The 1,153,433-nt window shown below is 36.1% G+C and overlaps 1 protein-coding gene, 1 non-coding gene and 1 pseudogene across 4 annotated transcripts; 2 read left to right on the top strand and 1 right to left on the bottom strand.

Annotated features, from left to right (window-relative positions):
• The first annotated feature begins 58,495 nt into the window (after positions 1-58,495).
• Positions 58,496-58,603, top strand: LOC118671064. Its single transcript, XR_004972581.1, has one exon. It is a non-coding gene; the product is annotated as a U6 spliceosomal RNA (small nuclear RNA).
• Positions 58,604-251,679: 193,076 nt separating this feature from the next.
• Positions 251,680-1,124,526, top strand: CSMD3 (CUB and Sushi multiple domains 3). 3 transcript variants are annotated; one of them, XM_036338165.1, is made up of 71 exons: positions 251,680-251,920; positions 345,175-345,397; positions 369,357-369,469; positions 439,581-439,775; positions 486,613-486,820; positions 527,790-527,902; positions 574,373-574,678; positions 594,502-594,579; positions 601,668-601,755; positions 619,585-619,709; positions 661,286-661,407; positions 689,107-689,210; positions 699,597-699,709; positions 761,277-761,459; positions 766,709-767,035; positions 770,231-770,425; positions 782,027-782,165; positions 785,984-786,171; positions 790,161-790,349; positions 793,676-793,792; positions 795,861-796,076; positions 797,651-797,839; positions 831,449-831,618; positions 841,254-841,410; positions 853,261-853,452; positions 858,922-859,048; positions 861,904-862,106; positions 879,189-879,380; positions 885,104-885,242; positions 889,157-889,344; positions 894,761-894,955; positions 913,189-913,305; positions 970,992-971,105; positions 971,605-971,700; positions 973,276-973,479; positions 979,940-980,064; positions 987,021-987,117; positions 991,638-991,742; positions 1,008,483-1,008,601; positions 1,009,931-1,010,000; positions 1,014,295-1,014,411; positions 1,015,568-1,015,777; positions 1,018,166-1,018,354; positions 1,019,046-1,019,223; positions 1,020,060-1,020,205; positions 1,035,573-1,035,653; positions 1,036,336-1,036,449; positions 1,040,079-1,040,267; positions 1,040,620-1,040,766; positions 1,043,209-1,043,397; positions 1,045,181-1,045,366; positions 1,046,611-1,046,805; positions 1,050,146-1,050,319; positions 1,055,935-1,056,108; positions 1,058,598-1,058,771; positions 1,060,750-1,060,935; positions 1,063,244-1,063,417; positions 1,065,474-1,065,656; positions 1,071,035-1,071,211; positions 1,079,377-1,079,556; positions 1,081,554-1,081,727; positions 1,086,567-1,086,740; positions 1,088,113-1,088,186; positions 1,096,054-1,096,165; positions 1,098,711-1,098,890; positions 1,101,473-1,101,538; positions 1,107,008-1,107,166; positions 1,110,606-1,110,718; positions 1,115,028-1,115,115; positions 1,117,147-1,117,282; positions 1,122,769-1,124,526. In XM_036338165.1, the coding sequence occupies exons 1-71, from the start codon at positions 251,743-251,745 to the stop codon at positions 1,122,926-1,122,928; spliced, it is 11,118 nt and encodes a 3,705-aa protein (XP_036194058.1). In that variant the 5' UTR covers positions 251,680-251,742; the 3' UTR covers positions 1,122,929-1,124,526. The 3 variants fall into 3 exon arrangements, with proteins under 3 accessions (XP_036194058.1, XP_036194059.1, XP_036194060.1); XM_036338166.1 differs by lacking the exons at positions 574,373-574,678; positions 1,046,611-1,046,805; XM_036338167.1 differs by lacking the exons at positions 574,373-574,678; positions 594,502-594,579; positions 970,992-971,105; positions 971,605-971,700.
• Positions 376,694-377,676, bottom strand: LOC118670748 (annotated as a pseudogene).
• Positions 1,124,527-1,153,433: the final 28,907 nt, after the last annotated feature.

Genomic DNA, 1,153,433 nt, shown 5'->3' with positions numbered 1-1,153,433 from the left:
ATTTAATAAGAATGTTTCTGCTAGATCACGGGAGTTCATACTATGCCTAGTAAGTCTTTAAATTAGCTTCAGAATGGCAAAGGATATGCATACATATAAATAATATATATGCACACATTAACACAGACATGCACACATATAATGAATTGTAACCTGTGTGCTACAGAGGGTACAAACTTACATTTTTTCCTGTAGGATACTGACCCAAGTAAGGCAATTAGCTTCATTTTACTTGTTGACATACCTGTCTTCCTTTAGACTATAGGCTTTGTTATCTTTGTTTTCCCAACATCCAGCACAGTACAAAAGAGAAGTGTGGTAATTATAATAAGTATATTTAAGCGTTCTTACCAAATATAAAAACAAAAGTAAAAGGATGTTTCTCCCTACATGTTGACCATTAGCTCAAAAATCTGTTTCTCTTTCTTCCTTTATTTATAGTATAGTGATTGACATAAATTAAGGGTTTTTTGTTATTTTTTATTGGTTGTTCTTGTTGTTGTTTTGTTTTGTTTTTACTAAATGAGGATCAGAAATTTGACATTTTACTTGTGACCAGAATAAAACTCTGAACTGCCCTAAATTAAATTGCAGCAGGCTGGAGGGTAGACAGAAGAGACAAGAGATGCTAATCTGTTACAACTACTGGGGCAAAACCAACCAAAGATTATTTACAGTCCTGAGTGCATGTTGAAACTTTGAATTCACTTCCAGGTGGCTATTTCCAAGATTAAAGAGAACAGTCAGGCACCGCTGCCCACCAAGTATCTCTGCTTCTTACTTAGGCATGAACTTTTCCAGACGTGAACACTCCCAAATCCAAAAGAGTAAACTGTTCTTGACGGACTATGTACCTATCCCAGAACTAGCCCTGCTTCACCTTCTCCAACCTCTTTTTCCTATAGCTAATGCAGATTCTTTCCAAACAATGTATGTCTTTCTTTACCAATCTCTTCTCTTAAAAGAGCCCCTCAACTCCAGAACCATGGGCATGCTTCTCTTTTCTACCTAGCCCTGCTGCGGGAGGTGTAGACTTCATGCCCGGGACCTGGCCCTTTTCAGGCTATCATTTGGCTCAGTAAGCCTTTTATTTCAGAAAAGCTTTGGCCATGACTGTTTTCTGTTTAGCACTTGAAATCACATTCTATATAACTATGTTAATTCTCCTACCTGCTCTCTCTTTAATGACATAGGGTAAAGAAGATGAGGGAAATAGGTATTTCATTTTTCTTGAATTTGTTTTTGAGAAAATCTTATTAGCCAAACAAAATAAGGAAACAGACTAAAAAGACAACTTACATGAGGCTGTGTGGTGTAAAAAAAGACCCCCTTCCCAAACATGAATTGCTGAAATCATTGTTTTTGCACATACTAGAAGCCTAAACTTGTAAGTTAATTGGAAATTAACTCAGACAAAGAAATATAAAATAAAATCCACCCCCTCATTCTGTTTTCATGCTTTAAAAGATGTTCTTGTCCTAAATTATCATTATTTCCATAAAACTTTTTTTTATTTTTCCCACTTTGTTGGATTACTTAGTCTACTTTGTACAAACTTGTCTTGGCATCTAAATTCGGGTAAATGAAGGTAAAGGTGGGAAAAGCTAAAAATGTACATTTCCCCTTATTTTATTTTATTATTTAATCCTCACCTGAGGATATGTCCATTGACTTTATATAGAGGAAAGGAAAGAGAGAAACATTGATTGGTTTGGTTACCTCCCATACACGCCCTGCGCTGGGATGGAACCCACAACCTTCTGGTGTACGGGATGATGCTCCAACCAACTGAGCCACTGGGCCAGGGCTCCCCTTGTTTTTTATGCAAAATTTTAAAATTAGGATTTTTTTCACATTGGTTAGGAGGAAGGAAGGAATGAAATATTTCAGATGTTACAAGGCAATATTATCCCAATTAGGATTTACAAATACAGCAGTGAGCTGGCTGACCTGGTAAGGTTTTTCTTTCTAATCCTGTTATCTCCCTTGGGTGGTTCATAGGGTTTGTTTTTTGTTTTTGTTTTTTTGTTTTAAATATATTTTTATTGATTTCAGAAAGGAAGAGAGAGGGAGAGAGAGATAGAAACATCAATGATGAGAGAGAATCATTGATTGGCTGCCTCCTGCACGCCCCCCACTGGGGATCGGGCCTGCAATGCTGGGCATGTGCCCTTGACTGGAATTGAACCTGGGACCCTTTGGTCCGCAGGCCATCACTCCATCCACTGAGCCAAACCAGGTAGGGCAGGGTTGTGTGTTTTTTTTTTTTTTGATAGGAATATAATTGTTGAGGGACAACTGTTTAAATTATTATAAATTTAGATATTGTGTATATTTTATAAAGTTATCTGAATCAGTTTAATCATAGGATCTAGTTTGACTCCTATATTATTGACTTAAATACCAGGTGCTATATAATCTGCCAGGTGAAGAATTTATTCCTAATGTGTCCTGGTGTTCTTTATCCCAGAGGATACAAAGGCAGCGGTGAATGTGTCCTTGTTAGTTATTTCAATCTCTATAGCACAGAGTAGTTCCAAACTTACAGATAACGGGCAATACTTTACTCCATGCCAGTGTATACTGGACCCTCAAGAAATGTTAGATGCCATTACCACCATTATCTTACTCCTCAGATCTAATTGCCTAGGGCCTAGGCAAATATATAAAACATATATAAATACATTTATACTATACAATGCCATTTCAAGTCCTTGAAATAGTGTTGGTTTTGCACCTGACTCTTAAAATGACTATAATATGAGCCTGGCCAGTGTTGCTCAGTGGTTGAGCATCGAACCATGAATCAGGAGGTCACAGTTCAATTCCCAGTCAGGGTATGTGCCCTGGTTACAGGCTAGATCCCCAGTAAGGGGCATGCAAGAGGCAGCCCATCGATGTTGATTCTCTTTCATCATTAATGTTTCTCTCTCTCTCTCTCCCTCTCCCTTCCTCTCTCTGAAACAAATAAAAATGTAAAATAATAAAGCTCAACAAATATACTAGTAAGATAGAATATTTTATTAAATTAGAATTCTCAAGATAAAGCATGTTTTATTTAATTTCAATGTAGATTTTAGATATGGAAATTATATAAGATTCCCAAGACATATATGTTAGGGAAGTTTCTTTCTAAGTATTCCTAGTATTTTTATGGATGCTTTTCATTCTTATTGTTTATGTAATGAAACTTTTTGCTACTTTTTCTTGAAAAGTCATTTGTATACCTTGGTTCTTGCAATCTGAAATATTTTACATGGAATACTATTTTATTATTTAATTTTTCTCCAAAAGATATCTCTGTCCAGTACAGTATTATTTTATATTCATTTGTAATAATACATGCATGATTATATTTCTCCCTCATCTTTAAATTAACTAAACAATATGAAATACTTTAAATTTTAATATTTTATTGCTTCTATCATCGTAATATTTTTTATTAACTTTTTTATGTGTCATTGGAATTTTCTTATTATAATTTAGGATTTCAGTGGAACCTACAGATGAAAAATTATTTGACATTTTTTTGTTATTTAATTCTCCTGACACACATTATATTTTAATAAGAATAGTGGAGGCAGTTTTTATAATGGGAAACTGAAATGTAACAAGCTTTAGTGATTTACTCAGAGTTAAAAAATAAAAATCTTTAATAAAACTAGATTAAGACCTGTAAATATCTTAACATCAAATTTTAGTATCTACTGAAATCATACGATTATCACATAACATTATTTCTCCTTTTACATTCCATGTTTAAAAATATAAAATTCACACATGAGAGATGACAATTAAGTCGTGTCTTACTGGGGAATTTTTGTTGCCAACTAGCTCAACTACAGGTCAAATATGAAGACACAAGTTCTGTGACGGTAAAGCTGTAATAATGCATTGGTTTTCACTATTTTTGTTCTTAGGAATCCTTTATACTCTTGAAATTTTTTGAGGACATCAGAGAGAACTTGTGTCTGTGGATTATGTTTATTTATATTACATTAGAAAATAAAAATGGTTTAAAATGTTCATTTATAACTTATTAAATATAATAATAACAAAACCATTATAGTTATCATAAACTACCAATTTTTATGAAAAAAAAAACACAGCTGTTTCTAAAACAAAAAAAATAAAATGGCTAAGAAAGCAATGGTTATGGTTTTTGAAACTTTTAAAATATATGGCTTAATAGAAGGTAATTGGTTTCTCATAACTATGCCTGCATTTTAGTATGTGATGATGTGTTTTTGGTAGAAATATATGAAAATAATCAGGCTTCATATAGATAGGAGGTAAGAAAATGGATGTGTATTATAATATATTATAAAGATAATTATCAAAACTTCTCTTTGATATTGTACCAACACTCAAGAAGTGTGCATTTCTTAAGGTATGTTGAAATGTTGAATTATTTTTTACACTTTGACTGGATCATTTACTTCTACATAATTTTGTAACATATTGCATTGCTATTTCATTTTTTAACTTTATGCATTGCAATATTATGAATTGGTCATATGGAAAATATTGCTTCATTGAGTTATACAGATCTCCCATATTTTAACAAAATTCGTTGTATCAAAAAATCACAATCATTATTACACTGCCCTCATCAAAAGAGACTGAAAATATTGGAAAGCTGTCAATCACCCAGTAACGTAAGTTTCACCAAAATCTAATTTTCTCTTGAAAGCTTGAATCTTATTGTTAGAAATAAGTATCATAGTTTGTTTTTCACAATATTATACAATATTCAATTACTACACAGACTCATTTCTTTCACTTTTTTTTTGCCAGAAAATGTCAGTTGAATACCCAAGTGTGAATAATTACAGTTAATTGTTTTCTTAAATAAAAATGGTATTCTGAAAAATGGGGGTGGGGGGCTAATCAGCTCACAAGTCTCACAATCACAGAATTTTTCTTCCAAAAAACCATCATTTTTACCTATGATCAGGTAGGTGCTTTACAGTACTTGCCCTCTTGTCACTAGGGATGAGGGTAAGTACAATTATTTTTTCCATTTTCAACAAGGACACTATTAAGTGGAACTTTTTTTGTTTGTTTTTTTATTTGTTTGTTTAAAAAAATGATAGACATCCTGACAGTGAAGAACAAAATGACAACTACTACAGTTTGGGACCACTCCCTTGGTTTCTACTAAGTCACCAGCAGTTTCCTTCACCATTGTTTTTGCTCTATCAGTGCAAATGTCAATATAATGGAAAAGGCAAATAACCTCAGTATTATTATTATAATAGTAGCTGAGTTTTAGAACATCTTGGCCTGGGTTTCTAGGTCCATCTGTCATAGGCAGACTGCACTTTAAGACACTCCATAGTAAGAAAAGTTGTTATAACAGGGACTTCATATATGTGCTAACAGTCATAAAGACTTAGTGATATTGTAATTCATAAAAGAAAATTTTTAAGGGACTAAGAGAAGAAAAAAAATCAGGTCTATAATGTGCCTATAACTTGTCCCAAACACACATACAAACTTGCAACAATCTTAGGGCTTCAGGAGCCCACTTTCACGGCTTCTTATTCCCAAGACAGGTTTTGATAGAGTATTTATTAGTTTTATTAATTGCATAATTAGTGTACATCTTAGACTACAACATAAAGTAACAGTTCTCTAATATTTTAGTAGTGTTCTTTCACTTCAAAATTCAAACTACCAGATATACAGTGAATATGTCAGTAGATCTCATGATAGAAATCATGAGAAGGAGGAAGAAGAGTGTCAAAGCTTAGCAAAGGAGACATCTCATTCTGGAAGCAAACAGAAGGAAGTAGATGAGTTGATATACAATTTTATCACTTTCATCACAGGCTGACTCTGCTTCTCTTTAATTTTAAAAACAGACAAGTGTAACTGTGCACATAGATTTTTTTGTTTTGCACACGTATGGCACTCTGGAAATATTGATGCTCAGCAAGGCATAAGATTTATATAAAATAAAATGCGATTATGCTTTCCCAATGTAAAGCCAAAGAAGAACAAATTAAAATAGATTTTCTCCTCTGTTTAAGAATAAACAATTGAAGATATTGGAGATATATATATATATATATATATATATATATATATATGTATTCAACATGCTTGAACATGAACTTAGGAAACAATTGCTTATAAAATAGAACAGAATAAAATTCTCTACTAAATATTTTTTTAAATTAGGCCATGTAACATCTAAAGTAATGGAACTCAGTTAATAATATATGCCATTCTGAAACAAGTAGTCCTATCAGTGTACTCTCTTCGTCCCAGTTCAGATCCTCATTCCAGTCCCACAGTGCCCCACAATGCAATATTTTACGTCAATGGTACTCATGAAATTCCATTGAAACACATGAAATTCCATTGGAACTCATATTCATTCATGGAAGAAACTCTTGAGGGAAAGAGAACACTCCATATGCTATGTATAAAATTTAATGAATGAATGATTGTGAGGTAGAATAAAATAAACATATAAACACATAGTAATAATATTTCCACATTGTCAGTTAATGCACAATAATATATTTATGTGTTCTAGATGCAAATCCTGATTCTATGGTTCCAATTATTTTTAAAAATTATTTTCCTTTTCTGACCTATATGTATGTTTCCTCCTTTTACTGTTGAACTAAAGTAACTATGCTTATAAAAATAGACATTTGACAAAACAGCAAATAATATAAAAATGAAACAATTTTTACCATATATCGCCAATATTATTAGATTATTTTTGATTGCTCAGAAAAAAATAATAAAGAATACTGAAATAGGAATGATTTGACTGATAGATTGGAAATAAAATACTATAATATATGGCAAGTTATTTTAAGATGCCTTGAGAAATTTGCCAGAAAATTTATCTAATTCATTTTTTTCATTCTATAATCACCTATATACCTATAATGATACTGAAAGAGAGCAGTGTTAACATTTCCAGTTATTCTGTGGCAAACATAGCTTCTAATTCTAACATTAATTAAAAAACATAAAAGGAAAGAATCTCAAGTTATTCAGAGAAACAAATGTACTGCTAACCTATTAATGATTTAATTAGAGAAAATGAAAAATTGTGTTCTGGCACGGAAAAGAAAAAAAATTAACAAAATGTAAATTTCAATTAATTAGTGTTTGCTTAAGTGGCCATTGTGCTAACAGGAAGAATTTTTCAACATTGAAAACCCATCTTTATCATTTTGCCCAAACTAACTCATTTTAGATTATCACTTAATCTTGATTAGAATTTTTCAAAGCAGAATTTCACAGTCCTTAAATATTCCCCTGAATATCCAGCCCACTCAACTTTCTCTCTCACACACGGAGTTCTCTGAAAGGCACTGTGTGTCTGAAACACGAATGATGCAGCTGCTGAACGTATTACAAAGCTACAGCTAGAGTTGATTTGTACTGTATTACTTTTATCTACATGACAGTAACCTTTATTGCATGAGATGGGACACTACCTAGTTATAATACTTGCAGAGAATATTTTGTGTATCCTTGTTCCTTCTAACAAACTCATCAAATCCCAATAGAAATATCCAGATCCCTGTACAATTCATCATTTTCTTTTTTCTTTAATTTAAATCTTTATTGTTCAGATTATTATAGTTGTTCCTCTTTTTCCCCCCATAGCTCCCGTCCACCCGGTTCCCGCCCCAGCTTCTGCCCTTACCCCCCACCTCACTGTCCTCATCCATAGGTGTACGATTTTTGTCCTGTCTCTTACCGCACCCCCCACACTCCTTTCCCCCCCGAAAATAGTCAGTCCACTCCCTTTCTATGCCCCTGATTATGTTATATTCACCAGTTCATTCTGTTCACCAGATTATTTATTCACTTGATTTTTAGATTCACTTGTTGATAGATGTGTATTTGTTGTTCATAATTTGTATCTTTAACTTTTTCTTCTTCTTCCTCTTTATAAAGGATACCTTTCAGCATTTCATATAATACTGGTTTGGTGGTGATGAACTCCTTTAGCTTTTCCTTATCTGTGAAGCTCTTTATCTGACCTTCAATTCTGAATGATAGCTTTGCTGGATAAAGTAATCTTGGTTGTAGGTTCTTGGCATTCATCACTTTGAATATTTCTTGCCACTCCCTTCTGGCCCGCATAGTTTCTGTTGAGAAATCAGCTGACAGTCGTATGGGTACTCCCTTGTAGGTAACTGACTGTCTTTCTCTTGCTGCTTTTAAGATTCTCTCTTTGTCTTTTGCTCTTGGCATTTTAATTATGATGTGTCTTGGTGTGGTCCTTTTTGGATTCCTTTTGTTTGGGGTTCTCTGTGCTTCCTGGACTTATAAGTCTACTTCTTTCACCAGGTAGGGGAAGTTTTCTGTCATTATTTCCTAGGTTTTTAATATCTTGCTCTCTCTCTTCTTCTGGCACTCCCATAATCTGGATGTTGGTATGTTTGAAGTTGTCCCAGAGGCTCCTTACACTATCTTCATATTTTTGGATTCTTTTTTCTTTTTGTTTTTCTGGTTGGGTGATTTTTGCTTCTTCATATTTCAAATCTTTGCTTGATTCTTGCAATCCTCTAGTCTGCTGTTGGAACTCTGCATAATATCCTTTATTTCAGTCAGTGTATGCTTAATTTCTAGTTGGTCCTTTTTCATAACCTCAAGGGCCTCACTAGATTTCTTGAGGGTCTCACTAAATTTATCAGCGGTTTCTAGAAAATTCTTGAAAAACCTTAAAAGTGTGGTTTTGGGCTCTATATCCAGTAGTTTGCTTTCCTCCATTTCTGTCATTTGTGATCTGTTTCTTTTGTCTCCGCATTTTTTATGCTTCCCTGTGTTGACAGAGTGGCTTTCTGTGTTAGTTGTCCAAAAGGCCCCGTGGCTCAGCCTCCCCAATTACCTGAGGTGGACACTCTTGGTGCACCCCTTGTGCACAGTCTTGTTGTAGTTAAGCCTTGATTGTTGTAGGTATCACTGGGAGGAATTGACCTCCAGGCCAATTGGCTGTGAGAATCAGCTGTGTCTGCAGTGTCTACAATTCATCTTATAAACAATCACCAGATGGTGATGATTGCAGTACTTCCTTATTTAGCATGAACTTTTTAGAGAATTGTCCCATTAAATTTTATGTTTAGGTCTATAGAACTTATTTCATTATTTAAAACAAAAAACAAAAAAACCTAATTTTCATTTCATATTTCCAAATGTTTCCTAACCCATAATAAGTTTATTTAGTTTACATTTTTCTATTGTAATGTGAAAATATTCCACAATGGAATATTTTGGCATACAGTTTAAAATATATTTTATTCAATAAGAATAGTCAGTAGACAGTAGATAGTTATGTAATTCCTTTTCTATGGAGCCATTTTCATGCTACTAAATTTTTATAGTGTTTGCCTCCAGTACAGGAATTAGCATCCTCTGATCATGCCTGCTGACATTGCTCTTAAACACTCCTTTTCTTGTAAGTGTTGTACAATGCTTTGTTCTCATTGCTTCTAATTATTTATATATTCTTTCTCTTTATAACTTTAGCTAACCTTCACCACTCATGCCCTAAGATCTGCTTCAAGGTTCCTGTGTATGCATATTTCAGCACCAATACCCATTGCTAATTAATTCATCCAATTACTGTTTCCTCATTTACATTTTTGAGAAAGAAAATTTTGTTTTTACCAGATTCTCATTCCTCAGCAGGTTATTAGATATATTCCAGTATATTGAATATGTTTCTATATATTATAAGAAGTGGCTTCTCCAATGTTTTATACTGTTCCAAGTTTAATATGCTGAAAAATGCTAGCAGAGAAATGCCATTGCAAAGAGGCTGCAATTAGAGTGGGTACCATGCATGGCTTATCTAATTCATTTGGATAACTGATGGGAAAGTCTGGGAAATATTCCTACAATCATAAATTGAGGCCAAAGAGCCAATGACTTTGAATTTCATACTAACTTGAAGTGGCTTTGCTTGATAGTCAAATTTGTGACATATAAATATTGTGATCAGCAGTGTGCTTTGGTAAAGGCAATCTGGTGATGTAAATGTGACGGAAAGAAAGTGAGGATAGAGAAATCCAGTTAGCACATGTTCAAAAGAAGTAATAAAGTGTTAGATTAGAGAGGCGGTGATTAGATTAGAGTTGTGTACTAAGCAGTCAGACTGATCTCGTAAACTTGGCAATGGTATACTTTGAGCGAGCAATTTGTGAACTATAGGAAACATGTTTTATGTGTCTATTATTCATTCTTTATCTGTCTGCTTCACCTCTAGAAAGTGGCTGTATTTTCCGCTGATTCATATACCCTACTAAATTAGACATGTCCTTATATTAAATATGACTCTATCCATATTCAGGCAAAATCCTAATAAGAAAGTGTTTAATTTAACCAGATGTCTCGAGAAAGGCATGCTCCTGTACAATGGTAGCTCATAAAATTTCCTTTTAGAGAAGTGCAGGTATTGAATCAAAATTTAGTGATAGCCCTACTTATTCAGAAGGCCTAGACCCCTCTAGACATGACTGAAAAATGAATGCCCCTACTTTTATCTTTAACTTAGCAGTTATTCCTGTTATCCTTTAAATGACAGGAATACCGATGCCACAATTCATGTGAACTTTGAGAAGCCATTCATTGTTTAAGATGCATGATGCTAATTAAGATACATTTTAATTTTTTTGAAGTATCTCTCGCCAGTTAACAGCTTCACCATCTTTCAAAGTAGTTTAAAAATTCTGTCTTATATATAAAAAAATATGTTTTCTAAAAATCCAATATTAAGTTCTAAATCATGGTGAACAGTTTGTTGAACCTTGTGGATGACATTGTCACATCTCTGTGATCTTAGTTCACAAAAAGAAAAAGCCAGAGCAGAATGCTTCATCAGCTAATCCTCACATTTTACTTTCACACCCATGGGAAATATTCTCATTTGAGATGACAGCTGTAAATTTTTATAATCACCATGTGATATCTAGTCCTTGCAGTTTGCTGGCCACTTTTTCAGCTGTGTTGACATTTGATAGCTAGGATATACCTAAAAGGACTTCTCAGGGAGAATGATACCTTTTTTCCTATTGACTTGAAGCAGTCCTGTGGTAAGACACTCAAATTCTGCAAAGCAAGCAGACTGAGCCCTGTCAAGAGAATTTCCGGAGCAATCCATTACATTTGTCAACAGGGACATTAGAGTATGACCCATCCGTGGTAAGCAATGCACATCATTTAACAGAAACATTGTGTTAAACAGAGTCCAAAGAAAACTGGAGCTCTCAAGAATGTTTTACATTTTCTTTCATAAATTATAAAGTCCCAAATCTAATTTTGCTCTTTTTATTCTAGAATAACTTGCCCTCCTTGACACCAAAGAAGATGAAGAATATTTCTATCAGTCGACTTTCAAGTTTCATCTCAACAGGCATTCTCAAACTTACTGGGCTATTTATAATTAGGCAGGTTTTTTAGATGTAGTATGACGAAGAGATACAAATATAATACCTGCCCTGAAAAGTGTTAGGATAATTTGCAATTATGTTCTCATATTTTCATCTTCTTAACAAAGGTTTTCATGAAGCAAAAGTCGATAACTTTATAAGGTCCCATATTTTAACTTTACTTTCATGAATCATGATTTTAGTGTCAAGTCTAAGAATTTTTCTCTACTCCAAGTCCCGAAGGTTTCCTTCTATGTGTTTCTTTTCTAAACATTTCACTTAGACATACATTTAACTTCACGAACCATCTGAATTAAGTTTTGTATCAAGTATGGGATTTAGGTTGAGGTTATTTCTTTTTTAAGTACAGATTCCAATGGCTCCAGTACAATTTGTTAAAAAAAAATTCATCCCTTTTCTATTAAATTGTCTTGTACCTTTGTAGATTCATCTCTACCTTAAATCTCAATTCAGAGTCAGCCTTCTCCAAAATGGGATCTCTGATAACTCATCAGTTTCATTCTGTCTCATTCTACCGTGTACAAATTACTATTGCTACAAAAACATGACTGCTTTGAACCCATTGTGTGACCTGAAAACTATAAGCTATACTCATGGAAGCTAGGAACTCCTGCATTGAGGCCCACTGAATCTACTATGCTACAGTGAATAAAATAAGGTATTTTAACTTTTTTAAAAAGTGTTTTTATCTGGTCTCTGCTATTTAAATGGTGAGTAATTTGGGAGAGCTACTAAAACTTTATGAACATTGATATCTTCATATACAAAACTGAGGTAAGAGAGTATACTTTACAGAATTTCTGTGAGGATTAAACAAGATGAAGAATGTAACATGCCTATTATATTTCTGCCTACCAATGGTTATTAGAAACTTTATTACCTCTTTTCCCACCAGACAGAGGTCTACTCTTAGAAATTGCCAATTATCATCCAAATACTACCAATTCGTTATGCAGAAAAAATATGTTTTATTGCCCCAAACATGTAGAAATAGGTAAAAAAGTGTTATGGACTGAATGTTTGTGTCCCCAACAAAATCCACATGTTAAAGTCCTAATCCCCACCTAGCTGGTATGGCTCAGTGAATAGAGTGTCAGCCTGCAGACTGAAGGGTCCAGGGTTTGATTCAGGTCAAGGGCATGCACCTCACTTGCAGGCTGATCACTGGTCTTGGGGGGTAGGGGGATAGGCAACCTCCTGCAGAAGGCAACCAATATATGTGTTTCTCTCATATTGATGTTTCTCTCTCTGTGTCTCTCCCCATACTTCCACTCTCTCTCTCTTAAAAAAAAAGCAAAAACAAAACAAAACAAAAAAAAAAAAACAACCAATGGAAAAAATATTCTCAGGTGAAGATTAATAAATTAATAAATAAATAAAGTCCTAATTCCCAAGGTGATGGTATTTGGTTGTGGTCTCTTCGGGAGGTAATTACATTTAGATGAGGTCATGAGGGTGGGGCCCCTATGATGGTATTAGTGTCTTTATAAAAAGAGACCAGAGATTTTGTTTTTAATTTTTTGACTCTCTCTCTCTCTCCTCTCTCTCTCTCTCTCTCTCTCTCTCTCTCTCTCTCTCTATATATATATATATATATATATATATATATATAGATATAGATATAGATACAGATATAGATATAGATATATAGATAGATAGATAGATTAGATATAGATATAGATATATAGATATTGCAGTGTAAGAACACAGTACAAATGTAGTCATTGGGAAGCTATGAAAAGTGCCCTCACCAGAAACCAAATCAGCTGATATCTTGATCTTAGACTTGACAACCTCTGTATATATGAGAAAATAAAGGTATGTTTTTGAGTCACACAGTCTATGGTATTTTGTTATGATAACCTGAGCTTTGTCAAAGAGAAAATAACCTCTCAGAGAAAGTCCCTATACTGTTCTCAGAAGACTTCCTAAAAATTTATCAGTCTAGGCATTGATGCAAGGATATAAGAATAATAAAACAGACTGCAATCAGGGCTTATCTGATTGGAAAAGGAAATATGTACACAAGTAGTACTAGGGAATGAAAGCAGAGGAAATAGGATTTTGAGGAAGGTTTGTGCATGAAGCTTTATATAAATGCAATGTTTCACATTAATGACACTGCTTTTAAATCTCTGAGCAATTGCATGAACACTGATTGGAAGACTTTATTTCAGAATGGGGAAGGAGAGCAAACCACGGAGGGTTTTTCTCTGAAATCCCACTGTAATGGCTAGTTATTTTCTTTACTGTTCATTGTTCAGTAGCCTTCTCAGGGTCTGCAAACAGGACAGATGGTTCACAGTAATACTGTGAACTTTTTCATTTTTTTACTTTCTTATACAGTACAGAACTTGGAGTGAGAATTCTTAATCAAAGTAATGTGTTATTGACTTAAATACCAGAACTTGAGCCAGTTTTCTCACAAGTAAAATGTGAATTATAGTGTCTACTTCAATAGTGGTGCTATCTTGATAAATAGATTTCAAGGTCATTGTGAACTCTAAACTACATAATTACACATTATTATCATCATCACCATCATCATCATTATCATCATCATCATCATCATCAAGGTATTTTCTTAAGTCAAGGCTAAGATACATGTTTCTAAATAGTGTAGGAAAGCCTTGATCAAATTCTTCTTTTTGGCCTGAAACTTTTTCTCATTTGTATTTAATACTTCCCCACTTCTTTGCAGAGAAGCATAAAAACCATGACTTTTAAAAAATATATATTTTTCTTTATTTTAGAGAGGGAGAGAGAGATAGAAACATCAAGGATGAGAGAGAATCATTGATCGGATGCCTCCTGCATGCCCCACACCGACCATCGAGCCGGCAACCTGGGTGTGTGCCCTGACTGGGAATCGAACCATGACCTTCTGTTTCAGCCACACCAGCCAGGGGTACTCATGACTTTTGAAAGTTATTTTAATGAAGTCACATGAAGATCTTTGTGTATCTACTTCAGAAAAATGAACATGTTTGTAAAATATGTGACAAGTAAAATTTCCCAAGTTCCTGTAAAAGACCTCTCTTTTCACAAAAAGAAAGGAAGATACCTAGTAAACTTATATCATATGAGATGGAATTGTGATCAGACCTTATTTCTAATCATCACTGCCCTAGTTGACCATATAGAAAAACTAGAAGCCCAGTGCACAAAATTCATGCACTGGAGGGGGTTGTCCCTCAGCTCGGCCTGTGTCCTCTAGCAATCTGGGACCCCTCACTCCTTACCGCCCGCCTGCTCGCTGCTCCTTACCGCTTGGCTCTCTGCTCCTTAGTGCTGCTGCAGAGGCAGGAGAGGCTTCCGCCACTGCTGCTGCGCTCGCCAGCCATGAGCCTGGCTTCTGAGTGAGCGGCGCTCCCCCTGAGGGAGCACACTGACCACCGGGGGGCAGCTCCTGCATTGAGTGTCTACCCCCTGGTGGTCAGTGCGCATCATAGTGACGGGTCGTTCTGGTCATTCTGCTGTAATGGTTGCTTAGGCTTTTATTATATAGATGTTAGAATACCACCCTCTTCCCTAAGAGATCCCAAAGCATTGAGGAGACACTTTGGGTCTGCCACCCAAAAATGTGAGTGCCTTAGACCTGTTCAGAAATCCAGGGGAGAATTTTGAACACTCTGGCAAATGTAAATTCTGCACAATATTATTTTGTGTGAAACACAAGGTGACTATAAAATTAGCCTTTACATGGTCTTTCAGATTTTAGGTGTTCTGAAAATTTCTCATTTTTTTATCCTGCAAAAAAACAAAACAAAAAACACACTAAATGTATGCTTCTTTCACTAATGACATTAATTACCTTACATTAGACTACTGAATGTATGTTTCACATTAATAATTATTTATGGCAATTGCATTATGTATAATTATAATTCACTTATTTATTCAATGAATAGAATAAGTGCATTGTCTAGGCCTAATGTGTAGTCATCACTTATAAATTTTTAAACAAAAAATTATCTCTGAATTTCAGATATTTGAGCTCTCCAACTCATTAGCATGTTGAGGAGGCTTTAGAGGTAAAATTCCTTTACCATGAAAGGCAGTGTTTCCACACCATCTTGTTGTGATAGGCTTATCTTATAATGAATCTTTTATTTGATATGAAATTTTCAGTCAGCAGAATTAGAGTAAAATTTGAATTGATGCCCAGTTTTTCTAATTCATTAGAATAGAAAAAAAAGAAAAAAAAGCTTTAAACTCAGCAAAGGAAAAAGAGAAAAGCAAGTTTCCTGTCATCCCAATGCAGTGAACCAGAGAGATCATTCTTGCTCGGCTACAGATTCCATCTCATTCCCCTTCTATCTTTTTTTTTTCTTTTTTTTTTTTTTCTATTTTTCCCCTTCTTTCCTTACCATTTTCTTTCCTGCTCTTTTTTGACAAGATCCTGAACATTTAGTCTGAATAAATGAGTGGTTTTGAGTTTGTAGGAGGCCTTTGGGGGATGAGATGAAAATATTTAAGATTCAGGGCCATGAAAGTTAATGGCGAATTTTTTTTTTTAGGTTAATGAAATCTTTGCTTCAACTTCTTTTCTCTCAACATGTTTGAGCTTGGACCCACTTGACTCACTCTGATAATGCAAATTACTCTTATACTTGGTTTTGAAAGTGGCTGTTGCTGGGTTAGAGACCATAGGAATCATCCACAGTGTAATGCGATCCATTGTGGAGGGTTCCATTCAATCACATTATTGGAGTTCGTTCAGTGTTAGCCATCTGCCCTTGGTCGAAATAAGTTGGTTAAAGGGAACATTTCTCTGTAATGATGTTTGCTACAAATGGGCTTAAGGGAGGGAAGTGCACTCTTAATTATTTATGTGCTTGTTCAATATTTGGTTGTTCTAGATGTCCTTAATGGCAGGGATCATACATCTAAAATTATGCTAAGCTAAATGAAGTGCTTAAATGGCTTGATACTTGTTTATATTGTTGTTGAAGATGATGCTAATGGATAAAAATGATAATGATAACAGTGATGATGATAATGATGATGATAACAAAGAAAAATAAATGCAACTCAAACATAGGAGAAACGGATTCTCAATGACAAAAGCTTTTAACTAATTGAAAACAACAACAAAATAAGGCTATATGGTTCTGTCTAGATTTGAAAACCCAGATTCTATATGTAGAATGTTTACTAATTTGTGTCAATTTGTAAATTGAAATGATTATTTTTTCTACAATGCCAATTCTCATTTTCTCAATTTGTATAGGGTTTTCCCAGGGCTGGTGAAACAAAGTACTACAAATGTAAAATAACAGAAACAGTTCTCTCACAGTTCAGGAGGCCAAAAGTCTGAAATCAAGGTATCAGCATTGCTGATTCTTTCCGGAGATTTAAGAAAGAATCTGTTTGTTATTTGTCTCCTACCTTCCGGCAGTTGCCAGCAATCCTTGGCTTCCCTTGAACAGTAGACGCATCACTGTGACCTGCCTCCTTCATCACATGGCATTTCCCCGGTGTGTCTCTCTGTGCCATTCTCTAGGCCTTGAATTCAGAGCCCACCTCAATGCAGCATGATCTCATCCTAGGTAATTACATCTCGAGTTCCTATTTCCAAATAAGATCATATTCTGAGGTTCCTGGTAGTGGACATGAACTCCTTGGGGACACTATTCAATCCGATCATGTTCAACTTCGAATTCTCATATCCTTTAGATCTTCCCTTTGGAGAGACTACCTAGTTATTAATTATTTTTTAAAATCAGGATAATTAATAACTCTCAATGTTCTAATGCACATCTATACACTATTAATTTTATAGTAATACATGGAAGAGCTGAAATAATAATATTCATTTTGATAGCTTTATTTTTTTAATTTTTCATTTTTATATACAATTTAATTTTTCTGTTTGGTAAAACCAAGCTTTATTAATTTTGTAGACATTAATTTTGTAGATAAGCCTATTGGGTTCCATTCACAATTCTAGATGCTTTGAAACATAGTTATATGTTAGACACAGATTATTGATTTTAACGCTCTTCAAATAAGAATGATGTAATTTTAAATGTTTATCAAAATAAATACTACTTATATTACACCAAAGAGTTTTGGCTAACTGTTTGGTTAAGTGAGGCCTTTATATCAACCCATGACTACTAATAAGTGGTGCCAAGACTATGTGTAAGATTGTAACTCTCAAAAATTACTAGAATATTTTAAAATCTGAATCTCAAATTATTGTAATTAGAAAATGAGCATACACATATGTGTGTGCACACATGAACACATAATTTATAAAAACAGTTTGGATTTTGTGAGTATATGTGTGCATTGTATGTGGGAAAGGTGCACATGAGGGCCTTCAGGCTACTGGAGCACTGGAAGAAGACTAGACCCTCTAGACCAGCGGTTCTCAACCTGTGGGTCACGACCCCTTTGGGGGTTGAATGACCCTTTCACAGGGGTCGGCTAAGACCATCTGAAAACATATATAATAACGTATTGTTTTTGTGATTAATCACTATGTTTTAATTATGTTCAATTTGTAACAATGAAATTGGGGGTCACCACATCATGAGGAACTGTATTAAAGGGTCGTGGCATTAGGAAGGTTGAGAACCACTGCTCTAGTCCAACCTACCAAAGCAGGAGTCTTCTGCACAATATCATGGAGATGGCCATTTGGCTGGTATATTGCAGGGGTGAGGCCACTTACTACCCCATCAGAATAGCCCATTCCATTTTAGAGAAACCCACACGGGCAGTATCTTCCTGGCAACCCCACCCTCTGTCCCCCTCTCTCCCCTCATTCCCCTCCCCCGCCCCCCGGAAACATTCACTATCTCCTTAGCTCTGCCCCTGAGGATGAAAAAGGCAGGTAGGGCCTGAGCAGGAAGGTGTAGAAAAAGTTAAACCTTAGACTCCTCAGAGATGTGGCAGGATCGGGGAGCATTTCAATGGCCTTAAGAAGTTTCTAGCTTAATGAGGTGGCTAAAGGTAGATAGAAAACTGCTCTGAAGATTGAATTGTGGATGGTCTTCTAGACCCCAAGGTCATCTGCCCCTAAGGTTGCAGGTAAGAAGCACTCTACAGGAGAGGGGGGAATTGATGGGCTTCAGAACAATGCTGTTGTATGGTGGGAGAGCTCCAACTGATATGGGACACTTTCATGTTAGCCTTCTCCTCTTTCCCTGACTCTCTCTCTCCACTGCTTTATTCTGGCTTTTTAAATTGACATCGAATATAAACTCCCCTAAACCAAGTTCTTACCTGTGATTCTGCTCTTGTGGCAAACTAATCTAAGATATCATGATCCTTAAGTTTATATGAACTTCTATAGCTTTTACAACCTACCAGGGGAAGTTTCGTAGAATTCCATTCTACTAATTTAGAACAATATGGTTGCTTTAGATATGGAAATGTGAATAAAAGCTTTAAAAGTCAGCATATGTTTTTCCACATTCTCATTTTCCTCACCCAACAAAAACAAAACATGTTGCAGGTAGAGGCTGCCCTGTCAGTCTGGCGCTAAAGTGGAAAGCATATGAAGCTCAGTGCAGCCAACCACAAAGACTATATACTCAGGTTAAAAACACCTTTACCATTCTTAGATATGCAGATTTTGGGTTTTTTAATAGCACAGCAACAAACCTAGTTACTCCTGACTCATGAATCTTATCATTTACTCAGCTATATATTTACTACTTGTCTTCACTTTATCATAATGAAGTCCATGAGACAAAAATGTTTGCATTTCTATCCCTATTCTATACACTCTACCTAGAATAGTCCAAGACATGTACAACATACACACCTATTTTTAAAGTGATGCTGACATCTAGTCAACTCATTGTCCCTAAAATAAAATGAAAGAAACCCCACATATGAAATTGGGTCATGCCATCCTCTAACTCAGACAGGCAAATAAAAAAATCTATAATTTTTTGTTTTGTTTTGTTTTTACACCTAAAACTTCTTAAAAGATAGTCGGCATACATAGATATTTAAAGTGTATTCAGTGGCACAATAATACCGTTTTCAATCCGTGGTTGGTTGACAAAGAGAATGCAAATTACAGAGCGAAGGAGGGCAACTGTATATTTACTGAAAAAAATACGTGGATAAGTGGACCTGGCCAGTCAGAACCTGTGTTGTTCAAGAGTCAACTGTATACACTAGGTTATTATTAACTACAACAGCCACGCTGTACATTAGGTTTCTAGAACTTAATCACTACATTTTATTTCAAATTTAACAGAATGTCACTGCTGAGTCATCAGATTTTAAGGTCTATGTGAGAAGACAGACTTTTTCAAATATGAAAATATTCAGCCATTTCCATGAGAGGAACTAGAGAAATGCACAATACATATGGACGCTTAAACTACACTATGCCTCACACCCTCACCTGAGTGTGCCAATCCTAGGCTACGGCACCTCACCTGAGGACTTCACACACATTCAGTCAGTTAAAAGAGGAAGAGATAATTTGTACACAGTAAGTGGGATAAAGTGAGGAGAAAGTGAAAATATGAAGAGGTGATTTTTTTACCTCACAGAACTGACCTTTTCTCAGGAGTAAGCAAGGCAAGGACGAGGAATCACAGTCTCAGTGGGAAAACATGCAGAAATATCCTTTTGGACAACAAATGTCTGCTGAAAACAAGACAAATGAACGGGGTAATTCGGTATGTAAGCATATGGGTAAAGAGTTTTAATAACATGTCTATATCTCTAACTATATATCTACCTATATCTATCTAATTCTAACTCCATTTATTAAAATAAAATTAAGGAATCTGGCTCCTGATCAAAAAACCTGTATGTGTGATTCTTTTGTCCCAACAAGAGGCTCTTATAAAGCCTTTACCTGCCTCGAGCGGAAAGCTACCCTTCCTGTTCCAGACTTGAAGCACGACCAGTGCGTTGCACTCTCTGAAGGCAGCTGCAGTCATGGGCGCAGGGCAGCCAGCCAGCCATGCTTTCATTCAGAGACCTCTTCATCCGGAGCCTTCGGGCAAGGCCTTCCTCAGAAGCCTCTGAGGAGACTTCCTTCCTGGGAGAGAAGAGGAAACCTGAAGACACTCTTCTCCACTCTGACTCACTATACTAAGTGCTTTTCCATTGCGCTGGTTGGTCTACCTGACCCTTGTTTTAAACTCCTGCCTGGTTCCATTTTTTCCCTGGGGAAATGGTGGGAATGCTGTTTGATGGGAGAAAATGGAACAGGCAGGAGGTTAGCCTCTTGCTTATATGATCATAGTAAGTGATTCAAGCTTTGATTTTTTTCTTTCATTTTGGCTTGTGCTAATTGGCTACCTTCACACCTGGCAGCTCTGCTCGCTCTCAGCTCAGCGGAGGTCCTGATAAGGTTGTGTCATTTTATGCCAGTCAGGTTAATTATCTATCCTAGTTTAGGATGAACTTTAAATGTCTAGGTCATACCACTGTAAATTGCTTTAAAGTATATTCTAATCCTCTAGCTCCAACATAGGTGATATTTTGTTACTTGACTTACTATCATAATAAATAACACTTTTTTTTTTCTGTCTCCATCATCATGATGCTATAATATACCATACTTATAATTTCTAACATGTTGTAGAACCTTTTAGAATATTGGCTTTAAAATAAATAGGTGTCAAATTTTGATGAGTTACAGGCAAACTCCACCTAGAAAACCATTAAAAAATATATCATTTTTACATATTAATATAAAGTCCTTGTTGTGGGATGACTGCCTGATTGTTAGAAATTTGTTTAAAAAAAAGTCTAGGTATGAGAGTTTAACAATATTCACATTTTGAACAACGATAGTCTCTTAATTGGGTAGGGGCAAAAAAGGAAAATAGCACATAATTACGAGTAATTAATTGGAGAGTACAACAAAATTATTTATTTGTGTCTCTTTTTGGAACTCTGGATTGAAAAACACCAGAGTTAGCTGAATACCACTCAAATACTTTAAAGTTATAGATTATTTTACCTCTCACTGATATGCTGATATATACATTATTTCACTTGATCATTAAAACTATAATCTAACTCTGATTGATTCCACAGTAGAGCTAGCTGAAATATAAGTAAATCGAAGTGACTTGCTCTGGATATCATATATAATAAAAGGCTAATATGCTAAGTGCCCAGTTGTCCAGTCGGCTATTCAACCAATCAAAGTGTATGCTAATGATATGCTAAGGCCACTCAACCACTCACTATGACATGCACTGACCACCAGGGGGCAGATGCTCCGACCAATAGGTTAGCTTGCTGCTGGGGTCCGGCTGATCAGAACTGAGTGAGACTGGCCAGACACACCCTGGAGTCTGCCCACGGTCCCTTCCCGGCTGGCAAACCTCCCATGTCTCTCCCTGGCCCAGATTTGCACTAGTGGGGTCCCTCGGCCTGGCCTGCGCCCTCTTGCAATCCAGGACTCCTCAGGGGATGTCAGAGAGCTGGTTTCGGCCTGATCCCTCAGGCCAGGTCAAGGGACCCCACTGGTGCACGAATTCATGCACCAGGCCTCTGGTTTTATAGTAAATGGCTAATAGGCACTGACTCAAATCTCTTCAGTCATATTTCAATTTTCATTCTTAAGGACACACAGAAAAAGAAATTCCAGGCAACAGAAATATTAATAGATTTGTGATAAGCATCCTCTTCCATCTTTACTGCAAATGGAAACCTAGGGGGCTCTCCCAATCACCAAATTTAGCTCTAATGAAAAGAGCATGTGATTGGAATTCAAACAGAACTGAACCTCAACACTCTGTACCTGTATCTTCAATCAAAACGTTCTATCAACTTCAGTTTATTCATCTGTAAAATGAATCCTGATTCTCATCTCCCAAGATTGGCAAAAGAAAGCCTCTAACACACAGTAGGTATGTTGTTGAACTAACAGAAGCACAAATTGCCAACACAGTAAAGTTTCTTACAGGCATTACTCTCAAATACCAATACTGCTAAGAAAAAAAATGATATGAGACATTAAGAAGATGAAAATGTGAAAACATTGTGAAGTGAAATTCACACAGCTTTTTAATCACTTAATTTATCCTACTCTGCAGGTGACATGCTAAAAAGGGGCAGGTGTTGGCTTTAATAAAACAGGAGTTAATGGTATGTCCCTGTGAGTGCTGAATGCAATCTCTAAGCGGTGAGGAGTTAGCCAAGGCTTTCGCAAGTAGTTAAAGAAAGGAAACAAAAGTGTATCACAGTACCCTGGAGACTGACTCAGTGCTGCATAGAAAATTATCAAGACAGTAATACCAAAATGGGATTTAAAATAAGCCATCTAGAATCTACACAATTTATCAAGTCATAGCTGTGAAACCTCATTGTTATTTATGCTTCAATGTCTTTGTTTCATTCATCTGTGAAATATTTCTACTCCCCTTTCTCACAGGCTTTGAGAAACATAATTCTCTGAACAATTCTTTGAAACCCATAATAATGACCATAATCTGGCAGCAGTATCAAAAGGAAAGTGAAAAATAAAAATGTGTTGAGCGGGGAATAAGTAGAATGAACAGAGAATAATGTTTGAGGCTGCCTATGTAATGTGGCAGAAGTCATAGATAATATCATTTGAGTTAGTGTAAGTATGGGTTAAATTGTCATAATGCCACCAAACTAGCTCATAATTGTTGTTGGGTTCAATAGCATTTTGCTTCATGTTATATGTCCAAAGCAGCAGAAACATATCTTTCTCTTCTGATTGACTTTTCATGATCATTCTTTTTGTTGTTGTTGTTAATCCCCGAATAATGATATCTTTCCATTGATCTTTTAGAGAGAGTGGGAGGCAGAGAGAGAGAGAGAGAAACAAAGATGTGAGAGAGACACCTTCATTGGTTGCCTCCTGCACACACCCCAACCAGGGCCAGGGGTCAAGCCTGCAACCAAGGTACATGCCCTTGACCAGAATGCAACCCGGACCCTTCAGTCTGCAGGCAGACACTCTATCCACTGAGCCAAACCAGCTAGGGCCATGATCATTCTTTTTGATGAAAGTTTAGAGCACCTTTGCACACTACTCACTACCAATTCTTCTTTCAACTATCTTTAATGCATATGCCAGTATATGCAAATGTATATACCAGGTATATCAATGGATGATGAGCAATGATAATAATACAATAATTAAGACAATATTGACTAATATTATTGACTCCTTGCTGCATGTGCCTAACTTACAATACTATATCTAATCCTCGATCCTAAAAAGTAAAAGCTGAGAACATTGTATTTTTTGAGATGAGAAATGTGAGGCTTAAAGAAGTGCTCAGTGAGTGCTAACAATCTATTAACAGGAACCTGGCAGTGAGAGAAACCACTCGCTGGAATTCAGTCTTAGGTCACAAGCAGACATAAGAGGCAGGGAATTGAGATTTTCAAAGAGTTTTTAAGGGTTGGGGTGGAGGGGCGTGCAGGGAAGCACCTGTGGTTTCTTTCTTTCAGAAGGATATTTTATTAAACTTTCTTGGGAAATATGATCGTAAGTGTGTATATCATATCCCCCATAGGTGTTAAAGTTTTAAAGCCTATATTTTAGACCAATAGAACCTTAGTAAAAATTAAATCTATGAGGTCACCCCACTCGTCTTTTCTCCAGATATGTGTATTTATGATCCAACAACATGGACTCAGTCATACAGTTTTGTGATGAATGCCGATTTAATATGACTCAAGTTGTTAGAATTTTATATATTCTAACAAACTAGAATCTGCTTCTCTGCAAAATTCAATCACTTTTTCATTTTCCCTTCCTCCTCCTCCTCCTCCTCCTCCTTTTCTTCTTCTCTCTCCTCCCTCCTCAGTCCTGAAACTTACTAATAAGAGGCTGTCAAATACTATACCAATGTTTTAGAATACTACTGCCCACTCCATGCAAAACTGTGAATATAAATTTAAGTGTTAGTATAAGAAAAAGAGAGAGTGTGTGTGTGTGTGGGGGGGACAGCAGTTCTTATACAACTTTTTAGAAGACTTCCTAGTAGCAGACTTTTCTTATTCCTCCCAATCTATGTTTAGTAGCTGTTCAGAAATTTTGCCTGGGAGTCATCATATCAAATATTAAATTTAATATATATATTTAAAATGTTTTAGCAGACAATTTTAATTTTCTGATGTTTATTTGCCCACATTTAATATATGTGTTTATAAATTATATTCTCTCAGACATGTCTTGATGGGATTTCAACCTTTCAGAGTTGGTTGCATACATTAAAGGATTTTACAAATGATAAATACTAAAACCCTTAAATAAACAAAACCCAATAGCACAAAATTTTCACCATGGTCATGGACTGCAGTGATTCTTGCTTTTTCACATGTGTAAAATTTTTTAGTGTGACTTCCTTTCTTCTTGGGTACCCTTCCATTTTCTGTGCAGCCTACTCAAGGTCTTGTTCAAATGTGAAGATTTATTTTAGTCCCCGCAACATAAATAACTCTTCCCCTTTTAATCCAACTTCTTTTACTAAGATCTCTATTCCACTTAATCCACTGTTTCTGATATTACATGTCTGTTTCCCCAAGTGGATAATAAACTCAGGAAGAACATGGAATATGTCCATTAATCTTTACATCCACGTGACTGAGGGGACACAGGTTTGATGAAGAAGCAAGAATGATATTTTAGGGAAGAATCTAGCATCTTATGAAAAACATATGTAAACTCCCATCTTCATGGGCTCTCTCAGGAGGGAAGAATGAAATCAGGCTTCTGGTGTTGTTTTGTTTGTTTATTAAGAGTGGGCTAGAATGACAGATTTCAGAGGGGTGTGGGGGGAAAGGAGACAGGAAGAGATTAACCAAAGAACATATATGCATGGACACAGACAATAGTGTGGAGAAGACCTGTGGTGGGATGGGGGCTGGGTGGAGGGTGGCAAAAGAGGGAAAATGGGGAACATCTGTAATATTGTCAACATTTTTTTCTAAATGGAATAGGCTGGGTCTAATAGAAGAAAATGAATTTTTGAATGGGCTATGTTGCTAGTTTGTATAGATCAGAGTTTGAACATAACAAATGATCTATGAAAATATCTTCTAAAAAAGGATTTTAACATAAATGAGCAAATATTAAGGCATGAGTGATTTTCATTCTTGAATATATACAAATCATTTAAGTATATAATTTAATTAATATTTTAGATTTTTAAAATGATTCTAGGAATAATTATGTTAAAATAGTTATAGATTTTCATTTTTAAATGTTATGAATTATTTTCAGAGAACTATCAGAAATAGTAACAATAAGCATTCATTTTCCATAAACAAAGCAAATGGATCCAGTATAACTGATATAATAAAAGGGTAATATGCAAATTGACCCCAACGGCAGAACAACCACTGGACCAGTCACTGTGAGGTGCACTGACCACCTCTCGGTCCCTTCCCCCGGCTGTCAGGCACTGATCACCCGATGGCGAACGGGGAATTGGGAGTGGGTGGCGGTGGCGGGTAGAGCTAGCTGCAGGCAGCTGGGGAAGATTGCCCTGATCACAGGCCAGGCCTAGGGACAAATTTCGTGTGCCAGACCTCTAGTAAATAACTAAATTCATGTTCTACTAAAGAAAAAGTAGAATTATCAGTTATTAACTGATATTTGTTCTGTACCTGAGAATAATGTTACATAAATCATATTTACTAATGTATTTATTATAAACTTCAAAATCTAGAAATAGTGTTTAGTCATTTCCCTTTTTCAAGAGGCCATAAAATCAATAAGTCCATTTATAGCCATTTTATGGTATAGCTCTATTGTGGTAGAAATAATTCCGGTGTAGAATCTCTTTAGTAAATGGTTAATTTATTCTATATCTTTGACATCAAAAAATTTCTTATTACTGTAAAATTCTTGTTAATGTTTTGTAGAATTCAGGTAAAGTCAAGAAACATACTTAAGTTGTATTAGTGGGGTAATATCTGGACTCTTTACGTGTGCATTCTACATTAACACACAGGTGTTGCACAGCTAGGTAGGGGAGTTCATTATGATACAATAGGCTTATGAAATACAGTGAGAGACATTTGGCAGTCATAGAAGTTTTTATTATCACTGAAATGTATTGACATTTTTAAATATTAGCCCTGAGATTTACCGGTGTCACATCCCATAAAATATTATTTGGTAAACTCAACTGAATTATTAACATAAATGATAAGAGATGTCTTAATTCATCATTTAAATTATTGATTTCAGTGGATTGTGCTGTCAAAATCTTGAGTTTCACAAAGATATATATGCTAAACACTTTTTAACTCAATGAGATATAAATTTGATGTGACTTGCCTTATTCCTTCAGTATACTTATCAGATTTGGGTTATGTTTTCTTCAAATACTTTCAAATCCAATTATGTCTCCTTCAAAATATGAGTTTGATTTCTCTCGAAAATTCAACTCTTAGAACATTATTTAATAATATTTTCCTCATGTATTCATTTTTCTAAGCAAAGATACTATAAAATAAAAAAGACATACTTTTCATTCAAATCAATAAATATTTAATGATTGTTCAAGCAGTTGTGTAGGGGCTTCATATATGTCCCTTCCCCTCCAGACACATACCCAGACATGTAGAGAACTACTGAAATCTACAGTTGGTTAATCATTCAAACAAAGAAATATATAACATAAAAACTTAATGCAGTCAGAAGATGAGATATTCTCAGTATTTGGAAATTTCATGATCGTTGATCTTATATGTTCCAGGACAGATTTGCACTTAAAGTCATGTTATTTCACTGCTACCTCCTATGCTTTTCTTATTCTATTTAGAAGCACAATGATCTGATTCCTTTGCCAGTCTTTTCAGCAATAGATTGACTTTACCACCTTTTTTCTTCCTTAACAGGCAAACAAGCACATCATTAAACAATGAATTGACCAGGAACAAGTCCTCAGGGTCAGGCTTCAGATCCGATTTCTAATTTCATTTTGGCATATTGTTAGTTTTCTCTTGATAGGCTATCAGTCCACCACTTCACTTGTCTTGCCAAAAGGGCCATGTCTTATTTTTCCACATGTCAAGAGCATGTCATTAGTGTTGAGTTGTTGTATATGATTGTCTCAATGACTTAAAATTGTGTCCAGAACAGTTGTAAAATAGGTATTCCAGTGATCTGATAGCGTTTTGGATATACACGTTAGAAACAGGTTCTAGACTTAGCAGGGATATAAATTTAATGTCCAGGTTCCACAAGATAACTGGAGAACTAAACAGGAACGCAGCTAGTGCTACTTCTAACAAATATCCCTTCTTTACTGGATGCACACACACACGCTGATATGGACAGCACTGCCCTCCCCACACCACCACCATGAAGATCCTCCTATTACTTTCCCTTAACCTTGGGTCATTCGTTGAAGATTCATAATCCTTGGTAGGTTTATCTCATTGGCCAAACTGAGATAACTTGTTCTCACCCTTGCTGCCAAAGATTAAGGACATAGTCTGTCTTCTTAATTTCTTTCTAAATAAAAATATTTTTTACCACTTCAAGGACCACAGAAATATGGATATCTCCAAACTAGGAAGGCGGGTCAGATGCTAGAAAATTTGACTTCAAAGCACCTTCTAATAAAGCCCAGAAACATATCCAGGCATTAACTTTCATAAATCTTATATTCCATGCAGTGAACATGCCTGGACCTACTGTGTAGTCAATTTTACTATGCAGTTTATAAGACATAAGTCAGAGAAAGTATATGACTTACTTGCTGTGAAATCATGAAAGAGTCTGAGTTATGGTAACTTTTTAAGACTGCTAAGGTAGTAGCTGCCAGAGTAGAGTCCCACATTCATTAATTTTATTCATTAGACTAGTAAACAAACCATACTTCTTCATAATATTTCCTAGCTAATCTACAAGAAAGAAAATGCTGATTATAAATAAGGGATATCTTCCATTTTTCAGTTATTCTGTTTAGCAAGAGGAAATTCAGATTTGCCAATAACTATTTTCAAAGTATATTCTCAACTTCTTAAATTTCATATATTGCAAATTGTAATATGTTTAAGTTTAGCACAGTTGGAAAACATATTATGACACTGAGATCGCAATGTCCAGTCTTTTTCATTAGAAGACATTTAGACATTTCCTTGAAACTGCTATTCATATTTTAAATTTGGGGAGGGGGAAGGGAGGGAGAGTGATCTGTTATTAGGATGGATTGCCTAGCTAGCTATATGCCAGGGAAATCCCTTGTCACTATTACTCAAAACAGGTTCAATTATTATTTCCTGTTAGTCGTATTCTAACATCAGTGAATCATGTTGAACTTTCCCACTGCTAGTTATTTACTCTTGAAAACCTTGAACATTGTTTTAGATACTTCTCAATTTCAAGAGCTAAATTTACTTACTAAACTGATTGGAAACACTAGCAAATATAGACATATTTGGCTTGAGAATGTAAAATGTAATTTTAAGCTAATGGAGAACATGTCTGTGTTTAATTGAGAAGAATGTCACAGAATAAGAGCAAAACTCTCAAATTAGACTTGAATTAGAACTGGCTCTGCCACACATGGGCACTGTCGTCATTGGCAAATTACCTAACAATTTTAAGATTCACTTACCCAAAATAAGGATAATTGTACTATTTAAATTATTGGGTGTCTGTGATGATTGTGTAAATTGATGTATTTGAATCCTCTAGCATAGGTCCTGACATATAGGATCATAATATAACTCTACTGCTGTAAAATCTTCAGTTGGCATTGAAAAAATGAACCCTTGGAGTCTATCACAGTAACTCAAGTGAGTACTGAGTACTGAGTACTGAGTACTGAGCCTGGGTCAGTATAGCTGAACAGTATCAGCTGTGTCGTGCCCTTAACCATAATCTGTGCAGTGACCCCTCATGGTGCCCTACAGTTACAGGAACACAAGTATTCAGACATAAAAACAAGAATGTGAAAGTTATAGCTGCTAGAAGGTGAATTTGTCTACATAAAGAACATCAAGATGTATTCTATATAATTTCTTTCATGTTTTCAGAATTAGAATATGCTGCATTTTAGGGGGAAATTTTTAATGAAATTTTTGGTTCCGGACATTACAACCATGTCAGTTTCTAGTTGTACGTTTGCATTAATTATTATTTTTGTTTGTTTGTTTTGAGGTAAAATTTATATATAACGAGGTAAAAAGGATCTCAAGTGTACAATCTAAAATGTTTTGGGAAAAGCAAATGCACCAGGAATAACCATGTAAATCAAGATATGGAAACTAGTTGCTACTTCATCACCCCCAGAGAGTTACCTCTTTTTCCTTCCCAGTCAATTCCCCCCACCCCTCCCCACACACACTCTACAACTTCATATATTGTTTGATTTTCCAGTGACTATTTGGTAGTGTTTTGTTTTTCATTTGTAAAAAACTATTATCTTTAACTTAATAATATTTCACTGGATATTATATTCTAGATTTCTTGATTTGTTAGATATTAGCATTTTAAGGATTTCATCCAATTATTCTCTATTTTCCTTTGTTTCTGATAGAACTGAGCTTGTTCCCCTGTGTCAGTTTGGAACCCAAGAGGGAATAGACATTTAAGAGATTCTTTGGAAGAAATGCTGTGAAGTATAATGGGAGAGAGAGCCGATCAATTGTGCTCCATTATGTAAATGCTAACCATGAGCTTTATTCAATAAATTGGAAAATGCATCTTAAGAATTTTTTAAAAATAGTATCTGCATCTTTGGTTGTAGCTCTGCTTCCATACTAACACAGATAATAAAAGCTATCATTTATGAAGTTTACTACAGCTCTGGAAAAAATGTTTCATATCAGCCTTTGCCACCCTCCACTCTAGTTTCTCTAAACAGAATGTTTGTTTAGTGTTCATTTCTTTACTTTCTTTCACTAAGTGCCTGATAGAGGCATACACATGTGCTATTAAATTTATAGGTACATAGATGAATAAGACAAAGTCTCCAGGCTGAAATACTGAGAGATTAACATAGAACAGAGAAATGTGTACAAATCCTTGCTTTGAAATAATTGAGCTCTTATAAAATGATTTGGGGGTCTAGAGAACAAAACATCTCTTATCGATCATTGCTATGAATTATGTCCTCCTAAATTTCATATGTTGAAATTCTCTCCCAATGTGATTTTTGGAAATGGGGCCTTTGGGAGGAAATTAGGATTAGGTGAGGTCATGAGCATGGTTGGGGCTCTCATAATGAAATTGGTGCCTTCAAAAGAAGATACATAAGAAAGCGAATTCTCCTCTTGACCATGCAAAGAGGTCATGGGAGCACAAGGATGATGGAAGCCATCTGTAAGCCAGGAAGAGTCTTACCAAAACCCAACATGCTGGTACTCTGATCTAGAACTTGCAGCATCCAGAACGGAGAAAATAAATTTCTATTGTTCCAGTCATCCAATCTATAGTACTTTGTTATGTCAGCCTCAGGTGCCTCAGACAATTATTAACAAAATTATATTACAAACATTATTGTTGAATTTTGAACATGAGAACCTGGAGATTTATAAATTCTTCAAATAACCTCTCTCTCACTTTTAGATCCATTAATTGCGGGTCTGTTACTCACAGGCCTTATTACTTACCAGTCCAAACAAAAATTTCCTAGAATCTCAGACCTATAAAATGCTTAAACATCCCCCTGCTTCCTGTTTCTTTAACGTTTCTCAAGCCTGACATTCTTGCTCTCTGCTCTTCCCTGGGGCATTGCTTCTAGGTGTCTACTAATTGATGCCTCATTTTCCTTTACCCAGAAACAATAGCTCCATCTCCGCACACATTTCTCAGGATGAAGAAAATCTCTGAGTTACTTGTTGGAATTTCAGCTGCTTCCCATTCTTTTTATTAAACATTATTTATATGAACAAGAGAATCATTACTCTCCGAAATAAAGACGCAAAAACTACTTCTTCCGTCTCTTACATTCAGTCCTAAAACCAGAGCCACTTTCTCTCCTACATTTGGTGTAGTTACCAACACAAGTTGCGAGTATCTAGAAGTCTCATTCTCCCTATTGCCAACATTTGGCTGTCCAGGCAAATCAATAACATACATAACAGAGCAGACAAGCATAACATATATATCATGTACTAGAAACTTCAGCAAGGCACAAAGATAAAAAAGTAGTAACAGCATATGTTTAATGTGTCACAATTTCCGAGAACTTAAATCAAGAGATGTGTCCCATGGAAGATGCCCCCCACCCAATGTCTGAGATAATTAGAGCCTCTAGAGTTTGAAGTAGGAGCCTAATCTTTAAAGACCCACAACTGTAGCATCTCCTGGGAGATGAGCATGTGGGTAGGAGAGCAGCTGCAGAGTACAATTGTGAATGTTATATTACAGTGGGCTGTATGTTACTTAGGAGTACAAATTATAAGTCATCATACTTAGTGAGATGATTAGTTGCCTTGATTTTCTAGCACCTGCAGTTTGCTGGCTTTCTACATTTCAATTCTTAGACTTAGTTTTTATTGCCTTGTGTTATCATTGTATTTTAGATCAATGCCCTTGTTAGGTTATTACAATATTATATCCATAGGCTCTCTAAACATTTTACTTCAAGTTTACCTAATCTATCCAGATGGAGCCACTATCTTTATTTACACAATATCCAATATTTAGTTATATTAATTCCTTACTGATGGTTAAATATATATTTGTGATAACTTTCTAGTTTTAACATAAAAGCTGCCTTATTATTGAGATGAAATAACTGGTGAGCCTCAATCAATATGCCTTTTTCTTCCCTCAATTAAATACGGTCATCAGAATCTGAAAATACATAAATTCAAAATTTTTCCATACAATTTATCGGCTAATTGAGATATTTAATTTATATTTCTAAAAAAATATAGGGTATTCTGAACTTTATTGCAAAAATAAAAAGATGCAATAACTAATTTGTTTTAAAATTTTAGATATACTTTAAAAATAATTAATTTATATGCCTGCTATAGTTTGACTAAAGCAACTGGTATAACTGAGGGAACTGGAAGACTTTTTTGCTGTTTGTTTTTCCATTCCCTGCCAAAGATTTAAAATTTCTAATAGCTCCATTCAAAACTATTATGATTATGAATAAATAGCAGAAACTCTCCCACTGTTGTCTTAACTTCATGTCACTCCCATGCCTTCTTAAAAGAAAAGGAGCTAGGAAGATTTATAATCTGTCTCTTAACAAAAATATTTTATGACCGTTTCAGATATATATATATTTGTGCATATATATATATATATATATATACACATATACATGTAATTATTTAATAAAACAGTTTATATTAGCTTAAAATGAGCTCTGTCTCTAGTTATAGTCTGTAAGAAGTTTTTTTGGGGGGGAAAAAGTTCAATTCTAAAATTATAATAGGACTAATCAGGCTTGTAAAATACTCCCAAAACTGTTCAAGCCCAACTGAAAGGAAAGTGACATTTTAAAATATAAATATGTCCAGCATATTAGTCAGGACTCATTTGGCAGCATGCCAGGGAAACTTAAACCAAATTGGCTAACGAAAAAACCAAACTAAAAAATAATTCACGTAGTCCTATATTAAGGAGGTCCAAGAGATAGAGTTTTTTCAGATATACGTAGATCTAGAAATTGTCCAATTTCTCAGTTACTTCTGTTTGCCTAGACCTATTTTCATTGTCAGATAATGTCATCTTGCTGTGTGTGTGTGTGTGTGTGTGTGTGTGCACGCATGTGTTGTATATAAAAGCAAAATGGCAACTGGCTGTCTCAGCACAAAGATCATTTATTCACTCAACAAAAATTTAGTGAGTATCAACCATGTGCTAGGCATTATTCTAGTGACTGAGAATATAGGAGTGGACCAAAGAAATAAAACACATGTCCTTATGGAGTTTCCTTCCATATGGCGAGTGAGAGACAATAAATAAAATTCCTGCTGACTGGTCTCATTTAGCTGCAGACACACTGGCTGACTTGTTCATCTGCCACATGTCTTGCCCCATCAGAACCTTTAAATCATTCCTCAAATAATACTCTGCTCTATTAGGCCCGCCCTGGTAGCCCCACTTAAAATTCCTCCCCACTCCCACTATTAGCATCGGCAATTTACTTTCTCTACTCATTGTCAACATGGTGCTGCAGCAGTCTTGCACGTAGTGCTTATGGTCTCTTCCACCTAGAATGTGAGTTCATAAGGACGTTTTGTTAGTGTGCTTCTTGCTGTAGCCTAGTGTTTTGAATACGATGGTCACGTTATAGGTGCTCACAAATATTTGGTGTATTATTAGTAGACTGGGTAGCAGAAATAGATTCAGGCATGCTGGATCAGAAACAAGAAAACTGTAAAAAACTATTTTTGCTTTACTATCTATCTCTATTTCTATCCTAATATTTGTTTGTTCTCATAAAAACTCTCTCAATATGCACCAAACTACCCTCAGGCAGTGTTAAATCTGCATAATCCTTTAGAGATTGAAATCCCATTGAAAATATAAGTTCTATCTGCGCCGGCATCAATTATCAATTCCCTAAAATACCACAGAGATCCACTTCTGTGTTGGAGGAGATAGGGGCAATTCTAAAAAGAAATAACAGATTAGAAGAGCAAAATGAACATAATCTATTCTAGCTACGATCCCAGACCAGGAAAGAAAGTTAAAATAGCAGCCTAGTTGATTTTTTTTTTTTTTTTAAGAATGGCTTTTCTTTTTTTTTTTTCTTTTTTTATATTTTATTGATTTTTTACAGAGAGGAAAGGAGAGAGATAGAGTTAGAAACATCGATGAGAGAGAAACATCGATCAGCTGCTTCCTGCACATCTCCCACTGGGGATGTGCCCACAACTCAGGTACATGCCCTTGACCGGAATCGAACCTGGGACCTTTCAGTCCGCAGGCTGACGCTCTATCCACTGAGCCAAACCGGTTTCGGCCTAGTTGATTTTTATTATTTGCTTCTCTTCAGGGGAAAATGATGTCTAAATTTGTTCTCTAAATAATAGAGGCCATTGAATAGAATTATCAAACCAGCCTCTTATGTACTTCTCAACTAAAGTGGTTAATATAAATGTTTAGATAGGGCCATTCACAAGGTCATCATGAAAGCCATCTAAAAGTGTTTTGTAACAGAGATATCAACCATGCTGTGATAAGACTCTTGAATCAGAATTCAAAGCAAGTCACTTCATATTTTGGGGATTCAGATTCTTCAATTTTAGAATTGAGATTTGACCATAGGTACTATAGTCATGGTCTGCTTTACCAATAATTTATTCTAAAGTAAGCATATGGGAAGTTAAGACATTTGACATATTTCTGAAAACATATCCACAAATAAGAAATAGTTTTAACATAGATGAAAATATATATCTGCAAATGGACACATACCAAGTATTAACTAATGTCTATTAGTTTGTTTTGCTATTAAGGGGACCTCCACAAATAAAAACAGGAATAACTTTGTCAGGTTCTTAACAAACTCAAGGTATTTCATTGCTATAACAATTGCTTTCTTTTTGCTTTTTAATTAGTAATATAAAAACATATTTGAAATTTATCAACCTGGCTACATCAGTAACGAAGTTATATCAAGATATTGTTAGGTTTGCTCAAATAATTGAATCGATTACCCCTCCCCTGGGAACTAACCTTTAGACCACTTCACGATGGACATTCCCTTTCCCTTAGACCACACTCCACCTGTTAAGACCCTTATCTCTCCCCCAGGACTTCCGGGATCCAGACCTGCCCAGGGAATTCTCTGCCCAGAAAAAGCCCACCTTTGAGTCTTTAAAACCTCTGACTCCCCATCCCGGGTACTGGTGCCATTTTGGGGCTCAGCTCATCTAGCATCCACATGACCTAATCTATATATATTAAAAGCCAGCGGCCCTAATGCTGTAATGCCCTCACGACCAAAGGAGCAGTGGCTCTCGTGGCGGGCGAGGGGAGGGGGGCGAGAGCTACAAGGGAGCAGCGGAGAGCTCCGCGCAGTGGAGGGCAGGGCATGAGCTATGAGTGGCGATGGGCCGGCGGCCAGCTAAGGCAAGCAGAGGCGAGCTACTCGCACAGGATTTCGTGTGCGCTGGGCCTCTAGGAAATTTACAATCCCTTACCATTTTGGTCTTGTGCGTTCCTCTTTTGGCAACCCTAACAGATATAAATTAGATTATAGCTCTCATCTAACCAATGACCTGTTGAATGAATCACCAAAAAAAAAAAAAAAAAAAAAAAGTCATGCTGTTTAGCAAAATGTATTGTATTGTCTTAATTAGTAGGAGGCACCCCCATACCTCTGCAGATTTATCCGATATTGAACTTCATTTACCAATTTTAGCTTCAATACTGCAACACTTAAACTATTTTTTTTTGGTAACCAATGGCTGGTACTCGCTCCGACAATATCCCAGCTCTTAAAACATAGATATCGTGTTGATTCTCTAGTATCTTTTACATCCCATGCCCCAAGCTGAATTTAGTGTAATGTTCATCTTGTCTCCACCTCCTCCAGATAAGAAAGTTATTATATACTGTGCAAATATATAAATAAGTGTAACAGTTTCTGAATATGATGAAAAATCGAGAAAAGAGTTGGCCAACTCTTTCCCTCTAAAAGGTAATAACATAAATAGGTTGGCAAAAATTGCTTTCTTTCAACATTCTGATATCTGCAGGCTTACATCATACTCTCTGTAAAGCATTATAACCCTCAATCTTTGCCTCAAAACATAAAGGTAGGGAACAGCTTATTATTATATTACCAAAAAAGTAATGAGAACAAGCATTTCCCAAAATCCCATTTTTAGATGTTAGTTTATATTTTACGTTCCATTTCATTTTGTTCAAAGTGAATTCTGTTGTAATATGTTGGTTTCTCATTCTTAATGTTTGAAATCTTATTTAGCTAAAAGCCAGCACGGAAACAAAACAAGCTGCTATGAAAAGAATTCATGTATAATTTGAAAAGAATTATATTTATATTCATGAATTTTTATTTAGAAAGCTGTCAAAATGAAACTATTCAAAAAATAGAATACAACTTTTTTTCCATTAGGGAATTCAATGTACAACTGATGTAAAGGAAAAGATCTGGGTAGTCATATTTTGATTAAGTAGTGTTGATGTACCCTGCATAAGTGCACACTATCTGAAAAATTTATTTAAATTATATTAGTACTTGATTTTCATAACGTGAAAAGTAGAGACCTATCAGCTGTACCTAACACTATGTTTCTGTGGATTTGTTTTCCTGGGTTCATAAACAGTTGATTATTTTAAATAAATTTTATTTTAATAATTGTTTATTCTTAATTGAATAAAGAATATTTTTATTTTTAAATAATTGATTAAAACCACCGAAACTGGTTTGGCTCAGTGGATAGAACGTTGGCCTGCGGACTGAGGGGACCCAGGTTCGATTCCGGTCAAGGGCATGTACCTTGGTTGCGGGCACATCCCCAGTGGGGGTTGTGCAGGGGGCAGCTGATCAATGTTTCTGGCTCTCTGTCTCTCTCCCTTCCTCTCTGTAAAAAATCAATAAAACATATTTTAAAAAAATACTTTAAAAAAAGATTCTATTTTAAAAGAATTGATTAAAATGAATTATAACGAATTGAAATTAATAACCTCTCCTATGCCTCAGTGTTTGATACTCAGCCTGAATCACATATTAACTTTTTCAACCTGGACCTTAAGTAAACCAAACCAGGTTAAAATAAATTTTACCAGTACTTAGTAAATGTAAGAATTTGGACATTAGTAATTTCATTCAGCATGTATTTTTGGTGACCACTGTGTTTTCAAATAGGTGAATAGACCTAATCTATATAAGCATCAGCATATGTAGTCCACATCTCTCCTGATCACCTCCTACAGAAAAAAAGAGCCTTTCTCTCCCAGGCTGACGTTTCTGTGCTACCGACCTGTCATTGTATCCTGTCCTATCTTCTCCAGCGCTTTTCACTCCCTGATTGACATTTCTTCTTGTATATTAACCCTCTCTCTCCTCTGACTCTGTTTTCTTTCTTTTTATTTGTATTTATTTTATTTCCACCACCACTTATCCCCTCTATACCTTCTTCTACACCTACCCACCTCCTTACCCCCACAATCACCACACTGTTGAGCATGTCCATGAGTTCTCTCTTTTTTTTTCTCAATCCCTCCACCCCTATGTTCATTGCAGTGTTATGTATAATAGTCAATATTTGATTCTCTGTTTTCACAATATAAGCTTAATTGTATGGTCACCATCTTATAAACTCCTTAGGCTCTGAATTTCTCTTTTATTTTTTTCTCTGCTTACTTAACAGCTAATATTTAGATAATATTTTATAATCTCTACAAAAATGCATGTGTGTTATTAAAAAATAAATGCCTCAGACAAGCTCAAAAAAGAAAACTGAATATCATAGTTCCACTATGAATAGCCACTTACCATGCACATATAAAAATCATGTCCCTATGTCCATAAACAAATATTTTAACAAAATCGGGACTGCACCATGCATGCTGTTTGAATCAGTTAAATAGATCATATAACATTAAATATTATTTGACAACCACAGAACATTTCTACTGCTTACACTACAATCTGGGTTCTATCAGCAACATGCCAGGGAAACTGCTCCTGCAATTTCACCACTGCTTTTCTAATTTCCCAGCGGAAGGGACACTTCTAAGAATTTCTATCAGTAGCTAGTTTTTATCATTCACTTAGGGGATTCAATCTACATGGATGTGAATAAAGATATCCGAGTAGACATATTTCGGTTAAGTGGTTTTGATATATCCAGTATCAGTGAACACTATCTGAAAAAATGTATTTGTGATACATATATGTATTCCCTTTTCTTACTGCTTCGTTTAGTAGAGTCAGCAACATATCTTACTGGGATCATTGCAAAATCCACCCAAGTCATCTGTTTACCACGTGTTTTTTCATACCTACGTCTACTCTAGGTGCCTCCTTACAGAGCTGCTGCTACCATGCTTGTCTTTCTGATCTTCATTGCTTTCCTGTTCCATCTCAGGTCACTTCTGTTCTGTCAAATCTGTCTTTGGCTGCCCTTGATTCTACCTTGTGATCTCATTAGAATTTACATATTCTTTCTACCTTGAATAGCCTTCCCTTTTCTCTCCCCCAGTGATTGCCAAATACTCAAGCTTCATCTGAAATCTTACCATTCACAATAATTATTTTTATTGTTTTAACTTTTTAAAATTAAATTTATTGAAGTGACATTGGTTAATAAGATTATATGAGTTTTGCCTTGGACTGTGTACTCAAGGGTTAGAGTGTGGACCATGTATGAAAGGGTCACGGGTTCAATTCCTGGTCAAGTGCATGAACCTGGGTTGTGGGTTTGATTGCCAGCCACATTTGGGGCACATGCAGGAGGCAACCAACAGAAGTTGCTCTCTCACATTGATGTTTGATGTTTCTCTTTCCCTCCCTCGCTCCCTCCCTTCCTTCTAGTCTCTCTAAAAATCAGTAGAAAAAATTATGCCTGGATGAGGATTCAAAAAAAAAAGGTTATATAGATTTTAGATGAGAAGACAATAAGGCTAGTCTACTCAGTTGCCTTATTGATTTGCTCTCCCTTAACAGTATTTTGAAATTGTTCATGTATCTCATTATACTTATTTTATAAATAAAAGTACAGTTAAAGAAAATAAAAGCATTCATGTAGTTAAACACTGATGCTAACTAAAGAATGCAGAAATCGAAACACTTTCAAGTGATTCTTAGAGTGTACAGTCTATGAATGTGTTTGACAAATAGATGGTTTGCAGATAGTTTTCAAAACCCATTTAAGCATCTAGAATTAATCAGGAAATTCTGAATTGATTCTACTATAGTTTAATAAGCATTAGTTTGGTCTCACAGTGGAAATCTCAATTTCTTAGAAGGAGAGTTCACAGTTTAATTCTTATACACAGCCTATTATAGCCCTTTCCAATGTGCATCCAGCACATCTCAATGCTAATATGGAACTGTGCAACAGACATTAATTGATAACTCAGTTAAAGCATTTGAGAAGACAATAGCTTATTCCAAATATACAAAAAATACATTATGCATCTTATAAACTGTAAATCCCATGTTACATTTTGAATAGTGTATAAAGTAAGCTTATTTTAATAAGTGAATAAAAATAGTGTTAAGAAGTTACTCATATAATTATTCAAATTCAAAATACTTTAGCTTTTGTTAGACCCACAGATTTAACAGTGCTTAGAAAAAGGACAAAACATCAATTAGCAAAAGGTTGCTAAGCTTATAAAATAGTTTTAAAAACTACTGGGAGCTCCAACCTCCATAAAGAATGTCAATTCTATGTTAATGAAGCTATTCCTATGAAAGTCCTAGGAAACTTAATGGAGGAAAAAGAAAGCATAGAAAAAAATAATATGACTTGCCAAATTAGTAACTTAATCACATAAATACGGGGTGGGGGGGGGGACACAACACTGATGCAGAAATAGCTTTCTGCAACCTTTTTTTCTCAAAAAAAAAACAAAAAAAGACAACCAAAGTATAAGCCTCCTAGGAATTCAAGACACTTTATCTTTCTCCATGCTGCATTTAATAGAAAACACTTTCCGTAAGAGCTCTAGGCTGTGTCATTACAATATACATCTATGTCAAGCCTTGGTGCCCAAAGGAAACATCTGACACAAATTCAGAGGTCTTTTAGCAAACATGTGGCTAACCAAGAATTATGCCTTGTATCTGAGTCCAAAGAGCTGATAATTTGTCACTTTATTTTTTTAGTATTTTTTTTTAATACTCACCCAAGGATATTTTTTCCATTGATTTTTTTTTAGAGAGAGTGGAAGGGAAGGGAAAAAGAGAAACATCGATGTGAGACACATCGACAGGTTGCCTCTCACTCACGCACCCACTGGGGCTGTGTATAGAACCCAATCAGGAATCGAACTCGCTACCCTTCGGTCTGAGGGTCGACACTCTAACCACTTAGCTGCATCAGCCAAAGTGATAATGTGCTGCTTTAAAAGCTAGAAGTCCTTTATACAATGTTTGGGTTATTATCCCCTTATCATATGCCCAATTTTTCCAGCACAGTTTATTGAATAGACTATCTTTTACTCCCTTGTATGATCTTGTCTTCTCTGTCAAGTATAAATTGACCATAAGTTGTGCATTTATGTCTGTGCTCTCTATTCTGTTCCTTTGATCTATATGTCTATTTTTAGGTCAGTACCAAGCTGTTTTGATTACTATGGCCTCGTAGTAAAGTTTGATATCAGGTAGCCTTAATTCCTCCAACTTTGCTCTTCCTTCTCAAGACTTCTGTGGCTAGTCAGTGTCTTCTGTGATTCCACATAAATTTTTGGAATATTTGTTCTAGTTCCGGTGAAGTACACTGTAGGTATCTTCACTTGATCTTAGCCAAAAGGCCGAGAAGCGATGCACTGTAGGTATCTTGATAGGAATAGCTTTGAATCTATAGCAGTGATGGCGAACCTATGACACAGCCTATTATACACAGCCTATAATAGTTCTTTCTAACTCATCTAACTAACTCATTTTTTTGGTTGATTTTTCTTTGTTAAATGGCATTTAAATATATAAAGTAAATATCAAAAATATAATATTGTTTTACTACGGTTGCAAATATCAAAAAATTTCTATATGTGACACAGCACCAGAGTTAAGTTAGGGTTTTTCAAAATTCTGACACGCCGAGCTCAAAAGGTTCGCCATCACTGATCTATAGATTGCTTTGGGTAGTATGTAATGCAGATTGGTGCAGTCACTGTGGAAAGAGGTATGGAGTCACTTCACAAAAAAAAAATAGAAATGCCTTATGACGCAGTGATCCCACTTCTGGGAATATATTCAAAGAAACCTGAAACACTAATTGAAAAGAATATATGCACTCACTATGTTCATTGCAGTGCTGTTTACAATAGCCAGATTAGGAAGCAGCCCAAGTTCCCATCAGCAGGTGAGTTCTCACTCAAGTATCGTATCGTTTTCTTCAGACATCTTCATCCTCACCTAATATAGCTATATCTTCTTCAAAATATTCTGTGGCTTCCATAGCCTCTTTGTTTCTATTCATGCCATTCCCTCTAAATAATTGGTTAGGTAAAAATCTTCAAGGACATTTTTCTCTTAAAAAGAATCCATGAATCTTTATGTTTACTCTCTCAAAATTTATCTCACTCACCGAAACTGAATTAGGTTCACCTCACTTTTAGTCTCTTAGACCTCGTTATGAACTTCATCATATTGCCTATCCTGCATCTGCCTGTATGTTTTTCCTTTTCTACTAGACTAAGTCTCCATTTAAAAAGACATCCTTTTTCTGTCATGAATTCCCAGACACTAGCATAGTGTCAGCATGCATTTAGTAAATATTTGTTGAACACATAAATATATAAATATATTAACTGACTGATTTTTTTATACAGTTAGGTTAGTATGCCTCTAGAGGCCAAGCTTTTTTTTTTTTTAAATCATCCTCATTGAATATTCAGAAAAGATAGGACATTAAAAATGGTAAAATCCCAGCATTAGGAAAAGTGAGAAGGCTGTGAATGCCTCTTCTTTTGTCTATGGAGATGACTTAAAATAGATTTGGAAAGCTTGTATGTACAGTGCATATGTCCCAGTATTCTCAGGACAGAACTGGTTTATACTTGCTGCATTTGCTTAATTATTGATTCTTTTGATTCTCAAGACTGGCTCAGTTTGAACAAAAAGTATGTAACTACCATATTGCATATGATTTTGAATTAGAAGCTCATGGCATCTATATTTGAGTAAATATAAGAATAAGTAAGTTTATTATGAATAGGGAATAGTACCTGAAATTGATAAAATCTTTCCCAAGGAAAAAAGGGAAAAATAAGACAAGGATTCTGCAAGTAAAAACTAAAAATATAGACAGCAATAATTATACTATATATAAGATCTTAAAGATGTGATATACATTATATCTGGGTTTACATGCCTGATAATGTTGTGTAAAATCTTTGGAAGAAAATATATACCTTCCAGTAAAATATACCATTCTGTATTTAATAATAATTTACTGATTTTAAAAATTAAATTACAAACATTTAAATATAACATTGTATTTATATTTGCATAGAAGTTTTAAATTCTATCACTTTTATTATCTAAAAAAGTACTAGTGTAGTGTAGCATCCAGACAAAAGGTATGCTTTTACAGTTCAAAAAGAATCTTAGACTTAAATAGTATTACTGCAGCCTTATAGCCCAATAGGGGGCTCTTTAAAAAATTAAATGTCTCCCTGTTGGGGAAAAAGCCTCAAAAGATGTTCATAATTAGTCTTGGAAATGTGCTCTCAACTGTGCACAGAAAAAAGAAAATAGTACAAAATTTAGGTTTGAAAACAGAAAAGGTGAAAAAATGCAACACAAAAAATACACATATACTCAAGTGTGTATATGCATGGATTTCTAATTCTCACATCATGAGACCCTGGAGAAGAGGGATTGTGTTTTTTTAATTTATGTATTAATTCAGTCCCAGATTTAAAAAATATTTATTGTTATAAATTAATTAGAAGAGACAAATGTTAACTGGCTATAATATGCTGGTGAATATTGCATAATATTATACTTAAATGAATGGATTTAAATCTATATACTGGCATTGAAGTCAGGTTTTATAAGAGATCCTACCTGACATGATTATTACAAATATTAATTGAGTAATTATTTATAAAGTGCTTGAACATACGCATATAACAGTGTTTGTAAGTTTTATTATTGTTATTGTTATTATTACTGAGATAAAAGATCAGGCTTTATTGCCCATTTGTTCTCTTAATAGTGGAGGAAATAGACAGATAGATCTATTAGGATGGATTTGAAGAATTTCAGAGCTATAATTATTTTCATTTATATCTGCATTTAGTAATAAAAGCAGTGATATTTGCTCAATAAAAGACACACTGCTAACAATATAAATGACTTAGATCTATGTGTGTGTTTATCTATTATTTTCCACATCATTTAAGTAATTGTATTAACTTAAAGAACAAATAAAATTTTTTCATTAAGGCTCAAGATTTAGAGTTTCATTAGAACTCTGATATCTTTTAACTTCTTACTAATACAAAGAGCTCCTATTATTTCATCATTTTTATAGCCATGGTGTGATGGAAGAGTCAAGGATATTGAATCTTTTGAATCACTAAATTCTAACTATAATGTAAAACAAAGGAGTGCATTAGCAGTAATAAGGTATTTCATCTGTTAAAAGAGTAACACACACTGGTTTAAGCTATTATGTATTTCTTTCATAAGTTGATGGTTCAGTTTCATCAAAGGGGTGAAAAAAATTAGGGACAAAATACGAGATGATGACTTCCTACCCCATTGGCTTTGATATTAAAATATTCACATTCACCATAAGAATACACAAACTCACTTGTCTATACTATTACATTTTCATGATTTTATTTCTGAATAATGTGTCACAATTGTATGGGATCCAATATAATAAGAATAAGAATAAGAATAAGAATAAGAATAAGAATAAGAATAAGAATAAGAATAAATGAACTGGTGATTATAATAGAATCAGGGATATAGAAAGGGAGTGGACTGGCTATTCTTGGGGGGGAAAGGGGTGAGGGGGATGTGGGAAGAGACTGGACAAAAATCGTGCACCTATGGATGAGGACAGTGGATGGGGAGTGAGGGAGGAGGGGGGGTGGGAACTGGGCGGAGGGGAGTTATGGGTGGAAAAAAGAGGAACAAATGTAAGAAACTGAACAATAAAGATTTAATTAATAAAAAAATAAAAAATAAATAAAACAAAACAAAAAAAGAAAAAGAACAAGAATTATCCTCTAATGAGATTGCCTATGCCTGCACCTGTAAAGGGCCACTCAGTTTTGAAAAAAGCACTTTGGGAGCCAATACATTAATTTGCTATTGATGAAAGTCACATTCAAGAATCTTGAGAGGTCTGAACATTATCCATGCGTCTTATAAAAATATTTTCCTATATATACATTGTTTCATACAGAACTCTGACTTATTATTTATATCATAACATTTAACATCATGCATTGTTTTCAAATAGTCGATTTATAACTGGATTTTTCAATAAATACATACATTGTAGTAAATGTATTTTCTCTTCTTTATGATTTTCTTAACATTTTCTTTTTCTCTAACTTACATTATTCTAAGAGTACAGTTCCTGACACTTATAACACACAAAATATGTGTTAATATACTGTTTATGTTATTGGCAAGGCTTCTGAACAATAGGTAAGTTTTTGGGAAATCAAATGTTACAAGCAAATTTTCAACTGTGAGGATGGAGGGGTGTCAGCGCCCTTAACCACTGCATTGTTTCAGGGTCAACTGAAATACAAATTCTACTCTTGAACAGAGGGGCTCAAACTTCGCAGAAAGTTTTCTTTCAAAAACTCAACAATTCATGTTGCCTGCTTTGTTTCTGAGTGCATCTTCAGCACCAAGAATAGGTCCTAGCACATATGAGCGCACAATTGTCATTCACTACACTTTTTTATTTTAAGGTAGTAACCAATCCCATAGAACATCTCACCATTCAGTTATGACAAGCTTCTAATTTAGAATTGGTGGGGAAGGGGGACAGTAATCAAAACCATTCATTCATTCATTCATTCATTCATTCAAAGCGAAAAATACATAATGAGAAAAGCAGCAGCAAGTACAGTATTAGGCAGTGAGAATTCAGGAGAGAGAATTACTGGAGACTTGGTTACTGCTTTTATGACCTGTAAATATAGCAGGAATGAAATCACCATTAGCTCTTGATCATAAAAGTGATTTCTATCTCAGGTTTATCTATGACCCAATCAATATTAGCATTTCTCCGAAGTTTGAATAAAGGGGAGAGAAGAGAATACAAGTCTATATATAGTCCTTAATATTTTTAAGAAGCAACTAATATGATTAAGTATTCTTTTTATATTTGACCACATTATGTCAAAAAGTCAAGTCCAATAAAATATTAATGCAATATATATAGTGTCTAAATTTGATTTATTTCAGTTGTATCTTCTGAGACATTCCTTTTTTATACATTTGTGCTTGTAACTTTGCACAAAATGTTATATAGCCAAAGACACTGACAACATTTGCTAACCTCAAACCTAAGGATACTCTTTGAATGCTATTATTTGGGTTAATTAGCCTCAGTAAGTTTCATTTTAGTGCTTAAAATAATGCTGATCTCACTACTACAGCGTGCTTCCCATTCCCATAAGTACTTTTCCTGATAGAATAATACCACGGGGAGGTCCATAATTGTTTGTCTCTTTAAGGAAATTGCCATAAGAACAACTGTGCTTGGAACATTGGGAGGATAGCTTCAGAATATTTGGCCTCAAAGGTTAAAGGGTCTGTTAGTGATTTACTTAGATACTCTTCAGCATTCTATATTTTGAATCAGGTGTGAAAATATAGGAAGGCCAGTAGGAGATGTGTGAAAATTGCTGGACAAGCATTAGCAAAATTAAACCTAGTTCAAGATATTAACATCAAGTACATTTTAATATAAGTTTATTTAATCGGGCCAAAAGAGGGTACTATAAAATGACATATGATAAAATCCAAAATCCCATGAATCCTTAAAAACTAAATTACCATTGTATAGGAAATATAAAAATGAAGTCCATAGAAATAGAAAACTAATTTTCCTCTTTCAGTTTATGTTAAACAATGTACCTGAAAGTAAGATGATAAAGAATTAAATGAGGTTTACATAATAGTGTAGGCTTATAAAATACATTGAATCTATATTCTGAAAAGATGGGACTTCCTACAAATTCTCATGGAACATTTAAAAACGTTGGCTGTTTATTATTATGCAAACCAAATCTCAATAAAAGTTCAATAAATACCAAATAATATAAGAATTGTACTTTGACTATTATAAGTAAATGTAATAAAAATAATGAAAGACAGAGAAAACAAAACAAAACAGTAGAAAAAAATCAATGAAAAATAATTTCAGTGAGAAAAATGGAAATTACAACCAGAGTGGCTAAATATCTAGAAAAATGTTTTTATGTAAAATTGTATATCTCAACTTATGGATACTCAAAATCATTCTTAGAAGAAATATCAGTTTTAATCTGTTTTGATGTTAAAGATAAAATTAAATTGGATTAATCATCTACTTTAAGAATTTAAACACAATATAAAATTAGGAAAAATGTATTTAAGTAATGAAGAATGGGTTGAATAATAAATATATATATAAGAAACAATCCTATATAAAAATAATACCCTATATAATAAAAGGCTAATATGCAAATTGTCCCATCGGGCTGGAGTTCACCCAATGGGGAGTTCGACCAGGGGATGGGGCCGGATGGCTAACCGCCTGAGGCCCCTCCCCTTGGCCATCCCTGCCCCCAATTGGCCCCTCAACCACAGTCATGGGCGGGGCTGACCTGCCAACCTCCCACATCCCCTCCCCCCACCTGGCCCGACCGGCCCAGATCCGGGCAGGCCAGCCAGCTGGACCCCACCCATGCACGAATTTGTGCACCTGGCCTCTAGTCTACACTAATAAAAGACAAAATGCAAATTGACCGTACCCTCGCTATGTCTTAAGCCATGCCCACCAGCCAATCAGAGCGACTATATGCAAATTAACCCAACCAACCTGGCAGCAGGCAGCCATGGAGCTGGAGTGAGCAGAGGCTTGTTTGCCCCAGTGATGGAGAAAGCCAAGCTTCTGGGCTCTGAGCTCCACTCAAAGCAACAAAGTTTCAATTATAGGAGGTAAATAAACCCCAGATACGTGCTTTCAGCCAGCGGTGGCCATGGAGCTGGAGAGAGCAGGAGGCTTCCCTCCCACCCGCCCTGGCTGGCTCTGAGCTCCTCTCAAGGCTACAAAGTTTCAATTATATAATGTAAATAAATCCCAGAATAAAAAAATAGAAAGAAAAAAAGAAGAGCCTGGGAGCTTCTGTCGCTGGTGGGCTTGGCCAGCCTGAAAATGGCCCTTAGCCCCTCACCCAGACTGGCCAGGCACCCCAGTGGGGACCCCCTACCCTAAAGAGGGTGTGGCCAGCCTGAAAACAGCCATCAGCCCCTCACCCAGGCTGGCCAAACTTCCATGGGGTGAGGGTCCCCACTGGGGGGGGGGGGAGTGCTTGACCAGCCTGAAAACAGCCATCAGCCCTCACCCAGGCTGGCCAGGCACCCAAGTGAGACCCCCACCCTGATCTAGGACACCCTTCAGGGCAAACCAGCCGGCCCCCACCCATGCACCAGGCCTCTATCCTATATTATAAAAGGGTAATATGCAAACTGACTCTAATAGCAGAAAGACTGGTCACTATGACACACACTGACCACCAGGGGGCAGATGCTCAATGCAGGAGATGGCCCCTGGTGGTCAGTGCGCTCCCACAGGGGGAGCTCTGCTCAGTCACAGGCAAGGCTAATAGCTGCCAGTACAGCGATGGTGGTGGGAGCCTCTCCTGCCTCCTCAGCAGTGCTAAGGATGTCCGACTGCAGCTCAGGCCTGTTCCCTGCTGGCAAGTGGACATCCCCTGAGGGCTACCGGGCTGCCAGATGGATGTCTGACTGCCAGCTTGGGCCCAATCCCCCAGGGAGTGGGCCTAAGCCACCAGCTGGACATCCTCTGAGGGATCTCAGACTGCAAGAGGGCATAAGTAGGGCTGAAGGACCTCTCTGAGTGCACAAATTTTTGTGCACCGGGCCTCTAGTATTCTAATAAAGGAAGACAGAAGGAACCATACATGCACTGAAATAAAAATGAGAGAAGTCACAACATAGCTACCGTAAACTGAGTCAGAGTACTTTATAAAACTCATGCAAAAATTTAAAGTATTAGATAAAAATATAAAGTACAAATTTTAAAATATTATTATGGCCCAACCAGTATGGTTCAGTGGTTGAGCATCTACCTATGTAACTGGAGGTCACAGTTTAATTCCAGTCAAGGCACATGCCCAGGTTGCCGGCTCCATCCCCAGTTTGGGGCATACAGGAGCCAACTGATCAATGATTCTCTTTCATCATTGATGTTTCTATCTCTCTCTCTCTCTCTCCCTCTCCTTTCTTCACTGAAATCAATAAAAATATATTTAAAATAAAAATGTCATTATGTAATGGAAAATTTAAATAGTTAAATACCTTGGAAGAAATTGGTAAACTGTCAGACTCATATCATTAGTAAAACTGATTAATACTTACTGAATATATAATATTCTAAGCTCTGAGTAAAGAAGTTGACACACATTTTGGACATAATCCCAATTAAAATAACTTTTTATTTTTTCCTTGGAAATTGACAAAATTATACTCAATTCTGTCTGGAAATTAAGCACGTAAGAAGAATCAGGATAAAGGAAAATAATAGAGTAAAAAAGGACTGGCCAGCTACCAGTTACTAAAATATTTATTATTATTGACAAAAAAAAACTTTGTTAGTTGAGAGAACAGAAAGAGTCTATAAACACTCTCAAAGATATACTAGATTTTACTAGATGATTAAGATGACACTTAAATACCAACATAAATTTCAGGTGGATAAAAGATTTGTATTGAAAGTATAATATGAAAACATAAATTATTAGAAGAAAGCTTGCTTAATAAGTTTAAAATTTGAAGTATAGTCGGCCTTTGTAAGCTTGGCCTGAAACCAGAAGACTATAAATAAAAGGCTGAATAATTAGATTCTATAAGATTGTTAGAAAAATATTTTATAAAATACCATTAACAAAGAAAAAAAATCAAAGAAACCAGAAGAAATGTTTGTGAAACATAATAATTGAGGTTCTAATTTTGTTAGCAATAGTTTATTTAAAAAAAAAGAAAGAATAAACAGAGAAAAACATAACTAGTGAAAGAACAAAATTTTTAAATATATGTTGAAAAGACTCTAAAACACAAGATAATTTAAGACATGCAAACTAACCCACAGCAACAACAAAAAGATGAATTTGAATAAGCCATTAAAATAAGCTGACATCTAGTACATGTAAGGCAAACTAAAATAAAAAGTCTTATATTGTTCAAAATAATATAAAGTTTGTTATTCCTAAGTTTTAATGAGATGATGTACTACTGTTCCATAGTTACTGCTACATAGGGTCCACAATGTTCTCAGGGAGTTGCAAACAGATGTGAATGCCTACGCTTGCCAGCCAGAGAGAACCAATAAAAAGCAGGTTCACTGCATGTTGTAACTGGTGTTATCTCATAGGAAGAAGTCAGCAAGATTTCTGGAAGGAAAAGTGCGCCTAATGCCACTCGAGTAAGTTCTTGGATTGATAAATAATGATGAGGTGAATCACAATAATGAATTAAAATGTGTAGATTTTAAAAAGAATTATGACAAAGTGTATTAGGCATATCTTTTTATTTTTTGTAATTTTGATGGTCTGACATGCGGGCCTAACTGGCATGGGAAGGACGGCCTCTCCCAGGGTTGGCTAATTTTTTAGAGCAAAAGACTTGCCTGTGAGCCTGACTCCCATCTGCAAACCAACCAATTCAGAGTCCATACTAAAACTGTTATTACCAAAATTTATTTTGTGAATAGCAAATGATTATTTTCAAAAGCATAATAACTGAATCAGAGAAAGAAATGAAGATGTAATGTAAAGGATGGTCAACTGACTAATGCCAAGGTAGTAAGTTTCCTCAGGGATATTTTAGAGTTAAATACATCGTGATGTTCCAGTTTTGGAGTAAAAACAAAATTATTTTTGTGGCCTGGCATATGAGATTAAAGGGATTATGTCTTAGGGCTTGTAAATCAACAACAACAACAAAAATTTAAGGAAGAAAAACATCTAATATTTATTATAAGAATATGAGGAATATAAGCTAGCCCACAGAATAGAAGGATATAGGAATAAAAAGATAGTTTCTACAGGACACCAGAATATTAGCTCCAGAATGAACTAGTGTTTGTTAGCTCATTTTAAAATTCTAGGTGGTAAACACTGCACTAATTTCACCTAGACCAAATGTTCACTCCTTACCCCAAAGAAGGTGAATATGATAGTTTGTGATCAAAACTGATAAAAATGAAGAAGTGGTGAGAACTGGAATATGGTCAACTCAATTATATCTTTGATCTTTTAAATAATAGTTGCACTGCATTTTTGCTGGTCCAGTGATAAACCAAAGTAAAAGCAACTTTATACCTGATTCTATGTGTCGTTTTTTTCCTAGTCTTTGAAGCTGGGACTGCATATAAGATCCTTGGCAGAAGGATGTCATGATTGACAAACAACAATTTTCTACAGAGAATGGATAATTTCACGAAGAAAAATGTACTTGCTGTTACTAAAAGGAGGTGCTGTGTGAAGAAATAAATGATGGAAATTCATCAGAGATAGTTAGTTTGATGAGAGACAAGTAGGATAGTCATTTCAATTCATAAAGGATTCCCACATGAGACAAGACACTAAACAGCATAATGCCTAACATTGACAATCATTCTCTATGAGTCTCCCCAATCATTGGGGAAGATTTTCTGTGTTTATCCACTTGTCCAAACCTATTTCTGAATTAAGTTGACATATGGAATCTCTCCAAGGCATCTTTTTCCTAATCGTAATTAAACCCTGGATACTGAAATATTATCACTTCCAACTGTCAGCTAGGTCAATCCTAAAATGTCTGAATGCCAATGCAATAATCTACAAAGAGGTATTCAGAATGTATGTGTTATCTGAAGCATAATCTGAGTTTCCAAGAATTTCCTCTCTCAAGCCGGACTCCATCTAAATTGGGAGTACCCTTCCCTGCCTGGGTCTTATGGTTAAGTTTAAGACATTTCTTGAAACCTAACATGTAACTGTTAGGTAATCTACTATGTTAGGATTTATTCCCTACAACTGTGCATTACAAAAAAAGGAAAAGGTAACATAATCATGGAATTGCCTTCATTGTTTCTAATCTACATAGTTTAGCCTTAAAGGGAGTATTATTACATTTTTAACCTTGGGAGAGTTGTTTGTAAAAGATAGTTCAAATAATTTAGCCCCTTCATTAGCATTTTTGAAACCAACAAAGCAGTAAATATTTGACTCAGTAGGATGTGATGTAACCTTTTAAATTCTACCATATCCTTATTTATATAAAGGGGAACAACAGTAATTGTTCATAATAAAATGATAGCAAAGAAGTTTTGCTATCTCAAATTTCTCAAAGAAGTTTCTATTCTGCAAATTGAAATAGAAGAACAGCGTTGTATGAACCAGCAATTTAAACTGCATGGTCATCTGAATTCCAGTTTCCTTAATAGCTTTATCTCATGCCCCACTAGAAGTTAGGCAATTATTCATGTAGCTAGAAAAGAATTCTCAAAAATGTGTCAGGCAATCTGAATTGTGATCACTACTTTAGACTTTTTGTAGAACAATGAAAATGCTAGTCCAGAAACTGCTCCTTTCTTGTAAAGAAAGAGCACTATATCATCCACCTACTGGTTAACACAAAGCTGTGGATATATGGTCCATCAGGCAGTACTGCAAGTAAAATGTGAATGTTTTCTTCAGAATTGAGAAGGAAAAGGAAGGTTTACCAACAAATGTTTCCTTTGAGACTTCAAGAACCAAAATTAAGGGTTGTGAATACTAATCTAATTGCTTATCTAATTTCTCATAATTTTATACACACTGGTGAAATATTGTAAGGCGTGGGGTACAATTCAGTAAGATGTGGCTTTAAATCTTCCAGCCTTTATTAGCTGTGTGGCATCACATCTTAAATATTGTGTTTCATTATGCATAAAAATGATCAAAAAGTTCTTGAGAAGACTCAAGGCAATAAGGAAAGCACCTACAACTTCCAATGCATTAGTCAATCATTTTCTTTCTTTTTTAAAATTAAATGTTATGGAGTGACATTGATTAATAACATATAGATTTCAAGTATATATTTCTATGACACGTGATCTGTATCTTGCATTGTGTACCCATCACTCAAAGTCAAATCTTCTTCCATCACCATATATTTGACCAAATGTACCTTGCACTAACTCCTCCCTCTTCCTTCTGGTAACCACCATACTGTTGTCTGTGTCTATGAGGTTTTGTTTGTGTTTCTTGTTTGTTCATTTCTTGCTTTTAGTTTTATATCCCCCATACGAGTGAAATCATATGGTTCTCAACTTTTCCAGTCTGACTTATTTCTCTTAGAATGATATTCCAAAGTTCCATCCGTGCTGTTTCAAATGACAATATTTCATCTTTTCTTATGGCTGAGTAGTATTCCATTTATCTAATCATCTATCCAAAAATACTTCAGTTTTTTTCCATGTCTTGGCCACTGTGAATAATGCTGCAATGAACATAGGGGTGCATATATCTTTGAGAATAAAACTTTTCAAATTTTGGGGGTAAATACATAGAAGAGGTGTTGCTGCGTCATATGGTAACTGTATTTTCAGTGTTTTGAGGACTCTCCATACTGTTTTCCATAGTGGCTGTATTAGCTTACATTCCTACCAGCAGTGAATGTAATCTCTGCAACCTCCTCAATGCTTGTTATGACCTGTCTTGTTGATAATAGTCATTCTAATAGGTATGAGGTGGTATCTCATTGTAGTTTTAATTTGCATTTTCCTAACAGCTAGTGAAGTTGAGCATATATTCATAAATCTGTTAGCCATTTGTATGTCTTCTTGGTAGATGTGTCTGTTCAGGCCCACTCCCATTTTTTAATTGTATTATTTATTTGTTTTGTATAATACCATATGAATTCTTTATATATTTTGTATATTAACCCCTTGTCAAAACTGTTGTTTGCAAATATCTTCTACCATTCAGTGGGTTGCTTGTTTGTTTCTTTGGCAGTTTCTTCGGCTGCACAAAAGCTTTTTAGTTTGATATAGTACCATTTATTTATTTTTGTCTTTACTTTCCTTGCCTTTAGAGTCAAATTCATACAATTTTCTTTAAGACCAACCAAGGTACGTGCCCTGGACTGGAATCAAACCTGGGACCCTCCAGTCCGCAGGCCGGTGGTCTATGCACTGAGCCAAACTGACCAGGGCTAGTAATTATTCTATTGGAGAATATTTTAGTTTAGGCAGGAAATCCTTTTCTACTTTCTTACATCTGGAAACCAAGTACTATAAACACTCAATAAATATTTGATTATATATTATGACCCTCATCCCTACCACCCCAAAAAGTGAAAATGTTTAATAGACTAAAGGTTCATATTTAACTAACCTTGGCAGTCAAAACCACATGACTTCATGTATCACTTCAGAGAGCCTCAAGTCTACCTCCCCAACTTCACACTGCCTCATTCTATTTTAAATGCCAGCAAAGGGCAGGTGATTGCATTTTAAATGTCTGGAGTGACTTTCTACTAGCTTTAAATTATTGGCTATTGCTAACCCACAGAGTTGACAACACACTCACAGTCCACTTGGTGGGCAGACTAATAAGGATGTCCTCAGGGTTTGCATTACCAACAGCTCCTGTTGCGTTCTGCTCTGTGGGATCTTTAAAGTATTGTGCTGTTTTAATGGACTTTTCTCTATTTGTTTCTGTGCAGGATCTCTCTTAGAAGTAACTTCACTAAGTTTTAGATTAAAATGACAATTATAATCTTCTCAATTAGCTAATCAAAATGTGAATAAAGCTCATGCAAAATCAATTACTTAAATGATGACATTACAGATACTATAGTGAAAGATTCAGGAAAATAATGTAAACTTGGAATTTTAGCCTAATATTTCCAGACTGAGAATTTTACTATAATAAAAATTGCATTTTACTGATAAATCCCCATATAACGATGTTTCATTTATACCATTTATTAATTTCTATGTTCACAGTTATATAATATTATTTTTATGAACTGCTATAAAAGTTCAAGAATTCAATACCAGTAGCAATATCACTATAGAACCATCTATAAAATTCAGCATGTAAATGTATGAGCTTAATTTTCTATATCTTAACAAGTGCTGGTGGCGTTTCAATAACAATCTACCGGTCAGATATGAAGGTAGCTCTGAAAAATGCAGCCAAATCAAAGAGCAAAATAAATGAAAATATCTGTAATTCTTGATAGTGATATTTAATAATGTAGCATCCGGAAGTATGATTTTAACTCCGATTTAAAGAATGATAATACTAACTTTGGAGATCAGGGGGAAATATTATTGTGTATACTGATAACTGCTATTTGCTCTCTATTAATTAGATTTTTAAAGGTATATTATCTTATTAAGAATTATTTGTTAATGTCCCCAAAGAATTACAATGGTTATTATAAAACTGCAGTAATAATTTGAAGCAACCAAGTTTAAGAACAAGCTTAGGATAGAAAAGAATTTTAAAATGTTCTAAATGCTTTTTCCCTATTCTCCAATTCTAAGATCTATAAACAAAAGACAGCCTACTGCCTTCTTAAAAGTAAATCTTTGATTTCTCATCTCTTTTATAGAGAGTAACTAATTGAATACCACAAAAGTAGGTGGATGAGTTTATGGATTGTTTTAGTGGAGTCAAGAATAGGGCATATGAAGCATTTTAAAAATTGAGTTTCATATTTTATAATGTCTAACAATAGACTTTGGGATCAATGAATTACCAGATCAATTGTATTTTAAGTAAAAATACCCCCACAAGATTTGGAAGAACAAAGAGTATTAAAAGGAAAGGTTATCGAACTTGGAATTGGGAGAGCTGGATTTCACTCCAAATTTTGGCATGACAGATATTTAACTTTAAATGACATTTTGATCATTGTTAATAAAAATATTTGAATCCCAGACAATTAGATATATTTTAAAATTTCCCAAACTAACTTTAGACTTAAAGGATAGTTGAGCAATTGTACAAAGATTTTTATATATCCCTCTCACAGCTTTCTCTAATATATCCATTTCACAGAACTGTAATGAAATTGTTGGAACCAAGAAATTAACATTGGCATATTACTATGAACTACACACAAGACTTTACTCAAATTTTATCAGTTTTTTCAGTAATGTTCTCTTTTTGTTTCAAGGTCAAATCCAGGATCACACATTACATTTAGTTATTATTTTTCCTTTGTCTCTTTTAGTCTATAACAGTTCTTCAGACTATCCTTGTCTTTCATGACTTTGACACTTTCAAAGATTATTAATAATTTACTTTGCCCAATGTAAGTTGGCTGAGTCTGAAGGCGTCTTCATGACTAGACTGAAAATATGTATTTTTGTCAATAATATCACAAAGCTAATGTTGAGTTCTTAAAGCATCACATCACAGGACCATAATCTGCTGTCTTATTACTGATAATGTTGACCTTCCTGGTTTCTCCACTGTAATGTTGTTGTCTTTCCTTTGTGATTAAAGTATGTTAAGATGTGTATTTATTTACATATTTATGGATTCACTATTATTTTTATTCTCTGGATTATAACCAAGTCTATTATATTTATTTTGTTGGTCAAGTAGGTAGTCCTTACTTCAGTGTGATGGATGTTTTATACTAAGACTGCATCTTTTTGAGAGCATGACTTTATTTTTTAGTTTTGAAGAAAAGATAAACCAGAAACAAAAGAGTTTGTTTTTTTGCCAGGCATGTGTAGAAAAGAAATGGACAGAAGTATTGTTAATAACATAGCAGAGATTAGAAGGAAGTGACATTTCTCATTATCTTTTGTATATTCAAACTGCTAGAATTATAGTAATATTTCATATATTTCAAAGACAAATCAACAATTAAAATCAACCAGGATGTGGGAAAACTCAAAGTGGAATACAAACACTAATAAATAACCCTAACTCTATTAGCATGTTGATGAGCAAGAAAAGAACTATTGTAAGTAATTTCAGAAAATAGGACCTTGACTGGATATTGTCAAGGACAAAAAACAAACAAACATATGTATGTAACAAGTATGCTTCATGCAGAGATATGGGTAGCAATTCTGAAACTTCTTTGGATGTATACTATAGTAATCAAACAAGTGAATATATTGTAGTTAATAAGAGCCAGGTTTCTCACTGTTTGAGAAAGAATTTATAAATACAATGGGGCAATAAGGACACATAAGTAATACCTTAATCAATAAAGAAAAAGACATTATTTAAAAAAGGCAATTTGTCTGTGGTATTCGAATGAAGTTAAACTTATTAGTATATATATGTGTGTATAAATAATTAGATGCAGAAACATCGAAATTTTTATTTACAGGGATTGGTGTACATATATTCCCTAGCTCTGCGCAATGAGAAGTCTGGGAAGCAATGGCACCCCGGTAATAATAAATATACCTGGAGCCCAGATCGTGGATCCTAAATGCTATTGTTCATTTAAATATATTTAAAATGCATCAAGACTCCTTGTGGAATCAGGGTTGGGGCAGAAAATATAGTTTAAGGTATTTTAATGTTCTAGTTCTAAATTATTCAGTTTTGTTCACCAGGGGAAGAGCATCAGTACATCAAGCAAATAATCTTCTATTAATTTTAAAGAAATTGAAGAAGACATCTCCTTAATAGTAGGATTAGAGCAGAGGTTTTCTTCATATTAAAAGGAAAATAGTGATGTTGATGCAAGCCAAAAAAACAACTGAGGAACCCTCAATTCTGCAAGCCAGTGATTCTAAGACTGGTTTGTAATGTATGTAAGTTATACTTATGCTTGTTCCAATAAAAACTTATTTATTTCTTTATCCAATACCTCTAATAAATGAACAAGTATTTTTATTTTTAGTAGGATTCCCAAATACATTATTTAATAAACATATTTCTTCATTACAAAAATGTAAGTGAAATATGCATAATAAGCAATATCTAGTGAGATAAGTATCCACAAGTCATGCTTCACAGGTATGTTCCAATAGCAGATGTATGAAGAATACACAGATAGTTACAACACAAGGCATAATCTATCATCATTGCAAAACAACAAGGCTATATTCTGGGAAACAAATTTAAGTAAATTTTCATAGGAGGCTGTTTTCGGAGAAATGTGACATTTGAAGAGAACCATGAAACGTAGGCTTTGAAAAGGGCATGAAAACGCTAGGCCAGTGGTTCGGCAAACTGTGGCTCATGAGCCACATGCGGCTCTTTGGCCCCTGGAGTGTGGCTCTTCGACAAAATACCACGTGTGGGTGCGCAGGTACAGTGTGATTGAAACTTCGTGGCCCATGCGCAGAAGTCGGTTTTCAGAAAGGAGACAGACGAAACAAGTATACAAGACGAGTGTGGATGGGAGAGTTGGAAGGGGTCGACCTCAGCGAACGTGCCTCAATCAGATTGAGAACGTTTTTAGCAAAGGCCAGCTTAGGAGTACCCTAATTAAGTTAATAACAATGTACCTACCTCTATAGTTTAAGTTTAAAGAATTTGGCTCTCAAAAGAAATTTCCATCCTTGTACTGTTGATATTTGGCTTGTTGACTAATGAGTTTGCCGATCTCTGCGCTAGGCTGTGGAAATCTAATGTGTTAAGACGTTGTAAAAAAAAAAAAAAAAAAAAAGTGAGTATTTCAATGTGTCTCAAGTTCAAGCAACTAGTTAAGTATTGCTTTTAAAAGGTGGCAAAAAAAAAAAAAAGTTAGAAGTCATTGTGTTAAACCACTGTCATTTATTCAGAGAAGAGCAAAGTGAGCAAATATAGGAGCAATTATTTCTGCCCCAAAAGTTTCAATTTTCCTACTGGGACCAGAAGTCAGCCTGGGTATGACTTTCTCATGGCTGTGGCAGAAATGTAAGAGAGCATCTCTCACTTGTGTTACATCAGTCAACATCCCTTTAATCAAAACAAGTCATGTGCTCAGGCCCAGAATCAAAGAGTAGGGAGTGCCCTTGTAAGAAATGGGTAGAGAATGAATATTTTCAAAAAATAATCTTGTATGAAAAACACGTTAGTCATTTTCTTTCTACAAAATATCCTCTCTGCATTCTACTAAAAATTCTTATCGTTATCGCTTGTTATTTGAATGTTTCTGAATTAAGGAACAATAAATAATTTATATTTTTGTACCAGTTATGTAATCCACTACCTTGACTTTAATATTTTAGTTGCTCATGGAACAGACATTTGTAATAATTAAAGTTTACTATATTTACAATAACTCAAAACAACATATCAAGTGCTCATTCTAGTAGCACATGTACTAAACTTGGAATAATAACAGAGAAGATTAGCATGGCCCCTGCACAAACATGACATGCAAATTCATGAAATGTTCTGTATTTTCTTGTAAGGAGTAGCAAATAAGCCATAGAGCTCCAATGCACAGTATAATGACTATCCTATATAATAAAAGCCTAATATGCTAAGTGTCCGGTCATCCATTCAACCAATCAAAGCATAATATGCTAATGATATGCTAAGGCTACTCAACTGCTCGCTGTCATGTGCACTGACCACCAGGGGGCAGATGCTCCAACTGGTAGGTTAGCTTGCTGCTGGGGTCCGGCCAATTAGGAATGAGCGAGGCGGGCCAGACATACCCTGGAGCCCTCCCATGGTCTCTCCCCGGCTGGCGAACTTCCCGCATCCCTCTCCAGCTCCGATCGTGCACTGGTGGGGTCCCTCAGCTTGGCCTGTGCCCTCTTGCAACCTGGGACCCCTCAAGGGATGTCGGAGAGCTGGTTTCAGCCCAATCCCTCAGGTCAGGCCGAGAGACCTCACTGGTGCACGAATTCATACACCGGGCCTCTAGTAGATAATAATATTGTACTACAATATTATGTGACAAATATTGCTTCAATGGCAATCATATGGCAATATGCAAATGTATCAAAGTAACATGCTGTACACTTTAAATTTATGAAATGTAACGTCAAATTTAATAATTAAAAAAGACAGTCCATAACGTTATACATTTCATTGAATTCATGATTGATTTTGAACTATTTGTCACAGAACTGAAACTGAACTGTTTTAAAGGAGAGAAATATAAATGGTATAATTGATGTAAATGGTGCATTTTAGCTATAAAATACTATGGTAGCTATATATGGTTTTAAAAAACATTTCCCTCTCAGCTTTTAGAGAAAACTGAATTCAATTAAAAATACACCTAAAGAAATGCTTTGTGACATATTGGTAACCAGTCCAGTTTTAGCATATCTAGTCACTCGAAGCATGGAAATATGTATTCTCTAAGAAGAACTTCTGTATCCCAAAGTCAGAGTCTAGCTGGAGGATTTCCAACTAGATGCCTAGTCATTGTTACAGAAAACTTCCTAGCTTTCCCCGTCTGAACATAATTCCATGTGTACTATCATGTACTACCTGGGGAGAATACTAGGTTTAAAAATGTGTTATGCATCGATGTGAGAGTTCATCCTTCTGTTACATTGTCATTATTACTCAGCAGGGAGTTCAAATGATAATTTAAGGTACCTTGAACTTTGGGTCTCCAACTTTACAAATTACTATATTTACCCTAAGTTTTTAAATCTATAGTAGAGGGAAGGCAGGTATTTATTTTTTTCATAGTTGTTTAACTTTAAAGATCTGGGAGATTGAGCTATCTTACACAAATAACAGGAAAAAAGAATGTATCTGGCTTTCAAAATGTGTAAATAATGGAAACCATCAATCTCTCTATACACAGTTATTATGGTTTCAAATAACTTCTAGAATGTGTTTTGAAAGTTGATCCTCCAGTTTTACACATGTGGTCAAGGAAACTGTTCCTTATTATATTAAAGCAAGCAATACACTACGTGTGAATGTGTGTGTGTGTGTATGTGTGTGTGTGTGTGTGTAAAACAACTGGTGAAAGATCTGAGAACTTTAAAGTATACAAGTCATTTTAGGTTTGTATGTATAATCTTCTTAAGACTCAATAAATATTAAACCCATAGATGATATATGTCAGTAATAGCTATTTTGAATGTGGACATTTATCTTCTGTCTCTATTTCAGTGGTGTTCAAAGTTTTTCTCATATGATATGAGATTGTACTATATATATTTCAGAGGCAAGATTATGTGAATCTGTTCTCCTGAAAAAAAAAATATAAGATTTGTTTTAAAATATTATTTCCTCCCACCATATTCCTTTGCTCAGAATAAATGAAATGTAAACAATTGTAACGGAACAATTCACCAATTATCAATTTATATGCAAATCTCATCAACTTTTCTATGACAATCATGCCTAATTCCAGGAAGGAATATGTATGATACTGTATCTCTGCTTTCCTACGAATTCACAAACTATGCTTTTTAAATGACTGCTGACCACTGGCTACTATGACCACACTTTAGAATGCAGAAGTGAAATATAGCACCTAACAGGCTAATTTTTCTTGTTGGCAGTGTACTATTTTCACTACTTAAATTTAAGTATTACAAAATCATGCATAGAGTAAAAGTCCAACATAAAATGTAAAAAGTAACATTTGAGCCATCAATTTAGTGTATTTGAATACAGCTCTTAATAAAATTTTCAGTGTATCCAGGGCATGCAAAAAATACTTAATTATTCTCCTTATTACCTGAACACTGTGATTAATTTTGTTCACTATTAAAACCATGTTTTCAACAGCACCCCCATGAACTCATGTTAGATCTAATATCATAGCCCTGACTCCTGAAAGTCAATAAATACTGATTGATCTGTAACCTCTAGAGCAGTGGTTCTCAACCTTCCTAATGCTGTAACCCTTTAATACAGTTCCTCATGTTGTGGTGACCCCCAACCATAAAATTATTTTTGTTGCTACTTCATAACTGTACTTTTGCTACTGTTATGAATCGTAATGTAAATATCTGATATGCAGGATGTATTTTCTTTGTTACAAATTGAACATAATTAAAGCATAGTGATTAATCACAAACACAATCTGTAATAATATATGTGTTTTCCGATGGTCTTAGGCGACCCTTGTGAAAGGGTCGCTCGACCCCCAAAGGGGTCGCAACCCACAGGTTGAGAACCACTGCTCTAGAGTATTGTTTTTCAGCAGAAGAGTTTGTTGAAAATTGTCCAGAAATGTAAACTAAAATATTACCTCTTATGAATATAAAATTTGTTACATTTCACCAAAAACCATCTCTTTTTTAAATAGGTCTTATTTTCTTCCTTGTGTAATTCTACCTTCTCCTAGACCAACATCTGGGTTTTCTCTTCAACCCTAATCTTAAATCCTCTTAAACTCGCTGAGGATGAATGGACGCTGTCATGGTTACTGAGATCCTGAAAGGGTGAGAGTAGAGAGAGAGTGGACCTGAGTTTACTCTTCATGGAAATAAGCACATTGCAATCATCAGTCGGATTTCCCATAGCATGCAAGGGAAATCAAAGTGGAATATTTCTCCTCAATATGCCTAGGCCCTGCAGAGTTTGAAATTTGAATTTAATGTCACTTTTCTGTTTTACAGAATAGTCTATTGATTATTGAGAGAGAGAAAGGGAGAAGAGAGAAATATCGATGTGAGCGTGAAACATCTATTGGCTGCCTCCTGCACACTCCCTATGGGGATCGCCTATAACCAGGCATGTGACTTGACCAGGAATTGAACCAGCAACTTTGGGTGCACAGGACGATGCCCAACCAACTGAGCCACACTTACACTGACCAGGGCTAATGTCACTTTTCTTTATGAAATGCTTTTGTTGTGATTGAGTCAATACATAACTCTATAGGTAATAGCAGGTCACATTCAGTGAGCTCTGATTTCTCATATGTGCTGTTGCTAAGGGTCCTTGGAGAACAAGAACTAAAGACCTTTGACCTTTCTGTCTTTAAAAATTGAGGCCTGATTCATACCAACGTTGCATCTGGACTTTGAGATTTCTGGGTGTTTTGTTTGTTTGTTTGTTTGTTTTAAATATGTTTTTATTTATTTTAGAGAGAGAAAGAGGAAAGGAAAGGGAGAGAGAAATATCAATGTGAGAGAGAAACATGGATAGGCTACCTACTGCACGCCCCTTACTGGGGATCGAGCCCAGAACCAGGGTATGTGCCCTGACCGGGAACTGCACCAGAGACCTTTAGGTGCATGTGATGATGCTCAACCAACTGAGCCACACCAGCCAGGGTGAGGTTTCTATTTTAAAAGAGTGAAGCAATCCCTTTCGTTTGGTGATTGAAGAAAAAGGCTTCTCCACGTATCTCCCCTACCCTTTGCCCTCTTCTGCCTTTCCACAGCCATTGTTTTCCTTTCCTTATCATATTCATGACTTGCCAAAAAGTTAATATAACTCAAAAGACAGGGCCAAATTGGCAGAGGGGTGTCCACCAAAGCTATTCACCCACTTCTTTTTCAATTAATTTGCAAATCAATTTAATAAGTTCTTGAAACCTCTGCCATCCACAGTCAACACTTGGTTTGGGAGGAGGGTGTCTACAATCTCATCTTATTACATTTTGACCTGTGGGCCCATGTCCAGCAGGGAGAGAAAAGAATATAACCTTTGGTCTCAGTCTGGTACTTTAATCCACTTTGGCACAGGCTGAAACCACCTGGGATAGACTTGCTGCTATGGAAAATAAAAATATGCCTTGTGAAATTATGCTTACAGACTTTTTTTGGTCTTGAGCAAAAATTTCCCCCACCAAAGTTTATTTGAATATAAATAAAGAAAGAGAGAGAAACTCAGAAAATAAATATTAGAAAAGCAATAAAAGATCCCTTTATAGGAAATGGCTTGCCCTAAAAGGAAGAACCACATCAAACCCAGCAAAAGGCCAATCCCCGCCTTTCTGTTTGCTCCTGCGAGTCCACCTGCAAGAGGCAGACAGACATTTGGGATTTTAAGGTGATGGCCAGGAAAACAGATTTATGAAGCTAAGTCTCCTCTACAAATTGACAAATGTATTTAGACATGAAAATTTGATTTTAGTCTTTTTAGAAAAGCCAACCTATACTAGATAAAGAGAAAAATCAAGATTACATATATAAGCATTATATAGATATATATTATATATATACATATATTTAATTTTTACAACAAAAACATCCATAATTATTAAGTAGAAAACACTATAGATGAAGCCAAGCAGTACAGCAAAAATCTATTATAGGCCTGGCCCAGCTGCCTGCTTTAAAAGTATTAAGGGCCCATGACTCTAGCACATTCATTTTATGTGAAAATAAATTTTCCTGAACCTTTTATATATCTTTCAGGACACATAAATATATTTTAATTATACACGTTTGCTTTCATTTTTTAAAATATCATTTTTTAAAAATGTACGTTTTTTAATATTCTTTAGTATTATTGAATTCACACCATTCAGCTCAGTCTCATAAAATATAATTCATATAATTGAAAAACAAGAAACTGAAGGATAATTGATAAGATCAGGCTTTGGTTAAGTTTCTAAGTGCTAATTTCATAATATGAAATTCTTAATTGGTTATAAAGCTATAGGATTTTTAGTTAGCATTTATTTTCAAAAGGAAAAAATACAGCCTTAGACGGTTTGGTTCAGTGGCTAGAGCGTTGGCCTGTGGACTGAAGGGTCTCAGGTTCGAACCCAGTCAAAGGCATGTACCTTGGTTATGGGCACATCCCCAGTAAGCAGTGTGCAGGAGGCAGCTGATCAGCGTTTCTAACTCTCTATCCTCTCCCTTCCTTTCTGTAAAAAATCAATAAAATATATTAAAAAACAAATATATAAATAAATAATAAAAAGCCATTCATTTTTTAAAAAGGAAAAAATATGGATATTTCTTAGCATTTAATTCCTAGGAGGGATTTTAAAAAGTTTCAAAATTCTATAAGTCACAGTTGAAAGATGCTAAGACTTAAGAGTAGAGATAATTTGTTTTGTTACCACAGCCAGTAAGTTATGGATTAATAACTCAAATTTCCATCTGCTGATTTTCACTTCCATGTTCCTATGTCTTACTACTGTGTATATTTTTCACCTTCTCTGGCCATCCATTTTTGTTGTTGTTTTATTTTTCCTTTCTGCCTTTAATTATCTGTCCTTTAACTGAAGCTCAGGACATTGAACATAATGCATTGGTCACTGCTTTTCCCTGTTTATTTTGCATTGGTGTATCTGAAATTGGTTTACTTGAAAATTACAAACTATAACATTTTGTTCAAATAAAATTGAACTTGCTGGAGTTTTCCAGTTCCCTGCCCCCTCCCCAAATCCTGATACAGGAATATGATTTAGTTCACCGAGTCAGCAACTTTTCAGGATAAGTTACCCTTCTTTTCCCTACCTCTGCTGACATTTCCAGAGTTCCCCCAATCTGTGCATCAGAAGAGGCTGCACAGAGTAGAGCATCCACGTAGGGCTGCTGCAAGGAGATCTTGGGAGGCACTGAAATGTTCCGAAATTAAGGCAGCCCATCACTTGGAAATAGAGTCTATGATGTACATTCTAAAAATTCATTTGAAATGTCACTGCCTTCCACTAAGTACTCACTATGACAAATTCTAGTTTGGTGCTGATTTCTTTTACAAGCAAGTCATAAAGTTTTTGAAAATAAAGTTTGCATTGAAAATGCCAACAAACATTTAATTGTTTAAAAAAAATCAGTGCCTGAAAAGTAGAGAAAATATATATTTCCATAAATTATCCCTGTGTTTTTTTTTGTTGTTGTTGTTGTTTTAAGAATAGGGGACTTTGGTGATTGTTTATATTCGATTCAGTAGCTTTGGTTCATTTTCCTTAAAATATTGTATTAGATAAGAAAATTGCCCTAATCGGTTTGGCTCAGTGGATAGAGCATCAGCCTGCGGACTCAAGGGTCCCAGGTTCGATTCCGGTCAAGGGTATGTACCTTGGTTGCGGGCACATCCCCAGTAGGGGGTGTGCAGGAGGTAGCGGATTGATGTTTTTCTCTCATCGATGTTTCTAACTCTATCCGTCTCCCTTCCTCTCTGTAAAAAATCAATAAAATTGCCAGAACCGGTTTGGCTCAGTGGATGGAGCGTCGGCCTGCGGACTGGGGGGTCCCGGGTTCGATTCCGGTCAAGGGCGTGTGCCTGGGTTGCGGGCACATCCCCAGTGGGAGATGTGCGGGAGGCGGCTGATCGATGTTTCTCTCTCATCGATGTTTCTAGCTCTCTGTCTCTCTCCCTTCCTCTCTGTGAAGAATCAGTAAAATATATTTTAAAAAAAAAATCAATAAAATATATTTTTTTAAAAAAAGGAAAATTACTAAAATATATTAGTACACGTATACGCATTGCAATAAAACAAGAATAATTGCTGGAAACTGTATCTTTTTTTCTAGCCTTTGGGCCACGTGTCACCAGAACACAGAATTTCCAAATGTCTTCTCACTCTTCTTTTAATAAGCAACGGGGCCAGCTAGATGGTGTGTAGCATCCAATAAGCTTCCTGTACCTAATTGGTTTCCACATACAAAGTGACAGGAGTTTTAAGCAGCAGAATTGCATCATAGATAGCAGCACAATCCAATGGCTTATTTTTTAGGTCTTCTCTATTCTCTATTATAGCATGTTCTATCCACAATAGCAATGTCTCAAAGTGAGATGTCCATTATTGTGAATTTCAAATTGCACACTGCTGGAGTCTCTGTATCCTAAAGTACCACACAACCTCTCCCAGGCAATCATTTATATTTTCCCAGTCCTTTTTGCTTTCCAATCTGGCCTGTGACCAAGAAAGAGAGCAGGGCACAATTGGAGCATGAGTACCTGTTTCACTGATCAAGAGGAGTGGGCTGGAATTTCTCTGCTACACCCCGCTATAAATCAGTGTCTTAAAAATACCTGGCATGTTAACAACAGGTCACTGTCCTCCGAAGCAGAAAATGTTACCACGCAGGAGGAAAGAAGTTGAGAGGTTAAGAGACGGCATTTGGTTCGGCAAAAGAATTAAACCTGAAAATAGCAAAGGGAATCTCAACTTGCTGCATATTTGAATACTATATTAAGGGTACTGGAAGAGCAAATGCAATGAATATGAACTATAATCTTCATTAATCTTTTTTGTTTAAATTATATTTTTATTTACTTCAGAGAGGAAGGGAGAGGGAGAGATAGAAAGATCAATGATGAGAGATCAATGATGCCTCCTCCTAGGGATCAAGCCTGCAACCCGGGGATGTGCCCTGACCAGAATAAGACTATTACCTTCTAGTTCATACGTAGACACTCAACCACTGAGCAACACCAGCCGTGCTATTCTTTACCATTCATTGGTGGAAATTTTCTTGGGGATGACAAGGCTAATAAAATAGAAAAAAATAAATCATTCAGTAATACTGGGATATGAAATCAAAAGCATAGAGACTCTTAATAACTAAAATATGGACATTTTTAGTTATAAAGACAATATGTATACTTTCATAATTTTTATCTTTTTGGAGAATTTATAGCTCTAGTCATTTAAGACGTGCACTATCCCAATATGTTTACAAGGGCAACATTACAATTGCTATAAGCAATTGAATAAGCTCAGAAGACGATAGCAAATAAGAAATGAAAACTCTGCCCTAACCAGTTTGGCTCAGTGGATAGAGCGTCGGACTGCATACTGAAGGGTCCCAGGTTCGATTCCGGTCAAGGGCATGTACCTTGGTTGTGGGAACAACCCCAGTCGGGGGCGTGCAGGAGGCAGCTGATTGATGTCTCTCTCTCATTGATGTTTCTAACTCTCTATCCTTCTCCTTTCCTCTCTGTAAAAAATCAATGAAGTATATTAAAAAAAAAAAAAAAGAAACAAAAACTCTGGTACAGAAACTGTTTCGTCATTTCCCATTTATGTTCCCATTCAGTTTTTCAGGACCTAGTTGCCTTACTTAACTTCTTTTTTTCATGTGAATTGTGAGAATTCAAGATTGCATGCATGTGTGTATACTTTCACTTACATGCTTTTTGAGGCCTTATAAATGTGCACAAGGATGGAATAGGATTGGCTGACAGGCAGGATATAGAGCTAAGCATAGAGATGAGATATTGGAGAATTACAGGCTGAAGAATTAATGCTAAAGGTAAAGAAATAAAATATTTGGGGAGTATAAGATACTTTATAACTGGTATTATTTGGGCAGGGCAGGAAAACTTAGTTCATAAGAGTTTAGCTTTACATTAATATTTAATATTCAAGCCCTCGTGTAAGAATATCAAAAACACTAGCAGACTGCTATATGTGTGTGGTTGAAGGTTGGAACAAGATTCAGACATGCTGAATATTTTTAAAAGCACTTAGCAGTACTGTTCAATAAAATATTTAACCAAAAATTGCTGCTTCAATCCTGAAACATTGATGTTTAATGACCGTGGAGCTCTGATTGCACACCCAAGACCTTTGTTAATAATCATATTATAGCCCAGTCGGCGTGGCTCAGTGGTTGAGTGTCAACCTGTGGGCCAAGAGGTCACAGTTCGATTCCCAGTCAGGGCATATGCCTGGTTTGTGGGCATGCAGGAGGCAGCCGATCAATGATTCTCGTTCATCATTGATGTTTCTATCTCTCCCTCTCCCTTCCTCTCTGAAATAAATAAAAATGTATTTTAAAAATAATAATTATATTGTCTCTGATATTGCAGTAAAATGTTCCAATCTTGACTAAATGTTGTAAACACTACCATTCCTCTAGGCCCTGGGACAGTTTGTCTGTAATTTCTATTAGCAGGTGCCCCCACAAAGGTTCTAGTACTTTCCTTACTCCCAGTCCCCAAAGTAAAGTCTCCAGGGAATTCTGTATTGCCATAAAGAGTGTATTGGTTCCTTTTCCCTTTCCAGTAAATAGGGAAACATAAAATAATTATTTCCTTTCATTTAGTTTGAGTACAAATGTCCAATTCCTTTTCTCACTGCTTAATTTCCTGGAAAATTCCTTGGTTATAATCCTGAATGAATTGGCATTGCATTTCATATACTTGGCTTGTACATGAAACATCCAGTTCTGAAAGCTACATCACACCAGTGTTGCAAGACTGAACTCAGAGTAGTTTTTACAACATGCCCGTAACCTGTTGAAGTTGTAATCCTGTCAGGTAAATTTCTCCTTTCTTGCAATATTAATATTATAGAAATGCTATTGAGGATATTTGCTACTATTACATTTGTTCCTAATGTAAGCTGTTCGTCAAAATCAGCAGAGTGGTACATTTAAAATTATAGATTATTGGACCCAGTCATTACTGAATCAATGATACCTGATATGCCATATGCTGGCCTACGTATTCAGATATAAAAGTTTTGTTTATTGCTTGGTTGTTATTGATTTTTCTAAATGTTTATAATAATTTTTTTCACTAGAACAAGAAAAAAAACAAGGAGAGAGAGAGAAAGAGAGAGAGAGAGAGAAATATGAGAGCTAAACATAAATTGGCTGTCACCTGCATGCCCCACACTGAGGATTGAGCCTGAAACCCAGGGGTATGCCTTGACCAGGAATCCACCTGGTGACCATTCAGTGCATAGGTCAGTGCCCAATCAAATGACCCACACCAGCCAGGGCTGGTCAATATTTATTTTAGAACCTGAAATAGCAAGTCATATAATTTACAAATTGAGTGTGTTTTCCATATAAGCAATTTTACATGTTTTGAATATTTAGTGTTACAAGTTTTTTACCTTCATGCACATGCTTACAGTCTTCCTTTTGTTTTTCTTTTAGCACTCAAATCTTAGTGTGTAAATCTATCATGAATCTAGTTGGATATTTGGTACTTGTAAAAGCTTCATTTTAAATTTCCTACAAGGTCATACTTTTACCATTATTAGGTAGATATATAAGTAGAAACAATTTTGATATTCAATAAAAAATTGTAAACACAAAAACAAAACAAAACAAAAACAAACAAAAGAACACACACACACATTGTTCCCTGGAATGTTTCCAGCCAAGAAAATTGAAATGTCTGCCAGACATCCTAAAAAATGCTGCCAAATTATGGAAAATAAGTGGGAGGAGTTACTCACACAAACAGAAAAAAAACATTTTCAGGAGCAACACAAGAGAAAAGGAGATATACACTGACATCGGGAAGAAGATGCATTTTTAATGGACTCAATCACCACAGATTATAAGATACTATGCATTTGCAGCCAGTATTATTTAGTAATTTAAAGCCTCTTTCAAAGCCTTCAGTAGACAAGAAATTATAGAAGTAGCAGAAGTTTCATCATACTTTTTAGATATATTTAAAAACTGAATAGGCCATGGAAATTCTAGTACTCCTACCTTTCATGTTACCACAATCATACATATTTTATCTACCTCCACCTCTTTCATATAATTTTTAAAAATATGTATGCAATGAATAGAGTAGAACTGTCAGATTTGTAGATTACCAATTAGTATTTTATTGAATAGTCTTTGTATCTGCGAAATAATAAATGCTGGCATAGCATAACATAATATAAATGGTTATTCACACTCTAATTTTCTAAGAAGCATGATTCTGAATAATTTCAGTATTTTTAAGGCTATCATTTAGAAATTGTAAAGCTTCATCATATGGGAAAGTAAGGTTCACAGAAAAAATTACTTTTTTAAAGCCCATGTTTTATATATACAATGAGCATTAATATCTTTTAAAATTGACCATCTATAAGAAGGTCAGACTAGGGAAAGGATACAGCTATAATTGGTAAAGAAGCAATAGTCACTCAGATGCACTAGAATACAAAGATGGAAGGGAGGAAAACGCTGTTTCTTTTACACTCGCACTACACTTCTGAAAGCAGATGTGTGGGCCTTTCCCCACACCAGCTAATCTCCAACTCTCTAAGACACCGACTGGATGTCCTAGAGCTTAATTATGACAGTAACTGGAGTTAATACAGACCCCACTGGTTAATAGCTGTTCCAGGAGACTTCCCTACCCTACTTTAGACACCAATTGTAAGTCCAGGTTGTCACTCAACTGTGCTTCTAATCAATTGACTATAAATCGTAGATTTCCATAGCCCTCTTCTCAGGTTTGATAATTTGTTAGATCAGCTCACAGAACTCAGAAAAACTTTTACTTACTAAATGACAGGCTTATTATAAATTACCCCTCAGAGACATCCACATGGAAGAAAGTCATGGGGCAATGTTTAGGGAAAGGGGTGCAGAGCTTCCATGCTCTCTCTAGGTGGTCACCACCTTTCCAGCACCTCCATGTGCTGGAAGTTCTACAAATCCCTTCAGGTAAAGATTTGGTAGAGGTTTTATTGAGTAGGCATGATTGATTAACTTATTGGTCATTGGTGATTACCTCAACCTGGTGAGGAGGGCTGGAGAGTAATGAAAATTCCAATCCCATGCCCTAGCTGGTTTAGTTCAGTGGACAGAGCGTCAGCCTATGGACTGAAGGGTCCTGGGTTCCATTCTGGTCAAGTTCCTGGGTTCCATTCTGCCTGGGTTGTGAGCTCAATCCGAGTAGGGGGCATGCAGGAGGCAGCTGATCAATGATTCTCTCTCATCATTGATGTTTCTCTCTCTCTCCCTCTCCCTTCCTCTCTGAAATCAATAAAAAAATATTTTTTAAAAAGAACATTTCAACCCTCTAATCACATGGCTATTTCACCTGTCAACCAACCTCCCATCCTATTCAGTTACCCTGTCACCTGTCGTCACATTAGTACACAAAAGAATATAAATTGTAAAGCTTCATCACATGGGAAAGTAAGGTTCACAGAAAAATCATAGGAGTATAATTTTGTTATAGGAGTTGTATATCAGGAAATGGGGTCAGGGACCAAATATTATCATAAGAATTATACATTTCTTATTATGTCACAGGTATGTTTTGCACTATAGCTTGGACAATTTTCATGCTTTTTATGTGTATGTTTATGGAATATAATGGACTGCACTGATTTTTCCCAAAATTTTTTATGTTGAGGCCATAACTCTAAGTGTTATTCTTTTTACAGATAGGGTCTTTAGGGAGGTAATTAAGGTTTAATAAGGTCATAAAGCTTGGGCCCTAATCTTATAGGACCAATATCTCCATAAGAAGATGAAAGACACCAGAGAGCTCTGTAAAGTGTATACAGAGGGAAGACACCATAAAAAGGCACTTTTTACAAGCCACAAAGAGAGTTCTCACCAGAAACCAAATCTGCCATCACCTCTCTTTTGGGACTTCTAGACTCCAGAAGTATGAGAACAAATTTCTGTAGTTTTAATCCCGAGTCTATGATATTTCTTCATGGCAGCCTAGGCAGACCAATACAAAGAGGCTTGTTTTCATGTTGATCGATCATAGCCACAGAGAGAACGTGACATATGGAACTCCTGTGAGATTGTTCATTTCAATAGACTGTCGCTGTCTGTTTCTGACTGCCGGGGCAGTTCATACAACACCAAGGTCTGACTGATGGTCTGAGGGCAAGTCCCGGTTGTTAGGGGCTGCTTTCCTCTTTAAACTTGTATACATCTCAGCTACTCTTGGGGTGTTGTTGTAGTTGCTGTTTGGTTTTCTTAATCTGAACTAATACAGATGGGACTATGGATGGTCTGAGAAAAGAGGCAGTAAGGTGAAGTTTTAAGGCTATCTCTCATTACCCACTGCAGGGAAGGCTCCATCCTGAATGAACGTGGACCATAGTGATGCACAAGGAAGCAGGACTAGATCTGGAAGATTTTTATCAGTGGTGACCTGGGAAAACATCCCAGTGGTGGCAGATGCCTTGACTGGTTGGTGAGACGATAAAGGCATTGCAAGTTGTAGGGAAAACAATGTCTACAAAGGCAGTAACATTGTCTTTTCTTTCTACCAAGTTACATTAATGTCCTGCAGCGGAATGATTGGGAAGAAACTGAAGGCAGTTAATACAGTTAAAGGGTCAGAGTAGGAGCTTAAGATCCTACTTGGTAGCCTGTACAAAAGCCCTTGGCTCCTACACTAGAAGTGACTCAGGTGAGTATATAACTCAGGATCTGAGTCATAGAAGACCAGAGATGCTTAAATGTTGTCAAGACTGGCTGGTATGTTGCCCTAGCCGGTTTGGCTCAGTGGATAGAGCATCGGCCTGCGGACTCAAGGGTCCCAGGTTCGATTCCGGTCAAGGGCATGTACCTTGGTTGCGGGCACATCCCCAGTGGGGAGTGTACAGGAGGCAGCTGATCGATGTTTCTCTCTCATCGATGTTTCCAACTCTCTATCCCTCTCCCTTCCTCTCTGTAAGAAATCAATAGAATATATTAAAAAAAAAAAAAAGACTGGCTGGTATGCCAACGTCAGGCATCATTTGTAAAACTTGGCATCCTTCGATGTGTGATGGTGTATTTCCACCTAGAACCCTGAGAACTTGTGGTGTGAACACCATTCAGAGACTGAAGAGGTGACCCATCTCTGTGCAGTACGATGCAGCACTCCCGCGTACAGAAAGGTATATATAGCCTTTCCTCTCTCTCAGGAGCTGCTTTCCTAACTGCCAGGCTCAAAACCAGAGTTATACCATCATTACCAGGCTGGGGACATGTTGAGCCTGATAAGGGTGAAAAGTAATTACAGGCAAAAGGAACTGCAGTTTCTGAGATTCTATTTGAGGGCTCAAGGGGACTATAGCATAACTAAGTAAATAATAATTATCATAGGTATTTTCTTGGTACAGGAAATAAGAATAGCTAGGCAAGGATTTCAAGGGACTTTCTGCTAGGGTGGTCCTTAGGAACCTGGAGGAAGTAATGGCTTAAGTTTAGCAAAGTGTAAATGCCTGAGTTGCCCTGACAGTAAGGGTGATAGCAAAAAGCTCAGGCAGGTGCGTGTGCTGACTGGTTATATGAGCACATGTTTTACCAAGGCTGTACTATTTGTATGATATGTCATCAGTTCAGTGCACCAGTGGTAGTCTGTGAGATATTCAAACAGTCTAGATCTCTTTGGATAATATGAGAGGGAGCAACAGAGTTAACATAGCCCTGGGCAATCTGTACCTAAATGCCATTATCACTTCCAAGGGAATGTGAGCTTACTCTGATTCTCTCCGATTAGAGAAATAAACAAATAAATTTGATAAATCGATGGCCTCATATCATGTGTCTGTGATCATGTTAATTTTCTCTAGCACAGATACTGCATCTGGTCGAGTGGAATTAAAGTCACCACTTACTTGAGATAATGGAATTTAATTTGTATGCTCCACATCCTGCCTCATTTTTCCAGGATCTGGACTTGTGAATTAAATTGAGATATAGTAGGGCTACCACTCCTGCATCCATTAGTTTCTTTTTATGTCCTCACCCAAAGATATATATTTAAATAGAGAAGAAGGGGAAGGGATAGACAGGAGGGGTGGGGGGAGAGAGAGATGTGCGAGAGAAACACTGATTGGTTGCCTTCCATATTTACCCTAACCTAGTAGCAAGCCTGCAACCTCGGTATGTGTCCTGACAGGGAGTGGAACTCACAACTTTTTGGTGTACAGGGTGATGCTCCAACCAATTGAGTCACCTGTCCAGGGTCATTAGTTTCTAAGGTGCTATTAATGTTTGCTATACCCTCAAAGATATGATTGCTATTTAATTAAAATCCTAACTGTGTGAGAGGACCAGTTTCGGAGGAACCATAGGCTATGGACCAAATGCAGAAGTTATGCTTATGCCAAATAGACTCATTCTGATTATGTATTTAGTGGTTAGTGTTTAGAAAAATGAGTACCAGGTAAGTCTGTGGACTCTTTATGGAACCACTGGATCTGAGCTCAATTTTATAACTATTCCTTTTGTGTCTCAAATGTAGAGCAGGGTAAGAAAAAAATAGTTAAAAACTGGGAAGCATCTAGGATTTGCTCTGCTTGCAAGCTAACAAGTCAGCCTGCCACAAGTTCATGGATGCTAGCAGAAGACATGAGTCTCCTGGGTCAGAAACAAAGAATTTTATTACTCACAACATGGGAAGAATCTTGAGTTTCATGTTTTCATTAGTTCCCGCTCCCCCCTTCTCCCCCCCCCCCTTGTTCTCCAAGTCCCATTGGGTGTCATGTGGAGTGATCCAGGTAGACACTGCACAAAGAGTAGCTTTGCATCACAGTTGAGGATCTCATGCTTTCAAAATACAAATCAATAATGAAACACTATTAAAAAACTATATCAAATACCTCCCCAGAGGTGATGATAATTATATTATCATTTCCATAAGGAGAAACTATCTTTATCTTCTAAGGCTGTTTGTTATATACAAACATTCTTTAAAACATATTTCAGGACAGAAGTTGATACAAGATATGTAAAAATTGAGAGCACCATGGAGAATTCTCTACCAACATTCATGATGCTACTTCAGGTCTCCAGATATACATGTCAAATTGGACTTTGTGACCAGCATCATCAAAAGTCTTGGGTATTCCCCCAATTCCTCTTCTCACCATCACAGAGTTATTACAATACTTGTGTTTCAGTTATTTTGGGAAAGGACTGAGGTAATTATCCCTATGTACAATTCCACTGTGGAGTCCTTCCTCTTGAGTACCTAACCTTTAGTTCAGTCCATTTTCTGAGTCAGAAAACTAAATTAGGTTTAAAAATTAAACAAAGCATCATGATGTTTTATTGGGGCAACTGCCCTTAAAGACAATCTTCCATCGTTGATATCTTTGGATTTTACAAAGTTAGAATAACCCTATTGACTGCCCACATATTTTGCCCTCAAGATCCTGTGTGGTCCTAAATATTCCTTAACACTCTTTAGGTCTTGGCTCTCATTCTGACATTATTATTCATTACTAGAGGCCTGGTGCATGAAATTCATGCATTGTGGTGGTGTGTGGGGGGGGGTGTCCCTCAGCCCAGCCTGCACCCTCTCCAATCTGGGACCCCTTGGGGGATGTCTGATTGCTGGTGGTCGGACATCCCTCTCACAATCTGGGACTGCTGGCTCCCAACCGCTTGCCTGCCTGCCTGCCTGATTGCTCCTAACCGCTTCTGTCTGCCAGCCTGATCACCCCTTAACCACTCCCCTGCCATCCTTATTGACACCTAACTGCTCCCATGCCGGCCAATCGCCCCCAACTGCCCTCCCCTGCCAGCCCAGTTGCCCCTAACTACCTTCCCCTGAAGGCCTGGTCCCCCCAACTGCCCTCCCCTGCTGGCCTGGTTGCTCCTAACTGCCCTCCCCTGCTGGCCTGATCGCTCACAACTGCCATCCCCTGCTAGCCATATTGTGGCTGTGGGCCCCGCCATCTTTGTGACAGCATGAGGGTCAACTAGCATATTCCCTCTTTATTATAGGATGATAATTGAACATGTGGTAATTGATGACTAAGCATATAATTTTGCACTTCTAATGTCCCGATTATTATCAGTGAGCACAATATTATAACAGAATCTTTCTAAGGTCTACTCTGGCTTTCAGATGAAAGCCACCAGTGAACAGCCAAGATGCTGGCGACTGCTCCACTCACCAGTGCACCCACATCACTTTGGTAAACGGAGTGACCTCCAAACCTTCCCCTGGAACATGCTCATCTTGTGGGTTTTGCGGAGTGGATAGTGCATTCACCTTAACATGCTCAGTGCAAGCATCTCCACCTCAATTAGTACAGCTTATTGCTTGTTTATAATTCTAGGAACCATCATTACAGCAGATTGGTCCTATCTGCAGGGATAGAAAGTAAACATAGTTGCTTTTTAAAAAATGATAAAATAAGCTAATAAACTCCCTGCAAGACTAATCAAGAAGAGAGAAAACACAAATCAACAATATCAGCAATGAAAGAGTAGACAACCACCCAGATATACTATAGTAATTAAGAAAATAATAAAAAGTATGTATAATGAACATTATACCAATAATTTGAAAACATAAATCAAACACAAATTTGTTTTAAGTAAAAGATCAAATGAAAGTTCTCAGTAATGAAAAACTAATTTTTCATTTGAAAATTAATTTATTATATTAGCAATATCATGGAGAAAAGTGTATGATCATCTCAGTAAATGCAGAAAAAAACTTTTCATAATATTCAACTTGCATTTATTTTTTATAAAATCATTAATTTAGGAATAATCGTCATAGTTCCTAATAAAGAAAACTTAAAAAAAGAAAAATATATAATATTAGCACATAAGAAAGCATTATATTGAGCAAAAGAAATAAGATTGAAAGTATATTTAATCATAATTTATTATTTTATTTGTATAAAACCTAAAGATAAGCAATATAAGTCATCGTAACATAAATTAGAAAATGATATTTCTCAGGGTAGGGGTGTAGAGGATTGGAAATTGACTGAAAAACATCCTGGAACTTTTCATGATAATGGGATGATTCTATTTCTAATTTTATTTTTTATTTTTTTAATTTTTTTGTTAATCCTCACCCAAGGATATTTTTCCATTGATTTTTAGGGAGAGTGGAGGAGAGAGGGAAAGACAGAGAAAAACATTGATGGGAGACACATGGATTGGTTGTTTCCTGCACTGGCCAGGGAGAAGCCTGCAACCGAGGTATGTGTCCTTGACCGGAATCGAACCTGGGATGCTTTGGTCCACAGTCTGATGCTCTATCCACTGAGCCAAACAGGCTAGGACATTTTTAGATGGTGGTAGATAGGTATGCATGATTTTAAAACTCATTAAAATAAAAATGTAAAAACTTTATTTTGTTATATATAAATTATATTAACAATCCTATATAATAAAAGGCTAATATGCAAATAGACTGAACAGCAGAACAACCGAACAACCGGTTGTCATGACATGTGCTGACCACCAGGGGGCATGTGCAGAACATGGTGGGCATCATCAGCAGGCAGCAGAGCATGGAATATGGCAGGCATTGGCCATGGTGGGATGGTGAAGCAGGTGAGCAGGGGCGCCAGTTACTGTCATTGGGGTGAGCCTCTGGTGGTTACTGAAAACTCTGCTCCTGCGCACCATGGTCCTGCCCGGCACTCACACCTGCTGCTGGCGCTGGCCCTGCTCACACCCACTGCCAGCACCTGGCACCGGCCCTGATTGCTTGGCACTGTCAGTGGGTGCGAGTGGCGACTGCAGGCCCTGATTGCCCCTCAGGGCTTCTCTACCTCCCCTGCTCCTGAGGGGTGATCAGGGCTGGAGTCACCACTCGCACACACTGCTGGCGCCCGTCTGGCTTGCACCTGGAGCTGGAACCGCCACTCACACCTGCTGCCAGCATCTGGAGCCGGTCCTGACTGCTCGTACCCACTGATGGTGCTGGCCCCGCTCACACCCGCTGCTGGCGCCAGCCCCAATCGCTCCGCACTGTCAGTGGGTATGAGCAGGGCCGGCACCATAAGCACATGGCTCTCGGCAGTAGCGGGAGTGGGGCTGCAGGCAGACAGGGGGCCAGGGGCTGCAGTGGGAGGGGCCAGATTGGGGCATGAAGGATGGGCCTAGACTTGTCCCTGTGCCCACCCCAGCCTCGCAGCCCACAGTTCCTTTCAGGGTGCATGGATTTGTGCACTAGGCCCCTAGTATTACATAAAACCATTAGATTTGCTTGTAATATTTTCTTTTTATAAGTGGATTCTGAATTGGCCAATTAAAATGGCTTATTTGTTTTGGTTTTGCTGGTCTATGCAAACATGACCCATGATAACTGTCTTCTTTGCAGTGTGCCTAATTCATGTGTAAGTAGATATGGTGATAAAATATCAGGCAAGCTGTAATAGGAGCATTTATTAATGTTTTATCCATTTTATGGGTTTTCACACCAAATTAACCTATTCGTAGCCAATACTGTTTATATAAAATGTAATACAACAAATATTTATTGTGTGCCTACACATCATTCATTCACTGATGACTTCCAAAATCATATCTCCATCTCATCTCCCTACTGAGCACTGAACTCCTTTATCCAACTCCCAACTTGACTTATACAACTGAATACCTAATAAATATCTCAAATATACAAGTCACTATGACTGTAGGTCCCAGGTTAGCCAAAACAATCTAGTATATTTATACTTATAGTCATTGTCTTTGCATAATTAGTTTAATGCATTTCTAATCCATCTCAAAGGGATCTTGATTTGGGAACATTCTATCTAAACAGCCCTCTTGAATCCACTCCCCAATTTAGTTTTATTCATGGTAATAACAGCAAATATATTCACCTAAGCACTTAGTCCGAAATAATGTTTCATTCTTGACTACACTCATTTGCTTATATTCTGTCTGCCAGAAACTTCTATCATTTATGATTTCAAAACATATTGAACCTAACCAATTTATTACATGCCACAATCATGTCAGATTTATAATACTTTCATTTTCCTTAGAGGGTACTTTTTCCTCAATTTTTACAACCACATGGCATCCAGGGTGAAGCTACTAAAATCTAAATTAAATCTTGCCATTCCATTACTCAAGCCCTTAAATAGCTTCCCATGACTCTCAACATGAGCTCCACATTAAAACTGATAATAAATATTCTATATAATTTTGCCTATGTTTATCTCCCTGAGTTAATTTTCTACCACTATATGCTTTATTTACTCTGCTTTTGTCAAATATAACATCTCAATGTTTCTCTAATGTGCCATTTTATGTGACTCCGGAGCTTTAAAGTTATTGGCCTTTTCTGATGCTAGCTTCCTCGCTTTAATTCAAATGTCTTCTCAAGGATTCTTTTAGTTGGGAGAAGAAAATTTCAAAATTTCAATGAATCTCTTACATTTCTTCATGCCTAGCTATTCAAAATACATTTACTTAAATTTATTTACATTCAATGATTAATATAGAGAATCTATCTATCATCTATCTATCTACCTATCTATCTATCTATCTATCTATCTATCTATTTATCTATCAATCATCTACCTACCTACCTATGTACCTATCTACCAAGATAGCAAATATAAAGATCTCAATTCTCTTCCCAGAGAAAACTTACTTACATTTCAGGGTAATCAAAGTAAGGTTTCTCTCTGGAGAGGAAGGTGATCATGTTTTCTAGAAGTCACATTATAAGAATTCCTAAATATTTCCTGAGCTGTGACACAGACCTCTGTATATACAACATCCACTTGGGCCCACCTATGAAGCACCCCAGTGGGACTTGCAAGGGTAAGATAGTGTTACAAACATGGAGTTCATGCTACCTGATGTACTCTGATTACCTGCTTTCTAGATTCATTTGGGTTTATTGTCTCCTCATCAGCTGAATCAATTGAAGTGCAGTGAACCATCCTAGAACCTAGAAGTTGCCACTGCACTACCCCTTATGAACAACTGGCTACTTAACAATAAAAAATACTATTCACTTAATTTCAAGGAGTGTGTGGTCACCACATCAATAACAGTTCTCAGATACCAGCTAGAGTTGGATAAGCAATAAAGCAGTGATAACAGTTCTTAAGTTTGGGAAATGGATTCATATGCTCTCACTAAAAATATGACTGTCAAAACTTATCTTTGAGGAGATTAAATAGTAATGAGTTGATGCAATTAAAGTATGCCTTTAATTGAAAATTATTATTTGATTTTGGAATATATGGGTTGACGTTCTCAAAATTATAAAACAGAAACCAATTTTCAGGTGCTAAGAGAGATTTACCATAGTTATAGCACCATATTTATCTTAGGCTGAAATTCACCAACTCCAAGCATTTTCTTCACTAAGAAATAACTTAAAAAGAATAATGACAACACAGCAACCAATTGTCAAACAACAACAGCAGCAAAACCCATCCAGCTATACATGACTAGGAGACAGATATGCATTCTAACAAAATATTTGAAGGTAAAAGAAACCCAATACAAATAAATGTATGTCTATGGATGAATGCGAGTATGTCCTTCTAAAAGGAAAAGCATTCTATCAGTTTGTTCTATGATTTAGGGTAGAATTTTGCAGTGTGTTTGGCTGCTTTCTGCTGGTAGAGTCTTTCAAGTGTGATTTTCAATTTAGGTTCCTTGTATGTTGAAAAATATTCTTCTGAATGCATTAAAAAATCATCTGGAATATTCTTTAAGGGTTTCAAATTATTTTATCCGATCTTATAATCTTGCTTGGTGGGATGAAATAGATAACTAAAAATAAGCAGGCTTATGACAATATTTTATTGACTAATTTTAATATGTGTTAGAGGCTCACATGTATTAAATTCTTAAAATGTACCAGAAACTGTCGTAAACATTTGTATATATTAACTCTTTGAAATATCAGTATTCATTGAGCTAGCAATTGTTACCTCTATGCAAAGAAGAGGAAAATAAGACACAGATAAGTAAACTGTGCAAGTTCACATAGCTAGCAAGGAATAAATCTGAGATCTATAGTTATTTTGCTTAATTGCAGGCCTGATGCTATAATAACTACATCAAGATCTATTAACTATTATGAACTGGAGAATTAAATATATGGAAAGGTTAGCAGAACTAAATACATGGTGGAGGGATGATAGACTTTCACATATTTAGAATACTATTATGCATCCAAAATAAAAATCAATATAATTATCTTGTTTTTACACACATACACTTATTAAGTAATGATATATTTAAAACAACTCTTCATTCCAGTTATAAAACACTCGAGTCCTCATTAGATACTACATGTAAGTGAAATCATGTGGTACTTGTCTTTTCTCCACTGGTTTCATTTAGCATAATACTCTCCAGGTCCATCTGAAACCTATATAATTTAATTAACCAATACCACCCCGATAGACTCAATAAGAATTTTAAAAAATACTTGAGTCTTTAAATGCCTAAGCTTTGTAAGCATGGAACCAATAATGTACTTTATTTATTCTGACCCTGGGATAAACTCTGTTATAATGCTCCTTTGAGAGCCATTGAAATGAGTCTGGGATTTTAAAAACCATTTATCCTTACACATTGTGGGTCAAATCAATACCAATGAAGAAACTAAGGTCCTTATAAAATAGCTACATAAAAATGATGGGGGAAAGGAAAATTGAGTCATTTGATTTTTTTTTCTAGTGCCCAGCCAGAATAGAAATGATGTTAATATTTTCATTCAGTCATACAAGTATACAGTCAGTCCAAAAACCATTTTGATCCAATGAAACACAATAAAAACAAAAGGCAACCCGTTTATTTTATGTCAAATAAAAGTAATAGCAAGATAGAGGGATGGGGTCAAACTGCTTCAGCCTTAGAGCTTTCAGAGTCCAGAGAACTCGATCTTAGCCTGTGTGTGTGTGTGTGTGTGTATATATATATATATATCTTTTTTTTTGAGAAAATAATCATGCAGATTTTAGGTTCTAAACCAGGAATTAGCAAACTATAACCCAAATGCATAGTGTGGCCTTCTGCCTGTTTCTGTTTTGTATAGTGAGCTAAGTAATTTTACCCCTAATATTTTAAAAAAATATCAAAAGTATGAAAATTATAGGCAGTCTAGCTTTAGTGTATGTAAATAAGGCTTTTTTAAAAACACAAGAATGCTCATTCCTTTATGTTTTGTCTGTGGCTGTTTTTGCACTACAAGAACAGATTTGAATAGTTAGGAAAGACGGCATGGACTGCAAAGCCCAAAATATTTGTATCTGTATCTTTATAGAAATGTTTATTGCCCCTCACATATACTATCCTTAAAAGAAACATTGACGTTAAGATGCTGCCAATTTAAACAGTGGCAGTGGCTGATTATTTCAATATTTATTTAAAAATATGATAAGTAATATGTTTCCATTTTTTCAATATATAGTATTTTTGTATTATACATAATATTATTCTATTTAGCTATGATGTTATTAAAAAAAAAAACTTGAAGGAAATCCTTATTTTCCAGGACATGGATATCATTTCTTTTTAATTTAAATCTTTAATATTAGAATAGATTAATGTTGGGAATAAGGCTAATGTTTGGTGATTTTACTATACCCCAGATTTCCCAAAAGCAGTTTTCAACTCCTGGTTATATTTTTAAAAAGCTCCTGGCTTGTTTTATTAGCAATTTGATTTTCTGGCAGCTTACATTATTAAAAATTAAATTCATATTGATGGCCTAGATTAAAATCAATGATTATCCCCAGATAAGCTGTTCTACAATATAAGTGATAACTTTGGATTCTATCTTATTAGAACAAAGCTTTTTCTCCAGACTTATTTTTCCATCAGAAAATGTTCTGGATTGATTACATAAAAACATCACTAGTTCTGTAGTTAAGTCACACATCTAAGAGTGGGATATCCTTCATACGTTAACGTGAATAGTAGCATTCATTGACACTTACTGTAAACTGTAATTTGACTTGGAAGAGTGATAAATTATCTATTCAATTATTAATGAATCCCAGTGTAGCCCTAACTATCTTCTTACTAAATTTTTATTTTAAGGACCCCTTTATACCCATAGTTTTTAAAATCACTTTACATGCCCTTGACTATCCAAAATCTGTACTGCAGCTCTAAATTCCTCTTGAGCACCAAACCAGTGTCTCCAAGTGTCTGGTGAATATCACCCTGTATGTTTCATAATTTAATCTCTTAATGTCCAAATCTGAATACATCTAGTTTTCCTTGCCCTTTCCAATTTCACTTCATGGTCATCTTCTTAATTTCAGGGAATAGTATTAGTCTCCTCCCTCTTGAAGCCAAAATATCAGCATTATTCTAAACATTTTCCTCACCACTTCTCCTCATTGCCACACAATGAAACAACTGGAGATCAATTATTTATAAATGTTAGCTTCTACATATATCTCTAAGTACTAAGTATCTAAGCATTCTCTTCTCTCCATTTCAACAATCATATCCTTAGTTTGGTTTATCATTCTGTAGGTTCTTGTTTTTTATATTAATCTCTTTACTAGATTCCTTACCTAATTCATTCAGAAACTATCTATCCTCCATAATGTTTATAAAAACAGTTTAAAAAATCTGTTTTAAATAATTCAGTTGACATTGCTCAAATTAAATCCAAATATTGTGTTATCAGCATAAAGAGCTCTGAGTCTCCATCCTATCGCTTTAAAATTCATGTCTTTCTACTTTTAAATGTACCCTATAAGTTAGCCGTGAAGAACTATGGGCATTTTCCGGCACGCAGACCAGTTTCCTTGTGTTTTTGGGCCTTTTGACCCAATACTGTCCCTACCTGGTTTGTTCTCTTACCTTTCCACCTGACTAATTCCTGTGGGTTCTTTCAAACCCAGTTGTAACATCATCTTAAATGTTTTATAGTGTTGTCAGTGAAAATGGCAAAGAAATCCAAAAGTTCATCCTTCCACAAAGTCAATGAGAAACTTGTAAAAACTGTCAGAACCAACTTTCTTCGAACTCTGGAAACTCGCCAAAAGCTTTCAGCAATAAGAGTAATGCTTAAGCAAGAAAAGGCATCTTACTCTTGGTAAGAACAGAGAGCTTTGTGGTACCTTAAGTTAACCCATTCCAATTTCACATTCCCTACTTATGCAATGTCTTTGAAGATAGAAACCCATAAGCCTTGTAGGGCACCAGTGCTAAAGGGAACAAAACATAGCTCATTTGCAAAGAATGGTGACAGTTTTGACCTATCTAGTGGTTCCCTGGAAAACCCTCCAAAGGGTTGCCATGATTTTGACTTAATAGAAACGCTTCTGGTACTGGGGCAGATATCTAGGGTATTTGTCAAGTAAAGGGAGATGTATTAGCCATTGTTCACTGGGACAATGAATAATCTTTGGAACACATTATTGACTAAAAAGCTTAGGTGGAAAAGCTGGGGAATAAGTTACATCGGGGTAATAAACATTTTTTAAAGCTCCAAGATATTCCTGGGAGTCTAGAAGGCCATGTGAAATCTCAGAGCAGGGGAAATGCTCAAGAAAAAACAAAAATGGTCCTAAGCTCTCACCTCTGACTGCCCTTCAGGTGCTGCACAGAGAGGAAGTAAAGGCTAAGGCAGAGTTGTAAACTGCCTGGCTGTGTTGAAGGCATGACCAACATGCATACAGAGGCCATCAGCAAAGACTGGGCGTTCATTGTTTCCAGCTCTGTAAGCAAATCTCGGTCCAATTTCCATCCCACCACTAAACTAACAGAGCAGAGACATTAGTGGCAACACATGACAGAGAACAGAGACTTTACAAAATTAGTTTAGAAAAAGTCACATGAGTAAACAATAGCAATGGCTATCTGTGGGAGAAACAACAAACCTGGGGAGGAAGGATAACTGATTTACAGAGATGCCATTTGTCTAGATTTTAATATTAGCATATTTCAGTTTTCAACAAAAAAATATGATGCAAACAAATAAACAAGAAAGGATGGCCTATGAACAGACGGCGAATAAATGCAATAAATAGAAACTGTCCCGAAGGTAGATCAAAATTTGAACTTACTAGACAAAGAGTAATCTATTTATATGTTTTTATTTATATGAAATGTCCAGAATAAGCAAATTCATTGAGACACAAAATAGACTAGTAGTTTTCAGGAGAAAGGAGCAGGGGAAAATGAAGAATGACTTCTTAATGGGGTGTTTAAATTTTTTTGACTTATAGAGTGGTGATGGCTGCACAGTATTTTGACTATACTACATCTGACTTGAATTGTAAATTTTGAATGATTAAGGTGATGGATTTTATGTTATGTAAATTTATCTCAATAAAAAGTATTCTCTCCTCTCCCACCCCCCCCCAAAAAAAAGGCTTTCAAGGCTTCTCCACATTAAGTTTGTTCCCCCATACAGGTATCATATGATGCCTTACAGGATCACAGCACCTATTACATTATCTCTGTCAGATTCTCTTGAAATTGCCGTTTTCTTCTGTATCTTTTCAACTTGACTATGTGTTCACAGACATTAGTGACAATGTAACTCAGCCTGATGGCTAGAGCTGTGCTTGATGTACATGTCAACTACAATGAAAAAACTTAAAACAGAGCCTTTAGATACCTACTAGGGATTTCTTTATGATCACAAGGCTGTTTCAAAAGAATGGTAATTGCCCTGAAAGGAAGTGTCAGGAACTAACATGGTAAAGGGAAAATGCTATAGGTATTCACCTTTCAGAGGTGGCCAGAGAGAGCCTTCCTTTGAGATATCAAAGAGCTTTCTGAGGAGAGATAAGCACAAATGAAACAGTTCAGCTACAGCACAAGATTTATAAAATTAAAATATAGGAGATTATATGCATTAAAAGATATCAGGATAAAAAAGTAAAATATGAGAGGGAATGCCATAAAAAGAGCTACTGGGGAAACTGGGACTGGGTCTAGGCATGAATAATGGTTATTTAAACCTTCCTTGGGGAAGTGACTCCCCACTTCCCTATCTGCAGACTTGAGTTCTTTCCCATCTAATTGGGTTGTTGTCAACATGAATGTGGTTAGCAGATATCCTCAAAGCCTAAGACAATTCACTGAATATTATGGAGCAAAAAAACATTTGAAAATTATCCTAAGTTTGCAGGATTTGTAATGCCTCGAATAGAATGAAGAAGACAAGAAGGGAAAGCTATTTTGAGTGTAAAATGATGACCTTAGGGTTGGACTTGTTATGTTTGCAGACTAAGTGGAACACAGATACAAAAATGTCAGAATTCAGAGGTGAGGAGTGAATCTTCCTTAATATAAACCCAGACTTTTTACAAATAAATAAAAATCGATGCTTTTCAAATTCACTTCTGGGTTTTATTGCATTAGATGACACATAGGAATTTATGTAACAAATATGGAAAATGTTTTTTTAGCAAACTATTATTTAATTTGGATTTCTAATCCTTGATGTAATGATTGATCCATTAATCCATTTAATCAATATTAATCAAGGTCCTAACATATGCTGAGAACAGAGGCTGAGGATAGTTGGTAAACACTATCTACAAAGTTCATGCCCTTATAGAGCATATATCATAGTAAAGTTCAGCGTATGTCAGTCAAGTAAGGTCTTAATGATTGATTTTTTTAAAAAAACATATTTTATTGATTTTTTACAGAGAGTAAGGGAGAGAGATAGAGAGTTAGAAACATCGATGAGAGAGAAACATCGATCCTACTGGGGATGTGCCCGCAACCCAGGTACATGCCCTTGCCCGGAATCGAACCTGGGACCTTTCAGTCCGCAAGCCGACGCTCTATCCACTGAGCCAAACCGGTTTCGGCTTAATGATTGATTTTAAAATATCAGCATGAATGTGCATTGCATAGCTGCTGTCATATAAAGTTTTGTTTTGTTGTTGGTTTTACCTCCTGTTCCTCAGCAAATTAATTCACTGTTATTAACTTCATGGCAAACCTCAGATGGTGCTGCCAAGGAGAAACATTTTCATTAGGCTTCAGTTCTGAGCTGTCCATACAGCTTCCCTCATTTGTTTTTGTTTTATGTAACAAAGACGTACTGAGTAAAAATAAGTGCTTACAGCTGAGAAGACAAGCATACCGAGGGATATCTGATGGTAGCCCTATACCAGAAAGATTTTATAGTCTAGCCCAGTGGTTGGCAAACTCATTAGTCAACAGAGTCAAATATCAACAGTACAATGATTGAAATTTCTTTTGAGAGCCAAATTTTTTAAACTTTAACTATATAGGTAGGTACATTGTTATTAACTTAATTAGGGTACTCCTAAAGCTTAGGAAGAGCCATACTCAAGGGGCCAAAGAGCCGCACGTGGCTCGCGAGCCGCAGTTTGCCGACCACAGGTCTAGAGGATGAAGCAGAAAAGTACACAAGTATGAAATTTTTAGAGTATGGGATGAGATGTGTAGATTGTTAGCTCTATATATCAAACCAGCGAAACTCAATATTTTAATCAGAATTAGGATATTCTGTTAAAGGTCCCAGGATCGTGGTCAGCATCAGAATGTCTGAGTCACTAGTGTAGTGAGCAGCAAAAGTGAGAGGAGGTATTTTGCATCCTGTTTCGGTAGCCCTGTGTATCCATGTAGTATACTCCCCATTTGCAAAAGTCAAGATGGTACCATTTTGCTTGATTAAAACTATATTTAGAATCACACATTCATTTCTCCATACTTCAGATTTTAACCCTTTAAAATTATTAACGTTGGAAATATTTTTAAAATTTAAAAGACAATAAACTTGCATCAGAACTGAAAAACTGAAATTCTATAAACAGTTCTTAAACCATGGACACAGATAATAGGGTGGTGAAGGCCTGGGGTAGGGGGCGGGATTAGAAGAGGTCAATGGAGGAAAAGGGGGAATGAATGTAATACTTTCAACAAAGATTTAAAAAAATTTTTTTTGAGTAGATAAAAAGTACTTAAAAAGAAAAGACTAAAACCAGAATATATATTCTTTTCTTTTTCTTTTTTTTAATATATTTTATTGATTTTTTACAGAGAGGAAGGGAGAGGGATAGAAAGTTAGAAACATCGATGAGAGAGAAACATTGATCAGCTGCCTCCTACACACCTCCCACTGGGGATGTGCCCGCAACCAAGGTACATGCCCTTGACCGGAATCAAACCTGGGACCCTTCAGTCCGCAGGCCGACGCTCTATCCACTGAGCCAAAGCGGTTAGGGCACCAGGGAGCTTTTTGTCACTGCTTAACGTGGCTATTCTCCCAGAAATGTCTTTCTTATTATTGCCCATCTCTACAGGAACAGAACAGTTCTTAGCAGCATGCCAATTATAGTTTCTGAGAAGCATGAAACTCCCCAAAGGCTGTTTTTTGTTTTGTTGTTTTTATTTTTGTTTTTGAGGATAAGCTAAAAAGGTGTGTTCTCAAATATTCCATCTTGAACCTCTACCTACATTAGTGTGAGTACCAAAGTAATTCAATGAATTTCTTTTTCTGTTTCTAACTAGAGGCCCCATGCACGAAATTTGTGCGCTGGTAGTGCCGGGGTCCAACCCCAGCAGGTCCAGGGGTCCCCAAAGGTGTGGACGGAGTCGGCGAAGAAGGAATGACATGGAGACAGCGTTCAGTTGATCAGCAGCCTAGCCAGGATCTCTAGCCAGGATCTCCAGCCAAGTTCTGGTCTGAATCTTCAGCGAAGTTCTGCTTAGGATCTCCAGCCAGGTTCTGTATCCATGTTGTCTTGCTAGGTTCTCCAGCCAGGTTCTCCAGGTTCTCCAGCCAGGTTCTGTAGCCAAGTTCCCTCGCTAGGTTCTCCAGCCAGGTTCTGTCCAGGTTCTCCAGCCAGGTTCAGTTACCAGGTTCTAGTCAGGTTCTCTTGCCAATTTCTGTAGTCAGGTTCAGTCCAGGATCTTTTGCCATGTTCTCTCGCTAGGTTCTGTCTCTAGGTTCTGAGGCCAGTTTCTGTCCAGGAACTTTTGCCATGTTCTCTCCAGCGAAGTTCTTCTGTCTCTAGAGAACGTTCTGTGTAGGTTCTGTGCCTAGGTTCTGTCTCTCTTGGTTCTGTCTTCTAAGTTTTGTGTTCTAAGTTCAGTCCAGAATATATATTCTTTTCAAATAAGCTAGGAGGAATTATAAAAAATAATCATGTACTAAGTCACAGAGACATTCTTACTAAGTTCCATAAGACGAATTAATTTGCATGACTGAGGTAAAATTATTCTAGAAATGTATTTTGAATTTTTGAGCAAAGACATTCTGGTGACAGGCAACTTCAACTCTTATCACTGAAGAATGGATATGAAGATGATAGAAAAAGTCAAGGAAAAGTATACACAAGGTAGTGCACTGCAGTGGAAGAAACTCGTAGAGCAAAATACAGAAGTCAAAAATAAGTGCTGAGTTCAGGAGATGGCATTTAGTTAAACTTGGCCAGAATTTCATTATTCTTAAGGACATGTTGGGAATAGACAATAGACCCCAAATCTAAGTCTGGATAAGCTATGACTCTTTCATTGGCAAAGCATGTATTTTCTCTTCCAGCATGTGTAGCTGGATAGAGAAACATATAACATATTTTCACATTGTTGCTCTTCCCAGGTAGCATGCTAACTGGCATAAAAGGTTTAGTTCTATCCTTTAAAAGAATTTTTATTTACTTGGCTTGCTTCATAGTCCATCTCTAAATCAATCTTTTTGAGTCAGGGGATGAAGTCCCCATTTGGTTTTACCTACGTTATGTAACCACCACCACGCCACCCTACTGTCAAAATTGTGGTTTTTCTACCACAAATATAGAAGCTTAAAACAACACACAGTTACCCTTTCACATTTTCTGTGGTCAGGAGTTCAACCGTACCTTAGCTGGTCCTTCCCTCGGGATCTCAGAGGCTGAAATCAGGGTCCAGCCAGGCTGCACTGCATCTATGTTGAGAGTTTAGCTAAACTACATAATATTGCTACCTCAGTATCCACATGTGTAGTCAGGAGCCTTGAAATGCCACTAGCCCTTTGCCAGAGTTCATGCCCTAGAAAGCAGTCTCCAGAGTCCCAGGTAAGCATCAATTGCTGATAAGACTCCCCCAAACTCCCTTGTGATAAGCACTGTACCCCACCTCCTAGGGCCTTTCTCTGTGCATCTCTTTGATAAGATCCAACTGAAGCCTATAAAACTAGTGTCCTTTTGGGTTTGAATTGATCAATCCACCCTTAGCTAGGAAGTCCAAAGCACCCCATCCCATATACCCTAATAAAGGCATGTGCCACAGGTTCTGATGTGCACTGTCGGCCTTGACATTCCCACCACATGGGCTCTGGAGGTGTGCCTTTCAGCTGCCCCAGGATCTGTGAGTAATGAATTCTATTTTCACTTCCCTCTGTGATCTCTCCTTGAAGTCTGGCTCACCACCAACACCCTAGGGCCATGGTCAGCAAACTGCAGCTCGTGAGTCATACACGGTTCTCTGGCCCCTTGAGTGTGGCTCTTCCTAAGCCTTAGGAGTACCCTAATTAAGTTAATAACAATGTACCTACCTATATAGTTAAAGTTTAAAAAATTTGGCTCTCAAAAGAAATTTCAATTGTTGTACTGTTGATATTTGACTCTGTTGACTAATGAGTTTGCCGACCACTGCTAAGGTGTACCTAACAAAAGTTAATTTAACAGAGTCGCAACATTCTGGAAGGTAGGCTAGGGACTAATCCACTTCAGGTCCCTGAGATTATTGACAGATTTCATTTCTTGTGATTGTAGGACAGTACTCTGCGTTCTTTATGGTCATCAGCCAGGGACCAGCGACCGGATACTATTTGTAGTTTTTTGCCACGTGGCCCTCTCAACACAGGAGACTTCTTCAAAGTCTGCAGATGCTTTTTTCTTCAGTTTGCTACTCCTTTATGGACCTCATGCCATTCTTGAAAGTTCCATAATAATTTCCCACAATTATCATGCATTTATTTAAAATTATGCTTTAAAAATCAAAGTAGTCTGATACAACTTTCTGATACAACTTTCCACCTAGATTTGTTTGTTGTGTGTTTTTTTTTTTGTATTATCACACACAAAAAAGCCTTCTTTTTCTGACCATCTTTTCCTTTTATCACAACTCTTATTAAAAACGATGCCTCATCTGTAGAAATAACCTTCTACAACCCTTTTCCTACAAGGCTAGTCCAGCAAGTTTCAATTCATTGATTGAAAGCAATGTCTACAGGTGAATGACATAAATACCTCTCTCTTGACAAGACTAAGAAGACCACTGAAGAAATGGACACTTTTTTGAAATTCTGAAAGAAGACTGTTATGTGTATTAAATGTATTTGGAAGACCATGTTTAAATTGTTAAAATCTTTCTCTAGTGTAGTTATGCACATCACTACAAGTTGACCTCAGTTTACTAACAAACACTTAGAGAATATATTTTCATTTATAATAAGAGCCAGTTAATTATATTAAATATCTAAATTTTATAGGAGAACGAATTTATTGGAAACCTATAATATGATGATACTTTTTAAGGAAAATAGGAGTTTACCATGTATTTAAAAGTAGAAGGGGCCGTCCTAACTGGCTTTGGTCAATGGATAGAGCATTGGCCTGCGGACTTAAGGGTCCCAGGTTCGATTCCAGTCAAGGGCATGTACCTTGGTTGCGGGCACATACCCAGTTGGGGGTGTGCAGGAGGCAGCTGATCGATGTTTCTCTCTCATCGATGTTTCTACCTATCCTTCTCCCTTCTTCTCTGTAAAAAAATCAATAAAAAATATTAAAAAAAAAAAAGTAGAAGAGGCCTGGCCTGGTGGCTCAATTGGTTGGAACGTCATATTGTACACCAAAAAGGTTGCAGTTTTGATTCCCAGATGATCAGGGATAAAAATAGTAAGATATGATACTGAACAGATAGGCAGTTTGGTAAATAAGCAGTTTGGTAGAGAGAACTAGAACTGGAAGCCCCAAATTCCTCCATTAAAATTCTAACTCTCCCATTTATTAAACATGTTACCTTGAGAAAACTACCCAATTTCTCTAAACCTCATTTTAAAAATTGAATTTGGAAAGCAATGTATACCGATTATGCATTATGTGTGTAATGATCCTAGCATAGAATATGACAACAAATAAGTGCTAAATAAATGTGAGTTATTGGTATGGAAGAGTTTAAGCAGGGAAAAGCCAAATCTTAAACTTGTGATGGATCATGCGTGGATTTTATCATGAATCACCCACAAATGATTTTAAATTACAAAGTAAATTGTAGGGTAAATATATTCTGAACCATTTAAACTCAGCTTCATTTTCTTTGAAAAAATTAAAATGACTGGTTTTAGCACTTGATCAAAGATCCATTTTCCAAATGTGTTGTATTTATTGTGTGTCATTTTTCTAGTATTTTCCAGTACATAACTTTAGCTAACCTAGTTTAGTATTTTTCCACTCCATTTAATGTATACATCTTATCACAAATAAGTGTGATAGTCTCAACAGTCGTCTTGTATTCAGAGAAGAGATCTAACATATAATTCAAATATTAAACTTAAGAACTGAAAAGCTTATAATTTTTTAAAAGCCATTTCTCAATAGTTAGTGTTGACATGAGAGGAAAATAAAGATGTGATCAAGTACTACATTGCATCAAAAGTGTTCCAAACTCACTAAAAGTGACAATTTATAAACTTCAATTATATAAAATCATACATCACAATAAATAGGAACCTCAGACTTCTTCCATGATCAAACTAAAGACTTAGACAAATATATTTATAAAATAGCTTTCCAATGAAATACTGGAACTTCTTGGTAGCTTTCTGTGGCATACTAGCTACAAGTGGTATATAAACAATGATTTCATTTGGTTTAGGAAAAACGTGGACATTTAATCCTAATTCTAGGAGAGAGATCATCAGTTAGAATCTTTCCCTTCACTTTTCCAATGCTATGATGATACTATAAACAGAAAAGTTTTAAAAATTTCTGACATGGCCAGTTTGGCTTGGTGGTTAGAAAGTCAGCCCACAGACTGAAGGGTTATGGGTTCAATTCCAGTCAAGGGCACGTACTTTGGTTGCAGGCTCGATCCCCATCCTTGGTCAGGGCACGTGTGGGAGGCAACCAACAGATGTGTCTTTCTCACATTGATGTTTCTCTCTCCCCACCTCCCTCCCTTCCACTCTAAAAATCAATGGGGGGAAAAATTATACAAAAATCCAGTACAGTGAGTTAATAATAAATATATTCATGAGGATATATAAATTTTTATATTATAGTTAAATATCTTGTTTATATTTAATTTCATGAAATTATAGTCACTGTTAGAGAGTTGGACTATTTCCAACACAGTTTTCTCTGAGAAATGTTAAGAAAGTCTGAAATTGACCTTAATCCTAAGAAAGCAATTTTAATTATTGTTATGTCATTTGTCTTTACAAATGTCTCCCTGGGTTTTCTTTATAATTAGTTATAGGGATCCTTTATTATTTCAGGGTGGTCTAAGGCAATACCCTAAGTGAATTCCAAATATTTTCACTCCTATTCTATTTTTATGGCAACAGCTGAATCATTTGATGATAAATATTCATAAAGGATTTTTTTTCTTCAAGAAAAAGTATACATTTTTGAAAAATTTTATCCAAGTTTTTTATTTTAAGTAGAATTCCTCTGCACCCTATGCTACATAGATTTCCTTTAGATGCCCCTTCCTTTTATTTCTAATTTGAAGCATTTATAACTATAATATCAATGTTTTATTTTTGAGTGTCTCTAGAAGCTTCTGAGTTACTTTCTCACTTAGAACCTGAGGCTGTTGGACCCTATGTTAATTCTAAACTAGATGAAACATGTATTCAAATATAGACTCAGTAAAGTAACTCATTCTCTCACTTACCAAATTTATTTTGTCGGCTGTTACTTCATTTACCTGTTTACTCATTATTTTTAGGGAATATGTAATGAATGGCTACCATGGGCCAGAAAATGAACTCTGTTACAGGTCTCAGTTACTACTATAAGGGAAATAAACTATAAATGTCAATATAATGTGATAAAATCCATGCTAAAGAGAAACAGTTTTCCAGGACACTTCACAGGACAACTGAATGGTGACATCTAACCTTATCTTAAGAGGGAACATGCCAGTTAGGTAGTTTGGAGGATGACCGTGCCAGGTTAGCAAGCGGGGAGGGACCTCACTGTGAAAGCCTGGGAGCTATTTCCAGGACCTTCCATCACCTCCTATTGGAAATATTTACATCTGTTTACGTACCTGGGTCTCTATGTGGGTTTGAGGTCACGGGTTATGGAACAAGTGCTTCAAAAACATTCCCTTTGTTTATTCTTCAATAATATCTTTTCATGGTGACTTTGTACAATGTACTGAAGGTTATAATCGGCATGCTAGATTCCCAGTTCAGTCATCTCTAGATGTTCTCAGTATCACATATAGTATATTCCCAAGGATGTCACTAAAACACTCATACTTACTTGCCTTTTCTCTTCTGCTACAAGATCAAATTTGTTCTACTCACCTTTGACTCTTTTATCCTACATGCACTCCCAAATCAAATTAAGCATTGTGACAGCATTACTATTGTCCATAGTAGTTATGATTTATTTAAAATAAACCACCAAAACCTAGTTCAGTTAGGTTTAAAAAAATTCTTTCTAAGTTTACTTCAGAGGAAAACATTAGAGGATAAGGACAAAGTTGCCATGGTTTTTATGCAGAGTCCTTTCCTGTCTTTAATAAATCATTGTATGAAATCTACATAAATGACTTGAGTAAAATACTCTGAAAGACATTTAGTTTGCCTATCAGTGAAAAGGTAATGACACAGCGTGCATAAATGTAATAGTGTGAGAAACAGCTATACAGAATATTATAAAGCAAAATGAGAAAAAATAGAATTATTTTTTTAAAGGTAATCATAAATTTATATAGATTTTTAGTGGCAAATAAATCAGTGTTGATCGGTGTAGCTGAGCAGTCTTTGATTCTAAAGATGTCAGGCATGGATTTACTTGATAGATATTGTGTTTACTGAATGATGACTGAAAATCAATTTGATTCCTCTTTATTCATGCTTAGGATCAGACTATGCAAAACATTTCATATTATCTAAATCCAACAAAGCTAAAATATTGATTGTACATCAGCGTATTGAAAATGGAAGACACAAACAAATATAAAGAATGATTATCAGATTGACCATATTGAATAATTTTTTAATGGGAGGGGATGGACACAATTTTAATTATGTACATACTTATGTGAGTCCCTCAAAGAAATAATTCCAAAATTACCTAAGTTTTTTGCATCAGAAGTGTTACTTTTTAAAAATACAGTTTCTTAAAAAACATCTTTAGTTTTAAAAGGTACTCTTTTAGTATTTAGATCGCTTCCATGTAACATGCATAATTTTTAAATACTACACACTGAGTCACCTTTCCTCCATTTAATTTTCTGAAAATAGGAATAATAAAGACACAAGAGAGCGATTGTTAAATTTAGCATAATAAATAGACATTAAGCTAATCAAAGGTAGTAAGAATACTAATTTAATTTAGCTGATGCTATGGTGAAAATCTACCCATCCTTTCTAATGGAGTCACCTATAGGTGTTTTGGATTTAATGTACCAAAATAGCTGCAGCATTACAGTAGATATTAGTTTCAATAATTCATCTTTGTAATAATATTTGGCAGGTTGGAAAACTTCAATTGTACACCAAATAGTATACAAGAAATATAACTATCTACAGCTTTTAAATCTTTAGTTAGGTGCCTGTTGAGTATATGGCTAAGGAATGCTTTGTCATTGTTTGCTTCTTTGTTAGTTTCTATGAAGAAAGAAAAACCAACTTTAGTGCTATTAAAAGAAATATGCATATTATTTTACTATAAGTCCTGCAACGATATATTAACAGGGTGGATAATATGCAAGTGATATATAGAGAATAAATGATAGTTTAATTTATTCACACAAATAGTATTTGAATAGCTACAAAGTGTCTAGAACTATGGTAGGAATTCACACTACAGACATAATCTCTGTCCTTAAATAGTGTACAGTCTAGTTAAAATACAAAAATAAGCCAGGTAAATAAATGTAAAGAAAATGAAAAGGGCACTACAGTGGAGAGTGAGATGTTCTACAAGATGTAGGTAGCTATTTGATGGTAGGTAACTAAAATTTTGAGAAGTCCTAGAGTAAGGCAATAACAAACCTGGAATTTCAAAAATCACATAAATAATGTTTCTTAACACTGCCAGATCTTAATTTGTTTGGAATTCTGTTCACTAGCAGTCTGGTTCACCCTGCTTCAGTATTTGCTGTAATGAAAGGTTATCTGGTTCAGCAGTTGCCTCTTTTCATTGATCTGTTTATAATTTATAAATGAAAGACTCATATTTCCTGTGATCTAATCCAATCGAATTATGTACTGAACATCAAGAATTGTGTTTATTATATTTCATTGTGAAATTTTCCTTCAATCACAATTATTGACCAGTTTTAATACATATCTTAAGTAGCCAAGCACATGTTTGTCGGTGTGTTTTTTTAATATAGTTTTTAATTGATTTCAGAGAGGGAGAGAGAAACATCAATGATGAGAGAGAATCATTGATCAGCTGCCTCCTGCATGCCCTACACAGGGATTGAGCCTGCAACCCAGGCATGTGCCCTAACAGGGAATCGAACTGCGACCTCCAGGTTCATAGGTTGATGCTCAACCACTGAGCCACGCTGGCTGGGCAGCACTTGGTCTTAAGTTGACATTCCTCAGTACTTCCACCTTGTACTCTTTTACCAGAAACTACTTATGCCTACTAGGTTACAATTCTAGAATGAGCCATTCTTCATGTTCCCTTCATTACTTAATACCCCATAATAATAATAGCTTCAAATAGTTACACGCAATTTAACTCCCAAACTCATCTGGCCTTACAAACAGACCTTATCTCCATAACTATAAAATACGTGATATTGACAAGAATGTCTCTTAGATAATAATAGTAAATAACAACATGAATAACAAATTTGTATTATTCATACTTTACCAACCAATTACAAGTTTAATAATTGATCTGACATATAAACATAAATTAACCTTAACCCATGAAAACAAGGATCACTAGCATATTTAGATATCACAGAGATAATAAAAATAATAACTTTGAGATAAAACAAAGACTTAAATATAATTTTTGTAACTGTAGCATCTTTTCCAATCTGTTATACTGCCTTAAGATTATAAGTTGGTATATTAAACATGTATGATAGAAAGTTTATATGAAGTGGACTACACATGTATGCTTATGTTTAAATTATTTATGAAATGTCATCTAGACAAGTAATTAAGCATGAATTAAGAAACCAAATTTATATTTAGTGTATTTTGTCTAATCATAAATAAATTAATGAATTACAAAAAATGTAGAAAGCAAATTTGAGTTTAAATAAAAGCTTGTTATTAATATGAATAATATCCAAATAGAAATATAAATTTTATGTTAAAGAGTGGATCAGCAGATAACAATCACAATTTTTCTATATAAGCCACTTAGAGTATATAAACTATAAAATTAATACTCATCAAAATTAGTACTTATAACAATCCTTTAACATGTATATGTCTGCGTGCATTTATTTTCTAATTTTAAGGAACATAAAACTTAACAAAGATTCCTTGAGGGATCAGTTTAAATTATCTGCCTTTCAAAAGCTAAACACAAAATAAAACAAAAACTGACAGATGCTGACATATCCCGTTGATAGTCCTGAGTTAAATTTGTTCCATAATTTCTGACTAAGAAGGTAAGAATTATAGGGAAATTACATGACTTCATATAAGCAAGTAGAGAATGGTTTAGAAATGAACTCTATACCACATTCTTTCAAAATGGTATTAAAATCATAAAGCATAAATGATCAAAATGATAGCATAAGCAAAAGTTAATATTTGCACTGACAACTAAAATATTAATTTTAATTTTTCAGAACAAGCCCTAAAATGGTTGGGGACTTACAAAGTTTTAGAGATAAATCTTTCTAAACATAGCCACTGAATTATCACTGAATAAATACATGTAGGAAAAACTGATTTGCCAAAATTTAGTGAATAAAAGGAAATACATACTCATTTTTTAGAATCACTAAAAAAAGTGCTATTTAGTGTGTTTTCTTTTTTCCCTTTGCACTTACTCCTATTGAAGACCTGAAATATTACAGGTGGAAAAATCAGACTTATAACACTCAGGGCTACTATAAGAACAGAATATAATTTGAAAAGAAATCCTAAGAATGGAAGCCATCAAAACAAACAGTTTCTATATAAATATTTAATGTTAATTAACAGCAAAAATATGTAACAATAAATCAATAGGTCTCAAATTATCTATTTCTTTAATCATAATGTTGTTATGCTTTTTCAATAAGAAGCAGTCAACAGACTCATTTAAATATTTTTGCAAAATTTAAGCATCACTTGTGATAGATATGGAATCTTAGCGATTAGATGTAGAATTTAGTAATACTTTTTCTCTACTGATTATTAACATTTTCCCTTGATTAATGTAGCCTTTTTGGTCTACTGAATTTTTGTCTTATGTTTTTAAAACTTTAATTATATGTGCAACTATAGTCAGAAATCACATTTTGAAACTACTTCTGGGTATCAAAGTTTGACTCAAATAACCCAAACAATTTGATTTTATAACCCAAATAATTACAAAATACATTGCATGTAGTGGGTGCTTAACGTATTCTGTTAAGTTAAGGGGCACATAGTTTGTCTCTGCATGATGTGAAAGCCTGCTTTGTATTACTACTTTCTAGATGCTGTACTATTGGTGTTAGAATGAAAAGGCATCATCCTTGTAAAGACCATATCTAGATATTTAATCTGTTAATACTAATCTCTGACATTTCAACAATAAAATTTGAGGAATTTACAGAATATGTAGAGTTATACACCTTGCACTTTGCAAGGAAGAAATGAAAGTATATAGAAAATGAGAAAAATTACTTTTTATCAAAAGGGAGTAATCAATGATTAGGAGATAATACATTCAAAATCAAAGTTTCTACCTGAAACGAAATGACAAGAACAGATCTCATGCTTGGAGACCACCCACACAGAAAGAGTATATGACAGGAAAATATGACAAAGATCATTTTAATTGCATTGTGGTTTTACTTTTTATTCATGCAATTACTAGGTTGGCAACTTGACACTATTATTTTTATCTACTTAAAACAGAGAAAAAAACCATACTCTTTGTGACTCTTCATATCATGAACTAAAGGGTCATGAACTAGCTGGATATAAATGATTATTTTATTTTCATTGTTTTGAGTATTTAAGTATTGTTTTCATGAATAGTAATCAATTTTAAGTAATGTGCACATCATTAACTCTGCAAATATTTAGAAAGCTATGTTAGTTTTGGAAAAAAGTTGTCTTTTTCAGGCAGATATATTTTGAGAGAGGATTAAAATAATGAATATCTTCTTCCCAATCTATTTAAGTATGACAGTATTAAATAAGTATGTTTTCTGAGTCAAGTAGAATAAGTATTTTTTCTGAGTCAAGTAGAATTGTATACCTAAATTAGATGAACTGCTTCAAACTCTTTTTACTAAAACAAAATAAAAGGCTATTTACAGGTTATGGAAATAGCTTGTTCCTATGTTTCATAATTTCTTTAAGTTTCATCCACTTTATTGAATGTGAAGATCTGAAAAAATATTCTGCAATTCAGGTCTACTTTGGAGGTAGTAAAGAAACATCACTAACTGAAAAATACAAGTGTAAATATATATATACTCAAGTATTAAATGTCACCAGAAAAAAAGGATTGATTGAAATCAATATGGGATTAGCAAAACAAAAAGGAAAAATGAAACTGTCCAAAATTATCTAACAAATAAGAGGAGAGAGAAGATAAAGAAAACATTGGAAAGACTAAAAATAAGATATCATCAAGAAATATGATATCAGATAGACTAATGCCAAGTATATCTATAATCCAAATAAATCAGAATAAATTTGACTCTCACAAAGGAATATAAAAATTGTTCAAAAATGGTCCCCAATGGAGGACATGCAGGAGGCAGCCAATCAATAATGTTCCTCTCTTGCCCTAGTCGGTTTGGCTCAGTGGACAGAGCGTCGGCCTGCAAACTGAAAGGTCCCAGGTTTGATTCCAGTCAAGGGCACATGCCTGGGTTGTGGGCTCGATCCCCAGTGCGGGGCATGCAGGAGGCAGCTGATCAATGATTCTCCCTCATCATTGATGTTTCTATTTCTCTCTCCCTCTCCCTTCCTCTTTGAAATCAATAAAAAATACATTAAAAAATAAAATAAAAAAATAATGTTCCTCTCTCATTGATGTTTCTATCTCTCTATCCTTCCTCCTTTCAACTTTTTAAAAATCAACAAAAACATTTTAAAAAAAACAAAAAACCCATGTTATCTTTAGACTGGATGTCTTCAGCATCATCTGGGAGCTTAGATAGTATCACCTCAGGCCATATCCTACCTGCATCAAAATTTCCATTTCAACAGCAGATATTAAATGTGTTATATGGAAAAATGACACTTTAAATAAGATATGTGTCACTAAAATATTGTTCCAAACTGTGCAAAGAATTTATAAATCTCATTTACTAAAAGAGAAAGGAAGTTTGGTCGTTTTTTTCCCTCTTTAGATAATAAACAGGGTGATTAAACTAGCCTCTTGATATGTAGCTCTCAATTTACTTTAAATTCCCCGAGTTTGAAATTCTGCACAACTTGTACATTAGTACCATTCAGACAAGGTTGAAAGCAAGAATAGTTTCTTCTCTCCCTCTACCTCATTCTGTCTGAAATGACTAATTCTATGCTATGGTCTTTGATTGGAAACATAAAGTGAGACTGGAAACATTATTAACTGAGATAAGGCATTGAAAATATGTATTTTCAAGAGTGTCTGTTTGAAGGCTACCTTATAAAAACTTGAAATGATGAATCTAATACATCATTTAGAGTTTAAAATGTAGAACACATTAAAGGTTTATACATAAGATCATTTTCAAAGCTGTTGCAAGGTTATATTCATTACAGTGAGTGACTAAAGAAACCCCATTTCCTCCCAAACATCTCAGTGAGATTCTTTTGGCTGAAACTGAACAGGAGAAAATATTGCGATCTTTATTTAAATACTTGTTGGACATGTGTGGACTTTTATGTCTTTAACTTAAGATATGTTATTTCTTGAATTCTAATTTCTCCATGAGATCTTAAATTTTTAGAGGATTTAATAATTTTATTATTTAACACTGATAATCTTAAAATATTTGTAAAAATGTTATGCTGTTTTTTAGGCTCTGTGTAAATACATACACAAAGCAGCAGTGGTTGACATTGACAGAGCAGAATTATAAATATGGGCACGCGGCTCTGGTCTTTTCCCAGGATGGCAGTTACAAGAGTAGTTGATTGTAATTCTAACCAGTAAGTCCAATATACTATGCAATACTGCCTGAACTTTAGATTGACTTAGTAAGCATTTAAAACCCAGAGGTTACTCAGCACCATTCTCAGAGCTTCTGACTTAATTGGCCAAGGATGGACCCAGGTAATGATGTATTTTAAAATTCATTGAAGAGGATTCTAAGGTGCTGCTATATTTGAGGACCACTAAGTTAGTATTTAAAAAAAAAATGGAGAATGTAAAATGGAATTCCATTCTCCTTTCCTCATTTTTTTCAGCCTACTTCTAGTATTTTGGGCCATTTATGAACACCATACTCTCCCTCTTCCTGGAAAAAGTGTGACCTACAGGATTAGGGATCTAAAATGAAGAAATTAAGAAATCTTAATGCATCCCCTGCTGCATTTTCCCTCTTTTTAAATATCCCATCTTCACAAGTTTTTGATATCTTACGTGGAAAATTGTAGGGGCAGGCCTTATTCTGCAAGTTGATTTCTGTGTGGAAGAGGGGAAGAAACAATGGGAAGTAATAGATCTGAGTGTATGGGCAAAGTTGTAGCAGAACTATTTCATCATGGGTCCTGTAGCAAGTACAGTGGCTCACCACACAATGCTCCCTTCAGGATTGAGAGTGTTACCTACTGATGCCCACAGCTGAATCTCTGTGAAAGTTCTTAGGCAAAGGGAGTTGCTTGCCCAAAGTAACTCTTCCTCTGCAGAGATGGCTTTCTTCCAATGACTGCTTCATGCAAGGGTACAAAGCATCCCCCTATCTCCTACCCATGAGATGCAACGCAAGATATTGCTGAAGAGCTACTCCAGCTTCAGATCCATTCATGAGACTGGTGAGCATTTTGTTGCAGCTACATTGCAGGTCAAGTTTTCCCTCTGCCCTGTCCTACTTCCTTGAGTCTCTGAAAGGGATTGTTTTCTAAAGCATTCCCTAATATTTCTAGGACTCCATTTTCTGCAGAATCAAGCTATTGACAGACAATGTCAAGAGAAGGAAGCAGTCCCTAAGAATGGTATTTTGGAGATGAATTATTCATTGGCTATTGACAATGAGAATCCCTTTACTGGGATAGGTGTAATACTGATAGTTTCTGGCATGAGATAGCAGTGTAATTGTTAACACTTCCATCAGTGATGAACTGGAATGGTATACCAGTGGAAGGAATGCACTGAAGTATCAATATCTTGGGTAACTGAGAGGTTCTGGGGAAATAGTAATTATGAGAAACATAATTTGCTAGAAGTATTGCTAGGAGTGATCAATAAATTGGAGAAAGATAGCAAAAACCTGAGTTAACACATCACCAATTTAAGACTATGTGTTTAAAAGCCATGCTGCCACCTTGGAAACATAAAGAATTTTACCTCCTGAAGCTAGAAAGCAGAAAGCTGAGGCTCAAGGTCAGCACTTAACTATAATAGTAATGCAGCTCCAGAGAATGTTGGACCCTCAACCCTAGCAATTCCACTGCCCCATGATCTGAACTCTAATTTGGAAGGAGTGAGAATTTTATACTTGGGATTTGGGACATGTATGCCAGTGCATATAAACATCTAAAGTCTCCATATTCTCCTGAACTCTCTGAAACTGCAGAATATCCTAAATCCTCCGGGACTTTTAGTGCTCCCCAGAAACCTGGGACACCTCCATGTCAAAATCATGCATGCAACTTGCTCAAAGAAAATCTACCAAGCACTGCCTTAAAAGATAACATGTGTCTCCCACAGATTCTCTGTCTTTTCTCCTATTTTGTCCATGAGAGCAATGGCCAGGGTTAGGAGACAACATAACTCAGCTGGGATGGCACTTGATCTACTGCGGGCTATAACTGAAGGAGCTACATAGCCTTGACAAATGTATTTAACAGGAATCAGAGCCCATGTAAGAGACTGGAGCAGAAAGTCTGATATTAAGGGCATCATGACATAAAGTTAGATAAGGGAAATTTATAAAATTGGGATCAATCTCCTGTGAAACTGGATTTAAAACTCTATTGAGGACACAGGAGGTAGTGCTCACCTTGTAGGATGGTAGTTGAAGGCCTGGAGAAGGATGTCTTCCACTAAGTGAAAAATAGGAGCCATAACTATCACAGCTGGCAGTATAAAAAGGGATTGAGAAGCTCAACAAAATAGAATGTTGAAATGGATATCTATTATGTAAGGCTGAAAACCACCAGTCAACTATATTTTAAAGGAGGCCTGAAGGACACTCCATTTACCCAGTCAATAAGGCATGCACTGGTGAGACACAGAGAAGTAGTTTCTCTGTAAGATTCTGTAGCCCAGGTCTGAGAGCTGGAAAGGCTGTTACCACACTTAGTTCCTTGATAGCAATGGTGATGGTAATGGTAATGAGTGTTTCCTGGAATAAAGAAGACCATGTGAAGGTTCTTAATTGTCAAAAACCAGGTGGAGTTTTTGTTGTTGTTATTTTTCATTATTGTCATAAGCAACAATATCATAGTAAAACCAGGGTGGAAGATGGCATCCAGACAGAGTTTTTTATAATAGGATATAGAATCCTAAAGGAAAAGATATTTAGGGCAAGATGGCTTTATATGCATAATCAATCTGAACAATCAAGATGAATTGTAGATGCATTATCAGGAGACTCAGGACAACCACTCACAAATGCCATCAAAAAATCTTGATATTGTGCCTACTTTTTGGTCCTGGACCAGTTTTCAGGCCCAGAACTATTTGATTGAATGAAGGAGGGTCCAAGTTCCCAGAAGAAAGGACCCTGAAAAAACACATTATGTGTAAATAGTAATAATTCACCCAGGCTCTTCCAAAAAAGGGTCAGGGCTATTTACTCAGAAAACAATATACTACTAGGAAACGAGGAATTCAAAAACATTTGGAAGATTGATGGACAGAGTCCTAGTTGATGCTGATATAGGATACCAGAAGCAACACAACTCTTGTTAAAGTGGCAGGAAGGGGGGCCCCACTAGTAAATACATAACTAGCTTAGGTCTGGCCTACATCGAAGTCCAATAAGTAAACAGCCCATCACCAAGTCTTCATTTCCCTAATCCCTGAGTGTATAATTTAACTGGACAGTCTTGTGACAAAACCAATCCCAAGATTGGTTCCTTGGCCTGTATAGTAAAAGCCTATTGCCGTAAGGCCTGCAAAATCACCCATTCCCCTAGCCAAGTTACCAAATAAAACAATATCACATTATCAGAGGAAATAGGAGAGGTCAGTGCTACCTTTAAGCACCTAAAAAAATCCAGCATCATGGTCTCAATTATATTCTCACTTATTCGTCATGCCAGCCTTATAAACACAAGATGATAACAGTCAACTGCCTCACATTTAAACAAAGAGGTATCCATTTTGCTTCTGTACAAGAGGAGCTATCTCTTTAAGGGCATATTATCATGAACCTTACTGTAAAAAGGACCAGAATCAGTTTACAATGTCCCTGGGCTATGTTCACTCTCACGCCCCCCTCTCATAAAATACTCCTTTAGGAATCTAGACCATCAAGATATTCAAGACTATCAAGTTGGTTCACTATATTAATGGCAGGATAATCAAACCAACTGAGCAAAGAGAGCAAGTATGTTTGAAGATTTGTTTCCGAAGGTGGGAGATAAGCACTAAAATGCTATGGAACTGGTCAGAGCAGTGAAGATTTTAGTTATCCAAGGCTTTTCTCAAATGTAAAGAACAATAGATTGCATCTTGCACCACTCAAAACTACAAAGGAAGCACAGAACCCGACAGACACTTTCTATTCTGTGTGCAGCATAATTCACACTGGGTGTTACTACTTTGATCCATTTGCCAGGTGACTGGAAGTCTGACAGCTTTTAAAGAGACCCAGAGCAGAAAAGGTATCTGCAGCAGACACAGGTTGTGATCCCAGCAGCCCTTGTTCTACTTGGACCATATGGCCCTGCAGGAATAACACCACTTAGAAAGCATGGCAAGCCCTAATAGTATTGTCATTATGTAAAAACCTTAATTTTCTACAGCAAGGTTAGGCCATCATGTTAAAACAGAAGCTGGCATGCTACTATGCACTGGAAATATGGAACATCTTATTAAAAGGTATCAAGTGACCTTGAATTAAGAATGTCTGCCATAAATAGTTTCTGTCAGACCGACTGAGTTACTGAGTCAAAAGGTTGGGAGGCCTGGTAGCAATGCATCATAAGACAGAACTGTTATATGAAGCACAGGGTACAGGTAGGTCCAAAGGGCATAAATGAGCTCATAAGCAATACTTCTCCCTCAGGTCAGACCTCTGGGTGCCCAGGTGTGGGCAGTGGAGATGCTTAAAATAGACAATGGAAGAACAAAGGTTAGCTTGGTTTGTACATGGCTCAGCTTATATATGGACACAAACTCAAGATGCACTCTTTCTGTGCTATAGCCACATTCAGGTATGGCCCTGAAAGCAAACAGTGAGGTTTAATTTCCCTCTTTGTTGAGTTATGACTTGAAAAATTCAGGTCAAGTCAACCTGTCTTTAGGAAACCCAGTGCTGTTATAATGGCCCCATGATAACAGCAATAAAGAGAGCTCCCCCAACTAACTAAAGCTAGTCTAGCTACTGATGCCACTGAATATCCAACAGAATCCAATGCATAAGATAGAGTATGCCCTAGGAGGCAGCAATGAGCTACTTGGTTCCAAGGTGATTGATTACATTGGACTCCTTTCATCATTGGACACCTTCCATTATGAATAAAACTGACCCACATTCTTAACATGGCTTTGCCTTGCTTTCTTATAGGACCTCAGCCAGCATCACTATGTAAATATTTGTATAGTGAGCCACTGACACAGACCCCTTATTATATCACATAGGACAAAACAGAGAATGTGTATTACTGAGAACATGATCATGAAACCCATTTATTCCCCCACATACCACACCCTCAGCAACCACTAGCCTGAAGAGGAAAAGAAACATACTTTTGGAGGTTCACCTAAGACTCTAACTTGGAGATGGTACCTCAAAAAGATGGACAGCCATCCTCAGGATGCAATATATATATGCTAAATCAATATCAATGAAAAATATACAGTTCTATGTATGTAATATGTCGAGTACATGAGCCAAGAAACCAAGTACCACAGAAGTGGCCTCTTTCACTATCACCTCCAGGGTTTTTGCTCACTTAGGGTTTTTGCTTTCTGTCTCCACAACTCTAAGTTGTGTGGATATAGGTCTCCTGGTGATCACTGGTGGAGTTCTACCAGAGGAAATAAGCAAAAGTAGGATTAAAAGTAGTTACAGCTGATGCCTGGTAATTTGTACTTCTTGTTTTAAGGGGCCAGAAAAAGAGTCACCATGCTGTCCTGATTTTCAGAGGGAAGCTATTACCCATGGAACAAGAAAGAATACATCTGATATTAGGTGATCTAGATAATCCAATGTTACTCCCCTAAAATGATAATGGAAATGGGCAAGAGCAGCAGTCACAGGCTAAGAAGAATATGGCAACTAGACTCACCCAGGAATTCAGAGGTGGCAGCTAAAGGTGAGGAGAAGGTAGAAGAGGAGCAAGGTGACATATCTAAGTTGCTGCTCTGAAATGAGCTATAGTGTCAGGGACTTTAATTAATTCAATTAGCTATCCTATATAATAAAAGGCTAATATGCAAATTGACCAAACCACACAACGACTGGTCACTATGATGCGCTCTGACCACCAGGGAGCAGATACTCAATGCAGGAGCTTCCCCCTGTTGGTCAGTGAGCTCCCACCACAGGGGGAGTGCCGCTCAGCCAGAATCCCAGAGCCAGGCTCATGTCAGGGGAGCACAGCAGCAGTGGCGGGAGCCTCTCCTACCTCCACAGCAGCGCTAAGGATGTCTGACTGACAGGACTAAGCCATCAGTTGGACGTCTCCCAAGGGCTCCCAGACTGCAAGAGGGAACAGGCCAGACTGTGGGACGCCCCCCACAAGTGCACAAATTTCATGCACCCGGTCTCTAGTATTTTTATAAGTTTTCCCAAGGTAAAAAAAAAAAAAAGAACAATCAGAAGCCCTATTCCCAAAAGATATGATCTTTTTGCATATACAGAATAGATGAAATTAACAAAAAGAGTATTTTCCCAGCATCTTGAAATACTGCTTGGTAATAATAGTTGTCTCTAGGCTAAACAGATTTAATTTTCTCAAGTTTCCATGTGGCCTTAAAGAGAATCCTGTACTCAACGACTGGTCTAGGGTGGGTACAGAGGCCTGACTCTCTTGCATCAATAAGGTACATCTGAGCTTTAGAGCTCCTCATAGAATTGCATGAGATCTCTATCACAACCACTCTCCTCACCCTCCTTCCCCTGTCATACTTCCCCCAGCCTCTTAGGTGTGGTGGATGAGATAGAACATATAAAAGATGCACTCAGAGAAATATTCCAGAACATATCAAATAGGATTCTGTAAGCCAATGTAAGGAGTCCGTGTTTGACATAAGTATAATAAGAAATGGAGGATTTTACCTAGGTGAGTGATATACTCTAATTATCATTTTGAAAATATCACTTTTGCTGCTATGTGGAAGTGGATCAAAGGAGAATAAAAGCAAGAATACCCTTTAAATGCCTAATGTAATAGTCCAAAAAGGAGTGGTTTGAAATTTGGATACTAAGGAGTTGAACTATGAATATGTTGGAGTGAAATCAATAAGATTCGACATTGAATTGAATTATGGCATGATTTACTAAAATAAAGATTCTTGGAGATCAGGTTAGAGAGATAAAAATAAAACACTGCATATTTTCATACAATGACTCTTACTGACATAATATATCTATTTTCTACAATTAAACATTTTTTTAAACTGTATTCTATTGTTTGAAGTAATACAAATAGCATGTATATAAGCATAACCAATGGACACAAGACACAGGGGGGTGGGGGGGGGAGCCAGGGGAAGGTCAATGGGGAAAAAAAGGAGACATATGTACTACTATTTGTAATACAATTAAACATTTTTTATTAGGGATTTAGTGCCCATTCTGGATTTAATACTGACTTCAACATGCAAATTATAATAAAATTAGGCTTATTTACCATCACATCAACCTCATAGTCAACAACAACAAAAAGCCATATATTTTAGTCACAGTACTTTGGTAGTATAGGCTTAACTTAGAAACTAGGAGCAATAAACATTATTGGGGCAAAATTGGTTGATTTAAAAAATTATAGTAGAGAAAGGCAGTTTTTTCTTTTTCTGAGTAATTTGAAAATTCTTAAACATAAAACCTCAAAACATTTTGCAATCTTCATTTTACCAGAATCTTACTTAGTTAGATGACTTTATTGAATTTGTCTCACAAGTGACCTGTTATAATATACGTAGAGCAATTATGCAGGTGCCTAAATGTAGCAGAGACTTGGTATCCTAGGTAACCCTGTGCAAGGATATGAAAACTCTCCCAACTAGAAAATGAGTTGGGTCGATGTTCAATTTATGCTTAAGGTTAAAAAGTAAAGAAGCAATCTCTATTTTACAAAAACAAAATCCCTTCCAGATCCTTTAGTTTCTCTAAATGTCTTTGATGGATTAGCTTTGGCAAAGTAATTGCTACAGCTGACCATTATTTTATATTTAGACTGTGAGGATTAAAGTGAGATCAAGTAGGTATAGGAGGAAAATGGTCACAATTAGGCAGTGATGCTTACATTTATTTTAATTAACTCCTCTTTAGACTCTCTATCCTTGAGAGCTTTCCAGATAAATTTCATGACTGAGCCTCTTATTCAACAACTAAGTACATCCATCTCTATTTTCTCTCCACTTTGATCCACTCTTTTCTCTTTCAGACATTTAACTGTCATCCTTTAAAAAAGAAATGTTGAACATGTTTCTTTTAAAGATTTTTTCTGAGAATGAGGACAATTTACTCATGAGTAAAATTAGAGTATGCCATTAGACTTCCAAATAACACCCTGAAACTATGCCAGATATCTTTTACGATAAACCTCTGAGGGCATTATGCATCTATATATATAAAAGCCTACGCTACTGAATGACCAAACGACCAGTCAACTGGTCGCTATGATGCGCACCGACCACCAGAGGGCAGATGCTCAACACAGGAGTTGCCCCCTGTTGGTCAGTGCACTCCCACAGCCAACCTCCCGTGGCCGACCAACTTCCCATGGTCCTCCTCCACTGCCGGCCGCCCCCCTTCAACCGGCCCTGATGCGGGGTAGCGGCCGGCCAAACTCCTGTAGTCCCTACCCCTGGCTGGTCAACCTCCTGCAGACCCTACCCCAGTTGACCAGCCCTTCCCCATCGGCCCCAATCACTGGCCAGGCCAAGGGACCCCACCTGTGCACAAATTCATGCACCAGTCCTCTAGTAATAATATAAAGGGCAATTGTAAATATTACAGAAATCTAACAAAATGCATGTTATCATTACTATCACATCACAGGCCAATCACTATATGATCACGACCTTATTACTATCAATTAAAATAAAATCACATATTTTCTTGTAGTCCTATGAAAGGAAAGGAGAAGGAATTAGGGTTATATAAGTGGCATCATGGTCTTGTTAAATCCTATGCTTTTCTTTCAACTATAACAATCATCTTTGTGTTTAGAATTATATAAAAGAAGCCAAATTCACTCTACTGCATTATTTTCCAAGTAAGTCAGAAACTAATCAAACTTAAATTTCAATATTCTTCACACTAAAATAAAATAGAGCAGTGGCTTTCAAAAACGAATATTTGTATCAGATGTATAATTTTCCACTTACAATTTTCTTCTCACCAAATTTATTTCTCATCAGAGATTGGAATTCCAGCCCAGCCAGTGTGGCTCAGTGGTTAAGCATTGACCCATGAACCAGGAGGTCATGGTTAGATTCCCAGTCAAGGCACTTGCATGCGTTGCAGGCTCAATCCCCAGTAGGGACCAGGCAGGAAGGAGCTGATCAATGATTCTCTCTCATCATTGATGTTTCCATCCCTCTGTCCCTCTCTCTTCCTCTATCTGAAGTCAATAAAAACAAAGAGATTGGAACTCCATAATCTCTCACTCTACTAATGTGACATCCCATGTGATTAATTCATTAAGTTCTTATTTTAGAGACATCATATGCATGAAAATATGGGCATTATGTTGTTGAGTGGGGAGAGGCAGGAGACATAGAAAAGGAGGGAGGAAAGGACCAAATTTGTAAGCGGCAAATATTAGGCTGAAAGAATTATAGCAGGAGTTTCCTGTTAAAATTAGTAACATTTCAATTCATGTTCTATATAAATCAGTATCTCATAAAACACCAATAATTTTATCAACAAAATTCTGTTCAACACTTTTGGAGGTCAGAGTTTTAATTTATAATACCTTGATGATTTTTTTGGTGGGGGGGGGGACAATACTATGGAAGAATATGTAGTAATATTAGCAGCAGAGAAAAACTGCAGTGACCAAAACTTTGAATGTCAAAGTGTAGCCAAAAGTTAAATATTAGTATCAATGCAAAGTTGATTGATCATAAAATCCAAAACAACATGAAAAAAATGTAGGTTGTTATGGAAAGCAGAGAATATATATTTAGTGGATAAAGCTAGAATTTGAATCCACCTGGAATGAGTCACAGTTTTTCCATTCATTACTTTTATGGTTCTCTATACATATTTTTTTTTTATTCACACTCCCTCCCACCCTCCGTCCAAATGCTCCAAGAATCACCTAGAACAGTGATCGGCAAACTCATTAGTCAACAGAGCCAAATATCAACAGTATAACGATTGAAATTTCTTTTGAGAGCCTAATTTTTTAAAACTTAAACTATATAGGTAGGTACATTGTTATTAACTTAATTAATAATTTTGGATTGAGTACTTAGTATTAACAACATGAGTTTAATACACTAATATATTTATGGAATGCCTATTATGTGTCTGAGGCTGGAGATAACATGACATCCTTCTGGAACTTACATTCTAGTGAGGAAGATCAACTTTAAATAAGTAAATAGTCGCATCAAATAATTGCAGTTGTCATGAGTGCTAAAGAAAGAAAGAAATAGTGAGAGAAGTTATTTAGCAAGGTTAGGCATTTAAACCCCTCTAAGCAGATAAGTTTCATTTTATAATAAAGCTACCAACACAAAGTAATTACAATTCTTAAATTGATGACAAAAATACCTGTAGGATTTGCAGCTGGTTGGAAAAATACAGGTAACTTCATGCTTCGAGTAGGTACTTTTGCCACCCGCGCACGATTTGCGGCCACAACTAGCACTAACCACTGCACAGTGAGACTGCTGACTGACTGGCTCACTCAACTCGGGCATGAATCACGCCTCCCCTGCGCTGCACATCCTGCGGCTTGCCTGCTCCGCGTCTCCCGTCCCCCGACTGACCGACACCCCCCACTTCGGAACCACTTCTTCAATATAGACTCGCCCAGGCCGAAAACCGACTTCTGTGCATGGGCCACGAAGTTTCAATCCCACTGTACGTGCCCGCCCGCACATGGTATTTTGTGGAAGAGCCACACTCAAGGGGCCAAAGAGCTGCATGTGGCTCGCGAGCTGCAGTTTGCCGACCACTGCCCTAGAATAAGTAAAGAGAAAGTCCTCTGCAATCTGTAAGTGTCTAAGCAAATAATGTTTACTAATGAGTTTTTTCTCGATTCTAGATGAATCTATCTGCTATGGTTAGGGGCAAAAATAGAATATAGTTATTGGAAATATTAATCATGCTCTGTTAACCATGATTGTTTTGTATTGGTTAAAGAAAGGACATTCTAACCTGGTTGGGAGCTATACTCCCCAGAGTCAACCTTGGACCTGGGAGTCAACCTTGAAATGTGGTCCTTTCTCATTCAAGAACTGCTTATTATTATGGAAAGATTAATAATGGCGTTGCCCGGAACAATGGTGTCCCCTCCAGCCCACATTGCCTACCTCCCCATGTCATCTTTGTCCTACCCTATAAAAGCAACTGGCTTATGGGGGTCTGAAGACCAGATTTTTGTGGATGACCTACTGCTCTCCGTACTGCCGGAATTACTGGAATAAACATTTATCGCTGAGTAATTGGCCCAAGTAGTGATAGGCAGTATGGACCCATTGATTGTCCGGTTACACTATTATTTTCTTTTCAAATGTAAAGGTTGTTACATTAAAAAAAAAAAAAAGAAAGAAAGAAAAGCAAACAAGCAACATGGTTAGGAACTAGAAATTATTCCAAAAACATGTCTAAAAGGTTACATTTTTTAAAGTTTTAATAAAGTGTTTTGAATATAAACTTCAGGAAAAGAATTTGCAATTTGCCACAATTAATTAAACCTGAGGGAATAAAATATTTTAATGGTAAGAAGGTGCTCTGTGGAGAACCAAAGAAATTTATTGTCAAAACAACAGAATTTTTAATAACAGATATTTTAATGAATGGGTAGTGGATAAATGGATATCTTTCATCAAATAATAGAAAAATATTTGCCACAGAATGCTAATCATTTTTCTGTCTGAAGGCATGAAATAGACCAACTCAACATTCTCTGAAACCTTCTTCACAGTCTGTGGCTACAAATAGTCCATAAAGTCAAAAGATTTCTTCTTCCCCTCCCGATTTTGAAAAGTTAATATTTTGACATGTTTTTGTCTTATCTTTCAAGAGACAGAACTTTAGTAAGTCTTCAGAGACTATTTGAGAAACTTCTAGTTACTATCTATAACTCTAAGTTTAGCACTAAAGTTTACAGGTTTAAACACAGGCATATTTATGTTTCAAAATTTGCTGTTATTTGTTTTAGCATAATTGTTTTAGCACACTGACTCAGAAAACATGATTTTTCATTTCTTAAGTCATTTATTTTTTTTTAATTTTATTGGATTTATTGGGTTGACTCAGGTTAACAAAATTATACAGGTTTCAGGTGCACAAATCCATAACACGTCATCTGTACACTATATTGTGTTTTCAGCACCCCAAGTCAAGTCTTCGTCCATCACCATGTATGCCCCTATACCCTCCTCTTTGAAAAGAATTCTCATTCTCCACAGAACCAGTTTTCGATGGGTCAAGACATGTATCTGCTTCTACATTCTGAAAATATGCAGCTCTTTTTGTGCACAGAGTACTTTTTTTTAACCAGAAAAAAGTGCTTTCTACTAAAAGAACATGATTCCCTCAGGATGAAATTTTATGTTAAAACGAAGAATAACATATTTACTAAGCATTACTGTGTGCAAGAAACTTGACATAAATTATTTCCAATTCTTCAAAGCTCTGTGAGGTACAGACAGGAAAAACTGAAGCCATGAGAGGTTAACTGACACACAGGGTAGAGAAGTCAAGGTAAAAAAAAACACAAATTTATCTAACCACAAAACCTGTGTTCGCTACTCACTGTTCCCTGAAGGTCTCCAGCTAGGAAAAGTTCCTTCTGAGAGATGATGATTCACCCTTCTGTGTATCATTTTCCTGACCATTTAATGTTATGGCCTTCTTGCAGGAGCTTTTCAAACTGAAAATATGTCTGGTAAATCTTTTCCTAAGTACCACCTACAATTTAGCCTTAAGCATATCTGCATGAATATTTTTTTAGCACAAATTATTATGTTCTAAGCTCTGTGCATGGAGTTGATGAGTCTAATCTAAATAAGAAAATGTTCCTACTTTTAAAGAATTCAGTAGTTAGGACACATAACACATGAGCAATTTAAAGTTTACATTTTGCCAGAGCAAGAGAAGAGAAAAAGACAAATATTTAATGGGTGTTTTCTGTGTACTAGATTCTTCCTATTCCTTGTTGTCACTTAGCTCTACAAGGTTAGTATCAGTGACCTCTTGGTGTTGATTAAAGGTCTAGTTATCTACTTAGAGATACGTGAACACGAAAGAGGAAGAGTTGGAAGTTGGACCAAGTATGTGAATTCTAAAATATAAGCACTTCCTTGTCTACCACACAGATTCCTCTAAAATTTATGTTAAAATAGCTTAAAAGGATACTTTCCATTTTAGTTAAGAAATGTTGAGAGCTAGAAGTGTATCCTTCCTACACAGACAAGAAAAAGGCTGGAAAATGATAAGTTAACTACTTTACCTGAGGGAATTGAGATTGCAGGGCAAACTAAACCAAAATATGTTTAAAAAAAACAACAACAAACAAAAAATTGACTAAAAGGAGAAACAGGCAGTTGCTTACCTGGGACAGAAGTTTCCAAATGTCACAAAATCCAGGAAGAGGAGTCATTTTAATAATTTTTTAAATAAATCGTGAAGGGTTACGTGTGGACTAGTGTTGAGTTTTGAAACCCATAGGAGATGCAGACCTATGGAGACAGATACCCTCTAGTGGGCTTTTCCGTCTGGAACCCCAGCGACTTCCAACAAGGTTAACAAATATGGCGAGAAAACTTCCCTGTGGTGCTGGCAGGACAACAGCAGCCACTGCTGGTGACCCACCCAGAGTCATCTTTGCTATTTCCCCTCAGGAACAAAAGCCTTCCCCTGCAAGAGGAAGAGTTAAAGGCTGCAGCCTGAGGGCCCTGATGGAAACCCACTGCTTCTGGAAGGGGGAAATGGGAAAACAAAAAGAAAGCCTGACTTCTCGGGGTGGGCGGGAACACAGGCAGTCCTTGGGTTATGTCAGACTTGACCCGCGTGGTTTCGTGGTTACGTCGCCATCTCCCATTTATTTATTTAAAAAAATGTCCATCATTTCGACATATGTACAAATGTGCTTTCTGTTTTTTATTATTTATTTACCACAAGGAAAGGTCTGGAATTGTTATCTTTCTTTTAATTTTTTTTTACTGTTTCACTTTATTGCTGCTGTGTCTGTGCTCCATGTGAGTGACTAGGTGCTTATGTAGGTGGGTTCCGACTTATGGCGAAAATCGCATTGCGTGGCGCCATAGGAACGGATCTCCCCTGTAACCCGAGGGCCTGCTGTACCTGTGAGACTTTGTATTACATCTAAAGCAGCGGTTCTCAACCTTCTGGCTCTTTACATACAGTTCCTCATGTTGTGACCCAACCATAAAATTATTTTCGCTGCTACTTCATAACTGTAATGTTGCTACTGTTATGAATCGCAATGTAAATATCTGATATGCAGGATGGTCTTAGGCGACCCCTGTGAAAGGGTCGTTCGACTGCCAAAGGGGACGCGACCCACAGGTTGAGAACCACTGATCTAAAGAGAGAAAGACCTTTGGGGAACACCACACTCCCAAGACTGAGGGTCACAGTGCCTGCAGTCACACTACAACCAAACAGGACAATTTATGCTTCTCCAAAAAAGTTCTATGCATGCCCTGCTGGATTCTTCCAGGTGTACACTTACTGAGTTTAAGCCATGCATTAAGCACTATGCCTATACTGTATCACTGGGAATGAAATGTGTTCTCTGCTTCCTAAAGATGTTGTAATCTAATAAAGAGATATTCAAGTGTACCTGCCAGAAATCGAATCTAACTCACTTAAGCCAAAAAGGGATTTATTGGCAGGATATCGGATTGAACTGAGGCTTAGGAACCTGGCAAAATCCAACAAGCTCTGAAAGCAAAGGCATTAAGAACCACAAGGAAGGATTTGTCTTGCCCACCGGGTTGCTGCTGTGGCAGATATAAAAGTGACCTCTAACTAGCTCCCTATTTTTCTATAACCCCTTTAAGTTTGAAAGTCCCAATGGACATTCCTTATGCAAGCTATAATATAATGATTTGGCTGTAGTAAAATTTCATTTTTCTTTAGGTATATATTTTAAATAAACGTTGAGGCATAATGTGTGTACAATAATATTCAACAATTTTAAGTGTATAATTCAAGGAGTTATGCCAATGTATGGTATACTGTCGGGAGCCATCAGAGAAACTGGCCTAGACAAAGCCATTTTAAGAACAATAAGTTTCTGGTAGAAACTCCTAGTTACCAGAAACCACGTGTGTCCTGAGGTTTGGCCTACAGCTAAAGATAACCATCCTATACCCTGAAGCAACAACCGCCACATTCCGGAACCTGCTACCACCCTGCTGATAGGCTAATATCCATAGGCTTCTCCACCCCCCCCCACCCCACCCCACCCCACCCCCGTCCCCAAAAACAGTATATATTCTGCCGCTGTAAAAATAAAATTTGAGGCTTGATCAGAACTTTGTCTTGCCTCCATTTCTTCGCGTCTCCTATCCTTTCATTCCCTTACAGGAATCGTCACGGTACCCACGTTGCATGCCCTGCGGGTCGGGGTAGTATACTCATGTTTACATTTCCATTCCCTCAAAACTCCTCTGTGTCTCATTGGAAGTAAATACCCAGAAAACCACTCTTTTTCTTTCCGTCCTTAACTTTTAGTTTTTCTTGTTCTGATTTAATGTAAAACTGTTTAATTTAAATAAAGTAATACAACATATTCAATTCTGTATTTGGCTTCTTTAGCTCAAAATATTGTTGAGATTCAATTTTGTTGTGTGATTTAACACTCAAGATTCCAGGTTTTTGCTATTGTTGCTGTGTAATATTCCATTTTATACCTAAATATGTTTATCAGTTCACTAATTGGTGAAAATTTGAGTTGGAATACAAATCAAGGTAGTACAAGTTCCATCTTTGTTCTTATTTTTCCTAATTATTTTGGCTATTCTATGTTCATTGCTTTTTTCACATAAATTTTGTACCAGCTGGTCAATTTTAACCAAAAAAGAGAAAACCTGTTATTTTAATTGGGATGTAGTTAAATCTAAATCACAACTTGCAGAGAATAAATTAAAATCACATTGTCAAATTTATGTGCATAATATAACTCTCTGTTTGATAGTTTTCGTTGTACATGCCCTTCACCTTCCTCAGGCCCACGACTGTAACCACTTCCTTAAAAGTTTGCTCAGGAGATTCTAGGCTCTCATATCATGTACTCTAAACCACTATTGCATTCCAGTTTTAAGGACTCCTTCCAGCCTCACATTAAAACCAGCTCCAGGTATTCACACAGAATATTATGTTTTATGCCATTGGAGCGTGCTTCCAGGTAAACGAAAGCCTTACTTCCCCAGCCTTATATATGTATCCAGAAAAATACTCTCAATATTCAACCCTGTACATGTTTCTGCTCATACATATTCACCTATTAGCCAGTCCTGAGATTTGTCTGATAAAATAAATTACGCATAGCAGAGACTGTAGTTCCTCTCTTGGACTATACTGACAGTTGAACATAGGTATAGATTTGAGTCAAAAGGAGAAAACATACAGCACAAGGCACTCACCTCAGGTAATGTATTTACATGGTCCGCAGTCAAGGGGAGATTGCCCTCCAGCAACAGTGGCTGCTCTCAAAGTCCAGCGACATCAGGAAAATGTGGAGACGCAACAGTCTCAGGTCCGTCTTTCCCAGCAATCCATCAAGTTCCTCGGTCCCACTTATTCACACCATGCCTTGATGTCAGGACACCCACAGAAGCTGAGCATTCCATGTCTCCTGCGTGTGTTCAGCGCTGATAATTAAATCCTGGACCCCTTGTTGTTGTGGTTTGGTTTTCAGTGCTGCCTGCCCTCCAGTTGCAGGTAGTAAACAATGCAAGAAGGCCTTCTTGTTTTTCTAGCATGTCCTGAGTTGAGAGTTGGATGAACTGAGCCTGCCATTCTTTTACCTCAAGACTTGTGAGGCGCCCTCCACAAGCCTTATCGATAGCTCGCCCTCAGTGCTTTCAGGTGCTAGAGCTATTGCATCCACCTGGGATCTCCCCCACCTGGGTCTCATTCAACTCTCCACAGTTGTCTTAAAAAATGTAGTGATAAAGCATATCCAGAGTTTCCAGCACCTCATTTATGACGGGTGATGGGGTCCTTGTTGACATTTGACCTATGAGGGAACCAATTTCAGGGAATCTCATCTTAAGGGGCTACTTTCTATTGCTACTTCCAGTACCAACTGTTTGTTTAGGTTCCTCTCTGAAAGCAGGTCCTGAAACAAGCGTTTGAAACATGCTTTTAGGTGTGGGGTTTCTTTCTTCTGTTGTTGTTGGGGCAGACGTGGGGGGAGGTTGGGAAGAGAGCGGAGTAACAAAATGGAGAGAGGGGGACAATGGGACAGGTAAAGAAGAAAAGCTGGCGATGGAGCAGCATGAGCTGGTTACCATTGTGCTTTAAGCCGTGAGGACTCAACCCACTCTCAAAATGTGAGAAAGTACATCACATCTCCCAGTTATCCTTCCAGAGAGCTTGGAGGATAAAGCATCTACGGCTGAGACTCACTTGAAGGGCATTAAATTCCCCTCAGTTCCTGATTCCTCTCATTGTAACTGAGTGGCATTCCAGAGCAGAGAGGCCTCAAGGGAACATTCGATTTAGGAAACGGGCAAAGGTGTGTGACCATGAATCCTAGTTGTGTGAGCTGAAATCGATGGGCTGAAAGGACGTGGCACGGAGCCTCACGTGCAACCATTGTAACGGCACAGAACCTGTGCCCCTGCAAATGCCTGGCACTTAGTAGGATATCAATAATAAGTTTTAATTTGTTAAATTGTGGATAAATTAACAGAGCTAAATTCTAATGAAACCATGTGCTTAAAACATTTATCTAACATTAACTACTAAATTCTTGGGGTGGGGGATTCCTTTATTAATTATCCCCATAAGCTATAAAGTCTCAGCAGAGAAGAGCTATCTCCTTTATATCATCAATAAACACTTCCCCTTTCTGTGTTGCATTTTCTCACCCATTGGGTATGCTTGTGTCCTTTAGTTCAGGAGTGTGTTTGTCAGTAAGAAGAGTGTCTGAATTCTGATGTGCATTAACGTGAAATGTTCCCGGTATTTATATCCTTTTGAGGCAAGTGCCTATGATATATCTTTGACATTGATGTCCTAATATAGCTCATTCATGTCAGATTTCTTTTAATCCCATCTACCTGGGCTGGAAAATTATTTGAGGAAGGCGGGTGAAGGCGGGGGAATCACTTTGTGCTTGCTCATGCTGTAATTATTTCAGAGGCTGAGGAAATTTAACAATGTGCTGCACTTAAAGTGCTTTGTGATAGTCATCATCTTTGATCAATGTTTTAAAGCTTCACTGCTGCTAGAGAGGATGAAAAGCAATTAAACAGAATTACTGTTGAGTTGTTATTCAAGGTCCATCGTGTTTTTCATTCTTTTCTCCCTTCTGCTCTTAAGAGTAATATGTTTTTAACATTCTGACACAGGCCTTCATGTTTTATTTTGAGTGGTCATAAATATCCTGTCTTCTAAATGAAGTCATTGATAAAGCATGTATATGTTGAATTGAAAGATTTATTCTCAATAGGTTATGTTTATCCTCACTGGGAGACTACTTTTTTGAATGTGCATGTCTACTACTCCATTTAGCTCTGGCTCGAAAATGCAATTGACAAGATTTGAAGTTGTTTTGCCTTACATAGCCATTCATGAGTTGAAATAGGGAAATACATAGATTTTCATTAGAGTTAGAGCAACGCTCTATGGGTTATACTGATTTTTCATGTATTCTGAATTAAAAGAAGTAGAAATATGTTAAACAACAAATATTACATATAGAACCTATATTAACTATGAGAGCATTAATGGTCTATCTTGAATAAGGCAATTAGCAAAACATTTAATTTTTAAAGCATATTTAGGCATAATAAAAGTTTTTAACTTTAATATACTGAGGTCAAAAATAATTTAGTATGATTAAAATAATTTTTGCTATTAAGCATAGATACATAGTAAGTCACAAATGTAATATGCTAATTCAGAATTACTGTAACTACTCTTTGGAGACCAATGCCATTGAAATTTAATTTGACAAAATTAATTCAACAAATGTTTATTGAACACTACTATTTGGTGGATAATTTACTAGTCTTTGGAAATTTTAAGAAAACATCTCAATATGTCTACAGTTCATATTTTAAATAACTTGACTCCCACCATTTCCTGTCCTAGAGTCTATAGAAAAGGGTGTAAAGGAAAGGCTTTAATTTCACTTATCTCTTAGTAAAAATTAGCAATCATTTAATATTAAACTATTAAATAACCCTGACAGGGTGACTTAGCTGGTTGGAGTGTCGTCCAGTACACCAAAAGGTTGTGGGTTCGATTCTGGTCAGGGCATTTACCTAGGTGTGGGTTCGATCTCCGATTGGGGCATATATGGGAGTTAACCAATCAATGTTTCTCTCTCTCTCCCTTCCTCTCTCTCTAAAAAAGAAAAAAAATTTTAAGAACTATTAAATAGCATTTAGAATGTCTCCTGTTATTCAACATACATATAAAATAGTCATTTAGTGGCACTAAATTTCAAATAAATCTACCTAGTAAAAATAGAAAAACTTCTTACAAGAGATACTTTTTAATTATATCTCAGAAAAGGAGACATTTTTATTACAAGCAAATAAAACACATAAAAATTATTAAAGCAAATGAAGCATATGAATACATTCAAATTGCTTTATTGGAAATTAGATTTAAATACAACATAAGAACTTAGAGATGAATATGGTTAATCACAATAAATGCAATAGTGGAAGAAAAATTTTAAGCAGTATTTAAAGTGAATTAAATAAAAGAAATTGGAGAAAGTAGAGGAGAAGATACTCCAAAGATAAATTGTCATGGTCAGAAAGAAGATTGTGTGGCTGGGAATCATATGGGGCAGAGGTGAGAGAGGGATGGCCGTGAGGGGTGGGGTGGGGGTAAGAATGAGTGACCACGAATGTATGTCCTGGGAATGGTGGGGAAGGAAGACAAAAGAAGAATATAGAGCAACAAATTTGACAATTTAAAAGATGTTCTTTCAGCACAAAAAAAATTAAACACGAGGTAGCATAAAGCCCAGATTGTACTGTCATTTTTTGCCATGATTTAAATAGAATAATGAAGACTCATCAAAAAAAAAATCTCATAGAAAAGTTTTACTCTTTCTTTTTATAAACTTTTGGTTCGATAAAGCAGACCAAATCAAAGAAAATGAAACGAAAGGAATGTATTTTTAATACTGAAATTAAGAATATGTCAAGGTCAAAACATTGATTTATAAAAGAGATTTTAGAAGTATAAGAATCAATAAGTGTGGAACAGTGGGAAGACTATTTTAGACAATAGATTTAAAAAAATCTCTACTGTTTTCTGTGATTATTTTAAAAGCAGAGACCATAAGGAGCTCTAGGAGGTAGGAGAAAAATAAAAGGAATTCAAATAAGAGCAATAAAATAAAGTTGCTTTGGTTCTTATCCAGGTATAGTAACTATGAGTAAGTTTAAAAAATAAGAAAGCCTTTAAAAAGAATAAGACATTGTTAGGAAATCTCATAAAATAATAATAATTTGATCATGTTTCTAAATTAAAGAAAGAAAATATTTAGATGATTTTAATAGTGAAAATTTTAAAGGTTGAGGAGCATGGAGTTACTTCAGATTAAAAAAAATTGAAAAATTTCTCAAAAAAGTAGCAACTGGACTCAGCATGCCCCATACCTCTCAAAAAGTGGCCCCTGGCCTGGCACAAGAAGCTGGTTGCCTTGGTTCACAGTTTGGTTCTCCTGGGCTTCCCAAGCCCAACACAAGTAGTAGTTATCTGCTGATCACCCTAAAGCTTGCTTTAGGTGGCCCCAGGCAGGGCACAGGCGATGGCTGACTTTGCACCTCCCAGGAGGCCCTATAATCAGTGCACCCGATGGACTTCAGACCATGCCAGATTACACCCTATACACCTAGGAACAACACACTCAAGGGTCAGACTTAGTGAACAAGAAAGCCACGGTGAAGCAAGCCCTGCTCCATAGGGGTGTCCCCATTAGAACTGCTTAATAAGCATAACCATTGCATAATAAATATTTATTGGATAATATTATTTTTAAAAATATGCCATAAACTTGACATTTAGGACTCCTATACTAACACATTTCTAATTTCCTCCATAATATCATTGAGTCAAGTTTATTTTTATTTCATACTAGAGCCCCGGTGCACATTGAAAATAAATTAATTAGAAGGTGTTTGGTGGGGCGGGACTTGGCGAGGCGGGCTGGACATGTCCTGGAGCCAACAGGGGTGCCACCGGGGCTCGAAGGGCACCTGGAAATGAGCAGGGTCCCTCCAGCAGATGGGGTCCCTCGGCCTGGTCTGTGGGGATCAGGCCAAAACAGGCAGTCCTACATCCCTCAGGGGGTCCTGGAGTGCAAGAAGGCACTCTGCAAAGTTGCTATTGCTTGGCAGCTCCTGCATTGAGTGTCTGCCCCCTGTTGGTCATTGTACATCATAGCTACCAGCCAGTGAGCTGGTCACTTAGGCCTTTATATATAGGTCATTTCCTTTGGTTTATTACCAGAAATTGTCAAAGGTAAAAACTGGTTTTAACTGTTTTACATATTCTCATATTTCCCAATAATTTTAGAAGGGAAAAGTTTGCATTGGTTTTCTATCCCAATCATAAGCTAGGGAAAGATCTTTCTTACTCTGCTCTAGTGTCACAAGTTGATTTCTCCAGCAGCAGACACTGAGATGGAATTTAAGGGACAAGATCTTTACTGGGATTCAATACCTGTGAATGGAGAAAGCTGGATTGAGCTAAAGGAAAAAATCAAACTGCAGTACAGGACTGACAAAGGCTCAGCCAACACGGTAGGGAGCTCTGGAGTACACATTGCCTGTTAGGATGTCTCATGCCCTGTTGAAATGACAGACCCTTTATATCCTCACCTGATTTAATAACTGCACATGGGTTGCCACAGGAAGGATGTGATGTTGGGGAAGCTGGCTCTCTGTGACTGAGGATGGCATGACAGAGCTGACAGCTAGGCAGCTGGCTGCTCTCCCTGCTGGTAGGCATCCAGTCCTTCTTTGAAGCGGAAATTGGGCAGCGCACATCCATGTCTACAACATCTTGCTGTCTAGCTGTGTCAGGTTCTCTTAGTTGAATTCTTTTCTCTTGAGTTAAAATCTTAGATTCTGCCTCTTTGAAATGCCTTATTCTATCCTTTTTAAAAAATTTTTATTAAAACATGTTTAATGTTGACATAATTGCCCACCTCCACTCACCCACACTTCCCCTCCCTTGGCCTTCACCAAACTATTGTCCCTGTCCATGGAATATGCATATATGTTCTTTAGCTAATTCCTTCACCTTCTTTATCCAGTCACCCCCTCCTGATGAGGCTATTTTGTAGCAAATTTTCAATCTTCCAACAGGACTAAGTTGTTTAATGTGCTTATTTCTGATTGCAGCAAGAAAATCCCAAATATGTGTCCATTCTTAATAGTTAGGGCCAGAGAAAAAAATAGCCAGGATATTTAACATCATTAATTCATAAATTAATTATATTATAGTATATAATTATCTGATAGTTTTTCCCACATTAAAATATTGGAAGAGAAGTGCGGCCAATGTAGCTCTGTGGTTAAGTGTTGACCCATGAACCAGAAGGTCACAGTTCAATTCCTGGTCAGGGCACATGCCAGGGTTGTGGGCTTGATCCCCAGTAGGGAGTGTGCAGGAGGCAGCCAATCAATGCTTCTCTCTCATAATTGATGTTTCTTTCTCTCCCTCCCTCTCTCTAAAATCAGTAAAAATATATTTTAAAAAATATATATTGGAAGAGCAATTATTTGTTTCCTGACCCACTTAATGACCTTGCCCTATTGTCTCTGTCTCATGGAATAAGTAGACGTCAATTATCCTGAACTGATTTACTGAGTTTTTTTTTATCTCAATACTAATAAAATTAAATTACCAGATATAAATAGTATACAAATTAATTTTACAAACATTACATTATCCAGCATTCAAAAAAAATCTACAGAGGGAACAATATTAAAAATAACATTTATTAACACTTAATATTAACAGCACAGTGTGAAGTATCTACACAGAATATCTCATTTAGTATTTCTGGCAACTTTAAATTAGGCAGCATTAATATTGTTTCCATTTTACACATAAAAATACTGGAGCACAAAGAGAAGCACTTTGCATTTACTAGCAATAAATGTGTGAATTAGAGCCAAGGACTTTAACAAAAACACTCTTTTGTTTCAGGAAGATCACATATAGTTATAATCCTCCCATCCCAGGTGAGAAACCTACATTTTTTTAAGGGAGGTGTCTCACACCATTTGGTTAAATGCAGTGACTAGAAATCTCAGTTAATAATAGAACACCTAAAAATTACTATAAATGATTATTAAAAATAAATTAATATTTGTAAATAAAAGCTAATTTTAGCTCTCTTGGGATATATGATTGAAAATTAAATAATATTGAAAAATAATTAAATATATAAAAATATGTACTATATATCATTTAGAAAATACTATCACATTTATGATCAAAAATTTTTTACTGAAAGTAGCTTAATATAAGGTGTATTTTATTAAAATATTGCCAGTGCCAAATTTAATCTCAAGGAAGTAATATAAAAATGATTAATGTGATTCTTCATTTTGAAATAGGAGACATTCCTCTTTATGTGTGTCTGTGTACGTGTGTGTGTGAGTCTTTGGACAAATGCTGAAAGGCAGAGAATGAATTTATCATTTTTAGAAGTGATTCTCCAGATTCTTTTTTGGGAACAGTGAAGTGCTCTACCACTCATTGGTTTCCAACCTCAAGAGTTCCTCAGGAGTACCCCCAGGTGAAATTCAAAACTGGTTCTTGTTCACGGAGGCCAAGGCGGAATAGAAGAAAAAGACCACGCCAGACTGGTAGGTGGCAAGTACACTTGAAACTTTTATAGTTTTGTGAACCAATGTTACCCAATAAATTAAGAAAGAAAACAAAAACACAGAGAACTTGTGTTCTATAAATAAGACAACAAAAAAATTTTTTATTTAGAATACTTCATGGAAATAGAGATACCTTAATAAATAAAAACCCCATTCAGGAAAAAATATATATATATATGCAAGGGACCTCACATACAAGATTTGTTTTGGGTGGCAGCCACAAGATGAGATCTCTATACCCTCCTGCCAGAATCTTAAGAGTTTATACAAAAAATAAAAATAAAACATCACCAAAAAAACAAACAAACAAAAAGTTTATACAGAGGCCTTAATGGGACTGTCATGTATGAAATCCACCTGGTCTCAACAACGCATTACTCTCTAAAGCAGTGGTTCTCAACCTTCTGGCCCTTTAAATACAGTTCCTCATGCTGTGATCCAACCATAAAATTATTTTTGTTGCTACTTCATAACTGTAATGTTGCTACTGTTATGAATCGTAATGTAAATATCTGATATGCAGAATGGTCTTAGGCTACCCCTGTGAAAGGGTCGTTCGACCTCCAAAGGGGTCGTGACCCATAGGTTGAGAACCACTGCTCTAAAGACTTTGTCCTGGAAATAGCAACTACTATGGAAATAGTGCATGGAAGGTACATTCCAAGAACAGGGCATGGAGTCAGGAGCGCTGATTGCCCAGGTCCAGCTTGCAGGTCAACAGGCACCTACATCCTCTCAATAACCTCCTCCATCATCACTATCTACAGTTTTACCAAAAAGGACTATCCTTTCCATGCCTCTTAGGAAGCATACACCAGACTTGGCAACTTACAACACACATTTATTATCTCACAGTTCTATGGGTCACAAGTCCAGGCATGGTCTGGCTGGGTTTTCTGCTAAGGGTCTAAGGCTGAAATCAAGATGCTGGTCAGACTGATTTTTTTCCCCCTGGAGAACCTGAGAAAGAATTTGCTTCCAAGCACATTTAGACAGCTGACAAAATCCAGTTCTTTCTTAATGTAATATTGAAGTTTTCATTCTTTGATGACTGTCAGCCGGGGCTACTTCAGCTCCCTGAGTTTGTCTCCATACTTTGCTGTTTGGTGCTCTCCATCTTCAAAGACAACTACAGAGAATCTCCCTAATGTTGAATCCTCTCACATTTTGAAGGAATATTTCTCACCAGGAAGATTCCATTTCTTTTGAGGACAATCTCCTTACCTTAAGGTACACTGGTTTGGGAGTTTAATTACTTCGATAAAATACCTTTCGATATACAATATAGCATAATCTTGAAGTCATGGCTCATCATATGAACAGGTGCCACACATACTTACTAGGAGGTGCTTGAAGCAGGGGGTCTCACGGGGGTGAGGCCGACGGAGTCCTAACAAAGCATGCCCGACTCCGGAGACCAGGTTCAGTGACGCAGATCTAAGTTTATTGTGTAAGTGCAGCAACATATATAACATTCTGGACCAATCAGAAGTTTACACAATCCTTAGGGCAGCCAATAGTAGGAAAGATCAGGGTACTATGTAGGGGCTCTAGGAGGTGTGCTCAGGCGGGTGCTGCCACTTCCTGGTGTGCTGAGGAAGCTTGTATAGGCGGAGTGTGCTCACACCATTGCATCTGCCACTGCACTGAGATAAATCTCCTGAGCTCTTCCCACAGGTGCTTATACAAGGGTAAGGTTCATTGAATTAGAATTAGAATGAGAATCCTACCTACCACACTCTCCTGGGCCTTTTCAAAGACTTTCCAAATCCATGGAGGAGCAGTCCGAGTTCCTCTCTTGATAGCAGGGCATGACAGTTTCAACAATTTGGTCTTGACATTAAAGATGATATCTCAGCATATTTATACCATGGTTACTTAAAAACTTCACTAATATAACAGACCCCTGAAATTTTCCATCGCTTTGGTGTATATACATCTTACTAAGGCATCCAGATGGCTCCTCAGGTTCAACTAGCATGATACCATTACTACAGCATGATGTTCTAGGAAATGTCAATGTTAACATCCCTGTGAACTAAATTGTGACAAGAGCATGCACATATATGTGGACAAATGTGGACTAAGTCCTAAACACTTTTCTCAAAACAAATTTAGAAGATATTTGTTAGGACACTAGCTAAATACCAAATTTTCCAAGTCCCCCAGAGGTCCCCTCAGAGAATGCTGGTCATTGTATTCTGGAACAACCCAAGATTCAGGGGCTCATCACATATATATCTGGGATAAAAATAAAAAGAGGGGTATTTATCATTCTATCTGACCTCAAATACTCATTTTCTTTTTGTAGTGTATTATGCCTATGTCTCACCAATTGTATTTGGTCTTTTCCCCTCAGGATTGAAACAGATAGTTGCTATTTTCTTCCCACTGTCTCAGAAATTGTTTCATCCAGGTGTAAATGTCTATTTATCTGCTGAAGTTAGGGTAGGAAAAAAGAAGTTCATTGTCACTTTCTATTTCTATACTTCCTTCTTCCTGGAAGTCTGGGATTCCTGTTTAAAGCTCTGACTACATCTTTCCTATCAGCATTCCAGCCTGCAAACAGCTCCAATTTGATTCTTGAATCACTAAAAGCCATCGGCTGGAGTTAGTAGCAAGCTCAATGGTACTCGTTTAATCTGGCTTTTGCTGAAGAAATAGAAGTTCCATGAGGCAAAATTCAGTTTCCAGGGAGGGCTCTGGTGTCCACTTGACTTAGAATGTTCAGGGTTCCCTCTCTTTTCATCAAGCATCTGTTTGGGGAGGCAGGGTTGCCTTCCTGGCTTTGTTGTCCTCTTGTCTGAGGAGACTCAGGGAGGCCTGATGGCAAGGTGGCAGTGGGGAGAATAAAGAGTTTTAAAAAAATTAGTATGGAGATAAGATAAGCAAGCCTCCTTTACTGTGTGTTTGAGAACTCAGAGGGTGTGTGCTGTGGGGTTGAGAATGAATACCCCAGATCTCTAAAGGACAGCAGTATCCTCACACAAGCCTTCCTCACACAAATATCCTAATGATATTTCCCCCTCCTCTTTGACGTTCCAGATGTTTCTTGTCATTATCCTAGTTTGTCCAGTCCTGACAGTTTTCTCCATGTCAGTTTTTTTTTTTTTTTCATCCAGTCTGGTTTTTGAATCAGCCACACAGAACCTCAGTTGCTGGCAAACATCCCGGGAGTTTGGCCCAGAGCAAGAAAACATTAATCTCTCAGACATCCCTACAATTCAGGAGGGGAACTTTTCTAATACAGCAGGCTGTCCGCAAATGGAATCAGAGTCAGAGGGAGTCTTTTTTGCTTCCTAAGTTCAGTGGCTCTCTTTTTTCTTCTGATGGGTCAGTCTATTACTTTCATGAGAAGTGAGGCTTCTATGTTAACCACTGTCTGCCAGCATTCACTCATTGAAATCAATACTTAAGTTTCTAGCAATTCCAAATGAATAAATGGCGAATCTAGTTGTGTGTCTCACATCTACAGAGGGAAAGATATTCTAGCAATTCCTCCAGGTATTTTTAAATATCTATTTGTCGTGAAATGTTCTCGAAAGATCCTGGTGTTCTCGGCAATATTAGGATGCTTTAGCACCCCCACTATAGAACGCTGGGATCTTTTATTGTTTTCTCCTTGTCCTTAACCTTAAAGTTTATAAAGGACTAGAGACTCAGGAGAGGGAGTCATTGAACTGAATTACAGGCAGGTTTGTCTCCTTGTAAACAAAGAAATGTAACTGGATACTGGTCATTAGCAGTTTCTGTTCCAGGCTCTCATTTCAAGTTGAATGCACCTCACAAGGATGCCTGAGGTGTCTCCCTTCTCCTGGACACTGCATTCATTCATGGTAAGCTGTGGCTTTTCAGGCAAACAATGAAATAACTAGACAACTGGCCCTCCTTATAACCCAGCCTCTAGGTGGTCAAAATGAACCCATCTACTGTATTCCAAAAGCCATTTCTGGTGCTGGAAGAATATGCCCTTTGGGAGAATGTAACATTTTAATTTTTATCATTGATTATTAAGATTGCTTTGCAAAATTCTACTTTGAACAGTCATGCGTATGGCCCCAGACTAAAATGCAAAGCAAGAACTTTGTGCATAGTAATCATTTGTAGTCCTATATACTAACAACAAACAGGAGGAAAATTAAAAAAAAAATTAAAGCATTAATCAATTGGAGAAAATGTGTCATCTAGGAGATGTTGATAATAGGGGAGACTGTGTAGTTGTATATTTAGAAAGTATATGGAAAATCTCTATACCTTTGTTTTACTGGAGTCTTTGCCAATGAAATAAGAAAGTAAAAAGAAATAAAAACTGTAATGATTAGAAATGAAGAAATAAAACTATCTATATGCAGATGACAAGATTGTCTATGTAGAAAACCCTAAAGAATGGACCAAAAATTTCCATAAATAATAAACAAGTACAGCAAGTCACTAAATAAAAGGTTAATATAAAAAAGAGTTGAGCCTGGCCGGTGTGGCTCAATTGTTGAGCATCAACCTATGAACCAAGAGGTCACAGTTCAATTCCTAATCAGGGCACATGTCCAGGTTGCAGGCTCCATCCCCAGTGTGGGGTGTGCAGGAGGCAGCTGAACAATGATTCTCTCTCATCATTGGTGTTTCTATCTCTTCCTTCCTCTCCTTTCCTCTCTGAAATCAATAAAAACATCTTTAAAAAATTTTTTAAAGAGTTGAATAGGGAATGCTTAGGGATTTCTTTAGGCTGGTGAAATTATTCTGTATGATGTTATAATGGTGAATAGAAGACAGTAATAATTTGTCAAACTGTAAAACTTGACAACACAAAGAGTAAATCTATGGTTTGTAAAATTTTACAAAATAATATAAATATATTACAACTGTATGAAATAACTTCATTGAAGAGGGACTGGGGGAATAAGATGCTGACCTAAGTACCTTTGTAAATGAATGGAGTCTGTGAGACTAAAGACAAAAGGAACCTTACTTAAGACTTGATAAAGTTGTTTACCATGAATATATAGGTTAACAATTCTGAAACAACTTTTCTCCAGTACGCTAGCCTGTGAATTATAGATGTCTTAGCTATCTCAAATTCTAAATTCATCAACTTACAAAGGTTGCCAGGCTCTGTTTGGGTTCTGTGCTTATTTAATTTGTTCTCTCAACAATCTTTACCTTATACTACATTTGGTTCAAGTCTGCAATTATGATTCTTATATTGTGTCTGAATTTTAGTTGTTTAAGAAAAATGGGCAAATGTGTTATTCTATCATGTCTGCAAGTACATTGTCTGATGTACTAGTATGTTTTGCAATAAATTCTCCTAATATATGGATGGCTTATTAAAAAGTTTAATGATGTCTTCTGAACATAAACCTCTTAGTAATAATTATGATACAATTTAATATATTGAGTTTTAATAATGGTTCATGTGTTTTGTGTTATGTTTAAGAAAGCTTTGTGTACTCCACTGTGAAAAACAATAGTCTCTTATTTTTCTGCTAAGAGTTTTATAATTGTAAGTTTTACTTTTAAGCCTAATGATCCATTTTTGGGTTAATTTTTGTTTTTGCCACTATACCAACTAGCTCTCTTTGAAGCAATTTCCAAAAGAATAAAAAAGGTATGTTTTGTCCTGGCAGGTGTGACTCTATTGGTTGAGAATTATCCCAGGCACCATGAGGTCACCTGTTTTATTCCAGTAAAGGCACATACCAGAGTTGCAGGCTCCATTCCAGTAGGGGGCCTGCAGGAAGTAGGCAATAGATGTTTCTTTCTCACCGATGTTTTTCTCTCTCTCCCTCTCCCTTTCTGTCTCTCTAAAATCATTAAAAAAACTTTTTTAAAAAATGTAGGTTTTTATCATCTTTCTGAAGTTGTTTCTCAAATATCCAGTACATTTTATTAGCCTTTTTTTTTTTTTTAAATCCAGTGTTCCTGTTTTCACTCTTGGGTTAAAAATCATTTCCTTAATCCATGTTTACAAGTACTTGATATTTATAGGTAGATTTTATGTCCCCTGGTAGACTTTGCTCACTCTAGCTCATAAAATTTGAGGTACTTTAATCCCTTCTCATTTGTCAATTCACTTTCTTAATCTCTCATATTGCTTCTGCTGTGAGCTCCTGTTTTTAATTTATTTATGTATTCCTAGGATTAAAATGTCTATAACTGAATATTTAAGCAGGTGAGTTGACATCAAATAAAGTGAAGGCAAATCATTATTTTCATGTTTGTATAACTTGACAAAAGTTGCACAAACAAAAACACTCTCCTATATTAATTTTTTCAACATTTGATTATTATGAAGCATTTATATATCATGCTATTTACATATCACATTTTAACTTTTTAACATATATATATATATATGTCGCATACTTTTGTCTATTTGTTAACTTCTTGGTGTTTATTTATTTTTTATTTTTTATTGTTTAAAGTATTACAAATAGTAGTACATATGTCTCCTTTTTTTCCCCATTGACCTTCCCCTGGCCTCCTCTACCTCCCGGACTTCTTGGTGTTTTAAATCCTCAAATGCCCATTTTTATACTTAAGTAGTATGTCTAAATTCTAAAATTTATTAAATATTTGAATTTTGTCTCTGTTAGTACCAATAATATTGCCTTATTATCCCTGTATACCTAATTTTAAAGTCACAAATGTATAGAAAGATGTAATAGCTACTCTAAAAATTACCAGTTGTAAAATTGTGAAGTTACAGAATGGTTACAAATAATGATGGGTAAATACCTTTTTTTTAAAGATGGAAACCCCTTCTCTGATAAAAATCTATTTTTTTTTAAATCACCATATGAAAATCAATTAATTTAAAATAGCTGAAAAACCTAAGGTATGCCACCTTGGTATTGAGATATTTTTAACCTACATTTATTTTTGTTTCTTTTGTGAAACCAGAGTCATGTACATCTTTTTAAAACATTAGTACATAGGTCACAACAAATAGTAAATTGTATTTAGGCTTAATATAAGAACCTGTTCCAGGCTTCCTTTATGTTATGATGATATAAATTATAAATAATTCTGCCAGTTGATATCAGTTCTATTTCAATCATTCCATTGAGTATGAAAATCTAATCAATTTATTTCCCACATGTTGTTAAACAGAAAGTTAATGGATATTTATAGCCTTCACAATGTATAAAACCAACTCAAGCTTTTACTGAAAAGAAAAAGTTCACTTTTGTTAACCAATTATGCTCTTTATAAATACTAGCCAATACAGAAAAATAAAATTATAACGGAAAACACAAACTGTATTTTCTATGGAGTAAGACTATAAAATTTAGATCTCAAAATCAAACAGCAACATAATCGAGGTATCCAGAAAAATTTACAAGGAGAAAGCATTTTCCACTCACAACTCTGGGAAAGGTAAAAATAGAGAGTTTGATGAAGAATTAAACAAATAAACAGAGAAAGCATCTCCATATCACTGCATCTATCCAGCCCCAATATTAGAAAGTATATTCAAGGACACTTCAAAGTTTCTATGAAGACAGTCTGACTAACACCAGTTTCAATTTTCATTGCAACATATCACAGTATTATATCACAGTATTATACACATGAAGACACAGGAAACCTTAAATATCAGACTATTGCCATACACTAGGGCTGAGAGGCAGCTTAACACAGGGCTGTAAGAAACAAAGGTAGCTAGAACTGGAATGAGAGAAACATTGTCTGGCCCTTCCTTCAGGAACCTTAAGGCTCTGCCTCATGAAACTGGCCGGAGGAAAGAAAATACTTCCTACCTCCCCTTGTGGATGCACTTTCCTTGTGTCCTGCAGAAAAAACAACAACAAAACAAGACAAAACCAAAAACCCACGCATTCCCAAAATCCCTAGAAAATGCGGGTTTGTTGTTGTTTTGTTTTGTTTAAAAAAGGGGCACTACAACATGAGGAGAATAAGGATTCTGGAGGTGCTGGGGGTACCTATTTCAGAGCTCCTCTGAACCTCCCAGAAATAAATCAACTTCCCCTAAGTCAGTGGTTCTCAACCTTCCTAATGCTGCGACCCTTTAATACAGTTCCTCATGTTGTGGTGACCCCCAACCATAAAATTATTTTCGTTGTTACTTCATAACTATAATTTTGCTACTGTTATGAATCGTAATGTAAATATCTGATATGCAGGATGTATTTTCATTGCTACAAATTGAACTAATTAAAGCATAGTGATTAATCACAAAAACAATATGTAATTATATATGTGTTTTCCAATGGTCTTAGGCGACCCCTGTGAAAGGGTCATTCGCGACCCACAGGTTGAGAACCGCTGCCCTAAGTTCTTAGGAGTTCCCAGATCCTTGACATTCCCTAATGGTTTTATCTCATAACAAGTAATGCACCCTATTCCAATAATGTCAAGTTGTTAGAAGAGTGGCTGAGTACCGCTCTGTGGAAATCAGGGACACACAATAAACTTCCCCAAAGGATAGCAGCCAAGATTTACTTACAGAGAATGATTACGTAGGCTTGCTTCACGGTTCAAACACTCAAAAAGGCTTTTGCCGTCTTCAGAGTCAGACTGCTGTTTATTATTGCTGTTTATTATGCGGTATCCTTGTCCACTTTGTAATTCCCTTAGACATCACCATAATTATCAACAGTTAAGGAACACATATTCACAGTATACAGAAGGTTACAAAGTACATCGGGGATTTTATCTACTCTCAAGAAGTTTTATACTGCAAACTCAAATGACAACAATGACGATAATAATCTCAGATAATAACCTGTGTTCTCTCATTTTTGGCTCAAGGATAACATATTGATACCTCTGCATCTACTTTGCCATTCCCTATTGTCCATATGATGGTCTGCCATGATTAGAATTAAAATCACATTTATTCTGTTCTCTGTATGGCTTGAAGTCATAATGTGACATTTTTCACACACACAAAAATATATTTTCCTTTACATGCTGAAATCAAAGATGTGTCGGTACATGAAAATAGTACAATAAGGCTACTTGCAAGATTTTTTAAGGCATATTTATACATATTCTACTTTAACTGCTAATTTTTAAAATTTGAATACTTTTTTTCCTGACATGAATGATTTCTTTTTAATTTTTATTTATTTAATTTTTATATTTTTTGGGGGGAGGGGGGATTAGTGAAAGATTTTATTTGATGCTATTGTCGGGAACAAACAAATAAATAAACAAACCAAAAAAAACTTCTCAGGACATCAAATATTTCACCTGGAGGTAGGTATCAAAATTCTGTAAGAAACATTTTTAATTCTCTGTTTCAAACAAAATACAGAGAGTGAGATCCATTTCTAACATTTTAGGAGACAGAGGAAAAAGCGTAAGGTTATGTTTATGTTAGGCTAATGTGCCAACATGAATGATTTAGTTAATTATTCCATTTTTGTGAATTATTTTCCTTTCTGTTCTTTCCCTTCTTAGCTTTTCTCTTTTCTACCATTCTCTATAATAGTTTCTATCCCTTCAACCTCTCTTGTTTCTTTGTCATTTTTCTCTCTCTCTCCTTCCCACTGTCTTCCTTCTTTCTCCCTTTTACTTTATTTTTTCTCCTTATATGCAAGTATAAAGAAAAAATATCCATTGGTACTCTCTTCAGAAATATTGAGCTCAGAAATTATATATTCTCCCTTATCTGATTGATCATGTGTGAGTATGTTTGCGGGTGTACATGTGTGCAAGTCTATGTATGCAATTATTGTAATTTTGTATTAAGTTTTAAAAATAGAAAGCGAAGTCTTCTAAATTAGTTACTTTTTCAAGCTTATTTTGGCTATTCTAATTCTGTTGAATTTCATATGTGCTTTAGGATCAGCATGTCAATTTCCACAAAGAAGTTACCTGGGGTTTTGATGGGTTGTTGTTTTGTTTTGTTTTTTAATCTGTAGATCAAACAGGGGGTATTGTTACCTTAAAAATGTCTTTCAATCCATGAACATAGGAAATATATTTATTTGTCTCCTTTAATTTGTTTCTACAATGTTTCGTAGTTTTCAGCAAAAATTTTGGACTTCGTTTGATAAATCTACTTTTATGTATTTTTGATGGTATAGGAATTTAAATGAAATTGCTTACCTAATTTAATTTCATGTTTGCTCATATCTACTATGTAGGAAACCATTGATGTATTTTGCACTGATCTCGTGTCCAGAAAACTTGCTGAACTCATTTTTTAGTTCCCATATTTCTTGGTGGATTCCTCAAGATTTTATGTAGCAGATCATATCATATGTAAAAATATGCTTACTTTTTTCCTTTCCAATCTAAATGTCTTTTATTTTATTTTGTTGATTAATTGCCCAGGATAAAATATCTATTACAATGTTGAACAGAAGTGGGGAGGCTAGACATCCTTTTCTCATTCTGATCATAGTGGCAAACCATTAATTCTTCAATTATTTAATATGATGTTATCCATAGGGTTTTCATTTTTATCATCTTGGAAGTATTTTCTTCTGTTCCTAGTTTATTGCATGTTTTTTTATGGAAGGGAGTTGGACTTTGTCAAATGCATATCTTGCATTAATTGAGATAACCATGTGTTTTTTGTCCTTTATCTTATTGATATAGGTTATTACATTGATTTTTATATGTTGAAATTACCTTGCATACCTTTGATAAATCCCACTTGGTTATAGTACATAATCCCCTTTATATGCTTTAGGACTTGACTTTCAGCAATTTGTTGAAAAATTTGTCTATATTGGTCTGCAGTTTTCTTTTGTTGTGATGTCCTTGTCTAGTTTCAGTATCAAAGAAATACAAGCTATCATCATAAAATACCTTAGGAAGTACACCCTCCTCTTCTATATTTTGAAAGATAAGCGTCATTCCTTTCTAAGCCTTTGCTGGAATTACACTCACCAGTGAAGACATCTGGTGATGGTTTGTCTTTTATTACTTTTATGGCTAACACATTTCTTCATGTGTTATGGATCTATTCAGAATTTTTATTTCTTCTTCAATCTGTTTTGGTTGATTGTGTTATCTAGGATTTTGTCCATTTTATGTAGGTTATCTAATTTGTTGTCATATAATTTTTCATAGCACTGTATTCTCTTAAATTCTCTATTAATTTCTAAAGGGCCAGTAAAAAACTTTTCATCTTTGATTCTGGTTTTAGTTGAATCTTTAGTCAGCCAAGAGGTTTACAACTGTGCTTTAGCCTTCACTTTCTGCTTGTGCAATATCAGTCAGAAGTGCGAGCTTGGGGAATTCTTAGGTCTTCCCTGAGCATGTGCAGAGTCCAATGCTTATGTGCGCTCTTTTATTTATTTATTTTAAATTTATTTGTATTGATTTCAGAGAGGAAAGGAGGAAAGTAGAGGGAGAGAGAGAAATAGAAGCATCAATAATGAGAGGGAATCATTGATTGGATGCCTCTTGTACACCCCCTCACTGGGAACCAAGCTCTCAACCCAGGCATGTGCCCTTAACCGGAATCAAACCTGGGACCCTTCAGGCCACAGGCCAACGCTCTATCCACTGAGCCAAACCAGCTAGGGCTATTTATTTATTTTTTAAAATATATTTTTATTGATTTCAGAGTGGAAGGGAGAGGGAGAGAGAAACATCAATGATGAGAGAGACTCATTAATCGGCTGCTTCCTGCATGCCCCACACTGGGGATGGAGCCCGCAACCTGGCCATGTGCCCTGACCAGGAATCGAATCGTGACCTCCTGGTTCATAGGTTGATGCATAACCACTGAGCCACGCTGGCCGAGCTATGTGTGCTTTTTTAGGTTCTCAAAATAAATGGGAGATTTTCAAAGCACTTAGGGACATCTGACTACTCAGTTTTCCCTTTTACATTCTTTGGTTAGTCAATCGTTTGCTCCAACTCTTATTTATCAGGCACTCAAAACATTAAAATATTTGATCAATTACCTCTGACTTCTAGAGAAATGTGTTTAGCACTGGGTAAGTAGGGGTGAGATCAGATAAAGGTGTGACTTTCTAGAGAGTCTACCAGGGAACTACTCCACAGTTCTAATGACTATTGTTTTGGAATGAGGCTTTGAAAAACAAGCTCTGTTCTGCTCCCACCTGTACCAAGAAAGCAGGCTATGATTTTTAAGGCTACTGCTGTGCTAAGGAGTCAGATATGGGACAAGGATAAGTTAACATGTCACAAAGCTCTGTGTTCTTGTAAGGATTAAGTCATTTTTCTTGACTAAATGCTTCCTAGGTTGCTGCAAGCCTTATGTTGAATTCCAGAATTCTGAAAGTATTGCTTCTGACCATTTTGGCCAGTTTTCCATAGCTTTTATGTAGGGGCAAACTCAATGGTTCTTACTGTCACTGCCATTTTCATTTAGCATACATATTTAAAGCTATGCTATTAAGCATACATATATTTAGTATTGTGATAATTTTCAATTGGATTAACCTTTTATTTATATGAATTACCCTTTTATCTCTAGCTTCCTTCCTTAAAATGTATTTTGTCTTATATTCTTACTAGAGGCCTGGTGCATGAAATTCGTGCATGGGGGGGGGGGAGTTCTCCTCAGCCCAGCCTGCACCCTCTCCAATCTGGGACTCCTTGGGGGATGTCTGACTGCCGGTTAAGGCCTGATCCTGGGGATTGGGCCTAAACGGGGAGTCGGACATCTCTCTCACAATCCTGGACCGCTGGCTCCTAATCACTCACCTGCCTGCCTGCCTGGTTGCCCCTCACTGCCTCTGCGTGCTGGCCTGGTCACCCCCAACTGCACCCTCAGCTGGCCTGGTTGCCTGCAACTGTCTCCCCCTGCCAGCCTGGTTGCCCCACGCAGCCTGCTGTTCAGTCATTTGGTCATCCCTCACTAAACCCCATGCCGGCCTGTTCGTAGGCAGCCATCTTGTGAGGGCATGAGGGTCAATTTGCATATTACCTCTTTATTATATAGGATAGCTACATTGGCTTTTTTATAAGGATTATTTTCTATATTTGCATGCTATATTTTTATATATTATTCAATTTTCTGCTTTATTTTATTTTATTTTATTTTTTTAAATATATTTTATTGATTTTTTACAGAGAGGAAGGGAGAGAGATAGAGAGTTAGAAACATCGATGAGAGAGAAACATCGATCAGCTGCCTCCTGCACATCTCCTACTGGGGATGTGCCTGCAACCCAGGTACATGCCCTTGACCGGAATCGAACCTGGGACCTTTCAGTCCGCAAGCCAACACTCTATCCACCGAGCCAAACCGGTTTCGGCTCTGCTTTATTTTAAGTGAGATTATATTATCTCAGGCTTGGGAAGAACCAGGAGCTTTTTTAAAATAACCAGTCAAATTCCCAAGTTTTCACGAGTCCATCCCCCAGCCAATTGATCTCGTTTCCAGGTTAGGCTGATAAGCCTCTGTAGTCAAGAGCCTCCCCTGCACCATTGTGACTTCTATTGTGCATGTGCTTACCTCCTCCTGCTCCCCCCCAAAAATTTAGTACAGGAGGGAGAAGGGAAGAGTGTTCCTCTTTGGTGAAGCAATGCTGTGACCCTCTGGAGTGCGTCATTTCCTGGTGGGAACAAACAGGGCCATGCTTCACAGATGACCATGCTTAACGATGTCTGATTCTCTTTATTAGAAACTAGTTAATGACCTATGCTAACACTAGCTGCCATTTCTCTTTGGTTAAGTTTCCATCCATAGTAAGTAAACTTCCTTGCACTTCAGTTTGCAGCATTCAGAACTTCTGCTCTTGTTTAAGAAGCCACATTCCAAAGCTTCTGAAACAGCACTTAATTTGATTAAGAAAGTGGGAAGAGGGCAGTCAAGAGAGGCTAAAAAATATAAGGTTTGTATCCCAATTTTCTGAGAAGTTCATATTCTTTATAAATTAAGTCTCACAACAAGTCTGTAGGGTAGGCAACTAATTTAATCCCTTTTTACAAATGTGTAAGGGATCTTCTTCAAGGTCATACACCTAAAAGTGGTAGAGGCATGATTCAGATTTAATATGATTTTCTCAAGTGCCCACAGTCATATATAATCACAGGCTCAATATTAAATTATTATTCTTTAATTAAACAAAAAGAATGCTTCTTCAATCAATAGTATTATACTGCTACGCAGGGAGTCTGCCCTTAGAGTGGTTTGTTTTATCCCATTTGGAAAGATTTAGTAATTTTTTAATAAAATGTTCCTCTGTAGAATTAGAATATAAAATATATGGAAAATTCATTGGATTTAATTTGAAATTGGTTACATGAAAGTTAGAGCAACATTCATAAGGAAACCTATTAAATTATCTAGGAAAAGTACAAACCTAAATAGTTCTTGATACCCAATACATTTTGGCCTAGTAAAGATTATTATTTTCTTAAGGAAGTGGATGTAATAAATATTTGATGCTGAGCCAATTTTCCTGTACATTTCATAGTCATAACCAGCTTCTCCAATACTTTGCCCCATAGACGAAGCACACATTTCACTCCCTCCAAAGCTCAATTATTATCCAATCGCCTCTGAATGCAATCACCCTGTGATATACTAGTGAGACAGCAGATAATTAGGAGTCATTTCTCAGTATTCTGGACATCCTTTCTTTTTGTGCCTCTTTAAATAGACATACTCCACCTCTGCAAATCTCACTATAAGTAATGCTCACAGCTTAGGCAACATGATACAAGGTTATGAGTTCACTTTTACTGTCAATTAAGTTCAAGTCTCTTGTTCTAAATAACTAGAATAAAAAGAAAAAAAAAAGCTTTTTTAAATATATATTTTTACTGATTCCAGAGAGGAAGGGAGAAGGAGAGTGATATATAAATATCAATGATCAGAGAGAATCGTTGATCAGCTGCCTCCTGCATGAGGGCATGTGTCCTGGCGGGGAATCAAACTGTGACCTCCTAGGTCATAGGTGGACGCCGGTTTGGCAAGGCAACAGTTTTTGCAATGCTTTTGGTTTATGCAAACACATTAATGTTCAGATTAGTCATAATTAAATGAAGGATTATGACTAGAACTTTGAGTACATTCCAATGGCCAATTTTGCAAATAAGGACATCAGTAATTATTACAATGATTATAGAGACAAATAATTATAAAAAGGCTCTTTAATGCCTCTATTTTCTTTTCCATCATTTAATTCATTCTGTTTCTTCATCTTTTAGAGAAGTTTTAAGATTTATTTTCACATGAGACAATACTATTACTCAAATTTCAGATATACTCTTTAATTGTGTGTGTGCTTGCACACAGTTACAGAAGATAAAACAAATGGAAGATAGGCACCTCAGTAGCTTTACCTTCCTTGGTTTTCAAATTGGTGACAATCAATTTAAATTATTTTGTTTATTAATTACCCATTTAAATGGGAAGTGTAACATTAATTTGAGTTTATTTATTGAAAAACAATATCACTGGGAAGATAAAGTTAGGTGATCTAAGAAGTTAAATTTATCTTTCAATAAGATAAATGGATTTCCTCCCTCTTTTTAAAGAGACTGTATTATTAAAAGAAGAGGCTATTCCTGCTTACTGTGAATTCTTGTATTTTGCTATGTTCTAAGTACCAGATAAGCTTTACCAATTATATCCTCTTGTTCAGCACTTAAAGTACAATGGGTCAGCTCTAAAATAGACCAACTAGCAGCTATACAAAATTTGATTGAAGTTTGATCTTTATCTTCAAATGAAATAGATACGTTCACTAATTAAACTTTTTTATGGTAAGGTATAGTATGTTACCTTCAGAAAGAACCTTCTTTCTGAAGGTAACATACCTTTAAATTGTCTTACTTAAATTGACATTTTTCTTCACAAGTATAGACTTTAAGATGCAAACTAAATCCAAGTCTCTTATTCTAAGTGAATAGAATAGAGTGAATTGAAAAAGAAAAGTTTTAAAAATACATATATTTTTACTGATTTCAGAGGGAAAAGGAGAGGGAGAAAGAGACTCCCTGACTTTGATGGCCTAAATTGAAGAAGGAAGACCAATCATTCTTCTGTCTTTTATTACCCAAAGGAGTTAAATTATTTTTTTCCTGAGAAAAATAATGTTGCTCTATAACATACTGGGTATAACTGAGGTATCTGAAATCCAATTGTGTTCATTCAAATGTCTAAGTTTAAGTTTTCTAAATCCTTGAGTCTCAGTTTTTTCATTCATAAATGGTAATAAAATAGTAATTTAAGTATACAGATGCCAAATTATAATGTGTACACCTGAAAATTATACTGTTATTAACTACTGTTAACATCAATAACTTTAATAATAGAAAAGAATATAATTACTTCAAGGAATGTAGTTTTATAGTGAGTGTAATATTTGAGTACATTGTTGGATAATTTGTTTTCAATACATATTAACCAATTATGTTATTTTTTACACTGATGTCAATTTTAATTGACTAGGGCAATTTCATTAAAAATTGTTTAAAATTCTGATTAATGATTTGTATCCTGGAGTGGATTAATATCAGAAAAGCATAATGGAGAACTGAGAGCCAGCATTTGAGTCCTAGAACTCCACAAAAGGAGTTGTTTATTGGTAACTGGCCCTTAGCTTAGGAATGGAAAAACAAAGCTAACCATTAGTTCTGGATTGCATCAGAAATTAGTAAGTAAAACACATGGAACTGTAGTCACTAAGAACTGAGATTTTCATTCTAATCTTCTCCATAGCACTTCAATGCAAATTTAGCTCAGCCTTTTAACCAATTAAGAGGAAGTAAACCTGTCATTGGCTATAGTATCAGTCCAATAGCCCTGTCTACAGATAATTGAAAATATTTTCTGCATTAAGAAGCAAAATCATTTACATGGTCAAGAGCTGTTGCTAAAATTCTATAAATCCCTTTTCATTGCCTATTTTATAACTATAGAAGCAAAAATGGTAATGTACAACATGGGCAGCATCCTTAGCCAACAGCCATTCTGGACCGTAAGGTTCCAAGTAATTTAGTACTTAATTTATTCTAAATACTCATAAATTCACTGCATGTCAAGTATTATGCTTGATTCTGGGGAAAATGAGAAAAGAAGACAGGGTCACTATTTAGTGAAACGGCCTCTATAAAGGGAGATAGGAAATAAATAAGAATATAATGGCATTGATCAGTAGTACTAAATTACATAGTAAAAATATGTAAATTGAGATAAAGAATGGATATAATATCACTACATTTCCAAGGAAAGCCTTATCCTGGGGATAGTCAATACAATACTTGAATGGCAAGACATGAAGTCAGCCAACAGAGTGTTGTTAATGTCAGGCTTTTACGAAAGTCATATGAAGTTTGGATGCCATTCTAAACTTAATGGGAATCCATTGAGGTTTAAACAAAGTAACTTCTGGACCTGAGTATCCATGGGAAATCATTCTGGTCAAATACAGAAAATTAATGAATTGAGGCAGAGAGACTAAATTGAAAGGAGGTGAATTTTTGTTACTGCATGGATGGATCTGGAGACCATTATGCTAAGTGAAATAAGCCAGACAGAAAAAGACAAATACCTTATGATCTCACTTATGTGTGAAATCTAATGAACATAAATAAACTGACAATAAAATAGGAACAGAGACATGGGTACATGGAGCAGACTGACAGCTGCCAGAGGAGAAGGGGTTCGGCGAGGGACGCTATATGAAAGAAGGTAAAAAAATTAATAGACACAGATAAGAGTGTGGTGATAGCTGAAGGGAAAGGGAGGTGAGGGTAGGTGGGGGTGGGCAAAGGGGAGATATTTTCCTATAATGAATTGTGCTCTTTCAATCTATAGATTCAAGTCTATTTTAAGAATTTTTAATGTCTTACATATCTACTATTTTATTTCCATTTGCACAGTTCTCTGCTTCTTGAATACCAATACATAAGGTGTCCCCAAAAATGTATACATGCACTTTGAATAATTATAAAGGCAGTGTTTATTAAAATACATCTCATTTTCAAAACTGAGCCATCAGCTGTTAAAGTTTGTGTGTACAATTATTTTGGGACACCCTGTATATATCTTGATTCTACGTTGTCTCTACAATAACTATCTTGCCTCCTTCCTTTGCATATATTTTCGTTGTTGTTTTGCTTTCTATTTTGCAGTGAGGCTTTCGCCTTATGAATTGCTCAAGCCAGGGAATATGAGCAGAAGTAATGTACTACATCGGAGAGGGAGTGTGAAGCATGTCCCTAAGAGGCCATGTGCAGTGACAAATTTTGTTTCTACCAATGAGCAATAGTTTAGATGATGAATAACCCACCCGCTGGGTCCCTGAGTAAGAATGAAATTGACCAGAACCCTATGCCAAGTTTAGTTGAATATATAGTATGAACAAGAAATAAACCATTGTTCTTTTATAGCAGTGAGATTTGGAAATTGTTTCTTATTGCAGCATAACCTATCTTTTCCTGACTGAGGATAAAGAACAATTTGTTTTTCTCACTTATCAGTCATACAGTTTCTTCAATTTTATTTTAATTGTTTGTATCTTCATCCTCTCAGTTATGTTCCCCTTTTGCTATTAAGTAAAGTTTAGACTGTCTAATCAATGGTCGGCAAACTCATTAGTCAACAGAGCCAAATATCAACAGTACAACGATTGAAATTTCTTTTGGGAGCCAAATTTTTTTAAAGTTAAACTATATAGGTAGGTACATTGTTATTAACTTAATTAGGGTACTCCTAAGGCTTAGAAAGAGCCACACTCAAGGGGCCAAAGAGCCGCATGTGGCTCGCGAGCCGCAGTTTGCCGACCACGGGTCTGTATCTATGTTCCATGTGTTTAAACTTTTTTCTCAAACCTTCCGTTTTTGTATTTTTCTACCGCTTTTAAATATTTTTTTTAATGTTCCACTTCACTAATTTGCTTTTTTTGGTTAACTTAGTATCATAAAATGTCTTCAATTCAAGAATTCTAAGTAATGTTTCCTCATTGGGTTCAATATTCTTTGGAATCATATTTAAGATACAATTTATGTTTTTTCCCAAGACTTATTAATTTTCTTGGCATTGTTTTCTTTCTAATTATTTCCCTATCTTCTGCAATGGATAATTCTTGTTCACTAGTGTTTATGTGTTTATTTCTGTTGAGTGTATGAAAGGGGTAGGACTATGTTTAAGTTATTATTTCCCTAAAGCAATTCCCTCAATCTTCAGTGCTTCCATTTACTGGCCAAACCCACCTATACTAAAGCTTTCCACTTAATAACTTTAGCAAATGCCAGAGGGTCAATACTATTTCTATTAACTCTGGTTTATATATCCCTTGAAATATTCCTACTGCATCAACCATATATTTTTGCTATTGATTTGAACTCTGGTTTCCTTGGTTGTGTTTCTCTCTAGAATCTGAAACTGAAATCTTCTTTTACTGACAGAAACTTCCGAAGAGTTTTGACACATTGATGGCAATCTTTCTTGTTTTTATGTGTTATTGTAGCTTTAGTCTGAACTCTGTTTTGTTGCTTAAAGTTTTTACGGGACATGGGAGCTTACAAAGATTGGTGATCTTGACTTTGTCTGGAGTTTTTGTCTGGTGCCCTAGATTTGCTTCTCTAAAGCATAGTACAATTTCTTTAGAAAATGTGACTGTATTTTCCAGTCTGTTGTGATAATTTTATACCTGCCTATTGTTTTAATGGCTTACTGCCAGCTTCAGGTATCCTGTGAATTTCATTAGCATGTTTTCCATGCACCTAAAGGAATCACAGATAAAGATACTCAACAGGATAATATTAAAAACCAAGTCCTATCTCTCAGTTCATTTCAAGTTGACATTGAGTCATTAATCAACATTCTCTTGGTATCCTCATAGAAAAGTTATTAAGCATACCTAACTATGTTATAGGGAAGTTCCAAATGTTCCACCAATTTCTCAAAAATACAAAAAAAAAAAAAAAAAAAAAGGATTTGACAATAGCCCTGCTAACATTCTTTTACTCTGCATCTTTAGCAATTCATATCTGGCCTCTCTGCCTCCACTGCTCACATGACTGTTCACGGTACAGGATCCAAAAGAATCTTTCAAATTTGATTAGAATACAGCCCTGATCCCAAGGCATCAATGTATTTATTAGTTCCCACATGACCTGAGCTCTAGTTACCTCCTACCAGTCTTGCAAAACATTGTCTTTCTTCAAAATCTTTTCAATTGCTAATTTTCTTATATACAATACTTTCCCCTTACGTAGGACATGGCTCTCACCTTAACAGTCATCTAGTAGATGACTTCCTTAATTTTTCTGTTTCAAAGAATATGCCCCTTCCTTCACATTTTATCTCTTTATACTGTTTTAAGGTTTTTCATAGTACTTGTCACTACTTGACATTACATATCATTTATCACGTATAGATAGATGATAGATTTAGATGTAGGTATAGGCATTGATATAGATGTAGGTAAAGGCATTGATATTGATATAAATATAAATATATACTTATATTAAGCAATTATGTTTTTATCCTTTTTCTTTTCTCATTAATAGGTCAGGGTCATTGTTGTTTTATTTACAAGCCTACCTTTGTCCTTTTAATGAGTCCCTGGCACTCAATAGCTATTTGCTGAATAAATGTCTAAATTACGAAATGAAGGAATCAACCCTCCTCATCTATTTGTCTATCAAAAAATAAATTTAATTAAATGGCATGATTTTTTGCATTTTCATTTATATGTGGAATCTTAAAAAACAACAACTCACAGATAGAGAGTAGAAAAGTGGTTAACAGAAGCTAGGTGTGGAAAATATAGGGAAATGCTGGTTGAACTGGTACAAACTTCCAGTTATAAGATGAATGAGTTCTGGAGATAATGTACAGCATGGTAACTATAGTCAATATCATTGTGTTATATACCTTAATATGATAAGAGAGTAGATCTTAAACATTTTCACCACAAGCACACAAATAAAAGTAAACTATGTGAGGTTAAGGATGTATTCATTTTACTGTGGTAATCATTCAAACATATACGTATATTAAATCATTATATACGTATATACTTCTATACTTTAATACAATGTTATTTATTAATTATCTCATTAAAGCTGGAGAAAAATAAAAAATGTGAAAGTTAAATAAAATATTTCCTCTGACTCCAAGAGAATAAACTATAAATCAAAACAGAAAGACAGACCAGCTGGTGTGGCTCAGTGGTTGAGAGTCGACTATGAACCAGGAGGTCAGGGCACATGCCCGGGTTGCAGGCTCCATCGCCAATAGGGGCTGTGCAGAGGCAGCCCATTGATCAATGATTCTCTCTCATCATTTATGTTTCTATTTCTCTCTCTCCCTCTTCCTTCCTCTCTGAAATCAATAAAAATATATTTTAAAAAAGAAAGACATGAAAATTCCCAGATACACTGAAATTAAATGATCTGCTTCTAAATAACCCATGAGTCAAAGAGTCACAGAGAAAATTTTTAAAATATTTGAATTTATTTTAATAATGTTAAATAATAAAATACTTTCATTTGAAAAATAAAATAATAAATTATTAAATTTTGGTTCATCAAACAATACAATTCAAACAGTAAAAAGGCAGGATATAAAGTAGGAGAATTTTACAAAGGAATTTCAAAACAGAATTTGAGGCAAGTTCCTAAAAACATGTGAAAATTTTCTCAACCATAGTAGTCATTAGATAAATCAAGCCAGAATAACACTATTCACCCAACAATACAAGTAAACCTAAAAACAAATAAAAATAATAAAACACCAAGTGGAAACAAGCCTGTAGAGCTACTGGAATACTCAAACATTACTCATGAAAATATAAATATTATACAACTGCTTAGTAAAATTGATTGATAATATCTATGAAAGCTTACAAAAGCACAGCCTATATATCCAGCTATTTCGGCATTGTATACATAGGCAGGAAAAGACATGTGCAACAATGATCACCACAGCACCGTTCAGAGTAGCCCAAACTTGAACAAACTTCCCCACTTTAATTAATGGGGTGCGTTTGACATTTGGGTGAGAGTGTCTGTCTTATTGTAGTATAATTATCATCCTCCGGTCCACCAAAAATAGCAGTACTGTTCCCTAGTCATTTTGACAACCAACGTGTTCCCAAATATTTTCAAATGGCCTCTAGTAGAGCAGCACAAATGCTTTTGTGAATTACATTACCTGAAGGCCGAAGAATGGATGATACTGCAGAATAATAGATACAGAAATAGGACATTGCAGGAGGACAAGAAAATAGTTTCAGGGATTTATATTCTTTTTCATGTGCAGAAATGCAGCCTTTCTCTAAAGGATTGTGAGGAGTTTCAGGAAGAAAGACTTAACAGAGTACATTTAAATTACTTTAGAAAGTGAAATTTTTCACCTTTCTTTGTGGAGTTGGGATCTCATTATATAGTTACACAACCAGTAAGTGAAAAGCTTCTACTTAGACTTTCAGTGCCAAGGAAATAATCCCGGTAGAAGTGAAACAACGTGTCTCACACCTTCTGGCCCTTGTAGAGAGAGGCAGCAGCCCACTGAACCTGCCATGCTTGGAGTGGTTGGATTGAAACCACTTTTGCCAGAGGGTAAAAGAAGTAAGATCCAAGATGCTCCAGGAGCACATAATACAGGATAAAGCAAAAAAAAAAAAAAAAAAAAGATGGAAACTGCTCTTCCCCACCATAAGTCTCAAAATGAGTAACTCTCACCCAAGTAGATATCAGCAAAAAAATATTTGTGGGGTTCATTAAAAGGGGGGCAACAAATAGCAGACTCTTGTCCACCTTAGTCTGAATAACAAAGAGTAAAGGTAGAGGCTACTATATCATCCTTCTTATTAATGAAGACTAATGTGTGGGGTGTAGCTTAGGTTAGCACAAAATAGGACTCCCAACTAGATCCCCAAAGGAGGCAAATTTACCCAGTCATGGCCATCTTGGACTGGAAAGACCTCCCGCGAGCAGGAGCAGAGAAGTATTATGCTCTCTGTGGGCGGCTTAGCTTCCAAGAGAGATGGTAGAAGCTGAGTTCAGTTTGCCCAGTTATTTATTTATTTTTTTCAAATTTATCAATAGGGTAATGTAACATATATCCCTGGGAAGGAGCTAGTAAAAGTGGAAAGAGGCCGGGCCTCTATTTAAAGGAAGAAAATATCAGGCATGAGGAGAAAGTCTCCTTTATTCTGTCCTAGTTTTTCCCCTTTACATATTGGGCTTAGCAATGGAACCCTGGTTAAAGGACTTTGTGGTATTCCTCTGGCTCAAGTGATTAGCAGTTTATCTGAGTAGTTCTGCGCATTTCATGAGTCCATTTCTCCAAACATCTGTAAATCAAAACAACACATTCATTAAACTAACTCCAAGATGACTCTACACTGTCAGCTAAAAAAGTCACTTCTTCTATTTTCATACCAAATTAAGTGCAGCCAGATTATTTGATATTTTATATCAATTAGAACAAACTCAACAAACACAAATAACATAAAAATACTTAAGTAATAAGACATACAAATATACTTCAAAAATAAGTACATACCAAAAATAGAAATGTCTTCTAATCTAACACAAAGTTTCTAATATACTCTAGGGAAAAATTCAAATTTAAAGATTATACCTCCTTAAAATGATGTTAAAAATGCAATGAATTAAAGTTCAAAATGAAACCCTCTTCTATTGTGGATTACTGATTAAATTCTAAAGTATTAATTTAAATCCTAACCGTTTTCCCAATTCTCTTTATCTGTTAATGCTTTTGTTGAAGGGATTCCTGATGCCTGCTAGGAGCTAGAAATTATATCTCTGGAATTGTATGTTTCCTGCTGCGTCCCAGAAGTTGCATTAGTTTTTCTGAAGTGTAATAAGTACTACATTTATTCATTAACCAAATATTTATTGTCTCCTGTGTGACAGGCACTTTTCTAAATTCTTAGGACACATTAGTGAATAAAACATGCATTTTTTAGAGAAGATGACATCAGCTAAACAATTAATAATACATTAAATAAGTTATATAAAATTTTTGAATGCGCGGTTGGAAAAGGGTAAAGAGAATAGTGATGAGGGGGCTAGGAGCTACAGATGATAGTTTTAAACAGAATGGCTGGAATAAGCCTCATTCAAAAGGCACCATTCACACATGATTTGGGGTTGGTGACTTGGGAGAGTGAGCCATGTTGGCATTGGCCATAAGAGGAATAAAAAGTCAGAGTTGCTCCAAGACTCAGAGAGTAATTCAACATCTGGGAATAGCTGGGATTCTTCCAGTCACTGTTCCTGAAGTCTCTCACTGAGATGGGTACAATTCCTTCAGAGCTTCAGAAGTTACCATATTTGAAGCCACACACATCTAACAAATGTAGTTTACTTTTACTTTCCTGAATTGTATAATTCTAGCTAGGAGGTATGTTTTATTCAGCTGAACTTCTAAATCCAGAAATAGTCTTTATCTGTCATGAGTGCCTTTGCTGCTTCTTCTCTTAGTTTGGGCATATTCCCCCAGGTTACAGGTAAATATGCCATCAATCCACCTACAATGGCTATATTCTAATATTCAGCTCTCCCTCTCTCAAATATATCTAGAGTTTTTAACCTCTAAGTATGTCTGTAATAATTTTAATGGGTAATTTTCCAATTGCTCTTATTATCAATTCCAAAAACCGTAGCTTTCAGAAGTATCTCTCAATGGTTTCCTGAGTACCAATTCCCTTTTAGGAGTAATTTTTGTCTACTCTGGGCTATTTTCTTTTTCCCTTTTAAATTTCTTTGGGTGTCGGTCACTTTTTCTCAATTGCATTTAAAATACTTCTTTCGTTTAATGGCCTTAAGAGCAGTTATATACCAGTACTTATCAGTGTAGCCTGTGCTTCAAGATCTCATTTTCCTCTTAGCTATATCTAATCTGTCCTCTAAGATCTCAATCTTTTTCTTAAAAATATCTCTCCAATTTAATCATCCTCACTTGTTTCGTTTTGTTTTTATTTCTGTACTGTTTCTATCCTGATCATTAAGCTGAAGCACTCTTCTCAAATCAATCCAGTTTCTTCTCAATTTTTAAGCAAATCTGACTCGAAGATTCAAAGTACTCCAGATCCAGATCATTGATGCCGCATTATTAGTTTGCAATAATTTAAGTTGTTTCTCTGCTCTGAGTCATAAAAGTCACATTTGATTTTAATATACAGGCTATCACTAATATTTCTTTTATAATCAAACATTTTTAATGGGTAAAACCACAAGTTGAGTCATAGAATATTAAGCTCTGGTCAGAGTTTATGTAATTAAAAAATCCAGTGCCAATTTGGTCCCAAAGAATGGAGAGGGATACCTAAGTGTCTGTGAATAAGCTATATGAATCCAAAGTTATCTAGCTACTTCATGGTTCCCTCCTTTGGCCTGAATGGAAAATTAAATTTGAACCAGCCTATCTAAAGCTGCCCAAGTATGCCTGGTGTGAAGAAGTAGGAGTTAGGGCCTCGTTAATGCTCTGTAGCAACATGAAGCCCTGCTTGAAGGCTTATCTTAGTTTTGTACACTATGCTAAAGAGAATATTTCTGAAGCCAAAGAAGATGTGTTTTTATCCCATGTCCCACAGTTACTGACAGGATGATTTTCCACAATTTACCGTGTTTATGTCTGAGGCGTTCCTTATCTGCAAACTGAAGATACTTGGATTGTTAATACAAATAAAACTGAATACATAAATAGTACATTGAACAGTGTCTTGCATAGGAGAACTAAATACATGGTCAGTTATTAAATGATATAAAAATATACACCTATTAAAAAACATGAAATCTTTTTTAGAAATAAGTTACAATATAAAGAAGTGAACTTCACAGGGTTAGAGGATGAATCTCTGTGGAAGGAAAGGTGAAGGATTCCAGTCATCCAAGGACTACATGTGATTAACGGTGTTAAGGAAAAGGGGGTTCAGACCCTATGTGTATCAATGACTGATTGGGAAATATTATTCTACTTCTCATGTTATGACTGTCCTCCCAACAAATCCTAATCAAATGTTCTAAATACAGCAACGAAAAAGAGAACGAGTTGGGAATTTGGGATGATGGAGTTTCAGAGATGCCATTTCCCATCACATTCTTAAGCAGAGAGAAATATTTTAGGAATTTTGAGTTTCCCATATTTAATTCCAAGAACTACAGCTTTAGAGAAAGAGTATTTTGCATGCATTGCTTCTAAACACTTGATTTTTTTTTTTTTTCCACCAGAGAGGAACAGTTTATCACTCCCCAGTGCTTCTTGTCACACGGCCCTCAGTCGGGAAGGTTTCCTCAATGTCTTCTACCTTCTAGTTTCATTGATTGTGATTTTGAAGTAACTGATTCTATATTAGTCTCACAAGGCGTTTTAGTTTAGTTTTTTTTTGAACCAGCTTTATATTCCTCGATTTTCTAAGTCCATTTCAGTCAGAGAGCCAATGTCAGAGAAACTTTATACAAACTCAAGCCTACTACACACTCACTATGTGTCATTTTCTTTCTGTTAGCCAAACTAGCTATTATGTTCTATATATGACAATTACCATACTCTGGACTGTATAATTCTTTATATGATTCCCCCATTGTTCCTTATACTAGTAATCCATGCCCGACATTTCAAAGAAATTTTTCTTAAGGAAGAATACTCTGATGAAGAACATGAGTAGGGTCTCTAAACAGATTGAGGTTTTATGAAAAATTTTTCACTTAGTTATTTATAACCCTTAGAGATTTACTTAAATGGTTTGAGTTTTATCTCTAAAACTAGAGGCCCAGTGCATGAAATTTGTGCACTCGGGTGGGGGGTCCCTCAGCCTGGCCTGCGCCCTCTCCCAGTCAGGGAGCCCTCGAGGGATGTCAGGTTGATGGCTTAGGCCTGCTACCCAGGGGGATCAGGCCTAAACCGGCAGTCTGACACCCTTAGCACTGCCGCAGAGGCGGGAGAAGCTCCCGTCACTGCCACTGAGCTCACCAGCTGTGAACCCAACTTCTGACTGAGCAGTGATCCCCATGTGGGAGTGCACTGAGCACCAGAGGGCAGCTCCTGCATTGCGTGGGATCAGGCCAAAACCAGCTCTCCAACATCCCCTGAAGTGTCCCGGATGCGAGAGGGCACAGGCCAGGCTGAGGGACCCCACAGATGTACAATCAGGGATGGGGAGGGCCGCAGGAGGTTGGCCAGCTGGGAAGGGACCACAGGAGGTCTCCAGGGTGTATTCAGCCCATCTCACTCAGTCCCGATTGGCTGGATCCCAGCAGCAAGCTAACCTACCAGTTGGAGCATCTGCCACCTGGTGGTCAGTGCACATCATAGCGACTGGTTGACTGGTCAACTGGTTGACTGTCTCCCCCCTGGTGGTCAGTACACATCATATCGAGCGGTTGAGGGGCCTTAGCATATCATTAGCATATTATGCTTTGATTGGTTGAACAGATGACTGGATGACCAGACACTTAGCATATTAGACTTTTATTATCCTATATAATAGTTAATATGCAAATGGTTGTCACGCCCTCATGTCATCATGCCCTCACACCATCACGCCGTAACTGCTCAGATACTCAACACTGGGGAGAGAGGAATGGGGGACCAGCCAGGCACAAATGAGCTTGTGAGAGAGGAATGGGAACCAGCCAGGCTACGGCCCGGGTGAGGGACAAGCCACCTGCCCCATGGTTCTGGGCACCAGCGGCTGGGGCTGTGGCCTGGGAGAGGTACAAGCCACCTGACCTGCAGTCCCTGCAGTCCCAGGCACCAGCACCTACACCTGCACCCCAGGAGAGGGACAAGCCACCCACCCTGCGATCCCAGGCACCAGTGCCTGTGCCTGCGGCCTGGGAGAGGGACAAGCCACCTGCCCCATGGTCCCAGGTGCCTGCGTCTGTGGTCCAGGCAAAGCTGCCTACCCACAGTACCCTGTGGTTGCAGCCAGCCCAGGCGAAGCCAGCCTGGGTCCTGGGTGCCTGTGGCTGGCCAGAGGGAGGGAAGCCCAGGTCCCAGGTGCCTGCGACTGGCCGGAGGAGGGAATCCTGGGTCCTGGGTATGGGGCGAGGCAGAGGTGGTTAGGAGCAATCAGGCCAGCAAGGGATCAGTTAGATCAAGCTGGTAGGAAAGCAGTTAGGGGCGATCAGGCAGGCAGAGGTGGTTAGCGGCGATCAGGCAGAGGGGTTAGGGTCGATCAGGCAGGCAGGCAGGTGAGCGGTCAGGAGCCAGTGGTCCCAGATTGCAAGAGGCAGTCGGACATCCCCCGAGGAGTCCCGGATTGGAGAGGGTGTAGGCTGGGCTGAGGGAACCCCCTCCCCCATGCACGAATTTCATGCACCACGCCTCTAGTAGAGGATAAGGGAGAACCATATAATTTCATGCCATTGTTGTACAGATTAGGTTAGATAATATATAATCAGTCATTGGCATATAGCAGGTAAATTCAAAGAACTTAGCATGATGAGGGTGATGACAGTGTTTTTGGTTGTCTCACATTTTCTCCTAGGGAGCTATTCTGCATTCCTTTGTACCGTGACCTCTGCCTTGGGAGGCTGAAGTCTATAGGGAATGTGTCAGTGTTCTCCCTTGCCTTCTTATGCTCTATTGACTTTGGCCAATTGGGAGCACCATCAGTAGGTTGGAATAAGAAGGAAAAGTAAAGTCTAGCTACTTATTACTTTGGGTGTCTCCTGGGAAGTTCAGGGTCATAACAGCTCTTCATGCATTTCCTCTATACCAGAAGCACTTTGAAAAGAGCCTTTATTAAAATTTCCTCAAAATACCCAACTTGAATGCTATCTCTGTTTCCTGCCAGGACTTTGACTGATGCTATTATAAATTATGATGATAATTGCTTTGTTATTATTAATTATTATGTTGATTGTTATTTTTAATGCTACAATAATTTCTGTTAAGGCAAAAATCATGTATCGTACCCCTCTTTTCTTCAAAGTCCATTATATCCGAATATAATGCAGATATAAAATCAAAACATTGGATTCTTCTGTTTTAATTTTATTTCTATTAATATTAGTTAAATCATCTAGGTCAGTGATGGCGAACCTTTTGAGCTCGGCGTGTCAGCATTTTGAAAAACCCTAACTTAACTCTGGTGCCGTGTCACATATTGAAATTTTTTGATATTTGCAACCATAGAAAAACAAAGATTTATATTTTTGATATTTATTTTATATATTTAAATGCCATTTAACAAAGGAAAATCAACCAAAAAAATGAGTTTACGTGTCACCTCTGACACACGTGTCATAGGTTCGCCATCACTGATCTAGGTCATTTCATAAGAAGCTCTACACATTACTAAATGATAAGAAGCACATTAAGACAGAAACATCAATGGTAAGCTAGCACAAGTGTAACATCATTTTAATATTGGGATTTGTAATGTTCTCTCAGAATTTATACATACAAAAGCCTAAGCGACCATCTAACTGGTAGCTATGACACACAATGACCACCAGGTGGCAGACGCTCTGACTGGTAGCTATGACCCACACTGACCACCAGGGGGCAGATGCTCAACGCAGGAGTTGCTGAGCTATGGTGACTTGGAAGCTGCAGTTCTCGGGTGATGCACCCAGAACCAGAGAGAAGGGAGCCCGGTTCTGGAGTGCATCACCTGAGAGCCGCCCTCTTGCAATCCGGGGCCCTTCAGGGGATGTCAAAGAGCCAGTTTTGGCCCAATTCCTACAGCCCAGGCCACAGGGTCCACAGTGCACGAATCTGTGCACCAGGCCTCTCAGAATAGTAATTTTTAAGCGAATGTCTCATGTTTCATTCTCTTCCAGAATTTTAAAACCTTGGAAAAAAAATTCCATTAAGCATAACAAATCCTTAACTTGAAATTTAAATAGTTGATAAGCTTTTCATATTGCAATTGTTAGCTTAGAGTTCTCAAGAGATTTGGCTCTGAAATCAGATACAATCACTTTTCTGCCAAAGAAAATTACACCAATTTAATGAAACTGTCACACACTGGACCAAGCAATATACACATAAAATAGATCAGTTCTCAAAGATTGGACTTCAAACTTCATGGCTTTTTATTCCAACAGAATAGCAAAAGATGCTCAAACCTGGGCATCTTTTTAGTGTAGGGAGCAATTTCTTCTCAATAGTGAAAGGTCCTTTAGGATCTAAAGTATTAGGCCTATAAATTTTATGTGATCGTATCATTTATCACTCTAACTGGAACACTTTGAGAATATCAGGAAGGGTTATTAGTAATTACATGAGGCAACAGGTATAAACTGGGACTATGTGGAGCAAACCATGAGGTTCACTCTATTAAGTTCATCTGAATTTAATAAAATAGTTGTTAGTGGTTTTTTTGTTGTTAGATTTACAGGTTCTTTCTTCTAGTTCTGTACTAGTGAGAGTCCTTGGAATGTCTCACCTTAGCCTGCACATCTCCTACTGGGGATGTGCCCACAACCAAGGTACATGCCCTTGACTAGAATCGAACCTGTGACCCTTCAGTCTGCAGGCTGACGCTCTATCCACTGAGCCAAACCGGTTAGGGCTTCACAATTTTTTAACAGATATATTTGTGTGTGTGTGTGTGTGTGTGTGTGTGTGTTTTGTTTGTTTTTTTGTTTTTTAGGGATTTAAGATTAGCCCCTGGGTCTGCTTAACAATATGGTTGGCACTTCCATTACTCTACTTCTCTTCTCAGTAGGCATTAACTAAAAGCAAGCAAACAAACAAAAACCACATATCTGTCGGGGTACCTACATCTATCAGTATTTTTTCTTTGTGATTATAAATTAAATATTTTCCAAAATGTTTGCATTCCAAATAAGGCACCCCGCAGACAGTTTTGAATGTTAGTAAAACTTCTGTGGAAGGTATTTCTTATTTTAGTTCAAATCTCTCAGAAAATACCAAAGTCAATAGCATAATATGGAGAGTGTTCTTTCAAATGAATAAATGTAGCTGATTAAAAAAAATTTAAATTTAAAACTCATCTGTAAAGGAAACATAGATGACAAAAATGTCATGTACAGAATTTTCTGCCTGCAGCAAAGTGAACTGACTGAGATAACGACCTCCAATATGACAGTCTGTAATGCAAATAAATACGGAATCATAACACTGAAAACTCTATTAGTGCTGCTGATATAAAGTGAATTAAATATAATAACCTTGTAAATACTCATATTTCAATCAAGACATGAGCATTTTTATGTCGTTTCATGGTTCTACTTTGAAGCAACAAATCATTATCTATGTACTGCTTTGCCATGATTAAAGTTTAAATGGATGAACTAAATTCCACTGAGCTTTGTAAAACCTTTAAAACTGAATATTGAATAACAGCTCTGAGCAGTTTATAAATAAAAACATTCAAATTCAAAGCTCTTTCACTAAAGCTTAAGGCCAGGATTTTGATATATAAAGAACAGTACAATCTATGTAAGTAACTGGAGTTTATCAAACATCTTTTATTAAGCCTTCATGAATTAAAAGATGTGTCTTTTTCTTTTCTTTTTTTTTTTTCTTAGTTAATACAGAAAAACTTTTGGCATTCTGTAAAGTAAAATAGTGTTCAAGTTAAAACCACAACTTAGAACTTTCTAGCATGACTAAAACTCATGGTGCAAACTTCAGAAACAAACCTGACATTCGTCACTCATCCAAACCATTATTACCATTGGAACTACATTACATAAATGAATGAGTCAGGTTAACAAAAAGATGTAGGATGTCCTGAGAGCACACCTGTTGTTGGAGCTGAGTCCTATGTATGTAATACATAGACAAAACTTTTTATAATAGATCGATTAATCTTCCATGCCTTAGTTGCTACTCTAATGGAGAGAAAGGAGTTCTGGTTTGAATAATTAAGAAGTGTCAGCAGTAGAGTAAAAAAATCGAAGTATTTTCTAAATGTCCTATTATTAATTCATCCATACTTCCATTTATTGATTTATCTACTCAACAGATATTCATTGTACCCCTTAGATGCAGAAATATACACTAAATAATGTGGAAACTCAATTAAACTGAAACAAAAATTCCAGAACTTGCCCAAGGTAGACAGAAGAATTAGCACCAAAGAAGTCTACTTACTAATCCCAGTAACATGTGAATATTCTACACAGCAAAAGGGACTTTGCGGGTAGGGTAAATTAAAGACTATGGGGTAGGATTATCCTGGATTATCCAGTTAGTCCCAGTGAAATCACAAGGATCTTTATGAATGAAAAACATTTGAGTCAGAAAGGAATTTGCAACTATTACTCAGGTGGTGCTGAAGATACAGGAAAAGACCAGAGGTAAGAAATACAAGTGGCCTCTTGAAGGTGGGAGAGGCAACCTCTTCCCTAGTTCCCCAGAAGGAATGCAGCCTTGCCCACATGATGACGTCAGTGTGCTAAGGCCCCTTTTGAACTTCTGGCCTTCAGAAATATTACATTTACTTAATAATAATTTATATTATTTAACAAATAACTAATTTATGTTGTTTTTAAGCCAAGTAGCCTATAGTAGTTTGTTACAGCAGCAATAGAAAACTAATGCACTGATTTGAAGGCATATGTAGGCTGTGAACTATAGGCTAACCATACAAGTTAACCAAAAAAGTCAATATCTCTTTGAGAGATAAAAGACCTGAAAAATGATAATAAATACTAACAATTGGTAACATTTATTGAGCACTTATTATATACCAGGCACATTAATCTAGTTTTCACAGCAACTCTTAATGTAAATGTATCTGTCACCATTTCTGAGGTGGAAATATTTTTTTAATATATCATTATTGATTTCAGAGCAGAATGGAGGAGAGAAAGATAGAATCACCAGTGATGAGAGAGAATCATTGATCAGCTGCCTCCTGCATGCCTCCCTCCCACACCCCGCCACTGGGGCTTGAGGCCGCAACCCGGGCATGTGCCCTGACTGGGAATCGAACTGTTACCTCCTGGTTCATAGGTCAATGCTCACCACTGAGCAACACTGGCCGGGCAAAAAAAATATAACTTTTTAAAAAGATTCTCTTGATAACAAGTTAAATCCTGTAGATAGGTTGCAGGGAATAAATATTAAAAGAGAAAAAAAGTTTGGAGATCACTTTTCCTAAATCCCTGGTTATTTCAAAGGAAACATTTCAGAGGAACTAACTACACAGTCAGAATTCAGAATGAAATGGGCAAGAGAAATAAGAGAGAAATAATTTGAGTTGGAAATGTGTCAAAATTTCAAAGACGTTAGTGAAACTTGAAGAGGTAAGAGATGAGGAAATTAGGGGGGGAAATATTTTCAGTTAAGTAGGGCCTGAGTATGTTCATTTGCAGAAGGAAACCATTAATAAAAAGACTAATGAGATTCATTTAGGTCCAAGAGAGCGACACAGGAAAAAGCAGGGGGAAAAAAATTGGAATAACCTATAAAAAGTGAAGAAGTAGGGGGGAAAAGGAGATAAGAAAGGCATCTTTGTAGAGTTGAAAATGAAAGTGCCTCAGGTGAGATTAACTTGCTGTGAGAAGCCAAAGGCTCAGGGCAACACAATGATTCGGCAGGAAGCTGGACTGGAATGGGAAGATCATTGCCTTTAGTCACTGTGTAACTACAAACTGGGTAAGTCTCTCTAACTTCTTAATCTTAGGTTTCATATTATTTTTGTGGAAAGTGGTTTGTAGAGGATGAAACTCGTAAAGAAGATAAAAGGATATAGTCTACACACAAAAGGTCACATAGTTTTCATTGCCTTGTCAAAGAACGTTTTACCTTTAAGACCTCTGATCTTTCTCCAGTATACATGACCTTAAGCATTTCCTTTATCCATGGATATTTGCAGTATGGATTCTGCTTGGAGTTTCAGTGAGCTTGAGAATCTCTGTTTGTTTCTCAAACTGCTCACTCTCCCACCCTGTTCTATGTGCTCTTGGGAAGGCTGATATTTGTGGGTTTCATCAGTGGCTTCCCTTGCCTTTTGTCTTTCTCTCTCTTTTTTCTTTTTAATTGAATTTATTGGAGTGATATTGGTTTGCAGACCGTACAGGTTTCAAATGTCAACTCAACAAAACATCATCTGCACACTGCATCGTGCATCCATCACCCCAAGCAAAGTCTCTTTCCATCCCCATTTCCCCCCATTTGCCCACCTTACCTAGCTCCCATCCCCCTTCTCTCTGGCTATGATCACACTGTTGTTTGTGTCCATGTGTTAGGTATATATATTTTTTGGTTAATCCTTTCCCCTTCTTTCATCCACTCCCCCCAAAACCCCTCCCCTCTGACAGTTGTCAGCCTGTTCCATGTTTCCATGCCTCTGTTTCTATTTTGTTCATCAGTTTATTTTGTTCATTAGATTCCACATACAAGTGGGATCAGATGGCATGTCTTTCTCTGACTGGCTGAAGTAAGTCACTTACTAGGAAGAGAAACAACTCAATTAAAAAATGGGCAAGGGGCCTGAGTAGACACTTCTTCAATGAGGACATACAGATGGCCTACAGGCACGTAAAAAAAACCCAAAAAACTCAACATCACTGATCATCAGAGAGATGAAATTAAAACCAATGAGATATCACCTCACATCTGCCAGAATGGCTACCATCAATAAATCAACAAACAAACGCTGGCAAGGATGTGGAGATAAGAGAACCCTTGCATACTGTTGCTGGGGATGCAGACTGGTGCTGCCACTGTGGAGAACAATATGGAGCTTCCTCAAAAAATTAAAAATGCAACTGCCTTTTGACTAGTGATACACTTTTGGGAATATATTGGAAGAAACCCAAAATACTATTTCAAAAGAATATATGCACCCTCATTGCAGCATTATTTACAATTGCCAAGATCTGGAAATAGTCCAAGTGCCCATTAGTAGATGAATGAATAAAAAAGCTGGGTATGGTACATTTACTCAGCAGAATACTACTTGGCCATAAAAAAAAAAAAAAAAAGGAAATCTTACCCCTTGTGTCATCAGCATGGATGCCCTTCTGTCTTTTAATATGAGTCTACAAAATTAACTCTTCAGTGTAGGAAAGAGAATGGTCAGAGCCACAGGTTGACTGCTTCCCTCTACCAAGGACCCAACTTCTGCAGAATATTCTCTCTGTATTCCGATCACTGCTCCTTCACATTTCCCCTTCAGGCCTTGTTGTGATAATAGCTCCCCCACGCTGTTGCTTGGAAGTGTGTGCTTCACTGTCTTACTGGTTTCCCTTAACTCTGCCAACAACTTTATAAATAACTGTGTTTTCTCTTAATTGAATTTATTTTAATTACCCCTGTAATGTGTGTAATCTGTTTCCTCCAAGTACCATGACTGATGCAATTGGTGAATACATGTGTGTGCACACAGCAGAGCAGGTCTGCATTTAGGCAGGTTCCCATTTATTAGCTATATTATAAGATTATATCCCTTATTAGTCCATACTGATTTCTCTTTCTCTAACACTGAAGTGTGTTCTGGACAGGTCAGTTACTTTGATACTTTACTTTCAATAAATTCAATTAGGTGTCTTTAGCTTGGGTGAGTTCATCTAGCCTACCATGCTATTTATGTATCTTCTTAATAAAGATGATAAAACAGAGGCAGATAAATAGAGATTATTTTGCAAGATCTTATTATTATCTGTATCACCTTGAAAAAGTTATTTCTCACCTATAAACTGTGGATAACTATTTCACCTAATTAATAGCTTCAATGACTAAATTAAATAGGTAACATATGGGAAGTGGTTTAAACTATACATAGTACAGGAATATTAGCTGTTCTTTGTTTTATCTTGTTCTTCTTGTCATTGTTATTATTACTGTTGTTGTTGTTATTCCAACATAGTACATAGTACAGGAATATTAGTTATTGTCTTTTCTTGTTCTTCTTGTTATTGTTATTATTGTTATTGTTGTTGTTATTCCAACATAGTACATAGTACAGGAATATTAGCTGTTCTTTGTCTTTTCTCATTCTTCATGTCATTGTTAATATTGTTGTTGTTATTATTCCAACAGTACATAGTATAGGAATATTAGCTGTTGTCTTTTATTCTTCTTTTTGTCATTATTATAATTATTACTAGAGGCCCAGTGCACAAAAATTTGTGCACTCTCGGGGGGAGGTCCCTGAGCCCGGCCTGTGCCCTCTTGCAGTCTGGGATCCCTTGGGGGATGTCCACCTGCTGGCTTAGGCCTGCTCCCTGGGGGATTGGGCCTAAGCTGGCAGTCACACATCCCTCTGGCAGCGCGGGAGCCCTCGGGGGATGTCCACTTGCCAGCGGGGAGCAGGCCTAAGCTGCAGTCGGACATCCTTAGCACTGCTAAGGAGGCGGGAGAGGCTCTCGCCACCACCGCTGTACTGGCAGCCATCAGCCTGGCTTGTGGCTGAGCAGAGCTCCCCCTGTGGGAGTGCACTGACCACCAGGAGGCTACTCCTGCATTGAGCGTCTGTCCCCTGGTGGTCAGTGTGTGCCATAATGACCAGTCATTCCCAGTCCTTCTGCTGTTAGGGTCAATTTGCATATCACCCTTTTACTATACAGGATAGAGGCCTGATGCATGAGTGGGGGCTGGTGGGTTTGCCCTGAAGGGTGTCCCGGATCGGGGTGGAGGTCCTGCTGCGGTGCCTGGCCAGCCTGGGTGGGGGGCTGATGGTTGTTTGCAGGCTGGCCACAGCCCCGTAAGTGTGGGGGTCCCCGCTGGGGTGCCTGACCAGCCTGGGTGAGGGGCTGATGGCTGTTTGCAGGCTGGCCATGGCCCCCAGACATCCAAGCTCCCAGTGGAAGCTAGCTGGAAGTAGGTATCTGGTGTTTATTTATCTTCTATAATTGAAACTTTGTTGCCTTGAGCAGGGCCCACAGCCGGCCAGGGCAGGGAGGAAGCTTGGCTTCCTCCTTCGCCAGGGCAACCAAGCCTCCTGCTTGCTGCAGCTCAGTGGCTGCTGGCCGCCATCTTGGTTGGGTTAATTTGCATATAGTTGCTCTGATTGGCTGGTGGGCATGGCTGTAGGGAAGGTATGGTCAATTTGCATGTTTCTCTTTTATTAGATAAGATTATCATCATCATTCCAGTGGGATCAGCTATCCCACAAAAGATGTGAGTTCCTTAGTGTCCAGACAACTTCCATTGAAATGCACTGAAAACAGCTTAGATGTAACAACCCTCCATTCTATGATTCCATCAATGCTAATTTCATTATTCTCCATATGCCTGTTTAACTCATTCAATACTGTAAACCCTTGCCTTCTAATATATGCATTATCACCTAGAATATTATTTCTATATCACACTTCATATTTCACAATCCCACTAAATTTCCTTTTCTCTTTTGTCTCAAAACTCTTCATTTTACCTCCAGAAACTCAGTTGTTCATCAACAAATGCTGAAAATTCTTCAAATGTGTCATGCCACCCAGTTCTTCAATGGCTACGTTGATTGAGGGCACCCCATTGACCTCACTACATTACCAAATCTATCCCTGTTCCTTCTTGTCATATTTATCTTTACCCAACCTAGAGTTCATAACTTATATGAAGTTCAATATAACTTATATGCAAGCACCCTCTATCAGTCAAAGATCTCAGAAGAACAGAACCAATAAGATGTATGAATTTGCTAACAAGATGAATTGATTGTTGCATCTGGCAAGTCTGATATCTGTAGGACAGGCAGAAAGGCTAGAAATTCTGTTACAGTCTTTTTTTTTTAAGTTATAGGCCAATATATATATATATATTTTAACTTTTGTTAATTTCATAGAGGAAGGAAGAGGGAGAAAGAAACAGAAACATTAATGATGAGAAAGAATCATTGATTGGCTGCCTCCTGCACACCCCCCACTGGGGATGAACCTGCAACCCCGCATGTGCTCTTGACTGGAATCAAGCCTGGAACCCTTTAGTCTGCAGGTTGACGCTCTATCCACTGAGCCAAAATGGCTAGGGCTGTTGTAGTCTTAAGGTACAATTCCTTCTTCTCTAGGAAAGTTTAGTTTTTCCTTTTTAGGCCTTTGATTGATTTGATGATGCTATCCACAAAATTGAGTGTAATCTTTATTAAAATACATCAATTGTAAATGTTTATGGCATCTACAAAATACCTTCATAGACTAGTGTTGACAAAAGAATTGGTGTTGACAAAAGAATTGGTCATCATAACGTAGTCAAGTTGACACAGAAAATTAATCCTCATACATCCTTCAATTTGGATACTTTTAAAAAATGATTTATTGGGGGGGAAATACAACTATCAGTTTATTTTGACTGCTTTCCAACTATATTTCCCCAGTAAAGTCATGGTTCCAGTCATCAAGATAGATATTTTAGATCTCTCCTATAATCTTAAACCTCATTCATTAGGTAACTTCAAAAATAAAAAGAACTCAATATTTTTATAATTCAAGAAAAAATAAAGTATGACTAAAGTATTGACAAATAGATTTATTTTATATTTTTAATTAAATCTTTATTGTTTAGATTATTACATTTGTTCCTCTTCCCCCCCCCCATAACTCCCCTCCTCCCAGTTCCCGCCCCACCCTCCGCCCTCACTCCCCACCCACTGTCCTCATCCATAGGTGCACGATTTTTGTCCAGTCTCTTCCAGCATCTCCCACACCCCTTTCCCCCCCAAGAATAGTCAGTCCATTCCCTTTCTATGTCCCTGATTCTATTATAATCACCAGTTCATTCTGTTCATCCAATTATTTATTCACTTGATTCTTAGATTCACTTGTTGATAGATGCATATTTGTTGTTCATAATTTGTATCTTTACCTTTTTCTTCCTCTTCCTCTTCTTAAAGGATACCTTTCAGCATTTCATATAATACTGGTTTGGTGGTGATGAACTCCTTTGGCTTTTCCTTATCTGCGAAGCTCTTTATCTGACCTTCAATTCTGAATGATAGCTTTGCTGGATAAAGTAATCTTGGTTGTAGGTTCTTGGCATTCATCACTTTGAATATTTCTTGCCACTCCCTTCTGGCCTGCAAAGTTTCTGTTGAGAAATCAGTATGGGTATTCCCTTGTAGGTAACTGAGTTTCTTTCTCTTGCTGCTTTTAAGATTCTCTCTTTGTCTTTTGCTCTTGGCATTTTAATTATGATGTGTCTTGGTGTGGTCTTCTTTGGGTTCCTTTTGTTTGGGGTTCTCTGCGCTTCTTGGACCTGTAAGTCTATTTCTTTCACCAGGTGGGGGAAGTTTTCTGTCATTATTTCTTCAAATAAGTTTTCAATATCTTGCTCTCTCTCATCTTCTGGCACCCCTATAATTCTGATGTTGGTACGCTTGAAGCTGTCCCAGAGGCTCCTTACACTATCTTCGCATTTTCGGATTCTTTTTTCATTTTGCTTTTCCGGTTGGGTGTTTTTTGCTTCTTCGCATTTCAAATCTTTGACTTGATTCTTGCGCTCCTCTGGTCTGCTGTTGGGAGTCTGTATAGTATTCTTTATTTCAGTCGGTGTATGCTTAATTTCTAGTTAGTTCTTTATCACAACATCGAGGGTCTCATTAGATTTCTCGAGGATCTCATTAAGTTTATCGGCGGCTTCTAGACAGTTCTTGAGAGACCTTAAAAGTGTGGTTCTGAACTCTATATCTTCCATTGACAATTTTGTCCTGTTTCTTTGTCTCCGCATTTTGTTATGCTTTCTTGGTGCACCCCCTAGTGGTCTTTGTGCGCAGTCTTGTAGTTAAGCCTTGATTGTTGTAGCTAATACTAGGGGGGATTTGACCTCCAGGCCAAGTGGCTATGAGAATCAGCTGTGTCTGCAGTGAGAGAACTTCTGTCCTCTAGGGAGGTGTTAATCTAGCCTTTGCCTGAGGCTATCCAGCAAATGCCTCTGTGCAGGGCTTGGGTGGGGCGGGTCAACAGGGTGGGCCGGAGAGAGCAGTTATGGCTGCTCTCAGTCCTGTCCCCAGGGGCTCTGCCTCTCTGAGTCCCAGCACCCGCTGCAAACCTCGGAGAGAAAGCTGCACTCGCTCCGACCGAAGCCAGACAGTCCCGCTTCTCCTGTTTGAGTCAGGGTCCCTAAAGACTCTCCCGGATCTGGAGCTCAGAGTCTGCGACTCCCTCCCGATTGAAAACGCCAACCGCGCCCTCAGCCACCAGCCCGCTCTGCATGCACTCCGCACCTCAGTATTTGACTTCAGCACTGTGCCTCCTCTGAGTGTCGGTATGCGTTTCTCTTTCCTCCTAGTTGTAGGACTTCCACTCAGCCAGCATTCCTGTGGTTCTGGGTGATGTCTGTTCCGTCTTTTAGTTTCACTTTTGAAGTGGTTCTTCGAGGCAGCAAACTCCGGCGTTAACCTATGCCGCCATCTTGGTTCTCCCAAATAGATTTATTTTATAAAAAGCTGGACTATGAATTATAACTAAATAATCTGATGATGTAAACTCAAATATATCTGATAACTATAGCAAAATTTTTTAAGGTAGTAATATATATTAAGGATAAAGTTAAACCAAAAAAAATTATAAAAATGCATAAAAAAATGATCAGTTTCACACTCAGATATTTTTAAAAATACATATATAAATTATATACATGTAGAAATATTTAGATAGATTGAAAGATGCTTCTTAATATTGTACCTTTTAGCTTGTCAGTTCATTGGTGAATATAATGGATTTACCACTTTAACAGAAAAACTGATGCTGGCAGGATTAATGTGAGTGATTGCTGTCCACCAACACACTGGAAATGGTGATGGATTTCCATTTCTGGCTACTGTTCTTGTTACAAGCCGAGTGGAAACATTCTTCCTTCTAGCCTATCATTAAAAACTCCTACACACAAATGAAGGCAGTCTTTGAATGAAATGCTCTTGAAAAATGAGGAAATAATTTTTTGAAGATGGAATGTATTACTATTTTTAGTATAATTTTTACATGTTTGTTTGCTTGATTGATCTCCCAATTCACATCTAAGATCAAAATTTTGATCTGGTGTACGAAAATGAAATATTTACACATTTCCATCACTATTCTCTGTAGTAGTTACTATCATTTATAAACCCCTATCTGACAGCAGATTTAATGAAATAGATTGATATTTGCAATAAAAGATGAATGAGTGAGTAAAGATATTTATTTTCTATTCCCTTCAAAATGCCATTGAAATGACATCATATACAAATTAAAAATAAAATTATAACAATGCTAGTAATGGAATAAGATGCTACCAATAATTCAGAAATTTGAAGAAATGTCTGGAAGAAAATAAGTACATGGCATCAGAGTGATAGAGATTGAGCAGGAGAAAGCACAAACCAAAACAAGTTAAAGATAATCTTTCAAGGATGTGAGTTTAACTTACATCATCATCATCATCATCACCATTATTATTATTATTATTATTATTATTATTATTATTATTTATTATACACTCCATTTTTTTCTGCTTTATTGCCTCAGTGATGGGGTTTACCAACCATTCAATACTTCCCTCTAAGAACTTTCTGATGTTAATACAGGTTCAATAGTAAGATTTGGCCCTATCGGTCAGACTAAGAGATATTCTAGTAATCAGGGCACCACACGAATCTTCAGGGCTCTGCAAGTCAGGAAACGGGCAAGACAGATGGGGACCATGGGGACTGAATCACAAGGTGAACTAGGACAATGAGCAGAGCCCCAGTGGGAAAAGCTTTGTAGACACATTGGTAACGAACAGCCTTAATTAATTCCCTGAAGAGATACTAAGAGGAAACACTTTTTCAAACAAAAGTCAAAATGAAATTAGTTATTAGAGAAACATAATTATGAGTTTAAGGGGCAACATGGTAAATATTGATTACAAATGCCCACAATAAGGGAGATTGGTATAGGAAGGCTTTCTTGTAAAAACCACTAATTGCGTCAGCTTTTGTTGTCTTGTTCATTCTCATTCAATCACAATATCATAATAAGCATCAACTTCAAACATCAAGGGCACGAATCATGAAAAATCAGTACTTTCAACCAGCATAGATAAGATCAATTATAAGCTCCTGGTAATAGCTCACAGACTTCAGTTTAAGAGAACTAGAGATTTTTTTCAGGAAGCATTTTTTTCTTTGCACATCCTTCCAGACTTACACAGAATTATTTCAGATATAAATAAAGCTTAGTAAATTAATTAACTTTGATATTTCTTCTAAGGTGTGTTCTCTACAGCTATAATCAAAATATTTGTGAACCATTCTCAACAAGTTATCTTCCTAGGGAACTTGTGTACCAGTGACTTTTTAATTTTTATAGATTAATGGTAAAATTAAAATGGAACAAAAGCTTTTTCAAACAAGGTCAAATTTAGTGATTTCTAAGTGAAGAATTCCTGAATTTAAAGATTAAATCCACGGTTCCACCACCACCATCAGTATCATCATACCTAATTTACAAGACCCACATATCCTATATGAAAATTGATTAAACATGGGTCCATATTATGTAAAATGAAAATTATCTTCCTATCTCACTCCTTTTCCTATTTCCATTCTTCTGGTATGTTTTAGAATATGTTTTCCTTGGTTATTTTTTTGTGACCAAATGGAATAAGAGAGTATTTCAATTTTTACAATAACAACAGAAATGAACCGATTGCTTTTTGATCATGTGTCCTGAATTGTCTAAATTGCTTATATGTATTATCTCTTCTCACTTAATAAATACAACTCCGTAATACCAGAGTTGTTAATATCCCTATTTTATAGGTAGGGAAATAGACATTTTAAGTAAGTTAAATAGACTTGTATTTGTATGTATGTATACATATTAATATTTGTGTATTTATGCAACATACATGTACATAAATGTGCACATACATATGTGTATGTTTGTGGACATTGATTCTGGAAAAAGAAACCTTGAAGATAAATTTTTGGGTCAAACTGTGGGGTTATTTCATGTTTGACAGTTATCAAAGAATTGTTTTCTAAAGAGACTAGAACAAATGTCCCTCTCATCATCTAATCACACATGGAGAAGTACTTTATCCGTATCTTCAGCAATACTGGACCTTATCAATCCTTTATTATATTTTTCAATGTAATGATTTTAAAGATGTCAAATTTGGTCTGTGATTTGCAGCCATTTTTCCCCTAAGATGTAAGGGATATTAACCCCGAATTATATATGTTTTAAATATTTCTTGTCAATCAATTTTGTGTCTATCCTTGGATGATTTTGTTACAAATCCTTAGCCTACCGAAAAAGTAAATACAAACCCTTAAAATTTATGCTGGATTGCTTTGACCTCTTTAGAGACCTTACAAATGGATATGTCTCCGACCTACATTGTTTTTCCTGGGAGACACAGAAGTTCTCTATGTGTCCTGTTATCTAAGATGGAGCTATATTGGCTCAATAATCAAAATGAGAAACATCCTGTCCTGAAGATATACTCCTGGACCTTATTATAAAATTTCTGACTTGCATTATCCTGTTAAATACAATATAAACTTATTCAATTGTAATCATTTCGACCAAAGAGCTTATGAAATAAAATATTCACTTGAAAACTTTTCTTTGAAAGACAAAAAAACATACTTTCTGACCTCATTATTATTGTATTTTCCAAACTATATGGAAAGACAATAACCTGTTAAGTCATGTCAACAATATAAAATATGTATGCCCTGTATTCAGGTATCAAGTAGACACTACCATAAATAAATCAAATGTTTAAAAATCTCTGGCATAATAGAATGTTTATAAATATATAGCCGTTTACAGGTACAGAGAGAGCTCTGATGTTTGGCCACTTGGCAGTTCAGACAGGAGATGTCCTTGAGGTGGATACACCTGTGAAATACTAAAAGTTTCTTTGCAACTGTTAGTCCAATAAGTGGGTTTAGGAGCATAGCTATGAATACAATTACATGCCTTGTCTCTTTACTAGAAACTTTAAATTGGTGTGTTAGTGAAGTTATAGCTCAATCTATTTATATGTTCCACTCAATTCAATGGTTTCTTCCAAACACCCTTAGTAGAAAGATTAGCATTCCTAGTTGACTGCCTACAAGAGAGAGTAGTATTTGTGTTAGAAAGACTTGTATCAACTCTTAAATATACACAGAAAGAAAAGTTGGGGGAGGAACATAAAATTTATAAGCTCCCTTTTATAAAAGAAGAAATAGACTCTTCAACATGAAACTTCATTGATAACACAACACAGTAATGGGAACCAAAGTTTTAAAATACCAAGTCTACTGTAATTCCTGCTACATCACACAATGCCAGGTAAATTATGAGCATCAATATTGAAAAATCCATCCATTGAGAGATGAATGAATAAAGAAAATGGATAATGAAATACATAATTATATATATATATTATTCAGCCATAAAAAGAAGAATGAGCCCTAACCAGTGTGGCTTAGTTGGTTGGAGTGTTGTCTGTACACAGAAAGGTTGCAAGTTCAATTCCCAGTCAGGGCACATATTGAGGTTGTGGGTTCCATTTCTGGTCAGGGTGCATATGGGAAGCAACTGATGTGTGTTTTTCACATTGAAGTTTCTCTCTCTATCTCTCTCTCTGTCTCTCTCTTTCTCTTCCTTCTCCTCTCTCTAAAATCAATTAAAATAAAAAAATAAAGAATGAAATCTTGCCATTTGAAACAACATAGTTGAGCCTTGAGAGCATGATGCTCAATGAAATAAGCCCAACAAGGTAAAGACAAAAATACCACATGATCTCACTTATGTGTAGAATCTAAAAATATATACATGTCAATACAGAAACCAGAGTAGTGGTCACCAGCAGGGTTTGGTGTGCAGATGGTTAAATGGGAGATGAAAATCAAAAGGTCAAAAACTTCCAGTTATGACTCATGGGGCCATAATGTACAACATGGCAACTGTAGTTAATAATATTGTATTGTATATTTCAAAGTTGCCGAGATTCAATCTTAGAAGTTCTCATCACAAAAAACTGTGTAACTATATATAGTGATATATATTAACTAGACTTATTGTGATCACTTCTGAATACATTCAAACACTGAATCATCATGTTGTACCCCTGAAACTAATATAATGTTGTATATCAATTAAACCTTAATTATGTAAACTAACATTTACATAAAAATTAAAATTCCAAGGTATCTTTACCTCAATTAACTTAAAGTAATGGACCAGTAACCCTATAAAAGATGTTTTCTTAAAAAAAATAATTTTTAGCCGAAACCGGTTTGGCTCAGTGGATAGAGCGTCAGCCTGCGGACTGAAGGGTCCCAGGTTCGATTCCGGTCGGGGGCATGTACCTGGGTTGTGGGCACATCCCCAGTGGGAGATGTGCAGGAGGCAGCTGATCGATGTTTCTCTCTCATCGATGTTTCTAACTCCCTATCTCTCTCCCTTCCTCTCTGTAAAAAATCAATAAAATATATATAAAAAATAAAAAATAAAAAATAATTTTTAGAAAATATAAATATGGAAGCCCAATTTATATAATACTTATATGGACTTATATTAGGGTTAGAAGTGAAAAAATATATACAAATTAATTGCAATAATCATATTTTAAGTAAGTCAAAACACATCATTGTATTTTTTCAAGTTAGGAAAAGTAGAAGGAATGCTAAGAGATGCCAAACATAATTACTTATTTATGTTTTTAAGAAATTGTACAATGAATTTGATTTGTGTATTTCTCTCTACATTTAGACTGAAAAAAAAACACGAATATAACATAGTCTACAATATCCTTTAAGTTTTGACCAAAATATTTTAAAATAAAATCTAGGTATAATCAACTGATACAAGATTTCTGGCCAGAAATCCTAAACCTGCAAAATATGGTACAACTCATATTAGTCATTTTGCTAACAGACAAGAAAAGATTTGAAGCCCTGGAGATTTTTACTCAGCTTTCTAGTTTTAAATCAGTTTCATTTCTCCTAAGGCTGGATATGAGAAATATTTCTTCTTTAATGCTAGCCACTTCATCTCCCTTTTCTCATGTAAATTCCTATTGTTCTCCGCTTCTAGTACAAACACACATCTATGATAGGCAAATCTTGCCAAGGGATGTTTCTATTGATGGTGAAATCTTATGATAACTCTTAAAAAGTTAGTATAACTATTATGGGTCACATTTTGAGCAATTTATATTAGATATAATTTAACATTTTCTTTAATGTTATATTTACCCCCTTATTGTTTTCTCTCCAGCATTAAGCTGCATCCATTCATTTTGAATATTCCTGTTGGCAGGTTACTATTTGATTAGCTACATGAAAAATACAAGTTCAACATCAATTCTATTAAAATTCACGTTTATTTCAGCAAATGACAAAGAGTAACAGCAAATATCTATAGGGCAGATTAATACAGAGGTGTCTTGCTTTTCTCTGATCTTACATGTAACAAAGGGGCCCTCAGAGACACCACAAAGAGACCTGGGTGACAGAAGGCTCTGGGAGCTCATGGTTGACTTTGTTATTTGATAGCTGACCCAGGAAATCTCTGACTGCTGCTCACAAGTGCCTGCTGAAAACAACTCAGCTGGGCAGAACAAGTGCTGAGACTAATGGCAACAGAGAATCCAAACACCTGCTGTCTGCTGAACTGAAATAGGCAACTACAAGCTGGAAAAAGAGATTTAGAAAAACAGACACCAGAGCCACACATCCTCAAGAAATTCTGCCTTGTTTTAGGTATGACACAGTGCCCAACCTGAGTGAAGATTGTCTTTCAAAGAATTATTTGGAGCCCAGAACGTACAGATCTGTGAAAAATAGAACATAAATATTTTGGATGTAAGGGGCTGTGTTGATTCCCAGAATATATACAACAGTCAAGATTTCCCTTCAGCTGTGAGTGGCCTTATGCCTCCCTAGAGGGTTGCATGGAAATAAAAGCCAAGGCAGAGGGCAGGGTGGATTAGATTATCAGGAATCCAAGGTCATAGAAAAGTGTGGACTTTCGTTGTTGTTGCTATTAATCCTGAGGATATTTTTTTTCCATTGCTTTTCAGAGAAGGAGTGGAAGGGAAGGGGAGGGGGGAAAGAGAGAGAGAGAAATATCAATGTGAGATAGAAATATCGACTGGTTGCCTCCTACACTGGCCCCAACCAGGGGCAGGGAGTGAACTCGCAACCCAGGTACCTGCCCTTGACTGGGAATTGAAATTTAGTGAAGAAAGGGCAGTTCCTTTCAGGAGGCATGGGATTTGTCACAACTGTGCATGGGCCAGTGCTCTAACCACTGAGAAACATAGGCCAGGGCCGTCCTCTTCCCTTTCCTTAGTGAAGAAGAACTGACATTCCAAAGCCATTTCTGAACTAGGCCATCAAGCATTCAGTTATTTTCAAGCCAAGTGAAAGTAGAAATCTGCTCTTACGCAGTTGATGAGGGTCTTGTGGCCTAGTGTAGGTCAAGAAATAGGGGGAAGAAACAGATAAGAATAATGGATATGCTGACAGCATTTCTGGATTTTTCATTGCTAATAGGAAGAACAAGAATGGAGCCAATATGTTAGAGAACGACCAACCGAAGGAGCTAGTAAACAGCAAGTTCTAATCATACGATGAGACACTTGTCAGGAGTCCCCTTTGAACTCGAGTACAGAGAAATTTTCAACATTCGAAAGAAGGGAAGCACGAAGCAATTGACCCTACTCATGGACGTCTTTGGAAAAGCTGCTCCCTAATAGTTCTGCAAAAATACCTATTTCTACTTTTGAAGTGTATGATACTACACCTGAATATCAGCTGGTTTAATAAAAAAAATAGTGTATAGTTTTGTGGCAAATCCCATGCCTCCTGAAAGGAACTGCCCTCTCTTCACTAAATTTCAGAGGGTAGAATCTGACAGGTGTCTTCTCAAAGATTACTTTGAGGATCGGGTTGACCAGAGGGCTTAGTACAAGAGGTGGGGTCTGGTAAGAGTCTGTAAGAATTCAAGCTTGATGAAGTGAATGTGGCTGACAGGCAAATGCATGTACACAGAGGTTTTTAAGTAGCGTCAGCTCCGAAGTCACTGTGGTCTTGACAAGGAAAACAGTATTTAGGGCCTCAAAGAAAGGAGCCCAGTTGTCTCCATGGGATTTTTCTAAATAAACCTTGATTGTTTAAAGTATAACATATGTTCCTCGCTTTCCCCCTCCCACCTCCCCCGCCTATTGACTACAGGATCTTTTTTAAACACCAGCCTAATGAAGGGGACTGTGAGCTACTTCTATGTGGCAGTAACTTTGTTTAGTGCTGCCTTTCTGACAGTTGGAATCCAGTTCCCTCATTCATGTTTGTCTCCAAGAGGGTTCAGAGGGCATTAAAAATGAATTTTATTGTTCCCATCAGAAGCATCAACTTCTGTAGTCTCCATGTAATCCCTCTGATTCTGCATCCGGGTGCACTGTCTACAGTGGTTTGTACTACTTGAGTCACTGCCCCCGCCCTAACATAGTTACTGCACTGCAGCTACGCCTGACCAGCACTTCATGAGAAAGTTAATTTCTTTGCCTGTCCTTGGCTGTGCCCTGGGTCAACCGCTCTCAAGTGGCCTCGTAGGTCCGAGTGCAGGACAAAGCCAGCCTTGTTCCCTTCTCCACTTCTGCGAACACCATCTCTTTCACCAATACTGTCCCTGTCAACAGAGCACTTTCTGTGCTGGTTTGCGAATAGCCCTTCCAATGCCATAGATTCTCATAGGCTTTGTCGAGATGCCAATTCCCTGCCCCAAAGCCAGGTGCTAAAAGGCAGAATGATAATCTCTCTATTGCTCCCCGAACCCCAGAGGCCATTCTGCAGCCAGAAAGGCTCTCTTATTTCTGATCTACCAGACCAAAGTGTTCCAGCATCTCCTGGTTCTTCCCATCATTTGGCTCCGGCTACACCGAGAAGCAAGTCTATGGCCACAATCCAAATGCAATATGAATAAAGCAAGATAGAAATTAAATGGCCAGTATCTGTATAAGTTGTTTAAAATAAGCCTCAAGAGGACTATAGAACCGCTGCTTTTTCTTCTTTGTATCTTATTTCAAGCAATTTATTGTCAAATTAATGAATTTTTAGTTTCTCTGCTATAAAATATGAAGAGGCCATTAAAATGAGGGAGAAATTGCCTACCAAGGGACATTCAATGACCAATAGTTGAATAAATAAATAAAGAATGAATGGAGAACTACTTAGATTAGAAACATATGGCATGCAATGACCTTAAATTTTCCAAACACTTTTCAAAGTGTTCTCCCTAAACTATTTTCATTTAGCTTATATAATTTTGTCTTTGTATTTCCTTAATAAATAGGAAATTTAAACACAGAGTTAGATGCTTAATACTTGTAAGAAATTATATTATCTAAATATCATAGAGTATGCCTTCCTTATTTTATTATATGTGTCTTTGTATGTAGGTACCCTTTTTCTTCATATTGGACCTTCATTATAGAAAGAGTCTGATCTGAGGTTTGCCACCTCATCAAAAAAAAATGAGTTTTTGAAGTAAAATAGGCACTAATGAATGCTCAGACAGGCTTTGTGGTCCTTCTTGATGAATGTGAATGAAAATGATCAATCAAGCCTATGATTCAGCTGTTACGATATACATCATCGCTGCTATATGATGACAGCTCCAATATGGTCTTCTTAATCTTGCTTTGATGCCAGTATGCCATGCAGATTTTCATGTAATAGTAAGAATATGATGAACAGCAGTTACATTTTAAGAAGCTTCACATAATTGTATTGATTCTAAAGTTGATGAATGTTGACTCAGCTTCACCCGATTAGAGAGAGAAGAGGGAAGTGCGTCTGCATCATGAGGAAGGGGGGCCATCCTTTCGGCTTCCTAAGATTGGATGAGAATTCTGAGGCTATGGTACTTTATGAGATGCCTGGACATTTTTAAAAAAAGGCTTTTTGATCTGTAGCCCCAGAATGGTAGTCACTAGAATTGAGTTACAAGTAGGTATGGTCATTTGAGGAAGGCAGCTCCAGTTCCTCCACACTCAGCGTTGTCAAAGAGCATCTGCTGTCAGTGTTCACCTTCCAGGAATCCTCCGCCATCCCCTCAGAGGTCTCATCTGAGGATATGTTCATAGTACTCAGTCCACTAACCAAATCTGCCATGGTCGCTGACTTCCAAGTAACCCCCTTTTAAAAACCTATGTGAACAGAGCAAATCTACCACTTCCAGACTTATTAATGGCATCATTTAGTCTGCCAATGTATGCTTAAAATGAATCCCTGGGTTGAAGTGTTATTTTATTGTATTAAAATAAAGTCTCCACAGCACGAATCACCTTTTTTTGACTTAGAAGACCAGACTCTTTTGAAAAACTTTCAAGTCTTTTAGAAGTACTGGAGAGAAAAAAAAAACCTGACAATCAATAATATCTATCATCTATCTATCTAATTATCTATCTAAGAGTTATAGAGAAAGATACATATCAGTAGGAATATACTAGTAAGACAAATACAAAAGTTAATATATTGATACATTATCCTCACTGGTAACCTTACTTATTCATTTATATCACAAAATATTTATGGGGAAAATTTAAAAAATGGTATATTCAGGTATATTCAGCTTTTGACTATATTATCACTAGACCCAATTCTTCATGTTATTTTTTTTACATTCAAAAAAAGAGAATATAAAAAAAGTTAAAATAAATTAGAAACAAGATAAGCCATATGAAAAAACTAGGGACCTTAAGGTAGCTGCTGTTACGATGGTGTCACTTAAAAAACATTCTTGAGGATTAGTCTGGTAGCCCCAGGCAATGTCAAGTAGCTGAAAGGACATTTTCTTTTCAAAAATACTTATAGTTGCTACATGTGAAAAATGATATCTACATATATCCGCATCTTTCTCTATATAGAAGAGTGTCCTTTCCACAACTTTTGCAACTTTAATATATACCATCCAAAATATGTTCTTGTGAAAAATAATTATGAATCAATGAAAAAAGTAACTATTAACCACATAGCACATCAACAGTCCTGTGTTAATAAATCTAAGTCATTTTTAAATTAATGTGACATAAAAATGCCAGGACCTGACTCAAGATCAAAGGCAAAGATTTCTGAGAACATTTGCGATTAACACAGTTGCTTCCTCATGAAAGGTCTACCCTAGAGAAGAGTCAAATGAAGCATCTGTTTCTTGTTAATTTCCTGAAGAAAGAAAAAATGTGAAATGTTCTAAAGTGAGCTGAAGTAATCAAACAGCTGCTTTTGTGGCAAACAGTGAAAGGGATTTGGGGATGTTTGACTTTAGGGTGTCTATGGAAGAGACTTTTATTGTTAGCATAAAGAAAATGTGATGACTACATTTACCTTTTAATTGCGTGCCATTTTATTGCAGTCGTTTATGTGCTAATCAACTTAATGTCTCATCGGTACCTGAAAATAGTGCAAAGTTATGAATTTTGTATAAAGAAAACATAAAACATTCCACTCCTATTAGACACTCACAAATCTTACAATAGCACAGAGTGTTGATTATTTTTGACAAGGTAGTCCAGAGGAAAAAAATAAACTGTCATTGATCTACTTAAATTATACATACACACACACAGAACAGTCTCTCTCAACTTCCAGATACAAATATTCCTTTAAAGTAAATAGCAATCAATATGGGTAAAATATAAATGAGAGACAACTGTACAATCTTACTTTTGGTTTCTATAAATTATTGATCACCTGAAAGTGAAAAGGAGTATATTCTGCTGGACAAGACCACTTATACATTTTATCAGTTACTCACTGAGAATAATTTGATGTCAAATGACCTAGAGTTCTAATTCCACCAAAACATAAGTGTAGTCTACCAAATTTGGTGGGAGGTACAATACACTTCAAAATTACTTTCTATTACAAAAGAAGATAACATTCTAAAATTATTTATTCAAATTGGGGGCAAGAGAAGAGATTTAGAATGGTGCCAAGTGATTTGGAGGATTAATCTAATCCGAAGTTATGCATATTTCCTTACCCCATCACCATAAGTAACTTGAATATTATAAGTCTCAATTGGAAATGAAAATAATTTCTAAAGTCTCTGTAATATATTTTAAAAGTTATGGAAACCAAGAGGACCTCTGCACAAAGGCAACAACCGTGTTTAAGCTCTTCACGGCTCCACCCTCAATACCTCTCATGGTACTTGGTTTACAGTATAAACACTCATTAAATATTCAATAAAATAAGAAAATCCATTCCCTATTCCTTTGGGAATTCTCAAATACAGGGTTAAACAAAGGAGGTTTTCAGTTGTGAGTACATGAAACAGTTTATTCTTGTGTTATTATAATTATACCCTGCGTGTCTTTTCCCATATGAACAGCTGTAAACCTGCGTTTGCCCACCTCCGTATTTGAGAATTTCTTTGCAGACCTATCAACTACTCATAAAAGTCCCTTACATGCACAAATGTGTATATAGTTTTATCACCCTCAAACAGAATTAGAGTGAAAATAATCTTTGGAGTATGATAAATTTTTCTCATTGGCACACACCTGGCCTGCCTTGTTTTATTTACTTACTTGCTTGTTTACTTACTTACCCTTCCACTCTCTGCCTTTCCTCTTTTTCAAAATAAAGTAATATGTTCTATAAGCCACCCTCTCCAGGAACTAAGACTTTTATAGTAATTTGCATCTAGCCATGTGAACCTCCCCTATCCTATGCTCCTACTTCCCTCCCCCAAATTAACCATGTCCCTCAATTTTTATTTTCTTACTTTTCTTTACAAATATTTTTTATCTCATATGTATATATCTGAGAAGTGAATGTGAGTAAATAGACATATACTTAATTTTGAATCTTTTAACGACTTAAGAAGGACATCATTAAGTGTATAATTTGGGATGACTTAATGTTACTTATTGTGCGTTTAACTTTCATGTATTATTAAACAGCACCACAGGTCAGTAATTTATATGATTCCATTAGTAGTTCAGTTTATGTGTCCACTCCTGTCATAGGGGATCATCTATTCATTTTTTTTATTGTGCTATTGTTTATGGCATCTTTGTGAATGTCTTGATATACATTATTTAATGTGTACCAAGTGCTAGGTTACCAAGTGGATGTGTGAATGTTTAACTTTATGATGCAATGAGAATCAAATGATATTTCTTCCTTGTCTTGATTTGCATTTCTCCAATTACTAATTAACTTATTTTAAAGAACAAAAGACCTTAATTTTAAAATTAGTGCATTTATTTATTTAAACAAAAAGCCCTATTTTGTCCTGCTTAAGATATATGTTTTAATCCATGGTATAGGGAAGTCTTAAGTAGTGCATAAGCATTCTAATTGGTGATGATGTTGGAATTTTTCAGAATTGTTGCTTTTTTGGCTTTAAACTTTCCATATAAATTTTAGAATCAACCTAATACATTTCATAAAGTACAAGTTAGAATTATAATGGGAACTTCATTGACTCTATATATTAAGAAAAACTAAAGAAATTGAGCTTTTCTATCTCTCCATATATTTTAGTTTTCTTTAATTCATATGACAATGCTTTATGTTTTTGCCTGTAATTATCTTTTCCATATATTGTTTTACTGATTATGAGATCTTGAATACTATTGTAAATTATTTCTTCTCAATTATCTTTTTTACATGTTTGTCACTGATGTAATGAAAAGCAATTGATTTTTGAATATTAAACATATCATCACCTTTAAAAATTGTTCTAGTTTTCAATGATTTTAAAACAAAATGTGTTTCTAATATTTTCCATTTAGATTCTTTTTTTTTGTCTTAAATAATTTTAATATATACTTTTGAACTGGTTAGAAAGTTTCTTCTTTTCCTAATTTACTGAGAGTTTTAAAATAAATTTCTTTCAAATTTTACCAAATTTCTTTTTGGTGTCTATTGAAATGTTTGTGTACTTTTTTTCTTCAACGACTGCTATGTTATATTCAGCCAAATTCAGTAATTCAGTTAATATTACTTATATAGATCTGCTAAGGACTACCAATTTTCTAGTTTATTTTTTTCCTCCCCAGTATTCAATTAAACATTCTATTTTGGCAAATTTAAGGTTCAGTATGACCCAGATTTAATTTAAATAAAAATGCCATAGATTTGGTTTTTCCATATATTATTTTGTAAAGCTTCATGCCCTGGTATCATTTCTATCTATCTATCTATCTATCTATCTATCTATCTATCTATCTATCAATCATCTATCTATCTATCTATCTATCTATCTATCATCTATCAGGCTAATACGCAAAGTGTCCCCTCAGGAGTTTGACCAGGAGACCGGGAGTTTGATTGCTCACTATGATGTGCGCTGACCACCACGGGGCGATGCAGAATAAAGGAAGGCCCCGGCCAGTAGCTGGAAGGTCCCGATCGGCCCTGATCCCGGCCAGGCCTAGGGACCCTACCTGTGCATGAATTTCTTGCATTGGGCCTCTAGTTTTTATATTTTTCTCATTTGGGGGCAAATATCTCTAGCAAATACCTTCAGGTTTTATGATAATGATAAAATGTAACATATCTAATACACAAATGCCTACTTAATATAAAATAAATGAAATGATTTAGAGTCACATGAGCCAAATATGAATCCTTATTGTACCAATTAGTTTTGCAACATTATGAAATTCATGCTTCTTTGCATATTACTTTATTTTTCTGTATTAGTGTAAACATTTTGTTTTTTTATTATTAAAGACCTGGTCTGTAGGAAGTGAACAAAATTTAATAGGTATTAATTATTAATACCATTGCAGGTACAATTATTAATATTGTTCTATATCAAACAATACATAGGCATAATACAAAGTGAGATTTTATAGGAAAACTTTTTAGGATGTTATATTACATGTATAAATATCAAACTTTCAAATAATTTGAAAGTGGTAAATATGAGTACTTAAAAGTAAAACCTCCTATTTCTAAAATAATTTAATTAAGCCTTGGAGTATCAAAATGAAATTCATATTATCTTCTTTTCCTTAAAAGGAGCACTAATAACCATTTACATATGCACAGTATAAAAGGCAGATTGTGCAGAATTAGGCCACCTTTGGGCTGATTCCGGATATGTAATTGTGGACCTAATTCTCTATTTTGAGTATGAATAAATGATTGTTTCCATAGATACATGATGACTAATTAGAATAATAAGCTTTTCAAAATTTATTTTTCTCATGGGAACTCATTTGTGATGCATTATATATAGTTCCCATTTCTTTAAAAAATAATAAACTTGTGCTTTAAATATCACTAGTGGTTAATGTATAGAGATAATTTATTATGAAAAGTATTTTTGGTAATTATTATAGAAAAATTAAGTTAATAGACTACTTGCACAATCTTCTCAACAGTATTTTTTGAAGGCCTGATTTTACAAGCACATATATATTATAGCCTTGGCCTTTACATGCACTCATTATGCATAAATTAAATAGTTAAGGATTTAATGTATTCTTTCATATAATCCCTATATAACCTGTCAGGCTTTAGATATTATAGAATAAATTTATTTCCATGATAAAGGCTATATTGTTAAAATCCTTTATTTTTTGATGAGCTAAATCATTGTTATATGTAAAATATTTTTAAATGTGTATCTCACATCCTTTTATGTATTTGAGGTACCAAAGACATATGTAATAAAACTAGAGGCCCGGTGCACAAAATCTATGCACATGTGCAGTCCCTAGCCCTGGCCAGCAATTGAAGCGTGAGCATCTGGCATGGAAGGGAAGGTCCCAGCTGACCTCAGGGCCCTGGGCAGCACTTTAGAGAAAGCATTTTATTAAGGGCATAACAATATGCAGTTTTGCTCATCTTCCTTAGTGTAAGAATATATACATGAACTCCTTGGTAAATGGGTGATTTTCAAACAAACTTTCTTAAAACAATTGGCCATAAATACTTGTTCTCCAGTAAAGTTACCTAATAGATAGTAAGGAGAGTCCAGTTCCACGCTAAAATCCTATATGTTTTATTACAAAGTGAGTTAAGAATATGGGAGATTTATTCATTAACCAACTTAATCAGGGTTTGGTAGGATTGGCTTAAAATACAACTTTTTATAGGGACTCAATTTCACGAGGCCTTGAACTTTTCTTTCTTCTCTGAGTCTAAAGTCCTCCACATTTTTTCTAAGACCTAGTATCACCTCTCCTAAGGCAAAATTACTATGGTGTGAACAATCTCTCTTTTAAGAAATCCTGGTGCGATGGGAAGGAGGCAATAATTGTAATTCCTTCTGATTGGCTGGATACCATGTTCACTCTTGATGAATTACTGTGCTAGTGGAATGTGAACTAATGGGATCGGGGGAGGGGTCTTACTCAAAGGAATGAAAGGAGGATTATAAAACATAACATATGCAGATAACCTAGGTGCCAGTCCACTTATGAATGTAGCCTTACCTTCATTGGTCTGAATAATTTTTAAAAACTCTCCTCTCTTTAGTTCTAGAGAAGAAGGCGGTGCCAAGAAAGTTTACAAAAGGAAGCAAACCCAATGCAGGAATATATTGAGCAGGTGGTTAACCTGGATATTCTGCGGTCAAATATAAAGATAGGATTTTAACAAAAACAGAAAGAGGGAGTATTAAGTATCTAGCTGTGCACATAAAAAGAGTTAGAAAGTAGGGCTGTAAATTAAATTAGTTTCCAGTGTCTTGCATGGTATCTTGGTTTTTCGTCCTTCTCATTTTATGAGATAAACTATAGCATTCTGAGTCACAGACTTTGTATGAGGAAACAGTTGAAACATAGAATCCAATTAAAAAGACAATTTTTTTTCTTTACCCAACATCCTGAGTGGAAGACTGCATTGCAGTACTAAACGCATAAATCTATATTAATATGCTATAGCTAATATGGACTTGAATTATATAACTCTTGGATAATGATATATACTTATCTATTCAATAAACCATTTATTTAACTAACTCATTAATTTATTATTTAAGCAAAACTTAGTCAGAATCCAATGCATGCTATGTATTTTGCTAGTTGCTGAGCGATAACATTATTTTATTTCTCCCTTTAGGAACCTTACAATTATATGGTTTTAAAAAAATGAGGGGTTCCATGTGTTCCTATATTTTCTCTGATCATTAAAGTCCCAAACAAAATCTTGAAATTCACTTTAAAAAGTAATCAACTTGTCTAAGATCCACTCCATCTCTTCCTATAGTATCTAAGTATCCTTAAGAATTGTCACCTCCCATCTCCCCTAGCCTTCTATATCCCCTGTCCTCCCCAGAAAGACTATAATTCCCAATTAAGCCCTGAGAATATGAAACTAGAAAATATGCATATCATATGTCTATAATGTATCAGTAAATGGTTAACAATACGTGTCAAATTAAAATATTTACTAATATTTACTTACTAAGTGAGCAACTCACAGAAATTCAATAAACATTTCTTTTATAAATAGATTTTTATTGATTTTAGAGAAGGGAGAGGGATAGAGAAACATCAGTGATGAGAATCATCCATCAGGTGCCTCCTGCACCCCCCCTACTGGGCATGTGTCCTGACTGGGAATCGAACATGGCCTCCTGGTTCATGGGTCCACACTCAACCGCTCAACTACACCAGACAGGCATATTTCTTAAGGTATATAAAAGACACTATGCTTGTTTAAGACTCTCAGGAACTAGCCCAATGTGTATAAAATATTTAGGCAAACTTTAAAATATGTATATTAAATTTAATAAATTTTTAATAAACTTTTGGAGGTCATTTCAAATAAAATGGAAGTAGAAACTATTTTACATCATTCAATTAGAATATAACAAATATATACATTTATAAAACACATACATAAGAGGAGGGGGTGGCATTCCATCCAAAGGAGAGAGAAAATGACTGTATAACCATAACCAGAGTTCCTAAATAACACTTACTTACACTAATGAGCTGAAGATTTCTGCCAAGTCTATTTCTGTTTCACATGGTACTGACAAAAATCTATCAATAAAGGAAACATGTAAAATGTGGGTTTAATAAACTTCAAATATAATGAGATGATTACATTTTAAAATGTCAAGATGCATACACTTCAAAATTGATTATTTTGGGGGTAGGGTCAAGATGGCAGAGTAGGTATATGCTAAACTCACTTCCTTCTATGAACAAATCAATATTACAACAAAATATTCAACAAACATCACTGAGAATCACCGGAAGACTAGCTGAACAGAATTCCTGTAACTGAAGATATAAAGAAGAAGCCACGTGGAGACAGCTAGGAAGGACAGAGAGGCAGTCTGGTCAGGACACCCACCCATGGTGTAGCAATTCACAAATGGGAGGGATAGCTGAGGCGAGGGTCTTGAGGAGCAAAGGGCTTCCAGACTTCTCAGCTTGGGAAACTTGTGGTAGGAAGAGGAATCCTCACAATGCCCTTTGAAAACCAGCAGGGATAGGCGAGAAGATGAAGACATTCAGATGGCCAACAGACACATGGAAAGATGCTCAACATCACTAATCATCAGGGAAATGCAAATCAAACATGATGTCACCTCAGATTGTCTTTTATCAAAAAAGACACAAGTTAACAAATGTTGGCACGTGTGTGGAGAAAGGGAATCCTTGTGCACTATTGGTGGGATTGTAAACTGGTACAGCACAGTGAAACACAGTATGGAGATTCCTCAAAAAAAAAAAAAAAATAGAACTATTACATGGCCTCGCAATCTCATTCCTGGGTATTTATTCCAAAAAATCAAAACCACTAATTCAAAAAAATATAAACTAGTATATCCCTATGTTCATGGCAACTTATTTACATTAGGCTAGATATGGGCACAACCTAGATATAAATATTGATGGGATATGCCCATCAATACATAAATGTATAAAATAGATGAATGAATAAAAATGATGTGGTATAGCTCTGGCCGGTGTGGCTCAGCTGGTGGGACATCATCCTTAGCACCAAAAGGTTGCTGGTTTGATTTCTGATCAGGGCATTTGTCTGGGTTGCAGGCTAAAACTCCAGTAGGGGGCGTGCAGGAGGCAGCTGATCCATGTTCCCCTCTCACATTGATGTCTCTCTCTCTTCTTCTCTCTTTAAAAGTCAATAAAGTTTTTTTTAATGATGTGGTATACAAAATGGCATATTATTCAGCCACAAAGACAAATGGAATCTTGTTATTTTTGACAACATGGACAGACCTAGAAGATATTATACTGAGTGAATTAAGTTCAACAGAGAAAGACAAATGCCATCTGATTTCACTTTTTTGTGGAAGTAAAACATACAAAACAAAATAGAAACAAACTCATAGATATACAAGAACAAACTGATGTTTGCCAAACTCAAGGAGAGTGGAGAGATGGGCAAAAAATGTGATGGGATTAAAAAGTACAAATTCTCAATTATAAAATACGTCATGAAAATGTAATGTACAGTATTGGGAATATAATAAAAATATCATAATAACTATGAATGGTGACAGATGGTTATTAGATTTATTGTGGTAATAATTTTATAAGGTACATAAATTTCTAATCACAATGTAGTATACCTAAAACTAATATAATATTGTATGTTAAGTATAATTTAAAAGTAAAAAATGGATTACTCTTGCTGAATTAAAATTTAAGTTTTGCAATTCTAGCAAACAAATTTGAAGGAGCGAGACATTATCTAGTTAATGTATCAATTTAAAACAATTCTAGTCAAGTATTTCAGTTATGCAGATGTAGCCCAATTGGTACTATTTTTTAGATGATTTGCAAAACATTTTGTTATCTAACATACATTTACTTTGATATATTCTGCACTTTAAAACCTATGGGGGAAATCTCTAGCTTTATCACATTACTTTGCATAGTCATTTTTCCTAAGTTCCATAATATCGTTGCTAACAGTATCTTATTCTACCATCTTTGAAATTAATGGCTATGTTGAGTTCTTTTAACTTACAGTCATTATTTCTGACCCTTCTTCTGATAGTTAACCTTTCTTCTGTTTCTGTTAAAAATCTTATAGAATAATTCATGAATTTCAGTATATTGGTCCCAATTAATCTAAATTTCTTGCTACAAATTAACAAGATATTTAGTCTCTTAAAATAAGTAAAAACAAGGAAATACATCAGTATAAATAGAAATCTACACCATGAAAAACATGAGAAATGTGTAACCACATTCAATCCTGATTAGCTTCAGAACTTCCTTGAGATTTATAGATTTGATTTGGTCTAATACATCTTTTATGAGTACTAAAATCCCGAAAGTAGAATAATAATAAGGTGGAAATTAATTTTTTAAAAAACACTGAAATGTTCACATTGTTATCTAGTCATTTTTGAAGTTGAAAATCTTGTTATACTGCCTCAGAAATGTTTGGGAATTGTTTGAGATGGTAGATGATAAATATAATTTTTCTTAAAAAAGGGAAAATCACAACCTTTCACAATTACTGAGAGGTGTATGGAGGAAACTTTTTGAAGGAACAGCCCTTCTTCCAAATACATAATTCACTCTTTCTGTTTAATCAATTACAGAAGTCTCTGATCTACAGCTTCACTTTTAGAGGTTTCGGTTGCCTGCAATCAACCATGGTTTGAAAATACTAAATGCAAAATTGCAGAAATAAACAAGTCATAAGTTTTAGTAGCATAAATGAAATTGTGCACCCGCTCCATCCCACCTGGGCTGTGGATCATCCCTTTGCCCATTGTATCCACTCTGGACAGGCTACCCACCCATTGCTCACTTAGCCATCTGGATTATCTATCATGGCATTGCAGTGCTTGTGTTAAAGTAAATCTTATTTTACTTAACAATGCCTCCAAAGCACAAGACTGGTAAAGCTGGCAATTTGGATTTGTGAAAGTAAAGCCATAAAGTGCTTCCTTTAAAAGGTGAGAAAAATTATAAACGTGTCCATCAAGGGAAGAAAATCTACGAATTTTTTGAAATAGAAAGCATACCAGAATGTATTCTTTGTAAGTTCTTGCAAATGGCAGCCTAAAATCCTTTTGCTTTAATAATAAAATTTATAATGTACTGTCCGTTTTTCAGAATTTGTTTTATTTTTGATGTAATAACTCCAAGATACTTTCAATCTCTCTATTTTAAAACTCATATGTATCCAAATAACAAATGACACTATAAGGAATTTGTGAATATCAACAAAAACATTTTTTTTCTTGTATAATTTAAGATGAACGATGGTTATCACTTGTTCAATAAAAAACAAACCAAACTTCTATATTCCTAGTGCGCCAGTTAGAAATGTTTTTGTCTACAGCTTACAGAAAACATGACTTTGACATTTGTTTCATATTTCAAGAAGGCTAGCAGCAGTCACCTCTCCGTCTCTTGGCTTTTTTCTCATGACTTTAATATGGCGTAGCCGCTAAAGCATTACAATCTTACAGAACACTATCCATGATAAGGAAAAATTCTTAATCCCCTCTCTCCTAGGGAAAAAAAATCTTGCCCCAAAGCCTTAAACAGATACTCACTATGTCTCTTTGGCTAGAACTCTATTGTATACCTGTCACTAGAAAAAATCATTTGATAAAGGAAAATATGAATGTCTTTATAGAATTAAACTCAAAATAATGACCCTCTTGGGCTGGGTGTTTCACTGTAGACATTTTATTTGATATCTGTTTGCAAGTAAAGAAGAAGAAGAATGGCCGTTGGGAAAGCAATCAAATATGTCTACCATACATATTAAAATATAATTAAAGACTGCATTAAAAGGAAATGTATAACATAATGTTTAGCCAAATCAAGTCATAACTGACATGTTAAATTTAAAAACACAAATGTTCTATCAGACACCATGCTTTGAAAGAGCTTCCCAAGTCAAAAAGGATGGAGATAACTCTGCAAACATGAAACCAAATAAAATATTCCAAGAATAAAATGATCCAAGTTTTCGTTTTGTATTATCCTCACATTGTCTGTCTATAGCATTTATGGCTTACAGAAAAATACAAGTGTTCTACCTGACACATTATAATGGAAATTGGAAATCAAATGTGGTCTCAATATTTCAACTGAAAAAGAACCTGGATTTAGAAACCAGGATAATGGGATTCTTAGCTCAGTAGATACTTCTAATCCTACTTGATCAGCAGCTCTGTGAAAACAGTCTTCGTTTCATTCAGGTTTGACTTCAAATAATGCTCACCTGTGATCAGCATGTGGCTGTTCTTAGTATACAATTGTTATGATGTGTGAAGCCTACAGTAATAACGCGCACTCTTTTAGATCTGGACCTAAGTTAAAAACTTCAAATAACTTGTTTTCCTTTTTTGTAAAAAAAAAAAAAATTGAAAATAGATACATGTATGTAGGAAGCCTGGTACTGTCTGCATCTCTTTGAGTAAGCCGGGTGTTAAGAAAACTTTCAGATTGCAATTTTCAGTATAGCCAGTTTTAATTATTTTTCAATATGGAAGATGTGTTTATCCCGTGATGTTCAGCATCCTTTTATAATGTTACTCCAACACCATGTTTTGAGAAACTATCTCTTCCTCATTGGGCAAGTCAAAGGACAGGTACATAATGTGACTGTGGCAAAATCTCCCCAGAACTCAAATCTTGGCTTGAAAATAGTTGCAGATGCGAGTGATAACGTTATTTCTGGGTGTTCTTGTTTAAAACTTTATGATGATCCTACTTCCTTTCCCATGTGCTGCCTGTTGGATTGGAGCCTAGATTCCCAGCCTACATTCATTTCTGTAAACTGCCAATGTATTTCCTTTTAAAATAATTCCCTTTTCAGTAAGGGAATAAAGGTCAATTTTTATTGCTTTTACCCCCCACATTTGTCTGATGTTTTTGCCAAAATATTATTTTTGATTAAGGAATATTCAGCCTGTGTATAGGAATTAAAAAAGTATGCTCCTCCTATGGGATTTATTTTGTAATTTTGTTACTATATTGTCAAATCCTCATGCAAATAGTTAACATTTAGAAAAAGCAATAGTCATGTTTGGGGATCAATTTGTAAAAAAGATAAAAGTAGAAATAAATGTTTTAAAAATGTATTTAAAACACCTTTTTTATTTTCCAGAAGCAAAGCTTCATAATGAAAGGACAGATTTGCAGTATACAAAATCTCAGTTTATTGGAGGTCTTCCATCAATATTCATTAATATTAGGCTTGTGAACATGAATGTTATATTATGTATATTATAGATGGTAATGCATATTGGATTTCTATCAACTTCTGTCTAAATGTTTTCCAAATACTTAAAATTTCTTGAAGACATCTGTTAGTAATACAAAAACAAAAAGAGTCAAGAGAGCCAGCACGAAGCTTCTCAGATTTTAGTCTACACATATACGAGTACAGGTACAAGATCTGACTTCCGTTACATTCATCAGCTAGTGCTTTCCCTACACTGTATGAATGTAAGCAATTTCCTCAGCCCAGAGACTATAATAATAATTGCCTCCCCATCAGTCCAATTTTGTCTCTTTATTTTTAATTCATATGATAAAAAAATAACTTGCTTGTTAAAAAAGCACATTTCATGAAGAAAATTATCCTTTTTACCAGTCACCTCTCATAATTTTAAAGCTTATTAATGACTTATTTTTTTATTTTGTTTTGGTTAACTATTTCTGTTGGTTAGAGTATCATAATCATGATTTCAACCCCCATTGGGGCCTATTGTTTTTATCCAGCAAAAACAAATATTGTGATTGTCCTCCAAAAAAAATGAGCATTGGTTAATGTGGTATGTGCTGTCAGTGTGTAGAAATTCAGAGCTCAGGGATCATGGACCTGAAGTTTAAGGGTATTTCCACAAGAGAGCATCCTTGCATTTTTGCTACGATAGCCCAACAATGTTACAGTTTAAAGAACTGGCAATAAAAAGAAAGTCTTGGAAAATAAAAACTTTGTTCCAATGTCTCCCAGGCAATAACCACAAAGCTTTCAATACAGCTCATAAAGGCAGAGATTCTTTTTGAAGTAGGAATATAAAAGAATTAAGGTTTAAAAATTTTAGATTCCCAGCCCAACTTATATTTCCTACATTTCTTATTATTTCTTTTCAGTTAAATGTTAGAATTGAAATGTGTGAAGACATTTCTCCCACAGATGGTAATGAAGCAAAACTTTAACTTGACTGCTCATTAGAATCGTTTGGGTTGCGCTTACAAATTCCCAAGCCCAGGTTCCACTCTCAGAGAATCTTATATAATTGGCTAGTTTTGAGATCTAACAATCATGTTTTCAAAAGCTCCCCCAAGTGATTTTAATGCAAATCCAGGGGTAAGAACCATTGTTCTGAAGTCATGATGGTTATTAATGAATGATGCAGCCCATGGAAAGAACTATGAGCCCCAGGTATTCTAAACTTCAACTTCTATATTGAGAAACTTCATAGCGATCTCTCTAATTAGTGGCTATATATACCATTGCACAGAAAAAATCTTCTATTGACTTTATTTCAGCTGTTCTAGCAGCGGTATCATATCTCAATGTGATTTTAATTTACATTTTTTTTCTGATAAAAATAATGTTGATCACCTTTCCATTTGTTTATGCCTAGTAGCATAACCCCTTTTTTGAAGTATTACGATCATAATTAAGACTTGATAGCACTGATATAAAGATAAACAAACAAAGCAAAAACACAGATGGAGTCCAGAGATAAACCCAAACATATATGGACACATAATTGTTAACTAGGTTACAAATGAAATTTATACACAGATTTTTTTCAGTCCCCCCAAAAATTGTATATTATAATCTACATTTTTCTACCACTTTATTTTATAAATAGGATATTTAAAAATAAATGGTTAATTTTAAATGACTGTGGATTATTCAATTATATGAATGTGATTAAATTACTATCCTATTCTCTTTTCCATATATCTTTTGATTTCTTTCTGACTTTTATTATAAAAATGATCTAATGACAATCTGTAAAATAGATTTATCAAATTATACAATAATTTTTTTAAAAACTGTGGTAAGAACATTTAACATAAGATTTACCCTCTTGCCTGGCCAGTGTTGCTCAGTGGTTGAGCGTTGACCCATGAACCAGGAGGTCATGGTTTGATTCCCCAGGCAGGGCACATGCCTGTGTTGTGGGCTTGATCCTTAGTGGGGGCATGCAGGAGGCAGCTGATGGATGATTCTATCTCATCACTGATGTTTCTATCTAGGACTCCCCCTTCCTCTCTCTGAAATCAATAAAAATATATTTTAAAAAAGATTTACTCTCTTCACAAAATGTTAAGTGTACAATACATTACTATTAACTATAGAAGCAGTGTTGTAGAACTTAGCTTTCATATATGAAACTTTATACTTGTTGAATAACAATTCTTCATGGTCCTCTTTACCAAGCTCCCAGAAACTACCATTCTACTTTGAGTTTATTTTAGCTATCTCATATAAATAGAATCATGCAGTATTTGTCTTTCTGTGACAGATCCTTTTCACTTAAATAAATGGTTAATTTTAAATGACTATGGATTATTCAATTATATGAATGTAATTAAGTTAGTATCCTGTTTTATAATATCTTCAAGGTTCATTCATGAAGTCACATATAGCAAGATTTTCTTTTTGTTTAAGGCTGAATAGTATTTCAATTTATGTGTATACCACATTTTCTTCATCCATTCATCAACTGATAGATATTTAGGTTGTTCCTAACTGACATCTTGGGTTATTGTAAATAAAGCTACAATGAACATAGGAGCAAATATGTCTTCAAGATACTGATTTGAATTATTTTTAATAATTACCAAGAGTGGAATTACTGGATCACATGGCAATTTAATTTTTAACTTTTAGAAATCTTCATACTCTTTTCCATAGCAGCTGCACCATTTTGTTCCCACCAACAGTGTACAAGTGTTCCAATATTGCCACATCTTCACCAACACTGTCTTTTCTTTTTTGTTAATAACCATCCTACTAAGCATGAAGTGATCTCTCACTGTAGTTTAATTTGCATTTCACTGACCATAAAAGAAAATTGTATCAACTTGTTTCACCACATTTAAAAGTCGCTGCTTATCCAAAGACATGACAAGAAATTGAACAGGCAAGCCACAGACCAGGAAAAATGTCTGCAACATGTATCTGACAAAGGGTTTCTACCCAGGTTACATTAATAAGTCCTACAAGATGATTTCTAAATGAAGTTCTGATACTCATAAGAAATCCTAATCACTGTACAGCTTGAGGTATTGACAGAGTTTACATGAAACACTGAATCCCACGCATCTTAACCCCTCTCAGAGGTCCTGGAGGAATCTGTGTAAGAGATCTACAGTTGAAAACTAACGCTTGAATATTGACATTTAAAGCAGCACTCTAAATAAGAAAACAACTTTGTATTTGGATGCTTGCTTCTGTTTTCTCTCCCAGGAAGTCTTTCAGGGGGACCTCACTGTCAAGCAAGAAGGCACTGCCTACACTGAAGGCTGCTTTCCAGCAGCCGTGACAATTTAAGTTGTCCAAAGCGTCACCAAAAGCAACAGTTCACCCCTGTCGCTGGCTGGTATATTTGCTCACAAAAAGATGTTTCATGATTTGTTCAAGACTCCATTTGAATTGTGATGAATGTAGGCATATACTAGCTTTCTGATCAATTCTAACAAACCTTTACCTAGCTCCTCTGAAGAGCATGATAATAAAATATAAATCAGATCACAATGAGTGCATGGGGTGGGCAAAGTAGGTCTACAGTTGTTCATATGAAAAAGCATACAATAATCTATATATACTAGAGGCTCGGTGCACAAAATTCATGCACTTGGCGGAGGGGGGAGTCTCTCAGCCCGGCCTGTGCCCTTTCGCAGTCCGGGAGCCATCAGGGGATGTCCGACTCCCGCGGCAGAGGTGGGAGAGGCTCCCGCCACCGCCACTGCACTTGCCAGCTGTGAGCCTGGCTTCTAGCTGAGCAGCGCTCCCCCTGTGGAAGTGCACTGAACACTAGGGGGAAGTTCCTGTGTTGAGTGTCTGCCCCCTGGTGGTCGGTGCATGTCATAGCGAGCGGTTGAGCAGCCTTAGCATATCATTAGCACATTTTGCTTGGATTGGTTGAACAGATGCCTGGACAACCAGACACTTAGCATATTAGGCTTTTATTAAATAGGATAAAAACCAAGTGACCTGATGGCGAATGACAGAACAACCGGAACGATCAGAACAACCAGTCGCTATGATGCACACTGTGGCAGCCAACTAGCCCGATCAGATCCTGATTGCCCCTCCCCGCAACCTCCCGTAGCCCCTCCCCCTATCCAGCCCCACTCCAATTGCCTCCCCACCCCAATCGGGGGTGGGGCCGGCTGGCCAACCTCCCGTGTCACCTCCCCACAACTGATTCGGCTCGATCGGCCCCCATCAGGGCAGGCCGGCCAGACCCCACCTGTGCATGAATTTGTGCACCGGGCCTCTAGTTAATGACCAATAATCTACACTAATAAAAGAGAAACATGGTAATTGGCGTATGACTGCTACACTTTTCATTGGCTAATCAGCAAGATATGCAAATTAACTGTCAGCCAAGATGGCGGCCAGCAGCCAGGCAGCTTGAAACTAACATGAGGCTTGGTTGCCCAACGTTCCCTGCCTGCCGCTGCAGGCCTCTGAGTGGGCAGTTTCAAACATTGTAACAAATACTGCCGGACTTCAGCCAGCAGATTCGCAACATTGTATGCAAAGGCCAGAAACCTACTTTCAGGAGCAGAGGCCTAAGAGCTGGAGCCAAGCCTCAAGCTAAAGCTGGCCCAGAATAAATTTTAAAAAAAAAGGAAAAAAGGAGCTTATGGGAGTTCAGTCACCCCCAGCCTGAAACCAGCCCTCAGCCCCTCACCCAGGCTGGCCAGGCACCCCAGTGGGGACCCCCACCCTGATCCGGGACACCCTTCAGGGCAAACGAGCCAGCCCCACCCGTGCACCAGGCCTCTACCCTATATAGTAAAAGGGTAATATGCCTCCCAGCACCGGGATCAGCGGAGCAGCGAGGCCTCCCAGCACCGGGATCAGCATGACAGGGGGCAGCACTCAAACACCCTGATCGGTCCTGCTCTGTGTGTGACAGTGGCGGCGCCCCAACCCCTGATCGGCCCTGCTCTGTGGGTGATAGAGGGTGGTGCCCCAACCCCCTCCGCCCCCCCACAGGCCCAGCTCTGTGTGTGATGGGGTAGAGCAATAACCTCCCCATCAGCCCTGCCCTGAGTGTGACAGTGGTGGGGCCCCAATCCCCTGATTGGCCCTGCTCTGTGGGTGATAGAGGGCGGCACCCCAACCCACTGATACGCCCTGCTCTGTGTGTGACAGGGGATGGTGCCCAACTCCCCTATTGGACCTACTCTGTGAGTGACAGGGGGGAGCTCCTCAAACCCCTGATGGGCCCTGCTCTGTGCGTGACAGGGTACGGAGCCCCAACCCCCGGATTGGCCCTGCTCTGTGTGTGACAGGGGGTCGCACCACAACCTCCCCATAGACCCTGCCTTGAGTGTGACAGGGGGTGGTGCCCCAACCCCCCAATCGGCCCTGCTCTGAGCCTGACCAGGGGCTGCACCTAGGGATTGGGCCTGCCCTCTGCCACCCAGGAGCAGGCCTAAGTCAGCAGGTCGTTATCTCCCGAGGGGTCCCAGACTGCTAGAGGGCACAAGCTGGGCTGAGGGACCCTCCCTTCCCCCCGAGGGCACAAATTTTTGTGCACCAGGCCTCTAGTATAAGAATAAACTGTGTTTTGTGTATTCACAACTGTAAACCTGTTTTTGCTCACCCCTATACATTCTCTTGACTCCCAATAAGTTATTTTATCTTCCTGATAGGAGGGCAATCTAGTGAAAAGGAAACACACATACACATAAGAAAGATAACTAACTACAGTGGGAGAATAGCACACCATTTCTGCTGAAAACATAATGACAGCAGTCTCCTGCAATTTACTTCACACCTTACCTTATGCACCATGGTTTACCCCAGCAAGTAATAATAATGTCTTTCCACTGAACACCCAGTTTTCTGGTTTGGAGGAGACAGTTTATCTACCTCTTTTTGGGCCCTAGTTCTTAACCACTTTTGTATCATCCGTTTAATGCCTAGCTCATTGAATATTACCTGAATTGATTTCATTGTTTTAATTTGCCATTCTTCTCACAACTGTACATTTGAATTAAAAATCTCTGCAGCTTTGTCTTTTTGTTCCAGCAATGCAATTATACCCAGGACTGAAGTAATTCAGTTATTGTGGGTTGGTTTGGTAGCTCGGCACCATCTATAGCATTGCTTCCCCAAAAAAGCATATTCCTGAAATATGAAATGCATTTATAAACAACTTTGAAATATAAATAATTCATAACTTGGAAGCTTACGAAAAAATAAAATAAGATGAACTTAGTTATTCCGAGAAGTCAGTTGGTAGCAGCACTTCATATGCATCTGTTAGCAGTAGTGTGTGTGTCTGTGTGTGTGTTTGATCTATTCTCCATTCTACCCCATGCCCCCAAAATAATGATGATATGACCACGGGTGTTCCTTAACATTTGAAAAAGGCTGCACTTCTAAATAGAAAAAAGAATATAAAGATAGTATTCAGTCTCTGGTTTCTCTGTTATTAAATTATACATTGCTTAATTCATTATTCCTTTTGGGGGCATTTAAACTATTCTTTAAGTAGCACACTTTGGGACTATTCTAATTTGAATATTCTAAAGGAAAATGTAGTTTCACACTGAATTATTAGCAAACAATCATTTGGTTAAGTAATGTTAAGGTCTATGCATTCAGAATTACATAAACAATAAACTCAAGTATATGACATGCTATAGCAAACAGAATAGGAAATTAATAAGTTCTTCATTTAGATTAGCCTCTAAGATGCAAATACGAAGCAATGTATTCATATTTGAGGACAAAGGGGGGATTGGAAATTTCCAGTTTTCTTCACATACTTTGTGACAATGCCAGTGCTTTCAAATAATCAGAGCACCATGGAGCTGAAATGGGCTTTAGAGATAATCTCGACCAGCAAAATTTTTATCATAAATTTTTGAATCTCTGAAGGGTGCCAATTCTCTAAACAAGTATATTCTAGCAGAGAAAATAACTTTATTATATGTTTGTTTCAAAATAGTTGTTTGAAGTCCCGATTAGGGTAGTAAATCCTGTAGAGCGTTTATATTCTGTATTGTTTGCATTTCTCTGTTATATGAATTACATTTAAGAAAAATAAAATACAAAAAGTTTGGGTTTTCCAAGTGGTTCTTTTAAAAAATAAAAATTAGTTATCCAAATAGAATATATCAGAAATAGTATTACTTTTTTTCCTGTTAACTAGCAAACTCAATAATTTCTATTAAGCCATACATGAGAAGAGCTGATTATAGGAGCTGAAAGGGCAAATTCATTCATGTTAAATGCAAAATATGAATTTATAAATCCGATAGGCATGAGGTTATTTATATTCAAGAGCATTTTTTATACAGCAAAGAAAACCCTAGAATCATTACTGAAAGATGTACATTATCTATATATATATAAAGTCAGCAACCGGAACACTGGAATGACTGGAATGACTGGTCGCTATGACACCCACTGCGGCCAGTAAACAGCCCATCAGGGGTGGGGCCAGCTGGCCAACCTCCCGTGGCCCCTCCCCCTGGTTGGCCCTGCTCCCAATTGGCCTCTCCCACCCTGATCAAGGGTGGGTGGCCGCCCAACCCTTCCTCAAGCCTCCCCCCCCCCCGGCCAGCCCTGCCCCCAATTGCCCCCTTTACCCCAACAGGGGGGCAAGGCTGGCTGGCCAACCACCTGTGCCCCCTCCACCTGGCTGGCTCCTCCGCTGATCAGCCCCCCCAACCCATCAGCTCACAGCCCTTCCCCCCCAGCTGGCCGATTGGGGCAGGGCCACTGGACCCCACCTGTGCACGAATTTGTGCACTGGGCCTCTAGTATGTTTATAAGATTCAATTGAGGAGAGATTGTAAACTTCCTTCTGTAATTCATTTCAGAATTTTAAAATTCTATTGTCAGAAATTTCTTCTTTCTATCTAACCTATTTTACTCATGTTTCAGTTAAATCCATTATTTTTCCTCCCTCAATATAAATTGAGAACTGCTGAGATAGAGCTGATTTAACTGAAACAAATTGAATTGTTTCCCAAATTACTATGTCTTTGAAGAGAATATTCTAAAAACAAAGAAAATGGGTAATTGAGTAGAGTTAAATATATTGAATTACCAACAACAAAAATTTTCACTGAAATAATATGTAAAATTATTAGAAATAGGGGGATTGGTGATACATTCCTTTTCCTTTGTTTCATACTGCCAATTCCTTAGGTAAAAATAGGTAAATGCTCTCATTACATTAAAAACAACAGAAATAGAAAAATATGTAAGTACACATTCTCAGAAATGTCAGAATATGTAGAACTCTCCCTAAATAGAGAGTTCTACATATTCTGAAATTTTTATTTTTAAAAGAATGCATCTCTTTTTCTCTTTGATTTAACTGAGCTTACTAAATGAATACTGCAGTTCCTATTTAAGTTGTTGAAACTTAGTCACCAAGTGATTATAACAATTTAGGAAAGATGAGAAAAGCATAGCTTGACATGCAAATCTAGGTGCTGACTTTTTGGAGTATTTTCAAACCAAGTTCACATACCGTACATTATTAGCACTCCCTAGTTTGACCAGTAGCTTCTCTGCCTTTGACTTTCAAACCTTTCAAGGTTAGAGGAACTATGAGAAATCCTTGGCTTTGGAAGAAATGAAACAGATGGACACAAAGATCTGTCTCTGAGAGAAATGGTACTTCATACTCTGCATTAATCTGTGTAGTACCTGTAGTTGACCTGAAGGTGTGTATGACCACAGAGAAAAATTAGCCAGTTCACAGCAAACTTGAAATATCTTATCCATAGAGAAAAAAGCAGAACTTCAACAGCAAGGGAAAAGTCACTTCTAAGAGATTACAAGTCAGACAACTTGGGTTAATCAGGGTGCTAACGTTCCAAATCCGTTGCACTTGACCTGACTTTGCAGGTTCCGTGTTGGATAAAAAAAAGAAGAAGAAACGTATTTGGCCTTCACCACTGCCCTACTTGAAACTGTAAGACTTAAGAGGTTTTTCTCTTAATTTTTTTTCTCATTTTCAGCCATTCCCGCCACTATATTAGTATTATTTTATGTAATAGAAATAGTATACATTTAACTTCTCTTTTAGACTATTTTTTAAAAAATATATTTTATTGATTTTTTACAGAGAGGAAGGGAGAGAGAGAGTTAGAAACATCGATGAGAGAGAAACATCGATCAGCTGCCTCCTGCACATCCCCCACTGGGGATGTGCCCGCAACCAAGGTACATGCCCTTGACCTTTCAGTCCTCAGGCCAGTTGCTCTAGCCACTGAGCCAAACCGGTTTCGGCTAGACTATTTTTTAAGCTTTAAAAGAATTCATGTGAAGAAAGAGAGAAAACAAAATTTGTACAGAAATATCTCCTACCCATACAAGAAACTGCCACAAGATTTTAAAAAGTTCCAGATCCTGTAGAGGGGGGAAACAAACAACAGATTTTGCTTAAATCCAGAAATATATTTCCAAACTTATATGAACTGCATACACTGAAGTTAAGATTTTTTTTTTTTTCTAAATAAGGACTACACCTTAGAATAGATACTAGGTAAAGATACAGGTTTCTGAGCATCAGCCTTGACTTACTAAATCAAAAGCTCTGAAGGTGGGTCTTGGAAATTTGCATTTGAAATAAGCTTCCTACATAATCACCAGAGTCTCTCAAATTTGACAACATCCCTTGTAGTGTTTTACCAACATAAAAGCAAACAAACAGTACCTCTTCTAACAAGAGAAATTTTAATGATGTCAGGTTTAAGTCCCTTTAGACTGGTTAGCTCAGTTGAAACAGGATCCCTTCCCCTTGCCAGAAAGCCGCCTCATTAATACTGGTGTCGGCTGGTAACAGAGTAAAGGCACTCTCCTTGAGGACAGAAAGCATGTGGTTCACGGTTCTATCCCCAGAATGGAGTAGGCACATAAATATTTGTCAAATGAATGGGTGAACATGATCAGAAAACTTGCCCTACCAGCCAAAGGGCAATCAATTGCCTATTCAAAGCACAGCAAAGTCTTTTCCAAAATGTATCACCGGCTACAATACCTTGAATAATCCAGCTCTGAAGTATATTGAAGGCAATGGTGTGTGGGGGAGACTAATGGAAAACTACCAGCCCAGAATGAAAGCAAGCTGAGTTCTTGACCTTCTTCATGCTTTTCCTTTTTACTATGCAATTTGCACTATTATTGTTTTTATCACTGCTGCTCATGGCACTCTTTGTGAGCAATTTATTGGCATACTATTATTTTCTCTACATCTTTCTATTGCATTTCTTCCCTTTAAACTTTCAGTATTTTTTTTTTGGATGTAACTATTTATTTTATTACAACAATGGTAAGTAGATACTTAAAATCATAAGAAAGTTTACATTTTACTTACATTTCTTAATGCATTGATTTTAAAGCATTAAACTTTTGGCAGAAATTGAATGCTAGAAAGGGGAAAAATCAATAGCTAGAGAATAAATGAAGCATTCCAGCAGAGGCTGGTGATTTTATGGTGGACCAAAGCAAAGAGCTTTGTGAATAAGAATGTAATAGTCTGAAGAATGCATACATATTAAAGGATACAGTTTGCAGAAAAATGTTGCTATAAAATAAAACTTCACAATCCAACAGTCAGGCCAAAGTAAGATAATCATTTGATCTATTTATTACAATTCTGACTTTCTGAAAACTTGGTGAAATAAAATTCATGATTACTCAAATCAAATATTTTTACTTAAAAATGGAAAGTGAAAAACTAATGGGTGGATTTAAAATGGGATGAATTTTGCAAGAACAGAAATGGTACAAAGATTACCTACCACCATTTCCAATTTAATGTACATTTCAAGTATTATATATTGTTTATAAATAATGAGATGCCCATTAAAATCCAGCATCACCTTTGTAAATACATTGATTGATATGAAATATTTTACAAATACAATACTTAGCATTATGAAAATAATAAAATGTTGACATTTGCAAAATAAAAAGTAGTCATTGAAAACATGAAAAGAAGAAGGCAAGAAGAGCATTACAGACCATCTCAAAAGCCTTGAGCTTTTCAGGGAATTATTATCAGCCCCAAATAACTTGTGTATGGGGGGAAGTGAGAATAGTGGAAACTGAACCTATGTAATAACTGCTTTGTTGATGACAGCTGAGAGCTTGACCCATTTTTACGGTCCATTTTGTTTTAAACCTGAATACCCCATTATCCCATCTGCATGAACCTTCCCAGGTTCAGACACACCTACCAACAAACTTCCTGCTCACCCCTTTTCATGTGAAAGAAAATAATGGAACTCTTTTGCCTTTATGATTATTTTCTTCTGAATCTCCCAGTTAAGAAAAATTTTTAAGTATAAAGCAATTTTTTTTTGCAGTCTCCACTTTATTGCCTCCCTTCTCATCTGCTTCAAATTCCTTCACACAGCAAAATTATTTTTAACGCCTAAGGGTAAAATCTTTTAAAGATCCTTAACTCCAGTTAATTATCACACCTAAGAAGAACTGGATCTATTTCCCAGGCTCGATGGGTCCCTTTAACTTGTGGTTATGCTGGCACTAAATCACCATGATCCATGTTTACTTTTGCTGTGTGTGAGAGCCTAGGACAGAGATGGTGTCACCTCTGACATGCGAACTCATTTTTTTGGTTGATTTTTCTTTGTTAAATGGCATTTAAATATATAAGATAAATATCAAAAATATAAATCTTTGTTTTACTATGGTTGCAAATATCAAAAAATTTCTATATGTGACACGGCACCAGAGTTAATTTAGGGTTTTTCAAAATGCTGACACGCCAAGCTCAAAAGGTTTGCCATCACTGGTCTAGGAACATATTACCATTTGTGCTGAATGAGGCAAATATTTACAAAGTTGATAAAAAATAAACAGACTTTTAGGAGTTTAAAAATGGTGTACTAATATCCACATCTGAATATTTCATTTTCATAGAATTTTGTATATTTGAATTTGAAATATATGTATTTGAAAACTCCATATCTGGCATTCACCATGGTGCATGAAACATTCTTGCTGCCAAGTATTTAATGGAAAACCCACAGGCATGCAGTCCTTATGCATATAATAAACCATATACTAAAAACAGGTATACATAGTTCTTCACAGTTTAGAGTGCTTGAGCATATATTATCCTATACTAGAGGCCCAGTGAAGGAATTCATGCACAGGTGGGCCAAGCCGGCCCGCCCCGATGGGGGCTGATCAAGCCGGGCTGGTGAAAGGGAAGGGATGAGGAAGGTTGGCTGGCTGGCCCCACCCCCGGTCGGGGTGGGGGTGCGATCAGGGGCAGGGCCAGCCCAGGGGAGGGCCAGCCCAGGGGAGTGGCTGCCCCCGATCAAGCCAGTTGGCCGGCTGCAGTGCACGTTATAGTGACGGGTAGTTACAGCGTTCTGGTCGCTTGGCTTTTATATTATTGATAATAAAACCCTAATATGCAAATCGACTGAATGGTGGAACGACTGGTCACTATGATGCACACTGACCACCAGGGGGCAGACACTCAACACAGGAGCTGCATCTTGGTAGTCAGTGCACTCCCACAGGGGGAGCACTGCTCAGCTAGAAGCTGGGCTCATGGCTAGTGAGTGCAGTGGCAGGAGCCTCTCCTGCTTCCACCGCAGGCAGACAGTAAGGAGCGAGAAGTCCCGGACTACGAGAACCCTAGACTGCAAGAGGGATGTCCGACTGCTGGTTTAGGCCCGATCCCTGGGGGGATCGGGTCTAAGCTGGCAGGCGGACATCCCCGAGGGGTACTAAACTGCAAGAGGGCACAGGCTGGGCTGAGCGACAACCCCCCAAGTGCACAAATTTTGTGCAATGATTCTCTAGTCTTACATAATCATCATTTGTGTGAGGTTCCATTGTCATCACATGGTTTTATTTAGAAAGAAATTAAGAACTTTATATTATTCTTTATTTTAAATTAAGCTAGTAAATATCAAAGCTCAGTATTGAATTAAATTGTATTACTAATCCATGTGTCTTTTGTTAAATTCTTCTCCAGGTGACCAGAATGCGTGGATAATAAAGCCAAAGTCAAGAGTGACATCACTCCAAAACATAATTAGATTTATTCTAATCCAATAATATATCATCTTAATATTGATTGAATGTCAGTCCCCTGGTAAATACTTAACACAGATAACTACAGTTATTAGGAAAAAAATTGTGGCTAGTTCAGGAGAAATCATAATAACTGCTGGGTGAAACAAATCAAACTACATATAATTCTGATGGTATATTAATGCAATACCAAATGCACGCTTGACTTTCTGTCTTTTTTCATATCTGCTTATCTAAATCTATCTCTATTTATAAATATGTAAATTTAAATATATGAAATATCAATAGAAACAACTATTTCTATTTTTTCAACATTTCAGCTTTAACGTGCCTTTATTAGTATAAATATTTTTAAATACTTTTGAAAAACTTCAACAAATATATAAATGTTTCACTATTTTATTATCTTCTTCCTCTCTCCCTGTGGTTTTACTTAGAATTTTGTCTCTGAGTTTTAAGCTCAGTCTAAGATGAAAATTGTGCCCTTTTACTTTAATGTATTAGTTCTCCATAGGTCTCCAAATCCCATTAATCAGTTAAATGAATTAGCATTTTTTTCTAAAAATAGTATGGATTGAAATATAAATATATACTTGGGTTTTCTATAATTTCTGCCTAAACTTTGCCAATGGCCCATGGCCTGACACTGTGATTTCCATGTAATATATATTCAGCTAGTGTTTATAGAATTAAGGTGGAAATGTAGGGGAAGGATTCAGTTCATGGAGGAGAAGTGATATTGAGTAGAATGATGGATCTGTCAACTTATAGGCAATTTAAATTCTCTTACCATGTGTGATTCACATCCCCATGTGAATTATTCATTGCTCATAATTTTTCTTCCTCCATTTATAATCAGAAATGAAACAGGGAGGGGGAAAAAATCAGAAGTAATGATGAGAAAAGATTAGACTTCTAAACTTCATGAAAGTTAAAAGTTTGCAGATATGAAAGTTTGTACTTTACATGATCCAGATCATTCGTTTCTAGTAACTCATTAATGACAATTTCTTTGTAAGTGAATTTCTTCTTAGGCATGCTATTTTAGATTAGTCATAGAATCCTTTGAAAAGATGAAAATTATTCCTGTCTGGATTTTAATAAACTTGTATGTTAGAGTGGAATTTGGGGGATAATTTGGTTTCTTTTTCCCATCAGGCTGGAACTATTAGGGTAATCTGGGCCAGATATACAAGGGTCAGAGAAAATCTCATCCAGCCTACATAGCTTTTTTCATTGAGACAATGTTAAAGACATGATCTCAGAACAGTCCCGGAATTTGACCACCCAAAGCCAATTTTCCTGTTGATAAGCTTTTAGATTGTGTTCCACTTTCATGCAATTTTCTTTTTCCCCCAAAGTGCAGGCATTTCAATTCAACACACAGGCAACAGAGCAGCACACTGCTGGCTTGTGTGGTTGATTGTTTTCCTTCCTCGATTCTTTAAAATAAACTAATTCTTTTTAAACAATTTACTTATTTTTTTCTTGCCATCATTCACAACATTTTTTGAAGGCTTGCTAAGTGCACTGCACAGTGAGAGATGACATCATCTTAGTTCTGCCTTCAAACTCGTCGGGGACTCAGACAGGTAAACAAGTCATTACTCAACACACTGGGATGGGAGGCCTAAGAGAAGCAAATGCAAAGCACACCGATGGCATAAAGACAAAGATGTTTTCAGAGAAGGGCGTACTGAGCAGGATTGTTTTAGAGAAAAGCATGGGCTTGCAAAGGTACAGAAGTGAGAGAAGTGTTTCAGCCAAAGGGAAAACAGTGTGAACAAGATGAAGCATTTTGAGAACAAATGTGATTAAAAAATATCCCTCTTTAGAAGAACAAACATAGATCAAACTAAAGTGAGAGGTTTATGAAAACCAAGTCCATTGCTAAGTGCTCAACTCATTGACCCCAGTGCCTTCAAAGTAAAATGATGGCAGCAAGTTCTCAGAGAGAAGAAGAGGAGAAAAGTATTTGTATTCGTTGGAAGCATGGAGTGGAAAGCAATGCTAGCTACTATGCAAGGGCTCGCTGCTTCTTACTCTTGCTCTCACTGCCAACAGATTTTAACACTTGGGAAAAGACAGCGTGAACAAGGAGCAATGCAAAAGATGGAACATTCTTGATTCTTCTCTTCATATAATTCCTTACACATATTTTATTCATCAACTTGTCCTGGCACTAAACCTCCAAAACGTATGCTATACCAATTCACTTCTCTACTTTTTATGAATTTTCACCAATCAGTGTCTTCAATATATCTGCCTCCACTACTTAAGTAATCTCCCAACTGACTTACTGCTTGTCAGTACTGACATCATGCCCACTACTCCTTCATTCTCCACCCAACTTCCAAATAGTCTTTCTGAAATAAAATAAAACTAAAACATACAGGTTAAGCCCTTTTGTGAAAAAAACCCAAGTATTTTTTATAGCACTTTAAAAAATTTATTTACATATTTATTTAAAATTTAGATACAGTAAAATATGTTATTTTATGTGTACAATTCTATGGGCTTTGTCAAATGCTTAAGGTTATATGTCCACCACTGCAATCAAGAAGGAAGGAAGGGATTTTACAAAATGAAAATAAGTAAGACTAATTGTTCAGCCCCCTGTTCAGGCTCTGGGGTGCCCATGCAAATTCTCTAAGCAGTAGACCTCACATCTCAGTGGGCACTTGAATGAAAACAAACAGATAAACCACTTAAAGATTCGGCAGCATAGCATTCCAGGCATAAGAAATCAAAGCTAAGTGAGAATAACCTTTGCTATTTTTGAGGTATAGAAAGGCCGGAGTGACTATAATACTGTGAACAAAGGGGGAAATAGTACAAGATGAGCCTGGAGAGGTGGTGGGACCAGCTCTTTTAAAGCCTTATAGGTATGGTGAAGAGTTTGGATTTTTTTTAGTTGTGATAACAAAAATGATGTGCTTTAATTTATGCATTGAAGATACTTCTGCTGGCTGCTCAGTAGAGAATAAATTGAAAAGAGAAGTAGAATCAGATTGTTCAGCTGGAATACTGTAGCAGTAGCTCAGAACAGCATCTCATGGTAGTTTGAGCAATATCAGTGAAGATGATAGATATGGCTGAATTGGAGATATATTTTGGAGATTGAAGAAGTAAGACTTTCTCTGGAATTAGATGTGATGGTGCAGTACTGCAAAGAAGAGAACAAAAGGATAAATAATTCTGTTCAGTTTTTGGCTGAAAAAACTGTAGAGGGAATGGAGACATTCTTTTTTTAAAATATATTTTATTGGTTTTTTACAGAGGGGAAGGGAAAGGGATAGAGAGTTAGAAACACTGATGAGAGAGAAACATCAATCAACTGCCTCCTGCACACCCCCTACTGGGGATGTGCCCGCACCAAGGTACATGCCCTTGACCAGAATTGAACCTGGGACTCTTCAGTCCGTAGGCCGACGCTCTAGCCACTGAGCAAACTGGTCAGGGCAGGAAATGGAGACATTCTTAGTGAGAAATTAAGGTCTACCTATTTTGCACTTGCTACATTTAATATTCATTATTACATCTAAGTATTATTGTACAAATCACAGATTTTAATTACACAGGGTGTGGCAAAAGTAGATTTACAGGTGTGAGTATGCAAAACAGTTTATTCTTGTATTATTATTTAATAATTATTGTATTATTTTTCCATAAGAACAACAGTAAGCCTACTTTTTCCCAACCCTGCATTTGAAAGCATATTATTTTCTCAATTCTCAGCCCAAGTGGCACCTCTTGTAGAACTACTCCTTGATGTCTCCAGGCTTATCGAAATACCTCTTCTCTGTTCTCATATTACCCTGGGTTCACCTCTGATAGCCAAGATAATTACAGATACAGCACTCCTTTCATGAGCCCTAGCAGAATTCTTACCCTAAGATGTAATCAATTAATAGGTTTTAAATATCTAGTGTTTCTTTTTCACACTTTTATTTTTTTAAATCATATTTTCCCCCAAAGAAGGACTTTCTACAAGTAATGTTTGGAAGATATCAAAGTACAGGACAACCACATTGGTTGAAAGAAGCACAGACAGCACAGGGTAGAAGAGAAAGAGACATATCAAGAGACAGACCATTAAATTTATTGGGATGACACTGGTTAATACAATGTAAAGGAATAAGAGATAATTTGCTCAAATGAAATGGCCCAAATTCAGGTGAGCAGATGGTCACCTACAGTCAAAAGTGCTGCTTTGATTCCAATAACTTCATAATATTTTTTTTACTATACCTCAGAATCTTTTTAATGTAACAGTTTATTCTCATCTTTTGCCTTCAGTTTTATATTTTTTTAAAAAATGTTTTTATTGATTTTTATAGAGAGAGATAGAGAGATAGAAACAACAGTGAGAGAGAAATATCATCTATTGGCTGCCTCCTATACACCCTCAACAAGGATGGAGTCCACAACCGGGCATGTGCCCAGACCAGGAATTGAACTAGTGACCTCTTGGTTCCTGGGTCAATGCTCAGCCGTTGAGTCACACTAGCCAGACCAGTTTTGTATTTTTTGATAGTTTAAAATGTTTCTTTTTTTACATCCAAAAATTCATTTTATCATGGCTTTCTTCCTTAGTTCACATGGAGATTTTTTTCACATCCTTGAGATGAAATTTTGCCAAGATTCCATTTAATCTTTAGATGAATGGTCTTTAATTGCTAGTTGTTATTATGCTCACACAAATATTATAGATGAAACTGACATTTTCTACTGAACATAGTTTTGCCTTTACTCCATTACATGACTGTAACCAAAGCTGAAACTATTTTTTGTTACTCTCAGCCCAAGCAAATTCCAAGATTTTCGAATACTGATCTTTATCCCATTATTTTTACTAATATTGTTGATGCCGTTAACCTGTGGCATCCAGCTTCTATATAATTTAACAGAATAGAGTTTTGCTAAGATTACACAGTATTATTAAATGCACAAAGTTAAAACAATACAGCATATATTTTAAATTAATACCTCACATAATAAGGTAATACCATATGGAAGTAATATTTTACATTAAATATCTATTATCTATACAAAATAGTTAGGAATTCAATTACCCAGATATTTTTTTCACCCCTACACATTTAAAAACAACTAAAGGACTTGTATGCATACATATAAGCCAAACCAATGGACACAGACAACAGGGGGATGAGAGCCTGAGTGGGGGGAGAGGTTGGGGGTTAATGGGGGGATGAGGACACATCTGTAATACCTTAACCAATAAAGAAATTAAAGATTAAAAAATAAAATAAAAACAACTTAGCAACAAGTGAACAAATAAGAAAAAAACAAACAAAAACCTCATAGAAACAGACAACAGTATGGTGGTTACCGGAGGAAAGGGTGTGGGGGCTAGTGAAGGGTAAAAGAGGTCAAATATATGGTGATGGGTGATTTCACATTGGGCGGTAAGCATATAATGGAATATACAGATGACATATTATAGAATTTATACTTGAAACCTATATAATTGTATTAACCAATACCACCCCAATAAATTTAATGGAAAAAGAAAAGAGTGGAATGGGTATAGAGACTTTATAACCAGTTTACGGGAAACAGGTTTTGGAAAAATTATTTAAATAAAAGACTATGATGATGAATCATTTTGGAAATAGATATGGTAATGGGGAGAAACTAAGATGGCGACATAGATAAACACCGGGAAATTGCCGCTCCCACAACAATTGAAAAATACCCTAAAGGACAGAGTGGACATCACCCAGAACAACAGGAAAGCTGGCTGAGTGTAAATTCTACAACTAGAAGGAAAGAAAAGCACACTGAGAGGAGCTGCGGAGGTGAAGTGCAGAGGTACGGCGGCTCGCGCGCGCGGGCGGAAAAGGGGTGGCACCTGAGGACGCGGCTGTTTTTTTTTTTTTGAATCACAAGCTCCCGACTACTCTGAACTCCGATTCTGGGAAGTCTCTGGGGACTCAGGACTCATACGGGGAGGAGCGGACTCTCGGGCAGCGGGCGAACTTGAGTGCGGCTTTCCCTCAGAGGTGCTTGCAGCCACTACCGGGACACTGAGACGCGTGACTCCAAGACGCGCGACTCCGGGCGGAGAATCGGCCATAGCTGCTTTCTCTGCTCTTTGACTCCCTGAGACCCCGCCCCACCCAGGCTGCGGCAGAGGCTTTTGCATGTGAATGTACCTAACTGCAGCCGAACCAGGCAGACCCGGAACTTCCAAGAGAAGGCCCAAGGCCCAGCAGCGCTTGCATTGCGTCACAGCTGAGCCTCTTCGTGGCTCCTGCTGTGTGGCCTCAGGCAGAGGCTGAATTAGCACCTCCTTAGATCCAGGAGCCACTGTACCCAGTGGTCAGAGGGGGACCATCCAGATTGCAGTTCCTCAGATCCATAAGGGACACACTCAGGGAGCAGACTCAGTGAGCACCAAAGCCCCACTGAAGCAAGTCTTGCCCCAGAAGGGTGTCTTCAGCACAGAAGTTCTCCCACTCCAGACACAGCTGATTCTCACAGCCAATTGGCCTGGAGGTCAATTCCTCCCAGTGATCCTACAACAACCAAGGCACCAAGAGTGCACCAAGAGTGTCCACCCCAGGTAACTGGGGAGGCTGAGCTACTGGGCCCTACAGGACACCTGGCACGCAGGGCCACTCTATCAACACAGGGAAGCTGCCAAAATGCGGAGACAAAGAAACAGGTCACAAATGGCAGAAATGGAGGAAAGCAAACGACTGGATATAGAGTTCAAGGCCACGTTTATAAGGTTTTTCAAGAATTTTATGGAAACCACCGATAAATTTAATGAATCCCTCAATAAGTATAGTGAGACCATGGAGGACATGAAAAAGGACCAACTAGAAATTAAGCATACACTGACTGAAATAAAGAATAATTTACAGAGATCCAACAGCAGACAAGAGGATCCCAAGAATCAAGTCAAAGATTTGAAATACAAAGAAACAAAAAATACCCAACCGAAAAAGAAAAAAGAAAAGAGATTCCAAAAATATGAAGATAGTGTAAGGAACCTCTGGGACAACTTCAAGCGTACCAACATCAGAATTATAGGGGTACCAGAAGGAGAGAGAGGGCAAGATATTGAAAACCTTTTTGAAGAAATAATGACAGAAAACTTCCCCTACCTGGTGAAAGAAATGTACTTACAAGTCCAGGAAGCGCAGAGAACCCCAAACAAAAGGAATCCAAAGAGGACCACACCAAGACACATCATAATTAAAATGCCAAGAGCAAAAGATAAAGAGAGAATCTTAAAAGCAGCAAGAGAAAGACAGTCAGTTACTTACAAGGGAGTACCCATACGACTGTCAGCTGATTTCTCAACAGAAACCATGCAGGCCAGAAGAGAGTGGCAAGAAATATTCAAAGTGATGAATAGCAAGAACTGCAACCAAGATTACTTTATCCAGCAAAGCTATCATTCAGAATAGAAGGTCAGATAAAGAGCTTCACGGATAAGAAAAAGCTAAAGGAGTTCATCACCACCAAACCAGCATTATATGAAATGCTGAAAGGTATTCTTTAAGAAGAGGAAGAAGAAAAAGGAACTCTTACCATTTGCCACAGCATGGATGGAACTGGAGAGCGGATAAATACCACAGGATCTCACTCATTTGTGGAATATAATGAACAACATAAACTGATGAACAAGGACTGATCCAGAGACGGAGAGGCATTGATTGGACTGTCGGGCCTTGGAGGGAAGGTAGGGGAGGGTAGGAGTAAGGGGGAAAGATCAACCAAAGGACTTATATGCAAGCATATAGGCCTAACCAATGGACACGGACAACGGAGGGGGTGAGGGCATGAACGGAGGGGGGGGGGGTAGAGGGTAACGTGGGGACAAGGACACATATGTAATATCTTAATCAATAAAAAATATATTATATAAAAAAAAAGATATGGTGATGTTTGCATACTTTCAAATGCAATTAATGTCACTGAATTATACACTTAAAAGATGGCTAAAATGGAATAATTATGTTCTGTATATTTACCACAATAAAAAGACTATAGTATATGTGTGTGTGTGTGTGTGTGTGTGTGTGTGTGTGTGTGTGTGTGTATACACTAGTATATATGGAAAATAATAACAGCTTAACCACAGAAAAAGTCATGTAGCTCCAGAGACAGTTTCTAAAAATGCTTCATGGGCTGTTGAATTCAGGATGTAAATACTTCTTAATATCTGTTCTATTTGGATTTTTTAATGTATGGGTATTTGTAAACTTTATTTGCAAAGCAGTAGCATTTAATTAGAAATGTTTTTAAGACATTTCAGATGGACAGTGGGTGTAATGTAGGAAAAAATGCAGTCTTGTAACCACAATGGATATAAGAAAGGCAAATTACAGAAAATACAATATTTTGGGTCAATTAAATTGCAAAAACTCCAAGTATATTATCCACATAAGCAGATTGTTACAGCAGAGGTAGAAGATGGTATGGATGAGGAGAAACTTGCTTGACCAATTTGCTACAGGAACCACATAGAAAAAAGTACTTCATACATAGATTATAAACTAAACCCTATATTAGATGCAATGATACAGCAAAGGTTGTTTACTTTAAAAAAGTGTACACATTTATTGGGAATAAAGGAAACTATATAATTGGCATCAAATTGATTTAGAAAATCACAATTACTTACAACTTTTAATATCCTCATTAAGGCTATGAATAATAATATCTTATTTACTAATTATCTTGTGATTGATTTGATTATCACACCATTATTATCCAGAAACATTAAATCAAATGACAGAAGTTTAGTAATATTTTATTTATTAAATGAGAGAATGTCTGCATAATTTAATATTTTCCCTGATTTCACAGAGAAAATACTTTCTTCATAATACGGTATAGATTATCTTTATTATCCTATACAATAAAGAGCTAATATGCTAATTAGACCAGAAAGCGGAATGACCTGGTGGAATGCACTTCCAGAACACCCTTTCAGAACGACCAGTAGATAGGGTGCGAGGGCCAAGGGAGCTGGGGCTGCCAGGGCCTGCTCTTGCATGAATTTCATGCATCGGGGCTCTAGTATATATATAAAAAGCTAAATGACTGACCAGCTGGCATATATGACATGCACTGGCAATTTAAAAATAAATGTTGACTCATGCATGTGCGATACATATAAAGCTCTTGCTGGGACCAATTGCACGCATGTTTTGATTTTATAATACGATATTATATATACTATTTTGATATGTAATTTTTTGCGGTAACGTAATTACTGCATGAATCTTTGTTCCAATTAATTTCCTTTCAATGTTGCACGAATCCATGCACCAGGCCACTAGTTTACTTATAAGAGATGTTACTGTTTAAGTGGGTTAAAAGTTGCATTGCCTTTAATCTCATATTGAAATGTAAATCATTGTGTCTCTATCTGGTAATATTTTCTTGATTGTTTCTAATTTTAAACTAAGTTTCACATTCCACTTTTTTCAAGTGATAGATCACACAGTAAATTTTTATATTCTTGAGCCTCAAAATTGCTTATGCTTGAAGTTATTTATTGAACCAGAATTGAACCCATGCTTCTTACATTACATCCAAATAAATGATTATCTGTAGCATATTATGCATGTACCACAAACTAAAATATACACACATGCAATATATTTCTGCTGCGTTAAGAAATTATGAAGTTCTCTTGATAGCCTATAGTTCTCTAAGTGAAAAGGCCAATTTTCACAGATTTATTTATTTAAATAAACATATATTGCAGCTATTCTGAAGCACACAACTTTATAGGTCTTTTCTCTAAAATTACTATTTATTCTTCAACAATTATACACAATGAGGCAACAGATACCAAGTTATTAATATGACTTACAATAAGGTTACTATGATTAATGTCTTTATTTTCTGTTTTGTTGGAAGATTTCAATTAAACACTATATGATACCGGAGCTAAAATTTTAGCTCTTTATGCATTTAAAAATTCATATCGGTAGTTAAAATTTATCGGGGCAGCATGCATGCCTGTTTCTACCAAGAGATATTGTGTAAGCTGCTTATCTTTCAAAAACTCAGTCAGCATTGCCCACAGCAAGGACATCATGGGAAGATAGAGGAGATAAAAGGAACAAGAGATAAAAATAACAGTTATGTTTCATGATATGAGGCACTAAACAATAGCAACATAGCAACAGTTCAGCCAATGAGAAGTGGGCTCTCAAATTTGGTGTGGAATCTTAGTAATAAGTAAGTCCAGAGTTACACACACACACACACACACACACACACACACACGCACACACACACACACACCATCTGATGTAGCAATTCTAAAAATGTTCCATTGTAATGCAGGTCCAACTCCTGATACTGTGATTAAGGAGAAAAAAAAAAAACACCTATTAAAATAAAATCTATAGCTTTTAAAATATTCAACCTGCCTGATATCAGATGATGTTGTGAGAACATATACGTACGAGAAGTGGGAACTTGGCAGCATCTAAGTTCTGGTCTAAGAAGCATCACCCCCATCACCATGATATCCATCACTAGCCAGCTATCTGGATGGAATCCCTTGGGATCCAGGATGAGATGATATGAGTATAGGCATTTGTTGGCTAATGTGCTATTTTTGCTTGATGCCCAATAAATATTATGTTCCTCAGAAGTCTACCAAAGGCTGCTTAATTTGATCACTCCTAAAAGAGGGTCACAAAGAAGTGGGAAATGCTGTGAAAACCTCCACTCCTTTCCTTCGGATTCCCCAGATTCCCCAGCTCACTCAGCGGCCATCATAAACACAGAGACCCTTCGCCCAAGTTCCAATCATTTAGCTCTTCATGAGCCACACTTCACCTCCTGTCTAACTGTTAAACATTCAGTTAATAAGGTGCTAGTTGATGCTGCCTTATTAATTGAATGTGGCCTGAATTTTCTGTGCCAGGCCATTTCTAAAAGATCTACTAGAGGGGTTGAATTCATGTTGCCAAGATGCTTGGATGGGAACAAAGATGGACAGAAATATATATGTGCTGCCCTAGTTTTATTAATTCTTTTGCCTTGCAGTAATATGGCATCCAACTCTATAACAAGTGGCCATTAAATGAATTTCCATTTTTTTCACAGTCAATAGCTGAAACCATCACAAATCTTCAGTAAAAACCCTACTCTAATAAAATCACAAGATTTCCATTTCCCAACACATTGTGTAACCTGATATGAGAAAACACTAACAAAATAAAGAAAGTATAATCTCATGCTTTCATTTTGCCATTGGAATTAATGGATAAAATTGGCTGCCAATGAATATGCCTACCCTTAGTAACTATTAGAAATTGTTTCTCTGAAAAAATATTCTATGAAGGAATTATATTAATTATCAGCCATAAAATGAATAGCACAAAGTAATTTGGGAAATTTTTATTAGTGAATTGGGAAAGGAGAGAATTTGGAATTAATTATTAAAGAAGAAAACTTACTATAATATTCAAAACTGATTAAAACTACGATGATGCAATAAACTTTGCAATTTTTTTCCAGACCCTTGGCTGGCCTTCCTAATTTACAGAAAAGCCCCAAGCTCTCAGAGCTGACCAAAGCAGAACAGGCATTCATTCATCATGCTACTAAGGACTTCCTATGATTTTTTAATATTCTATGCTTGCAAAAGAATAAAATCAGTAATCTTTTTAAAAAATATGTTTATTGATTTTCAGAGAGGGAAAGATAAAAACATCAATGATGAGAGAAAATCACTGATCTGCTGCCTCCTGCATGCCCCCTACTGGGGACTGAGCTGGAAACTCGGGCATGTGACCTGACCAGGAATAGAACTATGACCTCCTGGTTCTGGTTCATAGGTTGACACTCAACCAGAGCCATACCAGCCAGCCTAAAATCAGTAATCTTTACAGACAGATTATAAACCAATATGAAAAGTAGTTAATTATAATATCATGAGCTAAGAAAACATCTGAAATCTCTCAAAGGCAAAAAGTGTCTACAGATAGTTATATGTATATCTGGCCGAGGGATTTTTAAACCTGTTTTTAAAACAAATAAGAGATCTCAGAATTGAGCTAAATACAAGATTTGCCAAGCTGAGATGTCTTAGAGAGTTCTGAGTAAATGTGTTCAGATCAAAGTTTTCTGCGCCCCACAAAAAAAAAAAAAAAGTTTGAGAAAAGAAAAATGTTGTTGAAAACATTATATTGTGAAAATAAAACTGTGAGGCCTAGATGTTCTGTTTTAAGAGAAATAAAGCAAAGAAAAAATAGATCATGAATATATATTTATTGTAAAGAAATTTTTAGGAACATTCAATATTAATTCTAGATTTCAAATTAAAAATATGCCTATACTATTCAATCAGATACCAATGTGAGTGAGACCTTGACAAAATAAAATATTTATATACAAATCAAAGCATTCATAAAGGAATATAAAATTTACTCTGGAGTCTGCCACTCTAACTCTATTACAGCAGATGGTATTCAATATAGCATAAGTTTACTTCCTTGAAAGAAATCATGATTTGAAAAACCACCAAGAAGTTCTCTGGCAGTAAAATAATATAGCACAGATTAGGGTTTTGTCCTTGTTGTTGTTAATTTTAAAACCCTTAAGCTTACAGAGATTTTAAAATTATGATTCATAATCATTTATTTATTCATTTAACTATAATTTATTTAGAATACTAGAAGCTAGAAAACCAAGAGCTATAACATATATAGACTTTGTCTTCTAGCTTTCATTCTAGTTGAGATAAAATTGAAATAGAAAAAAAAATGATTAAGCACATGACAGTCAGAAGTTACATGAAGGAAATAAACCAGGGTTAACTGAGGAGTTACTTGCATATGTAACTACTTAAGAAATAATTTAAAAGTGCTGTATATGGCAGGGGTGGTGTGAGATATATAGACACTAAACAAAAAGCAAAATTTGTTCTGAAATTTTAAGAGCAATTTCAATGAATTATAGCATGTACAGCATTGATATAATGTTTATAGTTTTTAGCCTTGATTTTGGAATACAAAAATGTAAGGGTTTTTTTGTTTGTTTGTTTTTCAAAAACTCAAAGCTACAATTTGAACTTTTCTGAACTAAGAGTCAGAAAACCTGGGTTCTGGTTATTTATGCTTATCCATTCATCTTCCCCTGAACATAATTGTTCATTCATTCAACATATACTTATTACATGCTTACTAAGTACCACAAAGTCTTGAGTGGAATTCTTGATATGCAGCAGCAAGTGCTACATGTAAAGACTTTACCTTTTATTTTCTTCATAGAACTTACAACAATTTGGATTAAATATGTACTTTTAAACCACTTGTATATTTTGTCTTTCCTTATCAGAGTAAAATCTCCAAAGATCAGGTAATACATCTGTGATGTTGACCACTTTATATCTTTCACTGCCATGTACTAGATGCTCAGTAAATAACTGCAAAAAAAGTGATGAAGAGAGGAGTGGGGAAAGGAGAGTAGGAAGACAGAAAGGGAAGAAGGAAGGCAGGAACAGAGGGAGAGAGGAAGGATGGAAAGAAGAAAAGAAACGATGGAATGTAAAGAAGGAAGAAAGGGAGAGACAAAGGGAATTGAACATATGTTTATTGACTTCTACTATTTGTCTAACAGTAGAAAAGCCTTACTGTTCAACCCTGTCTAAATCCTGTTGTTTAACCCTGTTAAACAAATTATTTCTTAGATCAAAACAAATAAGCCACAACCAAGAAAACCCTACCAGTTTAATGCAAGTAAATACACATTTGAAGAGCAGAATGGCTATTGCTATGGAAGAGAAAAACACAAATGAGGACCAATAATCCAGTTTAGCCCAGAAATCAGAGAATGAAAGTCCTGTCACAAATGCATGTCTTCGGATGCTAGAATTCTAACATAACACATTTTACTGAAGTTCAAGTGAACATTTCTAACTGCCTACTAGATATTCACTACGGAGCATTCCAGTGTTAGATAAATTCACTGTTTCCCAACAGACTTTCTCATCCTATTCTCTACAACTGTTCTCAATCATGATTTTTTCACTTATAAATCCTGATCATCAATCTGATTATGATAAAACAAACACACATAAGAATCTTGAGAGCTTTTCCTTATCTACGCTATCCAAGTGGTTTCCAAATCCTATCAATGTTCCTGGTAAATATGTCACAAGTCCTTTCTCTCCATTCATACTTGCCATGCCTTGTTTCTGATTCACCTTGTTTCTTTGCTAATTATAATGGCTACTAACAAGAACTCCCTATCCCTCTTCTTGGAACTTTTATCCTGCAACATAAATAATTTTTTTTAAACCCAGATATAATTGTGTCATCTCCTTGACTGAAGGATTTAGTGGCCCTCCTTTAGTAAGGATAAATGTAGCACACATACAAGTTCCCTCATGATTTGGTCCATAAATATCCCCCCTACCTCATGTTCCCTATGCTCAAATCAAACCCAACTGCTTAAATTTCCCAAATGCATACTTCGTTTTCTCATCTCCATTACCTTACATATGTTGTTTATTCTGCCTTTACTGCCTTAGCTCTTTGTGTACATAATGACAAATTAATTCCTTCTTATTCTTCACTTTCCCAACTCCCTCCTCGATAATATTATACAGCCTTAGGTATCTCCTAAGATACAGCCATGGGTATCTCCTCCTAGAACTTACCACAATACTATGTAGAAGGTGATAAATTGTCTTCTCTGCTGAATTTTGAACTCCTGGAGGGCAAACAGTCTTATCTGATGCACTATTTAGTGGATAAGTTTATTTCTAGTGAACTCCAATGATCAAACTTCTCTAATCTTTATTTTAAAAGAAGAAAAATATTCCAGGATCTTGCATCTTATTCTAAGAATTCTTCCCACACAGACCATGTGTGCATTCATGAACACCTGCCTATATATGTACCATTCAGAATATTGTTTCCATATGAAGAGAAAATAGATCAAAAGGATGTTGAGCTCTGGCCTGGTGACTTGGTTAGTTGAAGCATCATCCCATACACCAAAAGATTGTGGGCTCAATTTCCCATCAGGACACATACCTAGGTGGCTGGTTTGATCCCCGGTTGGGTAATACAGGAGACAAACAAAAGATACTTCTCCCTCTCCCTCTCCCTCTTCCTCTTTGCCTTCTACCTCTCTCTCTCTCTCTCTCTCTCTCTCTCTCTCTCTCTCTATATATATATATATATATATATATATATATATATATATATATATATATATATATTTCCCTTGGGTGAGGATTAAAAATAATAATGATAATAATAATATGTTGAAATATAAAATTTCCCCGTTGAGGCAAATTATCATGCCAATGATTGATTACCTCTGATTGGTAGAGTTTTTCAAGTTCTAATACATGTGAATAAAGTATTTTAAGCTATACTGTTTTCTCCCCATCATTTTAAGAGAATTCAAAGGTCTAAATTACTTCAGGTGTAATTTTTAAAGAAGTAAATGACACATATAATTTACCATTCACACACACACACACACACACACACACACACACACATCTTAAAAAGTTGGAGATGAAAAGCAATGAAATGAAAATTTAGATAAGATGGATTAAATATATATATATATTAAATGTTAACAGCAAGACAAATCAATCAGTGCAAACCAGCATCTTTTATTCTTTTATAAAAGGAAAAAATACAAGACACATTCCTAGAAGGGAAAACAACAACAAAATCCTTGGACAGACAGTTTAAATTTATTTATGATTTCTAATTCTTGATTAAATAAAAACCAATACAAATGATTCAGTAGAAGCTATTAACACAACAAGCTAGAACCCAATATTGAGTAAGACAAACTATTCTATTATCAAACATACTCAAGGAGAAAAAAATAAATAACACTTGGTAATATAAACTCTAATTATGAGAGGCAAACACCCTCAGACACAATGTACCAGACAGATATATCTTTATGAAGGGAAATATGAAACATGCCCACACCACTAATCACCGCCTACTTTCTTGATGCCCCAAGGTTGAATCTGTGAGGATGCTAATGTAAAAATAAAATCAATTAGCATTTTTAAAACCTGAATCTAGTACTTTGTTATTTTTGTTTATCCTTTAACTTTTTTTAGTGGCATTTCATACACAATAATGGAAACCATTTCTAAATGCTCAAAATGAAGGCTTATATCATACTGTAATGAAATAGCTCATGTTTTTATTGTTCTCCATCCCATGCAACTATAAGCTTCTTGAAAATAGAGTCTTTTTACAGACCATGGACACAGGCAATAGGGTGGTGAACACTGGGGGCGGGGGTGGGTAGGGCTTAGGAGGGGGATAGAATGGGAGATATCTGTAATACTATCAACAGAAAAATATATATATACTAGTAGCCCTGCACACAAATCCATGCGCCAGTATCTCACTGCCACCCTCCTGTGGCTCCCCCCACCCCTCTCATAGCTTGCTGCCCTGCCCACTCCTGTAGCTCTCTGCCACCCGTTTGTAGCTCGATGCCCCACCCTCCTGTTGATCCATGATCCGGTCGTTACGCAGTCGGTCATTACATAACGACCATTTGCATATTACATCTTTATTATATAGGATTTTAAAAGAAGACCACTTGGATCTGATCTAGGACTTGAGTTGTAGTCACTTGAACACCTTGGGTCCCAAACTCCAGATTTTACTACAGATGCTGTTTTTCCTAGAGATCCATTTGGTTTGAATATCGTTCAAAGTGCATGTTACCAATGATCTAACGTCAAGTGTTTCTGAGGTATATGCAATTTCAAAGGGCATAATACCCAAGGCTCATTTCAATGAGCCAAATATAGTCATTGGTAATATTTATGTGATGTGCTACTCTTCAATTATTGTGAAACTTCTTTCCCATGGTAGGTAGACACTGGAGCCAGTTATCTATAGGCATATACTTCAAGGAAACCTGGAACAACAAGGAAATGTTCCACCTGGCACACTGAGCTTTGATTCACCTTGTCCCACAGTCAACACGAAGGGATACATTTAAGCAGTAAGAACTGATGTGCTTTTCATTGGCAAGCGGGGATATTACTCAAACCTACACACATATCCTGCCCCCATAAAAATAGCAGAGTTCTCTGGAAAAGGAGTAATGGGATACACACTTTATTCAGGGGGTGATACTGGGCACTGTGACAGGGATTTGAAAGTCACAGCAGCTTGTCCTTTTGTCTGAGACCACTATTGTTTTCCTGGCTTTGAATCACCGTTTTGTGTGTATTAAAGGGCCTGTGACACGGGGCTGAGTCTGGAGTCACCTTTCTGGCACCATCCTCACAACGGAAGCCCTGCTGATTGACGCCTAAAGTACGTTTAATACAAAGCATCCCACTCTGGTATACGGAACTGGGGACATAAAGGAAGTGGAAGGATATGATCCCAGCAACAACAGGATCATAGTTTTAACCATTCCTGGGACCAGACAACAAATGCTGAGGAGCTGGAGAACTGAGACCAGTTGCAAAAGTTTGACTCCAGGCACGTTGGCCCTTTGGCCAACTGGATAAAAAAAAAACACACAAAACTCCAGAATCTGAAGTAAGCAAAATGTATCATTTCCCTGTGGCTTCTAATGGCTCAATAGAAGAGGCACCTGAGGTTTTGTAAAAGAAAACCACCAGATTAGATGTCTGGCTGGCAAGGAAGCAGATACTAAAACTGTGGTCCCCATGGCTGGAGAGAAGGCAGCTGCAATGGTGGTGCTGTGATTGGCTGAGGCCCTGTGGGGCCTTGCAAGACCCAGCCTGGCAGGAAGCAACTTTCTCGGCATGCACTTGCAAACTGCTGAGGCATTAGGTATGGGAAAAGGTAAAACAGGAGTCAAGAAGTGCTTTACCTCATAACCATGCAGTTCTAACTGCCAGAAAGAAAGGGGAGGGGGGGGAGATAAGAACATCAGAACACAGAAAGGAGACAAAATAATTTAAAGTTTTGCTATTATTTTTAATTGTGAGTAACTGTTTTAAGATGTGTGAGCTAGTCTTGCTTTTACAGACAGGCTGAAGTGAGAGCCCTGACCTTGCAGCACTGTGCTTTGTGCAAGCTAATTGGGTTACAAATAATGGTATTCAGAAGGCTGGGTATCGGAAATAATTTTCTAATTAGAACAGGTGGCCTCCAAGTGCAAATGTACAAGTACTTGGGGCGGGAAACTTTAATTGATAAAGTATGGTGGGTCTGTGTATGTGATCTGGCTAGAAATAAGGGGGCACTTTTGACGCTGTGAGTGCTACTGTTCAGAACAACCCCACCCATTAGAGGACAATTAGTGATACCAGAACCAGGTGAGCAGGGATTTTTGCCCATGTCCTGTGTCATGGAATGGAAGAATGAAGAATGAACCCGCACACCAGGGGAGTTGAAACCAGGCAGGAGTTTATTGCACACAAATACAGGCTACTAGTTCGGGAGGGGGAGTCAAAGGCGTTGCCCCCGAAGCACTCTGCTCTTCCCCTTACATCTGCTAAAGGCCTGCTCTTTGTCTATCGATGCCCTTCTCTGATTGATTACTGGCCTTTGTGCAACATTTTGTTTTGCACTTGCTGGAAAAAAATCCTGGTTCCAAAACACCCTGTCTTTCTGCTATCCATCCTGTTTTTCTGCAAAACACATTGTTTGTTTCAACTAGCTCCATGATTCCTCCTTCTTCCGCCCCTTACCCTGTCTGTCTATCTAATTCTGTTTTAACTCCTTTCATTAGGATCTCTGCTTCCTGCTCATCAAAGGATGGGCATTATCTTAGGGTCCATAGTCATTGAGCAAAAGCACTTCCACAGAATCAAATCATAAAAATATGCCAGAGGATGTACCACCTAGAGGTGTACTTAATAAATATAAGCTGCCCTGACCGGTTTAGCTCAGTGGATAGAGCGTCAGCCTGCAGACTCAAGGGTCCCAGGTTCGATTCCGGTCAAGGGCATGTGTCTTGGTTGCAGGCACATCCCCAGTGGGGAGTGTGCAGGAGGCAGCTGATCGATGTTTCTCTCTCATCAATGTTTCTGAGTCTCTATCCCTCCCCCTTCCTCTCTGTAAAAAATCAATAAAATATATTTTTAAAAAATAATAAATAAATATAAGCTGACACATTTTTATCGGTTCAAGATTCTAATATGTTGAGTTCATATGGTCTTGGGACCATGCATATGTCCGTTTCTGGCATAATTTTGGTGAGGTAAAAATGACTTCTTTGGGCTGACACTAATTGAAATAAGGGGGCAAGGGTGAAGAGTAGGCTGGGGGCTGAAACCAGGGAGGGGTTGTCAGTGCGTTTTAATCCTCCCCCATGTGACTAGTGTAAAGAAAAAAAGAGACATTTTCCTGTTGTTTTTTTTAAAAAATAGATTTTTAAAATTGTGATTTAAAGCTACAGTTTCTCTGCTGGAAAGTGTCAGAGTGGGTAAATATATGTATGTTCTTTCAATATAGGGTGGCTCAAATTAGGGTAAAATTCCTCCAAAAAGACTGCAACCCAGTGGGAGCTGACAAGTATAAACACTTCCCTGTAGAGTCTAAATGGAAAGAAGAGCTCAAGTATGATGAGAAACATGTAGACTTGCTAAGATGCTAAGCCCTTACAAGAGGTGGTCAGCTGAGACTTTTCTAATGCAGGTGAAAGGTGCCCGTCCCCCAAGGAGCTCAGGCATTAGATGGAAATGATTCCGCGGCAGGAATGGCAATACAAATGCTTTCTGGTATGGTAAGTCTCCTGCAGGAGTGCAGACACTGATTTGACAAGCAAAACAAAAACGTTGGCATCACAAGCCACCAGGCAGATAATGGACGTGAAGTAATTCATGGGACATTTTTGTCAGTTTTTACTCATGGTAACGCCATGTAGTTACCCTGCCCACGCCAGGGGAAACAGAAGATGATCCACGCCTTTTTGAAATTTGACAAAATCATAACTGCCTGCTCGGTATGAATTTACTCAGGTACAGTGATTTGGTGCGCCTTCTCTATTTAAGCCATGCAATTGGTTCCCACAGGGATGCAATATCAAGCATGCCCTTATGGTGTGTCTTACTTCATGCGAAATGTTGAACATTTGCAACTGATCTTTCCATAAAAATGATTTAGTGAATGCTTCATGTTTTAAGTGTACATTAAAACCTCTGGTGACGAGTCTAAGGTGACAGACAGTGATATATAAAGACATTGAGGGATGTGCAAATGTAATGTAACAAAAATAAATATGAGACAAATTTATTAGCATCCTTTATGGATTGGGTCTTGGGAAACATATATCCCCAGCCTGATTATGAAAAAAACAACACATAGAAAATCTAAAATATAAATTGAGGAACATTCTACACAATATCTAATGAGTATTCTTCAAAACTGTCAAGGTCATTAAAAACAAAGGAAGTCTGAGAGAAAATGTCATAGCGAAGGGGAGCCTAAGGAAAGATGATGACTTAATGTAATGTGCTATCCCTGATGGGATCCTGAGCAGAAAAGGGATATATATTTGGTAAAAATTAAGAAAATCTGAATGAAGTATAGATTTAGTTAATTATGATGCATCGATATTGTTTCATTAATTGGAACAAATATACCAACTTAATGTAATGTCCTAAATTATAGGGTGAAACTCCCTTCACTGTCTGTAATTTTCCATAAATCAAAAGCTGTTTTAAAAATAAAAGTTTACATAAAAAATAGACTAGATCAGCCTTTTCTTAAAAGCTACTTCTATTATTCCATGATAAAACCTCAGACACTGTTAATATGTGTGGTAAGTAATAGCATTCTGCGGTACATGAAGTCCTGGAATTATGGCATCTACATTAATAAAAGAGAAACATGTAAATTAACCATCACTCCATCACCCCACCACTCCGCTACACCCACCAGCCAATCAGAGTGACTATGCAAATTAACCCAACAAAAATGGTGGTTAATTTGCATATGCAGGTGTGGAGTGAAGACTGAAGATGACTGAAGATGGCGGTGGCCACGGAGCTGGAGCAAGCAGGAGGCTTGGGTTGCTCCCGATGACAGAGGAAGCCAAGCTTCCTGCTGGCCCTGGACTCCGCTCAAGGAGTGGCTGGGGGCCTGGGTCACTGCTGTGGCCAGACCAAAGGCCTGGGTCCCGGGTGCTGGAGGAAAACCGGTGCTGGCAGCCAGGGGAAGGAAGGCCTAGTGAGTGAATCTTCATGCAACAGGCCACTAGTATTATGTAACTTGTATTCATTTCACGTGAATATGGAGCATAATGAATGGAATGGGAAGAAACATGAGATGAAGATACTACTTTAATTCAGTTACACATATGTTTTCCAAAGCTTATTTAGCAAAAATTATAGTTAGTATTAAAGTATGGTTTTGTATGTGTTGTTTCGGGGGTAGGAGAGTCAATTAAAAACCATGGTACACCCTGAGAGAGAGTATGTTTTAAGTTCACTAGGAATGAATCACAGCTATAAAGTTCTTTGAATGTAATTATTTTGAAAAAAAAAAAATTAGAAATCACTGTCCTAACTGATGTTACAGAGATATAGGGATAAAGGCTCTTTTCAGTCTATTTAATTCCATCATGGAAGCTGTTTGATATGGGTTTTTAAGCTCTTCTCCAGAAACTTCTATTATCCAAACTATTTGGAACACCTCTTCTAGAATTACTCTTGAAACCCAGGTTTCCTAGTCTTAGACCAATGATATGTTTATGGAATGAATACTCTCCCTGAAGTCCAGTTAAGAGCATTTTACTTTTTGTTTTATTAAAAGAACCAAACCCAAGGCCTTGTACTCAGGAATTGTAATCAAGAATTCAGATGCTGTCACACATTACAATGAGATTAAATCAACTATTCTTGAATAAGTTCATCACTGTTTCCTTGAACAAAGCATCCATGCAGAAATGCAGTGAGGAGAAAGCAGGTGGGAAGGAGAGGACACTAATGACAATTCAGCCGAAACCGGTTTGGCTCAGTGGATAGAGTGTCGGCTTGCGGACTGAAAGGTCCCAGGTTCGATTCCGGTCAAGGGCATGTACCTGGGTTGCGGGCACATCCCCCAGTGGGAGATGTGCAGGAGGCAGCTGATCGATGTTCCTCTCTCATCGATGTTTCTAACTCTCTATCTCTCTCCCTTCCTCTCTGTGAAAAATCAATAAAATATATTTTTGAAAAAAAAAAAATTCAATTTAGCAAGTATTTATTATATGCCCACTGTGTGCCTGGCAGGGAGAGGCAAAAGTTGTTTTACATCATTGTCCTCACATTCATACATTTCTATTTCAAAATTTATCGTAGTGAAATAGAATGGGAATAAGTCCTGATGTTGTAAACATACTTGACTTTACCTTAGTGCCAAGACGGCTTGCTTTAATGATCTAATCAGTGTTTCTAGCCCATTCATATAAACACATTTTTTCCCTATATTTTCATAACACATTAACTTGCTTATGGTTAATAATCTAACAAAATACAGCCGTTAAGCATATACTAGCTATGAAAGTCTTAGAGTGAATATAGACAATTATTCCCATGTCATTCCAAAATCTGCCATCTCGTGCAGTTTGTGAGAAAAGCCTAACCTGGCTCTTATATGTAATTTATCATCAGTTATACAATGATCCAAAAACTAAAATACTCCACAGGAAAAAAAAAAAAAAGCAGAAAAACAAGCTAAATGTTCAGATATTTGAATTTATACATTGCTCTTCCCAAATTTCTGCAGTAGGATTTTACCTATTTCACAAAATCTACCTTGAAACAAGATTGCTCACAATATGGATAGCTGAAATTTGGAGATGATAGATAGATAGATAGATAGATAGATAGATAGATAGATAGATCTATCTATCTATCTATCTATCTATCTATCTATCTATCTATCTATCTATCTATCTATCTATCTATCTATTAGAGGCCCAGTGCATGAAATTAGTGCACTGTGGGGGGGGGGGGGGCGGCCCTCAGCCCGGCCTATGCCCTCTCACACTCCAGGATCCCTGGGGGATTGGCCTAAGCTGGAACCCAGACATCTCTCTCACAGTCTGGTGCCCTCTCAGTCCAGGACCTCTTGCTCCTTATTGCCTGTCTGCTGTGGAGGTGGGAGAGGCTCATGCCACCTCCGCTGTGCTCGCCAGCCGCCAACCATGAGCCCAGTTTCTGGATGAGCAGGGGTGGAGGGGGGTGAGAGTGTAGCTCAACCAGAAACAGAGCTCACTGCTTCTTAGTGCTGTCTCTGCTCTCGCCCACTGGTGGGGGAAGGCAATCTGGGGCCAGGCTGGCTGGGGGAGGAGCTGAGGGAGGTTGAGGCACCGTGGTTGTACCCCATCTAGCCTCTGCAGAGGCTCTGGGACCATGCCACCCCCTGCCCCCTCTCCCCCCTCCCCCGCCTCTGTGGCTGCCTCTGCGGAAGGGGCCACAGTGCTAGGACCTCCGGGCGACTCCGCATGGGCCGGCTGCAGGCACCCAGGACCCTGGCGGCTTCGCCCAGGCCCCAGCTTTGTCAGGAAGGACTTCCGGAAGATGTCTGGTCTATCCGGTCTAATTAGCATATTACCCTTTCATTAGTATAGATGAGAAGATGTCTCAAACAGAGCATTTGTTTTTGAGAAAATATTATCTGGATCGGTGACTTGTTTTGACCACTTGATTGAATTTAACAAAGCAATCGATCAATTCTTCAAAGCAAAATATTAGCTTATACAGTGGGGTCTTGACTTACGAGTGTCCCGACTAACGAGTTTTTCGAGATAGGAGCCATCTCTCGGCCGATCTTTTGCTTTGAGTTGCGAGCTAAAATTCGGGTTACGAGCCAGCTTCAGATACCCCACCACTAGTTGGCGCAGCAAACGGCACAGTGAACGCCACAACATCAGCCCCGCATCACGTGTCTCACTTGTTCACTTTAATGATTTGACATACAAGTAATTTGACTTACGAGCTCCGTCACGGAACGAATTAAACTCGTAAGTCAAGGCCCCACTGTAATTTATTCAATAGGTTCATTCATTCACAACTGTTGATGTAGATACATGAAGACATTCATAACATCTTCAAACTGCAATATTCCTCTTTTCTTATTTTTCTTTAAATTTATTTTACAGTTAATTTTTATACTAACAAACTTGACAGGGCATAAAAATCACTTAGTTAAAAGAGAGAAAACCATTTTATATTTCCTGGCTCTCAAGGTTTCCTTTAAGGTTCTATCCTTGGCTCTCTGATTTGTTTTTCCATTCAAGGTTCCATGGTAGATTTATCACCTCTTATTTCATAATAAACTTTTAATGAATTGTGTTTGCATCATATCACCCTGTACACTTACCTATTGGCATAATACTATTCCTTCATTTTATCGATATTGAGGTGCCAAGCCTAACTTACCAGCTAACACTATACCAAGCATTAATTGAAACATTTTTTGATAAATGCAATTTTGTTGCTCAAAATATACAGTGGACTTCCACCCCCAGCTGTGTGGTGGACTAGACATTCTGAAATGTCTTCAGGCACTGCAAAACACACAGATGTTGTTTCTGTTCTCTTTATTATATACACAAGAGAATACTAAACAGTTCTGAAAGGTCAGCCCACATCTTTTATGTAATCCAGAGTGTGTAAAACTCTTTGCTTTTTATCCTTCAACTTATAAAGATGCTAGTTTATGAGAAATTTGTAAAAAAAAGAACACCCCAACAAAACCCACAAATATTGACTAAAACAATAGTTCGGTTTTTTAGTTGTTTGTAAAGGTTTGTATAGTTGGTTATAGAGTAACAGTTTGTAAGTCTACCTATTGTCTAAATTTGTTGTCTTCATAAAGTTCATTTAAACATATTAATCATGTTGTTTTTTATGGATCATCTGCAAAATAATTCTCCAAACAAAACTGCATTAAAGTTTTAAAAAGAATTTCACCTTAAGGTTGTGTTTTTGTTTTGTTTTTTAATTTCAACACACTTGCTTAGAGACTTATGCTAAAGAGAACCTTTTAGGCAGAAATGTCAGAAAACATTTATTTTTTAAAAAAATGTTTTAGTTAGGCAAAACTTAAATTATTAACTAACTAGGGGCCAAATGCACAAAATTCGTGCAAGAGCAGGCCTTCCTTCCCCCAGCTGCCAGCACTGGCTTCCCTCTGGCACCCAGGACCCAGGCTTCCCTCGCAGCCCTGGCTTCGTCCGGAAGGTCGTCTGGTCTAATTAACATATTATGCTTTTATTATTATAGATCATATCAGTTCCCTCTACTACATCATGAAATTTTTAAAGATAGGTCTTGAGTCTTCATATTTATAATATTCACCATTGAACACACTGTACAGCTCATAGTAAAAATAAAGGAACACACAAGCTGGAAGTAATTTTCTCTTTCTGTATTTATATGCTTTATAATAAGAGGCAAATTTTTCTTGAATAAGCAGATATACTGCTACTTTTGTTCAATATCCATTTTAAAGCACTAAGAGGAGCATAGCAGTATGAGATGAGACTGTTGATTTTTTTTTTGTTTCTGTCATTGTCATAATTTCTCTTTGTAGTCAAGGAAAAATCATCTGCCCATTCATGTTATAATGAAAGCAATTGCCTCCTGATTATCCAACGGGGTGGGAATATACGATTCTGCAACTATAATAGCCTAGTTTTATTTACTAGGTATATTAATTAAACGTGATAATTAGTTCAGGGGAAAAGTTTTCATTTTTGTCAGAATCAACTAGTAATTTTAATGAAAATGATTGTTTTTTCTCATAAATCCATAGAGAAGATGAGCACATATTTTCATATTTCTTATTTCATATTATTTTTTTTATCTATGTCTATTGAAGAGATAGCTACTTTCTAGTTTAAGGTGATTTTACTTTGGTTGGAAAACTTTCCTCTCTCTCTCAAAAAACAAACAAAAAAAGATTTGTTCAAGAATGTCAGTGCTAAAGAAGGCATTTTGAGAAGTGACATCTTCATAAAGTTCCAAAATGCCTTCTAATGATTCCGGTATTTAGATGGCCATTTGCACATCTTTGAAGAGTAATTTAAAAATGGACATCCTACAGCCAACCAAACTTGGAAGGGAGGGAAACTCCTCTTTACCCTCTGGATGCACTCACTTAGCATTGCCAGGAATACTTTGATGGGGCCTATCTTTTAAAAGCATCTTCGGATGAAAAAGCAGAGAAGAAATGGACATTGGCAGGATGAAGCTTGAGGCCCTTTAAGCTGTCAACTTGTCATTTTTCAGAGAATTACGGTTAGCTTAAAGTGGTTTTACATTATTTCTAATGCTGTCTTTAATGTTATTTCCCGTGAGTTGGTTTCACTCTATGTACGAGGTAAAATATTTCTGATACAATTTATTTTTCCCGGGTGTTAGATATATGTTTTTACCCTCTTTAATTTTTTCCCCCACTACACTACAGAGTTTACTTAAGGGAGTCGTACCTATGATGAGACTTAATTTTTAAGGGTTGAGGATATTTTTTATGTCATAAAGCATCTTGTTGAAATTCCCTTCATCATTTTGAAGCACTAAGAAATGGCTTGGCAAACCCATGAAAATGGGGTTTCTACCGTAAAGTGCACTGCCTTTAGTCACTTTCATATGGGGATGAGGAAATTTAAAGCAGAGAAAATATATTTTCTTTTTTTAGCTCATTATAGTCATAAATCCTATAACTAACAAGTGGATAGATTTTTTTTGCAACAGCAAATTAGCTGCGAAAGAAGCAGCATGATTTATATAGACAGAAATACAGAAAGGCTTGCTTTACTCTGTCGTCATTCCATTTTCTGACCACTTGAAGTCTCTTAAAATCAATGGCATTTACACATCAAAAGAAATTAAGGAATTTCTATCGTTCTAATGAATGGTTAATGCAGTTAATATCGTCAGGATGGGTCGCTATGAGTTATGTTACCTGACCTGGAGAGAAAAGGCTTGGGTTCATAACTCACATCTTCCCCTCACTGGTTGTGAAATCTTGAGCCTCTGAACCTCTGATGAAATATCAGATGCCTGCTTTAAATGAGTTCTATTGAAATTTAAGATAGATTTGCAAAGTTCTCGGCAGAAAGCCTGACTCAAAATCGGTTCTGAGTAAAATGCTAGTGTGCTCTGTATTGAACAGAAAAAAAAATGTATGAAGGGATTAGCCAGTGATGCATTTTTGCTCTGTATGTCTTGTCTTCCCTCTTCCTCACTACCCTGCTGCTCCCCCACGCCCATTGTATAAGCAGCTCAATCTTTAACATGCATTACCTTAAGGGAGAGAACATGACCATCGCCTGCTGACCGGCCAGCTGAACCCAGGCGGTGGGAGGCTTCTTACCCCCTTTCCTGTCCTTGGCCTTGATGTTCTGCCCTCTACTTCCACAGCCGAAGCTGTTTTCCAGGACACAGCCTTTGAAAGAGCAATGCATGGAGAAACCTTGGCATATGTGACTGAATCCCTTGAAGGCCTCTATATAAACCTTAAGATTCTAGGAGGTGTGTATGGAGATCTACTCTGCTCACAGCCGCGCAAAACAAGACTCTTTTGTCAGTTTTCTTATTTAATAACCCAGTCGCCTACCTGCCGGAGTCTTCGCTTCCTGGGTCTCCATCCGCCCTCTGGATACAGGGCCAGTGTCTGAACCAACAAATAGCGCGCCAATGAGGAGACAGACACATGAGTTTTGGAAAAGAGACTTGAGAGGTGGGAATCCCCAGGTCTCTATGTGAGAACCAGTGGCCTGTAGGTTGAATGCTTGTGGACCACTTCTTACCCCCTCTTTTTCCCTCCCCCCGCCCCCTCCCCCTCCAATTCCATGTGAATACGCAGATGTTCCGGGTATATTGGCTGATCTAAAACACTTGTTGCAGAACTGCGCTGAGCTCACTCAGGCAAAGAAGGGAAGAAGTGGCGGCAGCTGGTAAGGTAAAAACCTGTGAATTGTCATTGTTTGTTAGGATTAATTATATGTTTGTGCCCTTTCATGCAGTATGTCCTACTATTTTTCTTTAGTTCAGAAATACATATAATTTAATTAGAAATAAAATAAATACTGGAATGAATGTCAGAAGGTCTGAGTTCTAGATCTGACATATAATAAGTGACTATTTGAATGTTGAGCAAATCACTAAATGTCAACATTGGTATCATCACCAACTAATGGTTGAATTAAAATATCTGAGCTTAAATTTTTAAGTGGTCAAAATAAATAAATTTAGATAAAGAATTAGCTTTTGAGAAATAACGTTTTAACAGTGAAAAAAAAAACTTCGTTCTAAACACTTCTTTCTTTTCCACTAGCATTGCCAAATTGCATTATATTGTTGAATTACAATAAATAATATTTTTGTGTTATTATTTATACCACACTCTGGAAGACAGTCTCTACCGAGATAATAAATGAATGCACATCACCACTATTGGCTGTTATAGTAATGTTGATTTATTTTGCAAAAGATGCATAATTAGAAATCTTTAAAGATGAAGAGAAACACATTCATCTTATTTCACCACTTTCTATCCACATCCCGGTGAGGACATCGTAGAAGATCAATGACTTACAATAATAATAACTAAATGTGCCATTTGCTAAAAAGTAATGTCTACTAACTTTTTTATCACTATATTAAATAATACAGGGAGAAAAACCTAGCAGTAAGATATGATTCATTTTTATTCATGACATGTGGCAATAACCAATAATGAATACTAATAATTAAATATAGGAAATTTACTAAATTAAGTAATAAATTTTTAGACAAGTTTCATCTTAATGATGAATTTTTCTTGCCTATTCACAGAATCCTTACCACAATTTAATTATGTATATTACTCTTAAAGGAACTAAAGATTGAAAAGGGAAACATTTTCTGTAAAAGTTGATCTAACAGAGATTAAGATTATGGATCTAAGATCTTTCCATTTGTAACATATGACAGATGAATATGTTCTTGTAAATTTTTCATATAGTAGAGAATTGTGTCCTCTAAGCAGAGAAAATTTACTGTTAAAGCAAATACATAACTATTGTTGCAGATGCCTTCAACATTTTCCTATGTATTTAGAAAGAGATTTAATTCATAGAAAGGATTATACTGTATATTTTCTTATTTTACCTAATAATGTGTCTTGGCAATTTTTCATGTCCAGTAATAGACATCTACCTCATTTTTTTTCAGTATGATATAGAATGCCATTTTTTAAAGTTGCCATATTTTATTTAACCATTTCAACAATGATGCATATTTGGTTGTTTTTAATTTTTCATGACTTCAAGTTACACTGAATATATTTATCCTGGATGCAATATACTTGTGAAAGTAATTGTTCAAGGACAGATACTAAAAAGAGAATTGATAAATTGTATGAACAATTATACTTTTTCTAAATTCTACAAAATCGTGTGAGTAAAAATGTGTAGCAATTACCATCTCACTAATGTACAAAAATCCCAGTATTTCCCTACACAGTAACCAACATACACTATTAACAAACTTTTGCCAATATATTGGAAACAGAGGGAAGAGACTACTTTGAATATGTAAATTTAATCACTATTTATAGTATTTTTTTCATGAAATGTCTGCTCGTTATTTTTTAAATACTTTATGTTTTTTATTAATATTAAAATATTACTTATTTGATTTTTATAGCAAATACATCTGTATGCTTAACACTAACTGTTCAAGCAAGCCTTCAAATTCTGGGGAATTAACAAGATAGAAATGTATTTATCACTAACATGGCAGCTTATTTCTTACTTACATGACATATGACTCATCATATATGTGTTCCAGGTTGACCAAGTGGCTTTCCATAGATTAGCAGTGGTCGGCAAACTCATTAGTCAACAGAGCCAAATATCAACAGTACAACGATTGAAATTTCTTTTGAGAGCCAAATCTTTTAATCTTAAACTATATAGGTAGGTACATTGCTATTAACTTAATTAGGGTACTCCTAAGGCTTAGGAAGAGCCATACTCAAGGGGCCAAAGAGCTGCATGTGGCTCGCGAGCCGCAGTTTGCCGACCACGGGATTAGGGTCTCTTCCATCCCAGGACTGACCTCCTCAGGGCCCTCAAAGTGCTTTTTATTCAGCCTTCAAACAGATTAAAAGTGAACCAAGGATTCTCACCTGCTTCTCAAAATCCCTGGGCCGGAAGTGAAGCATTAACTTTCCATGCACTAGGACTACTCTGATGGGAGTAAAGGATGAACAGGGGCTGGGAAATACTATCTGTGGCTAGAACCAACTCTATGCCATAGAAGGGGGAAGGTAAACATGGCAAATATCTCTTCAATATCCTGTTTTCATTTCCTTGGTTAAATAGCCAGAAATGGGATTGCTGTATCAGTTGGTAGTTTTATTTTTAGTTTTTTGATGCACCTCCATAATGTTTTCCATAGTGGCTGCATCATTTTGCATTCCCACCACAGCGCACAAAGGTTCTTTTTCTCCACAACCTTGGCAATACCTGTTGTATATAATGTAGTTGTCCGTTTATGGTAGCCATTCTAATCGGTGTGGTTACACTCTATTCTCTCCATATTTCCCCTTCCTAAAGGCAACAGTTGAAAAACATTTTAATTATTTCTTCTGATATTTATAACTATATTTCAAATGGCGTATTTATTCAAACTGCCTTTTTTGAATGACTTATCCTTGTGGCCATAAAAATTGAAAATTTTACAATCTTCTTTTTCTTGTCTGTTTACCCATTATCTTAGTTCACTGGGACAACTAAAACAAAAGTACCATAGATTGGGTGGCTATAAACAACAGAAATTTATTTATCATAATTCTTGGAGGCTGAGAAGTCCAAGATCAATGTACCCACAGGTTTGGTGTCTGGTGAGAGCCCACTGCCTGGCTCCTAGATGGCTGTCTTTTAAGCAGTCACTTCATATGACAGAAAGGGGAGGGGATTTTTTCTGGGGTCTCATTTATAAGGCCACTAACCCCATTCTTGAGGGAAGAATCACATCCTAAGGGCTGCATCTCCAAATATCATCCCATTGGGCTTTAGGATTTAACATATGAGTTTTGCAGGGCACAAACATTTGGACTATAACACCCATAATATATTAGTCACATGTATAGTTTCCCCTTAATGTGGTAGCAATGCATCCTATTGTTATTAACAACCCTGATACTGGTACATTTCCTTCCTTTAATAAAACAATTCAGCCGAAACCAGTTTGGCTCAGTGGATAGAGCGTCGGCCTGTGGACTGAAAGGTCCTAGGTTCGATTCCGGTCAAGAGCATGTACCTGGGTTGTGGGCACATCCCCAGTAGGAGATGTGCAGGAGGCAGCTGATCGATGTTTCTCTCTCATCGATGTTTCTAACTCTCTATCTCTCTCCCTTCCTCTCTGTAAAAAATCAGTAAAATATATTTTTAAAAAATTTATTTTTCTGATCAATATTATCCAGTATTATCTATTATATTATGTTCTTTAATTATATTATTCAACATAAACCTCCTAAAAAAAAAAAAACTTCTGAGTTAAGGATTTTGATATTTCTGTTACATATGAATAACTAAGAAATTCATATCAAGTGGTACCCATCAAATCCTATTTACTGGATAGATCGATAATTTAAAAACTCAAATATTTGGACTTGGATGTACTAAAAATCAAACTATGTTTCGAAACCTTTATATAGTCATATATTAAAAATATGGAAGTACCTCATGATTAATCTATGGACACTTCTAGATGGAGATTTCTTCACTGCAGAGTCCTCACAAATAGTATTTCAGTGTTAGAATATAGGCATGATCGTACCTTCTAACTTCAACATATCTTCCAGAACATTCATTATTTCTCCAAACTCCAGAAAAAGCCCAGATGTTCTGTAGATGGTGTGCATATGCCACCTTCTATATCAACATTTGTTAAATAATTACTATCTTGCTTTCCCCTTTCAAAAATAAAAGTCATCCTTCCACTCCAAGTTCTTTATATTTCTGGATGACTCAATGTCTATGTGGACAATTGAATACCCTGTTCTGAGTTTATAACTTCATCTCTAAGAAATACTTTCATTTTTCTTCCATTACCACCACCTGAATCCATGCCCACATCTAACACATTATCATCAACCACTGCACTGCTTCATCTTCTAGTTCAACCATCTTAGTTCCCAATTATTTGCCCAGCTTGTTATACCTTTAAGACATTAAGACTTTCAATCTCATTGTCTCTCTACATTGTCTTCCCTTTCCTTGAATTCCCTTCCTGATCCAACTTTGTGGACTTTAAGCCCCAATCCATATTTGTCAATATCCACAATTCCATTGTGTTTTCAACATTTAAGGAGATTAGGAAGTTATTGCGGCAATTTCATCATAATTGAAAATAAGATCTGAAAAAAAAATGGTTGTTTGAATAAATACTGTGAGTGACACCACTGTGTCAAAAATAAAATAAGATGGCCCTGCTAGTGTGGCTCCATTGGTTGGGCATCGTCCTGTGCACCGAAAGGTCACAGGTTAGATTCCCAATCAAGGCACACCCAGGTTTCGGGTTCTACCCCAGTCAGAGTGCATGCGGGAGGCAGCTGATTGGTATTTCTCACATCGATGTCTCTCTCTCTCTCTCTCTCTCTCTCTCTCTCCTTCCCCTCTCTCCCTCCCTCTTCCTTCCTCTATCTCTAAAATCAATAAAAACATAAATAAAAGTAACTGCTCAGAGATCTCCATTTTCCCTTTCTTAAATTCCTACTCTCTAACCATGTAAAATTTTTATTTTCATTAATTTGTAACTCTTGTCCCCACCAGTCATCCACCCAACTTGACATAACAAAATCCTATTCATATTTTAAATGTCATTTTTCTTAGCTTAAAAAATTAATAAAATATTCTTGAGTACGCCCCATTGAATTTTGTAGCTCCTATCATTGCAATGACAATGCTTTATTGTGGTCTTGTTGTTTATGTCTCCCACTGAATTGCAAATTCCTTGTAGGCAAAAACTTTGCCTTACTTTGTTTATTTGTTGTTTTGGGGGAGGGGGGTTGATCGTATAGTGTAGCACACGGAAGTCTTCCATAAACCTTTATTAAGGGGATAAATAGGTGGAGAAATAAATATATTAATTGATTAATCTGTAATAGCCGAGTTGAATTAATAGATGGGCAGGTCCGAGGTGGAAGGAGTCAATGGGGGGAAAAAAAACAAAGGAAACATCTGTAATACATTCAACAATAAAGATAAACTAAAAAAAAACAAACAAACAGTAGAAGAAGAAACATCCCAAAACACAAAAAGGCAACAGTACCAATTTGATAGAGTCAGTAAGATAAAATTTCAAAGGTAAGAAATTCTATTCTATCATTGAAAGTCTTAGTTAATGGTATAAAAATATAAGAGATCAAGGCTTAGAAAATTCAAACAATTTCCACAGTGTTTTCCTGGCTGGTTGGATTTAGAATATGGCAAACACCCTGATACCTCATTCAAATGCTGAAACTCCCCCTAGTGGGTGTGATGAGGCACCCTGCACTTTCCCAATCCAGCAAACTGGTTTTTGGCTTAATTCTGGACACCTGAAAACTAAAGTCCTCCTATGTATGTATAAAGTGAATTATATGGAAAAACTCATGGGGCCTTTTTGAGTTTAAAGTGTATCATTTAATGTGGTATTTTATCCATATGAAGTATTTAAAATTCACTTACATTATTTATTTGGTGTCATATGACTACAAAACATAAAGTTTTACTTTATTCTATCCAACTCATTCTACAAACAGACATAATTCCTAAAAGGAAACTTAAATTATTTTGGAGTTATCATTTTTGTTTGTTCTTAATTAATGGCACAAAATCTAAACTACATTATCTCTTTATTTGATATGGTGGCTTTCATTTTTATCTGGTTAGTAAAAATGAATTTGTCTTTTTAATGTACCATCATTTGTACATTAAGATAATGTTTCCTAATTTGACTAACAGCAAATGTTTGTTTGTTTCTAATACAGCCCAAGGTTGTTAAGATTATAAAATAGCAAATGTTTATTTACAGATAAGTAATTGATTCAGAAATATACACAATTAGGATGTAAAACAGTCATGATTCAACTGTATATAGCTAATAATGTTTCTGCGGAACAAAAATATAAGCACTGAATTCTATGTAAAGCAAGTGCAATGAACGTAAATTGTATAAAATGATGAACTTGTTTCTTGTGAGACTTAACCAGATGGATACATTTAAGGCAATCTTAGGCAGCAGCAGCAGAATTATTTAACATGGCAAAGTCTGGTGGCAGAGAAAGAATACTGGCCAAAAGACCATACTCGGTGACTTAATGTAAGTTGTGCTTATTCACTATTTTAGAACAGGTTGTCCTAGAACTGACCCCGAATCAAGGATTTACCTGAATAAGAATATCCATTAACAGAGAACACACAGAGAAAGGGGCTAAATGATTTAAAATAGGGGTGTTCCCAGCAGAAACGAGAAAAGGACTTGAAAGTAAGGCCTGCATGAGTGGGAAGTAAGTGAGGCGCTCACTCAGGTGGCCACAAATCTCAGCAATTAAGGTAAGTTCTATCTTAATGCAATAGCTTACATAAGTAGAAATTAATACAAAAAGCCATGATGAACAAAATATCAGACAGGCTGCTGTGCTGCTCTTGGTTTGGAGTTTAACCCTTTGCTACTGAGCAGCAAGAACAGCCGTGTGAGCAGCAGAGGGTCCCCAGCCCTCCTGCAAAGTAGGCTTGCGACAGTTGACAATAGTGTGCAAAGAGATAGAGCAGCACGGGACTTTGAATATTGTCATTTTAAAAAATATATTTTTATTGGTTTCAGAGATGAAGGGAGAGAGAGATAAAAACATCAGTGGTGAGAATCATTGATCAGCTACCTTCTGCATGCCCCACACTGGGGATCAAGCTGCAACTCTGGCATGTGCCCTGACCAGGAATCGAACTGTGACCTCCTGGTTCTTAAGTCAATGCTCAAACACTGAGCCATGCCCACCGGGCTGAATTTTGTCATTTTTAAAATATAAAGCTTCCGCTAACTTCTTCTACTGGGTTTAAAATATAGGAAACTATTTTGGCAAGTATGCATATGGGCGCACGTTTTTTGTTTTGCCTCAGGCTCCAGTGTGGGTCAGTGTGGTACAAGGAAAGGCAAGAGCATGCCATTTTAGTGGAAGTCTTATATGCAGCTTAGTCCCTTGAGGAAAACTGGAATATAAATGACACAAAGTTTGTCCATCTTGCAATAAAGGAGCTGAGATTTTATTCTCTCATACCAGATAAGCATTGACCATGAGCAACCTCTGGAAGAAGGTGGGACAAAGACCCCGGGCCATTTCAGGTTTTCCATACAGAAGTCCAAGGACAGGGGTCTCAAAAGATGGCAGGTGCAAGGTTTAGCAGCAAAAACACACTGACATGTGGAACAAGAGGGTTGTCTGGCCAGGGCAACAATTAATTTTTTTTTCTTTCCCACAAGGCGTGTCTTGTGACCATCAGCAAGCTACTTAAATTCCCTAAAGATAATTCTTATTTTGATCATCTCACAGGTTTGGTATAAATAAAAAAAATGTAAGGTAGTAAATTAACTCACCATTCTCAAATTATCTATCACTGTCCATTAATAGAGCAGTCAGACATAGGAGCCAACAAGTGAGGCTAAAACAGTTCTGAGTAATGAAATAGTACAAATTATTGACATTGAAATTCACACACTATTCACAGTAGTGGTTCTCATTTTCTCTCTGAGACTCTATTTCTTATTATGTTGAATCAAAATTACAGAATTTAGTTGTTTGGTTTCCAAGGTCCTGCATAACTGGGAAAAATAAATCAGGTGAGAGATAGACTGTTCCTGATAGAACTGCAGACAATGAGACAGCTTGACTGGAGAGAAATGAGAAGTGACCATCTACAAGAAAAGTGTGAATTTTTATGATAAAAATTAGCATAACCAGTAGACACGGCCACTGGGAAAGTGGGGGCTTGTCCTGGGGGGTGGGAGTGGCTGGGGAGGGACTGATGGGGGGGGGGGGGAAGGAGATGTATGTAATACCTTACCAAACAAAAAATGCCATAGGACTTAAAAAAAAGATAAAAATCAGATAAAGGGCTGAATTAAAAGAATCAATTTTTTTAAAATATATTTTTATTGATTTCAGAGAGGAAGGGAGAGAGAGATAGAAACATCAGTGATGAGAGAGAATCATTGATTGGCATCCTCCTCCACACCCCCCACTGGAATCAAACCTGGACCAGGACCTGGAGGATGTGTACCATATGCATACCAATGGAGGGTGCCTTTATGGTGGCAAAGGCAACAGAAGCTAAGGGTTGTGGTTGTGATAGTGTGCTCAGTAATAACCAGTGACTATGAGAGTGCTTTGAATAATGGAGCTAATAGTGAGCATGTCTATAAAAAAAGAAAACAGCCGCATTGAGGCCAAAATTAATTTTTGCATCTAACTTATATCTAACTTAAGGAAGGTTTCAGATGCAAGATATATATATGATTTTATTTTACCTTTTTCAGCACCATTTATACCCTCTATACCCTCTTCCACCTCCTCCCCCTCCCCTCTCCTCAATCACCATACTGTTGTCCATGTCCATGAGTCCTCTCTCTCTCTCTCTCTCTGCTCAATTCTTCACCCTTCTCCCAACCACCCCCTGCACACACACACACATGCACACACACAACCAGAGCTGTCTGCCTGCTTTCTATCTACGAATCTGTCTGTATTTTGCTTAATAGTTTTAGTTTGTTTATTAAATTCCACATATGAGTGAAATCCTATGGTACTTATCTTTCTCTTACTGGCTTAGGAGAACATTATGCTAAGTGGGGAAAAAAAAACCTTAAACTCAAACAGAGGACTCTTCAAACTAAGACTATTTTATTTGTGTATGTATTAATTTTTTATTTGCCATCTTGACCTTGTAGGCATTACAGGCCTGTTACTATTGTGGTGATAAGCAATAAAAATCAATTCTGATTAGCAAATACAAAATGTAAATTCATTAAAGAGTTCTAGAGATACTGGGGTCACTCACAAAATTAAAAAAAAAATAGAATAGAAAAGTGAAGGACCAGGTAAATAAAAAATTTCATGTAGTAGGAATTAAATCAGCTGTATTTTCAAGTCTTTTTGACACTGTTCAAGATTCAAAGCATCTAAAGTAAGTCACGCCGAAACCAGTTTGACTCAGTGGATAGAGCGTCGGCTTGCAGACTGAAAAGTCCCAGGTTCGATTCCGGTCAAGGGCATGTACCTGGGTTGCGGGCACATCCCCGGTGGGGGATGTGCAGGAGGCGGCTGATCGATGTTTCTCTCTCGATGTTTCTGACTCTCTATCTCTCTCCCTTCCTCTCTGTAAAAAATCAATAAAAATATATTTTTAAAGTAAGTCGCAATGATCAAAGCTAAGTCCTGTGCCCATGTATGTCTAGGGATCTCCAGAATATCCTGACAGACAGCTCTATAAAGATTACAGACAAGGAGAGAGAGGTAATTTCTAGAAAAGAAATCAAAGTGTAATTAAAAAAAAAAAAAAAAGAAACTCATGGACACAGACAATAATGTGGTGATTACAGGGGGAAGGGGGATGGGTGGAGTTGGAAGAAGGGATAGGGAGGATAAATGGGGATGGGAACAAAAATAATACACTGGTATAATTATAAATAAAAACTTAACAATTGAGATTATATGATATGAATAGAAAAGCAAAAACATTCAAAACCAAAAATTATTGTTTAAAATAAGTATCTCAAAAGCTATTAAGTGCATGTTGGTTAGACAGGCGTCATATGCAGGCTAGAGCAATTTCTGAATAATACTCAATAACATCATGTCGAAATCTTCTAACAAAAGTGAGAGTGAACGATAAGCAAGTCTGATGACCCTACTGTTATGAGGTTTGAGCTGCAATTTGAATCCAATCTTCTTGTCAACCAGACCACAAGTGTCACATCAGAGATCCATATTCAACCATATAAAAATTGATGTTAATACTTACTCTTTGAGTCATCAAAACAATTGTTTTAAATATAGAACCTATGTGCATTTTGAAACAATATTTTGAATGATACTTAAACAATTATGCCCTCATATATTTAAGAAGTTCTGATTCAAAAAAAAAGGTTTTCTCACCCAGCCAGCATGGATCAGTGATTGAGCATTGACCTATGAACCAAGAGCTCATGGTTCAATTCCTGACCAAGGCCTATGTCCAGGTTGCAGGCTCGATGCCCAGTGTGGGGCTGCAGGAGGCAGCTATTGAATATTCTCTTTCATCATTGATGTTTCTATCTCTCTCTCTCTCTCTCTTCCTCTCTGAAATCAATAAAAATGTTTTTAAAAAGTATTCTCCCATAGTTATGAATAACTAAGACAAATAATTGTATTATTGCTGTGATATATGTACAATACTGAAAAACTGCCATGTTAGAATCGCATAGATAGTCTATAAAAATATGAAGGGTTGATAGAGCTACTCAAGTACACAACATTTAAATGCAATGTGTAGAAGTCAGTGATATTTTAACATTCTGCATTCATTAATTTTCTAACAAATTAACACATTGTAAATTTGTTAGATGTAAATGGCAATAGCTTTTGATTACATGCCACTTCTGAATTAAACACTGGTTTGCTCTGCAAAGGAAAAAGGAAATAAAAGCTTACAGGTGCATTAAACATTTATCTGTGCTATTCATATGAAGATGATCAATTTCAGGATTCTACTGCATGCAAGTTTTATAAGAATAGCAAAATAATTGATGCAGAGCTATTGACCTGAGCAGCAGCATAACTTACTTATCAACAAGTTAACGACATGCTCTTTCCCGTTGCCTTCGCTCTCCCAGGGTCTCTGTGTATGTAAGCTGATTAGTGATTTTCAGATATTATAACAGCATCCCAAGAATCCAGTATTATAATTTCTATTGAGGAAATATGTATATATTTCAGTTAAATTAATCGTTAAAGAGGGTGTGTTTTTTCTTTCTTTAACATTTCTACAATTGTTTTCCATTCATTAAATAGCCATTGCACCCAAAAGCTTGTTCGAGTAAACCTGGGGGTGGGGTGTCTATTCTCTCTCATGGGAAAAGTGACCTATGTGAAATTCTGTATCCTCTTTTAACCCCTGCTATGAAGGTGCATGTTTAAAATGCAGGGGCCTTGCTCCCATTCTTTTGATACATTAGGTTGTCAGGTCATTTTGATGTACACCAAAATCTTAAAAATTCCCCCATAGATGGCACAGAAAAATCCAAGTATCACTTCCAGAGAGAAAACCTTTCAACATGTTCAGAATTTGACTAACACAACATCATGATTTGCCAAAAAAAAAAAGGCCTATGTCATAACATCTCTCTCTAGTGCTTTGCAGAATGGCCAGCAAGCATCTCCAAATGCCATAAATAGGTTTTCAACATGACTTCTGTAATACCAGAAAAAGTGCTGTGTTTTCCTGCACATTTTCTCCTTCCATGTACTACTTCTTAAATACTCTGACTAGACACTTACACAACGTGTTGGTCTGACAAAGCCTCCCCATATTTTTTTCTGCATTTTAGCAGGATGCCCTGAGCATAATATATCTTATCGATGCCAGACAAATCTCAGAGTAAAGGAAAAACCAACTGCTTGCCTCAGTGCAGAGTAGCAAGTATAGAGAACCAATCAGCATGAATTATGTCAATACTAAACTAAATTTAGATCTAAGCAGCCCAAGTAACCCCCTTGCTGCCCTTATTTCTATTGATTAGAGATGTTTAAAACCTTTAATTGATTAGGGTCAAATTCCTTGAGGATAATTTTAAAATAAAATGAGAAACAATGATGCTTTTAATATGTGTTTTTGTGCCTGTTACCAAATTAAAATAACTTTCGTGCTTCATTTGTAAGGGAACCTCTACTATTCACTATGAAATGAATTCTTTCCTGCCAAGTCCACTAAAGATGTAGTTGTTAAACTATTCATTCATCCATTAAATAACTTACCAAATGTCCAATATTGCAGGGTCCTGTATTAGTATTTGAAGTTTTAAAGGGGGAAAAATACACTCTGTCCATCAGGACTGCAAACATTAATACAAAAACTAAATGGGGGGGAATGACAATAAATGTTCTAACAGGATTATGCACAAATTTCTACAAAAACAGAAGAAGGCCATTTTGTTCAAACCCAGGAGAATAATAAATAAATCCTACACACACACAAAAAAAGTCACCTGAATTTTGGTTTACAGTTTCTGCAGTTTTCCAGGCAAAGTGGGAACAGAAGTAGAGTAAATGTCAGGGAAAAGGAGCCATGGCAACTGGTAGAAATTCACAGATGTTTCAAATATATTTTGAAGAAAACATAGACATTGGAGACTTTTAAGTAGAGAGACTAATTGGTATTATGTTTCAGAAAGATCACTCTAAGTCCTCAGTAGACAATGCATTGGATTGGCCTGGGGGTGTGAAGTGTGAGGCCCACACAAAGGCAGGGATGATGAGATTCACAGAAGACACTGAGGTGAAATACTGAAAAACAAATTTTGGAATAGGTGAGGGACAGAGAAGGATTAAGAATAAACTCTAGGTTTCTCTGCTTTTGTCTGTTGTCTAGGTAATTATGACTCAAACGTTCTAGGCTTTAATTGTGAAACAAGTAGGAAACGAAATAAAAGAAATTTGATAAAAATATAAGAACTATTTCAAATAATAAAAACATTAAAATATATAAACTTAAGAAACTATTCTGTTGGACTACCTAAAACTAGCCTTGGTTTTAGTTCAGAAGCCAGTCTAGTCATCAGTGAACTAAGTAGATACGTAGCAATACTGATAAATCAGAGTACTGCTGTTTGCTACTCATCTGAAAACCAGCAATACATCCATTAAGAGCCCATTATTAAGAGCCCAATAGGTATTCCTCATCCGCCATAAGTGAATTATGAATAAAACAAAACCAAAAGCTGTTTGAGAGATAACAAGAATTAAAGAATTTGCAGCAGATGGTACCAGCTGTGCACATTTAATTCCAGCTCAAACAATCTGCCAACAGACAGAACTGCCTCTGCATTGGAAATTGGGGTGTCTCAGAGCCAAGGAAGAAATCAGAGTACTCTTTCTGAAATTAGTTATCAAACCTTTTATTATAATTAATGTTAGTGGACACAACACTTTCCTTTCCCTGCTTTCTTTGCACAATGTGCATTCTTTCTCTCTCTCTCTCTCTCTCTCTCTCTCTCTCTCTCTCTCTCTCTCTCTCTCCCCCCTATCCCCATAACTATATACACACCAATGTTTCTATCAATTAAAAAAAGAATAAACTCGAAGAGTGAAATTGTCAAAATGTCATATACTAGGCATTTGGTAAATGTATGATTGTATAGTATTAAAAAGGGTTTATTGAAGACATTTTAAAGATACATTTTTAAATAAACCCTAACATATTTTAATATATTTACAAGGACCATAACTGTAAATAACAAAACATAAATAAAGCAAAGTAGTATAAATGTCACAAAATAATCTATAGTCTTAAAAAAAGATATGCTTAAATTCCATGGAAATTAACAAATACCACAGGACTGGAGAAAATAAGACCCAAATTCAGAGTTGAAATTTGGAGAGGCTAGTGAAAGATAAGCAAGTATTAAAGGCCAAGAGAGCAAAATCAACAAAGGCTTAAGTGCCGAATGCAGACACGTTCAGTGCGCACGTTGGTCAGAAGGGACTCAGCAGAAAAGAGGAAACATCCCTGAGCGGCCTGACTATGAGAGTTAAGACCATCAATTGCTCTTGAAGATAATGATAATGAGGAGACAAGAAGGTATTTTGAGAAGACAAGAGCCATGATGAAGTGACTATACATAGTACATGATAGAATGGAGTCGAAGCTGCAAGCCTGAAGACAGAGCAACTTGGAACTAACATATGCATGAGATCATTATTACCTAGCTCAGGTGATGGCAGTAGAATAGATGAAAAGATACATAGTAGAGTCGAACATAAAGGAAATGTTTTCATGTATTAGTGTTCAGTTCTACTGCAATTATGAGAAGAATAGAGGTGTAAAAATGAGGTTTTGACTCAGCAGTTGGGATGAAAAATGGAGTGATTACAGAGAAGTTCAATCAGAAGAAGAAAATTTGGCGAAGGAATGCATGAAAGAAGACGAGTGCAATATTACTACATTGAGTCTGAGATTTTAGGAAGAGAATAAAATGTGCAGCTAGGACTCAAGTAGGGCTTAAGAGTTCTAGATCAGACTCAAATATTTATGTAAAACTCATTCTAAAAGACATAAGAGTCAAAGGAATACATAACTTATTGAAATAAAGGAATATTAATAATAATTTATGAAATCTCAAAATATTCCAATTAAGATTGCTCCAAATTTAGGGTGGAGGTAGAAAGAAGAACCCATCATCAAATTGAAATCCTGTAGCCATGTTCATAAGATTAATGTCTTGGCTATTTCAGATGCTGTGGTTTTTTAGGGCTGCCATAACAAATACCACAAACGTGGTGCCTTAAAACAATAGAAATTTATTCTCACACAGTTTAAAGTCAAGATGTTGGCAGGATCGGTTCCTCTTGGAAGCTCTTGGGGAGAATTCATTCCCTGCCCCTTTCCTAAATCCTGGTGACTGCCAGCATTCTGGTGTTTCTTGGCTCTTATTCCAATTTTTGCTTCCTTTTCCCCATTGACTCCTCTTTTGTGTCTCTGTCTAAGTCTCTTTCTTTTTCAAGGACACATCGTCGGATTTAGGGTCCATGGTAATTCCAGTATGATCTCATCTCAAGGTTCTGATTTTACTTATATTAGTTATAACTGCAAAGACTCTTTGAAAAAAATAAATAAGGTCGCATTCACAGGTTCCAGGGGTTAGCGTGTGGAAATACCATTTTTTTTTGGGGGGGGGGCACACTATTCAACCAAAATTAGAGGTACTATGAAAAGGTATGGAGTGATAAGGTAATTTCTTATACTATCATACCTGTTGAGTGAATTACTAAAATTCTGTGAAGTAAGCAGTTATTCTCATTTTACAGATGAAAAATTAAGGTGCATTCTGTTATTAAAAAGTGATAGATCTCTTACCCTAAAGGCATTTTCAATACCAGTTTGTTTTTTATCTTGAAGACATCACTGCATATTGACCCAGACTCAGAAAAGCATTGATTTTATTGTTTTTCCTTTGGAAAGGAAGAATTTGTGTTCATCTGTCACATTCGTTCTCCTCACTATCTTCTCATCATTTGAGTGAGCAAGCTTTCCAACCAGGCATAGAGTTATTTGTTTTGTCATTGTTGTTGCTTGCTGATTGGAATTTGCTTGTTTGTTTTTATTTAGAAAAGGGCAAAGCTAATTGGGAAAAATAAAGAACAAGATTCATTTTGTCCCAGGAGAAACACCCTCTAAAAAATTTAAATGGACAAATTGAGTTATTATGATATTGTAATTAAGGAATAGCTTAACCTCCTAAAAAATCCTATGCCTATTATATCCATATATCCATATTATGTAATGCATTCAATTCGTGCTTCATTCAAGCCTAACCTAAACAGGTGAAATCTTCCAAAATTCAGATTGGTATTCATATACTGGATAATGAGGTAAATTATGCATTTTCAAATATAGCATTTGTTCATAGTATTACTATAAGCAAAGAAAAATATATTCCAGGTCTCGTAACAGATTCAGATTATATATTGATATTATGTTGTATAGTTTATATATTACATATTACATTTATATTATATAATTTAAAAATTATTGAACCTTATTTAGTGTGTTTATAATAAATGCCTGAGGACTTCAATCAACTAAAAGGCTAAATTGATTCTTTTTTACAAAGCACTGCAATACAAAATACCAAAACAAATTGATTTGCTTATTCAATGAAACAATTCATTGATTGAGCTCCTCAAGAAATGTGCCACTGGAGGTTTACTTGAACTGACCAATCATTATGGTCCATTAAAGAAAATAGTGTCGGAATTATTGTCAGGGACTCATTACTTCCCAATTCACACTTCTCTCCGACTAATTTTATCTTTCTGGCCTCATCTCCCATATCTTTTCTAAAAGTATCACTTAACCTTAATTGACTAAATCCTAAATATGTTTATAGCATATAAAGTTTACTTATATTTCTGGAAGACAACCTCCCCTCCAAGTATTTTCCTGTCAAACATTCCTAGATGTTCTAGAAAGGCTCAAATGTATATCTCTTCCTTGAATTTTCTTTCAATTCCCCCAGCTATAATCTCCCAACATCTTAGCATTTTACAGGTATTTCTCCTAAAGTGGTTATACTGTATTGACATTCACTATTATTACTTGAAAATATATTCTATCCATCCTATTACATTGTAAGCTCCTTGAGGATAATGTGTAATTCTTGTTTATGTTTCCTTGCAATAGGAGCTCAAAATGATTTCTCAAATAAATGAATGAACACAGAGATGAAAATGATACCCGCTACATAAAGAATAAAGATGAAATTGATCCCTGCCCATGTGGGACAGATATTTGTACTTACAACCCAAATTGGATTATGTGCAGCTAAACCAAAATCAGCTGCATTGATTTTCTTCTCTTTGGTGGCCAAGATGATCATTCTAAGCAAAGGTAAATGTTATCTCTGAAGAAAGAATGCTTATACTATTTGGCTTCCTGTACTCCTCCGAAATATTTCAACATCTGTTCATTTTAGATAAATTTGGAAAACCAATGAAATAACAGTTGTTTGTGATCTTTGGGGAAGTTTAAACATTGGGTCAAATTATGCAGTAATGGGTATTCATTCTCTTAATATGGTTCAGAAACAAGCACATGTATAGACTTAAATGGATTATAGACTTCAAGTTTGTGAGGTTTTTTTTAAAATCAGTTTCTGAGATTATGATCAATTATAACTTGAAAATAAATGCTCACAACTTTCCAGAATTCACTTTCAGTTGTAAGTTTGATGATTGCTAGTGTTTAGACTCTTCAACAAAACTCCACAAACTGATGTTTAAATAGGTAAATGAAATAAAACATAAGATCTCACACATGGTACCTAATCTATGATAGCCTAGAAAGCTGCAAAATAAAATGTATTGGGGTTTTACTATATTCTGAATATTTGAAAATATGCATTTATCTCAAGAATTTATAATCAGGTTTGAAGAATAGCAGAGAATATGTGGATGAGAATAAGGTCAGAGTGTTAATTTGTAGGAGATAACAATGAATTTATTGGCAGAAAAGCTCAGGGCATGAAATCAAATATGCATTGCATTTTTATAGTAATTTTGATAATTTTTGTGTCTTTTGAAATCCACGCTACTTATGTTCCCTAAATATGTACATATTCTCAAGTGCATTTGGGGCTGATACCACATATCTATGTTAGCGTTTAGAAAGGAATGATAAAAAGATCTGCTACACCGGGGAATTGAGATTAATTCAGATCATGACAGCAAAACAACTTTATTACTTATACAGAGACCTGGATTACCTTTATTATTCATGGAAGCTACCATTTGCTTAACTTTTTATTTCTATTCCTCTACACAGAGACAAATGATATAGGCCTAGTGTTAATGGGAGAGTGAAATATACCTCAAGACAAACAGAAAAGTCTTTAAACATTTTCTAAATTCTTATCTCATTTCTTTTAGGATTATTACCCACATGTGCCCCAACTATTCACCATGTTTCTCTTCTTTCAGTGAAATGTGCTCATATCACTGATAGTAAACTTTCTATATATAATATACTATATTGTATATATTTAAAAGGCACTAGTTAATAAAATTTCAATGTTCCATTGTGTAGATGTACCACAGTTTTTTAACCCACTTATCTGCTGATGGGTACTTAGGCTGTTTCCAAATCCTAGCTATGGTGAATTGTGCTGCTATATTACACTGCTGTAAAAAGGAAGGAATTCTTACCATTTGCAACATCATGGTTGGAACTGGAGAGCATTATGCTAAGCGAAATAAACCAGTCAGAGAAAGATAAATATCACATGATCTCACTCATTTATGGAATATAATGAACAACATAAACTGGTGAACAAAAACAGATCCAGAGACAGAGAAGCATCTATCAGACCGTCAAACCTCAGAGGGAAGGTAGGGGAGGGTGGGGGTAAGGAGGAGAGATCAACCAAAGAACTTGTATGCATGCATATAAGCCTAACCAATGGACACAGACACCAGGGAGGTGAGGACATGAGTGGGGGGTGGGGGGCAATGGGGGGATAGGACACATATGTAATACCTTAATCAATAAAGAGAAAAAATAAAATTTCAATGTTAATGTACTAAATTTATTATGTATGTTGTTCATGTTAAAAATAAGTTTTTGTGTGTGGGTTGTTGTTTTTTTTTGATTCAAAGTATGATTCATTTATGTGAATACAGCAATAGATACTGTCTTCAGTTGTAAAATTTTTCTGTTCTCCCATTCTTTAAAATAGACTATTATTACCCTTATGTAATATAGAAACTTTATTCTCTGATTTTCTTAATGTCATTAAAGCTTAAAAAGACTGGAATGCCTGCTAAGCCTCACTATTCATGAAATTCAGAGGAGTCAGGATATAAGAATGCCTAGGAAGGCACACTTAGCAGCATTTCCAAGAGCCTGTCTCCATCTTTCAACAATGCTTCCTGATTAACAGCGGGACACATACTTTCATCCACCTCATAATTGAACTTCTTAAATATGATTGTTTTTAAAAAGTTGCTTTATCATGAATATTAGATCTCTTTCTTTTCTCCTCACCCGAATAGGAACTATTGCAAATCAAGGAAAACTTACAGACTTGCATTAGAACTCCCTCATTATTCAACATTTACCTTCAAATATTTTATTTCCCAGGAGTTAGAGAGGTCAGAAAAGACAGTTCCAAGAATGGACATTTATAGAAAAATGAGGAAATAAGCTCCTCTTATTCTCCTACTCTCCAGCAACAAATTATATATATATATATATACAAACAAGGGGGGGGGGGGGAAGCCTGCTTGAATATTTATAGATCATTAAAAATTTTAGTTTACTCTCACTAGATTTTCCCCACAGACTCAGTTTTGAATTTGAGCCTTTTAATTGAAAAGTGTATCTCTACAATCACTGGGCTATCACCTCTAAAAGGCAGCATTGTATCTATAACAAAATAAATACTGCATTTGGACAATAATACTCATGGAAACTTGTATCTCTGTGACATAAGTTAAGAAATAAAAACACTTTCTAAGTTCCCGACTCTGTCAAAAGGATTTACACTTCTTTTAAAAATTGAAAGTAACCCTTTCTCAAGTCTTTGTTGCTCTTTTTCCTCAGTGTTCTCACCCTGCTTTGCTCATTTCTCTGTGATGTGGCCCCTATGATGCTAAACCAGAGTAAATACATAGAGAGGATCAGGTTTAATACACAGCAATTTTTGAAAAGGTGCTTATTTTCTCCCTTTCAAGAGCCATCTGAGCCCTGTTTAAAGATCATGCTTAATGATATTACGTAAGTATTTTGGGGAAAATTGAAAAGGAATGGAAACCTGGCACTTAAAAACCCTGTCCATTTCTGATCTAGAGTCTTTTTAAAAGCTATCAAGGGCACTTAATCATTGTGATTGGCTTAATGATCCTTGCCAAGTCACTTTTTTCCTTGACCTATATGTAAGATCAATAGGTTGCAAGTAGAAAAAAAAAGGAGGGAGAGAGAAAAAAAGGATGGTGGTGGTAGTAACTGGCAAATAGAAACAAAAAGATTTCTCTTTATATGTCTACATACATATTTTAAACTTGATCACCTTTAGATTATCTTATAACTTTGTTTTTCTATGATTATACAGATAAATTTACTATAACAATTATATTTTTGTTACTAGACTATTTTAGAACAAGCATCTTTGGGAGCTAGCATAGTAGAGCAGAGTGTGCAAGCTTATTGACTGGGAAATTGGACAGCAGTGGTTCATATTTCCTCTTAGACATATTACCTTGAGTAAAGCAAGATAGTTAACATCTTTGTGTATCAATTTCTTCACCTATAAAATGAGGATGATTGTCGTACTTGTCTCAGCAAGTTGTATTGAGATTGAATAACATACGCCAGGTAAACATAACACAATGTCGGGCATACAGGAAGCGCTTAGTGTTTGCTATTATGTTAGCTATTTTTTATCTTCTCTTTCCAAAAGTCTTAAATAAAGCGGTGCACAACTGTGCTGTTTTCCTACAGATCAGATGAGATAGATGAGTCCTACCTCCCAAATGTCGACACTGTATTTTTCCGGGACTTCTCATGCAGGATTCTGGCTGATAATGTTATGTTTCTGGAATAGCTGTGGAAATAAATGCTCCCTTGAAGAGGAGTGGGTTTAGCTTAAAAGACATGAATGTGATCCAGCACTAAATGTATTGGATTAAATGGCCATGCTTCTGACGATGGCCTAGGATAAACACTGGATTTCTCTATGCCTTAACTTCCCCATCTGTACAATAGGACTTTCCATTGGGTCTCAGGAGCTAGGAGGTGCGAGCAGAGTAAAAAAAAAAAAAATGTTTGTGATTTATTCTGAGCTATAGAAACTAGAAACTATAGTATTGTTCAATGTCTTATGAACTAGTAGATAAATCTTTTAACAACTTCACATTAAAATGATAGGCAGGATTCATTTAGGAAAAGATCACTGGATTACAGAATTAGCATGTTTGAAAAGAAATATCAGCAACTGGTATCTTGTAGTAATCATGATAGTCCCACAGTCAAAGTTTTTTTTGTTTTTTTTTTTTGCACAATAATTCCTGTTAAAATATTCCTGACTTTTGAGAAATAAAGATTTTTGGTATTTTTTTTTGCTTGTTTAAAGTCCTCCTCTCTTTAAATAATCATGTGTTCAAGTAGAGTACATATACCCAAGAGTTCCCCACCCCCCTTTGTGTAAAAGAGTGAATTCAGTGGAGGTAACTAACCTCTGCACACCTGGTAAGGAGGGTTTTGTCCAGTGACCTCATTAAGTCCAAGGACCTGTTTGAATCTAAGGCCTTGTTCAGCCCAGCAAAAGCAACAGCAGCGGCAACTCACCCTGACATGGTGACTGTGATCAATGCCAGAGCTGCCACTAAGGTGGTGATCTGACGTTTGCAGGGTTGATGCTCCCAGATCACCATTTAGTCCCAACCTTGCGGCCCACTCCCCTTAGAAATCTGCATATGCGACCTGGGTGGGGAGCCCTGTTGGGAAGGAGCTGTTCTCTGCCACATGCCCTGAAGGCTCCTCTCCGTGTCTAATGAGGTCAGCGGGCGTCTGCAGCTTTTACCTCTAGGTAAGGCTCTCTCCCCAGGAGAGAAATCCTTCACACACACACACACACACACACACACACACACACGAGAACATACCCGAACGCACACACATATGTACTGCGCACACACACACACTTGGGAAAACACCCACGCATATAGAAAATCACACCTTCCATCATCTTGCATAAACATCTTACCCTTCACTACAGCACAAAGCGCGCACGTACACACACACACACACACACACACACACACACACACTCCCTGGGAGAATCACAAAATGCCACGTACCCGGAGAGCTCAGAATCCCTCCTATGCTGCAGCTCGAACCCACTCACCGCGCACGCCTTACAGGCGGCTCGCTCGCAGGGCGCCCACTTCCCAGAGCCGGACTCCCTTCCGATGCAACCGCCTCGTTGCCCTGAGCCCGCAGCCCCACCCGGGAGCCCAGGGGCCTGAGCTGGCCCGGGCGCTCGTGCGGTGTGCGGGACGGGAGCCATCGTGGGCGGTGTGGGGAGCTGCAAACTCAAATCGGACAGTGCTCGCAGGAAGTCCGGCAGATCGATGCCGATCTCCCTGACTGCCTCCAGCATGCGAATGGAGCCAGAAGCCCCCACAATGATCTATCTATTCCAGAACCAGCCCTGTCGCCCTCCCCTCTGCTGAGATGGGGTCAGATCCCCGATCACCAGTCAGGCGCCTGGTCTAAGGAACTTGGTGGTGGTAAGATCTAGGACAGCTGGGGGAAAAAAAAATTAGGAAAATGACAGCACAACAAAGCACGCCGGCTCGGGACACAGCTCTCACAGGCCAGGGGATGAGGAAAAGGGGTGCCTTGGAGACGGGAGAGAGAAGCCGGCGAGTTAAGCGTGGCCAGTAGATGGCGCGAGAACTCTTCCCTTGTAGGGTCTTAACCCTTGCGGCGTGTGGGGGGCTGCCAAGTCCAGACGTATACATAGATACATGCATTTCCCGTTTTGAAAGAAACCCTCCATTTACATATTTGGGACCGATTCAGAATTCAGCCAAATGGGTTCCGTCCTAGATAGCTATCCCAGATAAAGTAGTTTTAACGGCGGCACACGTCAGCTGGAGAGGCGGTAGGGACGAGGAAAGGGCGAACTATTTGGGGGAAAAGACCCTGACTCCCTCCCCACCCCACCCCGCCCCACCCCAGCCCCGGCCTGGTCTCCGGTGAAATCCGTTTACCGAATCATGAAAATCCGGTTCCCGGTTTACGCGTAAGCATTTGCATATGTAAATGCCGGTGTGCAAATAAATCCTGCTCTGTGCTCTCCCTTTTCCATTAAATCACAGGATCACACATGTGAGGCGCCTGCCTGAATTATGCTGCAACTACAGTAGTAACACATGTCCCATTGTAACGCGTGGGCATCGATGGAGCCCGATGCCTTCTCATCACGGTTTCCCCCAAAGCAATACCGACCCTCCGATTAAAATATTCCTTTAACATGCTTCTGTAGTCGCCGGCTGCCATGGCGAGCTCACTAACATCATATTTCCTGGGCTGCTTTTACAGGCAGAATTGATCTATTCGGGGGAGGAAGAAGAAAAAAAACACACACACACACAAGCCCCTGAATTTCAAATATTGTGGGGAGTTTGTCGGAGAGCGGAGCTGGGCTTTAAGAGGCTCACTAGTGGTGTCTGGTGGTTCCTACAAGGAGCTAGAATTGAGGTAGGTTTCGGTGGAGGGGAAAAAAAACGCGCAAGAAAAGACAGAATCCAGAGTACGGAGACTGTGCCCCCGTTGGAGAGATGGTTGAGTCCTCGTCAAGGTTGCTGTGGTATCCCAGAAACACCATTCACTCCGAGCTGTGACCGCGCACCAACAACAGCAACAACTCCACTGCGCCGGCTGAGGAGCAGGAATCGGGAGCTCGCGGATAATATGAAAGGGATCCGCAAAGGACAGAGCCGAGCAAAGGAATCCAACCCCCTGGAGCCTGGCAAGAGAAGATGCGCTAAATGTGGCCGCCTGGACTTCATCCTGATGAAGAAAATGGGGATTAAAAGTGGATTTACGTTTTGGAACCTCGTCTTTTTATTGACGGTGTCTTGTGTGAAAGGTAGGTCTGCTTTTTTTTGGGGGGGGGGGGGGGAATGGGGTGAGGGTTCCGTCTGCTTTTGGATGGAGGTGAGCTGACTCGTCACCAGAGAGAGGCTGGTAGGTTACTTTGTAATTTGCACCGATAAAATAATCGTAATGATCCTGAAGAAGGAGTTGATTCAGAGCTCTTACTTCCCCCCACCTCGGATAGGAAATGCATTTTGCTTGCCAGATTTGGCGTTCAATGCAGTGATTGAGCCTGTGCTCAATAAATATTCTTGCAGTATGCTCAAACGAATACGTGAGTTGGTTCTTACAGCCTCTCTAACTAGTGGAGGTCCAGGCAGGATTCCTCTGCAAGACTTTTCTGGGTGGTGTGGGGGTTACCTTGATTTCTAGTCAAACCAGTCGGGTTTGATGCCTGGGTTGGAATATTTATATTAAAGACACTCCTGGAAATGCCTTTTTTTTAACCCTTTCCGGTAGGAAAGTTACCGACACGCTAGGAATGTGGTGGTTTTAAATGCATTAGGGCACAGGGGTCTTCCAATCACCCCCCCCCCACACACACACACACCTACATAAATATCTTCATGTATATGTGAACAAATGCTATGTTGGTTCTTATCCATTGGTACATGGTAGGGGAGCTTCCTTGGGTCCTGTGGTAGAGGTTTGGCTTAAAATGAGGCTTCAGAAAACCATCTGAGACACCTTGAAGTATAAAGATCCACCCTTTGGGGGTGAATGAAGGTAGGAGGAAAGTCATTAGCTGACGACCAAAAAGAAAATCCCCAGCAAGTCTCCGCGTTCAGACAGGTAGAGTGAGTGTCACATGCACAGACAAGGGGAGGTGGTGGGTGGGATGTACAATTTATTCTTAAACAGGAAGGCAAAGGGGGCGGTCAGGATCATTGGAAGGAGAACTGTCCTCGGGGGAGAAAACAGACCCCCCAGCTCTATTCCATAACTTACCCTGCACCCTGCTACCCATTAATTGCTGCCAAGAATACTCAGGAGGTGTTTGTGACTCATGCCATCATTTTTGAACAATCACCTCCCCATATACTCATGTCAGCTCTAATAGACACGATGGATCTCGCTTTCAGTGAAGCTAGTTTCAAACCCTGGGCGTCTGTGTGTCACGGGGAGGTGGTGTGTGCGTGTCGGGGGTGGAGGGGGCGGGGGTGTCTTGGCCCAGGCGCGCCGAGGCTGTCAACACAAACTGGCCGCTTCTTCCTTTGTGGAGGAGCGAGCGCCGCTCCGAACCGCAGTCCGCCGAGTCTCTATGAAACAGTTTATTGTCCAGCTTGCAGCTGGCTGTCCCCCCACAGAAGGCAGCCCATTTGCATTCCGTGGAAATGATAATTCATGTTTTGGGTGGAGGGGTTCCCTCTCCCTCGATTAGGACCCATGATGGGTGGTGGCCTGTCTCGAATTTTAATGTACATCTCGAAATGCCAAGAAGTCGCCCTGGTCTCTCTGGCAGCAACAGCCCTGCAATCAACCTGCTCCTCCAAGCTCGATTCCCGCCGCCCCCCCCCCCTCCCCCCCCCTCCCCCAGCCCCTGGAACCTCAGCGCAGCTCGAAGCCCCGAGGTGCGTTCTGAGCTGCGTAACTACCCTGGCGGGTGCACAGAATGCGTCTCGGTGGCTTGCACGGGGGTTGCGTCGCCGGCTCCAAGTGCGAGGAGCCTCACATGTGTGCTCAGTTCGCCTGCCACTGGGAGTCCTTGGTTAATGGATGGCCCTGGGGCTGCCTGCTAGACGCGCGACCGGCGTGGGGGAGGCGCAGGGAGCCAGCAACGGCGCCGCGCAGGAAAAATGTGTGTGTGTGTGTGTGTGTGTGTGTGTGTGTGTGTGTGTGTGTGTGTGTGTGTGTTGGGGGGCGGGGAGGGGAGGCTCCTGCCAGAGGGTGACCCGGGGTTAAGCGCGAGTTTTCCAGTGATACCTGTTGAGCCAAAACGCATTCCGGGGGCAGGTAGGGAGAGGGGGTGTCCGACGCAGAGAGAGCACGCCCGCCCGACGAACCCCGAGCCTCGCCGCCTGCAATCCCTGCCCAGCTGCCCGCACCGACCGCATTTGCCCGATCAGGCGCGCCCGTGGGAAGGGAGGGAGCCCGCCTTTGCTTCCAGTGGCACCGGAAACGGGACCCCCTCTCCTCTCCTGACAACTTTGCGTTAAGCCAATGGGTCGCCACTAAGGGTATTTCAGTTTGGGGGGCATGGGGAGAAAGTCGTGTGTCACACTCTGCTTTGGTCCGGGCCCAGCACCAAGGTTCTCCGGACCGTTTGAAAAACGTGTTTAAGGGTAGTGAGGTCCTTTATTGTCACTTATCTGCCACTTGGAAGGCGTCTCCTCTACTTTACAACTTGGAAGGCTGCCCTCAGATTCTGAGAAACCAACGTGGAGGCTGCATGCTCTAGACCTGCGCCCTCAGGGCTGGTGGTGCCAATGTTGCCAGTGGCTGCTGCTCCTCCTTCCCTCTCTCCCCATCTCCTGTCCATTTCACCTGAGTCTCCAGGCTTTCCCCAAAATGGCCCTGCTGAAATGGCACACATGCTGTCTCCCCTCATGCCTGCGCCCGCTTTTGTCTTCCACGCGGTTTCTTCTGGACTCCCGGGCCCACGGGAAAGCTCAGAAGGGGCGCCGTTGGGAAGGCTTTGCAGGTCTCACCCACGCTGGCTCCAGGGCGCAGAAGTTCAGGGGGCGCCGTTTTCCAAGTGCGCAGCTCCGCCTGGAGATTTCCACCTTGTGCCCTGCACTCCCACCCGCCACCTTTTCACCTCTGCCTGCAGCAGCAGAGACAAAGGGGCTCCGTGGGAGGCACCTCCTCGGAATAGAAGACACAGTGGCCCTGGGTAGTAGGCCTGAACCTCCAGAGTGGGGCTGGAGAGAGAGTCAGCCTTCTCTGGGTGTTTTATCTCCACGGTCATCATCTAAATTTGCAGGACAGCAAGCTGGAGGGGGGTGTGCGTGTGGGTGGGGGGCGCAGGGCAGGGGCTGCTTAGAAATGAGGCTTGCTGGTTTCCCACGGACACACACGCGCACAAACCCAGGCAGGCCGAGGTTTGTGAAACGCAGCATGCAGCTGCAGCGTGTCTGCCCAGGTCTCGCTCAGAGAGAAACTGTGCATCTCCAAGTCGTGCTGAAAAGTCCCGCCCACGTAAACAGACACGCGTGGGGGGCTTTCCCACACGCCTTCTCCCGAGAGCCCGGTGCACCGAAGGTACAGAACACACTGACCTTGCTTGGTCCACAGCCGGTGGGAGCCAGGGAGTGCTTCTGGGGTTTCTCTGGGGGCCCTGGACTTCCAGAAGGATCCACGTTGCCGGGGGCCTTAGAACTCCGAGGAGGTCTCACTCCCACCACAAGGCTCTCCTGCAAGACTGGGGCTCACCCCCACTCCCCGAGTGAATCACTGCTGGAAAGGGTCTCGTCTCAGGTGTCCGCCTGGTGGAAGAGCTGCCTCCCCTTTCGCCCAGCCTAAGGGGGCCCCCCACCCTGCGATCTCAGGGCTGATACCCTCACTCCCCGCCCTCGAGGCTTAGCGTCTGACCGGACAGGTCAGAAAATTAGCTTTTCAAAGAGGGGTGGGTGGGTTAACGTCTTTACCAAACACAGCAAACAAAAGACCACCCACCGCCAGGCCATCGTCACCCACAGAACCCTTCCCTGGGGGTTTGCAAGACGGAGACTCCCGCTGGGAGATGACCTTAGCGTTGGGGTCCAGCGTCCCCGTCCGGCCCGGGGTTTGGACCGGGGTTTCTCCCTTCCATGGGTTTCCTCTGGGAGTGTTAATGGATTTCTTTTAGAAGGCCAGGCTCCCCGAAATTTCCTAGGACCTCGGAGGTTGAACCCGAGTGCCTGACTTGGATCGTGACGCGTGCCTGCATTCGTGTGTGTGTGTGTGTGTGTTGCTCGGAGGGGAAGGTCCACGTGGATGGACACGGAGGGGCCCTTGGGAGGCCTCGAGAATGCGGGGGGCGGGGGGAGTCCGAGGAGAAAACGGGTGGTAGGTAACAGTGCGTTGATGTTCCCCAGACTCATGGTGGGGAGCTGCGCCACTGCTGCCGCACATCTGACCGAGGCGCCGAGGAAGGCGCCCTCTCCCCAAGCTGACCACAGTGCTGCCCTCTCCCAGCTTCCACTCCAACAGGCACTGGGGTTGGAAAGCCTCCGGGGGGACCAGTCATGGGGTTGCTGATCCTCTCTGATCGCCCGTAACCCCACCCCAGCTCCGTCGCTGAAACGCCAGCAGGGGAGCCCGGCCCGGGGTTCCCGCGCCGCAGTGGCTCAGTGGGACCCGGGAGAGGGCAGGGGAACTGGAACCGCGCAGGGTCACCCCGGGCGCTGCCGGCGGAGAGCGGGGGTGCGGGGGGCGGGGGGGGGGGGGTTGCAGCGCATTGCAGAAGAGTAAGGAAGCAGGACGCCCAAGGAAGGGAGACGCACGCGGGCAGCAGGCGGAGTCCCTGCTCCCAGAGCTGAGCACCGCGCCTTTGGGGAGGCTGGGCACTGCCGAGTAGCTAAGCCAACCCACTTTACCGCCCTGAAAAGGCTTGCACAGTTCCCAGGATTCTGAGTGGAACTTGCCCTGGACAGTTACCTGGTTGAAATTGTTCTGAAATGTCATTTTTTTTTGCAGCGACATATTTCCTGGAATCTTCTGGTGTTAATGGTTTGGGGAGGGCGCGAGCTCACACACACACACACACACACACACACACACACACACACACTCCCGTGTAGCAAAAGTGTGAGCAGAAATAATTAAGGAGCACATTTTAGTCTCTTGCAAATCTGATACCAGCTCCTTGGAGATCCTTCAAGGAGAAAGGGGGTGTAATTACTCACTATATTAAGTACTCCAGGAGCATCGACTCAGTTGCAGGAGCTATAACTGTTCATGGTATTCATCAGAGTTACTATTTGTGGGGTAGCTAAGTATATTTGGGGTATACATGTCTTTTCCCTGAACACACAATTTGGTGTCTACAGAAACAATGGAATAATACAATGAAGCAGTAGCTAATGGTATCTACACTGTTCTAAATATAGTGTAAGTAAAACTCTATTAAAAGTGAGATCTGGGAAAAGAAAGTGGTAAGAGAAGTACGACATTAATAATGCCTTGTACTTATGTGGAAACAAACACTGATATTAAATGCTTTCTACCATCTCAAATAGCAATAAGTAAAACAGACTAAACTTCAGTTCCTTAGGCTCCAACTACACTTCTCCCTGTGTCCCAAGAGGTGACGTTATGTATCCATCAGGGTCCCTAGAAAACACTTCAGGATATCAAATACTTTCAATGATTGTATTCATTGGTTCTCAACCTGTGGGTCGCGAACAATGAAAATACATCCTGCATATCAGATATTTACATTACGATTCATAACAGTAGCAAAATTACAGTTATGAAGTAGCAACGAAAAATAATTTTATGGTTGGGGGTCACCACAACATGAGGAACTGTATTAAAGGGTTGCAGCATTAGGAAGGTTGAGAACCACTGCTGGAGGCACCCAACCATATGTCTGGCAAGGAACCTATTACTTTAGGGAACGTGACTATTTGAGAAAATATGCCATCTTGTATTTTGAATTCCAATGTTTGGGAGATTAGAAGTACAATGCTTACAAAGGAAGAGATTATGAAAAGATGTGTGAGATACAAATAAAATGTAAGGCAATTTTATCTATGTATGAATTAAAACATAACTCCTGTTTCTATTCTTTCTCCCATTCCCTTTACTCGTAATTTAAAGGGGTTTATAATTTCAGGATACAATGGCAGTTCTGATTGGGATTTTGGATGAGGTTTGTCTGGTAAGGATGATAGAACAGACACTATTCTTAGCAAATTCATCTTTTCTCTCAAAGTGAGTGGGTGGGTGATTCATGGTTCTGTCCAGGGAGATCAATCCCCATGTCTTCAAGATTTCTTCAGAATTAGACCCTTATGAGACTCTCATTCTCATCAGGATTATCACTTTTACAAAAAAAAAAAAAAAAAAGTCAATTTACTGAATGTCTTCCAGTATTCTTGGTCTTAGTACTGATGGTCAACTTTCTCTCAATCCTCCCATCTTGCAGCCATGAAACGTGTCATGCCATCAGGCCCCTTGTTAAACTATTTCTTGGTGCCTGTTGAGAATTCATAAGGATTAATATTTTCTACATAATGATAGCTTGTTGCCCAAAACCCAGTTTGAAATCTCCTCTAAAAAAGTCTAAATGTAGACCATTACCATATGCATCATCACATACCTTGTAATTGGTTAACAGGAATATCAATGACCATCATGTGGCATTAGATCTCACAATATTATTCTACTGGCTCTTAAGTGGTTGCTCTACAATAATTTTCTAAATGTTCCTGAACAAGTAGCACCCTCTGGGGACATGTTAAAACTATGAACTCTCAGATCCCCACCACAGGTCTATTGAACCAGATGCCCTGATAGTTCGGCACTGACATTGCTATTTTTATTTAGTCATCCAGGTATTTCTGATGCACTCTAAAATTTGTGGATCACTGGGGTAAAGTGGAAAGACCAAGGTCTCTGGAGCCACCATGACCCTGATGTCAAATAATTTTACTAGCAACTCAACTTCCTTAGCTTCATTTTCGTTATCTATTTTTAAAAATTTAAAATATCAGTAGGACCATAAGGAGATACTAGAGCAGAGGTGGGCAAACTTTTTGACTCGAGGGCCACAATGGGTTCTTAAACTGGACCGGAGGGCCGGAACAAAAGCATGGATGGAGTGTTTGTGTGAACTAATATAAATTCAAAGTAAACATCATTACATAAAAGGGTACGGTCCTTTTTTTTTTTTTTCAGTTTTATTCATTTCAAATGGGCCGGATCCGGCCCGTGGGCCGTAGTTTGCCCACGGCTGTTCTAGAGGTAACATATATAGTGCCTAACACTAGCAATCGTCAGTATTATCAAAATACACGTCCATGTGCAAAGCCAGTATGAGCTCTCACACACTTTATCCCTCACACAAGCAGCCTTAACTTTTCCATAGCAGTAAATAAAAAATGCAGCATCTTCTCACCAGCTATTACTGCACTTTGGCTAAGTTCCCAGGCTATTATCCATTTGAGAAACATTCTGAAATGTCTACTTATCACCGTTACTCCGTTACTTCAGGTGCTGGCTCTATGAATCAAGGCCAGACGCATCGCTTCAAAATGTTACCCCTGATCCTGGGCTCATTTCGTCTGTTACATTTCAATATTGATTTACTTTAATATTGACCAATTAATGCAATTACATGAACTTGTGTTATTCATCTTGTCACAGATCATGGTGTTTACAGTGCTGGGAGGATGCTTAAATATCAGCTAGTTCCATGCCAATATTTTAATACAATAAATGCACATGCCTAGGAAGGATAAGTGATTTTTACTAGGTTACAAAGATCATTAGCTCCAGAATTGAGACTAGATCATTGACATTCAAGTTCATGTTCAACTCTCTTTGTACTATGCCTTATCAGTTTTGCTACAGAGCTTGCTCAGTTGGCACCAATGAAGAAAATCACAACAGTTAATATTTAAGTACCACATATCAATTAGTGATTATATGTTGTGTGGCAAAATTTTAAAAATGTTAACCACCTGTTTTGTAGAAGACAGAAAGAAATAATTATGTTATGAAAAACAGCTTCTAAAATATATGATATGTATATCAAATAAATAATTATATTTTAATAATCTATTTCATAAAAATATGTCTATAAAAATAAAATCAGTGTATTGACAGCTTTTTATGCCTCAGAGAACTTTGAGGGATAGTACTTAGAATGAAATTCTTATTTATTTCTTCTTATAATCTGGACCAATTTCGTATTTAAAGGCTTTTATTTTTTTATTTTTTTTTAAACAATAACAACATACTTTATTTATTTTTATTTTTTTAAATATATTTTATTGAGTTTTTACAGAGAGGAAAGGAGGGAGATAGAGAGTTAGAAACATCGATGAGAGAGAAACATCGACCAGCTGCCTCCTGCACACTCCCAATTGGGGATGTGCCCGCAACCCAGGTACATGCCCTTGACCAGAATCGAACCTGGGACCTTTTAGTCCGCAGGCCGACGCTCTATCCACTGAGCCAAACCGGTTTCGGCTTTAAAGGCTTTTAAATCTAGAAAATTTGTTCTTAATATTTTTTCTGCATTTTCATTATGTTTAAGTCTTATTAACATCAAATTTATTCATTCTCTCTCACCTGCTTTCTCATGTGCATATTTCTCTGACATGGTCTATATAAGAAAATGCTGTAATTCAAAACTATACCATAGGAAAAATAGTACATTATGTAAATATTAATAGCACAAAAAAACAAGCAATGATATTAAGGGGTCATCTTTAATTTTATTGATATGGGAGATATCTTCTTAACTTTCTTTAAGATATGGGAGTAAAATATCCAAAATAATGAATGCTAGTAAATTTGAGGAGTTTAAATGTTCAAAATGTGATTGAAAAATAATGAGTGATCTCTTAAAAGCTGAGTTTGTAATGGTCAAGATTATGAAAGTCTTCTTCCTGTCTTTGCTTTATGTTAGTCGATTTTAAGGGAATAGTTATGATTATATATTTTAAAGTGATTGTAGGAATTTAAAAAATTTACATTTAAAAATATGATTGGATACCATTTTGAAAGGAAATTTATAAGTGCAAAAAACAATTCAACTATAACTCTTAGATTCCAACCCAGTGTCTTGAGTAAAATGAACAATTTATGAATGCAGATGAATTTATGGACTTCACATATAAAATAATGTATGGGGATAAAAATTGTTTATGAGTTGTATTATGATCCTTATAAAATAAATTTGTTCCTTTTGGTACCTTAACCTTCCATTTGATTTTGTAGAATTTTAAGGATGGGAAAACTCTGAAAACCTATTTTTACTACCTAGACTAGTGTCAAATAGTCAGGAAATGCACATTAGATTTATTTGTGGGCCAAGGGAAGATACTTTAAAATATTCATATCCAAGTTCCATCAATACAGTCTACTTCATTCCGTAAGTACACCCTGGTAAAATGTACAGGTGTAGCTGCTTATCTTCACACAAAGAGGAAGCAGGTAAGAGAAATGAAGTGACTTCCCAAGCTAGGGTGCAAACCAGTCTTTACATTTCCTGCACAGGGCACATTTCTCTTTATTGGATGCTGCCTTATGAGCCTCCTTAATTGTTCCTAATGGGTTGATGGGAGCAAAGCTTCTTGAAATGAAAGCACATTGTGCTTACACCAAAATCTTAACCAGACTTACGGTAAAACAGTATTTCCCGAAGCAATTGTGTTAGGAAACACACATACACCCATGTAAATGAGAAACTTAATATACAATTTAAAGATTAACCTAAAAATTAAATGGGAGCTTTGAAATGTATATTATCATCTACAAAAATACATCTATTGAATAGATTACATTTTCTTGTGAATGTGATAAAATGTATTTTCATATGTAACAAAAGTGCTATACTTTGTCCTTTCTGAACTTCAGACACCCCCAACATAAACTAGCCTTTTTCTTGCATTATTAAAAAAATATTTTTTGTTGGTGTATATTTTAGAGATGTTATTTTTACCTACATTAAAAATTTAAAAGCTGATATATCCTAATAATATCCTTATATACAATGTTCGTAGTGCATACTTGTTACATTGAACACTTTTTTTTTTTTTTTTTTAAATGGGACATCCTTATTTTGTTAAGTAGTTTTGCATCTTACAACAGCTAGATGTAGATTTCTCCACGGTTGGCAAAAGTCAGAGATAAAGGTATCTCTACAATCTGTCTCCAAGTCTATTTCCTCTAATTATGATTCCAGAAGTTTTGTAATGTTGAGAATTGATTGTCAGCCAAGTTCTTTATTTTAATATTGACTCTATTTTTAAATAATTCACTTGAGTTCATTGAAATTTTAAATCAGAAGTTGACTTGACATTTTGCTTTGATGATTTTGGTGATGGGAAGGGAAGCGGATTGCTAACTAAAATACATTTTTTAAGCTTGTTCACATTCCCAATAACTGCTTGTTTCATAGTTACTTAATAAAATTATCAGCTGTGTTATTATTTTATATTATTCTAATTTCTCAAATATCTATTTTAGTTTTTCTGTAGGGGCATATCTTTTATTTTTTATTTTTTGTTTGTTTACCCTATGAGGGTTCTCTGATTTGAAATTCTGAAAAAATATTAATTTTATTTTCTCTTATAACACCACATAATGGGTACCTGAGGTTTAAGAACTGAGTGGATACTTTAAAAAATGTAAGTTTAAGCTGTATTTTATTATGAGCATTTTAATATAGAGAAGTGAATATGAGTCTACTCTCTTATTCTATTAAAGCATAATAAGATACTGTTAATTTCAGGTGATTTGCAATTGTTAGAAATGACTTGGCTTTCAGTCTTTAAATTATATTTTCGGATATAAAAATGACTCTTCTGAATCTGTTATTGGACATATAATTTGAATTTCCCCCAAATGTTGGTAGTGAATTTATGCTGATCTGCCTGCATGTTCTATATAACATTGAGCTCTGTGTTGCTAAAAGCTGCGTTTGCAAGATAACAGATCAAAGTTAGGAGAACAGGCAGAATAAACACAACTGAATCTCCTGGAGATGAAACACAGGATACATTGGATTTATTGGCTTTGTGCTCTAATGGACTGAGCTATGTAGTCTAGACGAAATATTTACTCAGTGTTCACATATACAGAGAAAGCCCGAGTTAAGGTTTTTTGACTAATGTCTAAATCAAAACAGCTGAACTGATTCAAATTTTCCTGTAAACAAATTTGCATCCAGGCTGCTAATTTGTGTGCCAATTTCCAGCTCCATAACTTCTAAAGATGAAAAAGATGATAAACTCTCTTAAATGAAGTTTGCAATAGAAATGCTGACAGGCCCATGATTGCTTGTATTTCATTCATGTTCAATGCTCTCTGTTCATGACTTAAAAAAAATAAAACTTTCATCTATAAATCCTAGTAGGACTTGAGTGCCTTTTCATCTGTTAAATCTTTATAAAAGAGGTCAAATAGTAACTCTTAAAATCAATTCTCTAGCAAAGTGCTTAGAAATCTTTAATTTCTGTGTTAGCTTCGCAGTATTCATTAACATATTACAGATGAAAATCAGAAATGACATTTTGAACTTAATTTTTAAGTATTACCAATGTGTAAGTCCTTAGAAGTCAGCCATTTCTCAAGAATTTGAAGTTTACTACCTGTGTTTACCTGTTATTGTATCTATTATTGAAATCTCCCCATTTTATAAGGACTTCTTTCTAATTATGCAATTCTTTCAAAAGCAAAATTCTTGAGGTCTCAAAAGAAATTGGAAGATGTTAGAGATGCTAGGTTATATCTTGTGCTAGTAAATATAATCTCAAATATCATTTTCTTTTGGTTAAAGTCAAGTTTGGTTATTATGTCTTTTATTACAATAGTATTATCTTGAGCTGAATACTGTAGCTTTGACACATTTTAAGTTAGGAACTATGAAAGATGCAGTGGTCAGTAGATTTTATGACTACAAAGAGAAATGGCGACTTATTCGATCAGTTCTGGAACTCATCAACATATTCATTCAGCTATCAATCATTTATTAAGGACCAGTATGTATGGGAAACCCTTGCCTAGACTTGGGAAATCAGGGCCCTGACCCTGTGTGGCTCATTGGTTAAGTGTAGTCCCATACAGCTAAGGGTGGTAGGGTTCAATTCCCTGTTAGGCCAGGCTGCAGATTCTGTCCCCAGTAGGGGGTGTGCAGGAGGCAGCCTGTTGATGTTTTACTCTCACACAGATGTTTCTCTGTCTCCCTTTCCCTTCCTCTCTTTCTAAAAAAGAAAAAAATCAATTGAAAAAAAAAGAGTATACCTATTCACTACCCTAAAAGAAGACATAGGCTTTATTTTGAAGTAGGCGAACATAATACCAAAGCAATTGGTTATAGTAAAATTGTTTAGTTCTTCAATGGAATTCTTTTATCATGAAATATCAGTGATATACCACCTTTATTTACATATCTTATATAGTATATCATTATCTATCATAGGTAAGTGTTAACATTCTACAGACATTGTTTGAAACTTTGCAATGAAATGCATCATTTTGTGGTTTAATCTAATGTAATTTCCCTTGTAATTTTCCATTAAAATGTTTATTGACTCCCATCTGTTCAGCCAACTGATATTAACTAGTTTATCCAGTATTAATGATGATCCCACATGTATTTTTGTAACAGTGCTTGTACAGTTATATAATAGCTTGTGATCAGCAAATTGTGCTTCTTACCCGTTTTATTTTTCCATGTTAGGTTTTGCTTCAGAACTCCTCACTTAGCTTGCTAATGCTTTCAGATTAAAATTTAAATTTCTGCCCCTTCACTTGGTGACTCATATGAAATGAGCCTTGAGCTAACTTATCAAGGTCAATATATGCAAAGGGCCAAATAAATAAGTAAATATAAAATATAACAGTTTCTGTTATAATCTTCTATTCCTTATTTTTGTCTTTATTGAAGACTTAGATAAGTAGATTATATTTCATTTTGCTTTTTTAAAATCTGTAATATAAAGAGCAATAGAAGAATTTATGAATGGCTAAAGGATGAAATACTGGCAATGATTAATACCAATTTTGATACATAGGAGTCAAATAGAATAATCTATCTTTACAAGATTAGGATATTCACCAAATTTGATCTAGGATTTTATATTTATTTCATTTCCCCCACATTGATTGCTTTGATGATACATATTATTTTAATGTTTGCACCAATACCCTACATCATAATTTCCATCTCCTTACCAGGGGTCCTCAAACTACTGCCCGTGGGCCACATGCAAATACAAAATGTTTCCATTTTGTTTTTTTACTTCCAAATAAGATATGTGCAGTGTGCATGGGAATTTGTTCATAGTTTTTTTTTAAAACTATAGTCCGGCCCTCCAATGGTCTGAGGGACAGTGAACTGGCCCCCTGTTTAAAAAGTTTGAGGACCCCTCCCTTAGTTCCTTTCACATTCCATAAAGCTTCTTCATTATCTAATGATAATGTAATATGTAAGAAACCAGATTTGGTGTTTATTCATGCAACCGATATTGAAAGATTTTTCAATTTCTAAGTCTCAAAATCTTGACTTATTAATATAAGATCAAAACCAAACATATCTATTATCTATGTAAATTGCTATCTTCTCTGTTTTGATTACTTCAGCAGGGTGAAAAGGTAAATTCAGAAGCTTGAGATATAAGCTTTGGGTTGTTCTACTTGGTAAAACTAAAGGAAGAAATTTCCATGTGCATCGTGGTGAATTTCCAACACTTTCCACAATACATGGGATTAGCTCCTCCTATTGAAACCCCAAACTAATGCATGGGAGACAAATCTGCAGGATATGCTGACTTGTTTTCATCAACATTTCAAAACCAATGTCTAAGTTTCTTCCTTTCTTTGCCATAACAAAGAAAGTGGTCCCTTTACTTTTCACAGAGCTCGTTACACAAATAAATAACCAACCCTGCACTGCCTTTCCATTCATTTCATCTTTTCTTCTCAACTTCCAACTCTCTATTCTATTCAAAGTATTACTGACACTTCATATATAAAGACAGTGTTATAACAAGGACTCCTTGCTTGTAATGAATTGGAGAGGTTCTCAAGCTGTCTTGTTTGTTGTTAATACATAAGAGAATCTCACAGAAGTCACCTGTTAAGATATACAGCCAGCCTTGGTGAAAATTAGAAGGGGTCATAGATGGTGATGTTTGCCTACTCAGCTAGTTCTGGGAAAGGTGTTTGGATAAAAGAGGCAACTCTGTTACACACTCTTCAAGTACTTTAAATTCCAAAATTAAATGCAGTCAACAAAATCTTGTTGATAGCGAATAAACACAATGCCCACTAGCATATGCAGACTCATTAATTGTACATTTAAGCACAAATATTCACAATTTATGAATTCTGTCTCCTACATTTTTACTTCAACTTTTATGATGTTTCATTTTTCTTTAAAGCACTTGTGAAAACATTTTCCCCAGTAAGATATCTCATTAGGCATTTCTACTTCAGAATCTTTTCTTCTTTCATCATCTTCATGGCAGGGAAGGAAACTGATTGCCCCTGACCACTGCCGTGGGGTGTGAGAGCCTCTCGTTTAGGCATCTCAGCTTGGCATGATAGATAGACTTAACTCCTTTTAAATTTGAGGAAACAACGCAGAAGGAGGAAATTGGCAAGTGCAGAGAAAGGAGTTCGAATCCGGCGTGCCCGCCTCAAAGCCTTGGCTCTTTTTACCAAATTGAAAAGGATTTAATTGACTTTGAGGGGAAAATTCCAGAGATTGAGATGACTTCTTAATTTGTTCTCATGTACAGGTTATATCTTTTCTGGAGTGAGTATTTATGAACATAGAACAATTTATTTCATATGCTGCAGGATGAAGGGAAGGCTATAGAAGCAGGAGAATTCAGACAAGTCAGACCGGTTATGTTATCAGAGCGACAGGCCTCATGTCAGTGTTTGGACATACTTTGTTGAATTCTTTAGTAAGTTACATATATGTAACAACATATATGTGCATATATACATTTATATGCATATGTACATATATGTGTATATATAATAGTTAGGTATTGTATTTAATGCTACCTAGTATTGTATATTTTTTACAAATTAAAATAGAAAGTCATAATTATAATTTATGTATAAGGCCTTACTTCATGCTTACTTATATTTTTCCTTATTTTCAACAGCCTAGATTTTATGGAAAACTTTCTATGAATTTATTTTTTAAAAATGTAAAAGAAATGAAACATGTTTCCTTAATTCATAACTCTACTGAGTAAAAGAGAGTTTGTCAAAGATCGTAAATCACCTAGCATGGGATCTCCATACCTAACTTAGTACCTTATAAACAGTGTAAGCACTCATTAAATATTAGGAGAATTGAATTGGATTACAGTTAATTGAATTCATTAATTTAATTTAAGTCCAACCTGCATTCAGAAAAATCAATATATATTGCCCAAATCTTGTAGTTGTATAAACTTCAAATGTTTCCAACTCTTTCAATAGTGGCTAGTGATATCCAATAATTTGTAGGAAATAAAAGAAAACATAAAAATTTTATCTACTCAACATGTCAAAGTATGAATTACCTTTGCTACTTTCACTTTTGAATATTTAATGCAGTTTCTTTTACTTGAGGATCTGTATAAAGTTCCTTAGTCAAAATATCACTACCTCCATTACAATCAGATTAAGAGCCCAAAGAAACATGAGCCCTGATAAATTACCCTGGCATCAAAAATAACTGTTCATTGTGAGACCCCCTTAGCACATATTTTCAAATAATACTCAGTACATCATAAAGAAAATTAAGTTGGAAACATTGATTATGATTATCCTCAATCTCTAATCTGACGGAATAGAACGTGGATTCTAATACCAGTTACATCCTATTGGCCAGATGACCCTAAGTGCCTTGTTTCTTTTAGGCTTAGGTTCCTTATCGCTTGACATTTTCACTTTAATAATTAGCTTTTGCTAAGTTCCTATTTTCTTACTCTGGTCAAAATGGTAGATTTGAAAGAATAAGAGAGACTTGAATAATGGTCTCTTGACATTATCCTATTGACATATCTTATCATCTCTATTGAGATTATCTTTCAAATCAGAAGATTCTTTTCAACCATTATTTTCTCATTTTTTTTTTTTATTCTATGTCTTCATTTATTATATTTAACTTGTGGAAGTTGGGGGCAGATATTTAAAAATCCCATGCATTTTGAAAACTTTGTACCTCTATGTGACTATTTGACTCACCAAATTGTTCCTTTCTGTTGTTAAAAATTTTACTTTGCAAATTATTTTCCTCAATTGTAAACACTTAAACATGCATTTCATATTCCTTTTTTGAATCTTCTTTATTGGGCATGGGAACTTTTTGGAGGAATGAAAGTGATGTTGACAGGATTTTCTCTGAGAGATACTATTGCTTGTTATATACTGTATCTACTTAAAGTTGCTTCATGAATAACTTTTTTTATTTCCTTTTTGTCTCTAGGCAGCCAGTTATATTACTATAATTACCAAAGCTGTTTATCATTCCATAATGTGCTTTTTATATTACCACATTGTAGTTATATTTCTAAAGAATCAATTGTTTAAAAAATATCTTCTTGTCTTCCTCAGAGTAGGTATACAGTAGACATCCATTTTTTCCAATTTGATACACAGGGCATTTAATGATTTTTAGCTTATTTCTTGATTCAGAAAATAATAAAGAAATCAACCAACAGCATATGAATTCAGATATATTTAATCTGTAGCAAATATTTTTAGTAAAATTAATATGACCACTATCAATTGAATGGTTTACAATAAAATAGGCCAATCACATAGCTGAAAAATGCTTATATATTTAGTTGGGGGTTTGGCCATCCATGTTCTGTTTTTACTCACTTTTTGGTTAAGTGGAAAGGAAGCAGAAAGTGAGAAAAGTGGTATACTCCAGCAACTTTATTGCACTACTGCTGCTTCAAATGCACAGGGGAGCTTAGGATCCTAAAACCAGCTTTCGGTGCTCAGATAGCTGTAACATGTGAGTGATTATTTGCAAAACCGACATAGTTTATAGACATAAAATTATAATAGTTCTCCACAGCATGAATGAATCTGACATTTGTTTTAGAGATGCAATAATTTCCAATACCAAATTTTTTACTTTAAAAATTTAATAGCTTATATAGGACTGCTTAGTGAAAACTGCTGTTACAATGTAATGCTATTGGCAAGCAGAATAAAATTGCTGTAAAAAATATAGCATGTAGCCTCGCCAGTGTGGCTCAATGGGTGAGCACCCATCTGTAAACCAGGAGGTCATGGTTCAAGACCCAGCAAGGGCACATGATACTGGGTTTCCCGCTCCATCCCCAGTAGGGGGCATGTGGGAGGGAGGCAGCCAATCAATGATTCTCTCTCACCATTGATGTTTCTATCTCTCTTCCTCTCCCTTCCTCCCTTCCTCAATAAAAATATATTTTAAAAAAGAAGAAAAAAAGTAAACCAGAAAAATTGCTTTAACAAAATTTAACATGTAGGTAGCAAAATTCTGTACACTTCTGTAGCACAGCTACCACCAACAAAATCTGAAGCAGGGCATTTTCAAATGGTACACTCCACATTGGATATTTTTTCTGATTTTTAAATTTGATCATCACTTTGCTTCATCCACTGAAAATTAATTGTGGCAAGATTTATTTAAACCATAAAAAGTAAAAGATTCTGATGAGTTAATTTATGTACCACACTTCACATTCCACAATAACAAAAACAATGTGTAGGACATAGTAAAAGGAGAACTAAAGCATTTGAACTTATGCTATGTATTTGTGTACAGGTTTCTCCCATTGTCCTAAAGTAGAGTATAAGCTGAAATGGCATAAAGGGAAGAAACAATTACCATTAAATTATATGGAAACACTTTTTAGTATTTCCAGAGGCCCCAAATAATCTACTAAATCATACTAGATATCTTTTAAAAAAACTAAAGTGACACTGGCATACAATAAAAGTAGGGATTGTATGATAAATACACAGCCTATAAAAAGTAAAAATAATAAATGTACAGTGTAGTTTTACTTATGAAAAAAGACTGATTTCCCCTAGCCAGTTTGGTTCAGTGGATAGAGCATCGGACTATGGACTGAAGGGTCCCAGGTTCGATTCTGATCAAGTCTCGATCCCCAGCCCTAGTTGGGTCTAAGGTGTGAGGCAACCAGTCAATGTGTCTCTCTCACATCAATATTTCTCTCACTGTGTCTCTCCCTTTCCCTTCCACTCTCTGTAAAAATATCCTCGGGCATGGATTAACAAAAACAAAACAAAACGATTTTCTCTTTAAGTATAAGTTAACAGAACACGGCAATTTGTTCACCCATCAATCCACACATTCCATTTTATCTATTCCTGGGTGCTGAATAAAAGAGACCATTATGCTACTAGCAGAACCAATAGCATGCCCAGCAGCTTTTAATTCTTTTTTTTAATGCATAAATACATTCATGGAGAGACGTTCTGAGAAATGCCTCATTAGGAGATGTCATCATTGTGCCAACATCATAGAGTGCCCTTACACACGCCTACCTGGTACAGCCTGTTACACACCTAGGCTCTATGGTGTAGTAACCTATTGCTCCACGGCCACAAGCTGCACAGCATGCTACTGTGAACAACGGCATGAGATTAAGTCAAGCACAAGAGAAAATGATGCAATGAAAAGACGTGATCAACACAAGATGTGTGCAGCTGCTGCTGATGTAGCATGGCATACTCTTTTATAGCAAAACATTTTTAATAAGCACAAAGAATACACTTTAAAATAGTGATAAGAAGTTTAGTAAACATAACTAGTAACAGCCATTCATGATCATTATCAAGTATTATGTACTGTACATAGTTGTATATAATCATTCCAGCTTATGAGGTTGCTGACTGTCAAGTATGGAGTCCATGCATTGTGGCCGCTACTCCACATACCTGGAGTCAACTGATGTCCAGCTAAAGCCCCACCCACCAGAGACATGGAGGCCAAAGTAACTTTAATTAGGAAACGGTGAAGTTGGGATGTGGGTAGCACCAACACGTTTTCTGTGCTGCTTATCTTTTTCTGACCTGGGCCCCATATCCAATAACTGGATTGTCTTCTTTAAAAATACAATACCCTCCTTAGAAAAGTAACTTTGATATTTCTTGAACTCAATGAACAAAAATATATGTCATTGCATGTATGAATTCTGGGGTTTTATAGGATTCTAATTTTAAAGCCACAAACTTCTGTAAGTCGTTTGGTTTGTGAGACTGAATCAGCTGAGCTAGCTTTTTTCAAAATGAGGACACAATGCTTCTTAAGTACGTAAAAGCCTAAAACCAATGATTCATTCCTCTGCTTATATAGACATTATAGCACTCTAGACAAAAAAGAAATACTGAACCCATTTTCCAAATTAATCATATTAATTTGAATATTAATTAAGCTGTTGAACTAATCCCTCATTGGCAACATATTCATGGTAGTGACAGTTTCAGAGCAAGAGCCTTTCAGTGTATTAGGCCAGTTTTATGATGAAAAAACATTTTTTTGAATTCTAACTACTGCAAGAGTTTCTTATCTGCAGCATACTCATTATGAGTTTGGACTTCAGAAGTCAAAAATGTAAGGGTTGTGCCCTGGCCAGTTTTTCTTAAGCTTGGCCTCTGCCTTTATTTCCAATTGTCAAGCTCAAATTGCAGGGCGTGGCAGGCTATATCACCTGCCCTAAGGCTGCTGGGAGGGGCTAGCTCCTCTCCAGAGAAATGGCCTTTCCGGTTTGGAAGCCCATGAGCATCCCAATGCAGGACTCCTGGCTACTGCTTTCCCAGGTCTCCCTGCTCTGCTTCCCTCCTCACCTCTCCTCACACACCTCAAGTCCACACCTCCCTCCCTGCGCCAAAGCCTCAGGTGAGTAGTTGCAACTGAAAAATCCTGTGTTCTGGGTTTAGAGATTCAAAACAAAAACAAAACAACAAGGAAACTGCTACCTTCCTTCCCACCAGCACCGCGCTGAGCCGCGTTCCCCTTTCGTGACATCACCTTTTGCAGGGACCACCTTTCTGGGCTGGGTCTTAGGTCCAGACTCCCAGGCAGCCAGCAGCTCTGAGTCTTTTCCTGTTCACAGTTGGATGTTACACCTGCCGCTGCTGGACTTGACTCTGGTGCTCAGCCTGGGCCGGGCTTCTATTTTTCTGAGGGAAGAGATTCTCTGGTAGCACAGTGCTCCCTCCCTGGGGTTGGGCCCGCTCCTCTGGAGACCTCGCCGCCCTTCCTACAGGTCTCCAGGTGTTTTCTGTCCTTCCTTACTATAATTCCCCTCCTCAGTGGGGCCTCATTTGGTAATTCCGGGTGAATATTCTCCAATTTAGTTGTATTTTCAGTCTGGCCTTGGGACGAGGTGCATGACAGCTCTGCCTATTCAACTGCCATTTTTCTATTCCAAAGCTCTTTATTTATTTTTTAAAATATATTTTATTGATTTTTTACAGAGGGGAAGGGAGAGAATGGAGAGCTAGAAACATCGATGAGAGAGAAACATCGATCAGCTGCCTCCTTCACACCCCTTACTGGGGATGTGCCCGCAACAAAGGTACATGCCCTTGCCTAGAATCAAACCTGGGAACCTTCAGTCTGCAGGCCGCCACTCTATCCACTGAGCCAAACTGGTTAGGACTAAAGCTCTTTAAACATCATTTGGGAGACTTCTTGTGTGGCCATTATTTTGAATGCACCTGAGTTGAGGAGTGTTTTGTATGCAAAATGAAAAGAGTACAATGTCAATGATAGAACCTTGGAGACCATTCATTTCTAAAAGTAGAACGTAGATAATGACCTAATGAAAGAGAGAGAACAATTGATGGAAGTTGGAAAAGAACCATGAGGGTTCACTAGTAGGAAAGAAAAATACGGGTGTACAAGAAGGAGGGGAAGATGTACAACACTGAGAGAATTAAAGATTAAAGGGAAAATAATTTAGGAAGGTTCATTGGATTTGGCCATTGATAAACAACCTTTTAATGAGTTGTCTCAGTAGAGTGGTAGAGGCATAAATCAATTTGCAAGGAATTAAGAAGATCATGGGTGATGATAAAATGTAGACACACATACCCAGTTTCCTTAATGAACTTCTGATGTGGGTTATTGGAGGGGTGAATAGAACAGGATTTCCTAGAGCTCTGGTAATAAGAATTTGGATACGTAATACCCATTATAAAATATAACACAAAAGCAAGTAATTAAAAATCCACAATTATCAGTGTCTGTATTTGTGCGTGAGAATTTATTTACCATGCAGAGAATATGGACAATATATCAGCATCTATGCTGATGATATAAGGCAAGGAGTAAATAAAAGAAGAACAAAGTAAAGTTATGTAATACAAATATGTACTTTTACATATTTGTCTATGTAAAAATAAAACTGAGCCTGGCCATGTGGCTCAGTGGTTGAGCATCAATCCATAACCAGGAGGTCATGGTTCCATTCCTGGTCAGGGAACATGCCCTGGTTTCGGGTTTCAGGCTCGATCACCAGCAGGGGGTGCGCAGGAGGCAGCCAATCAATGATTCTCTCTCATCATTGATGTTTCTATCCCTCTCTCCCGCTCTGAAATAAAAAAATATTATTAAAAAAAAAAATGAAACTGAGACCAAACCCAGGTTCTGTTGCTTGCCACTTGAAAGCCAGTAATCAAGAGACCAGGGCTGGTGGAAGGAGAGGAAGTTTATTCAAGAACAGGCAGTAGGAGATGATAGTGGACTCAGGTCCCAACAACCATCTCTAATATCTCAGCACTGGCAGAGGTTTTCTAATGAGGGAGAGGGCAAACAGAACAAAAATGAAGGGTTTAAAAAGTTATCTATGTGCAGGCCAGCACAGTCTCTTCTGATAAAGACCATGACACTGGTCAAGGGATGGTTTGGTGTGCGTCATCCTGGTTTTACGTCATCCTGGTTTTACAGTTGAAGGTCAGCAAAATTCCCAGAGTTGGAATGCTTGAAGGTGGGAGTTTGCATCTTCTGAGGTTAGTTCCTAAAAGTCTTATACAAACATGCTGTTTATCTACAAGTTACACGTTTAGTCAGAGTCAGTATTTGCAGAAACAATGTCAAGGGAATGGTGAAGAATGGTGGAGTGCGTTACAAAGCAACATGGATATTTTAAGTAGGAGAACTGGATGAGTCTTTCCAGAGATCAGGAGGGCTATATTTGGCCCTCTGCTTTCAGGTGAGAGATTTTCTTTCTTTGGTATGCAAAGGAGGCCAATTAACTTTAATTACCTAAATGTCATCAAGATTAAGACTGCCACAGGCAGCAGCTGTGGCCCAGTGGTAGACCCATGAACCAGGAGCTCATGGTTCCAGGTTTGATTCTGGGTCCCGCACATGCCTGGGTTGTGAGCTCATTCCTCAGTGGGGGCATGCAGGAGGTAGTCTATCAGTGATTCTCTCTCATCATTGATGTTTCTATCTCTCCCTCTCTCTTCCTCTCTGCAATCAATATATATCTCTATATCTATATTAAAAAAATTAAGACTGACAAAAGAATTCCAATCTATTAATTCCCACTGAGAATGAGGAATGTTCTGAGATACAGATTCCTGCTATCTCTGTGATCATCACTTGATTTAAAAATACATATGTAAGTTTTTATTATTTTCCAGGAACTGTGCTAGGCATAAGTATATGATGCTGGCCAAGATATACTCTTGGGGGATTTATAGTGCCTCTCATTTTGCAGTCAAGCTTCATGACTTGCTTTAATGAAAATGGGTAGGAACTAAAAAAAATTAGATAATGTAACACAATGTCTCATTCAGGAATATTTTTCAGAAATAAATCACTTTTTAGTTCTGCATCTAGAAACATTTGAAATTTTGTTGCAAACATTCTCTCTACATTACATGGAAATGTGTTCATACTTCTTTGCTCTTTTAATTAGCATTTATTATTCTTAATTATGAGTAATTAATATATTAATATTATGTCAATGCTTTTATTTCTCCTTTGATCAGAAATGTCCTTGCTCGTGCAAATATTATAGAATATAGCCCCACACGTTTAGAATTATATCTATATTGCCTAATTAAAAGAACTTCTTGAGTTTCCTCTTTTGTTATTTTAGCCTCCTAACCCTGTGGGCCAGCCAACTTATGTCAATGAATGTTGGCAAATTCATTTCTTTAATTTCAAAGTTCATGAGGAAGGTCTTACTGTTGTAGGCAGTGGGAATGGCACCCGGTGTTAGACCCATGGGATGGGAATGCCCTGGGTTCAGCAACCTTAGTACTTGGGTTCCGGCTAGGAAAGAATTCAGAGCTAAGACCCAATTATAAGAAAACATCCTATATAATAAAAGAGAAACATGTAAATTGACTGTGGCTACGCTCACCAGCCAATCAGGAGTGAATATGCAAATTAACCCGACGTAGATGGTGGGTTAATTTGCATGCACAGGCACCAGGTGGAGAGCAGAGCAGGAGAGCTGGAGGCTTGGGGGGGCCGTGGCTTCCTCGGCTGCTCCCAGCACAGGGAGCACCAGGACTTCTGGGAATAGTAGTTCTGATGGCAGCCCCAAGACCAGAAGTGAAAGCCCAGAGCACGGGGAGCACCAGGAATGCTGGGAATCGTAGTTCTGGTGGCAGACGGATCTCCTAGACTAGCGGTTCTCAACCTGTGGGTCACAACCCCTTTGGGGGTTGAACGGCCCTTTCACAGGGTCGCCTAAGACCATCCTGCATATCAGATATTTACATTACGATTCATAGCAGTAGCAACATTACAGTTATGAAGTAGCAACGAAAATAATTTTATGGTTGGGTCACAACATGAGGAACTGTATTTAAAGGGTCAGAAGGTTGAGAACCACTGCACCAGAGCAAAGTGAGCCTGGAGCAAGTTCCTGTTGCGGTGGGGAATGGAGGGAAAGCAAAGGTGAGAGACATAGGTAAAATCAGAGTGTCTAGGAAAAGTTAAAGGGAAGACATCCTAAAACTTCCAGGAAATCTCCACCAATGAAGCAAAGTAAAAAAAAAAAAGAATGCCTCTATTACTCTATGAGGTGGTTTGGAGGTTTCAGACATTTCGTTCATAGGATTTCAAAGACAGACAGAAACTCCCGGATTAGAGAGGGCTCCCCTGAGGGCTCCCAGATTGTACAGGGTTCAGGTGGGGCTGAGGGGCACCCCACCCCCCTGCATGAATCTTTGTGCACTGGGCCCCTAGTTTATTTATAAAATGACAGAGGTAAAAGTATTTCATAGAAGACATGGGCTGAGGAAGGGCCATAGGGGCTTGGGAGTGAGGAAGCTAATGGTAATGCACCTGAGGGGTGGGGGAAGGGAAAGACAGAAGGGAGCAGTGTCCCAGGAGGGAGCGCTCTGGGCCCTCAGTCCTAAGGGTTTTAAGGGGGGAGATTTTAGGGGAGGTCTCAGATTTTAGAGCTCAGTAGACTATTGGTCAGTTTTCCAGGTGTGTCCTTTCAGGGTGGTGGTCTCCACTGATTGCTTGGCAGACACCAGGGCCGATGTCATTATTCAATGCAGCTGGCCCTGACCTCAGCCATGGCTAGTTTTGCTGCTATTTTGGGCCTGGAGCTGAAATACAGATGAGGCCTAGATGATACCTACGGGGAGGAAAGGTCAGGGGGTCCAAACTGCATGACCAGCTATGTGCTAGGGGAGAAAATTCACCCTGGGATGAGGTCCCACCCTACAATTGTCCTTTGCTAGGCAGGCAGGGCTTTCTGACCTGGTGGCCTTCTGTACCTGGCCCGTCATCTTGGCTCTGCTCATGTCTGTCTAACTGCCTACCACATTACCATGACCTTCAACTACTGAAAACAGTTTCCTGTTTGTGGGTTGTTTGTAATTTATGTTTTTAATTATTTGTAACTATAACGTTGTAACAATGATGCATATAGAACCACAGAAAATTTCCATTGATTAGTGGCTTTTCATTAAACTCAATTGAAGAACTATCAAAAATTCTGTTGCCCATTTTCTTATATATTGAGATTTGGAAACTTTTGAGGTAGATCATTGATTTCCTTGAATATTGTAGAATATTCCAGCGGAATTCTTGAAGAGAGGTGGCTAATTTTATGTTTGTTTAATTTTTTCACTATTTTACAAAATAGCTTTGATTAACTGTTTAAAAACATTATTTTCTATCACTTTAAATATTTATCCTAGGTGTGCTTTGAAGAGTTACTTAGAATATTAATTCAATGGGGAGTCTATTGGTATTTGTACATTGGCTTTGGTGGAATTATTTAGTGTTAATTTTGGCAAATGCTACAAATCAGGGCTTTTTTTATTATAGCCACTTTACTGGTAAACATTATATACTCTGTGTACCATCATACCACATGTTAGCACATAGTATTTCACACAGAATTCAAAGTGTATCTATGAGACAGAGGTGTACATGGATAACTATGATAAAGTTTGCAATGTACAGTGTTAAAGTCATTGTCAATGAATACCTTGAGTATAGCTAGCTCCTTGAAAGTAGTACTACCCCGATACCTCAAATTAGATCTACAGAGCACAAAGACATAGACTTTATTCTCATTCTGGATAAAGTAGTTGAAGTAGTTTTAATTTTAATGTTGTAAAGTTATTGTACATTTTGGCTCACTTAAATTTCAGTGAAGTGCAATCCAAAAGATATGTAATGAACTCTTGCTATATCCCAATCACTGAACTAGGTTCCAGAGCAAAAAGACATATATCCTTTCTTCAAGGAATTTAAAGACAAATTCTTTAGTGGTAAGATAAAACTTCTGCAGTCTATTAATATCAAACATTATGGATTATAGTTCTTAATTTAATTGGAAGATTTCACATTTATCTTTTTTAAAAAATTGTTTTTACGCCATGCCTATTATTTCAGCATGCATAATTTTTATAAAAGTCTAATTTAGCTACCTTTTCTAACTTCTGTAATCTACTAAGTTGGTAAACACAACGTGTGTGCTGCTGTATGTACTCAATACTGTTAGAGACTATATTCAGCTGACCATAAATTTACTAACATACCATTGTCAATACAGTTTTAGAAATATCTACAATTTACCACTTCATATGTCTCTGGGTTATTCATATATATATATATATACCGCTGCAATAAAATAGGATAGCTATATAAGCACTTAATAAATGATAGCTTTGATTATTAATTTGATCATTATTACTTAACAAATTTGTTGTTTAATTCAAGACATATACTCTGTGGAATTCTTCTTCTTTAGTAGATTATAAATAAAAATAAAAGACTCTGTAGCATAATCCTTATTTTATATATTAAAAAAACTAGAGCCAGAATATATATATATATATATAATCCCAAGTACCTTGATTAAACTCATGTAGCTTAGAATTATACTATAAACCATATTTCCTGATTCCTGGTTCATTGTTTTGTCCACTATGCTATGCTATACTATATAACATTTGTTCTTAGTAAACTATTATTGGCATCTTGTTTTTCAAATGCACTGAAATGTCTATGTTTCTTTATGTAAGATTCCAATTTACCTGCTTAACACTCAGATTAAAAATTATTTCCTATATAAATACTATTATCTCTTTTCTAGATAAAACTAGTGTTACCTTTACATGCTTCTTAGCATTTGTATACAAATCTATCACATGACTGTTTTTCCATCATCTTGTTATGCTAAGAGTATACATTTTATGTTATGTGAATCTTTAAGTATCAGAACTGAACTTAACCTTTGTTTGTTCGTTTGTTTGTTAAATCCTCACAGGAAGACATTTTTTCCATTAATTTTTAGAGAGGTGGGGAGAAAGGGGGGAGGAGGGAAAGGTGGGAAAGGGGAGGGAAAGAGAGGGAGAGAGAGAGAGAGAGAGAGAGAGAGAGAGAGAGAGAGAGAGAGAGAGAGAGAGAGAGATTTATTGGTTGCCTCCTGCACCCACTCTGACTGGGGCCGGGGTTTGAACCTGCAACCCAGGTACATGCCCTTGACTAGGAATTGAATCTGAAATCATTCATTGTGCAGGGCTCACACGCTAACCAGCCAGGGTGGACACAACCTTTTAAAATGGTAAATGTCTAATAGATATTTGCCACAGGAATTAATATCTCTTTTCCAGATTTGTGCCACTGTTTTGCGTCAAACTCTTTTTCTTATATTTCTGAAATCTGCTTTCTCTCTTACTCTGAAGTTGGACTATTTTACCATATACTGCTTCTAACACCACTTCTTAGCTTTGTGATTTATTAGGTGATGACAGTGGTTGTAAGATGGTATCTGCAAGTTGTTATATTATCCAGGGACATAATTCAACATAACTCATTTAGAACAGCTTGATATCCTCTAAATAATCCTCTCTCTCGCACTGACCTTCAAGACACTCTTAATCATGATTCTTCTATACTCTCTTCAAGAAAAAAAGAAAAAGCATGCTTTCATTTTATACTACCGACCATAACCCAATGCTCCCCACTCCCCTCATTTATCAATTTTGAAGATAACCTTTTAAAAGGTTTTTGTTGTTGTTGCCCTTGCACTGATTGCAATCCTTAAATTATCCTAAATTTTAGTCTTCCTGATATTGATCATACATGTACTGCCATCTTCGTTTGTCTTTAACCTTGAACTGTACTTACCCTTCTTGGCTCACCCCACCTTCTGGATTTTCACATAACCTTTTATGTGAAGCTTCCTCTGAAATTGATTTAGTTTTCTTTTTCCCAAGATGCTTATTTGTATTTTTATAGGTCTTACTCCCCTTATTTCATCTTTTCAATTAATAAAAATCATAATACACTTCATTTTGCAGTACTTCATTTATAAGTACTTTCATACACCATTTGGGTTGATAGAAATTATTGTTCACATTTTATTCATGAGAAAATAAGACATATTAAGAAATTTTCCCAGGTACCTATCTCTCAAATGACAGAAATGCAATTTAAATCCACATCTTCTCATTTGAAAACTCATGAATTTCCTAATAGGTAATGCCTCCCCTGGTTTCAGCTTTTGGAAGCCTATAATTTTTGAATATTAATTTTATGGAAATGATTTTTCTAATAATAAGGATATTTGCATATATGTGTGCATATGTATATATCCATATAAATCAATCTTAAATTGATAGAGATACATATGAAAATTACAATAACAATTCTCATTCCTTTCATGTTTGTTGCGATTAAGTATAAAGAAAACTTCTTTTACTGCTTTATGAGATTGCTAAAGGAGTACATTTGTAGTAACGTGTTAGGTGATCTTCATAGACTCAGATTGAAAATCTAGACAATTTATGTTCACCATTAATAACATACCCTTCCATTAGAACATTATTATTTTATAATTTATATAGTGAGGACCTAACTCCATATCTTGCACATAACACATACATATATTTTTATAAAATTTATGTAAAATTTTATATAACATATATATATAAATTTTTAAAGAAAACAAATGGTTGTCAGCTGGTTTCTTTGGTTTTTAACCAGCAATAAAAATATATATTGTGCCCTAGCTGGTTTGGCTCATTGGATAGAGCGTGGGCCTGGGGACTGAAGAGTCCCAGGTTTGATTCTGATCAAGGGCATGTACCTTGGTTGCAGGCACATCCCCAGTGGGGGTGTGTGCAGGAGGCAGCTGATCGATGCTTCTCTCTCATCGATGTTTCTAACTCTCTATCCCTCTTCCTTCCTCTCTGTAAAAAATCAATAAAATATATTAAAAAATATATATATATGTATTGTTGATTCTGGCAACCACTGCCATTTTTGTGTGTCTTTCTTTTCCCAAAATTGTTTTGTCATGTTTGCTGAACAATGTGAGCGAATGAAGAGATAATTACTTTAGAATTATAATAAAGTTGTTTCCATTTTATAATATGTAATTTCTCAATTTATAACAAAATACAGATATTGAAAACTTGCTAAATCTCAGTCACTGAATTGGGTTGTAGATAGAAAAAAATGATATACCCTACCTGCAAGGATTTGAAGGCTAAATTCTCTTATTATCATATAAAACTTATATAGTTTATCAATATGAATAAACATGTTAATTTATCTTTTTAATATTTATGTTAAAAAACATGTTTATTCATTGCATGTTTATTAAGGTGTTTTCAATAGCTTGGAGCATGACTAAATTATCTGGTTGCTACATATAAAGCCATGGTAATAGAAACACATTCTTTTGTCTATATTATTTATTTTATTTATTATAAAAAAATTGCATATATTGGTATTCATTTTTGTTATTCAGAGAGCATATGAAAATATGGTCATACATTTTTAAAATATAGAGCATATATTTAACCCATTCTTTTAAATTTTGGAAGAAATCTAAAATTTGTATGTTAGATTCATTTTAGAAATTCTACAGTACACATTTTTAATTAAGAAATCATTCAAATGTAACATTTCAAGAAAGTAGTTATTAATGTTTCAAATCTATATAATTACTTCATTAAGTTGGCTTTGGGAATAAATTTGATGGTTGATTTTTTTCCAGTGTTTTTTGCTTGAAACTAAAACTTTTCATGTGACTAGATCATAAGGCATTATTGTGTCATACATGAAACTTCAAGTACAGTGGTAACTACTCTGGTTTAGATGGGGCCAATGAAATTTTTTCTATCATGCAGGGATGGAAAAGGTCCCTATTTTCAGCCAAACACAAATGTTTATAGTCAGGAAATATGGCTTGATGGATAAGATGAAACTTTTATCATTATAATTTCAAAAAGAAGTATTTACTTTTACATTTGCTATGGCTTCATTTAAAACAGCTGTTCTGGGTTTTTCAGGAGAATTTTTCACAATATTAATGCAAAAAATTGCTTTTTCTTTAGAAGTTCATAATCATAGTGAAAAATCATGTTTTATTATGGTTTTTTCCCCCTTTCTGTGTCCTCTGAAAAGAAGAAGCGGGGAGAATGGGAAGTTTCCAAACCTCAGCCTGGTGCTTTTGCCAGATTTTTTATGTTTAGTTTCCTTTTTTGCCCTGGATTTGATACCCAAACAGCAAGCCAAGGTTCTTTCCGGGAATGTGTCTCACAAAGTCGAAGAATGAAACTGCAGATCAGAAGAATCAAGCAAAAGCATGGAATTTATTATAAGCAGATACAGGCTCCCCACATGGGGGGTGGCAGGGACGGTTGGGGGGCCAAGGGAGGGTTTCCACCAAATCTCACTTGGCTAGGGCCGTGGTCGGCAAACTGCAGCTCGCCACATGCAGCTCTTTGGCCCCTTGAATGTGGCTCTTCCTAAGTCTTAGGAGTACACTAATTAAGTTAATAACAATGTACCTACCTATATAGTTTAAGTTTAAAAAATTTGGCTCTCAAAAGAAATTTCAATCGTTGTACTGTTGATATTTGGCTCTGTTGACTAATGAGTTTGCCGACCACTGGTCTAGGGGATTTTATCCACTATGGACCTGTTCTTTGTCTATCTGTGTCATCTTTGATTGGCTCCTTTTATCTTTCTTGTCTAGCAACAATTTCAAAATCCACCTGGTGTTCCCCATCTCTCTTCCTCTTTCTCCCCTTCTCTTGAAACATTGTGCACTTGAAGGATAAACATTCTTGTCTTGTGACATCCTGTTTTCTGCAAGACAAATATTTCTATGGTTTTGGCTAGCTCAAGTGGTCACGTTTGCACATCCCCCTACCCAGTCTGTCTATTCACTTCTAATTCCTCTCAGTATCCCCTCCAATCAGGAAACCCCAACTGCTGTTGGGAACAGGGGTGATGACCACTAAAGCTGCTTCCTGCTGAGCAGGGGTGTTGATTGAAGCAGCTGTCAGGGTCCCATTGGAGTTGGGTGATCTAGGGGGTCCACGGAAGAAGGTGGCTTTCATTTGTGGTTTCATCTGTAGGAACATTTAGAGTTTTATATCCTCTATGTGAGAAGAAGCAGAATGCACCAGGAGGTTAAGTAAGCAAGGGCCAAAGATAAGTAATAAAACTAGGGCCAAGAAGAGTAGTCAGCCAGCCTCTTAGGGATGGGATCATTCCTTTAATGTGTGTCCAGGCCTCTTGGGTGAGAGATTGTGAGTCCCTTTCCGCCGGCCAGGCTGCTTGCTGGAGGATTTGGGAAGTATGTTACTCCACCTCACTGGAGGTGTTCGCATATATGCAGCAAGAAGTATTAATGGTGGCACAAACCCCACCTTATTCGGCTAACAGATCATCTAAGGACCATGTGGGCTAGAGAGTCTCCAGACTTCTGAAGATCCCTGAAGTTTTGGCCCGTGTCCTCAGAGACTTGAGAAACTGTTCTGGTTAGATTAGTGATTCCCACCTTAATCCTAAAATAGCCAAAATTAGCCATGACTTCTAAAGCGATCGGTGTGATAGGCTCTTGTCTGTGTCTGTGACTTGGAAAAGAAATGTTGTTGAATAATGGAATTATTGAGGATTTCGCTGGTGGCTTCATTTAACATGAGCTGTCCTCTGGTCAAAATCCAGCACACCTTTTCCAGTCCAGGCAATGGAGTCCCCATGATTCTGATTTATTGCCCCTTGCAAATAGATATTCTCCTGGGAGGCACAGGGGACCAGGAGTAGAAGGGATAGTGGAATGGGGATCTATAGTGACATCGATCTGTTCAAATCCTGAAGGTTTAATGTGGGGGGAGAGTGCTTCAGAGGAGCATGTGCTGGAAATTATAGGTCTTAGGAGGGTGTCTCATAAACTGCTGGTGTATGGCTTTTGTTTATCATAGTTGTAATTAATGCTTTTAATAATAGTACAATTTCTGGTCTCACTAGTAACCCTGAGTGGAGAATTGTTGCATTGTAAAAGGTAAGGAAGGCTCCTGATGCTATTATAGCAAACAGCCTGCTGAGAGGAAGTACAGGAAAGGTTCCTCTGAGAGACCGAATGTATTAAATATGATTCAACAAGGTAGTTGGGGTCTCAGGTTTGCTTACAATTGGGATCTATATTTGTCATATAAGAGTAATATTCTGTGGAGCTAGTGAAGGCTATGTTTTCATGAGCTCCAGGAATGATAATCAGCGAATCGGAGATGCTCAAAGGCGCTCATGTGAGGGTGAGATTATGTGACTCCAAGAGGGATATGGGAGAGATGAACACCTAATCATTAACCTCTGACCCTGAGGTATGCTGCTCAGAACACACCCAACAGTCAGGGATTTGGGGAGCTAGTATAGCCGAGAAATTTACTAAAGTATTTTCTCCCCAGCCCCCTGCTGTGTAAGGGATAAGGAAAAGGGCTACAAGCAAGAATATTTTACTTATCTTGGCACCATGCAAAGAAATAGTTCTACCCTGATGACCACCAGCAGTGTCAAGCCCGAGTCAAAGATGATAAGGAATATCCCTAGGAGAACAATGGCTTCTTTCCTGATTTGAGACCCTATTAGCTTCCTGGAGTGTGGCTACTATGACCTTCTCCATTTTCATAGCCTTGGCTTGGTCTCGCTTGTTTTTCCTCTCTTCCTCCTCCTGGTCTCTAGTATAAAATACAGAGGTGGCAACTTTCAGGAGGTTCTCTAAGGTACTCTTGGGACCAATAGCCAATTTCTGTAACTTTCTCCTAATGTCTGGATTCGACTGGGTGATAAATTTGTCCATTAAAATCAGTCATCCCTCTACTGTGTCTGGGGTCATATTGGTGTACTTAACCAGTGCCTCCCTGAGTATCTCTAAAAAGGCTGAGGGGTTTTCATCAGCGCCTTGATTAATGGTGGCCAGCTTAGGGTAATTAACGGCCTTTGTTTTACTACATTGGAGGCCCTCTACAATGTTTTATCTTCCACATCTCAATTTCAGGATTCCAATTAGAGCCCGGATTTAAGACAAATTAAGAGTACTCTAGGAAACTTCCTGGAGTGAAAAGGGGACCTTTTGGGGCTGGGGCGGGGGAGGGGGCAAAACTCTCCACCTGCCCATTCAACTAAGGCAGAGGTCGGCAAACTCATTAGTCAACAGAGCCAAATATCAACAGTACAACGACTGAAATTTCTTTTGAGGGCCAAATTTTTTAAACTTAAACTATATGGGTAGGTACATTGTTATTAACTTAATTAGGGTACTCCTAAGGCTTAGGAAGAGCCACACTCAAGGGGCCAAAGAGCCGCATGTGGCTCGTGAGCCGCAGTTTGCCAACCACGGAACTAAGCCATATATACCCCTGGGTCAGGCTGAGACCAAGTCTGGTTTAGGTGTGGGTCTCGTTGCCAGAGGAGAGGTTTTCTCCAGGAGCCCAGATATGACGGGCAGGAGGGCTCATACGGGGAGGCTGATGGTGGGGTTACCATGAAGGATTTTTGGTAACCACTGCCAGAATCCTTGCATAATTCTGGGTTTTCTCTTATGGCAAAGAAGCGTGAACATAGGGAATTTCTGACCATTTCCTTTCTCTTCTACAAAAAGGATCTAACTGTAAAATGGTGGTATAATTAAGGCTCCCATCTGAGCGCTAGCTCTCCCCATCCACTAGCTGATACTGGGTCCTGGGTGCAAAAAAGATCAGGCACTTCTTTATTAAGCCTGTGGGTCAAATGCATCTCAGTGTTTAAGAATGCAGCCCCAGGGGCTGTCTGCACGGGGTGTGGATGGAGCCCTTCCCATCTGGAAGAAAACACAGGAAAGGATGCCCAGCATCCTTTCTTCTCTCTTTGGGGCATCCCCCACCTAGACAAAGGGATGTGAAGAAAACATTTTTAGCTCATTCCCCTAAAAGTGAATAAGTGCCTCATTGTGCACGCCTGCAGATGAGGGTCTGCCAGTCTAGTCACGCTTACAGGCAAGGCCTGGGGTGCCCAGACCTGTAGCCAGGCGCCCTTCCTCCTGATGTGGGGAAGCTTATTGTAATCCTGTTCCTGCTTGGAAATGTCTAAGATGATCCCAATGTTTCCGAAGCATCACTGAGACTCCCAAAGGAGTTGAAAAAGAAGGGCCTGGTAACAGAGAGTTTTCAAGGGTGGGGGTGGGGGGTGGCAACTTCCCGGTGCCCAAGGAAGGGAGTAGAGAGCTTGAGCTCTACTCTGGTGCCCAAATCTTCCTTCAAAAGACCCTAATCCCTCTGCTTGACTCCTGTGTTTATGATTAAGGATGGACTGATGTAAAAGGGATGAAACCCCACCTTTACTAGGACAAGGGACCTAAGGACACTTATAAGGTATTTTCCTTGGTGCAATAGGTGTTTATGATAGGATGTCCCAGGGAACTCGGAGGGACCATCTGTAATTAATGTTGGAGGGCCTCCTCTAATCCCGGTTGTCCCTTTTCTTCCCAGCCCTCAAATCCATCCACTACTCTCACAAAGGGGAGAAGTCCTAACCTTCCACCCCAGCTCATCTCAAATGCTTTCTGACAGATGGGGAGGTGCATGTACAGGGACAAGCAGTACCTCCTGAAGAGAAACATTCCCTTTGAGGTTTTCCTAGAATTCTAGTGAAGACCCAAACCCACTGAGGTCCCCACAATTCCATAACTAGTTGCCTAAAGAAATAGGGCTCCTGAGGGTTAGGTCCGAGGAGGCAATGAGGAGTGATGGGAGTCCTCCTCTCTCACATAGTTGGGTTCCTATGTGTTTGGGGACATCAAGAACAGCAGCTCAACCAGCCAAGACTGGGACCTGAGGAACGAGGAATCCCTCTACCCCCAACCTCGGGCAAGAGGAGGAAAAAGGCAAGAAAGTTTGAGCAGAGCTCTGGCAGTAGAAATTCTAACACGGAAACAGGCAAGGGTTCAGCTCTGTGTGTTTTTTCAGTGTGTCTTTCGGTGATCAGACTTTGTCTTTCAACCGGTAAGAAGCCTACTGCTTTCTAACCCCATCTGACAACCAATTTATCCTAGCATGGGAGTCTTCTCACAGGGGCGGCCCTACTGGCATTTAATTGGTAGACGCATGCCCACAAAAAGATGACCCATGGACTGGAGATTACGCTTTGAGAAAAGATTGTAAAAAGAGTTGCCCATTAGGTCTGGCAGTCAAGCAAAGCTTTTAGGGGGCTGACAGGCATCCAGGACTGCCTCCAAAAGTAGAAGGATAGTGAAAGTAGAAGCAATTGGGTCCATTTGCTCACCGTTTGACATCAAGAATAGAGGGTATATCCTATATAAGGCCCCAAAGCTGATACCCGAACAGTGAGCTGAGGTTCTTCCTGGGATCAAGTCGCACAAAATCAAAGAATGAAATCACAGACCAGAAGAATCAAGCTTTTCATAGTGTGCCCAGCAGCAATTTTCAAATCCACCCAGTGCTCTCCCTCCTTCGTCCTCTTCTCTTGCAACATTCTGCACTTGCAAGATAAAAATTCTTATCCTGTGATATCCTGTTTTCTGCAAGACCAATATTTCTATGGTTTTGGCTAGCTCAAGTGGTCACCTTTGCACTTCCTTCTTCCCCACCCTTACCCTGTCTGCCTATTCGCTTCTAATGCCTTTCAGATTCTTTATGCATTTGAAATAATTTTTTTTTCAGACTTTTTAGTCAGATCCAAAAATACATCCATAGAAGGTACCATAGAAACCAAAAGTAAATATAATTTAAAATTTTAGATTCTGCATTAAAAATCCTTGGCTTTTCTTTTACATGAGTGTTCTATGTTACTCTAGTGATGCTATCTTTTCAAGAAGACTTTCAGAAATAGAGCTGTCAAAATTAGTCTCTGGCTGTTTAATTATTCATCATGTTTGTAATACAAACAGTTTTTCATTAGTTAAAATTTTCTAAAAATGTGATGAATTGTAGTGAAAAAGCAATACTAAAATGGACACAGCTGCGGGTTTATTAAATCGAATTCATTCCTGAGAACTCCCACTGATTCTAAAGATAGTTTTGCCTGAGTAAGGGCTGAAAAATTGGTCTTTATATTCAGAGGGTACAGTTGTATTTAATGCTTGTATAGTTATTCTGTTCTGTCTTGATATCAAGAGGGCTCCTGGTTTATAACTTAATGTTCAAAACGAAAACATGTTTCCTAAAAAAAAAAAAAATGGAGGCTATAAAAAATGAACCAGCTGCTTTAGAGATATGCTTTACTAGGGCATATTGTTGTTGTTTTTATAACATATTATTTACTAGTTAAATAAAATGTTTTACTCTGTACTAAAATCTCAGAGTTCCTCTCTATATTTAGCTACTTATATCTTAATATCAGTAATGGATGCATTTATTTAAAAGTAATCGTATCTTTTTTCGAGTTAAGAAGAAAAACCTCTGGCTTTGAAGAATACTATCAATTTTCCTTCAAGCACCACTATCAGAAAGAATGAGGAAAATGATTATAACAGCAAATAAGATTAAGCCAGATGATTTATCTTATATTAATATATATCCTCACTAGATTATTAAATTCTTGGACATTGTATATTCACCATCTAACTTGCAATATTCATAGAAGGCACAGATATTCTTTTGAGTAGTTTTAAGCAACTTCTGTACTTAAATCCTGGCCTTACAGCACCCCATGTTTTAAAGAAAATAGAAATCTAGAAATTATATGTAGGTATGTATTAAATTTATTTAAAATTGAAACATAATATTTGTATTTTGGCAAGGGATTCTAGTTGCTTTCATGACTATTCTCTCAATCCCCCAAGAGTGTCAAATGTAAATTAATGTCATCTTACTGTGATGGCTAATTTTATTATGATGTGTTAACTTTGGTGATAAGAACTAATAGTCCTTAGTCATGAAGAAAGCTGTCAACTCAGAAAATTAAGGTAAGACTGTTTGTCTCTCAAATAACGATATAAAATGACACTCAAAGCCAGGAAGAGCTATCTTCCTGAAGCAAAGATGCCAACTTTTCTAATGGTCTGCATTGTGCTTAATGGAAATTCCTGCCTTTAATCTGGCTTTACTAACTCTAACCAAATTTTTAAAAAGCTATTGAAAGCATTTCACTTTATTGGGTCTTTAAAAAAAAATTTGTGTATTTCAGTTGAAAGTTATGATTACTTGAAGGTCTCAGTTGCCTTTTATATGCTTCTTTATGTACTATATGCATCATCCCATATCTTGCATTTCTGTCTACTGATTTTTAGTTCCAAACTCACTTAAGGAAAAAAATAGTGCTGTCTTCTCCTTTTCACTGACCCATTCCCTTAGATACCAAACAGTATAAGATACCTCAAAGGCCAGTTTTATCATTGCCCCCATGATTTCTCCATCACTGTAGAACAGTGTCCACATAATCCAGGCATTCATGAGTCTACAAGGCTCTGAACCTACATTTTCATGATCTCTTTCAACTCGTCCAGATGGAAACTCCCTTTCAGAGACAGTGGGCAACCCACCTTCTAAACTTAGCTACATACTCTGCTTTTTTCACTTATCTCACCCTGGAAGTCTTCCCTTCTTGCTTACCCATTCATATTTATCAAGTTTTCTGGTTGTACCACATATTCCAGCTTCTTGGATAAGGACTTCTGAAACTGACCCCTTCCCACTGAAGCAAATATCAGAAAACCCAATTCTTGTCCAAGCCCTATCACAGTTATTTATATGACCCAGCAAAATAATGAATCTCATACTCTCCGTCTATAAAATACATTCAAATAAGTGCTCATTGAGTTTCTTCCTGCTCAAATTTCAGCATGCCATGATGCTAAACATCCCTCCATAGAGCCCAAGGGACATATTTCTAGAACTCTGAGCAAGCAGTAGGGAACACTCAAACAACATTCCTTCTTCTTTATGTTTGCTAAATATTATATGCAAAACATTAGTAAGCATAATTCATTGAAATGCCACCCAAGGCTACCATTCCTGTTGCCTCCTACATGTCAGACACTGGACCAGAAACTTTAAATTTATTTTTTCCTAAACCCCTACCCCAATTTTGAAAATATGTATTAGAGCCCTTTAGAAAAAAAAAACACACAGTAAAAACAAAAAAAAAAAAAAAAAAAAAAAAAAAGAAACAAAAATGTGGAAATGTTATATCACATGCTAAGAGTCTCAAATAATTCATATTGGAGTCTGATTACAAGTAAGGTTCTGTGGATTTCAAAGCATATGTCTTCTTCTCCATGTTATTGCACACTCAAATTTACTGTTTTGTAAAAACTAGCTCAAACTACAAATCTGAATTCCAGCAATATGTGGGTGCTGTGCTAAATTGCTTCTGTGAAATATTTTCTATTATTATTTTTCCATCTTTACTTGACAAAATTGCGAATTAGAGAACTTAATTTTTCTAAGTACTGTTGGTACAGAAAAAGACACAACACATTTTCAAACTTAGAACTGATATCTTGCTTCTAGCTTGTATAATATAGTGATTCTATTTCACCTCATGAATTATTATTATTTACCTCAATATAGGACCCAATCAAACATTTCTGCTTTTTTCCTACTGGAAGTGGAAAATCTATGAATTAATATATTTCTGGATTAGGAGACTTAGGGACAAAACAAAACAAAATTTCTAAATGGGTGCAAATGGTTTTTCTGCTGTAATATTTTATGTCTGATTTCTTAACCTCCCTGAAGTCAATTTCCATGTTTTTGTAAAAGTAGAATAATGGTTTCTAAAGGATCAAATTTGAAGATATAAGTGCAAATGTTTTGCCAAAGGAGATACCAACTACTTTTTTTGTTTTCCTTTTCTGAGAAATGATTTTCTGGATTATGTTATGCAGACTGGCAAGATTTCTAGGTCAATTGCTCTTACTGAATTACTCACCATATGAGAATGAGACAGGTTTATTTCCATTTTTATCCATTACCGTTGTGAATCTACCCCTTTTCTATTTATGTCATTTTTTTTACTTGTTTGTTTATTTTGGTATTGTTTTGGTGTATGGGTGTGCATGCTTGCGTGCATGCAGTGTGTGTGTGTGTGTGTGTGTGTGTGGGGGGGGTTATCTATCAAAATTTTGGCCAAGGGAACATAGTTCCTAAAAGTATTAATTTTCGTGGGAGTGTATCACCCTGCGTTTGATAACTACATAGTGTCCTGCTCAATTATTTTGCCAATGAGATATACGTTGAGCATCTTCTCTTTTGGAGAATGTTTCCAAGGACTTTTAGTTTTTTTAATTTTCTTTCCTCGAAATTTAGAGAAAACAGGGTGCACAGAGTTCTGAAGGTTTTTTTTTTTTTAATTTTATCTCAGTGATTGTCCTCTTCCTCATAGCAACTTCTTGCTCTTTATTTTTCTCCCTCCTCCCCCTTTTATTCCTTCTTCTCTTTTTGCTCCTCTGCTACTCTGCTTTCTTCATTTTCAGTTAAAAGCCTTTTCAGTAAATTTTAACTAAACTTGAACATGACATTACCTTCAGAAGAGTTAAGCAGGAATTTTGTTGATGCCTAGTTATGTTTTCCTGTAAATATGTTCTTTTTTTTCCAATGTTGAGTTTTCATCCCTTGGCTACTATCTCAGTTTTAATATCTTAACTTTCTCATGGCTACAGGGGCTTTATTGTTTGAATATAAATCTGGGATGTCCTAGAATATCTAGAATTTTTTAGTGAACATACCCATATTTAATAACAGTTCTTTGCATAACTGATGAATATATGTTTATTAACTAGATTACACAAGGGTTCATTTAATTAATTATGGCTATAATGTCCTTAGTGAGGAAACTACTAATTTATAGTTTTTGACCTATATAAACAAACATTCTGAAATTTGGTAAATGCCACATATACATGTAAAAGTATCTATTGCCAAAATAATGTGCAACTAACCATTTCAAATACCATTGACTTAAAGCAAAAGCATATACTTAGCTCAAAAGTCTGAAAGTTAATTGGAATTGTCTACTGTTCTTAGCTGGATTTGATCACATGATCAGGCGATGCTTGGCTATCAGTGGAAATAGGTTGATTATGGCTGACATAAGTGGAATGAGGTTCTACCTGCCTCAAATTCCAGCAAACCAAATCTGGGCACAGTGATGGCTAAGACACAAGAGCCGAGGTCAAAATGTACAAGTGCTTTGTCATGTTTCTACATGAATCACATACTAGTATGTTACTATACCCTTAGCCAACGCAAATCATATTGCCAAATTAAGAACCAAGGGGCAAGAAAATAAACCTAGCCTCATTAGTAGAGAAATTGTAAATTTACTTAGCAAACAATATTAATGTAAGGGAAAATAAAGAAACAGTGCCATTAATGTAATAATTCATCAATAATTCAAGTGATCTGCCATTCTATATATTGTAAGTATATATAAAAGTCTTGATTTTTTAACTTAGTGAAGCAGAGTCAATGTTATATGAAATAATATATTTCTTTTTTATTTATATTTTATTGATTTTTTACAGAGAGGAAGGGAGAGAGAGATAGAGAGTTAGAAATATCGATCAGCTGCCTCCTGCACATCTCCTACTGGGGATGTGCCCGCAACCCAGGTACATGCCCTTGACCGGAATCGAACCTGGGACCTTTCAGTCCACAGGCTGATGCTCTATCCACTGAGCCAAACTGGTTTCGGCAAGATTTACTTTTCTTCAACTATTCCTTAGGTACTCCACCCTACTTCTCTAGCTTTCTTATAGTTTTAAAATCTAACTTCATGAGTCAAAGACTTGGCATGCCTCTCTTGATTTTTTTGGGCAATTTATGTTTTGTACATTTGCCTTTAAGTATACAGGTCACTGAAAATACCCTGTCTTTATATTTTAACTATAATGGTGTGGTTTAAGTAGACCATTTATCACTTCTTTGAAACTTGAACTTAAATTCTTCATTGTATCAAAATGCTTTGTTCAGTCATTTTAGAGTAACTCATGCTGGTGAAATTTTCAAAAATTAGCTTTTTAACTAAATTAACTTTGTATATTTTTATGGATTTGCATTCAGACTTAAATTCTAAGTATTGAGTTTATGGTATTTCTGAAGTATTATGTGTGAGTTCACTATTACAGTGATGGTCTGCTTCATGACTAGGATACGTTCTTAGGAATGCATTGCTAAGTGGTTTCATCATTGTGCGAACAGCATAGAGTGCGCTCATACAAACCTGATAGTAGAACCTACTACACAGTTAGGTTATGTGTCATAGCATTTTACTCCTTGGCTACAAGCCTGTATAGCGTGTTGCTGTACAAAACGGCAAGAGATTAAATCAAACACAAGAGACACAGTAAACACAAGATGTATGAGGCTGCTATCAGTGTAACACGATATACTGTTTTATAGCAAATATTTTTTATAAGTAGAAAGAGTATACTCAAAATTAATGATAAAAAATAGAATAAATACATAAACCAGTAACCTACTCATTTATTATCATTACCAAGTATTATGTAATATACATAAATGTATGTGCTATATTTTTATGTGAGTAGCAATGCAAAATGTGTGTTTACTTTAGCATCACCACAAGCATGTCACTCCTGTGTTGGGCTATGACTTTATGACCTTACAAGGTCACTAGGCAATAGGAATTTGTCACCTCTGTTGTAATCTTATGGGACCACCACTGAATATGTGATCTGTCTTTGATTGAAACATTGTTATGTGATGCATACCTATATAACATATAAAATATTTAAATTAATATTTGTAAAGTAAGAAAACAATCTGATCCTCAACTAATGTTATTACATACCACTCATATTATTATTATTATTTTATCACTCATAGTTTTGAAGAATATGAAAACTCTTTATTTGCTTGTTGATATGTTAGCAATGGAGTTTCATTACTTTTTTATGGCACCAAGCAAATGTCAAAATGTAAGTATAAGAAAAAAGAGATAAGAAGTTACTGATGAGTTGTTATCTAAATGAAGAGTTCTTAGAAAGAACATTCCAAGAAGGGCAAATGCATGCACACATGTATACAGCATATATGTAGACAGCCCTATTGGAAAATAGAACTAATTTTGAAAAATTTATGAATTTTATGTAAGTGGAAAGAACACATCAGTAACCTCATTCTTTAGAAATACAGTAAATATATAGAAATGAATATTAAGAGCATCATAAATTTTTCTAAATATTTCTTTACAATTCAAGCACACACATGTCCATTTTTCTACAAAATTGGTGATGTACTCTATATGTAGTTTTGTCATCACTGTCTCGTTTGCTAATGTACCCAAAGCATTTCTCATCAGGAATAAATTTCCTTGACAACCCCACTATAAGGACAGTAACATTTTTACAGTATGCATATCTATAATATCTATCTATTTCTATATCGATTTCTCTGACTGTATGCAGTTTCTATTGTTGGGCTTTTGGGTTGTTCTTGCAAATCTAAATATTACTTCAAAGAACAATTTAAACATAAATTCTTTAGCCACATTTCTGATTATTTGCTTCAAAAAATCCTTAATGAGAAATAATTGAGACATATGAGATGGCCAGTTTTAAGGCTTTTGATATTCATTTTATAACAGCAGAGAATGAAGAACATTTTTCTGTAATTTCCTTAATATTAGGTATTAGCTTTAAAAAAGAGCTAATCACAGTGTCTTGCTTAATATACATCTCTGTATATTGGTGAGAATGGAAAGTGTTTTTCCAATTTATAATTATATCTATTTTCCTCAGAAAGGTGTGACAGCATGTATGGATCTTGAGAATATCCTGCTAAGCAAAATGTCAGACAGAAAAAGTTAAGAACCATATGATTTCACTCATAAGTGGGATATAAAACTGAAAGCAACAAATGAGCAAACAAGAAATACAAACAAAACTCAAAATTTAACATTGGTATTATCTTACATCCACCTTTTTTTCATTTATTGTTTCAATAAATATTTATTGGGTCCTTTTTTATGGGCTAGGCACTATACTATTTGGTTAGAGTAACACAGTAAAGAAGACAAGAGCTCTCTCATATACACAACACAGATAGATAATAAGCAATGAAATAAATAACATTTCATAGTATTAGTGTAATTTGATAGAAGGTGACTATGTAATTAGACAATGATATGTGTTAGAAAATTTATGCTGCTGTTCCAAATAGCTTCTCTGATGTTCCTTTAAAGAAAGAATATTCCTTTCAATATTCTAATTTGGTACTAATCTACCAGCTCATTAAAAAATTACTCAGAAACGCACTTGCAAGCATGTCAACCTCATGGCCAGCGGGCCACATACTTCGTTTATTTAAAGCATTTACTGTGTGCCCGCACTGTTCCAATTCTATGACAAATGTGGACATATTTGAAAATACAAAAACATCCTAGCATTTGAAGATCTTGCAGTCTATTTGGAAAAAAGAAAAAGTACATGGGAATTTATTCACTAAATAAGTTTATAGATGTCAGATGATGAAACCGAGCTAATTAAGTAGAATATACATACATTAACCTCCTGCATACTAAATGGAAGTGAAATAATCACGAGTAATTTAAACTCAAATCTACGTGTGACAGTACTGGTAACTTAGCAACTGATCGGTTGTTCTCTGATAGAATGCTTTATGAAAACTTTCAGATTGCTCCTGAACACTTCTTCATGGTACCTGTGTGACCATATTTCTCTTACAGAATGCAAGGCTCTCTGGGTCATCTAAGAGCTCCATGGTGTCACATATAGTAATCACTTTAAAAAATGATTCCCAATGGGAATCTTGTCTTAATACCAAGGCTGAGCACTCTGAGGTGCGTTTAAAGCATAATTAAATCCGTTTGCCAAGTCATCCCTTAGAGAGTTACTTAGAAGAGGGAAACATAGCATTCTTAATGTAATTAACTGTGACATGGTTAGTGGAGTGGACATTGCTTGTCATTTGGAGTTCCTCTCCTCACTGATTTTAACTTAGGAAGAAGAAAATCAATTAATATTGTTGGCAGGAGGAAATGATACCCAAGCTGACTTCTCTTCTAGGATCCAGATACCACTAACTCTGAGTAGAAATTTAAGTAGGAAAAAGTTCCTTCATCGAACAGGAAATTTGTTAACAGAAAATATTAATAATTAAAGGTAGTTTTGAATAAAATAACATAAAATAAAATTTCATTTAGCAAAGCTCCAAGATCAGGGAATGATAATGATGAAGTAAGGCTCAGTAAGGAGATTTACTTAACTCCTAGGAAATTTAATATCTGTAATGACTACATAGAAATTTTTAAAAATAATCACACACTTTCTTTAATACTTCATACAAATTTTTAAAGATGAAGCAGTCAAATTGGTCACTGACAGCCTCGATAAAACCATGAATTATGAATATGGGGACAGAAAGGTTAATAAATCAAATGGATTACTTCTTAAAATTAACTCTTTATTGTATTTGTGTTTGATGTCAAATTTTGTTAGTTTCCTTACAAGGGCCATACTGATTTCAGAAAAAAAAATGACACTAAAGCAATATCACATTGAATATATTCAAAGGGTACATATATATCCACTATGTAATTTTTGACATTCCTTGAACATATACTATGCTATTTAATGCCCCCATACCTTAAGGTTTGGTTTTTCTCTATTCTTTTCTCAGCTTCCAATTACATGTCATCCTTTATGGCCAAACTCAGTCACATCTTATGCAAAATCTTCCTAGACTCCTCCAGTCAATTCTTTATTCTGGTTTTCCTGGCACCTTGTTAACACCTGGACTACATTTCATAATATATTTAATTAGGTTTTCAATGGTTTCTTATACAGTAGTCAATTTATTGAAGACAGGGTTTATGCCTTTCATCTACATATTTATATCATCTAAGCGGTTCTCAACCTGTGGGTCGTGACCCCTTTGGCGGTCGAACGACCCTTTCACAGGGGTCGCCTAAGACCATCCTGCATATCAGATATTTACATTACGATTCATAACAGTAGCAACATTACAGTTATGAAGTAGCAACGAAAATAATTTTATGGTTGGGTCACAGCATGAGGAACTGTATTTAAAGGGCCAGAAGGTTGAGAACCACTGATTCCAGCAACTTTTATTTTCACTTAATAGATGAGCAAATGTTCATTAACTTCAAGAGCACAGAGGTGCTTAAGATTGTAGCTTAGTATATTATAAAATGTAGCTTACAATTTTCCTTTGCTACACTAAAGTGAAAAACACTTTGGAATCCTGAGTTATTTAGCACTTTAAGGACATTCTCTCTCTAGCCCACGCTTCCATTTTAGAGATATAAACTCAATTTGGATGGATTAAATGACCACTTTAACATTTCCTGATTTTGTGCCAGGGGACATAAAGTTAATAGGTGTTCGATGAATAAGGATTTCAAATGACACATTTGTTTTAGACAATAGTCTTATATTTGGAAATTCAAACTGCACATTAGAGTATAAGAGATTCTGAAAATTTTTGTAAGCAATAATCCTATTTAACTTTTAACTCAGCATTTTCCTCATGTGGTTGATCATGAAATCTTGTGTGTGTGTGTGTGTGTGTGTGTGTGTGTGTGTGAACATGTGTATGTGTGTGTGTATGATTCGACAAACAATAGAGTTCTTTAGTATCTACTTATAAAAATGCTAGAACATACTAGTATTTAACATTGCCGGCAAGATATCTGTGGACAAAATCATCTCCAGAATACATATTCCATGCATTCTAAGTATATTTTAAAACTTCAAAAACCTTTCTTTATAAAATAAAGCATATAACTGTTTTATAAAGAACTTAAAATTATGTTATTTCATTTGATATCATCAATGTGTGCCTGGGGGTCTGCTTTATTTTCAAACAGATGCAGAGACAAAGGGCTCCCCCAAATTCAATGTTTATGCTGGATGATTTTTTCACAAATAAAATTGAGGAACAGAATAATAGTTTTTTAGACCTTGAAAGAATCTCCAAACATGAGTTTTTTCCAGTGTCCATGTGTAAGAAACCAAACAAAAATAAAACTAACAGCTTTTGTTATTCATTGTAATGTATTCGTGCTTTCAAGTTGTGTTTGTTATCCTTGGTGCTAAATGAAGCTGTACTCACTGAGAAACTGCCATGCAGCTGTCTCTTTTCTTTTAACTTACAACTTAACAACAATTGGTAATCTATAAGCAATCGTATTTGCCCATCTAACATTGGGAAGATTGCATTTTAATTTCTTCTCAATATATGGAAGTGGAGAATGTAGGCACCTTATCGTGAAACATATTTATCATGCTTTCTCCCACTTCATCTTTTTTTTTTAATTTTTTTCTTTATTGATTAAGCTATTACATATGTGTCATTATCACCTCATTGCCCCCCACCCGCCCACTCATGCCCTCACCCCCCTGGTGTCTGTGTCCATTGGTTAGACTTACATGCATGCATACAAGTCCTTTGGTTGACCTCCCCCCGCCTTACCCCCACCCTCCCCTACCTTCCCTCTGAGGTTTGACGGTCTGATCGATGCTTCTCTGTCTCTAGATCTGTTTTTGTTCATCAGTTTATGTTTTTCATTATATTCCACTAATGAGTGAGATCATGTGATATTTATCTTTCTCTGACTGGCTTATTTTGCTTAGCATTATGCTCTTCAAGTCCATCCATGCTGTTGCTTTTCAGGTTAAATACCTCTGTCACTATAAGGATGAGATGAATTTCCTTTCAAGCTTACTTGTTTTCATCTGATCATTCATTGTTATGTCTTGTACGTATGTCTTTATGACTTTTTCAGTGAAAATTCTGTCAGCCTCCATGAATTATTGAGTGTTGTGCAATAGAAAGGGAGAAGCAAAGGTCCTGTCCACCAAGCTTTCAAAAGCTGCTTAACACCAATCACAAATTGCCAACAGTGCTTATCAAACACAGTATGCCCTTCAGAATCTGTAGTGTACAGAAATAAAGTATAAGGCATACATTTTTTTCTCAACCTATAGAGAGATAAGATACATACTTCTTTCAAAGCATGCCTATATGGTACATGGTAACATTATACATTTTTACACCAAAGTTAATTGTACAACAAGTTAAAAAATATAGCATGATAGCATATATAGAATGAGGGCAAAGAAGGGAGGGAATATAAATGTGCAATGGAAAAACCAGAAAGTTATCATCAGTTCTTTTTTAAAAAATTAAATGTATGGGGGTGACATTGGTTACTAAAATCATAGATTTCAAGTGTACACTTCTATCATACATCATCTGGTATATTGCATTGTATCTTCATACTTTTGACCTCCTTTACCCTTAACTACTTCTCATTGCCCGCCATTTCCCTCTGGTAGCCAATAGACTGTTGTCTGTGTCTATGGGTTTTTGTTTGTCTGTCTTGTTTGTTCATTTGTTGCTTTCAATTTCATATCCCATATGAGTGAAATCATAGTGTTGTTGATTTTATTCCATCTGACATTTTGCTTAGCATGATATTTTTAAGACCCATCGTTGTCACAAATGGCAGTATTTCATCTTTTCCTACGGCTGAATAGTATTTTGTAAAGGTATATGTACCCCTATGCTCATTGCAGCAGCATTCATGTGGCCAAGATATGGAAACAACTGAAGTCTCCTTAAATAGTTGAGTAAATAAGATGTGGTACATATATAGATCACCAGTTCTTGAATCTCCAAATAACTTTCTTTCTGAGTTGCTGTCTTCTTGCTGGTGACTTTATAGATTTCTTATGAGGATCATCTGAGATAATATATATGAAACTGCTTCCTAATCTGTTTTTCAATAAACATATACAATTACTAGTACCATCACCTATAAGTCCAAGAAGGATTTCCTGGATACCTGTTGACAAATAAATCATTATAGTGATAGGATCCTGACCTTATTTTACACTCATATTCTAATAATTTAGAATCTAGTGATACCACATTATTCTAAAAGTCAGTATATTATTCAGGTTAATGATGTGGCATCTGTACCAGATTTTGGCCTAATCTAACTTTGACTTTGGTTAAGTTACTTAACCTCTCTGGGATCATTTCATCTATTCAGTGAAGATGACAGTACACGGCCTATCTAATAGGATTTTTGTTAAGATTAAATAAAAGTTAATATAAGCTATAAGGACCGGTTACTACATGACAGTGACACTCAGCTGTCAATGCCATACAAACAAAGTGCAACAGAATAGGCGCTTAGGGAGTTTGGACAAGTGTTTTAATGTGTTATGTAATGCTTAGAACTGTGATCGCTTAATAAATGGACAGTTTTCACATGAAGTATATTTGAATTTTTACAATAAAATGTTTTATTTCTTAAAATAAAAGAGTTAATATGCCCTGACCAGTTTGGCTCAGTGGCTAGAGCATCGGCCTGTAGACTGAAGAGTCCCAGGTTTGATTCCGGTCAAGGGCATGTGCCTTGGTTGCGGGCACATCCCCAGTGGAGGGTGTGCAGGAGGCAGCTGATCGATGTTTCTCTCTCATGGATGTTTCTAACTCTCTATCCCTCTCCCTTCCTCTCTGTTAAAAAATCAATAAAATATATTTTTTAAAAAAGAGTTAATATAAACAAAGTATTAACTGTTCTTATCACATGGAATACACTAAAAGTCTGTTAGCTACTCTTGTTGCTATGATGTTCCAAGATTAGGTGCTATTTTAACATCATAAAACTGAGGGACAAAGGAAGCAAACCTCCTAGAGTCACACAGGCACACAGTGGAACCCCTATAGGTCCTGGCATCAGGCTAAATTGCGTCTGAATTGTAGTCCCTTTGCTACAACTTATCTAGGACACTTCAGTTCTCTCTATTCCTGCCTCTTATCTTGTCAGCTCCTGAGCAACAGAAGGGAAATGTATCAGCACTCTTTTCATTTGGTATAAGTGACATTTCTCTCCTTTGCTACCTAATTCTGTATTATATGTGGGTCAATATTCTCCACTTCAATTGTAATCTAGACCAACCAGCACCTTAGACAAAAGATTATTTATACTTTACTCTAAAAACGAATTATAATTTGCTGTTTGAAGAGTTTGAGTGTTGTCTCTGTCAACTTGAGGTATGTGATACCTCTCTGTCTATTTATCTCCAGTATAATTAGTGGTCATAATAAGAGTTTTTAGATTAGATGGGGAACTTTCCTTTAGGAAATGTTTCTAAACTTTTCATTAGAACAAAAAGTGTTGTGCTGTAAAACTTCAGATTTAATCAAGAGATCTATTTACCAGTTAAAAGATCCCCCAAACCAGTTATAACTTCTCGTAATTTCTTAATGGCATGCATTGTCACAGTTATGGCATTGCTTTTCTACTATAAATAAATTGCTTCTAAAGTCAGGGAACTCTTTGAGGAATTCATCCAAAGTCTCATGTACAAACTAATTATCCCATGTTACTACCATGGGAAACCAAGTGGAGCATTTATACATATTTGATTTGGTTTCTAATTATTATAGTGTTTCATCATAACAAGCCAATTTGAAGAACACTTGGAATATTTGAACCCTTAAAATATGCATACACAGTGCCTATTTTTTTAGCAGCGATATCTAGAACAAATTTTGTTTCACTTTATTATGGATCTCCTGTATAGTATCATAATATTTCCAGATATTTCTGTTGAATAAACACCTACTTAACTATGTATATGCTAATCTCATCCATATAATATCAATGGGATGTCTGAGAATGTGTCAGTATTTCTTTGCCAGTATTCTTTGCACCCAATTTGCAGTTTCTATTTCGCTAATGCATCAGGCCTGTCAATTTCAGAAAGAGCTAGGGGCTTTCCCAGTTCTGTCTCCAATGTAAAAAACCTTTTCTATCTCTCCTAATATGGAACTTCCTTTATAAATGTTGTACTGCAGTCACAGAACTGATTTCTTTTAAGATTCTCATGCTTTCAGATGTAGGAATAGGTCCCAGAGAAGTTCCACTATGTATACCAACCAAAGATAACATCATTCATACTTTCATTTAATCATTTATTAATGAAGAATTGTGAGCTCCTTTAAGTGATAAATCTTGGTTGAGCCCAAGTCCATATATAGGAGGTAGTAAAGCAAGTCATGTTATCCATTAATTTTATGGATCTTAAAAAGAGTATTATTTTCTATAATACTATCTAATAAAAGAGAAACATGGTAATTAGCCATACGTCTGCTACCCTTCCCATTGGCTAATCAGGGCGATATGCAAATTAACTGCCAGCCAAGATGGCAGCCGGCAGCCAGGCAGCTTGAAGCGAACATGAGGCTTGCTTGCTTCAGTGACGGAGGACTCCAACGTTCCCCGCCTGCTGCTGCCGGCCTCTGAGCTTGCAGTTTGAAACATTGTTACAAATATAGAAGCTAAACAAAACCCCAGAAACCTGCTTTCAGCCAGCCTGGATCTCAGAGCTGGAGTTGATACAGTGTTTCGATTATAGAACCCAAACAAACCAGATACCTGCTTTCAGCAGCAGAGGCCTAACAGCTGGAGCCAAGCCTCAGAGCTAAAGCTGGCCCAGAATAAAAAAAAGAAGAAAGAAAAAAAGGAGCGGTTGGGAGCTTCAGTCACCTGCCAGCCTGAAAACAGCCCTCAGCCCGTCACCCTGACTGGCCAGGCACCCCAGTGGGAACCCCCACCCTGAGGGTGTGTGACCAGCTGAAAACAGCCATCATCCCCTCATCCAGGCTGGCCAGGCACCCCAGTGGGGACCCCCACCCTGATCCAGGACACCCTTCAGGGCAAACCAGCTGGCCCCACCCGTGCACCAGGCCTCTATCCTATATAGTAAAAGGGTAATATGCCTCCCAGTACTGGAATCAGCAGAGCAGCGAGGCCTCCTGGCACCGGGGTCAGTGTGACAGGGGGCAGCACCCAAACTCCCTGATCGCCCTGTGGCTCTGTGTGTGACAGGGGGCGGGGCCACAACCTCCCTATCCTCCCTGCTCTGTTCGTGACAGGGGAAGGTGCCCCAACCCCCTGATCAGCCCTGCTCTGTGCCTGATAGGGGGGAGCTCGCCAAACCCCTGATCGCCCTGCGGCTCTATGTGTGACAGGGTGCGGCGCCCCAACCCCCTGATCGGCCCTGCTCTGTGGTGACAGGCGGTGGTGCCCAACTCCCCTATCGGCCCTACTCTGTGAGTGACGGGGTAGAGCCATAACCTCCCCATTGGCCCTGCCCTGAGTGTGACAGTGGCGGTGCCCCAACCCCCTGATCGGCCCTGCTCTGTGGGTGACAGGGGGCGGTGCCCAACTCCCCTATCGGCCCTACTCTGTGAGTGACAGGGGGTTCTCCTCAACCCCCTGATCTGCCCTGCTCTGTGCATGACAGGGGGGAGCTCCCCAACCCCCTGATGGGCCCTGCTCTGTGCGTGACATGGTATGGAGCCCCAACCCCCCTGATGGGCCCTGCTATGTGAGTGACAGGGGACAGCGCCCCAACCCCCTGATTGGCCCTGCTCTGTGTGTGACGGGGTGGCGTCGCAACCTCCCCATAGACCCTGCCTTGAGTGTGACAGGGGGCGGTGCCCCAACCCCCCAATCGGCCCTACCCTGGGTGTGACTGAGGGTGGCATCGCAACCTCCCGATCCGCCCTGCTCTGTTCATGATGGGGGCGGTGCCCCAACTCCCCAATCGGCTCTGCTCTGAGTCCGACCAGGGGCTGCACCTAGGGATTGGGCCTGCCCTCTGCCTAAGGGAGCGGGACTAAGCCAGCAGGTCGTTATCTCCCGAGGGGTCCCATACTGCGAGAGGGCACAGGCCAGGCTGAGGGACGTCCCCTCTGCCCTCGAGTGCACAAATTTTTGTGCACCGGGCCTCTAGTTAAAAAATATTCTGTAGAACTCTGAAGAGGTTCACACATGGTGATGGAAAGAATCGAATAAAGAAATCAATTACTTTAAAATTTGTTACGCTCTTTAATGAAAATAAATAGTGCAGTAAGAGTAACCTGGAGTTTTATTGGGGGGGGGAGGGTCCCTCTGCCTGGCCTGCGACCTCTCGCAATCTGCGACCCCTCGGGAGATGCCAGGCCTAAACAGACAGTCGGACATCCCTCTTGCAATGCAGGACGCTGCATGCACCAGTGATCATACTTTTCATACAGGCGAAAGGCATCTTGCTGTTGTACAAGCAGCTACATTTTTTTTTGCCCTGATTATAAAAAATAGTACATATCACGATCCTTCTGAGGCAGTAGTGCCATTTTCCCCATTATATGGGTGGAAAAACTGAAGCAGAAAGAAGTTAACTAATTGGGTTTGTCACACAGTTATAAGTGTCAGAATCAGGGCTGACCACAAAACGTGCAAGCCAGAGTCCATGCATGTCATCACTGCATCATCCTGTTTTTTCAGTGTTAGTGTAGCCTTGCCAGGTTTTAATTTTTAAATCTAAGAAGTTCCCAATATATAGAGTAGGGTCTCTAGGCCTGGCCAGTGATCAGGGCCATCTGTGGGGTGACCAGCAGGTGGGATGATCAGGGTCCCCCACTGGCACTGCCTTGGCTGGCCTGGGGCCTGTGGGCTGGGGCAGCTCCTACGTTGAGCGTCTGCCCCCTGGTGGTCCGTGTGCATCACAGCGACTGGCTGTTCTGCCTGTAGTTCTGCTGTTCAGTTGATTTGCATATTAGGGTTTTATTATATAGGATGTTCCAAAGAGAAAGTAATCTTTTTTTCCTGGGTCCTACAGTATAAGAACACTTCTCCAAATTAAGAAGTTGGAAATTATTTAGAAAGGAAACAGCATAATTGAATGAAATACTGTGTTGAGACCCTTTTGGTATTATTGGTTTGGGTTTATAGGTTTGGGTGCAGTGACAGATTTGAAAGGTAAGGCAGGTTTAAGAAACCCAGAGGATAGAAATAAATGAGCTTTGATTGGAGACCTATTATTGGCAAGATAATTTGTAATCATAATTTCTCTAATGTTTATAGAGATTCAATGAAGTAGAAATCATGACACATTATTTAAAAATGAAAAATATGCAATGTAGAGAGGTTTAAAATGTCCCAAGGCCACACAGGTAAGAGAGTGTAAACTGGATCCAAAGCCTGGAATAATATCTGCCAACTGAGCTTGGCCTGTTTACACCCCACATACTGCCTCAAGAAGTTCACTACAGAGTGTAAAGGATGGATTGAAAATAATCTAATATTAAATAACAGATATTTTATTAAATAGAAAATGTGGAGTCACCACACATAATTTTAACATAAGAGTGGCATTATTAGTCTAGGTTTTATAGGACAACTTTGACAGCTGTATGGACAACAGAATACAGCTAGGGAATCTAAGATAAGTATGACAGGAGAAAACAATAGCAATGAGAATGAACAGTACTGAACATTACTTATGTGCCGCTAATACTCTACAGATTATCATTTAATACTCAACAAAATCCTTAAAGTTGGACTATTTGACTAGGCTTACTTTTCAAATATGAAAGGGTGATAATTATTCAAGGTCTATATCAATTTTAGCCCTAAAAATCCCGTCTTTCAGGACATCCTTCAGTCTAGTGCAAACCTAGATTGTTGGTCATCTAAGTCTTAAATTGGATAAATAGTTCACCCAGGATCAATCATTTAGTATATAGTGAAGACAGAATTTAATTTTAGACAATCTTACCTTGGCAACATATATATCCTTGGGCAAGTTACTTAATCTTTTTATGATTTAGTTTCTTCAAGGGCAGAGTAAAAATAACCTCAACTTCCCCCTCATGGAGTGTTTTAATGATGGAAATAAAATGCCTTAGTCCATACCAGTGCTTAATAAGCCAGTGTATGGAACATCAGAAGTGCTCAATACATGTTAGCCACTTTATTCATGACTGCACAAATTTTATATGCATCTTTTTTAGGAAAGATAAGAGAATTAACTGATGATACAGAAATAGGCCGAGTTAAGGGCTTAAGAGCTTTTGGAGGGTGTTTTGTTGATATTGTTGCCATTTTTATGTTTTTTAATTTAAATTCTTTACTGTTTAAAGTTTTACATATGTCTCCTTTTTCCCCCATTCACCTCCCCCAAGCCACTCCCACCCGCCAGCACATGCTCTTACCCACCTACTGTTTGTTCCCATTGGTTATGCTTATATTATGCATACAAGTCATTTGGTTGAACTCTTACCCCCCTCTGAGATTTGAGTCTGTTCCATGCTTCTATGTCTCTGGATCTATTTTTGTTCATAAGTTTATGTTGTTCATTATATTCCACAAATGAGTGAGATCATGTGATATTTATCTTTCTCTGACTGGCTTATTTCGCTTAGCACAATGCTCTCCAAGTCCATCCATGCTGTTGTGAACCGTGAGAGTTATTTTTTTGTTTTCTTTCTTTCTTTTTTTTCACAGCAGCATAGTATTCCATTGTGTAGATGTACCACAATTTTCTTTTTTTTAAAATATATTTTATTGATTTTTTTACAGAGAGGAAGGGAGAGGGATAGAGAGTTAGAAACATAGATGAGAGAGAAACATCAATCAGCTGCCTCCTGCACACCCCCTACCAGGGATGTGCCTGCAACCAAGGTACATGCCCTTGGCTGGAATCGAACCTGGGACCATTCAGTCTGCAGGCCAATGCTCTATCCACTGAGCCAAACTGGTTTGGGCAGTACCACAGTTTTCTAATCCACTCATCTGCTGATGGGCACTTAGGCTGTTTCCAAATCTTAGCTACGGTAAATTGTGCTGCTGTGAACATAGTGATGCATATATCCTTTCTGTTTGGCCTTTCTGATTTCTTGGGATATATTCCTAGAAGTGGGATCGCTGGGTCAAATGGGAGTTCCATTTTTAATGTTTTGAGGAAACTCCATACTGTTTTCCACAGTGGCTACACCAGTCTGCATTCCCACCAGCAGTGCATGAGGGTTCTTTTTCTCCGCATCCTCATCAGCACTTGTCATTTGTTGATTTGTTGATGATAGCCATTCTGACAGGTATGAGATGGTCCCACATTGTCATTCTGATTTGCATCTCTCTGATGATTAGTGACTTTTAGCATGTTTTCATATGTCTCTTGGCCTTCTGTATGTCCACTTTCAAGAAGTGTCCATTTAGGTCCCATATTTTGATTGGATTGTTTATCTTCCTTTTGTTAAGTTGTATGAGTTCCCTGTAAATGTTGGAGATTAAACCCTTATCAGATATAACTTTGGCAAATATGTTCTCCCATGCGGTGGGCTCTTGTTGCTGTGCAGAAGCTTTTTATTTTGATGTAGTCCCATTTGTTTATTTTCTCCTTAGTTTCCATTGTCCTAGGCGCTGTATCGGTGAAGATATTGCTACAGCATATCTAATATTTTGCTGCCTATATTTTCACAAGTAAATCTATGCCTCTTTGAGTTCTTTCTAAATTAATGGAGCTGCTATCTAGTCAATCTGTAAAACTAAAAACAGCAACAATAGTTTTTTTTTTAGTTTTACAGATTGACTAGATAGCAGCTCCATTAATTTAGGAAGAACTCGAAGAGGCATAGATTTACTTGTGAAAACATAATACTTTTTTGCTTAAAATAATGAATTTAAGGTGTAAAAGGCCATTCATTTTATCCTAAATATTTATTCTTTGTCCATATCAGCCTGTTAATAATAGAAATTAGCTGCAGATGGGCAGGTCTCTGTAAATCGGAGTAACACAAATTTAACATTAATTTCACTGGACCTTTTGTACTCCATTAAACAACTGTGTTGTGGTAACTTGGCATTTACATCTTGATTTATTTTCATAAATTTCACCCAGTAATGAGGCAGAGGAAAGAAAAGAGAATAGGGAGAGCAGTGACAGCTGTCCTCAAAGACTCAAGAAATTCAAGCACTCAGGTACTCATACTATAATTACTCCCCTGGTGCTTTAGAGCTTATGATAAACAGGTATCTTGTTTGATTACCACATATGTCTCAGGAGCTAATATCTGTGTGCTAAAAATATCTCTGAAATGGAAGTCAATGAAGCTAACATTGTGAAAAGAGCAATTCAGATAGCTGAATGATGCCTTTTCTGAAAGGAATGCATGCTGGTAAATTCAGAACTTGAGTTAACCACAGTCATGTAAATGTTTCTCTTTGGATTGAATTTCTTTAGTGATAATCTTGTTAGGTTGGTAGTCTATTTTAAAAGCCACAGTACACATATTCAATTCAATACAACTGCCATGCCCGGGTATGTACTGTGTGCCAGACATTGGTTTAAGTACTGTGAGTTAAATTTTTTAAAAAAGATGTCAGTTCCCTACTCAAACTCAGTCAGATGGTTCAGAAAAGGTACCAGATAACTATTATTAGATAGGGTAACATGCCATATAGAGAACTGGATAGTAGAAAAGCAAACTAATCATCTCCCATTCAAAATAGCTTTCTTGGGGGATGGTAACAAAATTTATTTATTTATTCATCCAAACCAGAAACCTGATCTTTCTCCCTTGTTTTCCACCATGAATTCATTAATATCCTTTTTCTCCATTCCATTCGAGTGGCGCTTTTTAATCCATGCTGGTATAACTGTCCACGAGAACAATTATATTTGCTCTGGTTCATCTCAATCTTGCACATAAAAATGAAAGTATGATTATGGGTTATCCCCTGCTTAAAATCATGTATTCTAGTTCTGTATTATTTATACTCATTAGCATGGCATATGCAGATAATCAAACATTGGTTTAATTAATATATGAATGTATGAATGAATGAATGAATGAATGAATGCATTTATTTGCTATTGACCTATCCAAGTTCATCTTTGACCTTCCCCAAATATCAGGACATCTGGCTTTATGTTTATGCCATGGTCTGGTTCTTGTACATGCTACTGCTCCTCTGCTCTGTTATCCCTTCCAATAATATTCACATTATGAGATCCTTGTCACCTTCCCATGTATACTTCATCCTCCCCAGCCACCCTCAGGAAGAGTTAAAATCCCCCCATCTCTGTCTCCATGCACTATGTCTAATCACCTCGGTGCTTATAGTTATGCTGTTAGTCTTTGGAACTCTTTAACTGACCAAGAAAAACTTGTGGTCATGAATTGTATCTTGTTTATCTTCTTAACACTATGCCTCATGTAGTCTCTGAAACATAGTAGGTTACTAATATACCTGCTGATAAAGGTCTGTATAAGGTGGGCAAGCGATGTGGAAATACTGCTGTATTCCTAAAAGAATAATAACAACCATTTCTTAGTCCATTACATTTTACAGGTTCCCAATTTCAACAGGCATCTAATTTCAGTCTTGCTGATGTGAGGTCAGTTATTATAAAGGTAAAATGTAACTATGCCTAAATGAGAAAATAAATAGTCTGCTTTTTTCCCCCCAACAGCTGGATATTTAACAATTAAACCAGCAAGCATGTGTCCAATTAATGAATGAAAAATAGCTTGAATTTGCTATCAAAGCCATACTTCATTCGTTTTGAATCTTTTTTAAGAGCCAACAGAATGGTCTTCTGATGTAAAGGAACACTTCCAATTCAAAATATCTCTTGCCTTTCTGGGTCAAGAAGATAATTTTTCTAAGGTTTAATTACAATAAAATATTTAAAATGTTTCATAGTGTATAAGTTCAATATATCCCATCACTGGAAACTGGAAGCTCTCTTTATGTTCTTCTTTTTAAAAAATTTTGGATCATATATTTTCTGCACAAAGATGTTCTAATTTAGTATGCTTGAGAAGCATTTGAAGTGGCAGCGTAAAATGCAATTTCTGGGCTTAATCTCCATAGACTATTGTTCAGTAGGATTGAGTCAAGGTCATTAATCTCTTTAAATAAGCATTGCAGCTTAATCTGATCTGGTGGTCTATGATCACATTTCAAAAAAGATTGGTGAATGTACCCTCACAGCTATGAATGTCACTGAACACCCATTTGTTGTTTTTAGGGTCAACATACTAATATCTTTAGGTTTCAGTTTTCTTACTGGTAAAATATTCGTTTTTACTTGTTAAAGATATGTATTGAGAGAGAGGTGTCTTAACAGTAGGTGCTGATTACATTAGGCAAGGGAGTACGGAGATGAATAAATGTAAAAGCTATTATTTATTAGAGGTTTCTTATGTGCAGGCACTGATTTAAATTGGCTTCACGTATCAATTCACTTAATATTCACAATTACTTTACTTAGTGGCAAAACTTACTCTCATGTTTCAAAATGAAAAGTGAGTCAGGGAAGGTGCATAATGTACTCAGGAGCCTAAGCTTGTAATTGGTCAAAATCAGATGGAAACCCAAGAATGTTGCTTGAGAAACATCTACTCCTCACCCTTAACAAGCACGTTCGGATTCTGTCTACAAAAATAAAAAAAGGCAGGGCAGGGACAAGGAAAAGAGAATACTGGCACAGCTTCTGCTGCGTTTCCATATATTTGGGCTTTTCCAAAACATTTTGGTTTTTTGGCACAACATTTCTTAAATGGCAACTAAAATTCAAGGCTGTTGTAGAGGAGCAGCTAGAATCTCATTAAAGATTTTCTATCTAACGATACAACTTTATATTTATTTATTTATTTATTTTTATATTTTATTGATTTTTTTACAGAGAGGAAGGGAGAGGGATAGAGAGTTAGAAACATCGATGAGAGAGAAACATCGATCAGCTGCCTCCTGCATACTCCCCACTGGGGATGTGCCTGCAACCAAGGTACATGCCCTTGACCAGAATCGAACCTGGGACCCTTGAATCCGCAGGCCGATGCTCTATCCACTGAGCCAAACCGGTCTACAACTTTATATTTAAAGTTTCATAGAAATGTCTAAAAGAACATCAGGAAAGCTCCAAAATAAAAACCTAATAGAAATAAATAGATAACCCTCATGTAACAACAATAACAACAACAAAAAAACACACCAAAAATAAATGACTACTAAATATGGGAAAACCGTTCAATTGGATTTTAATAAAAATGCAAATTAAAAGAGCAATGTAATAGCAGGACCCATCTCTCTTGAATTGCATCTTTTAGTGCTTTCCATTCTCTTCTTTTCTCTCCCCACATCCTGCCATAAACTTGAAATATTCTTGCTTCCCAAGTACAATCTTGGGTAATTTATCATTGTCTGCAAATTTCTTTGGGAAATTTTATTCTCTTTCATCATTTGAAGTAAATGTTAAGGACTCCACAAATTTTGTCCTCAGCCCTGTCACCTTATTTGAGGCTCAAAGTCCTATGTAATACTTCAGTTCTCCCAACAAAAGACAAGAACAAAAAATGTTAGGCAAAGCCACAGTGTGAAATCATCAGTGTTTATTGAGCACCTCTTCTTCATAGTGTACGCCTGATCAGTTCTCAAACCAACCAGAGGCATTGATGCATTCAGTGAGCTCAGTCTTATTGTGTGCATTATGTCATCATGGCTGGGCATAAGCAAGATCTTAATGTTTAGGACATTGGTAAGTCATCTTTTATTATTTCTTTTTTGAATGGGTATGCTTCCCCCCCCCCCCCCCCCGAGAATCGTTACTTCTACTTATTAAAATTCTAGAATAAATTTTTAAGGTCAAGTTGGTTTGTGCATATACTGTTTATTAAACTGTTTTCTAAGCTCCAAATTTATCCATCTGGTTTGAATGTAAAATAAAATATAGAGGCTGTTTTGGGTCCTGGTGCTGGGGTTATACAAATTCAAATTATCCCTTTGGCAACCTAGCTGGTAAGAATTACTAGGTTCCACAACGAAGGTTATTGGAGAGCAAATGAAAAGCCGGGCAGAGGAGAAGATATTTGTATCTTGTTTGCTTTTCCTGGTAGTGAAGCTCCATTGTGGACTTTCATGTCAGCACTTACACTTTATTCTATCCTCCAGAATCTTTTAGTACTTCTCAAAGCAACTTCATTATGCTTTCTCACATGCTCAAGAAGCAGCTGAGTGGGTGCAGGGGAGCACATCTTCTTGCCACCCACCCAAGAATCTTGTGCCACCAGAGAGAGAAGAGAGGAAGTACTAGGGCTTTTTTTGTATATATGCTTGCTAGCTCCTGATTGGTCCTTTCAAAGAATTCTGTCCTAGTAAGATTCTTGGGATTTATTTATATGCCACACTGCCTTGTGATTGGTTACCTGCACTTTGCCTATCTTAGCAACATCTATACGTTTTAAAGCTTGCTTTTTTTTCTCACGAACCGCCCCCCTCCCCCCCACACACACACACCCTCCTAGTTGGGTTTTCTTAGTAACTTCCTCCTGCTGGCTCCCCTGGTTCTATTTTCCCTTCCCATGGTCCCACCTCTATCTACCTAGCTTCCTTCTATCTCCTCAGTGGGACTATGGGTATTATTATTTCCTTATAATTGTGTATTTTTTAAATGTTTTAGATAAGCCCTCTTTCATAAATTTATATATTTCTTCCTTTACCAAAGTGGCCATGTGGTTGTTAAATTAATGTGTTTTTGACCTCCCAGACCACATACTGCAAGGGGACATGCACTCTTCTTATTCCTCATTGTATTCCTCAGAAACTTCCGTGCGAGGGCATTAGGTGCCCTAAATGTTTAACAAATGAGTAGATAATTGGAGAGTACTTAAAAAGAGTTTTCCTTCTTTAATAGAGATGGGTTTATTTTAATGAAATTTGAGCTCCCCAGTCCTGCATTAGCTCAGCCTTTTAAAAACACAGCAAAGAGTTTAGTAATTTTCTTTTGGTAATTTTGCACTCGATCTCTTAAAGTGGGTTCCCCAGCAGAAAAAACTTCAGGCCTTAAAAGCCAGAATCTGTCTCTGCTCCTTGAATGTTCATTATATTCATAAATTTCTCCTTCACATGTTAATGTTTCATTTTGTACAACCCTCTGTATTTCCAAAATATACTATATAGGTTGGTTTATCCACTTACACCTTAATTATCCTATGAAAACAATTTAATTGTGCTCCCTTTTCCATAGCACCTAGGAAACCATTTTAGTTTACCTGTAGTGATAAATTCTTTTTTTAAAAAATATGTTCTATTGATTTTTTACAGAGAGGAAGGGAGAGGGATAGAGAGTTAGGAACATCGATGAGAGAGATACATCCATCAGCTACCTCCCGCACACTCCCCACTGGGGATGTGCTCGCAACCCAGGTACATGCCCCTGACCGGAATCAAACCTGGGACCCTTGAGTCCGCAGGCTGATGCTCTATCCACTGAGCCAAACCTGTTAGGGCTGTAGTGATAAATTCTTATCAATTGTGCCAAATAAAAAGAAAAATCTCTTGAAATAATTTGATAACTTTATTGAAGAGAAACATCTAATTCTGGAGTCAAGAAATATTGTGCAAACTTGGCATTTATATCTGGAGACAAAATTTGGATCTATTCCTAGCTGAGAGCGCTGACTGCTTGGAAAAGGCCGGAGGGAAGAAGTGAGAAGCAATCTTCCGAGATTTGCCTTTTTTCCCCTTTTCTTCTTTTTGGCTTATTTGTTTTACTTCAGACTGTAGGACTTCAAGGCACTGTATTTTGGTTACATCACACATTTTGCAAAGCATTTTGTCTCTGAGTAACACATTCTCAAAGGCATGAGAATATAAAGGGATTCTTGGGGTAAGATGGAAGTTTTATTTGATGACCTATTTATAAGTTTAAAGTAATCAGCTCAGTACCTATTGTTTGCTTCATGGAATGCAGTACTAGTTTAAAATCATTTTTGTATTTTAATGAAAGGTTATAGGGGCTCTTTGGTTTTGAAATTGGATGTGTTAGTAAATTGCAGTTGATGTTCATGGCCAGTCTCTGGGAAACTGGCCACAGTTATTCTTGATCAGCAAGTCTAGGAACATTAGACCTGGGTGAAGATCCATTTCCATAAATGGAGTGTATAGTGGTGCCTAATTATTTCTCCTCTTTCTAAATTAATAAGAGAGGAAGCAGATAACCATTTCTATGTGCAAATATTTCAACAATACGGGGGGGGGAGGGCAAAAAGTAGGTTTATAGTTTTTGTACGCAAAGCAGAGTATATTATTTTATTATTTATTAATTATTGTATGATTTTCCATACAAATAACTAAACCTACTTTTGCCACATCCTGAATATTCAGGAAAATATAGTTCACAGATAGGATATCTTTTTTCAACTATATTTTATTCATGTCCTAGTTTGAGGAATTTAAGGATGTGATGGCAAACAATTAGAACTGAACTAGAAAAACATGTCTTGTTAAATTAAAATGTAGTAAAATACATATGTTGAAAAGATAATTTCCAAGCCAAGGTTAAATTTATAGGTCATAAAAATATCAAAATGAACACATGTTAACATTTTTATTGTACATACTAATCAATGAAAGAACCAGATAAATATTATAAATGGTTAAAAAGAGAATCATTTAAAGAATAGACACATTTTTAGAACAGGAATACTGAAATGAATGTGCAAGTGGAGGCAAACTGGAAAGTCAATTGAACATCTACTGGAAAGGGCCAAATTTGCATTGCTATCAGTTTTCTACAATTTGCATAGTTGTAAAATAGCTTCCATAGAACAGGACTCAGATAAACTGAAGGGGTGTATAAATAATGCATAGTTTTCTATTGATGCACAAAATTTTTCTATACATATAAGATCATTAAAGTATAAAGTCATTATTTTCTGTTTTGTAGCTCTAAGATAAATCTAACCTTTGTTCAAATATAATAAAATACACAAAGGTTCTATTATTAGAATAGCTCAAAGTCAAAATGTTATTAACTTACAGAGGGAGTGGTGCATTTGGAGACATAGAACTCATTGCAAAATTGTTTCATAACCACATCCTTTCTACCTTGCTTACTGGCACCTAATCTGCTTAAATGCTAAAGCAAAAACTTGGGAAGTATTTCTAACCAGGTCTTTGTCCTCATGTTACATATACACTAACCTATCAGCCAGTTCTCATATCGTACTACCATTGTTTGTCTTAAATCCATCCAGTTCACTCCATTTTATCGGCTCCTTCCTAGAATAAGCTTGTATTATTCATACTCCTCCTGAACATTTGTAATAGCTTCCTTACTGACACTCTTGTGTTTGCTATCATCACATGCAATTCTGTAACCCACAAAATGCTCAGAATGTGTGTGTGTATAATTCACAGAAAACTCTGTATTACCAAAGGGGATATGCAGGCTGCTTTTTTTCATATATATATATATATATATATATATATATATATATATATAAATATATATATATATATATATATATATATATATATGAGAGAAAGAGAGAGAGAGATTGTTTTCATTGGCCCAGTGTTTCCCAGAGCGATGATTTTTAAATGTAAATGAATGTTATTTTATGCATTTAATGAAACTGAGATGGGCAACTCTCCTAAAAGAGGTAGTATGGATTACTGAAAACAATATATTATTCTAAATAAATTCTAAGTTACTTATAAGTTTTATTATGTTATTTACACTAAAGAAAGATGAAAATGGAATTGAAATTGAAAAATATTGGGAGAAGTCAGGTATAATATCAATATAGTAAACAGGGGCCAAAATAAAAGACTAATATTGTATTTATAAAATCAAAGATAACATCACAAATTATTTTATTTTATAATATATGAATAAAAATATTTTTTCAAATAAATCAACACAGATAAATATTTTATTTTTCCCCAAGCCATCTTGAGTACAGATTGGTAGCAGGTGTTAGGTATAAAGGCACAGAATATAGGAATACCATCTGTGTGTGTCTAATTCTAGCCAAAATCTTTTCTCTCACTGAAAGATTAGGGGATTTGATTTTGCTTCAGAGTGGATGCTGGGACTAGTAGCTGATCCTGATGATGCTCAAATGAAAATGCTAATTTTAAACACTCAAAAATTTCTCTTAAAACATCAGAGAATTTTACAGCATAATACCCCTCTACATTTTTTATTTTTTACAAACTTGGCATAAATATACATTCCGCATGTGTTTTAGGATGGTGTGAAAAAAGCAGCCAGATTTCTTACAATTGTTTGCCAAAATCTAAGGACTCTGTAATTCTGGGGATAACATCAGGACTCCCTCTACTGGCTATATGCTTGCTTTATTTGCATTAAAAGCAGTGTTTAAATCACTCATGAAAAACTAAAAAAATTAGCAGAATGATAAATTAAGATCATACAAGCCAGTCCCTCATGTTTTATATCATGAAATTGAGGCCCAAGGTATTAACAAATTAATCCTTGTATTCATCCCCTGTGGCCTCAAACATCTAAACTACCGAGAGCCAGCCAAGAAAACGTGTACCAAATTAATATGCTAACTACTAAGGATATTAAGAGAAAAAGGATATTAACTGTAGGTTTGTGTGCTAATGTGAACATATTCAAAATAATATTGTTATGGGTCTTCATAGAATTTAAAAATTACAAGATACCTTGAGGAACAAGAGTATTGTCTTACATAGAAAATCATTTTTCTTTCCAAATACAATACCGGGAACAATTATAATTGGCCGTGCAGAGTAACAAATCCTGAGTGAACAATAAATCAAAGCGTTTAATTATATTGACCTCACCTTAACTGTACTTAACTAGTATGGATTTGCAGACACAAACTAGCTTTTGCCTTATAGTCACATGAGTTTAAAGTCCTTTTCAGTGTTTTTAACTTCTACTTGCTGTAAATTTGTTCTCATTAAAATACTCCCATATGAGCACTTTTCTATAAAAAGTGTTGAGTTCTATCTTTGCTTTTTACTTTATAAGCTAATAACTACAATTCATGAAACCATTTCTCAATGAGCCCATTTCAGAATCTTTTAATATTTTTGTTGATCTTTGTGGAATCTCTTAACTTCCCTTTCCAAATTGAGTAGTTAGCACTATTCTTTGCTTAAAGATTAACTTCACAATTCATATGTGTATTAATCTGTGATTCTTTACCTACATCTAACTATTGTTTGTTGTGATAACCTTCCAATATCAGTAAGTCACACCTTCCAATATCAGTAAGTCACATTAACCTTATGAACACTGTTGCTGAGCTTCAGGGCAACTGTCATCCAAGCAGTGCAAAACACATCATAATAATAGGCTTGATTTGATGAAATATAAATTGAAGAAAGCAAAATAACAATTCTGCCTCTGTTATATAGCAAAAAATGCTGACATATATAAATATATTTAAAATATATATTTTATAATTTATAAAACTTATAATAAAGATTAAAGGTACAATACACACTAGAGGTCCAGTGAACGAAATTTGTGCATGGGGAGTGGGGTCCCTCAGCCCGGCCTGCACCCTCTCCAATCTGGGATCCCTTGGGGGATGTCTGACTGCCGCTTGCAATCCAGGACCGCTGGCTCCTAACTGCTCGTCTGCCTGCCTGCCTGATCGCCCCTAACCCCTCTCTCTGCCTGCCTGCCTGATTGCCCCTAACACTTCTGCCTGCCTGCCTGATCGACCCTAACTGCCTCTGCCTCGCCCCATACCTGAGACCCAGGATTCCCTCCCTCTGGCCGACCGCAGTCACCCAGGACCCAGGTCAGCTTTCCCCAGGCCGGCTGCAGCTACAGGGGACCACAGGCAGGTGGCTTCACCTGGGCCGTAGCCACAGGCGCTCAGGACTGTGGGGCGGGTGACTTGTCCCTCTCTCAGGCCACAGCCGCAGGTGCTGGCACCCAGGACCACGGGGCAGGCAGCTTGTCCCTCTCCTGGGCCACAGGCACAGCCACTGGCGCCCAGGACCATGGGGCAGGGCTTGTCCCTCTCCTGGGCTGGGCTGCAGGCGCAGGCACAGCCATTGGCACCCAGGACTGCAGAGTGTGTAGCTTGTCCCTCTCTCAGGCCACAGGCGCAGGCACAGCCACTGGCACCTAGGACATTTGCATATTAGGTCTTTATTATATTGAATATATATATGTGTGTGTGTGTGTATATATATATATATATATATATATATATATATATGATTTTCTTTATCCATTCATCCATCAATGTACACAAGTTGTTTCTATGTCTTGGTTACTGTATGGTACAATGAACACTGGCGTGCAGATATCTCTTTGAGAGTGATTTAAGTTCCTTTGGCTAGGTACCCAAAATTAGAATTACTAGATCATATTCTAGTTCTATTTTTTTTTTTTTGAGGAGCCTTCATACTGTTTTCCATAGTGGCTGAGCATATTCACATTCCCTCCAACAGTGCACAAGGATTCCCTTTCTCCACATCTTTGCCAATATTGTTATCTTTTATCTATTTGATAATAGCCTGTGGCTTTAAGTTGCATTTCCCTGATGATTAAGTACCTTTTCATGTACTTCTTGACTATTTTTCTGTATTCTGTAGAAAAAAAAATGTCTGTTTAGTTTGCCCATATTTTAATGGAATTGTCTGGTGTCTTTTGCTATTGAGTTTTATGAGTTCTTTATATAAATTTTAGATTTCAATCCTTTATCAGATATATGATTTGCAAGTATCTTATCCCATTCTGCAGATTGTCTATTCATTTTGCTGATGGTTTCTTTTACTGTGCAAAAGATTTTTGTTTGTTGTAGTCTCACTTGCTTATTTTTCCTTTTGTTGTCTAAGCTCTTGGTGTCAAATCCAAAAACACTCATTGCCAAAACCAATTTCAAGGAGCCAAGCTGTTTTATTTATACTTATAATTACTATTCCCTACTCATGTATTATTCTGAGGCACATCCAAGGAGTAAAGATAATCCATTATTAACCATACAATAACTTTTTATTACCTGACTTTAAGATAAAGCCAAGCTCTTTAAAGCTGTAGACACTTGAAAAAATGAATCTTTTTTTATGGGAGAATAAGTATAGACATACTGGAAAAGACCAATAAACAGTGCAGGGCTCAGAGAATGAGGAGGTTCAATAGGGATGTAAGTTATAATAGAGACTTCTTGTCATAGAAGTGTAGTAAAATCACTGTAAAGTAAAAGTATATAATATGTTTAGGAAAGGATAGATAGCCTGAAGGTGGTGGTTATGCTTTGAAAGGTTGGACAAAGGCATTTGCTAATGACTCTGGATGCCATAACTGGAGTTTTAATTTCCTTCTTTTAGGAAAATAAACATCATATTTTTGAGAAAATTTATACATGTATTCAATAAATGGTCTATAATGATCTTTCACAATATTCATTTTCAAGCTTTGGTAACTATTCATTGATTCTACAGTTGTCCACAGGATAAAGTCAAACACCTAGGTACAGCGTATTTTGAAAGCTGTTTTTGAAACCTTAGCTTCAGGGAAATAACCCAATTGTAATACATAAGGCTTTATTATATATTTAAATACTGTGGAGAAAAGAGAGCCTCTTTGCTTTAACACCAATGATTTATATAACTGTGGGTCTTCTGAGTATCATTCTGTAAGCATAATTTTTCATGCTTAACACATCATCCCAGGACAGTAGATATTAAAAAGTAGTAGATTTTGTTTAAAGAGTGAATCAAAAAACACTATCTCAGAGGAAAGGGAGAAAATGGGACAAGAAGAGATTAACCGAAGAACTTATATGTGTATATGCATTGCCCATGGACACACACAATAAGGTGGCGAAAGCCTGGGGCAGGGCAAGAACTGGTGGAAAAAGGGAGGACATCTCTGCTTCAACAATACAGATACATTTTTAAAAACACTATGGTTTAGAAATATTGAATATAAAATATACATTAAAGTTTCCTTTAAATTTTAAAATGCAACAGAAGGCAATGTTTGTGATACTAAATGTCAACATATTAGTTTTAATTCTATGACTTCCTTGAAAACATTCTCACTGAAGTTACATGGAAATATGTAAAATTAAAAATTTAATGTAAATCTCTACCTCCAAAGTATTACATGTTTCTTCGTTTGACTAATTTGGAAATTCATTTTATTTTAATAACACTTTGAATTTATTTTTACTCCTGAATTATGAAAATGTATTATTTTAGATATAAGTAGTTTATGAATTATGATTAAAGTAAATGTCTCAAAATCTAATGATATAGAGTCTGACAATTTTGAATTCTTAATAGCAGCTTAATTTTCAACACTTGTGGCTGACTCTTCCATGTTAAAGTGAGTTATCTAAAATGTTGTTCTGCTTATATTTACTCTAATTACTGTGAAAACTCATACACCCCTGCTCACTTCCCTTAAGGAAAGCTCATCAGGTCCTTGCCTTAGGCCTTTTTATAGTTCAACATTTCATATGAATGTGTTCAGTATTTCATATGAATGGTCTCATGAGAGATATTGAGATGTGAGTCATGAATAAAGGGTTCCAAGGCCATTCAGTTTGAGAATTATGCTGCTCCATTAATTTCAACTTTAAAATGCACATAACAGTGTAACTAATTACAGGTTTTAAGAAACTTGTATAGTAAAGAAAACTGTCCCCCCCGCCGCGCCCCCGCCCCCCCACCTCAACAATATTTGACCTCAGGATGAGATTTTGGGTTTGTTTGATTGTTTGTGTTTTTTGATTTTTTAAATTTTTTATGTAACATGCAATGGCATATTTTTAAGGTAATGCATTTTTTTCCAGAACATAGTTTTAGCATAGAACAGAGACCATAGCCACAAACAAAGCCTTTCATTGTATTTTTTCCTTTCCCAAACTTCTCAGATAAAGCCAATTTTAGAAGACCTTGTATGTATTTTAGACAACATAGGACAGTAAGAGAAAGTTATTTGAAAATTTTAGTTGTTGAGAAAGAAAACTTCAGATAGTCTTCTATTGCTGAAGGATTTATTTGGGACCATATAGTTTATCTTCTTTATGTATTCATCATGAAAATTTCATCTGTGAATATCCTGTCAAAAGGCTAGAACTTGTTGGACTTGAAATACATGTTTTGGTGAAATATGTCTGTCAGGAATATTGTATTATAGTTTTCTCAAGAATTCATTTTGGAGAAAAAGAATACATGTCCAGAAATATTTGTTTATTAAATATTCCATTTGAAGGCAATTACTTGGAGAACATAAATGTAAAGGTAAGGCAATATGGTGATAAGATCTCTTCAACTATACACAACTTGATAATATTTCTATTCATGTCCTCATGAATATGCTTTATCCATAGTCTGTAATAGCCCTTTTTAAACAAAGTATATTTTTATTGATTTCAGAGAGGAAGGGAGAGGGATAGAGAGATAAAAAAATCAATGGTGAGAGAGAATCACTGATCTGCTGCCTCCTGTATACCCCACACTGGGGATCGAGCCCGCAACCCGGGCATGTGTCCTGACCAGGAATTAAACCGTGACTTCCTGGTTCATAGATCGATGCTCAACCACTGAATCATGCAGGCTGGGCTGTAACAGCCCTTTTTAAAGAACGATTCTAATAAAGAAATATGCAAACCAAAGATTAAAGAGCACCTCTTCTAAAGAAGCAGATGGATGCTGTAACAAAAATGTGTAGAACAACATAATGTCCACACGCAAAAAAGAAAAAGGAACCTAGATAACAGACCTGACCTACCTTTTACAAAAAATTACCCCAATGAGTGATTTTAGTACGATTATGGAATTATGGAATAGGAGGTTCAAGCCCTGTGCCTCCACAAATGAAAATACCTTTATGAGAGATCAGATTCTAGGTGAAAGATTAACGCATACCAGTGGAACACAGAAGTGAGAAAAGGCTTTATTGCAAAGGGTAAGAAGAACAGTTTCACTTTACCCGTATCACCCTTCCCCTAAGCCAGCACAGTACAGCAATGAGAGAGAACCCGCAGCTTGGGACTTCTCCTGTTGGAGAAAGAAAGGGTGAAGTGACCATTCACCGTCCCCAGCTTTTGGAAGCAATAGTTGACAGGCCTTCTTCTGTTGCACTTCCCCCAGAACACTGAGGGAATAAGCATGGCTAGATCACTTGGGGTAGCTAAGAAAGAAAAGGGAAGGGGGCTCTCAACAACTCATGTGAAACTCTCAACAGCTAGATCTTGGCTCCTTACACTGAGCCTGACTGTGTCCCCTGTTGCTGGCCCCATCCACCCATTAGCTCTGCCAACCAACCCACCCAGAACCTCTGACTGTGGTCATTGGGGAAAGGCTTGTCCTGCCAAAGGCAATCTGGGTATATATCTAAATGAAATAAAAAACAGAATCTTGAGGGGATATGTGCACTCCCATGTTCATTGCAACACTATTCACAATAACCAAGACACAAAAACAACTTCAATGTCTATCAATGAATGGATGAATAAGTAAAATGTGTTATATATGTCATTATTATTCATATTATTCTGCCTAAAAGAGGCAAGAAATCCTACCATTTGCAAAAACATAGACACACTTGGAAGACATTGTGCTTAGTGATATATAAGCCCAACACAGAAATTTGATACAGTATCATCTCACTTATTTAAGGAACCTAAAATAGTCAGACCCATAGAAGCAGACAGTAGAGTCGTGGTGGCCAGGGGCTGAATGAGAGGGGGAAAAGGAGTGGTATTAATATTATTTAAAGTGTACAAAATTTCATGTATACAAGATGAATAAACCCTAGTGATCCATTGCACAGCTGTAGCCTATAGATAATACTGTATTTGTATACTTACAAATTTGCTAAGAGAGTAGTTGTTATATTGTGTTCTTATCACATTAATAATAATAATAATAATAATGGTAGAAAGCAACTTTTCAAGGTGATGGATATGTTTCTGGCTTGGAATATGGGGAGGCTTCATGGAAGTGTACTTATCTCCAAACTCATCAGGTTGTATACATTAAATATGTACAGTTTGTGGAATGTCAATCATATATGAGGTGATTTTAAAAAATAACTTTTAGAGAACTTCTAGAACACATAAGAGAAAATCTGTGTAAGCTTGGGTTGGTGATGAGTTCTGAGATACAATGCCCAAAGCATAATCCATGAGAGAAAAGTATTCATAGGTTGGACATTATTAAATTAAAAACTTCTGCTCTGTGTAGTGGGTTGAATAATGTCCTTCGAAAAGTATCAAGTCCTAATCCTTGGAATGTATAAAAGTTACCATAAAAGGAAAAAAGGGTCATTGTAAATCCGATTAAGTTAAGGATCTTGACATGGGGAGATTGTCCTGGATTATCCATGCAGTCCGTAAATCCAATCCTTATGAATAACAGGTAGAGAGAGATTAGACACAAGAAGAGAAGAAGGCAAAGATGGAAGTGCAGAGGTACAGTCATACAGGAATGCCAGCCCCACCCGAAGCTGGAAGCTAGAACCTCTCACCCCAGAACCTGCAGAGGGAGTATGGTCTTCCTGACACCTGTATTCCAGTAAAACTAATGAACTTCTTGTCTCCAGAACCGGGAAAGAAGACATGTCTGATGCTTTAAGCCATCAGTTTTGCAGTAATTTGTTATAGCAGTCCCCAAAACTAACACACTCCACGAAAGACACTGTTGAAAGAATAAAAAGACAAGCAGTGAACCAGGAGAAAGTATTTGCAGATCTTATCTGTTGAAGCACCTATATTCAGAATCTTTCAAAGATACATGTGAGCGATTAGTGGGCGATAAAAGGAGTCTTTGATGCAAAAAATGGTTTTATGTAATTTGACTATAAACTTAAAAAAGAAGAATTGTGACCAAGTCCCTGAGTCACCAAGTCACAATGATTAACCTTGTAAGACTCAATGTGACTTCATGGTAAAGCAATTAGACTCAAAATATGGACATATCTGGGTTCAAATTCTTTTTTAAAATGTATTTTTATTGATTTCAGAGAGGAAGGGAGAAGGAGAGATAGAAACATCAATGATGAGAGAGTATCACTGAAGGCTGCCTTCTGCATGCTCCACACTGGGGATTGAGCCCACAATCTGGGCATGTGCCCTGACCAGGGATTGAACCATGATCTCCTGGTTCATAGGTTGACACTCAACCACTGAGCCATGCTGGCAAATTTTTGATATGCCACCTTCTAGCTGTGACTCCTTTTACTATTGTGAAACTCTCTTAAGCTGCAATTTTCCCAGTCGGTAAGAGGACAACGCAATGGTATCTAAAGCAGACTGTTATAAGCCATAATATCAAGTATATAAAAATTTGAGTATCGTACTGGCACATATTGAATTAATGTTATTATTGTAATATCTGAATATGATTGATATTAGTTGATAATAAGGCTATAATTTTCACATGGATTTTAAAAAGTCAATCAGAAGTCAGAAAACATTTTTCTGTTGTGATTGGAAAAGGAGTGGTGTTTGTACCAATTTTCTACTTTGTGGTAGCATATGTTACTGGGCAAGAAACACACACACAGACATAACTTTCCGTTATGCTCTTAAAGGTTTTCTCTGGAGAAAACTTGCGCGGTGAGAGATGTTTATGTGTGAATATTTCAATTACATTTATTTCTGTATTTTGCTACTAGAAGTAAGATAAATGTTTAGTTAGTTGCTCCCAATGAAGATCAATTGAACAGATTCACTTCCTTTCTGTGCAGATAGTTGTGCATTAGAGCTGCAAAACAGTTCGGATTCCATTAATGTGGGTTCATGCTATTGGGAGGTGAGAGCGCATAATGGGATGGATGTTCACCACTGCACCTGCACTTTTTGTATACTTATTTCTGGCAGGCATAAGTATGTAGTAATCATCTGAAGGATGCAATTGACACATACCTGCCCCAAGGCGCTGCAGGTGCATTGGCCAATGGAGCTTTTGGAAGCTGACATTTTTAAAATGATAGGCTGTATTTAAGGCTATCCAATATCTGTGTGTCATAGGACCCTGGCAAATGAGCCCATCCTTCAAGCCATCTATACATTATCATGAAAAATTATCCACCCAAAGAGATCTCCTTTCAAGCTGACATAATTATACAGGGAGAGGAATGAATGTGATGTAGACACACTATCTTAATTAAGATTTCTATTTTCTAGCCAAGCACATTAGAAATGATGGCAGTGGGTTCCTTGAACTGAGGAGAAATTCTTCCTTCCTTCTCACTGTAAGACTGGGAGAAGTTAGTAAGTCTTTGCTGCTCAGGTTAAAAATGATTTTCTTTTTGGGGGGTGTGGGAGGCAATGATGGAAAGGCCGGGCTCTGTCTCTGCGATTTATTGTGAATGTGGTGAGGAACCAGTGAGAGATTTCATTTATAACAGGCGCAATCACACTGACATTCTGTGATGATCACTCAGGAGTCAGAGAGGAGATTATGGTAGCAATCCAGACAAGGGATCCGGAATGGCTTGGGCTGAGGTTGTGATAGCAGTGGCTGTGAAAAGAAAATGGAGTAGAGAAATAGTAAATGAAATCATTGTCTAAGGTAACTTATCCCCAGCTTTTGTTGTTGCTGTTAAGGATCATTCTTTACTGGAAGTGTGATAGGGTCAAAGCTGGTCTAGAATATCATGTTTAGTATCTGCAGGAGATTTCACGTTTCTACTCTGCCTGTAGGTTTTATGAAGTCCTTTTTGTTTGGACTATCATGTTGCCACTTTATTGCTTGATTTTGCACTTATGCACATGACAAATTTTTGCCTTTTTTATTCCAAATGCATATATACCATATACAGTAAATATTAACCAGTATTTATTTTGAATTTTGGAAGTTTGAAAATAAAGTGTGGTCGTCTCTATCTTCTGATTTCACCACAATCTCCTCCATATGCCACTATTTCCTGGATTCATTTAGCACTAGTATTATTTTTATTTTACTTTTCCTCTTGAATATGGCTAAGTACATCTGTACTATAAAATGTTTTCCTTTTTTATCATTTTCATTGTTGATATTATTTTACTACAACTAGCTTTTTTTTTTTTTCCTTAAGAATTTCCTGGTCAGGCAAATAAGTGTATTTCATTTTTTTTAAAATGGTGCATATTGTTTTCCACTCCATAGTTATGTCATAATTTTTAAAAACAAATCTTTCTCTTCAGAGTCATATAAGTTGTTTCACAAATATAAATAATGATGGAAAAACATATGTGTATACAATTAAGTGTTATAATGAGGATATTTTTATTCTCAGATCCTTAGATGTGGAATTGTACAGAGAATATGAACTTCTGATAATTTTTATGACTTTATCACTCCCAAATATTTACTGAGTACATCAATATTTTTTTATTTTACATACTTATTGTAAATATGTATTGAAAATATTTATTAGTTATATTGTGTGATAGTATATAATATTATAGCTTTAATAATACTGTATGTTTATACTAAATATACATTCTTATGTTTCCCAGCTTGATATTAAAAATATCGAGTGAAGAGAGATAGCTGCTTTGCCTAACCAGGGGTGGGCAAACTTTTTGACTCGAGGGCCACAGTGGGTTCTTAAACTGGACCGGAGGGCCGGAACAAAAGCATGGATGGAGTGTTTGTGTGAACTAATATAAATTCGAAGTAAACATCATTACATAAAAGGGTACGGTCGTTTTTTTTGTTTGTTTTTGTTTTTTTGTTTGTTTGGTTGTTTTTTTTTTAGTTTTATTCATTTCAAACAGGCCGGATCTGGTCCGAGGGCCGTAGTTTGCCCACGGCTGGAACCTATACAATTTGCCATGGGCTAAACATCCTCATTAAAATATTAAGCAGTACTACTTCACACTGTCATAGTCTTGTTACCCGCACAGTACCAGAAATGGTGGCTTTCTAACTATAGGGAAATTGTTCTCAACTTTTATGCAGATTATTTTTATTACAAAAAAGTATACAAGAAAATATCATGTGAAGATCAAACAATATACTTACTTTTGATCACAGAGGTTATCAAATGAGAAATAGTTTCGACTTTTCCCTTTGCCTCTTTTCTATGGTGCAAATAACTAAATAATGACTTCACTGCTACCATTATTTAATCATATTTTCCCTTCTGGTCTATATGGATGTCACATTTGTCAGTTGTGTTTTGTTTATCCTTGTATGCCCCAAACTCGCAGAGTTCCTAGCCCATAGTTTTTGTTTAATAGTTTTTAAATCAAAATATTTGACCAGCTAGACTTCTGTGTTCAACTTCAATTTAACATTTCAAATTCATCCTTTCCAATTGTAAGCTACAAATGCCGTTTTCCTGCATGCTTTATGGAGATGCAGACTCTTCCGGGTAACTTATTTACATAGCTTGTGGCCAATCAAAGCTTAGGAATATACTTTAAAAAAATCTATTTCAATTTCCCTTTGAGATCAGTCTAGTTCTTAATATACACTTGTATATAAAATTAGAAATAATCCTGAGCATAGCTTAAATTGGTCAATGAAGCATTATGATTAGTTTGTATTAGGACTATATTTCCTGCTGTTAATGAGCTAGTGATATTGTTTTCTGCTCATATGATTTATATTATAAATTCTCCTTCATAGCTTGTACAATGATACAGTTCCTATAAATGTCACGAGTGTTCAGTTCCTTAAAATTACAATTTCACAGTAATAAATTTTAGATGACCTATTGTTCTACTAAGACTATATTAGTTTTGAATTATTATTTTACACCACATGTAGGAGGAAAGTAGATTGTCTTATCTAATTTTTTTGACAACTTATTAAAAATACTACTATGGTATTTCAATGAAGTGTTTTATATAGAAAAATATTTTTATTTCTGCCAGAAGAAGAACTAATGAAGGTATTTAATAAACATTATAAGAAAATATATTTGTTAAAGTATTTAAGGTCATAAGTTCTTCTTTCATTACATAATTACTTCCACTGCTTTATTGTCTAGTGACAAATGTACTATGGGTTCAAAATACAGGTTTATATCATAACTAGAGGAACGGTGAATGGAAATTCATGCACTGGAGCTTGGGGGTCCCTCAGCCTGGCCTGTCCCCTCTCACAATCTGGGGGCCCTCAGGGGCAGGAGGAGACCTGGCGATCAGGGGAAGGCGACGCCCCCATCACAACTCTGCTTCTGCCATTGCTGGCAGCGCAAGCCTTGGCCGGCCCTGGTTACTTGAGACTCAGGCAGCCCTGGGTAACTGGGCAGTCACCATCCGAGGCTTGCCTGTGCCTCGGGCCGGCCCTGGGCAGCTGGGGGGCTAAGGGGACTGGGTACTGCCATCTTTGTGACAGTGTGACAGTCAATTTGCATATTCCCTCTTTATTAGATAGGATGCAAGCCTTATTCTGTTCATCATTTTGTTTTTAATTGGTGATCACAGGATTTGAAATATAAAACTCTGTGACATAGTGTGACATTTTTAGTGACTAGGGAAGTAATGATATGCGCAGTGATTGTTGTGGGAGGGAAACCAATTCAGAAAAGGACAGAATCACAATGAGTTTGCAGTGAAAGCAAAAGCCAGCAGGTGGAGCTTTTCAGTTACAGTTACATAATCTGGAGTTAAGGCTGTTATCTAAAATAAAATATAGGGCATTTAGAAATCCCATAAATGCTCATTTTTTTAAAATTAAAACTGTTCACTCACTACTAGTAAAACTACTAGATTATTTTTAGTGAAATAATACTTACGTACCCTTATTGATGATTTATTATACATGTTTTCCTGCCTGAGAGTTCATCAAGCATCACATTCCTGGTGATAGTACATTGAAATTTTATCGGGACTGAAGTCACATAGTGCTTTCATAGTTAGGTAATAAATGTTTATAATGTAGTCACTTTCGATATGCTGCAGTGTTATATTGCCTCAAGCACAAAATGCATAGAGTATTCCACCATTTGGTCATAGCCAAAATACAGCACTGTGGCCAGGCATGCTACAAAGTTCTTGATACGTCCTAATTTGTCAACCAATCATTTGACATAAATACTATTATCATAGCACTGTTTTTTTAATTTTTTTTATTTTATAAAACACAGACTGACCGAGGCTAAGACACAAGCTCTGTATCACGTAGCTGTAAGGGGCTGAAGTGGAATGTAATCCCTGGTCTGCCTGAATCCAGAGCCAGTCCTCTGAGCACTAACATGAGACTGCTTGTATAACTTATTTTAGAGTATATTTGTATTGATTTCAGAGAGGAAAGGAGAAGGGAGGGAGAGATAGAAACATTAATGATGAGAGAGAGTCATTGATTGGCTGCCTCTAGCATGCCCCTATGGGTGATCGAGCTGGAAACCCAGGCAGGGGATCAGGCCCACAATCCGGGCATGTGCCCTGACTGGGAATTGAACTGTGACCTCCTGGTTCATAGGTCAATGCTTAACCACTGAGCAATGCTGACCGGGCTGTGTAACTTTTATTTTTTTAAATCCTTACCCGAGGATATTTTTTCATTGATTTTTAGAGAGAGTGGAAGAGAGAGGGAAAGATAGAAAGAAATGCTGATGTGAGAGAAACATATCGATTGGTTGCTTCCTGCACGAGCTCCAACCAGGGCCTGGACCAGGGAGGAGCCTGCAACTGAGGTACATGCCCTTGGCTGGAATCAAACCTGGATCCCTTCAGTCCACAGGCTGAGGCTCTAGCCACTGAGAAAAACTGGCTAGGACCAGGATGTATAATTTTTTAACTGCCTCTACCCCATCCCAGTATTATCTTGGTTAAAAACCAAAAACAACAACATTGGAAATATACATCAAATTTACTTAAGAAATCTATACCAACAAAAAAATTGATCCCTAAGGGCAGATTTTAGGCAAACCTGAAGCAAACCTCCAAAACTTGTCATAAACTTGTCTGTTCACTCTTCGCATAAACATCTTCTTTGTATCTTTAGCTTGGACTTTGGAACTTAATTTCCAATATTGAAAGTGGTGGGTATATCCAAGGTAGCCCACAAAGCCAATTCTATTTTGAAGGCATATACCACTTTGATTTAAGAATCAAGTCTGAATGCTCTTTCCATATGTTAAATACAATGTATCCTTCTCATATGTCGTGAGTTTTGGTCGACTATAAAGAATATGGAGTTAAAGACTTTCAGTTATTTTCAGGTATATAACCTTTTAAAATTGCTATATACTGAGATGGAGAAGACTTAGGAAGGTATATACATAGCATTGGAGAGTAAATTGGGGAATATTAACATTTTTAATGCTATGTTATATGGAAAATAGACCTCCATCCCCTGAAAAAAAATATTAAGAAAATGTTTAGCAGGATGAACCAGTATCATTCATGAATTTTTGTAAGCCCTTCATAATTTAGTTCCATTCTTAGTCTGCACTACTTTTTCCAGAAATTAATTCTATGATTTGTTTTAGGCATTTTTTCCTTGAAACTTCAAGGACAGTCCCCAAGATAGAGTAAATAAATTCTTATTGAAACTCCTCTAACTCACTTAAAAAAAAATTTAGAGTAAATTCAGGCATTCAAATTTAGGAGTGCAAAACTAAGTTTCCTAATTTTGAAAAGTGCCCTATTGCAGTTATTTTATGCTCCAGGAGAGAGAACTGTGTAAGAAGCAGAAGTGAGGAGACCTTTGAACTCTCTTTGACACAGTGTATTCTGATTTTATCTGGCATCTCCTTTTATATACATGCAATGATCTTTCCTTAACTTAAATTGGTGATTCACAGGTGCAAAGGACAGCCTAAGGATATTGTATTCCTTTAGCAAAGAAAACAGCAAATGAGAATGTTTTGCTACAAGGAAAGCAGATCATATGAGAAAGCTTGGGGACAAGAGAAACAAGTTAGTGGAGAGTTTTAAAAAGGAAAGTAGGTCACTGAGACCAGCAGAAAAATATCTTTTTTAAAAAATGAAGTAATTCTTAAAAGGTATACTCCAGCCAGCGATTCAAAAAAAAAAAAAAAAGGAATAGCTCGACTCAAAATCGCAGAAAACTATTTATAGAGAGAACCATTACATGATTCAGGGTGAAGAAAAACGTCCTCTCTAGTAAGTGGGAAAACTGATAAGGAACCTTGCCTAAAGAGTGGATCCACCTTAAGAGAACCCTTATAAGGTCGTTATGTAGAACTGGTGAGAAAAGCGGAACTATTGCCAGGAAGAAGTGAAAGAAGTTTTGAATAAACTCACTTGGAACAAAATAATGCCAAATTTGAAACAAATCTAAAAATGTCTTGATGCAGAAAATGGTCCTAAAATGGGCACGGGGGAAAGAATGTGAGGTTAACAACTTTGAGGCAATTGAATAATTTAGTGTGTCAGTGCTGATCATAATTACTATTCTTTATAGGCAAAGGGATATAAACAGAGCTCAACAGAAAATTGGTCTTGTTAGAAGAGCGTTTAGAACAAAAATACTTTATCAACCCTTCTCCCTCCAGCCTCTTGTTTCCCATATTCATATGAGATATTTTTAAAATTAGTAAGCCACTCTTATTCATATATATAAGAATCTCTTCCTCGGAGGAACATTTTCTAGCTGACTTAAGACAGGAAAGGATAGAGATATCTCTGGCCTGAACAGCTGGTAGAGCCGTAAAGGTAATAAGTCTCTGGCCAAGAGTAAAAAAAAAAAAAAAGAAAAAAAAAGAAGCTGCTTTACTCTTCTGAGCAGAGAAGCCAGCGGTTTCAGTCCCAAGGCTTGGTGGGATAAGGTTGCTAGGTAGCATAAGGTAGATCAAAAGTAACTCCAACTCAAACAGATAAGATGAATATGTGAAGGACTAAGAATAGACACAGAATATTGGGACAAAGGAAACATATTTTCACAGAGGATAGAGGAATGTTGCAAATAGGGGAAAGAAGGAGGGGGCATGTGGGCTTTGGTCTTAGCAGAGTGACCAATGAGGAAAGCATGGGGGTCCTAAGTTGGGGGAAGAGCCCAATTAGAAAGGTCATGAAGAGACAAAGAGCCACAGCCTTATAATGCCTCAAGACAGCGGTCACCCTGCTTAAGGGACCCCTCTGTCCCTCTGCACCAGGAGGGACAGAGTGTTAGGAATTTAGAATTATAGTTTTAGAGATAGTATCTGCTTACAATAGTTTTTTCTGCTTGCAATAAAGTTTCTGTACTCATCACCTACCAACTAATTCGCTCCATGCCAAGTTACTGGTGTTGTAACCCTCTTATGTCCCCTGTATCTCAGTGCAGAGATTTGATGTGTCACTTTCCTTCCCTCTTATCTATCAACATGGGGAGTAGGACATTCACAAAATCCCTCCAAGGTGTCTCAATTATCATTGCTACTACTGGAAAACCCAGTTTCCTCTCCTAGATAATTGCAAAAGCCTATTTCCGCATCCCCCTCCTTCCACCCTTTTCGCTTCTGGTTTGCTCTCCTCAGCCAGCACTTCATATCACCCCTTTAAAACACAAATTGGGATCATGCATCCCTCAGCTTGTGTCTCCTTTACACTTCCACGGACAATATGAGGCCGCTTTACGGCTTCCCATTGAACTGAAAATGCAAGGCAATGTCCTCGATAAACTGTACAAAGACCTACTGGTACAGGATCTGGCCTCTTTTTACATCCCCCAAACCCGCCTGCGTTCCCTATCTACCGCACTTGAGCCACACCGGTCTCCTTCTTGTCCTGCAAACACTCGTTAAGTTCCTTCTCATCTTTGTATATTGTCTATTCCTTGCAGTCATCTTATTGTCAGTTCCCTCCTATTTGAAATACTCCTGGTATAATCTTAAATGTCGCCCCCTCAAGAGGACCTTCACTAAGCACTGCGTGTAAACAACAAAGGCATCCATGTGCTGTTTTGGCCCTCGGCATAACATTGCCCAGGGCAGGTGTGCAGAAATGGGAAATAGGTGCTCTATTAGTTTTCTAGGGCTCCAGGAACAATTACAATACACTTGGCAGTTAAACACACACACACGAAAACACCCAGAAACCCATTCTCTCACAGTTCTGGGGTCTAGACGTCTGAAACTGCAGCATAGGCAGGACTGTGCTGCCTCCAAAGGTTCCAGGGGAGAGTCCTTCCTTGCCTCTACCAGACCTGGGAAGCCATGAGTTGCTTTGATGGACAGCATGATTCTATCCTCTCTGCACCCATTTTCACATGGCTTTCTCTGTGCCTGTGGGTGTCTTCCTTTCTCTAAGTGCTGGAGACCAATTCCAGCATGTCATCATTTCAAGAGTTTCATCAAAAGGTTGATGAGACTTGGAGACTCAACAGGGTTGAGTCACACATGTAGTCACCTGTTGGGAATGGCTGCAGGCGTTTCCCCAAACCTGAATAGGAAACTGATTGTGGCTGCCAGACAGTTGGGCATCTTAATCCACATGTTATTGCCTCCTACTGGCCAAACACCTGAACAGCCGTAGGCTAATTCCCCCATTCTGACAATGGACTCTGTACCAAACCCTGACCCTTTGAAGTGTATATCTCCACCTTGCCCCAGGACAAATTGTGTTAATAAAAAGCATGGGGTCCTGGGGATGAAGAGAGAGAACCTAAAACCTTAGACTTAAGATCTTGGTTCTTAGTTCCTTTAGCTAAGCTCCTCTGACCTCCAATGCCGTTCAAAATTATATCTCGTCTCCGGACTCTTTATTAGTATCTGGATTCTATAACATCTACGCACATCCTTCTCCAGATTCCTGAACCCTTCTTGATGCTGGGACGAACCCTGGCATCTAAGGATAACGGTCATTGGATTTAGGGTCCCAACTAATACAGGATGATCTCCTCGTGAGATCCGCACATTAGTAATGTCTGAAAATATGCTAATTCCAAATCATGTCACATTCTGAGGGTGAAAATATCTGTTTTGAAGGGACACTAGTCAACCCTCTACACACAGGTGCTCTTGTATGGCCATTGAATGGCAAGTAATCAACTGTAAAATATGTAAGAAATAGCTGTTATTTCTAAGGAATGTGACTTTTGAAGTGACAGACATTCATGGAAACAAAAGTAAAATCATGGTGCCAAAAGGATTAGTGTTCATGTAATAAATAGAAGTTATTAAGCAATTGCAGAAAAATCGTAATTTTTAAAATAAAATTCTTGTATGCAGGAAATTCCACAGTTTTAGTCTGTTTTCCATTCTCATCAGTGACAAGAAACCATGGGTTCAACCAGAAATCTCGCCATGGCTCTGCCATTTTTTAAATGTCAACATGGACAAATTTAATTTTCACATTAGAAGGGGAGAATGCTCATTCTTGTCTCATAGATTTTCCTAAGAATTAAAGTTGATAATGTCTGCAAAGCACTTAGTACAATGCCTGGAGTTTATGGATCATTCAACAGCTGCATTCAATATTGTCTCATTGTAATAGTAAATAAATTCAATTTTGCAACTTAATAAAATATTGCTTAATTTAAATACATGCTTCTCATTCTATTCAATATAACTAATTTACCTTTACTTATCTCCATTTTTTCCAAATCATTTTTAAAACTACCATGATCAAATACTTAATTTCTTTGGACAAATACAATATAAGGTATATTATCACTTCCCAGTCATTATATTGATTTTTCTTTTCATTATTTCTTAATGTATTTAAATATAAATGTATTTTATTTTTATTTTACAGGCAACCCTCAGGCTACTTTTAGTGTATGTATATATAACCACTTCCCACTTTCCCCAGATATAGTAATTTTACTAATCTGATTTCAGTCTACTCTTATAGGAAATATTTTTACAATCTGTATGTAGAAATTATCAAAATAATATTTGCAAAGTACTTCTAACTTTATAAAATACTAGAGGCCCTGTACACAAAATTTGTGCACTCAGGGCGCGGGGTGTCCCTCAACCTGTCCTGTGCTATCTCGCAGTCTGGGAGCCTTGGGGAGCAGACCTAAGCCTTCAGTTGGACATCCTTAGCCCTGCCGTGGAGGCAGGAGAGTCTCCTGCCACCGCCGCTGCGCTCGCCAGCTGTGAGCCTAGCTTCTGGCTGAGCAGCACTCCCCCTGTGGGAGCACACTGACTACCAGGGGGCAGCTCCTGTGTTGAGTGTCTGCCCCCTGGTGGTCAGTGCACATCATAGTGACTGGTCATTCTGCCATTCGGTCAATTTGCATATTAGTTTATTATATCTGATTTTTCACATGTGTTATACATTTCATTTATTATCCACTGATTCACCCAACAAGCACTGCATTGGCTAGCATTCTTGGTACTAAGCTAGATGCTGGGAGAAAGAACTAAAAGCTATCCTCCAGTACTTACAAGCACACTAATGGAGTGTGGTCAGTGCTGCGATGGTATATGTGCTAAGTGACACAGTATTTTAAAGGTGCAGTAAATGGTTCAAAGTTGTTGTTTTTTAACATACATAATAGGGTTACAGGGGAAAAGGGAAAAATTGGGAGAGGTAACAGCAGATGCAAAGGCATGGAGGCTTACTATGACTGAAGTCTTGATTTAAAGGAGAGGGGTGACACAAGTTAAGAGCAGGGGGAAAAAAAACAACAAAAAAACAAGAGTCAGATAGTAGAGGGCTGGAAAGTCCTGCCATGGATGTGGAATTTATTCTTAAGATAATGGAAAGCCATTGAAGAATATTAGGTTAGGTATGATTTTTAACTAATTTTAGAAAGCAGCAAATTAGGAGTTACAAATACATTGGAGAGGAGTTATATAGGAGGTATGGGGATTAAGGGTTCCTAGTAATCCTTGAGAGAAGTGTGAAGGGTCTAATCTTTATCTTATAAGTGAGGTTGAAAAGAATGGAATAGCTTTAAGTGACATTAAAAAAGTGACTTAGAAAAATAAATTTAAAAAGAGAATGAAAATTGGATGTCAGTTCTCAATTAATTTAGGTGACTTCAATTCATTTAAATAGTAATTGTTCACTCTTGAAATATAACTCTCCTTATGTATGCCAATAGTTATTATCATGTTGTCTTTGGAGAAACAGCTTTATTGTAGGGTCTGGAATTTCCCAGGAGAGTCTGAAGTTAATTTTTTTCCATTTAATTATTGTCTCTTGGTTTTTGATATGTTTTAGTTATCTAAAGCTGGAAAAGAAATTATATCCAAAATTTAGTGGCTTAAAACAAAAATGGTGTTTTATCTCTCACCATTCTCTGGGCTGTCTGGGCTCTGCTGACTGGTTCTTCTCTTCTATGTGGTGTGGCCAGGGGTCACTCTGGTGTGGTCTGCTCTGCCTAACCTAGGACCCCAGCTGGGACTACAACATCCAAAATTGCTTTACACACATGTCCTGGACCTCTTCTCTGATTGCTGAAAGGCTGTGATTGGTTCAAGGAGTTTGATTTATGACATGGTGGCCAAAGGCTCCAAGACTGAAATTGGAAACTGTCAGGCTTCCCGAGAGCTAGTCCCAGAACTGGCACAGACTTCAGCTCCATTCTATTAGAAAAAGCGATTCAAACAGCCTGCCCGATTCAAGGGGGAAAAACAGACTTCACTTCTGGATGGGTGACATGAGGATGTAGGGATGGGAGGAATTATTTGGAAATGTTCTACTATACTGCATCATTGGTGCTAGCCCATTTTGCAGATCATCTCTGAACAGATATTACTTTTTTCTAATTATTATCTTCTTTGAAGTAGGTAATATAAATTTAAGGGTATATGGTAACTTATAAATGCTTACAGAACAGGTTATTCCTCAGACTAACAATTTAATATAGGCATATAAGAAATTATTTTTTCATTGCATATGCCCATGAAATATTCTTGAGACATATGGCTTAGATATCTCTATAAATGCATTAAACATCTATGCCAGGGGTGGGCAAACTTTTTGACTCGAGGGCCACAATGGGTTCTTAAACTGGACCGGAGGGCCGGAACAAAAGCATGGATGGAGTGTTTGTGTGAACTAATATAAATTCAAAGTAAACATCATTTCATAAAAGGGTACGGTCTTTATTTTTTTTTTTTAGTTTTATTCATTTCAAACGGGCCGGACCCGGCCCGTGGGCCGTAGTTTGCCCACGGCTGATCTATGCTGTTCTTTGTACATTCTCCAGTTTCAACAGTGATGATAAAATTCTTTTGCTATAAGACATACATTTTATAATAATCCCACATAGGGAGGAAAATCTCTTTATAATCTAATATTTTCTGATGAGAAACATTAAAAGGAGTGGATTATATGTCCCTTTGGCACATGTGCTGGTCAATGTTAGAAATGGGTAAAGTAGATAAAACAAATGATGGAGTTGAAGAGTCATTGATTTTGTGAGGGCAGTAAGAAACCCTCTACCTTACAACAAAAATTGTAATTGTGAGGTTCTAGAAACCTTTTATTTCTGGGGAAAGGTGATCATTTTATTTCAGAAGGACTAGAGAAGTCTATCATTCTTCCCTTTTCACTGACTCCTCATGGTCATTTAAACTGGACATCCTATATTCTAAATCAAAGAGTAGTAAACTAGTAACACTATTCAGCTCCATTGATACTAATAAATATGATACTAATAAATATATATTGCAGTTTTATAGAAAATTATCTATTTGAATGAGGCAAAGTCATATGGACTTTATTCTATATTGGTTAAGAGTCTTAAAATGAATGTAGTTTAATTTATAAACACACTGAGAAATCTATATGATACAGGTAAGCCTACAATTGAAGTAGACTGATATAAATAAACATAACCCTAAAATACATACATACACACACACACACACACCCCATGACCAGTACTACCTCCCCATTATCAAAAAAAAAAAGCAAAAGCACAAACAAATAAACAAAACTGTGTCTTTGGGCATTCTATGAATAATTTCTTTGGTTCAATTATGTTATGGATTTGGAATATTAAAACCTTTTTAACTGAATACGAGGACAATCTGGGTGTAGCTCCCCACTGCTCCTCTTTCCAGAAACACCAACCCCTTTGATAGCCAGGGTTGATTTTGTTATAATTAATAAACTATCTCTTTTCCTCCTCACCCTTGCTTCCCAAAGCTGTGTGCTCTGGTAAAGAGAGGCATCTGATCACTTCTTATTTTATATAGGAAGCTGCACTAAATATCTCAGAGCAAGGGCCATGGGTTCACTTGGCCTCTGTTTGAGATAAGGGTCTACTACCTATTAAAGCTGTGTGACCTTGAGAAATAATGTAAACTCTCTGTGCTTCTACTTCCTTTTCCGCAAAATGAGAATAACAATAGTAGGTGCCTCCGTGTGCTGTGATTAAAATCTATGGGTGGACGTCATGCACGTTACGCAATTTAGAAGAGCGCTGTGCACACATATCAATTAATAATTGCCTTTAATCTTTAAGCTTCCAGTGAATAGATACCAGTATTTGCGAAGTGCATATTGTGGTCAGGACACATTAAAATTACCCTCACTCTTCCTCTTTTCTAATTTCCTGGTGAGAGAACCTGAGGCAAAATCTTTCTCAGTCGTACTTATTTGGTGCCGTTTGCCGTTTTCAGTGCGCTCTCTTATCTTCATAATGCCCAAGCCCAACTCCGACCCTCTTTCTTAAGGATTTACTGTTTTCGTGGAGGTATTCACTCCTAGGAAATTTAGTGATCTTCCCTTTGCCAACGTAGGCCCTGCTTTGGGTTCTCGGATATTCTTTTCACAACGTATGTGTTAAATATCATTTCTCTTTTTTTTTCATCATCCTTTGAAATACTCTTTAGAAAACTGTTCTTTGGTTAATATGAAAGCTTGTATCTTGACAGTAAGTCTCAAATATATCTTCCTGCTAGCAGCCATCTGTCAGCAGGTTGGAGCTGGACTGTCACTAGCGTTAAACTGAAAGACACTTTCAGTGGCGTGAAAACCCATTCAACAACAATTTATCTCTCCCCTCCTTTTGTTCCCCTTTACTACGTCATCTGCAGAATTGAGTCCCCTAGAATGGCAATATCATCTTAGCTGTCACTCATACTCTCACTGCCTTCAAACAGTGCGTGGAAGAAAGCCTACAAGAGAATTCAGAATTCCTTGTGATTTGTTTGTTGATGTGCCAAGGGCTATAACTGCTCTTTGGAATCACAGAAAGCCTGGTTTTCACCTTTACATGCCTTTCAATGTACTGTTCCTTGTAAAGTAAATAGTGACTCTAGGCCTAAAGAAAAATCCACAGAGGTGTGGAAGAAGATAATACACAGAACCATTATTATTAGCACTAGGTTAACATGTGTAAGGTAATAATAAGAAGGAAAAAAAAAAGGAAATCATATTATTGCTGCTTGCAGTGAAGAAAAGTAAATGTCAAAAGGAAGATAAGTTGGAAAATACAACCTGAATGCCTTAAAGTCACTTTATTAGTATAGAAATATTTTCTCTGCTCTTTCCAGCTCAGCACTTTCTTGCAAAGACTTTTTAAAAATAGTATTGTTCATTAAATAAATAAGACAGGCAGCTCACGTCTGGAGGACTATAGGACACCTCTCTCTGGATTTTGTCAAGTGTGAGGAGAAGGGAGATGGAATTAACAGTACCCCCAAATATAATAATCTGGAATAATTTTATTGTCTATGGTATCTTTATTTTGTCATAAAGAAGAAGTGGTGGAAAAGCAAGTTAAATGTTAAGACACCACCAAATCTTGTATTTCTCCACTAGTACCCCAAAGCTGTAAATTCACTATAAACAGTAGAGAACATAATACCTGTTTGTATTCTTAACCATGGCAAAGCATAAGATCATTAAAGCAGTATTTATTGTCACATCACATAAATCATTTTATAATTTCTATGCTTTGTGATGATTTTCTTGTGTATTCCTCACACTAATTTTATTATTTTAGTACTTGATTGGAGAGAAGGAGTCTCCCATGCTCAATGAATGATAGTGCCTTGAACTATTGAATTCCCTTTGAATTATTTTTGCCAGAATGAATATGTCAGTTGATTATTGTGATATTGTTTAGACACAGGCTTTTAGAATGAAAAATTATGTTGTTTGAAAATAGATGCTGAGAGGATGTATAACTAAAGTCTATAAAAACAGTAGTATAAACATTAAGGGAAAGAGGTAGACTTATAATGCTCTGATGTCCTGACTTTGTTCAGGAGGTGATTAGTATTAATGTATAATTTACCCTAATAAACATGGACACACATTTTACCCTTTAGGGTTACAACTAATATAGAGGTCAAGCTTCTTGGCATTGGTTTGGGCAATGCTCTACTGGCTAGGACACCAACTGTAATTCCCAACTAAAAGCAATTAACGCAATTAAATGGCTAAAGGACTTAGACATTTGTCAAAAAAAGACATACTAAATGGACAACATGTCTAAGAAAACATGCTGAACATCACTAAATATCAGGAAATTGCAACTTCAAACCACAATGAGGTAGTCTCACGTCTGTTAGGATAGCCGTCATTCAAAACATCCCAAAGAAACAAACAAACAAACAGAAAATAAGTATTGCTGCGCATGTGGAGATTTTGCAATCCTTGTGCACCGTTGTGAGAGTGGAAAAGGATGCGGCTGCTGTGGAGAGCAACATGAAGGCTCCTCAATAAATTAAAAGCAGACTGCCCTATAACCCAGCAGTCCCGTGCATGCATAGTATTTACCCAAAGGAGTTGAAATCAGGATCTCAAAGAGAGAAATGCACTTCCATGCCCATTGACATAGTATCCAGGATAGCCAAGAAGTAGGGACAATCTAAATATCCATTTAAGGGTGAATAAAGAAACAGAGGTATACATATGCAATAAAATTAGCGTTAAAAAAAAAGGAAATTCTGTCACATTCCACAGCATGGTTGAATCTTGAGGTTATTATGCTAAGTGAAGTAAACCAGTCACAGAAAGGCAAACACTGCATTACTCCATGCCTATAAAGTATCTAAATTATTCAGATTCATAGAAGCAGAAAGTAGAATGGTGGTTGCCAGGGAATAGGATGATGGGAAGACTAGAAGTTATTGTTTAAGGGGCATAGCATTTCATTCATGCAAGATGATAAAGTTCTAGAGATCTGCTGTACAATGGACATAGAGTTAACAATACTGTACCTTTCAAAGTTGGTAAGAGGATAGACTTCATATTATGTGTTGTTTACCAAAATAAAAAAGGATATTCTGACTGTTAAGGTTTTTTACTTTATAAGTCTTTATCACATAAGCGCTATCTCTCTATAAGAAAGGTGAACTCTTGATGAAGAACAAAAAAGAGCCATGTTAATATAATTGGGCACAAAATCCAGATTGTAATAAATAAACACAAGTGTGAGAAAGGTAAAAAGTAAATATAAATGTAAATGTTGGTCTATCATGGAACTTGGTTATCACAAAGTAGAATAAAATATATTTAAGCACATCCCTTAAAATACTGTACAAATACTCTTTGCACAATTCTCTACTGTATAGGAAAGGTAATATGTGGCATCAAAAAAAAGAGCAAATATTTAAAATATATGTTGTTAATAAAACTCTTGTTGACAATGTGAACCAATTCTTATACATTGTGATTTTTTTCAAGAATAAATCAACTGTTTAATTTTAGTGGACATTAACAGTTAAGGTGTGAAAAATACAACGTGAGGCACTCAGAAACTGTTAAAGACTAAATCTATGGAAATTTGCCATGCCAATTTTTGAGACATGTTTTCCATAAACACATAGTGAATTATCTTGATTAGTTTGCTTTCATGGCAAAGTGTGCTTACCCTAATCATTCTGTAAATAATAGCGATCTGCATCTCCCTGCTTCCTCATATTGTAGCTTGTCAGTTCCATAGAGACACTCTAAGGCAGGGGTGGGCAACCTTTTTGTGAGTGCATGCCAAAACCAACAAAATCTCCTACTCAAAATCTTCTGCCTGCCAAACCTAATTTTTTGAGAACATGTTACACCTATTTGATATCTCTTAAGGTGTACGTATGTGAAGAACCTTGAAGAAATAATAAAATTCATTCGAGCGACAAAAACACAGTATATGATGATGAAAAATACATTTATTTTTTAATGTATACATGCACACTGATAGTCCGACAGAAAACTTTCTGATTCCGTTTGATACTATCAGTGGGACTTTTGCTGCTGCATCACTGATAACAGAGATTTTACATCAGGTTTATATTTCATGACCTTCAGGGATATGCACGAGCTACTACTTTCATCCATCAGGCTACTCCTATTACGAGACGTAACAAAATTCATCACTGAGAACAAAGATTCAGAATTGTAAACGGAAGATTATAAGAGAGGGTTTCGCGTGCCAGTAAAAGTTACTGGTGTGCCATGTTTGGCACGCGTGCCAGGAGTTGCCCACCCCGGCTCTAAGGTAATGTCCTTTTAATCATGATATATGTGATGAATACATGAGCAAATGTGGAAGCAAGATCATCAGAGGCTATGGGTGGAAAAGGAGATAATGCTTCACACAAACTCTAACAATCAATAGGTAGTTGTGGATTTATGAGAGCAATGAGTTACAAAGAATAAGCAATTGTTGTTTCATTCAGAAAAGGCAAACATGGATTACCAAACAATAAACAGAAACCAAAGTAATTGTGTCCAAAAAGAGAAATGAGTGTAGGTGGTGTATCCCTTAAAAAAAAAATACGTTAAGGCTATGGAGAGGCAATTCAAAAATTCGAATTATGAATGAATGAGAAGCATATGATATTTGATTTCCATAGGAATCAGAGAAATGCAAGATAAAATACATAACATTTTTTGTCTTGCAAAATTTGCCTTGTGAAAAATCTGGTATTGCCAAAATTGGGGTTGCAGGTAGGAAACACTTCATAACCTGGTAATAGCAGTAAAATTTTTTATATTTATTGAGGATCGTTTGGCTCTTTCAGTTCCATTTCTGGAATTCCATCTGAAGACTACTTCACACAAGTATACAAGGATATACATTTAAAGTTCCTCTTTACAACTTTGTAACCACAAAGAATAAAGCCTTCAATAGGAGATTTATTAAATAGATCATAGTACAGGCATACCTTATGCCATCTAGCTCTGTAGTCATTACAAAAGAATGTAGTAGAAGTGCACATGGGAATCAGCAATATTTTACAAAAATAAATAAATAGATTCAGAAAAATGTACATAGTATAACTTACTCCATATGTTAAATATATATACAATGCATAAAAATATGCCTATATAAGTGTGTGTCCAGAGGTGGCCTGGAATGATAAACACTAAGTTCATAACAATGACTAACCTTGTGAAGCATAAGTAAATGAGGGAAGATTTTATTTTAGTTTTTTTAAAAATATATATTTTCATTGATTTCAGAGAGGAAGGGAGGGGAAGAGAGAGACAGAAACATCAATGATGAGAGAGAATCATTGATTGGCTGCCTCCTGCATGCTCCCTTCCCCGGGCACGTGTCCTTGATGGGAGTCAAACTCAGGACCCTTCAGTCTGCAGGCCGACGCTCTAGTCACTGAGCCAAATCAACTCGGGCTTATTTTAGTTTTTAAAAAAATCTAGTAACTTCTGATTATTTTGTGTTGGAAAAAGTGTACTATCTTATTATGAATAATGTGATGTTCATCAAACAAGCTTAGATATAAAAAAATGAAATGAAGAATCCAGATAAAAAAGCTTGGAAAAAGGTATAATTTCTAGTTTGCCTGGAGAATAAAAAAAAAGAAAAGTAATTGAAATGCATGAATCAACAGGCCCTTGAGGAATTAATGGACAAAGCTGAGCATGTTATTTTAGGACATACGTCCTTTTTCTAAAACTGTCAGGGTTATGGGGCTTGAGAGCATATAAAACCACCCATAGATCAGTTTGCAGATGAAGGGATTCATGCCTGCGTTTAGTTATGAAGTTCAAATTGGAAGCTGTTCAGGCAGAAAACTAATAGAAACAGGTGATAGCTAATTAACCTAAGGCTTCACAGTAATTGCTCTGCAAGAAGCAATTTAAAAGGGACCTTTACCTTTTTTTACTTTGAAAATAATAAAATGCCCTATTTGACATTTGGCGTTTGAGCAAAAATACATGTATACACACAAATACTGGCTTTTAAAAAAAACGTCCACCTTATTCAACTTCTTAGTAAGTTTTTTAAAGGGCAAAAGAATCGTAAGGCCTGTGGTTCATGTCACAGTGAATATCCCAGGCTTAGAACTTTGCCCTATATGGAGATAACTGGAGTAGATTCCTGAAGTGACTATGGTTGGGAGCACAGGACTATATTGAGTCATCCAGTCCCCAGCCATAGGTCTCACCACTCGTCAGTATTGTCAGCTAGCAATGAAAAGGTGCTCTGTGAAGAGAGTGTGGGGATAACGTACAGCATCCCAAATCAGCCTCTGTCTGTCACAATCTACAATCCGGCTTGCCATCTTTCATGCAAGGTTCTTCACACTTCTTTTGTTTTTGTTTCTTTTTTAAAATTAAACTTATTAAGGTGACATTGGTGACCTAAGATTACATAGGTTTCAAGTGTATATTTCTATGATACCTGACAGTTTATTGTGTTGTGTGACCACCATATGAAGTCAAATCTCCATCTGTCACCATATTTTTGGCCCAATCACCCTTTACGACCCCCACCCCTGTTCCCTATAGTAAGCACCATACTGTTATCTGTGTCTGAGATTTTGTTTGTTTTTTTGTTCTTATTTATTCACTGTTGCTTTCAGTTTTATATCCCATATATGATTAAAATCATATGATTCTTCACTTTTTCTGTCTGACTTATTTCGCTTAGCAGGATAGTCTCAAGATCCATCCATTTTGTTGCAAATGGTAGTATTTCATCTTTTCTTATGGTAGTATTGCATTGTATATATGTACCATATCAACCATCTACAGAAGGACTTTGGTTGTTTCCATGTCTTCACACTTTTAAAAGAGATCCACCTATAAAACAAAAACTCATTTCTTCCCAGAGAGAGAAGCCCCAAGTTGCCTGCATTCTCAACAACTACTTCCAGACACAGATGCTTTGGGCAGTATGACATTCCACATTCGCCAAAGTGGCTAATTTCTTCTTCCCCGTGTTAGCTCAGTATCTCTGAATGACATTTTCATGGCACTTAAGCTTCATGTTTGACCCCAAAATGTGGAAATGATACCTGGGTAAAGAGTTCTCTAAGAGTCATACTCTCAATAATTTAGACCTCCGATAGAACTAGTATGAAATCTATAGGATGGCTGATGACAGTTGCCCAAGATTGAATTTCTCAAAATATTTTTTCTCCAACATCAGGTTTCACTTGTTGCAATTAAATTAGGATTGTGTTCATTTTGGACCAACTACTCTGGTTTATGACAGAGCAATTGCATTGATTTTTTTTTTACTTTTTACTTTTTAGGTCTGAGTCTGCTAGAATCAGTGTGGGACAGACTATCCTAAAACACATTAGTAGATTGTAGAGATATAGATACCCAAAAGAGTTATGCTTTACCGAGAAAAACTGGAGTTAATTTTTTAAGGTCCAAAGTGCACACCAAAATCATTATTTTTACCTTATTTTTCAGTAATAATTTACATTCTATATTATTTTGTATTCATTTCAGATGTACATCATAGTGGCTAGACAATCATATACTCTACAATGTGATCCCCTGATATTTCAAGTACCGACCTGGCCCAAACATAGTTACTACTATATTCCCTGTGCTGTGCTTTTTTCCCTGGGACTATTTTGTGACTACCAATTTTTAGTTCTTAATACTTTCACCTATTTCAGCAATGCAGTTATGGGAATCCAAAATTAGATTGGAAACTACCTCAGGGAAGATATCATGTTCTAGAACTGTTTGTCTGTTGAATCATGCAATAGATGATGGTTGATATGGTACATATATACAATGCAATACTACCATAAGAAAAGATGAAATACTACCATTTGCAACAAAATGGATAGATCTTGAGACTATCCAAAATAAGCAAAATAAGTCAGACAGAAAAAGTGAAGAATCATATGATCTTAATCATATGTGGGATATAAAACGGAAAGCAACAGTGAATAAATAAGAACAAAAAACAAACAAAATCTCAGACACAGATAACAGTATGGTGCTTACTATAGGGAACAGGGGTGGAAGATTTCATTTCATCTACTGGTATAAAATTACTAAACAATGTATATGACAAGTGACAAATCTTCTAGAATTTTGCTAGTTATGTCTTACCTTTTTAAAAAATTTGGTAATTTACATAGCTCTAAAATTGTCATTTCCAAAATGATTGTAGCATTGATCTTGGAAAAACAATAATAGATCTGGATTATTCTTGTTTTACATAGTGTTAATGTCTGTTTATTTGTCTTTTTGTTGCAGGATTTATTTATACATGTGGTGGCACTTTAAAAGGACTTAATGGCACTATAGAAAGCCCTGGTTTCCCATATGGATATCCAAATGGTGCAAACTGTACTTGGGTAATAATAGCAGAAGAAAGAAATAGAATACAAATTGTTTTTCAATCATTTGCTCTAGAAGAAGAATATGACTACTTATCCTTATATGATGGACATCCTCATCCCACGAACTTTCGGACAAGGTTAGTGTATTTTGAATGGAAGAATGGAGAGAAAATATTTTATGAGTAAAAGCAGTTTATCTTACAAGAGATGATTAATATTTGTGGTGCAATTATAATAAAGTCATATACACCATGTATCATTCATTTGGAAATATATTATCCCATGAATAAATTAACTCAGAATCTCTGACTTCATGATACTGGTATATTAATATTATCTTGCAAAAAAGTTAATATTAATTGAATTGTGACCTCTTTAGAGTGGCTAAAGGTATTATGTTTTTAAAAATATTTATTTAAAGGCTTCATTCTTTATGGGTATAACTTTTGATAAAGTGAATGCATACCAGGAAATGTGTCTTTCAGTGGTATGTACCTAATTTTAATATATAACAATATGCAAAATGCTTAAAATAAATATTCATACAGTAGTAGAATACATTATTTGTAGATAATGTGTATGATTTACAAATATAAATATCTGAAAAATAGGCCTTTTTATGTCACCAACTGGGACATTCACATTTCTGTCCATACAAATGAAATTATTTACTTTTAAGCTAGCTGATAAGACAGAGGTGAAATTAGCTGGCACCCTGTCTGTTATTTCAGTGGTTCTTCAGAATTTCTTTTTGGCAAATACAATATGTAAACATAAATATTTTTGCTGTCTTACCAAAAATTCCTTCAAAGCATAGATGAACTCTTATTCAACCAAGTTAAAAGTGCCAGATATTACATATTTCATTGAGTCCTAAAATTTTACCCAAGCGTGTACATATTTCTTTAACTGTAGTAAACCGTTTTTCAAATTTCCAAATTAAAATATTCTAAGCAGATAACTTATAAGAATTAGAGGCTTTTTACATACTTGGCTATGTTTCCAGTCAGAATGACAGTTAAAAATGCCCTCATTGTTGTTTCAAACCACATGTCTATGCAAAGACAAAGGTCACTGGAATGATTACAGGTGAGATTTTTTTTTTTCCATTTTTGTGTGTGATACATTCATTCGAGTATTTCTAGTTTCTTCTTTCTTTTACACTGTGTAAGGCATTCAATATTCACCCTATTAAAAAATATACAGTGTGGCTGACTTACTTGACAGTGTTATTTCATCATCATTGTCACTATCATTAAAAAACTGGATGCTGTTTGTTAATGACAGAGCATCGAGTCAAGATAGTAAACAGACAGTGCAGTGTGTGTGTTTCTGCTTGCCCGTTGTACTGTGGACGTGTGAGTGTCTGCCTTCACCTGTACACAGTCAATCATATTACAGGCTGTAAGAGAATAAAGAAAACAATTCTCAAACTGTCAAGCCAGCTAAAATGGTGTATATACAAGTTTAAAAATAAAGACTTTTGCATATTTTTTATACTAGCAATATATGCTCTATAAGTGGTGTAAAAAAAAAAAAAGCTCTTTTACGGCTATCTGGCAGTTTCTAACTATCAATTTAGATGGTTTGGTTTGTATAAGAATCTATTCTCTCTAGATCCCCTTGAAAATGAAAACACATTTTTATTTTACCCCTGCTGTCCCCTTAAAAACAATAATTGTGGCTCCTGGGAAGTTAAAAGACTTTGTCAAATGGGTCAAATCAATTTTTTTGTCCTCATCCTTTGCTTCTTAATCTGTAAATGAAGGAATAATAGCACTTAACAGATATTATGAGGATTACAATGTAATGAAAGCTCAATAACCTAACACAGCATTTATTGAGTCCCTTGTACTGAACACTGCTAAGTATTTTTTATTCTTATATTATTTAACTTTTTTCTTATTCAAACAATGTGAAAGATTTCTATTATTATCATCATTTTACAACTGGGAAAATGAGGCTTATGTTACTTATCCATGTTTAATACTGTTGAAAGTTGAAAGAGACAGAATTATCATTGCAACACAGATTTTTCTCAGTTTAGAGCTCATGCTCATTAAAAATATGTTTAATGCATACTGTATAATTCATAACTCTATATAATAAAAGCCTAATATGCTAAGTGTCCGGTCGTCTGGTAAGCCATTTAACCAATCAAAGCTAATACACTAATGATATACTAAGGCCCCTTAACCGCTCACTATGACATGCACTGATCCCATGGGGCAGACAGCCAACCAGTCGACCAGTTGCTGTGATGTGCACTGACCACCAGGGAGCAGATGCTTCGATCAGTAGGTTAGCTTGCTGCTGGGGTCCGGCTAATTGGGACTGAGTGAGAGGGGCCACACACGCCCTGGAGCCCTCCCAAAGTCCCTCCCTGCTGACCAACCTCCTCTGTCCCTCCCCGGCCCTGATCATGCACCAGTGGGGGTCCCTCGGCCTGGCCTGTGCCCTCTTGTTATCTGGGCTGAGGAACCCCCCGCCCTCGGGGTGCATGAATTTCATGCACCCGGCCTCTAGTTAATCTATATGTATGTAATCACCAGGGTTTATCTATTCAAATATGAATTTAAGCCTATTTTTTAATAAAATATGGTAAGATAAATAATAAAAACAAATTTTAAAACGTGCATAACAAAGATATAAAACACACATAACAAAGAAATGTAAGCCCCAAATATCATCCTGTCCATCCTAAGTTCATTGGTTAATCTCTTCCAGCTCCCCCCTCCCACCTCCACTGCCCTTTTCCTCTGAAATAAGTCAGTCCATTGCATGCTTCAGTGACTCTGGATCTTTTTTGTTCAACAGTTTATTTTCTTCATTAGATTCCACATATAAGTGAGATCATGTGTTACTTGTCTTTCTCTGATTGGCTTATTTCGCTTAGCATAATACTCTCCAGGTCCCTCCATGCTGTCTGAAAGGCTTAGAGATCCTTCTTTTTTTACAGCTGCTTGGTATTACATTGTGTAAATGTACCATAGTTTTTTAATGGTTTTGAGATCCCTCCACATTTTTGCGTGTGTCAACAGTTTTTTACTTTTTATTTCCGAGTAGCATTTCATTCCATGAATTGTTTATTCTCCTGTTAATGAACCTTTAAATTGTTTTCCTTTGGGGACTATAAATAAAGACACAATGACCATTCATGTACAGCTCCTCTCCTGGATGCATCATTTGTCTTGGACACATCATTTGTCTTGGACAATACTTAGAAGTAGAATTATTGGGTTATTGAGTATCTATATGTAATTTTATAGAGGAAAATAAACACACAAAAAACTCCCAAACAGGTTTCCAAAGTAGTTGCTTCATTTTATATTCTGCCGTAATTTTATGAGAGTTACAACTGCACACACTGTTGTCAACATTTGAGGTTGTCGATCTTTACTGTGTTTTTATTTTGCATTTCTGTGATGATTAATAATATTGAACACTTTTTAAAAGTGCTATTAACCATTTATTCATATATCTTATGTAGTGTGTTCAAATATTTTGTCTACTTTGTCAGCAGGTTGTTTGATTTGTCTTGATATTGAGTTATGTCTTTTGATGCAATCTTTATGCTATTTTTGACAAATATATACATTGTAAATTTTTTCTTCAGATCTATGACTTGCTTTTTTCATTTTATTACACTATCTTTTGATGAGCTGAAGTTTTAAGTTTTAACACAGTCTAATTAATTAATAACATATATTGTTAATGCTTTCTATGTAGTCTGATAAACATTTGTTTATCCAAAGATAGAAAAGATAGTGCTGTATTTCTCCTGAACTTTTAGAACATATTTAGGTCTATGATTGGTTTCAAATGTGTACAAGAGTCTAGATTCATTTTACTTCATGTGGGTATAATAGTGAACAAGAATTAGCATGGCCTATGTTTTAATGAATTGTAGGAATGATAATTGAAACTATAAGTCCCAGCTGGCTGCTTCTGGGCACAACTATAGTTAAGTATATTTTAAGTAGTTTTTTTTAAAATTACTACCTGATCAGCTAAATTTTGCTATAAGCCCTGTCATATATTTTTCCTATTTCTATGATAAAACTTTTTACCCTTTCAGTTTTCTTACATTGTCATTGCCCATAATCTATTTATTTCTTTTGGTCATAGTTATAAAATATACTTCAATTACTGTAGCTAAACTCTGTGCTTTATTTATCCTTTTATTGTTTTTGAATGTCATTTAACCAGTTTGTGTTCTCAGTACTGTGAAGACAGATATAAAAGAGTAATATATTCTGCCATAATTTCTTGTTTATTTTTATAAATTTGCTGGATTCTTGACATAATCATGGAATTCACAAGCCTTGGGGACATAATCAAGGAACAGTAATTAGAATGAATAAACAGCAATCTGAAGCTTGAATTCCCACTTGTGTAATTGGTAGACCTTTTCTTCCTCAGAAAATGTTGGCAGTGTGCCCATAAATGTTCTCCAGCAGCCACTATAGTTCTCTTCTGACATAATTAATCTTGTCTCCTTTCTTTTCTCCACTGCTCCCTGGATTTCCCATATCACTTCCTAATACTCATGTTAAAATCCCTCCTCACCCTAATCGCTGCTCCTTTTACTGAAACACAATGATCTCTCTCTTTTCCTATACAATGTTGTGGTAGAAAACGGGTTTCCCACAACAATTATTAGAAAATATCAAAAGGACTTGTTAGGCCATGGAAGTAAATGGCCGTAGAGTGTTCTTTGTGGCAGAGCACCCTAGTGATTTCATTGTACTCCCAAGGCCCCATTTACACAGGTTTGACTGAGCATGATATAACTCCGTCTGATTTGTTGTCTCTGAAGGTATCCCCCTTCCGAGTTAGAACCAGTCCTTATATCTTGATTATGTCTCTTATATAATAAAATGCGGAAGCTATAAATGTGTGTGTGTGTAAACTGCATGTGATATTAACAACTGTTTGCTCAATAAGAAAAACAATACCAGTTTTGCATGTTTCTATATTATATGAATGAGTTCCACCTCATAACGTCATGAATTTTGCTTACTGTTAATCTAACTGTGACCTTGATCATAGCCTAGTATGTAATATAGAGATTCCACAGGTCACAGGATTGAGGGTAGAAATAGGTTTTTCTCTGGGCAAGCTTGCAAAAGATGTGTTGTGGTTAGTGCCTTCCTCTTCAATGCTTTAATTTACTGAAGATTTGTTGTATCACCACGGGGCATGCAAGTGAATTAGAAGAAAAAAGCCAATTAAAATGTTGATGCACCTTAGGCAGTTAATGACTCTTCTCCTTAGATGTCATTCCTCACTTTGGAGCATGCAAATTAATAATTGGATAGATCTCAAGGATGAGGCTTCTCAACTTTTTGTCAACACAAAAGACTCTTTCACATCTGAGCAAGGCAAGGATTCAAGAGTATGCACAATCAGTTGTTGTTTATACTGGGCATGTTGCCGAAAAGAATGGAGGTGGCTTTTAGTGAAGAACCAGACGTAATTAAACCATTAAGGCAGGGGTTAAAGCATAAAGCAAAAGATGTCAGCAAACAAGTTTAACACTTTGCTCCGTGATTAATATTTATTCAATCTTTTATAGAAAATCTGTGAAACATTTACTATTGTTGCTCTGCTTTCAGTAAAACAGCACTGATATTCTACAAGCAAACTATGCAGGGTGTTAATAAAGTAGAACTAGAGCTATTTTTTTGTGTGCAAGTCACTTATTCTCTGTAAACATTCATTTTTTTTTTCACCTGTAGAATGGCATAATCTAAAGCCGGTTTGATGATCTCACAGAGAACTAGTTGATGTTCTCATATATGTTTCAGCAAAAGAAAATTTCCTATTGAAATCTCAGACCCTAAATAGAAATTTTAAAGTAGACATCCCAGAATTAAATCCTGTGAATTCTTTTAGATTTGTTAATGTATGATATTCTAAGGCAAGATACAGTTATTCTGTATCTTTTAAAAATGAACATTTTCTAATATACATTTTATGCCATGCTATTTATGTACAATTCTCAGAACATCATTTCAGATATTATTCCCAATACTTTTATTATACAGATAAAAAAAGTAAATTAAGAAATACTGATAATTTCTCCAAGATCACAAAATTAGGTGTTTAAGAGAATGAACTTGTAATCTTAATAGTTTAGTGAATAGTTAAATAGCTGTATTTATTTACATTTTGCAAACATACCATTTTTACAATAATGGATTAGAAGATTTACCTTAAACCAGACAATTACAGAATCAGATAATTTTTATTGAGCACTTATTTTATAGTCATTTTACTAAATCAAAATTAGGAGGTCAATAACATTAAAAGGCACATATTCATATCAGAAAATACTTTTTTAAAAAACCACCTATTTACTGTTATGACACGACATACATCCAAAGGCATATTTATAGTATCATAAAAATAATTGTACAATGGGAGCAGGTAGAAGAGGATAAAAGGGAGATAAATGTTGATGGAAGGAGACTTGAGTTTGGGTCCTGAACACACAATACATTATACAGATGAGGTATCATAGAATTGTACACTTAAAACCTATAAAGTTTTGTTAATCAATAACACCATAATAAATTCAAACAAAATTTAGAAAAATAATTGTACAAAAGACTATTCTTTCATTAATGTTTAAAGCTTGACATACTCATAATATCTAGAAATTATTGAGCCCACATAGAAAATGAACTAAATGTATCAACAATGATATATAATTTGGGCTAAAATTTGGGAAGACAAAAAGAAATTAAATTTAAGAATTCAAGAAACTTAAATAATAATTTTCTATGTAATCTTCCTCATTAAATGCAGATTTTAAAACATTGAACATGGAGAATATAAGGGATCATAAATTTGTATACACACATCAAACATAAGGACTTTGTAAAATCAGTGGAAAAAATAGTGTGTCAAATATTGTTATTCTCAAACCATATTAAAATAAATGCATTATATCTGTAATGTATATTTCTTTAAAAATTGCTTTTATGAAGTATTTGAAAATCAGAATACTGCTATATACAGGTTACAGCAAAAGTAGGTTTATCATTGTGAGAACGTGAAACAGAGTTCAGTCTTGCATTATTACTTATTAATTATTGTATTCATTAATGGGACATAATTATGTTTCAGACTAGTAGGAATAGTTCAGTAAAGAAGAAATTTTAATAATACAGAAGAAATAACTGTAACTAGCATTTGTCCCCATATGTAAAAGGACATGGAATCCAGTGTACCAGGTGAGGGAGTGGGTTTAGGACAATGAGAGACTCATTCATAAGGACCTGTTTTCTTACATTATCCTACATGGTCACCTGAGGTGGGTGTTCAGGTGGATGTTTCTCTGTGGCCTGCAGAGCTCCCTGCAGGTCCAAGTCTGTGTTAAGGCTCACTGGAAAGTTGCTCTTCATCCTGGCTTGTGATACATTTGGCAATATAATTTCCACTAGAATTTAGTAAGCTTGCAATCTTTTTGTTTTTCTTGAGTCTCATATGCCTGTAACTATGTTCAAACTTTTGTTTTTTCCTAAACCTAATTCTAAAATAGATTTTATTTCTTTCTTTCTTCCTTCATTGCTCTCTCTCTCTCTCTCTTTCGTCTCTCTCTCTCTCTCTCTCTCTCTCGTTACTGGCAGCCATCCTGAAGTCATATGAAACATGAGAATTTTGAAAGATGGCAGCCTTAATCTAATTGTTATTTCTGACTTTGAGGCTCCTTGCTGTCTGGTTCTTTTCCAATCTTCTTAAATAACACATTTGATTCTAAAAGAAGTTGGCCATTCCAGTTTTAGGAGTCTGTTATCTTTACACTCTTCCCTCAGATTTTTGCTTGAAAACTAGCCAAATCCTGCTTGAACCCTATTTTGGTAACATAAATCTATATTTTAGTATATCTGTAAGCACAAATGTGTTGCAATATATTTTTAAAGTCAGGCAGTATTTACTTTCTGGTCTTTTTAGCCACTTTCTCTAGAAGTAAGGTCTCAATATGCTTGTGATATGCCTTTAAAGTTATTGAGGGGAGTGCTTTACCAAATGCTGTATTGCTACCAAAAATCTATCCTTACATGTTCTGCCTGTGATATCTATTTTCTCAACACTCATTGCCTAACTGCTAAGCCAAAGGCACATATTTTATATTTCTGTTACGAAAACATAGTATTTTAAATAGTAATTTTCTATATTTTTTTCCAAATAAGCACATGAGCGGCAAAAGGGATGGAAAATAATTCTAGTTTTAACACTGTCTTAATTCTTTTAAAAAACTGTAAAATATTCTAGATTATAAATAACTAGAGGCCCGGTGCATGAATTTGTGCATGGGTTGGGCCCCTCCGCCTGACTGGCAATCTGGGCTGATCACAGTCGGCCCGGGGGTGGGACTGTGGGAGGTTGGCTGTGGGAGCGCACTGACCACCAGGGGGCAGCTCCTGCATTGAGCGTCTGCCCCCTGGTGGTCAGTGCGCATCATTGCTACTGACTGGCCGTCCACTCATCTGGTTGTCTGGTCATAATGGTTGCTTAGGCTTTTATATATATAGACTAGAGGCCTGGTGCACGGATTTGTGCACTGGTGGGGTCCCTCAGCCTGGCTTGTGGGGATCAGTGGACCTCCGTGCTGCTGCAGCCTGGCCTTGCCCGCCAGCTCATCAGCCTCCAGCCCGCTGTTTCCGTCGATCCTGCACAGCATGAAGTAGTGCACGAAGTGGCAGGCAGCCAGGGAGGAGCCCTAGCTGTGCCAGGCGCTGCGCCGCTCATCCTGGCTGCTCCTGCTCATCCCAGCCCGCTGTGCCCATCCTAGGGTAATGCCCGCGCGCCCATGACTGTGCAGCCACAACTCCTCATCATAGCCTTGCTCCTCTTGTGGCACTTGAGAAGCGACCGTGGGCTCATGCCCAGTCAGTCCGGATGCTGGTGTCGATCTCAGTCCCATTCAGGATTGGGGAGGGATGTGCAGGGGAAGTGTCTGCAGGAGAGGCTCACGCTGCCACAGCTATGCTCGCCAGCCAGCCGTGAGCCCGGCATCTGGCGCCTGTTGGTCAGCTGAGCAGTGCTCCTGCTGTGGGAGCACACTGACCACCAGGGGGCAGCTCCTGTGTTGAGTGTCTGCCCCCTGGTGGTAAGTGTGCATCATAGCTACAGGCCGGTCGTCCGGTTGCTTAGGCTTTTATATATATAGACTAGAGGCCCGGTGCACAAAAATTTGTGCACTCGGGGGGGAGGGGGGTCCCTCAGCCCGGCCTGTGCTCTCTCACAGTCTGGGACCCCTCGGGAGATAACGCCCTGCTGGCTTAGGCCTGCTCCCGGGTGGCAGAGGGCAGGCCCAATCCCTAGGTGCAGCCCCTGGTCGGGCTCAGAGCAGGGCCGATTGGGGAATTGGGGTGCCGCCCCCTGTCACACTCAAGGCAGGGTCAATGGGGAGTTTGTGGTGCCACCCCCTGTCACGCACAGAGCAGGGCCCATCAGGGGGTTGGGGCACTGCCCCCTGTCACTCACAGAGCAGGGCCCATCAGGGGGGTTGGGGCTCTGTACCCTGTCATGCACAGAGCAGGGCCAATCAGGGGGTTGGGGCACCGCCACTCTCACACTCAGGGCAGGGCCAATGGGGAGGTTATGGCTCTACCCCGTCACACACAGAGCAGGGCCCGTGGAGTGTATGTGGGGGGGGGGGTTGGGGCGCCGCACCCTGTCACACACAGAGCCGCAGGGCGATCAGGGGGTTGGGAAGCTCCCCCCTATCAGGCACAGAGCAGGGCTGATCAGGGGGTTGGGGCCCCTTCCCCTGTCAGGAACAGAGCAGGGTGGATAGGGAGGTTGTGGCCCCACCCCCTGTCACACACAGAGCCACAGGGCGATCAGGGGGTTTGGGCGCTGCCCCCTGTCATGCTGGTCCTGGTGCTGGGAGGCATATTACCCTTTTACTATATAGGGTAGAGGCCTGGTGCACGGGTGTGTGCTGGCTGGTTTTCCCTGAAGGTTGTCCTGGATCAGGGTGGGGGTCCCCACTGGGGTGCCTGGCCAGCCTGGGTGAGGGGATGATGGCTGTTTGCAGCTGGTCACACACCCTTCAGGGTGGGGGTCCCCACTGGGGTGCCTGGCCAGCCTGGGTGAGGGGCTAAGGGCTGTTTTCAGGCTGGGGGTGACTGAAGCTCCCAACCGCTCCTTTTTTTCTTTTTCTTTTTCTATTCTGGGCCAGCTTTAGCTTTGAGGCTTGGTTCCAGCTCTTAGGCCTCCACTGCTGAAAGTAGGTTTCTGGCCTTTGCTTACAATGTTGTGATCCTACTGGCTGAAGCCAGGTTTCTGGGGGTTTGTTTAGCTTCTATGTTTGTTACATAGTTGCTTGCAGCTCAGAGGCCTGCAGCGGCAGATGGGGAACGTTGGAGTCCTCCGTCACTGAAGCAAGCAAGCCTCATGTTAGTTTCAAGCTGCCTGGCTGCCGGCCGCCATCTTGGCTGGCAGTTAATTTTCATATCTCGCTGATTAGCCAATGGGAAGGGTAGCGGTCATACGCCAATTACCATGTTTCTCTTTTATTAGATAGGATAACGTGTCTCCAGAAGGTCATCTGAATTCTTTTCTAGATGGAATGATTTTATTTCTGGCTCTGATATCAATTACAAAAATTGTTCTTTTCACCTTCATTTCTCTTCAACAAGTTGAGTATAAGTAACAAGGCTTAGAAATAACATTTTTAAATAGGCATTGTGTGCAGACAGTTCCTCTAGGAAATCTTCCATATTACCTTCTTCTTGCTCCTGAGTTCTTGCTGTTTCACCTCCTCTCTGTGTCCTTCACCTATAGCCAGACATTGAATTCTTTTTTATGAATTTTTCATCTTTGCTCTCTGCCATCAGCACCTCCCCTTGGTTAGTCCACATCTCTAAGAGGGGCTGATATAAAGACTTCATCTAATCTCTTGAAGTTCTCTTCCTCTATCCTGGGATGATAACAGAATGTTAAAATAGTAAAATATTGCAATAAATGGTGAGAACATATTATGTTCTTGATTAATTCATAATAGATGCTAACTAAAATGTTGGTTGCAAGTGAAAAGCAGTTTTTGGTTATGAAACTGATTCAATATAGTGATACATTACTTCTTAATTTTTAGGTCAACAATGAAAATAAAATTTTGAAAATGATCGCATAATTTTATATTTTAAGTGTTCATAAATATAAAATGAATTTCACTAGTAATTTAGAAATGACTTTTTATTCTAGAAAAAGCCTCATTTACTTTAAAATACTTCAGTATTGTCAAAATGTTTTGAGGGAGTCCTAGCAGGATTATTCCCCAGAATTAATGAAAATTTTGGGGAAATACTTTTATGTAAAAGCCTAAGTTCTCATTTTTAAATTCTGACCTAACTATACTCTCATAATGCCTTTCCTCACACCATGTAATAACTAAATTTTTATTATGGTATCAATCTATTTTCATACTCTCTCTAATTGATCTTGTTATTCTCTATTAGTTCATGCAGCTAATACATTACTGGGCATTGGATTAAGGCCTGTTAAAAATTTCAACTTTGTTTATATCAACCAATTTTACTTTGTACATATTGCCTCTTCTGCATACTGTCACTTCTAAATTATTGTATGTTATATAACAAAAGCAGAAAATTGACATTTTTCTAAAAAATGTAGGAATAGCTATCATTTTGTAGGTCGACCAAGTACATGGTACAAAGTAACAATTACATAAATTTTCATCATAAATATTTAAAAATATAAAATAGTTGTTATTACCAAGATTGTATAAAAATTAATATAAAAACCTAGTATAATCTGTTCTTGGTCTTAAATAGGCCTGAAGTCTTTGTGGTTAAGGAAGACTTTATCTGTTTTTGTATCTCTGATATTTACTAAAATGATGTATGTAACTATTCATTAACATTTGCCTAATGAGTAGGCCTGAGATGACCATAACTATATTTAATAGCTTAAATATAAGATTACACAATTTTATTAAATTGTCCAAATTAAAATTAATATTTTCTTGGGAAGATTTATTTGACTTATTTAACTTTCCCAACTGATTTACTATTGTGTCAAATTGTTAGTTAAATTTCTCACATTTCAATTCCCTTAGTTTACCTTACTATGGTCTACGAACTAATTCTAACATGCAATTCCAGTGTGTTATATAAATAAAAGTGATGAAAATAAGGACAGTGTAAGAAAAATATGAGTGGCTAACTTATACAAAAATGTTGTGAAAAAGTATTATTGTAAACCAACTATATAATTGGTATTGGTAATACATTGATGAGTAACACCATTTTTGTAGTCAAGGACCATCGTATCACCTATAACTACATATATCCAACCATATGACTTTAATAGTCACGTGTGTGTGTGTGTGTGTGTGTGTGTGTTTAACATATAATTCCTTAGCTATATGCCTACATAGATTTCATCCTCTAGTATTGAAGTCTACTTGATAACTTCAAACAAACAAACAAACAAACAAACAAACAAACTGGTATCATCATATTCTGCCAATCAAGCTGACATCTTCCTTAAATGAATCTTTTTTTCCTATTATGTGACATTTAAATTTTTTTCTATGCAACCTCCTTTTTTTTTCTAATTTAATGAAGACTAGCTAATATTGATTCAAGGGATGTTGTACTCTTATATTGTAGATTTTAATATCGTTAAAATATCCATACTACACAAACCAATCTCTAGATTCAGTGCAATCCCTATTAAATTACCCACAGCATATTTCACAGATCTAGAACAAGTACTCTTCATCTTCTTTTAATATTTAGATACATAATCTATTTGGAATTGATTTTTGTGTAAGGTATGAAGTAGAGAGCAAGGTTTATATTTTCATTTTTTGTTTCCCTTTTTTTCTATATGAATATATCCTTCACTAAGCACCATATATAGGAAATAAATCTTTTTCTACCCCACATCAGATTATCACAAGTCAAGTAGCTATTTATCTGTGACTCTGTGTCTGGACTCTATCTTATAGGTCTATTTATTAACAATTGAACTAATACCATACTAACTTAAATACTGTTGTTTTATAAAAGCATTTCAGGAGAACATTTAAGAATCACATTATTAAAAGTGAAACATCAAGATATACAGACACATTATTTCTAAAATGAAATATTTATGCCATTATTTAATTATGTTTGCGAATATTTATTGATCTTAATCATCATCAGTGTTATGTAATTAAAATTTTACAATTGTTTTATCTTGACAATGCAAAAGATTTTTTAAAAATGCTTTATATACAGTAAAACATCTCATAACAGTATATAAGTAATTTATAATTTAATTTTAACTAGTCCAATTAAAAATGTTTGGATCTGAATTATGATTATTTTAAAATAACAGATTAATGGACTGAATGATTTTGCACTTGACATTAAAATTTTCATTTGATAACACTAAATTAGTTCATAAATCATGTCTAAATTCACTAATTAATTAGGTAGACAAATGACTGTACATATGTTCTATGTCATTGCATTCTCATATTACTTTTTCTCCATAATGTATTCCAATGAAGAAAGATCAAAATTTTATTTAGCCTAAAATGACTAGAGAAAGTTTATAAGGTGCTATGTATTCACCAGTTGTGTGTATGTATTATATATATGTATATGTGTATATATATATATATATATATATATATATATATATATATATATATATTTATATGAGAGTTATGAAAATTTATAAGATAAAGTGGTTTTGGGCATAGTGAGTATAATTAATGGCTATGTACATATTGTAAGAGTGGTTATGTTCTCAATTGCGTCTATCTAATAGCTTTGGGATTAAAAAGTTAAACAGGCCCTGACCAGTTTGGTTCAGTGGATAGAGCATCGGCCTGTGGACTGAAGGGTCCCAGGTTCGATCTGGTCAAGGGCATGTACCTTGGTTGCGGGCACATCCCCAGTATGGGGGTGCAGGAGGCAGCTGATCGATTTTTCTAACTCTCTATCCCACTCCCTTCCTCTCTATAAAAAATCAATAATATATATATGTATATTTTTAAAAAAGTTAAACAGAACCAAAATTTCTGAAAAAGTCACCACTTTCCTGAATTTTAGATGAAGTCAAATTGTATAGTATCTTTATCATAACATCTTCAATGCTTATCACCATAAAGCTATATTTAAACCTCTACAATTGCAGTGTTCTCTTTTATGTACCACATAATACTACTTCTTAATGCATTTCCTACTTATATAAACCCATAAAACTGGTGGGTGGCATAGAATCTCAAAATCTTTCTTATAATCATTTTAGGTTGATAACAGTTATAATCTGTCTTCATGACTGGAACATCTCACAAAGAATATAGAATCCAAACATTATATATATACTGTATCTATCTATCTATCTATCTATCTATCTATCTATCTATCTATCTATCTATCTCTATCTATATTATATATATATATATATATATATATATATATATATATATATATATATATATCATCTCCTATATCTATTTAGGGACATTGAATGTGCAGTCATTTCTCTTTTGAAAAAAGCCTTTTATGCCTGGAATAAATAGACAAAATTCCATACTTCTAATATACACATGTTTTAAATACATAGATAAGTAATATTAGTCATATAAATTAGTCATATAAATAATATAGTTTTGCTATATTTCCTTTTTGGGAATAGAAAGAGCCATTAATTCTTATTGATGTGCATTGCATAACTGGCTCAAACAAAGAATTGTCAATATGGAAGAATGCAAAGTATACATTTTTAAAGTCATGTTTTTTTTCTTACTGAATGTAGATGGCCCATTAAGAAAGAAAGTAAAATTCCCATGTGTATAAAATGTCTGTTAGATGTCTTTGAAATGTACCGAAATGATCTCAAGGTTGAGGGGAATCAAATTGGCTCCAGTCTCAGGAATTGTGTGTTCCTAAAGGCTGGTCTCTTCATCTCTTTGACTCTTCCTCCCTCCCTCTCTCCCACTCTTCCTCCTTCTCTTCCTTTGTCTAATTGAGAAGCTTTATTAATGGTTGGGTTGTAATAATTCTCTCATCTCTTTCTTTTCATAGTTTTGCCTTAAGTTTACCTTAAGCAAACAACATGTAATCAGTCTTTACTAATTTAAATACATGAGTCTTGAAATGCTAAATTAGAGGAAAGAAAAAAACAACAACAACATAGAAGAGCATAACAGAACATATTTGAAGGATTACACTTGTTCAAATAATCCAAATTTATTAAAAGTATCAATAATTGGTGCCACAAGAAGAAAATCTGATAGGTGTGTGAGAGAATTTTCTAATTCTCACATCTGCCATCAAGAGTGGATAGCAATAGTAGCAACTATGCATGTACTGCTTTCTAAATGCCAGTGTTCCAAGTGACATGCTAGCATTAGCATATTTAAAACTGACAAGACTTTAAAGGGTAGGTCATAAAGATTTTCATCTACATTTTGACAGAAAACAGAATGAGAGGGAAGTAACCTGCCCAACGCCACAAAATAGTACATGGCAACATTGAGATTTACTCCCGGTAATTCACCCAAGAGTGATCACTTAATGTGTTTATGCTATTTAAATGAGTCCTGGGTAGGTTCATTATCAATTTATGGTGGAAATAATATTTAACATGTGCTAGGCACTGTGTTACATTTTTACAAGCAATATCCCATTCAATACTCACAATATTGCCATGGGATAATTTCTAGTATTAAACTCATACTTACTTGTTTTAGAATAGTACCTTACTCAATATCAAATTGATGATAAGCAGTAGAATATATCTTTTTCCATTTGTTTAGAATCCAAGCTCATAAGCACTAACTTCAACATCTTTCTAAAGCCCCGGAAGTTGAAAATAATATGTTCATTAACATTGAAGGTGTTTATGTAAGCTGGCGACACTGTTAAATAGATTTAAATGTCTGACATTGATTAATTGACTGACATAGCTTTTCTGCACTTCATGTATCTCAGTTGTTCAAATAAATTGCCTTTGGAATTATGATCATGTATAACTTTAAAGATAAATGAATCAATGACTTAAAAAAAGATCTGGAGGCAGGGGCAGTATTTGCAACAGAAAGAGAGAAGAAATTGTAAAGGTTGGATTTGGAAGGAAATTTCTAGTCATACTGTATTGTATGGTTCCTGGATAAAATATTCATCTTGCAGATGAAATTTCAACACCACTAAAAAAAAATGAATTTTATGTAGATGGAGTGACTGTAGAGATGAGTTGAGGATATTCTCAAGCTGTTTTCTTTGTTGAATAGAGGTTTCTTAGCCCTTGTGCATCCCTTGGAGTTCAAACAAAAAAGAAAAACATGGAAATACTTAAAGCATAACATATTTAATAATAAAAATTCCCAATTTAAGGTTGGACCATGAGTGTCAGAGAGAATGTACACTAGCTTTCAGGAAATAAGCAATTTGTAGAAATTGTAGAAAAACACCAGTGATAAGTTCAATTGTTTGTAGCAACAAAACAATTATTTAAAGAAGAATTCTGGTAAGCTTGTGGAATAATCTCACTTTCTCACACACTGCAGCCCATGCACTTACCTGCCAAGACATAATGATGGCTGACACTTTTAACTTACACGCCAAATTTTATGGAAGTGTGTTCTTTGGTAAAATATAATGGAGAACACCACTGATAATGAGAGATATTCTGGCAAGTGTAGTTTTAAGATTTAAAGGCACTTGAATACAGTGGAAAGATTTGAAAAGAGTGGAAATGAATTCTGGCTGCTTACCTATTTATCTATATGTTTATTATGTTCAAAGTCATATCCTTATCTCCCCCGATCCCTATCTATATCCATATGTATATCAGCATCTATTCAATTTCCATATCTAGAGCTATGCATAGCACATGGTCCTAACATTGTGAATTTGCCTTTCTCAACATGATGCCCTCTCCGGGAATTTTGTATTTGAAGAGAAGCTTCAGATCATTTACTCTCAGCAAATGATCTAATTATTCAAATATGGCCATGGTCATCTTTTTCTTTAATAGTACAATTACTTCCATCTTGACATAACCATGAATTATTTGCTGTGCTTCATGTACCCAGATATCAATAGGGTACGCATGATTTATTCTCACAGAACAGTCATTACTTTAAATATCTACTTGTTCCTGCGTTCTGCTCATTCATTTTGAAATTAAGTAGGTTAATAGTTTGTTTCAGCAGAGAATTCCCTGTGTATCACCTGTTTCATTTTTGAGAACTGTATAACTAAAGTAAAATTGTAAGATAACTCATATCCAAGAATCTTATCGTAAGTCATGATAAATCTCTGTGAAAATGCTGGTGTTATAATACAATTTGTCTCAGCCACTGCATGCCAGGTTTAGACAAAAGGGCAGTGGGTTTTGAGACATATCACTAATAAAATTAATTTTTAGTGGCTATTTTTTATGTTCCTGAAAATATACTAGGCCATTCCACATGAATTCTCTTATTTAACAATCACAAAATTCTGAGATTTTGGTAATGTTACCACTTTTATTGTTAAATAAAGCCTCTCTCTCATCTGTGTTTACCATTTCTCATGTCTATTTTCCTTTAATCTCATTATAAGCAGAAATATGCTATGGCTTTTTTAAATTGAATTTATTGGGGTGACATTGGTTAATAAAATGATACAAGTTTCAAGTGTACAACTCTATAATATACTAACTGTATATTGCATCATGCACCACTCAAAGTCAAATCTCCTTACATCACCATTTATCTCCCTTTACCCTCTTCTGCCTCTACTCACTGTCCTTTCAATACTGTTGTCTGTTTCTGATTTTTTCTTTTGGTTTTCCTGACCCAAGGATATTTTTTCCATTGATTTTCAGAGTGAAAGGGAAGGGGAGAGACAGAGAGAGTGAAACATCTATGTGTTTGGATTGGTTGCCTCCTGCAGGTACCATGATGGGGCAGCCTGCGAGGGATTGAACCTGCAACCAAGGTGTGTGCCCTTGACAGGAATCAAATCCCGGACCCTACAGCCCATGGACTGCTGATCTATGCACTGAGCTAAACTAGCTAGGGCTGATTTTTTAATTTTTATTTTACATTCTTATCATTTTTGAGAATACTGTTTAAAAAAGACAATGTTTTGGTTTGTTAAAGAAAGTGTTCTGACTCCATTCACATTCTCCTACCACTCCAATTCATTAATTTAACTGTTATCTATTGAGGACCTTTCACAGGTATGCTTTTCATGAAAGCACTGGTTATAAACTAGTGAGTTGTAGGCATTGACTTGACAAAACTTCATGTCCAAAGGAGAAAGAGACATGCTTAATAAATAGTCATACCCATAAATATTAAATTGTAATATGGAGCCTTGTAAGGAAAGTAACTAAAGGAATTCATAACTGAAAGAGCTTAATTTCAAATCAATCAAGCATTGTATTACAGGAGGGAGTAAAATAGGAGCAAATCCTCATAATACTACAACTATTAAAAAATAAGTTTAAAAGTAAATCTTCCCTGCCAAAACCGGTTTGGCTCAGTGGATAGAGCGTCGGCCTGCGGACTGAAGGGTCCCAGGTTCGATTCCGGTCAAGGGCATGTACCTGGGTTGCGGGCACACCCCAGTGGGAGATGTGCAGGAGGCAGCTGATGGATGTTTCTCTCTCATCGATGTTTCTGGCTGTCTGTCTCTCTCCCTTCCTCTCTGTAAAAAATCAATAAAATATATATATTAAAAAAAAAGTAAATCTTCCCTTATTTACTGAAATAAAAAATTAAATATCCCATTATACAAGATAGTACAGCTGGTTATTTAAAGACAACTTCAGAAAACTAGATTTTAAAAAAAAGGAAAATAATCTTCAGATTATCTTTCTCTATTATCTTTGAGAATTTAATAGTAAGAATCTTCTAAATGCTGTCTAAAAACATTGAATTACTTAACATATCAAAGTGAGCGTAAAAATCTGAGATTGCATATAAAAGAATTTTTGTGTTTATGTGTCCTCTACCATCTTGGAAAATTTAATAGTAAAAGTCTTTTAAATTCTGTCTAAAAATATTGGACTATTTAACATATTGAAGTGAGTGTAAAAATCTGAGCTTGCATATAAAATAATTTTTATGTTTATGTGTACATTAAAAGTTCAGTTTTTTATTTCATTAATGTGCCAAAGAGAATGAACAGGGTGTTCACTAGAAAATGGGACACAATAAGTTATAGTCTTAGACACGACTCTATTGTGAATTTGATCAAGTTGTTTAATTTTTCCCAGTTTCTTGTATCCTCTAGTATGAGTATAAACTTGCATGTTTTACCTACATAGAGATATTTTTTTAAGTTATATTCAAATAAGTTTTATACTGATGGGCTCTGCATCTGCTTGTGTTGTACAATAACAACGTGGGTCTCAGTGTTCACTAGGTTCCATGCAGCTTCTATTTTCAATTATTGCATAAACTAATATTTTAGAAGCTTAAAAATTATATTACAGAGCCCCCCAAAGAGCTGTGCATTGGTTTCTTATTGCTGCTGCCAAAATTGCCACAAACTTAGTGGCTTAGACAACATAAATTTATTATCTTGGAGACCTGAAGGCTGATGGCCAAAATGAGTTTTGGCTGAAATCAAGGCATCAGCATGGCTGCATTTTTCCTGGAGATTCTAGGAGTGAATCTGTTTATTGCCTTTTCCAGCTTGTAGAGGCTGTTTGTCATTCTTTGGCTTCTGGTCCCCTTCCATCTTCAAGCCAGTAATGGCATCGGACCTCTGCTTCCATTATCATATCTCCTTCTCTTCCTCTGACCTTCCTGCCTCCCTCTAATAAAGACCCCTTGGATTACTACTTTGGACCCATCCAGATAATCTATTCTAGAGTATTTCCTTCTTCTCAAGATTTGAACTTAATCACAGTGGGAACTATTTTATTTTTACATCAGTTTATTAAAATATAAAGTTGAAAAATATCTAGAAAAATATTTATTTAACAGCTAATTAGTTACCAATGATCCTGCAATTTCACTACTGGATATATAGAAATATGTATATATGCTAAAAAAATTATAGTAGTTTTTATGGCAGTATTATTCATAAAAGACCTTAACTGTAAAAATATTCTACCTACATTAGAATGGATAAATTAATTAAAGTATATTCATAAAATATAATCCTATATAGCCATAAAAGTTAAATTCCATAGTAAGGCTATAAAAGTACAAACATAATGTTGAGTCAAAAAAGGCATATGCAAAATAATTTTATTGTATAATTTCATTTATATAAAGCTCTAAAACATGCATAACTAATTTGTTTTGTAGAATTCAGGATAATGGTAATCTTTGGAGAGGAGTGAGATAGTAACAAATGGGAAGGAACATTAGCAGGTATTCAATATTCCTTGCAATATTTTTTTAAAAAATGTTTTTATTGATTTCAGAGAGGAAGGGAGAGGGAGAGTGAGACAGAAACATCGATGATGAGAAACATTGATCAGCTGCCTCCTGCACACCCCTTACTGGGGACCGAGCCCACAAGCCAGGCATGTACCCTAACTGGGAATTGAACCGGGACCTCCTGATTCATAGATTGACACTCAACCACTGATCCACACCGGCCAGGCACAATATTTTATTTTTTATATGAAATATATTTAATTTGTGTAATTCAGCAGTATATATACTTTTGATTTATGCACTCTTCTTTATGGATATTATAGTTCATTGAACATATGTATAAACAAAGAGACCAATATTAGAAGATTAAATTATAAACATATAATCTTTTATGCATATAAAAGTATAACCCAAGTATATTCTGATTATAAGTGATACATTTAAAAAAAATAAGGATATCAGAGGATTGAAGGAAAAAGATGTGCTAAACAAATTCTAATAAATGGAAGTTGTACGTTGATTTAAGATAAATTTTAGGATCACATTATTATTAGAAATAGAATGGAAGTTTAAGACAAAACATTTAATTCACCAGGAAATAAAATAAATTAAACCTTTATACGTTTAATAGTGTAGCACCAACATATATTTTGAAATGGACATATTAGGAGCTTTCATCATATCCCTTTAAATAACTAGTAGATCAGATTTAAAAAATACAGCCAATGCTAAACACCCATATTGTTGGCAGAGCAATAGTCCCAGGATAATGGTTGCCACAGAACCTGTGAATATGGTATTCACATAGCAAAAAGGAACTTTGAAAATGGAATTCATATTACAGATATCATAATAGGGAGATACCTGAGCCATCAATGGGAACACAATCTAATTACATGGGAATCTGAAAGCAGAGAACTCTCTTACGCTGAAGGGAGAAGAGGCAGAAGTGATAATTCAGAAGTGAGGTAGGAGGAGAGACCAGAGAGATTTGAAGAATGAGAAGGACTTGGACTGCCTTTGCTGACTCTGGAGATGAAGGGACAGGGCCACAGAGCAAGGCATGCAGGCGATCTCTAAACACTGAGAAAACCCCACTGAGAATAACCGCAAGTTAAAGCCCACAAGGAGACAGGGTCTCAGTCCAACAGCTGCTTGGAACTGAATTCTGGCAACAGCCTTATGAACTTGGAAGTGGAGTTGCAGTGGTTCCAGAAAGCAATGCAGCCCAGCTGACCCCTTGATTCCACCTTTGTGAGATTCTAAGCAGAGAACCAGTTGAGCTACCCTCTGCCTAGACCTACATAACTGTGTGATAATGATGAGTGTTGTTTACTAGTAAGTTTGTGGTCATTTGGATTAGGAGTAGGAGAATAATATGCTTATTCTTTATAAGAAAACCAGGCACATAATAAAACATTTACACTATCTGACCCATAAAGCAAATCTCAGTGAACTTCAAAGGATTAAATTCATACAGAAAATGCTATCTATCTATAATGCAAATGAGTTATACACTGGTAACAAAATATAGCTTAAGCAACTCGTGTGTTTATAATTGAAGAAATATAGCTCTAAACCATGGGATGTAGCTTCTGCAGCAAACATAAGAAAATCCAAAGCTTTAAATGCTTTTATACTCTAGAGAAACTGCTACATAAGTGTGTATCAGTGAACTTTTACCAAAGGTGTTGATGAAAATACAGCAGACAAGTTCTAAACAACCCAAACGTCCATCAACAGTAGGACGCGTAAATGAAGTGTGGTATCTCTATTACAATGAATTCCCATGCAGCAGTGGTTCTCGAAACGTGATGCTTGAAGGTCCTGGGACATTTTTAGGAGGCTCACTAGATCAAAAATATTTCTATAATCATACGGATACACTATTCACTTGTATCACTGTGCTGACATTTGCTTTCCTGTTACAAAAGTAATAATGGGTAAAACTGCTCATGCATTAAAGAATCTGAATTGGTGACCTCACACTATACTAGTACTCACTAGCCACTGAATTCTTTATGATAGCCTACCAAAGTGCAAATGAAACAAAACAATCCTATTGTACTTAAGAAAGGTCCTGTTAAAGCTATAATTATTTCATTAAATATCCACCCACTAGTACCCTTGTTTTCAATGACTTGTGTGACAAAATGAAAAGTATGCAAAAAATCCTGCCTGTGTCTGCCAAAATATGATGGTTGTCCCAAAGAAAAAGTTATATGATCGAGCTGTCCATTGAACTAACCACTTTTTTTCATGGAACAAACTGTTTACTTAAAGGAATGACTAACATATATTACTGTTGGCCGCATTTGAGTATTTGGATATGTTTCCTTTCTAATTATTTATTTATTTATATTTATTTATTTTACATTTTATTTTTAAAATTTAATTGGGGTGACATTACTCAGCATTACAATATAGGTTTCATGTGTGGATTACTAATGTACAAACTCTGTATATAGGACCATATGCCCGCCACCCAAAGTCAAATCTCCTGTCACCTCATATTAGGGTTAAAAACTTGAATCTGACTTGTTCCTTCAGGGAAAACAACTGCCAGGATTTGTTCTCAATAATGAAGTCTGAGTTTTCACGTAAAGAATTAACTTGTGGTGGTAGATTATTTGAAAATGAAAGGATAAATATACCTTTAAAATTTTCTCAGCTTCAATTGAAATAGGGCATATCTACTCCACAAAATCAATCCCTTTGGGGTTCTCAATAATGTTTTATAATGTAAGCAGACCTAAGACAAAGCTGAGAACTACTGCTGTACAGTAATGAAAATATAAGATGATTTCAGCATAGATTGATCTTACACATTTAATTTTGATTTTAAAAAACGAAGTATGTAAAAATATAATTCTATTGCATACAATTTTATGTAATAACTAAAATGAGAAAAAAATAATTCATAGAAATAAAAATTATGTATCTTCATTTGTTTTAGGAACATTCTATTCCATGAATGTGCATTTTAAAAATTTTTCTTTTGGAAGTGTCAATTGTAAATTACCTTATATATAATTGAGCTTGTAATTATATGCAATAAAGTATTAACTGGATAAGTGATAAAGTATGGGTAAGATGGTAAATATTTATTATGTAAGCATATGCAATATTAATCAAAATTTAATGAAATTGTAATAGAACTTACTGGAATTTTAGAATCTGATAAAAACAAAATCACTTCTCATTTTTAGAAATTTCAATTGCAAGATTTCATAATTAGAGCACATCTCTAATTTCAGCATTAAATTTCACTAAATATTTCCCATTTTTACATACATTTTTAACTATTAGAGCAATAAATTATTTGACAAAATTGTAAATGCTCAGTTGTTAAAATCAGCAGCATAAAATATGCACAAACACGTACTCTCACAATTCATTTCCCAAAGTTTGAATTAATCAATTATTTTCATATAGATGATGAATATGATAGATACAATAAACAGTACTGTGTACATATACATAAATAAATAATAAATTATATTTACATATATTTACAGTAATTGCTTTTGATAAGTGAGATCTAATCAACATGTCATAAATTCATACAAATGTATATATATATATATATATATATATATATATATATATATGTATATACATACTTATACAAAGCTAGGGGGTATGATGAAATTACTCTAATGCTCTTTGAACCCTATTAGTTAAAATGTCTGAGACGCTAACAATTAATTCCTTTATGTTTTTAGGTTAACAGGATTCCATCTGCCACCACCAGTAACAAGTACCAAATCTGTGTTCTCGCTACGTTTGACCAGTGATTTTGCAGTTAGTGCTCACGGGTTTAAAGTATATTATGAAGGTAAGTGATGATAATACAAAAGGACCACCACACAGTCTAATGTAGTCATAAAGAAATTCTCCAGGGTGGAAATGGAAGCATCACCTGGAAGAAAGATACAGTTCATCCTGTTACCTCAAATCCTGCCGGATCGCTTTATTACTCACCATTAAAATAGAATAAAATGCTGGAATTGATGGGTCTGAATGCTTCAGAGAAGTCTGCCTAGACATAGAACAGTCTTTCCCTGAACTCTTAGGAAATGAGACCATGAAATCATCATAGGGTTAGAGATTAACAAAAGGGAATAAAATGTGAGAATAACATGTGTGATGAGAGATTCAGGCAGCATGGTCTCCACCCTGACCCCTCTGAGCTTTGCCTCTCTGCCAAAAATTAAACAAATCACCTGTCTTCTCTGCAAGTTCAAGTCAAGAACTAAGACACAGAGTTAACATCTCCTGTTGTAAACCAACCTTTCCAAACCCAGGGATCTAGAATCCCTTAACAACAAAGAAGAAAATGAAAAAGTTCTTGATACTGAAGATTTTAATTTAGAGGTTGGGTACAAATTCATTTGGCATCAAAACATGACTTGAACTGACTGGAGGACACATCACCTTTATTGATCTCACATAGTGTGGGAATTCACGTGTTTACTGCAGAAATATTGTTTGATAATGGGGTGGTAACCCAGGCTCTGCTGAGGGTGTTTAAGAATGTATAGAATCTGCATGTTTTTCTTTTTAAACTGTGAAAATATTCCAATGGCAAAATAATCTATCCTGAGGCTTTCAGATAGAGGTCACGGACTTGTAATTTTTTCCGTATGTGATGTGACAATAAAATTCACACCTAGTTTAGGTAACAGCCCCTGCCTTACTCATAGGAATAGTAGATCAGATTCCAACCCACCTACCCAGAACTCTATCACAACAGATCTGATATTGTCATAAGTACAAAAACGTAAAGCATAGGATAATTCAAAATATGATACGTTTAAAAAACACACTAGAAAACAACCTTATATAAAATAGAATTGCTTTAGGATAAAGGTTAGCAGTTTGCATGTGGGGCAGGTTTTAAACTGAACGTTTTACCTAGTGCTACCTTTCTCAGTAGAAAATAAAAATACCCCCTAGCAAACAATTGAGTAAAAGTGTTTTGTCCTTTTCCCATCTTAAATAGGTAATGCCCCTGTTGCAGCAGTGTTCAGCACTGTTTTGTACCTAACACATTACTTAACTCTTTTGTCTAGCAATGGAGGATGCATCCCAACACTTTCATTTCCTCCATTGTGATAGTCAGAATCATTATTTTAAGGTGTTTTTACCCTAGTTGAATATTTTTATCGTAGCAACTTAATTCATAGTTTAAAACACAAAGGTTTAATTTTAATTAAGGTAATTTTGGCAACATTGAAAGAGTTAGTAATGCAATAGTTTTCTATTAAAGACTCCTTACTAGAAAATCTGTTTCTGTGCATGTACATATAAAGTTATTTTAGGTTAGTTTATTGTTTCGGTAAGCAATAGGTATGCTGAAAATGTAGCAACTTGGAAGATGACTTACGACATTGCTGTGTTTTCTGATTTGACAGTAAAGTTTTATGAAATACATTAAAATATATTTTTAAGGCTCCCCATTGTTTCTACATATGCAACATTAAATTTCTGCCTGACATTTGTGCTTCAGTGAAATGGACTCATATGTTTTTGGGACATTTAAATGTATGCATGGGAGTTCCTGACTTAAAATATAAGGTACTAGGTATCCAGGTAGAATTGAGGGATTGGCTCTCATGCTGCAGAATCTTCAGGTATTGATTTGTGATGGGTATCTTTTACTATGTCTGTTAGGTTTATATTGCTACCATAACAAATGGCCACAAGTTTAGCAGCTTAAAACAATGGAAATATATTATCTCACATCCTGTAGACAAGAAGTCCTGCTTGATCTCTGCCAGTTACTCTGCTCAGGGTCTCCAAGGCTGAAATAAAAATGTCAGCTTGTTGAGCTCTTGTCAGAAGACTGTAAGAATCTATTGCTCATAGCTCCTACAGGCCTCTCTCTTCCTTAGCCTCTCTTCCTTGAGTCCTACATCTGAGAGCCAACACTGGAGCATTGAGTCCCTCTTATACTTGGAGTCTCCCTGCCTTCCTCTTCTGATACATCTCTCTACTATCTTCTCGCTTGTCCCCCTCTACATACCTGACTTCAGCTGGAAGTATTTCTCAGCTTTTAATGGTTTATGTGATTGCATGAGGCCCACCCGAGTAATCAAGACTAATCTTTCTTTATTATAGCTGCAAAATCCTTCTTGCCATGTAGCATAACATATTAACAGGTTCCAGAGATTTTTTTTCTGGAGAGGGTGGTGGTTGTCTTCATTTGTCCTACCACACCAGGCACAACACTATGTAACACTTTACAGAGGGCATACGGTAGCTATGAGCATTCATTCTTTAACCATGGTCAATGATGCTATAAAAGCCAACAGGTATATTGATTGTGAAGTCCAGAAAACTTAGTTTGAAATTTCAAAGGCTGCCCTTTTAAAAATTTTTATTGTTTAAAGTATTACATATGTCCCTCTTTTTCCCCCCATTGACCCCTTCTAGTCCCTCCCCACCGCCTGCCCCAGACCTTCACCACCCTATTGTCTGTAACCATGGGTTATGCATCTGTGCATACAAGTTCTTTGGCTGATCTCTTCCTATGCACCTTTCTAGCCTTGCCGAACAAAATAAACTGATGAGCAAAATATATCTAGAGACATAGAAGCATGGAACAGACTCTAAAATCAAGCCTGCTCTTCAATACCCACCTCAACCCTCACATTTTGGATCCAGGTTATCACCTACAGTTACCTCAAACTACAAATCTGTACCCTACCCATGCTACAGTAAAATTAATCCTCTAATCTGGACATTTCCTCTACATTTATCCTTGCATCCTTTTTTTTTTTTTAATTTCAAGATGGTCCTAATGTCTAAATCTCATTTATTTTTTTTTCATCTCCCTCTACATAATAATGTATTATTTTCTTCATTTTTAAAAACTTTCCCAAGACTTTGTACTTATGGATTAGGATTTATGAGAATGCTATTTATTAATGATATTTGTGCATTTATCGGTGTTTGTCAAACTGCCAACACCGGACTACATGCATTAGAATTATCTGGCTAATGACACTGTTACTGTTAGGTATTATTTAATGAGTAATTTCTTTTCAGCCAGTCACAGTGCTAAATATTTTATGTTTTTTTCTCACACTAAAAAATTTTAAAAAATTGTAATGAGCAGGGATTTAACAAAGCAATAACCTTAATGTAAAAATATTTCTAAATGCCCTGAAGATGTAAATTGTATACATTTTGGAGACTTATTTTTATATATAACTATAAAAAAATTCCATTTATAGTTAAATGGATGTAACCACATAGAATTTAGTATGAAAGAGCATTACAAAAATAAGAATTACTGAAAACATTGTGTATTGAAACAATATGTATTATAAAAGTTTCAATACATTTTTGTATATAATATGTGACCTATGTATTATTTGTCCTTTTTAATTAATTAATTAATTAATTAATTAATTAATTTTTATTGATTTCAGAGAGGAAGGGAAAGAGAGAGATAGAAACATCAACAATGAGAGAGAATCATTGATCGGCTGCCTCCTGCACACCCTCCACTGGGGATCAAGCCTGCAACCCCAGGCATGTGCCCTTGACCTGAATCAAACCCATGTCCCTTTAGTCCACAGGCCCACACTCTATCCACTGAGCAAAACTGGCTAGAGCTATTTGTCCTTTAAAATAATTAACATACAAAAGAATATTTATACTATTTACTATTCTATTCAGCTTCCTGTCATACATGTTTATTAAATGTTTATCTTGAAAACATCAAATTATTTTAGTGTTTTTAATTTCAGGGGTTAGTTTTAATTCCTAAGCTCTAACAATTTAAACTGCAGGATGGAATTTAATGAAGAGCTCACAACTTAGAATCAAGTGAATTATGCTCCTGGCAAGATAGTTGAATTGTGAGAAGATAAATTTAAAATAAAATTACATACATTGTTTGCTGGCAATAAAGGCAGGTTAGATTCATAAAAGAAGTAAATGAATCTTTATCTTAAACACTTTCACGAATAAATGAGAAATATTTTTTAAAAAGACAGTGCAAGGAGATATCATATATGTGAACACATTTTTTGCTTCTTGATCAAATTCAAGTCTTTTGCATTTAGGATTCCATAGAGTCAGCCTACTTAGGAGTTGAAACATCCTAATTCTACAGTGACCTTCTTGCTAAATCATGAGTGTCTTCTCTTCCATTTAAACAGTTGGAAGTGTTCAAAATCCCAATCCAGAGAATGACACAAATCAGCCTTTTCCTTAAATATTATCTTTAAAATGGAATGAAAAGACAGTTATAATAAATATGTGGATTTGGTTGGGTATACACAAACACTGATTACTTGTTCTACATCATTTATCCAGGAAGACATACATCACTTTCAACTGTGCTCACAACAAAGCTTCAACCGTACTATGAACACTATAAATGTTTTTAGAAATGAAGGCAGGCATTTTAAATGTTTCGCGTTTCTGCACAGTGTGGCATACACAACCTCTGAAACTAGATAGATCTCCAGCCTTGTTTCCCACCACTCTTTGCCTCAATTCATGAAACAGTCACATGAACCCTTTACATTTCTACATAGACTAGTACTAAGCTTTTTAAGCTATTCTACCTTCAATCTCCATCTCCTCTGCTCAGATTGCCCTACACAAACCTCTTTGATCAGCACACTTTTTTCTTATCCTTCTAGATTTGTGGTAGACCTTAATCAACTTCAGAAAGTCATGTATAGAAGCCAGGATTGAGCTCAACGATGCCCAATGATCTTTTCTCTATATGCACAGATATTTACACACCTTATCACAACACTGTATTCTACCATTTTAGAGTTTTCACTCACACTAGTCTGTGCGAAACTTGAGGATATAGAGTATATTTTGTTTTGTAAAACTGTCCCATATTTCAGCACATTCCTGGAATATTGCAAACACTTAACAAATGCTTGTTAAATTCAATCGATATACAGGATATCTAATAATTTTATCAGTGACGAGAAAAGATTAAATACATCTGTCTCTTTCAAAGAATTAAAACTCCAGTGAATGTGTTAGAAGGCAGACATTTGCTATGTTTACCTGCTTAGAAATTGGGTAAACAGATATTTACATTAAATGAATAAGGTTTAGGAAAATTATTGGCCTTTATTTGAGAAAAGCCATATAATTATTTTTACTATTTATGGATATTTTCTTTGCTTAAAAATCTTTACTACCGTCCTAACTGGTTTGGCTCAGTGGATAGAGTGTCGGCCTGTGGACTGAAGGGTCCCAGGTTCGATTCTGGTCAAGGGCATGTACCTTGGTTGTGGGCACATCCCCAGTGCCAGGTGTGCAGGAGGCAGCTGATCGATGTTTCTCTCTCATCGATGTTTCTAACTCTCTATTCCTCTCCCTTCCGCTCTGTAAAAAAATCAATAAAATATATTTTAAAAAATCTTTACTTCCTTGAACTAAATGGTTTCTTTTCTTTTCTTTTTTTTTGGGGGGGGGAAGGAGTTCATTGACACCAAAAATGGTATTAAAAAAAGAAAAAAGACCTCATTTTATGCCAATCATTGGAGCGGGTAGTATTATAGTGTTGGGATTTAAAACACAAGCATTATATGTAATTGTTTAAAACATACTGTAGTGAAAAATAATTAGAGTTCAATCAAAACCACAATTTCAAAAAGCAAAAAAATAGGAATATTTAGAAATTTATTTAAATGAAGAAAGTGTAAATGATATAGAACTGAAAGTATTAGAAATCTCTATATAATGGAAAGTTAATATAAATTAGCCAACTCTATATGAACATTTCCAACTAAGAATTCATACAATCCCATTTTATGTATACATGACATGATTTTGGCAAAATTAAGCCAGAATATTAAAAATAGTCACACATTTTAAAAATGGTATGGAATAAGTTTTAACAATAACCTTCTACATGAATGGAAACCTCTGATTTAATTCCATACTTTATTCATGCCAGAAGCATGGATGGTTTTAATTTTTTTAAATTGATATTGGTATCACACACATTGACTTATTAATGATTAAGGCATTTTGTATGCACAGTATCTCAGTGTGGACAAAAAGTTTTGTTACAGAATTTACCATGAGACTGAAAAAATACACAGGGGGTACTTGGAGATCCAGGATAAACCCATTTATTTTCAGATGTTTCAGATGTACCAGTACAGTGACTCAGAGGGTCAGTTCTCCAAATCCCTGTGTGAGTGAGTGACTATGAAAGAAGCTTTTCCTTTATAGCCGTTGGTTTCTTTGTCCCCCAAATATGGATCAGGCTTCTGGATCTTTAGAGGGCTTTCCGAAAAGCCCCATGTGTTGGGATGGGGGACATGGGATTACACCCAAAGGCCTGGCCTGGCAACAGCGCTGATAAACCCCTCTGGGGTTTATGTATGGTTCATGGTTTATGGCCTCTGCAAAAAGGGAGTATTCTTGGAAACAGGTTCTGCAAGGCAGTTCAGGCATCAATGGAGTTAATTATCTGCTAGCAAGAGTGTGCGTTAGAAGGCAGGTTACTGGCACAGATTCAGATTGCTAGCCCCCCCAACAATGGCTTATATTTCCCATCAGTTTTAAGATGGATTATTTGCTCTGATGTTTTGAACTTTCAAAGTCTTTTCAACATAAGAAAATATCTACACGCATTTGAGTGTTTTCTTATAAAATACAATCTTAAAAAAGGTAATGATTCTTCTTTGTGATTTCTAGTAATGTTTTCTTATTTTTTCCACATGGTATAAAGTATATTCTTATGCAGGATTGCATTAAGATCCAGTATTTTTAGACAGTGTTACCAAATAACCATATAAATAGAAATGCATCAAAGGTGAACAATCTTCATAGGGCACCTTCACCTCATTGAAATTGAAGTTGCTCATTTCAGATAATTTTTTATTTAAATATAAAGCAGATTGTTACAGTTTTGTTAGTGTTTTCATTATGTGGCTATATATAAAAAAAGGGTTTTGATTTCTTCCATAATTTACCATTTGATTATGAGGCATTTTTTTTTTTAGAAATCAAATAGTTCAGGAATGTTTTGTATAACCAAATGCTCTTTCATACATGAAGTCTCTCAATGCAACTATAATAAATAAGCATCTACATCCTTAGCTATATTATCAGCATTATCCTGGAACCAAAGTTAGATGATTTACTTGTTCCCACAAGTGCTTAATGGTTGTTTTTAAAATATGAATATTTTACAATTTCTGTTTGGGATGATAGTTCTGGCGACCACCTTTTAAAACAACTACTATACATTCTTCAAATTTCTTTTTAAATGGTGTCTTTACTAGAGACAATAAGTATACACTGCAGCAAGGTGCGATGTAATGTTTTCTTCCTGTAAACTATTGGTCAATGCAAAAAGGCCACCCACCCCCACTCCAGGGTCTTCTGTCTTCACAAAAAATAAGCTGCAAGTTCACTTGCCATTCCCTTTTTTCCAGAAAGTTAAAGCTACATTCAATTGCAAATTTCTGCTGAACAAAACTTTTACCATTGTCTCAAGATCCTGAGAAACCTCAGAAAAACAACCCAAAACAAACACTGTATTTTGCTGATGGGTGTTTGTGAAGAACCAGAATCACTGGAATTAAGCAAATACGCTTGACTGTGAAGGTGTAATTCTTCAGGCAGGTGGCCTGCACAGCCAGTTTATTTTCTTTATTTACCATGTCACAGCCCCAACATCTACTGAACTGTTCTTTTCATAACAAGAACTTGGAAAAGGATAATAAAGTTTCCTTCTGCAGTACATCGCCTTACACAGTTTGGGCTATTCACAGCTTATCCAATTGTTCTATTTATGTGAGTAACCACCTGTTTGTAGATGTCTTAACCTTCTTCATGTTCTTATTAGTGAAAATAAACATACCTTCTTCTAGGAAGATCAGTGGAATGATCCTCAATATTATCACAAAAGTTTCATTTTTTTAGCATTGCAGATTTCAGATCTCTTGAATACCAGCCTCTCAGCTCAGCCCTGGTGCTGATGAATTGTGCCTGGAGTCCAGAAAGTCCCTTTGCTTCTGTGAGAGCCCTAATCAGGGTCATTCGAATGTGGCTGCCTGCAATTTATTCTAATAGAAAAATAAACCAGTGGTGTGTTCAGTTCCTTGTCCCCTAAACACAAATGCGATGGGTGTGCTTTATTTTATGAACTACAATGTAGTCGACAAGGGAAATGTATAAAATCAGCTTTATACAGCGTAAACACAGGTATTAATAATACAATCATTATTATATTAGCTGTCACACTGGTAACTAGAATCTAAGGAAAAATATATTATGGATATTTTTATACACGTTGCAAATGCACTGATAAAATACGTTATAATTATTTGAAAATATGGCTGGGTCCTGGTGAACATTTTCTCTCCTCTAATAAGGCTCCCTGTTAGCTCATGCACATTTTACAGACTGACCCCTGTGCCATTCCCAACCCTCGTCTTTCAGGTGGAGATAGTGGGAGGCTGTCTTTAAACAAATTTAATGAGCATGGGATCACTTTTTCATTCTGGCTTGACCCTGTTCTTGCGGTGGAATGTTTATTTGTACAGTGACAGACTCGTCTGAAATATGCGTCTGGTCAGAGGTCCGACCCCAGAGGGTGGTGCTGGGAGGCCTGAGTACAGCCAGCCTCCCCTCCCGCTCCTCAGGTGGGAGAAGGGCTTCATAAACAAGCAGGGCCAAGCCTGCTCTGCTCACCTCCACACCTCTGCTCAGGAAAGCCAGAGAACCAGTGACCTGGCACACATGTCACCTGAAACTGCAAGGAAGATTCTGCAAAATAAACCTGGTCAGGAAATTGACCAGATTGGCGTGGCTTCTCTGCCCATGACACTCTTCCAGGAGGGGTGTGAGTCTGCAGTCTGACCGTCTGTCTCTTGGTTCTGAGATGCCCTGTGAGGAGATCCAAGTTGTGGGGCTGAAGCCCCTGCAGAGTGGTGGCTGCGGGCTCTTCTCCAGCCTGGAGGTGGAGAGGGAACCCTTTGGCCTAAGCCTGGAGGAGATGACTGAAGGCGAGCACAGGCAGCTGCACAAGGAGGTAGCAGCAGAAGGCCTGGTGGAGACAGCCCTTAACACTGCCTCCCAGGCTACTAGCGCTGAGCGGGGCTTCCCAGGGGCTGGGCTTCCCAGCACCCAGGGTTGCACCTGAGGGAGCATACAGGGAAGTGGGAGGGAGGGGGTGATGGAGAGGGGGCCTCCGAGGTGGCCCCGCTGGCCAAGGGCAGCATTTTATGCTCATAGAGCAGAAAGAAACAAGCTGAAAATGAAAAATTGCTAAAGTCAGTGATATATGACCTACTTAATCTTTGTGCTTCATGTGGAAAAGATGAGATGGTATTCAAGGTTGTATTTTATTCTCCAGAAATAGCATGATTAAACCTAGTAGGTAATTTCATTTCACATTAAATTTCCTTCTTTTATATAGGTTGCCGAATGTGTCATATTTGTCAACTGCTATAATTTATCATTTTGATATGAATGCTAGGATTAAGTTTAATTGAGACAGTGATTAATTCAATATTCTAATTATATGTCAAATATAATTTTTGTGTTTCACAGATTCAAAGGCCATACATTGGGACAAGTTGTTATAATTGATAGTACAAAAATAGAAGTTTAAAAGAAAAAGCATAGTATGAGATAGGTCAAGAAATTAATGTGTGAATTTATCTTGATTTCCCCACTACCAAAATGTGGTACGTTAGAAAAATATAATTTTATCTTTATTATTTGTTTTTTTTAAGCATGATAAAATATCACAAAATTTAAGTTTAACATAGTTTCTTTTTTATTAAAATACTACAGGCCCGGTGCATGAATTCGTGCACCAGTGGGGTCCCTCGGCCTGACCTGCTGGAATGGGCCAAAACTGGCTTTCCGACATCCCCCCAGGAGTCCCAGGTTGCGAGAGGGTGCAGGCCAGGCCGAGGGACCCCACCAGTCACGGGTGGGGCCTGGGAGAGATGCAAGAGGTTGGCTAGCGGGGGAGGGACCACAGGAAGGCTCCAGGGCATGCCTAGCCCATCTCGCTCAGCCTCAATTGACTGGACCTCAGCAGAAAGCTAACCTACAGATTGAAGCATCTGCCCCCTGGTGGTCAGTGCACATCATAGGGCTGATGGTTGAGCAGCCTTAGCATATCAGTAGTATTATTACACTTTGATTGGTTGAATGGTTGACCAGATGACCGGACACTTAGCATATTAGGCCTTTAATATATAGGATTATGCTATTTAATAGGGTAACATTTAATTTCATGAAGAAGTAAACATAGCTAAAATAAAATATGCAAATCAAATATTTCAATAGGAATAATAACAGGTATCAATCATTTTGATTCAATTACCATACCTACTGTATTAGATGAAATTATATATCTTTATGGAGAAGTAATTATGTCATCAAATCCCATATTCAGTACTTGATACACAATTCTCAGCTTTAAGATGGAGATTTTAGGAAATTTTCAGCATGCCACATCGGACAGCATAGTTTACAAAATGTCTTCAATATTTCAATATAAATTATATATTGCTACTATGTAGTGTGATATGTTAACTTGTAAATATATTATTTAGATTTTGTGTACTCTTTAAATAAAACAATTTAAAAGTGAACCTTTAATCCCAATGAATGTGGGAAGATGTTAAAACCTTACTTAATGGACTGCCATAATGAGAAATGAAAAAAAATCATGCTTTTCAGTTGGCCATAGTTGGGGGAGTAGGGTGGGAGAATAATCTTAGTTCCTGCAAGGTCATAATAGGCTAATGTAGATGGGAAGTGGATGATAAAAAATCAAAAGGAATGCAAGAATCTAATCTGAAGCATTATTAATTAACAATACTCTTTGAACAACATATTGATTCTTCCTCATGGAACCAAATGTGAATTGACCTCAAGGCACTATTTGTGGTGCTTTTAGTATTTCAGGTGACTAAATATTCATTCCATATTGCTCTTTTTAAATCTAATTATTAAATTAATGATAACATTCCCAAACATATAGTTAAAATAATTGAATCTTTCAAAGTAGTTTTCTTCATATCAATTTGAAATTTTTTTTTATTTCGTAATTTTATTTTTTTTAATTTTTATTTATTTATTTTTTTATTGCTTAAAGTATTACAAAGGGTATTACATATGTGTCCTTTTTTTTTTCCATGCCCTTGACAATCCCCTGGCCTCCCCTACCCCCCAGTGTCTTATGTCCATTGGTTATGCTTATATGCATGCATACAAGTCCTTTGGTTGATCTCTTACCCTCCTCCCTCCTGCCCCCCAACCCTCCCCGGCCTTTCCGCTGCAGTTTGACAATCTGTTTGAGGCAGCTCTGCCTCTGTATCTATTATTGTTCAAAAGTTTATAATGGTCTCTATTATCCATGAATGAGTGAGATCATGTGGTATTTTTTCTTCATTGACTGGCTTATTTCACTTAGCATAATGCTCTCCAGTTCCATCCATGCCGTTGCAAATGGTAAGAGTTCCTTCTTTTTTACAGCAGCATAGTATTCCATTGTGTAGATGTACCACAGTTTTCTAATCCATTCATCTACTGATGGGCACTTAGGCTGTTTCCAGATCTTAGCTATGGTGAATTGTGCTGCTATGAACATAGGGGTGCACATATCCTTTCTGATTGGTGTTTCTGGTTTCTTGGGATATATTCCTAGAAGTGGGATCACAGGGTCAAATGGGAGTTCCATTTTCAGTTTTTTGAGGAAACTCCATACTGTCTTCCATAGTGGCTGCACCAGTTTTCATTCCCAACAGCAGTGCACGAGTGTTCCTTTTTCTCCACAACCTCTCCAGCACTTGTCGTTTGTTGATTTGTTGATGATAGCCAGTCTGACAGGTGTGAGATGGTACCTCATTGTTGTTTTGATTTGCATCTCTCGGATGATTAGTGACTTTGAGCATATTTTCATATGTCTCTTGGCTTTCTGAATGTCCTCTTTTGAAAGGTGTCTATTTAAGTCCTTTGCCCATTTTTTGATTGGATTGTTTATCTTCCTTTTGTTAAGTTGTATGAGTTCCCTGTAAATTTTGGAGATTAGGCCCTTATCAGATATGACATTGGCAAATATGTTTTCCCATGCAGTGGGTTTTCTTGTTGTTTTGTTGATGGTTTCTTTTGCTGTGCAGAAGTTTTTTATTTTGATGTAGTCCCAATTGTTCATTTTCTCTTTAGTTTCAAGTGCCCTAGGAGCTGTATCAGTGAAGAAATTGCTTAGGCATATGTCTGAGATTTTGTTGCCTTTGGATTCTTCTAGAATTTTTATGGTTTCCCGTCATACATTTAAATCCTTTATCCATTTTGAGTTTATTTTAATTTATTTGGTTATCAGTCATCTTTGAAGACACTTATCAATACTTTTGCTTCTGTCATGGTGCTTCCCATGGAAGACTTTATTCCTCAGTTTACAAAGAGATCCCTGACAGTGTGCTCTTTGGGTCATAACTTTCAGGCACTAGTCATCACTAGCTGTCCTTCATACAAAATTTCATTGTGTCTTTCCATGTCCAAACATGTCAAACTTGTGGCCAGCAGGTTTGACATGCTTGGCGTGCATTTGTTTCTCATTGGGATGTTTAAGGGATTTTTCCCCCCCACAAAATTATAATTTCCATCTGTATTTGTTTATATTGCTGTATAACAAATTGTCATTAGTTATTGGACAAGCATGGCACCCATTATAATTTCATCATTCTGTAGGTCAGAAGACTGGGCAGGCATCAGCTGGGGTCTTAGCTAAGATCTCACAAAGCTGCAGTCAAAAATTGTTGAGTAGTACTGTGATTAAACCTAAGGCCAGGGTTCTATTCCAAGTTTACTTGTTGCAGGTATAATATTGCTTAGCAGCAATGTAATTGTGGTCCTTATTTTGCCAGCTATTGACCAGGAACTTTTCTTAGTTTTTATAGACTATCTGTGGTTCCTAATTGTTTCTCCCCGCAAAGACAGTTCTCAGTCTGTCTTTCTTCCGGCTCAGCTGGAGCACATCTCTCCGACTTTACTTCCTGCTCCAGCTTGCCTACATAGAATAACATAATCTCAGGAGTGACTGTCCCATCACCACTTGTATATAATGCAAACTAATTAAGGGGGCCACTACTCCACCTCAGCCCCAAATTCCACCTACACTCAGGAGAGGGGATGGAAATCTTGGAACCTATCTTAGAATTATGCCTCATATATCATGTTGGGCGACTCATTTAGGTGATAGTTGAAAATGGGATAAAAAATATAAGAAGGGAAAGAATGAGTTTAGAAGATGCATTATATAATCAATGAACTTAAATGGCTCCATTTTTAACTAAAAAGATATATTTAATGGGTTATTACATTTTTCCTTTTGATAATTAGGTCAGTAAATAGCATATTTTTATATGTTAATGCATAAGTTAAGTGCAATTTAATTATAATCTTATAATTAAAGTGTACATCAGATTTTTTAAGGATCATATTTTAATATTAATGCATTTTTGATACAGCATGTCTTTCTTCTTAGTAGTAACTTTAGGGTAATGGAAATGGTGTTTGTTTTTTAATGCTAGACATGGTGTTACAAAACCTAATATTTAATGCTGACTTCATCACTCAGATGTTGTGAGGCTCAGTTCTTCATAATGTAAAATGAGTAATATACTGATTCTACAAGGTTGCTTTGAAGATCAAGGGAGTGAATGATGCAACATCTACAGAGTAGTGCCTCTTATATAAGCACTGTTCAATACATTTTAGTTAGCTAGTATTTTTTTCAGTTCCACCACACATATAAAATATTATATATTGACATTATTGGTATAAACAATATTACATATTGACCTAATAATCAATATGTTGAATACATATTGATTATGTATGGTGTGGCTCAGTTGGTTGGAGTGTCATCCTACATACCAGGTTTGATTCCTGGTTGGGGCACATACCTGGGTTGCAGGTTTGATCCCTAGTTAGGGTGCTCATGAGAGGCAATCCATTGATGTTTCTCTCTCACATTGATGTCTCTCTCTCTCTCTCTTCCTCTCTTTCTCTCTCTCTCTCACTCTCACTCTCTCTTTCTCTCTCTAAAGTCAATGAAAACATGTCCTCAGGTGAGGATTAACATAAATATATGTATATAATGTTATATATATAAATATATAACATAAATATATATAATGTTATTTATATATATATAAATATATATATAATCAATATATAATGTTGATATACAGTATATTCATTAGTGTATATTGATGTATATTATAATGTTTGGTCATGCCATATAACTCTTTGAATTTCTGTTTTTTTTCGAAAGGAACACTATGTCCAACTATTGGTTTTGTCTTCCTTAGAATGTTGTCAAATAAGAAAGTAGATGTGATAATTTACCCAAGTGTTATCTGGGCTAAAATAAGTCATGCAGGGGTATCCCCAGCTAAGGTTTCCCAGAACCATAGTGCAGCCAGTGGAGTAATTCATTTTTAGATTGAACCAAGGAAACAAATGACACTTTCCATGGACACACACACACACACACACACACACACACACACACACACACTGCTCTTCCAGTGACAAAGCTCAAAGCCCTGACAGAGGCTAAAAGAAGTACTTGAGAGTGGCAGCTCTGCCCTAGCCGGTTTGGATCACTGGATAGAGCGTCAGCCTGGGGACTGAAGAGTCCCGGGTTCGATTCCGGTCAAGGGCATGTACCTTGGTTTCAGGCACATCCCCAGTAGGGGGGTGTGCAGGAGGCAGCTGATCGATGCTTCTCTCTCATGGATGTTTCTAACTCTCTATCCCTCTCCTTTCCTCTCTGTAAAAAATCAATAAAATATATTTTTTAAAAAAAGTGGCAGCTCTGAGCTAACAGGTCATTGCTAGAGACAGAACTGGAACATGACGAGGCACTAATTCCAATTGACTTGAAAGGGGGGCAAAATGGCAGATTGGCAAGTTTTGTGTAGGGACTAATTGAATAATGACTGTTATTCTGTCCTTTGAATAAGTGCATAAGCAAAAATTCACAGGAACTTTATGGAGAATTATAAGGTCCCTAAAGCAAAGAACCCATTTGTTGTAAAATTAGTTATGACTAGTATAAATCTTTATTAATTGGTGTCAAATATAATACAATGATGTAAATATTTATGAATGTAAATGAATGATTAGAAAAATAAATTCTATTGCTATATGTGTACATAAACTATTTGCTTTATTTACCAATTATATGCTAATGAAAAACATACTGTTAGGCCACAGGACAAAGGCTTATTAGTCAGCATTAAAAAGCTGAAGAGAATAATGATTTTGACCTAGTTCAGGGTTTCCTAACTTGTGGTACATTGCTACATATGTGCATTATATTAGATGTGAAGGCACCTAGAATAGGCCAGATCCTCTTTTAATGTATTCAAATTCTAGGGGTTTTGTTGTCGTTTGTTTGCTTTACTCCATTTCTGCAATTGTGTCTCTGCCTTCTGTATGATTATTTTTTTCCTAATAAATCTTTTCCATTGCTTTCCATAGAGGATATGATATTAGCTTTCATCTTAGGGTAAACAAAAGCAAACAAATGAACTTTCCTTGATCCTGAATTACTTCCATTCCTTGCTCCATCTCTCTGGGTTTCCTTACAATAATGTCCTCACAAAGTTTTCTATATTTTTTGTGGTCACCGTCTCCATTTTTAATATGCCTCTTTGAATACATTTCAATTGCCTCTATTCAATTAAATCTTATTGTTGAGGTTAACAATGATTAAAAAAAAGTTGACAGATTTAAAGGTTAATTCCCAAATTACTGTTCCTCTTTTCAGCATTTAACAGATAGCACTTCTCAACTCTTCTTCTTAAAACATTTCTGTCCCTTGCCTCCCAGGGTGCCCCTTTTAATCAATGATTTCCCACTAATATACCATCATTCTTTAGACCTCCAATGCAGGTCCTCCTGATTTTATGTGTTGCGAACTGACTATAACATTCTTCAATAGTAATCAGTTCAAAATGCATTTCATTGGCTAAAGGAAGTTTATTACTCAAGTTTCTAAAGAGGTTGGCTCTGTCACAGGTGGTATTGGCTAAACTAACTCATGTTTCTGCTTATTGGTTAATCTGGTTTACCTCATCTCAAATAAATGGAGAGATCTGGCAATTCTCAAGCCTGTCATCCACCAACATGACACTTCAGGCATGCTCTCATGCCTGTACTAGAGAAACAAACATGAGAAAAGTGAAAATGAAGAAGTACTTTTTCAGTTTCTTCTTGATTTGGTCTACTAACATCCCCTCAGCTAAAGGAAGTTATACAAGCAAGTCAAAGGCCTATCATACTTTCCAACATGAATTCTAAATTTTTTCATCCCCATGTCTTTCTCAATAAATGGCATCACAATGGTTCAAGAACTATGAGGTTATGCTTTATTCCTCTCAATCTAGTAACTTATATCTAAATCAAATTCAAATATTGAATCAAAATATATTTTGAATCTTAACACTTGGTGAACATCTTTCCTACTAAGACCCGAGTCCTAGCAACCATCATCTCTTCCCTGGATTAAATTAGACTACTACACTAGACACTTACCTGGCTTCCTAGCTTTTTCCCTTGCCTTGCCAGTACCTGTGCATTCTTTCATAATGGTCAGTTCATTACTCTTCCCTACTCAAAAAATATATATGACACTTTTACTTATATCCAATTGGCCAGATTATAGTCACATGGAACTTGGCTGCACTGGAAGGTGGGAAATGTGGTGTATACTGAGGATTTTAATGTGCCCAGCTAAAACTTATATTACTATGAAAGAAAGGAATAGAGGCCAATGAGGAACAACAGGCAAGTCTCTGCCACAGAAACAGCACATATTCATGCAGATCTATCTATTATAGGTTTCAGTCCATTTTCTTTAACTTACTCACGTTTGAGTATCAAAACTTTTAAAATAGGCTGTGAAAGTCCCTGGGATATTTTGCCTGCATTTATAGAAAGAGAGAAACCTTTTCATTTTTCTCCTGAAAATCATATTATAAAAGGTTAGTTAATAAAGGCTTTTGAGAAATCCTGTCATTACATTCTGGGTATAATCTACGCCCCCACCCCATAGAACGTTCCAATTTAATACAGAAAAGCATGTCTTATATAGTAGGGTTTTACATATTGTAATAAGAAAAGTATGCTTGCAAACAGTTCATATTTAAACATTGCATGTATAAAATGCATTCCTTTGTTACACAAATCTGCCTCAAAAATAAATTAATTTCCCTTTAAAATTCAAAAGGACCTCAAACTTCATTCTGTTACCTAACAATGAGTTCTCACAATAGAGAAGAATTGCTGTTAATGACACAGTTGGAAGCAGAGTGCAGTGTGATGATTATCTAATCTTGATTATCTAATCTTTTGTCTTTACTATGGTGTTAGCTTGATTTCTGATTTTCAGATTGGTAAACTGAAGCTATTCTGGCAGCTGGCCACAGAAATTTTCGTCACTTATTATAAGTGGTTGGATGTTAAAATTCAAGTCACAGAGATAGTACAGAGATGACTGAGTAGATTGCAATAAATTGAAAACATTAAATGTCTCCTCAGCCTCGGAAATGATACCAGATAATATTTAGAGAAACAAAAAGAACTCCATTATACTAATGCTAGAGGCCCAGGGCATGGATTTGTGCACCGATGGGGTCCCTTGGCCTGGCCTGCACCCTCTCAAAATCCAGGACCCCTTGGGGGATGTTGGACTGCTGGTTTCTGACTGATTCCTGCAGTCCAGGCCGAAGGACCCCACAGGTGCACAAATTCATGCACCAGGCCTCTAGTATGCATATAAGATCTTTGGTTAATCTCTTCCTGCCCTTCACACTCCCCCTTCCCTCTGAGATTCATCAGTCTGTTGCATGTTCCATGCCTGTGCGTCGAGTATTTGCTGCCTGGTGGTCAGTGTGTGTCATAGCTACCAGTCGAACGGTTGGCCGGTTGCTTAGGCTTTTATATATATAGAGATTTCATTCTGGTCATCAAACTAAAATGTATGTGAGTGACTACATGTCCCTAAAAACACCAAGGCTAACTCTAAAATGTTTATTTTCTTTCCATATAAGTAACATAAAATCTTTTTAATATGTTGACATTAAATATTTAGCTTTCATAATTATTATTTTATTAAAATTTAAATCTTAAATTCAGCCCTAGCTGGTTTTGCTCAGTGGATAGAGTGTTGACCTGCGGACTGAAGGGTCCCAGGTAAGATTCCAGTCAAGGGCACATGCCCAGGTTGCAGGGCTTGATTCCTAGTAGGGAGAATGCAGGAGGCAGCTAATCAATGATTCTCTCTCATCATTGATTTTTCTCTCTCTCCCTCCCTTTCTCACTGAAATCAATAAAAATCTATTTAAAAAATTTAAATTCATGTTGCAGTTACTCAATCTTAATGGAAAAATAGAAATGATATTCTTCTGAATATATAATGGTGTTAATATTTTTAGTAGAACACATATTTACCTATTTAAAATTGTGTAAATATATTTAGTTATTTATCACATAAACAGTTATATTGCTTACCAAGTCTAATATTCAGTGCACATCAAGACCTATCAGAAAAAGGAAAAAACAAAAGCAAACATAAAAAATAATCACAGCACTTCTCTTGTGTCAGCAAGGAAGCTTTCCTGAAAAAGTCAGTGATGTGTGTCAGAGGACAAGACAGAATCCTCCCACTTGGATGATGTTTTTCATTTTGAAGTGACATCCATTCTTTGAAATTTCTAACACTTAATGCCTTAGGACCAACCTCTTTTATTCAGAGATCTTAGAGTGTTTTCCTTTCTAAAAAAAATGTACTTCTTCACTTTCATTTTGCAATTTACTTTTTTTTGTACTTAAGACCTTCTTTTTCCGTAGGCAGTTAAATACCTGGCATTTAAAAATAGCATTCAAAGAACTCATCTGGCCCTGGCCTAATGGCTCAGTCGGTTGGAACATCATTCCGTACACCAAAAGGTTCTGGGTTTAATGACCGGTCAGGGTATATACCAAGGTTGCAGTTCTATCCCATGTTGAGGTACATAAAAGAGATAAGTGTGGGGGGCAACTGACCGATGTTTCTCTCTCACATTGATCTCTCTCTCTCTCTCTCACACCCCCATCCTCTCTCTCAAGTTAATAAAAATATATCCTCAGGTGAGGATTAAAAAAAAAGAATTCATCCAGATGATTGTATATAATTTAGTGTATAATTTAATATTTTTCTGAGTATTTAAGATTATATAAATTCTTTTTGTGAAAAAATACTTGTGATGAAATAGATCAACATAGGCATAATAATTATTATTTGCCTTTATTTCTTTGGAGGCCCACTGCTAAGTGCCTTATATATGTAGGCGTGGATTTCATTCCACAATATTATGTGGCAAAAACCGAATTTAGTAGATAATAGTTAAAATTGATAATTGCTTCATATTTTTTTATAGGTTGAGGCTAATCTTGTTATTTTTGTTTGAAATAACAAAAGTCTGAGTTTCAGAATATTTTGGTCACCTGTTCTAGAAGCTTTAAAGAGAATACAAACTACTTGGTTTTTATCCATTTCAACATTGTGTATATTTCTTCTTTCAACACCTTTTTATTAATAATGACATAGTAATAATAAATACATTCATTTACTTAAAGGTAGATTATTTAACATTTCTGGTCTATCAGATAATTTTACAAATACTGTAAAAAATTAAAATTTTTTATCTTATTGCATAATGTCAAATTTTTAACAAGGAAAATTTATCTGCTGTAACACTGAATACTTCTTTTAAACCCCAAACTACTCAGAAATACTTATTGGTTTATGCCTTATTCTAAAACTTCATTTCTTACTCACAATGGAATGTTTAAGCTACCAGAATGATTGGGTGAATTACAGCTGAATATCATTCTAACGTCTGAAGCAAATTTAGGAGATTTAACCTAAAGCTTATATTAAATATTTTAGTTAACATCCTCAACTGGGTTTACAAATATTGGTTCTTTTAAAAAGTCTTCAATTTGATCAAATTCAGATTCCCAATTATAATGCTGCTCCATGCACAGAGAATCCTCAAATTCCCATCATAGAAATCAGCAAACTACCTACCACTAGTTATCAGTCACTCTCTTTTCTTTAAAGAGGGAGTTTATATTTATTAATTGCCTTTTCACATTTCAGAATCAGCTATCCGACCCAAAATTGCCAAGTGGAATTTTGACTGAGATTTCGTTAAATAGGCAAATTAATTTAGGATAACTAAAATTTTTTTATTTGACCTGAGTTTTCCAATCCAAGAACATGGTATATCCCACAGTTAATCAGATCTTTAAGTTTTTCTCTTATTGACAATGCATAGTTTTTGAACAGAGGACTTAGACATAGTTAATGTATTTGTTTTCATACATATGGAGTTTTTTTTAAAGCTAAGGTAAACACTATTATTTTTAAATTTTTAATTTTTACTTATTTTTCAGTGGATTATAAAGAGCAATGACCACTTATTGATTGGTCCTACTTACAGTTACCTTTTGAATCTGTTTATAATAATAATAGTGTGGCTTTAAATATTGTAAATGTCCTACATTTGGTTTTTATGAATAATAATTGCTTTATTTCTTTTCCAATCCTTATATCATGTCCCAGTTACCACAGCTGTGTAAAGAAAAATACCATTTTTTCCTAAGTCCAAGATGTCTCCCTCACAATGGCTGAGACTAGAAGCTAGCTGTCAACTGTGAGCGAGCTGGGGGCGGACTCAGGCCTGCCATCTGCCACAGGATAGACTCGGGGTGGGGGACTTCGTGCACAGCAGCCAGGCTTTCCAAGCACAAGAGGTCCACCAATAATAAGGCAGCAGCTACGTTGTGTTCCAGCTCAGGTGTCACGTGGCATCGCCTCTGCCTCATTCTCCTCTTTACAAGCGAGTGGCACACCTGCCCACATTTAAGCTTGGGGCCATAGACTTGACCTCTGACTAAGAGGAGTCTCAACTCATTTGTTGTCATTGTTTAAGATCATCTCGATCTGTAGTCTGCTCCCTAAGTATTTACATTGTGCCATTGTGCAAAATGCAGTCACTCCCTAAGGACCCCACAAAAGTCTCCATTATCATATTATCCGTCTCAAAAGCGATGTCCACAATCTTACTCTCTATGTCCTTTGGAAGACGAGGCCACTCAGATATACTAGTGCAGTGGCTCGCAACCTCGGCTGCACATTAGAATCACCTGGGAATCTTTTTAAAATCCTGATTTCTGGGCCTCATCCTCCGGAAATTCTGTCTCTTTGTTATGAATGTTGTGGCCCCACCCCATAACAAAGAAACAGAATTTCCGGAGGATGAGGCCCAGAAATCAGGATTTTAAAAAGATTCCCAGGTGATTCTAATGTGCAGCCGAGGTTGAGAACCACCGGACTAGTGGATCCTTGAGTAACCTCATCCCTCTAGTTTCAGAGGCCGAGAGCTGTGAGAGGCAGGTGATCTTACTCCTCTGGGGGTTGGTACAGTGATGGAGAAGCAGCAGTAACCACGCCCACATGCACCTGTTCAAAGCGGGGCGGGGCTTCCTCCCTGGGACCCTGGGCCGCAGCAGCAGCCTCCGGGGGTTGGTTCTGTGGCTGCTGAAGGTCCGGCCTGGACGCCCATCTCCCCTGCTGTGGAGCCAGGTGTGCGGGCGCGGGAGCCGGTGCTGCGGGCGGTCCCCCGAGGCTCCAGGTGAGACCCGAGGCCTGGCGTGTCCTCGGACCCGTGTGACCCCGGGGGAAGTGGGTCTGGGTGAGCCACACGGAGGCCTAGGAGGCGGGCTGGGCTTCAGGGCCCGCACTGAGGGGCCAGAGCCGAAACCGGCCGCTGCCATGGAGGGGTTGGCAGGTGGTGGCAGGTGTCCTAGAGCAGCCCCCCTTTGGCCTCCAGGAAACCCACTTTCTTCCTAGGGCTTTGCTTCTCGGGGTTCTTTGGCCTTTAGCTGGTGGTCTGGGAAATGACGGGGTGGTGGGAAGTAACCGGGTGGAGGTTGGGGTAACCGGGTGGAGGTCGGGGGGTAACCGGGTGGAGGTCTGGCCTAGCCCGCACCCCTAGGAGTGGGGAAAGGTGATAGCCGACCGCGGGAGACTGTTAGGGTCACTGTTACAGGCTGACTATTTGAAAATAAACCATCAATGAGAAGCTTGGGCCCTAACCTGCTGAAGGTAAGGAGGCTGTACGAGAACCCACAGTAGTTGATACTGGCTTTTCGCCTGCTAGGGGATGGGGAGGAATCCAGTGGAAAGTCCAAGGGCATTGAAAGCAGGGAAGGCGGGCTGCTCTGTGGTGGAGGGAACCGAGGTCCAGAGCTTAAACGACTGGCCCAGGTTTGCATGATTGGTTAAGTGGTCACGTTGGGATTCAGCTGCCAGTTGTTGCTGTGTGAACTGGGACCCCTCATTTCCCCCTTGGTGCACCTGCCTCCCCAGATAATAGATATAATGATACCTGGAGTTGCTCTTAGAATTAAATTAAGATGTGCTTAAAATAGGACAGGGAAGTCTGTCCTTCAAAGGCTCGATAACAAACAATTGGGATAAATTATAGTCTGAATATTGTTGGTCAGTACCCTGGTATTGCAGTCTTTGAGTCAAGTCCTGTTTCCCAGGAGCTGAAGTCACATTTATGGCGATTCTGTAACTCAGTTCTTTTTACAGCTGCGTTTGAGCTTTACGAGTAGAACCACTGCCATGATGTCCATTTGCTATAGTTATACTTAGAGGGGAGGGAAGAATTGTGGGAGTTCTGTGCACCAGCCGGGGTGCACAAGCAAACAAGTTGGGTAAATGGATCATGAGGAGGATGGGATGATCTGTGCTAAGAGAGTGAATTGTGCAGCACAGATTTTCTAACCGATCCACACCCCTCCACAACCTTATTATCTTAACAATTCAACTAGCAGTTATCTCCAAGGATCACTAGGGGTAAAAGGTTTGTCAGAAGTTGTTGTTGCAGTTTTGGTAGTCATGCTATTCGTATCCTTTCAGTTACTGAGTTCCCTTTGCCCTGCAAGATAGCTTTAGGGGATTCTGTGACAGTTGATGGTAAAAATAAAAGGAGTCTCAAGAGATTTGAATTTCTGGCCAAGTATGCTAACTAGCTTACAGATGACCTTGGCTTCCAATGAGAAGTCTCCTGGATACCTTACAATTAGGGGCTATTGGGTGGGACAAAGATGGTGCACCTGAAACTACTTTTATTTTTTAAAAATATATTTTATTGATTTTTTACAGAGAGGAAGGGAGAGGGATAAAGAGTTAGAAACATTGATGAGAGAGAAGCATCGATCAGCTGCCTCTTGCACACCCCCTACTGGGGATGTGCCTTCAACCAAGGTACATGCCCTTGGCTGGAATTGAGCCTGTGACTCTTCAGTCCCCAGGCCGATGCTCTCCAGGGGTGGGCAAACTTTTTGACTCGAGGGCCACAATGGGTTCTTAAACTGGACCGGAGGGCCGGAACAAAAGCATGGATGGAGTGTTTGTGGGAACTAATATAAATTCAAAGTAAACATCATTACATAAAAAGGTACGGTTTTTTTTTTCAATAGTTTTATTCATTTCAAACGGGCCGTAGTTTGCCCAAGGCTGCATCCAGTGAGCCAAACCGGCGAGGGCCTGAAACTACTTTTAAAGTGAGATGAACTCTGCAAAACAGAAGAGTGGGCAGTTCATAATTAGTCCTAGGAAATGAAAGTGCTTGAACATAATTGCAACGTAGATAGTTTATAGTAGAACTTTGTCAGGAAAGTGTGGGTTGAATGCGTTGCTACTGCAACAAATGTAATTTTAGGTGAAGTTTCAGTGTGACTTGTGAACATTATTTGGAGAATTTTATCTTTAAAGAATTTAGAGAATCTTCAGCAATAGTTTTTGAGTGGTCACATCTTCAACCTCTCTAGTTTACAGAAAAAAAGCAAGTGCTATGAAAAAAATTGATTTCGATGTCACTGTTAATGGAAAACAAAATTCAAAACTGTAAGATAGTGTAGATCTATGTTTAAATGGATGAGCATTTACAATAAAGGCTACTTCAAAATTTATGTGCTTTTTTCCCCACCTTTAAATTTCTTTTTCTTTTTACTAGAGTCACATGTAAAACCAGAATGTACAAAAAGTAGTAGTAAAGTGGTTTATCTATGATAGAATCAAATTTACTTTAAGTGGTTATATTTTCGTGTAAGACTTGACAGTTTCTTAGTTGCTTTAAAACTCAAGAGTTTTAGAACCATTAAAACTTAAATGGCATTGCTGGGCAATCCCTAGTACTGTAAAAAGCACTGCTAATGTTGAGCACATACTGTAAGCCAGGTGCTGTCATAAGCACTTTGCAAGCATTTTGTTTATTCAACAAATCTAAGTAGTTAGTGTATTATTCTTCTCATTTGAGGGATGAAGAAACCGAAGCCCAGAAGTTAGTAATTCACCCAATATGCCATTTTTTTAAGTAGCTGAGGAGAAATTATAACTTGAATTGCCGCACATAAACACTACTGTATGTCTATGACCTTGGACAGATTAAGTGCTTTATCAGCCTTAGTTTCCTCACGTGTCAAGTGGGGATGAGAGAACCTCTTAGGGTTCTTGAAGGATTCAATTAGACAACCTAAGGTACCTAAAACCCACAAGATTTAAAAATTTTAAAAATATATTAATAGATGAGTGGAAAGCCAACATGAAAGACAGACTTCTTTATTTTTTTATTACCCATTTTTAAGATCACTTTTTTTTAAAACAAGTAACAACAATAGCTAGGTCATTTCTTGTATGCCAAATCCTTCAAAAAATCTTACAAAAAATAGAAGACATGACAATACTTCCCAATTCATCCTGAGGGCAATATTGTCCAAACAAACACTTCACAATAAAAGATAACCATGGACCAATATTTCTTTTTTAAAAAATATATTTTATTGATTTTCACAGAGAGGAAGGGAAAGGGATAGAGAGTTAGAAACATCGATGAGAGAGAAACATCGATCAGCTGCCTCCTACATGTCCCCTACTGGGGATGTGCCCACAACCAAGGTACATGCCCTTGACTGGAATCGAACCTGGGACCCTTCAGTCTACAGGCAGACGCTCTATCCACTGAGCTAAGCCGGTTGGGGCTGGACCAATATTTCTTGTGCAAATAGACATACAAATAGACAACTTGAAAAGATAATATCTAAAAATTTAAATTAAAAAAGCAAAAGTAAATCAGCCTCCATTTGTTTAAAATATTTTTTTCTGAATGCACCCTTATTGAGGATAATGTTTCTGCCTTTGAGAGGTGACGGATTTAACACTTATTTAGTGTTTGCCCATTCCTAAGATTGATCTAAATAGTTGTCTAGATTTGCTAAAATCGTATGCAGAATATGTCTGCTTCTGTTAAATAGAATGTGTTCAGTTGAAGTTTTATGAACATTTTAAATGTTTATAATAAAATAATATAGACTGTATTTAAGAATGTATGTGTATAATTAACCATAAATAGGACAGAATCTTAGATCTTCCATCATTCTTGACCTTTGTTCTGTCAATAATTGTACATGTCTATTTCTTTTTTAATTTTCATTTTTTGCTTTATGTATGTATGTATGTCTATATTATTAGCTGCATAAATATTCTGAAAAGAGTATGATCCAGCCTCCAAGAATTGTGGAAATAACCAGTTAAGAACTTGAAGTATTAATTATTAAAATTTATATCTTAACTTTTGTTCCTACAAAGTATAACTCAACTTTAATTTGACTTTTAAATTTATTGCTAGGGAAGAGAGTAGAGATAAAAAACAAATGTTCCCCTTACATAAAAAATAATGTTACGAGACATTAAATTTGTCGCAGTTGGAAACACATTTGTGGGAGGAATACTTACAATAGAGTTACACATACTGTTTCCTTTTTTTTAGTTTAGGTTGAGTTTTTATGAGAGTAATGTTCATAAAAGAGCCAATGAACCAATAAATGGTACTTATGGATGCTCAAATGCCATAGCACAGGCAAGGCATTTGATTAACTTAAATGTTATTGTCCAACACACTGGACATTACTTCTATAATAGAAGTTGATATAGATATGATCATAAACACTTTATTTTTTAGCCACATGAGAGGTACAAAATTCAAGTTTTTACTTTTAGTTTTACTGCTAGTCTACCCAGATCCTTATGTTCAAAATATATTTCTTAGAATTAGCAGCATAACCTGGTAGCATATTAGAAATGAAAATATTAGGCTCCACTTCAAACCCTCTGGATAATATTATGCATTTTAATATATCCAAATACATTTTAATGCATATTAAAATATAAAAATACTGGTCTAGATAATTTAAGGACATATCCAAACAGTGAAAAGTTAGAAGATTAGTTTAAGGACCTTGGTTAATTGGTCATGTTGAAAAAAATAACATTTTTTGAAACACTCTTTTTCTTCTAAGTCTCCTGAAAAATTTGATGATAATAGTTTAGACAATTAATAGTTTTAAGAAGTCTTAGAAAAGTAATATGTAAAATATTTTTGTATGTTATATTTAGTTCTATAACTCTATGTCATAAAATTCTCAATAAATATTAGCTGAAGGAAGGAATATTTCCACAGATATTTTTTATAATCTCAAAATTAGATCACAATAAATTATGACATTAGTTGGAATTAATAAGATAATCGGTTGCATTTGAAAAAATTTCCACAAAAGCATACTTAAGGTACCATTTTGTATTAACATTAATTATTAAGCCCCAAATGCTCACTTATAGTAAAGTGTACTCTATGCTTGTTATGCTATGAGTTGACATTACGCTTTAGAAAGATATGCATATGCCCATGACCCAGTTTTTCTCACCTATTGGCCAATAACCTTGAACAGTTAATTATTCACTATAAGAGTAAAGTTTATGAAACAGAAATACCTATCATTTTTGTATAGCAAGATGAAAAAATTTATTGACAACAAAAATGTAACTATAGGGAAATGGTAAAATTATTTGCATCTTACTGCCAAATACTAATTTATTTTACATATTATGACTATGAGAGAATAGGAAATATTTATGATATTTATGTTAAATAACAGTAATTTTGTGTTATTATAGTAATCCTGACTAATTCACATGCAAGATAGTGTATTTGTTTGTATTCAAAGAGATACAGAGTTGAAGTAGAGTTTAGGACATGCAACTAAGTGGGCTAGTTTCTGATTTTCTTTAATCACACCTTTATATTGATGACTAGAGGTGGCAGGTGTTATAGGGAACATTTATAAGCTAATGGGTGCAATTAGGATTGTTGTAAATCATGTCCATGTGAAAAAAAAAATTTAGCTGAGAAAATTTAATTTGAAGGAGATACATGAGAGTGTTACAAAAATATGATAATCTCGTAGCAATTTTCCAATTGTTTTAAAAACTAACAGGGAAAATGGACTAAATAGACTAATAGAAGAATAGACTAAAGAACAGAGTCACAAGCAGACTTTCTGGGCTTCAGCGTTAAAACATTAGTAACAGGATAATGCTCAGTGTAATGTAAAACAAAATGAAATCTCTTTAAAATGAGAACAGACAGAAGTAGTGAGTACTTTGTAATGGAGTGTTCAATAGTAGTCGAACTACCTTTGTATTGGATGTTTTCAGAGAGAATCATTGCATTGCATTTGATGGAAGTTGGGCTGAAAAAAATCTAAACTCTTATAATTCAATAGTGCTGCTCTTAGTTTCAGAAAAATATATCTGGGACTCTACAAAGACCTGAAGGTTGTATGAGCAGCGTTAATCATTGTACAGTATATTGGGCAACACAAAAAGTAGCAAATAATTTTTGAAACTAAAAGGAAAATTGCAGATCATTTCAACCATTCCTATCATTCTACGCAGGATGAAACTGAGGTTCAAAGGTGTTAACTGACATTAAACTTAACTCAACAGATGTAATCGTGGTTTATCCCGCACCTGTGAAAGGTATTTTTAAAACATCTGGCAATTTGGACAAAGTATTTAATGGAGGTCTTTATTAGCAGATCTGCTATTTCTTAATTTCTACCCATGTATGAGTTTAAAACTTCAGAAGCCAAAGGATTCAGAATATCATCTCAACATCCCATTAACATGCTTTCATGGATGTAGTTCATTCAAGTCAACAATCTTGTGATAATTTTCCTCTCTGCATTTAGTTGCATGCTGAGCATGGTGGACACAGTGATAAATAAAGTAGTCACAAACCCTGCCTTCAAGTGGTATAGAGTCTAAATGGCCAGGAATACAGATATAAGAAGAGTAATTATAAGTGTGAATAATGTTACCCTGTCAAATTATTTCACTACTATATATATATATATATATATATATATATATATATATATATATATATATATCTCAAGACGGGTGATCCATCTAAGACTGGCAATGAGGAGGGAGTAGGTAACATTAGAGAAAACTCAAGAGCAAAGATTCAACAATGGAAGATTTGACTTTGGGTTATGGGTACACTATGCAATATACAAATAATATATTATAGAACTGTACACTTGAGCCCTGTATAATTTTATTAACCAATGTCACCCCCCAAAATTTAATGAAATATATAAAAAGAGATTCAGCAACAAGTGGGAAAATGGGGTAGCTGGCACACTTAAAGTCTTAAAATTTTAGAGAAAGAAATTTCTGTAGGAATTAATACAATTAAATATATATTTTTTCTGTGACTTTGCCAAACTTTGTTTACTTTGTTCTTAATTACTATTTTATAAATTCTATGAACTCATTATGTTTGCCATGCTCCTGGGCAATATGCCCATGATCTTAGGAGAGTGTCTAACATACAGTGGGATCTTAATAAATGAATAAATGCAGAGCAGCAAATATGATTTTTCACTCACAGAGGTGTACAGGAGAATTAACTTTAAAATTCTTTTTAATTGAACTTAATTATTATGTCAAATGTCCATAATGGTGGGAAATTTCACATAAGCCATTCTTTTGGTCCTCACCTTCAATTTATGCCTTAGACTTAAGCAGTGAGTCATCTCCACATACATGTAGCTGATGGAAAATACATTTATATGCTTAACAGGGCCTTTTAGCACCAATGGTCCTCTTGCTTCAATTCTATGTTGGATGGATGCATTTATTCCTTGGTCTCATTAGCCAAGATGATGTACTATTATGGTACCTTCCCAGTCTGTGATCTTGCCCCCTCCGTGGCTCTGCTCAAGAACCATGTCACAGTTATGCTCTACCCAAGATTCATGGGTCTCTCTATTCCAATTAAATAAGGCAGCTTACCTTTCTGTATATAGCTTTATACTAATTTCTTACCCTATCCTGGCATAGGTAAGTTTGAGAAAGAAAGCTTAGTAAAGATAGTTATTCCTTTAGTTCTAACATATGATGACTCACATTAAATGTTTCTCAATCATACCTTGAGATGACAATCATTAAATTTTATCAGAACTTTGTATACCTGTAGATATAAGTAACAACACTCATTTTTAAAAAATTTTACTTGGGTTCTGACCCTCTCCTCTCTGACTAAGGGGAACACACTTCAGACTTACTCATTTAGGGCAATGCAATAGGATCATTCATAAAGATCCACAATATTTGTTCTCATTAGGGAAGTAGCAAACAGGTAATGTTCCTTCAATATATATTTAAACAAAACTTCCATTAGAAACAACATATGAAATATTAACACCCAGGGGATAGATTCACAGCTAGCATGTCATTTTATACTTAGTATTGGTGGTTTTTGAATATAACCTTAACGCTGAATATAACTTCACAGACATTATTGACACAGAGGAGAAAACTGATATGTCTGTCAAATTCTAGGTTCTTTGTTATTGCTCTTTATTCATCATTTAGAAGATATTATACAGCACTGGAAGGAGGTAAAACCACATATGAAGAGAGTAGGAATGATTAAGGTCTTGAACTTGCTGAATTACTAGTAAGTGCTTGGTTGTTTAAGTGGTGGAGAATCTTCTTTTACATGGATGGATACTCAGTATATGGAGTAGGAAGAAAATGTTTTGGGGCCATATATATCTATTTAAGTTATTTCTACAGCTTCACTAGAGCAAATCTCAAGTAATTTTACTATCTTCCTGTAAAGCTGCTTGACTGGAATTCTTCCAGAATAACATTTGCATATCATTAAGTACTAAATATGCAGCAGGAAGGTACTTCAAGTTTGTAATATAACCTGTCTTTGGGAGAGCAGGAGGCAGGGTTCAGTATATCAATCAACAGTATGTGGCAGGTCTAGAAGGAGGTTGCATAGGTAAATGAACATCAAACCAGCTATGTATTTGGACCACTTATTTTTTCAATATAGCTAAACGTTATATTTAAAAGGTGAATTTCAAATCTTTTGTGACTTTTTTTATTATGACTTTTTTTCTGGTATGGGAATTGGGACAAAGCACTATGTATACACATTTCATGTTTCTTTTTGTAACTTTAATTATTATCTTTACCATACCCCTATAATTAGTCATATAGGGATGTGGAAAAATGTGGAAAAATGGACCTTGAATATGGAAAGTTAGTTGAAGATATTATGATAAATAAAAATATCCCAGAAGTTTTTAAAGAAATTGGGAATGCTTTCTTTTTCCAAAAAAATCATAAAACGATAACTATAGCTTAGTTTATGATGTTAAAAACCAATATAAAAATATACTGAAAGAAAAAAGAGGCAAACCATAACACTGATAACCCTGAATTGTAAGAGTCAGAGGGGTATGATTTTAGAAAATGACCCAAGAACATAGGTGCACAACATTTTGTTCTCTGTAACTATCAGTGCACGAGTTAATTTCATCTAAAGCATTGTCGAGCACTGTGTGGACAAACCAACCAACAGCGGCCAGAGAAACTAGCCTAGAGAGGGACCACATATGGGTGATGGATATGACTCCAGGTCAAACATCTGCTTTTTCAGGCAGACTCATAAACACCATCTGTGGAATTTAATTGCAAGGATAAGATTACAATGTATATATGCAATGAAAAGCTTTATATATATATGTGTATATATACATATATACACATATATATGTATATATATATATATATATATATATATATATAATGATCTAAAAACAGATTGTATATTTTAAATCATATTGTGGCTCTACTAATTCCTATGGAGTTTAATAATGATGAAGGCAGAGGCATTAGTTGATATCCATGCAATATTTTGAAGGGTTTATTTACTTTAGGTTCACACTCCATTCTAATGAGGAAAATACAATGTAGTTATTACTCAGAACTAACAGAAAAGATGAAACACTTTTAATGATACTAACCTGATAAAGTAATTTTTGTTTGGAAACTCACAAATTCAAAATCTCCTTTCATTCTCTAAGTTTCGTTTTCTGAATTCTATGCTTACTTGTCTAACACGACTACCAATTGGTTTCATTAGAATTCTCTCAAAGAAATACGTCTTTGTCATTAATGGTGTCTTTTTGGTATGGTACATTTGCTTAGTCACTATATCAGAAGTGAACAAGAGTAGAATGTGCCTCTTGAAAACCAAACTGCCTTGACTCCTCAACATGTTTATATTAATTCTCACCCATGTGGTAGCAGAGATTGGACTCTGACTAGTAGAGAAGAGAGCAAAAACAATGCATTAAGATAAGAGCTGAGACACTTAGGGACAAGAGAAGAAGAACCCCTCACAAGATGATACTTTTCCTGAATGCTCTTGCCTAGATGTTTTGGTCAAGAAATTCATGGCACTACTTTCCCCTCTTCTCTCAATCCCTTTTACATTCCTCAGTGATTCATTTAGACATTTCTGGTGTTTTAGGTCAGACAATGCTTTTCCAAGCCTCCTTTGGGATTCATATAAGTACAGGTTTTAACAGTGTTTGGAAAGAGTATGAAACTTAAGACATAGTTATCTAAACTCATCACTTTAATAATTACATTGATCATACTTATAATAAAAATAAAAAATAAAAATACAATAATATATTTAATTAATTCTATATTACTTAGAAAAAATTTAACTTTGAGCTATTCAGGTTCAAATTAATTACACATAGAATTTGAGATTCCATTTCAACAAGCAAAAAAAACCCACAAAAAAAACCTTATATCGCAAACCAGTTATTTTTTCAGGTCATAATAGGAATCACAAGTAAAATAAAAATAAAACCTGGAATTTCTGGCAGGTGTTTCTTAGTGGTTGAGCATCAACCCAAGAACCAGGAGGTCATGGGTTCGATTCCTGGTCAGGGCATATGCCTGGGTTGCTGGCTAATCCCCAGTGGGAGTGTGCAAGAGGCAACCAATGAATGTTTCTCTCTCTCTCATCTCTCTCTCTCTCTCTCTCTCTCTCTCTCTCTTTCCTTTTCTCTCCTCTCTAAAAATCAATAAAACTATGTTTAAAAGAAAAGAACATTATGAATAAATATAATTTAGGTGAATCATTATACCAGTATATACTTTGGTTGCATCAAGTAATATATTTGCTATTTATAAAACTTATAAATTAAAATGAGTATGCCTAAGAAAAGATTTTTGGGTGTTTATTAGCAATAGTTAATTAGTACATAGATAAGCCAAGACTAATTTTCACATGTGTACTTGGTTGCTGAAATTATTAATCATCCTATCCTATATAATAAAAGCCTAATATGCTGAGTGACTGACCGTTCGACCAGTCACTAAGATGCGCACTGACCACCAGGGGGCAGACTCTCTGACCAGTAGGGACTGGGCAATGGGGTCTGGGTGAGACAGGCCGGACATGCCTTGGAGCCCTCCTGCAGCCCCTCCCTGGCTGGCCAACCTCTCTCGTCCCTCCCTGGCCCTGATTGTGCACCGGTGGGGTCCCTCGGATGGGCCTATGCCCTCTTGCAATCTGGGACCCCTTGGGGGATGTCAGAGAGCCGGTTTCGGCCCGATCCCCGCAGGCCAGGTCTAGAGACCTCACTGATGCACAAATCTGTGCACCAGGCCTCTAGTATATTATAAAAGCTTATCCAAGAACTAGAACTTGGAGTCAATGAAAATAAATACTGCTATCCATATATACAGGTGACGCAGGTAGAGGATGCTAATAGAGGTAAATTTATAGTTTTAAGAGAGAATAATTTATTATACTATTCCAGTTATAATTTTATCATTTTCAGGAAATATAAAGCCTCAATTGTAGATGTCAATACATGGAAATGTTACCCAATTTTGGCTGATGACTTGAGTGGGTGATTGAAGTAAAAGAGAAAGAATGACTAGTTTCAATAAAGGCTAGTACAAAATAAGAAAATACTAGTAAACCAATGCAAAATTAGCACAAAAGTCAGTTACATTAAATGTTTGAGGTTTTAAGAAAAAACAGAAGCTGCAAAAATATAAAGCACAAAGTACAGAGAAAACATGTCTCCTCCCACCCCCCACCCCCCCTAATAAAGCAGTTGCAAACAGAGTTATTGAGAAAATCTCTGATAGGTTTTTGAAGGCATGAAATTGTGGGACATCTGTCTGATGGGAGAATCATGGTATCACTTATTTATTTGGTTTAATAGGAGACTACATGCTGTAACAACCTGCTATAAAATATGGGATGATTACTTTCATTTTCAGCCCACATTCAAGTTTTTCACTTTCCTTGAGTTTCTTCCTTGGGATTACTTGTCTACTTGCTTACCATTACTAATCAATAATATTGCTTACTAGTAATAATAATATTGCCCCTTAATGGTAGAAACACATCTTGTTTACCTTTATATTTCCTTTCATTTTATACCCAGACAAATATATACAGAATTATACACACACACACACACAGCTTAGAATAAGTTTTGCCTAAGAAAGTGCTTATATAAATCTGATAAATACATGAAAAAATAAAATAATGAATAGACAAATATGTAATAATTTTGAAGTATGTTAAAATTCTATATAATAAAAGGCTAATAGGCAAATTGTGCCCTAGACCGGGAATTCAACTGGGAGTTCGATCAGGGGGTGGGACTGGCCAGCCAACTGCCCGCAGCCCCTCCCCCCAGCCAGCCCCATTCCCAATTGGCTCTCCTCACCCCGATTGGGGGTGGGGCCAGCTGGCCAATCTCCCATGTCCCCTCCCCCTGACTGGCCTGACCTGATGGACCCCTATTGGGGCAGGCCAGCCGGACCCCACCCCTGCACAAATTCATGCACCAAGCCTCTAGTATACTATAAAATATAATACTATTGATATATTTAGAAACTAGTATATATTATGAAAACCCAGTGACTAATCTTCTATAAAAGGGTAATATGCTAATTAGACTGGACATCTTCCGGACGTCATTCCAGACATCCTTCCGGACATCATTCTGGGCGTCCTTCCTGACGAAGCCAGGGCTGGAGGGAAGCCAGCCTGGGTCCTGGATGTCTGCAGGCAGTCCTAGGGAAGCCAGCCCGGGTCCCAGGTGCCTGCTGGTGGCTGGAAGAGGGAAGCCCACGTCCTGGGTGCCAGAGGGAAGCTGGTGCCAGCAGCTGGGGGAAGGAAGGCCTCCTCTTGCACGAATTTTCATGCATCGGGCCTCTAGTACAATAATAAAGCTAATCTTTATTTTTGCTGTGAGCCATTTCCTCTTCTGAGTGTTTTATAATCGTTAATCTTTTAAATATTCAAAACAACCATATTGGGCAGATATACTGCCATCCCTATTTTATAAATTAAAAAAACTAGGATGCAGAGAGTTTGTAATTTTCTAATGTCATAAAGCTAGGAAGTTGTATAGCTTGCATTTGTTGACATATTTGGCTCCAGAGCTCAAGTTTAAATAATGCTAGAAGGATATTAAGTTAGAGTAAACTTGTAAAAGTAGCACTAAAATCCGACCTGCTATTTTTTTGAATTCAGCATTTATCATAGACTTGAATAAATATTAAAATGACCTATTTAGTAAAAGAAGTTACTAGACAAATAAATAATATTAAATACCCCCTTTTAAGAAGAAGAAAAGTAAAGTACATGTCAGGATGTAATAAACAGGAGGAGCATGATCCCAGAATAATACTTTATTTTTGCAATAACTGCCTACGACTTATCTTAATTAATCATACCTTGTCGATAACTGCCAAAACACAAACGAAGTAGAAAAATTTTGTGAGACCATAACGACAAAAGCAATAACATTGAGTGATCCTCCCTATTTCTTTCAAAGTATGCCACATTGTATATAAAGCCATAGGAAGATTTATGAAAATGAAACTCGTAACTAAGTTATATGCCTGATTAATAAAAACAGGTCAAATTAAGTATTTCTTTAAAAAATGCATTTGTATTGATTTTCAAAGAAAGGAAGGGAGAGAATGAGAGAGAGAGAAACATCAATGATGAGAGAGAATCATTGATTGGCTGCCCCCTGCATGCTCCCTACTGGGGTTCGAGCCTGCAACCCTGGCATGTGCCCTGACTGGGAATAAAACTGTGACCTCCTGGTTCATGGGTCAAAGCTCAACCACTGAGCGCATTGGCCATGCCAAATGAAATATTTCAATGAGTTGTTTAGAAATGCTTCCATTAGGGAAAATGATATCAAAGCAATAAGATTTTCAAGTGCTAATAAAGAGGGTACATTTAGCATTTTAATTTGTAATATATTTTGGTATAAAAATAATTCAAATACGTGAAGTAACTATGTACAATTCTTAACTTTGTGATAATGATAAATGATAGTTATTTCTTCTCACATAATTCTCTGGATCCATTTAATTATTTTTAACTATGTTATACTTTGGAAAATTTATTCTACTTAGTTTGTGTTTTTTAAATTAATGTTTTATAACACTTGGAACTTGTTTTCTTGAAATGATGCATTTGCTATACTTTATGATAATTTGCCATATGTACTACTAGATATCTTTTCAAAATATTACAAAGAAACATTAACATTTCTCTTATTTTTATAAAAGCAAATATTAGAAGAAATAGATGAATCTACCCTGTTTTTTATTGAATTGTGAATGTTTTGAAATTTTTCAACAGAAATTATTTGTTGAATTTAAGTATTTATTAGGAAAAGAACAGATGTCAGTATAAAATATTAGAATGTAAGAATTTTGGAACTCTGTCTACCCAATTTCTAAAGGCGTAATGAGTCAAAAATGTTTAAAAAATATGTAGGGACAGTTATCTTTCTTATATCATCTGCTTTTTTAATTTGAAATTTGTAAATTCATATTCCATATTTAAACTTCATGTCTAATCATTGCATTTATTGCTTCTTTCAACAAACACTCAGTGTCTACATTACTCCAAGAACTGTTTGGGTTTTGGGATTGTAGTAATTAACAAAATGGAGACCCTGTGATCATCGACTAACATTTTAATCAGAAGAGATACAAAATAAAGTGCTCTGAGGAAAAATAAAGCACATTTAGGATATATAATTAGATAGATGAGAGTGTTCTTTTAAAAAGACTAATAAGGAAATGTACCTCTGTAAGACAATATTTGAGTGTAGCTCTGAATAAAATAAGTTTGCAAAATAAGACCTTATCAAAAGGGGGAACGGTCTAAATCCATGGTATAGCAGGTAGCGATATTTGCTTGGGGTGTGGGGAAAAAACACAGGGAGGTAGAAGAGAGTAAGATGAGGACGCAAAATAGAAGAGGTACTTGTCAGTCAGCGGCAAGATAAATTGAGTCCCCCTATAATGCTTTATATTTAAACAGTCATTTTAGACTTACAGAAAAGTGCCAAAAAAAAATGAGTAAAAAGAACATTCATATAACATTTTTTCAGACTGACCTATTATCTAAGTTTAAGACCAGTTTCTTTATTTGCCCTGTCTGCTTGTCTTAGTCTCTCTCTGTGTGTATACTATATATTTCCTGTTCATTTAAGGGTAAATTAAAGACATTATGGTTCTTTACTCCTATTACTCAGTGTACATTTCTTTACGGATATTTTCTACAGAGTGCAGTTTCAACTTCAGTATATTCAATATTGACAAAATGTTATATTTATATTCTAAATTTGTAAATTGGCACAACATTTATTCTTTCATTCTCTTAATTTTTTGAAACTTAATTTTTCAAATTACAAAAAAAAATGTGGGTTTATTATCACAACGAGAGGTCCGGTGCACGAAATTCATGCACTGGGATGAGGGTGGGGCTTCCTCAGCCTGGCCTGTGAACTTTCACAGTCTGGACCCCTCGCTCCTTACTGCTCGCCTTCCTGCTTGCTGCAACTTACTGCTCCGCTCATTGCTCCTTAGTGCTGCTGCGGAGGCAGGAGAGGCTCTCGCCGCTGCTATGCTCACCAGCCATGAGCCCGACTTCTGGATGAGCGGTGCTCCCCCTGTGGGAGCACACTGACCACCAGGGGGCAGCTCCTGCATTGAGTGTCTGCCCCCTGGTAGTCAGTGTGCATCATAGTGACTGGTTGTTCTGGTTGTTCTGCTGTAAGGGTCGCTTAGGTTTTTATTATATAGACTAGAGGCCTGATGCACGAAATCTGTAGCCCCGGCTGTCTCAGCCCTCGCAGCCCCAGCTTCATCTGGAAGGTCATCCAGAAGGGTGTCCGAAAGGGCGTCTGGATGGTTGTTCGGCTGTTTGGCCGTTTGGTTGATTTGCATATTACCCTTTTATTATTATAGATTAAAAAATGCAAATAGAATTATTAGAACTCTTGCCAACATTCCTCATATCTCATTCCCTGTTCAAGCTCACCAGTGTTAATGGCGTAGTATAAAAGTTTCCTAACCATGTCTCATTTCCATATGGATATATGTAGATATAAACATAATTAGATCATAATTTTTAAGCTTTTTTTAAAGGTATAAGCTTAAAGCATACATAACTAAGCAGATACCTTTATCACTAACTAGAGGCCTGGTGCACAAAAATTCGTGCACTCAGGGGGGTCCCTCAGCCCAGCCTGTGCCCTCTCGCAGTCCAGGACCCCTTGGGGGATGTCCATCTGCCAGCTTAACTGTTAGTCAGACATCCTAGGGCTGCCAAGGAGGCAGGAGAGGCTCCTGCCACAACCGCTGCACTGGCCAGCCATGAGCCAGCTTCTGGCTGAGCGGTGCTCCCCCTGTGGAAGTGCACTGACCACCAGGGCGCAGCTTCTTGGTTGAACATCTGCCCCCTGGTGGTCAGTGCACATCATAGCAACTGGCCTTTCCCGGTCATTCTGCCTTTAGGGTCAATTTGCATATACCCTTTTATTATATAGGATGAGTATCTCATGTGTATCACTCATAGATCTGTTTCATTGTATGACTAAGTAACAATTCAACTATTTGTGGCTCAGAATTTTAGATTATAGTTACTACACAATATAGTTAGTAAGCTTCTTGTTTTTGTTGCTTTTTCTCTGTATGCTAGTATGGGATCCCTAAGTGAGAGTAATACATTCTAATATGTTTTTGGATTACTATCTGAAAGCACATGAGCAATTCTTTTTCACCAGCAATGTATGAAAATGCTAGTTTTCCTGCCTTTTGTCAAAATAGATTTAGAAGTTGAAAATATCTATCTCTCTTACCAAATTTTTTTTGAAAATTTACAGAAGCTGAGCCTGACTGATGTAGAATAAAAGACTGAATCAAGCATTATAAACTGTTTCAAAAATTTATAAATGGCTCAAAGATGAATGAGAAAGTTTGAAAGGTTATGCAGTCTAGTAGAGAATGTAGCCATAAAAAAATAAGTAGTACAGAAAAGGCAAGTGAACATAGTAGGATTTATCAAGGTTTTCTTATTTGTTTTACATGTGCTTGCATTATACCATATAATGTTGGAAATATTAGTGTGAAACTGATTTATTGTCATATTTACTTGATAGTAAACAACTTCAAGAAAATAAGACTTGCAGTCATAAGTTAATGACCCAAAGTCACACTGACATTCTCTCACCTTTAATTGAACATCCATTGAGAAGATAATGATTTTTTCCAAGGTCAGTTGTAATTAATTTGAAGGCACTTTTATCTTGATTAGTAATTTCACTGATACCATTAACAACAAATGGTCCACCAGCCTGAGAAAGGTTAAATCTACAAATCTAAAGTTCTGATCAACAACTTGAGCCTGTTGTATTAATGTTTAGCTTTCCTTTTGTCTTTCTATATACGACAAGAAAATATTAAATGGAAACTCTTGCAACCTATGTGGATCACTTCTTTGGTTTTATTTTGAAACTGATCAATCAAAACATGTCAGACTTTTTATCTTCTTCTTGAAACTTGAAACAGAGTCATTAAATTTAGTTGTTCAAATCACAAACAAAGCCAGTCTGTCAACAAGTTTAGATCAGTGAATTCCTTTGCTTCTCTAAAACCATAAAAATGGTATTAAGAAAACTAGAGGCTCAGTGCATGAAATTATGCAAGAATAGGTCTTCCTTCCCCTGGCTGCTGGCACCAGCTTCCCTTGCAGCCCTGGCTTTGTCTGGAAGGTCATTCGGAAGGACGTCCAGTCTAATTAGCATATTATACTTTTATTATTATAAATATGAGCTTTTCCTGTGGTTCCATAGACCAGAGCATGCTTGTATAAAAGACTTAAATGTGTTCACACTCTAAGAGTCTTAATTATCTGATTCCTAGAATCATCTCTTAGTTTCATATCATGTTGGTATCACTATTATATATAGAACGCTACAGTGTTTCTGATCTATAGGTATTCAGAAATTATTTCATTTTAAGATGACCAAAACATATATTAATCTACTGTATATTTCAGACTAGAGATACATTTAAGATTTTGTTTTAAAGAATTACATTATTGTCTGCTATGAATAATATATAAAAACAACCTAATTACTGTAAGCATATCTTTATTAAACCATCACTCACCATAGCACTTTCAAGCATTCCTTCTTTTTTTTTTTTTTTCCTGAAACAAGTTGATTCAGAGGGTGAAAGAGTGAAATGATGATTTGTAGATTTTTTTAAGGGAGAGTTATTGAATGTAATAATTGAAGGTAGGGAAAGAGACAGTAATAATGCCTAGAAATGTTTTCTTATTCAGAAGGCAGATGATGCAGAAGATCAGAAGTTGTATTTTTCTTATACACTGTACTCAGAACAAAAATCATGTCTCTTATAGGTTCTCCATAAATGTATGACGCTCATGCTAGGGCCATATTCAAATCACCAAACATGCATTATGAATTTACTAGGGGTGGGGGTCAAGGAGCTACTATGAATGTATAAAATAACATCTGCTCCCCAGTTATTCACACCACAAACACACTCACTCTATGTAAACACATGGCAGTGGGTGGGTAAAAATAGACATCAGTATACATATTTTTCTTTATCACGGTATATTTTCTTACTGCCTTTTAAACAATTAATTTATCTTTATTGAAAGTTATACAGATGTACCCTTTCCCCCGCATTGATCTCTTCTAGCCCGGCACCTTCCTGTGCCTCAGGCCTTCACCACACTATTATAGGTGTCCAGGGGCTGTGCATATATGCATATAAGTTCTTTGGTTAATCTCTTTCTACCCACCTACCCACCCCTGTCTTATAATACAACGTTATAATATTATTATTATTATACAGAGTTGCTAATCTCTTACTGTGCCTAATTTATACATTAAACTTTATGAATAAGAGAAATACGTAATACTGTATATGCAGGGTTTGGTAGTGTTCAGTTTCAGACATCCACTGGAGGTCTTGGAACATATCCCCTGTGGATAAAAGGAGACTATGAATTTTTTTTTTCTGCTTCATCCACAAGGAGGCATAAATGTGAGATACAGTATTGGAAATTTCCGTTATCACTTTCCTTGTATTTAACTCCTGCTCTCTACTCATACCTCAGATTATCTTAGCCTGCCTTTAGTAAAAATTGTGCTGTATGTATTTTATAAAATAAACTTTCAGAACAATTCATACCTCTAATGTAGATCTGATCTTAGCAGTGTGAGACTTCCTCGAATTCCCAAGTTTGGATAAGGTGTTTTACTTCAGAACGTTGGTAGCAACACCTGTCATACTTACTGTTAAAATAGATGAAAGTATAATAAATGAAATGTGGAAAAATCTTATGCCCTAAATATAATGGAACAACTCACACCCTTAAAATAAAGTATTGCATTTAATATAATTACTAACTTACATGTACCTCAGCAGATTATAACCCCGGAGAGGCCACAGAACACAGGCATGTTGTACTCACACTGTGTCACACGTGGCAAGCACATTGCCTGCGACTGTGTAGGTGCTGCACATTTGTGGGAAGGGTGAATAAAACAGAGTCACACATTATGAGTCTTTGCAGATTCCTTTTAACCTTTGTTCTTTTGAAACAGTGGTGTTTTTCTTACAAAGAATCTATACAAGACTTCTTTGAAAGTACTAACTTACTGCACAATCTAGTATATTTCATAAAATAACAATATAGAATTGATCTTTCTCTAGAAAGATGTTTTAAAATGTTTTCTCTACTGTAGAAAGTGAAAAAAATGCTCTCATTTTCAGAACATTTGTTTATTTAAAAAGAGAAAAGTCAACTTATGCATATCAACACAGAAATATATGTATACCCACACATAGATACATATTATATTACACATACACATATATAATGTATGTAATGCTATGTATATACACATAAATTGTTGTTATTATGTGGAAAAGTCAATAGTGATATTTTTTCTTGTATTATTTTAATTTTCAGGTCTTCATGTTTTATTTATCTTGTATACTGTATAGATTTGCTGAGAAACTTTAGGGTAATATTTTAAAACTATAGGTGGGAAATGGATCAAAATAAAGAATGATGTATGTTACATATTATAATGTGGACAAAAATATACACTGCAGGAATAAGTTTTTTATTATGGCGATACTTCTAACATTTAATGACTGGTTGTTATGTAAGTCACTGTACAAAGTGCTTTCACATATTTTATCTTCACACATCCAATCTAGAGAGTAGGTGTGATATTTTTCTCATCTTATATAGAAGTAACTTTTTATTATAAGCCTTTCAGTGGCATTTGATACTTTAGTTATATACATTTGATAAAAATTACTATATTAAAAAAGTAAAAAGAAAAATATTTAGAGAGCATAGAAAGAATATAAAAGCACACTTAAAAAATTAAGTTGACAAAAAGGTGTGACTCCAAAATTGGATCACCAATGGTGATTTATCCTTCTGTAATTCCATAAATTGTCCAAAACTAGGTTGGTTCTAACAAAGCATCCAATACCTAGACATCTGCTTCGATGAAAGTAGATTCTAAAAGATGATTCAAGGACACTTTCTTCTTTACATGTTATTATAGAGCTATATATTCATCGTCTATATTACATGTTAGTGTAAAGTCTACTTATAAATAGGTTGCTGAATCATTCAGTGTCTATATTACATATTATAAATAGGTTGCTGAATCATTAGAGTATATCATGTTGTTTTCACATTAAATACAACTGGGTTGGCAGCTTGAACCAAAGATAAATCAGTCTAAATCAGTCTATGTAGACATGTGCCTGAGTCATGCGAATGATGACAAACAGGTTTAAGTGCTATTTAGGTATACCGAGTATAGTTGTTATTTGAGGGTTGCTTATAATATTACTTTTGGAGTTTCAGATGGAAATTTTTCAGAATGAAAGGCAACATCAAAGAAGGTCTGTGTAGCAATCCCATGACAAAGGCAGTTCTAAGTGGCCTCTCAAGAGGAATGTCTACTGGTCATCATCAGAGTGCCCTCTGGTGGCTTAGTAGAGTAATTCAAGTCCCTTCTCACAGATGAACAAAGACAATAGAACTTTATTCAGTTTCTAAAAGAGGCTTTTCGTCACTGGCAGCAACCCGGCAACAGTAATTTGCAAACCCTGCCCTTTATTAAAATTCATTGTTGCTTTCAGAGTTAGAGAACTATAATTTGAGAGATCTGAGCAAGACCAAGAATAAATAACATTTTATATAATCACTTTCAAAAACTGCTGTGTAATTAAACACATGTGTAATTAATTTTAAGCAAAAACAGCAGCCATTATGCAGTGGAAAGTTGCTTGATATTAACCCTGGTTTATAGCAACAGAATGGATATGATGTCAAGTGTTACAATTTAGTATGGTTTCAGTAAATTTACAATTTCATTCAAGTGCCATCAATAGAGCATTGATTTTATTTTTACCACCTTTGTCCCTCTGTTTTAGTAGCAAAACATGTGGTGTATTAGTTGTGGAAGTTTGGGCTATAGCTGTTGGGTATGTAATCACAAAAAATCTATGTTGGACTTCCATTTATTAAATAAAAAGTATCCCAGTGAACTGGGTGGAGGGGTACATTACGATGTGCAAATTTAGCTATTCCAATTCCTTGTAAACAATTTATTAAATGCACTTTAAAAATGAACTAATAATGCAGTAATTTGATTTACAGGGGATAACATAAAAGCAAAACTTTCTGTGTTAAAGTTTTTAAAGAAAACATATAATTTCAAAAAGCCACATGTCTTTTGACAAGGTAAGGGCCACCTTAAAAATATTATGACTATGTATCTCTCCATTAAAATGGTAAAACTCCATTTTAAACAGATTCTGTGAGGAGTGTACGTGTTTATGTAATGATATGTTTTCTGGTAATAATGCAGTCATCAAAGAAAAAGTAAAACAGGCCATCAAACAATTTACCATTTAGCTCAGTATCTAGTTAATGTTTAATTTAGACCATTCTGGGACACAGATCAGCAGAGAAGATTGGTTGCATAAAGCTCATCATAATTTTGAAATGTAATATTTCCACTTTCAATAAACCTTTGATAATAAGTAAGCTACAGGAGGATTTTGACATTGTACAATACCCGAAGACAACCGCTATAAAATGCAAGGGACTGAATTCTCAATTAACTTCATGCATTCTTAAAATGATGCCAGTAGAGGTTCAGAAAACAAAGAACTGCAAAACCCAGCTTTGAAATAAGGATATTTATCAGAGCTTAGACTCCTTATAGCAGACCTATGACTGTAGGAAATGATTTGAATCCATAAATAAGCTCCATGCAATGCCATCTAAATCAAGATAATGCAAGATCTTGAATATTAAGCTGTCTGTAGAAAGAGTTCTGCGATAAAAATGGTTTGGATTTGCTCCCTTTAACCTGATAGTGGATCTTGTTTCTTTGTGAAATTTCTACTCTAAGACAATTAATTCACTTAGTGCTTAGCCCTTTCTAGATGGCAGGGGTTACACAATGCACTGGGAACCATTGATGAACAAGAGAGGCATAGCCTCTAACCTAAGAGATTTGTAGTCTCCATAAATAATAAATAATTATTTTTGCATAAATGCCACTAAACACCATATGCATGTACTATACATATGTATCTATGTATGTACATATATATATGTATGTATATACAGTCTTCAGGTCAGTGCAAGTTTGGCTGAGACTAGGAAGAAGGATTAAGTATGCAAACGGATTTCTTTTGTTTCTAGGCTGCAGTAGTGTGTTCTAGAGCACATGGGTGGTGTTATAAATGATAGGAGAATTGTTACAAGGTTTACACTGGAAGTGCCATGCTGCCGTTTATCTTTTAAGATCATCACTGTGCTGTGTAGGCAGATGGATTGCAGGGAGGCAAGAGTGTGCATAGGCAGACCAGTAGGAGCACATGCCAGCATTCAGGAGAGAGTGCTGGTTGAAATAAGGTGGCAGCAGTAGAGGTGGAAAGAAGAGAGCAGGTATGATGTATATTCTGGGGATAAATATGGTAGAGATTGAAGATGAATAGAAGAAAAGGTATGAGTTGAGTCAAAGACATGAGGAGGACTCCCAGCCTTCTCCTTTTAACAGCTGGGAAGGCAGCAGCACTGGTGACTAAACATGGCATAGACCTGGTAGAAAACAGGAAACTCATTTTGGACATGTTATATTTGAGATGCCCAGAAGGCATCTGAGTGAAGATGTGAAATAGGCAGTTGGGTGTATAAATCAGGAGCACAGAGAAGAGGTTGTTGGGTTGAGATAATTGAGGGAGTTTCAGCCTGTAATCAAGCACTGTTTTCCTTCTGATGGCCAAGGCCCTCGCCCTGAGAGAGCAGTCCCCCAGAATATTACTTATTATCTATAATAATAAAAACATTATATGCTAATTAGACCAGACAGCCAAGCGACCTTCCGGACGTCCTTCTGGACGACATTCCAGACAAAGCTGGGGCTGCGAGGGCCAAGCCCCTTGCATGAATTTTGTGCATTGGGCCTCTAGTATTTTCAATAATAAAGAATTAAAACAAAAGGCTATTCCACCCAAATTGTGTTTTTATACTAGAAATATACTATACTACTAGTATATTACTAATACCATTTTAAGTGTGAATGTATTTCCTATTAGCATACTGATGATTATAATTAATGCTCAGCATCTATTGGAAAATAAAATTAGAAGTTATATATTACAGTCAGAAAATTAAATTGTTGCTTTGCCTCTTGAGAGTTAAGTAATTTCATATTAGAACATCTTTAATATTGGCTCTTTTTAATGATTTTGATAATCCTACATATTATTCCAAATGACAATAAATATTAACTAGGTTAAGTGCAGATTCACAGAATGCACTGAAGTCTCTGAAGTGGACGGGAGAGCCTCAGTGAGCTACTGTGGTTACACTCCTACCCTGAGGGAGTAATAATTAAATAGTAATAACTAAAATTGCAAATTAATTGAAACAGTTATTTAGCTTATACAAAAAAGGTTGTTAATACTTAATTAATATGTAGGAATGTGCTTTGTATATCATGAAAAAAACAAACAAACACAAACACCTGTCCTGAATTAATGTATGAAAGGAAAGGAAATGGTATTTAAAAATATTGGTCAGGGACATTTTTGTCAATTTTGTATGTGTATTATATAGTAGGAAGTTTAACATATTTCCCAAAATAAATAATTTATTTCATCTTTATTCAAAGAAGAACTTCAAAAGCTATATGCATACAATCCAGGATAAATATTTTTTTCAAAGAAGAATTGTAAAACCTATATGTATAGAATCTTTCCTTATATTAGGAAATTAAGACCATTATAGAGTACAACTTGGATTGTTTTCTAAAGGGTAAAATTCAAAGTTTGAGTAACAACAATGTGTGTCTTATCATGATTAAAACACAACAATGTGTGTTTTAATTTTGGTTTTATATATATTTACTCAGAATATTCATGATAGACACTATACATACAAAAACAAACCAACCTATGTTATTGTTTTTTCCACTTACAAATGGAAGAACTCTACATCCTTGAAAAGTAAATTTTAAAATGTTTTTAAACCTATTGAGTTAATGAGTTTATTGTAAAATTTGATCAGAATTATTTGTTATGTATATAGTATTTTATGGTTTATTCTGGGGATAGATAAGAATCATCCTTGTGTGAGCCACTTGTGAGGATGCTGCAAATCTCTCTTGAGATTGTTGGGATTTGACAGGATGATGGCATGTGTGCTGAGTAATCGTGATAATACTAACTAACAATAGCTTATACTCAGTGGTTACCATGTGTCAGGCAATGTACTAGGCAGTTTATAAGCACAGTGCCATATAATCCTCATTAACAACCACTTGCTATGATTATTATTACATCCAGTGAACATACAAGAAAAATTGGAGCTCATGGAGATTCAGTGACTTACCAAATGTCAGCCAGATCCTAATCCATGGCAGACCTAGAATGGGAGTCCAGGGTCACAATTCTAAGTCCACAGGGTACCCATTACACAGCAATGGATTTCTAGGTGTGTTGATCATTTTAGACATATTGTCAAGTAAATAAGTATCCATGGATTGATTATTTCAGCATTTATCCATTCATTACTATCCACCCTTTATAACAGAAGCAACTATAGTTATTAAGGTTCTATCTGCTTATCAAATATATGTATGTTGCATCAATGCTGAGTCCTACTATGGTGTTTCATTCAGTAAATTGACTTTTTTTGTAAAAACAACCTCTCCATTTAATTTTTCCACAAAGAACAGAAATGGTATTATCCAATAAGTCAGATAATTAAGTTACTGAATGTGATTATAAAAATAATGTACAGCTAAGGCCATGTTGTAAAAAACATTTAATGACATGCATATTTTTTTATAATCTGTTATTGATAGAAAAATAGAGTATAAAATATTCTGTGCCGTACGATCTTTATTGTAAAGCATATATTTCCATAGAAAAAGCCTGAATGTGAGCTCATCTTGCTGATTATTTCTGCATAGAATAATAATTCTGGTGAATTTTGTGATTTATTATGATTCAAAGTTTTTCTATGGTAAATGCGCATTATTTTTTTGTGAGCAGAACATAAATATAATCAAATAATAATCAGATGACTATTTTTACATGGTTAAACTGTTTATAAATGCTTATCCCTGCATTCTTTTATTTGATCCTTATAGGACCCCAGTCTGATACAGAAGGCAAATATTATCACTCTATTTAATGAGTAAATGTTTACTGAACACTTATATAATATACTTTAGGCCAGCCGTGGGCAAACTACGGCCCTCGGGCCGGATCCGACCCGTTTGAAATGAATAAAACTAAAAAAAAAAAAAAAAGACCCTACCCTTTTATGTAATGATGTTTACTTTGAATTTATATTAGTTCACACAAACACTCCATCCATGCTTTTGCAGTTTAAGAACCCATTGTGGTCCTCGAGTCAAAAAGTTTGCCCACCCCTGCTTTAGGCCCTAGCAGTGATTCTCAACCTTCCTAATGCCGTGACCCTTTAATATAGTTCCTCATGTTGTGGTGACCCCCAACCATAAAATTATTTTCGTTGCTACTTCATAACTGTAATGTTGCTACTGTTGTGAATCGTAATGTAAATATCTGATATGCAGGATGTATTTAGGTGACCCCTGTGAAAGGGTCGTTCGACCCTCAAAGGGTATAACTATAGAGTCTAGGCTGAAATGAAACAGAGGACAAGGTAGATGTCGTCCATATACTCATGCAACTTACAGGAAAGGACACTTGCTCTACAAAAGGGTTAAATACTCGCCTGAGGTCACACCAGAGTAGCAGGACCTGAGCTAGATTTCAGATCTTCTTTAAGTCACTTTTTTACTAGTTTTAGGAGGACTCTTAAAAACACGAGAATAAGAAATGATTATATAAGAAGAGTGAGCTTAAATAGTGGGTGTCATTAATGCCAGGAAAATGTGAGGCTTTCTGCATGGGGAATAAGAAGCCATGATAGATTCCTGAGCCAGGGGAGTGACTATAACTGATGAATAGGAAATTAGTTTACCATTGGCATAAATCCTTCCTTTTCTCTAATTGAAGAAACTTCCTAGCTGATTCCAGTGTCCTTTTGCTCTCTGTTTCAACTCAGCTTTGATTCTGTTGCCATAATTACATTTTCAATACATAATCCTGATCATGTCATTTAACTTTTGTGAAAGCCTTTCATGTACCCAGGCAAAAATTTAAAGTAATCAACAGTATTCACAAGCTGACCCCAATTTATTTTTCTAACTTTGCCACTGTTTGTCTACAGGACCATATGCTTTAAACTCTCTTCACTCCAATCTGCTTGTCTTACCCAAACAAATCTTGTGTATTTATGTCTCTTGGTTTTGCAAAAGTCCCTTTTTCTGAATGCCTTTTATCTCATCTTCACCAAGTGATCTTTTATGCATAATTTAAGAGGCAGTTCAATATATATTTTCTCTGAGTTTTCTAAGTAAACCTAACTAGTTTTTCTTTTCTTTTCTGTCTTTCCCATGGCACTTTGCATATAACCTTACTGTCACCTAATATCATAATCAAATATTCAAGAGAGTTTTTTCTACTAGAGAATGTCTACAGAGCAGAGAGAATTTTTGGGAAAACACAGCACCATACTGGGCACACAGAAAGCCGATAATGGTGTAATGAATTAATGGAGAAAATAGTAATAATTTTCAGAATAGATAAGAAATATATGTGCTGCGGTTAGGAGAGTGTGTGCTCTCTGACCTTTTCTGTCTGCATTTTTGAAGCAATTAGACAATAATCATAGTAGTGATATATGGATCAGAATACTATACTAGTATTTATTACTCTAAAACTGGAGAGGAGGCTACAGTGAGCCCAGGACCTAGATTCAGCTTCCCATTTTTAGCCTCTCAAACATACATACTCACCCACAGAATGCACAGATGGTCAATGGAAGGCTCTCCTTTAGGGCCAGAGCCTCCCCATGAGTTTACTCCATAGGAAAAAAGACAGGAATATATAAAAAGTTCTCAGACAATTAGCGTCAGGGGGCAGTAGACAAAAGGGCTACCCTGCAGGCCAGCAGTGAGACGAGGCTCCCGTGGAGCGAGACAGTGACACTTTTCTGCAGACCTTATGAGAGGATGGTATTTCCTGATAAATGGACTGAAAGGCTTTGGAAGACAAGTTTTCTCATTGTGTAAGTTGTCTTCAAATATTTGTACCGGAGGGATATATAACTGTTCCTTTGGATGGAAGTGAAGAAAAGTCGGCTAATTTTTTTTAGGTAAGTTATGATGGATATGGAGTTATTCCAAAATACACTTACCGTTATGCAAAAAAGCGACATTAATTTTTAATCATTTAATCACATCTAGCTCTAGGCCGCTTCTGAATGTGATAGTAGGAGATGAAGTCTGTTATGCATTGGCGAGTCCATCTTCTTCTGTTTACCCAGAAGGAGCCCTTAAATGATCTCCCTGAAAAATTAGGGTTAAATTTAGCAAATAAAAATACAGGACACATATGTAATACTTAAGATATACAAGACGTGCTTATATTAAATGATTATTATTCATTGTCTTTCTCTAATTTATCTGGCAACCCTATTCAAAATAGAAAATCACAATGCTTATTTCTCTCTGGCCCACAAATTCCATTTGAAGGCTTAGTCCCAAAGCTCTTTTCTTGACTTCTAAGACCAAATATTTAGAGTAAGGCTCTCTCAATATTGTGTTTTATACGATTTCTATAAAATATAAAAGTTGTCAACAAGCACCTTAAGTGTGAAAAATACAAGTACATTAAGGATTCTTGGAATGGGGAATGGGTGGTATTATGGAGAACTGGCAGTGTCATGGAAAATGGTTTTCAGTCAGTACTAAGTGTTTCTTAATAAGAAATAAAGCAATAAAACAATATATCAATAACTTGCTGTTACAGTGATAATATATAAGATGATATAAAGAAGAAGATGTATGCCCTGATCTCTTGATGTCAGTGAAGTAGAAGCACAATGACCTGAAATTAAGTGGAGGGGACTGACTAAAGCAGAGAGAGAGCAGGGGAAATTGAAGTTGGAGGAAAATTTCTATAGCCTAGAATTACAACTTAATAACAGATATCTTATAGTAAATGCAATTCTTCGCTTGGACAAATAATGTTAAATCTACCTGGTGGCAAGCTATGTGTAATCCATAGGAAGGATCAAGTAGCAGAAAGCCTTTGAAATTCAATAGCACCAATGTTAACTAGCATATTTTATTACTATTATTATTATTTTTTTAAATTTAGGATTCTTATTTTATTTTATTTTTATATATTATTGATTTTTTACAGAGAGGAAGGGAGAGGGATAGAGAATTAGAAACATCGATGAGAGAGAAACATCGATCAGCTGCCTCTTGCACACCTCCTACTGGGGATGTGCCCGCAACCAAGGTACATGCCCTTGGCCGGAATCGAACCTGGGACCTTTCAGTCCACAGGCTGATGCTCTATCCACTGAGCCAAACCGGTTAGGGCACTATTATTTTATTTTAATAGACTTTATTTTTAGAGCTTTAGGTTCCCAGCAAAATTGAGCAGAACATGCAAAGTTTCCCTAACTAAACCCCTTGACTCTATATACTCATAGTTCCCAGCCTGCAGCCTTTTGCAATCCAGGACCCCTTGGGGGATGTCCACCTTCCAGCTTAGGCCCGCTCCCAGGGGAATCGGACCTAAGTTGGCAGTCAGACATCCCTCTGGCAACCCAGGAGCCCTTGGGGGATGCCTGACTGACAGCTTAGGCCTGTTCCCCACAGGGAGCAGGCCTAAGCCGCAGTTGGACATCCTTAGCACTGCCAAGGAGGTGGGAGAGGTTCCCACCACTGCCACTGCGCTTGCAGCTGTCAGCCCAGCTCATGGCTGAGTGGAGCTTCCCCTCTGGGAGCGCACTGACCACCAAGTGGGAGCTCATAGCATTCTCAGTCATTCTACTGTTAGGGCGAATTTGCATATTATCCTTTTATTATATAGGATATATATATATACAGATAGATAGATAGAAGTGGTGTGTTTGGGCATAAAATTTAGGGGGAATTTGAGCAAATTTTTTTTTCCTAGCATATAGCCAACATTGTAAACAAGGATTGTAAAATATTTCCTTCTGAGATAGGTGCTTTTTGATTTTTTATTACAGTACACAGCTTAGTAGTTTTAAGGTTGCTGATTATAAAATGAGACTTAAAATGTTTGTGATCTGTATTTTCTTGAAGTCTTTAATATCTAACTGATTACTTTTCTCATAATATAGCTCCAAGATCATCTAATGAAAATACTGTCTATAACAGTGATGGCGAACCTATGACATGCGTGTCAGAGATAACACGTGAACTCATTTTTTGGTTGATTTTTCTTTGTTAAATGGCATTTAAATATATAAAATAAATATCAAAAATATAAATCTTTGTTTTACTATGGTTGCAAAGATCAAGAAATTTCTATATGTGACACGGCACCAGAGTTAAGGTTTTTCAAAATGCTGACACGCCGAGCTCAAAAGGTTCACCATCACTGGTCTATAAAATATCTGGGGCATCTGCCTAAGAACCACTGCACCAGAATGGAGCATCTGTTACAATCCAAGAACCTACACTGACACATAATTATTACCCCAAATCCATAGTTTACATTGCAGTTCACTCCTCTTGTTGTACATGCTCCGGGTGTGGACAGATGTATAATGGCATGTGTCCATCATTATAATATCATACGACTATTGTGCTGCCCTGAAAATCCTTTGAACTCTTGGCCTATTCATCACCCCCCCCCACCTCCAGTGTTTTCCTATATTCATTCACATATCTTTGAATGCATACTTTATATAAAGCAGTGTGCTGTACAAACTATAGGAACAAAGATAATCAATCTTGTAGTTTTAGAAATATATGGCGTTTTAAAGTACATTTAGTTAAATATTACAATAAGAATTAAATATTTTAACATGTAGCTTTGTGCATAATTATCATATGATTGTCTTTTTAAAATGATGATTCAAGGGTAGTATGGCAGTATTCTTTATTGCTTCATCATATTAAACACTCTGTCCTGTACAGGTACAACACGTTTAAAATGTATCAGTGTATAGTTTTTTTTCAAAGGCAGTTGGTACTTGATGCAATGAACTTTCAGATTTGTTCAATTTATGGAAATCAATAGGCATTCTGTTTTACAATTGTGATGTTATTTTATGTTGTTTCTCCAGACTCAGAAGGTGAAACAGTGTGCACATTTAAGTTAATTTTAATTAAAATGATCTATATGCGGGTAGATTCAACATATTTTCTAATTTGATGACTCCAGATCCTTTAAAACAGTACATATTCTTAGTAAATGTGTTTTAATTAATTCAAAGATATATTGCATGCTTAAAATACTCACTAGAAAGTGATCATTTGGGTTTAGGATTTTACAGAGCTTTTATACACCTGTAACCAAATGTACCATATGCTTACTAAGTGATGCTCACTTTATAGCTCATCGATCGCCTTCCGATTGATGTCTGAGCACTGGGTATGCAGTTTTGTGTGAAGATAAAAAAGTAAACACGTTGACTATTATTCTCTCCTGAAACATACAAGGATTTTTAAATGGCAAAATCTCATAGGAATATAGATAGATAATGGGAGAGGATAAAACCAAAGAGACAAAATTTGGGAGCTAGTAATTGGATGAACCAGTAGTAATGAGACTAAGAATTCACCAGAAAGTTGAATCTTAAAGTCACAAGTTGGGAAAGCCAAGAAGTATTTGAATTTACCTCTCTGAATGTCACAAAGGTCTTATGAATCGGTGGCAACAGGAACCCCTACAAGAGGCAGTGTTTTAAGCTATGCTTAAAACAGGAAGATTAGTTAAAAATACAACTAAGAAGCAGAGAGATAAATAAAAACAAGCAACTATGTAACTTTCATTGAGTTTAAGTTGAATGCTTGGGAAGATATTCAGACAAGTGGCAAAGAGTTTGAGGTTGAGTTTATACTGAATGTGGAATTTTTTAAAAAGGGAAATTATTAATACTATAGAATACAGAAACGTATGCAGGAAACAAAAGTAACCAATATTTAATGCATGTTTCTTCTAAGAATGCTAAGAATAGCACTTACATAGTTAGAATGTTAACACTAACTATTTCAACTAAATTTTTATGGGAGATGTGTTAAGGGGGGGCATAGTTTTGGGTGATGAAAGAGTAAATATTTTTCTCCATTGTGAGGAAATAATTTACATGCCTTAAAAAACAAATCATGAAATAGTTATATAAACATTTTTTTCAGAGACAGAGGTAGATATCAGCCCGCCTCAACCCCCCAGCCCCCCCCAGCCCCCTCCCCCCCCCAGCCCACACTCCCAGTAATGCACATAACCTATAACAGATTCTACCACCCCATGAACTCACTGCAGGGCCTATGCTACATTCTATGCTTCAAGGTCTTTGTACTTGCAGCTCTCTTTCCTGGAATGTTTTCCCTGGGATATCCTCATGGTTGGATCCTTTACCTCCTTTAGTCAGGTCTGAACTCTGATGTCACCATCTCAGTTTTGTCTTCCCTAGCTAACATATATAAAACCTCTACCTCCCCCATCAACCTTTTGTTCCCTTTTTTGCTTTATATTTCTCTTTAACACATATTATCGAATAATACCCTAAATATTATCTGTGTCACCTCTCCACCACCATCTCATAAGTTTAGGTCACAAGCTCCATGAGGGAAGGAGTATACAATGCTCACTGTAGTATCCCCAGTGACTAGAGCAGTGTGTGGCATGCAGTAGGTGCTTAATAAACAAGGAACCATCTATAATAATAAAACCGTAATATGCAAATCGATCGGCCAAACGAACAATGAGACTCACTGGCGGCAGGCCAGCCAAGGCGGGTGCAATGTGATTGGTTGGGGGGGCCCCACCATCGCCCCACGATCGCTCTGCAGAGGGAGGCCTGCAATCGATCACCCCAAAGAGGGAGGCCCAGGCCATCCAAGCGATCACACCCCATGGCTGTCGCCCGCAGAGGGAGGCCACTGGTAGCAGAGGAGGGGGGAGGGCCCAGTACCGCACAGATGTCAGGCAGTGGTAGCAGCGGGGGTGGAGCCTGGGGACCCTAGCTGCAGGGTCCCAGACTGCGAGAGGGCGCAGTCTGGGCTGAGGGACAAACCCGCCCCCCCCCCACCCCCCCCCACACACACACATGATTTTCGTGCACTGGGCCTCTAGTTCAGTGATGGTGAACCTTTTGAGCTTGGCGTGTCAGCATTTTGAAAAACCCTAACTTAACTCTGGTGCCGTGTCACATATAGAAAGTTTTTGATATTTGCAACCATAGTAAAACAAAGACATATTTTTGATATTTATTTTATATATTTAAATGCCATTTAACAAAGAAAAATCAACCAAAAAAAATGAGTTCGCGTGTCACCTCTGACACGCGTGTCATAGGTTCACCATCACTGCTCTAGTTAGATAATATTAAGTGAATGAATAAATGAAAATAGAACATCAGCTTATAATGAAAGTAATTTCTAATTATATATAGTGGCTGAATAAAATAAAAAAATAATTGAAAACTAGAATAAAGGTTATACTTTTAGTGCACATTAAGTATTTATATTTTAATGAAATATTTCCCAAACATATATTATCCCAGAAAATAAAACATGATTGATAAAATGCAGCAGGATATAATTATTAATGTTCTCTTACCTGAATTCATGTGGCTTGCTCTAATTTTTCCAAAGGAAAAGTTAGAGAAAAACAATTCTAAGATCAGACCTATTTTATTGTCTGATAGTTCTTGCAAGACTCCGTCTCATTAACAGTTTCATTACGCAGAGCTCAGTTTTGTCATTCAGAAACAGTTGAGATATATGCCATTATAGAGTTTGCATGCATAAATAAGCATATTATTAATAATCAATGGCAATTAGCACACAATGTACTTCCTCTTAAATTTAATTATATGCTGATTAAGAATGTTTGGGTACGTAATTAAAATAAGAAGGTCCGATGATACTTAATTTTTGCCTATACTCATATTACAATCCTAATAACTCCAGTCCTCACTCAATTAGTTTTTCATAGCTTTGGTGAAGCTATTTCTATTGTACTATATCATCAGTTATAACAAGTACCAAAACTAGTTGTCATGATTATTGTGTGGCAGTGCTAAAAATGGTAAAATATATTCTTGCCCTGGCTAGGGTGCTCAGTTGGTTGGAGTGTCATCCTGTATACCAAAGGTTTACGTGTTTGATTCCTAGTAAGGTTGTGGTTTCGATTGTGGGTCAGGGTACATACCTAGGTTTCGAGTTTGATCCCTGGTTGAGTGCATGTGGGAGGCAACCAATCGATGTTTCTCTCTCACCTCTCTTTCTCTCTCCCCCTCCCCCCACTTCTCCAGAATCCATAAAAACATATCTTTGGCCAAAACCGGTTTGGCTCAGTGGATAGAGCATCAACCTGCGGACTGAAAGGTCCCGGGTTCGATTCCGGTCAAGGGCATGTACCTGGGTTGTGGGCACTTCCCCAGTGGGGGATGTGCAGGAGGCAGCTGGTCGGTGTTTCTCTCTCATCGATGTTTCTAACTCTCTATCCCTCTTCCTTCCTCTCTGTGAAAAATTAATAAAATATATTTTTATAAAAAACATATCTTTGGGTATGTTTTTTGAAAAAAAATAAATATATTCTAAATGTTAAGATCTCAGTGAAGATAAATGAACTGAATAATAATGTAAATGCATTGTTAGGAAATCTTTGTCATTGTTAAATGTGATGTGGTTTCTGAATGCAATGAAATCAGACATATTCAATGAGCTCAAGCCTCATAAATACATTTTCTGAGGAAAATGAGCACATGTACAAACAGCTATGGAAGTGGTTATGGAAGGAGACTTGACTTGGGGTGGTGAACACACAATACAATATACAGATGATATAGAATTTTACACCTGAAACCTATATAATTTTATTAACCAGCGACCCCAATAAATTTCATTAAAAATGAACTTCAGAATATAGAGATATTAAGAAAACAAAACATGGTTAAAATCGTAGTGAGTTACTATTAATTGGCTTAAGCAGCCCATACTAATTTTAGTAATGCCTGTGGTACCAAAGAAGAAACTGAAGTATTAAAATCCACATTGGCCACAAACTAATAAATGGCAGAGGTAAGATTCAAAGCCAGATTTCTTCTGATTTCATTATATTTCATTTTCTAATGATAAGGTCAACTGCAAGAATGCAGATCAACTAGATCAAGACCTTTGATCTTTTAGTTTTCAGTTCTCTTCCAGGTTTTCAGAGCTAGCTCTATAGGGAGGAAAGGTTGAGCATTATTTTGGAAGAGTGAAATAGTGTGGATTTATTACACTCCTTGTCATCCAGGAAACTCTCAAGGCCCTGGCTTCCACTTCCCTACCGTTCATGTCCCCATAAAGTTTATTGTATCATCCTTTGCTTCAACTGGGCTTTGGCCCTTTCCCCCCCAAGGGAATTGAATTCTCAAGTAGATCTGAAATAATTTGGACTTCTTAGGTATTTCTAACTTTCTAATTATTCTTTGAACTAAGCTAATTCTGTAACCAAATAAATATTAAGAGCCAAGTATATCTGAATTAAAGAGTTTAAAGATGCACATGAAAAACACAGTATCGCAGTGTAGTATTCCATCGTGTAGATGTACCACAGTTTTTTAATCCACTCATCTACTGATGGGCACTTAGGCTGTTCCCAGATCTTAGCTATGGTGAATTGTGCTGCTATGAACATAGGGGTGCATATAGCCTTTCTAATGGGTGTTTCTAGTTTCTTGGGATATATTTCTAGAAGTGGCATCACTGAGTCAACTGATGAACAAAAACAGATCCAGAGACAGAGAAGCATCGATCAGACCATCAAACCTCAGAGGGAAAGTAGCGGAGGGTGGGGGTAAAGAAGAGAGATCAACCAAAGGAATTGTATGCAAGCATATAGGCCTAACCAATGGACACAGACAACAGGTGGGTGAGGGCATGAGTCAGAGGGGGGGGGGGGTAACATGGGGATAAGGACACATATGTAATAACTTAATAAAAAAAATAAAGAAACACCAAAAAAACCCATAGTATCTGTCTTGACTATGGCCACAAGTCAATTGAGTAGATAGGGGTTTACACATTAAAAGATAGAGAACAATGTAGAATTTTTAAAAAAGATGGCAAATGAAATGTCATAAAATATTTGAATAAGTGATCAATGAATATAATAGAAAATAGAAACTTTTAGTTCTAGAGCAAAGGTGATACTATGGACTGAAGTGTTTGGGAAAGTTTTATGCAAAGGGATTGGTTTAAATCTTCAAGTATAGAAACATTTAGATGGAAATAGGAGATATTTCAAAATGCTGTAAACCTATGAAGCAGGATCACATGTGACATTTTGGGGGGAAGTGACTATTTGATGAATAGAACATGCGAGTAGGAGTGCATAGGGAGATACAGGCAGTGCATACAGGGGTATGGTTGTGGAGGATCTCGACCATCAGGTGAGAGATTAGACTTCTGTAGGCAGAGTTAGAAGGGTTATCCAGGGGTATTTTGAAAGAATTAATTTATAATTTCTGAAACAGGGTGAAAGGGGAATACCTGCATATTAGGCAGTTTGATCAGACACATTCTCTTGTTCTCCATTACACAATTTTTCAATTGGAAAAATTTTAAAAATAAAATCACATTTCTAAGGCTCATAGAGTGCACGTGAGTTAAGTACTACATCTGTATGTACCTGTGTGAGCCTGAAACATCGAATCTAGGCACAGGCAATTGTCTTGCAGATTCAATGTTTTGCTACAGCCCCTTCCAGCATTTTCTAGCTTCCTGTGAGTAAAACACAGTTGTTGTATTTGTTGCCTCTTGGTATAACGCCCTTATGCTTGAAATGTAATTTCAACTGACGCCTTTTCAGTCTCCTGCTGTTCAGGGGATGGTGGCAAGGTGGCAGTGATTCCAGGTAAACTTGATTTCCGAGGTGGCCTCAAGGAAGCAATCCCCTTATTGGGCTAATGCTGTATTAATCAAAAGGCCCAGCCTAGAACCTATTCCTAAAAACTATTAAATCCATTTACGCTTTGAAAACTGGTTTTTATTTCTGACATTGATGAAGTATTGGTAACAGAAGCGGTGCATTGAAAGAAAAACCTAAGATATTTGTTACTGTTTTGTGGCTAGGAGTCGTAGCAAGAAAACATATTATAGCAAGTGTGATGAAGTTATTGTTTATGACCATGTGGATGGCAGACCACTGAAGCTTTAGCTCAGAAGGATGAGGTTAATAAGAATGTTGTTAAGGAGTGTGGCCTGTTCTTGGCTGCCTTTGACAACAACGGGTTTATAACAAAGACAAAAGCCCAGGAATATATTGGCTATTTTTCAAGGAGAGATTTAGGGAAATATAGTCTAAAACCCTGGTTAAATGGATTGGAAAAGTCAACTGCTACTGTACAGTGGGGGTAAGAAAGCTTGATAAGTTTCCTATTTTCTTATTCAGGGCAACCCTGGGGCAAAGATCAGATAAAGAATATCTCATTCCTGCACATTACTTCAGGTCAGCCTTGGTAGTCCCAGTTGAAAAGGTTGAAAAGAGAAAGAGAAATGGTTAAAGCAGGTTTTGGATAGGGCCTTAGTATTTACTGCTACATGAAAATAGCTGGAAGCAAGCAAACCAGTTGCCAATAAGATTTTGAGGGAACATTTAGCCAAATAAATTCTAAACTCATTGACCAGATCCCTTTGGTTGTTCAATCCTTAAGGCCATTTTCATGCACAGGACCTGCAAGAACTGTGTACTCCCAAGGGTAGTCTCCCTTCCCACACACACCTCAAATTTTGCTGCAGAGAATATGGGCAAGGAAGAGCTGCTCACCAGGAAACGCCAGGGGCCAGCAGAGGATATAAGACAAGGCAGCACCTTCTCAAGGACAGGACCAGGGCCTTCCAGGTGGCCTTAATGGAAAACACACACACACACACACACACACACACACACACACACACACACACACAAAAGCTTCTGTGCTTATCCAGGAAACCCTGGGTTTGAGAAGGTTGTTGTAATGAGAAGGGGTTTTGTCAGGAGTAATGGGAAGGGAGGGAAAGTTTCTTTCTCTGAACATCCTCTGATTCAACTCCCAGTAGCCTGGATTTCATACTTTTTGATAGTCCAGCTTCATCATATAAATGCAATGCCCTCCAGGATGATAGAGCAATAAAATGGAAAAAATCGGGGTCTTTGATAACCTGAGGGAATAATCTGATCCAACCTCGCCTAGACCAGTCAGAGAATCACATACTGAAAATCACTGCTATCTCTTTAAACCATTTTATTTTGAGGCCTTTGGTTGGCAGAATTCTGGCCTTGGCAGAATTTGCATAGCAGCATGATCCTGAAACAGCTCATTTAAAGGCTCTAAAGTGTGAAACTCACATTCTTTTCTCAAGTTTAATTCTGTGTTTCCTCATACGTATTGTATTCTGCTTAAGCTATTCGCTTTGCATTCTGCCCTTGAGCACATATTGTACATTCTTTTCTCTGGCTTTTATTCATATAATTTATTTTACTCTTGACTCCTCTCCAAATAAAATCTTACTTATCTCATACAATATCCCTCCTTTTGTAAAAGTATATGTTTTGTGTGTTTTTTTGTTTGTTTGGTTTTTTTTAGCTTATGGAACCAGTTTTATTATTTAAATGCCAGAAGATCACTGTGCATGACTTATGCTTCTAAATGAGTTATAATTTCAAAAAGAACAGGATTGGTGTCCTATTTTTATATCCCTTTTATATTTATACCTCAGGCTTCAATAATTATTTGGTGATTAATTAATTGCTGAAATACAGTGGCATCTCTCACTCATTGGGTGAATATATAATTAGTAAATTATCCACAATCAGCTTACCATTTTTTAAAGAATTAAGTTACTTTTACCTAAAAGTCTTAATACAGATACTTGTCCCAATTCTGTCACCGGAAGAGGAGAGTCTATTCATATTTTTTCTATTATTCGGAATCAAGCTATCAAATGCTACCCATGCCAGATGCAGCGTTATTCCATTTTTAGAAACTGTAAAGTGAGAATGGCTGCTAATATATACTTTGTTCATATTCTGGTAGCTGCACAGGGTATAGTTAGGTTTAAATAATCATATTTTAAAATAGTTTATTACATTGGTAGTTAAATAGTTTGCAAAAATGTTTTTCATCAGTTAATTTTATTTATTATTTTTATTTAAAAAATGTTTTATTGATTTTTTACAGAGAGGAAGGGAGAGAGATAGTTAGAAACATCGATGAGAGAGAAATATTGATCAGCTGCCTCCTACATACCCCCTACTGGGGATGTGCCCGCAACCAAGGTACATGCCCTTGACTGGAATCGAACCTGGGGCCCTTCAGTCCGCAGGCTGACACTATATCCACTGATCAAAACCAGTTAGGGCTCATCAGTTAATTTTAGATGGGAAAATGTGTTTTGCCAGAAAAGAGCACAAATATTTGAAATTGAAAGAACATTAATTTTCTCTTATTCACATATTCAAAATTACATATCCAGTAACTTGCTAGTCCTTTGTGCAACTGAATTTTCTTCATAGAATCTGATCATTGCTTTCTAACTGACTCTGAAAAATTTATCTCTATTGCCTGTGAGATGTACCTACACCCCACTTTCAAAACAGAATCATGTTGCCTAGATAGCATACATTTTTAATGTATTTGGTTTCACACTGACTCTTGCACTACTTTATATTCCTTCACTTGGAAATATATTCAGCCCCCTGAAGATTTATCTTAATTTGAAAAAAAAGAAAAGTGTAACAATAGACTTTGATCTTCCTACTGCTTGAAATGCTGGGTAATATGTTTGCATCCCCGACCCCTCTCCCCGCCACCTAGTCAGTGAGTCAGTGTACAGGCTATTTTCCTCTTGCGCATGCTAGCTAAGAAAACGCTGGTTTGCTCTCATTTCTCCCCCAGCAACTAGTAGTTTGTTAGAATTCCCTTTCATTAAGTGAAAAGAATAAAAGTGGTAACAGACATTCGTCCTTTTGATTGCCAAATCTGAAAAAGAAGCTTTTCAAAGTTCCAGTATGGCTTTCAAAATGCAAATGTGGCCCAGTGTGTGCTCCATCCCTAGTATTCCCGTGAGGATTCCTGGTGTAACCAGTAGTTTGCGAACTGTGCGCATTATTAGGAACTGTCTATAGCAGTTAATGTAGTTTCATAAAACAACAAAAACACAGACATATTTGAATGGCACAGTATGTAATTTGACCCATACAAGCATGTCAAACTTGTGGCTTGCAGGCTGCATGCCTCGTTTATTTGGCACGTTTTAACCTTTGAGTTTGACATGCTTGGACCAATACAAGATCACATGTTGCCAATGTGGTCCAGTACTTATCCTGACATTAGTTTAATTCATGATATACCTACAGCTCTCTGATACTCTACCATTCCACTCTATTTTGTGTCTAAACATCTAATAAACTCTGTGTGATAATCATCTTTTATGTTTTTCCATTAAAGGAAATAAATCAATTAATTGAGTAATCCTTTTGCTTATTTACAGTATACTATATCAGGTGATATGCTAAATTTTTGAAACACAAAGATGAATTAGAAAACCTATTCTCAATATGGTCATTGTCGAGCAAAAAAGAAAATGTATAAAGATATAAATTTTGCCTGGCCAGTGTTGCTCAGTGGTTGAGCATCGATCTATGAACCAGGAGGTCACAGTTGGATTCCTAGTAGGGCACATGCCCAGGTTGCAGGCTCTATCCCCAGTGGGGGCTGTGGAGACAGCCAATCAATGATTTTATCTCATAATTCATGTTTCTATCTCTCTCCCCCTCTCCTTTCCTCTCTGAAATCAATAAAATTTTTTTAAAAGGAACTAAAGTCCATATATATATATATATATATATATATATATATATATATATGTATGTATATATATATATATATATAAATTTATATATAAAAAGTCCATGGGAGCATGATAGATGAAATAACTGATTCAAAATAATCTCAGAATATTTGCTAAACAAAGTCTCCAAGAGAGATCTTAAGCAACACCATTTATATCCTGTATAAATGGAATGACTCAATGACTCAGTATCTGTAATAAAATAACATTTTGTACAACTAACAAATATAGAAAAGCGTATTAGTTTGTTAAGTGCTTTGAAGTCTCAGGATGAGAGGTAGTAGCTGTTTTAACTTGATGTTATGCTTTTCTAAATTATTTTAATCATCTGGGAAATAAAGCCTTGAAATTAATTTTCTGTAAGAAGTACAAACAACTTGATTTTACTTCCCTTAGTAGATATAATTTTACAGTGTTTTAAAGCATTGTTAATTGGTCTTAGCAGGATTATGCTTCATCTATTTGACTGAATAATTATTGAATTCTATAGTCATGGTATTCCTTTTCCTTTCATTCAATTTTCATTCAGTTTTCTAGGTCAGATTTTCTTCTTGATGTTTTGCTAAATATCTTGCCTTTCATAATTATTCATGTGTTCCTAACAAATTTTTTTTTTTTGAGCCAAGTTTTTTTTAATGTGTTTACTAGTAAGTCACTCTTTCTAAATCGCTTGGTAGAGTTTTATTGAATTTCTCCAAGGAACACATGATGAAAACACTGTTCTTCTATAGTCCTTTTTATATGCCCTCTTTCAGGATTTACATTTTATTTTAAACATTTTTTTCTTTATAAAAAACACACACACACTACAAAACAAACTACTGTGAAAACTTCTTAGGCTGTGGTACATCAAATATATATTTTTTATAATCATAGTGCCTGGCATAGTGCTTGATAAATGGTATCAACTAGTAGAGGAAAGAATGCATGAATTAATGACACCTATAGGAAAGCTTTGTGAATTTGGTTATACAAATCTTCTACCAGGAGTTGAGATTATCCCTTGAATTTTATATATGACTTAGATAATTAACTCATTTACCCTTGATTAAATTGATATTTTTAAATAATTTTTAAAACAACAGGAATGACATAACATAGTATGTTAGCATTTAATGAAGACATGACTCTACCTCTAGTAAATTATAACTTAATCACACCTAATTTAGATGTCTCAAATGCAAAGTTAATTATAATAATAAAGTTGCAGCCAAAACCGGTTTGGCTCAGTGGATGGAGCGTCGGCTTGCGGACTGAAAGGTCCCAGGTTCGATTCCGGTCAAGGGCATGTACCTGGGTTGCGGGCACATCCCCAGTAGGAGATGTGCAGGAGGCAGCTGATCGATGTTTCTCTCTCATCGATGTTTCTAACTCTCTATCTCTCTCCCTTCCTCTCTGTAAAAAATCAATAAAATATATATTTTAATAAAAATAATAATAATAAAGTTGCAATTTGATGAGCTAATATCTTCCATGTATTGAGTGCTTGCTCAGTATATAAATGAATAGATTGTATTACTTTATGTAATCATATCTACAGCTCTACTTGATAGTATCATATCTGAATAGTATGCATATATTACTTTGGCTGCTCATTGTTTTAAAATTAATTTTGGTGATCTATTTTAAAATCATTCATATTCAATATTCTAGTATTAAGCTTATAAACTCACACAGTATATATCATACATAGGAAAATCTCTGCTCATATGTATATTTTGGATGGATTTCAGTAATTTATTTTCTCTTTTCTTCTGAAGAGCTTACAGTATCTCCCCCAAAAGAAAAAAAATGACATAAATAGTTCTTTCTATTCATAAGTCTATGCATTGTATATGCATTCACTGTATAAACTTGTCTTTGGTCAACCCTTATGGATTTCCCCCCTCAAAATTCAGTTTCTACCCTATCATATTCATAGAACCTGTACTACCCATATTGTTAAATCTAATAACTATTATAGTACTTTGATTCTTATATTTTAAAATTTTCAAGATACTTGTTAACTCGTTTCTTATCCAGCTAACTCCTTATCCTATTTCTGATCTCAGCCTAAACCTTATTTCATCATGAAATTCTTTTCAGACTTCCTCTTCATTAAGACTAATTGTTTGCTCACTCATAAACTTCGTTACAGCCTATCTATCTATCTCACTTGTCACCTTATAATTACTGTTCTGTAATCAGTTATTTATTGCCTTTGTCACCAGCAGGCTATAAACTCCATGAGGGCAGGACCATGTGTGTAATTTGCAAATGTGTGTTCCCATGAGTATTGCCCATGATAGCTGCTAAATAATCATTTGTAAAAAGAACATCTGTTTTTCATGAGTAACAATATGCAATTATAAAATGATCTGAGACTTTAAACTTGGAAACATCTAAGCTTGAGCCACAAGTCTACCACTTATTGTTGGGTGGCCTTGAGAAAGTTACTTCATCTACCTGAGCCTCAAGATGTCCTTTCTATTCAGTGGGGGAATCATATATGTTGTTGGGTATTTTATGAAATGTAATTGGGAATATGAATGTCTATGTACCCAAACAGTATAGCTCAGAGCTGACCTCAACAGTTAAATTAAGACTGTTAACTTTCTTAAATTGTAAACTCTTAGAAAGCAAAGAAGGTGATGTTGTTTTAACTTGTGCACATCGCAGAGCAATGTTAATAGTAACCCTCAAGAGCTTCTCATGAATAAATTAGTCCTATCACTTACCAAGTACAGTAATTATATTTCCGTTTAACTGATATTGACAAGTGTCACCCAACTATAACCTCTATATAACTCAATTGGATTTGTTGTTTTTCTTGGGTCTTTTCAAGTAATTTTTTTGATGCATCAACAATATTTTACACTTTAGAATAGTTTATGTTGCCAGAATGTCTTCATATTATTTGCTGATAATTGCAATATCTATGAGAAGACAGATTATATAAAATACACATCTCTTCATAAAACACACACCCAAATGAGTTTTAATTTACTCAATCATATACTATGGATAGAGAAGTAAGCTTACATAGAGGGTCTCTGCCATTTTCAGAGAAGTGTTTTGAATGTAAAATCTTCAGACATGTTTTCCAGTAATCTTCTCAATTCACTAAACTGTCTAAGTATTTCTCTTTTATCTATAAACTTTATCTCATGAGATAGATTCCAATAATTACTTCAAGTAAGGCTGCAGTACATGGGGAGATTCTTTCATATATTTATTATTGCATTAAAAAATAAAGGACAAATATGTAATACCTTAATAAGAAATAAATGAAAAAAGAAGAAGAAATAGAAAAAAAATATAGATCCAATGCTCAGCAACAGCATGGTGAAACTTTAGGTACTCCCCCTCCCCCAATCACACTCAACCCCACTTTCATCCTTGCTTAAGGAATGAATATCAGATAATAATTTGTCAGATCCTATCACCGAAACCTTTGATCAACATATTAGTGACATCTTTGATGAAAGAAGAAAATAGTCTATTTGACAATTCTGCTTTTAGATGTAATTATTTGCTTTAGAAATGAATTGAAATGGCAAGCACAATGTGGTTATCTTGCATGTACATCTGATGGATTCTAGGAGAAATCTTAAATTTCTATTTCCCTTAATGATTTTAGAATAGTTAAAATCACTACTTATTGTAAATAACATGTTTTTTTTTTGTTGTTGTTGTTTTATGTTAATCCTCACTGGAGATTATTTTCTCTGTTGACTTTTAGAGAGAATAGAAGGGAGGGAGAAGAGGGGGAGAGAGAGAGAGAGAGAGAGAAAGAGGGAGAGAGAGAGAGAGAGAGAGAGAGAGAGAGAGAGAGAGAGAGAGAGAGAGAGAATGAATATGATACAGACACATTGATTGGTTGCCTCCCACACACACCCCAACGGGGGCCAGGGATTTGAGCCCACAAGTGAAGTATGTGCCCTTGACGGGAATATAGCCCTCAACCCTTCAGTCCTTGTACTGTTGCTCTAACCACTGAGAAAACTGGCTAGGACAATAACGTGCATATTAATGATTGGTTTATAATCTGCTTTACTGAGTATGGTAGAGTATGTCTTCCTTTTCTCCTGAAATTCAAACTGTTATTTAATTTTTCAGTTAGTTTAGATTCATTATTATTCTGCATTAGTTGCAGATGTATAGCAGAGTGGTTAGAAAATTACGTACTTTTACAGAGTGATCCCCCAGCTGCTTCAAGTACCCACCTGGCCCCGTACATAGTCATCATGACATTATAGACTATATTCCCGATGCTGCAACCTACACCTCTGTGACTGTTCTGTAACTACCAATTTGTATTGCTTAATCCCTTCACCATTTTTACTCAGCTTCCCCAACCTCCCCTCCCCTCTGAAAGACAACTGTCCGTCTGTTCTCTGTATCTGTGAGTCTGTTTCTATGTTGTTTTTAGATTCAACATACAAGCCAAAGCATATGGTATCTGTCATTCTCTTCCTGACATGAAATTCAAACTCTTATGAAAAATATGATTTTATTTATTTATTTATTTATTTATTTATTTATTTATTTATTTATTTATTTATTTATTTATTTATTTATTTATTTATTTATAGGAGAAGGGAGAGAGAGGGAAACATCAATCGGCTGCCTCCTGCACACTCGCTACTAGGGTTGAAGCCAGCAACGTAGGCATGTACCTTGACCGGGAATTCAAACTGGCAACCTCTTGGTGCAAGGGACAGTGTTCTACCTACTGAGCCACATGGACTGGGCTGAAATTCAAACTCTTGCTAGCTGGTAGAGACATGGCCTAAAAGTTAGTCTAACTTAGCTATTCCAAAACTCTTTTTTTTTAAAAAATATATTTTATTGATTTTTTACAGAGAGGAAGGGAGAGAGATAGAGAGTTAGAAACATTGATGAGAGAGAAACATTGATCAGCTGCCTCCTGCACATCTCCTACTGGGGATATGCCCGCAACCCAGGTACACGCCCTTGACCGGAATCGAACCTGGGACCCCTCAGTCCGCAGGTCGACGCTCTATCCACTGAGCCAAACCTGTTTCGGCTCCAAAACTCTTTTTAATAAAAAAGCTAATTTCATTTAAAAATTCAGATAATCAGCACTTTTTTTTTTAAAGATCAAGACTAATGTGAATATTCAATCAGAATAAAACATTTTTTGATGGTGGATTATATAATTCCTTCAGTTTATAGCACATCCTTCTTGGCACTGCATGTTAAAATGGACATAGAGAGCTTAGAGAGCAATCCCAAATTAAAGGGTTGGAAGAGTACTGAAAATAGAATCCATGAACAATGGATATGGAATTGGAATCTATTAATCTTGAGTGTGGAGCATCTTAATAACTGTCTTCATGGGTTACTCAGTTAACAGAGGATGATGTTAGTTGTTCTTATGAAGGTCAAAAACAAGGGCAATCAAAAGCAGTAATTACCTGAAGGTGAGAACCAGATATGTTTATTGAGTTATTCATTTATTTTAGTTTCTTTCGAAACAGCCTGAATATTCTTATCTGTCTATTGGTTTTGAAATAATTCAGCCACAGGCAGATTAGGGCAATTCATTAAGATTTCAACCAGTGTTATTATTCATTTATTGACTCAATTCATTTGTGTTCCATTTTTGCTTTTAGATACTTTGTTGTGGATAATGTTTATTTGTTCATTTAAGTCCAAGTTAAATATGAACATAACAACTATTTAGAGCTTTCCTCTCTCTCTATCCTTTTATTTCTCCACCTAACTACTTCCTCTGAAGTAATTTGGAATCTGCTTTTCCTCCTAAATATATAACTTTTTGATAATTGAAGTACTGACCTTAATTATTATTTAGGGGGGTGAGAAGGAAAGAACTTTATGGATTCTAAGGCCACAAATGGTATTTTCATTAAAAGTATTTTCTTTGTTAATACTATGTTCAAGGGATTGAATTGTTAGTCAGGTTATCAAAACTGATTATAACTTCACCATTTCCTGCAGCAAATATCTCATTTTTTAATCAAATGAATTTGCCAAAAAAATAATTGTTTCAAAATTAACTATTAATTTCAAATTTATTTTGTAAAGAATTGCTAAAATTCACACAAAAGAAATATGTTTTAAATTTCACTGAAAATTAACTTATAGCATATGCCTGGAAAAAATAGTAAGGTAGAATATTAGAAATGATTAAACTTGGTTACCAGTATTTAAAAATATTTATGATTATCATTACATGCTAAGGAAGCATAAGGAAATTGCCCATTATTTATAAAAAAACATTGATATTTAATTGGTATTAGTTATATTCTTTTCTAGGTTTGAGTCTAAAAAATAAACATTCCTAAAGGAACTAAAAGCCTATTGTGGGTAAAAATACAAAAGTTTAGTTCTGTATACATTTCTTATCCATATATGACCATTGCTTTTGTAAAGTTGCAACTTCATATTATGAAAAAAATTTAATTTTGATGTTTATTTAATATTGTTATTAATATTTTCAATATTATAGTGGCTAATAATTATTTTGTTTAAAATAAAATAATGCATGGAATTTACTAACTGCACAAATGGGATGAATATTAAAGAAAAATGTAAAGGTACTTCATTTTTGCCTTGCAATGTCTTGATTAACATTTTATTTTGCATTAATTACATATTTTCAGGTAATTTGTGAAAACAGTACAGAATTTTTATAAATTTTTTATCCAGCTTCCCTTAATATTAATTACTTACCTAATTATAGCATGATTGTCCAAACAAAGTTTCTGGTAGGAACTTACATTTGCAAAAAACTATTAACTAGGCTTTAGGCTTTACTCAAACTGGAATACTTTTTAGTGCATTGATACATTACTTTTTTATTCCTATTGGTTATGACTTATAGAATAAAAGTAATATAATTTTATAAATTAGAAAATTTAGAAAATAACATAAGGCAAAAATTCTCCTCTAACTTCATTAAATTCTATAAATTTGTATTTCTATAAATTTCTTTCCATTACTTTATATTTAAAGTGAAATTGTATTTTTGTTTGAAGTGAATATTACTTTAAATATTTCATATTTGTATACTCATATTTTTAATCATCAACTAATAAAATATGACAGTAGGAAAATTATTCTGCTATATTGGGCACTTTCCAGATATTTTGCATATTGATCTAATTAAAACTTCACAACTTTATATACTTATTACAATTCTTATTATAATTCCAGGTTAAACAAATAATAGAGCTGGAATTCTAGCCCAATCTCTAACTTCAAAGATGTGTTCATTTTTACTGCACTATATTTTCAAGTGAAAAAAAATTTCCATCCATATGTGTATTTTTTTCAGATGAATGCTCATGATTCAGGTTTAAGTACAAGTATCAGTAAGGAGAGATATTAATGTTACTTGACTTGTTTATTACCATGTTAGTAAAATGTAACTTTAAAGAAGCAAAGTAAATGGTATTAATTTGCTTTAATTATATGTACAATATGAGTAGTGCTGATTTTAGCATTACTGCAAAGACTAAGCAAAGACTAAGCAATATAAAATATCTAAATTTTTTAGCTCAAAAAAATGACATTTGTTCAATAAAATCTGGTTCCTTTCCCAATTTTCTCTGTTCCCTTTATTCAAATGGAATACTTCTTGTGTGACTCCTCTTAAAAGCATAGGATACATCTTGATCTACATTTTTACAAATCTAAAACATTTAAACATGTATTAAAATAACTGTAAACTCTCCTTTCCCTGTCTTCTACAGAATTACAGAGTAGCTCTTGTGGAAACCCAGGAGTCCCACCCAAAGGTGTATTATATGGTACAAGATTTGACGTTGGGGACAAGATCCGCTACGGCTGTGTAACTGGATATATCCTGGATGGCCACCCTCAACTCACGTGTATAGCCAATACAGTTAATACAGCCTCATGGGATTTTCCTGTACCCATCTGTAGAGGTAAGGAGAAACACAATGTTAATTTTTATGCTGGTTGAATATTTGACACAATAAAATCATTTTGAAAGTAAGAGTTGCAGTCAGAGATTATATTTGCAAAACATGATTGACATTTGCCAACCGTTTCTTTTATAATATTTGAAGCTTAAAATTATATATACATATCATATACTAGATGACAAGTTAAGAAAAAATGCTTGCTAAGGAAAGACTATTTTAAAAATGAGATAGTAAATACATTTATATTTATATATATATTTCTACATACATTGTGTGTATGTGTCTTCGTATTTATATTAGAAAAATATGGAACTCATGATGTTCAGAAATATAATTAGACTGTCAAAGTCATGTTTTTTTAAATTTTGAAATATTGACTGGATTTGTGAATCTTTTAAAGATTTCTGGTAGAGAACTTAGCAGAGGAAATTATGAAATTAAGAATGCTGTATAGTTTCTTATCAATACTGATGAACATTATTTGTATTATGGGGAAAACACTATAATATAGTAATACTAGAGGCCTGATGCATGGAATTCGTGCACGGGTAGGGTCCCTAGGCCTGGCTGGCCATCAGGGCTGATCAGGGCTTTTGTTCCCCAGCTGCCGGCTGCCAGCCAGGGCCTTCCTTCATTCTGAGCCGCCCCCTGGTGGTCACTGAATGTCATAGCAAGCAGCCGAACTCTTGAGGGGAAAATTTGCATATTAGCCTTTTATTATATAGTATGGACAAAGGTTCAAAGTACAGAGACTAGAGCAGGGGTGGGCAAACTTTTTGACTCGAGGGCCACAGTGGGTTCTTAAACTGGACGGGAGGGCCGGAACAAAAGCATGGATGGAGTGTTTGTGTGAACTAATATAAATTCAAAGTAAACATCATTACATAAAAGGGTACGGTCTTTTTTTTTTTTTTTTTTAGTTTTATTCATTTCAAACGGGCCAGGTCCGGCCTGCGGGCCGTAGTTTGCCCACGGCTGGACTAGAGGATAGAACAAGTTCAACATTAGCTGAATTCCTGGATGAATTGTGTCCACAGAAATACCGGGCACAGACTGTTTTCTCTCTGGGCTTCATATTTCCTAATAAACAAATGAGTATCTCATTTAGCTTTGACAAGTGTCTGTAATTCCTCTACAGATGGGATGGAGGAATGTCCACCTGCTCATCTAAATGACTTTGTAGTTTACTCTTAAACATGTCACCACAAATGCCTGCAAGAGAAACCCTTGGAAATAAGACACAGCTACCTTCTTATCCCAGCTCTGACTTTTACCATGTGAGCTATCTCAGGCAATCATCAACCCCGTGAGCTTTATCTCACATTTATCTCTTTTGACCGGGGAGAGAAAACAACCAGCGCCAGCTGTTCCTTTATTGTGAGGATTAAATGAGATATCTATACCTGCCCCTTAGTAAAATATCTGACATGTATGACATGCTTTCAATGTTAGCTTCCTTTAATGCTGCTGCTAACAGTAATACTACCCCTGCTGCTATTACACTGTTACTACTGCTGTTTCTGCTGCTGGTGCTATTTCTGTGACTACGCTTAGCTACCATTTATTTGTGCACTTAGAGTGTACTAAGATATTATAAGCATCATCGCTTTTCAATTTCACAACAATATGAAACCGAGGTTCAAGGTTGCTCAGCAAATGTCAAAAACTATGAAGAGTATGAGCTTTTACTTAACTTGCAAGTTCACAAGTTTGTCTGCCACAGGTACTTGATGGTCGTAGAAGGGACAAGACAGTTGGGTCAGAAACAAAGGGGAGTTCATTATGCACAGAGGTGTTCGGACCTAATGTATCGCCATTTGTGTCAGCTCTGCAAGCCAGAGTCTCATAGAACGATAGGAAGAATGTAAGATGTTTTCATGTGTAGTTGGTGGCACTATAGGAGAGGAATCATGAACTTAGGAAAATTGAATCTTTTACAATGGGCACATCTGCCCTTTGCTCTAGAGCAGCGGTTCTCAACCTGTGGGTCACGACCCCTTTGGTGGTCGTATGACCCTTTCACAGGGGTCGCCTAAGACCATCCTGCATATCAGATATTTACATTACGATTCATAACAGTAGCAACATTACAGTTATGAAGTAGCAACGAAAATAATTTTATGGTTGGGTCACAATATGAGGAACTGTATTTAAAGGTCCAGAAGGTTGAGAACCACTGCTCTAGAGCGAGACCTTACCTCTGTCTCTCAAGCTTTTAAGGTAACTTGCCCTTCTGTCTGGTGGAAGACACTATTTTTTTTTCTTTACGTCTATTTGCTATACAAGCATCTCTGAAAAGGCAGTCTGGTACAAAGATGTGCAGAACTGTTAGCGTCCAAGGGAGAAATAAATGTCTGCCAACATAAATGGGGTATGATGGCGATGTCACATTTGAACCCATTCTGTCTGGTTTCAAAGCCTGAGCTTGCTACCATTTTGGCGCTTCACCAAAATAATTTGCATCTCTCTTCAAAAGAGTTTTATTATGAGAGGAAATGGTGCTGTATATATGAATCAGCCAAAAGACATATATTCAAGTTTTTACAAGTGTAAAACTCCCTTTATCAAAAGGGCTTAAGATAGTTAAAACCATGAAACATTTGTACTAGTAAGATGTTTCAATGGAGTAGTTTCAATACTATCTGAAAATTAAATTCTGTTGTGGGGCTTTTTCTCTATCTCAGTTTAATAAGAAAGATGAGTCTAAATACTAATTCTGTCACATATTGACTAGGGCCTTTGAGCAAAAATTATTATTATTTTGGATACTATTTCTTTAGCTGTAATAAGATGAAAAGATAGAAATACCAAAATCACAGTACTGTTAGAGTTTAATATGAAAGCATATGTAAAGGGCCAGGAACATAACTAAGTTCTTATTTATGCTCACTCTATCTTTCTAATTTTCTTTAGCACTTGTTACCATCTCCTTCTGAGAGAAAGGGGTTACGTCAACAAAAACTGCATGAAAATCAATTATTCTTATATCCTAAACCTAAAACGTTTCAGTTTTAGTTATTGTTGATATTTTTGATTTTGCCATCATATATACTCAGCTTCCCTACTCATCAACCTCAAGTATCTTCAGAATTACTTCCTTTGAATCTTTGACTCCATTCTAACCTCTATGATTAAAAAAAAATCTAAAATAAATAAAATAAAAATGGCTCTACTGTTTTTGAAAATTTTGCCACTTCAACTTCAGTCTGTCAAATTTGCATTTTCTTCTCCTTAGCAGTAAATGAATACATTTACTCATTGAAATACATTTATTAAGGACCTACGATGTGCAAAGCATTATTTCTTGTACCAAGGATCAAAACATGATGCAGAAACAAGTTTTGCCTTTAAAAACCGAATTCTAGTGTGGCTGATCATAATATAATCATATAATTAATATATGGTAATTGCTTTAATATCAGAATGTGTAGTGTGTTAGGCACCTTGATAAGGAAAATCATAGATTCTCTCAGTTGAGTGGAAGGAAATTCGGTTAGGGACAACGTTTTAAGAGAAGCTCTCAGAGAGGTCTTGCTAAAAACACAAACTAGATAGAACAACATTTTCAATGAAGCCATCATTTTCCTTTTTAACCTCAACATAGTTCTCAGTGTTACTAATAATTCACTGGCTAATGGTAGAGTATATAAAGTCACACTTAATAAAGCACATGATCTAATTTTTTAAGGAGCAACTTATCTCCCATTAACCATTTTAAAAAATGAAAACTGAAACAATAGAGGAATAGTGTATTTTGATTTTGTGTAGTTGTCATTCATTAGGAAAGAAGAGATGGGAGGCTGTTCAGTCCATGGCTTCCCTCCTCTGTTCTTTGCCATTTGATAGTATGCAGATTCTTTATTTTATAATCTCACAGGGGGCTGAAAACCCTGTAAGGATATACTTATTGCTTTCCCTAGAGTTTACATAGAGTCTGTCCTTGATGAAACTCTTGTCTTTCAGGGAGTTCTTTTGATGCTTCCTAACAATGATAGTTTAATTAAGAAAAATGAATGCCACATCAACCTAGAGGGTATGGTGCAAGGGCTTTTGTGTTCATTCATAGGCAAGATGAATTTCATCAACACCATCTGCTATTATTATTAAAAGGCAGCTAGCTACCTGATGCTGGGCTAAAGAATATTCTATAAAAAGTGAAACTGAATCCTGTGCTCTCAGTCTAGAATGAAAATACCTGGCACATATGCCGTTTCTGCATCCCTCCTTCAATAGACATTTGCATGACACTTACTGCCACCGAGCTTTGATGTGGCCTCAGAGTCCTCTTCATTCCATTGCTCCCAACACTGTTTACTAAATAAGAACAGTTGGAGGACAGTGTAAAATGAATATGCTCTTCCCAGGTTAAACAGTCTAAAATTCATAATGTTGTTTGTATTAAGAATGGCATTTGATATACACATCTCAGAGCAAACTAATAAAGGTGCGTGTAAAAGTTACACATAAATTATAGTGTTATCAAGGCAGCTAAATCTGGGTACACACACACACACACAAACACACACACAGGTCAAGCTATTTGATTGGAAGAATTAACATTTTAAGATTTAAGGAGTCAATCATAGACAATTTAAGGCTGTATTAGGATGATTTTAGATAAATTAGAAAAATATTCAGAAGGTGTTGTATTTCCTTGGATGATTTGATAACTTTATAGTCAAAATAAAGATATTGGACTCTATATAAGTTTCAGGGATAGCACAAATCATTGAAGTGTATAATGTAAGTTATTGACATTTCTTTTGATCTGACAGGTGAGATACTGATCGGGGAAGGCTTGGATGTTAGTGATATAGATGTCATAGTCAACTGGTGCCATCTAAAGCAAATATTTGACAGTACAGTAAGCAAAAGGGCTAATAAGTGAACTGTTGTCTATGACAAAGCAAAAGGAATTGCAATTATGTAAATTAGCAGTGAAGAGTAAAAGGGTCTTCTACGTTTTATTCTTGGGAATAAGTCTGCCTTCTACTGCAACACGATAAAGAAAATAGCTAATGGAAAAAATAGCAGCAGCTTGTATAGTCAGAACATAATATTCTCCTACTTTAAATCTGGATCAGTGATTCAGGATCAAAGCATGATACTGAAACAGGGAATTGGATGAGCAATTAAAGGCAATAGTGGGAAAGGGGAAAGAGGGGGAGGTTTAGCCAGATGTTTTTTATATGAAAATTATACCAAAAGTCCTCCAAAGAAGTAGTGACTTCTAATCAAAGGTTAAAGGCAAAACAAACAATCAGAAGACCTAGAAAAGTGTGTTAGAAAAAGTAAACTTTGTAAAAAAAATTATTTATTAAACTGTTGTAAGGGGGCTGGTAGAAAGATGTTCACTGTGTTTATGTATTCCCGTGCTTGGGCCTCTGGAACCATCTCAAAAGGCATTAGAAAACAGAAAATGCCATTTATCCTGTGTATATGTACTGACCACACACTTATGCATGTATAAAAACTGAGATTTGATATTCACAGATATGACGCTACATTAATAATAGATCTGGTTATTGATAAAAGCCAAGTAAAAATAATGAAAAATGAAGAAAACGGGAAACTGCGTTTTTGAATTGAAAACCTAAACACATAAATAACTCAGTGTCATGCTCTGTTCATTCCCTTATAGTCATTAAACTTATTAATAAGCTGCAAATTGGAAAAAGAAACTCTTTTCTATTGTGAGATTTTTCAATATCAGATCAAACTTTACTTTTTTAAAGCTAAAATCTGCAGTTTGTTTATTTTTGATCAAGAGAACCTAGTAAACAGCCGTCTTTTTCCCCCTTACATATACTTCCAAAGCAGAGGAGTTTTAGTGTAACTCCCTGCATCACAGGAGGAAGAGTGTTAATGAGAAACTGATGTATACCAAAGAAAAATAATTCAATTTGACTGTTGAATATCAAACTGTCAAGATCCAGGCCATGAATTAGGAATTCATTTTTAGAATCAGGGCTTTTGTGGTTTGATAATGTTGCTCAAAAATAGTGGCAAGAGTAGTGGAGAAAGATAAAGCCTGTGCTAAAACATTGCCATATTTTTGAGCAGCATAGTTTAGGTAAAACATCTTGTTTTCATTTAAAGTGATCTGGTCTCTTTATGTGAATTGCTATATTTGATAGTAACGAGGAAAATATTTTGTGTATGCTTTTCAAATAAATAAGCAAGTTAAGCATGAATCCTTTGGTGATAGGCTTATATTATCACCTCAAAGACTGCCAGCCATACCCCAGTGATGTCTGGCCACAAGGAAGAATTACAAGTGCCCAGGTAACCTGCTGCTGCTTCATTTCTCCCTAGAAAAATGCTGACTTTTTTTATCAACAATCAGACCAAGATTCAGCTGCCCTCTCATGTACCCTAACCTTGTTCTGAAAAGTCCATTTGTGTGATAAAATGATGACACTGTTTTAGTAGTATCCAGCATGGTAGTGCAAAGGACACATGATTTGTATTTAGGGGCATAAGACCTGTGAGTTTGTCTTCCTGCCACGTATTACCTGAGAGTGTTGTTTCATATGTAAAAATTGAATATTTTTACCTATTTCAGGAGATTGTAAATGTTAGGGAGATTAGATTAAGTGAAATGATGTTTTAAAAAATTGCTTATATAATGCCTAGCACAAAGAAGGTACTCAAAACGTGAAAATTGGTTCTAAATAGATAAAATCATAATTTGTAAAAATAATGTGAAAGTTATAGCTATCACTGATTATATTGTATTTTGTTTAAAATATTTAAAAATATCTATTGACAATTAAATATGTGCCCAGAGTTTTGAAATAATGGAGAGTATTTTTTAAAACAAGAGATTAAACTCTCGCCGAAACCGGTTTGGCTCAGTGGATAGAGCGTCGGCCTGCGGACTGAAAGGTCCCAGGTTCGATTCCGGTCAAGGGCATGTACCTGGGATGCGGGCACATCCCGGTGGGGGATGTGCAGGAGGCGGCTGGTTGATGTTTCTCTCTCATCGATGTTTCTGACTCTCTATCTCTCTCCCTTCCTCTCTGTAAAAAATCAATAAAATATATTTTTTAAAAAAAGAGATTAAACTCTAGAAAGAGTAGACATTTGACTAGTAAAGGCCTTGATATGCTCTGTTTCTGCCACTGAGGAAAAAAAAAAGGACTTTTATCTAGATATGTAATTTTTCAGTCTTGTTTTCTCATTAGTATAGTAGGGAAATTTTTCATTATTTTATAGTATTGTGATGAGGATTATATTAGTTTATATGTATATAAAATATTCTATATGTTATAGAATCTATAATATTCAACTAATCTATAATATTCAACAAGTAGTAACTACTATCTCATGCTTATTGCCTTCATTAAAACAGGTATTTGAAGTCCAAGCAGCAGAGAATGGATGTTTCTAGGTTCTAGAGCCATAGTCAGTGGGAATTAATTTTTCTCAAAGTTGCAGTGGTTAAGTCCCACATTGGTTTAGTAAATTAGTTTGGGATCAGCAAATAATATACATGAGTGGGAAAAATATATTTCCAAGGCAAGTATAGCATTTCTGAGTCATTTATTTCTGGAAGTACTCATATTTAAAGTATCCTATGTAATAAAAGGCTAATATGCAGTTCTACCGAATGGCGGAACAACCGGTCACTGTGATGCACACTGACAACCAGGGGGCAGACGCTCAACACAGGAAGTGGGCACATGGCTGGTGAGCGCAGTGGCAGTAGCAGGAGCCTCTCCTGCCTCCATGACAGCTCTAAGGATGTCAGACTGCCAGCTTAGGCTCACTCCCCATGAGGAGTGGGCCTAGGCCATCAGTCAGATATCCCCTGAGGGCTCCTGGACTGCGAGAGGGCACAGGCCGGGCTGAGGGACTCTCCAGGTGCACAGATTTTGTACACTAGGCCTCTAGTATTCAGTAATTAAACTAATGTCTATTAAGAAGTCACTAAGAACAGATCGCACTGCTAATTACAGTGATGGATGAAACAGCTTCAGGCTTCATGAAACTCATAGTCTGTTAAATATGGGAATGTTATCTATTTGGTGATGTGGGTTATTGCCCAAATGTGTGTCCTCTAATTCTATGCAAAAACAGTGGTATTCTTTCATAAGCAATAGGTGCTGGCCTTTCCTTTTATTTCTTATATTTACAAAAGAAAATTGGGACCTTCTATTAACTTATATAATAAAAGCCTAATATGCTAAGTGTCTGGTCATCTGATCGGCTATTCAACCAATCAAAGTGTAATATGCTAATGATATGCTAAGGCCTCTCAACCACTTGCTATAACAGGCACTGGCCACCAGGGGGGAGACAGTTGACCGGTCGACCAGTCGCTATGACGTGCACTGACCACCAGGGAGAAGACACTCTGACCATAGGTTAGCTTGCTGCTGGGGTCTGGCCAATTGGGACTGAGACAGGCTGGACACACCCTGGAGCCCTCCCGTGGTCCCTCGGCGACTGGCCAACCTCCTGTGTCCCTCCCTGGCCTCGATTGTGCACTGGTGGGGTTTCTCAGCCTGTCCTGTGTTATCTCACAATCTGGGACCCCCTCAAAGGATGTCGGAGAGCCAGTTTTGGCCCAATCCCGCAAGCCAGGCCAATGGACCCCACTGGTGCACAAATTCGTGCACTGAGCCTCTATTTCCATATAATTGGCCTGTGTTCTGCGCTTGCAATCATAGCCATGTTCTTATCATCCTGCTCACACATTTTTCCCCATTTGATATTTGTGAGTTCAGTCTTCATTCAGGTAGCTATTGATCTCCCCCCACACACACACTTTTTAATCCTGTGTATAAAAACTCAAACATTTTTGTTGCTTTACTGTATCATCCAAGTTTTTCTGATCTTTCATCTGTCATTTTTATTTTAAACTAATCCATTTTCTTTGACAATAAATCATTAGACCTTCATTTTTACTATTATATGTTATATTATTTATTTATAGAGGTTTGCATTTTTTCTTTAATAGAATTATTCCCATTTTTATCTTTCTGTATAATTCCTAGAAAAATTCTGACAATTTATATTTGAAAAATCAAAAACAAAAGTCAGTTTCTTTTTGAGGCAACTGAGTCTTAATTTCTCCCATTTGTGTAATTTTTTTTTAAAATATATTTTATTGATTTTTTACAGAGAGGAAGGTAGAGAGACAGAGAGTTAGAAACATTGATGAGAGAGAAACATCGATCAGCTGCCTCCTGCACATCCCCCACTGGGGATATGCCCGTAACCCAGGTACATGCCCCCGACCGGAATCGAACCTGGGATCTTTCAGTCCGCAGGCCGACGCTCTATCCACTGAGCCAAACCGGTTTCGGCCCATTTGTGTAATTTTTGAGCCATATGCTTCTATAGAGGCTTCTGTTTATTTGGGATTTTTTAATGTATTTGTTTTGACAAATAAGAATTTAAAGTATTTGTTTCAAATGAAAGATCCAGATCATCTGAGGAAAGTTTAATTTTTTTGAGGAAGCTATAACAAATAGTTTTTTTTAATGTTGCTCCCAAAATAGAAATAGAATTTTATAGACATCAAGTAATACTCATTTCTAACACTTTATCTATATTTTAAAACATGTCGACATAAAAAATTACATTATCTTTTATTCAAATGTGGGACCATGACTTAAATGAAAAATTTTGGGGCATGCTTAGCCAAAAATATATTGACAGCTTCAGAATTCCCTGTGGTGAAATAGACTGACTGCTCAATGCATGATAAGAACCTTGAAAAGCAATCTTCTAACTTCCTGCTAGGACATAAACTCAGTGAACCACAATAATGACCATCTGGTATTCTGTTGCTCTTTGTAAAGCCACCAATCTAAAGATAAGGAAAAATAATTTAGGATAAATGAATGGAGGAAGAGGATGGTAGTGCACCAAAGATACTGGATAATGTCATGTGACACATATTCTAATGGACTATTGCCATGTCAGAAGTCCTTACTTTTTTGTGCTAAGAAAGGAAAATAATAAGAATTTTTTATAAGAATTATTCTGCAAAACACTTTATACACATTTTTTTTTATATTGAGCTCTTTCTCCTCTGTGAAGTTTGATTGGTCACTACTAACCTAAATAAATTATGTTAAGGGTTTGTGTGGTTGAGACATTCAATGCTGAAAGATCTTCTATACAGTTAATAATAGATGACAAAATCCATTCTTGAAACTTGTATGCCTTTAGTAACTCTAATTTTTGGTCTTTAGCTGAATGTGCTTGAAATCTAAATCTATGGTTACTTTTCTTAAGCTTTTTCCAATTACAGATCTGACCCAAAAGAACAAATAATTTTCTTTTTATTATGTAATTATTATGTGTGTAAAACTGGCAGTGACTATCTTAAAAATGAAATCTTGAAAAAATAACTATTTTGTCTATCTTTTTTGTTATCCTCGTATTTATTTTACTAATTCCTTATGGTTTTTACCAAGCAATTTTCTCTTTATTTATTGATCTTTATATTTGAGGATACCATAGCATTCAAATTAAAATATTAAAGTCACTTATTACATATTTATATTTAACTTATAGCTAACATAAAAAATCAATTGATGCAGCATGAAAAACATACACATAGCAAATAAGTTAAATGAAAATAGGGATATCTATGTTAAAAGATAATAACAGAAGTATAAGATGAAACCAAGAGCAAGGTTTATACACAGTATAAAGTTCTGCATTTTTAGATGCTTGATAGAATCAGAATTTTATTTTAATTCATCTGGGAACATAAACATCTGAAAAACATTAGTTCATAGTCTCACAAAGGAAAAGAAAATAATTTGAGGTGGAAAAAGAACTTACTAGGAAGAATGCGAAATTCCGTGTATACTATATCACAAAGAAAAACATTGTAATAATCATCTATGCTCGTTCTATAGAGAGTGGATACTCTCTAGATCCCTATTTTATAGATGGAGAAACAGAGGGACAACAAGGTTAAACTTTCCCAAGGTTAGTAAAAGGCAGAACTAGGATATGAAATCAAGCAATTTGGCTCCAATACCATTTGTATTATACTCTCTAGTCCACTGTTTTGATTATAAAACTTGTTTTGCATGTTTTTTTTTTTTTTAGTCTTAGCCTATGCAGATAGTTTAGCATTTTTGTTTTTAAAATTTATCTTTATTGTTGAAAGTATTACAGATATCCTCCTCCCCCCGCCACCTTGGCCCCCTCCTCCCTGCTCCCCAGTCCTTAGACCTTTTTTTTCTTAAATGAAACAACCAATAAACCAGAGTTTTAATCTTATAACAACCTACTGTCAAGTGACTGTCTTGTTTACTACTTTATTTATTTCAACTCAAAATTTATTAAGAGTGATCTTTTCTTGTTGGTATATTTTTTCCCTTCACTAAACACTTTTTCAATTTTCAAAATATTTTAATGAGTAATTATAGAGAAAGTACTTTCTAGGTTTAGGGAACAAATGTATTTAGTCATATATAACGCGTATAGTCATTTAATGTTTATTGCTATTTGTATAACTTGGGAAAACTAAAAGTAAGTTTACTTTGGATGGAGAGGAGATAATACAATTTCAACTGAGAAGATCTGTTAAAATCATCTTTTGGAGAGTTTTTAAGCCTAGAATAAAGAGCTTGAAACTTATTCTCTAGGCAGGTGTAAGCCATTAAGTGTATTTGAAAGGTTTTTTTTGATACTAAGCATGGTTGTTGTTGTTTTTTTGACAATATGGCAAATGCTCTTCATCTAAATGTTTTCATCATAAATTAGAGACCATCAACAGTAGGCAGCAAGTTTGTCCTCCATTTTTTGCATACACAAAACAATTTGCACAGGAATGGAGGATCATTGGGGGAAGTTTCTATTTGCCATCTGTATCCCTTCAGATGACTGTAAAAAATAGCATAGAATGGGTAGCTTATAAACAACTGAAATTTATTTCTGACAATTCTGGAGGCTGGGAGGCCTAAGATTAAGGCACCACTACACTTCAACATATGAATTTTGGAACATCACATACATTTAGTTATGGCACCATCTCTGGAGTAATAATAATCGGTTACTGTTTATTAAGTCCTTACCATGTTCTAAGGATAGTTCTATGGATTACATAAGAATTACCTCATTTTACCTTTATAAAAGCTTGTCATTTAGGTATTATGATTTTCTTATCATAAGTATCTACTGAGGCTTGTGGAAGTTAAAATCTTGCCAAAATTCATGGTGAATAGGGATTAAACCTAGTAAACTAGAACCGTTTTTTTTATAACATCTTTGTGAGATTCTCTAGAACTATTATAAATGTCCAATTATAGTAATATTTCGTATTTATAGTACTCTGAATTTATGGAAAGACTATCCCAATTGCTTGTAAAAGGGGAGTGAATCCACCATAGCTAAATAAGACAAATTAAGATCCATTCCCTGGGATACCGTGAATGCAGAGAGGATAGAGTAAAATTCCCTTTAGCAAGAAAAAATTGAGTGGCTGTTGATATCTACCTTAGTAACTAGTATAAGTTTAGTTAGGAACATGCTGCAGTTGGTTCTGGAACATTTTAGTAGAAAGACCATCTTTATATTCCTTGTGGGACTCTCTTTCCTTCTCCATAAGTCTTAGCATCTTCAGTGCATGGTCTCTTTGATTCAATATTCTTCCCCTGAACAAAGCATATTGTTCCTGGATTATATTGCAGATGATTACTTTAAAGATTAAATAGAGAATTTCTTGGTAATGGTCAGAGATTAACAGATATTGTATGGCATATGGGAGTAGATTATTCAATGAGGACATTTTTATGATTTTCTTCCCCAGCAATCCCCAGTAATGCCAAAGGTAAAATTCAGTTATAAGGGGATAATTTGTGTGCATGAATCCTTCTAAAATTTAACTAAATTAATTTTAGGTTAACAAAGTAAGTATTATAAGTTATCGTTCATTTTCCTTTGTATGCTATAAATACACAAGGTCCTGAGAAAATTAGTTTGTTTCATACAATGACATTCTTCTACCAACTATAAAACTTACGAATTCTTCCTAGTTTAAACTACTTTCAACATAAAATCTGTGGAGTGAGAGTTAAAAATAAAGATGGAAAAGGAATAAAAATAGTAGAAAGAGAAAATGTGAAAATGCTTATAACATATCTATTTAACTGAACATATTGTGGAACTTAGTCATTGTTATTTATTGGATTCAACATCAAAGATTATATATTACTCTTCCAGTTGAATCAATGGATATCATCTAATATGCATCAGTGAACTTTGCATTGTAAGCAATTTATTATTGAGGAATATGTTTAAAAAAACTGCTAAGTTTTTTATGGATGAGTGTAGAACAAAATTTATTTCTTACTAAATTATACATAATCTATATAATATAGGAATATGCAAATTAGCTGGGACACTGGTACATCAGGATTGTTCAGTGGGACAGGGGCAGAGCCATGGCTGCTGGGGCACGGGATCCTGTGGTGCCTCCTCTCGAGTTGGGGAGCTAATGACTGAAGTGGTTAGGGACAATCATGTAGGCAGGCAGGCAAGCGGTTAGGAGCCAGCAGTCCTGGATTTTGAGAGGGATTTACGATTGCCAGTTTAGGCCCGATCCCACAAGGACATCCCCTGAGGGGTCCCAGATTGGAGAGGGTGCAGGCCAGGTTGAGCCCCTCCCCTCCCGCATGAATTTCGTGCACCTGGCCACTGGCCATCATTATATACTTTCCACATTATTTCCCAATAAAACTTGTTACCTAATTATATAAATGGATAATTGAAAGTAGTTGATTCCATAACTTTAAATAAAGTTCATTCTGTCAACTTACATTTTCAGAAACATCAAGGTATTCCTCTTACCTATAGTTATTTACAAAAATATCAATGGTCACATTTTTTTCACCGCCTGACATAGCTTTTTTGTGTTGTTTTTCCTGAGCGCAGGTGTTTTGATTAGTTTATTTTCATTCTATAATATTCTGACTTAGTAGCTGGCAGGATTGGTGAGCAGGAGCCCTGTTTCATTTCATTTTATATATAAAAATTGACTGGTGTATGGCTTGTATCAGACTAGGATAGGTCACATGGCAATAACAAATAAGCCCCCACAATCTCAGTAGCTTCATAAATGAAGGTTGATTTATTTTTCCTCTCAGTCTGCCTATCCAGTGGCAAATGGACTTTGCTTTCCATAGTCACTAGCTATCTCAGGATGATAGAGGCCTTCTAACATTTTCCCATAATTGCTATTAGAAGGTAAAAAAGGAGAGAAAAGAAAAAGTACAAATGACAATTAAAATTTAGGTCAGGAAGTGACTGCCACAGGGTATGCCCCATTTTATTTAATTGGACAAAAAAAAAAAAAAATCACCCGACTACAAATACTTCAAAATGGTAGAAAAGTATAAACCTCCCACAAGCCCAGAAGTAGCAGTCTGTAAACACTCGTAATACCTAATGGCTTAAGGAACAGAAATTACATCCGGATTTCCTAACAAGGCGCCACCGTTCCTGAGTTAAAATACAATGTTGGTACCTGCTAACAGGCTAAGGTATCTCAGACACTCGAATAATGGGAAAACTCTTTAGAAAATCTTGCTAATTTTAAGAAATCATCTAGCACCATCTTCTTTACTGTCCTCCATCATGTTCTCCATTATGCATGTGCTGAAAAAGGGATTATTACTATAAATTTAGGACATATTTTCCATCATCGGATCTTTTTTTTTTTTATCAAGCACATCCTTTAAAAATTGTGTACAATACTTACATATCTAAATCTAGACCTATATACAGACATTTATAACCAAAATGTTTCTGATCACATATTTTCACAGCACCATATTACAAATGCTGTGTCTAGAGTGAGTAGCTATTATGCTTAAATTTGCAACTTTATTCAGGCAGAGGCTCTGTGCCTTTTAAAAAGATAAGAGGAAAAATGTTTCAACTTGCTTTAAAAAAGGATTTGCTTGGGGCGATGGGGACACAGTGCAGTGTGCAGATGATGTTTCATTGAGTTGTACGCTTTAAACCAGTATGGCCTAGCAAACCAATGTCACCCCAATAAATTAAATTAAAAATAAATAAATTTAGTAGCTATAGTAGGTGAGGAAGAAAAAAGAATGAAATTGGGTAACTTGCATTTGAAAACTATGAGCTTAGACAGAGTCAAACTAAAGAGATGGTGTTCAACTTAATTTATTGTTCTCTTTCGTCACCTCATAAGTAAAATTAAAAAGCCAGCAATATCAGTGGGGGAACTTGCTTATCTTACATGCAGCTCACAAAGTCACAGATGTTCTGTTCTTGTTCCTGCCCCTGTTCTCATTGCGGAATCAATAATGTCAGCTTTTCTTTCGGCAGATTGATTTAAAAAATTTTTTTTTAAAATTTTTGTCTAGAAGTGTTGGCTTACCATAGTTTATTACAAACCTGCCTATTCAGTCACAATTTTCAGTTCGGTTAGTGGTGATAGCATTATATTTCTTTTCTGCCTTAGATGTTTGTGAACAAATATATTCTGTGTTAAGTTCCGCCCCTCCTTTTACTACTACTTATGTTTGGAAATTATTTCAAAATTTGTCATCATGAAAGCTGATCTATAAACATATTCTAAGAATTGAATTTTCCCAGGAACCTCACTAGAGGCAGAAATGTTATGGTTTAAAATTCAGAACAATACTTTATTTAGCATTGTAACTTCCCAGAGAATAGCATAAATTTGATTTCTGTGCTTTTCTCTGCGAGGTAGCCATTTTTACAGCTGTCACACAATTAGATTTAAACTCAGCATAGGGAAGTTATATATTCATGGGGAGAGGTGTTTATAAACATATCTCATCCTCTGAAAATAGAACTATTTCTGCATTTTGAGCATCTATTTCTGAAATGCTGAATGCAAACAGAGAAAGCATATGAAATACACAATGATTTTCATTAACTCCGTCAATGCCTAATGTGTTTAGTGTAAAATTTTGTGAGGAAAATACATATGAGGACCTTTAAGCATTAAGAATACATGAAGCTATTTACAATGTTAATTATCTTGGCATAAGTAAACTGTATCAAATGAAACTGCTCTATATTGCAGCATACGGAAATTTCCCAGATTTTTATTTGCCTTTGAAGAAACTGAGGAGAAACAAGGAAATAAAAAAGAATATTGTCAACAACTACTGAGGTTTTAAGATTTTTGCCTTACTTAGAAGCTAGCAAGTTAGCCTGTCACAGAGTTATATAAAGTGGCAAAAACCCACACACACACAAAAACAAACAAACAAACAAACAAAAAAACCCATGAGACCCTAGGGGCAGAGACAAAGGACTTTATTAATTTAAACACAGCAAACATCATGAGCTTCATGCTTAAATCAGTTCACCCTCTGAGAACCACAAAGCAATGTGAACTATCACAGGTGGACACTATATGCAGTGAGTTTGTGTCATGCTGAAGGAGTCCAAACTTAGGAAGCTACAATAGTGTAAATAAATGCAGACTTTTAGCAAACCTGCCTAATATTTGCCCCAAAGGAAGACATAACTTGTGTGTGAGTGTTGTAAATATTTAACAAAGGTTTTATACTCTTACACATACTGTATAATTTATTTACAAGTTATTACGTACAGCTGTAGTAAACACATTGTATCTTTAAGGATTAATTACTCCTAAGATTCTTCTCTTTATTTTGTAGCACAATGGGAAGACAGTTCTTCATTTCACCCAACCTAAAAAGATCCTTTAACTTAAAAAAATAGGAATGGTCATGTGGGGATCCATAACTCTCAATACATTATTTTTATTATCCTTGTCAGGAAATGTCCTCTCTGCTCCAGAGGGAGACCCTATCTATATCGCCCTATGCTGTTTGTTATACTAATGTCCTTATAAATATAGTTTAAGACAAAAACTTAATGTTGTGCTCAGTCACAGCAGAGTCAAAGGATAGAAAAATGAGGTGGGGAAGAGAACATCTACCTTGTCTTTTAAAAAATTTTTTATATCTTCCTCAATCATAGAATTTTCATATTTTTAAAATAAGTTGTCTTGATTATTGATTTTTTAGCATCTGAGATAAGTGCCTCACTTGCCTGACTTTAGTTCTTGCCCCATAACAGCCAATATAAAATTTCTGAAATATAATATCATCTAGCAAACTAACATTATTGCTTGTTTTTTGAGGGGGCTTCAAAGTATATGTAATGTAAGGTTAATTTCAGAAGATGTATTTGTACTAAGTTCCAAATACATTCTTCCCAAGGGTCTACTAATTTCCTTTCTTAAAAAAAATAATGATTTTAAATATTTTGGTGTTCATCTAATGAGCATAATCATAGATATATAGTACAATACCTTGTACAATTATGGTCTGATCTGTTGCTTGTCATATTTATCAGCTTTGTTGATGAAAAATACAAAAATATCTTAAAATACTTTCAAAAATTATTTTTTTAAAATATATCACGTTGTAAATGTAATTCATATCAGAGATCCTAAGAAATATTTAAAAATCCAGGTATTTAGCTGGTTCTCAGATGTTTCCAGTGCTTTTAGTGGGTGGAAGTAAGTGGGGCACAAGCTCTTGAGTCCTTTGAGAGATGTATCCTTCACTATCCCATTTATACAGACTTCAGGACTTCTGAGAGGTCTTTTCCTTCAATAAGATGAAGTGGTATCTTTCCAAAGCTCCTATTGGTGGCCTAAGAGGTCTTTACACTTGGAAATTCAGTATGACCCTTTGAGTTTCAAATTATTTTAAAAGGTAGACAATAAGCATGACAGAGACAGATATTCTTAACAGAGTTCTGTGTTGTCTAATAACATAAGGTCTGTTTTTGCTTAACCTTACTTTTTATTGTAGTAAAATATACATGCCATAAAATTCACCCACTGAAACATTTTTAAGAGTTTGTGATTTAAGTATATTCATTTTGTTGTGCAACCGCCACCACCAGAACTCTTAACATCTTGCAAAAGTAAAACTCTATACCCTTTAAACAGTAACCCCCCATTCTCTTCCTCTCCACAACCTCAGCTCCGGACAACTATTATTTCATTTTCTGTTTCATTTTGACTTCTCTAGGTATCCCATGTAAGTGGAATCATACAGTATTTTTGTTACTGATATATTTTGTCTTTCTTACTGATATATTTTACTGAGCATATTGTCCTAAAAGTTCATTAATGTTCTAGCCTATGTCAGAATTTCCTTTCTTTTTGAACCTGATACTATTCCATTGTGTGTATGGAATACACTTTGTTATCCATGTACCTGTGGGTTGACACTTGGGTTGCTTCGATGTTTTAGCTACTGTGAATAATGTCTCTATGGACATGGTTGTACAAATGTCTTCAAGACCCTGTTTTAAGTTCATTTAAGTATAACCCAAAAGTGGAATTGCTGGGTCATATAGTAATTCCATGTTTAATTTTCATATGAAACACAACATCATTTTCCACCGTGGCTGCACCTTTTAACATTCCACTAAGTGTGCATCATTGCCAGAAGTTCTTTCCTTTTAATTTTTTTAATAGTGGCCTTTCTAATGAGTGTGAGGTAGCCCCATAATCTTATTTTTAATTGATAAAAAAACAGCCTTTAGAATATGGTAACTCTTACAATGTCAATATTGTGAAAATATAGTAAAAAGAGAAAGGCTAGACAGGAACAGATGATGATTTATTCTGTTTTTAGTATGCTAGACACTGGAGATCCAACTATAGATCAAATAATACCAACTATAGTTTCTACAATAAGAGAATATGATAGTAAATAAAATAGTTGCAATAATCTTACAGAAACATATGTAATTATAAATTATAATGGCTGCTCTAAATGGAAAGGTCCTTAAAAAAATAAGGTGCCATTGAAACATATCTGTTGATTGGCAAGAAAATTTAATTGCTGTGATCATGGTTTATGCAGAGATATTGCAATTGTGTCCTATTTCACTTACAACATATTTCTATTTGGCACTCTGGGAACCTGAATAGGATAATCAATAAACTTACTTTTCTTATAAGATTAACTTAGTAATTTTCCTTTCCTAGCAATTTTCTCTTTTCCTTTTTAATCTAAATCTCAGTTTTCTAAGCTCAAAATTCTTGCATTTGGCTTGATGCCAGTTGTAAGGTACTTAATAATGGGAAACAAAGAAGAAAAACATTCAAGAAAATCAATGGCCATCCATACTCCTGATTGTTTAACTCTTGATCCTAGGAAATGAAGGACTCTTTTAAAACTCATAGAAAGCCTAAGAAATTGGGAGGCTTAATATACTCATCTCCCAACAGTTCATATATTTTCTACATTTCCTCTATTAGTAGGAAAACTGAGTAACCTACATGTTGTCATTAATCACTCAGTATATAGTTACATGATCTATATATAAAAGCCTAAGCAACTGGCCGACCTGTCGACTGGCTGACTGGCCAACTGTCTGGTAGCTGTGATGTGCAGTGGCCACCAGGGGACAGATGCTCAATGTAGGAGCAGAAACCACAGGCATGGGAACATGGAACAGACTGATAAATCTCAGAGGGAAGGGGGGAGGGGAGAAGGTGGGAAGAGATTAACTAAAGATTTTATATGCATACTAGAGGCCCGGTGCACGGATTCGTGCACCAGTGGGGTCCCTCGGCCTGCCCTGTGCCCTTTTGCAATCTGGGACCTCTTGGGGGACGTTGGAGAGCTTGTTTCAGCCTGATCCCAGCAGGCCAAGCCAAGGGACTCCACCGGTGCATGAATCTGTGCACTGTGCCTCTAGTGTATCTATAATAAGCTTCCTACTATATATGATAGGCCCAATCTCATTGTCAGAATCAACACTACGTTAGTATGTATTTTTCCAACAAAATTGAGCTGTTATTCTTCCTAAAGTTATAATATTTTTAGGTTTGCCAATTTGGAATTATTTATAGACAGAGAAATATTCACAATATATAGAATTTTGTCATCCAACTGTACTTCTATTTCAATTTTCCTTTTGATTATTAACTTTTACTGAAAAATCAACCCTCTAATCTTATTCCACTGATGATAGGTATTTGACAGCTTCCATATTCAAACAATAGCTTATGCTATTTAATATTATAATGTCATTCTACTATTGCTTCATAGGTAAAAGTGCCATGAAAGACAAATGCCATATGATCTTACTTACATATTAAATTAACAACAACACAAAACAACAACAAAAAGCCAAGTTCATTGTTGGTTGTGAGAGGTGGTGGTGGGTGGGTTAAAGGGGGCCCAAAGGTACAATATCCAGTTATAAAATAAATAAGTCCTGGGGGTCCCCCCAGGTGGTGGGAGCATTCATTGTCTTGATACACCAAGGTTGAGGGTTCAGCTATCCCTGGCCAGGGCACATACAAGAATGCCTAACCTCTTTCTCTTTCCCTCTCTAAAAATCAGTAAATAAAATAAATAGATCACAGGATGTAAAGTATAGTATGGTGGCTATTGAATATTTGAAACTTGGGAAGAGAGTAAATCTTAAAAGTCTTGATTACAAGAAAAAAAATATTACCTATGTATGGAGATAGATGTTAACCAGATGTATTGTGTTGATCTTTTTGTAATATGCACAATTATTGAATCATTATATTGTATACCTGAAAATAATACAATGTTATGTGGCAATTATACCTCAATAAAAAGTGCTATAAACATGTACAATAATTAATTTAACAAAAGAAAAGTTCTGGAAGCCACAAAAATAAATTTTTACTGTTCTTATGGGTCATATACTGTGCTTGATGAGGGTCATCAACTGAACTCCTGTATTATTAAGCTTGCTCTGAGGTAGGCATTGTCATTTCTATTTAAGATGAGAAACTGTGGGATGGTTGATTTCTGACTCAAGTACTACTGGAGTAGTTGATGTGGAAACTTTCCCAAGATACTTAAACTGCTAAATTTTCTCCTTGCTCTATCACTAGAGGAAGGCTGTTTCCCCACTCCAGCAACACCTTTCAGATTGTTACTACCAGTAATTATTAATTTTCCCTTACTTTGGTTAATTGCAGTCTTTCTAACTCTCAGGCAAAATTTTAGAAGATAGTTCATCAAGTTTTCTATTCTCTTTACCTTTAGACACCAAACTAACTTATTTGTTCAAAGAAACTATTTTTTTTATTTTAACTCTTGCTTTCTGAAGGAAATACCTTCATCTTAGGGCACAAAGAGAAACACATTTATATTAAGTTCACATGTGAAGCAATTAGAAGTTTAACCAGGTATAGTAGCAGTGATAATAAAAACGGAGAATGTGACAAATAGTGTACATTCAGAAATTTCTCCACCTGACGGGAGAGACATGCAGTATACAAAATATTTCAACATGCCTTATCTCTTTTTATCCTAAAACCAAAGCTCTGAAGTAGGTATTGGTACAGTCAGCGTTACTTTTCCTTATCCACTCCTGCACAATGTGTTCACTTCTCTTATTCATTTCTGTTGCCTGAATTAAAATACTTACTTACATAGGCAGCCCTGCTCTAAGATTCTGAGTTCCCCGAGATTATGTTCTACGTGCTCAGGATTCACCCCATAGTAATCACTCAGTCAATATTTATTGAATCAAATGAGTTTCAGAGATCAAGAACTGAGTTTTACGAAGAAGGACACACTTGTTAGGTAACAGTACTGGACTGTGAACTCGGGTCTTGTGACTATTTATTTCATAGGCTCCAAATTCCAGCTTTGATACTCTTTATTTTTCTTTAATAAATTTCAGTGATCAAAACTTTTATGATGTTCTCAAACAAAGGTTTCTCTCAGTCACACTTGGATGTCCTGTCAATAATCACGCTATTAAAGTGTTTGTAATTATTCAGTTCCTTAGATAATTTTCTCTTAAAAACATTAAATCACTCATTCTTCTTTGTGCATACATTTTTTGTTTGAATTTTAAAAAAGTACATGAAAACTCAAGTCAAAATAAAAAAGAACCAAAAATCAGAGAAATTTGCAGTAAATGGTATATTTTACATTAGTGCATTAAATTTGACTTTTATTTTAATGTAATTTATCTTATATTGACATTGATATATATATTTTAGAATATAGAGTGATGACTGACTGATACAGTGGATAGGTTCATTTCTTACCTCATAGTATTATAAGTTTAAGGGAATCATTTTAAATCATCTAATTTGGTATTTATGAACTTAAATGATATTCATGTGCATTTCCTATCATAGACCCACAATAAGAGGGTAGAAGAGAAGGTTAAAAAAGAGTATGACTGTGATAAGTCCATCTGCCTGACAAACATTTTTAGTAGCACTAACACATGACTACCTCCTGTTGCATCCTCGCTACTTTTGAACACTCCAGTGACTGTGAGTCACAGTCTTTAACAGCTCTATATAGAAGCCTCTGTTATATTGAAATGAAATCCCCATGAATTCCACCTAGCGGTTCACATTGTTCCAATTTTGCAAACAGCTGGTGGAGGAGGTCTTTCAAATATTAGAAAACAACTTTCATAGTCCTAGTGCCCATCACCAAGTCTTTCCTTCTCCAGAGCAATCATTGTTTGTTCTCTTTATTATTTATCTTTCAATAATCATTAAGTCTTCACATATTCCACTATATCTATGGAAATTTCACTTACTAGTTTAGACTTAACCAAAGAAAGAGAACTTCTCTAACTGGATTAATTTATATACTAGAAAGAGCAATCTAGACCAAAATAATGCACAGGATAAACTAAAAAGGACTTTAAAGACTAAATAATCCTATCCCCTTATTTTATATAATCACAGTTGTCTTTGGTATCCATAGCTTATGTACAAGGGATTGAATTAATCATGTTTTTTTATACCTGGAACATTGTTATCAGAATTCTTTGCAAGACTTTAAGGTCCTTTTCTTGTCTGGATATGGGTGTTTATATGTGGACATATGTATATTGAATTATTTTATCCTCATTTCATACTCCCATGAATGTCCCACATGAGGACTGCTCAGATGTGTATGTTACATCCTTTACTTTTGAGTTCTTATAAAAGACGTAAGTGCAAATGAATTCTTGATTTGTCTACTTATTTCTAAGCTATTCTTCAGAATGGCCACACCTGCTTGTATTCCCACTAGTGAAGCATTGACATTCCTGTTATGCCTTGCCAAACTTGTCATAATTAAAATTTCTAATATTTACCAGAGAAGTTTAGTATTTTTCTAAGATCATACAGTAAGATAATGGCAGAAGTAAAATGCAAGTTTAAATATTCTTTATTCCAAACTCTCTCTATATACTTTTTACCATATCAAAATATGTATAAAATAACAGTTTCTTTGGTTCTATTAGCAATTTTAGGTAAAAAATATCAGTTGTAAAACTGACTAAATTCCTCTGAACATATGAGAAACTTCTGTTAATATTATTATATTTTAAAATCAAAGAAATTTGTTGTCTCTTCAAATCTGTATTTCTTACTGTTTTGTATCACTTATTATTTAATAGGATGTTTTATACATTACATATATATTTCTTGTGTTTTGCCTTAAAATGTGATAATTGATGGTTTCCACTGGCTTCTAAAAAAGACCTTAGCACAATCTTTAAATTGAGAAAAAATATTAAGGAACAAGGTATGTTAAAATAAACAGTAAATAAAATAGTAAATAAAAATTAGAAGACTAGAAAACAGATAAGGATGCTTAATATAAGGTGTGAAACATGGATGCACTGTCCTGAAGCAGAGAAATAGATGTGGTGTTTGTTAGTGATGTACAGAGAAATGTGACAGTTGGGAGCCTGCCAACGTAAAGTTTTTCACCTACAACTATTATGCATTTTCCAAAGTTTAAACCTGATTTCCTTTTTTATGATTCTAACATTTCATCCTAAATAGCTTAATTATTGATGGGAAATTATTTGTGCTCTCAAATGAGATCTCTTATTGTGGAAAAGCTATACTTCTGGTAACACTTTTAGACAAATAAGCAATGCTGGGTTGGCAGTGGCAGCATGTGCTGAATGATATCTGCATCCATTCACTATTCACTCACTAATTAAGCAGTATTTATTGCGTCTTTTCCTGTATCAGGTACTGGAAATATAGTTGTGAACACAGCAGACACATTTCATGTCCTCATGGAGGTTACTGATCTGTAAAGAGGCAGTTAAATGTATAATTTAAAGAATTATACAGGAGATACAATTGCAGTTGTTGTAAGTACCATGAGTGCCGGGGTCCAGCCCCAGCGGGTCCAAGGGTTCCCAAAGGCGTAGACGGAGTCGGTGAAGAAGGAAGGACACGGAGACAGTGTTCAGTTGATCAGCAGCCTAGCCAGGATCTCCAGCCAGGATCTCCAGCCAAGTTCTGGTCTGGATCTCCAGAGAGGTTCTGCTGTTTATTGTCTTGTTACATCTGTATTTATACCAGTTGATTTTAATCCTGTCAATTTCTATTACAAAGGTTAGGGCGTTTCTTATCTCCATTCCAGGGAGTAAAGATTATGTAGCTTAAGCATGATTGTTTGTAGTTAAAGTGATTAACTACCCGCCTGGCACTTAGTTAAGGAGTTTCATCCCCTCCATAACTTCAGGGAAAAATCCCTACCTGGGGAAACAACCTTTCTCGGAGAGGTGACCTTGGTTAAAACACACAGCACTCCTTGGTTAAAACACACAGCACTAAGGGGAGCAAACATATTAAGAACAGTATGCTATATACGCCAGGTCCCTTGAAACATATGCTGTGCAGATGTTTCTTTCCTGCAGCGACTGTGTCAAGCAGCAAGGATGGACCAGCTTCCGGCACATGAGGAAGTGATACAATTTTCTGTGAGAAGATTTAACTGATACATAGGGTTATGAAAGGCAACTCAAGGGAATGACATCAGATTGAAATATGAGGAATAAATAAAGCCAACATAGTAAAAGGCTGTGAGGAGGAAAAGGCTGGTAAAGAGAGCTTTGTTTTTTATTCTTTGAGTATTACCTTTTTATAATATTTATTTATATTTGTTACTAAATTATTTTTCAAATATATACTTTATATTTTTTTCAAATTTATACATTCTGTTTTTATACACACGTGTGTGTGTTTGTGTGTGTATGTGTATGTGTGTGTGTGTGTGTGTGTGTGTGTGTGTGAATGAATTCAAACATTCTTCCAATTTGTCTTCCACTGGGATAATTCAGAGTTATGTCATGATTTCAACATCATCTGATTAGCAACTTTATTTATTTTTATTTTTTTATATATTTTTTTTATTGCTTAAAGTATTACAAAGGGTATTACATATGTGTCCATTTTATCCCCCCGCCCTAGACAGTCCCCTAGCCTCCCCTATCCCCCAATGTCTTATGTCCACTGGTTATTGATTAGCAACTTTAATCTGCAACTTTTTCCCTTTTGCCAGTAAAGTCACAATCATAGGTTTCTAGGGTAACATCTCTAGAGTAGGCATTATTTTTCCTACCACACATTGTTAACACTATTTTTAAATCCACATGTTGCTACTTGTTAGCTGTGTAATGGGGATATATTTATTAACCTCTCTGAGCTAATTTCTTCCTGTTTAAAATAGTTCTGTGAATATGTTTTAATTAAACAATACAAATAAAATGTCTAACAAATGGTTTGCATGGAATGTATGTTCAATCAATGAAACTACTAAATCTAGTGTTATAACAATTAGCTGGTCCCTGTAACTTCAGGTAGGAAAAAATGATGTCTCAGGAAGGAACCATATAATTGTCTAAAACCCTTCAGCTAAAGTGATTTATTTTCTTGATGTGGAACGAAGAAGGGAACGAGATAGACTGAATGAACATAAACGTACAAAATTATATATACTTCTCTTTATACATCATGTTTTTTTCTATTATTTGGTTTATTTCTTAATAGTAATCCTCTCAATCCATATTTGAAATACTATAGTTAATGGTATGAGATACATTTGGATAAATATTTATTTTAAAATATTTCTATTTTAGTTGTCTTTGAGATTTTTTTCTTTATTGATTAAGGTATTACATATGTGTCCTTATCCCCCAATGTCCCCCTCCCTCCACTCATGCCTTCACCACCCTAGTGTCTGTGCCCATTAGTTATGCTTACATGCATGCATACAAGTCCTGTGTTTGATCTCTCAAGAAGAACTTTGAACAAATCTCATTTTTTCCAGAATTTGAGTTTTAATGATCTTTAGCTATTTGGTAAGATTTTCTTCTTATGTTTTAATAGGAAAAATTTAGATAATAAGCCCTTTTGGGAGAGAATTTACTTGTTGAAATATTTTTGTATGTTGGTTGGTTGGTTTGGACATTTTTAGTGATTGTATAGCATTTCAAGGTTAGAGCCCAAGCCTCTTCAGGTCTAGATTGAGGGGAAAACACTGAACTATTGTATTCCTTGGGGAGGAGGTCTTAGGGCCCAGCTAGGTCTGGGAATTAAATAGCACAGGACATGAAGCTTTTGCTTGTGTACCTCATTAGTAGCATTTAAAGTAGCTATGGTGCTTGGTTCTAATAAATCCATCTTCATAGAAAACAGTGGTACACTCCGAAGCACATAATAATATACACTGGAAGCATTAGCATTGCATCCTGATAGCCTTTTCCTGAGGACAAGAAAAGCAGATGGTTTTTTCCCCAGTATTTAACACAGTCGATTGTGCATGACTAATTCTTTTGCTAATCTTGTCTGGTGTCAATCTTTTGGTTTTTAGTGGAGGCTTCCTTTGGGGATTTAGCAGCACACATGGCTGACCTGTATGCTTCTTTATCTTCAGGGCTCAAGTGAAATATTAGCACACAAAGCTAAATTGATTTGGAAACATAAGGCACAAAAAAATCTGGTTTTATGCAAATGTTACCACTGTGTAAAAAAGCCCTTGGACATCATTTAAAGTGCAGCTTTACCTCTCTAACTGGCTCACTGACGTTTGGATGGATACTAAAATTAACCACTTACAAAAATGTAAGCTTTGCTTGTCCTGGGGCCCTGCATGTAAATATGGATGTTCTATATCTCTGTTCACCCCTACGGGACTACACAGCCAAGTTTTTATTTTTTTACGCCAAGAGAGAAATTATGCAAAAGAGAAGAGTATCCAAAACTCTTACATTTGGCTCTAACTTACCTCCCCAGTTATAATGGGTTTGGACTCTATAAAAGTCAGCTTGCATTCCCTAACACATGGTAAGTGACACTGTGAAAAGGTGACCTAGATAAATAACAGGTAGCAAGGTGTGGATGAAAAATTCAGCTAAAATTTATAGGCGAGATATGGACTGGCTATAATTTCTATAAATGCATTTTTGCTAAGCAACTTTTATTGTATTAGAATCAGGTACATATTTCTTATAGTAGTATGTTTATATAAGCTTGGTATTTATATTATCTGCTGAATAAATGAAAACACTGTTTACTTTTACATCTAGCATAAATCATTGATTAGAAGTATTCATTTTATTTCTTAACTTTGAATTTCTTAATCATATAAAAATCCAATTTTTATAAACACATTCACATGTATATAAAAACACTTTGTTTTGAAATAGGAAGTTGTATTACAGCTAAAGGGGAATCAATAAAAATAGCAAAATCATAATATGCATAATTTCCCATTTGATTTCCATCTCATTTTAACAGATAATTGTGTATTTTACTATTACTATATAACAAACAAACAAACAAAATGAAAGAAAGAAGAGAAGTAAGAAGCATACTAAACTGGCATAAAAATAAAATAAATCGGACCATTGCTGCTCATAATGTACATTTCAGGTACAAAAAATATAAATTCTCCTTTACTTTAGAATAAATAACAAAATATAGAAAAAAAATCTTCAAAGGGTCAGACTTAGTTCATTTAATTTTAATAATAATGAAATTCTTGATGTACATAGGTAGCCTGCAATTTTTAATTAAGTGGAAATATTTTAAGATACTGTACATTTTGTCAACATGCTATATTAAAATAATGAATTTGAACAAGAATATTCTATGTCATATTGAAAACTTTAAATATCATTCTACTTAAGATTGCAGAAGGATTCTTTGTAACATCATATTTTAAGGTTTAAGAGATGTGTGTATACATGTGCACACATTTGTATGAGTGTGTGTATATATATACATATTTTACATTGCATATTTAGGCTAACACCTCAATTCTTAATTTAAAAGCCACTAAAAAACGTTTCTATTGAATAAACATCTGAATCATTTAAATCATTTAAATAAAAATTTAAATCCTCCATTTAAATCCACATTTTTCAGAAAATAATCCAGGTAGTAACACAAAACCTATAGAAATATTATAATGATAGTTTTATTTTCATAAATCACTGTAATCTTATAATTTACTAATAAAACAAATAAAAAATGTAATGTGCATTCCGTATTTCATTTGTTTACCATTAAGAAATTTTGTATTGTTTATTTAACTATTTTTTCTATTTATTGTAATTTGTATACAGAGATGACAAATTGAGATAGACATTTGAAATAACATTGTTTTCTTTCATTATATGTGTCTAGATCTAGTCAGAGGGACTTTCTAGAAAAAGTGAAAAGGATGATCTTTGCCTTTGATTTGTTTTATTTCTCTCCCCTTTGGATAGCTTCCATTTCCCCATGCTGTCTCCATTACTGTATATGGTGATACACTACATTCTTGACTTGTGTCACTTGTACTTTATATCACTCTGTAGTATGTATAGTGGTTAAAGCTATTCACTTAGATGACTTCATTGAAACTTGGCTCTACCACCTTTTAACTGTGTGATCCCAGACAAGTTAGTGACTGATATTTGCCTTAGTTTCCTTTCCTGAAAGACACAATTAATTATTGCTTTATTTTGTTCTATTTTACTTATTGAGGTATTTTAGGATTAAATATGAGAATTTATCTTAAAGGCTTAGAACAGTACCTTTATGCACACAATGAATATCAGCAATTTTAACCAAAATTATCTAGCTTATGACCCAAAAATTTATGATTCAAAGAATTTATGATTTCTAACCAATAGGATCCAAAGCAAAGTGATATTTAAGTAAATTCAGGAGCAGATTGAGAGAGGGCCTATTTTTAAGTGATCGATCGGGTACTGTAAAAACTTCAAGTTATATTACAAGTGCTTTCATAATTTGCCTTTTCCTAGGGCTTTTTCATGGACAAGGACTGGCTACTCCCCCCCCCCCCCCCCACCACACACACTTTCTATTCTTTTCTTACTACCGTGTTTTGTCACAGAAAATGAGAGACAAGCAGCAGCAGTCAGCATGCCATTTAACTAGTAGAGATGGCAATAGTGAAGTGAAATATAGGGGACTGAGCGTGCCTTCTCTCTCCCCCTGCTGTGACAATGTTGCTGGAGGTAATAACAAGTCAATTGTGCCATCACCTTACTGGAACTTTCTCCTCACCAACAAAAACATACTCTTAGGATACTGACAAAGAAAACATGTCAGTTAGAGATTGTTAGCAACATTTAAGTCAATAGACATGCATTATCAAAATAATTATACTTTTACAAATCAGAAACCAATTAAGGTCACACAATTTGTTAGTTTAATATTTATCCCCAGGTCTCTGTGATTCTAGAGCACCCGCTTTTAAGTTCAAAATAGTAGGTCCTATTTATATAATTGTTCAAAATTTCATGGACAAACTGGGGAGTAAAAATGTATATTTAATCAGGTAATATATTATTTCAGTACCTACCGTAAGCTAGTTCTCTGTTCTGGGAACTTGAGGTAATGCTATGACTAATGTATTAGTAATGTAGTCAAGAGGTCATGACAAGTGTATTCTCAGGTAAATGAGGACACAATAACAGAAATTACTGACTAGTGATAAGATGAATGAAAAATATATATAACAAGGTGAGTGACAAAGACTGATCAGGGATTATTTTAACTGGTATAGTGATTAGTTAAGGAAGCCCTCACGTGTTTGAATGGCATCATATAACCAGTCTTAGGAAGATCTTGAGAAAGAAGACACAAGGCTAGGGGATAGTTATAACAGAGGTCATCAAGGTTGAAAGAATTTTGTTAAATTTAAAAAATGAAAAATGAGTACTGAGGCTTGACTTAACCGAGAGCTTGGTGGATTAAGATGATTTAATATCACTCATGGTAAGAATACTGGTTTTATTCCAAATTCAAGAAAAGCTGTTAGAATGTCCCAAACAAAAAAGTCTGAGTGACATAAACTAATTTCCATTAAAAAGTTCTTTTGATTTCCATGGGAAGAATATATTTTAATGGGACAAATGAAGAATTGTAAAGTTGGTAGCATATTAATTTGGTCCCAACGAGAAATTATGTAGCATGGATAAGTAAATAAACCAAAAATATAGTGAGAAATAGACAAATATATATATATATATATATATATATATATATATATATATATATATATATATATAGTGACTGGCACAAAATGAATACTCAGATACTTAACTATTATTAGTTGTATTAAACATCTATGTTCAAAGAACTCAGTGTTTATCTGGAAAGATATGAGAAATACACATACTCTTAAGTTTAATGGCTATTTCTTATAATGCTTAGAACAGTGTTAGTCAAGGTTAAAATTATTTATCTTAATAAAAGGATTTGCACACACAACTGTAATGATACAATATAAGAGTCAGTAAGATTGAATTGAAGAGGGAAATACTCTAATTTTGTAAGAAATCACTCAAAGTCCACATGAAAGTGCTTGATCTCTTCTAAAGACATTTTGTTCAGTATCATTTAACATAGGTAACTTTGGCTACGCATTTAGTGCCAAACATATTTCTAAGCACTAAAGCACTGAAAATATGAGAAAAATAGACATTGTTTCTTAGATAGAGGGTTAAATTCTTTCTGCTTAATTGAACCTTCCATAAAATAAGACAACAGATGCACCCAAATTTAAAATTTAAAATTTTTTAGTAAACTAGGCTCAGGTTCTGTAATTTCAGATAAAGTAACATACTTTGTGAGATTTATAAAAATAAACACAAGACATGATGTCTATCAAAAATACATCACATTTACTAGTAAATCTGAAATTGGGAATTCCTTATTTTTGGAAATTAAAACAAAATACACTTGACAAAATGATTTCCAGGAGGATGGATTACCACTGTCTATATAACTAATAGTTTAAGTTGCAATAATAAGTACATCTTGACATCACAAATATCTAATTCAGTCAATATTTATTTCTCAGCCATGCAATATTCATCGTAGGTTTGGTGACCCATCTTGATCTTGTAGTTATTCCATTCCCATCTGTGTATTGTTATCTTGAGAAGTCTATGAATTAAGATCATTTAAGGCCATGGCAAATACATTGGTCTTATTCCAAATTCAAGGAAAGCAATTAAAATATTACAAACATGGAAGTAAGTGTTACATGATCTGATTTCCAATTTTAAAAAATACTCTAGGATTCATTATAGAAAATAAATTTTAAAGGGACGGGAGAAGATGGGATTAAAGTCATAATCTAAGAGAGGAATCTTACGTCACATTTGTTCAATTCCCATTGCACAGCCATTAGCTCCAATGGACCAACCTAACTTTCTGATGGTGGTATATGCAATCTTCCTGAGGAAATAGGACAGTACACACACAATCTTATTTCTGCCTCATAATATTTGCAATCAGAATCTTGGTAGCAATGATTCTTAATGTACAAATGATAACTATTTCTTCATTTTATTTATCATCAGCCACTCTTTCAAACTCCTACACTTTCTGAGAGCTCATTCTCCAGATGAGAATTAATAACTCCTATTGAAATTTATACAATCAATTACTATGAAATGAACAAAGATTTTGGATAGGATGATTGCTGCCCAAATTAGTGAATATGTTTTATTAATATTAAAGATTCCTCTTCAGTAGTTGGATGGGTGCTGAAGAAGATGAAGCTAAATGACATAGATTATGGGATGGTCAATATACCTGGAGGGTAGTTGAAGTAAATACATAGAGTAGATAACACCACCTTGGGAGAAAAGTGAGATTTATGATGAGAACAATGGAGACCTTGGAAGACAATGTGCTTTTGAAGAATTCTTCTTAATAATGTTTTTATTTAAACATATATAAAGAAAAGTCACAAATTATAAGTGTGCAACTTGATGAATTTTCACAGAATGAACACAGGCCAGATCAAGAACAGAATAGTACCAGAAACTCAGAAATCTCTCAAATACTTCATTCTCTACCCTGCCCTTCCCTGAATGTAAACACCCCTCTGATTTCTAGCACCACAGATTTTTGTATGTGCCTATTTTCAACTTTTATAAAATGGAATCTTACTAATTTACCCTTCAACCAGTAATATTCTTTGTGATATCCATCATGTTGTTGCATGTAGTAACAGGTTACTCATTTTTCATTGATTGATAGTGGTACATTGTAAGACTAAATCACTATTTATGGGATATTTTTGATGAACATTTGGATTGTCTCCAGATTTGGCTACTATAAATGATGTGTTTAAGAATATTCCCATAAACATCACTTGATGCACATCTGAGAAAATGCCTAGTAGTGGCAACATTAAGTCATAGGACATGGGTAGCTTTATTAGGCAGCTTCAAATGAGTTTTCTAAAGTGGCTATACTGATTTACAGAATTAACAGGAGCATATTTGAATTCTAGTTGATTCATATCCTTGCTAAGCATTTATGGCATCAATCTTTGTCATTTTAGACATCCTGGTGTGTGTCTAATAGAGAATCATTGTGGTTTTAATTTGAATTTGGGATGACTAATGAGCTGAGTACCTTTTTTATATGTCCATTGATGGTTGGTTGATCCTCCATTGTAAGATGCCTATTCTAGTCTTTTGTCCATTTTTCTATTGTCCTTTTTCTTGGTGATTTATAGGTGTCCTTTATAGATTTTGAATGAGTCCTTATCAGCTTTGTGTATTGGAAATACCTTCCACTGTGTGCCTGGACTCCCTTAGTGAAATCACTTAAGGAATAGAATTCCTAATTTTTATGTAGTACAATGTACCTATCTAAGAAATATTTGTCAGTTCTAAGGACATGAAGATGTTGTCTTATATTATGTTTCAGAAGCTATATTTTCCTTTTACATTTAGGTTATAGTTCATCTGGAATTGACTATTGTGTATGGATAGATATCCAATTGATCAAGTACCGTTCAATAAAATGGATGTTTTAAAAAGATGGTACATCTATATAATGGAATATTATTGAAAATAGAATGAAGTGATGATACTAGTACATGCTACAGCATGGAAAATCATTTAATTGTATGCTTTAAATGGATAAATTTTATGGTATATGAGTTATGTCTCAATAATTCATCTAATTTTTTTTAAAAAGATGTCATATACCCACTGCTGTGCAGTGCTGTTTTTGTCAAAAATTGAGTGTTTTACTGTCTGTGTGTGTGTGTGTGTGTATGTGATTCTGAAGTCTTTATTTTGTTCAGTTGCTTGACTGGTCTATATTTACTTTTAATTTTTCATTGCTTTGACCAGGGTAGCTTTATAATAAGTATTAATATAGATTATTTAGCTTTATTTTCCTCTTCAAGATTGTGTTAGTTATGCTTAATCTCTTTGAATTTCTGGATAAATTAAAAAATCAGCTTGTCAATTTACACAGAAACCAAATTTTGATTGGGATTACACAAAACCATAGACCAGCCATTCTCAACCTGTGGGTTGCGACCCCTTTGGGGGGTCAAATGACCCTTTCACAGGGGTCGCCTGAGACCATCAGAAAACACATATATAATTACATATTGTTTTTGTGATTAATCACTATGCTTTAATTATGTTCAATTTGTAGCAATGAAATTGGGGGTCACCACAACATGAGGAACTGTATTAAAGGGTTGAGGCATTAGGAAGGTTGAGAACCACTGCCATAAACTAATCTTGGAGAGAATTGACATTTTTAGATTTGTGATCTGAGAGCATGGGATATCTTTAATAATAAAAGCATAATATGCTAATTAGACTGGACAGCCAAATGACCTTCCAAATGTCCTTCCGGACCAAGCCATGGCAGTGGGGGCCAAGACAGAGGTTTTTAGGGATGATCAGGCAGGCAGGAGAGCAGTTAGGGGCATCAGGCAGGCAGGTGAGTAGTTAGGGGTAATCAGGCAGGCCAGATGAGTAGTTAGGGGCAATCAGGCAGGCAGGCAGAGTGGAGAGGGGCAATCAGGTAGGCAGGCTAGGGTTAGGGGTGATCAGGCAGGCAGGCGAGCGGTTAGGAGCCAGTGGTCCCAGATTGCGAGAGGGTGCAGGCCGGGCTGAGGGAATTTTGTGCACCGGGCCTCTAGTCTATTTATATAGATCTGTATATTCTCTCATAAACAGAAATAGAAATTCTTCAGGGTTTTCATATTTCACTGTTTTTATTCAAAGATATATAAAATATCTTAGTAGAAATATTTTAAAATTTCAGTTTCTAATTGTTTATTGCTGATATATTTTTATATATTGCCCTTTTATTCAATGGTTTTTCTAAATTTACACATTAAGTTGTATATTTTATCTGGTGAGTCTCTATTCTACATTTTAATTTTCTACATATATAATTCTGTCATTTACAAACAATGAAGTTATAATTTATAGAAGTTAAAAATGGAGAGAAGTTTAAAAATTAACTAACTTCCACCTCTCGGTTCTGAATAACAATAAGCATTTTTCAGTTTTGCTACCTCTCTTTTCCTATAAAGCTTTTGACCTGCCACATACATTTTGTTCCTTGAATTTATTTGGCAATTCCTCTTATCCTCCTACTTTGTTTTGATTTTGCACCAGTTATCATGCTATTCCTCTTCTTTTCAATAGTAATATAGTCCTTGTGATTCTCTTTTCATTCTACTCCATTGATGTATTAGAGATAATAATTAATTTAATGATCACTTTAAATAATTACTCTTTATTTCATATCTAATTCAATGAATTCACGTACATTTCTACTATATGACAGTCTTTAAAAATAATAGACATGTTATATTAACAAAAATGGATATAATCTCAGCCTTTATAAAGATTTATAAAGATTAGAGATTTCAAATACCCATGTGGAAGAAACTCTTCCATCAACATGTGGCCTTTAAGGTCACTCAGGACCACAACATCCAGATAGCATAAGTAGAAAAAAAAATAATGTGAATAATATTTTGGTAGGTTTTTATGCAATAGTAGCTCATTTCACCGACAACCAATTCACCAGAATTCTATCCACAGTTACATGACCTGACTTAGATGTAAGGAGAGCTCTGGAAAAAGGATCCTGTTTGAACAGCTGCTTCCCAGCAACAACTGTGTACATGGGGAAGTGGAATAGGAATTTTGGTGCTTAGCTACTTGTCTCTGCCACAGCAAGATGCCTAAAAAAATCTATGCTTTCCTATTTGGAAATGTTTGGGGCCATTATATATTCAAGTAATTTTATATGCTTTACATGTTCACATGCCCCACAACTTTTTTGGTATTTTATTATCACTTATGTTAAACTCCTTAATATTTTCTACAGGGGAGAGGTTTGTTTGTTTGTTTAAGATTTTCTATTCTCCTTCCTTCATTTTGCATAGTTTCTATTGCTCTGTCTTCTATTTCACTATGATTTATTCTGTAGTATCTAATTAGCTGTAAGGCCCAGTGAGCAATTATTTTTATTTCTAATAATGTAGTTTCCATCTCTTAAAGTTTCATTAGTTATACCTTGTATCTTTTCTTTGTTTCCTTACTATGTTCCCTGTGTTTACTTTTTCTGTAAGGGGCTATATCATAGATATTTTAAGTTTTGCATGGCACCTATGGTCTCTATTATGTATTTAATTATCTTTGATTCTGGTTTGTTTTACAGTTGTATTTATAATCCTTTACAATTATAGAAATCATTATTAGCCCTGACCGGTTTGGCTCAGTAGATAGAGCGTCGGCCTGCGGGCTGAAGAGTCCCAGGTTCGGTTCCTGTCAAGGGCATGTACCTTGGTTGCGGGCACATCCCCAGTGGGAGGTGTGTGGGAGGCAGCTGATCGATGTTTCTCTCTCATCGATGTTTCTAACTCTCTATCCCTTTCCTTTCTTCTCTGTGAAAAATCAATAAAATATATTTTTTAAAAAATCATTATTAGGTCTCAGGCAATGAAACAAGGCACAGACAAGATATGGTCTGAGCTATGGTTTTCCAACTTTTGCTTTAAATAATAGAACATAATTATAACATCCCTTATGAAGTCCTGGTCTACTAATTCCATCATCTCCATCATTTTTATTCTATTTCTACTGACTGGTGTTTCTCTTGGTAATGGGTCATAATTTTTACGCTTCTTGATGTGACTAGTTATTTTTACTGGATGTTGATCATTGTGAATTTAAGTTATTGAATGTCTAGATTTAGTTATCTTTCTTTAGAGGATGTTGGGCTTTCTTCTGATATATGTGAAGTTACATTTGGTTCAGTTTGTGTCTTTTGTGGTTTATTTTAAAATCTTGTTAGGGAAAATCTAGAGTGACCTTTACACCAGGGATAGTTTAGCCCTTCAACTGAAGTGCCTCCCTTCTGAACCTTCTCCTGAATACTCTGGTTATTTAGAGAGGACTGTCCACCGTAGCTGGAGGACACTTAAAAATACCCAGCCCTTTGTGCTCTCTTGGAACCATTCAGCAACCAGGTCCCTGGTCTCTCTGCGCCTGACTTCATGCCGTTTCACCCATTGCTTATATTTGTTAGTATTTAGCTAAGACCCATGGGGCCACAATGCAGATTCTGTGAGTTCTTTTTCTGAAAAGTTTCCTCTCCTCTAGAATTCTATCTTACAACTTACAGGCACCTCATGCTCCCTGAACTCAGCTCAGGGAGAACACCAAGTTCTACTCATAATCACCCTCTCTAGTCTATTGTCGTGAATTGCTTAGACAGAAAGCCAGGCAATTATAGGGATTTCCCCTTTTGTACCTCCTTTTTCCTGGGATCACAGTTTTGTATGGCTCTGGGCCAGTGTTTGAAAATAATTATATTTTGCTAATTTTTTTTTTAAAAAGAAAAGAATGTAAATTTCCTCCCTGTTGCTCTGCCATGACTTCTGGCTGTAAAGATATTATCTTAAATATTTAAACTATCATAAACAAATGCCTGCATTTTTTATTTTTAGATTCTGAAAAGTATTTTAAGCTGAATATAAAACTGAACAATCAAACTATAATCAACATATTTATTAATTACTTGCCTCAGTGCACTAACTATCCCTCTCATTTTCTCAACATGTCTCTTAGGAAGATAATTGTAAATTAACATGGAATATTTTCTCAAAAGCATATTTGAGTATTCAGGAATAAACCTTCCATTCTGAGATGCCATTATGTATAGGTTTTTATTTCCTCTTTCCATGAGGTGTTCATCTGAATGAATGATGAATGTTTTTCTTTGACTTAGAAATCTGTTTCCCAGATAAATTTAATTTCATCTGTTTTAGTATGAAAGGAGCTAGACTCAGAAATGAAGATGATTAAAACCCTTTAATTTTTCTTCATAATCATAAAAAAAACCACTTTTCTTTAAAACTTGGGACAACATTATTTGTTGTGCCTTGACAAACATAAAATAAAACTAGCAATCTGGATGTGCTATTTAACTACCCAGGTGCTCAATTCTCTTCTTTATCAAGAAAAGCTTATCTTTAAACACAAAGATGCATAAGGCTGAACTATTAGATGTAAACAAGGACAATTATACTAATGGAACTGCTGCCCAGTATATATAATGTAATGGATAATTAGTGTATTATGTAAATGTTTTGTCTAATTAAGAGGCAGACGACAATGATGCCTGTCTTGGGAAGGAACATAAAGCCCCACATAGATGTCTGCTTTACTTGGGAGCTGCTGGGGCTGATGGAATGTTGAGATTCAGCAAAGGAGATTTGCAGAAAATTTTCCCAAGGTAACCTTGGAGATTGGATTGAATGCTTAACATCTGGAATTGACCAAGTGTACTCATTGGCTAAATTTACAATTCTTTCTCTTTTGTGATAAACAAGCGTATTTCCGGTCTATCTACCCCGATCCCTAAGCTATTTCACAAGAAACTATTAGGGCAGAGCACAGTCAGAGATCAGTATCCAAAGTTATGTGTTACAGAAAATTGTTCTAGTGGTTTTTTGAAACTTTTTTTTTAATTGCCATGTTTTGGGGGCAGTTCCCGTTTACAATATGTTAAAGGTAATGTATGATCTAAAGACAAAGCAAAGTCAGGTATTTTTTTGATATCTAAATATGTCTAACAGAAATTGAGAGTAAATAAAATTTAATTTTATCAAAAATACATTTTTTGGAAGGTGTTGAAATATTTTCTTAATTTTTAGCACTTCAATAAAACTAATTTTGATTTTATTTTGGTACTTTCTCCCTGCTCTATGGCAAGAAATTAAAGAAGATTGTTTAGTAAGTTTACATAAATTCAGTTATTTTAAAGCTAGAAATAGGAGTTATTTGATGATACATTTACAATATTATAAGCAATTAAAATGAGATTTAATAACATTTTATATTTAATATCTATACTTTTTAGCAATAGACTTGAATACAATAAAGAATTAAGAGGCAATTGATAGTATTTCTTCTAGATAATTGGAATACATCTCAAGTCATAATAAGGATTAGTGCTTTAAAAATTCTTATTTTTAAATGATTGCATTACTCTCATTGATTCTATTGGCTGAATCAATTGTTTTCTCTATATTTTAAAACACATTGACTCTGAAAGTTATTAATATACAACTTGCCATCATCCAGTTTATGTATATGTGCATGCATACATACATAAAAAAAATTACCACACTATAAACTTTACAACCTATTCCCTTCTCTTAGAACAGGAGTCTGTGCGTGCATATACTAACCTTTTTGTTATGCAAATGATACATATAAAAAAGCAGTTAATATTTAAAGTTTATAAAGAGCTTGCACAACTTATTATCAAATGAACAACACAATTAAAAAATGGGCAGAGGTCTTTAATAGACATCTTTTCAAAGAACACATAGGTGGCCAACAGGCATATGAAAAATTGCTCAACATCACTAATCATCAAGGAAATGCAAATCAAAACCTCAATGAGATATCACCTCCTATCAAAATGGCTATTAACAAAACACAAAAAGTACTTAAGTGTTGAGGATATGGAAAAAAAGGGGACCTTAGTACCTTATTGTGGGAATGTTATTTAGTGTACCCACTCTGGAACATAGTATGGAGGTTCCTCAAATAATTAAAAATAGAACTCTCACACCATCTAGCAATTTCACTTCTGGGTGTTTATCAGAAGAAAAAAAAACCATGAATTTGAAGAGATGGAAATACCCTTATGTTCACTGCAGCATTAGTTATAGTAGCCAAGAAATGGAAACACCATATGTGTTCATCAATAGATGAATCTATAAATAATTTTTGGTATGCATATACTATGGAATATTACTCAGCCATAGAAAAGAAATAAACCTTGCCATTTGTGACATGAGTGGATATAGAGGGTATTATGCTAAGTGAAATAAGTCAGATGGAGAAAGACAAATATATGATTTTACCTTTATGTGAAATCTAAAAAACAAAATTAATGAAGAAACAAAATAGAAACAGACTAATAAATGCAGAAAACAAACTGGTGGTTGCAAGAGGGGTGAAGGGGTTATGGGGCGGGTAAAATAGTTGATTAAGTGGTATGAACTTATACAGTTTAGGAATACAGTGGGGCCTTGACTTACGAGTGTCCCGACTAACGAGTTTTTTGAGATACCAGCTGTCTCTTGGCTGATTTTTTGCTTTGAGTTGATAGAGTAATTTGAGTTAACGAGCTCCTTAATGAGCTCCTTAACGAGCTCGGTCTCGGAACGAATTAAACTCGTAAGTCAAGGCCCCACTGTATAGTCAATAATATTGTAATAACTTTTTATGGTGACAGATGTTAACTTATTGTGGTGATCATTTCATAATGTAGATAAATATTGAATCACTATGATGTACAACTGAAATTAATAGGATATTGTATGCCAATTATACTTCAGTTAGAAAAAAATAAAGGTTACTGACAGGTTTTGTACCAACTCACTTTGACCAGAGATCAGGCGATGCTACTTAGCAAAGAGAGCCCAGGACTAGGTTTAAGGGTATCACGGCTTGTTCCAGTGCTGCCTTTCATGTGTCCTATCTCTGCTTAAAATAAAAATTTTACTTTACATAATACATTCTGCTTTATGAATCTATGATTACAGAAAATGTATTGGTTTTTATAAATACTGTATTAAGTCCAGGGAAAATCATAATACATAGGTTCTAGCATTCAAATTGTGCCACCTAGACCAAATACTGCCTCTATGGCATGTACTAAAAAGCAATCTTTACCTGTTTCACAATTCTGTCATGTAAGGATTCTATGATAGTTTCTGTAGTAATAAAGATATCAAACAGCAGTGCTGAACAAAGAAATTGTTACAAGAATTGGCAAGAGCATTGGTCTGTATGCTGCAAGATCTGAATTTTTATTCTTGTTTTCAAGTGTAAGCAGATCCATTTTTAGGCTTGAAGTCATTTTGCTGTAAAATAAGAATTTGCCTGGAGTGATCTATTCTACAAGTTGCTCTCCATTTCATGTGTCATACAAAGAATTTTATTTGTATGCCCTTGAGCTTGGAGAACACACTGTATTATTTTTAAAACCATGGATGAAATACTTAAATGTCTCTTGGAAACCCATAGGGCTGCATTTGGGAAGAAACTGAATTTCCACAGAGGAAGAATACATGGAGCATGTTTTCCATTGACCACGTGCAGGACTTTTGTGAGGGATTTCTGGCCTAAAATGGTCTTAGATCCTGCCGAAGAGGCTCACCTCAGTGATAAGAAGACAGTCAGAAATAAGATGGAAATACACTATTCTATATCCATGCTATGAAGGGAAATGTAAGCAATCAGCAGAGAAACATACTCACCCAAGAAGGAATGATTGGGTTATCTCTGTGGTTCCCGTACAAAGGCTCATGACCAAAAAGAACCACCATTTTTAATCATCTGCCATAGTTCTTGGAAATTTGTACCAAATCAGGACCAGGCAACTGAAAGTATTCACGTCCCCTAATTTCTTCCTGTTTCAGGAGGAATCACAGAGAGCGCAGTGAGGAGGGGGAATGAGTAGAAATACTAGGAAGGAACACAGAAAGGAAGAAGCCACCTCTCTTCCTCAGCTCCGCCCCATCTGCCACAAGCCCAAGATATGGGGAGCAAAGAACTTTAAGCAAATAAAGTAATTTTTTTTTAAGTGACTACTCAAGACTGGACATATTAATTGGTCAATTGACATTTTTGAATTAAAAAAAAATGGAGAAATGTATTCCTTTAATCTGAGTGTGAGCTGAAATGTCATATGTCTGCCTACAGTGTTATCTGGAGATAGGGAAATAAATAACTCACAGAGCTGATTTCAGTAGGTTATGTACCAGTTCCACTACAAATATATAATAGTGTAACATTTTATTTCCAAAGCAGTACTCAACCTTGGTATTGGTACTGAGAAGAAAAAGAGTAGAACTAATTTGTGTTTGAGGATGGGGGCAGCAAGACACATTTACCAGACACTAAAGGTAAAGTGTTGAGGGAAGGCATTGTATGCTCTGGCAAGAAATTTATAGTACTATATCTCATAGTCTAGACAGGAGCACCAGTTCATTTTAATTACTCTAAAAAAGTGGTAGGACTTGTAATGAAAATAAATATCATATTTACATAGTTTGTGATTTAAATGTTTTATAAGTAATATATTTATGCTTTAAATTTATCAATTGTGGAATTAAATGGATAAAGAGTGGGGCAGAAAGAAGCGAATGTTATTTGATGTATAGAACATGGTAGAACACGGTAATAAAGTTATCACCAGTATCAAGGCATTTTGCTATTCCCTGCCTTTGTGGAGTTAGATAGGATGCTGCCCATCTCTATTTATGAAAGTTATGGAATATTAGTCTTTACATGAAATAATAAGTGGTCATTATAGAACCAGATTTTCCCTCTAATGTTTGACTTGAATTGGAAGAATTCCCTGAGTGGATTAAAACAACAACATAAATCTTGAGGCAATTTATTGCACAAGTAATCTAGTAACTTATTAACTTGACTGGTCTAAACAGTGTTATGACAAGATAGCTTTTATAGCTTCAATTTCTTTATTAATCAGGATCTTTATCTTATACTTTCACACTAAACATAGCTGGTCATGTAACCCCTCTGTCATTATACATTATTGGTCAAAAGTAGATTCATGGAGAATTTATAATTCCTATTTGTAAAATGAAAACCATAAGTCCAAAAGTATAGTTAATAGAAAATTTATTTATAATATTGTATATCCATATATCATGTGAATACATAGAAAAATATATATTGTACTAGAGGCCTGGTGCATGAACATTCATGCACTCTAGTGGGGAGGGTCCCTCAGCCCAGCCTGCACCCTCTCATAGTCCAGGACCCCTCAGGGGATATCCACCTGTGACTTAGGCCTGCTCCCTGGGGAATGGGGCCTAAGCTGGCAGTCAGACATTCTTCTGGCAGCCCGGGAGTCCTCTGGGGATGCCCAACTGACGGCTTAGGCCCACTCCCTGTGGGGATTGAGCTTAAGCTGCAGTTGGACACCCTTAATGCTGCCAAGGAGGTGGGAGAGGCTCCTGCCACCACTGCTGCACTTGTAGCCATCAGCCCGGCTTGTGGCTGAGCAGAGATGCATTGAGCATCTGCCCCCTGGTGGTCAATGCACATCATAGTGTTTGGTCATTCCTGGGCGTTCCACCATTAGGGTCTATTTGCATATTACCCTTTTATTATATGGGATTATTGATTATATTTCTACTAGGAATCCAGTGCATGAATTCATGCACCTTGAAAGGAACTGTGGGCCACGAGGCTGCAGTGGGCACTGGGACAGGTCTTGGTCCATCCCCCTGCCTGCCCTCTCCTACTGCGGCCCCTGTCCCCTGCCTGCCGGCAGCCCTGCTCCTGCCACTACCGCTCCCACATGCTGACGGCACTGGCCCTGCTTGCAAGCGTTAATGGTGCAGAGTGATTGGGGCCAGTGCCAACAGCGGGTTTGAGCGGGGCTGGCACTGTCATAGGGTGCTAGCGGCAGCTGCTACCCCAATCACTCCTCAGGGGCAGGGGAGGTGGAGAAGCCCTCAGGGGCGATTGGGGCCTGCAGCCGCCGCTCACACCCGCTGATGGCACCAAGCGATCAGGACTGGTGCCGGGCGCCTGCAGTGGGTGCGAGCAGTGGCTCCAGCACTGGCTGTGGGTGCTAGAAGGGCTGGCGCTGGCTGTGAGTGTGAGCAGTGGCCCTAGTACCGGCAGTGGATGCGAGTAGGGCCTTTGCCAGCAGTGGGTGCAAGAGGTGCCTGCCAGTCCTGATCGCCCCTCAGGAGCAGGGGCAGGTGAAGAAGCCCTGAGGGGCGATCGGGGCTGGAAGCCGCCACTTGCACCCACTGATGGTGCCGAGCGATTGGGGCAGGTGTGAGTGGGGATGGCACTGGCAGCGGGTGCAAGTGCTGGGTGGGACCGTTGCATGTGGGAGCAAAGAATTTTCAGTAACTACCAGAGGCTCGCCCAGATGACAGTGACCAGTGCCCTGCCTTGGTCTGTTGCCCCTACCCAACTGCTCCACTATCTTGCTGCGGCCAACGCCTGCCATGTTCCACGCATGCACCCTGGTGGTCAGTGCATGTCATAGTGACCAGTTATTCAGTTGTGTGATTGTTCCACCGTTTGGTCTATTTGCATATTAGCCTTTTATTATATAGGACTAGAAGCCCGGTGAACAAAAATTTGTGCACTCGGGGGGGCCCCTCAGCCTGGCCTATGCCCTCTTGCAGTCTGGGACCCCTTGGAGGATGTTCACCAGCTGGCTTAGGCCCACTTCCTGGGGGATAGGGCTCAAGCTGGCAGTCAGACATCCCTCTGGCAGCCCGGCAGCCCTCAGGAGATGTCCACTTGTCAGCAGGGGCCAGGCCTAAGCTGCAGTCGGACAGCCTTAGCGCTGCTGAGGAGGCGGGAGAGGCTCTCACCACCACCACTGTACTGGCAGCCGTCAGCCTGGCTTGTGGCTGAGCAGAGCTCCCCCTGTGGGAGCTCACTGGCCCCCAGGGGGCAGCTCCTGCATTGAGCATCTGCCCCCTGGTGGTCAATGTGTGTCATAGTGACCAGTCATTCCCAGTCATTCTTCTATTAGGGTCAGTTTGCATATTACCCTTTTATTATATAGGATAGAGGCCCGGTGCATAGGTGGGGGCCAGCTGGTTTGCCCTGAATGGTGTCCTGGATCAGGGTAGGGGTCCTGCTGGGGTGCCTGGCCAGCCTGGGTGAGGGGCTGGTGGGTGTTTGCAGGCTGGTCATACCCCCTTCAGGGTGGGGGTCCCCACTGGGGTGCCTGGCCAACCTGGGTGAGGGGATGATGGCTGTTTGCAGCTGGTCACATCTGCTTCATGGTGGGGGTCCCCACTGGGGTGCCTGGCCAGCCTGAGTGAGGGGTTGATGGCTGTTTTCAGGCTGGTCACACCCCCTTCAGGGTGGATGTCCCCACTGGGGTGCCTGGCCAGCCTGGGTGAGGGGCTAATGACTGTTTGCAGGCGGGTCAAGCCCCTCCCTCCCCCAGTGGGGATCCTTACTTCATGGAGGTTTGGCCAGCCTGGGTGAGGGGCTGATGGCTGTTTTCAGGCTGGCCACACCCCCTTTAGGGTGGGGTGGTCCCCACTAGGGTTCCTGGCCAGTCTAGGTGAGGGGCTGAGGGCCGTTTTCAGGCTGGCCACCCCTCCCCCGGCGACATAAGCTTCCAACCTCTTCTTTTTTACTTTTTCTTTTTTTTTAATTCTGGGATTTATTTATTTATTTACAAAGTTTACCTTCTAAACTTTGTAGCCTTGAGAGGAGCTCAGAGCTGGCCAGGGCGGGCAGGAGGGAAACCTCCTGCTCGCTCCAGCTCCGTGGCCACAGCCAGCTGAAAGCAGGTATCTGGGGTTTATTTAGCTTCTATAATTGAAACTTTGTTGCTTTGAGTGGAGCTCAGAGCCTGCTGCGGCAAGCGGGAAGCTTGGCTCCCTCCATCATTGTTGCAACCAAGCCTACTGCTTGCTCCAGCTTTGTGGCTGCAGGCCGCCATCTCGGTTGGGTTAATTTGCATATAGTCGCTCTAATTGGCTGGTGGGCGTGGCTTAAGGCATAGCAAAGGTGCGGTCAATTTGCATGTTTGTCTTTTATTAGTGCAGATTGGTGGAATAATCGCTATATATAAAAGGCTAATATGCTAATTGTCTGTCCGACTGGTAGCTATGATGTGCACTGACCACCAGGGGGCAGATGCTCAACGCAGGAGCTGCCAAGCTGCAGTGACTTGGCAGCAGCAGTTCTCGGGTGACACACCCCGAAACCAGAGAGGGGCGAGCCCAATTCCTCATGGGGCTGCGCGATTCCACCTTTGGCTGGCTGTGGGTTATGTTGTTGCTGGGGCACTGTCGGCCCCGCATCTGGTTTACTGCATACTTGCATCTGTTCCACACCCTGTACGATAGCAACTTTGCAGAGTGTCCTCTCACACACCGGGACTCCTCGGGGGATGTCGGAGAGCCTGTTTCAGCCCAATCTCTGCAGGCCAGGCTGAGGGACCCCACTTGCCAAAGGGACCCTCCCCCCTCACTCCACAGCTGCCCTTCAAGCCACGGCACCACCCCAGGTGCAGCTGGCTGGGGAGGGACTGAGGAAGGTTGGCTCCAGGGCGTTTCCAGTCTGTCTTGCCCAGTCCTGCCCCACCGGCCACTTTCTAATTAATTTCTTTCAATGTGCACGAATCTGTGCACTAAGTCACTAGTCATATCTAATAAAAGGTTAATATGCTAAGGGTCTGGTCATCCGGTCGGCCATTCAACCAATCAAAGTGTAATATGCTAATGATATCCTAAGGCCGCTCAACTGCTTGCTATGACGTACACTGACCACCATGGGGCAGATGGTCAACCAGTTGACCAGTCGCTATGACGTGCACTGACCACCGGGGGCAGATGCTCCATGCAGGAGCTGCCCCGTGGTGGTCAGTGCCCTCCACAGGGGGCACGCCACTCAGCCAGAAGCCAGGCTTACGCCTGGGAGAGCACAGCAGCGGTGGTAGGGAGCGGGCCTACGCCATCAGTTGGACATCCCCCGAGGGCTCCTTGATTGTGAGAGGGCACAGGCCAGTGAGGGACCCCCACCCAACAAGTGCACGAATTTTTATACACTGGGCCTCTAGTAGGAAATATATTACCAATGATATATTAGTTGATATATTATTTCTCTCTAATTAAAGTTTCTAGACATATGATATATTTTTATTTAAATTGCAATTACACACGTATTTTCAATAGTATTTGAATCATGTCATTAACAAAACTCTATTATATTCTCTCTCAAATTGTTTCTTCATTTTGTTTTTTACTACATAAAAACAAAAAATAAAGCTCAGCCTTACCATAAACATGCACAAAGTGATTAAAGATTTCTCATTACAGACTTTAAGGGTGATGTTTCTTTTATTTTGCTCACTTCATCAGCTAATCAATGAAAAGAAAATCCTGGTTTTGATATCCTGAGAGCAATTGGAGTTTAGATTTTAATTACTTGTATTGCTATTTCAAATAATGGCTAGAAAATTGTCAAGATGTAGTTTATATATGTTCTTAAATATTTTTCATGGATTTCTCATTTTATTTTATCTCTATTAGGTATATACACTTGGTATCACAACATTTGGTCTGTTATTTTATTTGAAAATGTTGTAAGAGTTGCATTTCTCTCTTATATCTGAACATTTCATTCTTGCTCTTAACAGCTGAAGATGCATGTGGAGGAACCATGAGAGGATCCAGTGGTATTATATCAAGCCCTAGTTTTCCCAATGAATACCATAACAATGCCGATTGCACTTGGACCATTGTAGCGGAGCCTGGGGACACGATTTCACTCATATTTACCGATTTCCAAATGGAAGAAAAGTATGATTACTTAGAAATAGAAGGTTCTGAGCCACCTACAATATGGTAAGTAGATATTTTTTATTAACCTAGCATTGATATTGTTGCCTAAGACAAATTGGGGATCAAAGTATAGTTATATGTGGGCCTTTACATTTTTGAAAGAAATTTATAATTAACAGGAAAATTATAAGTGGCAGCTGTCAGAGATAAGGGATATTTTAGAAAGTCAGGGCACTGATAGAGCAAATAGATTGGTAGTATTTTGAAAGACAGAGCTTCCCGTCAGTATTTCCTTATCACTCTATTCATGGAAAGTAATGTGATTTAATCAAAACTTGAGTAAGGATATCACATTTCTAATGTAATCTACAGTTGTGTTATTTAGTATGCCAGTCCATACTTGATGTTTCCTTTCAAATTAATAGAATAGTCCTGGAAGAAATTTGGCTTGATTTTTGTAGTTAAATCTTATATACCCTTTTATCTGAAAGCAAAATTTAAACAATATATTCTGAGTAAGTATGGTTTCCTTCTTTAGAAACTCAAGACATGTTCAGAAAACTGCAGTTTTCAGATCATAATTTTAAAAGAAAATGTTCCTTTATGCCATTTTAAAAAATTGAACACATTTATTACTAAAGGGTAAAGTAGATTATGAATCAGTAATTAAGTAAAGAATGATAAGATTAGTGAAGAAAAAAAATATATAAACACTAAACTAGGAAGGGCCTTTTAAGCCATGTAGAGGATTTGATAAGAACAATGGGAATTTATTAAAGTGTTTTTATAAAAAACAATTGCATGAAGAGGTCTAAATTCTGAATTTTCAAATGGTTATTCTTATGTGCAAAGATTGATTTTCAGGGTGGCTCAATTAGCTGTGGGAAGACCACTTGAGAGGTGATTGCTGAAATCCCAAAACAAATCGTGGTAGCTTGGATTATGATGGTATTGATGGAGATAAAAAAAAAAAAAAAGAATGAGTTGAGAGATATTTAGGAGGTATAACGAAAAGGACTCTGTAATGGGCTGAGGAGTGATAAAAGAAAAGATAGTGCTAAAATAAAACATAATTTTCTAACATACAGATTGTTAAAGACGTATTGGAAAATGTTGAATGAAGGTCAAGTTTGCAGTAGGGATGCTATGAATATTGAATTTTTTTAGATATATTTAGTTTGAATAATCTTTTATATCTGTCTGTATGATTCAGGAGTTCTGAATAGAAGCATAACTGGTATATAGTACACATAGATGGTAATTGAACCAGTAGACATCAGTAATCATGGCTAGATAGAGGCAGGATGGAATGAGAAGACAGGACTAGAAAGGGACTAAGTCTGAGCATCAATAACATAAGAGTCAGGCTGTTTTATTTTCTGGAGTAAGCATGGGGCAGTGGAAAGAATGACTTTTAAAATTGATATGAACTTTTCAGTTCAAGAGAAAGCAGATGATAGACTCTTGGGAGAAGCTGCAGTCAAATTTCAATGGCTGGGTAAAGGAAAGCATGGAGACTTTGGCTGTGTTTGCAATATACCACATACAACAGGACAATTTTAATAATTCAGTATTTCCTATATTTTAAAGTAATGGATATTTAAAAATTAATGTTTATTATCTTTCATGAAGTAAAATATGTTCAGGATTTTTTCATCTCTATATTCAACAAGATAATTACCTATTTGTTTTGGTTCATAGAAAATATTGTTAGTCTTCAATATATCGTTAACTTTATGAGCGAGAGTATATAGTTCATGCTATCATTCCAAACTTTTGGGGAAATTACTTCAGAATTTTTCTAAAAGAACTATTGTCTTCATTTAGTTAAGCTTGAATGGTTGGAAAGTAAAATAAATAAAAAAAAATTAAAAACACCTTTTTGGCATGTCAGGGATTGACTGAGAGTACGAAAAAACATTAATAAATTGTTCCAGGAATACTACGACAAAAATAAAACAAAACAAAAACAGCAATACAATTGCAGAGGATAAAGAAAGGGCCAGCTTGAGTGAAAATTATGTAGTGAGAGAGAGTGGGAATAGCTGAGAAGGATAGTAGAACACCAACAATGTGCCTTAGGGAGTTATTAAGGAAAATACCTGTTTAATGTTCAATATTAAGATATATGCTCAGGCCCTAGCTGATTTGGCTCAGTGGTAGAGCATCAGGCTGTGGACTGAGCGATCCCGGGTTTGATTCCAGTCAAGGGCTCATACTTAGGTTGCGGGCTCAATCCCCAGTAGGGGGCATGCAGGAGGCAGCCAATCAATGATTCTCTCTCATCATTGATGTTTCTATCTCTCTCTCCCTCTCCCTTCCTCTCTGAAATCAATAAAAAAATATGTTAAAAAAGATATATGTTCAGCTGGGTTGAAATTTAATACTTAATTCCATTCTTGTGGGGTAATTGTTGACAATTGAAATCTGTTGAAATCAGCCTGAAACATTTGCACCAGGTTTTGAAGAGAAATTCATCACCTTTTGACATATGATCCCAAGGTATGTGGTTTATGTACTAGTAAGTAAAGTACAAACCTGTCTGTTTTCTCACCATGTTGTAAATTATCAGAAAAATAACAATGATTTTTCTAACGTTTCATTTTTTTCTTATGGTGTGGATGTGTTGTATAGTTTCTTAGGAAATAATAGTTTTAAACCAGGGGTTTTAAAGGATTTGTGATTGGGAAAGGATTTTTATAAATTCTATCCTATCTAATAAAAGAGAAACATGGTAATTGGCGTACGACCGCTAACCTTCCCATTGGCTAATCAGGGCAATATGCAAATTAACTGCCAGCCAAGATGGCAGCCTGCAGCCAGGCAGCTTAAACTGAACATGAGGCTTGCTTGCTTCAGTGACGGAGGACTGCAACGTTCCCCGCCTGCCTTGCTGTTCCCCGCCTACCTTGCCGGCCTCTGAGCCTGCAGTTTGAAACATAGTAACAAATATAGACGCTAAACAAAACCCCAGAAACCAGCTTTCAGCCGGCCGGGATTTCAGAGCTGGAGATGATACAGAGTTTCAATTATAGAACCTAAACAAACCAGATACCTACTTTCAGCAGCGGAGGCCTCAGAGCTGGAGCCAGAGCTAAAGCTGGCCCAGAATAAAAAAAAAAAAAAAGTAAAAAAGGAGCAGTTGGGAGCTTCAACCCTCAGCCCCTCACCCAGACTGGCCAGGCACCCCAGTGGGGACCCCCACCCTGAAGGGTGTGTGACCAGCTGCAAACAGCCATCATCCCTCACCCAGGCTGGCCAGGCACCCCAGTAGGGACCCCCACCCTGAAGGGTGTGTGACCAGCTGCAAACAGCCATCATCCCCTCACCCAGGCTGGCCAGGCACCCCAGTGGGGACCCCCACCCTGATCCAGGACACCCTTCAGGGCAAACCAGCTAGCCCCACCCATGCACCAGGCCTCTATCCTATATAGTAAAAGGGTAATATGCCTCCCAGCACCGGGATCAGTGTGACAGGGGGCAGCGCCCAAACCCCCTGATCGCCCTGTGGCTCTGTGTGTGACAGGGTAGAGCCATAACCTCCCCATCGGCCCTGCCCTGAGTGTGACAGTGGCAGCGCCCCAACCCCCTGATCGGCCCTGCTCTGTGGGTGATAGAGGGCGGTGCCACAACCCCCTGATCCGCCCTGCTCTGTGTGTGACAGGGGGCAGTGCCCCAACTCCCCTATTGGCCCTGCTCTGTGAATGACAGAGGGGAGCTCCTCAACCCCCTGATGGGCCCTGCTCTGTGCATGACAGGGGGGAGCTCTCCAACCCCCTCATGGGCCCTGCTCTGTGCATGACAGGGGGGAGCTCTCCAACCCCCTGATGGGCCCTGCTCTGTGCATGACAGGGGGGAGCTCCCCAACCCCCTGATGGGCCCTGCACTGTGCATGACAGGGGGGAGCTCCCCAACCCCCTGATGGGCCCTGCTCTGTGCATGACAGGGTAAGGAGCCCCAACCCCCCTGATGGGCCCTGCTTTGTGCGTCACAGGGGGTGGCGCCGCAACCTCCCCATTGACCCTGCCTTGAGTGTGACAGGGGGCGGTGCCCCAACCCCCCAATCGGCCCTACCCTGAGCGTGACTGAGGGTGGCATCGCAACCTCCCAATCCGCCCTGCTCTGTGTATGACGGGGGCGGCGCCCCAACTCCCCAATTGGCCCTGCTCTGAGCCCGACCAAGGGGCTGCACCTAGGGATTGGGCCTTCCTTCTGCCACCCGGGAGTAGGCCTAAGCCAGCAGGGCGTTATCTCCCGAGGGGTCCCAGACTTCGAGAGGGCACAGGCCAGGCTGAGGGACCCCCCTTCCCCCCGAGTGCACAAATTTTTGTGCACCAGGCCTCTAGTTGTTTTATAATTAAGCAATCTTTTTCAATTAAATTGGAGTTCATGAACATACTAAACACATACTGATTAACACTGAAAATTCAGTTAAAAAGAAAATTCAAGTTATACTTTTAATTTACTCAGGAAGTAAAGTATAATATCACTCAAGGAAAGACTAGATGAGGTCATATTTAAAAAACAAATACTTAACTTTTCAAGTTTGTTGCTTATATCTTAATGAGCATAAGTAAAACCATTATATTTGTAGAAAAATTTTGCTGAATCTTCAGATAAATTATATAAATTCTTTACATATATTCTTAATATTAATGTAATAAATTATATATACACCCAGGCACATATGCTTCCAATAATGTCTTTGTACTTAATTTACCTTTGTCATATTATCTATTGTTAATATATATATTTTATCTTTTTTAACTCTTCTTTAACTGTTCTCTTCCACAAGAACAGTTTATCCTCCACATAACCACTTGTAATGATAAATTCTGAAAGTTCATGGATTTCACCTTTTGAAATTATTCTGTTTCTTGAGGGAATGATTGAAGGAGCATGACAGGATTAGGTTACTAGGAATCATTGAGTGCTATGAAGACACTTTTTGGAATGAGATCATGGATTTTGACAGAACTGAATCTGCCTTGTTAGAGCAGGGTAACATTATGCAAACTCACAGAAAATAGAGTGCTCATTTAGCTATTCACCATGTTCTCATCTTTACTCCCACCCTTCCTTCCCATGTTCCAGTAATAATGGCATCCCTTCAGTTTCTTAAAATAGGACACAATTAATAAGTCCTTTGCAAATGCTATTTAATTTTCCTGAATGTTCTGCCCCTCCTTCTCCATTTTTTTACCTAATGTTTATTCCCTCTTCTAATTACATTTTAAAAATTACTTCCTCTCTTTTGTCTTCTCTGAGTGTTTAAAGTAGGTAAAATCGTCCTGCTGCACTTCCACAACATTGTCTACATGTTTTAATATCCATTAGAGTTTAAATTCCTTGTTCAGTGCTTATATTCCTTAAATACTATAATCTCAGTGAAGGCAGATACCATATCAATTTAATTTAAAAATCTTAGGACTGTGTCCAGAGCATATGATGTACCTCATGCTTTTTAAGTGAATGAATAAATGTTATTTATTTGTTTTCTGCACCAGAAAACATGTCACCATAACAACATAGTCTCTCCCTGAGTGTAGATATTTATGGCAAGACATGTTATAATTAGAAGCTTGCTCAGTGATCACAGAATTAGAACAGAAAAAGGCAGTTATTGGTTTTAACATTCCTAAGCTACCATAACCACATTTGGCCATTCCAGAGTGACATACTTGCCAAAGGAGTGAGAACGATCAAGTCTGTGGGCTGGTGGACTGTTCCATTGAGTTGATGTCTTTCCTTCACTGTGTAAACTGGACAAGTTATAATCTGCTGGGTTAAGATTTTGCTTCCATGCTTTTAAATTCCATCCTTGCCTCGTTAAAAATCTTCACAGGTCTTCTTGATTGAAGTTTGAGTGTTCTTGAATTCACATATCTATAATACCTATACACACACACTCACACACACACACACACACACACACACACCCACCCCATATCTTGCCTAGGAAAAAGTAATTTTGCAGAAGCCTGGATATATACTACATGCTAAAAATAAGGTCTAGTTTTCATTCATTCAACAAACACATCATACTTTGTCCTGGGGGATATATTTACACTGGTTAATAAAATATTCATGAATTCTGATCACACGGAGACTATAATGTACTCTTCTCTATATACCTTATGATATTAAACACTAATGAACCAGTGCTTGTATAGAATAGTCCACTTGATCTCATCTTACAGATAATTCTTGTTATTACATAACATTTTTCATGATCTTCTTGATGATAGAACTACATTTGTCTGCTATAATAAAAATTACATACTAGACATAACTGAAAGTCATCCTGGGATAACTTTTTTTTTCTAAAGTACGTTACCTTTTACTTACATAGTTGACCCTTGAACAACTCAGGAATTAGGAAAATTGACCCCTAGTACAGTTGAAAGTCTGTGCATAACTTTGACTCCCCCAAAACATAGGTGTCCTTTAGTATCAATAGGGAATTGATTCCAAAATCTATTGAGGATAACAAAATGCATGAATACTCAAGTCCTCTATATAAAATGTCATAGGATCAGTACATGTAGTCAGCCCTCCATATCCAAGGATTACCTACTGTGAATCAAAAACAAATATGTAAAGGGGGCCAACTGTATGGTAATAGATGGTAACTGGACTTTTAGGGAGATTACTATGTAGTATATAAATATATCAAATTAGAATGTACACTTGGAGTTACATATTATTGTTTTTTAAACCATCTCTTGATAAAAAATATGATTAATTATTAGATGATTAAAAATTTGACATTTTTCTGTTTCTGGAGACATTATAGCTATAAATTACCTTCCTAGACTTTTCCATGTAATAAAAACTGGCCTACATTATTATAACCATAGTTTATAGTTTTATTACATTCTTTCAGTTGGTGTCACTCTACCCTGTACAACTGAGAACATGCTGTAATGAGATAAAGTTTCTCAACATGTATTCATAAATGTCACAAATAAAGAACCTTTAAAATATTTTTACGAGTAGAAAGCATTATCATGTATACATGTGCTATTTCTACTACTAAATTATTGGGTAAGCTCAGGTATAAGATTTACTGTTTCTGAGTTTTACATCTCTCACAATTTTCCTTGTGCTTTTGAATATTTAATGAACTTTTTAATATTGTCCTGCTGGGTATTGTGGCATTGCCCTCTATCTTTAATTTATTATTTAAATTATTCAGAATTTATATTATTGAGGATTAGACCAATGTTAAAATTAGTTCATGAATTTGTCCTTGATAGTGGCAGCAAGGATATGGATAACTTGCTGAGTAGGCATCAACTTTAAAAGGTTAATTGTGTGATTCATAATCTAGAGCTCTCATAGATAACTTAATATGTATAGCATCCATGAGTTTATCTTAAGTTCTAGTTGAATACTCAGAAAAGAAAATGCTATGTCCCAGTGATCTTAAGTTTTTATTTCTGTGATTTTATTATCATATATAAATAATGTGATCCATGAGTTCATATTTTACTTTATAAATAAAATTTCCTATTATGCTTGTTTTCCTTAAACTTTGTCAGTTTTTCTTTTTTAATTCTTACCCTAGGATATGTTTTTCTTAATTTTTTAGAGAGTGTGGAACGGAGGGAGGGAGAGAAAAAGAGGGAGAGAGAGAGAGAGGGAGAGGGAGAGAGAGAGAAACATCTATTAGTTGCCTCCTATACATGTGCCAGGACCAGGGATCCAACCTGCAACCTAAATATGTTCCCTGATCAGAATTCAAACCCACAACCAGTGCACAGGACAACATTCCAACCAACTGAGCTACCCGGCCAGATCAGACTTCGTTAGTTTTTAAAGTTGGCTTCCAAGGTAAATGCTCTGTAGGAATACAATATTTGTAGAGACCAGAAGAAATTATGATTTCTTGATTCTTTTACCTAATATTTCCTGTCAAGTTATCTTTGATTAAATCATGAAATTTACCAAAAGTAGTCAGCTTTTATGTTATTGGTAGAACATTTTGACCTTTCCAGAAGATCACTGGGCCATTGCATTTTCTTTTATGAGTATATTATTTGATTTCATGTGAGAGCCAATATCAACATATATCAGTGTTAATTATCTTAATAATTATTGGGTGTCACTTAAATATATTGAGATAGATCAATTGCCCTGAATACTATAAGCATATTTTATTACTGTTATCTTTAACAATATTCTTTCAAATATTCAATCCTTTATCTCACTGTTGATGAGAAATGAATTAGTCAAGGCTCTATTGTTCTGGTACTACTTACTATATATACATATTGAAGCTATTTCATGGTCATCTTAATCAGAAAATATATAACACTTAGGATCAGAGAGAATTTCAGATATTATATTTATAATACAGGAGGAATTATATGTTTGAATAGATGGAAAAACTAAGGGTAATCAATAATAAAGAGTCAGGGTTGTAATGACTGATTACGACCGAAGGCTTGACCAGACCGGAAGTCAGTGCTGGGTTGCTGTGGCACCCTGACCCAGCACTGACTGCCTAGGAGGCTGCGAATCAGACCCAGAGAGAGTCCTGCAGAGAGAGAGGCAGGGTCTGATCTTTAGCCTCTGTGGCAGCCATTGAACAGAACTTGCCTCACTTTCTCTCCCAGCCTGGACAACAGCCATGCCTCCATTTCTCTCCAGGCCTCCACCGAGGATGCTGATCAGTCCTGCCTTTATGATCAGGCCCTGTTGATAGGCCCAGAAATGCTGACTGGCATAGAAACTGACCAATCAGAACCAAATCTGGGTGAATGTAAGGAGCCAATGGCTGCCTAGGAGGTAGAGCTTTTGATGCTGACTGGCATAGTAACTGACCAATCAGAACTAAATGGGCAATTGGGGGGCAAGATCAGGCCTGCAGGCTGGCAGGGGAGGGCAGTTAGGGGTGATCAGGTACGCAGAGGCAGTTAGGAGTGATCAAGCTAGCAGGGAAGGGTAGTTGGGGGCATGCAGGCAGGCAGAGGCAGTTAGGGGCCTAAACCGGTGGTTGGACATCTCCCGAGGGTTCCCTGATTGGATTGGGTGCAACCTGAGCTGAGGGAACCCCCTCCCTCCCCCCATGCATGAATTTTGTGCACTGGGCCTCTAATAGTTATCTACACTAATAAAAGAGAAACATGGTAATTGGCGTACGACCGCTACCCTTTTCATTGGCTAATCAGGGCGATATGCAAATAAACTGCCAGCCAAGATGGCGGCTGGCAGCCAGGCAGCTTGCAACTAACATGAGGCTTGCTTGCTTCAGTGACGGAGGACTCCAATGTTCCCCGCCTGTGGCTACAGGCCTCTGAGCCGGCAGTTTAAGAAACTCTGTAACAAATACCACCGGACTTCAGCCAGCAGGATTGCAACATTGTAAGCAAAGGCCAGAAACCTACTTTCAGCCGAGGCCTAAGAGCTGGAGCCAAGCCTCAAGCTAAAGCTGGCCCAGAATAAAAAAAAAAAAAAGAAAAAAAAGGAGGAGTTGGGAGCTTCAGTCACCCCCAGCCTGAAAACAGCCCTCAGCCCCTCACCCAGACTGGCCAGGCACCCCAGTAGGGACCCCCATCCTGAAGGGTGTGTGACCAGCTGCAAACAGCCATCATCCCTTCACCCAGGCTGGCCAGGCACCCCAGTGGGGACCCCCACCCTGATCCAGGACACCCTTCAGGGCAAACCAGCTGGCCCCACCCATGCACCAGGCCTCTACCCTATATAGTAAAAGGGTAATATGCCTCCCAGCACTGGGATCAGCATGACAGGGGGCAGCACCCAAACCCCCTGATCGCCCTGCAGCTCTGTGTGTGACAGGGGAAGGCACCCCAACCTCCTGATCAGCCCTGCTCTGTGCCTGATAGGGGGGAGCTCCCCAAATCCCACCCCCACCCCCATGGACCCTGCTCTGTGTGTGACAGGGTAGAGCCATAACCTCCCCATCGGCCCTGCCCTGAGTGTGAGAGTGGCGGAGCCCCAACCCCCTGATCGGCCCTGCTCTGTGGGTGATAGAGGGCGGTGCCCCATCCCCTGATGAGCCCTGCTCTGTGTGTGATGGGGACAGTGCCCCAACCCCCCTGATTGGCCCTGCTCTGTGCGTGAAAGGGTACGGAGCCCCAACCCCCCTGATGGGCCCTGCTGTGTGCGTGACAGGGGGAAGCTCCCCAACCCCCTGATGGGCCTCGCTCTGTGTGTGACAGGGAGTGGCACCGCAACCTCCCCATCGACCCTGCCTTGAGTGTGACAGGGAGTGGTGCCCCAACCCCCCAATCGACCCTACCCTAAGCGGGACTGAGGGTGGCATCACAATCTCCCAATCTCCCTGCTCTGTGCATGACAGGAGGCGGCGCCCCAGCTCCCCAATTGGCCTTGCTCTGAGCCTGACCAGGGGCTGCACCTAGGGATTGGGCCTGCCCTCTGCCACCCGGGAGCAGGCCTAAGCCAGCAGGTCGTTATCTCCCGAGGGTCCCCAGACTGCGAGAGGGCACAGGCCGGGCTGAGGGACCTCCCCCCCCCCCCCAGTGCACAAATTTTTGTGCACCGGGCCTCTAGTAAATCATAAAAGGAAAAATTTGGTTCAAGATAAGTAGACATTTAAAGTAAGTAACACTTTACCCAAAAAATAAATGACTGCTTATAGGTAATAAGTTTCTTTCTTTGAAAAGATTTTTACATAGGTGTAAGTAATTGATTATTGGCAATAAAGGATTCATGAAGTTTATAGGGATTATTCTGAATGATTATTGAAATATCTTTCCAATGCCAGGTTTCTATTTTTATTGGCAATCTTTTCCATTCTTACCATATGTTACTAGCATCAAATGGTATATATTCATCAAATAAAACTTCATCTAGCCTGAATTTTGCTTAGTGACAATGCTTGCTATAATACCAACTGATTAGCATACATTGATCATTTCAGCAATAATAATGTATGCCACTATCAAATGTAAAATTATAAAAAATAAGATATAACAAATGTCTGAAAACACTATTTTATCATAGTATTTGAACTATTTAAACATAAAATATCCTTTAAAGTAATTGTCAAGTGTAAAATTATTCATTTTACTATATGAGGGCGTAACTTATAGAAAATCACTCATGACCTTGGAATAGACTCTTCTAGAGAGGTTAGAAATTTAGAATGGCTTCTTTTCAGATTCAGTTTGTGACTTAAGCAGATTCAGTTTGTGACTTAAGCACATTCAGTTTGTGACTTAAGCACATTCCGTTTGTGACTTAAGCACCGTTGTGCAACACTTTTGTGGATTAAAGGGAAACTCCATGGCAATAAAACAAAGTTAGTAGAGCTATAAGGAGTGCTGCAAAGATCATAAACACACGGCCGTAGCCTTCTTAGCTCCATGGTCTACCAAAGGTCTGGCTATAGCATGCAACATTATATGATACAAAATCCCATTCAGTACGCCTCTGATTGCAGCAGGCAAAAACTATTGCATTCTCATTTCCTCATTATACAAGTTTCTGCAAATGGCATACCATTCAAAACCTGGTGGAAAGGTATGCCTTAGGGTTATATATCCCATAGCTCTTGATAATATTCAGTTCAAATGGAAATAACTTAATTATATTCTCCAAGGATCCATTTTCAGAGTAGGTGCAGCTGTTGCATTTTTTTTTTTGTTTGTTTTAGAAAGACAATGATAATTACAGGCAACTTGCTTAAGATGGGAGTTATATTGTGTTATAATTTTAGGGAAACAGTGAGAGAGCAAGCACATGTAAGAAAATCTATCAACAAGTTTATTTTTTAAGAGGGCCATTGAGTGTTTACTACATACCAGGCAGTGTACAGTATATACAGTCAAAACAAGATATAATAAAAATGTAGGCTAGCATGCCAACTCAGATCAGCAAGATCACAATCTGGTAAGGAATTTGTCTATAAACAAACACTTCCATGATATGTTCTCATATATAGCATATCCGGAGCAACACAGAGGCAAAGACTGGCTCAAGGATTTAAGGGAAACTGCATAGAGGGAGTACATTTCAGCAAAGTCTTAAAGCAAGAGTTATAATTAATGAGGGTGACAAGATATGGCGCCATGCTCTCTCTGGCCAGGTGGCCCAGTTGGTTGGAGTGTAGTACCCTACACCAAAAGGTTTTACCCAGGTTATGGACCCAACCCCCAGTAGGGGGCGTGCAGGAAGCAATTGATCAGTATTTCTTTCATAGATGTTTCTATCTCTCCCTCTCTTTTCCTCTCTGAAAAATCAAAGCATATTTTTAAAAAAGTATGACAAGAAGTTTCATTTGGGTAAAAGATAGTGTACTATTTTTTCCTGGAGAAGTGGAAATTCCAGGGAGATTACCTGATCATGAAGATCTTGGCATACGTTATTAATACAGTTGGCTTTTATTCTGAAGGTTGATTAGGAGTGTGGGACACACAGTTATTTTAAACAAGTCAATTACATAATCCAACTTGAAGTTGGAAGTGTCATTAGGAGTATTGGTTGAGGGTGGAAAAAAGGTAGGCAAGCATGCCAACTCAGAAGCTTTGAAAATTGGCCCCTGTGAATGATGAAAAGAATAAGAACCAATAAAGTTGTTCTCAGGTTGAAGGTTAGGAGGATTATATAAATTTAATTTAGTAGATAGTGTTTGGTATTTGCATATTAGTTGAAAGTAAGATGGGATAAAAGAGGTGGAGGAATTGAGCATGCCTAAACATTTTCTGATTCTAAATGGAATAAGAAATATAGAAAAAGTAGTAGTTTAATGGGAGACAAATATATAATTATTCAAATATTGAATTTCCAAAGAATAAGACAAGAAGTGGCTGGTAGGAGAGGTTTTAAAGTTGAGTGAGAATAATTTTGAGGAGTATGGATGAAGTTCTAGGAGTCCCTGAGTTCAAAGAAAACTGTGGAATAATAAAAACTGAAAAGGAACAACTTTGAGATATGGGCAGGAGGAGACATTAGTGAACAAAATTGAAAACTGTAAGGGGGTAAGGAGAAGAACACAGAAAGAGAGGTTCTGTGGAAGCAGGGAGAGGAGACAGTTTCAGGGTGGATAGTGTCCCTGAAGGTTGAAACTCAAAAATCAAGAAAGAAGTAGTTAGAAGGATTTGGAAATTAGAAGAGCCTTAAAAATTCTGGAAATAACTTAATGCTAATTTCCTCTCTCTTCTTACCAATTTGGGGGATGGTGAAGTATTCAGTTAAATATATTCACCTTCCCATACTCCCAGGTAATCGAAATGGCCATATGAAGGAATGTTGGTCAATGAAATTTGTGTACAAGTCATTGAGTTTTGCCTTTTGAGAGAGAAATTTGGAAAAGCATACTTGGTTAGGATTTTCTTTGACTATTTGCCTTTCTCTTTATCTCCTACCTTCTGGCCTGAAATGTGATAATAATGGCTAAAAGGGTGTCAATTATCTAACTGCAAGCCTGATGATGAAAACCATCATTATGTATTAGCTAGAGTCTAGGCCAGTGATGGCGAACCTTTTGAGCACGGCATGTCAGCATTTTGAAAAACCCTAACTTAACTCTGGTGCCGTGTCACATATAGAAATTTTTTGATATTTGTAACCATAGTAAAACAAAGACTTATATTTTTGATATTTATTTTATATGTTTAAATGCCATTTAACAAAGAAAAATCAACCAAAAAAATGAGTTCACCTGTCACCTCTGACACGCATGTCATAGGTTCGCTATCACTGGTCTAGGCTATGGAGTGAAACAAATTAATCCTAACATTTCAGTTGCTTACTAAACAAAGGTTTATTTCTCAGTTGTAGTATCATCTCTCTAGGGTAGTGATTTTCATCCTTTTCCATCTTATGGCACACATAAACTAATTACTAAAATTCTGTGGTATACCAAAAATATAGTACATTTTATGCTGATTTGACAAAAATAGGTATACTTTTAATTGATTTATTAAATAATAATAATAGTAATTATACATCTTCTGTGCTCTAAAGTGACTTAAAAAAATCGGTACTTGTATATAAGGATTTCTGGTACCAATAATTAACCAATCAGATGCAATCTCATTAGGACATGTGACAAATAAATAAGATGCAACTCTATTATATGACCTATATATTTATGGTTCGATACAGGACATTCACACCGGATGACTATTGTTGCGTTGCTTGTTGCCGTTTTTTTAATTTGACTATCTAAGGCAAAAGAGGTTAGTGCCTCTGACTAAATAGTCAGGTATTGCATGTTTAAAAATTCCTGCAGCACACTGGTTGAAAATTGCTGCTCTAGGGCAACTGCTTTTTAAATAGTAGCTCAGGGATTTTAGCCTGTTACTATCTTGTGTGTGCAGTTACAGCGCAGAGTCTCTAAGTCCAGGGAGGGAAGAAGTAAGATGGAAAGGGTCAGGAAAGGGCTTTTAACTGCCTTAGTTTGAAGTAACACTAGACTTATGATCTTTGTCTGTTGGCCTGAGCTAGTCCCAGGGCCTTGCCTGGCTGCAAGAGGGCAACAGTACATCTTCAAAGTGTTCAGAAGGGCAGGAGTACTGGGAAGCAGGGAGCATTAGTGATGCAATCCTCCAAGGCACCTGAAGCAGTTGATCAACCCTGTACTGCCAACTCTGGGAATCTTGCTATACAAGACAACAGATTCCTGCTTATTAGGGCTACTATAAATCAAGCTTTGTATCTGGAAGCCAAATAGAATTCTAACAGATTTAAGAAATATTTAACTTACTTTAAATTAGCTCTCAAAATACATTAGTTTACATTCATGGTTTATAAAACGAGCTTGTCATACACAGTAAACAGGAAATGGGGTTGCTGGTGAAATGATCCACACTTTGATTTTGTTAATAATGTGATGGTCAAGACCACTGAGACCAAACAATCTTACTTTGAATCCTTGCTCCACCTCTTTTTAGCTGGGTGGCCTTGGACAACTTAAATTTTCTCTATTTTATTCTCTTCTTCTCTAAAATGAGCATGTTATTAATGCCCGCCCCCCCCCCCCCCCACACACACACCCATGGAAATATGAGTTGTACACAGAAGAGCTCAGCATGAGGCTACTCTGAATGCACAATAACTTTTAGACATTGTTATTTTCAATTGTCCAAAGATTTCCTTCTGTTACTTGACAGTAAAGATTACCTTCACTAAATAAGCCTTATCAATAAAAATCATTTTACTTTCACCTTAAACTTTTCATTTCTACTGAAAAGTTGGTATTTTGCTAAAAGAATAAACTCATTTTAGACAGCACTCCCCCCCGCCCCCCGCCTTTTCCTGGGAACGCGATTTTACATGAACAGTTTGTTTTAATTTTGAAGAAGTGCAATTATGTTTTAAACCACCAGGGCACATTTAAACCAGTGAAGTGAAAGGTTGCCCTGGTGATTTTGGAATAGTGCTCTGGGAGAATCTCTCAGGCCATTTATTATCTTCAAGTTAAAAAGCCATACTAATTCTTTCAAACCATCAGTACACTATGTATGAACTTCCACTTACACTATTTTCCTGGGTGCTGAATTTAGAAGAATAAAGAAACACGAGGAATATTTTATTGTATACTAGAGGCCTGGTGCACAGATTTGTGCACCAGTGGGGTCCCTCAGCCTGGCCTATGGGATAGGGCCAAAACAGACTCTCTAACATCTCCTGACGGGTTCCGGATTGTGAGAGGGCACAGGCCAGGCCGAGGGACCCCACCAGTTCATGATCAGGATGGGGGAGGGACACAAGAGGTTGGCCAGCCAGGAAGGAACTGTGGGAGGGCTCCAGGGTGTGTCCTGCCTATCTAGCTCAGTCCCGTCCCGATTGGCCAGACCCCAGCAGCAAGCTAACCTACCAGTCGGAGCGTCTGCCCCCTGGTGGTCAGTTCACGTCATAGTGACTGGTTGACCAGTTGACTGTCGGCCTCCTGGTGGTCAGTGCATGTCATAGTGAGCAGTTAAGTGGCCTTAGCATATCATTAGCATATTATGCTTTGATTGTTTGAACAGCTGACTGGGTGACTGGACACTTAGCATATTATGCTTTTATTATATAGAACTAGAGGCCCGGTGCACAAGAATTTGTGCACTCGGGGGGGAGGGAAGGGTCCCTCAGCCCGGCCTGTGCCCTCTCGCAGTCTAGGACACCTCGGGAGATAACGACCTGCTGGCTTAGGCCTGCTCCCGGGTGGCAGAGGGAAGGCCCAATCCCTAGGTGCAGCCCCTGGTCGGGCTCAGAGCAGGGCCAATTGGGGAGTTGGGGCGCCGCCCCCTGTCATGCATAGAGCAGGGTGGATCGGGAGGTTGCGATGCCACCCTCAGTCATGCTCAGGTTAGGCCCGATTGGGGGGTTGGGGCACCACCCCCTGTCACACTCAAGGCAGGGTCAATGGGGAGGTTGTGGCGCGACCCCCTGTCACGCACAGAGCAGGGCCAATTAAGGGGTTGGGGAGCTCCCCCTTGTCACGCACAGAGCAGGACCGATCAGGGGGTTGAGGAGCTCCCCCCTGTCACTAACAGAAAGGAATGGAAAGGGAGAGAGAGATAGAAACATCAATGATGAAAGAAACCATCTATCAGCTGTTCCTGCACACCCCGCACTGGGGATCGAGCTGGCAACCAAGGCATATGCCCTGACTAGGAGTTTAACTGTGACTTCCTGGTTCATAGGTCGATGTTCAACCAGTGAGCCAAGACAGCTGGGCTAAAATTATTGAAATTATTTTAAAATACTCTGATTTAATAAAACTCTTTCAATTGTACCTATAATGAATGCTATGATTTAAAGAATTTAGAAAACTTCTTTAATATATTGCTCAATATAACAGCACTTAGCTTGTTAACATATGATTTTAATTCATAATTATTCTTACATTCATTGATATTTAGCTTGCTATAAAAATCTATAAGCATAAGCTACACTGAAGAAAATAGGATATCTTTAACTGAACAAATTCAATGGAAAAGCATTTAGTTTGTAGGCAATTGTTTCCAACAAATGGAGGTGAAATGCTGTGACATGGATCAGTAGTTTGCAGACTGATTTGTTGAGAACAGCAGGGAGCTAACAACCAAACTTACAAGATAGTGTCCCTGAACAGTGTGCTTGTTTTTCAGGTTAGCGTTTTAATTTTCAAAGGAAACCAAGTGTATAAGTAGTGAGTCTGACATGGATTGAGTTGCAATTTTATCAGCAAATTAAATATAAATCTGAAGTGCAGAAAACAGATAATATATTAAACATGGAGCATGCTATTTTATGGAAAATGTAATTCTTGTTTTAAATCAATATGGTTTTTAAATGAATATCTATGAATTGAGGATATGCTAAGAACATAAATTATTGACTCAAAGCAATGACTTAATATTAGTTGAGTAGGAAGTTTGATAGAAGAAGGAAGAATGTTTTGTTCTTATAGTGCACACTGAAAGGATAAAAACTGAAATGTGAATTCTAATTTAAATTGTCACTGTAAGGATGTAAATATTTTTCTTTTTACTTTTCTGTTCATAGTCTGTACTAATTAAAATAAAGGGAAACTTTGTTAAAATGATTTAAACATTTGTATTAGTTCTGAAAATGAAAAAAAAAGTTTATTGTAAACAGTTAAAATTATTCAAATTAGTTCTTGTAAATGTCCTTTAACAAAATGATAATCAGAAATCACTGTATCTATAATAAAGTGTAATTCCTTTCATATACACATGTGTGAACCACCCACAAAAGAGAATATTTTTTTGTAGTGTCACATGAATTCAGTTATGGTATAAATATGGCTTTGCAAAACAAATTCCAAGACTATAGATTTGGAAATTAGTTTGAGTTATGTATATATGTAACTTGATGAAATGTCAATGAATAAGCAATGAAATTTGTATGAAATGAATTTGAATGCTTTGATAAAACAATAAAGATGAATGACTAAAAAATCTCTGTAAATTATGTATGAATAAGATAGCTTTAAAGATAAGAAGACAATAACAGAAAACAATAAAAAGTATAAAGTAATAGAAAACAGCAGAAAATAGAAAAAATAAGAGAGATTTAAAAACTGAGGTTGATTAATAGGGGTCTTGCCATGGCTGGGTGCTTAGTGGTTAGAGCATCAGCCCATATATAGAACGGTCCTGGATTCAATTTCTGGTCAAGAGCACTTACCGAAGCTACAGGTTTCATCCCTGGCCCTGGGGGCATATGTGGGAGGCAACCAATGGATGTGTCTCTCTCACATCCATGTTTCTCTCTCTCTCCACACCCTAAATCCCTTCCACTCTCTCTAAAAAAGATCAATAGAAAAAATATCCTTGCATGAGGATTAACAAAAAAGTGTCTTTTGTTATCATTTAATTTTAAAGAAATTGGAATAAGGAATTATGCGTCATGAATTATATGTAAAGAAGATATCAAAATTAACTAAATTTGAAAATATTAGACCTTTATATAAAGAAAAAATCTTGGGTTTATATCAGAAATTAGATAAGTGAGTAAATATACATATATAAAGATATAGTATTTAAAGAATTTATGTGCCTTTTTACAGATTGTTCGATACCCTGCTTTAATTTTTTTATTATTTTATGTGTCCCAATAAAATAGAATACAGTGTTTCTACTATAAAACATGAACATAATTCTAAGGGCATAAATTATAGAGCTACGGCAATGAATTATTAAAAACACAAGGGGAACTAAACCAGTTCTTAAATTAAAAACAGCTTTATGAATTTCTGAGGTAAGGTGTGGTAAAGGGAGGGGTAGAGAGGGAGAGATTAACCAGGGAATTTACATGCATATATGCATGACCCATGGACACAGACCGTTGTCTGGTGAAGGCCTGGGAGGTGTAGGTACAAGGTGGAGGAGGTCAGTGGGGAAAAAATAATAAAAACAAAGAGGACATCTGTAATACTTTCAACAATAAAGAAAAACAAGTAAAAACTTTATGACAAAAGTTTATTTGAAATATGTTAACAGTGAATTCCATGTATGGCTTTCCTATCATTAATTCCAAAATACTGGACAGTGTCAGTTTGTATGTTTTTCTCAGCCTCACATTTTTTCCCCCCTTTAATCCAGTATCCAGGTCATGTTCCTAGGACCTCAACAAGGGATTTAGCTTTCCTACGTACAAATTAGCTCTGCATTATGATTCACACAGTTATCTTAGATGCCTTTATGGTTTGGATGATGACCCCTCTACTACTCTAGAACAGTCTGTTTGGCACTAATGCTCATTCTCTGTAGGAAACTGATGCATAGATGAGTGGATAAAACAGCTGTGGTACATTTACACATCGGAATACCATATGGCTGTAAAAAAGAAGCATATCTTACCCTTTGCAACAGCAGCATGGATGGACCTGAGGTTATTATGCTGAGTGAAATAAGCCAGTCAGAGAAAGACAAGAATCAAATGATCTCATATGTGGCATCTAATGAACAAAATAAACTGACCAAAAAACAGGTCCAGAGGCCTGGATGCATAGAACAGACTGACAGAGGTCAGAGGGTAATGGGGTGGGGACGGGAAGAGATTAACCAAAGAACATATAGATATAGCCCATGGACACAGTACTGTGGTGAAGGCCTGGGGTGGAGCAGGTGTTGGGTGAAGGGGGTCAGCAGGGGGGGAAGAGGGGTATCTGTAACACTTTGAAAAATCAATTTTTTTAAAAAAAGATAGCTGATGCAGAAACCTTTGAGGTAGCTAATATTTTTCAGGGAGAGTGTACTTTGCAAAACATAAGAATCAGAGCATGAACTTCCAAACTAGAGAGAAGGGAAATATGGGATCATAAAGGATCTGAGGAGAAGCAGGCATACGCATGGCCTCAAGGAAGAGAAAAGAGGTGGGTGTGTTCTAGAAAACCAACTGCATAGTTTCTGCGGTGTGTTCTGATACCACCCCCTTTTCTTCCATAGCGTTTTTTCTTCTTGAAAATAAATGAAATTTCTTTATAATATGTAGTACGTCTTATGACGTTTATGAATAACATAGCTCTCAAGCAAATCTTTTATTTTTTATAACATTTTTTATTTTTTTAAATTGTCAATTATTGTGAAGATACTATATTACAAAATAGTGCTTGGACATTTATATACCTTACAAAGTGATCACCTAGATAAATCTGGTACCCATCTGGACTTATACATAGTCATAACAATATTTCTGACCATAGTCCCTATGCAGATATTTTAAAAATCTGTTTTTATTGATTTTAAATACAGAGGAAGGGGAGAGAGGGAGATGATAGATAGATAGATAGATAGATAGATAGATAGATAGATAGATAGATAGATAGATGAATAGATAGAGAGAAGCATCAATGAGAGAGAAACATCAACATGGATTGCCTGCCTCTTGCACTCCTCCTACTGGGGATCAAGCCCACAACCTGGGCATATGCCCTGACTGGAAATTGAACCAGATAACTTCTTGGTGCATGGGTCAACACTCAATCAAAGAGCCACACTGGCTGGGCCCCTATGCAAATATCTTAAATAAGCACAAATAGAACTGAGAAGTATTACTATTTTTATGGTTAATTGTATTTTGTCACCAATTTGTCAGGTTTACAGTATTTTGTTCCAAGTTGCTTCAGCTCTCAGATTCCCACATAAACCTTGGCATGGAAACAAGGCCCCTCAGACCTCAGAACCTACTGCTAGATTAATTGCTCTTAATTAACTTGTAGATCTTATTAAAAGAAAAAAGAAGTGTTATACTTCACTCATCTGCTGCGGAGTCTCTGGCTGCTCCCTAGAAATGCTTTCTGTTTTCCTCTGCTCTTCACGCAGAAATTTCCTAGGGCCTACTTTTCCAACCCAAATGTTTCCAATGAAAACCCCGTAACAAAGGGGCCAGCCCATATCTGAATAAATGTCTTCCTTTCTTCTTTGTTCCCAATAGATAAAACTTTATTTAGAATAACTGATGTTTCAAAAATCATTCATGGTTCTGATAGGTTATTTAGCAAATGAGATCTGCATCTTTCATAAAGCTACAATTACAGACTATTTCTTTTTTTTTCCTTTTTCTGTTTTTTTTTTTTTTAAATTTCTTAAAGTATTACAGAGTATTACACATGCCTCCCTTTTTCCCCCCCTTGACATTCCCCCAACTTACCCCACCCCCCAGAGTCTTGTGTGCATTGGTTATTTTCATATGCATGCATACAAGTCCTTCAGTTGATCTCCTATGGCCCCCCCACCCAACCCTCCCCAGGGTTCCCACTGTAGTTTGACAGTCTGCTCAATGCTGCTCTGCCTCTATCCATTTTTGTTCATCAGTCTATAATGGTCCTTATTATCCATCAATGAGTGAGTTCATGTGGTATTTTTCTCAGCTTCCCAGGGGCCGTCTCAGTCTCACAGGGGCCATCTCAGCCTCAACTGGCAGGCTGCGATGGGTGGGTGGGGCCTCCCTCTACAAGGGAAGCCTGGGTCCCAGGTGCCAGACGGAAGCTGTTGCTGGCAGCCAGGGGAAGAAAGGCCTACTCTTGCACAAATTTTGTGCATCAGGCCTCTAGTTTTAAAATAATGATTAGGTTAGCCCTTACACAGACAAGGTATGGTGGGGAAAATGAGTGAGACTCAGGCAAGTATGTCTGAAAAGCTGTTCTGGAATAAAGGATTACTAAGTGCAATAGTTGTGGCACCTTTAGGTCATTTAAGTAAGCAAAATGGTTGGAAGCTTATGGGGACTGGGTTGAAAAGACAAGTTAGATGAAATTAAGGAAATTAAAACTGTGTGTGCATAGAATTCTTTCCAGAAGTGGCACTTTGATGGGAAGCAAAGAAATGAAGTGAGGCAGTTGCTAGAGGAAAGCATAGCATAATGGTGGGACCTCTCCATAAGAGTATAAAGAATTTGACTGAAATGAAATATTTTATATGCGTACAAATGAATACTATATAATACAATTTTAACATTAATTACCTGACATTAATTTATTCTTTATCTATTCCAAGGTCATTCAGATAAATGTCCCCCAAATTTCCTTCTGTAATTATGACAATGAAGAATATTTACATTTGCCATTATAATATCCAAAGCTTACTAATAGGTAAATGAAGTAATTTTTAACAATTTACCAGAAACAGATCTCCAAATTCATTATGAGAAAAATGAAAGTAAGTTTAGAGTGAAGTCCTTAAAAAAATTCTCTTTAAAAATTAGCATGTAAAAATTAGCGTGTAAGAAATAGCACGTAAAAAAGCAACAAACCTTCTTTCCGCAGTTTGTTATTGACATATCATCTTGTCACATTTGGTCTTTTCCTTTATTGAAAAATGTGATGACTTTTTTCCTGAAGGTTAGATCTTGACATTTAATGCAATTCAGCACGCATTTACTGAGCACCTGTTATATGCTTGTGCTATAAACACTGTGAAGAATTTCAAATGAATCCCTGACCTTCAGGAAATTATAATATAGTTCAGTGGCCAAAGTGGTTGGTAGTGTCTTATCACAAATGAATCATTTTTGTTGAAGTTAATACATGATATCTTAAAATTATTTAAATATATACTTACATTGTATCCTATTTATATAGTTGGTAGCCAATAAACATCTTAAAAATTCTATTTATAAAATTTCTTTTGTCCATAAAATTGAGTAATTAAAGAATAAAAATAACATTTGCAAATATAGAATTCAGAAAAAATAATTCACTTTTTAACATGAGGAAACAATATATTCTCTCTATAGAAAAGCTTTATTTTTTACAAAGGGAGAGATTTAAAACGCATATATACTTTGAACAGGTACCAAAGGTAATTATTGAGATACCACCAAGTTAGTTTACAAAATTACCTCATTTGAAAATTAAACATTGAATGGGTAATAGTTTGTCCATCCAGACTATGTGCTTTACTCACTGGAAGCAGTAGGTGGAATGATATGACTCTTAGAGTTTCCATGGTAATGTAACCAACATTACCAATAGCATATTTCTCAACGAAAGTCAATTGAGAATTTACTTAGCAAAACATCAGCTTCAAAATAATTACCTAATTTTGAGTACATTGTAGGAAAATTGTTAGATTATTTTTCACTTTTAATGTTGACTCCTTGTGAATTTGTTGAAATTAAATTGGAAGATGACAGTTTGATAATAATCTACATTTTTGTCCTCTCCCCCTTTTCATTCCCTTTCTCCCACCAAATGTATCACTGTTGCTAGATAATGGAAGCTTCACTCTTTTGTAGAAATTTGAATTGTTAAAAAATGAGAATGTATAATTCTATCTCAAATTATACAGTTAAAAATAGGTCATTTGGTTCCTATATAAAGTATTTTGATATTTATGAGATGTTTGGATTGGTTCACATGCCTAATACTTTATACTTAAAGTAACTTCATGCATATTTATTTAAACAAATTGCCCCTTAGACAACCACATTTGGAGAGCAGTCATTACTTGACACAAGTTATGAATCTAAAATTATTTTTATAGATTCAAAAAGCTTAAAATAAAGATGTGGATATACACAAATATATTATGCTTTAAAAATGTTTATCTTTTCAGTTTTCGGCATTACTCTGTAAAGTTTGATATGCTCTTATTCTGGCTTTGACATGTGTTATATTTACATCACTGGAAGAGGTGGTTAATTCTTTTATGCCATTTTCTTATCGAGGACGTGGTAGACTTTTTGTTTCTGAAACACTGCCTCTGAACTCTGCTGGCAAGCTTATAAATCAGATCATACATAATTTATTTCTGTAAGTAACTGAATGTGCAGTATAGAATACAGATATGTTTAGAACAATATTTTTTCACATCTTAAATTTAAATAGGTTTAAAAGTTTATAGGATAAATCAATATTTTTGTTTACTTTTTTTATCCCACTTTCTCTTATCAGTCATAATATGTGTTATGTTACATGCAGTCATGCAAGCCAGACATGTGCCTTATTACTCTAAATGTATAAACTTATGTTATTTCACTTTAGGAATCTTAGTGTTTAAATATTTATTTTGAATTTTTTATTAGTTTTAAAATGAGGTTAATCTCCTTAATGAAAAATTCTTGTTTCATTTCCTCTAGAGATAACAGATTGTATCTACTGTTAAAAACAGATTCTCTCATGAATCATCATTTTGCCATTGAGAGTATTTTTGTAAGTTAACGAGATGTGCGCTAATGTTGGACATTATATGAAAATTCTGATATGTGAAACAGTGTGACATTTACCCTGTTATATCATATGGGCATGGGTGTATCACAGACTTAAAAATCACTGAAAACAGACTCTTGGTCACAGCTGATGTGGATTCTAAACAGGGAAGAAATATTCTAACTGCTTCCCTTAAATTTTTACATTCCTTCCTAAGCTCATTTCTAAAAATGTGCTAGCATCAAATCTTTCTTATTTTAAAACCTTTGTACAATTAAAAATGTCAACATAAAATATATGTAAATGTGCCATAGAATATAGCTTGTCCTTTTATTTCTGAGATCTTAATATTTACTGATCTGCGTTTGTTTTGTGTCTATTGTGTTTATATGTTTTTTTATTCTTAAAAATAATAATTTTTATGCAAAAAGTAATTCTATACTGAGCAGTGTATGAGTCATGTCAATATTAGCACAACTGATTCGTGTGTTAGAAGCTCAAAGCTCCTTGTTTTTGAAGAGAGACAATTAAAGAAGACAACTCAGTCGTCAGGGGTATTGGGATATAGGTTCCCAAATATTTTGCTTGCTGCTTTCACGTGCCTCTGATTATTATGAAGAGTTTGGATTAGTACAAAACTCAAAATGCACATGGCTTCTATAAGAGACTTAAAATCATTAAATGCTAGCTCAATGATTTTTATAGAGAACATTCAAACTTGTAGATCCTGATGATCATTAAATCAACTTAGTTTAAATACTTATTCAGATGACTTTGGTTTGCTTACAGAAAGTAAAAAGTGAAAGCCAATATAGGACAAGGAAGAAGAACCTTGCCAAATCTCTCATGGTTTTTATTTCCCTGCTGTCTGTCATCTTAATATTGTATCACAAGGACAATGCAGATCCAATGAATCCATCTGACATGTAAAATCATTCAAAAGAATAAATGAGATCATGTGTATTAACACATTATGTACAATTTATAGGAATACATAAATGTGTTTACATTTAATCATCTTGCTTTTTAATCCAGAGTATCCTTTGAGAAAATATTGAATAATGTTCTAAAACACTGCTTTTTTAAGACGTGCATATTACTTTATAAACTTTCTGCTCTACAATAAAGAAGTGTGGCCAAAACCGGTTTGGCTCAGTGGATAGAGCGTCAGCCTGCGGACTGAAAGGTCCCAGGTTCGATTCCGGTCAAGGACATGTACCTGGGTTGCGGGCATATCCCCAGTAGGAGATGTGCAGGAGGCAGCTGATCGATGTTTCTCTCTCATCGATGTTTCTAACTCTCTATCTCTCTCCCTTCCTCTCTGTAAAAAATCAATAAAATATATTTAAAAAAAAAAAAAAAAGAAGTGTGTATAGAGAAGCCTTATGCATTCATTTCATGCCACTTTTCTGCCAGTAGGAATTGCAGTCACATCAAATTACATTATGGCGCCTGGCCCTCTGTTAGGCCTTATTTCAGAGTTGATTCATTTCCCTAGAAAGTTAGTCTTTTCTCTTTGGCACACATGGCCATGAAAAAGGAGGAACATAAAGCTTTATATGATGCAGACTTTTTATTTTCAAAGAAAGTCCTGGTAATGTTCTGAAACAATATTGTGCAGTCATCTGCATCAGTTACGGTCTCTGTAGCATTGGGCTGTGCCTGCTAAGGTACATGTGACACACACCCAGACCTTTGCTGATTATTGATTGAGTTGAATGCACACCACTAAGCATAATTAGTTTTAATTTGTTGCACTATTCTGTAACAGTTTTGAGTCATGTTTTTAAGCACTTATAAGTGATTAATTATCTAAAATTTTATGATTTCTGAAATAACTACAAATTATTTTACATATCTAGGATACTTGCCTTGTTTATCAGCACATGATACCTTTTATTTCTTTTTTTATTGTTTCCCATTAAGACAATTGGGTAAAAATATACCACTTGGGATTTAATTGTTCAGTACTCTAGGCTTTTCATTATGGTAAATTCAAGAATAGGAGAAAAACACAACAAAACAAAGCAAAAACCTCTGTTCAGGGATATTTTTTACAAGATTTGGCAAATATTTTAATGACCATCTATGTTGTTGATTTTGTTGTAACCAATTGGCACTTTTGTTATTGAATCCCATGAAAACAAACAAAAATAATTTAGGATTAGTTTATTCTGCAATATATATTACCCATATTATCTATAACAGAGATATTTTCAATTTGAGAATAGATTAATGAATAAAAAAGAATAATTCTTAGCTCATGAAGCTTACATTTTAGGTGATAGGGAGATAGACAATAAAGCTACCAAGTAAATGAAAATTAAATATTCTGTTTATATATATTTAGAAGGTGGTAAGTGCTAATGGGAAAATAATACAACATGGTAAAAAGTGTTAGATCTGATTGGCTGGGGTGGATATGTAACAATTTAAAACAGTAGTCAGTATCAGTCTAAATGACACAGTAATACCTGATGCAGCTGGGTAAGCAATAGGAATATTTGATGGAAATGCTTTTGAGAATGATGGAACCAACAGTCCAAATCTTCTGAGAACCCATTCTTTCTTGGAATTACTTCAAGAACAGATTTGTTTGTTTGGTTATATCACATTGAAAAGTTAAGTCCACTCAATCATTTGAAAGCAAGCAAAAGCAAGAATTATCATTTTTTAATTTTCTAGGTATTTTGGCATTAGAAACAGGAAAAGCCATGATGAAAACTTGTCTTATAAAAATAACCTTTTTAAGATTGCAAGGATACTTAATATGTAGTATTTTTACATTTTTTCATCTATACTGCTTTTTTTTTTTTTTTAACTGAAAGCAATGTGATGTGGCCAGTGTTTTCTGTTGAACATATTCAATTAGCTTGAATTATGGAGGGACATGGAAATAATATATTAGCAGAGGTATGTGTTCTTTGGGCCACAATCCAAGTTTCTAATGTCTAGTTCAGTTCAGATGCTAGCGTAAATCTACATTGTACAATATATAAATTATTCAAGTAGGTAGGTATATAATTGCCTTACTTAATAATTAAATTTTCTTTATGGTTTGTTTCAATTACAGCAATGTGATCAATGATTTTAATTTAGAAATTATAGGTTAGAATAGAATTAGACTTTAGTGGCTTATGTCATTGCCTTTACATGGTTAGAGACATGCAATTAGAAGAAGTGTTAAATTTACTCCAATGGTCCAAAGATTATGTTAGGACAAAAAGATAGAAAATAATGTGAAACATCATGGTTGAAGTTAGTAAAATTATTCAAAACTCTACAACTATATCAAACAGGCGTAACTGCTACTTGAAGTGTGAGTGTGGATAACTACATTAGGATGTTGCTGCAGACATTCAAACAAGCATCTGAAGGTTGTTGATCTGAATGTCCTAAACTTTTTTGTTCTTTTGTTTTTAGATCTTTTACTCAACAAAGACTTGTAAATGCTAACACTCTAAGTTTGTGCTAGACTGTATCTCTGCCTTTAGAGAATAATAAGGCATGACGGCAATTCTTACGTGATTCTGAGAAAATCGCTTATATAATAGCGACAGCACAAAATGTTGTGTGATCAAGAAGTTCAGTTTCACAGATAAATGATGTTTGTGTTGAATCTTTAAGGAAAAGTAGCAATTTGCCAAGCTGCTTGGGCAGGAACAACATTTTAGAAGGAAAAGCAAACAGCATAAAGAAAAATAAAAATAAAATGCAAGGATTGTTTGGAGGGATATTAGAGATGGGAAGTGAGTTAAAAGAATGACAAAATGGTACAAATCAGTGACTCTTGCACTTCGGGGACACAGGTGGGGCACATTCATGTTCATGTATTCCAACTTTTACATCAGTTTTAAAGACTAATACTAACTCCAACTTCTTAAAATAAGTCATCGAAGAATTCACTAAATTTTATATGAAGTGAATTACTTTAAAACTTTGGAATTTCAATTATTAGTAATAAAAATTACTTTATAACATATTATGAAATTATATCTGCTCTGTGTCTCTCAATAGTTGGGTTATTGTATCATGTGTCTCAAAAATAATAGGATCAAAATAGAAAAAAATTAACAATCATTCATGGATTCATTCAATAGAACTTACTGGATATCTAGTACATATTAGGCACTTTTCTAGATACTAAAGACAGAATTACTTCTTTAAAAGAAGGTAAACTATTGGAAATTGAAATTGAAAACAAAAAGAAAAATAAACTTTGCTCTTCCATGTTTCTTATTTCCAATATTATTTTCTGCTCCCTTCAGCACTTATAAAACATTCAAGTATCCTCCAAAGATATAATATCTAAATACCTGAGGATCTCAATCTCAGATATTAATATTTCTTATTTCTTTATCTTTTCTGTTAGAGGTTGTTGGTAGCAGAACTGCTTTTTTATTTTACATTTTTAGTGTCTAGTTTATAGTTAACACCAAACAAAATGTTATTGATTTGAATAACAATTAACCTAGAGGAAATGAATTTAGTGTAAGTAAATTTATGTAAATAAAATATTTTAATTTTATTTTAACTTTTTAAGTTCTGGTTTTAAAAATTCCAGGATACATGACTTAATATGCTAGGTTTCTTCCTTGCTATTTCTCTTCTCTATGATTGTACAATCATATTTGCCTAGTTTTATATCATGGCTTTGTACCCAAATAGGTTTTTAATTTTTAACTCAGGTTATGTCTAGGATGCTTATTTACCTTGTTTCTTTTAAATTATTGGAGGTGGAATTACAACTTCAACATGTTTACACTTGATCATACTCTTGGATTGTTGTTTTTTATTTTTTTGGTTTAGATTTCCAGTATATTCCTGTTCTTACTTTAGCTCCAGATTTGTAATGTAGGTTATGAAGAATCTCATTTAATAGCAAAATATTTTAGAGAATAATTCTGTTTGGCAAAGTTGTAAATAGTGAGAGAGACAGAGACAGGGAGAGGGAAAGAGAATAATTTCCCAGTCTAAAATTTTCTATACAATGTAATAAATGTTATTATCAAAAGATAGTGAGGGTATTGTGGGAGCTCTGAAGAAAAGCAATTAACACAGAATGATGGATTTTTGAAAATGATGATGTATAAACTGAGTCTCTAAAAACTAGCCATTTTATTCATTTACTTCTTAAGCGTTTTTTTTCTTTATTAATTAAGTTATTACATATGTGTCCTTATCACCCCTCTCATGCCCTCACCCACCCTGGTGTCTGTGACCATTGGTTAGGCTTATATGCATACATACAAATCCTTTGGTTGATCTCTCCCACTTCCCCCACTCTCCCCTGCCTTCCATCTGAGGTTTGATGGTCTGATCAATGCACGAGGGTTCCTTTTTCTCCGCATCCTCACCAGCGCTTGTCATTTGTTGATTTGTTGATGATAGCCATTCTGACAGGTGTGAGATGGTACTGCATTGTCGTTTTGATTTGCATCTCTCAGATGATTAGTGACTTTGAGCATGTTTTCATATGTCTCTTGGCCTTCCTTATGTCCTCTTTCAAAAATATCTGTTTAGGTTTGTTGCCCATTTTTTGATTGAGTTGTTTATCTTTCTTTTGTTAAGTTGTATGAAATGTTAGAAACCCTTATTGGTGATAACATTGGCAAATATGTTTTCCCACGCAGTGGGGTTTCTTGTTTTGTTGGTGGTTTCTTTTGCTGTGCAGAAGCTTTTTACTTTTATGTAGTTCCATTTGTTTATTTTCTCTTTAGTTCCATTGCCCTAGGAGCTGTATCAATGAAGAAATTGCTTTGGCATATGTCTGAGATTTTGCTGCCTGTGGATTCCTCTAACATTTTTATGGTTTTTCCATCTTATGTTTAAGTCCTTTATTCATTTTGAGTTTATTTTTGTGTATGGTGTGAGTTGGTGGTCTAGTTTCATTTTTTTGCATGTATTTGTCCAATTTCCCCAGCACCATTTATTGAAGAGACTGTCTTGACTCCATTGTATGTTCTTGTCTCCTTTGTCAAATATTAATTGAGCATAGTGGTTTGGGTCGATTTCTGGGTTTTCTATTCTATTCCATTGATCTATATGTCTGTTCTTGTGCCAGTACCAGGCAGTTTTGAGAACAGTGGATTTGTAATAGAGCTTGATATTTGGTATTGAGATCCCTCCTACTTTGTTCTTGTTTCTCAGGTTTGCTGCAGCTATTTGGGGTCTTTTTTATTCCAGATGAATTTTTGGAGAGTTTGTTCAAGGTCTGTGAAATATGCCGTTGGTATTTCAATGGGGAGTACATTGAATCTATAGATTGCTTTGGGCAGTATGGACATTTTAATGATGTTGATTCTACCAATCCATGAACACGGTATGTTCTTCCATCTGTTTATGTCTTCCTCTATCTCTCTTTTCTTTTTTTTTCAGTGTCCTGTAGTCTTCTGAGTACAGGCCTTTTACTTCCTTAGTTAAGTTTATTCCCAGGTTGTCTAATATTTTTGGTGAGATGGTAAATGGGATTGTTTTTTAGTCTCTCTTTCTGTAAGTTCACTATTGGTGTATAAAACTGCCATCTATTTCTTGGCGTTAATTTTGTAACCTGCTACATTGCCGAATTCATTTATTAAGTCTAATAATTTTTTGATGGAGCCTTTAGGGTTGTTTTTTTTTATGTACAGACTCATGTCATCTGCAACAGTTTTATGTTTTCTTTTCCAATTTGGATACCTTTTATTTCTTCTACTTGTCTAAATCCTATGGCTAGCACTTACAAGAACTATGTTGAACACGAGTGGTGAAAGTGGGCATCCCTGTCTCATTCTGTTCTTAAGTGAAATGGTTTTAGTTTTTGCCCATTGAGTACGATGTTGGCTGTTGGTTTGTCATATAAGGCTTTTATTATGTTGAGGTAGCCATTTTAGGGTAGAGGAGAGACACAGAAACCAGGAAGAGGAAATATCATGTTCATGAAAGTGCCAGTTATTATAGCAAGAACAAGGTACGAAGGGGAAGAAATTGAGAAACTGAGGTTTAAGTATGTCTGATCTTGTAGAACACTGGATGTTTATGTTGAATGGTGAACTATTCTGTATGTGTTTGAGTATCACTGAATACTTAAGCAAGGGATTGATGTCACAGTTTAGGTTTTTAATACAGAATACTATATTGGCTGTCCTAACCTGTTTGGCTCAGTGGATAGAACATCGGCCTGCGGACTGAAGGGCCCCAGGTTCGATTCTGGTCAAGGGCATGTACCTTGGTTGCAGGCACATCCCCAGTAGGAGGTATGCAGGAGGCAGCTGATCGATATTTCTCTTTCATCGATGTTTCTAACTCTCTATCCCTCTCCCTTCCTCTCTGTAAAAAATCAATAAAATATATTTTAAAAAAAGAATACTACATTGGCAATGCATAAGATAAAGTGAGGAAAATTTTATCTGGAGACAGTAAAACTAAGTAGTAAGTTCTTGTCACAACTTTGGTCATATATGTTGAGTATCTGGGCTAAATACTGTTGGTTCAGAATGACAATATTTATAAAGTAACAGTAAATAAACTTGATGATAAGATTCTGACATGATTCAGATGTGAAGGTTATATAATATTTCCAAATCGCTGGATTGAAGGACATTGTAGAGATTGGCTTCCTTCATTCAGCTAGAGGCTGGATTAGGAGAAGCAATGTTAAGGTCTGTAATATTTTCCGTTAGCACTTTTTCATCTTTTTTATTCAATGAAAAGTTCCCAGCTCCACTTGTATCCTATATTTCAATTTAAAAGTGTATATGGTATTGAACATTGGTCCACAAGTTCTTGTTAAAGAAATAAAATGTGAAATTGAAGTTGTTTTTAATTTAAAAGGAAGAGACACATAAAAGGAATTAAGTAAAGAACACTTAGAATTTGTAAGAGTCTGCAAGGAAATGACAAAATAAATATACAAAATTTATTAGAAGTAACAAGCTTTTAGAATATATGAAAGCAAAAATAGCAAACTCTTTAAAGTGTAAAATAAAGAGGAGTTATTCTAAAAAGAAATGTGAAGGAGCTGTGCGGAAACTAGGGATATATCAAACTAGACAAAGATATATCATTGAGAGATATCAAAGAAGACAGAGATAACAGCATCAGACTGATACTTTGTTATATTGACTTTAATTGGGTGATATCCTATATGATGAGGTACTATACAAATTGACCCTCACGCCCTCCCGCCATCACAAGATGGTCGTCTCACGTCATCACGAGATGGCCACCCCTATGTTGTCACAAGATGGCTGGCAGCGGAGGGCAGTTTGGGATGACCAGGCCTGCAGGGGAGGGCAGTTGGGGGCATCCAAGCCTACAGGGGAGGGCAGTGTGGGTGACCAGGCCTGCTGGGGAGGGCATTTGGGAAGGACCAGGCTTGCAGGGGAGGGCAGTTGGGGATGACAAGGCCAGCAGAGGAGGGCAGTTGGGGGCAATCGGGCCTGCAGAGGAGGGCAGTTGGGAGCGATCGGGCCAGCAGAGGAGGGCCGTTGGAGGCGATTGGGCAAGCAGGGGAGGGCAGTTGGGGGTGATCAGGCCAGCAGGGGAGTGGTTAGGGCAGGGGTGGGCAAACTTTTTGACTCGAGGGCCACAATGGCTTCTTAAACTGGACCAGAGGGCCGTAACAAAAGCATGGATGGAGTGTTTGTGTGAACTAATATAAATTCAAAGTAAACATCATTACATAAAAGGGTACGGTCTTTTATTTCAATAGTTTTATTCATTTCAAACCCGCGGGCAGTAGTTTGCCCATGGCTGGGTTAGGGGGTGATCAGGCTGGCAGGCAGAAGTGGTTAGGGGCAACCAGGTAGGCAGATAGGCAGGTGAGTGGTTAGGAGTCAGCAGTCCTGGATTGTGAGAGCGATGTCCGACTGGGCAGTTGCACATCCCCCGAGGGGCCCCAGATTGGAGAGGGTGCAGGCTGGGCTGAGGGACACCCCCCCCCTTAGTGCACAAATTTTGTGTACTGGGCCTCTACTTGGTTAATAAAACCATGTAGGTTACAAATGTACAACTCTATAACATCATCTGCATACTGCATTGTGCACTCACTACCAAAGCCAAGTCTCTTTTTGCACCATATCTACCCTTGCCCTCTTCTATATCTCCCCACCCCCTTTACCTCTGGCAGTCTGTGTATTTTTTTTCTTAATCCCTGTACTTTTTTACCCATTCCCCAATGCCCATCCCCTCTGACAGCTGTCAGTCTGTATCTATAATTGTATTTTTTTAAATTTATTTTTTTCATTAGATTCCACTTATAAGTGAAATCACTTGGTATTTGTCTTTCTCTGACTGGTTTATTTCAATTAGTATAATACTCTCCAGGTCCATCCATGCTATGGCAAAGGGTAAGATCTTTTTTATGGCCTATAATATTCCAAAGCTTTTTTTCTTTGTTGTTATTTTTTGTCCACTCATGTATTGATTGGCACTTAGGCTGATTCCAATATTGGCTATTGCAAATACTGTAATGAACATAGGGGCGCATATATTATTTCTGTTTAGTGTATCAGGCTTATTTGGGTATATTGCCAGAGTGGAATTACTGGTCCAGAAGACAATTCCACCCCCTTTCACCATATGCAAGAATAAACTAAAAATGGATTAAAGACTTAAATATAAGTCACAAAACTATAAAAATCCTAGAAGAAAATATAGGCAGTAAATCTCAGACATTTCTCATAGCAATATTTTTTTCTGATATACTAGTATTTTCTTGGGGAAGGGAAAGAAAATAAATAAAATAAACAAATGGACTACCTCAAACTAAAAAGCTTTTGCACAGCAAAAGAAGCCATCAACAAAATAAAAAGACAACTCACTGAATGGGAGAACTTATTAGCAATGATACATCTGATAAAGATTAATTACCAAAAGTTATAAAGAATTTATAACAACTCAATACCAATAAAACAAATAATCTAATTAAAAATGGGGAAAGGACCTGAATACATACTTCTCAAAAGAGGACATACAGATGGCTAATAGACATATGAAAAGATGCTCAATGTCACTAATCATCAGAGAAATGCAAATTAGAACCCAGATGAGATATCACCTCACACCTGTTAGAATAGTTATCATCAATAAATCAACAAACAGCAAGTGTTGGCAAGGATGTGGAGAACAGAGAACTTTGATGCACTGTTAGTGAAAATGCAGATTAGTGTAGCCATTCTGGAAAAAAAAGTGTGGAGTTTCCTTAAAAAAACTAAAATTGGCCCAGTTGGTGTGGTTCAGTGGTTGAGCATTAATCTCTGAACCAGGAGGTCATGGTTCGATTCCCAGTCAGGGCATATGTCTGAGTTGCGGGATCATTCCCCAGTGTGGGGCATGCAGGAGGCAGCCAACCAGTGATTCTCTGTCATCATTGCTGTTTCTGTCTCTCACTCCCTCGCCCTTCCTCTCTGAAATGAATAAAAATATTAAAAATAAAAAATTTAATAAAGTAAAAAAGGCCAATACTCTTCTTGTCTTTTTTAATTGATTTGTATTTCTGCTGTGCTAGTTGTTAACTATTTTTAACCATTATCCAGTTTGTTCTTTCCAAGTGAGTATACTAGTCTATTCAGAACTTCAAAATTATTTTTTAGAAACTTGATAACAAGTTTGGAAACAAATACAGGTGGACATAACTAAAACTTTTCAAAAATTAAATAAGGAGGATGGATCTTTGTACTAGCCATGAACATGGAAATACAGAGATGCAGTCATTAAAACAGTATTGTTAGTACACATGAAAACAGATGGAATCAATGAAACAAAGTAGTAATTCTATTATATATTGGAAAATAAGGCTTGATAAAGCAAAAATCTCCATAAGAAATTAGAGTATTTTATTTCCTTTTTCTAAGTTTATTTTTCATTGTTGACATTATTCTAGATGTCCCATATTTTCCCTCAACTTTCCTCTTCCACCCAGCCCCTGACACACCCCAGGCCTTGATCACACTATTGTGTGTGTCCATGGGCTGTGCATATACTACCTGGCTGAATACACTTACTAGTTCTAGGAGTTTATTTTGTAGATTGCTTCTATTTTCATCTTAAATAATCATTTCATCTTCAAATCAGAATAGTTTATTTCTGTTTAATGTATATTTATTTTATTTTCTTATTGTACTCACTGGAACTCCCAGTACAATGCTTAATAAGAATGATGTGCCATATTCCTGATCTTAATCAAAACCATTATTTAATATGAAGTTGGATGTTAGTTGTAGGATTTTTTAATATCTCTTTATCAACTTGAGGATGTTCCCTCTATTCCTAATTTGCTGAAAGTCTTTAGCATGAATGGGTGTTGGATTTTGACAAATGCTTTTTCTGTGCCCATTGATTTGATCACTTAAATTTTTTTCTATATGATGGATTACATTGATTGATTTTCAAATGTTGAATGAGCCTTATATAATTTAAATAAATCTCACTAGGTCCTGACATACAATTATTTTATATGTTGCTGAATTTTATTTGCCAATACTTTATTTAGGATTTTTAAAGCTAAGGTAATGAGAGATATTGGTATGTAGTTTTTTGTTTGTTTTTGTACTGATTTTTTTTTGGTTTTATTATTAGAGTAATAACTCACAAAATGAGTTCAGAAGTGTTTCTTTATCTTCTTTTTTCTGGAAAAGAATGGATAAAATTGTTAATTTTTTTATCTGATTAGTAGATTTCTCTTTTAAAAACACCTGGATCTGGAGATATTTTGCCTGCTTTTTAATTTTGAAATGGTTAGAGGATTATTCACTTTTTATTTTTTATTTTCATTAAATTTTGGTAGGTGAATACACACGTATTTATCTAAAATATAAGAGTATTTTCTTAAGCATGTGTTTATATAAAGGAAAACATTTCTCTGCAGCAGGCAGTTTTTATAAGAGAATATGTGATAGGTAGATCATGGGGGGGGGGGTAACTAGAAAACCAGAGTGGAAGTATAGATGGTGTTAACTGGGGGGAGGGGAGGGCATGTGGGTGGAAGTGGAGGAGAAAAAGAAAGGAAATTTAGTATAGCCACTTCTCTCATTTGCTTTGCAAATATTTTATAACATCTGGTTTCACAATAGTTGGATAGCATAACACAGTGCTTAGCTTCTTAATGCTTTTGTTAAAACCACATAGGATTGTCTGTTCTTCAGTCACTGACTTTTTGCATATTTAACCAAGAACACAGTCATCTGTGACATAAAAGCTCAGCCTGGTCATGTGTATATCAGTACACTCCACACAAGAGTATTCATGATTACATAGCATGGGATATTAGTGCTTGTAATGTCATCCAAGAAATGGATTAATTTTGTTGCTAATAATAAATTTCCCACTTATGCTGCAGAACATAATATAAAATTATTTTTCTTTTTGACTATTTTAAGATGCTGTATTTTCTTGCAACTATGAAATACCTTCTTTTTTAGAAATGAAGAAATAAATACAGGTAGTGGTTTCTTAGAGTTCTATAAAATAATTTCATTGCATGTTATTTTATGGCAAAACATGGAAGTGGGAGAATGCTTGTTAAATTTATGAAATTTTGTATTAAAGCACATACCCGGCATGTGCCCTGACCCGAAAGCAAACTGTGCCCTCCTGGCTCATAGGTCAATACTCAACCACTGAGCCACACCAGTTGGGCTAATTTATTTCTTGATAAATAATATCAGTGTACACATACTATGTGTCAATCATTCCGTGCAGCACCAGGGATTTAATAACCTACCTTTAAAGTAATGTTGATAGAAAACTTACTACTATATAGAATATAAATGATGTGATAAGTGCTCTCTGAGGACAGAGAAGGAGATTAGCTTAACCTTGAAACTTTAAGGCTGGCTTCTCTGAGAATGCTTAAGGGTAAAGTAAATAAAGGTACAAAATATTATATTTACTCAGTCTCAAAGAGGAATATATAAAAAAGACCCCGAGTTAAATGAAGGAATGCATTTTAGCAACTAATTATAGTTCAATATAGGGCAATTAATCTAACAGAATCTTGGAAAACAGCCTGTGAGGAATGCATCTTATCTAATTGCCACAGGAAGAAGGAGATAAAATGAAGTAAAATAGGGGACTAGAGAGTGAGAGAGTGAAAGAGGAAGAGAAAGAAGTAAAATTAGGGGAGAGCAGGAGAACTGGAAAGATTAAAAAAATAAATGTTAGAGGCACCAGACATGACACTTGTTGTTACAAGTGCGGTTTTGAGAAAGTTGAGAATCAGAAATCAACCCGTGATAGCAATAGGGATCTGACAAGAGAATTATGATCCATAGGATAAGGTCAGAATAATTTTAGGGACTTTTTAAAAATGGTAAAGACTGTTGGTTCTCTTAGGTTTCTTACACTTAAGGACTATCTATAAAATAAAATATTGCAGCTATTTTTAAAAAATTATGATTTAGTTATTTCTGAAGAAAAATTATATAAATAGAAACAATTTATTCCAATATTAATTATGGAAAGTTGTACTATATGATTTTCAGTATTTATACATTAAATATTCAGTGAAATTCAATGTCCTTATTAAGTTATTAGGTTAATTTACAATTAGTACTCAAAAGACACGTTTTGAATTCTTCTTCGATACAAATAGGTTACAAATTTATACCATTTTTAATTATCATAATTTTCTTTGTCTTAATTCTTCTAAAAGCCAGATTAGTAATCTAAGACATAATCATGAGTATGGCTGCTTTGAGTATAATCAATTGGGACGTTTGCTATTTCTAGACATTCTTGAACATGTTACTCTTATTTATTTATTTAGTACATCATTTACTACCATCTGAATTTATATCAGTCATTTACTTATGTTTTCTTCTGTATTTTCACTTTGTAAAATCATGGATTGATCTGTCTTGGTACTACTCTATTTCCAATGCTTATTTAGCATAACATTTGCCATATAGTAAGTGATCCATAAATAATTATTGAATATACCTAATCTCTTCTTTATCAAGTGTTGATTCTTACTGACTTTATATGAGAATGCACACATAACTGCTTGCCTTCAAATGACCATAGTGATTTGACATAGAGATAACAATTAGTTATATTTAAGAAATACCTCCTTTAGCCGAAACCGGTTTGGCTCAGTGGATGGAGTGTCGGCCTGCGGACTGAGGGGTCCCGGGTTCGATTCCGGTCAAGGGCATGTGCCTGGGTTGCGGGCACATCCCCAGTGGGAGATGTGCAGGAGGCGGCTGATCGATGTTTCTCTCTCATCGATGTTTCTAGCTCTCTGTCTCTCTCCCTTCCTCTCTATAAAAAATCAATAAAAAAATATATTAAAAAAAAAAAAAAGAAATACCTCCTTTAGTCTTTTATAAATTAACTAGGGGCCCAGTGCATGAAATTTGCACATGGGTAGGGTCCCTAGGCCTAGCCAATGATCAGAGCCAATCTGTGGAGCAACTGACAGGGCAAATGGGCCCCCACTGGCACCCGCCTTGGCTTCCCTGGCTCCACCTGCTTGCCATCCCCACCCCCCACCATTGTCGCCAGTTGCCTCCCTCTGTGGGGCAACCAGCGGGGCGATTGGGGGGGGTCCCCCACCGGCACCCGCCTTGGCTGGCCTGTGGGCTGGGGGCAGCTCCTGTGTTTAACGTTTGCCCCCTGGTGGTCAGTGCACATCATAGTAACTGGTCAACCAGTCAACTGTCTGTCCCCTGGTGGTCAGTGCACGTCATAGCAAGCAGTTGAGTGGCCTTAGCATACCATTAGCATATTACACTTTGATTGGTTGAACGGATGACTGGATGACCGGACACTTAGCATATTAGGCTTTCATTATATAGGATTCTTTAAAATAATTAGTTTAATTGAATCTTTCTAGGTGGCATATATTTTCCATCTTCCATTTTCAAGATCTCCTCTGATAATATGTAAAATATGGTACAAGGATAAGTAGATTCATTTACTAGAGTTCTACATAAACCATAAAGTCATATTGTGTAAGTTTTGTTTAAATAGTAGGTGACTACAATTTGGAAAGTCCATATGACTGCTTTAGAACCAGTGAAGATGCTTTTCTTGTCTGCAGTAGAGGGGTGCTGTGGCACAGTTGCTTTCTAGTTCAGTGTACTGGCTTATCCACCAATTGGCTTCATGACCTGAAGCACTGAAGGTATCAGGAATATCTTCTTAATTCCACCCCTGTTAACCTGCCATTATCTGATCCACCTCATGGACATTATACCCCAGCTACTGCAGTTCTAATATCTTCAGTTCCTCCTTTGTCAATTTCTGAAGGTAAATTTAGGCTCCAACCTATCATGCCTTAGTAGCTATTACTAGTCTTAACTACACTTTGTTGGTGAAATTATCTTTGATGTCCCTGGGATACATGGGCATTTATCACTTTTATTGTTCTTTTAATCTTCTTTCTTTTCTCACTTTTCTTGATGTCCTTGTTGAGTTCCTTCTCATTTATTGGATCTTCTAAGGACCTCTCTCCAAACTCTGTACTCATTATATTTAGAAATGTGTACAGCCTGTCAAAAATAATTTAAAATTTTGTGAATGGATATTTTTGCTTATCAAATCAGGGAATTGAAGAGAAACATTGTACATCAAAATCTGGCATGAACTGTGCTACTCTATGGAAAATAAAATTATATCAAATCCAAATGTTTAAAACTGTGTTGCTATTTAAACTGAACCAACCAACAAGCAAACAGAAGTAAACATAACTTGGATATTTTCTGAAAGCAATGAAGTGAAATTTTATAACTTGAGTTTTAAACTTCTGCAAGTGAATTACATATATTTACTAAATTCAAATATGAAATACCACCCAGCTTGAACAATAAATAGAAACACCACTATAAAATAGAAAATAGAGCATTGATAGAGAAAAGTTAAAGATGCATTCCAAAGAAGGAAGAGAAATGAGAAATGTCTGGAATAAAACCCAGCTTGTTCATGTTAGAATGCAAGAAAATTGGGTTATATAGTATGTTTCCAAGCCCATCCTCTATACCCATGAGTACAATTATACAACAAAAGGTGGTTTCATGTGTCCATGACTTAGCTCATGATCATTCATTATAAGGTAAGGGAAAAGAGTTGTAATCACCACACACACACACACACACACACACACACACACACAGCTTTGAAGAATGGAAAAGATACATCACATACTTGTTATTAGAACACTTCAGTCTAAAATTCCCATAGTTTCAAGATCTTGCTTTAAGTGCCTTGTTTTAAAGAGATTATGAAATGTTTTCTTTATGACTAGCTATGCAGAGACTAAATACAGGGTGTCTCAAAAATGTATACACATATTGTAACAGCTGATAGCTCCATTTTGAAAATGAAATGCATTTAAAAAAATACTGCCTTTATAATTATTCAAAGTGTGTATATGCATTTTTGGGACACCCTAAGTATAAACCCAAAATGCCATGTTTTCTGTCTGTCAATTGGAGCAGACCTTCGGTGCATTATAGGGAATTTTAATAATAAAAATTATAGTATTGTGAAATTACATTAAAATAGTTCTATCCTATGAAATTAAATTGTAAAGTTTGTCATCAAATGTGAAATAGTGAGAATATATTAGGTAGAAAAAAGTATATCTACTGCTTTGAAGTCTTTCTGTTTTGTAACTATACTATATCAATACAAACATAGGGACCACAATGAGCAGCACCATTAAGCTCAGTTTCCGTTATATTTATTATTACATATGCAGTCAATTTGGGTGAATCAAAAATCATATGTAGGTTACTGTTGAATTTATAAATGTATGCAACATAATTGGAACAATGGGTGTTTGGAATTTCACTGTTTTATGATTGACTTTTCTATACCTAAAACAACTGTTTCATTTTTCATAAAAAAGTTGATGCAGATTCATGGATATTGTATACATGTATATAAATTCGGGAGGGGTCCCAACTCAGTAAAATTGTTTAGTGCTGCAAGGCTTTTTAAATGTTTTTGTTGTTGTCTTCCATAATTCAGGTTATCTGGAATGAATATACCACCACCAATTATCAGCAACAAAAACTGGCTCAGACTGCATTTTGTTACAGACAGCAATCACAGATATCGTGGATTTAGTGCTCCGTATCAAGGTATATTTGATGAATACTTCTGCCTCCTTTGATGTGTAGAATGTTTTTGGTATACACAACTGCATTTTGTGATAGAAGCAAAATATCTTTAGCATTAACAAGTGGTAACTTGAATAAGCAAAAATGGACATTGTCTTGCTATGGCAGTGATGTGATCATAACTAAATGACAGTATAACAGTTGATTTTCATAGCACAATGTTTAGAATAAAGGGTATTATGACCTCTAAAGGTCATATGTGACAGATGTTATATTTTACTTTCATGAAGTGCTCCAGCAATTGGACATTCTACCTAACTCTGCATCACACAACACTGCAAAAGACCTGCAGTTGTAAATAGTCTTTTCATAAATTGAAACTCTTTTTCATATACAGTGTGTCTGCTATTGCTAGTTTAATAAACCTTTTTTGGGGGTTTATTACCTAAAATTTACATGAAGGGGTATACTTTTGAATAAGTAGGATATAATATTTGATGCATTCACTTGAAAACACTCTGTTTAGGATAAGATTGTTATGAAGATGGAGTACTAATGAAACTGCAGCTTCTGCAGTGTTTAGTAATACTATGGGCTTAGTGTACTTGATCCTCAGACTATTCTGTAAATAATTCATTTCATTCTCAGGAGTGTATCAGCTACTGTTCAGGGAATGGTGAGCACTGCCACAGTTACATTTTTCCATTTATCTGTTTGTTTTATTTAATGATTTCCGTTCAGTAGTCTTCAGACTTAAGTGCTTTGAAAACTTAATATGGTGACTTTAGCCAGCTTATAATTAATATCTAAAACAGTATGAGACCACATATTATTTTCTGGAATACAAATTTCAGCAACCAATTTATATTTTGAGGACCAGCATCCTCTCTTTAGAGTCCTAACAATGAAGTTTTTCACAGTAATAGCAACACATTAATGTGATAGTATCTTGACCCTTATAATAGTGCACTTGCTATCACTGTAATAAAATTCACTAAGAAAGTAACTTGAAAGTAGAGGTTTTACATAAAATTCACTATAAAAAATCTGTAATTTCTATTTCTAATGTAGTTAATTCAAATAGAAGCATGAATGCAAATGTGCTCTTAATGCTATACATTTTATTAACATTTCTCAGAATATATTACTCACCTTAGAACACTGTATTTTAAAATTAAAAATTAAATATTCATAGATATTTTATTTTTATATCTTATTAAAAATAACCATTAAAATCATAGTAACTTGAATCTTACCCTTTTAATCTAATGTCACTTTTAATAGTGAACAATACTTTGAGTTTCCTATTTTAGTCTCAAAAGTGCCTGTGCACTTCAGAAATCAGAGGGCTTTTTTTATTGAAAAGAAGTAATTGTTGTGGAGCCTCTTTTTCTCTAGGTTGACCCATTCCCTTGAGTTTTCCAACCACATATTTTTATGGCTCTGATTCCCCACTGCCCTGAGTTAAGGCAGATGGCACTGCAGAAATGCAAGACTCGTCATCTTTGACTCATGTGGTCACTGAACCTTTAAGACGGCTCCTCTTCTTTATCCTAATATAAATAAAATAACACTTACTTTGTATTTAAATATAAATGTATTTTTTTGTTGCAAGAAAACCAGATCTCTCTCTCAAAAATAAAATGGTACCTAATTTGTTTTATGCTGTATAGTTCATGAAACTAGTATCTGCAGATGGGGTTATTTTGCATTAAAAGACAGCAGTGCAAAGCTGCGAGTAGATTTGTGTATTTAATTATTATTTTTAATATTCTACTTGCTGATCTTAAATTGAGTTTTATAGTACTTTCAGGGTTCAGTTTTATTTCCTGGTATTGCCTCACTTGTTTCATCATTGAAAAATAGCACATCAGTGAATTGACTGAAGTAAAATAGTAAGGAAGTGTTTTATGGGGTATGAATTATTTCTATTTCCGGCAGGGAAAAGAGTTTAAAATGAGGTAATTTTGGATATAATCTATATCTACCCAATATAGAGGAAATAAAGTGGCCTAACAGAAAAAAGCAATGATTTTGTAATAAGATCAAAAAAGTTTTATTACATAAAAATACACCTTTGTATTGTGTCCTTTTAAGCCTTTCCTGATTCAGGCTTGACTTTCTAATTGTATTATCTCCAAATAATATTTTACCTACCCAACATAAATTCAGTTGGATAAGTAATTCTTAAAACAAAAATAAAATAAATTTGTATTGATAAACAAACTATCTTAAATAGCTATGAAAATAATAATTCTGACATGTTGAAATGCATGCCCCAGCATGAAGTGGTGATCATGCATTTTAGATCCTCCCATGCTACCATTTAATTTCAGTGGTATCTAAATTACAGTCAAATTAAAACCAATTCAAGGTAGAAAATTTGTGGAACATACTATACAGTAGTCACAACCAAGTCTCCATGTAACAGTTTCTTAATAAATCAATTTTTTAATCAGCAATTAGTATTGATTTATCAATTATTTTCAATATTTAGTGCTTTACTGGAGCTTAGGTTTCCTTATAGCATTTCTACTTAACCTCTGGTCTTATAAAATACAATGAAAATTCACTGTACATTACTACGAGTTCCTAAATGCCAGTAGATATTTTTTTATATAATTAATTCCAAATGTCTAAATATATTACTATTTCTATATTATAGATTAAGTCTTCTAAATCAATTTATAGTTGATCCTCATTTTGATTTTTAGAGGTTTTTCTCATACTATTCATGTGATTCTTCTTATGCAGGTTAATATTTTGGAGATATTTTCAATGTAACAAAGATACATTAATAATTATATGGACCATTTTATATTTATGAATAAAATATTTTATATTTGTTCTCAAAGGAGTTATAGTAATTTTGGTATCACCTGTGTATTTTTTGGCAAGAAAACATATTTAGTGGACCAAATTTTCAAATTGTATTGAAAATACACTGCCATTACCCTCAGTTACACAGAGGCCCTTGGCATTTTAGATGTACATAATTTATATGAAAATAATTTAGGGGCACAGTTAGTCGTCGATCAGGCTGGCAGGGGACTGGTTAAGTGGTGATCAGGCTGGCAAGCAGGAGAGCGGTTGGGAGCCAGCAGTCCCGGATTGTGAGAGGGATGTACAACTGCCGGTTCAGGCCCGATCCCAAAACATTTGAAATGTTTTGACAAATTTATGTACACAGTTACTGAACAAAGGTAAATAAGATTATTGGGGATTCTGCATAGAGTAATAAAAAGAGTAGGATTTGGAGTCAGAAAATGAGGGTTAAATTATGAAGTTACTAATTGCTGCTTGAGTTGTCTGAGCTTTAGTTTCCCCATCAATGGAAATATTCACAATAGCCAGATACTGTTGTTGTGTAAAGCAAAAGATATTAAGATTTCTAATAGTGAAAGTTGGGCATGCAGTGAATAAATACACTTCAGTGGAAAGAGGTAATCAACCATTTGGAATGGTGAGAAACACACTTTTCAACCAGGAGGTATAACATATTTAAAATTATGATCAAACATAAAATTTAAATTCAGTAAACAATTAAAAAGGGAAAACACTGGCTTTTATATTTCTCACTATCACAAATGAGGCAGCCCATATTTTCTAGAGAAAAAGCACTTTTCAACTTAGAACTCATTTAAACTAAGATTTATTTTCTAAAGTAAACATGAGAAGCAGTTTCATTTGTATAAGTGAATTTTTAAAATCACACTTATAGCCCAGAGCACAGCATTAAAGCAACCTCTTTAATTATATATGTTTTTTCTAATTTTGTTTAGACATCAGTTTTTTTTGTACCTTTATATATCCACTAGAGGCCCGGTGCATGAAATTCGTGAACTGGGGGTGGGGTCCCTCAGCCCAGCCTGCACCCTCTCCAATCTGGAACCCCTTGGGGGATGTCCCTGTGGGATCGGGCCTAAATCGGCAGTCATACATCCCTCTCACAATCCGGGACTGCTGACTCCCAACCGCCCTCCTGGTGGCCTGCCTGATTGCCCCCAATCGCTTTTGCCTGCCAGCCTGATCACCACTTAACCAGTCCCCTGCCAGCCTGATCGACGCCTAACTGCACCCCTGCTGGCGTGATTGTCCCAATTACCCTCCCCTGCCGGGCTGGTGCCCCCCCAGCTGCCCTCCCCTGCCAACCAGGTTGCCCCCAGCTGCCCTCCCTTGCTGGCCCGATCACCCCCATCTGCTCTCCCCTGCTGGCCTGGTCCCCCTCAACTGCCATCCCCTGCATGCTTGGTCACCCAAACTGCCCTCCCCTGCAGGTCTGGTTCCCCACAACGGCCCTCCCCTACAGGCCTGGTCCCCCAACTGCCCTCCTCTTCAGGCCTGGTCCCCCACAACAGCCCTCCCCTGCAGGCCTGGTCCCCCACAACTGCCCTCCCATGCTTGCCTGGTTTCCCCTAACTGCCCTCTCCTGCTGGCCTGATCTCCCACAACTGCCCTCCCCTGCCAGCCATCTTGTGCCCACATGGGTTCGGCCATCTTGTGTGAGGGCATGATGGTCAATTTGCATATTACCTCTTTATTACATAGGATTGTTAATAAAAGATTGCAAGTCATATTCCACCATTCTAATTATAAAACCCCTCCTCTAATTTGATAACTGTCAGTGTATCATGTTTTTGATTTCAAGGTTGGTGGTGAAAAAGTAAATAGTGAAGATCAAAACTTTGGGTTCAGATAATGTAGGTGTAGTTCACTGTCATGGGAATGTTGGGCATGGGCAAATAGACTGCTTTTCCGGTAAAGTCAGTGAACAGGGCTTTGCCAGCACAATTCAAGAATTCTGTACGGATATGTATGTTTTCATATTGTAGTATTTATTATTTAATTTTTAGTGAGTACATGCTGTGGGAAAATTCATAAACTCTATTGAATCCTTAACTCAAAAAATCTCCTTTCATACATAGACAAACTGCATTATTTTAAGTTTGTGCAGTAAGCTATTTTTATTTACTGTGTTTTGACAGAATAGGAAGGTGAGTTTCATTGGCGTTCAGTGTTTGAGAATAATTTCTAATCTGTACTTTGTTTTATTTTCTTCTGATTATTATTATTATTTACATAAATTTTCTTCAAATCGCTCTCAATTCAAAATAATTACTTTTACCTGGATTTTCTACCCTTTCCTTTCCTTTCCTTTCCTTTCCTTTCCTTTCCTTTTCTAGTTAAAAATAAGAAACTTCTTTTTACTCCTTGCTTTATATACCTGTCTAGTCAATGGGATTTATCATCTTAAATAGTATAACCATCAGAGATAATGAAAATAACATATTTAGTAGTCAAATTGTCTGTATAAGTAAACATTGGTCTAAAATACCCATTAAAAACTCCTAATAGCATTATTTTCTGGGGTGCAAGTGTATATTTTATAGTCATGCCAATATAAAATTTAATGCCTTTAACCACATCTATATATATAAAAGCCTAAGTGACCATTACAACTGGTTGACTGGTTGCTATAACAATGCACTGACCACAAGGGGGCAGATGCTCAATGCAGGAGCTGCCCCCTGGTGGTCAGTGCACTCCCACAGCCAACCTCTTGCAGCCGACCAACCTCCCATAGTCCCTTCCACAGCCGGCCAGCATCCATTGGCCCAATCGGCCCAAATCGCCAGCCAGGCCGGTGGGTCCCCACCCATGCATGAATTTCTGCACTGGGCTTCTAGTTAGATGATAATAATGATTGCATGAAAATCTTCCATAGCTAACTAGACTTATTTCTTCATTCCAATCCTTATAATTTATTTCTTCCATTTCACACTTCTGTTCATAAATTGTGGGTGTGCTTGACAGTAAACTGGCAAATTGTCATTTAATTACAAGTTTTCCTGAAATAGAAATTCCACTGCAACATAACCTGGCAAACAGAGCTAAGGGTTTTATATCAGAAACACAATGCTGGTGACTTATTTGCTTAACTCTATTCAAACTAATTTCTAGTAAAATACTTTATCTTGCTATACATTTTAATACTTATGAATTAAAAAGCCACAAGACTATATTTAGAGTTGGAATATAGTTTTACACTTTATAGATATACATATAAGTAATATATGCATACATAGATAAATATATATAAAATGAGATTTAGAAATAAAGTAGAATATTAGAAATGTTGTTATTTCCTTTATGCTGTCTGTTTTATAGTCCTTTTTATTCTGGTTATGAGTTAATGTTATGCATGAAAACAGAGACTACCCATGAAGGACATTCATTAGAAAAAGTTACACTTGGAAAAATTAAATTCAGATTCTGATAAAGAGGATTGCTTAAAATCAGATGATAATGGATTTCTGAGAAAAGTACAGCAGGAAAGTATAAAATAAGTTAATGTATATGCTTATGAAATAGTCATGGAAATCAGAATATTAAGGAGTAGATGGATATCTGTTACAAGATTTTGTCTTTTTTAAGGAACTGAATCAATCTTCATTGATAGGAGAGTGACAAGAGCTAATAGGCAAAAGGGAAAAATATCATGATTGTTATTTTTTTAAAAGGTCTTTAGTGCTTGCTTTGCTAAGTATTCTTCAGCCAGTGTTTTATTTCTTTATAAAATTTTTAGTGTTTAAAAATTGTTTAGTGTTTGAGAAATATTCTTTCTTAAATTAGTGTTCAATCCATATATATGTGAACCTTTTATTGATATACCTTAAAAAATGAAAGGCAAATTATATTAACCTTATATTTCAATCATATGAAATTCATGAGGTTCCAGAAATAGTTTAGTAAAATTACTGTGATTTAGATTGCCATCTTCAAATAGAGCAACTACTGTGAATGGGAAATAATCTATAAAATATCCAGTTGTAATATGGACAGTATCTTCTGAAACATGTAGTAAGTTTAAAATGTAGCACTTAACTGCAAGACTGGGGGAAAAATCACTATGCAGCAACATTTTAATTTGGCTCACGTATTCCTGCTGATGATAGAATAAACATAAAATTAGCCAATCTCTTTTAGGACAGTCTCTTTAGTGTTAACTCAGCATCCTTGGGTAAACGTTCAAATGTTTAAGGTTCAGATCACTGCCTTCTTCCTTTTTAAATAAAGCTTTATCTAAGACAAGTGATGTCTGCTGAGCACTAGTGGTGGCAGGATGTAACTGACTGGTCCGCATGTAAACTCTTGTGCTTATTAACATCAGCTGACTTCAGTGGCGAGGTCACCTCTTTGTAGCCGAGGACCCTGCATTTACGGCGGGTGTCCTCAAGGCAGCTTGTGCTGTGCTCTCTTTGCAAGGTCCGCTTACTATCTTTCTGATTCTATTCCATGACAATTTTTGCTGGGTCTTCCATCTCCAGTTTAACGAAAACTCTTCAATCCACATTTTCCTTTTCTCTTATGATAATAGCCCTGTAGCAGGGTCCTAGATCTTTAACTTACTTATACCTATCTGACACCCAACACTCACCGTTCGGCACAGTTAAGACTACCAACTTGCTGGCCACCTATTACTCTGGTGTTCTGCTGAATGTAGGTGTGTCTTTAAGGGGCTTACATTTTCCCTGAGTCCATATTGTAAGATTTCAGAACTAATTCCTTTAGCAAATGGAATTTAACAAATCCATATAGATATTTGTAGTCTTTCTTACTCTATCCTCCATGAACATTTTTACACAAAGGGACAGCTTAGGGTTTTTTATTCTATTAGATTATGGGAGAGCCTTTCTTTTACGTGTCCTGAGTTTTCACTAATCGTGGCTTTTTATAAAGTCTTCCAGACTTGTCTCTTGAGTTGAAAAGGAAACTTTTTCAAATTCACGATCTCTCTCATCATAGCATGACTCTCAGGACTAATATCTGGGTAGGACTTAAACAATGTAATTGTCAGTCAGAGTTGTATAAGAACGCTCCCAAAACAGAGTAATCCAAGGGATTCAAAGAATGAGGAAATCCACAGTGTCGAAATTAATAGGATTGAGAAATACATGTTTAAAACTTTTTAAATAGCTTGCCTATTTATTGAGTGAGAAATTGATCTCCTTGAGGAAATATTTATATTATCTTTCCTAAATAAGCCTAAAATATATTACATACTAGGGGCCCGATGCACAAAATTCATGCAAGAGTAGGTCTTCCTTCTCCTGGCTGCTGGCACCGGCTTCCCTCTGGTACCCGGGACCCAGGCTTCCCTCTGGCCACCGGCAGGCACCCAGGACTCTGGCTTCTCTTGCAGCCCCGGCTTTGTCCAGAAGGTCATCTGGAAGGATGTCTGGTCTGATTAGCATATTATGCTTATTATTATAGATTGATTTAATAATGTTCAACCTGCTTTTATAGCTGCATTTTGCTTTTTCAAATATGCATAAGTCTATAATATTTGCTATCTTTATTATGCCAACTAACTTTGGCTTAGCATTTTCAGTTAATGTGGTTTCTGTCAAGTATTTTAAATTATTATAATGTAATAAATTCATGAGTACACTTTTTAGTCTGTAATTGTATAAATTTCTTGCATTTAAAGTACATTGGGTAGAGTACAGAAATTGCATTGTTTAAAGGTAGTACTTCATGGTGATCCAATATTGTTCCAATTAGTATTCATTTGTTTATGATATATCTGATAGTTTTACTCACATAAGCCTCTAGTGAGGGCAGTTTTGTTATATCACCTAACGATAAGCACATAACAAACGATAATGGATTAATTTGGTGTACAATAAACAAAATTCAGTGTTTTGTAAATTCTGTTGACATTACAAATATATTTAACAAGTAATTTGTTTTTATAATGATTCAGTAATTGCACAAAATGACCTCCAAAAGCATCAGTCAAGCACAGCAGGTACAAGTCATCAAACACATTATAGATTGATCCTCCACGTCAATGTGAAAAGTGGGGTCTGAGGCAACAAGCCTTGGGATTATACTTATATTTATTTTATAGACAATTTCATCATGAAATTGAAAATGTCATCATGAAATTTAAATCCCTAGATATTTTCATTCAAATTCAAAGATATCCAGAAATATCTAAAGGCAATTTAGGAAAGTTTATTCAGAGGATAAAGATATTAACTTTGGATTTTCCTTTAGTTTAGAGTTGTAAGGTAATAAATGCTTTGTCAACACTGGATTGAACAAATTTAAGCTGAAATATTTTCTTTAAGCAAATAACCCCTTTCAACTAATTTTGGAATTACTTATTTCTCAGGCCACATTTTGGGAAATGATTCTGTAAGGCGTGATAGTAAGATTTAACTTCATGTGACAATACATTTATCATTAGTTAGCCTGACCTTTTCTTTAGTTATTTAATTACCCAAAGTTATAGATGAGGCAGGCAAATTGCTAATGCTGTTGGCTGAACCTAAAATAATGTCTTAAATTAAAACCCCCACTTGAGATCTATAATGGCACATTTATGTATTTGTTCATTTGTCCATCTATCCCATTTTGTTCAGCAAAAATATTACTGAGCACTTACTCTGTACCAGATGCTGTGCTAGGCTTTGATATTACATAGTCTCAGAATTCAGGGGGTTTCTTCTAAAGGATTTGAAAAGATGAGTGTATATTACATTAAAAGAAGGATATGAAATATTAAAAGTAAGAAATTATGAGTTTCTGTGGGGAGTGAAGGAGAATGCTTATTGTCTAAACCACTCAGAGGTTCAATATGAGCTAACTGTAGCCCTTTCAAAAAAGTGTTAAAGCCCAAAATCATATTAGAAAATGGGGGATCCAAGTCTTAACCTTTAGAGTTTTGTTTTATTTTGTTTGTTTGTTTCTTCTAAGACCTATGATAATTTTACTATGAACTCCAGCCTTAAATATCTTCCAATTTGCAAATTTACAATGGATTTATTTTATTTTTAGAAAAGGATAAAATTCATTGATAATGAAATTTGGTGAGTAAAGAAAAAAATTGTCTCAGTACACTGTGCTTGATTAAAAGTGACGTGTTAATAAAGCAATGATATTGGTTATTTAATCAGTTAATATGCATAAAGCCTTGAACAGTGTCTGACAGAGCGTAGGCATCATATAAATGGTAGCTGCTATTACTATTATCAGTAGCAGCAGCAGGAGAATCATTGTTACCCTTATTGTTTGATTACAAATGACTTGGAAGGCAATTTCAAGGATATTATTGGTAATAGGAGTATTATCTGAAATAAGAATATCCAACATTTCATAACAATACGTTGCAGACTCATGTTTACTTGATAACATAAGTGCTTGGTTGTTGATTTTTTAAAAGGGATGAATTTAATATAGTTTTCAATACAGTAGATATTATAAAGAAAATTATTCCTAGTAAAACTATATCAAACATTTAACAGACACATGTCTTAAAAATTAACCATGTGATATATCAGCTATATATTCCTTGTCTATCTATTATATGTGCATAGGATAGAAAAAAATTAAAAGTATCTTCTCTTACAGACTTATTTATCCTTTTATTATATTAGGAATACTGACTGTTATTGGAAAACCCAAGGAGGAATTTGTAGCTATAAAATAGCTTAAGGTGAAAGAAGTATAATAACCCTTATCAGAAAAGGCAATAGTTTCATAATACCCAAGTGTACTTTTGTTTGAAAAGGTCAAATTTAAACATTATGCTATTGATCTAACAAGAAAACAACCTTGTTGCTTTGGATTACATTCTTCTGTCCTACGGAAAATATAACAAGTACTACAAAGAGTTTCCATAGCTGACATGTGCCTCCAGATTTTGTTGTTATGCACTTCTGTTGAATTTCCAAGCATATACTAATTTTTCTAGCTTATCAATGTAACAAAAATCCAGTAAACTTTTACATGGGGCAGCTGTTTAAGTGATAAGTGACAATAAAAACTAATATTGGAAAAGTAGAGAGAGGTAAAGATTCCCAGGAATACACTTTACTGTGAAGAGCACTGAGCTAGAAGTTGGTAAATTTTGCTACAGACTCCACGCTGTGAACTTGAATGTATTCCTTAACATCTCAGGAGTTTAAGGTCATTAGATAATGGGACAAAAATTTCTTCCAAGTCTAAAACTTTTGGGCTTAATCTGTTCCTGATGCCGCTAACTCACAAAAGTTGGCCTAATTATAGCTCAACTTCACAGTGTTATGTATATATATATACACACACATATAGAATTTTAAATTTTCTTGTAGCTACATAAAATAGAAAAGAAACATTGATCAGACTGTCAAACCTCAGAGGGAAGGCAGGGAAGGGTGGAGGGGAGGGGGAGAGAGCAACCAAAGGACTTGTATGCATGCATATTAAGCATAACCAATGGACACAGACACTAGTGGGGTGAGGGCATGAGCGGGGAGGTGGGGGGTATGGGGGGGTAAGAACACATATGGAATACCTTAATCAATGAAGGAAAAAAACACGCAACGTTAATTTTAATTATATTTAACTAGCATGCCCAAAATATTAACATTTTAACATTTAATGTAAAAAATGTTAATGCTATTTTGCATTTTATTTTCTAATCAAATCTCAAAAGTCTATGTATCTTATACTTATAGCAAAACTTGATATAATCATGTATCAAGTGATTTAACAGAAGAATAATCTACTTATAAATAACATAAAAATATTTAAATTTATGTATTGGCATTATAATTTACTTAAGTTTCATTATTTTTAATGTTTACATAAAATATTCAAATACATACTTTATAATGTTATGTCAGTTTATGCTCCTAACACTCTCACTGTAATACTACATCTTACAGTGCAAGAGTTAAAACAAAATGTAATCTATTTAAACAGTAAAGGTGTATTTAATAAAAGATATTTTGTGCTGCCTATTCCTAAATTAAAATTAAAATGAATTTCAATGGGATAGAATTAAAATTTCATTTCTTCAGTCTTACTACCTACATTTTAAATGCTCAAAAGCCACAAGGGGCTCGTGGCTGCCCTATTAAATGCAGCAGCCTCAGCAGACAAGGTGAATCGCCTCTTGTGGAGCTGAGTTAGTGCTCTCCAATGATCAGAATGTAGGAAACTGAAAATCACAACACATAACACACAGAGAATATGATGTAGTGTAGTTTTTCTCATTCCTCTGCTTTTTGTCGTTATTATCCACCAAAACTTTATAATTTATTGTTTATGATCATTGCACTGCAAGGTCTGGCTTATTTCAGAACTTTAGAATCCATAATTAAAAATGATCTCCCATCTCACCATATGCAATTTAAAAGTAATCCATAAAATAAAAGCATTAAACAAATTCTGACTTTCTCATTTTAAAACTTTAAAAATCATGACCTTATTTAGAATCAATCTCCCTCCCTCCCTCCCTCCCTCCCTGCCTCCCTCCCTGCCTCCCTCCCTCCCTCTCTTTTTTCCCTTTTCTTCCTTTTCCATGCCCTCAATTCATGCTCACTCCATCAGGGCATGTAGCACAGATCTGTCTTTTCGGTAACAGGAAGATATTGAGAAGGTTACACTCATGCTTGAGAAATGAGATGAATGTTTCTGATTCAGTATGTTTTGATTATCTACCACAGGCGTGATTTCATACATTCCATTATCTTTTATTTTTCCCATAAGGATATTCATTCTTTGATTCAGAAAGTGTAGTAACTCTATACAAAAACAAAATACCGCAAATGAATGTTAAGTTTTAAGAAAAGCCTCAGATTCCTTCTAGTTTTCACAGTAATATATATTGACAATTTTTAATACATTTTAGTTTTACAGAAGAAAGTTACCCTCTGTATACATCTGCGCCAGGATGAAAATCCATTTAGGCCCAGTGGACACATGAGAGAGGTAAATTGGTTCGCTAGGGCAGCTGTAATAAAATGCCACAGACGGGTGGCTTAGACAATAAAAATTATTTCACACAGTTCTGGAGGCTAGAAGTACATCAAGATGTCCGAGGCCTGATCTTTGGCGGCTTCTCTCCTTGGCTTAGAGATGGTTGCCTGCTTGCTGGGTCCTCCTCTAGCTTTCCTCGTGCATACCCATGCCTGGTGTCTGCCTGCATATCCAACTTTCCTCTTCTTAAAAGGATATCTGCCATATCAGACTAGTGCACCCCCCCTCCCCCAATGCAAAGACTTATTTAATTTAACCAGGTTTTAAAAGATTTTACATATAAATAGTCACACTTTAAGGTACTAGGGATTAGGGCTTCAACATATGTTTTTTAGAGACATAAAATTCCATCATTAAAACTAGACATACAGTTTGAATTCTATAATTAGAATACCAAGTCCAAGATATTAAATCACCAAATTTGGTTGAATATCAATTTCTTCTTCCCTCTCCCCTTCCCCTGGCCTTATGAGCCAGGTGCCTTTGTAAAGAAAAGAGAGGATTGAGGTTGGCCATTCTTGTCCCTTCACCTTTATTTTCCTCTTCTTTCAAACTTCTTGCTTGCCACTCTTTTAGCTTTCTGTAAGATCACACAGAGGAGCCTTGCCGGTGTGGTTCAGTGGTTGAGTGTTGACCCACAGTTCGATTCCTGATCAGGGCACATGCCCGGGTTGTGGGCTGGATCCCCAGTAGTGGGCATGCAGGAGGCAGCCTATCCATGATTCTCTCATCATTGAGGTTTCTCTCCCTTTCCCTTCCTCTCTCTCAAATCAATAAAAACATTTTTTTAAAAAGAAAAAAACAGAGTAGAGGGGAAAGGGGGTAAAAAGACCTGACCTGGAACTAAGTCCTGAGTTAGCTACATGCTCTCTGGTCCACTATGAAGGCTGACTGGGGCCTAGACAATGACTTCAACTGGTCTCTCTCTTCTGTGATTTCTTTCCCAGGGCAATGCATCTGTATCCTAAACAAATACTTGCCCAGATTTGTCCCCAGTCCCTAGGTCCCCCAACATTCTTCTGTTGCGATATATTTACCTTTCAGGTGGCCTGATTGGACAGGTCCTCAGATGATGCCAATTTTGAATCTCTGGTGAAACCGGAAGCAAATCCTAGCTCTGAGAAACATAAAAAATCATGCTTATCTCAACACAGAAGCTCTCCTGTCCCCTCTAGGTTTCCCCAACAGATGTCAGTTTTACCTTAATCGTGTGTGAGTTTGACTTCAGCTTTGTCAGAGAGGAATGGTCAGCAATCTTTTTTTGTGTGTCAAGAGCCTGAAACAAATTTCATATATGAGTGATTCCATTTACGCCCATCTCTCCAGACTAGCACTAGAGGGTGTCATTTTCCCACTGCTCCATATAAGTGGCGCTGGGAAGGGTACTGACCCATCTACAGACGCTCTTTCAGAGGAAATCATTTCACCAAACTCCTCTCATCGCTGTCCCCCTTCTCCACCTTGTTGTGTCTTAAGAGTCCAAGAGTCTCAGAACAGGTTTTTCTACATTTCCTTTGAAAATGATTCATATAAGAGGGTGAACGTCATACAGTCACTGAAATATCTTAATATCTACTAAACCAATGCTTCCATTTAAACTGAAGTAGGAAGAGCCCCAATTTAACCTCCTGGTATGCTCTCCTCTCATACACATATAAATATATGGAAATGCTTACACAGTTGCAGAAGTCAAGTCTTCACACGTTGCTAGAATATTTAATAGCTAATGGAAACTGTATCATGTTCATTTATCATTTATATTTATCATTGGTATGATATTTGTGCATATGATGTGAATCATTGTCTTCTTTTAGTTGTGAATTTTCTCTCCCAATAACCGATATTCCACATTGAGATTGAACTTTCGTGATATTCTATAGTTCATAAACTAAATATGAAAAACCAACAAGGAATTGATAATGCAAAATTAGCCAATAGTAGGGAATTTCTGGAGATTAAGCTAAATCAGAGGTAAATAGAAAACTAGCAACTTCAAATTTGTTTTTCAGTTTTTTCAATAAGAGAAGTTAAGAGATACACTCTTATTAAGACAAAGATATAAAATTATGTATTAGAATCCCAATTATGTTACTGGCGAACTTTTAAAAAATTGTTGAATGTCTTTGAATCTTAATTTACTCATAAATAAAATGAGGGAGATGGATTAACATACTTATTACACTCTTTTTTGGGGTTAGGATTGTTTTAAAATTGAATAATTAAATTTCTTTTAAAAATGTTATATTAGTGACTTTCAGTGAATTATTTGCAGATGACAGAGCATTTGATAGCGTATTTGCATTTCAGGTATGGCTCTAAATTTGTATATATAGTTATGAGAATGAATTTTTAAGGGAGCTATTATTGGAGCTCTGACTTCAAATTAGAAATAGTCAAATGGACATCATTTCTATAGGGTCTTAAATTAAGTTACATTGTTCATGATTTCTTATGTTAACATATAGCATACATGTTCCTATGATGACTTTATTCTTTTATATATTTACTAGTGGCCTGGTGCATGGATTTGTGCACATTGAAAGGAAATTAATTAGAAGAAAGATTCGTGCAGTAATTTCATTACTGCAAAAAATTACATGTCAAAATAGTATATATAATATAGTATTATAAAATTAAAACATGTGTGTGATTGACACCAGAGAGAGCTTTATATGTATCGCACATGCATGATTCAACGTTTGTTTTTAAATTGCCAGTGCGCATCATATGTACCAATGTACCAGCCAGTCGGTTAGTCACTTAGCCATATATGTGTGTGTATATATATAATCTCAAGGAATATAAACCATGGCTGTGTAGCCACATTTATTTGTTAGTTGTGTAATGTGGCAGTTGAAGACCTGATTGAGGAAATGGAAGATAAGTACTTCTTTCTAGTTTGTGCAGTGACTCAACAATAGTTGTCGAGTGGTTTATTTTGGTAATTTCTTTCTCTAAATTTCTTCCATCAGAATGTCTAGAGTCAAATATTGTTTTTATTATTCCAAAATTATTCATTTTTTCATTTTCTTTCTGGAAGAGAGAGAGATAGATTACTAGATAGATGGATAGATATCACTGATGCAAGTTAAATTACTCATCCATGGGAATTTAAGTAGGGCACCAAGTTCTCTCTATCATTAAAACTATTTTTGACAATTTTGTTATTTATCTATCTTTTTATATACATACCTATTTATTTTTCATCCTTTAACTCAAAAGGTTTATTTATTTACACATAAACTGATTTTTGAAAAACTCTGTCTTAGGCAGTACATGGATAAGTTTGAAAATCTCTATAAAATATAATAAAGTACTTCCTGAAATCTTACACAGGACATAGAAATAATAGTAGAGTCTAATAAAATACACTCATTCGTCTGCTCTACATGATTTTTTATTATCATGCAAATGTTTATGCTTTAGTAGTTTTTTTTTAATTAGTGATGTTGAGCATCTTTTATTTTCTATTGTCCATCTGTGTGTCCTTTTTTTTTCTTTTTAAACTTTATTATTGAAAGTATTACTAATATCTTTTTTCCCCTGTTGACCCTCTCAACCCCACTCTTGCCCACCCTCCATTTTATATATTTTAAAAATACATTTACTAAATCTTGCCAGCTATAGTTAATACTGATTAATCGGTAAATTCAAACTTTGGCCCCTTTACCTGAAATTCTGAATAAGAGTTACTAAAATATACAAAAGTTCTCTTTTGATGTACAGATTTTAATTTTGAATTTTCCCATTGAGTTGTACTATTGATTCTGCAGCTATTAAATTACTTTGAAAAAGAGACGCTAACTAAATCTAGTGCTAAATGCTCCAAATTGGAACGATCTTCCTAAAACTGCAAAGGAAAGGAAATGAGGCCAAGTTCTTCTTTTAAGAAAATATATTTTTGCCAAAAAGGACCCAATATTTTAAGCCTTTCTCTACATTGTTCAATAGCTCTTCTATTTCCTGTCCTGTTTTCTTTTTGGCTGCTGAATGCCTTTTAGCATACCTTTGTGTATAGATGACCCTGCAATATACTTTTATCTTCCCGAGAGAATTCTTTCTATATAATTTGTAATGTGTTTTCATGCTACATTTCTTTGCTGCTTCTGTTACATGACTTACTAAATAGCTCTGCATAATGCTTTCCATTTAATTAAGTGATAAGTAGGGCTGGAGGCCAAAATCAATCTGAACCTGAATGGGACCAACTTAGGATATTATTCCTAAATTTTGTCTTTTTTTAGGTACTTAGAAAACATATTTTAAAAATTATATTTTATTAATTTCAGACAGGAAGGGAAAGGGAGGGAAAGATAGAAACATCATTAATGAGAGAAAATCATTGATTGTCTGCCTCCTGCATGCCCCCTACTGGGGATCGAGCCTGCATCCCAGGCATGTGCTGCCCTGACCAGAAATCAAACCCTGACCTCCTGGTTCATAGGTTCAACACAACCACTGAGACATGCTGTCCAGGCAAGGATAACATATTTTAAAGGTGGTACACCTTCCACTCTAACTTAATAGAAAATTTCTCAGTAATGTCTATTCCTAAGGGTATCTTTAATCAGAATGATGTCATTATAAACAAAAGGCGGAAAAAAAGTGGCTGCCTTTTCAAAATAAATTATATTGTTAGAATGCATTTCTGTCATTCTTTTACTGGGCTTTTTTGGGGGAGTGGAAAATAAACATTTTATATTTGCTGAGACTAATGTCGTCCCCAAAATTATAGAGGTATGTTGTTAAGGCTGTACTTATATTATGCAATTTCTTTTTTAAGGCTTTAACTTCTACATTGCTGAAATATACAGTTTCTCATGTGATGTAATTTGATGATAATAGCAATACTGGTTTCCATAGCATAGTAGTAAATAGTGTTTCAGAAATCAGAATGCCTGGAGTCAAGTCTTGTTTTTTTCCCCTCTAAAATTGTGCTTTATTTTTTTCTCTAAAAATATTTCACTAAATAATGTGCATCTGTTTTTTCCTCCCCTTTTGCCAAAACCTCTGTTCTATCTTCTATTTTCTCAGAGCTTATTTTGCTTTTTATTAATGCATAAAATATTACTATAAGGTATTCTAATTATTCTGATAATTTATTTCCAGTTCTAGATAAAATTATTATCCACGGTTTAGGTTAAGTAACTGGAAAAAACACATTTCTTATAATTCTGTAGAAAAAAACAACAAGGAAACTATATGTTAAAATAGCATAGGTTACTCTGATTTTTTAAAATATATATTTCTTTATTGATTTCAGAGAGGAAAGGAGAGGGAGAGAGAGATAGAAACATCAATGATGAGAGAGAATCATTGATCGGTTGTCTCCTGCACACCCTACTGGGGATTGAGCCCGCAACCCAGGCATGTGCCCTTGGCCGGAATTGAATCTGGGACCCTTCAGGCCACAGTCTGATGCTCTATCCACTGAGCCAAGCTGGCTAGGGCTACTCTGATTTTTATAGGGTGTGAAATAAAGAATCAATCTTTTGAAGAACAAATGTATAAAGATAATATAAGCAAACATTAAAAAATTAGTAACCTCAATACAAGTTAATTTCTGTATTAAGTTCTTAACCATAAGAGCAGATTCTTTTTTAAATATGTTTTATTGACTTTTTAGAGAGGGAGGAAGGGAAAGGGGAAGAGAGAGAGAGAGAGAGAGAGAGAGAGAGAGAGAGAGAGCAATGTGGAAGAGAAGCATCAATTGTTGCCTTCCCTGCAAACTTTTGATGCATGAGATGGTGCTCAACCAACTCAGCCACACTGGCCAGGGCAAGAGCAGGTTCTAAAGACCCACTATTTTTCATACTTAGCATTATTTATAAGCTTTTGTAATTACTTAAATATTTTTCACAAACTGGAAATTCATATAACATTGAGGTCAGTTGTGGTAGATGTCAGAAGAGTAATGACATGTACCCTAGTAAAAGAAGTTGATAGGAAAATCTATATCTCTTTATAATCAACGTCAGGAAGCATGAAAAATACAACGTGCAGCATATGATAAAAGGTATATCCTAGTCAAATTAAATATTTTTTCAGACCTTTAGCCCAACTGGATTAATGAGCTAATTGAGTTTTTAACTCCCTCAATTCTGACTTTCAGCTTTCTCATCAACACAGTAAAATTGAATTCAGTATGATCCTTGGGCAAACACAGACATTCAGGTCCAAGTGATTATTTTAAAATTTCTTTTAAATTTAAGCTGATTACCTCATTACAGGAGACTCATATACCTGATTTCACATTTTTCCTTCTCCATGAGTGAGCATTTATTTTTTTCTATTTTCAATAAAATTATTTTTGAAAACCATAGTTTAATAAAAATAACAAATAATACATGTATCAGAAAATAAGAAAATAATTTAAATATAATTTATGAATGGTGAAGTTTTTTATGATTCATGTAGACTCTGGAAAAGGAAGCCAAGGTTCAAATTCTGTTGTCATTGTTTAGCTTTTCTAGGATCCTCATAAACTTTGTCCCTTTAACTGTAAAATAGAGATGTTAATGCAAATTATTTCAAAGACTTTGTGTTAAATGAAATTGTATACAGGAAATTAACACATGGCTCAAATATTATGAACTGGTAGCCAAAATGTCAGCTCCTCTACATTTCTACCCAACAGGTAATGCTTCTCTGGGCTACTTAAGATTATTTGTTTCACAGTTATTTGCAAGTTCCTCTCTTAATGAAGTTCCTGAAGAAGCACATTTAATTCATTCCCATAGTTTCACTATGTGACCTAACCATAGCAGCCATTCATCCATCCATTCATCCAGTCAACATTTATTGAGGATGATGTGTATCCTTTTTCTAAGGGATAGGATGGTAAAGGAAGAACTACAAAGTCCTTGCCTTCATGGCTATTGCAATGTAGTTGAGGAAACAGTCAAATAAAATATATAACTACTAATATAAATATGTATTAAACAAACCAAAAAATGTGTAAGTGTAAATGGCTGCTATAAATAAATAAATGAAGGGACTGGAATAGGGAATAAAATAGGAGATGTAGGATCTAGGTTAGGTAGATACCCAGGGAACATATCTTCCCGGTGAAATGATGTAAAAGAGGAGAAGAAGGTTACTCTGAGAGAGTGGAGGAGGCAGTGCCAGAGCAGTGCCATTGACAAGAATGGGCCAGTCAGAGGAAACAACGTTCCTGAAGAAGAAAAACAAGTTTTAAGGACCAATAACAACCCATGTGGCCGAAACAGCGGAATTGAGAGTGACCTGAAGTAATGTTGTAGAATTATCTCCTCAGACAGTCATAAGGGATACATAGCATAATTTTAAACAGGGGAGAGGGGAAAATATGGTTTGATCTTCAAGGAAATATTTTTTTCCACATCGGTGTGAAAACTGTAGAGGGGCAAGAATGAAAGTGGGAAAAGGTGACTTGTGTTGTCCTGTCCTGGTGGCAGATATGAACTGCCTGAATTAGGATGATGAGGAAAAAATGAAAAGAAAACAGATTTAATATAAATTTGAGTTGAAATTGACAGGACTTACTGATTACTTGGAAATTTACCTGAGGGATAAGAAGACATTATGAATGATTTCTAAAGTTTTCTTGGTAAGATACTAAAGACTCTAAGGAGAAAATTTTTATAGAGGCAAGGAAAACAAAACTATCTGAGGCCTGTTATATTTGATTTCTAGAGTATATTTGTGTTAGTACAGAAATGATTATATAGGTATGTTAAAAAGAAAGACAAATATTTTTGTCTGAAGTTCAAGAAGAGTTATACACTGAAATTTCATTTGGGATTGAGCCTATTAAACAAACATTTAAATCCGTGGGATTTGATGACTTCCCCACGAAGACAGAAAAATGAAAAGTGAGAAAAGACAGCCCAGGATTGAGCCCTGAAAATTCACTATTTACATTTTATGTGGAGGAACAAAAACCAACAAGAGATTGAAAAATAATCTACCAAGATGAATAAAGTAGAGTAGATGGAAACCTCAGAGTGGCTTTAGAAAAGCCCAGAAAACAGAATGTTTCAAAAAGAAGGTTAAGTGAATGATAGGCTCTGAAAGATTTTCTGTTTTCCTTTATATTAAATGCTCAGAATAATTTTTAAAAATATTCATTATATGCAGTTCCTTTCTTCTAATTCCGCCTTAGACCATCTAAGTGTCTATGCCTATGATGAATAGAGGTCACCATTCTCAAATTTTGTATTATTTAGTCTTCCAATAGAATTTCACACCATTGATTTTCCCCTCCTCATTGGAACACATTTTGCACCTGGCCGCAGCAATGGCATTGCCCTGTTTTGACCCAAACTCACTGGTGATTCTCCTCGCAGAGTTCTTTGGCATCTCATGCAGCCCTTCAGTTTGAAGCAATCTGTGCTAATGACTCCCAAGATTGTACTCCAACTCTGCCCTGAAATCTAGTGTCAACATGCAAGCTCCTTTACAAAATCTCTATTTGGATTTTTAATATGCTTCTCAAACTTAACATCTCCATACTGAAGTGTTTTCTCACAAAGTCTTCTCCTTCCTGTCTTTCGTTCTCATATTAGCAAATGACAGTTCTTCATTTCCAAGTTAATCAGGACAAATCTTTGAAATCATTCTTGATGCCTCATTTTTCTTACATATCAGCAAGTAATGTCAAGATCTACCTTAAAAATATACGTAATATAGCTACTTCCTTCCACCTTCATTGCAGATCGCCAGTTTTGAGCCACCACTTTCTTGCCTCTGTTATTGCAACTTCTTCCTAAAAGGTCTCCCTGTTTACATTCTTGGTCTTCCATCATCAGTTAGAAATAAAGCAGCCAAAATAATATTTTAAAAACCTAAGTCAGATAGTGTCATTCCTCAGCTAAGAACCCTGTAATGGTTTTGTCCCAATCAGGGTAAAAGCCTGTCTAATTTACTTAGAGGAGTTAGCCTTTTAAGTTGCTGACCTCATTCCTTCCTTCCCCACTCCTTCTCTTACATAGCAGCATCCTTGCTGGTTCTCAATGTCTCTTAAATGTTCCCGTACTAGATCTTTTGCATTCCTTGTTCTCTCTAACAGGTCTTCCCTCAGATAATTTGCATGGCGCAATATCTGATATACTTTATATCTTTGCTTAAATCTTACATTCAGTAGGTTTTTTAAAATATGTTTTTATTGATTTTACAGAAAGAGGGAGAGAGAAACATTGATGAGAGAGAAAAATCAATCAACTGCCTCGTGTATGCATCCTACTGGGATTGTGCCCATAACCTGGGCATGTGCCCTGACTGGGAATTGAACTGGCAACCTCTTGGTCTATGGGTTGATGCTCGACCACTCAGCTACTGTGGCTGTGCTCAATGGGGTTTTTATAATATCCTACTCAAATGGTATCTATTTGCTGGAATTTAACCCCCTCATTTTTCTTCATAGTGCTGTTTGTCATTTGAATATAAGTTCCTGAAGTCAGGGGTATTTGACTCTTTTCCACACTGCTATATTCTGAATGATTAGAAGAGTTCTTGGTGTGTGATAGGTGCACAGTAAAAATTTGTCAAATGAGCAAGATGAAGACATAGTATAAGATAGTATAAGATAAGAGGGCATTTTAGTGATAAAATGTGGGCAAAATTCTAAATGAAATTTTAAAAAGGTGTAAATAATAAGTGGGGAAGTAAAAATAGGTTGTGTAAATAATGCTTTCAAGAAATTCACCTAAGAAGGAAGAGAGAAATGTGAAGGTGGTTAGCAGTGAAATGTAAGATCAGCAGATGGTTCTACTTTATTGTTTTTTTAACTTTGAGAGTATATTTTTGTATTGTATAAATGACCAAATAAATTAAGAGAGAAATAAGGGAAAACAAAGAGAATAACCATAGGACCAAGTTCTAGATACAGAATTACTGTTACCTTGACTCTTATAATTAACCTTTTTAAATTAGAATTCATCTCTATTCCAGAGCTCACCTAGTTTTTAAGGCTACTAAGATACAGGCTATATAAATACACAAATTCTGTCATGGTTGTCCACCCTCTAATAAAAAACTATTGGGCATTTTCACCCATCTACTCGATACAGCCCCTTTCTTCCCCCCCCCCCCACCCAAAAAAACCCAACAAACTACACACACCTCTTTTTAAAATAGCCAAGTGACAGCTATGCAAAAACAACAACTATATAATTAATTTATCTCCATGAATGCCCCCTTAACTGAATTGCTGTGCATGTTTCTTACATTTAGGGTAAGGTTTGCCCTTCCTGTGACTATATAACTCCCAGGGATACTCAGTCATTGCATACTTTGAAAATCCCCTTTATCTTCATAGACTTCATTAAATTACATCCTAAACTTCATAAGATGGAAGGGAAACCTAAACTGCCCTGTCTCTCAAAGACAAATATTCTTTTTAATTATATCATTTAACTGGGAATAGTAAGAACAGCTGCAAATACACCCATTTAATCAGATATGACATAATTCATGGAACAATTACACTTTACAGTTTAAGTCATTTGAATAGAAATTTTCAATCTGAGAAATATTAAGGATATGAAAACGAGAGACAAATATTCTCCCTTTCGTTTGAGTATTTCTGCTTTTATCTTCATAAAATATTTTATGAATTAAAACTAAATTATGGCTATATTGGTTACTTTCATTATTTAAGGCACCTTAATTATTTATAACTTAAATGCTTAAACTCCTCAGTTACTTAAATTTTCCTAATGTAAATTTCGATTAAATATTCATCACTTAGTGAGACTTAGAGAGAATTAGAGATAAAAACTGACAATTGTGACAAGTTAAAATCCTTCAAACAAATCTCTCATACTCTCACTAAGGTTTCTGAGTGGCCAAATAGTAACTAAGAATTGCTTTACACTGTTTAATATATTTTACCTTACACTTTATAGATTTCTTCCATACGAATCCTCTCACGTTACCTGCACAAACTGAACTATTTGTCATTTTCTATTTTTTTCATTCTTCTTCATCCTTATACACACTTTTTCTTTAAGCCTCAGTTGCCTCATCCCATAATTGCCTATATCTCTCAAATGCAAGCCTCCATATTTTTATATAGCAATTCAGATATGATTTTTATCTTTTTCCATTCTTCCCTTGATTGTAGGTAATTTGTGTAAATCCTATAACTTTTTAAAGTTAAAATATATGCCTTAATAACCTTATATTTCTCTTCAGAGTAAGAATAATACCTTGGAAATGATAAATCTAGGTATCTTTTATAGAATGAGTACTTGTAAAAATGTATTCATTAATTTTTATAAAATATTTTATATCAGGTAAATTTTATCTGTTTCCAGATTCTTACAGATGTATTTTTTTTCAGTAAGAATTAAATGCATGCTTACCACTAATACTAATTTTATTATTTTTTAATTGTCAAGGTTATTATTCTTCCCCATTTGTATTCCCTAATTACATTGCATTTGGAAAGGAATGGACTGAGTTGCTTGTAAAAGTATTCTAATTTCTAAGTAAGTGTGGATTATATGCATTAGGTGTATTGGTTTTATACTTGTCTTCAGCATAATATGAAAAAAAGGGATAAATATAAAGATGTAGGGTGCTGTCCTGTTTGGTGTTGCTTAGTGATTAGAGCATTGGCCTGTGCACTGAAGGACCTGGTTTGATTCCTGTTCAAGGGCATGTACTTGGGTTGCAGGTTCAATCCCTGGTCCAGGTTGGTGCATAAGCAGGAGGCAACCAATTGATGTGTCTCTCTCACATCTATGTCTGTCTGTCTGTCTATCTCTTTCTCTCTCCATTCCCCCTACCACTCTTCTACTGTCTCTAAAACTCAATGGGAAAAAATATATATCTTCTGTGAGGATTGACAAAAAAAATGTAGGGTGTCAATGCAGTCTAATAGAACAAAGAACATTTATTGGATTTTGATTCAAACCCGTGAAATTCTTAGCCTTTGGAATCTCAATTTTATTAGTGATAAAACAGTAATACTTTCTAATAGGTAATACTATTTGTATTAAATATAGCCTGTGATAGTTTTGGAAGATTTTATCACATTAATTTGCCACTAAGGACTCATATAGGTAATTTAACTATTTTCCATTATGCTTAGTTTTCATGAAAAAAGATTGGCAAAATAATCTTCCTTTATTGTGTTTATTCTCTTCATCAGAGTAATAATAATGAAGATGCTTGTGGTCTTTTCCAGTTGCCTTTTGCATCTAGTTATTCTTTACAACAACCCTATTCTGTTAGTAGCTGGATGTATACATGTTCATTGGGTTGGACTTTTGTGATCAAAATAAAGAACATTACTTCACATACTAGTATCTAGACTCTGCTTTTAAAACTTCCTTGCTAGGTGGAACCAGCACAACACAAATGTGTTCTTGATGTTTGGAAGATTTACATATATATTATCTAATTTGAAATACATGTTAGCTTCAATTATTCCATGATTATTGATTTGCCTGTTGAGTCAATCCATTGCCCCCAATTATCAAGAAATATCTCTATCTTGTAAAACTTCCCCAGACCTTTTTTAGGTCTGCGTCCTCTGACTTTATTGTCTCTCTATTCTCTATGCAAAAGTAGGGTGACTTTGTAAAATATAAACCAGGTCTAACTCCAAACCTCACCATTATTTGCCAGCACATTACTTAAAAAAATATTGACACAGCTATTTGGCTCTTCTGTGATCAACCCTCATCTATATCACCAAACTAATCACAACCTTCCTCCTCCCTGCCTTATCTCAGCAACACTGACTCTCTTTCTGGAATTCTTTTTCCCAGACTTCAAGTAATTTCAACTCCTTCTTGTCTTGCGGGTCATAATATAAACGGTCTCTTCACAAAGAAACCTTCATGGACCAGGCTCCAGGCACTCTCCATTCTGCCACCATAATTTTTCTTTTCTTCAATTGGATATTTCCTCTCTTTGATGATTCATTGGTTTATTGTTCCCTTCTTTAAACATGTAAGTTTTTTGAAAAGAAGATGCTCACCATCATTGGGCCTAGCGCACCGCGGCACACAATAAATATTTGTTAAATGAATCAAGAATTAACATCCCCTTTCATTCTGTAGAATGCCCAGTCTTATTTACTTTTCATTTTAGCCTTGGCATCCTCCTTCTTGTTCCTAAAAAATTCAAAGATGAAAATGTTCTGAATACCTTGCATACACATCCCCAGCCTGTAATGCAGGCTTTCAGGGTCATGAAAGAGCATTATTCACAGTCACATTCGTGCCAGTGATGCTGGCGTCTCCCTGCTGCTCACAGCACGTGTTTCTTTCAGGGACTGTGCTCCTCAGCTTTTGGCATTCCCATCGCTTTGTTATTTATTTGAAACATCAGTTTCAATTAGCCATTTGGATATTTTTTAAACGTCAGTACTCATTGTGTGTTCCATATCATCCCAGGCTGCTCCTCCTTCTGCATGGATCTGCGCGTGGCTCTTAACATGGGGTCTCGGGTCTGATCTGTTTACCTCTTCAATCTTTGCACATGTGCATTCTGCTGCAGAAGCTCTATAATAGCTATTTTTGAACCTTTTAATCTTTGTAATGCTGTAGTGGGGGAAAGGGCCAGGAAATGGACTTCATTTTCTTCCACTGCTACTGTGTCACATATTTCTTGTCACAACAGCAAACTAGCAACATTATCAACTCCCCACATACATGCACACATACACACAGACAGGCATGTACACACTTGCACCAAGACACTTTGCCCATTAAAATCAAAGTGGTTTGTTTAAATTTAAGTTAGCTCTTCATTCTGCGTTGCTTACTTAGAATCAATTAGGAAAAAAAAGTCCAAACTTCTTGCAATAGGATACAAGTTCCTTATTTCTTAATATTCAGCATTATCTCACTGCCTTCTTAGACACACCATTCTTTTTTCTGCCTTAGGTTCTTTGTATTTGCTGTTCTCTCTGAGTAGAAGATTAGGCTCTCAAGTCTTCCCCTGGCAGGCTTTTTTCACCATTCAGCTGACAGCACAAGACTTTCCTTCTCAGGATAAGCCAGTATGAATTACCCTCAACAGCCTAGGCATTCACTACCACTACCTCCTGTATTTGTGCTTTTTTTTTTTTAAATATATTTTATTGATTTTCCACAGAGAGGAAGGGAAAGAGATAGAGAGTTAGAAACATCGATGAGAGAGAAACATCAATCAGCTGCCTCCTGCACATCTCCTACTGGGGACGTGCCCGCAACCCAGGTACATGCCCTTGACCGGAATCGAACCTGGGACCTTTCAGTCTGCAGGCCGACGCTCTATCCACTGAGCCAAACCGGTTTTGGCTGTATTTGTGCTTTAATAGGACTCACATGTCAGCCCACCTGGAGTGGCTCAGTTGTCTGAGCATTGTCCTGTGCACCAAAAGGTTGCTGGTTCAGTACTCGTCAGGGCATGTACCTGGGTTGCAGGTATGATGCCCTGAAGGCTACAGATGGATAATTCTCTCACATTGATGGTTTTCTTCCTCTCTTCCTTCCTCTCTCTAAGCATGGCCTGAGGTGGGGATTTTAAAAAAAGTACTAACATTCCTGAAATCACCCTGCTTGTTTTCTTGGTATCTCCTTTCTTCCCTTGGTCATTTTAGCAGCCTGGAATGGCTGGAATGTATTAAATTCTTAATGCAGTTCATAGAAGGAAAGAAGAAGGAGAAAAAGGGATTCTGGGGGAGGAAGAGGAAGGCAGGCAGACAACTATTAAAATAAATGTATCATTTAAATTAAATTTTCTATTCTCATGGATTTGTAGAGCTGGATGGACCTTAAACACCTTGTAGCCCAGTAAAGCATTATTTTCTGTTTTTCAAAAAGCATATTTAAAATGTAACCATTATAAGATGTCATGTGCTAACAAAAATATCACATTTCTTTGCTTAGCAAAATAATTAAGTTAACTTCTGGTAGATTGTTTACCTTGTGGTGGTTAGAAGTGCTGGTTAGCAGATGCCATGATTGGTGTCTTTAGATGTGCGTACATTTCTTGCTCTGAAAATAATTTCGTTTATTTGTAGGCTAAAAAGATTTTTTTTCCCAAAAATGTAATTTCTTAGGGAAATATAATGAAAGTAGCATTTCATGATGAAACATTTGAGAGCCACTAATTCAGTCCATACTCTTCATATGTTAAGTGAGAAAACTAAGGCAAATCACCCACAGTTTTATTCCTAGCTTCAGCATTTCAGTATAGCCAACATTGCACCCAGAACTTATTTCTAGCCACTATTTTTCCTCACAGTATATAGAGCTAATCTATAAAGTGGTATTAAAATGTATTCTAAATAATTATATTTTGCAGAAAGTGAAAGTATAGATGTAGTCACATTCAAAATAATATTACAATGGATCATTTAACTGGGATAACTCAAGAAAATATTATACATATAATTTATGTATACAGTTTTTTAGGATTACAGAATAATATTTTCTGTATACCATCCTCTGTATACCATCCTTGGCAGTTTTATTACCAAGGACATGAGAAGACCTTGGTTCTTGTCTTCTTGAGACACAGATTTCAACAAGAGACAAAATTTAGAAAAGCAAGAAATACGGTGCTGATAGAGTGAGTGGGATGGAGGGACTGTTTCTCCAACTTCATGACAAGGTCCAAATATCTTCTCATGCCTCGTACCATATCGCCTGAGCCTAATTCTCATTATATGCACTTTACCTATGTTTTCAGCTTAAATTCTTGTGATTTCCTGCTTGCAGTCTATGCGATGAACTCCCATGATATCCATCTGCCATACTAAACGGTCTTTAATTCCTGGAAACCAACACAAGCTGTCTTTCCTCACGGCCTTTTTGCATAAAACATACTCTGGACCGTCTCTTTCCTTTCTCTTCACCTTGGCAATCCCCATGCATCTTTCTGGTTTCAATCTGAAACATTTTCTGAGAAACGTTCTCTTTATTGAATCACCCCCAAGATCAGACTTATGTGGCTATTATATGATCCTATAAAACTCTGTATTCCACTCATTGTGTTAGTTATTCATAGCTTTCAAAAGCCACCCCGAGTCTTACAGGCTTAAATCAGCAATTATTTATTATTTTTTACAATTCTGTTGCTTGGCAGGCTGCTTCTGGCTCACATGTTGGGATACATTAAATTCGAGTGTTGACTGGGCTTCTGGGTCCAATATAGCGTCACACATAGAACGTGAACCAGGGCACGTCAGTTCTCCTCCTTGTGCCTTTCATCTTCTAGTAGGCTGGGCATACTTGCTTATGGCAATCTCGGGAGAACATCCCACAGCAAAGTTGGGAGCTGCAACGTTGGAAGCTATAAAGATTCTTGCAACTGAGGTTCAAGAACGCCCCTGAAATCATTCTGCTATACTCTTGGTCATGGCGAGTCACAAGGTCAACCCAGATCTGGGGGGGGGGGGTTAGGGGGGGAATAGACTACCTCTTGATGGAGAGAGTTGAAAAGAATTTGTGACCCCATCTAACCTAATACACCAACACATTGTAATGATATTTTATTATTTTATTCTTGTTTGTTTATCTGCTCACATTTTCTGTCTCACTCATCATTATATCCTAGAATGCAACAGTGGCTAGCAAACTGTTACTAGTATATATATCTTCATTGAATAAAAAATAGTGATGCTGTTGCTATTAATTTAAGTTTTATTCCTGAAATGTAGAACTTAAATATTTAAATTTTACTCTCAGTGTATAGCATTTTATTAAATGAAAATACATATTACTTCATAGCACAAGAGACTGTGGAATGTAGTTATAGAGAAAGTAAAATGTCCAATTCATAACTGTATAGGAAGCAGTATGTCACCAAGATTAAAAATATGAGCTGTGGAATATGACAGTCTGAACAAAAGTGTCAGATCTATCAGGTCTTATATTTTTGCTTCACTCTTTCATTTTATTAAGGTTTTAACTCAAATGTCACTTTGTGTTTCACCACCAGCTATTATACTAATCTGTCCATTTTTTGTGTCTCCCACTTGAGTGTAATCTTTTCAGGAAACATACTGTCTCTACTACTCACCTCTGGATCATTCAGTGCTTGGCATAGAGTGGGCACTCAATAAATTCTTGTTGAATGAGAGGAAAGAAAGAAAGAAAGAAAGAAAGAAAGAAAGAAAGAAAGAAAGAAAGAAAGAAAGAAAGAAAGAAAGAAAGAAGGAAGGAAGGAAGGAAGGAAGGAAGGAAGGAAGGAAGGAAGGAAGGAAGGAAGGGAGGAAGGGAGGAAAGAAGGAAAGAAAGGGAGAAAGAGAGAAAGAAAGGGAGAAAGGAATTGATTAGGAAACAAACATGAGTGAATACACCAGTGAATGTCAAGATATTTACCTTTGTATAAGTTATAATAATATCTGCTGCAAATGAATGTTATGAAGATTAGATGTAAAATGTTTATCATGGAACTTGCATTAAATAAGTAATGTTAGAGATGATGATTCTTAGGACTTTGAATCTGCAGGGACTAGTTTCTGAGGGCTACTTTATTCCTGGGGCAAAAGTTCTCTAGTATGCATCTACTCTCCGTGAGGAATGAAATTTTTGTTGGATTGAGAAAAAAGATTACTCCTATGACATTTTTATGAATATTGGAGAAGTTCTTGTAGGTAAAAGTTAGGAACTAGGAATTTATAGAAGCTTTATTCATGCTAAAAAAAAAAAAAAGGTCCAATTTAGCAACATAGTAAGAGGCCTCAGGGATGATAATATGAGTCATGTAACTATTGTGCAATTGATAATTTTCAAAGATAAGTGAGATTCGATTACTAAGAACTTTTTTATGAAAAAAAAAAGACTAAAATAATTATAGAAGGCAATAGAACACAGAGGCATCATGTCAAACTGAAAGTAAATTCTTAAAAAACACCCACAAAAAACAGCCAACCAGTGTGGTTGAGTGGTTAAGCTTCAGCCTAGAAACCAAGAGATCATGGTTTGATTCCCAGTCAGGGCACATGCCCAGATTGAGGGCTTGATCCCTAGTGGGCAACGTGCACGAGGGAGCCGATTGAAGATGTTTCTCTCTCATCAGTGTTTCTATTTCTCTATCCCTCTCCCTTCCTCTCTCTCTAAAAATCAATAGAAGCATATTAAAGAAAATGAGATTCCTTAGAAGCATGGCACAGACTATGGGATCTCAGAGGAAAGGCGGGGGAAGGTGCGTGGGAAGAGATCAATCAAAGAACTTGCATGCGTACTTGAGTAACCCACGGGCACAGACAATACAGTAAAGGCCTGGGGTGGTGGTGGGGAAGCAGGCGGAGGGGTGAGGGGGTGGGCTAGAAATGGTCAATGGGGTAAAAACAAAACAAAATACAAGACATATGTAATACTTTCAACAATAAAGATTAAAAAAATATAAAACAACAACAACAAAAATAAACAAACCCTGGTCAGTGTTTCTAAGTGGTTAAAGCATTGGCACCCACAGAAGGCAGAGGGGTCACTGGTTCGATTCTCAGTTAAGGCCATGTACCTAGGTTTCAGGTCCGATCTAGGCCATTTTGGGGGATCATTCAGGAAAAACCAATTGATCTCTCTCTCTCTCTCTCTCTCTCTCTCTCTCTCTCTCTCTCTCTCTTTCTTTCTCTCTCCCCCTCCCCTCCCCCTTCACCTTCAAATCTCTCTGGAAATCAATGGAGAAAATATCCTGGGGTGAGGATTAAGAGAAAAAACAAGACAGGCTATTGGGGTAGGGTGTGCTTTTCTGCTGTATTTGCAAGTGAAACACTTACGAAATTTAATTCACAGACTTGTATGAGCAAGAAATGTTAGTTTGTTCTCTTAAATACAAATAAATTAGAGAGCCCTCATTGTACCTGACAGGAGGAAAATTCTATCTAGGTTATTGGGAGGGAGAGTGGAAGCAACATTGGTGCCTTCTTCCCTTGAGTTGCACAAGAATTCAGGGGGTCTTTGTAGTGCCTGGACATTGGGGAGAAAGGCACACAACTGTCACTGTCCAAGCCCAAATTCCCCATGAAGGCGATGACCTTCTGCTTCCCGTGACAAGCCTGCATGGGGAATCTTAGCCAAAGGTGAGCGTCAGGTTCAGGACCCTCCTACTTCCTGCAGTACAGCAGGGAGGGTGTGCATGTCATGCCCTCTCTTGCACTTCCAACCTCTATCCTTATTCATTGCCCATTGCCTATCACTTGATGTAATCCCCTGAAGAAACCTTGACTTTCAGGAAATAAAAGCTATGGAGAGATCTTAGAGGAAATTTATCTTTCAGCCCTGCAGAACCATTCTCCCTTAAGGCAAAGGAATTTCAAGAAGGGTATGGAAATAGACATGGAAGGAAAGGAGATGATGGGAAAGAAATAAAACAACAAAACCATAACAGAAATGTACATGTTGATGCATACACAAGTGCTGTATTGTATTAGGGGGGAACAAGTAGAGATATACTAATTTCACAGGATTTAGGATTATGGTTTGGGGTTACACTATTTGGATCCAAATCCCAGCTTTTCCATTTACTAACAAAGTGACTTAGGCTATGTTTTGAAACTGCTCTGAGCTTTAATATCCTTGGCTCATAGGTATATTAGAGGATGAAATGAATTAAGACAGTGCCTAGAACATAATAAATGCTCAGTAAATACTGGTTGCTTTTTGCAACATGTTTGTTTAAATAGTTCTGTTATCTAGTCATTTTAAGTAAACATGTTGGAATGTCAGATACATTTAACAGTGTCTTAAGTACCTCTGTTCAGAAATTTGGGGAGATATAAAAAGCTCTTCTGCAGGTGAGAGGAGCAAGCCTCTGTCATCCTTCCAGGAGTTAAAAGTATACTTCAAGAAAATGAGTGGATAGTTATATTATTACCTGTAATTGGAAGGTACCAAAGGTATTCAGGTAGATATAAAACTCAGATATTTAAAACTCCTTTAATGATCAAGAAAATTACCTTTGACTTAAGATTTTTCCTAAGGAAGTCAACCAATTAAAATGTATATGAGCTTGATAAAATAAAATCTGCTTAGTCCAAAAATCAAAATTCATAGTTGTTTATCTATATAGACCATAAGTATCTATATTTTATATATGACCATATATGTATTATATATATATGTATTATATATGTATTATATATATATATATATATATATATATATATATTCTCTATATACACACACATACAAACACATATATACACAATATGGTCATATATGATATCATATATATAATGAATATCATATATGTATGAATTTCAGGTCCCTTACATGAAAGAGTATAAGGAATGGAGAGAGAAAACTGAGTTTTCTACTTTCCATTTTATATTTTCTATCATCTGAATAAACAAGGGAGAAAAGAGTAAAATTACTTACTCGATAATTTGAAAATAGTCAATTTATTCAATATTTGTTCTATTTTAGTGCCTTCATACAACTCATTCTTGCAGCAAGTATGTTCGGTTCAGATTTCAATGGACTGAAACATTGTTAAGAAAGCACATTTTATATGTCCTGTTGACCTTAAAATGAAAAGCTAGTATTTTACCAGCAAAATTGGTTTATTTGGGAACATTAAATAATTGCAATTTGGGCCAAGCAAGCTATATCAACAGCAATAGATAGGTCAAAAAAACAACAACCAAACAAAAACAAAACAAAACAGAAAAAAAACAAAGGAGAGGAAAGTTAGTTTATGGAGAAAAAGGAGGAAATTGGGATGAATTGTTTTAAATGAAAATCTATTGTAGAAAAGAGCGAATTTAAGGAGATGGCAGTTTCTCATTGGAGGAGTTGCTGGGGTAGTCAATTTCTTGTAGGAGAAGCAAGGTACATCTTTTCTTGTTGGGACCTGGAATTGATCATTCTTTTCCATTGATTCTTCTGTTGGGGTCTGTAATCAACAATTCTTCATGTGATTGAACATCTAGTGATACTCTGTGAGAGCTCCCCCTTCTGGCCTCCGGAAACCATATTAGTGAAGTAAGTTTCCCGTTATTAATTATCACAGGCATCTATGGATTTAATTTTCAGTATGTGTTTTCTTAAGTATAGAAAATATGTTTTAAAATTAATAAAGGATTTACCTAGAATATTTACTCTTTTAATACTAAATGGGGTTTAAATACAGATGGAATAAAAGTTCTCCGCATACCTCATTCAATTTGTCTTCTTTTTCTTTTTCTTTTTTAATATATATTTTATTGATTTTTTACAGAGAGGAAGGGAGAGGGATAGAGAGCTAGAAACATCGATGAGAGAGAAACATTGATCAGCTGCCTCTTGCACAACTCCCACTGGGGATGTGCCCACAACCAAGGTACATGCCCTTGACCGGAATTGAACCTGGGACCCTTCAGTCCGCAGGCCGGCTCTCTATCCACTGAGCCAAACTGGTCAGTGCTTCTTTTTATTTCTTATTAAAAAAAATACTTGCATGAATTTGGTCTAGATGTTCTCGTGATGTTATCATGCCTACTCTTTGTCATTCCATAAGTTTTCACAGCATCAATGAAAGAACACTTAAATTAGAAAGATCAGTGTTTGTATATAGTTTTTACTTGCTTGGTATGCAGAAAATATTCAGAGTTGTAGGTTAGAATTACTTTCAAAGTAGTGTTTCCAGATAATATCCAGAATTCCTTGTTGAGTACAAAGTTCAGGTAAGTAAGGGATAATTTTTTATTACAAATGTCTCCCAATTATTACATAAGACATAATTATAGAAAAATATTATTTATCTGACATTTAAATTAACTGAGTGCCCTATATTTTTATTTGCTAAATCTAGGAGCCCTATTGCAAGGTGTTCATAGTCACATGGTTGAGTTACCTGAATGTTTGCCCTGCCTTTAGTCCATATATCTCTAATAGCTTCTCCATATTACATCAGTTACAATCTTTCTAAAATGACAATCTCATCATATCAGTCTCCTACTTATCTGTCAGTGATGTTGATCTTTTCAAACTAAGTTGAAATTTTTTGGCTCTTAATGCATTGGTTTCTGTCTATCAAATCTGCTATGGCTCTTTTAATTCCTGTAAACCAAAAAAATTTTAATTGCTTCAGCATGTCTTGCCTTTTATCCTGCCATTCCTTTTTTCAATGCTCTTACCTCTGCTAGGATGCTCTTTTTATTCTTTACATACCGAAGAATGCTCATCCTTTACGATCAATTCCAATACCTCTTCTATTAGAAAGTCTTTCCCATTTTTTAAAAAAAAATACTTTTGTTGATTTAAGAGAGGAAGGAAGAGGGAGAGAGAGAGAGGCAAACATCAATGATGAGAGAGAATAATTGATCGGCTGCCTCCTACATGCCCCCACCCCCACCCACTGGGGATGGAGCCTGCAACCCAGGCATATGCCCTTGACCGGAATCGAATGGGGGCCCCTTCAGTCAGCAGGCCAATGCTCTACCCACTGAGCAAACAAGCTAGGGCATCGTTCCCATTTTTGAAGCTTAGGTAAAGGGCTATGTGTATTCTTTATTGACCATAACATGTGGCTCTGAATGTTTAAATTTGTGATGGCTTATTTTCAAGGCAGGATTGATGGATGACTATATATATGTATATCACACGACACACACACACACATATACAGATACACACACATATTGTATGTGAAATTGTGTGTGTGTGTGTGTGTGTGTGTGTGTGTGTGTGTTTGGGCTTGTGTATAGTAATCAGCTCAGTGATGGCGAACCTATGACACGCGTGTCAAAGGTGACACGCGAACTCATTTTTTTTGGTTGATTTTTCTTTGTTAAATAGCATTTAAATATATAAAATAAATATCAAAAATATAAATCTTTGTTTTACTATGGTTTCAAATATCAAAAAATTTCTATATGTGACACGGCACCAGAGTTAAGTGAGGGTTTTTCAAAATGCTGACACACCGAGCTCAAAAGGTTCGCCATCACTGAGTTACTAACTCATTTTTTTCAAAATAGATAATAGGGAAGATAGAAATTACTAGGTATCAGAATCATTTAAAATTCTACTGAAACAAAGAACAGGGGGGAATCCTTATTTTCTTTCGTGTAGAAAGGATGGGGATTCACTAAGTATATAAAATTTGCTTCCTCTAAAGTGAATATGCGATAATGTTTCTTTTTTTCAGTATCAACAAAGATGTAAAAGCACAAGTTCCTTGCTAAATCCCTTTGCTCATATTTCACTTTCAGTTTTTTTTCTCTCTTTCTGAGTAACTTTTGCTCTGAGATGGAATATATTTAAAGCACAAACATATGTGTTTCTTCCCCAGGGAAGATTTGAGTAAAGGATGCTCTAATTAACCTTCTGATGTATATAACCCAGAGGGTCAGTCTCTCTACTCCTAGAGTGGAAAGTGTCAAAGAAAGTAGCCAGATGTCACAATATTAACACAGATGATTTCTGAGGTCCTTCTCAGTCAGGTCTCCACATTTTATCTCTAAAATTTAACACCATCTATTTCCATAATCAAACTGAAGAACCAAAACATACTTGAAGCCAAATATAAATGTAAATCTTAGACATCATTGTTAGAGTCTGCATGCCTTCGTTTAATTGATGGCATTAAAAGACAGTCCTTTTTCTTATTGTCTTGAAAGAAAATTACTCTTTGTAAAATGTAATTATATGAAGAGTTAAGTGTTTACCTCTCAATATGGAAATGTGTTTTTAAATATCACAACATCCTATATAATAAAAGCCTAATATGCAAATCAACCAAACAGCAGAATGACCAGTCTCTATGACGTTCACTGACCCCCAGAGGGCAGACACTCAATGCAGGAGCTGCCCTATGGTGGTCAGTGTGCTCCTACAGGGGAGTGCCACTCAGCCAGGAGCCGGGCTCAGAGCTTGTGAGCACAGTGGTGGTGGCTTGAGCCTCTCCCTCCTCTGCGGCAGAGCTAAGGAGCAGTGAGTTGAGCGGAGCAGGCGGTCAGTAAGGAGTGAGGGCTCCCGTACTGCGAGAGGGAAGTCCGACTGTCCACTTAGGCCCGCTCCCCGTGAGAGGGCGCAGGCCGAGCTGAGGGACCCCTCATCCCCCTGTGCAAAAATTTTGTTCACTGGGCCTCTAGTATAATTATATTTAATTCCTCAATGCATAATGTATAATGTATTTGTCTTTCCCGTTAATGATAGCCTTTGATGCTAAAACTTGTAGGTTTTTACCATTTCTGAAGTGTTTTTTCCCCTTTAACATGCTACTTTTCTAAGCCAAGGTTGATATTTATTTTTAAACAAGTTACTCCTACTACTAATTAATTAGCTGCTATAAAATAAAAGTGTTTCAAAGACTTTTTGTGATTCAGGAAACTAAGAGGATTTTGGCTTGAATTTCTTATTAGGCTGCTCAACTTCAGTATACTTATGTAGCTACTCGCCAGTTGCTCAGCAACCTTTCCACAGTCAACAATATAATTGTCTTTTCTCCAGAATGTAAGCCCTTCCAACTTGCCCACATCTCCCTTATAACCCACCTGCTAATAGTGAACTCCGTTTTTCCAATTATATATCCATGACATGAGATCACTTATCAACTTATGATAAATGCCTCAACAGTGATCTTACTTCAGCGAACTTGCTGCAAGCTTCACACTTCTCCTCAAAACATTTATTTCTCAAACTGTCTCTGTTATTTCTTTAAAATAAACTAATTCAAATTAAATAGTTAAGCAACCACAGGAGGAGGCAGTTCTCTCAACCCGAAAGGTATTTCTCTGGTTGTAAGAGAACAATCTTGAGGGCAATACCTAAAAGAGCATCGTTTTAGTAGCATCTGGGCACACAGAGAGAAAAATGTGGGCGCGAGGATAGCTCCGTGGTTCCCTTTAAATCACATCACATATATTAACCCAGCGTTGTGTACATTTTAAAACTTAAGCATTAGAAAGAGGAACATTTACCATCAATGGAAAATGATGAATCCTCAACCTCTGCCAACTTAAAGGCTTTCATAGAATTAAATGGAGAATAAACATGGATACAGTCAATAGTCCAGGTAAGCAGGACTCAGGGACTGAACAGCTGGTAAGGATCAAAACCTCTTATTTTTCCTCTCCATGATGATTGGTGTAAAGGATAATCTCATCAGTTCCTTTCCTTCTTTCTATTCTCCCTTTCACTATATGAACTTTAGTCATTATATATTTTTTTGGGTGGGTGGGGGCGGTGGGCGGATAGGAGGTTGCTGGGAATGGAAGAAAAGGGAAATCCTACCCTCATTGAGAAAGCACCAATGGGGTGGCTTACATGTTCTTGGATGTTTCTTCTTTTTTCTTTGCTTTTATTAGACAATGTGAAATTACAATTATGTGATTTTTATATTGTTTGAACACATCAGGACAGGTTCAGTTTCTTATATTCTTAAAAACACATGTAACACGAAATATTAATTACACATAAAATAAAATGTATTTTTGAGAAATAAGAGAGAGGTATGTTGAGCCACATTCATTGTTCCCTCATATATTTATTAAATATTTAAGGGGAAGTGGGAGATGCACAACTATAAGACTTGATCTTTACTTCAAAAAAGTTATTAACACATTGATTATCAGAGACAGTAAGCTCTGAAAGTAAAGGAGTTCCTGATACAGCACTTTGGAATAAAAGATATGTATATCCTTTAAAAAAAAAGCCTTTAAACATCCTATGAGAACGGGCAGCAATTCCACAAGACTTCGTGCGGAAAATTAATCAAGTGTGTGCTAACCTATGTTTTGTTTGTTTAGGGGAAATCCAGAATAGCCAACACTTCCACTTTAGCTAAGAGATAAGAGCTGTTGCAAGAAAGAGGTCTAAAAATACAGGATTTGGGGAGATGGGATTAGAAAGGTGTGGAGGGACATTTCTATCCCTTTCTCTTATTCGTATGAAATGTTACCAAGATGGCATGAATATCTTTCAAATCCTCTATCTCAAGTCTGGTCTCAGTATTATGGCTTTATGGAAGAACATATGCTTAGTTACCAAATCAGATAAAATACCAAACTTCGGTTTATATTTTTGTGGATATTTATTCCTGTGAGAGGTGTGTGTGTGTGTGTGTGTGGGGGGGGGGGGGTGGGTGTGTGTGGGTGTGTGATTGGGCACATTAAAAAATGACACCGAGGACCCACTGCTGCACATTGTCAAGACTTCCAAAATATATGGAAAAAAAAGTGATGAGATGCTGAGGCTGAATCTGCAAGTTCATTTTAATCAAGGAGGTAAAGGAAGAAATAATCCTTTGAGAGAGAGAGAATATCTTGAAGACCCTCACAATCCTCTACTTAAAATCATTTCCCCGGCCTAACTGGTTTGGCTCAGTGGATAGGGTGTTGGCCTGCAGACTGAAAGGTCCCAGGTTTGATTCCAGTCAAGGGCATGTGCCTTGGTTGTGGGCACATCCCCAGTAGGGACTGTGCAGGAGGCAGCTGATCGATGTTTCTCTCTCATTGATGTTTCTAACTCTCTCTCTCTCTCCCTTCCTCTCTGTAAAAAATCAATAAAATATATTTTTAAAAAATAAATAAAATAAAATCATTTTCCTTGCCCTAGCAGGTATTGTGAAGTTGTTTAGAGTATCATCCCGCCATACACTGAAAGGTGACGGGTTCCATTCCAGGTCTGGCCAAATACCCAGGTTTCAGGTTCAATCCTCAGTTGGGGTGCATACAGGAGGAAACCGATTGATATTTCTCTCTAACATTGATATCTCTCTCTCTCTCTCCAAAATCAATAAATTATATTCTTATGTGAGGATTAAAAAATAACAAATTTATCCTAGCATTCTCTTATCCTAAGGAATGAAATATCTGTTCTCTCATATTTTTATGACAAAACAGTGATGATAATTAGTATAACATTCATGCATTTACAACATATAATATATATGTGACATATAGAATATACTAGAGGCCCGATGCATGAAATTTGTGCAAGAGTAGGCCAGCCTTCCACCGGCTGCCGGCACCAGCTTCCCTCCCTCTGACCACCAGCAGGCACCCAGGACCTGAGCTTCCCTCGCAGCCCCGGTTTTGTCTGGAATGATGGAAGGATGTCCAGAAGGACATCTGGTCTAATTAGCATATTATGCTTTTATTATTAAGATGTAGTTGCTGCACATTTAATATATATGACACAAGAAGCCTGGTGCACGAAATCTGTGCATGGATAGAGTCCCTAGGTCTGGCCAGTGATCAGGGCCCATCTGTGGGGTGACCAGTAGGACGATGGGGGGGGGGCGGGGCCTGGCACTGCCTTGGCTGGCCTGGGGCCAGCCGGCTGGGGGCAGCTCCTGTGTTGAGCGTCTGCCCCCTGGTGGTCAGTGCACGTCATAGCGACCAGCCGTTCCACCAGTTGTTCTGCTGTTAGGTTGATTTGCGTATTAGGCTTTTATTACATAGGATGATATAATGGATAGGTGTGCATATGTATATATAGTTTTGTCATAGTTGACTAAGAGTACTCTCCACATGCTTTCTGAAATGATACTTTTCAATATTTCACTTAGGCAAAGATATTTATGTTTTTTAGCATGTGGGTTTATAAAGTTTTCAAAATTCAGAATATGAGGTTTTCTCTTGCATGTAAACAACTTGACATTACTACATATTTGTTGAGCATTTTTACAATCATTTATTTAGTCTTAGTAGATTTAGTAAATGCATCATTAAATCTTGCTATCATTAATTTCAGCTTAGATTGCAAATATTTTTTCAATTTTTATATTAAATCAGTAAGATCACTTGCACTTGATAAACAATAACAAATCTATTTGCAACACTTAATATTGGTTATCCTATTAATGCGTAGAAATTTATTTAGAAATATGTAACAAATAGGAACAAAAATATATAGTAATACGTCAATCAGTTCAGAAAGATTATTTGTATTTAAATTCTCAGTTCTAGTTTTAAATTAGTACTAGTAATTTAATTAATTCATGTTCATAGGAAGTCTTTTATTTGTGTTAGTGATTTTGTTTTTTTACTCTATGAAGATCAATTTGTTTTACATTTAATATCTCAGAATTCTGTATGTAGGTGACAGCATTTTTTGCATTGCTATGTCATAGTTTAATTGGCCAATGTTTGCTTTCTCAAAGGTGCATTTAACAATCAAGTGTATATTATACTCATTTAATTAGATATTTTAAGATTATAATCATAGGTAGTTTCAATATCAATTCAGAATGCTAGTTTAAAATCAGAACTTTATAACGTCAATGAAGACATACTCTTTAAAACTAAATTGCAATATTTTTCAATATTTTTCACTAAAATTCTCCTAGTTAAAGACTTTTCTATTAGGTAACAATCAAATGTAGATCATTTATATTCTACACTTAAAGGGCTACTTTCCATTTCAGTTTACCCATTTTTCTTAAGTTGAATATTCATATGACATACACTTTCACCAATTTATGCAGTTAAATACTAAGCAATACAGATTTTGGGATACTGGAATTAGTAATGTTTAAAATGCAAATTACTTATTTTCCCCAAATACAGTATGCTTCCTAAAACTTGTAACATGTAACAAAGCAGTGGCTTTGTTTAACTTACTCTTCATATTTCAACTAATTTTCAAGAGATCTCACTTACTGACTTGTTCTTATAAGTTTCATATAAGTAATATTAATTAAAATAATAAATACAATATTAAATTACACATGCTAAAGTTTATAAAATATTTAAATTATGGCTCACATTGAATTGTTGCATTAGTTTTATTTAAATTTTATTTTGTATATATTTTCTTTTGCATGTTTCATGTTTAATGTTTTGCAATTTTCTTCATTAATTATCATAATGCCACCAATTATTCATTTAGAATTATTTTGTAAATTAAATTTTCATTCAAATATTTTATTTGAAATACTAAAAATGATGGAACAGAATATGTTTTTATATAAAATAACATGCCAAACAAATATCTAAAAGCTACCACTTTGAATATACAATTATCTTTAATTATACACACACACACACACACACACACACACACACACACACACATATACACACTAGAGGCCCAATGCATGAAAAATTGTGCAAGAGTAGGCCTTCCTTCCCCTTGCTGCTGGCACCGGCTTCCCTCTGGCACCTGGGACCCCGGCTTGCCTCCTCTGGCCGCCGGCAGGCACCTGGGACAGGGGCTTTGCTCCAGCTGTGTGCAGGCACCCGGGACCTGGGCTGCTTCCCTCCAGCTGCCAGCAGGCATTCGGAACTCAGGCTTCACTTCAGCCCTGGCTTCAGACATCCTTCCAGATGTCAGGTCTAATTAGCATATTACCCTTTTATTATTATAGGTATATATATGGCCACCCCTTATGTTTCTAGCAACATATTCTATCCTTTACTTATATGATGAGTTAGACAATAATTACAAAACTAAGTAGCATGCTTTAAAAATATATATAATGCTAAAAATTTAATAAAAAAGAAATTCAAAATCAATTATGATGTGAATATTTGGTACACTTTTTAAATGACACAGTATAAATGGCTTTTCATGAATTTTGGTTAGTTTCTTGCAGGTATATTGCTGAAATAAAAAAGCCTTAAAACATATTTTTTTCATAATGAAATCTAAATTCAATGTTGTAAATATTACTATTTAACAAATTTGCCAGTTTACATGTGTAATGTATGTCATTTTTCATTATCATAATTCAAAGATTACATGTAGTTATGATTTCTAGAAGCATGTTTATATATGTAAACCATTTCATTTTTTTTGTTATATTGGGAAATGTTTTGTTAAAGGATATTAATAAAATTATTTTTAGATGCATTTATATTGTAAACATCTAATTTTATATATATCTCAAGCAATTTAATGACAGCATAATCTAATTGTAATAGACTATATCTTGTATACATGATTTTATTTTAAGTGAAGAATGGATTTTCTGAATGTACTCTTAAAAATTTTTGTTGTATGTTTACAACATATGCATTTAATACTGTGTTATTAAAGATAATATTTACATAATTGTGTAGTAATTTTAACGTTTTTAAGGAAAGTAAAATATATATTTTAATTTTAGATTAGATATATTACATATTTAACATCGGGTTGTTGTTATATTTAATTCTAAGGCTTTTAACAACATTGATAATTACCTCAAAAAACAATTATGTATGCAAACATGTTGAGTACTTTAAATTGTTAAATAGTACATTTTGACAATTTAAAAATCTTTGTTTCATACACTTTCAATTTAAAGTCTAACTAAAATCAGTATTCTATGATCTGCATTTTAGATTAGATTATTAGATCATGTATGATATAACTATATGATAGAGAATGATTTTATGGCCTATTAAGGAAATGAGTATTATTTCTTTATAGTTCCACTAAATATATCAAACATATCTAACTAAAATTACATGCACTTATACCTCCTGACCATATAAAATATAATTACTTTTCACTCTGTAGAAATTTGAACATTCTAAATAAACCTATTTTACACTAACAACGTAAGCTTTTATGTTTTGGGAATGATGGCAAAATATTTAAAGTAACTATTATTACTTATCTACAGATTCCACACTTTTTCAAAGTGATGTTTTTGAAAGTTAAAACAAAATTGTTTTTCATTTTGTTTTTAATTATCCTTGAATCATTTTATTGTTTGAAATACTACTTGGCCATGTTACAAATTATAATCATATTTCCTTTGTGAAATTTACCCTCCTTATTACTATTAATATTATAGTAGCATTATTATTAAGTAAATTCATTAATTTATTATTTCTTTTGAGAAATATTTCTTGATCATCTACTATGTACCAGGCAATAAACTAGACGTTAGTGAATGGAATATACAAAAACTTAGCCTTCAGAGAGCTTACATTCTAGTATGGGGAGGAAAGAATGTGAACATATAAGTAAAGCATAAAAACTAGTTAGTAAAATATCTTGTTGAAGTATATATCTGGTTAGACTGTGATTATTAAGTAAATGGGGTGTTCAGTGCTTTATTCCAACATTACATGTTGTGCACTCGGGTTAAAAAAATAGTACTGAATCATCACCACCATTACCCAGAAGTAGAGCCTTGTCATGAGAATGGCTAGCAAATTCTAGCTGTATATACTACTAAAGATCAGTCTGTCTCTCAGATTTGGTCAGAAACTGTATTTATTATCTGGGGTTTTCAAGAAAATGGGTTTGGAATGGTATGTAAGTCTTGAAAATTAGTTATAGAAGCAATATAGATACATTTCCAAGAATTACCACAGATTTATTGACCTAAATATGAGAGATTATTTGGGCTTAGTTGTAATAAACTCAGTGACAGAATATATTATCTATGCAGTTTACTTCTTTGTTAAAGGTAGGAAAACTGAGATTTGAGACAGAGCAAAAATTTCATTAGTTTTCATACTTTTAGATTATATATAGCAACATGTTTGTAGTTAAAGGTTTCCTTCTTTAAAAAAAAATGTTTTATTTATTTCAGAGAGGAAGGTAGAATGAGAGAAATAGAAACATCAATGATGAGAGAGAATCATTGAGGGTTGCCACCTGCATGCCCCCCACTGGAAATGTAGCTGGCAACCTGCGCACATGCCCCAGATGGGAATCGAACCATGACTTCCTTGTTCATAGGCCAGTGCTCAACCACTGAGCAACACTGGCTAGGCAAATGATCAAAAAGCCTGAAAGTTATGAAAAGTTTTAAAGTATTAGTTTGTTATTCTAATTTCATATTTTCCTTAAAAAATTTAAGGGATAATTAAATTATGCAGGAGAATAATATGAATCGGGTAAATATTTTTGTAAGAAATGAGTACACAGGCATCCCGAAAGTCTGATTTACCAGGAGGTCAATTACTGAACATTAGCAGTGCAAGCATAGTTATTGCTTAATCATGTGATTAGAGAAAACTTTACCAAATATTAGTTTAGTAAATAATACTGGCCAGTTGGAATTGCCAACATGAATTGAGTAGATTCTAATCTTCACAAGATACCTTGGATAAATATTCAATAGCAACTTCATTTTTTTTATTTATGCTTTAAAATATATTAATAGTCTTTAAAATAATCTGGTGATTATCATGCTTCATTACCACTTGCCCTGTCAAAATACAATAGTCATTTAACATTTTTGAATTTCTACATCAAATTAAAACAAAATAAGACAACAGGCTGGGAGAATTATTAGCAGACATGCATCCCTTTACTTGCTTATGAACAAGTGAGCCCCATGCTTGCCTTCTTTTTTGAGTTTAAAAAAAAAGGCCAGGATCACTTGTCCTACTAATCACCTGCCTACAAGAAGGAAATACAGGCCAAGCATGCTCAAAACACATTAAGCAATATAACTGTTTTCTTCTTGCAGAATGGTTAAATATCTCTGTATTTTAGTCTTAAAGTCTAATGATTTTGTGGACTGCAGTTTTAAGGGCAGTTTATTGAAAAGGCATGTATATGGAGGCATATGCCATTCATTGGCTTTAAAAAATATTCAGAAGTTTTCTAACCAGCATCCGACTGTTATTTTGACTGTTATTTTTAATTAGTAGCTATACATCCAATTTTTTTTCTTATAAAGCATTTTAACTGTCAAGATTCTTTTAAATATATCTTCTTTCAGTTTCATGCTTCTATTACAAGGTTACTTATTTTCATTAAGTAAGAATTATTTACTACCATAGATAATCTTATAAAAAGTATAACAGAAAAAAATACACTCTAATTTGGCATATTTAAAATATATCTTTAAATTATAGAGAAATTTTAATGAAAATAAAATGAGGAGAGCTATATATTGTTAAATACTAATGAGATATTTTGAAAATTATCAACCTTTTAAAAAACTAGTTTTGTAACAATAAATATTCCAAGGTAAATATAGTTAATTTTTTAAAATATATTTTTATTGATTTTTAGAGAGGAAGGGAGAGGGATAGATAGAAACATCAATTATGAGAATCATTGATTGGCTGCCTACTGCGCCCCCCCGCACTGGAGATGGAGCCCGCAACCTGGACATGTGCCCTTGACTGGAATTGAACCCAGGACCCTTCAGTCTGCAGGCCAATGCTCTATCCACTGAGCCAAACCTACTAGAGCAATTTTTAATAATTCTTAAATAAAATGATTTAATATTAGTTAAAAATTGGTTAATCTCAAATTTTACTTTAAAATAGAGAAATTCCAAAAACAACTCACTGAATAGCTCATGACATTGAATAATTGCTTTCTGGCAAATGAGGTTAAGATAGATATTTACACAGAGCAATGATTTCAGTTTAATTTTTAAAATCATTTTTTATTTTGACTTTGATTTTTAATTATCCATTTGCTTGTCTTAAAATAGATTATTTTGATATTTTCCCCCCAAAATTATGAAGAGAGATGGCACATATTATTCAAACTGTCCTTTTGAGAAAAGTTACCCATTCTGTCAAAACTTGTCACCTGAATGGCATTTGGTGTTAAACTTCATCTGTAGATAAATAATGAAGAAGACTGATTCAGGGTTACATAAAGGGTTTACTGTTTCACCTTCTCCCCTTAATGTGTTATAGTTAAAATTTGGAATATTTTTGTTTACTATCTATTCATTGATGCAGACCAACCCTTGGATCTGGTTGCTTCACATTTTAGTGGTGTGTGTGTGTGTTTTGCCTTTTAATGTTGATTATCTTTAAGCTGATAGAAGGGAATATAATTTACTAAACTTATCAGAAAAATAAATTTAAAAGAAAAAGTTAGCATCTAGTGCTACTGTGTCCCACAGGTTCTTCTACATTGACCCTCACTACCTCCACTGGTGAGTTAGAGGAGCATAACAGGACTGCCACTATTGCTGTTGCTAGCACACCTGCAGATGTTACTGTATCCAGTGTTACAGCTGTCACCATCCATAGACTTTCCGAGGAACAGCGAGTGCAAGTTACGAATCTCAGAAATGCAGGTCTGGACCCCAACACGTCCAAGGACGGGCTCTCTCCTCATCAAGCAGATACACAAAGTACAAGGAGAAGACCAAGAAATGCTGAACAGATAGAAAGAACTAACGAGCTTGCAGTTGTTACTCATAGAGGTATTGGATGTTATTTTACTTGTGCCCATTTAGTTAAAGCCAAAGCTTTATTTTGGTAATGATTCTAATTAGAGAATGAACTGAAAGACAACCAAGATGTAGGAAGCTAAAGAGAGAGATTCAGAGTAGTAGCTGAAAATTATAGATAGTACTGCCAAAACTAGAATAATTTGAAAGCACAGAAGGTAAAATAAACAAATCAAAGTGCAATGGAAATTTTAAAGGGGGTGGGGGTAAAAGCAGAAAGAAGAGAATGCATAAAGTGTAGTAAAACCAAGTACTAAACACATACTGCATATTACATATTAGTTATGTTGTTGAGATAGCATGGAAATAAAATAGCCAATTTCTACTAATGTGCACATATTTACACATTGATAACTTATCCTATGTAGTAATTTTCAGTATTTGCATGAGGTTTTTATACTATACAAATAAATGTTAATTAATGATTGAGAAAATAGATAATTTGGTAAAAATGGAAACATTATGTCTGGTGATTGTTTTGCATAGCTTGCTCTTCTATTTCTAAATAACCTATTGCCTGACCCATATGGGAACAGATTCTCATTTTGAAAAGTAACAGGTATTCATTGAAATTATGGCTCAAGGAATTTAAATATTCCTTGACTTCCTAATTTAATTTTTAGGGAAAAATGATCACAAAGCCAAATCATATATTGGTAATTTTCTAGTTGATTAATATTAGCCTGCCCACCTTTCACAAAATTAGGGAGTGTAGCAAGCATATTTTTCTGTTTCTTAGTAGCAAGTTTCATTTAGCAGTTAAGGAAAAGCCAATGTAGTGTCAAAAAATAAATGGATTTCATTTATATCAATATATGCATCATTGGAAATCTTAATTAATTGAACATATTTCAGATACAGAATATCTATTCCAACTCTGTTTTCAGTTCATTATCATATATTCTCTAAATGGTTATGGTTTATGTAGTGTGGCCAGGCATGGTTTATACAAAGCATGCTATATATAAGTAATCGAGATCTGTTCAATGCTTGCCACACCTAGAGCCAAATTTCAAAATTGGAATTGGCTGATGTCAAATCAGTATTCTTTGTAAAAATAATGCGAACTTAGCCAACATGCTTGAAATTCCTACTGAGTGAGTGCCATGCTCTGATTTATGGGAAATAAAGATAAAGCCTTTCTTTAAAGACAAATACAGTGGACAACTAGAGAAACCCATCTTGGTGAAACAAGGAAGATTTTCTGAAGCTTGCGGCTGATCCCAGTACTAGAGGAGTTATAGGGTATGCAGGCAGTGTGTCACTTAATTGACAGTTTAAATAATCAGTAAACATGATACAAAACTAATTGCTTAGTCTAGATATTTTAGGAAAAATAACTCTTTTTCTTCTATTTTATTCTCCACAGTATAGTCAGAATTATTTTTAGAAAATGAAAGCTTGATCACATCACTCTACTGCTTTAAACCTTCCAGTAGTTTCCCAACAACCTTAGGAATAACATCAAGGCTCAATGATAAGCTATAGGAACCTTCATGGTCTGGCTTCTGTTTATATCTCCAACTTTAAAATCTCATATGACTCTCACTTCACTCCCTGTGAAGCAGAACATTCTTTAGTTTGTCAAACATACCATGTTATTTTCTACTTTGAGCTACTCTCATAAGCTATCTCATTTTTCTTGAAACCTGGTCATTATAATTTATTTTCCAAGTTTTACCTTAAATTGTTACATCCACAAAGTTTGGGTTTTCCTGTTATAACTCATCACAATACTGAACTTCCCTTGCTTTTGTTATCAGCAGCCCTAGACTTGTACATTTTAAGTTCTATGAGGTAAGGAATGGATGGGTCTTGTTCGTATTGCATTCCCAGTGCCTAAAATAGCTTGTGATCCATAGATATATTAATATAGTATTTGCTAATAAAATAGTGAATAAATATTTACAATTTTATTAACCAGAGCATTCACCTCAATTAAAGACATAAAATTATACTTCATTATAATCAAATATCTACATATTTCAGAATTACAGATAACTACTTCTTTTTGCACATTTATAAAAAGACCAGTGTTTTTTATTTTATCCCTGTTAAAGTGAACATCATTCCTATTAACCCACAAAAATACATTGCTTTTATTATATTAGCACTTCAAACCAGATATAAGTGCCTTGCCTATAGTCTTTATATGTTCATAAAGTCAAAGGAAATTATAATTAGAAACAGGAAATATATAGTTAATGAATTTCATATTAATAAATATTAATATAATAAAATAGATGCAATTTTGCTGACTTTACTATCTGTGACAAGAGAGTGCAGTAGTCATCAAAGGACCATACTTTCTCCCTTGTGTGACAAATTTTTCATCACTTTTCTCTATTCACACTGCACTTAAAACCTTCATTTTATGCTTTTCAATTAACTAGAGGCCCAGCGTATGAAATTGTGTGCGGGTAGGTTCCCTAGCCCTAGCCTACGATCAGGGCCATCTTCCGCCCATTGGCCAGTCCCCAGTCCCAGCCTGCCGCCCACACCCACCCCGATTCCCTCCTCTCCATCTGGCGATCTATCAGAGCCTGTGGGCTGGGGGACGGGGCCTGGAGGTAGTCAATGCACCTCAGCCATTCTGGTTGTTATGCCATTATAGTCGCTGGCCTTTTATTATATAGGATCATTCCTGGCTTATTATTAATAACTGGAGCAAATAAAATACTTACCATTTCCAACACTATCTCTATGAACACAGAGAAAACCTGGACACTGAAATTGCGTATAGTATTTGATACTTGTGTGTGAATGTGGACTCAAAATATATGTATTAATTAATGGTATATTAAATTTTAGATCACTGTGACTAATTTATTATAAATAAAACCTGCACAATTAATTATAATATGAAAACACTTGAAATATCTGTAAAAGATATTTTTAATTTTCTCTGTGGTACTTAATCCAACTAATTTTGTGATTTATTGTACTACGGTTAAAGCAGCACTATTTCAATTTAAATTACCTTCTTAAGATATATCTGCATTTTGCTTTCTACTTGTTCTCATAAAAAACATTTTTTATTTCCACCACTTAGAGTCTGTCGAAATTAAAATAAAAATAAGTAAAAGAGGAATTAAAATACTAATGAAAATATGGTTTGGTTTTTTTCTAAACTCTGTATTAATACCACACCACAATTTCTTGTATTAGTGCCCGATAGTCCTCAGAAAAAAATTCAGCTTTTATTGACTGGATTTTAGTTCACTTTGCCACCTACTATGAGTGAGACCCTATGCAGGTCACATGAACTACTGAAGTTCAATTTTCATTTTTGTAAAATAGCATCATAGCAAAACCTTTAAACTCTCAAAGCTGCAAGTTTTGAGAATACTTGCCTCATAGGTAGTTGTGTGTAAAACTAGTACAGATACTAACTTGTGTTCAACAAATACTAATTATTATTATTTTATCATTATTTACCCAAATACCTTTTAACTCTTGTTGTGAGCGTGACTTTGTACTGGGTAGTAGGGGTATAACAATGATCAGTGCCGGCTTTGCCACCCAATAGTCTATCTAATTTTTTTTTAAAAGAGTAATTACAAGTTATTATGAGAAACTGCCATAGCAATATCTCTGAAATATTGTTGAAGTAAAGTAGAAGGACTGACTACATCTAAATGGAAAATGCAGGATGGCTGCATAGAGAATATTTAAACTAATTCTTGAATGGTGAATAAAAATGTCAAACTAATAAGTTGTGTTTGTATCACTAAGATGCATAAAGAATGCTTTGAGTAGATACTAATGCTAAATAGAAATATAATAAGGCCATATCAAAATAAATGCAATGCTCAAATATCCTTAAAGGAAGATTTATATTCATATAAATAAACCTAAAACAATTATATTATTAGTTTAAAAACTATCCAAATATTTAATATTGGACAACATAGTATCTAGTGATATTTAAAATTTTATCAGAATAGTTGGTTGCCTTAACTATAAGATCTCTTTTGAAATTATTTATTAACATTTCATAAAATATATTTTCCAATATTCCCTAAATCCGTTAATAATAATATTATAGCCCAAAGACATTTCAACTCAAAGCTGTCTTAAAATAGCAGGTCCTATGTAATTTTATGATTTAAAAATTGTAAATTCTAAGACTTATGTATCTTAGAATTAGATGCAATCTTTCAGATCACCTAACATAACACCATTACTTTATAAAGGAAATTGTGGTCTGGCAGAGCTTAGAAAAATCAGTCTTCATATTGCTGGACTAGTGTTCATTTATCATTTCATTTATTCAGTATTCACAGGGTCCAAATTATGCAAAGCCTTGTATTAGGTTAAAGTAATATAGATAATAAGCGAAACTGGGTTTTCTTCCATGAGAAGTTTATAGTCATACCATCTCAAAAATAGTCATTAAAGTGTGTTTCACTCCACTTAATTTATTTTAACATTGTTTTTCTTATGTATTGTACTAGAATTACGTTTCTTTTTAATATGTGTGGGCAAGTTCTGTCAGCTGTTAATGAGCAGTCTGGGTAGTTTCTGTTTTTAAGTACAAAACGTGGACCTATTCTTCTGGAAAATTAGACTCTTCTCACATTGAGTTTGGTTCGATTATATTAAGTTCCTAAATTATTATTTATGGTGAAAATTTAATTTAGATGGCTGTAACCTCTGTGGAGTCTAATATGTGTTATGAGCATTTATAGCCCATTGCTGATGTTTGTTTTGACATAGGGCAGTCAGTTCTTCCATACTGGGTTTAATTGGTAGTGATTACATCAATAAGGTTAAGCATGGTTTTAGCTTAATTCATGGTGTAATTCAAAATTATGAATAACTGAAATTTTATATGATGTAGAACACCCACCACCACCACCAATAAGGGCAAATTAAAAGGTAGTTGATTTTTTTAAAAATACATTTTTATTGATTTCAGAGAGGAAGGGAGAGGGAGAGAGATAGAAACATCAATGATGAGAATGAATCATTGATTGGTTGCCTCCCGTACGTCCCCGAATGGGGATTGAGCCCGCAACCCGGGCATGTGCCCTTGGCCGGAATTGAACTTGGGGCCCTTCAGTCCGCAGGCCAAATGCTCTATCCACTGAGCCAAATCGGCTAGGGCAAAAGGTAGTTGATTTTAATAAATGATTTTAATAATCATTTTTAAGTAGAACTTTTTATTATTTTCAACTTCTGGTAAGAATGGCTAATTTAGCATAAAACCAGTCATTTTAGGTTAGTGATTTTAAACCAAACAAAAGCAGGAGTTGTTTTTTTTAATTTTTGTCATAAGTATTTTTTTTTTTTTTTTGAGTAAGGTCATCTGAGCATTTACCTTACTCAGCAAAAAAGGGAACACAGCAGACTATTAGACACATGTCTACACTAAATTTTCAGTTTATTTCAGAAGCGACATTCTATAATAGACAAAAGACGGTAATATGAAAAAAATCCTATTATGTGGAAGTAACAGTTTTTGGGTGCCTACTATGTGCCTTTCACAAATAGGCTATTTGGCTACATGTACATTTTTTAAAAAAAATATTTTACTGTTTGCAAGCAACTAATACTGTGTTCAAAAATTCTGTTAATACTTCTATAGAGCATTAATTTGTAAATCCAGAGCATCTTCATTTTTTTTAAGCCATCATATGAAATACCACAATGTGGAAGTTAATTTATGCATGGTTACTTAATGGATAATAATACATGTCTATTATGTGTCAGGGTTTTATTGAACATAATATATTTGTGCTAAGTGTGTGATGAATTCAAAAGTATAATAGATAGTCTCTATTTCAAAGGAAAAAGTTGTAGAGCTAAGACTACAGAGAAACTTTATTGGTCAATTCTAAGAGAAAAATTAATCCAGAATGAGTATGATATGTGGGTAGGGATGAGTTATAACTGTCTTCAAATGTGACAGGTTGTTCTAGGAAAGAGAAGTCAACCTGTTCAGAGTTGTAGAACTTAGAGTATGGAACCACTAAAGAAACAACTAGCTTACTACTATAAATTAGACTCTTCTCACATTGAGTTTGGTTCGATTATATTAAATTCCTAAATCAATAATCAGATATCTAAGCATAGCTTGATGGAAAACTTGGGTATTTAGAAAGCATTTAAGCATCAAAGGGTGTTGTAGCAAGATGATTGTTACTGTACCTACTAAACCTGTTTATGAATTTATTCAGAGATATTATATATTAATATATTTGTCATCATCTATAGTCTCTTAATCTTTGAATTGACAGGGACTTATCTAATTGTATAGCCAGTGTTAAATAAGCAAAGAAGTGGCCAGTGCCACCATAAAGAAAGTTAGAGATTGGCACTCTTCTAATCCCAGTAAATAGGAACTCAGCCACATATATATTTCCCCCAGGGTCCAGTGCCTACAGAGATACCTTAAATTCCCAAAACTCTCCATTTGAGGATCTAACTCTAGCTTGCCTTTCAGTTAGTGTCCAAGACAAGAGTTATTTTCTTTAAGACCTACCTATCGTCTTTCCTTCTTCCTTCCCCTCCCTCCCTCCCTCCCTCCCTCCTTCCCTCCCTCCCTCCTTCCCTCCTTCCCTCCCTCTCTCCCTCCCTCTCTCCCTCCCTCCCTCCCTCCCCCATTCCCTTCCTCCCTCCCTTCCTTTCTCCTTTCCTTCTTTTCTTTACTCCTTTCATTTTTCTTTCTTTCTGTTCTTATTTTTTTCTTTCCTTTCTTTCATTGTTTCTTTCCTTCTTCATCCCTCCTTTCCTTTCCTTCCCTTTCGTATTTATTTCTTCAACAAACATTTTTTGTGTACTTACATGCCAGATTTTCTTCCAATTCTTGACTATCAAACATTGAACAAAATTAAGTAGACCTTGCTTAGTTGAGTTTATGTTAATGTGGGGAGAAAAAGACTATAAGTGAATGAACAGATATCTACCTGATGGTAGCAAGAGCTGTGCAGAAAATTAAAACAGGTTATCGCCCTAGCTGGTTTGACTCAGTGGATAGAACATTGTCCTGCTGACTAAAGGGTCCCAGGTTCGATTCCGGTCGACACATGCCTGGGTTGCAGGCTTGATACCCAGTAGGGGGTGTGCAGGAGGCAGTCGATCAATGATTCTCTCTCATCATCGATGTTTTTATCTCTCTCTCTCTCTCCCTTCCTCTATGAAATCAATAAAAACATATTTAAAAAAAATAAAACAAGTTATGTAGTATATGGGTGACCACCTTAGTTTGGATGGTAATTTGGATGGTCAGGATAGGCCTCTTTGAGGAGTTAAAATTTAAACTGAGACCTAAATAACAGTAAGAAGGCAGCCATGCTAGGATTAGGGGAGAAAGCATATCAGAGAAAACAAGTAGTAAAAACTTGAGTTTTGCTTGAGGAAAAGAAAGCAGAGTATGCCTGGCGCTCACTCATTGGAAGTGGAGAGTGGTGGAGGTAAGCTGGGAAACTAGCAGAATCAGACCGTATAGGTAGGCTCTGTGGCCTCGGTAAAGAGCTTCATTTTGATCTAAATGAGATATGAAGCCATTGATAGGCTTTAGTAGGAAAGTGATATTATTTAATGTAACTCTTTTAAAGCAATCATTTTAGCAGAAATGTAAATAATAAATGACAAGTAATTAAAGGCAGGCAGACAAATTGGTCAGGCACACAGACATGGAATGAAGAGTTGATAGGGACTTGGAATATGAGTCAGACTATGCTGCTTTCAAACTTCATTGTGAACACAAATCAGTGGCTGTCTTACCCAAAGGCAGACTGTGACTTGATGGAACTGGGGTGCAATCTGAAGTTCTGCATTTCAAACAAGATTACAGGTTATGCTGATACACTGCATAACATGAACATAAATGAGGATGATGAGCAAGCAGAGAGAGCGATGCATATCAAATAGTGCTTGCTCCCCCTCCTGGCTCCAGGAGAACATGGTTTCCATTAGAATAATCGCAATATTGATAAACTATCTCAGATAATATACTACAGCTAGACTTAGAATTCTACAGGAATGAGTTGAATGGTAGCAAACTGATGAATGGAAGGGATATTTTAGGGCAGAAGGATTGTCCTGACTAACTTTAATAACAGTAAATTCGGTCTATCCTTAAGATAGAACAGATTGAGTTAGTTATGATTTTACTGAAAAGATAAATGAATATGTGAATAAATGATGATGACATTCCCAAGTCAAGTTTTAACTAATTTGTTACTTTTAATTTTTACCCTAAGTTCTATACCTTAAAATTATTTTTAAACTTTTAAACTTTTAAAACATTTAAAATATATATATATTTTTTATTGATTTCAGGGAGGAAGGGAGAGGGAGAGAGAGATAGAAACATGAATGATGAGAGAGAATCATTGATTAACTGCCTCCTGAAACCCACAACCTGTGCATATGCCCCTACTGGGAATCTAACTGTGACCTCCTTGTTCACAGGTTGATGCTTAACCATTGAGCTATGCCAGCTGGGCAAAACATTTTATCTTTGAATAATTATGCATTATCTTCTATTTTATACAAATGGTGAAATTGCATTTGATTGCTGATTGAATTCCCTGGTCCTTCTTTATGAGACTAATGTGTTGATTTTCATGCATGTTCAGCATAAGTAATAATTAATGGAGAAGTTATCATTTTTAAAATAATTATCTGGTTCCATATATTTCTTGTAAGATACTTACTATAATTTATTAAATTAATAATTAATTTTTGAGTAGGGACTTTCATACTGGTAAAGTAAATACATATTTACTACTTAGGTATATTAACTCTTGCATGCTTTATCACTCTTATAATTTTTTATAGTTCTAATAAATTTTTTAAATTATATTATTTTGTGGGAAATTGTGGTCAGTGCTAATATTTATAGCAATTTAAAAATATATGTCCTGAAATATACCAATTTATTATTTAAATACATAATTATTTATTGAATATCATGATTATTTTATATTCTACTACTACCTTTCATCACATTTGTGAAGTTGTCAGAACTATGTCCTTCATAAGAGTAAATATATTTATTGTTTCTAATTATTTTACATTTTGTAGAATAAGTTGCTGTTAGGAGAAATGAAAAAGAAGTGTTAGAATTTACTTCAGAAGATATTTGTGCATTTTTTATAGGTATTATATAAAAATACTCTGAATGCCTGAGAACCTTCATGACAATAGTAAGCAGTGACAGTTTATTTTTTTCACCAGTGACAAATCTGCAAGTAATGATTTGAACATTTTTATCTAATGCTACCTCTCAAGCCATGCTTTTAATTTATTCTTATATAGATACTAGAGGCCCAATGCACAAAAATTTGTGCACTCGCGGGAGTCCCTTAGCCTGGCCTGTGCCCTCTGGCAGTCCGGGAGCCCTTGAGAGATGTCCACCTGCCAGCTTAGGGGGAGCGGGCCTAAGCCATCAGTCGGACATCCTTAGTGCTGCTGAAGAGGTGGGAGACGCTCCCACCACTGCCCCTGCGCTTGCAGCTGTCAGCCAGGCTTGTGGCTGAGTGGAGATCCCCCTGTGGGAGCTCACTGACCACCAGGGGGCAGCTCTTGCTTTGAGCATCTGCCCTCTGATGGTCAGTGTGCATCATAGCAACTGGTCGTTCCACTGTGAGCGTCAATTTGCATATTACCATCTTATAATATAGGATTAAAAACTTCTGATGGACAATGCTTTTGTTTTTCCTTTGAGTAGATCTTAGGAAGCATATATCTTTTAACATTAACTGGAACCATCAACTTATAACAATGACCTTGTTTCATAAATGATTTTTTTTTCAGATTTTCAACCCCAATGTTTGATAGTAATAATTAATCAGAAATCTTAGTAGTTTGTTCATGGTTTTAACATACTGCCTCTCAGTTTTTTAGATAATGGGTAAGAAAAAAAAAGGAAGATAATAACATGTACGGCAGTAAATTAAAAGGGAAGGTGTACCTTTAAAGATTGGAAATGAAACTGGTTTTGTGTATAATTGACTTCTGCAAATGGTTACCAGACTTATTTACCTTTGAATAACATGGTCACTGTGAATGTGATGCTTGTGACTTTTAAACTTTTTCCATTTTAAAAATATTTTGAAGGGGAAAGACATTCTATTTGTGCTCAGAGCTGGTGCCAGAGCTAACTCCTCTGCCTTTTGGAGTATGAAGAAATGGTCCTATATCAGAGACATTTTTATCTTATTCAGAATTATTTCAGGGCATTTTCACCCACTTTTGCAACAAGCTGCTTCCCTTGCATGTAGTGTTCTAGAGCATATGGCTGCCCTGCTGTGCACAGTGTGAAATCACAATTAAGCTTTAAAATTTTAGGAATAGCAGAGGCTTCATATGTGGCAGAAGAGCATGGTGTTAGATTTGGGGTGCATTGCATAGAATATTTTTCTCTTCATAATTACACCATATTCTAAGTTATGGGCTGTAATTTTTAGTGTTGATGCTTGATTTTTCTTTGTTTAAAATAGTCTTCAAATGACATTTCTTTGGAATACCAAATGAGATTAACATGGCAGAAATTCCTAGATTGTATTTATCCAGAGCTCATAGAGGTTCAAACATTTTTCTTTTATTTGGCTTACATAAAAGACACATAGTTCATCAACTCTCCTGAACTTTCCCATTAGAAAGGAATGCAGGCAATGATGATTTTCTTAAAAGACTATATGATGATTTGAATTTCAGGTAATAGTTGACTTTTGCTACACCTTTTTATTTAATTTTTTCACACTTTTTAATATAAGTAGTAAAAGGCTCCAAGCCATGCATAAAACTTGGCATTATCTGTACATAATCAATGACATAATCAATATTTTTATTCAATATTATATTTAATTAGTAAAGTTGGTTCTGTTCTATATTAAGTAAACATGCTGAAGGTCAGATATTGTTGACTACTTAACTTTTGACATTAGTTTGCCTTGAAGAAATGAGGACAGGGTACACTAATCCCATCTATTTGTGGTTTTCTAGGATATGCACTGGTGGTACAAATGCTAGGATTGAAATTTCAGTCAATGAATGAACATGTTTTGCTAAAATATATATGTAAGACCTTGAATTCTACTTAGCACTTCTCTATTTTTATATCTGTAGAAAGGAGAGAAATTATCCCATTCTGAGTAGACAGTTGGCATAGAGTACCTATACTTAAGAAAGACATTCAATAAATGATACTGCCCCCTTGTGGCAATTTTACAATAAAAGCACGTTCTCCTTATATAAAAATCTCATAAGGTAAAATATATTTAAACAAAGAAAATAGCACATAATTTTAAATATCTTTGGTATCTGATTTTCTTAGAAATAAAGGAGTTTAATGTAATTTTTAAGAAAATTATGGAAACAACTAATATATACAGTTCTAGCTCCTACTATTTATATTCAGCTCATGTACAAGTTATACTAATGTGTTGCATTCAGTTCATCTTGAGTTTCTATTAGCCCCATATTTTTTCTTGCCATTTTTACCCTTAGTTCAGTTACTCTAAACTTCAGTATATCCAACTCACTTGACTTTCCTTTTACTTTTTTCTTGTGAATTATCTATGCTTCTTGGGGGGGATGGTTTCTAGAAAAGAGCAAATATGTGTGATATAGATCTTCAAAACATTTCCTAGCAAACAAACCACCATGTTAGGATGTTGAGTACTAGCCACCTATAATCTTACTTGAAAATAATCTTTTGAAGATTTTAAGAATGGTTATAGGTAAATTAAGAGATGTTGTTTAATATAGTTTCTAAAAATTCAAGGCTCTAATGATTTCCATGTAACAGTGATACTAGTATATCCATCAGAGTCCCTTTGGAAACAGTGGAACAAGAGCTACCTCAAGGAGGGTTTACTTACAAGAGGATTATTTCTAAATGAATGGCTGTAAAGGAATCACAAGGGATCATGCTATAACCTAGAGTAGTAGCAGCCAGGCTGTTATCATTCCCAACCCATTGGGATGGAGGGAGAGTGATGTATATGTAGCTGTCTGGCTTGAGAGGACTCATTACCTTCAGTGAAGGGTCCTAGTCAATACCTGTCAGTGTAATGATGAGGGACACAGTGAAATAATCTTACGTTCTCCCCACTCTCCATCCTCCTGCTAGAATTCCCCAAGGGATAAGGGAGTCTGTTGATAGAGTCTAGTGCTTCACAAACTTAAGTGTTAATAAGAATCACCTGGGGATCTTGTTAAGTCATAAAGTCTAAGTCAGTAGTCCTAGGGGGTGGGGGGTTTGATAGTCACTGTTTCTAATAAGCCCCCAGGTGATGCCAGTGCTGCTAGTGCTGTGTCACTGTTTGCGTAGCAGGATACAGTCTATTCATACCAATCTGCTGTACAAAGAACAGGGAGGAGAATAGGTCTAGAAAGGAATATGGGCAATATAGAACATAGATGGGTTAAAACACATGCCTTGCTGTCTTCAGTAGCCATGAATTCAGCAGTATATCCCTGCATGAAATACAGCTATGGGAGCCATCTACACTTGTTTTAAATAGAATCCAGGTAATGATACAAGACTTCTAGTGAAGAACTTGAAACAGTGGAACTGTTTACCTATAACCATTCTTATAATCTTCAAAAGATTATTTTCAAGTAAGATTATAGGTGGCTAGTACTCATCATACTAACATGGTGGTTTGTTTCCTAGAAAGCATTTGTTGTGCTAGAAAGCTTTCTAGTGTACATATGCAGTCTCTGACTTTGAGTGTAAGATAAGTATGTGACATACAATTACTTCATTTATTTGTAGTAAGAATTTCTAAAATTACCCATTTAGGTATGTTTTGGTTGTAGAGATAATATGAGGACTTTTGCCTAATCTTCATAATTCTCTTAAAGCATCCATGTGAAAACAAGGGACATACTAAGTATCCCCCCAAAAAATGTTAGTCATTTTTCATGTTATGTTTTATAGTGAAATTATCTTTGGTAAAAGTGACTCATAAAAAACACACATAGAAATTATAAACAAAGCAAACAAAACCATTTCTGTTCAAAAGAATATGACATATCAAAATAAAAAAGGGCCTACAGAAGTGAATGGAGGGGGACCTTCATATTTAACTGGAGGACTAAAGATAAAAACATTTATATGAAACTGTGAGAAAGTGAGAATTAAAACAATTAGATTAAAAGTCTCAGACAGCCTTCAAAGTGTTAAAAGTGTCTATAAATCTATCAATGGTAACTCTTGCTATGTAGACATTTTATTTGCTCATTTTAAGAATTCACAAAGAGAATATAAAGCCCCCACATTTTTCATCCTGACATTTTACAGCACACCATAACTGCAAGACCTGTTACGCCAAGCATTGCAGGTACATCTGCTGGTATCTACATAAGTATGATGGATTCCTGAATTTGTTTCATTTCTGGGGGGAAAAAAGCCTATATACAAATTTTAGAGTATTCATTTAAATATTAGTTGTGTGATTTTTCAAACAGTTATTTATCCCATTCACTTTCTCTTAAATAAAAGGCAACAAAACCAATTCAATCTCCATTTGTAAAAATTAACAATTTGATTTTATAAAATGTGATGTCTTTTAAAACTCACCACTGTGTTTAGTTTTCCAAGCAAAAAAAAATATATACTTATTTTTTTAGTCTAAAGTGGTCAAAAAATAAGATTCCAAAGATTTAGGCTCAGGGCTGACTAGACACAAAACTTTGAGACCAGGTACCTTCATAATCTTCTTTTATAAAAGTGAAAATAGGCCTGTTACACGAATACCTAAAAATATGCTGAATATGCATATGTTCACAAAACCTAATATAAGTGTAATTTAAGGGTGTTTCTTTATATTCATACAAAATTGCTATTTTGAACAATGGATTTGGGAGATTTCTAATTTTATATACAAAATAAAATTTATGCCTGGCCATGGTAGCTCAGTGGTTGAGCATCGACCTATGAACCAGGAGGTCACAGTTCCATTTCTGGTCAGGGCACTTGCCAGGGTTGTGGGCTCCATCCTCAGTAGGGGGTATGCAGGAGGAAGCCACTCAAATGCTTCTCTCTCATCATTGATGTTTCTATCTCTCTCCCTCTTGCTTACTCTCTGAAATCAATAAAAATATATAATCAAGTTAGAAATCCAGGGAAAGTTTCTACACAATGAAAAAGACAACACAAAATAATTGAAAAAACTTGTGTATATTGCACAACCAATTAGAAAGGCCTCAGAAACTAACTATATCTTAAAATTGTAACTGATAATAGCAATAATAAAAATAACATTTACTGAACTCTTGCTATTCACTGAGTCCTAGAATTTATTGTAGAATTTAAGCATAATGCTAGAATATATAATTGTGATTTTTTTTCAACTAAAAATCGTGCATCGCATAAATTTTATATTTACATTTTATATTTATACATCATATAGCAAGAATAAATACTAGCCACAAATCAGAATTTTAGCATAAATAGAGGTTAGGACTTAAGAAGATATTGGAGTATATGAGTATATGATTTTTTTAAAAAGGAGACTATATTACATTTTAAATAATTATAAAGTTGAATGCACATCATTTCTTGCTAAATTTAGCAAAATTTAAATTTGAGAAAATTTTGGATCTTGCATATCTCTTAACATGTGAGTTTGTAAAATTTAATTTTTTAGTGCTTTTGAGCATTAGTTGCACCGCTACTTTTCTCATCAAATGATGGCTGGTATTTGTTGAAAGAATTCTAAAGCAAATATCAGTTTATCAGAAATTTGTGTAGAGTGGTAAACTTTATATGAAGGAGGGTAAAGCAATCACCACAGGAATACTAGCTAGCTTTTACTCTGTGTCTGTATAGTTTCTTAATCTTTCTTCTTCTAAGGATAGGGAAGCAGTGACCAAATAGTAGCCTCCATGATAAATATGTTCTAAAGGACTGTTTTGGTTGAAGCATATGAAGAAAGCCTTGTCTAATATAATGCAGCACATTGTATGTGGAAGCAGATAGAAGTTTGGATGTCATAGAGTTTTTTCATTTTGAATAATAATGTTTAAATAAAAATTTAACATGAAATGAGTTTATTATTTATTAATTTATTTAGAAATAACACCTTAAAATGTGCTTTTAAAATTTCTAATGCAATTGATATTAATAAATATAAGCCACGTAAACAAGAAAAGAAAAAGCAAAAGAATTGTTTTGTTTTGGCAGTATGGGGTATAAGAAAAAGTGTTAAATTGTAATGTTTTTAAGCCCATAACAGGGATCCACCATTTATTAAAAAAAAAAAATGATGAAAACTTATTCTCCTAACACAGTCACATACTTTTGTAATCGCTAAACACGATTTTAAACTTTGAGATAGAATTGAGAATTCTGATTATATTTGTCTTTCCTTCTTCCTTTGGTTCAAATTCTACACCTGAATACTTATTGGTAAATGAAAGAATCTCTTAAATAAAACAGAAAAATTAAACAGTGTACCCTGTGTATTATGAGACTAGAACACAGGTCTTCCAACTCTTAATCCAGTGGCGGAAATGCCACAAATAACGCAATGGGTTTTAACATTATACTGACTTATGTTGGAATTACTAGTTAGTGAGTTAGTAATATATTACATTTCTTGTTACCAAATTAAACAAATCTGTCAGTAGTGACATGTGCCATATTTTCAAATTCAAATACACATTAGTTTTAATAACTAAAATGAAAACTAAAAATCATTATATCACTATAGTTTATTGAGTATAAATATAAAGATAAAATAATAATTCAAGGTAACAAGTAGGGATTATTCATCCAGCTTTCATGATATCAAATGCAGTGGGAGAGAAAGGTATTATTGTACATTTGAAAAGTTAAACAACAACAAAAAAAGACAAGATACAAACCACTTTCTAAAAAAGTTATTTTTCAGAAAAGTTATGATCTGATTTAATCACACATTTGTAATGCAGCTATTGCCACTTGCAAGATAAGTTATTGTAAAAATAAATACTATAAATTTGAAAGGTTAAGGTAATAAAATGAATATTGCATTCTATTTCTCTTTATTTGTGTTAGAATATCATCTAAGTAGGAAATGAAAGGGGTTGGGGATGTTCTGATAACATTTACTAAATAATGCCATAATAAATAAAGGTCTGCCAGACCTTTCCCCACATTATAAAATATTTCTATTATGCTAAAAAAATCATGTCAAACCTAAAAAGCAGTGAATACAATAAACAAAAATGCTTAGCATTTGAAAACAAGAAGAAAACAAAGGAAGTGGAGGCTTGTGCATGTCTATGTCTTGCATTTAATGAATTTTATTCAATAATTATTAGAACATACATAGTTTCTATGGTTTTAAAAATAGCTGTGAATATAAAAATGCTTCACCTTGAACATTCTTTATCAGTTCCTCCCTTCCTAATTCATGGTTAGTAAAGAAAATTCTTTCCCCAAAAATGCCTTTGTTAAATGAGCCAGAATTTACACTATTGAATTTATTTATTCAATCATACACTCACATGCAAGTACCAGACATGTACAATACTATTCCCTTGTTTCAAAAGTTTTTCCAAATATGTGGTGATGGAAGATGATCTGACTTTGGGTGATGGACCCACAATGCAAGACACCGATCACATTCATAAAAATGTACACTTAAAACGTATCTGATCTTATTAACCTATGTCTCCTCAATATATTTAGTTTTTAAAAGTGTAAACACAGTACACTGGAAGAAATTGAAACATAAAAGACCACAGCATACTTGAATTTATCTTTATGATAAAATAAATTTTAAATGTTTATTATTGAAATACAACTATTAAAAATGTCATTTTAGTTTTATGTTTAATAGGATTTATAGAAGCCCTATTTGCTCGATCACATGTCAATATTTAAGGTATATGCTGTGTAATACACAATAGAATTTACATTTTTATAGCATACACTTAAGATTTAACATTTCGTTGATACATGACTTAGAGCGGGGTCTTGCAATTGGTAATTGAAATATTCATCTTTTTTATATATGTGTTCTATTGAAATTATAAAAGGATGCTAAGTATGGATATATCATTTAACATTTAAAATTTTTGTGAATTTAAACTTTGTTATTTTCAATTTACTCCTTATTGTCTCTTACAATAGATATTCTCTTGGCCTTCTATCTTCTGCATTTGCATTACAATATTTATAATTTTTACTTTCAAAAATATTGATTTTTCTTTTCAATTTAAATTGACAAATGCTTTATAAAGAAAACATATAAGGTTAAGTCCTAGTTCAAACTGTTTGGACCGAGGTGACACCTTCTTAGCTAGGTGTTGTCCCCTAACCTCACCCAACCAAATATTCAAGTTTAGACGTAAGTACATCACAGAAACGTACCCTTTCTACACACACACACACACACACACACACACACACACACACACACACAGCTTTTGTAGTGTTCAACATCTCTTATTCCTAGTAACAGCATTATCCAGCTGAGCTCTTTGACCATATGGACTTTTCTTCTGTGGGCTTGCAATCTTTTTTAAATTTTTATTTGTTTTTTTTAGAATCACAGATTTGTGTTGACACTACCATCAAATCTTTAGACTCATTTGCAGTACTTAAATCTTAAAATGAAAAAAGAAGAGGTAGAATTCCTACTTATAATACATTTTTGAATTGGTAGAAACGACAATTATACTTCAAAATACAAAATGCAAATTTTGTTAAAAGGAATTTTAAGACAGCTAGAACATTCACAAATGGCAGAAACAAAATTTAGAGCAGTTGAAAACTCCAGTAGAACTAAACTTTAGCTTACCATAAGGGTGGGTGTGAGGAAGAGAATTACAACTAAAAGCACAACTTGAGAGAGTTGTAGTCATTTTTACACTATAAATAAAGGGTCATAAATAATCTCAAAACTGTAAAGAGACTGAGCAGTCCTCTGATCATAGCTTCTTATTTCTAAGAGAAGAACCCAAGCTCTGGCCTGCGTGCTCAGTGGTTAGAGTATGAGTCCCCGTGCACCAAAGGGTCTGTCAGGGGCAGGTATATGGTTGGTTTTATCCAGCCTGGTTGGAGATTGCCTGTTGGGGTGCTTGCAGGAGGCTACCAATTGGTGTCCCTCCCTCCCTCCCTCTCTCCCCCCTCCATCCCTTTTTCCCACCCTTCTTCCCTTCCTCCTAGTCTCTGTAAAAATCAATTGGAAAAATATTAGTGGGTGAAGATTAACAAAAACTAAAGAAAGAAAAAAAAAGATCAAGGTCAAAAGGCAGATTTTTGTCTAAAACCACACAACTAATATTTGCTAAGAATCAGGTCTCTCTCTCTTTTTTTAATCCTCACTTGAGGATTCTCCCTTTTCCCCCCAATGATTTCTAGAGAGACTAGAAGGGAGGGAGGAGGGAGAGAGGGTGAGAGGGAGAAAGAGACATCTATGAGAAACATCAATTGGTTGCCTCCCACACAGGGGGATAGAACTGCCGCCACTTGTCCTTTGCCAGGAATCAGACCTGTGACCCTTTGGTTCCCTGGGCCAACGCTCTGACCATGAAGCCAAAGCAGCCAGGCAAGCATCAGGTCTCCTTAAAATACAGCTCCAGGGATCTTGTTCCTCTTTTAAAAACAGTGGTATGGATAGATAGCTATCTGTATATCCCAGGAGCCCATCAGATCCTGTCTCCACCTTTCTACTTTTGAAAATATTAACAAGGAAAAAAATCATAAACTGTTAAAAACCAATAAAATATCCATAATTGGGTAAAATGAAAAAGTACAATTAGTGAAATGGTCATTTAAAACTAACAAAAACAGTTTTGTGTTTCTCAAATTCATGGCATGAATAAAACCTAATTGCCACCTTTTCCCCATTATTCCCGCCTATAAGCCTCATAAAGACCAATATGTAAAAAATTCTAAGTTATAACCAAGGAAGTTAACTATATCCCTCGCCTACGTGCTCATGCTGTATTTTATTTTTTTAAAGAAAATGATTGATATTTAAAAATCTTGTTAGATAAGATTGCATAACTTTTAATTAGTGGGGTTTCAATTAAATAGATTTTCTTTATTTTACTTGGTGTCATTAAAATTTTAAATAGTATCCCGAACTATGGTTTATCAATTTTAAAAATGATACAGCAACTTTAATCAAATAATTTTTACTTAAAAGGAAACGATTCTTTTTTTTTCATCCAAAATACTTTAAAAAATGTTTTTAGAAAAAGAGTAGTAGACATTTTAGATGAACTCCAACAAGTAGCTGTAATTCAGTTTCACAAATTTTAAACAGTATGGATTAATATCAATCATATTGTCAAAACCAATGACTATGAAAGGAAATGGTTATTGGCAGAAATGTTAATACAAGTATATTTTAATTTTTCAAGTTATGCCATTTAATAAATGTGCCCCAACATTTTAGTTAGGCTAAATTACCTAAAAATGCATTAGTTTATTTTAAAGACCAAGTTCATTAAATTCTTCACACTTCTATGTCTCAGTATTTTAATTTGTCCAGTTTAATACATAAAATTTGAAGAATTCAAGTGGTTTATGATAAAGTATTAATGTTTTGCTCTCATAAAAACCTTGAATAGTATAAAAAATACCTACATGTATATGCAGGATTCTCCCCATAGAACACTTAGAAATCCTTCTTTACTGCTTGGTATTTTACTACTTAATGATTATATTGCTAATTTTTCTTTTCTAAATTTTTCTTCTGGATACCCTATATTAAGCTTAAGAAAGCAGGGTTTTTTTTAACTTGCATAAATCCATGCTAACAAAATTTGTTAACTTGAATTTCATTTTAAAATTGTATATCCTGATACATGTTTTTGTTTGTTTTCTTAAATAGTGAAAAAGGCCATAGATTTTAAATCTAGAGGATTTAAATTGTTTCCAGGGAAAGACAACAGCAACAAGTTTTCTATCTGTGAGTGTACCCCTTTTTTTGTTACTTTCTCTAGTGCAAGAGTGAAGTTTGTGATGTCTGTGTTGTTTGTGTGTGTTTTATAAGTTTGTATATTTACCAAATTAACTGCATTAATATCTATATAACATGCATGATTATTATTCAGTAACTTACTGTATTTAAATGTATATTGAGTTAATGGATTAATATGATACACTCCCAAGCTCAGCTTATTTCAAAAGGTAAATAAACTCTTTTGATTTAGTATGTTGATAATACTCTAGTTTTGTAATTCCAGGATATGAGATTTAAAAGAAGAAAAGGAGTGAAATTTCTCAAATCAGAGGTTTCTTGTAGGAATTTTTGTTTGATCATATATAAATTTCAACAAAATTACTTTTCTAAGGAAAGGCATTAATAACAAATTTTTATTTAAGGAAAAAATATATACTTAATTTGAATTTAAATATCCAAACCTTTTAACTCAATAGTCTTTTGTGAATTAATTATGACGTTCATCCATGAATCTTATTATGAGTCACTAAATGAGTGCATTTATTTACATTACTATACATAAACATAAAAATTTTAGGAGAGGTATGCATTTTTGTAGTACAAATCAATAGCAATTTGTAGAAATCCCTGCCTTGCTGTTTATACAGATAGATATTATAAATTTTGAAAGAAGCTATTTATGACACAGCATCTGACTTCTACAATGACATGTTGGTAGTAAATAAGATTAGTTATGGTAAATAATGTGTTATTTTAACAAGACTATATTTTTAGGATTGTTTTTTATTTATTTCCAAATCATCTGATAAAATGAGTTTAACACTATTTCTTTAAATATTCACTGATTATAGTTCCAACAAAAAGTACCTACATGATTATTGCTTTCTATATATAACAGACAGTGACACAAATTGAGCAGTTCCATCAATTATCTAGAAATAAATTTGGAAACTGTATGTTATAAAAACATTTTTAAGTGTCATAATTTTAAAATGTGATTTTTATATTATGTTAGATTTGAAAATACTAAACCAAAAATGGCAGATATCTGTTGGAAATTATTTATCAAATTGGATTATCTGTTAGGAAAACACAAATCAGTTCATTTTAAAGTGTTTAGCTATATAATTATGATTTTTGTTATATATTTGGGTTTCAATCGTATTTTCAAGATTGATATGTCAGTGTTTAAGAAAAAAGAATAGTGTGATAGTATTTTCATTAATTATTTGATACATTTTGGAAAGTAAGATATTTTCCTAGAATAGGAAATATAAACAGAACAAGTTAGATATAATTATTCTGACATATCAAATTTCATCATGTCAATGAGAAATAAAAGTTAAATGTTTGCAGTGTTAAATAATAGTTTGACTACCTCTATTTCTAACATTTTGTCTGGCCAATATAATTATTTTGGAATTATTGGTGGAATTATAAGTCATGACTATTCACCTTTTCCTCACTTTGGCTACACTGTTATTTTATATGCTACCTGCTTTATACTTTTATATATCCTAGAAAATTCAAATTATTTATACTAAAATATATTAGATTTATTAAGACATTAATATGTATGTAACTCTGTATACTTGGTATATTGCCTTAGTTGGCATATATATTTTGTTCAATTTTTTTTGTACATGGGTTATGAAGGTGATCAAGAAAGGAAACAGACATAACAGTATTTGGGGGCTATTGGGGTGACCTGGATTAAAAAATTCTTTAAAGAATATTTGCTTTAAAATTGTCAATAAATTTCATAGGCCAAAAAATGTTAATATGAAACAAAAAAGTTAATTTACTTAATAAATTTATAACAAATTTTGTACTTCTCTATTGAATTTTATGTGAGTAGAAAAACACTCTTGTACTTACTTATTTTTATTTTTGGATGTAAATAATCCCACTTCAATCAAAACAAATTATCCAAATTTTTAAACTCACAAAATAAGCCATTATTTTACATTTTATTTTACTATAATTTTTATCTAATATTTAATCACTACTTTCAAAAATATATTCTCTGGCTGTTTAAAGAAAAAGATTATATTTCAATTTTATCATTATTATATATCTGTTATCAAATAAGCATTTGGGGCTTCATTTCTTTGAGATCATTTATTAAACACAGGACCAAATAATTTTAAAAGGAGGCATTTTTATATGACACTTTCAAATGAAAAAAAAAAAAAAAGTAAAGCTTGTGGTATTTGTAAAACCAATAAATTCTGTTACTGGAACTGCCAGAAATGAACAAAATTGTACAGGACATGAACTACACACACTGCCAAAGCATGTCTTTCCATGACAGCACCTGTAAAGTTTATCAAGAAACAAATTAACAAGAGGTTCAGAAAGCTGCAGGTAGTCCTCCTGCATTTGGTTGTTTGGATGGCTAATCCTGATTTTTCTTCTAACTTCAGTGAGTGAAATTAAATAGTCTCTATTCCTCCTTTGCTATTCTTCTTCAAAAAGAGTACGTTTGCGGAGAAAGGAAAAGTATCTATACAAGTTCTTATACTTAAAAATGTGGGATTTCGTCAACTAGAAATCTTGTGAAATTTTCTACTAAATTCTAGAATATTCAGGTGTAATAGTAAAGAAAATCTGAGCTTCCTATAATGCGTCATTTTGTTTATGTTTTTCATCTTCTTCAAATCCATACTTTCATTCATTCCACAATTTTATTTGAGCTACTTCTCCATTGCAGCACCATGCTAGAAGGTAAAAGAGTGAATAAATAAAGCACAGTCTCATATAACAATTTATAAATACATATAATAAAGACACTTCAATTTTATAAGAAATGACAATTTATTTGATTTTTAAAATGCTATCAATTTTGTCCTTTCTTTTGCCACAAATGTCTGGGGAAAAAGGACTCATGTTGAAATATTGATAATAGTAATAAAACACTTAAAGATCAGAGCAAAAGGGTATGCCTCATAGTAATGCTCTTTTCAACAGGCTGCACCCTGTTCATGTATTTTAACTTTTAAACAATACTTATGTTCTTACCGTTTTGCAAGAAATAAAGTGATCAGCCACCCAGCCAGTGTGGCTCAATGGTTGGGCATTGACCTATGAACCAGGAGATCACGGTTTCTCAGTCAGGGTACATGCCTGGGTTGCAGGTTCAATCCCCAGTAGGGAGTATGCCGTAGGCAGGTGATCAATGATTCTCTCTCATCATTGATGTTTCTATCTCTCTCTCTCCCTCTCCCTTTCTCTCTGAAATAAATAAAAATATATATTTTTTAAAAGTGACCACTCTGTTCAGTTACCTAAATAGCATTATGTAGTGGAAGCAGCTGATTAAGTGAGTGAATGGTAACTTCATTTGAATGTCTTGACATCAAGACAAGTTAGGTAACTTGGGTAATTATAAATTTCTAAATATCAGATAAATAACTGATTATACATTTTCTTTATTTTTATTTTAAATTTTTTTAATCAATGAACATTAAATACATGTATCATGCAGAAGGTTTCCTGTTATCTTTGCATTTTAAATTGGGAAGTCGTTTCCATATAGCAGATGTTCAAAAACACAATTGTTCTAAAGCACAATCCCAAATAGACACAAATAATTAAAATCTGAGATTAACTAAGTGAAAATGGTGAAAGTAATATCTATGCTTTGCTTTTTAAGATAAAATGTCTAGAAAGTGTTTTCAGTTTTAATTAATGATGCTGCTTTGTCCTGGTGAGTTTTCTAGACAATATATAGGGCTCAAGAGTTAAGAGTAAAATTTCTTGAATCAATCTGCGAAGGTTAAAACCTAGATTAAAGCATTAATTAACAGTATGACTTTGAAACATTTCTAACTTCTGCATGCCTCAGTTTTCTCACCTGAAGGAAGTGTAGAATATTAGTAGATACTCTTAAGATTGTTGTGAAGAGTAAATGAGTTGATACACGTAAAATAGATGTAGAATAGTTTCTGATGCATAGTTAGTGCTAAATACGTGTTTTAGCTATTATAAAAATTTATACAACCCCGGCTTGCTTTTTGAGGCAATAATGACAAAGAAATGGAAAAAATATGTTTTATTATTTTTTATTTCTAATATGTTAATAAAGTACTTCTAGATTATCAACACATAATCTTTTATATATTGTAATATAATGTTATCTATTATAATATAATAGAGTAGGTAAGTATAGTCATACCACTCATTTTCTTCTCTATCTCATGCTAAAAAATTTTTTTTGCAGTAAAGGAAGATACTTATTCTTATAAAATATATAATAATTTTTATAAAAGCCATTTAAAGATGTAAAAGATAGTGCTTCCATAGAAAATACTTGACTCATTGAAAATCATATACAAGGATATAGTCATTAATCATACAACTAGGACATATTTACTGTTATTAAGTCCTTTTAGGCATTGTGGGTATATTAAAATAATTATAAGTCTTCCAACTATATTTATCAGGGATATACTATTGTGTGCCTAGGACTAAAGAATGTGAAACTACTCTTTTATAATATGATAAAATAGCTTTAAAATTAACTATATTTTCCGTGATATATAAAAAGAGGGCTGTGAATAATCTGGAAAAAAATGAAAGACTATATTTTGTAAAAAGTAGCACATGATATGAGTCTTGAAAATTAAATAGGATTTTGACAAAGTGGAAGAAAGGGAAAGCATGGAGATATGGAGAAAGCACAAAGCATAGAATAAGCAAGGCTAACCACTTTTGTCACTTGGAGGCATTTCTGACCTGTTGGATATAACAAGTAAAATTGCAGAATGATAAAGAATCTGTTGCTCTTGAATTATGGATGTGTCTTGATGACCAGTGAGAAATACAATTAATATACTCGAAATTCAGAATAATATAATTGAACAGTAATAAAAATTTTGTTTGAGGAAGTTCAGTCCGCAAATAAGATGGATTGGAGCTGAGTAATAATGGAATCACAAAAGCATCTTGGTCAGGTTGGTTAGAGCATGCACATGAGATGACAATAAGAATTTTTATTTTATTTACTTTTAATAGTTTATTGATTTTTTTACAGAGAGGAAGGGAGAGGGATAGAGAGTTAGAAACATCGGTGAGAGAGAAACTTCAATCAGCTGCCTCCTGCACACCCCCTACTGGGGATGTGCCCGCAACCAAGGTACATGCCCTTGACCAGAATCGAACCTGGGACCCTTCAGTCTGCAGGCCGATACCCTATCCACTGAGCCAAACCAGTTAGGGCAAGAATTTTGTTGGTTTAGTAAGTCATTGAAGGAACAAGAAAGGAACTTAGAAAAGATGGCAAAACTATACATTGAAAGTCATAAGCAAAGAGGTAATTTTTCAAGCTGTGAGGGAAATATAAACTATAGATAACTATTGGTCAGTGCCTTTGAATTTGTCCACTGTATGTGATATCAACAAAAGTAGCAGAATAGCCACATACACACACACACACACACACACACACACACCAAAAAACAAAACAAAATAACCAAAGACAGGTAAAATGGAATTAAATAGGAAGTCAACAGACCAAGGCAACATACATATCATGTGCTTTGACCAATGAATATGTAATAAAGTCAGCAATAAGAGTATTGTTGGGCTATGGCTATTTAGGCAAGTGGTTTTTTTATAGAATAAGGGATACAAAAGTAAAATTTAATATCTAATTGAAAATATGTCACCATTATTAGAGACATGAATGTTGGGCCATCATCTGACAATTATCTTGCTATTTGATAAATCAATTTAAGCACATTGACTAGTCTGAACTAAATTATGCAGGGATCCAGCTGTTCTCAACATTGACTTTACTTTAGAATCATTTTGAGGTTTATTATAAAATAAAAACTAACAAAATTAATGCCAGGTCCTGCCATAGATTAAATATTTTAGAGTATTTAGAGGTAGAAGTAGCCATCTTTATTCTTTAAAGAAAGCTCCACAGTGATTTTAATCCATTGTGTAAGATGAGAACCATTACAAGGTTTATATATTTTTTTCTTTTCTGAAATCTCTGCTGAAAGATACTATTCTTTTCTTTTTACAAAAATTATTTGAATTTATTGGATTAATATTGACTAATAAAATTATATAGGTTTCAAGTGTATAATTCTATAATACTTCATCTTTATATTGCATTGTGTGTTGACCACCCAAACAGATAAATTCATGAAGAGCAAAATAGAAGTTATTCTCCAGTTTCTTATACAATTGAATTTATGAAATGATATCAGTCAGGTATTTCAAAATTATCTGGTTTTATAATATTTCCATTAAGCTATCTATCTTAGGAATTTATCCAATGCGGTCACATTCACTGAACATATTAATTAATATTTCATTAACTGGGTGTTCTGAAGAAACTATTGAAAATGTGTACACTGGCTAAGTAAAACATAGTCATGAAAATTGCTAGAGGATATGTCATTATTTTATTTTTCAGAATTATAACTAGAGGCCCAATGCACAAAATTTATGCAAGGGGCTTGGCCCTCGCAGCCAATGCGACTTCACTTTGGCTCTTGCATCCCCAGCTTTGTCTGGAAGGTTGTCCGGAAGGACGGCCAGTCTAATTAACATATTGCTTTTATTATTACAGATTCTAGGCTTTGCTTAGTAATTTGTCCCATAGTTTTATTTTGGCATTTGTAGCCTAAATTAATAATTTTAAACTTTTTTCATAATATCTTATTTTTCTATTGCACCTTTAGAAATAATAGGTATCCAAATTACACTGTTATAATTGGTTATGACTTCTTTACTGCAAATAATTAATGGAAACTCTGTTATTGATGCCCTGGGAATGCATATACAGAGATTTCACAATTTAATGGTAATTAAAAATAAATTGTTAACTGTTGATGTATTAATATCATAGTAGTATGTCATTTAGAATGTGACCATCAAACTTAATTATTTTAGGTATATAAATAGAAAAATTGGTTTTGTATTCGTTACTAGATTATAGAATTATATTTTAACTTTTGATATTTAAACTGTAATGACAAAATGCAGGAATGTATTTTATGTAATTATAAAAATTAATATCCTTACTTTTCTAATTACATAGGTTTTGATTCTTTTTTTTTCTCTTTTCTGTGTTACAGTAAATGAGGGAGGTATTAAAACAGCTTCCAATTTATGTCCAGATCCAGGTGAACCAGAAAATGGGAAGAGAGTTGGATCAGATTTTAGGTAATATTTAATTGTTTATTTCGTTATTTTGTTAAAGTTTATTTTAATTAAAATTTAGTTGATGTGTTACTATTAATACTGTTTTATTATTTTAAAGTATCAAATGAAAAAAAAAACTTTAAAGAGCACTTTTGGAGTTTAAATGATTAATTTCTCATCATGTACTAAGGGAATGATGGGATTTGGATTTGAAAGACGTGAGTTTGAATCTGAGTTCTCTCGCTTATTAGTTGTTTGATATTGGGTAAGTCATTCACTTTTGTTTGTCTGAATTTCCTTCTATGCAACATGTAAATCAAATCTACCACATGTGATGATGAGTTTGAAACGAGGTACTGCCAGTGAAACCTTCCTGCAAACATTTTATATGTATTTTTTGGAAGTAAACATGAATATGTTTTATCACCATCTTAAAATAATATTAATTTTGTTAGTTTTAAATTAAGTTACTAAGAACCTGGAGCATGTATATTATATTTATGGTAGCCATTATTTTACATTACTAACAAATAATATTTTTTAAATCTTGAATTTTCAGTTGTCCTCTGATTATAGCATTTTACAAATAAAAATGTTTTAAAAATCTGTAAAATACTAAATGATACTAAGTGACTTACTAAAATCAATTAAATTCTCAGCTTCGATAAATAAAATTTATAGTTTATAGACTACAAAATGGTAAGCATTTACATGCATTCTTTATTTATTAAAAATTCCCAGCATATATTTATTTAGCCCCTCTTTACAAGTGAGAAAATTGACAATCTGTTTACCCAGCTAATAACTTGATGAAACTTAGATTTGAACTCATTACTCTCGGAATCTAAAACCTTTTAGTCACTACATTACATTATATTTTGAAGGCAAACTTCATTCAAATCCCATCTTTGCCATAAACTATCTTGTCTTCTCCAAGAGTTTATTTCCTCATATCCTTGAGGGGAAGATTACATGAGATAAGTTATGCGTGGTAGAAATCATAGATCTTAAAACAAGTACTCAATGCTAGCTGCTATTATAGTATGCTATAAAATGACTTTTATTAATGTTAATATTTACTTTGCCCCACTATTTTAAAAAATATATGGTTTATTGGAAATCAATTTATTATAAAAGCAATACAGTGAGTTAAATACCATTATGTATAGTGGATTTCAAGTCTTAAGATCATCTTTCAATTATGTTTCAAGCACCATCATAGATATTAGGCATCAAGAATCCCACGCAGGACTACATTGTAATATGGTCATCATCATTTAAGAATGTGCCTGGCCAGCATGGCTCAGTGGTTGAGCGTCAACCTATGTATGAACCAGGAAGTCATGGTTTGATTCCCGGTCAGGATAGATGCCCAGGTTGCGGGCTCGATCCCCAGTGAGGGGCATGTGAGAAGCAGCCGATTTATGGTTCTCTCTCATCATTGATGTTTCTATCACTCTCACCCTCTCCCTTCCTCTATGAAATTAAAAAAAAAATGTATATTTAAAACAAGAATGTATGAAATGTTATAGAAGCACAGACAAGGTATGGTGTTTTGGAGACTAGGAGGTAGGGGTCACAAAATGCTAACATTGAACTGGTTCTAAAGGATTACTAGAATCTGGTATAGATAGGAAGAGAAATTCAGAAAAAAAAATATATTCTTTGTTTCTTTATCTATTGTGTGTCCATTATGTACCTGGCCTTGTACTAGAAACTGATAAAACAGACATAATACATGCCTTCCATATTTCTTATAATTTAAAGGCAGAAAATAAGAAAAAATGAACACATGCAGATGTAATCACAAATTTATAAGTGCTTTAAAGTAAAAAAAAATAAAATAAAATTGTGTTTTATGAGAGAGAGAGAGAATAAAAATGTCATGGTGGGAGCCCCCCCAATTTAAGAAGGTCCCACTCTCATATTTACTGGAATAATTTCCCCCCATATTTTGTATATATATATATATATATATATATATATATATATATATATATTCATTCTTTGATGGACAGTTTTTAAATTGTTGACATTATTACAGATGTCCTTCATTTTCCCCACCTTTGCCCACCCCCACCCAGGCTCACCCCCCTTCCCTGGTCTTCGCCAGACAAGGAAGGGAGATCCTCAGAGTGAGGAAGAGCTTGATTAACTGTTCCAGGAAAGTAAAGATCAGAGAGTCTAAAAGCATCGAATGAAGTTGAGGAGATAAGAGGGAAACCGGATCTCTTTTGCAGAGGAAGCTAATTGGCATCCATTCAGCCTAATGAATTAAAGATTTTTTAAACAGTGTTTTTATAATGTGGGAGCTAATATTTAAAAATCAACGGAGTTCTCTCTCTCTCTCTCTCTCTCTCTCTCTCTCTCTCTCTCTCTCTCTCTCTCTCTCTCACACACACACACACACACACACACACACACACACAGTTTTTGCCTGTTAGGCTTAGCAACTGAAACAACTGTATGTTCATGTTAACATCTGGTACAACCAGTGAACAGCTGCTCTCTTTGGGCTGAGAAAGCTTTTTCTGCTTCACCATGGCCACCCCTAGGCTACTTCAGTCATTTAGGGCACCTACCTATTATGGGAAGTTGTAAAGAGTTGTAAGAGGGTGGCCTAGCGCAGCTTATATTTTCAGTTGGTCATGCTTTATATTTTAGATAAATTGATTCAAGGAAAGAGAAGTTTTAGTTAAAAGGCTGCTGAAGTAGTCTGGGTGTAAGATGGTGGAGACTTGGCCAAAACCGGTTTGGCTCGGTGGATAGAGCGTCAGCCTGCGGACTGAGGGGTCCCAGGTTCGATTCCGGTCAGGGGCATGTACCTTGGTTGCGGGCACATCCCCAGTGGGAGGTGTGCAGGAGGCAGCTGATCGATGTTTCTCTCTCATCGATGTTTCTAGCTCTCTATCCCTCTCCCTTCCTCTCTGTAAAAAATCAATAAAAATATATTTAAAAAAAAAAAAGATGGTGGAGACTTGGACTCCAGTGGTGATGACAGTAAACTAAACAGATTTAAGATACATTTTGAAGTTAAAATTCTCAGTATTCAATGATAATTTGATGTAGAAAGTAAGAAAAACAAAAAAATAATGGAGATACCTTTTTTTCAGCTTAAACATTGTAAAATGAAAATCCAGAGGTTTGTGGAGAAAAATCAAGAGTTCTGTTTTGATATTGTAAACTTTAAGTGATTTAAACATTTTCAAGTGGGAATATTAAGTTTGTAGTTGAACATAATTGATATTCAGAGATTGTAGGGAATCATCGGCACTAGATATTGTAAAGAATATTAAATCAACATGAGTTGATTCCATTAATTATATAATGTAGAACGATAGGAGAATCTATGACATAGTCCCAAAAATCTATGCTACTTGATTATTTGATGTAATACAAGGAGCAATCAAATCATGCTTCTGAGTGGCAAGAAAATAGTAGTGAGTGGACCAAGAGAAGGAACTGCTAGTTTCAGCCTGATCCCTGCAGGCCAGGCTGAGGGATCCCACCAGTGCATGAATCTATGCACTGGGCTGCTAGTATGCATATAAGATCTTTGGTTAATCTCTTACCACCCTCTCCCCTACCCACTTCCCTCTGAGATTCATCAGTCTGTTCCATGTTTCCATGCCTGTGCATTGAGCTTCTGCCCCTTGGTGGTCAGTGTGTGTTATAGCCCCAGGTCGAATGGTCGCTTAGGCTTTTATACATATATATAGATATGCATAGCCCATGGGCACAGGCAATAGTGTAATGAAGGCCTGGGGTGGGGTGGGAGCCAGGTGGAGGGGACAATGGAATGGGACAAAAATGGGAGACATGTAATATTCTCAACAATAAAGATAAATAAAAACAAAACAAAAAGACCTTCCTAATTTAAGCCACCATCATCTCCCTTGAATCATTAAAACAGCACTAAATTATCTGTCTATTACTCTTGTTATCTATGATACATTCACCAGAGATCAGTCAGAGTGATTTTTTCAAAACACAGATCTGATCAATTCTCTGCTTAAAATCCTCTAATAACGTCCCCCTTGGACTTAGAATAAAATTGATACTCTTAAAAGTAGTCCTTATAGAACTTGTTCTGTTTTTCCCTCGCTGAGCCCATTTTGGATTATTCTCCTCATATCCCACTCTGATCCAGCTATCCTGGCCTCTTTTTTGTTTTTGAAACATATCTAGCTTATTCCTACTTGGGGCCCCTCTGGCAGATGCCTATTCTAGTAATGTCTCTTTGTTATTAAGATGTCAGATTAAATACAACCTCCCTAACAAGTCACTTTTTATTAACTATTTTTTATTATTGACACTATATAGACAACCACATTTCCCCTCCTTTGCCCACCTCCACCCAGGCCCCACCTCAACCCCTTTCCCTGTGGCCATCACCACACTGTTGTCTGTGCCCATGGGTTGGTTATGCATATAGGTTCTTTGGCTAATCCTTTCACCTTCTTTCATCCAGGACCCCTTCCTCATCCCCTCTGATAGCTGTCCGTCTGTTCCATGCATCAATGCCTGTTTCTATTTTGTTTGTCAGTTTATTGTGTTCATTAGTTTCCTCTAGCCAAGATCTGGAAAGAGCTAGAAAGTCTTTTCTGACCCCTTTAGACATTTCTCACTCTATCTTTGATATTATTTCTTTATAGTATTTGTTATGGGATACTGTTCTACTTGTTTATTCATTTGTTTGCTATCTCTGTGCTGGTCCCTGATCTGATTGCCCACGAATTCACTTGTTAGACCTTCCCTGCTCTGCTGTCTATCATGGGAGAGTTAGGGAATGAGCCTTGTAGGCTCAGTTTCCTAGGCTTCTTGCTGACTTTGACCAGTCACAGACACTAGCTGGAAATGGAAAGATGTAAAATAGGGTGAATCCAGGCTCATCTCCTTCTCTCTCTCTGCCTTGGAGGCTCCTGGATATGGCAGGCTCAGCAGTACTCTCACTTAAAACACACACACACACACACACACACACACACACACACACACACACGCACACACACCAAAAGCAAAAACCAACATCAAAACTAACAACAACAAATAAATCCATCCCCTGAGTTCTAGTTACACTAATCTCTGAGTGCAGGCTGTGTTTTAAGTGCCCCCGCTCTTTCATTGCCCAACTATAACCAATGTCTTGTAGTAAATTGCCTCCCTTGGAAAGGCCTAATGCGATTTCTATTTTGCATTCGGATCTTCACTGATAGAGTTTGTCTATCCCCACTGGAATGCAAACTCGATGAGAACAGAACCTGTCCTGTCTGGTTTATTTATTTATCGGCATGCTTATAATGTGTGGTTTAAAAACGAAAACTTTTCTTTTTGGCATAGCCCCAGAGATTAAGATAATTGTACCTAGCTTAATGAGTTCAACCTTTTTAAAGTATGCAGAATAAGCTTTTATTAAATCATATTTTAGAATGATAAGATCTCATATTAGATAAAATTTTCAAGTAGTTTTTTTTAGTGAGCCTAAATATACAATTTCCATATTCCTTTTTTCAAAGTACTTAGAATCAAAGGATAATAAAGAGGGCAGAGTCTAACACTGAGCTAGGTCTACAAACATTACAGTTATTCAATTTAATGAACACTTGCTACATGCCTACAATGTGTCAGACATATCAATTGCTACAGATACAAAGATAAAAAGGGAATATTTGATTGTAAAGAATAAAGTTTATGATATACTCTGATGTGAAATTACAGATTTTCAGGGTGAGGGTGAGCCATAGGCAGAAACACAGAGCTCTGTAAACCATGCTATTGTTGAATGTAAGCACAAAGTGGAGAGGTAGATACAGCCCGTGAAGGAGATTGCCAAGTAGACAATGGATTTGTATATATTCCCAACTGATGGAATAACACCATGATTTACACTTTACAAATATTATATAATTTTAAACAAAAAAAAGGGAAAGGCAAAATTGTATGTCATAAGGTAACTTGTTAAACTCTTTTACATAAATATTACAAATAAAGGAATACCCAGTGACCATTTTACAAATGATTATTTTTTCCAAATAACAAGAATTGTAGAAGAAGTTCTTTCTGGCACAGATTCAGCTCCTCAGTAATGACAATTAGGCCTGAGCTACTTGCTATCTTTTAAAACATTTTTTTTCATAATTCTTTGTATATTAGTTTTGAATCTTGTGCTGAATGTCTCATGATGGTGAAATGGCTGCTATTCCTCTTGTTCTAGATATCAATCCTCCAGATATCAAAACTAAGAGTAAAGAGTTTTCTCTTTCTGAGAACTTAGCTGATGTGGCTCACTTGGTTAGGTGTCATTCCAAGCACCAAAAGGTTGATGGTTCCATTCCTGGTGACAGCACATGCCTGGGTTGCCAGCTTGATCCCCAGTAGGGGGCGTGCAGGAGGCAAGCAGATAGAGGTATTGCTCACCCAGCATAGTTTCTCTCCCCCTCTCTAGAAACCAATGAAAAACTTTAAAAACAATAACAACAAACAATTATGAAATATTTGAGGTATATTTCTTTTGGTGAATTTACTTTAATAACAAGGAGATTGATGCATGGAATGTTACAGCTATAATGCAACTAGAGACAATCAAATCCAATCTACTTGAAATTTTCCTTGGTGAGCTATCATGTTGATAAACTGAATTTGAAAAATTGAGTTTATTTTATATGATAGGCTTAATATGGCAGTTGCAACTTAATATGCCAAATTTTCTTTGCTAACATATACAATAATTTATTATTAATTGTCAACATCTCTATATAGGTTTGGAGCTACAAATATTACATGTGATAGTCAGTGTTCAGTCTTAGTTGTACTTCCAATCTGTAAAACATTGAACGTTCATAAACAATGAGGTAGTTGATCTGTGTATTCCTCTTTGCACTTTAAATATCACACACAAAATGACTTGCATAGTTTTATTCTTTGGTGAGAGAATAATTGGTATTTGTAACTGTTACAGCAGTAGATCAAATGGGATTTTATGTAGGAGAGTGCTTTATAAACAAGAATCCCCTAATCAAATATTAATTCTTCATATTCTTTTCAAAAATTTATTCTAAGATTTTAAAAAAGTGATCACCTTGGATATTTTATAACATCGTGTTTGACAAGGTTCAGTTGATCTGTGCCTCTGGAATATCTTCTTACTTTGACTTTAACTCTTTAAACTTCCACTTAAATTGCTTTTTTCCTCTAATAGCCAGTCTTAAACACAGGTGGCAGTCATTGGGAGGGAGAGGGGATTTTTACAGTTAATTGGTTACAAATATTAAAATACCAAAGTTTTATAATTATTGAAACTGAAAAAATTAGGGACAAATAAGGTTATCATCATTGCATTTCTGAGTTCATGCTAATATGGGGAAGAGGAGAGGAATAGAACTGAGTACAGACAGAACTAATACCATGTGCAAGTATATGATGGTTATTTGTGCCAATGCAAGGCATATTTTATGGATGCCCACCTGTGAACTTCAAGACAGCCCACGGTGGAAACCATTAAGAAGCTTCGCAACCTAATACCACACGAAGAATACTTTTCAGACCTTAATTTTCTTGCAAAATTTATTTTAAATTTTGATTTGTAGGGATTATATAATCAGGTTATAATTCCTAATTGCATAAACCACTCTCTGTCCTATGGTTATAACAACAAAAATGGTGTGAAACATAGAGCTTTTCAAGCAATACTATTTTCAATGCTTATTAATCCCAAGTAATTTAATCCTTACCAATTGTAAAAATTCCTATCACAGAATAAAAATGTCTGCCTAGATTTTAAATAAGTTTTATTTTGTCTCTTAAATGTGTGCCTATGTTGTGATTTTTTAAAATATTCTGTCACTTCGTAACTCTTTTTTTTAATTAATTAAATCTTTATTGTTCAGATTATTACATTTGTTCCTCTTTTTTCCCCCCATAACTCCCCTCCACCCAGTTCCCACCCCACCCTCCTCCTTCACTCCCCATCCACTGTCCTCATCCATAAGTGCACAATTGTTGTCCAGTATCTTCCCGCATCCCCCTCACCCCTTTTTCTCCCAAGAATAGCCAGTCCATTCCCTTTCCATGCCCTGGATTCTATTATAATAACCACTTCATTCTGTTCATCAGATTATTCACTTGATTTTCAGATTCACTTGTTGATAGATATGTATTTGTTGTTCATAATTTGTATCTTTACCTTCTTCTTCGTCTTCCTCTTCCTCTTCTTAAACGATACCTTTCAGCATTTCATATAATACTGGTTTGATAGTGATGAACTCCTTTAGCTTTTTCTTATCTGTGAAGTTCTTTATCTGACCTTCAATTCTGAATGATAGCTTTGCTGGATAAGGTAATCTTGGTTGTAGGTTCTTGGCATTCATCACTTTGAATATTTCTTGCCACTCCCTTCTGGCCTGCAAAGTTTCTGTTGAGAAATCAGCTGACAATCGTATAGGTCAGCCATGGGCAAACTACGGCCCGCGGGCCAGATCCGGCCTGTTTGAAATGAATAAAACTAAAAAAAAAAAGACCGTACCCTTTTATGTAATGATGTTTACTTTGAATTTATATTAGTTCACACAAACACTCCATCCATGCTTTTGTTCCGGCCCTCCGATCCAGTTTAAGAACCCATTGTGGCCCTTGAGTGAAAAAGTTTGCCCACCCCTGGTATAGGTACTCCCTTGTAGGTAACTGACTTTCTTTCTCTTGCTGCTTTTAAGATTCTCTCTTTGTCTTTTGCTCTTGGCATTTTAATTATGATGTGTCTTGGTGTGGTCCTCTTTGGATTCCTTTTGTTTGGGATTCTCTGTGCTTCCTTGACTTGTAAGTCTATTTCTTTCACCAGGTAGGGGAAGTTTTCTGTCATTATTTCTTCAAATAGGTTTTCAATATCTTGCTCTCTCTCTTCTTCTGGCACCCCTATAATTCGGATGTTGGTACGCTTAAAGCTGTTCCAGAGGCTCCTTACACTATCTTCATATTTTTGGATTCTTTTTTCATTTTTCTTTTCTGGTTGGGTGTTTTTTGCTTCTTCGTATTTCAAATCGTTGACTTGATTCTTGCAATCTTGTAGTCTGCTGTTGGGAGTCTGTATAAAATATTATGTCACTTCGTAATTCTTATAACTACTAATATCCAAAAGCATTATTTACTAATTTATTTCTTTTCTCCATCACAGTATATTATTATCCTACTATGTGCCTTTTTCTTAGTTTCTGACATCATTATTGATCTGTATGGTTCTTCACTTGTAATGTAAAAACACTGTTTATCAAGTGAACATCTATAAGAAAATCATGGTCAAGTAAGACACATACTTTGATCCAGCAGATGTTGAATATAAGATGTAAACAAAACAAACCAAAGGAAAAAAATAGTACATTGTGGTAAGGACCCCAGAAAAAAAAAATAAGAGCAACAAATATCAAGATAAAAGTAAAAACTTTAGTTTCCACTTTTATTCACTAAAATTGTATTGAATTTTAAAATCTGGATGTAAATAATGAGGAGAGGTGTACAAATCCAAAACCAGGTGGAGTAATAGCCTTTTTAAAAGAAGAGATCATTGTTTTGAAATTAGATTAAAAACATGCTAACAATTACAGCTTAAAGTAATTTTCACTTTTTATTACTAATCTCCATTTCAACTTGTCTAATTTTAAAAGATAAAAAACATGTTATAAAAATTTTCTATTACAAATTTCATTTTAGTAAAAATTACCTCAGACTATCTATTTTGCAATTAAACTATTTTTGAAATTACTAATATAAATACATTTAGAGGATCATTTGACTTTCAAAGTTATTAAACTGGTATTACAGGTCATTTTTATACTTAGTTTCTGCATGTTTAATTTTTCTTTTTAATTTAGAAATGACTTGCAGATTCACTAATTTTTAGGTCATTCTGCATGCCTATATAATTTCTACTTGTGCAGTGATCATTTTTAAAAATGCACATTGCTTTAGTGGGGAATTTCTCTATTTGTCAGGATATCTGGACCTTTAAATCAAACACACACACACAAAACAAACAAAAACAACAACAACCTAAAACTAAAAAAAAAACCCCACATAAATACAAATTCACTCTTTATATAATGCTCTGAAGATTCCTTGCTCCATATTCCTTAAATCCAACATCATGTCTGTGTTAAAATATGGGGGGAGATGTCATATATTTTTCTTTTTTTTTTCTTTATTGATTAAGGTATTACATATGTATCCTTATCCCCTCCCTCCAGTGTCCTCCCCGTACCCCCCACTCATGCCTGCACCTCCCTGGTGTCTGTGTCCACTGGTTAGGCTTATATGCATGCATACATGTTATTTGGTTGATCTCTCCCCCTCACTCCCACCCTCCCCTACCTTCCCTCTGAGGTTTGACAGTCTGATCGATGCTTCTCTGTCTCTGGATCTGTTTTTGTTCATCAGTTTATGTTGTTCACTGTATTCCACAAATGAGTGAGATCATGCGATATTTATCTTTCTCTGACGGGCTTATTTTGCTTAGCATAATGCTCTCCAGTTCCATCCATGCTATTGCAAATGGTAAGAATTCCTTTTTTATCGTAGCATAGTATTCCATTGTGGAGAAGTACCACAGTTTTTTAATCCACTCATCTGCTGATGGGCACTTAGGTTGTTTCCAAATTTTAGCTATTGTAAATTGTGCTGCAATGAACATAGGGGTGCATATATCCTTTCTGATTGGTGTTTCTAGTTTCTTGGGATATAATCCTAGAAGTGGGATCACTGGGTCAAATGGGAGTTCAATTTTTAGTTTTTTGAGGAAACTCCATACTGTTCTCAACAGTGAATGCTCCAGTCTGCATTCCCACCAGCAGTGCATGAGGGTTCCTTTTTTCCACATCCTCGCCAGCATTTGTTTGTTGATTTGTTGATGATAGCCATTCTGACAGGTGTGAGATGGTACTGCATTGTCATTTTGACATGCATTTTTCGAATGATTAATGAATTTGAGCATGTTTTCATATGTCTCTTGGCTTTCCTTTGTCCTCTTTTTGAAAAGTATCTAGTAGTATTTAGGTCTGTTGTCCATTTTTTGATTGGGCTGTTTATCTTCCTTTTGTTAATTTGTATGAGTTCCCTGTAAATGTCGGAGATTAAACCCTTACCGATGATAACATTGGCAAATATGTTCTCCCATGCAGTGGGCTTTCTTGTTGTTTTGTTGAAGGTTTCTTTTGCTGTACAGAAGTGTTTTTTGTTTTTTTTATTTTGATGTAGTCCCATTTGTCTATTTTCTCTTTAGTTTCCATTGCCCTAGGAGCTGTATCAATGAATATATTGCTTTGGCATATGTCTGAGATTTTGCTGCCTGTGGATTCTTCTAATATTTTTATGGTTTCCTGTCTTATGTTTAAGTCCTTTATTCATTTTGAGTTTATTTTTGTGTATTTTCGTGCAAGTTGGTGGTCTAAGAAGGTAAAAGACCTGTACTCAGAAAACTACAAGACACTGAAAAAAGAGATAGATGAAGACACAAACAGATGGAAGAACATACTGTGTTCAAGGATTGATAGAATCAACATCATTAAATGTCCATACCCAAAGCAATCTATATTGATTCAATGCACTCCCCATTAAAATACCAACAGCATATTACACAGACCTACAACAAACTCTCCAAAAATTCATCTGGAAAAAACAAAACAAACAAACAAAAAAAAAACAACCCTGAATAGCTGCAGCAATGCTGAGAAAGAAGAACAAAATAAGAGGGATCTCAGTACCAGATATCAAGCTGTATTACAAAGCCATTGTTCTCAAAACTGCCTTTTACTGTCACAAGAACAAACATATGGACCGATGGAATAGAATAGAGAACCTAGACATCGACCCAAACTACTATGCTCAATTAATATTTGACAAAGGAGGCAAGAACATAAAATGGAATCAAGACAGTCTTTTCAATAAATGGTGTTGGTAAAATTGGACAGATACATGCAAAAAAAAGAGAAATAATTCCATATACTTTTAAAAATTCATACCTTCTTTCACTGAGAGCTTAGATGTTTGTGTTTTGCAGTAATATGTACAGTTTTGTTTTTTTTTCAAAGATAATAGCACTTATAGTTAGGCCAGTATAATCATGGTGAAAATCAACACTGTTTTCTAAACTCTGTAGTTGCATAACATATGCTTGGTTATTTAGTAATATAAGTTTAAAATGTGTCCAATTGTTTATTTGCAGGTATACAATCAAATTGAGTAACTTACTGAAATAGAATGTTTTTTTATCTGGAAAAGGCAGGTGTCTCTTCAGTGGTGACAGAAAACTTATAGTGAATACAGCTTGTCTTCCTTGATTGTTACTGCAGTATAACTAAATACTTATTCAAGAAATACATATTTTTGAGGAAATGTAGTTGTAAGTGATCCTTTAAATTTGATTCAAATAATAAATCAGTTCATAAAAAGAAGGTGGTGCATTTGCACATGATACCCGTTTCCTGGATGTTACTGAGCCTGGATTTTACTGGAAAGACTAGTTCTTCCAGTGATTTCTGTCCTCTCTATGCTATTTAGTACTTCTGTATTTTTGGTTCAGAATATTTTAAAGTTTAGCTGTGGTCCTGGATAATAGGGCTTATAGATGACAAATAAAGAGTCTTTCTCTTAATAGTAGGTAAGAAATTAATAATGTTCACAATTATTTCCAGTTGGAGAGAAGTAACTTAGTGTTCAATGTGTGTGAAGCCCTGTGTATGGTATAAATTACATTTCATTATGTGATCACCGCAGATGAAGAAGCTTGGAGAGATTTTTATTGTCTCTGAGCCATAAAGCTGAGCGAGGGAAGCGGTAGGGTTTGAAAGGCCTCTGGGACTCTGTAGCTCAAACTGTTAACTGCAGTTTGAAACTACTTCTCCAGCGTAGTAAAGGAAGAAAACCTTGCTGAGACCGTTAAACTTCAGGTGGAGGGGAGGGTATTCAATTATTCGATGCAAATACCCGGCCGGTCTGGTATCATAGCAATGCACTCAGTTGTTTATTATTGCCAGTTGTCTGTCTTCAGGGTAAGTGAGTTGCTTTGCTATAAAAACAAAACAAAAACAAAAACCAAAAAATAAGCTCAAACACTTGTTACAAGATGCAATTTATTATTTTTAGCAAGAAGAGCCTGGTCAAAAAACATATTATAATTATGTGACCAGAAGAGTGACCTTGACAGAATCATTAATTCATTAAGTTAGGAAGAAATTAGTAATTAAAATTACTTCTGTAGACCAGGCCTATTCTAAAGCCTTCTAAAAAATTTCTTTTCACCATTGTTAGTTTCTGAAAACTACCACTGTTGTACAAACCACCATCACTGCATCTCCATGAGAGCTAGGATTACTGGATAGATAGTTAACCGTACTCCCTGATTCTGCCTTTGCCCCTTAAATTGTATTCTTCACCCAGTGCCAGTATTATCACTTTAACACCTAAAGTCACATAATGTCATTCCTTTGGCTCTCAGTCCTACAATAGCTGCCCAATTCCCTCAGAGTAAAGGTTAAAATATTTACCATGACTTAGAAATTCATAAAAGATCTGACCCCAGTTTTCAATTGCTTCTTTAACGTAATTTTGTACCACTGTCTTTTTCATTTGCTGTGCTCTGATCACATTGCTTTCTTGGCTGTTTCTGGACCATAGCAAGTGTGTCTAGTGGTGGGAGGTGAGTGCACATGGATTAAAAGCCATTAAAATATCCTTGAGAAGGTATTTTACCTGAGAATAATTTTGCCCTGTTATAGGGATATGGCATGAAAATTTTTGTTTATTACATATATTATAAAGAGCATTTATTCACTCTCAATTATATACATACTAGAGGCCTGTTGCAGGAAGATTCCTGCAAGAATAGGGCTTCCTGCAGCTGAAGCAAAGCAGAGAAGGGAGCAAAACCCACTGAGGTGGGCTTCGCTCCCGCTCCCAGCCGCTGTGGAAGGGTTTGCCCATTGGCTCCCCTCCGCTGTGACCGGGTTTGCCCATCAGCTCCCATCCGCTGCTGCCGGGTTTCCCCTCCCACTCCCAGCAGCTGCAGCTAGGTTTGCCCATCAGTTCCCATCCACTGCAGCCGGGTTTTCCCTGTCGCTCCCATCTGCTGTGGCTGGGTTTCCCCTCCTGCTCCCAGCCACTCTGGCTGGGTTTCCCCTCCCGCCTTCCACCTCTTCAGCCTTGGCTCCGTTCCTGTCTCCGTCGCCTCTACTTAGCTCCCTTCTGTAGCACTTCGCTTCCATGTTGTCTTCAGTCTTTGCTCCCAGCCGGTATATGCAAATTAACTGCCATCTTTGTTGGCAGTTAATTTGCATATCACGCTGATTAGCCAATGGGTGGCATAGCGAAAGCACGGCCAATTACCATGTTTCTCCATTATTAGATTAAATAGACATATTTAACAATTTACAACATATATGTATGATATGCATATCTAACAATTTACTGTATACTAGGATATATTTGACAGGCTGGGAAACAGAACAGATAAGCACTGTGAGTTTTTCTTGTAGAATGAGAGATGCAATAAGTAGACAAATGAATGCACAATGTATCAGAAAATGTAAAGGAAATAACATAGAGGAAGATTACCGAATAGGACTAGCTGTTTTATAGAGAATAGTCAAGACAGACCTTATGAATAAGGTTATGTGAAGAAAAACTAGAAATGAGGATGTGACAGACATGGACTTCTTGCTGAGCATTTTTCAGACTGATATCAGAGCAATGTAAAGGCCCTGAGGCAAATGCATCCTTAATATTTTCAAGCCAGAGCAAGGAAGTCAATGTAGCTAAAGAACAGAGATTGAAGGAGAAAGGAGAGAAACGGGGGAAATAATAGAAGGTTTGATGCATAGAAATCACATAATTTGAACCATTTTCTAAAAATGATTGCCATGGATGCCATTTAAGGATAGATTGCAAGGAGCCAAGAACAGAAACAGGAAACCAACACATAGCAAAAGGACTATTGGCAATAATATATATGAGAAATTATGGTGGCTCATATGATGGTGGTGACACTGTAGGAGGTGAGACATGTTAGGTTCTTGATTTTGAAAAGTGTCGCTAACAGGATTTGCTCCATGGGGAGTGGGTGTGTAAAATAAGAGAAAAAGATGACTAAAGAATGACTCCATGGTTTTTGATCTTCAGTTGGAAGGATGAAGTTTCCATTTATGAGGTGGGGAAGTAAGAAAAGGTAGGAAGTTAATCATTAGTAAATTTTTAAGGCTGCTCAGGCTACAAGGTCATCTGAATAAAACTTGGGAGTCATGAAGAAGTCCAAGAAGACCCTAAGATCATCTATTTCTTGATATCTGGGTGTTTATTTCATGATAACTCAATGAACTCTGTGGGTTTTATTTTGTTGCTTTGTTTTATATTTAAAACAAAACCACTTTTTAAAAAGAAAGAGAGAAAGAAAGGAAAGAACTCTGGTGAAGACTGGATTCTAATGCCTAGATTTCCCCTATACTAACCTTTCTGTTCTTTGCCATGCCACCACTTACTTCTTACCTTTTGTCTTCTTTAGTCTGGAACAGAAGTTGGACGGCTTTTTCTTTAAAGGGTTAGATAGTAAACATTTTATACTTTGACTACAGGGAACTGGGGGTCTCCGGAGGCAGGCCCCCGAGCGGCCAGGGCCGCCTGGGGGTGGGTGTGGCCAGTCCATGTGCCTGCCACCCAAGTGGGGCTGAGGGGACTGGGCACTACCATCTTGTGGCTGTGGGCGCTGCCATCTTTGAGGGCGTGACAGTCAATTAGCATATTCCCTCCTTATTGGCTGTGGGCGTCACCATCTTTAAGGGCGTGGCAGTCAATTAGCATATTCCATCCTCATTGGCTGTGGGCACCACCATCGTTGAGGGTGTGGCAGTCAATTAGCATATTCCATCCTCATTGGCTGTGGGCACCAACATCTTTGAGGGTGTGACAGGCAATTAGCATATTCCCTCATAGGCTGTGGGCGCAGCCATCTTTGCGACAGTGTGATGGTCAATTAACATATTCCCTCTTTATTAGCTAGGATAGGCAAAAGTGTTTCCATTTTAACTACCCAACTGTGACATTATAGCATGAAAACAGCCATATATTTTGTAATGAAAGAGGATGGCTGTGTTTCAATAAAATTTTATTTATGGACAATGAAATGTGAATTTGATGTATATTTTACATTTCATAAAATAGTATTAATTTTGTGATTTTTTCAAATGTTTAAAAATATAAAGTCAATTTTTAGCTCCTGGGCTGTGTAAAAACAGGCAGGGGACCAGATTTGGGCTGTAGGATATGGTTTGCTAACCCTTGGTCTAGATTATTTGTTATTTTCTTAGTGGTCTCCCTTTATCTATTTGTCTTCCTTTTAAATTGTCCTCTGCATTTTTGCAGAAATATTTTCTTGCAACACAAGTGTGATCAGGTGATCCCTTAGATGAAGAACTCAGGGAACTAGAGGAGCTGTTCTGGAGCAGGCCAGGTGAGAGGGTGCAGGGAAGGCCCTCTGGTCAGGAAGGGCCAGGAAGAGCAGACAGAGAGCCGCATGGCAGGTACAGAAGCTCAGCTGCTGGAAGGGCTCATCATGTGTGGGAATTGCCAGGGACTTAACTGTTTGAAGACATTTTATAAGTTAAGGAAATTGGACTTTGTAAAGGGTGTCCCAAAATTCACGCAAGGAGTAATTTTGATAGAAAACACAGGTTTATAATTAAAAATTGTAATTTTTGTTATTGATTTATAAAGTATACAGTATAGAGTTATGCATGTAATAGCACATTGGGTAAATGGCCTCCACAGCTTTGCTGGCACATACGCAAAGCCGTGGTCTTCATTGGTCTTCTTTGTCCCGACTCCTGGGCCATAATTGGTACTTGGTAATGCTTATCAAATTGAAGGGATTGAAATCAAAGGGCAACAGATATTAGAATCTGATTCAACAAACCAAGTAAAATTAGGCTTTTATTTTTTGTTGTTGTTAATGCTCATGCAAAATTCAAATCTTGTGTAAATTTTGGGACACCCTTTATATATATCTTGCTGGTGAGTTTCTGTTTAAGGATTTTATGAATGAAAATGCATGGGCAGTTGTTTATTTCAGAAAAACATTTGTTACACTTAGCTATTAGGGTTTTTTAAAATAAACATTTTAGTAACTTTACTTTCAGTGGAAAGGGAAACAAAATTCTAATTACAAAAGGATAAATAATAAAGGGTGGGTTAATTTTATAGAAATGATCAGCATCATTTTGAAGCCCTAAATATATGTAAACATATACATAAAGGCATATCCAAGTCAATCTATAATAATAAAAGCCTAATATGCTAATTAGACCAGACAGCCAAACGACCTTCCGGACGAAGCCAGGGCTGCAAGGGCCGAGGCAAGCTGCAGCGGCTGCGAGGGCCGAGTCCCTTGCATAAATTTCGTGCATTGGGCCTCTCGTACACATATAAAAATCTGCTAGAGAAGTACTGGATTGTGGTATGAATATAAGCACTGGGATTCAAGTTAGGAAACCCACTTTTTGCCTCACAATCACCACCTACTTAGATGAGACACTCAATTATTTAATCTTGGCTTCTACAATTAATAACAAGATACTTAAACTTGATGACAGTTTTATACGATTCTTACCAATATCTGCAGGTTACTGATTTACAATGGTTTGATCTGTTTATGACTTTTACTATACATTTGCTCAAGCCATTTTTTCATATTCTGCTTTCAGAGTAGACACTTTTGTCACCGTGAGGCGCTTTTGACCTGTTGGATATGGCCAGTAGAAATGGAGCCTAATCATTATGTTATATGCTTCTAATACTGCTTTTTAATCCTTTGTTCAATTTTAGCCTGGGATCAACTGTGCAGTTTTCTTGTGATGAAGATTATGTCCTACAGGGCGCTAAGAGCATCACCTGTCAGCGAATAGCTGAAGTCTTTGCTGCTTGGAGTGATCACAGGCCCGTATGTAAAGGTAAAGTCTTTAAAATAAAAATGGTCTTTTAACACATTTGAATAGTTTGAACTTTGTTCTATTGAGTATAAATTTTAATGGCTTCTTTGAGGTGTAATGCAGTCTTTAAGCAAACATTTAGCTCATGTATTTAACAATGTTTATTGAAAATCTGTAATCTGTGAACCACTATCTTAGGTTCCCAATGTGTTTCCAATCTAATAATCACATAGCAACAGATTGGAGCATAAAATATATAATACAAAGCACTGGTAACTTTGTTGGCCTTTTTTTTTTTTTTTAAATAAATCACCAATTACTCTATATAGGCATTGATATGGATGAGATGAATTTTTAACTGTAATTCTACCTCCATTTGTACAGTTTGCCATTTTAATCACTTACGTGTCCAATAGTAGTGATGTTGGGGGCAGTGGATGTGTAGCACAGGTTCCATAGTTAGTTAATTTAATCTAAGACCAATAATGAATATTCTAGTTTTCATATTACCAGTAATCACTGATAAAATTTATTCCCACCACCATTCTACAAATTAAATATTTCCATCTAAATTAAATGAAGCCCCCTTTTTTCATAAACTTTATTAAGCTATGTTTGAAGATGAGCACCTCATCCTAGACTCCTGGCATTCTTGATTACTTATTTGTGATTATGGAATCTCTGCATATTTCAGTGTCTTACATACTCAAAATCCTGTTAGCTCTTCTTCTGCCTCAGAGAACATTTTCAGGGATTCACCACACCCTGTAGATTGCTCTCTGATAAAATGAGGGTGAGGTCCGAGGGACACAGAAAGGACACATTTGAGAACTATGGTAAAGAGGAAAGGACAAACTTTTTAACAATTGGCTAGATAGGGAAGGAGAAAGTGACAAGACAGAGTCAAGGATGAAAGTTAATGCCTGTGGGACTAGAAAAATCTCACACTGTTAAAAGTATGAAGGAAGTGAAAAATCAGGTTGTATGGGAAATTATCCACTGTTACTACAACATTGTTATCAGCACCATTTTTTAGGCACTTAGAGCATGCTAACCACTGCATGGACTCCATCTCATTTAATCCTCAGGACCAACTGATAGAGGCATTTTCATCTCTGTTTTATAAATGAGGAGTATAAGGCATAGAGAGATCCAGTTACTTTCCCAAGTTCAAATACCTAGGAAATAGCAAAGTCCTTAATAAGGGTATCTATAGAATGGAGAGGAAAGCTAGATTTCAGAGCACTGGGGAGAAAGGAGAAAACGATAAAATGGAAGCCACAGGTATATTCCACTCACTTGACAATGGCAATGCAGAATAAGAATAAGAATCTAGATTTTTCTCAAATTCAAGTAAAACTTTCTGGTCACAGGTAGATTTTTATTCATTACCGTCTGGCTTTGAAAGGCTTAAAAATGAGATACAGTATAATAGTATAAAAAATAAATATTGAAATAGGGTTAATGAAAAAATAAGACAAAATAGTTACAAAAGCTTATGTACAAATTTATAAACAATTTTTAAGGATGTTTACGGTGCTGCTCAGTTGGTTGGAGCGCCATCTGTGCACCAAAAGGTTCAATTCCTGGTTCGAGGCGTATGCAGGAGGCAGCCAATGAATGTTTTTCTCCCTTCCTTACTCTCTCTAAAAGTCAATTTTAAAAAGAGTCCTTTATATATTAGACAAACATGAGAGCTGCCAATCAAATAGGGAAACATTATCAGTTTAAGCAAACTATTTTCGTGGCTTTAGGACCTGAAATATCTTGCATTGTTCTTTATAAAGTGAACGCTGAGTAATAAGTGTTTTGGAGTTACACTCATCAATAGCCCAACAATTAATAGAACCGTAAACTGCAAAAGGTTGATTTTTTTACAGTGTCCTCCACTTAAGACAAATTATATTTATAAGAGACAATATATTGAAAATCATGTTTGAAAATGGTGAGATCCAAATGTCCTGTCTCGTTAGATATATGCATTTTTATGGCAAAAAGAAAGGGAAAATAGATGATAGATTCAAGAAAAAGATTAATTTAATACAGAAACAAAATGTCACATAATAAGAGAAGTTATAACCATTCCATGGAATTTAAGGTATACATAAAGTAAGATTGAGACTATAAACCATCATTTTTTTCATTCAATCATCTCATTTCAAAAAAAGAATAATATTTCTTACAATTGTAAGTTGTTCAAAGACAGAAATATTACTTTATTTTATTTTTCATAATCTCTGTAGCACAAAGAACAGCTCTGTACTGACATAAATCTCAAGAAATATTTGAATATTAGTGTATGATTATTTTTCTTCAATTCTAAGATATATGATATACTAGTATACATATATGATAAATATATACATCTATGTATACTAGTACAGACATTCAACAGTCATTCATCAGTACCTGGGAGGTATAAAATTTTCATATTCAAGATTTATATATTGATATTTTCATATACATTTTACTTTTATGCAGATATTAATCATTTATACATAGCTGAATGTGTTCATTGCATGCAAGGCATATGTGTGTATGGTTTATAAAGTACATTTTGCTATTAGAAATTACTGGCTATGGTGCTGAAAATGGTAATGGAGGGAACATGCTGAAATAGTAATTGAAGTTTTGAAATGACTATCTACTGTGAGACTGAAAAAAGAATAGTTTCCATGTCTCATGGGTACTTGAACAGAATAAATATGCTTTTCTCCAGACAGCAGCATAAATAGCCGTATCAGTGCACTGCACCTTTGAGAGGTCATTAATATAGCTGCTGTCTATGTATTGCATGGTTGAGCAATGAAGAAATGGGGATTTTATAGGAAATTAAAGTTCACAAACAGCAAATTATGAATTAAAAGCAAAAGAGCAATTCAGAAATTAGTAATAATGGATTTTACACAAACTCAGATAATATTTTTATTCCCTAAATGGGATCTATATATTAAATATTTGTCAGGTTACAGTTATGGAAACATTATTTCTTTGTTGAAAGTGCAATAGATATCCAAAAGCTGGAGCTTATGCAAATAAGCAGACTTAGGCACTTTAATGGCATATAGAATGTTTATTTTAGACATTGATGATGTTCAAAGAAGCAGCATTTGTTTGAGAATTGATAATTTGTTAACTAAGATACATTTAAGAGAGTTCATACTGATTGATTTGACTAAAAATGTTGACTGATTTTCAATTAATATGTATTTGGAAACCCCCAAATACGTAATGTTTTTTGTCTGTTAGGCACAAGGTGAAAGGAAGGCAAAAGGAAGAAAAAAAATAAAATCTGGAAACTGGGCTAAAATTTAGGGAGTCACCTTTTGTGATATTCAATATTGTGTTAGTTTCAGGTATACTGCATAGTGGTTAAACATTTGTGTAACTTACAAAGTGTTCTGATAAATTTGGCAGCCACCTGACACCATATGTAGCTTATACAAGGTTACTGACAGTATTCCCTAAACCAGCCGTGGGCAAACTATGGCCCACAGGCCGAATCCGGACCGTTTGAAATGAATAAAACTAAAAAAAAAGAGACCGTACCCTTTTATGTAATGATGCTTACTTTGAATTTATATTAGTTCACACAAACACCCCATCCATGCTTTTGTTCCGGCCCTCTGGTCCAGTTTAAGAACCCATTGTGGCCCTCGAGTCAAAAGTTTGCCCACCCCTGCCCTAAACTGTACTTTACATCTCCACAACTATATTGTGATTGCCAATGTGTACTTAATCCCTTCACCTTTTTCACCCAGTCCCTCCACCCTCTTCCATCTAACAACCACCAGTCTGTTCTCTGTATCTATGAGTTTGTTTCTGTTTTGTATGTTTCCTTATGTTTTTCAGATTCCATGTGAAATTATATGGTATTTGTCTTTCTCTGTCTGACTTATTTCACTTAGCATAATATCCTCTAGGTCCACCTCTTTTGTCACAAATGGTAAGATTTCATTCTTTTTCATAGCCAAGTGATATTCCATTGTATATATGTACCACCTCTTCTTTATCCATTCATCTTTTGATTGAAGCATTTAATCCATTTACATTTAAAGTAATTATTAATAGCTATGTAGTAATTGTCATTTTATTAATTACTTTCCAATTGTTTTTAATAGTCATTCTCTGTTCCTTTTTTATTCTCTTGCTCACTTGTATGTTGATTACCTTCTGTTGTACTTGGGTTCCTTTCTCTTTATTTATTGTATATCTCTTGTAGATTTTTGGTTTTGGGGTGCTCCAGTGGTGTCCCTTGTGTGGGGTTGTTTGTGCTCTTCTGTTGTAGTTGAGCCTTGATTGCTGTTGGCACATCACTGAGTGGGATTGACCCTCAGATGACTGGCTGTGAGGACTGGCCATGACTACAGTAGACCAGCTGTTGTGTGAGGGCTAATCCCAAGGACAATCATTCACATTAGCAGGGCTCCGTGCCTGCCAAGAACACCCTTTGGGTGTGTCCTTTCTGGTGCTGATTGGGTGGTGTTCTGGTGGAGCCTGAACACCAAGTCATCCAAAGTCATCCACCAAAGTCATCCACCACGTTTGTTGGTTCAGGGGTCTCCTTGATGCAGAACAAGTTCAGCTGCGGCCTGTGCCTGGCCCTGGGCAACCTGGTGGGAGCTACAAAGTTATCTGCAGTTGTCAGCTGCCTCTGCTTAGAGGTCCTGGGAGAGGTTTTGTGGTGAACTGAGGTTGGCTGCCATTAGTGCTGGGCTTGGGGCCGCTCAGCAAGAGGTACAGGGCATGCCGATGCCAGCTGTCACTTGTTTGGGATTTGTGGAACTATACAACTCAACACTAGAAGAAAAACAATCCCATTAAAAAATGGGCAAAGGACCTGAATAGACACTTCTCCAAAGAGGACCTACAGATGGCCAAAGACATATGAAAAGATGCTCAATGTCACTAATTATCAGAGAGATGCACATTACAACCACAATGAGATACCATCTTATACCTGCCAGAATGGCTATCATCAATAAATCAACAAAAAACAAGTGCTGGCAAAGATGTGGAGAACTAGTGCACTATTGGTAGTAATGCAGGCCAGTGTAGCCACTATGGAAAACAGTATGGAATTTCCTCAAAAAATTAAAAATCAGAACTGCCTTTTGACCTAGCAATCCCAGTTCTGGGAATACATCCTAAGAGTCTGAATACCAGTCAGAAAGAATATATGCCCCCCTATGTTCATCAGTTTATTTTGTTCATTGAATTTTCTCATTCCCCTGTAATGTGGAAAGCCTTATTTTCTGTGCGTGCTGACAGGATGTGCCATTTAGCATGAAGCACCTGGAAAACCTGTGATGACTTAATAGGCTTTCCACTAATTCTGGTCACATCAAAAAAGGGGAGAAGTAAAGGTAGTCGAGTGAGGACTCCGCTTCCTTCCTTAGCTTCTCCACAGTGCAAACTCACTTTTGTTTTAAAATAGCAATGGAGCCCTAACCGGTTTAGTTCAGTGGATAGAGCGTCGGCCTGCGGACTGGAAGGTCCCAGGTTCGATTCCGGTCAAGGGCATGTACCTTGGTTGCGGGCACATTCCCAGTAGGGGGTGTGCAGGAAGCAGCTGATCAATGTTTTTAACTCTCTATCCCTCTCTGTAAAAAATCAATAAAATATATTTAAAAAAAATACCTGTGGAGCTACATTTTTGCAACTACTATTTTAAAACAAAAGTGAGTTTATAAATAAAATGATCACAGCGTGGTTGCTAGAATGTCTGACACTTTGCATGTGTGCGCAAAATATAAAATTGTATGATGCAAAGTGAACGATACAATGTGAAATAAAACTATACAAACCTGAGAAAGACATAGAGACCAAAAAAGTAAGCAAAAGGCATAGGCAAAATATAAACAGACATGATTGGTGAGAAGAGGGAAATCTTTAATATTTAATTTTATTTGAAATTTTAGAAATCATGGCTTTTACCCTTGATAGGAACATACGTAATTTATCACATTTGACAGACCGTTTCTTATATCAAGGTGTAAACTGTTGTACTTAGTTGGTGTGATAGCAGTTTGCGTGGATATAAAGCATCAACATCACCAACAGCTGGCAATGCTCAGCACATGCCAGACACACTCACAAATACTTAAATGAATGAATGTTTTTGTTTCCCACTATTCTAGACACAATTTAAGGAACACAGGAAAGAACTGAACAAAGCATGCCCTTGAGGACTTTACAGTCTCATTGAGAACACAGTACATTCAAAACAAAGCAACCACAGAACATCCCTTAAGCAACAGAAGCACAGTTGCACAGACACTATTTAAGTCATAAGGACAATTCAAAACAAATGAGGGACAGAGGGAAGAAATGATAATATTAACCTTCGGGAAATAAATTCCACTGACCTTGAAAATATTACTTAGTCACTTTAATCTCAGAGTTGAGTATTACTATATATTTCTTTTTTTGGTAATAATTTATTTAATTATATTTATATTGATATTTGAGTGTTAATTATTTAGTAGGTAATGGGAGAAAAAATATGACCAAGAAATTATCTTTCCTTCAAGGAGATCTATGGTCTATTTTAATGCAAAAAAAAAAACCCCACAAAAACAATAGAAATACATATATTACCATACATTGCAATAAAAGATATTGAAGGTAAAATAACACAGTGCTTTGATTCAAAGGTGTTAAAACAACAAGAAAATTTTATTTAAGAATTAGTAATGATTTAAGAAGGAGAGGCAGACAGACATAGAAATTGAGAGGTAGAAATATATTGAAGACAGAGTATCCTATATAATAAAAGCCTAATATGCTAAGTGTCTGGTCGTCTGGTCATCCATTCAACCAATCAAAGTGGAATATGCTAATGATAGGTCAGGCCGCTCAACCGCTCACTATGATGTTCACTTACCACCAGGGGGCAGATGCTCCAACCGGTAGGTTAGCTTGCTGCTGGGGTCTGGCTGATTGGGACTGAGTGAGCTGGGCCGGACATGCTCTGGAGCTCTCCTGCGGTCCCTCCCTAACTGGCCAATCTCCCATGTCCCTCCCTGGCCCTGATCTTACACTGGTGGTGTCCCTCTGCCTGGCCTGTACCCTCTCAAACTGGGACCCCTCAGGGGATGTCAGAGACCCAGTTTTGGCCCGATCCCACAAGCCAGGCTGAGGGTCCCCACTAGTGAATGAATTCATGCACCAGATCTCTACCACTATACATAAAGTTTCAAGGTTATGAAAGAGACCATATTAGAAAGAGAGACAATGGTGAATGAATTGTGGAAGAGCATGAACTTATTGAGGGTGGGGAAATTTGGGAGATATGGTCTATCTTATTGTGAAGGGTCTTATATGGCAATGCCAAGGTGAATAATGGGTTTTAGTTTAGATACATAAAGAATAGGAAATATTTGCTTTTGCCTAAAACACACACACACACACACACACACACACACACACACACACACAAGATGTTAACGTAATTCACTGAACAAGTATTAATTGAGTCATCATTATGTGACAGTCAGACACCGTGCCAGGTACTAGGGATAAAAATAAGCAAAGGCAAAGTCCATACCAGCAATGAATGCACTCTCAGTGGTTGGGGGAAAAGGAGATCCCAAAGCTAATACAATTATAATACTTTACCATAAACTCCATGCTACAGTTGTGTAAAAAGTGAACGTCCTGGGGCTCAACAGAGAAGGCTTCCCATAGGAGGAGGAACCTGAGCTAAACCTTACCATGTAGCTGACAAGGCTAATGAGAAAGGCGGTGGGTATGCGGAGTACACCAGTTAGAGGGGACCACATGGGCAAAGATAACAAAATACCAGGGCGCAGTATGCTAGGGAAAACAGAGTATTAAAGGAGAGAGGCAGCGATGAAGGCAGAGTTTCCAGCTTGGAAACTATTATAATAATTCAGGTTAAAAATATTACTTTAGACTAAGTCAGTGATAAGAGAGATGCAGAGAAGGGATTAGAAGAGAAGTAAACTGCAAGGACACCAGGATGCAACAGGTAAGGAGAGGAAGCTGAGCCTGGGAAGGAGACTAAAAAAGGAGCAGCTGGAAACACATGGTTAATACGAGAGAAAGGTGATATGACACCACAGGGAGAGATCTTATAAATGGCATATGGTCAACACTTAAAATCTGCTAACTGGTCAAGAAAATAAGAACTCATTGAATTCAACAACCGAGAGGTCACCAGTGACCATGGCAGAATCGTTTTCATTGGAATTGTTGATGTGAAAGACACATGGCTATAGTTGAGGAGTAATGAGGTGAGAAGATTGAGTCTTAAAGTGAAAACCAGAAACTTGACTATGAAGCAAAGGCAAGAACTAGATTTGTAGATAGAAAAGGGAATGCAATTGGGGAAAGGTTGTTTTTTTTAAGCTATGAGAGGTTTAAAAGCAAGGACAAATCTCCAGTGAGTCTGAGAGAATGCGATACAGATGAGAACTGGGTCAAAATTGGAAGATATAGTTCAGGACACGAAGGGTCTGGGATTCAGAATAGAGGGGATGGCATTTCCCTTAGACAGGAGCTAGCGTACTCGCTCCATTGAGGAAGCAGCCAGTGAAGGTAGCGATAATTTTTCAGGTGGGAAAAAGCGGCATCATTCTCAAACGGTGCACTACTCCGCTCCCCATTATTTTTCTATAAAGTAAGTGAGGACTTTATAAGGACAGGAAGAGATCCAGTGGTTCTGTGATGAAGTAGGATGGAACTGAAGATGAACTAAATAAAAATAGGGAGCTGGGGAAGTCACCAAGTAGTCAGCCTCTGAGAAACACAATCATATTGCGGGTTTCACCTAGCTCAGTGGTCTTCATCCCTGGCTGCATATTACAGCCAATTGGAGAGCTCTTAAAATAAAAACCCATGCCTGGGTCCCAACCCATAATAATTAAATCAAAGTCTTGGGAGGATAATTCAACTAATATATCCCCTTTGAGATAAATCAGTCACTTTAACTGCATTGAGGATTCAAAAAAACAAAAACAAAACTAGAAATGACATTCTGTTTTCTTAGGGAGTCTCTCTTTCACTCCTAAGGAGCAATGTACTCACTGCCAGGCTGGTTGGACACTTAGTTACACATGCCATATCCCTGCTCTACAGAGGGCAAAGTGGACGTTTGATGTGTTCAGGTCACAGAGCCGAAGCAGCAGCTAACTGCTTCCTCTTCTTACTGGACACATACGGATACTGAGAGCAATATAAATTTGCATGTTGAATGTCAAAGATGGACTCATTTTCATACTTACCATGTATTAGCAGCTGGAAATGGCACTGATTTACTTTGAATTAAGCGTTTCTTGGGAGGAAATGAAATGGGGTCACACTGAAGGAGCTGACTTCACTTGCATTCCCACTGCCCCTTTCAGTCACCTTTAGCTTATTCATTCCAAGGAAACAAGACAAGACAAGTGTAGGTTTGCAGCATGGAAATAATGAGGATAAAATTAAGTAACTAAATATGGCTTTATGAAAAATGAATTCTTTTTAAAGTTTGTCAACAAAGTGCCAACATTTGTACATTTGTATTACTTTTGTATTTCTTGTTTTTGTGTATTGATAATCTGATTTATGTATTCAGCATTTGCTTCACTGCTTATCATTTAAATTATTTTATAAAAAATATTTCTGGAGATTCCAAGATGACTACAGATTCAGTGGAAGCTGGACTCACACACTTCTATCACCAAACCAGATTTACAGCTAAATTATAGAGCAAACAACCTGACTAACTAACTGAAGGCTAGCTGAACTGAAATATTATAACCAAGAATTTAAGAAGAACCCACAAAGAGACTGGTAAGAACGACAGAGATGTGCAAAGGGCAGGCCCCCTGCACATAGGTGTGGCAACTGAGAAACAGAGGGATATATTTCCCCAGGAGTGTGGGGTTGCCCCCACCACAGGGATCCCCAACTCAGAGCAACAGAGATGGCAATAGCATTTGCTAGTGGAAATCACTGGAGATTCAGTGCATCTGGGAGAGAAGGGAGTCTGCTAAAGATACAGAGGCCTTCTTCTTAGGACCAGTCACTCAAGTTGTTACAGCACCAGCCTGGGGAGTGTACTACCTGGTCCTCCAACCACTGGCGACCCCACCCTGTGGTGCTCCAGTCCTGCAGGGGCATCTGCTGGCTGCACCCAGCAGGGACCTGCAGGTGCACTCTCTCTGGAGAAGTTCTTGGTGGAGACTCAGACAGTGATTGAACTGTGTAGGTTTGGAAAGGGGACCCTTCTTCCCCACCTCAAGTGCACAGCCGGTGCGCCCTCCCCAACCTGTTGAATCACTTAGCCTGCCCTTCCCCTCCCTGTGGCCCAGTCCTGCTGAGTTCAGTTTTGTAGGAGGATACAAGTGCCATGCTGAGCATGGACTTATGGAGCACGAATCCCTGGGAGACTTTTGTCTGGGAAGCAGAGGGCTGGGTTCTGGGTTATGTGGCTTTATCTTGGTGGGGAGGATTTGGGGGGAATGCTGTCTTCTCTGTAAGCTCAGCTCATGTTATTCTCTCAACAGGAGACTCATTTGACCTGTCTCAGTCAGCTGGGAGCCATACCCTGCTGAGCTCAGTCCCCTTGGGGGGTGGGATCTGAGAGCTACTCAGAGCTGGGACCTTTGGAGCACAGTCTCCCTCAAAGGCTCTTGCCCAGAAAGGGGAAGAAGTGCCCTCCCGCTTCTATAGGCTTTCCAGCATCACCCCCAAAGAGAGACTTTGTGAATCTCCCCTCCCAAATCCTATTTATGGAAATATATCGAAGAAACCTAAACACTAATTTGAAAGAATATATGCACCCTTATATTCATAGCAGCATCCTATATAATGAAGAGGTAATATGTAAATTGACTGTCATGCCCTTGCACAAGATGGCTGCCCCCATGTGGTCACAAGATGGCCAGCAGGGGAGGGCAGTTGTGGGCAATCAGACCAGCAGGGGAGTGCAGTTAGGGGTGACCAGGCCGGCAGGGGAGGGCAGTTGAGGGCGATTGGGCTAGCGGTGGGGAGGGCACTTGGGGGTGATTGGGCCAGCAGGGGAGCAGTTCGGCATCAATCAGGCTGGAAAGGGAATGGTTAGAGGGTGATCAGGCAGGTAGGCAGGCAAACAGTTGGAAGCCAGCAGTCCCGGATTGAGAGGGATGTCCGACTGCCGGCATTCAGACATCCCCCGAGGGGTCCCAGATTGGCGAGGGTGTAGGCTGGGCTGAGGGACACCCTCCCCTGCCCCCAGTGCATGAATTTCATGTACTGGGCCTCTAGTTAATAATAAACATGCATAAAAGGAACTCAGTATTATCCAAATATATGATTTGTTATGTTACTTTGCACAGCTTGTCAGAATTTCTAATATTGTCATTTTCTTTGTTTATCATCAAAAATAGAAATGTAGCATATAGCATAATCTCCCAAAATATGCTAACCTGAACTAAAAATTTTGGAAGTTGCTGATTTGGGGGCTGTTTTATTGCACTAATTTCCTAACTTTTCTCAACTCTAGTTTGCCTCTTTTCACCTTTGCTTCACATACTACTAGAGTACCTTATTTAAAAACCACTTTCAGTGTGCCATTCTATTTTACAAATAATTTATTGGTTGACTATTCAAGTCAAAATTTGTTAACTTGACATTTTGGAGCCTCTAAAAACTGACCCAAACTTCTCTTCAGCTTTATTTCTTCTTAGTCCTATTCACAAACACTGTTCAGAAAGGAAGATATGACCACACCCTATGTTGCATTCCATTATGTTCCCTTAGTGAAAAGAATCCCAGACTTAGAGTCAGAATACCTAGTTTCAAGAACCACCTCCTCCATTGCATTTTATGCTAATAATATACATCAATATTTTAATTTACTCTCTGTAACAGAATTTGGCGGACTACTTTACATGTATTATCTATAATTAATGCAATAATTTTGCCTTTTATAGTTGAGAAAATAGGTCAAATAAATTGCTCAAGGAAACACAGCTCTTAAGTGCAGGAACAGGGGTGCAAATTTAGATGTGCATGATTTCAAAATCCATGTTGTGTTCACTGTACCACAATGAATTAAATAACTCAAAACACTGAAAGATGCAAAATATATAAACCATGGACATGAGTAACAGTTACATTTTGCAAAGGGTCATATAAAGTTTTGGCTCTTAGGAAGTTTCTTGCAAATAAGATTGACTCCAGTTCTAGCCTATGTAAGACTTTGACCTCCTTGGGTAGGAACTGCTATTTCTTTTCTTTTTTTAAATTTTGTTTTATTGCTTAAGGTATTATAAAGAGTATTACATATGTCTCCTTTTTTTCTCCTCGACCTACCCCCGGCCTCCCCTACCCCACAGTGTCTTGTTTCCATTGGTTATGCATGTATGCATGCATACAAGTCCTTTGCTTGATCTCATACACCCCCCCCCACCGCCCCAAGGAACTGCTATTTCTTGTGCCACCTAAACCCCAACTCATCAGTATTTCTGGATTTTCTTTAAATAATTTTTCTGCGTTTACTTGTAACTTTTCTTATTCATCACCCCTGAGTGGTCCTTTGGAAAAGTTCTCACTTTCTTCTTAAAATTAAGTTTCTCCCCAAATTCCAAATTGTAATTAATCAACGTGGTAGTTGTCTATTCACACTTTTCACATTTTCATCCTGTATTTTATTCATAGGCAAACATGGTGATAAGCATTGGCATACCTAATTATTCTTCAATAATGTATTTGGGGGAGCTTGAGGTTGCTGTTAATCCATACATCAACTAATTTTGAGAGAAACGGGAAATTTTATGTACAGATATTCAGGTCCTATTACCATAATCTGGAAGAATCAAGGGAAGCAAAAAGATTATTCAGCAAAGACTTAGGATGCGGGAGTGAGAAGAGGAGAGATCTAGAAAGTTGAAGGAATATAAAGCAATATGAAAGGAGGCCAGAGCCTTGGGAACAGGAAGCCAGTTAGAAATCCTTGGGTCTGATGCAGACACAATTACGAGAAGGGAAGGATCTGTTATTTGTTTTCTTATTTTAATTTTTCTCTCACTGCCTTTGATCAGTTTTTATTCAAAATGAGCTGTCCAGCGTGATTTGACCTTTATGGAGTAAACGCTGTGAAGTCCATGCAACAGGCTTCTTTCCTTCTGTGGGGGGTTCCTTTTCTTAGGGCTTTTTCTCAGCTCTGGTGACTTGGAAGCTGCAGCCTGTTCTCCCTCCTTCTGCTCTGTAGCACCAACAACCGCCTCCCCTCCCTCCGCTTCCATGGGCTTCTTGCCTGGAATCCCCTTCTCATCTGATTTGGTTCTGGTGCTGGTGCTGCTGCTGCTTTATCCCCCCAGAGCTTGTGGTTCTTGGCCTGGTGAAGAATGGCGCTCCGGCACATGGTCTTTGCACATGGGTTTAGCTTCAACATGGTTCTCAGGTTTTTCAGTGGCTCTTTCTTCAGGACTCTGCGGTGAATCTTCTTGTGTGATGCTGGGAGGGCTCTTGGGATGTCTGGGCTTTCCAAGATTCTGCTGAGGTCTGTATTGTGCATCTTGTGCATGGGAAGGCTGCAGTTACTCTTGAGGGTGGCAGCTTCACACTGAGTGCTAACAGATCATCTAACTTGTGGAAAGCACGTTCAGTCCAAATGCAGAAACAGCCCACATGCCCATCAGGAGCAGTTTTGAAACGTTCAGTTTGCTTACAGTGTACAGGGTAACTCCAGGGATGTTTCTGAAGGCTTTGATGATATTGTTACTGGTGAATCAAATCCCCTGTGGCTCCTGGGAGTGAAGCTCTTGTGATAGCTTCGGAAAATTAATTTTCTAAGACTCGCAGGGGAGGATGGGATATGGAAGAAGATTTTATTTGTGCAAAGTTACATTTCTTGGTTTCTAAAGGCCCCTACTCCTTAAACCAGTCCCAGAAAAGGTACAGCTGGGATTCTAGCAGAGCCAGAAACAAGGCCAGTGTCCAGAGCTTCTGTTCCATGTTGCAGCTGGGTGAAGTTCGGGCCAGATTAAAGTCCATTCATTTATTCTGTGGAGTCCAACATGGCTGTGCACCACACGGGAGCAGGAGAGTGCATCCCCGGTCACAGGAGAGCCAGGAACCGGTGTGCCAGAGAGAGAAGAGCAAGAACTTCCTCTGTTTGGAAGTTTTATATATTCAAGTTTCGCTTACTTGCAATGGCTATACCTACTCTGGCCATGACTGGCTTTCAGGTGTGCTGATGGACAAACAGGTGGGCATCTTCCTGTGTCCCTCAGACCTTACTGGACATGTGTCTAAGTCTAAACTGCCTTGTCCAGTCCCTTGCCCCATCAATCAGTGGGGAATAGACTTGGAGTGTTAAATGTGCTTTTGGGCAAAGCTGTATAAATGGCATGCCTGTGTTATTGTTCTTCCCTTGCTCCTTTCCTGTTAAATAATAACCAGGCTATTACAACGGCCTCCATACTGTTGTCCTCATTATAGATGATGCAAGGTTCCCTGTGCTGCATAGGATGATGATTTGTCATTTTGCCCTTTCCAACTCTCCTTTGTTGAAAAGGAAGTTAGGATATAATACTTAATCTTAAATTGTTTGTGTTGCTGTCATGTAAACTCCCTACCTGTCCCATGTCCTCAAACCTTAAATAATAATTGGTCTAGTAGTGATAGTAGCTAGGGAAACATAGGTGATAAATATAAAGGACAGTTGTCACCTTTTCCAATTATTAGAGGGTTTTTCATTATTTTTAATGAAATTGAGAGTTCTCAATTGTTATAGGGGCTGATTTCATTAAAGAACTGCAGATATGTGATTTGTTCTTTTGCTAAGGCTTTTGATTGATTGCCAAATAGGTACTCTGGTGATATAAATGGTAGTCATTCTTTTTCAGCCTGTGGATCTAATATATGCCTCGTAGGATGTTCAAAGGAATGTGTCAAGAAGTATGAAGGGTCTGAGATTTTATAAAATTGCAAGTTAACAAGTTAGCTTTAGCTTGCCACAGTTTTACAGTTGCTAAAAGAAGTAAAAAAGACCCCTACTTCAGAGACCAATGATAATTTTCTACTCACAACAAGAATGATAGCTAGTGAGGTTGGGACAGATAATGGGGACCAGTATAGACTGATGAACAGGGGTAGATGCAGAGGCAGAGCAGCATTGAACAGACTGTCAAACTACAGTGGGAAGCCTGGGGAGGGTTTGGGGGGCGTGTTAAGAGATCAACCGAAGGACTTATATGCATGCATATAAGAATAACCAATGGACACAAGACACTAGGGGGTTGGGGAGGCTGGGGGAATGTCGGGGGGGGGGAGGAGACATATGTAATACTCTTTGTAATACTTCAAGAAATAAAAATTATTTAAAAAAGAAAAAAAAAGAATGATAGCTAGAATATCAGCATTGTTGCCGCTTCCCTGAACCCCTGTTCCTACATGGACACATGAGGAGGACCAGGTAACAGTTGCTCTTGCAATGTGTTGTCGTAACAGGAAAGAAATCGTGAATATAAGAAATCCAAACACTTTATAACAGGCTGCTGGGGTCCAACCCCAGCAGGTCCAGGGGTCCCCAAAGGTGTGGACGGATTCGGCGAAGAAGGAATGACACAGAGACAGCGTTCAGTTGATCAGCATCCTAGCCAGGATCTCTAGCCAAGTTCTGGTTAGAATCTCCAGTGAAGTTCTGGTCAGGATCTCCAGCCAGGTTCTGTGTCCATGTTCTCTTGCTAGGTTCTCCAACCAGGTTCTCCAGCCAGGTTCTGTAGCCATGTTCCCTCGCTAGGTTCTCCAGCCAGGTTCAGTCACCAGGTTCTAGTCAGGTTCTCTTGCCATGTTCTAGCCAGGTTCTGTAGCCAGGTTCTGTGTCTAGGTTCTGTGTCTTGTTGTCTTGTTACATCTGTATTTATACCAGTTGATTCCAATCCTATCAATCTCTATTCCAAAGGTTAGGGTGTTTCTTATCTCCATTCCAGGGAGTAAAGATTATGTAGCTTAAGCATGATTGTTCGTAGTTAAAGTGATTAATTACCCACCTGGCACTTATTTAAGGGGTTTTATTCCCTCCCTAACTTCAGGGGAAAATCCCTACCTGGGGAAACAACCTTTCTCAGAGAGGAGACCTTGGTTAAAACACATAGTGCCAAGAAGGTGAGCAAACATATTAAGAACAGTATGCCATGTATGCCAGGTCCCTTGAAATAGCAAGGATGGACCGGCTCCCAGCAAGAGCAGCATTGAACAGACTGTCAAACTACAGTGGGAAGCCTGGGGAGGGTTTGGGGGGCGTGTTAAGAGATCAACCGAAGGACTTATATGCATGCATATAAGAATAACCAATGGACACAAGACACTAGGGGGTAGGGGAGGCTGGGGGAATGTCAAGGGGGGGGGGAGGAGACATATGTAATACTCTTTGTAATACTTCAAGAAATAAAAATTATTTAAAAATGAAAAAAAAAAGAATGATAGCTAGAATATCAGCATTGTTGCCGCTTCCCTGAACCCCTGTTCCTACATGGACACATGAGGAGGACCAGGTAACAGTTGCTCTTGCAATGTGTTGTCATAACAGGAAAGAAATCGTGAATATAAGAAATCCAAACACTTTATGACAGGCAGTGTGCATGCCTATTCCTTTGCTCTGGAGGAATACACTCTCTGTTCCTCCCAAGACTATAAATAAACTTGCCCTTTCACTCTCCCCATCTTCCAAGGTTGTCACATGGTTGATGTATTCTTCAATATACAAAAAAAAAGTTAGCAGGTTATTTCAGAACAAAGGCACTTGGTGCCTTTGGTTTCAAGATGTCTACAACTATGATAGACCCATGGAGAATTGCCTCCTGACAATAACCACCCATCATTTGTATAACATTTAACTTCTGGTACATTTTCCCGTGAGAATTTCCATTATTAGTATGACACTCTGATTAATCTGAATGCCAGAGGCTGGAAACAAATCCATTCAATTTTTATCATACAGCATTTAATTAAGATTATTATCAAAGGGACTCCAAACTGGAGAATGAGGCTAACCTACAGGGACCCAGATCGAACTAGCAGAACAAATCACATCAACTATCAATGTCTACTTTAGAAAGCCAGATGGCTTTCTTCTTTCATTTCTGTATTTATCTTTTCACCGTCCCAAGGCATTCATCCAAGTACTTGGGATCCATTAGCAATTGCTATGGTCCTCATGGTAGAAATCTTGGGCAGTTCTGCCATCTCTAACAATTCTGGACAGTAACTTGAAATTGACCTGAATGTCTTCCAGAATCAATGTGGTGTCATTGATCAATTTAACTAAAGTCAGAGATAAATTCCATGCAGCCTTTTTAAATTCAATATTTCTCACTATTATAAGTGCCTACAGGGAACTCATAAATAATGAATCAGTTGTTCCTTCTAGTAGCTCCCCAAGTAACCAAGGTAGACTCAGATGGCAAGATCTTCACAGTTACCTTATGGCTACATGGCCTGTATGTGGTGCTGTTATTAAACTGTTTGGTGTCTCTTGTTTAGATTGTTAAGGTGGATGTCACCATATTTTGGTAAAGGAGGCTAGTTAATACATATCTTCTACATAAGAACAGTCCCCAGTACGTACATCATGCCTCTAGAAAGAAAGTTTTGTTTAAAAGCACTGCCCTCATCTCCCGAAGAAAACCTTCATTAGTTAGGGAACCGAGTTGATAATGCCTTTAAAGTGCCTTCACATAGTTGATAAACTTAGGTTTCCCAGTGAAGTTCAAATAATTGAGTTTGGCTCTTGTTTCTGGAGGGACTCTCTGTCTTATTTATCTATGCCACCAGAAGGGTGGCATTTGTTCACCCATGGAACAACAGAGTGAAAACGGTAAGAATGGAGGTGGGGAGAATATCTGCAGGCATGAACAGACGTTTTACCTGGGATGTATAGAAGTTGGGGTCATACCCTGCTAGAGACTCCTCTTTGGCATTTACAGGCATTCATAATATAAAAATGTAACACTCAATACTAATTATATATTGAACAGTAGAATTCTCAACATTACATTGATTTTTGCCAAAAAGGCCCTGCCCACAGGGCCATATTGTCTTCTGTTCTCCATTGTGGCCTCTACTCAAACCTCATCAGTTTGATTTGGGCCTGTAGTTTTCCACAGTATTGACTAGAATAGTGACTTAGGCAAATATCTATAATAATAAAAGTGTAATATGCTAATTAGACCGGACAGCCTGAGGACCTTCCGGACGAAGCCGGGGCTACGAGGGCCTGAGGCAAGCCGCCGCAGCTGCGAGGGCTGAGCCCCTTGCATGAATTATGTGTATCAGGCCTCTAGTCTATAATAATAAAAGGGTAATATGCTAATTAGACTGGACATCTTCCAGATGTCCTTCCTGATGAAGCCAGGGCTGGAGGGAAGCCAGTGCGGGTCCCCGGTGCCTGCAGGTGGCCTGAGGGAAGCCAGCCCAGGTCCCGGATGCCTGCAGGTGGCTGGAAGAGGGAAGCATCCCGGTCCCAGGTGCCAGAGGGAAGCCGGTGCCAGCAGTTGGGGGAAGGAAGGCCTACTCTTGCATGAATTTTTGAGCATTGGGCCTCTAGTCCTATATAGTAAAAGCATAGTGTGCAAATTGTCTCCTCAACCAGGAGTTGTCTGGGAGTTTAACCAGGGGGCGAGGCTGGCTGGGGGAAGGGAGAAAGTACCTGGCTGGCAGCCAGCAGCCTCTAGGGACCCTAGCAGTGCACGGATTTCGTGCACTGGGCCTCTAGTATCCAATAGTCCTTTCAGTTTCCTAAATTTTCCAGCATATTTAGAGAAATGAGTATGGCTTTTGGTCTCCATGAGGGTCATAGAGGCTTTAGTCCCATCCCTAATCCTTGTCTCTAAAGTATCTGAGGTTGGTGATGAAGGGAGGAATCAAGAAACATGGAGGGAGAGACTCCATGCCAGTAGAGTGTGTTTACTTTTTGTTTTGAGCAGTGTAGTAGCTGCATTCAGGAATTTTTCTAGATATCTTTAAGTCAGTTTCTCATCCTCCAGGAGGTCAACTTTGTCAGCATTTTAATCTCAACCTGGGGCAGAAAAAGTGGGAATATTAATTGATGTTTCACTTATAGTTCCTATGATAATTTGTTTCAGTAAAATATCTGCCAGTGGGCTAAAAGCCATTATAGCAGCCAGAATCCACAGCCAAAAATTCTGAGGCCTTTTAATAGGGCCCTATATCTTCAAACTAGAGGCCTGATGCACAAAATTTGTGCAAGAGTAGGCCTCCCCTCCCCAGGCTGCTGGCATCGGCTTCCCTCTGGCATCTGGGACCTGGGCTTCCCTTCAGCCACCAGCAGGCACCCAGGGCCTGGGCTTCCCTTGTAGCTCAGGCTTTGTCCGGAAGGTTGTCTGGAAGGATGTCCGGTCTCATTAGCATATTACACTTTTATTATTATAGATGGCTCCATGGTTGGCATTATATGCAGCAGAAGGTTCTGAGTAGTAATGATGGTCCTGTTGTCATTCTTCCTTATCAAGCATTATTTCCCCTACCCTCTCACCTGTGAAGTGAACCAAAAATCTAACAATTAGTCTTATTTCCTTACATGGTGCTTATAAATTCACCTATTTAACTCTTCATGTAGGTAAGCACCTCTAGAACTTCTCTGAAAGTAGGCAGAAAGCTTTGCCCCCTCTCCCTAGTAAAAATCTTAATTCTAGTTGTTACAATGGTATGCACCTGAGACTGGCTGCCAATTTATTGAGAAATTTCTCTACCTGGAAGAGAGGTTGCATACATAGCATTCTGTGAGATTGTGTCATACTTTCAAGTTAAAAAGTTAGACTTCCACAGTTTTGTGGGTACTGGCAGAAGTCAAAGGTTGCCTAGGTCATAGTTTATTACTCACAGTCATGGGAGTAGCCAGAATATCAGCTTTGGTACCACTTCCTTGAACCCCAGTTTCCACATGGCCAGATGAGGAGGGAAGACATCAGCTGCACATGCTGTGCATTATAGGAGAGGAACACTGTGCTTAGGGAACCCTAGCCTTTTACCCCTGGAGGGAGGTATATCCTTATTTCCAAAATTGTAAGTAAATATGTAATTTGTTCTAGAAGGAGATACTGTCTCTCTTTTCTAAGGCTGTTTGCTACATAAAATTCTTGAAAATATAGTCAAAAACAATGGTTCTGCATTCAAGAAGTGCAAACACAGGACCCTTGGAGAATTGTCTCCCAACTGCCCGGAAAGAAACTTCTTGATCCTGAAGGCGCCAAATTCTCCTCAATGGCCTGCTGTGACTTCATGGGCTGTGATACCATGATGGCTTTACAGGGGTTGATTGCTCTCCTTTCCAGGGGCACAGTAATTAGAAAAATATGGCCATTGGTAGCAAGTGAAAGAAAATAGAGAGAAACATATTTACAAGTATGAAATCAGTATAATTTATTACAATAAGCATTATAACATTCCATATTGAATTAATTTATTCTTACCAATGAAATGAATAGCAGATAATAAATCTCTTAAGTGCTGAAGCTGATCAGAAGATCTACTTATAGATGGTTGCTTAAGATGTTATTGTAGCCGAAACCGGTTTGGCTCAGTGGATAGAGAGTTGGCCTGCGGACTGAAAGGTCCCAGGTTCGATTCCGGTCAGGGGCATGTACCTTGGTTGCGGGCACATCCCCAGTGGGGAGTGTGCAGGAGGCAGCTGGTCGATGTTTCTCTCTCATCGATGTTTCTAACTCTCTATCTCTCTCCCTTCCTCTCTGTAAAAACTCAATAAAATATATTTAAAAAAAAGATGTTATTGTAATCTAATCTTGCAAATAATGCAATTAAATTATTTACATTTATAAAAATATTTGTATATGGACAATGATTTGGCTGGCAAATATAAGGACAGTAGGCAATATCTATTTTAAACTTGAACTCCTCCGTCTTGGTTTTTATAAGTCCCTGAAAAGAGGACCACTGAATGTCTGTTCTGTTAGTGTTGTTTTGTTTGTTTTTTAACCTGTAGATTAGAAAATAAAAATAAAATTGACTGCCACATCCACTTATTATTCCTTTTATGTTGTAGTTAGAGTGTATTCTCTTTGTCTTTCTTTTATTCTGTGCCTATTTTCACACACACATACACACACACACACACAGAGGAATTGTATCGTTAGAAATTCTCTATTAAAGTGCCTCTTTTCCTGGGATATTAAGATATCATCACAGGCCAGCCAGTGGGGCTTGGTGGTTGAATATTGGCCTATGTTCCAGGAGGTCAGGAGGTCAGGGTTTGATTCCCAGTCAGGGCATATGCCCAGTTGCAGGCTCGATCCCCAGTATGGGGCATGCCGGAGGCAGCCAGCTGATAAGTGATTCTCTCTCATCATTGATGCTTCTCTCTCTCTCTCTCTCTCTCTCTCTCTCTCTCTCTCTCTCTCTCTCCATTCCATTTTGACATCAATAAAAATATATATAGAAATATCATTCCATTAATGCAGATATTCACATTAATCTGAGTTATTTATTCAATGAGACTCAAAATATGAATAAGTCAGAGAAGGTGGTCAGTGGGGCAGAACAAAGCCCTGCAGACTGACATCTAGTTTTTCCTTCCTCTTTTACCTCTGAAACTGTTAGCATCGTGATTCCCTCCTACACTGCTGAATAAAATGTCTTTATGTTCCTTCTTCATTTATTCTACTAATATTTGCAGATTATTGATTACATCTGTACATCAGGCATCAGACTAGGTTCATTGAACTGTAATGGACACAGTCCCTGCTCATTGAACTTACTGTCTAGTAGGGGAAGAAAAAACCCCACACACCTACATATATACATAAGTGCAACTTTATCAGAATAATGACTTTCTAAGAAGCATTTGGCTCAATAAAAACATTAAATTGAGTGATTGCCTAGAAATGGGACCATATAATGATTACACTGACCTGTGAAGAATGAGTAAAACTTAAGAAAGGGAGAGAAACATTTTCCAGCAGAGGATGTAGTATATGCAAAGCCTTTGGCTGAAGGGAAAGTGGGTGAAAAATGAGAAGGACCTGGAGAGTATCATGCTTGGCAAAATAAGACAGAGAAAGGCAAATATCGCACGAAAAGTGGAATCTAATGAACAACATAAACTGATGAACAAAATAGATCCAGAGACACAGAAGCATGGAACAGATTGACAAATCTCAAAGGGAAGGCGGGGACAAGGGGAGAGATTAAACAAATAATTTATATGCACATATGCACAAACACAGACGACAGTCTGGTGAAGGCTGGGAGGTACTGGGGGAAAACTCTATAGGATTCAGAATCATAAATGACTTCTGAATATCTGGCTCATATCATTTTCTATTTATGTATGGCTATGTAATAGATCATTCCAACGCTTGATAGATTCAATAGTTATTTTGTTCAGATATCTGCAAGTAAGGGCTTAACAGGAAAGCTCATCTTTGTATCATTTGGCATCTACTGGGAAGTTCAAAGGCTAAGCATACAATCGCTTGAAGTTTCTCTGATTCACAGGTCTGGAGTGTGATGCTGAGTGATGCCAAAATGTGTCAGAGCCTTGGCCAGAACACCCACATGCGGACTTTCTACGTAGGTGCCTGGCTTCCCCCAGCCAAATTTCTTCTTCTAGAATAGTGTCTGGCTTTCAAGGATAAACACTGAGAGAGAGTGCCAAGCAGAAGCTGTAGAGCCTTTTATGACTCTGCCTTCTAATCACTCAGCATCATCTCCATCCTGTGACATTCCTTAGAAACAAGTCAATAAGGCTGACCTCTGTTCAAGAGACGTGATGTCCAAGAATCGAGGACCTGTTTAAAAGTATATAGAGAACTGGATGGCAGGTTAGACCCACTATTGAGAGACAAGATATTAGAAAAAGATGACATTTGGAAAAAAAAATATTTTTTCTTCTGCTTCTGGTTGATCTTTAAGTAGCTGTTCTGCATCCTCCGATTTTTTCAGGAATTGATCTATTACTTCTAAACCTATCTTCTAAAACTTATCAAACCTTGACTCCTCATCGAGGCACTTGTGTCCCCAAGCTGCTTGTTGTCCCTCAGATGTGTCAACATCATCTCCAATTTAACTTGTTTAAAATCAAACACGTTATTTTTCCTCAGACATTCTCTTTATCTTGAAATCTTTTTTTCAGTTAGGGGAGAAATCATTCTGGTTCAAACTCTTTTTTTTTTTTAATATATTTTATTGATTTTTTACAGAGAGGAAGGGAGAGAGATAGAGAGCTAGAAACATCGATGAGAGAGAAACATCGATCAGCTGCCTCCTGCACATCTCCCACTGGGGATGTGCCCGCAACCCAGGTACATGCCCCTGACCGGAATCGAACCCGGGACCTTTCAGTTCGCAGGCCGACGCTCTATCCACTGAGCCAAACCGGTCTCGGCTGGTTCAAACTCTTGGGTTTATTTTTGACTTGTTTCCCTCAGTACCAATTGCAAGCAAATGTCAGATATGGTCAAGTCCACCTTATTCACAGTATTCCAGAAAAGTGACCTTTTTGCTAATCCCAGAATATACCAACTCATTATCTCCTTAGGATTTTGCTCTTTCTGGAATAATTCTCTCAAAAACATATCTCATTTCTTTTACTCATTCATTTGTCTGGTTAGGCTCCCGTGACCAGTATTGCCAATGTGCTTCCCCATACTAATTATTCCCTTTTAAAATTCTTTTTAATAAGATTAGTAAGTTCCGGGGATAAAATGTTTAGTATGGTGACTATAGTTAATAATACTGTGTAATTAAGTGTAGTTAAAAATGCATCTCAGAGATGTTAGAGTGCATGTCCACACAGCTAAAAAGTATCAGGACTGAGTTTCAAACCCCAATATTCCTCACTTCAGCCCTGTATTATTTACCAGTGCATAATGGTAAGTAGTACCAATGCATTGGACTGTCTGGGTGCATAAATCTGGCTGAAAGTAATGCTCACACAAATGAATCTCTCTCTGATGGAGTTATCGTCTTGAAAAGCATTGTCAGACTTGGAGATATAATGATCGCTCAGAACCTAACTTAGTAAAAACTTTTGAAATTATCTGTTTTCAAAACTAACCCAAGTTTTGTAACAGGGACATATTATCAATATTTTAATCTTTTTTTTAATTGTCAGACTTTGCTTTCAATGTAATGTACTTGGCACTGGAAATCTCCCTAATTTTGTTTTATCATGTCACAGCACAATGCTTTTGTAACACATCTGTGCTTTTTAAAACATGACCATTGGTGTTTAAAGGAGTGGTTTTAAGGGCCTGGCCTTTGCTCCACAGAGACAGGATACAGACTCCTCTCTCTGTTGCTATGTCATAAAGGCACCTCGCAGTGCAGAGAAATGAGGAGCAGTGAGTGCTCTCTGTTTTTTGTGTGTATGTGGGTTTTTTCCCCACTTACATTTGTCTTTCAGCAATTGAGCACCTATCTATGAAAATCCTATAATAATGAGAATGAAATTTTCATGTTAGCGAATGCCTTTTTCCCAAGATGCACAAAAGTTTAAGAGGACATAGATTTCAAAAAGTTAATATGCAGAATTTCCACGTGTCTCAGGAAATTAAGTAAGAACTTGATGTAGGTGCCTCCTCCAGTAGCATGGGCTTATCCTGGGTATCATCTGCTTATTTTAACTTTGTACTTCAATGTGAAGTCATTTAATGAAAAATAACTTTACTTGGCCTTGTTTCTGTCATTGTTATGAAACTATATGTATTATAGAATAGGGGAAAAGATAATATTCCCTCATGTTTCTAAACTAGCTGTTCTTATATCAAGATTTGTTTTCCTCTCTATGCCAGAGACTTATAACAAAGACACTACCATCACCTCCAGAAGTGCTGGCAGTCATTTAAAGAACTTTCATCTGTCTTGGATAATGGCAGTTTAACCCCATGGTGAAATCCTATTCTCACTTGTTGCATTTTGATGGAATGCCATGAATGTTTTATTTCTCCCAGGAATTTTATTTTATTTTTTTATTTTATTTTTTTATTTTTTTTAAATATATTTTATTGATTTTTTACAGAGAGGAAGGGAAAGAGATAGAGAGTTAGAAACATCGATGAGCAAGAAACATCGATCAGCTGCCTCCTGCACATCTCCTATTGGGGATGTGCCCACAACCCAGGTATATATGCCCTTGACCGGAATCGAACCTGGGACCTTTCAGTACGCAGGCCGACGCTCTATCCACCGAGCCAAACCGGTTTCAGCTCTTCCAGGAATTTTAATAGGAAATAAGCCATTAATGACAAAACTGACTACAGTATACATCAGTCACACTGTAAAAATTGTTTATTTAAACATTGACAATTACTTTCTTATTTGTTTTTTAAAACTAAGCTTATGTCACATATATTACTCACTTATAAATTCATTCTGATGAATTTATAATATAATTCTTCAGCAGTGATGACCTGTCAGGTTGTAAGGACATATCAAAAGACTGGCGTTTTACACTTGAGGTCAATGATAAAGGAATTCTACCCTGAAGACTTATCTTTGGCTATATCCTCTTATAAGACTGCCTGGAGGTGGAGAGGGAGGGCAGAATCAGAAAGACCTCAGCATACTTGGAGTATTCTAGTTTAAAATTACTTTTTTAAAAAGGAGTTGATAAAGACTTTACATCTATAATTAATACTTTTATATACACCTTTCTTTTTTCTTTTGAGGAATTCCAGGTTATCAGTTTCACAGGACCAACATCATCAACACAAATCTGCTTACCCTCTCAGAGGTCAGTGTGAAAATTTCCCAGGCAAACATCAAACCATTGAATAAGGTTTGCAAGGTTCAAATTAAATACAAGAAGACAAAAGGCACTCATTTCCATAGGCACTGCCTGGAAATGCCTGGGCAGATTGAGATCTAGAAATAGACTGACACTAGGTCTGCGGGAGCCAGTTCATCTGAGAAAGCCCAAACTTCCTCTTTTCAAGTCCCTTGGCGTTTCTTGAGCATGCCAGCCAAATCTCTGTCTTTAATGATTTGGAAATGTGCCAGCTCATCTCTCCTCTGGACTTGGCTGCTGAAGAGAGCATGGAGGCTGAGAGCCATCTGAGTCCAGAGGAAATGAATGGCACAGCTGAATAGCATCGGGGTAATGATGGTATCTCATTGCTCTCTAAATCCATTATTTGGGACAGAAATAGAGCAGGGGATTTTCCTGGCATTTCAATTATAAGCATTAGAAGGAAAATGTGAAAAAAAATATATAGGGGCTGTGGGGGGAAAGTTGTGGATAAAATTCCACAGTGCATTTAACTTTCTCTTTTCCCATTAGAGAATGCAATATTGCAAACTAGGCATTTGCTTTTAGTTTTAAAACATTTCCTGAATGAGGTAACTTTCTAAAAATATTAAATGGAATTAATTTTTGTTAATTGGTTACCTTAGTATTAGAGTTTTAATGAGGGAGGCAATGTGTCCAATACCTCTCTCCAGTCTACACATCCCCTGTCTTATTCCGGTAACTGTTGTGGTGACAGGTAAGTATTTTGCAGGTGCACTTGATCAGGCCTCTCTCTCTGCATCTTAGTGTCTAACCTGGGGCCTCTCTGACACGGGGCCAGGGCATATATGAACTGGCTGGGCGTCTACACAGGTACCACCAGACACTGTAGAGGAACTAATGCTTTAGGAATCTACCTGTGATCTGCAAGGAGATAGGAGCAAAGAAATGCATCCTTCCTCCTTTCTTCTGCAGTTTCTTCTGCTATTCTGAGAGGTATTTCACCAGAAGTTTCTATGGGGGCTAATTCCATAGCCAATTGGATAATACATCCTTGTACTGATTTCCTGGCATTTCAGGCCTGTTTCACTCCCAGCTTTTGCTCATTTCTGCCTCCGGAGAACATATCACCAGTTAAACCTCTCACATGTTAGCCCGTGTTTCAGGCATAGTTTCTGGGCAACGTATTCTAAGATGTCACTGTGGGGGCTCCTCCTTTAGCCCCCGCCCCCTTGGCTCTCAGTCAACATCAGGGTGATGATGGTATCTCATTGCTCTTTAAATGAGATACCATTATTGGTAGCTCCAATCAGTCCCTACTTGGCCTTTGACTCTGGTCATATAATTAGATTACCCATGTTTGGAGAATAATGAGAAATTTATATCCCGAGAGAATGATCCCATAGGACACTTAGGCTAGCAAACACCTGTTTCATGCTCCCTTGGTTCAATGGATGGTCCGAATTCTAAAGGGAATTCAGACATTTTTCTAACCCACATGAGCATTGTATGTGCTAAATCTCCAGGGAATGGCGCACTTGCTGATATGTGTATAGGGAATAGACGTTGAAGTCAATCTCTTCACAAAATTTATAGTTGTGTTGTAGGTGGGCTTGGTTTCTAGTTTTATGTTATTAGTGTTTTGTTTTGTTTTCTTTTCTCTTCTGTGGTTATATATTTATATGTACACATAGAGGGAAATAGCAGTTGCTGAAATCATTTACTGTGACTCACTACCTAGTTGAAAATGTCACCTAGCTTCCCACCCAGCAGTGCATTATGTACACATTTTGCAGTGACAAACAGAATTGTATTACCAGGTAGAAAAATAATGGTTTGAATTGACTTATGGACTAAATAAGTGTGAATTTATTACTGTCTCTTTTTTGGTGAGGGTTTACATGCTGTGGGAAGTTCTTGATAATCCTGAGTTCTTGGATAGTGAGGGTTGTTTTTCTACATAAAGACTGTTATCAAACTGTCTTTTAGTTTGGACTGTTCATCCTTTGGAGGCCAAATGATCTTTAAAATCTTATTAAGTGTACTATCTATATAGTAAAAATAATATGCAGAAAATGTGGAAAGAATTATGTATTACCTATGTATAAGACTTTATTCTTCTAGGATCCAGGGATTAAGGAGTATTTCTAAGTATTGAAAATAAGAAATGTTTTCATGTATTCAAATATGAAAAAATTGACATACTATAAGTGCACATAAGTAATGGTATACTAGTATTTATATTATGAATATATTTATATATGCAAATAAAAAAGTTACAGTGGTGAGTTAGAACATTTTCTCAGTAATATTTGATCATAATTTTACCTTAAAAGTAAACCAAAAATTGACAATACTATAACAAATATTTAAAAGCACATTAGATAAGAACTTATACTTTGACATGTAGCTGCTATGCATTCAAATAAACTTATGGGAGTAATTTAAATTTCTACTCTCAGTTACATTCTTTATAAAATTCAAATAATAATAGTAAATCTTAATTATTATAGAAACTAACACTAATATAGAGCTTACTATTTGCTAGACAAGCTTCAATTATACCAATTCACTTGGTCCTCTCAACAAATCTGAGAGAGACTAAGCTACCATTTCCCTCCTACAGATTAAAGAACTGAGGCACAAAGAGTCGGTGATTCACTGTAGACAAACTGCAGTAAACAGCAGAGCCTGGATTTGAACCCGCGCAGTCAGGCTCCACTGGCTGTGCTACAGTTCTCAAAAGTACAGTTTACCTCCTGGGTGCTGTATTTTGTTGTTTTGTGTGTTTGTTTTTTTAATGATTAAATTCTATAAAATAGAGCTTTATACAGCGCCTGGCATATAGTAAGTCCTCATGATAAGGTTTTTGTTACTAGTGTTTCTTAGATTAATATAACGATGCTGTCCTATCTGACAATCTCTGAGGAATAGGAATGAGTAGTATACACACAAGTGATCTTGGCAGTTGGACATTCGGTAGAATCTTCTATTTTGTTCTTGGAAATAATCAATAATAATTGTTTGAGGCCCAGGCTGGGGTAGGGGGCAGGGGCAGGCTGGGGGAGGACAATGCAGGGAAAAGGGGACATATGCGATACTTTCAACAATAAAGAATTTTTAAAAATTTTAAGTATAATTTTTTGCATAGGGAACTAGACTCTCCTACGTATCATCACTTCACTTAGAGGATCATTCTATTTGCTATAAGCAGGGAAAAGCTTCTAATGAAGCCCCATTATTTTGGGAAATGGTTAGCTATCATGCGGCCTTCATATCACCAAGGGTTTGTCAAGCCTATTGGTAAAAATAAAAGGATTAGATAAAACAAATTGTTTGCATATATTTTAAAAATTGTTTAGCAGCATCACCAAGACTTCAATTCTAGCCACGAAAGTTCCTAATAATTCATGACAGCATAAGTAGAAGATTCAGAGAAAATGTTAACATTTGGTTTGGTTGTTAGATACATTTGAAAGAAATAATTTTTTTATTTCGTGTTAAAAATACAGTCAGATTCAGCTTTTTAAAACATGCTTTGTACCTCTTTGCTGGGGTACCCTGTACATTTCTTTTGTAGCATTTTTCATTATTATGTAAATAATCTTGTTAAAGACTGCTTCAGGTTTGTGTCTCTTGCTATAATGAGAGATGTATGAAGGCAGGACCTGTATGATCACTAATTCTCATACAGTTGAGTGCATCTGATTTCTTGAATACATAGTGTTAATTGAATGAATGAGTAAATAAGTGAAAAAATGTGTTACGCTCTGTATTTAAAACTAAATAGATCTGCCTTTTCAAAAGTAAGTATATGGGGAGGAGAGGTCAATACTTGACTCTTATGCTTGTCTCCAGGCCTCTATTTTTTACTTTCTTAAATTCATCCTGTGTTTGGCTCCTGGACTGATCAAATTAAATTCAGTCATGGTTAGGTCAAATGTCCTTCAATACCTCCAAAGTATCCCTTTAGTTTTGACATAAAGCAAAAATCCCACAACTGCCATAACCTATCATATATGGCTCTCCTAGAACTGTTATTGTTTTACATCTCCAGCTCCATCTAGAGCAGCGGTTCTCAACCTGTGGGTAGCGACCCCTTTGGGAGTTGAACGACCCTTTCACAGGGGTCGCCTAAGACCATCGGAAAACACATATATAATTACATATTGTTTTTGTGATTAATCACTATGCTTTAATTATGTTCAGTTTGTAACAATAAAAATACATCCTGCATACCAGATATATACATTACGATTCATAAAGTAGCAAAATTCCAGTTATGAAGTAGCAACAAAAATAATTTTATGGTTGGGGGCCACCACAACATGAAGAACTGTATTAAAGGGTCACGAAATTAGGAAAGTTGAGAACCTCTGATTTAGAGAATCTTGCCAGCTCAAATTTTAGGTGTTTTGGGAATTACAAAGTTTTCTTATATCCAATGTGTTATTTAGTGCACCTTTTTCCCTTTTGCCTGGAAGCCCATCCTGAATTTCTACTCAGTGTTTCTGTGTTGTAACTTTTCAAGAATCAACTCTGACATCATCTCAAAGACACCTTCTCTAAATTCCCAAGTTGCAAAAATGTCCACCTTTTATGTTGCCATGACCCCTTTATCTTAGCTTTATCTCAGGACTTACAACACTAGTAAAATACCTTGTTTGTCTAACTCCACTTTAAGACTTCAAGTTCCTTAAAGGATTCTATCTTATTTCATTTTGGCATTAAAACAATGTCAGTGTTTGTTGTTGAATAAATACCTTCATAAAAGAATGATAATAAATCATCATAAAATATGTATTTGACCTTCTGCTAGGAGGAAAGATTGTCTTTATAGAGTTACAAGTGACATTCAAATTTCCCTTAGATACTTTTTTGATGAATTGCTTTTTTCTTGCATTTTCATTGAAACATTTAAATTGTAAACTTTGACATTTTAATTTTTTCTGTGTAGGAACATTTCACATTATTTATTTAATTATTATTAAAGAAAACTTTTTGAGCATTAACTATGTGTTATACTCAAAGCCATCTTCTTGTCACTAAATGAAAGACTTGGTTGTGGACATAAAGAAACTAGTAGGTAAACAAACAAAGTAAAGTATTAATCCTCTAACATAAGTAAGGATGTGGAAGAATGAATTTTGGCTAACAAGTTAGGAACTAAAAAATAATATTCCAGATGAAGGAAATAGCATGTGAAAAGCTATGGAATTAAGTTAGAGCATGGTACATTTTGAAATTACAAATTGTCAAGTGAAGTTTCCTGCCTTTGTAGATGTACATTAGATAGTTTAACACCCGTTTTAAATTCTGGGAAGGTGCATAGTCTTTTAAAATATTTCAGTGTATTTCTTGGATCATTAGGTAAAAAAATTTAATGTCTAATGGTTAATACTCCAAATTCCTGCTTTCTTATTTTCTGTGTTATGTAAATTTTACATAAATTCAAGTAGCCATTGTTCACAATTTCATCTAATCAAATAAGCAACAACAGTGTTTAAATGTACAGGAGGTAACTTGCTCAGTTGGGAAGGGATGGCATTCTTATCTTTTAAATCCTTCATCCAGCCAGTGGCTTACATTTTTTTGTTTACTCCTGACTTCCCTATACACCATCGTCCTGCTCACACCATCTTTTCATATTTTTCTCTTCTTTCTGCTTCCCATTTCACTTCTACTCACCTTTTCTCATGAATGGCCTCAAGAGCATTATAGTTTCTGTATATATTGCATACCGATTCCTCTCATTCTGTCTTACAACATAATTTGTCTAATTTTCTTACTGACAAACATATTAAACTAGAGGTCAGGCACACAAAATTTGTTCACGGGTAGAGTACCTAGGCCTGGCTGGTGACCAGGGCCAATTGGGGCCGTCTGGCTGCTGGCTGGGGCCTTCCTTTCTTCTGTGCCGCCCCCTGGTGGTCAGTGCATATCATAGTGAGAGATCAAACTCCCAGTCTCTTGGTTGAACTTCTGAGGGGATAATTTGCATACTAGGCTTTTATATATAGACTAGAGGCCCGGTGCACAAAAATTTGTGCACTCGGGGGAGTGGGGAGGAGAGGAGGTCGCTCAGCCCGGCCTGTGCCCTCTTGCAGTCTGGGACCCCACAGGAGATAACGACCTGCTGGCGTAGGCCTGCTCCCGGGTGGCAGAGGGCAGGCCCAATCCCTAGGTGCAGCCCCTGGTTGGGCTCAGAGCAGGGCAATTGGGGAGTTGGGGTGCCGCCCCCTGTCATGCACAGAGCAGGGCGGATTGGGAGGTTGCGATGCCACCCCTAGTCACGCTCAAGGTAGGGCCGATTGGGGGGTTGGGGCACCGCCCCCTGTCACACTCAAGGCAGGGTCGATAGGGAGGTTGCGGCGCCACACCCTGTCATGCACAGAGCAGGGCCGATCAGGGGGTTGGGGCGCTGCCCCCTATCATGCACAGAACAGGCTCCGTACCCTGTCACACACAGAGCAGGGCCGATCAGTGGGTTGAGGAGCTCCCCCTTGTCACGCACAGAGCAGGGCCGATCAGGGGGTTGAGGAGCTCCCCGCTGTCACTCACAGAGAAGGACCAATAGGGGAGTTGGGGCACTGCCCGTGTCACACTCAGGGCAGGGCCGATGGGGGGGGGCGGTTGGGGCGCTGCACCCTGTCACACACAGAGCCGCAGGGTGATCAGGGGGTTGGGGCGCTGCCCCCTATCATGCACAGAACAGGCTCCGTACCCTGTCACACACAGAGCAGGGCCGATCAGTGGGTTGAGGAGCTCCCCCTTGTCACGCACAGAGCAGGGCCGATCAGGGGGTTGAGGAGCTCCCCGCTGTCACTCACAGAGAAGGACCAATAGGGGAGTTGGGGCACTGCCCGTGTCACACTCAGGGCAGGGCCGATGGGGGGGGCGGTTGGGGCGCTGCACCCTGTCACACACAGAGCCGCAGGGTGATCAGGGGGTTGGGGAGCTCCCCCCTGTCACGCACAGAGCAGGGCCGATCAGGGGGTTTAGGAGCTCCCCCCTGTCAGGAACCGAGCAGGGCGGATAGGGAGGTTGTGGCCCTGCCCCCTGTTACACACAGAGCCGCAGGGCGATCAGGGGGTTGGGGAGCTCCCCCCTGTCACGCACAGAGCAGGGCCAATCAGGGGGTTGTGGCGCCGCACCCTGTCACACACAGAGCTGCAGGGCAATCAGGGGGTTGGGGAGCTCCCCCCTTTCACGCACAGAGCAGGGCTGATCAGGGGGTTGAGGAGCTCCCCCCATCAGGAACAGAGCAGGGCGGATAGGGAGGTTGTGGCCGCACCCCCTGTCACACACAGAGCTGCAGGGCGATCAGGGGGTTTGGGTGCTTCCCCCTGTCACGCTGATGCCAGTGCTGGGAGGCATATTACCCTTTTACTATATAGGATAGAAGCCTGGTGCACGGGTGGGGGCTGGCTGGTTTGCCCTGAAGGGTGTCCTGGATCAGGGTGGGGGTCCCGCTTGGGTTCCTGGCCAGCCTGGGTGAGGGGCTGAGGGCCATTTTCAGGCTGGCGGGTGACTGAAGCTCCCAACTTGTCCTTTTTTCCATTATTTTTTATTCTGGGCCAGCTTTAGCTCTGAGGCTCGGCTCCAGCTATGAGACCTCTGCTGCTGAAAGCAGGTTCCTGGCCTTTGTTTACCCTTCTGTATTTGAAACAATGTTGCGGTCCTGCTGGCTGAAGCCGGGGGTTTTGTTTAGCTTCTATATTTGTTACAATGTTGCTTAGAGTGCAGCTGAGAGGCCGGCAAGGCAGGCGGGAAAGCTTGGCTTCCTCTGTCACTGAAGCAAGCAAGCCTCCCTGTTCGTGTCAGCTGCCTGGCTGCCGGCCGCCATCTTGGCTGGCAGTTAATTTGCATATCTCCCTGATTAGCCAATGGGAAGGGTAGCAGTCGTACGCTATTAACCATGTTTCTCTTTTATTAGATAGGATTGTATTTTCTCTTTTATGAAAAAGTTTAATGAATCATTAATTCATAGAAATTATTTCTATTACTAATAGAATGCTCTATATGCTTTTATCCTAGCACACAAATAGGTGATTCAGTGGAACAAAGCAAGCAGAGGGAGCACTGTGTACATAAACATGACCATCAGGGTAAATTACTGACAACCGAGATCCGTGGATGGGGTCGGAAGGAAGGATTTGCTTACTTTTTTTTCCTCGACAAATCTGTACATTATAGTTCCTCTTTTCAATAGGAATTGAATTTGCTGGGTTTTAATCAAAATTATCTGATCCTGTGCAATCTGCTGTTGCTGATTTTAATTCTGTTCCTTTTATAGTATCTTCTCTGTTTTTCAGTTCCCTGCTTTGGGTTTATTTCATTATTATTTCACATTTATATGCTTCCTATCAGTGAAGACATGGCTTAGACTTCCATTCTTATGCAGATGACAGATGTCTTTGAAGATTAGCCCTAATTGTCACTCCACTTCTGACATTTTATCAGCTTCTCATGAAGACATAGAGACTAGAATGTTCAATTAAATGTTATTAAACTGAACTACTTATTGATAGCTCCAGACACTGATTTAAATAGGTTTTATCATTCACCTTCAGGTGTGTGTATGTGTGTGTTTCATGACCAACAATCAACAATCTGAATTTTAATTGACTCAGAGAACAGTTTTTATACCTGTTATCTGCAGTTTAGTAAGAGTTTATTGATATTTAGGTAAATAATTCTGCACTTTTTCAGGTATCTTAGATACTATATTAAACAATTGAAGTAAAATATGAACAAAATGGAATTCTAACATATTAAAAGTGTTATAACCATATTTTAAGGCATCACTTAAATCCACACTTTTGTGTGTGGCTTGTTATAAATTCCAAGGTAGAATTTCAACATATAATGTAAATAAAATTGTGTATGACTTTCAAAACTACTAGGAGTTTACATCCCAGAAAGAAAGTGCAAGAAAAAAGATGAAGGGTGGTTGAACATAGACCTTCAAAACATATGCCAGATATCATGCAGAAAGATTAATATTGTGATTCAATCCATAAATCTGTATTTTTTTAATGGAATTCTACTCTCTGTGTGAAAACTTCAGAGTTCCTATTTATGTCCATTAAGAGAGCAGACACTCTATTACTGGTGCTGTTCTTCTCACATGTCCCATTTTCCTTTGTCCATTTTGATAGTAGGCTTCTACCAATTTTTATTAAATTTTTTATTAAATCTTTTTTGATCTGAGTTGGAAATTTCCCAACCCTTTTCATTTTCTGAGCATTTCCTCCCTTCCTACATTACTAATCTCTTCATTAAAAATATTTTGCTTTAATTTATAAAGTATTTTTTACCACTTTGGAAATATTTATTTTGTTTGAGCTAATAGATCTTTTGTACTTCCTGTGACTTCTGTCTTAGAAATTATTTACTTTTCTAAACCAATATATTTTCTCAAAGTCCTTTTTTCACAGTGCATCGTTTTGTATTCAAAACACATTCATCTGCCAACACGGAATGATTTTTTTTCTTAGAATGTTCCTAAAGCTTTTCAATTTAGCCATCTCTAATAGTAATGATCACATGCTAATTTTAAAAGATAATGTCTCATGAAATGTTGCCATGGAAATGGAAACTGGGTCATTGTGTACAAGTTCACTCCAATTTGATTAGAATGAGTGTTGTTTATAAGGTTTCTACAAAAGCCATAGGAAAATGACTACCAAGTTACTCTGAGAGGGGGATGGGTGAGGGGCCAAATGTAGAAACAAAACAATTAATTTTCTATGTCACTTCCTATGAATAGCCTTTCCTGAACTGTTATCTAATTCCATAGCCTTTCCTGATCTATTTACTCTCCTAGCCTCTTATAAATCCAACTCTATCTACTAGTTTAGTATTTCTCTTTTTTGCTAGACTATGATGTCCATCATCAGGAACCAATATTTATCCATTTCTGGTCATTTCATATTTGTCCCTAACAATATTTTACCTTGCCATTTCCAATATCCAGCATAGTGTTTCAAAGAGAATTTGCACTCATTTAATGTTTGTGAAATATGTAAATTTGCAGAAAAGTTCACAGCATTTAACTTTTATAAATGAATTTAACATATATTATCTAATATTGAGTAGGTAGACTTTATTAAAAAAATATACATTGAATATAAACATTGATTTTTTTTCCCCCAGTGAACAATTTGACTTAATATTTCACTGAATAAAAATTCTTAACTATTAGGTCATAGTTTTTAAGTGTAGAACATATTTGATCAATAAACAATAAAATATTAATTTTTCTTTGCCATTAATTTGGCATTAATCAGATATTGCTATGATAGTAGTTTATGTCAGCTTATATAATAATATATGCTATACAATATATGATAAAAATCTTAATATTAGTTTATATCATAGACATAGTGTTTTAAATTCTAGATTCTTATTGAAATTTACAAACTATAATAATTCTGATTCTCTTAAACAACCAACCTTAATATTTATAATAGATAATGTGCTAGCCTGGAATACAAAATAAATTTACATTTTTAAAATTATAATTAAGTCACTGGGAACACTGTTACCAGTCTCTTCCTTTTCCCTCTTGGGCTTCACTCAGTCCCAGAAGACATTCTTTTGCCTCCTGGAAAGAAAATAAGTAATTAAAAGTCATCCCCCAAAATTCCACATTGTGCTTCAATTGAATGTCATGATGAAAACACAAGCATGTTGCAAAGTGTAGATGGTAAGGAATTGGTGCATGGACAAAGAAGGATTAGGAAGAAATAGTGGGTAGCACCTGCACTAGCTCATCTCTATGAGACCAGGGATAATTCCCTTTTACATCTAGAAAGTAGCCACGCCATGTCTTTCCGTGTTCAATTTCCAAGGACTAATAGAAGTTGTCCATCATCAGGGACCAGCATTTATCTACTCCTGGTAATTTCATATTTGTCCTTAACAATATTCTCTGTCCTGCCTTACAAGGCCCCATTGGAAACCATTGAACAACTAAGTCTCTTATTGGGATATTTCCCGAGGTATGAGCCACTCTCACTTGACGCACTTTATAAAATCTGTGCTGCTCATGCTTATTTATTATTACATACTTATAACTTATTAAACTATCTAATTTCAAGGTACAAGTTAGATATTCTAGAAGAGATAGAAACCCTACTTAGTTAAAATTAGTGTCACCTGCTTTGTCCACCACCTCTTGTGTAACTGAAAAAATATGGTTTATTCTACGGCCAATGGCTAGTTTTTCTCAGAGAAAATTTAACACTATTACTTTTTTTAATCCTAGTCCCTGTCTAATGAGCAATAAAGTAACTGTGGATATTGGAAGATAGAAATAGGAATACTTTTGCTAAGGGGAAGATCACAATGTTTCCCAACTCACAGGTGAAAAAAGAAAAAGAAAAATTATAAATACAACTGAATTCAAATTGATTTTATAGTGGATCCATTATTTAAAAAATATTTTTATTGACTTCATAGAGGAAAGGAGAGGGAGAGAGAGATAGAAACATCAATGATGAGAGAGAATCATTGATCGGCTGCCTCCTGCACACCCCTCTCTGGGAATTGCGCCCAGAACCTGGGCATGTGCCCTGACCCAGAATAGAACCATGACCTCTTCATTCATAGGTGGATGCTCAACCACGGAGCCATGCCAGGCAGGCTGGATCCATCATTTTCCATGTTTTATATGTAATGAAATAATTTTAATAACAATAAGGCTATTTTTCTGAGATAGTAAATGCCTCATTGGACAAAACATAACTTTTTATTGCTCAACCCAGAATTATGGAAACTGTATAATCATCATGTACTATTCTCATAGTGGAAGGCTCTCCAAAATTTGCAATACTTACATCAGCTATTGCTTGTTTGCGCTGTTGCAATATATTAAATGTGTTTACATATGCTAATTTGGAATAGTCATAATGATAGGTAAAAACAAAAAAGCAAACAAAATATAATTTCTGAGGAATATTATGGCATTAGCTCAATTTCTTAAAACACACAAACATGTAAAAAAACACCCAAAACCACAGACACAAAAAAATAACAAGTTCAGACAGTGTTGCTCAGTTGGTTGAGCATCCTCCCATGCACCAAGAGGTTGCTGGTTTGATACCTACTCATGCCTAGGTTGCTGGCTTGATCTCCAGTAGGGGGCATCCAGGAAGCAACCAGGTGATGTTTCTCTTTCTTTCTCCCTCTCCCTCCCTCTCTCTAAAATCAATAAAAACCTATCTAAACAACAACAAAGCAAGATGTGTGTAAAAGCACATACACCTAAAAAAGGAAAATGTCTGTAAAAATAAAACCTAACTTTTTGAGTCGTTACTCTTTGGTTTGGATGACTGGAACGAACAGGAAGAATAACATATTTACAGGTGATTTTTACCTGTCATGTTATGAGGACTTTTTTTCTTTATTTTTATATGAAAGAAAATCATTTTCAAAAGGGAAAATTTCTCATTCTGAAACATATTGATAAGGATTCCTTACCAGCATGTAGAGAACACTTATTTTACCGTCTATTTAAGAGCTGTGTCAAGGAACTTGGGTATTCCCATAGTAAACATTCTTGCATGAAAGCCACCTCACGAGTTAATGAACAAAGATGATAAGCAAGGCCTTGTCCACAGTAGACTGTAAGTGTATATTGCATTTTAGAAAACGAAGCATGCCATAGAATTACTAAGTAGTAAGTGCCACTCAAAGAAGGTCTGTGTCCCATCAGAAAGCTCATTCTACTAACTTCAAACTAATCATTGGATTGCTGTAATTTTATGTTGCTATAAGTTCTTAAAATATTTATAACTACATTTTCTATTAGGTCACTAGCACCTACACACCTATTCAAATAATGTGCTGTGGGTACTATTATCCATTGCAGAACCATGAATGGAAGAAATGGGGACACTTCCTGTAGAAAAAGTGGCACATCAGCATGGCTTTGTTTAAATGAATATGATTTCTGCAAGCAAATGTAAGAAGGAATATAATTTTAGACTTTGAGACCATCATAGCAGAAGTAGAAAATTGTAAAGGGTATGGTACATTTAAGAAAGAGCAAGAATTCTTTTCTGGCAGAAGTTGCACATATGGTTGTATAAAATGGCAGGAAATTGTATTGGAAAAGCAATCTAGGTCCTCACAGGAATCATTTTATGTTCTATATAAGCCAGTTTTAATTTAGTAAAATAATCAAATCTGTACTTTAGAAAGAGAAATTAGTAACACTAGTGAAGATGAAACAGAGAGAGCAACTGGAGTATAAGAAGGATTTAAGTAGCTATTTCTAGTCCTGGAAAAAGATGATATGAAGCAGTGGGTATTGAGAGGGGAAGAAGAAAAACAAGATGTTTAGAAGAGGAGTGCATAGGTCTTTAGGAGCACTTATGTGTGGAGAGGGGTTAGATAAGAAAGGTTTAATTTAAAATATCTTTAAGCCCTAGCTGGTTTGGCTCAGTGGATAGAGTGTTGGCCTGCAGACTGAAGGGTCCTAGGTTTGATTCCAGTCAGGAGCACATGCCTGGGTTGCGGGCTCGATCCCCTGTGTGGGGCATGCAGGAGGCAGCCAGTCAATGATTCTCTCTCATCATTGATGTTTCTATCTCTCTCTCCCTCTCCCTTCCTCTCTAAAAATCAATAAAAATATATTTTAAAAAAAACAAACATCTTTAAAACATTTCATGGAATGTCCAGCAAACAGAAAACCCTATATAATAAAGCACTAATATGCAAATCAACCAAATGGTGGAACAACTGGTTGCTATGGCACGCACTGACCACCAGTGGGCAGCCGCTCAATGCAGGAGCTGCGCCCTGGTGGTCAGTGTGCTCCCATAGGGGGAGGGCCACTCAGCCAGAAGCCAGGCTCAAGGCTGGCTAGCACAGCAGTGGTGGTAGGAGAGACAGTGCTAAGGATGTCCGACTGACGGCTTAGGGAGCAGGCCTAAGCCATCAGTCGGACATCCCCTGAGGGATCCTGGACTACGAGAGGGCACAGGCTGGGCTGAGGGACCCCCCTAAGTGCACAGATTTCATGCGCCGGGCCTCTAGTTACTCTATAAATCAAGAGAGATGGCAAAATTGTTGATGCAGGTTTGAAAGCTATCAATACAGAAGTGACCATTGTAGAAGTGAATTGGATGAACTATTTGGAAAGATCATTAAAGAAAGAGAAAATTGGCCATTAAGTCAATTTATAATTATGCTATTTCAGGGTCAGATAAAAAAAAATAGAACTAGGACACAGGGTATGGAGCATAACTAATGTTAACAAATGGGGCCAAAAATTAAGAGAGTTCAGGGCTGTGTGAGGGAAGGAAGGGAATTCCAAACAAAGTTTATCATTACTTTCCATTACTGCTGGAGATGAAGTATGTGGAAAAGATGAAGAGATATTATTAGGTTTAGCAATTAGGTGATCTTTGTTAGCACTGAGAATGCAATTTCAACACTGGAATGGGAGAAATCAGACTAAAATGCTTTCAAAAGTAAAATAGAGGGAAGAAAGTGGAGTAGTGAACATGGATGATGTATAAAATGTTATAGTGATCTCACTTATATGTCAAACCTACAAAAGAAAAAATCATAGAAATAGAGTATAAATTGCCAGAGGTGGGGCTGAGGGTGTTAGGTGGAATGGGGAGATTTTGTTTAAAGGAAATATATTTCCAGTTATAAGATGAATAACTTCTGGTGATCTAATGTACAGTATGGTGACTATAGTTAATAATATTGTATTAACATATTGCTAAGAAAGTGTAAGAGATCTCAAATATTCTACCACACAAGCACATACACAAATAGTAATTATTTGAAGTGATTATGTTAACTGATGTTATTATTTTGCAATATACATTTATCAAATGATGTTGTGCACCTTTAACTTACACAAAATCACATTTTAATTGGTCATTAGAGCTGGTAAAAAGAGGCAATTGTGAAATATTCAGAAATTGGTGAGGTCTTGATAAGCCTTTGGTAGCTTAAAATCAGCCAAGATGGGACTATTTATATCATGTGACTTGAAAACAAAAAAACAAAATGAAAAAGAGTGAATGGAAGAGAAGAAAATGAAATAGTAAGCATACAAGAATATGAAGAAATTAGGCAGCGAATAGGAAATTAAAGATTTGTAGTTAAATGTTGGAGAAAAAGATATTTATTTTCTCATTACAAAATGACATAGCTTTATTGTTTAAAATTTATAAATCAGACACAAACAAGATAAAATGAAAAGCAATCATTAAATCACCACAAGATATACACTTCAAGTTAAAGAAAAGGATGGACGTTAAGACAGATGCAGTGTGGTGACAAGCTCTTTTGTTAAGTAGAAGAAAGGAGGGTTAGAGGAAATGTTATAACATTTAACTTTGTGGGACTTTGAATTATTTCATTGTGCTAACTCTTTGTGCAGTCTGAGTGGTCTAATTCACAGTTATATATAAGAACAGAAAGAGTAGTTTAATATTGATGCCTCAATTTTGCTATTATGTGTCCTAGGGTACTTAATAAATATAACTGAAAACTCTACCCTTAGATTGCTTAATCAATCCAAGGCTTTGCTTCTTTCTCTGTAGATTTTTGTTAATATAATATTGGATAAATACCTATACCTTTCTCTAACTAAACTAACCTATTTGCAGTCAGAAGACATTTCATCATGCCTCACCCTTACTCATCGCTAATTTTCCATTGTTGAAAATAATGAGCTTGTGAACTGCAGTGTGTAAAAAACACTCTCATTTTGATAAGTGAATATTACCCAGCAGTCATATATATATATAATCAACACAGTTATAATTGTGCAATTTTGCATTTAAAATCCATTTGCAAGTTATTTCATCGCTATGGTTTTGCACATGGTATATGCTCATCTTTTAAAATGCAATTTCTCTTCCAGTGAAGACATGTGGCTCTAATCTTCAAGGACCAAGCGGAACCTTTACGTCTCCCAACTTTCCCTTCCAGTATGACAGCAATGCACAGTGCGTCTGGGTCATCACAGCGGTGAATACAAATAAGGTAAGAACGTCACCCGTGGGAGAAAAGCATAATCACAGAGCCAAAGACAAAGAGCTCGTGAGGAAAGTGCAGCAAAGAAAATTCATGTCTAAAGTATGATCTCTGCAGTATTTTCTACGTATCTGTTCTATGGAACATAAACTTATCTGAAAAATTTGGAAAAAATAAATTGAAAATATTACAATTCTACTCCCAGTTACTAACATATAATTGACAACACATTAACATTATAAATGAATGTGTTCTGAGACATGTTTTGGAAGGTTTTAAGTATATATTTCCTTTTTAAAAAAAGAAGCCATGAATAATGGCGTTTCACTTCATATCTTTTTTGCTTGACATATTATTCAGGGATATGATGTTTTCAACGTAGCTGACTTTCAGTGTTTCTCTATGCCATGCAGCTACTTTTTATTATAAATTCTTGATTTTAATGTGCTCTGCGCTAATAGAAGTTCATATTATAACATCTGAAAAGGTTGGGTTGTCTTTCTGTTTCACTAAAAGTGACTAATACATCCAGACATGTATGTGCTACAACACTTTGAACAAAATTATAATGCTGAATGAGTGCAAGGGAGGCTGAAAAATTAGCTAATTTTCCTCTCCTGCTCTATCCTGCTTTTCCTTGTAAAAATATAGAGGAAATAATTTTAACCCCCCCAGCCTGTGTCATCAGTTCAGTTCAATTCAACAAATGTCTATTTATCGATTACCTTTAAACTGCAAATTATGGCTTGTTGAGAAAATAAAAAATCATGAAGTACTTGAAAAATAAACTCAGGTTTAATGAACACTTATTAACATGTCAGGTAAAATTTGCAGCACTCTTCATAAATTATTTAATCTTCATAACAACCCCCCCCCCCAAAGGTAGTTTTATTTCTACATTTAACAGAGAGGCTAGATAACTTGCCTAAGATCTCAAACAGTAAATGTCAGAGCTGTGTATTTTATTTTTTTAAAAATATATTTTATTGATATTTTACAGAGAGGAAGGGAGAGGGATAGAGAGTTAGAAACATCAATGAGAGAGAAACAATCGATCAGCCGCCTCCTGCACATCTCCCACTGGGGATGTGCCCGCAACCAAGGTACATGCCCTTGGCCGGAATCGAACCTGGGACCCTTCAGTCCACGGGCCGATGCTCTATCCACTGAGCCAAACCAGTTAGGGCAGAGCTGTGTACTTTATAAGATACACAGCTTATCCTATTTATGAGGGTATAGCTCACTCTAAGATGTAAATAACTTACACTAAGACAAGCATAGAGTGAGTTCATTGTAAAATACAGAACAAACACTTTGAATTAATCTTGCATGGAGATATAAAATCTTTTTGTGTCATGGTAATTACCTGTAATTTTCATCAAAACTTGGCAATTATGTTCTATTCTATAAGATATCTGCTCTGCTAAATTTAATTTATTCTCATTACTGAGTTACCTGAAGTTTCACAGAGGTTGTCACATTTCCTCTTGTTTATCTTACCTAATCTACCAAACTTTCATCTCTTCTTTTTCTCCCTAAAAGAAAAGAAAAAAAGAAATTCCAATTTATTTTCTAAGGAGGACATATTACTTTCACCTCTTTATACTTTTTTCAAATAGCTGACTGAGGACATTAATTTTTAATCTGTTGGTTTACCTCTATTTTCATATAATGTATAAAAATTGGTTTTCAAGCATTTTTAATCGTGACACACAGTTAGAATTATATTTTACATTGTGCTATTGTGTCCCAGATCATACACACACACACACACACACACACACACACACACACACACACACAGTGTCACAAAATTATATTTTATCTTATTACAAAAGTATACTTTTTTATTTTTCTAATTTATTATAATGTATTTTTAAAATATTGTTCATGCTTCACTAAATCAGTATCACAGTGCACTAAGAAGTTACAACACACAGTTTGAAAAATACTTTTTATAGTTATGCTTCCAGGGATTATCACAGTAGAAACTTGTTTTGGAAGGCAATTATTGGCATGAACTATAGACAACACAGCTCTCCTATTAACCAGCTTCTTGATTCCTCAATAGCTATAATTTCCTCAAAACATTATTGCTCATATTTTTCATTATGTTTGGTAACTTGAAAAGTAATCATTGTATTCTAAATGTCCAAAACAAATATATGGGAGGTGAAAAAAACTCTGAGATTTGAAACTGAATGAAACTGGATAGAACTGGTTTTCTATCTGGGCTTTCCCTCTTGGCTAATTATACAGCTTTAGGCAGGTCTTTTCCTGGAGTCCTCTGAAACACAGTTTTATGTGTTTTTTAGTCCTGTAGACAAAATAACACCATATCATAAAGCTGTTTTACTGATTAAATAAGAAAGTGTGAAATGTCTGGTTCAGAGTAGGATCACTGTAAATGGCAGTGATTATCATTGCCAAATGTTTCCATCTCATCAAGAAATATTGCTGCTTCTCCTCAGTTATTTGTGAGATGAGGCTTACGTATTAATTTAGAAAAACACTACATATTGTTTTCTTCCACATTTGATAATGTGGCGGAATAATTTGTAGAAAGCTGTGTCTTATACTAAAAGTATTAAACATTAAATTATAGCCATTTTTACTGATCATTCTATCAACATTGCCATTAAACTTACTAAAATAAAATGTAATGACTGAGCATTACAATCTTAAAGTAATACGTAATTTTAAGGTTGCTTTATATCCCTTCCACAAGCTTTTGTAAGGGAATATTTTCTTTAATTATAGCATTTCAGTAGTGGGTATAATTGAGGATTTCTTCATAACAGCAAATTAAAATATTAAAGTTGATATTTTAAATAATCTGATCATTGAATTAATTATTCTCCTTGCATTAAGATATGCATTTATCATCAGCTCTATGTGAAATAATTTTCTGTCTTGAACAGTTTCTTAATTTTTATAAAGATGATTTTCCTCAGTATTAGAGGTGGTCTAGTGCCATGGTTGGCAAACTGCAGCTCGCGAGCCACATGTGGCTCTTTGGCCCCTTGAGTGTGGCTCTTCCTAAGCCTTAGGAGTACCCTAATTAAGTTAATAACAATGCACCTACCTATATAGTTTAAGTTTAAAAATTTGGCTCTCAGAAGAAATTTCAATCATTGTACTGTTGATATTTGGCTCTGCTGACTAATGAGTTTGCCGACCACTGGTCTAGTGCATTTGTCTTTAATCTCAAGGTATACCTGAGTAGCCTGGGCACCATTTTAAGATATTCCACTTTCTACCACTGTCCTTCCTGATGACCCTCTTCTATCTGTTTGCTTTCTTTTATCACTCTCCCTTTTATGACTATCTTGTGCAGTGTCAAAAGAAAGGCATACATTGCTTTTCCAGCTGAAATATTAATATCCTACTTCACCTGAGTGTAAATAAAACTCTGGACATTCAGAGTAAGAAATTCAAAATCACAGCTCCTAAGTAAGATTCCTTGAGAACAAATCCAAACATAGATTCACTAAGATATATTTGAAGGAGACAATCTTATTTTAGCCAAACAACAAACTTATTAAATACCCCATATCTTTATGTATGCATCTATGCATATAAGTACCTATCTATCTATCATCGATCTATCATCTATCTATCTATCTATCTATCTATCTATCTATCTATCTATCTATCTATTTACCTATCTATCTATCTATCATCTATCATCCATCCAACTATACATCTATTTTTAATCTATCTATCCTTCTGTTTACCTCTTTCTATCCTAGAACTAGAATTCACAATACATAGAAGTATGTTATATACCAATTGAATTGAAACACAAAGTTTGGATTTTAGAACAGAAATAATTTCTGATTTGTCTGATTGATTTTATAGTTTATTCATTTTTAACATATAGATATTTTATAGAAGTCAAATAAACTAATGATGCAAGATTTTAAGGGAACTAATATTTAAGGTATTTGTAAAATTAGAGTATAGTAGAAAATGAATTATTTGCATCTACTCACACTTGGAATTTAAAAAAAAATAGATGCCTGTTTAAAATTGTGTAAGAAAGTAGTTTTCAAAAATATTTGATCTATATGTGTAAAAGTATTTGAAGGCTCTTTAGACCAGTACTGTCCGGTAGAAATATAATGTAAGACACATACTTAATTTTACATTTTCTAGTAGTTGTTTTTTAAAAGATGAAATTAATTTTAGTATTCTATTTAATTTAATCCCAATATTATAATTTCAACATGTAATTAGCATAAAATTATTAATACGGTAATTTACCATCTTTTTTTTTTTCATTCTAAATCTTTGAAATCCAAAGTGTGTTTAACACTTAAGTAGCATCTCAATTCAGATAAGTCCCCTGCCTTATCTATAGCCACATGTTGCTGGCGGCTATCATATTGTACAGGGAAAATATTGAATAGTTTGACTGCTCTTTAGATAATATAAGGTGATGATGGTGACTCTTGAGGAGAAGAAATGCCCCATTGCGAGGGAATTGCCTGAAATGAAGTTTCTGTATGGGCTTCATGGAAAGAGATGGGAATCGACAGAGGCAATTCTGGAAAACTTGGGGTTTTAAGATTCTCAGCTTTATTCTGAGGCATCCAGATGTCTCTATTTCAGATTTCAGGATCACTCTCCTTCTCAATTATTGCCCTAATTTTCACATGAGAAATTGTGAATCTATAAGTTAATCATACACTATAATTATGCAATGTGTGTAATTAAATTATGGGAATAAGTTTCAGCCCTATCTGCTCAGTGCTACATTGTCACCGTAGAAGGTCTCTTGTTCTCTGACCATGACTTAAACTGTAATTGAATTTTTTCTGATTCCAGTAAAGCCATCAATAGTCATCTCCTTCCATAATCCTAATAGTTTTGGGTATGACGGTCATCAAATGCAGCAAACAGTTGTCTTGCCCCCTCAAGCCTGTGTTCAATAACTGTTTCATTCTAATCACAAGTAATGAATTAAATAATTTTTATGCCATTTTCTACAGACCAGGAGCTCCATGTCAAGACCAAAAAATAAGCAAAGCACTCTCCTAAATCCTATCTCTGAGAATCTATTTATTGGGCTCTTCTTGATACCAAAGGATGTATCAATCAAGGTCTGGTCAGGAAATATAATCTACATTAGTTATTTAAAATACACGGAATTCATTTGGAGGATTTTTATGCAGGTGTTTTAATTTGAAAATAACAAATTAATATACTAGCAGAAGCAATAACGGTATAGACAGACACCATATTTAGTGCTGGAGGAAGAAAATAGAAAACATGGTATCACAGAATCTAAGAGTTTATAATAGGAACTTTCTAAAACTCGCACTCAAATTTCAAATAAGGAAATATCCCATGGTTGGTTAGAGCATCATACTGACACACCAAGGTTTTGGGTTTGATCTCCAGTCAGGGCACATACCAGAAGCAACCAATGAATGCATGTGTAAGTGGAGTAGCAAGTCTCTCTCTCTCTCTCTCTCTCTCTCTCTCTCTCTCTCTCTCTCTCTCTCAAGTCAATAAATAAAAGTTAAAGAAGACACAAGAATAATATTTAATAGCAATAGTTAATCTATATTAAATGTCTACTATATAATAGGCATTGTTTTAAACCCTTATATATAACATTTAATTTAAGCTTAACAACACCCCTATATTGTAGGTACCATTATTATTCAGATAAAGAAACAGATTCTGGTAGATAATTTGCCCAACACCATAGTGTAACTTTCAGAGACAATATTCTTAATTACATCTATGTTTCTTACGTTGTTCACTTTTGTGTTGTTGTTGTTGTTGTTTTCTTATTACCTCGCTTCCAAAGTCTCACTGGGCTCTTGTTCTTTCTTCAATCTTGGATTTTTAGCTTTTTCTTATTTCTATGAACTACCCCATATCGTTATATACGTGCATATTTTTCTAAAGTCAGCCAAAATAGTTTTTTTATTACTTGTCACCAAGGAATATTGAGGCGGGGAAATAATAATACAGTTGCTATTTCTATTGTTTTCTTCTGATCTAGCATAAGGAGTCTGTTGCAATGTTTAGCTCTCCCAATTTGTCCTCTGATACATTGCAGAATATTTTGCTAATTGATAATATGCACATTTCCTCTGTTCTTGTCTATATATAAGCAGGAGAAATCTACCCCAATATATGGTAATGTTAGCTACCTTTAACTTCTTGGGTTTCTAATGTCCTTTGGAGAAGTGATTCTTCAAATATGAACATATAAATTAAAGGTGAAGTCAAATAGTCTTTTCAATTAAATAATTATTCAGTGTAATATGCACAATCAAGAGGAAATATGTGAAAAACAATTATTTTTAAATTTTTGACCAGTTTTTGTTCTCACTTTAAGTGGAATGCACTTTTATCCACATTGAATGATTATTAGAAGAAGAATGTTGATGTCTCCAGGATGTCAGCAATTCTCACAATGGAGAAAATAAAACCCATTGGGAGTAATAAAAGATTAAATTAACTGAGCATAGAAGAATATAATTCAGAGAGAATAAAGACAGGCACATGAGGTCAACCTCAGTTTAGATTATAACTCTCAGAAGGTTAGCAGGCATCTTAAGTGTCAGAGAAATAAAATTGATCATCAAAGAATAGGAATTTACTCTTTTGTTTTAATGTTGCATAACACTAACCAAAAGCCCAATATCTTTTTGTACTAAAAGGCTCTGAATATTTAATTTTTAAAAAAAATTTGGCTCATATTTGCACCTAAGGATTCATAGAATGTTGTTTACTATAACCTAGGTATATCAGTGAAGAGGATCAGTGACTCGCATGATTTAAAATTGTATATTTAAGAACCCACTTTGGAACTTCCTGATTTACGTATAGTAACTTTCTTCTTATTATAGATAGATTTAGAGGCCTGGTGCACAAAATTCATGCACTGTGTGTGGGGGGGGGAATGGGGGTCCCTCAGCTCAGCCTGCACCCTCTCACAGTCCAGGAGCCCATCATCAATTGCCCTGAATAGGGAGACCCCGCCCACTTGCCACAGCCCACAGTGCCACCAGCCAGGTAGCCTGGGCTTCCCTCTTTGGGGTGATCTACAGGGGCTCCGTGATCAATCGCCCCAAAGAGGGAGGCCCGGGCCACCAACCAGTGGGCTGCAGTGGGTGGGCAGGCCTACCTCTGTGGGACAATCATGGGGCGATGGCGGGGGCCCCCTGACAGATCGCATTGCACACGCCTTGGCTGACCTGGTACCAGTGTGTGTCATAGTGTGTTTGTCCAGAAGGTCGTTCTGCTGTTCAGCCTTTCGGTCTATTTACATATTATGCTTTTATTATTATAGATAATCTATGGACAGAGTTTTGATTTAAGAGACAAAGCCCTGAATTCTTATGTAGATTAGCTCACCTCTTTGACTCTTGTTTCCTCATATTTCAAGCGGGAATAATCATCCATACCTTCCATTCCATACAAGTGTTGGAGGAGCCACAAGTTAATAAGCTAAACAACTTTATACATTGGAAATTATCTTGAAAATGTGAAGTATTATCTATGCCTATTATTTATACCAGACCTATTTCAAAGATTATTTTAGGTGGATGATATTATCAGATAAGCTATAATACATAGGTTTAGATATGTTGAGTAACTAAGGATGTCCAAACATAAAAAATAGTACCTAGCTAATAGTGGGTGTTCAGTTAACATTTGTTGCATAATAAATAAAAATACTAATAGATAAGAATAAGCAATGTATATGGAATATGTGAGAAATTATTTGGCATTAGTGGGCAGTGGATAGAAAATATTTTGTTGTCATTATACTGCTTTATAAATAAATATAAACTATATTTATATTATATTAAATCATATTTATACTTGTATATTATTTTCTCTAATGTTATCATAAAACAGAGTGACTGGCTGTTTCATATAGTTCTGATAAAATTTCACTATTATCCTCACAGGGATTTGGTTTCTGTTGAAGTGACAGGATAGATGGGAGTTTCTCTCCTCACCTTTTCAAATGTAAATGCAGGAAACAGAGCCAACCTTTTCTAGTGGGGGTTACTATCCCTTTCTAGAAGGTCCATTATTCTCCTCTTTATTCATTAAAGAAGTAGTGAAGGTCCATTTTATAATGTGGTAAAATAATTAAATTTGAGATATTTTATTCATATATTTAATGCAACACTTAAGCCCATGGTTTGTGTTTAGACCCATAAAATACCCACTCAGTACTCCTCCCTATAAACTCTGCAGGTGTCAGAAAACACCTTTGACTTCCACCATAACACTATTATTAGGAGTCTTTCCATATTGTCACTGTTCCATCACTGAAGCTACCCTTTTGCCACCTAATTTAGCCTGACCACTTTAGGCACTAGTTCTCTGTGCCAAATAGTTGGAGTTTGGGGACAAATGCCAAACTTCAGTGCCAGGTCTGAGACCTCAGCCAGAGACTAGAGTGTTATTTTTTTATAGACTGCAGCTGTCTTTTGCAAAAAGCACACCTAAGGTGAGGATTTGTTTGCCAGTGATTTATTAAGAAAGTGTGCCCAGGAAACTACTGAGACAGTGGGAAGTAAGATAGGAAATAAGTAGTTAAGTAAGAGTGCGAGTTCAGGCCAAATCCCAGGTGCAGTCTGATTCCAGGCAATGCACATTACATCTGAAAGTTTATCCCAAATTGGAGCAGGAGAGCTGGGATCTCTTACTCTATAAGCCATAATCATGGGCTCAGGCTTACCCTGGCCCTTCAGAGCTCATGTAGGACAAAGCAGTTAGTTCCCACAGCCCAAAGGCAGTCTCCAGAAGACTTAGAGGCAAATGAGTATGGGAGGTAGCAAACAGTTCACAGAAAGGACAAGAAGCACCCAAGGAGATCTGGGTGGAGTACTGACAGTGTCTGACTGACAGTGTCTGCTCCACTCAGAGAAACCTGAGGGAGCGAACCTGAGGCGGAAGTTCAGGGATAAACTGAAATCAACGCCACTTGGGCTTACCAAGTCTTACCAAGTAACGATTCAGAAAGAGCTCAGGAGTACAGTGCAGATCAATAGGTTAGAAATCAGAGAAACAAACTAGAAGCTACTATCCCCAAGCCAGGCAGAGTGGCTGTGATCTCCACTTACAAGACACCCCCAACTTGGGAGTCGGGGAACTATCCGTGGTGCTGACCTTCATTTCCCCTCCTCTTGACTCACTCACACCCGCCGGTATAGCACTTCTTGATTATTCCCAGCACTTGTCCTCTTGTCAACATGACTTACTTAGTTGAAATATTTTATATAAAATTAATTACTCTAGGCGGGCACATTGAGTAGCCATCTAAAAATAAACAAATATCAATTTCGTCTCTAAGGGGGTTTGCCGGTTTCCGTTGTCCGAGAGCTGCATTTAATACCAGATAAGACTCATCAGGATCCCGCTTTCTCAAGCTCCAACCAGCAGAGCTGGTTGTGAGAATATGGCAGGGATGGTTTCCCGAAGATGTGGGCAGTTGTATCTGGATTTTTTAGTTTGGATTAATCATTTTGCTACTGGGACTTGCTGTGGCAGCTTTCTTATGGAATCATTCACATTTTTCTCTTGAAATGATAATGGCTGTTTCTGAATGGTTTTTGCTGTTATTATTGTAATGTTCATTTTCTATGAAGCACATCAAAATTCAGATTCACCTTTCAGCTTAGAAGAATTATCAAACCTTAGAAACACCCAGAGGCTCAGAAAATCTATTGTAAAATGGAGGCAGCGACAGCAAACACTAGACTAGACTATAATTTTTATTAAACCCAAATATCTTTGGGCTTTTGGACCCTTTAAGCCCCTGTGAGCATTGTTTTAAATAGAAATAAACTCTGGCTTCTAAAAAAAAACCTCACAAATATTAACAGAGAAAAACTAAAAATAAATATTACATAATGTTAAAAGGATTATTTTTGGATAGAACAATGCATTTATTTTATTTCTTTTATGCTCACAAAAGCATTCTGTTTTAAATTTCAATAGTACATGTTATATTTTATAATAAAATATAGTTTAAACAATACAAATTAATTTAAAAAATATAGGTAGGGTATAATTGACATTGCTGATTACTTCCTGCTTTTTGAAACTTTCTCTTCCGCTGGCTTTTTTTAAAATTTATTTTCTGATTCCTGAATTTTCTCCTACCTTCTCAGTCTTTTCTCAGTACTCATCTTCTTCTGCCATGTCATTAAAATTTATGTTCTTCAATATTCTGAATTCAAGCTCTTTTCATTGTAAATTCTTTTCTTCTTCATTTACACATCTAAATAAAAAATCTGACTCATTAATATGCCTCAGAGTTGCTTAATTCTCTCCTCTAGATTTCCATTATTTCTCTTTTTTAAATTATCAATCAACTTTTCAACTAGCGAAACTTCATCTCATTTTACTGCTTACCCAAAGACTGTTGACAAATCCAGTGCGACATTTTATTGTAAAATAAAATATCTAGTTCCTTGATAAAATATTAAATAGATCTGCAATCTGAATGACTCTTACCTTTCTGGGCTCATGCCCCAATAGTCTACTTCATGTCAGTGCATTACCTGAGCCCTCTGTTTTGGGGACACGCGGCTCCCTCTTTAAGGAATATGCTTCCATAAGCTGTGCCTCTTTAAACGTGTGGTCCTGGTTATTCTTGGCTGTTCTCTAGGCTTCAACCCATGTTTTGCTTTTTCAGGGAAGCCTTTCCTGTCTTCCCTCTTAGATTAGTTTAGGATCCTGCTCTGCATACTTGCTCACCAATTATTGCATTATACTGTTATTTTCTGTTTACTCATCTATTTTCTTTAATTTTTAAAGACAAAAATCATGCTTGAGTCCTTGCATCCTTAGCATTTAGTTGAATAGCTGTACTAAATGTCAGGTGAGAGAATTTCAAACAAATATTGAAATAACTGATTAAATGTTCCCATGTAAAAATCTCACCGGTGTATTTGCATATTTATTAGCTTTTCCTGAGAACTGTGATTCTTACCAAAAAAAAAGGAAAAGTTTTAGTTATTTTTTTCCCCCACTCCTCTTCCCATTACTAACTATTGGTGTTCCTACCATATTAATTTCAATATTGTAATTGTTTTTGAATGATCAGAGCTGTGTTGTCTGATAATTAAGCGTAAATTTTAATTCACATAAATGGTGACAATTAGTATACTTTATACAACCAAATAAAATTTTGGGGGCCTGGCTTAGGAGAGGAAAATGAGAGACTAGACAAAGAAATCCTTAGTTAAAAGTAGCAGGATACACAGACTTACCAGTTAGGACTAGGTTGTCTGTCAGTGACAGAAAACCCCATTACAAGAGAGATTTAAACAAGATGTGGTCCAAGACTCACAGGGGCTCTGCTTTAGGAATTCCTCAGTGACATAGGCAAACTCACTCCTCTGCCATTCCTAGGGAGGGACCTCTACCCTCAGGTTCCAGCATGATGTCTCACACATTCTATATGGCATATTGTGGGAAGAGATAAAAAAGATGGGGGTGGAGGGCAATGGACCAATGCAAGCTATTTCTTAAGAAAGGTTTCTGCAATCTGCTAAAACACACACACACACATTTATTTATTTATTTGTTTGTTTGTTTACACCAAGACTTAGGAACATGGTCACGCTCAGCTACAAGAGAGATGGAAAATATTCTTTTATTTAGGGTAACTTGGCATCAGCTAGAAATCCTATACCATGGAAGAAAGAGTAATAGGATGTTTGGGAAAGGTTTGACAAACCCTATTACACCAATTTAGTCTAAAATTGATGGGTAAATGAGGACTATTTCTGTTTAAGAACTGCCTGGTAAGAAGACAGATATTATTAATAACTAGAGGCCCAGCACATAAAATCGTGCTTGGGTAGGGTCTCTAGCCCTAGCCTGCGATGAGGGTCACCTTCCTCCTGGCTCACCAGTCCCCAGTCCTGCCCTGCCACCACCCACCAGGTTCCCCGTGGTTCCCTGTTCGCCATGCTGCGATCGGAGCCTGCAGGCCCAAGGGGTGAGGGGGGGACCAAGAGGTGGTCAATGCACCGCATAGCAACTGGTTGAGCAGCCGTTCCGATCATTATGGTTGCTGGCCTTTTATTATATAGGATATTGAGACATTAAAATGGACAAGAATTGAGTGCACATAACAGGAATTACTCTAAGCTCTTGTTATATATAATCTCACTTAATCCTCTCATTAAATATATTAAGTATTTGCTATTATTGTGTTCATATTATACATGCAGAAACCAGTTTAGTTAACTTAAATGACTTGTCTAAATTTGAAAGGCAAGTGGCCACACTAAAGAATGTAAAAGTTATGATGGTTAGATGGCATTATGATGGTGATGGTTCTATTGCTGCTGTAACAAATTATCATAAATGTTGCTTAAAACAACACATATTTATCACCTTACTAGAGGTGATAAAATTTGTGCGTGATATTTGTGCATGGGTAGGGTCCCTAGGTCTGGCCAGCGATCAGGGTTGATCAGGGCCAGGCCGATTAGGGCCAGGCCAGAAAGGAGGCAATGGTCGCCTGGCTGGGAGTGGAAGGAAAGGATGCAGGATGCTGCTGCCACCATTGTTGGGGCTCCGCCACCCCCAGGCTTCCCCCCTCCCCCCCTCCTCCTTCCCTTGGCGCTGCACTGCCACAGCAGCAGAAGGGCGGCGGGCTGATGGGCGCCTGCAAGCCGGGGGAGGGACAGTGCATGGGAGATTGGCTGTCATCCCCAAGGAGGATCCGGCCCTCAACCCCCTGGGAAAGGGGCTGTGTCCACACCACCCACCCCCAGTTCTTTGTCCCAGCCCAGTGGCCAGCCCTAATCAGGCGATCAGGGCCTGCCGGGGGTGAAGGGAAGGAACCACAGGAGGTCGGCCGGCTAGGGGAGGTTGGCTGTGGGAGCGCACTGACCTCCAGGGGGCAACTCCTGCATTGAGCATCTTCCCCCTGGTGGTCAGTGTGCATCATAGCAACCAGTTGTTCTGGTCATTCCAGTCATTCCAGTTGCTTAGGCTTTTATAGATATATAGACTAGAGGCCCGGTGCACAAAAATTTGTGCACTGGTGGGGGAGGTGGGGGGGGTGCCCCTCAGCCCCACTTGTGCCCCCTCATAGTCTGGGACCCCTCGGGAGATAAACACCTTCTGGCTTAGGCCTGCTCCCCGGGTGGCAGATGGCAGGCCCGATCCCTTGGTGCCTGCTCCGCCTCCCTGGGTCGCGCACACGGCAGGGCCGATCCGGGGGTCGGGGCGCCACCCCGGGTTGGGTCGCACATGGACACCCGCCACCCTGGGCCGCAAATAGTAGGCCCAGATGGCGGCAGGGCAGGCGGGATGGCGCTGTCCCACCCTGCCTGCAGTATGCAAATTGGTGGTTAATTTGCATATCACACTGATAAGCCAATGGGAGGCGTGGTGAAGGTATGGTCAAGCACTATGTTTGTCTATTATTAGATAGGATGGTTCTCTGGGTCACGAGTTCAATACAGGTCTCACCACAAAAAATTAAGGCCTCAGGAAGCTGATTTTCTGGAGCTCTAGGGAAGAATGTTTTCTGTTTATTAATGCTGTTGGCAGGACTCAGTTCTTTGTGGTTGTAGGACCAAGGTCCTCAGTTTCTTTGCTGGCTCTTAGCTGAGGGCCATTCCCAGCCACCTTCAAATCCAATAAAGGCAGGTGTATTTCTTCTGGTGTCACATTTCTTTGCCACAGTCTTCTGCCATTCTCTTCCACTTTTAAGGACTATGTGATTAGATCAGGCCCACCTTGAATATCCGGGATAAATTGTTCATCTCAGTGTTCTTAACCTTAATCACACCTGCAAGTCCCTTTTAGCATGTAAGGTACATATTCACAGGTTCCCTAGATTAAGGCATCTTCATCTTGGAGAGGCCATTATTCTGTTTACCACAGGTGAGAAAGAGAAGGGGCAAGGAAATTGGTGACTTTTCCAAAGTGACTTTTAAGGAATGGTGTCTTAAATGGGAAACTCTGTCCAGCAAAGGAGACAGAGAACTCTAATTACTCTCTAAGATATAAAAAAAAAAAAATGACAAAGGCCAAGCTTAAAATCTTGACTGTGTCCCATTCTGTCTCTCTTTTTTGTCCCCAAGAGGGATCCCTTTATCAGTAGACAGATTTAAATATCATTTCATTATTCCAGAATTCCATGCCATTTTCATTCCATGCCTTCCCTCTATCCCTAGCAATGAAAGATGATATTTCTACTTAGGTGAGAGGAAGTATTCATGGAAAGCGTTTATGTCCAGATGTCCTCATCTACCCATAATGATGCCTTTCATGGTGAAAAACACAGGCAAAAAGGGAGCAGGTGGTAAAATAGAGGTCAGGTAAAGAAGAATTGCTTGTGTAAAAGAGATACCAAAACATCTTCAAGCTAAACCACAGCTTGTCACATCTGTTAATTAAAGGGCCTGTTAATCATCTTGAGTAAGAGTTAGGGAATGGGAAGCGTTCTTTCATAATGACGAGAGAGGGAGAGTTGTTTGAGTTAGGGTGTAGAAAAGTGTCTGGCACACAATAAATATTTAACAAGTATATGGTGTTGATTGTATAAATTTTTACATTTCTGTATAAGCAAATATTGTATGCAGTTTCATATTATAGAAATCACCTAAATGTAATAAAATAATGAATTATAAAACATTTATATTCTTACGTTAGTGAAACAATTCCCAAATATTTATAACTTACTGTGTGCAAGGCACTCTACTGGCTGTAAAAATACGTAAGCTGAATTTATTCATGACTTATGTATGATTATTTTATAATCTTTAAAACAGCTCCTAGAATTGTACAGTTTTCATATTATATCTTTTTTATTTCTATAAATACAATTTTTTAAAATTTATTTTTCTGCTTATGATTATCAGTTTTCCAACTGATGGCACAGAGAAGTAATAAAGAAAAAAAGAACAAAATCTCTCTTCTTTGCATAGCATATGTTTATTTATTTTAGAAGCATTATATTTCACTTATTCTTAAAATAGTATTTTAACAGCTCATCACATGTATATTGGTTAATTCCATAATTACATGACCAATATTCTAGATTGTAGTTTTAATAAAGTTAGATGTCGTTTCATTTTACATCTTGAAAACTGAAGCAACATCATGTTGTTTTTTTTAATAACATGAGACTTTCATCGTGTTTTCTTTAATCAACATTTTACTTTCTCCAGAAGGTGAGTCACCACCTACCTACCTGTTATACCATTTAGGATAAAAATAAAATACTTATTCTCCTTCTTTTCTGTATTTTCTACCATCAGTGCTACGATTTTATCATATTCTAACATAAAACATAAAAATTTCTGTTCGTATGCAAACATACATATTGCATAATGATATAACGAATCACAGATCACCACCCATTTAACCTACCTCGGCTTTTGTTGTCTCAATAATAAACAAAGATAATAACACCTTCCTCATGGGGGTTTAGGAAGGATTATATGAGATAATCCACATTATACACTTGAACAGAATCTAGAATATGGTACGTGTTCAGAAAAGGGTAGTGAAATAATAATAATAATAATAATAATAATAATAATAACAATAAATGTTACTGCTGCTGCTGCTACTAGCACCAGCAGCAGCATTCACCCAGAGTGTTCTGAGACCTAATGCCTCCAACAGCATTGATGCTTCACTTTCTACTGTGCAGATCACACAGGCTCTCACACATTTCAGAACTCGGAATATCCTCGTGGCGAATCCCTGCTGAAATTAGTCATCAGAGCCGTGAACAGATGCTTCTAAGAAGTCAGAATGGTCTTCTGCTAAGAGCCTGTAAAAGGAACTGAGATACTTTATTATAGATGAGAAGGTTATCTTAATGACAGCCTTGGAGTTGCTGAGAGCTGTAGTCACCATTCTGGGGTGTTGTTTTCTGCTCCAGCTGCCCATCGTCAGCTAGAAATGTTAAGGGGGGCCCTTAGCAAGCAGTACAGGGCACGAGGAGGCCAGCCACTGCTTGATTTGGGGGTTGTGAGCCTTTGAGAGGTTTTAGGGAAGTTCATAACCTGTGCAGAGGAGACAGGCCATTTGAATGGAAAAGCCCCTGGAAGCGGTTGGCTGGACCTGAAAGGTGGGTGGGGTGGGGCCTCAGGGGATCCCAGGGCAGGGTGAAGGGTGCTAGCCAGGTTGATGAGGGTGGGAATTAGAATCCGCTTCATGATTCATTACATGTGAAAGTGTATTGTAGGTGATTCTCACTACCATAGTGTTGTGCTTAATCATTTTGAATGAATCTCATTTTTTAAGAAAGTTTCAAGTTAAAGATTCTTTGTATAAAAATAGATATAGATGTATAAATGGAGAAACAAATAGATATGGATTAGGCTGACCCATTACTAAAGAGGAAAATAAAACAGCCAAAGGCCTTTCTTATCAAACTCATTTTAATAACTTCATTTTTATTTGTTTCGAAAATATTTGGATATGTACAACCGAACATATAAAAATTTTTAATGAATATCCTCCTAAAACCAATGACATTATCCAAAAGCATTTTCTTCAAAAATTTTAAATTCAAGTTGATAAATTATATGTATAATGAAATTTAAATTACGTCCGCCAGTAGCTAAGCATGACTAAATGACAGAAAAGATCCTACAGTTTTGTACAGTTATGTTATAGATTTGATGCAATTTTTATTTTTACTTTTGTAGCTTCTTCCCTTCAGTGAAACATTTGTAATGCCATATTTAATCTGTCGCTGTTACATTCCAGCCGTCCCCTGAAGGGGAAGGCCGTGTAGTGACACAAAAGGCATGAGAAAAATAAAACAAAGCTGAAAGCTTTCATCATCCTATCAATATCTTTCTGAGTCTCCAGGCTCCCGTCCTCCCCTGCCTCTAATATATGAGCCCTTGTAAGAACTGAAACTATTAACCTGATGCTGGCAGCAACGTGGACAAACCTAGAGAACTGCCTAGGCTGGCACTTCTCATTTTATATGGTCTAGTTCAGTCCTGGAATATGTCTTCTGTAATAAAGTATCCATGTATTCTGTTACAATGTATAATTCTTCTAGAACCTGAGACCTATTCTTTATTTTAAAGAGACAGAATTACTTTCAAATGAGTAAATGTTGATTTGCATGTGTCATATTAAAGCTTTTTATATCTTACAGTATTTACCTATTTCACGTAAATTTAGCTTTGTAAATTTCTTTTTACGAAAATATGCAAATTGAGATGCTTACTAATTAAACAATTATTAAACACTAATTTTCCATAAGCATATGAAATACATACCACATACAATATGTATTACAGAAACAGGCACATTCTAGGGTTGTTCTGAAATGTGACTTTTAAAACAAATGTACTTCATCTTCTGCTCTGTCTGAATTAGGCTTTACACTCAATAAAATTTGGTAAAATAGTCCTGAGAGCCATAGTTTTTGTAGTGGGCTTTTGAATAGTGTTTTTATATGTATGAAGAAAGAAAAAAAGGTAAAAATGATTACAATTATTTTTATTTGGGGTAAAGAATCATGAGGGAGTCCACTCTTCTTCACTCCCACTTCCAAAGCCAGTTTAAGTTCTTGACCCTAACCTTGCCCTGCTCCCCTTCAAATTCAGATGGTTCCTGCTGCCAAAGTAAGCAAGCGAAAAGCAAATGCAACCCAGTCAACCCTTTGCCCAAAACTCACTGCTTGCAGCTCTTCATTTACAAAGTTCTTAACACCATTTGTTTCCTGCCTCCATCTTTAGTTTTCCTTCTCATCACTTCTTCTCTCACAGTTTCTATTGCAGAAACAAAAAGAATATTCCTTCCCACTGTGCCATGTTTTGTCCATTCCCCTACAGTGTTCTTTCCCAGTTCCCATCTTCACCTTCCATTGCACTGCCTGGGAGTTTTACCCTGGGGGAAATCTTTCTTCTTACCTCTCCAGTTGGATTAGGGGCTCTCATCTCTGCTTCCCTGTAATTCTGTATGTCCATGTCCAGAAGCATTTAATACAGAGCGCCGCATGGGTCTTGTTTACCTCGTGTCTCCCCATCGTATTGTGATTGTCAAGGTCTCTGGAAAGTATGTGAAAAAGGAAGTGCTTTAATTGGATGTTAAATTGATTGTGTGACATGGCATTGCATAGCTGAAACTTAATTAAACTGTGTATATTTTTGTATTTAAGCATATATTTTGCATTCTCGATTTCCTCATCTGGCAACAAAAATACTTGTTAATGTTGGAGTGAATTATTAATGTTCTAAAGTGAACATAATGGAGAACACTACTTCCAGAAAAGAGAATTTTCTAGCAGCATAGAGTTTGGGGGAAATCTCTTCTCTTTGAATCATAGAGGCATTGCCAAAAAAAAAAAAAAAAAAAAAAAAAAAAAAAAAAAAAAAGAAAGAGAGAAAGAAAGAAAGAAAGAAAGAGAACTTTATCCTCAAGATTTACTGTGAAGAGATATGAGCATCTATTTTATGCTGAATTAGTTATCATAGCTAATAATAACTGCTACTTATTGAGGATCTACTATATATCAAGTACATATATGTTGTTTTATAAACTTTAATTAGATACTTGCTTCAATATGAAAAAAGTATGAACTTTTTATAGCTATCAGAGACTCTCTCCAAATAATATAACATTATATGGCAGCGATGGGCCTTAATACCCTAGGCTTTGCTTATGCACTTGATTCTATCATTCTGTCTCACTAAAAAGTATAGCATGATATTGAAGTTAAGCTACCATTAATTTGTTTAGTTGAACATCATGAAGGGTTTATTTTAATTCTCTACTAAATATATTGGTACAAATGCCTAATACCAGCGTCAGGTGCTAAAGAAATATTGAGAAATTTCATTTGCTTTCAGATTTGTTTTGAAGAAGACAAACAACAAAAACAAATAGACTTTACCATAGAAGATAAAATAGCTTATTCCAACCCATCCTTCCTGTATTTCCCCCAAGGATTTGACACTAGATATCAGAAATTATCTTCCCTTGCCAACACTACTAGGTATTTAACACATAGGGCATATGCCCAACATCAAAGAGCATAGTTAGAAATTGTTATGCAGTATTTGGCAGACAGAGAGGATTTCCTAAATTGCAGACTTTACTATACAAACACAGAATAGTGTGAAGTTTAAGCACACAGATTGTGGCATCAGACAAATCTGAAATAGATTTTAGCACTATCATTGTTTGCCAAATAAATCTGGGCAAATTATTTGAACAAGGTATTTCTTTAAAAAGAGAATAGATTAGACCTATTTATCCACTAGAAAGTTTTCAGTTTTAAGTACAGAAAACCATAAATCAAATGGTTTAAGTAATAAGGAAATGCATTATTTGGCACAACATGCTGTCCAGAGGTATGCAGTCCTCAGGTACACAGTAAAAACACCTAATATTGGCTCTGGGCATCTTCATGCCCTGGCTTTGTCCTCAAACCACGTTACACAATGGCTGTAATAGTGCCAGTCAATACATTCAGTCACTTCCAAAGCAGACTGATTCTTTGGTTTTCTTCTTACTTTATTATTTAATTAAATTATTGTGGTAACACTGGTTAATATCATTATATAAATTTTAAGCATACACCTTTATCATACGACATCTGTGTATTCTTATTGTAAGCTTACCACCCAAAGCTATGTCTCTTTCATCACCATGTATTTGACATAGTTCACCTTCTTTGTCCTCCCCTGACTCTTCCCCTCCTGGTAACCATGATTCTGTTGTTTGTATCTGAGTTTTCCTTTTATTTGTTTTGCTTTTTTATTTGTTATTTTTTGTTTTCTATCCCATATATGAGTAAATCTTACAGTTCTTATTCTTTTCTGTCTGACTTTTTTTACACTTAGCATTTAATTTGAGCACCAAGAATCCTTTCGCAAAAGCCTTCCAGTAGATTTCTTCTCACTTTTCCCTGATCAGAATTAGGTCACATACTAATATGTAATCTTACCCATGACAAATTGAAATGAGACTGCTAAGATCAGCACAGGCTGATTAGAACCATTCCATAGAACTCAGAATGGGGTCAGCAATCCATAAATCATGTGGATATGTAGAGTAAGATACATAGTTAAACAAAACCTGTGTACTCTTAAGAGAGAAAGGTCCGGGTGAACAAAGGAGAGGGCTGTGGGAAGGCAGTTGATTATTTCTGCCACAGTGCTCCCTTTTGATTACCAGATTTCCACATAGATACATCTTCCTCTGCATTCACTTTGTAAAACAAAAACAAAAACAAAAAAACCCCAAAAAACCCCAAAAGCCTACACACAAAACGTATTCTTCACCTATATCCGTGGAGAAATCCCAAAATGTTAGCCTGTCACTTCATGCAATGAGTTTAGAATGTCCAAGTGTTGTACTGGCATCTCCATTATTTCCAATGTAGTTTCCCATTATCCAGAGACCTATGGTCAAAAGACAGGGTATCATCACATCCGTATATAATGATAGAAAACAAAGGTGGTAACTGTCTTAAACACTCCCATTCAGAAGACAAGAGTATTGAAATTCATACAGCAATACCCTGCTGGACAAGATTGGTGGAGAGACTACCTTCTCTGGAAGTGGAATGAGTTCCCTGATGAGCCTGGCAAGTAGCAGAACTCCATCTCTCTAGGACAGTGATGGCAAACCTATGACATGCGTGTCAGAGGTGACTCATTTTTTGGTTGATTTTTCTTTGTTAAATGGCATTTAAATATATAAAATAAATATCAAAAATATAAGTCTTTGTTTTACTATGGTTTCAAAGATCAAAAAAATTTCTATATGTGACATGGCACCAGAGTTAAGTGAGGGTTTTTCAAAATGCTGACACGCCGAGCTCAAAATGTTCACCATCACTGGTCTAGGACCTTACTCTGTTACAGTGTGGCATGCCTTCTGGTTCTGATTTTCGAGAAGGTATTTTTTTTTCCTATTGGACAATGCTGCTCTAAGACTTTAGTATTATAAACACGATTACATCTAAAATTAGATGTTTCTGTTGCTTTTGCCACTCTCTGCCAGAATCCATAGTTCCTGATCCTTAGGTCAAATGCCTATACTCTGCTCATTGGGAAATAGGCTCCTAATTCCTCAAATTCAAGGAGGATATTTAGGTGCTAAGTGGCCAAACGAATGTACAAATATGCACTACATATAGTTTTAGGGTTAAAACAAAGCAATGCATGTAGAATAATGAGCCTAGTGTCTTACACATTATAAATATTTGTCAAGTTTAAATATTCCTGGGTAACAGATATGCAGCTTAAAATTAAGCATGAATTTCACATGACTTCATAAAATATAATGATGTAGAAATCATGGCTCTGTGAATAATGCAGAGATTGAAAATTAGGAGACATAAGTTTTATACCAGTTTTATCAAAATAGCCTAAAAAATCCATGTATTGAAACTTATCGGAAATGAAACTATTTACCATTTAATGTTTAATGCTATTTTCAGATTTCAAACTTCTGTAAAGCCAATGTTAAAATGCATGAGATTATTCTTAACTGACTGCCTTAGTAGCTTCAAAGTTTTAAATAACCCTCAATAAGCAGCACCGTATAAGCCATTTGGAATTACCCCCCTACAAATGGAAGTAATTGCTTTTAAAAATCAAGACAGTTATAAGTAATTTCTACATTTTATTATTACAAGTTTTTTGGCAGTACTCTGAGTTAAATGCAGCTCTCTTTTTCTACTCACGAGTGATTAATAATAAGGCAAATAAGGCAAAATATATGACATTTCTTTCTTTACTAATAAGCATGATATTATTCCTGTTTCCCTACTAAATATTTCAGCCCTAATGCCAAATAAACATGTAAAGAAAGCATTCCTATTATATTGATGATGATTTATTGATTTTTAAAAATCTTTCTACTTTATTTCCACATTATGCCAAGATAAAGGGATGGAAAATGGCTATTTGGTCAACTCCATATTACAGTAGAATCTGTAGAAAATTTCACATCACACTCCTGATGTTACATTTTCTATTCTTGCACAGACAAAAGTATAGTGTGTTGTTGTTTTCTTTTTTAAAATTTTCCAAATTACCTTTATACATTCTACTAAATAACATTTTCTCTATTGGGAGTATCTAAAGTACTATTTTTGAGTTTTATTAGCATGCTTTATTTATATTAATGTGACCATTTGAGGGAAAGATCGTTTTTGTTTCTTTTTTAATATGTAGATTTTACTTTTAAACTACTATTTTAGAAGCAATGTTTAAATTAAGCCTCAGTGAATTAAATTATAATGCATGTTTTCTACAAATCAGACTATTCTAGCTTCTCAGTGATTGGGTGTCATTGAAACTGTTCAATAATTACAACTGTCTCAAATTTTAGTGACAGCTCAGTGGTTAAGTGCTTACCAGAAAATATATGGATTATTTAGTAATTAACCCATCACTTTAAAATGGATAGAGTTCTCACCGTGGCATATATACATGCATGAGTCTCAGTTACAATTCAGGCAAAGTAAAGTCTACCATTAAATGGATGTCCAAATTCTTTAGGACATGATTACACAAGAATGACTATTAAAAGATTTGCATAGAATTAGCAATTCAATCAGTGAGTCATTTATTAGACACATATTTTGTATCTACTAGTGTATTAGGCTTTTTAAGCCATTTTAAAGGCGATGTTCCTTAATTTTAAATGAAATGCACTCATGGATCTATTTTGAAATGTTTGGAGTAAAGTGGATCATGCATTTCTTCTTTTAATAAGATGACAGATGAAGTATTCTGAGAGGTCTACCTACTGAAAAAACACACACCATATTTTTCTTCAGAGCATTGCTAGTTAACAAGAATATATACATATCTAATGAAAAGAACAGTGAGCTGAAATGAAAGGAGAATAAATCAGTATAAAGCTCTGTTTTCCTTGGAGCAGATAGCAATTAGTCTATGGAATTCTAAGATTAGGGCCTCCTCTTCTTAGATCAATAAGTAAAGAAGTTAAACTTGAAGCTCTAACATTTATCTAAAAACCCACAAAGGGTGTTAAATTTACACTAGCATGCTAGTAAACCTTGGATCTAGTTAGCAGACAATGAATGAAATTATACCCAATTTAGACCTTCAGGATTCTCAAAGCTTAAATTCAAGCAAGATATTCTAAAGAGATATATACCTAGACACAATCTAGTCATCTTGTTGAAAGGTAAAGACAATCAGGATCTTAAAAGCAGCAGGAGAGATATCACTTCACACCTGCTAGGATGGCTGTAGTAAAACACAAACAAAAACAAACAGAAAGTAAGTGGTGTTGATGTGGAGACATTTGAAGCCTCATGCATTCCTGGTGGGATTTAAAATGTTGCAGCACTTCTGGAAAACGGTTTGGCAGTGTCTCAGTTAAACAAAGAATTAATACATGACCCAGAAATTCCACTCCTATTTTTGGAAGCTAAGTAAAACTATCCTGTAAAAACATCTGAGCCTCTTTTTGGGGAGCAGTAGTTGACATTTTACTGCTTGTTTATTTCATAGTTTAGGCCTCTTTATTTTATTTTAATTAATTAATTTATTAATTAATTAATTTATTTATTTATCAAGTTATTGTTGTTGTTGTTTTTCCTAGAAACATTCAATGCTGACAAAGTTTTCAAATTCACTGTCATATAGTCATTCACTTTCTTTTAGTCTGTGCTGGGCCTGCATTTCTGTCTTGTTTCTATTTCTAATGTATAAATGTATGTCCTCTATTTTTATTTACTACTTTTCTTTTGGTAAATATTTAAAAGAAAACTTACAATTTCAACCATTTGAAGTGTACAATTCATTGGCATTACGTACATTTACTATGTTGTGCAACTATCACCCATGTCTGTTGTCAATAGTTTTTCACTACATCAAGCTAAAAACCTGTTACTATTAAGCAATAACCACCAATTACCCTGGTAACTTCTATCTCTATAAATTTAACTTCTATTTCCACTTGTATTTTCTATCTCTACAAATTTACCTATTTAGATATTTTATATATGGGGAATCATATAATACTTGTCTTTTTTTGTCTGGTTATTTTCAAAGTATTGGAAAGTCTTCCATAAGATAAAAGAACGTGTATATTTGTCAACTTATTTTATGATACCAGTAAATTTTAAGAGTAAATCAACAAGGAAAACCAGAGAAGCAAACTTCCTCATGTTTATAAAGTATTATCTACCTTAAAAATATTCTTAATGGTGAACCATTATATATACACCTTTTAAAATAAAATACAGTTTAATGAAGTTAACTATCACCTATTCTAGTAAAAATTATATAAGAGATCCAAGGCATTAAGATAAAAGAAATTTTTTAAGAGGCTTAAAAAGCAAGATTTAAAATGTTATTTACAGAAGACATGCTTGTTATGTAGATAAATAAAGATACTTTATAAAGATTTTTAAATAATAGGGAAGACTTATCAAATTGCCTAAATATGAAGTCATTTAGCAAAAATAAATTTCATTTCTACATACCAACAGTTGAAAATATAAAGATATATATCATTGAAACAACTGCAAGAAAAGATTTCAGCATATGTATAAAAAAAGAGTTAAGCCAATTTATGTTGGTTCAGGGATAGATAAACTGATCAAGAGAATAGAATCTAGAGCCCCCAAACCAACACCCTATTTATAGAATCTTTATGTATGTCCGAGTTTGACATGCAGATCACTGGGGAAAGGAGGACTATTTATTCAATTAAACTACAGAGACAATTTCTTGTTCATATTGCAGTTAAAGAAAAATTGAAAGTGATGCTGTGCTTGCTTTCTGTTGTTGCATAACAAATTACCCAAAATTAGCAGCATGAAACTAAATAAATTTGTTATCTTACAGTTTCCATGGGAAAGGACTGTAGGCACATGTTAGCTAAATCCTCTTATTAAGGTCTCACCAGAATAAAATCAGGGTGTTGCCCAGGGCTGCAATCTCATTTGAGACTGTGATACCAAGCTCGCTGATTGTTGGAAGAATTTAGTTACTGGGGTTTACGATTGAGGTTCTCAGTTTATAAAGGCCACCCACTATGCCTGCTACCTGGACCTCTTCCCAGCAACAATGTGTTCTTCAAAGGAAAATAGGAAAGAATCTCTTTTGATTTATTTTGTCTCTCACTACTAGACCTTTAAAGAACTTCCCTGAACTGGGTCAAGCCCACCCAGGATAATCCCCTTTGATTAACTTGAAGTCAACTGAATAAAAACCTTAATTACATCTGTAAATCTATAACATCCCTTATGTTATCCATATAATGTAACCAATTATGGGATTCATTCTCCATCATAGTAATAGGTTTTGCCTACATTCAAAGGGGAAGTAATTATACAGGCCATCTACATGGTTTGGGGTGGGGCGGGGGGCAGGGATCTTGGACAGTCATAATCCTGCTCACTACACATACCTACTTTATCCTTTCTATGAAAGTCATTTCCCAAAGATTAAAGTTTTGCAGGAAATATCTTTACCACCTTGGCTCATAAGCCAATGCAAAAGTGCTACTTATAGCTTAATAAGTCTAACTTCATTAACATTATTTCTTCTAGACTAAAATATTTAACACAGAAAGTGAAAAATCAGATTATACACTTAAAGAACATATCGCAACACACATAACATGTAATGTATTAGTATCCAGAATATACACCAGTAAAGCTGATCTTCTCAACAGGTGAGGCAGGCTCAGTGATGTATTATGAATGAGTTACAGGTAGAACTAAAATATTGATCTTAGCTCTCAATATCTGGGGCAAAAAACTTCCATTGTAAGCAGCCTCATCAGCTCCACCTCATTTTGCCTATTCTTTCCTTATGTGTGCTATAATGGAAAACTGTGGGGAATCACTGACATAAAGGATTCTTGCAATCAATAGCAAGCAAACAAGCTGTCCAAGTGAAAATTACCCAAAATACAAATCATCATGTCACAGAAAAGGTAGCGTAAATGATGTATACATGAAAATACATGCAACATAATAATTAATGAAGAAAATGCCAAACAAATATCATTTTTACATACTCTAAATTGGTAGAAATAAAGAAATATAATGTATACATGTTGTGAGCATTTAAATTAGTAAAATAATTTTGGAAAATCATGGCACAGTGTTATAAAATTGAATTTTTCCTTTATTATTTGGACATTGTACTCCTAAGTATATAACTTAGAGATATACTTATATTTTTGAAGCAGAAAATGTTTAATATTGCTCATAACTGTGTTGCTTATAATAGCAAAAAGTAGAAACAACCTAAATCTCTATTGACAGGCAGTTATTAAATGAGAGTATTTATATTTAGCTCAGGGTAAACTGGGAAACATTTTTAAATTGCAGTCATGTAAAATGTATAATTCAAGGTTTATTTTGTATCTTCTGTATTAAACTTGACTGAACAATTACTTTAGTCAATGCAAATATAAAATACTTTTTTAAAAAGTCATAATCACAATTTGTTGTTATATTGCTTTGAAAAGCCAGGTTATGACATCTGTTTTTAGAATTCCTTTTTAGGATACCACAGTTATAAATAGTTATAATAATTATTAAAGGTATGCCTTTTTAATTTATTTTCTAGTAATATTGGTAACCTAAAGCATTCATTTTCTTTATGTGGTGATGAGTTATATTTTACTATAAATTAATTTTTGCTTAAGGACTTATTGAATATAGGATAGTGTTGATGTAATTTCTTACAGTATTGATTCTTAATTACATTATTTTTTAATTTTTTTAAAAAATTTCTTTATTGATTAAGTTATTACATATGTGTCATTATATTAAGTTTCTAACTTAAGAATTACAATTTAGTTAATATGGGCATTTGCATAGGAGCATAAACAATATGGATGTATGAGTATGCTTTAGTAAAAAATAATAATTATTTATCATGGATTAATGTGTCTTCCAAAGTACTGTGCTTTGTTTTCTAAGCCAAATGTTTTGGGGGTTGCCTCATCTGGTGCAGCTCCCAGGGGTTGGGGTGCCAGATGTTGGACACCAAACCCTGGCTCCTCGGGGAGAGATGCCTGTGTGGTGTGATCCCTCCCTATTGTATGTTGCCATGTCAGGGTGGGTTCTTTGGGAAAGTGTCTCTGCCTTTCCTTCAGTCCGATGTGGTCCTTTTATCTTTTGTTGTGGAGAACAGAAGTTCATCTAGAGTCCAGGTTATTTTCAGAGGGAAATGATCCGTATACAGTTGTGAATTTGGTGTGCTTGTGTGAGGAGGTGAGTTCAGGATCTTCATATGCTGCTATCTTGGACTCTGCCCCCGATACTTTTAAATCTGATGATCTAGATTCAAATTTAGCCGTAGCATATTTTAAGCTATACTATTTAAGCATGCTCTGTGTTTCATTGAGTTGCTTTATAAAAATATCTGCAAATGTATGGAAAACCACTCTCCACCTACATGTCCTTTTATAAAACCTTCTCTAAGTAGATTTGCATTCATCATTCTTCAAATACTTCCTGTAAGAGTATTCTATAAACAGAAGCCATGCCATTTCACTGAAAATTATTACAGAAAGTACAGTGCGCCAAATGAAAATTGTGGGAGAATCATAAGGATTGAACTTTAGCAGTAGTCTGACATGACCTGCTGCCAGAGTATGAAATGTCTGAGGTGCATTTTAAATATTTCCCATTGCTTTATTTTTGTTTTTATTGCATAATGCTACATATTTGAGATGTTTGTTTCTGTGTATTGCTAGGTTATCCAGATAAACTTCGAAGAATTTGACCTTGAGATCGGCTATGATACTTTGACAATTGGTGATGGGGGTGAAGTTGGAGACCCCCGAACAGTGCTCCAAGTGTAAGTTCTCAGTGTTTTCCTCTTGACTTTGCCTGTCAGGTATTTTTGAAAAATTTCCCTTATTTTTCTTTATGTTTCACTACCACCGACAAAAGCATCGTACCTTATTTGTTATCATCAGCCTGCATGTAAGTACATTACATCCCCTTCAGTGGGACTTAATGTACTTAATCCAAACACAACTTCTTAGAATGTATTATCGGACAGGAGCCCATTGGAAATAGACATCTAAAGTGAAATTGTGAAGTGGTTGATTGGGTTTTAAATGGAAAACACATTTGCCCTCACATAATTTAAAAACAGACTGGAAAAAAGTATAAAATAGATCCCAGAGACTTAAACTGATACCAAAGACTGGTCAGTGTTGCTCACTTCCTGGTGGCAAACTCATCCCTAGCTGTCAAGTGTTGGAGCTGAGAGTTCATCAGTGGTTATAAATTTGAAATCTTTAGCAATGAAACTTGAAGTAGTGAACCAGCAATGGACCTCTTATCACAGAACTGAGATAGTTAAAATAGACCAAATTTGGTTCTTAATGGGAGCTAAAAAAAATGAAATTATGTTGAAAAAAGGGAAGTATTAGAAACTTACTTATTGCTGGGTCCTTGGGCTGTTTCCAGTTATTTACCTCTGATGAACCCATGAAGAAATGTTATAGGGAAAGTATGTTGTTTACTTGCTATGAACTTCAAAAGCTTAGGGTATGCTCTCAGAATTCCTTTCATAACTCTTGATTTGCAATTCAGGCTTTATCAAATCCATATTTCTAAAAATGGGATATTTTGCATCATAATTACCTGAAACACTTTTTAAAAGTAGATTTCTGGACCCCTATTCCTGACCTATTAAATCAGTGTTCTGGGATTTGCACCACAAAATATACATGTTTAATAGACTTACCAAGTGATCCTTATGCACATCAAAAGTTTGAGAACTACCAGCATAAATATTTATAAATTATTTTCAGCATAAACTACTCCCAGATACAATGTGCTTATCATGTATGTATTTCTTTCTGTGTAAATTGATTGAAGGTAAGCTAATTTCATTTCATTCTTTTTTCTCTCTTCTTTTTTCCTCATTTTCTTTGATTATTAATTTTATAAGGTCTTATGGCATTATTATTCCATAATCCTGTAATAAAGCGTAGGATTTACCTTATGTGTACATTATAGGCCCCAGTATTATTCCTTCTTTGTCCTTATAATTCTAGGGGGAAAAACTAAAACAAAACAAAAGCAAAAACCTACTCTTCTTAGCTGTCCTCATGCATGCTTGACTTCAACTTTAACCTCTTCCTCTCCCCACAACATGTATATCATTCATCAACCACAACTTTGTTGTCTGTCTCTGAGCTATTATAATTCCATTTTGTGATTCTTAACATAGAATGTATAAAAGGGTCAGCATTTTACATGTTTGGCTGTTGTGCTCAAATTGTTTGTAACTTCATCCCCCATAAAAAGTCTCAGCATTTTTATCAGAATGGTGAGCCTGGTAGGTAATTTACTACATTGGACTACTACCTTCTAGAAATAATCTGCAGTTTTTCCTAGATTTCCTTGTGATTTTATACCTGATAGCTTAGATTTCATTAATGTTATAATACTGTATTAGAAATTTGCAGCCACAGAGCTAATATGATCAGTATATGTGTTTGTTTATTGTTGTTTGGGAAATACAAGGTTTCAAAGAACTGGATATTGCATGTAAGAAAATCTAAATTTATGGTTTCTTTTGTCAAACTGGCAACACTAGGCTTGGATTGTCACCTAGCAAATAACGGCTGGAACACTCTTCTTGCCCCCTTTAGAGAGGGTACAGGTTCTCCATAGTCACTAATTCTTCTTTAGTTTTGCACTTGAACTTCTAAGAAGCTTTGCATTTGCCTGCCTGGGCCTGTAGCCATTTATGTATATGACTCCTGATACAAAATTGGTTTTATCCTTGAATTTATAACAGTGTTTTCCAGATGGTCTCACTTTTACTCTGTCAATATTTAGATTGCTAGATTTATAAGAACAGATTATGTCAATACTGGTGTAACGGAAAAATTCTGGCAGGCCAGTAAAACAGCCAGGGAGACTTTACTCAAGACAGTTGCAATAGGAATCAAGACTATTGCAGTAGGGTCCCAAGTATTGAACAGAGTCAACATTGTTTCAATAGGAAAGAGAAATTGAACTCAACTCTGCTGAAACAAAAGGTAGGATTGTTTTGTTGTGTTAAAAAAAAACAAAACAAAAACAAAAAAAAAAACCTCAAGGACAAGTTTTTTTCTTTTTTTTTTTTTTTTTTGAGAGAGATGAAGGTAGGGAGGGTAGGAGGGAGGGAGGGAGGGAGGGAGGGAGGGAGAGAGAGAGAGAGAGAGAGAGAGAGAGAGAGAGAGAAGAGAGAGAGAGAGAGAAGAGAAGAGAGATATCAGTGGCATTAAGTTGCTCTAGGAAATTTAAGTTTCAAGTCTTTTGTGAGAGCCACTGTTCAGCCCATCTGAGGTGCCGGCTTCCCCTGGCAAGCGTGTGTCCCCCTGGAATTCTCTTCCATTTTGATAGGCATATGGTTAGCCTGCCGAATATAAGTTTACAGGGAAAATATCATGCTTGCTTGCAGGAGTTGCTCTAATTTTTAACAAAGTTAGCCATAAAGTTATAGGCTATTTTAATCTAGTGTATTGCTGAGTCTTAGCAAATGAGTTTGATTCAACTTATGGGAATCTGCAAACATTTGCATAATTACTGAATGACAGTGGAAACAAGACATCTTTCTCTCTCTGATTCATTATGCTCTAGTCTCCCCAAAATAGACAATATGTGAATTAAGAGAGACATAACCTTACCACCACCTGAACATTGGCACCTGAAGAGGGAGAGACTTCAGACCCTGCAGACATCATATACAACATAACTAGACAAAATCTTTTATTATCCATAGGCAATAATTCTACGAAATCCAAATGCCATCAAGTTTCCTGTGAAGTTGTTTGGGGAAGACTGCCTACATATACCTAGGGAATATCCTGTAAAGAATTCTGCTCACAAATTGGCCATCTCTTTAATAAGTTTTCAATAACTTCATATATATTAGATATATGTATATAGTTAGAGTCTATCTATCTTTCACATCTCTTTTACTTAGATGATTATGATGATGACACAACATAATTAACCAAGAAATAAGGACTGGGGTATAGGAATTGCTTTGTTAGATTGTTCCCATAATTTAGTAAAATTTATTTTACAGCTCTCTCAGCAAAAGCATTGCCTTTCGCAGTTTTCATTCTGCCTGGTGTGAGCTCTGCGATGGGTTGCTGGCCTGTGTAGGCAGAAGGGCACCTTCTCACAAACCAGTTATCAGCTCTCTGTAGGCTGTTATTTCCCCTCAAAATTTTCCACATTTCTTCTTTCATGGCAGACATGAGGTAACTTTTATATACGTGTTGCAATTCTCTTGCTATTGTCATTGACTAGGCTGTTGTGCCAGTAGTTCTCTTTTTTTTTTTTTTAAAATATATTTTATTGATTTTTTTACAGAGAGGAAGGGAGAGAGATAGAGAGCTAGAAACATCAATGAGAGAGAAACATCGATCAGCCACCTCCTGCACATCTCCCACTGGGGAGGTGCCGGCAACCCAGGCACATGCCCTTGACCGGAATCGAACCCGGGACCCTTCAGTCCGCAAGCCGACGCTCTATCCACTGAGCCAAACCGGTTTCGGCCAGTAGTTCTCTAGGAATTATATCTTCCAAAGCTTCATGAGATGTCACTATAGCATACAAAGCTTTAGGCTGGCCACTTTCATTCTGAACACATGATCCTCAGCAAACATCATTAAATCGGCATATGAACGAGGATATCAGGCGAATCAGGTAAGGGCCTAGTCTAGTGCCTTATTCTATTACTGTTGTACAGTAACGATCGTCTATTTGATCCGGATCTTGTAAAAGACTAACAGGATGTTTGCGTCTCCCAAGCACAATGTTGGGATTGAGTAATAATTCTTGTTCACAGCTAGTCTGATGGCACACTCACATAGTCCAGATCTTGGGCACTTTGTAAGATAGCTGTAACAACACATAGGACATGCAAATAAGTCAAGTGACTAAAGGCAAGGGTTTCAGTCTTTTTAAAAGTATTCTGCAGAGTAGAGTCTTCATTTTCATGACAAAACAAGTAGGAAGGCTTTACAAAACTTAGATTCTTCAAAACTGAGACCATAGTCCATTTTAGGCTACAAGCATCTTCAGAATCCATAGACGTAACCAGAAGATCTGAGAAAGTATCATGCAGTCGCTCCTTCAGAAGTATCTTCCTCACTGCAAATGCTGGAATCCATTGCCTACAATATTCCTGAGTGTTGCCACAATTTTCTCTCTCTTTTTTTTTTTTTTTTTTTTTTTTTTTGCAATAGGGAATTTCATCTGCCAAATGGGCTGACTCTTTTGATGCCTCAACAGCAATAAATGCCCTAAATATTTTACCTCAGTTTAGTAATAATGCAATTTATCTCGTGAGGCCTCATGCTCTTTCTAAGGGGGATTATGACAAAGAAGAGGCATTGGTTTTGCTTTGCTCTTTAGTTTCTGACTCTACCGGCAAATACTTATAGATCCTTCTGGTGGGATAGCTTCCTCAAAGTTTTCCTGTAAATGACTAGTGCCATGTAGGAGAGCACTGAAACACTTGAGGAATCCTTGGCCCATAAATATTGGACTTCTTTAAAAGTAAAAGCAAATAAAAAGTTAGACTTGTCTATTAGAGAGACAGGATCCCCCAAAAAGCAGATTATAAATAAATTGCAGAAAAACTTTGTGGATAATGGTATCAAAGTTATAATGTTCCAGTGATAGGCACTATAGAGGCATTAATGGAACAGTGAATTTATTTACCTCTTTAAGATCTCGACAAAGGTCAGCCTTCTTTATCATATTTACCTTCCTTTTTTACTGAACATTTGGCAGTGTTAGTATCACAGGGTGAGTTCCCTTTTATAATTATTCCTTATTTTTCTAATTTGTTTTGTAACTGGTTTATTTCTTCTAATTGAGCTCTCGACAAAGGGTAGCGTTTGACAACACATGGCCATGGGTTATGCTTTTGATATGCTATTTCTGTTGGTTCTACATATCAGTATTATTATTCCTAGGGCCCAAAGTGATACATTGATTTGTTTCTGCTGAAGGTACTTTTCCAGTGCCTTGCGAGTCTGCCGCTCTCTGCTGTACCCCTATTTTTAGTAAGAAAATCAGATGCTTTTATTTCCAGGGCTTTCCACAGATGCTCCATATGGAGTATACAATATGGTATTCTTAATTACACGAGAGATATCTCCACAATAGGCTTACATGAGAAGCAAGAGAAAGTAAGAAAACGTGTTCCTCAGTTACAGGATCTATTCATGTGGGAACTACAGAAGAAGAAAAAAAACGCACACACCACAATTATAAAGCTTATTCAAAATACCAGCAGCCAACCAGATGGAAAGTGAGGGGTTTCTGGGGAAATTTCAGAATAAGTAGTGCCAGTATCTACCATAAAAAGCAAGGATATGTTAACTTGAGAGAAAGTTGTTGGAAGTATATTTCACCAGTTCCTACCTCTGAGATTCAGTCAGCTGTAATCCACTTGTTAATTGTGCCCTAGCCTTCTGCACTTTTCTGATTCCCTGTTTCTGCAGTTTCTGCATCATCTGGATCTTTCTCTCCAACCCCTGTCCCAGTGCCCCAGCTTCTTGCAGTAGCAAAGCTTCTTCCATTGATTCTTTTCTAGATTGGACAGCATAGAGGTTATTTCCTTTAGTGAACAGTTTTAACTGAACAATAAACACAGAAGTTTTTAACTTCTTCACATTTTTCTAGATTGTCTCAAAACTGAGGAAGTGCAGCTAAGATTTGAGTAATAATCTTGTTATCAGGATGTTTGGAGTAGCCCCTTCTCCATTGAGTGTTGGGGATGGAGTCATTATGATGTGTTGAGAAAAATAATTTTCTGAGGCTCACATGAGAGGATGAGTGATTTTTATTTGTGTGGAATTGCATCCCTGGGTTTCTATAGTCTCATCTCCTTTAACTCAGTCCTGGAAGATGTGTAACCTGGAATTCAGTGGAGCTAAAAGCTAAGCCAGTGTCCAGTTGCAGCCAGGTCCAGGTCAGCACCAGGTTGTGTGGGGTCCACATGGCCATGAGCATGTGGAGCATGAGAGCCCTGTAAGTTCGGAGTCAACCAAGAGAGCAAACTCCTTTGCTTAGGGAATTAAGTATCCCAACCTTCCCACGCTTGCAGGGGGGACTGACACACAAGTACCTTCCAGACATCACTTTACTGAGCATGCATCTCTTCTCTTCCTTGTCCAGTCCTTTTCCCCAGCCAACTGCAGGGAATAGACTCATGGCTCCCTGAGGAGTGTTAAACTGCAGCCTCCTGGCAAAGTTGCCCAAATGACATTCCTATAGTATTTGGCCTTCCCTTTGCTCCATTTCTGTTATTCGTAACTAAGTCAATTATAATGATGTCTGTCTGTCCTTGCCATTCTGCCACTTTGTTCTTAATTTAAACTTGGATAGTCAGCAAGAGACCCACGATAACGGTGGGTAGGACCAGAGGATGATTTTGATGTGTCCCTGGATCCATGCAAGTACATTTTGTGGAAATAACGGGAGACTCACCTCTTTTGGAATATAACACTGAGCTTCTCCCAGATCACCTTGAGAGGAAAGGCTGTGAGCAATCTCCTCTGATGGGTCTCCCAAGCCCTTAGTTCTTCTGCAGTTGTGGAGGGTGGTGAATATTTGGCTACCCCTTGATGTGGTGGGTCACGTTCTGGTGCTTGCAACAGCAAAGTCACCAGTTGCAGAATTTCATACAATAGCTTGTGCACATGTACAAGCGTGGGGGTCTGAATTGAAAACATGCTGTGAAGCACATCTACAACTTCTGGGAAACAAGGAAAGCTTTCCTGTGAGTACCATCAGCTGGCAGCAATGTTGGGTAGCTTCTCAATGGCATTAGCATCACTGGTGAGCAGATAAGAGAAGCAGGCTTTCCTCACATTGTAACAAGAAAAATGTGCACTTGTATGGCTCTTTGGCTCACATTATCATGTCGCTGTATTCATCAACATAACACTTAGTAAAACATTTGCCTTTTTCCAAGGAACTAGGGAAACTTCTTTGCATCATGTTGCCTTTGTATAGGGACAGAGTCTTTTATGCAAGTTCTTAACTACTCCCTAAACATATTCCTTTGCAATTTCTGCTTCCCTAGACCCATGATGAATAGATGGTAAGAGACTCCTGGAAATAGGATCTATACTAAAACACAGAGTGAGCTCAGGGCTAGGATATGAGGAGCACAAGCCTGTATCCTCTAAAAAGGCAGGTAATCCATTATCAACTAAAGAACTTGTGTCCTCATCCTTCTTTGAAGGGAAACCCATTGACAAATGGAACCGTATATCTAAAAACTCATCACTTTCCTTTTCCCAGGATCTATTTGAAGCAAGAAAGGATAAGGAGATATTGGGGGAACAGAGGGAGTAGAAATAGCAAAGAAAGGAAGAAAAGGTTTCTATGAAAGAGAAAGTACCTTTAATTCTCACATTACCTCTCCCATTCTTCTCATTCTTTCCTCCTGGCCATTCAAATCATTTTTAACTTTCCTCTTAGAATGATATCCATCCTATAATTAATTTGCTTGGACTGAGGCCCTCCTAAAGCCCTCACAAATCCTGAAAGACTGGATTCTCATATATATATTCCAGATGTGACAGAGGTTTACCTATTTAAGAGAAAGAATTGCTGGCAACATTCCTGGCTTTCCATATTTCCCCTCTATCAAAACTACTAATCATGATTTTGATAGGATTTTAGAGCCCAATTTATCCACACTATTGAATAATAAAATCTTGACTTTGGAAAGGGTAGTCTATCCAGCTGGTATTCCAAAAGAGCAGAGCTCTAGAAGGGAGACTTTTATAATCCAGGGCCTCTTATAAGACCGTTATGGGCCCCAAGACCTTCAGCTGGCCCACATCATTCAGGAACTGCCATTTGTGTCCCATCCTCACCACCAAATTGTTGGGGAGATAGAATTAAAAATGAAATCTCCTGCCAACCCAGTAAACATTCTGCACAAAGTGTAGAAAATAATGAAACAGTAGAGTTGATATTGAATAAGCATTAAACCAGACTGTAATATGCATTCCAGGCAATCTGCTAAGGAGATTGCAAAGAGAAATAAATCTCACCTTTGTATATAGCCAGGCAGTTCCAGTCCATTACATACACATTAGTTGTCGTTACCAAAAGGCTAAATAAAACTTCTGTTTTTGTGGCAAGCTGTGTGCCTAGGTTCAAACTCCCGCAAAAACAGGAAGACAGGGCGATAGCCTCCTGGATGGTCACGTTTCAGAGAGGTGGTTCCACAGCTTCCAAGGAAAACATTCATGACACGAAAATTGACAAGAGGTTTATTTAGCTTAAAGTATGTCTGTACATTTGAAAGATTCAGATATCATTTATTATTTCAAGTTTTCTAAAGAAATTTGCTAAACTAAAGGGAGATTCGTCTTTCCCTTCTAGTGTCAGGGAAATTATTACTTTTTAGATTTCTATTTTACCTTTATACCAAAAATGAGCTGTGAACTAGAATTGTGGCCAATAGAAGAACAAGTTAATAAGGGAACAATTTGACTATATGTTTAGCTGTTCTTTATGAACAGACAAAATGACCATGCTAGAGGTTTATTTTTTGTGAAATAGATTGTCGGCATATTTGATATAGTGTATCTAATGCACATCATATTGTTTTAAGCTCTCATGCCCATTTCATAATGGATTTATTTTACTTTGTGTTATGTGTCTACCTTGAATCTCACTCTTGCCCATAAAGAGTGAGGGTTCAAGGTAGACACACGACAGAAAGTAAAATAAATCCAGTCTTTTGAACTTCCTATAACTCACCTATTTGCAAATTAAAAGTTCACGTCACAATGTTTAATTGCAAGATGTTTTCAAATAATAGTGTTTGTGTGTGTGTGTAGATATATATGTACAGATATATATATATATATATGTATATATATATATATACATATATATATATATATATTACAAAGGGGAGTTATGTGTCTCTTTTATATTATAATACTTTAAATTTGGCAAGTAAAACTTAAATATAATCTATATATTTTATGGTATCTTACAGGATCTTGATATCATACTATTAGTTTTCCTCACTATCATGGATAATTCCATCATTAAATCGTGATATTTAACTGGGTTTCTTTGTGATAGATTCCCATAGATTCAGGGACATTGGACAGTGGGGACGCAGCTGTATTGCGCATGCAGTCCACTGATGATATTTTACAGTTTTGACAGCTGGCATGTTCTGCAATGGTCACTTCAGGGCTATGTTCCTCCATGCTGCCCTCTCCTGGTCTAATTACAGTATAGCCTCCATCCAAGAGCTTCCTGCTTAGGGCAGGCACCTTTTTCATTATGAAGGGTAACTTTATGCTAATGTAATTTCCAGCAATTCTCTGTTTATAGCAACAAAATAGGTGGGCTCTTAGAGTAATTTCTTCTTTTGAAAAGAAAACACTATATTGTTAATGTGTGATTTAGAATTCCCAATCACTATGGATATTTTACTCAGCAGTGAATCCATTTTTTTTCCCTCTTTCTATTCTTGATAGTTGTTTACCCCCAAGACCTCATTTACTTATTAATGCTGTCCCCTTTATATGACCTTTGGCTTTGTTTCAAATATGTGACTGCAACCTTATGAATGATAAAGAAACATGAAGTAATTTTCCTTGAGAGGGTTATAAAATTGAGCATTACTGAATGACATTAATGCATAGATTTAATGATGTCATATGAAATTAGCAATATGTTTTAAATAGAAATATTTGCATTAAAACATACCCGAAGCAGTTAGCCTAACATTGGTATTGCAGAGGGTTATATGATAGTCCTTGACATTTTATTGTTTTGCACAGTGATTAAATATTTTTACAATATTTCTTTAGAACAGAGTTCTGTGAAACTTGAAAGGTTAAAATGAAGTGCATCCCTGGTGTGTTTATTTTAAGCTTGAAGACTTTTATAGAAGTATACAATTCTCAGAAGGTCTAAAATTTACTATGTTGCCTTAGGAATATGAAAGATCTAACCTAGTTAAACACATAAAATGTTACTTGTTTGTAATAAACCTTGATCACTAAATGGTGTTTGTTCTGTTACATCACTGCATAGTGTTGTAAGTTTATCTGACAGTTGCTTTTTTCTAGCGGAGAATGTATTGAGAAACATGTCTTTCTCATAATTTGCCTGCAGAGGATGTTGTAATAACCCATCTCTCCCTTCTTTGCCCGTCTCTTTTTAGTCTTACTGGAAGCTTTGTGCCAGACCTGATAGTGAGCATGAGTAGCCAAATGTGGCTGCATCTTCAAACAGATGAAAGTGTTGGATCTGTTGGATTCAAGGTTAACTACAAAGGTAATGGTGAATTGCTACTATGGGAAATACGTTATTCTAATACCACCAGAGAATACTTTTAAATTCTAGTTTAATTGCATCTGCAAAGTAAGTTTCCCAGAACACAAGCAAGAATATATTTTAAAAAATGCTTTTCTTTTAAAGTTATCTACAAATGTTTATTTCATTTTCCTTTACATGGAAATTTTTTTAATTGTGTCTGTTTTGCATACATCATGTCTCCCCTAGTCCACTATACTATCCTTATGCTTTAATCACTCTGAACTCTTAGCCCTTCCCAAAATAGACAGTGTAGTTTTATACATATCACATAGTTTTCCTGGCTATGTATATATTATATATGTTTATATATAATCTATATATAATTTATATATATATTCACATATATAATTTATATATAATATATATTTATATATTATATATATATAATACATATATAAAAATTATTAAATACTTAAGTACCAAGTAAAGGGCTTAAAAATTTGGAATACTTTTAAAAAATTTATTAGTGATTCTCTCAGATCAAATACATGGTCTTAGTGTTTAGGTTATCAACTCCTGTAGTCTATCAACTCATAGACCACAAATGTGTGAAATTGCTACTGCCCATACCAATGTTGGTAATGATATAGATTAATTATATGTATATAACAAAATATTTTGTTCTATTTCCAGTTGTAAGAGATAGATGTAAGCATTTTGAAATCATGAATTTCTTTGACACATGATGAACCTTGATTAAAGTTAAAAACAATGAATATATACACACAACCTACATATTAGAAATGCTAACTTGAAGTTCTGACTGAAGAAATATATAAATGTTAATAAATTCAATTAAAATCCGTGCTTTAAAGTATGAAAACATAAAAGAACCCTTCAGAACATTGTCACTTGAATTTATTATTTCTGTTGTGGTAAAAATTATTATTCTTTAGCTTATCAATTAAACAATGGCTGTACAAAAGTCTCTTACTTGCATAACAATAACTTTTAATCAGAGTTTCCTTCTTGAGCATTGGCTTGCCATGCCTTTGTATGCAGACACAGGGAAATGAATGCATGATGTTGTCAGGGAGACAGGACACAGGCATTCTGTGCTTTTAACTTTTGAATAAATTGGTTCTATATTAATTTGAATAGTTCATTAAAAGTAAAAAGGTTACCCTGATTATAATTTAAAATATATGTTTCTTTCATTTAAAAATCCACATCTATCCCCAGTGAATAAAACAATGTTACAAAATTTAAAGAATCGTCAGCTCATGTTGAAAATACCTACATGATTTCTCTTTTCCCTCCTCTAAGTGACTAATTGAACCTGGCATCATTATATTCCTCTTGGTTTTATTATTTTCTTCTCCCTATGAAGGAAAACCTGTGGTCATTTACACCTTAGACACGCTATTAATCACTAACTACAGTGCTTCAGCAAAGAGCACAGTTATTAAGCTCCTGACCAGGCGGAGCAGCAGGGAAGCTTTCTCAGTGTTTACAAAGCTCTTCACTCCACTGCAGTTCAAGAGTTCAAAGTACATTGTAATGGAGCACAAAAATTAGCATTGCTTTGTTTTCTTTCTGCTCAGTTTTCAACAAGAGTAATTCAAAAAATATTTCCTAAGGATCTGCTTATGTATCAGCTACAGAATGAGTTGTTGAATATAGAAGGAACATCCAAATATGATCTCTCTCAGCAAGATCATAAGATAGAGACAGAAAAAAAAAAGCACCTAAGTATTCATACACAAATATCCGTGAAGATGAGATAATTGAAACTAACCCCAGAGATTCTTAGTGAATAATGCCCTTATTCTCCCTCCCTTCAATCTGTTCTCTTCCAATCTAGCCACCACATCACTAACCGTGATCTCCCAGCAGCAGAGAAGGAATCATATTACTGTGTTTCCATAACTTTCCTTTTTCTAGAGTTAAAGTCCAAAACCTCCATAGGTCTTATCTTCTAGCTTCCTTCATCGTGTTTTTGTCTTTTTTCCTACAATCCATTTTTGTCAAATTATCCATAATCCTCTGAACTCAGCAAGTTGTTTCACACCTGTCCTCTGGATATTCAGTAAATTCTACCTGAATCCCTATTCTAATTTTAATTCAACATTGCATTACTCAGCATTGAAGACGAAATTCAAATATATTTTCTTCTGTACAGCTTTGCTTAACTCCACCCATCACAAAAAAACCTTTTCATATATATCATATTTATCTTTATTTTTCCAATAGCAACTTCCTATTTTGTCATCACAGGTGATTTATGATTGTTCAGTAAAGCTGGACATATGATTTGACCTGTATAACATGATGTAATATATGGTAAAATATGTCCTCAAAAATTTATTTATCATGCTTTTTTTTACACTGAAAATCTTAATTTTGCATTCTCCATAATTTTAAAACCTGAGCTCAAAGTTGAAGTGGGGTTCATTTTAAGAAGTTTCAAGTTTTGATATGCAGATAACTTCAGCAACCTTGCCTACTAAAAATAATTTTCATAGTTATCATGCTCCCTGTTAAGTAGTGTGTTGGTTTTAAATGGAACACTTGCTAAAATAGCTTTCCAGATTTGATCTAAAGATTTCTTTTTCAGTCACCTGTAGATTTTGCATGGTATAGCATTAGATGTAGCTCTCCTATAAATTAAACATATATTGCAATATATATCTTATCTAATAATAGACAAACATGTAAATTGACCATACCTTCACTACACTAACCAGCCAATCAGGAGAGTATGCAAATTAACCCAACAAAGATGGTGGTTAATTTGCATACGTAGGCTCCAAGTGGCGGAGTGAAGACTGAAGGCAAGCCAGAGCAGCAAAGACTGAAGACTGAAGGCAGCTCCGGTGGGAGCAGCGAAGACAGAAGGCGGCTCCGGCCAGAGCAGTGAAGACGGAAGGCGGTTCTCGCCGGAGCGAAGGCCTGGATCCCAGGTGCCGGAGGAAAACCGGTGCCGGCAGCCAGGAAAAGAGAAGGCCTATTGCATGAATCTCTTTGTGCAACGGGCCTCTAATACACACACACACACACACACACACACACACACACACACACACCCATATATTTGTGTATGTATATATTCTCTTCTAAATTAAAATAAATTAAACAGTGACCAAATTATGTAATTTATATATTGTTTTTCACAACATATTTTAATTCTTAAATTATACTTTCCTAATTACCTAAGACAGTGTATTTAAAAAAAATGTATTGCAGTAACATCCTATATAATAAAAGAGTAGTATGCAAATTGTCCCCTTGACTGGGAGTTCATCTGGGAGTTAGACCAGGGAGGTAGGGCTGGCTGGGGGAAGGGAGGGAGGCTGCAGCCAGCAGCTGGAGGGACCCTACCAGTGCACAAGTTTTGTGCACTGGGCCTCTAGTTGTTAATAAAATTATATAGGTTTCAAGTGTACAATTTTGATACATCATCTGTATATTACATTATGTGCCCACCACCCAAAGTCAAACCTCTATAACTATATATTTGCCTCCATTTGCCCTTTACTACCCTATCACACCCCTTCTGTCTAATAGCCACCGTACTGTTTCTGAGTTTTATTTTGCTTTTCTTGTTTGTTCAGTTATTGCTTTCAGTTTATATCACACATAAGAGTGAAATCATATGGTTCTGGGCTTTTTCTGCCTGGCTTATTTCAGTTAGCATGATATTCTCAAGATCCATCCATGATGTCTCAAATGGTAACATTTCACCTTTTCTCCTGGCCAAGTAGTATTCCATTGTATATGTGCACCACATCTTCTTTATCTAATCATCTATTGAAGGACACTTTGGTTTTTTCCATGTCTTAAACACTATGAATAATGCTGAATGAAACAGTATGGAAGTTCCTCAAAAAATTAAAGATACAGTTACCATATCACCTAGCATCCTTTCGTCTAGGTATGTACCCTCAAAAACTTGAAAACATTTATGCACACACATATATGTATCCCTATGTTCATTGCAGCATAAGACAATTCTGTTAGAAACTCAAAGTAGAAAAAGCTTAGAATCTAGAACTCTAGTGTCTCATCAGCTACACATATTTGTGTGTGTGCACACACATACACATACGCACTTGATTTCTAATGTTTTTACATATTTAGCTAAACATGTTTACTTGATATTCCTTAGGAATATTTAGCAGAGGCATATAAAGAAAAATCTCTAGTCTTTATAGAGCTATGAAAGTGATAATATCTCTTTTTTGAAATCCAACATGCTTTGATTAATTTCCAGTTGTCTAATAGTATACATTTCAACAATAATATTACTAGCAAGCACTTATTGAATGGTTATGTACAAATGTAAGCACATTTAATCTCATTTAATTAACTACAACAAAGCTACCAGGCAGGTAATATTATTATCCCTGTTTTATGGATGAAGTAACTGAGACAAACCTCATTATGAAATTGGTCATCCTTTTCCCACAGAATTGCAATCTTACATTTATAGTCGTAAAAGTTTTCATATAAATTTGCATTCCTGTAACTGTTTTTGTTTTTCTGCTCAAACCATACTGTTACAATTTTACTAGCTTTGAGGTTTTATTTTTTAAAACATCTTGTAGGTAAAGCTCTCTAATACTATTCTTCAATCTCAAAATTTTCATGACAGTCCTTTACACTTAATTTCCACCTGTTTGAAAAATAACATTGTTGAATAATATAAAAACTAGTTCTGATTTTCATTAGAATTGCATTAATTTTATATATCACTGTGGGTAATATTGATATTCTTATGTAATGTTTTCTCCTCAAGTCTCCTTTAGTCTTTTTAAATTTCAATTTTATTTATTTTCAATACAGCTTCTTTATCATACATGATAGCTTTATTCCTAAATATTTTCTAATTTTTGTTATATTCTAACATACTATTTATTTTATATTTCCATTTATAACTGATGATAAAGGACTATTATATTATTATATCTCTATTATAAAGATGTCAATTTTTGCATGCCTGTGTAGTATTTGGCCATATATTTAATGCTCTTATTACTTAAAATTAATTACAGTTAGGCATTGTCATAATTGAAAAGGCATTTGTCATTAAATTAGAGAAAACACAAATAATAGTGTTGTAATTAAGGCTTTATTATTTTCACATGGCATGTCTGGAGAAGCGTAAATGCTGATTTGGGATGGTTTCTTAACATTGTCTTCTGACACTCAGAGGCATCCCTTTCTCCACCTCCCTTAGTGTATTTATCTTTATCCATAAAGTTGTAACATCACTGTTGCCAAATACTGATTGCAGAAGTAGATTGGAACTACTAACCCTGGTAAATTATAATCACGAAAGCTGGCAGTTCTGTTTGGTTCTTCTTTTGATGCTCATGACTTCATTATTTCAACATTTAACATGATATTTGACTCAGATATGGGGAAAAGAGTCTTTAACAAGTCTATCTGATTGACAAAATCAGATAATTAACTATGTCACTTCTTTAACTCTGTTCATAGATTTCTAATGCTGGGACAAACATCCATTCTTGCAATAAAACCTTCTTGAAACTGATATTAAATATTTTAATATATTTTTGGATACAATCCTAGCTAATAAAGAGGGAATATGCTAATTGACCCTCACACCGTTGCAAAGATGGCAGCGCCCACAGCCACTAAGGAGGGAGTATGTTAATTGACTGCCCCGCTCTCAAAGATGGTGGCACCCACAGCCACAAGATGGCGGCACCCAGTCCCCTCAGCCATCCAGTTGCCCAGGACTGGCTCAAGGCACAGGCAAACCTCGGATGGCAGCTAGCTAGCCTCCCAGGGCTGACCCGAGGTGCAGGCAAGCCTTGCATGGCAGCTTCCCAGCTGCCCAGGGCCACCCGAGGCTCAGGTAACCAGGGAAGGCTGAGGCTTGCACTACAGGCAGTGGCAGCAGCAGAGGTGTGATGGGGCATTGCCTTCCCATGATCGCCAGGTTGCCTCTCACCCTTGAGGGCTCCCAGACTGTGAGAGGGGCAGGCAGGGCCGAGGAACCCCCTCCAGTGCATGAATTTTCATACACTGGGCTTCTAGTTTACTAACGTGATTATAATTTTTGCATATAATTAAACTAGTGGCCTGGTGCACGGATTTGTGCACCAACTAGAGCTCGATATATATTGTGCATGCGTGAGTCAACGTTTATCTTTAAGTTACCAGTGTGTGTCATATGTATTGGCCGGTCGGTCAGACGGTTGGACGGACGGACAGTTGGTCACTTAGCCTTTTTTATATATATAGACTAGTGGCCCAGTGCATGGATTCATGCACAATGAAAGGAAATTAATTAGAAGATTCATGCAGTAATTACATTAGTGCAAAAAATTGCATGTCAAAATAGTGTATATAATTTAGTATTATAAAATTAAAATATAAAATATTAAAATACAAAACAATGATTGATAAATTGATTAAACTTATTCTAATATCTCCCTGTATACCACATTGAGTAAAATCACTTTCAGGGTGCTTGACTAATTTCCCTTTTGATGAAGTATTTAGAACTTTAACTGTAACATCACACACTCCTCAAACTCGAGAGAGAAAGCAACATATAACTGACTATGACCGAAAACGGGTTCAGGTAGGAATATTCCTACTCTATCTAGAGTTTATCCTTGGGATTTATTAATAGTCATTGTAAATGCTGGCATCACAGAAAACTGTCTTCAAATTAATTTAAATGGGTGGCCAGTGTCAGACAGGGACAAATCAGTCCCTGGAATCAGAATAACCTCTCCTTCTGCAGATCCTATTAATACTTCAGCTTTGATTATGTTAGGTCGCAATCTGTTGTGCCAGTAGTTGGTCTTCAGACACACTGTTGATGATGCCACTTCCTTTCAGCTTCAGAGGTATATTGTGTCAATAGTTGGTCTTCATATAAATTCTGGCATCATGTGCGATTGGCACCAGCATGAGCTTTATATGCATCACACATGTACAAGTCAACGTTTATTTTTAAATTGCCAGTGCATGTCATATGTACCGGCCAGTTGGTCAGTTGGACAGTTGGACAGACAGTCAGATGGTCACTTAGCCTTTTATAAAGGAGATGTGTACTGGACTATAGTTTTTTTTTTCTGTTTGTTTTTATTTTTTATTACAGTTACATTCAATATTGTATTAGTTTCAAATATTCAGCATAGTGATTAGGCATCTCTATGAAGTGATCCCCCAGTAAGTCTAATATCCGCGGGCACCCAATGTAGTTGTTACAGTGCCATTGCCTCTATTTCCAGTACTGGACTTTGCATCCCTGTGGCTATTTTGTAACTGCCAATTTGTGCTTCTTGATCCTGTCACCTTTTCCACCCCGAACTATAGTTTCTTTTTATGCCAGTTTCATCAAAGTTGGACTCCAGAATTTTTGCAGTTCCTAAGAATTACTAAGGAAGCTTGTCAATGTTCTGGTAAAGTCTGAATGACATAAAAGTTACATGTCCTTGAGTGTAAGAGAACCTAGCTATAAAATAATTTGGTCACTTTTACTTAAATGTAAATACTTAGCAAATTTAAATTTTTCCCCTTATGGCTGCGTCTCTTCAAATCTCTTCTTAGATTAATGTTGGTCATTTATATTTTATTTCAAAATTTTCTAGGTTATAGATACTATTTTTCAAATATATTGCTACTTCATATATGTTTTGCTTTTAAAGAAAAAACACTTTCTAAAAAATAATGAAGATATCTTTCCAGATGCTCTATTTATAGTATATACTAGAGGCCCAGTGCACAAATTCATGCACGGGTGACCCCCGGCCAGCCTTGCCCCAATTGGGGCAGATCAGGGCCGGGCCTGCTAGGAGGAGGAGCCGTGGGAGGTTAGCCAGAGTGCCCCAATTGGTGTGGGGGGCTGATTGTGGGTGGGGCCAGCCATGGGAAAGGGCTGTGGGCAGTGGGCTGGTGGCCCCTCCAAATGGGGTGGGGGGCAATTGGGGGCCAGCAGCTTGGGGGAGGAGCCATGGGTGATTGGCCAGCCGGCCCCACCCCTGATCAGAGTGGCGGGGCCTATCAGGGGTGGAGCTGGCTAGGGGGAGGCGCCATGAGCCACTCAGGGTGGTGGAGGCCCATTGGGGGTGGAGCCAGTAGGGGAGAAAGGCCGCAGGTGTTTGGCCAGCTGGCCCTGCCCCTGATTGGGGTGGGGGGAGCGATCTGGGGTGGGGCTTGCCAAGGGGAGGGGCTGCAGGAGGTTGGCCAGCTGACCCCGCCCTCTATTGGGGTAGGGGGTGCGATCAGGGGTTGGCCACCTGAGGTGAGGGGTTGCTGGCCAGTTGGGTAGTGGGAACCTATCAGGGTCAGGGCTAGCCTGGGGGAAAGGCCAGCTGCCCTGCCCTCAATCAGGGTGGGAGAGGCTGATCAGGGGTGGGGCCAGCTGTGGGGAAGGGTTGTGGGAGGTTGGCCAGCCAACCCTCCCCCCCCCACCCCCATCAGGCCAGTTCAGTGGCCACAGTGGGTGTCATAGCAACTGGTTGTTCTGGTCTTCAACGAGTTCTGGTTGCTGGCTTTTTATATATATAGATTAATTCCAAGGACTAAATTTTTCTCTGTCTCTTTGCCTGTATCTGCTTTTCTGCCTGCTCAGCAACACTTCCTCTTGCTTCTAGTAACTGAATTACTCTAGGCTTTGATGAACCTTATCTCTTCTAATTCTGTACAGCTCTATAGGTTTGGCTGAACTTATCAAAATTTCCTTTGTTACAGTTATCACCAGGATGTGAGCCAATTGATATAGATTCTGGGTGAAAGAAAATCTGTTTTCTGAGGTTGTAAACCCTAAGGGTCATTTAACTTGGTGCTAAATGAGGTCAACTTTTGTTACCTTGTGTCAAAATCTTGCCAACAGAGACAAGGGATAACCAACAACTGGAAAGAATGGAAACAGTATTGTGGACATAATTGAAACTCTGAAATGCCTGAGGGGAACACTGTACCTTGGTTTTCCAATTGTATGAAACTATAAACTTTTCCTTGCTTAAGCCACAGCGAGTTCAATTTTTGTCACTTATACCTAAATGAACCCTGATTGTCATCTCTTTACTGTTTAATTCTTTCAACATAGAAAAAAAAAGGAATATCAATATTTATATTATAGTTTAATGCTTTCAGAATCATATATATTTCTTTATTTTTAAAAGATGTTAGCATAGAAAAACACTATAGACAGGTCCAAAGGAGAATATGTACTCAGAGAAAGGAATAATTATATTTGAGTAAGTGATATTTATTGCTTTATTTGCTTTATCTCAGGAAAGGATACAGAAATACTAGAGTTCTATAATTACCTTCTACTAACAGTATATATCTTAGTGGGAAAAATTCTTTGTTAATCTTAGCTTAGCACCAGTCCTAGTTTTGTTTTATCCTCAGATCATATCATGAGATTGATTGAAATGTGTAGCATCAGTTTCTTGGTTCTTTCATGATTAACTATGACACTGAAATAATTTTGTAGGAATAATGGGAAAATGTGTGTAAAATTTTTTCGTTCTTATTTCTGTTATGAATAGTTCAGAAATAGATCCACATCTATTGATTTTTAACAAAGGTCCTAAACATTTCAGTGGGGGAGTATATTTATTTTTAATAAATAGTACTAAATAATTGGATAGATACATGCCTCCTCCCCCCAAAAAATCCTAACAAATCTTACCTTACACAGTATACAAAAATCAATTTAAAATGGAGTGTAGACCTAAATATAAGAGCTAAAAGTATAAAACTTTTGGAAGAAAAGCCCAAAATTTATATGTTGAAACCATAACCCCACAGTGATGGTATTTGGAGATGGGCTTTAGGGAGGGAATTTGGTTTAAAGGAGGGTAAGACTTCATGTTGGATTAGTGGTTTTATAAGAAGAGACGGAAGACAGCCTGCTGCTGCTCTTCAAGTACTTGCCCTGAAAACAAGCCCTGTGAGTATACAGAGAAGAGGCAGCTGTCTGAAAGCCAGCATGCGAGTTCTGGCATCCTGATCGTGGACATCCCAGCCTTCTGAACTCTGAGAAAGAAACATTTATGTTTTATAAACCAACCAGTAAATTGCATTTTGTAACGGTAGCCCAAACCAACTAAGACATTTTAGAAGAAAATAATTGCTAAGTTGAGCTTTATCAAAATTAAAAAAAAAAAAAAACAAAACAAAAAAAAAAACATTTGGTCAGCAAAGGACACTTTAAAAAATACATAAAAAGACAAATTATGGACTGGAAGGAAATTATGTCAAATATATACATAATGAGAGACTTACATCCAGAAAATGTAAAGAATTTTAAGAGCTCAATAATAGAATGAATCAGATAATCTAATTTAAAGTGGATAAAAGAATTGTCCAATCACTTGAAAATGAAGAGATACAGATGGCCAAGAGGCATATGGAAGAAAATGCTCACCATCATGGTTATTAAGGCAATATAAATGAAACCACAAGAAGATGCCACTATTTTTCCTGCTAGAAAGAATGGTGAAGAATAAAAAGTATTTACTTGATGAGGAGAAAGCTGAACAACTGGACTTCTCATGCATTGTTGGTAGGAAGATAAAATAATATAATCTCTTTTGAGAACTGTTTGAGAGTTCCTTAAACATGTGCCTACTATAAACGTAAACATTTCACTCCTAGATATTTTCCCGAAAGAAATGAAAACAAATGTCCACACAATCTCCTAGGGCAAGGGAAACAAAGGAGAAAATAAGCAAATGGGATACATCAAACCAAAAAGCTTCTGCACAGGAAATGAAACCAACAACAAAATGAAAAGGGAACCCACTGTATAAGAGAACATTTTCACCAATGATACATCTGACAAGCCGTTAATTTCCAAAACATCTAAAGTTATATAACTCACCACGGGGAAGACAAACAATCCAATTAAAAAATGGGCAAAGGAACAATATGGAGTTTCCCTAAAAAAAAAAAAAAAAAAAAATGGAACTGCCTTTTGACCTAGGGATAGGGATCCCACTTCTGGCAGTATATCCTAAGAATCCTGAAACAGCAATCAGAAAGAACATATACACCCCTATTTTCATAGCAGCATTATTTACAATAACCAAGATCTGGAAACAACTCAAGTACTCAACAGTAGATGAGTGGATCAAAAAGCCGTGGTATATTTGCACAATGGAATACTACGAGGCTGTGAAAAAGAACTCTTTCTTACTCTTAGAGACAAGATGGATATACCTGGAAATTATTATGCTAGTGAACTAAACCAGTCAGAGAAATACAAATACATGTGATCTCACTTATCTGTGGAATAGAATGAACAAAATAAACTGATAAACAAAATAGGACCAGAGGCATGGAACAGATTGACAGGGCTCATAGGGGAGGAGTGTGGGGAGGACTGGGAGAGATTAACCAGAGAAATTAGGTCCATATATGCACATACCCCATGGACACAGACAGTAACATGAACAAGGCAAGGCGGAGGTTGCGGATGGGGGCAGAGTGGGGGGAAATGAGGCATCTCTGTAATAGTGTCAGCAATAAAGAAAGACTTGTACAAGAATATAATAGCAGGGTGTTGTTTTTCTTTAAATCTCCCCAACTGTAAACCATCTGAATCCCCATTCACTTGTGAGTATAGAAACAAAATGGAGTATTATGTTTACACATTGGAATATTACTCATCAATAAAAAAGAGGAAAGTATTAACATATGCAACAGCATGGATGAAAGGCCAAAAAAAGAGTACATCCCTGTATGTCTATTTATGTAAATGTCCAGAAAATGCTAACTAGACTTTATAGTAACAGAAGCAGATTATTTGTTTTGGCGCACTGAAATGTATAGAGATATGAATTATCAAGCGTAGCTTTTGTGGGTGATAGATAAGTTAATTATCTTGACTGTGGTGATGTTTTTCACTGGTGTACACATATATTAGAATTTGTCAAACTGTACTCTTTAAGTATGGGCAGAGTATTGTTCAACAAGTGTATCTCAAAGAAGCTATAAACAAATTTCCATGTTAACATTATCAAGTGATGTTTTAAATGAACATTAAGTTGTGTTATTTTTAATGATATTAATTTGAGAGAATATAAAAAGTTTGTGTGCAAAATGTTTTGGCAATTTTTGGCAAGAACAGTATTTCATTCAAAATGCTTTTTAAGTATAAGATAATATATTCTCAGAATTTATGTATTAAGTGCTAAAGTGATTATAACTGCAGAATTCAAGTTTTTTTCCTTTTTTGGTAGGTGAAAAACTATGACAAACAAGAGTGTCAATGCTTTAATAGACATTATGCTGAGGAAGTGCTGACTATTGTATTGTTTTTTTAAAATTGTTTTTCATTAAAACACTCTTAGGCTTATGCCAAGTTATGCAAAGTGAAAACTCATTATGACAAACCACTACTGCTTAATCCTAGTGGTCATGCCTAAGAAAACTTAACTTTTCCTAGTGAGGAACTGATTCTTACTGAAACTGAAAGCATTATTCTTTTCTTTCTTTTATTTTTATTTTATTCTAGCTGTATGAGCATTTTTTTTCCATTTTGCTCCATTTTTGGATTTTATAAGCTATTTATTAAGCTATTTCTACAGAAGACATCATTTGTAGAACCCCCAAATTAATCATTGATATATTTATGATTAGAGTCAGTTAAAAGGAAATTCTTCACCACATTTGTATAGAGTGGAGAAATGATGGTATATGGTAAGAGTTAATTGTGTGTATACTTCTTGTACTTTTAGTACATTTATACAGAGATCCTGCATGATCCATCATTGCACCCACAGTACTTACCACAGTTCAAATGGATGGTCCAATAAATATATCAAACTTTAACCTGCATGGGAGCTCATTGAGATTAATGTAAAACCAGAATGGCTTTCAGTATTAAATAATTACTATATTATTAACAGTTGATTCTCAAATTTTTAATTTTAAAAATACGCCTTAAGACATAAAATAAATACTAAATATAAAAGATTATTAAAGATTTTGTTTGAGATTTATAAAGACCCTACATCTTTCCATATATTTCTTAGTTTTCTAGTGCTATAAAATCAAATTAATGAAATATAATTATGTATGGCATAGTTGTTTCATTGTTTTTTATATTTTACAAATATTTCTATTTTTCCATACCCCATTCCTTAATTCAAATGAATTACATTTAATGAGATCAGAGTAATCTATAGAACATGATTAGATAATGATTGGATCTCTTAAAAAAAAGCATCCTGTAAATAATAAAAATAATATTTAATTACATTGAAAATAAAACTGAAGTTTCTAGTTTCTTAGGAACTAAATCATTTGTCATATACTGACATAATGTTAGCATGTTACAGAGATATATTTCAATTTTGGTATAATTAGATTGGAGTCTAAATGCATTTATGAAAATAACGATATCCTTTAAGGGAGGGGGGCTTATACATCACTGACTAATTCAATATTTACATAAAGAACAATTTACTTATCTTTAAAACCAGGAGGTTGAACTAAAATGTGTCTGCATTTCTTCTGAGTTCTAACATTTTCTTATTAGATTTGATAACTTAAATGCTGACATATTTATTGTACTGTCCAATAATATTAAACTCAATATTCATTCCCTGTAGTAAACTGATATACCTTCCATGGGATGTTTATTGTATGAATTCCAAGATAAATCTCTCCCTCAAAATTTAGTACCAGATTTAGTACCTTATTATTTGATTGTGGTCTGTTAATACCTCTTCTCTTCATATTATTTGTTGAAATCTTACAATCTATAAAAAGAGATTTCTCTTTCCTAGGAAAAGTTACAGTCACGTGCATTTTACATGGAATTTTCATGACAAGGTTTCATCTTGCCTCTTGGACTAAAGAGGGCTTTTAAGCATGACTCATGAAAATGTTTATAGTAGAGTAAGATTTATGCTTTTTGTTCTTGCTTTTCTTAGCTAGTAGGATTCTTAAATATTTTACTTTACATGAAACACATCAAGTTTCATCAGAAAACTGCTCCTAAAATATCCAATTTGACTTCGTTTATCTCAATCTACTCTAAGCCCTTTGTTTCTCTGCCTCCAAAATGAGAATGAGTAGCAGTAGAATATTAAAAGTAATGAGTTGAAATATTCATTGTGTTTCAACTATTTGCCAGGCATTGTAGAAAGAATAAGGCACATAGCAAAAAATAGGAGACTTAGTCACAGCTTTCAGTCTAGTGGGACAAAGACTGACACTTAACAAGTAATTGTAAATGTGATAAGTACCAAGAATAAAAACCAGAAAGTGCCTTTTGGAGACTGTAACAAAATGCCTAATGCAGGCTTAAAGGAAAGCTTTCCTGAGGAGGTGACCTTGAACTGAGGCTGAGCAAGAGTTACTGAAGCTGGAAGCTGGGTGCATGAGGAGCATGTGTTCCATTTGGGGAGCTGGTAGAATTCCAGGGTGTATGGCAAGAGTGAAAAGAGAAATGGGGGAGTAGTCCTAGAAGAGGCTGGAGAGATGGGAAAGAGCGCATCATGCTTTGGTTAGGAGCCATGCATAAATCTGTGATGTGAAAGAAATCCATTTCCCCATGGGAACAAAACATCACTTCCTCTGCTCCCAGGTAGGCAGCTTTCCCAACTTTCCCCTGAGGACAAAGACTCATGTTTATTAACATATAGAATTATAGCACATTGGAGCTGGAAGATCTTTTTAGGCAATTGAATCAAATATACAATTGAACCTAAATCAACATAAATGAAAAAGGAATCTAAGGAACAAAATAAGCTGATGAATAAAATAGAACCAGAGGCATGGAAACATGGAACAGACTGACAAATCTCAGAGGGAAGGGAGGTGGGGGAACTGGAAGAGATTCACCAAATACCTTGTATGCATATATGCATAATCCATAGACACAGACAATAGGGTGGTGAAGGCCTGGGGTGTGGACCAGGAGCCAGATGGAGGGGACAATGGGGGGTAAAAGAGGAACATCTCAGCAATAAAAATTTAAATTTTAAAAAGTAAATAAAATAAAACAATTTATGTTAAAAAAATAAAATAAAATAAAGTAAAATAAAAAATGGGTGAAATACATGAACAGATGAAAAAATATTTAATATAATATGTCATTAGGAAACTGCAAATTAATATGAGATACCCCTAACACCTATTATAATGGCCCAAATACAAAACATGGACAACACCAAATACTGGTGAGAATGAGAACAACAGGAACTCTCATTCTTTGCTGGTGGGGATGGAAATGGTACAATCATTTTGGAAGATAGTTAGTGGCAGTGTTTTACAAAGCTAAATATATTCTCTTTGTTTAATATATTTTTATTGATTTCAGAGAGGAAGGGAGAGGAAGAGATAGATAGAGACATAGATGATGAGAGAGAATCATTGACCGACTGCCACACTGGGGATCAAGCCCGAAACCCAGGCATGTGCCCTGACCTGGAATGGAACCTTGATCTCCTGGTTCATAGGTTGATGCTCAACCACTGAGTCATGCTGGCGGGGCAAAACTAAATATATTTTTACTGTATGATCCAGCAATCACACTCTATAGTATTTACCCAAATGAATTGAAAACTTATAGCCACACAAATATTGTACATATATATTTACAATAGTTTTATTCATAATTACAAAACTTAAAGCAACCAATATGTTCTCTAATAGTTGAAGAGATTAATAAACTATGCTACATCAAGATAATAGAGTATTATATAGTGCTAAAAAGACATGAGCTATGAAACCAGGAAAACACATGGAAGAAACTTAAATGCATATTACTAAGTGAATGAAGATAATCTGAAAAAGCTACATATTGTATTTCAACTATATGACATTCTGGGAAAGGCAAAACTATGAAAACAGTAGAAAGATCACTGGTTGCCAGGAGTTAGGAAGAAGGGAGGGATGGATAGGCAAAGCTTGGAGGATTTTTAAGGCAGTAAGTTTATTCTGTATGATATTGCAGTGATGAAGACATGTTGTTTTGCAATTTTCAAAGCCCATGGAATGTACAACAACAGAGAGAACTCTGATCTGATTTAAACTATAGATTTTGGAGGAGGATGTGTCAGTGTACAACCATCAATTGTAACAAGTGAGCCATTGTGATGTAGGATGTCAATAGTAAGGGAGGCTGTGTGTGTGTGTGTGTGTGTGTGTGTGTGTGTGTGTATAGGAAAGGAACACATAGGGACCCTCTGTACGTTCTGGTCAATTTTACTGTCAATATGAAAGTTTTATAAAAATAAGTATATAAATTTAAAAAATTAAAATAATAAAACTCAATAGTACTCATAAAGGTGTTTAGAATATTTGTAAAATGATAGTATTTTATATTAATAGAAGTATTTGAAAGCTTTAGGTTACTGTTCACACTGATCTATTAATATAGTTTTCTGATTTAGTCCACTACTCAATTTCCATGGCTTATTTCCAGCCAAAAAAAAAAAAAGAAAAAGAAAAAGAAAAGCAACAATTTTCTAAGGGCATCACTGAGCAGCACATATGTCATTCATATTGATTGTAGCTTATACAGCATTTCAGACTATATTAAGTTTATAGCAGAGGAATAACTTTGATTCAAATTGACCTCCAAAATCCACTCAAAATAATAATAATGTTATTCTCTGCTTGATATATCCCTGATAGCAATGCGATAGAAATGTTCTCTCTCTATTTTAATTGTGAAGCTTAAGTATGGTGGTCACCAAGTTAGGGCATTTTCCAAGCAACTCCTAAATTAATTTGAAGAACAGTAAAAACTTGTATTAAATGCTCTTTTTATAAATATCTTGGTTTACATTTTTTGAAATAATTATCTTTATATATGCTGCCAATTTTTATGGTTCATAAACATCACTAACAGCTAATATTTATTAAGCATCCATCTGTATAGGAAACTGTTAGATACATTAAATGGACATCCTGAATAGGATGAAATGACTCAGACAAATAATAAAAATATAAAAGAACACATACAGTGTAAAATAGAGTATAAAATAGAAAATTATATTGACAGCCAATATCTATTTATATTAGGTAAAATCATTTTCTGTTTATGGTTTGTGTGCTGTGGGAGAGAAAGCTTGTATTGCTTCAACTTCAGCAAAGAATCTGACAAAGTCAGGCCAAGTTTTCTGAATTTTTACACATATTTAAAAAGATGTGTGTGACCATAATATTTGCATGTCTTTTATTTTGTGGCACAGCATATTCAAGTTTTGGTCAGAAAAGATGCATAATCATCTGAAAATCTAATTCTTTGAGGTTAAAAGAAGAAAATGAAAGTAGAAAAGTAAAATACCAATAAATGTGCAAAGACTGTTTACACGGTAAACCATCAGATTCAATGCAAAGCCATAGCTATGTTTAGGGCCCTTTTACAAAATAAGGTGGAAGATCAATAGAAATGTAGGATGACATGAATTAAATTATAATCTTATCAATTTCAACACTAGTGAATCAACTAAAATTCTTACCCAAGGGTGTATTTTTAAAACAGTCAAGATGTAGAATTGAAAGAACAAGACTTCTAAGGGAAATGTAATGAAACAATATAATATTCATTGCTTTCGGACTGAAACATGATTTTTAAAATTCGTTTAAATGTTCATTAACATTCAGAAATATGTAATAGGATTTTTGGTCAAGCTTAGACTACTTTAAATCTGTTGTGTATAATGTGTTTTAAGGCAATTTTTCCATCATTTTTAAATCTGAAAATAGGAGAACAAGTTCCAACAAAATGGAAAATTTCAAGACACTGTACAAAATAAGCCTTCAACAATGAGATAGAAAGCTAGGGGATAAGATTTGGCCACAGGTATACCAAAAGTAAAAATGAATGAATGAATGAATGAATGAATAAATAAAAGTCTTTCTAAGCAGTTCAAATTCACACTACCTAAAACTTAGCCAACTTTAAAATTTATAAGCCGATGGTTTATTTTTCTAAGAAAAAAATTTTGTTTTTTGTTGGAAATTTATGAAGATAATAAAAAAATTACAAATATGAATCAATAAAGGAGAAAAATGTAATAATCGTAAAAAATAATCACATTGGGATAGAACCCTGTTTTGTTGTATCTAGTGCACTTCCTTTGTCAGTGTAAATTAGCAGGACACGGTCATTGTGTATACACAATTTGTGCTGCTGTTAGAGCTTCCATAGTTTTTTTAATCATTTTTATTTTTAGTTTCTGGTGTACTACTAAGTGATTAGACATTTATATAATGTATGAAATGATCACCCTGATGAATGTAGTATAAGTTAGGAGCCAATTTAAAAATTTAAATTGGGTTCTATTACTCCCTAAAAGGTAAACTGACCTCTGAAAAACCTCTCTCAATTTGTGCTTGCTTAGACCTGTCAGGAAGGGAACAGTAACTAACATTGTTTGCATACCTATTATACAGCGAACATCATGTTAGAAGTTGTAAATATGCTGTCATTTCATCTTCATATGTTCAATTTGTTTGTCAAGTGCTGAATTAAAATTACCACGTGTCATTGAGACCCATTCAATTGCAAATGATATGTACATGTATTTTACTTGCTTCCAACTAGTCTATAGTGAAAAAGTCTGTGCGAATATTTAAATATATTAATTTATTTGCAAAGATATTTAAAGAAGATTTAACTATAAAAGAACAATGGTTACAATTTAGTTTATAAAAACCTAATTTATAAATTATTCTTAAAAATGTAAGTTAAAAGTAAGAAATTCAAAATGATGAGTACTTAGTACAGTGATATTTTAAATTATGCTTTGTATTATTCACACAAATAACACTTATTAAATACCTCTAGTTTATGTGCCTACACTGTGAGGTGCTGTGGACTTGAGTTCTTCTTTTAAGGCAATCTCTGCCTTGTCAGACAAGAAGTAGACAAAGACACAAATAAAATTGCATTGTTATGAGTGCAATAATTGAAGCTAGTACTAATTGCAATGGTAGCACAGAGGAAAGAGTAATTAACTTGACAGGGGACAAGGGATCAGGGCAGGCTTCAGATAGGAGTGATGTCAGGTCAGCAGTGGTGGAGTAGTAAGGGGTCAACATCCTACACAGAATAAATAACATGGGCAAAGGTATAAAATCATGACTCATGGGGCTCAACTAAAAGTAATTATTATTTTTTTTTATTTTTTATTTTTTTTTAAATATACTTTATTGATTTTTTGCAGAGAGGAAGGGAGAGAAAGAGAGAGTCAGAAATATCAATGAGAGAGAAACATCGATCAGCCGCCTCCTGCACATCCCCCACCGGGGATGTGCCCAGAACTCAGGCACATGCCCTTGACTGGAATCGAACCCGGGACCCTTCAGTCCGCAGGCCGACGCTCTATCCACTGAGCCAAACCAGTTTCGGCAGTAATTATTATTTTTGAAGCACAGGGGTAAGAAGGAAGGAGCACTGGCAGATGAGACCAGAAATGTGGCTCTAGAAATTACGGAGTCTAGGGAGGGATTTAAGCAGTCCCGTAGTAACTTGTGCCTATGTTTGGGTAATACGGTTTTGGAATTTGTATAGAAGGGAATCAAAGGGAAAAAGTGAATTAAGAAGTTATTTTAATCATACGTAAAAAAGAGATAAGCCAAATCCAAGATAATGGCAGTGGAGGTTATAAGAAGACAATAGAAACTGGAGACACAATTGGCAAATGCTAGAATCCCAACAGATGTGGTTAGAGTTGTGTTGAATAAAGTAGAGGGGATAATCAAAGATTACACCCAGCTTTTCTGCTTGAGTGACTGGAGGAACAGCTGTTACATTAAGGAAATATGTTGAGAAGGAAGATCAGATGTAAACGTTAAGGACATAAAATAGATTTAGGCTCATTGCCTATAATTTCACTGTGAGACATCAAATTGGATTGGCTGTCAATATGCAACTGGAGTTCAAGAAAGAGATCTTGGCTCTTTGTTTGGGAACCTGGTTGCATGGTATAGGGGACTCTCATGGGAGGATTTAAGCAACAAGTAGTTACTACCAGCTAAGATGCATTGATTATACTGGTAATGCATGTCAATACGTTGTAGAATAAATCCCACAATTCAGAGATATGGTACACATCTGAAATAGAAATCTTGTTAGATGTGGTGGTAATTTGGTAGATGGAAACTCAACGATGCACCCATGTGTCCCTGAGAAAATAGTTAGACATTGGATCACCGGCATAGATGTGAGCAGGAATAGACATGGTGTCAGATATCAGTAGGAAATGTGTAATGATGGTTTAAATGCAGATAAATTTAAAGGTATGGGGAGGAGGGAGGAATCAAGAAAGTGTCGGTTTTCATACTAGATGACTTCAATTTTCTATCAATTAGAAAACACAGAATGCTCAGAACATTTACAATAAGAGGACAAGGGGGTGAGGAGGGTATCAAGATGGATGTAATTGCCCTATCCTCCCAATACCTTAAGTTGAAAGGTAACAAGAAAACCTCTTACTTTCCTGAAAGCTCTAAGTATCCGCCCCCTGCTTTTTTGTTTTTGTTTTGGCAGAAAATATTAAGATAAATCATTTTTTAATGTATGACCTCACCCTTATTTTAATCCTCGTTCTAAAATTAAAATGAATTTCTTATAATCAGTCCTCGGCCAAAATTTTCTCACTGGTGTCTTGATTAGACAAAGCTCCTCCCCAGTACATTCCTTAGAAACACAACACGTAACAATATCCCATTAGTTCTTCATGTTCAAGACTATTTTTCTATAGCTTTTTACTCAAAGGACAGCTTAGTTGGGCATTAAAGCTTGTGCATGCATTCTGTCCCCTTAAGTTTCTTGATAATACCTCTTCACTGTTGCTTTACTTTGCAAGTTGTTTTGGAAAAGGCTGGTAAGAGTCTAATTCTCATACCTTTGTGAGTTATTTCAACGTATTACCTAGAGTCTCTGAAGGCTTTTTTTTTCTTTTTTCTTTTTCTTCTTTATAAAATTAATTAAAATTTGCCTCACCTTTCTCTGGCATCCAGTAGGTCCTTTGAAGTCTAGACTTGCAACTTCTTTTATCTTTGGAAATTTTCTTAGGTTATGTAAATACCAGTTCTGTTTTACTGTTTTGATTTTCTTTTTCAGGGATAATAAATTAGCTTATGCTGTTTTTCTGTCTTCCATTTCAACTACTTCATCTCTGATCCATTTTAATTTTTCACCCATTGTCATTCTCCTGGGCTTTTCTTTTCCTTCTTTTATTTGATGTCATTTATAAACCTTTCATTTGAATTTTTCTCCTTTGGGTGCCTGCTGATTTATGTTCACTTAGTATAATTTTATATATATATATTCTATCCTGTGTTAAATTAACTTTTGTTTCAATATAACCTATCTTATGTCCATTTATAGATCTATTCTTCTGTTTCAAGGAGATTTTTAATCTCCCTAGTTGCTAGTTTGAGTATATTTAATTTAGTTTGGGGAGTTGTATTATAATTTTATTAAACTCCATGGTTGTTTTCTGGTAAGTTATTTTACCATCAGGAATGTGTTGATTCCCATTTCTGATTTCTCACAGTAGTTTGGCATAGGTATGGTTTTGATAATAGAATAGAAAAGTGACCTCTGTGGCCTTAGTGTCTGAAAGGTACAGTGCTAGGAGCTGAGGTCACTGAGAAATCAAGAAAGATGAAAACTGAAAATTGACTACTGATGTGGCAGAATGGGTATTTTTTTTTTTCAGAATGGGTATTCTTGACAAAGCATGATTGAATAGCTTTTTGAGTGGTTCTAAAAAAGCAACTGAAAAAGGACAATAGCTGGAGGGAAATGTGGGACCAAAGGAGGTTTTGATTGTTTATTTTTAAACTCGTGGCCTGGTGCACGGATTCGTGCACATTGAAAGGAAATTAATTAGAAGAAATATTGTAATATCGCTATTTGCCCTTTCTTTATAATAGGGGTGTCAGAGATGAAAGAAAATTAGTAAAATGTATATGAAAATATATAAATCGATTAATAAGTAAACAATTACAACAAAGACATGATATAAAAAACAACAAAAACATGATATAAAAACAACAAAATCATGATATAACAATATTGATAAAAACAATACCTGATAAATGGATTAAACTTATCCTAATATCTCCCTGTATACCACATTAAGAGTAAAAACATGTTCAGAGTGTTTGACTAATTTCCCTAGTAATGAAGTATTTACAACTTCAACTTTAATGTCACATGCTCTTCGAACTCGAGAGAAAGCAAGATATAACTGATCATGTCTGAAAATGGGTTCAGGTAGGAATATTCCTACTCTGTCTAGTGTTTATCCTTGTGATTTATTAATAGTCATCGCAAATGCTGGCATCACAGGAAACTGTCTTCAAATTAATTTAAATGGAAGGCCAGTGTCAGATGGGGACAAATATCGTGCATGCAGGGACCATGGCCACACCACCTGGTGCATGAAATTTCATGCCCCCGGGGGAGGGGGGGACGTCCCTCAGCCCAGCCTGCGCCCTCTCCAGTCTGGGACCCCTCGAGGGATGTCCACCTGCCAGCTTAGGCCCACTCCCCAGGAGAGTGGGCCTTAGCCACAGTCAGACATCCTTAGTGCTGCAGAGGAAGCAGGAGAGGCTCCTTAGTGTTGCCGAGGAGGCAGGAGATGCTACACTCGAAGCCATCAGCCCAGCTTGTGGCTGAACAGAGCTCCCCTGTGGGAGTGCACTGACTACCAGGGGGCAACTCCTGTGTTGAGCATCTGCCCCCTGGTGGCCAGTGTGTGTCATAGCGACTGATTGTTCCTGGTCGTTCTGCCATTAGAGTCAATTTGCATAGTACCCTTTATTATATAGGATGGGAGATATTCAGTAAGTTGTCATGCTAATGTGAATTATCTAGTACAGTGATACTCAAAGTACTGGACCATCACCCAATCCTGAAAAAGCCACCAAGAGATAATGAGTTTGTGCCACGATGTATATCAATGTACCACTTCTTTCACTGATAAAGCCTCACTATGGAAAAAAAAAAATGTCAGGGAAAATAAACATTATGATGAATGATATAGTTGATTTATATTCTGGTGGAAAAAAGTTCTTATTTTTTTAGCAGATTATGAGGAAACATTTGGTGGGTTTTACTTTTATTAGCACCAAAGTAGTAGAAGGGAGAAAATTGTTGAAGGGATACTATAGAGAGAAGTGAAAGGTAGAGAAAATGGTAACAGCTTCCTGATCTTGCTAGCCCTGAGGAGCTGCACTTTTTGTTAGTTTTATCAAACTCTGCCCACACCCAGGCTCAGTGTGCCTTTTGTTGCCTGTCAGGATTCTGACTGATGCATTATCAAACCTTTATTAATGCCTTCTGGGTGTCAAACTCTTCTGCAGATGATAGATAGATAGATAGATAGATAGATAGATAGATAATTGTAAATAAGTTTTGGTTGAAAGAAAGGGCATATGTCAAATTCCTTTTAAAAACACTACATATTCACTTGTGGGTGCACATTAAAATTACCTGGGACAGTTTAATGCTATAGCTTTTCCTGCAGAGAATCCGATTGTATTCATCTAAAGTGGGTCCAGAGATGAGCATTTGTAAGTTTCCCTAGGGGAATAATGTATAGCCAGGCTTGGGAACTACTTTAATAAAGATGCAGAGATATAAAAGCCTTGCTCAGCGAACTCCAAGAACTAACAGTCTAGCACAGGGAGAAGAACTTTTACTAGTAAATAGTTTCATTTAATGGACGTTAAACAGAAAGGTCATCTATAAGAATAATTTTAATTGATATTGATAAAATTATGAGTAGATATGTACTGGATAATCATATGCAAATTATTTCAACATCTATATAACTGGGTATTATTTAACATGATAATAATAGCCATATTTTTAATGCAGTTAGTAGGCGTTGATATGTGCAATGGGGTGAACCCAGACTCTCCTCGCAGGTCCTTGTTCTACAAAGTTTGAAGAACAAAATTTGCCGACTAGAAGATTTTAACCAAAAATGTGGAAGTTTATGCCCTAGCCAGTTTGGCTCAGTGGATAGAGTGTCGACCTGTGGACTGAAGGGTCCTGGGTTCAATTCTGGTCAAGGGTATATGCCTGGGTTTCAGGCTTGATCCCTAGTTGGGGGGGGGAGGGGCATGCAAGAGGCAGCCCATCAATGATTCGTTCTCATCCTTGATATTTCTATCTCCCTCCCTCTCCCTTCCTCTCTAAAATCAATTTTTAAAAATGTGGAAGTTTATTGCAAGCATATGCAAACTTCCCCTGGGGAGGAGTCCCTATAAGGCAGTGGTTCTCAACCTTCCTAATGCTGCGACCCTTTAATACAGTTCCTCATGTTGTGGTGACCCCCAACCATAAAATTATTTTCATTGCTACTTCATAACTGTAATTTTGCTACTGTTATGAATCGTAATGTAAATATCTGATATGCAAGATGTATTTAGGCGGCTCCTGTGAAAGGGTGGTTCGACCCCCAAAGGAGTCACAACCCACAGGTTGAGAACTGCTGCTACAAGGGAATCCCTGGGGAGGGGTTGCCCAAATGGAGAAAACCTTCTCTTTCTCTCTAAAATGGGGAGAGAAAAAATAAAACAAAACAAAACAAAAAGCTAGTCCTGTCGCATGAGTCTCTTTATCTTTGGGTGTATAAATGCTGGAAGCTTTGTCTCTTCATGACACTCTCTAATTGGGCCCTTCCTTATTTCATGTCCCCTGTTCTTTCCTCAGTTTCCCTGCATGGTATCAGTTTCACAGTTTTAAAGCTTCACAGCCCACTCGGTGCTCCCCCCTCCTTTTGTAAGATAAACATTCTAGTGGCTTGGAGATGTCTCTCCCCATCACTTATGCATTCCTCTCCCAAGGACCCTCCTGCCCTAAAACTGCCTCTCCTGTCTCTAAAAATCCTGTCAGTATGATATGTTAATCTTAAAATAAAAGGCCCAAGTGAGAGGCAACTGCACTTATTTGAGATCCACAATAATAATATACAGGAAGCACTGATTCAGGCAGAAATCCAAATAGTGTTCCCATTAGGAAGTGAAGGCCAGGGGCGTTTATGAGAAAGGGAAAGGGAACAGTTATGTGAAGAGAAGGAAGAGACTTCTATGGAAGCAAATAAGCTAAGATAGTGATGCTAATTCTAAAGAATGTTGTTAATATTCAGTCCTCTAGTGATAATGTCTGCTTCCTGTTAGCTTTGCAAGTAATTGTTTGGAAGGCAGTGCTGCTTCAGGCCCTTCCAAATGTTCTCTTGTCCCATTTTAACACTCCAAGGGTTTGAGGAATAAGACTTGCAAAGCAGGTCCTCTGGGCTGGCAGCCCCCAATCCATTTTGAAGTTTTTCCATTTATGTTATTTTTTACAGAAGCATGAATCTAGTGTTTTAATATATTAACTTTAATTCTAAAGGGGGTGGGTGTTGTCACTCAAGAGTTTTTACATGGGCGGTTAGGTTAAGGAGGCATAGACAGCTTGAATCACCTGTCCATAGCCACATGACTAATAGATATTCCAAGTCAGAATTTGGACCCAGGCCATGTGGTTTTGGTATCCATGCCCCTGTTCCTTTCTAAGGGATTGTCGGTCTTTTTTTTTTTTTTTTTAAAAATGTGTATATATATATATATATTTGATTTCAGAGAGGAAGTGAGAGGGAGAGAGGGATAGAAACATCAATGATGCAAGAGAATCATTGATTGGCTGCTTCCTGTATACCCCACACTGGGAATGGAGCCTGCAACCCAGGCATGTGCCCTTGACCAGAAATGAACCTGGGACCCTTCAGTCCACAGGCTGATGCTCTATCCACTGAGCCAAACTAGCTAGGGCTGGTCTTTTTTCTTTACCTGGCTACATTGATACATCATCCCATATTTCAGTTCTGTTTTCTTTTTGCAATAATGTAATTTTCTTTTTATTTCAGTGGTTATTTTTATATACTTATTTTACTTTATTTTTTTATCCATCACCATTTGTTTGATTCGTTGCCCTATATTATGTTGTTTCACAACACCATTATGCATTTCTGCAAACCAAATTAACCACTCTCCCTCTGCTAGTACCCCAATGTCAAATTATTATAGTATTTCTAAGACACCATCTTTTGCTGTAAATTCTTATAAACCTAATTTGCTTCTGTACTAGCTCCTCTATGTGTTTTGTTCATGTACAAGATTCATAGTCTCTGCTTTTCAACAAAATTTTTCTTGCACATTTTTATCTCATTTATTTTTACTTCAGGAATTGTCCACTTTTCTACAGCAAGTGAATTATCAAAGATCACTCTACCATTTATTGTACATTCCCATGAGCTAAGCCCTAATTAATTGTCTATTACTCTTGACTTCCTGTAGCCTTTAAAAAAGACTTGAAAGCAAAGACATTATTTACATTTTGCAATTGTTTTAAAAGCTCTCTAATCTCCGCCAAGGTCACAAATCTAGTAAGTGGTTGAGCTGGGATTTAAAGCCCCCAGTTCTAATTCCAGAGTTTTTAACTACTGCAATTTGCTGTGCCATTAGGAAGACTGATCTCCAAAGTGAGAACATAAGTTCTGTCTGGTACTGCTTGTCCTCTTGCATTAAATCGTCCCTTGGCCATAGCAAAGTGGCCAACTACCAAAGAAATAGGCTTTTCTACCCCTGGGGCCACGAAGAACAGTCAGAATGCTTTCCCAAGGCTTTGCTGTTAATATTTATTGTCTACTGTATGATAGTTACATCACCAGTAAACATTCTGATTTTTAAAAAATGGCAGCATAGCCCTCATTAGATTTTCCCAGGTACTAGTTGCTGAGACATCTTTATAACAGCCACCTGTTGATATTTTAGGAATATACTAGAAGCCCAGTATATTCGTGCACCGGTGGGGTCCCTCAGCCTGGCCTGCGGGGATTGGTACGAAACTGGCTCTCTGACATCCCCTGAGGGGTCCCAGATTGCAAGAGGGCGTTGCTCTGTGATGCACCCAGGAATTGGGCTCTCTTCTCTCTGGCTCTGGGTGTGTCACCCTAGAACCCCCACTGCCAAGTGACTGCAGCTCAGCAGCTCCTGCGTCGAGTATCTGTCCCCTGGTGGGCAGTGCGTGTCATAGCTACTGGCCAGTTGGCTGGTCGCTTAGGCTTTTATAGAGAGATATATTTTTTCATTATCAAAATATATCATATGTCAAATTCAAGTTTCTGGAAGACACAAAAAGGAAAAAAAAACAGCACATACAAAACCATAAAAGAGAAATTGATTTATGATTGTGGATGCAGAGAAAGGCCCTCTGTTCTGCTCTGTTTAATGTCTTTACAAATTCCAACCAAAATTAAAATGTTGCAAGAACACTCTTCTTCTGAACAGTTTAAGTGCCATTAATCTTCCCAGTGTGGAGTAACATTGATTAGATTCACTTCAGATAGGTTAAATTTTTCTGTGTTACATTGTTTAATGTGTGTGAATTTTTTTCTCACAAAGTAAAGGTGTCCCTGACACCTCCCTTCCTGGCAGAGGATACACAGAGAGGAGAACTCTTAATCAATACACTCACTGATCCTCTAGAAATCTTTTTCAACAGAAAAACATTCAGTAAGGGGAGGCCTATGGAAATGGGAGCAGTATGAGGTGGGCTAGCTCATAGGCATAGAAGAAACAAAATACTTTCAGGAACTCGACTTGATTAAACATTTCTATCTCATGGATTCAGTCGCCCAATGATCATATTCACCTTAATGATCACAAACTCTCCACTTATTAGTCCCCACATCCACCCTTACACTGATTCTTCTTGATAGCTCCTCTTTATTTATTTCTCAAATTCATTTCCTTATTGTTATTCTTTCAGCCAGAGCCTCAGGACCTCATCATTTAAAACATCTCCCATCTAATTTTGGTTTTCCTCAAAACTATCCTCTTCACTGCTCTGAGTAAAGATCTGAAATATAAATATTGCCGTATTATGTCTTATCTTTAGTGGCTACCATTTATCTCTTCAGTGCAGGGGTGGGGAACATCTGACCCGCAGGCTGTATAAGACCCCCAAAATCATCTGGTCTGGCCCTCCCAAGGCATTAGGAGTGAGTTAATTAAATGTTTGACCAAATATAGCAGGCTAATCTTTAAGTTGATAATTTTGTATAGCCATAAAAAAGATACTATAAGTATCCAAATGGCCCTTGTCAGAAAAAAAGGTTCCTCACCCCTGCTTTAGTGAAATCAAATATCTTTTTGAAGGTTTTAAAGGCTCTCCACGATGAGACCTTATGATCCTATCCACCTCTTCTTTTCCCATTTCCTGTATTCACTGTGTGCACCAACAGCCTTTTGTGTCTTGAAAAACCATGCTATTTTCTCTCTCTATTCGTTGCTCGTCTTGTGTATCAGTCCTGTATTGTACTTTACTCATATTTTTCTGAATCTTCCACTGCTATCCTATTGATCAGATCACAGTCATTAGCTTCACAGAATTTGAACTATTCTGCTCAAATTTGTTTGCTAACCTCTTTTGTGAAGGTTCTGTACTTTTCAAGCTTACTTATGCAAACAGTAAAGTCTTTTAAATTAGTTGTTTTGAACATATAAAACATTTTAAAATGTAATAGTACAGATTTCCCACCTTATTATTAAAAACTAGAGGCAGGGATTGGGCCTAAACTGGCAGTCAGACATCCCTCTCACAATCTGGGACCACTGGCTCCTAACCACTCGACTGCCTGCCTGCCTGATTGCCCCTAACTCCTTCTGCCTCCCAGTCTGATCACCCCCAACTGCTCAACTGCTGGCCTGATTGACGCCTAACTGCTCCCCTGATGGCCTGATGGCTCCCCACTGCCCTCCCCTGCTGACCTGATTGCCCACAACTGCTCTCCCCTGCCGCCACCTGCCTTCCCTGTGTGAAGTGGCAGAGACACTGGGACTGGCCTCCTCTGTGCCACACAGAGCTGCGGGACTCCCAGGCCTCACCACGCAGAGGGGCTGCTGGGCCCCGCCTTCACTGTGCCAGTAGCCATCTTGTGACGATGTGAGACCGTGATGACACCTAGGCCATTATTAGTATAAATAATTAATTTGGCTATATTCAACACATTTTTTTCACTAATCGTATGCTGTTCTTTAATTTACCATTGTCACATACTTTCACAGTGCATGTTTTCAAGAAAAACCACCATTGTGCCACAGAATACTGCAAAGTATCATCTTTCACACATATTAGTACCTCAGGCAGTTCCATTTACATATGTCAAATGTATAGAATTCTGTAACATGGATTCAGAAGTAAGGCAGAAGGAGCCAGTGAACTAAACACAGAAGATAAGAAAGCCCTTCTTTAGGAAGATGTTTAACAACTTCCTAAATTCCTTTGTACATAGAATTATAAGAGCCAGGTTTTTGACAAATATCAATGTCTTAATTAATGCTTGGTTATGAGCACTAAAGAGGTAAGATTAATCATAAAAAAATTTCCAGATTTTATCTATGGTGTAGACTTCAGTAGTTTATTTTGAAGCCAAAATGTTATTTCATTCCCAAATCAGCCAGTAAAAGAGAAAGGGGTAGAAAGACTAAATTAGCTAAGTGATATGAAAATCTGTTTGCATATATTTATAAACATATCTGCCTATATGTTTTGCAACATGCTTGTAATATTGAAAATAATAATTTTGCAGTGTATTTCAAACAAAACCTAGAATCAATTTTTTGAGAATTCCATTGGCTGTCTTTTCAGTGGGTGATAAGGTATTTCTACTCAGAAGCATGTTTAATAGGAACTAAATGAAACTGCAGCATGGTCCACCAGTAAGTGAGTCTCGAGTTGGCTCCATGGTAGTAAATAAATTAGAGAAATCGACAAGGTGATTTGAAGGTGTCCCATGGTAAATTGAAACAGAGATTACATCTACTTCTTTAAAAAGGGATATGGAGACCTCTTAATCAATTTTCCACTTTTTTCTTGTGAACATTCCTGTACTAGCAAAGACCATTTGTAAAAGGGCACAGCTCTGGGGAGAAGTTTATGTGAATAATCACATCTTCACAAAGGAAAATATTGCCCTGTACTGTGGTTTTAAATAGAAGAGATTTTTCCAGTAACAGATCCTATAATCAATGCTTCATAAGACTTTTAAATCAAATCAGAACACATTGAAATTAGAACTCTTGGGGGATCCACTAAGCATTCTCCTAAAAGAGCAGCACTGGTCTGGCTCTGCCTGCTTAAGTGGATTAATCCTGGAGATTTTGGAGGAAATAAGACTACAAAAATGTAAAAATACCTTAAGTTACAAATTGCTTTTAAAACTCATAGAAATTCAAGAAGAAATGTAATAAAATTATTTTATTTATACAATACCTTGTTTGGCCCCAAAAGCAATAGAGTAGGCACTATTAGTTTAATGGCTTCAATTTTCATGAGCAAATATTTAGATTATTTTTGTTAATGCATGAACTACATTTATATATTAGCTTTTAATAGAAGTTATAGACTAAGCCCTCTAATTAATAATAATTTAACATTTAGGTATAGAGCTATGGATAAAATAAGAAAAGTAAAACTGACATATTTTATGTTTTCCCAAATAATAGTTGAAATCAGGCATCTGCCTGAGATCATCATAGTCTATCCCTACCAAGGGGAATGGACATCCTATCCCCCTCCGCCGACTGCTCTCACACACTAAAGACAGATTTAGGCATTTGTCTACTTCTGCTGAATAAAACGTTTTCTTCCTGAAAATGTTGACCTAGAAGATGCATGTTATATTGGTTATTTGTGGTCATGTCTTAGTCTCAAAATTTTTAACAAAATCGATGATACAATAGTGTCATACAGGGAAAGCAAGAGGTATTTGTGGGAAAACAGTGAGTGCAATGATTGAGAGTTTAATATTGGAGTCAGATGGCTTGGGTTGGATTCCAGTACTTATTTGCAGTTGACATTCATGAGTTACTTATATTGCCTCAGTTTTCTTACCTGCAATGTGAGGTTAATAATAGTACCTCATAGTGCTATTGAAAGGAGAATATTTAAAGTATTTAGAAGAATGACTAACATGCTAGACAACATAAAATAAGAAGTTGCTATTATTCTGAAAATTATAATTATACCTATAAGACACAGTTTTGCTCAAAAATAGGATTTCTTTCTGACAAAATTTTATTCTAAGAAAATTATAGTGACTATAATCATTAGAAACTGAGCAAATAACATATTTTATAAAAATAGTTTAAAATGCAGTAAAATCAATTTATAGTTTGCAAATTGAATAACATAAGGCACTCTATATATTAATCAAATGCAGAATAACATGCTATCATAATATTATGCTCTATTCCCATATGCAATCGTTATTCAACAGTTACTCTTTGAAGCTTGCCAACAAAGATCTAACCGCATTGTAGGAACCAAACAGAATTTATAAATTCACCATTAGGACTTTATCATTCTAAAACCTGAGTTTTGCTCCTTGTAGAGAATCTTTATAAGACACCTTATAACTAATTTCTGTGAAGATAGTAACTGATTCTTGTGTAGTACAGAGAACTTTTTCCAGGATGGGTTATCAAAGACATGCAGCATTTCTGGAAAACGGAAATTACTCTGACATTCCAAAGGTATGCTATCTTAGAAGCAAAAAGACAATAGATAGACTTAAATAAGATAAAGATGGAATAGCCATGGTGTGTGTCTGGTACTAATCATGCATTCTGCTGTACAGGGACGGTTAGTAGGCTTGTGCACTGCTGTTCACTCTCCACATTGCTCTTCCACACATTTTTCTTCCTGGTTAACTTCCTTTCTTACCCAGTTCAAACAACACCTACACACACTATGAATCTCAACCAGAGTTTCTTAGGGGAAAGTATGTGAGCCACTTTTTTGAACTTATATCTCATTCTCAATTTGTCACTTATGTTATAATTATATTTTATTTTTGTATGTATTATCCTCACTTGACTTCTTAAGGACATTCTGGTTCATTCTTCTTTGAACTTGCAATATCTCAGCTATAAAAAAAGGATGAGGAAGATCTACATGAACCAATAAGGGATGATTTCCAGGACATGCTATTTTAATGAAAAAGGCAAAGCAGAGAACAAAACCTTATGTTAAATAAAGAAATACATTTTTATCATTATTAGCTCTTCATTCCAAAAACAATAATAGGTTGAAAGTTAGTAAACATATTAGAAATGGGAATAAGATGGTAGTGATAGGCTTGCCAGTGCATATTGAAATGGATCAAGGCATATAAATATGTCTTCATATTTATATCACAATTACATACAATGAGAAAGCAGTGCCAAAAGTTCTGAGACTATAATTTTTTTATAAAAATTTGTGTAGATATTTTGGAAATGCCCAATCTTGCCACACATCTCTTTCCAATGAAAATTTATTTCAAGGAATTCTCTGTGGCCTTTGATATCAGTGTTAGCAAGAATGCTGAATGAGATTCAGATTGTGTTTTCTCTAATTAAGCTTTTGTACTGTTTCAGTTTCCTACAACACATAATCATGTGAGAGTTTGGTGGTAATATGTAATGATATCCAAATTAAAAGATAGATTATAAATTGGGGTAGAAAGTACAAAAACACATTGAAAATTAGGTGGTTAACATTTAACATTCAGATATACAAACAAATATATATTTATTTATATTGAGATAAAAATATGCATATTATCTTATTACATTTAATTTTTTCTTTTTATTTGATGATTATAAATGTGGTATAACTTTATTGACGTACATAGAATCTTAGAGCTAGGAAACAATGACTACTTTTTTATCTTTCTACCTTACATGTGAGAAATTGATATTCAGAGAGGTTAAGAGACATTTTTAGTGGAATAGATTTCAGTGGAATTAGTCTTAAAATACCAAATTGAATTTTTTTTCATTGTATCAGAAACATTTTCCCTGAACAATCTGTGATCTTTCAATAGGTAAAAATTAAAGAAGAATTGATAAATATGAATTATGGATATAACAACAAAGCAGAGAATGCAGTGTTTGCAGGCTTATGGCCTTAATGAGGAGGGTGGGCAATACTTATGAGTTAGTATAATCAGACATAGGAAAAAACAGATTTAAATTTCATATAAAACACTACAGAGAAAGAATCAGTATGGAATATGAAATTGTACAGAGAATTATAAAGGAAAGAATTACAAAGTGTAGGTATTATGTATCACATTAAAACTGTTCATTTATATAAATACTAGAGGCACTGTATTATATAAATACAGTGTGGGTACGGTCCCTAGGCCTGGCCTGTGATCAGGGCCATCTTCCCCAGCTACCCACAGGTGGCCCCGCCCCCCACTGCCACCCACCCCTGGCTCCCCATTTGCCATTGGGTGCTCAGAGCCTGCATGCTGGGGAAAGGGACTGAGGGAGTGGTTAGTGCACCTCATAGTGACTGGTCAAGTGGTCATTCTGGTCGTTCCAGCGTTAGGGTCAATTTGCATATTACCCTTTTATTATGTAGAATAGAGGCCCAGTTCACAGGTCGGGGCCAGCCAGCCTGCTCTGATGGGGGCCTTGGATTAAGGTGGGTATCCCCACTGGGAAATGGGGCTGGCCAGGGCGAGGGGCCGCGGGTGGTTTGCAGGCTGGCCACACCCCCAATCGGGGTGTGGGTCCCCGCTGGGGGGCAGGGCCGGCCAGGGTGAGGGGCCGTGGTCATTCTGATCTCTGGTTGTTCTGGTCATTCCGTCGTTTTGGTCCTTGGCTTTTATTATTATAGAACAGAATTTCAAGAAGAGTGAGTTTTCCATTTCAAATTTCTTACTTTTTTAAAATATATATTTTATTGATTTCAGAGAGGAAGGGAGAGGGAGAGATAGAAACGTCAATAATGAGAGAATCATTGATTGGCTGCCTTCTGCATGCCCCACACTGGGGATTGAGCCTACAACCCCAAGCATTTGCCCTGACCAGGAATCGAACCATGGCCTCCTGGTTCATAGGTCAACACACAGCCACTGAGCCATGCTGACCAAGCTCAAATTCCTTACTTCTTTAGCAAGTATTCATGGTTTAAAAAATAAACACAAACAGCCTTTCTTAATATTTTAATTTAACCTTTTATATTTACATTGAATGCTCTTAACATGTATTATTTCTATTTGATTTGGACTTGTTTGGGTGAATATTTATAACATCTTTTTAAAACTAATTCAAGCTTGTGGTCCAGAGCTATTTTTAGATAGATATTCAATTAGTATCTATTCAGTATCTAAATTATGAAATTATAGGAAGTCTATTCTTAAAGATAATTTTCATGGAAAAAAAAACTATTTAGGATGAATCCTCTTAAAACTATCCAAAACTCTGCACTATTTGGTGATTGAAAAGAATTACAGAAAACAATATCTTGAAAATAAATTAAAAATATTGAAAAATATATATTTGTATTCATTTTTAGACAAAAGTTAAACTTTAACTGCAATGGTACAATAGGTCTTAAAATACACAAAAAATTAGTCAAGAGCTACTGGGCATTTTTAAAAATATTAAGTGCAAAATAATAGCCATTATTTCACATGTGGCTTCTGTAGCATGATTATAATGAGAGTCATTTTTGAGAAAAATGTTTAGTAATTACCCTCTTTTCCTAAGAGCCTGTCAAATCTTTCAAATCCAGATATTTCTCTTCTGAAGTACCTATCATGTTACCATTCTTTTGCAAGTGTTGCAAAATTTACTTTCTGAAAAACTTGCACTAAAGGAGCTATTTACTAGTGTTAAATGTATTGGGCCTTTGAATAATAATAATTATGTAACTGGTCAGCTGGCTAGTGAATAAGTTCATAATATAATGTTTTTTCATGTAAATATTGTTACTGAACACTTACATAAGGACTTGCCTGAATAACTAGTTGGAATTAATAAAATGGCTGCAACTTTTGATATCTTTCCACTTAGAAAGCATTATTTTATCAACCTTTGAGATGCAAACTTCACATTTATAAAATGAGGTAATCACTTTAACTATTAGTTGATTGTCTACTTGAAAAATGCCAGACTGACACATAAGCACACAAATGAATCCCTGGGCTAATCCCTCCTACCCCCACTTTCATCTGTAAACCAAGGTCAGGTTATATCACTATAAACTTACAGGTTTATTGTTGATAAAGACTATTTTTCACCTAGCTATCAATCAAACTATCATCAGAATGCAATCATAGCTCTAAGAATAGGAGATGAGCTTAGACAATGATTTGCATTAATAAATTATCTACCTAAGACACCACGTGTTTTAATTTGCAATAGAGGTTTTCATGGGTGGAAATTTAAGCTACAGTAATGGATTCATAAACTCATTACTTGGAAAGGTGAAAAAGGTTTTTCTTTATGGTCACTACTTTCCTCAACTGCATAACTGAGATATGCAAGTAAAGCTTCTTTAGGAATGGAAGGTATTAATTAGTCTATGGAATCAGGGTCAGTTATGATGTCTGTACTAGTTTTCAGCACATCAAGAAGCATTATTACATATCTCATCAGCCCACTTCTTTTTTTTCTTATCATGAGGGTGGAAATATAATTTATTGTTCAAACCAGAACACTTCTCCGAAAGATATGGAATGTTATTAATAACGACAGTGATATAATAGGCATAGACTGGAACTGTCCAGGGAAAGCCAGGACTTATGGTAGCCTGTCTTAGTACTTTTTTCTTTAAAACTTCTGTGCCAAAAGCTCTACTTTACCTTTCAGGAAAATCTGCTTTTAGCTCTTGGTCACTTTAAGCATCAAACACCAGTAGGTAATCAAAATATTGTCTCTGTGAAAAGTTTTAGCATTTAGTATGCCCTAAATGGTGTTATTATGTGCTTGCCTCTCCACCTATTACTGATTTGGTATCCTGTCAAGTTCTCAGAAATTTCCAGAAATGATATACTCTTTTATATACAGTCTTTTATATACATTTACCCACTCCTTCCTTCTAGCAAATCATGGTGGCCACAGAAAGCCACACGGTGGCTTATTCAATTAATCAATTTTGCCTTCCTTCCAGACTAATCTCTTCCCTAGATTTTAGTTCCACTGAAGATTGCCTTGCCTTTTCCAAAAGTGAGCATGAGAGTAAATGTTAGCAATACCAAAGCACTCTCAAAAAGTTTTAAAGAGAAAACAATTGAAATGTGAAAGCAGTAAACTTTTGCAGAGCTGATACAGTTATTTCTATGAGCCCATTAGATGAAAAATCTCTTAATACCTGTCAGGAAACTAGATCCTGGCTGACATAGATCCAGGAATTCCCTCTCATTCTTTGCTGGGGGAAAAAATGTCATTCATTCATTCACTCGCTCACTTGCCAATTTAGTCAACAGAGTTTACTACAGTCAAGCACTACACTGGAAATATGAAATGAAAGTCTACATAGCTTCTGTCTCACAGTCCAGCAGGGGAGATAAATACACAAACATAGAATTACAAGAGTATAGAACCCCAAAACCCTATAGAACAGCAAAGAACATCAAAGACTACCAGAAAGGATTTATTCATCTAGGAAAGCTTCACAGAATTCATGGACCGGTGGAATCCTGAAGCAGGAGTGAGCATTTACCAAGCAGAGAGATGGGAAATTACCCTGCAGGCTGAGGGGAGTTCACCTACAACATGAAAGCACAGAGGAGGTGATATTCAGGAAGCTGTGAGCAGGTGCATGTGACTAGGACGCAGGGAACCCATGGTGTGATTCCCATTAAGGCAGGTAGGTCAGAGTGTCAGTGGACCTAGGTAAGACAGGAAGGGTTTTTTTAACTAAGAGCTACCAGGATCTAGCAAAGGCATTTATGAAGAAAGCTAATTTTGTTAGCAGTATAATACAGCATTTGTAGAAATATGGGGGGAAATGTTGAGAGCCTAATAGAAGTACATGGATGACAAAGAGGTTAGAATCAATTCATGCATAAGGAATGGAATACCTTAGTTACTCACTCTACATGTGGTTATACTCATGTGCCTAATACTATGCTAGATGGTGAGCATCCAAATGTGAATTAGACTAATAAAGTATTATTTAAAGAGAAGAGGATTTGAATACAGTTTTTAATGGAAAATGAAAAGTGATATATGATCTGTTTCCTGCTTAATCTAGTCCTTGAAATATAGAATTATAATTTTTAGATTTTCGTTGATGTATGGATGACGATTTGTGTTAAACTCCTACATCTTAGCCCACAACTGATTCCTATCCAAAGAGTTACAGATGGGTGATAAATCAGTAAAAACAATAAAAAGCATTATGTTATTCTTGGCAGATTTCTCCATTAAGTGAGTGAGAATGTGACAGTGATCAACATTAGAGTGGTTCTGCCTGAAACATATATTTTCCTAAAATGACATTGACCCAATAGACCCAGACCTCTCATTCAAAGAGAGAGCTGACCTCACATTGTGAGCACCTTTTAGCATCCTGCAGGTTTCATTAAGTATTGGTTTACAATTTTCTTTCTTTCTCCTGGACTATAAGCTGCTTGGCAGCAGGAATTATGTCTTTGTGTTCAGTCTAGAACAAATGTGGGACATAAAACTGTAAATAATTATTAAACAAAATTAAGATAAATGGGTATCTGAGATTTGACTACAGGCTACTTCAGTTAACACTTACATGGGAACCTCTGATCCAAAATATTTTTTATTGTTAGCAAGATCAGGGACTTCCATTGGGTTTTAATATACTCCAGTTGTTTGTTTGCTGGGTTATTTGGGGCCAAGCAAAGGCAAACTTATACCTCTAATGTTCTGCTCCATTCCCATTGTACTTTGCTGGCTTTTCTAGGATATTCTGCCTGTTGGTTCATTTTAATTCTCAGTATTCTTTAAATAGCCATCACCTATAAAATTTCAGGCCCATTGAACTGTATGTAGGACAGCCAGATTGGTAGAGTAACTAGGAAGTTTGGATACAGGTTATTTTTAGTTTTATTTTTTCACTCAAGCATTTCTCTCAGAATTGGATACTTTAGTCCCAAATAACAATTATTTTTTTCTTGTTTGTTTGCTTTTTAAAGTATTATATTTTTTAATTCATGTAAGTTCTCTGACACCACCAGAGGGACTTTCAAACAAGATAAAAAGAGAAGACATTCCAAGGAGCTGTCCCTTCTGCTTCCTTCCATTTTTATCAATTCAGGGACCTGTCACTGTGTATAGCCTTCTGCTTCGTAAGCTGTAAAAAGCACAGAGGAATGAGTGTGATGGGAGGAAGTACTTCATTAAATATATTTTCTCTATTATGAATTAAATATCATGTACTTAGAATTTATCTTATATAGCATTTATTGTAATTTACTCACATATTTATGCATTTTAATCCTCTTCACTAAATAGTAATCTGCTTTAGACCAACTTATAGTATTTCCCCCCCTAGTATATTATCTCAAAAATGACTAGTATAAAGTATTGTTCAACAAATATCCAGTGAATGAATTACTCTCTGCTAGTCATATTTTTAAATAATGAACTACTTCCTTTGGAACAAACAACATTTATATGTAACATTGATTCGGTGGGTAAAATGTGTTCCAAGTTTGAAAATAATTTAGAAAACTTCATCACTCAAACCATGACTTCTTGAAGTATCAGGCATTCACAGTTAATAATTTAAATATAAAATATTTAATATAAAAGAGGAAAAATGATACAGTAAGAAATTAGTGCAACTTTAGCTAGTGTATTCATTATAATTTGAATAACAGTAATTCCTAAAAATTTGTTGACCATTTCCAATCTGCTAAACTTCCTGCTGAGTGGTTTTACATGGAAATGTTTTCAATAAATCCTCACAGAAATTTCATCAACTTATTCCTGCTTAGAAGGTCTTATATTCTGTGATTTCTCTGAACCACACAGCTCACTAAATCATTTGATTCTGAATATCAATCATAATTCTGCATTTTTTATTTTGAAGCGATATAACAGCTTTCTGAGCACTTTAGAATTTATAACCTTCTGAATTCATATTTTTATTTATTTATTAGTGTTTAGCAATGACTTTAACCTATACACACTTCGTCCTGCTGCTCTCCCCCACATCTTACATCTCCTTACTTTTTCTTTCCTTCATGTACGATATATACATATAAAAATCTCTCTTCTCTTCTTTTTTTCCTCTCTCTCTCCATTCCTCTCTCCTTCTCTTTCAGGATCTTCAGCTTACATACCAATAAGCTGTCTGTGCGTGTGTGTGTGTGTGTGTGTGTGTGTGTGTGTGTGTGTGTGTGTGTGTGTGTCTCTGTGTGTGTGTGTGTGTGTGTGTGTGTGTGTGTGTGTTTTCTTTTTGTTAAACTATAAATTATAAAGTCAAATTATTTGATCCCTGCCAAAACCGGTTTGGCTCAGTGGATGGAGCGTCAGCTTGCGGACTGAAAGGTCCCAGGTTCGATTCCGGTCAAGGGCATGTACCTGGGTTGTGGGCACATCCCCAGTAGGAGATGTGCAGGAGGCAGCTGATCGATGTTTCTCTCTCATCGATGTTTCTAACTCTCTATCTCTCTCCCTTCCTCTCTGTAAAAAAATCAATAAAATATATTTTTAAAAAAATCTTATTCACTTTAAAAAAAAAATTATTTGATCCCTGTGCCATCCCCAAGTGGTGGACTTTTCACTTGCTCTAGGTTTCTTTCATTCAGGGGTCTAGCTTTTAATTCGCTTGTTTTGCTCTTCACTACAGGCGTTTCTATTCTAACTCCTTCTGGGTGTTTAGTAACCTGCAAGTCTTCCATCTGGCCTCCTCAGACAATATCCAAGAAAACTCCTGGAGGAATGTTATTGACGAAATGCCCAAACTACATATGCATTTTCTCATGTCCAAAACACTCTGAAGAAATAAGTTAAGGCTCACAGATCCTCTCTGAGAGTTTGTTATTGTCTGCATTTTACAAGTGCAAATCTCCACACAGACACTAACATTTTTCCCCAAAGTCAAAGAAAAGTGTCTCACTGGTTTTCTCTCTCTCCCTCCCTACTGTTGTCCTCTGTTTCTGAATAGAATTAACATAATCTCACTACTATATGACTAAAAGCTCTTTTTATAATACAATGTTTGCAAAAGTAGTAAGTACATGAATTATTAGTTTTTGATTAAATAAATTCCAATTACCATAAAATTTACAAATTTATTGATTTCTCAGTTTTCCTTAAAGTTCTTCAATTTATTTGTGCATAATTGAGCATTATCCTATTTGTAATTGTGCAGGCTACATTTATAAATACTGTACTCTCTGCTTAGTCTTACTGATACTACAAAGAGGATCTTCCTTTATAAAAGACTATCAAGTTCATTTTAAAAACAACTAGCAAGCACTATGTGAAAAACATTTTTTTCCAAATTGTAATTTTTTAGCTGAAACAGAAATATAAAAATATGTTTAAATTGTGAAATAAATTATGCATCAAACTAATGACCTAAATTAATCTGGAATGGCACATTTGTATCTTTTCCCCCCCCTCATTTTTGCTGAATAAAGGTAAGGATGGTCATGTATAGTTAGAGGGAGAACTATTATTATTTCATTATTATTTTATAATATTATTTACTATTGCTATCTTCCAAATATAATATATAATATGGAGGTAGATTCACACTTGTGAAGGAATAGTTGATGAAATTTAAAGGTCAAACACATCTGTAACTGGAAAAGTTTAACATAAAAATTACCAGATATTTTAAAAATACATATTGAAAGCAATCCTACCCTTTACTTGATCAACCTCAGTTTAAGTAAATTATATATTCTTTTTATATGCACTAGTCTACTGTGAGATAAAAATTTGATAGTTCTTACTAATTACATATAAGGTTACATCAGTGGGTTTTACTATCTCTCTTGATCAAATTTTATAGAGTGAACCATTACTTTTTAAATGAAGATTGAATTAAAATAATTTGTGGGAATAATTATTATTTGATATGCAGGCCTTCTAAAATAGATCTATTGGGACAATGTCTACTCTTGGTAAATGTCATCCCAAATTAGTCTAATTGAATTAGTTCAATTAAAAAGGATCAAAATCACTAAAATTAGTGGACACCAGCCCTTTCAGCATATCCCCACTCCCTTCCCATCTTAGTTGGGAGAGAGCCCTTAAAGGTTTTGAGGATGTCTCTGTTAAGTTAGTTTGTGCTGATACAAGTTTACTCTCTTAGCATCCTGATGCCAAAAGAATAATGAATCATCTCCTCACTTTGTTGCAAAGGTGTGATCTCAAGAGTATAGCTAGAAACTTAATGCCACCTGATAAAAGATGAGCAATACATGATTTCATTGTTCCTGCTGCTTACATCACTCCACAAAAACAGAAAAGACTTTGAAATTAATCAACATGACTGGACTTTCCTTATACTGGCCATGAGACAGAATTATAGTGGCTTTGGCATAGGCAAGGCAATGTCCTAAACCATTTTTGCTTGTCTTGTAAATTCGCCTCTAACTTCATGGGCATGATCTAGGTAGGTTTTTCCCCCATTAGTCCTTCAATAGCACTGACTCCTACTCTTGCTGTATGCCTTTTAATACTGACAATTTTCTTTTAATAATATGCTTGTGGATTTACTGGATATTAATCTTGATAATCCAATTCAAATCAAAGAACAAATGCTCATGGAGCATGTTACTGCAGATTATTGCCTGAAGAATTAGAACAAGTATATTTTTTTCTGAAGAAAAAATTTCTAGTGAGGGAGGATTAACAAGCTATAGAACATGTTGTGGAAAATGTTGTGGGAATTGGCATTTGATATTACTTTACAGAACTATAAATGAGCAGGAGATTATAGAAAGGTTTCTGCAATTCAGGTTGTAGATGTATATTTTGTAGAGTTACAAAGTAAGAGTGGAACCAGTACAAATTTCAAAGATGTGACTCAACAAGAACTTCTAAAACTTAATTTGTCTAAAATGCTTTCCTATAAGTGGTGTTATTCCTTTTCCATACATCTTTGGTGGTTCAGGGGCTATCTAACATATGAACTCATACTAATAAAGATGACGCATCAGTTGTAGGAAACCAAGATTTGTATACATATAATGTACCAATACAGATGTAGAATTTGAAATTCTATCAAGCTTTCTGATAAATATCCTATGTTCTTTTCTGTCATAACTATGGTATGATCGTTCTCAGTAGGTGGTTATTTTTATTAGATGTTATTTGTGGATGCAGTAATGGTAACATTTCTGTACCTCAGGATAACTTGATGCATTTACTTCACTTTTAGAATAAATCCCTTCCTGTTAAAATGAGATTACCGGTAACATTGATGTGGTTGCCTAAGAGAGTAACATCAGGTATCTATTTTGGCTACCATCTATTTCTTGTCACAGAGAAAGATAATAGTAATGCCACCCCAACTGGATTAATTTAAAAGATCGATTAGGGTTTGAGTTTCTGAACAGGAGTGATTTGTCACCCTCCTTCCTTGCTTTCATGATCTTCGTGGCACTCCATCCTTAGGTACTTTCTCCCATGTAGTTTCAAGAGGACTGCTAGCAGTTTCCTGGGCTCCACCAGGGATGGAATCTCTGGACACTGGTTTTGATCTTAACCTTGCTGAAGGCAAAATGGGACTTTTTCCTTGGTGGGACAAAGGGAAATGGGACCTTGGAAACTCAGAGGTTTGATTCCACAGAAATAAAGCTTTCTACAATATCTCACCCTTCCATGGGGGCCTCAGGAAACTCTTATAAGAACCCTACTTCCAAACGATCTTCATTTTCTATCACATAACTATCATCAATTAACCAGTGTTAATGCCTTTTGTTTTTATGATTAAAAAAAAAACACAGCAACAACAACAAGAAAATGCTTGTAGGAAAGGAAATTAGCTCTATACCAGATAATTCCAAATTGATGTCAACACAGCCCAAGACTGTACATTCTAGAAAATATAAGTCACATTTTCAATACTAAGATTTAATTAACTGATTTATTCAAAATCACTTTTTTTTGGTTAATTATATGACTTCTCATATAGTGAATCCACAATTTAAACAATTTAAAAATACCATTTGGAAGCCAACAGTATTTCACTGTTGCATTTCATTTTGAATAAGATTGGGTGAAGTATACTTATTTCAGAAAAGTAATATAAAGTAGACTAATGCTATATAATCAACCCTAGGCCACAAAAATCATGTGTTGTGAAATAACAAATATACAATGGCATTAGTGTGAAAATGGAAACAATTAGTTTGATTCTATCATTTTTAATTATACTTATTGGCTGATGTTAAGCATTTTTTAAAAAGCCAATTTTCAAACTATGAAGGAAAATTATGCCATTTCTACTGAAGCCATTAAGAATCTTGAAGCATTATGTAACATTCTCAAAGTTTAAATGCTCAATCATCCCCTTTGTGAGTTTAATTCAACAGAAAATATCTTGTTCACATGTTAAACAGAGTTGGAAAGAAACCACAGAAGATTATGATTACTCAATAAAAGAGATCCTTTATGTTTACGTTGCCGTGCTCAGAATCTCGTATCTGTAGCACTACAACCGATTAATTATATTCAGTTGGTGGAAAATCAGATGCAGGACACAATTTATCTCTTTGACAAATTGTTGCTGCTGATTTCATATAGGGCCTTAACACAGTGTAAGAAAACTCACTGTAAATAAAATGATCATTGATAATTACACATTTTCATAGTTTTGGCTTTGATTCAATATATATGTTGAATTAAAAAGAGCATATTTAATAGCATATGAGACTTCTTAGTGATATCTATATTTTTGAGGCTTAGGAATGCCTAAAGAATGATGCTAAACAAATAAAGTAGCACAGTCCTTGTGCCTTTAATTCTTTATTTATTTGGTCATAACCTAAATTGGGGAATAAAATGAGCTTCAATCAGCCATTTTCTCTTGAATTTTATCCTCATTGGTTCTTGTCTTTATCCATTTGATGTAGCATCATTTTCTTGCCCGATGTTATTAATGATTAAATTTAATACCATACATCAATTATCAAATCACTCAGTCATTCTTTTATCTGCATCGTTTGCTTTAATTTAAAGAGAGTTCTATAATATTTGGGTTACTCAATCCCTTTATTATCTTAACTATGCAAATAATGGTAGGGATAAAGAGGAATTTCAAAATAGTAAAGACTAAAATCCTGTTAGTTGGATGAGCAATGCTCCCTCTTCCAAAATACAATCTGAATCTAATTAATATCTAATCAACAAGCACTGGTGTACCACTATATGGTGCACCAGGCACTCTTCTCGGTATTAGGCTTACAAAGACATATGACCCTTTATCTACACTTTCTCCAACTACCTCCCTGCCTTAGTCCATTTGGTCTGTTAGAATGAAAATACATAGAATGAGGAGTTTACAAATTAAAGAAATTTATTTATGACAGTTTTGGAAGCTGGGAAGTTCAAGATCCCAGCACTGGTAAATTTGATATCTGGTGAAAGTCCCCTCCAAATTTGCAAACTTCTCTCTGTGTCCTCACATGGCATAAGGAGCAAGGGAGCAGTTCTCTGGGGGGGTCTTTTATAAGGAGACTAATCCCATTCTGAGGATTCCATCCTTATGGCTTAATCACCTCCCAAGGGCCCCTCCTCCTAATGCCATCACTTTGGGGATTAGAATTAGAATTCATACACTAATAAAATTATCTGACCCAACTCATAGTCAATGGCTAAATACTAAGAATGTATTTTAAGCCTAAGAGGAAGCAGAGGTGATATGCTAGTTAGTATCAATGGCCTCACCTACCCAAATAGTAATTCTATAGTTGCTATTGATGTCTCTCAGTAAAAAGTAGCCTGCATGCGCAGAACAATAATACACAATTTGCAATGTTACATTTTTTCTTCTTTCCTGCCTAAATCTCATTTCACTGCTTAAAATTTAATAAGAAATAAATGTTTAGGGAATTAAAATCCAAAATAACTAGAATTTTATAACTTATATAACAGTTAATTGGATCTTTTTTTTTCTTTGTTCTAAATTAAGTAATAAATTTTGAGGTACTACATCTTGATGTTACAAAAGCAAATAAAATCAGTTGCTGGTCAATTATCCTTTTAATTTATAGAAAATAAAATAAAAATACTTCAGTTGTGTTAGAAACTAATTTGTATAAATATGTTTTATAGAAATGGTTTAGATTCAGCAGATTTATATTTAATCAGCTTCCATTTGAATTACTATGGGATGAGTTAAGGAACTAATTACCATTCACAAGTTTCCCATTAGAGTTAGTTTTGTTTTAGTTGACATTAATTATTTGTCATACCTGTTGCTATATCTACACAGATATTCAAACTTTTACTTATTTGTGGTGTCTTCCTGACTATCACTAGAAATGAAATAGCAACGCTTTTATTTAGAGCCTCCGCTAGGACACTAAACCCACTGTCTCTAGCTTGCTCCAGAACATTGCTCCAGCCAGTCTTCCCTCTTTCTCCTGCACAAACTTTCTATCTCTATAGACTATCCCCTTAATCATACAAACAGGGATAAATGGTGATGGAAAAAGGGAAAGAAAGAAAGAAAGAAAGAAAGAAAGAAAGAAAGAAAGAAAGAAAGAAAGAAAGAAAGAAAGAAAGAAAGAAGAAAGAGGAAGGAAGGAAGGAAGGAAGGAAGGAAGGAAGGGAGGGAGGGAGGGAGGGAGGGAGGAAGAGAGAAGGAAGGAAGGAGAGGAAGGAGGGAGGGAAGAAGGGAGGAGGGAAGGGAGGGAGGAAGAAAGGAGGAACGAAGAAGGAAGGAAGAGAGAAGGAAGAGGAAGGCGAAGGAAGGAAGGAAGGGAGGGAGAGGGAGAGGGAGGAGGAAGGGAAGGAGGGAGGAAGGAAGGAGGAAGGCAGGAAGGAAGGAAGGAAGGAAGGAAGGAAGGAAGGAAGGAAGGAAATAAGTTATTTTGATCCTGATTCCCCTGCTAGCTATTACCCCCATATTTTTGCTTCTCTTTGCTACAAAATTTCTCAACAGAATTGGTTACTCTTTACCTTTTCCCACAGTCCCTTAAATCCATTTTTTTTCAGACAAGTGTTTACTACCATGGTGATATTAAAAATTATCTTGTCCGGGTAAAAAATAACCTCCACATTTGCTAAGTCTGGTAGTTGATTCTCTACACATCTTACTTGACAAATCAGCAGTAATTAACTCAGCGTTAAGCACCCGGCTTTCCTCTTTCCTTTTATGCACTTGTGTTCCAGAACACTGCACTTTGCGTTTTTCTCCTACCACACTTTCTCCTCCTCTGCCCAGTCGCTTAGTCCTCTTCTCTTCTGTAGCCCATCCCCTCAGTGATGCCATATGGCGGTATGTTGTAAATACCATCCATATGTTACCTCACATTTACATTGCCACCTACTGCTAGAGATCCAGAAATTCAACTGCTTTCTGGATATTTCCACTTGGATAACTAACAGATTTCCCAAACTCTACTGAACTGATTTTCTACCAAACTGTTTTACCTACAGTCTTTTCCATCTCGGTTGATGGAAATCAAAATGATTAGAGACATAATTGATTAACTTCCTTCTCTCATTGTCCCATCTCATCTCATCTATCAGAAAATTCTATTAACTCCAATTTGATAATATATCTAGAATCCAATCACGTTTCACCACCTTCACTGCTCATAGCCTGTCCAGGCCACCATCACCAATCACCAGGATTACTGCAATCATTTCCTAATTGATTTATCTGCTTCCACCCTTTGTACCCTTCAACACAGCAGCTAAAATGATCCTTTCAAAACTTAAGTCATATTTTGTTCTCCTTGCTATTTTCAACTCAGGGACTTAGAGCCTTTCCCTTTACAGATGTGTGATAACTCCCTCATCTTTTACATTCTTAGCTAATGTCATTTTTTTATGGAGTCTTGCTTTAAATACTATATTAAAAATTGGAACCCACTTACCCCTCCACAATTTCCCTATTCTCTATTTATTTACCCATAATGCTATCCCCTTTTAATATACTATAAATTATCATGTTCACTAGTATATTGTCTTGTCTTTCTCTGTCTACTATAATATACGTTAAACTCCCCAAGGGCTGGTGTTGCTCTTTGTCTTTTGTTTTCCTGTTGTTACTGGATTGAAGGGGTTTACTTACCTGTGCACATCAAAGTCCAACAAAAAACAAACAGGTGCTTGCAGCCAAGAAAGTAAGGATTTATTTAGGAGATGGCACTATGCCTGGAGTCACAGGTAGCTCATGCTCAAAGGCATGGCTCCCCGATGGCCTCCAGTGGATGGATTACATGGAGGGGAAACCGTTAATCATGATGAGTTAGTGCCGTGGTCTCTACTGATTGGTTAGTTCTAGGATGGGGGTAATTGATCATTGCATCCAGTCCTGATTAAGCAATAGAGTTATGTCCAACTTCACAAGGATTTGTTCAGTGGGATCCTTCTGCTTCTCTGGGTCTGGAGCTAAAACACAGCTGCGGCCAAGATATTATATGTCGTTTGATTGAAAAACTCTGTCTCTGTGTGAATAGACCCAGGACCTTGTTCCTAAGACTACTGGATGCTGACCAGAACCTCTTTATCTCAAAGGCTTAATGGTTAAACCAAGGAAGAGAGAAATGAGTCAGAGCACTGGGTGAGGCCAGTTTGAGTCAAAGGAAAACAAATCAAAAGTAAAAGCCAGATGAAAGGAAATAAGGTTTCTGTGCCATTTACATTGTTTTTGGGGAAGGAGGTGTGGTTGAGGTTCTCTTTTGTTCACTACAATGTCTCAAGTGCCTAGTACAATACATGGCACAGAATGGGTGTTCAATACATATTTACAGAATAGCAAAACCTGTGTGCTTTGTATGTGCCAGGCAATGTGCTGTGTTAATTATGTGATTTAAGCATGCTAATAATTCTATGAGGTGGTTATTATTGTGTTCCTTCTGGTAGGAATGACATAACTGAATCTTGGTGGTTTTAAGTACAATATCCAAAGTTACAGAATCATCAGTAGCAAAGGTGAGATTTAAACCTAGATAGCTTGACTACAAAGCCTGTGCTCCTAAACTCTGTTAATATCAGCTCATTATTGCATCTAAAAGCACTGTAGCAATGTGGGCTGAACTCTGAAACAAGGCTCCTGATGATACCCATAGAGAATAATACCCATGTTTCTTGACAAGAAGGAAAAGTCATTGTTGTTGGCATTTGATGTTTAGAATTTATCTTACATGTTAATGAAATATATCAACTAAGCCATTTGCTGCCTTCATGAGTGGGCGATGTGACATGTCAAGTCTGATATACTCACCACGAGAACTAGAAAATACAGAGTGAGATGCTTGTGAGAAATGTACTGAAGCATTTTGACCCATTGGTTGCACAGGACAGACTAGCAGCTTTATTAGGAAATAAGGAGAGCACATATTCTGTCACAATTGACAAGAAAAAGTCATGAGAAAACGCGTGCTCGTCATTTCCTGTTGAGATCCGTAATATCAGTGCTCCTTTTTCTTACTCTCTGTGTTAATAGTTCTACTTGCTTAAGTTAATGATTATGGCATTTATAGATTTTCATATTTAAAACTGATAATTTAACTCTACATTGTACAGATGCATTGACAGGTAATTTATTTTTTGTTACCCATTAACAAATGGCTAAGTAACCTGCTTGTCACTGACAAAAATATGCCATCTGAATTTTTTATCACTAACTTGGGTCTCTATTTTAGACTATTATATTGTATATATTCAGGGAAATGAAAAAGAAAAATATGTGTTTTGATTTTTTTATGTTCCGTTAGAAATGAATCACTTTAATATTCTTGTTTAAATTATGACATCTGTTTTATTGTGATTACTATTCTTATGTATACTAATAATAGTTTTTAGCTTATGAGTAATGACTTATTTTAAGTGAGTGGTTTGTTTTTTTATTTTTAAAATTTTAAATCTGGAAGACATCTAGGAAGAATGATAAAAGAGATACCGATAGCCTGTTCACTAGTTTTGAAGATTTTGCCATATTGAAGTACATTCTCTCTCTCACTCTATACACACAAATACACACAACTTTTTTATTGCCTTTATTTTAATGAAAATATGAGAAAGCAAGATACAGAGCAAGCATTTCTATCTTACTGTTGGCATTTCACCATATGCATGGGTACTGACTTTGTCATAGGCCTCGTTCTAATGTTAAAGCACAATAGTATCACAGATGAATTGGGCCTTGAAATAGGTTTTGTAGAAAGTGTAACAATAGAATCATTTACAGTGAAGGATGATGATCTATTCCAAACTGATCATTTCAGAATAGTAAAGTCATTTAAATTTCCCTTGAAGATTATTCTCTCTCCACTTCCATATTATTTAATAGAAATTTGGATAAATTGAAATATATATATATATATATACATTTACATTAGAATATTACCTATATTTACAACATCTGTTTGAAATCTAGACTTTGAGCTCCTCAACCAACATTTTTTTTCTGGTAAAGATCTGTGCTTGATACATAGAGAGTTTCAGGGAATGCTTATTGCATAAATTGCCCACAGTCTGGAGAGGGAATGAGCTACATACTTGAACTACAAGCATCTCAGTTCAGAACTTGTTCTGTATGTGGATGGATATAATTCTTTGTGTGTATTTGGGATCGACATTAGCTGAGAACTCTTTAAAATATAAATGTTTAGAAAATTATCATTTATACGTGAACTAAGTAATACTTGGCTTTTATTTTAGATGGTTTTAATGCCTTATGAAGCATAATTTCAATACCACAGAACACCTACATTCGTGCAAAATAATGTGCTAATGTCACATCTTTCTAACCTGCTTTGTCAGTCAGGGTTCAGCTGAATGCAAAAAAGAAAAAAAAAATCCTCTCTAGCCATTTTAAATAGAAAGGGCGAATTTGTTTTTTGGTTGTTGTTTTTATGAAATTGTTAGAAGGTCAAAAGAGCCGGTTCTAGATCTGGTTTCCATGAGAGACTTCCAGAACAATGGCAAGAAACAAACTGACAAATGGATGCCATCTCTACCACAGTCGGGAGGGTGGGAAGTCAGGAAGTTCACCTGGATGTCAACAAGGCTTCCTTTCAGAAATCAATGCCTTTGAAGTCATGACTAGACCATGGGGTTCAACTCTAGGGAAACCCAATGTTCATGCATGCCTTCATGAACAGAAAGCACAGGAAGATGAGCAGGATGGCTGCTGTCTCTCTGACTTTTCAAGTCTCACCTGGATGCACCTAACTGACTATACGTCATTCACCTCTAGAATGTTACCTGCAAAGGACTTTAAATCTTATTCATTCCTTTTACTCCTTTACTTTTCTTTCCTTGCATTCTTTGGGTCCTTGTTATATTGCCGACTTTTCCTTCCTTAAATTGTAATATCTTTCTGGAATATATACATAACTTTTACATTATACAATCATGACTTTTACATTATACAATCATATCTTTACATAAGTCTTGAAGAATGAGTAGGAATTTTCAAGGTGAAGTAGTTGAAAGTCTGAATTACTGATATGTAAATGAAATTAAGTTTTATTGTATGAGACTTTTCCTCTTGCATTGCTGTGTATGTAACTGTCATCCTATGTCACCAAGTCCATATGCCTCAAGGGCATCGGGACAGGAGTGATTAAGGTAGTAATGCAGAGAGAAGAGGATAGTTCAGCTTTTGCCTACCCAAGTGTGACTTTGAGTTGAGTTGAGAAAATAGTCTTGAAATCCAGGCTTTGTCAGACAGAAAAATAAATTTTATGAATGGTTTACTTCTTATGAATCCTATCACCACAGAGTTTCCTCCATAGTTTATTGAAATGCCAGTGTAAATGTGTGCAAGTTAGATCTTCAGACTCATTACAATAGAGGAGAAGAAGAATATGAAGCAGAGAAAATAAAAAGCCTAGAGCCGGCACCACCATCAGCTTGAGGAATTATGGGGAAAAGTAAGACACTAGAGGCTGTACCTCAATGACAGAGTAATAACCAGCTTTCCAAAAGCTGAGTTGGATGGAGAAATCTGCAGGCCATAGTGAATCCAACTTCCCTTTTCTTAGGTATGGGAGAAACTTCAGACTCTGTTTTTCTGTTTTTGTTCCACACAGTCTGGGCATGTGTGGGGATGCAGTACCTCCTACCTGCCCTCCTAAATACATGCAGAGCTCTTTATAATTCTAATGGCTGGACCCACAGAGACTCGAGTTAAAAGCTGCAACGCCAGAAACCTTGAGAAAAAATGGCCAGATTCCTTGAATGCCCAAAATTCTAGACTGAAATAATTTCACCCGAAGACTCATCAAGCCAATTAAGATATTAAGCCAACTACTCTACATCAGTGACAACAAGACTATCAAAGGACATAGGACAGTTACTGGTCTCCTTTGTCTTGCTAGTCTTTTTTTTTTAAAAAAGTTCTCATTTGAAGATATTTTTCCTATTGATTTTTTAAAGATAGTCATTTATTTATATTTAAATATATTTGTATTTATTTAAGAGAAGAAGGGAGAGGGAGAGAGAGATGGAAACATCAATGATAACAGAGAATCATTAATAGGATGCCTCCTGCACGCCCCACACTGGGGATCAAGCTTGTAATCCAGGCATGTGCCCTGACCGGGAATCGAATGGTAACCTCCTGGTTCATAGGTCAACACTCAACCACTGAGCCATGTCGGCTGGGCCCTATTGGTTTTTATAGAGAGTAGAAGGAGGGAGGTAAGAAGAAATAGGGAGAGAAACATTGATGTGAAGGAAACACATCAATGGCCCAGATCAGGGCTGGGGATCTAACCTGCAAGCCAGGTACCTGCCCTTGACCAGAAATGGAACCCGAGACCTTTCTGTGCATGGCCTTATGCTCTAACCACTGAACATACAGGCCAGGGCTTGCTAGTCTTTTCTATGTCACTTAAGCCCGCACCTTTATGTAACCACTTTGAAGAAGAGCAGGAGAAGGTAAAAGATTTACATAAATCAGCCTCTCACTAGTAAACTGTAATATGTTTAATAGAACTGAGATCTGTTTAATAGAAAGTAACTGAGTTTCCTAAAGAGATTACTTAAAATATTGGATCAGTCTATAATTACCAAATTGAACTATAATTGGTTTTTCCTCCACCAACTTGACAAGACATTTTTATTTATTTATGTTTTATTTTTTTAATCAAAATAACATTTTACTGAGAATCCTGCTTTTCTGACAAAGCTACCTTCCTGTTGTTGGTCATGTAAGCTCACAATTTAAACCCTGAGAATGCCTGGGGTGGTAGACATGAGTGGCACAGGTTTTCATTTTTTTTTTCCTGTTTTTCATCTGAAGCCTATAGCACCACTGACTTGTTCCCAGAATCACAGATTTTTCTTCTAACCCCAACTTCACTCTCTAAGATCAAAATCTTTCCCATGGGTCAGCAAAGGTTCAAAAATCAGTGTCTCAATAATTGTTTCTCTCTTCTTTTTCCCCTCAGGCCTCTGCACACAATTTTTCTCTCCTCCATTCCTATCCCCATATATATATATATATATCAATTCACAGAGGCACACAGACCACCAGTCACATAATACTCAGACATGATGTCCTAAATCAGTTTTTTCTAGTATGCTTTGATATACAAGTAGTAAATAACTATTTTTTTTAAAAAAATGATGGAGATAATATATGTCCTACTTTTATTTATGATGTTTCTCTGTAAATCTAATATAGCACATATTCATAAATCCAGATCACGTTGCTTGGGATTAGTACAGTTACAAATAATTAGGGTAAAGTAGAGTTTCTAATGAGGTCCGGCTTTGACTTCCAATTTTCCTACCTCTGATTTCCCTTATGATTCATTAAAATGAAGAAGCGAAAATAACACATTGGGCGCTTCCCATTTGCTGGGTCCCAGGCATATGAAGATAATTTAGGAATGTTTACTGCTCAAGGAGCCCACAATCCATTGAACTAGATCAGCTGCTCTACATTTTTCTCTCTCGTTATTTTTTTCCATTCCTTCATCTTCCTCAGAGCCTAGATTTTGTCTAAATATTTTGAGATGTAATATAGTCTCACTGCTGGTGTGGTCTCCACTTATGGTATTCTGGCTTATTTTAGGGCATTTCAAGGAAAATCTGAAATTTGCCTGGTAACGTATTTTTTTATTTTTTAAGTTTTTTCCCCCCAGAATTTAAATTACAATTGATATACAATATTATATTAGTTTCAGACATACACCACAGAGATGACACATTTATGTGCCTTATGAAGTGATCACCCCAATAAGTCTAGTACCCATTTGACACCGTACATGGTTATTAGAATATTATTGGCTGTATTCCCTATGCTGTTCCTTATATTCTTGTGACTGTTTTTACAGCTAGCAATTTGTACTTCTTATTTGTAAAATACCTTCTATATCTTATTCAGGTTTTTTTTTTACCTTACGAGAAGTTACTTGATGATTAAAATTCACAAATTGCAAGAAGATAACTTCCAAGAAGTTATATAATGATTCAAATTCAAACTAAGATATGTATGATTGATATAGGGTCCTCTTCAGAAAATAAAATTTTATTCAGCAACAGAGCCCCTGGAAACTAAAATACAGCAAGATATAATGAAATAGTGCTTATCATAGTAGCCCTAGAAACCTAAATTATATGAAGAAACCAGATCCAAAGACCTTATGCTATATTTATTTGTTATTTCCATATTTATCGCCAGTGCTTCAAAAAGCCTGATTAAATGCTGTGTTTATCTTCTTGAGCAAAAGCCTAGTTCAATTCATCTAAGATACTTCCCTCCAACCCCCAATGACTAGCTCAGCACATATGGGACCTCGATACCTGTTTCTTAGATTGAAAAACTCATGTGAATAGAGCCAGGGCTTAATTCCATAAAGGCCTAATACTGTAGCAGTGTTATTATTTTTAAGACAGAAGGCATATTCTTCTCATTTGTTGCACTCTGGCTTTCTCAATGTAGTCTTTTTTAAAAATAATAAAAGTGGTTGATTTTTTCTTGCTTGTTTTATAGATATGCCTTCAAATAATTATAACTCCTTTGTACCACCTGGTAGATACAGTAAGAGCAATAATGTTTAAATGTTTTTGATGGCTGCTCTTAGGCTCCTAGCAGTTACGGTTCTTTCAAAAGAAAAATCCATTTACTTTGATTGGTATTACAGTTCAAAAAATATTGATCTATCCCCACTTGCAACCTCTTTTAAACAGGTAGCTATAGAGATTTAGACAAAAATCTATATTTCACTTTGTTCTTTCATTTAAGGTACTTCAGCGGAAAATGTTTAAAGAATAGACAGGTTAAGTGAGGTTGCAAGTGAACAATGCTATGTTGAGTCTTCTTATAAAAAGGCATTCTTCCTGATACTTTCATTTTTACTACTCCATTATTAGACTATATGTTTGTAAGGGAGTAGGGTCATGTTTCTTGATTGACTCTTTTATTATGTTTAGTTCATTTTACACAAGATTAGTGTGCCTGCTGTCTGTGGAGTATTCATTGGCTATGCATAATGGAATGCTTTATTAATGACTTATGTCTGCTTAGAATAAAGTCAAAGGTCCTTTATATGATACACAAGGGCATCCCACATCTCCCCAACCTCATCTCATACCTCACTCTTCTTGCACCCAAATTCCAGCAGTACTGAGCTACTTTAACTTCTCCAAATTGAGGTGTTTTACAGTATCATCCCTTTGGTCAAACTGTTCCTTCTACCTGAAATATCAAAAACTACCACATACCCTATACCCAACCCCTCAACCACACACATTCATGAAAATCTGCCCAAAATTATTTCATGTTTCAGTTTGTAGAATCTTTTTTGCTTTTCTATTTCTAAGCAGGATTGTTCATTTGCTTCTCAGGTCTCCCATATATCTTATTCTAAAACTACAGTATTTATAATACTTTTATGTGTCTGCATACTTAGAAAGCAATAATAGATTGTCTTGAGTCTCCATTCCCAACATTTAGAATATAGTACAATTTCAAGACATCTTTTTAAATAAAAATACTAATAGATCATTGAATGAATATATAAATGGGCATGGTCACTGTATCTGAAAAAGATGATAATGAAATTATCTATAGTTAGCTGGCTTATTTGTTGATGTCATCAATTGGTTTGAGGTTTGTACAGGGAAAATGCTTTTGAGCATTCATTCCTGGGTATCCAAGCCTCCATCAGCCCTCCATACTGTCCTTTTGTCATGGGCACTGTACTCTGGTCCCAAACTGAAGGAAAATACTCAGGAGGTTGTTTGAAGGACGTTAAGTATATAAACAGTAGCTGGATTTTTAAGGCTACTACCCCGGGGCAAGTCAGGGAGGTGGAGTCACATGTCACGTGACATTTCATATGGAAGGTAGCCTTTAAGTCAGAATCCATAGGAAATGCATTCAACTTCTCAAATTATCTTGGATTTGAGATTTGAGTTTTAAAACATAGTATAGGTGTTGTCCAGAACATAATCTGTTCTCTTTCTCTTAAAAATGTGTGCCAAGAAATTAAAACATATATTTAATACATCTATTTGGCAGCTACCATAGACTGTTTTTTTTTAAGAACTGGAATTATTGACATACACCCTTTTATGGTTATACTTCATGGCAAAGCTCTTGGTACACAGTGCACAGTTGGTCCTTAGTAAATAAAGAACTAAGTGAATTTATTAAGTACTTTAAGTTGGTAAGAATAGCCTTTAGATTCCCAGAAATAAAATACTTAGATGCTTTATCATCAGCAGGAAGTGATGGGGGATATTTAAAAAATTCATCTCTACCTGTTTCCATTAAGTTGTTTTGGACAATGGAATCAATTTATATGTGAGGGAACTATTGGGTTAGCATTAGTTTTTTTTCTTAATTTTGGAGTTATTACATTGTGGTGTATTCAGAACTGTGAAATTTTAAGAAATATGTTATGAATAATAATTTAGATACCTACTTTTGTACATTTAACTAAATTAGAAGATGCTTAGAGGGACTCAATACCCTTAGTTCTACTCCCCTGTATTCCAGCATGTTCTCTTGAGAAAGAAAGAGGATAGAGTTATAATTGTTGAGTAGAATCTTACATAAAACCCCAGGAAACGAATGGCCAAAAGTCTGATAATCACCGGGTTAGAGGAAAATGCTATGCAATCCATATTCATAGTTTGTATATCTATCATATTAGTCCACTTGGGCTGCTATAACAAAATACCAGGGACTGGCTCATTCATAAACAACAGAAATTTATTTCTCATAGTCTGGAGGCTTGAAGTCAAAGAGCATGCTGCCAGCAGGGAGACCGCCTGGTGGGAGTTCTCTCTCTGAATTGTAACTGGCCCTTCTGACTGTGTCCTCACCTGGTGGAAGGGGGCAGTGGCTCTCTCTCTCTGGAACCTCTTTAATAAGAGCACTAATGCCATCTGTGGGGCTCTGCCCTCTTGATATAATTACGTCTCAAAGGATCTGACTCCCAATACCATCATCTGAATTTGGAGGGAACACATTCAGACGATGGCACCTATGAAAGCTAAGAAACTTTTTTTTTGTAACCACAGACATTAACTGGAGGTCCCTCAGTTACTCTTCAAATTTGAGACTTGGGCACTGAGATAATGGAATATAAATGATTTGCCACAAATACATAAGTACAACAGTAAGAAACAAATGCAAGTTAATGATATGTCAAATAACATTAGATTTAGCACCAAAGAAAAGCACATTGTTTTTATCACAAATAAGAGTTCTTAATTCTGTTAAACATATTAACATGTTCAATAACTTTTAAGTTGAAATGTGATTAAGAATTGGGCTGGGTGTGTTTTGTTTGTTTGGGAGTGCCTCTATTTGCCACATCTCAGAAGAGTGTATAATTTAAGTACTGACTGCAGAGGTTTTTCCATACCAGCTCAGTGAAGGGTCAACTTTGTGAATCTTGTCTCAGGGCATATTTCCAGCATTTGGAATTTTGCATATTTTTCATTAAATGGTTGTGCAAAGTCAAGCTTTTTAAATGTCAGTGTTTTCATCATGATTATAAAACACTTTACACATGTATTATTGTAAATATGTCCTTCATCACTTTTCTTAGGAAGTTATAGACTTCCCTCTCAAAATATCTTTGAATGTTGACTGTAGGCTCATTTGTCTGAGATGCTTGAAGGTGAAATAGAGTGTAACTCACAAGGTCTTTTCTAGCTGCATGATTCAATATTCCACAACCTTTGTAAGCCCGTTGCTAAGGTAATAAGATTCTCAAGAGGCTTCTTAACATTAAGAATCAGCAAAACTGCAAGTTTCACAGATCACTTTCTTTTAACCTACACAGTTTCTCTGTGAGGTATTTGAATTACAGTGTCAACTGTTGTCAAGTCAGAGATTGATCAATGGGAATTTCTATGTCACTTTAAGGCCAAATGTTAGTCTTTGGCTGGAAATCTGATTGAATTTAAAATTAAAGTTTATTACTTTAGGCATCAAGGATCAAAGTTACTTGGTCACTAAAAAAAAAAAAAAAAAAAAAAGGTGTTGAAAGAGTCCTATTGTACAAATTTCAGCCACTGTCATTTAAAACTGTATTTTCAATTTTGTTCTCAGCTCACTGCAGGACAGCCTTCTGAGTAGTCCTCTTGTATTTCCTCTAATCACCCATTCTCACTTATTTTAGCACCTCTTCCTCAGTTTCTGATTTCTTTGCCTCCACAGCAGGGAAGGAAAAGAGCAGAACCAGTTGCTATCCCCTGTGCGCCAACCTCTGACTCTGCAACTGGCTACTCACTTTGTTTCTTCCAAATTTAGTTGTGAAGAGTGCATAGTATTTACCTGATTTCCAATAGAGGCAACCCTTGTTAAAGGAATCTCAACCTCATTTTATGTTCTAAAAAAATATATTATAAATAAAATCAAATATCAGTAGGCTGCTAACTAAATTATTTGTGTGTGTGTGTGTGTGTGTGTGTTGTACTGAGATTTCAATGGTAAATTGTATTGTATCAACCAGGGACACTGCAGGTAACAAATGGCACCTTCGCGCTGGGTGTGTATGGGCAGAGCTGAAGGAAGTTAACAAGGGGCAATACTATATTCCTGGCTGGTAGGGAGTCCTTATCACCCTCAGGAATGAGAACCGCAGCTCTCAGAGGGCAGCTATAAGGAGAGGAAGCCTGAAATAAACTTGGCTTTCAGTAAAGGGTGATCCAGCAGAGAAGAAATTGGGGGGCGGGGAATTCCCTTAGTGCACTCTTCCCCTGACCTCCTGCCAGGGCCACCTCTTTCCTGACCACCCATTGCACACACAGGAAGTCAGGTAGCATAGGAGCCTATTATGGATCCATGTGGGTCAGCCTTTACCCCCGCCCTTGGGGCTTGATAGAAAAGGATTCAGAATAGTTCTTGAATGGAAAACAGAAAATACTCACCACACAAATCCTACAATAATGAGACAACTATAAAATTTAAACTATTCAAAAGTTGTAACTGTGTCATTCTATGATTTCCTGTCTATGTTGTTCTGTATACCTACACAAATTTTAGATGACTTATATTGGTTACTAGTAGAACCACATGCTTCTGTATGCTAATTCTTTATTGCATTTCTTCCTTCTTTGTATTTCCACAACTACTCTCGAAGAGGGTATAATGCTTAAGAACTCATATTCTAGAACCATACCATCTGGGTTCAAATCCATTTCTGCCACTCAAAATGTGAGACTTTAGGCAAGCTATCTCATTGGATCCTCATAAGGCTGTGTGCAAGTGGCATAGCAGCCCCTTAGGGAAAATGCAGGGGCTTGAGACAGCTGGTATTGTTAGGAGAGAAGCCAAAAGAAGTGGTCATGAGTGTCATTGTGCCACCCTTCATTCATTAGAAGCTAGTCACTAATGCTGACCGAAGAGAGAAGCTGAGTCCACCTTCTGATAAGAGGAACAGTAAAGAATTTACAGACATGATTTAAAACCACCAAAGAACCCTCTGAGGGCGAGATACAAACATAATGCTTCATCACTCCCAAGTGCTGTTTGAATTTCAGCAAAACAAAAACTCTCACATAACAGCCATCCAAATTAGAAAATCCACATCAATACAACACTACCAAATAATTCACGCACTCCATTCAAATTTCTGTATCCAAAAATGTCTCTTTTTCCTTCCTTGTCAGGATTCAATCCACGGAACTTTATTGAATTTGCTTGTTATATCTCTTTCATTTCACTCAATTTGGGTGCATTTTTTTTTTCACTTTTTCCCTGGTCTGTCATGACCATGACAGCTTTAAAAGTACAAGCCTTCCATCCTGTAATATGACTCTTAATCTGGGTCTGTCCAGTCCTTCTTCATACACAGACTTAGACCATTCATTCTAGGCAAAAATGATGCTCATCATCTTAGTGCATCATGCACGAGGCAAACGATGGTAGGATATACTACACCAGTTATGTGATCCTTGTAAAATTAGTGTCTCCTGGGTTTTCCAATGGTAACATCACCATTTTCATCTTTGTGATTGATAGGTGTGTTACAGAAAGGTAATCCAAAATTATGTCAATATCTCGTTTTTGTTTTGTTTTATTTATTTTTAATTTTCTCAATTCATTATTATTTTTAATAAATTCTTTTATTGATTTCAGAGAGGAAGGAAGAGGGAGAGAGAGATAGAGAGAATGAGAGAGAATCATTGATCAGCTCCTTCTGCACGCCCCCTACTGGGGATTGAGCCCACAGCCCTGGCATGTATACTAACTGGGAATCCTCCTGGTTCATAGGTTGATGCTTAACCACTGAGCAACACTGGTTGGGCTCAAATTATTATTTTTAATTGTTTTATTGTTGAAAGTACTACAGATGTCCCGTTTTTTCTCCACTCACCTTCGTCCTACTTACCTCACCCCCTCCCTGGGCCTTCACCACACTAGTATCTTGCTTTTTATCAAACACTCACCCTAAATCCAAAATCACTATGATGGCTGCCAAAGGTGGATTTTCATATTTAACTATTATTCTATATGGAGACTGAGTTTTCTCTTCTCTCCTGTTTATTTATATCAATATGGATTTATGAATTTATATTGCATTCAATTAGTAGTAATCTGTCATTACATTGTTGTTTAAACTGCCTGAGAATGGCGGTAGAGTCCCTCAAGCTTATTGATACCATCATTCTTCAAGCATGTTGCTATTGTTCTTTGACAGTACAAGGTGTTCCAGTCTCATCTAATTCATCTCAGAAGCAGCCTTCCTGGTTCCTTTTAGTGAGAAATCATATTGAGGTCAAGATCTGGACATTCAATGTATTTGTTAGTATAGGGATATATTGCTTTTAGGACTCTTAGTGGATGTAGCTAGAAAATGCACAGACATATATGTGTGTATTTTTGATATATATGTGTATTTATATACACATACTCATGTCTAGATCTATTTATCATCTTTTTATGTATCTATGTTTATATTTTAAACATGAGTTTCCAACAACTCACCCAATTTTACTTCAACCACCTCAGGATTCTTTGTAGCCTTCCCTTTTTCCACAACCCCTTATTGATAGTGAAAAGTTTGGCTACCATTATTACTTTTTAAAATATATTTTTATTGATTTTAGAGAGGAAGGGAAAGGGAGAGATATAGAAATAGCAATGATGAGAGAGAATCATTTATCAGCTGCCTCCTGCATGCTCCCTACTGGAGACTGATCCCACCACCTGACCAGGAATTGAACCATGACCTCCTGGTTCAACCACTGACCCACACCGGTCAGGCTGGCTACCCTTATTTTTAATGCATTTGTGATTTGCTCAATTCCTTCATGTATAATTAATTACCCAACATTACTGGCTGCCTCCTTGGCCTTACTTCTACTTGCTTGGCTCTCAGCCACACCATCACCTACTTGACCTCAAGATGTCTTCAAGCCCTGGCACCACCATCACTGCCTCTGCTATAGGCTGAAAATTTGTGTCTCTATAAAATTCATATCTTGAAACCTAACCCTCAATGTGTTGGTATTTGGGGAAAATACATATGTACAAGGTGGAGCAAAAGTAGGTTTACAGTTGTTCATATGGAAATAATACAATAATTAGTAAATAATAATGTAAGAATAAACTTTGTCTCGCGTACTCACAACTGTAAACCTACTTTTGCCTCACTCTGTACATATCTGTGTATGGATGAGTATATACACATTACAGACAGAAAATCTGAATTGTTTACAAATATATATTTTTATTGATTTTTAAAGAAAAAGGAAAGGACAGGGGTAGATAAAAACATCAATGAGAGAGGAAGTTATCGATTGGGTGCCTCCTGCATGGCCTAGGTATCAAGTCTGCAAGAACCTACAAGCTTTTGGTTTCTGGGTCGTAATCAACCGCTGAGCCACACCAACTGGGTCAGAAAATCTGAATTTTGTCATAACTGTTCTGTAAGGGGCAGTGACAATAGCTCTGATAACCTCAGTTTCCCCTAAATCAGAGAAATACACTATTTCCTACATCATTTTATCAAAACAATCCATAAGAGTAGCAAAAAAATTAATAATAATAATATCAGATAATTTTCATCCTTTTCTCTGAAATAGCTATATAGAGTGCACATATACTAACTAAACTGGATGTATGGATATCAAATGCCTGAAGCCCTTGGAAAATGACTCTAATCTATTTTTACAGAAATTGAAAAAGAAAGTTGTGGCGATCCTGGTACACCTTTATATGGAATTAGAGAAGGCGATGGATTTTCTAATCGTGATGTTCTGAGGTTCGAATGCCAGTTTGGGTTTGAATTAATTGGAGAAAAATCCATTGTTTGTCAAGAGAATAACCAATGGTCTGCAAACATACCCATCTGTATCTGTGAGTACCAAATGCTTTCTTCCAGATAGCATATGTTACCCTGTCCTTGCATATAATTGTTTTTGTAATTAATTTCAAAGAGCTGGAACCGTGTAATTATTTTTGAATGAGTAGCACTTTGTGATACTATCTTTAACAAATGTGTTTATGCCAAATAAATTTCATTACAGATTTAAATAAAGTTAACAAAGTTTACTTGGTAATTGCAAAGTATATATTACATGTTCTCATAACACTTTATTGGTGGCACTTTATACTTTATAGATAGCATACTTATTATGGAAATTATACATCTGAACTAATTCTAATAAACTCATTTATTTTCACAAGATAGTATATGCTTAGTTGCAAACAAACTTAAAATATTTCTAGCTTATATTTTGTGCATAATGCCTTAACTTATTTTTGCTTGTAGATGCTCACATTAATGCATATTTATGTGCCATTTATTTATATTGTACAGAATAAAATGCATTAATGTTTATGAAATATAGTATGCTTAGATTAAAATAATGTATTTTTTCAAATACATTAAAATGTTCCAATTTAACTGCAACAAAAATATAATCTGTATTATATACTGAGGCATATTTAGGTTCAATTAAATACTGTCTTCATTATCAACAAATACAACTTGCCAGGTGTGATTGCAATATTAAAAATTTTGAATTTTAATTTTGAATATTCCCAGATGAAAGCATATAAGCCAATAACAATTAAAGTAAAAGTAATTTTTCTAGTTTTTAAATATGGCTTTTCATCTGTATTCAACTTATAATGTTAATGCTTTTTATTTGTGAAATCCTGTATTTCCTGCAAAGACATTAGCACAAACCTTACTTCAATATTTCCTGGTTTAAAAAAAAAAACCTACATTTTACCTGATTATAATATATGCCTTAAAATACATTTTCTATTGTTGGAAATGTTGATTATTTAACATTTTAAAATTATTTAACACTTTCAAAAGTGTAAGTGAACTTTTAAAGTGAATACAAGCCAAATAATTCCTGATATATATATATATATGGCATAGTAAAAAAATACAAAAATACAGAAACTAACAAATATGCATTGCTGTTTCTCATTATAGTGTTCTAGATACATATTGCTGTGATAACTTATCTTACATTTCAGTAAAATGGGTATTTTTAGAATCGGGCAGAAATTTCCCTAGTTACAGTATATTTGTATTGTTCTTTGGGAAATCTAGGAGAGGAAGATTGCACAGGCCCTCCTAAGTGGAACTTTTTCAGTGTAGGGACAGTGTTCATTTTTAATCACTATCACCTTGGGAAGTTCCTGTTGTGGGAGAATAAAACACATTAGATAGTCTGATTCAATTATATCAGCAGCATCTAAAGCTTAGTAATATTTCAAAAGATTTTAAGTTGAAGATCTTTAGTTCTAGGTGTTCTTCCAAGGAGATAATGTTGGTGTAATATTGGATACTCATATTAATGTAATATATCACATAAAAATGATAATACTATATAGCTTTAATAAATGATAAAATGCATTTAATAAAATACTTAAAATATGCTAACTAAAACAAATTTTAAAACTTTGGAAATGTAAAGAACACTTTTCACTATTTTAAAGAAAATTAAATCTTTCATCCTGATATATGTGACAATATTTTTCTTATATACCAACAATAGCTAATTTAAAAGTGTAATTGGAAGAGAATTTATTCACAAAATAAAGTTATAAAAATATAGAAAGATCCTTACATAAAACCAAATACCTCATAGAAAAAAAAATATCAACTTATTAGGGAAGGAAATAATGAAAAAAATAAACACCATGTTCCTGAATGAGGAGACCTTATATTAAATATGAGAATTATATAGAAATGCTTTGAAATTTCAATTAAAATTTCTAATATAAATTTTTGGCGATTTGACCTAATGTATTGACATACAGATAGATTTTAAAAACAGGCCAGAATATATGTTTATGTAGATACCAAATTTATGTGGATAATAAAGATGTTTATGTGGATACTATAGCATTTTATTACCATAAAATCAGTGTGGTGCTCACAGACATATAACACTGGGTCAAAGGAAGTCACATAAAAATGGAATCTATAATAATAAAAGTGTAATATGCTAATTAAACTGGACAGCCAAATGACCTTCCGTGTGTCCTTCCAGTTGACCTTCTGGACAAAGCCGAGGCTGCGAGGATCAAGCCCCTTGCACGAATTTCATGCATCGGACCTCTAGTCTAATATAATTGAGGCTTTAGACTATAGTAGCCCCCCTTATCTGAAGGATGATATGTTCCAAGGTCTCTCAGTGGGTGCATGAAACAATGGGCTGTATCAAATGCTATATATATTGTTTTTTATACATACACTATAGGCCTGGTGCACAGGATTCATGCACTAGTGGGGAGTGTGGCCTGCGGGGATTGGCCTGCTCTGGGAACACTGCTCATCCCGGTTAGCCAAGCCGTGCTCTCACTGTGAGAGCACACTGACCACCAGGGGGCGGCTCCTGCATTGAGTGTCTGCCTCCTGGTGGTCAGTGCACGTCATAGCGACTGGTCGACCAATTGTTCTAGTCGTTCTGCCATTTGCTTGCTGGGCTTTTATTATATAGGATAGCTATGGTAAAGTTTAATGAATAAATTAGGCAAAATAAGAGATACAAATCTCTATATAAAAGCCTAAGCAACCGAACCACCGAACGACCAAACGACTGGTTGACTGGTCGCTATGATGCACACTGACCACCAGGGAGCAGACGCTCAATGCAGGAGCTGTCCCCTGGCGGTCAGTGTGCTCCCACAGCCAACCTCCCGTGGTCCCTCCCACTGGCCAGCCCCCCAGATCAGCCCCGATGAGGGTGGGGGAGCAGCCAGCCAACCTCCTGCAGTCTCCCCCCCAACCAGCTGACCAACCTCTCATGGTGCCTTCCTCCATTTTGCCCCAATGGAGGGGACCTGGCTTGCCAACTTCTCGTGGTCCCTCCCCCAGCCAGCTGCCCCCCCCGCCCATCAGCCCCTATCGCCATCAAGAAAAGGGACCCCACCTGTGTATGAAGCTGTGCACCAGGCCTCTAGTAACTAATAATAAAATAGAAAAGTGGTCACATATAATTGCATGTGATAAAAGTGAATGTAGTCTCTTCCTCAAAATATTGTATTGTACTCACCTTTTCACTTACAGGAAGCACTTTATGGCTTCTCTTTGGTGTATCTGTATTGCCAGCATCACCACTCTTGTGCTTTGGGTTCCTTATGAAGTGGAATAAGGGCCACTTGAACACAAGCACTATGATACTAATTCCTAGACCATGTATCTGATAACCAAGAAGGCTGCTCAGTGACTAATGGGCGGGCAGCATATACCAGTGTGGATAGCTGGACGAAGGATGACTCACGTCCCTGGCTGGATGGACCAGGACTGATGGGATTTCATGAAGTTTACTCATAGTGACCCACAATTTAAAATTTATAGGGTGTTCACTTCTGGAATTTTCTATTTAATATTTTCAAACCAAGATTGGCTGTGGATAATGGAAACCTGGAAAATGAAACCAAGGATACGGGGGCTACTATGTAATCTAGACTTCTACCTAGCTTTCTGATGAGATCAGAGTGGTAGATTTTGGACAGCTCTTGCTCCAGGTGGGGATCATTTAGATCAGAGATTGACAAACGAAGGACTGTGGTCAAATCCAGCCTGAATCCTGGTTTTGTACATAAAGTTTTGTGGGAACATAACCACTTACTTTCCCTTACCTGTTGTTCATGGCTGCTTTCCTGTTTGCAGTGGCAGAGCTAAGTAGTTACAAAGGAGACCATGTGGAGTGTATAGGCAAAGCATTTACTATCTGTCCCTTCGCAGAAAAAGTTTGCTGACCCTTAATTTAGATCAAGGCTATAGAATCAATGATTGCAGGATGCAGTCAGGTAAGAGTGTGAAAAGCGAACAAGAAGTGATAGGGAATTGTAGTGCATTAGAGAAGTTAGAGCTCCAGATTTTTTCCCCTTGAGTGTGAAATATGATGAATTTAAAGGTGATTTTATTTTTTTTTAGGCATAAGAAAAGAATAAACCAAACACATTTGCAGTCTGGATTCAGTCCCGTGGTTCTCAGTTTCCAAGTCTTGGTTTTAACTTCTAACATAATTACATACGGAAAAAGCAAATTGAAATTAAATAGTATATATAAAAATGATAAATTTTATAATTTATATATTTTGATTATTCTTTTTGCATATCTTACATAAACTACATACATTTAGATATAAATTAATCTTTTTTTATTTCTGTAAAGAGATAGAAATTGGTCATTTTTCTATCAAATAAGAAAGGTAAAATAGTCACACCCTTTTATGCTGGTAGGGGTATTGTACTTACTAATATATTTGTTACATTTCAGTATAAATTAATACAACTTTTCTAGGCAGAAATTTAGCAAAATATTTTGAGGCATTTTTACCCTTTGTAAATAAAATTTGGTGCAAAATTGTATGAATTCAATTGTGTTAAAAACATGTAATAAAAACTGGAAGAAAATGCATCATTATATTAACTGATTTCCTCTGTGTGATCATTTACTTTTCTATTTTTTTAATCCTCCTTTTGATTTCTAAATATTCTATGTGAACCTTTAAGTCAGATGTTTTTAAAAGTTAAAAAAAGAAAGCTGGACGTGGGTGGGTACTTCGACTTAGTATGGTGTGAGAGTTTACTTGTTTTTCCAGTGTTAACCACAGGGGTGGCAATTATAAAAGTTAGTGTATTTCCTTATCTGTGTTATAAACTATCAGAGCATCCCTTGACATGGTAAGAATGAAACTCACCAATGCCACTGTTATTACAAATTTTATCTGGGCTACATCATCCCATTTCTATTAATAGTCACAAAATATTTTGTTGCCTTCAATTATTTCATAAGCATGTTGCTTTCTATGATATCTCAAAAGATTTCTCGAATATTATTTTTAAGTACAGGACCAAAATTGCCCAGCATTCTAACACAAACATCATAAATGTCTAAATAAATAGCTGTTATTGCTCCAATTATATTTTTGTGCATATTTAAGCATACAGTCATCTAAAATACTAGTTGCCATTTCTGATATGTAAAAAGGTAACTTTTATTTTCTGTCTTATAAGATATTTGAAACTGTTAGTATTTTTCAAGCTGTAATTGATTATCATGATTGTAGCATATAAGGTAAAATATGACTTTTTAGCATTTATTCTATTTTATAATCTTCTTTTCACAGTCCCTTGCCTCTCTAACTTCACTGCACCAATGGGAACAGTCCTTTCTCCTGACTACCCGGAAGGATATGGAAATAATCTAAACTGCATCTGGACAATAATCTCTGACCCAGGGAGTCGGATACACCTTTCTTTTAATGACTTTGATCTGGAATCTCAGTTTGACTTCCTTGCTGTTAAAGACGGTGACTCTCCAGACTCCCCAATTCTCGGAACCTTTACCGGGGCTGAGGTGCCCTCCCATCTTACTAGTAACAGTCATATCCTGCGGCTGGAATTTCAAGCTGACCACTCAATGTCAGGACGTGGCTTCAACATCACTTACAACAGTAAGTTCATGTTTTCCATATGACATATTTCTGCAAAGCTGAGCTAGACAGGAATCATGCAAACCAGCTTTCTTCTTCCATAGATGAGGAAACTTGAGCAAGTTATAAACATACTTGGGCTGGGGATGTTTATTTGGTCCTGATTGCCAACCATATTTTACTCCCTATTATGTATGAGAGGCCTGCTATTAAGGGAATATGTTTCAAATATCATTGTTATATCAGCCAGTATGTTAACTTATGTTATTAAGTCTTACAGTGGGGGCTTGACTTACGAGTTTAATTCTTTCCGTGACGGAGCTCGTAACTCAAATTACTTGTATGTCAAATCATTAAAGTGAATGAGTGAGTCACGTGATGCTGGGCTGATGTTGTGGCGTTCACTGTGACGTTCACTGCGCCAACTAGCGGTGGGGTATCTGAAGCTGGCACATACCCCGAATTTTAGCTCGCAACTCAAAGCAAAAAATCGGCCGAGAGACAGCTCTTATCTGGAAAAACTCATTAGCCAGGACACTCGTAAGTCAAGGCCCCACTGTATAAGCATAACCTCAAACCTACTATATATCACAAGTTTTGCTCTGTTATTAAAAGGGAGATAGAACTTTTCTTAAAATATTTATAAACCAACAGGAGACATTAACAAATAATAACAGCCCAGAATTATAATCTCAAAGACAAGTTCACATGGCAGGAAGCAACACGACGAAGGATTAATTTAGGGGCAGCAGACCACTGAGCTGATTTGGCAAAGCCACCAAGGAGGAAAAATACCAGCCCTTAACAATTAAAAATATGAGCTTTAAAGGGAAACTATGCAGCTTCAAGTCTTGGCTTTTCTACATATTCATGTTTAACAACTGAGCCTCAGTGTCCTCGTCACTGAAACCCTACTGGGTTTCTGTAAGGACTAAAATAGATGATGAATGTAAATAATTTAGACTATATGGTACTTAATAAATTATCAAAAAACATCAGCTCTTATTGTTTAGTTGGCTTTTGACTATTACTTTGACATTTGTTAGTATATTATTTTGTTTATTATATTGCTCTAGATTTGAGATGTCTTTGGGGTTATTTAGCTATTGTCTATCACTCATTCTTGTATTTCAAAACAATGGATATTCTTTTCCTGAAAAAAAAAATAATGGCATAAATATAACCAAAGGATGAATTACATAAAGGGAAAACTCTCTTAGTAGGTTAATATACTTAGATACTAATGCTTCTGTTTGTAAATGTTTTACCTGAAGCTATAGAATACTAGTGATTTTCCTTAAAACTACCACAATATCAGATATTAACCAACTTAATAAATTGATATTTAAGTGTCATGTAACAGTAGGATTTAGTTTTCTGCTCTTTACAAAAGAATTGCACCCCTTACTCATGTCCCTGTCCATTCCATTCTGAGCTTTGGCATTTAGTAATAAAACACACTTACTGTCTTTTCAAAGTGTCACTAGTGGTGAATACTGTTGCTAATAAGTGTCAACATGTAATTGCATAACATTAAATTGGTGATGACGTGTGTCAGAGAGACTTGCTATTTACAATTGTTGCTTTATCTGGAAGTCCTTTTTGAATTTAATTATATAAATATATATATATAGTTATAGGGTATCCAAAAATGTATATACAGTTTTAATAGCTGATAGCTTGATTTTGAAAATGAAATGCATTTTAATAAACAGTGTCTCTATAATTATTCAAAGTGTGTGTGTATACATTTTATGGGATATCTTATATTAATAATTTTCAGTTTGTCTTAAATGAGTATTTTTTTACTTCAATGTTTTGGCATCTTCAGGGTATTATGGAAATATGCCTCCTTGTTTCCCATTTTGTTTATCTAGTAGATAATTTAATTCAGCATATGTAAATTCTTATATTTAGTGTTTACTACTAAAATTTTTATTTATTCCTAAAAAATACCTATCAAGAATTTTGTATAGGAGCTACTAGGCTTAAGCAAAAATGTGTTTAAAAGCACAACAGAAAACAATGATTCGATATGTGTACCTAAAAAGTATATTTTATATATTATAGAATGTAATATTGTTTTATACTGTTTAACTTAAAAATGAGAATGGATAGTAAAGTTATATAATTCATGAAAAATATCAAAGTGATGATTAGTGAGAATATTTAGAATAACTGCATGTACTTACGCAGTCTGAATATAATAATGTGAAGTTATAAACCCTTTGTAAAATGTTTTGTACATTTAACCTTAGCTACTTTAAATATTCTTCTATTTATATTATACTAGTTTAAAAATTTATAGTACATATTGGGTCATCCAGATAAGAAAGGAGAAAAATTTGTAGTCCTCATGCAATCTATAATCTCTGAGAAATTAAAAAAATACATTGTCATTCCACTTCTGCTACTTGCTGGAATGAGCTAAAAAATACACACTATCCTATTTTACCTTGTCGGAGACACAAGGTTCTGAATTCAAGAACTCACATTCTCTTGAGAGACAGACATATAACCCAAGATACAATATGTTGTTGAGAAAAAATGAAAACCACACCAGCAGATAAATTTCAGTCCTATCTTTGATCTGAGGCAAGCTCTTTAGCTTTTTCTGAATCTCGCAAAGTGGTGATACTTTGCTCAGCAGGCCGTTCTAAATGTTAAATGAGATAATACCATTTCTAAAGCTCCTATCATAGAGCCTAAAACATGGTGATTATGAAGAGTTATCTCTTTTCCCTTTTCCCAGTTGGCAGAAAATAGGTGACATATGGCAAATGATAAAGAACTTGTAAGACCTTCATGCTAGATTGAAACATTTCACTTTAATTCCCACAATGAGACGATTCCTTCATTCCAAACAGTGGCTCATAAGAAAAGTCTGCAGTGGTATAGAGTTAACTGTTCTGTATTCACATTTGTTGGAATTCTGACTAGCTTTTACTGAAAATTTTAGCATAGACTAAGCCCAATAGTGTCCAGAAATAAGCAGAAACAGTTCTATTTTGAAATCTTATGAAACTAACATTTTAAAGCCATCACTACTATTGCACATTACAGATTGGGCAGAGGAGAGCCTCCAATTTTTATTTATTTATTTATTAAATAAAGGCTTTTCTAGATATAAAGATAACTTTTTAAAAATCAGTTTTTCTCACCCCAGGTACACAAACGATTCTCTCATACTGTTTGTTTTTGTTTGCTGTTCTCAAGCATTTGGGCATAATGAGTGTCCTGACCCTGGAATACCAATCAACGCAAGGCGGTTTGGGGACAACTTTCAATTGGGAAGTTCGATTTCAGTCATTTGTGAAGAAGGATTTATTAAAACCCAGGGAACGGAAACAATTACATGTATTCTCATGGATGGAAAAGTGATGTGGAGTGGACCAATTCCAAGATGTGGAGGTAAGCACAATGGCCAATGAAAAATATAACACCATCATGATTATGCCCTAGAGACCATAACAGGAAATGCATTGTTCTGCCAGAACTGTTGTGGTCTTTTTCTTGAAATATGAGTTTTATATATTATACATATAGTAATTAAATAAATTATACTTTTAATTTTCCATGTTAAAATAATTTTTAGAAACATTTTAGAAGTTTCCTTTAAAAAGAGTTCTTAGGAAAAGATACACATTAATAAATGGTAAATATTGATTACATGTGAAAATTCTCTTTAGTATACTTTATAGTTATAGTATATTACACTTTATATAGTTCTATTCATTATTTTTTAGTATTTTAACCATTCTTGGTATAAACTTACTTAATTTTCAAAAATGTGCTATTATTAATTACAATAAATTTATGCTAATGAAGCCATTATTTAAAGTTTATAATTTTTGTAGGCATGGTTTGCTATTTTTTTTTTCAATTTAATTGGCCCAATAAAATGTAGTCAAGAAAGTTCAGGACAATATATATGTGTTATATATAATGTTTGGAAGTATATATCTTTGAATATATATACTCATATAAAGTCATAAATTATATTAGTAAGAATGAAGGATGATCATAGGAAAAATAAAATGCTTCAAGTATATAGATAGTATATCAATTTAGGATCTATAGGAATATGGGTGGGGGCTTTATTTAAGAATTATCACAGTAGGAATTAACATCCTAAATTCTACTATTTTCCTTCCACTCTCGTACTTACGGTTATAAATCTATTTTATCAAAAAAGATATAGTAGAGCTTTTACTAAGATATTGATGAACTATAACCAAAAAACACCTTTTAATAAATCACCCTGTAATGATTAGGTGATAATATTTTAATGTTTTCTTCTTTTTCTTGCTTTCTCAATTTTTATTTTTACCTGTGCCCAAATTAACAATGCAACCTGTGTGTTCTCAGTTCCTAGTTGATAAATTGAGAATATTCACTATGTACTATTAAGAAGTATAGCAGACTTAATTGAGTAATACAGCCTTTATCTATACATGCTGAGTTTCATTGAATGAACATTTCATGATGTCTCATGATGAAGTAATCCAGACATGCGATTATGTTTTCCTATTAGCCCCTTTAATTTCCTCCCTCCTTTTTTAATGCCTTTCTCATTTCTAATACCTGGGGTGCGGGAGGGGGCAAACGAGATGACTTCACTGTTCTCCAAACCTCAAATGTTATAGGCTTATAGTAGGGGCTGCCTTGCCAAGGGTTATGAATGTGCTATTTTGTTTTACAAACATAATGGATTTGCACAATAAAGGACTGAAATAAAAAGGGAAAGTGGAAAGTAATGTTTAATTTTGCTCAACATTCTTTGCCCCTTAATTCATTTCTTATTTTAGCACAGTTCCTGAACTAGACTTGGGGAATCAGTCAGGAAAGCCTTTGTTAGTATTTGAAGGAAAAGTGGGAGGAGGGAGAAAGGCATTTGTTTCAGGCAGAAGGAACGGCACTGGTTCCATGTGACTGGAGTGGAGAACAGGGGTTTGGTGAGTAACCAGTGGGGTCAGGAGTATGACCTGCTTCATAAACAATGCTAAGCAGATTCAGAATTATCCTGTGGGAAGCCACGTCAGCTCACAGGTGACTCGACCTGCGCCTCTCTCTCCCCACACTGGGAGCTGTTTACAGTCCCAGTGGACAGGCACAGAGACCACCTCCAGGTCATTGTTGAGGCTTGTTGCCTTACTTTAGTGTTGGTTTAGGAGCTGCTTGGTGCCTAGCTGCACGGAGAGGTACAAATAATGAGGTTGATACAACAAATCACTTTATGAATTTCTGCTTAATATGAGAAAGCGATTTCAGTGATCATTTTCACTGTGAAAAACTAACGGTATTAAACTTTTAAAAATAAGTAAAACAAAATATTTAGAACTATCATTGGTCCTAGGCCAGTAGGGCCCTCAGAAATCCTAATAAGAACTTGATGAAAGTTTCTGAAGTAAAAGAATCTTTTTCTTCTGCATGTGAGTGAAGTTACACGCAGTTGGTTGACCTGCCAAGTTCTAGATCGAACGCTGAGGTAGGGACATCACTCAGGATAAGGTTGAAGCCGAAAAGGCAGAATCATGGTGGGCTGGAAGCACTCTGACCACAGCATTCGCCAGGGTACCTGCCATACCAGGCCGTGTTTGGAGCCAGTTTCCTCCCAATAAAGCAGAGTGCTGTCAACTCCTGTATAAATAAGAGGAGTTTCATTTCTTAGATTCTAATTAAGGATTGTAAAGAATTCCTTTAGCTTTGCCTTAATTCTACTTAGGTACTAACAACAAAAGCTTGAGATTAGTTGAGGAAAGCTTCTTTTTCACTGTTTTCTTTTTCTTTTTTTATAAATCACCCCTTCCCCCTTCGCCATTCTCCAGCCTTCCTCACAGCCACTTCCACTTCCACTGAGAACTATGTCTGGGAGCCCTCTGTTCTTGGTTCTTCAGGTAGTCCATATTTTGACAGAAAAGGTTTGCTTATCATTTATTATAGTTTTTCACTTAAAGCACTATCACTGCCTCCAATACATGCTTAATGTTTTTGCTAAAACTTTTTTATTATTATTTTATAGAATATGTTATATAAGTAAAATACATATTTACTTGTTCTAATTAATGCAAATAAATTTCTACTTACATTTTATTATCTTTACACAAAACATTCCAAAATCAAATGCATCATTAGAAGTTGCATATGTCTGGTAGGCTGCACTGAAAGGTGTGGGTTCCATTCCCAGCCAGGGCACATGTGGGAGGCAACTGACTGATGTTTCTCTCTCCATCTCCCTTCTTCTCTGTCTTGAATCAATGAAAAACATATTGGATGAGGATTTAAAAAAAAAAGTTGCCTATGTATATGGATTGCTGTGTGTTAAAGTTAAAAAGTAGGAAGTTATTTGTTTTAATTGGAATTTATAGAGCAAGGGAGATCAGTATAAAATGTTTTCATAAGGAAATCCAAGGCTTCAACCCACTCAAATATCGCCCTCTCCCTACAGTTCCTCTCTATCTCAATTATCTAGAAATTTAGACATATTGCCAAATTAGTGATTCACTCATGTCAACCAGTCTTCAACCTTAAAACTGTGGAAAATCTTTGAGAAAAGTGAAAGGAAACTTTTTATTTGCCCTAGTCCTTTAATAAGGATTGTTTAGACCAAAGGGAAATATGAGATCGTAATATGTTTCAGTTCTATGATCCCACAGCTAAACTTAGATTAATTTCAGATTGTTGAACAGAATTGGGTTATGTTTTTATTCACTGACCTGAAGTTCAACATTGATGTGAAACTAAGGATAGATTTAGCCTATCTTTGTTAAAATTTTAATCTTTCTCTAGATGGGTTGATCAAATTTTCTCATGAGTATCAAAGATTAGCTGTTTATTAAAGCCTTGTGATATTTCCGTTTTGCTAAATGGAAAACAAAATACATGAATCACTGTACTCAGCATTGAAATCATTGACTTTGAATTCCACAGTCAGCCTCACTGAGGCTAGTGACAATCAAGGGCCCCTATCATGCTTGGACTGTAGCCTAAATATAACTGTCCCTATCTGGGACGAGTCTCTGCCTGGTGTCCCCTTCAAAGATACATCCCAGAGCCATGAAGAATGGTGTAGATGGTTATCCCAGATCTCCTGGCACAGGGATTTTCGTGATGTACCACCTAGGACATTTCCTAAAAATCTCTCTCCACTAAAGTCTCCCACTCATAGCAGCTGCATAAACACTCTTCCTTTCTTGCTTAGTAGTCTCATCATGGCCCTGCTGCCCTTGCACTCATCTATTTTTCTCTTCAACACAGTCCATGCCCCCTGTTGGGCACCTGTGAGACTCCTCACTAAATCCAGAAAGTGAAATTTTTCTCTTTACAACCTTCTCCCTTGGAATTCTTCTTACCACACCCTTTTCTTTCTCAGAATGTGGACAGCATTACTTTCAGCAGCCTCTGAGGGCACTGCCAGGCTCACCCAGATTGCGTTTTTCAAAGTCCCTTCTACCAGCCTAGGTTCTGGGACATTTTGAAAAGGGAGGAAAGAGGCATGACATAACCACATTTAGTTTTATTTCTCTTTTCACCTGCATATGTGCGTAGTGTCTGTATGTCCTGACACATGGATAAAATGCTGCTTTCACTTTATTATCTTTGTCAAGGGAGTAGTGGGCAACTAGATTTCCTTTACTGCACCGAGTGAAGCAAACTGGAGCCCCTCCTGACCCTCAAATCCTGGAATCCTTTTATCAATGAGGAAAATCCCAGAAGATTTCCAGTCACTGGAATTTTCCTTGTGACCAGAACTGCTATATAAAAGACAAAATTTTAGGTAAAATATTGACCCACTCAGAGAGGCCGTCTTATTGGACTTTGGGAACCCCATTAGTTTTTGCCACCTACATTCTGCCTGAACAAAGGCCAATCCAAAGAGCTGAGACTGCCTTATTATCTAACCTCAAATGATCTTAGCATCCTTATTTGGGCTTCTTTCTTCATTGTCTCTTTTTACCATTTTTAGTTTAAAATCTGTATTTTGAGGCTTTCTTTCCTAAGTACAGCCACAGTTCAATCCTTTTTTCTCAGCTCTGGTTTGCTTCACCGGATTGATGACTCCCTTTGTAGGAGAGCTTGAGTCTGTGGTTATTTTGTGGATTGGCCATAAGTCCACCCTGCCATGAACTTGTTACAGGTGTTTCTGATCCTCCCATCTGTTCCTAACTTTTTCCTAGTGAGTGTCTAGCTTTTAACCATTTCTGAGTTTACCTTATATTCCAAACATATCATTCCAACAAGTTGCACTGAGCTCAAATTTCTCTGAATATTTATTCCCCCGATATGGTGAGGCTGACTGCCATTAGGAAGAGGTTTTGATGGGTCTGAGTCCACAGAGAGCGCCTGCTGCCCAATGCTGTAATCAGGAGTCAGGACCTCAGATGCTTACACTAGCAAGGCAGTAACAGAAACTCATTAGGTGAGAGGATGAAGCAGACTACCTACCTAAGTGTGAGGTGTGATTTCTCACTTTTTATAGAGACATAGTTATAAGTAAATATTTTTCTATTTAACAATAATAACAATAATTAATAATATAAGAAGGATATCATTGACAACTGACAAGTATTCTCATTAGCCCATTTAGTTCCTCATGAACAGGAAATGGCATGTTGTAAAAGGGAAATGGCTTGATGTAGTGATTACTAAGGTCACTTTACTTGGAAATCCAACAGCAGCCACTAAAGCCTGGGGGAGTGTGATAGGCTAAAGGAGTGAGTAGAAGCCATAGACTCTTTCCCTTTTGAGAAAACATCCCAGTGTTCCAAGAATTTGGTTGCACTTTGAACTTTCATAAGAACCATTCTCCAGAGAGTTATTTCATGGAAAGTCTTTTGAGTTTCCCCTTTTTGTAAATTTGTGTAACACTGCTCAAGGCTGATCCTCCTGCTCCCAGAGTCTAGCTGGCACGCCCTATCCTGAACTGTGCATTCTCCCCTGATTGTCATTTCAATCGCAGGGTAAGTCTGTACTATAGCCTTCGGGTTTGCATTGCTATTCTGCTGGTATCTGATTTCTTTCCACCATTTGTCAATACAATATTTACCAATAATTGAGCTGCCAATGTTGCTCAGTTGAGTAGTTTGACTTGATTCAGGAACTATAGTTATTCAAGAAGCATTAACAAATAATTTGTTATTTGTTAATGCTTCTTGAATAACTATAGTTCCTGAATTTGTTAATGCTCTCACCTAATGAGTTTCTGTTACTGCCTTGCTAGTGTAAGCATCTGAGGTCCTGGCTCCTGATTACAGCATTGGGCAGCAGGCACTCTCTGTGGATAATGGAGATTTTTACTTTGTCTTTTCTTTAGAATTAGAATAGAATAGTTTTATATGGTGCAGTAAACAGATGACTTATCTTTCTTAGCCATCTCTTCCCTTATTTTGCCATTCAAGGTGGCTGATACTTGTAAAAATCATCATCATCATCATCATCATCATCATCATCATCATCATCATCTTTCTCTCTCATGATTGTACACACAATTCTATCATAATGAAACTGTTCTTTCTTCTCAGTTTTATGTCCTTACTCATATGTATTCAGAGACTTTCCTCCATACTTAACCCTCAGGCTAACATAAGACCTACCCAATCCACTGTACTCTGCCCCCAGGAAAAATTAGTTAATCCATCCTAATAGTTTTCAGTTAAGATTCTGCCTCCTTGGAAGCTTGGTAAATGCAATCTTTTATTCATTATGAGAAATTATACATTGTCTTAAAAACAAAAAGAAGAGAGACATCAAGTTTTTGACTTATTTTCAAGCTAACCTCTGAGTTGTATTTCTATTTTATAAATGGCTGCTTTTGTATTTGCCAGTAATAAACCAACCAATGCATCCCAAAAGAAATGGAAAGAGATACCATCCCAGGAGACTCAGAGCAAAACACAGAAGTTCTCTTCCTAGGTGTCAGAGAGCGCTAAGTCATCTAGAACTTTTTGATTTAAAAAGCAAGACAGTTGGACATAAATTGTCTCCTACCTCTGTTTCAGTCACAGAAGAAAACTGTTCCTGGGTATGAGGATTTATTGTTTATTGATGAATGTCATTTTTAATACTACTAAACTGTACCCATACAGACTGAAAGATGAGAAGGATTTATTTGCTGACCAAAAATGAGAGTTGGGTTAAATTGTATTTATTATTTTGTTATAAAATCTGAACTGTATACCATTTACCTTTTTTAAAATGAAATGCCTCTTTATAGTTTAAAGCTATAAAATTATTCACGGGAAAAGAAATTATACAAGCCTAAAAGTTGTATATTTTCTTTTTAATATTTTATTTTATTGATTTTAATTTATTTTTATATATTTTTATTGATTTCAGAGAGGAAGGGAGACAGTGAGAGAGATAGAAACATCAATGATGAGGGAGAATCATTGAACAGCTGCCTTCTGCATGCCCCCCACTGGGGATCGAGCCTGCAACCTGGGCATGTGCCCTTGACTGGAATCAAACCTGGGACCCTTTAGTCCACAGGCCAATGCTCTAGCCCAGGGGTGGGCAAACTTTTTGACTCGAGGGCCACAATGTGTTCTTAAACTGGACCGGAGGGCCGGAACAAAAGCATGGATGGAGTGTTTGTGTGAACTAATATAAATTCAAAGTAAACATCATTACATAAAAGGGTACGGTCTTTTTTTTTTTTTTTTTTTTTTTTTTAGTTTTATTCATTTCAAACGGGCCGAATCCCGCGGGCCATAGTTTGCCCACGGCTGCTCTAGCCACTGAGATAAACCAGATAGGGCAGTTGTATACTTTTTAAATTTCATTTTATTAAATATATTATTCAGGCTCATTTATTTTATCTTCCTGATTTCTCCTCATGTCTTTGATCTCTGCTAGTGTGTGTTGTAGAGCTAGCTCATAGATTTTTTCTTCTCTATTTCCACTTACTCTATTAGTACTTTTTATCCAGTCTTCAACTTTAAATAACATCCCTGTACGGATGTCTCTCAAATTTAAATCTCCAGGTTAGTTCTTTTCCCTGACTCATATATTTGGCTTCCTACTTAAAGTGTCCACTTAGGCACCTCAAACTTATCCTGTCAGAAACTGATCTGATCACCCCCAATCACTCTAAACATGCTACTGTCACAAACTTTCTCCATCATCATTAATAGCACTCCCCTTTTCCAGTAATTCAGGCTGAAACTCTTGGAGTAATTCCTAACTCCTTTTTTTCTATAACAACCAACCATATGTAATCAATTAGAAAATTCTCTTAGCTCTATCTTTGAAATAGATTCAAAACCCATCTACTTCTTACTTCCTCCACTGCTGACAGCCTGGCATCAGCAATCATCATACCAACTCTTGTTTACTGTGATAGGTTCCAAACTGGTCTCCTGCTTCTGTTCTTATTACTATTCATGTCAGTAAAATTGGTTTGTTGTTCAGTTCACTTATTACCAGGGATTAATTTCTTCATAGTCATTTCTCCTCTGGGACTCAGAGACTCTGATGCATGTATACTATCTGCTTCTCTTCTTTTTATTTGGTTCTTTGTCTTTTATGCCCTTTGAACTGTAGCCAGCAATGCCCTCTTTGATCTAAAACAATCCCCTCAACAAAAATGGAAATGAAATACTTGCCTTCTGGATTACATGGTCATGTTCTTGAATATAATTAGGACATAATACATTCACTGGACTGCTTTAAAGATAAAGAGGATTACATTCAATAAAATATGTTGGAAGAGTTGGATAAATGCTATTGGCTCAAAGCTGTTGATTTAATTAAGACACTGAGTTAAGACTAATGAAAACAAGTTGTTCCTTCCTGGTAGAGACATAATATTTTGAATATTGTTATCATTGTAACATCCCTGACAAGAAAAACAAAATGTATAACAAGGTATAAAGGCAAACTTTCCATTTGTTTTGGAATTGATAATTTGGAGCTCTAGTTAAGGAGAAAAAGATTCAATATCCCCTTCCAAAATTATTGATGTCAAGATACCCCCTTCATGACTTATTATGTGGGTTCTAACTGACTCGACTCTCTCAATCATAATCTCAGACATCTGATTCCCAATTTATATAAGCATCAAAAGAAAAGAGAAAGCAAAATCTATATTAGTATGTATGTATGTATGTATGCTTAGGTCAAGTCCAAAGAGGTCATTTAAGCTAAAATAAAAGTGTATCTAAAGAAAATTATCAATTATCCTATATAATGAAAGCCTAATATGCAAATCAACCAAACAGTGGAATAACTGTTTGCTATGATGCGCATTGACCACCAGGGGGCAGACGCTCAATGCATGAGCTGCCCCCTGGTGGTCAGTGTGCTCCCACAGGGGGAGCACTGCTCAGCAAGAAGCTGGGTTCACGGCTGCCAGTGCAGCAGCAGTGGCGGGAATCTCTCCCACCTCTGCAGCAGTGCTAAGGAGCAGCGAGCAGGCAGGCGGTAAGGAGCAAGGGGTCCTGGACTGTGAGGGGCACAGGCTTGGCTGAGGCCTCCAACCCCCTCCCCCAGTGCACGAATGTCGTGCACCGGGCTTCTCATATAATATAAACAGTACGTGGATATGATAAAATTGTAAGGTTTGGGCAACTAAGTTATTGCCTTTCTATTTGTGTTGTTATTAAAACTATAGTTGGCATTTTATTTTTTTTTTCTCTCTCTCTTGAATGTTTAGTTTACACTTGGTGTCTCCTTATTCTGCCCTGCATTTTGTCCACTCCATACTCTGCTGCTGCTGCTACCATGGCGTCTCCATGTGCTCATTTTCCTGCCATGTACCTGCTTATCAATGTGATGGCGAGGCTTTCCTGACTGACCTGCACTGAGCATCTCTCTTAGGTGTCACAACCTCTTGGGGAGTCCAAGACTTACCAAGAATTTTTGTCAGAAGCTCTCCATATTTCCAGGACCTTCTCTCACTAAAATACTCTGCCATTTAACATTCAGTAATGTAAATAACTATTATGCACATAATTTCATTTTTGAGTCATTATAACAAAGAGTAAATTTACATTATAATTGTGAGTCATTATAACAAAGAGTAAATAGAAATGGTCTCCTTTAAAAGTCTTTTAAGAAATAATTAAATTCTACTAAGGAGGAGGGTTTAGTTTTATATGAAAGGATTTTTTTTCTCATACAAATAATAAATTTTGGCAATTTTACATAATGGTTTTTTCAAATTGACATTGTTCAGTAATGCTTGATTTCTAGGACACTTTATAACTATTTCCTATTTTCTTTGGGTTACACCAAATTATTTGAAGAATGAAAAAGTACAAAATAACATCTGGAGCAATCAGTTTTTATAAATTCTGTAAGGTAAGGCAGCAAGAAACATGTAAACAACAAAAATAAAAACACAGGGGATAGTTTAAATGGAAGGATTTAAAGAAAATAAAAATACAACATGGGAGGTCATTGGGAATGATCTCCGATGTGTTGAAAAGCTGATATACACTTATTGTTTTTCTTCCTGAATAATTTTCAACAATTCAAGTCCACTGTACTCCATTTTTTACTGTGTGTCCCTCCTGAAGGTACAGAGCAGACTAACGTAGCTGGGTGCAGAGGGAAGGGGAGAAGGTCAGAGTCTAGGCTAGAGAGTAAGCAACAGCTGATCATGCAGGGCCTTACTGATCAACGCAAAAAGACACCATTGAAGGGCATAGTCAGATTTGTGCTTTTAAAAAGCCACTTCGGCTCTAGTCTGGAGGATAGCTACTGTGAATGAAGAGACCACTTAGGACTGTCAGTTCGGAAGGTTTACTCCATGGAATGAGATGATGGTAATTTAAACTATTATAGCAGCTAAGGACTATAGAGATACAGAAATAAGAGTGAGCTTTGGGCCTGGCCAGTGTTGCTTAATGGTTGATCATTAACCTATGAACCAGGAGGTTATGGTTCAATTCCTGTCAGGGCACATGCCCGAGTTTCAGGCTCAATCCCCAGTAGGAGGCAGCCGATCAATGATTCTCTCTCATCTCTGATGTTTTTATCTCTCTCTCGCTCTCCCTTCCTCTCTGAAATCAGTAATATATATGAGCTTTGGACTGGATTGGATAAGGGAGTAAATGGAAGGATAATGGAAATAAGAAAGATGACTGCTATAGCTCTCTGGCTTATGCAACCCCATGGATGGTAGTTTCATTTATCAATACTACAAGGAATAATGGTACAGGACAGGTTTTGGGGTTTCATTTTGTAAAAACGGACTTGAAAGTACTTTGGAGACTTTCAAATCTTGTGAACTTTTGGCATGTTGCTCTTCTCAGAACTTCGTTTATCTACAAAATGAGCTGTTTACACTAAGAGACCTAATCAAGTTGTTACTGGAATTACAGTGCTATCATTATGGTTTCAATTGTGAGTGTAGGGAAAAGCAGAAGATGGAATACTTGATAAGTATTCAATAACCTGGATGCTAAAAGGAAAGGGATGATAATACATGTCTCGGACGGGGAATGGTGTGTTGAAACTTAATTTTAAGAACATTCTGACAGCTGGACTGAAGCAAGAGAGCCATTAGCAGATGGGAAGTCAGAGAAGATCAATGAATCAATGACAGCCTAAACAGTAGTAGGGACTTTGGAAAAAGGAAAATTAATGTTTTAGATAGTGTAGCATGAATTAGCAGTGTTTGGAAATGTAAATCAGAAAATGAGAGAGAAACAAACTAACATATTTTTCTCCCTAAGCTTTGAAGATGAAAAGGATGATAGAGGCACAAGAATGTATTTATGGGATATTATTGGGGGACTTGAACGATTAGTTTTTCTGACATGCTAAGTAGGTAGCTATGCCTTTTTCATTATTATTTCAGTTATGCCATATTTTTAAAAAGTAATTTACTTTTTTAAGGAAAATAATCATTCAATAGTAGAAGGACTGAATGCAATTTACTTTAAAAAATTTATAAAGAAGCATTTAATAAGTCTATGCAGAGATTCACTGTGCAAATCATAGTACTAGGAATAGTTCCTGCAACTTGTTCTCAAAGTTCTATTTTCACTCTCTGACTTCATTCCTCAGCTCCATGTGGTGGCCATTTCTCAGCTCCCAGCGGACTGATTCTCTCTCCGGGATGGCCAGGATACTACAAAGACTCTTTGAATTGTGAGTGGGTGATCGAAGCTGAACCCGGACACTCTATCAAAATTACATTTGAAAGGTCTCTGGAATTTTTTTTAACCTTAAAAGGATATTATGTAAAGGAATAGTTGACTTCCTCCATTTTATTTACCAAATCAATGTATAATTTTACTGCATTAGTCAGTTGTTATGCCTTGAATACTTCAGGTGATTGGCCCCCTTTTAACATTTCAGCCTGTTGTCAAGCTGTGTTGTATTTGTTTAATGCTGTATCAGCACTATTGAGATACGTAAGATGGACCTTTGAGCTTTAAATATATATGCACATTACTGACTAATGAACATGTGACTTTTAAATTAATGACTTGAGTTGTCCTATACTTTGAAGAGCCTGTAAATTCTGTACTAGATTTCAGGAGGCAAAGGTGCTATAACATATTCAAATCAATACCTCGTTGCAGTCTACAACAGTAACACTACACATACACCTACACTAACAAGTCCTTCAGAAAAATGACTCTATCAAATTAATGCGTATTAATGATTGGTTAGTTGAGATATTTCTTAGGAAAATTAGTATTACTGATTTTGAATTAGTATTACAATTATCTGTATGGTGAAAGATTGTAATATCATGACTAAAAGAACGAAGCTTCCGATCTGTGATTGGACCACTATTGAGAAATCCAAAGGATTAATATATTTCCCAATTATTAATATATTCCCAATTAATATATTTCCCAATTATTGTTCATTGCATTTCCAAATCCCTTTCTTTCTTTTTTTTTTTAAAGAAGAAATGAAAGAAACCTCTGTAAGGTTTCTTGTGATAAGCATATAAATATATTAATACAGTGGAATTAGGGTCTGATGATTGAATTTGTCAAATATGACAGATACACACAAGCCAGTAAGATTCTTGAGTTGGAGCTATTTGAAAGGAAAATTAAATATCTCCCATTTCTTCTTTCCCAAGACCCTTTAAGGGTATGCGATTTTGCTTTAGAGCTGTCTGTACTCCCATGTACTTCGTCAGAAAACCAGTCCCTTAAAATAATATTCATCTTAAAAAGCTTTCACATGGTTAATAGTAGCTCAGTATCAAAGATAGTTAAAAAATAAATGAGAGTTTTATCCATTGGGGTAGTGGCATAAAATAGTCACTTTGAAATCAGATAGATGAAATCATCTATCACTTCCTTGTTTTGTAAGACCTTATAATATCTTGGTGCTTCATTTTCCCCTTAAGATTGTTTTAAGAAACAAGTTATCTCTGAAGTATATAATAAGATTATGTTCTTGAAAAAACTCATTTCCTTCTGAATTCCAGCCAAGCTCTTTCAAGGATACTGCCAATTCTTTAATAGTCCCGCTCATTCAGAGAATATGTTTTAATAGAATGTTGTGCCAAATAATGAATTGTATTTATCATAAAGTTATGTTACTTGCTTTCTAGTACTCATGAATAACTTAAATCAATCTTGTTGAAAACATTTTTAAATATCAGATAATATAATTAAGATGGTGCCATAGATATTTTTTTATTTTATTTCTTCTAATATTGTCTAGTTGTAGCAATTGGTTAGAATTAATTTACAGAAATAAAACCTAAAGACATTACAAATATAAGCCATTGGTTAGCTTCTTTAGACTGCCTCAAACAGCTTAAATCAATGAAATCTTCAGAAATATAATTTTGTATCAAGTACAATGCAGAATGCCAGTAATGCCAATGGACATATGTGGTGGTTTGGAGCATTTGTCGCTTCCTAACCTAGTCAAACACAGTTAACAAGTCTTACCCTTCAACTATAGATAAGCTTTAGCTGTGCCTTCCCGCAGTGCCTGAATTTTCTCAGTCTGTGGCAGCCCCTCTTTTCCGTTTCTTCTACTCCTTTTCCCGTCTCCGACTGCTTGACCACACACTATCAGCGTCAGTCTTCCAGAGAGCAATTTTTTTTTTTTTTAATCACGAGAACTATCAGAATTTGGTCAAAACAGGTTTGAATTAACACCAAGAATGTTTTCAAAAGAACCAAAATTGGGTAAGATTAGATCCAGCTTCATTTTTTAATATCATCTAGTGGATTTATAAGTTATGATAAACAATAAATTTTTTAATGTCATCAACAAATGAACATTAGATTAAGACAATGAGAAATTTACACAAACAATTTTAAAATACAAAATGAAATTCAAATTATTGTGTAACCCTGTCCTATTCCCTTTGTTAGTATAATGCATTTTTATAGTTCCTTAGGGCAAATTTGTGATGATTTTCTATAAAAAGACTCACTCCAACTGAACAACATTCTCTGTATCACCAGTTACTGGTCCTATTCTATTAAGAATTAAGTCTCTTTATGGTTCAGTTCAAAGTAATCCCTGACTCTTCTGTGCATTTTAATTCAGTTATTATCAACTGACTAGCTATCAAAGTGAAACTCTGATTTCCATACTACAATAGAAGGACCACAAAACAACCAATTATGGATTCACAATGCACAGTTGCATGATTGTGCATTCTTATACAAACGCTTGTGTTCCTGTACACTTCCTATTCTAGATTACATTATTGGAAAAGTTATTTTAGACAAATATAACATATTCCAGGTTGCAAAATGAAAAGTATGATAAACGTATGAAATCCGTTCATTTTACTGTGTTGCTTAAAGAATGTAACAGTGGTACATATTGAAAGGTGTTCCAATTGTTCTTCTTAGCAGCATTAAATTACACACTTAATTTTGACTACTTGCATGCCATATTCATAATAATATCAGAGATTTTATAATGAAGTAAAGTTTTTAATTTTTAAATGTCCTACTCAATTGTTTTGACCAGGTTCTGAGTTTTACTTGTCTGCTTTTGTTTTTAAAGAATAACATAGTTTATGCCTGTAATGATGAAAAGACTGGCAGATATGACAGTAAAAGTGATTATTTGAACATTAGTGGACGTTTCAACTCAAAATTATTTCCTAAAGTGTACCAGAGATAACTCATTACTGAAAATGTAATGAAAGATACATTTTAAAAGGATGAAAATGCATGGTTAAAACTGGAATGTCCAAGTTATTGAGTGCCTTTTTGTCAATTTAGTAACAGCCCTAGAGAAAAGAAAGATACTTTTGTCATTAAAAAACATTGATTCATTCATTTATACTTATCTAATAAATATTCATTGCATGTCTGTTACATGCAAAGCATTGACAAAGCTGACACTGTCTGACCTCATGAAGTTTATAGACTCTTAAAGGAGACAGTTATTAAACAAGTGAACATGACTATGATTAATGTCACAAAAGACACTGTACATTGTGGCAATATAGCTAGGGAACTAACCTGTACTATGAAGTCACGGAAAGGCTTCCTGAGGAGATGGTTAAGCTGAATGAATACTGTAAGATCTGTAGGAAAACCTTGGTGAAAGTGGGAAAAGAATTTCCTGGTCTATAGGATCATTATGGGCAAGGAAATAAAATCCTCAGTTTTTTATGATTCCATGTGAAGTTTTTCCACAGCTAAGATTTCTGATCCAGATTTAGAATATAATCTGATCTTGAAGTGCATGGAAGAAATTAAAAAATTCCATTTTATTAGCATGTTTAGCGTGTTAAGCATGTTAGAAGGAGCTCTGTATTGATTGCAGTTTACAAAATAATGGTATCTTATTTTAAGAAATTGAAAATGGTGGGAGCAACAACAACCAAATATCTAAAACTAAAACTAGCCAGCATGCAGAGTGGTTAGGAACAGAGATACTTGGGTTTAATAAGCTAAAGCAAATTATAAAATGGTAAAAAAAAGTAAATAGTGATTGAAATAGCAATCTAAGGTATTATTTCCTATATAGTATTATGCTAATAAATATATTTTACGTGTCTCTTATTCTTAGATTTCAGACTGAACTAAATTATGATGTTCTGGAAGTTCATGATGGGCCAAATCTTCTATCACCCTTGCTTGGATCTTACAATGGCACACAAGTGCCCCAGTTTCTATTTAGTAGCAGTAATTTTATATACCTTCTATTTACAACAGACAACAGCCGTTCTAATAATGGCTTCAAGATTCATTATGAAAGTAAGTATTGCCAACATGTTTTTTATTTTCTTATTCTGTTTCCCTACATTTAAATTTAGCATTATATTATTTAGCAAACTAGATTTTTGTTAAAATTGGAGCTCTCCTTGACCTGTGAGAATACTAATAGTTTACAAGTTGTATATTTTAATAAACTAAGCACTAGATTTTTTGACAACATAGAATAGACTTTAGGAACATAATCCATTTTTTTTTTTTTTTTTTGTGCTGTTTCCCCCTCCCCAGGAAAAAAATACTTTTGTTTATTATGTCATATTTCTTAAAATACAAATATAATTAAGTCTTTGGTGATCTGAATATTTTATAAAACAATATATTTATAAATGGGTACAAAGCAAATCCATAGCTACAGAGACCCATCTCTAAAGACATATTTTTCATGTTCATGAGTCGATATTCTTTTTTCCAACTCTGGAAAACGCTAGACATCAAAAAGAATGTACAATTTAAATAGCAGTTGTTATAATGGGAGGGGGTAGAGAAACCCAGACTTAAAATGATTACATGTTTTTATCACATATGTCAGGGTAAGAAAGGTCCAAACTTGTAGAGAATTTTTATAAGTTTATTTGAGTCAAAACTGATGACAGTTGCCAGAAAGTAAGATCTGAAATGCTCAGAGAATGGCAGTTTGCAATTTCTTTTATTCATTTAGATAAGAGGGAAGGGAAGGAAGATTACATGAAGGAAGATTACATGACTGCTGGATGTGTGCATTTCAGCTGGGAACATAAAAGAAGGCAAGGCGGGATTGGATTACAGGACAGCTAACAAGATTATGTGCTCTCTTGGTTATGCTTATCTCAATGGTGTGCTAACCTATGGACCAAAACAATGCACAGGCCTTGGTTAAGGCAGAGATAAGCCTTTTATTAAAAAAGTCATATGCCTGGAGTGTGACTACTCGCCCTGACCTTCCCTGATAGGAATTTTTGACCAGATCAGCCTGTGAGGTTACTGTCTATAGCACCCCTTTTTCATCTACACATCAAATAACCAAATAAGCAGAAAACCCATTTTGAGATTTTACTTCTGTAAAAACAAGTTCTATAAAATAAAATAAATGAGAAAGCGATAATGTATTTCATTATAATGACATGAACTTTGAAAATTATGTATATTTCCAATACTAAAAAATGCTCTAAACCTGCTTAACTAGCAATTACATTCTAACTTTAGTGATTATTTGTCAGAAAATTATACTATCTGTTTATCATGACCTTTTTGAGTTCCTAAATTTTGCAACGTTTGCATTGCCTTGACTTATTTGCTTGTCAATCAATTATGAAATATTTCTTTAGATGTATTCTGTGACTGCTGGATGTGTGCATTTCAGCTGGGAACATAAAAGAAATGTATCATCTTATTTCATGTATCAGTTGGAAAGACAAGGACAAATCAAAGGATTAACCTTATACTATTCACTGAGCTCTACTCTGAGTAATCTGAAAGAATTAAAATCACTTTTGATTAATTAAATTGGCTTGATCTTGCCTTTTCCATAATTTACATTTTGTGTGACCCCATCAACCCCCATTTCCATAAATTCTTAAGATATTACTCCAACGTAAGAGTCCTGAATAAAGGAAAGTCATATATACACTGGAGCATTAGAAGATCAAGACTTCAAGGAGAGGAGATCTGATCTTGTCTATTAAAGATTGAGACAATTGTGTAAAATAAGGGGACAATTGAAGGTCTTCCTGGCAGAGAAATAAAGCATAGAACTAATTAAGGGAATCACCTGACTGGAAATGGAGAATGACTATGGGGAAATAATGGAAATTAAGAATATTGAGTTCAGTTTGGGAGCTTTAAATTTAAGAGTGCTGACTTTGAACTTGCTGCCATTAACGTAAGGTACAAAGCAATGAAATAATAGGTTTTAGGGATGTATATGCCCAAAATTGTATATAAAACAGATTGGAGATGAAAGATACTGAAATAAAGGCCAGGCATTATTGTTTGTGTTTTAGACTTGAAGTGATGAAGGCCTTGAGTAGGGTGAGGATAAATTGCATTACGCTTTTCAATGAGGGTGGATTTCAGACATATTTTGAAGAGGGGAAAAAAAACAATTCTGAGAGGGATTCATGATGAATGAGTATTTCAAAGAACTGGGTGCCTAGAAGAATAATGGTCACATTTAGAAGAGGAATATATCAGGTCAAAGTAATTGTGTTGAACATAAATTTTTCTGACACATTTTAGTTTCTCATTAAAAACAACACCATTTAAATGAAATGAATGTGGTTGATAAATACACTTAAAATGTACTCTTTACCTCTTTAAAATTGGATTTATTTTTTAAATATTTTGTTTAGCTTTAGTTTAAAATTGTGTAACTAATACAAATAAAAACTTTCTCATGTGAATAGGATTTTGAATGATATATAATTTTTTAAATTAAATTTTTATTATTGAAAGTATTGCATATGTCCCCCTTTTCCCCCATTGATCCCTTCTACCCCGCCCCCCCTCAGGCCTTCACCTCCCTATTGTCTCTATTGTCTGTGTCCATGGGTTATGCATATATGTATACAAGTTCTTTGGTAGATCACTTCCCACTCACCCACCCTCTTGCACCTTCCCTCTGAGATTCTGCAGTCTGTTCTATGCTTCTATGATATATAATTTTTAAAATGCTAATTATTATTTGGGGGAATATAAAATAAGTAGTTATTTGTTGTCTAAATCTCCCTAGGAATAGTAAGATAATTATTTATCTTTTACCCCAGTTCTCAACTGGAGACATTTTTGCATCCAAGGGGACATTTGACAATATCTGGAGACATCTTTGATTGTCATAACTGCAGGAGTGCTATCGGCATTTAGAAGGTCCAGGCCAGGGATGTTGCTAAATATATAAGGACAGTATAGCTCCACAGCAAAGAATTATGCCGCCCCAAAATTAACAGTGCCAAGGTTCTTAAACCTAAAGTGTCTTATTAAAGGGAAAGGCATAGTCACGATATGGCCTCAGCTAGAGATTATAAATCTCCAGGAAGGTTATCATCAGGAGACACTAATGTATAGTATAGTATAGGTTATTGAAAGTTCCATCAATCCTGGCCAGCATGCTCAGTGGTTGAGTACTGACCTATGAACCAGGAGGTCACAGTTTGATTCCCAGTCAGAGAACATACCCTGTTGCAGGCTCGGTCCTCAGTGTGGGTGTGCAGGAGGCAGCCGATCAACGATTCTCTCATCATTTGATGTTTCTATCTCTCTTTCCCTCTTCCTTCCTCTCTGAAATCAATAAAAGTATATTTATTTAAAAAAAGGTAAAAGAAAGTCCCATCAAGTATTCACAAGAGCAGTTGCATAATTTTACTTAGAAAGATATTGGTGATCATACTTTCATATATGGCAAAATGCCTCTCTCTCTCTCTCTCTCTCTCTCTCTCTCTCTCTCTCTATATATATATATATATATATATATATATATATATATATCCTATCAAAATGATAAACTTCCAACTTAAAAGTTGATTAAAAATTTTAAAAACACATAACAAATATTAGGTATAATATTGGCTATTGACAAGGGCTCCAGAGTCAGAGTCACCTAACAATCAAATGAAATGTTCATGGTAAAATTAATTTTATGGGATTCTTTTAACAACTAACTGAAGAAAATTTTGCAAAATTGTTAGTACTGTCCCTGGAATAGAATGAGCTCAAGAAACATTAGTTAATGCTATGATTACATATATCATTTATAATAATACAATGTTTGATAACTATATATTTTCATAGAGTTCTTATGTAACAAAATGACCTGAATTTGGTCTTTGTGGTGATGTCAAAGGAAATATCAAAACAAATTTGTTAAATAAATTGTTGGTTTTAACATAAAGCTGTGATTACATTAATTTATTAGTAAAGATCATCATTCACAATTGTTTGAAGATATATATTAATTTCAGCAAATCTGATTCCCATCAAGCTTACTCTTCGTTTTCCAGGTGTAACAGTGAACACCTATTCTTGTTTGGACCCTGGCATACCTGTACATGGCCGTCGCTATGGTCACGATTTCTCCATCGGATCTACTGTTTCATTTAGTTGTGACCCAGGATACAGGCTAAGCCATGAAGAGCCCCTTCTGTGTGAAAAAAACCACTGGTGGAGTCATCCACTTCCAACCTGTGATGGTAAGAATTCGTTCAATATGCAAAATGAACTGATTTATGAACCAAAAAGGAATCAATATAGCCCTTATAAAAGGTGAGACTTAATATAACTATGAATATTTTATATTTCGGAAATTTTATGTTATCAAACCATTCATAAAGAAAAGAAAGAATGAATATTGATAATCACCCAAACCTATCACAGACCTAAGGATGCTATATGTATTTTTCAAATGTGCTGAGGAAATCATTTGAAGTGCATATTGTGTGCTTGGGCCTTTTGACAAAATAACATTGAAAATATCAAATTGGTATCAGATGAATGCACTGATGGAATAGAGCATTTACCCCCTGCCTTGGAAGGCAGCATGTACCAATTCAGCTGCTACCTAGCTACACAGCACAGTGGCAGGGTACCCAGACTGCCCTGTGGTGGCATGTTGCTGGTCATGATGAATAGTATACTAGTGCCCTTATTAGTTTTTGTTTCCATGGAGAATAGTTCAGAAATGCTTCATTTTTCAGAAAAGACATGAAAATACAATGGAAGGAACTGCTTCCCTAAGATTAGGAAGTGCTTTCATACTTGCTTTATTAAAAAGCATACCATGTAAATCTATGCAGTGTTTAGTTCTGGGTTTTAGTTTTTATTTATAACACTATTTCAAGCTTTTATACTTTTCTCTTCTAAGTGGAAGATCACATTGTTCATTTTATGATTAAATTTTCAAGTGCTGTTGGTGCCATCATTTTTTAGTAGCAGCTTTAGTCCAATTTATTTATATAACAAGGTTTGAAAAAAAATCATCAGCATATCTCCCTTGTATTTGGCACAGTACCATTTATAATAGCATTCTTGTGATGGTGACAGAAACCCAATTTTAACAGGTTTAAAAGCATAAAAGCAGAATTTGTTGTTTGACTACCCGAATCTTAGGAAAGGCAGAGGTGGTTGGTGACATCTAAGGCACCAACAGGGACCCACAGAAGAGCATGAAATCTCTGACTCTCTTTGTTCCCTGTCCTTCAGTTCACTGACCCCTGCTTATCTCGGTCACATCTTGAGGCTCCTCCACTGCAAAACTTTGATCAACAGTCATTATTTTGTACTTATTTTCCCTCCTCTTTGGGAGAGGCACCTCCCAACAATAGGGTTGTTCTCCCAAACACTCAGGCTGCAAGCAGAATTTTTCTAATTATTAGCATATCTGTAGCAGAAGCCATTTGCCTGGAAGACAAAGGGAAAATCCAGGCCAGAATTAAGTTACACTTACAGGCAAGAAAACTAAGGCAAACAAAGATTCATTATCTTGCCTAGTGTCACCCCACCAGCTAACCACAGTCAGGATTCAAACTCAGCCAGCCTAAATCCAGATCCTATGCACTGGCCTTCTACTACACTGCCTCCAGCCCACATTCTCCACTTTCAGAGTGTACTAAATTTATTTAAAGTGAAAGTGTAAATTTAGATTTGTTTACTCAGTAATACCACATATTTATTTTAAAACTTTTATATAAAAATATGTTTAAATAGTTTATGGATACTCTATACTACTTGAAATGTGTGACTGAAAAACAGGACATTGCCCTTTTTTGCTATCAATTATGTCATATGGAAAGAGTACTTTGAGCTCAATTATATTTTCTGTGTACATATATTTCTGAGTAAAAATTGATTCTTTCTGTTAATGGTGAACAATACCAGGTGTTACCTGTGAAGTTAGATCTTGGTTCTTGAGATTTGCCAAGAAAGAATTCAAAGCCAAGAACTCAAATACAAGAGGATGTTTATTAAGAAAGTCACAGAGGTAAAAGTGAGCCAGGTGGGCTGGGTGGACTCAGAAAACAAGTTACAGAGTCAAAAGAAGGGCCCAGATAAGCGCCTGAGGGAGAAGGCACAGGAGAGAGAGAGAGAGAGAGAGAGAGAGAGAGAGAGAGAGAGAGAGAGCGAGAGAGAGAGAGCGAGAGAGAGAGAGAGAGAGAGAGAGAGAGAGAGAGAGAGCGCGAGCACATGGGTTCCTTTTTCTTAAGGGTTTTAAAGGAGGGGGGGAGGGACTTCAGGACAAGTCTCAGGGGGGACTCTCAATAGAACATTCATTAGCTTTTCCAGGTGTGTCCTTTCCCGGTCTTGGTTTCCACTGATTGGTGGGCACCAGGATAGGTCATTAGTCAATACATCTTGTCCTGATGTCAGTCATGGTGTCGCTTCCTCTGGTTTTGCTGCTTTTCTGGGACTGGAGCTGAAACAGAACTGAGGCCTAGATGTCATCTTTAGTTTGACCAAAACTCTGTCTCTGGTTAACAGCCCCAAGTTTTGTTGCTAAGATTATTTGATGTGGGTCAGAACCTCATTATGGAGAAGACTTAATGCTTAAGAAAGTGGTCTTGCAGGGAATTGTATGGGAGTCATATGAGGCTATTCTCCAGACCCTTTTGTTCCAACCGCATGACTATTGACATGTCAGGGGAAGAAAGGTCAGGGGAGGGTTTGAACTGAATGCCCAGTGATGTGAAAGGGGAGGGGGTTACATCGAGTGACTAGCGGTGCTAGGGGAGGAAAGCTCATCCTGGGGGTGTGCCCCATCCCACAATACTGATAACATTTTTTGGCATACCATATCCACTGATGGTTATTGAATATAGTAGAAAGCATTATAGACTGTGATTTGTTCTTGAGTAAATGAACATTGAATAAAAAGTTAATTTATTTGACCTCAGTTCATACACATTTATTTTCATGATCTGGAGCATCTACTTAAAAATCTATACTCTCGCTCTCTCTCAAAAAAAAAAAAAAAAATCAATACCATTTTGTTCATGATATTTCCCAGAGAAATGCAAAATTCCAGAAGCAGGCTTCAAAATTTTCAGTTTACTAGTACTTCCCTGTTTTAAAAGGAATTCTATGAGGAATGACAACTATCCCTTTAAGAATTTAAAAGGAAGAATTTTATAGAATTAACAATTTGTTTTCTTAAATCTTAATAAAAGAGGGGCTGCTAAACAATTAATTGCTCATGTTTAATTCATGACCGGTATATGCAAATGTTGCTTATAATTAGAACTGTATAAGTATGTACTTCAGATTCAAATGTGGCAAGTGGAGCTACATTCTGTTGGGGCCAGTGTTAATTCTCTGAGGCTATTACATACCCTTTTCTTCTCTAGTGCTGCCACAATGGATGAAATGATTTCCCAGGATTGGAGGAGGTCTTTACACACTCCTGTGATTTACCAGGAAGTAGCTTAAGCTAAGAGAACCAGACTCAAGGGAGGAGACTGGTTTGTTCAGCCTCTGTCTTTCTAGGTATGACTGTTAATAAGACTGCTTTTCTTTGTATTTTCAGCATTATGTGGAGGAGATGTTAGAGGGCCTAGCGGAACAATCTTATCACCTGGTTACCCAGAATTTTATCCAAATTCTCTGAATTGTACTTGGACTGTTGATGTAACCCATGGAAAAGGTAATTTTCCTCATAGAATACTAACTGGGCTATCTTCTGAATTCTTACTGCATCTGTTTTTATTGCATTGTCCTTTACCATGTCATTTTTGCATGAGCAACAATAGATCAGTAGTAAAATTCACTTTGAGTAATGCAACAGAGGATTATATTTACTTTTCTATAGTATTGTAATGGGCTCATGTTTATCCATAAGAAAGATTTACTTTCTTTTTGAAACGTGGGTTTTAAGGTGCAGCCTTTTCTTCCCATGAGTTCTTGTCTTCATGAAGTTTGAAGAATAAACTCACAGACAAAAAGGCTTCTTTAATAAAAAATGTAGACGTTTATTAAAAGCAGATAAAAACTCCATCTGGGCAAGGGTGTTCCCAAAGGGGACCCCATGGGGAGGGGCCCCCAATGGGAAAAGCCTGCTCTTTCTCTCTAATGGGAAAAATAAAAAAAAATCCTGCCTCATGTCCCTTTGTCTCCAGTTTGTATATGCCGCAGTTCTTTGTTTGAATCTGACCTTTTTAATTGGTCCCTTTCCTTAATTTGGGACCCCCACCTCCCTCCTGCTTTCCTCATTGGTCATTCTGCTCCATAGAATTAGTTTCAAAGCTCAAAGCCCACGTGGTGCCCTCCTGTTTCTCTCCCCCTTATGTTGCTGGTTGGAGTTGCCTTTGATCTCCCAGCTGCCCAGGCTAGAGAGACCCCTGTCCTTGGTTTACAGCTGTTTTAATTGCTCAGGTTAGGAATATTCCCATCTGCCTGGAGCATTTCTCTATTCTCTGTACAAGTAAGATAAGCACCCTGGTGTCCTCAAGTCTCCATCTTTGTATTCCTCTCCCATGGACCCTCCTTACTCCCTAAACCTTCCTAATTATGCCAGCTAGCTAACCCTTTCATTTTGATGTGTTAAGCTAATGTTATTTGGAATTTACATATCAACAAAATCTTAAACAGATGGCTTTTGTCTCTGGCATAGTGTTAAGAGGTTGATTTAAAAAGTTCAAAAGTTAGTATCAAAAATACAAAGATAGTTTGCAGCGCTGAGGCAATTAATTGTAAAGTCCATGTTTATATCTACTTGAATATTTAAAATTTTTATGATTATTTATTAAAATTCTATTACCATATAAATTTACGACTATTCTAGAAATATTTGTGTCTCAAATTCTCTATCAGAGCTGCAGATATAACTCACATGGAGTATAAAATTTCACTGGGCATGTGATAGATGTTAACACATCTTTAAGCAAATAAATGAAAGCCCTGTAGTACTAAATATGGTTCATTCGTGTAACACCACTAAAATAATAAATTAGCAATATAAGTGATAAAGGCAATAACTTAACAATGGGGAAGTGGTCATCCTAATATATCAAAAATGACTTAAAATTATTTACTAGAAAATCTGCCTGTAGTAATATTTTAAAAAAAGAGTTAATTTATTCATTTAAAAACTCCTGAAATGATAGAAAAGTTTAATGAAAGGAGCTCTGCTTGTTGGAAAAGTTATCTATTGATTAGGGTGCATTTACAAAGGTGTGTTCAGTTTGTGAAAATTCAATGAGCATTTTTCAGTATATTATTTGCACAGATCGAAGTGTGTGGAAAATAAATAAACAGAGAGCCAGTACATTCATTTAACAAATAGTTCCTCTTTACATCTGCTTTGGAAGTGGGCGCTATGTTGTTCAAGGGGTTTGCAATAGGAGCCCAAGGACGCATGTACAATGTTTACCAGAAAGCTGTACTTCTATTATCAATAAAGAATATATGTTTTCCTTGCAATGTTCAGAAAACTTGACTTATTTCTTTTCAGTCATTGTTTTTAAATTTTATCTTCAGCAGTTTCTAAGACATGATTCACTATATCTCTTATAAGGATGCTAATAGAAAAAAAAAGATAATATTATACTATACAGTTGGAATATTTTATAGCAGCGCTTCTCATTTTCAGAGAAATCGGTTATGAAGAGGGTCCTTTTTCTGTTGGTAGTTTGGTACCTCTTATTGGTTGTTTTGGTAACCCTGTGTTTTACTGATATACGTTGTAAATCTAATTTTACTCTTTTTCTTAATAGGTGTGCAGTTCAACTTCCACACCTTTCATTTGGAAGACCATCACGACTACTTACTGATCACCGAGAACGGGAGTTTCACGCAACCACTGGCACGCCTGACTGGTTCAGAGCTTCCTTCAACCATCAATGCTGGCCTCTATGGAAATTTCAGGGCTCAGTTGCGCTTCATTTCTGATTTTTCAATATCATATGAGGGATTCAATATTACATTCTCTGGTAAGGAAATAGTCAAATAAAAAATGTTATTTTGGCAACAAAAAATCACATTTTTTTTTAACAGGATGAACATTATTTATGTATGACAAAATAAAAAAAAAGAAAATGTAGTAAATAAATACCTGTCAACAAATTTTAAGGAACATTTGAGCCACTTTGAATAAATAAATTAATTTGCTAAAAAAATTCACTAGTTACTTTTTTTTTTTAACTTACACACATGTAGAATTCTAAAAGAGAGAAAAGCTAGCTAAAATGCCCAGTGAACTTAAAATGGAAATTCAAATGCATATTTTAAAGTTTTAATTAGGCTTTAAAAGTAAAATTTGACTTAAGCCAGTGATAGTCTAGTTTTATGTGTCTTGAAAAACTTTATAGGCCAAGATTCAGATAAGCAATTTATTTATTTGGAACTAGATGATCAATAAATAATTAATGTGCTTCTCCCTTTATTTTAGAATAACCTCATCTATAGGCAACTTTATGACTTGGATTACAGAAAATAAAATTTATAAGACTAAAGTAAATAAAAACTGTTCATGTCAGTTAAATTTCTATGGCTGAGTTGAATGGAATTGTGGAAAAGTAGTTATTTCTTAATGCAGAAATGGCAAATTTTATACCAACTTGCTAATATTAAAATTGTAATATTAGCAGCATATATAAAATCATACAAAAGCTAACCTTGTTCTTCAACTATTATTCTAATATTTTCATAGAAATACTTATATAATTTAGGTATTCCAGAATGAGTGGTGAATGAGCATAAACAATTTTAGGCTAGAATATTGAGAGTATGTACAAATATTTTTTTTTTAGCAATGCAATAACAGTTATCAACTTGAAACAATTCTCTTGCTCGCCATTGCAATTACATAGTCAGTTTGTACTCTGGGAATATTTTTAGGTAAGCTACACCTTTTTAGGATGACATATAAATTATATTGTTGTTCAATCAGCAATACTTTCTTATACTCTGAAGAGTGTTTAGCTGATCATTTTCATGTTTATTCATTGCTTCTGTAATATAAAACTACTCAGTGTGAGGACACTTCAGTCTTGCATAAATGCTTGTATCTGAAGTCAGGTGTTTTCCAAATGATGAATTAATTGGATTTGTTGTATACTGGAGACATAAGAGTAAAGCCATTAGGTAAAATGCATTCCAAAAGTGCAAATTATTTAATTCCAGATTTTTTGTGTGTATGTTTGAAAATATGCATCAATTATCTTAGTATTATAAGTAAAAGAACCAAAACAAAATAAAACTACAAAATGGTTATGTTTCTAAAGCAGAAGAAAGAATGATAAATAACTACATTTTCAAATTAGCACTCAGAAGGTGACATTTTATCATCTATATTGAGTTTCCCAAATAAAAGTATTCATTAAGTTATTAGATCTTTTACAAAAGAAGAAAATTATGTGGGCCATTTGCATGTTCCCTTAATTAGACAATAGTTAACTTTTTAAATGTATTACTAAGCCCTAAAAGCATCCAGATTGTAAAGTATCAGACTATTCCTAAAAAGTGACTATCGTTTTCTTTGTCCTCCTCTCCACCTAATTTACAGAATATAACCTTGAACCTTGTGAAGATCCTGGGATTCCTCAATATGGTAACCGAATTGGGTTCAACTTTGGGGTTGGTGACACTCTGACCTTCACCTGCTCATCAGGTTATCGACTGGAAGGGACATCGGAGATCATCTGTCTTGGTGGCGGCCGCCGAGTGTGGAGTGCACCTCTGCCAAGGTGTGTGGGTACGTGGTCAGCTGCTTTCATTTGCTTGTATGTGTAGTCACTGTTCATGGAGTTGCATGGTTATACACCCTTCATTTTTTTAATAATCTGTTGAATTTCTTCATTTATTTCATATAAGTTATTTCAATTTTTTTTCCACTTGGCAATCTGGTGTACCTCGATTAACTTCTCAACTGCTCCATACAAGCAACCATGCTTTTAAATTAGTTTTTAAATGGTGGGTATAAGGAATAATAGGTAGATAGAAGGTAGATCGATAGCTATATGATAGATAGATAGATAGATAGATAGATAGATAGATAGATAGATAGATAGATAGAAAGAATCATATTTAGACATCTTACAGAAAATTGCATTCTTGTATTCTATTGATAGGTGATTTTCTATGACTTCTGAGTGAAGTTTTGACAATATTTTACAATAGAATTAACATCCATGAAACAAGATTACATGGAAAATAACATCAAATAAATAACAGATAATTTAAGGGTGTGTATTGACTCAATTTAAACATCTATAAAATTAATCTATTATTTAGATTAGTTAATATGGCAACTCATTTCATGATGTAAGATAAAGAATAGCAATAATTAAAGTATTGAAAGTTGGGAGCTACCACCTTAACCTTTGGAAATGAATGTTTTGATTGATAAAAGAATAATAAATTCTATAAAGAAAATGAAGGACATTTTTTATTAAGATTTAATTCATTTTCTATGTAAATTATGAAATAAGGAGGCCGCAGTTTCTTCAGGTCATTAGCCATTCAGCCATTATCAGTACTTATTTTATGATAGAACAAGTACAAATGGTCATTTTACAATTATTTCGTGAAACTATTAAACCTTTCAAAAGCATATAATTTACAATTAGTAAACTTAATTGTGGGTTATGGGTCTGTTTAAGTTATGATACAAGATCAAGCAAATTGATCTATGGTTCAGGACCTTGTCCTTTTCTATGCAAGTCTCAGATGAAAAATGAGAATGAAGAAGAAAATACCTCATGTGCCTTATTCAATATATTCCTGTGGATTTCCAAATCAAATAAAAAAAAGTGATATTCAGGTTAATGTGGTTCTGAAAGCTTTTATAGTGATGGTATTGTTTTTACAACCCCTCTGGGTTATGTAAAAGACAAGTTGACATACAACATACAACATTTCTTTTTAAAATCCCAGGATTCTATAGAAATGGCATATGCGACCTCAGAGGCTTAAAGCTGAGAGGTGATGACCAGCCACAATCTCAAAACATTTTTCCAAGAAGCTATGTAGGGTGCAGTTCTTCTGAGTTTGTTGTTGTTGTTTTGTTGGTGTGTGTGTGTGTGTGTGTGTTGTGTGTGTGTGTGTTTGTGTGTGTGTTCCCCTGCAGTTGCCACATTTGGAATTCCTTTCTTTACCTGTATTGCCCCCATTTCCATTTTTGTTTGGTGTGAATATTTTCAAAGGCCAGTTAATGAGAACCTTGGGAATAGACCAAGTGAGGGCTGCAGAGTGTCTGAGTGTATATCCTGGTCATTTAATATTGAGTTATTTCACTTTTCTAAACTTTATTTTTCTCATCTGCAAAATGGTTCCAACAGTAGCACCTAGTGCATTGTCATGAGTTAGTTCTGAGGATTAAAAGAGGTGAGCTATGCCAGTCAGATACCCAGCACAATCCTTGGAACAGAGGAAGGGTTCAGAACTTAGATGTTATTATGACTCAGTATTTTTCAGTATAATAGGCTATCTAGCCAACCCATAAATTTGATTATAAAAAGCAACTGTAGTAGGTATAGAGTTGCATTTCATAAAACACTAACATTTATGAGGTTCTAGTAGGCTCTTTTATTTATAGTCATCTCATTGAATCCTTCAATCCCGTTATTGTTATTCCCCTCATTTTTCATCAGAAGAACCTGAGTCTTAGAATTAAATAACTTGTCCAACCAAGAGCATCAAGGTTGTACATGGCAGAAATATGATTTGTATATAATGTTTCTCATTTCAAAACCCAACTTTTTCCCCACCAGAGGATTTTATCTCAAGAGGTCTAGGGAAAGGTGAATCTCGAAGGACTCTCGGTCATGCAGAATTATAAAAAGTTAATTTTTTTTTCTCCAAGTCCCTGGATGCTATACAGGCTGAAAAGAAATCATTGCATGTATATTTTTTAAGGCTTTGTCCATGTTTACAATAAATTTTAATAAGTGAATTTATGAAAATCGGTGTTTGCAAAAAAAGTAACTTTAAGTGTGTTTTATTTTATTAAATAATTTTTTTTTGAGAGAAAGGTTTTTAGTTCCTAAATTTTTAATGGGAAAGAGGAAATAAAACCACCCTGGGGGAAAATCTAGAAAGCAAAATTATTTCTATGGAAATTTCCCCCATTTCAAATGAGCTATGTTTGCTTTGAAGTTTATGAAATTTACAATTAACTCTGTGGACCTTAATAAATTCCACTGTAGGTATACATTTAAGTTATAAGTGATTTCTAACTACTCATATGAACAGACCCAATTTTCGCAAAGCTAGTTTATTTGAACAGTTTTATTTCTTTTTAGATTCTTTGTTTCATTTCATATACCTATAATACCAATTCTGTATTCCATACTTGCTTAAAAGCCATTGTTTAGTTCTCAGCATTGCCAACCTCTTAGAAAGCTTGTTAGAGTGGCCATATTATACGTAGGTTATATTCCAAAAGTTTACTTCTGTTTTAGTTTTTTTTGGAATCTAGATGGTCTTTTCCTGGCATAAATTTGAAAATAATTGATACATTCCCAAAACTAACGATAGATGAGGTTTTAAAATTTTATGTCAAGTGTACAACTAATACAGTAAAATGACTTATTTTTATATTGTTATATAAGAAGGTGACTGAAAGTAAGGCAGGCAACTGATAAAGCTAACTTGGAAACTTACTTTTTGGTCATTTTTTTTGGTTGTGAATGTTTAATTTTGATTCTACATTTAGTTTATAAATTAGTGGGTGACTTGCAGTTTCTGTTGATAGAATTAAGTGAAAATTATCTTAATTCTGAATGTTAGATTAGTAATAAGTCACATTTTTATGTAAGCAATTTCCTGAATAACCTTTGCATTTGTTTTCAGGCGATATTTTAACAAATATTAAAATATAATAATACCATATTATGATATTTACAATTTATAAAGAATTATATCATGTAGTATCTCATCCCCAAAATCCACTGATGCTGTGAATGTAGGTTTAGCATAACTATCATTGAAAATACAACGCCTGTAACAAACTCAAGGTTAAACACAAACTTAGGGGAAGAGCCATGACTATCACACTGTCCTTGTCCCAGGCCTGTGCTTGGTTCACAGCAACACACCTTTGTCCCTGACTGGAGGCTTCAGGAAGTTAGAAGGAAATCTGGCTTTAATTATACTTGACACATGGCTTCAGTGAACTTATACTGTCCTCTATTTTAATTGGAGGAAACTTCTTCAACCTTGACCCATTTATCTGGGGTTACTTAAGTACAGGGAAATTTGTAAAGGCAGAAGAAGTATCTCAAGAGACATCAAGATGGAAATCGAGAGCATACCATCCACTCAGAAGCAGGGATTCTACCCTCTGAACAGTGGCCTCCATTGCAGGCAGGCATGTAGTTCATATTTGCCCTCCAGGCTTTCCTAAGCTGGGTGGCCTTTTGGAAGTTGTTCAGATCTCTTTCCTGTCAAGGATTCTCAAATGTAAAAAGTGAATATTCACATCCATGATGCAAGATATCTATAGCTCTAAGCAGTGAAAGACATGTAAACCACCGATTGCACTCATTGATCCATGACACTTGCTCAGCGAACCTTTGTCCCTTTTCCTTGTACCTGTAACTCTCTCCACCCCCATATTGTCAATTCTCCTAAGAGCCATAATGACTGATTAGCTGTGAGAAGTGATTTTCACAAACCAGCAGGAGAGGAAAGAGAGGAGGAGATGAAAGTTTTAGTGTGCTATCAGCAGCTACTAGTAAGTACTGTAAGTACACATAAAATCTCATGTACTACTTAGTGATCAAGATAAAAGTTTCACATTAAAAATATTCTTATGTTTTACATTTTAGAAAAGATAAAAATAACAGGTAAAATCATATTTTAGTAAAGATATTTTATATGTGATTGTCCTGGAGAGCCGTGTTTCTAAGGAAATGGATATCCTTTCACCTTTTTAAGTAGCAACCAAACGTCACAAAACAAAACAAAAGTTTATGAAAGCTGATTACTTTGAAAATAAGAAACACTGTCCTATTTTGGGTTAAAAATAAGTCCCTGATCTCCTTCTGTGAAGTTCACATTACAAAAAAAACCCTGGAATTTTCAACTTGCATGTCTTCACTCAGCTTCCAAATATACCAGGAACTAAGCCAGGTCATGTTGCATATAAGCAAGGATCCTATGAAAGAACAATTTTGGAAAGTAAATTAGTAAGTTAATATTAGTACTGATTTTTTTAGGCAGGAGTCCATACCTTTTGAAGTCATTTTAAAGACATTCATTCATTCTTTGATTCTCCATTTAACACATCTTCTTCTGTATCTAATTTTATGTGTCATTAATTTTTTTATCTGACCTTGGGCAAGTAACAACATCTTACTGTAATCATAAATCAAATGAAAAAATTATAACTCTACAGTGCACATCTACATATGATTCTCACTTTTGTGACTTTTTAGACGATATATGCTGATCATTATTTATTATTAGGTTTGAAAATGAATGTTAATAGGGGAAACAAGATACAACACATACAGGAACTCTCTGTACTATCATTGACACTTCTCTGTAAATCTAAAACTAACCTAAAATGAAAAGCTTTATTAAAAATTTTAAAAATGAAGAAAAAATGTGCCTGATAAAAACTGAGTATATAGAATGTAAAGAACCAATGTACATTTCCTATTTAATGGAACTGCAGCAAAGACTATGACTCTTTTCATTAATTTGGGAGTTATAAACAAATGGATTTATGGAGAGGCTTTTATCATCTAAACTAGAGGCCCGATGCACAGATTCATGCACTGGTGGGGTCCCTCGGCATAACCTGTGGGGATCAGGCCGAAAATGGCAGTCCAGTGCTACCTGCCTCTCCTACTCATCCCAGCCCCACTGCGCCTGCCACTGCTGCTGCTCAGTAGGCTTGCTGCAGCCCTGCTGGGGTCTCCGGGCTGTGGCGCCCAGCCATGAGCCCTGTGTCTAGTGTCCATGGGTCAGCTGAGCAGCACTCCCACTGTGGGAGTGCACTGACCACCAGGGAGCAGCTCCTGCATTGAGCGTCTTCCCCCTGGTGGTCAGTGCATGTCATAGCAACCGGTTCACCGGTTGTTCGGTCATTCAGTCACTTAGGCTTATGTATGTATAGGCGGTCCATTAGTAGATGAGCTACTAAGCTTTGTTATATTGTAACCGACAAATGAATACATGCTGTTTTGGAGGTGGAAGCCGTATCTTAGTTATCTTTGCACCTCCTGTGTGTCTACCATGAACATTGGCATATCATAGGTGCTCATTCTGAGCATAAGACAGTAGGAAATGAAGTTAATGTGATCATCATGAACCAAGTTAATCAGAGTAGAGCTATCCAGAATGACTCACTCACAAGGATTCTTTCATGGAGATGATTCTCTGTGTTTACTAGAATCTCAAATTTCTTTGAACATTTTTTTTAAAATTTTATGACAAAATAGTGGACTCCTAAAAACACTTTATGCCTCATATATGTCCTCTGACTATAAATCTTGTTGCAAGCCAAAATTTGCTTGATAATTGGAACAGAGTTCGTTTTGGGATTACAAAAGGGGCATTAACTGCCTTAGAGGGTTGAGTTGCAGAACAGGGGCAAAAAGTGGAACATTTATTGAATCTATGCTTCCGGATCATGTCCTTGAAACAACTGCAAGAGTGAAGATCTCACACCAGAAAGAATCACAAAAGAACCAAAGAAACTTACTTTCTCTACAATCTAAATGAACCTCTTCCTTATCTTGTGGAGAATATGCCTAAGGTCAGAAATACCTACAGCATACTATTCTTTCCTCTGCGTCTAATAAACTTAACCTAAGCACATTGGAAAAGCTGCTGGAAAGAAAGGGAAATGATTAGACCTATAAGTAGGGCTTTAAAGAAAACTAAATGTAATAACCTATAAAACATGCAATTCATCAACTTTGTCATTAGAAAAACTAATTTTGGTTTTTAGCCTAATATATCCTTACTTAATTTGAAGGTGACTGGTCCCTAGTACATATTAGTGCCAGAAGCAGAATATTTTACCCGAGGTAATAATAAAAGCTAATAGTTGCTCTGTTTACTATTTACCTAGCGTGCTCTTATGAGGTTGGACTAAGGGCACCAAGGCACAGGAAGGATAAGTAATTTTCCCCAGGAGAATCTATTAAAGAAATTTGTAATTAAGTAGGTTAGATGTGAAGCAAATGTTTGCTGTATACAAATATGAGCCATAAAGGAAAAAAGCATTAAATATGCCAGGGTGGTTCTGATATTCTGTACATATTTCCAAACTGGTTCTTTTTTTTTAAAAAAAAGATATATTTTATTGATTTTTTACAGAGAGGAAGGAAGAAGGATAGAGAGTTAGAAACATCGATGAGAGAGAAACATGGATCAGCTGCCTCCTGCACACCCCCTACTGGGGATGTGCCCGCAACCAAGGTACATGCCCTTGACCGGAATTGAACCTGGGACCCTTGACTCCACAGTCCTATGCTCTATCCACTGAGCCAAACCGGTTATGGCTTTCTTTTTTTAACTTTATTTTTTCCAACACCATTTAACCCCTCCATGCCCTCTTCCACCTGAATGCGCACGATCTCGTCTGATCCTGAATGGGTTCTTGTTTACAACGACATCTGTGGCTCTCAGGAAATACTATCATTTGGCAGTGTAGTTAACTGGAGGAGATAATTAAATGTTATTACTACTTGTAACCGCATTAGTCTCAGGGGAGGGTAAGATTTAATTGAAGTTGCAATAGACCCACAGCACCTAAAAGCCTTTTGAAACTGGGAAGAAAGATCATTGTCACATTAGGCAAAAAAGGTCTTAAAATTACTGCTTCTAATTCCATGTTTTTAATACAGTTCATGTGTCTATTTGTTTTTGTATAAAATATGTATATATATATATATATATATATATATATATATATATATATTTCCACTTCAGTCTCATAATATTGAAAATAATAGCAAAAATTGTGCATGTCATTAGTACAGAAGCTGATTTCTAATAAATGGTTTTGTTGTTTGTCATCTGGTAATGCACTTAGCTTAGATATATTTAAATGTACCTAGGGCTTTGAAAACAGATGAAAGAACATTGGAATAGACTAGAAGTATCAATTAGTAACAGTGCATTGTACTAAGGAACCAATCAGCCTTAAGCTCAGCGGCACTAATGGGCGTGGGTTTATGGTGTGTCCAGCAGAGTAGGAAGGACTGTGATTATTCTGCCTGGTAAGTGCATTCAGCGTCTAATCAGGGTTATGTCATAAATGAATTTCATTTTTTCATCATTATTTCTGTTTTAGCTGTTTTCTCCTCAGTTCAAGCTTACCAATTTGAAAGCCAGCTCCTTCACTGCAGGACAAAGCAGCTGAAGTCATCCTCCTTTGTTTATTATACCAAGACAGTTACCATGGGAATTATATAATGTCATAAAATAAGTACCATAAAATAAAATCCAGAATCAAGGAGGGACATATGGGTCAGGTATGAAAGAGTGTGTTTATTTAAATAAACAATGGCCTTGGTAATCATAAAAAATGTCAAGGTAAATTACTGAGAAGGTACAGAGAAAAATGAACAAAGAGCTTTAGGAAGATATTTTTTAAAAACATATATTTTTATTGATTTTTTACAGAGAGGAAGGGAGAGGGATAGAGAGTTAGAAACATCCATCAGCTGCCTCCTGCATGCCCCCTACTGGAGATGTGCCCACAGCCAAGGTACATGCCCTTGACTGGAATCGAACCTGGGACCCTTGAGTCTGCAGGCCGATGCTCTATCCACTGAGCCAAACCGGTTAGGGCAGGAAGATATTTGCAAAATTCAAATATTGCCGTGTGTGTGTGTGTGTGTGTGTGTGTGTAAGGAGCTAGAGATTATTAACCCTCTCACAGACTGAATTTCTGGCTATAAGGCAGTTTTCAATATCTCTGCATTGCATGCAAGCATTCTCTTTGTAGCTCTCTTTGAATCCCACTTCAATTATTGGTAGGCTCAATGTGAAGGTCACATTTTTCTCTTCACGTGTTTTAATCAGTCTACAAAGACTGTGCCTCAAATAGTGATGGAAGTTTTATTTCATGCATTTTACTATATCTTTTGAATTCATACCAGTTGGTATTTTTATATTATTTTATTTTATATATATTATTGATTTCAGAGAGGAGGCGAAAGGGAAAGAGAGATAGGAACATCATTGATGAGAGAGAATCATTGATTGGCTGCCTCCTGCACTCCCCTTACCAGGGATTGAGCCCACAACCCTGGGCATGTGCTCTTGACTGGAATCGAACCCGGGACCCTTCATTCCGCAGACTGACGCTCTATTCACTGAGCAAAACCAGTGAGGGTGCAGTTGATATTTTCTTACGCTTGGCTACAGAATTCTGCAGACATAAAATATTAACCTTTTTCTATCATGTAAATTGGAACATCAACTGAATCTCATCACTGTTTTCTAAAAGCAATCCTGGCTTTTGTTCTGGAAAACTTTGTATTCTCCCCCCTCCACCCCACCAGAGGTAGTTCTGTTCTTCTGATAATGTAAGATAATATCCCACTCGTTCACTGTTTGAAACCATTTGGTGTCTTTTACCTGTAAAACAATGTATGAGCACTTTCCCACCTTATCTTGTCTCATATCTGAAAAAGGAAAACCAGGTTATATCTTTTCTGCTTGGAAAATTTGTAGAAAAAAAACTCCTCTGATTATGTATGGTGGCTTCATATGCCACCTTGCGCCAAATTCCTTTATTTCTCTGATATACACGTGTTCATACAATATTTATTCTGTGGTAGTTTGTGGAAAAGGCATCCTGCCTTCTTCCTTTTAAAAGAGGACAAATAAAAACTAGTGAATTTTTTAAAACTGCAAACCCTCCACTTTTCTGCTAAGATGGTCTTCTCTTCTACCCACTCCCAACCTTAAGCACTCTTCCCCAGGAAACAAGACCACTGCGGCAGTCAGCTATGATTGCTCATGACAAATACCTCAGGTGTGGGGGTTAAGACAGAACGTTGAGATTCACTGGTGAAGAGAGTAAGGTGACAGTGAGGTTCCTTGCAGGCCACATTTTCTCGTGACCTTGGAAAACATTAGCATACCATTCTAGGTTTTGTCTCAGGTGCAATTTGATGGATATTACCATTGACTCTATCATGCCTTGTTTTCTCTCTTTAATATATATTATATATATATATATATTTTTTTTCCTAATACCCTCCCCTGAAACATCCTCATTTAATTATAAGTGCCAAGTTGGATGGCAATGATCTATATATATAAAACCATAAGCGACTGGGTCACCAGGTGCTGGGCTCACCCTGGCAAGCACAGCTGTGCCAGTGTGAGCCTCTCCCGCCTCGGCAGCAGTGCTACCAAGGAGCAGCAGGCTCCATGGGCCGGGATGAGCAGGAGCCGAATGGCACCCACCGGGGCTCGGGCTCCTCCCTGGCTGCCTGCTGCTTTGGGCACTACTAAGTCCTGATTTCCACAGGCCTGGGCCGAAACCGGCGGTCCGACATCCACCAGAGGGGTCCTGGATTGCGAGAGGGCACAGGCCAGGCTGAGGAACCCCCCCAGTGCATGAATCCGTGTACTGGGCCTCTAGTAAATATGTAAACATACTCTCTCATCAAGGATCTCCCACTCTGCTATAAGGGTAAATACCTAAGACTAATTATGACATCATGAGATGGAAATGATAAATCAAACCCATAATGCAGCAAAGAGGGGTAACAATTGTTTTCTGAAAAGGTGGGGAGCATCTTCTCAAAAATGACATATTTGTAAAAATGAGCTGCATTTGCAAATAGAAAAGGGGGAAGGCATCTTAGGCAAAGGATGTAACATCAGTCAAGTAGGTAAAACTGATGTGTTTACAAATTTGTGTTGGGTCTGCGCCTTTTTGAATCCCAGTTCAATTATAGGTGTAGTCAATGTGTAGCTAACACTTTCTTCTTTCTGCTTTTTAATCAATTCATGAAGGCTACATTTCCTAAAATGATAAATGGTTCTTATTTCACACCTTTTTCTGTGTTTTTCAGAAGGCTTTGTATGTGGTTTATTAGAATTGATATATTAATATGTAACAACTCTGCAATATTTCATATTTCTGGGCTTGGGAAAAAGACACCCTAGGTTCAAATAATGGCTTTACAACCTAGTTCTGTGGCAAGTTGGACAAGATATTTAACCCTTCCAACTCCCATCTGTAAAATGGAGATACAATTTTAAAAATATTTAAGTTTATTTTTGAGTTCCTACTATGGTGAGGCAATGTGCTGAGTTATCTACACGTATTAACCCATTCAATCTTCTCAGCAATACAGAGGCCTAACTAATTTAGCATGAATGAGCTTAAATTCATTCTTCTATATGAAAACCAAATTAGAGGTCTTCATCTGTCTTTGAGAAACCTGAAGCTGCAAACACGACCTTCATCATGGCTTGGTGCAGTGGGACAAGAGGGGAACGAAATAAGAGGCAGATTAGTTTGAATGCTGGAGACTCTTTTATGCTGTGTTAAGGAGTAACCGATACCCATTAAGATGTTTAAGCAGAGGAGTAATATGGACAAAGTTTCATTTTATAAGATCTTTCAGACCTTATATGGAGAATGGTGTGGGTTTCTCTAACTTTAGTTTGCTTTACTGAAGCTGAGGACATCTATTGGGAAGGAGCTCTAGTATCCTCCACATAAGCTCACGCAGCAGGGCACTAAAATTGGAGGGGAGGAGGCAGTTGAAGAATATTTCTGCTGGAGATCTTCAGAATGTTTGATTATAAACTCCTTAATTTGTTCGAGTTACATGCAGCAGCCTAGTAAGGTCCCAATTCCTGGAATCAATTTAGTGAAACATTTCCAATTCAGAGGCATATTCTTGACTTCCCAATCAGAATTCACAGAACTCCTCTTATTTATGCTCTTCCGTTGCTTTTATATCAGAGCCAGACCTCAGACCATTCCAAGAACCAGCCTCCTCTTGAATATACCACATAGAGAACAAAAGTAGAAATCCTTACTGCTCCTGTGTTATGGTCTCCAGGCTACGGACATGGGAGGTGGGCAGGGGGCGGGGGGATGGTGATGAGGGGATTCCAACTAAATGCACAGTCTGCACATCATGGGAGAGGTCTAGGCTGAGAAAAATTTATAGATTTTCAGCATATTGATGCTGCTGAGAACCATGAATTTGGATGAGATAAGCATAGAAGTAAGCCTATACTGAGAAGAAGCCAAGCCCTGGGCCTCGCCAGTGTTTAGAAATCTGGGAGATAAAAGAGAGCCAGAAGAGGAGACTGGGGAGGAAGAGCCTGGAATGTAGGAGAAAAACAGACTGATTCGTAGAGGCGAAGTGAAGAAAGAGTTTGGAGGAGAAATAAGTGATCCCTGCCCAAAAGGCTGCTGAAAGGTTGAGTAAAATGAAGAGTGTGGATGCACATAGGAATGTGGAAGTCATTGGTGAAGTCGGCAAATGCAGTTTCAGTGAATGATAGGGTGAAGGTTTGAGGAAAAGGGAGGAGAGTTACAGAGTGAATTCAGATGGCTCTTTTGAGGAGTTTTGCTGAAAATATCTGTGTAGGAAAATGTTGGATCAAGAGAGTTTTCCCCCCAACTTGTTATGATAAATTTTTAAAAATATGCTTCCGGCACAAAAGAATAGGATGTTGATAAAGGTACCATCGTAGTTTAACAATTGTTGAAGGTTTTTTATTTGTTTTTATATTATTTTTTCTGTAACATTTGAAAATACATTTCATACATCATATGTTTCACCCCAGAATATTGTAATATTTGTTGCTAAACACAATGCATAATTGTAATACTATTACTACACCTGGAAAAATTTAACATCCAGTCCATATTAAAATTTCCCTAACCCCCAAAAGTCTTTTATAGTTGTTTTCGGCAAATTAGGATCCAAATCAAGTTTTAGGCTGATGTTTGATTTTGATGTTTTAGTTTTTTTACCCTCATAACATTACTTTGAAGAGACTAGGACAGTTTTCATGTAAAATATTATGTATTCTGGATTTTTCCAATTGTTTCTTTGATGGGTCATTTAACTTATTCAATTACATCACTCCCCCACTCATAACTCCCTGACTGTTTGTCATATAAACAGCAAGTTAGGTCTAAAGACTTGATTAGTTTTTGATTAAACTTTTTTTTTTAACCATAGTCCTTCGTGGGTGATGCTTATATATCATTAAGTGTTATATAAACATCTAGATGTCTCACTATTATGGATGCTGTTTGATCACATGATTGAAGGTATTTAAAAAAAATAAGATAGCAGAAAAATACATGTTTGTATGCTAATGAAAATGATCCAATGAAGAGGAGAAATTGATGATGAGGAAAATTGATGACAAATTAATAGAGTGATGTCATTGCATAAGCCAGACTAATGTGCAAGTGGAAGGGCCATACAATGTACATTCCTTACGTACACACATGATCACCAAAAGCGGTGGCTCCCAGGAGAAAAGCAGAGAATGTGGGCACTGACACAGTAGGTGGGAGAACGCGCTGCTGTCCTAGTAGAAACTTGTAAGATGTTCTCTTTCTCTGTGAAGTAGGAGGCAGGATCACTATCTAAGAGGACTGAGGAGAACACACTGCATTTTTGAGAATATAGTTTACTTATAGCATAGGAGCGCTGTGTAGTGGGAAGAGAACAATAGATGTAACCATAGGCATTTTCAAGCTTTGTATGTTGATGTCATATATTTCCATATCTTTAAAATAGGAACAACACTAAAAAGTATTGTACATGAGAATAAAATAGCACAATGATAGATATCATTTGTTGATTGTAAACCAAATACATGGCTCTGTTTCAAAAATCTACTTCATGTGCTAACTTCTTTATTCCTCACGAGAATATAGAATTTCATAGTATCTCCTAATTTTCTAGATAAATATACAGGGGATTAGCTTGCTTGATGCCAGAGCCTAGATGAGACCCCAGGTATTCCAACTCCAGACTCCCTTATAATGACTGTACTATAGTGCACCTATAGTAGTGAATATGATGTTCCCAAACACTACCATTTCAATGGTAGTTCAAAGAAGGACCATAGCCACTTTTCATAGAAATATCTGCTCCTCAAATTAAATAAGCAAAGAATGAATTTTCTTTCCTTAATTCCAAAAATAGTAAGTTGATGATGCCTTCCAGTGAAAACAACGCTGATAATTATTTCAAATAAATATTTTCATGTTCAGATTTATCTAAAAGAATTTATATAGCCCTAACTGGTTTGGCTCAGTGGCTAGAGCGTCAGCCTGCAGACTCCAGGGTCCCAGGTTCGATTCCAGTCAAGGGCATGTACCTTAGTTGCAGGCACATCCCCAGTAGGGAGTGTGCAGGAGGCAGCTGATCGATGTTTCTCTCTCATCGATGTTTCTAACTCTCTATCCCTCTCCCTTCCTCTCTGTAAAAAATCAATAAAATATGTTTAAAAAAAGAATTTATATAACAGAATATGCTCACTGTTCCTTTGATGTATTTTGTTTGTAGCAGCTCCAGTATCCCTAGGGACAACAGATAAGTGCCCACAACACTGCCCCAGAATCCCAGCAATTTTTCTCATACAGCTTATAATATAGAGGTTACAATTTTGTCTCTCTTTAAGAACCACATTTGGTGGCAGCTGCAAGTAGTAGTTATATTATTGGTTAAATTTTATGATAGATACATATTCTATATCTTGTCCAAAGTGACTGAAAAATATTTTACTTGAACCTTTTTGCTTCAGGGTAAGATACTTTTCTGCATGTTTCTAGGTACTAATTACTGTGCCATCTTAACTATCTGGAAAGATCATCATACTCTCAATTAAAATTTGCAGGTTCAATAATTTTATGACTGCCTCTATGAGCACTTAAAAAGGTATTTTAGGGCATGTGTTTGGGTTTTATTGGTAGGTTAACTCTTGGGACATAAACCCATATTTATTCAACTTTTGTCAAACGCTATATACTGTCATGGCTCAAAGCTCTTAAATTAATCTCATCTACTTTGGGTTCTGACAGTTCAAGTTTATGTGTTTTATGATAGCATTTAGTATGCTACATTTTGTATGATGAAAAAAAAATTGCCACTTTTAAATATCAGTTCAAAATTTGTTCAGGATATACAACTTTTTTTGAAATTTGTTTTTTTTAGGTCATTGCAAAACACATTATTATTTTTTATAAGTCAAAATATATAATTCAAGAGAATTTTAAAGTGATAAAAATTATGGCCATCCAAATAATCAGTAAATAACATATTTGTAGTATATTTTATAGAATAGCATGCTTTGAAATTTTACATGAATGTTATACTCAAAAAAGCTTAAATAGTAATCTTCAAATTATAAGCTATTATTTCTCAAGTGATGACATAAACATCCCACAAATATTTAAACAGATTATTTTAGTTTAAAATTATTTTTATATAAAAAAATTAAATGTGTAATATTTTAGCATGAGAGAAAAGGAGAGGGAGAGAGAGATAAAAACATTGATGAGAGAAGAACATTGATTGGCTGCCTCCTGCATACCACAACCCAGACCTGTGCCCTAAATGGGTATCAAATGGTGACCTCTTGGTTCATGGGTCTATGCTCAACCACATAGCCACAAGCCACATGGGCTGGGCTTTTTATATAATTTTAATTTTTTTAATTTATTGATTTCAGAGAGAAGGAGAGAGAGAGAGAGAGAGAGAGAGAGAGAGAGAGAGAGAGAGAGAGAATATAGAGAAAGGAATATCAATTTATTGTTCCACTTGTTTATGCATTCATTGGTTGATTCGTGTATGTGCCCTGATCAGGAATTGAACCCACAGCTTGGCATATTGGGACTATACTATAACCAATTGAGCTACCCGGCCAGGGCTAAAATCACTGTTTTGATTATGGTCTTTTAAAGAAATTTGGGACATTATTTAATCTTCTACATAAGTTATAAAGTCCTTAATTGTCAAAGTTATATATAAATTTAGTTCTTGTTTTCTATGCTTGTCAATTTAATTGAGTTATATATGCTTAAATGACAATTAGCAGATTAATTCAATATAATATTAGGCCAAAAGCACTATTTTTAGTTTTCAGTTTTTTAACTAATTATTTTAATATAGTCTAATTTACATTCTGGCCTTGTCAATGAGTGCTATGTGTCAGAATTTTATGGCTGAGTAATATTCCATTGCACATATGTACCATGTCTTCTTTATTCAATTTTCCATTGATGGATACTTAGGTTGCTTCCATATCTTGGCTAGTATAATAATGCTGATTCCATATGCATGTGAAAAGAATGTATATTCTGCTGCTTTGGAGTGAAATGCTTTAATGATATCAATAAATCCATCTGGCCCAATGTGTCATTCAAGGCCACAATTTCCTTGTTGATTTTATCTCTGGAAGATCTACCCATTGATAACAATACTATATGAAAGTCCCCTACTATGACTGTATTAATGTTAATCTCTCTCTTTATGTCTGTCAGTATTTGCTTTTTATATTTAGGTGCTTCTAAATTGGATGCATAAATGTTTATAAGGGATATAACCTCTTGTTGGGTTGATCCCTTTATAATTATGAAATGTCCTTCTTTGTCTCTTTTTATAGCATTTGTTTTAGAGTGTATTTGGTCTGATTTAAGTATTGCTGCGCCAGCTTTTCTTTTGTTTCCATTTGCATGAAATATTTTTCAGCCCTTTACTTTTAGTCTGGGTGCGTCTTTTGATCTGAGGTGGGTCTCTCATAGACAGCATATACATGGTCCATGTTTTCTTACCCATTTAGCTCCTCTATGTCTTTTGACTGGAGCATTTAATTCATTTACATTTAAAGTAATTACTTATAGAAACATAGTTATTGCCATTTTATTATTGATATTTATATTTTTGTCCCCTTATTTTTCTTAGAGAAGTCCCTTTAGCATTTCTTGTAATACTGGTTTGGTGGTGATGAGCTCCTTTAGCTTTTTGTTTGTTTGTTTGTTTATTTGTTTTTTGGTCTGGGAAGCTGTTTATCTCTCCTTTTCGTTTAAAAGATAGCATTGCTGGGTAGAGCTGGTTGTAGGTCCTTGTTTTTCATCACTTAGAGTATTTTGTGCCAACCCTCCAGCCTGCTAGGTTTCTGTTGAGAAATCAGCTGACAGGATAATGGGAGCTCCCTTGTAGGTAACTAATTGCCTTCCTCTTACTGCTTTTAAGATTCTCTTTTGTCTTTAACTTTTGCCATTCTAATTATGATGTGTCTTGGTATGTGCCTCTTTGGGTTCATCTTGTTTGGGACTCTCTGTGCTTCCTGGACTTTTATGTCTTTTTCATTTGCCAAGTTAGGGAACTTTTCAGTTATTGTTTCTTCAGATAGGTTCTCAAATCCTTGCTCTCTCTCTCCTCTTTTTAGTACCCTATGATGCAAATGTTGTTATGCTTGATGTTGTCCTAGAGGTTTCTTAGACCATCCTCATTTTTATGGCTGCTTTATTCATTCAGCTGTTCTGATTGGGTGTTTTTTAGTACTTTGTCTTACAGGTTATTGATTCAATCATCTGTACCTCTAAGCTACTATTGGCTCCCACTGTTGTGTTTTTTTATTTCCATTATTTATTCTTTAATTCTGATTTATTCTTTTTTATATTAGTGCCAAAGTGAAAAGTTCTGAGAGCAGTTCCAAGAATTTAGAAATTTGCATGGGTTGAAGTTGTCATGGAAGACTTTTCAAAGAAATAGGACTATATAGGGTGTCCCAAAAGAGGTATACATACACTTTGAATAATTATAAAGGCAATTTATTGAAATATATTTCATTTTCAAAATTGAGCTATCAGTTGCTAAAGTGTGTATACATTTTGGGGGAACTCCCTGTATATATTATGTCCAAACTAGAACATGTCAGAATGTTCAATCCATGAACATATAGTCTTAATTTTGTCTTCAGGAAACTTTCTGGCTAAATTAATTAGTAATATTCAGCAAAATTCTCTTTATTTACTTTGAAAAATGCATTGTGTAATATTTATAAACTGTGTTCAAACTTTAATACATTTCATTCAAGTGTTATGTTTTTTAAGATATCACATTTCAAATTATCTTATACTTGTATACATTTACTACCTTAATTACTGAAAACAGCAAAGCATTATTAAAATTTATAAATCTAGAATAATCATGATTGTAGATTTTTTTATGTAATGCTCTTTTTAAAGAATTTTCAACATTATTTATAATATTTTATAGACTGGTCTCTCCTAAACTAACAGTAAAATTTATGATGATAGTAATTTTAATTTGTTTTATCACATCTTCCATTCTACAGTTTTCTTTTTATTTTTTCTGACATTAGTGTCACCGCCATTTTTTGAGCACTGGATGCTTATAATAATTTTTTTTTAAGATGACAAAATTGGTAAGTTATAATTACAGTAACTTTTTATTTTTTAAATATTATTTATTGATTTCAGAGAGGAAGGGAGAGGGAGATGGAGGGGGAGAGGGAGAGAGAGAGAGAGAGAGAGAGAGAGAGAGAGATCAATTATGAGAGAGAATCATTGATCAACTGCCTCCTGCATGCTACAACTGTGGATTGAACTCACAACCCGGGCATGTGCCCTAACAGGGAATTGAATCATGATCTCCTAGTTCATAGTCTATGGCAACCACTGAGCCATGCTGGCAGGTGCTACGGTGACTTTTTAAAATAATAGCAAAGTAATTGTGACCACCCTTGCTTTACCAGAGACCATTCCCAACTTAAAGCCTGAATGATCTTTTTCTTTAAAATATATTTTATTGATTTTTCTTTTTACAGAGAGGAAGGGAGAGGGATAGAGTTAGAAACATCGATCAGCTGCCTCCTGCACACTCCCTTCTGGGGTTGAGCCCACAACCAAGGTACATGCCCTTGACTGGAATCGAACCTGGGACCCTTTAGTCCGCAGGCCGACACTCTATCCACTGAGCCAAACCGGTCAGGGCTGAATGATCTTTTAAAGACACACTTGCTAGTATGTTTGTCCCATTGTAGTCTTTCATCAGAACTCGAAGAGAGGAGAGCGAGAGTGGAACAGAGCATCCTGCCGCTGTGGTGGAATAAGGAAGAGGGGGGATAGGATGAGGTGAGGGCAGAGAGATAAGAGGATATGGTACATCCTGTAGGGCTTGGTAGGCTATTTTAATGATTATGGTTTCACTAAGAAAGAGAAGGAAAGCCTTTACAAGTTTCTAAACAAAGGATTGTCAAAGGGACAAACATATAGCTATCCTAGGATGTCTGTCTCTAGGAATCATTCAGGCTCTGGATTGAGAGTAGACTCTGGGGAGGAACAATAGAAGCAGAAAGAGTAGTGAGTTTGCAACCACAGTGACTAAGGCACTCCGAGGCACTGGTCCCCTTGCTGTTTCCCCAAATGCCAAACACATCCCCATCTGTATTTCCGGTTCCCTCTGCCCACAATACTTTTCCTTAAGTATTTGTATACTTGCTCCTTTTTTCCTTCAGATCTCTGCTCAAATATGATTTCTCATTGGGTATCCTCAGTGAATACCTTTTCTATTCCTCTTTAATTTGCTTTTTCTTCTTAGCTCATATGACTGTCTAGCCTATTGTTTAATTAATTTATTTTTCTAGACTTGTTTTTTGCCTGTCTTCTCTTTCAGGAATAGATGCTTCATTGAAATTAGGATTCCATCTCTCCTTTTTTTTTTCATAGCTGAAGCTCTGGTACAAAGGATAGTATCTTGTACATAGTAGGCACTCAGTAAATATCTATGAGATGAATAAATAAATGTCACTACAATCACTTTACCATAATTCTCATGCAAAGCATAATGTACCAAAGGATACCATGTGTTAACAGTTACAACTAAGGGAAGGCCATCAAAATAAACATAGCTTACAAATCAAGAATTTTGTCCACAGCTTTGAAATTATGAGGTTTTTTTATCATTGTAATTGAAATATTTACACATTATTTTAAAATTTTATATAAAGTGAAGACTTATTAATGTTTGAATTATTAAGATATTTCAAAATTGTATAATTCAAATGTATATAAAAAACTCCATGCACATGATTTGCTCTATGAAGATTTTCTCCTCTTAAGTTTTATTACAGAGCACTTTTTTCATAAAGGTATTTAAGCAGCAAGGAAAGTAACAAAATGGAACCAAAAACCTTTATCACAATATTAACAGTAGTGGAGAGAATAGGAGCAAGGAAAGAAAGAGCAAAGTGAACACAGATAAAAGAAAAATAAGTCACCTTTAGGTGACAATATGCTAGAAAAACACTCAAAGCATGTTTAGGAGATCATTGTATTTCAGTCAGTTTAGAACACATGGACTTTGATGTTCAGATTACATTTTTGTTCAGTGTTTATGGTTGGGAATGTCTAAAAATATGTACTGCAGGATCGCAATATGTTAGTCCCTCTTTCTTTTATAAATGTTTTCAAAAGAATACCGATCCAAAACCCTGCTCCTAACTCATCTGCTTTAAATCAGTACTGTTGCTATGGAAAAGTCAAGAGGGACTAGTCACAGCTCTCCAGCTGGTCCTATGATATAAAATCTTCTGGTGTGTTATCCCATACTGCTATCATGCCCCTAAATCCGTATTATTTCTTACTTACAACCTATTAAGTTATGAAAGAGAGAATGTACAGCTACAATGCAGGGTGAATGGTACAAAGGATAGTGTCTTCAAGGAATCCTCAACCCATTCACTGATCCTGAGAAACTGATGTGTTAAAGACTAGGGAAGTGGAATGAAATAGTTTCTTATTCACATTCATGCAGGCCTTAGTTCCCTTAAAATAAAAATCCTGATGTTTATATAGCTGTTATACCTGATTAGTATGCCTCTTAAGACCATAAGGAACATAATGAGATAAGATATTTCTTAGGAAATCCAATGATATTGTATGATTGTTTTAGAAGATTGTGCCTCATGCCTTCAAGACGTGATTAAGTTTCACTTTCTCTATAGGCTTTTCTTAATTCCACAGGAAAAATTGGTTATACCTTTTAGAGTGTGCCCATCAAACTTATTCATAATTGTTTTTATAGCTCTTAGCACAGCACATAGCATTTATCTCTTAACTGATCTATTTATTCTACTCTTCTACTCCCAGCAAATACCCAAGTGCCTGTGCTAGAATTTCTATGCATCTATCATATGTTTAAAATGTAATATTTTAATTTAAGGTGCTTTATTTTAGATGCTTAGATTTTTGTCACTTAAGGGAAATTTGAATTTCTTATGTTTTATGCTGACAAATTATTCTGTATGCTGCCTGGTATCCAATAGATTCAAGAAGGCACATTTGAATTTAATTTTATTAACTAGAATCCATAATGGCAGTATAAAAAGACTCAACATGTGTTGTTTCCAGCAACAAACACTACACTAGTATCAATGGTTTCTATCTAGTTTGAATGGAAAAGCTGTCTTCAAAGACAATAGTCTGTTAAAAATCATGCGGTGGAACAAAATATACAGCTGGCACTATCAATACATAGCTATTTTGCTGTGATTGTATTATTTTTAAATTTCTGAATGTGTCTGTGTGTGTGTGTATGCCCATTCCAAATTGGACTACTTTTTTCTGAAGATAATTTTGTCTATATCTTTTTGCTATTAATATAAAGAAGACAGTAAGTGATTAGTACATTAAAGTGGCAAAACTCAATATTCACTTTCTTGGATTAATTTGATGTATTCATAGAATGTAAATACTCCCCATGCTCCGTATAAGGAGTCTTGGAAAGGTATTAAGCAACCAGAAGTAGTTCCTTTTTACATGTATGTGGTCACAGATATAAAGTCAAGAGTTATCTGCATTAAAACTATCATTTCTCAGTGATTCTCTCTCTATGAAGCCTTAACTCTTAACTTCTCTCTGCTCATGAAGACCTAAACTTAGAGTAAGGGCAGGATCAACCTAAAATCTTTTAAATTGTTAGAATGTTGATGTTATTTATCTTAATTTGCAAAGAACTTTCAATCCATAGGAAATCTTCTGACATCTGAAAAACTCACCTATAGTGCCACATTTTCCAAGAATTAGGTGTATGAATAACATTACTGAGTACTTAGCATGGTGAATTTTAATGCAATCTGATGAGGAAGGCATGAGGCTTCTGTGATTTGTAGTTGTGACATTTCACACGTTGGCCACAGAGAAGACAGTCATTCGCCCTCCAGGGCCTGGAGTACACTCCCTTCAGCCACCAGAGATTAGCTAAGGGATGAGAATCAGGAAAAGATATTCAGCTGATGCAATGGCCCTCAGACCTAGAGACTTTACGTGTGTGTGTGTGTGTGTGTGTGTGTGTGTGTGTGTGTGTGTGTGTGTTAATTGTTATAGTGGATGGATTTTGTGGCGATTTATTTTATGGTTTTTGCAGGACTGGAAAGTCACAAGTCAAGATGGCCTTCGGCCACTTACTCAACCATTCACTGATCAGATGATATTAAACAATTGTATTTTTATTATTATTATCAGTAAGATGGAAAGAAATGGTGAAATCAGCGACAACTTGAATTCAAACAGCAAAGTCTCATATTGATGAAAACCATTACAAACTTGATGAGAGGAGCTAGGGAAATGTGAGGGCATTGAGATTATATATGTTGCTTTTTCCTTAAAGGATAAGGAGTCTAAGAAAACAGAACATTCCCCCCCACCCCCCACCCCCGTTTTTTCCCCCCCCTGAGGCTCCTTCATAGTATTTGCATGTGAGGAAGAAATAGGGGCCATTTCTCTGCTCATGAAGACCTAAACTTAGAGTAAGGGCAGGATCAACTTATGCAAGAAATTCTTTATGATAAATTCTAAGCTTTGTTATGATTATATTTGTGGAGTTGAGCCTTGGAAATTGCTCTTAATGATTTCTGAAGTTTTTTAATATTTACTAAGAGAAACGTGGTAATCCACCCCCTCCCATCCCAACCTGATAAAAAAAAAAACTTCTTTATTTAAATGAAAAATTGCATATTACAATTTGAAAAAGTTAAATAATATTGGTTTGGGACAGTATAAATGGGAGGAAATTACTATGGTCTTCATAGTAATTTTATTTTATGTATACAATGAAATGTGAATTAATGGTTCTACATAAATGACTAGACTTGCTTAATGTAGATTTTAGTTCTCATAAAGTAACTGTGGGGGTTTTGTAGTTGTTTTAACCAATATTTTACCTAACACATTTCTCATGCATTCATTAGATTATAAACTTTCATCTTTAAATGTGTTTCTACACACTTTAAAAAGTTTGCTTACTATAATATTTGGATCAATAGGGGCCCCTCATATCATAGAAATGACCTTAATATTTAAGAAATGATGTGCACCTTATTCGCTTTCTTATTCTTCCATTAGAAATATTAGAGAGTCAGGGCTCACACTAAATCAATGCAGGAAATGCACAAAGAAGCTATCTGCTCCCTTTTCCTACCCTATCTTCTCTTGTCCAGTAGAGGACTTTATGAAGCTTATTCTTAACCTGAGACTATTTTAAATAAAAATACTGCATTTTAAACTCTTAATAAGACACATGTTTTGAACATCCCTGATATCAATGGTTTAAAAATGAAGTTTAATATTAAGTATTTAGCCCGGCCGGTGTTGCTCAGTGATTTAGCGTAGGCCTATGAACCAGGAGGTTACAGTTCAATTCCTGGTCAGGATACATGTCTAAATTGCAGGCTTGATCTCCAATGGGGGGCGTGCAGGAGGCAATGGTTCTCTCTTATCATTGTTGTTTCTATCTTCCTCTCTTTTCCTCTCTGAATCAATAAAAATGTGTTTTAAAAATTAAGTATTTAATCAACTCATTACAGAGAAAATGTCCCCATGGCTATTACGAAGTTGGGAGGAACAATAAAGATACCTGTTGGACGAAGCAGATTAAGTTGCTCTTGCCTTTTCTTTCTTCTATCAGGAAAATTAATTATATTCTTCAATGAAATTTTCTCCTTTCCCCTGAATCTGCTCCTCCCTTCTTGGCCCATCAGAATTCTACTCCTCCTTGAAAGTGCAGCCGAAATGCTACCTGACATTTTCATAAGAAAGAATTTCTCTCAAATTTAAACCTGTAAATACTGTCTGTTCTTCTTTTACACCTATTTTGTAGCATAATGTATGCAGTTCCTATCTTGCTTGTGAAAGTAAAGTTTCTTGATTTTGTACTTTGTATCTTACTCATCTCTCAACGGCAGTATCAAGTAGGGGTTAAGAGCCAGACAGAGCTGTGTTTGAATCTTTACAAATTTGTGATCTTGACTAGCTTAGCTACTCCTATCTTCGAATTCTCCTATAGAAACATAGGTTTACTTCACTGGGAAGTGCAAATAAAGTGCTTCGTATAGTAAGCAATTAACAAATCCTATTAACTATTTTTATTGCTTGCATCCCCTCCATATGTGGAGCTTTTTATATGTAGGCAGAGTAATTAAATTCTATTAGATGAGTTATATTTTGTTCTTGTTTTCTAAGACTACTACTTTTCATAAGTTTATTTCAAGGATAACTAATTTATTATTACTATCCCTACTGCCTTGTTATTGAATTAATAGTATTTATTGAGCTTTCACAGGGTCTAAAAACATACATTCAAATATTTGGATATGAGCAATATTATTAGATGTTGCCTTCCTCTCACTATATTTACGACTGCAATTTGGTTCTCATCACTGAAGTAGTTCACTAGGAAATATAAAAATGTTCCTACTGCCTAATGGATTATTTTCTCTTGCCTTATAAAATTAATAATATATTTAAAAGGGTAGGAGTAGCTGTATACAAACATTTTTGACACAACACCAATAATTATTATAATAGTATTATTTTACCAGTTGAGTTAAAAAACGTAATCAAAGGTAATATATATGCTTTTAAAATCTTATTATAAACCAATAACCATCTTGACCCACTATGCAATCTTCAAAAATAAACTAATCAACATACCCAAAGTCACTCCTCTTCATGTTTTCTCTCTCTCTTTTTAATATATCTTGATTGATTTCAGAGAAGAAGGGAAAGGGAGAAAGATAGAAACATCAATGGTGAGAGAGAATCATTGATAGACTGACTGCCTTCTGCACGGTCAGGGATTAATCCCACAACTCAGGCATATGCTGGGACTAGGAATTGAACCAAGACCTCCTGGTTCCTAGGTTGACATGCAACCACTGAGTCACTGGGCTGGGCAATTTCTCCCTCTCTTTTTTCCTCCGCATCCAACTTGTCCTCATGCTCTATAACTTTTGCTTTCAGTTTCCTCTCTCTCTATGGTAAATACAAACTCTCACCATCTCCTGTTGACACAATCCAATAATTTCTAGTTTTTTCTCCCTCTAAGAACCCAGGGCTATAATCCATTCCCCATACTGCTGACCTAATGGGTTTCTCAAGTCTGTTATCTTCATAAGACTCTTCAGTGGACCTACACTGCCTGAATGATAAAGCCTGAATGTGTTAGAATAGCATATGAGCTACTGGGTCTCCTCACCATGTTAATCCAGTATAACCATTCTACTTTCCTTCAAGCAGTTCCCTCTGCCTTGAATTTTTCTTTGTACATTTTGATTACCTTTAGAACCACTTCCACTCAGATCAAGGGTAACCTATTCCATAAAATCTTCCCTGACATTTTCTTACTACCCCTGTAAAATGTATTATTGCCTCATTTTCGCCACCCCAGGTCATCGCACAAAGTTGTATCACACTACAGATTACATATCAGTATGCATATCAGTCTGTATGTTTGTTTCTCTTTTAGACTACATATTACATGAGAACAAAAACCTTATTCTCGACCTAATATAGTACCTGGTATATCCCTGGTATTATTGTTTACATAATTTTTAATGAGTAAATAAACTTAGAATTTTAGACCCTCAGTAACTATTTAAGGAAGGAAGGAAGCATAACAGTATAATGTCAAGTTTAGGAATTGTCTTTCATTTTTTTGTCTGAAAATTATATATTTGATTAAAACAAGTTTAGAACTTATGCCCCCCGATTACATCTGCAATTCACAGAAGAATAATTCTGTGTGGCAATGATGCATGATTTTTCATGGTCTGTAATGCATATAGAAAATGAATTGCAATGAATTTTAAGGAGAAAACAAATCCAAATTCTTCCAGGGAAAACATTTTAAGAAACTTGATATGTAAGTAAGTTTAACAAGCACTATTAGTTTGCACATGAACACATGCATACATTGTATTTAGAGATGCTGGAAAGAGAAAGCAAGTTAAGCATCACTCTTGTCTAAGAACAACAAGAAGAGGGGAAAAAAGCCTGTATGCAAGTTATATTCATGGATGCTCATATCTTAAATAATGTTGTAAAGAAATTAATATAGCCCTGGATGGTATGGCTCAGTTGTTTGAGTGTCATCCCATGCACCAAAAGGTCACTGGTCCAGTTCCCTGTCAGGGCACATGCCCAGGTTGTAGGTTCAGTCACCTGTCAGAGTGCATATGGGAGGCAACAATAAAAAATTTTGTAAATGTTTTTGAAAAGAAAAATATATGTATTTCTACCCTCTACTTTCCAACCCCTTCTGAATCCAAACATTTTTCATGTAACTGAGAGAAAAACATTTTTTATTAAAACTTTCTACGGAACAATGCATTATTAATACTGCCACGTCATAAAAGCATATTAGAAGGTCTCCTTAATATATTCAATCTTAACACAATTTATCACATTTCACAATTTTCAGATGCTCTTTTGAAAACATTTTAACATCTCTGAAAGTTAAATGTATTTCATAATCAATGGCTATTATATATTACTGTCAACATGTTTTTTTTCTTAGAGACATGTAAATTAATGATGCCTCTTGCAATCAATGCTATCTTAATTTGATGAAATACAGTAGAAATTAGATTTGGAACATAATGGACTCAATTAGCTAAAAACAACAACAACAAAATTGGCAAATCCACATATATGACAGAAAGAAATAGTTAATTTGGATTTGAAAGCTTGAATCCACCCCCTCCTATCTGAACACAACCACATATTACTGCTATTTTTTCACTGATAAGAATTAAAATATGGAAAACATATTTCTAATTAATGCTATACCTTAATACTTGGCTTAGCATACCATATATTTAGGTTTGAAAACTAGTATTTTTAATAATACAAGTCAAGTTTATTTTAACTGTTTTTATAAGACAATTTTAAAATAACCTGTGGTGCTATCAAAATAATACAAAAGAAGGAACTCAATTGCAATGCAAATTCTTAAAAGTAACAGCAAACTTTACTCATAGACATTTTTCAAAATTTCCAGCCAAACTACAGAAAAGCACTTCACCAGTTTATCTGAAAATATATGACTGTGTGTAAACAATAGATGCTACCAGATTTTCTTACCTCAGTAATGGAGATTAATGATGCATGGGCTAGCCTGTTTTTCAGTACACAAGAAAAATGGAAATTCAATGGATTCGCCCACTCTCTTGCATTTCTCACTGTAGCAGTGACTCTTATCACCAGATTCCAGTATACATATCTCCCCTGTTCCAGTCCAACTAGGGCTGCATTCATCAACATATTATTTTCAACTCAGCAAAGAGTTTCATATTGGTAGCTCAAAATATTTCTTAATCTGTTTAAATAAAATTTATTTTACATGAACAGGATTTGTTTTTCACAAAATAAAGGCTTCATAACAACAGAAAATATTTATATTTTTATAAAGAGTATTGAAGTCCTATTCCCCAAGAGAAATTTCCCTGATATTCTGCTAAATTATGTAATGTTTTCATATTATTCATTTTTTTTATTTAAAGATGACCTCCCCTCTCAAATCAGAGAGAAGAGACATTATCACCTATTAATATTTTAACATTGATTATTTTGTAGGAAATTCACATTAATAGCCTTAGGCTTTAAAAGAGAGTGATCAGTTATTAAGAACATAAAATTCATCCCAGATCAAAGCATGAGGGAAATAGAAGCAGAGCTGATGTTAAGCTAGGGAAAATGTGCTTACCTCCCTTCTAGAAAGCATGGCAATCCTGAATGCTGAAGCAATGGTTTTCTAACTGAAAATCTAAAAAAAAAAAAAAAATGTTCCTCATTCAGTCTTCTCTAAGCCTTCAAGATAAAAGTATTTAACCACCACAAGAACAGCAACCTGCTTCCACCTTGTGACATTAGTGACATCTCCTTTCAGATACACCTAAGAAGAGCATTTTTCCCAACCATACCAGATAAGCCACAAAAGAAATCTCATCCTGAGAGCCTGCCTCTAGCTCAGCCTTGCACCAATGCAGCCTCTCCCTCACAGGGGCTTTTCAGTCCTTAGAATGTGTTTCTCCCCACCAGCAAATAACGTTTTCAAAAATGTCCCTCCTACTTGGGATATGTTCCCCTCTACCTGTCTTCTCCCATAACCTTTAATTTACTAAGTTCCATCCTTCAGAGAAGTCTTGACTTTACTCCGAACAGACCAGGCATCCAGGTTATGAGTTTTCACGGACTACAGAAGTCCCTCGGTTTGTGTGGGGGGTTGGTTCTAGGACCACCGAGGATATGAAAATCCATGGATGCTGATGTAGTATTTACATATAACCTGTGCACATCCTCCCCTATACTTTAAATCATCCCTAGATTACTTGTAATATTTAATACAATGTAAATGTTGTATAAATAGTTGTTGTACCATGTTGTTTAGGGAATAATGACCCCCCAAAATGTCTGTGCGTGTTCAGTACAGATGCAGCCAACATAGGTCTGATTACATAGCACACATCAGCAACAATGCAGCTTTTTTTCTGCATATTTTCAGTTTCAGGTTAGTTGACTCTATGGATGCAGAACCTGTGGCTACAGAGGACCAATTGTATAAGCATATTTAAATGATTCCATAGTAAACATGTCTTCACTCCTAGAAAGTACGGTTTCTGGGGTGTCAACTCGGGACCTCCCATACCCAATATTTATTAAATGAATCAATTTGTTTCTTTCCTATTTTCTCCCTCAAGCCACTTTAACTATCTTAGTATGAACTCTTTTACCAAGGTATCCTGTTAAGCAAATACATTAATTGCTTATGTTAGAAGGACATGATAGCTTTATTTCTATTATGACAGATGTTTCTCATACGTATGTTACTCCATATATGCAATTTGTTATGGCACCTGCCTGGAAAGCCTGGCGCTGCCCTGATGTAGTGAGTCACTGATTTAGTTTTGTCAGTTATCGCTCTGTATTGTTCATATTCTAGTACATCACTATGGCGGGGAGGTGGTGACTGTTTTCAATTCACCTTTGCTACTTGGATTTCTAGGACTTCCTTTACTCAAACTCCTTTTTCCCATGTAGTTGATGTTGTTTTATACAACGTATCTTCCTAGAATCAACTCAGGATCCTTCTCTCTGGGGCTAGCTGTTCTGCTGATAGTTCTTTTTCTCAGTTAAGTTGAACATATCTTGAGAATATTCTATCGCAGTTCGCCAGTGGTCACATCTTCTCGTTTAAGTATGCTTTGTGAACACTCAGTTCTATGCATGTCATATACCATGACAATTTGTAGTTATGGTATTTTTCCTGGACATTGCAGCTGTGACTATTATTTGTGAGAATTGTCCCTGATACTTCAGTGTGACATTATTTCATTTATTTCATACACCATCACAGACAGCTGATGCTCAAAAGAATCATAAAAGTCTAATTCCATATCAAGTCATTTTCGTTCTTTATTTGGTCCCTGAAATCACATCCCTTCAGACTCGAGGTGGTGTTTACATGCAGAGAAAACAGCATGTACAAAGGCCCAGAGTATAGACTGTGACAAAGGGCCAGTAGTTCAGGATAACTGAAGTGCAAGGTCCAGGGGAGAGAATGGTGTGTAATAGCTAGAAAGCTAGATTGTGTTCGCATTATAATGGCCCTGTATGATATTCTGTGGACTTTGACTTGCTGATGGGGAGTATAATTTAGGCGGAAAGTACAAGAGCAGATTTGCATTTGGAAAATATCATCATGTCAGCTTATTACACAACAGAGATAGAAGCATGTTCATTGCTAGACTTAGGCATATGTGCAAAGTTTGTTGTTAATTTCAACATCAGATCTTGTTCGATTCCAGTTGGCAAGCAAGACTGCTATAGCAAAGTGCAGAAAGGGAGCTTATATAAGGTAAATGTTAGTGCTACATTGGGCACTGGGAAACCAGTGTTTGGTATATTTTAATTTCAGAGATAAACTCAAAGATGAGATTCCATGTAAAAATAAATTGTTTATTAATCACCTTATTCCTAGAGTTTGCTTTTGTGATTAAATAAGTTTTCCTCCTTAACCTATTAGTAGATAATTTATTTTATTAGAACACTTATTGAAAAAAATAATTTGTTCATTTTTCTCTATGGATAAGTAGAACACTGAACAAATTTTCAATTTTTATGTTTCAAGATCCTCCTTTCAAATGAGATGATCATTTTGAACATTAATAATTATGTATAATGGAGTACAGATTTATACATTCTATGTGGGATAAATCTGTTCTGACCTCCAGGACATACCCCAGCCCATATAAACTAATCCTCTTGATTTTTAACAGAGTGTTTTTAAATAGTATGTGCAGAAGTTAAAAGGAAAAGAAAAAAGTGACCGTGTACACCAACTCTTCTGAAATAGTCTCATTTGTACCGGCTGTATAGGATAAATATTAATAGTGCCTCCCGTCACACTAAAAAAAGTATTTAGATGAACACCATGTGCAATGACAAATGTAAATCCCAGCTCTGATACACTGTGTGACTTTAGAAAGAAAGCTCACTTTGGTGTTTTCATCCGTAAAACTGGAGAAGAGAGGTTTTTCCTTGCAAAGTTGTGAGGAATAAAGTCAGTGTTCGCTTCACAGGTATGGAACACATGTAATTGCACAGGGTTCCACGCTAAGACGGTACCTGTGCTTAGTTTAATCCTCTGTTGGTCTCCTGAAATTCTTAATACATTTCAACAAGGGTCAGTGCATTTTCATTTTGCACTGGGCCCCACAATTTATGGTCATCCCAATTAAATGAGAAAGGGGCTAATTAAATTCAAATTTTCTTTCTTAATTCTCTCATTCTGGTTTAAGTCCTGATTTTATTTCACCAAATAGGAAAACCTTTTTACTCATTTTCAACCAACAGAAATATTAAAATGTAACAAAAGCAGGTTACTTTTCGTAGAAAAGAAAACCTCCTTTAAATTATACAGTATAAACCTAATAATATTTATGGCAGAAGATACCACCTATTCAAATGTTGAGAACTTAAAAAATATTAATATATTCTAAAGGGTAGTTGAAGTAACTTGTTACTGAGCAAATTCTCAGTTTATACAAGTTGTTAAAATGATTTAGATATCATAAATGACTCTCCAAAATTAGAGGAGTTCTCTGGCTTTTCACACATAAATATCTGTCTACACCTGGCTAGTCACATTAGGGGCAATATAAATGTCCTAAACTTTTGTGTGTATATATAAGACTAGAGGCCTGGTGCATGATGGGGGGAGAGGGGAGTCCCTCAGGCTGGCCTGCACCCTCTCGCAATCTGGGACCCCTTGGGGGAAATCCGTCTTGCAATCTGGGACAGCTCCTAATTATTCACCTGCCTGCCTGCCTGATCGCCCCTAATCACTCTGCCTGCCTGCCTGATCACCCCCAAACACTCGTCTGCCTGCCTGATCGCCCCTATCCACCTCTGCCTGCCTGCCTGATCACCCCTAACCACTAGCCTGCCTGCCTGATCACCCCCAACTACTCGTCTGCCTGCCTGATCGCCCCTATCCACCTCTGCCTGCCTGCCTGATCACCCCTAACCACTCTGCCTGCCTGATCGCCCCTAATCACCTCTGCCTTGGCCCTTGCTGCTGTGGCTTCATTTGGTGGGTCATCTGGAAGGACGTCCGGAAGGTCGTTTGGCTGTCCAGTCTAATTAGCATATTACGCTTTTATTTTTATAGATGATGTAACTCGTAGTACTTATACTTAATGATAGCTCTAGTTTATTAAGCTATTGTTGTATGCCAGCACTTTGCTTATGCTCTAATTATATATTTTCAACTCATACACACACAAACTAAACATTCCTCTGAGGAGGGTATTATTTTTTACATTGTAATGATAATACTATTGAGGCTTAAGAGAGAAAATAAATAACTTGCCAAATATATACAGATAGAAGATGAAGCTTAATTTTGTAAACAAAATCTCTGAAGTTTAAAGCTTGACCTCTTAATCAGTATATCACTGTTTTGCAAGCTGGCATAAAAAAACACTCAGGCCCTGTCTGGTGTGGCTCAGTTGGCAGGAGTGTCATCCTGTCCACCAAAAGTAGGCAGGTTCAGTTCTTCATTAGGGCACATGCCCAGGTTACAGGTTCAGTCCCCGATCAGAGCGGACATGTGTGGGAAGCAATCGATCGATATTTCTCTCTCACGTTGATGTTTCTCTTTCTCTCTCTAAACAACAACAACAACAACAACACATATTATCAGAACTCCATGATTCTATAACATAATTAAAAACTGTTTGCATGCTCTTACCAAACTGATAAAAATGTCCTTGCATTCTGGACCATCTGCTGGATCCAATGCATCTGTCTTCATGTCCCCACAAGCACACCTAGATTCTAATAAGCTAGTGAGAAGGAAATGAGGCAGACTTAACATATAAATGATTCTTTCCCACTAAGTGAAGGACGCATGGTGTCGTGTTATACTATACAGATGAAAGTTTCTCAGCAGTGCAGAGAGGGATAAGATGAGGGAGAATTGAATCATTACACAGCATAGTGTAATTAAAAGCATAGCAAACTCCAAAAGCTGGTACGCTAGCAGCTGGTTCTTTATCCACATTGCCAAGGGCAATTTAATTTCAGGAAAACAAAACCGTATGCTACATTGGATACATGTTGCTATTTTTAATTTTATTGTTTTTGTAATTTTGTTCCTGTATTTGTAAACTTGTTTTGGTATTATAATCGTATACAGCTAAAAGCATAAGGACATATCTATTTGTATGTTTGACCGTATTTATGGAACATTAAAATAATTTAAATTAGTATTGGGACTCTGTAAGGTTTTGTCTTGGTTTCCTTTTGTTTAAATGAACTTGGAGGAACATGTATTGGGCCACATTTCTTCATGTGATGGGTAGATTTTTAACATTACAGCATTAGTTTTTATTATTTTATACTATGTTGATATTGTACTGATTGCTCAGTCTTGATCATTTTCATTTCCTCATTAGGCTTTCTTCTTTTGCCTTATTTTTTGTTACTGTTTAATCATTTAAATGTAAAGCAATTCATTGTTCACTTTCTTGTATACTTCCTATGACTGTACCCATGTATCATTATTTTTAAAAATTTCATTTCTGGAAAATAGTGACTTGATATATTTTCTGGTTAGTAAACCTCTAAAAAAGTATAACTCTCCCTGGCCCATGGTATGGTAATATGAAGCAAGTTATTAGATAAGATAGGAAGCAGAGTTCATTGAATTTCTGAGACCTAAGGAGCATGCGTGGGGATTGTCAGGCCTTGTCTGATATTGCAATCATGCTACAAGTTTTTTAAGTAATGAGTAGAATTTAAATTTTAAATAAATTAAGAAATGTTTAATTTTCTCTAAGTGGTTAGACATGTCCACAAATTTTGCAAAATTAGTTCTGCAGAGTTAGCAGTACAATATACTGATTTCAAGATTGCCTTAATCTGTTCTTTTAAACTGAAAGGTAATATTATTATTTCTAAAGATGCCCAGTTTGTTACAGTTATTGGTTAGTGGGTTTTCCTTGTTATATCAGTTTTCAAAGGTAATGTAGTATTTATTTACCTTTTTGTTACTGAAGCTGTTGAACCAGGGGAATGCTAATTATTGGGAGGAAGAAGGACCAAATTCAAAAAAGGTAAAATTAAAAAGATCCAATTAGCATCATTATAAAACAGAATTGATTTCTTGACTTTTTTAATACTTAAGCAATTAAATTAGAAGTTCAAAAGAAAAAAAAATTAATCAGATTTCTAGAAACGTACAATATATCCTAGTAATCTCTTGCTCTCACCCTTTTCCATGCTATCCTTCCCTGGGGGTGGGGCATGTACTGAAACTCTTGTTGTCCTGTCCACAGGCCGTTGTTCTTCCCATGTAATATTTAAGAGGGAATGACTCATCTACAACACACAGCCATTCCATACATGATTTTCCTGTTAGGCTCCAGTTAAAAGAAAATGCATTTACACGTCCATACATTATATAACTTAAAAATGATAATGCTTTCTATTAAACTGTACTTCAATATTCTGTTTTACCTGCAGCTGAATGTGGTGCATCTGCAACAAATAATGAAGGAATTTTGCTCTCTCCAAATTACCCACTCAACTATGAAAACAACCATGAATGCATTTATAGTATTCAGGTTCAAGCAGGAAAGGGGATCAATATTTCAGCCAGAACATTTCATTTAGCACAAGGAGATGTTCTTAAGGTAGGTGAAATCAGACATTGCATTTTGATATTTTTAGTCATTAAGTATACATTAATACATATATATGCATATGTAATCAACCATAAGCTGATTCTACAATTCCTAACTTTAAATTATATATTATTTCCCATTTTTGTATTATTATTTTCATTGAGATGAATTGTTTTGTTTCCAATGTATTTTATAATGAGTAACTTATTTAATGACAAAGTTGAATGTTTCAGTAACACCAAAATAAAAACACTTTTCCTCCCTATTTAATAACTATTTATATAAAAATAATAGTTACCATAGGACTTGTATGCATACATATTAGCATAACCAATGGACACAGACACTGGGGCAGTGGGGGCTTGCCGGGGTGGGAATGGCTGGGGGGGCGGGAGGGGTGGTCAATTGGGGAAAAAGGAGACATATGTAAAACTTTAGACAAAAAAAGAAGAAAAGAAAATGTTTATGAGCAACAACAACAACAAATATCATAGTTAACACATGAATGGTCATTTTTGTAAGAAATATAGTAATAATATGTTTTTATTTTGATGTTTATTAAGTAAGTCACAATTTCTTTTGACACATGTACAATTTTTTGCATTTATGACTATAAAACTCATTTCATAACCATATAAAACTAAAAACTCAATGTTTAGAAATTATTTAGTAAAAATTAACTTTGTTGATAATAAACATTTAGTGCAAAATTAATTAATTAAAGAGATATAATTTTAGGCAAATAAGTATTTCCATAATTGCTGATTTATATTTTTCAAAGTATAGTTTTGATAAATATAATTTATAAACATGATTATAATAAAAATGAAACTTCTATAACATCAGATTTAAATATTTTAAAATGAATTATAAGCCTTATTCTTCAATGTTAAGATTTTCTTAAGCCAACTTAGAAATTCAACATAATTCTGTTTTCACAAATCTTGAAAAAAAAAAAATATCATCTCATGTTGGCAGGAAATTCTTATCTAAGCAGTGGTTTTAGATTGTTGGTTATTTTCTTCTTTTAAAAAGAATATCATTATGATGATAATTCATGATTCCCTAACACAGTCGGTACTGTATGCACCTAAGATTTGTATAGACGTGGGAAGACTTCCTGCACTACACCTAAATATATAGAATTTTAGTATCAATTTAAGCCCATTCCTGTGTTTTGCACTTTTTTCCATCAGGCTAACTATGCGAGAAAAAACGTATCAAGACATAGATCAGAAGGGTAAGCCCAGCCACTAATCAGTATCACACAAGCAACAATAATAAACATGTATTTACGTGTTAAAGTCAGGCAGCACTTGCCCACCCATCCTAAAATATTTGTCTGATCTCTCCATGATGCTTGAAATGTATGGATTCCTCTTCCATACTGAATAATGTTTATTATTTGCTGATATAAAAATAAAATTGCTGTAGTGTGTTCCTCAGCGTGCTCTCTAGTGCCGTACTTGTTTGGAGGAAGGTCACATGCACTTGTGACATGTGCTACCTTGAGAAAGAGCAGGACCTCAGTAATAGTGACTATGTGAGGGGATGTGGTGGTGAGAGATAATGGAAAGAAAGAAATAAAAGAAAAAAACTTCAATTTAATGCATTATAGTGGATTTAATTAAATAATGATTTTTGTTTCATTGATGAAGGGATGAAAATTTATATTCCTAGCGTTTTTTAAGATTTTTTTTGGTATTTGCCTAGAATAATTTCCAAAATTGAAAATATAATATACTCAATGCTACAATAGAAACTGTCAATTCTATTATCCTCCTACTGCTAGTCTTGCCTGGGATTTATTCTAAATTGTTATTTAAAAATGACTTTAACAAGCCACTCTACAGAGATGATTTGGGATGGGTTTTTACCTTCCAAGTTTGACTTCTTCATGGTCTGTCCATCAGTGTAAGATGTAAAATGTTTATATGTTACCTTTTTCCTCCCATTAATCCCAAGACCAGTGATTAGTTCAGACACCTACATGCACAAGCAGTCAGATGCACCCTCAAAGCAAAAATGAAAAATTCTCAGATTTTGGACTCCAGAGTCCTCTAAGGATAAAAGGTCAGTTGCTTTTACTGCAAACTAGTCCACATGAGCCCATCCCAAATCCCCAGCACTCCTTAGCTTTTTATTTCTGTGGAATTGCATCCCCGGGTTTCCAAAGTACTATTTCCCTTAATCCAGTCCTGGAAGATGTGCAGCAAGGGTTTTCAGCAGAGATAGAAGCAAAGCCAGTTTCTAAACCTAGTAGAAACAGTTCTCTTAATACATTCAGATTAGGAAATAAGAAGAAATAAGTAAAACAATAGGCCATTATAGAATCCTCTTGACCAAGAGAAGTTAAAAGCATTGTTTTCTTTATGTGGTAGGATTGGCTAAATTCTCTTATAATGTCTACTAGAGTCCTGGTGCACAGATTCATGCACAGGTGAGGTCCCTTGGCTTGGCCTGCAGGGATCGGGCTGAAACCAGCTCTCTGACATCTCCTGAGGGGTCCTGAATTGCAAGAGGGCAGTTCTTGGGTGACACACCCTGGAATCGGGCTCCCTCTTCTCTGGTTCCAGGTGTGTCACCCAAGAACTACAGTTGCCAAGTCAGCGCAGCTCGGCAGCTCCTGCGTTGAGTGTCTGCCCCCTGGTGGTCAGTGCATGTCATAGCTTACCGATCGGACGGTTGAATGGTCAGATGGTCGCTTAGGCTTTTATATATATTTAGATTAGGGTATAGAGTTTGCAAGGTGGTGTTTTTTTCTGGTTTCTCTTAAACGATAACATTACTGTATTGGGTTCTAATAAAAACAAAAGCACTCCCAGCAATAGAAAATCTGTGTACGTATTTAGCTGTATCTAAAGACACACACACACCTCTTTGAGAGTTCACAATCTATTTTGCTGCCCACTCACTCACTCACACTCTCTCACCCTCCCCTCTCCTTCCATACACTACTTTATGTGTAACCACACTCGTAACGTTTATATCAAGTGTAGAGGACCACAGGACCCTTCTAGGTAGTCCATGCCTGGCATCACTACCAGATTTTCTGACTCCTTAGATCTGGAGAAACTGTTTCAGTTAGTCTACACCTAGGATCATGTATCTTTATAAAACTCTCCAGATTATCTGATGACCAGCAGGTTTTGAATTAGGAATATATTCTTCTTTGGTTTGATTCCTTTCAATCAGCAAGAATATTGAACTTTCCAAACCCTTATGCAAAATGTGTGATGTGATTAATTCTCTCAATTCACATTTAAAGGAGATATTTAATTAGGTGTAGACTCTAAACAATCAACAATGAATTGTTCCCATTGTCAGCCTGATAGCATGCAAGTTGAATACCAGTCAGAAATACTGTTTTTGTTTTCGTTGTTGCTGTGTTTAGCAGAGACAACATTCAAGGGAATCATTCTACCACAGTCAGCATTGTGTAGTTTAAAGACTTGTTTCTTATGCAGAATAGACTAAATGGATGATTATGGAAAAGAGCCAGCAAAATAACTCAAAATTGATTTTGAGAGTCCAAAAAACAAGGGTTAGGAAAATTAATGTCATATTTATGAAAAAGTCAATATTTGAAGGGCTTGATTAATAACCTATTTTAGGGGTATGATATGAAGGTTATTAATGTGTCGTTACTGTTGTTTTCTAAGATGTATTATTTTCAAGCTTTTTCCTAACTTGCCTGTGAGTCTTTGGGAGTGCCACTTGTAAGAGCCTGTTGTTAAATTGTCAGTAATTTTGTGAACTAGTTGTTACACATAGCCATTATTAAAAATTAGATTACAATTAGATTATAATTAAATTGATTAAAATTATATTAAAAGCAAAGGTAATAAATACAACTTTAATTTCCTAATTATTTTACTACTTTTACTATTATCTGTGCTCTTTAGGCTCGTTGTGTAGTGTATTGCATCTCTATGGTGGAAATACTAGGTCAGAGTGTGCATCTCTTCCCAACTCTGCATTCAATGATGTTGCATTGATAGTGTGATCGTGGTTACGGTGTCCTCAGTGAAAGCGAGGCATCACTTTTCCCACATAAGTGCTCAGGGCGGGGTTCTTATGGTAGCTCAAGGAAAAGAATTTTCTGAGACTCACCTGGGAGGATGAGTGATTTTTTATTTGTATGGAATTCCATACCTCAGTTTCCAAAGTATTATTTCCCTTAATCCAGTCCTGGAAGATGTGTAGCTGGAGTTTCAGTAGAGTGAGAAGCAAAGCCAGGGTCTAAACTTTCTGTTCCACGGGGAACTGGGTCCAGTACAGCAGTAGGCTAGTTGTAGTCCATCAGTCCATCGTGTGGGGTCCACGTGGCTGTGAGTCATGTGGGCAAATGCAGGGGAGCTCATGGAGCACAACCCCTGATGCAAGGGTCCCAAGAGCCCCAGGAGCCAGGAGAAAGAAGTCCTTTGTGTAGGAAATGAAACATCTCCTATCTTCCTGCGATTGCAGTGGCCAGGCTGACTCTCGCCCATGATCTGTTCCCAGCTGTGACTGACAGAAAGTACCTTCCCTATTTCATCTGGACTTTACTGGGCATGCTTCTATAATGCAGCTTCCTGGCAAAACTGCACAAATGAATGCCTGTACTATGTGGCCTTCCCTTTACTCCTTTCCAGCTGTTAGTAGCTAGGTTAAATTACAATAGTATCAATAATAGGGGTATTTATACTGCAGACGTTGTCAAACACCACAAATACTGACTAGATTTACTGTTTTGCTCATATCTACTCTTAAATGAGATATATTGTGTCTATAGCAATTACATTGTGCATAGCACACAAAAAATGAAAAGATATCTTTCCTAGTATTTGAAAACTATTATTCCACTTAGAAAAGTTGCTCATATCATTTAGAAATCAATTTTGTTCTGATAGAGTCATTGATGGGCTGCTGCCTGCATGCCCCACCCTGGGGAACAAACCCGCAATCCGGGCATGTGCCCAACCAGGAATTAAATTGTGACCTCTAGGTTTATAGGCCAATGCTCAACCACTGAGCCATGCCGGCTGGGCCTAATATAGCTATTTTTTGATGTTTCACTTCTATCTAACTTAACATAAAAATAATCAAACCATATTCTACTCTTGTTTGTCAGTTGCAATTGTAACTTGCAGGAAAAAAAAAAAAGGTTTGGCAAAAAAACACTGAAAACATTTTGTGACAACCAATTAGCTCTAAGGAATTTACAATAATATTGTATATTTTATTACTATTTGTAAATTGCATGCTACACATCCCTTAAATCAGGGATTCATAAACAACACTCTAAGGGACAAATTTGGCCTAAGACCTGTTTCTGTAAGTAAAATTTTATTAGGAGAAGGCCATGTTTATTCATTGACATAGTATTTATAGCTGATTTTGTGCTGCAATGGCATGATCGAGTAGTGGCAACAGAAATGTTATGACCCCAGCAGCCTAAAATATTTACTATCTTATTCTTTTCAGAAAAAGTTTGTCAACTTCTCTTTACGTCAATAAAAGTTATTTTTAATGATCTGCATGAATATATACATTCCTCAATTTTGTTTGTTTGAGATCTGGTTGCTAAATATTTTCCAGCACATCCGCTTAGCACACATCTCTATCAGCTCTGCTTGTTGTTCACTGCTAATCCTTTACCACCCCTCTCAAAATCACTCTCTAAATATTCATTAGTATAAAGTGCTGTGGTAGGCCTCAAAAAGCCCTTCACTCTCTCCCATACTGAGGATCACAGACGTAAAATGATTTGTGACAGGACTTACAACTTCAGTGGTAGAGTTGGGGCTTCAACTTTGTCAAATTGACCCTAACAGTGGAACGACTGGTCACTATGATGCACACTGACCACCAGGGGGCAGACGTTCAATGCAGAAGCTGCCCCCTGGTGGTCAGTGCGCTCCCACAGGGGGAGCTCCACTCAGCCACAAGCTGGGCTGACAGCTGCGAGCACAGTGGTAGTGGCGGGAGCCTCTCCCACCTCCTAGGCAGCACTAAAGATGTCAGTCAGACATCCCCCGAGGGCTTCCAGGCTGCCAGAGGGATGTGTGACTGTTAGGCCCAGGAATCGGGCCTAAGCCAGCAGGTGGACATCCCCTGAGGGGTCCTAGACTGTGACAGAATTTTCGTGTACCAGGCTTCTAGTATAACTGTAAAGCTAATGCCCCTGAAAAGTGGACCCTTCATTGTGCCACAACTCCCATATTATAATATGCTGGCTCATATAATTGAGGACACAATATATAGCTATTTCAGAGACATAAATATTTTTGAATACAAGTTCTCTGCTTTGTTTCATATTACTTTTGGAAAAAACATAAGATTTCAAATAGAGTCCTTTTTGATTGACCATTAAAACAATCTTTATTTTTCACTCACACGTTGACATCTTCCTTACCTTGTTAGAAAAATGTATTTAAGTTTACAAATCAACCTATAAAACAAATGACAAAAAATTAAATTTGTAATGTCCATGAGTAGGAATAATTCAGAGGTTCATATACATAAGTACATGTGTAATTTCTCTCTTACTTTTTTATCTACTATCTGTTCTTAAATTTAGATAACACCTTTTTTGCTAATTCATTGGAGAAATGACTGAGCATATATCTTATAACATACATTCATTATAAAATTAACAACAGTTTTGAATGTTGATCAGCAGTTCATCATAATAAGGTTTGACCTTTCGAACCTAGGAGTCTATACACCATAACTCATTTCAAGCCCTGATCCATTACAAAAGTTTTGGTAATTGAAACATGGCAATATTAAATTTTAGTCTGTTCTAGTGTTAAACTATCAGATAAATTGCAACCTTTTAACAAATTAGTCTTACCAAAGAGTTTTATTAACATTATAAAAGGGCTCAATGACTTCCATACTATTCATTCTTAAATTGATTTGAAATTCTATATTTGGCATAAAAGTAAGTCTTTATTATCTGAATTAGGTGCTAAGTAACTAAGAATGTTTCTTTGGGAAAAACCAAGAATTTATTCATTTCCAATTAAAAAGTATAATATTATACAGTTATCTTAGTTCTTTTAGCTTTTTGAAAAAAAATAGATATTAAGATATATGCTGAAAATAACAATAATAAAATATTATATTTTAAAAAAGAAAAATGGGCCCAAGTAAATAAAAATATTCTTAAAGATCCTTATTTTAATAAGAATAGAAATATGAGAAGTAACGGTCTCAAATAAAAGTTCTGTATGGTTCTGATTAGACCCAATAATTACTCTGTAAAGTAAATTTACTTTTAAATGAAAGTACATTTTGGTTCTTTTATCCTCTTACTTCTATGCTTATATTCATGTCTCTTTCAAAAGTAATTTGTTTTTTACTATACTACATTGTCCTTCCCTGTTGCCTGTATGTTTCCATATGTTTTTGAATACATTTGAAGGATTTTATTTACCAGTTAAAAGCATTGACTTGATTATTACTATAAAACTCTTATCTTTTTAAAGCCTTCCTAATTTACACTTGTGTCATTGGATTTAATAATTTTATACGTTCTTTTAAAATTCATGGTTAAACGATCATGCTTCATTTTACTTTGTTGATAGAGTAGTGCTCCTTTAGTGTTTGTTTTCTACCTTTTGGCTGTACATTATTAAATAATCTTTATTTAGTGAGTTTAAGTGTTGAATTAGGTCCTCCCAGCTAGGCACATGATAATTCTTTTCCTGTTATATATTTTTAACATTAGTGCCTTTTCTTTTAATAATTTCTTAAAAGTATGTTTCTAAGAAAGTTTCTTTTGAAAAAAAGTATTATGCTAGCTTAAAAAATAGAAAGACTCGAAATAAATATATTTCTCCAATAACAGAAAATATTGGATCGTTTTTTAAAATTTTCTCTGGGTCAAGAAGGATAGTACTTAACACAATGCATAAATACCATTTTTGGGAACATTGCTGCTCTGGCAAGATCACTAGATTAGGAGTTTAGTGATCCACTTTCCTACTCTTAATGTCAGGCAAGAGACAAATAACTTTGAGGAGTATTTCTCAGCTTTCTCTACTGATTAACATTCACCTAAGAACTCTAACCCCAACTCCATGAAACTAAATACTATGGAATAATATTTGTAAGATAGAGTTGATCTTTGTAGGACCACAAATCATCATAATATCTAAGAGTTTATGACCCGCAAGAGTCAATTTCCACCTCCTAGGTAATAACCCCACATTGAAAGCACATGCTTCTAAGGAAAAACAGTGTTAACATGCATTACTGGTAAACCTTCAGCTTAATTACTAGACACATTTTGGAAAATAATCTGGCAATACGTTTTAGCCCAGAAGTATCATATTTTGAATAATGTCTTACTGAAATACAAGTACCAAATAATGAGAGTTTATATAAAAAATTTGCTTATTTCAGCATTAGTTTTAGTGGTAAAAAAACAACAACTTGAATTCATTAATATGGAAATGATACAGCAAGTTGTGGTAATGTCACTGTATGAAATATTACCCAGCCCTGGCCGGTATGGCTCAGTTGGTTGGACATTGTCCTGAGCAACAAAAGGTTTGCTGGTTTGCTGGTTTGAATCCCATTTGGGACACATGCCTGGGTTGTGGGCTCAATTCCCAGGAGGGGGCATACAGGAAGCAGCCAGTCTATGCTTTGCTGTCTCATGGATGCTTCTCTCTCTTTCTCTCTCTCTTTCTCTACTTTCCTCACTCTCTAAAAATCAATGAAAATATATTTAAAAAATATTACACAGTGTTCAAAAGGAAGCCTCTTTATCTTCTGACCTGAAGAGATGTCTAGAATGCATTGATAAAAGCAAGTCAGACTGCAGTGAGAATGAGAATGATAGAGGGATACTTGGGAGTTTATCAGTTTTGCTTCTGTATATTTTTGAGTTGTTTAAGTAGTTTCTAAAAGCATTTAGCACTGTTCTAAGTTAATATTTTAAGACTGTGCCCTAGCCAGTTTGGCCCAGTAGTTAGAGCATCGGCCTATGGACTGAAGGGTCCAGGTTTGATTCTGGTCAAGGGCACATGCCTGGATTGCAGGCTCGATCCCCAATAGGGAGCATGCAGGAAGCAGCCAATCAATGATTCTCTCTCATCATTGATGTTTTTATCTCTCTCCCTCTCCCTTCCTTTCTGAAATCAATAAAAATATTTTTTTTAAAAAATGTAAAAGTTAGGTAAGTTAAAGTAAATGGGTAAATTATAGAAATTGAAAAAGAAGCATATACATTTTGTATGATTTATATTATTAGAAAAGCAGGTGTTTGGTCCCCTTGAGCAAGTTGCAGAAAACAACCAATCAACCAACCTTGGAAATAAATCTCTTTGTAGTTAATATCAGCTTTTTAACTCTGCCATTAAAAATGAAGAAGAAAGGATTGCTTTCATAATAAGAGAAGTTATATAACATTGGTTTGAGTATGACTTAGCTTCTACTGAGTTTGGAATTTTAAAATTAACCATGTGAATTTTAACTCTTAGCCTGTTATTTATAGGAATCAATATGCATGTATAATTTTCCTTTGAAAACATGTAGTAAACTTATTTAGGAAGATTATGATAATTTTTTCTTTTATGTAGATATAAATACATCATCTGAATTAGTTATTATTGGCACATTTACATTTTAATTATAAATATATTTTGCAGATTTATGATGGAAAAGATAAAACAACTCATCTATTAGGTGCTTTCACTGGAGCGTCTATGCGAGGATTGACTCTTAGTAGTACTTCAAATCAGCTCTGGCTAGAATTTAATTCTGATTCTGAAGGGACAGATGAAGGCTTTCAACTTGTCTATACCAGTAAGTATTTTGGAAGAATAAAGTTGTCAAACACTAATTCTGAGAATCTGTTAAATAATTGAAGTATACTAGGTGAAGTAAAATCCAACATTTGATCATCAGTTTGCAATTTGCGGCTGCCTTCTACATACATATTGCATTTGATCCAAACAATAATTCCATAAATTACAGATATTCTAACTGTTGCTGTTTTACATTTTAAATAACTAAGGTTCAGGAAGGTTAAGTAATCTGTGACTTTGAGATTATTTGTTTATTTTCAAAATGGCACTATTCTCCCCATCGAATACTTAAGAAATACAACTAAACTCTTTAGTAGATAGGAATCCAATATTTTGGCTCCCACCTGTAATTGCAAAACACACACAATTTGTGTATGATAGAACAGTTGGACAGTTATTGATGAGAAATGATGGTTTCAGGTGATTTTACACTAAAGAGTAGCTAAGTTTTTATTTTGTTTTGCCTTTTTTGTGTTGAATTGCTTTATTAAAAATAACTTTATAAAAACCTACTCTATTATACTCAAACAACTATTCTGACAATTAAACAGGTAGTAGTTCAAAGACCATGAATCATAGGTAGGTAGATCACATTGTCATATGAATTAATTTTACAATTGCCAAAATATAAGAAGTAGACTAATTACATCAATGAACAATAAATTATATTCAAATAATATATTTATGGAGTTTCACCCTGTGTAAGACACTGTACTAAAAAGTAAAGCACAGATAAATTGAAGTGGTTATATGTGTTTAATAAACTTACCATCAGATCAAATAAATTCTTAGAAGTTCAGAATACTCATTTAATATAGCAAAATAAATTAAGTAGCAATATTCAGGAATCTTTAGTATTAGAATATTTGGAAAAAAAAATCTAATGACCACTCTAAATTTTCTCAAGAGGTCAGATGAGTGGAAACTATTACGAAAACAGGGAAATTAAAAAGGTAAAGCACTAAAGTTATTCACATGGAATTATAAAGGGGATATGAATCATAATCATTTGTTTAAATATTCTTAATGAAATTTGAAATAGTGGACAGAAGAGTATGGCTCATTATATTAATATATTCTGGTGTATAATACTGAGAGCTTACTCTTGTTCCCTGATTACGTCAAGGCTTTTTCTACTTGTTCTTTAATTGTTACATCATTAACATGAAGGAAAAATAAATTAACAACATGAATGTTAAATACCTATTTTTAAATCCTAAGAACTTTTTGTATAATGTGATCTTTTTATGAAGTCCTTGCAAAGACAAATGAAAATCCAAGCCACTTATGTTATAAGTATACTGTTTGATGGACTAAAAGTAATGGTATTGAAGATTATTGCTCAAATATAAATGATGTGATCTCTTCGGAAGGGCAAATATTTTTAAATATGCTTTCTTCTTCTCCTTTCTGTTTTCTAGCAGGTCTGCTGACATTTTTCAAGTTATGGCTCAATGTTTATATAGTGGCCTTTCTTTGTTCTGCATCATTTTGCATTTCTCCATGTCTAAAATGTTAATGGGTTTCATAGAGGAAATAGAAATTTTCTTTTCTGATATTTAAACTCTATGTAACTTGACATTATTGATGCAAAGAAACTGGGTATTGTAGGACATAATTGGATTCTTTAATTTAATTTATTGGAGTGACATATCTGAATTTTTAAATTGTATGGGGAGCTTGGGAATCTGGGATGAGGAAAATCATTGACTTTATTGTCATTGGCATGAGTTATTGGGTGCCAAATAAGAGGAACCTTAAAAAGCAAATATTTGAAGTCACTCTTTTTTAATGACTCTAATTGTTCATCCTTTAGCACGTCTTTATGAAGACAGGAAGCTAAAGAATTTGGGAAGAATTTATAAAAGCAATTATTTTTAAAAAGGGTATTATATCTATAAATATGTGTTTATATCTATAATTAATGTGACAGTTATCACACTGTATTGTGGTTATAATTTTTGCAAACATAATGTGCATAGTTCTTCGGGGCCATTTCCCTTCATAATGCCTTTAGTCTGTTTTAGTTCAATTGTATCTATTTACATATTTTTTGGTAAAATTAACATATGGTCTCAATACTGTGTTTATAAAATGCCTTTATGATACAGCAGATTCTACTAGGCCACATACTTTAAATATTCATAAAATTCTTAGCAGCAATAATTCATCTCCTAATGAGAGAATATACTAGGTGTTCATATATGGGAAAAATGAAGCAGCAACAACTGTATTTGTGTTTGAATTCCTGTGTCCAGCTATTCCTAAATTCAACTCCTCCTCTGCCATTAAGAGAATTAGAGACAGGAGAGAGGACATTAAGGTGGGCAGGTCAGGTAAGGATTCCTGAATTAGGTGGTATTAAAGGTAGGGTTGGTAGGTCACAGAAAGAAATAGGGAGTATCCCAGGCAAAGAGAATAGGACAAGGAAAGGCACTGAGATTAAAAAGAACATATTAAGCACTTTTAAGGCATATGATACAATTCAGATTAATCCCACTTACCTAGCTTCTCTTAATTCTAATCTTAGCATAAAGAAGCCTTTAAGACCACCCTTGTGAAGTGACACACGGTCAAATGATAGTCACTTTCTAGCTATCTTTCTATTGTCGGTTTTGTTGAGTTAGTAACACTTGCTGTTGTGTGGTTATTTTCAGTTTGAGGTAGACAGAACCTCATTTGGCTGAGATAAAAAATAAAGAAATATTGTAAAACAGGCCACTGGGGGTTCATTTCCTTTCAATTGTCTTCTTGCTCCATTATGTATATAATCACCAAGAATAGCAAATAGTGAGAATAGTGACTGAGAGGCTGGTTTTGGCTTAAAGTAATGGAAAACCTTCCAATGGCCTAAACAACAAGGATGTATATGAGAAAGATGACAGGTAGGTTTGACACAAGTGTTCAAACTAGTCAGTAAGGGTCTTGCCCCTTTCTTGCTACTGTGGCCTCCCTAGTGTTCACTTTTTCTCTTCGTGCTTGTGACACGGTCACAGGATAGACACATTCAAGGCAGGAAGAAAGAACAGGCAGTGCCAATCACACGCGTTCCTTTTATCAGGAATGCACTTTCCTCTGTTAGACACTCTCTTAAAACTGGGCCATGCGGTTATGCCTGAAGTTTTTTTAGAAGGCACCCCAGGAAATGAAGTATTTGGCAGACTAAATGGTTTAGTATTAGGCCATCATAATACACTGTCTGATATGATTCTATAACTGCTTGTAACAAAATCAGGGGTTTGTTTTAGTGAGGAAGAAGAGGAAAAGAGATAGTGAAAAGGCAACTTGCAGTGTCTACTATCAGGTACAGCGATAGCAGATATTCTAAAAATTAATATGTCCAAAGGTATTGCATTAATATATGCCTCCATGATTAATGGTGTCATGGAAGCCCAGAGAATCTTCGGTGTTTAGAAAGGAAAAGCATTGGTTTACACATTATTAATATTAGCCTTACTATGCTAAGAAAACGGGGGGCTTGTCTCACTTTCTTGCCACAATAGATAAGTCATATACATACCTAGGATATACTTGAGGGGAGAAAATGTCACACCCTTTGTCACACCCCTTTATTTCCTAAAGCAAATTAAATTTCTTCAGTCTTTACCCTTTAGAGTTGTCAAGAAGAATCTTATTTAGTCTTTTACTCCCAAATAAGTTTCTCAGTCAATTCTAGTTTGATTAGTCAGTTGAAGTGGGGGCAGCTATGCAGATCAAACATAAAATCTCTGTGACACTCGGTCAGACCTTGACTATAGCAGGATTTCCCACTGCTCCTCCTTCCCTCCGGCTGGCCTCGCAGGAGCAATTACTTCCTTGAGTCAGATCGCTTTTCCATTCTTTTCAAGATAATGGCCATCAATACTCTTGCCCTTGAGAAATCTGAAACTCACCCAAATAAAGATCTAGATGAAGCATGCTTTCAGGTGCTTTATATAACACAAATGAGTTGTTAATTTCCCTGTGTCCCATAAAGGCATGGCTGTTTTCATGAGAAGGTATAGGGGAGTAAAATAGGGAAAAAATGACCATTCCTTTTTCCTAAAGTTGGCAGAACAAATCAGAAGGTCAGGTCTCAATACAGTATCCTTGCTAAACCATTATTCTGCTCTGGGTAACACTCTAATATAATTTGGAAAATCCTTATAGGATATTCTGACTAGACTCCTTCAGCTCCTCACTGCACATTTCAAGAATGCATTTCTAAAACCTGGTGTCTTTTATTGTATTTCTCTCTCTGAAGGCTAAGTTGTAAAAATGTCATTTTTTATTTGGTGACTTGTCTTCCCTTTTACTCCTCTACTGGAAATAATTTATTGTTGAGATTACTTATTTGGTCATAGGTTTAAATTTTTTCTTTCCCCACTGAAATGCTTGAGATCTAGAGATAAAGAAAACAGTGAATAAGACAAAGTTTATGTCCATATGAAGCCAATGTTTTATTGGGACAAGACAGAAAATAAAGATATGAACAAAAGATAAGGGAACTGCACCTAGAATTAGTTTATAACAGGGCAATAGTGGATTAAAAGAAGGGGAACCCACATTTAGATCTGGGGGTAGAGGGCAGATAAGTGCAAAGGCTTAAGAGAGGCCTGGCCTTGAGTTGTGTGCCAGGAGCTGGATCAACGAGAAGAACAGGACAAAGTGAGAGGTAAAGTTGGAAGGTAGGCAGAGGGGAGATGGACTGTGAGGGGCTTGGATTTTATTTAAAGGCACAGAGACTTTCAATATTACCATGTCAAATGTGCGGGTTTAAAATAATAACCGACATTTATCTACCACTTGCTAGATACAATCCTGTGAGTGAGGTACTGTTGTATTCCACAAGAAGAGGAGGAAACATAGAGCACAGAAAAGTTATGTGACTTGCCCAAGGTCACATAGTTATTAAGTGCAGATATGGAAGCAGAGCTGAGGAGCTCTGCTGCTTCTAGAATCCATGCTCTTATTTACCATACTATATTGCACCTAACCTGTTGTAGTTTTTTTATTTTTATTTTTTAAGTATATTTGTAGTCATTTCAGAGAGGAAGGGAGAGAGGGAAAGATAACAACATCAATGATGAGAGAGACTTCGTTGATTGGCTGCCTCCTGCATGCCCCACACGGATCAAGCCTGCTACCCGGGCAGGTGTCCTGACTGGGAATCGTGACCTGGTTCATGCTTCATAGTTCAATGAGCCATGTTGACTGGGCATTTTTTAAATTTTATTTTTGGAAAATTCCATTAAGTAATGCTCTTTCTTATCACTGATGTAATTGTAAAGAAAATTAATGTTTTAAATGTTAATGCACTTCTTCCCAAAGCAACTTTTGTCATTTTATTCCTGAGTATCTGAATGCTTTCCCATTGGCCAAATGCACTGTAGGGTCATGGCATACTCCTAGTGTCTCTCAGGGTGTTTATTCAGTTTTAAAACTCTGTCTCTTGAAGATATGTTTCATTGCAAATTCTTTTAGCTTTTCATTTGTAGTTACCCCACTTTCATTCAGTAGAAAGGAGTTAGATGTTTAAGCTATCCTATTAGAGAACTAAATTATACCTTTAGGATGGGTTATAGCATTGTCTTTTCTAAAGCTGATCTGGCAATGTCCGTATGTCCAGCCATTAGCAGTGCCCCTGGGTTCAGATGTCCCCTTGTTATCACTTCTGTACATTTAATTTACTAAAGACCTGAGACATATGTGCTATTGCAAGAGAAAAGTTCTGCTATATTTAAACTCTCTTAGCCTTCCAGGCTTTTGTTGTTATTGTTTGTTGTTATTTGTTGTTACTTGAAATGATTCAATAATCTACACAACATGGCCATTTAAGATTTTATATTCAAATTAAAGATGGGCATTAGTGAATGTTTGATGCCTTTTCTTGTGTACTAGCCTTATACATATGTAAGAAATTACCCTCTTTAAACTCTTTAAATTCATTACAGTATGTTGTTGGCAATGTTAACCGTGAAAAATAATCAGATGACCTATTAACTCTAATTTTATTCTTAGTGTATAACTTATTTAATGCAAATGCAAGTAGAAAATAATTAAATTACAAAAGAGCAACAGAATTATTCCATGTATTCCTATGTCCTATAAACCACTTAAGACAGATATTTTTGGCATTTCCTTTATTCTTTAAATCTTGAAATTAACTAAGTAATAAAGGAAGTATTGATTTATGCTGCATTATGTAGTATAATATATTCTAACTAAAATATCAAAGAAATATGTCTTGATTATCAGTTTACAGACAATATTGCATGTACTTGCTTCATACTGGAATAACAAAGGAGACATTACCATTTCTATAGCCATCACATCCCAAAAGTTCTGTTAATCTTAAACATAAATATTTAACATCCTATATTAGCTCCTAAAATACATATATATGTATGTATATAGATATATATAAACATACACTGTATAGAAAAAATCCTACAAGTCAATAAGAAAAAAAAATTCTAAAAGAAAATTTCACAGAAGAAACTCCAGTGGCCAATAAGTCAAATGCATAATAGAAATTAAGAAATGAAGAGTAAACATTAAATAATATGCTAGCGCACATTCATAAAATTGGTAAAAATTAAAAAGGTGCACAATTCCAAGTGTTGATGACAGTTTGAAGAGCTTGAACCTCTTTTACCTTTGGTAAAGCCACCTAGAAGAGTAATTTGGCAAAATCTCATTAAATTCCATTCCCAGGTATAATTAGAGTACACCATTTTTACATTTGGCCAAATACCAAATGGCTGATTGTAAAGAAAATAAAATAAAAAAATCAGGAAATGCTGAACCCCACCATTCCAGAATGATGTACAAATGTGTGATGTACAATACACAAACCAGCACTTTTTTCAGACTTTATACGTAGAATTTAGAGCACTGGCAGTTTAAAAATATGTATTCTTTATATTCCACCTGTTTCTCCAGGTGGAATGAATAGCAGTCATTTCCACAATCTTTTTGTTTGTTTGTTTAAAGTCATAACTTCTATAAGCTCAAAACTCTGATTAAAAAAACACACACTCATAAGGGTCTTTTTATTTTAAGTTACATCAAAAATGCTACTTACATTCAAAAAGTTAATTTTCAGATATCATATATCTCTAAGCCTCCTGCCTTATTGTAGCATTGGTTCTGTTTTTCTGACCAGACATGACATGTCCCTGTGTGAATACACAGTTGTTGTTCCTAATAAATTGAAAAGAAATTATGTTGAGGTACGGATTCAACTGTTTACCTTTCAGTAAGTCAAGGCAAAAGTTGAATAGTAGATTAGCAAACTTTGAATGAACCTTAGGGACAAAATGGATCCGGACATGGGGCATAACCTATAGAAACAATACTTTTGAAAGGGTACATAGAAGCACAGCCTTTTTGTAACCATAGTGATTGGAAATGTTATAAATGCTCATCAACTAGAGAATAAATAAATCACTTTGGGGTTGGCCTACAGTGGAATTCCACAGAGTAGTTAAAATAAATACAATGTATATGTGCATAAATATAAAGGTTAAAAGAAAATGCTGGGCAATATATAAAGGCTCAGAAGAAGTTTTAAAATAAATTTATAATTAGTAAAATGTATACCTACTTGCAAAACATATTATGTATTTTCATAGACATATAGATATGTGGTAAAATATATAAAATATGTGTGATAATGGTAACTAATTCAGAATATTTGCCAGCTCTTGGTAGGGAAAGACCATAAAGGGATTAAGGAGGGACATGAATGGAACTTTAACTTATTTTGCAATATTGGTTCTTTTAATAATAATGTTAATTTGAATGTTAACAGTTACTATGAGTATTATTCTGAAAATGAATATGAATTAAAATTAACTTGAGCAACTATGATTCTAGAATGTGATAGAGTAAATTGGTGAAGTTACATTATCCTTTGTAGGTTTCAAATTATAACTCAAAACTAAATTAGAGCCCAGCCGGTATGGCTAAGTGGTTGAGCATCGACCTATGAACCAGGAGGTCATGGTTCAATTACCAGTCAGGGCACATGCCCAGATTGTGGGCTCAATCCCCAGTGTGGGGCATGCAGGAGGCAGCCAATCAATGATTCTCTCTCATCATTTTCTCATCATTGATGTCTCTCTCTCTCTCTCTCTCTCTCTCTCTCTCTCTCTCTCCCCTTCATCTCTGAGATCAATAAAAAATAATTTAAAATAAAAACATATTAAAAAAAACTAAATTAGAAATCCTTAAAGAAATACTATACTACATGGTGACAGGAAAGGATTAGACCTCAATGTAAGTTATTCAGCAAGTCAAAAGAATTCAGGTAATGGGGATTTTTCAGTTCCCTTCGTGCTCTAGAAATTTTCATTTCATCAGACTATCAGATTTCACAAGGAATGGGGAATATTAATACCTTATATGATTTTGTATACAGTTCTTTATTTAATTGTAAGTTTCAAATATTTGAGCTTTTCAATGAAAAGATTGGCAGCTGAATGTTTCCATAAAGTTCTGAATATTTATGAATAAGCAATAATAATTCCACCAAACTGGGCTAAATGATGTTGTGCTTGGTAGTTTATATACTATTGTCCATGTGCATTTTCATCTACAATGCAAAGTATTAGAAGTTATCTTAATATACAAAAACTATCTCCATTTTACCTCATCACCAGCAATTGCCAAACGCATTTACAGAGCATTCACTTAATTAAGGAAGGATGAATTTGGTAATGAACCTTGAAAAGAAAGCTTGACTTTCATTTTTGTTTTTATTAATGATATATGCTCAAAAGTGGCTGCATCTTGAATGATAAACTCAATATTATGTCTAGTAGAAGGAATGCAGTTTTGCAATTTTTGAACAGGGACACTTTAAAAGTAGTATCAAGTATGCAAATTCATGCAGACTGATGCAGCCACTGTGGAGAACAATATGGAGTTTCCTCAAAACAACTAAAAATGGAACTCCCATTTGACCCAGTGATCCCACTTCTAGGAATATATCCCAAGAAACTACAAACACCAATCAGAAAGGATATATACACCCTTATGTTCATAGTAGCACAATTTACAATAGCTAAGATTTGGAAACAGCCTAAGTGCCCATCAGCAGATGAGTGGATTAAAAACTGTGGTACATCTACACGATGGAATACTATGCTGCTGTAAAAAAGAAAAGGAACTCCTACCATTTGCAACGGCATGGATGGACCTGAAGAACATTATGCTAAGCGAAATAAGTCAGTCGGAGAAAGATAAATATCACATGATCTCACTCATTTGTGGAATATAATGAACAACATAAACTGGTGAACAAAAACAGATCCAGAGACAGAGAAGCATTGATCAAACCATCACAGAGGAAAGGCAGGGGAGGGTGGGGGTAAGGGGGAGAGATCAAACAAAGGACTTGTATGCACGTATATAAGCATAACCAATGGACACAGACACCAGGGAGGTGAGGGCATGAGTCAGGGGGGATGTAGGGGGGGAGTAATGGGGGGATAAAGACACATATGTAATACCTTAATTAAAAACAAAAAAAATAGTAAGTAAAAATAGTATCAAGTATACAAATTAATGTTCTGAAATTTTACAGTTACAACTTCTGCTATTTCTACTTCTGTGTTTAAAAGACTGACTTGCTAGAACATGTATCCCTTATACCTTGTTATATATATATAACATGCATGTATGTATATATACATATATAAATAATATGTCATCATTTGAATTAACGTCTAACTTTTTGTCTAGCTCTGTCTCTGAAGCTGTTTGAATTTCCCTTAACATATTTTTACCCAAACTGGGCTGTTACAAATTGATCCATAAGGGAAATTTCTGAAGATGTGTTTTTTTAATCGTCTCACTAACTCCAGTTTCTCATTAGAATTATTTTAGGTATTTTTTTAGTTGTTTCCTAGAAGTAATTGCCTTTAAAAATCCAAAGTCATCCAGGAGCATTATTGAACATCTGCTATGTGCCAAGATTTGTGCTTGGTGGGCATTGTGAGAAAGAAAAAGTAATCAAATCGTTCTAGTTGGTAGGGAAACAAACACAAGAAGCAGTGATTGTAAATGAATTGAAATATGCAGAGCAATTCTATCAGTTAACTGAAGAGGGAATGATTAAGAACCCCTAAAAGAGACTAGGAAAGTATCCTTTTGTTCTCCAAAAGCAAATATATCCCTCAACACACAGAGATTATAGTATAAACACATTACTTCCAGCTTACAAGTTTTGGTGATTTTATGTATGTTTTGATACTGTAAAAAAGCCAATGATGTAAATTTTACTTTCTAGTTTCTATACTAATTTGGTCAAGGATCTGTGCCTATAAAAGAGATGCAAATCTTTTTATTATATAACTTAAGACACAAATGTTTTCCTTATCTCCAACATTTTTGTGTTAAAATCACAGATTTCCCTCATACATGACGCTATCTGGATATTCTTTTTCATTCTCTAGTCTCAGAAGTCATAACTTGGATAATTTTGCACCTAATTATCTTCTTTTTGTAAAACATTAGAGATAGAGAATTCCATAGGGTGTTGGAAATATGTTTTGATTACTAGTGTTAGGTTTGGTTTAAATTACGAAGTATCTTCTAGTTATTTCAGAATCTTAACAGTTTATTGTGCTCCGATTGTTAGGTTTTTAATATCCATCTTTATTAATTTTATTCTGAATTATACCCAAGGTCTTCTGGATCTTGAGAGACCCAATTATCATTAAGATAATATAATCATAATAACAATAACCTGTAAGCCCCCTTTGACCCGGCCCTTAACCTTGTAGTAACAAGATGAAAATCAGATAGAAAAATCTACACGAGTGGACAGACAAGGGATGAAGAAAAATAGGCTTCCTCTGTTTAAAGTAGTTGTCTCGCCCTCCTGTCTGGAAAGGAGAGAGAAAAACCTTTGCTTCTTTGAGATGGATTGGAAGGAATCTGGCTTTTTATTCTAACCTTTGCAAAGTAAAGACATCTCTCCAGAGGCCAGATTAGCCCCCTGTGCGTGCAGTTTTTGTCATCTGAAGATGTCCCTCAGGCCCTGGCCTTGTTTTCCCTTCAAGTATAAACACAAACCTCCTCCAAAGTTAGAGAAACCTCTCTCGAATTCTCTTACTAGTGTTGTAGTTGTAAAATAACTTCTTAAGGCTTGCTCTGGCCCCAGGGTCCCAACTTTCCAGTAAAATTAATGCAAGAAGCCCAAACCCTGTAGAATCACAAAAATATTTTCTTTACACCCCAGAGTGACAACATGTAGGAAGAATAAATATGTGTTTGGGGGCTTATTTCCCTGTGAGGATTTTTTCAGAGCTGTAAATTTCTGGAGAAGGCAGAATATAACAATTCAGGGTTCTTCAATCTAATTACTATTATGTTATTTTTTGATAAAGTATATTTTAAATATAAAACTATTTCATGTTCTAAGACTATAGCAGTAAAGAGTCTCAATTTATATTTGCAGTGGACATATTTGTTACTTGGACAGTTATGATTTCACATAAATTTTATGTTTTAAATTTTGATGTAGTACTTATAATGGCCAGAACCTATTATTAGCTGTAAATCACTTAAAGCATGCAAGCAGCTTAGTACTAAAACAAGCCATGATATAGTCATATAGCCCATGGGAATCGTTTGAAAAATACAAAAGAAAAAAATTCTTATTTTAAAAAATGTAAAAACTCTCTTTGGCTGTTTCCTAATATCAAAATTAAATGTGGTAAGAGTATTATAAGTAGGAAAGAGAATACAACTGAGTAAGGGAATGTAACTGTATGAAAATAATAGGAATGCATGATTTGTAGAGTTTTAATTTTTTCTGTTAAATTTCACCTTTAATAAATTTATATTCTTCTCGCAGGTTTTGAACTTTCACATTGTGAAGACCCTGGCATTCCACAATTTGGATACAAGATCAGTGACCAAGGCCACTTTGCTGGTAGCACTATCATTTACGGATGCAATCCCGGCTACACTCTCCATGGAAGTAGCCTTCTCAAGTGCATGACTGGGGAGAGAAGGGCATGGGACTACCCTCTGCCTTCCTGTATTGGTAGGAGACTCGTTTAGATTGTCAGGAAATATTTCTATAGAAGTGTTACCAGAATACACTGTAGTTTTTCAAGTGATTCCATCTGTCTACACACAACTCATACCTTAAGTCAAGAAGTTAATGTGTGCTTCCCGCCCGCAGTCTAGTCTCCGTGTAGTTGACCCCATTTACGCTCTTTGTCCTCCCTTTACCCTTTTTTCTCCTCTGAGAACCACCATTCTCTTGTTTGTATCTATGAGTTTGTTGTTTGCTTTTTTTTGTTTCTTTGTATGTTTGGTTTGCTTATTCATTTGTTGCTTTTTATTTTATATTCACATATGAGAGAAAAGTATTTTTTTAAATAGATTTTTATTGATTTCAGGGATAGGGAGAGGAAGAGGGAGAGCAAGATAGAAACGTCAATGATGAAAGAGAATCATTGATTGGCTGCCTTCTGCAGGCCCCACACTGGGACCAAGCCTGCAACCTGGGCATATGCCCTGATCAAGAATCCAACTGTGACCTCTTGGTTCATAGGTCAAAGCTCAACCACTGAGCTATGTCAGCCGGACAGTTATCTTTTTTTTTGCCTAACTCATTCCATAAGATCCATCCATATTATCATAGAGTATACAACTATAAAGTTGTACACATGAAATTAATGTCAGGCTATTAGCCAGTGTTACCCTAATATAGCTAATAACAATTTTAAAAATATATTAGTAAGAAATACACTATTTTCAAAACCTGAAAAAAAAATGAAGTTAATGAACTAAAATTTGTCAGAAGGAAATTAATGAAAAGTGAAGGCCTTCTTTTAATAATTTTTTATGAGTATTTTTTGATGCAATGTAGCATTTTATTTTTCCTATCTTGGTAAAATTTAACACACTACAGAAATATGTTAAGATTCTTAACCATATAATTTATTCAATCACATTGTACATATTTATCCTATATAATAAAAGCCCAGCGACCAAATGGTGGAATGACCAGAACAACCAGTCGACCAGTCGCTATGATGCATACTGACCACCAGGAGGAATATGCTCAACTCAGGAGATGCCCCCTGGTGGTCAGTGTGCTCCCACAGTGGGAGCACCGCTGGGCTGACTGGGATGAACAGCACTTCCACAGCGGGTTGATCCCCACCAGTGCACAAATCCTGTGCACCAGGACTTTAGTTTTAATATAAAAAGTGATTGCCTGTCCTGCTATCGAGGTGATTAAAAACAATAAACTATTATCAATAACTTAAAAAAGGGTTTGTTTATATACTCAACTTTTCAGAAATCTAAGGAAGTTCATATGCTTTTTAAAATGTGTATGCAGCATAATATAATTAACCAATTTCCATAAGATTCTTCTGAGTGATATCAGATATATAGTTTACATGAAGCTAGACAATAAGCATTCTCTACTATCTGATAGCTCAATAATGAATATTGGGTATGTGTGGGTGGGAGGGTGGATAGAAAAGTATTGTAAAGACCACTACTCCCCCTGCCTCCCCACAAAATCAAATATATCCCAGGTTGGATTTTTAGGGTAACAACAAAAAAACAACATTTTAACAAAACACTAACTGCTTAGTAGGGAACAAACATGCAGTGATTTTTTAGTCATTCTTATTTTGTAATGGTATTTATGGAGGCACAGATTCATTCTGTCACATGTCCGTATGTATTAAATTGGCCACAATATTTTTCTAAAATAGTTTTATTAAGGTTAATACCCCCAAAATGCACATATTCAATGTATATGGTTTGAGGACCTATTGAGACAAGGTTTAATCTTTGTTAGTTGGTATGGTCAACATATAAATCTCCACAAAACTTGCTAGAATACAAACTATTAAAAAATAGAATTTTAGTCATTAGAGGCCTCGTGGCTAACTGCAGTGTTTTTGATGCCCTGAGACCTCTATTGGATTTTTAAAACATAGATTCATGCAGAAAGCAAACATGTTTTTAATCCAACCAAAATGCACTTTTAGTCCTTTCTGTTCAGACAGCAACTGAATTTTGGATAGATTATGAGGATAATATCTATAATAATAACCTAAATTGATTAAGCTTAGGATTCTGGAATATGACCAATAAACCGCCCACTGGCAGTGGTTATGAGAAAAATGTAGCATTGATTAATTCTCTTTAGGTTATATTCTTTGATGTGTACAGGAAATATATTTAGAAAATCATTAAAGGTTACAATAACATAAAACTATAAACTTGCAAACGCTGACTTGCATGCTGTCTTGAAAATTAAATTCACAAAACAAATACATTAAAAACCATATGTTTTTTAATATGTATTGATCCAAGCTGAAAATATTCTTTATTTTTTGGAGTAATTTATGCAAATGGAAGAACATTTGGTCTGAGATCAGAAGATTTTAATTATGTTTGCAGTGAATCAATGCACTTTATATAAAATATCCCAAGACAAATTTAGTGACTTAATACTGCTCAAGATCTCATGAGAAGGGTAACATTTATTTATTTATTTTTTCAATGATAGATGATCAAGAATAACAGCTGAAAACAGTTGGGCACATGGTGATGATTTCCATGATAACAGAAGATGAAATTCTGTTTTGGATAGTGTTCTCTGTTGGCAACAATTGATAGCTTTACCACCTGGCCTAAGATTATAATTTTCTGTGCTTATTAATATTAAATATTTATATGGCTATATTTTTTCCTCAAGCAAATAAACTTTTTCTCTAATACATGGGTAATAATGTTTCTAAAACTTATACTTTGATCAAATAAAAATTAATTTTTAAAGCAGTATACTTTCTTTAAATACTATTTCATTGTTATTCTGCAAACATAAGTCTTCTCACAGAAATGAATTCTAGCACTATAACATACCACCCTGGCTCATTTGAAGTCAAAATACTAAGTAAAGAAAAATGGAGAGAAAAAGAAGTTATGTTTAAATTCAAAATATAACATAGTGCACATAACTCCAATTTAGCCTGTAATTGGTTAAACATTAATCTGAAAAAAAATGAAGAATAAAATTTGTTTGCATAATAAATATATGCCAATATTGATAAATCATAAAAATGATGAAAATTAATTAATATAGGTATACAGTTCTAGTTGTTCAATAAAGTTTTTGTTTAAAAAAAAATAGAAACACCACAAGTGATAGTGACATCTTGAATACTGATATCTTCTTATTTACTTAAAAATGATAAATTGCTGCCTGGCTGGTGTTGCTCAGTGGTTGAACATTGACCTATGAACCAGGAGGTCAGGTTCCATTCCCTGTCAGAGCCCAAGCCTGGGTTGCAGGCTTGATCTCCAGTAGGGGGCATGCAGGAGGCAGCCTATCAATGATTCTCTCTCATCATTGATATTTCTATCACTCTCTTTCTCTCCCTTCCTTTCTGAAATCAATAAAAATATATTTTAGCCCTAACCGGTTTTGCTCAGTGGATAGAGCGTTGGCCTGCGGACTGAAGGGTCCCAGGTTCCATTCCGGTCAAGGGCATGTACCTTGGTTGCAGGCACATCCCCAGTTAGGAGGTGTGCAGGAGGCAGCTGATCGATGTTTCTCTCTCACCAATGTTTCTGTCTATCCCTCTCCCTTCCTCTCTGTAAAAAATCAATAAAATATATTAAAAAAATAAAAATAAAAACATATTTTTAAAAATAATAACATCCTAGCCAGTGGCTCAGTGGTTGAGCACCAATCCATGAATGTAGAGGTCACTGGTTTGATTCCTGGTCAGGGCTTGTGCCTGGGTTGCAGCCTGGAATTCCCAGTAGGGGATGTGCAGGAGTCAGTTGATCAATGTTTCTATCTCTCTCCCCCTCTACTTTTCTCTCTCTCTCTCAAATCAATAGAACTTAACTAAAAAAAATAAATACTAGTAATAATAAGTAAATTACAAACTATTAAAAATTAATACCAATATAAATTAGATTGAATTGTTGTTGCAATACAAAAAACTGCTAGTCCTCTATGAATGTGTGTCAATCCCTCTAGAAAAACAGAATCAATAGAATACTAGATCTAGATCAATTGATCTATCTACCTACCTATCTATAATCCGTCTTTCTAAAGAGATTCATTTTAGGGAATTGATTCAAGCAATTGTGGTGGCTGACAAATCCAGAATCTATAGGAGAGGCCAAAAGGCTGGAAGGTCAGGCAGGAGTTTAGACTACAGGGAGAAGTTCTTTTCTAGAAAATTCAGTTTTTGCTCAAAAGGCCTCCCAATTGATTAGATGAGGGCCAACTACATTATCAAACACAATATCAAAGGTGATCTCCTTTACTTAAAGTAAATTGATTGCAGATGGTAACCACATTGATGAAATAACTTCACAGCAACACCTAGGCTAGTGTTTGATTTAATAGCTGGCTCTTGTAAACCAGCCAAGTTATCACAAGAAACTAACCATCACAGTACAGTGAAATATAATATCTAAAATTTTTGAAACAAATACATTTATATGAGTAGAGCCTGCAAATTTGACCATTAGTTTCTGTTCTAAGGTGTCTCCCAAATGCTAAAACTCTATCTTTGACTTTTGCCTTAAAAAAAAAAAATAAGAAGATTAATTCAGCCGTTGAATTTGAGTAAGATAAAAACAAGGAACATATGAGAGTATCTTCAAATATTTATGCAACTAGCAAGCTTCGTTTTGGTTACTTTTTAGTAGGAAATAATTTGGAGAATTTTCAAATTTATAATATATGACTAAAATACTTAGTTTTCTCTTCCTGAATACAGTTATTTCTGGAATTAAGACTACACCAGGCATCCCTATATGTTAAAAAAAAGTACTAAAATGGAGAGGGAATCCCCCAAAAAATAAAAATCTCTTTAGATTATATGACAATATTTACATTTTAACTTGATGAATTTTATAAAAATTAGAGATTACATTAAATCAAAAGCAAACTAGATTTAACTGAAGTAAGAAATCTCTAATAAAAATGATGCTTTGGCTTTGGGGAGGTTAAAGTGAAAGTGTTTAGAGTGATTTAAAGGGGAATAAAAGGACAATGAAATTTAGAAGGCCTGAGGGACTACAGTAAAGATTAGTTTTTCTCAGAGGTGGGTTAGCAAGATGATGAATTATTCAGCCTGCAACCAACTAGCACTAAGCAACTCGCCATCTGTTTCTCCTTTTTAAATTGTCATTATTTAACAACACATCTTAAAGTGTTTGGCATCCTAAACTTAGAGTTTTTGAGTGTGTCTCTCTTTTTTTAAAATCCCGAATTGCATTCATTCCATTATCTTTTATGTGATCTAACTTGACACTCTTACTTTATTGTGCAATATGTTCTTTCTTCAATTAATACCTTACTCTGAGAAAGCATATACAAATACATACTTTTAAGAAAAGGGGGAGTCAATTCTTATTTTTCTTAAGGTACTAGGTATCATTGTAAAATTCACAGATTGTTTTCAAAAGACTGGCATTAAACTGTGAGTTAAATTTTCATTTTCTTATTTATTAGCTGAATGTGGAGGTCGTTTCAAAGGAGAATCATCAGGAAGAATCTTATCTCCCGGTTACCCCTTTCCATATGATAATAATCTGCGTTGCATGTGGATGATTGAGGTGGATCCAGGAAACATTGTCAGGTAAATGGATTTTATTTTCTTAAAATGATTAGGGGATCTGGATTTCCTGATGAGCCCCTAAGTATAATATCAATCAACATCAACATTTTTCAAGATTTTTACCCTTGGTAAGGAAAAACTTAGATTTTATCGGTTAAACATATGAAAAATAAAAGTATTAATAAGAATGGTTTATTGATTTATGGGTCACAGTGGTAGCTGATATAACCCCATAGAAAGACGCTTCTTATATTTATAAGAGGGCACAGAGGAAGAGAAATTATTGTGCTTCTTGGCACTTTGCTCACTTAATTCTTTTGTTTTTAATTTTCCCCTGAGGACATGCCTAGAGAGGCAGGGAGGGCAGAGAGAGAGAGGGAGAGAGAGAGAGAGAGAGAGAGAGAGAGAGAGAGAGAGAGAACAGTTGCCTTCTGTACACTTTTCAACTGGGGATCAAACGCACAGCCCAGGCATGTGCCCTGACTGGGAATCAAACCAGCAACCTTTCGGTGCATGAGAGAGCCCCCAGACAACTGCGCCACCCTGCCTGGCTGCCTGGCTACACATTTAATTCTTGAAGACTCCAGAAGCTGAGTCTATCATTTTGATAGGTATACAAAATTGTCCTGGTCACCATCATAAATTTAGCCTCACAAACATTTAGAATAAATAAGAATAGAAGGGGGACTCAATATGTATGTACTCCTTGTCTTCCATAGCTTTAGGCATATCTCTGGAGCACCTGCTCTCGGCCCCTTTACCCACGCTCGATTCCTCCTTCCTGCTGAGGATAGAGGGGTGGCTAACAATTCTTCACATCATGGCCCTTTAGATGAGAGCAGACCATTGACTCCTATGCCAATAGAGTCAGGTTTCCAAGGCTGTGACATGCTCTCAGTCTTAGGTTAAGTATTTGGGTTATGGCTAGGGAGGGATTAGTAAATGAACAAATTGTCCTTGACAAATGAGCCAGTGTGTTATTGCTCACAAAACAATGACTTTAAACATAGGAATTGATTCTTTTACATAAGTGAAATTTCAGACAGGCTTCTGGGTGGTGCAAGTGGTTATAGAAAACAAGTATTACCATTTAAAAAACATTATGAAAGCCCTAACCGGTTTGGCTCCGCGGATAGAGTGTCGGGCTACGGACTGAAGGGTCCCAGGTTCAATTCTGGTCAAGGGCATGTACCTTGGTTGCGGGCGCATACCCAGTAGGGGGTGTGCAGAAGGCACCTGATCGATATTTCTCTCTCATCGATGGTTCTGACTCTCTATTCCTCTCCCTTCCTCTCTGTAAAAAATCAATAAAATATATATTAAAAAAATAAATAAATAACGTTATGAAAGATATACTGAATGCATTATTGGATGTAAACTGGTATAGTATTGGATATTATCTGGCATGTCATTTTTGCAAGGGAGTTCGCAGAACTCAAAATAGATTACACTAGATTGATTCTCAACCTATTTTTATTTAGTATAGGTAATGCATTGTTTTATTTAAATATTAGAAAACTTGAAAATATTGATTTCAACTGGATTCTGGGACTTTTTTAAATTAAAGAACAATACTTGATATTGTTCAAATTTAAAGTTGCAACCATTCATATATCAAACATAAATGTGACATATATGTAGAAAGTTGAGTTGAACTGTTGACAAATTGGATTTCTAATTTTTGGCACTAGTCACAGAATGTCAGATACTAATTTTGTCTAAATTAGATATAAAACAGATTAGATTTATTATAAAACAAGGTTATTTGGTTTTCATCCATTTTTTTAGAGGGTGAGTAAACATTATTTTTTACATTGAGGAAGTTCCCTTTTACTCCTAGATTGCTGAGTACCATTATAATGTTGAATTTTTAGAATACTTTTCTCTACATATATATTGAGATGTTTATGCTATTTTTTTTCCTTCTATCTATCACTGTGAGGACATTAATTGGTTTCTGAGTGTGAATTATTCTTGCATTTATGGAATAAGTCTCATTGGAATCTAACCAAACAAACAAACTTGAAATATTGGTAAAAATATATACTGTGCAGTAAGAAAACTTTAGTTCAATTTATGACTCTGCCATCCTTTGGGCATTTTATTTAATCTATCTAAACTCCATTTGACACATTTATAAAATCGAGATAAAAACTTTTCCTGCTTCATAGAGTCATAACAGTTCAACAACAACAATAACAAAATGTAATGCATTTTGCACGGTGCCTGGCATGTGCCAGATCCTCTACCAGTGTCACCTGCTGTGGCCATAGTTGAAATTCATGAACAGTGAAAAGAATGCATACCTCACAGTTGACAATTTGCCAGGTGATATAATAGTACATTTAATCATTCTAAAGAAATAAATTATACTGTTCAAAAAATTTTATTATGGTTAAATATTCTGTTAAATTTTGAAAACCTAATATGGTAGGTGTCCGGTCGTCTGGTCATCCATTCAACCAATCAAAGTGTAATATGCTAATGATATGCTACAGCTGCTCAACCACTCACTATGACATGCACTGTCCACCAGGGGGCAGACGCTACAACCAGTAGGTTAGCTTGCTGCGTGGGTCTGGCGGATTGGCACTGAGGAAGATGGGCCAGACACACCCTGGAGCCCTCCCATAGTCCCTCCCCAGCTGGCCAACTTCCTGCATCCCTCCCCATCCCCAATTGTGTACTGGTGGGGTTCCTCAGCCAGGCCTGCACTCTCTTGCAATCTGGGCTGAGGGATCACCCACCAGTGCACCAAATTTTGTGCACTGGGCCTCTAGTAATGAGTAAGAGCAAAGATGCATATGTGTTATATTTTTTATTTAAAACAGAATTTGTACTTAAACTTATCAAACAGATATATGTTTCTTCCACAGCCTACAGTTTCTTGCTTTCGATACGGAAGCATCACATGATATACTCCGAGTTTGGGATGGTCCACCAGAAAATGAAATGCTTTTAAAGGAAATTAGTGGATCTCTTATTCCTGAAGGAATCCATAGCACCCTCAATATTGTAACCATCCAGTTTGACACGGATTTTTATATCAGCAAATCTGGATTTGCAATTCAGTTTTCAAGTGAGTTACTATTTTATTTCTTAAATGCAAATGAGAAATGCTATTCAAATTGTTCTGTTAACTTTACTGCTCAAAACGTTTATGACTTTAAATGTTCTTATTGGATATTCTTAATCTGCAGTTAAAGTAAAATATATTTGTAAAAAAGAAATGCAATTAACTTTGAGTCAATATATGAATCGTTGAGACTGTATCTTCAATTGGCAAACCAATTTTCCTTAAAATATAGGTGGTGTTATAATGATTCAGCAAATGAAATAATTATATTACAAAAGCTTGCAATATAGATTTACATTTTAAAAATTTAAAATTTTTAATTTTATATTCACAGATATATTTAACAAAATAATTTAGATCTACTTTTAAATTAAAAATTTTCTATAACAAGAAAATACCATGCATAAGTAATTACCTGTGTCCATTGCTCATCTGTATGTGTGTGTTGTTTTTTTTTCCCAAGACATTGATGCATGACTAAATATATATTGTTCTGTCAAAGGAATTTTGTTTTAGTGGCTGGAGAAACATAGATGAAAACTTTAAAAATTTAATTGCTATTTTTATATTGCCAACACACATTGTCGCTTTACAAATATTATCTGATGGATTTTTTCATTGTATCTGTTTTAAAAATTTTATTAACAGAAATCTATCCAAATGTCCAAGATCATCTATAAAAAGAATGCAAACCAGTATTCTTCAAATGCCCTGAATTAAAACCCCAGCTCCTTACTAATTTGGGCACCTTACCTTATCACCTGAGGCTGAGTTTTCTAATTCACATAGGAATAATAATGCTCATCCCATGAATAAGTTATTAAGTTGTAGCATGGTTACATGTGCACAGTACTTGGTATTGAGTAGATGGTGCCCAATGCACTATTATCATTATATGAATAAATGTAAAATTAAAATCCTTTGAAAAAATGGAGAAAGCTTGAAGGACTTTTGAAATTTGACTCTCCACAAAATATATTGCTTTAGATAAGCGACTGGTTAATACGTTTAAACAATTGATGGACTTTTTGTTCAGGGAACACAGTTGTTTGACATAATTAACTAACAGAAAACAATTTTTTTTGTATTGTATATAAGCCAAACTTGTGTGAAAGGTGTAAATCAGTGTAGAAGAATCAATATTTGTAAATTTGCAATTTAAATTCATATATCTTTTGAAAAAAGTATGAAAAATAAGAAAATTTTTATGTAATTGGTGAACAGAAATGGTTTCTAATTATAAAACACCAAACACTTTTCATTTTTATGTCTTTTGTTCTCTACTGTTTATCTCTTTTTTTGAAGTTAGGGACAATTTATCAGAGAACTGTTCATGACTGCTGTCCAATTTCAGTTCTAACTGTAGTTTGGAAACTAACAGTTCTCCTTTCCTTTACCTTAAGTTAGTAATATATAATGTTTTACACTTAAAGGTTATTGTGATTAAATATCTGAAAACACTCATGTTATAAATGCCTCAGGCTAGTGTTTGTGAATGCCAACTCCACGTGTTAAGGGAAACAGGCTGTTTCATATGAGTTTCAGGGAATTTTTAGTGCAGATTTTTCTGTAAAATTAGCAATGCATCTTTACATTTATTATATTTATCGGCATATTAAAGTTATCAAAAAATGTGCATAATACCACATCTTTACTAAATCTGGCTTCATAATATCCTTATAAGATGCATAGAAATTTGTACTACTGATCTGAGACTAAAAACCTACCCATTAAAGTAAAAATCCTTTGAGGGTTAATATATTGTGAAAAGCATCGGTCATTGAAAATTAGTCTCTTGGTGGTAGGTCTTCTGTAACTCATGCTTACACAGCTTTACAAGTGCCCAGATTTCAAATTTGAAAATATTATTTTAATGAATGAGTTCTTATTTGTATGTCAAGAACCATGTTAAGTGTTTTATATACATGATCTCATTCATTTAATCCTCACAAAAGCAATATGACGTATGATATGTCACCCACTTTCCAAATAAATACTCAAAGGTTTAGAGAGTAAGTTAATTTGTTCAAGGTCAACTGCTAGCAATGCCTGGAGCTGTGACTCAAATCCATATGTGTTTGAAAGGAACTCTACACTATGTCTAGAGCATTGCATATGCTTGGTAGTTATTATTATTGTGCTGTCATTATTTATTTTAAGTATATTTTTATTGATTTCAGAGAGGAAGGGAGCAAGAGAGAGAGAGATAGAAAATTAATGATGAGAGAGAATCATTGATTAGCTGCCTCCTGCACACCCCATACTCGGGAACAAGCCCACAATCCAGGCATGTGCCCTGACCAGGAATTGAACCGTCACCTCCTGGTTCATAGGTCGACTCTCAACCACTGAGCCACGCTGTCTGGGCATGCTGTCATTATTATTTAGAAACATGTATTAATATGCTAGAGGAAATAGGAAGCTTTTACTTATATATTATTAGTCACAATGAAGTTCTACTCTTTAATCAGCTGTGCTCCTGATTATGCTCCCAAGTACCACACCTAAGGTCACACTTGAAAGGCAGGTGATTCATACAAGTGAAACAGGAAGGAGGAGTGAGAAAGCTGGAGTGTATACAACCCATTTACAAGGGACAGCTGCCCTTCCTCGCTATAGTCATTTTGTCCTGTAGCAAGACGGGGTTAAAGTGGAACTTGAAATAGGTAATTTTGTGTAAAGTCATCTAATTTTCAAGGCAAACAACTACACTTAAAGGAATGTTAACAGACTATATAGGCCAATAAACCACTACTTTAGGTCAAATTTGGCTTGTAGGTCAGTTTGCCCTGTTAGGGCCCTTGCTAAAGTCCTCTTCCCTGGATAAATTTATCTCATGTTACTCATTGGTTTATTCGTTCATTTGTTCTTTAAGGATCATATTCTAAACATATTTATCACCAATTATTTCTCAGTTGCACCTTTCCTTTCACTGAGGAAAATCTTAGTTTCACAAATACACACACACACACACACACACACACACACACACACACGCTGTACTGTTTCTGTGTCTAAACCTTATGCCACCTTAAAAGTTTCTCTGTCTGCTCTCTTATGCTTCAGTATTGCTCATTCTTACAGACTCAGCACCAAGACCTCTCTCTAAAAATATTTTCTGACCTCTTAATTAAACATTTTAATGTTTATAAAATATCTCTTTTAAAACATTTTCTGACCTTTCTTTATTAAGCATAGTCAAGCCCCTGCCCCAGGCACCAGCTGTGATTTATTTCCAAATAAAGATGAGAATAAGTGGTTTAACAATTCATTGTCCTGAAGATATTTGAATTATGTGACATTTGCTCCCCAAAGATATTTTGGGTTCCTTTGTCTCCCTAAATCTTTATAAAGAACAAAGATCATGTTTGGGATGGTTATATAGTTTATTTTACTAATCTAAGATAATTTTTTGAGAGTAAAAGGAGAAACTATTAAAAATTAAGCTGGACAACAGGCATAAATCAGGGCAGTTGTTGCCAAATCATGATGTGTCATTTTAATTGTCAGGCTTTTATTCCGTCCTCATTCTCCTCACCATGTGCTTTCCTGTTCTGAGCAAATAACTGTGGTTTATTGAGTGTCAAATAATAAAGAAAAAAAAGAAAAGAGTCTGGCATAGAAGCAGATCAGTCTTAAGTGACAAAATGCAACCAATGAAATGTATTTCACTGAACTTGGTACAAAGTGAACGAAACTGAAATGTAGGTCACATACCAACTTCATAATCATCATCAAGCCACTACCAGCAGCCTCATGTCTTCTATTCCACGATCAATTCATTCTTTGTAGTCTGTCGTTATGCTTCTCGGTATTATAGTCTGCAAGGCACTTTTGCTTAATCAGAGCTACTTAAGTCTGACATTGCACCTCATGCTGTCCTACGTGGTGTCCTTGGTCTCAGCAGTCAGCCTCTCTATCTGCTGCTTAAATTGTAATCTGCTTGTCTCACTTTAGTTCCACAGGGAGGACATCTCTGAGTATCGTGCTATCGTTTGCCCACAGAATAGTTGATTTTGACAGGGTATTTTCTGTGCTCTTCAGTCTTTGACCTCTCTGTTAAGAATCTACCCCTGCTGGGTAATACAAAAATGCTGTTTAAAAATTCTCAAGGAAATGGATCCTTAACCATGAGACGTTGATGTCTCCCAGCCCCTGCCTTTATCCCTATCCTCATTATTGCTGCCTGCATTTCTGGAACAGTCTACCAGCCACTTACTTCATTAGTGTAGTATTTCTACATTTCCACCTGACATCACTTCTCGATTTAAAATTCTTTAATTGCCACATGGTCATAAGCTCAAAACTTTCGGATTATATTGAAATCCTTCACAATCTGCATCCCAACTACCTGCCAGCTTCATCCCTAATTATTCATGTACATGCATCCAGTCATTAACACCACGACGTGTCTTTTCACACTTCTGCTGCTTTTGCAAACTCTCTTCCATATTCCTGGAACACTTATGCCCACATTCAAGATCTATAAATTCTTAGTCATTGTCCAAGGCCCAGGTCAAATGATACTGCTAGTACTAATGAACGCCTACTTAATCACTACCGTATCTGCAGTGCTGTGACACTGTGCGCATGTCATCTTAGAATGGTCATATATCCCAGTTTGCCCTAGACATCCTGGCTTATGCCTGTTGTCCTGGCATCCTGACTGGTTTGGCATATGGCCTGTATTTTCCATTTCTTTTAAAAAACAAAGTATCATTATTAATAGTTCTGTTAAAATAGCCTAAACATACTTATTAGTTCTCTACTTTATATTCAGTCTCACCCAGTAGTGTGTGAGATACGTTTGCAGTGCTCAGAGTAATTATAATACATAGTTCAATTTGAAAGACAAAAACTAATAACTCGTCTATGTTTCTCAGTCTTTTCTAGATGATAGGTTATTCACACTTGCCTCTCAGGGACAGCATACAGGGCGTTTGTAGATGAGATGAACTATTCTCAAATGGGAACACCTAACCCATTCTGATCCTGGGTGGTAGTGGGAGAAGCTTTAGATGCTGCTGCCCTGCCAGCTATTTAGTACTATAAAAGCAAGTTATCTCCTAGTCTGTGCTATTGTTTGAAAGCTACATTAAGCTGTCAGGCCATGAATTGGCAGAATTAGTGTGAATTGTGCATAGAAATAGAGGCTCAGCAGATGTGCTGTAGAGCTCTGGAGCTGTAATTTTCAACCTTTTCATCTCATGGCACAAATAAACTAGTTACTAAAATTCTGTGGCACACCAAAAAATATATTATTTGCTGATCTGACAAAAACTAGGTATGATTTTTTTAAAAAAATTATTTTTAGAGAGAGAGAGAGAGAAACAGAGAAACATTGATGATGAGAGATAATCATTGATTGGCTGCCTCCTGCACTCCCCCTACTGGGGATTGAGCCTGAAACCCAGGCATGTGCCCTGACCAGGAATCTAACCTTGACCTCCTGATTCATAGGTTGATGCTCAACCACTGAGCCACACTGGCTGGGCAGGTATGATTTTTATTCATTCATATTGGATAGCTACTGTTGTGTTGGCTGTTGTCATTTTTTTTTTAATTTGACAGTATAGTCTGAATGCTCTTGTATAAGTGTATTTGTTACTTTATGGGGTAAAACCACAACAATTTATTTTATCATAGAAGTATTTTTTTTAATATATTTTATTGATTTTTTATAGAGAGGAAGGGAGAGAGACAGAGAGTTAGAAACATCGATGAGAGAGAAACATCGATCAGCCGCCTCCAGCACATCTCCTACTGGGGATGTGCCCGCAACCCAGGTACATGCCCTTGACTGGAATTGAACCTGGGACCTTTCAGTCCACAGGCCGATGCTCTATCCACTAAGCCAAACCGGTTTTGGCCATAGAAGTATTTTAAAGATTATTTTGCAAAAGATATTTATGGCAGCAGTAGTATTTCTTAAAGTACAAGTTTAAGAAAGCTGATTACCCCAAAATGTCCAAAAGGAAAGTTAGTCCGTTCACCTGAAGGGTCTGTCAAGAAGATCCCAAGCAGAGATCAACAAAAATATCAAACAAACTTATCCTTGCAAAAGTTGAAACTAAGACCAATAATATAGCGGGAAAGAACCTAGAATAATTTATTCATTACATTTACAAGTTATTTTAGTTTATATTATATATATATATGTGTGTGTGTGTGTGTGTGTGTGTGTGTGTGTGTATATATATATATATATATATATATATATATATATATATATTGCAACAAAATGGATGGACCTAGAGGATATTATGCTAAGTGAAATAAGTTAGACAGAGAAAGACAAATACCATATGATTTCACTTATATGTGGAATCTAAAAACCAAAATAAATGAACAAACAAAACAGAAACAGACTCGTAGATAGAGAGAATAAACTGATGGTTCCCAGAGGGGAGGGGTGATTGGGCTGGGTGAAAAAGGTGAAGGGATTAAGAAGTTCAAATTGATAGTTAAAAAATACTCCCAGGTATGTAAAAAACAGCATAGGGAATATAGTGAATAAAATTGTAGTAACTATGTATGGTGCCATGTAGGTACTAGAATTATTGAAGAATCACTTTGTAAATTATGTAATTGTCTGACCATTATGCTGTACACCTGAAACTAATCTATAATAATAAAAGCATAGTATGCTACTTATACCAGATATCCTTCTGGACATCCTTCCGGACATCCTTCTGGACGACCTTTCGGATGAAGCTGGGGTCCTGGGTGCCAGAGGGAAGCCGGTGCCAGTAGCCAGGGGAAGGAAGGCCTACTCTTCCATGAATTTCGTGCATCGGGCCTCTAGTATAAAATAATACTGAAAGCAGCGTAATTTAAAAAAAAAAAAAACAAGAAAAAACTTTGTGATACAAAACATAGTTCATATAGAGCAAGAATGTCAAACTCAAAGGCTAACACAGGCCAAATATACAAGGTTTAAGTTTATGTGGACCGCAAAAAAACAAAAGCTTCAATTTCCATAGAAATGTAGGTTTACTTTGAAAAGTATAGTATATAAAAAAAAGAAGAGCAATGATAAAATTAATGTTTTCTTCCTGACACTCGGCATCTCTTCTCTGCTACTATCTATCCCACTTTGGAGGAAATCTTGTTCACAGTGATTACTTTCAAAACTGACCCAAAGTGAATGTCAGTAATTCTGGATCTGATAGGAGACTTATTCCTTTCATAACTGTAAGTAACTGCTCATGCTGTTATATTGGCTGGGCTGCAAAAATATCCACTGTGGACCGCATGCAGCCCGCGGGCTGTGAGTTTGACATGCTTGATGTAGAGATTATTGACCTCTTTGACAGAAAGGAGCTCTATTAATCTAAGCCATCAATAACACAAATGAGAATGTTTGCATGGTACTTTGCTTTTATGTTGAAGGCTGCTATCAAAATGTGAAATACTGACATGTCACTGTTAATAGTAAAATCGTTATTGTTACCGGTGGAAGTGGAGTTCTTGGGGTGCTGTGAGGAAATGAATTTCCTAAGGCTCCCACAGGAGGATAGAGTTTCTTGGAAAGCTTTATTGATGATGTAAAATTAAAGGAGGTCCCTCCAAGGTCCCATCTCTGACCATCCCGCCATGGAAAAATTGCAACAGTACCTTCAGCAGGGCCAGAATAAAGGCCACGGGCCATAGTTTCTGCTCCGTATTAAAGTCCAGTCCAGCCCAGCATTTGGCTCTCTTGGTTTGTGTTCCCAGCTGTAGTACATGGCACATGGGGTCCACACAGCCCTGGGCCATGCAGCTGCTTAGGCCACATGGCTATGGAGAGAGAACAGGTGGGCGCACAGGTGAGTCCGGGTCACAGAGCAAGATCAAATGTGAGAAAAAGCAAGAACAAGAGCACAAGAGCAAACAAGAGAGAGGGAACTCTTCTTCTGGGAGTTTTAACCAGGAGCTTCTTTAAACTAACCAAAGAACTTTTCAATAGTCCACACACTTCTGATGGGATCCATCCCCTAGCCAATCCACTGTTCCCCAGGCTAGACTGACAGGCAAGTACCGCACCTGGGTCACCCTGACTTCTACTGAACACCTGCTTATCTCTCCCTTCTTCCCCCAACAGTCCAGTACCAGTTGGGGGAAGGGAGGGGTGTTAATCCTCTTGGAGGAACAATGCTGTGTGAAGCTGTAGCTCCTTGGTGAAGCTTCCCAGGTGACCATACTGACAGTATCTGACTTCCCTTTGCTTTCTTTACGAATTAGTGTTAACTAGCGAATCACAATGATAACATTACCATAAAAATTGTCAACAAAAGGTATTCTGAAAAGTAAACATTCAGTGTCTGTGAAAATATTTAAGCTTAATTATATACTAATACACATTGCTGTTGTAAAAAATCTAAATAAAAATTTTCCAACATTAAAAAAAAATAGCCCTAAATTTAGATACCTCAGTACCTACAAAGAAAATCTTTTCTTAATTAAAAATAGTATGGCCCATAGAGACATCGTTCACACATACCAACAATTTAAAATGTATTGAAAACACCTGTAACAATATTAATAAAATAAGAATATGGGGAAAACAATTCCTCAGAAAGTAAAAAGGCACTAAATACGTCTAAGAAACAAATTTTAAAATTGGTTGTACTACAAATTATTTTGCTTTCATTATTTTTAATGTTTAGGTAATTCAGATAAAGCATTAGTTTTGTTGTGTACAAGTAATAATAGTATGTGGTATTTTTTTAGAAATTATTTTATTTTTAAAATACTTTTGTATAGAGAACTATTTCGAAGTGTTCATCAATATATTACCAATTCTGTTAGTAATTACATATTTTTATTACATAATTAAAATTATTTTAGCTTCCATTTCATTCCCAGAATTTTTCAGTTCGAATGGCAAAATGTCATCTGATTTTAATACCCATCCTATATAATAAAAGGCTAAGATGTAAATTGTCCCCTCTACCAGAAGTTTGACCAGCGGGCGGGGCTGGCTGGTCAATTGCCCATGGCCCCTCCCCCCCCATTGGCCAATCAGGTCTGGCCGGCTGGACCCCACCCATGCAAAAATTCATGCACCAGGCCTCTAGTTTTATTATATTAAAGCCATGTACACATCTGCTGTTTCTCTTAGATTGTGTTACTTTGAAGGTCAAGAATGTTAATCTGTTGATATTTGTATCCCTAAAGCTTGGTCCTGTACTTAGTACTTAGTACTTAGTAAATGTTAAATGAATCTGATTGGATAGAAGAAAAATAATAATGTAAACTTAAAAGCACACTCATGCTGTTTATGTACTGCCTATCAGAAATAATGTAAAAGCATTTTATGTGTTTTTCTTTGATTTTGATATTCTATGATCTCCAAGTATTAGAATTCTAGCTCTAATTAGACCTTTATGTATATTATCTTTTATAATTTTTAGATATGAAATCAGTTTTCTGTATAGGTCATTTTGACAGTCTTCAAACTAACATGCACATTTTTAAAAAAATATATTTTAGTTGATTTTGAGAGAGAGAGGAAATGTGAGGGAGAGGCGGGGAGAGAGCTAAACATTGATCAGCTGCCTCCTGAACACCCCTATTGGTGTACCTGCAATCTTGTACCCTGACCAGGATTCAAACTCGCAACTTTTCAGTGCATAGGACCACAACCAACCACATTAGCCAGGGCCTAACATGCCTTTTGATACCACAAAAATTATATCAGTAATTTTACCCCCACTAGTTGGAGCATAATAATAAAAGTAGGGAGATGTTTTCTCATATTAAAATATATCTCCAATATTATGTATAATACCTGGTTCATTGTCAGTGAACAGTTTTCTGGTGAAATAAGTTAATAAACATGTCTTTAATGAAAGAGATTCTTGTATACTTGGAAGTATATTACAACATTGACTTTGAGGTTTCTTTTGCATCCCTTTTGCTTGGTTTCCCTCCTGAGTTGATGGAAATGACTCGGTCATGCTGCCATTTACTCTCACCTGACTTGCCATATCATTAAGTGTATCCTTAGAAACATAATGAAATTCTAAAGATAGCCACATTACTGGGTAGCTGGCAGAATATAGGCCTCATAATGATGTTGAACATTCTTTATAAAATTGATGGATCTTGTACAAAGCAAGGGCTCAATCAAGGTCAAAATTCTCCAGGGTGAAATCCACCTCTAGGTTACCATCTGCATTTCAAATGTTTTCTGATTGATTTGACTCTGGATGGGATTTCTTTCCAGGTTAAGTATTCGCATTACCCAAACTGATTTCCTTATAGAAATCTAGAATATAGTGTCATTTCTTAGTCAATACAGAATCAGAAGAGAGGAATGCAAGGCCTTGTGAATATCAAATTTGGGCTATGACTTTTCTGGTCTCCTGATATTGCAAAAATATATAAAACTACTTCATCTTCAGACAAACTATGCAATGAATAGTAAAATATACTGGTTTAAAATTTTTATTTCAGAATTTACATTTCTTAAAAATTATTCAATACAGTTGTTAGAATAGAACTTTAGGATTTTATCTGATGATAAGTCAGGCAGGTAAAATATTACTCTGCCAATTTTATAGATGAGGCCGCTAAAATTCAGGAAATTTATACAACCTGGTCAACCTTCCTTTCTTACTACAATAGAGTCCAAAACCTAGTTTCTCCTGCTTTTGATAATATCATTTATTCAACAGTATGAAATTCAAGGTTTTTCTTCTTTGAAAGGTCTTGAGTTAAAAAAAAAAAAGAAGAAGAAGAAGAAGTTTATACCAGAGTTGACTTACTGAACAGGAAGGAGCCACAAGAACTTATAAGTGATTTTAATGTATTTTTTTGTTATTCAAAGTGATGCAATAATAAAACTGGAATGTTGATTTGCCTGTGGTCACCATGATGGTAATTTAGTCATTATATCTGAATAATAGTTCAAACTGTCATCTATAATTTAGTTGAAACCTATACAGATTTACAACCTATATAGATTGTAAAATCTATTATTAGGTAAAGTGCATATTTCCAATAAAATTATACTCTAAATTAGATAGAAACAAATGTAAAATGAGAAGTTTGAAGTGTATTTATGATATCAATGAGTTGTTACAATGGTGAGAACTCACTCATATTCTGTAATTCTCAGTACTGTTTTGAACTGAAAACATCCTCAGGTTATCCAGATTAAAGCAAATCAAAATGTAATATTAATAATATTACCACCTATGTGGAAAAATAAGTATTAAATAAAAATTATTAATCTAGTTTACACATGTGAATAATACTTTATTAAGTTTCAACATCATATAATTGCTTTTTAAATTATGCATATAATTATGTGAGATTATTTCACTCCTAATTCCCAAGGAGAGATAACATGGCTCCTTAGATGGTTACTAGTACTTATTTTTTTCAATGGCGACAGTTTCTATTTGATACAGAAAACAAGAATGGTTGACTCTAAAATTATTACAATTTTGTCTACCCACAAACACAGAACATAACAGTTATGCTGATCAAAATTTCAATAAAAAAAGAAAATAAGACAATAGTATTTACACCAAGTAATTGTTCCTGTGTGTATTTAACTAATTGCTTTTAGAATTCAAATAATGGCAAGAAGAAAAAACTTCTTTGGTCTTTCATTAAACCCTATCATTATCCATTGTGTCTTAAAATCTTACTACTAATTTGTTTATTAATTAAGAGAAAAAGGAACAACAGAGTCAACTACCTCTTTTTCTTCAAATAAATGAAACCCAAAAGGAAATGCATATTTTTACATATATTAGCTGTCATTTTGCATATTATACATGTTATTATAGCTACTTGGTTTCACATTAAATATTTAAGCACAGAAAATCTGACAGAAAAGTAAAAACATATTTCCCCTCAAATTCACCTAAGACACGATTACATTGACTACTTTCAGTATGCTTTTGTAACTTCGTTATATGTATATTTTTGCTTTTGAGAAAATTATTAAGGTTTAAGTTTCTTGCAGACACATAGTCCAGCACATGGGAAGTCTCAAAAAATGAAGTTTTCTCATATTTTTATATTATTTTTATTTTTCAATTTAAAAGCTGAACTTAAGTTCAATAGCACATTTCACATTTTTGTCACTTCTTTTCAATAAAAGCATCTTAAATGTAAATCTGTGTGTAGAACATCACTTTCCACTTACATATTGCAAAAGCAATCTATAGATCAGCTTTAGTTTTGGTGGAAACCATCCCAGAGCGCTTCAAGAAAAACATCATGACTGAGTTTATCACAAAAGCATTTTACAAAAACACATGATGGATACTCTGCCAAGGAGCTCAGATGATTATACAGAACAAACTCATGTGGAAATTGGAATCAAGATCCTATCTCACTACCCTTGATATTCTCTAACATGAGTTCCACATTTAACAAATTGATTAATCCATTGACTATCTATCTTTCTGTCTACATATCTACCTACCTACAAAATAGGAATGTATGCAATAGAATCTGTTAGTACCACCACTATACAAAAAAATATTTGATGTATGTTCAGTTCTATTTGCATCTGCTTGTTTCTTCTTTGTATGACTAGTACAACTGGAAAATTTTAAGTCAGAAAGTAAATGAATGAGTGAATATCAGTTATGTGTCTGTAATCCAGCAATTTATCTCATTACTTTAATACACAACTTATGAAAGTAATTTGTTCAAGTGCTGAATCCTACATTTGTAAATATAATTTAAGAACAGCTTAAATGGAAATTTTAATAGCTTCTTTGTCTTGATACTTAATTGGCATATGCTTTACGGTAAATCTACTTTGTGATAATTCTAAATAATATTTTGTTCCTTTAACCTGAATAATTGGAGCTAACTCCATAATTAAATGTGCCACTTACTGTGTATAGAAAATACTGTGGTTACTTTCCTATGGTCTCATACTTCTCTCCTCTACTGATATGATTAAACTTTTTAAAAAACATTTTTAGCAGAAACCGGTTTGGCTCAGTGGATAGAGCGTTGGTCTGCGGACTGAAGGGTCCCAGGTTCGATTCCGGTCAAGGGCATGTGCCTGGGTTGCGGGCACATCCCCAGTGGGAGATGTGCTGGAGGCAGCTGATCGATGTTTCTCTCTCATCGATGTTTCTAACTCTCTATCTCTCTCCCTTCCTCTCTGCAAAAAATCAATAAAATATGTATTTAAAAAAAAAACATTTTTAGATCATTTTAGATTTACCTGCAATTGTAAGAAATAATAAAGACAGATCCTATATACTGTTCACCCACCTTACCCCAATGACAAATTTTTGCATAACTATAACAACTATCTCACAATCCACCATACAATCCACCAATCATATTTAGATTTTATAAGTTTTACATATAATTGTTTGTGTTTAGTTGCCTCTGCGTAGACTTGTGAGACCACCACCAATACATCAAGATACAGTACTGTTCATGACAGTAATCTCATATGGTACTCTTTTATAGCCACAGTCATCCCCCTCCATCTCTGCCCCTACAATACCTGATAACTACTAACCTGTGTCTGACCCTGTTATGTTGTCATTTCAAGAATGTTACATAGATTAAGTGAAACAGTATATAACCCTTTGGTAGTGTATTTTTCACTCAGGTTAATTCCCTTCAGTTCCACCCAAATTGTCATGTGTATCATCATTCTTTTTTTTTCCATTTTAATATATTTTTTATTGATTAAGATATTACATATGTGTCCTTATCCCCACATTACCCCCTACCTCCTCCCCCCCCCCCCCCCCCGCGCTCATGCCCTCATCCCCTCGTTGTCCATGTCCATTGGTTAGGCTTATATGCTTGCATATAAGTCCTTTCTTTGATCTTTCCCCCTTACCCCCACCCTCCCCTACCTTCCCTCCAAGGCCCGACAGTCCAATCAATGCCTCTCCATCTCTGGATCAGTCCATGTTCATCAGTTTATGTTGTTCATTATATTCCACAAATGAGTGAGATCATGTGGTATTTATCTGCTCTCCAGTTCCATCCATGCTGTGGCAAATGGTAAGAGTTCCTTTTTCTTCTTCCTCTTCTTAAAGAATACCCTTCAGCATTTCATCTAATGCTGGTTTGGTGGTGATGAGCTCCTTTAGCTTTTTCTTATCTGTGAAGCTCTTTATCTGACCTTCTATTCTGAATGATAGCTTTGCTGGATAAAGTAATTTGGTTGTAGGTTCTTGCTATTCATCGCTTTGAATATTTCTTGCCAGTCTCTTCTGGCCTGCATGGTTTCTGTTGAGAAATCAGCTGACAGTCGTATGGGTACTCCCTTATAGGTAACTGACTGTCTTTCTCTTGCTGCTTTTAAGATTCTCTCTTTGTCTTTTGCTCTTGGCATTTTAATTATGATGTGTCTTGGTGTGGTCCTCTTTGGGTTCCTTTTGTTTGGGGTTCTCTGCGCTTCCTGGACTTGTAAGTCTATTTCTTTCACCAGGTAGGGGAAGTTTTCTGTCATTATTTCTTCAAATAGGTTTTCAATATCTTTCCCTCTCTCTTCTTCTGGTACCCCTATAATTCTGATGTTGGTACACTTGAAGTTGTCCCAGAGGCTCCTTACACTATCTTCATATTTTTGGAATCTTTTTTCTTTTTTTCTTTTTCGGTTGGGTATTTTTTATTTCTTTGTATTTCAAATCTTTGACTTGATTCTTGGGATCCTCTTGTCTGCTGTTGGATCTCTGTATATTATTCTTTATTTCAGTCAGTGTATGCTTAATTTCTAGTTGGTCTTTTTTCATATCCTCCAGGGTCTCACTAAATTTATTGGCAGTTTCCATAAAATTCTTGAAAAACCTTATACACGTGGTTTTAAACTCTATATCCAGTCGTTTGCTTTCCTCCATTTCTGTCATTTGTGACCTGTTTCTTTGTCTCTGCATTTTTTATGCTTCCCTGTGTTGGTAGAGTGGTTTTGTGTGCTAGGTGTCCTGTAGGGCCCAGTGGCTCAGCCTCCCCAGTTACCTGAGGTGGACACTCTTGGTGCACCCCCTTGTGGGCTTTGTGCACAGTCTTGTTGTAGTTAAGCCTTGATTGTTGTAGGATCACTGGGAGGAATTGACCTCCAGGCCAATTGGCAGTGAGAATCAGCTGTGTCGGCAGTGGGAGAACTTCTGTGCTGAAGACACCCTTCTGGGGCAAGACTTGCTTCAGTGGGGCTTTGGTGCTCACTGAGTCTGCCCCCTGAGTGTGTCCCTTATGGATCTGAGGAGTTGTAATCTGGATGGTCCCCCTCTGACCACTGGATACACTGGCTCTTGGATCTAAGGAGGTGCTAATTTAGCCTCTTCCTGAGGTTACCAGGCAGGAGCTTCGAAGAGAACTGCAGATTCCCCTTCCTTTTTTGGAGTTTGGAGGTGCCCTGATGAGGCCCAGCTATGAAGCAATGCAAGCTGCTATGGGGCCTTGGGCCTTCTCTTGGAAGTTCTGGGTCTGTCTGGCCCAGCTGCAATTTGTTAGGTAATTTGCAGGTTGCAAAGGGCCAGGGCATTCATATGCAAAAGCCTCTGCTGCAGCCTGGGTGGGGCGGGATCTCAAGGAATCAAAGGGCAGAGCAAGCAGCTATGGCTGGTCCTCCGCCCTGCCCTAAGGGGCCGCGCATCTCAGTGTCCCGATAATTGCTGCAAGCACCTCTGCGGGAAAGCCGCCCTCAAGTTCAGAGTTCTGCCTGCTGCCAGACAGTCCAGTTTCTCCCCGTATGAGTCCTGGGTCCCCAGAGACTTCCCGGAACCGGAGTTCAGAGCAGTCAGGAGCTTGTGACTCCCTCCCGATTCAAAAAGACAGCCACGTCCTCAGGTTCCAGCTCCTTTCCGCGCGCGCGAGCCTCCATACCTCTGCACTTTACTTCCGCAGCTCCTCTGGGTCTGTGTGCTTTGCTCTTTCCTTCTAGTTGTAGAATTTCCACTCAGCCAGCCTTCCTGTAGTTCCAGATGATGCCCGTTTTGTCTTTTCGTTGTATTTTTGAAGTTGTTTTGGGAGGCAGCAATTTCCCGGTGTTTACCTATGTCGCCATCTTAGTTTCCTCATCCTTCTTTTTTATTGCTGAGTAATAAAGGGGTGGGCAAAAGTAAGTTTATAGTTGTTCATATGGAACACACAATGATTAATTAAAAATAATAATACAAAAGTAAGCTGTTTTGTGTACTCACAACTGGAAACCTACTTTTGCCTACCTCTGTTGTATGATATCAGTATGAATTTCCCACAGTAAGTTTAATTATTCACCCTTTAAAAGGCATTTGGGTTCTAGTTTGGGTTCCTAGTTTTCAACTACTATAAATAAAGCTGCTATGAACATCCGTGTTTATGTTTTTATGTGAACATAGATTTTATTTATCTAGGGTAAATGTGCAAGTGTGCAATTATTGGGTTGTATGGTAAACACATGTTTAATTTTGCAAGAAACTGCCATACTTCTTGTCAGAGTGGCTGTACCATTTCACATGGCCACCAGCAATGTATAAGTAAAACAATATTCTCCAGAATTTTGCCAGCATTTGGTATTATCTATTTTGTTGTTGTTTTTTTTTACTTTAGCCAATCTGATAGGTATGTAGTGATAGCTCATTGTGGTTTTAATTTGCATTTCCCTAATGGCTAATGATGTTAAACATCTTTTCATGTGCCATCTGGAATCCTCTTCATTGAAATGTTTTTTGCTTATTTTGTAACTGGATTGTTGTTTTCTCATTTTTTTATTATTTCTTCTGCATTTTATCTTTCTCATAGCTGAGTTTCAAGAGTTCTTTATTTATTTTAGATACGAATACTTTGTGAAGTATATTTCATGGAAACATGTTTTCCCAGCCTGTATCTTTCTTTTCAAACTCTTTATAGTGTCTTTCACAAAGCATCTAATAATTTTGAGTAAATCTATTATTTAGCTACTGGAATGCCATGTCCCTTCAAATTTAACACACAAGTTACTTAACAAAAATATTTTAAAGTATGTATTGTGCAGGCATGAAAAAGGCTGAATCATTTTTTAAAGTTAATTTTCAAAATGCACATAGCTATATGGAAGATACTAAACTGTACTTCCTGGAAATTCAGACTTGATTATGATACCATCAAAACTAAAGGTTTGTTGCTGTCTTTTGATAGGTTCTGTTGCCACTGCATGTCGTGATCCGGGTGTTCCCATGAATGGAACTCGAAATGGGGATGGACGAGAACCTGGGGACACTGTTGTCTTTCAATGTGACCCAGGATATGAGCTTCAAGGAGAGGAAAGAATAACCTGCATTCAGGTAGAAAATCGATACTTCTGGCAGCCCAGCCCACCAGTCTGTATAGGTATGAATTAAAGAACAATTAAAATTTTATGCAAGCATAAAAAATGGTTATAAATGGGCATTAGTATCATTAAGTAAGAACAATATTCTAGAATTGGTTATATATAAGAGTCTATGATTTCACAGGTCAATGAACCTCCAAAAAATGTACAATGATCCTATTTAAATGATAATTATTTTCCCCTGAGGGGCAGGTCCATCAGTTTATTAGATTTTCAATAGTTCTAAGATCCAAGTTAAGAATTGAAGCTCTTGAAAAACCCTGATCTCTACTATATAAATGCAGTTATCCACTGCTTTTAATATTTAAAGAGTGATTTAGAGTCTACATTTTAAATGGCCCATATTGATCTTGCCTCTTCAATGGTTATTTCTTCTAAGAAAGAACATTTTATTGGAACTTATGCTTGACTTTCAAAGCTTTGACTTTTTATTCAGTTCATGTATTCTAAAAGAATATTAGTTTTGAATTTGATGATCTAAGGATTTGTAGCTGCTTTGTTCATACTTCCAAATCTCTGCCTTCAGTCTCTATGCTCTGTTCTCGAATCCTCAAGTTACACTCCAGAATATTAAGTTACATATTACTTTTCTACTGGATCTGAGAAAAAGTTAGAAGGATGTACCACCTTTGCAATAAAAATAGTGAGAAAACCTGCTATCTCATCTTTGTTTCACATTCTCATCGTTAACTTTTTTACATTAAACTATAATCTCAAACCTTTTAGCTTAAATATTTTAGAATTAGTGTCATCTTCAATTTATAATACATTTTGAGCAAAGTATGTTCTCTGTACTCAAAATCTTATTTCTTTACATATTCTCCTTCTTGCACTATAAGCAACTTGAGAGAAGGTTCCATAGCTTATTTATTATTGTATTTCTTATAATATTCAGCACAAGCAAATTCAGCACAATTAGGAGAAAAAGCGTTTATTTTTCTTATATCCAACTCATAAATACACTTAAATAATCATCTTACACAGATTTTTTTAACTCACATGGTAATAGGAAATGAGCATTTTGTACCTCAGTCAAATGTGAACAAATTCAAGGACTCAATTATTTAGATTTATTTGACCCCATCACATTTTTTTGTATTTTATATGTTGGCACTTCAAGAGCAATTATGCACAAAACAAAATGCATTCAATAGCTCAAAACAGCCAGGGAGTAAGTAGACAGTTCTAGAAAATATAGCAGATAACAAAGGAAAATCATTTTTTAAAATGAGATTTTTTTAAAAGCACAAAATAAGGGCATCGCTTGAAATCCTGTATCTCCCTCTATACTTTATTATTCGCTCTTACACTTCTTTATGTATCTCTGCACAATTTTAAATCATCAAATATCAATTAATTTATATTTCCATAATTTAAACTCATAAAAGCAAGGGCTTTTATGAGTTTAAATTATGGAAATATAAATTAATTGATATTTGATGATTTAAATATCAAATATCAATTTGATAAAATTAAGAAATATTTTGAAAGAAAAGAAGACTGATATAATTAAGTTTTTGTTTGTGTATTCCTCAGTTAACCTAAAAATATTCTGATTAAATTAAAAATGCCACATTCCAATTAGAATTTAACTGAGTCCTTTTAGAGAGAATCTGTGTAAATAAGGAATAATAGAAAAACAAACTTACTGTAGAACTTCTTGCTTCATTGTGATTCTTAGACTTTGTTAGAGTGTTGATTACTAGAATTACTAGGAGGACTCATATATGTTTTATGTTTAGAATTCTAAAATATTGCACAGCTTTTTACTGAAATTTCAGTAAAGACTAAAATACAAAAGAAAGGAGTTTTGAGATAGGCTGTTTAAAAATTTCATTTGCAGATAAGATTTTAGCAAGTCCTAATTCTAGAGAAAAAGAAAGTTGAACACTAAATCGTACTTAAACTGCTGTGGAAAGTTTTTGTATGGATTATGGTGCTGGGTATTATTTTTTGGTAGGAAAAGACAGCTTGAGGAGAAGAGATGCATCAGAGCTTCTGTGAGGAAGAAAATAGCCTAAAAATAAAATGCCTGAAAAATTGCTAAGGCTGTAGAAAGTTTGACCTCTGAAACTGATAAGAAAAAACTGCATGATTGGAAACTCAGTGCCAAAGATTAAACCCTGAACTTTTTAGAATTCCGTAAGTCTACATTTTAGAGCCTGGAGCATGCATTTTGCTTTCATGTAGAAGTAGTTAGCCTTATAGCAAGTGACAAACAGAAGGACGTCATCTTTAAGAGACAATAGAATTCATTCCAACAAAAGTGACTGTGTGAAGATTACTCTGACATTGCCAGAGGGAAAGTAGCAGCACTCAATATGAAGGTAAATAACAAAGACATTGGTGTGGGTGGGCTGCTGAGGTAGAGAGTAGATGCAAATAAAACTGAAGGGTGAAAACATTAAGACAATTATAAAATAGTTATTAACAGATCCCCTTATAACTAACTGCCTCACAAGAAACTACCCTCAGAACAAATTATTAATGTCAGAATTTCATGGAACCTAACTGAAAATTTAATCCATAAATCTATTTGACTTAAGGAGAATCTTATTCTGAATGCTTTATGATGCATCAAAACAAATATGCATTTCCCAAATGGTATTAAAATTTACTATATTTAAGGCAAAGAGAATAGTCTTTACTCACTGAGTGTTTGGATATACAAATGTCACATAATGTCTTTAATAACCTCGATGTCTTTTGTAGATTTTTGAAATCAATTAACAGTAATAAAATATATCAGGAAAACCTTGATAAATAATTTAAATAATAGAATCAAAGTAATTTTTAGGGGATCTTATACCAAAATAATAATATATTCATGGGTCCTGGCCAGTTTTCTCAGTGGTTAGAGCATTGGTCCACAAACTGAAGGGTCATGTTTAATTCCCAGTCAAGGGCACACACTTCAGTTATATATTCAAGCTTTGGGCACAAGTGGGAGGCAACCAATTGAAGTATCTCTCTCACATCAATGTCTCTCTCTCTTTCTCTTCCACTCCTTTTCCCTTCTACTCTCTCTAAAAAGGCCAATGGAAAAAAATATCCTCTCTCCTGGGGTGAGAATTAAAAATAAATAAATAAATACATAAATAAATAAATAGTAACACAATATAATCATGGAATATATCCAGTAAGATACTTAAAATATATGTAATAAATTTTTCTGTATATTTTATGAAAAAGGATACACATACATAAGTGTATATATGAGTGTGTACATGTGTATAAAATTTCTGCTTCCTCTGAAAAATAAGGAAAATTGAAGCAAACAATACTCTATCACACTTCTGCAAATTATGTGTAATCCTACCACTTTACACGTGAAAAGAAACACATAGAACATTTTGCTGCCATTTCTGTATTTTATGCATATATACATACAAATATCTGCTATTATGACACATATTTTCTATTTATTTTCAAATTCATGTAGATTTTACAAGTTTCAAAGCAAAACATGCTATTATTTTTGTCAAAATGCATAGCTACAGATTAGATTTGTACATTCATCTGTGGTTGTCTTAACTATCTTCAAAATCAATACAAAGAGCCACTAGCAATTCCACAAACATGTATGGAATGTATGCTATATGCTGAATCCCAGGTATAAAGTCACATGTAAGACACAGTCTTTATCTAATAGATGAGTGATGAATTCAGACATTTGAAAGGGATCTTTAAATAAAATATGGTAATGGAAATAATGGAGCTAGGCAGAGGTTGCTATGGATACCAAAGTGAGTTGGAGACTATTTAAGCAGAGCCTAGGTTGGAAATTTCTGTAAAACTTCCTAGAGACAGAATGAATCGTGAAATGTAAGTAGGGACTATCTAAATATAGAAGGGAAAACAAATAGTGTGGGCAAAGTCATGGAAGTACTCAGAACTATGTGCATCCTGATGATATTTATGTGCTTAGAGTGGTGAATGAATCAATTGGAAAGGTTGGAGAGGTTGGGTTATGAAAACGGCACTAGAGGAGACATTATCTGTTAGGCCTTGTGAAACAACTGCAGAATCTTATGCATGGGCATAGTATGATTAGATATTTTTAATAGGGCAAAGATGACTTGGAGAATTTTAGAGGCATGGGAAACAAGAAGCCATGCCATAATTCAGGTGGCAGATAAAAAGGTCAGATCTAGCAATATGGTAGCAGGCAAAGAAAGAAGAGATGGGTTGAAAAGTATCCACGAGGCTCAGTGAGGTGGAGTCCTGGCAATGCTTCTTGATGGACTGGACACAGGTATGCAGTGAAGGGGAGGGAAGAATTTCACATCTCTAGTTAGGGGAGATGATAGTGCTAATCAAACAACGTAGGGATGCAAAAGGAGAAGCAAATTTGAGTTGAGGTTTGGGTATATTGGATATTTTGTGTTTGATGTACTATAGGCTACCAGGTAGAGATAACCAGTAAGCATTTGGGCGTATTATACCTCAAAAATACACAGGTGATAAGTAAAAATATTTATTCTCCATTGAGTAGGAGCTGAAGTAATCTACAATGACTGAAGCACTAAGGCAAGGGTATCCAGGGACATGGAGAAAGGATATGGTGGACATCCGTAATTTAGATGACAATTTTATTGATAAATTTGCATATCTAGACTCAGGCAAAAGAACAGAGATCTGAAATGTTACCAGAGAGAACCAGAATTTTCCTCCTTCCCAAAAGAGTTTTATGCTGTCAGAGAATCAAGAATACCTTGTAACTGAATGGTAAAATGTACCTGAGAAAACTATGATTTTAAGAGAAGAATGCTGATGTGCTGATCGTGTGTAGGAGATATCATGAGTCTCTCTCTCTCTCTCTCTCTCTCTCTCTCTCTCTCTCTCTCTCTCTCTCTCTGTCTCTCGTTTATTTATAATCCCACTTCACCACCAGGGACCTTCATATCTTTTTTTCTCTATTTTTCTGAAGCTGCTAACTCTGCATTATCTATCTATCTATAGATATATATTTCTGATCATAAGTTGTGTTTAATAGACCTCAACAGTAGTCTTCTAAAGAATCTGTTCTCTGAACTTCACTAAGAACTTTTTGAGCCTGTCCACTGAAGTATTAAAGAAACCTTTGTTTGGGGCTGAGATAATAATTGCAGCAGCCTGTCCATTTCATTAGCAAGTTAGGCAACTAGAATTTAGGAATATCCTAACACTCAATATAAGAGTCTTTTATTGTAAAGTGCTGTAGGTTCTCAGGTAATTATCCATTCTCACTCATTAACTATATCAAAGGCTCTTCCTTCATAAATATATAGAAAGGTAATGGGAGGATGTAAAAATGTGCCAGATATCATACATCCTAGTATTCCACTTATTATTAGAGGTTTTGATTTACTTTGTTTCTAACTTTCATAGTAACCTTCAATTTTTTTTTTTTTTTTTAGTAGCAATGGGGAAACCATCTTTATCCCTTTTCTCAATGCTTTTTCATACATAAAAAAATAGAAAGGAACTTAAGTCCATATGTAATTTTTCTTATCTTTTGAAGCCAGTAAAAGGAGCTAAATCCAATATATCCATGTATGTGTGTATTTACTATTTAAGTGTTTTTTTCTTGAAAGACAATGCAATATCCAAGCATTAAGCGCTATCAAAAAGTCAGATCTGTTCAAAACCTCCTAAGCCTTTTTACAAAACTGTTTTTACAAATATTGATAGCTAGTAAACTTTATTAACCACTTAAGGGATTTTCTTTGTTCATTTAAAGCACCCTGTGGAGGCAATTTAACAGGATCTTCAGGCTTTATTCTCTCGCCAAACTTCCCTCATCCATATCCCCACAGCAGGGACTGCGACTGGACCATCACTGTCAACACAGACTATGTCATCTCCTTGGCCTTTATCAGGTGAGTGCCTATACATTTCCACATTTGTCACCCTGACCAGTTGGGCTCAGTGGATAGAGCGTCGGCCCTTGGACTGAAGGGTCCCGGCTTCAATTCTGGTCAAGGGCATGCACCTTGGTTGCGGGTTTGATCCCCAGGAGGGGGCATGCAGGAGGCAGCTGATCGGTGTTTCTCATCAATGTTTCTAACTCTCTATCCTTCTCCCTTCCTCTCTGTAAAAAATAATATATATATATATATCTTCCTGTCATTTTCTTTAGCATCTGCTTAGGCAAATTTTATTTCTATACATGACATTTTTATTATTACTAACTAATTGCAACACTACTTTGCAATCAACATTTTACAAATCCCTGTATCATGGCAGAGATGCAGTTCAGAAGGCTAGAGGATGAGCATCTTCCCCAGATTCCATCGTAGAGGAAACGTGTTCAAGGTCGAATGGTTTATTGACCCTCGTGAAATGCGATCTCTTTATAACCTTTTCTCCCTCCCTGTACTTGCCATCACTGCTTCAAAACTTCAGTTTTTCCTAAACTTCATGATGAAAAGGTCAGTACTTCAAGAATTTTTTTCCTCCCTTCTGCAGCATCTAAATGTCCATGTGTGCAGAGGCACCACTGGGCGTGGGAAGACAGATAGTCTGCTTACCACCCTTTCTGGAGGTCTCATTAAATCAAGTTAACAAAGAATTTTCCGATCTTCTCCATATTTCTCAGCAGAATTGTCTCTTTTTTTAAAAAAAAAAATATATTTTAATTGATTTCAGAGAGGAAGGAAGTGGGAGAGAGAGAGAGAAACATCAATGATGAGAGAGAATCATTGATCAGCTGCCTCCTGCATGCCCCACACTGGGATCAGGCCTGCAACCTGGGCATGTGCCCAGACCAGTCATGGAGCCAACTGTAACCTCCTGGTTCATAGGTTGACATTCAACCACTGAGCCACGCCGCCCGGGCAGAATTGTCTCATGACAGAATTTTACAAGGGAGTGTTTTAAAACTCACAATAGTTGTTTATCCCTGTAATGAGTCGCAGGGTTAGCTTAGTACTGAAGCAGTGGAGAATGTAGCTTCTTGTGTGAGAAAGGAGGCAGCTGAGTTTGAACCGGGGCTCTACCACTGTCACTGTCATTTGTGTTATCAGGATAAGTTATTTGAATGAGCCTCTGTTTTCTCACATGGAGTTAATAACTGTGATCACAAAACCTGGCCTAACCCTCCCCCTTAACATTTCAATGGGAATATTAGGTATCAGCAAGTCCAAAACGTCCTAAGCAGAAATGTTGCTAATCTTCAGTGTTCAAGACTGATGTACATGGGCTCTATTAACACTACTCCTCCTTCTGCTAGTGTGTTAATCCTGCTTTGTAGTTATGTAAAATAGCAACTTTATGCATTTTCTAATATATCAGAGCTAGGTTTAAAAAAATAAAGATAGTTTAAATTCATGAATATTTGAAAACATTGTAAATGTATAGAATTTTTAGTTCTATAATTTTTAGTGATACATTGTTCATTGGTAACAAAGAAACAATGATGATGATGTTAGTGTTATGCCAGCACCCAGCAATAGGGAAACTCCCTGAGGTAAGTATTGTTATTGTTCCCATTTTTACAGTCGAAGAAATAGCAGTACAGGTATTCAGAATGAAAATGTATAATATAAGACTTAGTTTACTTATAAAAGTTATTCTAATTAAAATGAGTGGGAGAAGGCTTTTTTACAGGAAGTGCATGACCTAAATTTGATTTCCAGCTGTTATATATCATGTGACCTTAAGGGAACTACTGATGTTCTTAGTATAGTCATTGGGAAAAGGAAAATGATAATCCCTTCCCTATACCACAGGATTATTGATAAAACCAAGTTAATATTTATGAAAGTGCCTTGTAAAATCAATGTATGACTAGAATGTACTCTCCAGTGTTCCAGGAAAAATAATCATTATAGTTAAGATTTGGAGATTTCCTAGAAAAACAACAAAACTGTTCTTGTTTTATTTTCATTTTCAAAGAAGTTACAAATCATTATTTTGAAGTTTTTATTTAACCCCAAGCTAGAAATTAGAAAGAAAAGTACTGCAATCCATTCTTAAATGGGCTCTTGGCCTTCAAGGATAATACACGCCACTATAATATGTCATTTACAAAGCAGTGGTTTCGAGTGATTCTCCCAACAGTGAGCTAGACAAGGAAGTTGCAATTCTCATGAAATCATTCATATATATTACTGATTTCAGAGAGGAAGGGAGAGGGAAAGAGAGATAGAAACATCAGTGATGAGAAAGGATCATTGATTGGCTGCTTCCTGCACACCTCTTACTAGGGATCGAGCCCACAACCCCAGGCATGTGCCCTTGACCAGAATTGAACCCGGGACCCTTCAGTCCGCAGGCCGATGCTCTATCCACTGAGCTAAACCAGCTAGGGCCTCATGAAATCTTAATGTTGAAAGAGATGAAGTTCAGAAAGGTTGTGTTTTACCCCAGAACAAGGGTAGTAAGCAATAAAATAAGGCCCTAGTCTCCATTTTCTGCTTTATTATACAAAATTTACCAAAATTTAGTCCTCATATTTACTGAAAGGTTTTGAGCCATTAGTTGAATTAGACTTGTGAAGCTAATGAATAAATAAAAACAAAATATAGCAATGCGGTGGTGCCCCAATTATCTTATGTTACAGGTTCCCTTATATGTGGAAAGGTTGGGAACCTCTAATTATCCCAGTCTTTCTTCACCACTACTTATGCAGAAGTAAGCTAGTTGGATTCCTCTCTCTTATACATGCATACAGAAAGGATTAGAATTGATTTATAAACTTAACTTCTATAAATCCAGTATATTAGGAAATATCTCCCACCCAAGTTTCTTATTTAGATTCAAGGATGATAAAACTTGTAAAAATAGTTTCTCCACTGATGAATGTTCAACAGTGGCAAGCTTTACTGGTATTGTCATAAACTTATTGGCTTTTCTTAACGACCCAATTAAGTCCATTTTTTCTCTGCCACAATATGAGCTAAGAGAGAGACAAATGGTTCTAGAATGTACTCTCCAGTGTTCCAGGAGAGTACATATCTTCTGCCTTCTAAACATGTGGGCTCTATAATCATTGTGGGACAATATTCATACTTTTGAAGACTTCTTGAGCAAATTTAATATGCAAATTTGCAATATTAAAATAATTGGAATAATTTACGTGCTAAAATGTCTTTATTAGCACGTTATTTAATTTTGACAAATAGTTGATTGGTTTGATTTCTCCTATATTAAGTTCTAAAACAATACAATATATTTATTTTAAGAAAAAGTATACCTAATGGAATGTACAGTGCTTCATTTGTGTAATTTAAATGCAAATTTGTATCTCAAACTTTTGTTTGAATATGACATATGGAGTTGACTTTTAAAACAGCAAAGCTGCTTATAAATTTTGAAATTCAGGGCAAATAGTATCACTGATAAAGAAAAAAAGAAGTTTCATTTTTTGAAGCAAAATATCTAAATTAAATAAAGTAGATATTGCCCTCCACATTTTACTGATATAAAGTAACTTACATAAGGTTGTACAGGTTAACAAGGACAGAAGCAAAGCTTGAACCTGCATCTCTGGTTCCAAAACCTATATACCCTTTCATCAGCTAAACTGTTTGCCTTACAATCATTTGCATTCCCTGTAGTCACAAAGCCAACTTAGAAATATTTGAAAATATTAAGATGTCTTTTCTGTTTTTCACTGTTGATTTGATATTAATATTTAGTGTGTTTTTGCCAGGCAAAATTTCCAATTAACTTATTTTGACAGGGTCTGGTGTTATTTTTAAAGATATTGACTGAATTAATATATATACATATATATCTTAGTAATAGCCACTCCATGTCCTTCTCTCTCACTCTATTTTTTTTTTTTTAGTTTCAGCATAGAACCAAACTATGACTTCCTCTATATACACGATGGGCCAGACAGCAATAGCCCGCTAATTGGAAGTTTTCAAGATAGCAAGTTACCAGAGAGAATAGAAAGCAGCTCCAATACCATGCATTTGGCTTTTCGGAGTGATGGGTCTGTGAGTTACACTGGATTTCATTTAGAATATAAAGGTAAGTGTGAACATTTGATTTCAGCATCATGGTTTCACTTGTATTTTCTACAGGAGGATAACTCTGCAGTGGCCATTGTCAGTGGTTATCTGTGCATTTCTCAGCACAGGCTACTTACAGTTCATCTCATAAAAGAACTCTGACTTTTCCTATCAGTGAGGAGGAAATTAGGATTTCCCTAATTACTACCAAAGGAAATGTATCAGCAAACAAATTAACAATTAGTATACTCTGAGAGTTGGCCGAAACCACAAAATAATAATAATAAAAAAAAACACAAACTACTTTTTTGGAAGCTGAATATTCACTTAAATATCTTTTATTCAGAGACTATGATCAGTGATAAAGTGAACAAATTATTGTGATAATTATGTTCCAAAAAATGCCTAAAGATGTTTAAATATGTCAATATTCAGAATAGGGATAATAAAATATTGTGATAATTATATTTTAGAATATCTCTGCACGTATTTAAATGAATTAATGTTACAATGCCTATGGACGCCTATAAACATATTTTTTTTTTAAATGAAACATCCTTTTTTTTAATATATATTTTATTGATTTTTTACAGAGAGGAAGGGAGAGAGATAGAGAGTTAGAAACATCGATGGGAGAGAAACATCGATCAGCCGCCTCCTGCACATCTCCTACTGGGGATGTGCCCGCAACCCAGGTACATGCCCTTGACCGGAATTGAACCTGGGACCTTTCAGTCCGCAGGCCGACGCTCTATCCACTGAGCCAAACCGGTTTCGGCGCCTATAAACATATTTTATATTTTAAATTGGTTTATATGCTTTTTTTAGTATATATGTGAGTGTCTTTCTAATGGGATTATTGAATCAAAGGCTAATCTAATTCCATAATCAATCTAACCCATATTGCCAAATTACTCTCAGAGGAGGTTAACCAATTTATTTTGTCAAAAGCAGAGAAAGTGTTTCAGAAACTCCACATATGTTTTAAGATATAATTGACCCATGATATTGTATTAATTTTATATGTACAACATAATGATTTGATATATGTATATGTTGTGAAATGATTACCACAGTAAGTTTATGTAGTGTCCATCACTACACAGTTACAATTTTTTTCTTGGATGAGAACTTTTAAGATCTATTCTCTTAGCAACGTTCACATATACATAATGTAGTATTGTTAACTGTAGTCACCATGCTGTACATTACATCTCCAGGACTTATTTATCTTATAACTGGAAATTTGTTTCTTTTGATCACCTTTATCTATTTCACCCACCCCTGACCCTGAATTTTAGCAACCACCAATCTGTTCTTTGTATCTGTTCTCTGTATGTGCACCAGCATTTACTTCATTAGGTGCAATGATCAGAAATCCACCAGAGAATACATATTGTTTTAGTTAATAGGGCTTTGAATAAATGAACTGTGTTTTAAAGAGATCACAATATTTCTTTTGAAATAACTCCATGCATTTACATCCTCTACCAGAGCATTCATTTACACTAAATATAAGGATTCAAGACTTATACCTAAAAGGCAGTGCCTATTGTTTACGGTTACTGTAATCTTTGATAACAAATAAAGCTTAAAAATCATAAATTAAATTTAAACTATAGGGTGTCCCAAACAATGTATATACACACTATGAATAATTATAAAGGCAGTGTTTATTAAAATACATTTCATTTTCAAAATTGAGCTATCAGTTGTTAAAGTGTATAACAACTCTTTATTTTTGGGATACCCTGTATAATAATGAATTGCAGATATAAAAATATATTTTTTTATTTAGTGCTTCAGGTCTATTTTTAAATAAATCTTTTTTGTTGAAAGTATTACATATTGCCCTTCTCCCCCCGGCATTGCCCTCTCCCACTCCTCTACCCCCTAAGCCTTCACTACCCACTGTCTGTGTCCTTGGGTTAAAATGGAACTACCATTTGACCCTGTGATCCCACTTATAGGAATATACCCCAAGAAATCAGAAACACCCATCAGAAAGAATATATGCACCCCTATGTTCATAACAGCAGAAATTGCAATAGCTAAAATTTGGAAACAGCCTAAATGCCCATCAGCAGATGAGTGGATTAAAAAACAATGGCACATCTGCACAATGGAATACTATCCAGTTATAAGAAAGAAATAATTCTTACCATTTGCAACAGCATGGATGGACCTAGAGAGCATTATGCTAAGCAAAATAAGCCAGTCAGAGAAAGATAAGTATCACATCATCTCATTCATATGTGGAATCTAAGGACCAACATAAACTGATGAACAAAAATAGACCCAGAGACATAGAAGCATCAAACAGACTGTAAAACCTCAGAGGAAGGCAGGGGAGGGTAGAGGGGGGAGAAGAGATCAACCAATGAACCCCAATCCAATTTAATTAATTTTCTGGGCTGGTCCTCAAAATGCTCATTCCTGGGAAAATTACATTCCCCACTTTAGGGTCTCCAGGGTCTGTCTTTCTTATCAGTTTCCCTATTTCCTATCTTTATTTCAAAACACTGTTACCTGTTTAATTGACTAGTTTTTTAAAGTTGATGAAGTGGCCCTCATGTTTAATCTGGCACAGAAAGACAAAAACCCCAGGATTTTCAAGATAAAATGTACACCCCTCAAAATGAACTGACATACATATGGAGGCCCTGGATAAATTGTTTCCATTGTCATTTGTGATACGTCATATACCTTGACTTAAACCTGTTGATTTCTGTTAGCACTGAAAATGTAAAGCTTCTAAGTCCTGACTTACTCTAAATAATGCTCGTAGTAGGCCTTTAAGTAAAAAGCCATAGGTCCAGCCCCTTCCTCTATTACAGCTCATACCAGAATCTAATTGCCATTTCTTGTGTTCATGTCTATATTCCCTTTCCCCCTGAAGACAGACACTGAATCTTATTTTTGTTTGTGTGCAACTACATCATAGTTATACAAAGCATTTGAATAACGAATGACTGCTCTATCGGAACATCACAGAAACCCAAGCCTAATATGGATTCTGGAAGAAATACCACTTTATGTTTATAAAGCAAATGATAGAAATGCTCTAACGTGTAGACAAGCGTAAACTGGAGCAGAGAAGTAGAAGTGTGGGGTGAGGGGAAGATATTTCACTGATTTGAAAGCAATGTCCCCAAAGAGTTTAAGTCAAGACTAGTCTCCATTTATTTCCTTGTAATTTCAATGCAGCACAATATTAACAAATTTTCAGTTGAATAAATATTTAGAGTTTAAACAGTACTCTGATATTAAGAGTATTTAGACATAATATTAATAAATGTGTCTTAAAATGTATAATTGTAATATATATATATATATAAATGTTACTCATATAGTAGTGATACTATATTATTATAACAAAACTAGAGGCCCGATGCATGAAATTCATGCAAGGGGCTCAGCCCTTGCAAGCCCTGGCTGCCTCTCAGGCCTGAGGCCCCACCCCCGCCCACTGGCCCTTAGGCCTGTCAAGGAGATTAATCCTTTTAAACAGTAATTTCAATCCTTCCCTTTCCCTCAAGGGATTTAACTCAGTTTCATGAAGGAGGGCTATAAATGCTAGGCTGCTGTTCTGCCTAAAAATTATGTTGTGCTTTTCTGCTTGTTTAGAAAAGACTCAATGTGAGGTTTTATTCTTTAAAATAAGTAAACCAACCCTCCAAGACTAAAGCCCCATTCTTAGTGACTAAATTCACTATTCACCCTGCTGGTTCTTATCTGAAAACAGTGCTGTGTGGATATTTTATCTGGGAAGAAAAATAGTTTATTGGATTGGGAAATCATTTTTATAGGGAAGTCTAAATATAACAGATATGATGCAAAGAGTGTGTGTGTGTGTGTGTGTGTGTGTGTGTGTGTGTGCGTGCGTGCATACACACGTGTGCATGCACCTGCACAGGCCCATACACTCATGGGAGATCAAGTGTTTTAGCTTTGGATTGAAACTCAGGAATTGGGTTTTATTCGACTTGCACACTCCAGTACACTTTCTCCCCTTCATGACTCTCATCTCTCTGAGACCTAGTCAACTCAGCTTTCTTAATCTTAATCTTCAGTTTACATGTCAATTCTTCAGGTAAATTCCTGAATGCCTCCCCTTTGCAAACTCAGCACAATTACAAGTATTTAATATAATTCTCAGTAGACTGCAAGTGTCATGAGGACTAGAATATTTTCTGATTGTCCACTGCTCTATTTCCAGAGTTGGCTGGGCAATGGGCTTTTAAGTATTCACTGGAAAGAAAGAAGGAAGAAAGTGGCCTTCATTCCTCTGATAATCTTTTGAAATCATTGAAGTGTTTGGTTCCAACATTCCCTCTTTTGTTGATTTGGTAGAAATCTTACATAGTGCTCTTCCTAAAATACAAATTTCTCATCATTTCTTATAAATGTTAAAGTAATTTAAACTTTGCAAGCTTTTATGAATACAAAAAATATAATTTTCTGTTGCAATTAATTAGATTTGGACATATTAATATAATTTTTTGCAATAGCCAAGCACCAAGACATTGTTGACTTAAATTCCTAAGATGCCATGATTCATATCCAGAGATATACCCATCTTCTGACTTCCCATTAACTAAGATAAACTCCAATGTCAAAAAAATCACACTTGTTATGCTGAATTTGTGATGGTCCTTATATTGCACATTTCTCTATTATTTCTTAAGTAAATTATAATAATAAAAAAATGGAAATATTAAGGTATTACCAGATCTTTTAACAACAAAGTGTCCTAGTGCCTATTCTCAAAATGTCCAAACTAGCATATTTTTTTCTACATATTTTTCTTTTTAGTTCACTATCTGGGTGCACAGAAAACAGTTCCTTTGTTGTGAATGAACTTAAGTTTTACAATTGTTTGGCGCTGTTAGCTTTGAAAGTGCTTGGCTTTGATATAGTTTCTCTGTCCAAAAAGATATTGGCTTGGGTATTTAAAGGTTTTGTTGCTATTTATAATGGACAGACCTCTGATGGAAATGTGGGAATGATAAAGCAGGTAGTTTAAGAAATATTTTCCAGACAGAAAAAAAAGTGCCTTTTACTTTCCTCTTAGTGGTGAAATGAACTGAGCTCGACATAGACAGTGGTAACATGGAATAAGTGCACATTAATGAAGGAATAATAGATAAGGAAATAAGCCCTGCTTCTTTTTATAATGAACTCTAAAACCCTATGTTTAACTATATGTATTAGAAAATAATTTTAATGAGAAAAACAGGAAAGGATTTTATTCTCTTACTAATGGGTATGACTTAACAAAATGTCAAATATGGTTTAGGGCTGCTTTGTACTTCGGCACTCAGAGGCTGCTGCTGTTTTCCTTTCCATTTAGTGCTAATAATGAAGAAATCTTAAAGGTTGCATAGAAAACAGTATTGTAAAACAGTTCATTTTATATCCACATTGTTTTACAGCAAAACTCCGAGAGTCCTGCTTTGATCCAGGCAATATAATGAATGGCACCAGACTTGGGATGGATTATAAATTAGGGTCAACAGTCACCTATTACTGCGATGCTGGTTATGTTCTTCAAGGTTATTCAACACTCACCTGTATCATGGGAGATGATGGAAGACCTGGATGGAATAGAGCCTTACCAAGCTGTCATGGTAAGAACTATATATATATGTATATGTGTGTGTGTATATATATATATATATATATATATATATATATATATGTATATGTATGTATGTATATATATATATGTATATATATATATGTATATATATGTATATGTATATATGTATATATATATACTTCTAATAATTATTATTAGAAAGAGTCAATAAATGTTTACAGTCAGTTCTGTACTTTAAAAAAATCGACCACTTCACATACAACCTACAAATGTTGAATAGCAATGCAGAGATTTTATCAAAGATTTTTAAATTGGATTCAATAAAGACATGGTTTTGGAAAGTGCTTATATTCCCAGGTGTCTCTAAAGCAATGTGTATGTTGTGGTAGGTGAGCTAACTGAGAGCAGCAAGAGGGCCGTTTAGTTCCTTTGTGTTCAGGACTTAGAGGATTTCCTGAAATCATTAGGTACCTAGAAAATACTGGATGAGTAAATAAGGAACAAACATAATACAACTGATATTTCAACAGAAGGAGATAAATGCAACAACTTAAGTAGTGTCATCTTTTTGTGGTAAATGTTTATAGAAATAGGAACATAGAAAATATATATTTCTAAGAATTAGGTTGTCTAAAAGCAAAAACCAAATCAGAGCTGCTTAGGTAGCTTCAGCAGCACAAGGAAAACTCACAGACACAGAAGGATGGAGAAGGACCTAAAACTGGTTTCAGTGACCTAATATCAGGTATGAGATTGCCAGATGCGTTCCAGCAGAGTTAGTAAAAACGAGGGTACCAGAATCAGACTGACAAAGGATCAGACAGTGATCATAGCAAGGAGAAGATTTCTGATACTGGAAATACAATTAAGGGGGAAAGACATAATATTTTTGAGATTAAGGCAATTACTGATCAGAGACACCTGAAACAGATATTACCTTCACTTGGGGAATGAAATCTGCTGAGCAGTTAGCTACAGTAAATGAACAGCTCTTTGGGAATGGTTTTGAAGAGATCACCCAGTGAGCACAAGAGGGGAAACTGTGAATATCCCCAATTAATAATGAAGCAGGTTTTGATGATGGTGATTCGGTATTTTATGAATATATTTCTGGATAAATTCCTAAAGTATTTTTCAAAATAAGGATCAGTTCACCACATTATGGAACTGGTGACTTGTGGCCTTTCCAAAAACCCATATCTTATTGTTAAGCAGAAAGTCAAACACAGAGTGGTTTAGAAATTATTTTAATGAAAACCAGACATCCTATATAATAAAAGACTAATATGCAAATCGACCAAACAGCAGAATGACCGGTCGCTATGATGTGTACTGACCACCAGGGGCCAGATACTCAATGCTGGAGCTGCCCTCTGGTCAGTGAGCTCCAACAGGGGGATCTCCACCAGAAGCTGGGATCACAGCTCCAAAGAAGTGCTAAGGATGTCTGACTGCCAGCTTAGGCCCACTCCCTGTGATGAGCAGGCCTAAGCCATCAGTTGGACACCCCCCAAGGGCTGCCAGACTGCAAGAGGGTACAGCCCAGGCTGAGGGAACCCCCTCTCCTGAGTGCACAATTTTTTGTGCACTGGGCCTCTAGTCTTAACATAAAATGACAGAGAGTTCTATTGCAGACCATGGGGATTTTTTTGTTCAAGCTGTTGGAGATGGATATTATAACTAAATAAAATAATTATGTTAGAAAAAATAATATTGCACATTCAAGAATCATGTTTGCATATAACTATATTTATGAGGATAGAGACACAATGAGGGAAAAAGTCAGTAAGGAGAGAGAGACAATGATATCACTATGGAAAGTTATCACAGACTCTCTAGTCAGATGAATGATTCTGATTTTTTGTACAATATTGACCATGGAGATGATGTCATCTAGGGCCGACTTTCGAAACTATGGGTCACCACCATGAGTCATAAAATCAATCCACTGGGTCATGGCTAGCATTTTACAAATGATATAAAATTTTAGTAAAATAAAGAAAATTAGAAGAACAGAAAAACACTATAATTCAAAGAACACAGTAAGAATAAGTCTAATATTTGTGCAACTGTTTTTGGTTATATACAGAGATAAATAAAATGCAATAAATATACATAGGTGTGTGTCTTTATGTAGGTGTTTATGTTTTCATTGATATAAACTATATTTCTTACTATGAATGTTAGTGGAAAAAATACACCCAACAACCCTGATCTGATGGTTAAAAATATGGATTTTTTGTGTCTAATACACATGGTAATATTTTCTAGTTGTGTAATATCAATGTATTAGAATTATATGTAGGTGATTTCTAACTTAAACACAAGTTATTTCACTGCTCTATGCTTATTGTCTCTAATCTAAACAATAAGGAAAACTGAAATTTTTTACTTCAAAATGTTGTTATAAGAAATAAAGAAAAGGTAGATATCTACCAAATGGTCATTCTGTTATTAAAATTGCTGGCTAGTTCTTGACTTTAATTGATGATTTCATCTATCAGAAGATGAAGGGAATAAAAAGAAAATTACTTTGGATTTAATTCTCACAAAGAGAAAAAAAATCAGTGTATGGCATGGAAGTTAATAGGAAATTTAAGAAAAAGAGTGATTATATTGTCTTATAATTTAGAGTTATACAGAAGGGAAATCTGTTTAAGCCAGAAAAACATACTAAAGCACTTTTCGAAATATACCATCAGTGATCATTATGAAACTTTGGGAAATTTTGGGAGCCAGACAAAATAATAACCAAAATCTGATAAAGAAAACTCAAAGGATACAGAAAATTATAGATAAAAAAATAGGTGTTAAACACTGGGATAAATGATTAAATAGATGCCTTTCATTGACTTAGGTAAGAAAGACAAGAGAACCAGAGTTTAGCATGCATTCACTCAGTATATACATGCTTAAAATAAGCCTATTCTTTTTGAATAGTGTTTTTTTTTTTTAATTTTTATTGATAGGTCATATCAATGCCAATTTCAGCATGGAATATGCCATAACATATACAAATAAATTCCTCTGAACAAAAAAATATTTTATGGGCTCATTTAGAGCCCAATTAAGTATATTATGCAATGTTGGTTGAATAATATCTATAGACATTGTAGAGGGAAGAATAGATGCGCATTCAAATCCTCTCACTGTACCTATAGCCTAGGCCCTAGGGCAAGCTGAGTCTTGATTTTTAAATCTCTAAAACTTGATAATAGTTTTATTTTAATAATTTATTGTAAAGACTCAATTAATTAACACAACACATACAGAAGACCTAGTAACATTTCAACAAGAAGCATATTACTAGAAAACATGCATTGCATGTTATATTTTAGTTGAACTAGTATATTTTTTGTCATTTTAATATTAATTAAATATAATTGATTAATGTCATCGGATGGCTACATATTCACCTCTTCCTGAAGGTAGTGCAGGAGTTTGGTATTTTTAAATTTCTTAAGAGAAAACATTTTATCAATTAAGTGGATATCACTTGACTTTTAACCATAATGCCAAGGTATTATGGAAAACAAATAAAAGTTATTCAATGCATACTTTATGCTATTATAGCAAAACTAAGATACATTTATGTTAAAAATATAACCACAACTGTTAATTTCTAGTATATTTGAAGAAAGAAAATCCATGTTTTAGAATTAGAGATATTAAACTCTAAAAAATGGTTTAAAAATAAGCAAAAAGCCTGGGTCAACTCTGTAATTTTGTTCAGCTTATTTATTTTGCATATCTAAGTGAGATAATATTGTATAACTTGAAGGCTGTTAGGAGAATTATATTAAGTGACTTATTTAAGCATTTGATCCTGTCATTGTTAATGTCATACAGTAAGGAGAGATTAATACATTTTAGGGTGTTTTTTTTTTTTCCTATTTAATAAGGATAAGACATATCTATTTGTTTTCCTTCATAGTGATTGCATAGAAATCCCAAATACACAGGACTGGCTAACTTTTAGATTTATTGATTTAATAGTTTAAGAGGCAAAATTAGTGTGTAAAGCATATTCATTAGCGCAAGAGGGTTTGTTGTTTAAAAGAATATTTTTAATTAAGGTAAATTTTGTATTTTTATTAAAGTAAAATATGCATACATGCTGTAACTAAAATACAATATGAATAGCTTATTTAAAGCAATGGTCATTTCCTCTATTCTCTTATTCTTCAGCTGAGTGTTCTAATAAGTTCTATTTCTAATTGATCCAATGGGCCAACCTGTGACCCTCATAACATATGAAGCTCCATTTCTTAATTCGCCAACTCTAGACAATATTTATTGATTTCCTGAAATAATAGATAAAGAGTATGTCACATCCATAGCCCCTCTCTTCAGTGTTCCTGATACGTATTACTTTTGGTTTTTCTAATAATTGCCTTTGTCACGTGTTACTTTGCTTATACTGCTTTTTCTAACTTCATCAGTGTTTGAGTGTTGGGTGGCTACACTCTGCTGCTTTTCATGCCAAGTTTTTTTTGGAGATTTTGACTGACTGATAAGCTTCGCTTTAGAATACATAAGTAGGGACTCTTGGACTGTGATTAGCAAATGTCAAAATAAGGAGATAAAGTTTTTATTTTTATATAAAAATAAACATGACCATACTCTGAAAACTCTTTAAATACAACCACACATATTTTCCTTTTTCTATAATATTGCCTTAGTGTTACCTTAGTCTCTCAACATAAACTTACTAAGTCTTGGGACACTATTACCTTATGGCATGAAACATGTTAATTTATACAAGGAGACCCTAAGTAAATATTTTTTTAACCTGAACTGAACCATAAGAATGCACCAAGTTTTTCTATTTTAGAGTATAGATTATTATCACTGTTAAGGATTAAACATACATTTGAAATCTTAAGAAAATCTTTTTAAGAGCTTATGTCGGACACTGGGAGATTATTTTCTTCAGAAGTAGATCCAAAATGATATCATCCTGTGCTAAGGCCTGCCCAGAGATGAGAAACCCTGCAGATTATCTCATGAGACTGTCACATACATTAAATGATATCAGAACAGGATATATATATATATATATATATATATATATATATATATATATATACCTGCAATTCACTTTGGATATAAAAATATGTTTAGAAAATGATTTCTTCCCTTGTTATTTTTCATATTTTGAAAAGTATCTGTTGAAACAAAATTATCTTCTATCATTCCTATCCATAATCTGATTCAATATTAGGTAAAAGTAATAAAGCACAAACAGTGACTGATTCATATTTTCCCCTTAAAATTCATCATTTGATTTATTTCCCCTAATGGCATTGGACTTGTTTATATAAACACATCTCTACCCTGATCTAGGCTGCCGGCTATCTCTTAACTCTTATCCTATTTCCCAACTAGTTTCTTTCCTCCCCTGTTTCTCCAGTCTCTTCTGAACACAGCAACATAGTCTTAAAAGCATATGTAAGATTATATCACATATTTTCTCAAAATCTACCAGTGGTTTCCTAAATATGAATAAATGCCAAAGATCGTATAATGTTCTACTTAATCTTCCTCTATGCACCCTACCTCTCTACCATTCTCCCTCTACCACACAGCTGAGCCACTCTGGCCTCCTTCATGTTTCTTCAAAGCACTGCTCACACTTCTGTATCAGGGCTTTTGCATTTGCTGTCATTTCTGTCTGAATGCTATTTCTCCAGCTCCCTGGCTGGCTAGCCCTCTGACTTCCTTGAGCCATATGATTGCTTTTCTTCTTAGTAGAATAAAACCTATTTACTCTCCCACTACTCCCTAAAGCTCAAGAGTGGACTCATATACACATGTCTAAAATTAAAACAATTTATCCTGGGTAAAGATATCTCCTATGTGTGCAAAAGCCTTAGTTATTTTAAGGCCTTAGAATTTTGAAAAGTAAAAACCATTAACCTTGAGAGTATTGGCCACAATAATAATCATTTTTTAATTGAAGTAAAATTGACATATAACATATTAGTTTATTCAGGTGTACAACATAATGATTTGACATTTGTATATATTGTCAAATGATCACCATAATCAGTGTAGTTAATATCCATCACCACACATAGTTACAAAAAATGTTTTTTGTGCGATGAGGACTTTTAAGATCTACTCCCTGCCAACTTCAACTATGAATACTGTATTATTAGCTATAGTCATCATGCAATACAATACAGCCCTGTGACTTATTTATTTTATAACTGAACCAATGCAATATACTTGATCTTTCCCATTGCCATGGAAATGGAAAAGATCAAGTATATTGCATATGTAGTGAGCATTCAATTGATAATTATAATAGTAGGACCCTAAGAATATATGTATTTGGACTGTTAAATAATTACTAGTTTGCCAATTATTCTAAAGAAGAAATAGCATCATTCATTATTTTTTAGGCTTTCAAAAGTACCAATTATCATCCTGATTCTGCACTAACAGGGATAAGAACATGAATTCATTGTGGCCCTTTCCTGTAGAGAGCTACAGTCTGATGAGATACAGACAGATAAGGTCCATTGCTAGAAATAAAAGCAAAGTGCTGTGAGCACAGCATGGAGGTGCATCTGACCTAGTTACAAAGAGAGAACAGGGAGGTCTTCCCAATAAAAGTGATGCAGGAACTGAATCTTAAAATTAGAAATAAGAAGGAATCAGGTGAGATATGAGACAAGTGGGGATGGAGCATTTAACTCGTAAGGTTCAGCATATGTGAACATATAGTAAAAAGAGTCAATGGAATTTTGGATAGAAATTAAAGCTGTTCAATAGGGAAAGCACATCGAAGGAAAGATGAGAGGTAATAGCTTACCTGTGTTGAGCACAATATGAAGTTTTGTACCCATATCATTTTACACCTCACCACAACTCCATGACTGGGGGAGAACTGATATTCTCGTTTTACAGATGAGGAAGCGAAGACACAGAAAGCGGTTCAGTCTCTTGTTCAAAGTCATACTTGCCTAACAGTCTTGTTTTGGAGTCCATGCTCTTACTCACTTTCCTATGGGTAGGCTGGTTAATTCTTCAAATGACCTGTATTGACCTTCTTATGTCTCTAGCACCTAAGGGTACCTGGCATATTTTAGTTGGTTAGATGTTTCAAGAAAGGATGCATGATGTCAAGATTAAGTTGTGAGACTGAGCCTGAAGTCTTCCTCCAGGCTACGTGTAAGAATTAAGGGAAGACAAATCCCTACCGATAATTGATAAAACCATTTATCTAAAGTGCATTTTTCCATTTTATTTGAAAACAACTTGGCACAGAATACAAATGCCATAATAGAAATAGTCAGTGTTAACTCAGTTCTTTTGAAAATCTGCAACTTATTTTTTTGTTAATCCTTACCTGAGGCTATTTTTCCATTGATTTTTAGAGAGTGGAAGGGAGGGGGAGAGACAGAGAGAGAGAAACATGGATGTGAGAGAGACACACCAATTGGTTGCCTCTGGCACATGCCCCGACCAGGGCCAGGGATGGAGCCTGCAACCAAGGTATGTGCCCTTGACTGGAATTGAACCCAGGACCCTTCAGTCCAACGGCCGATGCTCTATCCACTGAGCAAAACCGGCTAGGGCTGGAGCTTATTTTTAACAACTTTATTTCACTCATGCTAACCTAAGTCTTGGATTCTGGGGGTGGAAATTAAAAGAATCAAGAAACTGGATCACTGATGACACCATAAGTCTGTCTAAAGTGCATAAATTTGAATATGTTAGTATTAGACATCAAGTAGTTATTTGACATCATTCTTTGTTCAACTGCCAACTGACTATATAAGGAATGATAAAAACTTTCTTAAAAAATATATTTTATTGATTTTTCACAGAAAGGAAGGGAGAGAGAGTTAGAAACATCGATGAGAGAGAAACATCGATCAGCCACCTCCTGCACACCTCCTACTGGGGATGTGCCCGCAACCAAGGTACATGCCCTTGACCGGAACTGAACCTAGGACCCTTCAGTCTGCAGGCCGATGCTCTGTCCACTGAACCAAACCGGCTAGGGCTGATAAAAACTTTTTAAAAAAATCCTTCTTACTCTATCAAATCAAGGAAAACTTTGAAATAAACAAAAAAAATATTTATCTTGTAATTATAGCTTTTCAACTTTATAGTTATCTCTCATTAGTAACCTCATGTGGCCGACTTTTAATTAAATCATATTGTTAGACTCTATGAAGAAATAAATAACTGAACTTTTATTCCAGATCTCCTGCTTAAATGGCATAACTTGCCTTAGATTGATTCCGTATTTCAACTATCCTGGAAGTGTATACAGTTTTGAGATGTGAAAAAAGTCTGGAGTCCCATTTCATTATAAATGTACATAGAGATTATCTAGTCTAATATACTGAACTATTATAATTTTACCTCATTTAAATATATGATATAAATAAAGCATGTAGATGAAAGATTCATAAAACAAAGACTTGGTGGTAAATTATTTCTGAGTATCATCAAATATCTGCCTTTCATCAGCTACCCATAGGAATTTTGTTCATAGACATAATATACAGATTATGTATGAAAACCATGTTCTACAAAGAAGTGAAATGTATTTTGTATTGAAACAAATTAAGGTAGTATCGGGATAAGACCAAAGTCTATTTCATTTTTATAGGATGGGAGGAAAGTATTATTTAAAAGGAAATGGAAAGAGAGGCAGATGTTACTAAGCACCTAATTCTTCCAGACACTCTTATGTACCTTACCACTCCAGTTGGCCTCCTGCCTGCTAGCCTAGAGAATCACTGACATTGTTATAAATCCACCCCTGCTGCTGTGGATTCTGGGGCATACTCTGTAGAATTGCCCGTGTAAAAAGCAACTTGATTGCAAATCAATGGCAGTAATTCACAGAATATTTTCTTGTGACCACGGATTTGGAGCTCATATTTAAACCATTTTTATTTCCCCTGCCTTTGGCATCTCAATGGCTGCTCCATATCTCCAGAGGGGTAGTCACATGGATGGGTAGCCTCTCGTTGTACTAAGATGTCTCCATTCTCTGCTATCAGGTACTCTATTTTTAAGTCAGATTTCAAACATAACTTCCAAATGTGCTGCCACGTTTTGCAGAAAAACAGAAAAGACTTTATTTATACAGAAAGTTGAATCAACACCCTGGCCAGGTGGTTTGGTTGGAGCGTCCTTGTACACTAAAAGGTTGAGGGATGATTCCTGATCAGGGTACACCTAGGTTGTGAGTTTGATCCCAGTATGGGCATGTGTGGGAGGCAAACAAATGATATTTCTCTCTCACATAGATGTCTCTCTTTCTCTCTCTCTCTCTCTCTCTCTCTCTCTCTCTCTCTCTCTCTCTCGCTCCTCTTCCTCTCTCTCTAAAATCAATTTTAAAAAGGCATGTCCTCAGGTGAGAATTGAAGAAAAATAAGTTTAAAAAATCAAGTTAAATAAACCAGTGATTCTTTCCTTATCTATAATAATAAAAGCATAGTATGCTAATTAGACCAGACAGCCGAATGTCCTACCGGATGTCCTTCTGTGCAAAGCTGCAGCAGCTGTGATGGCTGAGGGCAGGCAGCATGGCAGCCAGCAGCGGCAGCAGTGGTGGGGTGATGGGGGTGGTGCCTTACCCTGATCACCTGGTCGGCTCCCACAGAGGGAGGCCAGACTGATACTTTGGCTGTCAGTAGGACATCCCCTGAGGGCTCCCAGACCGTGAGAGGGGGGCAGTCCCGGCTGAGGGCCCCCCCCCACCCCCCTGCAGGAATTTTCGTGTACCAGGCCTCTAGTTGATACATAAAATAATGTATATAACAATAACTATTAGAAGTCATGGTGTGGTATAAGTTGTATTACATAATGGTATCAAGGTAATAAGACAAGAGACATTTATAATGAAATGGGACTCCAGACTGGATCTACGGATGGCCAAATCTCTACTTTCATTAGCAAAACAAGAATCCTACTAACAAAGGTCATTCCACAAAACCTTGAAGAGAAAGAAAGCAGTTTTAGTGTTGAATAAGCATATCTGGAATACAATACACATTGTAGCCAGTTTGTGAAACACACTAAAAAGACCAGACAGAATCTCATGCAAATGTAGACTAGTACATTTACAAAAGAACAAATAATACTATCTCCTTGAAAGGCCAATTGATGCACCTTGTCTCTCATATCTATTGTTAAGAACCCTGAGTTTATTTCAGAAGTACGTGTTTATATTTCCAAAGGTCAGAAAGCCAGCAGCCTCGCACTGTAAAATGAAAAAGGTTGCTCCATTATATTTCTGAGGACACACTCTGAGAGAGGAGAGGGGAAGCTGCTGATTCTTCCCTTTTATTAAATACAGAAAAATTTCATTTTACTAGTAGAGTTACACTTCAACCAGTGAGCCAGTCACTCCAAGATTCCTAATGGATATATATGCATACAAGGAGACAATATAGAACTTCTCTCTGGGAAACCAGGAATTTGGTTCCAGGTCCCAAAACAGAAATCTAGTTAGTTACATTGAAACACATGGGAGAGTTAGTGAGTAAATATGAACCATAGTTAGGCTATGGTTCTCAATAGCCTTAAACTTAAGCCAATCCTATAACTGGGCATTTCTCCCCAAGTTCCAAATCTGAGGTTTAGAACTTTTCTGATTCAGGGAAGAATTGATCTGTCCTGTTAGGAAGAGACAAAAGAGCAGGAAAGAAAGAATCCTCCAATAAAACTAATATTTTTCAGATCTCCTTAGGCCAAAGCAACAATCTGTGAGGCAAGCTCCCTTAAGGAAGAGAGTAGATGAATCTAATTTGCACAGGGTTTCCGTGTGTGTGTGTGTTATGTACAGTTTTATGAACAAAATAGACCTTAGAACCATCTTTTTAAGTATAAAATACAATAAAATACATGAACTTGAAAGATAAATTAATTACAATGTACTTAAAATCTATAATAAAAACCAAGAGCCATACAAATAAATATATTATTACAAGTTGTAATCAATGTCCTAAAAGTGGCTGCTCAAGTGTTGTATTATGAGAGCTTCTGAAGCAGTCTGGAGTTCAGGAAGACTTTCCTGAGGAATTGGCATTTGTAGCGAGATTAAGTAGGAGTTAATAAAATATCGTTTACCCTCTAAACTTACTTTATACTAATATATTAACTGCTTTAAGTATTTTTCAATAATAAAATTTTTCAAAATAAAAGATCTATGACTTAGAGAAAAATAAGAATAAACTAAGTGATGAAAAAGAATTTGACTTTTTTAAAAGTGCCAGTAATTCAATCAAAATCATTTTAAGAACTTGTCTTCACATACAGTTTCAATAAAATCAGAGGTTAGAGATTGCTAGGGACTTGGGAGTAGAGTGAATGGGGTATGACTGCTAATGAATACAGGAATTCTTTTTGGGATGACAAATTCTGAAATGAGATAGTGGACTTTGTGTATCTGCTTTTAGAAAAACATTCATTGTATATTTTAAAAGGGTGAATTGTATGGTATGTGAATTATATCCCAATCTAGAAAATGAGATAAAAATGAGTGACTAGGTATTAGACACGAACTACAAGATCACTACTATTAGTAGAATTTGTATATAATAACATGGAAGAAATATTCAAGGAATACAGCTATTCCTAAGGCTTTGTCATAAGAACACATCTCTGATGGAGAACACAACTCATAGTGTGCTGGAGGATGAAGAGAATGCCTTCTAAGGGTGGAGGGGGACAGTGGGGGCGGGGGGCGGGGCGGAGCAGGGACATCTGTAATACTTTCAATGATAAAGATAAAAAGAGAGACAGAGAATGTCTTCCTAGCCAGCAAAATCAAATGACTGTGTCTAGGCAGTCAGTGAGGTGACAGATGTAGAAGCTCATAGCCTACTAAGTTGACTTAGTGGGTCATTAAAATGGTTTACAAGCCACTGGTTACAACATTGAGATGGATTTATTTTCTTCAGTGTGAAACAAGAGTATGGAATTATAACACAAAATTAATTCACATATAATAAAGACTGATTTTTTGCTTTTTATATTTAGGTGAACAGATGAAGCAATAGAAAACTCAGAGCACATAAATAAATGTACACATATCAAAATAATGCAGAGGAAAATGAAGAGCAACATAAAAAAGTTACTTAGAGTAACGATTTCTACTTAAACTAGCATTTATCACCATTATGATACTATAGCCTTATTGGGGGCTTATGATCTAAGGCAGATAAACAAAATGAAGTATGTATGCTTACATAAGAGACATGAAGAAGAGAATCAAATGGATAGATGAATCGTTAGGTATTTTTTACTAAGATCAAGATTTTGAACAAAGGGATAAAAAGAAGCAATAGTAATTTTAATCTTAAAGTCAATACTGGCAGTAATGGCTGCCTAGCTGTCTGCATTAAAAATTCACATCACAGAGATTAAGGTTATGAAAGTCCTTCTTTAGAAATAAAGAAAAGACCCCATGAGAGACCTAGCTTTCAAACACATTCTACACCAGGATTTATGATGTGTGACATTCCATCAGGGCATAAGGATTGTACTAGACCTGGGCCAGCACTTTTGTAAGGTACAGCAGTTCTTTCAAACTGAAGGAGTCACAGGCCACATCTAGTAAATTATTGATTTAATATATCATATTGCTCTTTTGTGACCTGTAAGAATTCATCACTTTTAAAAGTACTGAACTTGCTTTCTGAGAAAAAAATTAAACATTATATAATAATTTTCATTATAGGGTATATTTGGTAATAAATTATACATTGCACAAGTGAGAAGACAGATTGAAATTGCAAGTATCTTGAGGCTATGTTTCATGTATTATAAAATGCCCAAGATTCAAGTAGTACCTCTTCCCTGTAAATGGTCTGAGATCCTTGTTTCACTCAGTGGGAAGACTCCTCCTCCTTCCCCCTGCAGTGTCTGCTTTTCCTCCTGCTTCTGACTGTCATCATCCTCATCTTCCTCCTCCACCCCACACACATGATCAAGCCACAGCGGGAAGTATTTTCATTGGCTGGCTAGAAGCCGTAAGACTCAGTTGCAGGCTCATCCTCTGATTTCCCTGGAAACACCACATCGGTCTGTTCCATCACTGCTCATAGTTCAGGAGCGCAGGAAGCATACACAGTATAGTTCCAGCATGGGCACCTCTTACTTATCCACATCAAACAATAAAGTTCAGCCAAGATTTTTTTAAAAAGTGGACAGAGAAAGAGAAAAGAGAAAGAATAACACATAACTAGACTGTGTGGCTGGTTTTGCTTGCTCAATGAGGGAATACTCCAGAGTGAATAAATGTTAGCATGGATTTGCTACAGTGAAGTGATAGACATTTTGCTGTTTGCTATTTCCTCGGTGGAACTCAGTCTCCATGTGGTGCTCATACTGTAAAAATCTTATCTTTGGATACATTTCTAATGTTTAAAGATACATAATCTTTCACATAATAGTAGTGATTTTAATCATATAAAGGAAAAATAGGTTTACCACTATATGGACTTATTAAGAGAGGGTTTGTCTCAATTCTGCCTTGGATTTAGGTGAATTTCTGGGATTATTTCAACCAAATGAAATGTTTGTTTTATGTGCTGACTATGAACACCATTTTATAGGGGCCTGATCTTGCAAGCATAGTCCATTTAATCATCCAACTGACATTTATGAGGACCTACTATTTATCAAAACTGTTCTAGGAAGAGACGAGTTGCTAAGACTTGTGTGTTAGAAAAATAACTAGAGTGGTAAGAACTTTTGGAAATGAGGTGAGCTGGTTATCCACTGGAAGAGTTCTTGATGAAATTGTTGGGAGTCTGGACTGTGGCAGCTACCTTGGCAGACAGGAGAGAGAGGCTGATAAGCTACATAGGGTGCAAGCTACAAATCAATGATGTACTGGACCCCAAAAGTCATGGAGAGAGTATCAAGAATAATGGCACTTTATAATAGGCTAATTTTTGCATTTTAAATCTTTAAAATACTTTGGCTCTAAAACCACTTTGTCTCTATATGTATACATAACACATAGTTCCATAGTGCTGCAAAATCATAATTGATTACAGTCAATAATATAAATGCTAGAATTATTGCCAAAGTGATAGCACATTTTAGAATCATCAACCTGGCATTTTGCAAAGTGTCCTGGGGAACATTGGTCCTGTGAGATGTTTCACTAAACAGTCTCCATGATCAAATAACTTTGTAAGAAAGAGCATGATATTCCCCAAACTTTACTAAAGTCTCAATGAAGTCCTATAGGAAAGAACCTTGTTTCTTTTATCCATGTATTTCCCAAACTTAGTTAACTATAGAACCATTTCTTCCCATAATTCATGTGCTCTACAAAAAATGCTATTAAAATGCAGATTCAAGGTAGCTGTCTGGAGAAACAATAGGCTCACATGTGTAAATCAGATAGCAAAAATAAGCGTAGAATTAAAAGCTCTGGCTTCCTTTTATCTTCTACTGATTGTTAAACAGAGCCAGAAAGATAAAGGCTGCCCTTTTCTCTACTAGCCTACAAGATGAAATTAAAACAGGGAGAGAATGTGAAAAGCATTTAGGAACCAATATTAGAAAAATTAGTAAAGTTAGCTTGACTTAGTCATTATTTCATTTAGATTTTAATAACTATAAAACAGATTACAATAAAACTGTATCTCAATGCATAGTTCATTTTCCCTTTTTTATGATATTGATATGCTACATAAAATATTTTCAGTCATTACAGTATTCAGCACAATTGAGTATGAATTAGGCCATGTTGTAATCACTGACCAGATGAAACATAAAATTACTGCTACCAGTACAAATGATAGAATCTAACATAATATTAGTAAGGATGTGGCTATATGCAGCCTCATATATATTCATCAATAGTTTAAAATGAAAACCTTTATTTTTTATATTTATAAATTCTATTGTCAACATAAGCTAAATGTCCTAATTATGCAAAATAAAATATACAGAACAAATTGAGCTGTCAGTTGCACATTAATGTGGAATGACAGAATATTCATGACTAAGTCACAAAGCTAAACTTCAATCAGAAGCTCTCATTGCTATTCATACTTTCCAAATTTAAAAATAAGAGTTTTGTCACATACATGCTAAGTATTGTAATTTTGGAGCACCTTAAATCAGAAAGGAAGTTTAACATAAAACATACTACTTATCCTTGAATGATTATCTCAGAGTAACATTATCGGTTGAATAACATTATCAGTGCTGAAATAAGAACACACCTGACTAATTATTTCAAACAATAATGAGTGATGAGAGTGATGCACCTTTGCTTATTATCACCACTGTCAATTTGTTGTTATTCTGGGGAGTTCTAATTTTAGTATCTTTAAGTCTAAATGGTTATTACCATTTTATGGAAAATAAAAGAAAAAAAGGCAGAATTTATTAGCCACCATCACAATACAACATGCTGTTATGTTGTGTGTGTGTGTGTGTGTGTGTGTGTGTGTGTGTGTGTGTGTTTAAATACACTGCTATATTTTAAACTTTGGTCAGGAATCAATAAAAATTTTTCACTTTTTCAAACATTCGTGCCTCTTCTCAAGCCACATAATACACCCCATCCAGTTCTCGTCAACAGGAAGGTCAGGCATTACCTCCAATAAATTGCCAGCATAAACCCAAACCTTTGCCTCCTTCAGCCCTTCTCTCAGGAGCATGTCACTTATGCCTCTTATAACTAGTCATTCTGCTTTTGTTGCTAATCTCCCGGTCAGTGCCCCCATTTTCCCTTTGTGAAGACTCCTTCACTGTTAAACAAAAGGACATTAACAAAAACTCAGTGAGCTTTGAGTCTGCCCCAGCTACTCCCTACATTCTCCTTTCTTTTATGGTTAAGATTCTGATTACTTTTGAATTTCTTTATGCACCACTTGTTCTTCATCCAACTGCAGTCTAGCTCCCTCCTCTCTGCTCTGAGTCAAGGGTTAGCAAACGTTTTCTGTAAAGGGCCAAATGGCATTTGGGGCTTTGCTGGCCACACGTCTGTTACATGTTCTTAGTTTCTGTGTTGTTTATAACTCTTTAAAAATGTTAAAACCTCTGTTGGCTTGGGCTGGATTTGGCTTGCTGGCTATAACTGATAGAAAGCTGCTCTGGTTGAAACTACCATATTAATAATGCCAAAAACTTCATATATGGTGTTTGAGGGGAATCCTGCACAAGTTCAAAGCTGATTAGAGGTAGGCTGAAAGAAATCACCCATCAGTTTTAATATTGACAAAGGTGAGGAGCAGTAACATTGGGCTTCCTATGCACTTACAGGTGCAATAAGTAAGGCCACCCCCTTACTTACACTGTAGAGCAGTGGTTCTCAACCTTGGCTGCACATTAGAATCAACTGGGAATCTTTTTAAAATCCTGATTCCTGGGCCTCATCCTCCGGAAATTCTGTTTCTTTTTATGGGGTGGGGCCACAACATTAGTAACCTCTGTCTGATCCTACCTGGGCATTCTCCAGACCTCCTTTTTGGCCATCTTTTCTCATTCTACATACTTTCCTGGTGATTTCATTTACTTAAAGAGCATCAGCTATCTTCTTTATGCTTTGTATTCCTAAATCTCTGTTAGTAACTCAGTCTATCTCTCTGATGCATTCACATTTCTTGTGAACAACAAAACAACCACCTATGAATTTTCCAGAAACATTGGTTTCAACCTCAACTTTTTTAGGAACATAGCACACTGTGGGCTGAGGTAGCAGAAAGTCTGCCTCTACCACCATCAGCATCTCCTCAGATTTAAATGTAAATTATATAAACAGGTAAAGGTTGGTGAGAGAATATTTTCTCTAGATGAGTGAGTAAAGGTACAGCCATCCTTGTACCATGTATAGAAATAATTTGGTGACAGCATAATCAGGGTTGATTTTTCAGTAGATTTTTCAAAGCCTGGAAGTGAAACAATTTCTCACTTGCATATGTAATTTCTTATCATTATGGAGATGATTATCATTACACTTTTATCATAAAGGAAATCAGGCCCACCATTATTACCTCTAGAGATAGCATCATTACAATATTAGTATATTGCTTTATTTCTGAGAAGAATAAAATATTGATGTTTAAAATCTTTTGTGCACAATTTTTTTATTTTTAAAATACTTGGCAATGGGGGATCTTGTTAAAATAGGGAGAAACATGATATGCCTTAAAATCTAGAAGCCATATTTTATATTAAGAAAATGCTTATAATATTGTTACCAGACAGGGGACCTGGCCCTAAGCAGGTCCTCCTAGGGCTGGCAGTAGGGTGTGGGTTCTTGACTTCCTATAGCAGTGATGGTGAACCTTTTGAGCTCAGCGTGTCAGCATTTTGAAAAACCCTAACTTAACTCTGGTGCCATGTCACATATAGAAATTTTTTGATATTTTCAACCATAGTAAAACAAAGATTTATCCTTTTGATATTTATTTTATATATTTAAATGCCATTTAACAAAGAAAAATCAACCAAAAAAATGAGTTCGCGTGTCACCTCTGACACGCGTGTCATAGGTTCGCCATCACTGTCCTATAGGAAAGATTTCACAACAGGAGTCCAGGTGACTGTGCAGGTACATTTATTAAATCTGGGGACAGTGAAACAAAGAGGAGCTCAGCATAGAAGAAGTAGCAGGAGAGACCTAGGTAGGGCTGCTTTGGTTCACTGGGAAGTGAAAGAAAAGGGGCCCTTGAAGACAGGTTTGGGAGGTTAGCCCAGGACATGCTGCCACTGCCCATTGCTCCCCTGGTTGCAAGTCTCATGGGGCCCCTTAGAGTTGAAGAGATGTGTGCCCATGAGGGAAGAAGTTGGGGAAGGAAAGGGGGAAGGGAATGGCATGGTCTGCTCCACAGAGGGAGAGTTCGCTCTGGGTCCTTTGTCTTTTGGGTTTCATCTCTCTCTTGCAGGCGGGAATCTAAGAGAGGTCTCAGGGGAGAGTTTCAGCAGAATCTTCATCAGTTTTCCAGGCGTGCCCTTTCAGGGTCCTGGTCTCTACTGATTGATCAGTGCCGGGGCAGGGGGTCATTAGTCATTGCAGCTGGTCCTGGCATTGCCCACCTGGTTTTGCTACTTTGCTGGCCTAGGGCAGAAATACAACTGAGGCCTAGATGTTATCTTTAGGGAGGTGACCTTCTCTATCTGGCTGTAAATTGCTTGGCCAGTTGTTCAGTTATCTTTCTGTTTCTCTATTTTACTTGTGTTAGCTTATTGGCCTGTCTCAATATGATTTTTAATTTTTTTTCCTAAAAATAATGTGTTTTCATTTTTATCTTCTAGCACCATGTGGAAGTCGTTCAACAGGTTCAGAAGGCACTGTCCTATCACCAAACTATCCAAAAAATTACAGTGTGGGACATAATTGTGTTTATTCTATAGCAGTTCCCAAGGAATTTGGTAAGTAAGATTCATCTCATCATGTAGCATTGCATTACAGACATCTTTATTTTTCACTACATACTATTCAAAAATGTTAGTTTTTTAATGAAAATAGTTACTATTCATAAAGTATTTTACTTTGCAATCCTTTTAGATAGCTTTGTAATAATAAAATTTGAGGTCATTTTATTCAATTTGAATTTACAGTCAAATACACAGGTGAACAACAATATAAAAATGAAAACAGGATTGTTTTTAATTTTTAAAAATAAGTACATCCAGTAACTTTGCAAGTGCCTTCATACTTGAATGATATAAAATGGGAAATTACCAGAGCATAAAACAGTCTGCTCTGCAAAATATGCAGTCAAATATAGAAGTATTATAATAATGACAGAGGTACATAAATAAACAATCATATAAGTTTTACACTTTATTGACACATTCCCAGAAAGAAATGATTTTGTTTTTGAGCACTTCGTTCCTGGGACAGCAACGAATAAAAAAAGACAGCAAAGGACATTTCAGCTCATCTTGTCAACCTGACAATCTGTTCCGCATTGGCACTGAGAAGACTGTGTCCTTTGCTGCCTTTATGTCTCCCTGATCACAAGTCTTAGAGCCATTTACCTGGCTTCTAAAGGTTTTGGATCTGAGATCCAGCTGGATCTAACCCAGGTTATGCTCTGTTTATGGGTGGATGGGCAAAGGAAATTTAGTGAGCAGTAAAATGTGAGAAAGAGGCTGACAGTTCAGACTTCTAGAATTTAGATTTATAGCATCGTGTTATATGGTAAAGGATTTGCTATAGCTGTAATGGATGTGTGGGGTCTGGGTGGCTATTTGAGCAGAAGGACATGGATATTGTCATATCAAGGTTTTTGGATCATATCTGGATGTTTCTGCTAATATATAAAATAAGCTGATGCTTCCAGTCCAATGACTTATAACCAGATAGAACCTATATATCCTCCTTTTCTCTATTCTGAAACAAGTCCAAGGTTCTTACGCGAGAGAACATTGTCATCAGAAAATAAGTACTAGCCCTTTTATTTCAACCTTGAACTAGACGCAGGGGTGGGCAAACTTTTTTGACTAGAGGGCCACAATGGGTTCTTAAACTGGACCGGAGGGCTGGAACAAAAGCATGGATGGAGTGTTTGTGTGAACTAATATAAATTCAAAGTAAACATTATTACATAAAAGGGTGCGGTCTTTTTTTTTTTTTTTTTTTTTTTAGTTTTATTCATTTCAAACGGGCCGGATACGGCCTGCGGGCCATAGTTTGCCCACGGCTGAACTAGAGTGATGATGCCAGCATTAGCAAGGTGTCTATTTCTGTACTCTACAAAACTTTTCTTCTTCAGAGCATTTTGATCATTTGAGTCAGAGTTGACCTCCTTGTGAAGAGGACAATAGTTTAGAAAGAGAAACATCATCTACTTAATTGTATTTATTTTTTGCCTTTTGAGCCCAAGACAGTTCTTTCTTTGCTAGAAGAGTTATAGTCTCCAGCTGCCAAAATTGTTACAGATAAAATGGTTGCGGACATGGTCGCGGGATTGAAGGTCCCAGAGACTTCATGGCTTTAGGAGTCCTCTTGAGAAGCCATCAACTTGTTTTATTATATTCTGTTCTTAGGATGCCATGTGGCCACAGGAATGAAAAAGAGGATAAATGGTTATTTTCTTCCCTGACACATAAATATGCTGATCACCTAGTGATGATTTACAGTAGCCTACATATGTTTAAAAAGAGAAAAAATAGTGATTAAGATAAAATTATATTAACAGATTTCTAAAGAATGGAATCTTGATTTTAACAGGCTTAATGTAAGGTAAATTTAATTTTTAATGTAAAAATTGTGCAACCAATAATTGGTGGTTTTTAACACTAATTTTTTAAACAAAATTGGATTATTTGTGGATAAAATCAAATATACTTTGACTTATTAGTAAAGGAACTGAATTTATTTTTATAAATGTGTCATCATTCTTTATTTCAAAGTACATGTAAAGTTAAAGAGACTAGGATTCTAATTTAAGCTATCACATCCTAGCTTTCTGTCTTTGGAAAATCATATAATCTCTTTGAGACCCAATTTCTTTATTTGCAAAATGAGGATCATTATGTCTATAGAGCAGAGTTGTTTCGAGGAATAAATGAGATTGTATATACAGAGTATCTTTCACATAGTTCGTGCTCAATACCATTAGGTTTCAGAATGCCAGTTTTGGAGTAAGATGTCTGCATCCAGGCCCATCCCAATTAGCTTTTTTCATTGGACAAGTCACATCATCAGCCTGAGTCTTACTTTTAAAATCTATGAATGAGAGATGGTAAATGTCTACCTCATAGGGTTATTTTATAAGTAAGTAATATAATTTATATAAGTGATTGGCATAATAACACATAGCAAGTCATATTCACATGTGTGCACCTACATACACATTTTTCTTTATGTTCACATTCATAGACTCCTCCCCTCCAAAAAGATGAAATAAAATGGATTGCCAGATTGGACTAGAGTCTTAAGAGTAGCGTGGCTAAAAATAAAACATTTATATTGTGTGATTAAAGCACAAAAACGAATATCTTGTGTTTCACGTCTCCAATGGATCACCAGTTACCTAATGATTCCTTAAAATTTGGTAGCAGACCAGCAGAATTAAATAAATACTGATCATTGGCTATTTCCTATCGTTACCTCTGCCTACTTACTGTGAGATGGTCAAGCAATAGTCACTGGGTTTGTACAAATAAAATTCCTGGTTCCTTCTGCTTCCTCTCATCCTCACTCGGCCATAATTTCATCTTGTTGCCCTATTAGGCTTTATTTTATGACTTTTTAAAATATAATTTGATAATATATCACTTCTTACTATATTCTCTTTTCTTGTCATTTATCCCAAATTGTAAACCATGTCTTCTTTTATATCTTTTATATATATATATATATACACTCTTAGAATTTTACTCTGTAAATTTATTTAGCATAATATCTGTCAAACACACTCAGTTTATTCATTGGGATTGCCTTTTGTACATGGATTTAGGTTCAAAGCTGTTCTATAAGAAGAAAATCACATATAGTCATTACCCTTGAAATACCTTAAGTATCCCGTTAAGATCATCTACATGATTTTGCACAAGCCGTATTGTCTCTGAGTAATTTTAACAGGACATTTTACCTCCAATGTCAGAAGAGGTAACAGTTTCTTCAGATAAAACCAGACGAGCTATTCTGGTTTCTTACACAGGTCAAATTATTTCCATTATTTTTACCTGGTGTAGAAATGAATTCACATAAGTTAAATGTGCATATATGTGACTCTGCTTTACTGTTTGATTGAGTGACTACTATTTGATCTATCAGTCAATTCCTATCTTTCGGTTTATCTCAATAAATAAATTGTCAATTATAATACCTTCATAATTATAATACCTTCATAAGCATCATTGGATTTCATTTGAATTTCAGATATTAGGTTCACTTGAGGAATATTCATTCTGCTGGATTCCAAGTGTGCAATATACTTAGAAAAATAATAATTCTAGGTCAGTTGGATAGCATTTATTAGAATTTCACTTTTTTCTATACAATTAAATTATTTCAATTGGATTTGTAGATTAAAAACACCCTACTTTATTAATAAAATATGTTTTAATGTTTCTTCATCTTTCAAATTTCAATAACAGTTGCTTTCCCTTATGGTTTGGTTGCTTAAGTCTTCGTGCATTATTTGAAGTGCCAAACACATTGAGAACAGATTTTATTTTATTTTTAGTTTGGTTTACATAAGGTGCTTTAGAATGTAAGCGAACTGTTGATATTTTTGGAGTTGAAATATTTTTATTAATATGCACTTACACCTAGAGTGTAGCATCCAAAATCAAATTGCAGGGAGGGGGGAATTAGTAAAATCAGTGAATAAACATTGTGAATTTCTATCTTAATAAACCCGGCTGGGGAAAAAGGCTAGGATGGCGGCCAAAGTAGGATATAAATCAGAGGCTAGTGTTTGTTTTTGTCTGTTTTCTTCTGGAACAGAAGATAATGGAGCTTTTATTTTAGATAAAGACACAGGGCAGAGGTCAAAATTGAATGGACTAATTGGTAAAGCAAGATACATGAAGCAATTGAAGGAGGAGGGATTTAAAAAATAGAAGCTCTTTAAAACTGTAATTCAGAAGAAATTATTCATATTGAGCAACATAATACCTGAATTAGTTTCACATGGACTGTTACCTTTTGAAATTATCATCGCTTCCCACTCTCCCATCCCTGTTTCCCTTTAATCACCCTCTCCTTACATTCTAGGGATTATCTGTAAAAGCATATGCATTTGTGTTCTGTGGCAATCATAACAGAATTTCATAAAGTTGGTGGCTTAACATAACGGTTATGTACTTTCTCACAGTTCTGGAGGCTAGACCTCTGAATCAAGGCATCAGTCTGTTCCCGTGCCCTCTGCAGGCCCTAGGGAAGAACTTTTCTCGCCTTTTCCTAGCTTCTATGGACCCCGAGGAATCTGTGACATTGGGTGGTTTATAGATGCATCAGTCTAATATCTGCCTTTGTCTTCACAAGACCTTTCTCCCTGTTTGTGTCTCCTCTGTTACTGTCTGTATCTCTGACCCTCTCTTCCAGTAACACTAGTTTTTTAATTTAGGGCCCACCTTTACCCAGTATCATCTCATTTTGATGTTTAATTACATCTTCAAAGACATTGCATCCAAACACAATAAAATTCTGAGCTTTTGTGTAGATTATAATTGGAGTGGGGGGACACAATTCAACCCACTACAGAGAATAAACTGCATTGCCACAGTTTTAGGTGGAAATCTTAACATAAATTACTCTTTGTAAAGCATGTATCAAATATCAACTGTATAAAATGCACACTGACACTCAGATTTCTTAGAGAATTCCAACATATAAATCACCTTGAGGAGATTTAGGATAATCTTTGGTGACTTAATTTTGTGTTTAACTTCCCAGATCAACGGTCACCAACCTTTGGACCTCACGGACCACCAGTGGTCCACGGGCCACCGGTTGGCGACCGCTGTCCCAGACGATTTTACCTACTAAAAGACACACAGGGATAGATATTTGTTAAGCTACAAAGCTTACTCTTTCCCAATATTAGCTTTCACAGGTGGAATCTTGGAAGTGTGCATAAAAACCTTTTCAAGTTTTTCTCCTTTTTTGAAATTGAATTTACTGGGGTGAAGTTGGTCAACAAAATTATATGGATTTCAGGTATACATTTCTATAGTACATCCTCTGTATAATGTACTGTGTGTTTACCACCCCAAGTCAATATGCTCTTTTTCATATCTTGTTATTAGTGTGGGCTCTTGGTTGCATAGATTTCAAATGTATGAATACCTCAATAATGCACAGTTATTGTCAGTCTAGTCTGCTCTGTACAATGAATTACTCTATATAGTGGGCACATAGAGTTACTAAAACCTTTTGTGTATTGCTGTGGGAGAGGCTTTTTCTTAATTTTTAATAGCTATCATCATCTTGAACTTCTCTCCTACTTCCACATATTTTATGTGTTTGTTAGTTGCAGCCATTATCTTTCTTCCTTCCCATTACAGTATTTTTTTTCTTTCATCCAGTATCAAAACATCTTTCTCTATGCCATTGACTATAATATAAAATTATAGTTTGTTTGTTTTTATTTCAAACATTACCATAATATTATATTAAAACACAGGTAATAACTAGACAGCTATCTCAGTAAGAATGAATCTTTAATCTGTGAAATTTTGAAGAAGGGAAAAAAGATTTCATTAGTCTTGCTGCCAAACTTTAAACTGCAAATGTTACAGCCACACTGGCTGATAAGGCTTAGTCAAGATGGAAAAGGCATTGAATTCGTGGTGGAAGATAGGAACAAAAAACATGTTCCAATTGATGGCAACTTGTTGCCCCAGAAAGGATTGAGGCTATTCAAAGAGTTCAACAAGGGATCCCCAGAAATGAGGGACACCGAGCTACTTACTGCAAGTAAAGAATGGCTCCACAGAGTCAGGGATATGTTTGGAATTTTAGCATCCCACATCACCACAGCAGGAAGGCAAGGTGTTTTGAAAGAGAGATACCATATTCAAATAACTTTTATTATATATGTTACTATAATTTTTCTATTTTATCACTGTTGTCAATCTCTTACTGACCCTAACTTGTAAGTTAAACTTTATCAAGGATATGTGTGTATAGGCTAAAACTTAGTGTATATAGGGTTTGGTACTATTTATGATGTCAGTCATCCACTGAGGGTCTTGGAATGTATCCTCCATGGATAAGGGAGGACTACTGTATGCTAATTCTGTGCCTAAAAGAAAGAAAACTTACTTTTTTTTGGCCCTAACATTTTAGAGTAAGGAAAATATGATTAACATGTCTGCTTATTTATAATTATATTATTTAATTTTGGGGGACTATTTATATAATTTGATCAGTAGGTGTGTTTGGTCACCAGGTAGAAGCAGAACCCCTCCCCATTTGCAATTTGGTTTTAATGTCAAGACTCGTGTCACCACATGTGCACTAAGAGGGGGTGGAAGGCTTTCTTACACATGGAATGAGGCTTTCTGAGCAGAACAGGGCAGGATCTCAAGATGATCCAAAATGGCATAAGGGAGCAAGGAAAGCTCATTGGTTTTATTGTGTTCAGGGGATGGTATTGGAGTGGAAGTTTTCTAACACAGGTCAGGGCTTTGTGTGGTTTGAACTTTCTACAGGTTCTAAAGGAGCTTGTACCCAGACTCTTGACAGCTGCTTGCCCAGATGTGGAGTAAAAAGGGAGGGGGAGAGAGAGGAGGGAGGGAGCGATAAGAGGGGTAGGACTGGAAAGCTGTCAGTAATCAGACATCAAAAATAGGTTAGACTTGATGACAATTCATTCTTGGTGTTTGACTGATGAGTGAAATGTGCCATGCTTAATTTATAATAGAATTTGAAGTTGTTTAATTAAGCCATGATGGTATTTTATCTGGCCTGTCTCCAGAGATTGGTTAAAGAGGTAAAAATCCTATTGAATGCCTAGTACAAGAGCTCATCATTATATATTGTGGGTGCCATGATCACTGTCAATTACAACTAGAATGCTGAAGAGGAGGTGGGGTATCTTGGTGAGGCCTTGTATTGTGGCTTTAGTATGCAAAATGCCATATATATGTGGCACTGATTTATATTTTAGGTATCTCTGTGGCAATATTCCCAGAAACTTTACCCCAAAAGGGCAACCTTGGGTTAGGAATTGTTGGTGCTTTCATTGCTGGGTCACATGATCAGACAACTGACAGTGGCCCAAGGGTCTATATTTAGCTGGAGCTACTTGCAGACCTCATTACTGACCAGGGCATCCAGTATAAATGAGGAATATGTTGCCCTCAAAATCTAAGAATTCCTGAAAGATTTTGATCTGGGTTTAACATTGTGGTGCCATGAGGGTCAATAGTACTTTCTTAATGGTGTCATAGATGGAGTTGCTTTTGACTGACCAAATAATTACTAGAGATGTAACTAGGGCCTTCTGTTATGGGTGAGGAAACAGAACCTACCCCTCTTTGTGAGCTCTTCTGTATTTGTGTGTCTTGAATGATCATGGCAAATGAATCTCCTTGAAAGAAGATGTCATCAGTGTGATGTCATTACCCATACTGCTTGAGAAAGTTGGATGCAAGCCATGATCTCGCCTACAAAGACAGCGTGTGATGGCTGGGCTGTTGAAAACCTCATTGGCAGCCAGGACCATGAAGTTCAAAGCAAAAAGTGTTGTAGTCCATCAAAGGTGAAGGAAAACTATGGCTGAGAGGCTTTGAAAATAGCCATAAAACAGAACATATGAGTCAAATCAATAATAGTGAAATGTTTACCAGCTGATGATTGGATGGAGTCAATACACTCAATAATAGTGATTATGGGGCCTTTAATGGATGAAACCAAGAATTAAGGTTGCAGTAATTTACTATGAGGTACCATTGATTCTTTCCAGATTTCAGAACAGGAAAATTGGGCCATTAAATGGAGAAATAGTGGAGTAAATGCCACTTCTCTAAATAATTCTGTTATTTAAATTTTTAAGTCTCTCTTTTTAATATATATTGAAACACATTAACTCTCTTGGCTGTGGGAAAAGACCCAGGGAATCTGTTTGTCAAGCCTATTTATTATAAGTGCCAAAGACATGATTTAATTTATTACATTTTTTGGTCAATGTTTTCATGACCACTATGGGAAATTTAGTCAGGGCAATAATTCTGATGACTAAAATGGAGCATACTTCCTTGTTTACTGTCTATATTTCACAATCCCTTCAGACTATAGGATATGCCCTTGTTTAAATTTGGTAGGATCCCCAGAAATAACTCTAATTCCATCCTCTGTATTAAGACCATGAAGGTTTGCAGCTCAGTTGTTATTAAAATTAATTTAAAATCTGCCTTGTAGAGATTTAAGAGCCGATTAGAGATGTTTTATATTTTGATTGGATAAATTCTTATAGTAAATTTTTGTTTTCTCATTAGCTGCAATTGTGGGTCTCTCTTTCAATTTTCCCTTTTCTCAACTTTTATCTATTTTATCAGTTACTGGACATACTTTGAAGGAAGGATAATCTCTTTACCCTGCTCATTTTTCTAAGTTTTCTCCTCTAGTGAGTGTCAAATCTCTAACATCAGGGTTAGGCATTTTTCCTATAGCAATTGATGCTTTATAAAGTTTAAGGATATGGAATTTAAGTAGGGTTTGAATCACCTCTTTACTTGTGCATTGTGAGTTCCATAAGTATTTTCCTCAATAAGCCCAAAGGTCAAGATCTTTATTGCAAAGAAGGCTGAACAGCAGTAAAAGCATTTTTATAGGGTCTTAGTGAGCCATAGGCTTTAAGGAGTGTAGACTTCAGCATGCCACATGTTAACTGCTCTTCCACACAATTGGCCTCCCAGTGGACCCATATATTGCACATGGTATCGGCTATTTTTTTTTCCTGAGCATTCTATAGAAGGAAAGCCAATGCCTGGTTGAAACTCACTAGCAACAGTCACAAAGTAAGAGTCTTATCTCGAACCTAGAATTACTCACAGCTTATGCTGGAATCAGCATACACAGTTCAAACTGAGACATACCAATAGATACAGGCTAAGGCACACAATCCAGAGTCACTTTAAGAAGGCCCCTAACTCTCTCTTCTAAATGCCATTTATCAACACTCTGATGTAGGTCAATTAAATCTATGATAAAGATTTGGTAGAAGTCAGCAAATGCAGCCCAGAGCAGCACAGCACAAAGAACAGGATTCTAGCAGGTACCAGAGCCAGTAACTAAGACAAAGCAAGAGGAAAGAGACCCTTAGTCATGGTGGTCACCACCTGTGCACCCTCCTCACTGCATCAGTTGTTGTGGTCACCCCACAGTCGGTGTAGATTTAGACACTGATGTTACCACACAAACACCAAGGGAGTAGGAAAATTTTTATTCCTCACATAAACGAGGCTTTCTGGGGAGAGCAGAGTAGGCCCTCAAACAAGTCCAAAACGTCACAAGAGAACAGGGAAAGGAGATTGTCTGTGGAGTTTTATTGTGGTTATGGAGTTGCAGAGGTTTTTTTGTGTTGAAGTCAGTGCTTGCATGGTGTGAACCTCTCACTGATGCCAAAGGAGGCAGGACCTGGTCTTCCTAATCAACTTGCCCACATGTGGGGCAGAATGGGGAGCACAATGGTGGGACTTGAAAACCATCAACCAACATCAAAAGATGTTTTAGACTTTTTAATACAAGCTATAATTTATAAAGCTGTAATTTAGAAATTATATATATATATATATATCTGTATATATATATAGCAATTTCTCTTGCTATAATATTCTTTCCACTTTATACAAAATTATTTATTTTCCACCTCCAAGTAAATGACTATAATATGCTCTAGAATGTGACCAGTTGAATTTTCAAAGTAACTGTCAAATGACTTATTAGGTCATTATGGTAAATGTATATTTGCCTTTATTGTATAATGCATATCAAGGTTGATGTTTCACCTTTCTCTCGTTTTATTAATTCACTTTTAAGAAAATATATGCTTAAAATTCTAAGGAGATTATTGGAAACATAGTGCAAGAATATTAGGCTAGACATTTTACAATTTGCTTAAACAGTGGTTATATTTCATTGCATCAGTGTTTTTCCAATTCTTATTTGCTTTTACTTTTTGTTTTCTTTTACAAGATGATAAGTTCAGTGGCTGCCTCATCAGACTATTTATTGCCAATTTACTGGCATCAGAGTGCTGAAGATTATTTCGAAATAAGGTTCAAAGTAATAAAGCCAGTGATGGCAACAATAATAAACTGATTAAAGAGAAGATTGGGTAGTTATTGTGGAATAGTGAAAAATAAGTTGAACTAGGATCCAAAGGTCTGAATTATAGTTCTTTATTTTCCTCTAATTGATAGTATGACCTTGAGCAAATTATTTAAGCTTTCTGAGTCTCATTATTTTTTTATTTATAAGAATAAATATTTGATTCAGTGGTCTCTAAGGATCTGCCCATTTAAAAAAAAAAAGTGAAATCTATTTTAAAATTTAAAGAGTATTCTGCTCGCAGCTAGAGAAGTAAATTATAGGAAAGTACTAACAACTTTTTCTGAAATTCAAGAGTCTGCTCATAGAATTACATGGATTTTATATAATTTCAGTTATATATATATATATATATATATATATATATAAAGGTGACTATAAATTTAACATAAATTCTGAATCTTTTATGTTCCTTCAAAAGTAAGATAAACAATATAACGATGATATGCCACATTTATTTTTATTATCTTTCTCTTTTATTTCTTTTCTGTTTTCTGTTTTGTTTGTTTTTATTGCATCAGAATATCCTCATTGGTTATATTTACGTTTGTTAACTCTTTCCTCATCAATGTTCCATAAATACTTCTAAAGGCATTTTTTTTTTATCTTTTACTCACTACAAACGTTAGAAGATTACTTTTTACTGTATTCCCGTGTATTTAAGTACCAAATAATTCCTTAGATTAGTTCAAATATCCAAGGAGAAAATATTACCTACAATTTCACTGTAAAATGGGTGGTCTTCCTTTAAGAATATGATATGGGAGAGCATTTGAAATAATGAAAAGGAAAAAATGCATATGTATGCATAACATTTTCTGAAAAAAATTTTATGGAGAAATTATTAAATATAGCCTTTTTTAGTGTTTCATTATTCTGTCATGCAGAATCACATTTGTAATATTTCGTAGCATGACAGATTAATGGTAAATGATAAATGATTCATAAAAGCACACAGCATGCCACAGGCAGAGTCTTTTGTAAACATGGAATACTCATCATTTTTGACACTCTCCCACTGATATTTCAGGATGGTATAATGATCTCTGATTGTTCAACACTACAATCCAGTGCTGACTACAATTAAAATACAGATGTTTATATTTTTCTGTTTGTGTGACATATGATATAATTTGTCTGCTTTGGGACTAATAAAAAAGAATTTTGAAATAATTCATTTGTTTGAAAACTCAATGAATTTTATTTCAAATAAGTTAAAGAATAAAGTGTTTATTATCTAGTTGATATACAAACACATGGTACATATCACACACTATAGAAGTGTTGTGTTAGTCCCTGAATTAAGAGGGTTCTAACTACATTCTCTTACATTTTATACAGACTCTTAATATTTTAACCTAACTGCTTTTGCTGAGAATGGGAAACTCTAAAACAAATAGGTAACTAGAATATTTTCCAAATTCACTAAGGATATGTTTTCTACTAAAATTTCAAACTAAATACCATAGTTTCACTAGTTCTATTGCTTCTGTTAGCAACATTTTATATAATACTAGAGACCCGGTGTACAGACTCCTGCACTAGTGGGGTCCCTCGGCCTGGGGGATCTGGCTGAAACTGATCTCTGGGTCTGGGGTGTAGGTGAAGCAGATTCCGGGCCAACAGTGCCCCAACAGCAACCTAACCCCTGGCCGATTCCGCGAGGAATAAGGCTCCCTCCTCTACTGGTTGAAGCGTCTGCCCTCTGGTGATCATTGCATGTCATAGCTACCAGGCAAATGGTCAAACGGTCGGATGGTTGCTTAGGCTTATGGTGTAATATTTATTTTATTGGCACAGGGGTTTCCAATTCAAATTAAAGCTTTGACTTAATGGCAGATGACATAAATGAGACTAGGATGTGGGCCTAGTAGTAAGAAATGGTGGTGCCATGGGGAACTAAAGATTCATGCCCTCTTTATTACAGTTAAATTTCAAAGTGTTTAAAACACAATATGATCCAAACAAAACTCATCTGTGGAATGAATCTGACATCAGTCTAATATGTTTTGGTGTTTAGTTGAAAGATTTGGAATCTCAATGACTTCCTTTTTCTTATCCCTGTGCTCTTTTCTATCATCTCTAAATTTATAGGCATATAGTTCTATTAATTTTAACCTCATGGTGGGTAGAAATCTATATTATGTAGCCTGTAAGTTGTAGTTTTTCACTAATTGGATCAATTATTTATTCAGACAGTATGTCTGAATAAAAACTCAGCCTGAAGCTAGAAACTGAGTACACAGGTTATATAAACAATGGTTCCTGCTCTTTGAGAGATCATAGTAAAGGAATTAGATAGTTGAGAGTTTATTTTAAAAGAATGTGGAAAATACTATAATAGATGTTTGTGAGGCCACTAAGGAAAAACAGGAGGAATACCTAAGGCAGCCTAGTGGCAGGCTTGAGAGATTGGCATCACTGTGTCAGAAATATTTACCTGAAGGGATTGTGTGTGACCTGAGTCTTAGAGAATGAACAGTTATAAGCTACTTGAACAATATTGTAGCCAGAGAGAACAACACAGGAAAAGGCATAGACATATGGTAAATGGTGTCTGAAAGGAACTACAGTACACATTTTTCCTCTCTGGTTGAAGAGCAAAGCACTATTCAGAAACAAATATACTTGAAATTGGAAAAGCAGATTATGGAAGGCTTCATATGCTACATTTAGATCAATTAAAAAATGCTTATTGAGTTCCCACTCTGTTTCACAGAGACATTTTCTAGGCTGAGGATATCTGATGCCCAATGAAACAGAAATGTTTAATTGGTCCCAGTAGCATACACTCTATTTAAGTCGGCAGGCAATCTAGAAATAATATTCACCTGGTTCAAACTGGCACAGACATTTTACTTGTTAGAATTTTGAAATATTTCAATGCTGTTGGTAGTCCTGAACGATTCCTCATTTTTCAGACTAGATACCCCTTCCTCTCAGCAACTAAAAAAAAATAATACATAAATACCTAGCCTAGCATTAATTCTGACTGGTCTGGGCCCATGCCATATTGATTATATATTTTGAGAATCACCCTGTAAATATAATTGAATATGCTCCCCTCAAACATACATACACACACACACATGCACACGCACTATGACCGCAAATTCTGCTCAGGGGTATGAAGAGTGAGAAAAAAAAGAAAGGATGCTATAAGAAAAAATTACAAAAAGATCAAAATTAGATTAGGTGGGGGTATGGGGCAGAGATCAACCAAAGGACTTGTATGCATGCATATAAACAAACCAATGGACACAGACACCAAGGGGTTGAGGGCATGAATGGGAGTGGGGTAGGGGAGCAATGGGGGAATAAGGACACATATGTAATATCTTAATCAATAAAGAAAAAATTAGATTGCAATACTATTTAAACCAAAGGATAAGAGGAGGTTGAAATGGATCATGTTTGCTGTAGAAACTAATGAAACTATTTATGAGAATAACACAGCCCGTAGGTATTTTAGGTGTATCATTGGTGGCAGGGAGATAGTGGCTTCCTGAGAGTCACAGGTAAGAGTCAGTGAGGGCATCAACTTAGGCAGTAGGAGAAGAGAAGAAAACTCATTGTTTGTAGGGAATATTAGAGATGAAGAAAACATTTATAATTAGTATTATAAAGTGATTCCTGCCGAAGCCAGTTTGGCTCAGTGGATAGAGCGTCGGCTTGCGGACTGAAAGGCCCCAGGTTCGATTCCGGTCAAGGGCATGTACCTGGGTTGCGGGCACATCCCCAGTAGGAGATGTGCAGGAGGCAGCTGATCGATGTTTCTCTCTCATCGATGTTTCTAACTCTCTATCTCTCTCCCTTCCTCTCTGTAAAAAATCAATAAAATATATAAAAAAATAATAATAAAAAAAATAAAGTGATTCCTTATATCGAAAGAGGAAATGATGGGAGCAGGCAGCAGAGTACAAAGGGCCAAGTGATATCACAGAGGCAAGGAGACCTGGAGCCAAAGCCATTCCTGGTGTCTGGACTTGAGCCAAATCCAGAATCCAGTCACAAGCTTTCCAGTTCAGAAATCTGGTGTTGTCCATCTTTAGGAGGTTGGTTCACATTGATTACCACTTAAAAAACCCCAGAAGATACTGATACATAAATCGCACTATCAATTACCTAATTTATTGTGAGAGAATATCCAGCAACCTTATTTGTCCTTGCTATTTGCCTAAAACCCTCCATACTGGTGAGTAAATCTACTCCTTGGACAAATGAATATAATTATCAAATTATAGATAAGAATTTTATTGAATGTTAAGGGTATCAGAAAGGAAGATTGATTTACTTATGGGAAATGGATCTCAAACTGATATATCTGGAAGAAGGATTCCTGCCTACACTAGGGAAAGGCATTTCTGTCATTAGAATTCACTGCACCACCAACTCCTAAAGTATCAGAAGGGAACAGTTACATATGGGTAAGAGGGCCAGGGGCAGAAAACCTGAAAAAAGTTTGTAAATACTTGGTTTAATATGTTTGAAAGTGTTTTGGGTTTGTTTCCTCTTAGCCTTCTCAAAACATTTAATACGTCAATGTACATAATTTACCTATGTGTATTTGTGAGTGTGTGTGTACATACATTTTCATATATTTGGGTGGGGCCCTCTTCTGTAAGTTGCAGCTCAATGGTAATATCGCATTAATGTGTAAGGTTTTTGTAATCATAAATTTTATTTTATTATTGAATTCCAAGAACTTAACAATCCTTCACAGTTTATAAAACCCAATTTATGTTTTAAGTATATGACTGATTGGAGTAACAAATGAATCAAGTAACCTTTTATCCTGAGTGGGAATGGCATGTTTTTCCTCTTTTTTTTTTCTAGATCTTATCTATCATACTTAGTAGCAAAAAGATTAGTGTACTCATGTTTCCATCAACCAGATGTTTGCTTCATTGATAACTCCTTTATATTATTTATAAAATTAGGCTACACTTAATTTCTTAAGGAAATTCTTATAATTGATTATTTTAGCAGGCATCTCCAACTATGTTGTTATTGATTCTAAATTATTTTATTGATCTACCTTGACTACCAATTAAAAATTTAAATTTAAAACAGGTGTTATAATAAGCCTGGTACACAAAAATTCTAAGTTTTTAAATTATATGAATAATATTTAGGAAGTTGAAGATTAATCTTTTTAATGTATTTTTATTGATTTCAGAGAGGAAAGGAGAGGGAGAGAGAGAGATAGAAACATCAATGATGAGAGAGAATCATTGATTGGCTGCCTCCTGCACACCCCGTATTGGGGATCGAGCCCGCAACCCAGGAATATGCCCTTTACGAGAATTGAACCAAGGGCTCTTCACTCCGCAGGCCAATGCTCTACCCACTGAGCAAAACAGGCCAGGGGGAAGATGAATCTTTAAAGTGACAAAACTCTTTTTTTTATTGGCAGTGACGTTGTCAGTCTTTGGATTGTTTGGACATAGTGACCCTGTATATTTTTATTGAGAATTTCTAGTCTAAATGAAATTCTAAAAGGAAGCAATGCTAATTAGAACCCTGAAAGCATGTTCTGTGAACCATATGTCCTGCTGAAATATTTTAATTAATTCTATGGAGAAATATTCTATGACACTCTTAAAATATAAGAAATGATACAGTTCTCACATCACAAATCTAACTGTTCAAAAAAATGTAAGCTCCAGGCTTATCCAGTTTGAGCTACAAGCTTAAAGTTTAGGAAATGCCAAGCCAGAGCAAATATGGGGAGTTGTGAGCAGGGCGGATGTAAGGAGGAATTCTGGGAGGTTATGATGTAGCATTCAGTCCTGTGGTCCCCAATGAGGCATCATTTCTTTCTGATCGACGTGCCAGTACAGCATTTGCTGCTCCATCCTCCTTATTGTGACTGCAAGGTGCCTCTTTCACCCAATTTCTCCCAGATACAGCTGGATGCCCACTTGTGTGGGACTAAGCCAAGGACTGATGCCCATCTGAATTTCTTCCAAGAACTGAGGCTCACGTAGCTACTTATACTATTCAAAGGTGCCTCCCGGGTTTTGGCATGGAGAAAACTGTGTGCATTAACACACCTAAGAGATTGTCACTGTGACCAATTTGCCTGCTTGCCTGCAGATTCTCTTCTTCCCCTTTTAGTGTAGATAAATTTCTACCCATGATGATGGTGGTGAAATACAGCAGAGGAATAACTGCATCTGACTAGCCAGACATGTTTCCCCCCCCTTTTTTTTTTTCTCATTTTGATGCATAGACCTTATCTTTGAGCTCAAAAAGTGCAAATTTGACTGTTACTTTTATTCTGCTACTAGAGGCCCAGTTGCATGAAAATTTGTGCACTTGGAGGGGGGGGTCCCTCAGCCCATCCTTCCAGGGGGAGCAGGCCTAAGCTGCAGTCTGGCTTCCCTCTGCGGGAGGCCACCCGGCTGATCTGGGAAGGCACCGCCCCCATCACCCCCTGCTGCTGCTGCTGCTGCTGCTGCTGCTGCTGCTGCTGCTGCTGCTGCTGCTGCTGCTGCTGCTGCCACTGACACTGCCAGCTGCCACAGCTGCTGACCCTCAGCCCTTGAAGCCACCAAGGTGTTTTCATCAACATGGACTCCAATCCCTTCACCACAAAAAATGACAACTTTCTTTAGGCATTTTCAAGATGTCTCTTTCATAGGATATGATCTTTCTTTCTTTCTTTCTTTCTTTCTTTCTTTCTTTCTTTCTTTCTTTCTTTCTTTCTTTCTTTCAAATTTCTCTTTCTTCCTTCCTTCCTTTCTTTCTTTCTTTCTTTCTTTCTTTCTTTCTTTCTTTCTTTCTTTCTTTCTTTCTTTCCTTTCTCCTCCCTGAGGATATTTTCTTATTGATTTTTAGAGAGCATGGAAGAGAGAGGGAAAGACAAAGAGAAACATCAATGTGTGAGGGACACATCAATTGGTTGCCCCCTGCATGCGCCCTGACCTGGACCTGTGGCACAGCAGCCGTGGAGGCTGCTAATCGGGCCTGCCTCTCTCTCCGGCCCTCACAGCAGCCACGGCAGCTGCTGATCAGGTCCTCCCCCGGTGCAGGCGCACAGAGGCCCCCGCCACAGCCCTGCCCCCAGGCCAGCCCTGGCAGAGGCCTGCAGACTTCTGCATGCCTTAAGACCCCCCAGCACAGGCGTGTGGAAGCTGTGGTCCCGCCTCCAATGCTGCAATTCCCCGCCCACCTGTGCCTGCTGCACGCACAGCCTGCTGATCAGTCATTACTGTGATGGCATCCTGGGCAATTTGCATATTCCTCTATTATTAGCATAGATGTCAAGCATCTCCTAAGGTATGGTAGGACTAGAATTAGAATCCTATACAAGAAGAAGAAGGGAGCAAGATGCAAGATTCTGTAAATGGAGGGAGGAAATATTAATGAATATCAAATATCACAATGTATTTTCTTGGATTAATATAAACCAATTTTATAATAGATTCATGAATGAGGCTTAGTTTTATATGTAATTTTTCAGTAACATGTCTTTGTATTTATAATTGAATAATAGGTTAGTATTTGTGTGTTTTTTAACTTTAATAGCTTTTTTTTTTTTTGTATAATGTTTTGAATTTACTTTCCTATTTACTGAGGGGTTGTGTCTAGCCATTTTCATTTCAACCTAAAGCACAGCCCCTTCTGTAAGAGGACATACATTATAGTTAATATGAGTTGCGTTCTAGTCTTGTTTTCTCTGTCTTACCACTCTTATGACCTCAGGCAAATCATTTATCCTCTTTAAAATGATCCCATATAAAATAGGGATAATGTATCTGTACTACCCTAATCCATAAGATCTTTGAGAGCATAAAAAAAAAGTAAATGTGTATACATTTATGCTCATATTATAAATTGTAGGACTCCAAGAAAAGGTTGGTTATAATATTTTTCAATATTTTTTCTCATTTGTTAATTTTAAGAAATAACATTTTAGAATTATATTTTAAATATATTTTGAGTATTGAACAAGTGCTTGGTTCAGTTTATTTTCTCCAGATAAAAGACTCTCCTCCACCCCAGGAAGTACATGCATATTTCATTAATAGTTCTTCAGAGAACCATTTATCTCTACTCAGTGCTTTCTGCACTTGAAAAGAAACTGTACTAGAATCCTTTAGTTAATAAAATCTGAGCTCTTTAAGCTGCTATGCTGATAACTAAGTTTCATTTACCCAGTGCTTGTCTTCCACATCAATTTGCTAGAACATGAGTGGGGTGAGTGGGGAAGGTTGGGGGTTAATGGGAGATGAGGACACATTTGTAATACCTTAACCAATAAAGAAATTTAAAAAAAAATCAAGTTGTTTCCCCCCATTTCAGTGATTTCTGCTATAATTGTTTGGGGATATCTCGTTTGAAAAATTAAATCCACACTTATAGTTCTTGTCTAATTATAAATTATATCATTAGTCATTTTATTCTCTCTATCACTTGTTTTCCTTCATACTATTTAAAACAGAATCATCCTCAACTTTTTTATTCTGCTTTTAAATTGTGTTTTTCTATTTACTTAGGAAATAATATCCTGGATTTGCTTCCATATATAATCCCAGGGGCTGGGGCTGGGGTGATTTAGATAGATGAACCTAGACTATTTGTGAGTTGATAATTTAAACTTTTCTTCATGAAAATGTTTTAAAAAATAATTGACCTCTTACCACCATTCTTTTTTTAAAGTGGGATAAAAATAAATATAAAATCTATACCGTTAATTATTTTAATCTCCAATTTTCATCACCAAGAGTTGATTGAGCAATTGCCTGGGATAGTTGTCCCACTGAGGCAGCATACGATGTGATATTATATAAGTTACTCATTCTCTTATAACTTAGATATACTTAGATTTAAACAGTTTCTTATAGACCAAAAGACCAGCACCTAGCCCTTAGTCAATCAGTTAACAAGCTACATGAAGCTGAATAAATCATTTAATATCTCTTTGTCTCAGTTTCCTCATTTATAAGGACATTAAAAATACTATTTCTAGAGATACATTCATTGTAAATTTCTATACTTTGATTATGCCATAGCCTATTTATTATGTTCAATTCATCTGACTTTTCTAGAGGTTAGTAGAGACTCATTTTTCATTCCAGTTCTGCCATTTATTTGCTGGTTATTTTGATTAACTTAGCTACTCAACTTTCTTAATCTGAGGAAATAACTGTCCCAGCCTAAAGACTTTCTAGTGAGAATCAAGAATTTGGCCTGGCCAGTGTATCTCAGTGGTTGAGTGTCAACCCAGGAACCAAGAGGTCACCTTTTGATTCCGGTCAAGCCACATGCCTGGGTTTTGGGCTTGATCCCCAGTAGGGGATGTGCAGGAGGCAGCTGATGGTTGATGTTTCTCTCTCATCCATGTTTCTATCTCTCTATCCCTTTTCCTTCCTCTCTTAAAAAAAATCATTAAAAACATAGTTTAGAAAAAGAATATGAGGAGAAATAATTTATTTAGAGTGCTTAGCATAGTACATGGCATGTGCAAAATGCTCAGTTAATTTTAACTATTTACAATATCAGTGCTATTTTTTAATTGTATTTAAATATTTTTTTTTAATTCACTGTATTTCCTAGACCTGGTTCAGAAGATGGGAAGTAAAATTCTGCAAAAGCTTTCAGAAAGTAATTTTTTATAATTTGTGTTACAGTGATAAAAGCAAATATTAGTCACTGAAAATTAAACTTAAGATGTACAAAATAATTTATTTTTATTGATCCATGTTGCATACTACCTGAGCAGTATATGTTATTTGTTTACACAAATACCATGGTAAGTAAAGGTATATGTCTTAAGTGGTTGACTGTCCCTGTTTATTCATGTGAACTGACTAGTTAATTTATAGGATGATATGCCCAGAGCATCTGAAGTGGGTCTCTTGTAGAGAACATATGTAAGGGTCTTGTTTTCTTAACCATTCAACCATCCTCTGTTTTTTGATTGGAGCATTTAATCCAGTTTTATTTAAAATAATTGATGATAGATCTGTACAGGGTGGGGCAGAAGTAGGTTTATAGTTAATTATGTGGAAAATCATACAATAATAAATAATAACACAAAAATAAATTTTTGCTTTGCATACTCACAACTATAAGCCTACTTTTGCCCCACTCTGTATTTATTTCCACTTTACTATTCATATTTTCTACCTGTTTGTTTTCTTCTTCTTAAAGAAGACTCTTACATTTCTTGTAGTACTGGTTTGGTGGTGATGAACTCCTTTAGCTCTTTCTTATCTGGGAATTTCTTTATCCTTTGATTCTAAATTATAGCTTTGCTGTGTAGAGATAACGCAGTTGCAAACTCTTGCTTTTCATCACTGAATATTTCATGCCAATCCTCTTGGGCCAGCAACTTTCTGTTGAGAAGTCAGCTAACAGTCTTACTGGAGCTTCCTTATAGGTAACAAACTGCTTTTCTCTTGCTGCCTTTAAGATTATCTCTTTGCCTTTAATCCTAGGCATTTTAATTATGATGTATCTTTGTGTGGGCCTCTTTGGGTTTATCTTGTTTTGGATTCTCTGTGTTTCCTGGACTTGTAAGTCTACCTCCTTAACCAGGTTAGGAGATTTTTCTGTTATTTTTTCAGATATGTTTTCACTTTTTTGCTCTCTTTCTTTTTCCTTCTGGCATCTCTATGATGTGAATGTTGTTAGGATTAATGTTGTTCCCAATGCCCCTTAAACTATTCATTTTAACAATAGAGGTTTTTTGTTTGTTTGTTTGTTTTTTGATGTTCTGATTGGGTGTTTTCTGTTATCTTCCAAATCACTTCTTTGATCCTCTGCTTCACCTAATTTATTGTTGATTCCCTCTAATATATTCTTCATTTCTGTTATTGTATACTTTATATATGACATTTTAAATGTTTTCTATCTTCATTTTTACATTTTCTATCTATTTAAGTTCTCACTGAGTCCTAAACCCATTGAGCATCCCTATAACCAGTGTTTTGAACTCTGCATCTGGTAAATTGTTTGTTTTCATTTTGTTTAATTCTTTTTCTGGAGTTTTGCCTTGTTCTTTCATTTGGGATATATTTCTTTAATCTCATTATTGTGACTGCCTCCTTATATCTGTTTCTGTGTATTAGGTAGGACTGCTACATCTTCCAGTCTTACAGTGGCCTTATGTAGCAGGAGTCCTTTAGGGCATAGTGGTGCAGCCTCCCTGGCCACCCAAGCCGGGCACTCCATGTGTACCCCCAATGAGGTGGGCTCTGTGCACCTTCCTGTTGAAGTTGACCCTTGCTAATTGGCATGTCATTGTGATGGGTTTACCCCCAAGCCAATCAGCTGTGACTACAGTGAAGGAGCTGCTGACCCCATGGATTAGGGTTCATTTCAGAGGAACTCTGGTGCCCACTGGGTTCGCCCACTTAGTGTATCACTCATGGAGGTGGCTAGGTTGTGCTCTGGTGTGATCTAAAGCTGTCCAGTAGGTGTGCTGGCTCAGGGGTCTCCTAGGAAATGCAGGCCAAGGTCAGCTGCTGCCTGTGCCCTGCTGAGAGCCACACAGTATGAGCTAAAAGCAATATGCACGTGACTACTACTTGTGCTGGGCTAGATTTCAGGCAGTTCTGAATAATTGTTGTTCTCTAGTTTAGTTGTGTTTTTGATGTGGTTGTGGAAGGATGAGAGCACTGCATTTACCTACACTGCTATCTTTAGCAGAAGTCCCGTAAAGAAAATTTAATCACAAAATTTTTACTAGCCTGAAAAACCTGGTTTATTTTTTGTCTACTCTTAATTTTTAAAACTGTATGAATACATTTGCAGAAATAATATAGTGTATACTTAAAATATTTTTATGTCCTTTCATTCTTCAATTAAAGATCCACATGTTTTTAGAAAGCTGACGGTGTGTTGGCAAGGTGTACATGTTTTAAATTTCCCTCCCAACAATATATTAATAACTGGAATCCAGCAGTGAAGAATAAAGTATATTTCAGAAACCCCAGGTATGAGTTTGTTTTATAAATATTTTGATTCTTTTATATCCAAAGTCACTTTTGTAGTTTGCTAAGATTTAAACAGCAAAACATAGGGTAGTGTGGGATAGGCTATACAACCTTACTTTCCATTTAGTAGAGAATCTTGCAGGCTTTATTGCAGTGTTGTCTGGCAGATTGTGTATAAACAGACCATAAATCACAGCTGGGGTGGATTTCAGTCACTGGTTCAGTGGTAGAAATGTAAGCCAAATGAGCAGATGCTGTGGGGAAAATTAGTGTCTAACCAAGATAATAAATTATCCAAAGATTTGTTAAAAAATAATTCTAAACAGTGAATATCTTTATATCCAATAAAATAGAAACATCATTAAAATCCAAATTTAAAATTATATCCTTTAAAAGATTTTACTTTCATATAGCTGTTAATTTAGTTTACTAACAATATTAAAAGGCCATATAATTAATCAAACAAGCAAAAAGGAAGGCACGCTTAAGAACACAGTAGTTTTATTTTTAAATCATAGTGAATGCTTTCTAAAATCTTCAAGAATACTGTACCTACAATTTTTTTAAAGATATAACTTTGGACTTATTTTAAATATTTTATACTAATTATAGAAAAAATAGAAAACACAAAGAAAGAGTTTGTTTTGTTTATTTATTTTTAAAAATATATTTTTATTGATTTCATAACGGGGGAGGGAGAAAGAGAAAGAAACATCAATGATGAGAGGGAGTCATTGATCAGCATGCCTCTTGCATGTCCCCTACTGGGGATTGAGCCTGGCATCTGGCATGTGACCTGAATAGGAATCAGACCATGACCTCCTATTTCATAGGTGGATGCTCAACCAGCGAGTCACACCAGCTGGGTGAAAGAGTTTTTTAAAACCATGCCTGATGCCACTATCCAGATTAAAGTAAACATTGAAGCTTTTTTTCTAGTATTTCATATTTAGTTTTAATGAAAGTGTACACATAGAATATACATCATTTTCTATTCAATTTTTTAGCCAACTATATTTTAAGTATTTTATCAGCTACTAAATATTCTTTAATATCATGAGTTTTAATAGTTGCATAATATTTGTTTCATCATATATTTGTACCTAAATTTATGTAACCATTTCTACAAAGCTGGATAATCAGATTATCTCCCCTCCCCACAAATATCATTGTAATAAGTATGCTTTATGTAAGTCTTTGGCTGTATCCCTGATTAATATCTAGACTGGATTCCAAAATAAGAATTGCTAAGTCAGAGGGCATGAACTTTTTTGAAGTTCCTGATGATATATATATTTCTAAATTGCTTTCCAGAAAGGTTTAGTCAGTTTATAATTCCATCAAAAAGTGTGAGAAATTGCCTACATCATTGTACTCAATTGTTCTTTGAAACGAAGCTTATGCCTTTTAGATAGAAGCAATAGATCAATCAGCTACAAATTTGAAAGTACATCTTACTATTAAAATGTCCAGGAAAAAGACATTTAATAGGAGTCTAATGAGGTTCTCATACCCAGATGTACTCAACAGATTCAGTCCTCAGCTTTGCTATTTCCAAACGAAGCCTGGAGTGGCTCTCTAGGGACTCATGTTCTTCCACCACACTTACAAATACTGACTTATAAATCAGATGAGAGCCCTAGCCCGTTTGGCTCAGTAGATAGAGCATCGGCCTGTGGACTGAAGGGTCCCAGGTTCAATTCTGGTCAAGGGCACATGCCTGGGTTTCTGGCTCAAACCCCAGTAGGGGGCATTCAGGAGCCAGCCAATCAATGATTCCCTCTCATCATTGATGTTTCTATCTCTCTCCCCCTCTTTGAAATCAATAAAAAAAATTTTTTTTTAGCCGAAACCGGTTTGGCTCAGTGGATAGAGCATCGGTCTGCAGACTGAAAGGTCCTGGGTTCGATTCCAGTCAAGGGCATGTACCTTGGTTGCGGGCACATCCCTAGTAGGAGATGTGCAGGAGGCGGCTGATTGATGTTTCTCTCTCATCGATGTTTCTAACTCTCTATCTCTCTCCCTTCCTCTCTGTAAAAAATCAATAAAATATATTTTTAAAAAAATTAAAAAATCAGATGACATTTTGTTGGTTTGCACAGAGAAATAGGTTTGCATATGCCAAATAGGCCAGCATGCTATCTTTAGCAAGCCAATACATTAAAGTCTTCTTAAGAAGCTAAATCTGAAAATTATTTTTAGTGTAAAGAATCATTTTGTTAAATAATTCAAGGATAATAATGTTTAATTTTCAAACTATGACAAGGTAAAACAATACTTCTTTGCTTTAGATTATATACTCACGTTACCTGGCTTTTATTTTCTTCACCACAAGCTGGGCTTAACCTTTCAGTTACAGCATCTAGGTTTGGGCATCTATCATTTTTAGAAGACTATAGTATATCAATTTTTATTAAGTTGGTATTTTGAAATGACTGTGCTATTATAAGCAATATTACAAAAACAGTTATAGCGAGGTGTTTACAACCATCTCAATTTCTTCTGATTGTTTTTTATTTTCTAAGCTTTCCATTCCAGAAGTGAAATGTTTAAACACAGTGGTTCTCAACCTTCCTAATGCCGCCACCCTTTCATACAGTTCCTCATGTTGTGGTGACCCCCAACCATAAAATTATTTTCGTTGCTACTTCATAACTGTAATTTTGCTACTGTTATATGAATCGTAATGTAAATATCTGATATGCTATATGTGTTTTCCGATGGTCACGACCCACAGGTTGAGAACCGATGCAGGCTTCCATATTTTGGTGGTTCAAACTGTTTGTTACAGAAACCATTCTTTATACTAATTACCATGTAAGAAAATGCAATTTGTCTTATATTTCCCTTTTCAGAAATCATATTAACCTTTGATAGTCTGGCTTATAAATGTATAGTCAGGCTAATTTTTAAATCTGGTTTCCAATCATAATATAATTATGATGTTGACAAGTTTCTTAACCTCTCTAGGCCTCTGACTCCTCATTTGTAAAATGAAGATAATAATTGTATAGAGTTATTACGAGGATTTTCCATATACAATAATTATATGCAAGTGCCCAGAATATAGAAACTGCTCAGTAAACATTAACTATTATTACTTTATTTCCACATAATAGAAATAACCCAGTCTATCTTTTCCCACATGTTTGACAAAAACATCTTAACAATTTAAAAGGGTTTTATGTACTTTTAGGAAAAATTTTTGAAACAGAAGCATTCAGAGACATAATGTTATTTCACAATCTCTCTGCAGTATTGGGATTTCTGATGCTCATTCCTGACTGTTATTTTGTCTTCTTGAAGATTTTCTTTCTTTAATTAAGAAATTATTTAGAATTTAAAGATAGATATATAGCCAGATAAAAGTATGTTTCTAATTGACAAATCTATAGAACATTCCTCTTACAACTTTAGAACAAAGCAAAGATGTCTTGCAAGCATTATTATTTAATCTTATTTTAGAAATGTGCTAAGATAGGAGGCAAGTGTATGAATATTGAAGAGAAAATGTCAAAATATCATTACCTGCAAATGATACCATTGAACATTAGAAGATTCAAAGAAATTGAATGAAATTATTAAAATATAATAAAACTGACTGAATAAAAGATAAATATGCATTGACTTGCTTCTATATCAGTAATAACCAGGAAGAAATATAGTTAAAACAGATCAGTATTCACATGATTTCAAAGAAGCTTTTGAATAAAAGGTTCCCAAAATCTCTAAGTCATTAAGGCTTTACTTAAAGCTAAATTTTCAGACTCAGGTGCTTATGAATTAACTAGAGGCTCAGTACACAGATTCATGCACTGGTGGGGTCTCTTGGCCTGGCCTGTGGGGATCGTGCCAAAACCTGCAGTCCGACATCCCCCAAGGGGTCCTGGAGTGCAAGAGGGCACTCTACAAAGTTGCTGTCACGCGGCAGCTCCTGCGTTGAGTGTCTGCCCCCTGGTGGTCAGTGCGTGTTATAGCTACCGCCCCGTCGGCCAGTCGGCCAGTCAGCTAGTCGCTTAGGCATATATATATATATATATATATATATATATATATATATATATATACACACTAGAGGACCGATGCACGAAGATTCGTGCAAGAATAGGTCTTCCTTCCCCTGGCTGCTGGCAACACCTTTGCTCCAGCCAGAGCCTCCTTTCTGCCTTCCTACGCTGCCCAGAGGCCCAGAGCGGCTGGGGCGATGAAGAACACCTGTGTCCCGCCCCGTCCCCAGCCACTCAGCACCTGCGTATGCAAGGTAACCCACCATCTTTGTTGGGTTAATTTGCATACTCACTCCTGTGTGGCTGGTGGGCGTCACAAAGGTACGGTCAATTTGCATCTTTCTCTTTTATTAGTGTAGACTAGGAGCCCAGCACGCAATTTGAAATCACACACGCCACCCTGCCTTGACACCCGAACCTGTTCACGTAAGCTCCAGCACACCTGGCCCAGCCCCCAAACCCTCTGGCCTTCAATAGCCACTCCAAGCCCTGTCCTCAGTCCCTCAAGTCACATAGGGCTGGTCCCGCCTTTTTTGGGCACCTCCCCACTTCCTCCCCGTCTCCAGAGCAACGTGGTGGCTGTGCCCCATCATGGCGCCAGAGGAAAGCGTGGAAGCCTCCCGCCTGCTGTGCTGTGCTCCTTCCCCTAGCAGGTTGGCCATGTGGGGCACTCCTTGTGAGCGGTGCGTGGCGAAGGACGTGAGGGGGGCGCTATGCACTCTCACCCCTGCCCTCCCACACACGGGATGGTCCCGCCTCCGAGCGCCTCCCTGCTCTGCCCCGTCTCTGGAGCAACACCACAGCTAATATGCTAATGACCTGGTCATTACCATGATAGCATATCGACCATTAGCATATTAGCTCTTTATTAGCATAGACTAGAGGCCCGATGCACAAAATTTGTGCAAGGGGCTCAGCCCTCACAGCCCCGGCTTCATCTAGAAGGTCATCCAGAAGGACGTCAGGAAGGTTGTTCGGCTGTTCAGTCTAATTAGCATATTAGCTCTTTATTATATAGGATAGATTACAGCATCTAAAATGATCAGCTTTATTTTTTTTTCTTTTTAACAAATACTGAAACCTTAAGGAGGTTTTAGTATAGATAAAGAGATAAAATATATCTTAAATGTAACTGACAGAAAGTGGTAAGCACTGTCTGAGAGATACCACATCATATGTGTCATAGCAGGAAACATGATTGATGTTGGCCTGGAATTGGAGTGGTGTATAAGATCATCCAGTGTCCAGACCAGCCTAGGAAGATAGTCCGCAGGTTTAGAAAAAAAAAAAAAAGTGTTTTAGATCAGGAGTTTTAATAGGATCACTAAATATAAGATTTTTTCCCCAGCTGGCCAAGTTAGTGAAATATCTTGGTGCCATATTATATAAGACATAAAGGTCAGGGAACATTTCAAGGAAGGATTACTGGCAACAAACTTCATAAGAAATAATGTGAGTGAATGAGTGAAGGAATGAATCAGAAGAAAATGCAGGGAGTCAGATTCTGGCACAGAATAAGAAAGGGTATTGTAGAAACTAGGTTTTTCTAAGAAGAAATGGGGTTCCTTACCACATGGTGACTTCTCTCTGTCCCTAAAAACATTTAAATGGAGATTGCATATGGGTACCTGCATGAATTGGGAGGCTGACCTGATGCTGCCTGTGGTCCATGTGAGCCTCATTGTTCTTTCTCTAAACTTTGAAGTGGAAGAGTATATTTGAAGCAGTGTTTTAGATAAGTAGTGTTTATACTTCTAAGCACTCCTTTCATTTTAAATATCTGCTTTGGAGTATCCATTTTACAGAACACTTTCAAAGACTGACTTTTTAAAAATCATCTTTATATTAGCATATAATATATTGATTTTGGGCTATGAAGTTTATTTTGTAACATGAGATTGCTATATTATGAGTTAGTGTCCAAAAAAAGCAAGTCTTATAACTGGCTTCTATTATGTTGAAATATTTTGGCTCAGTAAATGTTAAAACTATCCCTGATATGAGATAACTAAAATGGAAGGAGATAGCATCAATTCATATCCAAGTATTCTTAGTTATGTTTTGCTTCTAATATCTACCTCTATTAAAATATAATTCTAAAATAATATATTTATATAATCAACTTTTATGCCATATTTTATTTTATATTGTGCTTTTCTGATTTTTTTATTTTTAAGAGAAACTATTACTTTCATATTATAGGTGCAAATTGAACTGTTAAATCCCTTCAGTTACAGTGTTTTAAAATAGAAATATTAGACATTCTTTATTTTCTTTCAAAAGTGACTAAGATCTCAAGACAAATAGGTCAATCTTTCAAAACAAATTTCAGATGATTGAGCCTAAGAAATATATAAGTTATCGCTGATTTAATAAACAATATATATAATCGCAATTTCCAGAGGACACTGACTTTAGGTTACACTTGATCCAGCTAAAACAAAAAAACACAAACAAAAACAAAAACAAAAACACCAAGGCACCCAGTTCCTGATTCTTCTGTTTCTGCAGGAAGCTTTTCAGATTGTCAGTTTCATCATCAGATGTCCCAGTGCTCCGTGTCCCTCTCCCTAACCTCACTCCCCAGACCACAACTCAAAGCTCTCCCTTCTTGGAGTTGAAATGCCTTTGACAATTTTATTTTTAATTTATTTTAAAACATATATTTATGTATTGATTTCAGAGAGGAAGGTAGAGGGAGAGAGAAACATCAATGATGAGAGAGAATCATTGATCAGCTGCTTCCTGCACGCACCCTACTGAGGATCGTGCCCGCAACCTGGGCATGTGCCCTTGACCGGAATTGAACCTGGGACCCTTCAATCTGCAGGCCCACACTCTATCCACTGAGCCAATCTGGCTAGGGCGCCTTTGACAACTTTAAACCTCATGATTTTATACCACAACATTACAGGAGTGAACGTCTCATTGATTTTTTTTTTAAACAAGAAATTCTTTCAAGAATTTCCACAAAATCATTCCTGATATTTTAAGGACTTTGATTGGGTTACCTTTCAATCCCTGAACTGCTCCCAAAGGTCAGTGAATGGGAAATATTGATTCACTTGTACCAAATAAGATTACCCCTGGGTGGGGTGTAGAATCAGTCCCATCCAAATCATATGGGTTGAGAATGAAGTTTATAATTTAGAAGGTGGGAGAAAATCAAGGTACACATAAAAAAAAAAAAAAAAAAAAAAGGGGCCGAAACCGGTTTGGCTCAGTGGATAGAGCGTCGGCCTGCGGACTGAAAGGTCCCGGGTTCGATTCCGGTCAAGGGCATGTACCTGGGCTGTGGGCACTTCCCCAGTGGGGGATGTGCAGGAGGCAGCTGATCGATGTTTCTCTCTCATCGATATTTCTGACTCTCTATCTCTCTCTCTTCCTCTCTGTAAAAAATCAATAAAATATATTAAAAAAAAAGAATGAATTTAACTATCAAACAAAACAACAAATCCATCTCACATACAGAACCATGATTCTAAAGATCCCTTCCAGTTCCTAACAAAGAACACCTTGAGTATCTTAACTTTACTTGGACTTTATCATTTTAAATTCTTTCAACTGCTTTGAAATAATTCAGCACTTATGAAGTCAATTAAAATTTGATAATTATAATCTTCATCATTATTCCTTTACTGATGGAACTAAGTTGTTCAATTTACATGAACTGTGTCTACCTTTTCTAGGTTCTCAAAAGTAAATTAGTTGAAATTTTTTTTGAGTGGGAGTTAAAAATACTGTAAATAAGTAAATAATTTTTTTAAAGTAAAAAAAGAAAAATTTCATACAAATAAACGTTAGCACTATTTCTGTTGGAAAAGAATTAAGAAAAACTTTACAAAATAACCATGGACTAAAATATCAAAACTCTGAAAATCCACAAATATGCATTCTGGAGCTTTGATACCTTAAGTAGAAAACAGATGTAAACTGTTTTAGGGTATCATATATAAGATCCAAGCATCATCTGTTTTTACATATATAAATTTTAAAATCCCCTTAGCAGTATGTCTCAAAGTGTGTATGTTGTCAACATTAGCAGGCCACTGTGCTAGAGTTCTTGCCATATTTAATAATATTTTTGATGTTTTGTGAAAATATTTGTGCTTAAGTAATACAATTTGGAACTGAGCATGAGATTTAGCAGGATTCATGGTATAGTCAGGGGGACATAGGATACCTAATGAGTTAAGAGTGTAAGCTGTATTTTTAGACTTCTAGCTGATTTTTAAATTCTGGTCACAAGACTTCTTAGATATATGCACTCAGAAAAGTTCAATGATTTCACTGAGTCTCAGTCGACTCCGTAAAATGTAGAGAAACATTAAATTTTAATTTTTATAAAATCTCCTTGGGAGGAAAAGTGTTGACCGCTTCTAGAACCATTTAAGAAAACGTTTTGTTGTAGTGGTAGTAAGAACACTTGACATGAAATCTACATTATTATCAAAATTTTAAGTGCACAATGCAGTACTCTTAACTATAGTCAGTGTTATTCAGCAGGTCTCTTGAACTTACTCATCTTGCATAACTGAAACTTCAACCCATTAAACAGCAACCTCTCATTTTCCCTTTCCCCACCCACAGGCAACCACTATTCTACTCTTGTTTCTATGATTCTGACTACTTTATATACCTCATGTAAGTGGAAGCATGACATATTTATCCATAAGAACTTTTACTAATATAACTTCTGTTAAAAAAGAATCCAGCCAATGCTGAAATTAAAGTAGTTACTTCTCTATGATAAAAAATATTGACCCTTTAAGTGCAGTTTGTAGCCTCCATGACATGAAAGAAGGGATTGAAATGATATGCACTAGTTTATAAAATTTACACTTGGTTTTGGAACATGATTTCATAAAAATAGTATTATCATAAGGTCTGCTGCCTGTAGGCTGTTCCACATATGTGTCATCACTGAAGAATGACTATGTGTATTCCTACTTTGGACAAGATTCAGAAAATTCATTTAAAAACTCATTGGAAATATAGTATAAAAGGATATACATTGCAAATATCCTGAATCAAGGAGTTACTATACGATTTTAACTCTTTTAAATTTTATTTAGCCAAATTCTCTTTTTTATGAATCTGTGCTGCTGAGCACTAGCCATGTCAAGATGAATAAGATGTAATCTATGACCCTTTGACCAATTTACTAGTAACACTGCCTAGAGAAAATTGGGAATTTGCTTTTACTTATTTAGTAGATTTTTACAAAAGAAAAAAATACTTAAAAGGCATTGAAATTATTTCTTTACTTTTTAAAATTAGCTGTTACTCTGCTATATCATGTTACTTTAGATTTCAAATGGAAAATCCAAGAACGGAGTTAGGAATTTTTTTTTTTTTTTTTTTTTTTTTTTTTTTTTTTTTTTTTTATTACCAATGCTGGCATTAGTACTGGTGAGAGCATTTTGAAAATTCAGGTCGGTCTGTGATACCAATGAGATTACTTTAGTCACTTAAATAGAAAAGTTGAAAGTGAACTCAACAAAATAGTACCTTAGTGACTACAGCCAAAATCTGAATGGTCAGCATTCTGTCACATGTTAGATTTTGTAATCAGAAATCAAAATCTAGCTCTAAGAAGTTCTAACTCCTCATCAGCTCTTTTCACTATCACCTCTTAAAATGGCAACAGCTGGTCTCTTAAATTGAAATTGGTCAGTTTTCACTTACATTCCTATTTTTTGTCACTGTAATTGCTATGGAAACTTTCAGTATGAATGGAAGGAAAGTGATAGAATCCAGAAGCATATGAGATAATTCTTCTGCACCTTGACTGTTTGGGTGTGGTTGGAGAGATTAGATGAGATGGAGAGATCCAAGTTGACTTTGTGACTCAGTGATTGAGAATATGGTCAATACTCGAGTTGTTTTTGAGAGAGATTTGAGTTTCTGATCTTCAAGAGTTATAGTGTATGGAAGTAGATGAGACACCACAAATATAAAACTAAATGAAAACATGTCATTATGCTAAGTGTTAGAATGGCCCTTGAATACCGTAGGAGGGAAAAGGAGAGAGACATCACTGAAATCCGAGCAATTGAGATTATCTCTGTGAAATTTAGAAAAGCCCTCATGGGCTTTTATGTAGTAGCATGAGCTTAGAAAAATTCCCTTTTTGCTCTGAATAATGCTGCTATATTTACCATCCTTGTGTCATTTTTGTAAGAATTAACATTAATGAAAATACTGGAAAGCCACCGACTTGTACAATTGTAAAAACACTAAAATCTAACAATAACAATGAAGAGTATTTTTGCCAATACAAGAAAAGATGTATGTGTTCAAATTATGTCACTCAGAAAATTCAGATTTGCATAGGTACGTAGCCCCCAAAAGGCTTCAGAAAGGTCTCTCTTCCTCTAAAAGAAGAAAATAATGTTTTATAGATGCCTACATTCTTTTGACATATTTATTCCTGATTCCAAAGATTCTTTTGTTCATCTGTTCAGTGAGCATACATTGAGCTCCCATCATGTCAAAGGCAGTGTGCAATGATGACTACTAATCTGAGATGTTTGCAATCTGTTCTTCTGAAAAAAGCATATTCAAATTGTAGATAAACTCCTCCTTTAAATAAGTATACAATAAACTATGGTTTTATTTTCCATTTTACGGGATATTTAAAATGAATAGCAGAATTTACTTGCTTGTTAGGAATGATAATTGACAGAAATGCATGGAACATGTTGGAAATAATTAAATCTGCGGATGCTTCAACTGATTGCAACTGTTGATTTTATTCCAAAAGCTATTCCTTTTCGACATCCTAATGTTGACATAATTCTTCATATCCCTTTTGGTTCAGGTGTTAAAGCTTATATAAATTCAGCGAATTTCATTATGGTGTAGCCAGGATCTAACTTAATCAGTCTCTAGCTGTGCTTGAATAAGAGCCTGTCATTCTGCCAAGTGTAAAGTCCACATTGGATAAAGACTAGACACAAAACCATGAGGATTTCCCACTGAGCATCCACAGTTGACTACTCACAGTGGCATTCACATTCATTCAAAGGCCATATGTCTCTGCTTGGTGTGGATTTGTAACACATTTCATGTTATTGATATTCTGATTCAATTTCCAATAGTATATTTAAAATTCCAGAGTTTTACTAGATTGTTATTACACTAGCGTAAAACATCCAGCTAGCACCTAGGAAGAAACATTTATTACTGAATAACAATACAGGTAGGAGTAAAATGTGCCTATGTATACACAATAAAATAAAACGTGTCCTCTAAGTTTTTAAAACAGAAAAACTATTTTTACAGCTGGGAACAGTTTATTCTAGTCAGCAGTACACGATGTAGTGTATAATACTATAAATAATTTATATATGGATAAAAGAAGGGGGGCTTTTTTTTAGATACTCATGTTTTGTCTCAAAAATTGTCCTTGTAGCCTGGCCAGTTTGGCTCAGTGATTGAGCATAGGCCCCAAAACCAAAAGATCGCCTGTTTGATTCCAGGTCAGGGCACATGCCCAGGCTGCAGGCTCAATCCCCAGTAGGGGCATGCAGGAGGTAGCCAATTGATAGTTCTCTCTCATGGATGCTTCTATCTCTCTGTCCTTCTTTCTTCCTCTTTCTCTCTAAAATCAATAAAAGCATTTTAAAAAATGTTCCTTGTAAATGAAGAATGACTATAACAGTATTTTTAAATCCAAAACAGATACATAAAATAATTCCTTATCTCTTACTTTATACTTTTCTTTAGTATACCTTTTTAATATATTTAATATTGCAATTGGTTGTATACAAGTATGTTCTTTCTGTTAGATCAGTTTCTTGAGGTGTGGACAAGCCGTCCAATAATCATTGGAGTACTTTAAAAATGTAGATCCCTTAGTTAGGCTCTATTTCAGCGTTATAGCTGAGGTTCTCTGGAACAGCTCCTCCCTAAATTTCTAAAGCATCCAAGCTGATTTCTGCATGAACTCTACTGGCCAACCATTGCACTAGAATGGAAACCACTTGAGGGAATGTGACATGTCAGAGTCTTTATGCTTTTATGCTCAGCACATTGCCACAAATTATTTTTAAATTTAACTGGATTAAAAAGCTCTTTATTATATGTATAGGGAATGCATTATGCATACAAATACCTCCAAAATAAAAAATAAATAAAAGTCCTTCAGAGTGTTCAAGACATGGCCATAGATTATATCCACCTGATAACAGTGACAACGCAGGCACACAGAAAAAATGCACATTGTATTCAGTGCCCTGTGTATCAGGCACAATTTTGAAATATAAATCATATATGATTTTTAAGCTATCTTGAAAAGTACCCAAGCTTAAAAAAAAATGTGTCGCATCTATTGTTTTGTCTTAGTAAGCACTCTACAAACTACTGTGAAAAATGATTATTTAACAAAAAATATTTTAAGATGTTACATCATATATACAAGCCTGGATCTGACTTCATTGAAATGCATGTAAGAAATTTGACCTTAGGAATGAGTTCATGATAAATACTAGTAAACAAGCTTTTCCAACTACTTTCCTGCCTTTAAAAAACAAGACTTTCTTGTTTGAAATATATTATAAGTGCAATAAGACAATGGTTAAAAGTGGAACAGACTAGGTTCTAGTGCTGGCATATATTTTACTAGCTGTATGATCATATGAAATTATTTAATGCTAAGTGTCAATTACCTCATATATGAAACAAGGAATATCAATATCTGCCTCACAGAATTACTTAGAGTTTAGAAATAATGTTTATGAACACTCACTGCTTATTGTTGATACTATTGCATTGCTGTATTGAAATGTTATTATTGGCATGCCTGATGCTTCAGTGCTCTCTCCCATAACCAAAAAGTATTCTTAATTTTTAAGAAAAATAACTGCTGTTATCATCTTTCTGTACACTATTTTTCCTGAATCAAACCTATGTTTACTTAAAACATATTGTCCCGCCCTAACCAGTTTGGCTCAGTGGATAGAGCATCAGACTGAGGACTGAAGAGTCCCAGGTTCGATTATGGTCAAGGGCATGCACCTGGGTTGCAGGCACATCCCCAGTCAGGGGTGTGCAGGAGGCAGCTGATCAATGTTTCTCTCTCATCCATGTTTCTAACTCTCTATCCCTCTCCCTTTCTCTCTGTAAAAAAATCAATAAAATATATTTAAAAAACGTATTGTCCCATAATTGACAGTTTCCAAGGTCTCTGGTTTCACTCGCTCTTCTAAAATACAAGTGCTGTTTGCTGACCCCAAGAGGAGCTGCCTGTAGTCTTAAGAGCAGGTGAAACAATGTGCATTTCCCTGTGTGCAGTGCGTCCAGATGGACTGTGAACCTTATGACCTACTCTGGTGAACTAGTCTTTGAATGTGTTTCAAAAAAAAAAAATAGAGTGTCAAAGATTTCAGGTTGGAGGCAGCTGTACAAATATAAATGAACTCTCCATTTGAGGTCATGCCCAGAGTAGGAATGGACGCAGGTTTTGTGTGACCTAAAGCTGAGCTATTCTGGGGAGCCCTCTTTAAGAAAAAGAATATGTTACTTTTGCAAATTTTGCCAAACCATATATCTTTGTGAATGCATTGATGGTCCTCTTACAAGGTCTTGGAAGGAGCCGGTACAAGGTGGGCGGGAGCTTAGTTAACTTCACAGTACACTTACATAACGGTACAGCTTCTTAGACAGTATGATGTGGCATACATTCCAAGGAGCCCGTAATAGAAAGAAAGAATGTATGTTTGGAGAAGGAGAATAAAAGGAACATGCTTATAAGTGTACATGCACCAATCATGGTGCTGATAATAAAGTAGTAGAGTAGACTAGAAGTTTTATTTATGTTAAATAACCAACCTGATACTAAATCCCAGCTCTGCCACATAAATTGTATAAAAATGAATGCAGTAATCATGATCATATGCCAGGCATTATGCTAGGGGTTTGCGTCTTCATCTCACTTAATTTTTATAACAGTGGAATGAAGCAGGCTTATTTTATTAAATCACCCCACATCCTTTTGTTAGTGAGTTTTAGCTTTGGATTTACAACTAAAGTCTATCAGTCTTTACTCATAAGTACCACTTCACACTACCTTTCCAAATCCTCAAGAATGCTTGGGCATGGATGAAGATCTCTAAATTTATTGTCAGCAAGTGGAAGTAGTCTGGCGTTAGTATATTTGAAAATCCATCCAGTGCCCTGGCAACTTCATCCTCTCTATTCCATTTAAGAAACAAAATAGCTACTAGACCTCATGCACATTAGTGGTACTTTTCCAGTAAATTCAGTGCAATTACCATAATAGATTCATACAATAAATGCAAGACATAATCAATCCTAACACAAATAATTCACCACGGAAATAGCTGATTTACTGCCTTTGCTTTAACTCACTGAATTCAAACGTTAATTATTAACTTGAGTACTTCTGCAGTCATTTGTAAAGCAAAAAATGACATAGGTAGATACATAAATGTGTTGCTAAATGTTTCTGCCCACAAGAACTTATATTACGTTCCACACAGCTGGTAAAACACATAAAAGGAACATTCCTCATTCTTTCTCTATTGTAGGTCATTTCTGCCCTTGGGCGGTAGCTGTCTACAATGCTGAATTATTTTGTCTTCTTGGAATATGAGCTTACTCTCCTAATGTATTTCTAAATAAGCAATGATAGCACTACTCTCACACAAACTTTTGTTTGAACTAATCAACCTGTACTTTTGGAATAAGAATGTATTTGGGCCACAATTATCTGTTTCTTTAATTCATGCCAAAATATGGTTGGACCACATTTAATAGTTCTGACAAAAAAATTAAACTAAAATCATGTCAAGATCAAGTTGTTGTCGTTATGTGGAAATTAATCATTTAGCACGTAATATAGTTACAGACTTTCACACTTTGTGACTAAATCTTACATGAAGAAATGGTTTACCTCTCAACTCAGTTCCCAATTAATTTCCGTTTGTTTCGGTGATGTCTCTGATCTGTTCTGTTCTGTTCTATTCTACTCCACACTCCTCTGATTCACTCAAAATATAATGCTTGTTCTAATTTAATTAATTGATTATAAACTATTAGAGTTGTGATGTCACGTTCAGTATGAACACAGTTAGAAAACCCTGAATATGTAACTAAGGGCAATACAGGCTGCAATAGGCATGTTTCTCTAACTTTGTATAACAGGAACACATTTATTAACATATGAGTGTTCTTAGCCTTACTCCTTCCCTTGCTTTAGATTATTGCTTTATTCACTCTTTTTTTATTTTTTGTCCTATGCAGAAGGTATTTGCAGGTTTTCAGATTAGTCAATAGGGCTGTGTAATGTAAAGTCAAGAAAAGGGAGAAAGGAAGTCAGACATAGAAAAGTGAAAGGACAGGAGAAACTTCAGAGTTCTCTAAAGGAGAGAAAAGTCTTGCAAACTGGGTATGGGGCAGGAGCTATTCTTTGGAAAGGCCAATGGGTGGCACTAAGCATTATCTCCTCTCTACGCCATTATTTGGTGTGTTCATGCTTGTGGTGACTATCACTCAACATGTGGCACTTCATGGCTGCTTACCACATAACCAGTTAATCTCTGAAAAGGAACATCTATCTATAAAGTACAGGAAGTTTCACATTCAGGGTGACAAGTGTGGGTCAGCTCAATTTTATTTATTTGGTAGAAAGAGTCGGTTTCACAGCTCAAGGTGGCCTTCAGATATTTATTGAGCAGTGCAGTCTACAGAAATCATCCATCATTTCTCTGTTGTTCAAACTCTGCCTCTCTAAACAAATTAAAGAGTAGACACATCCATACCTCATCCCCATTCATTCTTCTTCCTGTCCTTCTCTCTAAGTCATTGCTAACAATCGGTAACTTAAAGTGTACTACTGTAAATTTTAGGTATAAAATAAATAAATATACAATGAGAAACTGTTTTTTCATGAAATTCATCTTAAAGAAGTCATCACCTCTGCTTTATATGATCAGTAGCTTTAAACAAAAATAAATTTTAAAGTATTGACTTTTTATAATAAAGCCAAAAATTAATTTTTCTATTTAGAAATAAGACATGCCTTTTAAACACCAAAACTAAAAGGAAACATCAGGTATGTAATATCTAGGCATATGCAGCCTTCTTTCACCTTTACTTCTCTTTCTGTTATTAGATACCTATATTCTAATGAGGTTTATTAACCTTAATATCTGTGAGGGTTTAATTACCTTCAGAGCCTGATTTGGGGACTGAGAAAACTAAGGCATGAATCCACAGAAATAAAATTGATCCCATCCCCGTCCAGAATATCCTTACCTAATTACTGCAAGTGTAAATCTTTATCTCCTCTCTCTCTCTCTCTCTCTCTCTCTCTCTCTCTCTCTCTCTCTCTCTCTCTCTCTCTCTCACACACACACACACACACACACACACACACACACATACACACACTTCCCTAAAAACTAAATCAAATCCCTTGTTCCCCTCTGTTGTCCTATCTCTCTTGAGTACATTTGGGACAGGCTATTGTAAGATTCATATTATATCCTATAATTTGTTCCTTCAATCTCCAGATTAGTAAACCAAGTATTATATAAAATCTGCAGTTGCCATTCATTGAAATTCTGAAACTTAATGCTGGACATAAGGTTGCCCACCAGGTGATTTACATGAACAGTTTATGTCTCATAAGATATTTCTTTTCTGGTTCATAAGTAATGTTTTATAAACTCCATGTTTTTAACATAAAAATGAATAATATTTTAATTACTTAAATGCCAATTTTTTTTTTAATCTCAGGAAGTAGGCTGAGGATGCCCATATGCTTCAAGCTGACCCTGAGCACCAGCCATAGATAGTTATTAATATAACTGATTACATAAAGTAATTAATTTAATCATGTTACATTTTTTTACAGGACAGTGTACTTATCTTAGGAAGAGTTATAGATGGAGGTGATGGGGGTTGGTGATAACTGATTTCTCTTTTCCTATTTAATCTGGCCTCTGTCACTTTTCCATTGAATACACTCATTTATGACTGATTTTTTATTTGTTTGCAGTTTGGAGAAGCAAGTAATGAGGGGAGAAATAGAGAATTGAAGTTGGAAAACTACTTTAAAAGCTTCCTGATATGATGCATATAGTATAAGTACTCCCTTTTGGTAAACTTCTATTTGCTCTTCTCCCTGCCTCAGACATATGGGCAAAACTTATAGACATTCCAAAAGGAATTTGTAAGAAGATTTTATACAAAAAAAAATATTAGGGATATATAAAGACACTGGCCTCAGTTGCAAAAAATGATTGACATTAGAAATGCATGACTGTTATTTAGAATTGTATTGTTAACTTACATTGTTTTAAACTACTCAGGGTACCACACAGCTTTTAAAATCTACACCTGTTGCTGAAGTACAGAAAAAGTGACCTCATATTTGTTACCTCTCTATAAAGGTCACAAGATAGTGACTTCTCAGTGAATATTGTTTAGTGACAAATTACTGATAATTTCTAAACTTTCTATATTTTATAAAAAAGAGGTAAAATCCCTGGTGACATATTTCAGCAAAGATTATATACTTTCATATTTATAAATGAGTTTTTCACTTGAGATATTTTGGTCATAAGTGTTTTTCATTATTGAATAATATATATATCGGTAAAGTTCAATCAGGTTTTAAATTAGGCTTCCACAGTTCTTTTTGTAATTAAAACAATTCATTTTGAAAGTTTCTGCCTAAGAAGAAATCTATGTTGGAGATTCTATATGAAGCTATTCTCTTATCTTTTCATACTAGTAATGCAGAAATATTGTAGCACCTTCATGTTATCCTATCACACACTGGGGTCATTGTACTCATTTGATATACTTAAAATCCAGCACTTAATGACTTTCTTCTATGCTAGACTGTCAGTTCTGTGAGACCTGGAACTGTGCCTATCTTTTTAAGACTTGTGTCCCCAATGCCTCGTGCAGCACGGATTCCTTTTAAGTAAGAACTAACAGTAACATGTGCAGAATGGGTGGTGGAGATAGTAATATTTAGGAGTTCACGTGGGTTAAAAATACGTGGAGTTGGATGGTGGGAATTCAGAGAGGATTCATGGAAAAGATGAGCCTTGTTTTCTTTTGGGAGAGTGGCACATGTCATACAGGTGGAGAGAAAGTGAGAAGGCATTCCAAGCAAAGAGTAGCATGAACAGAATGCTGATTTTTCACCACTGAATTTGCTATACAGGGTGGTAAGTAAAGGTTAACATGTTGTCTCCTCCACTAGCTTGTCAGATGCTTGAGGGCAAGGACTGTATGTTTTCAGCTCCAAGAATATATTTATACATTCTCAGTATTCAATACATATGTGTTGAATAATTGGATATCAACCTTCTAATCTGTTCATAAACTTCAAGCCAAGTTTCCACGTTCATTTCACCCCTTTCTTTTTCCTAAGATTAACTCTCTACTTGGTTGCTTGATATATCCAAGTTTTTACTTTTATGGTGAAATTGTATCTCTGTTTTGAGAACAACGTTCATGTATACTTAAATTCTTAATACTCTGATCTTAGCTTGGCTTTTAGAACTTCCAGATCCATTTTCCAAATATTTGATTATATATCAAGACTTTAAAAATTGAAAAGCAGTTGCAATTGTTTAAGTAGTAAGTATTAACAAAGTACTAATATGGCTTAATGATCTAGAGTTTATATCAGAAAGTGAAAAAGCGCCCATGAGTATTTTTCTCAATAGTAGTCATGGTAGTGGTGGACAGGGATCTAGATAAACTTTAGAAATTAAATGCCAAGGAAACAGTTGGGGGGGAAAAGCAAATGAAAATATCAAACTATTCATGTAGCCCATCTGCTCCATTCCACAGCACAACTGTCTTATGTGGGGAAGTAATATGATCTGATTTGCATTTTAGATTAATTACTTCCATAAAGGTGTGGGGAATGAAGCAGGGTTGCTCCAGATTTGTACCCAGGGACATCACAGAGAAGGTTAAAGAATTGAGGATGTAGTAATGGGAATGGAGAGGAGAACAGGTGGTTGGCTTAGAATCAAGACACATTTAGAAGATAGAAAGTAATGACTTCTGTGCTCCTATATATGAGGCGCTCTGAAGGAAGCAGCTCTGGGGGCAGAACCTGTGCCTGGGGGCCCAGCAGAGATACAGAATAGGTCGTCATGAACATCATAAAATGGTTCTGGTGACCAGGCACATGACTTTTCTCAGGTAAGGAGAGATTTGGCAGAGGGACAGGGAGCTTGTTTTTATTTTACTAGTAGCATTCTATCTTACCTCCTTAAATGAATACTAGGCCATCAATCTCAAGTGAACTGAACAAAATACCCTTATTTTTGTTATCCTTTTATTTTTAAAATATATTTTATTGATTTTTTACAGAGAGGAAGGGAGAGAGATAGAGAGTTAGAAACATCGATGAGAGAGAAACATCGATCAGCTGCCTCCTGCACATCTCCTACTGGGGATGTGCTCGCAACCAAGGTACATGCCCTTGACCGGAATCGAACCTGGGACCTTTCAGTTCACAGGCCGACACTCTATCCACTGAGCCAAACCAGTTTCAGCTTTTGTTATCCTTTTTAAGCAACTTATGACAACTCAATTTATATTTAAGGAAGCTCTGTCAGATATGATTGATAATTGCTTAAATAAATTGATTGTTTGTAATACAAAACAAGGAAAGAAAAAGAGAGTGCTGTGCTGACACAATCTTTTTTAACACCCGGTATTTGAAATGATTGCAAGGTACCATGAGTACCTGAAAAGAGTGAAAACATTTTCTCGGCGTCTTTTATTCCTTTTTTTTTTTCTTTTTTTACATAATTGAAGTTTCTATATTCATCTCACAAATATGTGATGAATGCCAGGGAAGTAGTTACTGGGATAAACAAGTAATCTCAAATAGTGGAGGAAAAAGACATTTAAACCAAAATTTCAAAATAATGTGATAATTTATATAACCAGAGTAAGCAGGGGATGTTTAAGCAGCTCTTAATCCAATACATGCTGAGGTAATGGTAGTGAGACTCAGTGATGGCTTCTCTGAGCTGGGTCTTCAAAGGTGACTAGACATGAGACAGAGGGTCTAGATACACAACTCAGAGAAGTTGGTGAGAATGTACAGGACAAAGGAGTCACAGAGTACCAGGAATCATTCATTGACCTGAATAATTCAGTCTCATTAGCCTTTTACCTATAAAATTAAAAAAAAAAACCTGGACACATGATTCTGTTAGTTTATTTTATTCAAAGAATTATTTCAAAAATATTACAGAAAGTTCACAATCAATACAATATGTGGAATGTAATTAATTTTTTTAACATTTTGCCTATATCCACACCCACACACAACCTAATTGTACTATTTTATTATTTTTTTGTTTTTGTTAAATTTTCACCAGAGGATTTTTTTCACCCATTGATTTTTAGAGTGAGTGGAAGGGATGGGGAGAGACAGAAAGAGAGAAACATTGATGTGAGAGAGACACATCAATTGGTTGCCTCCTGCACATGCAGACCAACCAGCCGGGGATCCAGCCAGCAACTGAGGTATATGCCCTTGACAGGAATCAAACCCACAGCCCTTCAGTCCACAGACTGACACTCTAATCACTGAGCAAGTTGACAAAGGCCATGCTATTTTTATTTACTTTATTATTTTTATTTTTTGCCTTTGACTCACAGGAATTAAGCAAACACAATCCTTTTTTAAAGTAAGTTTTTAATGATTTGGGATCACTCCAGCTCACTTTGGTTCAGGTCTCCTGCCCCATTGTCCTACATATTCCTTCATTTAAATAGTATCAACATGACAGAGCAGTGATTGGAAAGCAAAGAAACTGAATTTGATTTGTTTTAGTTAAGCCATCCTATATAGACACTTAGATTTTTTAATTCTGTTTAAGACTTAAGGTGAAATGTAGTCCAAACGTCAGTAAAAATTTGTTTCCTCATATTTTTCAAAATTACATTTGTATAATTAAAATGTTACCCTGTATACTTGAAACCTATAATGATCCTATCAACCAATGTCATAAATTTAATAGAAATAATTTTTAAATTGTTACTTCATTACATCTTTCCTTTTTGCATCATAACATTTATTTTCTTAATTTGAAATTATTACTACTATAATATCTATATATATAAAAGGTTAATATGCTAAGTGTCCCTCCCTCCATCCGACCAGTTGCTATGACATGCACACCACCAGGAGGCAGACGATCAACGCAGGAGCTGCCGAGCTGCAGTGTCTTGGCAGTAGTCGTTCTCGAGTAACGCACCCCAAAACCAGAGAAGAGGGAGCCCGAGTCTTTGCGGGGCTGCAGGATTCCACTGTCACCCGTGGGTTATGTTGTTGCTGGGGCACTGTTGGCCTCAAATTGGTTTATTACACACTTGCGTTTGCCTTCTACACCCTGTACGACAGCAACTTTGCAGAGTGCCCTCTCACACTCTGGGACCCCTTGGGGGATGTTGGAGAGCCAGTTTAATCCTGATCCCCGCAGGCCAGGCTGAGGGACCCCACCTGCTGGAGGGACCCCTCTCACTCCTCAGACACCTTTTGAGCCACAGCACCACCCCCAGTATGTCTGCTGGGGAGGGACTGTGGGAGGTCGGCTCCAGGACATGTCCAGCCCATCTTGCCAAGTCCTGCCCCGCTGGCCACCTTGTAATCAATTTCCTTTCCATGCGCATGAATCCGTGCACCGGGTCACTAGTAATTACAGTGGGGCCTTGACTTACGAGTTAATTCGTTCTGAGACCGAGCTTGTTAAGGAGCTCGTTAACTCAAATTACTCTATCAACTCAATGCAAAAAATCGGCCGACAGCTGGTATCTCAAAAAACTCGTTAGTTGGGACACTCATAAGTCAAGGCCCCACTGTATATAATTATGCATATCATATTATACATATTATAACCATTATATATAGAACACAGTTCAGTTCCACCTAGGAAACTTTTGCACTGTCTATATTTCTTTTCTGGCCATTATTATTGGCTTATTTTCTGATTATTGGTGAAAATAGTTTTAACATATGAGGGATGACAAAAATGATTCATACTGAGTGTCCAGTATGTTTGATATGCCATTGTTTACTACAGTGGTTAAAAGTGGATGCTAGTTCAAGAGGCCCTTGGTGTGAATCTCAGCTGCACAAGTGTCCCTTGAGGTGGCCTTCGGGCCTCAGTTTCCTCAGCTTCAAAATGGGGATAGTAACACTGATCAAATCCTCATTAGTAAACCCTGAGACAGTACACATGTAAGTCAAACTCCTGGCACCATAAGCAAGGGCAGCAAACATAGTCATAAGAGTGGCAATTGGCTTCCTTTGGATTTTTTCTCGAGGCCTCTCCTCACCCTCTGCTGAATTTAAATGCATTATCTAATCCATAAATTGTGTCCAAATTAACCTGAAAGAATATTTTGAGCTCAGAAATTGAAGTTAGAATATTATTTAATACACAATATCCATCATCTCTAAACATGAAAAAAATGTATAAAAATATAATTTACTGTAAGATTTCTTATAGTTCTGATTTTCAAAATGTACTTGTAAGTTACATGTGACCCTTTTACAACATGCTATCCAATGGCTTGCAGGGAGTCTTATTTATTTTGAAATATTATATCAAATAAATTATATGAGTCACATTTTAAAGTACTCTCTTTGCTTAATAGTTACTGCTAATTAGGGCCCAGCATTGTTTAACTATAATAAATATAAAACAACTAACAATCAAGAAATTAAATGTAGTTACTTATTCTGAATAACTGTTTTATAAGAATATTTAAACAATAGAATTCCTATTAAATAAAAGAGAAAAAGAAATAGAAGAATGGAGGTGTGAAAAGAAGCAAAACTTCTGTGATGGTAATTTGTATCAAGGTCAGAGATGATTGTGGGAAGTTGAACAACTTTAAGGAATTGCATATTATATCCTTGATCTCCACTGGGAGTCCTAACAAAAGCTTCACTAAAAAGATTTCATTCACTGAAGAAAAAAAAAAAGTGTTCTATTTGTGTTTTACTATAACTTAGTAAACCACTTAATAACACATAATACAAGTTAGTCACATATAACTGTTTCCTTATATATAGGGTCTTAACTAATAATTATAATGTGATTATAAATTAATTTTAAAATATTTAGTTAAAACATTAATTATTCTTTGTTATGATAACTAGAATCAAATTATTAAATAGATGAGTTGTTTTTTGAAACCCATTTTTCTATTTATACCATTGATCAGGGCTTTAAACAGTTAACTCTTCTTACATGTAAGTTGGGAGGAGTGAAGGTGATGCTATTTTAACTTCCTCTGCTTTAAGAGCCATAATGATTAATTTGCAACCATTTTTTCCATTGAAGACCATCCAAAACACATTTTTCACACAGCTTCTGTTAACAGCTAAGTGCTCTATACAATTCTATGAATACATTTTGCAAATGTAAGTAAAATGCTTCTATACTATATAATATAAGCTATTTCCATTGGAATTACAGCTTATTAAGTAATTTAGATTATTTAAAATTATTTTACACCTCACAGCTTCTGACATATCTAGACAACACAAGGAACTTAATACTTCCTAGGGCTTTTGCCCTCTGAAGGTGGGGGTGAGGGGTGGGGATAGACACAATCTGATGAAAATAAGGCAGAAAAAAATTGAATGGGACCTCAAAAATAAAGTGTTAATTTATTAAGAACAAGGGAGCAGTCATTCTCAGGCTACACATATGCTTATTCCAATGTGAACATACTGCAGTTGAGTGTAAAGACTTCACTTTTTTCCCATTTCTCCACCTTAGTGATCAACTTAGACATATTTGAGTGTAACAGTTCAGGCAAAATAAGACTAAGCAATGTTTCCATTTGTGTCAGGGAGCTTTAAACTCTCTTCTCCCAGTGAATTCCAAATCCTGTTGGGGTATGTTTCCTGCTATTCTAATTGGAGCTTAGAATGCACCTTCCTATGGGATTGATGTTACAAATCAATTCTTCAACCTTTTTGAGGCTCAGTTATCTCATTTCTAGAACAAGTAATTGAACCAGATGATAGTGAAATTTCTTGTCCAGTTAAAACAGTCTGTTGTTTTCATGAATTACACTGATTTCAGGTCAAATTGATTTAGTGAGTTCATCTGGGCACCTATCATTTGTATACTGTTTCCATGAGAGTGTGCATTTTAAAATCTTAAGATCCTTCCATGTATGCTCCATAGGTTAATGGTTAAGAGACCAGATTCATGATAAATCATATTGCATGAATTCAAATTTTATCTCTTTCCCTCCCTGCTTTTGTAATTTTTGATAGTTTTTTTTTTTGACTTGTTTCAGTATGTTTCATATTTAAAATGGAGATGTTTTAAGGATCAATCCAGCTGATATGTATAGAGCTTAGTGTACATCCTTATACCTAGTAACAGTTCAATGAATGGTAACCAGCTAGCATTATAATTTGGGGATTTTTCAAATATAATTTTATTTATTTAGTAAATAAATGAATTACAAGGTTTTCGATTTTCTAAATTTCTAGCACCAGAAAATTCTCTCACATTTCTAACAAACATGGGTTCAGGAAAATAAATCTCAGAACATAGTAGAATTGTATCTATATTAAGAATAAGTAGCTTTGGAATTTCTTCTCTTATGAAAATGTACAAGTGTGATTCTCAATATGGTGAGACTAGAGCCCAAATTAAAGAGATGCCTGGTAATATTTTATTGAGAAACTTTTAAAAAATATTGTCCTGGGATAAACCCCTTCATCTGCCATCCTAAAATAGATGTAAAGTCTGCCAATTAAAGAGCTCTTAGGCCATAGAACTTTGGGAGTTGAGGGTCCCATGGTGCTGTGCCTACAGAAAAAATGTGGCATGTGCAGGAGGCAATATACAGAAGATAGTTAAGAATATGGTGGAAGCAAGAATTTGAACCCAGGCTTAATGCTGAATTGTATGTGAAAGTCCTACAAATAAAACAGTGGGAAATTACACTGCTCTGATTGAAGTGGGACGTAAGGGGATTAGGAACCATGAACCTATAGCAGCCCTCTCACCTCAAGAGAAAATTACTTGCGGTATAGTAGTAACTTCATAAAATTAACTGTCAACAAAAACTAGATGATAGTAAAATTTCAATTAGTTGAGTTGTATCTTATTATAGTCCCCCTAACTTTAAAAGGCCCATATTTTCCCATATGATATTAAAAATAAGATGGGGGTCAGAGATTCTATACATTAGAAGTTTTTAGTGACATAACAGCCAAATGAAATATATGAACTTTGTTTGGATCCTGATTTGATCAAAGCAACTCTAAAAATGCCTTTCTGGGGAAAAAATCTGGAAATGCAATCAAGAAATGGTTATTAAATAATAGAAAGACATTGTTAGTTTTTTTGTGTTTTTTTTTTTTTTTTTGGTCTGTTTGTTTTTTTAGATATGGTAACTTCACTGTGCTTATTTTTTAAGTCCTTATCTATTAGAGATAAGCATTTATGGGAAAAGGATATGACATTGAGAGTTGCTCTAAAGCACTCCTAGGTTGGGGATAAGAGAAAACAAATGACACAGAATTGGCAAATGTTGATAAGTTTTTAAAATGGATGATGCATTCATGGGTGTTTATTTTACTACTAGAGGCCTGGTGCATGAAATTTTGCACGAGAAGGAGGTCCCTCAGCCTGGCCTGCACCCTCTCCAATCCAGGACCCCTTGGGGAATGTTCGACTGCCGGTTTAGGCCCTGCGGGATCGGGCCTAAACCAGCCATGGGACATCCCTCTCACAATCCAGGACTGCTGGCTCCTACCCACTCACCTGCCTGCCGCCCTTATCCCCCTAACTGCTCTCCCCTGCCAGCCTGATCCCTAACTGCTCTCCCCTGCCACCTGATCCCCCTAACTGCTCTCCCCTGCCAGCCTGATCCCTAACTACTCTCCCCTGCCGGCCTGATCCCTAAATACTCTCCCCTGCTGACCTGATCCCTAACTACTCTGCCCTGACAGCCTGATCCCTAACTGTTCTCCCCCGCCGGCCTGATCACCCCTAACTGCTCCCCCCTGCCAGCCTGATCACCCCTAACCACCTCTGCCTCAGCCCCTGCCACTGTGGCTTTGTCTGGAAGGACATCCAGAAGATGTCCAAAAGATGTCTGATCTAATTAGCATATTATCCTTTTATTAGTATAGATGCTTTCAATTTTGTATATGTTTGGAAATTCTTATAATAAAAAAATCTCACAAATTTATGTTGTTATCCCTGTGAGAATTTTTTCCTGATCTAAATCTTCTGGTCTGGTTGATATTTGGAAGACATGTTAGGCCAAATACATAGAAAAAAATCATAGGGATGTTAAAGAAAAACACTCATCCACATTGAAAATGAGTTTTTTTAAAACGTGTTAATAAAATATTCTAACACTTTAAACTTTTCACTTTTCTTTCCTTTTAAATATTTTTAGACATGCTATAGAATTTCTTATTGTATTTTTCTTTATTTCATTGCTTCTTAAACACCAAATTAATCTTCAGCTATTGGGAAATGTGACAACTGCCAAATTGCAGATAAGCTATTGGTTTGTAGTTGAATAGATATTTGGTCCTGGAAAAAATTAAAGAAAGTTTAACTATATTTTCTATAAGATGGGTGTCTTTACAATGTCTGTATGTTTATAGTATGTCAAATGAGCTATTTTGAGATTTGTGTAGTAAGCAAATGGTCACAATATAGACAGAGGGCCAGTTGCTAACCTACTCCTTCTAGATTGCTGCTCTAGCATAGGACTGGCTCCACTAAGCTGGAGCCAAGCTTCTAGGGAAGATTGCAGTAGCCCTTTAGATAATTATTATGTGATTCACATGACTCAGGTTAATGAAAATTCTGGATTAGTATAAAGCAGCTCATTCTAAGTTAATAGTTACTGCTATTATACTATAATAAGAATGATGAGTATTTGAAATCTAACTCTATAGAAATTGTATTTCCAAAATACTAATGAAACTCTCACTTATTAGTTTATCAATTAATGCAACTTTCCCCCAAACTTTTCCACTAGATGACTTTTTAAAAATAAGTAGCCCACTGATTTGATTTGAGATCATTTTTTAAGTTCTGCCTTTTGGCGCTTTTGAGAGTAAAATTTCATAATATTTAACATTTGTTTATATCTTTTATAAAATAGAAGTTATAATCGGATACCTTGTAATTATTTTTAAATAAGAGAACCTTTAAAATCATGATTGCTTATGTCATTAGAAGTCATTTTTTATATATAATCAAGTACAGTTTCAAACATATCTTTGATTTCAATATTCTTTATTCCTAATCTGTTAGGAGTGTGGGTAAATGTATGTGTGTTTTCTTCTACACTGTACTGGTTAATAAAATGCAAATTTAGCAAAGCAGGGGTGACTTAAAAAAATAGCATAGTGAACGACCGTCTGAGTGCCAAAAATAATCAAAATGGACCCTAGAGTACAAAAGAAGGTGTAGATTTTTAAAGAGCAGTTACAGGCATGTTGAGAATCAAGCTGAAATATAATAGGAATTTATATTTTCTATTTTTTTCTTCCCATTCTTCCTTTTGTGTGAAAATATGTCTTTGTAATAGAGTTTCCCCTTGCAACAGTGGGACACAGAATGATGATAAAGGGAGTTAAAAAAAAAAAAAAAAGTAGAATGACCTCTGGCCTTGCTCCTCTTTGCCCAGTTAGAAAGCTGCTAATTACATTTTCATATCCCACCCAAAGAGATAGAATATGCTAGTAATATCAAGTGGTTAGAGAAGTACATAGCCATTTGGAAATCATAATGAACCTTGACCGAAATAGCTTTAGTACTCTGAGATCCATTAAATGTAGCCTATCAGTAAATGTTCAGAATGAATTATCAGCAAATAACAATAGCTGAGTTATTAGGAATAGTAACTAATATGTATTCCTATGTTTGAGTCACCGTTCAAAGTGTTTTACAAGTAGCAATTTATATCATATTTGTCCTACTAGGTTAGGTATGTTTATTATCCCTAGTTTACCAATGAGGAGCTGGAGGCATGGGAAGGTGAAGTAACTTTCCTGTGTGTTACATACTGGATTCTATCCTAAGGAATCTGATCCCAGAACTTGAATCCTTAAGTCTTCATTAAATAGTTTTCTAAAATGCCCTGATATCACTTATCACATCATTTATTAGGGCCTTTCAGTCCCATAGAATGGCAATTTGAAAGCATTAGTCCTTTTAAATCTCCATCTGAAGATGCTGACAATCTTTAAACTGCTTTATCCGTTCTGTCGTGCAGCAAAGAAACCTGGTCATTTTAGTATCTGGTACCATAATTAATAAGGCAACACCCATCTGACTAGTAGAACCACCCCTGCCCAAAGAGACCTACCTACTGGCATTCTCCACCAAATTTCAACTCTTTTACATCAAAGGAAATTTGAATCAAGCCTTAATTTACCATAAGCCCTTAGACATTTTCATCTTAACTTAATCATCGTCTTCTAAAATAGTTGTTAGCCATGGCACCATCTGATTCTGGTGGTGTGTGTGTGGCAGGGGGAGGGGGTGGTGGTGATGGTGGGTTTTTTTCTCTTCTCACATTAGTGTGCCATTAGGATACACTGGGAAATATTCCCTTCTGAGAGAAAAACAAAATTTACAAAAACAAAACTGAAATCCTTCTTTATTTGATAAACCCAATTTTTATTTTTATTCAATAGCTCCAATCCTAATCACTGAATGAGAGTAATCATGTCCATGTTTGTTTTATTATCCTCATTCTAAGTTAATTAATTATTAAATCAGTAAGCCTCTGTACAATGACTAGCTAGTTGTTTTGAGGTCACAAGAATTAAATGTAACATCCAAAAGTCCCCGACTTGCTTCGGCAGTGGTGGAATGTTTCAGCAATGTTCCAGAGCCCAGTTTAGTGGAAAAGGGAGCCTTTAACTTCTCTGTTGTTTTATATTCTTAAAAAAAAAGAAGCACACTTCTCTGAGCACTAAAACCCACTTAGTGCTGTATGCCACACTGCAGGTATGTACTTTCCACAATTAGACTTTCAGAGTGACTGTTGGTCTGCACTGAGTACAGTAACAGTTCATCCATCCTGGCCAATAGGCATATGAAAGGATGCTCAACCTCAGTAAACATCAGAGAAATGCAAATTAAAACCATAATGAGATATTACCTCACACCTGTCAGAAAGGCTATCATCAGTAAATCACAAACCCAAAGTGTCCGCCAGTATTTGATACAGGTCAAAGCCTCATTGTCCTGAGGGCTTAATGCTTAAGAGAGAGCCCATACAAGGGCTTGTATTGAAATCATAAGAAGCTGCCCTAACCGGTTTGGCTCAGTGGATAGAGCATCGGCCTGCGGACTCAAGGGTCCCAGGTTCGATTCCGGTCAAGGGCATGTACCTTGGTTGCGGGCACATCCCCAGTAGGGGTTGTGCATGAAGCAGCTGATCGATGTTTCTCTCTCATCGATGTTTCTAACTCTCTGTCCCCCTCCCTTCCTCTCTGTAAAAAATCAATAAAATATATATATATATTTTTTTTTTAAAAAAAGAAGCTATTTTCCAGCCCCTTGTTCCTCCTCTAAGGGGGTCTACTCATGTCTGTCTAGCTGCCTGCCATGCTGGTACATCATAGATCAGAATCAATAAATAATAGTTGAATTAATAAACTGTATTCTATAATAAAATGTGTGGAAAATAAGAGGCTCAGAAGTAGTTTCAGGCATGAAAACAGATGATATGCATAAGCTTATGTGTAGGGATGTTTTACATGTTTATTCTTACTAGGCTTCCTTTTTTTATTTTTTTAAGCTTACATAATGTTATAAACATGCCATTTTTAACAAAAGAGTTAAAACATTTTTACATCCACTACACTTGAAGACAGAAAAAAAATCCTTTAAACTGGTGTTTCTGTTAAGAAGCAGCTTAGTGTGTATAGCCTACTCCAGTGATGGTGAACCTATGACACGCGTGTCAGAGGTGACACGTAAACTCATTTTTTTGGTTGATTTTTCTTTGTTAAATGGCATTTAAATATATAAAATAAATATCAAAAATATAAGTCTTTGTTTTACTATGGTTGCAAATATCAAAAATTTTCTATATGTGACACGGCACCAGAGTTAAGTTAGGGTTTTTCAAAATGCTGACACGCTGAGCTCAAAAGGTTCGCCATCACTGGCTACTCTAATGGCCTAAGAATAAAGTGCTTTTCATATCTACATGCACATCTCAAGAGAAAGGGGAAGACACTTGGAGCTGAGATGCATAGGATGCAGTATCTCTGTTGGAAACTTATAAAAAGAAGATATACTGTTGCTAATGATTACAGAAGGCATAAGCAGCCCATGCAATGGGAGTTAATTATAGTCCCAGAAATAGAAGGGTGGTCTAGCCATTAAATTGAAGTATCAGCATCTAGATCTGTGTTAAAATGTTTTTATTTTTTGTTTTTGTTTTAATGAGGGCAACATCATGGCTCTCATACTACAAATAGATTATATATATAAATTTAAGTCATGAATTAATGAGGGAACCAGTAAGATGCTATAGTGGTTCTAAAGAGAATTCAAATTTATTTGAATGATAATAGATAGATAGATAGATAGATAGATAGATAGATAGATAGAGAGATGAAATGAATTTACAAATAGATACAAAACAAGTCTGTCCATTAGATAATAATCCACTACATATATCAGAGCCCCCATAAACACAGAATACTCAGAAGGTATGTTGGACAATATCTTGCTTATAAAAATTAATAACCAGTTGTCTTTTGGTCTACCTTAAAGTCTTTCACAATGTTTTCCTACATCAGTCTCAAACATACAAAGGGTGCAGTAAAATATTCAGAATATTTTACGAGCAGAAGGCCTACTGCTGTCCTATATAATAAAAGCCTAATATGTTGAGTTTCTGGTTGTCCAGTTTGCCATTCAACCAAAGTATAATATGCTAATGATATGCTAAGGCCGCTCAACTGCTCACTATGACGTGCACTGACCACTGGGGGCAGAGGCTCCGACTGGTAGGTTAGCTTTGCTGCTGGGGTCCAGCCGATTGGGACTGAGCAAGACGAGCCAGACATGCCCTGAAGTCGTCCCAAGGTTCCTCCCCGGCTGGCCAACCTCCCATGTTCCTCCCCAGCCCCGATTGTGCACTAGTGGGGTCCCTAGGCCTGGCCTGTGCCCTCTCACAATCTGGAACCTCTCAGGGGATGTCAGAGAGCCAGTTTCAGCCTGATGACAGAACGGCCGGTCGCTATGACACACACTGACCACCAGGGGCAAATGCTCAACTCAGGAGCTACCCCCTGGTGGTCAGTGCACTCCCACAGGAGGAGCACCGCTCAGCCAGTAGCCGGACTCATGGCTGGCAAGCGCAGTGGTGGTGGCGGGAGCCTCTCCCAACTCTGTGGCATCGCTAAGGATGTCTGACTGATGGTTTCCTGTGGGGAGCGGGCCTAAGCCATCAGTCAGACATCCCCTGAGGGCTCTTGGACTGTGAGAGGGCTCAGGCTGGGCTGAAGGACCTCCCCCACCCCCCCACCCCTGAGTGCATGAATTTCATGCACCAGGCCTCTAGTCTAGACATAAGAACACTAAGTAAATTAAAATATTTACAGACAGAATGGCAAAGCAAACACTAATGTTACCATTTAATTCTTAAAATTTCTGGCTGAGAAGGGGGGATTTGGTTCAGAATTGTGTTCAGTAAGACAATTGTTAGCCTGATAATGTGTAAAAAAACACTTGTGCAAGTGTTCTTGATTCTTCATACTACAAAAAAAAACATTAAAATGTAAATAGTGTCATCTTTGATATAATGATTCAGTATCCTCTCAAAAATAACATTTTTATTCTAATACAAGCTATTTTTAATTAAAAATTTCCATTGGCCAAGGGCAGAGGGCTGGGAAGAGGGGTGAAAAATGTGAAGGGGACTACAGTCAATAATACGGGGTGATATGTTTGCACAGTGACAGATGATTACTAGACTTACTCAGGTGATCACACTGTAAGGTATAAAAATAACAATATCGAGTCACTATATTAGATGCCCTAAAATAATATAATTAATATGACATTGTATACCACCTATGCTTTAATAGATAAAAGGAGTAGTTATATGAAAAAATAAAAATAGAATAGAATAGAATATCCTCTCGCCATGTGAATGCAGAGTTAGTTCACAGTTGAAGAAAAGCAGCTTACTGATCGCTTAATGAGACAGGTTCCCACACAGTCCTCCCGAACCCCCTACAGTTCTTTATTCTCCTAACCTCACTTTAGAATTACTACACTACATGACAGGCATGAGTTACGCAACAGAGCATGCACTACAGTTTTCTTTATTTAACATCTATCTATCTATCTATCTATCTATCTATCTATCTATCTATCTATCTATCTATCATCTTTCTATCTATCTATCTATCTATCTATCTATCTATCTATCTATCTATCTAATCTATATATCTATCTTTCTATCTATCTATCTATCTATCTATCTTTCTATCTATCTATCTATCTATCTATCTATCTATCATCTATCTTTCTTTCTATCATCTATCTATCTATCTATCTATCTATCTATCTATCTATCTATCTATCTATCTTTCTATCTTTCTATCTATCTATCTATCTATCTATCTATCTATCTATCTATCTATCATCATCATCTATCTATCTTTCTTTCTATCATCTATCTATCTATCTATCTTTCTATCTATCTATCTATCTATCTATCTATCTATCTATCTATCTATGTGTGTGTAATATGCAAATCAACCAAACAGCCAAACAGCAGAATGACTGTCTGGACGACCACACTATGACATGCACTGGCACCAGGCCAGCCAAGGCGATTGGTCGGGGGGCCCTGCCATCAACCAACGATAGCCCCACAGAGGGAGGCCCAGGCTACCAGCTGGTGGGGTGATCAATAGGGGGGAGGGAGGGGTGACTGTGGACACGGGCAGCGCCAGGCCAAGGCAGGTGCAGGTGTGTGTGTTTTTTGGGGGTGGGGGGGGGGACGCGGCTGCAGGCAGCCAGGGGAAGCCCAGGTCCTGGGTCCCCACAGCCAGAGGGAAGCCCGGGTTCTGGCAGCCAGAGGGAAGTCTGCATGTCCCGGGTTCCAGCAGCCGGAGGGAAGCCCAGGTCCCAATTGCTGATAGCCAGAGGGAAGCTGGAACTGGCAACCGGGGCAAGGAAAGCCTACCCTTGCATGAATTTCATGCATTGAGCCTCTAGTAATACAAATAAATGGTGTTAATGGCTATATTGTTAAATATTATAGTCTACAACAAGCATGTCAAACTCAAAGGCTAGCACAGGCCAAATAAACAAGGCATGCGGCCTGTGGGCCATGAGTTTGACATGCTGGGCCTGCATACTCAATTTACAGGTGGTACTAAACTTTGGTGTATTGGTAGAGAAATAACAATTGAGAACAAGAGCCTACAAACAAGTAAAAAGAAGGATATTTTGTGCTTGGTTTTTTTTTGTTTGTTTGTTTATCCTTAGAAAAAGCTCTTGGATCATTGTGTAGTTTGGTTGTTTTAGATGTTGTTTGTTAATGTAGCAGTTTGCTTGGAAATTGGACATGCTTCCTAATGGAACTTTGAGATATTTAGGTATAAAGAGTAAAGGATGTTGAGCCTTAACTTTTTTTTCTAATGACTTCCAAAAAGATGTAAAGAAAGAATGTTATTTGTCAAGAGCTTTGTTACACAGTGTACTGGATTTAGCGAAGTCCCTGTGGTAGTCCCTGCATATAGAAAGACAGTGGCAATGTCTGCAATTATAATAGAAACTTTTAAAGACACATTTGAAAGCAGATCATCCAAACACCAATCTAAACAAATGGAAAAAAAAACACACAAAATCTGTGTTAATAACTTTTGGAGTATTTTTGAAAGAACTTGGATTTGGTAGACCAAAATATGGATATTTTAAAAAGGTCTGAACTGACAGTGTTTTATATGACTTGCAAACTATTAACATAATTGACTACATATATATGATTAGGTAGAAGTATAAATTTGCTTTCATGACTTCTAGGAAATGGCTTAAGAAGGATTATTTATGAAATTTAGCACTTCAGTGTTCAGAAACTATTCATCTTCTTTTACCCCACAAAGAACTGGACTGAGATTACCAGCTTATTTTAGCAGGCCCAAAAATAAAATAAAATGAGGGTAGCTTTGTATACAGTATTTGTGTGTGTGTTCTGTTCATATGCAAAACTCAGCATGCTTCCAATGAAGTAGCCTGTTTTCATAGAACACTACAGGATGATCATAACCTTGATTTAAGGTGTAAAATATGAAGAATATATATATATATATATATATATATATATATATATATATATATATATATATATCACCATATAGTTTAATTACAGTAATGTGATCTTGAATTTATTAAAAGTTACCTTGCTTTTATATTATCAAACTTTTAAAAAATCATGCTCTTTTCAACCCCACAATATTTCTACCTAAGCAATGTCTTACAAATAAATTTTATTATCCATTTCTTTTTAAAAAACACAAAATACAAGCTGATTTCTCTTCTGGAACAGGATATTTGAAGTTATAGTTTCTGTACTTAAAATTAGTATAGAATTTAAGAAAAAGTATGAAATTAAGTTTAAAAAAAGACACTTATAAAGCTCCTTGTTAAGTACTTCAGATCTGTACTTACCATGAAAATGCAACCACTTTTGAAAATTGTATAATATCTCAATTACTAAGGCATAATAAATAGAATTTATTTTCTTTGGCAGAAGTTTAACAATAAATGTGGATTAAACACTATACCTAAAAAGTATCTTACTGATATTTTTCCGTGAAACTTGATGGGATAGTATTTTAAAAGCGATATGCCAAAAAGTTTCCCCAAATTAAAACTTTGTCTATCTCACATAAAAGAGGAGAAAAAAAATTAGAAAAAGAGAAGAGAGTCACAAAGTGATAAAAATCAAAATACCAATGGGAAAATTTTTAAAAATTAGTTTTTATAAAGCATTAATCACCAACCTTATGGTTTCTGATCTAAATTAAATGTTATACACATTCCATTTATTTTTTTTAAAATAACCTTTCTAAAATCTTATTGTTTTTAGGCCATGGTCATTACTTTTATGACCTGAAATAAATGTGTCAGGCATATCAATCAATTGGCACCTATCCTTTTGTTAAAGGTAGAAAAAAGATGACTATTATATTGTAATACTTTGTTCTCTCTCTCCTCCTCTTTCTATTTTTTTTGTTTGTTTTTTGTTTTTGGATGGTTGGTGATTTGTTTGCTTCTCCTGGTTCCTGTTGATCAGTGGTGTTTGGCCAGTTTGTATTTTTCCAGACATCACTCCACGATGTTGTTGAGGTGTATGATGGGCCAACTCAGCAATCTTCTCTGTTATCTTCCCTCTCAGGATCCCATTCAGGTATCCTTTAATAGCACTGCCATGCATCAGTTATTGATTAAAGACTGACTTTGATTGATATTGTAGTGAAGGTTGAGATTTATGTCATCCATATTAGAGATAAAGTAAACTGAAACTAGAATTACTCGTTATTTCTTTTAAAAAATAGAAACACAATTAATAATAAATCAAATGCTTGAGACAAATACAACCATTTGCTGGGATTGTAATCAAGTAAATATAATATTTAGTTTATTAGTTTCTGGTGTTTATTGTGATATAACATATTTAAGGATTCTTTAAAGAATGAGGCGATATGTTTCAAAATGTAATGAAAGCCTGCCAGTAAAAAGTTAAAATTAAAGCTGAACCCATTGAAAATATATTGTCAGTGGTAGGATATATTGACGTAATTTGATAGAACATAGACTCACATTTTCAAATGACAGTGTAAATATAATTTGTTAGGTTTACTGAATGAAATTATTTATGATATCTTAGTGTTTGTTTTGTTGAGTAGGAGAATCACTTCCACTGAGTTCAGGTAATCAGATCACAATTCGATTTACTTCAGTTGGACCAATAACAGCTAAGGGATTTCACTTTGTTTATCAAGGTAAGTGACCCGGTAGCCTAGAAACACACTAAGGAATGATTTCGGTTTCCATGCTGTGTTCAGAGTTATTGAATGATCAGATCCTCATAATCATATAGGAGAGATAAAAGTTGTTTTTCTTTTAACAGTTTTTCTCTGTTCATTCCCCATCACTATAGCACGATTACCTTGCCCAATGTCAAAAAATACCTTTTGCTTTCATTATCATTCTCAAGTTAATAGTATGATTTTCCTTTCTTCCAACATATTGTTTTCAAAACACTTATTTTTTTCTGATAATTCTTTAGTTTCTGCATAACCTATTTTGCTCATAGTCTAGATCTCTAAATTGAATTGTACAAAATTCTGTGCTGATGTCCTTAGATATGCCAAGGAACTCATCACTTCATTCAAAAATTTTAGTTTCTCATTCCCAGGAGAATTCAAATGTTCTTCATGGCTACTAAATATTTTTGTGCAATTAAACATCGGTTTACACAATTTTTCTCACCTTTTATGGACAATTTTCTATATTATCATTAACCTAAATTGAGTTATTATTTGAAATATTTTAAGTTATATGTGATCATGTAGTATTCTGAAATGTATCTTGAACTTTCTTAAAAACTATAATCATTTGTGATTTGATATTTTTATTAAGCCCTCTTAGTCCATTTATAATATTGGTTATATTGCACTGTCTTATTTTTAATAGTATTCCTTGTGTAAACGCTGTGGGGTATTATGAATTTTAAAGGCACTATTAAAAGTTGAATTACTTTTACTTTAATCACATAAAAGGAATCAATCTATTTGGATTTCATCATATCATTTTTTGGGCTGTTGTCAAACTCTGTAATCCCATCTGTATGTGTTTTAAAAAGAAAAAACATCCTGTTATCATTCTATTTTACTAAACCAAAAAAAAATAAAACAAAACAAAAACACCCTCACAATTAAAGGACATAATAATTCTATGAGCAATTTCACATCTGATGTTGTACGATTACTAAAAGATAAACTTCTATTGTTGTTAATCTGTCTGACTTCTGCTTAGTCTGAATGTAGTTATAGTATTCATCAATAACAAACATGTTTGAACACTAAGTTTGTAAACATGCTCTGAAATTAATGAAGTGTTATGTTTTCTTTTTCAAATCTATGCTTTTAAGAAACAACTACTGAAAAAAAATTTGACATTACCTCATGTAATCTGCCATGTATTTTTGGACCTCGGTATACCAGTTTAAAAATAAAAATATATATATCATTCCGTGATCACCCCAAAAATTGAAATATATAACTCATACTACTTTGCTATATTAATAAGAGTTTGGTAAAACAAAAAATAGAAAAATACTTTAGTTGATGTTTAAAGGAATGAAGCAAAATATTTTTAACTAAAAGATCTTGATGACAATATTCAGTTTAAGTTGTATTATATTCTGTATTAATTTTAAAACTTTTAGAAATGTATTCAAATTTTTAATTGAAGTTTTGATAAAAAGTGGAGATTTCTTTGAAATCTTCTTAAAAAGCTGCATTTTTAAGTATGTATTTAATATGAAGTTAAAATCAATAATTTTTTGTATGCAGCTGTTCCTAGAACAAGTTCTACACAGTGCAGTTCTGTGCCTGAACCAAGATTTGGAAGAAGGATTGGCAATGAATTTGCTGTTGGTTCATTGGTTCTTTTTGAATGCAATCCAGGATATATTCTCCATGGATCCATTGCAATTAGGTGTGATACAGTGCCCAATTCTTTGGCCCAGTGGAATGATTCCTTACCCACCTGTATTGGTAAGTAGTAAATGTCTATGCTTTATCATTGTACATACTTTATATCAAAATTAGTTATCTTGCATCTTTTAGTATTTCTATTTCAGATCTTATAGTTGTACATTGATTTTTAATTATTTATTGGTTATAATGTACCTAAATTTTCAAGTTATAGTGGATATTTGATGCAAGTGGGATATGCTACAATCAATGAAAAATTGTTTTGAATTAGCTGGAAAGTTTCCTCACTTATTGATTTATATGGATAAAATGTACATCATATTTCCAATAATAGAATTTGAATGCTCCTAATAAGGGATTACTGAAATAAATATTATTTTTTTATTTTTAAAAGTTTATTTAAAGAATTCTATGCCAATATGTAAAGAATTTGCATGTCTTTTAAAGATCACAGAAGCTTATTAAAGCACCTACATATGTGGATAGGTACTGAAATAGCTGTGAGTTACTCTTTAACAGATCTGTTTGTATACTTATGCTAATGTCCTAATTAATGGGGTAAAGTTGTAAAGAATCATGTAAAATTGAATAAAATCCTAACAGCTGGGAAGTATAGTAAGTTCTCAGAATAGGGTTAATTAAGTCTTGGGTAATAGTCTAGGCTTTTATTATGACACTGAAGAGCAGTGAGTTACTACATAATCCTGGAAAATTTACATAACCTGATTCTCGATTCCTATATGGATAAAAAAAAAAAAAAGGACTTTCCTTAGGTTTATTGTGGCTATTAGATGATTTAAAGCCTTGGCGGAGTTCTTGGAACCTAGTATGCATTCTAAAATTAAGTTGTTTTTGTTGTTGCCAAATCCTCCACCATAGAATCAGGAGATTCTGAAGCTATGAGATCTGAAATATAGAATTTATATGCTGTGTTGATAAAGTATTTGATATTATTGATTTTTATTTGTTGATAGGTTGATTTAATAACCCTTTAAAGTTATTATATTTAAAATTTATGTTTCATAGAAGATTTTGCATCTTGGAAAGGGCTGAAGCATGGTATCTGTGTCATTCTTTCCAATTCTACTAATTTAGCATTTCGTGAATATAATATTTTCCTTTACACTTAAAATGTTTAAGAAAATTTTACATAAGTAAAAATATACTTTGCATTTTTATTTTTAACTATAAATATTTTAGAGGAAATACCATGACAATTTTTTTAGAATTATAATGATTATTTATTACAATAAGCTATTTAGAGAGACAGAAATTTCTTTCCATCAGTTGTTGCATTCAAGAACAAATAGTTAAAAAGGAGAGATTTTAAAAATATGCATATAATCATATTTGGTTTGTTTTTATTGTTTGCAAGGGTTAAAAATAAAGTTAAAATTACAATAACAATCACTACAATTCTAATTGGCCTTGAAAATATATATTTAACTAATGGTTTTCACTCTGTTTTTCTAACCCTGCAAAATTTAAACATTGCATTATCCAAGGAAATTTCTTTTATGCACAAAGATATGATGATGAGATAGGAGTAGAAAGAAGAAGAAGAAGATAGAGGGGAGAAATGAGCTGATATGAAAGAAAAGGGGGGAAAAAGAAAATGAAAGAATATTTTAGGAAGAGGAAAAAAATGAAATAAAATAATATTTTGGAAGGTGAAGGTAGAGAATAAAAATTCTAAATTTTAAAAATATAAACTATTTTTGTTTAGAGTAAAACTCCTATATGCTTATGATAAAGCCTTTTTGTATGTCAAGCATATCCATTTGCTAATCCCAGTGTTTTTGCCATCAGAAATAAAATTCCATGTAAATAAAAGGAATTTTTTTTTACATTATTGAATAACTTTTTTTACAGCATTTAATAATGGATTCATCTCAGCAAGGTGCTTCTACCAGCCAGGAAAGATTATGCAAATCTATGGCTGATATTCAAATTTAGGAGTAAATGCTAATGTACTGTCCTGGTTTCAGACACAGTTTCTACTTTAAGGTTAACAGATAAAAAAATGAGGAACCATTACAATCTCTCTGTCAAAAAACCATCACTTTGTAGGTCCCTGGGCTTTTTTAGAAATTTGCCACTGCATTTATGGAAACATAGAACAGACCACCTTTCATTTTTCATTGGTTTGAAAGTGCATACCTAGGGATAGAAATTGTATCAGATAATTTCTATTTCCTGCCAAGATCACATGAAAAGAACATATTACCTTATACCACTTAAAAAATGTTTCACCCTATAGAAAACTGAACACTAACAGAAGGACACACGGAACCTGTGTGAGACAAGAAATAGAAAGGCGATAATTCCAAATGACAGTTAGATGATGGCTCAGTTTAGGTTTTACCATTTGGTCCAACTGCTCATCTTTACATAAGTGAAGATATACTTTGCATTTCTATTTTTTAACTGTAAATATTTTTAGATTCAAATATTCTGACCGAAATTTGTTGTCTTAAAATATTCAAAAAAGAAAAAGCTTATGTCTCAAAGATTCAAATATGAGTTGAGTACAGAGTTATCATAGATTGATATTAAAGTATTAGCTATAATTTGTGTTCATTTTCAATATCTGTTAATGGATGAAATATGGACTTTCTTAAGGCATTTGAACTTTGTATTTCTTTTCCTTGGTACATGCATCCTTGAGATTTTTTTGGTTTTACTGAATCACTTCGTTATTTTATTTTTTTTTTTGGATATCCTAGCTAAAATAATATTCTGCTGTCCATCCTCTGTTTGTTCCCTTCGTCCTTACCCTGCTTTTCTTTTACAGCAACAACTCACTATATTATATAGTTTTTAAATTTTGTTTAATACTCTTGACCTTTCCCTTGCCACTATATTGTTTTTCTACTCAACTGAGAGAGGATCTGTCTGGCACATAATAAGTGTTCACTACACATTAGTGTAATGATTGAATTTTAACAAAGAACTGTTATTTCCTGAATTTTCGTTGAGGTCAAACTAGAATCAAAATATGGGATGTTGAGTCTGAGTTCATTGTCTTGTGAAACCAAAGAATGAAGTCAAGGACAAAAAACAGTCAGTGGAGCCAAAGTTTATTGAGAGTATCCATGGGAATTAAAACCTATTAGCCCACATGTGGAGGTCCACACGGCCATAAACCATGTGCTCCCGCCCCAGGAAGGTGAGGAACCCATTGTGTGCTGGGGACAAGAGAGCAGCAAGAAGAAGCACTTTCAGTTTGGGGGTGGAGACAGCCTTGCTAGCTCCTGATTGGTCCTGTTAAAAAGTTTATGCCTCTTTGCATGCAGCCCTCCTTCCCCGCCCAGTTGGGGTGCCTTGGTAATTCCACCTGCTGGGTTCCTGGTTCTGTTTTCCCTTCCTGTGGTCCCGCTCCTATCTGCCCAGCTTCTCTCTGTCTCCTCAGAACAACTGGCCAACTTCTTGAGTCTAGGGTCCATGCGTTATTTTTCATTTGTTTTGTATGTTTTCAATTTATATTTATTGTTTAAATTATTACAGATGCCCCCCTCTTCTTGTCCCCCCCAGGGCCCAGGCCTTTTAATTTCAGCCTTTGACCACTTGGTGATGTCCTTGCTCACTTTGCTTGGTTAGACCTTTACAAACCACCTTAAGATTCATGCTCCTCTGAGAATCCCTAGCCTTTATAATAAAAGGCTAATATGCAAATTGTCTCCTCCACCAGGAGTTCCACCAGGAGTTCAACCAGGGGGTGGGGGCAGCCGGCCAACCGCCTACATCCCCTCCTCCCAGGAGGCCCGCCAACCACCCACGACCTCTCCCCCTGGCCAGCCTGGCCCAATTGGCCCTGACTAGGGTGGGCCAGCTGGACCCCATCCATGCACAAATTCATGCACTGGGCCTCTAGTACACAGATTAAACATAAACAGTAGATTTATACATTGTATGTGTAATTTTATTCTGAGAGAGGAAAAATTCTCTATCTATACCCTATAGTTTAGATATACTATTTGACAATTTATTTATGCATAATTATTGTATTTTCTCAGCCTTTAGTGTTCAATGAATGCTCCAGTTAACAGCTTAAGCCAAATGAGCATCCAATTGAAATGAAAAGAAAATAGTTTTGTATATGTTTAATGATTTCCATCTCAATTGTATTGTTTTAGTTTCACAGTTCATATTGCTGCTATCAACACTCCTTTTTTCCCCCACCATATTAAAACACAATAAAGTCTTCTGTAATATTGCTTAAACTGACACACTGGAATTAAATTGTTGACTGGAAAGCAGCCCCATTAGGTATGTTATGCAAGCTGTGCTTATAGTTAAAATGGTCAGGTACTAAGTTAGGGGATACACACATTTAAATACCAGTATGTAAATAAAATTTAATAATCTCATACAAATCTGTTCTATCAAACCATTCTCCAGTAAATTGCAATACAGTACAGTAATATTTTGATAAGAACATTGGACTTGGAACAAATTTAAAATTGAAAACTATGTTGAGGGCTGTCTTCCAAATTTGACCTTGTATGCTTCAGATTTCTTAAATTTTTTAGTCTCATAAAACCTCAAGCTCTCTGAGTCTCTGTGATTCAAATAACCCCCTGCAGCCACTAATAGCTCTTGCAATATATGGCATTAGGCATAAGTATTTGTAGTGGAGGTCTCTTTTGAAAAGTCCCTGAGCCTGCCACTTACTAGCCTTAGGCAGAGTCTTTAACCTGCTGCTTATTCCATTACCCTTATCTGGGTCTGTTTTTTTCAAAGTTCTTTAGAGACTCTGAAAGAATTACTTTATTTGCATTGTCTCCATGACAATACCTGTCTATATCATTTTTGCTTATGGTGTGAAAGGAATAGATGAAGAAATATATACAGGATCTGAACCCGCATTCATTGATTCATTGATTCATCCATCCACCCATCCATGAAAAAGTTGTAAAATATAATAATAGCAAGTATTAACATTTGTATGAAACACACTATTAAGCATTATCTCATTTAAAATCAACACCAATACTATTAAAAAAAAAACAAACATTTGCCAGCACTCTCTTGAGTAATTACCCTAGGTTTTTGCTTTTGACTTTGGAAGTGGCACTGTACTGTACTATGAACTTTGTAAAAAATATTACAAAAGATATATTTTGATATCTCACCATTAGATCCACACTAGGACAAATGCCCCTAGGATAACAATGTCATTGGTAACTAAAATAATGATAGTTGGACCCTGCTTAGTTGGTTTAGGGTTGTCCCTGCATCAAAAGGTCAAGGATTGGATTCCCAGTCAGGGCACATGCCAGGGTTGTGGACTTGACCCCAGATAGGGGGCATGTAGCAGCCAATCTCTCTCTCTCTCTCTCTCTCTCTCTCTCTCTCTCTCTCTCTCTCTCTCTCTTTCTTTCTCTCTTTCTCTCCCCCATCCCTCTCCCTTCCTCTCTTGCTAAAAATCAATAAAAACATTAAAAAATAATAGCAGTTGCAAAAGGAAATATGATTTATTGACTTCTTTCTGTCTTCTAAGTAATATACTAGCTTATTTATGTAAACTATCATGCTATATTTTCACAAAAGCCTTTAGGAAACAATTATACTGCCATTTCACAGACAAGGAATCTGAGTTTCAGAGAGTTTAAGGAACATTCCCAACATCACACTATATTTAAAATTATAAATTAGGACATGCCCCGAACCAAGCTGATACTACTAGTTGTATGAAAATTTTGCTTTAAAATTAATACCTTTGATAGAAACTCTTTTTAAAAAAAAAAAAAAACACTTTAGAGCAGGTCCATATACTTCTTTTATATAGTGGTTGTTCTGGCAACAACCGGACTGGCACTGCCATACCGAGTATCTTCCTTTCACTGACGAACATGGAATTTGGAGTCAAACTACCAGGATTCAAATCCCAGCTCTTTCTCTTATAAACTGTGTGGTGTTGGACAAGTTATTTAATCTCTTCATGACTCAGTGTCCTCAGCTGTAAAATGGGGAGTATATGTGCTCCTATCTCCTTGGATTGTTGGGAGGTTTTAATGAGGTGAAATATATAAAGTGCCTGTAAGAGTGCCTGGCAAATAGTAAGCTCTTTATAAATGTTATGATGGTAACATAATCCTTATCATCATCACTCCTCAAAGCACGCTATTACTCTCATAGGATGCATGAAGAGAAAGGTAACAAATATAAAATAATTCTTCAAAAAATTTGTATCTAGATATGAAAATCTTTTAATGTGAATGTGTCAATGTACTTTTTAGTAATGTATTATAAATGGCATGCTTACTATTGAGTTAATTATATGATTTTAGATATGGAATTGTAAGTTTATCCATTAATGTGTCCTATTAATTCTACAAGTTTTTGTGATATAGGAAGATTTATTGTATATTGTTCTTATGAATTTTAAAAAAAACAGCATGGTTTGATTATACTGGCAAGTCTAGCATCTGTCCAAGATAATAGCTCTGACCTTTAGTCTTATTTCAATCTTCTGCATCAGAATTAACTTCTTCACTTGGACTGCTTTACTTTTTAGTGCCTTGTGGAGGAATTTTAACTAAGCGCAAAGGGACAATTTTGTCTCCTGGTTACCCCGAGCCTTATGACAACAATCTGAATTGTGTATGGAAGATCACAGTGCCAGAGGGAGCTGGCATCCAAGTAAGGATATTTAAAAATGTCTTCTTCTCATTGTGTATTTGAAATTAATCTTTTCAGAGATGACAGGACATCCATATTGCTAAAGGTATAGCCTTTTGACTGACATGGTTGAATTTAATAGAAAAGTACTTGTTATTAATTTTTTTCACCTACAAGTAACAGAAGGACAATGCAAAATGGCAAAAGCAATAAGAAAAATGTATTGCTCCACATAATATGTAACCTTGGGGTAAGGTGATTCAAGGTGTTTTTGTTTTTTTTTTAATTTTAAAGGTTCCGTTGTATCATTCTTGACCCAGGTGTTTTCCATCGCTCTGCTCTGCCATCCTTAGCCTGTTGGGCTTCCTTTCTCATGGCCTTGAGATGGCTGGGACAGCCCTCAGCATAGCACTGTCCAATGCCCAAAGTCAAACGTCTCTGTCTTATGTACCTTTACAGTGGTCAAGACAACTTTTCAAGGAACCTTCCAGCAGACTTTCTCCACTATACTACTGATCAAAATTGCAACCATATCCATTTCTAAGCCATGCACTGAGCAATGGCAAATGATTTACTATTTTTGTATTTGCCTTTATAATATTTCAGAAAATTCAAAAAATTACTTGACAGGTGCCAGGAGTAAAATAGGTCAGAAAACCAATGAGAAAACATAAAACGCATATGTTCAGTCTTTTTACGGGTATTAAAGATCAAAAGGTTGTAGATCTAACCTTATATTCCGATTAACTGTGCTACCACTTTATGGCCAGTTTATAAAATTGGAGATAACCAATCAATCCTGTCTTATTAGCGTAAAATTAACAAGGGTTTTAGAAAAAAAATAATTTAGGAACAGGGATTCTGACATGAGATAATACTTTTAGAATCTTCATAAAACATTTACCTCATCATCTAACTCTGAAGATTAATCTAAAGCATCTTCTATATTAACATCATCTTGTCCATTCCTATCTCATCCTAAAATAATAAAAACACTGGCATTTTCCTTCTAGTCCCTGCAATGTGGCTTCAGCACCCACTGCTCTAAGTGAGTCCCTTGCACAGTGATCACTGAGGACTCTCATTGAATCCATTGTGTTGCTTCTCCTGTAGGTAACATTCTGTCCTGAGATTTTCCCCTCACTCTTAAAACACTTTTCTTAGTTTCCATGGTACCAGTGCTCGATTGGATTTTTTGTTTGTTTGTTTTCTATAGCTGTAGCTTCTGCTTGGACATCTAGGAACAGGGCCTCCCCTTCCTCTTCAACTCCTCAAATGTGTGGGAGTTTCCATGGCCTTTGTTCATCTCACCTCACACCACTCTCTCTGCCACCTTGTCTCTGTCTATGGCCCCTACTGCCCTTATGTGCTGATGCCTAGGACTCAATCGCAATAGACAATCAGAAAACATTTTTTAAATTCAATGTGTTGGGGTGACATTGGTCAACGTGGTCATATAGGTGTCAGGTGTAGGTTTCTATGTTACAAGATCTGTGTATTATACCATGTTCCCCCAAAACATTTTTTTTAAATAAAGGACTGAATAAATGATGATTTCAAAACTTAAATATCTAACTTAAACCTTTGACCTAAGCTGTATGCTATACAAAGTATGGCAAAAGTAGGTTTACAGTTGTTCATATGGAAAATCCTATATAATAATAGGCCAGACCATAAGTATAATGACCAGAATGACCTCTCAACCAGTCGCTATGAGGTGGGAGGCCTGCGAGGGAAACTGGCTGGCTGGCAGCAGGTGCAGCTGGGTGAGTCTAGGGTCTGCAAGGGGAACTGGGTTGCTAGTGGCGGCAGCAGGTGGCCAGGAACTGGTGAGCAGGCAGAAAATGGCCCTGATCACAGGCTAGGCCTAGGGGGACCCTATGTGCACACAATTTCGTGCACTGGGCCTCTAGTAATATGCTAATTAATAAATAATAATACAAAAATAAACTCTTTTTCATGTACTCACTACTGTAAACCTACTTTTGCCCCATCCAACTGTCCAACTGGAAATTTTCTGCTAACCTTCTTGCTGGCATCTCAAATTCATCCTGTTCAAAATTGACTTCATTATTTTTTTTTTATCAAAATTGGGGATTTTTTCCAGTGTGCTCTGTCTCAGAATGAGTCCTAAATCCATTCAGTTGCACAAGCCAGAAACCTTGAGGAGTTTTCTCTGTCCTCTACTCTTCACAGTAAACTGTCAGCCTGTCTTCTACAAATTAGAGTAAGTCTATTTCTTTCCATCCAGACTTTTACCCCTTGAGATTTGGTAGCCATCATCCCTGTCCCAGGTTCTTATTCTCTGTCAGTCTATTCCCATAAGACAAATAGAGTAACTTCTAAAAATATAAATCTAATACTATCACTTTCCTGCTTACAATGCCTGGATTTCCTGTCTTTTATATCGTTAACTCCTTGACACAGTTGATTACTTCTTTGTGCTTTGTGTCCATGCCTTTCCTATTCCATTGACACCATTTTAGTTCTTTATCAAAGCCTAGCTCTCTCTTGCCTCTGGGCCTTTGTGCATATTGCTCCCTCTGCCTGCTACACACTCTACAATCTCCTTTTACTTGTCTACTCTTAATCATTATTTGTGTGTCTCAACTAAGAAACAATTTCTTAGTTGAGAAACAGTTAAGACCTGCCATAAACTTAAGGCGAGGTTAAGTCCCCATGCCATATGTTCTCACAGATTCCTGTATTTTCATTGTCAAAACATCTATCATGTTTTACTGCTATTACTTATTTGTAAGCTCGGGAGGGTAGTAATCAGGTCTGTTACAGCAGATAGCCCAGTGCTATTTTGGAAATGAACCAGTGAATACCTATCCAGTCAGCAAAGTTTGGGATTATTTTAAGGTGTTAACACTATAGGATAAACTAGTAAGAAATCTGCAGCCCTAGCAGTTTTGGCTCAGTGGGTAGAGCATCAGCCTGCAGACTGAAGGGTCCTGGGTTCCACTTCAATCAAGGGCACATGCCTCTGTTTGCAGGCTCCTCCCTGGCCCAGGCCCCTGTCAGGGTGTGTGCAGGAGGCAACCAATCGATGTGTTTCTCTCCGATGTTTCTCTCTGTCTTTTCCTCTCTCTTCCATTCTCTCTAAAAATCAATGGAAAAATATCCTGTGGTAAGGATTAGAAGAAATCTGCAGAAAAAGTATGTTATATATCAGTTGTTCTAGTCAAACACTATTCAAAATTGGACACACATAAATGACACTATAAAATGACTGAGAAAGCATTTAGTTTAATGATTGCACTTGGAAAACAGTTTTAAATTTATCAGAGCATTTATCAAACTTACAGAGTGTGAAGCATATTGAACTTATAATTTTAAATTCTCTAAAGGACTACCAAGCACTTTTTTTTAATTAACCTCTTATATGTATGCTAATTTTAAATATACCACTAAATCAAAGGAAATTCTATAACAGTTGCATACACGCATACATATGTAATACATAACATATTTTAAAATTTCACTAACTTCATCTTAAAGCCACCTGGCTAGTACACCAGGTATGAAATAATGCTGCTTTTACTCTGTTTGTCTGAATATATGTATGAATAAGGAATTTTATGAATTTCCAATAAATCCTATATGAGATGAAATGGGACAATCGTTTGTGGAAAGAAGAGTAGAAACATTTGACATGCTGAGCATCCTTTGGAAAATAACCTCCACAAATAGATCAGGTTTTTTTATTAATATTGTTTGTGAAGTTTGAGGGAAGAAGAATATTCATTTGTTTGCCTGTTCATTTTAGCAAAGTATATGGAAGGGAGAATTCTAAAAGGACTGCATTCAACAGTAACAGAGTTATGAAGCAAAGAGCAATCTTTATGTAATGAGCCACAGAAAAAAATATTGGTTACTTAATTGCCTCAATTTATAGAATGATCACCATTAATATAATATTTTACACAAAGTCAAATGGGATTTGAATATCTATATGAGGGATATCTGGCTTTAATAATTGCTAATTCATTACCTTAAAAAATTGTCCATGACGGATGACTCCTAATGCAAAGTACCTCCAAACACTGAATCAGTTTCTCCTTTTTTTAAATATCTTTCACTTGACTCTTTGGTTTTTGTCATAGTTTGTGCTCATTCATTTTACTTGTGTCGTCTACACCCTTTATGATGCCAAACGACATTTATGATGTGCCCAGAATCCTAGTAGCAAATTGTATTAATCTTCTGTGGCTGCTGTAACAAATTACCATGAATTTGGTAGCTTAAAATGATGTAAATGTATTCTCTCACTCACAGTGCTGGAGGCCACAAGCTCCAAGTCTATTTAAATGCACTGAAACCATGGTGCTGAGAGTGGAGAGCCTTCTCCCCTGTCCAGGCTGCGGGGAATCCTTCCCTTGCCTTTTCCAACTTGCAGTGGCTGCCTGCATTCCTCGGTGTCTGGTTACAGCCCTCCAAGTTCTGCCTCAGTGCTCACTTTGCCTTCTCCTCTTCTGTCTGGGTCTAATCTCCCTTGGCATATTTCTTATTAGAACAATCAGTTAGATCACATTCAGGGCTCACCTGAATCATCCAGCACAATCTCCCTCTCTCAGGATCCTTAGTTTAATCAAATGTGGAAGAACATTTTTCTGTATAAGGCAATACTCACAAGCTCTGGGGATGTGGACTTGATGTCTTTGGGAGCATTATTTAGTCTGCTGTGCCCATGTATCTAGAACCAGAATTAAATGTATTTTCTTCCTCTCACCAAGGTAATAGGTTTTTCTGGAGATATCTACATTTTTGTTCTTACCACCGATCTGATCTCAATGAGTAAGGAAAAAAAAAGATAAATTACTCTTAAATTGTTGTGTGTTTTTTTCCACTTCCTTCCCCTGTTCAAATCATACAGAATCTAATAACTTTCCCTATCTCAACACATGTGACAACTGGGTAACTCTTTCTACTATTCCTGCCTCCAGCCTACTTTAGTCTTTCATTGCTTCTCACACAGGCTACCGCAATAGATAGGAGAATTGTCTTTTCACCTTTATTTCCTTCACAGTGCAGTGCGGTACTCCAAAGCCCAGTCTTGATTATGCTCCCTCTATTCCCTTCTAAAACCTTCGGTGGAATACACCCCTCGGTTGCATAATTATTTTGGTGAATATAAACTGAGCACTATCCTAAGCTAAAAGTAATTTGATTTTTACAACAAAGTTATGAATCAGGTACCTTGATTAGAATGATTTATGTAAGTCATCTAAGGCATAGTGCACAACTACTCCTCCAGGGCGACATGCCAATGAACCCTAGAGGTGCTTGCAAAAGCCCCGAGTAGAGGGAGCAGGAAGTTGCAAACTCAGGCATTCTGACTCTGAAGTCTCCTTTATTAATCCACCCAGCTCTACTCGAACTTTTCTCTGTTTTTCCCAACTCTGCATGTATTTTTCCCAACTCTGCATGTATTTTTCCCAACTCTGCATGCATATTTCCTTTTGTGTAAATTCCCTCTACTGTGGCTACATTGGATTACTAATGGTTCACTAAATCCACCTCATGGCTTGACTTCTCTACATTTTTGCTAACTGAACGAATTTTTTTTTTTTTTTTTTTTTTTTTGGAGGGAAATCTCACAGTACATTTAGCTTACCTTAAATGTCAATTCCTGCAGGAGCCCTGTTAAAGCTGAATGTGATCTTAGCTTTTCCTGAATTGAAGGGAAAGAAAACTCAGATTTGATCATAGATCAAGGAGGTGGTCATTGTGTGACAATCATGCGGCTTTAATTCTGGTCTTCTTCCTGTCCTGGAACATTGCCAGTGGGCATAATGCCTGTCACTCAGGCAGGGTATGTGCTGCCAGGTGGCACTCACCCCATGAAAGCAGACACTAGCATTCACTTGAATGGAAGAATGGTGAGGGACTATTTTGTGGATTAGACATTTTTAATGAATGTGATTGTTATAATTATTTAGTGAATGTGTCGTGCTCACAGCTATACATATTTTAGCTAAATAAAATAAATGAATTTTCATAGTTATTCCTTTCCCTGCTCCAAAACTGTAAAATATGTGATAACCAAAGAGAAAGATAAGATCCACAGTGGTGAGGGTCCTGTGGCTTCTTGCCAAGCTCAAGCTGTGCCAACTGAAGTGCAACAAACTAACACATGCTCTTTCTTTAAATAAAATTTAAGACACTGAGAGGATTATACTCCAGCATTTCCCTTATCAAACTTATGGACTTCCACAGTGATTTAGTTATTATCATTCCCTTCATAAAATAAAAGATGTACATAAATCAATTACAAAGTATCATTTTGGTCATGTATATTGAGACCTATTAATTATGTGCACAAGGGGTAATAATGTTAAAACTTTTGTGTAGGGTTAATTTTGTTTGATATATGGAAAGTTCATTTAAAACTTGAAGTATTTTCTAGAAGGGTACCGAACAAAATGAATCATCATTAAGCTGTTTAATTAACCTAATAAAATAATTTGATAGGGAATTTTTTTTAAAATTAAAAAAAGGCAGGAAATTGAACAAAGGTTATGCAAATAAAGGAAAATATAAGTATCCAGGATAATCCTAGGACAGTTTTTATTATAAGGTCCTACATACTTGTGGGCAAAAAGTCTGGTTGTTTCCTCTTAGCTAAAGAAAATGAGAAAACTCAATCAGTAACAAGAATCTATACTCCAAACATCGAGGTTAACCAATCATCTGAAACATGCATTGGGATCCTCGCACGGAGACATTAGATTAACGCAAAGCTTTTAGTAAAGTGAGCGCTCTGAGGTGGAGACAAACTCAGTGTCATATCCATGAGGCCCCTGCCAGGTGCCCCGTAGGCCTTTCTGATGACAGAAGGCTCATGCGGGCCAGTGCCATAACGGTGTTCAGTTCTGTTCAATTTCTTTCATGAAGGGCCAAAGTGATGTGAGCCAGGCTTTGAGCTATTTTGTTAGAAATATGTATTCTTAACAGTAATTACTATTTCACAGGTACAAGTTGTCAGCTTCGCTACAGAACATAACTGGGACTCTCTGGACTTCTATGACGGGGGAGACAACAATGCTCCAAGACTTGGAAGCTACTCAGGTAAATGAGAGCGGAGCTTACGCAAAGTACAGTTGTACTGAGTAATTTTACAGTCTCTCTCTGGTAAAAAAGTGTTTCCTGCAACTCTGACTCGGTGGTTTGAATCTGCTTTTTATAAACTATATGCAATGAACTAAATCACAAAGTTAGAAGTTCAAAAGGCATTACAGGTAATGAAATAGAAATGGCTGTTTAAAACCTTACCATATTTTTATTATAATGGTGTAAGTATTTTTGATGCTTTTATGTGAAAGGTAATATTTTCAGTTGTGATTTAGCAATCATATGTGTGCTGTGCCCCTTACCCTTAAAAAAATGAGCAATAATAGTTAAGCATTAGACGTTTCCTGGTAATTATGGTATATGCACGTAGTAGAATGTTATACAGCCATTAAAATAATTATAGAGACTGTGTAACAACATGGTCAAAGCTACAATGTACTACTGAGTGGCAATAAAGAGAATATACAATTATTTCTATTGTGAATGAGATTATATAAAATTAATGTATACATATGTACTGACTAGACGGTTTTAAAACTTACTAAGATTTTTTAAAAAATTTATGCAATAATCTAACAGCTATTTTTTAGCAAATGAGGTGAAGCGAAATTTTATTTTAATTTAAACTATATATATTACATTAACTTTAATTATACTTTAACTAGTGGCCCGGCGCAAGAATTTGTGCACATTGAAAGGAAGTTAATTAGAAGGTGGCTGGCAGGGCGGGACTGGGCAAGACGGGCGGACCTGCCCTGGAGCCAACCTCCCGTGACCCCTCTCTGGCAGGCTGCCCCTGGGGTGGCGCAGTGGCTCAGAGGCATCTGTGGAGTAAACATAGTCTCTCCAGCAGGCGGGGTCCCTTGGCTTGGCCTGCGGGGATCGGGTTACTGGCTCTGACATCCCCCAAGGGGTCCCGGAGTATCAGAGGGCACTCTGCAAAGTTGCTATAGTACAGGCTGTGGGACGCGGACGCAGGTGTGTAGTAAACCAGATTTGAGGCCGATAGTACCCCAGCAACATCATAACCCATGGCCAAAGGTGGAATTGCGCAGCCCCGAGAGGAATCGGGCTCCCTCCACTCTGGTTTTGGGGGTGTGTCACCCAAACCACCACTGCCAAGTCACTGCAGCTTGGCAGCTCCTGTGTTGATCATTTGCCCCCTGGTGGTCAGGGTGTGTCAGAGCGACTGGTCAGACGGATGGAGGAGGGACACTTAGCATATTTATATATTTATATAGATAGATTTTACTAGAAATAGAAATATAATCTTTTAACATACATTTCATATCTACTGAAATAAGTTTGAATGGTTTCAAGTTTTTAATATATAGATAGATAGATAGATAGATATGTTTTGAAACATTTTTTTTATTGGTCTTTAGAGGAGAAGAAAGGGGAGAAAGAAACATCAGTGTAAGAGCAAAACATCAATTGGCTGCCTCCTACCTGGGAATGAGCCCAAAACCCAGGCATATGCTCTAACCAGGAATCAAACCAGCAACCAATCAAATGGCACCCAACCATCTGAGCCACACGGGCCAAAGATTTAATAGATTTTCAAATAGAGTATTGTAACTAGTTTTTTATTATCACCATTGAGGAAAGTAAAGAAGAAATATCTAGAATAGGAGTGTTTTGGTTTAGCCATAAAATATATTTTAGATATTTAGATAAGAATCTTTCCTGAAAAATTTTTTTGTAAAATTTGAGTATATATTTGTTTATAATAGATTAGGTATAATACATTCTTAATAATGAACACACAGATGAAGATGATAAAAAGTGGTCAATAACATGCTCATGACGACTGAGTCTTAGCTCTGTGTGAGGGTTGTCACACATTTCCTCATTTGGTCTTTCTAGCAGTCCTCATAGGTGACTGAAGCTTAGAGAGATCAAGTTGCCCAAGGTTGTACAGACAATGTTAAGATGGGAATAGAGTCCAGCTGGTGTGACTTCAGAGCCGGGGACTGAAACTTAGATCCTCAAAGGGATGAAAGGCAGGTCGAGGGACCTTTGAGTTTTTGTTAATGTCTGTCTTCAGTGATTCAATTAGGACACTATGGGCTGAGATCAAAAGCACTTATATGTTCTATAATGAATTCACTGTGATTTCTTTTATAGAAGAACTAGAGGCCTGGTGCACAAAATTTGTGCACTCAGGGGGAGGTTCGCTCAGCCTGGCCTGCTCCCTCTCACAGTACAGGAGCCCTCAGTGGATGTCCGATTGACAGCTTAGGGCTGCTTCCCCCAGGGGGTGCAGGCCTACGTCGGCAGTTAGACATCCTTAACACTACCACAGAGGCAGGAGAGGCTCCCACCACTGCCCCTGCACTTGACAGCTGTGAGCCTGGCTTCTAGCTGAGTGGTGCTCCCCCTGTGGGAACACACTGACCACCAGGGGACAGCTTCTGCATTGAGCATCTGTTCCCTGGTGGTCAGTGTGCATCATAGTGACTGGTCGTTCCACCATCAGGCCAAAACCGGCTCTCCAACATCCCCCCAGGGGTCCCAGATTGCGAGAGGGTGCAGGCCAGGCTGAGGGACCCCTCTGGTGCACGATTAGGGCCAGGGAGGGACAAGGGAGGTTGGCCAGCCAGGGAGGGACCACGAGAGGGCTCCAGGGCATGTCCAGCCTATCTCGCTCAGTCCCGATCAGCCAGACCCCAGCAGCAAACTAAATTACTGGTTGGAGCATCTGTACCCTGGTGGTCAGTGCATGTCATAGCAACTGGTCAACCATTTGATCCAGTGATCTCACTTCTAGGAATATATCCTAAGAAATCTGAAGCACCAGTCAGAAAGAATGTATGCACCCCTCTGTTCATAGCAGCACAATTTACAATAGCTAAGATCTGGAAACAGCCCAAGTACCCCTCAGTAGATGAGTGAATAAAAAAGCTCTGGTACATCTATGGTATACCACAGAATACTATGCAGCTGTAAAAAAGAAGGATCTCTTACCCTTTGAGACAGCATGGAGGGACCTGGAGAGTAATAGGCTAAGTGAAATAAGCCAGTCAGAGAAAGATAAGTATCACATGATGTCACTTATATGTGGTATCTAATAAGCAAAATAAACTGATGAACAAAATAGACCCAGAGAAATTGAAGCATGCAACAGACTGACATATTTCATAGGGGGGAGGTGTGAGAAGAGATTAACCAAAGATTTTATGTGCATATACTAGTATATACAGAACCCATGGACACAGACAAGTGTGGTGAAGGCCTGAGGGCGTGGGCATAGAGTGTTGGGGATCAGTGGGGGGGGGGGGGGGGAAGGGGACATCTATAATACTTTCAATAATAAAGATTTTTTAAAAAAGAAACATGAAGGTACTTGACCTGGTATAAAATATCCTATATAATAAAAGAGAAACATGCACATTGACCGTCCCTTTGCTACGCTCACCAGCCAATCAGGCGTGAATATGCAAATTAACCCAACAAAGATGGCGGGGTAATTTGCATACATAGGCGCCAGGTGGAGAGCAGAAGCAGGAGAGCCGGCAGCTTGGGGGGATGTGGCTCCCTCAGTAGCTCCCTTGGTCACTCCCTTGGGGGGACGTGGCTCCCTCAGTTGCCAGGTGGAAAGCAGAGCAGGAGAGCTGCAGGCTTAGGGGGTCGTGTCTCCCTTGGTCGCTCCCAGCACAGGGAGCACCAGGAATTCTGGGAATAGTAGTTCTGATGGCAGCCCCAGGGCCAGAAGCGGAAGCCCATAGCGTGGGGAGCACCGGGAATGCTGGGAATCATAGTTCTGGTGGCAGACGGATCTCCTAGACACTAGAGCAGCGGTTCTCAACCTGTGGGTTGCGACCCCTTTGGGGGGTCTAACAACCCTTTCACGGGGTTCACCTAAGACCATCGGAAAACACATATATATATAATTACATATTGTTTTTGTGATTAATCACTATGCTTTAATTATGTTCAATTTGTAACAATGAAATTGGGGGTCACCACAACATGAGGAACTGTATTAAAGGGTCATGGCATTAAGAAGGTTGAGAACCACTGCACTAGAGCAAAGTGAGCCTGGAGCAAGTTACTGTTGTGGTGGGGGATGGAGGGAAAGCAAAGGTGAGCATGGTATGCAAATTGTCCCCTCAACCGGGAGTTTGACCAGGGGGCAGGGCCAGCTGGGGGAAGGGTGGGAGGCCCTGGCTGGCGGCAGGCAGCAGGTGGCCAAGGGAAGGGAGGGAGTACCAAGCTGGCTAAGTTGATTCGTGCATACGCAATACATATAAAGCTCTCGCTGGTGCCAATCTCACGGGTGTGTTTTGATCTGTCGTTGTCGATCATGAATTTGGTTGACACTTCTATTATAGAGAAAAGGCTAATAGCGATATTAAAATATTTCTTCTAATTAATTTCCTTTCTATGTGCACGAATTTGTGCACTGGGCCACTAATGTAGTGATAACCTATTAGTCGATTAGTACTTAGCTTATTTAGTACTATTATAGCATTTATGATGTGATTGGTGACCTGCTTTTCCAATTATCATTTCAGGAACAACAATACCTCATCTTTTGAATAGTACATCTAACAATCTATATCTAAATTTTCAATCAGACATCAGTGTTTCTGCTGCTGGATTCCACCTTGAATACACAGGTAAGTAGAATATCAATTTACTCATCTTGCATAACTTAAACTTAAATTTGTTGAATGGTGACTTTCCATTCCTCCTTCCCCTCAGCCCCTGGAACCAACATTCCACTCATTGTTCCTGAGTTCTCCTTTTTGATATTCTACATGTAAATGAGATCATACAATATTCGTCTTCTCTGTCTGATTTATTTCACTTAGCATGACACTCTAAATGTACATCCATGTTGTTGCAAATGTCAGAATAGCCTTCTTGTCCATGGTTTTAATAATATTCCATTATATGTAATAACACATCTTCATTTCTTCATGTAGGCGGACACTTAAGGTGTTTCTATATCTTGGCTATTAATAATGCTGCAATTAATATAGAACTGATATGTCTTTGAGGTCCTGATTTTAATTACTTTGGATATACCCAGAAGTAGTACCACTGGATCATGTGATACTTCTATTTTTAAGTTTTTGAGGGACCTTTATGGTGACTATAACAATTTACATACCTATCAGCAGAGCTTGAGAGTTCCCTTTTCGCCACATTCTCATCAATACTTTATATTTTTTTGCTTTGATAATAGTAATTCTAACAGGTTTGGGGTGACATCTCTTACTTTTTTTTTTTTTTTTTTTTTTTACATCTCTTACTTTTGATTTACATTTGCTTGATGATTAGCCATGTTGAGCATTTTTTCATGTACCTATTGGCCATCTGTGTTTTCTTTGGAAAAATGTCTTGTAGATATTCTGCCCATTTTTTTAAAATGTACCTTTATTGTTGAACGTACTACATATGTATGTCTCCCCCCTTTTTTCCCATTGACTTTCCTCCACCTCAAACCGCCACCCTCCAAGCTTTCACCGCACTATTGTTTGTGTCCATGGATTGAGTTGTATGAGTTCTTTATAAATTTTGGATATTAACTCCTGTTTTTGTGTGTTTGGTTTCTTCTGGGATTTTTATTTTTCTGTGCAACCCTCTCTTCCGGTTTAGGAGCAATCTGCTCTTTTTCAGTAAGGATCATCTCAATGCGGTGGGGAGAGCTCACGTATGGGTTAATCCACCCTTGAGCTCTATAAGTTCTATGCCACATCTTGGGAGCTTTGTTCACCTGGATGTGCTCAATGACCAGAGAATCTACATCTAACTCCTTAAGTTCAGCATTAATCTGTATTTTTAAGTATGTGCCGTAAAAATTCACCACTGACCCTTTGTCCAGCCCCATTGTTTGGCCTGAGAACACCTACTAACTCCACCATTTTAATGAAGGAATGGAACACTCTGCTTCTATAGTGACATCCTTCTGATACTTGGTGACTTTTCAGATATGCATACCCATTATGGCCCAGGCAGTGTCACAAGCATCCTTAAAGTGCACAAGAAAATTGAACAATCTTGATTTGTATTATTTTGTAGGGTTTTCTGAGTAAATGAATAGCAAACCATTTTCCGGGGTCATCTCAGTCCACTTATGGAAAGAGAGAGTGGATATTAATTCCTTGTCAGATAGATACATTGCAGATAATTTTTTCCAGTTACACAGGTTGCCTTTGATTTTGTTGTTACTTGTGCTGTGCAGGAGTTTTGTTGTATTGTTTTGATGTAGTTCTACTTATTTTGCTCTTGTTGCTTGTGTTTTTGATGTCATATTAAAAAAATAAAAACCAATGTGGAGGAACTTTTCCCTATGTTTTCTTCTAGAACTTTCCTATATCAGGTCTTATATTTAAGTTTTTAATCCATTTCCAATTAATTTTTTAAAGTGGTGTAAGATAGGGGCCCAATTTTATTCTTCCACATATGATTTTCCATTTTTCCCACACCATTTATTGAAGAGACTATCTTTTCACCATTGAGTATTCTTTATTCCCTCTTCAAATGTAATTGATTGTATATGAGACAGTTTATTTCTGAGCTATTTGTTGTTTGGTCTAGGTGCCCATTTTTATGTTGGTACCATACAGACAAAGGTGCTGTAATTGATTATTATAGCCTTTCTAATATGGTTTGAAATCAGAAAGAATGATGCTTTCAATTTTTATTTGTTTGGTTGTTATTCAGTATTGCTTTAGGTATTTGGGTTCTTTTGTGGTTCTAATTGAATTTTAAGATTTTTTTTGTATTTATGTGAAATATGTCATTGGAATTTTGATAGGGTTTGCATTGAATTTATAGGTAGCTTTAGGTAGTATGGACATTTTAACAATATTAATCATCCTAATCCATGAATACAGAATATCTTTTCATTTATTTGTGTTTCTATATTTTATTTTATTAGACTTTTATAATTTTCAGTGTGCAGATCTTTTAATTTCATGCTTAAATTTGTTCAATTATTTTATTGTTTTTATGTTATTGTAAATGGAATTTTCTTTCTTTTTAAAATATTTTTTGTTTTAGTGTATAGCAATGCAACTAATTTATGTATGTTGATTTTATATCCTGCAACTTTATTAAATGTGTTTATTAGTCATATTTTTTTTGGGTGGACTCTTTAGGATTTTTTTGCATATAAGATAATATTACCTGCCAACAGGCAATTTTACTTTGACTTTTTGGTTTGTGTGTTTTTTTATTTATTGTAATTATATGTTTTAGGAATTTGTCTTTTTTCTAGATTATTCATTTTTCTAGTGTTTAATTATTCATAGTAGTCTCTTGTGATCCTTTTTATTTCTGTAGTATCAGTTGTAATGTCTCCTCTTTTACTACAGTATTTTCAAATTCTAAAAAAGGAACTGAATCCTGTAGAAAATTTAAATCTGAAATGGGAGTAAGTGGCTTTTCTTATTGGCATAGAAAAAATATATTTAATCTCTCAACTTCCAACTAAACTTTTAAGTACAAAAAAAGACTTATGGATCCAAGTTAAATACATATATGGGTTTGTATTTTGTTCCATAAAATGATCACAAGTCTAATTGGGTGATTGTTGGGTAATTTTGAGCTTACTGTCTCCCTCTGCCATTAGCACAGGATCACGTTCATTTAGGATATCCTTTTGTCTCTTGCACTGAGCTCAGTCCCTGAATCTTATTAGTGTTCAAAACATATTTGTTTGACTGAATAATGAGTGAGTGATACATCTAGAAATATAAGATAACAGATATATAATATTGGAATATATCATTGCCATCAGTATGCCTACACTGATGTTGGTGTTCATAAAGGTATTTAGCACCTTTGTCTGTATATATTTTATAATTCTGTTGGCTTCTGCTTCCTGAAGGTAGTAACTATTATTTTCTCAGCATCACTTTATCCATCACTAAAACATCATTACCTCTATGAAATTCTGATAGAAAAGAAACTCGCTATAGGGAAAGACAGAGGCTACACTGATAGGCATGTACTAAATTAATTTTTGACAATATTTTGAGTTTTATATTGAAGTTCACTTTTCAGCTACTGCTAATCTCAGATACAATAAATGCATCATTGAATTGTTAATAGATTATAAATAAAAGATTTATTCTTCATTCAGCCAATGATTTTTTTTGAAATACCTACTACATGTCAGCTACTATGCTCAACATGGGAAAAGCAAAGATAAATAGGTCACAGTATCTTTCTTTATGAGATTATAGCATAGAATAGACAGAGAGATAAAGCAATAATACAGTGCTCTGAATACAGGAATAGAGATATTTATGGTAGAGTGTACAAAAGCGATAGTAATCAATTCCATTTATGAAGTTCAGGAAATATTTCAAATAGTAGGTGACAAATTTGGCTGAGTCTTATCAAACAGGTAGGAGTTTTACAATTAGACAGCAGTAGATATTTTCAGCATGAATACTTCAGGCTCAGACAGTGCTATGATATATGGCATATTAGGAGAATTGCAAATAGTTCAGCAAGGTTTGAGTGAGCACAAGGAACTAAGGTTTGAGGCAGCACAAGGAACTAATGCTTCTAAAGGTATGATGATTCCTGAAAGTTATAGGATGCCATAATCAGAAATTTAACTTTATTGTAGATGTCATAATATGAAAATAGCAAATGTTTCAATATATATTCATAATATAGATCATTAAGTAATCATAATCATAAAGAAATGATAGCAAGTTTTTTATGTCCTTTATATATGACTTTATCATTTATAAAATATTTTCTAAAATTCCAAAAAGTCCTTTTTTTGTATAAAATAGATAATATAAGATCATTAAAATTTAATAGGATAAGTTATCCAATGATCTTTAACATTTTTCAAACTTATTTTTGGTTGAAAACTCAATGATATTCAATGAAAGATATTGAGCCATATCCTTATCAACAAATAGTAGATACAAATATATAAAGAATTTAGAGTTTGACTGCTCTTCTTAAGGGAAAGCAATGATTACTGGATTTAAATCTCACAATTTTTAAAAACATATTTTTAGTTATTTCAGAGAGTAGGGGAGAGGGAGAGAGATAGAAACATCAATGATGAGAGAATCATTGATCAGCTGCCTCCTTCATAGCCCCTACTGAGGATTGAGCCCACAACCCGGGTATGTGACCTATCCGGGAATCAAGTTTGACCTTGTGGAACATTGGTCCATGATCAACCACTGAGCAACACAGGCCCAGCAAGCCTCACAACATTCTATCTTGAAAACTTAAATCTTTTGGTTGAAAAGTCATAATGTAAGTATTAGAAAACTTTAATCATGATCTTGGATTGAAGAAGTAAAGTTGAGTACCTGTGACAAGAAAAGTCTGATTAAAATGGTAGAGGGATTGGATTAGGAATGAGACAAACCTCTGTCTAACCAAGTTGAAACATATTATGTAAAATGTGGGATTTTTTTTTATTTTTAATTATTCATCCAACTATGTCAAAACTAATTATTTCTATAAAGTGAACAGTCAAAGAATGCTAATATTTTCTAAAGTACTTATCTGATGTGAACTCAATCATGTGGGAAAGGATTCACCACTTCTAATGCATAAGCATAAGAACAAATGATATGTCAATGTATTTTATACACAGTTGCTTTAAATAAGACTGATAACTCTCCTAATGGTCTAAAGGCTACTCACAGAGAATGGCATTTAATATTTTAGCTTTCAATTCATATAATCAAGTAAATCTTTTCAAAATCATGCTTTGTATTCAAACTGATCCCCAGATACTTCCTAAGAACTATTAGGTATATGGACCCTCCACTCGAGAGAAAAGCAAGGAAACCAACAACTAAGCACTGTGTGTAGATGACAGGACAATATAAACTGTAGTTTTCAAAAGCCAGAAGGTGGACTATTATCAGAAGATGGTAAGATGATCACCATTTTTTAAAAAACATTGTGTTGAGGAGCCTAAACTAAGACAACAAAATATTTGCTGAATGTTTTCTTTTAATTGGAACGAAATTCTAAATAACTTCCTTGAGCAAAGTAAATGTAATTTTTTAAAATACCAGCATTACAAAGATCCTATAGAGTTATATTAAAACGTTATTTTTTTAATCAAATCATAACTTAAAGAAGTGGAAATATTCCCCAGGTATAAAAAGACCTTCCTTTTTGAGGAAATTAAATAAATGCCTTACTAAATAGTCACACTTAATGATATTGTCACCTAAAAATGCTCCAGTTGCATGTGCTTTTTTTTAAAACAGAGTGGATATAATTAATATGGGAATTATAAATTAAAAAATGAAGGTATACGGAGAAATAGATGAGAAATAGAGTTACAGAGGATGGAAAAAGTGGAGCTAGTACAATGATGGCAAACCTATGACACGCATGTCAGGTGACAGGCGAACTCATTTTTTTGGTTGATTTTTGTTTGTTAAATGGCATTTAAATATACAAACTAAATATCAAAAATATAAGTCTTTGTTTTACTATGGTTGCAAATATCAAAAAATTTCTATATGTGACACGGCACCAGAGTTAAGTTAGGGTTTTTCAAAATGCTGACACGCCGAGCTCAAAAGGTTTGCCATCACTGAGCTAGTAGGACAGAGGGACGGAGAAAGAGAATAGAGAAAGAGAAAATGATAGTTAGTGGACAGTAGTGAAATCAGTGACAGAGGCTGCCTAATGTTCTTTTAATTAGTTTAAAGGTTTTTGGAATATCCTTCATGTTTTCAAATCTATTGTCTAATTAACATTGACATGAACATAGTAATTGCAAAATATTAAGTGAAAGGGAAGGTGGTGGGGGAAGATTTGAAATACAGCTTTACAAATTAAAATAACTAATAACTTCTGCTCTAGTCTTTAAGGACAAATTTATGAAACAAGCTAGAGCAGCATTTTTGGCTGCTTTGCTAATAACAGATTGAAAAGCTGTTACAATGCATTTGGTGGAACAAATGCTGTGCAGAGCAGCTCTGATTTGGGTGCAGCATCCAGCACGACATGCTCAAAGGCTGCCTGGTCACTGTGCACACTGAGAACACTACTTCAGGGAGCTCCAGAGAATGCATCCAGCAATCCATCTGTGGAAAGGGCACCTTAATTTCTGTCATGTTTCAAAATAGTAATTTCCCTTAGTGGAGAAACATCAATTTTGTGTTAATGCAAGAATCTGTTCACTGGTGGAGACTGGTTATAATAACTAGACATAAAAATAAAAATTTTAAATAACTTATTTATATAATCAGAAGCCTGCAGAATTACAGTCTGAAAAGTAAGAATGCAATAACCTCTACAAGAGAAAATTGTACTTTTTAATGACTATAAAAGCACTAAAGAAAAAAAAACTATGTTTTTATGCTAAGTAAATGTGGAAAAATAATTATGTGTGTTCTAAACAAGATAGTTATATTAACTTTTCTCCATTGAGAAGGCACCTATTTCACTGCACATCTTTGGTGTTTCATTTGTGACCGTCTCTAAGATAAAAGTTCAGTCCGCTGGGGAATATAAGGAAGGAATCACAACAGGCCAACAGTGGTCTCATAATCACACTATGAATACCAGCAACAGATGCAAAAGACATTAAGGTTTGCTAAAAAAGGACTGATTTTTTAATTTTTTTAAAACAAGAAAGTAAACTCTTTCTATATTCCTAAAGGAGTATTTTAAATGGTAAAGGTTTTAGGAAGCATGACATGTTCTTCTCTTTTGGCAAAGGGAAAATTGGCTGAAATTCTTCCAGCGAGTGTTTTCCCCATCTGATATTTCTATTCACTCATGAAGTTTTCGGGAAGGTGGGGAAGGGGAAACAAAAAACTAGATTATTTGATGGCATGGGTACTATCTAGATTTGCCATGCTTTTTATTTACTTGAAAAGTAAATGCTGACAAATATCAGTCTATAGTGTTCTTTTTCTCTTTGAATTTGAGATTATAACACTTTAACTTGGGAATGCCTGACTACTGCTATAACTATTATTATTGTTATTATTATTACTAGAGGCCCAGTGCACAAAAATTTGTGCACTTGGGGGGGGGGTCCCTCAGCCCAACCTGTGCCCTCTCGCAGTCTGGGACCCCTCGGGGGATGACCACCTGCTGGCTTAGGCCCGCTCCCTGGGAGATCGGGCCCAAGCTGGCAGTCAGACATCCCTCTGGCAGCCCAGGAGCCCTCAAGGGATGTCGACTTGCCCGCGGGGAGCAGGCCTAAGCTGCAGTAGGACATCCTTAGCGCTGCTGAGGAGGCGGGAGAGGCTCCCACCACCACCGCTGTACTGGCAGCCGTCAGCCTAGCTTGTGGCTGAGCAGAGCTTCCCCTGTGGGAGTGCACTGACCACCAGGGGGCAGCTCCTGCATTGAGCGTCTGCCCCCTGGTGGTCAGTGTGTGTCATAGTGACAAGTCATTCCCAGTCATTCTGCTGTTACGGTCAGTTTGCATATTACCCTTTTATTATATAGGATAGAGGCCTGGTGCATGGGTGGGGGCCTGCTGGTTTGCCCTGAAGGGTGTCCCGGATGAGGGTGGGGGTCCCACTAGGGTGCCTGGCCAGCCTGGGTGAGGGGCTAAGGGCCTTTTTCAGGTTGGCCACACCCCCTTCAGGATGGGGGTCCCCATTGGGGTGCCTGGCCAGCCTGGTTGAGGGGCTGCTCGAAGGCTGGGTTGCCCCTGGCAACCCATGTTCCCAGCCACAGCTTGAGTGGAGGCCACAGTGACTGGAAGCAGGTATCTGGGATTTATTTATCTTCTACAATTGAAACTTTTTAGCCTTGAGTGGAGCTCAGGGCCAGCCAGGGCAGGCAGGAAGCTTGACTTCCTCCATTGCTGGGGCAACCTAAGCCTCCTGCTCGCTCCAGTTCCATGACTGCTGCCATATTTGTGATGGAATAATGGTTAATTTGCATATTACTCTTTTATTAGATAGGATCATACAAATCTGATGTTCCTTCTGGACAGTCTATTCTTCACATGACTTGGTCTCATTAATATTTCTAGAGTTCCATTTTGATCATTAAATATAATTGTTTTCTATTACCTAGTAAACTTTTCTATTACCTAGAAAGGCAATACTTCATTTCCTCCCTTAATTTTACATTTCAATATTGCTTCCCAAATATCAGAACAAACCCAGTTGTTTATCCATTAAATATTCGTTGAATACCTACTAAATGCTAACTATATTTGCTAGGTGTCAGTACTACAAACTTGTATAAGGTCTAGTCCTAAAAACCTTCAGACTTAATTATGAATAAGAACATGGGAACAAATAATTGCAAAATTACAGTGTAAACACTGTAAGTATTGTTTATTTAATTCAGAACTTCTCAGATAATTGTGGATTATAGGCATCTTGAAGATGACTAGGCCTGGCTGGGCAGCAAAGTTAGTTAGAGCGTCATCCCAATACACAAGGGTTACAGGATCAATCTCGGTTCAGGGCACATACAAGAATCAACCAATAAATGCATAAATAAATAAGTGGAATATCTATAAATCAATTAACAGGGGTTGTTTTTTGGTTTTGAAATTATAAAATGTACATGTTTTAAAAGGGGAAACTACCTGTACTAATGGTGTTTGTAAAATTTAGGGGTGCTCAAAGATCTCAGGACATAGTCTCTGAGGAAGTCAAAGGCGCATGTTAACCTCACCAGACTACACAGGTCCATTTGCCTGTGAGCATTAAAACCCAATCAAATGCAAACAGGAGTTTGCAAGCAAGAAAGTAAACATTTATTTTTAAGGAAATAGCGCCATGCCCAGAGTCATAGGTGAGCTTTTGCTCAAATGCGTGGCTCCCATGGCTTCCTGGGAATGAGTTAGGTTTGGGGCTCTACTGATTGGTTGGGGCCAGGGTAGGATCTTTGTGTCAGGTCCTGATTCAGCCATGGCATTGTTCTGTCTGGTTCATGAGGGGTGTGGTTCCTAGGGTCATTCTGTTTTCGTTGGCCTGGGGCTGAAACACAACTGTAATCAACAGACCTGAGGCTTTGTTTAGAAGACAGTTGGATGCTAACCAGAGTCCAGTGTCCTAAGGGTTTACTGATTAAGGAGAGAGTGGACTGCATGGGCAGAAAGGAGAAGGGGTCCTGTTAAAGAAACAGTTTCTATGTGGTTACATTACCATAATGAGCACATTTTTCTCTCCTCCCACACTGAGAGCACTCCTGATATCTGCCTCTAATAAGTTTGTTAAATCCTGGGAAATTTCAGGTAGTCTAGAAAACATAATTTTATTCCATGCAATAGTTGGAGGGCCTGAATACTCCAAAGCACGAAACTAATCATAAAATAGTAAACATCCAGAAATGTACCATTTAACTCTAGCTTATAAACAACAAAAGATTCAATTCAGTGCAATAGTTACTTTACTGCTCCCCATCCTTAAGCAATATGCTTAAGTGATAATGCATTAGGTCTTAATGAGTTTATTTTTATAATCACTAAAAATGGTTTCCTCCCTTGGGCTAATTAGATAATTATCTGAGAAAAATCATGATTTTAAAATTAATTATATTTTTCTTAAACTACTTATTTTGTTCTAACTAGTTTATACAAATCATCACATAAAATACTAATTATAGAAACACCTCCTGTCCAAATTAAATTATTTGTCATTTCTAATTTCACTTGCCACTAACTAAAAATTTACATACAAATAAGTATAATTGAGCTTTATAAATGCATTTCATTCATTAACCCTGTGAGGACATTACAATTGTATTATAGTTTCCTCATTTCTTTTAATCAAAATTTATTTCATGATCATCTCATTGACTTTTCACCTCTTTATGCTATTAAGTTAGAGATGGTTTTAGTCTAACTTTCTGAATTCTGGAAACACAGTAGAGCCAGTGTTACAGAACAGAAAGACTTTATGCACCCGGTGCTGGCAGAGGCAAGCACTAGAAACAAGAATTGCAGAGGAAAAATATTAGCGATTTTATTATTATTATTATTATTATTATTGTTGTTGTTGTTGTTATTTTATTTTCTATACTACATGGTGCTGACATAAGCTACCAAAAACTTTTTTTCTCCCTTAAAGATATGTTATGGATTTTTAGAGTTATAGGCGGGGAGGAGAGAGAGAAAGAAGCAGAAAAAAGCTAGGTCTCTGAGAGTGAGAGAAAGAGAGAGCGAAAGAAAGAGAAAGATTTTTTTTCTAGAACTAGGATTTAAAACTAAATATAATAAAAGTAATAAGGACCCTTGGCTTCACCAAAATGCGCACAGAGGTTATGTTCTTAATAACTCTGAATTTTCCCTCCATTACTAAACAGAAGGAAAATGCAATTTCCTACCTTAGTTAAGGTTCTATGACTGTTTATAGTCTATATCCTGCCTCCCTTTATCAGCTTTATTTCTTGCCACCTTTCCCCAAATTCTACATGTATTTGTGGGAAAAAACACTTCTCTTGCCCATAAAAGAAGGAAAAATCACTCAAAACTCCACACCATTTTGTTTGTAAGTACATCACATGTACCTTCTCCCTTATTGTCATAAATTGGTGAAATACATCATTTTTTAGTGCTCACTTAGGTTATTTCCTATGAAATTATTATTGAAATGAAGGACAACCTTCATTTATTGTGATTATTCCACTACTCTGTAATCATGTTTTAAACTAACCCAGTCTGTGGTTCCAAGAAGAGTTCCTTTGCAGTGGTTCTCAACCTTCCTCATGCCGCGACCCTTTAATACAGTTCCTCATGTTGTGGTGACCCCCAATTTCATTGTTACAAATTGAACTTAATTAAAGCATAGTGATTAATCACAAAAACGATATGTAATTATATATGTGTTTTCCAATGGTCTTCGGCGACCCCTGTGAAAGGGTCGTTCAACCCCCAAAGGGGTCGCGACCCACAGGTTGAGAACCACTGCTAGAGCATGGTTAAATTGCTAATCTATCTTAACACTCCCAGCATCTAACATGATGCAGAGTATACAATAGATGCTCAGTAAATGCTTATTTAATCAATGAATGAATGGAACCTGCATGTCAGATTCCATTGAACATTTTGTCTTTTAATTTGGCATTATTTTGTAGGCTAGAATTTCTTAAGTAGTATCTATTACTGAATATCCAATTAGTTATGCATGGTAATGCTAAGTTAAATGTCAGAGAAGGTAAACAGAGGTAAAGTGAGTAAGAAAGTGTTGAAGATCAAGATAAGTATGAGCAAAGCCTGCCCATGTTCCTAAATCACTGCTCCCAGTTCAGATTATTGTGTCAGAATTGTTCCTTCTAAAAAAACGTATCCACAGTCAAGTTACATGTTACAAAATATGTATTTGTTTAGTAGATGGACTAAGTAATTCCAAGGTACTTTTACCAGAAATAAGTCTGCATGCTTACTATTGCGGTTTTCTTCATTCTCAAATTAGACTAGCTCTTATTGAATTCACACTTTATCAGAGACTTCTATGTGAGTTTCAAACTGTTGTCTTATGATGATAAATGTGGGATGCCAAATGCTAATTCTAGTACATTAAAATTCCCTCAAATGTAGTAAAAACATAGAAATAATAGTTCTTTCTTTTGTACCCATTATTTAGGGACAGTTTTTAAATTGAAGGCATGCTATATATTTAAAATAACGAGCTCTTCACTTTCACAGAATACAACCTCTTGTGCAAAGACACAATTCAATTCCTATTTCTTTCTCACATGAATGCAAATCCACTGTCTTTGGTCTTCATTTTCAATAATTTCTACATGGGTTGTCACGTAAAATTTGTGAAGGAGTTTTTCCTTTTACAATGTTACTGGGAATCTTAGCAGTAATTAAGCTTTCTTCTTCCTGTCTTCCTTCCTAATGCATTAAAGATTCCTTAAAATCATTGTGAAATACAAGGAAATAATATATATGTAATTATATAATCAGAATTATCCCATCTAATAAAAGAGTAATATGCAAATTAACCATTACTCTGTCACTCCATCACAAAGATGGCAGCACCCATAGACACAAGATGGCGGCGCCCAGTCCCCTCAGCCCCACTGCTGAAGTGTCCAGGCCTGTTGGCCAGGGATGTGGCGGGGGTTGGGGGGGGGAGAGGGGCAGTGCCGGTGATCAGAGGGGGCAGGGGCGGAGCCACCTCCAAGGGGAGCAGAGAGCGGGCCTAAGCCTTCAATAGGACATCCCCTGAGGGCTCCCAGTATGTGAGAGGGGACAGGCTGGGCTGAAGGACCCCCCCCCCCCCCCAGTGCACGAATTTTGTGCACCAAGCCCCTAGTCTGATAGAAATGATATGATTAACAACATTTTAGGCTCTAGATTGATTGCCTTGTAAACAGAATTGGAAAGAATAATATTTAGTTATAAATAAATGTTAGAAATATGAACTATGATTTTAATACTTCAGTTAGGGTAATTGACCACAGTAATTCAACAGAAGATATAACTGCAGTTTCTGATATGGATTTATTTGTTTCTGGATTTGTTTCTGTCTTTTTGGGACTACAGTTGCAGATTAATTGATCCAAATCTCATTTAAAAATTCAGTCAAAGAGTATGTTTGATAGCAAAGGGCATAATTTTACAAAATCTATACTCATGAATCTTAAAATGACTATTTTGATTCCCTTGGGTAATCATGGGGAAATACTTTCCAACATTTTTACAAAAATTATTTTTTGGCCCTGACCAGTTTGGCTCAGTAGATAGAGCATCGGCCTGCAGGCTGAAGGGTCCCAGGTTCAATTCTGGTCAAGGGCATGTACCTTGGTTGTGGGCACTTCCCCAGTAGGGAGTGTGCAGGAGGCAGCTAATAGATGTTTCTCTCTTGTAGATGTTTCTAGCTCTCTATTCCTCCCTCTCCCTTCCTCTCTGTGGAAAATCAATAAAATATATTTTTTTAAAAAAATTATTTTTTGTTGTTGATTTTCACAAATAATAACCTATTGGTTTTATCACTTATAAAGAAGTAAAAACTAACTCTTAAAGAAGACATTTTAAAATTACTATTTAATACTCAGAATTTTATTTGTGTAAGTAAAAAAGTGTCTATAAAATATGAACTACATGAGTTTCAAATGTTCCTGTTTTATTTTCTTTAGTACACATAAAAAATGGTTGCAAAAAAATGAGAGGCCATTAACATATGACTTCTCCTGCTTATCTGTTTACCTCATCACCTTACTTCCCTGAAATAATCTTATTCAGCAGATTAGCTGGTTCAACGCAATTATTTTTAGAAAAATAGAAGGGAGTATGTTTTGTTCTCCATAAATCTCTGCTAGTACTAATTTATCCAATAGACAAGTGATTTTATTACTTACAAAAATAATTTATGTTCATTATAAAAATTTTGGAAATGCAAGAAAATATAAAGAAGGACATACGAATCACTAAAAATCGCATAATCAAAATAACCACTGCTAATATTTGGCATATTTTTTGTCATTTTTCTCTGTGATTATGTACTTATAAGAATTTTAACTTACAAAATTGTTATTACATAGTTTATAAGAATTCATATCACTTTTCAAAATATATATATTTTTACTGTTTCAGAGTGGAAGGGAGAGGGAAAGAGAGATAACCAATAATGAGAGATATTCATTGATTGGCTGCCTCCTGTATACCCCCTACCAGGGATTGAGCCTGCAACCCGGGCATGTGCCCTTACCAGGAGTGAACTGTGACCTGGTTCATAGGTCGATGCTCAACCACCGAGCATACTGGCTAGGCCTGTATCTTTTTTTTTTTTTCCTAAGTTAAAATTCTTTCATAAATATTTTCCTATATATCTATTATGTAATAACATTGATTAAAAACAAGATTCTCAATATCTATGGCATCCCTGTCATAATTTTATTTATTCTCCTCCCAAAGGAGGATATTGACACTTCTAGTTATTAATAGCTTTCTGTATATATGACAATGAATGGAGAACTTGACAGAAAGGAAAAGAAATGAGCATGTACAGAATCTGGGGAAGAGTAATACATGTACTGTTCAGGACTCCCAGAAACCAAAGGAAGGTAAAAACAACACATGCATGCTTATATCGTAACATACTGTATTTTTTGTACCCAATAATTCCTGAAAAGGGCTCTATGAAATCAGAAGAATGTAATGTGTAAGGCCCAATAATAGGAATTAAATGAGATAAAACAATTGTGAGGCCGTTCTTGTCTTTTCTTGGATCTCAAATTATAGTTGGGGAAGTAAAGCTTTAACCCTTAAAAATTTAAAAGTATGTCACAATTTAATGGTAACATCTTTCCTATATTCATAAATTCAAGATTATAAAAAAATCAAGAAATATGGAGCATGATATATGTTTAGATACCTAGCTAATTGAGACACCAGTCACTGGACTTACGTTCCACAAATTCTCCTAATTTCTTTCAGGACTGTCTCAAATGCATTCCCAAATGAATAATTCGTTCCTCCTTTTTACTGCCTTACTTTCTGATCTAATCATAACTGTACCAAGTTACTGCTGTTATGCTATTTCCTACCTTTAAATGTCACCTAATTATGCATTACTTTTAGCTATTCTGAGCATTTATTGTATTGTTAGGTAGAGAAAGTGGCTTCCATTTGCAGAGATAGAAATTTGTATTTATTAAGAAATAATTAAAATAAGAATTCACTTTCAATTTTTATATTATTCATTCATCCATACAACCAATGCTTATTGAGTGCATCCTTAAGATGCTGCACTCTGACCTACCCGTATGGAGCTCCCATTCAGAGAATGGAGATCAGTATTGGACAACTGTTTACATAAGCATTTATTCATTATTACTTCATATAAAGTGCCACAAAGGAAATGTAGAAGTTGGTTCTCTGAGTCAATCTATCAGAAGGAAATAATGTGGTCCAGGAGTGGAGTAATATATGAGATATTGTCATAATTTAGGATTTTATGTATTTTTTTGAAAATATATATATATATATATATATATTAGAGGCACAGTGCATGAAATGCATGCACTGGTAGGGTCCCTGGGCCTGGCTGGCAGTCAGAGCCGATATATCGGGTGACCGGAAGGGCGACTGGGGGTCCCTGATGGCACCTGCCTTGGCCAGACTGGCGCCACCCTTTTGGCAGTCCCGCCACTGCCGCCAGTCACCTACCTCTGTGGGGCAACTGGTGGGGCTATAAGGTGGCTCCCGATGGTACCTACCTTGGCTGTCCTGGGGCCTGCGAGCTGGGGGAAGCTTCTACATTGAACACCTGCCTCTTGGTGGTCAGTGCATGTCATAGTGACTGGTCGTTCCACCGTTCAGTCAATTTGCATATTGGGCTTTTATGATATAGGACTAGAGGCCCAGTGCATGAATTCGTGCATGGGTGGGGTCTGGCAGGCCCACCCCAATAGGGGCTGATTAGGGCTGGGCTGGTGGGGGGAGGGGATGCAGGAGGTTAGGGGGGCTATCAGGGCCCTAATCGGGCTGGTTGGCCACTGCAGTACGTGTCATAGTAACTGGTCATTTAGTCGTTCTGGTCATTCGAGTTGTTGTGGTCGCTTGGCTTTTTTATATATATATATATATAATTTTGGAGTGGTGACTGCTTAAAACTGTAAATTAAAAGTAAATAATAAAAATTTGCTTTATTAAAGATAAAAGTATCTTAATAATATGTAATACATTCAATGTTTAAAAAAATCTTTTGGCCAAAAAATAAATCAAACAATGATTTTCTTTAAGTCTTTAAATGAATTGTTTAAGAAAATCTTTTGTATTTTGTATGCTTTTATTCTTTTATGTTAAAAAGTAAATTATCAATGTAAAAATAATGGAAATGTTTTGAATTATATCATTATCTTCCTCTCAAAAATAAATTTTATGCATTGCACAATACTTTTCAGGTCTCAATAAGACAGTTGTTTTTCTTCTTTCTGATTATATTTGGAAAACAAGTCTTGTAATTATATTTTAAAATTTTTATATATAATAAATATATTAAAATATATCTCATGAATTAAAAATCCCATTCTTTTTGAAGGAAGAAGGCACCAGCTGATATGAATGAAATAGTAAATAATTTTTAGTCATTTTACTAAAAACATTTGCAACTGCAATTTTACTTTATTTTCACAGTAAATTATTATTTTATTTTAGGATTTCATTTTTAGGATATTTTTTTCTTTGCAGTAGAAGAGATTTGGGCTGGGAGTTAAAAAAGAATTAAAGTATAATCACAGAGCTACTAAATGTTCAGTGGCATAAAAATTCAAAAGTTATGGGGCGTTCTAAAGACATTGCTCTTCACATATGCAGTTAAATCTTATTCACTTAATATTCTTATTGCCACAATGTAAAATGTAGTTTTAATGATCCAGATATTAAATTTTAATAATTTAATATGCATGATTTAAGCAGTTATTATTTGAAAGTTACTTATATTATTATCATTAAATATTCTTAGCAATTGGTTTGGATTCCTGTCCTGAACCACAAACTCCCAGCAATGGAATTAAAATTGGAGACAGATACATGGTTGGTGATGTGGTATCATTTCAGTGTGATCAAGGCTATTCTCTGCAGGTAAGTTTATTTTAAGAGAATAGTTTTTATTTTCATTACCCTTTCAGGATATTTTAACAAACCAATTATTATAATCTTCAAGTTTTAAAACTTTATTGATTTTGGGCCTCATTAGCCTGAAGTCAAATGGCATTCAATTTTTCAGTAAAATATATGTGTGAGAGAAATTTGCTGAAATTAACTAAATTTGTTTTGATTGCAAATAATGAAAAATTAATTTTGAGTCAAAATTAATTATTCACTTTTCTGTATTCACATGGGATGTTACAATTGAACTCTTGGATTTAAGAATGTGAAAATAGAAATGAAGTTCTACTTAAATCATGAAATGAAATTTCCATGACAGTAAATTCCCCAAAGGAGTGAAAATCAACCACAAATATATTTTCCTAAAAAAGTGGATTTGCAATGTATATTCAGATTTTTTTTTTGTCTTCATATTGATCCTCTGTTATAGGTTTTTTGAAGGGTCACAAAATTATGGTCTCATAAAAATCTCCCTAAAGAATAGACTTATTAAGAAATTGAAAAGAAAATAAGCACAAACTATTTCACATATTAAGTAAATAAATTCCTTAGAGGAAACTAAATTAAAAATTAATAATTTATAGTCTTTACGGTTGTCTCACAAATGATTAGTCTCAAAAGTGCAATCAGGTCTATCTGGATGTTATATATCAATTTAAAATTTAATATACCTCAACACCTGTTCTAATATTTTTATGAAAGAATTTTATCATTATTTAACCTCATCTTGAATATTACAGCAATTTATTATAAACCATTATATTCGGCCATTTCACTTGTGTAATCATTATAGTAGAATGTTTTGATAAAAAACATAAAATACAATTCTAATGTGATATGGAGTCTTAATTTTTCTATCTGGACCTTTTTTTTAAATTTTATCAAAAGTATATATAATTGCCATTCTTATTCCAAATAATATAATAAGACTTACAGTAAAAGTTAAAATCTATAAAAGTGACAATATGTATTTAACTTTGTTTTCATAATAGTCTTTCCCTATGCCATGTTCAATTTAACTTTTAAAAGCTGCACTGAACCCGGCCTCAGTGGCTCAGTGGTTGAATGTCAACCTATGAACAAGGAGGTCACAGTTCAATTCCTGTCAGGGCATACGCCTGGGTTGATGGCTTGATCCCCAGAGTGGGGCGTGCAGAAGGCAGCCGATCAATGATTCCCTTTCATCATTGATGTTTCTATCTATCTCCTTCACCCTTCCTCTCTGAAATGAATTAAAAAAATAATAATAATAAAATAAAATAATAAAAAGCTGTACTGAACTGTATTGTCCTATTTACACAGGGTCATTCTCACATAACATGTATGCCTGGACCTGTAAGAAGATGGAATTACCCAATCCCCATTTGTTTGGGTAAGTTAAAGAAATATAGAACATTTATAAGGTTTATCAAATTTTAAAGTTACATGCTTTATATGATATTATTCAAATAATAGTTTGCCTTTTGTCAGGTCTTATGTAAAAAATACTTTGAGATAACTGTTTCATATCTTTTTTATTTTAAAGTTTTACAGTTCTTTTTTTTTACCCCAATTCAATATCAATGAATGACTTTAAACTTTAGAGAATTGAGAAAAGACATTAGGTTTTCTGATTCCCTGAGAGAGTTTTTTTCAGTATAACATGATAGAAGTACCCAGGGATCAGGAAATAGTAAATATCCTATTGATTACAACTGAGCCAATGTAGATAAGGAATCTGGGGTCTATCAATGGAACATGACACTCCAGGGGATGTCTTCAGTGGTGACAGACAATGGAGATATGGAATATATGTCAAAAGAGCACTAGGGGCTTTGAAAATATGGGCACAAACGTTTGCCCTAAATGCTGCTTCCAAATATTTCTATCTCGCCCTTTATTATTATTTTTTTTTTCTGTTCCTCATTTCTGTTACCTGTAAGCAACCATTAGTATGCTGGGTTCTACAGAGTATGAAAAGTATGTGGGGCCCTAGTTGGTTGGCTCAGTGGATAGAGCATTGGCCTGCAGACTGAAGGATCCCAGGTTCGATTCCAGTCAAGGGAACATGCTTGGGTTGTGGTCTCAATACCTATTAGGGGGCGTGCAGAAGGCAGCCGATCGATCAATGATTCACTCTCATTATTGATGTTTCTATCTCTCTCTCCTTCTCCTTTCCTCTCTGAAATCAACAAAAACATATTTTTTTAAAAAAAGTATGTGGGGTAGGATCTCTATCATTAAAATATCCATTTACCATTTAGAGTGGTAGAAATAAGAGAAATGAAATGAGAGTAATTTAGTATTAAATTATACCATTGATTACATGATGCAATTTCAGAAATATGAGACTGGTATTGACTGAACTGGTGTTGGCTGGGAAATTAGCCCATATTATTTACACAGTTTTGGATGGTATGTGTTATTAAGATAAATGGATAAAGAAGAAAGCCCTTTCTGAACAGCAAGAAGGGCAAAATCAAAAGAATTGGTGTGATTTTTATACCTACATATATAAAACTAGAGGTCTGGTGCACAGATTCATGCACCGGTGGGGTCCCTCGACCTGGCCTGCACCCTCTCACAATCTTGAAACCCTTGGGGGATGTCAGGCTGCTGGTTTCAGCCCAATCCCCACAGGCCAGGCCAAGGGACCCCACTGGTGCACAAATACATGCACTGGACCTCTAGTATGCATATAAGATCTTTGGTTAATCTCTTCCTACTCTCCTCCCTCCCCGCTTTCCTCTGAGAGTCATTAGTATGTTCCATGTTTCCATGCCTGTGCATTGAGCATCTGCCCCCTGTGATCAGTGCGCATCGTAGTTAACGATGGAATGGTGGAATGTTCGAATGGTCGCTTAGGCTTTTATATATACACAGATATACATAATGCCTGTCGTAAAAATTTATATATACAGATAATACCAATTATGTGTGTGCTATGTGTGGGGTGTATATTTATGTGTGTATCCAATTGTGTATAAAAATAGGGGGCATAATAAAGTATAAATAACAAAATAAATATTATGTCTATTCTACTGATATGAGAGCAGAGAGTGAAGATCTTTTGTTCATCACTATATTGTCAATTTCTAGAAAAGTTCTCATCTTAAATATCCAATGAATATTGTTTAATGAACAAATTAATATAAAGTTTTGGGATTCTACATTATGTGTATATTTTTATAATGTTTTTCTTCTTGGCATTAACCTAGAAAAATTTCCCATGCCATAACATATTTTTAAAAATCAGATTTTTAAAATGGCTTCATGGCATATAGTATAAGACCTTTTCACATGCCTTCATGCACACTTCTAATTGTTTACTTGAGATTTTACCTAAGTAGACTAATATGTCATTGTATGTAATGCTTAAAAGCTTTGATAAATATTGCCAAATTGCTTTTAGAAAATATTATTATGTTAAATGCCACCCAGCATTATGTGACAATTTCCATTTTATCATATTAGTGGAACCAATTATTACTCTTAATGAATGGTTAATTTTTAGGTAAAGTATTGCATTTTGATTAACTATGCATTCCCTACTATATATTAGTAATGAGAGAAGTATACGATGAAAATGATATTTTAACAAAACTTGGCTAGAAAATTTAAATTTTATTACATAGGGGTACATTGGTATGAAACTACAAGGAATACGTAACAGATTTTGATGTCCAACATATCTATATTCAAATATCAGCTAGGGTGCAATAGGTATGCCTGGCAAGTGTTTTATTCTTTGCCCTACTGTTTGCTCATCTGTTAAATGGAATAATATGTCTATCGCCCAGACCTATTGTAAGAATTAAAGGAGATAATCTGTTTAAAATGTTTATCACTGCACCTGGGACACACAAGACATTCAGGATAGTAGTTATTATAGTGAAAAATAGATAACTATATGATCCTAATTTCATTATATAGGTACACGTATAAACAAACACACATGCATGCATATATATATTTCTGTAGAGAAAAAGAAATATAAACAAGTTATATGTGAGTAATGGAATTATAAATCATTTTTATTTCTTTTCTACTCATCTTAGTTTTGAACAACAAGTTTGTATGATATCTGATTGACAAATATTTGAATTGCCATCATGGCTCTATAAGGAGGAAGTGAAGGCAATGGGGCTGATTCAGAGAGTATCTGAAAACTCTAGTTACCCAGTAACAAGGTTACAGTGTTATGAACTGTAAAATAAATAATCTGCCAGATATTTTATGGAAGAAAGGAAAAGTCACTTGAGATTTTTAGGTAATAGAGACAAATTAGAAGGAAGAATCAAAGATGATTTTATCTTGGAGGGCTATGCTATGGTTATGTCCTTATCAAAAAGTCTAATGGGGCACAAAAGTCCAGTACAAAGCCGCTGAAGGATGGGAAGGTCTACAGGTACATCTTTAGCTCTCAATGATAATCACATTTAAACAAAAGCTTTGTATGCAGATTGACTGCAAGGTTATATATATATCCACCTAGTAAAATCAGCTTGATACATAATTTATTCAAACCATATAAAGAGAGCAGCCAAACCTGTTATTGCTATCCTACAGAACATGGATAGACTTTCTACTTAGCTTTCCTTTCTGATATATATCCTGAAGTTTGAGTATCTATCTGTTACTATTCTTAACATGAAATAATTAACAAATGAGATTTTTAGTCCTTTTATAATGAAATGATAAAAATATTCAGTTAGAAGAATTAGCTTCCAAAATGCAATTGCTCTTTCAATGCATGTTAAATAGTTCCATTTAATCACTCAGAAATTAGAACTTGGGTAATTATCTGTTCCTATAAATGTTACTTAGCTTATCAATAGTAAATCAGTATAACAGATTCTAAAACAAGCACATTGATAAATTATGCTTACATTCTCAAAATTGGCTGCATCATTTTACGCTTTGTACTTCCCTATTCTCTGTTTAAATTATTTTAGGATAAAGACCATATCCCATATGTGATATGTAAATTCCTCACACATTACCATTAGAAACCAATATTTTTCTTAAAATTCTTTATTTAGCTTTCTTACAAAAAGAGTAAAAGGAGGCAAGATTTTTGAAAACAGTTCCTTCTTGATCGTGGTACAGTGGGGCCTTGACTTACGAGTGTCCCGACTAACGAGTTTTTTGAGATACCAGCTGTCTTTCGGCCGATTTTTTGCATTGAGTTGACAGAGTAATTTGAGTTAACGAGCTCCTTAACGAGCTCGGTCTCAGAACGAATTAAACTCGTAAGTCAAGGCCCCACTGTACTTAGAACTGATATTGTTGGCTTGATTTTATTCTAAATTACGTCATCTTTGGAGTGCATCAAAACATTACTAGAACACTTAAGGATGAGAAGTAAACTGCCCTCTGTGGAAAAGGACATGTGCTTCTTGTTTGATTGTATTCACAGCACATGAGCTACTCCTTGCTGTGCTATAATTGTTTTTACTTGCAGAGAAAGAAAGTACCTTGTCTTTTTATGCTATTTTAGAAAATGCATTGTCGGTTGATTATATTTCATTACTAGTGTGTGGTGAATGAGAGTTGGCAATATTCAAATTTATATCAAACAGTTTTACTTCAGAGACTTGCTGAAGACTTGAAATTATTTCAATCTGTTTTTAATATAGTCAACTATTCCACTGCTCTGCTTACCTGGGACCTCAATTATCTTGCAGCTCAGTGCGGTGGTGCTATGTCAGATTTCAGTGGTGTGATTCTCAGCCCAGGGTTTCCTGGAAATTACCCCAGCAGTTTAGATTGCACGTGGACAGTAAAGCTGCCTGTAGGTTTTGGTATGTATATTAAAAACAGGTGAAAATGTTTTTCAATATCATTAGAAGCATCCTTTAAAAATATCAAATGTCTAACATAAAATATTCATAAATTGTAGTTTAATTTGGGTTACATACAGTTATGTAAATTGAGGAGTGCAATTTGGATAATTGTTGATAAGCCAAATATATTTCAACTGGAATACTTGGATAATTGAAAGAATATGGGTATTTTTTAATTTGATAGATGGATAGATAGATAAGTAGATAACTTCATGGTATTTTCTATTTGATATGCATGGATGTAGCCTGAGTCAGATGTGTGTGGCAATGATAAATTCAACCTAATTTTCTTGTATGATTGTTTTTGTAATTCTTCACTTTGTACCCAAGTAGTACATAGACAAATTATTTTCTAGTAACATATTCAATTAATTTAATATTCATTGTAAATAAACAAAACTTTGCATTTGAAAAATAGTATAAATTTTTAAATGTTTAGTTTTAAATACCCCTGTGAATATACTTTTTTAATTCTAATAATAAAATTGCCAGTGTTTTGGATATACTGCATTTAATAAATTCTTTCTCACTCTTAAATCACAAATATATTCTCTTATAGGTTCTTCATATCCCATGAGTCTATAAATGCATAAATAGAAGTGCTAGATTGAGGATCAGCTTTTTCATTAAATTTCAGAAGACTAGGATGATTAGATACTTCCTTAAATAGAAACTTAGTGGATTTAGAGAATTAAGAAATCCTATCCTATCTCGCTTACTGAGGACTGAATTTAAGTACCCCATTACCCAAAACATCTGTAGCCTCAGAATACAAATTCATATTTAAGTGTTTTACATGAATTTGCAGAAGCTCATACTTTTAATAATTCTTTACTGAGTACATATTATTCTACAGGTACTATGCTAAGTCCTGGGGATAAAATGCATAGTAGAATGGACTTCGTACCCGTCTCCAAATAAGTTACAGTCAGAATGAGGAGACATATTCTCTTTATTATTATTATTATTACATTTACTGGGTTGGAACAAACACTGAAAACAGTGCCTAGATGGAAACATATCTAAGTGCATTAAAGCGAGTATGTGCATTTGTGTGTATGTGCATTTAATTCGGTAAAAAAAAAAAGTAATATTGCTTGCTTTTCTTCCTTAGGTGTACATCTCCAGTTTGTCAATTTTTCTACAGAAACTATACATGATTATTTGGAAGTAAGAAGTGGAACCTCAGAGACTAGCACTGTTATTGGCCGACTTAGTGGTCCTCAAATCCCATCATCCTTATTCAGCACAACTCATGAAACAAGCCTGTACTTTCACAGTGACTATTCACAAAACAAACAAGGGTTCCACATTGTATACCAAGGTGAGTTGGATAATAAAAAGTGAAAGCTTATTTAGCCCAAATCAGTAATTAGCAATCTAACTCTAAATATTTTCTATATTTTGTTTTAGAAATAAAAAGAACCTAAACCAAGCAAACTTCAATTAGAAAGATTTTTTTTTAATGCAGTTTTCAGGCAACTATATAGGGGGAATGATGTCTTTCTGAGGCCTTAGAAAATCTTAATTCTGAAAAAAGGATTGAGTTAGTCTTAGTGCACAGTGAAATTAAGCATGTCAAGGCAAGGTAGTTAAGCAAGGCAAGCTAGATAAAGTTTTATATTTACATGATGGAGTTAGTAATAGTATCTCTCAGATAAGTTGCTTTGAACTTTATATGATAAAATGAATGCAAAATATATATGGTATATATCATTGCATTTTAGCTGTTACTACATTATTCCAACTCTGAAGTCTAAAATTTAAAATCAAATATTTAAAGTTAGGATATTTTAGCCAAAACCGGTTTGGCTTAGTGGATAGAGCGTCGGCCTGCGGACTAAAGGGTCCCAGGTTCGATTCCGGTCAAGGGCATGTACCAGGGTTGCGTGCACATCCCCAGTAGGAGATGTGCAGGAGGCGGCTGATCGATGTTTCTCTCTCGTTGATGTTTCTAACTCTCTATCCCTCTCCCTTTCTCTCTGTAAAAAATCAATAAAATATATTTAAAAAAAATAAAGTTAGGATATTTTACACAAATAATGTAATTCCAATGATTTGGATGTTTAATTCAAATACCTTAAAATTTTATTATATATCTGCCCTAATTATTAAAGGATTTCGTAAGTATATAATACATTTTTATTGTGATTTCCAAGCAGTGATCTCTGTATTGTTCCTTGATGCATCTCAAGTGCCTAGGACAATAATAGCACAATAAATACTTTCTGAATAAAAGTATATACCCAAGAGGACATTTAAATATAGTTAAAATAGACATTGTAACATCCAAATACATGGGTCTAAATAATTAAAATTTGTGTTATATTTGCAGACATAATATAAGAGCACTACATCACACATTATCCTTTACATAAAATAGGAGTCATTTCTACCACCTCACAATACAGAATTAACTGTGCTCCCAAAGACTTTAATTATTTGAGAAACAATTGGGCAACAACTAATTTTCTTCTTTGTTGCTAAAAGACTCAGAACTATATTGTGGTCCTTTTCTAGCAAGTATACTGAACCATATGCCAGCACTTTGGTATTGAACTTAAACCTGGCTTCATGTTCTTATTCCTGCCCTCATTTTCTTCTCCCTCTCAAAATAAAGTTCTTATTTTAATGATATAAAACTGGAATTTGAACTTTATTAACTGCATTTTTAGTCTATATGTCCTCGAAAAATATTTATTTTTGTGATAAAAGCATAAAATAGAGATTCTATTACTCATTGATCTCATGTTAATATTATTGACTTGAGCCACAATGTATTATAATCATGAGTACATATTATTTGTAAGTTACATTGAATTTTGAAACTATCTCTTCATTTACTGCATTGATATCATTGAGCTGATGCCAATTTTGTGAAATAGATTAATTTATACAGATTCACAGAACCAATGTTATTTTTAAATGGTCTTGCAATTAGACTTGAAACACTTTCTGAATTTTGGAAAAGTGCCTAGTGTACACTGTTTATAGGCTCAAAATTTATTCAGCCGTCTTTATTAAGCACTTACTATGTGATGGGCAGTGGACAAGGCTTTTAGCATACAATGATAAACAAAACAAATAGGAACTTTGATCTCATGTAGAACATAGAACCAAAGGAATATGTACAAATGAACACATTGTTATACTGAAGTGCCCAAAATATCGTGTTAACTAAAGTACAAAATTTATACTTGGAGGAAAATTTTTCCTAGTATTTTATATTATTACATGGCTACTTTGGAGAAACTCAACAGTGGCTTATTCCTTTTAAAGAAAAAAATAAAGAAAATAAAATTCAAAAGACTCAGAATGAAGCTTACATGTGTTTATTTTATTCTATGTATGTGCAATGTAACCAGGAAGCAGTTGTACTCTATGTAAAGGAATCAGAATATGTTTGATTAAAACTGTGGTGGTAATAGTAGTTCACATATTCATTAAAACTTATAATTTAGATGGATTACATAAGTGGGTGAAGAAACTGAATGCATTTTTGTAAATTATACTAACATTTGATTGGAAAAGTATAGACATGAGAAGCAATTCATATCATACTCTCATTAATATCATTTATCATAAACCTGAATTGCTACTTGTAACCAAATACGAGGAGCAGTGCATCTGTTTTTCAAGTCGCAAATAGTACGCATCTGTGGTCTTTCAAAATTCAGAAAGGAAAAACATTTTCCTTTTTTCCCTTTTGCAGCCTATCAGTTGCAAAGCTGTCCTGACCCACGCCCATTTCGCAATGGCTTTGTAATTGGCAGTGATTTCACTGTGGGTCAAACCGTTTCATTTGAATGTTTCCCTGGATACACGCTGATTGGAAATTCAGCTCTCACTTGCCTTCATGGAGTGAGTCGCAATTGGAATCACCCACTTCCAAGGTGTGAAGGTATGCGTCATCCACGTTTAATCATTTTTGTTTGGGCACTGTTGCGTCTTCCTCTTCAAATAGCATGCGAAACACACAGTCTCTCTTTCAGTTGAATAATTATAGTTAGTACCCAGGTTAAACCCTGAAGGCTCCGTAATGAATAACCGATTTTATTATTATTGGCAGAAGCCCTAACCTTCTCCATTGCCAGTAAAGATAAAGTTAATGCTTTAGAGCTCCTCCTATATGTGTGTGTCTGTGTAGCTGTGTGTGCGTATGTTTAATAATCATTCTTATGAAAACCAATAGCCCAGATACTGCTACTGAATTTGGGTACATTTCCTCTTAAAAAACCTTTTAAATAAAAATCCCTGAACCTCTTTTAAGGCCATAAATACATATAGTATAAGACAAATAAGAGTTGAACAGTGTAAATATATATTGACAAAATATTTGGGAAAAGAACACAATGTAATTTATTAATTTAATAATAGTTAATAATAACTAGGTAGCATGCTTCATATAGAAAAATAAATACAAGCTAGCAATATTTTGTTCATGGTTTGCAACTTTACTTTCTATACCTAACTGAAGTAAAAACATAATACAGATGGATTTTATACTGCTTAAGTACTAAATGTGCACCTTTTTCTTTATAATCAATTCATTATTATTTATTTTAACTTTGTGTTTTGTGTCTTTTCTGTAGCTCTTTGTGGAGGGAATATAACTGCTATGAATGGCACCATTTATTCTCCTGGTTATCCAGATGAATACCCCAACTTTCAAGACTGTTTTTGGCTTGTACGAGTACCCCCTGGGAATGGAATCTACATCAATTTCACTGTCCTTCAAACAGAGCCAGTCTATGATTTCATTACTGTATGGTAAGCCAGGGCCACTATTACTTATTGATTCATCAAGGTAGAAATGAAAATATATCACAATCCTCTGTAAACAGAAATTGCCACCTGGTGTGACTGAGGGTGACAGTATGTGGTTTGTAGAATGAGACAAAGAAGAGAAATAGATTTAGATTTTTCCCAGGAAGTAACTAAACACTTTGAACAAAAAGTTTATATATGGAAAAATATTTTAATTTATTATTAAACTGATATGCAAAAACAAGGAATTAATATCAGGGTAAGTTTAAGCTAAGAAAGTTATATATTTACAAAACTAGTGAAAATTTAAAAGCTTATGTACAAATCATACTGATTTAATATAACTTTAATTTCTCTCATAATAATTTGTTATAAAATATATTTGTATTATCCTATTAATTGAAGCATCTTTATTTAAAAATATATTATAAAGAAACTATCTGAATTAATTCCTGATAATTGGTTAATAGAACTACTGTGTGAGTTCTATGATTCCTTCTAAATTTACTCAAGATTAATTTGAAGAAAATAAAAGGAAGGCAGACCTCAAGAATTTAGGAAGCTTGGGTTGTAGTCAGGAAACCAAAGATAGTGTTGTTGATTACAACTAATATGAGTGCACTTCAGTTAGGTAAAAATCTGGTCTAATTTTATACTTTACATTTTTTAAATGTTATCACTGATATAAACACAAATTATACCAATATGATATGGCACTCACTGGTTATTTCATCTGCTCTATCATCTCTTATTTAATGCCTTTATTAAACTTTGTGGAAAACTCACCTAAAAAACTAGTCTTAATCTTTACCCCACTCTGTTCTGTCTCTCTCTAACAGGGATGGACCAGATCAAAACTCACCTCAGATTGGGCAGTTCAGTGGCAACACTGCTTTGGAGTCAGTCTATAGCACTTCAAACCAGATTCTCATCAAATTCCACAGTGATTTCACAACCAGTGGCTTTTTTGTGCTCAGTTACCATGGTTCGTATTATTTAAGAGTTTATGTTTCACTTGCTACTGTTTGAAATTGTCCTGGAAAATTGACTGAAAAATATATTTAACCAATGATTGAAAAGGTATTAAATTGTGACACTTAAAATTGCTTCAAATACATTTACTTGCAAAGAATAACCTCTTATAAGCATTAGGGACATTAAAATCTAAACTAATGGAGATAGGATATAAATCACTCAGTAATTACCCAGTAGAAAATAATATTTTTTCCACATAGAAACCAATAAAAGAGAACCAGCTGTTTATATTTTATTGCATGTAACTTTGAGACTTTTCAATACAAAATGTTTATTCAACCCGCTGTGAGTCTTTATAAAACTAGCATCCAATATCTTTTTGCTTTGAATCATATTACTCAATCATTTATACTTTGTTTCAAAACTATAGCTAGTCTAGAATATTACAGTTTTCAGTGACTATTCCAGATTATTAAGTTCATAGCTTTTATGTCTGTAGAATAATTTATGAAGAATTGCAACCTTAATTCTTTGTTTATTTCTGGGTCTTCTCCTCATAAGGGTAACTTCTTCAGAAAAACATTCAGATGGTCTCACAGCTTTTCAATATTTTTATTTTATCTCAAATTGATTTTATTTCATTATAAACAAGAAAATTTTTATTTATTTCTAATGATTACATACCTTTATCTGCTATGACCACACCTCCATGAAACACATTCTGCCTCATGTAACTTTGTTGGACCAATTCCATGAGTATTTCATAGAATCAATAACCTACTGAATTAAATTCGCAAGTTGTATAAAAATTTACAACATGAACATGTGCTTTGTCCATTACATTAATATACAATTTAATGTTTTTATCTCTCTTAACACAATGTAAAGCTTTGATACTCACATCTTATATTCCATGAAAAATATGGTTATTCTCACATTTAAAACACATCAGGTTTAGATACTCAGAGCATCGGCCAAAAAATATTTGATTTGCTTTATCTCAGCATTTATCAGCCAGTAGCTAGTACCAACTTTGTACTTCCCTAGTGCCCACAGCTGCATGAACACTCCAGCATAGCCAATTAAAAAGGGGCGTTCAGTTAGGTAACTTTTGTTTGGGCTTTTTACAAAATAACTCACTTGCCTTGTTTACTGACTTGGATATTGATGCTGGCATTCCGTAGATATAGTCTAAGACTATAACAACAGTTTTATTACTTTCATAACTAATCATAACTCGGGAACCAATAAATTAAGTAATAAAGTTGAAAAATGAATTAGTTGCTTAACTGCATTTGTACATTTTATCTTTCATGGATCCTTGCATAAATTTTTATTATTTTGTGCCCTGCCTGAACAAATGACAAAGAAGGGACTAATTCATTGATGGACTATAAATATCCATAGATGACCATGTAGGGAATGTACAATTCTTGTAAAATGTAGGATCAATGTCAAAAGGGAAATATTGCCAGAGAAAAAATGTCTGTGCATGTGTATTCATATAGAAAAAATTAGGATTGTAGAATGTATATGTATACACACAAAGCGTGAATGTGGATTTACGTGGACACTTATGTGGAGATATATATATACTAGAGGCCTAGCGCACGATTAAATCATGCGAGTGTAGGGTCCCCTAGGCCGAGCCTGCCATCAGGGCCATGACCGCTGCCCTGCAACACCTTGCACGCTCCGTGGATGCTGCTAGTGCCCCGTAGCACTCCCAGCTCATGCCCTTCCCCCGCGTGCTGCCTCCCCCTGCCGCCGGCCATGTGCACCCCCTCTCCAACCTCCACGGCAGGAGCACCTTCGCTTGCCACCTGGGGAACTGCGCCGTGTTCCCCGCCCCCGCCCAGCGCCCATCCCCTGCGCCCTCTTCACCACACGGCCTGCCTGCCAGCCCCATGTGAGCCCCACCTCACTGCACAGGCCATCAGTCCTGGCCTGCAAGAGGTGCTCCATGCACCTCCCGGTGACCCATGGTTTGGTCGTGCTGCCATCCGCGGGCTCCGCCTCCACCATGCAAGCTGCGGGCCCCACCTCTGCCACACAAGCCACGGGCCTTGCCTCCACCATGCCAGCACCCCAGCCCCGCGCAAGCCCCACCAGCCCTGTGCGAGCACTGTTTTGCCGTGCGAACTGTGAGTCCCAGCCCACGAGGGGTGCTCCATGTACCTCCTGGTGACCGGTTGTTTAATGGAGTCATGACCACAGGCCTTTTATGATATAGACTAGAGGCCCGGTGCATGAAATTTGTGCAGGGGGGGGGGTGGTCCCTTAAGCCCAGCCTGCACCCTCTCCAACCTGGGACGCCTTGGGGGATGTCCGACTACCAGTTTAAACAGGCAGCTGGACATCCCTCTCACAATCCTGGACCACTGGCTTTTAATTGCTCACCTGCCTGCCTGCCTGATCACCCCTAACTGCCCCCCCGCCAGCCTGATTGCCCTTCACTGCCTCTGCATGCCGGCCTGGTCGCCCCCAACTACCTCCTTCTGCCAGCCTGGTCACCCCTAACTGCCCCTATCTGCCTGCCTGGTTGCCCCCAACTGCCCCCCTACTGGCCTAGTCACCCCTCACTGCCCCACCTGCCAGCCTAATTGCCCCCAACTGCGCCCCTGCCAGCCTGGTTGCCCCCAACTACAGCTCCCCATCAGCCTGGTTACCCACAACTGCCCCCCTGCTAGCCTGGTTGCCCCTCACGGCCCCCCTACCAGCCTGGTAGCCCCACCCAGCCTGCTTGTTCAGTCATTTGGTCGTCCCTTGGGCTGGCCCTGGGCAGCTGGGGGGCTGACGGGACTGGGTGCCTCCATCTTGTGGCTGTGGGTGCCGCCATCTTTGAGAGCATGGCAGTTAATTAGCATATTTCCTCCTTATTGGCTATTGGTATTGCCATTTTTGAAGGCGGGGCAGTCAATTAGCATAGCCCCTCCTTATTGGTTGTGGGAATCACCATCTTTAAGGGGGGGGAGTAAATTAGCATAGCCCCTCCTTATTGGCTGTGGGCATCGCCATCTTTGTGATAGCATGAGGGTCAATTAGCATATCCCTTCTTTATTAGATAGGATATATAAAATCCTAAGTGACTGGTCGACCAGTCACTATGATGCGCACTAACCACCAGGGGGCAGACGCTCAATGCAGAAGCTGCCCCCTGGTGGTCAGTGTCCTCCAACAGGGGACCTGTCCCGGTGGCCCACCAGCCCAGGTGGCAACCACTCACTCACTTAGTAGTCCTGCAGGTCCAATCTTTGGAGAACGGGCCAGGCACTGACAGACTGTCACCGCTAGCATGATCCCAACAGCTCCACCGGCCTCCTGGAAGTTGGCCTCAGGCACTATGGCCGCTTCCCCTCCCTAGAAGCTCCACAAGGAAGAAATGATATAGAAGCAGCTGCCAGGTGGCTCCCTACAACCGGCATGAACATCAGTGAGACAGATCTGGATCCCGGGCTGGCAAGGGTGTCCCACCACCCACCCGGAGGGCCAATCACATCCCAGCTCCCCCCCACCCCTCTCAGGAATGTCCACCTGCTGGCTTAGCTGGAAGGTGGACATCCCCTGAGGGGTCCTGGACTGAAAGAGGGCGCAGATCGGGCTGAGAGGACACCCCTCCCCCCCAGTGCATGAATGTTGTGCACCAGGCCTCTAGTTTAAGCTATAAAACATCATTGTAGGATTGCTGAGATTAATGAGATACTGGATATGTAGAAATTACTTCAATTACTGACATAAGTTAGATTGAACAATATGAAATTTTTGGTCAAAAATGCTCAATATTGCATAGTTCAACCCAAATAATTGCTGTCATTATTACTATTTATTATAACATTATATTGCAGAGATTATATAAGAATTGGAGACAATGGATAATATACAGTTATTACAGTGCCTGACAGAGTAGATGTTCAGTAAGTTTTCCTTTCCTTACCATACCTTATCTCACATTTTACATTTTCTGAGAGAACATTTATTTTATGCTTTAAATTTCATAATCAGGCAAAATTACCAGAGCCTAGAGAATCCTAAGATTTGAATCAACATCTCTGGAAATTTTACCCAAACCTTAAAATGACCTTGAAATTTGAGCTAGGTAGGGCTCATTTTAAAATTGACAGATGCCTTATATTCCAACAGCTCACTTAGGATAGTTTTCCTAAGCACTGCTTTCATCCAGATTCACCTTTTCAAGAATGCATGATGCCTACAGTAAATCAAATTTATAGCTACCCTATAATCTGGTTCATTGAACCTTACTCCCCAGTGTCTATCTATTCTGGCTTCAGGCAGATATGTTCTCTTACTTCCTCCTGAACTTCAGTTCCTAAATGGTTTCTTACTCATCTTTAGTTCTTTAAGTCTCTCCATCTTAAATCCCTCCATTTCTTGATAATTCGCACTCATAGGTGTCACTACCATCTTCTCTATGATGCACTTATTCTTTTTGCCAAGTCTAAGAGAACTCAATGACAGTATAGTGTATTGTTTTATAAGCCTGGGAGTTTAATAATAGTGAATGCATTTTTGAAAACACATCATATTTCTGCTTTGTATCCCTTTTATATTTTTACTAGAGGCCCAGTGCATCAAATTCGTGCGGGGCGGGGGGGGGGGTGTCCCTCAGCCCAGCCTGCGCCCTCTCACAGTCTGGGACCCCTCGGGGGATGTCAATGTCTGCCTGGGGATTGGGCCTAAGCTGGCAGGCAGACATCCCTCTCGCAGTCTGGGGCTCTTGCAGTCCGGGACCGCTTGTGCCCTACTGCCCACCTGCAGTGGAGGTGGGAGAGGCTACCGCCACCACTGCTGTGCTCACCAGCCATGAGCCTGGCTTCTGGCTGAGTGGCACTCCCCCTGTGGGAGCTCACTGACCACCAGGGGGCAGCTCCTGTGTTGAGAGTCTGCTCCCTGATGGTCAGTGCTCATCATAGTGACCAGTCATTCTGCCGGTCGTTCCACCATTCAGCCAATTTGCATGTTAGGATTTTATTATATAGGATTATTGACTGATTGGGATTGACTATGTTTTAGTTTTACAGTGGGAAGTGTGTTCACGTTTTTTTGAAAAAGTTGTTTATTTACTTTTTTAGCTATACTAGTGACAACTTTTGAAAAGATTATTTTACAATATGTAGACGTGTACCTATTTCCTCTCACAGAAACAAAAAAAAAGATGTGTGTTTTCAAATTAGTATTAATACAACTAATATAATTTAATACATCTAAAAGATAATATTCCTATTCTGGGCCCATAATCAGTACCTATAGCTTAGTGTCAAAGTGAACTCTTGTAATGATAAAAAAAAAAAATTGTTCAAGTCATTTTATATTTGTAAAAATAAATAAACCAGTAGATAATTTATTATTTAACACTTATTTTAAAATGGTTGTATAGCTAATCTTAGAATGGTTTGCTCCCACATTCAATTTTCTTTAAATTCTCTTAGTGATTTAATAGTTCCTTCTGTTATGCCCTGGCCCATTAAGTCATGAGTGGTTTTCTTATGACTTGTGTATTTATTTCATAAATCTGATCTATACTTCCATATATTTTCTTAAGGCCACATTAATCATTTAAATTTTACTTATTAAGGTATTTTAAATATGTTTGAAAAGAGGACAAAAAGTGTTTTTTTCCCCTCCCTCTAACTTGACTTCTTTTATGAGATCCAGTTAGCCATCTGTCTTTTATAAAATATCACTTTCATAAAGCCTTTCCTGATCAAAAATAACATTCATAAAAAGCTTCGCAAAATGCAATTTATGTGCAATGAAAAAATAGGACAGGGGTAAATGTTGAGGCACTTTATCTCAACTATCATATTTCTTCTTCGTCTGAGGAAATGTTTTTGTCTCTCTCAGTATTGCTGAATTTTCTTGATATCTGTTATAGAGTCAAGATGGGGTTGGCTTATAATAAATAATAACAACTTCCAGTCCTAATCAGTGACTCTTTGAAAGTAAACTACACAAAACCTTTTAGCTACATGTTTTGCAGACACTAACTTTGTACGATGGTCACTGTAACAGCCATAGCTGCCATTTACAGAAAACGTAATACACCCAGTGCTATGCTAGGTACTTTCCATGTATTATTGCCAATTTTTGTAATAACTCTGCAAGGTAAGCCTTATGAATCCTATTTTAATAATGAAAGAACTGAATAAAAATTTTGTAGCCTACATAAAACCAGAGAACTAATAAATAGAAGGGCTGCCTGGAATTCAAATAGGTCCGTCTGACTCCAAAGAATGACCTCTTTTTAAATAATGCAAACAGCTGCAGTAATAAAATAAGTGCTAGGCAATAAGTACCTAAACCGGTACTATCTCATGAATAGATTATACTTAATGGTATGTAAATCTATGTTTTCTTTAAAAATTTAGCAAAAATTACTTTCATTTTTAGCAAGATGATAGGTCATCTTATGTTCTAGAAAATACCCTTTCTAATTACAACTTGAAGCTTCACACTTCTTAGTGCTTCTCCCCCAGGACCTACAAGCTAACTGCAAGATGTTGGGAGGCTTATCGCAACTTAGTATGTTTTCTTCATAGTTCCCCAAATGCTCCATGGTCACTGTGTGAAGAGAAAATATGTTTTATTGAGGGTTGACTTATGCCAATCAAAACAACCAGAAGGCTATAGTATAGAACATATATTTATTAACTTAGAAGAGAAGGTATCATTTTAATGTTTAAGTCCATTATCCAGGTCACCCATTTTTCTAATATCAGCGTATTAGGATACCTCAATTCATACTCAGATTTTTCCTCCTAATTAGAACTACAAGAACATTTATTTAAGTCCACCTTCAAGTGGAGCTTATTTCACACAACTTTTAACATTGCCACAATTACATCACTGAACATGTACTTACAATCCTTTTTCTCCTCCAATTTTTCCCCCAAATCATGAAATTATCATTCTTGAACTAATCTGGGTCACCACAGAAGTCTGCCCATGACTAAAGAGATCTTAGAGTTTATGAGGGAACAGAGAACACTATTATTTTTTTTTCCTCTGTAAAAAATAGTGCCCTTACCTGACTGAAAGGTTGTGCACTCATGCTTTTTTGGTTCAGAGGAGGAATGTCAATTTGCCAGTGTTCTATTCTGTCTTCTTCTTCTTCTTTTTTTTTTTTTTTTTTTTTAGATTCCTTTAATAGCTCAGTTGAATTGAAGTAGGTAAATACAGCACTCTTTTCTGGAATTAGGTTGGATATTTCATGACAAAGAAAATAGGAAATTAAAAGTAACAAAAAATATTGCCAGAATCAAACCCTAAAGTAATCTCAAGAAGCAGGAACCAGAGACCTACACACATTGGAATAAAAACAGGGTACAGTTCAAATGACAGTCATCCTCAAAAGATACTAACATGTAGTCTGGCCAGTGTGGCTCTGTTGACTGAGCATTGTCCTGTCCACCAGGAGGTTGTGAGTTCGAGTCCAGGTCAGGGCAATGCCCGGGTTGTGGGCTTGATCTTCAGCAGGGCACCTGAAGGAGGCAGCTGATCTATGATGCTTCTCTCTCATTGAAGTTTCTCTCTCTCTCTCCCTCTCTTTTCCTCTGTCTAAAATAAATAAAAACATGTATATTAGAAAAAAGATACCGACATGTGGAATATGATGCCCTCATTCAGTTATTAAATCATAAATGGTATTTTAAAGCTGAATAACATGTCAAATAAATGATTCTTCTAAAGATAATACAGATTTAGATCAAATGTGTAGATATATGGTACACAGCTTTTTCATTAATGGTCATGACTCTGAAGCTGTTTCTAAAGAGAGGAATCCATGAAAAGCATGTACAAAAATAAATGCTAATACTATTTAAAATTTAAATGACAGAATTTAAAAGTTTCACTTCGCTCATACTTCACTTTGTTAGGTCGCCTTCTCCCTCCACTGCCTCAAAAGAAAGCTATTAGAATAGGTGATTTATTAGGTGACTTTCAGATCAAACAACCTATGATTTTAACCTGTACAGGGTATATTCATCCTAGATCTGTTTATTTTCTTCCAAAGTAACCAAAGTATATACATTATACAGGGTGAGATATTGTTTTAATTCAATTCATCATCAGTAGGTATTTATTGAATATTATCCCCAGGGCATTGTGCTAGCAGTTTTGTTATATCTCATACAGGACTCTAACGTAGGTTGTTGAACTCAAGGATTTTGTACTATAGTATAATGTACATCAATGAAAAATACATAAGTAACCTCTGCATTTGAAAAATATAGCCAATTTAAATAAGAATAGAAACAAAACAACTTGTTTGATATGTTCTGGGAAGTCCCATGGGCACTAGCCCTGGGAATGATATCAGGTTGTGAGTAAGGTCAATAATTGAGATTATATGTATTCAGGACACAGCTGCCATCCCAGCAGCCATGTTAGCCTTATATAAGCAGGGAATGTGTTTTCCCTTTGAAATAGGTGTCAGGCACTCTTCTAAGCACATTACATTCTATCAACTCAGTCTTAGTTTTGTGTTTATTTTGCAGACTAGAAAACTGAAGCACAGAGTCTTAGCAGTTTGCCTAAGAGGCCATGGAGCCCGCCGAACCGAGATGGGGGCACACGCAGCCTGCTTCCAGAGTAAATAGCAGCGTAGGCTGTTGTGTGCACAAGAGTAATGAATAACCAGCACAAATTGGCGGACATATATTTCCCAGGGATGCTCATTGCTTTGACAGAAACATGTCCAGAAAGAGATGTGGAGCTATAATGTTTCATTCCCCACTATGGCCTTCATCTAAAACAGCGGTTCTCAACCTGTGGGTCACGACCCCTTTGGGGGTCGAAAGACCCTTTTACAGGGGTCTCCTAAGACCATCGGAAAGCACATATATAATTACATATTGTTTTGTGATTAATCACTATGCTTTCATTATGTTCAATTTGTAACAATGAAAATACATCCTGCATATCAGATATTTACATTACGATTCTTAACAGTCGCAAAATTACAGTTATGAAGTAGCAACAAAAATAATTTTATGGTTGGGGGTCACTATAACATGAGGAACTGTATTAAAGGGTCGCGGCATTAGGAAGGTTGAGAACCACTGATCTAATACATCCCACCACTAACCATTGTCTTTTATACCCTGATCCTGCCAACAAAGATAATATACCTAAATTTTGCTTGGAATTATTGCAGTAATTACCAAAGCAAAATGTCTTTCGTGAATATACAGGGAAACTTGGGAACAGCAGAAAGTATTATTATTTTAGCAAATGTTCTTATTTCTCTCTAAACACCAACTATCTAGAAGGAATGGCATTCCAATTTGATATAACAAGAACTTAATCTTATAATGTGCTTACTATGTGCCAGGCACTACTCCATGTGCTTTGCATATATAAAGATGTTGATCCTATAGACACCTTTTGAAGTGGCATGAAATTATTAGTTATCATTACTATTTTACAAATGAGGAAAAATGAGGCAGACAATAGGCAACTTATCCAAGAATACCCAATTTGTCAGCCTTAGAAATAAGATTTAAATCCATACAGTCTGGGCTGAGTTTATACCAGCCGTGGGCAAACTACGGCCCGCGGGCCGGATCCGGCCCATTTGAAATGAATAAAACTAAAAAAAAAAAAAGACCGTACCCTTTTATGTAATGATGTTTACTTTGAATTTATATTAGTTCACACAAACACTCCATCCATGCTTTTGTTCCGGCCCTCCGGTCCAGTTTAAGAACCCATTGTGGCCCTCGAGTCAAAAAGTTTGCCCACCCCTGGTTTATACTCAATATCATAGAAAGTACTTTATATATGTTCACTCAACATTTATCTCATTTTTCTAGATTCAGCCACTCAGCAGATATTTATTGAATATTGTTATGTTAGTTACTGTATTATGCCCATAGGAGTTAGAACTTAATAACATAAACATAAGCCCCTGCCCTCACACAGCTACATTCTAGTGCAAGAAAACGGATAGTAAACAAATAATTCTTACAGATTGTGAAAACTGCCAGATGGAAATAGAGAAATGTGAACTGGAGTGATTGTGAGGAATTAACTCCAGGGACGGTGATCAGTGAAAATGTCTCCATTTTAGTCATCTGAGAACAAAGTTTAAAAAGAGAAAGGAAGATGGGTTTCAAAAAGGCAAATAAACAATTATACAGAACTTAAAGGTTTAGCCGCATGATCAAATGTTACACCACCAACCATTTCAGAGCTATGTTGATTAGAGAATAGAAGGGATTATGGTAAGGGGTAGGGTATAGACAGGCTTCATTTTTCAAAGTTTATCTTGAAAAAGTGAAGAGACGTGGTTTAATATTTTTTTCTGTGTGAGGTGAGAATGGCATCATAGCTGGGTGATACAACAAATCGGGTCCTTGAGCTTTAAGCGGAGGAGAGGAACTACATGTTTATTTGCAGCTGAAAATATAAACTGCTTAATATGTGGGGCTAAAGTTTATTAACCAAAGTGAGGGACTGTTGGAGGTCATAATCAAAACTTTTAATATCATGTCATCTGTGGACACCTGTGAGTTTTTTAGAATCCATCAACGATTGTTTATTGAACGCCCACAGCTATGAAGAGTCTAGGTACCCACCTTTGTCCCCTTCCAACTGTGTGTATTTTTCCTACTGCAGCCAGTGTTGTTATTTTTTTCTTTAAGAAATCTGATCACGTTATTCTCAGACTGAAAATTCTTCCCCGGTTTCCCACTGGCCTCACATTAAACCCATCCTGAGCCCAGTGCATAGACTCTGTTGGACTCAGCCTTAGTTTACCTTTTTTTCCTCATGCCTCCTCATTCTCCCCAGGGTTCTCTCTCAAGCAAGCCTCCCTGGCCTCTTTGTTGATTTTATGCAAAATTCTGCTGATTCCTTTGCAGAATCCTTGGCACACAGTAGATTTCGTGTAAATACTGTCTTAATTCCCTTCCACCACTCTACTTGTGTGCAGGGAGGATTGTACCAAAAGGACACAGAAGCCGGGTAACAGCCTGTCGGCCAATTTAATAATATAGGAGCATTCGTTTCCTAGGGATACTGTAATGAAGTACCCCAACTGGCTAGCTTAAGGAAACAGATTTTTCTCTCTCAGTTCTGGGGGCAAGAGGTATGAAATCAGTGTATCGAGAGGATCATGCTGTCTCTGAAGGCTGTGGTAGCTTCTGGTGGTAGCCGGACAATATTGGCATTCCTTACCTTGCAGATAAATCACTCCAATTTCTGTCCGCATCATCACACGTCTTCCCTGTGTGTCAGTCTCTATCTCTTCTCTTCTTTTTTTTTTTTTTTTTTTTTTAAATATATATTTTATTGATTTTTTACAGAGAGGAAGGGAGAAGAATAGAGAGTTAGAAACATCGATGAGAGAGAAACACCGATCAGCTGCCTCCTGCACAACCCCCACTGGGGATGTGCCCGCAACCAAGGTACATGCCCTTGACCGGAATCGAACCTGGGACCCTTGAGTCTGCAGGCCGACGCTCTATCCACTGAGCCAAACCTGTCAGGGCTCTCTTCTCTTCTAATAAGGACAGCAGTCATACCGGTTTAAGGGCTCACCTTAATTCAGTGTGACCTCAACTTAACTTACTAGGTCTGAAACAACCCCATTTCAAAATAATATTTTGGGATTTCAAGAAAGACATACATTTTGGAGGATACTATTCAGCCCAGTACAAAAACTATGAAATGACAGGGGTTCACACTAAAATGTTGGCAGCAAGAACGAGAAGACACTGGACAAATTTTAGACTTATTTTTAACAGACTAGTAGACACTGACAAAAATTGAAAAACAGAATTGTTGGAAGCTGGTTTATGATTTAACCTTTTGTAATTCTTTGCCTTTAAGGGTCTAAAGCAGCGGTTCTCAACCTGTGGGTTGGGACACCTTTGGGGGTCGAACGACCCTTTCACAGGGGTCGCCTAAGACCATCGGAAAACACATATATAATTACATATTGTTTTTGTGATTAATCACTATGCTTTAATTATGTTCAATTTGTAACAATGAAATTTGGGGTCACCACAACATGAGGAACTGTATTAAAGGGTCGCAGCATTAGGAAGGTTGAGAACCTAAGAAAAACAGACACAAAGGGTGTGGTTTTAAAATCTTTTATATTATAATCGGACACAAAGGGTGTGGTTTTAAAATCTTTTATATTATAATCAGAATTATATAGTTAAACCCTGAAAAGCATCTCAGGCAGGTCCTATTTAGATCCCAATCTCTAGAACCCTGACACAAAATTGGCCCTATTTCCTCACCATTTGCAGTTTTAGAGATGAGAGTTATCTTAGGTAAGACTGTTTATTTAGAGACTGTTTTGAGGAAACCTATGTTCTGTATATTATTTGGCAAATATTTGTTGGATAATAAGCATAGTGATAGAAGCTAATGACTTAACTGTGAAAAAGTCTCATCCCTTATGTTACTTAAAGTCAAGATAGAGGCACAAACAATGCACAAGGAAGCCAATAGATGAACAATAATAGATTTTAAAACAAGTCATGATCACATGTACCATAAAACAGTTCTATGATTAGAAAGTAACAGTAAGGGATAAGGGGAGGGAGGCAGTCAAGAGTCAGAAGAAATGATTATCCTGGTAATCTAAAATTGGGATTTGAAACATGAATTCAGACTTGAAGTCAAAAGAATCCATGAGCCCTAACTGGTTTGGCTCAATGGATAGAGCATCAGCCCGTGGACTGAAGGGTCCCGGGGTTCGATTCTGGTCAAGGGCACATGCCCATGTTGTAAGCTTGATCCCCAGTAGGGGGCATGCAGGAAGCAGCTGATCAATGATTCTCTCTCATCATTGATGTTTCTATCTCTCTCCCTCTCCCTTCCTCTCTGAAATCAATAATATATATATAAAATCAATGAAATCACTTAGGTGGAGACTGTAGAAAATTGTTTCAATGGAACGTTACTTAGAATTCAAAACTATAAAACTAATCCAAATAGAATTGTTCTTACTGAGGTAGAGGTAGCAGGGGAATAACATTATGCCTCCTAAGACCCTCCATGACCCAAGGTAATTAATTCCTTGGCTCTAGAGACAGTTTATAAAAGTGCTAGTGATGGTCAATAACAGAGAATGAAACAGAATTTAGCTCACAGCACCCAGGTGGTCTTGGGAAAATAACATATCTGTGAGCATCATAATCCTCATTAATGACAATTTACAAACACTTGCTCTTTTAAACTCTGCAACTGAGTTATCTAAGCATGTTCTATACATGCAAGAGTCATGGATTCCTCAATAATAAAAATGTGCTTCTTTTACAATAAGAAAATAACATGATTATCACGTAGATTAAAAATAACTTTATAGGCAAACAAAAGTTAAATAATATACACGTGGGCATCTCTACGCTTCTCTAACTTCTGAGTTGACCTCTATTCTACTTAAGATCCAATAAAATGCTCTTCTTGAAATCCTAGTTTTAAAAGGATTTCTCCATGTTGAGGCTCTCTATCTCCTCCCCTTTCTCTTACCTCTTTGTTATTTCTAAGTTCAGGAAAATGATTTTCAAAATTCCTAACTTTATTCTCAACTAAACTGTTTCTCAAAATCTAGGCTAGACTTCTCTGCCCTGGGCTCCTTTCCTAGCAAGTCTTCCCTTTTCTAGTGGGGACTCTTCTGTGTAGAGCAGTGTTTTCCTTGCAAATTAGCATCCCTGCACAGAAAATGCTTTTATAAACAGGTTGAAGTACTGGAAGGAAAATGTCAGAAGAGACAGATAACAATTAACAGCAGGATATTGAAAACAAATTTTCCTTGATTTATCCCTCTTTGTCTACATTTTGAATTTTTTTTTCTTTTTTCTTTTTCCTTAATAACATGAAGTTTATTAGACTGTTAACCACTTATAAATGGGTTTTTGTTATCTAATGATGGATTTGGTACTCAAATTTTTGCCTGTTTTCTCCAACATCTGAAATGCTCTTATGCCCATGATTACCCTTCAGAATTGCAAATATTTACTCATTTAAAAAAGTTATGTATTTTTTCTTTTTTATTTACATTTAAATTATTTATTGTTTGAAGTATTACATATGTCCCCCCTTTCCCCCATTGACCTCTCCCTGGCCACCCCCACCCCCCAACACATGCCCTTACCTCCCTACTGTCTGCGTCCATTGGTTATCTCATTCATCTCCTTTTACAGTAGTCTTCATTAACTGGTCTAATTGACGTACTTCAGTACTCTTATAAATACTCTTATGATAGAGAAAGCACTGAAGGTATGGACTTTGAAGTTAGGAGACATACTAGCTCTGTACTAGTTGTTTGATCACAGATGATTCACTGTGTCTTTTAAGTCTTATTCTCTCTTATCTGAGCACTGAGGTACATACATAACTCCTAAGTTTAAGTAACACAATTAAACATATAAAACACATTTTATTCAAATGTTATAATAGTTTGAAATGCATTCTTGAATGAAAAAGAGTACATTTTTAAAAATACTCCTAATGAAAACAGGAGTTAATCAAGCGAATGATTATGATGTAGATATCATATTGGGCTAGTAGTCATGATACTTAGATTCATAGAGATATTTGGGGGAGTGGTTTTTAAATTATACCAAATAGGAATCTATCTAATCTGATGGGATGACCTGTTTAAGAGATATCAATAATTAGAAAGATGAAATTTAAAATATGTATATTTTGTAAACATGCTAATATAATATAGCTTGGGTAGAGAGGGCTCTGGGACCAGACTATCTAGGTTCAAATTCCAGCTCTTCCTCATCATAGCTGTGTGATATAGACCAAATTCTAAACTCCACTTTATCAGTTTTCTTTTTGATAAAATAGGGATAATTATAAAAATAGTTATATAAACTGATCAATAAAATAAAAAATTTATAAGGACTAATGTAATTACTATATGTAAAGTGCTCGTAATATTTCCTGGAATAGAGGAAGCATGGAGTAGTTGTTTGTAGTTATGATTGTATGCCAGGTACTTCCGTTGGTGCTGGGGGTTCTCTGATGAGCCTTGGGGAAGATTGCATTGAGCACATAAACAGGCATGAATATATAATTACAAATGGTGATTACTCCAAGAAAAAAATAGCAGGTGTTATGGAGCACATAACAGAAAGTAATAGAACAAGGGTAGAATTAAGGATTTTAAATGTAAGCATTCTTACTATGGGATAATATTTTGGAATCTAAATAATGATTTATTTTTCCTCAATGTTATAGAATTTTTTAAAATAAATAATTGAAACTTTATAAATTCTACCATTTGTTGTCCTTATATGTAATCATTGCATAATTTTCTTGCATATGTGAGTATATATATATATAGCTGCTCAGAGAAGGAATAAACACATTCTCTCTTTTCATAGCCTACCAACTAAGAGTGTGCCAACCTCCACCACCCGTACCCAATGCTGAAATTTTGACAGAAGATGATGAATTTGAAATAGGTAAAGTCTTTTATATTACTTTCAAAGAAAGTACACTGTTAACAGAGGGATTTGCTTCAAAAGAAACAAAAATAAAGAATAGAAACAGCCTGTCTTAGACGCTCTTTCCTCTATGATGGGGATTGCTTAGCATTCTTAAGAATGGACAGCAGTGGAAAGAGGAAAAGAATTATTAAGCAAGAAGAAGGAATTCTATATTTCCAGGATGTACAATTAGAAAACTGTGGGGATTTGAATAATATTGCTGTATAATGTTGCCATACTAAACTTTTATTATTATCATATTTATTTTGGTTGAGAAATATAAGAAAATATCAATGAGCAATGTAAGTTGAATCTTAATATTAAAGCAATAATTATAGATAATTTTACTTGCATGATACAGTTTTAATGAATACCTTACCTGTACTGACCAGATTATTTCTTTACTTCTACTGCTTATATACAACTGGCATGACCAGTACAGTCTCACTGGTAGTTTACTCTTGACTTCAGTTCTGATTGGTCAGTACCTATGAAGTACTAGTAGTTCAATATTTTGAATATCAGCCCTACTTACTGTTAATAGGATTTTTATACTGGTTAAAAATTTTAACAGATGTTTGTATTGCTTTAGAAACATCTATTAATTTTCACCGTGTTACTCATCTGAAGCCACCTCTGCCTGTTCTTTTATTAACAGGTGATATTATTAGGTATCAGTGTCTTCCAGGATTTTCCTTAGTGGGCAATGCAGTTCTCACATGCAGATTAGGAGAACGACTCCAGATGGATGGAGCACCTCCAGTTTGTCAAGGTACCAATTATTATGATTATTGATTCCTAAATATCTATTTTATGTTTAACTCAATACCAGGAATTTTAACTGTTTAATATTTAACAGGCAGTAATGTTAAAAACTATACAGCTCTATGGTATTTTTAAAATTCCATTATTTCTCATATTTAATTTTAAACATTTTTCTTCTTCCAAGTTTTATTTTTTCTAGTTTATTCCAAAGTCAGTTCAACTTACTTAATTTTTTTTTTTGACAAGAGTTAGAATATACAGTGGGGCCTTGACTTACGAGTTTAATTCGTTCTGGAGCTCATAACTCAAATTACTCATATGTCAAATCAAGAAGTGAACGAGTGAGACACGTGATGTTGGGCTGATGTTGTGGCGTTCACTATGACGTTCGCTGCGTCAACTAGTGGTGGGGTATCTGAAGCTGGCTCGTAACCCGAATTTTAGCTCGCAACTCAAAGCAAAAAATTGGCTGAGAGACGGCTCGTATCTCGAAAAACTTGTTAGCTAGGACACTCGTAAGTCAAGGCCCCACTGTACGAAAAAAAAAAATCACTTTAAATAAAGCTCCAATGTTGATTGCCTTAACTTGAAAGTAGTTTCTGATCTAACCACTACATTCATTAAACTTGACTGAGCATCTGTAAAGTATGAGGATCTGAGGAAAAAACAAAAAATAAAAACACAAATTATAGATGGTCCCGTCTATGGAGGCAATATAGCATAGGGATATGGCAGGGGGCTATGGAACCATATAATGTGTCACTATTCATGCGGCAGTGAAAGCTTGAAAGGGACATTGCCCTGAGTCATGGGTTCCAGATTACAAGTGAGACTTACTCTGTTACTATAGAGATGACCCAAATGACAGATGTCTATGTAAAGGCACAGAAGTGAAAAATAGTAGAGTGTGGACTACAAAGAATTCCCTCTGCTACAAGGCAAGGCCATGATGGACCTTGAATGATGTGCCAGAGTGTGGGTACTCAGAAATCATGTGTTATTCATTGGATCCAGAAAAGTATCTAACACATAGTAACTAATTATAACTGTGTGGTTAATTCAAATAAAATTATAATTGAATTTAATTATCCTTTTCAGATTTTCTTGGATTATTTTCTTCATTGAGGTTCATTCTGAGGAATGGAAACCTGTTTCCTGTTATAAATGGAAACAGGGTTTCCATTTATTGTTATAAGCCTAAAACAAAAGTTACATTTACTATTATAAGCCTAAAACAAAAGTTATGTTGATTATATCAAATGTGCTATAAGTGGGGATTAACATTTGACTTTCTATGTCATTGGAGTTCTTACATGAAGATGGAAGGATTTCCATAAGGGGTTTTTATAGTAGCAAAAAGAAAAACCTGTTTGGAGGTATAAGCCAGTGCCAAAGTGACCAATTCCATTGCTCTTAGCCAGTGGTTTTAGAACATCTTAATGTTGGTAGAGAGTATTTTGAAGTCTATCATGTATATTCCTGATAGTTAGATGTCATTTGCTTGGATAGCATTTATTCAACTTCCTTTTTTATATACAATTAATTTTGGGGGTATTTACAATAAATTATTTAGGATTCAGATTCAGGTGTTTAGACATGTGAATGGAGAAGACAGATTCTCAGCCTTTGGGGATTATGCATGGGAGAATTGCTTGGGCAGACACAGGGAGGCGTAAACAAGCAATTCTATACCAGGACATTTTTCTTGACCCTAATATACACACTGCATTATGGACTCTTGGAGGAGAACACTTCTTTTTTTATATTTGGATCCAAATTCAGTAATCTTTAATAAATAAAATAAAACAATATGGATAACCTAGGTATTTCACAATCCCTCATCTTTTAGACTTCCAACATCTTATTTTTAAAATATGAATTTCCTATAGATTACTAATTGCACCTCTTTTTAATCTAGCTGCTGTGGAGAATACAAAAAAAAGACAATACATTTTCATCTCATAATAACATTAGATACTTGCTAACAGTTAATAAATCCTACCTCGGAATGAGTTCATTCTGAGTTACTATGTTAATTAACGGACCAGATACATAAGCTAAGTAGCTGACTATACATTTTAGTTTGTCTTTACAAGCTTGCTAAAAAGTCAGTTGTTTGGAATATTTTAAAACTAATCTACATTGTTTTTAGTCTATTTTAAATTATTTTATTTTTTCCACTTTTTCTAAATGGGGATGCATTATTATTTTTTTATTCTTCCCTGAATCCACTTTAAGTTTCAATCTCATAGCTAAAATATGGAAAGCGATTCTAATTGTGATACATTTAAAACAGTTTGATATAAATAAAATATAATGGAGGATTTCATTTGGTGGTTAAAAATATGGGTTCCATTCAGTTGAGTCTGTGAGACTTTGTGGACTTTAAACTTTCTGAGTCTCAATTTCCTCATATGAATAATATGGAGAAAAATTGTACACACTTCTTAAAGCTGTTTTGACAAATAAGTGAGATACTACACAAAAGGTACTTAACAGTATCTAACATAGAGTCACAATCAAAAGTATGTATTTACTTTTAATCTTGATGATTATCAGACTTCTTTTTTAAAAAAAATATATATTTTATTGATTTTTTACAGAGAGGAAGGGAGAGAGACAGAGAGTTAGAAACATCGATGAGAGAGAAACATCGATCAGCTGCCTCCTGCACATCTCCCACTGGGGATGTGGCCACAACCCAGGTACATGCCCTTGACCGGAATCAAACCTGGGACCCTTCAGTCCGCAGGCCGACGCTCTATCCACTGAGCCAAACCGGTTTTGGCAAGACTTCTTGCTATATGTTGAAATTGTATGAGAATGGACTATTTTGTAGATTTTCAATGAATTATGGTGGATCATATCAGTGTTTTGAAAGTAATATGGAATATATACTCAGCTCAGAACATTGGGGCCAAAACCTTATATAGGACATGACACTTACTTTTCAATAATCATAGCCTAGAAAGACAGCCCCCAAAATAAGTAAATAATAGCCATGAAATTGCTAATGCAGTAACAGAAGCATATATTACAGAGGCCCCGAGAAGGAAATCTGCAATTCTGCTTGGGTTGATGGAGCGGTTCAGGGACTGTTTCAAAGAGGAGACTTTTCATCTGGGCCTTGAAATGCACTAACACTTCAAATGCGGCAGACAAGAGAATGGCATTTGAAACAGAAACATGAAAGAATGTGCTGAGTTCAAAATATCTGATTGCGTTAAGGTTTGAGGAGAGAATACACTAAGAAAGGAAGGAAAGGGAAAGGGAAAGGGCAAAGACATAGACAAGAAAGGCAGAGGGGAGAGGGCATAAGAAGATGAGGAAAGGCAAGGAAAGAATGCAAAGAAACAGAAGAAAACAGATGCCTCATCTTTTCATTACTTATTTATTGTCCAGAAAAGTAAAGCATCTTCTATGTAATAAAAAACATGGAAATCAATACCGTAAATTTTTAGTTCCTTCTTCCGTTTTTTGAACTGCAAGCTTAATACAAGTTGTTTCTTCTGACACATAAGTCAAGGTATTGTCTCCTTTCTAGTATTGAACACGAGCAGCGTATCCAGTATTTAAAGTGCAGTTTTCACATAGGCCCACACACTGACTTTATTTAATGATATCTTCCTTTGACAGTGCTCTGTCCCGCCAATGAACTGCGGCTAGATTCCACGGGAGTCATATTGAGCCCTGGGTATCCTGATAGTTACCCAAATCTTCAGATGTGTGCCTGGAGCATTTCCGTAGAAAAGGGATATAATATCAGCATGTTTGTAGAATTCTTCCAGACAGAAAAGGAATTTGATGTTCTTCAGGTGTATGATGGTAACCGTGGTTATATTTATTGGATATTCATAAATTCAGCCCAAATACTGTATTTATTATACATTCAGACCTTCGGTATAAAAAACTGCTTATATGATTGTATATTATATATATTTTTAGAGTCTCATCAAATTTGCTTATATACCATATGAAAATTGTACTTCACTGGGTTATTGTTTTACAAATTGCAGATTCTTTAGCTATGAAATTAAAATGTTTAAAATAAACATTTTATATTGTGTGTGGAGCAATTTCATCATATTTAATACTATTCTAAAGATGTAAAATACTAAAGATTAACTGGAACATAATTTTTCAGTTGTATCTAAACTGTTTTATTTTCTTTCCAAAGGACCAAATATTCAAAGTCCCCTGCTTATTTCCCTCAGTGGCGATTATTCATCTGCTTTTAATATAACAAGCAACGGTCATGAGGTATTTCTTCAATGGTCAGCAGATCATGGCAATAACAAAAAAGGCTTCCGGATCAGATATATAGGTATGTGATACATACACATATAACTCCAGTACAGATCTCACCTGCATCCTCAGTATGGTTGTGATTAAAGAGCACAGACACCAACACTGATGAATTAGACATGAACTTAAATCACAGCTCCATCATTGATGATTCTTGAGCAATTTCTATGTCACCCCCTCTCTCAGTTTCCTCATTACTACTTGGTCATATGATTTTTGAAAAGATTCAAGCACTCAGAATATTTATGCCTTATATAACTTAATTATAAATGAAACTCTGACATTTTAATGCTTTTTCCCAATAGATTTCTTTCTTTTGAACTCTCACACAATAGTATTGCTCAATTGTGTATATCTAATCTATTTAAGAACTTCTTTAAATGACAAGTTTAAACAAAAGATAAAAATCTTTTTCATTATTATTTATTGATTTGTGATACTTTGCAAATGTATTAAATATTGAAAGAGAATGATGAACATATTTTTTACAACTTTTTAAAAATATATTTTCTAGTCATTACTACTTTTCATTCAGTGGTATTTAGAAAGGTCTGAGCTGAAAATACTATCAACATGAAATAGCCTTTTCTAAATGCCTTTCTGTTGATAAGGTCTACTGATACTGAATCAATACTTTTCTTATCGAGTACGTTTATAAATAGTTCTCCACTATGTGAAGGTGGTATTCCATTTTTTTGCCATCCTATTCATGTCAGATGCCATGAGTATATGCTCCATAAACTAATATTCAGAATTAGTCAGTCATCTCTCTCTGTACAGTGTTAAGATACTTTTTCCCAAGTCATGGGTCATTATTAATTAGTTAAACTTTCATAAATATTTTATAAACAATTGTGACACAACAGTTCTAGTCATAGACTTAAATAAGTTTTTAATTTCAGTTCTAAAAATATACTCTCAAATTTTACTCATTAAGATACATTTGCATAAGTACATAATGTATAATAAAACAATTTTGTCTATCCACTTTGATTTTTAAACCACCTGATGATAGTTTAATTTTAATTTATTAACAGTTTGTCTTTTGCATATTAGAAGTATCTTATCACTAACATCATATTACTAATATGTATAGGTTTTATCCCATGATAGATTTTTAAAAATGTTTTTAGGCTTGCAAAGGAGAAATGTTATAAAAATATATTATTCAGTCATAATATTAGCATCAGTCCTTAAGATTTTTCATATTTGAATCTATGTTTAGATCATATGAACAATATAAATTTTTGTATTAATGTTGTGCCCAAAGATGGCATTTAAAATTGAGCACATTAATTTATATTTTTAAAGACCAGAATAACTTAAAGAAAAACCATTCAAATCAAACAATTATAAGCATTAGATTATGTTCTATAATTTAAAACAAATTTGGATATAAATACAGTGAGAGCACCACTTTTAACCCCCAAAACAGTTTGACATGTTGAATAACTATATATTTTTCCTTTAAAAGTAACAGGTTATGACATAAATATTCTAAGTCCAATCTACTTCCTACCATTTATCCATAAAGTCTAATTTTTCTCAGATGAATACATTGAAGTTTCAAAGGGTAAATGGATTCTGCCAGGCTGAATATTCTCAAAGTACATCTATGTGAAAAAGCCATTTGACATTATCTTGTGACATTTCAGACTTCTGGAGATGAAAAAAGTTTATTTTATTGGCTTTTTAAAAAAATCTCCATAAATAAGCACTTTTGACATCATGGAAACTCTTTAATAAACTGGGAGAAAGGATTATGGAATGTAGGGGATCTTTTTTAGACATCAAATGCATGATCTAACATGATATAGGTATCTGGAGATAACTTCAAAGTGACATGTAAACAACATGATCTAAAATATGCCTACCAAGGCTGTGACATTTAGGCTCTTCAAATGACAGGAAATATAGCTTCCAAATTCACTGAAATATTTATAGGGCTTTTGAACCTCTAGGTTGTTAAGAAAATATGACATTTTAATTTAGAAGGCATCTTTGGTGACAATAAAAATTAAAAGAAGAGTCCAGAGATAATTATGTCTCATAAAAGTTATGTCAGTAGATTGTCAAGACGATAGGAAATAACCTGGCTGGTATGACTCAGTGATTCAGGGTTGACCCATGAACCAGGAGGTCACTGGTTCAATTCCCAGTCAGGGCACATGCCTGGGTTGCAGGCTTGATCCCGTAAGAGTCATGCAGGAAGCAGCCAATCAGTGATTCTCTCTCATTGATGTTTCTATCTCTTTAACCCTCTCCCTTCATCTCTCTCTAAAATCAATAAAAGCATTTAAAAAAAAAAAAAGAGGGTAGGAAATAATATAACCATATGAAACAAAATTCACATGATGGCCTATTTTTAAGTCTGTTATTCACATATAGATTTGTATAACTCTGGGCTGTAAAGAAGTGCTGGTTAATTAATTATACAGTGATACTTCTTTCTTTTGAAAAGCTTTCTACTGTAGTACACCAGAATCCCCACCTCATGGGTACATCATCAGTCAGACAGGTGGGCAACTGAACAGTGTGGTCCGCTGGGCCTGTGACCGAGGGTTCCGACTCGTTGGGAAAGGCAGTGCCGTGTGCAGGAAGTCTTCCTATGGGTATCACGCATGGGATGCGCCTGTCCCTGCTTGTCAAGGTAAAGTATTTTAGTCAAGCCAAGATAAACACATTAATAAAAGATTAACCCTTCTTACTTTTAATTTGGAGCACTGTAATTTCCAAATATATAGGTATTCAGAAGCATTTTATTGATGCTTCTCACGAAAATAAGGCTTAAAAACATAGAATGATAAATTTGAGAATGTGACACGTTGCTTTAAATTCATTTGTTGTAGTGTGCTTTATGCCTTCACTCTCTTCACTGTTATACATACTTTGCTCATACATCTACCACTTCCATTACTTTGTTGTCAGAAAACGATTGACCCTGAACCGGAGACTGTTACTGTGGAGTCTGCAGAAAGAATAGAGAGGATAAGAGAGGCCAAGGTCACTGACGACTTTCACTCTGAGTATGCAAAAGTGCACTCTCAGAGCAACGCATTTAAAGGGGAAAGATATAGCTAACCACCCCATTATTTCTTCTTCACTCTTTAGCTAACTCAACAGAGATCTCTCTTTTAATTTCATTTCAATTTTGTTAAAAAGTGAGGCATGGTTTGAACATTGCACACTGCTATAGCAAACAGAAGGACAAGCTACTTAATAAACAAATGGCACATTTTTATAGCTTTGTACTAGGTCTGGTTTTAAAAAGTTGTTGAGTCTCTTATAGCTAAGTATAGTCATAAAGATAAAATCAGCATCAAGAAGATCTTACATCATTGGAATTTGAATATTTTTGATTATTTGACATATCACATTATTTTGTCAATATGAAATTTAATTTTACATTTGATTTAGTCTACCCAGAAGGTGGAGGTGTATATCACAACTATGAACCCTCACATTAACTAAGAGTTAATAAATAATGGTTCTGATTTATAATCTACTTAACAGAGGTGATTTTTATAAAATAAATAAAAATTAAAATAGATTAATTAAAATTTAAAATTAAACAACAGCAAGTTAAAATGAGCAGAGAATACATATTACCTGACATCCAAAATGGCTTTACAAACTTAGTAAACTGTGATTTCTAATTCATGAAAAGGTAAATCTCATAGGCATGTCTAAATAAATGAGAAATGAAAGAATTATTATTTCTTTGTTTTATTGATGCAGGAAACATTAACCACTTATTAGGATTCTGGGAATTGTCATATCTTACTGGATTGCAAACACTGAAGGTGCTGACTTCATGTAGAATATATATTAATAAATGTGAAAATCTCTCCTTTCCATTGACCAATGACTAGCAGGAACATTTACCAATTCTTAGTATTAAATGATTTCTAGGAACTAGTTTGGTGAAAAGTCTTTGATCTCATAATTTTAGAATCATAGGAATTTAAAATATCCTATATAATAAAAGGCTACTATGCAAACTGACCAAAGGGCAACACGACCAGTCGCTATGACATGCACTGACCACCAGGGGGCAGATGCTCAATGCAAGAGCTGCCCCCTAGTGGTCAGTGCGCTCCCACAGGGCAAGTGCTGCTCAACTAGAAGCCCTGAGTGGGGCTCACAGCTGGTGAGCACAGAGGCGATGGCGGGGGCCTCTCCTGTCTCTGTGGCAATACAAAGGATGTCTGACTGATGGCTTGGGCCATCCGCCAAGGGCTCCCGGACTGTGAGAGGGCACAGGCTGGGCTGAGGGACACCACCCCCTCCCCCGAATGCATGAATCTCATGCACCAGGCCTCTAGTATATAATAACATACAGAATTTGAATAAACATTAAAATAAATTTGAATTAACATCTAATAAATTATTTTTATGTTTCTATGATTTTTGTATCTATGTATTTATTCTAGCAATTTCCTGTGGGATTCCTAAAGCTCCAACAAATGGAGGAATACTCACAACAGACTACTTGGTAGGAACCCGAGTTACCTATTTTTGCCATGATGGATATAGATTGTCGTCCAAGGAACTTACCACTGCTGTGTGTCAATCAGACGGAACTTGGAGCAATCATAACAAGACCCCTCGCTGCGTTGGTATGTGTGGCACTGAAATTTCATCAGTTGTGTTTCTATTGGCATCTGACATGATTTGAAATTATATGTATTGTTTAAATTTTAGAACTAACCCATGAAATCTTGAAGTATGATATCTAGGAGAAAAAGGTAATTTGGCTATCTTACATAACAAAGTTTCATTTATTTTGCAAAAAGTCATTCATCAATCAACATGTGTTTTAATGTACAGGAAAAAAATGTTTTAGGCTGTCATTAATAAATTATATTTCAATACTTTCAGCCCTGACTTTTAGAAGGATAAATAAATCTTCTGATATGATCCATAATTTTTTGTCTTTTGTTAGTATTCTTTAGGTTACTTATATTTAGAATATTTTCCATTGCCGCCATTACTACATTAGAAAGTAAATGAATATTATATAATGGCAATATAATATACTTCTGGTAAAATATTTGGTAGCAAAAGGATTAGAGAATGTTTGGGTTAAATAAGCTCTTTAATTTGTCTCTATAGTTTGATTTTTTTTTCATTTAGTACTAAAATTAGCTGTGATTTCGTTTAAAATGAGGGTGTTTAATTATTTTCAATCTTAGTATGTCTAACAGTGTTTCTATTTACTAGTATGTTGAGCAAGTTTTGAATTAGTCAAAGTTTATTTCACGAATCTTGCATAAAAAAACATACTCATAAAAAATTTTTTTCTCAAAATATAGTCCCTTCAAAACTTCTGAAGAAATAAGAGAATAGGTTGTTTCCATATCTTGCCTATCATGACTAATGCTGCAATGAACATGACAGTGCAGATATCTCTTCAAGATCTTGATTAATTTCCTTTGAATATATACCCAGAAGGGAGATTGCTGAATCATATGGAGTTTTACTTTTAATTTTTTTTAGGAACCACTTTACTAGCTGTATGTATGTAGTCCATAATGGCTGTACCAGGTTAAATTCTCACCAACTTGTATAAGGATTCCCTTATTCCACATTCTGTCAATTATACTGCTATAAAGCTGTACAAAGACTTTGAAGTGTGAAATAACAGGACATATTCAACTTCAAACTCTACCACCTAACTGTGGAGTAGAAAAGATTACATGAAAAAGAAATAGAAAGCAAATGCTAAAGGACATTGTGTGGCACAATAGTGAATGAAGTAAGGCAGTGATGATGTAAATGATGGAATAGACATGAGGTATGGTTAAGAGGTTGAATAAACATGATTGACTTATTCACATTTATGTTCTTGGTTTTTATATAGTTGTCACATGTCCAAGCATCAATTCCTTTACCTTGGAACATGGAAGATGGCGAATTGTGAATGGCTCCCACTATGAATACAAAACCAAGGTAGTTTTCAGCTGTGACCCTGGTTATCACGGACTAGGTCCTGCTTCTATTGAATGCCTTCCTAATGGTACCTGGAGTTGGAGAAATGAAAGACCATATTGCCAAAGTAAGTATGCACTCTGCTCAACTTATTTCATAAGCTGTCTTTGGTGATTGATAGTTTCTTGATCGCTTCTTTTTCCAAACACACTAGAGCAATGACATAATATAATTTTTAAGAGGTCAGTTATTCTCATTGCATTTAAAATTTTTCTAATTTTTTTATTAGTAAGTGCTTATGAAAAAAGCATTGGCTTTGGATTCAGAAATCTGTGTATGAATTCTTGGTCTATCACTTACTACAACAACTAGAAAATACTTATTGCATGCGAACAATTTGCCAGGCACTACTTTTAGCCCCTTACATGTATTATTTTATTCCTTAGTTCCCATACTATAAATTAGTTGATATTATATCCATTTTCTCAGAAAGGAACCTATGCCCCAGATTTTATCATTTTGCACTACTCACAGAACCTATAAATGGTGGAGAAATGGGACTCAACCCAAGCAGTCCGACTATAACCCCATCTTCTGTTCACTATCTATACTAATAAAAGGGTAATATGCTAATTAGACTGGACATCTTCCAGACGTCCTTCCAGACAAAGCCATGGTGGCAGGGACTGAGGCAGAGGCAGTTAGGGGCGATCAGGCAAGCAGGGGAGAGTAGTTAGGGGTGATCAGGCCGGCAGGGGAGGGAAGTTAGAGGTGGTCAGGCAGGCCGGCAGGTGAGCGGTTAGGAGCCAGCAGTCCCGAATTGTGAGAGGGATCCTGGATTGGAGAGGGTGCAGGCACCAGGGGGGAGGGGTATCCCTCAGCCCAACCTTCACCCTCTCAATCTGGGACCCCTCGGGGGATGTCCGACTACGGGTGTAGGCCATCCCTCTCACAATCCAGGACTGCTGGCTCCCAACCGCTCACCTGCCTGCCAGCCTGATCAACCCCTAGTCACTCCCCTGCTGGCCTGGTCATCCCTAACTGTCCTCCCCTGAAGGCTGGTCCTCCCCAACTGCCCTCCCCTGCAGGCCTGGTCACTCCTAACTGCCCTCCCCTGCTGGCCTGTTCGCCCCCAATTGCCCTCCCTTGCCAGCCATCTTGTGGTGGCCATCTTGTGACAACATGGGCACAGCCATCTTGTGCGAGGGCATGACAGTCAATTTTCATATTACATCTTTATTATATAGGATGAGAATGCATATCTCATAGTTATTATAAAAATTTAATGGTATGATGTCTTGAAAAATGTCAGCTAGAACTTGATTCACAGCAAGAGCTCAATAAAGATTTATTGAATCAAATTAAACATATTGTCTTTCTATGCATTCTTATAAATGTCTTATTTAGAGCAAATAACTATACATAGAATATTGAGATGAAATATCTCAAACTCCCTCTGAAGTAGTTTCCTTCAGTGCATTTATTGTTTACTTAGTGCCAGGAAATATGCTAGGCTGAAAATTAATCCTTTTATTTTGTGTCCAACACAACTCTATGCCATCTATGGCATAGACACATATTTTATAAGTAAACTGATAAAGGAATCAGAAGTCTAATGATGAGTAAGAAGTTTCACATAGCAGACAACTATCTATGTGTAATAAGTACACACTGACATAGTTTTCTTCTACTTATATTCTATTTTAGAATTTATTTTTAATCTCTATGTAAACATAGGACTTTGGGGTTGTACTTTTATAAGACAGTCATATTGATGGATTAAAATCCACAAGATAGATATCTAAATTTTAATTGATATTCTAAAAACATGGCATCTGTATTTGTAAATTCTTACCTTATTCCATAGGGCAGTGATGGCGAACCTTTTGAGCTTGGCGTGTCAGCATTTTGAAAAACCCTAACTTAACTCTAATGCCATGTCACATATAGAAATTGATATTTGCAACCATAGTAAAACACAGACTTATGTTTTTGATATTTATTGTATATATTAAAATGCCATTTAACAAAGAAAAATCAACCAAAAAAATGAGTTCGCGTGTCACCTCTGACACGCGTGTCATAGGTTCGCCATCACTGCCTTAGGGTTTTCTCCCTGGATCTTTCCCTGCCTCCACCTCATTTTTAAAAACAGAATTTCATTAAAAGGCACATAACATAGAGATATTTCAAAGAGTAGGAAAAATGATCTTCAGCAGGAATACTAATCTGTCAATAGATGTTTGGTTCCTTTGTGCTCAGTCCTCCATTATGTAGAAGGGTTTAATTGATCAATGTGATCAGACTCCTGCCCACAGCTATGAATGGGGAGCCACAAGGACTCTAACAAGTGCAACTCATTGAGAAAATAGAAAAAATAGGAAAGGTTCTGGTCCATTATTTACTCATTATTTAAATTAAAACAATATACATTAATATTATTAATGTTAATAAATAATATAGCTACCTCAAAGGATTATTTGGAGATTAGTTCAAAACTATCAATACATTTTAAGTTTTATATGCAAATATTTAAAGTTTGCAAATTTTCTATTTATCTATCTCATGGCTACCTAAAGCCTGGAGCTGAAAGCTAGAGCTGGAGGCAGAATAAAATATATTGGCTGATGGTGAAGTGTTGGATTTGGAGTTAGACTGCTGGACTTACATTTTGATTTAGCTATTTACAGGCTGTGTGACCTTATTACTTAATTTCTGTGTGTTCATATCATATCCTAATGTATACAATTCAGACCATGACTGAATCTACCTCAGAGTTCTGAGAATTACATAAATGAAAAGATTCGTAATATTTTCTGGTACAAAATAAGGACTCAGTAAACATAACCCATTATTCTTTTCTAGAAAGAGACTTCATTTGTAATCTTTAAATATGACAGTCATAAGAGCTGTGTTCTAAATGACCTAGCAAGTGAGTTAATCTCTCTTTTTCAATTTTTAAAACCTACAAACACAATGTGAAATATAATCATATCTAATGATTCTTGTGAGAACCAAATGCTTCACATACAAAGCATTCTTTATAAACTACAGGGCCCTCAACAAAAGTAATTATAATTACTGTGTTAGCATTGTTTAGATGATGAGGAAACTTTGGCTCAGGTAAGTCAAAGGGATTGCCCAATGTCACTGGGTAAGTCAGAGAAAAACCTGATGATTTTTCCACCCCTCTAAAACCAGGTTGCTAAGTAAAGGTGCAAATAAAACAGCTTCATCACATGTCACTGTAACATAGAAGATTTTTATTGGAAGTTAAGGGGGAGCAACTTTTAACGATGACATCTATTTTCTCTACATTTTCACATTCATTCAAACATGGTTTACAGATGTCAGATTCATTGTAAATATGAGAAATCATAGGAAATTCAAAATGCTACCAGCATGGTTTAGTTACAAGTGCTTATTAACTATGTATTTAAGAGTTTTCAATTTTTATTGTTTTGTAGTTATTTCCTGTGGAGAACTACCTACTCCTCCAAATGGAAATAAGATTGGAACTCAAACCTCATATGGCTCCACAGCCATCTTTACCTGTGACGCGGGATTCATTCTCGTGGGCTCTGCTGTACGGGAATGCCTCTCGTCGGGTCTTTGGAGTGGATCTGAGACCAGATGCCTAGGTACAACATTTTAAGCAAACTTTTTTTTTTCCTCCCCTCGGGAAAAGGGGAAACTTTCATTCACTCAGTAAGGAGTCTAAAAAACTAGAAAATGTTAACTTTAAAAATGTCCCATGGTAGAAAAGCTATTAAACAGATAACTCGGGAAGTTAATCAACTAGTATGGCAAATGAGACTGATGTCATTAAGGAGGGACACATTTTATCCCAGGCCTGGTGGAAATAAAGAGGAGAAAACTAATTTCTGAAAGTCATATGTCTGCCTCCTCAGCTGCAGCAATCGTTGTAGCAATTAATTCATTCTAAACCATAGTTTCACCTATTTGCCTAAGAGAATGACTAAAGAAGAAAAACAATTTCCACATTTAAATATCTTTCTCCCTTTTAATTTTACAATGTCAACATGTGTAATATTACTTTCTACTAAAACTTTAAAATATCTATTTTTTCAAACCTGATTTTAGGACAAATAGGATTTTTTTCCCCCATTAGGTTCTTTGAATTGAATATATCACCATAAGGTGGGGGGTTGGATTCCAAGTCAGGGCACCTATGTAGGTTGTGGGTTAGATCCCCCATTTGGCCGTGTGCGGGAGGCAAGGAGGCAAGTGATCTACATCAGTGTTTCTCTCTCTGTCTCTCCCCCTCCCTTGCACTTTCTCTAAGAATCAATGGAAAAATATCCTCCGTGAGGATTAACAAAATAAATGAATAGCTAACTAAATAAATAAATGCACACTGTTTTGCTAATAAGCTTGAAAATATTCATGGTAATACGATGACAACTTGAAATTGCAAATATTTGGTTAGAGGTTTTATAAAATTCCTCCCCCCGGACATATTTGTTAAAACACAGCAACAACAGTTCCTTTACAAGAGTACATACATTTAATGTGCAATATGAATACTGTATAAAAAAGTAAGTACATTATATCTTTATATAATAATATAGGGTTAATCAAATAAAAATGTTTCCTAACAATTCCTAAACTGATTTTGGATATGCTGATTTCAAGTACGGATTATTTAGTTTACTTATACCTTTGAAAATCTATATGAAAACTAAATTTAAAATATTATATTTTATGCCTCTATGCCCATATGAGCTATTATTGTATATTACTTATTGACTATTGCCTATAGAGCAGGGGTGGGGAACCTTTTTTCTGCCGAGAGCCATTTGGATTTTTATAACAACTTTTGTGGGCCTACAAAATTATCAACTTAAAAATTAGCCCGCTATATTTGGTCAAACATTTAATTAACTCACCACTGATGCATTGGCAGGGCCAGACCAAATGATTTTGTGGGCCTTATATGGTCGGAAACGCCCCCCTGCCCCCCCCCCCCCCCCCCCCCCGCTATAGAGGGTGGTTTTACTCATCTATTTAGAATCCTGATTCTATTCTGTGAAGAGACAGGAAATAAAAGCAATATTTATGAGAAAACATTGTCTCTCAGTCTGTGAAGACAACATCATCATCCATTGCAGAGGACATAGCATTGACATCAGATATACATTTAAAAGGATGTTGGTAGGAGGAAAGCGCAGTTTCCAAACAAGCAAATCCTAGCTTCTTATGCTTACAGTGACCTTACAGATTCATGTAGTCCAGTCATTCTCCTCATGTTTGAAAACAACTTGTCCTTAAAGCCCCAGACACTTTTGGCTGGGAATGCCACTGGAATATGCCTATAATTAATTATTTATCTAAATATAATGCATTTATTTCCAGCCCCCCCAACATTTTATTATGCATTTTTCAATTGAAAGACTTAACTTTGAGCACTCATATGTCCACATCTAGTCTAGATTCTACAAGTAGCATTTTGTTGTATTTGCTCATTACCTATCCATTATCCTTTCAAGCCTCTATCAATCCATCAATTCATTTTATTTTTTGATGCATTTTGAAGTAAGTTGCAGAAATTGGTACACTTCATTGCAAAACATTTCAGCATGCATATCATTAGCCAGAGTACAATATTTCCTTAACATTTTCTTCTCTTTTTTACTGTGATAAATTGTATGTACAATGACATGCACATTTAATAAATACACTTTAGATGAGTTTTGACAAGTATGTGCTCCTGTGTAACTCAAATCACAGTGTAGTTGTAAAGCATTACCCTTACCTCAGAAAGGTTTCCATGGCCCTTCACAGCCAGTCAGCAGCTCTTCTCCCCAATCCTGAGACAATAACTATTCTGATTTTTTTTCATGTATGTTAGTTCTCCCTGTCCTAGAAATTCATTTGAATGGATTCCTAAAATATATACCCTTTTGTGTAAGGCTTCTTTCATTCTCTTTCATCTATGCTGATATCTGTATCAGTAATTTTTATCAGTAATCTTATCACTTAGTAGAATCCCATTGTATGAATCTGCCTATACTTAGCCATTCCTGTTGATGGACACCTGGGCTCTGGTCAATTTGGGACTATTATTAATAAAGTGCCTATAAATACTCATGTAAAACTGATTAAAGCTGCTATGAATATTTGTATAAAACTCTTATTGTGGGTATATGCATTTATTTTTTGGATATTCAGGTGTAAAATTCCTGGTACAGTTCTGGTGGTCTCACAAATTCTCCATCATGTGGTACAGTCAGTTTTTTTTTTTAATTTTATTCATTCTGTTGGGTGCATAAAGCTATTTTATAATATTTTAATTTGCATTATATTGATAACTACTGATGTAGTACAGTTTCTTGGGCTTATTGGCCATTTGTAAATTTTCCTTTGTGAAGTGATAAAGTATCTTTTATTATGAACTGTAAGAGTTCTCTGTATATTCTGGTTGCAAGGTCTTCATCATTATGTGTTTTCTAAATATTTCCTCCCAGTCTGTGACTTGTGTATTCATTTCATAATGGTATCTTTTGATGTGTGGAAGTTTTAAATTTAGATAAAGATTATCTTATCTTTTTGGTTATTGCTTTCTATATCTTGTTTAGAAAATCTTTGCTCAACCATAAGTCACTACAGTTTTCTTTCATGTTTTCCTCTAGAAATTTTAGTTTTGGTCTTACTTTTATACCTATGGCCTATTTTTAAGATGTTGATGTTGAGGTGTTTGTTTGTTTATGTGTGTGTGTGTGTGTGTGTGTGTGTGTGTGTGTGTGTGTGTGTTTTCCTCCCCAGAAGAATATTTGGCATTATTTAGAAAATATATTTTGTTTTGAAATTTTGCATGTCAGTCCTACAAATTTGTTCTTAATTTTCAAGGCAACTTTGGATACTGTAGATATGAAACTCCACAGTTTCATAAAGCTTTAGAAATTAATTTATTGATTTTTATTTTTAAAAATGCCTGGTAGGTTTTGATCAGGATTGCACTAAATCTATAGATCATTTGTGGAGAATTAGCATCCAACAATAATTGAAGTTTCCAATTATGAACATAGTATGTTAAGTATATTTATTTCTTTATTAAATTTTTTTAACTTTTTTTGCAATAGCAGTATTTTGTATTTTTAGCATAGAGTTAATGAATGTCTGTTGCTAAATTTATTCCTCATAATGTTCAGTGTGTTTATAGTATTATAAGTGAAATTGCTCATTTTTAATTACACTTCCAGTTGTTTGCTGCTTGTATATAAAAACATAATTATTTAAAATACTTATCTAGTATCCTGCAACCTTGCTAAACTTTCTTATTAGTTTTAGGATTTTCTTAAAATAGGATTTTCTACATATATATTATCTAAGCATAGAATAGTTTTCCTTTTGTTCTCCAAATTTATGTTCTTGTTTCTTTTTGTATATTAATGTGTTGCAATGGATAAGGCCAATCAAACAATGTCAAATAGAACTGTTATTAGTGGGGACACCTCCATGTGCCCACCTCTCACTGGTGGAAGTGGGCTTCTTGGATTATTGTCAGTAAAAATTTCCTGAGGCCCCTATGGGAGGATGAGGTGTCGTAGAAAGTTTTATTTCTGTGGAATTAAACCCATGGGTTTCCAAGGCCCATCTCCCTTGTCCCACCATGGCTTTGAACTTCAGCAGGGCCAAGATCAAAGCCACTGCCTGTAGCCTCCATTCCATATTGAAGCACATTTCAGTCCAGCATCTGGCTCGGTTAGCTTGTGTTCCCTGCTGCAGTTCATTGTGTGTGGGGTCTGCATGGCCCTGGGCCATCCACATCTAGGGCCACATGACTATGGCTGGATCAAGGGATAGTTCAAGGAAGCAGGAGGAAAGCAAGAGAAATGTCTTCTTTTACCAGTTCTGTTACTAGCTAGCTAGTATTAATTATTAATAATAGGAAAGGAGCAAAGGGGAGGCCAGGCATTGTAAGTATGGTCACTTGGGTAGCTTCACCAGGAAGCTGCAATTTCACACTCCCCAGGTAACCACCAATCCATTCCCTGCCAATCATGGGGGAAGAGGAAGATGGGCACAAGCATAGTGAAGTTGAAATGACTAGGGAAGGTGTTTATCTGTCAGTCTAACCTGGGCTTTTGGCCAGATTGGTGGAGCCAAAGGAAGCTCCTGAAAAGTTGGGAGTACATAATCCCCAAAGGAATTCTCCTTTCATATGGTATGTTACAGTGGTTGATTTTGCATCTTAAACCAGCTGTTCATTTTTGGATAAACGCCAGATATTCTGTATAATTATTTATGTTTCTAGACTGATGGTCATTAAAGACATTGCTCTTTTCATGTTTTTTTCCCCCCAGGATTACTATTGCAACTAGGATTACCTCATAAAACAAGTTAGGAAGTGATTCTTTCTTTTCTATTTGATCGAATTTACAAGTGAAAATGTCGGAGCCAGAGTGTGTGTGTTTTTGTGTGTGGAAAGGGTTTTAAGAATATAAATATTTTTAATAGATAAAGAACTAGTCAAATTTTTTATTTTCTTTTTCTGTTCACTTTGGTATGATATCATTTTCAAAGAATTTTTCTTCTTCTGAACTGTTAAATGCACTGGCATCAAGCTCTTCTTTATATTTTCTTATAATTTTATTTTTGGTAAGCTTGTAGTGATATCACTTCCTTCATTCCTGTTTTTGGTAATTTTGTTATCTCTAATTTTGTGTTGATGAGATTAGCCAGGGGTTTTACCAATTTGTTGCTGTTTTTTTTAAAAAAATAAGTTTTAGTTTAGATGACATTCTCTATAGTTTTTCTGTCTTTTTTTATTTCTTTAACTGTCTTTAATGCAATCTTCCATCTACCTACTTTAGTTTTACTTTCTTCTCTTTTTTATTTTGCTCTTCTTTTTCTCTTATTATGGTAGAATCTTAGATCATTGATTGTATATCTTAACTTTCTAATAAAAGCACTTCATCATATAAATCTCCCCACTGAGCACTGCTTTATCTATATTTCTCAAATTTCGATGTTACATTTTAATTTTTAGATTGAATTCTAATTTCTTATAGACCCAAGTGTTACTAGAAGTGTTTTTTAAATTCCCTAATACATGACATTTTATTGAGTATCTTATGTCATATCATCATATTTGATATATATATATATACATATATATATATGTCATGCTTCTAAGTAAACTTTAAAAGTTTAGTAATGTTACATATGTATATATGTACACAAATAAAATATAGATCACAGTATTAAAAATATCACTTTCTGACCATTTCAGCGGGTCACTGTGGAATTCCAGAACTCATTGTGAATGGTCAAGTCATTGGAGAAAATTATGGATACAGAGACACAGTTGTTTATCAATGTAATTCTGGTTTTCGATTGATTGGTTCTTCAGTGAGAATATGTCAGCAGGATCACAATTGGTCTGGTCAACTCCCATCCTGTGTGCGTAAGTAAGCATGGCAGAAGTAATTAGAGACCTCTGTTCTCATGCAATAACCAGTAAATTTTTTTCTTAGTTAAGTTGTATAAGTATACACATACACATATATACACACACACACACACACACACACACACACACGTACATATTCGTGTAGTATATGTAAATTCTATTATGTTTCCTTACACCACTGAATCCCCAATAGTACATAATAGTTTCATATAATATTCTGTCCTTTTTTGGACCTGCAAGTCATTATCAATGGGTTTCTTATTTTTTTCTCCTAATTATTTCCTTTCCCAATTACTGACATTTTTATTAAAACTGATGTTAAAAAATGAGAACAAACACTGCAAATATGTTGTAATTGTAACATGATAGGATCATGCAATTGAGATTTTGGCAGCTTCAGATAAATAATGCATGTGACTTTTAGTGTGTATTCACAGAAAATACATATTCTATAACTAATCACATCCATATGTTTAAATTTCATCATTGACAATTTTTATCCAGTCAACAGAAAATCTAGTTTCATGAAAAAATACTTTTGTGTGTTGAGATTTAGTAAGATAATACAGCATATATTTAAAAATTAAAACTACTTTTCTAAGGTGTACACACTCCCCGCCTCATACACACAGATACTGAATGTCTGATGATGACTCAGAGATAGCAAAATTATGTTTGTGTCTTTCCTAGATTTTTTCCATTTATATTCAAGCATAGCCAACTAATACCACTATTTTTCTTTTTGAATAATTAAGCTATAAATGAAAATTGGCCCTTGGGGTAAAACAGATTTCTTTATTATTAATTTTAACAAGAATAAGATGCAGTTAAATTTCCAAATGAGTAGGTTGACATTAACAATACAGCTGAAGAATAACTGCTTTTGGGTCATTTCAAAGATACTAAAAGTGACTCTGGTTTTTCATTGAGCCCGATTATGAAGGACTATTACTTGAGTTGCTCTGATTATAGAGTGAGATGATGCTGTGCAATAGTTCATAGAAATACGAAGTGTTTGGGAAAAGCCAGCCCTGCATAAAATCAGGAATGGAACTGTAACACTAAAAGGATTTAAATAATTCATTAATTGATGCCGGGAGCCGGTCCATGCTTGCTGTTTCAAGGGACCTGGCATATATGGCATACTGTTCTTAATATGTTTGCTCACCTTCTTGGCACTATGTGTTTTAACCAAGGTCTCTGAGAAAGGTTGTTTCCCCAGGTAGGGATTTTCCCCTGAAGTTAGGGAGGGAATAAAACCTCTTAACTAAGTGCCAGGCGGGTAATTAATCACTTTAACTATGAACAATCATGCTTAAGCTACATAATCTTTACTCCCTGGAATGGAGATAAGAAACGCCCTAACCTTTGGAATAGAGATTGATAGGATTGGAATCAACTGGTATAAATACAGATGTAACAAGACAGAACTAAGAAGACAGAACCTACACAGAACCTAGAGACAGAAGAACTTCGCTGGAGAGAACATGGCAAAAGATCCTGGACTGAACCTGACTACAGAAATTGGCAAGAGAACCTGACTAGAACCTGGTGACTGAACCTGGCTGGAGAACCTGGACAGAACCTGGCTGGAGAACCTAGCGAGGGAACATGGCTACAGAACCTGGCTGGAGAACCTGGAGAACCTAGCAAGAGAACATGGAAACAGAACCTGGCTGGAGATCCTAAGCAGAACCTCTCTGGAGATCCAGACCAGAACTTGGCTGGAGATCCTGGCTGGAGATCCTGGCTAGGCTGCTGATCAACTGAACACTGTCTCCATGTCGTTCCTTCTTCGCCGACTCCGTCCACGCCTTTGGGAACCCCTGGACCTGCTGGGGTTGGACCCCGGCAAATTGATACCATTATTTACAAATAAAATTGTGCTTTATTGTCCAATATCAATTGTGAAGAGAATAAACCAGTAAGAATTCTAATACAGCATCATTTTTATGGTTCACATTTTATAGTCACATTCAATTATTCTTCAAACACACCTTTGCTTATCCATCTATTGTTTGTAAAAATTGATGGTATAAATATTAAAATAAATAATTTCAAAGTTAAATACAAAAACTGCCTTCAGCTATCTTCCAATTCTTGACTGGAAAAGGAAAAGTGGTTCAGTTTCATTCCCTTCTGCTACTAATGACATCAATCGTGCCCAGATTTTTAAATTTCAGTCTTCTCTCCCCTCCTCCTGCCCGCCCCAAAATAAAGAGAATAAAAAGGCACCATGAAACTCTAAATATTGTGCACCACAATGGCAAATGATCATCTACTTATTAATGTAATATTCCTTTTAAAGTAGATTGTTTTACCATTCTAAATTGTTCCTTTACATTAGTAAAAGTACTTTAGATATGTTTTCACATAAAATTCTCTTCTTTCTACAGTGTTTGAAATGGGTAAGGGTAGTTGTCGTGATTACTGATAACCAAATATTGTTTTGTGATTCCCCTGCCCCAACTTATTGCTCTTAGCTGTCAGCTGTGGTCACCCTGGTAGTCCGATTTATGGAAGAACAAGTGGAAATGGATTTAACTTTAATGATGTGGTAACATTCTCTTGCAATATTGGGTATCTCATGCAAGGGCCAACAAAGGCACAGTGTCAGGCCAACAGACAGTGGAGTCATCCGCCACCAGTGTGCAAAGGTAAGATTCTAACTCTGGTCCAGCTTAGGGCATGGTAATAATGTGTCTGTGTAAACGTAGATGATAACATTTGAAATAGCTGGGGCAGAACAGTGGACCATTTTCAGCTACTCAAACAAAAATATTTAATGTTAATATGATCTCATTATCAATGTTTTCCATCTTCCTTACTTTTTAAAATATTTCTTTTTTAAGTTAAAACTGGTAGGTTTAATTTCAGCTGCTTAACTTTAATATCTTTTATCTATTTTGTGACTATATACAAAAAGTCTTTAAGATTCTTTTACCTCCAATTTACTTCATAATTAATGGAACTTACGTATGGCCTTCTGTTTTCATATTTTGGAAAAATATGTTTGAGGCCTGGATTACCATGATAGCTGAATTGGGAGTGGGTTTATTTATTATTCTCTGCATAGAAACTGATTAAAGATAATTTTTTGGTGTTTTTTCATTTTCTAAAAAAGTATGATATACTTCATATCCTATCTAATAAAAGACAAAAAGGGTAATTGACCATACCTATGCTATGCTTCCCATTGGCTAATCAGGGAAATATGCAAATTAACCACCAACAAAGATGGTGGCCGGCAGCCACGCAGCTGAAGCGAGCAGGAGGCTTGCTTGCTCCAGTGATGGAGGAAGCCAAGGTTCCCCACCTGCCATGGCCTGGCTCTGAGCTCTGAAAGCAACAAAGTTTCAATTATAGAAGCTAAACAAACCCCAGATACCTGCTTTCAGCTGGCCGTGGCCACGGAGCTGGAGCCGGCTCTTAGCTCCAGTGATGGCAACAAAGTTTCAATTATAGAAGCTAAACAAACCCCAGATACCTGCTGTCAGCAGGCCGTGGCCTCAGAGCTGGAGCGAGCAAAAGCCAGCTCTCAGCTCCAGTGACGGCAACAAAGTTTCAATTATAGAAGGTAAATAAATCCAAGAATAAAAGAAAAAAAGGAGAGGCTGGGAGCTTCAGTCGCTGGCCAGCCTGAAAACAGCCCTCAGCCCTTCACCCAGACTGGCCAGGCACCCCAGTGGGGAACCCCAACCTAAAGGGGGTGTGGCCAGCCTGAAAACAGCCATCAGCCTCTCACCCAGGCTGGCCAGGCACCCAAGCGGGACCCCCACCCTGATCCGGGACAACCTTCAGGGCATACCAGCCAGCCCCACCCGTGTACCAGGCCTCTATCCTACATAATAAAAGGGTAATATGTAAACTGACCCTAACAGCAGAAAGACTGGGAATGACTGGTCACTATGACACACACTGACCACCAGGGGGCAGACGCTCAATGCAGGAGCTGCCCTCTGGTGGTCAGTGAGCTCCCATATGGGGGAGCTCTGCTCAGCCACAAGCCAGGCTGATGGCTGCCTGTACAGTGGTGGTGGTGGGAGCCTCTCCTGCCTCCTCAGCAGCGCTAAGGATGTCCAACTACACCTTAGGTCTTCTCCTTGCTGGCAAGTGGACATCCTCTGAGGGCTCCCAGGCTGCCAGAGGGATGTCTGATTGCCAGCTTAGGCCCAATCGCCCGAGGAGCAGGCCTAAGCCAGCAGGTGGTCATCCCCCGAGGGGTCCCAGACTGTGAGCGGGCACAGGCTGGGCTGAGGCACCCCCCCCCCAAGTGCACAAATTTTTGTGCACCTGGCCTCTAGTTGTCTCATAAAATTCAACCAAATCATCATAATCTTTACATTATTTTATGGTTTAACTAGTTTAAAAGGTATCATTTTTAAAATTTGTACTCAGCAGAATGCTTATGGAGTTGCTATTGTTAAAAATATTTGCAAAAAAGTTTTCTTCTTTATTTTAAAAATTTCCCAGATTTTATTTAATTATCTTAGATAGTCAATATATTAATTTTATTTCCGAAATATTTAATTTGCTTTATTAAATGTACCTTTACAACTAAATTTCTTATAGTAATCTATGTTAGATGTATACATGTTACTTTAAAATACCTTTTAAATTTGCTCATTTGGTTAGTGGTGAACTGTTCTGATCCTGGAATTCCACCCAATTCCAAAAGAGAAAGTAAAATAGAACATGGAAACTTCACCTATGGTACTGTTGTATTCTATGACTGCAATCCTGGATATTTTTTATTTGGATCTTCAGTTTTGATATGTCAACCAAATGGACAGTGGGACAAACCTTTACCAGAATGTATCAGTAAGTAGATAATGTGAATTCTTCCTTCAAAAATGCCATGTAAGCAGCATGGATATTTATTTTCTTAGAAAATATCTAGAGCTATATATCAGAAGGATTTTGTTTTTAATTATTATTTTAATTTGCTTTTGATTTTATTATTTCATTGTTTTGAATATACACTTTCCTACATTCTTCCAATTCAATTCCCAGATGTCATTCTTATTAATATTAATGTGCTGAATAGCTCTCTGTCATTCTTTGACTTTGAATTTTGATAGAGCAGATAGAATATGGAAAGCACACACCTTTCATTTCATCCAAAAAGGACAACTACATTTTTATTGTCTTTGGTACTACTATTTCAGATTTCATTTAAGGTAATAGTAGTCTTAATATAAACAACCACTAGGGCTTCAGAATACTTAAGGATTTAAACAAAAGTGTTACTTAAAACATACTGACCATAAATATTTATCATATTTAGATTCATACACATATGGATGCAGTAAATATTAATATATAAAATCTTTCAAGTCATTGAATATTTAGTGAGTATATTTTGTTAAATGTTATGTTGGAGTTATAGAATATAAATAAGAAATTATACTAGATATGCATATATCCATAGTGATATAATAATGTGAAAATAATTTAACAGAGATAAATAAAAATTATGTAAGGACATAGGGAAGTGAACATAAATTCTAGGAATTCAGTAAGTATAGCTAAGTTTCTCAAAGAAATGGTGAATCTTGGACATGATAGGAACGATAACTTTATAGATTGAATGAGTATTGTGTCAAGAAGTCATTGTGGCGCAGCCAGCATGGCTCAGTGGTTGAGCTTTGACCCATGAACCAGACAGAGATCACAGTTCGATTCCTGGTCAGGGCACATGCTGGGGTTTCAGGATCAATCCACAGGGTGGGGCATGCAGGGGGCAGCCGATCAATGACTCTGTCATCATTGATGTTTCTATCTCTCTCCCTTCCTCTCTGAAATCAATATAAATATGTTTTTTAAAAATTCATTGTGCACAATAAAGAAAAAGGAAAAAATTCTATGAAAAAAATAAAAAAGTCATTGTGCAAATAATTTTTGATTATGCTTAATTTTTAAATTATAAAATATTTTATGGTCATGTTTTATTTAGAGGCCCTTACTTCATGGGGTGGGATTTAAAAAAAAAAAAAAAATGTAGCACCATTCATGCTCTAATGAATAAATAGAAGTTTATTCAATGTCTATTAAATTTCAGATTCTATGCGAATAATTAAGTCAATTGTTATTCCTTTTCTTAAAGTGCATTTGACTTTCTTATTGTGCACTCACTGGTCTAATAGCTTCACTAATTTAGTTACTTGGCCTTGTGTGGTAGCTATAACATTCAAGTTAAAATATTTTGTAGGACATGGAAACATGAACTTCAGATTTTCATAGCTCTCATATACTTTTTTGCCTTTCTTTGTTTTATAGCACTCCCTGATAGTGTGGGATTTATTAAGTTTGTGTCTACTGTGTGCTATTTAATATTCTAGAGTATTATTGTATTCAGTATTTTTTCAAGTTTGTTTTAAAGGGAGATACAGCCCTAACCGGTTTGGCTCAGTGGATAGAGCATCAGCCTACAGACTGAAGGGTCCCAGGTTCGATTCTGGTCAAGGGCATATACCTTGGTTGCAGGCACATCCCCAGTAGGGGGTGTGCAGGAGGCAGCTGATCGATGTTTCTCTCTCATTGATGTTTCTAACTCTCTATCCCTCTCTCTTCCTCTTTGTAAAAAATCAATAAAATATATTTTTTAAAAAATAAAAAATAAATAAAGGGAAATACAGTAAGTTCCCAAACTACTTCTACATTATAAAGAAAATTCAGCCTCGAAATCTTCCTTTTTCATTGCTGTATAGGCTCATTTTAAATCTTATTAGCATCTTATGTCCTTAATTAGCCAACCCACATATACTGTTCTCACTAATTTGCACATCCTTATTTAGGCACATAGGTACTTCAAACCCATGCACACGTGCATATGAACATAGAATCACCACCCCCGTACATGCAGACTTATGCTCATTCAGTCATTTATGCTTACTTACATTGTTCCTGTGAAACTCATGCTCACAGTGAGTGGCATAACAGAATTGCTCCTATAGCTCCAACTTCCATTTTATTTTTTTAAAGTCAGGTTTCACACAGATGTTTGATTTCTGGTGGTTGTATATATTTAAATAGATCATTTACTTTTGGTTTATTTTGTAGAAAGTTGGTGCAGGTTGTTCGATAGGAGATATAAAAAAATTTTATATCCAATAATTATGTATTGTAGTGATTGACTGTGGACACCCTGGCGTTCCTCCTAATGCAGTCCTGTCTGGGGAGAAGTATACCTTTGGGTCCACTGTTCACTATTCCTGCACAGGAAAGCGTAGCCTTCTAGGCCATTCATCAAGGACCTGCCAGTTAAATGGCCATTGGAGTGGATCACAACCTCATTGTTCAGGTACCACTTAGAAAATTGGACAATGTGTGTTGGAAATTACATTATTATTATTAAAAATATATGCACAAAAGAGATAAAATACTACATTTGTTCTGTAAAAATCTGAATCTATAACATTATTTGTACATTTATTTAATACTTCAGGTAATATAAATTCAGAGTCTAAATTAATTCTAATCCTGTAGATTGTAAGTGACAGATACATGTTTTGAATTGTTTTGTGGCTAATGTAAAGAACTATTGGTTTTAGAATGCTATTTTGTGTAAAGTGCTTTGTTCATTAAAATGGTGAGCTACTGAAGTTTATGTAGCTATTCTATTTTAGTGGATTGCAAATAAAATTTTTCCCAGAAGGCGATGTTATTTCAGTGATTTTTCTGTTAGAATTTGTGTCCATTAAACTTTTTAAACAATTGGTTGCTTAATAGCATACTTTAAAAGAAAGGCTTAAATGTTTTCTTCAATTAAACTAAGCCAAGTTTTATGAAAGATACTTATCTTTTCTAACTTTCTTTTTTACTAACAGGCAACATATAACTTCTGAGCTTCCGTAGCCCCACATTGTTCTGTTATTACTATCTTAGAATAAGTGAATATGAGGGATATTTTTAATTAATAATTTGTTTGCAGAGTGAGTGTTTGATAAATCTTTTTTGAGCTTTTTAAAGTAATACTTTTCTCAAAATATCATTTAAGTTTTATATCTGTGATGTCTTCCTATTTGATCATCCCTATTTGATCCACTAACCAGATAATAGTGCTTATTTTTCTGCCTGTTTTGCTTTATATATTTCAATTATCTTTATATTATTTTATATCTGTGGAGAGCATGGTGAACACTTATTAGGAGTTCTTTTTACCTTGTTTTGCATGTAGGGTTATTTATTTCAGAATCTCCTTGTAACTAGTGGTTTTAATATCTATGAAGTAACTTTATGGGACTTCAAATGTAATCTATACACTGTTAAAACTATCAGATAACTGATTATACATAGTCACATACCATTACATATATACACCCCAATGTATTTGGAAATTGCTGCTGAATTGCTAAAAATAAATTATACATAGATATTTAAAGGTGTAATACTTATCTTAAAGTTTGTGTGGTTGTTAGTATTACATCTCATGAAAATGAGGAAGTGTAAAGAAGGATTTCAAATACACAGGGCTTGTCAAAAGGCATGTAGACAGAAAGAGAGCATTTCCAGTACTTAAGAATCTCTCTCTTTCTTCCTCTTCCTCTCTCTCTCTCTCTCTCTCTCTCTCTCTCTCTCTCTCTCTCTCTCTCTCTCTTTCTCTTTCTCTCTCTCTCAATATATACTGATACTGCCGCAATTTTGATTAGAATTGTTTAAGAAATGATAAGGGATTAAGTAAATTCTTAACACTAACATAAAAAGGTGAACACCTAGTCATGAACAAAATCCTTATTAGAACTTACATAGAGTTTCTAATCTTTGATTATTTGCAATTTATTTTTGTATTTCATATATGAGATTTATGCAGCTCATTTATCTTGGTCAATAGTCATTGGTAGATAAAATTAGAGAGTGAAATTTTAATGTTACAGGAAATACTGTATTGTAACATTAATATTTTCTGGTACATTACAACCCTAATTTAACAACAATAAAATGATTGTCAGTAATTAGAAAATTCAGAGAAGGACACATGAAAATTACCAAATCCAGTTCTTTAATTTTAGTTTTGTAAAACCATTGTCAAGCATAGAACTGTCAGTTATAAATCTTCCAATAACCTGATTATTGACCTAGTTCTGGAAATACTAACAAAATGACATTAACCTATTTAATAGATCTAAATATCACAGCTAAAGAAAATAATACAATACTTTGCAACTACTTTCTTTTTCACTTAGGCTTTTTCTTATGACTGGACTCAGATGGGAAATATGAATTATGGTTCTACCCAGTCAACTTACCATGTTAAAAACAACTTGCACAAAATCCATGCCTATAAGAATATTGGACAAAAACATGAACATAGTAAATGCTTACTGAAATAAATTAACTTGTACTGTACTGAATTACAGGTGATGCGACTGGTACATGTGGGGATCCAGGTACCCCTGGTCATGGTTCTAGACAGGAAAGCAATTTCAGAACCCAAAGTTCTGTACATTTTGCTTGTGATACTGGCTATATCCTTCATGGTTCAGAAGAAAGAACATGTTTGGCCAATGGCAGCTGGACTGGAAGGCAGCCAGAATGCAAAGGTAAACTCAAGCAGAAATTAAATGTATTGAAATTGCTGGAATTTAATGTGTACCCAAATTCAACTTGTTAGTATTACTGAAATTACTCTTACCAATTCTTAATGTCCCCGACCATGGAATAAAAGCAGGAGTATTCCAGTTTTACTGGCAACATCCTATATATGATAGGTAATAATTTTTTAAAAATATTTCTGATGGGTCATTTATATATAAACATTGTTCACATCTTAGCAAACATCTGAGTTGAAAAGTTAAACATATTTGTTAAAAAGTTTTATTTTTCCCCGTATCACAGTGCTCTATGGTGGACACTTTTAGGGAAAACAATTGGTTGTTCTTACATCAACCTTACCTCAAGATGTATTTTAGTTTTTAGGTTTGTAGAAATGGAAAGATATAAAGATGCCTAACTATAAATGAGATTTTTATGCATAGGTTACATTGTTTGAAACTAGAATTTTTAAAATGTAGGGTGCTTGAATAAAATTTTTAATTGTTCTAACTGACATATTTAACATAGTTAAGTCTTTACAAGAATGGATAGAAAATGAAATGTTGCTGGAAAATTATTCTTATAATTTAAATGTTCTTTTGAAGATAATTTTAGTGTAAAAACTCAACATGTAGAGGTATTTTTGAAACTTAATATCATATCAAAATGTATTGGTTTTATAAATAGGAAATAATTCCCAACAGAATTTCTTGACAGTTTTTGATTGATTGTATTTCAGAAACATTTTATTGTGTTTAAAATTAGGATCCATATTCTAGGAAAGATAGTTATCCTTTTTTTAAATGGACCAAATTTAGAAATCTTAATTTAGAGAGCATTACAACTCAGTTGCTATTACAGGAAAGGAGTTGCTGGAGAAAGTTGTTGAGCAAAAGACAGGAAGACTTAACTATTCACTTTATTACTCAGACTGACTTTGCAAAGGCAATGTCTCTATAGTGGTGTCATACATTAGGAAGCTAGCCCTTTGTTCAGCTTAACTGCAAAATAGTTTTTAGATGGAATATAGCCTGGTGCTGACTTTTTATCTGTAAAGTGCACTTCATAGATAAAAAAGAATAAGAAATTATTAAAAATAGCAGAATTAATATTTTTCTCATAAATGGTGCTCATACAAATAATTTAGAAAAACAGATTCTAGTAGATAAATGGACAAAGAAAATGAACAGAAAATAAAGAAGAGCAAAAAATGCAACCTATTGAGAAATGTTCAACATATCTACTAATCAGAAAATTATAATTAAACATCATTTTACCTGTTTTAATATGAAATTCTTATGTATATGCAACAAAACTAGAACTTCAAAATGTTTCTAGGGGTATTGTTATTGTTATAGTAAATTTAATTTGACAAAAATGTGTATGTATTCATAGAATGTAAATGGCTTTGTTTTATTAACTGGCATTTGAGAATTTCTTTCCTACAGAAAATTAAATATTAAAAAAACACGTAACAGTCAAGTTACAACTTTTATGTCTACTTGATTAAAATAAGCAACAACAGGAAATAATTTTAACAATGACGAGACAGAAGGAAGCTAGGTAGATTGGGGTGGGACCATGGGAAAGGAAGTAGAACTGGGAACCCAGCTAGGAGGAGTTACTAAGGCACCCCACCTGGGTGGGGAGGAAGAGCACTCACAAGAGGCAGGAACTTTAAAATGTATGGATGTTGCTAAGACAGGCAGCGTGCAAACAACCAATCACAAGGCATTAAGGCGTATAAACCAACTCAAAGGATATTGGCAAGATAGAATTAGTTGAAAAGACCAATTAAGAGCTAGCAAGACTACCCACCCTAAATTAAATCCCTCTCTCTTCTCCCTGACAAACAGTGGGTTCTTGGCATTCGTTCCTATGGCAGGGGAGCACATCCCTGCATCCGCGTGGCTTATGGCCATGTGGGCCTCCACGTGTGGACTATTCGACTTTCATTAGCTTGGATACTAAACTACTAACATGAAAAGGGAGCTCTGGACACTGGCCTGCTCCTGGATCCTGAGCTACACCTTTCCCAGGACTGGCTTCTCTCAATGAACTTTGCTCCCATTAATTGTTTTTGTCCACAACTTCATGCTTTGATCTTCACGAGACAAGAACTCGACTCAACAACACCCACATTGTCTAGTATCAACAATACTAGAAATAATATTACATAAGCAAGTGTATATTTATATGACATAAGTGCATATAGTCAATAAGATATTAGAATAAAGGCCGTGGATCAATGTGAGAAAATGTAAATCATATAAAACTTAGTTAAAAATAAGATTCAAAACTTTGCTCTATTAAAATCATGGGGAATGACATTCATTTGACAGAAAGTTTATAAAAGGTGGTACCCAAAATATGATAGAACAGAATGGTGAAATTTGATGTACTTATACTCTTATTTTACCAAATGCTCTGAAATATTATATCACTTTAGTAATTTATCATAAACTATAATATCTTTCCTATAATGTAATGGATATAACACATGTGAAAATAAAACTATCAAATGAATGTGTTAAAAATTTTACTTTAATGTAAACAGGCATATGTAAAGAATATATCATTATTTTACAAACTGACAAGGTTTTTAACAATTATTGCACATAGCATTGATGAGGATGTATGAAAACAGGCAAACTTCTACATTATTGATCCAATTGTGTATTATGACAATATCTTTGGTAACTCTATATAAAAATATATTTCAAAAATGAAAATTATCCAGAACTTCCAGTCTCAGAAATTTATCTCAAAATAGAACCAATGTACACACTTATATTAATAAGCTAGAGTATATTATAACCAAAAATGATAAAGAAATAAAACTAAATTTTGTGGTTATCAACAGGGGATTGGATAGGTAAATTATGAATATACATAAAATGGAAAACTATCCCGTTACTGAACTTTATAAAAGAAAGATGCCCTAGTTGTTAAGTAAGGAGAATGAGATTATAAAACAGCATGCATAGCATAGTTCTGTTTTTAAAAATGGTAATATTTCACTATTATATTCTCTTTGCTTTAAACGGTGCCTAAAATACACATCAGAATGAATATGTTTTCATATTTTATATATAGCTATATAAATATTTTATCAACTTATTTCTTTATTTATAAAGGACCTTTAATTTCTTCATTATGCTTCCATTTATTTTTGTCTTTTCAGAGAAGTCACCTTGATAAAAAGAAAAAATGGTCCCCTAATTAAAAAATTTTCTCTAGAAATATATAAGGCAAATATAAAATACTCTTTCTATCGTGCATTGCATACAAAAAAATAATTGATTGCCAAAAATATATTATGTTTGAGCCATTTTCTAGCTTGAATAAGATCCAATACTTTTATTATATGCTATCAGAATCTTCTGAGGAATTTGTACTAGATGAAACTGTGCCATGAACTAGCTGTGGGACCTTGGAGAACTAATTTATTCTCTCTTTGCTTCAATTCCCAACCAGTGTTGAAATTAATATCAACTCATAGTATTTGTTGTGAGGTTAAGAATATTGAAAATGTGGCTATCATGGTGAGTTATCAATGAATGTTACATGTCTTTTATATTAGGTTAGGTCAACTGACAGCTGAGAAATGATTCTAAGAGAGATGGCATTGTCAGCTGATACCAAACATAAATGGGCCTGTGTTCACAGGTATCAATAAAGCCATTTCCCCCAAAATGTCTGCATTACAGAAGCGAAGTATTTGCTGCTTCTTTTCACTGTGTCCACAGAGTTTTCAGCCCTCACTCATGATAGGCGATGCACTTACCTCCCTTCATTTAAAGTTATTTTCACTTGTGTTTAATTCAAATAATTCTCTTGGTAAGAAAAAATGTGTCTACTAAGCGTGGAGGAACTAGAGACAAGGGGACAGAAGTGGAAGTGTTATTTGTCCATATCTGTAAACCAGATATGGAGAAGTTCTCAGTTTTTATTAAGTGCAAAAAAATGGACTGAGCCTGAGGTCCCTATTTCAAAATGCAAATCACCTGACATTGAAAACAAGGATGATATTTTTCAAATCCTACTTGGATTGTTTCAAGATTATAGATTATGACACATAAATAAATATGACTGGATTGTTATTTTAGGCAGGTGCTAATATAGAAGAGGGTAATTACTCTGAACAACAGAAGCAAACATTTTTTTAATGTTATATGTTCTTCTGAAAATTTTACGTAGAGTTTGATTTTATTGTAATTGTTTACAATGTGTAAGTCTCCACTCTAACCAGTTTGCTCAGTGGTAAGAGCGTTGGCCCCCCAGTTGGAGGGTGGTGGGTTTGATTCCATTCAAGGGGTTGTACTTTGGTTTCAGGCTCCATCCCAGTAAGCCTGGAGGAGGCAACCAATTGATGTATCTCTTTCACATCGATGTTTCTCTCTCTTTCCATCTCTCCCGTTCCCTTCCATTTTCTCTAAAAATCAGTGGAAAAATATCGTCAGGTGAGGATTAAAAAAAAAAATAGTAATAAAAATAAAATGTGTAAGTCTCCTGTCTCTACACACACAGAGAAACATGCAGCACCACTGTAAAGGAAGGATAGGCAAAATTAAATATTTTAGATGCCGCAAGTGATATAGATGGTACTATCTGAAACTATAATTACACTTTATAGTCATAGAGATAACTTTAAACTTTTATGTTACAACAAAATTTAGTAATACAGTGACATAGGCTCGCTTTTACGATATTTTAAAAATTTACCATGGTATTGATGGCAAATAGTTAAACATAATACAGAGTAATACAGGGGGTATTGTGTTTGTGACTCCTGTTTATGATACGTTGAAAACTTAATGAAAACCATTTCTAGATTTTGTGTTTATTCAGTCTATTTTTTTTTGTATGCCTTGGTCTTGAAATAGAGATTATACAATTTTAATTCAGATCAGTTATATGCTTATATAAATAAAAATATACATGGATTCTTAAAATATTTAAATTGTTTACTTTATATCTGTCCTCTTATATAGTAAATTTCTGTTGCATCTCATTCTTTCATATCTTTCCATTTCACATTATTTATTTTTTAGGCAGAGACTCTTGTAATCATTCCTTGAAAGATATTGTGGTACCCATAGGCAACACTCGAGTAATTACTTTCTGAAGTTTTTATAATAGCTACTAACAAAAACTTTAAAAAATAGCTGTTGTCTGATTTGTATTCTAGTAATTAAACTAATAAAATTACTGTAAATTTATCTTGAATTTCAACCATTGTAAAAGATAATTCAATGTTTATTTTAGAGGATTTTATAGCTCCTTTGGATAATTTAAAAAATCAGTCATTAACTTTTTGTGAGAAGATTTCTAATTACAATATTTTTATAAATACTCTTAACTATTTTTTTTTTCTTTCTTGTAGCTGTACAGTGTGGTAACCCAGGAACAACAGCCAATGGAAAGGTCTTTCGGATTGATGGCACAACATTTTCCAGTTCAATCATTTATTCCTGCATGGAGGGATACATCTTGTCTGGACCTTCAGTTAGACAGTGCACAGCCAATGGAACGTGGTCTGGAACTTTGCCTAACTGTACAAGTATGTTTCTTCTCAATATTTTAAACATCATTAGTTATGTGAAACTATTTGAGTATATTCATCTGTATGTGTAACTTGTAGTCAATCAAACCATGCAAGATATTGAATATTTGTATTGTATTTCATATTAAAAGATGATAATATTCTATGGTTAGAGTTTATACTAGTGACTTTAAAAATCACTTTGCAGCTCTAGCTGGTTTGGCTCTGTGGATAGAGTGTCAGCCCGTGGACTGAAGGATCCCAGGTTTGATTCCAGTCAAGGGCATGTACATTGATCCCCAACCCTGGTTGGGGGTGCATGTGGCAGGCAATCCTTGTGTCTCTCTCACATGGATGTTTCTCTCTCTCTGTCTTTCCCCCTCCCACTCTCTCTAAAAATCAGTGGAAAATTATTCCCCGGTGAAGATTAACAAAAAAAGAATTACTTGACAGAGGAAAGAGGGATCACAGAAAATTAGTGACATTAAGTGAAATTTAACAGCATCTTAAGAATAGAGATGAATTATCAGCAGTAACCAAGATTAATACAAAGAATGTAATTTTATTTTGCCAATCTAATACATATCAATAACTGCTTGATTTTTTATTTTATTATGTATTTATTTTTATGTTTTTATTTTTTTAACTTGATTATAGAGAGAGTGGGAGAGAAAGAGAGGGAAAGAGAGAAACATTGGTTGGTTGCTTCCTGCACCTGCCCTGACTAGGGATTGAATCTGCAGCCTGGGTAAGTGCCCTGACCATGAATCAAACTGCCACCTTTTGGTGTACGTGACAATGCTCCAACCAACTGAGCCACATTGGCCAGAGCATGACTAGGCTTATTTATTTGTCTGTCTATCTATCTATCATCTATCTATCTATCTATCTATCTATCTATCTATCTATCTATCTATCATCTATCTATTATTAGGGTGACATTGGTTAATATGATTATTCAGGTTTCAATGTGGGTTTCTATGTTATAAGATCTGTATACTGCACTGTGTGCCCACCATCCAAAGTCAAATCTCTTATCGCCATACATTAGGACCCCGTTCACCCCACCCTCTTCCCCTTGGCAACCACCACATTGTGGTTTGTGTCCACGAGTTTCAGTTTTATATCCCACTTATGAGTGAAATTATATGGTTCTTGGCGTTTTTCTAACAGATTTATTTCACTTAGCATAAGATTCTCAAGATCCATCCATGTTGTTGCAAATGGCAGTCTTTCATACTTTCTGATGGCTGAGTAGCATTCCATTGTGTATATGTACCACATCTTCTTTATCCAGTGCTCTATCGCAAAACAATGGGCAGAGGACCTGAACAAACACCTCTTTCCAGAAGACATACAAACAACCAATAGATATATGAAGAGATGTTCAACCTGGCTTGTGGGCTAATGATTCATCTCCAATAGGCTTTGCTGGTTTTATACTACACCAACCCATCCAAGCCTTAAAGTTCTTACTGGTACCTTTTACCTATCAGTTATTTTTGTTTGTTTGTTTGTTTGTTTTTCTTTAAATTCTTTGTATTTGTTTTTCCTGAATGAGTGGCTCAAATGAATCTACTCTGAGGAGGATGTCATCAGAGTAATGGCATGTGATGTTTGTAATTCTGGAGAATATTCACTGTAAATAATATCTTGCCTGCACCAAATTGTGTGTGATGACAGGGCTATTGAGATACTCCATGTGCATGGTGTCTTCTCAAAGATGAAGGCAAATTATGGCTAAGAGGCTATTGAAATAAGCATTGAATAGAATATAGCAGCCACATCCTATAAAATAAAAGCCTAATATGCTAAGCGTCCAGTCATTCGGTCGGCCATTCAACTAATCAAAGGGTAATATGCTAATGATATGCTAAAGCCACTCAACTGCTTGCTATGATGTGCACTGACCACCAGGATGCAGATAGTTGACTGGTCAACCAGTCACTATGACATGCACTGACCACCAGGGGGCGGATGCTCTGACCAGTAGGTTAGCTTGCCGTTGGTGTCCGGCCAATAGGGACTGAGAGAGATGGGCCGGACATGCCCTGGAGTCTTCCTGCAACCCCTCCATGGCTGGCCAACCTCCCAAGTCCCTCCCAAGCCCCAATCATGCACAATGGGGTCCCTTGGCCTGGCCTGTGTCCTCTCACAATCCGAGACCTCTTGGGGGATGTCGAAAAGCCAGTTTTGGCCCGATGGCAGAACGACTCATTGCTCTAATGCTCACTGACCACCAGGGGCAGACACTCAATGCAGGAGTTGGTCCCTGGTGGTCAGTGCACTCCCACAGGGGGAGCGCCGCTCAGGCAGAAGCTGGGCTCTAGCTGGTGAGCACAGCAGCAGTGGCAGGAGCCTCTCCTGCCTCCAAGGCAGTGCTAAGGAGGCCCACAGGGAGTGGGCCTAAGCCAGGGGTGGGCAAACTTGTTGACTCGAGGGCCACCATGGGTTCTTAAACTGGACCGGAGGGCCGGAACAAAAGCATGGATGGAGTGTTTGTGTGAACTAATATAAATTCAAAGTAAACATCATTACATAAAAGGGTACGGTCTTTTTTTTTTAGTTTTATTCATTTCAAACGGGCCAGATCCGCCGTAGTTTGCCCATGGCTGGCCTAAGCCGTCAGTCGGACATCCCCTGAGGGCTCCTGGACTGCGAGAGGGTGCAGGCCGGGCTGAGGGGACTCCTGAACACTCAGGAGTTCTCTCCCTGGATCTCCAGAGTTCTCTTCCAGTGTGTGTCCTCTCTGGCACTGTCTCTTTATTCTCTCCTGGCTCTAGAGTCATGTCTCCAACCAGGAAGCTGGTGGGCTCTGCAGGGAGGCTCCCTGTGCTGCAGCCTGGAAACTCTCTGACAGCAGTACGATGTGGCAGTTTTAGGACTCATCTCATTTGTCTCCTGTCACTCAAGGATCACTGTGCTTTGCTGCCTTTGAAACCTGTTTTTTGGTGGTGGTGGTGGTTGTTTTTTTGTTTTGTTTTAATATTGTGTCTTATTTATTTATTTATTTATTTATTTATTTATTTATTTATTTATTTTGGTTATTTCAAATGGAGAGTAAAGTCTTCTCTATTTCTCCATCTTGAAGGAAAGAAGTCCTCCTACTTGCTTTGAAAATGTCTCAATTTTGCAAGACTGAACAACTTAACAATTAATAAATACCCTTGCTGGTTTCCTTCTACACCAGCCCATCAGAGCCCTAAATTCTTACTGGTACCTTTTAAGTATCAGCTGAAATGGCACCCATTTGGCAAAAGCCTTTCAGGACACTTCTTCCTCATATCGCTTTTAGCTAAAAGTGACGTCTCTGTACCATATAATTCTTCTAACAATTACATATATGCGAACCTATGACCTTCATATGGCGTTGGTAACCTGGTCTGTTCCTCTCAAATCAATGAAAATGTGTTTTGTTTTTTTTAGTATATATCATGAGATCAAGGTCATGGATTCAAATACCATGCACACTTTGACAGAGGAACTATAAATATTAAGAAACATTCACAGAACTAAAACTGGAAAGGAAAGGGATTTGCTGTAAAACTAGGAAGCTCAGGAAGTACACTAATTGTAAAATTTGCTTCAGTTATTTTCTGTGATGTTCATGCTGAAAGAAAATACATAAAAACTAAGCACAGGTAAATACTCATTCAGAGATACAGTTTTGTTGTTACTGTTTTTTGTTTTCTGGGTTTTGTTTTGTTTTGTCAGCACAAAAACCCCTCCGTGTATAAACCGTACAGGACCCTTACCTGGTGCTGTCCAACAGGCAGACCCCCTCCGGAGCCAAAGCACACAGTGCTCGCAGTGTTTTGGGAAAATGGTACAAACGGCCCGAGGACAGGGCTTGTCAAATGGAGTAACAGTTGACTTTCAGGTCTGAAACAAAATATGTGCCCTTATTTCTTGGGTTTTTTTAAATCTACCAGAACTTCTCCTAAAGTGCTCACTACCCTGCATCTGGCAGGTCTTGTCATGTGGGTCAGGTACAATATACTCTATCAGATCCAGTGATAAATGAGCCTAAGGCTTTGTTACAAACGGTCAGCACGGAAGTGGCCCTCGCTGAATCTTTGTTACCAACCTGAGAATTCTCAGTTTTCTGTTTGTTGGTTGTTCGGTTTTCTTTAGAAGATAGGCCAGGGAAATGGGGATATTTTCACACAAGAGAAAGCTGGGGGATATCCCAGCATGAAACTGGGTGAAGTGAGCTAAAAAATCATCTAAATCTCCTCAAGGGAAGAGGGCTATTACTAAGTCAGTGGTTCTTAAACAGGGGCGATTTGCTTCCCAGGGGACATCTGATAATGCCAGGGGACACTCTTGGCCGTCACAGTACAGGTGAGTGGAGGTGCTATCAGTATCTAGCAGGTAGAGTAGCTTTAGTGATAAAGCAACCTCACATCATGAAGAATGAATTGGTCCCAAATGTCAATAGTGCCAAAATTAAGGTAAATAAAATCTCCCTCACTGAGATCTAAAAAGAAAACCAACTTGTGAATTGAGAGATTGGATCACCTTTCTGGAGCTTCATTCTGCTGTAGTGGAATTTTATTCTGGGCTTGAAACCTGGCAAAGCAAATGCATAGGATGCCTGAGCTAGCATGTATGTTGCTACATTGTCTCTAATAGGAAAACAATGGGATAACTCAAACATTAATCCACAGGGGTTTGGTTTCATGAATTATATTGCATGTACATACATGTAAGAGAATATTATGTCAGTAAAATGTTACATGGATCTGTGTATTTACATGCAAAAATATCAATTAGATAGTGAGTAAAAAATGAATTCCGTTATAAATGTGTGGATAGTATGATCTTATTTATTTAAAAATGCATATTTATAATGCTCGTTTAAGTAGTTAAAGTTTTGAAGTGGCAGAAATTAATTTACTAAATTATGTTTTCTTTTAAGCATAGAGGTTTATCTGCTTTAATTTATTATAAATGATGACAAATGGACATTAATTACATGACAGAAGCTAATGAGAATACCTCCCATAAAAACAGATTTACTTGTTTGTTTTTGTTTGTTTACTGTTGTTGTTAATTCTAACCCAAGGATATTTTTTCCATTTATTTTTTTTAGAGAGAGTGGAAAGGAGGGAGAGAGGGGAAGAGAGAGATACAGATAGACAGAAATGTGAGAGAGACACATTAATTTATTGCCTCCTGCACAGGACCTGATCAGGGCCAGGAAATGAACCTGCAACCCAGGTACATGCCCTTGACTGGGATCCTTAGGTGTAAGGGCCAACCCTCTAACCAGACCCACATAAGCCAGGACAAAAACAAATTTAAACCTTTAAATAATATATTTGTTTTTGAGAATTTGAACTATTCAATTATTCCTTATGCATTCTATTCACTGATTTATTCTTTAAACAGTATTTACTTTACCTCTTATGATGTACTAAATGAAGCTGTGAGAATACATCAGTGTAGAAAAAGACAAAACATCTGTCTTGGTGGAGTTGATTGGTGTGTGTGTGTGTGTGTGTGTGTGTGTGTGTGTGTGTGTGTGTGTACGTAAGTGCTGTGTCCTTAAGGATTTTGGTGACTTTAGAAAAGATTTTCTTGCAATAAACCATAGCACTCTGTTGTCACGCACCTGTGTCTCTGAATTTTAAGGTAAAGCTCTAAAGAGCTACTATTCTAAGGTTTTGCTCGAAAAGACCAAAAGCCTCTTTTTGTTGTTGAAAACAAGCTGGTGTAATGAATGAATTGAGTTGTGGAGCAGGTGCTGTTTACAAAGATCGTTGCTATTGGAAACTGCCTCTTTGACTGGCCTTTGCTTCCTTAGAAAGTCACCAAACAAATTCTTCTGAAGCTTTTGTCCCAAATTCCACTCATGAGGCTGCCTCGCTACGCAGAACTCTTTCCCAGTGCCTGTGCCTCTGCAGAATGACCTCTCTGTCCTCTCGGCTGGTGGCTGCCTCTCAGCTCCTGCTCCTTCCCGCCCGGTTAGCTGGTCTTTCTTGCCAGGATTTGAATTCAGTCTGTAAAGTGCAATCCACAAAATAGCAATTTGTGGGTGTTCTCTTTAATTTTCCTCCTCTTAATTGGAATCTAGATTAAAAATATAAAATAACATAAAGTAAAATAACACGAAATAAATTGAAGGGTATACTCACTTTCAGGAATTTTGAAACTGCAAATAAAATGACCTATTTTTTCGTAAATAAGCTGGATTTGATATCAGCTCAGTTATATAATTTAAAAATCTTTTCGTCGTCAATAATCAAAAGAACAAAAATCATTCTATATGCAAAATTCTTATTAGGAGTCTAATAGGAACATTCAGAGTGTTAGTTCAACAAACTGGGTCCAGGGCTCTGAGGGCTACAAGGGGAGTGCTGTGAATATTGTTCTTTAATTTAATTGCCATTATTCTTGGCCCTAAGAACTTCCCAGACTCAACAGATTAGAGTAATATGAAAGAAATGTTGAGATTAGTCATTTTTAATGGTAAGTTAATAAATACAATGTAATTAAAGTACTATAAAGGTCTCCCATGATTTAATCTATTTTTAGTTTTTAACCCTGGACTTTCACATTTCTGGGAAGAATTACTTAAAAATAAAAATGAGGGAATATAACTCAGATTCACCTGGTGTAATTTTATACTTTTTTATAAACAAAAAGATTCAAAAGGCAAAAATGATAGTAAAAGGCAAGCATGCCACATTTATTTTATCTACAGAAAAGAAAAAAGTGTAAGCTGGTGTGTTTTTTCTTTTTCTTCTTTTCTCTTAGCCGCAAGAAAGCTTTTAGGCCAGTGCATTGCCCAAATCATGCTTAAATCATGTACTCAAAACAGCAGGTGCTTTGGTGGCCTATATATAATTTCTGTTATGCCTTATTCTTAAATGTCATAGTAGGATTGATCTTTTATTTTCTATGCTGTTTTAAGTCTTCTTGAAAGTTTTTGGGTGGTAATGTACGTAATCAGAGCCAGCTTTATGGGTGAGTGCAATTGCTAGAACCTCATGCCCGAGGGCCTGTGCCTGGGCTGTCTCAGATTTATCAATAATATTATCTTTGAAAGTGTGATTTGTAACTGAAGTCCCCTGGGACACTGGAGCATGTGAAGAGGGTTTGGAGCCTCTGCTCATGTACTCTGTCCGCCTCCCTGCCTCCTGTCTTCCTAGGCTGGGTTTATGGGCCATTTGCCCCCCACTACCTGGTACCACTGTCCCTGCCTGGCCTCTCCATTCCCACCACTGCTTTGCTCAGCGGTTCCATCCTGTCATCAGCAGAGGGAGGCTCACCCTGCAACTTTGTTCTCCACCCTGCTTGAGAGGCCTGGATGTAGCATGGGGCAAGTCAGAGTTTGGTGTATTCATGAAGTCTCGGTGCAGAGTAGGTAGCATCTATCTCTCCCCTGGGCTGGCCTTGCTGAGTCGTATTTAGCAAGCGCTTGACAGAAGCCTTGATGGAATCCCATCATTCACACTCAATCCAGGAAGCAAGTGGATTCCAGAATAGAGGTCCCCGTTTTTTCTGGCTTGTTCTTTTACCTGGGTTGCCATTGAGTTGGTGGAGATGGGAAATTTAACCCTCTATCCCTAGCTGTAGCATTTTTACTTTATACTGAGCCTCCCCAAGTATGTATCCCACCCTGTACATGATAAATTCACACTTTATAGTTTATTTATTCTTTTATTTATTCAATAAAGGTATTATTTTTACACCTATCATTGTTTTAGTTAAAAACTACTATAATAGAAAATTGAGGAACACTGTGGAGAAAATACTCTCTCAATCCAGCAAGCCTACTAAATCAGAAACTTCAATAGCCATATATAAGAATATGGATTTTAAATATTATATTAGAAATCTTGATTCTATAGGATGGCTTCTTCATGATCACTTAATACGTGTTTAATGAGGTTACCATGTCACAGTTTCCTACAATATAATAGCATATTAACTTAACCTTTTCAAAGTCTAAATGGCAATTTCTGAACCATGTGTATAGAACCTGTAATAAGCGTACCTGGTCTTAATCAAGAATTGCTAGTATGTGGTTTAAGTATGCTTATGTTTTATGATTAAAAATGAACATGATAACTAATTTTCCCTACTGATATATTAAGAATGCCATATGCTTACTATTCTTCTCTATTAAATATATGCCACATTAACCATCTGCTTTTTGAATCCAATATTGATAGTAATCAGTTGTGGAGACCCAGGCGTACCAGCCAATGGACTGAGATATGGAGATGATTATGTGGTTGGACACAATGTTTCGTACATGTGCCAGCCGGGCTATACCATGGAATTGAATGGTTCCAGAATCAGAACTTGTACAACTAATGGCACATGGAGTGGAGTAATGCCAACCTGTAGAGGTATAATAATCTCTTAATTATTTATGTTATCACTACCACATAGTTCCTTTTTTAGTATGCAAATTTAAAGTAGATTTAAATAGTGTTTCATGTATTGTTTCACTTTTTTGAAACTAAAAATAAATGATTCAGTTTTTATTTTTAAACCATACAGATGATAATAATATATAGAATGTAAAGCTATTTCAAAAAATCTTTTATTTTATTGTGAGTAGTGACTGAACTTTAATGCAACCCTAACAACAAAAATATCATGTAGGCTGTTATTTATGTTAACTTATGAATATTTAAAAGCTGATATAACCTTAATGATTTAGAACAGCAATATCCAACCATTTATTTCATGGCACACAAAAACTGATTATGAAAATTCTGTGGCATTCCAAAAAATAGATTGTATTTTTTTGTCAATCTGAAAAAAAATAGATAAGATTTTGATTGATTTACAAAAAAAAATAATAATAGTAATTACCTACTTCAAAGTGACTTTTTAAAAAATCAGGTTCCTATACTTATATATAAGAATTTCTAGTTCCAAGAATTAACCAATCAGATGCAACCTTATTATGGGACATGACTAATAAAATGCAGTCTATTATATGACCTATGTATTTATGGTTCAAGACAGGCCATTCACACTGGATGGCTATTTTTGTGTTGGTTGTTGGCATTTTTTAAATTTGGCAATCTAAGGGAAAAGTGGTCAGTGCCCCTGATGAAATATTCAGGTATTACATGTTGTAAAATTCTTGCTCATGCCAATTTAAAATCACTGTCAGAATTTTAATTTGATAGTCCATTTTGGTCAAGTAATTCATGGATAGAGACAAAAACCTTTCAGTAGTTTGAGAATAGTCAATTGGAATTACAAAACTGTAATTTTTCCTTAAGGAGACAGAGAAACTGTTTGTTTAAAGAATGTAATCTAGAATTAATATTTTAGTCAATATAAGCATAGATTTGCTACCTTATACCTGTTTTTTGAAAACATTTTCATATTTTTCTGCTAGTTTTTCTGATTACTTGTGGAATAGTGTATATGCAATGTAAGGTAATTTATATTGTATAATAACAGCATTATTCTTTAATAATTGAGATTTCTCATTCAGGTGTCTATAAACATCTATAAATTGACAGTTCAGTATCTCCCTGACATCTAAAAAAAATCAAACAAAAAGAATGATTTTGATGTGTACTTTTCTTTTTGATTTCACAGTTTCTGAATCAGATCACTGTACATAGTGCATAAAAATATGTAACAGGCATTTTATATTTTAGAAGTTATTTCATACATAATTAATTGATCCTAGTAATGGCAATGTTATACAATTCCAAAAATTGTTCAGATATGTTGCTAGCCATCAGAATATAACCATTCCTCATTGTGAGATTTTGTAGCTGGTACCCTTCTTTTTCCTCTCATCTCTGTCACCTCATCCAACCTATCTCTACTTGAGGACATCTTAACACAGTTTTAAAAAATTTATGTTTAAAACTTTGGTAATACACTTAAGATTCTACAGTAAATGTTAACATATGAATCTAAGTGTTTAATAGAAACAGTTTGGATATTTTAATGAGCTACATGATTTGCGTTTTCAGAAATGTCACAGAATTACTACCAAATTCCTTGCCAAAGTGCTGATACACTGTATATAGCCAAATAACCCAGTCTACCTAAAGGTCATTGGAATTTATCAGTTACTATACTGGTTAGAAGATCAGCCTTTTTTCCCCTTAGATATCAGGCAGCTTGTTATTTTGTAAGAGAATCTCAACCAGTAGCCATTATGTTGTCAAGAAATAGTCGCATTCTAGAGGGATTAATTCTGGGTATGTTTCAGGGATACAACCAGAAGAATAAAACGTGTCACACCATATTGTCCTTCAAAAGGTTAAGTTAGCACATATGCTTCTCCTAATGATATTTATTCATTTATTTTCCATACCCAGGATAGCTCAACAGCTGTGTCTAATCGCTTTCAATGTAATTGCAGCTGTTACCTGTGCAACTCCTCCCCAGATCTCTAATGGAAGGTTGGAAGGAACAAATTTCGACTGGGGCTTTAGTATTAGCTACATCTGTTCTCCAGGCTATGAGCTATCCTTTCCTGCTGTGTTGACCTGTGTAGGGAACGGTACCTGGAGTGGGGAAGTACCACAGTGCTTACGTAAGTATAATTTCCATACTTACAATTATATTTTCCTGTTTTCACTCTCTTAGAACTACTTTCCTGAGTTTACAACTGTTGTTTAAAATTTCCAAGTTTTGCCAGAATAAATATGAGATTGTTAAACTGCTTCCAATATGTAAAGTTTAGTGAAATACCAGTATTTGCTAATGTAGCCACTTTTCATCCAACCATTGTGTGCCTTCTGCTTGAACTCTAAAGTTTAGGCTAAATTGATTTGTTTGTAAACTTTACTTAATTTTCAAAATTATTCCTCAAAATAGAAACCTTCTGAGCTGAATCTGCCAGAAAATTATTCTTTCTAATAAGTCCAGTGTATCTCAGCTGAATGTTCTAATTTAACCCCAAATTTCTTTCTGCAATAAATTCATGTCACTTCTACATATTTATTCAAATCGAGTTCTTATTATCGTATTTGTCATGATAATGATTGTAATTATACATCAAAAATTACTAAGGTAAGAGTAGAGGTAAGAGATTTTTTTTTTTTTTTGCAGAGGTTGCTATACATTATATATCCCTTCAAGACTAATTTGGAAGATTACAAAACAAAAAAAGCCAGATTCCCATTTTACATAAGTTATTGTAACCCATGATATGGGCAGTACTCATTCAGAGACATTCAGTGCTATCCTGTGCCTAGCCTTTTCCTTCCCAGCATGTGGCAGAAAGAGGAGTGCTCACCCTGTCCCCTGGCCTTGGAATGAGCCAGAGCTAACCCACTAAACTGCCCAGAACTCTGCAGTCTTCTCATCTCATTCGGAGCAGAAGCCAGATTGCCTATAGGCTCATGCAAACATTTTATTTTTCCCTGATCTCATCATATCCTGTTCTCCCCCTCATCCACTCTACTCCAGGCACACAGGCTTCTGTGCTTTTACTTTGTATTGTTGTCAGTATTACAGATGTCCCCCGCCCCCCCTCTTCCTGCTCCTCTCCACCCAGCTCCCACTCCAGGCCTCCCCCACACTATTGTTTCTGTCCATGAGTTATGTATATATGCATATATGATACCAGGTTCATCTCTTCCTCTCCCCTCTCCACTGAGATCGGCTATTCTGTTCCAAACATCTGTGCCTCTGGACCTATTTTTTCATCAGTTTATTTTGTTCATTAGATTCCACATGTAAGTGAGATCATGTGAAAGACAAATACCACAGGCTTCCTTACTTTTAATTGAGCACGCAGCCTTGCTTTGACGCCAGAGATTTTTGTGTTCACTATTTACTTTGTCTAGAAATTTCCTTTTAGTCTTTTAGCTCTTCATTCAGAGTCCCTCTTCTCAGTATTCTCTCATCACCATAATTAAAATTTTATATGTTGGTATATAACACTGCCCTTTTAGGCTTTATTTTTTCTCCTTACTAGTCTCCTATCATTCCTTCTTTTTTCTCCTTATAACAACTATACATTTTACTAATCTTGTTTATGTGAATGATGCCCTCCATTCAGGTTTATGCTCCTTAGAGATTATGTTTCTGCTCACTGCTGTATCTGGTATGCAGTGCAGTCCTCTGCGGGTATCAAAACTGAGGATGCTATAGTAGTTAAGACAGTGTGGCACTGGTGCAGGAATAGAAAGTAAAGCAGCATGGTAGAGTAAAGAGCACAGAATCATTAACTGATACTTGATACATTGAAACAAGCAAAGCAGTGGGGGAAAGAATAGACATTGCAGTTAATCAAACAAGGCAATTCATTTTCACTCACACACACACACACACACACAATCTCCATCTCAGACCAAATAGTTAAATCAATGTCAGATTCATGAAGGACTTAAATATTAATGACCTTGGAGTAAGAAAGGATTTCTTAAACAAGTTGCAAGAGCTCCCCTCATAAATGAAAGATGAAAAAAATCAGGTACATTAAAAAGTTTTCATTTCTCATTATGAAAGGACCAATGAGAAACTTGGATGATGTAATATGCATGAAAAATAATAATGTATAGAACATATAAAGATTCCCTGAAACAAAAAGAGATATAACAATAAAGATGGGCAAAAGGCATGAACAACTATTTACTAAAACAAAATCGGTTTACTGAAAAACAAAACTGAACATCAAGCGTGGGTGACGAAGGGGTGCGATGTAAACTCCATACACTCCTGGTAGATGTTTAAGTAGACACACCGTTTGAAGAATTAATTGCTATTATATAGTAAAGGTAAATATGTGCAGAGTCATTGGCCCAGAAATCTTATTTCTAGGTATATGCCCTACAAAATTTTTTTTTGTGCACCTGTACATAAGCAGACATGTACAAGAATATAAACATGAGCATGTTGTTGCTTGGAAAGCTAAACAAGTCAGTGCTTAAGCATGCATGCAGGTGCGGTTTAGTGTATGGAAATCTGCTGATACAAACAGATGGAATGATGGGGGTGGGGAGAGAATTGAGCAGTTTAAGTGGGTATATGTCCCGTCTTTCTTTTTTTGGTTAAGATTTAAAGATGAGTGACCCAGCAGAAATATAGAAGATAAATTATTCAGAAACAAGTTATGAGATAACTTAGCAATAGAAACAGTTGCTGAAGCTAAAATGTCTACTGATAATGCTCACTGAGAAAATAGCCATTAAATTCAAAATGTGCCAGAGATATAATTAGTAAGACTGGGACCCTGGCCTAGGAGCCTAGGGCTTAATGTTAAATTGCTAGAAGTGCTTGTATGTCAAATAGCAGTAATGTTAACAGTATATTAGAAATGCTGAAAATTGAAACAAAACACAACAAAAATGTTTATTTTTCCTGTTTTACTTTACTCTCAAATTTTCCTTTATTTGGTTTTATTCTTTATTTAATCTTAACTGTTTAAAAAGTGAAAAAGGTTTCTAAAATGAGGTCTGAAAATTTAACTTTCTTGTAGTACCTTAAATTTCAGGGAAGATCTTTCTTTGACCATTGAGCTTAAGGCTGAAGTATTCTATAATTAGGGTATGCATCCATTCCAGTTCACCTGGAGCATTCCTAGTTCACTCCTGTTGTCCTGGTAGTCATCTGATCTGGTTAGAATCCTCCTTTCACTCCACAAAGTGCCTTGGCTGGGATAATGCACTTTATGATCACTCAAACTATAGCCATCTGAAGGCAGAATTTATAACGTTTGGTTGTTGCTGTTTGTTTTGTAGGGAAGTATGTTTTTAGGTGATGAATCTACAAATTTAAAAAAAAAACTGAGCACATGTAAAGATAGTTAAAATGGTAAATTATGTATTTCCATTAAAATAAATTGGAAGCATAGAATATATGTACCTTACCTCGGTTATCTACCAGCTTTGAAAGCATCTGGCTGCACCCGCTGTTACATCTGCAAGCTCACTGTGCTCCAGCCGCACTGACCTTCTTCTCCCAGCGTGCCCGATGGGGCTGGCAGTGCCCTCTCCTCTGTCAGGATGCTCTCCCTTGGGATATCAGCATGGCCAAATGCTTTGTTTCCTCCAGATCTTCTCTCAGTTAGCGACAGCCTTGCCACCTTATTACAAATCCGCTCTCACCCCTCGCCATTAGCTCATCCACACATTCCCCCGTTCTGATCTTCACCTACACCGCCTTTCCTCTGAAGACTTACCACCTTCACACATTCTAACTGTACTTGTTTATTTTTGCTTTTCTCACAAATACATACAACCTAAAAGGGCAGGAATCTTAGTTTGTTTACTGATAAGTCCAAGTAACTAAAACTACCTAAAATACTATCTTTCTTTCAATAGTTAAATGAGATAGATAGATAGATAGATAGATAGATAGATAGATAGATAGATGATAGATAGATAGATAGATAGATAGATAGATAGATAGATAGATGATAAATAGGTACATGATAGATAGATATTGAATGGAATCACCTAATCAATTTATTTAGAAATCCTGTCAAGTTAATCCCTTAAGAGGTTGTTGTAGACCATTGAGATTCCTTAGTTTTGCCAAGTTTTAGACTCTGATGGTTTCCCTTTCTCTTAAAAACACAACACTCACAATCCTCCACAGTGCTCTCACCAGTGTTGCTAAGTGGTTAGAGCATCAGCCCCGTGCACTGAAGGGTCTCAGTTTTGATTCCAGGTCAAGGGCACGTACCTGGGTTGTGGTTTGCTCCCCACCCCCGGTCAGGGTGCTTCCAGGAGACAACCAGCCGATGTGTCTCTCACACATCCCTGTTTCTCTCTCTCTCCTCCTCCTCCCCCTCCTTCCCACCCTTCCACTCTCTGTAAAGCAATTGAAAAAAAATATATATATATATATATATATATATATATATATATATATATATATATATGCATATATATACACACACACACATACATACATACTCGGGTGAGGATAAATTAAAAAACTGTTTGAAAGCATTCCCCATAGAATTTTGAAGAGGAAGGAACAAAATACCATGGTGTGTGCTCTGACTGTTCAGCAGAGGACAGCAAAACCAATAAGCATGCACGTTATACACCCTGCAATCTGGAGGGACAAACTGGACAGGATGGGCTGGTTTTCTCTGGCAGAGCCGTCAGGATTACAGTTCACCTTTGCAGCCCATATACACAAATGCTGCGTGGCTTGATTCCGGCCAATATTATTTTAGAAACTGAAATTACTAGTACTACTAGGTGGAAAATACCTGAGTCAGATTAATTTTTAAAATATTACACTGAGTCAAACATGCAGTGTTCATGTAGACAAAAGTAAATCATTGGAATAGACTAACATGGATTCCATGTCACTTTAGTCTAATATTCCAGTTAGTTATCACGGTTTTTCTAAATTGTTTACTCCGATGAATCCTAAATCTTTATCATCGTTGTCTTTTTTTCACTTCCAGCGAAGTTCTGTGGTGACCCTGGTACACCTGCCCAAGGAAAGCGAGAAGGCAAAAGCTTTATCTACCAGTCGGAGGTTGCATTCAGCTGCAATTCTCCTTTCATATTAGTGGGAGCAAGCACCAGGATTTGCCAAGCGGATGGCACTTGGAGTGGTTCCTCACCTCACTGCATAGGTAATATCAATGGAAGGTTGATTACGCTCAGTAATTCTGGTTATAATAGGTATTGGTGACATTTAACGGTTTTCCTATAAACTATGGTTGACTAAATGTGGAAAACGAATGTAAAATGTAGAAGCAATTACAAACACTGAAAATTAATATTAGTAAAACATAGGATATTATTTTTAGCAGGCAAAACTTCCAGAAGAAACATTTGAAATATTTTTTGTCAATAAAGTGAAAAAGTAAAAAGCTTTTATATTAATAGCATTATTAAGTATAACATTAGTATAGATCTTTAGTATTAATAAAACATATTCAAATGAAATTAAATTTGCTCCAAAAATACACAAAATATATATTGATTTAAAATGGCTCTTAGTTTATTTTCTTATTTTAAGATTTTTAAATAGATTTTTAGAAAGAGAGAGAGAGAAAAAAAAAACATCAATTGGCTGCCTCCTGCATGCCCCCTACAAGGAATGGAGCCCACAACCTAGGCATGTGCCCAGATTGGGAATCGAACGGGCAACCAACCAACTGAGCCCAACCAACTCAGCCACACCAGCCAGGGCATTTCATTTCTTTCTAATTACTTTTGACATACAATGTTATATTAGTTTCAGGTGTACAACATAGTGATTAGACATTGCTGTACCTCAGGAAGTGATCAACCCCGAGAAGCCTGGTATTCGTTTGGCAGCATACATAGTTCTTCCATTATTATTGACTCTACTTCCTTTGCTTACTTGACATGCCTGTGACAATTTTTATAACTGGCAGGTTGTCAAAGTACATTACTGCAACCCTAAAACTACATGGCACATTTGGTAAACTAACCAGATGATCTGTCATGCAAACTAGCCACCTCATGGACGACCAGCCCTACCATTCCTATGTCTGAATCTCCTTCAGCTATCAGTGAAAACTCCAAGTAACTAAGTCCTGTGTGTGGGCAAAGCTCTTACTTCTTGAGGGGGCTATTATTCTACCTGAGATTATAATTTATCAAAGTCCTTGGGCAAATATTTTATGCATGTGTTCCACTTTCATATCCTTCATTTTTCTTTAAATTTTTATCCACAGAGTTGCAAAAACAGGCTTCAGAGTTCAATAATTGCATCATTTATAAAAAATGCAGTTAAAATGAATTTCTGGCTTTAGGATTAGTAGGCTCTATCCACGGTGACATGCTATTAGATTTACACCCTTTATTAATACCCAAGGCCATTTCATTATAGCTGATATCACTTAAAATTGTTTTGTATGAGAGAAATACTCTGTGCAAATGCTGTTTATAGATGAGAAATAAAATGATCAACAAAATTGAAAAAATGTAGTAGTAAATTTTGAAGAAATATTATGTTTTTAATCTTCATTTTAGAACCAACTCGTACGTCATGTGAAAACCCAGGGGTGCCCCGGCATGGATCTCAGAACAGTACATTTGGATTTCAAGTGAGTGCCTTAAATAAATATTTCCATTTAGTATAAAACTATATCATTAGGCTTTTTTGGTTCACGTGCATTTAGCCCTGTTGATGCAAACAGAAGAAAAGTTACGTTTATAACTGCACTTATAAACATATTATAAAAAGGTAACAGACAATAAAAGAATGGACATAAAAGGAAATGAAGAGAAGGAAAATATGCTTCAAGAATAATAGCCTAACTGACCATAAAGATGAAAGAAAAGAAAAAGTGGACATGGCTGTGAGCCCAGGAAAATACATAAGCAATAGGTAGTACAGAAGAGAGGGTAAGTAAGAGTATGTGAGGTAGTAAATGAATAAACTCTACAGGAAAATGCGGGGGCAGTGGGAGAAAATAAAGATGAAATAGGTTAAAGGAGAGACAACTGAGACAAGAGTTCACTATTACATCAAATGTGACTATTCAATAAGGCAATAAGACTAAAATGGTTTTGCTTTATAATGCACATATAATACATATTTTTTACATATTGTCATTGATGTGGGAAATATCTGAAAAAATAACCATAACCTATTGTTACACAGCCCGTAGTTGGACTGTTCTATTACAATTCTTTAACATGCCCAGTCATGTGTGGCTGACTTTCTTGTTCTCTCGTTTTTCCCATTTAGATTTTATGTAGAGATTCAGCGAGTTTTTCATTACAGGGCCTAAGGGGAGCCAAAGTGCATACTGATTCTAAAAGGAAATTGTCAATTTACACATTACCCAGCTGCCTTGTTTTGCAGGCTTTTCTAAACTGTGCTATTTTATGTGAAATTCAGTGTGAGCCTGAAGAACATCTATTTCTAAAGAAAGTATTCATCAAAGGTGCCATGTTTTTGTTGCTAAAAATAGTTTTCATTTATCTACAGTTCAGGCTCAGTATGAACATTGATTTGATAGCATTTCCAACTCTCCCAGTTTGCCTCAGGCCTCCCTAGATAATACAAAAGTGTAAAAAAGTGTCTCCGTCTCTATTATATTGATGTTTTTAGAAAACTTTAGATTCGTAAGTACATAAAAGGTTTTATCAGTTGATCTAAATCCTGAAAATTGGACAACTAGCCAAACAGCATTAGTCCTCATTATATGGACAAAGAAGCTGAAACAGATGTGACTTGGCTTTGATCACAAGTCATTGACAATATCCTGACAGAATACAGAATTGTGATGTTAATGTCTGTGCATCATATCAGGTGGTTTTTTTTTGTGAAAAATATGAGTCCTTTCTAGTAAATACCTTTTGAGATCATGGAACTAGAAATGAGTAAAATTGAGTTTGGAATAGCTATCCAATGAAATGAATAGAATTATTAACTGAATTTTAAGAATTCTATTATAATCATTAAAAATGTTGTTACAGCACTAGCCAGTTTAGCTCACTGGATAGAGCATTGGTCCAAGAACTGAAGAGTCCTGGGTTCGATTCTGGTCAAGAGAACATACCTTGGTTGCAGGCTTGATTCCTGGCCCTAGTCGGGGTGCATGCAGGAGGCAACCAATCAATGGGTTTCTCTTATATGGATGTTTCCTTCTCTCGGTCTCTCTCCCTCCCTTCCACACTCTCTAAAAATCAATGGGAAAATATACTCAGGTGAGGGTTAAGAAAAAAATGTTGTTACAAACTTAACCTAGCCCCAAATTCATATTATTTGGCTAATAAAACTATATTAGATTATTATATTCTATCTAGGTTAATATGAATTTGACTAGATTTCAAATATGGTTAGGTGTACATATAAATTATATTAATCTCTATTATAATTGCAAATGATATATTGAGTATATTAAATTAAAGACATCAACTTTTGCCCAGCTGGTGTTGCTCATTGGTTGAGCATCAACCTATGAACTGGAGGTCATGGTTCAAGATTCCCAGTCAGGGCACACACCCGGGATGCAGGCTTGATTCCCAGTATGGGGTGTGCAGGAGGCAACCAATCAATGATTCTCTCTTATCATCAATGTTCCTCTCTCTCTTCCCTTCACCTTTCCTCTCTGAAATCAATAAAGATACATATTTTAAAAAGACATTAACTTTTGCAAATGCATATGGCTGGTATGTGTATGTGTGTGTGTATGTGTATATCCTATCTAATAATAGACAAACATGGTAATTAACCATATGTCCGCCATGCTTCCCATTGGCTAATCAGGGCAATATGCAAATTAACTGCCAACCAAGATGGCGGCCGGCAGCCAGGCAGCTGAAGCGAACAGGAGGCTTACTTGCTCCAGTGAAGGAGGAAGTCAAGGTTCCCCTCCTGCCTCTGCTGGACTCTGAGCTTGCACTCTAAGAAACAATGTTGCAATTATTGAAGCTAAACAAACCCCATGCTTTCAGCCAGCCGGCCAAGCTGGAGTTGCAACAGTGTTTCAATTATAGAAGCCAAACAAACCAGATACCTGCTTTCAGCAGCCCAGGTCTCAGAGCTGGAGCCGAGCCTCAGAGCTAAAGTCGGCTCTCAGTTCCAGCGACAGCCATAGAAGGTAAATAAATCCCAGAATAAAAAAAAAAAAAAGAAAAGAAAAAAAGGAGAGGTTGGGAGCTTCAGTCACCCGCCAGCCTGAAAACGGCCCTCAGCCCCTCACCCAGACTGGCCAGGCACCCCAGTGGGGGCCCCCACCCTGAAGGGGGTGTGACCAGCTGCAAACAGCCATCACCCCTCATCCAGGCTGGCCAGGCAAACAAGCAAGACCCCCACCCTGATACAGGACACCCTTCAGGGCAAACCAGCCGGCCCCCACCCATGCACCAGGCCTCTATCCTATATAGTAAAAGGGTAATATGCCTCCCAGCACCGGGATCAGCGGAGCAGTGAGGCCTCCCAGCAACAGGATCAGCGGAGCAGCAAGGCCTCCCAGCACTGGGATCAGTGGAGCAGCAAGGCCTCACTGCCCCTGTGTCAAGTGGAGCCACGAGGCCTCCCAGCACCGGGATCAGCGGAGCAGCAAGATCTCCTAGCACTGGGATCAGCTGAGCAGCGAGGCCTCATGGCCCCTGAAGCAGTGTGACAGGGGCCAGCGCCCAAACCCCCTGATCGCCCTGTGGCTCTGTGTGTGACAGGGCGGGGCCACAACCTCCCTATCCGCCCTGCTCTGTTTGTGACAGGGGAAGGTGCCCCAACCCCCTGATTGGCCCTGCTCTGTGCCTGATAGGGCGGAGCTCCCCAACCCCCTGATCGGCCCTGCTCTGTGTGTGATGGGGTGGAGCCGCAACCTCCCCATCGGCCCTGCCCTGAGTGTGACAGTGGGGAGTGCCCCTACTACCTGATCGGCCCTGCTCTGTGTGTGACGGGGGGGAGGGGGGGAGCTCCCCAACCCCCTGATCGGCCCTGCTCTGTGTGTGACAGGGTACGGAGCCCCAACCCCCCTGATGGGCCCTGCTCTGTGCATGACAGGGGACAGCGCCCCAACCCCCTGATCGGCCCTGCTCTGTGCGTGACAGGGGGTGGCGCCACAACCTCCCTATCGACCCTGCCTTGAGTGTGACAGGGGGCGGTGCCCCAACCCCCCAATCGGCCCTACCCTGAGCATGACTGGGGGTGGCATCGCAACCTCCCGATCCGCCCTGCTCTTTGCATGACAGGGGACGGCGCCCCAACTCCCCAATCAGCCCTGCTCTGAGCCCGACCAGGGGCTGCACCTAAGGATTGGGCCTATGTATAATTAGTATATATACTAAATATATACTAATTATATTTACTATAAGTGTATAATTATATTTACTAAATCTGTATAGAGCCAACAGAGTTTTAAAAATTCTAGTTCTAATTAATATTAATTTATTGGTAGATTGTAATGAATATGGTCATATATAACTAGAAAAGCCATCTTTATCAGTTGAGAAAAACTCTTGCAAGTAATATATGGTTTTGAGCTAGCTTAAGCCTAAAGGCATTACAAATCAAATTCCGGGTATGTCTGAGACACAGAGAAGGAATTAAGTGAGAGTCATCAAGCCCAGAATTTAGGAACTGGACTCCAATACTCAGTCCCCACTCTTCTGTGTTTACCACATTTTCTCTCTCTGCAGGGGTGCGTCATATGGCCAGGGGTGCGTCACTTCTATTGACATCTCAACCACATAGAGAAGTGATTAATTGCCTCAATCTCAGTTCCAAATTGCCAGAGAATCAGAATAGTCCCTTTTGTATCTATCTCTTGTTTTATCAGGTGGCCAATGATGAGTTAAGTAAAAACAGCTATAGTAACCCCACCTCTGGGAGGGACAAGAGAAAGGAGAAAGTTATGAATTGCAAAGGCATCTTCTTAATTTTCTCTTTAAAGTGTTAATCTATTCACTTTTCTTTTCTACATAGATTTATAATAGTAGATTTTTTGGACATAGATATACTTACTAATATATAAGACTATATATTACCTCTTGATAGGATAGTCTAGAGATGATGATAACTCTAGTATTGAAAAATAAGACTCACTATAATTTATCTTTTTATCTAAAATATTGAAAATTGGAACAATTTTTTCTGGAAATAGATTGCTAGTGAAGGGAGCAGCTGTCAAAATGATTGATACAACACCTAGATTAATTATGGGATAAATGCCAAATACATATTTCCTTAACTGCTGTACCACTCTTTAAATTGAGCTCTGAGATTTGGAAGGCACATTATTTAGATTTAGGACCTGTAACATAAAGCGATTATAGACATTAAATGTTTTAAATATGACTCTTAGATGTTTAACCCCAAGTTATTTAACCCTAGGAGAGTTAACCCTACCAAAATAACCATGGTGATTATGTGTGATTTCTAGTTTATAATCAAAATTAGTACTTAAGTACATTAAATAAGGCAAACATGTTACTTAGTGTTTATTATCTTTAAATGATGAATACAACATGAACTTTAAAACATAAATTTTATTTTTTAATTAAAATCTTCTGATTATTTTTTAATATAAACTTACAATATACCTTAAAAATCAAATTTTCTTAAATCAGGAAGCTCGGGGTCAAAATTGATGCTCAGTGAAAATCCCCTCTGCATCTCATCTTAAACACATATGCTATTCCTTTATTTTTATGATCCCACCTTCCTACTTCAATTTTATGAACCTTGAATTATATATTCCTTTTACTAGAAATTCTCCCAATTTTTTTTTTTTTTGGATGGGGGTGGGAGGTGAAGTGTGTAATATAAACATAACAAAACTACAAATAGAAAAATTGTTTAAAATGCATTACAGAAAGCATATACATTTTTGAAACCTTAACTATAAATATATTTTTGAAGGTCCAAATTTGGTGGTAGATGAAATGAGGGAAGATTTATTGGTGAAAGGTGGCACCCTTAACTGAGATCTAGCCTAAAGTAGGATTGTAGGATTGACGGGTTTGAAGAACTGTTTGACGAACAGAATTGCAAAATCTACAATGATCAGTTACGTAATCCAGGCCATAGGAGAGAGTAAAAGTCTGTAGCACCATATTGTACACCCTCAGGGAGTATGTAAATGGCATGCTCTGGAACATAATAGGAATGCCACTGTTTGTGTGGAATGCAGCATTCTGGCATTGGGCAATATAGCAGCATTGGGCAGTATAGCAGCCTTGGACAAAATGGGGCATTCAGGGGTAAGAGATCTCCTAAAGGCTAAAGTGAATGTGTTATGAGAGACACAATCCCAGGAAACTAGACAGGTAAATGATGTTCTAAGAGAATGACTATTGGAATTGAATGTTGCTGGTGTAGCATAGTTCTGGCAGATAATGAGAGTGTGAGAAATAGTGGATTTAGCTAGTCTCAAGGTCCACATAGAATCTTGTATTAAACTGTGTCACCTTAGGCTCAGCCTCATGTTGCTTTAGCAGGTGGGAGTAGGAGCTAAGGGGAAAGCAGAAAGCAGGTATCTGTGTTACGTACTAAGGCAGCGATTGAGCATTCTCAGCTTCCAGTTGTTGGGGAAGGATAAAGTGGCAGGCCCTAACTATTCCTCCATCTCTAATCATTTAATAAATCATGGTGGTTTTTTCTTGTAATTTATTTTGGGTAAACAGCTTCCTTCCCCCATGTACTTCCACACACCAGTCCAGCTTTTATCCACTCATTTCTAAAATGTCAGTGGCAGCCTTGTGATCAGAACTGCCATTCATCATTCATTTTGTTTAGTGGTTTCTTCATACAATGTCCACTTAATTTTCCAAAAAGATTACTTTCTACGCCACTTTTCACTGGCTCTTAAAGCTTTAGCAACTTTGCTTCTATTTAAAAAGGATTTCAAATGTCACAGCTTGCCATTTGAGACCCTTGATTCTTACTTATGTCTCTGACTTAATACATATAGCTAGAATTTATTTAAAACCTATGTGCCATCCCTGTGTGGAATAGATTATATATATCCTATTTTATTTAAACCTCAAAACAAATCTCAAGACAAATAATCTTATCATCTTTATTTATAGATGGGAGGTTAAATCTCAAACACGAGATATTCCTTATTTAAGTAAGATCAGATCCAAAGTAAAGCCAAGCATAGGTTAGTCTGGGGTCTGGTTTTTTTTTTTTTTTTTTTGGTTTTTTTTCTTTCTTTTTCTTTTTTAACATTTCTATTTATTTCAGAGAGAAAGGGAGAGGGAGAGAGACAGATAGAGATATCAATGATGAGAGAGAATCATTGATTGGCTGCCGCTTGCATGCCCCCTACCGGGGACCAAGCCTGCAAATGGGGCACCTACCCAGACTGGGAATCGAAACCGGACTTCCTGGTCCATAGGTTGACGCTCAACCACTGAACCACACAAGCCAGGCTCTGTTTTCTTTTTAACTATATTTCATTGCCTCCCATTTTAGCCCAGCTGTGTGAACTATCCATGTCAACCAATGAAATGTACTCTTGTTTTTCATAAACTAAAATTATGTGTATTTTAACTTCCATACATTTTCTCATTTTCTTACATTGTTTAATTTTATATCAGTTGCTCTCAAACTTTAGAATTCGTTAAAATCACATAAAAGGGCCCTGGCCAGTGTGACTCAGTTAGTTGGGACATTGTCCCTTACACCACCAAGTAGTCATGGGTTTGATTCCCCATCAGGGCACATACCTAGGTTGCAGGTTTGATCCCTTATTGGGGAGTGTGTGGGAGGCAACCGGTTGATGTTTCACTCTCACATCAATGTTCCTCTTTCTCTCTCTTTTCCACTCTCTCCCATTCTCTCTCTCTAACATCAACAAAAACATGTTCTCAGGTGAGGATTTTTTAAAAAAAAATCACTTAGAAGGTTTGTTAAAACACAGATTGATAATCCTTACCCTAAGACTTTCTGATTCAGTGGGTCTAGGGTAAGGTCCCAGAATTTTCGTTTCTAATAAGTTCCTGGGTGATAGTAAGGTTACTGGTCTGGGAACCACACTTTTGATAACCATTGTTCTATCTATTTATCTCTATTCCACATCCTTGAAAACTCAGTCAAACAGCATGTCTTCTATTGCATATTTCTGTCACCTGTACATCATTCAGTAAACACTTTTATGTCTAATATCATATTGCATTTACTGTACCCATATTCATTTTCCTCTTATGTTTGTAATCTTTATTTCCATATCTATTTTATCCACCTTAATTTATCTTTCTTAACCCTCTGTCTGTCTGTCTGTTATTCTATGTTATACTCATAGATCTATGCTTTTTTCTTTAGCCTTGACTCCCCGCCCCCCCCACAATTTTATTTTAAATCAGATTTCAATTTATTTTTCCTCCAACTTCTATGATGCATAATTTCTTTTGAAAACATTTTCTCATTCAAACTTCTTTTTTTAACCATATTCAAGTTGCATTGGAACATTTGTTGTTGTTTCTTTTTTCTCCTGTAATTTGCTGCAGGTAGGGAGTGTTGTACAATTTCATTGCAAAAAAGGACACCTTCTCCAGGGGTCAACAACACGTACCTGCCTGCCAGACCTCACATGGAGTGGAATTCAGCCCGAATGCATACGTAAGTATTATGGCTAAGAAATTATACTTATCACAGAAGAATTTATATGCATTTTCCTCCGAATGGTGAAAATAAATGTATATCCATACCACAGATGCATCACATTGATGTTTTAGACTATTATAAATCATAATTCATGCCCTGACCGGTTTGGCTCAGTGGACAGAGCGTCGCCCTGCGGACTGAAGGGTCCCGGGTTCGATTCCGGTCAAGGGCATGTACCCTGGTTGCGGGCACATCCCCAGTGGGGGGTGTGCAGGAGGCAGTGATCGATGTTTCTCTCTCATCGATGTTTCTGGCTCTCTATCCCTCTCCCTTCCTCTCTGTGAAAAATCAATAAAATATATTTAAAAAAAATAAATAAAAAATAAATCATAATTCATGTATATAAGTTTATTACTATATCATAACCCTATGTCCACTGGGAAGCATTCTTTCTAAAGAAGGCAGAAGGCATGAGGCACAATTTTATTCTTCTTTAAGAGTTCTTGTAATTGTGTTCAGTTTAGTCACCTGGTATTTTAGATAATGATTAGTTTTTAGATTTATAGATCTACACTATGAATCTGAAATACTCAGATACAGGAGGCTCCTGCATAGTGACTCTTAATCTGATCACTTGTGAAACTCTCTGAGCATCTGAGGAATGCTAGAAAAACCCATGTAAGGAAACATGCATGTACACCTTGACCAAGAATTTGAATATTACTTCAGGATTTCCTGGAGCTGGTAAATATGCACTGACCCTAAATTGAGAACACTTGCTGTACAAATTAAAGTAGAATGAAGTTCAAGGTCACTAAACAATCTTTTCTGACTAACAGAAATAAATTTTAGCTGGTGAGTTATTTATCTCTTCTTTCCCTCCCATCTCCTCTTTCTTATCTCCTCCTCCATCTTCATACATTCTTGATCCTCTTGGGGGAAAGAAATAAAGAGTAAGAGGGAGGAGAATGGTATAGAACGTTTAGGATTTGCAGAAGTTAAATAAAGACCTACAAATGTACTCTAGCCCTGTTCTTGGCCACTAATGATCACCCGAGCCCCTGTGGACCTGGAGCGCACCCAAACACTACACTGAGTCATGTCGTATGCCCGCTTGGTTTATATTTAAATATGGAAAAATCTCTTAAAAGAGAATTCCTCAGTGTGTACGTTAGAACAGCTGTTTGGAACGTGGCTAGGTATTTCATAGTAAATCAAGATTCTCTGATGACCTACATTTAGAACATGATGATTTAAATGAAGATAAACAGCTTCTGTTACTGAAAAGCATCTCAGAATTTTAATATGTGCTTAATGTGGGGGTTAAGAATGTAGCAGAGACAGACTTTGTGTTTATCCTTAGCAATATTCCCCCATGGGGGTTAAATTTCATTAACTGAATTGAATTAAATATAAACCATGTAATACAATGTTTATCACAGTGTTAAAAATGTTATTTATAGCTCTGTAAATCTCCATTGAGAAATTTATTTTCCAAACAAATTTGTCCACAGAATACTTTTCTCAGTGACCATCTTTTATGAATTTTTATCCATGAACAAATGATCAGAAATTTTGTCTTATTTAGGGAAAAAGTTCTTGCAGCATCTATTTCTGATTGAGAAAGGCATGGTCTTTAAAATACACAAAACAGGTGAACTGGGGGTCAGGGCCAAGAAGTGCCATAAGTTTAGGTAGAGTGAAATCAAAGTAGAGAATTAGGAGTGAGAGGAAATGAAAAAGGGAAATAAAAAATTAAATGATTGAAAAAATACTACTAGCATATACAAAAATATGACCAGAAAAGTTCATAGGTAGAAAAAATGTTAAATTTTACTTTCTATATTAGGAATTAGTAATATCAGAATGATATAATAAGCTGTAGTTCAGTGGTTCTCAACCTTCTGGCCCTTTAAATACAGTTCCTCATGTTGTGACCCAACCATAAAATTATTTTCGTTGCTACTTCATAACTGTAATGTTGCTACTGTTATGAATCGTAATGTAAATATCTGATATGCAGGATGGTCTTAGGCGACCCTGTGAAAGGGTCGTTCGACCGCCAAAGGGGTCGCGACCCACAGGCTGAGAACCGATTCTGTAGTTGTATTTAACTTTAAAAAAAATGTTTTATAATTTAAAGTAAATGTAATACATTTTAAAAATCATAAAATAATATTTTCTAAACTGGCATAGAAAATTTGAGTTTGAGAAACTTTAAGAAGTATTTTACCATGCGACCTTTAAAATGTTAATATGCATTGTGATTCTAAAATGATGATGTAGTATACATTTATGAGCTTAATTATCCACAGTCTTTTCCCCCCTCCATTTACCTATTAACATCATGTTTATCAGAAGATTGTTTAGGAAATGCTAGTCTATAAAATCAGAATGTATATTTACATTTATGTATTTCCTTTGATTCATTAAGTAATTATTTTAAACTCTATTTATATAAAGGCATTCACATGCCTTTAAAAATATATCATGGCTCCAGTCTTGAAATTTTCTTAACATGTCTATAAAAACGAACATTTTTCTCTCTTTTTTAACATAGCCCACAGCTGTAAGCAGCCGGAAACTCCTGTTCATGCAAATGTAGTAGGAATGGACCTTCCATCCCATGGGTATACACTAGTTTATACCTGTCAGCCTGGCTTCTTCTTAGCAGGTGGAACAGAACACAGGGTGTGTAGATCTGATAACACCTGGACTGGAAAAGTTCCTGTTTGTGAAGGTAAATTTTTTTTCCTATAAAACCTTTCACAGAAGATAGTGTATTTTTTGACCTCCCTCCAATAAAAGAGACAAAAAGTAAATTAAATTAGCTTAGGAGCAAGGGAAATTTGTTGGCCAACTCTAAGGAAAGGAGTGATCTAGATCCTTCTGAACCCCAAGGCACAAAAATATTATTTGGGTTTTTATAGCTTCTTTTCCATGTTCTGGTGTTTGTTCTTGCCCTTATTACTTCTTCTAGTTTTCTATTCATGGTAGGCGTACTAGTTTTATAAGGCTAACCATAACAAAATACCACAAGCTGGGTGGCTTGAAAGACTAGAAATTTATTCTCTCACACTTCTGGAGGCTAGAAGTCCAAAATCAGTCGGCCCAATGCCCTCTGCAGGCTCTAGGGAGGATCATTCCTTACCGCTTCTAAACTTCTGATGGCTTCTGACTATTCTTGGCATTCGTTGACTCAGACCTGCCTCATCTCAGTTTCTGCTTTCATCACATGGCCTGTTCTATGTATCCTATATGTCCTCTCTTTTTCTTATAAAGACATCAGTCATTTGTTTTAGGGATCATTTCACCTTAAGAGCCCCAAATAATTATGTAAGCAAAGACCTGATTTCCAAATAAGGTCATATTCTGAGGTTCCTGGTGAACATACAATTGCGGGGATACATGCTTCAACCCACCGCAGTGAAAAAATTGCTTCCAGCTTTCCTGGCCTCATACACTTCTGGCTCACACCCTGGTAAAAAAAAAAAAATCTTTCCCAAAGCTTGGTCATGAAAGCATATTAAGGAGTTCCATTGGCACAGTGTTGAACAGAGTCCATTTCTAAGTCCATTACTCAGCCTGAGTGATAGTATGCCTTTTCTAGGTAAAGTGTCAACTGCTCTTGCTGCTTCGTCAGGACAGTCCCCATCTAGACAAGATGTAAGGAATTTATGGGAGGGAATAGGGTTATGTTTCCAAAAGAAGGAGCAGAGGAAATTTTTTTTCTGAATTCTTGATAAAATTATCAAGAAACTATCTTTTCCTTTTATTTTTCATTTCTTCAGACCTTCTAATTCTTGATCTCTTGAAGATGTTAATGGCTTTATCCTTCTTGAAATGTTTTTTCTCTCTTCTTTTAGCTAGAACATTACTGTTTTTTATTTAATTTTTATGGTAGAAATCTTTACAGTGTGAGATCATATTATTTTATTTGTTTACTTGTCATTGTCTTTCTTTGCTCTTTGCCCTTTCATCTGCTCCTCCCCAACTAGAATATAATATCAATAAAAACATAAACTTTACTTTTTACAACTGTGATTTTAACATCTAGATCAGTTCCTTGCATGTGAATGTGTTAAATAATATTTGAGTAAATAAATATGTTATTCCCCCATAATTCTGGCTCTCTATTCTTCATTTCCTTTATTATTTTGTACCCATGATTTTCTAAAGGCTTGGTTCTTAGCCATCTCTTTGTTTTACTCTATATTCTCTCCCTAGATAAGGTCATTTAAGCCAATAGCTTCAACAGTCTCCTTTAAGGAGATTATTTGCAGATTAATGTTTATAGCTTATGTTTCTTCTCTTTGCTTCAGAATTTATGTTCACTTGCTTACTTGATGTTTCTCCTTGAATTACTCAGAGACATTTCAATACTCAATATATGCACATCTGAACCCATAAATTTTTTTCACTGAAGTCTTCATTTGGTATTCTCTATCTTGGTGGTACCATCGTCATATAGTATATAGACATCTAGTAGTCAGCTTTGACACCTTCTTATCCCTTTAAATCCACGAGTATTTCAACAGTTTTTTTTAATTTATCTGCTTTTTTGTTTTATCATCACTACTGCAGTTGTCTCACTGAAGATTAGCTCTACTGGGACCATTGCTACAGCCTTCTAACGTCCATGCCCATGTCTATATCCACTTCTTTCCAAATTGTTCTCCATCTTTCAGCCAGAGTGATGTTCAACCAAGTAACTTCCCACTCAAACCCTTTAAAGACATTACATTGTCCTTAGGATAAAACTCTAAGTCTTTATGTGACCTGCAAGCACTGCCTTTCATCATTCTTATAGCTTTCCAGGCACATCTAGCTCCACACAGGATTTCTTTGGTTTATGGGCTACCTGTGGTGTTATTTAAAGCTCTAGTTTTATGTTTTCTCCATTGAGCCTACCCAATTTCTTATGACTCTATGTACTATCTCAACATTGTTTTTATTGTTTTTAAACAAATGATTTCTGCCTTTTTGCAACAGGAACATACACTCAGCCTTCAGCTTTTATGTTGAAATCAACTGCATCCATAATAGATATGCCTCTAAAATAAGAAACAGTATTCCATTATGTGGTAGCACTAATCTCTCCCCTTGTTTCCCTGGACATAAGAGGGGTAATTACTGAAATTGTTAGCTGTACAACAGGAGTGTTGAGTGGGGACAGACATACTATGATGAACAGGACATATTGGGGAAAATTATATGATATGTCAGAGAATAAATTTGACAGGGGATCGTGTTTTTGGGAGGTGTAAGTAAGTGTTATTAATTATGTTAACTTTTATAAACATTTATTATTTCTTTTCATAGCTGGTTCCAAAATATTGGTGAAAGACCCCAGACCTGCACTCGGAACACCCAGCCCAAAGCTAAGTGGTTAGTAACTTCAGTTGTTTTTCTAAAAGCCATGATATCTAAAATGACTATTTATTTATAAAAATATATTTTGGTATGTGGAAACTATGTATTTGACAATTTGGAATTTGACAGTTTGTGTTATGAGATATTGAATCTCCAGCAGTAAAATACTATGACATGTTAATATTCCAAAAATATTATTTATAGTTCTCCCTATAAAATTTCCTTCCAAGATTATCTGCAAATTACTGAATAATAATAGCAATTATTTTATTTAAAATATTTTAAAAATGGAATGTTATATAAAATTTTTAATTATAAATTTTTTAACAAAAGAACAAAATGCACTTGTTATGTGATTAAAAGTTTAGGAACTTCTAGAACTCGTTCAGTTTGTTTTCAATGATTAGATTTAAAAAGCAAAATTTTAAAACCTACCATAGTCATTAAAACATAGACTTGGAAGTCCAACAAAATTGATGTAATTCCTATGTTATACATTCCCTACCCTATGACTTTGGAGAAGACTCTAAAGAAATCAATGGAAAAAATATCCTTGGGTGAGAATTAAAAAAAAGTAAGCGTTCTTCTATGAAAGCTTCTCTTTTAGTATTAGTCAATATCTTATTTATATTGACATAAATGAAAAGCTACTAATAAAATTGAAGGCTTCAAGTCTAATCTTTACCTGGGAGATAGAGTGGCCCAGTTGTATTGAATCAGGAAGAGTGATAGGATCTCATTTTAGTTGGGTTCAGAAATTCTCAATGTACATGTTACAAAACTGGAGTGCTCACAGAACTCTGAGATACTGATTTATTCAGCACTCAGCAATAACAGTCAGAATGTCACTAAGGCAGTCAAATAGCCTGTCAACATAAGAGAGGAAGGTTAGCAATAGAGTCAGACAGCCATATTGGTCAATCAGTGCACAGAATTTTCCAAGAGAAATGCTTTCTCGGGGAGCAGATGGATGCTCTAAATAATAACTCCACATCAAGTATAAATCTGGACTGTCCTGGACAAAACATTACAGTGATGACCAGTAAATAAGTCAGGCAGACAAAATAAAATCATATGGAAGAACTAAACACCGTGATGAGTTTAACTAATATTCAACAGTAAAGATTTCTGCATCAAACAATTATAGAATATATACTTTCCTCAAAGGCACATAGGACAGCTATAACAATGAATCATATATTAAATAATAAATAAATCTACACAAATTTCAAAACACAGTCTTTTCTGATCATGATACAGTTAAAAATTAATAAGAAAGTGAATACGTTTTTAAAATTCTTGAATGTCTGGAAATTAAGAACAAGATTTATGCCGATGAATAATCATGAAATAAAGATGAAATTAAAATGAAAAATATAACACAGGAGTTTAGTTATTTTGAAATCTAAATATCTAAATTTGTGTACTGAAGCAAAAGAAGAGTTGTGAAAGGAATTCATACACTTAAATCCTTACATTAGAAAAGAAGAAAGCCTCAGAATTAGTGAGTTAAGTGCTTCTGTTAAGAAGATATAAAAATTCTAACAGAAAAAAACAAACAAAAGAAAATGTAAATCAAGGCAATAAAAATGAATAAATAACCCCCCAAAAATATAATAGAAAAATCTAAAGAGTGCCAAAGGTAGTTTTTGAAAAAACAATGTGAAAATTTTCTGGTAAGATTGATCGAGAAAGCAACAAAAATAAATAATAAAATAAAACTAAGTGTGAACCTAACTATAGAGAGTAGATAATGAGAAACACATTAACCAAAAACTATCAAAACTTTCTTTACAAAAATTAAATAAAATGAATAAATTACTAGAAAAGTATATTTTATCAGATCTAACTAATAAACCTGAGTAATTCAATAACAAAATAGTAGTTAAAACTATTTCCACAAAGAAAAACCATATACATGGCTCTACTGATGAGTTATACCAAATTTTAAAGAAACAGAACAGATTGTCCAACTTTACAAAAATTCATCCAGTCAATAAAGCTCATTCTATGGTACCGCAAAGCTCTGATAACTCAGTAAATACATAAAAAAGAAAAATTACTGACCCATTTGACTCAAGATTAAAGATGAAAAAAATTTCTACACAAAATCTTAGCAAATAAAATACATTTTAATAAAGATGACACATCCAATTGGGGTCATGATAAACATACATAAATATGTTTATGTTAAATAATTTTTAAAAGTAATCTATCACAGTAAGAGATTGTGTGCCCAGCATGTGTGCCCAACATGTGCCCAGCCAGTGTGGTTCAGGGGTTGAGTGTCAACTCATGAACCAATAGGTCATGGTTTGATTCCCAGTCAGGGCACATGCCCAGGTTGCAGGCTCAATCCCTGGTGTAGGACATGCAGGAGGCAGCTGATCAATGATTCTCTTTCATCACTGATGTTTATATCTCTCCCTTACTCTCTCTAAAATCATTCTTTATAAGAGAGATTAACATGCAAAAAATATGATCATTATAATACTTGTACCAAAAATACTTTTTTAGATTTTACATATATTTTTGAGTTTTTAAAACCTTTTAATAAATTAAAAGGAAAGGAATTTCTTTAACTTGAGTAAAGGTATCTACAACACTGGAGCAATGTCATCCTAAATGGCAAAATATTAAAAGCATTTCATTTAAAATCATGAATGAGTCAAAGTGATTAGATTACTAAAAAGAAACATTACTAAAAAGAAACAGCCATAAAAGGCTGACATCTGGGCTGAGTAGGGGGTGGAGGGAATTGAGCAAAAAAGAAAAAAAAGGACATTAGTGTGAGGATTGTAGGAGGCAGGTAAAGGAGTTTAATGGTGATGTATAGAGACTTGGAGTGGTGAACACACAATACAATGTACAGATGATCTGTTATGGAATTGTGCACTGAAACCTGGGTAATTTTCTTAACCAGTGCCACCCCAATAAATTCAATAAAAAGGGGGGGGAGAATGAATGAAATTGTTCAATGGTTCAAAGTCAGGAGCATTAACACTCTATTTGGCAAAGACCTGAAGCCTATGAAGCAAAGTTTATATTCAAATGTCTTGGAAGAAAGGATCATGACCATCGTTTTCCTCCTTGTCATTGATAACCACATCAATGGTAGTTGGATGACACTTTAGAGTTTACAAAGAACTACCAAATATGCAATCACATTTAAATCTGAAAATAAAATTAATAATAGAAAATATTATTCCCATGTACATAAGAATTTAGATGAACAAATCATGTCTGCCTCTCCTGCTCCATAATGAGTTACATTTGTGTTATGTATGGGGTGGGGGAGGAGGGAGGGGGGAAGGTGGTGCTGGCATGCTGGAGTTTGCAGGTACAGGGTTACCATAGCCAATTCTTTTTTTTAAAAAAAATACATTTTTATTGATTTCAGAGAGGAAGGGAGAGGGAAGGAGGGAATCACTGATTGGCTGCCTTCTGCACAACCCCTACTGGGGATCAAGCCCACAACCCGGACATGTGCCCTTGATCAGAATCCAACCCAGGACCCTTCAGTCCTCAGGCTGACACTCTATCCACTGAGCAAAATCAGCTAGGGCTCACCATAGCCAATTCTGTGCATTCTTCCAAGCTACAATCAGTGATGTCTTGTTCATGATTTGAAATCTGCCATTATGGGAATATTTACACTATAGAAACCAGCAAATACTACAGATCTTTTGTTGTTGTTCTGGGGAATCAGTTGTTAAACATTTACTACCACATCAGTGATTAATCCTCATGCAGTGTGCTTTGCTTCAGCTGCTACCTGCCTCTTTCTCTTGCTATTTCTCCTGTCACTAGATTCTCTTTCATCTCCTTCAACCAACACTCCTTACTTTTTTCTACGCACCATGGACAAGATCATTAGGTGTAGCAGATTTTCATGAAAGGTTCAGGGGTAGCAAAGAGTAACCACAGTGTGGGGCAGGGAAAGTGAACCATCACAGACAACAACACTTATTGTTTGAGTGCATACTATTTGCCAGAACATCCTTCCCCTTACTCCTCCTCTTATCTCTACAGCTAAGAGTCTGTTATTCCAAATCCTTGATTTTTGTAATGCAGGACAATTTAGCTTGCTACTCACTCCTACAAACTTGTCCTGGGTATATTGTTTTGTTTTAAATCTGATCATTTTAATACTTTTTATTGATTTTTTGTGAGAGAGAGACATGGATTTGTTGTTCCACTTATTTATGCATTTACGGGTTGATTCTTGTATGTGTCCTGATTAGGGATTAAACCTGCAATCTTGGTGTATCTGGACAGTGTTCTGACCATCTGAGCTACCCAGCCAGGGCTGGACATACTTTTTTAAAGTTAAACACTCTTTATGGTGCTTACTCAAATCAGGGGCTTTTTCCATATTCACTGTATCAAATTTTTAGGCAAGGTCTGCCTATGCATACAGAGCATAACTGTGCAGTTTGATGTTTGGAGAGAAAATGCCACTAGGAGGATGAACTCACAGGATCAGGAGTATGGATTTTTTTATGATATTAACTACATGTCTGCCAAATATATGTTTTATTAGCAACTATAGCAGAAGTTTCTCTATTTTATCTTCATAATAATACTGATAGAGAAGATTAGATGAAAAATGTGAATGACTTAAGAAAAAAAAAAAAAGCTTTTCCCTAAACCCATGCCATTCACTCACTCACCAAATGGCCAAGGCTCCATTGAATAGGTGATTTTGCGGGGGGGGGGGGGGAGGGGGAGGGCTGGAGGTGTGGGGGGCTTTGATATGATATATATGATTAATGGAAACTCCGCTAACACAAAGAGTGTTTTTTCTTTAGATGAAAGTTTGATAATATTGAGGATATTCTTTGGTTCTGCTACAAGTTGTCTCTCTCCCAAAGAAAGACAGTTCTAGTGACAGTTCTTTATCCTCAGAGCTGTGAACATGGTGGAGCCAGTTCTTCCCCAGGAGCGTCAGATATTGGAATAACTGAACTTGCATTCTGTTTAGGGGACAAAGGTGTGTCCCTCCTGACAGTCTTCTGAGGCTATTTTGCAAGGAGGGTTTAATCTCTGTGTCCTTCCTCCAGTGAATTTATTCCCCCTGCTAGGGGGAGAGCAGGCCTTTTGGGACTGGTATGTAGACTGACTTGACTCAATAAAATCATTCTACTTTCTTTCTGAAATAAATATATTATTATTATAGGAGACTAAATATAAGTAAACTTGATATTTACCTGGACTATAAATATAAGTCTCATGTCTCTTATGGTTGGTGTTTATTTTTTATTGATGACTCATGGACAAATCTATGTTATTGCAATTTTGGTTTATTCTAAAATAATGGGAACACTTTTATGTGAAGAATTTATTTTATAACACACACTCCACATTACTGTGCATTTATCAAATATCACTATCCAATAAACTACTCTTCATTAACCTCCTGTTTAAGGCTTGTATTTATAGGACATCATAAGATTAATGTGTGTTTTTTTCATCTATTCACAGTTCCTGATGACGTGTTTGCCCAAAATTATATATGGAAAGGCTCTTACAACTTCAAAGGCAGGAAACAACCCATGACCTTGACAGTCACTAGTTTCAATGCTTCCACTGGGAGAGTCAATGCCACACTCAGCAACAGCAATATGGAACTGCTACTGTCAGGTATTACCTTACGAGCAAAAAATAACGCCTTCGTTCCCATCATTTTTGTTAGTGATTTTTATACTGTGAAATATTCGTTACTTTTTTATGACATAATTCATTCAGAAACAGGCTTCCTGTTTTGTTTGTTTTTGGATTGATGCATAAATATTTCCACACAAATATAAAACTCTGTGATACCGAATAAAGCTCCCTTGGGAATATTTTTGTGTAACTAGAATGAGACATCATGAAATAGAACAGAACTTTTCATTTGAATATAACTAAATCTCCCTCTGTTCTCATGACACCAAAGAGACTGGACTTGTGATTTGCCATCTATTTTATGGTCACAGAATCATGTCTTCAAATGAAAATGTTGAGGGCACCATAAGTTACGACAGAAGAGGTAGAGCTACAGTACTGTGAACAGGCACCAGGGCCCCACGCCACTGTCCATCTGCTTGGCCTAGTCAGGTCTCTGTTTTCTCTATCTAGTGCACGCTTCTCTCATTATCCTTGATAACTGTTTTTATAGACATTCAGATGTCTTCTCAGATTTCATCTTGTCAACAGTATGCCTGATGAGCCTTCTAAAGTAGCCTTCACACTACAAACACAGTCAGACCATATCTCAGAGGTTAGAACAGCATCTGAAACAAAATAGGCCTAAAATATTGTCAAAGTAATGAATTTGAATTATTGCTCTCAATAAATATATTTTTAAAATATTAATATTGCAAATATGAAGTATATATATATAGGTTTAAATACCTTGACAGTGTACATATTCTAAATACAGTAGTTCCCCCTTTCCTGTGGCTTCACTTTCCATGGTTTCAGTTACCCAAGGTCAGTTGTGGTCCAAAAATATTATATGGAAAATTCCAGAAATGAACACTTCATAGTTTTAAATCGCAAGCCATCCATGTAGCATGATGAAATGTCGCTCTGCTTGCTCCTTCCCTCTCAGCCAGGAAGTGATTCATTCCTTTGTTTAGTGTATCCAAGCTTATGCTGCTTAACCTTAGTCACTTAGTATCCATATCAACAGAACGGTCAACAGTAACCTCATGCTAAGTCACAATGCCTGTATCCTTCTCACTTCATCTCATTGCATAGGCATTCTGTCATCTCACATTATCAAAAAAAAAGAGGTGAGTACAATGCAATAAGATAGTTTGAGAGAGCATGCACTCAACGTTTATTAGAGTATATTGTTATAATTGTCCTATTTTATACTTATTGTTGTTAATATCTTACTGTGCCTAATTAGTAATTTAAACTTTATCATAGGTATTTATGTTTAAAATAATTATATATATATATATATATATATATATATATATATATATATATATATATATGGTTCTGTATTATCTGCAATTTCATACATCCACTGGGATTTTGGAAGTATACTCCTTGGGTAGAACTATCAAACATCACTTAAAAGAATTGAATGATCCTGTAAACCTAGAGTAAAAGTATTAGGAGTTAATATATATTATATTTTAAAAATTATAGATAGTTGAGCCTGGCCAGAGTGGCTCAGTTAGTTATGCATTGCCCTGTGCACTGAAAGGTCATGAGTTCAATTCCCGGTCAGGGTGCATACGTGAGTTACGGGTTTGATGCCTGGTTGGGGGCATGTATGGAAGACAACCAATCAGTGTTTCTCCATCAGTGTTTCTCTCTCTCCCTTCCTCTCTCTAAGCATGTCCTTGGGTGAGGCTTTTAAAAAATTATAAATGGTTGCATTATATACACAAGAGAAATGCCTTTAAATTGTGACTACTACTGATTTATGCAACTTTGAAACACAATTTTTTAGAATTTTCTTTAAAAGTCTTATCACCAAATAAATGTATATTGCTGACCCTTGAACAACACAGATTAGAACCACATAGGTTCACTTATACATGGGATTTTCTTTCCAATTGGCCTACGCAGTTTAAACCCGAGTTGTTCAAGCGCCAACTAGCAGTTGAAGTATGCCAGTGTAGAGGGCAGACTTCAATTATACACAGACTTTCGATGGCACGAGGACAGTCAGTGCCTCTAATACCCATGTTGTTCTAGGGTCAACTGTACTTGTTCTAATCTAGAAATTTTTCTAAACAAATTTTTACAAATATAGAAAATAAAACATGAATAATTAGATTAGTTTGCTGTCACTGTCTCTATATATATCACTTATAACATTTTCCAGCAATATTATTTTTATTACTCTTATGTCTTTATCCTATTAATTATAATTTACATTATGTCAAGTTCTACTTATAATTATCTTTGTATTCACAGCATATTCTTATATATAGGCATAATATTAAGTGAATGAATGATTGAATCAAATTTCAACCATCAGTTAATCACAAAATTGTAACATACATATTTATTTATTACTAGAAGCCCGGTGCACAACATTCGTGCACTTAGCGGGGGGCAGGGGGGTCCCTCAACCTAGCCTGTGCCCTCTCGCAGTCAGACACCCCCCGAGGGGTCCTTAGCGCTGCATCAGAGACGAGAGAGGCTCCCACTACCACCAGCCTTGAGCTTGGCTCCTGGCTCAGCGGCGCTCCCCCTGTGGGACACACTGACCACCAGGGGGCAGCGCCTGCATTGAGCATCTGCCCCCTGTTTGGTCTGTGAGTGTCATAGTGATCAAGCCTTCTGCCTTTTGGCTGATTTGCACATTAGCCTTTTATTATATAGGATTATTCCACTGAACACATTTATATTCCAGCTTATTTCGACTCTTAAAATATTTACCATTTAAGAAAAACAAAACAACAAGACAAAACATTGTTTATATTTTGGCTTCTCTCTTTTATGCCATTGCCTTCATTGACCTTCTTGAACTAAAAATCCTACCTGACTTCTCTAGACCCAGCTCAAATGCTTTTTAAAAATAAGAATTTCCTGATGACTCCAGTTTGAAATAATCCCTCTCCTTTCTGGGTTTTTATTTATCATGTTCTCTCATGTATTTTAGTTAACTGTATACGTTGACTTATATCTCCTACTTAATGGGAAATGCTTTTAAGCATTGTATCTTTATTTATAGGCTCCAGTTGCATCTAGAATACTGTCTATCACATGGTTGGCACCCAATTTATTTTAAGAAAAATATAAACAATTTTAAAATTATATTCATATTTTTAAAGATTTTAAATGTCTTTAGGGGAAGAAATAATTTTGTTTGTAATATAATGGAATGATGTTATTAAGGACAGTAATACTTAATTTTAATAGCATAGGTCATTTAAACCCCACAATGAAGATTTAAGTTGAGAATTTCAGCTGAAAGATAAAACAAATGTACATTGTAGGATTTGTGAATAGCATCACAGATAAAACTGGCCTTGACTTGGCCTTGTTTTATTTCTTTTCCTGTCTAATCTATTACATGATATATGTAAGGAGTTATAGATAATAAAATAAAGCATAACTGTTTTTACAGGTGTATATAAAAGCCAGGAAGCTCGCCTAATGTTACACATCTATCTTATTAAAGTGCCAGCTCATGCTTCTGTGAAGAAAATGAAGGAGGAAAGTTGGGCTATGGATGGCTTTGTAAGTATAGTTCTTTAAAAGTCTGCTACTGATTTTAATAACAAATTTGTGCTTAGGTCTGTCCTTAAAATTCCAGAAAAGGTAATATTCTAAATTTTTCTAATTATGAACATACACACATACATAAAAATGACAAAATTACTATTATGAGTATTTTTTAAAATAAATGACTGAGTTTATTTAGTAATCTAGAGGTTAAGCCTAGGATTTTTGGATTCCGATGAGCTTTGCTTACTCTTTTAATATGAATGTGTACAGAAGCATATAGTTTTTTATTGCTCTCATTAAATGTATTTTGTCTACAGTCAGTACTATGATAAATAAATCTGAATAAAATATAATTCGGTCTTTGTCTGGAACTACTATTTAAAGCATATGCAACATATTAATAAAAGGCTTCAGAAAAATTAAGTATACCCATTCAATTTAAGTACAGATTTAGAATATTTTCTAAAATTGTCTATGAACAGGAAGTTATGTAAATCGCTTCATGTGGGGAGATAGTTGCCATAGTTTCACCATGGAGTCACCCTGTCCTATTCAGCCACTTATGTGAATGGAGTTTCTAAATTGGGAGTTGGAAACAAGTCCTACATCCACATACTGCCCAGGAGCTTTTGTTGAAAAATAAGCATGAGAGAAAGAGTGCTGACCGTATTCTCTCAAGTAACAAGCCTTCTTTTACAAGAAAGACCTAGCAGGGAAGAAGATATATAGTCAGTCAGAGGCTTCAGTAAGTTTGGTTCCTGAGGAAAAAATATCCATTCTGTTTCCCTATCTGTGCCATTATTCATGGAGTTGGAGACTAAATCTTGTCTTCAATGCATTTAGGCTGTTTAACTGTATTATTTCATCTAGGAAACAAAATGAATTTATTTTAATATTAGAGTTTGAGCTATTATTTTCAGAAGTATCTCATTTTTAAAAACTGCCATGCCCATCCCTAGCTGGCTTGGCTCAGTGGATAGAGCATCAGACTATGGACTGAAGGGTCCCAGGTTTGATTCCTGTCCAGGGCAAATGCATGGGTTGCAGGCTCAATTCCCAGTAGGGGGCGAGCAGGAAGTAGCCAATCAATGGTCCTCTCTCATCATTGGTGTTTCTCTTTCTCCCTCTTCATTCCTCTCTGAAATCAATATTTTAAATAATAAATAAATAAATAAATAAATAAATAAATAAATAAATATAAATAAAAACTGCCATGCCCAGAGTATGAGGTCTGATAATAAAGAATAAATTTTACCACCTGTGCTATATCAGGCTTGTGCGGGTGGTTTGGTATATTTTGCTTTAAAGAGAGACAGTCAACTTTTTGGTTGTTGTTTTGTTTTATAACTTTTATAATACTAGTAGAGGCCTGGTGCACAAAATTCATGCATGGGTGGGGTTCTTAGGCCTAGCCAGCAATCAAGCCTGATCGGGGCCTTCCAGCTGTCGGCCGGGGTCTTCCTGCTGGCACACTGACCACCAGGGGGCAGCTCCTGCATTGAGCATCTTCTCCCTGGTGGTCAGTGCATGTCGTAGCAACTAGTAGTTCGGCGTTCTGGTCGCTTTGGCTTTTATATATAGAGAGACATGAATTAGGTAGCCAATTGCAGCTAATTAGAATGACCATCAGGGTTAATTATTATTATTACTTAGCAGGAAGATTGAAATGTTTAAATTCCTATTTTATGTATGAGATCAAATGATGCTACCCATGTAGAGTCTTTTTAAAATCCTATCTAATAAAAGAGAAACATGGTAATTAGCGTACGTCCGCTACCCTTCTCATTGGATAATCAGGGCGATATGCAAATTAACTGCCAGCCAAGATGGCGGCCGGCAGCCAGGCAGCTTGAAACTAACATGAGGCTTGCTTGCTTCAGTGATAGAGGAAACCAACGTTCCCCGCCTGCCTTGCCGGCCTCTGAGCCTGCAGTTTGAAACATAGTTACAAATATAGAAGCTAAACAAAACCCCAGAAACCTGCTTTCAGCGAGCCGGGATCTCAGAGCTGGAGTTGATACAGAGTTTCGATTATAAAACCCAAACAAACCAGATACCTTCTTTCAGCAGCAGAGGCCTCAGAGCTGGAGTCAGAGCTAAAGCTGGCCCAGAATAAAAAAAAAAAAAAAAAAAAAAAAAAAAAAAAAAAAACAGGAGCAGTTGGGAGCTTCAGTCACCCGCCAGTCTGAAAACAGCCCTCAGCCCCTCACCCAGATTGGCCAGGCACCCCAGTGGGGACCCCCATCCTGAAGGGTGTGTGACCAGCTGCAAACAGCCACCATCCCCTCACCCAGGCTGGCCAGGCACCCCAGTGAGGAACCCCACCCTGAAGGGTGTGTGACCAGCTGCAAACAGCCATCACCCCTCATCCAGGCTGGCCAGGCACCTCAGTGGGGATCCCCACCCTGATCCAGGACACCCTTCAGGGCAAACCAGCTGGCCCCCACCCATGCACCAAGCCTCTATCCTATATAGTAAAAGGGTAATATGCCTCCCAGCACCACGATCAGCGGAGCAGCGAGGCCTCCTGGCAGCGGGATCAGGGTGACAGGGGGCAGCACCCAAACCCCCTGATCGCCCTGCGGCTCTGTGTGTGACAGGGGGTGGGGCCACAACCTCCCTATTTGCCCTGCTCTATTCGTGACAGGGGAAGGCGCCCCAACCCCCTGATCAGCCCTGCTCTGTGCCTGATAGGAGGGAGCTCCCCAACCCCTGATCGGCCCTGCTGTAGGTGATAGAGGGCAGCGCCCCAACCCCCCCCTGCATGGGCCCTGCTCTGTGTGTGACGGGGTAGAGCCATAACCTCCCCATCGGCCCTACCCTGAGTGTGACAGTGGCGGTGCCCCAACCCCCTGATGGGCCCTGCTCTGTGCGTGACAGGGTGTGGCGCTGCAACCTCCCCATCAACCCTGCCTTGAGTGTGACAGGGGGCGGTGCCCCAACCCCCCAATCGGCCCTACCCTGAGCGTGACTGAGGGTGGCATCACAACCTCCCAGTCCGCCCTGCTCTGTGCATGACAGGGGGCGGTGCCCCAACTCCCCAATCGGCCCTGCTCTGAGTCCGACCAGGGGCTGCACCCAGGAATTGGGCCTGCCCTCTGCCACCCAGGAGCAGGCCTAAGCCAGCAGGTCGTTATCTCCTGAGGGGTCCCAGACTGTGAGAGGGCACAGGCCGGGCTGAGTGACCCCCCTCTCCCGCGAGTGCACAAATTTTTGTGCACCGGGCCTCTAGTATGTTAATAATCAGCATTTACAGCATTAGACATAGCCACACAATCTCAGAGTCACTGAACCAGGATTTAGTTCTTGCTCATGTGTCTGAGGTTAGTTGTGGCTAGACCTGTTGTCCATGTGGCCCACATTCTATTAGAAGCCATGGAGTCTGTTCTGGGGCCCAGGCTGGAGCTGCATCAGCTCCCTGAAGCTTCTCCTTTTTTGTCAGGTCAGAAGCACTTGGTGACACAGTGGAAAACATGCACCTCCTTGTTTAACAGCTCTATTGAAATATAATTCACATATCCTACACTTTAACCGTTTATAGTGTTGTTTTCAATGACTTTTTGTATATTTGCAAATGTTCAACCATCACCACAGTGGATTTTAGAATACCTTTCACCTCAAAAAGAAATTCTATATCCTTTAGCTACCTTCTCACCCAGCCAATCCCTGTCACCGCCCCAGCCCTAGGCAGCCACAAATCTGTTTTCTATTTCTACAGATTTCCCTGTTCTTGACTTTCATATTCATGGAATCATATTATATGTGGCCTTTTGTGACTGACTGACTTAACTTATTATAATGGGAAACATGCCTCTTAAGACCTAGGCTAGGAACTGACATTGTCAATTCTACCCACATTCTATTGGCCAAAGGAAGTCACAGAACCAAACCCAACTCAATGAGATGCGAAATATGCTTTTCCCAAGAAGGTCATGGGAGTGGGGAGAAGTGCATAAATGCTGAGGAGTAATTTAATCTGAAAACATGGTATTTTTATACTTTAATTCTTAATTGAGAATTTGCTTCTTGTTTCATCATATCCTTGCTCTTTTCTTTGCCAGTTGTTTTCTTAGCCTAAAAGAAATCTATATATCTATGTAATAACATTAATAATCAGCCTTGCCTTTTATCATAATTATTTACAAATTAAAATTTTGATTTTTCTTTTAATGATGGCAAATTTATATAATGTTCTGTGGTTTATATAGGACAAGGAGCTTTGCCTTTTATTCATTTCAGAATAACATTGAATATTTATTAAAGCTGGGAAAATATAGCTGTGGGCAGTCTTCACATTTAATCAAATTATAAATATTTTTAGGTTTCTGCTGAGCCTGATGGAGCTACTTATGTGTTTCAAGGATTTATTCAGGGCAAAGATTATGGGCAATTTGGACTCCAAAGACTGGGTAATGTATTCATTTTCATTTTCATGTAGTTTACTTATTACTCCAGACATCATAAGAAAATAAAGTAGATTCTGTATATTAGGCACACTTACTACATTTTGAATTTTGCATTATCAGGACTATACATTGATCCATTTTGATAGCCTTTTAAATAATCTCATTCTTCAAAATATTGGTTCTCTATGTACCACCTCTGTACAGTATGGTTTTTCATCATCTTTCCAATAAACATGACAAACTATCTTGCCCTTAAGCAAGTAAAAAGGAGAAAAAGTGATATAGATATAAAGGAAAATATTAAACTGTAAATTATCTTATCTTATCTCATGAGAACTGGAATACTTCTCTTCAGTTTGAATATTGTTGCAATTTTCTTTCTTCTTCGAGAATGTAGTGGCACTTTGAGAAACTCATAGGGTCTGGAAAGGGAAAATAACTTTGAGGAATGGGTGTAGCATCAGGGCTCTGTGCTCTTCAGATACATAAATTTGCTGTGGGAGGGACAGGGTTTTGTCATTCTTATTCCCAATCCTGCTAAAATGTGTGTACACATGTAAGGGCCTTGCCTGAAATGTATTTATTAACATAGCTTTGGATGTATAACATAGCTTAGGGATATAGTTTTCTTTTGGGGGGGGTTGTATAATTTTCCTCAGTTATACTGTCTGCCATTATCTTGTGTTGTTGCTACATAAAGAATAAATTATGGCTCTAAAAATCTACTATTTGACATTTTCTTAGAAATTTAATTACTTTGAATTTTTACATAAATATTCTGAGTCCCTGGAAAAATATGTATAGAATAAAGTAATAACTTTTTTTTTAACCTGGCCTGAGGTATCATATAGTTGAATATAACTATCAAAAAGTGAAATTAGATTTCTCTAAATAAGCAATAATAGTAAGTAATTTCAGATAATGTCTTACCTAAAATTGTGTTATTTTTAAAAACAGGATAAAACATTAACGTGATACAGTAAAACGGTTGTGTAATTAAATGCACAATGTTTCCAAAAGCACCTCAAACACTACATATCTAAGACAGAACCTATAAAAAGGGAACTGAAAAAATAATTGTTATTTAGTTCCTCTTGACACATGTGCCATTGTGTTGACAAACCTGACTTTTCTCATTTTCTGACTGCCAGTGTCATCACCATTTACTCAGCCCCGAGTAAAGCACTATAATCCTATGCCTTTAACCTCTTTCATGTGGCACACAAACAAGTTCTCTTGGTTTTAACTCCAAAATGTTTGCCTAAACCTATCCTCTTCCTAGAGTTTTAATTCACATCTTAATTTTGTTTTATCTGGGTTTTTACTGCAACCTTTAAATTACTCTGGCTTCTGGTCTGGACCCCCTCAAGTCCATCCCACACCAGTCACTGTTCTAAATCATGTTTTATCACTGGACCTTTCATTACTGAACACCTTCCGTTATCCCTCACTGTTAGTGAGCAGTAAGTTTGAGCTCTTTGGACTATTTATGCCTTTTCAAAGTTTAATCATAGCTAACCATCCTATTTCTACCACAGTCATTTCCACACATCTATGCCTAATGCTTGTCACATCCCGTAAAAAAGCCACCGATCTTCCCATTTCTAGGTTATTGATGGTCCTGCTTCTTCCTCCATTCATTGTTCTACTCATTCTTCAAGAAAAACCTCATAGTGTATATCCTCCAGAAACATTCTTACATACCAGCAGATGGAATTTCTCCTTCCCTTCCTAAAGAACATTGCTCATTAATTCATGCCTGATGCATCCACTTACTTATGTCTTAGTGTTCTTTTCACAGTTGTATAAACTCTTCAGTTCAAAGATGCTGCTTATTTTTATTCTGTATCCTTTCCTGAGAAAATATCTTATGCGTAATAGGCATTGTGCAAAATTGTGTGGAATTGAGCTGAAGGAGTTTCATTATTCTATGTACATTTCCAAGAAAGAGACAAATTAATTGGTTCAGAAAATAAAAATCAACTGTGATAAATTGAGTTGATTATGTACTTATAATTTTATTTTATTTTATAGGATTGAATATGTCAGAGGGTTTAAATTCTTCAAATCAACCTCATGGTACAAATAGTAGTTCTGTGGCCATTGCTATTCTTGTGCCTTTTTTTGCACTTATATTTGCAGGATTTGGATTTTATCTTTATAAACAAAGGTAAGTTTGTTGACTTTAACTACAAATATTCCCCAAATCTATATTCATGTTCTTTTTACTACTCTACTTCAAATTTTAATTTCCATTTTTTTCTGGGTTGTTGCAATATCTATGTGCTAAATGTTGCCACAGTTGTTGAAAACCTTATTTTCCCTGCCTTCCTTTTCACCAACCTTATATGCACACAATAAAAATTGCTCTGTTAAATTGCACATGCATTCAACTTAACCCTTTCTTCTTTCGCCTATCAATGTCCTAGTACATAACTAGTTGTCCAAGTTATTTTTAAATTACCCATAGTGAGATTTTAGAGATATTAAATCTAGGTTAAGTTTTAAATTAAAGAGGTGATATCCACTATCAGACTTATTTAGACAACTAGGAAGAAACTTATAATCAAAGCCCCTTGGTTCACATGATAAGATTAACCAATTTCACCCAGGCAGGCAGTTGGTAGAATCCTCTAATCTTCTTGAGTACCTGCTTTTGCTTTAAGAAGATTATGCAATTAATATGTTATATTTTGACATATCTAGTACAGGATTAAACATGTTATTATTGGTCCTTCTTGACTACATTCATTACAGTATCCTGGTGAGAAAGGCTTTACTATGAATTCTCCACTATTTAGAACCATCACTTATCACAAAAAAATATTTAGGTAATCAGATAATTAAATGAATATTACCTAAATGCATTTATATTCCCCAAGCTGATATTTTATTATAGATATCAGTCTCTGTTTTATCTAACAATGGCTTATTTAATATTACATACATTTGTATTAATTGTGATAAGCAGCTGGTTAGATCTTGTCAATATCAGATTTTATTGATGATAAAATCATTACTAAATGTTGTATAAAGCTAACGATAACAATCTTTTTTTATCATTGTGGTAAGATACCCACAACAGAAAACCATTTAAACCACCATAGGTGTACAATTCAGTGACATGTAGCACATTCACAATGTCATGGAACCATCACTGCTACTTCCACAACATTGCATCACCCTAAAATGAAACTGTACTCATTAAGCTGTCACTCTCATTCCTCCTACCCCACTCCAGACAACTAATCTGCTTTTTTTCTATACTGACTTGCCTATACTGGATACCTATATATATATATATAAAAAGCTAATATGCTAAGTGTTCATCCAGGTAAAGACGTCACGTAGCAACACCTGGCTTCCTCTCCCTAGCAACAACTAGTCTCCTTACAGTTTCTTCAGCCCAGGAACACGACTTGCTTTATAGCCAGGTGCAGACATTTCACACTTTAACCAAATGTCTGTGAAGCATTTTCCCATGCCTCATCTCAGTTGATCCTCACAGAAGTCCTGGAGTAGGTAGATAGGAGACTCGGTGAAATTCTATTTTCTTTTCATTAGCCGGAAAACAGAGATTTAGAAAGCTTAGAAACTTGACCCAACTGAAAAGAAGTAAGAAATGGTGGATCTTGAAAATGACCAGGTTTTCTCACTACGCAGAAAATAGTCAAATACCACTGCAGTTAAATATTTTACCCTTTGTTCTCCCAGCATGACTTTTAATAATAATCTGCTTCATGTTGATATTTACTGCTTTGTTGCTGACAATTACCTGAAATAGAAGTTGGGGTGCTTCACTGGGCAGGAAAAAGTTAAGCTAAATCAGAAAGCAGGTCTAATTAAGCAAGTTTATTCAATATCTATAAAAGGCTAAGTTGACTCACACATGCATGATACATATAAAGCCTTCGCTGGCTCCAATTGCACGTGTGTGTTTTGATCTGTCATTGTCGATCCTGAATTTGCTTGACACTTCTATTATAGAGAAAGGGCGAATAGCGATATTAAAATATTTCTTCTAGTTAATTTCCTTTCAATGTGCATGAATCCGTGCACTGGGCCCCTAGTTTCATATAATTAGAATCATACAGTACATAATATTTTGCATCTGGCTTCTTTTTTAAAAAAAAATCTCTATTGTTTAAAGTATTACATATGTCCCCTTTTTTCTTCCATTGAGCCCTTCTAGCCTGCCCCCACCTCCCACCCCAAGCATTCACCACCCTATTGACTGTGTCCATGGGTTATGCATATATATATATATATATATATATATATATATATATATGTATGTGTATATATATATATACACATTATATATATGCACATATATATACATTATATATGTTATATATATATTATATATATAATATTATATATATATATATATATATATATATATATATATATTTAATCTCTTCCCACTCACCCATCCTCCCCTGCCTTCCCACTTAGGTTTGAAAATCTGTTCCATGCTTCTATGTCTCTGGGTCTGTTTGTTCATCAGTTTATTTTGTTCATTAGATTCCACATATGAGTGAGATCATGTGATACTTATCTTTCTCTGACTGGTTTACTCACTTAGCATAATGACAGCAGTGTTTTAAGTTTCATCCATGTAATAGCTTCATGAATACTTTATTCATTTATAAGACTGAATAATATTTCATTGTATGTTTTAATGTGTTCTGTTTGAATATGTCCATTCATCAACTGATGGACATGTGTATGGTTCCTAGCACTTGACTGCTGTGAATAGTGCTGCTATATACATTTGATATAGGTTTTAGTTTGGATACCTATTTCAATTCTCCACATCTTTGCCAAAACTTGTTATGTTCTGTTTCCTCCTTTAAAAAAAAAAAAATTATAGCTATCCTTGTGTATGTGAAGTGGTGTCTTACTATGGTTTGATTTGTATTTCCTTAAATACTAATGACATTGAGCATTTTTCAGATGCTTTTGACCATTTGTCTATCTTTTTGGAGAAATGTGTATTCAAGTACTTTGCTCCTTTTGTAATTGGATTGTTTGTCTTCTTCTTGTTGTTGAGTTGTAATAATGCTTTATATATTCTATTAGACTGTTAAGAGTTATATGGTTTGCAAATATTTCTCCCTTTCTGTGGGTTGTATTTCTACTCTCTTTAAAAAATAGATTTTTAAAGCTGATTTTTAGAGAAAGACGATGGAAGAGGGAGAGAGAGAAACATATCTGTAAGAGCAAAACATCAGTAGGCTGCCTCCGCATGCCTCTTATGAAGCCCAAGCATGTGCCCTGACTGGGAATCAAATTGAGCCAGCAACCTTTCGGTGCACCGGACAACACACAACCAACTGAGCCACACTGGCCAGGGTGTATTTCCACTCTCTCTGTCTCTCTTTCATGTTTTTATTGATTTTCTTAGAGAGGAAAGGGAGAGAGAGATAGAGAAACATCGATAAAAGATAACGATCAACTGCCTCTTGCACACCCCTATTGGGGATTGAGCCCACAACCCAAGCATGTGTCCTGACCAGGAATCAAACCTGTGACCTCTTGATGCATGGGATGACGTGCAACCACTGAACTATACCAGCTGGGTTTCTCTCTCTCTCTCTCTCGCTCTCTCATCTATCTTTAAAAATATATTTGTATTGATTTCAGAGAGGAAGAGAGAGGGAGAAAGATAGAAACATCAATGAAGAGAGAGAATCTTAATCGTGTCCTTTTAGTACAAAAGTTTTTCATTTAGATGAAATCTGATTTATCTATTATTTCTGTTGTTACTTGTTCTTTTAGTGTCATATCGAAGAAACCACTGCCAAATTCAGGATCATGTATGTTTTCTCCTAAGAGTTTTATAGATTTAGCTCATATATTTAGGACTTTAATTCATTTCAACTTAATTTTTGTTGATGGTAAAAACTTTCCTTTTGTAAAGCTTGATGATATTTTTCTTAAGCTGTTGCTCAATATTAGCAAAAGGAAATTTCTTTACATCTTTATGATTCTTATATCTTTATTAGGAAATTATGCTGCTTCTGGTTTTTTATTGTGAATCTAGTTTGGAAAAAAAAAAAAAAAAAAGAGAGAGAGAGAGAGATGCCGAAACCGGTTTGGCTCAGTGGATAGAGCGTCGGCCTGCGGACTGAAGGGTCCCAGGTTCGATTCCGGTCAAGGGCATGTACCTGGGTTGCAGGCACATCCCCAGTAGGAGATGTGCAGGAGGCAGCTGATCAATGTTTCTCTCTCATCAATGTTTCTAACTATCTCTCTCCCTTCCTCTCTGTAAAAGTTCAATAAAATATATTTTAAAAAAAAAAAGAGAGAGAGAGAGACAAACCTGACTCTTTATGCGCCTGTGAAGAGTAAGTGTAAGCAATATTACTATATAGGTGATGCCTCTGAAAGAAACTTAAGATAGCTCTTCATTTTTTTTTTATTTTTTTTTTTAATATTGCCTTGCAAAGTACCTAACAATTTTTAGTTTAGGAAAAAAGTTCAGAAAATGCATTAGGGATAGTAAAGCAATGTAATGTCAAATATAAATGATGATAAAATATAGTTTAAATTTGTGGTGCTTGGTATAAACAAAAGAGTTGAGAAACATTTATTTTAATATATATCTTTCTGAGGATTTAGGTCTCAGAAACAAGTAGGGACAAGTCTGCTTCTGTTCCATTACAAATGTCAGCAAATTATGCAGTGCATGTGGGAAAGAAAATTAGAAATAAGCATTAGTCAAAGGTGAGAGAAATAAAAAAAAAATATATCAAGCAGGAATGCAAAACAGCAACTTACACCAGCCAGCCTAGACTCTATATGCTTTATTAACTAAAAACAAACTTTCAGCCCTCAGTAACTCTTTGGAAACTATTTTTATGACTTGAGTATCAGTCTAGCCTTTCTTTGAGATTTTGAAGGTACAGGCGCTAATATATAACATTTCTAAGCAAATCACATATTTCTGTCTTAGCGACACTCCAAATACCTTCTCAGGTCAGGCCTCAGCATCAGTTGTCTGCTCTCCTGGAGTCCCCGTCTGTTTAGTGCAGAACCAGCTCCCCTGGTCTTTCAAGTCTCAGATTAAATTTTACCTCCTGTGGCTCCCAGTTACTTCCTATCAGAGCAACCATTTTTCTTTTCATCAGAATAATTCTGATTAGCTATTATTTTTTGTTTTATGTATTTTTAATTTTTTCTGTCACTACAATATGAGCTCCATGAGAGTAATGATTATGCCTAGGATCATGCCTGGCCTATTATAGATGCTCAATAAATATTTGATAAATGAATGAATGAATAGTAATACGATTTAAATTCATCATCATCATCATCACAATGTATTGATAATATACATACTAATTCATAATGATAATTTAACATTTATGAGAAAATCTATGATAGCCATAATATGTCATTTATTTATACTTGTATTGCTCAATTCAGTACTGTATATAAATAGGTATATGCGTAAATAAAGGCACTCAGGATTTAAAAATGACAGGTAAATTATTCAAATCGGATGTATTAAATTTATGACTTGTCAGTAAATACCTTTAAGTTACATTATCCATTAACCATGAGAACTCAGGAATATTATGTTTGCGCTCCACGCTGCTGTTCCTAGGAGAAAGTTGACGCATAGCTAATCAATGTTCTCATCAACAGGACTGCACCCAAAACACAGTATACAGGCTGTTCGGTTCATGAAAATAACAATGGCCAAGCAGCTTTTGAAAACCCCATGTACGACACCAGTGCCAAGTCCGTGGAAGGGAAGGCTGTGCGATTCGATCCCAACTTGAACACGGTCTGCACGATGGTATAACATGGCAGCCTTCTTCAGAAGCTTGGAAGTCGACACACAAAACAGTGCACATTAGTTCACTGGTAAAAAAACAAAAAAAAAAGAAAAATTAAAGCACACTTTTCAGGACTTGCTGGGTCACCTTTTCCCGAGGAATGAGAGAGAAGAGTGTTTTTTTCATAAACTGGACCATAATTCTTCTTCATGTTTACCATGGAGATTTTTACAGAAACCCGCTGCACTCTGAGAGTGCTTACTCACAGTTTATTTGCTTTTTTAAAAAAGGAGATTATTCTAAAACATAAACTTATTTGCATATATTGGAGGAGCATCCATATCAAAGTATTTCTGTGCTTTATAAACTATATTAGAGGGACTGGGTTTTAAAGAAAAAGACATAGGGTAGACAATAAGAGCTATACTTACAAGAGTCGGTAGATCACTGACTTCTCTTTAACCATCCTGTGCTGCATCACGCCCATAAGTCTGTATTTCACACCACTCTATCAGCTGTGTGTTCTTGTTAATTGAGCCATTGTTTTCCTTATTTCCATGGATATTTGAGATTGAGTCAATCCCTGAAATGTTTATGAGCTAGTTTATGCCACAGAGAGAGAAGATTGCCCACTCTGATTTGACTTTCTAGTTTTTGTTCTTTAGGATCTTATTGCTACTCATGTTTGTCCTCCCGATTTCCCACATTTTGTTGTGACCACCAGTATTCAGTGAGCCATGGGGGTAGTGTTTAACTCCTTGTTTCAATCAATTTTGTCATCCAGAAACCACTTTAGCTGGCAAAAATTACCTATAATAATGATGATTTTGCAGTTATCTGAGACACCAAGCTTATCATCCTTAAACAAACTTTCTAATGTTTTTGAAAGACCAAATAAAGCATATCAATCTATTGTAATTAGTTTATACCATTTATATTGTCCTCCCAGTTGAGCCTTCACATTTAGTTAACATTTTTTGAACTTTTATGTAACGAGTTAGACATATATTTGGACGAGCCCCTAAACATAAGGACCAAAAAAATAAAATCTACTCTTTCAAATCTCCAATTCCATTTTTTTCCCTAAAGTTGTGGATTTACCAAGTTTCTCTCACTGTCACATTAAGACATGCATTTGCAAGTTATTGGTGGCTCACTTACAACTGTATGACAGTAATGCCAGCATTTTTGTTTCATAGGTCATTGTCCTCCTTTAATAGCATGTTTTACTTCATTGAATAAATTATGTACCCAGTGTGAATTCTCTGTTGTCGTCCCTTTCAAGTATGGATAACTCTGTCAACAGTCTTGACTCTTTGTATCACGAGACAGAGTGCCTAAGAGAAATCGTTGCACCCGGAGCGCGCTGCTTGGATCTATCCCTACCACATTTAGTGAATTTCTTGTAAACCACTTTGAGATACTTTGTTTTGGAAATTCATACAATTTTCTCAACATTGTACTCTACTGACAGGATGCTGTTTTAAATTTTATGCCATCAGTTATTTATTCTTGTTTATTCAAATGACTGCAATAACAATGATTCATTCATTAATGTTAAGGTTAATACATTTAAGATCTTGTTTAAACAATGTTTCTTCTGCGACTGGCTACTCCTCTTATATTAATGCATACACTTTTGTAAAGAAGTATATTTTTATGAAAAAAAAACTTTGTAAAAGTATGATGTAAATTTTCAGTGCAATGTAAACAAAATAAAAATGGATAATTGCTTTTGTAAAATGTGTATTCTTTTAAAAAAAAAAATTGCCTGACAGTGTACTGGTCAGTAAAAGGAATGAACAGCCCATATTTAATGGATGTTTTAAGTTTCCAAAAATACATATTATATATACTTAGAAACCTAGCAATGACATGTAGGTGTTTTTCTTCATATTCTATTGTTCCCCAACTGTGGCACTCTTTTAGAAGTGCATAGATTCCCAGTTAAAATAATAGTATCATAAGGGCCTTACCTCTGAATTTTTCTTGAATGTAAACATTTTAATAATACTACCTGAATTTAGGTATATGTGATGATTTCTAATATTTCTGTAGTAAATTTTCTTAGAGATACTTCTGTTTAGTATGTTTCATAAGTACAAACACAGTAACCTTTTGAATAGCTACATTAAAGTAATACTCAAAAACAAATATATCGTCAGGATGGAACATGTAAAGTTTTATACTCAGAAAGTTATCAAATTTCTATAAAGTGAAAATCACAAGTTATTTAAGTTCAATTTTATTAGCAAACTCTTTTTTCACAAAATATATAGTGCTATCTTTATATTTCAAAACCTCAAACTCCATTTAAAGTCTGTCTCTGGTTACTACAATTTCATTTTAGAAATAAATGGTTCTTGATATAATTTTAGTTTCTGGTTTTATTTTATTAACTATATTACCTCCAGCTTTCACTCCTTTCATATCTTCTATATTTTCCCTGGATGTTCTTAGTCCTTATTTTCATTCCTCTCTGTTTTTTCTTTTTTCACTTTTTCTTCCTTTTTTGTTTTCTAATTTTTGTTCTCTCACTTCCGATGTTTTTCTTAATATTATTTCTTTGTTTTACATGTCTTCGTTTTAAATGTTTATAGTTTATCTTTTACTATGCTCTTTATACTTAACCCTCTCAAAAGTTAGAAATAAGGTTAGTGGAAGCAGGTTTACTTTTATTTATTCCCAACTTTATTGAAATATAATTAACAAAATTATAAGTTCTTTTTAAAGTGCAAAACTTGATGATTCAATAAATGTGTACTTTTTTGTGATAAATTTGCTACTTTCTTAGCAAATTTCAATTAAGGAAGTGGTTTCAAAGAGTCTTCCTGTATTCCCCTTATATGTAAAAGCATTAAAGCTATAGGTTCCACCCAGGATATTGATACTGGAGCCTGATGGTCATGATTGTGAAAATAGACCAAAGGGTCAGATTTATTTTGCCCTTCCTTTTCACTTACAAGTGAGGGGGAGAAAAAGAACATAACATAGGCTAAAAGAGTCAATAAAAATAACTAGGTGGTTCTCTCTTAAAAAGAATAAGAGAATGCATTGCTTGTCAAAGTATTAATCTGTGAATATCTATACATTTAAAATAAGAATAGCTACAGTAACTTATAGAATTATAGAAGCCATGTGTCTAAGAAGTAATTTAGAATAGGTAGTTTGAAATTTAGCTGAAAGTAATATTGATTTGCTGCTGCTTCTTCTTTTTTTTTTTTTTAGGATGACTTTGGAGGAGAGGGAATATTGATCTGAGAAGATTATACATGTCATAAAAATCTGAGAAATATTTTTCTGTCATCACTTTCATGAGCTTGGTATTCTAAAGTAATTTAAGAGCAGATTTAAAAGCTACTGGGGAGTAGACGTGGTCACAGGACATCAGATTTCATTCTTTAGTATGCAAAGCAATGGACATAGTGAACACCTGACATTTTCTAAATTTTTAATAAGTTCCCATGTGTAATCATTTTATTAATATCAAAAAAGAAGTATGTTCTATACAACCAAATTCATAGCCATAAATTGTAGTACAAAACACAATATAGGATATCTGTGTTTAAACTCTCATAAAAATCCAAAACTTGCTTGTAACTGTTAGCATATCGATGAAAATAGGAAGGAACCTACATGCTTTGGCAAAACCAATGAGATGCATTGATATAAAGAAAAATAGAAAACCATCTACATGGTATAAATTAAAAGAGCCTGAAGGGCCTTTTTTCTCATCCTTGAGTGAAGATTTTGCATCTCCTAAAGGAACTTGCTAGAATGAAATATGTTATCTGGAGAATATCATGTGATATGATTGTAAACCCAATAAGCAGATTACACATTTATTACAGAGCAAGTCAATAGAATATGCATTCCTAATCTTTTTTATTTTTAAAACAGGGCTTTTCCCACACTATGTCACTCTTAAATATGATGTTTTCAAAATGCATGAAATGAAATACAAAATAAATTAGTCGTAATAAAATAGTTACAATTTTTTTTAATATATATTTTATTGATTTTTTACAAAGAGGAAGGGAGAGGGATAGAGAGTTAGAAACATCAGTGAGAGAGAAACATTGATCAGCTGCCTCCTGCACATCCCCACTGGGGATGTGCCTGCAACCAAGGTACATGCCCTTGCCTGGAATAGAACCTGGGGCCCTTCAGTCCGCAGGCTGATGCTCTATCCACTGAGCCAAACCGGTTAGGGCAGTTACAAATTTTTTTTTAATATTTTAACATATACTAATATACATATATATGAATATGTAAAAATATATACAAAGAGATACTAATTAGATATATATATTCTGATGCATTGCATAATCAGTGGAGCTAATAATATCTGTAGCTTTGAAAGGTAACATAATCAATACTTTGAGATATCCATAATACTTGACATGAAAATATCTGTGACTTTTATTGGTGACAAAAGCAGAGATTTTTTTTTGCCCAACTTTTTACTGAAGGAAATACTATATTTTAATTACAAGAATAAGGAGGATCATAGTATAATTTTTTCTCATCCAAGTTCACAAACTCTTTGAATTCTTCTGCATACCAGGTTAAGAACCTTGTCTTAGAGGTTTGAATTTACAGCAAGTACATTGAGATGGGCAGGAAAGGAAATATTGTTTGTTCTCTTGTACTATTGGCAATGGAAATATAGTGCTTAATGTGGACTTTGATCACCAAATAACAGCATAAAGTCTAAGAAGAAATGGCCAATATGAAGGAGTGAGTATAAATAGTAAAATGCCACTAATCAGCCCTGGCTGGTTTGGCTCAGTGATTAGAGAGCATCGGCCCCAGGAATGAAGGGTCACAGGTTCAATTTTGGGTCAAGAGTACATACCTTGGTTGCAGGTTCCATTACCAGCCCTACCTGGGGCGCATATGGTAGGCAACCACTCCATGTGTCTCTATCCCGTTGATGTTTCTGCCTCGCTCCCCCCACTTCCTCCCTCCCTCGTAATCTCTATAAAAATCAATAGAAAAATATCCTCAGGTGAGAATTAAAACAACCAAAAAATGTCACTAATCAATTAGTTTGTTAATTAAACAAATATTTCTTAACAAACTTGTGTATACTACTACCTATGAGGTACAATGGATATTGGATGAATAAAAATGTAAGAAACATGGATCTTATCCTGAAGTAACTTCTTGTCAAGCTATAAAAAATTCTTAAAGTATATCTAAAATATGCTACATATTAATTCTGTTACCTATTGTATGTGTATGTATTATTTCACTTACTACTTTGGATTAATTAAAATAGACTTATGAAATTACAAGCATGATAGTTTTAAAATTGTAGTCTGTTGAATAAGATGCTAATCTTTTGTTTAATGATTAAGGGGTAAAAGTATTTAGATTGTATGGAATTAATACGTATTTTTTTAGAATATTCAAAATTTGATGGATTTCATTTTAAAATTGCATATTAGGTCAATTTAATTATATGAAAACTTGGCATTTCTTGGACAGGCTCTTCTCAGTTTGAATGGAGAATGCATGTTTTACCTTTTATTTAGTTTGTATATGTTTTCTTAGGAATCTTTATTAGTTGAAGCTTTAACTATAAAATATTATTTGCAGTTTATTTTAAGAAAAAAAAAAAAGCACCAGGAACATCGATTGAAATCAATTAGACAAGACAAGATAATGGTCAAGTGTGTATTGAAAAATATATTATCTTCTGGGTGAGCAAAATCAGTTTTCTTTTTTCACCTTGTAAATCTACTTAATAGGTTATCCAAAAGAAATTAATAAAGAGAGAGGGGGATTTGACAAGGCTTTTCAAATCATGATTGATTGATTGATTTTAGTCCTCACTGGAGGACATGGTTAGAGAGAGGAAAGGAGAGAGAGAGAGAGAGAGAGAGAGAGAGAGAGAGAGAGAGAGAGAGAGAGAGAGAGAGAAACATTAATGTGAGAGGGAAACTGAGCAGTTGCCTCCTGTGAGCTCGCCAACTGGGGATCCAACCCCAAAACTAGGCATGTGCCCTGACAAGGAATCCAATCAAAAACCTTTTGGTGGACAATGGTCAAACTGAGTCACTCCAGCCGGGAAAATTATGCATTATTTATATATGGTGAAAAAAACCCACTAGTTACAAATGTTCACTGGTCTGAGCCTGTATTAGAAATGACCATACATTTATAACTAATTTTTAAAAATTATGCTCAAATTTTAATGATGTGGAGACTTCAGTGTTCAAAACAAAAATGACTGTTTCTTTTTCTCTCCACTTTTCTCTCCTTTTCTTTCAAATACACACCTATACAAACAAAAATGTCTTGAAGCAGAGAAATAAAATGTAAATAGTAGATTGGTTTATCAGGAGTGTATGAATAATCATTATTTTCTTGTTTTATTATTTCCCAGAGTGCATATATACATTTCATTATAAAAAATAATAGTTTTAAATAAAAACAGTTTGAAATGTAAAAAGTAGATTTTACTTTGATGGTAACTTTGCATCAATAAGTATGCAGCTCTAGAAGCAATGGAAGAACCTGAGTTCAGGCGACTCATATCAATTGTGTCAATATGAGAAATGATAATAATAATAACCTAATAATTAAACAGCAAATAGTTTAAATGAGTTAAAGAAATGAAAAATTAATAAATACATTGAATAATTAATTACCTACATATTTTCACCTTCCTTCAGCTGTCTTCAGTGCATAAAATTTACCCAGAATATTATTGGACAAACAGGTAATATTTTTTCCCATGAAAGCTAAACTTTTTCTAAAAATGTAACTACAGTACTAAAAAGAAGCTGAACCAACATTTCTATGTAGATTCTATGTAATTTAGAAAACAAGTACTTCTTCGAGTAACTATAACAGCAGATTTTTGCCTAATAACATTTTTTAAATGTTAAAGACCTTAAAAAATACCTGACCAGAAGTTGACTTTTTTATGATTATTCTGTTGAGCCTATGGAGTTAATGGATCTCTTTTTTCTTAAAGCAATTACACTACCCAACCTAATTTTTAATTGCATTTTATCTACTCTGGTTTCTCTTCAGATCTTATATATCTTTTGCCTTATACATTGAATTTTTTGACACTAAGATATACTTACAATACTTTTACCTTGAAGAGTATCATGTAATTAACTTAAGGGCATCATTATTAAGTGACACTTAAAATATTTCTAAGCACTGTAAAGAAGCAGAAACCATATTATTTATGCAGTAATTTAATAAGTGGTTTCTTTATTTAAAGGACATTTTAGGTCTTCATAATTCCCTCCACCCTTACCCACCTCATGATGCATTTAATGGCAAAATTTAGTAGCAATTGATTTTGGAAAGAAAGCCTCTATTTTTCACATATAAAGAATCTTATGCACTATTTTAGTGATGAGGAGGTCTTAAGTCCAATATTAAATATATTTAGTCTCTGGGATTCAGTCATATTTCAAACAAGTAGTTAGAAATATGGATCATACTAGAGTATATGAGTTGAGACAGCATTTTTATTTGGGAGGCCATTTATATTAATATATGTATATAAATATACTAGACGCCCAGTGCACAAAATTCATTCACTCAGAGGGTAGGAGGTCCCTCAGCCCAGATTGCAAGAGGGCACAGGCCAGGCCAAGGGACCCCACCGGTGCATGATAGGGGCCAGGGAGGGACGTGGAAGGTTGGCCAGCTGGGGAGGGACCGCGGGAGGGCTCCAAGGAATGTCTGGCCCATCTTGCTCAGTCCCCGTTGGTTGGACCCCAGCAGCAAGCTAACCTACCAGTTGGAGCATCTGCCCCCTGGTGGTCAGTGCACATCATAGTGAGCGATTGAGCGGCCTTAACATATCATTAGCATATTACGCTTTGATTGGTAGAATGGCTGACCAGACCGGACACTTATCATATTAGGCTTTTATTATATAGGATATATAATCTATAATTGTATATTTGTAGGAATTACAGGTTGGGTAGGGTTTTCTATGAGAATATAGAAAGAAGATGGTTAAGACAGACAGAACACTACAGACTTCTATTTTTGAGCAACTCATCTGGAATGATTTCACAATGTTTTACATTTGCACTTTTCTTTTTGTACTTTTTATTCTTTTTCTAATTTTATTTTTGAGGTTTGTTTAGTTGTTATTTTAACACCAACCTATTTCAACTATCCTCAAGGAAAAGGAGAAAGACCGCTTTTTGTAACAGAGCAACAGAAGCCATATGAAACTAAAGCCCCAGGAGCCTGAAAGTTTGTGAAAACTATAGTCAAACTTAGAAAATTCTAAGGAACAGATTTTAAATTCAGTTTAGAAAGTTAAGGACATTTTATCTGATCTCTTTTTTTTTTCTTGTCTAGTAGATTCTCTTACCAGGGTGAAATAACTTCAAAAGTAAGCAGGCTTATTTTAAATTATTGTTCTTCTTTTATCAGGTAAGTTCTTAAAGGTGATTGATAACTTACATCCTAAAAATATGCGTATCTACAATATAATTACAAACAAGCTTACAAAATCTTTTTCAATTAGCCTGGTTTTCACATATAGATTTTAAAAGCCCTCATATATATGGATATTTATATGTATTACATATAATTGTATTTGTACATTTATTGTACATTTCCTGGAGATCTAAGCATAATGTAAAGCATGGAGTAGCTACCCAATAAATATTGCACAATTGTTTATTTTATTATAAATTAATTCTAGCCCATCAACTTCACATTAGAGGACAGAAAACTTAAATTATGGTTCATAACCTCTAAGAATAGACTTAAAGGTGCAGTTAGGAAACCACAGACGAGACTTTAAAAAATACTTTGTAAGAAGAAAGAGGAAATACGTCAAATGAAAGAGAAATAATGATCAATGTAGAAGAAAAATGAAACAAATCAAATATAAAATAGAAAAGTTAATAAACTATTTGGTTTTAAGTGGAGTTCAATTGAATTTTCATCCACTGTTAGTCTACTAATTTGTGAACAATAGCAAATTAATGAATAACTTCTTCAAAATGTTTTATTTGAAAATATGTGTGAGAGTAGTTCAAAGTATGGTATCTTTGACTTGATGGGAGTGTGTGTTTTAAGAACTTTAATCATTTATAGGAGGAGATGTACCTGGCTCTTTTAACCTATGGTTTAAATAGGTTAGTGCCAGTAATGCATTTAGACTAATGTCAGTTATCTCTTTATCATCACAGTATTATATGAAATGTACATCTAGATATGTATTACATATCTCTAAAGCAGTGACTATCTTTCTTAGTTATTTACATTAGTGATTGTTTATTTCCTTTTCAGAAGCAGGCATTTATTTGATGAAAATGACAACTTAACCTCCATAGTTAGTATGACTTAATGATGCAAATTCACCATGTTCCTCAAAATTAGGCCAGCAAAATTGTAAATGTTATGAGAAGAGAGGTCTTAATGAGTTTTTTATTCTTTCCTAAGGGAAACATTTTCTTTCACTCTATATAAGTTTTTTTAACAGAGTGATACTCATTTTGACTGGCCCTTACCAGAGAAACAGAGGATTTGGTTTCTGTAATTATTTTGAAGATTGCTAGAACGTGTAGAGAATAAAATACCTTTAATCGGGCATTGTCCAACATGGAATATTTGAGGATCCAACACAGATTTGAGATTCATCAAGTGTAAGTGTACCCTACTGTTTGCTTTAAAGATTGTATTAAACTTATCATAATGGTATTTATCTCTTAGATTAGCTCTTTTTTTATGGTGGAGCTTATGACTTATTTATAACTTGCTCACTGCCTAGCCCAGTGCCTGATTACAATGAAAGCCATTAATTCCCTCTAAATGTAGAGAAGACTTGTTTTCTTAAGACTTGTATCTTTTTATGTAAAACTAGAGGCCCAGTATACTAAATTCGTGTACTGGTAGGGTCCCTAGCAGCTGTAGGCTGCTGGCTGGGGCCTCCCTCCCTTACCCTGGCCGGCCCTGCCCCCCTGATTGAACTCACGGACAAACTCATGGTTGAGGGGACAATTTGCATACTATGCTTTTATTATACAGTGGGGCCTTGACTTACGAGTGTCCCGACTAACGAGTTTTTTGAGATACCAGCTGTCTCTCGGCCAATTTTTTGCATTGAGTTGACAGAGTAATTTGAGTTAACGAGCTCCTTAATGAGCTCCATCTCAGAATGAATTAAACTCGTAAGTCAAGGCCCCACTGTATAGGATATCCTTAAGACTTGTTTCTTTTTATGTAAAATTATTACTTGAAAGTAACTTAAAATGTTCATGGCAGAAACTTTAGTAAGATTTTAGTATTCACATATATAATACATTATGGACTGAACCACAACAGTAATTTAAATATTCTAATGATACTTTCTATGTAGTCTATGACCCTATAATTCTGCTAAAATCAGAATTGAAACTGTTAACTTGTAGCTGATTTGATTCTGTCCTAAGCAATTTTCAAATAGTCCTGGATCACAGAATACTTTCTTTCCAATTTATATCTAAATAATGTGATTTGACTATTTGATTCATTGGCTCCATGTCCACATTCACTCGATTCAGTTAGCAGACATCTACTGAACAGCTAGCTGATTGGCAAATGATAATCACAGAACTCACTTCAGGGTCTATAAAGCAAAATAAATTCACTCTGGACATGCCTACAATCCAGGAAGAGTAAAAAGGAAAAGACATGAATGCAGCTAGAAGAAAAATGCTATTGAGGTTAAGATATAAATGTGTAGCCAAGTAAAATAGGAGTGGTTCGTTTTAAGAAAAGGGAAGGAAAGAACGTGAGCTATAGAAAGCCAGTCTGAGAGGCAGAATGAGGTCACAGAAGATACCCTTTAGGACCATACAGAAGTCAACACTCCACATTTTCTTATTATTCTTATCGTGCACATTTATGTGTGTGTGTGTGTGTGTGTGTGTGTGTGTGTGTGTGTGTGTGTTTTATTCATAGCAGCTTTACTGTTGGCTGCCCTTTTTCTAATCTGTTCATGTGGTTTTAATTACTCTGGTATTTAGGAGTATTTGGGATTATTATTTAGTTATTGCCATAAGGAGAGTCTCATAGTAATTGCTTTAGACAAAAATACTGTCAGTATTCTCCAATATTTAAGTAGGTGGAATAATGGCCCTCTCCAGAAATCCATGTATTAATCCCTGGAATCTGTGACTACATCAGGTTACCTGGCAGAGGACGATGACGGTTACAGATGAAATTCATTTGGCTAATGGGCAGGCTTCAGTGGGCGTCGTCTGGATCATCCAGGTGAGGCCAATGTAATCACACGAGTATTTAAAAGTGAAAGAAGGAAGCAGAAGCGAAAACAAGATGGCAGCATAAGCCGGCGTCCACGTCACTGAGCAGTGAAGCTGGAGCAAGGAACCGTGAGCCAAGGTAAGCAGGTAGTTTCTGGGAGCTGGGAAATATAAGGAAAAGACTTCTTCCCTAGATCCTCCAGAAAATAATGCCCACCTGCCTCTATCTTGACTTTCGGACACTGAGACCATGTCAGCTTGCTCATCGACAGAACAGTAAAATAACAAATGTGTTGTTTTAAGTTCCACGTTTGAAATAACTTGTTACAACAGCTATAGAAAATCAATCGACCTATGTTCAATAACTTCCTCTCTTAGGGACTTGAAGTACATTTTTGTTAATTTGTACTCCCAACCCCTAGCAGTGGTTCTCAACCTTCTGGCCCTTTAAATAGTTCCTCATGTTGTGACCCAACCATAAAATTATTTTTGTTGCTACTTCATAACTGTAATGTTGCTACTGTTGTGAATCATAATGTAAATATCTGATAGGCAGGATGGTCTCAGGCGGTCCCCGTGAAAGGGTCTTTCGACCGCCATAGGGGTCGCGACCCACAGATTGAAAACCGCTAATAAACGTTACAGGCTTACCTGGTTCAACTTGATTTAGTCAGCAGGTATTTCTGGGATCCTTCTCTCATGGAGCTCAAAGTCTGCTGAGGGAACAGGATAAAAAAAGCAAACAATGACTGACTGCTATTAAGATCAACTACAAAAAAGCCCCATGTACAATCAGCAATTAGAACCGAAGGGCCTAGTGGGGGAAGAGTTAGAAACGTTTGCAAGGAAAACTGACTTTTAGGAGTGACCTCCATGATGAATAGACATTCTCTGAAAGTAGTTTCAGAGTGGTTTTCAGAATTCTGGAAGTCAGGAACCGAGTCTAATTCCCTCAAGTGGGAAGCAGGTACAGATTTCAGTTCAGGGAGCTGAAAGGAACCATCGCCTCCCCTCACACAGCTCCTTGGTGAGCCTTTGCTAAAATCTTCACCGGACATTGTTTTCTGCCAGTCTGCTTAGAACACCCCTTTACTCCTCATAGTCACAATAGTTTATCTCCTTTTGCAGACCTGTGTGAGAAGCCATGGCCTGTCATATTTCACAGCTGGAGAGGATCATGTTGTCTACTTTTGTAGCACTATCTGTTCCCCTCTGGCATTTATCACTCCGTTGTGGATAGTTATTTTGAGCGTGTCTTACTTCCCAGACTAGACTATGGATTTTAGCTTTTCAAGTGTTCTTGGAAAGTGTGAAAGTGCAGGAGGCAGCATATGGTGTGACAGCACTGGGTGTGATGCAGAGATGGAGCCTGAGAAAATGTTGGAAAGCTGAAAACCATGAGCACGCTGAAGAGGAATAGGAGCTGAATAGAGACACTGGTAGCATTTTAGCCTTTTCAATTTCTCACAAGCCCTGTGGCTACATACGGATAATGATTTCTCAGTTAAGCAATTGTTATGACTGCTATTTGCAGTCTTCCGCCAATTACTTCAATCTGGAGATAAATTACAGTGATCTATTTAAGTAAAATGCATCTAAAGGATTTGCAACTCTTTGCCACTACATGAGCTTGGCATGCTGTAGTCTCAAGCATATACCTAATGTGAGAACATATGGAAGAAAAGGGAAAAAAAAAAAATAGAAAGAGTTAACTGAGTTTTCATTGCTTAGCACAGAATGTCTGAATATTTGAAAACACTCCCATATTGCATGGAGATATTTTAGTGATGGGCAAATTTTGAAGTCATACTTATAAAACTCTTCTGTAAGATATTGTGCAATATCTTAATACATATGTCAGGATAGATTATGTTGTAATAAAACTAGAAAACTTTTTAAAGCATTAAAGATTTCTCACTTTCACTACATATAATTCAAAAGTTGCATGGTCTAGTCATCCAACACTGGGAGAGGAAGCCCCACTAGCCAGAGAGATTGTTATGACTGTGGAGAGAGAAAGCATGGTGAACTCCATTCACAATACTCTCAACTGCATCCTATTAACCTAATCTTCTCTTCTGATCAGGTTATCCTGTACTTCAAGGGAGTGAGGAATGCAGTCCTCCTCACAGAACCAGAAGACCAGAACACGGATAGCAGAAATATCGGGGAGGGTGAGTAGCAATATTTACTATGTTCATTTGTTGATATGCATCTTATGACTGTTACCCAAGTGACTTCTGGAAAATGGCAATTATTGGTAAGAATTTATATCTTCTAACTTTTTAATGAGAACCATATTGGGTATCAAAAAAGCCACAGTTGATAAAAGAAGTCCTTGAACGAAGAATGTGAACTGATAATTATAGAAAGACGATCACTAAGGGATTGGTAGTTTACAACACTAACAAAATGATTGACACAACGAAGTAAGGCAGTGGGTGATATAACCAGTAGAGGAGAGGTTGACCATACCTGGATGTTCCCATGAACACAGATAACTGAAAAATGTGGCTTCCCAATGCAGAGAGCTAGCTCTTTCTATCTTAACCCTGTCAGCAGTCTTGCTACTAACAGTAGAAAATAGCAGAAGTCTTCATTATTCAGATCACCTGTGCACTTTTCTTGCTAAATGTTTCACCTGTGTCTAATAGTTTTTAATCTAGTTAAGTTTTTATATTGCTCAAAAAATAGAAATAGGGGTTAAATGGCAAAATAAATAAATAATACATTTATTTATTTAGATAACTTCAGAAGATGAGATATCCTACAGGATAACTAGCCCATCCTCAACAAACAAATGTCATAGGAAAAGAAAATTTAGGGGAGAAGGTATTATTCTAGATGAAAAGATAGTTAAGAGAGGTAATATACGAATACAAACTATGTAGTCTTTGATTGAATCCTGATTTAAACAAACTGACTTAGGTAAATTGAGGCAATTCAAATATACTGTGCTATTGGGTAATTGTTGCTAACTTTTAGGATTTATAAGGGTTTAATGGTTATGTAATAGAAGTAGAGTAACATTGTTTTATAGAGATACTAATAATTTTAGGAATCAAATGAAATGGTGTATTTAATATATTTTAAAATGTTTCTGCAAAATGAAGTCAATATAGGAAAATGTTGCAACAATTGTCTACTCCAAGAGGAGGTTTTATGGGTCTTTTGACTAAAAAGATTGAGAAAATTGTCCAAGTCTGAATCTTGTTTTGTCCTCACTTGAGGATGGGGTTAGTGGTCAGTTCAAAATATAAATGGATTCTGGAAAAGGAAAATAAAATTATAAACTGGTTTGAGTTGGATCCATGATTAAAATTTAGGTTTGTTGAGGGGGAGGGGGGTGTGAGGAAAAAAAAAAGAGTCCTTCTGACTCTGAATACCACATTCTCCCAACCACACTAGACTCTGGAATTAATCACTCCCTCCTTGTTCTTCCATATCCCTTTGACTATAATGAATAGACCTGGACACTATCTTTTGTTGTACACATTTCCTCTGTTAGATTACATGTGAGTAGAAACTGAGTCTATTTATCTTTATAGACTCAGCATCTAGCATGTGATTACTGTACAGTGGTATCCAATGAAGTATGTTAGAGTGAATGAGTTGGTACCGGTGCTGAATGAATCGTTAGATTAAAAAAGAATAAATGAGATAATTCAAATGAATGATATTTTAAACTCTTACAGTGAGTGGCTTGTAATATTAAATTCACATACTGTTAATAAAAATGTTTTAGAGTTATTTGGTAGATTCAGCAACTTTGTTTCACCACAGTGAAATATGGAATTTAATACAATTTGGTGAAAGCTTTAAGATGTCCCATTCAGTGGGTTATTGTTTCATTTTGTTGGTTTCCTTTGCTGTGAAGAAACTTTTTAAGTTTGATGCAGTTCCATTTTTTTTTCTTTTGTTTCCCTTGCCTGAGGTGACATATAAGAAAAAAACAATATTGCTATGAGAAATGTCTGAGATTCTACTGCCTATGTTTTCTTCAAGGGTGTTTATGGTTTTGAGTCTAACATTTAAGTATGTAATCCATTAACTAAGTTTATTCTTGTGTATGGTGTAGGAAGGTGGTCTAGTTTTATTATTTTTGCATGTATCTGTCCAATTCCCCCATGCACCATTTATCTCTGGGCTCTGTTTTTTTTTTTTTTTTTTTTTCCAGTGATTTGTATATCTGTTTTTATGCCAGTACCATACTGTTTTGATTACCATGGCCTTGTAGTATAGTTTAATATCAGATAGTGTGATTCCTCTAACTTTGTTCTCTCTCAAAATTGCTGTGGCTGTTTGGGGTCTTTTGTGGTTCCATATAAATTGTTGGAATATTTGTTCTAGTTTTGTAAATTATGCCATTGACATTTTAATAGGAATTACATTGAATCTATACATTGCTTTGGGTTAGTATGGACATTTTAATGATGTCAATTTTTCCTACCCATGAATTCACATGGTATAAGCTTCCACTTATTTGTATTTCCTTCAATTAAATTTTTCAGTGCCTTATAATTTTTTCAGTACAGTTCTTTTACATCATTGGTTAAATTTTTTTCCAGGTATTTTTTTTAATGCAATTGTAAATGGGATTATTTTCCTAGTTTCTCTTGTGATAGTTCATTATTGGTGTGTAAAATGCTTTACAATTTTACTAATTTTAATTACATAAGCTTTTCTTCAAAATTTGAATTAGTGGCCTTTGGTATCACTCAATGTTTATGAAATTGTCTACAGAAATAAAATTTATTTAATTTTATGTTAGGGGGAGTAAGCATGAATAAACTATAACTGTCCTTATCAACATTCTAAGATGTTTACTTCTCTCAAACAAGCCTATATTTAATTTAGCAAATTAATTCATGAATTAATCTCCAAATTGTATTTATTCTGCCATACCAAAACAACTTTGATTTTGAATATATTTGGGGACATAGTTTTGCATGTATATTACCCTAATATTTGATCCAAAGTTTTAAGTGAAGGTGCATCCATGGCCAGATCAGACCTTTTCGATAGCATCAGATAAGCTGACCTGAACTGGTTAACTTTTCTATTGCAATAAATCACATCTCTTCACTAGCTCCTGATTTAATTCTTTTCTACTTCAGCAAGTATAATAAATAATATATTACTTATAAAAATAACACTTTTCACTGTTGACTAAGCCTATACCTGAGTCTCTAGCTAGATTTTAGCCCTGGTAACGTAAATACAATATTTTTTTTAGAACTAAGTCTTCCAGGTTAATATACAATGCTTCATCTTACTTATTTCTGTACTATTAAGAATCTTGTTTAGCAATTCATGCAAAATTACTGAGCAGAGAAAAAATGTAAAAACCTTTATGCTATAAATGATAAACAATTTTAATGATTACTTTAAAATGAATAATTATATATAGTACTCAGCATAAAATACAATAATATTGGATTGTTAAGTAATTTAACTGGAAGTTTAATGTGTAAAATAACAAAGATTAATTCTTGAACAGAGGAAATAGAACAGAAGAAAGTAAAGGCATGAAAATCCTCTGAGATATACTTTATATCAGTAATAAGTAATCTTTTGGTTTAGAAAAAAACACATAAAAATACACTACATTCAGGTTTACATAATTTACATAATACTGGGGGAGAAGCTGAATATACTGTGTTCAGTGAAAACATTAAAGGCCTTCGTAAATGAGGCTCATTGAGTGTTATTCTTGTTTCACACATGTTCGAAATTCTTTACAATAAAAGTTTTAGGTTACCTCAGATAATCTAAAAGTTCTGAAACTGTCTGGCTCTTTCACTATCTGTAGGCCAAACAATTTGACCAACCAAGGTTTCATTTGGGAACATTCTGAATACTTCTTTGATAAATCATTATAAATATGTGAAGAGGTCTGTTGTAAATCTCTATTGTTGTAATCAAAATGCTTACTTTAATTTATATCTTGGGTGTAAAGAAAAACTCAGCAGGAGTTTTAGAAATTATAACACAATTGATAAGTGTGACGCTGAGCAATTATATAATTTCCATGTCGCTCTCAAAATTATTAGTGCCTCGCATGATAAACGAATGGTGCTAGCCCTGGCCCAGTGGCCCAGTTGTTTAGAGCATCATACCATACACCATCAAGGCTGTGGGTTCAAATCCCGGGCTGGTTGCAGGTTCATCCCCTGGTTAGGGCAAGTACGGGAAGCAACTGATCTCTCTCTCTCTCTCTCTCTCTCTCTCTCTCTCTCTCCCTCCCTCACCCCCCCCCCTCCCTCTCTCCCTCTTCCCCTTCTTCTCTTTGTAAAATCAATAAAACCATATCCTCAGGTGAGGATTAGGATAAAACAAATAATAAAAAATGGTACTTAACTTAGCAAATCATAATGGACTTAAGCACAACTAATCATAAAAAATATAAAACAGCCTCTTTAACTCAACCTTGTCCAGTATAGGCTTTTAAAAAAATAATGTCAGCATTTTGATTTCCTATTTGTGTTCACACTATCTTTAAATAATCAGGGTTGAGTAACAACATAAAATGTGTGTAATTTAAGAAAATAATCAGCATTGCAAATAAAGTTATATATAAAATTTAAAGTAATAAAAAAGTTTCTTAAAAATAAAACAACTTTCTAAATCAGGCATTGCTCTTGACAGTTCTCTCTTCCTAGAAACTAGAATAAAGAACCATTGCTATATTTATGTTGTCATATATATTTTATTTAGAAACTAGATTGAAAATGTGATCATTTCTAGTGAATATTGTAAAATTAGAAGACATAAGAATGCTACAAAAACAATTTTTTTGAAGTTCTCTACCTGTCTCTGAATCTTTCAGTGCAAAACGTTTTCCCATAATCTCTAAGTTATTTCTTTATTCCACTAATATTATCAGACATCTACAATATGCCAGGCATGATTTAGATGTTAAATAAACAGGGTGCAATGATTGAACCGGAAGTTCCAAGACAAAGGGGGGAATGAAAGGGCGAGGGCTATGCCCTCCATCTTGCCCCGTACCCTCCATGTTGGAGCAGCCGCCATGTGCTCAGGAGAGTACCTTCTTCCTGGAAGCCCAGGTCCCTGCTGGCCACGCCCGGGGTTTCTTTAAATTAACCAATGACAATCAAGGGACGTGCGCGCCATAGAGATGACCACATCCTGTGTAAGAAGACCCGACTGGCGCCTGGCCAATTGGCAGGGCCCACAGTCAGCTCCCCTCCCCTCACTCCACCCCCTATTAAAACCCTGTTTCTCCCACGGCGGTTTCACTCTGCTTCCGGTTGCTATGTCGGCCAGGAGGGGGAGTCGAGCTAGCTCAATAAAGGACCCTCTGCTTTTGCATCGGAAAAAATATATAAAAATAAAAATAATTAAATAAATAAACAGGGTGCAAAACCAAGTTCCTGACCTCGCACAATTTACGTAATAGTGGTAAAGACAGATAAGAAACTATATAGTATATATATTTTAAAATATCAGGAGTTTTCATATTTGTGTTCACACTATCGTTAAATGTAGTTTATCTCGATTAAAGCTTGAGGGAAACATTTAGAGTAGCAAAGCATGTATGGAATTAGGGAGACAAGGGATTCAACAAGTGGTTTGAATCTGGAAGAGTGACAAAGGTGATTTGAGTTAGTATAGCAATAGGGGACTGTTGAAAAGTGCTCAGATGTAGATCTAGGAAATATCCAAAGACCAAAACAAAAGGTCTGGCTGATTTGGGGTGGAAGGAAGAGTCCAAAGACAAAGTTACTGAAGTTTTTTTGAGCTGAGTAGTTAAATGTGCCATTTACTGGGCTTGGGGGAAGCCAGGGGGAGATTATCAGTGATGGAGAAACAAGAATTCTGTTTTGAAGATGTTAAACCCAAGATAGTAATCCAAGTCATGATTAAATAGGCTGTTGGGTTTATGTGTCTGACATTCAGGTAGGTGGGCAGAACTAAAGATACACATTTTAGTAATCGGCATATATAGGCTTTTCTGTGTAATTCCTCTAGAAGACTAATTTACATTTCCTTCACTTTGGTTTTTGAATTTTAACCTTTGCCTTGTATCTGCATGCTTGCAGGATCAGGTAATATTCTTTTCTTTTCACCAATTCAAATCCTGAATAACCTCCAATGACAGAAAAATTTTAAGCCTTCTACCTCATAAATCTTTTTTATCCTTTCCTATGGAGAACAGAATTTTAATACAACTGAAGGACACACAGGCATAATACTTTGAGAAGTAGTTGAGAAATAAATGAATAGTTCAGTATTTAATGAACAACATCCCCAAACATGAAATGTTAATGTTCTTTTTAAAAATACACCACTGTAAAAAGAGTTGATTCTGCTGTTTAAATTATAAAAACTTATAAATCACAACATTTGGAAGCTGCATTAAGTCATTAATATTTAAGAGTGTTCTTTGTCAGGTTAATGGGAACTAATTATTCTTAATTATACACATTATTTTCCAAAACTCCTCTGTGATCATTGGCACATATTGATAAATTGATGCCTATGGCTAGGGAGGAAAATTTTAGTTACAAATAGAATAAAGTATTTATACATCAAAGGTTTAGTTTTGAAATCCTTATTTTAGTTATCCCTGTTATACATAAAAATAACAGATAGTTTAATAGATATTGTATAATCTGTAATCATCCACATTCACATCATCATCTCTAGGCATGGGCAAGAGATTATATTGCTTTTAGCACTCATTGTGCGAATGTCAAGGTACATCTAGTAATCCAAAAATTTTTCCTGAACATCTGCTCTGGGTTGAATACTGTTTTCAAAATACATCAGGATGAAATCATGTCCAAAAGCAATTTATTTTTTTAGTGACACCCTTAGCAATCCTATATTAGCCATTTTTTTATAAAAATGCTAAGTAACAAGTCAACTTATAAGTATAAAATAAAACTCAAAACAACCTAGTTGAGGTAGGTGATATTACAATTTAAATTTTGCCAATAAGAAAATAAAAGTGGTTCAAGGCCTTACAGCTAATAAATAACAGAACTAGAATTCCACCTAGCACAAAAGAAAAAACAGAAATAAGAATTCAAAAATGAACTTTCATTATGATAGAAAATTTAAGAAAATGTTCAGAAAATTTTAATTTACAACAAAATCTCACATTCACCATGGCAGCAAATGTATGCAGTATCTAGGAATACATGTTACAAATTTTATTCAAGACATTTATAAATATTATAAAACTCAGTAGAATAAAAGATAAACTAAATAAATGTAGACACATACCATGTTAAATGATGTAATGACTTAATCTGTTAAAAAAGAATAATTATTTTTTAAAATATTTTTAAATGGAATTAAAATTAAATAGAGCATATGTGTGTTTACATATATGTAACATGCAAAGCTGCTTTTGACAGGTATGCAGAAGGTATACAAAAAGATTTTAAGTTATTTTGAATATTAAACATCTTGACATATGACTTACTCTACCTGATACTAAAGTATATAATAATTCTGTGGTTTTAAAACATAGGATGGTTTTTATGTGAGATTAACACAACTCGAGGACCAATGAAAGAGAACAGGGAGACCAGAAACAGTCACACACAAATTAGGTCATTGATTTATACAAATCATTTTGGAAGAGGGAAGACTGAACTATTTAATAAATCAAATTGAAATAATTAGCTATGTTCCTAAAAGTACAATAAATTTGGCTCTCTTTTTCATAATATAAACAGAGACACATTCTATGTTGATTAATGATCTAAATGTGAAAAGCATTTCATTGAAACATTTCTTCACAAAACAAAATGTTAATCATATAGAAAATTATTCTTATTTAAAATGAAAACTTCTGTACCACAAAGACACCAGTATCAATGTTAAAACACACACACACACACACACACACACACACACACACACACTAAAACAAAGCAAGAGCAAAACAAAGTCATAAACTAGCAGATGGTGGGGGTTTTTTGGTTGTTTTTTAAAAATATATATTTTCATTGATTTCAGAGAGGAAGTGAGAAGAAGAGAGAAATAGAAACATCAATGATGAGAGAGAATCATTGATCAGTTGCCTCCTGCATACCCCACACTGGAGATCGAGTCCCCAACCTGGGCATGTACCCTGACCAAGAATCAAACCATGACCTCCTGGTTTAGGTCCATGATCAACCACTGAGCCAGACTGGCCAGGCAACTAGTAGATTATTTTAATGTATTTATAAAGGACAATAGACTCAGAATCCCACCAATCAAAAAAAAAAAAAAAAGCCACATTACCATTTCAAAAATTGCAAATATATGAATAGACAATTCACAAAAGAGGAAACAGGAATGGCCAAAAATGTGGCAATCTTGCTATTATGCATGAAGGGTGAATTTAAATAATTACATAGTATTTTCCAGGGAACAGATTGATACAATTTGATAGTGCTAATATCAAATGCTGGTGAGGCTGGAGGGAAATAAGAATGCAAATCTGGCACTTGGACATTTCTGGATCATCAGTAGCTCCCTCCTGAGAGGGTATATTTCACACAGTCCTCAGGGTATATACAAAGAACTCTATCTCAGTGAATTTACCACTTTTTATTATGTGAATATCATCCTTTGATTTTTAAAAAAAATTCAAAACAAAGCTATAATTTGTCTTTTGAAACATTTCCTGTCATACAAATTTAAAGGGTTTATCTTTCTAGAATCATAATACTTAAAAAACATTAAGAGCATTCTAAATGAACAGGGAATTGAGCATCGACCTATGAACCAGGAGGTAATGGTTTGATTTTAGGTCAGGGCATGTGCCTGGGTTGCGGACTCAATCCCCAGTGTGGCGGTGGGAGAGGCAGCTGATCAATGGTTCTCTCTCATCAGTGATGTTCCTGTCTGCCGGAGTCCAACCCCAGCAGGTCCAGGGGTCCCCAAAGGTGTAGACGGAGTCGGCGAAGAAGGAAGGACACGGAGACAGTGTTCAGTTGATCAGCAGCCTAGCCAGGATCTCCAGCCAGGATCTCCAGCCAAGTTCTGGTCTGGATCTCCAGAGAGGTTCTGCTTCAGATCTCCAGCCAGGTTCTGTGTCCATGTTCTCTTGCTAGGTTCTCCAGCCAGGTTCAGTCCAGGTTCTCCAGCCAGGTTCAGTCACCAGGTTCTAGTCAGGTTCTCTTGCCCATTTCTGTAGTCAGGTTCAGTCCAGGATCTTTTGCCATGTTCTCTCCAGCGAAGTTCTTCTGTCTCTAGTTCTGTGTAGGTTCTGTGCCTAGGTTCTGTCTCTCTTGGTTCCGTATACTAAGTTCTGTGTGTTGCTGTCTTATTACATCTGTATTTATACCAGTTGATTCAATCCTTTCAATCTCTATTACAAAGGTTAGGGCGTTTCTTATCTCCATTCCAGGGAGTAAAGATTATGTAGCTTAAGCATGATTGTTCGTAGTTAAAGTGATTAATTATCCACCTGGCACTTAGTTAAGAGGTTTTATTCCCTCCCTAACTTCAGGGGAAAATCCCTACCTGGGGAAACAACCTTTCTCAGAGACCTTGGTTAAAACACATAGTGCCAAGAAGGTGAGCAAACATATTAAGAACAGTATGCCATATATGCCAGGTCCCTTGAAACAGCAAGCATGGACCGGCTCCCGGCACCTGTCTCTCACTATCCCTTTCTCTCTGAAATCAATGGATTTTTGGAGGACATTGTTCAATCCAATACAAATTCCTTGCATTTCTAATGTGATAGACATAATGAAATTGCTGGGTATTTGAGGAAATCACTAAGAAAAGCATAGACCTGGAAAACCAAAATGAGGTGGGTTGGGAGGGTGGAGGAGCTTGAGAAATGCATAAGAAAACAAAACCAAAGCCAATTATTTTTAGAGATCGAAGTGAAGATATTCAAATTACAAAATAAGAATCAAATGCTATTAAAAATATAGAACAAGATCTTGAAATTATAAATATGATAGTAAAAAAACATTTTTAAAATCAGTTAATGTTTGATAAATAAAGTTGGGTGAATTTCCTAGAAAATAGAATGAAAAGAAGATAAAAAGAAGATAGAAATAAAAATGGAGAAATTTAGATAATCAAGGTAGTTTTAGTATTTGACTGATAGGACTTCAAAAAAGAAGTCCTACTTGTTTTTCAGAAAAAAATGAATAAAAGCTTACTAAATGCAAATTATTAAAAGAGGCATATCAGTTTAAAAATTTAGAAAATCAAAAACATGATCCTGAAAGATTTGTTAGGGCACAGGGAATAGGATATGTGGTGGGGACTGGTCATCAGGATGATAGCAAACTGATTCAGAACAACACCGGAAGCTAGAAAGACATTACAGAAATGTTTTCAAAATTTTGAGCAAAAATAATTTCAGATCTATAATTCTAGACCACCATGCCATTAATCAAGTGCGAAGGCTGCACTGATAATGGATATAGATATGGGTATAAGGGTATGAATGTGGATATAGACAATATAGATATGGATATGTAGATGCAGATATCTGTCAACCTATTCTAATACGTATGGTCTCAAATATTTACTTCCCTAGGCACGCTTTCTCAAACTGCTAAAGCGCTCTTCTACCAAAATAAGGCACATATTATTAATTGGTTAAATGTGAAAGAAACAGACTCATTATCGCTTAAACTAAAGGAAACTTCGAGGTGATCTTTTTCACATAGCTAGATCTAACCTCTAAATTTTAATAGGACTCTGTCTCTAAGTGGTTTGTCAGTTGACTGCTTTCCTTCCTTTGGCTTCATTCTCAGGTAGACTCCTGTCCTCACTCAGAAGGCTCCTCCCTCAGTGTCCTCCAGAAAGGACAATCTCTGGTTCCCTTGAGGTCACATGTCTCCCTGAATCTCTCTCCCCTCTCCTTCTCACCACCTCCCCCCCCCCCAAAAAAAAACCCAAATCACTAGTAGTTTCTCATTTTGTTCAACTGTATCTTTTCTTTTAATAGAGGGGTGAGATCATGTGATTGACAGATAAAAGCAGATCCATAAAAAGAAAGAGATGAATTCTGTGCATAAAAACACAAAAAAACAATCTAATCAAACAAATACAGAAAAACAGATGCTTGGTAGAACAACTTTTGCTTCTATAAAATTTTATAGCTAAAGCATATTTATCCAGGAAATAATAAAGTAGTCAATGCATTACAAATACTTGTGACAAATGTGACTGATGTTTACTAAGATTTGCATTTATCAAAAATTTGTGCCATTTTCATCTTCTCTGTGAGAAATAGAATGTAATGGATGCAATGATTTAAAACCAGAGTGAAATGTACCTGAAACACATGACTTCAGCAACTTACAAAAATACCTTCCCTCAGCTGTAATATAAAGATATGTTCTTTATTTCTGTTTACATTATAGATTTAAGAATTAAACATTCAACAAATTTGGTTCAGAGATTATGTTTGAAAATAGAGACAAACTATCATTTCATGTGTATTCTCACAAAAATCTTACTTTATTTTATCCCCTAGGAACATATCAAACAAGCAAAAAAGCAAGTACACAAGCAAGTACACGTAATTTATTTTTGAAAAGAGTGAAAACAAATATACAGATTTATCTTCCCCTTCCATATCGCCTAGAAATCTAAACTCAGAAGCACAATTCATATTGCTGACAACATCCATTTCATTCTGGTTGTTTCCAATATGGTTTGTGTTTTATATTTCAAGGTATTGTTATACTGGAATGAATTTATGATGGTATATGTTTAGAAACAGAGTTTTAATGTACCTTGGGCTCCTAATACTTTTATAATCTAGATGTTACTTAAAACCTAAGCTTCAGTGTTTTCATGATAAAAGAGGGGTAATAATGTCTACCTTACCAGAATGTTGTGAGAATTTAATGAGATAATGTAGTTACAGCACTTAGCTCTGTGACAGACATGTCCATTCATTGTTATGCATACCAATTCCCTAAAACTTACCAAACATGTGTTACATATCAGTTATTATCATTTGTAGATGCAAAGTTGAATGAACAGACAGAAAGGAGAGAACAGATGTAAACTATGGTCTCATGAAGTCTATGTCATGAAATGCCTAATAAATGGGGATTATAATTTCTAAAACTGTAGCTATGAAGACACACGCTACTTTAACAGGACCCACACTGTATAACCTTATTTATAAAATCATGAAATCAAGTTTCATTTGCATCAGATTAATCAGGTTGTTTTTATAAACCTGTGTAACCATATAGGTCATATCTCCATTACTTGACCAGCCCTGTCTTTTTTACATGCATTTATCTTTGACACAAGTTTTAAATTGGGTTATATCAAGATAAGTGATAAAACAGAACAGATGGAAATCCTTCCTACTATAACATTAGTGTGGCATAACTAGCCCGAGACACCCTTGTGTCGCACTCATACTGCTGCAAGGTCATTGTGAATCAATTGAAACGAGTTCACGTCAATCTTTGCATCCAACAGAGTGGTAAGCACAGTGTTTCATATTCCAAATAAGTATTTTTGGAATGGAAATGAATTATACCTATAAGGATTGGGTGGTTAGTCACCACTATCATCTTAATTGAGCAAGTTCCTCAATTTTCTTGTTTGCAAAATGAAAAGGTTAAACAAGATGATCATGCAGGTCCCTGTCCTGTCCACAATTGCACTTCAATTTACTTTTATCACTGTTCTCATTATGTGCTGTTATATTTCCATTAGATAGTAAAAAATCCGATATATCATTTCATTTATAGTGCCTATTTGACACCCAGTAAATATTTGTTGAATAAGTAAATAAGCTGAATCCTTATTATGTTTATAATACACATTATAGTAATTTAATGCATTAATTACACCATGCCTTATTTTTATTATTGAATTGTACTCATTTTCTCCTAAAGCATTTGGGAATGCATAATGTGTGACTGGGGAAATGTAGTATTTTTATGAGGGTTGTTTGATAAATTATTGAGTAAGGATTTTCGGCACACCTGCACAAACTCATGTGAAAGCAGAAGATAGAGAGTTGTTTGCCTAGCGGAAAAGTGCCACAATGATAAAACCAGGTATCTCTGTTCTGTTTCATTTCCAGATGGTCTAATGTTACAAAAGTTGAGTCCCACTAAATTATGGTGGAAATGTGTGTTCTTTAAAAACAAATCTGCATAAATTACTTCGAAAATTCAAGGGACTGAGTTTGCACTATTCATACAAATAAATCGCACAACTAACAGTGAAACTTAAATATCAGTGACTTCTCTTCTCCTTTGGTCATGAAGAAAATTAGGAAATCTTTCTTTGAAAAGAGCAGCCTGTCCAATATATCATACGTTTTAACTTTCAAGTCAAAGTGATGGAACTGGTTAACAGAAGGCAATGTGTTTGAGAATGCAGGAAGGTTTGTGGATTAAAACAACATCCATCACTTTAAAGAATTATTGAAAAGCATATTTATATGAATATATGATGAACTTAGTAAGGCAAAAGCTCTATTTTAAAGTAAAGAAATGTAGCTTTTCTTTTATTTGTTCTAATACTCTTTTACCACCATTGGGTGGTATAGAGGATCCTAACTGCTGACAAAAATAAGCCCCACAATTTCAGGGACTTCAGCCAACAGAAGTGTATTTCTTCATCATGTAACAGTTCAATATGAGAAAGTTCCTAGTTCATAAGTAGCTTTCCACTTCATGGCTGGTTATGGGCCCAGACTCCTCCTATTTTGTACTTTAGCTATGCCCTAGGGTTTCAGAATATTCTGCATTTAGCTGGCTGATGGGGGAATAGAAGGCACATGATATATACACAAGTGGTCCCATATAGGTGCAAGGTACCTGGAAATGTAACCCCTGGGAAGACAGCTACTTCTCAATGATGTCACTGTACTGTGGGCAGGGGAGCACAAATTTATGGTAGAAAATTAATCCTCTCTGCTTCATGCATTCAGGGTAATTCTCACATAGGGAATTAAATCATAGTCTTGCTTGTCTCAAAGTATCACTTCATTCTGTCTGGAAACTCCATAAGAGTTTATTTTGTGATGATTTTTTTTAAATTGAGGCTGGTAGGAATGATAAATACAAAAACATTTGATAAGCAAATAGTCAATAGGTAAAAATATTTCCGTAAATCCGTTGAGATTGCAAATCCATACTTTTTTTTATAACATCCAGAATCTCCATATTTACAAAGAAATTTTGCTAATATCTGTAGTATAAATAGTAGTATTCAGTTAATATTTTCAGTTTTCAATAAAATGCACTCACATTCACTTCATTGTTCCTCCCTTGGGACCATCTTTAGGAAATACAGGTAAGAGAATACAGCCTATATCCAATAAATAACTCTCTATTTCTACCTTCTTCCAAGATCTTGGTGACCACTATTCTAGTTTCTGTTTCTGTGTATTTAACTATTCTAGAAACCTCATATTGTTACCAGAAAGGGGACCTGGCCCTGGGTGGTTCTGCCTAGGGGTGGCAGGTATGTGTGGGTTCTTGACCAAGTGTGATATAAAATAAGAATTCTATTTTTTTGTTGTTTTTTAAATTCTCCACTTTATTATCATCTGTGCAACTATTTTATCCTGTTTATATGTTAATCATTCTTCTTTGACCTCTGAATAAGTCTTGGTCAAAAGAGAAGGAAACCATACAGTGTTCTGAACATAGATGATATAAAAAACATTTGATACAATAGGGAAATGGAGTAATGCAGGATTGGCTCATAAGCAGTAAAGGAATCTTTAGAGAATATAGGAATAGCAAGTATATAAAATAAAATTGAATATATAACATAACATCAGCTACCACCCCTAGGGCTGAGATGGAGCTCCTGAGGAAGTTTTCTTCACCAGAAATGAGACCCAGACCGTGTTGGGAAGGGCATGACTGTGTTTGCTGGGTGATGGTGGGATTGCTGTGGTTCCGGTAGAACTTGCAGGAAGTCCACTCTGAAAGATGCCAGGAAAGGCTTTTCACGGGGAGGTGCCTCATCAGATGTCTTCACCAAACGTTGTCCAATGCGGTTGCAGGCAGAAGGTGGTAGCTTTTGGGTGATGCTGGCTGCTGTAATTATAGGAGCCAGGCACTAGCAAAACCATGTATGTGCACCGCAGGAAATGCATGCTGGAGGAGCCGCTGGAGCCATACAGGCAGCCAAGTGAGCACACCTACAACAGGAAACAAACCATTTCCTCCAGCGGTGTCTCCCCATCTCCCTGGACTGAGAAAACTTAGCAACATGGCAGCTGGAAAAGGAAACAAAAACGTGAAGAACCAACATTCATTTTTTAAAAAATACATTTTATTGATTTTTTTACAGAGAGGAAGGGAGAGGGATAGAGAGTTAGAAACATCGATGAGAGAGAAACATCCATCAGCTGCCTTCTGCACATCTCCTACTGGGGATGTGCCCGCCACCGAGGTACATGCCCTTGACCGGAATCGAACCTGGGACCCTTCAGTCTGCAGGCCGACGCTCTATCCACTGAGCCAAACCGGTTTCGGCGCAATATTCATTTTTATAGAGCAGGCAAAATGGGTAAATTTGGAGCTGAGTCAATAAATTATTAACTTGGTAAAGCCTTTTTCTTATACTTCTTTCTTTTATAGTGATACACAGGACAGAGAGCTCCCCCTCCCCCCTTTCAAATTTTGCCTGTCATTTCTTATCACTGCACATAAGAAAAGTGACTGTTTTGTTCCACCGTGTGCTCCTCAATTTTCAAAGCATAGGGAATATTGAAAGAACTCAATGGTTATTTTTTTAATATTTTGATCAACTGCATGTTTTTAGAACTCAGTCTTAAGCATCAAGAAGTTGAGGAGAGGAGGTTGTGATAACAGAAAGTTAAAGGATTCATTTTGAATTCAAATTTATTTTAAACTATAAAAATTATACCCTATCTGGCATCAGCCACAGTACTGGTCATAGAAACATGTCTCCTGAAATATTACATGATCATGAATTATAAAAGATAGCATTAAAATAATATGAATAAGAATATTTTTTATCCTGGATGATAGAAAATGTACTCTGCAAAAAAATGTTTTCAGGTTCCTCTATTATGCTTTTTCTTCCTCTTAATTCTCAATGGTTGTTTTTAAGTTAGTGAGTAAACGCTGAATAAGGTAATACCCAATGCTAAATCCCAGCATGATGCTTTCCCTTAGCTACTGGGCACATGCACCTGAATGTCCTACCTGTCCTGAGGCCTGAACTCCTCTTCTACAACCTCTCTATTAGTCAGTGGTCATTTCCTGCTCAGTGACCCTACTTAGAAACCTGGAAATCTCCCTTTCTCCCCACTCCCCCCACTCCGAATATTAAATCAATTTATCGGGGTTTAGCGACACTATTTCTCACTTGTTGATCATGTTCCCTACTGAGATTTTCTTGGTTCAGGCTCTTGTGATAGCTCTTCTGGATTATTGTGGTATCTTCCCTGCCGGCCTTTTTCTGCCTTCAGTTTTGCAAGCCTCTGATTTATCCTTTAGACTGTTGTCCTTGTTATCTAATAAAATGCAAATCTCATCATGTACAGTAACTGCTTTGTTTGATCCTTCTGAGGTTTTCTGTTGCTTAAAGCGGTGCTTTTCAGCTTGTGCTCTTAGGAACCCCTGGGTGAATATGGTGACCTTAAGGTGTTGTGAATAAGAAAAGAAACAGAGAGAAAGATTCTGAGACCCACTTTTTTTGTTTCTTACTAAGCAGCTTAACACTATCTCTTGTATATATTTTTGTAAGATTTTCATTTGAATAATGTGTTTCACTACAGGCAACTGTAACAAAATTGCAATGAAACAATTTTGAAAACAACCTGGATTTTGACTAATTTTCAGCCTGATATAATACTTCATACCCTGACTAGAAAGGAAAAATCAAACATAACCATACTCAATTATTCAAAAGTTCCCTGAATATGCCACAGGTTTATTCACTCTTCCAAAAAACAACTTGAGTGCCTACTGTGTGTCAGCTACTATACCAAATGCTGGGGACATAATGGTGATAACAATTTCAAAACCCCAATACATTAAGTATTAAAACATAGAACATAAGTATATGAGAAGCACTCTGGAATTAAAAAAAAAAAAAGTCTAGAAAAGAGAGATAGGGAGTTTGAGGGATATCATTTTAATTATTAACATGATGGCCAGAGACATTCTAACAGGTTGTGGAATATGAGTCAAGTGTCAAAGTTGGTGAGCAAAGCAAGCAGTCTAGATATCTGAGGGAAGAGCTTTCCAAGCAGGGAACAGAAAATGTCAGTTCCCGCAGGGTAGAGTAAGTCTAGAATATCGGAGAAACACCGTAA

This window comes from Myotis myotis, unplaced genomic scaffold (genome assembly GCF_014108235.1).
Source record: "Myotis myotis isolate mMyoMyo1 unplaced genomic scaffold, mMyoMyo1.p scaffold_m19_p_16, whole genome shotgun sequence".
Classification (NCBI taxonomy): domain Eukaryota; kingdom Metazoa; phylum Chordata; class Mammalia; order Chiroptera; family Vespertilionidae; genus Myotis; species Myotis myotis.
Note: the sequence above shows the minus strand (reverse complement) of the source record. Positions and strands in the feature narration are given on the sequence as shown.

Coding starts and splice junctions, on each gene's coding strand:
- CSMD3 (XM_036338165.1), top strand. CDS start 251,743: ATGAAAGGGATCCGCAAAGGACAGAGCCGAGCAAAGGAATCCAACCCC. Junction 991,743..1,008,482: donor ATTCCACCTTGAATACACAG/GTAAGTAGAATA, acceptor AAATATTCTTAG/CAATTGGTTTGGATTCCTGT. Junction 1,056,109..1,058,597: donor TCAACTCCCATCCTGTGTGC/GTAAGTAAGCAT, acceptor TATTGCTCTTAG/CTGTCAGCTGTGGTCACCCT.